Here is a 1,153,433-nt window from a genome sequence, read left to right on the forward strand (position 1 = left end):
CAGTGTAACAAAATAATTATTGACCTACCCTCGTATACCAGCTCCCGTCTTAGCACAGACAGAACACTATCGATGTTTCGAGATACGCCGATGCAGCGCCGATGACGTGCAAGCGGTCACATGGACATAGCTGGAGATATATAGATATTTCTGGAATATCTGTATCGCATATATAAATAGGACATATTTGTAAATAGAGTTAGTCTTAAGCTAAAGTTTGTAAAGTAAACTTGTATAAATAAAAATAAAGTCGTATATAAATTACGAACCGCTGGTTTTATTGTAATTAGAAGTAATTACACAGTAAATAACCGCTACACTATTTTGAGATCACACGTGGGGATGCTTTCATATACCTACTTGGTCCAGTACGTTATAAAACTCTTCCTTTACCTCTATTTCTTTTTCTTACGAAGGCGCGTCTATATTTACAAATGAAATTTTTTGGAATTATTCCTTTTCTACTCTAAGAACACCAAGTCTATATGATATCGATCTGAATTTAATAAACACTCTAAATTTCTTATGCATTAAAAAGCCTGTACCTAGAATTTATATTATTTCTTCGGCTATTAAAGAATAAGTAATCTTCTATTTCCTGATTATATTGCCCTAGTTGCTTGGTTTCTTGTAAGGCTACGATCTGAAAATTATATTTTTTAAGTTCAAGTACCATTTGTTTAAATTGTCTTTCTTTGTATAAATAAAAATATATATCTACAAAAAAATATATTACAAGATATAATTCATATACATATGTACTTAAACTTAAATCTTATTTAATATTACTACTTTAAAATTACTACTTTTTGTTGAACACAAACAGGTGATTTACGGGCCTTTGTTGTTGCCCCTACTAGCCATATAGGCTTGATAGTTTTGAGCAGCAGCGTTATAGTTATTGCAGAACTCGCAATAGCCTGGAGGACCTTGTGCGCCAGGAGCTCCTCTTAGTCCTGGAGTACCTAAGTATCAAATTAATATATTAGTTATATTAATAAAAAAATAAGTCACATCAGAAGAAGATATAAACATCGCCAAAAGAAATGTAAAAGAAAATTTCCATCGTATAGAATAGAGTATAACTATTTTACAGATTTACGTATCCTATATATCATACTAGTGACGTCATCCATCTGGGCTTGATGACGTAATCGATGATTTTTTTTAATGAGAATAGGGGTCATGTGAGCTCATTTGAAAGGGTATTTAATTCTCTATTCACCAATATAGACATTAATATAATTATTTATACCAGGTGTCCAATTTTTTTTAAATTATATTAAGTAATTGACTCAAAAAGATAAATGTATGTAATTTGTTTAATTCTAAATAAATTTTACTGATATCAGAAAACATAAAAATGTTTTATTTAAAAAGTAAACATTGATTTTCGCTTAAACAAAATGTTCAAATTGCCAAGAGGCAGGTGGGTGGTGGGTGGCAGCTTTAACATTGAATTTAAGTGAAAAGCAATATTTATTTGTCAAATTAACATGTTTTTCCTGTTTTTTGACAACAGTAAAACGTATTTTGAATTAAATAAATTACATGCATTCTTCTTTTTTCTCAGTTAATATTTAATTTAAAAAATGGTTTTTGAACACCCTGTATAAATAATTATGTTAATGTTTATATTAGTGAATAGAGAATTGAATACCCTTTCAAATGAGCTATTACATGACCCCTATTCTCATTTAAAAAAATAATCGATTACGTTATCAAGCCCAGATGGATGACGTCACTAGTATGATATATTATATGCCAAAAAATTGTAATTTAAAAATAAAAATCGACCTGTTTCGGGATTTTTCCTTAAAGTCGCCGGTTTACGAAATAATGAATTTATGCCTTACTTTATGGACGCACTGTATATACACTACCCTGCACAAAATTCCGCCACTAAAATTTTTTGATAAGTTTGACAATTTATAACTTTATTATTTTTTGTACTCAGATTTTCAAGATTGTTGCATCAGTTTGTAGGTACAGTAGAACGTCAATAATCCGGAATAATTGGGACCGGACCCCATCCGGATTATCAAATTTTCCGGATTGACGAAATTACCTCAAAAAAAAGTATCCACATTAAAGTACAACAAACGTTTTAAAATTTTATATTTTCTCTTGTACAGTAAAGTGTCTAGAGGTGAAATTAATCAAAACAATTTTTTTATGTTTAAACACTGTATTGTAATTAATTTATAATAGCACCCTGTGTACAGTAAAAACATCAGACACTATTTGGGCTTTTAAAAAAATGTGTAAAATATTTTTGAACTGCGGTAGAGGTTCGTTTTTCGCAACGAAGTTCTTAATTTATTTTAAAAGAATCAGATATTTTTGCTAGATACAAATCCGGATTATTGACGGTCCGGATTGTTGACGTCCGGATTATCGACGTTCTACTGTATATGTATTGACATCGTTTGTTATTATTCCGGTAACAATTTTTTTTAAGAGATGACATTATACGTGGGTGAATGGAAGCGTTGTATCTTCTCCTAACTTTAAAAAATTCTGTGGCCTTAATCTCGGAGGCATCCCTAAGATTTTGTTTTTTGAATTATCCGAATATCTCTTTTCTTGTAAGAGCTGTTAATAAAAACACTGCTTTGAAGGTTTATTTAATTAAAATTATTAAACGCGCTAATATTAACCTTTCAGTGCTAACGCATGGTCTCATAGACGGAGCTAACCTATTCATACCGATAATTAACGATCTATTCCGATATTCGGGCTAGGTCATTCAATAGCTTCATATTTTACCTAACCGTTGTTAGTAATAAAATATTGTTGAACGTACTATAGTTCGTTCGTTACACAAGATTTCGGTCTCAGAGACGGATGTTAGCTTTTGCGGCTGTACTAAAGGTAAGGATTGTAACTTTTAGCGTTGTATTTTTAGTGAATAAAATATTATTTTTTTACTTTTTAGAAATAGAAATGAACTACGAATAGTCGAAAAAAAAGTACAGTTGTTACTCGTGGAATAAATTTATGTGCTTAGAACCCATAAAGGGTATATCTGTGGAATGTTCAGAAAAATATTGACTTTTTTTAAGTTTAAAGTTACTTCGTATTATTAGAATTGCTTAAGTGTGGTTATTATAAGTGGATAATTGATAATTTCAAATAACTCAGCAAATTTTTTGTTTATATTAAGATTTTAGCAGGGCCCCCGTAAGGGTAACTGACGCCTGTGTGCAAAAAAGGATTTTGGCGCCCCTTAAGGCATTTTGGATCATGTTTTTCTATTTATTTTTTGAAGGTAGGTAGGTAGGTAGGTAGGTAGGTAGGTACTAGGTAGGTAGGTGCTTAAAATAAAGCAAAAAACTGAACCGTAGAAGTCCTATTTATAGTCCAGTCACTCACGGTAAAATATTGCAAAACCTCCAAATTTTAAAGAATTGCTTGCATTGACATGGAATTTGGCATACACATACCTAACATGTTAAAAAAATTGATACAGTAGACTCGTGATTATCCGAGGTAACTGGGACCGTGACTACCTCGGATACGGAAAAACTCGGTTAACACTGACATTGGTTATATTGATAGAAAAGCACGTGAATAATCATAACTGTGGATATTTTAATGATAAAATTAATACAGTACTGTCTATAAAAGATAAAAACATTTACCTTAATAATGTTACTGTTTAAAAAAGTATTTGATTTTGCATAAGCTTTGCTCCTCTTTTTGATTTTGAGGCGGCGATGTTGCGGCATGGTTGAAAATTGTAACTCACCTGTTCTGACTTTCGCCTCGGTTAACCGAGGGGCTCGGATGACCGAGACTCGGATAATCGCGAGTCTACTGTATTGTGCGGATGTGTGCTTTTGCCCTGGATGTGAGTTTCACCCCTTCTCGGGGGTAAAAAATATGGAAATGTTCAAAAAAGGAATTCGATAAAATGACTAATTTAAGCAACTTTTGTTCTATAAAGGTTTTTCAGTAAGTTCAGTAAGTATTTTATCGAACAAAATGTTCTTACCAAAAATAAAGCTTATAAAAAGTGAAAGTGAAACATTCTTTTTTTGGTTTTTTACGTTTATAACTTCAAAAGTAAGTAAGTTACGCTAAAAATAATGATGGTCCCTTTTTTGATAAAAAAAAAATCGTGAAAATCACCCCCTAATTAGCGTCCCAAATGAAATTAATCGTTACCGCTTCACTACAAGTTACTTATGTATTATTTATATGATCTGAAGTTTCATCGGTTAAAAGTGCTTTTTTAGAAAAGGCTGTTCTAGTCAAAAGGGCTTGAACGAGTCGTTAATCACGGGTGTATGCAAATTTTGAACAGCCATATCTTAACAAATTTTTGTTTTACAGGAAAACAAAAAATCCAAAATATTCAGAATAGAAAAACCTACATTTTTTACTTCGTGAGATTTGTGGAATCACCAATCATTTTTTAGCTATTTTAAAAAAAGCAATTTATTGCAAGATAAAAAAATTTTGTCCAAAACATCTTTTTGCCAAAAAAGGGACCAACTTTATTTTGAGCATAACTTACTTACTTTTGATGCTAGAAACTTTTTTAAAGAACAAATGAAGCTTGTTTTAAACGCTATAAAGAAGTTTTAATGAGTTTTCCCCGAAGAGTGCTTCATTTTTTGGTTATTTCACGTTGAAATATTCGATTTGGAATTTGAAGAATAAGAACCTACTTTTCATTAGCTACAACTACTGTGCTTCTACTGGGTTTACCGACTTCATATGCCAGCCATTTTTTAAACTTTTTGTAAGCTATTTTTTTGATAAGAGCATTTTTTTCGATAAAATACTTACTTTTTGAGTTATTTTGGAAAAACCGTGCAACAGGGTTTTTGTTAAAAAATGAACATATTCATTCGCAAATAACTCGAAAAGTATTAACTTAGTGAAAAAATTATATAGAAACAAAGTTCCTTAGAATTACTCAGTTTATCCAATTTCAGGCTTAACGTATGTTTTTCACCCCCGAGAAGAGGTGGAACCCACCCCCAGTGCAAAAGCACACATCCGCACAATATCACTTTTTTTCTTTGACTTGTTAGCTATGTGTATTAAATGTATGCCAATGTGTATTTCATGTCAATGCAAGCGGTTCTTTAAAATTCACAGCAAAAACCGTGAGTAAATGGACTATTATTTGTACACTAAAATATCAAAATGAAACAAACATAATAAAATCATAACAAAATAAATTAAATTGCCTAACTTCCGACATGGTCTTGCATATAGGAATCGGCAGTAACTGGATGATATACCTACTAATAAAATTTTGTGTGTATTCATTATACCTTCGTCTCCTTTATCTAATATTTCACAACCATGAAAGTTAATTTCGACCAATCCATCTCTTTCCCTTCATTTTTTCTTGTATTATAAGGCGAAGTAGATGGAATTTAGGTCATCTAATTATTATATGGCCGAAGTATTGTTTTTCTCATGTTTTTCTTTTATTTATACGTAATACTATTTAATTTCTCAACTTTTATTTTAAAATTAATTTTTGTTTTTTTTTTTAAATTTTTTGCAATTTTGTACCGTGGGTTTTGGCGCCCCTAAAGGATGGCGCCCGTGTGCATTGCACACTTTGCACATATGGTAGCGGGGGCCCTGGATTTTAGGGTTTTTTTCTCACTTTTTAGAATAGTTGCTTGTTTTTGTTAAGGAATTATTTTTATCAAAATAAATGTTTATAAATATAATTTTTAAATAAAACTGCATTTATTTTAAATAAAAAAGTATTTAATAAGACCCTTGAAGTAATTAAATTTTAAAAATTTGTAAAATTTACAGTACTAGGGCATGTACAAACATACGGTCCCAGAGACGGACGTTAGCACTTATGTCAAAATACTTCACGTTAGCACTGAAAGGTTAACAACACAAAACAAAACAAAATTAACAACAAAACAATTCAATAGCAGATATGTCCACCTCTCGCAGCAGTAATTGCTCGCAATCTGTTTGGCATCGAATGAATAAGATGTGATTTCTAAAGAAAAGATGATAAAGATAAGATGATATTTCTAAAGATTATTCATCGTAGAATATACAAAAAGCTAGAACAAGCCATTGGACAAACTCAGTTCGGATTTAGAAATGCTCAAGGAACCAGAGAAGCATTATTTGCAGTAATTGTGCTAATACAGAGATGTTTAGATGTAAACCAGGACATCTATGTCTGCTTCCTAGATGCGGCATTCGATACGGTGAAACATAATCTGTTAATAAAACTACTAAGAACAAAGAACATCGATACACGGGATATAAGAATAAAAAATGGTATTATGAACAAGAAGCTGTCATAAGAATAAATAATTTAAACACCAATAAAACAAAAATCAAAAGAGGCGTTTGACAAGGCTGTGTCTTGTCGCCCTCACTGTTTAATGCTTACCCAGAAGAAATATTCAAAAAGGCATTAGAAGATGAAGTAGCAGGCATAAAAATAAATGGCCTACCCATATGTGAAATTAGATACGCCGATGACAGAATACTAATAGCAGAAACTATTACAGATCTACAAAGAATTTTAGATAAGGTTGTTGGAACGAGTGAAGAATTTGGTCTGTAATAGACCAGGGCGCATCTGTAAAAATATTAGTACATTTGGATGTTGAGAGGTGACTCATATTTTTTTGCAGAAATTGCTTGAAAATAACTCATATAATAATATTTAAGTTATCCTCCCACTCAAAAAGGTCCGGAACATTGTTTAAATAATCAAAATGTCAAAAAATGAAGGAAAAATTCGATTTTTTTCTTTGTTTTTTGATTAAAATTTTATACGTATTCCATTCCAAGACAAATTGCACTGACATAAAAGTTGCGTAATTAAATTTCCTACAATATAGGATTAGTTAAAATTTTGAAAAGTTGTCACCCTTGTTGCAAAATAGCAATAATTGCAAAAAAAACCATACAAAACAAGTATTCGCATCTTACGTTTTTCAACCATTTATGCTACACTTAGGATCTTCATATTTCATCCAGAAAAATGTTATGATATGATAAAACAATACTGTAAATTTCATTAAGATAGGTTTAATAGATTTTGCAAAATAAATTTTGCAATCCAGCTTTTTCTTTAAAAAATTCCTGACGCCGTGGTAGTTAACCGATTTTAATTTTGCAAATTGCAAATGAAAGGTACAGTATTCTTCTATTTGTAAAAAAATTAACTTGCTATCTGCTTTATTTTCAATCCTGCAACATTTTGAAAAAATGAATTTTTTTTGCGAAAGCTGGATTGCAAAATTTATTTTGCAAAATGTATTAAACCGATCTTAACTAAATTTACAGTATTGTTTTATCATACCATGAAGTTTTTCTGGGTGAAATATGAAGGTCCTAATTGTAGCAGAAATGGATGAAAAACGTAAAATGCGAATACTTGTTTTTTATGTTTTTTTCGCAATTATTGCTATTTTGAAACAAGGGTAACAATTTAAAAAAAATTTAACTAATCTTACATTATAGGAAATTTAATTACGCAACTTTTATTTTAGTGCAACTTTTTTTGGAAGTGAATACTTTTAAAGTTATAATCAAAAAACGAAGAAAAAAAGAATGTGTGTGTACTTTGTACGCATGTAAGAAGTTATACTTCTATTATAATATAATTTCAACGAAATAAATATACCTACTTAACAGTTACAATACAAAAATTAACAATAATTACCAAAATTTAACCAAAACTTAACAATGCCAAATATTAAAAAAAAAACGAAAAAAGTATGAATCGTCCGGGAATTGAACCCGCAACCTCGCGAATTCTCAATCTCTTGTCCAATGCTCTACCAACAAGACCATCAAGGCACATACTATTAACGTGTCAGATATACATATTTACACATCACGGTGACAAGTGAAATATAAAAATAGATGTTTTATTATTTTACGCCCAAGGAAGACAAATCCAAAGACACAAAATTATAAAAAAAAACCTTTTAAACCACATTTTTCAAATTAATATTAATGTTAATAAATGAAATATAAATATTTTTACGTTTCACAATTTGACAATATCATAACAAAAGATCTACTATTTTTAAAACACCAGTGTAAGATTCTTTAGCTTTGAATAAGCGAGATCATAGATCGTCCCGGTTGATTGTTGTTATCCACAGTTTTCTACGCCTTCGAGCTAATAGGTTTTTTATCAGTAATTTTGCGGCACTCATACTAGTCACAGTTTGATGGGCTTTCACATTGACATGCAACAATCATCTCTTCTATGTTAATAAGTCCAAAAATATAATATGAAAAAAAAAATCAATGGGAAAATCCCAATAGTTGGCTGTATACAATAGTTTAAAAAACCAATACAGAAGTAAAAACTTCGAGATGTATTCTGGTATAAAATCGTTTATTTAAAACTATAAAATGTCATCGATTGCAGAACGTTTTCGTTCTAAACAGAACATCTTCAGTGCATCCTTTTTTTTTTTTTTTGTTGGTCTGTGCCCATTGAATTGGCAAGTACCTAGCATCTTCGAGCAGGGAACCATGGCACCCTTTTAGCATGTGTTCCACTTTATCCACCATTAACATCGACTTGTAGTCATAACATTTTAACATATTACATTATGTAAACCATATATGATGATGTTAACACTATTTACAGTGTGCTAGTTTCAAAATACTCGGCAGGATGCACTGAAGATGTTCTGTTTAGAACGAAAACGTTCTGCAATCGATGACATTTTATAGTTTTAAATAAACGATTTTATACCAGAATACATCTCGAAGTTTTTACTTCTGTATTGGTTTTTTATAATATGAAAACTATTTAAAAAGGCAGTATAACCATTAACTAACTTTTCGTTTGTTGTTACTCTTCCTACAAATTTTAAAACGCAACAACCATACACCATACATAACCAAACCACAGTCCCACAGCTGTGATACAGCTGCCATATTGGATAATTTTTGTCATGTCATTTGAACATAAAATCAGAACAAAGTTGTAATGCGACTGCGCCGGGATCAAAGGTTTTAATCCTATTAAAATTCACCCTCATATGCGCGTAAAGAAGTATAACTTCAAAAATAGAATTTTTCCTCCATGTTTTGACATTTTGATTATTTAAACAATGTTCCGGACCTTTTTGAGTGGGAAGATAACTCAATTATTATTATATGGGTTAACTCCAAGCAATTTCTGCAAAAAAATTAGAGTCACCTCTCAACGTCCATCTCAAAACAGATCCGCCCTGGACTATCACTAAACATAAAGAAAACGAAATTCATGGTTATATCAAAGAAAAATATTAGAAACATCAATCTACACGTAAATAATAAAACGATAGAACGAGTTCAGAATTATAACTATTTAGGGACAAACATTAGTGAAACAAACGATTATACCAAAGAAAAACGAATTATAATAGAAAAGGCTAGAAGTGCATTTACTAATATGAAACAAATATTATGTATTGTCCTTTTCATGAGCATTTTTCAGTACGTAACAAATGATAGGAAAAAGGGTAAGTCCGTGATAATACACATTTATGACATTTATTCTAACATGACATTTTAGTTAAATCTGACAGTTGTCACATTTTATTTTCAATTTGGAATAAAAACAAATCGAATGTGTTTCTTGCATTTATAAAATGGTATTTTCTTTGATTTGTATAGTCTTATAAATTATACAGATTATATTTGTAATAGTATTATCTAATTAAAAAAAATGATTTTTTTATTATGGCGCCATCTATCGACAACTAGAATAACTAGAATAAATGTTGTAAATGTCTGTAATCACGGACGTGCCTTTTTTCTGTCACATACAATTTAATGCGTTAGAAAGAAATCGAAAAACTGTGACGCACTGAAAGATGATCATGAGAAAAAGAATAGTAGAGACCTCAGCCTAACTGAACTCTTTCGGGCTGTAGTGTCAAAGGTGAGAATATCAATGATGATTGCCAACCTTCGTCGCGGAGATGGCACGTAAAGAAGAAGAAGAATAAGATGTGGTACCCTTGCCTGGGGAATAACCCGATATTCCTCTACCAGCGCCAACTTTAACTGTACCAAATTTTCTGGAGGTCTATGATGACGGCGAATAGCTATTTTCAATCCATCCCATAGATTCTCGATATAATTGAGATCTGTGCTGCATGCGGGCTATTCCAATCTTATCAATCCAACCTCTATTTAAGATATTCATCTTTATGAAATAGTCAGTGTTTTTATTTACATAAAATTGTGCAGCTCTTACAAGAATAGGTAAATTCGGGTAATTCAAAAAACAAAATCTTAGAGATGCCTCCGGGATAATACGAAAGGGCTATGAAAAAAAAATAAGCTCCTCAATTTTTCCACAGAATTTGTAAAAGTTAGGAGAAAATACAACGTTTCTATTCACCCTCCTATAAAGCCATCTAAGCAAAAATTGTTTATTTACAGAATAATAAAGCGATCTGAAAACATGTAGGTAGGTACCTACAGTTTCGGATCCAAGAGAGGGCGATGGGGGCAATCGCCCCCCTCTCAAAACAAGTTATATATAGAGAATATAAAAACATTCATTTATTCATTTATTTTTCATACAAATTGTGCCAATCGGCCCCCCTCTTGACGATGCTGGATCCGCCACTGGGTACCTATAAACTGATCCAAGAACCATGAAAACTGGAATAAAACCAAAAAAGTGATAAATTCTTAAACTTAATCAAAAATATTTAGTGGCGGAATTTTGTACCGGCGAGTGTAGTTTTATACTGTAGACAGTGTCGAATGTATTATGTAGTGCACCTACCTTGTCTTCCAGGTTCTCCTCTCTCTCCCATTGGTCCTGGAACCCCAACTCCAGGAACTCCCATTGGACCTACAATTACAACTTGTAATTATAGCAATACACATAAATGTGAACTTTATTACCTTGCACACCCCTTGGTCCAATCGGTCCTTCTACTCCCACTCCTTCAGATCCTTTATCTCCCTTCTCGCCTCGTTCTCCTGTGAGACCAATTGAACCAGGCGGTCCTGAAGGACCTGGAAGTCCCATGAAACCCATCTCCCCTTGTAGTCCAGGAGGACCAGAATCACCTATTTATGTAAATTAATATTAATTGTTGCTTTTGCAGAGTTAAATATTTCTTGTAGTTAAATGAGGATTATGTTCTGATATTTGGTTAATATTAAGAAACATGAATACAGATCCAACGAAATAATGGACAAAGAAGTCATGTAGTTTGCAATGATTAATGTATGTGTACAGGGTGAGTCACCACTAACGGGACGGAAGATTACAGCGAAATGGTAAAAGATTTCAAAAAAAAATTCAAATTAATAATGTGTAAGTTGATAAAAGCTACATTTTAAAATTATTTTGAAATATACAGGGTGTCCCAATAAATGGCGGCGTATCAAAGTTATATTTATTCTTATGGAATACCCTATATTCTATTATATTTTTTAATTGTCCGCAAGAAAAAGGTATAGTTTCATAAGACTTCCGTATACAAATGTACAGAGTGTTATGAGTTATGTTGACATTTCTTAAAATGTAGAGTTTTAAAAAAAGGCTTATTCTCAATAAGTTATTTAAGAAATTATAAAAAAATTACTTTTACGTCTAAATAATTGGATACTGGTTGAATGTATTCCATGATTGATTATTAAACATTTATTTACAGGACAGAGTGTTCAAAATTTACAGTTCCATTATTGGATTATTCAATATGTCATATGATGCTTATTTTAAATGAAAAACCATCTATATTAGTAAATAATTATACTAAACAAATTTACCTCTTTCGAATGGTATATGGATGTCCTATACCTAGGTCTCATAGTTTTTGCGTAATTTACAACAAAAGGTGTAGTTAATTAATGTCATTGTATCGCATTGTCATTTTATGACAGTACGGTCTGGTAATTATCTTATAATTAATGTATTCCATGATTGATTATTATCCATTTATTTACAGGGTGTTCAAAATTTACAGTTTCATTATTGGATTATTCAATGTGTTATATGATGCTTATTTTAAATAGAACACCGCATGTATATTAATAAATTATTATACTAAACACAGGTTCCTCTTTCGAATGGTATATGGATGTTCTATAACTAGGAGTCATAGTCTTTGCGTAATTTACAATTTTTTTAAACGGTAAATCGATTGTAAAAATATTTTATTTATTTTAGAGCCACTCTCGATTTTTAAACCCATCATCTTGGCATAGTTAGCATAAACGAGTGTAGTTGTAAATAAAAATGTATACTTTTAGTTGCTGATTTGTAAAATAAATTTTTTCGCTGTTGAAAATAATTGAATACATAACGAAACAGAGAGTTTTATTAAAACAAATGTACATAAATAATACAAAATGAACCACAACTTACTATAAGTAAAAAATTATCAGTTATGTAATAGATATTCAAAATGTTTGCTTTCTTGTGCAATACAAGTGATTTTATCTTCAAATGATTTGCTTACATTATTTAACATAGGTGGTGTTATAGAAGCAAAATCGTTCGAAATTCTTAATTTCATATCATCTGGAGTAGTAGCAAGTGTAGCATATACAATATTTTTAGTATAACCCCATTTAAAAAATCCATCTTTGTCAATCCTGGTGACCTGGGTGGCTTTCGTAGATAGCGTGATTGTTCATTTTTAGTAACAATTAAATTTGAATATTATACACGGATGTTTATATTTTTGATAATTACCAGACCGTACTGTCATAAAATGACAATGTCATACAATGACATTAATTAACTACCTACATCTTTTGTTTTAAAATCGATTTACAGATTAAGAATTTAAATAATTGCAAATTACGCAAAAACTATGAGACCTAGGTATAGGACATCCCTACACCCATCGAAAGAGGTAAATCTGTTTAGTATAATTATTTATTAATATACATGGTGTTCCATTTAAAATAAGCATAATATGACATATTGAATAATCCAATAATGAAACTGTAAATTTTGAACACTCTGTAAATAAATGCGTAATAATCAATAATGCAATACATCCAATCAGTATCCAACTATTTAAATGTAAAAGTAATTTTTTTATAATTTCTTAAATAACTTGAAAATAAGAGAATAAGAATAATAACTTTAAATTTTAAGAAAAGTCAACATAACTCAGAACACTCTGTACATAGGTATAGGGAAGCCTTATAAAACTATACCTTATTTTTTACGGACAATTAAAAAATGCACTAAAATATAGGGTGTTCCATAAGAAAAAATATAACTTTGATACGTCGCCATTTATTGGGACACCCTGTATATTTCAAAATAATTTTAAAATGTAGCTTTTATCAATTTACATCCTAATAATTTAAATTTTTTTACAAATATTTTACCATTTCGCTGAAATCTTCCGTCCCGTTAGTGGTGAATCTCCTGTATATCTATGTATGTTAAAAGTTCGATGAAGATGAAGCCTACAAAATGGAAGCTAATCAGATCCTTTCATGACTGCATAATGTGCATAACCTTCTAAATATAGTTAGTAGTGATACTTTTAAGGAAATACATAATATCAAGACTTAGGTAGAAAATAAAACAAAAGAAAGACACGCAACATAGTTATCAAACTACAATGTGATTTGCGGGATATATTTCAATATTGTCCGTCCACTCTAACTTTTCCCATGCGTCACGATTCATTTTCAAACAAATTAAGTCAAAACATAAAGTGAAACGAGCGTCGATGTGTATACAGTGATGAGCGCGCTAATAACCGGCAAAATAGCTCAAAATATGGAGAACATAATACATTGCGAAACAAAAAGAGATGAAACTAGTGGAGGTGGAAATTATCGTTATAAACGTCTAAAATAACATTACATTACATAGTTTCCCACCTTTAGACGTATCAGAGGAGTATGACAAGTGTCACTGTGGCAGTAGAATTTTATAAAATACTTCTGTCACAGACGTCTAAAGGGAAACTCTGTAATGTAATGTTAATTAATACGTTTATAACGATAGATTCCACCTCCACTAGTTTCATCTCTTTTTGTTTCGCAATGTATTATATTTTCTATCTTTTGAGCTATTTTGCCGGTTATTAGCGTGCTCATCACTGTATAAATTTTGTATATTGTATACTATATACTACACACATCGGCGTACGTTTCACTTTATGTTTTGATTTAATTTGTTTGAAAATGAATCGTGCCACATGGGCAAAGATAAAATGGAACTACTATATCAGGGAATAACCGATGGAGTAAAAGAATCATTAAAGGAAGACTAAATATAGAAGAAATTTGCCTAAAAAAGCCTACGCGACTAATTTGGACACAAAAAACACAGAATAAAGAATAGCAGAGAGTCATGGTTGAGGTCTATTTCCAATTATGAATGCACAGCTACTAAGAGTTTGGAAGAGAGAAAAAATGCTGAGAAGCGTGGTTAATTAGCTCTGCTGCCTAACAAATAGTGGCTTCCAAAAGGACTTAAAGTTCAGAAAGGACATTTATAAGGGAGTATAACGAAAACATGCATTGTTTCGGAATAATTCAAACAAGCTTATATTTTTCTAATTTTTTTTTTGTTAGTTTAATATATTAGTCCTGTCGCCAGGGGGGTACAACGGCCTCCTTTATTCAGATGGACTTACCCAAGTTTTTTTCATGTATTTTGACCCGTAGAATACGAATTTTTTGGGTAACAGTTGATCCGGATGTCGATAAGATTGTTATTGACCAAGAACTTGAGGAATTACATAACAGAGGTTTCTCACAAAACAAAACATTTTTTGTATTTTTTGGGTCATTCTAAGTAATAAATGTTCTAACAAGTTTTCCCGTAGGATGCTCAGTTTTCGAGATAAACGCGGTTGAACTTTCAAAAAATCGAAAAACTGCAATTTTTAAACCCGAATAACTTTTGATTAAAAAATAAAATAGCAATTCTGCTTAGCGCCTTTGAAAGTTCAAGTCAAATTATATCGGTTTTGATTATTTGCATTGCTAAAAATTTATTGTGTTATTGTTAAACAAAGCTACAAACACCTAGTGCGTGAGTGATGTTTTCTATGATTTCTCATTTAAAATCTAACGAGTAGGTAGAATAGGTACTAGTGCAATCGAGGCTATTTCTACGTAGCATGCGTTAAAATGCATGTAAAGGCACGGGAAACACTATGTGTTTATAGCTTTGTTAAACAATAAAAAAATAAATTTTTAGCAATGCAAATAATTAAAACCGATATAATTTGACTTAAACTTTCAAATGCGGTAAGCAGACTGGCTATTTTATTTTTTAATCAAAAGTTATTCGGGTTCAAAAATTGCAATTTTTCGATTTTTTGAAAGTTCAACCGCGGTTATCTCGAAAACTAGCCATCCTACGAAAAAAATTGTAGAAACATGTTTTGCTTAGAATGACCCAAAAAATACCAAAAAATGTTTTGTTTTGCGAGAGATCGCGGTTATGTAATTCCTCAAGTTCTTGGTCAATAACAATCTTATCGACATCCGGATCAACTGTTACCCAAGAAATTCGTATTCTACGGGTCAAAATACATGAAAAAAACTTGGGTAAGTCCATCTGAATAAAGGAGGCCGTTGTACCCCCCCTGGCGACAGGACTATTTTATATGTTAAAGTAAAAAGTTCTACTCACAAATTTTGCCGCTAATTGTTTAAACAATAACAGTTGTTTTGTATTAATAATTTTAAAAATATCGTTGAATTCATCATTTTACTTTGATCAAATATGTTTCTACATAATTATTTGATTTTGACTATGCCGAATCCGAATATAACATTACAATTAGAAAATTCTTATACAGAAGCTCTTATACAATATGTCTGCGTAGCTAGGTAGCATATTGTGGAAAACTTTTTTATTACCTATCAATTTTACGAAAAAAAGTTATTCTCCATAAAATGCTCTGCATAGTCTAAAATCTAAAACTTAACCATCAGATATCAAATTTTATCAATTTTATACGAGATATGTCAGAAATATGAATTTCCTTTATATTCCAGAATATTAAATATTCTTATTATGAAAAGTTATTTGGAATTAAAAACTATGTTTTAATAATATATAGGGCAGTCAATGAGAGCAAGAACAGGTTAGTACCTCCGAATTCTATCCTACTGCATGAAGTTAAATGAAATTTTATTAATAGCCTGAAAATATCTCCTTATTCAAAGTCTACCCTAAGCCGATGTGTGCTTTTGTCTTGTGGGCGGTTCCCACCCCTTCTCAGGGGCAAAAAATTTTTTGGTTAAACAACTACGGAAGTTGCTAGAGAACCCAATTCTAAGCAAAAACTGTTCTATAATTTTTTTTCGAAAACTCAATACTTTCTGAGTTATTCGTGGTTGAAAATTGGCCATTTTCATTGAAATATAACACCTTTTCAAACGGTTTTTTTGCGAATACCTTAAAACAATGCATCTAACTAAAAAAATTATAAAAAACATTTTTGTAGCTCATAAACAAACAAAGAGATTCGTTCCTTCTTCAATCTTCTAGTTATAACACAAAAAGAGATATGGTAGGTAAAAAGAGTTTGTTTTTTGGTGCATGCTCAAAGCAGTGTATTCAACTTGAAATAACAGAGAAACGGTCGATTTTATGTATATAATGTTACCAATACCTTTTATTGTGCTTAGAAAGTCCTTTCAAATAAGAAATATTAAATGTCGATTACATTCAAACTAAGCGAGATATGCTGTAAAAAATTGTTGACTAACGAATTTTAAGAAAAAAATTGAGAAGTATATTTAACCCCCTACCCACAAGAATTTAAATGAATCGTCTTCCTTCTACAATACATTTTACTACAGTGTTATTTTTATGTTCAAAAAGTTGAGCGGGTTTAAAATGAATGGTTTTTGAAAAAAATGAGATCAAATTATAGAGCGCATATTTAAATTTTCTTAAAAATCTCCTTTTTCTCCATGTAACTTGAAAATGATAAGAAATACTGTTATAAAAAATAAAATCAAAATGTTTATCTAGAAGAAACCTTAATTTTTGTATGGCATCTTTTTTTTGGCATCTCTTATCATTTTCGAGTTACATGGAGAAAAAGGAAGATTTTTAAGAAAATTTAAAAATGCGCTCAATAATTTGATCTTATTTTCTTCAAAAACCATTCATTTTAAACCCACCCAACTTTTTGAACATAAAAAGAACACTATAGTGAAATGTATTGTAAAAGAAAAACGATGCATTTAAATTCTTGTGGATGAGAGGTTAAATCTACTTCTCATTTTTTTTTCTTAAAATACGTTAGTCATCAAATTTTTTACAGTTTATCTCGCATATTTTGAATGTAATCGACATTTAATATTGCTTATTTTAAAGGTCTTTTCAAGCACAATAAAAGTTATTGGTAGCATTATACACCTAAAATCGACCGTTTCTCTGTTATTTCAAGTTAAATACACTGATTTGAGCATGCACCTAGAAAACAAGTTTTTTTTTCACTTACCATATCTCTTTTTGTGTTATAACTAGGAAAGAATCTCTTTGTTATTTTATAAGCTAAAAAAATGTTTTATATAGTTTTTTAGTTAGATGCATAGTTTTTAAGGTATTCGCAAAAAACCGTTTGAAAAGGTGTTATGTTTCAATGAAAATGGCCAATTTTCAACCAGGAATAACTCAAAAAGTATTGAGTTTTCGAAAAAAAAATTATAGAACAGTTTTTGCTTAGTATTAGGTTCTCTAGCAACTTCCGTATGTATTTAAGCAAACAATTTTCCACCCCCAAGAGGGGGTGGGAACCGCCCCCAAGACAAAAGCACACATCGGCATAGGGTAGACTTTGTTTCTTGGGCTATTTCCTACTTACTGTGAAAATATCACGTAAATCGATATAGTAGGATAGAATTCGGAGCCACATACCCTCATTGACTGCCCTAATATAATTACATCCTTCTAATTTGAGAAAAAAATTTCAGTTTTTCTCAAATTACACGATACCCATCATCATATTATTACAATTATGATAACTATTTTATTATCAATTTTACGAAAAAATGTTATTCTTCATAAATTGCTCTTCCTGTTCTAAAATCTAAGATACAACCATCAGATATCAAAATTTTTCAATTTTATGCGAGGTATGTAAAAAATATGAATTTCGCTTAACAGTTAAGTGCCCTTATAGTGCACAATATTTCAATTAGAATGATATAATTAGCATCGATTGGATTCGTAATGGTCTTGGTGTATGGTAGGTTTGGTTAGGCGTTGATTTTAAGAAGTGTTGCTGGCTAGATGGGCGCAGTTCCCAAAGGCCATAAAAGAAGAAAAACAAAGGATGTAATTGACTATTGAAACTTAGTTTTTAATTCCAAACAACTCTTCTTAATAACACTTTTCGATATTGTGAAATTTAAAGGTACCTACTTTATTTACTCTTGAATGAAATTCATATTTTTTGACATACCTCGTATAAAATTAATAAAATTTGATATCTCGTATTTGCATCTTAGATTCTATACGATGCAGAGTATTTTATAAAGAAAACTGATAACAAAAAGTTATCAATGTTTTTAATGGGATAAATAAGCCACAATTTTACAAAAAAATGATTTTATTAACGTTTCGACGTCCAAATCGGATGCCGTTGTCAAAATATCGTATTTTGACAATGGTATCGGATTTGGTCGTAGAAACGTTAATAAAATCATTTTTTTAGTAAAATTGTGGCTTATTTCCAATTAAAAACAGTTAATTATAAAAATGCCACACGAAAATAGCTTCAGAACAACAGTTATCAATGGGTTTCAATTTACGCCGACATACTGTATAAGAGCACAAAAAATTTTTGTTTGTTCAACATTAATTATTGTTGAAGCTTATTATTAAATGTATCTTAGGTAAGTTTTACAGAAAAAAGTTTTGATCACTTTGTAAAAACATTTTTTTAGCAGGTAATTTTCGGTTTTTGTATTACATTTTTTTATCTTTCGTAATTTTCTCAAAAAGAAAGTTTCTAATTTAGTTTCTAATTTCTAAAGTAAACAAGTTTAGTGCATTTTAAAGATACATTCTAAGCTTTTAAAAAATACCTATAAAATTGTAATAAATCTGTTTAAACTTGAGTAATATCGTCTTAAACTGATAGTAATTCTGTAAAACTACGAAGTTTTCAAAAGTTACATTTTTTGAGACTCCGCGCCGCGCCGTAACATTTGAATTAAATTTTGGAGTTTTTTTTTAATGAAGCCTCGTTTGATGTTTGAAATTTGTTTGTTTGAAATTTGATTGAATGTTTGAAAGGTAAGTTGTGCAAATTTGAGAGTTTTATAAGTAAAATTGTATTAGTTACACATTTTTAAATCATTTTTAAACAAAATTTTTGTAAGTCTCACCTTCCAATTTGTAAAATTTCCTGAACGTTTCAATGGTCAAGTCAGTTTTCTTCTAAAATTTATATTTTCGGGTTTATTTAAAAAACATCTAATTTTGCAGTTCATTTGTTTAATAAAAAATAAAGCACCCACTTCTCGAGTAGAACTTGTTGATCTGTTGTTTATTATAATATGTTTCTTAATGAAATTAATTACAAAAAGTTCTATCTTGTTTGATTTTTTCCTAAGTGAAAATCAATATGCACTCCCCTATTACTATAAATCTCGAAAATTCGTTACTTCACTCCGTTCATTTAAAGTCAGGGACAGAAAATCTTAGACATTGTGAATTCGAATTCACAATGCCTAAGTCGTTCATTATCTGTAAATCCAATGTTAGTTCAATAAAATAACCTTCTTGGATCATTTCAGTGAAAAAGAAAATATTTGTAAAAAAAAACATGCATAAAGAGTTTGTTATAAAATGAATGAAAATTCTAACCTGGGATTCCAGGGGCTCCTGGTTTTCCTACAAATCCACGTTTCAAAATACCTCTCGGGCCAGGTGCTCCCCTTAATCCCAAAATTAGTTCTTTGTATCTCTCTACATGCGGAAAAAATTAGTGAATTATGTAATTATATCGCCGATGAAATTGTTAGTGCATGATAAAAATTACCCACAAAACATCAACAATTTTACTTAGATTACTTTAGTCAAATTACCTAATTATTATATTTAATAAAATTGCTAATTTTATTCTTATTTATTCCGGAACTCAAACCCAACACGACTTCTACTCTTCTATTTATCTCCTACAATAATTCTTCAGCTCTTTCAACAGTTCTTCGATTTGTTTACATTTTCGTTTTTCTCCTGCTGTATCTCTAATGTGGTCTAATTATGATTTCCAATATCTTCCCGACCACATTACTAATGAGGGTGTTTTTCTGAGAATGAAAAACGAAAAAGAGCTGTTAATCAAAATAAAAACAGCCAAAATCGAATACCTCGGTCACATCATGAGGAACAGTGATAGATATGGACTGCTGCAACTGGTCTTGCAGGGAAAAGTAGAGGGAAAGCGAGGACCAGGAAGGCGAAGGATTTCCTGGCTGAAAAATCTACGAACGTGGTTCAACACAACCACTACAAATCTTTTCAGAGCAGCAGTGTGCAAAGTGCAGATTGCCATGATGGTCGCCAACATCCGAAACGGATAGGCACTACAAGAAGAAGAAGAATATCTTCCCGTTCTTCTTTTGATATAGGTATCTTTTGAAATCACTCACCTGTTTTCTTATTCTTTTGATCTTCTGCCTATTGGCAACCGTCTCTCTGTCTTTACTACTCTATCTGTTATCATTTTACTTATATGATCGTTCTATTCTACTATTCTCTTTCTTACCCAGTCCTTTAGGTTCTCCACTTTGTATCTTCTGTACTTCTAGCTGTCTCATAGTGTCCTAACGTCCATTTTTCTAGGGATTTTCATAGCTGTGGTTTGTAGCATTATTTTTGTTGTAATAAAAATATCGTGACAGGAATGAAAGGCAGAATTTACAAAACAATCATCAAAATCAGACCAATAATGACATACATGGCAGAAACACTTTCTTTCATTCCTTTCCCGATATTTTTATTTATTTCTCCATATTGTTTCATTCAGGCATAAATATCCTCCTATTTTCGGCAATTCTTTTCATGTGCCCCATATTTCTATATTGCTCTGAATGGTGGAAATGGGAAAGAGCAATCCAAATGCTCTCCCGACAATTCTGGAGAGTGCTCTCTGCAATAGTATCCAAAGAATACATTCGTCTTATAATACCATTGCCTGTCAGATATTAGCAATTATTAAAACTATTTTTTATCTTTGATTAGCCCTGAACAGCTAAAGAGAGTGCAGCTAAACCATTCATGAAAGTTTCTTAACCATAAGATTCTTCGTCTTCCTTTCGGTATCTTTCTCCCTCTTTTACCCCGCATGGCAGTCCTGGATTTGTCAATAGGCCATATAGGCCGCGGCCTATGGGCGGCAGCGTCTTAGGGGCGGCAGATTTTACAGGAAGCTCACTTAATTATAGAGAATAAAGGTCAAACAAGTTCACAGGTTGTCTCATGGTTTTTTATACTAATACGTTAAATTCTCATAGAAACTCACATATCGAAAATTATCAATCCTAGGTATTTTTACCGTTTTTATCTACATAATAATATTTTGATCAACCTTAGTTCGTTTCTTACTACATATGGAAAATTATTATTTTAGTAAGGTACATGGGGCGGCGCAAATAAAGTGGCCTACACTCGTAAACAATATAAATCCGGCACTGCCGCATGGCCTCCTGAAGTAGAACATATCTCTCTTCTCTTTTTATATGACACATCTCGCAATTATTCCAGGCTGCTTGCGATTAGCACCGTGTCAATATACCGTATGTTTAATTTCTGAGTTACAGAAATTTCAGCATCATATTATGTAGGTACCTAATCACATCTACCTATCTATGTAGCCCATGTTATCCATTTTGGGACGTAGGCCTCTGCCTTCTCTTCTTGTTTCCATTTGTGGCTGTCCTGAGCTAAGTTCATTCATCTTGCACCGGCTTGCCTCTAAAGACATCAACCCATCTCATCTGTGATCATCCTCTACTTCTTTTTCATTCGTATGGTCTCCAGTGTAGTATATTTCCTTGCTCTACCTATCGTCTCTGTGTCTGATGTTGTGCAATCGTTTGGCCTTTTGTCCTTCAAGGGTATTTGCAACATCTGTCTTTCCATTGCTCTGTGTGTTTTTATAAGTTTATCCATATTATTTTTGGTTAGTGTTCAAGTTTGCGCTCCGTACGTGATTACTGGTAACACAAACTGGTTGAAGACTTTAGACTTAAGATGTTGCTCAAATCTCTTATTCTTCAGGATGTACTTCAATTTGCCAAATGCCTTCCATGCCAATCTTATACGTCTTCACGTAATCACATCAACGTCTTTTATATGTTTGTTTCTTGTCTTAAGTTTTCATGTTTTCATTTACATTTACCTGCTGTTTATAGAATAATCGAGCTCTAGATATAAAGAAAAACAGTTGCTACAGAAAATGATAAAAACAATAATAATGTGTAATAATAGAATCGATAATCTATCTTTGAATTGCTGATATTTTGTTGGGTATAAATTGTTTTTCTTTGTAAGATACCTGGTGGCCCTTGAACACCTGGTGGGCCTGGTCTACCGGGTCTGGATTCACCTGGTGGACCCGGAGGACCTACTAATGTAGCGGTCAACTCGGCAAGTTGATCTGATATTAGATATAAAATTCAATTAAAACTCTAAACACACAAATTGGTTACAAAATTTGAAGATTTAATAATAAAAAATAATAATAAGTTAATAAACTGCAAAAGTTGTGTGCAGTTTGTCTATTGACAAGTGATAAAGTCTGAGGTTTTTTCTTAAATGATTCACTAATGGACCAACTAACCAGTCTTCTTCTTCTTCTCTTTTTGGCATCATAAACCTGGACGGGTCTTTGCCTGCCTGGCTATGTCGTTGCATTCATATCTCTCTTGTACCTTTCTTCTCCATTGTCTTATGTTCATGGTTTGAACCATGTATATTGTTCATGGTTTTCAGGTCGTCTTCCACGTCATCCAAACATCTCATTCTGTGACTTCTTTTTTTTCGCCTTCCTATCGGCTTCCATTGTAATATTGTGTTTGTTGTTTTTGCATCGTCTTGTCTCTGGACATATCCCAGCCATGACAGTTTTTGACTTTTCCCAAATCTTACAATATCATAACCTTCATTCAATTCATTAACCTCGTCGTTTCTCCTAATTCTCCACCTGCCGTTTTCCTCTTGCACCGGGCCATATGCTTTTCTTAGTATTTCTCTCTCGAAAGTCTTGAGTTGGGCTTCATATTTTTTCGTCATTACCCAGGTTTAACAACCATAGGTCTACTACAGGTCTAATCAATGTTCTGTAGATATAGACCGATCAAATAAAATTACAATACATGTAAATCAAAATGTAATTCCGTACAGGTTGGAATACATTTTTTATAAAAGTTTTGGTCCAAACAAAAGATATTTTCAAGAAAGTATATGATTCATATGAGGGGATCATTGTTTAAATAATTGAAAATTGGTAATTTTTGCACAAAATTTACTTTTTTTAACTGCTGCGGTAATTCTTGTTTTTATTAAGGGTTTTATATTTTTTTCTGCAAAGATAAGGAAACAGTCTTTTAACGTAAGAGCACCGAATTCCGACCGGTTATAAGTGGTATATATAAAATTGTTTGAAAGATCAATTCCGAATCATTGAAATTTAAAGTAATTCTGTCTATAAGCTATTATGCATTATTAATTCTTACTAGAGCCAAATTTATAATAATAACAGTAGTCATTTCAACAAAATTGCTTATTTAAGAAACCAAATGCAAAAATTTCGCAAATAGCCGTTTTCCGTCCACATTAATGATTTTTTCCCAATTCCGTCCACAAGAGTACCGTTATCCGTCCTATTTATTTAGTTATGACAAAAAAAACCCATTATGAATAATTTTTAAATAAATTTGCAAAAAAATGGCCAAAAAACAAAACAAATAATTTAAAAATAAGTTTTATTTAAGTACAAAGTTTTGAAACGAACTTAATGACTGCAAATGAATTAAATAATAAAAAAAAAGACTTCATTTTTTTAGGTTTTCAATTTCTGGAACTTCATAGGCGCCGCGTTTATTTATGAGTGAAGGTCTCGCAATCTTACAAACTACATCATCAAAGTCATAATTTAAAATGTCATCTCTATCTGGCCATTTCCAGTACTTTCCATTCATAGTCATACTTTTAACTCTCAAAGTATCATTGCTTCGTTCCAGAACTACACCAGGGAAATATTCACTGTCGTACTGAACCAACACAAAATCGTCCTTTGAATATATTTCTATATTCTTTTTATTTATGTTTTCCGTATTATTATTACCAGTATCTATGCCTGGTGTGTGTTTTGGAGGACACTTTTTCTTTTTTGCTTGTTGAATCTCTGTTTTTGCTTTCCTCTTTCGGATTCGTTCACATTTCTCATTTTCTTTTTCCTCTTTTTCTTTTTTGAGTCTTCGTTGATGTTCCATAAATTCATCACTTATAGCTACTGTAGGATAAATCTTTGGTTTTTTCCTTTCCTTGGTGTCTTCTGTGCTATTATTTTTTTTCTTTGCAGAACTTTCCGGCCAAAATAGTGCTTTTTTGAAAGGTGTTGGATATTTACTATTATTCTCTGATGTTGTTGTAATTTGCTTAAGTGGGGTTTTTTCTTGATTTTGTACTTGTCTTTTTTGATCAGAATAAACTATACCTATTGAATCATCTTTTAATGGGCTATTACAAGGAGTTGTGTTTACTATTTTGTTCTTAGGTGGTGTTTTTTCTTGGGGTGAACTTACTGCTAAATAATAGTCTATATTCTCACAATCATTGTTCTTGGATGCTGATGGACCAGGTTTTGGCGAACTAGAATTGCTATTCTGTGAAGGAATTAAGACCAATGCTCCATCTGCTTTGACTGTAGCTTCAATTGTATCATTATTGCAAAACCAAAAGTTTTCATCGAAGTGTATGTCAACAATGGTCTCGTTAGCAGCATTAATTGGCAAATTGTTTTCCAAAGTTTTATCATGATCGACATTTTGTGGATGAAGACTCTTCCAGAAATCATACAATGCTACATATTTTTCTTCTAGTTGGGCCGCTGATTCAGCAATCCTAAAACGGTTAACAACCTCTGGCTTTAAACGTATCTCTACCTCTCGAAGTAGTTTAGAATCATAAACATTAACAGTTGTAGTGGATGTTGATTCAGTTATTTTATCATCAGAATCTTTTTGTTCTATTGGTTTTATTAATTTTGAATAATCAATGCGATTTTCGTTAAACGGAAAGAGTCCACATGATTCAAATGCACTTTTTATTATCGATGTACAGACTGTAGCCTTCAAAGTTTTGTCTAAGAGTTTTGCAAACTCAGCCCGTTGAAGTTTTCTTCCGTTATTCTCCATACGCCAAGATCGAACATCTTTTCGCCAGTTATTTTTAATGGGATAAAAAACACCAACATCTAACGGCTGTAATCGGTGAGTTGCGTTGGGGTAAAATGCTGTTAAAATAATACCTTTTTCTTTGCAGAATTCAGTAATAGGCAGATTGATGTGGGAAGAGTGTCCATCCAGAAACAATATCACTGGGAGTGGAACACTGTTCTTTTCCAACCAGGGAAAAAATACATTTGTAACGTATTCATAAAATGTCTCACTTGTCATCCAACCAGATTCAGAGTGCCCAACTCCCCACTGGTTTGGCATGTTCGTTATTATTGCAGCTGACACATACCGTTTGTAGGGATACAAAACTAATGGCGGAGGTACAGAACCATCAGCTCCAACAGTTAGCAAAACTGTAAGACATTCTTTTTCGTCATTAGCTATGCGACTGTATACCTTTTTTGCACCTTTTCTAACCAACACTTGTTTTTCTTGAGGGGATAAATAGAAACCACTTTCATCACAATTGAATATTCTCTTGGGGTTTTCAAGAATGTGTAAAAAATTCATTTTTGTCATATAATCCCGAACTTGGGTAAACCAATTTCTTATATTTTGTTCCGTAACTGCGGCTCTACAAGAAGATAGTGATTGTGGAACACGTTTTGAAATTTCTGGATGACGAGCGAGAAAACCATTGTACCATTTTTTACCAGGTATGTAATTTTTAAATGGGGTTTTTCGTTTCAAATTTTGAATTAGTTTTGAAACAGAATCAACAAGTTGAGATCTTGTTACCGGGAATCCCACGTTACCCATTTCGATTATCCATTTTATAATCAAGTCTTCTTCGGAACTGGACAAAACTGTTGGCCCTCCAATATTGCCCGGAGTTTTGTACTTTTCTTTCATAGTATCTAACAAAGTACTTTTAGGCACATTGTATATTTTGGAGGCTTGTCGAATACTTAAACGTTTCAAATTAATATCTTCTATAGCTTTTTGGATATTCTCTCGGGGATACTTCATCCGCTTTTTGTATACCATAGTTGCAGATAATAAAAAACTGAAAAAAAAATATTTTATTAGTTTTTATTTTATGGGGTCGGTAACAGGAGTTTGAGGTAGCTCTGTCCGTCCACCATGGACGGATATAGGACAGAAGGTTCCTGTGTCCGTCCAATTCCTTTAAATGAGTTTTACTAATTAGATAGTCATTTTTATCATACTTGATAATACAAACTGAGAGGAAGAACTACCATAAACATTTTTTACAAATAAAAACTAAACCAAACTTACACATTAAATCTAGAATAGGTAATAAATGCATCATTCTTGGGTTAAATTTTAAATTGAATTTTCGAATTCACTTAATAGTTGACACTAATTTTCTTAAAATGAGTTGTACCTATAATAGGTCGTATTTAGGTTTTTAAACGGAGCAAAATATATATTATGGTTAAAATATGTCGGATTATATTATTTAACTAAGACTTATATTTACAAAGCGTTTGAAACTGAAGGAGTTAATCCCTAATACCGTCCGCTAGGACGGTATCAAGAACCCCTTGATATTCTGCATTACCCTATTCCGTCCACTTTAATTTCGGTAATAAAATCTATTGTTCGAAAAAAATTACAAAAATATATGTATATTTACAATAAATAAATATGAAAGATTCTAATAAATAAGTAAAAACATAACTGTTAAACGTAGTATCTATAAAATATGGAAAATAAGTATTCCTTACCTTTATGTTTTTTTGGAATCAGTATAGCTTAAAACAAGACATGCACTTGCAATGAACTGAATCGCACTGACAACAGTAAACGTAAAATGTCTGCGTGCTAAAAGTAGAATGAGTGGGGATATAACCTATCAAAAATTCTACTCGGCCGTCTGATTGCGACGAAACTCTGAGGTATAGAGCGCAATTTCTTTGTCGGACGGAATTGGGAGACCGGACGGTATACGGTGCTTTTACGTTATATGGGACTTACTAAATTAAACTTGACCCTTAATTTATTTAAATAATTGTAAATCAAAACTGAAAAACAAATTTCCAAAAAAATATTATTTGCAATATAAATAAACACTATAAAATATTTTTTTTTGCAGAAAAACTTGCGCTGTGATATCACTATAGATTGACAAAAAAATTGGTTGATAAATACTGAGTAGTTTATGATATATTTAATTTGTTTTAAAAAATTACAATTTTTTCAATTGCAAGAACGCGGTTGTTGCCGATAGAATATACAAGTTTTTAAGATCTCATAGGGTCAATACATAAATGTATTGACAAATCAAAATTTCAATTAAACACCCCTCCAAAATGGCGTTTGAAAATTGGTGTAATTTGTTTAAAATTTATTTTTTTAATAGCATCGCCAGAATTAAAAATTTTGAAAATATTTTTCGATATTCGTATTCTTGGTAATTTTTGACATATCCACAAAAGAATAAAAATTTTCTAGAAGTATTTTTGGCCGAGATAGCTTTCCCCAGTTTAAAAACTCATAATATGTTTATTTATCAATATTGACATTTAAAAGTACGTGACTACATCTATTAACCTTAATACTTAACAATGTCATTTATACACATAATAAAAATTGTAGAATATTTTGAAAAATGATGATATTCGTAGCACCTTAAATAAATGAAAACTTTTTGTCTGAAAATTGGCGGAGGAGTAGTTTCTAATATGTATCTCCGTTAATAATGTGCCAGTTTCAATGCTTTCTTTTAATTTGGGTAGCATATAAAAATAATAGCATCTGCATGACCCTTTTTGCCATAAATAATCATTAACTAGTTATAAACAATTTTTTTCTCTACTATTGTGATAAATAAAAGTTGGCCAAAGATAACCACAAAAACTTTTTTCTTTGTACAAATCATTGGCAAAATCTCAAAATCTATCAAAAGATAATGTGAATACAAAATGTAAATTAAAAAAATGGAGAACAACCTCTATACAAATAAATGTATTTAAGTGAATGTAAATTAACAAATATATACAGAATTTTTAGTGTATGTATTACCTGTTAAAAAGATTATAAAATTAAATGTAAAATACATATATATTTTAATATTGTACAAAGAAAAAAGTCATTAACAAATTTTTAATGCTAATTCAGTATTATTTTTTTTTTAAATCTTTTGTGTCAACTTTTATTTATACCTATCATCTAGAGAGACAAAATTGAAAAAAAAAATGTTTATAACAAATTGACGAATATTTATTGTTAAAAGTCTCATTTAGATGTTACTATTTTTATATGCTACCATAAACTAAAAAAAACATTGAAATTGGTCCATTATTAACAAAGATATTGCAAAGTACTACTGCACCACTCTTCATGCAAAAAGTTTTCAGTTAAGGTCGCTACAAAAATCATTATTTTTTAAAAGATTCTAAAATTTAAACTCTATGTATAAATGACAGTGTTAAGTAGTAGGGTTGATAGATGTACTCACGTACTTTAAAATGTTAATATTGGTAAATAAACAAATTATGAATTTTTAAACTTGGAAAAGCTATCTCGGCAAATAATGGATCTGGAATTTTTTTTCTTTTGTGAGTCAAAAACTACCAGGAACACGAATATCGAAAAATAATTTAAAAATTTTTAATCCCGGTGATGTTATTAAAAAAAAACAAGTTTTTAACAAATTACACCAATTTTCAAACGCCAATTTGAAGGTGTGTTTAATTAATATTTTAATTTGTCAAAACATTTATCGAAAATATAAATAAAAGAAAAACAAATGAGACCTTAAAAACTTGTATATTCTATCGGCAACAACCGCGTTTTTGCAATTGAAAAAATGGTAATTTTTTATAAACAAATTAAATATCTCCTAAACTACTCAATATTTATCAACCAATTTTTTTGTTAATTTATAGTGATATCATAACGCAACTTTTTCTGCAAAACAAAATATTTTATAGTGCTTATTTATATTGCAAATAATATTTTTCTGGAAATTTGTTTTTCAATTTTGATTTACAATTATTTAAATAAATTAAGGGTCAAATTTTATTTAGTAAGGCTCATATAAAAAACAGTTTCTTCATCTTTGCAGAAAAAAATTTTAAAATCCTTAATAAAAATAACAATTGCCGCAGCAGTTAAAAAAGTAAATTTTTTGCAAAAATTACCAATTTTTAATTATTTAAACAATGATCCCCTCATATGAATCATATACTTTCTTAAAAATATCTTTTGTTTTGACCTAAACTTTAATAAAAAAATTATTCCAACCTGTACGGAATTACATTTTGATTTTATTTTATTTTATTGGGCTAATAGTGATTTAAGTTCTTTTGTCTACAGACGAGGCAAGGAAGCATTAAACCTAGGAATTTTATGCAGTAAGATGAATCGTCATGCAACTTTTGCATTCGATTCGTGAGAGTGTCAGGCAGTTTTGTGAACTAAATTGATCTCCAGCAAAAATTTTTGTGCATGAGAAAAAGCATCTTTAAAGTGCATCTCGAAGAGATGGAAAATGAAAAATTTAGAACTCAGGAAATATTGACGGAAATGAGTTCAATTTTTATACTTGGGGGGTTTTGGAGGTCACTAAACACGAATTTCATGACGGCGATGGTCTCCGAGGTACCTGGTCCCCAAGGAGGAGTTCGTCGCCTGGGACGATCGAATAATTCGCGAAATGAAAATTGGATCGAAAAATTGAAAAATACGCGTTTAATATTTTTCAAAAATCTATGGAATCACACTAAACACGACCACCCCACTCCACCCCTGGAGGTGGGGTGGGGGTAACTTTAGAATCTTAAATAGCAACCCCATTTGTTGGGACATGTCCCAGCCATGACAGTTTTTGACTTTTCCCAAATCTTACAATATCATAACCTTCATTCACTTCATTAACCTCGTCGTTTCTCCTAATTCTCCATCTTGCACCGGGCCATATGCTTTTCTTAGTATTTCTCTCTCGAAAGTCTTGAGTTGGGCTTCATATTTTTTCGTCATTACCTAGGTTTAACAACCATAGGTCTACTACAGGTCTAATCAATGTTTTGTAGATAGTGATTTAAGTTCTTTTGTCTATAGACGAGGCAAGGAAGCATTAAACCTAGGAATTTTGTGCAGTAAGATGAATCGTCATGCAAATTTTTGCATTCGATTCGTGAGGGTGTCAGGCAGTTTTGTGAACTAAATTGATCTCCGGAAAAAATTTTTGTATATCTCGAAGAGATGGAAAATAAAAAATTTAGGACTCAGGAAATATTGACGGAAATCAGTTCAATTTTTATACTTGGGGGTTTTGGAGGTCACTGAACACGAATTTCATGACGGCGATGGTCTCCGAGGTACCTGGTGCCCAGGGTGGAACTCGTGCCCTGGGACGACCGAATAATTCGCGAAATGAAGATTGGATCGAAAAATTGAAAAATACGCGTTTAATATTTTTCAAAAATCTATGGAATCACACTAAACACGACCACCCCACTCCACCCCCTGGAGGTGGGGTGGGGGTAACTTTAAAATCTTAAATAGAAACCCCGTTTGTTATTGCAGATTTGGATTGCTTACGTAAAAGTAAGCAACTATTATTCGAGACATTTTTGAGAATTGTGGATAGATGGCGCTATAATCGGAAATCTTATACAAACGGTCTAATATTTCGAGAAATACATTTCCAAATATAAAACCAAAAAATACGTCTTTTATATTTTTAAGAAACTATCGAATAGCATAAAACACGACCCTCCACTCCACCCCCTGGAGGTGGGGTGGGGTGTACCTTTAAAATCTTAAATAGGAGCCCCCATTTTTTATTGCACATTTGGATTCCTTACATAAAAATAAGTAACTTTTATTCGAGACATTTTTTCGAATTATGGATAGATGACGCTATAATCGGAAAAACACTATTTATTAGCGCCATCTATTAACAATTCTAAAAAATGTTTCGAATAAATTTTACTTATTTTTTTATGAGGAATCCAAATCTGCAATTAAACATGGGGATTCTCATTTAAGATTTTAAAGTTAACCCCCACCCCACCTCCAAGGGGTAGAGTGGAGAGTCGTGTTTGATGTTATTCGATAGGTTCTTGAAAAATATTAAATACGTATTTTTTGGTCTTTTATTTGGAAGTGTATTTCTCGAGATATTAAACCGTTTCTATAATTTACCTATGGTATCACGATAAATCGTTTTTTTCGATTACAGCGCCATCTATCCACAATTCGAAAAAAATTCTCGAATGTAAGTTGCTTATTTTTACGTAAGCAATCTAAATCTGTAATAACAAATGGGCGTTTTCGTTTAAAATTTTAAGTTACCCCCACCCCACCTCCAGGGGATGGAGTGGGGGTTGTCTTAGTGTCATTCGATAGATTTTTGAAAAATATTAAACGCTTATTTTTCAGTCTTTCGATCCAATCTTCATTTTGCGAATTATTCGATCGTCCCGCGAATTATTCGATCGTCCCAGGCGACGAGCTCCACGCTGGGCACCAGGTACCTCGGAAACCATCGTCGTCATGAAATTTGTTTTCACTGACCTCCAAAACCTCCAAATATAAAAATTGAACTCATTTTTCTTCTTTTTTTCTAGTTCTAAATTTTTCATTTTCCATCTCTTCGAGATGCACTTTGAAAATGCATTTTCTCATGTACAAAATTTTTTGCCGGAAATCAATTTAGTTCACAAAATTGAATTTTGCAAATGAATTAATGCAAAAAGTTTCATGACGATTCATCTTATTGCACGAAATTCCTAGGTTTTGGGCTTTTTAGTGCTTCGTTAATAATTTCGATGTCATCAATCTTTTACTAGCATATACATAGTACATATCTACGATTTCCGCTGGAAATACGTGCATTAATTTCGCTACTTACGGAATTCTTCTGTTTGATTTCCGTTCCCAGATATGTGAAGGCATCCACACGTTCAACAGTATAGTTGTGTATTGTGATTTTATTTATTTATTTTCATTCTCAGCTGTTCTTTTGCCGTTATGTAGGTACCTACTTGCTTCGTTTATTTTAAGTACCATTTTTCGTGCTCCAGGTTCAATTTCTTTGAACGCTTTCATTAGTCGTGGCTTGTTTCTACTAATGATATCGTCATCGTCTGCATATGCAGTAATTTGTACTGTTTTGGTGTTTAAATGGCCGGTTACATTGGTTTTTCTGATAACTGCCTCAAGAACCAGGTTAAATAGCATGGTTGATAGAGCGTCACCCTATCGCACTCCTATGTTGATGTCAAACAGGGGAGTCAGTTCTCCATCTACTCTGATTGCAGCTTTTGAACCTTGCAACGTCATTTTTATGAGGCTGATATATTTCTTAGGAATACCTAGATTACGAAGGTGTTCTAGCATTTTGTCTCTTTTCACACTATCAAAAGCTTGTTTAAAGTCTACATGCATATTATATAGTTGTATGTCGTATTCATAAGCTTTTCCTTGTATCGTTCTTCCATCTATCCAATGGTACTACCATTGTATAACTAGACCAATAAATAAACAATGTATAAATAAACAATGGTATAAATAAACAATGTATAAATAAACAATGTGTAAATAAACAATGGTACTACAGCAAAAAACGGGACTTGGCCTACTTCAGCAAGCTTCTCCAATCATTTCGATTTACTCCTATTCTTTTCCAGGAGGTTTTTGGCATCCTCCTTTACTTCGTCTTTGTATCGTTCTTATAGTATAGATGTATTATCTGTAGTGGCTCTATTTTGTCTGAATCCGTTTTTATAATCACAAATTATATTTTCGGAGTATTCTAATAATGTGTTGTAGGTTATACCAGAAAGAATTTTGTATATTACTTACATTTAGCAATGGCATTCCTTTTTATTTCCTTTTTTATATATTGGCTGTATATGATTATACAGCCAATATATAAACTATCTATTCCTCCGGAATTTACTCCTTAGTCCATATTAATGTTATTAGGTAATGAATTATTTAAAAGAGTTCGGTTCTCCGATCCTTTAATAATTCTGCTGAAATTCCGTCCATTCCTGGCGTTTTATTATTTTTTAGTTTCTTTATTTTTTGAACTACTTCTTCATAACTCGGATCTTCAATGTGCTGCTCCACCGTATAATATATTGTCTCGTTTTGATTACTTTCATTGTCTGCATTTAGGTTTTTTTCGAAGTATTCTTTCCATCTCATTACTTTTTGCTTCTATGCTTCTCTTAGTACTCTGTTAGTAGTTCTCCGTCCTTGTCTTGGCAAATCGTCAATTCTAACTAATCAGTGATTACCTTTATTTGGTAAGAAACTGTGGTGAATGAACACTGTTGGGTTTCAATGATGCTCTGTGTATAACCAAGGACGATCCAGTTTCTGATATTTTTTAGTAATGAAATCTGGCGCTTACTGGGACCTCGTTTTTCTTCAATCTTCCCGTGGATGATCAGTTGCGCGAAGCGGTACTTTTCGTTTCTCATTGTGATGTGTCCTAGGTAGCTAACTTTTCTAACTTTGATGGTCTATAACAGTTCCCTAGGTTACCCATTCTCCTCAGGACATTATCGTTGGTGGTGAATGAAAGAATTAATAAAAACACTATAAGAACAGTCACCGGAAGCACCTGAAGTCCTGGACGTGCATAGCAGTCACCTTGGACACTAGGTGCTCCAAGGGTCGTTTCTGATATCATATTCTTGTTCAGCAACCCCCAAATCCGCAAGTAATCTGTGTGCATAAATTTAGTGCCGAAAACTCCAGAAGATGGTATGCCTCAGCAGTGACCCTGGGCACCAAGTGCTCCTGGAGTCGATTCTGATAGCGTATTTATGTTCTGCGACCCCAAAAATCTGTTTGAGGTGAACTTTAGATGTTTATGCACTTTTTGACGCATTTGATGCACTCTAAATGCAATTATGCATTTCCATCCATTTTTTTATTGTTGACTTCTTTCCTGGCGTCATCGTCATCCCGAACACAATGCAAAAATTGCAAGTCTATAGATTAGTATAGATATTGTATTTAAAAATCGATTTATTCCGGCGTTTTTTGTTCTAAATGCCCTGGTCTATAATCCCTTCTTACTTTCACAAAAAATACTCAATAAGTGTTCAATATATTTTATATCTTTTTAATAAGTTGGTAATTAGCAATATTTACCTCTTAAAACCGCTGCACATATATCTCTTACTTCAGCTTCCGTAAAACTTCTTCCCTACAAAACAATATTCATGTTATTTATAACTAACAAAATAAATAGGGACTATAAATAATAAAAATAACAAACAATTTATTCCAAAAAATACTTTTTATAACATATAAAAATAAGATTTTATCTAGACCATAGGGAGCGTTCAAGTATTACGTAACCCAATTTTTGAAAAATCTTGACCCCCCTCCCCCATGTAACGCAGCGTAACGTTCTTCTCTACCCCCTCCCCCTACCAAAACGTTACGTAACACCCAAATGACCATTTTAACCTAAATGGAACAATTATGTTGCGAAAAGTACCGGAGCCGGAGAGTCGGTAAAAAATTGATTTAACCGCATTTGCGGTAATAATAAAAACTTAATAATCTTTTACTACCAATTTCTTGCATTTTCCATAGTTGGCCCCATCCCTACATACTTTTTGGCTTCATCCTTTATTGTTTTTCTCATGTATTCTTCTCTTTTAACTTTTTTTTAATAGTGCGGCAGATTCGTGCAAATATTTATAAGAATTGCACATTGAATGATAGAAGCATATAAATTGGGCCACATATACTGCACATAAAAAGGTTCAAATTTAGATATGAGGCCATCTCAGATTTTGCCTTTTACAAAAATGGCGGACATTCAAAATGGGCGACTATACATATGTGACTAATAGCACGATATCTTTTGAATGAAAAGTCCGATGTCAACCAAATTTGGTACATAGGTTCTTTTTGTGATTTACAAGGTCTATGTCGTGAACTGGAAGAATCGGTTTACCAGAAGTTGTGTTTTTCCTGGTTTTTCATGTAAAACTATTTTATATTATGTAAATAATTTATTTTCAATTTTTTTACCCTGTATATATTAATTTTTCATAATGGTAATACCACCATTGAAAAGAGCGTAAGAATATGTTTTAGAAAATATTTTGAACTTTTTAGTTATGTTAATTACCATTTAATAAATGCATAACGTATCTTCACATGTACCTTTGTGTGGCAGATTCGTGCAAATATTATAAGAATTATTGTGAATTTAACGGTAGAAGCATATAATTTGGACCACATATACTACACATACAAAAGTTCAAATTCAGATATGAGGCCATCTCAGATTTTGCCTCTTACAAAAATGGCGAGTATTCAAAATGGCGGCTATACATATGTGAGTAATAGCACGATAGCTTTTGAACGAAAAGTCCGATTTCAGCCAAATTTGTCATCAAGGTTGTTTTTTGGATGAATAAGATCGAGGTTTTGAACCGGAAGAATCGGTTCACCAGAAGTTGTGTTTTTACTGTTTTTTTTTTATGTAAAAATCTGTTGTTTTTTTCAATTCTTTCACCCTGTATATATTAATTTTTCAAAAAGTTAATACCGCCATTGAAAAGAGTGTAAACATAATTTTTACGAGAGATTTTGAACTTTTTAGTTATGTTAATTACAATTTAATAAATGCATAACGTATCTTCAGATGTACCTGTGTGCGTCAGATTCATTTTGAATGCCCGCCATTTTTGTAAAAGATAAAATCTGAGATGGCCTCATATCTAAATTTGAATCTTTGTATGTGTAGTGTGTGTGGTCCAAATTATATGATACTCGTATAACCATTAAATGCACAATAATTCTCATATTATTTGCACGAATCTGCCGCACATAGGTTTATAGGTACATGTGAAGATACATTATGCATTTATTAATTGGTAATTAACGTAACTAAAGAGTTCAAAATATTGCCTAAAAATATTTTTACGCTCTTTTCAACGCCGGTATTAACTTTTTGAAAAATTAATATATACAGGGTGAAAGAATTATTAGAAAAACAACATGTTTTTACATAAAAATCAGGAAAAACACAACTTCTGGGAAATCGATTCTTCCGGTTCAAGACTTTGGTCTTGCACATCAAAAGAAGAACCTATATACCAAATTTGGTTGAAATCGGACTTTTCGCTCAAAAGTTATCGTGCTAGTCACATATGTATAGTCGCCATTTTGAATGCCCGCCATTTTTGTAAAAAGTAAAATCTGAGATGGCCTTTTATCTAAATTTGAACCTTGATGTGTGTAGTATATGTGGTCCAAATTATATGCTTCTACGATTAAATTCACAATAATTCTTATAATATTTGTACGAATCTGTCACACATAGGTACATGTGAAGATACATTATGCATTTATTAAATGGTAATTAACATAACTAAAATTTTCAAAATATTTTCTACAAAATAATTTTATGCTCTATTCCAGCGGTTCTCAAACTTTTTGAGTAATGTACCACCTACAGTTTATATTATTTTGAGCAGTGGCGGTCTCAAGGGGGGGGCGACGGGGGCGATCGCCCCCCCCAGAAACCTTAGTTTTCTGAAAAATTTAGAAGTTAATATACATATTAATCCGAAGTGTGAGATCGAACTAATGCATTGCTATTATTGGACAAAATAATCTAACAGTGTTATCTTGTAACTTGTTTCAATCACAGTTTAAATCTATCACTGTCCAAATCATCTTAAATTCAGGCTGTTAGAAATGCAACGGGTACCATACAACAAACAGTTTCGTTCTTCACGTCTTCCTCAAAGAGAAATCAAGTTTTGAAACACTGTGTAGGTGGCCAGCTACCTGGATTGTGTGAAACACGTTGGGTGGAAAGGCAAACATCGTTTTTGCAATTCAGACTTAAGTTCCCTGAAATCATTCAAGCCCTGGAATCCGTAGCTTCATGGCAAGACTTAAAAGCTGCATCCAAGGCGAGAACCTTGATTTGTGCCTTACTGAACAGTACTTTCATTATCACTGTAGTGTGTATGTGCAACATATTTTCACTTACACTGCCTTTTAGCAAGCTACTTCAAAAACCTGATATTGTCTTGAAATGTGCATTGAAACATTTTACGGACATGACCAAAGCACTTGCCAATCAACGGAACACAGCGATTGTTTGCTTTAAAGATTTGTTCCAAGAAGCAAAGGACATCGCCGAGAAGACAAATTTTGATATTAGTATTCCAAGAATATCACAAGTGCAGAAGAATCGAGCCAACCACGCAACTAAAGACCCAGAGACATACTTTAGAGTATTAGTGTTCCTTCCCATTCTAGACTCTGTAATAGAAGACACAAAGTCTCGTTTTCCTGAAGAAACATTGGAGTTGTACAATCTTCACGTATGCATGCCTGAATACCTGATAACCAACTCTGTTCAGGACATGTCTGAAAAAATTGAGTGTTTAATAAGGAGGTACAGTGAACTTTTTGATATGTCTCAAGCTGAAATGAAATGCTTATTGAAAGGTGAACTACAGCTTTGGGAAATGCAATGGAAAGACACGAACGAATTTCCAAAAACAGCGCTGGACGCGTTAGACAGTTGTAACAGAGATTTGTTCCCTACAGTCAGCAAGCTACTTCTAGTCTTAGCTACACTTCCCATCAGCAATGCTTCTGCAGAGCGTAGCTTTCAATCTCTAAAGAGAATAAAGTCGTGGCTAAGAACACGGATGCGTCAAGACAAGTTGACTGGACTTGCTCTACTCCATGCCCATCGAGACATCAATGTAGACCCAACGAAAGTTTTAGAACGATTCGCCAAAAGTGGCCATCGAAGACTTGAATTTGATTTGTAATTACATTCTTTTTAAAACCTTATAACTTGTTATTTTATTACTTATAACCTAATAAAACTATTACAATGTATAATGTGAACCTCCTTTTTTCCATTCTAATAGACTAATTTGTATTGTATATTTATTGTAAATTTTAACGTTTTAAAAGGTAAAATGTGTTTTGAGCTCTTTCAATTCAAGCGTAAAACTAACATTGTCAGACCAAACCTCTGAAGTTTGACGTTTGTTCGTGATAAAGTAAAACCACCTAAATCGTCAAAGGTTTAGAAAGATGAGACTTGCTTCAGAGGCTTGCCATTGAAAAATACTATCACCCACAAACCTTTTCTATTAGACTTTGAGTTGTTTTCAATAGTTCTAAATTGGTTTTTGATACAATCACAAGAATACAAAATATATTTTGAATATTTTATTTGTAAGTTAGCCGAACAATATTTACAACAAGCTTTAGAGGCTAGCTTTTTTATTTTTTATTATAGTGTAAAACTGTTTCCACTCATACTAATTGTAATAATAATAAGTGATTTTCCTTTTTCTCCGTTCGTCACAACCACTAAGTGACAGTCAGTCCATATTCGGTCCATCAACTGTTCAAATGAATAAAATGCTTTTAAAACTCTCAAAATCTTGCCATATTTTTAAAAATTTTCCGGACCCCCTTTCCGGCTGGGGGGCTGCACCCCCCAGACCTCCCTGCAACAGACCATCGCCCCTCCCAAAATCTGACTCTGAGACCGCCACTGATTTTGAGTAATGTACCACCTACAGTTTATATTATTTTTGGTACCACCTGTATTTTTAGATTGTATTATCTAGACTTACTAAGTACTACTATTTTAATTTTTTTTCGTGTTTTGTGTACCACCGCAAATGATGATATGTACCACCAGTGGTACATGTACCACAGATTGCGAACCGTTGCTCTATTCAATTGCGGTATTACCTTTTTGAAAAATTAATATATACAGAGGGAAAAAATTGAAAAAAAAAACATATTTTTTACATAAACAACCAGTAAAAACACAACTTCTGGTTAATCGATTCTTCTGGTTCACCACATCCACCTTGTAAATCAAAAAAAGAACCTATATACCAAATTTGGTTGAAATCTGAAGTCTCGTTCAAAAGTTATCGTGCTATTAGTCACATATTTATAGTCGCCACTTTGAATCCCCGCCATTTTTGTAAAAGGTAAAATCTGAGATGGCCTCATATCTAAATTTGAACCTTTATATGTGTAGTATATGTGGTCCAAATTATATGCTTGTATCAATAAATGTGCAATTGTATCACATATCGGCCGGACTATAATAAAATCTTAAAATAAAATAACATTTAGCAATAAAATTAGAAATGAAAATTTAACAAATTTATTTATATGACAATTTATTTAAAATAAAATCGTATTCTCAACAAAAACAAAAATTGAAATCAGAGGTAGGTACCTATGTAAAAAAAAATTATAATTATACTATACAGGGTGTCCCGAAAAGATTGGTCATCAATTATTATACCGCACATTCTGGGGTCAAAAATAGTTCGATTAAACCTAACTTAGGAACAAAATGAAAATCGATTTTTTTCAATATATCGAAAACTACTAGAGATTTTTTATTGAAAACGGACATGTATGATTCTTATGTCAGAAATATCTTAAAACAAAATTATAGTGAAATTTGTCCACCCCATAAAAATTTTATAGGGGTTTTGTTCCCTTAACCCCCCCCCCCAAACTTTTGTGTACGTCAGAATTAATTCATTATTGTGGTACCATTAGTTAAACACAACGTTTTTAAAACTTTTTTTGTCTTTTAGTATTTTTTCGATAAGTAAGTTTTTATCGAGATGCGGCTTCTTTTTTAATATATTTGCATAAAAATTTTCTGTGGGTTTTGCTCCTAAACCCCCCAAATGTTTGTGTACGTTCCAATTAAACTATTATTGTGGTACCATTAGTTAAACACAGTGATTTTAAAACTTTTTTGTCTCGTAGTCTTTTTTTGATAAGTCACCTTTTATCGAGATGTGGCTTCTTTTTCAAAATATACATAAAAATGTAAATTATAAATAAATTTTCAGATTATTAACAGGTCTCTACATATAATCGTACCTAACCATATACAAAATGTGTAGAAACACTAGCTTATCGAAAAAGTACTAAGAGGCAAAGAAGTTTTAAAAACACTGTTTTTAACTAATATTATTATATAATATATACGCAATACGGTAATACAATATTAATTTAATTCGAACGTACACAAAAGTTTGGGCGGGTTTAAGGGAACAAAACCCCCATAAAATTTTTATGGCGTGCACAAATTTCACTTTAATTTTTTTTAAGATGTTGCTGCCATAAAAGTGCCACATGTCCATTGTCAATAAAAAATCTTTAAGAGTTTTCGATATATGAAAAAAAATCGATTTTCATTTTGTAACTTCAAAGGGTTGTAACTTTTTTTGTGTGCACTATTGCATATAGGTAAGTAAGGTTCAATCACCCTATTTTTGACCCCAGAATCTGTGGTATATGATCAATCTATGACCATTTATGACCAATCTTTTCGGGACACCCTGTATAAACACGAATGAATACTGCAGAAAACTGAGAAAACTAGACTGCATATGGACTTCAAAAAACGAGTAATAGACAAACGATTTATGATTCTATCTTAAAATATCTTTGGTCTGAATCCCATCTGTATCTTTCCAGCTTTTGTTCTCCAAAAAGGTCGAATAAACATGTGTACAACATTAAGGTCGCCTCATATTATAATGCACATCGCGTTTTCGGCACGTAGCGTTTCGTTTGCGAAAAATATCATTTAATGGTTTTTAAATTGAACCATTCATATTGTGCGTATAAGACACGTAACGTAGCGTATAAGACACGTTACGTCTGCGTTCGGTTCATTCGAAAACAATATTTTTCGGATGTTGACAGCTACGGGTCGTTTTCCCCTCGTTGTTTATTTAGGTATTTCTTTGAATTTGATACAGAGTATTTAGACCGGTCAGTATGGTCGCCCTCGCTAGCGAAATTATTCCTATTCGATTTTTTGCACAAATTTACTCAAAGAGAGGTTCTTATAACATATCCACAGGGTGCCAGACGGTGCCGTGGTCGAAAAATTGTTTAAACAATCTTTTTTAAACAAATTCACAAAAATATTTTTTCATTCGAGCAATATTTTTTTAGATAATTTGGGTAATTCTGAGCAAAAAAGGTTTCTTGTCATTTTTCTCTAAAATTGCGAAAATGGCTATTTTCAAGGCTTAATAACTCGATTAAAAATTATTATTATGAATTTCAATAAGTGACCAAATCAAGTTTCAAACAACTTCTTCAAGGTCCTGAAGAGATTTTTGTCATTATTTTATTACAAAGCTGTTATTTTTAACTATTAACAATTACCGCTATAGTCCAACTGTATCGTCGCCCTCGTTAGCGAAATTAGATTTTTTTGCACAAACTTACTCAAAAAGAGGTCCCTATAACACATCAACAGGGTTCCGGGCGGTGCCGTGGTCTAAAAATGGTTTAAACAATTTTTGTTAAACAAATTCACAAAAATAATTTTTTATTAATAATTTAATTAAACCCAAATTAATAATAATTTGAGTTATTCTGGGCAAAAAAGGTCTCTTGTGATTTTTCTCTAAAATTGATTGTTGTCGAGTTATATGGCCATTTCCGCATTTTTGCAAGATACGTTTTTTGCTAAGAATAACCCAAAATATCTAAAAAAAAATCGTTCGTAATGAAAAAAAAAAAAAAAAAAAGAATGTGTGTGTACTTTGTACGCACGTAAGAAGTTATACTTCTATTATATGATTTAAACGAAATTAATATACTTTTTATTTATATTTTGTTTAAATATTAAACTAATTTATACTTACTACTTCTCAAACATTTTTATTAGAACAGTGCCAAAAATTAAAATAATAAAAGAATAAAACACACACAAACACATTAAACAAGCCACAAATGATGTCTGAACATTAATTGTCGAAAATTTTTTTTAACTAAATACGTATTTTCTGAAAATACAATTATATAATAAATATACTTACAATCATAAAATGTATTAAAAAAAACAAAAAATAAAGTTTCTATTGGGACTCGAACCAGCGCTGATAAGAGCGGTTGGTATTGGAATTCATTCGCCTTCTCCGCTTAGCCACGGACACTATGTGTCATTATTTACGAAGATCGACTAACTAAACGGATTAAACTTGTGATATTTTGATATTTTGAAAATTGATCAAATTATTTTAATTTTGAATTGAAATGATTTAGAATTGAAAAAATACAACAAAACATAGAGTAAAAAAAACAATATATTAGGTGAATATTGATAGAAATTTTGATGGTAATCAAATTATATAAATAAAAGTATTACATACTATGTATTTTGGCAGATCAAATAAGAAGGTTTATATCCATGATACATTAACAATTATTACGTACCTGTTGCTTTTAAAAACTATTTAAAAGTCACTACAATATTATAAACTTTTTTGTTTCTGTCCTCACAACAATAAAACTAATATATTATACATTTGTCTACCTTTACCTCCAAACCACAGCTGCCATATCGGATAATTTTTGACATGTCATTTGAACATCCAATCAGAACAAAGTTATAATGCGCATGCGCCGGGCTGATAGGTTTTAACATATAAAAAAATCACCCTCTATCGCCGGTAAAGAAGTATAACTTCAAAAATTATTTTTGTGAATTTGTTTAATAAGAATTGTTAAAACAATTTTTTGACAAGGGCACCGCCCGGCACCCTGTGGATGTGTTTGTTATAAGGACTCTTTTTGAGTAAGTTTGTGCAAAAAAATCTAATCGAAATAGTTTCGCTAACGGGGGCGACGATACAGTTGGACTATAGCGCTAATTGTTAATAACTAAAAATAACAGCTTTGTAGTAAAATAATGACAAAAATCTCTTTGGGACCTTGAAGAAGGGGTTTGAAACTTGATTTGGTCACTTATTGAAATTCATAATAATACTTTTAACCGAGTTATTAAGCCTTGAAAATGGCCTTTTCGCATTTTTCAAATTTTTAATCGCATGTAACTCGACAACAATCAATTTTAGAGAAAAATGACAAGAGACCTTTTTTGCCCAGAATGACGCAGTTTATCTAAAAAAATATTGCTCGAAATGAAAAAAAAAATTTTGTGAATTTGTTTAAAAAAATGTTTAAACAATGTTTCGACCACGGTACAGCCCGGCACCCTGTGGATATGTTATCAGGACTTCTTTTTGAGTAAGTTTGTTTAAAAATATCGAATCGGAATAATTTCGCTAGCCGGGGCGACGATACTGCACGGTCTAATTTAAAAAGTAGTTTTCGAGGCAATTTGTCATGTAAACATGTGTTGTGACAATAAACACATCTGCACCGCACCAAACTGAAACCAACGTAAACGTTCTATGTATGATAATGTGAATGGGCAGTCCGATTGCCGGTCTGCAAACGCTACGTGCCGAAAACGCGACGTGCATTATAATATGACGCGACCTTTTGGTGACAAATTTGAAGATTTTTCACTTGAATAGATACTATATTGTCCTATTGTAGTTGTAATAGAAGGGCCGGAACATGAGCGGATCATAAGGGACAATGTAATACAATTTAGGGGTTCTCCGTAAAATATAAACGAAAGTTGCCAAGTTGGGAGATTTTGATTCCATAGTCTTTTTTATTTACATAAGTTAAAAAACAATGTTACGAAACGCGCTGTTCGAACCCTCCTCCCCCCATGTAACGCACCGTAACGTTTTACAAGACCCCCCTCCCCCCAAGCTGCGTTACGTAATACTTAAACGCTCCCATATCAATTCATTAGTTTTTATTAGGTCGAATTTGTTAACATTGAATTGGGTAGTGAAAAGTTTATTAGTCGAAATTGTTAAACAACTTTTAACAGCGCGAAGTTTATTGATATATTTTGTTTGTTTCTATAATTATATAACCGGATATTATTGTTTGAAATTTATTGGTTAAATATGCAACCAATTTTGCAACAAACCACTGTTTACCGTTAGTTAATCCGGCAACACTGTCCCGGCAACGTCGATAAACCGTTGCGTTTTAAGTTTCGAGCTGTCATTTAAAGGCGGTTGAAAATATTGAAAGATTGTGATAGTGTCTTGTTTTGATTTTATTTATTACAAAAACTGACAATTTCATTTTATTGAGGACCCATTTATAAGACTGAGGTGAGTTCAAATTTACTGTTGGTTAATATTTTTATCAAATAATTAGTTTTTCTACCTCCCACACCAAGATAACACACCACTTTTTGCATTAGTTTTTTAAAAGGTATATTTGAAATTAATTGGATTTTTAGCAGTAGTTCTGTGTTTATTAACGCTAAAAGACGTACTATTTTACCGAAATGATGTTATTACTACAATAAATTAATGATTTTTGAACAAAAAATAAGTTTGTTTGGTGTGCCTTCTACATAATTTTTAATTATAAGTTTCATATAGAAATAAATGTGAGTACTACAGTTTTTAGTTTTAATATTGACGAAGACTTCTTTATAGTCCCACCTGGAACATTTGATCCAGTCTGATTAATTTTTTAGGATATTTACTTTGTTCGAGAGTATTTACCACTTTATTTGGTAAGTCTGCAAATATAGTTTATGTTGTAACATAATTTTAGTTGCTTGTCCACAATATCAGCCGCTTTTAGATCTTACTGTATCTTATCTCATCTCTATGCTTATTATTGTGATAATTTGTTTACTAAATTTCACCCTCCTTTGCTTACACTTTATAGGAAATGAATTGTAAACAATTTTGCCCAGTACCTAGTAGATTAGTATTAATAAGGAATACTACTAATCTTTGATTACACACATTTATAATATGTTCACTTTTATGTTCATATAATACTATCAGTTTACAATGTTCTCTATCTTTCGATACCTATTGGCCACTCCTATCTATACGTACATTGATCTACTTGCAGACCTTTTTCATCCATGGCTTTGTTTATTCCTGTCTGCAACTTTTCCTCTGTCTACCTCTTCTTCTACCTTACTGTTTTCTGGTATTCTGTCCTCATGCACTCTTTGTATGTGATATGCTCATCCTCACATTCTTAGCACAACATCGTCATGTTCTTAGTTGCAATTTGATGAGTTCATCATTTATTGTATGTGTTATGTTCATTATTTCTCGTATCTGTTCATTGGAGACATGTCCTCTTCTTGATCTTCCTACAGCTCTTCTCCAAAAATCCATTTCAGTGACCTCTAACATTTGTTCCGATTTTTACTTCATAGGCCATACTTCGCTGCAGTATGTGTTATAATGCTTTTCACTGCAGTGTTATACATCGTTTTCTTGTTCTTGTTTTGATTGTTTATCTGCTTGTCCCAGAGTACTGAGTTAAGAAGCGTAATTGCTTTCCTGCCCTGAATATTTCGTTCTTTAATGGCTCTGTCCAGTGTTCAGTCATTCGTGATTTTCATACTCAGATATTTATATTCGTTACATTTACTGATTGTTTCTCCTCCGTCTAGAATCAAGTCAATGTTGATTTCTAGTTCTCATTTTCTATATTCCTATTAGCTTTCTTATCATGTAACATATTATATCATCGTAGTCTTGTGCTATTGGTATTTGGTCGTCTGCAAAACAAAAGATTATATAGTGTATGGTCGTTCAATGGGAGCCCCATGTTCTTGCATTTCCGTTTCCAATTTTTCAGAGCTTATGCCAAATATATTTTAAAAAGTGCCGAAGAGAGGCAGCATCATTGTTTGAGCCATTTATTTGTCAATAACCCTTCAGTCAGTTTGTTTCCTTTTTTAATTTTCGTGGTTGTGTTGTTATAAAAATTTTTAATTATTATTTTTATGATTTCCGTGTTTAAATTTGTATTCTCCATTGGCTCCCATAACTTTACCAAAGGCACAGTATCGTATGCCATTTTTAGATCATCATATACAAAATTAATCTCTTGGTTGACCACTGTTTTCTTTTCCATGACCTGTGTGACTGCAAATAGAATGATCAATTGTAGATCTTCCGGCTCTAAATCCTTGCTTGTTCTTCTGCCTTCATTTCCTCCATATCTTTGTTAATTGAAAACTATAAAGCATGAATGATATATACAATAAAACATACAATATAAAAGTTTTTGAGAAAATCAGTTTTAAAGATTTTAATCAAATCCTGAAATGCCAAATACTTGTGTATTAAAAATAATATCAATTATTGTACTACAGTCGAACCCGCTTCTTAGAATACCTGTTAAAGGCATATCCCGGTTTAAGGAATATAGAAATTTGAGGTCCCACAAAGTTTTTACTAGGCACATATGATGGTATATCCCTGTTATAGGAATACTTTTGCTTGGCACGAAGGTTATTCCAATAAGCGGGTTCGACTGTATTAAGAAAGATATTTCTTCTATTCATAGAATTTTTAAAAAAGTTTTAACCAAAACAAACTTTTTTTACAAAAAAGACAACATATCAACTGTTAAATAGTTAAATACCTGAAACTTTTCAGGGGAGCGAAAAACTTCGCTGCTGAGTACATGTTTTTCCTTTGTCTTCTTTCTATTCTGTTGAAAAGTATGTTTTGGCATGTTTTTTTTTTTCAATGTAATAATTAAATAAATACTGAGAAAGGAGAAACATACTAAGCAGCGAAGTTTTTCACTCTCTTGCCCTCATACCCAAACAAATGTGAAAAATTTAATATAACGAGTTGTAAAATCTTATATATATATATATTTGGTTAATATTTTCCTTCCTCTTCTCGTAGCACAAACCAGTTTTGGCTGACAGCACAACTCGCTTGATAATTGGGTTAGTGGGTGCCGCCATTGTTCTTAAATCTGACCAGATACAGTGAAACTTAGATAATTCGAATCTCAGGGGACCGTTAAAAAATTCGAATTATCCAAAATTCGAATTAAAAAAAAATCTACAAAAAGAAGGATTACCTACAAAAACATCTGCAAATGATAAAATATCAGTAGTTGATCAGCAAAAAACAGTAGTTGATCAGCAAAAAACAGTAGTTGATCATTTTTATCGCTTGGAGATGTTTTTGTTCCTATTCTTGCCCAAGTTGTGTCAACCTAAAAAAATTAGCCCGCAAAATTCGGCCAAAAAAACCAATTAAAACATTTGCAAGCTATCAAAAAGACTGACTTTATTTTTTTCCAAAGAGATCCGAAATTTTTAGCTGCTTTTTAGAATTTAGCTTCTCAGTAATGACAAAAGATTCTAAAATATTCAGAAAAGATAGTAGAAAAGTTTGAATTATCCAAAATATAATTCGAATTATTCACGACTTTTTACCATTACTTATATATACAGTACTAGTCAAAAGTCTGTACCCCCCTCGTATCTTTTGAACAGTTATTCCTATGATAGTGAAATTTGGAGGGAGGAAATAAACGGACGTAAGCTTCTTAGCTAGTCATGACAGGTGACGTAATTATGACAGATTAGGGAGCGTTCAAGTATTACATAACGCGATTTTTGAAGATTTTTGACCCCCTCTCCCCCCTACGTAACGCAGTCTAATGGGCGTTTAACTATTGCGTAACGCAATTTTTGAAGATTTTTGACCCCCCCCCCCAACTTGCGTTACGTAATACTTGAACGGCCCCTTTTACAGCGCCACTGTGACAGATAATTTTAAATGGGACCTTATGGAAGGTGATATCATACCTCGTTTGAAAGGTATTGAAAATACCTATTCAGTCATACTAATTTTTTTTATTTTAATCTAATTTGGATGAATAAATGAAATAAATATAAAATTGTAGTTTTGCATTTATTTAATAAAAATTCAAAATTCCGCATATGATTACTTGTCAAGAAGGTTGACGTTGACGTAAAAACTTCCAGAGAATTAAAAAACGTCAACTTTTTTGACGAAAAAACCATAGGCGGACATTTGAATTTTTATTAATTAAATTCGAAACTACAATATTATATTTATTTAATTTATTCACCCAAAATCAAAATGAACTAAAACCCAAAAAAAAAATAGTATGACTGAATAGGTATTTTGAATACCCTTCAAACGAGGTATCACTTGCCATAAGCACCCAACAACGGGAAGGTGCACTTCAATAAATTTCATTGTTTAGCTGTCAGACAGATTCTGTGACCTTGCGCCATTTTATCGGTCCAAGTGGTCAGATCCGGCTTTGCTTAAATAGATGTTGCAGCACCGGTGTTGATTTTTCAAATAAGTGTATCAAATAAAATTTATTGAGCTTTTCTGAGCTTCACCGATGAGGCATAAGGATGCTGAAATAGCTATATGGAGATGGTGGTCCAACTCTGAATCAAATATAAACCAAACGTGCCTTGATCTTTTTTAAAATTTATTTACTTTAAATTTATTTAACATATAATTTTAATTAAAAAATATATCGAGACCTAATAGCGATCTAATAAGAGCTTCTCTGTATTCTATGTATTTTATCTCTATTTCTGTAATTTTTTTGTACAAAAAATAGGAGTTCCAGGCTCTACAATAACAAAAGTATTGTATGTATAAGTACGTTTTCAACAATATTTTATATACAGGGTGTCCAAAAACTCTACCGACAAACGAAGACAGGAGATTCCTCAGATAAATTTAAGACATTTTAACCTAATTCTTCTAGTCCGAAAATGCTTCCTAAGAGGGCTAGAGCTCTTTAAATATGGCGTCTTGTAATTACTTTTTCTTAAATAACTCCAGAACGCTCTCATTTAGAATCATGAGAATTGGTACGCATATTTATCTTTCAGAGATAAATCGATTACATTTATTGTGAACTTTTAGTACCGGTCATCGGCGTCCGTTTTGGGTAGGGCAACGGTTATTTTATCGGATAACTTTTATGTCTTTAACTTTGAAGCATTTTTGACACTGGATTATTAAATTATGAGGTATCCTAGTACTAAAAGGTACTCTTCCTTTAAGTCGGTAGAATACACGGTTTTCTAAAAAAATCGATTTCAAAATTTTTCGTTTCTTGAATTTCCAAAAAAAATTAAAAAAAAAACAGTTAGAAAAACGAAAATTGGTACGTTTATTTATATTCCAGAGATGAATCGATTTCATTAATTGCGAATTTGTAGTACCAGTCATATGCGTCCGTTTTGGGTAGGTCAAGAGTTATTTTATCGCATAACTTTTTTGCCTTTAATTTTTAAGAATTTGTGACTTTAGATTATTAAATTATGAGCTATTCTAGTACTAAAAGTTACTCTTGGTATAAGTTAGTAAAATACACTGTTTTTTTTAAAACTTTTTTGCAGTTTTTTTTTCAAATATAAAAGACGAAAAATTTTCAAATCGATTTTTCTAGAAAACGGCGTGTCCTACGGACTTAAATCAAGAGCACCTTTTAGTACTAGAATATCACACAGTATAATAATCCAATATCAAAAATGCTTAAAAGTTAAAGTAAAAAAGTTATGCGATAAAATAACCGTTGCCCTACCCATAACGGACGCCTATGACCGGTACTAGAAATTCACGATTAATGAAATCGATGCATCTTTGGAAGATAAATGTGTGTACCAATTTTTGTTTTTCTAAATACAAGGGTTCTGGAGGTATCTAAGAAAAACTAATTACAAGACGCCATCTTCAAAGAGCTCTAGCTCCCTTAGGAAGCATTTTAGGACTAGATGAATTGGGTTTAAATGTCTTAAAATTATATGAGGAGTCTCCTGTCTTCGTTTGTCGGTAGAGTTTCTGGACACCCTGTATACATAATATAGGTAAAGTTTTGTTCTGAAGCTATTTCCTTGTGGCATTTTTATAATCAAATATTTTCAATGATTGAATACAAGAATTATTTTGTATTTTGACAACAACACCTGACTTGGGCGTCGAAACGTTAATAAAATCATTTTTTTGGTAAAATTGTGGCTTATTTCCCATTGAAAATAATTGATTAGGTAAAGTTTCATAGTTAATACCAAATTTTCAAGTACCTACCCATTTAAGTACATAAACATTTATAAAAACATTGTGAATTTAAAAATGCTTACCTTGATTCGTCTTTTGGAAAACGGAAAAAACTATAGCTGAAATTTGATACCGTGTTTTTACAGTTGATCGCTGCACAGATTAAATTCGAACTGCCTTTCTTTCTGTCCATATCCATAATTGTTATTGCACAATGCATAAAAACAAAATCACCGAACAGAACAACACAAAATCAAAGTAACCCCGAAACAAGCGTGATCTGACAACAACAATCACGAATTGATCGTGTCAGCAGCGGACCTGTGGACCGAAAAAATGGCCGCCAGCCGTGCGCAAACCAGATGCGCGAACTCTTCCCGCCGAGTCGACTGTGCCTTCGGGTTGTTCGGTGCCATAAGGTCCTATTTAAAATTATCGGTCACAGTGACTCTGTAACGTTTCTGTCACTATTACGTCACCTGTCGTGACTAGTTAAGAAGCATACGTCCGTTTATTTCCTCCCTCCAAATTTCACTATTATAGGTATAACCGTTCAAAAGATACGAGGGGGGGGGTACGGACTTTTGACTAGCACTGTATATAGGAAATGCTAGGGACCAGAATAAAAATTCGAATTAAAGAAGATTTCGAATTATGGAAGTTCGAATTAAGCAGGTTCCACTGTATTATCTTTCCCATCACATTTGTGGGCATCCTAAGGGCGTTCTGCCTGTGGGGGTCTTCTCCCAGATTAACTTGGCAAGGCGGTTATTACCACATTATAACCATCTTTATTATTATTACCACAATTTGCTTCTGCTTAATGTACTCGTAATAGGTTTCTGCTTTGTCATTTGTCTGATATCATAATTTCTTATCCTCTTCCATTTTGTTTTCCCTCACATTTTTCTCAAATGTTTCATTTCAATTGCATTGATTCTTTATTCATGTTGTTTATGAATTGTCCAGTTTTCATTTGCATATATTTTATTGTTGGCACTGTTATCGTATTGTGAATTTTTCCTTTAAGAGTAAATAGTAGCGATCAACAGGTAGCAACAAAATATAACTTCGGGAGATAGTATCATAAACTTGTGGCAACAGTGGTAATCTTTGACATTATCTAAGATTAATATTTTGACAATATCATAGTCGCGCTAAATGGAAGTAATAGAAAACGATTTTATTATTAATAAATAGATATTAATAAAAATAAACCAAAATAAGTGAAAATTTTATGTTAAGATAGGTATTTAGAAAGGTATTTGCATGAAATATCTAATAATAAAACAATAATAAATAATCATTTTTTGTTGTGAAGCGAAACAATTTCGATTGTCGCATAATTTTGGCATGGTTTTTAATGGACTTTTTCTTGAAAGGTTTCACTTTATTTTTCGTTTGATTTACTTTTTCTATTTTGTTAAACTATTGATAATATTTTTAGAATAAAAAATCCTCCTAAAACTTTATATACTCGCATTAGAATTCGTAATATTTGTAAAATATACTTACCTACCTACATATAACTAAAACTCACAATTAACAACAATCTATTCTTTCAAAGAGGCCAATAACTTATACAACAACAAATATATAATAAATTAACTATCAATAAACAGTACTTTCCTATGAAACAACAATAACGAATTCTTAAATTAACAAACTACTGCACTGAACAGATATCGATAAAGATGACAGAACAGATTAGAGAAAATCTGACGTAGGTTTGTCAAAATGACAGTGATAATTTCTCTATGTTGCCTAATTAGTTATTTAGTTATAATATGTTCGATTTCTTGTTTTTTTTGGTTTATTGGCATTGGGAAGAACCCGTTTTGTCACGAAGATTTATAACATTTAAAAGTCTATACATATAACTGAACACAATTTGGTACAAATACAATTTTTACAAATCTGTACATATAAATACAATAACTGAATACAATTATTTGGTACAAATACAGTTTTTACAAATCTATGCATATATATTTAATACCTAACTGAATACAATTTGGATTGGTTGATACAGACCTAAAAGTTGAGGAAATTATAAGCGTCTCCTCGTACGACCCAAAAAATTACAAAAAATAGCTCTTACTTCGGGATTATGGATGCACTCCAGCATAATAGAAAGGTAATTTTGAGGAAACGGGATTTTTAGTTTAGTTAGTTCCGTAATAAGGTAAGAGGTGGCATTAGAATTATGACTGCATTGAAATATCCAGTGATTAAAGTCGTCAAAACTGTCACTGCAGTCACAGAGGGGGGATGTGGCCAATTTCATCTTATAAAGCTTGGAGTTGACTGCTCCGTGTCCAAAGAGGCACCTAATGTATTTGGTGTTAATTTTTCTATTAGGATGGCTTCTTTTAGCAAGCTTTGTAGAAGGAAGTATTGGAAAAAGCGTGCAGTACTGAAATGCATTGTTAGATCTAATTGTTGTCCATTTGTCTGCCCATTTAGTTCTTAAGTTTTGCTTACATATAGATAATGCGTCTTGTAGCGTTAATTCGGGGGCTTGTTTGCCATCAGTGATAGCTCTTTTTGCCAGTTTGTCAGCTGTTTCGTTTCCCGTTATGGAGGAATGCCCTTTGGCCCATATGAAGAATGTATTTATCTGTTTATAATCTAAGGCTCTTAAGGTTGTCAAAATTTCCACGATTATTGAGTTATTGTATATGGAGGTAACCGGGTACACCAGAGCTGATAAAACAGATTTCGAATCCGATATTATAGCCAAGTTTGACAAGGGTAGCAGTGAATTGTTTGCCCAATCCAAAGCCTTAAATATAGCAAGTGCCTCTGCTGTAAAGATTGTAGAGTTTTTGTTTAGTTTAAACAACAAACTTTCGTTTGTGTTTTCCCTGTACACTGCACATCCTGTTCCAGTAGGGGATTTGGATCCGTCTGTAAAAAATTTATGTACATTACCTAATTTCTCTAATTCTATTTGCATAGATATGTTATTAATTGCTGGGTTATCAGTTATCATTATATTCTGGAAAAATAATATTTGGTTGTGTAAGACATTTATCGAATTTAGCCGTGAAGAACGGCAAACCAGAATCATCACGTAGTTCGATGTTTGAGACTGTTGCAAATGCATCAGCTAGAGGGGGACAGTTTCTGTTGTGCCAGTATTTATTAGTGTAGCTATATGCAGTTAAGATGCCTAAATTTTTAATAAGGTCGTTGTGTGTAAATCGTTTTTGTTTAACGACGAATTTTTCAGCTAGTAACTGTCGTCGAAGTTGCATGGGGGGTTCGCCACACTCTGCAAGGAGAGCAGCTGTGGGAGTGGATTTAAATGCACCAAGAACAATGCGTAGAGCCTTGAACTGTACCCTATCTATTTGTGAAAGTCTGGAATTAGTGGCTGATCCATACAAGAAACAACCATAATCTAGGATAGATCGAGTGTACGCTCGGTAGAAAATCAAGTTAATGTTAGGGTCAGCGCCCCAATGATATCTGTTAATTGCTCTTAGGATATTAAGACTTTTTTCACTTTTCTTAATGCATCTTGATATGTGATCAGACCAGGTCAGTTTGCAATCAAATGTGATACCCAAATATGTGTATGTTTTGAAAAGAGGTATAGTGTGATTTTGAATTGTTAGGCTATTAAGTTCTGGCAATTGGTGTCTGGTAAAAAATACAATAGCAGATTTATGTGATATTTCAAATCCCTGTTCAGGAAAATATTTAAAGCAGCAATGCACTATATACTTAAGATTACTAACACATTGAGAGTAGTTTTTATGAGTAGTGTATATAGAAAAATCGTCAGCATATTGTAAAATTCTTGCGTTCATACCAAGGTTGTGAACATCGAGGGTATAGATATTTATAGATATTAAATAGAAGCGGGCTCAACACCGACCCCTGTGGCAGACCAGAGTTAACCTCTCTAGGACCTAGAGTATTTGTATTGCATTTTATAAAGATCTGTCGTCTGAGGAACATATTAATAAGAACAAATGCAAATTGTGGTGGTATATGGATGTATGTTAACTTTTCATATAAACAATCCAACAGCACGCTTTCATAAGCACTGGAGATATCTAAAAATAAGGCAGCTGAATAATGGTTTTCTGAAAAAGCCAACTGAATTTCCGTTGCAAGATTGGCTGCACAGTCGAGAGTACCTTTACCTCGCCGAAAACCAAACTGGGATTGGGGGAGGATGTTATTATTTTCTAACCACCATTCTAATCTGAGTTTGATAATTCTTTCCAAAGTTTTTAATACACAAGACATTAGAGAAATGGGTCGCAGAGCTTTGTTGTCACTGACCTTAGGAATAGGGATAATTAGACACTGTTTAAGTGAGGGGTAATCCGTATCTCCTGAAAGTATATTGTTATATATTTTGCAAAGAAAGTGTTTCGCCGAGTCAGGGAGCTTTTTAATCATCATATAATTGATGCCATCTAAGCCTGGAGCAGTAAGTTTTGACGATTTGATATTAAGTTCTCTTAGTGTAACTGGGGCTAGAAGAGAATGATCATGATTACTGGTGGGTGTGTAGTGAATGTAAGGACTAACAAAACTTGGAGCTAATTTATGAAAAAGTATTTCCGCCTCATCTTCTTCACATGGTTGGATATCATTTTTCTTCTTTTGAAATCTATTAATCCGGCGCCAAATTTCCGAGGGATTTGAATTCCTATTGAGTTGAGTACAATAGTCTGCCCAAGCCTGTTTGGCTTTCAATTTGAAGGTTCTTTTGCAGAGCGCATCTATTTTTTTACATTGATATAATTTGAAGTTATCATATTGCGCTTGTACGTTTTGTAAGCTTCCTTCCTTTGGGTAACTAACTGTTGACATTCCTCATCCCACCAAGGGGGATGAGGAGCCTTTTTAGGAGAGAAGGGGTAAGTTTTTTTAAGAGCTGAATCCGCCGAGGATGTCATTGAATTGGTGATAAAGTTAATCATTTCGTTAGTATTGTTGAAAAGCGGAATCTCGGAGAAATCTTTATCAATTTTTGTTTGAAACAATGCCCAATCAGCTTCTCGCATAGACCATTTATGAATGGGGGTAATATTAATATTATCAATTCTGAGTTGTTGTAACACAAATGTGATAGCATAATGGTCAGAGCCATACGTATCTGCTTTAACAGACCAAGAGAATTGTGAGCTAAAGTTGGACGAAATGAGGGTAAGATCAACACATGATGGAGGAGAGCCAGGGGCAGAGACTCTGGTAGGAGATCCGTCATTTGCAATGATAAAGTTGTCGAAGTATTCTAAAGCTTCCATGAGTATGTTAAAGCTATGATCATTGTTTATAGAGCTCCAGGCTCCATGATGGGCGTTAAAGTCGCCACCAATAATAAAATTATGCGGAATTTGTTGAAAAAGAGAAACATAGTCGTTCACTGTGACTGCAATGCTACCTGGACGATAAATACTAACCACAGATATTTTGGTGCCATTGACATCAATATCAATGCCACAAAGTTCAATATTTTTATTAAATGTTTGGTTGAATACTATATTATTGTATTTAATATTATTAGAGATAATTATGCTAACACCTCCACCTCGTTTATTACGTCTATCTTTTCTAATAATATTAAATCCCTGTAAGGACATTTCATACTTAGGTTTGTACCAAGTTTCCGAAATAAGAGCTATATCAAAGTGTTCTTCTGTAAAAAGTTGCGTAATAGTTTTTATTAGAGCACGCTGATCTAGCGTTCCACTGGACAATTTTTAAACCGGCCATATCAGGTAAAGAAATGTTTAATCACGCTGTTAATTATATTTTCTACATCTTGTATAGAGGGAACTGAACTATTAATCGCAGGGTTTCGAGCAGGAATGTCTGAAAAGAAATTATTGATTGAATCCTTCAAAGTAGCAGCGAATTCATTTTTAAGATGTTCATCGTTATTTTTAGATACATTTTTATTATAGTTTCCGAACTGGAATACGGGGCTAGCACAAAAGCTAAATTCGCTTGGAACGGTAATAAGCGTAGGAGACGATGGGTGTATTTTTCGTTTTTTCTAGTAGAAGCTGCAGTATTTGAAATATTTGCAATGGAAGGCAAATGTTTTGATGAGCTTTGAGCAATATTGGAATAGGTATTTGACCTGGAAACTAATGAAGGGAATTCAGTAGTGGATGACAGTAACGGAGCAAATCTGTTTTTTTGAACAATACTAGTGTAGGCAGGATTGTCAATAACTTTTTCGGCCTCTTTGAAAGAAATATTAAGGTGTGCCATTGCTTCCTTAGTTCGTTTTTGTTTTTTATACTCTGAACAATCTCGATTTGTCGAGTTGTGTGAATTAGAGTTACAAAAAATGCAGAAGTTATCACATTGACTGCATTCGTTATCATTTTCTTTGCCGCAGTTTCGGCATTTCTTTTTTCCTTTACATTGAGATGCAGAGTGACCGTAACGAAGACAATTGTAACACTGCATAACAGGATGAACGTACGTGTCTGCAGGACATCTCACTTTATTTATATAAATAAATTGGGGAATTTTGTTCCCTGCAAATGTGACAATTATCATTTGACGGGGGATTTTTTCAATCACTCCGTCTTTTATTACTTTTCGAAACATTCTTTGAACTTTACGAACAGAACACTCTGATTTTATAACTTTAACAAGATCATTTTCAGTCAGATATGTATCGACCGATCTCACAATACCTTTTTTTCAGTTAAATGTGAGGGGATATAAGCTATCAGTTTATTGTCTTTGAATACCGAATTTTCCACTAATTTGTTCGCAACTAACCCTGAATTAACTTCAATTTTAAGTCTGTTACGACCCACGCTACTAATTTCTAAGATCGATTTTTCGTATTCCGAAAGTGCTAACAGTTTTTCACCAAGTCTCATTGGATGCAATCTTCCCACATTCAAAACTTCGTGTTCCACAAAAATTAAGTACGGACCTGTATCTCTTGACGTAAATCGATTATTAATGGAAATATCGCGTTTGAAAGACTGGTTTGGCTGGTCTAAATTACTTGCTGTTGTTGTTAATGAGCTTTTATTGTTATCATTATCTGCTGGAAAAACTTGATTTTTGTCCCCTGTAGCAATATTATTCTTATCGGCTTCTGTAAATCCGCGAAAACCATCTTGATTAATATTTACATTTGAATCGTCGAGTTCCATGCCATCCAGAACCCTGATATCCTCGATTCTTAAGGCGGAGATACATATGCGCTCTGCTCGGTGTGCGAGCCGCTCGCGCGCAGCGTATTCGTCAGATTAGTACGTGTTTTCAAGTGACGCACAAACGGCACGCACACGGCGCACCACGATCTAAATTCTGTCGGTTTTTCAACAAACGCTTTGATGGTTCGCAATACGTATTTGGACGGGTTTGCGAGTGGTTTGTTGGTTTTGGCGCGCATGAGTTGAATATTTGTTAGTAATGGAATGGTCGGAACTGTCGGAAGGAAATTGATGTTTACCGTGGAAAATCATTCTTGTGAGATCCTCAATAAAGAACCATTTAATTTAAAGAAACAACTTAAATTCGATCTGAAGGGAAATAGAAGCTGAAATAAAAAAATGTACATGCGGACCTTTTTAAAAAATGTTAGTTCATTGTTGTACTAAAAATAACATGTATTAAAAATAAGATTTACTATTTTATTTGGGCATAAGCCACAATTCGAGTTTGAAATCAAGTTTACTTGACCCTTCGACTTTCATTCATAAGCAGATATATATTATGTGTCACCGGAAAGCGAAATAGGTAACGCACGCTAACTTCGTGTCTGGTGAAGCAACGCAGTTGAAACAAGCGGATATATTATAATTGTGTCACCGGAAAGCGAAAAAGGTAAGGCACAACTTGGAAGACCCAATAGTTTTCTAACTTCGCTTCTGGTGAAGCAACAGAGTTGGAACAAGCAGATATATTATAATTGGGTCACCGGAAAGCCAAAAAGGTAACGCACAACTTGGAAGACCCAATAGTTTTCTAACTTCGCTTCTGGTGAAGCAACGGAGTTGGAACAAGCAAATATATTATAATTGGGTCACCGGAAAGCCAAAAAGATAACGCACAACTTGGAAGACCCAATAGTTTTCTAACTTCGCTTCTGGTGAAGCAACGGAGTTGGAACAAGCAGATATATTATAATTATGTCACCGGAAAACGAAAAAGGTAACGCACAACTTGGAAGAGCCTATAGTTTTCTAACTTCGCTTCTGGTGAAGCAACGGAGTTGGAACAAGTAGATATGTTATAATTGTGTCGTCGGAAAGCGAAAAAGGTAACGCACAACTTGGAAGAGCCTATAGTTTCCTAACTTCGCTTCTGGTGAAGCAACGGAGTTGGAACCAGTAGATATGTTATAATTGTGTCGTCGGAAAGCGAAAAAGGTAACGCACATCTTGGAAGAGCCTATAGTTTCCTAACTTCGCTTCTGGTGAAGCAACTGAGTTGGAACAAGCAGATATATTATAATTGGGTCACCGGAAAGCCAAAAAGGTAACGCACAACTTGGAAGACCCAATAGTTTTCTAACTTCGCTTCTGGTGAAGCAACGGAGTTGGAAAAAGCAGATATATTATAATTGGGTCACCTGAAAGCCAAAAAGGTAACGCACAACTTGGAAGACCCAATAGTTTTCTAACTTCGCTTCTGGTGAAGCAACGTAGTTGGAACAAGCATATATATTTTAATTGGGTCACCGGAAAACGAAAAAGGTAACGCACATCTTGGAAGAGCCTATAGTTTACTAACTTCGCTTCTGGTGAAGCAACTGAGTTGGAACAAGCAGATATATTATAATTGGGTCACCGGAAAGCGAAAAAGTTAACACAGGGCTTGGAAGAACCTATAGTTCTCTAATTTCGTTTCTAGTGAAGCTACGCAGTTGAAACAAGCAGATACATTACAATTGTGTCAGCGGAAAACGAAAAAGGTATCGCATGACTTGGAAGTACCTATAGTTCTCTAATTTTGTTTCTGGTTGTAGGAACAAGCAGATATATTATGGTAGGGGAGCAAAGTATGCTAAATGTGCAGTAACTCGAGCGCTTTGGGGACCTATTGGGTTGTGATTATTAGGTCCTAAAACCAAAAAAGTTAAGTAAAATTTTCCATTTTAGTGGGGACTTCCCATTTTTTAATTTAATTTTCCATTTCCAACAATCTTTTTTCCGATTATAGCGCCATCTATCCATAATTCAAAAAAATGTTTCGAATAAAAGTCGTTTATTTTTATACAAACAATCCAAATCTGCAATAAGAAACGGGGTCTACCATTTAAGATTTTAAAGTAACCCCCCACCTCACCTCCGTGGGGGGTCGTGCTTGGAACCATTCGATAGATTTTTCAAAAACATTGATAAAGTGTATTTTGCAGTTTTTCGATATGATGTTTATTTTGCGAAAGATCGTGGGATTTGTATTTAAAATTTTAAATTTACCCCCCACCCCTCTCCGTGGGGGGTCAAGTTTGGTATTTTTCGATAGATTTTTGAAAAATATTGAACACGTAGTTTTTAGTTTTTCAATCTGACGTTCATTTCGCGAAATATTCGCTTTTTTTTGTGAAACTTTTTGACTCACCCATTTCCGTACGCCCCGCTCAAATCGTCATATTTTTGAAATATAGACTCTTTTGCATGTACTTAACTTACCTTATCTTAATCTGACAATTTCGAATATTTTAAGGATAGATTTTTTTTCGGGCCCCCCTGAACGAACTCCCGTGTGTTAAGAGCCAATATATGGTGGAGGTACATCTGCAGGGTACCACGTTTCTCCCCATATGATAATCTGAAGCGCTCGAGTAACTGCAAAAATCCCCGCTTGGGCTCCCCTACCATTATATTTGTGTTGCCAGGAAGCGAAAAAGGTAGTTCCCGAAATGTTCCCAAACTGTGGCTTATTCCACATAAAGTAGTAAATTGCATAAGATGACACAAGAAAATAGTTTCAGAACAATACCAAAATAAGATGTAGTAGAAGTACAGGACAGAGACATGATTATCTACAATTACTAAACGTTCGTAAGTTTCCTCTGGATCGTCAAAATGAAAAATTTTAACGAACAATAACCGCGCCACGAACGCGCGGCGCACACACGGCGCGGAGTTCGCGGCGCGGATATGTATTTCCGCCTTTATATTTGAAGATCGCGGCGGCTTCCCGCCGCCAGGTGAAGTTCCCGACATCTATCCCAGACAGAAGTCGGATTTTTAAGTATAATTTCCCAGGACAAATTAAGTAATGAATCGACTTACTTGTAGAAATCCAAAAAACTTAACCAAATAAATGAGTAAAAGGTAAACAAACTGTGTATTTTTTGCGGCAATTAGTGAATCGACTTTTAAATCAAACACGTCTAATCACTAAGAGACTTGATAGACGACTCCGATTTCTTGTTAGAAATAAAAAATTTTAGTAGTTCCAAGATTACACAAAATATAGGCATGGGATAAAAAAGTTTATTTGAAAGTTTATTTTTTTTCTTCTTAATGGCGGTACAGGCTCCTATTTTCAATATTTTATTTAGTTGTAGAGTAATTTCCACGTACTAACATATTTCTGAAATTGGGCTCTGTACCGCCATTCTTATTATATTACGAATATGTGTGCCAAATATCTCGACAAAATATTCAAAATTAGAGCCGCAATCTTGAAACGCGTTTGTTGCTACCTGTTGATCGCTACTGTAGCCTCTTAAATTATTGTTATTTAATTGTGTAGTAGGTATAGTTGTGAAGATTTTCACAATGCTCCCCAGATATTCGTACCTTCGTATTATCTCCTTATTGTTTCAATCTTTCTTTTAATTAAAATCATGGTTTTTATTTTATTTATATTCACTTTTATAATATTTTTGGCAGGACCTTTAGAATTACAGAAAATTGTAGAACCATACTCCACCATGGGTACCTTCTTCTATTTTTCTTTCTATTATACACTCGCACACTTCTGCCACCCAAAATTTTTGATTAAGTTTGAAAATTTACAACTTTATTATTTGTACTCCGATTTTCAAGATTCTTGCATCAATTTGTAGGTATACTTCTTTTCATGAGCATTTTTCAGTACGTCACAAATGATAGAAAAAAAAGGTAAGTCCGTGATAATATACATTTTAGCGACATGACATTTTAGTTAAGTCTGACAGTTGTCAAATTTTATTTGCAATTTGGCATAAAAACAAATCAATTCTGTTTATTGCATTTATAAAATGGTATTTTCTTTGATTTGTATAGTCTTATAAATTGTACAGATTATATTTGTAGATATATTATATAATTCGAAAATAATTTTTATTTCAATTATAGCGCCATCTATTGACAACTAGAATAAATGTTATAAATGTCACCGACGAAATGTAATCACCGACGTCCGTTTTTTTCTGTCACATGCAATTTAACGCGTTAGAAAGAAATCGAAAAACTGTGACGTACTGAAAGATCCTCATGAGAAAAAGCATACATGTATTGATGTCGTTTGTTATTATACCGGCAATAAAATTTTTTTTCTTAGCTGGCATTATATAGGGTGAATGGAAGCGTTGTATTTTGTCCTAACTTTAAAAAATTCTGTGGAAAAATTATAGGGCTCATTTTGTTAGATACTCCTTTTGTATTATCCTGGAGCTATTCCTAAGATTTTGTTTTTTGAATTATCCGAATATCTCTTTTCTTGTAAAAGCTGTAAATAAAAACACTGCTTTGAAGGTTTATTTAATTAAAAATATCAAACACACTAAAATTAACAACACAAAACAAAATTAACAACAAAACAAAACAATTCAATAGCGGGTATGTTCACCTCTCGCAGCAACGACTGCTCGCAATCTGTTTGGCATCGAATAAAGATGTGTTATCCTTGTCTGGGGAATAGCCCGATATTCCTCTACCAGGGCCATAACTGTACCAAATTTTCTGGAGGTCTAGGATGACGGCAAATAGCTATATTTAATTCATCCCATGAATAATCCATAGAATTGAGATCTGGGCTGCATGCGGGTCATTCTAATCTTATCAATCCAACCTATATTTAAGATATTTATCTCTATGAGTCAATCAGTGTTTTTATTTAAAAAAATTGTACAGCTCTTACAAGAAAAAGAGATATTCGGATAATTCAAAAAACAAAATCTTAGGGACACCTTCAGGATAATACCAAAGGAGTATGAAAGAAAATCAGCCCTCCAACTTTTCCACAAAATTTTTTAAAGTTAGAAAATACAACGCTTCCATTCACCCCCCGTATAATGCCATCTAAGCAAAAAATTTTTGTTGCCGGAATAATAACAAACGACAACAATACATGTACAGCTGGTTCCAAAAAAAACTGATGACTTTTAAAGCGTATTTTGTAGAAAATTGAGCAGTGTACTTTCTTCTTCTTCTTTTTGTTTTTGGTCTCGCTGCAAGGCAATTACACCAGCACGATTTATAGGCGATCTTGATGTAGTCTGGCTCTAAGCCATATCAAAATCGCTGACTATGTTCTTGTAAAAAGCTTTTGATGAGGTGTCATATAATGAATATGAGTTTAATTATATTTAATTTATTATATTTTGAAGGATAAATACTTATTATTTACATACTGTCACTGTCACTGCCAAATCTTAAAATTTGTCAGATAACTTCAACCTCAAAAAATGGCTGTTTGTTTGTTTATTTTATTATTTGTCTGTCATAATAAATATAATATAATGTCACACCAATCATACAATGCTCAAAATGATCAAATCTTACTAAGAGTCGTATCAGTTTTTTTAGGAACCAGCTGTACCTACAAACTATGCAAGAATCTTGAAAATCGGAGTATAAATAATAAAGTTATAAGTTGTCAAACTTAATCAAACATTTTGGGTTGCGGAATTTTGTGCCGGTGATTGTATTTTTTAATATATTTATATATTATGTTGTCATTTGTCTGCCTATCTGGCCTAAATGCTGCCTGTTTTTTCAGTGTTGATTCAATGTACACACTTAGTGATTTCTCTGTAGCTTTCCTTTATGGTTACCTGGATACCATATATGGTAGCTTTACCCGACTGGACTATGACATAACTTCCATCTTGATAACTTCCAATCTTGAGAAAAACTTATTTTGTTGAACTAGCTGTCTAACAAGAGCTATCTTTGATTACCACAGGAAATAATCACCTGATATTAGTTTAAATATGTTTTGTCAGTGTTTACCTATTTATTTTTATCTTACCACATTGTAATATAGTGTCTTCAAACTTACTAATTGTTGCAGTTTTAATCATGGCCGCGCCAAGGAGAGCCGCACAGACCGTAAATCAAGAAAACGTAAATTCCCGTCTTGCTGTGAAATCAAACGTAACTGCGCCATTAGAACCGCTAAAAAGACCAGCACTTGGCGAACTCGGCAATACACTACAAGACACCCAAAAAGCACAAAACGGTCTTGCTCCAACAAAAGATGGTTTTAAAAAACCTGAAGGTACTTTGCAACCCAAAAAAGAGACAATCAAAACTTTGACTAACAAGGAAAAGGCAATTCCGATAAAACCTAGAACTATCCTAAAAAGACAGGAAAGTTTAGTAAAACCGTTACAAGGAAAATGTACACAGCCTAAAGAAGTACCACGCACATCGACACTAGTAAACAAAAAACTGTCTATCGTTGACCCAGACGAAAGTAGCAAAAATGATCCTCAGATGGTAACCGAGTATGTAATGGATATCTTCAAATATCTTAGAGACATGGAATTGAAATTAGCTATCAAAGATAACTTCCTCAAAGACCACGAAACTACTTCCAGGATGCGTGCAATACTCGTTAATTGGTTAGTCGACGTACACGCAAACTTTAAAGCCACGCTTGATACTTTGCATATATGCATTGGAATCGTGGATAGATATTTACAGGCGAACAAAAAAGTAGGAAGAAATACGCTTCAGTTAGTAGGTGAGTAATACTTTTTTAGTGAGTTTACATTTTTTACTACCACAAAACAAAAATAATGCATTCTATACCTTGATTATTATTTCTTTTTACTGAGATCGAAAGGTTTTACATCCACCTTGGACGTCCTTGGAGGAGAACCTAGTCTAGGGTGACCAAATCATAAACTTGAAAAAACGGGACACATCCAAAGAGCAGTAGCGCACCTAGAATTTTTCTATGGGGGGTTGGCTTACCTTTTGCTACTACATATTTATATATTTTTCATATGCCCTAGTAAAAAGGGTTTAAGCCCAAATCTCCCCTCTGAGTGCGTCACTCGCACGGAGGAGGAATTGGGGCGATACCCAAACAGCTAGGGGAGATTGAAACATGGTCTTTTAGCTAATTTGGAACCTATAAATCCTTTTCAATTTACCTTTGAATATGTAATTTACGAAGAATACAAAATAGCGAGAAACAAAGCCATCTCAACAAATAAAAAGAAGAAAAATGACTGGTTTCGCTGGAGGATATTGAAAAAGACAGAGAAAACTATAAACTAAAACAATTTTACAAAAAAGTCAGAGCAACAAAAAATACGCCCAGCATTAAAACAAGAGGACTAAAAAACCAAAAAGGAGAAACCGTATCTGAAGAGCAGCAGAATATGGGAAGAATATTACGAAAAAATGCTATTCACTATGAAGGAAACACACTGCGATGAAGAAGTAAGGCCGTACAAGATAACAACAATGTAGAAATTTTCACAGAAGAATAAGTACAAAAAAAATATTAGAAACCTAGGAAACGAAAAAGCAGCAGGAAAAGATGAAATGTAATTAGTAAAATAGGGATGAAGAGAATTGCATAAAGAAATAAACCAGCTAATACAACAAATATTGACAAAACAGACTACCAGACGATTGGAACACAGGTATTGTAGTACCTATATATAAAAAAGAAGTGCGAGGGAGGAGTGCGAGAATTACAGAGTAATAACTTTATTAAACACCACACATAACATTCTAGCAAACATATTAAACATGAGACTTACATCACGCGCTGAATGAATATTAGGAGAATACCAGAATGGGTTCAGACTGGGGAGGTCGACGATTAATTCCATACATACAGTGGAGCAAACAATTCAAAAATCTAGAGTATGCAACAGAGAAATTCACCAAATATTCATGGATTTCAAAAGCGCTTTTGATACAATCAATCAGACGAAAATGATGGAGGAGCTAGAGAATGTTGGAATCCCAACAAATTAAGACATAATGCTAACAGTGAGCCTAAAGAACACCAGAGCTAGGATCAGTTTCAACGGAACAACTTCTAAGGAGATCAATGTAAACAAAAGCGTGAAATAAGGTGACTATCTCCGTGACACTATTTAATCTGATATTGGAAGTAATCCTAAGGAGGACAAGCTTTGCAAACAAAAACATTATTACAGATCAACTTCAAATAGTAGCATATGCATACTACTACATATATCTACTAGTACCTATCTAGTAGTATACTAGTAGTCATCATAGCGAATACGAAGATGACGCTTATAAAATCAGTTGGAAAACTAGATAAGTGAAGAGAATAGGACTAGTGATAAATCAGCACAAAACAAAATACATGACGACAGGAAAGGATGACACATTAACTCAGAAATATCTAATAACACAGAACTATAAATTTGAAATGGTATCCACCTTTAGCTATTTGGGGTAACAGTAGAGAAAACCGGAATAGAGAACACAGAGGAAAGAATTCTGAAAGGCGGAAAAACATGGGGAATGAATATAAATCTGCTGAAAAGCAAGACTTTAACATAAACCTATATAAAACCATAATAAGACCCAAGTGAAATTTAATAAAAAATTTTCCTCTTGGTAAAAGGTATATTAGTTTAAAAAGCCCTAAAGGGCTACAAACATATACATAACGTTTTCGCTCTGTAACAAGAGCATCATCAGTGTTAAAAGAACATAGTGAGCCAACCAAAAAATACAAGGTCAAAGCCTTTCAAAACACAGACAAAAGTCTAATATCAATAAATACATCGAAAAATCCAAAGGATGGATAAAATTCCTAAGGATACGGCCCTAGGGCAACATATGACTCCCACACGTGGTAAGTGGGTCAAAAGGTAACTAGGTCATTATGTTATAAGAGGTGTTATGTTACAACAGAGTTGCCTGCCACATAACACCTCTTATAACATAATGACCTAGTTACCTTTTGACCCACTTACCACGTGTGGGAGTCATATGTTGCCCTAGGGCCGTATCCTTAGGAATTTTATCCATCCTTTGGATTTTTCGATGTATTTATTGATATAAGACTTTTATCTGTTTTTGAAAGGCTTTGACCTTGTATTTTTTGGTTGGCTCACCATGTTCTTGTAACACTGATGATGCTCTTGTTACAGAGCGAAAACGTTTTGTATATGTTTGTAGCCCTTTAGGGCTTTTTAAACTATTATACCTTTTACCAATAGGAAATTTTTTTATTAAATTTCACTTGTAATTAATGGTATACAGCCAACTACAGGAAGTTCTTCCTTGTGGATTTTTATAATAAGACCTGTTGTTACATATGGGATAGAAAAAAACGACGATTAACAAGAAAGAGGGAGATAGACTTTTGAAATTTGAAAGGGAAATAATGAGAACAATACTGAACCACAATGTAACAAGAGAGGGAGAAATAATGAAAACAAATGCCTAAATTGAAGAAAAATCAAAGAGAGAAAATAAAGTCAGATACCTAAAATCGACCCAACGCAAATACGGGACATTTAGGCGTTCCGAGAGACTTTTTCGGAACTCCGGGACAAATTGTTAATCCGGGATAATCCCGTTTTTACGGGACGTTTGGTCACCCTAGCCTAGTCATGGTCGGATTCAGAGTAGCTGAGTAGCATACCAACGTCTCTTAGTCCAGGCTGTATCGCCGCCCCCGTAAGGTAAATTATTCCGATTCGATATTTTGCACAAACTTACTCAAAAAGAGGTGCCAGGCGGTACCGTGGTCGAAAAATTGTTTAAACAATTTTTTTAAACAAATTCACAAAAATAATTTTTTCACTTCGAACACTTTTTTTAGATTCTTTGGGTCATTCTGGTAGGTAGGTCTCTTGTGATTTTTCTCTAAAATTGATTGTTGTCGAGTTATATGCGATTTAATATTTAAAAAAAGCGAAAATAATCTTTTTCAAGGCTTAATAACTCAGTTAAAAATAATTATTACGAAAGTTAGAAAATGACCACATCAAATATTAAAGCTCCCTCTATAAGATCCTGAAGAAATTTTTGTCATTCTAGGATGACTATGTCATTCTAGGACTAAGATGTTATTTTTAATTACCAACAATGAGCGCTAAGCGTGTATTGAGGCGGCCGTCAATGTGAGTGCGAGTGAGATGCACCATTGGACGGGCCGGAATGGTGCATCTCTTTCGCACTCACCATTGACGGCCGCCTAAGACGCACTTAGCACTAATTGTTAATAATTAAAAATAACAGCGTAGTAATAAAATAATGACAACAATTTCTTCAGGATCTTGTACAGGGCGCTTTACAGAGTTGGTCACTTTCTGACTTTCATAATAATTATTTTTAACTGAGTTATTAAGCCTTAAAAATAGCCATTTTCACATTTTTCTAATTTTAAATCGCGTATAACTCGACAAAAATCAATTTTAGAGAAAGATCACAAGATACCTTTTTTGCTCAGAATGACCTAAATGATCTAAAAAAAATTGTTTGAAGTGAAAAAATTATTTTTGTGAAGTTCTTTTAAAAAAATTGTTTAAATAATTTTTCGACCACGGTACCGCCTGCCACCCTGTGGATTTTTTATAAGGACCTCTTTTTGAGTAAGTTTGTGCAAAAACATCGAATCGGAATAATTTACCTAAAATGGGCGACGATACAGCCTGGACTATTATCATTTTCCTTAGCTATAATTGATACTCTGAACTTTTAAACTCCAGTGACTAAAACAATGTGGACTAAAATCAGCCCTTTTTCTTACCACATACACCGAGAATTGTCTTATCTAAGTAATCTGCTAATACGGGGTGTGTTGAGTACCTATACATATTTGAAAATTGTGTGATCTGAAATATCCCGTCATTCATATTCTGTTATCATCTTTTGTCTCGTTCTTTCAAATATTATACAACGTGGTACCGTGCGTTCATCCTCTTTCTTATATTATATACACCTGTAATCTTTAAATTTCCTTATTATTCTTCTTCCATTTTTCTTTAACATTACCTCGTAATCTATTGAAATATTGCCATTCTACACCAGCCTGTATCTTGTGGGTAATTTCTCGATCTAGTGTCCCATTTTCCGTTATATAGGAGCCAAGGTATATTCTCCTACTCGTTCTAGTTTTTCCTCAAACAATTTGATGTCCCCAACCATTCCTGTTAACAGGTATGGACTCGGTGAAGAGTCTTGATGCAAACCAACCGTCATTGGAAAACTTTCGATCAACTCGACACAAGTCCTCACTTTGGTGTACCTTTCCTCTTACATATACTGCATGAGACTTACGCAATTCTAAGGAACCCATTTCTCTCTCATTCATCTCCATAGTTCTGGTGATAGATAGATCGATAGATAGATATATTTATTTAACTACTTTTCAAAAAAATATTGTTTGTAACAAGTCAAAAATACAAAATACAGTAGGAAAAATGAAAGAATACCCATGAACGAACATATAAAACACGCTGTATTTTCCTGTCACCGTGTCATACAAAAAATTAGCCAGCGCAAGTATATGTAATAATTATTATTACATGTACTTGCGCTGGGCAATTTTCTTTGTGACACGGTGACAGGAAAATACAGCGCTCATGGGTATTCTTTCATTTTTCCGACTGTATATAAAATAGTGATATAAGCATAACTTTAAATATCACAAACAAGAACGTAGTTTAACAGAAAATATTTTGTGTCAGAGTCATGGTAAGCAGTTCAGTGGATGTTCTGCAATGAGTCATATATTCTTCAGAGCAGTAAAATCAATGTTTTAGCAGATATTTTTTTACAACTTTTTTAAAACTGTTACATACAGCTTAGTTGTTTAATATTTGTTGGTAAACTATTGTAATAGTTATAGTTACGACAATTTTTATCTGAAAGACGCAATCTACAGCGATTTGTTCGTAAGTAATGAGAGTTTCGCTTATTGTGCACGTCAATATCAAACTGCTGTATTAAATGCGCGCATTTTCTGTGAATTTCAGTTATGACTTGGTATATCAACAGAGTAGGTAAAGGCATAATTTTTAATTTGGTGAAGAAAGGTCGGCAATGGTCCAGATAACTAACCCCAGCTAAAGTCCTGATAGCTTTCTTTTGCATTCAAAAATTTAAAGAGCATTTGTTAAATTGTCCCGTAGGATTAATCAATAGCTTAGGTGTGAGTGAAATAAAGAAAAATATGTCACTTTCAATGTTTCAAAGTTGACAACCCTTGCTAATTGACGAATAAGAAACAATGAAGGTCTGAAGCTATTTTCTTGTGGCATTTTTGCAATTAACTATTTTTAACGGGAAATAAGCCATAATTTTACTAAAAAATGGTTTTATTAACGTTTCGACGTCCAAATCGGACGTTGAATGTCAAAATGTCAAATGTCAAAATGTTCGAATGTCAAAATACAAAAAATATTAATGAATTAAACAAAAATGTTGTTTAGTAAAAAATTCTTCTAATAATTTATTTAATCTGACTCATTTATATCGGCAATTCAGACATATATTATACCAATATTTATGAGTTGCGTTCCTGGGACGACCTTACTGAAAGATAGTTCATTCGATTACATGAAATCAACCCCAACTCAAGAATATCCGTCACAAAAAAATCATAGCATGTCATCTGTCGTTAAAAAGACAACCACATACAACGTTGCATGTGGTTGTCTTTTTAAAGATAGATCATATTTTTTTTGTTGTGACGGATATTGCCGCAAAAAATCATAGCATGTGATCTGTCTTTAAAAAGACAACCACATACAACGTTGCATGTGGTTGTCTTTTTAAAGACAGATCACATGCTATGATTTTTTTGTGACGGATATTCTGAGTTGGGGTTGATTTCATGTAATCGAATGAACTATCTTTCAGTAAAGTTAAATATCGTTTTAAAGTCTTCTATTTTAAAATGTATAATATATGTCTGAATTGCCGATATAAATGAGTCAGAGTAAATAAATTTTAGAAGAATTTTTTACTAAGCAACAGCATTTTTGTTTAATTCATTAATATTTTTTGTATTTCGACAACGGCATCCGATTTGGACGTCGAAACGTTATAGTCCAGGGCGCATCTGTTTTGAGATGGACGTTAAGAGGTGACTCAAATTTTTTCACAGAAATTTCTTGAAAATAACTCAAATAATAATATTTGAGTTATCCTCCCACTCAAAATGGCCCGGAACATTGTTTAAATAATCAAAATGTCAAAATATGAAGAAAAAATTCGATTTTTGTATTGGTTTTTTGATTATAACCTTAAAACTGTTCATTTCTGAGAAAAGTTGTACTGACATGAAAGTTGAGTAATTAAATTTACTACAATATAGAATTAGTTAAAAATTTAAAAAATCGTCACCCTTGTTGCAAAGTAGCAATAATTGCAAAAAAACTATAACAAAACAAGTATTCGCATTTTACGTTTTTCAACGATTTTTGCTACACTTATTACCTTTATGTTTTACCCAGAAAAACTTTATGATATAGTAAAACAATACTGTAAATTTCATTAAGATCGGTTTAACAGATTTTACAAAATAAATTTTGCAATCCAGCTTTCGCAAAAAAAATTAATTTTTTGTAAATGTTGCAGGACTGAAAATAAAGCAGATAGCAAGTTGATTTTTTTTTGCTTATAGAAGTGTACTGTACCTTTCATTTGCAATTTACAAAATTAAAATCGATTAATTACCACGGCGTTAGGAAATTTTTAAATAAACAATAATTTTTAGTGCTACGCGCAGGACAGCGGTGTTCGATTCACACAAGTTGATTTCCACCAAAATTTCTTCCAATCTTTATCTAATATATTATTTTCTTACTCTATATTTTGTTCTATTTTAATATTTTAATTCCACAAAAATCAAACTAATTTTATTATTGTTTGTGAAATATTGTTTAAACAATTGCATTGTTTAAAAATAATAAACTGTTATTCTCTAAGTTAAAATATATGAACAAAGAAAATTTTTGCTAATAAAAGTGTTATTTCAAAGGATAGAGTACGTGTTTTTAGTTTGCAATAAACAAATTTATTTATTTATATCGAAATTTAATAAAAATTAAAATGTATCAATCATTATCAAAGGTCATTGGAATGCCCAATCAGAGCAAACTATCCGCTGTCCTGCGCGTAGCACCGATAATTAATGTTTACTTAAAAAAATTTCTGACGCCGTGGTAGTTAATCGATTTTAATTATGCAAATTGCAAATAAAAGGTACAGTACCCTTCTATAAGTAAAAAAAATTTAACTTGTTATCTGCTTTATTTTCAGACCTGTATCATTTTGAAAAAATGAATTTTTTTTGCGAAAGCTGGATTGCAAAATTTATTTCGCAAAATCTATTAAACCGATCTTAAAGAAATTTACAGTATTGTTTTAATGTATCATAAAGTTTTTTCGGGTGAAATATAAAGCTCCCAAGTCTAGCATAAATGGTTGAAAAACGTAAAATGCGAATACTTGTTTTTGTATGGTTTTTTTTTCGAAATTATTACTATTTTGAAACAAGGGTGACTATTTTTTAAATTATTAACTAATTTTATATTATGGGAAATCTAATTACGCAACTTTTATGTCAGAACAACTTTTCTCGGAAATTAATACTTTTAAAGTTATAATCAAAAAACGAAGAAAAAAATCGAATTTTTCCTTCATTTTTTGACATTTTGATTATTTAAACAATGTTCCGGACCTTTTTGAGAGGGAGGATAACTCAAATATTATTATTTGAGGTATTTTCAAGCAATTTCTGCAAAACAATTTGAGTCACCTCTCAACGTCCAAATGTATTCTTCGCGTCAAGATATAAGAAATTTGGCCTGGCGCTGGTGGGATGTCCCTACCGATTTAGTATCATAATAACAAACAACAAACCCTCCAGGAGCGGATTCGCTAAAACTAAGGGAAAGGAACAAATGCAAAATTTTGACGCCTGTCAAAATTTTCAATGTGTTTTAAATGTAATCATTTTTTTCGAATCCTGAGAAAACTAATATGTATGTATTTTTGAAAAATTTAAACGCAGAATGAAAAATTACTTTATTACCGAGGGCCGAAAGTCCCTTGGAATGAATTAAAAGTTTCTTTTGAATGAGATATTTGAAATTAAAAATCACACTAAATTTTCTCTTAGTTTTTCACCCCTGTAACTAATTAAAATAAACATTATAGAAGTTCTCAGGGACTTTCGGCCCTCGGTAATAACGTAACGGCTTAAAGCCGAAAGTTCGTACCCATCCCCTTAACAAAAAAAAATTCAAGTCTTCAAGTAGATATAATATTTTAATGGGGTTGGAATAATAAATATAAATTTAAATATCATATCATTATATTTATTACGTATTTATATCTATGTAGTTATAGGTATATTATTATGTACAATGAAATAAGAGAAATGAACAAATTAAAGAAATTAAATAAATTATGATAATAACAATAAAAGATTAAAAGAGTGGTAGCAAAAATCAGAATTAAAAAGATAACATAATAAAAAATAACATAGAAAAATAAAATTTGAAGTTTAGACGGAAAAAAATAAATACAAATTGCAACTCTATGTCACTATCGCTGTCATCTTCACTAGAATCGTTATCTAATGTTATAATTATTGGTTTAATATGTGAGGTTAATGTTCTGTAATGATCTTCCGTTTCTATAATATGTGAAACACAATTTTGCCACAGTGTTGGGGAAATCTTTTTTATTTCTTCTACAACATGTGACACCGATTCGCTACTAAATTTGGGACAGCAGTTGTTTCGCCGTAAACTTTCCTTAAGTTGGCTCCAGATTAATTCAATGGGGTTGAAGACACAGTAGTAAGGAGGTAATCGCAATACATTATGACCATCACGTTTGGCTCAAATTGTTTCTCAAACACTTTTGTGTGAAGAACTTCCAACATTTCTTTTTTTGTATATGTTTCTTCAAAGTAAAAATCATTGTCATACAAAAAATCAGATATCTGTTTTTTTGTCGAACCTACACCGGGGATTTTCTAATTTGTTCGCTGTGATACGTTGCGTTATCCATTACAATTACACTTTTTGGAGGCAAATTTGGCAACACCTTCTTTTCAAACCATTCCTTAAACAAGCTACTCGTCATATTTTCATGGTAGTCCAGCTTTGAATCTTTAATGTTTTTTGCCGATAGTAAAAAACTTTTTCCTCCAAGCCAGCCATTTTTGGATCCAATGTTCAGAATAATTATTCGCTGACCTCTATTAATTGAATAATTGGGTGCACATTTAATAGAATCGTCTGTCCAACCTTTTTGAGCAGTATCGTGGGTATCGAACCATGTTTCATCTAGATAAAATATCGGTCTTCCTTCATCTCTAAATTTAGATATGGCATCCAAGTATTCATTTCTCCATTTAATTAGACGAGGAGAATCCATTATTGATGATCGCTTATTAATTTTCTTGTATCGAAAACCAATGTGATTCAAAAATCTTGATAAAGTTGAAGGCGAATACGTAATGGAATAGTCTTTAACAAGTCGATCGTAGATCATACTAAGCGTTGGAACTAGGTTCTTTGAATAGATATTGTAAATTGCTCTTCTAATTACCTCAGCATCTTTTTCATTTACTGCTTTATGTGTAGAAAAGTCACTCCGCTTTTTACGAGGTTGAATTCTATTCGTAACAATTTTCCACACTGTTGTATATGGCATCCTTGTCAGTCGAGATGTTGTCTTGATGAGGAATTTACCGTCTTCTGGATTTGGATTATCTCCTTTCACAGTTTGATAAACATTCCTAATAATTTCTTTGGCATCATCAGATAAATGTACACGTGTTTTACACTTAGCACTAGCTTCACCGACTTCAGACATTTTACTTGAATACTCGCGATCTAACCTTCTACCTAAATGCAAGAAAATAAATGCCTGAATGTGCAAATGTCAAACTTAAATATGTTTGCCCCCCCTTTCATAATGTTCCATAATGTATGTTTTCTGGATAAATAAATGATACTTAATTTTACCTAAATACCTATAAGCACGAGAATTATGTGTAAAGCTATAGAATAATAATTAGAGGTATACCTTATCTTTAACTAATGCTCTTTCTAATGATTCTTTAATTTTTTTATTTAAAGACAGAAAGCTGCATTATCGGAAGTCCATTTTGTTTAAAGTGAAAACGATATAAAACACATTATAATCTAACTCCATAAAATTCACGTAATGAGCGCATTGGACATAAAAATTGTTTGTGGTCGTTTGTAATTGATTCCAAGCAAGTTAATTTCAGATGACTAAACGAATTCGTCTACAGTAAACAAAATTTTTAATACATTGTCTAGAAATTTTAATTTTAATAATTTATTTGCATTGATAGGTAACGAGTCAGTTCTGTAAATAATATAAAGTACGGCCCTAGTAGCTGTTCCAAAACTATTGCCACCCGTCGCAAAGACAATTGAGGGATTAGTAACGTCAACTATTTATTATGATACTAAATCGGTAGGGACATCCCATCAGCGTCAGGTCAAATTTCTTATATCTTGACGAAAAGAATACTATAATTTTTACAGATGCGCCCTGGTCTATTAATAAAATCATTATTTTAGTAAAATGGTGGCTTATTTCCCATTAAAAATAGTTAATTAAGGAAACAATGAACTTGACAGGTTCTTCTTTACTTGTGAGATATGAGGCGACCAGTTCAATTGATTGTCTATGGTTATTCCTAATAGTTTAGCCGTCTCTTTGTCATCTGTATCACCATGCAAACCACTTGCAGATATAACCAAGTCCTGCGTTTCGTCAGAATTAAGTTTTCGTTTGTAAATTTGAAAACTTCAAATATCTCGAACACTAATGACTTTATCGTTACGAGTGAAGAGTACGTTATTTACATAGAAAGTATTGGAGAATTGAAATATTGAGCTAAAATGGCAATTCCGCCAGTGGCTCAGAATTTGGGAAGGGTCAACCATTCGCTGTCCCCTGTCGTACGCCACTGGTAGTAGCCAGAAACGTTTATTTATCATAATTTCATATAGTGTATAATACCTACACTTTCTGCCAAGTATGAAAAGGATACGTCAAATAGTTTTAAAATACTGAGCAAAAATAGTTTTTAAATTTTTAAATAAAACACCCTGCAACTTAGTAAGATGCCATATTTTATTTAAGCGATTTTGGTTAAATCTTAATATTTTGATGTCTTCTATCATCCATTAGCTCATGTCCAATTAATTATGGGATACCCTGTATACTTTAAACATATCGGGATCCTTTTAAGGTACGATTCCGACATCGACGGCAGGCGGCAGACGGCAACTGCAGGCGGCAGTTAGAGTTGTCGGCATGACGACGTCATTACGTTGCACTATTAATTTGTATATTTATCAGTAACTGCTGTTCGGCAGAACGTTAGTTGCTAAGAAATACACAAATTAATAGTTCAAAGTAATGACGTCATCATGCCGACAACTCTAATTGCTGCCTGCAGTTGCCGCCTGCCGTCGATGTCGGAATCGTACCTTTATAGGTATCTGCAATGTGTTTAATAAGAGAAAGATTAGATCTGTAAGACCTTAATTCGTTATTAAACCATTGCACGGGTGTTATTTTAGCAGTTTGTCGTACTTTTTTTTATTGGAAAATGCTTAAGGCTTAAGTTGTTATGAGTTTCGGTTAGAAAGAACATCAGAACATCGGGATCATTATTGGTATCATAGAAACCGTTGTGTACGAACTGTGTACATCTTCTTAAGATCGATAAATACCAAATGTATCCCTTTTTTTAACACGTACAGTGCGTAACATGTAATTGACGGACAGTGCGTCAAATGTATATGCAAGTGTTGTGATACTATGTGTATTTTGAAAAGTAGAATAGGGAAAATGCAACGTCTATAGACATTGTGTCACATTACATCAATCGAAATTAGACGTCTATAGACGTTCTGTCCGTCAACGTGTTAAATCGTTTTTACATGTACTTGGCTTGGCCTTTGTCACTATGTCCGCAAATTTTATAATCCATTTTAAATATAATTCTAGGCTACCTAGACACCTGAAATTTTCAGAATAGCTCAGAATTAGCTAACAATGTAATATTTAACTGCTATTATATGGATACATCGATTTTTGAATTTCAAGCTATTTTAAAAATGTGACTAACGCAATGACATTTAGATTCCGTTTTAAAGTATGTCAACAAATCGATATCTACAAATTGATGGTGGCTCAGTGGTAGAGCATTAGACTGCAGATCGAGAGGTCCTGAGTTCGAAGGGATTGGAACAACAATATTTTTATATTTAATAATTTTATATTGTGTCCTGTACATTGATGAGCGCGCTAATAACCGGCAAAATAGCTCAAAAGATGAAAAACATAATACATTGCGAAACAAAAAGAGATGAAACTAGTGGAGGTGGAAATTATCGTTATAAACGCCTAAAATAACATTACAGTACATAGTTTTCCACCTTTAGACGTATCAGAGGAGTATGACAACTGTCACTGTGACAGTAGAATTTTATAAAATACTCCTGTCACAGTCGTCTAAAGGTGGGAAACTATGTAATGTAATTTTAATTAATACGTTTATAGCGATACTTTTCACCTCCACTAGTTTCATCTCTTTTTGTTTCGCAATGTATTATGTTTTCCATCTTTTAAGCTATTTTGCCGGTTATTAGCGTGCTCATCACTGTATCACAACCGTGGTATTATAAAAAAACTTTTTTGTACTAGTGTAAGTTTTGTAATTTTAAGCATTTTATATAGGGTGAGGCAGATAACTGGCCTATTAGAAATATCTCGAGAACTAAAGGCAACAGAATCATGAAAATTGGAATAAAGGGGTTTTGAAGGATGATCTATTAAATGAAAATATTTTCATCTCTTTGTAACTTCCGGTTATACCGGAAGTCGCTTATAACTTCGTTTTTTTAAATGGGACACCCTGTATATTTTTACATTTTTGGATTCTCTTCGATGTCTTCTTTCTTAAAATATGAGGTTTTGTAATATTATACAGGGTATTTTAAAAGATAATTACGTTTTTTTATTAATTTCGTTGCAATATTCACACCCTGTAGAATTGTAGTAGTTTGACATCTAAAACTCTACTTACGTTCAAATGATTTTTAATATACTCTACTATTGTTAAGAATCATTAGTATAGCTAAATTTTTAATTTTAGTATACAGGGTTGGTCGAAACTCGGAATGAGTATTATCTGAGTTTTCTTAAATAGAACACCCTGTATTTTTTTTATTGTAGTGAAATGATATTTTTTTTTATTTTTTTTAGTACTAGTACTTTTTTTTTATTTCTTAAGCGTTCCCTATACCTAACTGCTTTAATTTGTGAGTTATTGGTGATTCAAGCTAAACATTAATTGCAACAAAAAATACGTAAAATTTTATTAGGTTGGCCATGAAAATACTCAATCCCAAATAATTTTTCAGAAATAAATACATATTAATCCAGACGTCCTTAAAATTACCAATAATGGTTTAGCTATCAAAATACCTACGTAGTTAAGATTAACAATTAAGCACAAATTAAAGCAGTTAGGTATAGGGAATGCTTAAGAAATAAAAAAGTACCATAAAATATCATTTCATTACAATACTAAAATACAGGGTGTTCTATTTAAGAAAACTCAGAAAATACTCATTCCGAGTTTCGACCAACCCTGTATACTAAAATTAAAAATTTAGCTATACTAATGATTCTTAACAATAGTAGAGTATATTAAAAATCATTTGAACATAAGTAGAGTTTTAGATGTCAAACTACTACAATTCTACAGGGTGTTAATTTGGCTACGAAATTAATAAAAAAACGTAATTATCTTTTAAAATACTCTGTATAATATTACAAAACCTGATATTTTAAGAAGACATCAAAGAGAATCCAAAAATGTAAAAATATACAGGGTGTCTCATTTAAAAAACGAAGTTATAAGCAACTTCCGGTTATACCAGAGATGAAAATATTTTCATTTAATAGATCATCCTTCAAAACCCCTTTATTCCAATTTTCATGATTCTGTTGCCTTTAGTTCTCGAGATATTTCTAATAGGCCCTTTATTTGCCTCACCCTGTATAGTCAAATTATTTTATACTCTCTCCTATAAATAATAAAAACGTGGTATTATAAAAAGTTCTTTTTTTATAAAAGTGTAATTATTCTCTTCTTTGTCATCGTTTATTGATCTCTCATAATACACCAGCAGATGTTGCTCCTTTTTTATAAAGGAACTAAAAAAAAATATACTTATGTGTATCGAAGGAAAAATTTGTAATCATAGCGAATATTAAGTGAAAAGTGAATAGTAACATTAATAATCTTTTGTAATATTAAATTTTTTGATGATCTCACTGTGCAGTACTTAGTTAATTACAGTAATGCTAATTACAGTAATGCTAATTACAGTAATGCTAATTGGTTTTTTAGGGGCCTCAGCAATGTTGATAGCATGTAAGTATGAAGAAATATATGTTCCAGAATTAGACGACTTTGAATATGTATGTGATCACACATTTACAAAACGACAAATTCTTCAAATGGAAAGGGAAATACTGAAGGGGTTAGATTTTAGTTTAGGTCGACCGATTTCGGTGCAGTTTCTCCGTAGATATACAAAAGTGACTCAATCTCGCGTGGAGCACCATAACTTAGGTAAGTAACATTTAAACTCGATAAATTATCATTTTGCTAGTATGTTTTCGAATTTTCGTCCGATCAGAAATTGTTTCCGACAAAAAGTTTCGATGGCATTGTGGAATATTTACATTACCCTTTTATACAGTTGAGTCCGCGAGTCTTTACCCGTGCGTCATCATTTAAAGCATACGAAATAAGTCGGAAATTTACTAAACGCAACGGCAAGTAGATATTATTCCGATCACGGGTTATAGTATAAAATATGACGTTATCAAATAAATAGAATGTCAAATTTAAGTTTTGCTTTAAAATTTTGGTGCATAATTGCAGCTACATTTGAAGTAGCTTAATAAATTATTTTATTAGCATTGATTAATAAATAAATAAACAATTTATAAAAAAATTCAATAACTTATTTTCTTTTTATTTTATTCACTTTGGCGGAACCTTAAACACAAGCATTCAACTGTGTCAACAATGAGGTTAGCTTTGTACGTTGTCAAAATTTATCGTAAAATAACATAGACTTATCACAAAATTTCTAACTCCAATATAAAATTAGTTGTGAAAACAAATGTTTGTATACTACAAAAAACTTCAAAATGCAAAAATTCGACAAAATAACAGCAAAAAATTCAACAAACTGACAGCCGCAAAAGTAAACTGACGCAAAACGTCAGAAATTGTACTTAAAATATGTGAAGACATCCCTAACCGTCTTTCTTTGTACCTATCTCTTTTCAATGCACTGAGTCTAAATCGATCATAAAAATAACATGTGTCTTTACTTAGTAACAGGCGTTAGCTGGTTTGTCTATAGTTTCATGCGTGGAAGTGAATGATGCTAAATAAAAAGTAGGTGTTTTATCTCGCCAGGTATTAATGACGCACGGGTAAAGACTCGCGAACTCAACTGTATCTACCGCTGCTCTGAAGAGTTCAATAGAACTGCATTTTTTTTGGCTTGGACTTTAGTCATTCAGCCAGTCTCAACCAAAAGTAAATGTGTTAAAGATATTGCCAATTAGTGAAACATGGTTATTATAATAATATTACAATTTTTTTATTTCTTATTTACTTACTTATTACAGCTAATGTACCGGGTGTCACAATAACAATGGCGCTCGGCCATATCTCAGGAAACGTTTATAGTACAGCTTTGGGAAAAAAAAATTTATAAGAAAAGTTGCCTCGAGAAAAGTCTGGAAATTATTTTCATAATTATAAGTCCACCGCTAGAGGGCGTAATTGAATATCAAAAATTAAAAAATCAAAATTTTACAAAATTTGCCTAATGAAAGGGCACTGGAAATCCGATTATCGTATTCTTCATACAATTCTCTTTCTGCACATATTTTATTTCACAAGTTTAAGTCTACCTGTGCAAATAAGAGGTGGGGGTGAGTGGGAACCTTGTTATGAAAAAATCGCTGTAAGTCCGGTTCTGCTTAATCGATTTTTGCAAACTTGGTCTTGTTGAAAACAGCTCTTTTTCGTCAATGTAATAGTTATAATTTGGAAACGGCCTATTACGTAATATGCCGGCTAGGAGGCGCTATTTATTTTCTTTTTAGAAATCTAGTTTTCTTTGGAAAATATTAAATACAAGTATGTATTTTTTTCCTGTATTACAAAATTAGACCAAATTAGCAACAGAATACCGAAAACCGCATGTCTATACCTTTTTTCTTTCTCGAGATATCTTAGAAACGTGTAAATTTTAAACATAACTGTTGCTGTCATATAAGTGGAACTATATAGAAGCAAGTAGTGTGCTATGGAAAAAAACAAAGAAACATTTTCCAGATGTCACCGTATATAATAAATCAAAACAAAATATGAAAAACTCTACTACTGGGGTGACGTCTTTGGGGATATTTCATTGCATATATTCTAGCCGCAACAGTTGCATTTCTTATGCATTCAAAGAATGTGGCTATCATGTCAAATCCTTCTTAGTTTGTAAGAATCATCTTGAATTTCACTCTATAAATTTTATATAAAAAATAGAAACAAACCGCAACAAACCATCAATGAACAATTTTTTATGTTTTACTGATTTGACACATAATTTGACACATGATGACTTCTTGAAGTTAATACTTCTAATAGTTCTATTTTTTCCATAGCACACTACTTGTTTCCACTTTTACTTCCTTAACTTAGTTTACCGGTGACAATAACAGTTATACCAAAGAATACTCCATCCAACAAGAAGCGAAAGCATCGACTATTTCACGATCCAAATTTCTTTGCGCATGTACGATCCGCCATGTTTCATGTATTATTTCTTATATCTCAACCTAACCCCTACAGCTGTTTGTTGTAAAATTATTGTGTTGTTTAATCTTTTCTAATTGTAGAAAAAAGGATAATACTATTAAACATATCTATTGTTAAAATAAACTCTCATTGTGATGGCTCCACGCAAAGGTGGATTTTCTTGTGTGGTTCGTACTGGGACGCCCCACTAGATCGTGAACAAATAATTCTCTTTTCAGTACCGAGAAATCGTAGCAGGTAAACGATCGTAGGGGTAGGGCAATGAGAGAAAGTTCTTTTTAAACATTTATGTGATTCCATATACGTACCTATCTATTAAAATTATTTATTCCCAGATTTTTAATTAATAGTCCTGTCGCCAGGGGGGGGTACAACGGCCTCGTTAATTCAGATGGACTTACCCAAGTTTTTTTTTATGTATTTTGACCCGTAGAACACGAATTTTTTGGGTAACAGTTGATCCGGATGTCGATAAGATTGTTATAGACCAAGAACTTGAGGAATCAAATAACAGCGATTTTTGGCAAAACAAAACAATATTTTGTATTTTTTGGGTCATTTTAAGCAAAAAATATTTCTACAAGTTTTTTAGTAGGATGCACAGTTTTCGAGATAAACGCGGTTGAACTTTCAAAAAATCGAAAAACTGCAATTTTTAAACCCGAATAACTTTTGATTAAAAAATAAAATAGCAATTCTGCTTAGCGCCTTTGAAAGTTCAAGTCAAATTATGTCGGTTTTGATTATTTGCATTGCTAAAAATTTATTGTGTTATTGTTAAACAAAGCTACAAACAACTAGTGCGTGAGTGATGTTTCTATGATTTCTCATTTAAAATCGAACGAGTAGGTAGAATAGGTACTAGTGCAATCAAGTCTATTTCTACGTTACATGCGTTAAAACGCATGTAAAAGCACGGGAAACCCTACGTGTTTATAGCTTTGTTAAACAATAAAAAAACAAATTTTTACCAATGCAAATAATCAAAACCGATATAATTTGACTTAAACTTTCAAATGCGGTAAGCAGACTTGCTATTTTATTTTTTAATCAAAAGTTATTCGGGTTCAAAAATTGCAATTTTTCGATTTTTTTAAAGTTCAACCGCGTTTATCTCAAAAACTGTGCATCCTACGAAAAAACTTGTAGAAATATTTTTTACTTAAAATGGCCCAAAAAATACAAAATATTGTTTTGTTTTGCCAAAAATCGCTGTTATTTGATTCCTCAAGTTCTTGGTCTATAACAATCTTATCGACATCCGGATCAACTGTTACCCAAAAAATTCGTGTTCTACGGGTCAAAATACATAAAAAAAACGAGGCCGTTGTACCCCCCCTGGCGACAGGACTATAAGCTTTTAAAAAAAAAACAATTTAAACATAGCTATTTAGTGTTTAATTTAATTTGCAACAGTATAAATTTAGTGTACGGTTCTAGAAATAAAGGTCATTTTGAATTTATGCAAGGCAGGTCCACAACATCAATTTTTATTTTATGACAGCCGAGGGAAAAACTTATGAGTGGAAGAGAAAGACTTGCACATAGTGTTTATTAATGTTGGGAAGGCATATAGCAAAGTTACCAGAAACCTAATGGTACTAAGTAGGAAAGGAGTGCCGGCTGAATATGTGAGAGTGGTATAAAAAATGTATCAGAAGGTAACAATTAGAGAGAGCAAATGCAGCTGAAACTGGAAAATTTTGTGTGAAAGCAGAGCTTCATTAGGGTTAGGTTAAGTTCCGTATTGAATCCGCAGTTATTAATAACTAGGACTAGCGAATAACTAGAAAAGATAATGTTAGGAATCAGTATATACGAAAAAATTGGGTGTGGATCCTATTGGAAACAAAATAAGAAACAGGTTAAGGTGGCTAGATGCTAGATCTGATGTCTTCTTCCTTTTATATAGGCAGTTCTGCCTGTTTTTCTTCAACGGTGCATTTCATTCTGTCCCTAAATTGTCATTACAGCTTTTCCTTGGGCGTCCTATACTTCTTCTGCCTAACGGTGACTTGTCCCTTACTATCCTTGATTCAAACATCCTGCTTATATGTTTAATCCACTCTTCTTTACCCAGGTATTTATATTGTCCACCTCACATATGCGGCTGATTTCCTCACTTTTTACCCTGTCCTGTAGTACTTTTCCAGCAATCCTTCTTAAGATCTTCATTTGGTTGGTCTCCAGATGTTTTTGTGTTTTGCTTGTATCTGGTCTTGTTTCAGCCTTATAAGTCATAACTGGCCTAATAACTGACATATATTTGGGCCTTTGTTTTGCACTCTTACGTGTTTGTTTTTCCAAATTGTGCCGTTTAGGCATCGGCCGTTCTACTGGCTTTAATTATTTGTTCTTTTACCTCTTCTTCGATATTGTTTTCAGCTGATAGATTAATTCCCAAGTATTAGATGCTAGATGTGATGAGATATATCCAGGCGAGTTGAATTTGGTACCGTACAACCAGAGTTTCCAGAAACCTCAGATGTACAGAAAGAAATCGAAGGTGAATAAAGTCATTCTAGCCTACGCCGCAGAGTTTCCTCGTGCAGCGAGAATATGGTGGTGTTGGAGGTCAATAGACATTCAAAGAAATTTCTCAAAAGGAAACAAAAAAAAATGATCAATCTAAGACAAAGTTAATAGAAAATTTGAAAGTATAATTCTGTCCTAAGTAAAAAGGTCTTGGGTCAAAAATATCTATTTTTCAAGTTTTTAGTACGAAAAAAAGTAATAGAAATCGATAGAAATTTTAATCTCTATTTTGAAATTAACTATTAAATTAAACTAAGCATCAGAAATCCATCACGTTTACATAAGTTTACAAAACTTAGTCAAAATCGATATTTTTAACTTAAAACCTTTTTACTTATCAGTGCAAAATTTATATATGGGTTATATTAAATTTTACCGAAAAAAATACAATTCATATTAATAGATCAACTTAAAAACACTATAGTTTTAATTATTACTTTGTTTCTCAGTGTAACTCAAATTTCCTACAGTTTTGAACGAATTCCTCATTACTTTTCTTAGTGTAGTGTGAAGTATTACCCCTACCATTCTCCGACCGATATTTCTGTCCCCTGAACATCAAAGGAGCCGACAGGTGCTTTCGCTTCTTGTTGGATGGAGTATTCTTTGGTTATACTGAATTCGCTCTATCAAGATTCACTTTGACACTGACGTTAGTAATTTCTTTTTTGAAAAGTTCAGTTGTCAGAAGTGACTGGAAATTACTACAAAACCAACGCACCTGCTCATAGCCAATATTATTAATAGTAAACAGACATAAAAATAACATCAACCTTACGCCAATCAATAATTATTTATTTACACCATTATAATGTATTGATAACAAATGACAAAATTATTTATTGTACAAAATAAAAATACTTTGTAGAAATAAACTTCACAAAATTGTATGAGATTAGTAGACACTCCCACTATTTCTAATAATTCTTCTTTTTTTAATGAAATATTAAGTTGATTTGAGTTGATTTTAGCAGTTAATAGTGTGAGGTAGGAATTTTTGTGTTGTATGTTTCCTATTCCGAATGTGTCAAAAAAAATCTCGCGAGAGCGAATGTAGTATATGTATTTATTTTAGTTGGGAATAGGATAATTGATATTAAAATATAATGAAATAAAAATTAAAAATTTGTGTAGAAATTCTGACGTTTTTACATTTTCTACGATTCATCGACAGAAAAGCAAATGCGCGGAGGCAACAATTCATAAAAATTTACATATTAACGCTATTTTTTTGGTATTATTTTAAGTATTAAAATTAGTGTAATATTTAAATAAAAATAAAATTAAATTGTTTAAAATATATTTATTTCGTTAAAATCATAATAATAGAAGTATAACTTCTTACTCGCGTACAAAGTACACACACTCTTTTTTTGTTATATTTTATAGTGTTATTTGTCTTATTGTTGTTTTGATTCATTATAGGTCTGGATCCCGCGTATGAAAAAAAAGTTGATTAATAGCAAGCTGAAAATTTGTTAATAGCTTAAGGGTGTCTAGTCGGACAAACTTTGATATATGGGAACACTGGAACAGGGGTAGTTTTAATTGTGGAACAGGTTAAAAATTTGGAACGGTCAGACCACGAAAACGGCACATTTATTTTGTCCGACAGAATAGACTTAAACTCTCCGAACAGAGATTAAACTCTCATGCAAAAATCAGACTGCTATTTATCACCAAATGGGCGTTTTAATGAGTGGAACATGTAAAATATGTCAAATGACAGGGATTATGACAGGTGATAAATAGCAGTCTGATTTTTGCATGAGAGGTTAATCTCTGTTCGGAGAGTTTAAGTCTATTCTGTCGGACAAAATAAATGTGCCGTTTTCGTGGTCTGACCGTTCCAAATTTTTAATCTGTTCCACAATTAAAACTACCCCTGTTCCAGTGTTCCCATATATCGAAGTTTATCCGACTAGACACCCTTAAACTATTAACAAATTTTCAGCTTGCTATTAATCAACTTTTTTTTCATACGCGGGATCCAGACCTATTATATACGGTGACATCTGGACAATGTTCCTTTGTTTTTTCCATAGCACACTACGTGCTTCTATATTTTTCCACTTATATGACAGCAACAGTTATGTTTAAAATTTACACGTTTCTTAAGATATCTCGAGATAGAAAAAAGGTATCGACATGCGGTTTTCGGTATTCTGTTGCTAATTTGGTCTAATTTTGTAATACAGGAAAAAAAATACATACTTGTATTTAATATTTTCCAAAGAAAACTAGATTTCTATAAAAGAATAAATAGCGCCTTCTAGCCGGCATATTACGTAATAGGCTGTTTCCAAATTATAACTATTACATTGACGACAAAGAGCTGTTTTCAACAAGACCAAGTTTGTAAAAATCGATTAAGCAGAACCGGACTTACAGCGATTTTTTCATATCAAGGTTCCCACTCACCCCCACCTCTTATGTGCACAGGTAAACTTAAACTTGTGAAATAAAATATGCACAGAATTTGTATGAAGAATACGATGATTGGATTTCCAGTGCAATTTCATTAGGCAAATTTTGTAAAATTTCGATTTTTTAATTTTTGATATTCAATTACGCCCTCTAGCGGTGGACTTACAATTATGAAAATAATTTCCAGGCTTTTCTCGGGGCAAATTTTGTTATTTTTTTCCCCAAAGCTGTAATATAAACGGTTCCTGAGATATGGCCGAGAGCCATTCTTATTGGGACACCCGGTACATACTATGTTAATAAATATTATAAATATATTATACTACTTAATGTTTATCGAGAACACATAGTGTATACATTTTACAAATAAAAATATTAATGTTAATATTAAAATAAATGCATTCTTTTTTGTATTTTTTTAAATTTTCTTTGTTTTTTTTTCTTTTGTCACTACGATAAGATTTCAACCCGGTTCAACCCCTCGGAGGTTTAAATCCTCTTAGTGATTTTTTTTCTTTAAATTTTTTTTATTTTTTTTTGTTTCATTTTTTTTATTTTTTTTATTTATTTTTTTTAAATATTTTTTTAAACATATTTTACAAATACCTAGAACTAATTAGATCTGTGGCTAACGGACTCGCATCCAAGCCATTTTTTCACACACTCACACACACACATAGAACTAATTACAATAATATTTTACTATCCGACAAGAAAGATACCAAACAGTCAAAAATTTTCTTTTTATTCAGTGACAGAATAAAGAGAATATTTACAGGGAGTGGGATGTTCTGGATAGAGCTGCATTTAAACCAGTCCCTTAAATTCTTCAACCATGACACTCTTCTTCTTCCTATGCTCCTTCCGCCTCTTGTCTTTCACTAATTACACTAGTCAACAAATAAACAAAAAAAAGTTGCGACTGATGTTAAAATGGCTGTACCGGGGAGTTCAAAGCGTACTGAATGCGAATTCAAACACCAAAATGTTCCCCCACGTATATATTTTGAGTTATCTTCTTTTTAAAGTGCTGCGCATTTCTGCGTAGGCGTCCACCGTACATTGTCTGGTCAGGTGAAAGGTTAGATTTGGAGTTATAGAATGCATCAAATATGGCTGTTTATTATAAAAATTTTTATATACTATATACACATAAGTTCAGAACTAGAAACAAAAACTGTATTAAGTCTTTTGTACACAATTTTGTGCATATCCCAATTTTCCTATAACACTATTTGGATTAACACAAACACACATTTTATCCTGCATAGTAGAAAACGAGGATAGCTCCTGGTTACGGTTCCTAAATATTATAAGTGGTCCTGGCTAGTAAATTCCATTAAAAAAATCCAATATTTTAATCTAGAACCTAAGGGTAAGCATATCCTTTACACAAGTGAAGGTCTCGAACTAAATCATGTAATTCGGCTTGTTGGATGCAATAAGGTGCTTTTTCGTCGCTTTCGGGAAAATAAGAATCATTTTTTCTGATACTAGGTTCACTTTTATCACCATACATTTTAAACCTTTCTCCCAATTTGCCGAGGTCCTGGAACTGGTAAATCTTCTCCATGAAAAATCGGGATAATATCTGGATATTCAATTTTATGCTTGCTCTTCCTTGAAAACCCAGACACTTTTGTCATTCAGGAGTAACAGTCGTTAAAATGGTGTAGAACTGTATCAGTTTAAATGGTTAGGTTTACTGATTAAGGACTACCTTTGGTTTATTCTTTATTTAAATGTTAATGTGTTATTCGTAGACATTAGATATACCAGTGTTATGCACAATTTTTAGGAAAAATGTAAATTTGATAAGATGACGACCCGATATGTTATAAATGACTGTTTTAAAAAATTTTAGTAAAATGTTCATTACTTAAAAATCATAACTCATTTTTTTTTGAAAAAATAACTCAAAAATCTTACGTGTTAGGAACATTTAACATCATAATCATATTCAGAGAGCCAAAATTAACAAAAAAACAGCATTTTGCATTCGAGTCGCAAATTTTTTGTAAACTAGTGTTATCAGGCTTAGCATTTCATAACGCTGTCCCCTCATTACGTGCCCCAGATATTGTAACTTTCTTATTTTTATCGTGTTTATTATTTCGTATTCTTCGCCCATTTCTCGCAATACTTCCATGTTCGTTTTCTTCTGTGCCCATGCTATTTTAAGCATCCTTCTGTAATAGTTCAAGAAATGAAGCTTAAAACAGGACAAAACCTCGCAATTTTTACAGAATGGACCGATTTGTATGAAAATTTGGAATTGAGTTCAGCTTACCCCCTACTTCAAAATCTATATTGTGCCGAAGGGTGAAATCTACCCCTTATTGCCAAAATCTATAAAAAAGTTTAAAAGGAGTAAAATTTGTTCAGATGCATTAAATAATATTATACAGGGTGTCCAGAAACTCTACCGACAAACGAAGACAGGAGATTTTTTAGATAATTTTAAGATAATTTAACCCAATTCACCTAGTCCGAAAATGCTTCCTAAGGGAGCTAGAGCTCTTTGAAGATGGCGTCATGTAATTAGTTTTTCTTAAATAACTCCAGAACGCTTCTATTTAGAAAAACGAAAATTGGTACGCATATTTACTTTCCAGAAATGAATCGATTCCATCTATTGTGAATTTCTAGTACCGGTCATAGGCGTCCGTCTTGGGTAGGGCAACGGTTATTTTATCGCATAACTTTTTTGTCTTTAACCTTTAAGCTTTTTTGACACTGGATTATTAAATTGAGAGGTATTCTAGTACTAAAAGGTACTCTTGCTTTAAGTCGGTAGGATACACCGTTTTCTAGAAAAATCGATTTGAAAGCTTTTCCTTTTGGGAATTTGAAAAAAATTAAAAAAATTTTCAAAAAAAAACTATGTATTTTACTAACTTAAAGCAAGAGTAACTTTTAGTACTCGAATACCTCATAATTTAATAATCTAGTGTCAAAAATGCTTTAAAATTAAGGACAAAAAAGTTACGCTATAAAATAACTGTTGACCTACCCAAAACGGACGCCTATGACCGATACTAGAAATTCGCAATTAATGAAATCGATTTATCTCTGGAATATAAATAAATGTACCAGTTTTCGTCTTTCTAAATAGGTTTTTTTTGAAATTTTTTTTTGAAATTTAAAGAACGAAAAATTTTCAAATCGATTTTTCTAGAAAACGGTGTGTCCTACCGGCTTAAAACAAGAGTACATTTTAGCACTAGAATACCTCACAATTTAATAATGCAGTGTCAAAAATGCTTAAAAATTAAAGACAAAAAAGTTATGCGATAAATTAACCGTTGCCCTACCCAAAACGGACGCCTATGATCGGTACTAAAAATTCGCAATGGATGGAATAGATTTATCTCTGGAAGATAAATACGCGTACCAATTTTTGTTTTTCTAAATAGAAGCGTTCTGGAGGTATTTAAGAAAAACTCATTACAAGACGCCATCTTCAAAGAGCTCTAGCTCCTTTAGGAAGCATTTTCGAACTAAGTGAATAGGGTTAAATTGTCTTAGAATTATCTGAAGAATCTTCTGTCTTCGTTTGTTGGTAGAGTTTTTGGACACCCTGTATAATACTCTAACTTTAATTATTAACTAAAAATAAAATAAAAATTCCATTTTTATTCAGTTGCAATGCGAAGGCAAAACAATCTTATTTTTTCACTTAGAATACGGAGCGCAATCCAGCACTCCGAATCGACGATTGTCGACTTTTGTTGGAGTCTCATCGGAGAGAACGTAGGCCTGCTGCTCCATACTCCAAGTGACCAACACCGAGAGTTTATCCCCCACACCGCAACTGACGTGAATGGACTAGGTGACTAGCATCATCTGGCAATTGAAAGATGAAGTAGTTTTCAATCCTAATAGCAATATTAATAATATTTAAAAATAATAAAATATTACTAAAAGATTTTTAAATTGAAAACTTATTGGTCCATTTTCTTGGTAACACCTCCAAGGCTTCTAAAATTTGCGAGCCAGATGGATGCTGATGCTTCAATTTAAAAATTTTTTAGTAATATTTTAATTACGTATTTTTTATGGGAAATAAGCCACAATTTTACTAAAAAATGTATTTAATATTTAAAACTCATAAATATTGGCGATATCATTTTAAAGTCTTCTACTTTAAAATGTATAATATACGTCTGAATTGCCAATATAAATGAGTCAGATTAAATAAATTATTAGAAGAATTTTTTTACTTAGCAACAACATGTTTGTTTTATTTTAATAGTATTTTGTATTTTGACAACGAAACCCGATTTGGGCTTCGAAACGTTAATAAATACATTTTTTAGTAAAATTGTGGCTTATTTCCCATAAAAAATACGTAATTATAAAAATGCCACAAGGAAATAGCTTCAGAACAACATTAATATTTTAATATTTTTAAATATTATTAATATTGCTATTCTTTTTCTCATGATCATCTTTCAGTGCGTCACAGTTTTTAGATTTCTTTCTAACGTATTAAATTGTATATGACAGAAAAAAAAGCACGTCGGTGATTACTTTGGTAATTATTTCTAGTTCGGTGATTATTCTAGTTGTCGATAGATGGCGCCATAATAAAAAAATAATTTTTTTTAATTAGATAATAATATTACAAATATAATCTGTATAATTTATAAGACTATACAAATAAAAGAAACTACCATTTTATAAATGCAAGAAACACATTTGATTTGTTTTTATTCCAAATTGAAAATAAAATGTGACAACTGTCAGATTTAACTAAAATGTCATGTTAGAATAAATGTCATAAATGTGGATTATCACGGACTTACCCTTTTTCCTATCATTTGTTACGCAATGAAAAATGATCATGAAAAGGACAATATTAGGATTGAAAACTACTTCATCTTTCAATTGCCAGATGACGCTAGTCACCTAGTACATTCACGTCAGTTGCGGTGTGGGGGATAAACTCTCGGTGTTGGTCACTTAGGGTATGGAGTAGCAGGCCTACGTTCTCTCCGATGAGACTCCAACAAGAGTCGAAAATCGTCGATTCAGAGTGCTGAATTGCGCTCCGTATTCTAAGTGAAAAATAAGATTGTTTTGCCTTCGCATTGCAACTGAATAAAAATGGAATTTTTATTTTATTTTTATATTGGTCGTTACTTCTTTGAGTAACTAGGTCAATTTTCTGTTGGAATTTACCAGCTGAACAGACGGGGTCGTGAATTGTAAGTTTTTTGAATTCCCTCTTGTCTTCTTCGCTTCAGCATCCATCTGGCTTGCAAATTTTAGAAACCTTGGAGGTGTTACCAAGAAAATGGACCAATAAGTTTTCAATTTAAAAATCTTTTAGTAATACTCTTTAATTTAATATTTTTAAATATTAATATATAAATATTATTAATATTATTAATATTGCTATTAGGATTGAAAACTACTTCATCTCTTAATTATTAACTATTTCAACCCTTTAAAAGTTTATTTTTAAGGGTGAAAACTACCCGTAATTTCTTAAAATTTGCCCAAAAAAGCCTAAGGAGGATAAAATTTGGATCGAATGATTTAGGTAATAATAGTATAATTCTTAATATAATTTCTGAGTATTTCAACCCTTAAAAAATATTTTTTTAAGGGTGAAAACTACCCCTTATTCCGAACTCTACAAAAAAGTTAATACTTAAACGGTGATATTTAGTTAAAATGAACTAAGTAATGATTTTTTGGTGCTCTAAGGATAATTTTTAAATATTTATTAAACCCTTTGAAAATTCATAAATAGTTAGCCGTGAAATGTAATTTTCATTACACCAACAATTATGGCTTAATCCCATGTAGACATATTAAATTTAAATATGCCACAAGAAAACAGTTTCAGAACCTTGCATTCTGTTTAGTGTATACCTATTTATTGTCAGTAATTGACGGGTATGGTATAAATTCTTATAGTAATTTTTTGTTTTAGTTCAAAGTCCTTCAACAAGTAGACATGTCCAATCTACAAAAATCTTTCAAACATTTTATACCCTAAATATCTTAAATACATTATATAAGTACATACGGTATGATCCCATTTTAACAGTCCCCGTTTCAGCGGTTCTCGATTCCACCGACCCTTTTCAGCAGTCCCCGGTTCAGCGGTACCCATTTCAGCAGTCCCCGTTTCGGCGGTTCTCGATTCCACCGACCCGTTTCAGCGGCGCCGGCGTTTGGTTCTGCAGCATGCCGTTTGAGAGGCATCGTTCAGGAAAATGAGTAAAAACAGGACCCTCTTGGGGACAGTAGTTTTAACAATAAAAAATAAACATATAAAATTATTTTTTTTTATATGCATTTTTTCATCAGCTTTTCATTGAGCCTACATGCAAGCACGGAACATAAAAAATATCTAAGTTATTCTAATTGTTTATAAGCTAAAAAGTCAGGTCTTTTCCAAACAGTTTTTTTAATAACAATTTCAATAAAATGTTGAAATTTTTTTAATACGTCTTAAAATGAAAGCCTCAAATAATCGACTGCAATCTGCTAAATATCTCACAGAGTCACTGTAGGGCAAGAACAGTTGTATAAACAGTTGCTCTCTGGGATAAACAAATTGAATAACTTATAAACTATTTGGTCGATCTGGTTGACATTTAGCACACTTAAATAACTCATTAATTGACATAATTTAAAGTCATTAAATTTTACGTCATTGTGCAAAAAATAAAGTTATTAATACTTATAATTTACTGCAAAAATGAGGGTTTTTTGCAATTATCTCGGTCAATTGTTTATATATTACAATATGCTTACCACCAAATTAAAGAACTTTTTAAGATCTACATTTATTTGAAACATTTTTCCCTAAAATGTACAAGAAACGTTTTATTGTCAAAAAACAGTTTTTTTCATTCTTTACAACTGTTAAAAAAAAAGCAAAATCAGCTGTACGTCTTCACGGAATTATCATCAGTTATCCCTCATCTACCGCTTAAAACTTTGAAAACCCTGTAGAACATTTTTACGTGAAATCGATGATTTTTTCCCTATTAACTGGGGTATATACCAGATACTTAGATATTACCTGTATATTTTCAAACAAGAATAGGTTAAAATAATATCCTACAATAAAACTAATTACTTATCATTGTCATATTATTTTCTTATTGAGACCGCTCTATTGGGGACCGCGTTTATGGGGACCGCTGAATCGGGGTACCGCTGAAACGGGGACCGCTGTATTGAGACCGCTCAATCGGGGACCGCGCTTATGGGGACCGCTGAATAGGGGTGAAACCGTACATACATACTTATATTTAATGATTTGTTAAAAAATACATACAAATATATTTGAAAAATACTGGCGAGCACCTCCAAAATGAAAAAGACAGTTACTTAAACAAATAAACACTTCCAGAAAATGTTTCTACAGTAGAACCCCGAAAATCCGAAATAATTGGGGGGACAGCCTGTTCGGATTCCGAAAAGTTCGGATTATCCGAAAGTTAGCCTAATTAGTAATTCGAGTCGTTGATTTTGAGTCGCAAAACGTTCTCGCAAGGATGTGGTCAATATTTTTGGAGTAAAGTTGACTACTAGAAAACCGAATTAAGTTTATGTTTAACCTTTTTATAAGCACTATATTATATTAAAGTACGTATCTGTTTTTAAGAAATTTTAAATGTTATTTTTTTTAAAAGTTATATTAATCCTACATTGTTCAATTTTGTGGCTTTACTCTGTATAATACACATGTTTCTATGTTTTGTCTTGTATTTTTAAATTTTTTTCATGTTCCATTGGTTCGGATTATCCGAACGTTCGGATTAGCGGGGTTCAGATTTGCGGGGTTCTACTGTACTTTCAACTGGCGCTGCGGGCGTAGATTCATTCCGCCGAAAATTTACGGATACACGCATACACAAGCATGTAATGTTTTATATAGTTCCATGAGTCGAGTATAAATCAATGTATGCATGTATATAAGTTTCTAACGTTTTTTTACAAAGAAAAAACCGCTAACTTACACTATTATTCTTCTAATTGGATTTCTCCATTTTTTCCAAAAAAATATATTGGTTTTTTACCCATAACTTTCTCATTTTTTAATTTAGAAAGTGTGGTAAAAAAGCATTTCGTAGATTTTTACAAAATCTATAAAGCTATTAACAATACTCTACAATCGATGAACAATACATAATTAAAGAAGACTGAACAAGGCCAATTACCAATTTTAATTAGGATGGTAATTAGGCGATTTTTTCCGCTCACTTTCTCGCTAAAAAAAATAGGGACTGACTTTCTTTTCATCATAAGTCACTAAATTTTTGAGTTAAATACTTTCTTTTTATTGTTTAATATAGACCTTTTTAAATACTTTTTTTCAATTTTGCAATAGATTCTTACTGTTTTTTGTTTCACTTCATTATATTTTATTTATATTGACGATTTATATCATTTTAGTAAATTGTATTTGTTATTTGTTATTGTTCTTATTTATAATTCTTGTAAGCTTTGTCTATAAAATTGTTAAATTTTTCATGACAATAAAGCATATTTCTATTCTACTTTAAATTAGTTTTAATCAGTTATCCTCGAAAAATGCATAGTTTTGCCGTCTTTTAACTTTGAAACTACAAAATTTGGCATTTGACGAAGAACAGCTAACCTATAATAAAGTATAGCTCGGTTAATATTAGTCTTAAAGAAAATTAAATTAAACCGTTTGGTTTATTTTTTCAAAATGTGTATTTTTACTAATTACAGTTATTTTGATAAAACGAATAATTTTTGAGTTATTAGCAGAAAACTGATTAAAAACATTGATTTTTTCGATATAAAACTAACAATTTCGATATCAAATAAATCGAAATCTATTTAATTTATCAAAAAAATGTATAGAACATTTTTTGCTTAAAATTAATCTCTTTAAAAATTTTTGCGGTCAAAATATAATAAAAAATGTCCGCCCCCGAGATGGGATGTCAACCACCCTCATGGTAAATACGCCTTTCAGCATGATATAGATTTTGATCCTTGGACTATCCACTATTTAATCTCAAATTATCAAGAAAATCGATCCATTCTGTAAAAATTGCGAGGTGAAAACCTTGGCTCCTGGACTATAACACCCCATTTCAAATGACTATAGCTTCTTTTTGTGTTCTTGCTTCAATGGCCAGCTTTCAACTCCATATTGCAGTATCAAAAACATGTAGCATCTCAAAACTCTTACTCTCAGTTCAAATCTAAGGACTTTGTTGCAGATAATTGTTTTCATTTTTACAAACGCATTTCTTGCTATTTCTATCCCGGTCCTTATTTCTGTTGTTTGATCATTTTTCTCTGAAATCCAGGTTCCTAGGTATTTGTATTTATCAATCCTTTCTATTGATACTTTTCCCAAATGTATGATTGTTAGCATGTTTGTTTTCTTATGTTTTATCATGTATTTGGTCCTTTTGATATTCATTTTTAGTCCATATTCTTCACACAAACTGTTTTGTTTATAGTCCAGAAAGCCACTGCGCATCTGCTAGGAAAAATATTCTGATTCAGATTTTTTGCACAATCTTACTCAAAAAGGACTCCTTTTAACAAATTTGCATGTTTTTTTTGTTTTTTTCCTAAAATAATTTTTTTTTGGCATGGAAAAAAGTTTTTTTAGGTTTTTTGGATCATTCCAAACAGAAAAGGTCTTTAGTGACTTTTCTCTAAAGTTTTTGACATATAAGCGATTAAAAATTGAAAAATTGCGAACGGCCATTTTTAACCCTCAAAAACTATGTAAAAAACTGAAAATTTGAATGTTGCCAAGGTAGGTAGATATTCTTTAAGCATCGATTGATGAAATCCCGAAGAGATTTTTGCAATACAATATTCAAAACTCCTTTGTTTTTTAATTGCTAATCAAGCGTGCGCGACACTATTTTCCACCGACAGTATGGTGCAAATGAAAGGAATAAATTCGTTATTTCGTAAACCGGCGACTTCAAGGAAAAATCCCGAAACAGGTCGATTTTTATTTTTAAGTTATGATATTGTGGCATATATGGTATACTAGTGACGTCATCCGTCTGGGCGTGATGACTTAATCGATGATTTTTTTAAATGAGAATAGGGGTCGTGAGGTAGCTCATTTGAAAGGTTCTTCAATTCTCTATTCAGTAATGTAAACATTTACATAATTATTTATACAGGGTGTCCTTCTACTTCTTTTTTTGTCATATATTTTAATTTAATAAAAATTTTTTGGACACCCCGTATAAATAATTATGTAAATGTTTATATTACTGAATAGAGAATTGAAGAACCTTTCAAATGAGCTAGCACACCACCCCTATTCTCATTTAAAAAAATCATCAATTACGTCATCACGTCCAGATGGATGACGTCACTAGTATACCATATATGCCACAATATCATAACAAAAATGAAAATCGACCTGTTTCGGGATTTTTCCTTAAAGTCGCCGGTTTACGAAATAACGAATTTATTCCTTTCATTTGCACCATACTGTCGGTGGAAAATAGTGTCGCGCACGCTTGATTAGCAATAAAATAATATGAAAAGATTTTTTTAAGAAACGCTTTTATTTAGTTGTGAGTGACTAAAAGTTAAAATATAAAAAAATCAACTAAAAAGCAAAAAATAAAAAAATCAAACTCGACGGATTATTCGAAAAAAACGTTCGTTAAAAAAATGAAAAAATCTAACACATTCGTTAAAGAAAAGCGTAGGGCGAAAACTGTTTATTCGATGAAGACGCGCCCCACGCTTTTCTTTAACGAATGTGTTAGATTTTTTTCATTTTTTTAACGAACGTTATTTTGAATAACCGTCGAGTTTGATTTTTTTTATTTTTTGCTTTTTAGTTGATTTTTTTATATTTTAACTTTTAGTCACTCATAACTAAATAAAAGCGTTTCTTAAAAAAATTTTGTTCATATTGTTTTATTTTTTACTTTTTAGACACTTTTCAAACATTAAAGTATATCGGCATGTTTAAAAAAAAGGACGTAGATGTATGACAGATACCTTTTTTTGCATTTATTTTAACTTTTGATACATACATTGTACATTTTCTGTAATTTCTTCATACATTTCTTAAATCAAAATCATTATTTACGACTATTACAGTTTACGCAGTATTTCCATCTCTTGTAATAGTTTACTATTGCACGGTGTAGACGCTGTTAATTTCTCGCAGTGCAGTTCTTCGATGCGCAAGCCGTCTAAAGGTACGTATCCATACAAGGGTAAACCTCGCTCGGTGTAGTAGCTCCTCTTAGTGGATACGTTGGTGATCGCCGCTTGGCGCGTACACTCTTCGTTTCAACCGATTTGCGGTTTATATGTAAGGGAGCGCATGCTGTATCCATTTCAGCAGCTACACCGAGCGGGGTTTACCCTTGTATGGATACGTACCTTAATGATCGCACTCGGCTCAATGAAACGTAAGCAGGTTCAATGCAGGCTTTTAAGTCTGTCCTTACGCAAACACTTTCGGGCCCAAGTTCACGATAGCGGAGCGTAGTCAACAGTCGAACCTTGCGTTTTATGGACAGTCGAAGCCCACGACAATACTAAGGGCAGCATTCGTCCCTCTGCGGTGTCATAACTTTTTTTCGCCGAAAACTGGATAGAAATCGGACAGAAACTGGATAAATTTGAAACTTTATTGTTTATATATGAAGCATAACGTAAACAAATAACGTAAAAAGTGAAATTATGTATAGTTCATATAATTAGCTACAATGTGTAAGTAGTTTCAAGTTTCTATATTGTAAAAAACAAGAGAATTTAAGCATTTTCCATTAAAATCGTTTTTTTTTTCATTTAAACAATTCATAAACATAAAAAAAATTTGATCGACTATTCGTGTATTGTTCCCGCGAATCCATATGTCTGCAAAATTTCATTCATTTCCATTGAAGAAAAGGTAGTCAAATTAACGTCTAAAGATTTGACGCATACGATTGAACTAAATAAAAGCGTTTAAACAATTAAAAGACAAAGGAGTTTTGAATATTGTATTGCAAAAAACTCTTCGGGATTTCATCAATCGATGTTTAAAGAATATCTACCTACCTTGGCAACATTCAAATTTTCAGTTTTTCACATGGTTTTTGAGGGTTAAAAATGGCCGATTTCGCAATTTTTCAATTTTGAATCGCTTATATGTCAAAAACTGTCATTTTTAGAGAAAAGTCACTAAAGACCTTTTCTGTTTGGAATGATCCAAAAACCTAAAAAAAAAATTTTCTATGCAAAAAAATAATTTTAGGAAAAAAACAAAAAAAAAACGTTTAAAAAATTTTTGATCACCTTTTGGTCCTGGCAACATGCAAATTTGTTAAAAGGAGTCCTTTTTGAGTAAGATTGTGCAAAAAATCCGAATCAGAATATTTTTCCTAGCGGATGCGCAGTGGCTTTCTGGACTATTAGTAGTAATTGGAGTTGTTCTGCAGGGCTTGCCATAATCACAGTGTCATCTGCATAATATGTTGTTAATAGATCTTCCGTTAATTATTATTCCTTCACTTTAAGATAGTAATGATTTTTCAAAAATGACTTCACTATATACATTAAAGAGTAATGGAGACATAATACATCCCAGACTAACTCCTCTACTGATTTCAATTTCTGGACTGGGTTCGTTATCTATTACAATTTGTGTTCTTTGTTTCTAGTAAAGGTTTGTTATTATGTAAGTCCCTTCTGCCGTTTTTTTTGTCTTTAGAATTTGGACCAATTTTCCATGTCTTACTTTGTCAAATGCTTTTTCAAAATCAACGTAATCAATATCCACATCCACATCCATGCATCTTTGAGCTCACATATTAAAAGCAAATAACGCCTCTCTGGTTCCTAGTCCGTTTCTGAATCCAAATTGACTATCATCTATTCCTTCTTCCAGTTTTTTATTTATACGAGCATGTATTATTTTCAAGAACAACTTGAGAATGTGACTTATTAATGATATTGTTCTGTATTCTCTGCAATCTTTAGCATTTGTATTTTTAGGGATAGCACAAAAGCCGTTGTTTGGTATGTTTCCTGTTTTGTACACTGTGTTAAACAAGTCTACGATAATGTCTAAGGTTTAGTCTACGATAAGGTCATTTATACATTTTAAGCTTTTAAGCTTTCTACTGGGATTTGGTCTGGACATACTGCTTTACCATTTTTGCTGTCTTTTAATGCCGATTTAATTTCCTCTGTTAATGTCTTTAAAACCATATATCATCTTCTACTTCTACTTCCATCTGCTCTTTTCTATTGTCTTTGAATAATTAATTTATGTATTCTGTCCATCTCTTTAATTTTTCGTTAGTATTCAACAAAATTTCCCATTTGTATCTTTTAGTATTCGCGGTTTCCTTTTTCTGTTGTTCTGAGTTAATTATTTAATTTTTTTATGTGTTTTAAAACTATCGTGTCTCTACTGGTATTCTTCTATTTCTACGGATTGTTTTTTTAACTATTGTTCTTTTGCCTGTTAATTTTGGATTTTATTTGTTTCCTCCGTCATCCATTGTTTCTTTTTGTATCTGGTTGGTGTCAGAATTTCTTTTTGACTTTTATCTATTTCTGTCTCTATTAATTACCACTTTGTTTCTGTTTGAGTATTTTGCAGAATTTATTTTTTAACATTCATTAATCGGTTATTGATTTCATCTGTCAGGCGTTATTTTATGAGTGTGTTCCCTAGTTTACTTGTATCGACTTTGACATCTGTTGTTCTTCGTTTTATTATTTTCATTTTGAGCCTAATTTTTGTCACTACTGGATTGAAGACAATGAAGACTGGATAAAGGTCTTATGTCACAAAATAATGTTTTTGAGTAATAAGCATTTTAGTGTCTTTTGTTCGTAGTTAGTTATTTATTTTATAAATTTGAATTGCTACACTTTTTTAAACAGGTATTTGAAGGTACTTTTTCACACTTGAAATTGAATTTAAAAAAGTTACTTTAAGCCAAATAATTTTAATTTTGTGGACATATTACCTTTATCCACATAGTAAAGATAATTAAATAATGTTAGGGTTAAGTGGATAAAAGAGTTAAGTATCAAAAATGGGCATTTATTGTCAAAAAAAAATTGCAATACAAACTGCAAAATTAATAAAAACATATTTTTTAGTAGGTTCTTCTTTTCTTTTGAAATTTTCTTTATTTTTCTCTATCGCGTTTTTATAAAACCATCTATACTCTTCGGGAACAAATTGTATTCGGTCTCTTAAATTTCCCAGTTTTTCCAAACTCAAACTACCAGTTTTATTTTCCAGTCTTCTTGGTCTATATTCAGCTGTGGTCAGATGTGCTGTCCTTTTTTCTTAAATCTACTTGATGAAATGGCATGTAGTCATTAAGGTATCTATGTCTTACATTACAGAGATAGAAGCAAAAATCGTCCACTCTTATCCATTTTACGTAACACGAAAATTAACCTTTTGATTTGAAGTGTTTGTTTGCTTTTGACATAAATAGAGGTTTGTCAGTAGATCTTCAAAGTAGTAGAAAAAATTCTCCATATTTACACATTGCACATGGATAAAGGTATTATGTCCAAATGCGATGTTGGACATAATACCTTTATCCACTAGAATTCTAAAATCTAGTGGGACATATTACTTTAATACCTTCCTGTTATTTTTATTTAGCTAAAAATAGTTTATTTTAAAACTTTAAAAGGTAAAACAACATATTAGAAAAACAAAAACCTAATAAAACAATTTTCTCAAAAAATGTGACATATGACCTTTATCCACTTATGTCTTCGATTGTGATATGATCCTATGTTGTCACTTGGATATGTTTTTGCAGATACATATAATTACGTTCCTGTATCTTTGTCTAATTACTAGGGCGGTCCGATAAGTACTTAGCCTTCAAAAGAAAAACGAAAATTTTGGAAAAGTGGTGATTTATTTCTGAACATCGTCTCCTTCTAGCTCGATACACTTTACCCAGTAATGCTCCACCTTCTTTAACCCGTCTGAAAAATACCTTTTCTCGAGGTCTGCAAAGTAGGCCTCCGCGGCGGTGATGAACTCCTTATTCGACTTAAAATTTCTGCTCGGCGAGTGACTTTTTCAAGTTTGAAAACAAAGAGAAGTCGTACAGGACCAAATCTGGAGAATACGTTGGATGGAACATCAGTTTGTAGCCCAATTCGACCAATTTGGCTATGGCGATGGTGAGGAGTGAGTCGAAGGGTTGTCATGGTGGAAAAATATTGCTTTTTCCCCATTTGGGGCTGTTTTCCTGGAATTTGGAGTCAAATCGGGCCAATAATGCGGCATAGTTAAGCTCCGTGATCGTTTTGCCCTTTTCCATAAAGTGGATATACATCACACCTTGTGAATCCCACAAAATGGTGGCCATCACCTTTCCGGCCGATTGGACAGTTTTCGCCCTCCTCGGGGGGCACGTTTGCAGGGTGATGTCCACTGTATCGACTGTGTTTTGGTCTCTGGTGTGTACCAGTAGAACCATGTTTCGTCGACGGTTATGAAAGAACGTAGAAACTCATTCGGATTAAGTTTGAACAGCATCGGACACTGCTGTCAAGTGATCTCATGATTGCGTTTATTGTTCGGAGTTAAAAAATGCGGCAGCCATCGCGCCGACAGCTTTTTTAGGTTCAAAATTTCATTAATGATATACCAAACGAGATCTTTTGAGATGCCTAATGTCTCAGCTATCCCACACACCTTCAGTCGGCGGTCTGCCAATACGAGATCGTGGATTTCTTTCACGTTATCCTCAGTGGTAGCCATTTTTGGGGCACCTGGGAGTGACTTATCAAAAACCAACTTGCCACCACTTTGAAACTCGTTAAACCAACTTTGACAGCTTCCATCGAAGGAGAAGAGCCACCGTTTATAGCATTCAAGCGCTTTTTGATTTCGCAGCAGAATTACCCTTCTGAAAACCAGAGTCGTATCACCGACTGATATTGCTCTTTTTTCATTTTTCTAAAATCCCCAAACACGCCCGCTTACACACGCGGTCAAAACAAAACTACGAGTCCGATTTGGCTGATGTTTTGAAATAGGCCATCTACAAGAATGTATTACACGATGGTAGACTTCTCTTGCGATAGTGGCGCCATCGGGCGGAAATACTCTACCTTATCGGCAGAGTCTACGAGAAGTGTACGGTAAATTGAAGTTGTAATTACAAAGAAACAAATATGTATGTCTTTGTACTCACTTTATCACGCTTAACGAATTACGGGATCTAGATTTCAATGCATATTTTTTTTATAATTCTCGTATCAAAGTTACGCGTGAAGTTAGTCGTATTGATGACAGTTGGGGAAACGTCCGCGACCCGTAATTTGATTTCTTATAATTCTCCCTTCTTGAATAGATTTAGAATTATTAATTATTAATCTTTGTATGTTTTAGGTAAATATATGTTGGAATTGGTATTACTCGAAAGCGATCTAGTGCACGTAAGACCTTCCCTACTGGCAGCCGCAGCTTGTTGCTTGTCAATAGGAATATTGAACGAAACTATGGATTTGCCGAAACTGTGGAACCCCACCTGTGTACAGTACACGTCCTACAATTACAACGACTTCAAATCGATAATAACGGAACTCGCTTATCTCTTAGTCAAAAGCGAACAGTCGAAATTCCAAGCAATAAGAAGAAAATACGCCCTAGCAAAATTCGGCAAAATTAGTCTTAATGTTAAATTAAATGGTCCTCTTGTGAGAAAGTTGACAGCGGGGAAAAAGTGATATTTCCATTTTATCTTTTAACCGAATTTTTATATTTTATATCAGTTTTATATTTAGTGTCATTTTTATTTACGTTTTAGTACATTTTAATAAACTAGATTCAAGCTAAAGACTATTAAAAGCCTTCAATATCAATTTTTGTTAGTCAGTTTTTATTTGACGGAATGTGAAGCAACAATGGAGCAATAAAGTTAAGTAGTCCAGGCTGTTTGCTCGCCCCCGTCAGGTAAATTATTTCGATTCGTTTTTTTGCACAAACTTACTAAAAAAGAAGTCCTTATAACAAAACCACAGGGTTCAAGGCGGTCCCGCGGTCGTAAAATTGTTTAAACATTTTTTTAAACAAATTCAAAAAATCAATTTTTTCACTTCGTACAATCAATGTTTTAGATTCTTTGGGTCATTCTGAGCAAAAAAGGTCGCTTGTGATTTTTCTGTTAAATTTACTGTTGTCGAGTTATACGCGATTTAAAATTTGAAATACGCGAAAATGGCCATTTTCAAGGCTTAATAACTCGGTAAACCTCCTGAAACTCTCTTTTCCAAGGTAATACAAACAAACTACATGGATTCAAACCTTCCAGGTAATATTATCAACAAAATAATTAAAGACAGGTGGCCTATGTTTCAATATATTTTTACTGACGGCTCCAAAATTCAAAATAAAACCGGATGTGCAATATATCACTGGAATTCTGAATACAAAGAATCATGCCGATTGCCTAATGAAGTTTCAATATATACTGCCGAATTATCAGCTTTATTACTTGCGTTAAAATATATAGCCTCTGTTGGTATGGACAATTATATCATTTTCACCGATTGTAGAAGTATTGTGGACAAACTCACTTCTATCCAATCGACAAAAAATCTAAACCACATTGAGATAGAAATTAAGAGTCTATATTATGATTTTACTTCCTCGGGCAGTTCAATTATTATTTGTTGGGTGAAAGGACATTCTGGAATATTAGGAAATGAAGAAGTCGACAAATTAGCTAAATCTGCAGCTTTAACCAAACAAAACATAAGCAACATACTTCTACCAGTAACCGATATAGATAATATCAGTAAAAACCATTGCAAACAAAATTGGCAACGTGTATATAACCAAAGTACAACGGGAATAAATTTTAGAAATTGCCAGCCACTAATTCCCAATGAGAGATGGTTTAAACAAGAATCAAATAGGCTATTTATAAAAACAATAAACAGAATGAGGTCAAATCACGCACTAACCCCAGCATACAAACACAGCATAGGTATCAGTGATAACCCATATTGCGCCTGTGGTGGAATGGGAGATCTACAGCACCTCATATTGGAGTGTGGACTGTACAGACAAAATATTAAAGTAATGTATGAAAAGTTAATTGATCTAAATTGTCCTTTACCTGTCAATTTAAACGAAATTCTTTTTCCAAAAAATAAGCAGACGTTACAATGTCTTTACGAATATGTAACGTCCTGTAAATTTAAATTTTAAATAGGCTTAGATAATAAAATTATAAAATTGTAAAAATATCACACAAAATTGAAAAATGTATCCATTAATATAGTATAACACTCTGTAAATTTAGATAATAAGTAGGCTTAGATATTAACTTAAAATTGTTATTGTAATACCATACAAAAAAACACAAATAGTCTGGCTAATTGGCTCCGTCAAAGCCATTAATAAAAAAAAAAAAAAAAAAACTCGGTAAATTATTATTACGAAAGTCAGAAAGTGACCAAATTAAAGTTTAAGGACCGCCCTATAAGATCCTGAAGAAATTTTTGTCATTATTTTATTACAAAGCTGTTATTTTTAAGTATTAACCATGAGCGCTAAGCGCATGTTAAGGCGACCGTCCAATGGTCCATCTCTCTCGCACTCACGCGTGTGTGTATGTGTGTGCAAGTGCATTGTTTATTTTTTTCTTGTTATTCATTTTTTCATCAAATATCGTCAAGTTAAAAGCCTAATATAGAATCAACCACGATAATTCGGCTGCCCCAAGTAGAAACACTGTAAATCCATTTTTTCAAAATCACTTTTATTGCATTTTTTGATTTAGGGTGTAGTTATCTACCAATTACCAAGAAAGAAAAAGATAAAAAATTAGTAGAACCACAATTTAACATTGCTATGAAACGCATTATATCACATTCCATCTTCACTTCACCAATTTAAAACACACTATATCCATGTCCTCAAGAATAAACACTGTAAATACGGGATATACAGTGTTTTTATTTGGTTTTTGGGATTTACAGTGATTTACCGTGGGAATCGCATCATTTACATTTTACATTCGCCAAGACCATTGATATTTCCAAGGCAATTTTTAGTTGTTTGTTAGTTATTGATGGTTATTGTGATAAGTGCAGTAGAAATTTGTCGTGTATAAAATATTTAAGTTTATTGTATTAATTATTTAAAATATATTTTTAAAATTAAACTGGGTGTTACCTATTAATTATCAAATATGAATAAAAATCAAATAATATTTTGACCTGCTGAATTCGAATTTATAACTTTCTTTTGCGCCGGAAGTGAGGAGAATTTATTATAAACAATTTAATTATTTAAGTTATTATAATTCGTAAACTAACAAATATAAATAGTCTTTACAAAATGAATTTCGTTCTTAAAAAAATCTACAAAATAATGTTTGGTAAACCTTGACCAATAATTAGAAACACAGATGCTGCAAAAACATTGCAAAATTACAGAATTTAGTCGATTTTTCACTTGTAAGTCGGATGAATTTTGAGTAAGATAACTTTATAATAGCCCAAATTAATAAAAAAACTACAAGCTGTAAAACTAAACCTTAATATAAATATTATATACACAAAGTTATAACAATAAACGAAAATTTTTTATTAAAAACTGCATAATATAATTTGTTTATATAGAGAATTTAATATAATTTGTATAAATATGTACCTATACAGAAATAATAGAGAAACTTATTTCTTTGATGCCTAAAAACGGATGATCGTTTTGGCGTAATTGGTCAGTCTCAGAGACACTAGTGGACAAGCTTTTCCATCTGGATGGCAATTACATGACCCAGACACTGACCATTAAATTGTTGCAATTTGTTATATATTTGTTAAAGGAACTTGAATAAAGTATCATTTGTGGTACTTAACACGTTGACGGACAGAACGTCTATAGACGTCTAATTTCCATTGATGAAATGTGACATAACGTCTATAGACGTTGCATTTTTCCCTATTCTACTTTGCAAAATACATATAGTGTCACAACACTTGCTTAAACATTTGACGCATTGTCCGTCAACGTGTTAATGTCTTTAAAAAGTGGGAAATTTTATACTATATTTTCAGGTTTCCCAAATAAAAACACTGTATGTGTTCAAAACCTAGTCAGGAAATAAAATTCAGACATAAAAATATTTACTGAAAAACAGGAGTATTTTTTAGTAAATTAATGTGTGTTTACTTTTATTTCAAACAAAATAGAAATTTGAAAAGTTGAGTCCTTTACGTTTTCTACTCTGGTGAAAATTTTTCGAATTGGCGCTTACAGTGTTTCTACTTGAGACAGCCGAATTATTCTAATTCATTCGGTTTCACAACCTACACAATTAATATTATTTTTTTTACAATTGCAAGCTTTTGTCTTACATGTTTTTAGACAAGTACATGCTTTTACAAAGTTTTCTGGGAGAGGTGGTTTCGTTGTTAACCTTGATAATAGCTCACTATTTTCAGTTTGATAATAACCATACTGTGTTACATCTAAAAACTAATAACGTAAATATATAGCATTCTTCCAATCATAAGTTTGAGCGTAATGCACCATTGGACTGCCGCTGCCGCCTCAATACGCGCTTAGCGCTCATTGTTAATAATTAAAAATAACAGCTTTGTAATAAAATAATGACAAACATTTCTTCAGGATCTTGTAGGGAGCTTTAAACTTTGATTTGGTCTCTCTCTAACTTTCATTATAATTTTAACTGAGTTATTAAGCCTTTAAAATGGCTATTTTAGAGAAAAATCACATATTTTAGAGACATTTTTTGTTCAGAATAAGCCAAATAATCTAAAAAAAAATTGTCCGAAGCGAAAAAATTGATTTTTTGAATTTGGTCAAGAAAAATTGTTTAAACAATTTTACGACCCCTGTACCGCCTGGCACCATGTGGATTTGTTAGAAGGACCTCTTTTTGAGTAAGTTTATGCAAAAAAACAAATCGGAATAATTTACCAACTGGAGCGAGTAGTTAGAGTAGTGATTCTAAACACTTTTCTCGTCATGTCATCATGAATAATATACACTGGAGTGCAAAATTAACCGGACACCTTAAAAATGGGTTATTTTGATGTCTCGAATTTTCTGTTGTCCGATTTAAGTGATTTTTTAATGTATACCCTTTTTTATTATATTTAATAAATTGATTTTTTAAAAATGATTTTTTAATATGTTTAACCTAACATTTTTAATATGCATTTTAAACCTCATTCTTTAACAATATCTTTGTAATAATATTATTGCTAAACAGGTAAATTTTCATTGTATACCGGGTGTACCAATAAAACTGTGTTTTTTTCTCAAACTTCGCATCACTCTGTGGAATATTCTAGCATCTATAAAATACTCAAATTAAAACCCAACTATAGCCTCATGTTTTCTCAACATTTTGTTTTTGATTCATTCGCTTATATTGGATAATAAAAAAAGTTAGGTACTTTAACAATTAGCCATGTTTTGCATCAATACAGGGTGTTTTTAAATAAGTATGGCAAACTTCAAGTTTCAAGGTAATCCTACATGAAAAAATAATGACAGTTTGCTTTATAAACCTATGTCCGCAAATGCTTCGTTTCTGAGATAGAGGGTGTTAAAATTTTTCTTACAAACTGACGAATCCTACATGAAAAAATAATGACAGGTTGATTTATAAACCTATGTCCGCAAATGCTTCGTTTCTGAGATAGAGGGTGTTAAAATTTTTCTTACAAACTGACGATTTATTTATTGCTTTAAAACCGGTTGAGATATGCTAATGAAATTTTGTGGGTTTTAAGACGTAGTTGTACATTTTTTCACATACAAGTAAGAATGTTGTTCTGAAGCTATTTCCTTGTGGCATTTTTATAATTACGTATTTTTTATGGGAAATAAGCCATATTTTGTATTTTGACAACGAAACCCGATTTGGGCTTCGAAACGTTAATAAATTCATTTTTTAGTAAAATTGTGGCTTATTTCCCATAAAAAATACGTAATTACAAGTAAGAATTCACCATTGGCGCGCATACCGGTAATATGACCCGTCATATTACCCGTATGCGCGCCAATGGTGAATATTAAATTCATACTTTTACGTGACAAAATGTACAATAACTACGTCTTAAAACCCAGCAAATTGCATTTGCATATCTCAACCGGTTTTAAAGCAATAAATAAATCGTCAGTTTGTAAGAAAAATTTCAACACCCCCTATCTCGGAAACGAAGCATTTGCGGGCATAACGTTTATAAAGCAAACTGTCATTATTTTTTCATGCAGAATTACCCCTTAAGAGGATGGGTACCTATTTTCGGCTGCAATGCTATTCAAATGGGGATTCATTTTTTTCGAATCCTGAGAAAACTAATAAGTATTTTTGAAAAATTTAAACGCAGAATGAAAGATTACGTTATTAGCGAGGGCCGAAAGTCCCTGAGAACTTCTATAATGTTTATTTTAATAAGTTACAGGGGTGAAAAACTACGAGAAAATTTAGTGTGATTTTTAATTTTAAATATCTCATTCAAAATAAACTTTTTATTTATTCTAAGGGACTTTCGGCCCTCGGTAATAATTTAGTCTTTCATTCTGCGTTTAAATTTTTCAAAAATATTTATTGGTTTTTTCAGGATTCGAAAAAAATGAATACAATGTCCGTGGTCATATTTTCCAAATATATCTTTGTCTTACAACGCACTCAGTCGAATATAATGCCAGTCAGACAGTGACAATCATGCAGTGACAATTTTAAATATTTGACATGGCATCGGGAATATTTTGAGTTATTGATTAAATAATATTAATATATAGTGTATTTGATAGATAATTTATTTAAGACGTGAACTTAATAAAAAGTTATTTATTTGTGTATTATTTGTGGAAGATCCAAGCAGAGAATATATCAGAATAATATATTCTGTGATCCAAATCCAAGTATTTTGTTGTTAAAGATGTTCAAAATTGTAAGTGTTTCATAGTAACAATATATTATTAAAAAAAATGAATGTGTGTGTACTTTGTACGCACGTAAGAAGTTATACTTCTATTATATGATTTAAACGAAATTAATATACTTTTTATTTATATTTTATTTAAATATTAAACTGATTTATACTTACCACTTCTCAAACATTTTTATTAAAACAGTGCCAAAAATTAAAATAATAAAAGAATAAAACACACACAAACACATTAAAAATGCCACAAATGATTTCTGAACATTAATTGTCGGAACATTTTTTAACTAAATATATACGTATTTTCTGAAAATAAAATTATATAATAAATATATTTGGGGTAAATGTTTCTATTGGGGTTCGAACCAGCTTATCAGCGCGGTTGGTATTGGGGTTCATTCGCCTTAAACGCTTCGCCACAGAGACAATGTGTCATGTGCGAAGATCGACTAACTAAACGGATTAAACTTTTGACATTTTTGAATTAAATCAAATTATTTTGATTTTGAATTAAAATTATTTAGAATTGAAAAAATACAACAAAACACAGAGTAGGAAAACAATTAGGTGAATATTGATAGAAATTTTGATGGTAATCAAATTATGTAAATAAAAGTATTACATACTATGTATTTTGGTAGGTTCAAATAGGTAGGTATCTATGATACATTTACAATTATTACGTACCTGTTGCTTTTAAAAACTATTTAAAAGTCACTACAATTATAAACTTTTTTGTTTCTGTCCTCACAACAATAAAACTAATATATTATACAACATTTGTTTACCTTCATATTGAACAATTATTTATTATTGACAGATCATTATAACACCCAATCAGAGCCCGTATAACGACTAATACCATACTGTCGGTGTGCGCATGCGCGCAGATTAATATAAATTCGCCCTCAATCTAAATCGCGCCTAAAGAAGTATAACTTCAAAAATCACTTTAACACTTTTCCTCTACTTTTCTCTATTGAGTATTAGTTTTTTTTGTACATATAAATTATAACAATCACTGAATACATAGTTAGTGAAAAAAGTATCACATTTATTAACTGAATTAATAATTTGCAATTATACAAATATAACAGTTATCCAAGAACATTCAAAAGCCATCTCTTTAAGTTAATGATGACATTTTCAAGTAGAATGACATTCTAGTAATTTTACATATCCATACCAGTGTGAATTTTACTACACGTAATTTGCCGTGGAAAGACAGAAAAGGTAGGGATAGCCGTAAAATATTTGCGAATTATGTACCGATAGCCTTAAAGTTTGCCATACTTATTTAAAAACACTCTGTATTGATGAAAAACATGGCTAGTTGTTAAAGTACCTAACTTTTTGAAGTTATACTTCTTTCGGCGCGATTGAGATTGAGGGTGAATTTATATTAATCTGCGCGCATGCGCACACCGACAGTATGGTATTAGTCGTTATACGGGCTCTGATTGGGTGTTGAAATGATCTGTCAATAATAAATAATTGTTCAATATGAAGGTAAACAAATGTATAAATATTAGTTTTATTGTTGTGAGGACAGAAACAAAAAAGTTTATAATTGTAGTGACATTTAAATAGTTTTTAAAAGCAACAGGTACGTAATAATTGTAAATGTATCATAGGTACCTACCTATTTGAACCTACCAAAATACATAGTATGTAATACTTTTATTTACATAATTTGGTTACCATCAAAATTTCTATCAATGTTCACCTAATATATTGTTTTCTTACTCTATGTTTTGTTGTATTTTTTCAATTCTAAATCATTTCAATTCAAAATCAAAATGAGTTAATTTAATTCAAAAATGTCAAAAGCTTAATCCGTTTGGTTAGTCGATCTTCGCACATAATGACACATTGCCTCCGTGGCGAAGCGTTTAAGGCGAATGAACCCCAATATACCAACCGCGCCGATAGCTGGTTCGAATCCCAATAAAAAAAAAATCCTTTTATTTTTTTATTTTTATACATTTTATGATTGTAAGTATATTTATTATATAATTTTATTTTCAGAAAATACGTATTAAAAAGTTAAAAAAATGTCCGACAATTAATGTTCAGAAATCATTTGTGGCATTTTTAATGTGTTTGTGTGTGTTTTATTCTTTTATTATCTAAATTTTTGGCACTGTTTTAATAAAAATGTTTGAGAAGTAGTAAGTATAAATTAGTTTAATATTGTTGTTCTGAAGCTATTTTCTTGTGGCATTTTTACAATTTTAACTATTTATGGGAAATAAGCCACAATATTATTTAAAAATGATTTTTATTAACGTTTCGACGCCTAAATCGGGTGCCGTTGTCAAAATACAAAATACTATTAACATCAACAAAAATGTTGTTGCTTAGTAAAAAAATTCTTCTAATAATTTATTTAATTTGACTCATTTATATCGGCAATTCAGATACATATGATACATTTTAAAGTAGAAGACTTTAAAATGATATTGCCAATATTTATGAGTTGCGTTCCTGGGACGACTTTACTGAAAGATAGTTCATTCGATTACATGAAATCAACCCCAACTCAAGAATATCCGTCATAAAAAAAATCATAGCATGTGATCTGTCTTTAAAAAGAGTTTTTTGAGAGTTCAAAATTAATACCAAATTCTGACTTTACTATAATTTTGTTTAAATTATAAACAAAATTATAGTAAAGTTAGAATTTGGTATTAATTTTGAGAGTAAATTAAATGTAAGACCAAATACTTACGATGTCGGGATAGTATCACGAGGTTTTTCCTGGTTTTCCCTCGTGATTTACTATGAGATCTCTAACGCGAGAATTTTAATGTCACGGTTGCATGTGGTTGTCTTTTTAAAGACAGATCACATGCTATGATTTTTTTGTGACGGATATTCTTGAGTTGGGGTTGATTTCATGTAATCGAATGAACTATCTTTCAGTAAAGTCGTCCCAGGAACGCAACTCATAAATATTGGCAATATCATTTTAAAGTCTTCTACTTTAAAATGTATCATATGTATCTGAATTGCCGATATAAATGAGTCAAATTAAATAAATTATTAGAAGAATTTTTTTACTAAGCAACAACATTTTTGTTGATGTTAATCGTATTTTGTATTTTGACAACGGCACCCGATTTGGGCGTCGAAACGTTAATAAAAATCATTTTTTAATAATATTGTGGCTTATTTCCCATAAATAGTTAAAATAGTTTAATATTTAAATAAAATACATATAAATAAAAAGTATATTAATTTCGTTTAAATCATATAATAGAAGTATAACTTCTTACGTGCGTACAAAGTACACACACATTCTTTTTTATTATCCAACATAAGCGAATGAATCAAAAAACAAAATGTTAAGAAAACATGAGGCTATAGTTGGATTTTAATTTTAGTATTTTATAAATGCTAGAATATTCCAGAGGATGATGCGAACTTTGAGAAAAAAAACACAGTTTGATTGATACACCCGGTATACAATAAAAATTTAACTGTTTAGGAACAATACTATTATAGCGATATTGTTAAAGAATAAGGCTATAATATATTAAAAAAATCACTTAAATCGGACAGCAGGTTCAAGAAATTTGAGACATAAAAAATGACCCATTTTTAAGGTGTCCGGTTAATTTTGCACCCCAGTGGAGTTTTCCAGGGTTCCTGTTAATTTTTTTAAACGGCGCTTCATTTCCTCTTCTAGGTAGTCCGTACCGCGCTCGCTAAGTTTTTGCTAGTGGTTAGTCCCCTCTTTTGATGTTTATCATTTTTGTCCTTCTTGCTCCTGTTTTACTTAAAACATTTTAGCATTTGCACTATTGGCATGGCTGGTATGACCAAAAAAATTTAATATTGTTTTAAATGTGAGACTTTAGGACTTCCAAAATTTGATGCGTTCATCTTTGTTCATTTATGCCATCAAAACGTGGATTATGAACATGAACCAACAGGAAAAAAAGAAAGTAAAGATCTGGGAAAGAACGCTGTTCAAAAAAAATTTCGGAGCAATGCAGACAGTAGAGAATATTTGGAAAAGACGAACAAATGACGAAATAATGAGGAGGCGAGAACCGAAATTGTAAATTAAGGGGATCGGAGCAAAATACAAAAATTTTGACGCATGTCTAAATCTTCAATATGTTTTAAATGTATTCATTTTTTTCGAATCCTGAGAAAACTAATAAGTATTTTTGAAAAATTTAAACGCAGAATGAAAGACTACTTTATTATCGAGGGCCGAAAGTCCCTTGGAATAAATAAAAATAATGAAATATCTGCAATTAAGAATCACACTAAATTTTCTCTTTTATTCTGACCCCTCTAACTTATTAAAATAAACATTATAAAAGTTTTCAGGGACTTTCCGCCCTCGGTAATAATGTAATATTTCATTCTGCGTTTAAATTTTTCAAAAATATTTATTAGTCTTCTCAGGATTCGAAAAAATTTAATACATTTAAAACACATTGAAAATTTTGACATGCGTCAAAATTTTGCATTTTGCTCCGTTCCCCTTAATACCGTAGGAGGAAGAAATGAAAAAAATAAGATAAGGATGCCCCAATTGATTGTAATAAAATATCCCATATACATTTACGAGACAATTTAAACTGAACTGATACAGCAATGGCATGAGCTAAGAGTAATGCTGATCGCATTACTTCGTTACTAAATAAACTTTGACATAGATCTGAATACTCTGCTACCAAGAAGACAGCCGACCAAGCTAGAAATTTAGTTTCCCTACCAAAATCCTTATCTTGTACGTCCAAAATACAAGAATTAACGTATTTGACATGTGGTTCGAGAATAATACCTACTTATATACCTTAGTTTGGCGTCTTTATTATCATCATCATACAGCTATTACATCCATCATCGAATGTAAGTCTCCCTTTGGTATGTCCATTAATTTCTGTTCGTTGTTTTTTTGTATCCATTCCTGCTCTTTCGCCGCCTTCTTTAAAAACCTCAGTTGGAATACAACATTCTCCTTCGCTCTTGTTATTTTTTAGGTGTCTTATTACTTCGTTATAACTTCATTCAGAGTTGATTTCCCGCAAGTCCCCACATCATATTTTTGCCAATTGTCAATTTCCTTCAGGAATGCTTGTTGGTATGTATTTAATACATCTTCATAGTACTCCGCCCGTCTGGGCTGAGTACTTGGAAGATGTGTTAATCTGTAATATTAAAAACTTATTTTCTTGCGACATAGTTTTCGATTGAATTTTTTTGCGTATTGATTATTACAATGAAATATTCTGTATAAATTATTTATTTTTTGAAACATCATTCTAGTGAGAGACCAAGTTTAGGATACGCAATGAAACAATTTTCGAAATTAAAAACAAAAATCTGTGGCAAAATTTATCAGCTGTAGCGTTTTAAATCGAAATTTGGAATTAACATAGCAAATTATTATGTTCTAGCAAACAGTCAAACTAGTCAGAAACCGTCAGCAAATAGTTGGTCAGTGAGAGAACATAATACAGTCAGCAGTACTATCCCCTCTAGTCGCGCTGGTCGACTATTCGCTGATGGTTTCAAACCGTTTGAAACAGATGCTAGAACAAACCTATTATTATTTGTGTAGAGTTGAGTCCTCAATAAAATACGTACTGCTGTGGTATATTAAATCTCCATTTTATGGATTTTACTGAAATAAAATATTAAATCAATAAATTATAAAAAAAATGATTTTACTGTGTTTTACTCAGCGACTCCTTGTGGAATATTTTAGAAAAAGACATTGTGTGAATAAAAAACACTAATAGTGGTGTTATTGTACTATATGATACGGTAAACCACATAATTATAAAAATACAAATAATGACAGCTAGAAACCAAATAAACTTCTTCTTTTTGTATATATATGACTCTGTCTGTTTTTGGGGAATTCTTCCTATTGGGGAACCGTCTCTCGCTGTCCTTACTACTCTTTTTGTTGTCATTCGGCTTATATGGTCAGTCCATTCTATTCTTCTGTGTCTTACTATTAATTCTTACTTCTTACTTCTATTAATGTTGTCCACCTTACATCTCCGTCGTATATCTGTACTTCTAGCTCTGCCCCATAGACATCATAGTTTTACCATCGATTTTTCGAAGGGTTTTTATCTCGGCTGTTTCGAGCAATATTTTTGTCCTCTCTGAATCGGGTCGTTTTTCTGCCGCGTATGTCATTATTGGTCTGATGATGTAAATTCTGCCTTTCATTTATTTATCGAGATTTTTATTTCTCCATATTGTGTCATTCAGGCAACCTGTGGCTCTGTTTGCTCTATTCACTTGATCTTCCTCTTCTGTTTCGAGCCTCCCGTAGCTAGATAGTGTGACGCGTAGATATTTAAACTCCATCACTTCTATTATCTGACCCTCCAGCTCCTTTTACATCTTATTGATCTTATTGGATAATTTACATCTTATTGGATTTACTGTTATAACCATGCATTTTATCTTTTTTGGGGAAACTAACATGTTATATTTTGTGGCGATTATCTTAAATTGGTACAGCATACGTTGTAAATCATCTTCACTTTGAGAGATTAGTATTGCATCGTCTGCATAGCAGATTGTTTTAAGTTGTTTTTCTCCCATTTAGTATCTTTTTTTAGTTCTTACTTTTTTTATTATTTTATCCATGATCTGATTGAACAATAAAGGACTCAAGGAATCTCCCTGTCTTATCCCATTTCCAGCTTCAATTGGGTCAGTTACGTCTTCATCTACTTTTACTTTTATTGTGTTGTTCTTGTAGATATTTTCGATCGTTTTAATTATCCCTAGAGGCACCTCTCTTGAGTATAACAAATGGATAACGTCCTTTAATTTGACCCTGTCAAATGCTGTCTTAAGGTCCACGAAACATAAATATGCCGTTTTGTTGTATTCTAACGATTTCTCTTGGACTTGCATCTTTCAAATAAACTATCGATATATTCAGGATACGCATAAAATATAGAAGGATGCAACTGTAAAAGATTTATAATATAGTATCATTGGACGAAGTATTGATGGACAGAGTATACGGAAAATCTGTAGATATTTGAGTTTACATTCAAATCTTCTGCTCTCCATACCCTTTCATGTGTCTTGAGTATGATTTCGGTTTATCATTTATCCAATTTTTCCACTCTCTTCTATTCTTTTCAATTTCTTTATCTCTACGGTTCTTTCTTATCCCCTTCTCTATTCTTTTTTGGTTCAGCGGTATCTTTCTTGTTTTGCTTGAGTTCCCCATTTCCATTATTCTCTTCTATATTCACTTCTCATTCTGTTCCACTTAGTTTTATAATATTCTTAATTTTTATTGTATTTATCTATCGTGTTTCTTGTTGTATCTAGTTTTCAGTAGCCTGCGTTATTATTGGTATTGTTATAGTATCCTGAATTTTCTTTTTTAATCCTACTTCAATTTTATGTTCTAGTATTTTGTTGTTTAGTGGATAATATATTTTAGTCGATTTAATCCCACTGTTTGAAATTTTGGCATCCATTTTTCCATCATTTGTTAACAGTGTACCTAAGTATTTGAACGTGGCCAAATGTCCGTCTCTTGCTCTTATTTATTTTTATTTATGTCTTGGTCACTTATTTGTTTCTCGTTAACATCATTACCTACTTTTGCCTTTTCTATATTATTTATTTCAATTTTTTACCTTTTCTGTTTGCTCCGTCCATATGTTAATCAATTTTTGAATCCGTTATAAGAACTACGTCGCTGCATAGAGAAGATTCCACGTTTTGCTGGATTTAGGTTCCTATACCATATATTTGTGTTAAAATTGACTTCTTTTCCTCGTATTATCTTTACTATTTTGTTCATTATAATTATGAATAAGAGCAGACTCGGGCTATCTCTGTTATCCCTTTCCTTATCTCATATTCCTCTGATCCTTGCTGGTATCTGTAGTTCTCCCTTTCCTTCAGTTTTTACCGTCTTATAGGTTGATTTAATTATTGCTGCTATTAGTTTGCCTGGTACTTATAACTACACATTTCCTCCCTATTCTTAGTGTCAAAAGCTGCTCTTAGATCTACAAAGCTGAGAAGAGTTTGTGTGTATCTTCCTGTTCTCACTACAAAAATTTTGCCATTTAGTCTTCCTGGTCTAAACGCTGCTTCTAGTTCTTGTTTATCTTCGTGTCTTCTAGTTCATCTTATTTTATTTTGAATAACTTTTATAATATAATAACAGAGCAAGAAATATTTGTTTTCTATTCTTTTAAAACTGTTTTTTTTTCTGAGGTAGTTTTACAAACCTAACAATAACCACAATTAATAGAATTATTGTATATTTTAACTGTTTAGAAATGTTTCCACTGTAACACTATTGCACGTAAAATAAAAAAAGATAATATTTGTAGAGATATTGTTTTATTTACGGAAGAACTAGGATTCATTAAAAAGAAACAATATTTTGTTTTACATTACTTACCGGTTGTCCCTGAATTCCTGGCAAACCTGGCTGACCGCTTTGGCCGGGAGGTCCTGGCAAACCAGTGGGACCTTCTTTCCCCGTCAGTCCAGGAACGCCCGACGGACCTGCTGGTCCTCTTTCCCCAGCTGCACCTCTTTCGCCAGGCTGTAGAATAAATATTTTTATGTAAAAATAATAAAGGGATTATGAGTATAGAAGTTTAAAAAGGAATATATATACTGTAGCTGGAGGAACCAAAGGGATTATCAGAAACCGGTATTTTCCGGTATTTTCGATTATTTTACTTACTCCTAAGCCAAGGTAAGAATCACGCCAACATTTTTAATGGCACTGTTAATATTTTATTTGATTTATTAAGACAACACAACCGCATAACACAAAAACTTGATTTATATCAACCGGTTGAACAGGCGGGATTTCGAAAAGGGTTTGATACTAACGATCACTTACAAACCATTAGAACACTGGTAGAAAAAACCACAGAATATATTGTACCTTTACATATGGCATTTATTGACTTTCACAAGGCTTTCGATAGTATTGAAACCTGGTCCTTTTGGTCAGCCCTAAGGGATGTTCGAATAGACTCACGGTACACTACACTCGTTAAAAACATTTATGAACAGGCCATATTCCACATCAAAATCAATGAAGACGAAAAAAAAACAAAAAATACGCCTTGGAAAAGGTATTAGACAATTTCACCAAAACTTTTTACCTTAGCATTGGAAAATGTATTCAAACAGCTCGACTGGGACGAAAAAGGTCTAAACATTGATGGTGTATGTTTGAGCCATTTGAGGTTTGCGGACGACATATTATTATTTAGTACAGACATCAAGGAACTGGAGCAAATGATGAAGGAATTAAACCAGCAGTCACATAAAATAGGTCTCAAAATGAATCTTCACAAAAAAATAATGAGTAATGTGGAAACTAATCTTGTTATTGACAACGTCAGTCTTGAAAATGTAGACCACTATATCTTGGACATACCATTAAAATCGGCAAAGAAAACCAAATAGCCGAAATAAAAAGACGCATACAATTGTCTTGGGTAGCTTTCGGCAAGTTAAGCTTTATCTTGAAGAATAAAGATATACCAATGTGTCTAAAACGTAGAGTTTATGACAAATGTATCTTGCCTGTAACTACATATGGACTAGAGACCATGGCCTTTACAAAGAAAACCTTAGAGCAGCTCGGTACAACCCAAAGAGCGATGGAGAAGGCCATGCTAGGGATTAGTTTGAGAGACAGAATTCGAAATATCGACATTCGTGAAAGAACAAAGATTACTGATGTCGCAGAACGTATAGCAAGGCTCAAGTGGCAATGGGTCGTACATGTTGCCCGAGATATTCCCGAAAAATGGACACAGAGGCTAACAAACTGGAGACCAAGAGAGAACAGGCGAGGAGTAGGCAGATCGCAGAAGAGGTGGGCAGATGATATCAGACAAGTCGCGGACAAGCAGTGCATGAGAATTGCCAGGAGTAGAAATCGATGGAAGCAAATGGAAGAGGCCTAAGTCCAGCAGTGGACGAACACAGGCTGAAGAAGAAGAAGATTAAGCCAAAAATGCATTTCGAAATTAATATTTTTAGCTAGTCACTTATTTTTTAATTAATCAAAAATGATAAAAGCGATGACCTCCGGCTTCCATACAATAATACAGGTTTATTCGAAAGAATGGTACCTACCATTCTTTATTGTAAATGATCTTAAACTCACAGGCAGATATGTACTGTATAGTAAAATTGTATGTGGAGTACCCTTTTATATGTTATAGAAGAAAAGACATTGAAAAACGCATAAGAAAATAAGTAGGTGAATATTCTGTACTACTTACAATTCCTGGAGGTCCAGGAAAACCTCTAGGACCGTGAATTCCTGGTGATTTACCAGTGTCAATAATATTTCCAACTAGTGCCTCTCCTGGTCGCCCTGGCGGTCCTGGTAATCCTGGCGGACCTGTCTGTCCAACTAAACCTGGTGCGCCTATAGGTCCAGATACTCCTGGAAATCCTGCTGCTCCCTAAAATACAATTTTCGTAAGTTAATGACAGAAAATCAAATCTTGGATGTGTAAATGTTTTTTAAAATAAATCCATAAGAAAAAGAAAGAATTTTTCCTGTAGCTGGCTGTATACCATCAATCACAAAAATACTTTTAATGAAAAATTCTTTGTAAATGGTATACAATTTTTTCATTAAAATCCCTTTAAGGGCTACGAGCCCCTTCCAATTTCAGTTGGCCCACCTTTGGAATTTGCAGTGTATGGCAATTACAATCTACATATTTTTATAGGTTCCCATATTAATTATTATTGCCTTTTTTATTAATATTTATTGAAAACATTACCCTTGTGATCTTTTTATTTATTCAATTATTTATATATTCAAACAATAATAATAAAAAATCGCTAAATCGTGGCCTTTGCATCACTTACATCAACATACATTGATTTTTTTCATAATTATCTTAAAATCAGAGCTAGCTGTGGAAAATTATATCAAAAAAATTGTCAATTAATGTCAAATAGATTTTGTAATATTATAAAGCCTACTACCGTTTGTCGAGATAAAATTATCAATGGGAATGGGTGGAGATAAAGTGCTGAAAAATAAAGATTTTCAGCCTTACTGTCTTAACAGAAAAGTCAAATTTCCTACGTTTATCGTGGTCTGAGGCAGCATGTCGGCGAAAGCTGTGGGAAAGTTGCATTTTATCGATAGAATTTTAAATACGGGCAAATAATATTTGAAGGTTTTAAATAATCTCTTACCAATTTTGGAACAAAGTCATTTAAACAAGTTAAAATCAGCGAAACATTTTGTCTTCCAATGGGATGGCGTAGCTTGCCATAAGCCAAAAGAGTTTAAACTGGATTGGAGACCATGATATTCTTCTTCTGGAATACGTGTCTAAGAGTCCCGACTTGTCCCTGAGAGAAACTTTCAAGCCTCTTTGTGACGCGAAATAAAAAAAAAAGAATGTGTGTGTACTTTGTACGCACGTAAGAAGATATTCTTCTATTATATAGGTAATTTCAACGAAGTAAATATACTTAACAGGTTATTTGTATTTTATTTAAAAATTAAACTAACTTTCATATCTACCAATTTCAAAATTTTTTTATTAAAACAACCAAAAATAAAAAAAAATATGAATCGCCTAGGATTCGAACCCGCGTCATTCCAATCTCGGAGCTAACGCCCTAGCAACTGCACCAGCGAGGTCCTTCTAATTGACATGTAAGTTTCGGATATAATTACACAATACGGCGACAAATAGTGTAAATATTTTATTATTTTACTACAGAGAAACACAAATCCAAAAACACAAGAATTATAATAAATAATACATTTACTAAAAACACTAATATATTCTTTTAATGACTTATTTGCACGGATACAGATACATAAACACCTATCTTTGAAAGATTAGCAAGGAACTACATACTGTCTGTGTGCGCAGGCGCGCAGATTTATGTACAATTTTACCCTCAATCGAATCGCGCCTAAAGAAGAATATCTTCAAAAAACATTGGGGAAACATCCTGCTATTGAAGCAAAACTTGCAAAAAATATGGGATTCATTTACACCAGAATGTTGCCAGAACATTGAAAAACTATGCTTCGAAGAATTTTGAATCTAATTAAAAATAAAAGGGATGTCACTTAGATGTAAACTTTCACATTTTTGTTTTGTTAAAATTAGATATGGTTTACGTTTTTTTTAATTCGTCGTTATTCTGTTCAATTAATCGTTTTTATTAATTTAAAACATATTTTGTATACTTCTGGAAATCCACAAATTATCGGTGAATTAAAACTTTCAAAGTTTAGGTATGCTTGACTATTGTTTTTGTTCTACAGGGTGATTGATTAGTAGGGTAAAGCTCAATAGCCCCGCTATAGTAATAGATAGCAATAAAAGTTAACAACAAAAATTTTAGTTACTTTTGAGCTTCACATTACAAAATTAGTTAGAATGTTACAGGGTGTTCGATAACACAGTGGCAGACCTAACTTATGTTTTTTTAAATGGAACACCCTATATTTTATTTTATATTCGAAATCCTGTTAACTTCTCCATCACAAAAATATAAAGGTTTGTAATGTTATACAGGGTATTTACAAAGTTATAACCAATTTTGTATGAAAATCGTAACAAGTTTGTGTTAGGATACACGGCATCTCTTAGTAATCTTCTTATTAAAACAAATCCTTTTAATAATTAAAAATGTCTTTGGCAAAACAACTACGTTTGTTTATAGTAAATACGATCGACCTACATTAGCACATCGGTGTACCAGTTTTCGGTTTGACCAAGGTCGGTTTGAAATAACAAATAGTATTCATTATTTATAACCTAGTCGACTCAGCGCTTTTAACCAAAACAATCTTACTTTCATTATATACCAAAACAATAAACAGGAGAATACCGATTATTAGTTCTAATTCCATTGCGAACAGTAAGTCATTAATATTTGAGATCCCAAAGGGCAAACATCACAGCTACTGAGAAATAACGTACCACCAGCTCTTTACCGTTAGTACTCTAACTTACGAAATAAATGCATCTACGGTAATACGAGTTATTTCATCAACCCTTATGGTAGGGGGTAACCACCCCTTACTTATCTGAGGTGGCTCAGAAGCTAGGAGCCACCATATGGCGATCTAGACCAGGGAAGAACACAGGACTGGTAAACGGGACGAGTATGGAGAAAAACGTCAATATTCTGGCACCTCGACCACCCTAGATAACAGTGTGGTATCTATATGGAAAGAAGGGAGACATCAGGCCTGACATGGAGCTAAATGGACAATGGTATGGAAAATGGAACTTGGTATGGAGATGGAACATCGTGGGACAACGGACAATGCTATGGAACGTGCAGCGAGGACTTTTGGGTGATACGAACAAAGACGTGTAAAAGTGGTAAGTCCATATTAGCTATTCTTATGGTATTTCCACGATATTACTCCTGATTCGTATAACCATATAATAAAGTAATATAATCGTAATTTAAGATACACATAATCTAAGTTTTACCTATTTTTATCTACCTATTTTATTTTAATTACCTTATTGGTATTATAAGGAATTTTTTTTTACAAATACTATGGTTATTTATAGAACGTAATGATACATTTTATATGATTTTTATATATTTACTAGCATATATTTTTATCGTACCGACTTTTTATCCATTAATTTGATTTATCTACTGATTTTTATGGTGATTTATATTGATTGATATAATGATTTTTTTATTGCAATTTACTATATTTTTACTATTTTTGACATAATATTTTACATACATATATATATTTACTATACCTCGTAAGACTGTCAAATTTATGCGTTCGTTACGGGTACAGGAATAAGGAAAATTATGAATAAATGAGTAGCAACAAAGTTACTTGGGAAGACTTCGTCAAAATAGTTGAGGAGATTACGCAAGAAGTAGTAAGACAAAGTAGAAGGGTCTTGAAGAAGAAAGTACCTAAATCTAAGGATATACAAGAAGAAGTAACGACACAGTTAATTAAATTGTATAACAAATTCACACACTTAACGAAGACAAATTGGGAAGCGCTATCGGAGAAACAAAGAGAAGCGTGAAACAAATATTTTGGAAGAATCAGAGACAAGGTTATACGCTCATTTCAAGCTGTAAACTTAAGAACAGTAGTTCCAAGTTCAATACACCAACCAATCGACAAGGAAATAGAGGAAGAACAAAGCGACGAAGAAGTAGAAGAGGAAAAAAGTGACGAGGAGATAGAGGAAAAAATTGACGAGGAAATAAAAGAGGGAAAAAGCGACATAAAACAAGATATAAAAATATTAAACATGGCTCTGACAATCAACTAATTTTTGAATATTGCAAGCAAGGTATTGCCCAACGAGTTTGATGGAAGCGCAGGGACACTACAACCATTTTTAGACGCATTAGAGTTACTTGGAAAAATAGCAGAAGGACATGAAGAAACAGCGATAACATTAATAAAAACAAGATTGACTAATAAGGCTAGAAACCTGATAACCACAGAGGATACGATCCCACTTATAGCAGCGGCACTGAAGAAAGAATTAATAGGCGACAATCCGAAAACGATAATAGACAAGTTAGCAAAGAAAAGGCAAGGAAACAAAGATGCAGCAGTGTACGCATCCGAAGTAGAGGAATTAGCGGAACAGTTGAAGGTAGCATACATAGCGGAAGGAATGCCATTGGAGCTAGCGAAAAAATACACAACGGAAACAGTCGTAGCAACAATGAAACGAAACGTTAATACGGATAGAGCTAAGTTAGTACTGGAGGCAGGTAATTTCACAACACCGCAGGAAGTAGTATCCAAATTTCTATCGATTGATACGACAGAGGAGAACACACAGGGAAGAGTGTTCAATTATAGGACGAATTATGAAAATAGGAGAGGACAACAGCAATACCGAAGAGGATACCATAAGAGATACGATAGAGGAAGAAGAAATAACTTCGGACAACGGAACGAAGGAGAAGCAACAGAAAACCAACGGAATTATCCGAACAGAGGATATAGACAATTTAACAACCAAACATACAGAGGGAACCAGAGAGGAGGACGTAACAGAAACGTAAGGCTACTTGAGTTAGAGGACAGCCAAGAGGAATCAGAAAACCAGCAGTTGGGGTTTTGAATGAACGAAACAAGCAAAGTACACAGTCAGAAGTGCAATATAATATTTACAACTTCGACTTAAACCTAACGAATTTTGTACGAATGAAAACAGGAATCCTAGAAAACACAAATACCTTTATCATAGACACAGGAGCTGATATTTCAATACTGAAATGTTCACAAGATTTTATGAAGGAACATGTGAAACCGAACACAAAGGCGAAAATAAAAGGAGTAACTAAAGAAGAATTACAAACAATGGGAGAAGTTGAAACAACACTAGAAGTAAAAGGATCTCGATTTGAACATATCTTTCAATTAGTGGAACCTAGCTTTCCTATTCCAACCGACGGAATCATTGGGAGAGACTTTATTTCAAACTTTCAATGCATACTAGACTACGCTAACCTTAAAATGCACATTAAAGAGGATAACGATTGTTACATTAGTACAAACATTTTGGATAATATAGATAATGACACGATAGTAATACCGCCTAGATGTGAAATTTACAGAGTCGTAAAAATTTTTCAAACGCTGAAGAATGACAGGATAGTGGAACAACAGGAAATACAACCAGGAATATTCATAGCGAGAGCAATTACTTCAAGTAATAATCCGTACATCAAAATTTTGAACACAACCTACGAAACAGTAAAAGTAGAGACAAACGCAATCAAAACATTAGACATTAAATTATTCAACATATATAGACTGATCAACGACAGCAAGGATAGGAAAAAGGAATTACGGGAATCATTGAAGTTAGACATTCCAGAATACATACGCGATAAGTTAGTATCGTTATGTGAAGATTATTCAGATATCTTCGCCCTAAGGCATGACATGCTAACATGTAACAACTTCTACGAGCAGAAACTGAGAGTTAAAGACCAAACTCCGGTATATATTAAAAACTATAGGACACCTCATGCACAAACAGAGGAGTTAAACCGGCAAGTACAAAAACTGAGAGACCAAGGAATAATAGAACCGTCCACATCAGAATACAACAGCCCAGTAGTGCTGGTACCGAAAAAGGCGTTAGATGGAAATAAAGCATGGAGATTATGCATAGATTTTAGACAACTGAACAAGAAAATAGTCACAGACAAATTTCCTTTACCAAGGATAGACTCGATACTAGATCAACTAGGAAGAGCAAAATGGTTTTCAGTTATAGACTTAATGTCAGGTTTTCACCAGATACCATTAGAAAAATCATCGAGAAAATACACATCGTTTAGCACAGAAAATGGAGCATTTCAATTTACCAGATTACCTTTTGGATTAAATGTAATCCCAAATAGCTTTTCAAGGATGATGTCAATAGCATTTTCGGGATTAACACCAGACAAAGCATTTCTTTACATGGACGATATAGTAGTAATAGGAATATCCGAAAAACACCACCTAGACAACCTGAAAAAGACATTCGAGACATGTCGAAAATTCAATTTGAAACTTAACCCAGGAAAATGTCAATTTTTTAGAAGAGAAGTAACATATTTAGGACATGATCTTTCCCAGGAAGGAGTATCACCAGACAAAGCGAAATATGCAACGATTGAACAATACCCGACACCTAAGACAGCGGAAGAAACAAAAAGATTCGTAGCATTTTGTAACTATTATAGACGTTTTATTCAAAATTTTGCTGAAATATGCAGACCACTCAACAGATTATCAAGAAAAGGAGTAGAATTTTTGTGGTCAGAAGAATGTGACAAAGCATTCAATAAGCTTAAATCATCTCTGATGAAGCCACCGATCCTAAAATATCCAGATTTCAATAAACAATTCATCCTAACAACAGACGCATCCAACGAGAGTTGTTCAGCAATTTTAAGTCAAGATTATAACGGAATAGACCTACCAATAGCATACGCATCAAGAAGTTTCAATAAAGGAGAATGTAATAAACCTATAATCGTTAAGGAATTACTAGCGATTCATTGGGGAGTTAATCATTTCAAATGTTATTTATATGGAGCACCAACATTTTTAGTAAAAACGGAACATAAACCACTAACACATTTATTTGCAATGAAAGAACCAACTTCGAAACTTACAAGAATCAGATTAGATTTAGAGGAATACGATTTCGAAATAGAGTATATAACAGGGAAAAATAACTACGCAGACAGCCTTTCAAGAATAACATTACATCAACTAAAGAACCTATACATAGACAATACCCATATATTAGCTATAACACGAGCTCAAGCAAGAGAAAAGAAGAAGGAAGCAAGGCAAACGAAGGCAGAAAGTGAACTCGCACTACAGCCAGAAGCTCCCAAACAGACAGTAAGAAAGGTACTAAATAATTTAGAGGCGCATAGACTACCAATTTTGTCTTTTGGAGCAGAACTAATCTCACCAAGACTGAGCATTAGGGTCAAAAACAAAATAAAGTGCAGCAAGAGCATAGCCACAGGATTCAATCATTTTGATTTAAACCAAATGTTGGCACAGCTTGATAAGCTGGCGGTAGAGTAAAAATATACGTAAACGATATTATTTTTAAAGTGTGCACAATTGAGGAATTTATTAAACAAGGAAACAAAATATTGAAGAATGTAGAAATATAGATATGTATATACAAAACATACCTATGTGAAGTACCAAAAACAATAGAAGATGACAAAGAAAAACACAGGTTAATAGAAGAATATCATAATCATCCGATGTTTGGAGGACACGTAGGAAATAACAGACTCATAAAGAAGCTAAAAGCAAGATTTAGATGGAAAAATTTGGAAAAAGACGTAAGAAAATACGTTAAACAATGTCATAAATGTCAAATTAACAAACCGAAAAGAACACATGTCGAAGAATTCGTGATATCGGACACTTCTTCCAAACCATGGGACATAGTATACATAGATACGATAGGTACATTTACTAAAAGTAACGAAGGTAATAGATACTGTATAACAATGTTATGTGAGCTTACGAAATACGCGGTCAGTATACCCGTGTGCAATAAAGAAGCAGAGACAATAGCCTGTGATGGTACACGACAACCCTCACGGAATTTTCCTAATTTATTTGTTATAAGAATAAGGTCAATATTATAGTTGCAATTTGTATAATTTATTACGACAGTAGCAAAGTTCAAAGTATTCAACCCATTCGCAAGACTGCAAACAAAGCACACGTCATTATTGAAATACGTATAGCATAACCATATATGGTAATACATATGGGCATTGTTTTTAATATAATAGATATAAGTGGGAAGGTCGAGTACCTGAGACATCGTTGTTGGATCAGTGTGTTCGCTGAACTCTGCTGGCGCGTAGTCAGGGGATATAGTTACCGAGATATGGGTCACCTTGACCTATCCTAACGATAATGTCGGTCGACGTAGTTGTAATTGTACCTTTAACCTTGAAAGAATAAAGTTATGTAAAAAGTTTAAGTTTGTTTGTTCGGGATAGTGTCTTCGTCCAGCAACCCCCAACATCACATGGCGACCCGTGCCTTAAGTTAAAGAATGGAGTTTTCTGGTTCGCATACACCGAGAGAACAATTTATTTTCTCCTAAAACACCGATTTCTTTGAGCAATATTTCTTAAAAGTTAACATATCCTATTAACTTAAACATACCGGTTCACATATAAAGAAACGAGTTTTTTAAACACAACTCAATAATTTCTTACAGATAATTTCTTCAATACTAAGAAATGCATTAATGGTTACATTTAATTTTCTTATCCTAAAGTTTTTATTTCTTAAATTGAAAACTACAAATATTTTGCAGTATAAGAAATATAATGTTAAGTTAATGCATATTTATATTTGTGAACAAGAAATTTTCTTGTAATTAAATAAATATTTTAAACAACAAGAAATAATTCTTCAGAAATGCCCTCTGTAGTAACTGTGGTTATAAAATAAAAACTTTGTCATTAATGCCGAAATGTTACTTGCAAAGAAATTTTCTTCCACAAAAGAATTGCGCAGATTAACTATTTATGATTTAGTCGTCAGTGTTTGTCAAGATGGCGTGATATGTTCATGTTCATATAGATGGATGTTGGATTTATTGATGTACTTTAAAAATTAACGGATATTTTGAAGGTACGTACATATATAGGTATTAAATAAAAGTAAATTGAGTAATTTAAGATGTAATAACAATATTGTTGCGTATCCGAATGGTTAAAAAAGAAATATAATAGTATCTTTATATGCTTTTTAGGTATAATGATGGACGACTCTGAAATAAAGGAGCTGGGAAATATGCCACAATTTAAAGCTGGGACAGAATGATATAATATATAGCTTCAGAACAATATTAAGAAAGGAGTTATTAACCAACTGCGGGACCTTTCAGAACTTCATACATGTAAGTACCTTTTTAAAAATGTGTATACTTATGTATCAACTATAATAGGTTTCTTGAATGTATCGTCTTCTATAAAAATTTACAATATAACGCTATATCAAACATGGCGGGTGCAACGCTGAGGATTTTTTCTGTTAATTTATTTGAGATAAAGAAGTCAGTTAGTCTAAAAGAAATATATGTTTATGGTTAAGAAATGTTATTGCCGAAAACCGTGAATTAGTTAATATGTATTAAATGACTTAGATGTAAACTAATAATACTTTCCCGTAATAAAATTTCTTAATGATTAGGTATGCTGTCTCTTTTAGATTATAAAAATTTAAAAAATTACATATTATTGTCTGCTTCAATGTTTTACATTGGTTGTATTTTCCCTCTTGTTTTAGCTAAACAATATTTATTTTGTGACTTAATATTATACAGATAAATAATTAATATTTCATTAACAAAAAGAAAAAAATAAACGATGTATAGGTTAAATAATGCCATGTTTGAACTAAATATGATTGATTATTATTAGTATTAATAGTTCTTACGTGGGGCCGTGTATTTGTTTTTTTTGTATTTCCTAAATTTGTCAAAATAAATATCTATATCTTTATAAAAAAATTTTTTATTAAAGTAAGTTTACTCTTTCTACATAACGATTTTGTTTTAGTGAATTGCTGATATACAAAGTGCTATTAACAAAAGAAGGAAAATTTGAGGAAGTTGGATTTGCCTCTCCATCATTTTATTGTTGTGTAGAAGCCAGTGGTTTAAGAGTGGAGAAAATATTTGTATGTAATAATAACGTTTTATATCTTGTTTTATTAATAAATAATGATTTTACCTTAACACAATGATTTATTTCGCGGTATGTAATATCACTTTATTTTAAAGAAATATTAACTTAACTCTAAATATACGTTTATATCTGCGAAATATATTTCTTAACATTAAATAAATTAATTATTAATAGTAAAATAATAATATTCCTTACTAAGAAATATTATTGCTCAGAAAGAATAGTTTTCTAATGTGTAGAAAATATATTTTTATGACTAATAAAATTAATTAACATCAAGTGTAATTTCTTTCTGATAAATGGGTTTGAAGTTTGCCAGAAAGTGATAGTTCAATCATGTTTAAGATATATTTCTTTGGCTATAGTAGAATTTATTTGAAATATTTTAGAAAATTATATCTTACATACAAAGATATATTTCTTAGGCAATATGCCAAGTCGATCTTTCTTAAATATTAATAAAGTTTCTTTATGTCAAGAATTTTTTTCTCTCGGTGTATAGATTGAGGTATGCAGCTCTACACGTAAGATGGGAAACAACCAGAATAAAGAAAAAGAGGAACAGATCTTCATAAACCAAGCAGGCAACAGCGGAAGTGTGACAGCTGAAACCGGCGAAAACGAGAAGCTATCAATCCCTGGAGTTTTGGGAATTGTATCGTTCAGCCTGGCCATAATCATCGTCGGATGGCTACTGTATCGACGATGGAAGAAGCAGCTTCGACGCCACATCCGACAGGAAGTATCTAAATCAATGGAGATGCTGAGGTTAGACGCCTAGAATCCAGGACCAAATGCATAGACACATGAACCCATATTCGTGAGTAATTTTTCTTTTTAATACAATACAGTTTAACTGCTTATGAAGTAAGTTTGATGACTATTTTTTTAAATTTTCATATTGACATTTTTATTTTTTTTATTATATAATTACTCACTTACTTATTTACTGACACTTTAAATATTGACGGTTATCCAATATTATTGATTCTTTTATTTTACTTACATTTATGTTTTATTATAATATTTTATATGTTATATTTTGTTATATTTGATAAACTTAACGGCAATGATAAGCTTTACGAAGTAATTGAGACTTCGAGACACTAGGCCATATACTATTGAGTAACGTAGTCAGGCCAAGCCGAATTTATGTTCGAGGAAAGATTTCAACGTATTCTGGAAGATATAACTATATTAAATAGGAATCTCACAAAAGACACTATAGAACGAAGGAAAAATAAGCTAATCACAGATAAATGGGTGGAAAAACTCAGGACTATCACGGAACAGTTTAGGACGGTGCATAAAATATACAAAGGTGACAGCTGTAAGGCAGCAGAAGACAAATTCATTGCAGATATTATTGCAAAAATTGGAGAAAAAATCGAAAAAGTCCAAACAGAACTACGGAAAAGACAAGTTGAACATAACAACGACAAGATGGGAGAGAAATTCGAACAGAAATTCACCAGGAGCATATTTCGCAACAGAGGAGCAGCCCCGCCAAGAGCAGCCACACACAAGCACAATACAAGAAGTAGATTTTTTTCGTGGCCCATCGAATGGAGGCAGATAATTTCACAGCAAGTGGATTAAATTATATTAATGTTTATTACAGAGGAAAACGCAAAAAACTATTAATTGACACTGGCGCAACAGTCAGCGTTTTATTTGAAGAATGTTTAGATAAAAAATACACCGACATAAACAAAACCCGACGTATTAGCTTGCGAGGCGTTACCGGAAAAACTGTATATACAAGGGGAACCTTATTGTGTGACCTTGAAATATTAGATAACTCAGAGAAGATAACGTTGACACAGGAATTTGCAGTTATGAAGAGTTTCACAAATAAAGTCGATGGAGTTATTGGTAGCGATTTTTTATACCAATATTTTGCTACAATAAATTACGAATCCTTAAAATTATCGTTACATGTAGAAGGAATGAGAAGAGATTTGGAAATGCTATCTATGGAAGAAATTTATACGATAATAATACCTAGGAGATGTGAAAAATTATTTTTTTTCGAGATCGGGACACACTACGGAGATTTTGTAACTATACCACAGGAGATAGCGGAAGGAATTTTCTCGGCAGGAACAGTCTCAAAACCAGTCGACGGAAAAATACCAATAAGGATATTAAATATCAATGATAGAGAAATAATTGTTAAGAATTTTAGACCGAAGGTCGAAAGATTAGACAAGTTCGACGTTTTCCACATAAGAGAATCAAAACAATCGGTGAGTCGTGCCGAAAGACTTTTGAATATAATAAACACAACAAATTTATCGCTAGAGGAAAAAAGAGCAATAGAAAAAATATGTGTAAAATATTCCGATGTGTTTTTCTTAGAAAACGATCCATGCACAACGACGGACGTATACAAAGCAAAAATAAAATTGCAAAAAGGAGTATCACCTGCTTATACAAAACCGTATAGATTACCACATGGACAAAAAACGGAAATAAATAGACAAGTAGACAAAATGTTAAAAGACGGGATTATTGAAAATGCAATATCAGAATTCTCATCTCCACTACTTATAGTGCCAAAGAAAAACGATGAAAATGGAAACAAGAAATGGAGAGTTGTGATAGATTACAGACAACTAAACAACAAAATTGAGAATGACAGATTTCCATTACCATGCATAGAAGAAATCCTAGACGCTTTATCAGGAGCAACATATTTTTCACATTTAGATTTATACCAAGGATATTACCAAATATAACTCGATTCTAAGTCCAGACCGTACACAGCATTCGCAACCGATAGAGGTCAATATCAAATGACACGACTTCCGATGGGGTTAAAGACAAGCCCAGGATGTTTCTCACGAGCCATGACTATGGCAATGTCAGGTTTAAATTATGAAAACATGTTTATATATCTTGATGATTTGATAGTCTTTGGCAACAGTGTACAACAGCATAATCAGAACTTAGTGAAGGTATTAGAGAGACTAAGGAAAGTAAATCTGAAATTAAATCCAATTAAATGCGAGTTTATGAAAAAAGAACTATTATATTTAGGACACAAGATTTCGAATAAAGGTATAGCACCAGATCCGGAAAAGATCACCGCATTGGAACAATATCCAATACCACAAAATGCAAAAGAAGCAAAAAGATTCGTAGCCTTTGCAAATTATTACAGAAAACATATCAATCATTTTGCAGAAATAGCCGTATCTCTAAATAGACTATCAAGGAAAAATGTAAAATTTGAGTGGACAACAGAATGCCAAAAAGCTTTTGAAAGCCTCAAGGCGTCAATATCAAACCCCCCCGTAATGGAATTCCCAGATTTATCGGAGGAGAACACGTTTATTCTACGGACAGATGCATCTGGCATCGCACTAGGAGCAACTTTGTCAAACGGGAATGACAAACCGGTAGCATATGCCAGTAGAACACTTAATAAAGCGGAAATGAATTATCCTACGATAGAAAAAGAATTACTGGCAATAGTATGGAGCATTGCTAAATGGAGACATTACCTTCTACAGAAAGAATTTATTATTTTGACAGACCACCGACCATTGGTGTACCTATTTGGTATGACAAACCCTTCCAGCAGATTAACCAAATTTAGATTGAAGTTAGAAGAATACGACTTTACAATTAAATATTTGAAAGTAGCTGAAAATGTAACAGCTGACGCCTTATCACGAATAGAAGTTACATCAGAAGAACTAAAGCAACTAAATAAGGACTCAGAGAAAAGTATATTAGTGATGACGAGAGCACAAACGAAAAAGCAGGAGGAAATCGCCGATTCGAAGAACGAATGGACTGATCAACCAGACGTAGTCGAATTGTTGAAATTCCCGAAAAGTGCGGTAGAGGTAAAACTGATAGACAAGGACGATTGCAAGACAATGAAGCTAGATTCGGCTGAAGAAAATACAAATAGTAGTATATTGTACAACGAAGAAGACGATATTATTTATCTGATTCGAGATTTTCGATCAACGTCTGCACTACGAGCGTCGTTGAGAAACTCGACATATCAAGAACCTCGATCAACGTCTGCGCTACGAGCATCGTTGAGAGCCTTGATTCAAATGTGCGCACAAAAGAATATAAAGGAACTAGTAATAGTAAAGAATAATAAGAGTAAGCCAATTAGTGAAGAGATAAGAAAGGATCCTAAAATATTTAAAGAAAGAGATATCAAAATATGTATAGTACAAGACAAACAGAATATAGCAGATGAAAAATTAAGAAGAATTATAATTAATGATTTTCACATGTTACCAACAGGAGGGCATGCCGGAATAAATAGAATGTACAAAAATATAAGGAAATATTATTTTTGGAATAGTTTACGAAAAGATATCGAGGAATTTGTGAAGAGATGCGACGATTGTCAAAGACATAAGCATTCTATCATAACCAAACAACCTCTAACTATCACATCGACTGCCACCTGCGCATTCGACACAATATTTATAGATCTAGTAGGACCATTTGAGATGGATGACAGTGGGAATAGATATATATTGACACTGCAATGTGAGCTAAGTAAATACATAGAAGGATATGTAATAAAGAACAAAGAAGCCGAAACAGTAGCCAAGGCATTGGTAGAAAATTTTATTCTGAAGTATGGAGTACCCAGAAAAATAGTCACAGACCAAGGCTCAGAGTTTATGGCAAGAACATTTAAGGAAACATGCTCATTATTGATAGTCGACCACAAACCTCCGAGTAAGGCGGTCGCATTCAGTCCAGAATATTTTAAAACATTTTATATTGTAAACGTTAATTTCGATTTGTGTACAAAATGTGATTATTTAAATGTGATTTTAATTACCTACATGTTTTAATATCAGTAATTTGAACGTCTCCGTAAACTTGTTTAAATAAATAAATTCAGTTTTTATTTTTAATTACATTTTTACATTTTAAAAGTAAATAAGTGTTTTGGAATCGAGCTAGTTATCATAAGGCAATTAGTGATAATAACTGAAGAAAATATCCAACAATTTCATACCAGTGGAGTGGAGTTAAAAAGGGATATCAAATGAAATGGTGTGCCAACTCATCAATCCGGATATCAGGTGAATAACAATAATATGTCTTATCAACAATATTTTTTTCCTACGTCAATGTCACAGCCCCAAACGGGTTACCATGATCAAAATCAACAGGCCATATATCAGCAAATGCCAGGCTCATCTACTCAAATGCAACCAATTTTCCCACAATATCTTTCACAACCAAATCCTTTACCTCTCCCCCAACACTTAGTATATCAAAATCCACAAAATCCACAGGTAGTCCAACACATGAATGAACAAGCAGCTCCTAACTCTGAATCTGAAGATAAATGGGAGAAAGTAACAAATAAAAAAAGAATAAGAAGTCCCGAAGTGGAAATATCCAGGAAACAAACAAAATTAAGTGATTATTGGCTGCAAAAGCCACTAGAAACAAAAAACTCGTATAGTATGCTTACAGAAGAAAACGAAGAAAGCCAAGACGAAGCAAAAGATCAAGAAAACAATACAAAACATGTACCCAAGCCCCCACCGATAACCATATATAATGTAGGTGTTGTCCAACACATTCATGATCTACTGAAACAAACCACAGGAGATAAATACACTATTAAAACCATTAGTTATGAAACAGTAAAAGTTCAAGTCGTTGAGGCCGAACATTTTAAAAAATTGATCACTGAACTTGATAAAAGGAATACTCAATACCATACTTTTAGGCCAAAAAGCGAGAAAACATTCAGGTTTGTCATAAAAGGACTGCATCATGGTACAGATACTAATGACATAAAGACAAATCTAGCAGCACAAGGCCACGAAGCAGTGAACATTCACAATATAAAACATTATGTATCAAAAACCCCCTTGCCAATGTTTTTCATTGATATCGTATCGAAGGAAAACAACAAAGAGGTTTATAAAATAGAAAAATTAGGAAACAATATCATCAAATGCGAACCTCCTCGTACGAAAAGAACAATCCCCCAGTGTACAAGATGCCAAGACTACGGACACACCAAAACATACTGCCGCAAAGTACACAGATGCGTAAAATGTACAGGCAATCACGAAACAAAAGATTGTCCTCGGAAATCACGTGATGACAAAGTAAAATGTGTCAATTGTAACGGTGACCACCCGGCTAACTATAGAGGATGCCAAGTTCACATTCAACTACAGCAGAAGCTATATCCTACACTAAGAGAGAAAAGAATCATGCAACCGCATATCCAAACAAATAATACTCAACAAATACAACCTGATTTAACCTATGCTCAAATAGTCAACAAAAATCAACCACAGTGTAGCTATAACAACCAAACAATACCAGGACCTAACCAACCTAATAACAACTTAGCCAAGCTGGAAGAAATGATGCAAAAACTCATGGAGCAAATGGGCACAATGCTCAATTTACTTACTACTGTCATCAATAAGATTGCTTAATGGCTTCACAACTTAAATATAAAATAGTAGTCTGGAACGCAAATGGCCTTTATCAACGGGCTAAAGAACTCAAAACATTCATACTTAATCAAAATATTGATATATTATTAATTTCTGAGACACACTTTACAGAAAAACACTACATGCGGATTCCCAACTACAAGTTGTATTATACAAATCACCCAGACGGTAGAGCTCACGGTGGAAGCGCCATAATTATACGTGATTCTATTAAACACTCCGAAATGGAAAAATATAACAAAGACTACCTGCAAGCAACCAGCTTAACAATTGAGGAAGCACACGGCCCAATAACAATATCTGCCTTATACTGCCCACCTAAACATGTCGTTAAAAAAGAACATTTCCTAAAATATTTTAACACTCTAGGGAACAAATTCATTGCAGGTGGAGATTATAATTCAAAACATCCGATGTGGGGTTCTAGACTAACAACTCCAAGAGGCAGAGAATTAGCTAAAGCAATGGTAGAAAATAACCTGCAACAAATTTCTACTGGCGAACCAACTTATTGGCCGTCTGATTTAAACAAAATACCTGATGTCGTTGACTTCTGCATCACAAAAGGCATCGATACCAAAAAATGTAAAGCTGAATCATGCTTTGATTTATCATCAGACCACTCACCCTTTATAATAACAATCTCCGAAAAAATCTTAAACAAAGAACATCAACCAACTTTGCATAACACCAAGACTAACTGGTCCCAATTTAGAGAAAAACTAGACAGCCTGATCTCACTAAATCTGTCCTTGAAAAATGAACTCGAACTTGAATCAGCTGTAGATAAACTAACAGAAAGCATACAAATTGCTGCATGGTACTCGACTCCCAGCTACGAACCATCTCAAAACAGAAATAATGTGTCTCCCACAATTAAACAAAAAATTTTAGAAAAACGACAATTGCGTAAAAATTGGCAACAGTCAAGAACGGCAGAAAATAAGAAAAAACTTAACAAAGCAACAAAGGAATTAAAGGAATTAATCCATGAAGAAGAAAACCATGGAATACAAGAATATTTAGAAAATTTAACACCAACTGAAGCTACATATTATTCACTCTGGAAAGCCACGAAAAAGCTCAAACGGCCCCAACAGCATAACCCACCAATCAAAGATGAGGCAAACACCTGGGCTAGGAACGACAAAGAAAAAGCTGATCTTTTTGGCAAGCACCTTCAAAAAGTATTTACGCCATACCCTTCTACAGTATCTACAGAGGAAGAAACAGAACTAACCAGATTCCTAACAGCACCGTTTCAAATGGATCTGCCCCACACGAAATTTACAGTCAACCAAGTAAAACAAACAATAATAGATGAAATCAACATCAAAAAAGCCCCTGGATTTGACCTAATCTCTGGCAAGATTCTAAAAGAAGTCTCGGATAAGTGCATAAAACTAATCACCTTTATATTTAATGCAATTCTGCGTCTAAAGTACTTCCCTAGTTCATGGAAAGTGGCACAAATCCTAATGATCCTTAAACCAGGAAAAAGACCGGAAAATGCATCTTCATACCGGCCTATAAGCCTTTTGCCTATGATTAGCAAAGTCTTTGAAAAAATGTACGTAAAAAGGTTGAAAACGATAATAGACGAAAATAAAATAATTCCAGAACACCAATTCGGTTTCCGAGACAAACACGGAACCATAGAACAAGTGCATAGGCTAGTCAACCAAATAAACGAGGATTTTAACTCCAAAAGATACTGTTCTGCTGCTTTCCTTGACATATCTCAGGCTTTTGACAAGGTATGGCACATAGGGCTACAAATAAAATTAAAGAAGCTCCTACCCTATCCTCACTTCCAGCTCTTAAAATCCTACATAGAAAATAGACACTTCCTTGTGAAGCACGGTACCGAGCACACCAAGATATATCCCATTCACTCAGGCATCCCACAAGGCAGCGTTCTCGGCCCAATTCTGTATCTTTTATACACAGCGGACATTCCAACATCTAGTACAACTACAGTTGCAACGTATGCAGACGACACTGCTATCCTGGCATCCCACACAGATCCAACAACAGCATCAAGGAATCTTCAATCAAACCTAAATAGAATTCAGCAATGGATGAAAGTATGGCGCATCAAATCTAATGGAACTAAATCATTACATGTAACATTCACGCTACGCAGAGAAACATGCCCCCCTGTATATATTGATAATTGTCTAATTCCTCAATCCGAGGACGCCAAATATCTTGGCATGCACTTGGACCGCCGCCTTACTTGGAAAAAACATATTTTTACAAAACGAAAACAGCTTGGACTTAAATTGAGAAATATGTATTGGCTCATTGGACGCAATTCCAAACTATCTCTGGATAACAAAATTTTACTCTACAAGTCCATCCTCAAGCCCATATGGACTTATGGGATTCAGCTATGGGGCACTGCTAGCGTCTCCAATACAAACATCTTACAGAGATTTCAAAACAAGGTGCTGCGTTCCATAGTCAATGCGCCATACTATGTATCCAACGAGGTGATTCAACACGACATCCCCCTAGAATCCGTGAAAGAAGCCATACAACGTTTTAGTGTTAAATACTTTGAACGAGTGTTAGTGCATCCTAATGCGTTTGCCAGACAATTAAATGTGCGGGACGTCTTTGAAGTGCGTAGACTAAAACGGCAACTGCCGTCCGACTTAACCAACTGAACGTAATCAAAAGTGTATTCAGACTGATAAAATTTTAGTTTTAGAATTGTAAAGAGGTTACTCACTGGAGTAACTCTCTACATGTCTATATTTTTTACCATAACAAATGCTTAATGCCCAATGGGCAGATTGTTGTACTCAATGGAGTTAATAATAAAAAAAAAAAATGCTCATTATTGCAAATAGAGAAACTAAACTCAACAGCATATCACCACGAAACAATAGGAGCTTTAGAAAACACTCACAAACATTTAAATGCGTACCTTAGGATACAACTATCAAAATTCCCTACAAATTGGAGTACATGGGTGCAATATTTCTGTTTTTCGTATAACATTTCAGTACACTCAGCAACGGGTTATACACCGTTCGAATTAGTGTTCGGAATAATATGTAGACTGCCGACAAATGTTCAAAACGAAATAGAACCCCTGTATAATTTTGACGACTATCCCATGGAACTGAAATACAGACTACAAGTAGCCGCAAAGGAGGCCAGAGAAACACTAACACATACAAAACACAGCAGAAAAAAAATATATGATGCCAAAACGAGTAAAATAACTTATAAACCAGGAGATAAGGTATTAATAAAAAATGAGCCAAACACAAAACTTAACTCTTTGTTTTCGGGTCCATATACCGTAATTAAAGATGAAACGCCTAACGTAATTATTGAGAAAAATGGTAAACAAGTAGTCATACATAAGAATAACGTTAAGCTGTATAATATATAAAAAGAATAAGTACTGAAAAGTGTTATAGTGTAAAAGTGTAATAATAGTCCACCATAAGGCTTTTACTAGTACTTAAGGTTCAGTGTACATACTTATATATCTCATTTTTTTTCTTTTCTCATTTTCTTTTAATATCTTTGTTTAATTTTCTTATAAAGGAGAGACGTCAGTCAGCATAAATAATATAAAATAGAGATGAAAGGAAATTGTTACTGAAATTCCCTTTCATCTTTTCCCCGCCCAGAGAGATGTGATGGTACACGACAACCCTCACGGAATTTTCCTAATTTATTTGTTATAAGAATAAGGTCAATATTATAGTTGCAATTTGTATAATTTATTACGACAGTAGCAAAGTTCAAAGTATTCAACTCATTCGCAAGACTGCAAACAAAGCACACGTCATTATTGAAATACGTATAGCATAACCATATATGGTAATACATATGGGCATTGTTTTTAATATAATAGATATAAGTGGGAAGGTCGAGTACCTGAGACATCGTTGTTGGATCAGTGTGTTCGCTGAACTCTGCTGGCGCGTAGTCAGGGGATATAGTTACCGAGATATGGGTCACCTTGACCTATCCTAACGATAATGTCGGTCGACGTAGTTGTAATTGTACCTTTAACCTTGAAAGAATAAAGTTATGTAAAAAGTTTAAGTTTGTTTGTTCGGGATAGTGTCTTCGTCCAGCAACCCCCAACATCACATGGCGACCCGTGCCTTAAGTTAAAGAATGGAGTTTTCTGGTTCGCATACACCGAGAGAACAATTTCTTTTCTCCTAAAACACCGATTTCTTTGAGCAATATTTCTTAAAAGTTAACATATCCTATTAACTTAAACATACCGGTTCACATATAAAGAAACGAGTTTTTTAAACACAACTCAATAATTTCTTACAGATAATTTCTTCAATACTAAGAAATGCATTAATGGTTACATTTAATTTTCTTATCCTAAAGTTTTTATTTCTTAAATTGAAAACTACAAATATTTTGCAGTATAAGAAATATAATGTTAAGTTAATGCATATTTATATTTGTGAACAAGAAATTTTCTTGTAATTAAATAAATATTTTAAACAACAAGAAATAATTCTTCAGAAATACCCTCTGTAGTAACTGTGGTTATAAAATAAAAACTTTGTCATTAATGCCGAAATGTTACTTGCAAAGAAATTTTCTTCCACAAAAGAATTGCGCAGATTAACTATTTATGATTTAGTCGTCAGTGTTTGTCAAGATGGCGTGATATGTTCATCTTCATATAGATGGATGTTGGATTTATTGGTGTACTTTAAAAATTAACGGATATTTTGAAGGCACGTACATATATAGGTATTAAATAAAAGTAAATTGAGTAATTTAAGATGTAATAACAATATTGTTGCGTAGCCGAATGGTTAAAAAAGAAATATAATAGTATCTTTATATGCTTTTTAGGTATAATGATGGACGACTCTGAAATAAAGGAGCTGGGAAATATGCCACAATTTAAAGCTGGGACAGAATGATATAATATATAGCTTCAGAACAATATTAAGAAAGGAGTTATTAACCAACTGCGGGACCTTTCAGAACTTCATACATGTAAGTACCTTTTTAAAAATGTGTATACTTATGTATCAACTATAATAGGTTTCTTGAATGTATCGTCTTCTATAAAAATTTACAATATAACGCTATATCAAACATGGCGGGTGCAACGCTGAGGATTTTTTCTGTTAATTTATTTGAGATAAAGAAATCAGTTAGTCTAAAAGAAATATATGTTTATGGTTAAGAAATGTTATTGCCGAAAACCGTGAATTAGTTAATATGTATTAAATGACTTAGATGTAAACTAATAATACTTTCCCGTAATAAAATTTCTTAATGATTAGGTATGCTGTCTCTTTTAGATTATAAAAATTTAAAAAATTACATATTATTGTCTGCTTCAATGTTTTACATTGGTTGTATTTTCCCTCTTGTTTTAGCTAAACAATATTTATTTTGTGACTTAATATTATACAGATAAATAATTAATATTTCATTAACAAAAAGAAAAAAATAAACGATGTATAGGTTAAATAATGCCATGTTTGAACTAAATATGATTGATTATTATTAGTATTAATAGTTCTTACGTGGGGCCGTGTATTTGTTTTTTTTTGTATTTCCTAAATTTGTCAAAATAAATATCTATATCTTTATAAAAAAAAATTTTATTAAAGTAAGTTTACTCTTTCTACATAACGATTTTGTTTTAGTGAATTGCTGATATACAAAGTGCTATTAACAAAAGAAGGAAAATTTGAGGAAGTTGGATTTGCCTCTCCATCATTTTATTGTTGTGTAGAAGCCAGTGGTTTAAGAGTGGAGAAAATATTTGTATGTAATAATAACGTTTTATATCTTGTTTTATTAATAAATAATGATTTTACCTTAACACAATGATTTATTTCGCGGTATGTAATATCACTTTATTTTAAAGAAATATTAACTTAACTCTAAATATACGTTTATATCTGCGAAATATATTTCTTAACATTAAATAAATTAATTATTAATATTAAAATAATAATATTCCTTACTAAGAAATATTATTGCTCAGAAAGAATAGTTTTCTAATGTGTAGAAAATATATTTTTATGACTAATAAAATTAATTAACATCAAGTGTAATTTCTTTCTGATAAATGGGTTTGAAGTTTGCCAGAAAGTGATAGTTCAATCATGTTTAAGATATATTTCTTTGGCTATAGTAGAATTTATTTGAAATATTTTAGAAAATTATATCTTACATACAAAGATATATTTCTTAGGCAATATGCCAAGTCGATCTTTCTTAAATATTAATAAAGTTTCTTTATGTCAAGAATTTTTTTCTCTCGGTGTATAGATTGAGGTATGCAGCTCTACACGTAAGATGGGAAACAACCAGAATAAAGAAAAAGAGGAACAGATCTTCATAAACCAAGCAGGCAACAGCGGAAGTGTGACAGCTGAAACCGGCGAAAACGAGAAGCTATCAATCCCTGGAGTTTTGGGAATTGTATCGTTCAGCCTGGCCATAATCATCGTCGGATGGCTACTGTATCGACGATGGAAGAAGCAGCTTCGACGCCACATCCGACAGGAAGTATCTAAATCAATGGAGATGCTGAGGTTAGACGCCCAGAATCCAGGACCAAATGCATAGACACATGAACCCATATTCGTGAGTAATTTTTCTTCTTAATACAATACAGTTTAACTGCTTATGAAGTAAGTTTGATGACTATTTTTTTAAATTTTCATATTGACATTTTTATTTTTTTTATTATATAATTACTCACTTACTTATTTACTGACACTTTAAATATTGACGGTTATCCAATATTATTGATCCTTTTATTTTACTTACATTTATGTTTTATTATAATATTTTATATGTTATATTTTGTTATATTTGATAAACTTAACGGCAATGATAAGCTTTACGAAGTAATTGAGACTTCGAGACACTAGGCCATATACTATTGAGTAACGTAGTCAGGCCAAGCCGAATTTATGTTCGAGGAAAGATTTCAACGTATTCTGGAAGATATAACTATATTAAATAGGAATCTCACAAAAGACACTATAGAACGAAGGAAAAATAAGCTAATCACAGATAAATGGGTGGAAAAACTCAGGACTATCACGGAACAGTTTAGGACGGTGCATAAAATATACAAAGGTGACAGCTGTAAGGCAGCAGAAGACAAATTCATTGCAGATATTATTGCAAAAATTGGAGAAAAAATCGAAAAAGTCCAAACAGAACTACGGAAAAGACAAGTTGAACATAACAACGACAAGATGGGAGAGAAATTCGAACAGAAATTCACCAGGAGCATATTTCGCAACAGAGGAGCAGCCCCGCCAAGAGCAGCCACACACAAGCACAATACAAGAAGTAGATTTTTTTCGTGGCCCATCGAATGGAGGCAGATAATTTCACAGCAAGTGGATTAAATTATATTAATGTTTATTACAGAGGAAAACGCAAAAAACTATTAATTGACACTGGCGCAACAGTCAGCGTTTTATTTGAAGAATGTTTAGATAAAAAATACACCGACATAAACAAAACCCGACGTATTAGCTTGCGAGGCGTTACCGGAAAAACTGTATATACAAGGGGAACCTTATTGTGTGACCTTGAAATATTAGATAACTCAGAGAAGATAACGTTGACACAGGAATTTGCAGTTATGAAGAGTTTCACAAATAAAGTCGATGGAGTTATTGGTAGCGATTTTTTATACCAATATTTTGCTACAATAAATTACGAATCCTTAAAATTATCGTTACATGTAGAAGGAATGAGAAGAGATTTGGAAATGCTATCTATGGGAGAAATTTATACGATAATAATACCTAGGAGATGTGAAAAATTATTTTTTTTCGAGATCGGGACACACTACGGAGATTTTGTAACTATACCACAGGAGATAGCGGAAGGAATTTTCTCGGCAGGAACAGTCTCAAAACCAGTCGACGGAAAAATACCAATAAGGATATTAAATATCAATGATAGAGAAATAATTGTTAAGAATTTTAGACCGAAGGTCGAAAGATTAGACAAGTTCGACGTTTTCCACATGGGAGAATCAAAACAATCGGTGAGTCGTGCCGAAAGACTTTTGAATATAATAAACACAACAAATTTATCGCTAGAGGAAAAAAGAGCAATAGAAAAAATATGTGTAAAATATTCCGATGTGTTTTTCTTAGAAAACGATCCATGCACAACGACGGACGTATACAAAGCAAAAATAAAATTGCAAAAAGGAGTATCACCTGCTTATACAAAACCGTATAGATTACCACATGGACAAAAAACGGAAATAAATAGACAAGTAGACAAAATGTTAAAAGACGGGATTATTGAAAATGCAATATCAGAATTCTCATCTCCACTACTTATAGTGCCAAAGAAAAACGATGAAAATGGAAACAAGAAATGGAGAGTTGTGATAGATTACAGACAACTAAACAACAAAATTGAGAATGACAGATTTCCATTACCATGCATAGAAGAAATCCTAGACGCTTTATCAGGAGCAACATATTTTTCACATTTAGATTTATACCAAGGATATTACCAAATAGAACTCGATTCTAAGTCCAGACCGTACACAGCATTCGCAACCGATAGAGGTCAATATCAAATGACACGACTTCCGATGGGGTTAAAGACAAGCCCAGGATGTTTCTCACGAGCCATGACTATGGCAATGTCAGGTTTAAATTATGAAAACATGTTTATATATCTTGATGATTTGATAGTCTTTGGCAACAGTGTACAACAGCATAATCAGAACTTAGTGAAGGTATTAGAGAGACTAAGGAAAGTAAATCTGAAATTAAATCCAATTAAATGCGAGTTTATGAAAAAAGAACTATTATATTTAGGACACAAGATTTCGAATAAAGGTATAGCACCAGATCCGGAAAAGATCACCGCATTGGAACAATATCCAATACCACAAAATGCAAAAGAAGCAAAAAGATTCGTAGCCTTTGCAAATTATTACAGAAAACATATCAATCATTTTGCAGAAATAGCCGCACCTCTAAATAGACTATCAAGGAAAAATGTAAAATTTGAGTGGACAACAGAATGCCAAAAAGCTTTTGAAAGCCTCAAGGCGTCATTATCAAACCCCCCCGTAATGGAATTCCCAGATTTATCGGAGGAGAACACGTTTATTCTACGGACAGATGCATCTGGCATCGCACTAGGAGCAACTTTGTCAAACGGGAATGACAAACCGGTAGCATATGCCAGTAGAACACTTAATAAAGCGGAAATGAATTATCCTACGATAGAAAAAGAATTACTGGCAATAGTATGGAGCATTGCTAAATGGAGACATTACCTTCTACAGAAAGAATTTATTATTTTGACAGACCACCGACCATTGGTGTACCTATTTGGTATGACAAACCCTTCCAGCAGATTAACCAAATTTAGATTGAAGTTAGAAGAATACGACTTTACAATTAAATATGTGAAAGGAGCTGAAAATGTAACAGCTGACGCCTTATCACGAATAGAAGTTACATCAGAAGAACTAAAGCAACTAAATAAGAACTCAGAGAAAAGTATATTAGTGATGACGAGAGCACAAACGAAAAAGCAGGAGGAAATCGCCGATTCGAAGAACGAATGGACTGATCAACCAGACGTAGTCGAATTGTTGAAATTCCCGAAAAGTGCGGTAGAGGTAAAACTGATAGACAAGGACGATTGCAAGACAATGAAGCTAGATTCGGCTGAAGAAAATACAAATAGTAGTATATTGTACAACGAAGAAGACGATATTATTTATCTGATTCGAGATTTTCGATCAACGTCTGCACTACGAGCGTCGTTGAGAAACTCGACATATCAAGAACCTCGATCAACGTCTGCGCTACGAGCATCGTTGAGAGCCTTGATTCAAATGTGCGCACAAAAGAATATAAAGGAACTAGTAATAGTAAAGAATAATAAGAATAAGCCAATTATTGAAGAGATAAGAAAGGATCCTAAAATATTTAAAGAAAGAGATATCAAAATATGTATAGTACAAGACAAACAGAACATAGCAGATGAAAAATTAAGAAGAATTATAATTAATGATTTTCACATGTTACCAACAGGAGGGCATGCCGGAATAAATAGAATGTACAAAAATATAAGGAAATATTATTTTTGGAATAGTTTACGAAAAGATATCGAGGAATTTGTGAAGAGATGCGACGATTGTCAAAGACATAAGCATTCTATCATAACCAAACAACCTCTAACTATCACATCGACTGCCACCTGCGCATTCGACACAATATTTATAGATCTAGTAGGACCATTTGAGATGGATGACAGTGGGAATAGATATATATTGACACTGCAATGTGAGCTAAGTAAATACATAGAAGGATATGTAATAAAGAACAAAGAAGCCGAAACAGTAGCCAAGGCATTGGTAGAAAATTTTATTCTGAAGTATGGAGTACCCAGAAAAATAGTCACAGACCAAGGCTCAGAGTTTATGGCAAGAACATTTAAGGAAACATGCTCATTATTGCAAATAGAGAAACTAAACTCAACAGCATATCACCACGAAACAATAGGAGCTTTAGAAAACACTCACAAACATTTAAATGCGTACCTTAGGATACAACTATCAAAATTCCCTACAAATTGGAGTACATGGGTGCAATATTTCTGTTTTTCGTATAACATTTCAGTACACTCAGCAACGGGTTATACACCGTTCGAATTAGTGTTCGGAATAATATGTAGACTGCCGACAAATGTTCAAAACGAAATAGAACCCCTGTATAATTTTGACGACTATCCCATGGAACTGAAATACAGACTACAAGTAGCCGCAAAGGAGGCCAGAGAAACACTAACACATACAAAACACAGCAGAAAAAAAATATATGATGCCAAAACGAGTAAAATAACTTATAAACCAGGAGATAAGGTATTAATAAAAAATGAGCCAAACACAAAACTTAACTCTTTGTTTTCGGGTCCATATACCGTAATTAAAGATGAAACGCCTAACGTAATTATTGAGAAAAATGGTAAACAAGTAGTCATACATAAGAATAACGTTAAGCTGTATAATATATAAAAAGAATAAGTACTGAAAAGTGTTATAGTGTAAAAGTGTAATAATAGTCCACCATAAGGCTTTTACTAGTACTTAAGGTTCAGTGTACATACTTATATATCTCATTTTTTTTCTTTTCTCATTTTCTTTTAATATCTTTGTTTAATTTTCTTATAAAGGAGAGACGTCAGTCAGCATAAATAATATAAAATAGAGATGAAAGGAAATTGTTACTGAAATTCCCTTTCATCTTTTCCCCGCCCAGAGAGATGTGATGGTACACGACAACCCTCACGGAATTTTCCTACTTTATTTGTTATAAGAATAAGGTCAATATTATAGTTGCAATTTGTATAATTTATTACGACAGTAGCAAAGTTCAAAGTATTCAACTCATTCGCAAGACTGCAAACAAAGCACACGTCATTATTGAAATACGTATAGCATAACCATATATGGTAATACATATGGGCATTGTTTTTAATATAATAGATATAAGTGGGAAGGTCGAGTACCTGAGACATCGTTGTTGGATCAGTGTGTTCGCTGAACTCTGCTGGCGCGTAGTCAGGGGATATAGTTACCGAGATATGGGTCACCTTGACCTATCCTAACGATAATGTCGGTCGACGTAGTTGTAATTGTACCTTTAACCTTGAAAGAATAAAGTTATGTAAAAAGTTTAAGTTTGTTTGTTCGGGATAGTGTCTTCCTCCAGCAACCCCCAACATCACAAGCCCTAGGAATTTTTGATCATTTCATACCAACATACGGACTCAAGAAGCAAATAAGAACAGATCAAGGCACAGAATATAAAAATGAAGTAATGCGGGAACTAACAAAGCTACTAAAAATAGAGCCCAACTTCTCAACGGCATACCATCCACAGTCCATTGGAAGTTGCGAAAAACTGCACAGAACATTAAACGAGTACGTAAGAGCATTCATAGACGAAGACAGAAAATTGGGATGTGTGTTGCAGGATGTTCACATACTGCTACAATACAACCCCTAACGCGTATCATGGGTACACACCGTTTGAACTGTTATATGGCAGGAAGGTTAACCTACCAGAAGACCTTACACAGGAGATTCAACCATGTTGCAATATAGATGCTTACTACAATGAATTATGCTACAAACTACAAAGCGCACACGAGAGAGCTAGAACCTTCTTACTAAAATACAAAAAAGAGCGACAAGAAAATAACAAGCGCAAAGCAACATCACAACACTTTAAAATAGGAGACCTAGTCCTGGTAAAAAGGGAAGAGAATGGTAAGTTTGATAGTCTTTATGTAGGCCCCTTCACAATAACAGAGGTAAATAATGTTAATTGTAAGATCAGATTGGAAAACAATAAAATCAGGGAAATACATAAGAATAGATTATATGCCTACAATCCGAGAACACAGTGAGTGACAAGTGAAACGGGAACAATGTTGATAACGAAAATTTTTATTTTTTTTTGTATTTAATTATTATTTATAGGAAATAAAAAATGTATATATTGTATTTATTAAAACGCAGTAAGCAGTTGGTGGTACTATTAGAAAAATTTTCTTCCTTTTCCGTAGTCAGAAAATTTTCGGAAGGAAAGGAAGATGTGTTAGGATACAAGGCATCTCTTAGTAATCTTCTTATTAAAACAAATCCTTTTAATAATTAAAAATGTCTTTGGCAAAACAACTACGTTTGTTTATAGTAAATACGATCGACCTACATTAGCACATCGGTGTACCAGTTTTCGGTTTGACCAAGGTCGGTTTGAAATAACAAATAGTATTCATTATTTATAACCTAGTCGACTCAGCGCTTTTAACCAAAACAATCTTACTTTCATTATATACCAAAACAATAAACAGGAGAATACCGATTATTAGTTCTAATTCCATTGCGAACAGTAAGTCATAATATTTGAGATCCCAAAGGGCAAACATCACAGCTACTGAGAAATAACGTACCACCAGCTCTTTACCGTTAGTACTCTAACTTACGAAATAAATGCATCTACGGTAATACGAGTTATTTCATCAACCCTTATGGTAGGGGGTAACCACCCCTTACTTATCTGAGGTGGCTAAGAAGCTAGGAGCCACTATAAGTTCAACTCCCTGTATAAATAAAAATAAGCACAACAGCAATGGTTTATTAATGCCATATTTTTTATTTATTGTCAAATTTTTTAAGAATTATTAATATTGCTAATTTTCTTTATATCAAATACAAAGTGAGTCAAAACGCAAGTACATTATTTTCTCAGTAATATTAAATGGAACACCCTGTATTTTATATCATTATTGAAAAGTAACATTAACGTACTTTAATTTTTATATAACATTCCCTATGCCCAAATTTATTAGTTTTCGAGATATTTTCATTTTTCAGAGCAAATTATTTTAGGTGTTTAAATTTATCTAAATTTTAAGTAAGCCATGACTGAATTGACAATTGAAGATTACCGATTATCATTCCGGTAATCAATGTAACACTGTAGCAAATAAAGAAATAAAAATAATTTATTAGTAATACATTTTACAAACAAAAACACAACCACTACATGCAACATTTTTGAAACAATTAAAAACTATCTTTTTATGTAAATGCAACAAATAAACAAAGACAATTAGTAATAAATTTTACAAAAAAACACACAAACACAAAATACAATATTTTGTGAAGACAATTAAACACTACTTTTGTATGTAAATGTAACAATGTAACAAATAAAGAACGAAACATAATTTATCAGTAATACATTTTGCAAAAAAACATGTTTGAAAAAATTAGAAGCTACTTTTAATAAAATATTTTTAATATTTAATTACATCAGGTGTTCAAATTTATCTCCTATAGTCTGTTCGCTAAACTCAGACGCAACTTTCTAGATGTTTTAGTCGGTAATTTTGCCAATTTTAGTAAAATTGGCAAAAAATAATTACTAAATAGTTAATAATCACTAAATAGTTAGTAATTTTGCAAATTTTTGCAAAATTGGCAAAAAAAAATTATCGACTAAAATATCTAGCCAGTTGCGTCTGAGTTTAGCGAACCGACTATATCACATTTATGTACGCCTAAAAACGATCATTGAATGAGCTACTTACTCTACGGAGCATTTGTAAATTAACACATCGAAATACACTTTGTATTCTATTTTTCATCTCATCCCTTGTTGTTAGAGGTATTTTATAAACTTCATTATTAACGTAACCCCAAAAAAAATCAGTTCAGTTTATTAAATTCTGGTGATTTGGGTGGCCACGCTACTGGTCCATTGCAAAATGAAAATATCTCGAAAACTAATAAATTTAGACATAGGGAATGTTATCTAAAAATTAAAGTACGGTAATGGTACTTTTCAATAGTGATATAAAATACAGGGTGTTCCATTTAAAATTACTGAGAAAATAATGTACTTGCGTTTTGACTCACTCTGTATTTGATATAAAGAAAATTAGCAATATCGACCATTCTTAAAAATTTTGACAATACGTTAAAAAATATGGCATTAACAAACCATTGTTGTTTTGCTTATTCTTATTTATACAGGGAGTTGAACTTGTTACGATTTTCATATAAAATTGGTTATAACTTTGTAAATACCCTGTATAACATAACAAACCTTTATATTTTTGTGATGGAGAAGTTAACAGGATTTCGAATTTAAAATAAAATATAGGGTGTTCCATTTAAAAAAACATAAGTTTGGTCTGCCACTGTGTTTCGAACACCCTGTAAAATTCTAACTAATTTTGTAATGTGAAGCTCAAAGGTGGCTAAAATTTTTGTTATTAACTTTTATTGCTATCTATTACTATAGCGGAGCTATTGAGCTTTACCCTACTAATCAATCACCCTGTATAAAATTGGATTTTCTTTTTAATCTGCACTGGGCCAACTGATATGGGAAGGGGCTCGTACATTACAGAACGTTTTTGATTTTTAACAAAATCATCATCAGTGTTAAGAACCTAAAAGTTAGTAGGTATAACCGTGTTAATGAATGCAAAGTTAATATTTAAAATATTGACTAAGATTAAGGCAAGTTGGTTATACTTACAGGTTAATTACAAGCTGAGCCACCAAAGAAATACCAGGGTGAGAACCCCTGGTACAATTATATACCATTTAAAGGCAGTGGCGACTCGTGACTTTTTCTGAAGTGTTACCAAAACCAGGTGCAAAAAATCTTATTTAAAAAAATGAAGATATGGCTAAATGTATATATACACTCACCGGCACAAAATTCCTCCACCCAAAATTTTTGATTAAGTTTGACAATCTATAACTTTATTATTTGTACTTCGATTAATTTTAAAGATTCTTGCACGAGTTTGTAGGTACATGTATTGATGTCAATTGATATTATTCCGGTAACAAAAAATGTTTGCTTAGATAGCATTGTACGGGGGTGAATGTAAGCGTTGTTTTTTCTCCTAATTTTAAAAAATTCTGTGGAAAAATTGGAGGGCTGATTTTGTTTCATACTCCCTTTGTATTATCCTGGAGGTATCACTAAGGTCTTGTTTTTTGAATTATCTGAATATCTCTTTTCTTGTAAGAGCTGTAATTAAAAACACTGCTTTGAAGGTTTATTTAATTAAAAATATCAAACGCACTAAAATTAACTAAACAAAACAAATTTAACAACAAAACAATTCAATAGCGGTTATGTCCACCTCTTGCAGCAACGACTGCTCGCAATCTGTTTAGCATCTAATAAAGATGTGATATTCCTCTACCAGAGCCATAACTGTACCAAATTTTCTGGAGGCCTAGGATCACGGCAAATAGCTTTTTTTATTCATCCCATAAATGCTCAATATGATTGAGATCTGGGCTGCATGCGGGCCATTCTAATCTTATCAATCCATCTTATCAATCCAACCTCAATTGTATGAGACAATCAGTGTTTTTATTTACAAAAAATGATCTCTTACAAGAAAAAAGATATTCGGATAATTCAAAAAACAAAAGGTTGGTGATGCCTCCGGGAAAATATGACAGGACTATGAAACAAAATCAGCTATTCCATTTTTCCACAGAATTTTTTAAAATTAGGAGAAAATACAACGCGTCCTTTCACCCCTGTACAATGACATGCAAGCAAAATTTTTTGTTACCGGAATAATACCAAACAATATGAATACATGTACCTACAAACTGGTGTAAGAATCTTTGAAAATCGGAGCACAAATAATAAAGTTATAAATTGTCAAACTTAATCAAACATTTTGGGTGGCGGAATTTTGTGGCGGTGAGTGTAGCTTCAATAATATCATTTTGTATATCACTTGAAACTCTCGAAAAAACAGATGTTTCTAGGTGTTGACAAAGTTTTTGATCTTTTTTGGCAGTTAATGTTAACAATTCCCTGTAATTGCCTGGATTGTCAGAGTCGTCGCACTCAAAATGACCACGAAACGCTAGTTCTTGTTTGGCCCAAAAACATATAGTATCTATTATAACTGTGCTAAGGATATACCTATCTATTTTTTTAACAAACTCATTATGTTTAGCAGTATTTGCTTTTAAAGCTTGGTTAAGAGAACTTTTGATTTTTGTTTTGCCAAACTGAATCAAATTGGGTATACATCTTACATGTAGGTAACGGAGAAATTTTGTCTCCTTTTTAAAAATCTAACACTATTTAAATCGTGAACCTGGTCCACCCATTTTTCTGTAGAAACCAGAAGACATGGCCAACAATACAGTATATTTTTCTTGCAACCATAATGTAACCAAGGATTTTCACTGTACCAACTAAATTTAAAATATCGAACTACTTTTGTTGATTCCTTTTTTAAATTGTTTAAAATAGGTCTTTCATTTTTAATCTCATTTTTTTCTTCAAAATATACAAGGAGAATTACTTTTCAAGTAGTTGATCGATTAAAAAGCGACACTCATCCATGGTTAACTGCACGCACACTTTTTATAGGTACTGTCACCAATTTTAAATCTGGTAACAGCGCTATTGATACACAGCGCGCTTATGCCGTTGCTTCTTCAAAATTTTCAGTCACTAGCCGGTTCCGAGCGCCAGCGTGGGTATATAACCATTGTAACCAGAAATGAGTCTGGTAACAGAGTATAATAAAGTGCAACTGAATCACATAAACTCGCCAATATTTTCGTGTCTACGAGTAGTTGGCTATTTACTGAGTTAGGTACTATTACCACATAATATAATAATATATTTCTATTGGTAAAAATATTGGTAAATAGAATTATTCATCGTCATAAAATATTTATTTGCAAGATTTATAACTGTTACCAATGGTAACAGTGGTTACATGGACGCTTCGCCAGTGTTTAAAGGGTTCTCACCCTGGTATTTCTTTGATGGCTCAGCTTGCAATTAACCTGTAAGTATAACCAACTTGCCTTAACCTTAGTCAAAATTTCAAACATTAACTTTGCATTCATTAACACGGTTATACTTAATTTTAGGTTCTTAACACTAATGATGATTTTGTTAAAAATCGAAGACGTTCTGTAACGTAGCCCTTAAAGGGATTTTAATTAAAAAACTTTTATACCTTTTACAAAGAATTTTTCATTAAAAATAAATTTTTGTAAAGGTTTTTTCTCACTTTTAAGTTGTTGTAGATATCAGTCAGGTATTTGACCAAGGATTACTGTATCAAGTAAACATTTTTTTATCATTATTAGCAAAAGAAAGACTGTTTTTAAGGAAAGTTAATAGAATCGATAAATGTATGTTACAAATACTCACAGGATTGCCTGGATATCCTCTTGGACCAATGGGTCCTTGTGTTCCAATTTCTCCTTTGTCCCCTTTGTCTCCTATTAACCCTGGTAATCCGTTAACGCCGTCTTTACCTGGAGAACCAGCAGGTCCTGTTGTTCCTGTAGGACCTTGTTCACCTCTTTGACCTGGTGGCCCCTAAAATATAATTTTTTAATTTACACTTTGCTATAATTTTGACGTGTTGTATATTTATTAAGTAATGTTTGACAATATAATCTATAAATTAAGAAGAAATCAACAACATAAGTCTTGGTCCCAACCAAAAAATGAAAAGAAGATTCCTTCTATAACAAACAAAGAAAACTTTGAAAGTGCAAAGAGGCAGACGCTAAGAGAAAGTACATACCTAGTACGTAACATGAAAACAAATAAAATTAAAAGGAAATCTAAAAAAAAATCAAAAGGATATGAATATAATATATTATTATATTACCATAATTGAGGCCATGAGAGCCAGAGTGGCCTAACTGATTTTAACATCACTTAATATAATCAAAGAAAATGATCAGAAGCTAACTAGTCCATTAAAATGTTACATTTAGGTTGCATTTCTTAGAGGAGTCAATTTTATTTTTTTAATGTGTAGGGGGGTTCAGTAGAAGTCTAAGTTCAAGTTTTTGGGGTCGCCACCCTTGTCCCCCGGCCGCCATATTGGAAAAAGGGGTGCAAAGGGCTTTCGCGCTGTATCTCCTAAACTAGCAATCCTACAGAAAATTTCGTTATACATAAAATGTAGAAAATTAAATTTCCTACAATTTTATATCTATTACTTTTTGTCGTCAAGTGACCAACAAAAAAGTTATACACAAAAATATGAGAAAATTTTGTAAGAAGTTTCCTTTTGGAGGGTATAACTTTTTTTCCCTTCATTTCACAATAAAATAACATCATAGCGATTTTGTAAAGGATTTTTCAATGAATAATTTTCACTATAAAGTTGTTTAATATTATTTATTATCTAGGTTTTACAGCGCTCCAATCTTGACCAAATTCTCGAATTCTCATAGGAATACAATAAAAAAAATACTTTTCTATCTATATATTAGTCGAGCGGCAGCAATCGTTATGCCGACCGCGAAAATCAAATTTAAGGTGAATGACCAATTTTGGTCTATTTTTATGTTTTCGAGGTCGATGAATCCGAATATGAAGTTTATTTTTATCTAGATTTGGTGGAACATGTTCAAAAATCAAATTTTATACGAAAATCAGTTTTGATGATTTTTCAAATTTACCTCGCTGTATCCTTGGTCGCTGTAAATATTTCCTTTTGAAAATTTTACTGTGTCATCTTTGAAGTATGTAAATAACAATGGAATTTGTCCAAAATGTTTAAACACATTAAAAAAAGGAGTTGTTAGTTTTTAAACATTTTGTCATCATATTTCGTTAGTTTCATGTTTACTTAAAAAAGTTGAGTGACAAATTTTTTAGTTTATAATTTTAACCAACACAACAATAAAATATAATTCATGAAGAAGTTTTTGGGAAAATTTTAAGTCAAAATATACAATAGGAAAAAAGTTATGTTACTTCATAGACAAGCGGCACACCCCAAAAAACGCTTGTATCTCGACCACGGTGTGGTGAATGGCTAATTTTGGTCATACTTTATGATTTTGATATCAAAAATTCGTTTTTTGCTCTTCTTAAGAATTTTGCATTTTGCGGTTGCGTCATTCTTCTTCTGAACCGGCAAACAACTTCTTGGGCCTTTTCTATATATGCTTAGGGTTATAAGTTTTATAGTGGGAAGAAAGGTCAAAAACAGATTAATAATAGCATAGAAATGTTAAAATCATAATAAATTGTATGAATAAAAAATATGTATAGATAGAAAAGTAAGCCTAACTTTTTTTTATTGTATCCCTAGGAGCATTCGAGAATCTGGTCAAGTTTGGAGCGCTGTGAAACCTATATAAATAAATAGAATTAAATAACTGGTTCGTCCACATAAGTAGGAATAACAATTTTTAATTTTCTTGTTTTTGTAAAGAATATTTTAATTCATTTTCTTTTCAATATTATGGGACACCCCGTATATACGAGTAGGCCAATACCTAATTCAGTGAGTATGTATTAATTTTTATCATTATTTTCAAGTAAAAACCTTAAAGTTTTTTGTATGTAATTACCTGCCTACTCGCCTCATTTTAAAAAGACAATTCGCCAACCAACTCTCTTGGTTAACAGTCACTTACAATCATTCCGAAAAGTGTATAGAAACTCAATATAGTCCTCGCGAGTGATTTATACTTTATACTACTCAGCAATAGCAGTACGAAAAATAGCAGGCCTGCTCCAGCTTGTGCAACGAGAAATGACAAGGTAGGAAATATTTTTATTACAATTTACTTTAAGGTCTGGTTTTTTTACTGTTATTTTTTTTATTCTATTTTAAATTCACCCTATGCTAAACAGTCCACTAATAAAGCTCACTGAGTTAGTAATCTCCTCCAAGATGATTTATTGGTCCTTCGAGCCGGATAGATCCATTTTCTATATTTTTTTCTTGCATTTTTCATTTTTCTAAGAGGGTAATATAGTCGGGGAAAGTTTCTTTTAAACCTGAATTGTTTGCTTTTATTGTCATACTTTGCTAATTTACAAAGATCAGAATCAAATTCAGGTTATTTAACCGCATTTCCTTTGACTTTATTTTTTGTTATTCTTTAACATAAGGCGATAAAATATTCTTTACAAAATTAAAATCACGTATCAATTAGTACATTGGTTTTTTGTTTGTGCCGATCGTTAGTGGTACCTATACCTCAGTTAATGTTGTTTTTTAAGTAAAAAAGGAACACATTAATGTAAAAGTAATTATTATTAAATTGTCAACGTCGGCCAATAGACAAATTTTGTTATAATAATTATTATACAGGTTGACTCTATTATAGATGAAACTGTGTGTTTATTTTACACAGTAATTTTTATTTAAAGGGTTTATGTTTTATAATTATTTTTTGTCTATAAATATTCAAATAGCAGAGGACATAGTTTTCTATTTTATTAGCACAAAGTTCGGTTGTATTTTATTAATTTTCGTGTGGTGAACCTATTTTATTTCCTAACGCTAATTTCATATTTTTCTAAATTTATTAATTCTACATTTAAATTTACAAAATGGCAGATAAAATTAAAAAATATCAATCTTTAAGACAAGTTGAAGTGCAACAAATGACTGAAATTCATGCTGTTGCTTTAAAGGTAGCTGCTGACGATAAGAATTTTTACCCGGTTTTGGAAGTTATGTATGAAGGATTGGAAAAAATTCGTGACAATTTTTATGATCTTCATAATAAAATAATTATGTTAGTTTCTGAGCAAGATAATGAGGACGCGCTATTTAAAGTCGAAGATGATTGCCGTAGTAATTTTGACAAATTATATTATAAAATTAAATTAACATACGTGCAAGCCTTTAGAAAATCTTCAACATCAAGTCAGCAAACTACATCAACTTCACAGTCTCAAAATCCTTTACCTATAAATTATTTTAATTTACCGAAACCGGAATTGCCATCTTTCAGTGGAAAAATAACTGAATTTAGAAGTTTTATAGATCAGTTTGATGCTCGCGTTCATACTCTTACTTACTTACAACCAATTGACAAATTTAATTTGTTACTATCGTGTTTAAAGGGTGCAGCGCGCGATGCTGTGGATCATATTGACATCACAGCAAACAATTATCCAATTGCCTATGATCTGCTTTGTGAAAGGTTTAATAATGTTAGGGTAATCGCTGCCAATTTATGGAATAACCTTGAAAGTTCACCACAACTGACTTCAGAAGATCCAAAAGAACTACGCAAGTTGTTAGATACATTTTCGAAAAATGTGGCATCTCTAAATAAGCTAGGACTACCCACAGTACATTGGGATTTTATACTTGTTCAAATGATTTTAAAACGATTAACTGTTTCTTTAGTAACACGTTTTGAGCTTTTTCATAATAATTCAACCATCCCAAGCTATAAAAAACTGATTGATTTTTTAAATCAAAGTTGTCTCGCTTTAGATAATATTGATTTTCACACTAAACCAAAATCTAACTTTTCTAAAAAACCTAATTCTTCCAAATCTACATCATTGCTTGCTCAAACAGAACCTGAACCAAAATGTTCTATCTGTAAAACTAATGATACCCATGCCATTTATAAATGCTCCGTTTTTTTGGCAAAATCTCCTGTAGATCGATTTCAATTAATAAAAAAGAACAAGATGTGTATTAACTGTCTTGGATCACATCGTTCTAGCCTATGCAAATCTACATGGACTTGTCACTCGTGCCATAAAAAACATCATACACTCCTTTGCTTCTCCTCTTCTAAGAAAGAAGAGAATGTTCAAGATTCGGCGGCATCCACTTTAAATTCAACGACTGGATCATCCGTTTCTGTGTGTTTTTCTTCCGCTGATAAAAGTACTTTGCTTTCCACTGCATGTATTGAGGTGCTTGATTGTCACGGTAACTACCAACCTGTTAGGTGTCTGTTAGATTCGGGAAGCATGACGTCCTTCATCTGTCAAAAGACCCTTAGGCGTTTAGGTTTACGTCCCATGAAAACTTCAGCTAACATCCAAGGATTAGGTTCTATGCAGTCGAACAATAATTTAGGTGGGGTTACCATTTCTTTTAAACCAGTACGTAAATCTTCTCCTATTTTGACAACCGATGCGTTAGTCTTGACAAAAATATGTGAGGATCAGCCTTTATGTAATTTAGAAGTTAATACTTGGCCCCATATTGCTAATTTAAAGTTAGCAGATGATAACTTCTTTCGTAGAGGATCCATAGACATTCTTTTAGGAGCTGATGTATTCTCTACAATTCTTTTGGATGGACGTATTTACGGCAATCAAGATGAACCTGATGCAATTAATACTATATTTGGCTATGTGCTTATGGGAAAAGTAAATATTTCAAAGGCACCTACTCTTACTTCTTTATTTTGCCAAGTTGAAGATACGGTTTCTTTGGATCAGCAAATAAAGAAATTCTGGGAATTAGAAGCAGTCCCTGAAGTTTTTTGCTTAGCTCCTGATGACGCTAAAGTGGAAAATATGTTTATGAATACTTATACGCGTGAACAATCAGGACGCTTTGTAGTAGATCTACCTTTTAAGGAAGAAAATCCTGTATTTCCTAATATTAGATCACTTGCTCTTAGTAGGTTTTATTCATTAGAAAGAAGGCTTCAAAAATCTCCTGAACTTTATGACCAATATTGCACCTTTATGAAGGAATTTGTTGAGCTCGGTCACATGGAACCTGTCCCATTGAATAACTTCGATTCACCTTATGTTTACTATTTATCGCATCATTGTGTTTTAAGACCTGAAAGTCTAACAAGTAAATTAAGGGTCGTTTTTAATGGTTCCGGGCATCTTCCAAATCAACCCTCACTCAATGACAAATTATTCACTGGTCCTAAGCTTCAGACTGACATCTGTACAATTTTGATTAATTTTCGATTGCATGGTTATGTAATTACGGCCGATATTTCTAAAATGTATAGGCAAATTTTAATTAATCCTACTCAAACAGATTATCAAAGAGTACTTTGGCGTTCTAATAATTCTGAACCTGTTCGAGATCTTCGTATCAACAGAGTTGTTTATGGTCTCTCTTGTTCTCCTTATCTTGCTATTAGATGTCTACATCAGTTGGCTAATGATGACGGGGATTCGTTTCCTCTAGCAGCCGAGGCACTTAAAACTGGAACCTACGTTGATGATATCATTTCTTCCTGTCCTAGTTTCGAAAATGCCTTAGCACTAAGAGACGAACTTATTGCCTTACTTGCCAAAGGAGGTTTTGAGTTGAACAAATGGTCCAGTAATGTACCCGATTTATTGAAAGGATTAGCTGTATCAGATTTAGCAATAAAACCTCTTACATTTAATGATGATATTTCGTCCAAAACACTTAAAGTATTAGGGTTGGAATGGGACGCTTCTTCGGATACATTTGCTTTTAAAGTTCAAGTTTTAGACTCTTCTTGTACAAAACGTCATCTTTTGTCCAATTTAGCAAAAATATTTGATCCTCTTGGATTTTTATCTCCAATAACATTTCTAATTAAACACCTTATTCAAAGAATATGGACTCAAAAGATTGGTTGGGATGATGCTCCATCAAAAGAAATTATCCGTTTGTGGAAAAAATACATTGATGATGTAGCATATTTGAGTAAATTAAATTTACCTCGTCGTTTATTAATTGACGATATTTTACGCTTAGAAGTTCACTGTTTTGGTGACGCTAGCGAGAAAGGTTACTGCGCTGTCTTGTACTTTCGATGCTTATCACCTTCAGGCCAACCTTTTGTTTCTTTTGTTATAGCTAAATCTAAGGTCGCACCCATTAATAAGGGACTTACTATTCCCAGATTAGAATTGTCTGCTGCGGTTTTAGTGGCTCGACTAGTCTCCTTTGTTTCTTCTGTTATTAAAGATAAAGTAGAAATCAAGGAAATATACTGTTATTCTGATTCTGCTGTTACATTACGTTGGTTACAATCTTCCCCTCATCAGTGGAAAACTTTTGTGAGCAATAGAGTAGCTTATGTGCAGGAACGAGTAACTTCTTCATGTTGGCACTATGTTCCTTCTGAAGAAAATCCTGCTGACATTGGTTCAAGGGGTTGCTTACCCTCTGAGTTAATTAACTGTTCCAAATGGTGGGCGGGGCCAACCTTCTTACAATCTGATCCGCTAACGTTCTTTGAACTTAATTCAAAGGAGTCTACTAATGTAAATTTGGAAGTGCGGACTGTCGCATTGATTGCTGAAATTCCCAATAATTTTTTAGATATTTTATTGGATCGTCATTCGTCTTTAAATAGGTGTGTTCGATGTTTGTGTTACATTATTCGTTTTTTCCATTATGTAACCAAAAACCGATATGGTAATCTGGAAATAGGTTGTTTAAGTTTATTGGAGCAACATAACTCCTTACTGGTTTTTGTTAAACGAACACAGCAGATCTTTTTTAATACTTTAATAAATTTTATCCAAGATAAACAGCTGCTTCCAAAAAATTTAAGAAAGCTTTCACCTTTTATCGATGCAAAGGGAATTCTACGTGTAGGTAGTCGCCTAGCTAATGCGCCCATTTCGTATGATCGCAAATTTCCGGCATTACTTCCTAACAGTTGTAAATTAACTGATATGATTATTGAATCTACTCATCTGCAATATCTACACGCCGGGCTTCAAACTGTTCAATACCTAATTTCTCAGCGTTTTTGGATTATATCTTCCAAACGAGCCATTCGTAGAGTACTGTCTAAATGTGTTAAATGTTTTAAGGTGAATCCTTTGTCCCCAGTTCCGTTAATGGGAAATCTACCGCTAGCTCGAATATCTCAACTAAAACCTTTCAGTAATGTTGGAGTTGATTTTGCGGGCCCTTTTCCTATAAGAGCTTCCAAACTTCGAAAGTCTCAAACTCTTAAAGCGTATTTGTCGCTTTTTATTTGTTTCTCAACAAAAGCTCTTCATTTAGAGCTCGTATCTGATTTATCCACTGACGCGTTTTTAGCTGCGTTTAAGCGATTTGTCAGTCGTAGAGGCCGATGTCAACATGTTTATAGTGACAATGGCACTAACTTTGTTGGAGCCAGAGCAGAACTTAACAGATTGGCATCACAAGCTGCTTCTCATGAATCTATTCAATGGCATCTCATTCCCCCTTCTTCTCCACACTTTGGAGGTTTATGGGAATCTAATATTAAGACGGTAAAGGGTCATTTAATTCGCACAATTGGAGAACAAGTACTAACTTTTGAAGAGTTATATACTATTTTTTCTCAAATTGAGGCCATCATGAATTCGAGGCCAATATGCCCGTTAAGTTCAGACCCAAACGATCTTAGTGCGTTAACTCCAGGACATTTTTTGACCATGGAGCCTTTGAGTGCTCCGCCCGAAGAAACGTTGCTCGATGTTCCGCACAATCGGTTGAATCGTTGGCAATTATTAAATAAGTTGCACCAACAGATTTGGGAACGGTGGTCTAAGGAGTACCTCCAAACTCTTCATCAAAGGGCTAAATGGAATTCTCCGTCTCCAAACGTCCAACTAGGTACCTTAGTGGTAATCCGCCAAAATAATATTCCCCCGCTACAATGGCCTTTGGGCCGTATAATTGAGGTTCATCCTGGATCTGATGGTATAGTTAGAGTGGCCACAGTGAAAACTAATAGTGGTATATATAAACGCTCTATAGTAAAATTATGTCCTTTGCCTTTTGAGCCGTAACAATACTGCGTATTGTGGTGGGCGGTTGTGGTTCGTCCACATAAGTAGGAATAACAATTTTTAATTTTCTTGTTTTTGTAAAGAATATTTTAATTCATTTTCTTTTCAATATTATGGGACACCCCGTATATACGAGTAGGCCAATACCTAATTCAGTGAGTATGTATTAATTTTTATCATTATTTTCAAGTAAAAACCTTAAAGTTTTTTGTATGTAATTACCTGCCTACTCGCCTCATTTTAAAAAGACAATTCGCCAACCAACTCTCTTGGTTAACAGTCACTTACAATCATTCCGAAAAGTGTATAGAAACTCAATATAGTCCTCGCGAGTGATTTATACTTTATACTACTCAGCAATAGCAGTACGAAAAATAGCAGGCCTGCTCCAGCTTGTGCAACGAGAAATGACAAGGTAGGAAATATTTTTATTACAATTTACTTTAAGGTCTGGTTTTTTTACTGTTATTTTTTTTATTCTATTTTAAATTCACCCTATGCTAAACAGTCCACTAATAAAGCTCACTGAGTTAGTAATCTCCTCCAAGATGATTTAATAACTTTATAGTGGAAATTGTTCGCTGAAAAACCCTCTACAAAAATGTTATAATTTTATTTTATTTTAAAATGAACTGAAAAAAAGTTATAACCTCCAAAAGGAAACTTGTTAAAAACTTTTTACATATTTTTGTTTATATATTTTTTGTTGGTCACTTGACGATAAAAAGTAATAGAAACAAAATTGCAGAAAATTTAATTTGCTACATTTTATGTTTAATTAGATTTTCCGTAGGGTTGGTAGTTTACGAGATATAGCGCCAAACCCCTTTGCACCTCATTTCCAAGATGACGGCCGGGGGACAAAGGTGGCGACCCCAAAAACTTGAACTTAAGCTTCTACTGATCCCCCTACACATTAAAGAAATAAAATTGACTCCTCTAACAAATGCAAGGTATGGCTTAAAAAATGTAAGATTTTAATGGAGTAAACAATGTCAGATTGTTTTAGTAGTTTTATGGTGACTAAAAATCATTATTGGTCAACATACAATTACTAAAACAATCGGTAATTAATAGTTTCTGATCATTTTCTTTGATTATGTAAAGTAATGTTAAAATCAGTTAGGTCACTCTGGCTCTCATGGCATCAATTAGTTGTGGTTCTATTCTTCTGTTTTATTTTCTTATTTTATTTATTGCAACTTCTCAGTGCTCTTCCCAAACTCTAACTCTTGTTTGGTTCAATGGTCAATATAATATATAAGCACAGCAGAAGCGAATCTTACTGTCGTTTCCATTGATTTTGTGGAGACCGAAATATTTGACCTTGTGCACCAGTTACAGAATAGAACTTGATGTTCCAAGGAATAGAACATTCGAAATGATGTGATATTTTTGACAAATAGTTATTAATTAAATATAAAATATAAAATTTAACTATAAAATATAAATAAACTATAAAATAAAACATATATAAATATAAAATTTAACTATTAACAACTGTAACTGTCAGTCGCAAAAGTGAGGTTGCACCAGTTACGTGACGCATGAGCATGAAATTTATGTTACCGTTTTCGGCCTGAGTTTCGCTTCTGTATGGTTAGTTATTCTGTGATATAAGTAAAAAGATTTTACACACCATTGAACCAAACACGAGTTTTAAGATATTGGGAAGAGTATTGAGAAGTTGCAACAAATAAAATAACAAAATAAAGCAGAAGTATAGAACCACAACTAATTTAAGAAATGTCTATAAATTGAGGGTAGATTAATACTGCGCAAGGAAGAAGGAAGTGTAGATATTTAGAGGACGCCTATGTCCGACAGTAGACAGATTTGTCTGTGTGATGCTTGATAGAATATGATACTACTATATTTTCACGTTTTTCTAGTATTATTAGTATTTATTCCTATCATATTTTCCTGTCAATATTATATATTAAAACAAGAAGTTGGTAAAATATTTAAAAATAATAGGAAAACTACCAAAGAAAATAATAACTTTCTAGGAAAACTATAAATTCATTCACCGTACCTGCTCTCCATGTTTTCCTGGTAAACCTTCTGATCCTTGTACGCCTGGAGGTCCCATTAGACCTGGTGGACCAGGAAGTCCTGGAAAACCTCTTTCTCCCTTTTCTCCATCTTCTCCATTGATCCCGGGTTCACCAGGCGGTCCTGGTGCTCCCTTCTCACCAACACCGGCAGCCGATCCTCCAGTTCCAGGAGGACCTGGTTCTCCTTGGTTACCTTTTTCTCCTGGTGTACCTGCTAGACCAGGCACGCCTGAAGGACCCTGAAATGTAAAAATATAATAATAAATATTTTGTAATAGATATTGCATAATAGAAGTTATCGTTAATAATGCTGTTAATCGAGCAATAAGATTTTTACGCCTTGATGTCGTCATTACTGCTATAGGTATCTTCTTTTTATCTTCTAATCAATTTCAGTGTTTTTACCAACACCACATTATACCTAAGCATACATTATACCTAAGCACCAAGAAATGTTATTAAAATTCTCACTGTATATTAATTTTTTCTATTATCTGAGATGACGCTAACAAAAATAAATACGGACGGACACTTCTTCTTTTTACCCAGTTTTTCCCTTTTTGGGCATCGCTGTTCTTTACTTTTCATCGGCACTCATTTCTGAACAACGTGTCTTCTTCAATTAAACCTTTCTCTCTCTCTCTCTCTCTCTCTCTCTCTCTCTCTCTTAAGTACCATGCCACACAGTCCTTCTGTCTCCTTGTCAGATTTCCGCAACGTCTCTGTTAAAACTTAATACATAATTTGTTTAATCCTAAATAAGGTGGCAATGACATATTTGCTGATATTTAGTAAGTTGCCGATTGTCAGAATGACAAGATCCAATAATTCAATTTCATTACGTACACCAACGAATGTATTTTAGACGAAGAATAAATTTAATAAATTGAAGATAAATTCCTTTTATTAGAACCACAAAAATAATACAGTCCACCCAAGATATTTATACATATTTTTTGGTCCAATTCGAGCCCCATATTTTGAAAGTCAATTGCAACGATCTATTGAAGAAGAAGCCACAAGCGAAGTCTATAGTAGCAGTCAGTGGCCCAGTCAAGTAGTGAACAATTTTAAAGAAATTATTACACAAAGAGGTGATATTCAATAAAATCAATTGCAACAATCTATTGAAGAAGAAGCCACAAGCGAAGTCTATAGTAGCAGTCAGTGGCCCAGTCAAGTAGTGAACTATTTAGAGAAATTATTACACAAAGAGGTGACATTCAGTCTACAAACGAATTGGTCAACTATAAATTACAGTTCAAGAACGCTATTAAAATTATAACACGAAGATATCCTTTTAAACTATTTTCTGATCATATTACTGTAATTAAGGGTTTGCAGTTTTACATTATTTTGATTACCCCCTTTTTTCAACTTTAAAACGATTATTTTGAAGTCATTTAGAATATCTATTTTTGAATATTTGTCAAATTGACATTTCGATAACAGTTCCAGTTACTTAGAACTTGGAACTGATTTCATTTAACGTTGGTGTACATTTCTAGTAGTCCTGTCGCCAGGGGGGGTACAACGGCCTCGTTAATTCAGATGGACTTACTCAAGTTTTTTTTATGTATTTTGACCCGTAGAACACGAATTTTTTGGGTAACAGTTGATCCGGATGTCGATAAGATTGTTATAGACCAAGAACTTGAGGAATCAAATAACAGCGATTTTTGACAAAACAAAACAATATTTTGTATTTTTTGGGCCATTTTAAGTAAAAAATATTTCTACAAGTTTTTTCGTAGGATGCACAGTTTTCGAGATAAACGCGGTTGAACTTTAAAAAAATCGAAAAATTGCAATTTTTGAACCCGAATAACTTTTGATTAAAAAATAAAATAGCAAGTCTGCTTACCGCATTTGAAAGTTTAAGTCAAATTATATCGGTTTTGATTATTTGCATTGGTAAAAATTTATTTTTTTATTGTTTAACAAAGCTATAAACACGTAGGGTTTCCCGTGCTTTTACATGCGTTTTAACGCATGTAACGTAGAAATAGTCTTGATTGCACTAGTACCTATTCTACCTACTCGTTCGATTTTAAATGAGAAATCATAGAAACATCACTCACGCACTAGTTGTTTGTAGCTTTGTTTAGCAATAACACAATAAATTTTTAGCAATGCAAATAATCAAAACCGACATAATTTGACTTGAACTTTCAAAGGCGCTAAGCAGAATTGGTATTTTATTTTTTAATCAAAAGTTATTCGGGTTTAAAAATTGCAGTTTTTCGATTTTTTGAAAGTTCAACCGCGTTTATCTCGAAAACTGTGCATCCTACTAAAAAACTTGTAGAAATATTTTTTGCTTAAAATGACCCAAAAAATACAAAATATTGTTTTGTTTTGCCAAAAATCGCTGTTATTTGATTCCTCAAGTTCTTGGTCTATAACAATCTTATCGACATCCGGATCAACTGTTACCCAAAAAATTCGTGTTCTACGGGTCAAAATACATAAAAAAAATTTGGGTAAGTCCATCTGAATTAACGAGGCCGTTGTACCCCCCTGGCGACAGGACTATAGGTCAAGATTGCATTTTTTCTATTATTTCAAAATTGATACAATTTTCAAGTAAAATACAATTATTTTTGATGAAATAATTTGTCCATTTACCATTGCACAATAATTACACTTGGGATACTATTTCCATAAGTTCAAGTTCAAGTTTCAAGTTCAATATAAGTTCAATATAAGTTCAATTTTAACAGGTCTATTTATACCTGTTTTCAATCAATTGCCAATTTACCATTTCTATATTACGAGGTACGATTATACGAGGATTACGAGGTAGATACGATATTACCTCTATAACAATACAAATACAATTATTGTCAAAGGTCTATTTATACCTTTGTCAAACCATTGCTAGATTACAATTTTAACAGGTCTATTTATACCTGTTTTCGATCAATTGCCAATTTACCATTTCTATATAACGAGGTCGAGGTACGAGGATTACGAGGTATTACGATTTTACTTCTATACGAATACAAATACGAATAAAAATACGAATACAAATAATACAAATACAAATACGAAAAATACAATTATTGTCATAGGTCTATTTATACCTTTGTCAAACCATTGCTAGATTACAATTTTAACAGGTCTATTTATACCTGTTTTCAATCAATTGCCAATTTACCATTTCTATATTACGAGGTACGATTATACGAGGATTACGAGGTAGATACGATATTACCTCTGTTACAATACAAATACAATTATTGTCAAAGGTCTATTTATACCTTTGTCAAACCATTGCTAGATTACAATTTCTATTTAGCCTATATTTCCATTTTGATTATTAATATGTCTATTAAACAATTAATAAGAAACAGAAATTCATTGACTCAAGAACTAGCAATGTTAAATGAATTTGCTACAAGTATAGATACCAATTTGCCTACTATTTCAGATGTAGAATACAGGTTAACTGGTTACAATGATTTATTACAAGAATTTAATCAACTCCAGAGAATTATAGAGGAGAAATGTGATGAAACAGATCTAGAGACTCATTATGAAACACGAAAGCAATTTAAAACATCATTTTTTGATGCTATGGCAATATTAATGAACTATGTGAATAAAAATGCAATTAATGTTACTAATGGTACAACTTTCCCCAATTCAAATCAATCTTTTGACTATATAAAAAATAACTTTTTACCAAAAATAAAATCAAATATAAGCCATACCAAAGATCAGTGTAGACTAGATAATTGTAAAAAATGTTCAAAAAAGCATAGTACATTGCTGCACATTGATTCTCAAATTAAATCAACAATAATTTTAGAGCCATCTACTAGTCAAACAAATTTATTAGTTGAAAATAAGATTCCAGTTACACAAGTTTTGCTGCCTACTGTAACATTTCAAGGTAAGGATAAATACAACAATTTTCATAAAGCTAGAGCAATTTTAGACAGTGGTGCACAATCAAATTTATTCACTGAGCCTTTTTGTCAAAAAATTAATATTCCATTGATCAATAGACATATTCCAATTATCGGTATTAACCAATCTGAAAGCATTACTCATAAAAAAAGCAGCATCAATATAATTTCAAGCAATAAACAGTTTTCTACAATTTTGAACTGTCCAGTAGTACCAAGTATTAGCACTGCTACTCCATCATATGTCTTAAACAATTCTCTGTGGCGCATTCCTGAAAATATTAAATTGTCAGATCCGTCTCATTATGAGCCAGTATGCATAGACATACTAATTGGAGCTAGTGAATTTTGGTTTTTGCTATCAAAAGGCCAAATAAAATTAGGGAAAAACTTACCAATTTTACAAAATACAATGCTATGTTGGACAGTAGCAGGCTTAGCACCAATATCAAAACCCATTTCAAGTCAACACATTTTCAATTTTTCTGTTATTGAAAGTTTAGATGAGCAATTAAAAAGGTTTTGGGAATTAGAAAAAATTCCTGAAAGTAACTTTTTATCACAAGATTATATTGAAAGTAAACAATTATTCTTAAATACTACATCTAAAGCTCCCAATGGACAATTCATTGTTAAATTGCCATTTAAATATCCTCCAGAAATATTAGGCAATTTCTTTGATACTGCGGTAAAACGCTTCTATTTTCTCGAAAAAATACTCACAACCAATCCAAAGTTAAAATACTTATACAAGCAATTTATTGATGGATATCAAGAATTTGGTCAATTATTCAATGTTACAAGGACTATTGATACACAATTTCAAACCTATTACTTTCTTCATCATAGTGTATACAAAGAATCAAGTCTCACTACTAAACTAAAAGTAGTTTTCGATGGAAGCTGTAAAACTACTAGTGGTTTGTCTCTTAAGGATATACAATATGTGGGTCCTAAGATCCAAAGTAATATATTTCCTATTTTAATCAAATTCAAACAATACATTTACGCAGTTTCAGCAGATGTCAGCAAAATATATGGACAAATTCAAATGATCCCTGAACATGAATCACTACAAAGAATTATCTGGAGAGATGATCCAGAGAGAGAACTTCAGGTTTTGCAGTTAAGTACAGTCACATATGGCACTTCAGCTGCTCCATATCTAGACATACGATGTTTAAATCAGTTAGGTATTGATCATTCAAATAAATACCCACTTTCTTCCAAAACTGTTTTAAAGGACTTCTATGTAAACGATCTATTAACTGGTGCCAAGGAGCTTGAAACACTTAAACTTCTGTGTCAACAAATTTGTTCTATTTTAAATTCGGGCCATTTTCAACTTCGAAAGTGGATTTCTAATTCACAGTCTTTGTTAAATGAACTTGCAGACAACAATGTTTTCAACTCAATTCTCATGTTAGGAGAAAATGAATCATCTAAAACTTTAGGCATTCAGTGGCTTAGTCAACCAGATTTGTTTATTACACCTTCAGACCATGTTACAAAAAGAACAATTATTCTATCTTATATTTCCAAAATTTATGATCGATTAGGATTGCTTAGCTCATGTATTATAATAGCAAGAATTATTATTCAAGAGTTATGGTCTAAAGAATTACTATGGGATGAACATATTCCTAAAAACTTGTGGAAAACTTGGCATGAATTTTATGTTCAATTAAAAAACCTTAACAAACTACAAAAGATTTCTATAAATAAAGGAACTCTTAATGCAAGTAAACTCAATAGTGTTACAATGAAACTTAATAAATCAGCCCAAATTGAGTCATTTTATGATATTATTCACATTCTAAATACCAATTAACAATTACCAAAGCATTATAAAATACGTTCATTGCAACTTTTTATTGATGAGGTTGGTGTCTTGCGTGTAGGAGGCAGGTTACGTTTTACTTTGCTTAACTTTGACATAAAACATCCAAAATTATTATGTTCAAAGCATCCATTATCACACCTCATAATTAAACACAAACAAAATACACTCTTACATGCAGGAACTCAATCACTTTTGTCTTCTATTAGACAAAAATATTGGATAAGAGGAGCAAAAAATCTACTAGCTAAAAGGTTTATAAAAGACTATATGATATGCTTTAAGGAAAAGCCTACTCTCTGTACAGCACTCATGTCTAACTTACCTGACAAACGTGTTTTGCAATCATTTCCCTTTCAGCATAGTGGTATAGATTATGCTGGTCCATTTTCAATTGCAGATAGAAAGGGAAGAGGTAAACTAATTACCAAATGCTATATATGTGTTTTTGTATGTTTTTCAACCAAGTCAATACATCTTGAATTAGTTTCAAATTTAACGAGTGAAAATTTTGTGACATGTACGTAGATTTATTTCAAGACGAGGTATGCCTTCAAATATATACTCAGATAATGGTACTACTTTTATAGGTGCCTACAATGAACTTAAGGAGTTGGGTCAATTTTTACAACAGCATCAAGGTGTTGTTTTAGATTTTGCAGCAAATCAGGGTTTCATCTGGCATTTTATACCTCCATACTCTCCCAATTTTGGTGGCCTATGGGAGGCTGGGAAGGTTTAATACACTATTAATTCAAATTGAAGGAATATTAAATTGCAGGCCGTTATTTGCATTATCCAATGATCCTCCTGACCTAAATCCTCTAACTCCTTCACATTTTCTTATTGGACGGATCATCACAGACCCTCCTGATGCTGATTTTCAAGAAGTTTCATCTAACCGACTATCTAGACTTCAATTTGTGCAACAACTGAAGCAACAATCTGTAATCGGTTTTCAAAAGACTATGTCACTCAACTACACAAGCAGTATAAATGGAACGAACCTGCATCTCCAATAATAGTGGACAGTTTTGTCCTCATCAAGAATAGCCAGTTACCGTCTTTCCGATGGAACATTGGACGAGTGTTAAAATTTTTTTTTTTTTTTGGTAAAGACAATATCTCTAGGGTAGCGGAAGTTCGGACGTCCAATGGTGTTTTAAAACGATCTATTAGAGACCTCTCTTTACTACCATTACAGGACTCACATGTGTAATGTAGTTAATTTTGTTGTGTTTTATATTACATTAATATTATTATTATTTGAAGGTTCCCTTCAAGGTGGGGGCTATGTTAAAACTTAATACATAATTTGTTTAATCCTAAATAAGGTGGCAATGACATATTTGCTGATATTTAGTAAGTTGCCGATTGTCAGAATGACAAGATCCAATAATTCAATTTCATTACGTACACCAACGAATGTATTTTAGACGAAGAATAAATTTAATAAATTGAAGATAAATTCCTTTTATTAGAACCACAAAAATAATACAGTCCACCCAAGATATTTATACACTCTCTTTCACTGATTCTAACAGCTTTATGCTTCGTGCCACATAATTTTCATTTCTATGTCGGACAGCCATTACAGTATTAACATTTTTTGAGACTGTAGTCACTGCGGCACTTTTCCTGATCACGCCGTTCACGAACCTGTCCCTTTTAGTCTTACCCAACAACCACATTTTCGATCCCAGAGTACCATTCGCTTCCAGTTACATCAACCAGAGCCTATATCATGTGGACAATTTCTCGATCTAGTTTCATATTTCCGTTATGTAGGAGCCAAGGTATTTAAATTCTCCTACTCATCATAGTTTTTCTCCAAGGAATTCGATGTCCCCAACTATTCCTGTTCCTCCCAACCACATATTATACTCTGTGTACGACAGGCTAACTTTAAGTTCCCTTAACCCGCCGTTACACGCATCTTCATTTGTGACGTGGTTGCACGCGTATGAGCGTCGCCCTCACCTACATAAATTCGACTTATTTTGAGAAAGAATGAATGTCAACATGTATAAATATAAAATGTGTTGTACTCACATATTATAGAAAGTTTCGTAAACCAATTTTTTTTATTAATTTAATAAAACAAAAGTAAAAATAATATAGATCAAACGCAAGTTTTCTTAATTTTCAATTTCAGCAAGCCACTGAAGAAATTAACGTTCTTTACGCGAATTCATTTTACTAAAAATACAAATTAAAATTAGCAACTGTTCTGAAGCTATTTCTTTGTGGCGTTTATGTAATTAACTGTTAATATTTTGTATTTTGATAACGACGTGGATTTCGAAACGTCAATAAAATCAATTTTTCAAGTTAAAGTGTGGCTTATTTCCCAATTAGAATAGGTAAATTTAAAAATGGGTTCTTAACCAGTGGCGCACCTAGAATTTTCCTCTGGGGGGGAGGGGGGTTTGCTTGGGCACCGAAAGTTTTTTGTATTATTTGTGAAAGACAAGTTACATTTTCCTACCTTCTTTTATATATATTTCTATATGTTCTGGGTGGGATTTTAACCCCCAAACCCCCCCTTGGTGTGCCACTGTTTCTAACCTAATCCAAACAATAATATTTTAATTAAACCTACCTAAACATTAAATAAAAACCTATAAGTTTCTTTGAGATAACAGAAACGTGATTTCACCGTGATTGCACGCGCAGTGAGGAATTCCCTCACTTGAAGAGGGATGTCTCTTCTTTCAACTATCACACAGCACACTGACCGCCTGAAATATTCTATAACTTTTTCATAACCTCTCATGAACCATGCTAAAGGCATTCCTGGGTGCTTAAGGTTATCGTATTAGTTTACACAATTTCATTGCTTATAAACAAATATGGTGAGGGATTCCCTCATAGCGCGTGTAATGGCGGGTTAAGTTCATTTCCTCTTCCTCCCTCATAGCCCTTCTCCAACCCACAACTCCTTTAACATTTCTTTACTCTCTTCCACTAACACGATATCAGCAAAAATCATTGACCAAGGAGCCTCTCCATTACTTTCTCTGCCAGTATATCCATAACAAGATTTAAAAGCTGGTGACTCAGTTAAGAGCCTTGTGCCAACCAACCGTTGCGTCAGTGGAAAACTTTCGGTCAATCCTGTACAATGTACAAGTCCTTATTTTCGTGTAAGCATCCTCATACATATCCTTAAGTACTTCTCAGGAACCCATTTCTCTCTCATACATCTTTATAGCTCCTATCTAGGAGCTGTGTCGTAGGCCTTCTGAATATCTATATAATAAACTTACGTGCATAGAAATCGGCCCACTTAAAAATTTGGTAATTTTTGATGGCTTATATTTCCTAAACCTGTTTGCCGATTTAGGTGATTCTTTGAACATGTTATAGCCTGATTCTTTAGCAATACCACTGTAATAATATTGTTGCTAAACAGGTAAATTTTCATTGTATACCGGGTGTACCAATCAAACTGTGTTTTTTTCTCAAAGTTCGCATCACCCTGTAGAATATTCTAGCATTTATAAAATACTGAAAACACAACTATAGCCTCAGGGTTTCTTAACATTCTGTTTTTTGATTAATTCATTTATGTTGGATAATAAAAAAGTTAGGTACTTTAACAACTAGACACTAGACACGTTCTTTCTCAATACAGTGGAACCTCGATAAGTCGGCCCCCGATAACCCGGAAGTCCGGCTAACCCGAACCGATTTTCATCAGACAAACATTTCAACAATAAAAATGTAGGTATTATGTTAAAGCATTTTATCTGTAGCCTCTTCTGGAATGTCTTAAAAATATCGAGTTTCATTGATAAAACGGCTTCGACCATAATATAATATTTGAGAGATAATGGGTATTTGTGTAATTTGAACTATACGATAGTAAAAATGACTCATGGCACACGCCGGCGGCGGCAGAGCGATGTTAATTATCTGGGGCTATCGCAAACAATAGGCACCTGTTATTCCTTTATTTATTTCCAACTGTCTTTTAAAAAATTACTTTTTAAACAATGGTCTTTTAAACAATGAAAGAGCCACTGTTCTTAAATAACATAACATTGTTCCGATGGCAGACGAAATTGACACAACCGAAACTGACTGAGTTTTTTTTACCTAGAAATGAACAATACTCTAGCTATACTGTCTATACTATACTCTATACAACTATAGGTAAGTTAGATGTGTACTGTATATACTGTATGTACTGTATATATATATATTTCATGTTACTTTAATTATAACGGACTTTATCTATAAGTATACCGTATTTTATTAATTTTTACCATGCTCTCCGGCTAACCCGGATTTTCGATAACCCGAATCGGCCGCGGTCCCGATTAATCCGAGTTATCGAGGTTCCACTGTACATACACGGTGTTTTTAAATAAGTGCGACAAACTTTAAGGGGTAATTCTGCATGAAAAAATAATGAAAGTTGGCTTGATAAACGTATGTCCGCAAATGTTTTGTCTCCGAGATACGGAATGTTGAATTTTTTCTTACAAACTGACGATTTATTTATTGCTTTAAAACCAGTTGAGATATGCAAATGAAATATGGTAGGTTTTAAGAGGCAGTTATTGCGGATTTTTTGACATAAAATTAAGAATTTTATATTCACCATTAGCGTGCATACGGGTATTATGATCGGTCATGTTACACGTATTCGCGCTAATGGTGAATATTAAATTCTTAGTTGCATGTCAAAAAATGTGCAATAACTACGTCTTAAAGCCCACCAAATTTCATTGGCATATCTCAACCGGTTTTAAAGCAATAAATAAATCGTCAGTTTGTAAGAAAAAATTCAACATTCCGTATCTCGGAGACAAAACATTTGCGGACATACGTTTATAAAGCCAACTTTCATTATTTTTTCATGCAGAATTACCCCTTAAAGTTTGTCGCATTTATTTAGGAACACCGTGTATTGATGAAGAACATGTCTAGTTGTTAAAGTACCTAACTTTTTTATTATCCAACATAAACGAGTGAATCAAAAAACAGAATGTTAAGAAAACCTGAGGCTATAGTTGGGTTTTAATTTCAGTATTTTATAAATGCTAGAATATTCCACAGGGTGATGCGAACTTTGAGAAAAAAAACACAGTTTGATTGGTACACCCGGTATACAATAAAATTTACCTGTTTAGCAACAATATTATTACTGTGGTATTGCTAAAGAATCAGGCTATAACATGTTCAAAAAATCACTTAAATCGGCCAACAGGTTTAGGAAATATGAGACATCAAAAATGACCAAATGTTTAAGTGGGCCGTAAGTGAAATGTAACTCTTTCTTCTCACCGTATTTCTGTATAAACTGTCTCAAACCAAACAAGGCCCCATTTGTCCTCATTCCTTTAATAAATCCAAACAGTTCTCCTATTTATGTCTCTCTTCTGAACCTTAGCTCTACTATTCCCTCCCAAATTTTCATTGTCTACGACATTAACTTCATCCCTCGTTCTTACAGACCTAAATGTCCCCTTTATCTTTATACAGTGATACCGTCTTGCTATTTTCTTCATAATATGCTACTCATCATTTGACACAAACCATCAACCCCTTCCATAAGGCCACTGAGTCCTGATAAAACCTACTTTCAAACTAATCAGTCTCTCACAATATGTAATTAATTAGTTTTGATGGGAAGTAAGCCACAATTTTACTAAAAAATGATTTTATTAACGTTTCGACCCCCCAAATCGGGTGTCGTTGTCAAAATATAAAAAATATTAATGAATTAAACAAAAATGTTGTTGCTTAGTTAAAAATTTATTAAGAAAAATTTTTAAACAAGACTTTAAAATGATATTGCCAATATTTATGAGTTGCGTTCCTGGGACGACTTTATTGAAAGATAGTATATTTAATATTATATTTTATATTTAAGTATTGTTTATATATCTATGTATTATTAATATTATTTATAATTTAAAATAACATATGTACATATGTTATTATGTATTATTAATATTATTTATAATTTAAAATAACATATGTACATATTAAGGTCCGAATTTGGTATTAGTTTTGAAAGTAAACTAAAGTAAGACCTAATACTTACGATGTCGGGATAATATCACGACGTTTTTCCTGATTTTCCCTCGTGATTTACTATGGAATCTCTAGAGCGTGAATTTTACTGTCACCATTGCATGTTGTTGTCTGTTTAAAGACAGATCACATGTTATGATTTTTTATGACGGATATTCTTGAGTTAGGGTTGATTTCATGTAATCGAATGAACTATATTTCAATAAAGTCGTCCCAGGAACGCAACTCATAAATATTGGCAATATCATTTTAAAGTCTTCTACTTAAAAATGTATAATATATGTCTGAATTGCCGATATAAATGAGTCAGATTATAAACTATTAGAAGAATTTTTTTACTAAGCAACAACATTTTTGTTTAATTCATTAATATTTTTTGTGTATTTTGACAACAACACCCGATTTGGGCGTCGAAACGTTAATAAAATCATTTTTTAGTAAAATTGTGGCTTATTTCCCATCAAAACTAGTTAATTACAAAACTGCCACAAGAAAATAGCTTCAGAACAACATTAAGAAACTCACAATATGTGTCCTAATATAAGTTGTTGCTCCATCATCCTCTTCTTTAAGTGCCGTCTCCCAGTCGAAAGTTGGATATTATCTTCACTATCATTTTTTACTCTATCTACCGCTGCCTGCTCTGAAGAGTTCTATGGAACTGCATATTAAACCAATCCCTTAAATTCTTCAACCATGGCACTTTCCTTCTTCCTGTACTCCTTCCGCCTCTTATCTCTCTCTGTATTATCAGTCTTAGCTTAGCAGATCACATCTACCGCTGTTCCCTCATTACGTGTCCCAGATATTGTAACTCTCTTATTTTTATTTTTATTATGTCGTATTCTTTGTCCATTTCTGACAATACTTCCGTGTTAGTTTTCTCCTGTGTCCAAGCTATTCTAAGCATCCTCCCGTAACACCACATTTCATAGGACTGTTTGTAGCTTATTTAAGTGTTCTTGCTTTAATCTCCAGCTTTCAAATCCATATCGCGCAGTATCGAAAACACGTAGTATCTCAAAGAGTCTTACTCTCAGTTCTAATCAAAGTTCTTTCTTGCGGAGAATTGTTTTCATTTTTACAAACTTATTTGTTGCTATTTCTATCCTGGCCCTTATAGTTTAAGAGCTGGGAGCGGATTTTGTGCGTGTACATGACTATCCCCAACGGCCGGAAACCAGAGTGGGGGGCGAGGGTAGTTATAAGGGGTCAAAGTCGCGGTTTTTATTATTTTTTTTGTGACGCTCATGATCGAGATAGTGCACTAAAATTTGAGAATTAAGTAGGTCATGACGTAGCTAAGTAAAATCTCTAGGGGCGGAACGCTGCGTGGCCGACAAAGGGGTGGGGGTAGGGGTGAATATAAAAAATATCAGGGTTTTTTTGCGACGTTCGTGATGGAGATAGTGCACCAAAATTTGGGAATAAGTAGACCATGACATATCTAAGTAAAATCCCAGAGGCGGAAACCAGAGTGGGGGACGAGGGTAGTTATAATAGGTAAAAGTCGCGGTTTTTATTATTTTTTTGTGACGCTCATGATGGAGATAGTGCACCAAAATTTTGGGGTAAGTAGGCCATGACGTAAGTAAAATATCCAGGGGCGGAACGCTGCTTGGGGTATAAAGGGTAGTGATGTTGATTACAGTTACTTTCGAGTATTCGTTGCAAATCGTTACTTTTGTATAAAGTAATCATTTACAGTATTCGTTACTTTGATTACTTTTGTATTTGAGTACCGGTAATAATATCGAAAATCGTATTTCTCAGTAGGTACAGTCGGAAAAATGAAAGAATACCCATAAACGAACATATAAAACACGCTGTATTTTCCTGTCACCGTGTCACACAAAAAATTGTCCAGTGCAAGTACATGTAACAATAATTATTACATGTACTTGCGCTGGTCAATTTTTTGTGTGACAGGAAAATACAGCATGTTTTATATGTTCGTTCATGGGTATTCTTTCATTTTTCCTACTGTAGGTATTTTGTATAGGTATTCTGATATAACAAGTAATCATTTACAGTATTCGTTACTTTGATTACTATGATTACTTTTGTATTTGTGTACCGGTAATCAAATCGAAAATCGTATTTATCAGTGGTACCTACCTACTATAGTTATAGTCCGTCCCACCTTGACTTTACAGTATAGGAAATATAGGCAATGCTCTTATGAGCCCTTATGAGCCCTTATAAGAGTTTTTAGCGCGTTGATGCTGATTTTATCAAAAAGATTTTGTAATTGAACATTAAAGAGATTAAATTAAGATTCTTTTAGAAAGAAAATCTACAATAATTTTAGGATTCGTATGAATTTAAGTTTATTTGATATACTATAGTTATTATGCATATGAATCATAAAATTATAGATTGCCTTTCTAAAACAGTTTTAATTTAATCTCTCTAATTTTATAAAATCAGCATCACGGGGCTAAAAACTCTCATAAGTGGCATTGCCTATGTTCCCTGTACTGTAAAGTCAAGGTGGGACGGACATAGGTATTTTGTATAGGTATTGCGATATAACATTATCACAGATATAACAACTGTAGAAACATTATCATTTCCACATTTTTCCGGTCAGTCTAGAAACTAGAAAGTAATCAAGTGCACTGGTTGTAGATACAGTAATCGTTAGTCGCTCTAATACGATTGGTACGAAGTAATCAGAGTAATCAAAGTAGATAAATACAATAGTCGTTACTCGCTCTAATACGATTGGTACGAAGTAACGCAGTAATCAGAGTAATCAAAGTAACGATTTGCCTCTGTGTATAGTAATCGTTACTTTTGGTATTCGTAAGTAACGAGTACTTTGTAACGAATAGTTACTTTTTCAACATCACTAATAAAGGGGTGGTAGGCAGGGGTGAGTATAAAAATATAAGGGTTTTTTTTGCCGTTCGTGATTGAGATAGTGCACCAAAATTTGGGAATAAGTAGATCATGACATTACTAAGTAAAATCTCCAGGGGCGGAACGCTGCGTGGGGGACAAATGTTGTTTTGAGTCACAAAAAAAAATAATAAAAACCGCGACTTTTACCCCTTATAACTACCCTCGTCCCCCACTCTGGTTTCCGCCCCTGGAGATTTTGCTTAGTTACGTCATGATCTACTTACTCAAAAATTTTGGTTCACTATTTCGATCACGAACGGCGCAAAAAACTCCTTATATTTTTTCTATTCACCCCTACCCCCACCAATTTGGCGGCCACGCAGCATTCCACCCCTGCAGATTTTACTTAGTTACGTCATGACCTACTTATTCCCAAATTTTGGTGCACTATCTCGATCATGAGCGTCATAAAAAAAATAATTAAAACCGCGAATTTTACCCCTTAGAACTACCCTCGTCCCCCACTCTGGTTTCCGCCTCTGGGGATTTTACATAGTTACGTCATGGTCTACTTATTCCCAAATTTTAGTGCACTTTCTCAATTACGAACGTCGCAAAAAACCCCTTGTATTTTTTATATTCACCCCTGCCCCCACCCCTTTGTCGGCCACGCAGCGTTTCGCCCCTAGAGATTTTACTTAGTTACGTCATAACCTACTTATTCCCAAATTTTGGTGCACTATCTCGATCATGAGCGTCACAAAAAAAATTATTAAAACCGCGACTTTGACCCCCTTATAACTACCCTCATCCCCCAATCTGGTTTCCGGTCGTTGGGGAAAGTCATGTACACAACTAATTCAACATATCCCCGTATAGTTTTTCCATAGTACTTATCACACACAAAATCCGCTTCTATCTCTCCGACTATTATTTCTGTCGATTGATCATTTTTGTCTGAAATCCAGGTTCCTAGGTACCTATTTGTATTTATCAACCCTTTCAATTGGTATATTTCCCAAATGTATGTTTGTCTATATATTTGTTTTCTTTGTTATTATCATGTATTTGGTCTTTTTATATTCATATGTTCCATCATACATAATACATCATACATTCTCACATACTTTCAGGAAATCTTATCTTACTAAATGTCACCAAAAGATTTTTTAAAGCCTTTAGATATCATAGAAGCATCTACTCTACCAGAGAATAGTAAAAAATATAGAATCTTTAAAATACCTGATAGTTTCCTAGATATTCTCTTTGTTGTTTATTTATTTATGAATGTAAGTAAATAGTACCTACTATTAAAAACTATTATTTACATAATTATTACCATATAAAGTTTTGTAGACAAATAATTATTATTCTAAAGAAAATCCGTTCCTTTCAAAATAAATTTCCAGCCTAAGTAAAAACGGCAGCATATTTCGGCGCATGTCGATAATTTTCGCATGCATCGACTGCTATGATTTATCTATGATCGATGTAGTTTGTGACTGATTGACAATTTATTATCTGTTTAGGCTTTCTTTTTGTTCGTGTCGTGTATTCTATACCCCTCGTTTTATTGTCGTTTAGTGCATGATTTTTGAAGTTATACTTCTTTACCGGCGATAGAGGGTGATTTTTTTATATGTTAAAACCTATCATCCCGGCGCATGCGCATTATAACTTTGTTCTGATTGGATGTTCAAATGACATGTCAAAAATTATCCGATATGGCAGCTGTGGTTTGGAGGTAAAGGTAAAGGTAAACAAATGTATAATATATTAGTTTTATTGTTGTAAGGACAGAAACAAAAAAGTTTATAATATTGTGGTGACTTTTAAATAGTTTTAAAAAGCAACAGGTACGTAATAATTGTTAATGTATCATGGGTATAAACCTACCTATTTGATCTGCCAAAATACATAGTATGTATTACTTTTATTTATATAATTTGATTACCATCAAAATTTCTATCAATATTCACCTAATATATTGTTTTTTTACTCTATGTTTTGTTGTATTTTTTTAATTCTAAATCATTTCATTTCAAAATTAAAATAATTTGATCAATTTTCAAAATATCAAAATATCACAAGTTTAATCCGTTTAGTTAGTCGATCTTCGTAAATAATGACACATAGTGTCGGTGGCTAAGCGGAGAAGGCGAATGAATTCCAATACCAACCGCTCTTATCAGCGATGGTTCGAGTCCCAATAGAAACTTTCTTTTTTTGTTTTTTTAATACATTTTATGATTGTAAGTATATTTATTATATAATTGTATTTTCAGAAAATACGTATTTAGTTAAAAAAAAAAATTTCGACAATTAATGTTCAGACATCATTTGTGGCTTGTTTAATGTGTTTGTGTGTGTTTTATTCTTTTATTATTTTAATTTTTGGCACTGTTCTAATAAAAATGTTTGAGAAGTAGTAAGTATAAATTAGTTTAATATTTAAACAAAATATAAATAAAAAGTATATTAATTTCGTTTAAATCATATAATAGAAGTATAACTTCTTACGTGCGTACAAAGTACACACACATTCTTTTTTAGAAACATTTGATACCTATAATTCAAATTTAACGTTATTAGTGATCGTTTTATTGTTTGTGGGTTATATAAATGAATAATACCCATATTTGATCGGTAAGTACCTACCTAACGTTTTTTCTATATCTCTATCGAAATTATACCTATGTTGCATAATATTTTTAAACTATTGATAAGGAAGAGTTAGTTAGAGCAAGTGCTGACATAGAGACTGCTTATTATTCTTTATTTAGTACTTAAGTAGTATTATTTAGTACTTTTTTAATTGTTTTAGCTGTTGTCATAACTTTATAGATATAAGTACACAGCATAAGAAAACCAAATGCCAAACCAGCAACCAAACCTCCAAGTCCTACAAACCAAAAGTTGGTTTATTATGCTGTGTACGAGTAAGTATACAGGGTGGGCCAAATAAAACAGTCATGGGCGCCATATAAAAATTTTCAGAGGGGGCAGACGTGAAGATTTTGCACATTACGTTTTGTACACTATGGATAACAATATATAGTCTAAAGCACCCGAAAAGCTAGGGGGGTGGGCACGGCCCCCCTGCCCATGTGTATGAAAACAGTCCACCTAGATATTTGGCAGTAGTTATTATAATAAATTTACAATCAAGATGCATAGTGGAGTCAATGAAGGTTTTCACCTCCGATTTCGTTGAACCTTCATCGAATTTTATGAAAATTGGTGAGTAGTTAGAGGATACCTCAAGGAACAAAGGTGACATGATCCCAACTTGCGCTTTTACCCTGGGGGTGGATGCCACCCCTTCTCGGGGGTGAAAATTATTTCATTAAAAATAATACCAGAAATCGATAAATGGGCAAATTCTAGGCAAAATTTGTTATATAAAGTTATTAATATAAATCAATACTTTTTGAGTTATTAAAGATCAAAGATTTTATTTTTTCGTAAAAAAATGCATGTTTTAAAGCTGTTTTTCACGTGTAACTCACAAACTATAAGCTTGTACAAAAAAGTTATTATCACCAAAATTAAAGATAATAAAAAGTTGAATACACTTCTTATTTAAAGAAGTACATTAATTTTAATTCAAAGTAAGTTATGGGTAATTGAAGATATATTTTTTTCGACGAGTACGCAAATCTAAGTATTCAACCTTAAATAACGGAAAAACGATGCATTTTATAAAATATACCTACTAAACACTTGTCAAAGTACTTTGAAATACCTATCAAATGAGCTCCATAAGACGTTAATAGCATCAATATTAAGCAAGTTATGATGAAAATAAGAGAACCCTTTGGATTTTTTTTGGAAAAAGTTAAAAAATAAAACATCGTCATTTCCACAAAAATTAAAATTTATAGAAATCCTTACAAGAGTTTCTTTATAATAGCATAAGAAAGGATTTCAACAATTTTGACCGGTTTAGAATGCATATTTTTGAAAAAAAATGTAATTTAAAAAAATCAGAATTTTTCAGATTATCGTAATTTTCATTTTCTTTTAATAATAACTCCAAAAATACTCAATATACGAAAAAAATGATACATAATTAAATTTTAGTTTTTTCTGTATCAAATATTTTATCTGTCTTACTATTTCTGTAGGGTACAAAATAATCGAGATAGAAACGTTTTAAGCTTAAATTTTGCCTGCGAGAACCATGTAACCGGGCAATTTAACCTTTTATTTTTAAAAAAGTAAGGGGTTTAGAAAATTAAATTTAACGCGGTTTAAAAGCCCTTAGTTTAAGCTTTCAAATTTCAAATGCTTTTTAGGCTAATCTTATGTCTCAAAATTAACAGAGTTATTAAAAAAAAACAATAACATTTTTTGGAAAAACTTTTAAAAGATAAATTTTGAAAAATTTTTGGAGCATAAATTTTAATGCTATCAACTTGCTCGTGGGCTCATCTGATAGATATTTTTAAATACTTTCACAAATGTTTAATAAGTTTGTGTTATACAATGCATAATTTTCACGTTATTTAAGCTTTAATACTTAGATTTGGGTAGTCGCCGAAAGAAATATACGTTTAATTACCTATAACTTACTTTTAGTTAACACTAAAAGGTTTTTCTAGTGAGGAATTTATTTCATTTTTTATTATCTTTAATTTTGGTAATAATAACTTTTTTGTAAAAACTTATAGGTTTTGAATTATTTATAAAAAATCGGTTAAAAACGTGCATTTTTCTCAGGAAAAATTAAAATTTCTAATCTTTAATAATTCAAAAAGTTATGATTAATTTCAATAATTTTATATAACAAATTTGGCTTAGAGTTAGTCCCTCTATCGAATTATGGGGTTATTTTTAATAAAATAATTTTCACCCACGAGAAGGGGTGGCATTCACCCCCAGGGTAAAAGCGCAAGTTGGCACCATGTCACCTTTGTTCCTTGAGATATTCTTTAACCACTCGCCAATTTTCATCCAAATCGATGGAGGTTCAACGAAATCGGAGGTAATAGCTCATATCCACCTTCAGTGACTCCACTAGCAGTAGAAATAAACAAACCAAGACACGTTAAATGCTACTAGGAGCACTCCCGAATCATAATATAATTTTCAATGTATAACTTTGAAAATCATGATTTGGGCTTTACAATGTACACTGCGGTGCAAAAAATCGATCCACTAAAAATTTGGCAATTTTTGATGTTTCGAATTTCCTAAACCTGTTGTCCGATTTAAGTGATTTTTTACCACGTTATAGCCTTATTCATTGACAATATCGCTGTAATAATATTGTTGCTAGACAGTCAAACTGTCATTGTATACCGGGTGTACGAATCAAACTGTGTTTTTTTCTCAAAGTTCGCATCACCCTGTGGATTATTCTAGCATTTTTAAAATACTGAAATTAAATCCTAATTATAGCTTCAGGTTTTCTTAACATTTTGTCTTTCGATTCATTCGCTTATGTTGGATAATAAATAGTTAGGTACTTTAACAACTGGCCATGTTCGTCATCAGTACTGGGTGTTTCTAAATAAGTGAGACAAACTTTAAGGGGTAATTTTACATGAGAAAATAATGACTATGACTTTAATAATAATGAGAAAATAAAACTGACGATTTATTTATTGCTTTAAAACCAGTTGAGATATGCAAATCAAATTTGGTGGGTTTTAAGATGTAGTTATTGCACATTTTTTGACATACAATTAAGAATTTAATATTTACCATTGGCGCACAAACGGGTATTATGACAGATAATATTACCCGTACGCACGCCAATGGTGAATATACAATTTTTAATTGTATGTTAAAAAATGTGCAATAACTACGTCTTAAAACCCACCAAATTTCATTTGCATATCTTCACTGGTTTTAAAGCAATAAATAAATCGTCAGTTTGTAAAGAAAATTGAACATCCGGTATCTCAGAAACGAAGCGTTTGCGGACATATGATTATAAAGCAAATTGTCATTATTTTCTCATGCAAAATTACAACTTAAAGTTTGTCGCACTCATTTAGAAAACACCCTGTATAGATGACGAACATGGCCAGTTGTTAAAGTACCTAACTTTTTTATTATCCAACATAAGCGAATGAATCAAAGACAAAATGTTAAGAAAACCTGAGGTTATAGTTGGGTTTTAATTTCAGTATTTTATAAATGATAGAATAATCCACAGGGTGATACGTACTTTGAGAAAAGAGCACAGTTTGATTCGTACACCCGGTATACAATGACAGTTTGACTCTCTAGTAATAATATTATTACAGCGATATTGTCAATGAATAAGGCTATAATGTGGTAAAAAATTGCTTAAATCGGACAACAGGTTTAAGAAATTCGAAACATCAAAAATGATAAAATTTTTAGTGGATCGATTTTTTTGCACCGCAGTGTATATATGTACAGGGTTATTCACTATATTTTGACCCCCTGTAAACTGCTTTATTTACAGAATTAGAAAAAAATATTAAATGCAAAAGTTATTCGATTTTTAAATTATGATTTTTTGACATATACAGGGTGAGTCACCGCTAACGGGACGGAAGATTACAGCTAAACGGTAAAAGGTTTGAAAAAAATTTAAATTGATTAGTTTGTAAGTTGATAAAAGCTACATTATAAAATTATTTTGAAATATACAGGGTGTCCCAATAAATGGCGGCGTATCAAAGTTATATTTTTTCTTATGGAATACCCTGTATTTTATTGCATTTTTTAATTGTCCGCAAAAAATAAGGTATAGTTTCATAAGGCTTCCCTATACCTATGTACAGAGTGTTCTGAGTTATGTTGACTTTTCTTAAAATGTAAAGTTTTAAAATAAGGCTTATTCTCAAGTTATTTAAGAAATTATAAAAACATTAGTTTTACACCTAAATAGTTGGATATTGGTTGAATGTATTCCATGGTTAATTATTATACATTTGTCTACAGGGTGTTCAAAATTTACAGTTTTATTATTGGAGTATTCAATGTGTCATATGATGCTTATTTTAAATGGAACACCATGTACAGTCGAACCCGCTTATTGGAATAGCCTTCGTGCCAACGAAAAGTATTCCTATAACCGGGATATTCTAATAACCGATCATTGATGGCTAGTAGAAATGTTTCGGGACCTCAAATTTCTATTACTTAAACCGGGATATTCCTGTAACCGGTATTCTTATAAGCGGGTTCGACTGTATATTAATAAATAATTTTACTAACCAAATTTACCTCTTTCGAATGGTATATGAATGTCCTATACCTAGGTGTCATAGTTTTTGCGTAATTTACAATTATTTAAATTCTTAATCTGTAAATCGATTTTAAAACAAAAGATTAATGTCATTGTATGACATTGTCAGTTTATGACAGTACGGTCTGGTAATTATCAAAACTATAAACATCCGTGTATGATATTCAATTTTTTTTACTTAAAAATGGCTTTGGAAGAGCCAATTACATTCAAATTTAATTGTTCCTAAAAATGAATAATCACACTATCTATGAAAGAGTAGACATGCATTGGGGAATATTTTTAAAATTTTCTCTTAGCTTCTAAAGTTTACGCTTAAAAGTATCCTGATAGAGGACACCCAAAAAAGGACGTTTGTAAGAAATTTCTCGATTGATTCCGTGCTGCTGGTAATGTTGCATAGGTAGGAAAAGTTAAATAAAAATAAACCATTTATTTTTGATGACGCCAACGAACTTGATGTCCTGCTTTCTGTTACGGAAAACCCAAATACTAGTACCTACGTGAAAAATGTCAAGTCAATTGGAGATCAGTCTAACAAGTGTATGTAGAAAACATAAGAAAAACCACTATCATCCGTGTAAAACTCAACTACACCAGCATTAGACAGAACAGGAACGTTTAACTTTTCGTTTATAGACTTTAGAATTTGGAGAAGTTCCTGATTTTTTTTTAAGAATGTATTGTGTACAGACGAATCTACCTACTTTTAATAATAATCGTCTAGTTAATAGACATAGCTTTCATTTTATTATGATACAGTAAACAAACATTTTACTGTTGATCGCCAACACCGATGAAGGGTTAATGTTTGAGGCAGTATTCTGAGCCAGTACGTTATCGACCCATATTTTTTGAAGAAAATCTGAATGGAGCAACTTTTTTAAATTTCTCAAAACAAGTTTTTTGATCCTTAAAACCTTCCACTTAGCTTGCGAACAAACATGTGGCTCCAATTGGACGGAGCTCCTGCTTATTTTTGACGTGATGTTAAGAACAACCTCAATATAAAATTTAGAAATAAATGGATAGATAGATTAGGTCCATATATTTGGCCACCTGAATTGATCAAGATGAATTTTTTTAAATAAGGTTATATTAAAAATATTGTAAATGCTGCACTTCCTAACCCAGGAACCTGTGTTTAGTACAATCTTGGATTAATATACATGGTGTTCTAATAAAATACCCATCATATTCCCACATAACAATGATGTTCGTATCATGTTCTAAGCATATACTACCAACATTCGTCAGAGTATATTCTTTTTAGTATATGCGTAGTACAAGCATAGCATGTACCTTAAAAAACATTCTAAATTTCATGTTCTTTGCACATACTTTAAAGTATATTCTCGTACCGAATATACTGAGTACATTCGTGTACGTAGTAACTCGGAATATTCGTAAAAGTTTATTCTTAGAATGTACCTTTACCGAATATTCTTAGCACATACTTATAAGTACATTCTTAACACATACTTATAAGTAGATACTATTCTCAGAATATACTTTTACCGAATATTCTTAGCACATACTTATAAGTACATACTTAACACATACTTATAAGTAGATACTTTTAAAATATCTTAAAAATAATATATATGTATGTATAGGAAGAATAATGTTAGCCTATAGATTATCAACTTCGTTAAGAATAATTAATGAAATTTAAAAATTTATGTATGTAGGTACTATTAATTAAACTACCGAATTCATTATTTAAAATTGTTTTAATTGTATGGTAAAAATGTTTAAGAATTAATTGTATTAACGAAAAAGGAGAAATTGTCGTTTCGCTTTCATAACTGAAATGCATTTACTATTTTGATTAAGTTTATTGAGTATTCTTATGAAGAATTTTATTTTTACATGGAATTGACATTCAGGTAAGCTGTGTGGCTGAGCCAAAACCCACAACCGGCACAAACAAAGCGGAAACGACCGCTGCATACCTGCATAGGGGTTAGCGGGTAGGGGGTTGGAAACAAAGGAAAAATACAAAATATGAAAATAGTTACTGAATAGGCATTTGGCATTTGTGTCTACACTTAACACTAACAATGTCTATGCTGTGTTGTGAGGAAGACCAAGTATTTCAACCAGGAATAGGAACATGCATAATTAAACGTTTTATTTTGTTTGCTGTCAACTTACAAATAAAAAATTCATTTTGGTACTTCAATATTACTTAAATAGTAAGTATGTATATAGGTACATATAAGCAACATATAAATTTTAGTTATTTACATACATATGTTACATAATATTTATTTGGGTACGATAGGTATATGAATATGAATATATAAATTTATATATTCAGCATTTTTATTTTTATATGCACATAATAACTAAATATATATACCTACTTACCTATATAATATTGATATAACTAACTAAAATTTATATAATATTTTATATTTACTTTTTAAGTAATATTGTAGAATGTACTAACTACATTCTCATATGTAATATGTAAATTTAGTAGAAAGTAGAACCTAGGATGAGATTCGGTGATGCTGAAAACATGCTTCTGAGCAATATAGCACTTCCTTGTAATATTCTTCCCATATACTAAAAAGTACATTCTTCCTATATACTAAAAGATGTGAGGTAGTACATTCTAAGTATATAAATAGAAGGTTTATAGCACCTTCTTAGAATATCCTAAAAAGTATATTCTTGGTATATACTGAGAAGAAGTGCGGTAGTACATTCTAAGTATATACATAGAACGTTTAAGTACTGTAATGTAGTATATACTCAGTATGTGCTCTGCACATTCGCAATGGTAATTACGCATATTCTTAGTATATACTTTTTCTGAAAAGTATGTTCTATGAATCTACTAAGAACATGAAATTGTTATGTGGGTTATGCTACATTGAATAATCTAATAATGAAACTGTAAATTTTGAACACCCTGTAAATAAATGTGTAATAATCAACCATGGAATGCATTAATTATAAGATAATTACCAGACCGTATTGTCATAAAATGACAATGTCATACAATGACATTAATTAACTTCATCTTTTGTTTTAAAATCGATTTACAGAGTGAGAATTTAAATAATTGTAAATTACGCAAAAACTATGAGACCTAGTTATAGGACATCCATATACCATTCGAAAGAGGTAAATTTGTTAAGTATAATTATTTATTAATATACATGGTGTTCCATTTAAAATACGCATCATATGACACAATGAATACCCCACTAATGAAACTATAAATTTTGAACACCCTGTAGACAAATGTGTAATAATTAATCATGGAATACAGTCAACCAATATCCAACTATTTAGATGTAAAACTAATGTTTTTATAATTTCTTAAATAACTTGAGAATAAGCCTTCTTTTAAAACTTTACATTTTAAGAAAAGTCAACATAACTCAGAACACTCTGTACATAGGTATAGGGAAGCCTTATGAAACTATACCTTATTTTTTGCGGAAAATTAAAAAATGCAATAAAATACAGGGTGTTCCATAAGAAAAAATATAACTTTGATACGCCGTCATTTATTGGGACACCCTGTATATTTCAAAATAATTTTAAAATGTAGCTTTTATCAACTTACAAACTACTCAATTTAAATTTTTTTTAAATCTTTTACCGTTTAGCTGTAATCTTCCGTCCCTGACTCACCCTGTATATCATACTAGTGACGTCATCCATCTAGGCGTGATGGATGAATCGACTATTTTTTTAAATGAGAATAGGGGTCGTGTGATAGCTCATTTGAAAGGGTATTCAATTCTCTATTCAGTAATATAAACTTGAAGATAATTATTTATACAGGGTGTCAAAAAATTTTTTTTTAATTAAATTAATTGACACAAAAAGAAGAATGTATGTAATTTATTTATTTCAAAATATCTTCTACTGCTGTTAGAAAACAGAAATAAAAGTTTATTGCACAAATAAACATTGCTTTTTGCTTAAATTCAATGTTTAAACTGCCAAGAGGCAGATGGGTGGCAGCTTGAACATTGAATTTAAGTGAAAAGTAATGTTGATTTGTTCAATTAACATTTATTTCTGTTTTCTGACAGTAGTAGAATGTATTTTGAATTAAATAAATTACATACACTCTTCTTTTTGTGTTAATTAATTTAATTAAAAAAATTTTTTTGGACACTGTATAAATAATTATTTTAATGTTTATATTACTGAATAGAGAATTGAATAACCTTTCAAATGAGCTAGCACACGACCCCTATTATCATTTAAAAAAATAGTCGATTACGTCATCACGCTCAGATGGATGACGTCACTAGTATGATATATATGTAAAAAATCATAATTTAAAAATCGAATAAGTTTGTATTTAACATTTTTTTCTAATTCTGTAAATGAAGCAGTTTACAGGGGGGTCAAAATATAGTGAATAACCCTGTACATTGTAAATTATAATTCGGGAGTGCTCCTAGTAGCATTTAACGTAACTTGGTTTGTTTATTTCTACTGCATCTTCACTGTAAAAGTATAGATTTTAAGGAAATGCCGAGACAGGTCGCTTTTTATTTTTAAATTACAATTTTTTGATATATATTTCTTACTAGTGACGTCATCCATCTGGGCGTGACGACGTAATCGATGATTTTTTTAAATGGGAATAGGGATCGTGTGGTAGCTCATTTGAAAGGGTGTAATCCATCTGGATTTTTAAGATTTTTAATTAAATTATACCTACAACTAAGGAGTTTTTTACTTCGACGTTAGAGTCTTTTCTACATGGTACACAGCCATGTACCGGGAACTTTCCCGTTTTAGTTTAAATGTATTTTATTCGGCGTTTCTTTGATGTTAGGTACCTCGTATTTCGTGAAAGAAATTTTTAGTGTCCTTTTCTCTGAAATTTTCTATTTTCAATACTTTCATGTCCAGAGGTTCACACTTTCTGTGTGATCTCTATATATTTGTTTTCTATGTTTAATACTTTGTTTTTCTGTGTCCACTTCCTTTCCTATTTGTAGCATCCTTTTGTTTGTTTATCTCACAGAGAACCCAACGCACTTACGAGCATGTAGAAAAAACCTGGGTTACACCTAGCCAAATTATTCTGCTGGTCGGAAAGAAAAGGCGAGCGTCAGTTGCACCATAATTTTCTACAAGTTGCAATCGCAACACTCTCCTTTCATCAACTTTCAACAGCTCTATCATTCGTCACACAAAGTTCGCATTTGTACGCCTGATGTGATTAATCATTTCAGTTTTTGTTTTTGAACTTTTTTTCAGATTGTAGTCCTAGACCTCATAGACCAAATAAATTTAATTACGTCGTTCCTGATCTTATTCCTTATAGTCTCACCCTAACCACTGTAACACTTTTATTTCAGTTACCCCTATCTTTTTTTCCTGAACCATATTTACAGGCCACACTTTACCACTGTACACCAACGCAGGCCTTATCGCACTATTCAAGTCAAGTCAAGTCAAGTCAAGTCAAATTTATTCATCACATGCGACATTATACAAAGTTGTACATGTATGAGACAAGTCAAAGTTACAGACATATAATGTACATATTAAAAGTATATAAATTAATAAATACGACAAAACATACTTAAAAGTTATTTGTAGAATATGGCTCTAGCTCACAAATGTATTGATGTACACACCTCCGAAAGTTTGGCTGATGTAAATTCATTCGTATATCTATTGGCAATTTGTTAAAGAAACTTATGGCTGCATAATGTGTGCTACCTTCCAACAAAACAGAACGATGCTGTGGAAGCATAAAGTGATTGTCTCTGAATCTTGTTGAATAAATATGGTTAAATTGAAATTTATTGAATTCATAAATTTTGCAATGTAAATACATTATACACGAAAATATATACAGACCAGGAATTGTAAGAATATTATTTTGTCTAAAGATACCTCTACAAGAATCTCTAAATTTCATTTTATATATTATCCTAATAGCTCTTTTCTGAAGTACGAATATCTGCTCTAATTCAGAGGTACAACCCCAGACTTCAATGCCATATTTGGCTATTGAGTAAAAATGGGCAAAGTATACTGTTTTTAATATTGATGTATTAAAGAGACGTGAAAGAATTCTCAATGCATAACATGCGCTACTTAATCTGGATTTCAAATTAGAAATGTGGTTTGACCATTTAAAATTACTGTCTAACAGGACCCCCAGCAACTTCGTGCAGTCTGTTTTATCTATTGCTGCTTGTATAGTGGCTTGATGGTTTAATAAATTATTTGACGTGAAAATCATATACTTTGATTTCTCTTCATTTAAAACTAGTTTGTTGGATAAAAAATAACTGTTGATGCTGTGTAGTTTTATTTTGAAAATTTTGATTGGATGTTGCTGTGACTAGAATGTTGGTATCATCCGCATAACTGATGATGTTAACTCCACTCAGTGAATTAGTTATCAAAGCTATATCATTAATATATACTATAAAAAGTAGAGGACCCAATACACTACCCTGAGGGACACCATAATGGATATCCAACGTGTTTGATTCGTATTTAAGTCCATTAGATGTTATCTTTACTTTTTGTCTTCTATTTTCTAGGTAGGAAGTAAACCATTTTAGAACTACACCACGAATACGAATCCCCTCAAGTTTTATTAGCAACAAATTATGATCCAAAGTATCAAAAGCCTTGGACAAATCGAGAAATAAACCACATGCCTTCTCTCGTCTGTCCAAAGCATCCAACACTAAGCTGACGAAATTTGCAAGAGCTGTAGTTGTAGACTTAGAAGATGTAAAACCATGTTGAAAATTATGCAAGACACTATGCTTTTTTAGGAATGCGTTTATTCTAGTATAAACCAGAGTTTCAATTATCTTTGAAAACACAGATAAGAGACTTATGGGACGGTAGTTGTTAAGGTCATCTTTATCACCACTTTTGAATAAAGGGATTACAATAGATAGTTTAAACATACTAGGAAATATTCCTTGTTGAAAAGAGGCATTACAAATATCCGTCAGTGGATCTGCGAAAGCGTGAATGCATTGTTTTAATAACTTAGGGGAAATCTGATCAAAACCACAACTGTGTTTGGATTTAAAACTTCCGACTACACTAGTTATTTCCTGTGGGTTAGTTGGATATAAAAACATAGAACAACTATTACGGTTTTTTGATGCTGATCTAAACCCACCTATTTTAATAGGATCCAAAGCAGCAAGTAACTTTGGAGCCATTTCAACAAAATGGTGGTTAAATTTGTCTGCTAAATTATTATTATTATCACTAGGTACTTTTGAGTTGTTTTGTTTCCCGACTGTTAAGTTTACTAAATGCCAAATACATTTTATTTTATTTGATGATTCGTTTAACTGTCTCATGAAGTGACTACTTTTAGCTGCTTTTAATTTAATCGAATATTCTGTCTTTGCCAAATGAAGGACTGGCCTAAGATTACTATTTTGCTGACAGATCGTTTCTAAAAGTTTTAGCTGATCCCTTAAATTGTACAGTTCCTGCGTAAACCAATTCGAACGTGTACATTTTTTAGGTTTACATTTAAGTAGTGGAAAATGGGACCGAAAGTAATTTTGGATAGTGTTTAAAAAAGCTAATGATTTATCCTCAGCAGAAATTGTATTAAATACCTCTGACCAATTTGTTGACTCAAGGGTTTGAACAAAACGATTTATGTTCCTTTTACTATATTATGAACGGATGAATATATAGAGGCATCATTGTCTGTGTTAATGCTACATTGGAACAATTGCGCACGATGATCAGAGATAAAACCTTCCACAACCATTGTTTTTTGTTGGTGATTTATGTTTGTAGCAATATAATCAATTTGAGTTTTACTAGTTGCAGTTACTCTTGTATAATCATTTACAGTTACGGTTAAGCCATAAGAATCTAAAACATTTACCAAGTTCTGCTTACTTAGTGAATTTGATTTGAAATCTATATTAAAATCACCTGTTAATATTATAGCCTTACCTTCGGAGACCAGCACATCAAGTATTAGATCCAGTTTTGACATAAAAACATCAATAGAGCCACGTCCAGGCAGATAAATACACAACACAACACAATTAAAAAGGCAATAGTCTATTTCAACAGCACTCACTTCAAAATTATATTTCTCAGATTGAGAACATATATTAGAACGTTCCTTCCAAACCACACCCTCTTTCACATATATTGAAGACCCTCTGTATAGACCTGAAGACCTATTGTATATTTTCCTTTCAGCCAGTAATCGATTTTTCGATCACAGTTTTAAAATCAGTCAAACTTTAAAATAGATCATGGTTTTACCTTAACAGTCTTTCCTCGACAGACAAAGGGTGAATAACCTTTTATATAAATTTAAAATTTTCTCGCGTTTTTAATAACTTACCGGCACACCTATAAGGCCTGGTGGTCCTGGTAATCCTTGAGGTCCTATGAAACCCCGTTCTCCTCTAAGACCTTCAGGCCCTTGTAGTCCATGTTTTCCTTCTGGACCTCGTGCACCATCTAACCCATGAGCCCCAGGTAATCCAGTATCACCTTGGAATAAAAATTTAACTTAAAAATCCATCAAAATAAAGGATATACTATACTAAATTTACAATTAAGATGCAGTAGAAATAAACAAACTAAGACACGTTAAAAGCTACTAGGAGCATTACCCAATCATAATTCACAATGTATACAGGGTGTTTCATTAATAATTGTCCATATAGTAACTGGAGAAACCTTAGGACAAATTACGAAGATTTAACCTAAAACACTTAAATAAAATGTGGTTCCTTACTGAGTTACAGGGTGTTTTATCTAAAAATTTAAAAAATATTTTTGCTCAGCATTTTAAAACTATTCGACGTATCTTTTTCATACGTGGCCAGAGGTATAGGTACTGTACAAACTACTAAATTATGTTAAACAAACGTTTCTGGCTATTACCAGAGGCGTACGACGGGGGAAAGTGAATTGTTGACCCTTTCCAAATTCTACGCCACTGGCGAAATTGCTATTTTAGTTCAATTTTTGAATTCTCCAATACTTTCTATGAAAATAATATACTCTTCATTCGTAATGATAAAGTCATTAGTTTCCGAGATCTTTGAAGTTAAAAATGAAACGACACGGTTATTTTGATTAATGTATTGTGTCGCTTTATTTTTAATTTCAAATATCTCGAAAACTAATCATTTTATCGTTACGAATGACGAGTATATTTTTTACATAAAAAGTATTGCAAAATCAAAAATTACACTAAAATAGCAATTTCGTCAGTGGCGTAGAATTTGGGAAGGGTCAACCAGCCACTATCCCCTGTCGTACGCCTCTGGTAGTAGCTAGAAACGTTTATTTATCTTAATTTAGTAGGGTGTACAATACCTACACTTTCTGCCAAGTATGATAAGGATACACCAAATAGTTTTAAAGTACTGGGTACAAATAATTTTTAAATTTCAATCATATGAGTCATATAAATTAATCAAAATAACTGTGCCGTTTCATATTTAACTTCAAATATCTCGAAAACTAATGACTTTATTGTTATCAATGAAGAGTATATTATTTACGTAGAAAGTAGTGGAAAATCTAAAAATGGCACTAAAATAGTAATAACTCCAGTGGTGTAGAATTTGAGAAGGGTCAACCATTCACCATCCCCTGTAGTACGCCTCTGGTAGTAGCTAGAAACGTTTATTTATCATAATTTAGTAGAGTGTCTAGTATTCGCACTTTCTGCCAAGTATGAAAAGGATACGTCGAATAGTTTTAAAATGCGGAGCAAAAATAATTTTTAAATTTTTAGATAAAACACCCTGTAACTCGGTAAGGAACCACATTTTATTTAAGTGTTTTAGGTTAAATCTTCGTATTTTCTGCTAAGGTTTCTCCAGTTACTATATGGACAATTATTAATGAAACACCCTGTATACATTGTAAATCCCAAATCATGATTTCCAAAGTTTATACATTGTAAATTATGATTCGGGAATGCTCCTAGTATCATTTAACGTGTCTTGGTTTGTTTATTTCTACTGCATCTTGAATGTAAATTTAGTATACATATTTACAGAAACGCTTTATGTTCTTCCAATTTTATATAGTTATACCTATATTTTATACAGGGGGTCAAGAAACTCTCCTGACAAACGAAGATCGGAGATTACTCAGATAATTTTAAGACAATTTAACCCAATTCACCTAGTCCGAAAATGCTTCCTAAAGGATCTAGAGCTCTTTAAAGATAGCGTCTTTAATAAGTTTTTTTTAAATACCTCCAGCATGCTTCTATTTAGAAAAACGAAAATTGGTACGCGTATTTATCTTCCACATATAAATCGATTTCATCAATTGCGAATTTCTAGTACCGGTCATATGCGTCCGTTTTGGGTAGGGTAACGGTTATTTTATTACATAACTGTTTTATCTTTAACTTTAAACATTTTTGATACTGGAGTATTAAATTGTGAGGTATTGTAGTACTAAAAGGTTCTCTTTATTTAAGTCAGTAGGATGTACCGTTTTCTAGAATAATCAATTTGAAAATTTTTCGTTCTTTGAATTTGAAGAAACTTTGTAAAATAAAAACGATTTAGAAAATCGAAAACTGATACGTTTATTTATCTTATAAAAATGATCTTTATAAAAGTGAATCGATGTCATCAATAATTGCGAATTTCTAGTACCGGTCATATGCGTCCGTTTTAGGTAGGTCAACCGTCATTTTATCGCATGAGTTATGCCTGGTTGCACCAACATATCTTAAACTTAAGACGAGCCTTAAGGTCCGCTTACTAAACATACGCGTTGCACCATTGACTTTTAAGGCGAATTTAGACTTTATATGTACACTGCGGATGATAAATGAACAGTGAAAGTGTAGACTGAAAAGGTCAGCAATTTACATTTTCACTGACAGTATTCGTTTCACAGTCTTGAAAATTTTTTTCAATTTGTTTTCAAACTCAAAAAACGAAAAATTTTCAAATCGATTTTTCTAGAAAACGGTGTATCCTACTGACTTAAAGCAAGAGTACTAGAATACCTCACAATTTAATAATCCAATGTCAAAAATGCTTAAAAGTTAAAAATAAGAAAGTTATGTAATAAAATAACCGTTACCCTACCCAAAACGGACGCATATGACCGGTACTAGAAATTCGAATTTGATGGAACCAATTGAACTCTGTAAGATAAATAAGCGTACTAATTTTTGTTTTTCTAAATAAAAGCGCTCTTGGGGTACTTAAAAAAACTAATTAGAAGACACCGTCTTCAAAGAGCTCTAGCTCTCCTAGGAAACATTTTCGGACTAGGCGAATTGGAAAATTTCTGGACACCCTTGTTTAATTTAGTTATTTACTTACTTACTCATAAAGGCAAAGAATAGTACTTTGAGCAATTTAAGATTTAGTTATTATTTTACTTACCTTTGGTACCTTTAAGTCCGGGTTCGCCCCTTTCTCCTTGTTCTCCTTTACGCCCTACAGATCCTGGAACTCCAGGATATCCAGGCGGTCCTATAGGGCCTTGAGGTCCTTGAATAATAGTAGGTTCATTATTTTTTGTCTGAGAATGGCTGCCAGGTTGTCCTGGAGGTCCCTGAAATGAACATATTAATAAGTAATAAATATCTTCTTAGCTATGATTATTTGAAGAATGCTTATTCTTCATTATTCGTTAAAATATGCTGAAAAAGACTTCAAAACTAAATATAGTTTCAACAGTTAGATCTAAAATTATGCTCATTTTCATAGTTGATTTTTTCTTTGGTATTCACACAGTTGGGCAAAGGTTTACTCAAACTTCTTTTTTGAATTTATATCGGGTGGATGAAATGTTTTTCTTACGTTAAGATTAAGACACAGGTTGAGACATTAAGTAGGGAAGGTAAGGTGACAAGGTGTAAGTATGGACACAGTATAAAGAGGGACAGTAGAACCACTCTCCGAAAAATTGGAAGTAAAATCTGTAGTCGCGCATGGCGACCGCGCAATGTTCTTAGTCGCTTTTGCCCCACTCTCGCATTGCTAGTCGCATAGAAACGTACGGATTTTAATAGAAAAAACCCGCATCCACCACTGGTGAATTATCAATTGCGTACTGCCGGTATTACTTCTTGAGATCAAAGTGCCGACAGAGAAGTGGTTTTAAAGACCCTCTTTATACTGTGGTATGGGTGTACATCGAAATCATATTATATTCTTATGCTGAGTGAACATTTTGTTTTTTGAGTGTCCCTTATATCTTTACAAACAAAGAAAATAGGCGGTTTTATCCTTTAACATGTGTTTTAACTGAAACAAAAGTTTGAGACACGCTGTAGGGAGGGAAAGGTACAAAAGTGAGTATACATCAAAATTGTGTGTAGTCACATCTGCTGTGAACATTTTATTTTTTTAGTTTGTGACGATAATATAATTTTATCGTCTAGAGCAGTGGTTCCCAATCTTTTATGTCTGGCGACCCACCTTCTGATGTTTTTTCATATTCGCGACCCATCCAACACCCATAATAATACGCATATGTACGTTATTCAGACACTGTAAGAGCCACGCCGCGACCCACCTGAAATCTGCCCGCGACCCATCGGTTGGAAAACGCTGGTCTAGAGTACGAAAATGAATTAAGTAAAACGTGTTTTTATCCCATATCGGACGATATAAAAGTCGGAACGAAAAGCCTAGTTGATTCTTATTCTTGGAGCGTTGATCGAAAAATAATAAAACAACAAGGGGGTATAAGAGGTGAGTTATCCCGACCATTTTCCGCAGTCGTTTTGGTGCGCTGAACGAATCCGACGGTTTTTCCTTTTACCTATCCTTATACGAGCGGTGATCGTATTTCCCTGCATGTCTTTTACTCTGGCGAGCTGAGCGAGATTTCCTCTCCTTATACGTCCATTTCATATTAATAAAAGTAATTCCTAATCCACGCAATCGTCGATATTATTCATTCATATACAAAATATCGTCACATCGACCCGAACCGAAAGATCGATGCGTAGATTATAAATATATTTTATTAACGAGTAATTAAGGCTAATTATCTTATCCTTTGTATCATTTGATTCTAAATAAAAATGTCTTAAAAAGCGAACCTTTGTCTTCGGCTGAATTTTGTTAAAAAATACCTGGAGCATCGAATACAGCGACAACGTTACAAGTTTCCCTGATATCTTTAATAATAATAACAAAGGAACTAGGCGGTTTTACTCTTTAATATGTGTTGTAACTGACGCCATACGCGCGAAATAGCCATGTCTTATCATACACTAAGACAAAATTATTTCCTATAGATAGTGCGAAAGGAACAAAGTGTTTAAAGAAAGAGAATCTGTGTCATGTATCTCTGGCTATTTAAAGAGCCTTTACATAGACACCAAATCCGTACTTACTCTCATGGAGATTCCCCCCCAAAACAGCATAGAGCCTCCATTAAACGATCTCGTTTCTCTTATGTTGCTCTGTGCATACTGCTCACTTGGTCGACAAATAACTTTTATGGTGTCGACCAGAATTGTTAACGGTATGTCCCTTTCTGTTTTTAACGTTTTTTTAACTGTTATTTTTTATTGTTAATTAAGTATTGTTCAGTTAAATCACGTCATGGTAAAGAATAAAACTGTCTATTTTCTTTGTTTCTAAAGATATCAGGGATATTAAAAAAAATGTTCACAAAACATAAGACTACAATACGATTTCGATGTATACCCACAGTTATACGAGTACCTTGTCTTCCCTACAGGGTGTCTCAAACTTAACATAAGAATAACATTTCTTTTCTTCCACCTGGTATACATTCAAAAAAGAAGTTTGACCAAGTGTGTAAATATCAAAGTAAAATCTAAAATAATAATAAAAATTTGCAGAATCCGTTAATCTGTTCACGAAAAAATCAACTATGAAAATGAACATAATTTTAGGTGATGCATTACTTTTGAAACGATTATTACGATTATTAAACGAAATGTGTATTAATTAAGAACGACGCTACAAGCGATGATTGTTATCCTTAAATGTTCATGTTTAATGAATACGTAAAGATTATTAAACTTTAAACATTTTTTTTACATCAAGTTAATTTAATTTAAATTTTTGCATTATAAATGTATTACCGGAGGTCCTGGAAATCCTTGTACCCCTTGTATCCCATGCTCTCCTCTTTCTCCTTTATAACCCCTCAGTCCAGGTCGTCCATCTGTTCCATTACGTCCTGTAAATCCCCTTTCTCCAGGAGGACCTCTTGGACCGACTGGTCCTTCAAGTCCTGGTACACCCTAAAAAAGTTTGAGGTAGTAATTAAATTATACACTTTTTGATCTTTATTTTCATCTTTATTATGTATCAACGTTATCTATTAATGTTATAGAAAGATATAAAATACATATTAATTTAGTTATTATTGATAAAAAAAACTTTAGTGTTACCTGAGGTCCTCTAGGTCCAATAGGTCCCTGTGGTCCTTCAATAACCTTGCCATTGTTTGTAACTGTTTCCCCGGGAGGACCCCTAAGTCCTCGAGGACCTTCTATTCCTGGAGCACCTGGACTACCGTCTACACCACGATCACCTTTCGGTCCAGGAAAACCTTGATCCCCCTATTTAAAAAAACTATTAGTGACTTAATATTCCTGGTTGAAATTCTTTATAATGAGTTAAATTAAATATGTACTGAGCTACAGAAAACTGTCTCTATTATTTTTGGCTGTTGTTTAGATTGTGATCTTTCCGTTGCGTTATATTTTCGTAACAATGAATTTAGCAAAGGTTATAAAATTTTATGTTTCTTTTAAAAGACCAATACAAATATGATATTGATGATACTGAGTTAAAGAATGAATTATATCTTTAAATAACCTATTTCCTGAAAATGTTAAAGAGTTCTTTATGGTAGATATGTCAGATTATTACATGGGGAGAAACCTTGTACCCTGAAAATGTACCTCTACCATATATTGGCTCTCAATGCAGGGAGTTCGTTAAGGGGGGGGGGGGGCGAAAAAAATCTAGCCTTAGAAAAACTCGAAATCATCAGATTAAGATAAGGTAAGTACTGACGATTTGAGAAGGGCGTAAGGAAATGAGTGAGTCCCAAAGTTTCACAAGAAGAAAGCGAATATTTCGCGAAATGAATAACAGATCGAAAAACTAAAAAATACGTACCCAATATTTTTCAAAAATCTATCGAATGATACCAAACACGACTTCACACGGAGAGGGGGGGGGTTAAATTAATATTTTAAATACGAGTCCCGCGATATTTCGCAAAATGAACATCAGATCGAAAAACTGAAAAATACACTTATTCAATATTTTTGAAAAATCTATCGAATGGCACTAAACACGACCCCCACGAAGGTGGGGTGGGGGTTACTTTAAAATCTTAAATAGGAGCCCCCATTTTTTATTGCAGATTTAAATTCCTTACGTAAAAATAAATAACTTTTATTCGAGACATTTTTTCGAAAAATGTTTCGAATTCGAATTATGATAATCTAAAAAACGATTGTTGGAAATGTAAAATTAAATCAAAAATGGAAAGCTTCCACTAAAATGGAAAACTACTTAAATGTTTTTGGCTGTAGGACCTACTCTTCACAACCCAATAGGTCCCCAAAGCGCTCGAGTGACTGCACATTTAGCATACTTTGGTTCCCTTTCATTTTATAAAAATTGAACTAAACCTATGTATATAGGCCGAATTTTGCCAAATCTGTGGACAACTTTAAGGATATTGCTGTAACCGTTGCTGTTTGCGAACATAGTTTCACGGATTCAGTAAACTCTTTTAAAATATATTAAGATCAACGATGGCGAATGAAAGATTAAAATGTTTGGTAATTTGTCAATAGAAAATTAAGTTATACACAAATATTAAAAATATTAATATTTTTTGTATTTTGACAATGACACCCGATTTGGGCGTCGAAACGTTAATAAAATCATTTTTTTTAGTAAAATTGTGGCTTATTTTCCATCAAAACTGGTTAATGACTTACATAACTAACACAATTTTTTTTGAAAAATTCAAAAATGTTCCTGGCCTTAATTTTAATCTAAAAAATCTGAAAAAATCAGTATGTTTTTGACATAACATTGTATGTTAATAATTTTTTCAGATTTTTTAAAGCAAGGGATCGCTCAGTAAACGCTAAAAATATGAGGGAGAACACCAAAAAATGGGTTTTTTCGAATTTTGAGGAATTTCCGGCCAGAAATTGGCAAATCTACCTTCGCCATTCAAAAGAATGAAAAAAAATACACTTAACATAATTATTTCTCAGCTAGCCAAAAATTAGCTACATAACCTAAAAAATTTCTGAAAAATTCAAAAAATTTTTCAAGTTGAATTTTGATCAAAAAAATCTGAAAAAAATCAGTGTGTTTTAGGGCATCACAATATATACGCACAAATTTTTTCAAAATTTTTAAAGCAACAGATCGCTCAAAAATTAAAAAAAAACACCTTTTTTACGATAGGGGACAGCTGGGTCTACATAGGGAGCTAAAAATTTGGATAGGGGCGTTTTTAAATATGTACTTTCGATTGCCCAATACCAAGTAAGAATCCAGCCGAGTGCAGATTTTGCCATCTTATCCCGCTATAGCCTTTGTATGTAAGGGCGCCAAATTTTATTTTGCCGGATTCGCTCAATACACTAGGACCGGCCCTGATTTCTTCTATTGATATTTTTGATACATGAATACAAACAATAAATTTAATTTTTATTAATTTATTGTGAAATTCCATGTAAAAAACATATTACAACAAAAGAGGTTTATAAATATTTATGTAATTTATAATAATAATAATAATTATCTTATCTAAAATATCTAATTATCAAGAATAATTCTCTCCCTAATAATACGTAGTTTCTATTAATTAACCTAATTGTCACAACTTCTATACAAGGTCAGGTTGGCCGAGCGGTCTAAGGCGCCAGATTTAAGCTCTGGTTCCCGAGAGGGAGCGTGGGTTCGAACCCCACACCTGACAGACATTTTTTGTTTTTTGTTTTCTTAACTAAATGGAAAAATGCACATTTTGTTTTTATTTTCCCTTAATTCAATGAAAAAGTTGATGAAAATTCAATGAAAAATGTGGTTCTGAGACTATTTTCTCAAGAGGTGTTTTGATTAATATTTTACACATTCTGTTGGTATATACACTTATATTCCAGCAGAGGAGAAAGTTATAATAGGAGGTGATTTCAATGCACATGTGGGCCAAACCAAGACAGGATATGAAACAATACATGGGGGATTAGGCTTTGGAACTAGAAATGAAGCTGGAGATGACATGCTTGAATTAGCAACAGCATTGGATATGGCGATTGTTAACACATTCTTTAAAAAGAGAGAAACTCAACTTATTACCTACAAAAGTGGACAACATCAATCCCAAATAGACTACTTCATGATACGGAAAGAAGACATACGTGAATGCAAGGACTGCAAGGTAATAGTGAGTGAGACAGTAAGCCAACAACATAAGCTGCTTGTTCTGGACATCGAAGTAAAAAGCGAAACTAAACAAAAATATCGGAGAGGACCACAAAAAATCAAATGGTGGCTGCTGAAAGATGAGAAAGAAGGTCTATTCAGGAGAAGAATAGTAGAAAAAATATGTTGGAACATGAAAGGAAGCCCTAATACAATTTGGAGAAAAATGGCCAGTAGTATTAGAGAGACTGCTATTGAAATACTTGGGAAAACGTCAGGAAAAAAGTTTGAGGATAAAGAGACTTGGTGGTGGTCAAACGAAGTACAAGGAAAAATAAAAGAGAAGAGAAAATTATATAAAAAGTGGCAAGAAACCAGATCCGACACAGATCTTCAAAACTATATGGTGGCGAAAAAGGAAGCGAAAGTAGCAGTAGCAAAAGCCAAAGCAGAAGCGTATTCAAACCTATATGATCAACTTGATACCAGGGAAGGCGAAACGAAGATATATAAAATAGCCAAACAGAGAGCAAGGAAAGCAAAAGATTTTAATCAGATTAGATGTATCCGTGATGAAAATAATAAAATACTAGTTCACGAAAGGGAAGTCAAAAAGAGATGGAGAAAGTACTTTGACAGCTTATTAAATGAAGAATTTGACAGACAGCCTGTAGAGTCAACGGAGACAGTAGCAGCAATGGTCACCAAAATAACCAACGAGGAAGTGGCTCAAGCGCTTCAAAAAATAAAGAAAGGAAGAGCGGTAGGACCAGATGATATTCCTGGGGAAGTATGGAGAGCATTGGGAGAGACAGGAACAAGGTGGCTAGCAGGTCTATTTAATAGAATTATGGAAGTCGGACAAATGCCAGACGAATGGAGAAGCAGTATACTGGTACCTGTTTACAAAAACAAGGGAGATATACAACAATGTACAAACTACAGGGCTATAAAACTGCTTAGCCACACCATGAAAATATGGGAAAGAGTAATTGACAGACGGATACGTGAAGAGACCGAAATATCCGAGAATCAATTTGGCTTTATGCAGGGTAGATCAACAACAGATGCAATTTTCATTATAAGGCAGTTGATGGAAAAATACAGGAGTAAAGAAACAAACGCTCATATGGTATTCATTGATCTTGAGAAAGCATATGATAGAGTTCCTCGAGAAATTCTGTGGTGGGCACTCAATAAGAAAGGAGTCCCTGGTGAATATGTAAAGATTGTGAGGGATATGTATGAGGGAGTAACGACTAGTGTTAGGACAGGTGTGGGAGAGACTGATAAATTTCATGTGAAAGTAGGATTGCACCAAGGCTCTGTGCTTAGTCCGTATTTATTCTCATTAGTTTTGGACCAGATAACAGCGAAACTACAGGGTAACATTCCATGGTGCTTAATGTATGCTGATGATGTCGTGTTAGTAGGAAATAGTGAAAGAGACTTAGAACAAAAATTGGAACAGTGGAGACAAGCTCTGGAGGAAAAAGGTTTAAAACTTAGTAGGACAAAAACAGAGTATTTGGAATGTTCATTTAAAGATGGAGCTAGTACAAATAAAATGGTATCTTTGGATGGTGAAATGATTGTGAAAAGCAATAGTTTTAAGTACCTAGGATCGGTATTACAGAGTAATGGAGAAATAGATGGAGATGCATGCAGTAGAATTAGGGCTGGATGGATGAAGTGGAAAGAAGCGAGTGGTGTGTTGTGTGACAGAAAAATTCCAATGAAGCTGAAGGGAAAATTCTATAAAACAGCCATAAGACCGGCTATGATGTACGGAACTGAATGTTGGGCAGTGAAAAAGAAAGAGGAACAACGAATGCATGTGGCGGAAATGAGAATGCTTAGATGGATGAGTGGAGTGACAAAGAAGGATAAAATTAGAAATGAGTATATTAGGGGAAGTCTAGGTGTGGCACCAATTGATGCCAAAATGAGAGAGCATAGGTTAAGATGGTTCGGTCATGTTCAACGTCGAGACGTTAATCACCCAATACGAAGAATAGCTGAAGTGCAGATTCCTGGAAGGAGTAGGAGAGGAAGACCAAAGAAGACCTGGGGGGAGGCGATAAGGCAGGACATGTTGGTAAAGGGGATTAACATTGATATGACCCAAGACAGAATTGTGTGGAGAAATGCAATTAGGGAAGCCGACCCCGCATAGGGATAAGGCAAAGAGAATGATGATGTTGGTATATACACTTATATTATACTGTTTGGTCCCTACTGTATACTGTATATTATAATAATATATTGCTTTTGCTTTTCATTATATTTTAGTTATAATCAGTATCCTCCTTTGTATTTAGCACATTCGAAAATAGTAATAATTTATTGTTTTCTTGTTCCATAGTGAACTTAATCCATTCTTATGTACAGTTGATGTTCATCAAGAAATTATCAAACTTTCTATAAAATAGTCGAACTCCATCATCTATTATAATATTTTAGATCTTGTTTCCTTGTTTGTACACTTTATTTGTGCCAAATTCTTCTATGAACATGTCTGCCGATAAGGCAGGTAAGTAGGAGAAGCCTATATTAGGTATAACTTTTTAAAGCCTACATTATGATTCTACAAACAAAACTTTAGCAAAGCTATGGACTTCTACGTTAAGACAGGGCTAAAAATTTGATTCTTCGTGTAGTTGCTTGTTTCTATGGATAAAATATTCAGTAAAAAATATGCCACACTTAAGTAAATGGTTTTTTTTTTTTTTTGTTTTTTTATGGCATTGACTTGGGTGTCATTTAGCCAGTCACAACTTTTTTTTTTGTTTTCTGTTCATACATAAGGAAGGCAATGAGGTCCTTAGAGTTCCATAGCAAACTCTTCTACAGCTCTCTACTCAGTTCAAAAGCTGGCCGCTATGGACTGTCCAAGTTGCTCACCACATTTTCCATTATGTATCTTCTTCTTCTTCTTCTTCTTCTTTCATATGTACATAATATACCAAATTATCAGGATTAACAAGTTTAGAGATTAATTTTAGTTTCACAGATAAATTTCATTAAACAATCATATATATTCTTGCTGTTCAGAGACAATAGATAGGATACATTTAAAGGTGGAAAAACATTACATTTTATTAAATCTTGGATTAAATTATATGTGCATGGAATATATTTTGCGCACTCAAAGAAAGTATGATTTAAGTCACCAACCTTCTGACATTCTGTACAAAGATTTGAATCAAAAACTTTAATTCTTGCTAGATGTAGAGGGAAACATGCATGTCCAAACTTCATTCTAATTAATGTTGTTATATATCTTCGAGGTACTACGTAATTTTTAAACCAATATATATTTGGAACAGAAGGTTGAATCAGTGAATACTGAGATTTGGATTGTTTACAAAGATCTCGCCATGATTGACTCCACTGATTTTTAACTCGATGCTTAATAGTGTTAACTAAGTCAGATATGCAAAACTTACGATTATGTGAAGTACCATATTCAATGGCTTTTTTAGCCAACCTATCAACATATTCATTATGCGTTAGTCCTATATGAGCCTTAACCCATAAAAAGTTCACTCTTCTTTTATTTTTATGAATTTCAAAAAGGATTTTCTTAATTAGTAGGATATAAATATTTGAATTGTTATTGGGAAAATCTATAGTTTGAATAGCAAGAAGAACAGAGAGTGAATCGGAAATAATTGTTGCAGATATATCTTCTGATTCTTTAAAATATTGCAGGGCCTCATAAATTGCTATGGCTTCAGCACTGAAGATAGAAAAATCATGGCCTAACTTAAATATTTTTTCTGTTTTAGTAGCAGGTATGAAAAAGGCACATCCAGTGCCAACTAACGTCTTAGATGCATCTGTATATATATTTATAGAATCTGGCCAATTATCTAAGAATGTTCTTAAGATGTTAGAGCTAATATTACTGTTTTCATGGTAACTTGGTTTTACTAATTTAACTGTATGTAAAAAAGAATGAAAATCTTCGAGTCCAAAACTATCAATCATGTTATAATCACAGTCAAAATTTAACAGATCTCGAAAAGCCTCGCAAAGGGGAGGAGAGTTCTTTAGCTTCCAGTATTTATTAGTTAAATCCGCTACATTCAGCTTGTTAATATTTTGGTAAAGACCGATATTTAGGTAACGAATTTTCATTAAAAATTTCTGGCTGAGTTGTTTCCTTCTATAATTGAGTGGAATTTCTAAAGCTTCTACATGTAAAGCTTTATTTGGGGTTGATTTCATAGCTCCCAAACAGATACGGAGTCCTAAGTTTTGTACAACGTCTACTTTGTTTAAAATATGTTTAGAAGCTGAGCCATATAGAATACTACCATAATCAATTATAGATCTAATATATGATCGATAGAAAAGCAAGGAAGTTTCAACATCAGCTCCCCACCAGATCCTTGAAACTGATTTAAGAAAATTTAGACCCTTCTTACATCGATTTATCATAGTAATTTCCAAGTCAATTTACGATCCAAAATCATTCCCAAATACTTAATGGAAGAAGCAAATGCATAGTCGTAGCCATTAAGTTTTAAATTCTCTATTTTTGGGATATTATGTCGAGTGAAAATACAGACAGTAGATTTATTTTCAGCTATTTCGAATCCATTTTGATTGAACCATAAATTAACACAACATTGAATTCGTCCTAAGGTTTCAACCGAGTTATCATAAGTTTTGGCCTGTGAATACAGGAGAAAATCATCAGCATATTGTATTATTTGAAATTTAAAAATGTCAGTAGGGACTTTATGCAAATCCGCAGTATACATATTAAACAAAAGGGGACTCAATACTGATCCCTGTGGTAGTCCTAAATTATTATATCTAGGGCCTATCAGTTTATTATAATTAGTTCTTAGATATATCTTTCTGCAGGAATAAAAATTATAAAGAGCTTCAGCCAACTGAGGCGGTATATGAAAATGTTTTATCAATTTTTCCCTTAAAATGTCAAGACTGACATTGTCATATGCACTTTCAATGTCTAAGCATATAGTAGGTAAATAGGTGTTGTTGGAAAATGTGTTTTGAATATCTGTTACTAGTGTAGAAAGTGCGTCTAAAGTACCATATCCTTTTTTATAACCAAACTGAAAATCTGGAAGAAGTTTATTTTTTTCTACCCACCATTCCAACCTGTGTTTTATCATTCGTTCTAGAGTTTTCAACATACACGACATAAGAGAAATCGGTCTATATGACTGAGCCAAATTTGAGTTTTTACCTGGTTTTAATATTGGTAAAACAATTACATCGTGAAATTGATCAATAACTGATTTATTGCTGATTACACAATTAAAAATATCTAACATTAGAAGTTTGGCAATTTTAGGGAGATGTTGAATCATTGGATATTTAATATTATCAAATCCTGGACTCGTGTTATTTCGATTTTTTAGAACATATTCTAGTTCTGTAATATTAAAAGGTTCTAGTAAAAAATGGCTTTGCTTATCTGGAATATAATTATGAGTATTAGGTGGTTTAACAGATGGCGGAGCAATTTTATCAAAGATTTCATCCTCTAAGGTGTTATCCAAATTGTATGCATTTGGAATTGATTTTCTATTTAGTTTTCTGGCTTGCTTCCACAACGTTGTAGTTGGAGTATTTTTGTTTAGAGAAGACACAAAATCTTTCCAACTCTTTTTAGCTATCAATTTTAGATTCTTCTTAGTTTTAGCCATGCTAGCTTGACACTTTATATAATTATTAAAATTAGCATTTTTTTATATTCTGTCAGTGCTTCTTGCCTTTCTTTAATAATTGTGTCACATTCTGTATTCCACCAAGGTGGGGAACAACGAATTTTATTTTTAAAAGTTTTATATTGCGGGATTGAAATGTGCGCAGCATGATTCATACTATCTATTAGAAAGCAATATTTATCAGATGTACTGTCCATTTCGTAAACACTATTAAAAAAATTTTCAACTGAGGTTGTGTATAGAGTCCAATTGGCTTTTCTAATGTTCCACTTACTTCTGGGTATAAACTCTTCAGTTGTAGTACTATCTAATATTTCCATATTGATAATAAAATGATTAGAGCCTAGTGTGTCAGAATGTATGTACCAGTGGATTTTATTAGCTATGTCAGGAGTAACAAAAGTTACATCAATTGCTGAACTATTTTGATCTGGTCGAGTAAGAACAGTAGGCTCGCCATTATTTATTACGATAAGGTTGAGATCATCTGCAGTATTAATAAGCTGTGTTCCAACTGTGTCATTGTAACTAGATCCCCAAATAGTATGGTGAGCATTAAAATCTCCTCCTATAATTGCTGAATTATTAACTTGCGAGAAGATGTTTGTCCAATCATTTATTGAACTTTTACTTTTAGGTGGTCTATATATAGATAAAATATTCAGATCCTTTGTTTTATATTTAATTGTTACACCACAAACTTCTATTTCCGTGTTAAAATTAGAGTTTAAATTTAATTCACTAAAAGTAATTGAATTGTGGATGAGAATAGCTACACCACCGAAGCCATCATTTCTGTCTTTTCTAACCAAATTATAATTTTTAAAATGATAAGTAATATCTTTTTTGAACCATGTTTCACTAATTAGGAGGATGTCTATACTTTTATTATTTAAATAATGCATTAAACTACCTTTGTTTGATATAGCAGATCTGGAATTTCACTGACTTATTTTTAAATTATGTTGTATTGACATTATGAATTAATTATGAACTGTTCTACTTCTTTAATAATTATTTTGTTGTCTAAGGTTTTTATGTCTTCTACTGTATGAATATTTTTTAAAAAGTTTATTATAAATGTTGCTACAGATTTAGCTAGTTCAGTTTTATTTTCGATATTATTATTCGGTGTATAAGAATTAGTTGGCAAAGGTTGAGACGGTCCAAAAGTGAAGGGGAACATCGGTTTATGAGATGTTGATTCTAAAATAGGTGAATTTGCTTTTCTTTTCTTTCCTGAGTGTTCATTTGAATTATTTATATTAGAGTTTGATTGAGTCAAAAATTGAGATCTATTAATTTCTACAGTTGGCCGAGTCGGACCAAGATTTTTATCATTATTATTAATTGGTAGGGATGGAAATTCTTTTTCATTATTATTTAAACAAGAGAAAGAGTTGGGACTGATGAGTGCCGAAAAGGAGTTTTCACATATTAATCTAGCTTCCACAAAAGTAGTTTTTTGTTCTATCATAATATTCTTAATTTTCTTTTGTTTTTCATAAAATGGACATTTTTTTGATATTGTCACATGTTCGTTATTTTTGCAATGTATACAAAACATACTTTTTTCGCAATGATGGTCTTTATTTTTAATTTCACCGCACTGTATACATAGTTCCTGTGTACTTCGGCATTGCCCTGAAACATGCCCAAATTTTAAACACTTATAACATTGAACAACTCGGCCAAAAAACTGTTCAACAGAAAAATATACTCTATTAAAGGCAACATAATTCGGTAAAATATTGCCTTCAAAAGTTATAATTATAGTTTTTTTGTCCACATATTCAATTTTATCTTCTTTTTGTACCCTATGCTTAGTCCTATATATACTCAAAACATTAGAAGGAGTTTCGATGTTATCCATGAGATATTTCACATCATATCTAGTGTCAACGTCTTTCACCACACCTTTTATTTCTAGTAAATGACTAGGAATATATGCTTTCAAATTTTGTTCTTTAAGTGAGCTGTTATTGACGAGGTTATTTGCCTCTAACCGAGAAGTAAGCAAAACTTTTACACGGTTCCTACCTATACTTTTAATTTCTCGAACATTCGTTAACTTTAATTTTTTAAAAACAAGATGCCCAATCGTCATTGCATGTAATTTTCCCAAATTAAGATCATCACCAATCCTTTCAATGTAAACCCAAATATTATCAAGATTATACTTATCTGAAAGCAAATTGAATTGTTTAATCTTCGGTCTCGCATTTTGTCCATCATCTTGCATATTCATTTCCATTTTACTAATAATATCACCATTATCCGCAGTCACTCGCGTCACAAGAGACGTCCCTGACTCACTTTTATCCCCCATTTAGGGGGAAATAAGTTTTAAACCACTATATACTGAAATGTTTTTGTTTATAAACACTAAATTAATTATTAACCACTACTTTATCTTCCAAAAAACACCAAAACTTTTATCTTTTACAGGAGCAGATCAAAATATCAACATCAACTTTGACAGTTGTAAGTAAATGGTTATAAAACTACATTTTTAATTGAATTAAACAAAAATAAAAACAAAATACGTATCTGTCGGGTGTGGGGTTCGAACCCACGCTCCCTCTCGGGAACCAGAGCTTAAATCTGGCGCCTTAGACCGCTCGGCCAACCTGACCGTCTGTTGGACTGGTGAAAAAGCAGTGGCGGATCTGCAGAGAAAGGGAATAGACCGAATAGGTAAAATTTCCCCCAAGAAGGTCCAAAATCAAAGAAGAAAATTGTTAAAAAATAAAAATATGTGCCGACATGAAACTTAAACCATAACCATAGACAGACAAATATAGTAAGCTATTGTTTATGTAGTTTGTATTTACATCTTTTTATGTCTTTTCGTTGATATTTCATTGGGAGTTCTCCCCTTTCCCCAAACAAATGTTGTAGATCCATCTGTGTGATAAATACATTAATAAAAATGTGAAAAACGATGATAATTAAACTATGTTGTATTTTTATACATACATCATAAAATATATACCATATACCATAGTATACCTATATGATTTATAAAATATTCAGTCAACAACATGCCTTAAGAAAATCTCACATTTTTAATTGAATTACACGAAAATAAAAACAAAATATTTTTTCCACCTACCTCTACCGAAAGTATACTTTTCCGGACCTGGTTGTAGGGAGCAAAGTTGTACTTTTCCTCCCTAGGGAGGAAAAGTAAAAGTGATGTCATGGTATTTCATTTATGAAATATAACTTATTAACGCCATGTACAATATCTAATTTCTATTACGTAAGTATCTATACATTTTAACGTTTATTTATAAAACACCCTGTATTTTGCAGAATGGTAAAAAACAGTAAATTGTTATTTTAATTTAACAATGTTAACATTAATAATTTGACTTATATTTGACAGTTGACAGTTATATTGTACCTACTTGTTAGTTTTAGTTCTAATAAATTTTGTTAGTTAGTTACATAAATAAATTAAGTAAAAATGAAAAAATGACTTGTTACTTGAGGAAGGTGGAAAAACCATATGTATAACATGGGAGTAAAGTGCCTTTTCCTCCCTTGAATGATTACTGCCCTCCGCTACGCGTCGGGCAGTAAACTTCATTCTCGGGAGGAAAAGTAGCACTTTCCTCCTTTGTTATACAAATAGCTATTATTTGTCAGATGTGGGTTTCGAACCCACGCTCCCTCTCAGGAACCAGAGCTTAAATCTGGCGCCTTATAACTTATATACCGCTCGGTCTACCTGACTGTATGTTGGACCGGTGACAAATCAGTGGCGATTCAACGGGGAGGAAAATAGGGGAAATTCCCCCCATCAAGAAGAAAATTTAAAAAAAATAAAAATGTAAGTATGCCGACATGAAACTTAAACCATAGACCAGTGTTTCCCAAATTTATCTAAAGCGCGACCCCTTTTTGTTAAAAAAATTGTTCACGACCCCCTACTCATCACCCAAACCAAAATAGCGACAAAAATAGCGTGCCTAATTTACAACTGATGGTTTCTCAAATTTTATTTTACTTTACTGTTTAAATTCAAACTAAATACATTTAAAAAATTCAACAATTATTTTAATAATTGCGATCTGTCCCACTAGTACACTAGTAGTACTTCTGCCAGACTAGCATTTACAATAAAAATAAATAATAAAAAGTCGACTGCACATTGTACACCGCGACATCTTTGTGTCTACATCGCAATACTCTTCCATGATATTCGCGAAGGCTCTACTCCTTACTTCGCTACTAGATGGCACTCTGGAACGTTCTCGTAGCCTCGTTTTGGCTTTATATAAGCGGCGATGTGCAATGAGACCTCAGTTCGAAACAGCACGTTGTGGCGAATGCAGCGGTATTAAGTAATGAGTAAATATTTTGCGACTTACGTATTCCCGTTTACGTATTTACGTCTACGATAAATTACAAATTATGGATAAGTTTTTAAAAAGAAGTGCAGAACCATCTACGTCTGAAAGTGGCAGTAATAAAAAGAAAAACAGACTTTACAGTGATGAATATCTTAAATATCGATGGCTTAACTTGCACAGCGGCTAACTCCGTTTTTTAAAATTTTACAGGAACACAAAAAAACTTCTTAAAATCACAGAATTGGTATATTGGGTAACTCCTCAATTCACATAGTAAATAGTTACGTTAATAATGGACAACTCCATCCTCAACATATTATGTTATAACTATGATATTTCTCACAAAAAGTTATATTATTTCATTAAAACTACTTACCGATAAAATGGAGTTAGCCGATTTGCAAGTTAAGCCATCGATATGGTTTTACCATTATTTCCAATAAACCACAATGTGTTATTTGTGGAGAAGTATTGTCAAACGAAAGCATGAAGCCATCAAAGTTACTTCGACATTTAAATAGCAAACATCCAGATAAAAAAGACAAACCCGTAGAATTCTTTGAAAGAAAGCTGAACGTCCTTCACAAACAGCAAGATACTTTTCAATTGGCAACCACTACTAACGAAAAAGCATAATTAGCAAGTTATAAAGTTGCTTATCGCGTTTCCAAAACTAGTAATCCACACACAATTGCTGAAAATCTGATTTTGCCAGCAGCTGTTGAAATGGTACATATAATGATTGGTGAAAAAGAGTCTGCAAAGTTAAAAACAATACCTCTGTCAAATAATACTATCCAAAGAAGAATTAATGATATGGCAGAAGATATTCAAGCGCAAGTTGTGGAAAATCTTAATAAATGCACGTACTTCTCTCTTCAAATGGACGAATCCACGGATATATCTAACTGTGCCCAATTTATTACGTTTGTAAGATATGATAAAAATAATGGCATTCAAGAAGATATTTTATTTTGTTCCCCATTGGAGACCAATACCACTGGAAAATGTTTATTCGACAGTTTTGTGAAACGCACAAGTAAATATGTTATTGACTGGGGAAAATGTATTGCTATATGCACAGATGGCGCTAAAGCTATGACAGGACATCAATCTGGTCTTGTCGTCAGATTACAAGAAATAATGCCTAATGCCACATGGAGACATTGTTTTTTACATCGAGAAGCTCTGGCGTCAAAAGCTTTACCTCCTGAAATGGACTGTGTTATGAAATCCATCATTAAAGTTGTAAATTCCATTAAAGGAAAAGCTTTACAGACCCGTATTTTTCGAAAAATCTGAGAAGACATGGGTGCTATATTTCAAAATCTTCTTTATCACACCGAAGTAAGGTGGCTTTCAAGGGGCAACGTCTTAAAAAGAGTATTTGACTTAAGAGCAGAGATTTTAATGTATTTGAAAGATGAGAAGTCCCCATATGAAAATCAATTTTCCGATCCTAATTGGCTTTTGAAACTAGGTTTCCTTGCTGATATATTCGAACAATTAAATATTTTGAACAGTAATTTGCAAGGTCGCGACATTAATATAATTACAGCCACAGATAAAATTAAGGGGTTTATAAGAAAAATCGATTTATGGTCAACTTCACTTGGCAAAAAGCAGCTCGATTCATTCCAGTGCGTTCAGGAAATTATAGAAAATGACTGTTACAGTGCTACAAATTTTGAACAAGTTTATGCAGGCATGCAAGTTACTTTGCTTAATTTAAAACAACAGCTCTGTGATTATTTCCCCGAAGAAATTCAAAACAGTTACGACAGTTGCAGATGGATACTGAATCCGTTTTTAGCCGATTCCTTTCAACATGCTGAAATACCAATAAACATGAAAGAACAACTTATTGAAATATCAAGTGATGGAATGTTGAAGCTCCAATTTTTTTCCCAGAACCCGGACGAATTTTGGACCAAAAAGATGCAGGAATACCCTCAGTTGGCGAATGAAGCTGTAAAATGTTTGGTTCCATTTGTAACATCATATTTATGTGAGTTAAGTTTCTCATCTATGACTGCCATTAAAACAAAAGTGAGAAATCGTCTCGTACTTGAAAACGATATAATTGTGTGTGTCTCAAATACACAGCCTAGATTTGAAAGACTAGTTTCAAAAAAACAGGCGCATGGGTCTCATTAACATTGTAATATTTGACTTTATTTTTTTCTTTTACTTTTAAGGACTTTTAATATTTAGTTTTATGTTTCGTTTGATAATTAATTGTTAATTTTCATTTACGGCTTTATTAAAATAAAAATACATGATTTAACAAAGTAGTGTTTTTGTCTTATTTTGGAATTTTTCGGCGACCCCCCTAGTACCTCATTGCGACCCCCCAGGGGGTCGCGACCCACACTTTGGGAAACACTGCCATAGACAGACAAACATAATATGTAAGTTATTATTTACGTCTTTTATGTAGTTTGGGTTTACATCTTTTTATGTCTTTTGGTTGATATTTCACTGGATGTCGGAGGTGTAACCAGGATGATCCTAAGGGGGGGGGGTTACGTCTACTTGAAGGTCTCTGGGGGGTATGGAATAATAATGGTGTTAAGCATACAGGCTCAAAGTACGTACAAAAGGGGGGGTTATAACCCCCAAAACCACCCCTGGTTACGCCTATGCTGGAAGTTCGCCCCTCTCCCCCCAAGCAAATGTTGTAGATACATCTGTGTGACGAATGATAAGGAAAATATGTTGTATTCTTATACACCATAAAATATACACCCTAGTATACCTATATGATATGATTATTTATAAAATATTCAGTAAAAACCATGCCACAAAAAGCCTCACATATAAAAACAAAATATTTATTTGTCAGGTGTGGGGTTCGAACCCACGCTCCCTCTCGGGAACCAGAGCTTAAATCTGGCGCCTTAGACCGCTCGGCCAACCTGACCGTCTATTGGACCGGTGACAAACCAGTGGCAGATCTACGGCGAGGTAAAATAGGAGAAATTCCCCCACCCTTCCAACAAGGTCCAAAATTAAAGAAGAAAATTGTCAATGATCTGAATTTGTCAAAGTCCATCTTATTCATTATGTAGCTATGTATTGTATATTCTGTTTGTACACATTATTTGTGCCAATTCTTCCACAAACTTCATGCTTATAGCATGATTTTAAGCCTACATGATGTTTTTACAACAAATGTTTAGCCTATCTATGGACTCATAGCTGTCACAACAGGGCTAAAAACTTGATTCTTCTTGTATTTGCTTGTTTTCGTTTATAAAGTACTCAATAAAAAAATATGCCACAAGTTTTAAAACTACATTTTTAATTGAATTAAACAAAAATAAAAATAAAATATATTTGTCAGGTGTGGGGTTCGAACCCACGCTCCCTCTCGGGAACCAGAGCTTAAATCTGGCGCCTTAGACCGCTCGGCCAACCTGACAGTCTGTTGGACTGCTGACAAAGCAGTGGCGGATCTAAGGGGAGGGGGAATAGGGGAAATTTCCTCCCCAACAAGGTTCAAAATTAAAGAAAAAAATTGTTAAAACGTAAAAATATATTAGCTGACATAGGAAACTATGTTGTATTTTTATACGTATGTATGTATACACAATAGTACCATAGTTCATAGTTCTACGTCTTCTTTGTTGTGGCATGTTTGTCACTGAATACTTATGTGTATGTGTGTATGCATGTTGAGGGTATAACACCTTTCAAGACTTTCAGCTCTAAATATAAAATATCATTGATGTCCCAAAACCGAGATGTCTACCAAGATTTTTTACCGCCAGTAGGGTAACTGCCAGTAGGGTTGTGATTGTAGTTAATTATTGTGGTTTTACATCAATGTATAAAATATTCAGTAAAAAACATGAATATTTCTCATTTTTAATTGAATTAAACGAAACTGAAAACAAAATATTTATTTGTCAGGTGTGGGGTTCGAACCCACGCTCCCTCTCGGGAACCAGAGCTTAAATCTGGCGCCTTAGACCGCTCGGCCAACCTGACCGTCTGTCGAACCGGCGACAAATCAGTGGCGGATCTACAGGGGGAATACAAGAAGTTTCCTTTCCAAAAAGGTCCAAAATTATAGAAAAAATTGTTAAAAAATAAAAATTTATTAACTGATATGAAACTTAAACCATAAAACAGACAAATTCGACCCAATAAACCGGGTATTTAGGAACTTATATAATGCATGTAAGTTATTATTTTATGTCTTTTATGTAGTGTGGATTTATCTTTTTATTGTGTGTTTCATTGAAAAACGTTGACAAGGAAACTATGTATTTTTTACGCCATAAAATATAAGTAATTCAATCAAGATTTTTTACTGCCAGAAGGGTAAATTGTTTCTTATTGCAGATCATTGTGGTTTTATATCGATGTATAAAATATTCAGTAAAAAACATGCCATAAAAAGCCTCATATTTTTAATTTAATTATAAACGAATATAAAAACAAAAGATTATTTGTCAGGTGTGGGGTTCGAACCCACGCTCCCTCTCGGGAACCAGAGCTTAAATCTGGCGCCTTAGACCGCTCGGCCAACCTGACCGTCTATTAGACCGGTGACAAATACGTTGATAAACGTAGACTACGTATTTTGTACAATTGTGTTTTTGTTTATACGTAGAGGAAAGGCACCAAATTTGAGACAGGCGCTTAATTTGAGACACCGTCGTATATTTGTGTACGATGGGTTGACATCTAGTGAAAATATTGAAAACTGATCATTCTGTGAAGTTAGTAGTAGATCTGCTTTTAGTTGGCGCTTAGAAGTGACCGTTGTTGTTTTGTCGACGTTAATTTGATTTACACCATACACAAAGTTTTTCAGAATTTATAAAAACTTACAATACATCAAGGTAAGATGATTACATTTACTCCAGTAATTTTTTTTTTGGTAGTTTAATATTAGTTAATACATTTTATGCAAATTAAACGGTAATTGTGTGGCATACATAACCAACAAAAATCCGTTTTATTTTTTGACGGAAAAATCCTAATTTGAGACACCTGTAAGTTCCAAATTTGAGAGTGTCTCAAATTAGGACCCCGTGTGAAATTTTTAGTTTTATGTATTTTTTTGTTTGTAGATGCCGCAAAAAAATAAAAAATGGAATGCAAATGATATGATACGGGCTGTAAATACAGTAAGAAATAGAGAGATGGGCTATTTGAAGGCCTCAAAAGTTTTTGGAGTACCAAAAGGTACCTTAGAACGATATGTGAAATCAGACAAGATTCCAGAAGAACTCGTCGGGATATCAATTGGCCGCCGACCTATTCTTCCTTTGGAATTAGAAAATGAGTTGGTTGAGTATGCCCTAACTACGAAGCAACGTTATTTCGGGCTAAGAGCGCGTCAGCGCGTGATATAAAACGACTGGCATTTCAACTTGCAATACGAAACTAATACCACATCCATTTAGCGTAGTCAAAAAATCAGCCGGAAAGAAATGGTTGACACTCTTTCTGAAAAGGCATCCGACGCTTTCAATGCGTACTCCTCAGGGAATGTCATCTGCTCGAGTAAAATCGTTTACTCATGAAAATGTATCCAAGTTCTTTGACCTGTATAAACCAGAATATCTTATGCTTACTAACCCTGCACAACGTATATTCAATGTAGACGAAACAGGTATTACAATTGTTCAGCACAAACATAGCAAAGTCATTTCTATGAGAGGGAAGAAGCAGGTTTCGTCACTTACTTCAGCAGAAAGAGCAAGCTGATTACTGTTATTACATGTATGAATGCTGCAGGAGTTTTCGTACAACCATTTTTAATCTTCCCTAGAAAAAATATGAAAATAGAGTTGATGCTAGGAGCTCCCGCTGGAGCAGTCGCAGAATGCCATGTGTCAGGTTGGGTACAGGCCGATATTTTGACTAGATGGCTACAGCACTTCATAAAATTCACTAAACCTTCAGCTGCAAACCCTGTTCTTCTCGTCCTTGGTGGCCACTATTCTCATACGAGAAACGTTGCTCTAATAGATTTGGCCAAACAGAATCATGTGACGATTATTTGCCTCCCACCACATTCTACACATAAAATGCACCGTTGGATGTTGCTTTTATGGCACCGCTGAAAACTTAATACGCACAAGAAATAGAAAACTGGCTTTGAGAAAATCAGTTAAGTGTTGTGCCGCCTTATGCCATTGCCAGTATATTTTGTAAAGCGTATAACAAAGCGGCGACGATGGAAATATCTTGCAATGGTTTCCGAAAAACGGGACTGGTCCCTATTTGTCGCCATATTTTTAGGGACTTTGAATTTGGAATTCAAGAGCACTTGGAAACACAAAACGAAAGGGACGAACAAATAATAGAACCAAACCATGAACAACCAAATCATCCAATGCGAGAACATAGAACTCCTAGTCCACCACTACCTCATCAACAACTTGTGTTTTCGAAAGATATCTGTCCGATCCCTGCATACAAGAGAGACACCACTAAAAAGCCACAAGCCAGATCAGGAAAGGATTCAGTAATTACTCTAACACCCTACAAAGAAGAATTAGAGCAAAGTTTGCAGAAGAAAAAAACAAAAAAACTAGTACCCTAGCTAAACTTGGATTGTGTATTAGCTCCAGAAAAAAACACTTCAACAAAAAGTGTTAGATCAGAAAAAACAGCAACGTCCGAAGAAGAAATAGCAGTACACGAAGACGTAGGTCAACCTTCTACATCAAAAGGCAAAACATTAAGAAGGAAACGGAAAGTTTCTTCGAGTTCAAGTTCAGATAGCAGCGAAGACTTTCCATTAGCTGATTCATCGTCCGACGAAAGTGAAGAAAACGACGCGGAATGTCTATTTTGCACCGGAAAATTTTCCGACGATAAATATGGAGAACGATGGGCAAAGTGTTACCAATGTGGCAGGTGAGCACATGAAGACTGTGGAGAAATAAAGTCCAGCACATTTATTTGCCTTTTCTGCGAAGGAAAGGGCTTTTTTGAATAGTATCTCCAATTGGGGTACCTGTCTCAAATTTGGATACCTGGCTATCTCAAAATAGGCGACCTTTTATTTTTAATATTAAATGTCGCAAAAAAATTAAATGTATTTTTTTGCAAAAATATATGTCTTATTCGCTTTATTTATTTTTTGTTGTGTTGTAGAAACATTAAATTTAAGTTTTCGAAATAAATGTTTTAAAAACTTTTAAATATTCTGTTTTATATTTGTTTTTCAAAAAAAGTGTCTCAAATTTGGTGCCTTTCCTCTATTTATGCGTTTGCTAATAAGTTTAGTATATCTAAGGTGAGAGGTAGGTAGTAGTCTTCTTCTTTTTAAGTTCCATCTTCTATCGAATATTGGAAATCATGATGGCCATGTGGACCCTGTTGACTGCCGCTCTAAATAGCTCTGCACTACTGCATTCGAACCATTTCCTTAAGTTCTTAAGCTAGGATGTTCTTCGTCTTCCCACATTTAGCTTTCCTCGGATTTTGCCTTGCATAGTAAGTTGTAATAATGAGTATTTTTGCCCTCTCATCACAAGTCCCAAGAACTCAAGTTTTTGTCTTTTAATAATAGTTAATATTATTTCCGGTTTATTTCCTATCCTTCTAGTTACTTCCACGTTTGACATTCTTTGAATCCATGATATTCGTAGGATTCTTCTGTAACACCAAAATTTAACATTCAAATGAACTTGTTTTAATGTCCACGCTTCCAAGCCATAAAGAAGTGTAGAGAACACGTAACACCGAAGCATCCTTAGACGTAGTTCTAATCTTATATCCCGACAATAAAGAAACTATTAAGTTTGATGAATGATGCACGTGCTATTTCAGTAGATACGTGTCTTAATTTCTTTGGTTTGGTCCACATTTGATGTTATCCATGTTCCTAAGTATTTGTAGTTATCCATAAGTACTCTCAATTACAGTAACTTCAATAGTCAATTGGATGTTTGCGTGTGCTGATTTAGTCATGATCATGCATTTAGTTTTCTTTAAATTCATCTTCAGTCCGTACTCATGACAGCCAGGGCCGCCGCTAAAGTGTTGGCCGCCCGTGTGCAACTTAATATTTGCCGCCCCCCTTCCAACACTTTAGACCTTTCAACATAGGTATTTTAGTAGTATTTAAAGAAATGTGCAGGAGACCGTAACGCGTCTATGAATAATAATTGCTCTGATCTCGACGTTACTTTTAGACCTGGATCCCGCGTACAAAAAAAAGTTATTATTATGTCAATAATAATATACAGAAATGCAATCTTGCACTAATACCTACATGTGTATGTTTTCTTTACAAGACTACTTACATTCGGCATGCTTAATTATTTACTACTATATTTAAATATATAGGCCTGGATCCCGCGTACCAAAAAAAGTTGATTAATAGCTGAAAATTTGTCCATAGCTTAACGGTATCTAGTCGGACAAACTTTGATGTATGGGGACACTGGAACAGGGGAAGTTTTACTTGTGGAACAGGTTAAAAATTTGGAACGTCAGACAACGAAAACGTTCCAATATGATATAACTTCCAATTGATTTGTTACCATTTCATTAAACTCTCATGCAAAAATCAGACTGGTGTTTATCCCCAACTGGGCATTTTAATGAGTGGAACACGAAGAACATGTCAAATGACAGGAATCATGTTGGTTAGTAATAGCAGTCTGATTTTCGCATGAAAGTTTAATGAAAGGGTAACAAATCAATTGGATGTTCTGTCCGACAAAATACATGGGACGTTTTCGTAATCTGACGTTCTAAATTTTTAAACTGTTCCACAATTAAAACTTCCCCTGTTTCAGTATTCCCGTACATCAAAGTTTGCCCGACTAGACACCGTTAAGCTATTAACAAATTTTCAGTTTGCTATTAATCAACTTTTTTTCGTACGCGGGATCCAGGCCTATTTGAAATACAGTAGTGTGCAAAAGAAACGGACACACAACTATAATATTTATATTACAAACAAAATCGTTTATCAAAAGTGTGTCTAAAATCATCAATTTCTCAACTTAGACTGAACTATAACCCATCTATAACCATACATAAGCATAAACGAACAATATTATAACAGAGCAACCATCGAGTAATAAAAATGACTTTTTTAAACCATCGAGTAATAAAAACTACTTTTTTATTACTCAATGAGAGCAACTTAACAATCATTTGAAATCCGCCAGCCACTTTGAATTAAAAAACATTCCCGGCAGGGCAGGGTTGTAGTCGCAAATTAAGCAGTACCGGAACGCTATGACTTTGTGATATTACTTGTCATTACAGTGGTCAATTTTCCTTGAGGAACCCAAAAAACCAGTACTGTTCCGGTACGTTCCGGCTCCACTACATCCCTGATTGCCGGAACTACTTTATGACTAAAGCTGCAAAAGGCCAGTTCATATAATAAATAACATTTTCTGGCATTTTTGTTTAGATTGTTTGGAATATTAGAGTTCCTAGAAATATCTGAATCATTACTATTATTTAATTTTTTGAATTTATTTTCGGTTTAAAAAAGTATTATCATCAGTGGCCTGCTTTTGGCCGCCCCTATAATCGGCCGCCCGTGTGCGATGCACACTTCGTACACATGGTAGCGGCGGCCCTGGTGACAGCGTTCATTAAGGCGCATTATTATTGCATTACGTTCTGTAAATCATTGTTGTTATCTGTTATTATTACTGTATCGGTTGCAAAACATAAGCTGTTCAAAACTTCTCTATTGATAGATATACCTTCTATTGAATCTGAGAGCGCTTCTTGAAATACCGTTTCACTGTAGACATTGAAGAGTAGTGGGGACAGCACACAACCTTGACGGGCTCCTCTCTGTATTTTGATATCTTGGGTATCCTGGTTGTCAACTCTTACCTTGGCAGTTTGATTCCAATATACAGGGTGTAACAAAAATACAGGTCATAAATGAAATCACATATTCTGGGACCAAAAATAGTTCGATTAACTTACCTTAGTACAAATATGCTCATAAAAAAAGTTACAGCCCTTTGAAGTTACAAAATGAAAATCGATTTTTTCGAGTATATCGAAAACTATTGGAGATTTTTTATTGAAAATGGACATGTGGCATTCTTATAGCAGGAATATCTTAAAGAAAAATTATAGTCAAATTTGTGCACCCCATAAAAATTTTATGGGGGTTTTGTTTCCTTAAACCCCCCTAACTTTTGTGTACATTTCAATTAAATTATTTTTGTAGTACCATTAGTTAAATCCAATATTTTTAAAACTTTTTTGGCTCTTAGTATTTTTTCAATAAGGCAGTTTTTATCGAGTTGCGGCTTCCTTTTTAATATGTTTAGATTTTATGGGGGTTTTGTTCCTTTAAACCCCCCAAATGGTTGTGTACGTTCCAATTAAACTATTACTGCGATACCATTAGTTAAACACGGTGTTTTTAAAACTTTTTTGTTTCTTTGTATTTTTTCGAGAAGGCACCTTTTATCGAGGTGTGGCTTCTTTTTTAATACGGTTCAAAATATACCTAAAAATGTAAATCATAAATAAATTTTCATATTATTATGGTAGGGGAGCAAAGTATGCTAAATGTGCAGTCACTCGAGCGCTTTGGGGACCTATTGGGATGTGAAGAGTAGGTATTAAAATTAAAAAAAGTTAAGTAAAGTTTTCCATTTTAGCGGGCGCTCGCCATTTTTTAATTTAATTTTCCATTTCCAACAATCGTTTTTTCCGATTATAACGCCATCTATCCATAATTCAAAAAAATGTTTCGAATAAAAGTTACTTATTTTTACGTAAGAAATCCAAATCTGCAATAAAAAATGAGGGTTCCTATTTAAGATTTTAAAGTAGCCCCCACCCCACCTCCGTAGGGGGTCGTGTTTGATACCATTCGATAGATTTTTCAAAAATATTGAATAAGTGTATTTTACAGTTTTTCGATTTGATCTTCATTTCGCGAAATATCGCGGGATTCGTATTTAAAATATTAAATTTACCCCCACCCCTCTCCGTGGGAAGTCGTGTTTGGTATCATTCGATAGATTTTTAAAAAATATTAAGCACATATTTTTTAGTTTTTCGATCTGTCATTCATTTCGCGAAATATTCGCTTTTTTCTTGTGAAACTTTGGGACCCACCCATTTCCTTATGCCCGGCTCAAATCGTCAGATTTTTTAAATATACACTCTTTTGCATGTGCTTAACTTACCTTATCTTAATCTGACAATTTCGAGTTTTTTTAAGGATAGATTTTTTTTTTCGAGCCCCCTTAACGAACTCCCCTGTGTTAAGAGCCAATATATGGTAGAAGTATATCTGCAGGGTACCAGATTTCTCCCCATATGATAATATGACGCGCTCGAGTAACAGCAAAAATCCCCGCTTGGGCTCCCCTACCATTACCAAGTCTCCATAATCGTACTTAACCATATACAAATATGTGGTGCATTTGAAAAATATTCAAAATATCTTGATAAAAACTGACTTTTCGAAAAAGTACTAAGAGGCAAAAAAGTTTTAAAAACATTGTGTTTAACTAATGGTACGACAATAAAAATTAAATTGGAACGTAGACAAAAGTTTAGGGGGGTTTAAAGGAACAAAACCCCCATACATTTTTTATGGGGTGTGTAAATTTCACTATAATTTTTTCTTAAGATGCTGCCATAATAGTGCCACATGTCTATTTTCCATAAAAAATCTCTAATAGTTTTCGATATTGGAAAAAATCGATTTTCATTTTGTAACTTCAAAGGGCTGTAACTTTTTTTGTGCGCATTTGTACTAAGGTAAGTTAGGTTCAATCGAACTATTTTTGGTCCCAGACTATGTGATTAAATTTATTACCTGTATTTTCGTTACACCCTGTATATTAGATATAATTTTCATATCATTTTTTTATAGGTAGGTAGTAGTAAGAGTAGGTATAAGTCAGTTTTTGTTGGTTTCGAGGATTCTTGATCATCTGATCTGTGATTGGTTTCTCCACACATTCTTAAGCCGCCTATCCATTTCGCGAGGCTGAGAAGGAGGAAACGTTTTAGCTATGATATCTGGATCAATTTGGGATAAATGATTAATGGATTTTTGAATACCTCAATAACCTCGTTCAAAGGATTTTTTCTGACTACATTAATGTAGGATTCGTTAAAGACACTCGTAATAAAAGTCCGTATGATGCTTAACAGTTTTAATTAATAAAATAGACAACTAAATTATAGGTACTGATCTTCTTTACGTGCCATCACCGCTACGGAGGTTGGCAATCATCACGGCTATTCTGATCTTAATCTTAGGTACTGATAAGTTGACGAAATGTAAAAGTGATCATGTGAAATTAAAGCGGCCACAATTTCCTCGTTCTAACAAAAGAAAATGTATTTGGAAATAATCGCGTCTAATTACTATCGATATTAAAATCGGCTTGTCAAAATACCCGTCTTAAAGCATCTCTTTAAGTTGCGTCTTTTTCAATTATTCCAAATAACACGTCCGTCGAGGTTCTGATGGTAAAACCGACTGAAAATATTGAAACACACCAACTAAAAACTGTTACTTCTAATCCGCCTATTCTTCACGCTTAAATTAGTTTCCCCTGATAACTAAACTATTAAAACCCTAACTGCATTAAGTTCGTTTCCTATTAGTAATAAAAATTGGTCATGGCGGCGACTGTTTTTCTTATGTCTTACCTACGAGTCATTATCCACTGTAGTTTTCTAGCCCCACTATAATGTTGTTCTGAAGCTATTTCCTTGTGGCATTTTTATGATTAATTATTTATATGGGAAATAAGCCACAATTAAAATGAAAAAAATAATTTTATTAACGTTTCGACGCCCAAATCGGGTGCCGTTGTCAAAATACAAAATATTACTAAAATAAACAAAAGTGTTGTTGCTAAGCAAAAAAATTCTTCTAATAATTTATTTAATCTCACTCATTTATATTGGCAATTCAGACATATATTATACATTTTAAAGTAGAAGACTTTAAAATGATATTGCCAATATTTATTTTTTTCATTTTAATTGTGGCTTATTTCCCATATAAATAATTTACCCCACTATAATAATCCCCAATTAGCTACACACACATCTGTGCCTATATACCTACATATTTTCGTATGCGTGGGACCCTTATTTCGTGCTCGTAATAATAATTAAAAAATCTATACAAGAAACTTAAAATCTTTCTTTCTTTCTCCCCTTCCTTATACCCTTTCAGGTGTCGGATTTGGGTTTGGTTTACATATTCACCCATCTCTTCCATTCTTTTCTGTCTTGTGCTATTAGTTTCATTTCTTCTAGCGTTTTCTGTTTAATTTTTCCTGCTTCTACTATTTGCTGTATCCATTTTTGTGTCTCATCTCAATTGCATTTATCCTACTATTATGTTTTTTCTGTAAAGTCCAATTTTCGCTCGTATACGGTATCGTCGGTATCACAATCGTATTATATATTTTAATTTTTGTTTCGTGGGGCAATTCTTTTTTCCTTAGAACTGGCGCTAGTGCGTAGCACAGTTTGTTTGATTTTTTAGTTCTATTTGTTATATTACGGTTGAAAATTTAGTAGTAACGTTTGTTGAGTTTTGGTTGTTTATAACCGATTATTTTGTCCTTGGAGGATGTATAATTTGTATGTTTGGATGTATATGCTTTTTGTGTGAGTCAGTGAGAGAAGATTTTTGTTGTAGAGTTTTTTTTTTTGTTTTGAACGCCTTGTTAGAAAATCAACAACGTTCATTCTTTTTTTTTTCAATAAACATTTTTGAGAAAGCACTTGAAGCCTGGTCGGCGATTTGGATTCCCAGTTTTTTTAATTGAAATGGTACTTTTTCAATCCTTTGGTGGGATGTACTGGGAATTCTCTTATTGAGGTATCCGTTGGTGTGCTGGAAATTTGGGGCACGTAAAGATTTGTCTTGGAAAATCCTCTAGAGATTAATTCGATGTTTATTGATGGCCAGGCTGAGAGTCGTGTAATAGACCCTTTTGTATGTTAAAGGGTGTTCCGGTAGTACAAAATTGTATGTATTTATCGATCCTGTTTAAAGAAGTAGTAGAAGTACATTTATTTACCAGATTTACATTTATTCAGTATATTGGAAATAATAAATTTGGCAGATTTATTTAGAAGTTCGATATTTGACGTGACATTTTGACAAAATTTAAGGAAGATTGCAGTGTGTTTATCCAGGCAAATGATTTTTTTTATTTAAGGAAATAAGGACGGTAATAGATTTTATTTTATTTTATGGGAGAAAACAAGAAAGAACAAGGTACAATTTAGATTGGGTTAAGGGGTCTAAAAAGGGGACTAAAATACAATGATTTTTATATTTATGTGAAGGAAACAGCTGGTTCTGGTTTATTTTTTTTAATTAATTACTTACTTTTGTTCTTATAAACTATTGAAATCAAAATTAATATTTGTATGTAAAAAGGGACTTAAAATTTTGTTGACATTATATTCTCTATAGTTATCTAGTGTTTTATTTGAACTGTCATGTCTCATGCTCATCTAAATCAAACCAACTAATTAAAAATAATAATTCCGACTGAGAAATAGCTGTGGTACATTTTTGGCGGCCAACTTAAGGGGCTTTTCAACCACCCGAGATTTTTATTTTTTTTTAGATAGTTCAAGTAAGACATAGGTTACGTAGAGTTACAGAAGTTGAAAATTAATAATCAAAAGTTAAATGTACTTTTATTTAAAGTGAGGTAGAGGTTTTCTTGTCTTATTTTTTTTGTGTATTTTAATTTCTCTAAAAGAAAATGTCGTTTAAACTTGATGTTGACCGTTTGGTCAAAGACGAACTTGAAGTTGAGTTGCAAATGAGAGGTATTATTTTGACTAATTGTAAGGTAGAAGAGTTAAAGAGTACTTTGCGTAGTTGCCTTGTTTTAGAAAAATTTGGCAAAATCCCTAACTTTGATTTACCTCCTGATATTCCTGCTGAGTTGACAAGTTGTGAAAATAAATTAAAAGAGATTCTGAATATTATTAATGCTTTTACAGGTACTGCAAACCAAATAAGAAGGATTGAGACTAAGTTTGCACATCTTTCAGGTAGATTGAACCGTATTCACAGTACAGACACTGATGAAATGTCAAAGCGTTCTGCATTGTTAAAGAAATTGATGGATTTGATAGGTGAATATACTACTAAGTCTAATGTTTTGAAAACTAGTAATGTTGTTTCTGTAGAGATGCCTACTGATCCTAATTTTTATCATCATATTGATTTATCAGGTCTTAATTTAAATGATCCTAATGGTAATTCTACCCCTACTAGAAATATTTCTGCACCGAATGTGAGTAACCAAACAAATTAAACTTCGAATTCAACAGTTAATCCCATTGTTTCCTTGTCATCTAATAATTTTCCTTCAGAACCTGTATATAAGTGGGGAATTAAGTATTCTGGTAAACCGCAAAATTTTTCTGTATTTCTTGAAGAAGTTGAGGAGTATTGTAGGTCACGTAATGTAAATAAAGTTCAGTTATTTTCTTGTGCTAGAGATTTATTTACTGGTAACGCTTTAGGTTTTTATAAATTGTATAGGAACTATGCTAGCAACTGGGATAGTTTAGTTAGCCTAATGAAGGAAGAATTTACCCTTTCTGCAGATGAGATCTGGCAGGATATTCTTCATACTACTCAGGAATCTAACGAATCTATTGGTATGTTTGTTGCCAAGATGACCAGTAAGTTCGAACAAATGCCAACACCAGTTCCGGACAGTTTAAAAATGCAGGTGTTACTTAAAAACATTTTACCTTTTTATCAGGAAAGATTAACTTTAGTCGAAGTAAAGAGTCCTTTTGATTTAATTGACTTGTGTCGAAAAATTGAGCAAACTCGAATTAATATTGAGTCGTTTAAGCCTTCTTCTAGTAGTAGAGCTAATTCTTCTCGTCATCACGTTGTACAAGAAGTAGAGGCGTTTGTACCTAAATGCTGGCGCTGTAATGAGTATGGTCACGTGGTTAAGGACTGTAAGAGGCCAAAACGTGTGTTTAGATGCTTTGGTTGTAACAAGGAAGGTTTTACTAAAAATACTTGTCCTCAATGTAATTCACAGAATCGTAACAATAATAATTCTAGAACTGGAAACAATTCTGGAAATAATTCGGGAAACGGCAACCGGAGATAGTGGACGACCGGGCTATCTCGAATCGGAACGGACAGTTAACGGTCGATAAGGAAGAAGGTAGTGATAATTTTTATTCATTTAAGTTAGTTTTAGATTATATTTTAGCACAGAGTAATGACAGTGAATGTCCTTATGTAGAAGTTGATATCTTAGGTAAGACAGTATTCGGTTTATTGGATTGTGGAGCCAATAAAGTTTTTGTAAATATGCCTACATGGGAGATTTTACGTAGTTTAGGTGTACATTTAAAAACTGTTCCAGATGGGTCTTGCAGAGTTGCGGATGGTAGTCAGAGTCCTTTATTAGGTGTAGCTTCGGTGCCTATAAAACTTCGTGATGTTGTTAAGGTAATTGATGTTTTCGTTTGGCCACAGTGTAGACACTCTTTAGTACTAGGTGTAGATTTCTGGGTGCGAATGGGTATTGTACCAGATTTACGAAAAGGAGAGTGGTTTTTCTCTTCGGAAGTTATGAGTGTTCCAGTGGTTAATTCGATACAATCGGAATCTGAACTTCTACCAGAGCAACGTAAACAGCTTAACGAACTCGTTGATTCTTATTTTTCTAGTATCGACCCAGACAAATTAACTTGTACTAATGTAGTTCAACACAAAATTGTAGTTAGTCAACAAGAACCAATCAAGCAGAGGTTTTATCCGGTATCACCAATTAAGCAGGGTATGATCAACAAGGAGCTGGAGAAAATGCTGAAGCTTGGTGTTGTCGAACAGTCACACAGCGGATGGTCTTCACCAGTGTTGCTGGTACCTAAAAAGAATGGGGAATGGCGTTTTTGCGTTGATTTTAGGAAAGTAAATCGTGTTACTGAGCGTGATGCTTATCCTTTACCCTATATAAATAGCATTTTAAGTAAGTTAGGTGGAGCTAGATATTTGTCAACAATGGACATTAAGAGTGCCTATTGGCAGGTGGGTCTTACTGAAGAGAGCAAGCAGTACACGGCGTTTACTGTGCCAGGGCGTGGACTTTTCCAGTATTGTCGTATGCCTTTCGGATTGCACAACGCTCCAGCTACGTTTCAAAGATTAGTAGATAATCTATTAGGTCCTGAACTCTCTGAGTATGTTTTTGTGTACTTAGATGATATATGTCTGGCTACGTCAACTTACGATAAACATGTCGAAGTCTTGACAGAAATCTTTGCCAGATTGAAAAAAGCCAATTTGACCCTTAATAAAGAAAAATGTTCTTTCTGTGTGTCAGAACTTAAATACTTGGGTTATGTTGTTAACTCTAGTGGTCTGTCTGTAGATCCGGCAAAAGTAGAGGCCATGTAGAAAAAAGAACAAGAAGTTCGTTTGGGACAAAGCTTGTGAGGAAGCTTTTCAGAGTATTAAAGACGCTCTTGTCTCAGCACCTATTTTGTCTAGTCCTAATTTTGACAAACCTTTTTACGTACAAACTGATGCGTCAGCGTATGGTCTTGGAGCTGTCCTTACTCAAAAGTATGATGAAACTGAACATGTAATTTGTTATTTGTCTAGAACTCTAAATAGAGCCGAGAGAAACTATAGCAGTGTTGAGCGTGAATGCCTCTGTGTTTTGTGGGCGTGTGAAACTTTACGAGCTTATCTAGATGGTTATAAGTTCTACGTAATCACTGATTGCTACTCGTTGTTATGGTTGGACAATTTGAAGGACCCTCAAGGACGACTTGGTAGATGGGCCTTACGTCTGCAACAGTTTGACTATGAAGTACTGCATCGCAAAGGTAAGGATCACATAGTTCCTGACACCCTTTCGCGAGCTTTAGAACTACCTGTTGATAGTGTACATATGATAAATTCTGTAGAAATAAGTAATGTTCAAGCAATAAACCCCGAATGTGACGAATATGATTTTTCTTCTACCAGTGATAAATGGTATAAGAAAATGTGTAATAATGTAAATAAAAATCCTTTAAAATTTGTCAGATGGAGACTAGCAAATAATAAGTTGTATAAATATATTGATCAAGATTTTCCGAGTTTAAGAGATGATTGTGAATATTGGAAACTTGTAGTTCCAAAAGATTTTCGAGATAAGATACTTCAGAGGTGTCATGATTCTTGTGTTTCAGGTCATTTAGGTATCTACAAAACATTTCATCGTGTATCTCGCCTTTTCTATTGGCCTTTTATGAAAATGGACATTACGAAATATATAAGGAAATGTGAGGTTTGTTTAAGGACGAAGCCTGAACAGAAAAGTCCTGCAGGACATATGGGACAGGCTGTCGAACCCACAAAACCTTGGGAGATCATCAGTATGGACTTATTTGGACCATTGCCCAGAAGTTCAGCTGGTAATACTTGGATTTTGGTAGTTACTGATAAGTTCAGTAAATTTCCTCTTTTATTCCCTCTGAGAAAGGCAACTGCCACTTCTATAAGTAAAATTTTAAAAGAAAATGTATTTCTTTTGTTTGGTGTTCCCAGAGTCTTAAAATGTGATAATGGAAGTCAGTTCAAAGGTAATATTTTAAGATCTTTTTGTCAAGAGTTTGGAATCAGATTTCTTTTTACTCCAAATTTTACCCCTCATCCAAACCCTACTGAACGAATTAATCGTATCATGAAAACCATGTTGATGGCTTATGTTAAAGATAATCATAGGTTGTGGGATGTTAATTTACCTGAACTAGGTTGTGCTATTAGAACTGAAAAACATGAGGTGACAGGTCAAACACCATACTTCATTAATTTTGGTTGTGAGATGATGACTCATGGAAGTGAATATCATCTAAAAATAGGGAATGAAGAAAATAAACAACGTGTGTATGATCGTTCTAAAAATATGAATAGGTTGAGAGACTGGGTTAAGAAGCGGATTGATAAAGCTTCAGATAACACCAGAGAAAGATATAATTTAAGAAGAAGGGATGTTCATTTTAAGGAAAATGATTTAGTTTGGAAAAAGAACTATGTTCTTTCTGATAAAGCTAATTATTTTACATCTAAGTTTGCTGATAGATTTGTTGGACCTTTTAGAGTAAAGCGTAAGGTTGGTTATTGTACATATGAATTAATAAATGATAATGGTAAGTCTATTGGTCACTGGCATGTGAAAGACTTGAAACCTCACCCACAGAACTCTGATAGCCACGTTGAATCGGATTCTGATGTAGATAGTGTAACATAGTATGTATTTTTAACAAGTTTCTTTGGGATTCAATTCAAAGAAACTTAATTTTCTTTCCGGAAGGAAAGGTGGAGTTATTACGGTTGAAAATTTAGTAGTAACGTTTGTTGAGTTTTGGTTGTTTATAACCGATTATTTTGTCCTTGGAGGATGTATAATTTGTATGTTTGGATGTATATGCTTTTTGTGTGAGTCAGTGAGAGAAGATTTTTGTTGTAGAGTTTTTTTTTTGTTTTGAACGCCTTGTTAGAAAATCAACAACGTTCATTCTTTTTTTTTTCAATAAACATTTTTGAGAAAGCACTTGAAGCCTGGTCGGCGATTTGGATTCCCAGTTTTTTTAATTGAAATGGTACTTTTTCAATCCTTTGGTGGGATGTACTGGGAATTCTCTTATTGAGGTATCCGTTGGTGTGCTGGAAATTTGGGGCACGTAAAGATTTGTCTTGGAAAATCCTCTAGAGATTAATTCGATGTTTATTGATGGCCAGGCTGAGAGTCGTGTAATAGACCCTTTTGTATGTTAAAGGGTGTTCCGGTAGTACAAAATTGTATGTATTTATCGATCCTGTTTAAAGAAGTAATAGAAGTACATTTATTTACCAGATTTACATTTATTCAGTATATTGGAAATAATAAATTTGGCAGATTTATTTAGAAGTTCGATATTTGACGTGACATTTTGACAAAATTTAAGGAAGATTGCAGTGTGTTTATCCAGGCAAATGATTTTTTTTATTTAAGGAAATAAGGACGGTAATAGATTTTATTTTATTTTATGGGAGAAAACAAGAAAGAACAAGGTACAATTTAGATTGGGTTAAGGGGTCTAAAAAGGGGACTAAAATACAATGATTTTTATATTTATGTGAAGGAAACAGCTGGTTCTGGTTTATTTTTTTTAATTAATTACTTACTTTTGTTCTTATAAACTATTGAAATCAAAATTAATATTTGTATGTAAAAAGGGACTTAAAATTTTGTTGACATTATATTCTCTATAGTTATCTAGTGTTTTATTTGAACTGTCATGTCTCATGCTCATCTAAATCAAACCAACTAATTAAAAATAATAATTCCGACTGAGAAATAGCTGTGGTAGTTATTTCGAGGTCTATTTTCCCATCATTGGTAATTATACTTCCAAGATAATCATATGCGGTAACTATTTCCAGGTGAGTATATTTTCATTTTATATTTACTTCATTTTCTTCCTTTTCACCGATGACCATTATTTTACTTTTCTCGATGTTTATTTCCATTTTTAATTTCTCTATTTCTTCTGTCCATATGTTTATAAGTTTTTGCATTTTTGTCACGGAATCTGCTATAAGGATTATGTCATCCGCATACAATAAGGCTTCTATTTTTATTGGCTGCAATCTTTGGTATCCTATTGTTGTCTGTATTTGGTTCATTCTTTCTCCAGTATTTCTAGTCAATTGTTTCATGACTATTATGAATAGTAGCGGACTAAGACTGTCTCCTTGTTTGATACCTCTTTCCCAATTTAATTCTTCAGATCTTTCTCCTGCTATCTGTACACGTCCTTTTACTACTATATATATATATATATATATATATATATATATATATATATATATATATATATATATATATATATATATATATATATATTGTTATATTTCTATTTGATATGAAAATTAAATTTTGATAATTATAAACAGAATTCAATTTAATATAAAATATTTTCAATTTTCTCAACCACGGGCATATAAATTTAGAACAACCTGTATACAACAAATTGTTATATTTAATTTTAAGAAGTGATTAAACGAAACTCGGGACAATGCGCTTAGAATAAACAAAGTGAATGGCGCGTACCATTATCGTTGTTCGCGGAAGGTTCGATCATTAGCCTATGCTAAATAAAACTCAAGTGAAATCGATAATAGGTCATTATCGTTGTTCGCGGAAGGTTCGATCATTAGCCTATGCTAAATAAGACTCAGTTGAAGTAGATAATAGGTCATTAAATTTTGTAAATAGTAGAAAGTAATTTTAGAATGGGAATTTACTATTTTTTTTTTTTGAAATCCATTAAGCATATTTAGAAAGATTAAAAATTGGTTTTGAGGAATACTGCGAATGAGAGTTGGTGGTGGAAGGTTGATTTGTGAATCTGGAAGGGATATTTAGAAAGTAGGGGAATGAATGACAAATAGAGATCAGAATGTTTTGAGCTGTCGAGAAGAGAAGTCCAGTAGTAGACGGTAGTGTACGGAGAGTGAGAAAGCCGGTGTAGTTCCGTGAGTGTGGAGTATCTATCGTGGAACGAGAGGTAGGCCAGGTTGAGAGTAAAAGAACCTCCTTGAGCCAAGAGTGTCCCGGTAGCTGACTGCAGTTTCGAAAAAGGTAGAATACAGCATCACGACAGAAGCAGGAACGAGAGCTATACGAGCTAGTTTTCAAAGGAGAACATTACTGAAAGCCAGGACGAGGTTTTGATCGCAGCCAAGGATAGCAGGAAACGGGTCTTGTGTGAAGACATTCTCAGTTCACCAGAAAAAGGTCAGTCTCATTTGTTTGGACATGAATGTATGGGTTTTTCGTATTAAATACCACATTATAAATTGAAGAACATAATAAATAATATCAGAAAAGCTTCATCAAACTTAAATAGAATTGTTGCTAATAAATCATAATAGTTAAATGTTAATAAAAAACTTTCAATTGGAAACCAAAAGGAAATAAGATTCCCATTTGTAAATGTTATGTTTAAGAAAAATAAGATCTAGCAAATATTAAGCAGTGATTGCCATTTAAATAAAATAAACAATATTTTGATTATAATTGTAACCCATATGTGTGTATTATTTTACTCTTTTCTTTCCTATCCCGATTAGGAACCATTGAGAAATACTTAGAAGCCACGAGAGTAAGTAATTAATTTTATAATTCGCCCTGAGATTGAAAACATATTGATATGTGATCTGGTAAATTAATTAGATTATGATTAATGCATTGATTAAATTAAATGACATATAAGAATATTATCTCATATCAATAATCAAGATCTCATCAATATATATATATATATATATATATATATATATATATATATATATATATATATACTTTCAATTATTTTTATCAGTGTAATTGGTACTTTCATGTTCTGCAAGCATTTCCATATAATTTATACTTTCTATAGAGTCGAATGCTGCACTTAGATCTATGAATGCTAGAATGAGCTTTTCCCCCGAGTCAATACTTCTTTCTATTATATTTCTAATGATGTAAATGTTATCGTTTGTCTGTCTATCTGGTCTAAACGCTGCTTGTTATTCTTCCAGTTCTTTTTCTACCTCTTGTCTTAGCGTCTTCTCTACTATTTTCGTGTATATTTTAAAACACACCGATGATAAACATATTGCTCTATAATTTTAGCAGTTGACGTGTTCTCCCTTTTTGTATATTGGCACTATAAGGTTACTTTGCCAGTCATTTTCAACAACCAGTTTATCCCTTCTTCTCCCATGTACTTGACCATTTCCGGGTCTATGTCATCATCCCCTACAGCTTTACCTATTTTTACGTTTGATAATTCCTGTATTACTTCTTCTCTACTTATTTGCTCTAATTCTTTGTTCTCGTTATCTTGATATGTTTCATTTCGATCATCTATTGTTTCATTTCTAAATTTGTTTTCATAGTATTCTTTCCATACTTTAGCTATCTGTTCTGGATTTGTTTGGATTTGGTTTGTTGTATCCCTTACGGCTGTTATTTCTGTATGTTTTCCTTTTTTCATGTCTGATTGTTGTCCAGAAGCTTCTATTGTTTGTTACATAGTTTTCCTGTAATTCTTCTCTAAACTCTTCCCACGTCTTTTTTTGCTTGTCTTATGGTGTTTTTCGCTAATCGTCTCAGCCTTTTGTATTCTTCTTTATCTTCTTCCAGCTCGGTTTCAATTTATTTTTTCCATGCTATTTTCTTTTTCTTCTTTGCTGTTTTAACTTCATTGTTCCACCACCTCGTTCTTTTATGGTGTTTGTTATGTTTTCTGATTCCACATATTTCTGTTGCTGTAGACTTTATGACTACTTTGAAGGCATTCCATCTTTCCTCCAGTGTCCATGCCTCTTTTTGGTTTTCTAGTCGTCTTAATCTTCTATTTGTTTTTTCTTTGTAATATTCTCGCACCTTTTCTAATTTGAGCTTATTTACTTTTACTCTTTGGTAATCTTTTCTTTTCACCTTCTTTATTTTTTCATCCTCGAGTTTTGCAGTAACCATCCTGTTCTCTGTAGCTAGTTCCGGTTCCTTTTCAGTTAAGACGTTATGTATTTTATCTTCTAGGTTTCTCCTATAAACTATGTAATCTATCAAACTTTTCGCTCTTCTCTCTTCCGCCACGAACGTATATTTGTCTTCCATGTTTTGGTTTGTAAATGTGTTTCCTATTAGTAGGTCATTTGCGTGACAGAAGTCTAGCATTTTGACACCATTCCTGTTCAAACATTCCTCTCCGTATTTTCCACTGCACCCTAATCCTTTGTTGACATCCTTGCCCACTCTTAAATTCCAATCTCCTAAAATTATGATTTTCTCTCTCGATTCTCTCAATTTGTCTAGTGCTCTTTGTAGTTCATTGTAGAATTCTGTCATCGTTTCTTCATCTCTGCCTTCAGTTGGTCCATATAATTGTATGAATCCTATTTTGTCTTTTAGGTCAATTTGGATTGTTATAATTCTAGATGATGATGTTTTATAGTATGTTATTCTTGGTTCTAGTCTGTTATTTACTATTATACCAACTCCTTCCTTTGCTCTTCGTCCCTGCGGTATACTCCTAAATAATAAAGACTAAATTCCTCATTTAGATTTATGTGCCCACCTCCTACCTTTTTTGTTTCGCTTATTCCCATTATTTGGATACTCATTTTTTCCATTTCTTCAGTTATTTCTATTTCCTTTCTATTTAGAGAGGTCACGTTCCATGTTGCTATTCCTATTTGTTCTGATTCGTCATTTACAAAATTAGTATTTGATTTTTCATTATTGTTACTACTACTACCTACTACTACTACCTACTACTACTACCTACTACTACTATTTATACTACCTATACTACCAATATTTCCACCACCCATCCTATTTCTATTATTATGTTTAACATTTGAATTCCCAAACCTAATCAAGTCTATACGTATATTTTTATTTGTCCAGTATATTCGTAATTTGCTTGTTTTCTGATCCTTGTCTGCCCTCTACTTCGTCTCTTCTCTGTCGCTCTGCTAGTATTTTGGACTCGTTACCTCCACTACTGTTTCCTCATTGTAGTTCCATCTCCATTCCTTACCATCCACTGTAATTTTGTTGTACCCCATTTTCACTGTTTTTCCTTTATCTCTTATCTCCCTTGCTTTGTCTCTTAGAGATTTCATTTTTCTCTCTTTTTTTTTGTAAGGTCCTCTGTTATCCATATTTTCTTGGTTTCAACATTTTTTAGTTTGTTCCTATTTCGTAGAATGGCTGTTTTTTCTTCTTCGTTTCCTAGTTCTATTAAGCATGTTCTAATTCCAATCTTACATGCATGCTCTTTTAATATTAATTCTAAGATACAATAGAACTTAAAATCTAAGATACAATATTTAAAATACTACATTAATGATTTTCATTTTTCCTTGGTTAAAGAGTGCACATGTATCACAGCCACTGAAGGCATGCAAAAATTAAATATGATCTGCAGCCGTTTTATCTATGGTAATTTCAGTGGAATACCTACATATATTTGTTGGGAAATATTTCCTTTTCCTGGTTTAAGAAACTACACGTTTGACTGCGTACATAGAACTGTGAACAGAATCAGAATAAGCTGGTGAAACATTTATTGCGGTATTGATGATTAGCGTATCCGCATCTTCCGTGGCTTGTGAGACCATGAATTTTTTCGCTTCAGATTTTGTCTTCAATATTCTAATGACGCGATACTTGTTCGCATCATTCCCCAGGAATTTATTTTGTGATACAATCATTGTCTCGTCAAAAAGTATGTCTACTGAAGCAGCTATTCGTGATCGTCGGGATCGCTCCGTGTATTTGGTACTACGGTTTGCTACATCTTCAGGATATACGTCGAATACGATTATGTACGATTATGAATACGTGATGTAGTTACTGCAAATGGATGAAAATGGTTCACCGCGATGCCAAATGACTCGGTGTACCTATTAGTCCATGTAGTGAGACCGCTCCCGTCTGAAAAACATTTCTAATTCGGTTTCTCTGCGGATTCATATTAAAAAATGTCCCCTTTAAACAAATCTGAAGGGTGTCGGACGGAATTTTTGGGCAGAAATTGTTTAAACAATTTTTTTAAACGAATACATAAGATCACATTTTATTGCTCCAAAAAATTTATTGCGGTATTGATGATTAGCGTATCCGCATCTTCCGTGGCTTGTGAGACCATGCAATTTTTCGCTTCAAATTTTGTCTTCAATATTCTAATGACGCGATACTTGTTTGCATCATTCCCCAGGAATTTATCTTGTGATACAGTTGTAATATGGAATCATTGTCTCGTCAAAAAGTATATCTACTGAAGTAGTTATTCGTGATCGTCGGGATCGCTCCGTGTATTTGGTACTACGGTTTGTTGCATCTTCAGGATATACGTCGAATACGATTATGTACGATTATGAATACGTGATGTAGTTACTACAAATGGATAAAAATGGTTCACCGCGATGCCAAATGACTCGGTGTACCTATCAGTCCATGTGGTGAGACCATTCCCGTCTGAAAAACATTTCTAATTCGGTTTATCTGCGGATTCATATTCAAAAATCTCCCCTTTAAACAAATCTGAAGGGTGCCAGACGGAATTTTTGGGCAGAAATTGTTTAAACAATTTTTTTAAACAAATACATAAGATCACATTTTATTGCTCTAAAAAATATATTTTTAGGTTTCTTGGGTCATTCTAAACAAGAAAGGTATTTTGTGATTTTTCTCAACAATTGACAGTTTTCGAGTTATAGGCGATTTAAAATCTAAAGAATGCGAAAATACGCATTTTCGAGGCTTAAAAACTCATATTTAAATTAGTATTTTTAAGGGTGCTAATAACTTGGATTAAAATATAAACATTCCTTTTCAAGATTCCGAAGAGTGATCGGGTCTAACTTCAATTGAGACCGTAGTTTTTTAATTGTTAATTATGCGTGTCCATCCGGTTTTTTTGCCGGTGCGGAGCGCACTATTTTCAAAACTCTCCTATTTTCCTCTGCAAAATATTTTTTCTAGATTCTTTGGGACATTCTAATTAAAATAAGTTTATTGACAATTTCCTCAAAAGTTACTAGTTTTAAAGTTATAAGCGATTAAAAATACGAAAATGTGTTTTTTTGTCATTTTTCGGATTTTAAATCGCTTATAACTTTAAAACTATTAACTTTTGAGAAAAATGTCAAGAAACTTATTTTATTTAGAATGTACCAAAGAATATAGAAAAACTATTTTTCGGAGAAAAATAGCAGATTTTTGAAAATAGTGCGCGCCGCACCGGCAAGAAACCGGATGGACACGCATCATTAACAATTAAAAAACTACGGTCTAAATTGAAGTTAGACCCGATCACTCTTCGGAAACTTGAAAAGGAATGTTTAAACTTTAATCTAAGTTATTGGTACCCTTAAAAATACTAATTTAAATATGAGTTTTTAAGCATCGAAAATGCGTATTTTCGCATTTTTTAGATTTTAAATCGTCTATAACTCGATAACTGTCAATTTTTGAGAAAATTCACAAGATGCCTTTCTTGTTTAGAATGACCCAGATAACCTAAAAAATATTTTTTGGAGCAATAAAAGGTGATTTTTATGTATTTGTTTAAAAAAATTGTTTAAACAATGTCTGCCCAAAAATTCCGTCCGGCATCCTTCAGATTTGTTTAAAGGGGACACTTTTCAATATGAATCCGCAGAGAAACCGAATTAGAAATGTTTTTCAGATGGGAGCGGTCTCACCATATGGACTATATTAAGTGCCCTTCGTCGATGACATACCTCGTATCGCCAAAATTTGTCTTCAGATCCGGCACAAACGCGACACATTAACCTTATACCTGCTTCTTTAACACCGACTGGTACGCGAATACTATTGATTTTTCAGAAAAAATTATAAAAACATAAATTGTAGGAATTTTTTTCTAGGTTAATTTTCTACATAGGTAAACATTTTTTTTTTGAAAATGCATCAAAATAAAGATATTCCCAAAAAACTTGCATTAGGCGCCATTATTTCAATATGGTGGCGCGAGCGACGGAGATACGAGGTGGTAAAGTTGATATTCGAAAAGGGCATATCGAAATCCATAAATTAACCAATTTTCAACACTCCCGGAAAACTTTCCAGGTAACCCCCTTTATTACCAAATGACTGGACTAATACAAATTATTCAAATTGCTTACATCGTTTGTCTCATGTGTGGAATGTACACATGGAATGAAAACAAAAGAACAATTTTGTAGTTCGACTTTACTAACGTTCTGAGTTTGTTAGTGTTATAAAATATATTCTTACATAATTAATGCCTCAAAACTTATTAGTGCCAATACTTACTTTGTCTCCTTTGACTCCAGATGTTCCATCTTTTCCTGGTTTTCCAGGACTGCCAGTGTTTCCTTGAGGTCCTCTTATACCAGGCATACCTTGTAAACCAGGAGATCCCTGGGAAAAATTTAAGGAGATTTTCAACACAAGCTCAATACGAGTACATACTTTGTAGTGTAATAAAGAATAGGATTCAAAACAATTTTAAAGTTTTTTAAGTAGTTATTAATTCACACTTCTTCTTGTGGTGCTCTATTCAATTATTGAATATTTACGATTACTTCGGCAAAATCTGTGTTAATAGGCAAAATCTTCTTCGTGAATTGGTATACTAAAGACGAACCCACACCAATAGACACTTTGCTCGATTTTGATCCCCTGGGAGACGTGTCTTAGGATGTCGCAGTAGACATGTCTAATTGTCTAGACACCAAATCCGGACTAGGGGCCGTTGCGAGATCAAAAATCGTAGGTCTTCAGCTTGTACACATGAGAGCGGTTTACCTGAAAAACCCAAACGCCGCGGTTCAAGTTACCAAGGAACAAATGCAACTGCAACGTATCGTACACATGAACCGCTCAACGTCGTCAAACCGCTGCGGTTGTAAGTTGTTACAGGAGTAATAGGACCGCCAGTCAAATGCTGTCATCTGTACGATACAAACGTCGGCTAACTGCGGCGTTCACCGTTGACAAACCGCCCTCATATTATGTACAAGCACTAAAGTCTCTCGATTGAAATGAGAGACTTGATACTTGATGTACCGGGTGTCCCAATAAGAATGACTCTCGGCCATATCTCAGGAACCGTTTATAGTACAGCTTTAAGAGAAAAATATTTGTAACAAAAGTTGCCTCGAGAAAAGCCTGGAAATTATTTTCATAATTGTAAGTCCACCGCTAGAGGGCGAAATTGAATATCAAAAATTAAAAAATCAAAATTTTACAAAATTTACCTAATGAAAGGGCACTGGAAATCCAATCATCGTATTCTTCATTAAATTCTGTGCATATTTGATTTCACAAGTTTAAGTCTACCTTTGCAAATAAGAGGTGGGGATGTGTGGGAACCTTCTTATGAAAAAATGGCTGTAAGTCCGGTTCTGCTAAATCGAATTTTGCATACTCGGTCTTGTTGAAAACAGCTCTTTTTCGGTAATTTAAATGTCTTGTTTTCAAAATAACCTAATAAGTAATATGCGAGCTAGGAGGCGTTATTTAATTATTTTCAGAAATCTGGTTTTCCTTGGAAAATATTAAATACAAGTATGCATTTCTAATCTTGTATTACAAAATTAGATCAAATTAGCAACATAATACCGAAAACCGCATGTCGATATCTTTTTTCTATCTCGAGATATCTTAAGAAATGTGTAAATTTTAAACATAACTATTACTGTCACCGATAAACGAGATTAAAGAAAAGTAGTGTGCTATGAAAAAATCAAATAAACATTTTCCAGATGTAAACGTATATAATTAATTAAAACAACAATAAGACAAACACCACTATAAAGTATAACAAAGAAATAAAAGAAACTACTTAGTCTTAGTGACTGCCTAAATGTTCAAATTGTTGCCATGATTTTCGATGCAAGCATTTACTCTTTCAAGAGTAGATTGAATAGCAACAGATTTAACTGCTTTAGACTTTTATTTATGGAGACGGATTAAAGACCTTGTTTTTGCCGCTAGGCTCACGACATGATCGAGAAAACATGATCTAGAATCTAGAGAATACGAAACGTCATTCAAAGCATTGCGAAAGCAGAAATTGAGACTGCTGTTCAATCTACTATTGAAAGAGTAAAAATGCTTGCATCGAAAATGATGGGCAACAATTTGAACATTTAGGTCGTCACTAAGTAAGTAGTTGCTTCTATTTCTTTTTTATATTTTCTAGTGTTGTTTTAATAGGGCTTTTCATCAATTGTCATTTGTTTCGAGCTTCTGTCATGTGTCACATAATATTAATATATCTACGTCATACGTCTTTGGTTTGTATTATTGTATATACGAATAACGTATGTCGTAGATATATTAATATTATGTGACACATGACAGAAGCTCGAAACAAATGACTGTGAATGAAAAGCCCTATTAATTATTATATACGTCTATGTCTGGAAAATGTTTTTTATTTTTTCCATAGCACACTACTTTTCCTTAACTTCGTTTACCGGTGACATTAACAGTTGTTTAAAATTTACACGTTTCTTAAGATATCTCGAGATAGAAAAAAGGTATCGACATGCGGTTTTCGGTATTATGTTGCTAATTTGGTCTAATTTTGTATCGCATGATTAAAAATGCATACTTGTATTTAATATTCTCTAAAACAAACTAGATTTCCGAAGATAATTAAATAACGCCTACTAGCAGCTGGCATATGACTTATTAGGCTACTTCAAAATAAGACTCTTACATTGACGAAAAAGAGCTGTTTTCAACAAGACCAAGTATGAAAAATTCGATTTAGCAGAACCGGACTTACAGCCATTTTTTCATAGGAAAGTTCCCACTCACCCCCACCTCTTATTTGCAAAGGCAGACGTAAAGTTGTGAAATCAAATAAGCGCAGAATTTTATAAAGAATACGATGATTGGATTTCCAGTGCCTTTTCATTAGGTAAATTTTGTAAAATTTTGATTTTTAAATATTTGATATTTAATTACGCCCTCTAGCGGTGGACCTACAATTATGAAAATAATTTTTCCAAGCTTTTCCCGAGGCAACTTTGGTTAAAAATATTTTTTTTCTTAAAGTTGTACTATAAACGGTTCCTGAGATATGGCAGAGAGCCATTCTTAAAGCCCTGATCAACAGGCGAGTAAAACCGCAGTTTTGTGGCTCGTCGGTAAAGCTCGCCAGTGTATCATTGCAATACCGCGGTTGTATATACCGATGAGCCTGGCTTGTGGCTCGTCAGTTTGTTTTATTTTTTACTCGGCTCGTCGTTCAAAACCGCACGTGTATCACGGCTGGCGAGCCAAACGGGCAGTTTTTAGCGACAGTTGAAGTGAAAAGACCAGTTTAATCATGGATATGCGAACTCTCAGCCACGACCTTTTATTGGAATTTATAGATTGTTTACGAGACTGTTCTTGTTTATGGAAATGTAAATCGCCAGAGTACAAAAACAAAGCAATTCTACTTACCGCATGTAGATGGTGAAAGTTCTCAACCTCCTAAGTCAATTTTTGGATATTTTGTTTTGTTACCCTAAATTAAAGAAATATGTATTTTTACCGTTTACAAGCTCCAAAGAAAGTAACAAGGTTACGACATGTTGGCTGTGAACGGTTAACACGACTGTTTTGCTCGCTAGTCGATCAGCACCAACGAGCCGCGAGTAAAACCGTCGTTCTTTAAAACCGCGGTATTGTGGCTCGCAGGTCGATCATCCACTTTATTTGGACACCCGGTACACTTAATGGTTGAAATGAGATACTTGATAACATTGAGACACGTTGCGCAAATTGATAGTGAGTACCTCACGCGTATTATAGACGAGACTACGAGACATGCCCCACTCTGTCTCTTGCTTCCAGACAAAGTGCACGCAGTCTCTTTACTGATATGGTTTACTATGTGCTTGAAGAAACGACAAATATTTAATTGTTTGAAGACTATTATGTCTATTTTTGTTTGTGGGATGTAACGAGTCCCGATTACTAAAACAGTGTGAAAAGACGAGCGGCCCTGAATTCACTTGCTTCAAAGCACATTGTTTCAGTGGAGGAAATAGAAAGAATACATCATTTAAAAACATTGTTCAATCGGGAGCGAAAAAAAATTAATCTGAAGAATGGGTCCTCTCTTATAAGGTCCTCATGGTTTGCGTACGAGTATTTATTATTCCTACACTAGCGACTGAGTCGAAGGGCAGCTACAACTATACTTGTTGGCGAAGATGAGATAGAAATTAACATCACAGTATGGACACTAGACGAGACAAAGATCGGTGTCTCTAGACCAGCGGTTCTCCCTTTGAGTGAACCTTTTTGAGTGATGTACCACCTACAGTTATTTTTATTATTTTTGGTACCACCTATATTTTTAAATTGTATTATCAATACTTACTAAGTACTACTATTTTAATTTTTTCTGTGTTTTGTGTACCACCGCCAATAATGATATGTACCACCAGTGGTACATGTACCACAGATTGAGAACCTCTGCTCTAGACCAAATCTAGACGTCCAGTTAAGGCCGTCTGTAGACCGCCTAAAAGGAACCGCACAACATGGCCTACAAGTGAGTAAGTAGTAATAGGATTTAGATACGTCTCTGAGGACAAAATCGTGCAGTGTTTCTATTGGTGTGGACTAGCTTTAACAATTAGTGACTTCTCAGGAATTTTTAATGAAGGAGTGGTAGTTTGCATTTTGATTTTTGTTGATTATAGTTCTTTTAGTATTATCGAAATAGAGGACCACTCCGAAAAAGTAAATGTATATACAGAGTGAGTTTTATATATGGAACAAGAATAAGGTTTGAACTTGAATTTAGTCACGTAATTTCAAAAATAATATTTTTCACTTGTGTTTTTGAATCTTGAAAATCGTTATTTTTCGTTTTTTTAAGTTTTAAATTGTTTACAACTTGAAAACTATCAACTTTGAAGAAAAATTACATAAGACTATATAATTTTTGTTCGGAATGATCCAAAGAATTCCTAAAATAATTTCTTCCTGGACCGAAAATTGATTTTTTTAATTAATTAAATTTTTTTTTAAATAAATGTAGCAATACCTCTGAAATTATGGCATTAAGGCATAGGGAACATTACATGAAAAATAATTAGTATTCCTTAAACACTTCAAAACTCAAAAAATATACAGTGTGTTCCATTTGAAATAAGAAACATCATTAGATTACCGGAAAAACGGAAGATATGAAAACAATACAAATATCACCATAATATCGGCCGCATCACAAGACCCTTAAAGCCCGTTCCCACTTGTCGTGTGTCGGATCCGTATTTTAATCGGAGGTTTCAGTGGCAATATATTTTATATGGAACTATTCTTACTAAATACATTTGAATAGCTCCATATAAAATACATTGCCACTGGAACCTCCGATTAAAATATGGATACAACACAGGACAAGTGTGAACGGGCTGTTACTCACTAAAACCTATAAAATTCGTATAAGCAGTTTCCGAGATAATTGAGATGTTCCATATATAAAACTCGCCCTGTATACAATTTTGATGCAACATTGTATTCATAAATATTTTCTTATAAATTTCGTGACTAGCGAAGTTATACTCCACTACAAAATACGTAAAGTTATAATTACATAAAAATTATTAATTTTATTTCATTTAAATTATTAAACAGAGGCTGAACCTTGCAAAATGGACACAAGTCCGGTTCTTTTTTTCTAGTATATCAAGGGGTGCTTATTATGAGATTAACATTTTCTTAAAAAATTTCGCCCCGGAACCCCACTTTTCATCCCTTTAAAGGGGGTAATTTGTGGTTTTTGCAAAACGTAGCCCTTCCTGTACGTTTTACAAAAAATTTGCAAAAAATTTGCGACAGCATATGCCTATCACCGACAGTTTAGCGGGGGTGACGCCCTAAATTTGACAAATTTTAAAAAAAGATGTTTTAAAAAAATATTTTTCCCTAACTGTAATGCAAATTAAGAAGACACCATGCGGCAATTATTCACAAATAAGTGGCTAATTTTTTGGTATAGGTTTCATTTAAGGGCAATTGCAAATTTTTTAATTACAGGGTAATAAATTTAAAAAAAACCCCTTTTTATACAATCTGAACCGCCTATGCTAGAGTAAAAAAACTTTCAGCGATTATCCATGTACTGGTGTTATTTACAAATTTGTATAATACACCCCCATATTTTCCCCGGAACCACCCAAAAAAAAGGAGAATTAATAAAGAAAATAATAAAAAATTGACGTTGGGCCACCACTGTGGCTTTAGGGTGCAAAGAAAATAATTTATTCACAGGTCATAATGTGTAGCAGACAGTGTGTTTTTTATTTTCCATAAGTACGTTATCAATAAAATGAATAGGTGACGAAAATAAAAACAGAAACTGGAGCCCGCTAAAGCATTTCTGAGGTTTACGGCGCCACTGTGCCGTAACGGTTGCTTATACGAAAAAAATGCATAGGACGTTATTTGTAGAGAAAATAGTGGCCTTCTGTAAAAAGTCTGTATAAGTTTTGTTTTAAAAAAATGCATAGGTAATGAGAAAATCGTAAAAACATGCTCTCCAAGGGTAGTTCCTGCAGTTTATTTTCAAGGATAGGGGTACTTTCCGCAGGGATGTTACAATAATCATATATATTTATGAAAAAATCTATTGATGGAGCAAATGTCCATATGGGCCAAAAAGCAAAAAAAAATTTTTTTTTTTGCTACAGGGGATGCATCAAGATATCGCTTTTGGTATTTATGCATGGGTAATAAGAACGTGCACAAAATAATATATGAAGCACTTTAATAAAGGGCAGGCTGTGTGAAGGATTCTAAGATAATCACTTTCTTTATTAATTCTCCTTTTTTTTGGGGTGGTCCCGGAAAAAAAAATGGGGGTGCATTATAGAAATTTGTAAATAACACCAGTACATGGATAATCGCTGAAAGTTTTTTTACTCTAGCATAGGCGGTTCAGATGGTATAAAAAGGGGTTTTTAAAATGTAACACCCTGTAATTAAAATATTTGCAATTGTGATTAATTGCCGCAGGGTTTATTCTTAATTTTCAGTACAGTTAGGAAAAAATAATTTTTTTTTCATCTTTTTTCATCTAACATCTTTTTTTTTAAATTTGTCAATTTTGGGGCGGCACCCCTGCTAAACTGTCTGTGATAGACATATTCTGTCGGGAAATAAATAGTAGGAAATATAGTCCTCTTCATTTTACTATCAAGTAAATCTTTTGTAAAACGTACAGGAAGGGCTACGTTTCGCAAAAACCACAAATTACCCCCTTTAATGGAATGAAAAGGGGGGTTCCGGGGCGAAATTTTTTAAGAAAATGTTAATTTCATAATAAGCACCCCTTTATATACAAAAAAAAACCGGACTTGTGTCCATTTTGCAAGGTTCAACCTCTGTTTCCTACACTATATTGTTTAAATATTAGTTGTTGTTAACTTAGTAAACACATTAACCACATAAATTAGTAAAACAAAAATATTTAAAGAGATTAAACAAAATTTTGCATACGTAAGTAATAAAAGTAAAATATCTAAAAGTAATAGAGGGTGTCATCCATTAGGAGGACGTGTACGAACTCATTATTTTAAAGGTTGGTACACATATACGAGTCGAACTGTTTGCGAACCGTTTGTGAATGCTATATTCGTATAATTTTTACGGAAGACGAACCGCTTGCGAGCTGTTCGTTCATCGCTCGTCACGAACCATGACCTGTCGGTTTTTGGGACGAACATAAAGGATATTCGCAGTTTAATTTGGACGGCGTGTGCAGCGATATTGTCTGTTCGTGTCGTCGCATCGAGATTGTGTGAATGACGTGTATTCCATATTCCTAGAGATAAGAAACGCGAGAAACACAATGTTATCAATACCCAAATTACAAATTAAATGAATCATTTACATAAACTTCGCACAAGTGTTGGTTAGTCGCTTTCCATGGATCGCGATGAGTTCGCAGCAAATATATTTTAAACAAACTTTACGCGAGCAGTTCGCGAATAGTTCGGCTCGCATGTGTGTACCGACCTTAAGGTCGGCTCCAAAAGGACGTCAATTTTGAGATACTCTGTATGGGTCACCAGAGAGCTCAAAGAATAATACTAGTATGGTATAACTAGACCTAAACCCAGACATCCAAAGTGAAAGTTATCCTCCAACACCAAATTGTTCTATATGGTTCACATAATGTTCAGAAAAAATTCACATCATTTTGAGCATCGTGTTTGGGGGGAGAGGGGGGAGAAATCGGTAAATTCGTAGTTTTTTTCGTTTTTCGTCAATATTTCTAAAACTATGCGCTTCATCATGAACAACCTGCTATACAAAAATGTTCTACATTAAATTTGAAATAAAAAAGACCCTATGCATAATCCTTCTTAAATGAACGGTTCTAAAGTTACGGAGGTAGTATACATAGTATAATTGGTCCAAAAAAAGGCCTAACCCAAACTTACAAAGTAAAAGTTTTGCTGCAACAGCAAATTGTTCTATATGGTCCACATATTGTTCAGTAAAAAGTTACATTATTTTGAGCGTCCGGTTCGGGGGGAAGATGGGGGGGGGGGGAAGTCGGTAAGTTAGTAGTTTTTTTACGTTTATCGTCAATATTTCTAAAACTATGCTTTAGCGCAAACAATGTTCTATACAAAAATGTTCTACATAAAATTTAAAACAAAAAAGGTCCTATACATAATAATTGTTATAAAATCAACGGTACCAGAGTTACGGAGGGTGAAAAGTGGAGGTTTCCGATACTTTTTATATTTATAATATTATTACTGATGAAAAAAATTTTCTTTAACCTGATTGTGCTTTGTAAATAAAATTTGTTATTTCAGTTGCCGATGGTATGTTAGTGATAAGCCCTTGAAGAAACGTCAACCTCACCACCCAAACTCATCATCAATTACCCAAATAATATAAAAAGTATCGAAAACCTCCACTTTTCACCCTCCGTAACTCTGGAACCGTTGATTTTATAACAATTATGTATATGACCTTTTTTGTTTTAAATTTTATGTTGAACATTTTTATATAGAACATTGTTTACGCTAATGTATAGTTCTAGAAATATTGACGAGAAATGTAAAAAAACTACTAATTTACCGACTTCTCTCCCATCTCCCCCCCAAACCGGACGTTCAAAATGGTGTAACTTTTTACTGAACAATACGTGGACCATATAGAACAATTTGCTGTTGGAGGAAAACTTTTACTTTGGATGTTTGGGTTAGACCTTTTTTTAGACCAATTATACTATACTACCTCCGTAACTTTAGAACCGTTCATTTAAGAAGGATTATGCATAGGGCCTTTTTTATTTCAAATTTAATGTAGAACATTTTTGTATAGAAGATTGTTCATGATGAACCGCATAGTTTTAGAAATATTGACGAAAAACGAAAAAAAACTACGAATTTACCGATTTCTCCCCCTCTCCCCCCAAACCCGACGCTCAAATGGTGTTACTTTTTTCTGAAAATTATGTGGACCATATAGAACAATTTGGTGTTGAAGGAAGACATTCACTTTGGATGTCTGGGTTATGCCATTATTTGGATCAATTGTATCATACTATACGGAAACTTAACTTTTACAATGTTGGCAATAAAAATGTTAATTCGTCTATACAACAAAATATCAGTAGGTAATGGTTTACCAGGCATTTCTTTGAGCTATCTGAATAACTTTTTCCCATTAGGTGGTGGAGATTACCGAGGAAGATAATTTCATATTTAACTTTAAGTCAAAGAAGGTACAAAATACGAAATCACTTAACAATTAAAATATTTGGAAACAGTTGACTAAGAAAAAATATATAGGGTGTCCCAAAAGTAGTGGAACGGTCGAATATTTCGCGAACTAAACATCGGATCGAAAAACTGAAAAATACGTTTTCAATCATTTTCAAAAATCTATCCAATGACACTAAACACCAACCCCCACTACACCCCCTGGAGGTGGGGTGGGGGGTAACTTTAAAATCTCAAATGGAAACCCCTAGTTTTTCTTGCAGATTTGGATTCGCTACGTAAAAGTAAGCAACTTTTATTCAAGACATTTTTTCGAACTGTGGATAGATGGCGCTATAATTGGAAAAAACCATTTATCCTGATACCATAGGTAAATTATAGAAACGGTCTAATATCTCGAGAAATACACTTTCAAATGAGAAACCAAAAAAACACATTTTTAATATTTTCGAAAACCTATCGATAAACACCAAAAATGACCCTCCAACCCACCCCGTGGTGACGGGGTGGGGGGTAAATTTAAAATCTTAAATAGCAACCCCTACTTTTTATTGTAGATTCGAATTCGTCATGAAAAATTAAGCGACATTTATTCGAAACATTTTTAAAAATTGCTGATAGGTGGCGCTAATAAATCGTATTTTTCCAATTAAAGCGCCATCTATCAACAATTCTAAAAAATGTTTCGAATAAATGTTGCTTAATTTTTCATGGAAAATCCGAATCTGTAATAAAAAGTGGGGGTTGCTATTTAAGATTTTAAAGTTACCCCCCACCCCACCTCCAGGGGGTGGGTTGAAGGGTCATGTTTAGTGTTATTCGATAGGTTTTCAAAAAGTATTAGAAATCTTTCTTTTGGTTTCTCATTTGGAAGTGTATTTCTCGAGATATTAGACCGTTTCTATTATTTACCTATGGTATCAGGATAAATCGTTTTTCTCAATTATAGCGCCATCTATCCACAGTTAGAAAAAATGTCTTGAATAAAAGTTGCTTACTTTTACGTAACGAATCCAAATCTGCAAGAAAAACTAGGGGTTTCCATTTAAGATTTTAAAGTTACCCTCCACCCCACCTCCAGGGGGTGTAGTGGGGGTTGGTGTTTGGTGTCATTGGATAGATTTTTGAAAATGATTGAACACGTATTTTTCAGTTTTTCGATCCGATGTTTAGTTCGCGAAATATTCGACCGTTCCACTACTTTTGGGACACTCTGTATATTAGCGAATATGCGTAGGAACAAGATCCATAGACCAGGTAATGGCCTATAAATACCTAGGTCACGAGATTTGCATAAGAAAAGATAACCAACCCGTTGAACTTCTCCGTCCGTATAAGATTGACTTGGGGTAGCTTTCAGTAAGCTGAACCACATTTTTAAATCGTCCGACGTACCAAAACCTCTTAAAAGAAAAACCTTTTACATAAAATCCTTTATAAAAGGTATATTTGTTAAAATCCCTATACAGGGCTACATCAAAGACAGAACTAGTTTTCGATCGGTTGACCGATCATCATCAGTGCAATCCTAAAATGTGTACAACCAGATAAAATGATGCAAAGTATTTAAAATGTTGACTAAGGTTATAAAAAGTTATAGGTTATACTCACTTAGAATCTACATGCAAGCCACCAAAGTAAAAATAACAGGGTAAAAACCCTTTACAATTGATCCGTCATCGGAACATATGACAAAGATGTGAATTATAACATGGATGATTAAGATATCCAATGTTTTTCGCCCGAGGTACCAATGAGCTCTATCTGACAAGTTCACATCATGACTGTATGGAAGCAAGTGATTTTGATAACGGAAATTCTGAATGGTGACATGACAAGAATGACAGTTCCACAGGAAGTTATAATTTCCCTGTTGTTTTGTGGTATTTATTGTAAAATTTGTTAAATTAATAACAATAAAAACAGTCGTTCCCACTGTGGTAGATAGTCTGTAAAAATGGAAATAGACTTGATGTAAATGTTAAAATATTGTAATGGAGGAAGTAGGCAAACCACATTACACATAATACAGAAAACTTAATAAACGTTATCAAACCCTTTATATGTGATATCTAGGGCTTAGAAAAGCAGTTGTGTGTTTATTTAAAAGTTATCAATTATATATATTATAGTTATCAATATAATTGTCTATTCAATCAAGTCTATTTCCATTTTTACAGACTATCTACCACAGTGGGAACGACTGTTTTTATTGTTATTAATTTAACATATTTTACAATAAATACCACAAAACAACAGGGAAATTATAACTTCCTGTGGAACTGTCATTATTGTCATGTCACCATTCAGAATTTCCGTTATCAAAATCACTTGCTTCCATACAGTCATGATGTGAACTTGTCAGATAGAGCTCATTGGTACCTCGGGGGAAAAACATTGGATATCTTAATCATCCATGTTATAATTCACATCTTTGTCATATGTTCCGATGACGGATCAATTGTAAAGGGTTTTTACCCTGTTATTTTTACTTTGGTGGCTTGCATGTAAATTCTAAGTGAGTATAACCTATAACTTTTTATAACCTTAGTCAACATTTTAAATACTTTGCATCATTTTATCTGGTTGTACACATTTTAGGATTGCACTGATGATGATCGGTCAACCGATCGAAAACTAGTTCTGTCTTTGATGTAGCCCTGTATAGGGATTTTAACAAATATACCTTTTATAAAGGATTTTATGTTTTTGTAATGGTATACAGCCAACTACAGGAAATTTTTCCTCGTGGATTTAAAAACCTTTTAATCAGTTGACAGTGTTGACTTACGAAACGGAAACATTGACAATGACAAGGAGAATAGTGCAAAAGGTACGAGTGGCTCAAAGGGCGATGGATAGAGCTTCACGATACGATACAATATCAATACTTTTTAAGTATTGAGTATTGTATTGGTTATGCCAATGAAGTATCGTATCGATTATCGATATCGGCAATACTTTCTTATAAAAATATCGTATTGATATTGATTTCGATACGATATCGATACAATACTCGATATAATATCGTAAAAAGGGTTATTAAATATAATAATCCTTGACATAATTAGAAGGATATTAAATTAATAAAAAAAAACTATTCTTAATACTTTTAATAAAAAAAATTGGTGAGTAGTTAGAGGATACCTCAGGAAAGAAAAATGATATGGTGTCAACTTGCACTACTTGCATTTTAGGGGTGAAATCCACCCTTTTTAAATGGAAAAAATGCAGATTTAAGCATTCTGGGGTAAGTAATCTACTTTAATCAAATAAAATAAATATTTTTTTTAACAGTTCTATGCACTATTTAAGATTTTAATTGATTTTTCAACCCTTTTAGCAACCTTCGCTCAAATAAAATTTCACGTAATTGTTGTTGCAATTGATGTTGGGCAAGAATAACTCACAAATAAAAACAGTTAGTTATGTGAAATATATATGTTAGGAAATAATAAAGTACCCTAAAATAGCATTTCATTACAATGCGAAAATACAAGGTGCTCCATTTGAGAAAACTCAATAAATACTCATTCAGTTTTTTTGACCAATCCTGTATACTAAAATTAAACATTTAGCTATATTAATAACTTTTAACAATAGACTATATTAAAAATAATTTGAACATAAATAGATTTCTTATAACTTATAGATTCTTATAAAAATTGAATATGGCTGAATGCTTCTTTGAAAGTCGACTAATACTTACTAAGTAATTCTGTATTGTTTAAAAACTACTTTTGAAAAAATAGGGAAGTCCCCGGAGACTCGGAATAAATCGCAATTCAGTATTTGTTGAAAATTATTTTTGCGTCATCATCACTCACTTCCATAATATTGCCACAAATACCACATGATAAACAGTGTAATAATAACAGTCATTTACTCACTCTCAATAGTTTCAAGTTCAGGCACTCAAGTGTAAAATATTAACAGCTGGTGCTTGGGTTGCAGATCACTTATACGTTTAATATGTAAATAATTATGATCTAAATACCCATTACACAAAATATAATCAAACAACTGTAGCGTTTTATTTATTTTTCTCGATATCGATATTTTCAATAATATCGAGGCAAGCGTATCGACAATACAAGAGTATTGTATTGATTTCAGATAATGAGTATCGTACCGACATTAATATTGCTCAGGTATGTATTGTATCGGTATAGTATTGGTTTTCGATTCGATATCGATATCAATACAATATCGATATTTTTATCGACAATCGTGAAGCTCTAGCGATGGAGCATGCTATCGATGCTGTAGAGATAATAGCACCACTGAAGTAGAACTGGGCAAGTTACGTGGCTCGAATGGCAGATAACAGATGGACAAATAGTCTGGGCAAATTATCGGAAAATAGGCCATTTTTGGGAAAAGTTATTTACCAGCAATTTTATTGCTGAAATCGAATCTTATGATTGTATATATTAATAATATAGGTGTGCAAAGTCCGCAGATAATGTGCTACTTTCTTTTATAAACAAAATGGCGCTAGAAAATCGTGTTCTTTTTTAAATTTTTGCTCTATAACTCCAAAGATTTTAACTTTACACCAAAATCACCCAAATAAAAATTCACCGTAATTAAATTCTGTATAGAGACGTGTTTTTCCCGATTTACTTCGACTAAAATATCTTTAATAATAATTCCCCGGAAAATGCGGGTTTTCCAACAATATCTTTAATTTTCGACTAAAATTTTAGAAAAGTAATTGTTTACCAATAATTAAATGACTTGGTAATATAAAAGCTCTTTTCGTATAGATTATAATTCCAGAAGCCGATGGAAATTGAATAAACAGTTTAGCAACGATTGAATTGTCAATTAAAAATTTACGGTCGCTATAATAATCACAATAATTATGATATATAAGAATAACTATGATTTTTGTATAAAAAGACACTGTACCTATCTAATGTACTTTACAGAATTGAAATTGGACTATTAAAGCGGCCTCAGGAATATTTTAAAATTATAAACAATTTTTTGACTTATAAACAAATAGAATATCTCTGGAAATATTACATTAAATTAAATCATGAAAACGGTATTGAAAAAAAAAGCGGCAGGACACTTCTTTTAAATAGCTCGATCAAAGAACAATCTGACCCCAAAAAAAATAAAGGAAGGATAAAAATTTGGGAATAGGTAGTTGAAATTGTCTATTATTATATAAGAAAAAGTTTACAATTCTACATCCCCTCCATTTTACAAAAATTATGAAAATGAAAAAAATACATTCAAAATAATACCGGAATTGGATAAAATGACTAATTCTAAACAACTTTTACTCTATAGAGTTTTTCACTGAGTCAGTACTTTTCGAGTTATTTGCGAGTGAATATGTTCATGTTTAACAAAATAAAACACATGTTATTGGACGGATTTTTGGAGATAACTCAAAAAGTAAGTATTTTAGCGAAAAAAATATTCTTAGCAAAAATATAGCCCATCAAAAATTGAAAAAAATGGTGTATACATGAGGTCTGTAGACCCAGTAGAAGCAGAGTTGCAGCTAATAAAAAGTAGGTTCTTCTTCGTCAAATTCCAAATCGAATATTTCAATGTGAAATAACCCTAAAATAATGCACTTTTAGAAGAAAATTCATTTTAACTTTTTTAAAGTGTTTATTTTGTTTTAAAAAAACTTGTAATATTAAATGTAAGTGAATTACGCACCAATTATTGTTGGTCCCTTTTATTTTTCGGTAAAAAAATCGCGAAAATCACCCACTAATTAGCATCACATATACGTTTTAACATTACCACTTCACAACTTATTTTATCTATGTATTATTTATATGATCTGTAAGTTTCATCGGTTCAAAGTGCTTCGTTTTGAAAAAGCTGTAGTTAAAATGGCTTGAACGAGTAACTAATCACGAGTTTAGGCAAATTTTGAACAGTCATAGCATAACCAATTTTTGTCTAACAGGAAAACAAACAATCAAAAATATTCAGAAAAGCAAAACGTACATTTTATTGCTCTTTGAGATTTTTGGTATTCCTAATTGTTAATTCCATAAACAATTACGATTTTTTTCAAAATTAAAAAAAAACTTATTATTTTAAACCTAATTTTTTTCAAAACTGAGCACTTTGAACAAATGAAACTTATAGATAATATAAACAATACATAAGAAAAGTAACTTGTAAGGCGGTAACGATTAATTTTATTTGAGAAGCTAATTAAGGGGTGATTTTCGCCATTTTTTACCAAAAATTAAAAGGGACCAACAATATATTGAGCGTAACTCACTTACTTTTAATGCTAGAAGTTTTTGTAAAAAACAAAAATAAACCTTTTTTTAAACACTTTAAAAAAATTGTAATGAATTTTCCCTGAAAAGTGCTCCGTTTTTTGGTTATTTTTTCACATTGAAATATTCGATTTAGAATTTGACGAAGAAGAACCTACATTTCATTAGCTGCAACTCTGCTTCTACTGGGTCTGCAGACCTCACGCATACACCATTTTTTATAAGCTATTTTTTTACTAGGAATATTTTTTTCGCTAAAATACTTACTTTTTGAGTTATCTCCGAAAAACCGTCCAAACTTTTTTTCTTGGTTAAAAATGAACACATTCACTCGCAAATATGTAACTAGAAAAGTATTGACTTAGTAAAAAAAACTCTATAGAACAAAAGTTACTTAGAATTAGTCATTTTATCCAATTCCGGACTTATTTTGAACGTATATTTTTTCACCCCCGAGAAAAAATTTTTCGCCCCGTATTTTCCAATTTTTGTAAAATGGGGGGATGTAGAATTGTAAACTTTTTCTTATATAATAATAGACAATTTCAACTACCTATTGCCAAATTTTCAATTTTCATCCTTCCTTTATTTTTTTGAAGGTTTTCTTAAAATCTTGCGTTCCCTGATTGGGCTAAAAAGAAAAAACGTGTAATTGTGATGAGTGGTTCCTGATATACAAACGGTCAAAGTTAACCGGCATTTACGGCAAAGATATAAACAATAGGATCATAATTTTTGAACCATCACCTTTTTATTTCGGTCCTCTTCCTTCACACCAATTTTCATATCTATAAAATACTCATTACTATATTATTATAATAAAAACTATCGATATTACGAGTGAAAATTGCCAAAAATAGCAAAATTCCAATCAAAAATTAGGTTGGAGACAGTGGCGGCTCGTGATTTTTTCAATAGGGGAGGCTATGCCTAACTGTAAATTATCTAGACAAATTTCCAATAGCAAAAAAAAAATCCGCCAAAAAAATCTAATTTAAGGCCCCATTTTTTTGACCACTTTTTATTTATATTTTATAATATCATCATAATTCATAATTATTTCATAATATCATATCATTTTAAAAATAGTTAGTATAATTGTAAAAGTGTATTACCAAAAATTGTGTCGTTTATTTGTTAACAATTCTATCTATGTAAGTAGATATGCATATCAAAATAAATACAGATTGAAGGTTTACATTGTTTAAGATACTCAACTGAATTTTTTTAATTCTAAAAGTGGCTTACTCTGCGAATGCAAAAACACGGTAAATTACCGATATTTTGTTTTGCATTACAGATATTGGAAAAAGTTATTTAAACAAGTTGTTCCAAATATTATTCTAATCCCACATACCAAATTTAATCACAAAATTCGCACTTTTAGTTTTTTCATTATTTGTAGTCAGGATCCTAAAATCCGCAGAGGAGGCTGCTGGCCGAAAAATCTCACTTGCCCGATCTCCGGGCAGCGTGTGCGTTAAGCGATGTGCAGCTCTAAGGAGACCGAGTCTCAAACCATCCTAAACGCTGCTGGGCTACGCGGAGCATTAGCAAGTGAGATTTTCCGGCCAGCAGCCTCCTCTGCGATTTTAGGATCCCGACTACAAATAATAAAAAAACTAAAAGTGCGAATTTTGTGCTGAAATTTGGTATGCGGGGTTAGAATATTATTTGGAACCACTTGTTCAAATAACTTTTTGCGATATCTCTAACGCGAACAAAATAACAAAGTAAACAAAACAGTGTAGCGTGTGTAAAAAATTTATGGGGAGTCTACGCCTCCCTTGCCTCCTCTAACCAGCCGCCACTGGTTGGAGAAAATGAAGACCACAGGAAAATAACTTGATAAGTCACATTCTTGGTTTTGTTCAGGAGAACATTTTAAAGTTTAAAACATTGAAAATGTGATTATGATTTAAAAACATTAAAATACATCTTACAATTATTAATTACTAATAAAAAGAAAAAAAAATAGATATATTGGTGGTTGCTTTACATTTTAGTTTTTTTTTAATATATATTGCATATTAATTACATGAACTTATCAACGTTTTCCCCTGTTTGGAATGGACATGTCAAGTTCTTTTCCTGTACAGGTTTTTTTTTAAACACTTATATTTTTTGACTTATCAAGTATACAATACTCTGTATTGTGTTACTCTTAGAAACTATGCAATTAAAGCTACAAATTGGTATTAAAAACGACAAATGTCAAAAATTGGACTTACCAAGTTCTTTCCCTGTTGTCTTCAAATGTAATCTGATAGTTCAAAATCGGTATACATCGGTATACATACTTCATTCTTTTTTTGTTCCCAAGTAACTCGAGTAGGGCCATCTAACTAACTCATTATTAACTGCCAAAGTTGCTTTTGTTTTGTTATAATAAATAAATTTATTTATTATAACAAACATTTTTAATTTGTTTAAATAAAGATTGTTTAAATAATTATACAGCTTTCAAATGAGAATATTTTTGTCTTTTTAACGTTAAAAGGTACACTTGTAGTAAGTTTATCTAAAAAAGTCTACAAACGTATGTAGTTTTAAATAATGAAATTCCCGTTGTGTCCACGTCCTTTGTGTGCGTTCGAGAATCTGTTATGTGTTATTTTTATCGACTTTAAAACAAAAAATATTTCAAAACCTTTTTTAACTTTACAAAGAAACCATATAATTCAGCTCAACCAGGTAACTTTTTCAAAGATTTTTTGAGATTAATTTTCAATCTACTCAACTATTTATTACATTCAACAGATATTAACATAAATGAATCATTTTTTCATCTATTTTTTCATATTTGCCTTTTTTCTAACTTTTTAGTAATATCTCATAAAATCTCATTCATTGCTGCACAAATCATCATAACTTTATATTACTATAAATTTAATTTCATGTACAGTTAGTTACCTTCACATTTGAATTTAATTCTGAATTATTTATTAATGATTTTATTGTTTGACACTTTTAAATTTTAGAAAATTTACCTATTTACTATTGTTCAGTTTAATTTTAATGTCTCTAACAAATCAAAATTAAAACACTTTTCACAATCGCACCACAACTAATACACAACTGACCAATTCTGGTTTAAGAAAATTGCACAACCAATCTTACATCTATCAGTTCTTGAACATCCAGAACAACATCTAATAATCCCAATAAAATTAAAAATATACACTATTAATTAAAAAATTTAAAAATAACATCACTTTATATATAACTAACAATTTTTTGGTGTCACGGTTTAATGTCGTGTTCCCTTACTAACCCCCTCAAGATCCTGCCAATTATTTCGTTTTGTTTGTGCATTACAATCAAATCTGTCCCTCTACCATCTCTCCCTTTAGCATAATTTAGAGAAAAAGTATGATATTGAATACTACTATATTCTTCCCTTATACCGGAAAGTAAGTGTACATTTTATACTTATACTTGACATACTTTAGTTGCCACTACATTTGAATGCTTGCATGTATGTGAGTGTGAGGGCTGTTAAACCATATTTACGTACATTTTAGTATTTATATGTATGCATAAATATATATACTTTAATATTGGCTTGATCATTACCCTTTTGATTTCAACCAGACCACTTAACTAACTCTGGTTTTTTGTTATTTGTAGCATTTAATTTTACTTTTACCGTGACCTGAAGATGCTGTGAATATTGTAGATAGCGAAACCGGTCGTCAGTTGTAAAATAAATTGTTTGTGAGAACGTCTCTCTTTTCTTTACTACAACAGTATGTAGTTTTCTTTTCTTATAAATAAATTAATATATTATAACAAAACAAGGGCGGGTTTGACATTTAATAATGCTTTAGTTAGATGGCTCTACTCCAGTAACTTCGGAACAAAAAAAGAATGAAGAAAATTGCTCCATGGGAAGCAGAGAATATGCATTTTTTTAACGTATACCGATTTTGAACTTTGAGATTACATTTCCTCCAACCTAATTTTTGATTGGAATTTTGCTATTTTTGGCCATTTTCACTCGTAATATCGATAGTTTTTAATATAATAATATATGTTATGAGTACTTTAAAGATATGAAAATTGGTGAGAAAAAAGAGGACCGAAACAAAAAGGTGATGGTTCGAAAATTATGATCATATTGTTTATATCTTTGCCGTAAATGCCGGTAAACTTTGATCGGCTGTATCTCAAGAACCACTTACCACATTTAAACTTTTTTTCTTTTCGAAGAAGCGTCCTGCCACTTTTTTTTAATAACATATTCAAGATTTAGTTTAATTTAATATTTCCCGAGATATTCAATTTGTTTATAAGCCAAATTTTTTTTTTAATTTTAAAATATTCCTGATGCCGCTTAAATAGTACAATTTTAATTCTGTAAAGTACATTAGATAGGTACAGTGTCTTTTTATACAAAAATCATAGTTATTCTTCTGTGCCATAATTATTGTGGTTATCATAGCGACCGTAAATTTTTAATTAACAAGTTAATTGTTGCTAAACTGTTCATTAAATTTTCGTCGGCTTCTGGAATTATAATCTATACAAAGAGAGATTTTATATTACCAAGTTATTTAATTATTGATAAACAATGAGTTATCTAAAATTTTAGTTGAAAATTAAAGATTTTGTTGGAAAAACCCGCATTTTCCGGGAAAAATTTATGTCGAAGTAAATCGGGAAAAACACGTCTCTATGCAGAATTTAATTACGGTGAATTTTTATTTTTGTATTTTTGGTGTACAGTTAAAATCTTTGGGGTTATAGGGCAAAAATTGAAAAAAAAACACGATTTTCGGGCGCCATTTTGTTTATAAAAAAGTAGCACACTATCTGCGGATTTTGCATACCTATATTATTAAGATATACAATCATAAAATTCGATTTCAGCAATCAAATTGCTGGTAAATAACTTTTCCTTATATTTTGCTAATTAGCCCAGAGTAATAGTGGATGCTAGAATTGAGACCAAGGGATGATGCCTACCGAAGCAGAGGTCGTTTACGTCCACCAACACGTTGGAGTGATGCTCTGAAACGTTGCCATAGGAATTGGATGAAAGAGACATAAGATCGAAGCACAGTATCGAAAAGTATGAGGGAGCAGTAGACAAGTGAAAATTTGATTGAAACATAGACTAATGTAAGTCAATAATGATTTTTTTGTTTAATCTTTCTTGATAATCTCCATTAATATTAATAATTAAATAAATATCAAACGTACTGGGTTACCGTTAGTTCCATTTATACCCGGGAATCCTTGACGTCCCGGTGATCCTGGTTCACCAACTGGACCTATAGGACCCCTAGGTCCAGGTAATCCCTAATAACAGTTAGTAAATTAGTACTTATTAGTATTAAACAGTATTATTAGACGCAAATATTAATAAAGTGCACCAAATCCATCATCTCCACCAGTGGTTCATTACTTAGTTTAAAAAAGTTAACTGTTATTAAAAGCAACTGCAGTTGTTTAGACGTACTGGGTAACCTGGCCTGCCCGGTAGGCCACCTACACCTCTAGGACCTGGTAGACCTCTTCGTCCTGCTAATCCTGGTTCTCCTATGGGGCCTTCTCGACCTGGTAGGCCCTATGCATGTTCATGGTAAAAAGAAATGAAATTAATAAAAACTATAAACTAATATGATATTGATATTATGCAACAAATGAAAATTAAAAAGAAAACGTATTAAATTGTAATGGACATTTAGGTTTATAAGATGTAAAATTAATATGTACTATTTTGGCTAATAATAATCACAGTTTTGTATTGCTTACTGTCTCTGATAATCTTCTTTTCTCTTGGACGACAAAAACATAATTCTAACAAATTTTGATTAAGACGAAATAAGGTAAGTGTGATTGTTCCTGTTTTTTAACATTTTGGGAAAGTACTTAACCTATTTGTTCCATTGTAGCTTGTTATTTGGCTAGATATGCATTTTGATTTTAAGAGTTTCCTGTATCTCCCGAAGAAAAATCAAAATGGCGCCCATTTTGGCAAATTGTTTTTAACTTGTTTTCTTCATTTTATTTATTTAGTATTTCTGATTTAGTTCTGGTAGATATCATTCTATATTTTTTCTTTTTCTCTAATTTTATTTTTGTTTATATGCTAGTAAAAATGATCCGAAAAGCCACCCTCATATCTCTTCCGATTCTGAGCAACGCGGCTTCGTTCATTTTGTGTTAAACATTAGTGTAGGTACTACACATAAATGGCGCCCAACATGGGTGTCTATAAGTTGGACATTTAGGCTTATAAGATGTAAAATTAATATGTCCTATTTTGGCTAATAATAATCACAGTTTTGTATTGCTTACTGTCTCTGATAATCTTCTTTTCTCTTAGACGACAAAAACACAATTCTAATAAATTTTGATTAAGACGAAATAAGGAAAGTGTGATTGTTCCTTTTTTTAACACTTTGAGAAAGTACTTAACCTATTTTTTGTTTCATTGTAGCTTGTTATTTGGCTAGATATTTATTTTGGTTTTAAGAGTTTTGTTTGTCTCCCGAAGAAAAATTGTGAAATTGTTTTTAATTTCTTTTCTTCATTTTATTTATTTAGTATTTCTGATTTATTTGTGGTATCATTCTATATTTTTTTCATTTGCTCTAATTTTATTTTTGTTTATGTGCTAGTAAAAATGATCCAAAAAACCAAACTCATATTTCTTCCAATTTTGAGCAACGCGGCTTCGTTCATTTCATGTTAAACATTAGTATAGGTACTACACATAAATGGCGCCCAACGTGGGTGTCTATAAGTTGGTTGTTTATTTTCAACTGTACCTGTATATGGGATTGTTTGTTTTTCAGTCAATTTCTTTCCTTAATATGTTTTATTTTTGGTTTTATTTTAGAAAATACCGATTCAATAAAATTCTTGTACCAGTAAAATACTATAACTAATTTCACAATTGTTTCAGTATACCATCAGCCTCAGTAGTACTATAGACTAGTAGATCCTCGATCTTCCCCAGTGTCGCCATCGCCATCCATTGCCAGTTTGCTACACCGATCTTCTTCACGTCTTTATCCACGCCTTTCTACTATCTGTCTTGACATATGTCCAGACCATCTACGCTTATATATTTTTATAAAACTCATTATATCCCTACAATTTATTATTTCTTTATACTTCTGGTACAGCTCGAAATTATCTCGACTTCTACAAATACCACTTTCACAGATTGCGCCCATTACTCTTCTTAGCATCATCCTTTCGAAGATTTTTAGTTTTTAATTCTTTATTTAATATGTTTTACTTCTGGTTTTATTTTAGAAAATACCGATCCAGCTACATTTTTTAATCAGTTTAATACTGTAACACTGTAACTAGTTTCACAACTACAAAATAGAATAAACAATAATCCATTTAATTATTATGACAGTTGTATGTACTACTTCTATATAATATGAAATAAAAATATTTATTTAAAAATGGTAATTTTATCTTACGTCCGTTCCATTATACCCTGGTGGTCCTCTTGGACAAACCACGTTACACTTTGGATATGGTTTTGGTGGCGTTGGTATTGGAATAACTGAAGGCTTCTGAAATAAATATAATATGTTACTAAGTATATGAACGTTTTTTATATAAAGTTCATACAGATTTAAAATAGTTTAAAAAAAGAAAGCAACAGAAATTAAGTTATTCGATAATACAATATGCCCCAAAATAAAGTATACCGAACTGAAAGCTATCGATCACAGACGTCATGGAGAGATTGAAGTATTTTGTATAAGTCAAAACAATATTTGACGTTTGCTCACAAAAGTGGTGTAACAATTATATTAGGTTTGTTCTAGCAAACAGTCAAACTAGTCAGAAACCGTCAGCAAACAGTTGGTCAGTGAGAGAACATAATACAGTCACCAGTGCTATCCCCTCTACTCGCGCTGGTCATTCGCTTGAAACTGATGCTAGAACAAACCTATTGATGATGATTTTAAGTGCTCAAGAAAAATCATTTATTGTTGAGACCTATTTTCGCTCATACGGAGTAGGGCGAAATGATGGGCCTAGTTTAAAATTTGTTTCCACGAGGTTTGAAGAACGTTTCAACAAACGGTCTCCTACAAAGCGCAGCATATTGTTGCTTGTGATGAAATTTAGACGTACTGGTTCCATACTTACCCAATGAAAAGGAAGATCTGGAAGGAGGAGAACCTCTAGGGACAACAACACTATGGGAAGGATTCTTGATAAAATCTTGGCTTCTCCTGAGAAAAGTCAACGGCGAATTTCAAAAGAGCTTGCTTTAAGTAAGTCTACTGTCCACCGAGCTGCAAAGGAGTTGGGAGCTTTTTCTTATCGTATTCAAGTGGTTAATAAAGTAAGGGTGGCTGATACACGCGAAAGAGTTGAATACTGCGGGAGAACATTGAGTATGGTTTACGATAACGAAAGCTTTCTCATGAATATTTGGTTCTCAGATGAAAGCCACATAACATTGAGTGGATACATTAATAAACAAACAACACGATTTTTGGAATTTGAAAAGCCACAAGAGTTTATTGAGAGACCTCATTATAGTGAAAAGGTGACAGTGTGGTGCGCCATATCAAGTCATGGGATAATTGGTCCATACTTTTTAGATGAAAACGGCAGACGTGTAACTGTTAATCAGCAGCGATACAGAGAACTCATTGTAACACCTTTTTACCAAGAACTTCGCCGGTTTTGCCGTGCTAGAAATTTACCATTCCGCTCACAGTGGTTTCAACAAGACGGGGCCACAGCGCATACTGCGATAGAAGCTTTAGCTTTGCTGCGACGCTACTTCCCAGGGCGTCTTATATCAAGAGGAAGTGATTACCCCTATCCATCTAATTCACCCGATCTTACACCACCTGATGCGTATTTGTGGGGGATTCTTAAAGAAAATATTTACAGGGATCCAATTCCGCATGATTTTAACACATTGAAAGATAACATTCGTCGAGTTATAAATGAAATTTCAAGTGATGTTTGTAAGGCAATGATTAACAATCTTCAAGAGCGATATGAAGAATGTATTGTAATCCAAGGAGGACATACTTAACACATAATCTCTACTTATAATATAAGTAATGTTAGCACTCTAGAGACATAAATTATAAATTATTTAATTGTTCAATTATATACAGTGGCGTGCGGTGACTTTTTCGAAAGGGGAAGCGATTCAATAAGGATATAAAAATATTTTCTTAAGGGTCGAGGGTCGAGCAACTTTCCACCTGATAACACTCTGATGCGCAGGGGCTCTCTATCAGCAAAGTACTTAATTATGTGAGACGTCCTGCGTACAAGGACTCACACACTAAATCCGTGACGCGTGAATACGTGAGGCACTCTATTCCCGCTATTTCTAGTGACTAGTGACCTATCATTGATCTGTATTGCTAGCTCGGGCCTTGAGTCCTCGCGCTGGGCTTGGTTTTCTAAAGAAGAATCCTATTAAAAAAAAAATATACTCCGATACATTTTCCATAACACACAACTTTCACTAAAATGACACTTATTTATACTCGCGGTCTATTCTCCTATCAACTTCTGATAATTGTTGAATGCAATCTTTTTCAATGGATAATAGTGCTAACTTTCAAAGTCTGTCTTCGCTTGTTGAATTTCTTTTAAACTCTTAATTTGAAACTTTTAATGCATCTTAATACTGCAAAACTTCGTTCAACTGATGCACTTGTGGCTGAAATAGTTAGTAGTACTAATTCACACAACTTGACCACTTCACGCAGCGACTTGTTTAAACCAGTAGTTATAAAGAAATCCCAGATTTCTGGGTATTTCTTTATCATTCATGTCAGTTGTTTCATAACTGAGAATGCAAAGCTGGGATATCAAAAAATTTTCATTATTTAATTGTAATGACATAAATTCCTCTGTGGGAAATTTTGATGAATTATAATTAGAAATATTAAGATTATATTATATAATTCTACAAATTTTAAATCGTTAAAATTTTGAAAGCTATAATTCATTTGTTGTAGAATATTATCAAAAGGTCTCTTTGTTTCCTCTGTTTTCTCTGTCTCTCTGTCCCCGAAATTATCAATCTTTATTATTTTTCTTTCATGTTCAAACCCCATATGTTTAGTTTTATCCCAAATATTTTTAAACTGCTCTCGTTTTTTTAATTATCGTATTAATAAAGTCATCAATTTGTTTTATACAAAATGCAATACCATTTGATTTCTGTAAAATGTCAAATAAAAGATCAGTAAAAGGAAATATCTCTGCAAAAAATTTAAATCGAAATATTCTTTAAGCGAATGTATGTAATACCTAAGCACCCCTTAGCAGCAGTAACAGTCGGAGCATCTCACTTTCGGGAAGGCGATATAACGAGCGCTTCCATGGCATACCAAAATTCGCGCGACTAGTGGGTGCGGTCATTGAACCCTGACCAATTTTAAAAGGGACAACTGCATGAAGGCCGCGTCTCACCATCAAATAATTTGATCAAACAGTTTGAGCAAACTCCGGAAGTACGTCAAAGTGACGTCACAATTGCAGTTTTTTTGAAATTCTAAAAATCTGTGCTCTCACTATCAGTCTAGTTTGATCAAATTTTTTGTATTAAGTTGTCTAACTTGTTTGTACTTTATTTAAAAATAAAATTTTTCATTATTATCCACAATGAACACTCAGGATGTGACGTCACTAACTGTCACTTTCAGTTTGCTCAAACCAGTTTGATCAAATTATTTGATGGTGGGACGCGGCCTTGGCAAGCGGCGATTTTGAGATGCGCTTCTGCCAGGAGTGGACCAAAATTTGGTGGACTATTTAATAGTTGAATTGTGTGCATATTGAGTTCGTTCGTACGCGATTAATTTTTAATATTTTTCAATGCCTATTGGCTAGGTAATAATTATGTAGATTATTTGGATTAGGGAAAAAAATTTATTATTAAATATTAATTAATAATATATTTTCCTATATCGACAAATAAAGCGGCGCTTCCCCCGCTTCCATGGACCGCACGCCACTGATTATATATATTTCATTTTCGGTATACTTTATTTTGGGGCATACTGTAGTTCGAATAATTTCTTTCTTTTTCTGTTCTATTTTGTCAGTGGACGGTAGTGATCATTCTGGTTTACAGCGTAAGTTTGTTACAGCTTCGCTAAATAGTCTTAATGATGTTTTACCAATTCACTGTCTCAGATTTTTCAGTCACAAGATTCGTCGTCTACCCGCTCCAATTCTCCGTTTTTTTGATTTATTTACATATTACAAATTTATAATTTGACAGAAGATACAACACTTAGGTAAAGTATAAACTAAATTTTAATAAGACATGCAGTGCTTGTAAACAACGATTTTAGTTGTTAAAGGTGTTCAAAATTTGTCTAATCGTTCCATAGTAAGAGTATATCATTAACATGACTCGTATCACTTTTTCTCTGTTCTCGATTATTGGTTTTCATTGTATAGAATATAAATTATTGTAATCACTGAATACATAGATAGTAAAAAAATAATCCTATTAATTAAATTAATGAATAATTTACGCGATTATACAAGTAACTGTTATCCAAAAATATTCAAAACCTGAACCAAATAGCCATCTCGTTCGTTGCTGACGACGACATCGCTGTCAACTAATGTTTACATCTAGTGCATAGCTTATGCGAATAAACTTTAGTGCTATGCTATCAAGCTAGAAAACATTTTTATAGTCTTTGTTGAAGCGATTGCAGCATTCTCGTTATGTGCCTATAAAATACTAATAAATTGATAATATGTGGTACTTACAGGGAGTTCCGTACAATGTTCTCTGACAGGTCTGGTGGGATCACAACTCATTACCATCCATTGAAGATCAATCTAAAAAATAAAATTAATTAGTTGTCAATTCAGATATGATAATGGCATATAATGTTTTATGTTTAATGATTTTCCTCTTTTTATTTACACTTTCGTAGATCTCTGCTCATTTTTAAGAACTATAAAGACTAGTAAGACTAGATTAAACAATAAATTAAAGACTAGATTTTAATGTGCTGGAATCACTAAAAAGATATGCCAAAAATATTTAGAAAAAATGTAAATATAAAGTATGGTATTTAAGATCTAAATAACAACACAAAAAAGCAGAAGATAGGTTGAAATTCAACCGGATTAAAATACAAATAGACATAAGAAACAATAATTGTAACACTTTTGTGAATTAATAGAAATAAATTAAGCAAAAGACAATTTAAATTTTAAGAAAATCTTAAAAATTAAAACTATTACATTTTAAAATATGGATAATAAAAGAAAAATATTTTAAATAGATAAAGTTTTAAGTAAACGTGAATATTAAAATACGAACTCATTGGAAAGATTCATCATAATTCATGCAGGGCTGGAAGAAGATGAAAAGTGATGTTTAAAAATTCAGCAGTAAAATAAATATATATGTACATTTAACAATTCTATCGATATAGACAAACATTCAGTTGTACAAGCTCTACATACAATAAATAAAAGTAAATTTGTAGGTTCGAATGAATTATTAGAAAAAAATAGATGCTACAAAAAATGATACGTGCTAAATTTTGCAAATGGTGCAAAAAGTATAAAAATGAATTATTTACATGTATACAATGTTCAGTTGGTAATTTTAACATAAAAAACCCTTAAAAACTTTGATTGCCTGATAAGCCCAAAAAATGAAACGGATAGGAAAAAGGAAAACATAACAATATTCAAAACAACCAACACACTGACATCTATCCTATCCAAAACCAAACCCAATTACACACAAGAAAGATGAAAAACTGTATCTATAAAATACCCTTTGAATGCAACAACATTTATGTGGGAGAAACCTCAAGAATACTAAGTGTCAGAATAAACTAGCATGAAACAAACATCAAGAACAGAGACTTCGACAATTCTCAGATACCCAGATTCTCGAATTTGATATTCTGAGGGTAGAAACGTCACACTTAGATTTTTTCACCCAAAACCAGGTTATTCCCTACAAGATTGAGGCCAAGTAAGTCAACCATAAATTTTGATGAACATAACCTACTAACAACTTGAGTGGAAATTGAAACGTCAAACCTTGGTTAAAACTGTAATTTTCCTTACAATTCATTGTGACTTAAAGCCTCTAATATTTACCTTAGAGATGCCACAACAAAATAGTTTCAGAACCTTTATAAAGTAGATATCTTTACAAAGATATCGGAAAAGGAATAAAGGGACAGTCATTAGATCAATAATGAGGCAGAGCTAGAAATACATATATACCACTGAGATGCAAGCTGAAGAGCATTAATAACTGGGTAAGAAACAGAAGACTAGAAAGGAAGGACCACATAAACCGAATAACATCAAATAGAGGAGTAAAAACGGTGAGAGACGGTTCCCCTATGGGAAGACGATCAGTGGGAAGACCACGAAAACTATGGAACGACGACGTCTTTTGGAGGCACATTAAAAAAAAACAGACAGAATCACGTCTAAACAAAAATAAGAAGAAGAAGGATGCAAAGATATAAAAAACAAAACGTGTAGTTGCTCTAATTTTTCTCAACACTAAGCATGCTACTTACTTGGAACAATCTCTACAAACGTTTATAGAGCCAAGGAGGATGATATAATATGATTTATCATTAATCATTATTTGAAAATGGAGTTGTTAATTTTAATAGAATTATGTATATTATGCTCATATAATCTATTTAAGCTCAAAGGGAAATGATGACAGGTATATTATTATTTAAAAACAAATAATAAATATCAAATACTTACCGGAATAGTAATCTGTTAGAATAAAACAAAATATGGTGTTAAAATATGTTAGAAAAATGTTAAAATAAGAACTTACAGCATATACAATATAAACAGATAATTTACATTTATTTTTTATTAAAACGAATCATGCCTTTTCATGAACAAAATCTACGAAGGCTGCATATATTCAAATATCTGCAAATATGTTCTTCGTCAATCAGCATCATTCTCTTTGCCTATGCGGGGTCGACATATTTAATTGAATTTCTCCATAAGTTTCTATCTTGGACCCTTCAATATAAACCCCCTTTACCGGCATGTCCTGCTTAAGCGTCTCCCCAGGTCTTTGTTGACCTTCCTCTCCTACTCCTACCAGGAACCCGCAGATCAGCAATTCTATTTATTGGGGAATTAACTTCTCAACGTTGAACATGACCAAACTATCTTAACCTATAATCTCACATTTTTCCATCAATTAGCCACCTCTAGACTTCCCCTAATATACTCGTTCTAATTTTATCATTTTTTGTCACTCCACTCATCCATCTAAAGCTTCTAATTTCCGCTATATACATTCGTTGTTCCTCTTTCTTTTTAAATGCCTAACATCGCATAGTTGATCTTATGGATGGTTTGGTTAAACGCTGTTTCCTTTCAGACAACTTTAGTTACACGAGGAAGGTGATCTTTCTATAACTTCCTGTTCCAAAGCTTATCTCTTCCAGCTGTTACAATATTGTAACAGCTGTTCCTGGTACCATGTGGTAGCCATTTAATTTGTAATCACATCAAATGTCAATTTTTAATATTTGAAAGGGTTTATACCCTGAGATCAGAGGCTTGGCCCTGTACCTAATAATTTTTTAATATGTTGTATCTATACACTAAAGGAAAACTTCTGAAGATGGCATGTGCCATGCCGAAAGTATTTAGCTCATTTTAATAAATAATTTTACACCCTATCAGTTTATTGAGAAAGTATACCTGTTGTCAGTTTGGCCAATATTTTACAAGTGTGTTCAAGTCATACAGTCTGTTCAATTTTTTATATATAAAGCAATTTTAACATAACAAAAAATGTCTCGGTATTGTTAGTGTTTCTTCTTCTTCTTCAGGTGCCGTCCTCGTTCCGAAGTTTGGCTATCATCAAGGCTATGCGTATTTTTGATACCGTAGATCTAAATAATTGGCAGCTGCTGCACTTGTACCAATCTCTTAAATTCTTCAACCATGAATGTTTTCTTCTGCCAATGGATCTTTTACCTATTATTTTTCCCTGAATAATTAATTGTAGTAGCTGGTACTTTTGTCCCCTCATTATATGTCCCAAGTATTGCAGTTTGCGCTTTTTAATAGTAAGCGCAAGTTCTTTTTCTTTCTGCATCCTTCGCAACACTTCCATGTTTGTCACTCTCTCTGTCCACGATATTCTCAGTATCCTGCGATACATCCACATCTCGAATGCTTCTATTTTCCTTGTATCGATCTTTTTCAGTGTCCAAGCTTCCATTCCATAGAAAAGAACTGACATCACGTAACATCTCATCAGGCGAATTTTAAGATTTAAACTTAGCTCTCTTCCGCATAAAACTGTTTTCATTTTGGTAAAAGTAGCTCTAGCTTTTTCTATTCTGATCTTGATTTCTTCAGAGTTGTCGTTGTTTTCATTAATCACAGTTCCCAGGTAATTATATTTTCTAACACGCTCAATTCTTTGATCATGTACGGTTATGTCAGAAAAATTTTGTGGAGATTTCGACACCATCATTATTTTTGTTTTTTTGATGTTAAGTGATAAACCGAACTTTTCGCTGCACTCTACTATTCTGTTTATCAGTGTTTGGAGATCTTCCGGGGTTTCTGCTATTATTACTGTGTCATCAGCGTATCTCAAATTGTTTATTAAAGTGCCATTTATTTTAACTCCTATATCTTGGTCAGCAAGGGCTCTGTTTATAATATCTTCTGAATATAAGTTAAACAAGGTTGGTGAAAGTATGCATCCCTGCCTTACGCCTTTTTTGATCTCGAGTTCCTCGGTTGTTTCCCGTTCTACTCTAATATTCGCCTTCTGGTTATAGTAAATATTGAAAATAATTCTGAGGTCCCTTTTATCCAAGTTTTTCTCTAGTTAGTGTTTAAGTACATCTTATTTAACAATTTTTTTTGTTATCGGTTTTCTATTATTCTGTACAATGAAAAAATATTAAGCTGTACAATTAATCTATAGTAGTATAACCTATAAGTACCTATAGTAGTTCTACTATAGGTACAGTGAGGACGTTTGAGTTGGAATAAATTCATTTCCTCGAGAATGGGCCACTCTGGAGATAAGTCCCGAAACAGGTCGATTTTTACTTTTAAATTATAATTTTTTGGCATATACACATATCAAAATAATCTAAGGGACACCCATATTAACAGATTTTAAATCAATGTTTTTTGTTGTTTTTTTCGATTATTGTACCAACTTGGATGGTAATGCTGACAAGAATGGCTATAAAAAATAAAACAAAACTTCAGAATGCGTTTTTGCCTATAAGATAAGAACTAATATTTCTTTATTGGTACTTGATTTTCGATGTCTATTTGGATTTTTATTTAGTTTTGCAATTGCCAATAATCATCATCATCATCATCATCATCATCAGCAGCCTCTCTCAATCCACTGCTGGACATAGGCCTCCCCTGTTTGTCTCCAAAGTGTTCTATCTTGTGCTTTTTGTATCCAGTTTTTTGTTGTCTTTCGTAAGTCGTCTTGCCATCGTATTGGTGGTCTTCCTCTGCTACGTTTATCGGCTCTTGGTCTCCATTCAACTAGTTTGCGAGTCCATCTTCCGTCCTTCATTCTGGCAACGTGTCCAGCCCATTTCCATTTTAAGTTACAGCTTCTTTCAATGACGTCTATGACTTTGGTCTTAGCTCGTAGATCTTCGTTTCTAATCCTGTCTCGCAGAGTGGCCCCTATCATTGATCGCTCCATTCTTCTCTGCGCTACTCTTAGTTTTTGTGCGTTTTTCTTTGTGAGCGATAATGTTTCTGCACCATAGGTCATCACCGGTAGCACGCATTGGTCGAAAACTTTTTTCTTCATGTTAGTTGGAATGTCACTCTTAAAAATGTCCCTAAGAGCTCCGTATGCTGCCCATCCTTGTATTATTCTTCTGGATACTTCTGTTGTTTGATTGTCCTTACCTATCTTAATTTCGTGAACCAGATATATATATTTGTCTACCAGTTCTATTTGTTCATTCTGTATTTCAAGGTGTTTACTTGGTACTAAGGTCGTCATATATTTTGTTTTTGTTATATTCATTTTTAAGCCTATTTTATGACATGACGTACCAAGTTCTTCCAACATTTTCTTTATTTGTCCCAAATCGTCTGTAATCAGGACTATATCGTCTGCGTAGCTTAGGTGGTGTAGCATCTCTCCGTCCACATTTATTCCTTTATCACCCCATTCGAGGGTTTTGATCGCTTTTTCTAGAGCCGATATGAAAAGTTTAGGTGACAACGTATCCCCTTGACGGATACCTCTTTGGATTTTTATTTGTTTGCTGTTAGCGTGTAGTTGTATCGGGCTTGTCGCATTTATATATATATATATATATATATATATATATATATATATATATATATATATATATATATTACATATTAGCCTCGAATATCGGCTATCAATGCGGCTGTCGTTTAGTGCTTCTATAACACTGTCGAGTTCTACTGAGTCGAATGCTTTGTGGAAATCTACGAATGCTAAAACTAAGGGCTTGTTATATTCTATGGATTTTTCGATGAGTTGTTTTATTGTTTGGAGGTGATCGTTGGTTCCAAAGTTTGCTCTGAATCCAGCTTGTTCTCTACTTTGATACAGGTCTAATTTCTTGTCTAATCTTGTGGTGGTTACTCTCGTGAAAAGTTTATAAAGATGGTTTAACAGACTGATTGGTCGGTAATTTTCCAGATCAGTTTTTTCTCCTTTTTTGTGCAGAAGAATTGTTTTGGCTCTATTCCATTCAGATGGTATGGATTTCTTTGTCAAACATAGATTAAAGAGATCTTTTATTTTTCTCATTAGAGGTTCACCGCCATTCTTAACAGCCTCGATCACTAGTCCATCGTCTCCTGGTGATTTATTGGATTTCATTTTATTCATCGCTTGTCTAATTTCACTGAGGGTTATTTCTGGCATGAGTTCAGAGCCTTGATTTAATATTGTTTTGTTTATTGCATCTTTTAGCTGTGTTTGGTTCATCCGTCTGCTTTTATAAAGTTCTCCATAGAAGTCTTCTACTATTGTTAAAAGCTCCTCTCTATTTGTTGTTATTTCGCCCTTTTTGTTTTTTAATTTAATGATCTGACTTTTTCCATTATTTAGTTTTCTTCGCAGACTTTTTAGGCCTTTATTATTTTCTATGGCTTGTTCGATTTTAAGTGTATTATACTTTCTTAAGTCTTTTCTTATTGCTTTCTTGACTTCTCTGTTTATCTCTCTCTTTTGCTCTCCATTTGGATCATTTCTTTCTGTAATAAGATTTCTTTGTTTCATTAAATTCCTGGTGTCAGTACTAAGTTTTTCTTCGTTCTTACTTCTTGGACAGTGTTTTCTCATGCTTTCTCCAATGGCTTGCGTAATATGTTGGTTTAGTGCATCTATGTTTTCGTTGAGAGTTATGTCTGTGTTGTTTCTCAGTTTGGTTTCAATGTCGTTTTGATATTCTTTAATGTTTCTAGGTTGAGTCCATATTGGTATCAAGCGCGGCTCCTCCTTAGGGTCAATTGGTCAATGACCCCCCTAAAATAATCTCATAAAAATACCAATTTTATTAAAAATATCTTTTATCTAAAACTTCACTCTGAAATATAAAATTCTCTCTCAGCAATCTGCATTGGCAAAACAAATATAATAGATATAATAACGTCGCGCCTCGCGCTATACACAAGCCCGTGGCTGGGCCGTATTTTAAATTGTCTATATACAGTTCTTATGGCTTATGGACAAATGCATGTAAAATAGAAAAGAGACGGCAGATAGCAATTTCGTGGGCGAGAGTGGGAGTGACCTTTCCGTCGTATACCTCTAGTAGAGTCGACGGCCTCACGTTTAGTTAGTTACCGTCTGCTGATTGGATTTGTGGCTGCAGTGTGAGAAATGCATTTTTTTGCTATCCGTGTTTACTGTTTTCGAATGACGCTGTATGGGCGAAAAATGGAGTAACTGACATTAAGCATTTAAAAGTGAAAATTACAAAACATGCCTCTTCAACTACTCATATAAATTCATCAATGAGTTACGCAAGTTTAGGACGTGTTAACATAAGACAGCAACTTGATAGTGTATATCGTAAATCTGTGCATGACTTTAATGAATTGGTATCTAAAAATAGGTATATTTTAAACAAACTAATCGACTGTGTAAAATTTTGTGGAGTTTTCGAAATTGCATTGCGCGGTCATGACGAAAGTGACAGCTCCAATAATCGTGGAATTTTTCTGGGCCTTATCGATTTTGTTTCTGAACTGGATTTAATGTTTAAAGAACACATTGAAAAAAGTACAGTATTTAAAGGAACATCGAAAACAATTCAGAACGATATTTTAGAATCAATGTTAGCCATTGTGCATACTCATATCATGAAGGAGATTGGCCAGACAAATTTTGTGGCCATTCAAGTAGATGAGACCACAGACAGCTCCAATAAAACGCAGATGATTATCATATTGCGATATGTATTAACTGGTATTGTACATGAAAGATTTTGGAAATTTGTTAACCCCCTAGGTACTACAGCACAACATTTAACTAATGTAATATTGGAAGAACTTCAATTATTAAAAATTAATGAAGCACCTGAAAAATTGATTGCCCAAAGTTACGATGGTGCATCAGTCATGAGCGGTAAACTGGGAGGAGTACAAACAAAAATTAAAGAAATATACCCAAATGCACACTTCATTCACTGCTATGCCCATCAATTTAATCTTATCCTCCAAAAAGCGGCGAGTCAACACAAACCGATAAAAATATTTTTTGCAAATTTACACGGATTTTCGTCCTTTTTCGGCCGATCTCCAAAACGTACGATGGTTCTGGATAGAGTGGTTAAAGTAAGGCTACCTAAAGCTGCGCCTACTCGATGGGCTTTCAATACAAAATGTGTTGAAATTGTATACACTTATAAAGATGATTTAAAATCTTGCTTAGAGGAAATTATTGATGAGGAGCAAGATGGTAACAATATAAATCAAGCAACTGGTTTAAAAAGACATTTGGAAGATGAGCATTTTTTATTTTGGTTAAATTTTTTCCATAAAATAATGCCCCATGTTGATATATTGTTTAAACAATTGCAAATGCGAGACATTGATGTTATATCTGTCAAAAATTGTATCCTGTCTTTTAACAACAATATCCAAATAATTAGAAATACTATTTTGGAATCAGAAGTACCAAGCACATCAACAGCAAAAAAAAGAAAAACTACTGCAGAGGATCCAAAGCGACGAACTGCACTTGAAATTTGTGATATTATTATATCTGAAATAAATCACAGGTTTAGTTTCAATGATCATCTCATGATTTCACAGTTATTCTACATAGAGAAATTTGAAGCATACACTACCAACTTTCCGCAAAATATTTTAAAAATGGTGACGGCTAATTATCCCACAGTGAATATTTCCAAACTAAAATCGGAACTTGAAGTCTTATATTGTCGTGAGGATTTTCGCAATAGTGCTGGTGCAGTAGCCATACTTCAGCTTTTTATTAACATGAATTTGTCTGAAACATTTTCTGAAGCAGTGAAGTTATTAAATATTTTGTGCACACTCCCTATGACAACCGTGGAAAGTGAGAGATGTTTTTCTACTTTAAAAAGAGTAAAAACATTCCTGCGTAATACGATGGGACAACCTAGACTTAGTGCCTTGTCTATGCTGAGCATCGAGAAAACGCTTGTCAAGAGCATTCCAAATTTCAATGAGAAGGTCATAGACTATTTTGCAGAACTAAAGGATAGAAGAATTGACTTAAAATATAAAAATATTTAAAGTAAGTTTCGTTTTAATAAATTTACAATTTATTATACTATAAATATTCCTATCTATATATCAGTCAATAACCTGTTCATACCATTTTTCCTATATTTTTTAAAAGATTTACTCTAAAAAAAGACAAATTTAATTTTCGGAAAACTAGGGTAAATAGTATTGAGTTTTATCTAAGTCTGTATTTTTTATCTAAAATATAAATGCTAAAAGATCTTTTAAATACTTTAAAAAATCAACAGTTTGAAGTTTTCAAACCAAAATGACCCCCCTGAAGATTGACCCACGAGCCGCCGCTGATTGGTATTGGTTTCGTATTTACTAATTTGCGTCTCTCTTGTTTTGTGCTTATTTTAACTGCTGCTCTTACCATTCTATGGTCACTACCAGTGTTGAATGCATTTAGGACCGTTACGTCTTGGATGATTTCTTTTTTGTTTGTAATTATGAAGTCAATTTCGTTTTTTGTTTTATTATCTGGGCTTGCCCAGGTCCATCTTCTATGTGGTTTCTTATAGAAAAAGCTATTCATATTGCCAATAATAGAGAGACATAATTTAAATATCGAAATCCAGTGGCGTATTATCGGTATGCTTAGACCTGGCAGAAGTCAAAGAGACGTTGTTGAGGCTCTCTACAAGAACAGTAACGTCATTAATTGTTTGTGGTTAAGGTTTCATGAAACTGGTGACGTTGCTGAACGTCATACAGGCCATACAAGGATAACCAATCATATTTAAGACAGTTTTCTTAGGTTGCAGGATTTGGAAGATATCACTATAACTGCATCACAATTACAAATGAGGCTGCAAGAGACCCATCAGCTGTTTTTAAGTTGCCAAACTATTAGAAATAAACTGCATGAAGTAGGTTTAGATGCACGTAGACCTGTGAGAGTGCGTGTGTTATCCACAGGAAATCGCGCTCATCGACTTCAGTGGGCACAAGAAAGCGTAAATTGGGTTAGACGCAAGTGATCCTCTACTTTGTTCACAGATGAGTCTCGATTTGGATTTACACCAGATACGAGACGGACAAGAATTTGGAGACGATCTGGCAATGCTGAACGATTGGTCACCGTGCAGGAGGTTCATAGACAGCAAAGCAGCAGTATTGGCAAAGCAGCAATATGATACGGGGTGGCATCTCTCTTGGTGGAAGAAGCAGTCTCATTTATCTGGAACGGTTTCTAAGTGGAAGAGACTACCGCGATATTGTTCTCGAACCTATTGTTATATCCTTTGCATAAGAAGCTGGTTCCCAATTTCAATTATTGCATGACAATGCGCGTCCACATACTGCCAGGGTCTTGCAAACATTCCTCGAAGATAACGAAATTGAGGTTTTATCATGGCTTGTACAATCGCCAGATTTACACTTAATTGAGCATGTATGGGACATATTGGGCAGATGAATTTTACAACAAAATATTGCGTTCAAAACAAAACAGCAACTGTTTGAAGTTTGAGGGCCTTTCCGTGGAGTGGAGCAGAATACCGCAGAAAGATACTGACCATCTGATCATGAGTTAGCCTAACAGATGTAGGGCAGTAATCAACAACCGTGGAGGTCATATACTGTATTAACTTAACCTACAGACTACTTTGTTAGGAGTTGAGGGACAACAAATTACTTTTTTTATTTTTTTATGTTAGCATTTTTTGACTTATGGAGTTTTGTCTTAATAATGCGATAATTCTAAGGAAAAATGTTTATTTTATATTCGGGACACTTGTTTATAACTTATTTTTTTAAATATTTGAAATAAATTTTTTAAAATACTTTTATAATTTCGCATTTTGTTTTTGTCCCCTAGATTATTTTGATGTGTGCATTGTATATCATACTAGTAACGTCATCAATTTGGGCATGATGACGCAATCGATGATTTTTTTTAAATGAGAATAGGAGTCGTGTGATGGCTCATTCGAAAGGTTATGGAATGCTCAATTCAATAATATACACATTAATATAATTACTTATACAGGGCGCCCAAAAAATGTTTTCGAATTAAATTAATTGAGACAAAAAGAAGAATGTATATAATTTGTTTAATGCGAAATACATTTTACTGTTGTCCGAAAACACGAAAAAATGTTTATTTGATTAATAAATATTGTTTTTCGCTTAAATACAATATTAAAGCTGCCACCCACCTGCCTCTTAGCAGTTTAAACATTTAATTTAAGCGAAAAGCAATGTTTATTTTTCAAATTAACATTTTTTTCTGTTTTCTGACAGCAATCAAATGTAGTTTGCAGTAAATCAATTTACATACAATCTTCTTTTTGTCTCAATTAATTTAATTCAAAAATTTTTTTGGACACCCTATACAAATAATTATATTAATGTTTATATTAGTAAATAGATAATTGAATAACCTTTCGAATGAGCTATCACACGACCCCTTTCTCATTTAAAACAATCATAGATTACGTCATCACGCCCAGATGGATGACGTTACTAGTATGATATGTAAGCGAAAAAAGTATAATTTAAAAATAAAAATCGACCTGTTTTGGGATTTATCTCCAGAGTGGCCTATTCTCGAGAAAATGAATTTATTCCAATTCAAACTTCCTCACTGCATACTCATTTAACTATTTACAAGTTAATACTTACTGGAACTGTTTCTGTACTATTTTCATACTTTGATAGAGATACCTTCCCGTTTATATCGATAGCACCTCGTGGCTCCAAAGCTTCTTGTGATATTTTACGACAGTCCACATAAAGCATAACAGAATCTCTTGAGACCCCAAAATGAATTTTGTGCCAGTTTCTGTCAAAAACCTAAAAAAAAAAATATAATAAGAATATATCAGTATCAATAATCTCTACATCATAATCTCCGTACCAATCAATAATATTATCTGTATCAATAATAATGAAGGAAACAGACACGAAAAAGAAAAATATGAAAAAAGCAGCCCTCATCCTAGTAAATCAAGAAAAATGTGTAGCAAATCCATCAGCAGAATGTAGACAATTTGGCTACAAGCAGTTTGGTTGCCAATACTTAAAAAAATGAACAGCAAGAACATACATAGACTAAGAGCCGCTATAGATGAAATTTGCTAATTATTTTAGTCACGATAAGATCCTGTAACTTAAATAGTAGAATCTAAAAGAAAACGTTTGAACACTGTGCCGTCACTTTTTAGTGGCACATGCGTCGACAGTGGCGCATCAAACTTTTCACTTATGGACGGGATAAATAAATTAAAAGGTACCCTTCCTCACTCTCAGAATTAAATTTTTTTCAGGTGCGTAATTTTAACCCACCATCCCATTCCCCCTTCCCCCACCATCAAAAACTTCATTTTTTGTTTTTATTTTTTTTTTAGGTGGGATGCAATCAATTTTAAAATTTCAAAAATAACATATGCATAGTTGAGACTTTTACAAAACATGTCTATTCTTTTAAGACCACTAGGTTAATTGTACATATAACCTCAAAGAAAAAATTTTAGTTTTATTTTGGAAAAAAGCGTATAACTTTTTTTTGGGGATCGCTGCAGGTCTAATTTTTTTAATATTGTGTATTTTATCAAATACTATATTTCTAATCTTTTTTTAGATTTTTTCGTAGGGCTCGTCACCTTCAAAAATCCGAAAAACTGTTTTTAGGAAGTTTTGGGCATTTTCCCTATTTTATAAACTTCAAAATATATCAAATCAATGTTTTTTTATAGGTTATAATATGTACATTAAAGTAAGTGAGTTCTTTAGAACAGTTAAAAAATGGAAGAAATACGTTCAAACCCCCAAAAACTCCCCGAAAAACAGCCAAAATCTTTAGCCCTTAATTTTCAACTTCCTAGTAAGAATAACCGTTGATTGATATATTGGTTATAACCCGTTAATATTTTACCCGTGTTGAGCTGCCCCCCCACCCACTTGCAAAAATTAAAAAACAAATAGCGCTGATTTATGAACTTTCATATTTCGCAAATATTAAAAATTTTGAGCTCGTTACACTGGGCAGGAATTCAATATTTTAGTGGGGGGGGGGGGGTCTGAGTCAACCACCCCCTACTTAAAAATAGGGATATTGAATCGATCTTTGCGGCAGAATTACGAGCTATTTATGAGCTTTCGAAGTGATATAGTTTCGATTTTTGAGCTGATCCCCTTCACCACCAAACAACTCTTTAATTGATTGAACTTAAGAGAAAAATGCTAAGAAACTCTTAAATCACGCGCATTTCGATTATTGAGCTACAACCCCTTCGCATGAAAACCACCCCATCTTTCCGGCTTAAGAGAGAATTCTATTTAACATGAATTAAATTACTTATTTGGCGACTGCATATTGTTTAATAATTTATGAGCTTTGCTATTTCTTTTGTATAGTGCAGTCACTGAAGGTAAAAATCACTTATTACCTTCGATTTCGGCGAATCTCCTTCGATTTTCACGAAAATTGGTGAGTGGTTAGAGGATACCTGAAGAAACAAAAGTGATATGGTGCCACCTTGCGCTTTTACCCTGAGTGTGGATACCACCTCTTCTCGGGGGTGAAAATTATTTTATTATTATACTCGGAGGCCTCAGCCCCCCTCCCACTAAAATATTTAATTCCTGCTCAGTGTAACGAGCTCAAAATTTTTAATTTGCGGAATATGAAAGCTCATAAATCAGTGCTATTTGCTTTTAAATTTTTACAAGTGGGGGGGGGGCAGCTCAACAGGGGTTAATATTTCAATCAACGGAATAACTAAGTAACCCATTCGCTGCTGATCGAAGAGGATAAAGAGGCTAGAACTCGGCTACGAGCCATCTTGTTGAACGGCACTTAACTGAATATACGTATCACTCGCTGGCGCGTGAACGGCACCTGACTGAAGTAACCACATCATACGGTGGCGCGTGATCGGCAGCGAATGGTGTAACCTGTAAAATAAAAGACATGTTTTTTTTCTTTGATTCATTCTTTTCCTCCATTCTTTTATTTTATTTTAATTCTAATTCTAATTCTAGTTCTAATTTTAATTCTTTTATTTTATTCGCTATAGTCTCCTTTAAACTCGAACTTTTCTTTATGAGCCATCTCTTCAGATTTGGGAACATATAATATCGGAGGGGGCCAAATCAGAAAAATAAGCCGCATAAGAAAGCAATTCGAAGCCAAACTCATGAATTTTTCCCATTGTTATAACGCTCTTGTGAGTGGGTGCATTGTCTTGTAGAAACAACACTTTTTTCTTCTGCACGTGAGGCCGTTTCTAACCTAGTTCCTGCTTCAGTTTGCCAATAACTGAAAACAATATTGGCTATTGAGAGTTTTACCTTTTTCAGTAAGACTATAAGAAAGTCAATTAAACTATAAAATAGTCAATTAAAATTATGCCTTTGCAATCCCAAAATACAGTGGTTATAACCTTTCCCACCCATTGATCGACTCGATCATTGCTACTTGAAGACTGATAGATGGCAACTACGTTGCCATGCCTGCATGTAGACCCATATCTACCTGTTTAGCAACCCACGTGAAGGGGAAGTCATGCTGTGCCCAACGGCCTAATTTTTTATAAATGTTATCCATCCTATGGAATTTTAAGCAAATATGCTAATATGACAAATTTTTATACCATTTAAAGGGTTATACCCTAGTATTTCTTTGGTGGCTCAGCTTGTGATCAACCAGTTCTAAACACTGATGATGATATTTTTAAATATCGAAAACGTTCTGTACTTAAAGGGATTTTAGTAAATTTTATATCTTTTACAAAGGATTTTTCAGAATTTGATCAATCCGAGCGTTAAGTGATCCCTGCGCATAACAGACTTCTTAAAAATGAATGATCCGAGCTATTCATCTGACTTTTCGGCTAGCCGTACCCAACTAATCCGTAGCTTAACGATTTGCACGTAAAACTCAACGAAATATCAAGTCGATGAGCAAGAGAACATACATTCTCTCCGTAGGCATTAAGCGGCCAGGTACGGCATATTTAAATCTGCCGGTCGGTGTTTCATTTGGAAGCATGCATCGGCAGAAATTGTCAAAAATAATCACGCCGTTTTACGTCGTTTAATTGATATTGTAATTTTTTCAAGTTGTCAGGAATTATCATTTAGTGAACATGATGGATCGAAGCATTTGATAAAAATCAAAGTAATTATAGAGAATTAATAAAATTGTTTTAGAAATATTTACTTTCTGATTCGGAGTGTATTCGTAATACAGAATGAACTAATATATAATCAAATAGTTACATTTTGAATAACGTCATTGAATCTGAGATTTAGAAAACCATTTGCTTTTCGCTGGAAGTAGATGAAACTTCTGATTATCATGTCATTCACAATTATCAATTATTGTTGTTCGATACGCGTTACGTGGCATTATTTATGAGAGGTTTTTAGGTTTTAGAGACGTGAGTAAAAGCAATAAGGCACAATATTTTTGGTGTTTTAAAGAACAGATTAAAATTTTTTGATATCAAAAATAAATTGGTAGGGCAAACGGGGGCAATCTTATGATGGCGTTGCTGTGATGTGTGGTGAATTGAATGGTCTCCCGGCAAAAGTTAAAACTATTTCACAAGCTTTATTTACTCACTATTATGCGCATACATGATGCTCATATAATGAATTTAGTTCTGCATGATACGTGTAAAAAAATAAAGAATATCGTGTTTTCTTGCCAGTTTAGCTCACCTAAACGGATTACTGCTCTTTAGAACAAATTTGTTTCGAAAAAAAGCGAACAGTTTGTCAGACGCGATGAAATTTTAAATCTCGGTTAGTTTTATCTAAGCAGATTATCTCTGGTAGTTTTAGTATCTGTAGCAGCTTTTCGTGAACAGCTTTTGGAAGTTTTTGATTTTATTATCGAAGGCGACGATTTTGAAAGTAACGATACCTCGATCCGTGTAGCAATCGGTTTGAGAACTTTATTAAATAATTACTCTTTTAATACTCTTTTAAATATTTTTAAGACAGAGTTGGCCCAAGATATTCATTGTTGTTCAAAATCAGTCAACTGACATTATTAATTCCGAAAATAGAATACGAAAGCTGGTGCAAAATCTCAGAGATTTTCGTAATGATAGTAGTTTCCAATATATACGCAGTGACGTTTTGGATTCGCTTGATATTTCCGACCCATCCCAAAAAAGACACCGACATGATACATATCTCGAAAAACGAGTAGGTATATCTTGAAATTTTGGATACCTACTATTATGCAAATATGTAGATACTCGTTTTTCGAATTTTGAAGATTTGCAAATTTTTGACCTCTTTTACGATTCAAAACTTAAAAGTCACCTCCGCCAAAGAATTTCCAAGATATTTATTATTACAAGTGAGTTACTTAAAAATTATGCCGATCCAAATATTTTCAGAAAGTGGGATAAGTTACAAAATATGTAGTATAATTCTATGTAGTAAGTACTGCAATTCATTACAACAAACTGTTCATCAATTTTCTTATTACCACCAATTTCTGCCTCAAATAAACGGGATTTATCTTGTCTCAAAAGAATCGATACGTATCGTCAAAACACCATGAAACAAGAGAGAATGTCAAGTACATCAAATAAAAAAAAAAACAACAAAATCTCCTATGATGATTTAAGCCTTTTAGTTTGATGGTATACCTATAGAGGAGACAAAAAAAACCCTGCCGACCCTGTCTCCAAGGCCACGAGCCGCCACTGTGGTGTACAGCCAGCTACAGGAAAAATTCTTTCTTTTCCTTGTGGATTTTGTTTTCAATAATTCCACAAAATTTATTACAAATTAATATCACTACAGCTGTTTCGGCAGAGTGCCTTTCTCAAGTGATTTATTTTACTATGTGTCCGCATTTTAAAGTTTGTAACTGAATAGGTTGAGAAGTGGGGAGCTGTTGGTCATATGAAGAATCTGAAACTGTTCATTAAAAGAATTATTATGTTTTAGAAGGTGAAGTGCGTATGTAAAATCTGTTTTTCTATTGTTGAAAGCCACTTTGTGTTCTTCTATCCGTTTATAAAAATATCTGCCAGTTTGACCGATGTAAGTTTTAGGACAGTCACCACATGTCAATTTGTAAACACCACTCTGTCATTGCATTCTCATTCGGCTCTTATTGTTCTTAATGTATTTGCTTAAGTTGTTGCTAGTTCTGAAAGCTGATGTTATTCCTTTATTCCTTTCTTTTTTTATGTATTTGGCTATTTTTTTTTGACATCTTGCCTGTTTATGTGATAGAGCAGAAGGTACTGGGTTTTTTTCTGTGGTGGTGGATACAGGGTGATTGATTAGTGGGGTAAAGCTCAATAGATCCGATATAGTAATAGATATCAATATAAAAGTCAATAACAAAAATTGCAGCCAACTTTGAGCTTCACATTGCAAAATTAGTTAGAATGTTACAGGGTGTTCGATAACACAGTGGCAGACCAAACTTATGTTTTTTTTTCAAATGGAACACCCTATATTTTATTTTATATTCGAAATCCTGTTAACTTCTCCATCACAAAAAATATAAAGGTTTGTTATGTTATACAGGGTATTTACAAAGTTATAACCAATTTTATATGAAAATCGTCACAAGTTCAACTCCCTGTATAAATAAAAATAAGCACAACTTCTTCTTCTTCTTATGCAATCCACTAATGGATGTTCGCGATCACGTTTGACCATTTTTCTCTATCCCTTGCAGTATGTATTAGGTCTCCTATGTTTAGCACAACAGCAATGGTTTATTAATGCCATATTTTTTTATTTATTATCAAAATTTTCAAAAATTACTGACATTGCTAATTTTCTTCATATCAAATGCAGGGTGAGTCAAAACGCAAGTACATTATTTTCTCAGTAATTTTAAATGGAACACCCTGTATTTTATATCACTATTGAAAAGTACCATTACCGTACTTTAATTTTTATATAACATTCCTTATGTCAAAATTTATTAGTTTTCGAGATACGTTCATTTTTCAATGGACCAATAGCGTGGCAACCCAGATCACCAGAATTTAATAAACTGGACTGATTTTTACTAACTGTAACTGGGGTTACGTTAATAATGAAGTATATAAAATACCTCCAACAACAAGGGATGAGATGAAAAATAGAATACAAAGTGTATTTCGATGTGTTAATTTACAAATGCTTCGTAGTGTAAGTAGCTCATTTAATGATCGTTTTTAGGCGTGCATAAATGTGTTAGGAGGTAATTTTGAACACCTTATGTAATTAAATATTAAAAATATTTTATTAAAAGTAGCTTTTAATTTTTTCAAACATGTTTTTTTGCAAAATGTATTTTTGATAAATTATTTTTCGTTCTTTATTTGTTACATTGTTACATTTACATACAAAAGTATTGTTTAATTGTCTTCACAAAATGTTGCATTTTGCGTTTGTGTGTTTTTTGTAAAATTTATTACTAATAAATTATTTTTCTTTCTTTATTTGTTACATTTACATACAAAACTAGTTTTTAATTGTTTTAAAAATGTATTACTAAAAAATATTTCTCTTTCTTTATTTGCTACATTGTTACATTGATTACCGGATAGATAATCAGTAATCGTCAATAGGGCTTTTCATTCACAGTCATTTGTTTCGAGCTTCTGTCATATGTTGTATAATCTGCGTATAATATTAATATACACAGATTATACATAATATGACAGAAGCTCGAAACAAATGACAATCGATGAAAAGCCCTATTTTCAATTCAGTCATGGCTTACTTAAAATTTGGAAAAATTTAGACACCTACATTTCCTCTGAAAAATGAAGATATCTCGAAAACTAATAAATTTGGACATAGGGAATGCTATATAAAAATTAAAGTACGGTAATGGTACTTTTCAATAGTGATATAAAATACAGGGTGTTCCTTTTAAAATTACTGAGAAAATAATGTAGGTACTTGCGTTTTGACTCATCCTGTATTTGATATAAAGAAAATTAGCAATGTCAATAATTTTTGAAAATTTTGACAATAAATATAAAAAAATGGCATTAATAAACCGTTGCTGTTGTGCTTATTTTTATTTATACAGGGAGTTACTTGTTACGGTTTTCATATAAAATTGGTTATAACTTGGTAAATACCCTGTAAAACATAACAAACCTTTAATTTTTTTGTGATGGAGAAGTTAACAGGATTTCGAATATAAAATAAAATATAGGGTGTTCCATTAAAAAAAAAAAAAAAAGAATGTGTGTGTACTTTGCACGCACGTGAGAAGTTATACACTTCTATTATAATATAATTTCAACGAAATAAATATACCTACTTTAGATAGGTAGGACGAAATAAATATAAAAAAATATGAATCGTCCGGGATTTGAACTCGCAATCTCGCGATTTTTTTATCTCTGGTCCAATGCCCTACCAACAAGGCCATCAAGCCGCATAGTACTTACCTTTCAGATATACATAATTATATATCACGGTGACAAGTGAAATATAAAAATAGATGTTTTATTATTTTACGCCCAAGGAAGACAAATCCAAAGACACAATATTATAATAAAAAACCTTTTAAACCACCTTTTTCAAATTGCGCAAGTTGTATTATTAATATTAATGTTAATAAATGAAATATAAATATTTTGACGTTTCACAATTAGACAATTCACTTTTAACTGCAGTGGCTTAAAATTTTTAAAGCACTAGTGCCTTAAAGTAGCATTTTTAACGCCCCTATGGAGTCCTAAAAATTGCATTTTTAACACGTTTGTAGAAAAATATATTTAAAAACACTAATATATTCTTTCCACACCTTTTCTGGACTGATACATATATAAATTAAAACATTTTGAAGTATAACTTCAAAAATATAATATGAAAACTATTTAAAAAGGCAGTATAACTATTAACTAACCTTTGTTGTTTCTCTTCCCACAAATTTTTAAACGCAACAACCATACATAACCAAACCGTCAACCGTCCAAACCACAGCTGCGCTACAGCTGCCATATTGGATAATTTTTGACATGTCATTTGAACATCCAATCAGAACAAAGTTAAAATGCGCATGCGCCGGGATCGTAGGTTTTAACATATAAAAATTCACCCTCATATCGCGCGTAAAGAAGTATAACTTCAAAAACATAAGTTTGGTCTGCCACTGTGTTATCGAACACCCTGTAACATTCTAACTAATTTTGAAATGTGAAGCTCAAAGTTGGCTACAATTTTTGTTATTGACTTTTATTGCTATCTATTTCTATAGCGGATCTATTGAGCTTTACCTAATCAATCAATTGAGCTTTTACTAATCAATCACCCTGTAGACTAATTTCAGGGCTTTATGGGGTTTTTGGTTTAAAATTTTAATTTTTAAAACATACTTAGTTATAATAAATGTTGTTTGTGGAAGTATTGAAAACAAAAGTTTTCAATGTTTTATTGCTAGAATTACAATTATTTTTATAAAAGAATGGTATATAAATAAAAACAAAAATTCTCGATCCTGCCAGGATTCGAACCTGGAATCTTCTGATCCGTAGTCAGACGCGTTATCCGTTGCGCCACAGGACCTTGTGTAATACATATTTAGAGATGAAATAACAGCGGGCTCAAGAATATTTTCTTTGAAAATGTTAATTTAGATTTAGATTGTTATATTTATAGCTAGGAATATAGACGCACATGACACATGCGTCTATATTATTTGTTCTTGTTTATAGTATTTTTAAAATCGTATAGTAGATCAATAACTTACAGTTGCATTATCAAACTGGATAGTCTGTAATCTTCCTTCATAATTTGTAATTGAAAATTCAATTGTTTGGTTAATTGGATTTAGAGTTATTAAAAATTGTGGTCTGAATTCCACATCTGTGATTCTAATAATGTGCCAGACTCCTCTTGGTGGTTTTTTAGTCCTAAATGTCGAAATAAATGAAAACTGATCCGGTAGTCCCAATGGAAATATTCTCCTAAAAAATATTAATAATAATTAATGTTACATCATGTGGAAAATGTTTAAAATTAGCCACTAAAATTAGTAAATGAAAATAATAATAATATTATAATACATATTATTAATTTATAATAATCAATAAACACTATCCTCGTTGAGAGTTTAGTTTACCACCAAATACTTAAAGGTGTATAAGCCCGGCTAGCTCAGTCGGTAGAGCATGAGACTCTTAATCTCAGGGTCGTGGGTTCGAGCCCCACGTTGGGCGAACGTTTTTGTTTTTTTATTTCATAAAACAAAAAATAATACATTATAAAATTTTTTTATATACAGTAGGGCTAGGGTATAAAATATAATATGACAAAGTAAGATAATGTTTTTGTTGTACAATATAGAACGAAAACTTGCATTGTTTCGGAAAAATTCAAACATGCTTTTTTTGTTATTTTATATACAGTGGAAACTCGATAACTCGGATTAGTTGGGACCGCGGCAGACGGCAGATACGGGTTATCGAAAATCTGGGTTAGCCGGAGAATATGGTAAAAATTAATAAAATACGTTATACTTACAGATAAACTCCGTTATAATTGAAATAACATGAAATATATACAGGGTGTCTGCGTAACTTGGAACCATATGGGAAACTGTTTTAATATCAATTTTACGAAAAAAGTCATTCTTTATAAAGTGCTCTGCATAGTCTAAAACCTAGGATGCAATCATCAGATATCAAATTTTGTCAACAGTATACGAGGTATGTCAAAAAATATGAATTTCGCTCAAGAGCAAACTACGTTTATATTTCAAAATATCAAAAAATTTTATTATGAAAAGTTATTTGTAATTAAAAATCATTTTCAAATATGCAATAACAGCCTTCTACTTGAAAAAAAAATTTCTGAAATTTTCCTAAATTACCGATTCCGAACATCATTTTTATCCACAGAGAACGGCAGTTCTCACCAGTGGCGCACAACACCCCTACAAGCGACACTATATATACACGAAATTTTCGATTTTCTAAACCTGACTGAATTTAAAATTGGGCCAAATCCCATATTAAAGTTTAGGAAAAGACTCGTCCATCCATATGTTACTTCTCCATTTTGGTCCAAGGGTGTGGATTTTACGGCCCTTCCCATTTAAAGCCTGTTTTTCGTTCTCGTCCCCAAAACTCCCAAAAATTTCAAAAATTTAAGCCCGACCTTTGCGGCTTCTGATAGCATAGATCATTACCTTTCCAACGCATGTTTAATTTTGAAAATCGGTTATACCATTCAAAAGTTATCGAGCTCAGACATATGACTCAATTTTTATTTAAAAAATGGAAAATGTTTGTGGATATGTATGTATGTATGTATGTATGTGTGTGGAAAAGTTAAACAGATCTGAATTTTTTTTTTCTGTGTTTCAAGAGGGTGTGAGGGCCGATTCAGAACCGGTCCAATTTTTGACTTCTGGCTACCCGTAAGTTAGCTAGAGGACTAGGTAAATACAAAATAGCATATTTTTTGGGCGTATATATCTTAGGTTTAAGGAAAGACAGGAAAACTGCAAATACACCAAATTAATAGGGTTGAGCTAAGCTTTGAAATGGCGTTTAAGCGATCAAGCTGAGACATACGCAGTGCTCACCATAGCCAAAAAACTGAAAAATTAAACTTTGAAAATTTTGGTTTTTCGACAATTACTCAAAATTTCAACCTACGAATTTCGCCAATAACTGAGCGCTTGTAGAAGGACTCAGGACGCGTCTAACAGTGTATACCTTATATCTGGGAAAATTCGAATTTTTAAGTTATAGGCTTCATAAGTATGATCAAATCTATTTCTTATGGGAAAAAACGGTTTTTCAAGCTCAATAATTCCTGTAATACGTTCAGTTATCATACTCGATCTTGGATGCATCAGATACTACTTGTCAATACGTTTCAAATTCATGTTTAGTGATCAACATCAGATAAGCCGTTCAGAAGTTATAGAGCTCCAAATGTAGAATTAGTCCAGGAACTGAAATTTTTCACTTCGCAATTTTTACAGAATGGATCGATTTGCTTAAAAATTTGACAATAAGTAGTGGATAGTCCAAGGATCAAAATCTATATGATGCCGAAAGACGCTTTTACCATGGGGTGGTTGCCATCTCATCTCGAGGGTGGAATTTTTTTTTTATATTTTGACCACAAATGCTGGTAAAAATATTAATTATAAGCAAAAAATGTTCATTATACATTTTTTTGATAAAATTAATAGTTTTCGATTTATTAGTTATCGAAGCTGTTAGTTTTATATCGGAAAGATTACCAGGTAACGGTAGTTCTCGCCAGTGGCGCAGAAATACATCCCCCTACACGCGACACTTATATATACGAAATTTTCAATTTTCTAAATCTGACTGAATTGAAAATTTTGCCAACTCCCATCTTCAAGTTTAAAAAAAGACTCACCCATTCATATGTCAACCATCCATTTTGGTCCAAGGGTGTCGATTTTACGGCCCTTCCTATTTAGGGTCTGTTTTTCGTTCTGGTCCCCAAAACTCCCAAAAACTTCGAAAATTTAAGTCCGACTTTTGCGGCTTCTAACAGTACTGATCATTACCTTTCCAACGCATGTCTAATTTTGAACATTACCAGAGATCGGCAGTTCTCGCCAGTGGCGCACACCCACACCACCCTACACGTGACACTATATATATACACAAAATTTTCGATTTTCTAAATCTGACTGAATTGAAAATTAGGCCAACTCCCATCTTAAAGTTCAGAAAAGACTCACCCATTTATATGTCAACCATCGATTTTGGTCCAAGGGTGTAGATTTTACAGCCCTTCCTATTTAGGGACTCTTTTTCGTTCTCGTCACCAAAACTCCCAAAAAGTTTAAAAATTTGTCCAACCTTTGCGGCTTCTAATAGAACTGATCATTGCCTTTCCAACGCATGTCTAATTTTGAAAATCGGTTATACCATTCAAAAGTTATAGAGCTTAGAAATGTGACTCAATTTTTATTTAAAAAAGGGAAAATGTTTGTGGATATGTATGTATGTGTGTTTGAAAGTTAAACCGATTTGATATTTTTCTCTGTGTTTAAAGAGGGGTCAGGGCCGATTTAGAACCGGTGTAGTTTGTTACTTTTGACGACCCATAAGCCAGCTATAGGACTTGGTAATTACAAAACGGCATATTTTTGGGGGTATATATATTCGGATCACGAAGAGGCAGGAGAACTGCAAATACATCAGATCAATAGTGTTGACTTAAGCTTTCAAATGGTGTCTAAGCCGTCAGGATCAGACATATACACGGCTCAGTATAGCCGAAAAACTGAAAAACTAAACTTTGAAAATTTTGGTTTTTCGACAATTACTTAACATTTCAACGTACGAATTGCTCCAATAACTTAGCGTTTGTAGAAGGACTCAAGACGAATCTAACGATGTATACCTCATATCCGGGAAAATTCGAATTTTTAGGTTATAGGCTTCATAAATATGATAAAATCTATTTCCTGTGGGAACAACGGTTTTGAAAGCTCAATAATTCCTGTAACAGCTTCAGTTATCATACTTGACCTTAGATCCATCAGATACTACTGGTTAATACGTTTCAAACTCATGTTTACTGATCAAAATCGGTTAAGCCGTTTAGAAGTTATTAAGATACAAAAGTATAATCCAATTAACGATTATTCCCCAAATGGTTTATGTAGTTGTAGTGGTTACGACGCTAAATTTGATCTGGCAACGGGCAATCCGACTTCATTTACCGGCCATCTCAATATATTTTTTTTTCAATCTATTTCGAATAGAAAAAAATCTAGTATACATTCGATGGACACTAGATCATTTGGCAGATAATGCAACAAAGGTGACAATTTATAAAGCTTGACGTGTAATAGAGGAACATTGCATTCAACTTCATACATTTAATTTGTAAATACCTTTGAAAAACTCATGATACAAGAATAAAAAACCGCTAAACGCCGTAAAAATGAGTGGCGCATAAAATATTCCAGCTACAAAATATCTGATATGAATGTTACGTGGCGCGAAAATGGATTTTCATTTGATGCAAAACAAAATTTTAGTTTTAGTTTAAAATATTTTTCCATAATATTTGCTAAATTTGAAGTAAACGCGCCACAAAAGAGTTTCAAAATTCAAACTGTATCAAAGTTACTCTTTTGTGGCGCGTTTACTTCAAATTTAGCAAATATTATGGAAAAATATTTTAAAATAAAACTAAAATTTTGTTTTGCATCAAATGAAAATCCATTTTCGCGCCACGTAACATTCATATCAGATATTTTGTAGCTGGAATATTTTATGCGCCACTCATTTTTACGGCGTTTAGCGGTTTTTTATTCTTGTTTATTAGACATGTAATATCTCTTTTATTAATAATTTTAGGAAAAAAAGTTATTCTTCATAAAAATCTGTGCATGGTCTAAACCTCAAGATGCAGCCATCAGTTATCCAAGTTTGTTAATTTTGTACGAGGTGTGTCAAATAATATGAATTTAGAAAGAATTTAGAAAGAATTGGTCTAGAACAAGTAAAACTCAACCATCAGATATCAAATTTTATCAATTTTATACGAGGTATGTCAAAAGTATTAATTTCGTTCAAGAGTAAAGTACCTTTATATTTCAGTACCTATATCAAAAATGAGTTATTATGAAAAGTTGTTTGGAATTAAAAACTATGTTTTAATATGCAATTACATTAAAAAAATTCCAAATTTTTCTCAAATTACGGATACATAACATCATTTTGTTACAATTATGATAACTATTTTATTATCAATTTTACTAAAGAAACTTATTCTTCATAAAATGCTCCACCTGGTCTAAAATCTAAGATTAAATCATCAGATATAATTTTTTTTCAATTTTATATAAGGTATGTCAAAAAATATGAATTTCGCTTGAGTTAAGTAACTTTATAGTTCACAATACATATTTCAATTAGAAGGATGTAATTGAATATTGAAACATAGTTTTTAATTCAAAACAACTTTTCTTAATAACAATTTTCAGTGTTGTGAAACATAAAGATACTTTCACAATTGAGCGAAATTCATATTTTTTGACATACCTCGTGTAAAGAAATTGCCTATTGATATAAAGATATTGCTTAAAGATAACCTGCTTATTGGAATAGCCTTGGTGCTAAGCAAAAGTATTCGTATAACCGGGTTATTCTAATAACAGATCATTGGTTGCTGGTAGAAACGTTTCGGGACCTTAAATTTCTATTCCTTAAACCGGGATATTCCTATAACAGGTATTCTAATAAGCGGGTTCGACTGTACCATTTGATATCTCATGGTTGCATCTTAGATTCTATACGATGCAGAGCATTTTACGAAGAATAACTTTTTTCGTTAAATTGGTAATAAAAAAGTTTTTAATAGGTTCCAAGTTACGTAGATATACTGTATAAGAGCTCAAAAAAATTTGTGTACATTTATTATTATTTAAGCTTGTTATTAAAGTATTTTAGGTAAGTTGTACAGAAAAAAGATTTGATGACTTTGTATAAAAAAATTTTAAACTTATAATTTTCGGTTTTTGTATTACATTTTTTATCTTTATTAATTTTTTCAAAAGGAAGTTGTTTATTTAATTTTAAAAGTAAAATAATTTAGTGCATTTTAAAGAATACATCTTAATCTTAAAAAAAAATCTATAAAATTGTAATTTTTGCGTTTAAACTTGAGTATTTAGTATCCTCTTAAATTGGTAGTAATTCTGTAAAACTACGAAGTTTTCAAAAATTACATTTTTTGAGACGTTCGTTGTATCATTTCAATCACATTTTTGATTTTCAACGTAAACTTTTCGTTTATAAATTTGCAAAAGTCTGTGTGTTATTGCGTTGCCGCTCCTGCATTACTTAGAGCAGATGTATCGATGGATTCCTATGTAGTTTTGTCTTCTGAATCCAAATCTGAAAACGGCATTTCGATATCTCTAACCGTCTTCGAGATAATCGACCTCAAAATCTAAAATGTGACGTCACAATCCGGTTATTTCCTACCAGGCACTAAACGTCAGCTGAAATCTTTGATTAGGAAGTAGGTTACTTTTTTAATCTGATTAAAAATGGGTTACTTTATTAATTTTACTAATGGAATTTGTTAAGCAAAGCAAATGTTATTATTTACATTTGAGTTTGACACTTCGTGAATGTCAAATTAAATTTTAAATTATTTAGCTATTAATAAAATATAAATGACATTTTATAGTGAATTTAATTATTATATAAAATAATATGTGTAATAAATGTATAAAAATATAATTTGAGTAAATTTTGGAAGCAATAATACATATTATAACTATATTAATAATGAATCAGTAGAAACGATTATATTTAAATTTGGTAAAAACTCCACTCGACCAGCGCACGACCACATAACTCAAAACACAAGTACGCAAATACGGTTGCGTGCAGCGTGGCGCAAAGCCGTGGAATTTACGAGACTCGCTCGGTCTGTAAATCCAAGTAAGTTCATCAGTAAAAAGTATCTTTATCATGTATGTATTATTTATTTTACAATATTGGAATAGCTATTTGTATAACAAGGGAGGAAAGTGCTACTTTTCCTCCCGAGAATGAAGTTTACTGCCCGACGCGTGGCGGAGGGCAGTAATCATTCAAGGGAGGAAAAGGCACTTTACTCCCATGTTATACATATGGTTTTTCCACCTTCCTCAAATAACAAGTAATTTTTTCATTTTTACTTAATTTATTTATGTAATTAACCAACAAAATTTATTAGAACTAAAACTAACAAGTAGAACAATATAACTGTCAACTGTCAAATATAAGTCAAATTATTAATGTAAACATTGTTAAATCAGAATAACAATTTACTGTTTTTTACCATTCTGTAAAATACAGAGTGTTTTAAATAAACGTTAAAATGTATAGATACTTACGTAATAGAAAATAGATATTGTACAGGGCGTCAATAAGTTATATTTCATGAATGAAATACCATGATGCCACTTTTACTTTTCCTCCCTAGGGAGGAAAAATATTTTCCTCCCTAGGGAGGGAAAGTACAACTTTGCTCCCTACAATCAGGTCCGGAAAAGTATACTTTCGGTAGAGGAAGGTGGAAAAATTGTTATTTAAAATGTGGTTTGGAATAAAAAAGTATGTTCTGATATATGAAATTACATCCTCCTAGTGGAAAAAAATATTTGACGAATTTTCTCAAATTATGGATACCAACATCATTTTCATTTATAACTCTTGTATTTTTAATTTGACGAAGAAAAGTTATTCTTCATAAAAATCTCTTCTTGGTCTAAGATTTATGATGAATCAAATTTTATTAATTTTATACGAGGTATGTAAAAAAATATGAATTTCGAGTAAAGTATCTTTATAGTTCACATTATTTAAATTAGAATGATATACTTGCACATTAAAACATAATTTTTAATTCTAAACAGCTTTTCGTAATAGCAATTTTCTATATTATGAATTTAAATACGTATATAAACAAAGTTTTCGTTATGATAATGCTCGCATTTTCAGCTTGTTTTTAATAAAGCATCGTTTAATAAGATGTTTGAAAAGTAAGTTGTGCAAATTTTAGAGTTTTATAGGTAAAATTGTATTAGTTACATTTTTAAACAAAAAATCATGTAAGTCTCATTTTCCGTATTTATGCCCATATTTTTTTCTTTTAATCACAACTAGAAGATAGCTTTTATATTCTTTTTTCATTTCAATGTGTAATATTGAATTAGATCAATTAGTTAAAATATACCTAATAAATTAACTCAGACGCGCTCTGCGTCGAACGCTGTTATACTGTAGATTAAATTTTAGAAAAATCTTTATATACAGTTTTTTGTGTAAAATTTTCTGAATTTTCCAATGGTCAAGTCAGTTTTTTTCTAGGATTTATATTTTCGTAGATATTTAAAAAATAACTAATTTCGCAGTTCATTTGTTTAAAAAAAGTGAAGCACCCACTTTTGGAGTAGAACTTTTTTGATATTTTGTTTATTGAACATTTCTTAATGAAATTACAAAAAATCCTGCCTGGTTTTATTTCTTCCATAAGCAAAAACTCCATTGACTCGCCCAAAAAAATAGTAAAAGGAACTCTCAAAATTTCACATTTAATAATTATAAATTAAATCACCATATTCCAGACAATGGTTTAAAAACTAAGAAACCAATTTATTTTGCAAAATAATTTTGGTAACCAGACCCTATATAGTTTGGCGAGGAATTTGTATTTTTAGATCGTTTTCTAAAGTGGAAATCAAAATATCAAAATGTATTTTCTATTGAAATTGTGGTTAATTCCTATTAAAAATAATACATAAAATTTAAATTCCTCAAGAAAATAGCTTCCAAAACTTTTATCTGGGAGATATTCACTACTATTAAGTGTTATGATAAATAAGCATCAATTTTACATTAAAGACAGAAACTTTGAAAGATCTCAGTTATACAGGGTGTCCCGAAAAGATTGGTCATAAATTAAACCACATATTCTGGGGTCAAAACCTCACTTACCTATATACAATAGTGCACAGCGCTTTGAAGTTACAAAATGAAAATCGTTTTTTTTCCATATATCAATAACTCTTCGAGAGAACTATCGAATAAAAAAGAGATTTTTTATTGAAATTGGAAATGTGGTATTCTTGGAAATGGCAGGAACATCTTAAAAAAAAACAACAGTGAAATTTGTACACCCCATAAAAATTTATGGGGGTTTCGTTCTTTTAAACCCCACAAATGTTTGTATACGTACCAATTAAACTATTATTGCGGTACCATTGGACACAGTATTTTTAAAACTTTTTGCCTCTTAGTATTTTTTCGATAAGGCACCTTTTATCGATATGTGGCTTCTTCTTTAATATGGTTCAAAATATGCCCAAAAATGTAAATTATAAATAAATTTTCATGTTATTACCAAGGTCTCAACAATCACACTTAACCATATACAAATATGTGGTGGATTTGACAAATATTCAAAATATCTCGATAAAACTGGCTTTTCAAGAAAGTACTAAGAGGCAAAAAAGTTTTAAAAACACTGTGTTTAACTAATAGTGCTACAATAATAATGCGAACATACACAAAAGTTTAGGGGGGTTCCTGCCATAAGAATGCCACATGTCTATTTTCAATAAAAAATCTCTAATAGTTTTCGAAATATTGAAAGATTTTCATTTTGTAACTTAAAAAGGGCTGTAACTTTTTTATGTGCATATTTGTACCGGTTAAGTTAGGGTCAATCAACCTATTTTTGACCCCAGAATCTGTGTTATAATTTATGACCAATCTTTTCGGGACACCCTGTATAAACATGTCTGGGACAATCAACACATAGTCTAATGGAAAGATGCATTATAGTAGGGGAGAAAAGTATGCTAAATTTGCAGTTACTCGAGCGTTATTGGGACCTATTGGGTTGTGAAGAGTAGGTCCTAAAACCAAAAAAGATAAGTTAAGTTTTTCATAAAGTCGGGGACTTTCCATTTTTTAATTTAATTTTCCATTTCCAACAATAATTTTTTCCGATTATAGCGCCATCTATCCATAATTCGAAAAAATATCTCTGAATAAAAGTTACTTATTTTTCTGTAAGGAATCCAAATCTGCAATAAAAAATGGGGGCTCCTATTTAATATGTTAAAGTAACCCCTCACTCCACCTTCGTGGGGGGTCGTTTTTGGTGTCATTCGATAGATTTTTCAAAAATATTAAATACGTACATTTTTCACTTTTTCGATCTGATGTTCATTTCGCGAAATATCGCGGGGTTCGTATTTAAAATTTTTAATTCATTGCACACCCCTCTCCGTGGGGAGTCGTGTTTGGTAGCATTCTATAGATTTTTGAAAAATATTGAACACGTATTTTTTAGTTTATCAATCGGACATTCATTTCGCGAAATATTCGCTTTTTTTGTGACTCGCTTATTTCCTTACGCCCCGCTCTAATCGTCAGATTTTTTAAATATACACTGTTTTGCATGTACTTATCTTAATCTGACGATTTCGAGTTTTTCTAAGGATATATTTTATTCGGACCCCCCTTAACGAACTCACCTGTATTAAGAGCCAATATATGGTAGAGGTACATTTACAGGGTACAAGGTTTCTCCACAAGTGATAATCTGACGCACTTGAGTAACTGCAAAAATCCCCGCTTGGGCTCCCCTACCATTATGCATTCTAATACTTAGGTCCGGCGATAACGCCCCTGCAAAGGATTCACTGCAGGCGTGCGCCCCTGTTTGGGGGGCGCTAAAAGGAGCTTTGTTTCTGTTGGTTTTATACAAAATACTAATTTAAAAAAACTGAAAGGCGCCAATGCTAGTTTTGCAGGCAGACACCTTGTACCCTAGCGCCGGGACTGCATACTTAATAGGAAAACAGATATTTAAAAGAGCAAAATCAAAGAGTCGCCACTTATAATCACAAATGGAGTAAATTGTACAGCAAATACATCATTAGAATGGAGCAAGATTTGGTTCTTTTTCTTCTAGTGCCGTGCTGACTCTACTATTGAAGATTGGCTATAATCGTTGCAAATTCATCTCTACATTCTGCGTTTCTTAAAATAGTCTATGTATTTAATCCGGTGCAATCGCTAACGTTTTTCATCCAGGATATTTTTGTCGTCTACCAGGAGTGACCAGGACCCAATTTTCTTTTATTTTTCTCTTCATAATCAGCTGCAACAACTCGTACTTTCTCCTTTTAATAATTGTAGTCAAAAGTTCTCTATCTCTTCCCATTCTGTGCAACATTATTTTGTTCGTAATATGATCGTAGACCAGGGCGCATCTGTAAAAATATTAGTACATTTGGACGTTGAGAGGTGACTCAAATTTTTTTGCAGAAATTGCTTGAAAATAAATCAAATAATAATATTTGAGTTATCCTTCCTCTCAAAAAGGTCCGAAACATTGTTTAAATAATCAAAATGTCAAAAAATTAAGGAAAAATTCGATTTTTTTCTTCGTTTTTTGATTATAACTTTAAAAGTATTCATTTCCGAGAAAAGTTGTACTAACATAAAAGCTGCGTATATAAATTTCCTACAATATGGAATTAGTTAAAAATTTAAAAAATAGTCACCCTTGTTACAAAATAGCAATGATTGCGAAAAAACCATACAAAAACAAGTATTCGCACTTTACGTTTTTAAACCATTTATGCTACACCTAGGACCTTCATATTTCACCCAGAAAAACTATATGATACAGCAAAATAATACGGTAAGTTTCATTAAGATCGGTTCAACAGATTTTGCAAAATAAATTTTGCAATCCAGCTTTCGCAAAAAAAAATTCATTTTTTCAAAATGTTACAGGACTGAAAATAAAGCAGATAGCAAGTTGAATTTTTTTTGGCTTATAGAAATGTACTGTTCCTTTCATTTTCAATTTTGCAGAATTAAAATCGATTAACACCTCGGCGTGAGGAATTTTTTTAAATAAACATTAATTATTGGTGCTACGCGCAGGACATCGGATAGTTTGCTCTGATTGGTCATTCCAATGACCTTTGATAATGATTGATACATTTTAATTTTTATTACATTTCGATGTAAATAAATAAATTTGTTTATTGCAAAATAAAAACACATACTCTATCCTTTGAAATAACACTTTTATTAGCAAAAACTTTCTTTGTTCATATATTTTAACTTAGAGAATAAAAGTTTATTATTTTTAAATATATGCAATTGTTTAAACAATATTTCACAAACAATAATAAAATTAGTTTGATTTTGTGGAATTAAAATATTAAAATACAACAAAATATAGAGTAAGAAAATAATATATTAGATAAAGATTGGAAGAAATTTTGGTGGAAATCAACTTGTGTGAATCGAACACCGCTGTCCTGCGCGTAGCACCAAAAATTAATGTTTATTTAAAAAATTTCCTGACGCCGTGGTAATTAATCGATTTTAATTTTGCAAATTGCAAATGAAAGGTACAGTACACTTTTATAAGCAAAAAAATTTCAACTTGCTATCTGCTTTATTTTTGGTCCTGTAACATTTTGAAAAAATGAATTTTTTTTGCGAAAGCTGGATTGCGAAATTTATTTTGCAAAATCTATTGAACCGATCTTAATGAAATTTACAGTATTGTTTTACTATATCATAAAGTTTTTCTTGGTGAAATATGAAGGTCCTAAGTGTGGCATAAATGGTTGAAAAACGTAAAATGTCAATACTTGATTTTGCATGTTTTTTTCGCAATTATTGCTATTTTGCAGCTAGGGTGACAATTTTTAAAATTTTTAACCAATTTTATATTGTAGGAAATTTAATTACGCAACTTTTATGTTAGTACAACTTTTCTTGGAAATGAATACTTTTAAAGTTATAATCAAAAAACCAAGAATAAAATCGAATTTTTCCTTCATTTTTTGCCATTTTGATTATTTAAACAATGTTCCGGACCTTTTTGAGAGGGAGGATAACTCAAATATTATTATTTGATTTATTTTTAAGCAATTTCTGCAAAAAAATTTGAGTCACCTCTCAACGTCCATCTCAAAACAGATGCGCCCTGGACTATCGATGGTATTTTCAAAATTCTCCTAAAATGCCAAATCTCAAAAGCTTCTAGCTTTCTCATTAGGTCCACATTAAGAGTGCAAACTTTGGCACAATAAAGAAGAATAGAGTGGATATAACATTTTACCATTCGATATCGGATTTACAGATTGAGTCCTGAGTTACTCAGAAATTACCTCATCCTCAAAAAGGCTACCTTCAAAACTAGTTGGTTATTAATACTAAAAGCAGATTTAATGCCACAGAAAAATACCTGAATCCAAAAATATGTTCTAGTAGGTACCGTTATATTTTAAATAAACCAATTCTTACCTTGTTGGTACCGTTAGGTCTGCTTCTTTATCAAGTCTGTACGCTGTTTGCATACGATTGGTTCCTCTAACTCTAGATACACCAGGATATGGTGTGTTCAGAAGATCAAGACGAAATCGTCGGATGAAATCATATGCCTCCAAGTCATCGTCTCCTATTTTAAAATCTGCACATGGCCGCCTAATATCTTCATCTTCATCTAACTCTGTATAAAAAGTTAAGATATTGACAACAAATAAATCAATACAGATATGCTTCTAAAAAGTTCCAAAATAAACCAAAGTATCGGCATGAAGATATAAAATAAGGTCAGTGCACACTGATGAAGAAATACAAGAACTACACGAAGAAGTGAAAATAGTTAAAAAGGATAAAGTAGTGGAAACAAATAGGGATTAAAGTAATGCCTAGAAGCTGCAATGAAAGTAATGACTGGGGTAAGTTCAATTTTACTCCCACATATTCATCGACCAATTATTGCAACAATTACCGTGCAGTAGCATTATTATCCCATGAGAGCAAAGTATTGTTCACCATCATCCATGAAAGACTAAAATCAATTTTCTTACCTCAGATTTTCCATGAACAATGTGGATTAGTCCCAGGTAGGGAATCAACACATTCTTAATATTCGTAAAATTGCAAAAAAATCTCGAGAGTTAGATACATATTTGTGATTTATTCCAAGACCTTTGAAATCGTAAAATTGGATAAAAAATGTGGTATGTATACACACACACACCCAAACTTATATGGAATCATCTGATATTTCTTATTATTTCGTGCGGATTTAAAAAAAGAACACACGAAGTCTAACATAATTTATTTTAAAGCAATTTAATAACAAATACGTAACAATTGAATTAAACAATAAAGTATTTAACAAACAAATTAAAACTGGTTGTTATAAAGTCGCTAGAATAAAATATTTCAATGTAAAACTAATAATGTTTAAATTGTTTTTATGTATTATTTTTTAATTTTTTTTTGGTAGTCAGTGTTATCACCTCTAGTCCTATGCAAGCTTCAGTTTGCGTGCGCACGCTCCTAATCAAATTTCAACATTTTGTTATGGTAGGTTGCTCCATTCTTCAAAAGCAGCTTATACTAGCTGTGCGGTGTTTTGTGGATTATCCCGGCAAGCTCTAATTTTTCTTTAAAGCATATCCCCCAAATACTCTATAGGGTTAAGCTCGGGTGAGCAAGCAGTCCACTCCAAACAAGGGATGCCTTCTGCTTCAATGATGTCTCTAGTCACTCTAATGGTATGTGGAAGTCCATTATCATGCATGAAAATTAAATTTTCTCCTGTTGCATCTCTCCAGAGCCTAACTACAGGTTATCAACATACCTGTGAGCAGTTAAAGTTGATTGGATGAAAATTAAAAGAGTTTTTTTTACGAATCGCAATTCCTTTCCAGAACATTATACTTTCCCTTGTATATTTGTGAACAGATCTGACAGTTTTCGTTCTTGTTTGTCTTCTTCGACCTCTGAAAATCTAAAACTGACTCTGACTTTTTCTGAAAATACCACATTTTGACAATTCTCAATGTTCCAGTTTTGGTGGTGAAGACACCAATTTAGGCGAACAATCTTGTGCTGCCTGGATAACTCGGGAACTCGTAACTGTCACCTGTTGTATACTTCTTGGTACGAACTCTTCTTCTTATCGTTTCAACTGAAAAAGTTACACCTGTAGCTTCCAAAAACTGCCTTTTGAGCTGCAGGTGAGAGATGGTTGGGTGATTTCCAGCTGATTGGATAATTAAACGATCGTGGCGAGCCGTTATTACTTTTGGCGACTTTCCCTTGCTTTATTTTTAAGCTTTCCTAGTTCCTGTTACCTAGCATAGGTTTTGGACAGAACGCCCTGTGTTACGCATAGCTCTACAGTTATGCCCCTCTGAGAACATTATTTTCTTCACAAGACCAATATCTTTCCTCGTTGTAAGTTCTACAACCCCACATGAGGCATATTTTCGTTTTTGAACGCAAAAGTTAGTTTATTTATTTTCGTTCAATTTGCAACTCAAGCAAATAACCTATTAGGCCAGGGTAATAAGACAAAAATATACCCTGTTCGTGACACTTCAGCAGCCAGGGTACTGAAGCATTTTTTCGACAGGTAATACCTATAGGAACAAATTATAACTATTTCCTGCGTGGGATCTGGCGGCCATTTTTATTTATAAACAATTAACTGTCAAAAAATGGCATTTTCCCCTTTTTTTCAAATCAACGGAAAACAGTGAAACTAATGATTTTTTTAGTACAAATATCTTTGAGATTATGGAAAAAACTTTAAAATGACATATTACAAAGTTTTAAGTCATTTTAATTTTTACTTAATATATTTATGTAACTAACCAACAAAATTTGTTAGAACTAAAACGTAACAAGTACGTACAGTATAACTGTCAACTGTCAAATATAAGTCAAATTAATTATGTAAACATTGTTAAATCAAAATAACAATTTACTGTTTTTTACCATTCTGCAAAATACAGAGTGTTTTATAAATAAACGTTAAAATGTATAGAAACTTACGTAATAGAAAATAGCTATTGTACAGGGGGTCAATAAGTTACATTTGATGAATGAAATACCATGACGTCACTTTTACTTTTCCTCCCTAGGGAGGAAAAATATTTTCCTCCCTAGGGAGGAAAAGTACAACTTAGCTCCCTACAATCAGGTCCGGAAAAGTATACTTTCGGTAGAGGTAGGTGGAAAAAATATTTGCTCAATAACTGTTGTAAAAATAGGTGTACAGCTTTGAAATTTTCGTCAAATGAGGGTTCTTTAGTGCTTAATATGTGACAAAAATTTCAAAGCGATTTATTCAATTGTTTAAATTTTATTCAAATTGTTTATCTCAGAGAGCATTTTTTTGCAACTACATGTCAGAAAAAAATGAATTTAGAACCATTCCACAGGTGTCAAATGAAAGACCATGAGCTACATTTTGAACATGGTTTAAAAAAGTGAATAAAAAATGCATTTATTAATAATTAATAATTATGCAAAAGTATCGACAATTTTTCTTTATAAACTTTTTGAATAACTTTTTCCAAAAAAATTAACTTTTTTACCCTGTTTTAAGTGCACAACTACCAAGTAATATTATCTATATCATAATTTATAAAAAATTGTAATAAGTATGTATAATCTCTTATATAATATAACAAAATAAAAAGTTTATAAGGAAAGATTTACGATACTTTTGCATAATTATTTATTACTAACAAGTGCATTTTTTATTCACTTTTTTAAACAAAGTTGAAAATATAGCCCATGCTCTTTCATTTGACACTTGTGGAATGGTTCTAACGTCATTTTCTTCTGACTTATGTTATTGCAAAAAAATGCTCTCTGGGATAAACAATTTGAATAAAATTTAAAAAATTAAAAAATCGCTTTGAAACTTTTATCACATATTAAGCACCAAAGAACCCTTATTTGACAAAAATTTCAAAGCTATACACTGATTTTTACAACAGTTATTGCGAAAATAATTTTTTTTGCAATTCCTCCCTTTTTTCGCAATTATATTAATAATAAATGAGTATATCAACCTTTGTAACACGTCATTTTAAAGCTTTTTCCATAATTTTGAAGATATTTGTACTAAAAAAACCATAAGCTTCCCTATTTTCCATTGATTTGAAAAAAAAGTGAAAAATGCCATCTTTTGACACTTAATTGTTGATAAATAAAAATGGCCGCCAGATCCTACGCAGGAAATAGTTATAATTTGCTCTTATAGGAATTACCTGTCGAAAAAACGCTTCAGTACCCTGGCTGTTCAAGTGCCATGGAAAAAACCTTATTACCCTGGACTACATATACAGGGTGAGTCATGAGGAACTGTACATACTCCTACCTCGTATAGAGGCCCCTATGGGGAATAACAAATAACCATTAAAAAGTGTCTGCTCCCATTGTTTAATAATATACAGGGCGAGTTTCGCATTTTGACAGAAATTTGTATTCGTCATAATTTTTGAACGGTCGGATCGATGTGTCTCTTATTTTGGTCAATCGTTACACTATTACCACCTAATCAACTGATTTATTCAAACTAGAAAAAAATCAGGTCCGGCTTTAAAAAAATCAGTTCGTTTGGGTCTTAGAAAAGATTTCACCCTGTATACGCTTTTTGAAAGCTCCAATATGAATTTTACAAATTAGACAATTAGGCAATTAAAATGGCATATTTATTTTTTTCCGCACACGATTGCTTAATTTTTTATAAAAAAATCAAATTTGACTATGAATTAAAAGTTTGGTAAAGTGAACCATAGATTTAACAAAATTAACTTTTATTACCAAAATTAATTTTTTTTCGACAAATATTTAATTTATGTTACCACCCTATCAACTTATTTATTCAAACTAGAAAAAAATCAGGCCCGGATTTAAAAAATAAGTTCGTTTTGGTCTTAGAAAAAATTTCAACCTGTATACGCTTTTTGAAAACTCTAATATGAATTTTACAAATTAGGCAAATAGGCAACTAAAATTGCATATTTATTTTTTTCCCCACACGATTACTTAATTTTTTATAAAAAAAATCAAATTTGACTATGAATAATTAAAAGTTTGGTAAAGTGAACCATAGATATAAAAAAATTAACTTTTATTACAAAAATAAATTTTTTTGAACAAATATTTAATTCATGTTACCACCCAATCAACTGATTTATTCAGACTAGAAAAAAATCAGGCCCGAATTTAAAAAAATAGTTCGTTTGGGTCTTAGAAAAAATTTCACCCTGTATACGTTTTTTGAAAACTCTAATATGAATTTTACAAATAAGACAAATAGGCAATTAAAATGGCATATTTATTTTTTCCCCACACGATTACCTAATTTTTTATTAAAAAATCAAATTTGACTATGCATAAAAAGTTTGGCAAAGTTTTTGCATAGATTTAAAAAAATGAACTTTTTTTACAAAAATTAATTTACAAAAACCACGTTTTTCTTAAAATTAAAAGTTTTACTATTTTTTTTTCTATAACACGTCTAGATCTAAATCTCCCCATAACACTTCTTTTGGACTCTATAGTTTAACGAAGACGTGATCAAATAGATAAATTTTAAATTTTTTCACTTAATTTTTGCGATTTAACTTTGCAATTCACGAATCTGCACCTTTTATTTTTAAAAATTCATAACTTTTACGAGAAGAAGACTGAAAGTCTACAACAATTTTCATAGTCTTCACAATGTAAGAGATATGTGCTGTAAAAATTTCAGAAAAAAAAATATTAAAATGGAACAGAGTTGTAGCGAGTTAAACCGTGATTTCATTTTTTTTTTCATTTTTAGGTTAAAATTCCGATTTTGACAAATTTCATTTTTTAATAAAAAATTAAGTAATCGTGTGGGGAAAAAAATAAATACGCCATTTTAATTGCCTATTTGCCTAATTTGTAAAATTCATATTAAAGTTTTCAAAAAGCGTATACAAGGTGAAATTTTTTATAAGACCAAAACGAACTAATTTTTTAAATCCGGGTCTGATTTTTTTCTAGTTTGAATAAATCAGTTGATTGGATGGTAACATAAATTAAACATTTGTTCAAAAAAAAATTAATTTTTGTAATAAAAGTTAATTTTTTTAAATCTATGGTTCACTTTACCAAACTTTTAACTGATTGTCAAATTTGATTTTTTTATAAAAAATTAAGTAATCGTGTGCGGAAAAAAATAAATATGCCATTTTAATTGCCTATTTGTCTAATTTGTAAAATTCATATTAGAGTTTTCAAAAAGCTTATACAGGATGAATTTTTTTCTAAGACCCAAACGAACTAATTTTTTAAAGCCAGACCTGATTTTTTTCTAGTTTGAATTAATCAGTTGATTAGGTGGTAATAGTGTAACGATTGGCCAAAATAAGAGACACATCGATCTGACCGTTCAAAAATTATGACGAATACAAATTTAAGTCAAAATGCGAAACTCACCCTGTATATTATTAAACAATGGGAGCAGACACTTTTTAATGGTCATTTGTTATTCCCCATAGGAGCCTCTATACGAGGTAGGAGTATGTACAGTTCCCCATGACTCACCCTGTATACCGTACCGAGCTGTACTATCTGATTGTCTTATTGATTTATTTATTTTCAATAAAAACCTTTAATCTTCGCAACAATAACAAGTTTTTTCAAAAGAAATAAATATTGCTTTGAAATACATGGTGATTCCATATAAGTTTGGGTGTGTGTATGTATACTTAGGGGGTTGGGTACGCCACCTAATTTATTTATTACAAGAACTGTATGTAAATAATATCGCTAATGAAATCTGGAGTTTGGTAGGGATGTATAATATCCCCCATTCTATTCAATATATAGAGTGAAACACACTATGCGTCAAGTTTTTGTGAAATGGCAAAGTGGAGTAACAATAGTAGGAAAAAAAATCAAAAACCTACGATATACTTATGACACGGTTATATTGGAGTCTTTTGCAGAAGAATTGGAGTGAATTATGAATAAGTTGGACACGGTGAGTACAAAATATGGTTTTAAAATAAATATACAAAAAACCAAAATAATAGTCATCGATAAAAGAAAAACAACAGAACAGAGATAAAAAACATGACCAGGATATGAAGTTGTCAGACAATTTGATTACTTAGGTTCCATCATCGCTAACAGTGGAGGGTGCCAAGATGAGATCCATCGACGCGCCACAATGGATGGTTGGATCAAATAAAGGACATGAGTGGTTACTCATTCACCGAAACAAAACAACACATAAAGAAGAGAGATAATTGGACAGAAATAGTCAAACGAATTACATGTGCCCAATATATTCGTACGAAGGAGAAAACATAGAGGAGGATTATAGTATATTAAGGGACGTACTGATTAACTGTACCTATATTATATTATATACCTCTGGAGTATTCTATATCCTCTCGTGAGACAGTATAGTGGCTGTGTACTGAACGAAATGGATTTACAGTAGAACAATAAAACTTTCTTGAAAATATGAATTGTCGTTTTGACTATGTATTAGATCAAGAACCTGTTATACAACCCTCGAAAGCAATTTTGTACTAAATATCTTTTCAATATGACAATATACATAATATGTATGTACTTACGTGCTCCTATGTACTTGAGATCCAATAAAAGAGGTACTAATAAGTATAATAAGTGCCGCCATCTGCAAAACAAATAAAGACTCTTAAAACATTTACTATTTTAAGTTGGAATTAACCACATTTTAGTTGAAAATACATACGTAACAAAGTAGTAAATACCATAAAAAATGCGATAAGAAACTAGTTTTTTAATCAAATTAAACTTATTGTTCTCAGTTTTAGGGTCAATTCGTGGTCCAAAGGTGGTTGCTTGACTATTTTTAATATTTTTTAAAACGTTTTTTATATACTTGGCTTGGTTGTTGTCACTGTCACGGTCTCCGCAAATTTTGTAATCCATTTTAAAAATAGTTCTAGGCTACCTAGGTACCTGAAATTTTCGTAATAGCTTAGAATTAGCTAACAATGCAATATTTAATTGCTATTATACAGGGTGATTGATTAGTGGGGTAAAGCTTCGTAGATCCATTATAGTAAAATGGATAGCGATAAAAGTTAATAACAAAAATTGTAGCCAACTTTGAACTTCACATTACAAAATTAGTTAGAATGTTACAGGGTGTTTGATAACATAGTGACAGATCAAAGTTATGTTTTTGTAAACGGAACACCCTATATTTTATTTTATATTCAAAATCTTCTTAACTTTTCCATTACAAAAATATAAAGGTTTAGTATGTTATACAGGGTACCTATTTACAAAGTTATATCATTATAGAGAGATAATTCAAACGATTTTGGCCCATCATAGACCGAAGTTCTCCAACAATTAAAATACTTTGGACATGTTATGAGAGCCAACACAGAAAACATGGAAAGACTCATTATACAAGGAAAGGTGGAAGGCCGAAGATCACGAGGAAGATCCCCAACAAGATGGATCGATCAGATTACAGGAATATGCAAAAGACCTATGCATGAGTTAAAAGAAATGACCAGAGACAGAGATCTTTGGAGACGGACAATACACGACATCACGTCGACCACTACACTCCCTCCGGGGGGTCAGGATTAAAGAGAGAGAGAGAGACCGAAGTCGATTTTTAATTAACTTACATTTTGAGGATGATCTCTCTCCACTGCAGTTAATTAGCATCAGAACTAAATATAAATGAAGTGTCACCAAAACGTTTGGAAACGCATCATTCAAATTTTTTTCTTTTAACAGTCGGTACATTTGAAATTCTTTATTTATAGTTATTTGATATGCCGATTTCCTCTTTAAATGAATTGAAAAAGTCTACAGATTGTACCAGTTCGACACTTAGGTTTTCATTAAATCATTACTATAAATTTTGGTAAGCTTCAGTGAGTGAGCTTCAATTTCATTGAGAGTTAAATTTTCCAAATAATGTAAATCTGATTTAAAGAGGAAATGAACTGATCTATAATAGCGATAAAATGTTTGAGTCCTAAATTTCTCTGATGTTGTCATTTCAGTCTCTGAAATATTCCTTAAAAGAATATAAATTCTTCTGACTGAATTAAGGTCAATATTTGGATCTTGAAGAATACGACTTGTGCTGTTTGTCCTCTCTAAGATTTCATTCCAAAATATTGCAAATATTTATTCCTGTTTTCAGTAAAATCTTCGATTATACAAACCCTTTGCATCGCTACTACTTTCAAATTATTGCTTATCGTCTTCTGACATTTTGGATAATGCTCCTTTAATCTGATTACAACCTTTAACTATTGCTTTTGCGGCGTCACTTCTAGATGACCGTCTAGTAGTATTTACTCTTTTAGGAACAATAATGTTTCTGCCACGGTCGACGTTGCTCTCGCTTAAAGACGCAGCTTTTACACATTCGATTAACAAGTTGTATCTACAGGGTGATTGATTAGTAGGGTAAAGCTCAATAGCTCCGCTATAGTAATAGATAGCAATAAAAGTTAATAACAAAAATTTTAGCCACCTTTACAAAATCAGTTAGAATGTTACAGGGTGTTCGATAACACAGTGGCAGTCCACATTTTTGTTTTTTTTTTAAATGGAACACCCTATATTTTATTTTAAATTTGAAATCCTGTTAACTTCTCCATCACAAAAATATAAAGGTTTGTTACCTTTATATATAAAAGTATATATAAAGGTTTATACAGGGTATTTACAAAGTTATAACCAATTTTGTATGAAAATCGTAACAAGTTCAACTCCCTGTATAAATAAAAATAAGCACAACAGCAATGGTTTATTAATGCCCTATTGCTAATTTTCTTTATATCAAATACAGGGTGAGTCAAAACGCAAGTACATTATTTTCTTAGTAATGTTAAATGAAACATCCTGTATTTTATATCAATATTGAAAAGTAACGTTAACGTACTTTAATTTTTATATAACATTCCCTATACCCAAATTTATTAGTTTTCGAGATATTTTCATTTTTCAGAGCAAATTATTTTAGGTGTTTCAATTTATCTAAATTTTAAGTAAGCCATGACTGAATTGATAATTGAAGATTACCGATTATCAATCCGGTAATCAATGTAACACTGTAGCAAATAAAGAAATAAAAATAATTTATTAGTAATACATTTTACAAACAAAACACAACAACTACATGCTACATTTTTGAAACAAATAAAAACTATCTTTTTATGTAAATGCAACAAATAAACAAAGAAAATTAGTAATAAATTTTACAAAAAAACACACAAACAAAAAATACAATATTTTGTGAAGACAATTAAACACTACTTTTTTATGTAAATGTAACAATGTAACAAATAAAGAACGAAACATAATTTATCAGTAATACATTTTGCAAAAAAACATGTTTGAAAAAATTAGAAGCTACTTTTAATAAAATATTTTTAATATTTAATTACATAAGGTGTTCAAAATTATCTCCTAACACATTTATGTATGCCTAAAAACGATCATTGAATGAGCTACTTACTCTACGGAGCATTTGTAAATTAACACATCGAAATACACTTTGTGTGTGTGTGTGGAAAGATAATGGCATGGAATCAAGTCCATTTGCCACAGAAGGTTGTAAAATGAATTTTCTTATAGTATAACTACAGAGATGTGGGTTATGCCGTTTTAAATTTGTATTTTATTTCCTTTAATAAAATTTACTAAAAGTTCTAAGGTGTTTTTATTGGCAGCTAACAAAATGTGTGTGAGATTTAATGGAAGAAAATATTTCATTTCAATAAGTGTACGAATTAAATCATTGGATTTTTTTAAATGTTTTTTGCAACCGAAAAATATATGATTTAGATCTCCTTAAGAGTTCTGATCACAACTACAGGCCGAGGACTGTATAATGCCCAGCTTAGCAAGGTGCGATGGAAATCGCCCATGATTTGTTTTAAGTCGAAAAACACTTGCCGAAAAGAATTTTGAAGTAGGGTAGTTGAAAATATATAGAGGTGGGGATGGTAGGGTAGGATGTATTTTAAAGTAGGTATTTTGTGAGTTTTCTACAGTATTTTCCCACTGTCGTTCCCATTTTAATCTTATTTTATTTTTTATCAAATGAAAGACGTCTGGTAATGTATAAATATTACAAAGAACTCCGTTAAGTACTGCTTCCTTAGCCAAACTATCAGCTTTTTCATTACCTAGTATACCTGTATGACCTTTGACCCATACAAATGTTATATTTAAATCTGCTATCAAATCTTTTAAATTGCATAATATAGGACATTTCATTCTATCAAATTTTATGCTTTTTATTGACTCCAATGCAGACTTAGAATCAGTTAGTATTACTCCATCTCGTAAATTATTTGATGTTAACCAAGTAATGCCCTTCCAAATTGCTATAAGTTCAGCAGTATATATCTATGCTACATATTGATGGTAATTTAAACATAAATGATTGTTTTGTATTTTGGATAAAAACTCCACAACCAACTCCGTGTTTTGTTTTTGATCCATCTGTATATATAAATGGCTTATTGACTAATCCACCTAATATGGATTTTAGAAGGGTGTGATTTATATGATGGTATTCTGTATAATTGGGTATTATGACTCTGTGTGGTTTTATTAGTGATCTATAGGGTATGGTATACATAAACAATGTTTTATTTTTACCAAAAGAAATGTGATCAGCATTGGTCTCAACGAAAGCTTCTGCCAGTGGAGGAGAATTCTTTATTTTCCAAAAGCGGTTTGTTAAATCTTCTTTTGCAATATCACTTAATTTGTTGATCATGTTTGACTCTAAGGATTTTAGTTTTAAAAGATATTTTTGTGATAATAGCTGCCGACGCAAATCCAAAGGCAATTCATTACATTCTGCCAGTATTGCTTTCACCGGTGATGATATCATTCCACCTATGCAAGTTCTAAGACATTTATATTGAACTCTGTTTATTTTGTTTAGATTGGTGTTACAAGCAGATCCGTATAAACAACATCCATAGTCAATGATAGACCGCACATAGGCTCTATAAAACAATAAAGCTATACCAGTAGCTGCGCCCCAACTTCGATTTGTTACACACCTAAGCAAATTATAGCCTTTCTCACATTTGTTTATTAAGTGACGTATGTGACTCGACCATAGTAACTTGGTGTCAACAATGATACCTAAATATGTACTTAAACTCTTTAACTACCGACAAGGTACGCCCACACAGAGTTAATCTCTCTGGTGCACGTGGTCTATGCCTGCTAAAAAACATAATAGAGCATTTTTCTGTTGAAAGGGTCATACCGGTTCCTTCTGTCCATGTACTTACCTTATGCATAATATTATCAAGAGCCTCAGTGCATGCTTCATAGCTATTTTGGATGGTGTATATACAGATATCTGCATATTGTATGCAATTTACGGAATTATGAAATAGTGAATGAATATTGGCAGAATATATATTAAAGAGTATAGGACTAAGTACGCATCCCTGTGGTAACCCATGATAAACAACCCTTGGACCATGTAACACATTTCTATGGTCTCTAATATAGACATGTCTAGAAAAATATAGTTGCAATATATTTAGAGCAGTCGTTTCGCTAAGACCAATCTTAACCATTTTCTGTTTAAGTATATTTATATTTACAGAGTCGTAAGCCCCTTTTATATCTAGGAATAAACAAGCTAGATACTTGTTGCCAGAAAAGGCAATCTGGATGTCATTTACTAAATGAGTTACTGCATCCAAAGTACCATATCCCCTTCTAAAACCGTATTGAGTATTAGGTAAGATATTGTTATACTCGATGTACCACTCCAGTCTTGTTTTTATCATTCTTTCGAACGTTTTAGTTATACATGACATTAAAGATATAGGGCGATAAGAGGAAGGCATATTTCTATCTTTAGTAGGTTTTAAAATTAAACAAATGGTAATTTGTTTGAGATGCTCAACATAGTTTGAATTCACCCACCAATCATTGTATATATTTAGTATAAAATTTTTAGCAACTTGGGGAAGATTTTTAATAATGTCATATGTAACATAATCATTACCCGGAGCAGTACATCTAGAGGTCTTAATTGAAGCTTCAAGTTCTGTTATATCAAAAGGTGCATCCATGTAGTGGCTGCCAATTTTCTCGTTCGGACCTTCAAGCATATTTGGCACAAAACTAGGTGCTACAATATCAAAAATTTGGTTTATTAGTTCTTCAGATAGAGGATGTTTTTTAAAAGTTGGGTTTTTGTTCGATATTTTTTTTATAAAACTCCAAATTTTTGATATTGGGGTATTTTTATATAATTTGTTAATAAAATTTTTCCAGCATAGTTGTTGCTTTTGTTTAAAAAGTAATTTAGCTTTGGCCTGAATATGCTTAAACTTGAGGTAATTTTCATAATTCGTGGTCATTTTATATTCATGGTATGCGTCTTTTCTATCATTAACAATTAAAGTGCATTCATTATCCCACCAAATAAGATTTGGAGGTTTTTTACTGTTACCTGAACGAGATTTCATTGACTTAGAAGTTGCATCATTTATTACTTTCATAAAAAAATCAAAGGAGTTATTATTATTGTTATTGTTATAGATTTGTGTTTCGATTAGGTTTTGAAAAAGCGTCCAGTCAGCTGAAGACTCAATCCATTTTCTAGAAGGTGTTTTGTTAGTGGGGATATATTCCCGAGATATAGTAATATGGATAGGGAGATGATCTGAGCCAAGTGCATCATTCAGAGGATTCCATTCAGATAAACTTAAAAGGCTAGGTGAGACAAAGGTAAGATCTATGGCAGAAGGTCTTTCGTTAGGTCTGACTATCTTAGTAGGTCGTCCGTCGTTTAAAATAATTAGGTTAGTTTCTTCTATAGCTTCTACAAGTCGATTTCCTTGTGAGTTATCTATTGTAGAGCCCCAAAGACTGTGATGACAGTTAAAATCACCGCATATAACGACATCACCCTGTAGTTGTGAAAAAAGATTATTCCAGTCAGTCTTAGTTGCTTTTATGTTGGGAGCTTTATAAATGGAGGCTAAGGATATCTTAAGGTCATCGATATATGCTGCACATACTTCTATTTTGGAATTAAAGTTTTTTACGAATTGAAATTTCATGATAGCATAGGGAATCTTTAATAAGTATGGCAGTGCCTCCGAATCCATCAGTTCGATCTATATGTAATATATTGTAAGTTGGTAAATGAAATATTTTCTCTTTAGATAACCAAGTTTCGTTAAGCATAATTAAATCAAATTTAACAGCGTGATCGTTTAGAAAATTAATAAGATTAGCTTTGTTTTTAGTAATGGAGTTACAGTTCCATTGCAATATATTTATCATCTACTTAATAATAATTTTCGTCACTATCACTATCATTGTATTGTATCGTATCTAAGATTGTTCTGAGTTCTGTTTGTGTTTCCTGGATAACTAGTGGATCTGGGTTTACCAAATTAAATTTTTTAAGCATATTTTCAAAAATAGGAAGTTTCTGCAGTATCTGTGATTCTAATTTTTCTTTGTATGAATGGAAAGCTTCTCTATGTGGATTAGGAATGATAGGATTTGAAGCGGTATTTTTAAGTTTAAATGAAGGGGGTTTATTAACTGAAAGGGGCGAACTTACTTTGCGCTTTTTCGGCTGTTGGTAATGTGGACGTGGTACCCAATTTTTATTACTCGTGGAGGGGGAATTGTTCGTGTCAATATTACCATTTAGCTCAGGGAAATTGTTTAAATTATTTAGAATATCGAAATTATTATGTGTTACTATTTTAGCGTAAGACGGATTTCTTACAATAACTTCAGCTTCTTTAAATGATACATTTTTTTCAGACATGATCTTTTTAATTTTTAATTGTTCCTGGTATTTCGGGCAAATTTTTGATACGGACTGATGGTCATGCTTTTCACAGTATATGCAGTAAGTGTCAGAAGTGCAATCGGTATCATCATTTTCATCGTGGGTTTGACCACATTTTTTACATTTAGTTGTAGTGCTTTTACAGTATTTGGCTGTGTGGCCATATCGAATGCACCTGAAACACTGAACTACAGGATATATGTAGGGCTCTACAGCAAATCTCACCAAATCAATTTTAACAAATGTTGGCAAACTATTTCCTAAAAACGTCAAGACGATCATTTGTCTAGGGACAAACTGTGTCTCATGATCAGAATCAACTATCCTACGTTTCATTCTTTTTACATCTACAACTTTATGTTGACTTTCGATATTCTCCATTATATACTTTTCGGACAAAAATGTGTCAATTTGTCTGATAATTGCCTTTTTATGGTTGAAAAAAATAGGTATATACGCGATCAAATTGTTATCTTTTATTAATTTATGTCCTATAATGGCATTAGCAATATTATAAGATTTAAAAATAATTTTTACTTTATTTCTCCCGACTAATTTTATGTCAATAACATGTGTGTTAAAAGTAGTATTTTTAAATAAATAGTGCCCAACTTTAACAGCCGATAAATGACTTTTTTGATCAACCGGTTCAACGATAACATAGTACGGTCCGATGTCTGTCGAAATATATATATTTTATTATCAATTTCCATTTCGCCTTGTATATCTTTCTCATCTGGTGGGTCTTTTCCAGACGGGGTTAAAGAGTTTAAAGAGTTACTCATTATAATATTAATAAACTTGTACTTACCTTAACTATGGGTTTATGAAATAACAAACCAAAATAAAATATCTACCTGCCTAAATTCGAGCAAAAAGTAATTAAGCGCGTGTAACAAAACCAACCTTACTGTTCGGAAGACACACTAATACTAGAAATACACTTTGTATTCTATTTTTCATCTCATCCCTTGTTGTTGGAGGTATTTTATAAACTTCATTATTAACGTAACCCCAAAAAAATCAGTCGATTTTATTAAATTCTGGTGATTTGGGTGGCCACGCTACTGGTCCATTGAAAAATGAAAATATCTCGAAAACTAATAAATTTAGACATAGGGAATGTTATCTAAAAATTAAAGTACGGTAATGGTACTTTTCAATAGTGATATAAAATATACGGTGTTCCATTTAAAATTACTGAGAAAATAATGTACTTAAAAAATATAGGGTGTTCCATTTAAAAAAAAAACAAAAGTTTGGTCTGCCACTGTGTTATCGAAAACCCTGTAACATTCTAACTAATTTTCTAATGTGAAGCTCAAAGGTGGCTAAAATATTTGTTATTACTTTTTATTGCTATCTATTAATATAGCGGAGCTATTGAGGTTCACCCTACTAATCAATCACCCTGTATAATATGTACTTCCGAGAAATCAAAGAATGCTATGGCAGCAGCAAAACACTCATCTGCAGCACTCAGGACAACCCCAAGCCTGAACACCATTGTATTTTCCACTCATAACTGATGCGTTGTCGTAGGACTGTCCCCTGCAGTTTTTCAAATCGATAGCATCTTCTTGCAAGAATGTCATTAGAGAATTAAATATATCTTCTGTTTTTTGACCGTGATTTGGCAACAATATGAAAAACCTTTCAACAGAAGTGAAACCTTCCATGTAACGAAATATCACAGTGAAATGATTGACAAAAATTATTCTATGTGAATAATGTGCTGATTTTTTTAAATTTGGGGCTTTGTGGAGGCATCGGGCAGCTGCCCAGCCTGCCCCCTTAAATGCGGCCCTGACTATGCCATATCAGTGGTAGCAAAGGGCCCCCCGTCAAACCTTGATATGGGGCCCCAGTGGGGCTAGCTACGCCACTGCAGAGTGCAGATCGCGTAATTTTATGTGTAATTACACATTACACCAGGGGTGGCCAACCTTTTCGGCAGCCGGGCCAAAATTCGGAAACACAATTTCGCACCGGGCCGCACTACTAAATAATCTATGTAGCTAACTAACGAACAAAAAAAAAACATAATTTTTGAAGATATTTTAAAAAATAAAACAAACTTCTTGGTAAGACAATTTAATGAAAAAATAAAGGCACTAATTTTTTGTTTTATGTATCATTCTGCTAACTGAACAAATTTGTAAATTAATGAGATATCTGACTTTGTTTAGCAGAACTACATAAGCTCATTAATCTCGCTCGACTGCAGTCGTTACTACACGCAGACAGTTTTCTAGATGAACATCGGTAATCCGTGTTCTGATATGGGATTTAATATGCTTTATCCTACTAAAAAGTTGTTCACACGTGTAAGTGTTTCCAAATAATGAAATCATGAACAGAGCATGTTTGTAAAATGTAGGATATATTTCTCCTTGTCAAAATAGTTTTTATAGAATTCTTCCACGCCAACCTGACTAAATTTTTCTTTCAGCTGTAGGTACATCAAAATCGGAAACCCACTCGTCGTCTTGAAAGTCTGAAATGCTCTTTGATTTGCTTTCAAAAAATGATTGTATTTCTTGCCTCAAATCAAAAACTCTTCAACATTTGTGCACGGGTCAGCCATCTTACTTCTGCATAAAATATAACATCATCATATTCTGATTCGAAGGACTTGAGAAATTCTTGAAATTGACGGTGATTCAAACCTTGTGACTTAATAAAGTTCACTATTTTGATAGTTACCTTCATAACATGGTCCATTTCGAGAGATTTGGCACACAAATTCTCTTGATGAATAATGCAATGAAAGCATCGACGTATTGCCTACTCTATAGGCCTCGTTTTCAATCAGTTTTACCAAACCTACGTATGTCCCAACCATTGCTGGAGCACCATCAGTTGTTAAGCCCAACCAGTTGTTGTTTAGTTGTAATGAAAAGCGATTGAGTGTTGTTTGACCGGCCTCTAATAAATCTCGTGACTTAGTGGTATCTTTAAGTGGAACTAATGCTGCTAGTTCTTCAGTTTTATTAAAATAGGCATCAACACCTCGGATAAAGATCACCACTTGTGCAGTATACGTCATATCGGTGTTTTCATCCAATGCCAGAGAAGAGAATAATATATGAACTCAGATGCCCGATTTTTTAACTTTCGACATGTTTTCCAATATCATCTACACGCCTTGTAACAGTTTGACGAGATAGAATTATTTTTGAGAATTCCATTTTCTGTTCTGGACATATTTCAGCGACACTGTGCAAACACTCCTTAACAATTTCACCGTCTGAAAAAGGCTTTGATTTTTTTTCTAGGATTGCAGCTACTGCATAACTCTTTATGTATGTTTGGTATTTGTTGAGATTAAACATAAGAGAGAAAATTAAAAATATTTTTGGTAAATATTGTGATCTCAGTATCGTAATTATTTTTTTAATCTTAGCTTAAATTGACTTAGTCTTAAAATTGACTTAGCTTCGCGGGCCACAAGCTGACTTGACTGGGCCGCTGGTTGGCCACCCTTGCATTACACCTTCAATTTGCCGTGCACTTCTCGTAGACTGTAGACTCTACCGATAAGCCGATAGGTAGAGTGGTTGATGAGTTGCAGCGAGCCCTTTCAAGTTATGTATCAGCATCAGTGCAAGTGCAAATAAACAGTGTGAAAAATGAAAAAAATATTGGTGTTTTTCTGTTTTTCTTATTGTTTCAGTTATTAAATTCGACGCCATTCGACGGTGATATATGAGGGGTCTGAATTCAAAACCGGACATTTCCACTTTGTCATTCCGAGTAAACTGAAAAAAAAAACAATTTACAACTTTACCGTTCCCTATCTCAAATTGGAGGAAAGGTCCACTTTTGCATCTCAACCAATTCTTTCACACTGAATTACTACTAGGAACTGTCCAATTTTGCTCTTTATCAAATTAATATATGGATCTTTAATCACAGATTAAAGAGGTGTATTCAACCTCCCATGTTATAATATTTACTGATAATTTATTAGTAATTACTAAGTTTTATTTCACGTGCGAAAATGCTAAAAAAAGATAAAGTTCAATTTTGTTACATTTATAATCGGCAACGGCCATACCACACTGAATATACCGGTTCTCGTCCGATCACCGAAGTCAAGCAGTGTCGGGTGCGGTTAGTACTTGGATGGGTGACCGCTTGGGAACACCGCATGTTGTTGCCATCATTTTTTTGTTTAATTTTTGATATTATTTTAATAAGGTTAATACTGAGCTATCGACAAAAAGCGTAATTAGAGAACTTTGAGGTATTTACATTTCAGTAAACTAGTTGGTAGTTCAGTTTTTTGTTAACGTATTATATTTAATGACCTAAAATTATCACTTATCAGTAGCGTATTATGTATCTATTAAGAGATGGAGGTAAAATTTTTAAAATCTATTTAAGTAGTGACAAAGTCGTATAACTTTTTTCGCGCGTACAAAGTTCACACACTCACGACACACTATTTTTTTTTAACTTAAAAGCTTGTTCGGCATGTTTCTGTTATAATTCTTAGTGCCTTATTATGAAAAGTGTCAATAATTTTATAACATAGCTGATGTGGCAGACTCATACGCAATAGCTCCATAGTCCAATTGAGATCTTCCTCCTTCTCCATCTTCATCTTTTCTCCTTCGCAAGGGTATAGTGGCATCATGTAATTGTTTTGACTATTTATATTTATGTCCAATTATCTCTTTCCTGTGAGCGTTGTTTTGGTTTGGAGAATGCGTAACCAGTCATGTCCTTTAGTTTGGTCCAACCATCGTAATGGACTTTCAGATCTTACCAGGTGTTTATAAATTGTAAGTAACGTATTGCCATTGATTATAAATATTCCACTATGTAGTTATTAATCAATTGTATTGCCCAATTTCCTGTTTGAAAGAACTTTTAATAAATTCAAACCGCTTTTACATGAGAGACCAAGATTTTCTGTGTTGATTCCATTTTGTTTCTAATCAAATGAATTCCGAGAAAGGTATTTATATGAATCAAGTAAATGCAAAGATTTTTGGAATTAGGTATATTCTTTCGCAAAGAAAACGGTAAAAAAGACTTACAAACCAATTTTGTTTCGTTTGAACCGTTTGAAAAATAAGACAGTTTTGCCTTCGCATTGCAACTGAATAAAAATGGTGCCTATACATTTTTATTTGTCTATTAGTATTACTCCTATAGAGTAACTAGGCATAGGCGCCCATACACACGGGCAGGGGGGGCCGTGGCCCCCCTAGCTTTTCGGGAAAGAACAAAAATTAAATTTATATTACATAAACGTATTTTTGTCAAAAAATTATTGGATAATTTTTAGAGATAAATTGGAAACAACATATTTATTAATAAAAAAAATTCACATATTGGGTAATTAATACCTTAACAGAAAATCTGTGTGTCTGCGACAGCGGTCTATATGGAATGTGCATAATACACATTTCGCACAGTCAGGGTATGCTATTAACGAAAACATTGAAAGAGATTAGAAACGTGGGAACATAATATATACTGTAATCGACACCCAAAATTACAAATTAAATGAATCATTTATAATACTGCAAAGAAAATCATATCAGCAAGAAATCCGATCTCTGACCGATAATCACTAATGAGCCATTTGTCTTTAAGAACTGGCACTATAAAGATAAAGTGTAAAATCTGTGAAGTGATTATATTTGTTTTCTATATTAAGTTTTGTGTATACCGAATAGAACCATCTTCATAAGCAGAAATAAATTCAGATTGAAAAATAATTTTTAAAATTGATTGAACATAGTCAAATTTTAGTTTGCAAAAGTATTTTTTTAGTAATTAGATTATTTTAAAGTGTACATTATGGTGAACAGCACAATTTTATTTAAATGAAAAACAGGTGATCTTTCATGACGGATGAATGTTATATACAGGGTGTCCCAAAAGTAGCGGAAAGGTCGAATAATTCGAGAAATGAACATCGGGATCGAAAAACTGAAAATATGTGTTAAATATTTCTCAAAAATCTATGCGATGACACTAAACAAGTCCACCACTTCAACCCCTGGGTGTGGAGGGGGGGTGACCCCTAATTTTTGTTGCAGATTTGGGTTTTCCTTGTAAAAATAAGCAAATTTTATTCGAGCCATTTTGCGAATTGTGGATAGAGAGCGCTATAATCGGAAAAAACGATATATCGTGATACCATAGCAAAATTATAGAAACGGTCTAATATCTCGAGAAATATACTTCCAAATGAAAAAATAAAAAACACGTGTTTAATATTTTTCAAAAATCTATAGTATGACACCAAACAGGATTTTTCATTGCACACTCTGGAGGTGGGGGTGAGAGTTAACTTTAAAATCTTAAATAGGAACCCCCGTTTTTTATTGCAGATTGAGTTTCCTTCTCAAGAAATAAGTAACATTTAGACTAAGTTTTCACTCTAATGGCATATAGAACATCCCACCAGAATGAAAATAATGGGAACCTTCTCTGGTTACACCTCCGAGGCTTCTACAATTTGCAAGCCATATTTTAATGCTGAGACTAAGGAAGATAAGGGAATTCTACAATTTACAATTCACGTCCCATCTGCACAGCGCGGTAAAGTTCCGACGAGAATGGTTCCCTTCATACTCCACACAGAGTAAATGTAAATCAAAAATGAATAACCATTTTCAATTTCGTTGCAAAACGAAAATACAGCCGAACCATATTCCAGTCCAATCAGAGAGTGCTGCAAGCACCTCTACCGGTTTCGAAACTTATTAGTCTCTCATCAGGAGGCACATATGCTGCTCTACCTGATCCAACAAAAACAAACCCCAGCGTGCAGTCCTGAATTGCAATGAACGAAATGGCATAGATGCCCTAGCGGCAACTGCTAGCAAAAAGACTAAGTTTTCACTCTAATGGCATATAGAACATCCCACCAGAATGAAAACAATGGGAACCTTCTCTGGTTACACCTCCGAGGCTTCTACAATTTGCAAGCCATACGGATGCTGAGACTAAGGAAGATGAGGGAATTCTACAATTTACAATTCACGTCCCATCTGCTCAGCGCGGTAAAGTTCCAACGAGAATGGTTCCCTTCATACTCCACACAGAGTAAATGTAAATCAAAAATGAATAACCGTTTTCAATTTCGTTGCAAAACGAAAATACAGCCGAACCATTTTGCATATTTGCCGCTAGGGCATCTATGCCATTTCGTTCGTTGCAATTCGGGACTGCACGCTGGGGTTTGTTTTGGTTGGCTCAGGGAGAGCAGCATATGTGCCTCCTGATGAGAGACTAATAAGTTTCGAAACCGGTAGAGGTGCTTGCAGCACTCTCTGATTGGACTGGAATATGGTTCGGCTGTATTTTCGTTTTGCAACGAAATTGAAAATGGTTATTCATTTTTTAAGTAACATTTATTCGAAACTTTTTTTAGAATTGTTGACGGATGGCGCTATAATCGGAAAATGCGATTTATTTGCGCCATCTATCAACGATTCTAAAAATGTTTGGAATATATGTGACTTATTTTTCATAAGAATTTATTACAGTTGGGGCATTTATTTATTTATGAGCATTACAACGCTAAAAACAGGTAAAGACACGTATTCTTCGATTTCAATTTTCCTTGTTGTAACCAAATATGCCTCGTTATAGAGCGTTATAGGTTATAGTTCAATAGGAATTGCATGGGACACCTAATGTACCTCGCTATAAGCGAAACCTCGTTATATCCGTGTTCGTTATAGAGAGAGTCTACTGCAGTGGCGGCTCGTGGTCTTGGAGACAGGGTCGGCAAGGTTTTTTTTGTCTTCTCTTATAGGTATACCATCAAACTAAAAGGCTTAAATCATCATAGGAGATTTTGTTGTTTTTTGTTTTTTTTTTATTTGATGTACTTGACATTCTCTCTTGTTTCATGGTGTTTCGACAATACGTGTTGATTCTTTTGAGACAAGATAAATCCCGTTTATTTGAGGCAGAAATTGGTCGTAATAAGAAAATTGATGAACAGTTTGTTGTAATGAATTGCAGTACTTACTACATAGAATTATACATACATATTTTGTAACTTATCTCACTTTCTGAAAATATTTGGATCGGCATAATTTTTAAGTACCTAACTTGTAATAATAAATATCTTGGAAATTCTTTGGCAAAGGGTACTTTTAAATTTTGAATCGTAAAAGAGGTCAAAAATTTGCAAATCTTCAAAATTCGAAAAACGACTATCTATTTGCATATAATAGTAGATATCGAAAATTTCAAGATATACCTACTCGTTTTTCGAGATATGTATCATGTCAGTGTCTTTTTTGGGACGGTTCGGAAATATCAAGCGAATCCAAAACGTCACTGCGTATATATTGGAAACTACTATCATTACGGAAATATCTGAGATTTTGCACCAGCTTTCGTATTCTATTTTTGGAATTAATAATGTCAGTTGACTGATTTTGAACAACAATGAATATCTTGGGCCAACTCTGTCTTAAAAATATTTAAAAGAATATTAAAAGAGTAATCATTTAATAAAGTTCTCAAACCGATTGCTTCACGGATCGAGGTATCGCCGCTTTCAAAATCGTCGCCTTCGATAATAAAATCAAAAACTTTCAAAAGCTGTTACGAAAATCTGCTACAGATACTAAAACTACTAGAGATAATCTGCTTAGATAAAACTAACAGATATTTAAAATTTCATCGCTTCTGACAAACTGTTCGCTGTTTTTTCGAAACAATTTTGTTCTAAAGCAGTAACCCGTTTAGGTGAGCTAAACTGGCAAGAAAAGACGATATTCTTTATTTTTTTACACGTATCATGCAAAAATAAATTCATTATATGCGCATCATAGTTCATAGTGAGTAAATAAAGCTTGTGATGCAATAGTTTTAACTTTTACCTGGAGACCATTCAATTCACCACACATCACAGCAACGCCGTCATAAGATTGCCCCAGTTTGCCCTACCAATTTATTTTTGATATCAAAAAATTTGAATCTGTTCTTTAAAACACCAAAAATATATTCTGCCTTATTGCTTTTACTCACGTCTCTAAACCCTAAAAACCTCTCATAAATATTACCACGTAACGCGTATCGAACAACAATATAATTGTTAATTGTGAATGACATGATAATCAGAAGTTTCATCTACTTCCAGCGAAAAGCAAATGGTTTTCTAAATCTCAGATTCAATAACGTTATTCAAAATGTAACTATTTGATTATATTATGTATTAATTCATTCTGTATTACGAATACACTTCGAATCAGAAAGTAAATATTTCTAAAACAATTTTATTAATTCTCTATAATTACTTTGATTTTAACAAATGCTTCGATCCATCATGTCCATTAAATGATAATTCCTGACAACTTAAAAAAATTACAATATCAAACGACGTAAAACCGCGTGATTATTTTTGACAATTTCTGCCGATGCGATGCGATGCTCCAAATGAAACACCGACCGGCAGATTTAAATGTGCCGTACTTGGCCGCTTAAGCCCCAGTCGTCCTCAGTCCAATGCCCACGGAGAGAATGTATGTATGTTCGCTTTCGCTTGCTCATCGACTTGTTATGTCGTTGAGTTTTACGTGTCGTCAAGCGTTGGGTACGGCTAGCCGAAAAGTCGGATGAATGGCTCGGATCATTCATTTTTTGAGAAGTCGTGTTATGCGCAGGGATCACTTTTAACGTTCGGATTGATCAAATTCTTTTAAAACCCATGAATAAAATTTAGTCTGTATTATCTGACAGATTTTGTTTACTTCACAGATACAAATATTAAAAAAAAATATATCTATAAATGTGTGGGTCGGCACTGCCGACCCTGCCGACCCTGACCGGCCGCCACTGGTCTACTGTATATATTGTCATCCGAAATATACAAAATGTAATGTGCAACATCTTCATGTTTGCCCCCCCCCCTAAAAATTTTTATATGGGCGCCCTTGTAACTAGGTCCATTTTCCGTTGGAATTTACCAAGCTGTAGACGGGGTTGTAAATTGCAATTTTTAGAATCCCTCTTGTCTTCACTGCAGCATCCATCTGGCTTGAAATTTTTAGAAGCCATGGACGTGTCACCAGGAAAGTGGTTCAATAAGTTTTTCAATTAAATATACATATTTTAAAAATATTTATAAATATTTTTATTAGGTTGAAAAACTTTTGATTTTCATTTAGCAGATGTCGCTGCAGAGAACAGCGAACCTACGCCTCTCTGATGATGCCTCCAACAAGAGGCGAAACTCGTCGATTTAGAGTGCTAGTTTGCGCTCTCTGTACTAAGGGAACATCCATAAACTACGTCGTAAAATTTTTGGAGTTTTTACTACCCTCCCCCCTTTCGTAGTAAAGCGTCGTTTACAGTTGACCCCCCCCCTCATACCGACGTGGCAATGGCAACTCATGACCCCCATTTTAGAGATTTTTCTAAAATTCAATGTTATTTCTGGATTTTTAAAGTTAGCTCTCCAAGTTTATTTACGAATGTATCCAAATCAGTATTAGTATGTAGCTCATTAATATCCGCTTACTTTTTTCTCTCAATTCACTGTACAACTAATAATTAGCTTTATTGGGACAAAAGACAACACGTTTATCGGAGTTCCTATGCTTTCTTAACTGCATCATATAAATCTTAATATTTATTTTGTTTTGATTCCAATGCCATTTCTTTTATTAAGTATAAATGTACTAACTAAATAGAATAGAATATTTTATTTCTATTCATTCTTGTAGAATTGTTTCACACAGAGTATTCAGTAAATAAGTGAACAGTTTAATATTTATTACTTCCAACCGTTGTTCTGAAAAAAGCGTTTGTTTAAAGACATAGAACAATGTTTTATTGTTTGTTAGTCTGTATAAAACTGCTAGCAATATTATTAAGGCTGTGAGTGATAAAAACAAAATGAAAAGTATGCGATGAAAATAATATACTAATTTTTTTTAATTCTAAAATCATAGGCGTAACCAGGATGATCCTAAGGGGGGGGGGGGTTACAACTACCTGAAAGGGGGGGGTTACAACTACTGGATGGTCTCTGAGGGCTATGGTGTTAAGCGTATAGAGCTCAAAGTACATCCCAATGGGGGGGTTACAACCCCCAAAACCCGTTACGCCTATGTCTAAAATAGGGTATATTTTTTATATTCGTGAACTTCAAACGACGTCGGATGTGCACTCTTGGCCCCCTCCCCCCTGTCGTATCCCGTTGTAATAAGCAAAGTCCCCCTCCCCCTTTTCAACGACGTAGTTTATGGATGATCCCTAAGTGAAAAATAAGATACTTCTGCCTTCGCATTGCAACTGAATAAAAATGGTATACCTACATTTTTATTTTTCAATTTTGTTTCATTTATAATCGGCAACGGCCATACCACACTGAATATACCGGTTCTCGTCCGATCACCGAAGTCAAGCAGTGTCGGGTGCGGTTAGTACTTGGATGGGTGACCGCTTGGGAACACCGCATGTTGTTGCCATCATTTTTTTGTTTTGTTTAATTTTTGATATTATTTTACTAAGCTATTATTTTACTGAGCTCTCGACAAAAAAACGTAATTAGAGAATTTTGTAGTAATGTCCTTTTCATGAGCATTTTTCAGTGCGTCACAAATGATAGAAAAAAAGGTAAGTCCGTGATAATACACATTTATAACATTTATTCTAACATGACATTTTAGTTAATCTGACAGTCACATTTTATTTGCAATTTGGAATAAAAACAAATCAACATAAACAATGTTTATTGCATTTATAAAATGATATTTTCTTTGAATTGAATAGTCTTATAAATTGTACAGATTATTCTTCTTCTTGTAGTTCCTTCTCCTATCGTAGGTTGGCTATCATCACAGCTATCCTTACCTTATTGGCGGCTGCTCTGAAAAGATCTGCTGAGCTGCAACTATACCACTCTCCGTAAGTTTCTCAGCCAGGAAATTCTTCTTCTACCTATAGTGATCTTTTACAGATTTCTCGTACAGATTATATTCGTAGATAAATTATATAATTCGTAAATAATTTAATTTTTTTTTGATTATAGCGCCATCTATCGACAACTAGAATAAATGTTATAAATGTCTGTAATCACCGACGTGCCTCTTTTCTGTCACATACAATTTAATGCGTTAGAAAGAAATCGAAAAACTGTGACGCACCGAAAGATGTTCATGAGAAAAATAATATTTACATTTTAGTAGACTAGTTGGCAGTTCAGTTTTTTGTTAACGTATTATTATGATGTAAAAATACCACTTATCAGTTGTTTACGTATTGTGTGTCAAGAGATGGATGTAAAATTTTTAAAATCTATTTAAATAGTGACTTCTTCTTCTAGTGCCGACTCCAGTAATGAAGGTTGGCTATAGCTATAACCACTGTTCTTAGACATTACTACGGTTGCCTAGATCGACTAACCAATGAACATTAAGGGTGCGATTACGTCACGAGAGTGTACTGTCATTTGAATCATAATATGATTTTTTTCGAATCCTGAGAAAACCAAGTATTTTAGAAAAATTTAAACGCAGGATGAAATATTACATTATTACCGAGGGCGGAAAACCCCTTAAAATAAACAAGCAGTTTCTATTGAATGAAATATTTGAAATTAAATATCACACTTCTCTTTTATTTTCAGCCCTGTAACTTATTAAAATAAACATTATAGAAGTTTTCAGGGACTTTCGGCCCTCGGTAATAATGTAGTATTTCATTCTGAGTTTAAATTTTTTAAAAATATTTATTAGTTTTCTCAGGGTTAGAAAAAAATGAATACAATTAAAACACATTGAGAATTTTGACATGCGTCAAAATTTTGCATTAACTCAATGTAAAATTCTAAACTGTTGAATTACAGCTTCCCTAATTATTTTACATCAAAAGAAATTAGAAACTATTTGTAGAGGATTGAAATCTGTATTGAAAACAACTGTTAAAATTGGTCTACAGTCCATCTAATTTACTTACCGTTGCACGTCATTATCTACGTTAGAGATCTAAGTTGACATTGTTGCCCAATTACAAAAAATTCTTGAATTCATTATAAATCAAATACATCACACAATTTTTGCGGAAGTGGATTATACAGCAAAACAAATTAATATTCAATGTAAATAAATAAAAACTTTAGAAATAGAAAACAAGAATTAAGTTATAATCTTACGTTAAAGTATATAACAAAAACAGTAAATATAATGAAACAAATACTTGTAGTAAAAAATATAAACAAATATGAAGTGTCATCGCCGCAACTGTCAAATAAATGTTACCAATTTATGCCAAAATATCACCTGCGTTCGATTATAGTTACAGTGTATTCCGAACAAATGTGCTTCATAAAAACGCTTTATAATCCATTTAAACAAATTAAATTAAACATATTATTGTGTATTTCTTTAGGTTAACATTAATAGAAATCTTCAAATATTATTTCTACGCGTATATAATAAAATATGTCTAGTGGCTGTAATGCCAGTGTACTCGGCAAAGTGATTCTAAAAAAGAACACACCTATCGCCTAAATATTTCGTGTTGGAATCATGTGACGTCACGGGCTATGACGCGGATGACGTGCAACGGTAAGTAAATTAGATGGAGTATACGTAATTAAACATATTCCAAAATTTTGTAAAAATGTAATACATTTTAGTTTTCAGCCCAAACTTAGGCCACGAACAATGCAATAATGTTCACATTTTTGAACTGTCAATATTTTTATTTTATCATCTATTGTTTAAAAACAATACAGTTGATAAGATACCCTGAGTTGCGGAGAAAGTATTAATAATAAAGATTTTTTATTCAGTCAATGGTGTGAGCATTGTCAGTTAAATAGTAACGTGTGGCCTAACGTTTACACGCATACCTAATGTGGCAAATGTATCATATTTTTCAAAATTTTGGAATGCATTTAAATCGTATAACAATTTTAACTTTTGATTTTAATACAGATTTTAATTCTCTACAAGTATTCTCTCATGACTTTTGATGTAAAAAAATTAGGGAAGAAGGAATTCAACAATTTAGAATTTTACATTGAGTTTCCTATGGCCCTTTTTACGATTCACCACCCGGTATAAGATAAAATGTGTACTATTTGTCTTAATATTTCATAATAACACAAATAATACACATATATACACAATAACACACATTCAATGATCGAAAATCATTTAAAAATATGGGAATGTGTACTCTTGTGACGTAAAGTTAAAAATATAAGTCTCCCCACCACCGTCGGTCAAGGCAACCGTAATAAAGTCTAATATAACCGTGGGCTATAACCATTGCAAATTCGCCCCTATTTTCTGCTTTTCTGTAAAGCGTGTGTATGTTTAACCCGGTCCAGTCGCGAATGTTTTTCAGCCAGGATATTTGTCGTCTACCAGGACCCCTTTTTGACAAGTGACGTAATGACTTGATGACGTTTAGCTCGTGTACCTAACTTTTTTATTTGCGTACAAGTTAGCGTATACCTAGACACATCGTTAAATATTCCTCCTTCGTTATCTTTTCTTCTTCGTGAGGATATAGTGGCATAATGTAATTTTTATGACTATTTATGTTTAATTATCTTTCTCCTGTGCTTGTAAATAAGTGTTTAGTGTTTATAAATTGTAAGTAATGTATTGCCCAATTTCCCGTTTGAATGAATTTTTAAGAAATTGGATATGAGGGAACAAAATTTCCTATGCGTTTATTCCATTTTTAGTTTCTAATCAAATGCAATTCCCAGAAAACAGAATCAATGAATTGTAAAGATTTTCCAAACATTTATATTTCTAAAAAATATTAATGAAACAATGCTTTATAAAAGGTATATCTATTAAAAGACCCTTAAAGGCCACATCTATCACAGAAGGTTTTCGATCTAAGTAGATCATCATCAGTGTTCTTACATAAAAATCACATGCTAAGCCACCAAAAATACATGGATAAAAACCCTTTAAATGTTAACAGAATGTGTTATAATGATATTATTATTCAAAAATCCATCCGTAAGGATATGGCCTTTGACATCCTATGACTCCCCACAAGGCACGTAGGTTGCTTAATTGACAATATGTCTTCACATTAAGGACGGTGAGTACAACAGCACTGATGATGATCTACTTAAATCGAAAACGTTCTGTGATAGATTTGGCCCTTTGAGGGTTTTTAAAATCACTATACCTTTTATAAAGGATTTTTTCATTACCTTTTTTTTTGTGATTAATGGTATACAGTTCGGTTTTAGATGCGGTTTTGGAACTCGAGAGCCCCTATTTGCAATACAAGTCTTGATTCAAGAATGCCTGGATCAACATAAAGATACTATCAAACATGACAAACTCATAGAACTATTACATCTTTCAGGACTTGACACTAAGGACATCCAGATTATAAAAATCTATATTGGAATCAAACAGCCCACATAAAGAATGGACATATTTATTAAGCTCAACAGGCCGTGAAGGCCTAGGGCTGAAAGATTTAATTTTTCCTTACAATTACTATTACATATTTATATATAATGCTATATCCTATACTACTATAATATATACAATATTACATTTGTTTGTATAAAACACTTAATACTACACTTAACATTATAGTCTTTCCATACATTTCTTCACCACTTCCTTCCATTGTTTTCTGTCCAAAGCTTTTTCTTTCCAGTTTACAATATTACTTTGTTTTAAGTCTTCATATACGCTGTCCTTCCATCTCCTTCTTGGTCTTCCTATTCTTCTTTTTTGTATTGGCTTACGTAATAGAACCATTTTTGGCATTCTCGCCTTTCCCATTCTTTCTATGTGTCCTAAGTATCGGATTCTCTGTGCTTTGATTGCCGTCGTTATTTTTGGTTCATTATATAGTTCTTCAAGTTCCTTATTATTTCTTCTTCTCCATTGACCGTCTATTTTCACGCCTCCATATATTGCTCGTTGTATTTTCCTCTCCCATCTTTCTAAAAGGTCTATTTCTGATTTTTTAAGCACCCATGTTTCACATGCATATGTAGCTGTAGGTCTGATAACTGTTTTGTAGATTCTTATTTTTGTTTTTCTTGACACATCTTTGGATTTCATTAATGGACGCAATGCTCCATACTTTTTGTTTGCTTTTGCTATTCTTGCTTTTATTTCCCCTTCCCCATGTCCCTTTTCATCTACTTTTACACCCAGGTATGTAAATTCTGAAACTCTTTTAAATGCGCATACATTTTCTCCTTCTATCTCCAATGTGAAATTGTCTTCATTTTCTTTATCTGTTTCTCCCATTATCATGTATTTTGTCTTTTCCTTATTTATGAGAAGACCAAAAGGTTTGGCTTGTTTTATTATATTGCTCATTAATTTTGTTAGCTCTTTCTTACTTGTCGATAATAATGTTAGATCATCTGCGAATGCAATACATTGGTGGCCATTTTTAAAAATCGTTTCCTGTGTGCTTATTTTACTTTTCCTGATTATTCCTTCCAGTATTACATTAAAAAGAGTCGTTGATAGTGGGTCTCCTTGTCTTAATCCTTCCTTTGTTTCAAAATTATTTGATTTATGTCCCTTCCATGCTATTTCGTTTGTGGAGTTATCCATAGTCATCTTTACCATCCTGACGATTTTACTTGGTATGCCCATTTCTTTCATTAGTGCGTACATCTGTTGCCGCTTTACCGTATCATAGGCCTGTTTAAAGTCGACGAACAGGACGTATACTGCTATTTTATGTTCATAGCACGTAGTTTGGATTTCTTTTAACGCAAATATTTGGTCTGTCGTCGACCTATTACTTCTGAATCCTGCCTGATATTCGCCCAATATCTTTTCCGTGTATTGATTCAGCTTTTTTCTTAAGATGTTTGTCAATATTTTGTACACGACTTCTAGCAACGCGATACCTCTATAATTTTCACATCTCATTTTATCACCTTTTTTATGTATAGGGCATATCCTTGCCCTGGTCCATTCTCCTGGCATTCTTTCTGTTTCCCATATACTTTTTATCAGGCTATGTATCTCCTTGTGTAGTCTTTTTCCTCCTGCCTTTATCATTTCCGCCGATATTTCCGTTATTCCTGGGCTTTTATTGTTTTTTAGCCCTCTTATTTCATTTTCTATTTCTTCCCTCGTAGGTGTTTCTATTACTATATGGTCATCTTCAATTTCCTGGATTGTTCCCCTTTCTTCTTCGTTTTTGTTTAAAAGTTGTGTAAAATAAGTTTGCCAATTTCTCATTATCTCCCCGGGTTCATTTATTAATATTCCTTCCTCATTTTTCATATATGGGTTATGTTTCTGATATCCCCTTTTCATTTTTCTTGTTTCCTGGTAAAAGGATCTTATTTCCTTTTTTTGGAATTTTTCCTCTATCACTTTGAGTTTTTCTTCGTTGTATTTTCTTTTTTTATTTCTGCATGTTCTCTTCATAATTCTCTTCAATTCTCTATATTCTTGTGTGCTAATGTCACTATTATTTCTTAAGTTTTTTATTCTTATTTTTCTAATTTCTTCTGCTATTTTTTGACATTCCTCATCATACCATTCTTTTGCTTTTTGTTTTCTATTACCTTTAATTAATATTTCTTTACTGGTGTTTAAAACTGCTTCTTTTATGCTTTCCCACTTTTCTTCCGGGTCTAGTGTTTCTGGTTCTTCGTTTAGTCTGCTGGTTATTTGTTGTTCGTACTTCTTCTGTGTCATATTATCTTTTAGTATTGCTGTGTTGAATTGTTTTTTGATTTCTTTGTCCCTTTGATTGTCTTTCTTTATATTAGCATTTATTCTATAGGCTGCTCTTACCAAAAAGTGATCTGAGTCACATTCCGCTCCTCCTCATACTTTTTATATTTATTATATTATGGGCGTGCTTCTTCTCTATTAATATGTGGTCTATTTGATTTATTGTCCTTTTGTCAGGGGAAATCCACGTTCCTTTATGTATATCTTTTCTGCGTTGGTATGTGCTTTTTATTACCATTTGTCTTTCTGTGGTAAAACCTATAATTCGTTGACCATTATCATTTGATACATCGTGTTTACTGTATTTTCCTGTTATATTTTCATATATATCCTCTTTTCCCACTTTAGCATTGCAGTCTCCCATTACTATTTTGATATCAAATGCTGGTAATCTGTCATATTCTCTCTCTAGTTGCTCATAGTATGCATCTTTGTCTTCTTCGGTGGCGTCTTCTATTGGTGCATGTACATTTATTATGCTTATGTTTCGTTGATTCCCTTTTAACCTGATTGTGCACATTCTATCTGATATCGGCTTGAAATTCATCACTCTGGTTTTCCATCTTTTCTGTATGATAAAGCCTGTTCCTAGCAATCTGTTATTCCCCCCACTTTTAAAAAATACTATATCATCTATTTCTACTATTTCTGTGTCTAATTGTTTTGTTTCTTGTAAAGCTAATATATCTATTTCATATCTTTTTGTTTCTCTAATTAATTCTTTAAGTTTTCCCGTTTCATAAGTGCCTCTTACGTTCCATGTTCCCAAATTAGTTTTCATTTTCTTGTTTTTAATCCCAATCGTCTCCTTGTCCATTGCCGTTGTTGCTACCGTTTCATTTACGTCGTTTAGTTTTTTTGGTTTCTGTTTTGGTTTTCTATTTTTAAGAGTTGTTGCTGATGTTTATTCCATGTCCATACCTCCTCATTTATTTTTATTTTTTGAAATCCTACCTTGACGTTTTTTCCTTCCAATTTAGCCTCTTTTGCCTTCGTTTTGATTTTACCCTGTATCATCCGTTCATTTTTGTCCATGTCGTCATTAATATATATTTCTTTTCCCTTTATGTCTCTCAATTTGCCTTTATTTTTCATAATTTCTTCTTTGTCCGTTGCATTTTCGAGCTCAATCAAGCAGGATTTACTTCCAATTTTTCTTGCGCTTTTTATTTTTGTCTCAACTTTTAGTGCATTGCATAAAAAATCTTGGACGTTATCTTTTGTTATGTTTTGATCGTAGGTATCCATATCTACTCCCTGCAGTATTATATTATTTCGTCTTTTGTCCTTTTCCATTCTGTCTATTTTATTTTCCAATTCTTCCACTTTTTGTTGGGTTTCTCTGTTTTCCTGTTTCAGCTTTTCATTTTCTTGTCTGAGTTCCTTCATTTCCGCTCTGTACTCTTTTTGCTCTTCTCTTAGTTCCCTTATTTCCATTGTGATAATATTTAGGCTCTCCAATATTTTTTCTAGTTGCCTATCATTCCCAGGCGACCGATGTACTTTTTTACTTCTGCTATCGTCTGCCTCATCTTCCGATTCATCTCCTCTTTTTCTTGTCTTTTCGTCCACACTATACTCGTTCTCAGCCATTTTGTACGTAGCGTTAACTGGGCACACCCGTTTCAACCACGCGGAGGTATGCCCAATTATCCACGCACCAAAATTGCTTTTGTTTTTCGGCAGGTGTTTCTATTTTTTTTAAATCCGGCAACACCGCTTGAAATTTGACCAGCGTTCGCCAGTGTTTATAAGCTTATCTGTTAGCTGTTAACCTCACTTTTATTTGTCCGTTTAGTATTTTATACTATTTTTTACCGTTTTTACTTATATTATTCTTGCATTAGGTAGGGCACAGTTTATACCTTACCTTTTTCACTCACTCAGCATTCAATGTTCGCTGCACCACGCGAAAATCGGGTAAAATGCAGGCGAAAATTAAAACACTTTGTTTTCTATCTAATGCCACGTTGCCATCCTAAAGAATGGACATATGGTGAGTGAAAACATAACCATTTCTAGAGGGGTTAGACAGGGCTATATTCTTTCGCCACTGCTTTTCAACCTGTACACGGAACAGATATTTCTAGAGGCACTGGAAGAGTACAATGAGGGCATCAAGATTAATGGCGTACCAATAAGTCATTTTCGATATGCAGATGATACTGTTATACTGGCCGATAACATCGAAGATTTACAGATGATGCTAAATAGAGTAAATACAACTGGCAACCGATTTGGACTGAAGATCAATAGAAAGAAAACTAAATTTATGATGATCAGTAAAAAGAATTCAATATATCAACCTGAATATTGAAGCCGAACGTATTGAAAGAGTACACCTATTTAAATATCTGGGATATACAGTAAATGATAAGTGGGACCCAGACGTAGAGGTTAGGATCCGAATTGAAATAGCAAGATCCAAATTCATAAAAATGAGAAAGCTCTTAAGCAACCGCAACCTAAGCATTAAACGTGGACGTTAACAGCAGCAACTATAAAGAAGTTAGCGGCTCTAGAAATGTGGCTGTATCGACGCATACTGAGAATACCTTGGACAGACAGAGTGACCAACACAGAGGTATTGAGACGAATGGGTAAAGAGGTGGAATTGTTAACAACTGTCAAAAGGAGGAAAGCGTCATACCTGGGCCATGTGTTCCGTAATGATAAGTACAGTCTGCTACAGCTTATCGTGGAAGGCAAGATTGAAGGTAGAAGAGGTTTGGGTAGAAAGAAAAAATCCTGGCTGAGAAACTTGAGAGAATGCTTTCAAATACCAGAAGCTGCGAACATAATACATGCGGTACAAAACAGAGAAACCTATCGTTTGATGGTCGCCAACCTTCGGTAGAAGACGGCACATAAAGAAGAAGAAGAAGAAGAATGGTATACGGAAGGAAATTTTTCCTTGTGAATTTTAATTTATATTTCTGGTGAAGTTATATTCTTCCGCAAAAAATAGTAACCATTTTGTTTTAGAGGTAGATATTAAGAATAAAGTTTCCTTGGCCCTTATTTCACTATGCATTAGAACTCAGATTTTTTTGTTGAAGAAGATATTTATCATTGTTGACGTTTTGATTATTTTAATACATACATTCTTTTTTTGTTTTTCAGGTCGTACAAGTTCTTTTGAAAATATTGGTAAGTAGTTATATACATTAGTACTAGCTTTGTTATCATTTGTTTTGTATCATAAAGACTATATTATTAATTTAAATTTACATGTTATCCCCTAACTACTGACGTGGATGCTTTAGAACATCAACAAAGACATATCTTGATCTCCACCTTGGACTGTAAAAATTCCAACAGTCAATTGCAGTTTATTACAATTCCAAAAAAATAGCACTAACCCTAATCTCATCATACAACACTTTAGAGATCTAATTAACTCGCATTCCGATTACACAGTGTACTATACAGACGCGTCTAAAACTGAAAATGGAGTCGGAGTGGCAATTATTAACAACACGGAGATTCTCACACATAAAATTCCAGATACTGCAACTGTATTAACTGGAGAACTTTATGCAATCTACCAAGCAATACTGCACGCAAATGCGAATAAGATGAACAATATTATATTAATCGTGATAGATTCTATGTCATCACTACACATTATCAGGAAAATATACACGCAGCATCCAATAGCTTTATTAATAACGGAAGAACTATATAAATGGCATACTGAAGATTTAAGTATAAAGTTTCTCCGGGTCCCATCACATGTTGGAGTAGTAGGTAGTAAGCAGCAGGCCAAAATGCCAAAGAAGCCATAATTAATTACAGCATTCCCATGTCACCCCAATCTGTAAGTATGGATCTAAAAAGCTACTTCATAAAACATCTTTTCGAAAACTGGAGCAATAAATGGAAATCCACACCATCAAAGCTTCAGGAGATAAAAAATAAGGTTGGACCATGGCAACCACACGAGGTATCCAGACGACAGCAAACAATTATTTCCCGTTTACGACTTACATACCCAGTTTTCTCATGAACATTTGCTGAAAAAAGAAGAATCCCCAATTGGTGATGAGTGCGGTTAACCCCTTACAGTGAAGCATGTGCTAGTGGAAAAGTGTGAAAAGTTCAATAGACATAGAATTAAATACCATTTAGCAAACAATCTTAAAGACATTTTAGACAATAACAACACTAATAAACTACTTTTGTACCTAAAAGACTGTAACCTTCTAAACAAAGTGTAACCAACTGTTAACTACCCCGCTAATAACCTTATTAGGTTAAAGCGGATTGTTGTAAATAAAAAATAATAATTATGGTGAAATTAAAATTTCACAAAAAAAAACTGCATGGAAATAACAGCCAATCTACTAAGTTGTAAACTAGAGAGAGAGAGGGACAGATAATAGAACAAATGAAGGAGTTTAAATACCTAGGCATCACCCTATCTAGTTACGGAAAGCTCGAAACAGAAGTGGAAGATCGCGAATACAGAAGAAGTCAGAATACTTCATTATTGAGTTTTTGAGTTGCTAAGGTATTGTATTAGATTGAAAACTGATTTTATGGTGAAATCTAATTCGCTGAATTTTGTATTACTTTTGTTATCATGTTAAATATATATTCTTCTCAGTTTTGTGGCAATATTTTCTCTTAACAGGCTTGTAATTTTTGTAATATGTAACAGTCTTTTGAACAGGCATTATAGTCATTGTGATGTTTATTTACTGTGTTAGTTTGGTTATGACCAAAAATGAACAGATAATCAAAAAGTAAGATTGCGTTTTTTACTGAATTAAACCTACATACTTAACCCTCTCTGGCTCAGTGATAAGAGCGCCTACCTTTGGACCCAAAGGTCGTGAGTTTGAATCTCACCTGAGTAGAGAATTTTCAATTGTTAAAAATTAATGGATGACAATAGTTTCTATCCTTGTGGGAGGAACCGCAGAAGTTCCGATCCAATTAGCATCTCTTTGTAAAGACAATGGCGTTGATTTTGCTAAGTAACAAGACATTTACTCAACACACACACTACACATTACGCTAGGTACCTGATTGGAAAAATCCACTGTACCATGCCAATGGCCATTAGTTGTCGAGGCATTAAGCGAAATAAAAGAAATCTATTATAGTCCAGGAACCAAAGCTTTTTACCTCGCAATTTTTACAGAATGGATCAATTTGCTTGAAAATTTGAGAATAAGTAGTAGATAGTCCATGGATCAAAATCTATATGATGCCGACAGGCGCTTTTACCATACCATTACCATGGAGGTGGTTGCCACCCCATCTCGGGGGTGGAAATTTTTTATTATATTTTGACCGCAAAAGTTAATAAAAACATTCATTCTAAGCAAAAAATGTTCTATACATTTTTTTGATAAAATTAATAGTTTTTGATTTATTCGCTATCGAAAGTGTTAGTTATATATCTAAAAAATCAATGTTTTTCGATGGTATACTTACTCATTTACAATTCACTTAATTTTTGCCGTAGAACAAATTTTATTAAACCAGGTTCTTGGGAATTAAATAATCGTATCTCTGATGCTAATCTTTATATTCTGAAGGAAATGGCATTTTTTACCAAATTGCAAACATTCGTTATTCGCTATAAACTTCAGTTTTAAAAAAAAATTAATCATTCTAAGCCAGTCAAACTTCTAGAATCTATTATTAATACATAAATAAAAAAGAATAAATAATAATAATAATATCGTACGGCATTTTTGCCGGGGAGATCCTTTCGGACAGTTCCGGCGCCATTTACATCTTTAACCCTGTTTCAAGTAACTAGTGCCGATGTACACTAGCCCAGGGGGACCGACGGCTTTACGTGCTCTCTGAGGCACGGTGAGACGGCTCGTGTCATTATTGGAAATGAAAATGGTTTGTCTTTGGCAGGGCTCGACCCCAGGTGCACTGGCGTATGAGGCCAGCGAATATGCCGTTACTCCACGGCCGCTCACAAAAAGAATAAATAAGGCCAATGATTAAAAACACCGCTAACTTACATCATTATGCTTCCAATTGGATTTCTACTTTTTTTTTTCAAAAAAATATATTGATCGTAACTTTTTTATTTTTTATCTGAGAAAGTTCATTAAAAAAGAATTTTGTAGGTTTTTACAAGATTTATAAGGATATTAATATTAAATCCTTTTAAAATCCACAGTCACAAAAAGAGGTGGCATTGAAAGGGTTGGTAAAGGTGGTTTTTGCATGATATTACAAGTTTTAATTGTCAATAGCTCACCCAATTTTTGCCGTAAAAAAATTTTGCAAACCAATTTCTTGGGAATTAAATAAGCTACAATTTCATATTGAAATATTTTTTCGTATCTCTGAAGCTAATCTTTCTATTCTGAAGGAAAGGACATTTTTTACCAAACTACAAAAACTCGTTATTCGCTTTTAGCTCCATTTTTTTAAAAACTAATCATTCTAAGCCGATCAAACTTCTAGAACCTATTAACAATACATAAATCAAGAAAAACAAATCAGGTCAATGACAAATTTTAATTAGAGTGGTGATTAGGGGGTTGTTTACGATCACGTTTTTACTGAAAAAATAGGGACTGACATTCTTTTCATTATAAGTCACTTAATTTTTTTAGCTAGAGATTTTTTTTATTTCTGGAGATACATATTTTTAAATATTTTAATTTAGTTTCAACAAGTTATCCTCGAAAAATGCATAGTTTTCCGTCCTTTGATTTTGAAACTACAATATTTAGCATTTGACGAAGAAGAGCCAAACATAATAATAAAGTTTAGCTCGATTACTATTGGTCCTTAAGAAAATAAAAAAAAACGGTTTTGTTTATTTTTTCAAAAGGTACATTTTTGTTAAGTAAAGTTTTGATAAAACGAAAACTTTTTGACTTATTAACAGAAAACTGATTAAAAACATTGACTTTTTCGATATAAATCACTTTCGATAGCGAATAAATCGAAAACTATTAATTTTATCAAAAAAATGTATAGAACGTTCTTGCTTATAATGAATGTTTTTACCAACTCTTGCGGTCAAAATATAATAAAAATTTCCACCCCCGAGATGGGGTGGCAACTACCCCCATGGTAAAAGCGACTTTCGACATCATATAGATTTTGATCCTTGGACTATCCACTACTTATTCTCAAATTCTCTTTTCAAGCAAATCTATCCATTCTGTAAAAATTGCGAGGTTTTGTCCTATTTTAAGCTCCATTACTTGGACTATTATAATACTTATATTTTTCATACTTACTAATTATAAAATATTCTCAGGCTCTTAATTGAACTCAATAAGTTTTTATGCAAATTTCTCTTTAAGTCATAAAATTGGTCGTTTCACTTAAGTCTAATAAAGAAGTCATATAAACTGCTAAATATTATGTTGGCTATTTGTGTTAACTATTATCTAATGTTTTAATAGACAAAAAAAAAATATTGTCTGGGTAGCAGAAGAAATTACACTGCACCATATACAGGGTATCCAGAAACTCTCCTGACAAAGGAAGCCCGGAGATTTTTCTGATTATTTCATTCATAGGAGATTCTGACCAATAGAAAGCTACAGAAATCTAAATTAAATTGATTATTTTTTAATGATTTTAACTTCTAATCGTATAATAAGATATTTGATCACGTGTTTAATTCTGTCCAATCAGATTAAAATTATACTGAGAATTATAATTATCTACTGTAGAAAATTACCGACAGAATTTTTTAAGTAGATTGTTTCTGTTTAATGGCAACCAGTTTCCTAGTTTTGACAACTGTCACATTTAAGAAAATATCCATAATATACGTATTAAAAAATAATCTTACGAATATCACACGACAGTCAGAATAAATAAGAAAATATTGCTTCATTTTTACTCAAATTTGTTGTCATTGTGGGCAATTAGACCAGGGCATTTAGCACTAAAAACACCCGAATAAATAATTTTTTAAATACAGCACCCAGATACCTGCAGTTTTTTGCATTGCGTCAGGATGACGCCAGGAAAAAAGTCTACTATTCAAAAATGGGTGGAAATGCATAATTGCACTGTAAAGTGCATAAAATGCATCCAAAATTGCATAAATACAAAAATAAAGTCAAAATCAGTATACTAAGGGAAATAATTTATTATTTGGGTAGTTTTTGGGGTCACTGAATACGATTACGCCATCAGAACTGACCTCCGGATCACCTGGTGCCCAAGGTCACTGTAAGAGACGTCATCTTCTGGAGTTTCGATGGTTTTTGGCATTAAATCGATGCAAACGCGTTACTCGCCAGTTTTAGGGGTCGCTAAGTACGAATATGCCATCAGAATTGACCTCCGGAGTACGTGGTGCCCAGAGTCGCTACTAAGGCACGTCATCTTCTAGAGTTTCAAGGGATTTCGGCACTAAATTGATGCAAATGGATTATTCAGGGGTTATTAAGGTGGCTAAACACGAATCTGCCATCAGAACAGACCACTGGATCACCTGGTGCCTAAGGTCACGGCAAGGGACGTCATCTTCTGGGGTTTCGAGGGTTTTCGGTATCAAATTGGTACAAACGGATTACTCGGGGGGTTTTTGAGGTCGCTAAACACAAATATACCATCATAATAGACCACCGGATTACCTGGTGCGCAATGTCACTGCAAGGGACATAATCTTCTGGAGTTTCGAGGGCTTTCGGTATTAATTTAATGCAAATTGATTAGTTACGGGTTTTTGGGGTCGCTAAACACGAATATGCGATCAGAATTGAACTCCGGAGAACCTGGTGCCCAAGATCGCTACTAAGGCACGTAATCTTTTGGAGTTTCGAGTGTTTGCGTCAATAAATTGATGTAAACGGATTACTCACTGGTTTTTTGGGGTCGGTAAACACGAATATATCATCAAAACTGAGCTCCGGAGACCTGGTGCCGAGGATCACTACTAAGATACGTCATCTTCTGGGGTTTCGAAAATTTTCGGCATTTAATTAATGCAAATGGATTACTGGAGGATTTTTGAGGTTGCTAAACACGAATATGCCATCAGAGGTTTTGAGGGATTTCGGCATTAAATTGATGAAAATGGATTACTCGGGGTGTTTTTAAAGTCGTTAAACATGAACATGCGATCAAAACAGACCATCGTAGCACCTGGTACCCGCGGTCACTGCAAGGGGCGTCATCCTCTGGGCGAGGTTTTTCGGTACTATATTGACGCAAACCGATTACTTATAGGTTTTTGGGGTTGCTGAATACGAATATGTCATCAGAACAGACACCGGACCAGCTGGTGCCTACGGCACGCCATCTTCTGGAGTTTCGAAAGTTTTTGGTACTAAATGAATTCAAACGGATTTCTAATGGATTTTTGTGGTCGCTGAATACGAATACGCCGTTAGAACACACACTGGAGCACCCGGTGCCCAAGGCACGTTATCTTCTGAAGTTGCGTGAGTTTTCGGTACCAAACTCATACAAACAAATTACTTTTGGGTTTTTGGGGTTGGTGAACACGAGTATGACTTGATGAAAGATTCTGGAATATCTAGTGATTATGATGATCAATAATAACGCCAACGCATAAAGACATTGTCATAATAGAATATAGTAAATCGATCTGGAAATAAATAAAGAAAAAATATTGTCAGATATAAATAAAGTTTATATAAATTTTATATATACATAAGTAAGAAAATTAAATAACACAGTCAGTCCCTTGCAGTGACCATGGTCACCAGGTGCCCCATGGGTCTGTTCTAATGGCATATTCGTGTTTGGCGACCTCAAAAACCCCCCGAGTAAATCATTTGCATCCATTTTAAGCCGAAAACCCTCGAAAATCCAGAAGATGACGTCCATTGCAGTGACCTTGAGCACCAGGTAATCCGGTGGTCTGTTATGATGGCATATTCGTGTTTAACGACTCAAAAACCCCCCGAGTAATCCATTTTTATCAATTTAATGCCGAAATCTCTCAAACTCTAGAAGAGGACGCCCCTTGCAGTAAACTTGGGCTCCAGGTGCACAGGGAGTCGGTTATGATGGCATATTCGTATTTAACGACCTCAAAAACCCGTAAGTAATCCGTTTGCATCAATTTGATACCGAAAACCCTCGAAAATCCAGAAGATGACGTCCCTTGCAGTGATCTTGGGCACCAGGTGATCAAGAGGTCTGTTCTGATGGCATATTCGTGTTTAACCACCTCAAAAACCCCCTGAATAGTCCAATTTCATCAATTTAGTGCCGAAATCCCTCGAAATTCCAGAAGATGACGTGCCTTAGTAGCGACCCTGGGCACTAGGTACTCCGGAGGTCAATTCTGATGGCATATTCGTATTTAGCGACCCCTAAAACCCGTGAGTAATCCGTTTGCATCGATTTAATGCCGAAAATCATCGAAACTCCAGAGGATGACGTCTCTTGCCATGACCTTGAGCACCAGGTGGTCCAGAGGTCAGTTCTGATGACTTAATCGTATTCAGTGACCCCAAAAACCCCCCAGATAATAAATTTTGTTCCTTGGTATACTGATTTTGACTTTATTTTTATATTTATGCAATTTTGGATGCATTTTATGCACTTTACAGTGCAGTTATGCATTTCCACCCATTTTTGAATAGTAGACTTTTTTCCTGACGTCATCCTGAACATAATGCAAAAAACTGCAAGTCTCTAGGTGCTGTATTTAAAAAATTATTTATTTTGTGCTAAATGCCCTGGTCTAAATAGCCACTCGAGCCCTGCGGGCTCTCGTGTCTATTGCCAGACAACAAGTTTTCGAAAAACTGTCGCATTACTTTCAATTTATTCTCACTCTTTTGATATTATACCCGATTATTTCATTCATAGGAGATTCTGACCAATAGAAGCTACAGAAATCTAAATTAAATCGATAATTTTTGATAATTTCCCGTCGTCAAGTATATTACGTCAGATGCCCTTCGTTGCTACGAAAAAATACATTCAGTGACATTAATGACAATTAATGTTTTAAAAATTATAAAAGTGATGACTTTCAACCGTCAAATTAATATTTATAACAACTGTTAACTGTTTGTTTAATTGTTCTAATTTGTACTAACATAAATAAATTACAATAAAATTTTGGTTTTAAACAGTTTTATTCATGAAATAATCGCAACAAATTGCATTCGATCTCTAAAATTAATATAGAATTTTAGAGCTCTTGTGCAATTACTACTGATAACACAGGCCAACGAAAAAAAGATTTAAAAAACTTTTCTTATAAATTTATGTGAATCCTATGTATTTTTTGGCGCTAAAAAGGAATCTGAAATTAGATTTTACGTATCACCCACAGTTTTCCCACAATATGGTACTGGCTTATTCTACAATATAATAATTTGAAAAACACAAAATACCGGAAAACATTAAAATGATACATTATTAGAATAATACCTTTTATCTAATTTTTATCTTCTCATAGTATAGGTCTGTACAAGCATTTCAGGAGTCAATGCTTTTGTATTTTCTTTCTCTTTTTTTTTCTGTAAAACTTCTCAAGTAGCTTTTTCTCCTATGCGAGGCACTTTGTTGTTCTCGATGAAGTGACCAACAGTAATCACCCATCATGCTGGTGTTCCAACATCCCTGGTATGGTTGCTCCATTACCTTGATATCCTGGTGGAAGCGTTCGCCTTGTTCTTCACTGACTGCACCCAGATGTTCAGGGAAATGATCAAGATGGTTATGCAAAAGGTTGATTTTGAGGCTCATTTGACATCATTAGCTACTATAAGCTCGTAGTTAGGGTCTTTCACATTACCTAAAAACTTGGTTAAAACTTGTTTGGATCCAATACAAGCTTCTTTTTTCTTAGTAGTAATCTTGGTTTCAAAGGTAATTATGCAATTTTAAATGTTAAATTGTGAAAGAATGGTGGGTGATACAGCATTTTTAATATGATTTTCGGACTCTATCCTTAGCACACTAAAATACATAAGATACAGGTAATTTTATCAAAAAAGTTTTTTCATCGTTGGCCTGTGTAATTTTTGATAATTTCCCGTCGTCAATTATATTACGTCAGATGCTCTTCGTTGCTACGAAAAAATACATTCAGTGACATTAAGACAATTAATGTTTTAAAAATGATAAAAGTGATGACTTTCAACCTTAAAATATTTATAACAACTGTGTGTATAATTGTACTAATTTGTACTTACATAAATAAATTACAATAAAATTTTGGTCTTGAACAGTTTTATTCATGAAATAATCGCAACAAATTGCACTCGATCTCTAAAATTAATATATAATTTTTGCCCTCGTGACACTTTTGACATAATTTCACTCACCTTCGGCTCTTGAAATTAAAACTGTTAAAGTGTCACTCGGGAAAAATTCAATAATTTTAGAGCTCTTAAATGTTAAATTGTGAAAGAATGGTGGGTGATACAGCATTTTTAATATGATTTTAGCATTTAATTTAAAATTACTATTGATAATTTTAAGACAATTTAACCTAATTCACCTAGTTCGAAAATGGGGTTAGAGCTCTTTGAAGATGGCGCCTTGTAATTAGTTTTTTTTTAAATACCTCCATAATACCTCCTGACTCTTGCGATAGTATCAGCGATAGATCTAGTATCAGCGATAGGTGCCCGTTTTGGGTAGGGCAACGGTTATTTTATCGCATAGTTTTTTTGCTGTTTTGTCTTTAACTTTTAAGCATTTTTGATACTCGATTATTAAATAATGAGGTATTCTAGTACTAAAAGGTACTCTTGCTTCAAGTCGGTAGGATGCACGGTTTTCTAGAAAAATAGATTAAAAATTTTTTTTTCAGGAAATCGTTTTTTGTATTTAAAGAAATTTTTTTTATGTAATTATGTTTATTTACAATCTGCATCATTAAAAGAGTATTAAGTAAATTTGTTCCATGTTTTTGGGAATGAAGACGAGACTTCCAATGATGTCTCATCTTATTCTATTTATGTTTAAGTTTTAAAATAGGTCCTGAGGCCAGGTTCGATCTAGTCTCCTTGTGGCAGGGCCATTATGGAATAATTCCCTTACTAACTCATTGTCATGGTGAATGGTACGCTCGTTTTGTGATTCAGATGCTCGATGGATTTCTTCTCTGATGAAAGGTATATTTAAGTCTTCGTGAAGTGTTTGATTAGTTACATACCATGGTGCATCCACTATTGATCTTAGAACTTTAGACTGAAATCTTTGGATGATATTGAGTGATGTTGACTTTGCACAGCCCCAGAGGTGTAGTCCGTAGTACCAAATAGGTTTGAGTATTGCTTTGTACAGAAGAATTTTGTTTTGGATGTTGAGTTTTGATCTGCGTCCAAGGAGCCAATACATTTGCCAAAATTTCAAGTCTAGTTGTCTTCTTTTGGTCTGTATTGAAAAAATTTATAAAGAAAATTTAAAGGAAAAAAAACGGTGCATTGTATTGACTTGCTAAAAGCAAGAGTAACTTTTAGTACTGTAATATCTCATAATATTTAATTTAATTTTAATTAGTATATAGTATTCTAGTATCAATAATTAGTTAATTAATTAGTTAATTCTAAACATTAAAGACAAAAAAGATTTGTGATAAAATATCCGTTGCCCTACCCAAAACGGACGCCTATCTACGCCAACCCAATACAATTTCACGTAATTTTTGTTGCAATGAACGTTTGGTTTAAGAATCACGAATAACTCAACCATTAAAGCAGTTAGATATAGGGAGTGCTTAAGAAATAAAAAAGAACCATACAATATCATTTTAATACAATACTAAAATACATGGTGTTCTATTTAAGAAAACTCAGAAAATACTCATTCCGAATTTCGACCAACCCTATATAATAAAATTAAATATTTCGCTATATTAATAATTTTAAACAGTAACATACTGTATTAACAATCATTTGAACATAAATAGAGTTTTTGATGTCAAATCAGTACAATTCTACAGGGTGTGAAGATTGTTACGAAATTTATTAAAAAAATGTAATTATCTTTTAAACTGCCCCGTATAATATTACAAAACCTCATATTTTAAGAAAGACGACATAAACGACAATCCAAAAATGTAAAAATGTACAAGGTGCCCCATTAAAAAACGAAGTTATCAGCTACTTTCGGTATAACCGAAAGTAGCAGATAGATGAAAATTAATATTTTCATTAAACAGTTCACTCTTCAAAACCCCTTAATTAAAATTTTCATGATTCAGTTACCTTTAGTTCTCGAGATATTTCTAATTGGCCCTTTATCTGCCTCACCTTATACAGGATGGGTGGGGAGGAGCGCGCCAAACTTTAAGACTGTACTGTATAATATACGTAAAAATAATCAAAAATAACTCATATAAGTATGTTGTTATTCGATTTTCATTTGTTTCCGAGATATGGGGTGTTAAAATTTTTCCAACAAACTAACGATTTATTTATTGCTCTAAAAGCGGTTGAGGTGTGCAAATGCCATTTGGTAGGTTTAAAGAAATAGTTGTTGCGCATGTTTTGACACACAATTAAGAATTTTATATTGACCATTGGCGCGCGTACGGTTAATAGTCTGTAATTTTTTAAAGATAAAAATGGTACGCCATTGAAATATTTCCAATTAAAAATCTTTCTTGAATTCCTCGTTCAATTTGTGACAAAAAATCTATCTTCCCTTTTTTTCATGCAATGCTTGGTTTTCTTGCAAAAAATAAAACATCTTAACGCTTACAAAGTTTTCGACGAAGTTTCTGTGTGAATGGGTAGACTATTTGGTTTCTATATGAATGGGTATTTCGAATACTTTGTAAGCGTTAAGATATTTTATTTTTTTTTATGAAAACGAAGCGTCGTATAAACAAACATGAAAATATATTGTGTGTTAGAAATGGAACAGGGAATTCAAAAATATTTTTTTTCCTTAAAACATTTCAGACTATTACCCGTACGCGCGCCATTGGTGAATATAAAATTCTTAATTGTAGGTCAGAACATGCGCAACAACTATGTCTTAAAACCCACCAAATTTTATTTGCACACCTCAACCCGTTTTAGAGCAATAAATAAATCATCAGTTTGCAAGAAAAATTTTAACACCCCATATCTCGGAAACAAATGAAAATCGAATAACAACATATGAGTTATTTTTGATTATTTTTACGTATGTTGTACAGTGTACAGTCTTAAAGTTTGGCGCGTTCCTCCCCACTCACTCTGTATTAGTAGAGTAAATGGACTGGCAAAAGGCTTCTAGAAAAGATTTTCGTGGGCACTTTGTTGCTAAAATGTAAAACCCATATTTTTTGGTTTCTAATATATTTGTAATGCAAAATCACTTGGTCGTCCAAAAATCGTTGCGGGAGGGGACCGGTGGGGAGCCTTACAAAAAAAAACTGCAATTTTTTTTTCGTCGTTTTTCGGATGTGCTATATCCGAAAATTCATTCCTCAAAGTTGCATACCCATCCGGACATTAGAAATATTTGTTTTTAATTTATAAAAATACGTCAAACCATTGTTGTATACGGAGCGCCTTCATATAAAATCACTTGTCCTGACAACCCATATTTTTAAAATCGTTTACATCGCTCTATCTCGAAAAATATTGGGTCTAGCAAAAAATGACTTTCTATAAACGTTATAGACCAAACATCAGAGAACATGTGAGTGTTTTTGGAATTTTGATTGGATAATTAGTTTAAGAAAAAATTAAATAAATCGAACGGCATGTCACGACGGACAGTGGTGAACGCAGAGATGCGAGGAAGGGCGAGATTCTATGCGGGAGTCAACACCTAATCGACTCTACTGACCGGAATGTTGTTAGGGTCGTTTTTGCCTTGAGATGCTGTTCTTTCTTTAAATTCTTTACTGTTATAAGCTTTAGTTTTAGCGCGAAATCCACTGAGATTTTAAGTGAGACATAATAAAGTTCTTCTGTGTTAATTATTATATTATTAAAAGTGATTAATTAAACCTATTGGTAAGTTAACAATATTGTACCTACTTATTAGTATTACAGCTAATTTTTTTTGTATCCATCTAGAAATGGATTTAACAAACAACAGCAGCTCTGACAGCTAACTTGAGTAAAAAATCAGATTAAGGCATGTTTCTTTCCGAAAATCTGATGTCGGACAAGACGTTTTTATTCAAAATGTGTGTCTTATTTGTTTGGAACGAGGAAGGCTGGTTCATTCTCAAGAAAGATCTAAAAAAACTTTTATTCAATGCACGAGTGAACGTATGAAAAATTGTCATGATGATAAATATATGCGGCATATATTCTCAAAATTTGATGATCTACAAAATCAAGATTTTTTAAATGGCACAAAAATTGTTACAAATCCTATATGAGCTCAAAGAACATTGCCTCGTACAAGTCAAAAAATACTAAACTGACGTTTCGCAGAGAAGATATTTTTCAAAAACGGCCCTTGCGATCACCTTTTAATTCACAAAAGTACATCTTTTGTCAGAAGCGCTCACCGAAACAAAAACTATGCCAAGTTAAGACTAATAATATACAAGAAAAATTAAGAGCTATATCACGAAGCAACCCTGTGTTCTTTGCGAGAACTGGAGACGACTTAATTGCCTTGGAAACAAAATATCATGCCGCTTGCGTTTCAACTGAATTACACAATCTAAATAAAAAATCTGTTTGAAATACTGATATTAACAAAACAGAAAATGAAGCATTTGGGAAACTTTTGGAGGAAATGGAGAAAGGGTTTTGAGAAAGGTAAAAGATACAATACAAAATCGATTGGCAAAAGGTATCGTGAAATTAGTGGCATTGACGACATGAGCGAGAAACAAATATTAAAAAAATGAAAAACCATTTTGGGGATGCTGTTGAATCAGTAAGGTCTCCTAGACAAAACGAGCCCACAATATTTTTAAGGAAATTCTCGAAAGAACAGGCATTTGAGACAATCGTGCACAACCACGACGAATCTGACACTCTCAGTTTCAGTTTCGGTGCATCGGAGCAACACGTTCTAGTCAAAATCTACCAAACTATCCGAAGTGAGATAAATAAGATGTCAACTGAGCCCGACTTAAAAAAAAAAATGAATGTTAGAGACTACAAAAAGTCTATTCCTGAAAGCTTGTATTCTCTTGTTAACCTTATAGTCCGAAATGAAAGCGATAATGAAAAGGAGACTGAAACCCTAAGCATTTGCCAAGACATTATTTTTGTCTGCTCAAAGGGAAAAATAAAAACTCCAAAGCATATTGGGCTAGGACTTTTAGTTTATCACGAAACAAGATCAAAAAACTCATTGAAGCAATGCACGCCTGCAGTCATTCAATTTCATACATCAATACTCTTAGAGTGCGTAACAGCATCGCCCAAGAAGAAATTCAACTTTACTTGGAGAATGATCATGTGACCATACCGAGACAATTGGTACCCGACAGATTTGTCCAATTTGCCGCTGACAACATTGACATTTTGGAAGAGACCTTGGACAAATCACCTACTTTTCACGGAACCCAAATTGCTGCCTTCCAGAGAGGACCAAATTTTTGCCATATAATCAGAAGCTGACAATACCTAATGATTTTTATTCCCTTCATAAAAGTTATTTTGAGAAATCAAAAAGAAAAGTACAATCAGAAGAAAATAAACTGAGCATCATAGAAAAGAGCCACAATCTTAATAATAACATACGATGTCGTAACATGGCATGGTGCATTTCAAGAATGAGGGACTCTGTTAGGAATGAAACCGTTATCCCACAGTGGTCAGGATTTCATAAACTGACTTTGGAGGATAAATCACATGTAACGACCTATGGCTACTTGTTCTACCCCATGTCTCGTCAGAATATGATACCCTTTGGACTGTTATCAGAAAGTGCAGTGAAATTGCTAAGAAGCTAAATAACAGATACACAGTACTGACATTTGACCAAGCGATCTATTATAAAGCTAAAGAGCTCCAATGGTCCCAGACAGAAGACACAACGAATGTAGTTATTCGTCTAGGTGGATTCTACATTGTTATGAACTTCCTCAAAATAATTGGTCAGTTTATGACAGATTCTGGATTTGCTGACGTATGGTTGGACAGTGGTCTATATGCTCAGTCCACAATTGATGGTATTTTATCTGGTAAAAAGTACAATAAAGCTATACGAGCCCATAAGTTGACATACGAAGCTGTGTCAAGATTATTAATAACTCTGTATAAGAAGTGGCTTTTAGGCTGTGCTAGTCCTTCTGTATATCTAGTAATTAAGAAATAGGTACGTAGATGTAATTGTTTGTATTACTATCCTTTGTTCTTGATTCCGAAATTAATTCCAGGGAAAACCGATGCCATTTTAGAATATGTACATACCAAGCTTTTGAACTTTAACCATTTTACGACGTCCTTAATAAGCTTTATAATGATAAAACAATTGAATCTGTAAGAACATTTTTGGGGATACCTCGACGTACTAAGTCATCTAGGGCTCGATAACACGGAGCGAGTCCCACCAGAGCTCAATCCTTTTGATATCGTAAGTATCTGGGATAAGTGAATTTTCCCCTTTGAGGGAGTGTGAGCCGTATGGCTAAATCTGGATAAACATAATAATAATAATAAGTATACAACAGTACCTTAAATATATACAACAATACCTATTATTAATATTATGATAATATAACTACATACTACTATCACTTAACACGTACAATATTCCAAAAGTGTTAATAATCTGACAACAAAACGAGCCAAAAAAAATCTCTATTTAGTAGGCTAGCAGTATTCATCATCCCTAAAATAGGCATCACAATGAAAAAACGACCCTAACAACATCCCGGTCAGTAGAGTCGATTAGGGATTGACTCTCGCATAGAATCTCGCCCTTCCTCGCATCTCTGCGTTCACCACTGTCCGTCGTGACATGCCGTTAGATTTATTTAATTTTTTCTTAAACTAATTATCCAATCAAAATTTCAAAAACACTCACATGTTCTCTGATGTTTGGTCTATAACGTTTATAGAAAGCCATTTTTTGCTAGACCCAATATTTTTCGAGATAGAGCGATGTAAACGATTTTAAAAATATGGGTTTTCAGGGCAAGTGATTTTATATGAAGGCGCTCCATATACAACAATGGTTTGACGTATTTTTATAAATTAAAAACAAATATTTCTAATGTCCGGATGGGTATGAAAATTTGAGGAATGAATTTTCAGATATCGCACATCCGAAAAACGACGAAAAAAAAATTGCAGTTTTTTTTTGTAAGGCTCCCCACCGGTCCCCTCCCGCAACGATTTTTGGACGACCAAGTGATTTTGCATTACAAATATATTAGAAACCAAAAAATATGGGTTTTACATTTTAGCAACAAAGTGCCCACGGGATAGCACAATAGGATCCCTTTTAAACTATACTATATACAATACATTAGGCGCCATAGCAGTTATACGATTTACGATACTGCCGATTTTCAACTTAAGCTAATGTAAAATGTTTATATGTAATATCAATAATGATTGCCACAATTACTTAATAATATGCCTCATTTAAATGCGTTACATTATACACGCGCAATTAATTGTCACTGGCAAATCATTCTCGCTCGATTAGTTAATCATACGTTTTTCTAATTGGCAGTGATGTGTCTCAGTGTCACTCACTCATGCCCACTAGGAATCTAAATCAAAGCACTTTAATTAGTTTACAGTATTAAACTTCGACAATATGCCAGTCTCTGTTATGACGTTTTTATTAATATTTGACCCAATTTCCCATTCTTTTATATCATTCCGATTATTATTGCCAGGGCCTTCGATTTTATATTAGCAACTTGCATTAATGTGCAATTGACTGTACTTACTGAGATTGAAATTTCTACGTCTATCATTCTGATTATCAATAAACTTTTTCGGACATAGGCATCCCTTTATTTTTTCTTTATATCAGTTTAGATCGATTAGGACCAATTCGGTCTGAGAGCAATATGGTATGAAAATAAGCATAAAGAAAATCAAAGTGAGTCAATTCGAAAAAACCAAAATGTACCTTAATCTTGCACAATGTTCTTGTTTAGTCTTGCACACATTTTAGGCGTGGGTATCTTCCATGATAATTTGCAGATTTGGTTCTCGATCTTGCGCGAGTTATAGTACAACGACCGCTACCATCCAATAAATTCTACCACGTGGAGTCAACACGAGGCTACCGCTTGAACATTCTGGACTTAATTGCGACGTACTGGACAGCAAGATCAGCAATTATAAAATTATGAAACACCATGTAAAAATCAATATTTTTCAGTCTGATTAACCCGGGAGTAGTCGCGCTCACTTCTGTAACGTCGATAGTCGCGTGTGAGATTCTATCTCAAAATACGAATTTAAAACAAACTTTTATTTTGTACTATTTTTATCTACTTTTTATATTAAAAATATATATTTCTAACAATTTTATTAAAAAAACCTGTGTTAACGGCCACCTGCCAACATCGGCCACCTGTCCTAACGGCCAGTTTAAAAATTTCCCAAACCAATTACAGTAAAACCTGTGTTAACGGCCACCTGTCAAAACCGGCCACCTGAAATAGCCGGCCAGTTTCAAAGTTACCCAAACCAAAATTTGTGGACTACAAAACCTGGTATTAGAGGCCACCTTTTTATATCGGCCAATAGTTATGTCATTTTTAGTGACCGTTATTGACAGGTTTGACTGTATATGTAGACTACAAAAACTGGCAATACCGTCCACCTTTCTATATCGGCCAATAGTTCTTTCATTTTTAGTGGCCGTTACTGACAAATTTTACTGTACAGTAAAACTTGTGTTAACGGCCACCTGCCAACATCGGCCACCTGTCCTAACGGCCAGTTTAAAAATTTCCCAAACCAATTATATGTAGACTACAAAAACTGGCAATAGCGGCCACCTTTCTATATCGGCCAATAGTTCTTTCATTTTTAGTGGCCGTTACTGACAGGTTTTACTGTATTACGAAAAAGGATGAAATGTGAGATTCTATCTAACGGCGCGACTACTCGCGGGTTAAAGCTAATTGGCTCTCCCCAAAGCCATGAATTCCACAAAAAGAAGAAGAAGAAGAAAAAAAAATTTCTACGCATTACTACATCCTTCCTCGAGGCACTTACGAAATTTTTTCAAAATTGCAAAATTTTTCATCAAGTTATCGCGAAAAAGGATAAAAATTGAGATTCTATCTCACCGCGCGACTACTCGCGGGTTAAAATCTCTAAATAAAGTCTGATTAAAATCTCTAAATAAAGTCTGATTAAATATTAAAGTAAAGTCTGAGTTTAATTTATTGTGTTGTTACTAAAATCTTTGTAAGTCGAAAATAAAAGTTTAAATTGTGAGTTCAGTTTTTAAAAAAGTGTTTTTCCCACGAACATTTATAATTTGCGCAGTCAGTAGGATGTGGAAGAGTCTTTATAGATCCTCGTCACTTTTAAGTGTTTGTCCACTGTTCCAAGAACCAGCCACAGGGAAACCGTCTGAAGAGTTCACCCGAGGAATTTAGTAGTTAGAAAAGAAGTTAGAAGTCTTCAGGAACAAAGGAATGCACATCGGTATCGTCTTTATCCTGTAAGCGATTTTTATTATTACTTAGAATTAAGAAGAAAAATTTTTTGAAAGAGATATTATTAAAAAGACTCCTCTGAGTCCTTAGATTGAATGAGAGCTAGATTAGAAGATAAATTAAACAAAGATTTGAATAGATTAACAAAAAGATTGAAATAATTTAAAAATATCTTCTCTAAGTCCTTAGATTGACTTTAGAGACAGATTTAGAAACTTACCTATTAAAAAAATTTAATAGCTTATTAAATACTATATATTAACAAACATAGAGATTAATAGATAGAAAATAAATAGATTAAGATTGATATATTCATATATTGACTATTGAAAATTGACTATATTAATTTGACTATTGACTATATGTATATTTAAAAATTTTAAAATATGACAGTTCCACAATTTGACGTAAAAAATTTATTCATTCTTCCAAATTTCGACGGAAATCCAAATGAATTACATGAATTTATTAAAGTTTCTACAATACTTCTATATGATTATTATGATACACATAATGCAGCTAATATCCAAAATAAATTTTTGCTTCACGGTATTATAAGTAAATTAACAGGTAGAGCAAAAGAAGTTATATCTGTATACGGATGCGAAAATTGGGATGAAATAAAAAATGCTTTAATTCAAAATTTCGGAGATCAGAGAGACGACAATTCTCTTACAAGGATCTAGTAAATTTGAGACAAGGAGCAAATGAATCTATTATGCATTTTTACGAAAAAATAATGGGACTTTTCAGCTGTATTAATAATTATTACCTAGAATTACATACCGTAAATGCCGATATTAAAAGGAGCAAACAAGAATTTTTCCGTCAACAAGCTCTCACAACATTTTTAGCAGGCCTACGAGAACCAATGGGCTCTGTTATCAGAGCAATTAAGTCCAGAATGTTCAAGCGGTAGCCTCGTGTTGGCTCCACATGGTAGAATTTACTGGATGGTAGCGGTCGTTGTACTATAACTCACGGCATGTAACAATTCATCTGCTGATAAGTCAGTCATTAACGAAGATTTCGAAGCCATACATTTTTCTTCCTACCAATTCGTCTTTTCTGTTGATATTTCCGTTGAATAGATTAACTTCGGTATCCAGTATCTGCTACCTCTTATTATATGCCCCAGATATTCAAGTTTTATCATTTTTATTGTCTTCATCAAGTCACATTCGCCTTGACCTATTCTATTTAAGAGTTCTCTGTTTGAAATGTATTGAACTCATGATATTCGGAGCATTCTACGATATAGCTACATCTCGAAGGCTTCTAACTTGTTCATCATATTAGCCTTCATGATCCAGGTTCCACATCCGTATAGGTAGTAATACAGCATACACATAACATTTTAGGAACTTGATTCTTAGTTGCAAGTTCAGCTGATAATTGCTCAGTACAGATCTAAGTTTCATAAATGCTCTCCTCTTGCAATTTCTATATGAGTTTTAATGTCTTCATCAGGATTTAGTGTCTCGTTTATTAGACGAAGAGCTAGAGCCGAAAAACCATCGTCATAAATAATATGGAGTTTTTCGTGTGAAATGTGTCCATTGTATATTGACAATTATGACCCCTTTCAGGCTGACACGTCAGTGAATACAGGAAGTAGCAATAAGGGATGAAAGGGGAAAGTGAGTTCAGTCATTAAAGGTTTTCACCTCCTATTTTGTTAAACCTCCATCGATTTGTATTAAAATTGGTGACTACTTAGAGCATACCTCAAGAAACAAAACTGATTTGGTGCCAACTTGCACTTTTATCCTGGGGGTGGATACCACGTCTTGTCGGCGTGAAAACTATTTTATTAAAAATAACCCCACAAATCGATAGAGGGACATACAATTTGTTATATCAAGTTATTAAAACAAATCAATACTTTTTGAGTTATTAAAGATAGATTTGAATTTTTCGTGAAACAAATGCATGGTGTAAAGCGGTTTTTCATAAATAATTAAAAAACTGTAAGTTTTAATATAACAAAATAGTTATGATTACCAAAATTGAAGACAATAAAAAATCGAATAGATTGTTTACGTTAAGACCTTTTAGAATTAATTAAAAGTGAGTTATAGTTGATTGAATATATATTTTTTTCGGCTAGTACTCAAATCTAAGTACGAGTATTCAAGCTTAAATAACGGGAAAACGATGCATTTTCTAAAATATACATACTTACTAAACACTCGTCAAAGTACTCAAGAATACCTATCAAGTGAGCTCCAGATGAAGTTGATAACATCAAAGCTAAACAAGTGGTGATAAAAATAAGAGAACCCTTTCGAATTTTTTAGGAAAAAGTGAAAATTAAAATATGCGCTATTTATATAATATATTTATTTTGAAATTAGTTAACAAAATAATTTTCAAAGGAATTTCGAGAATGAAGTTAGGATTATAATTTAACAACTAAATTTTAATTTTAATTTTTAATAGATAATATTTAATTTTTCTTTTGCAGTTTTCAATGTTTTTTCACTAATTACTTTCACAGCAGTATCTGTATCAATTGTACAATTTTTTTTTTATTTACATAAAGTACCTCGACAACTATGGCCATTGGTACAAGAACACTAACATTAAATACATAATTAAATAACGGAAACATATAATAATTATATAACTTTAACTAATGACTATGGTATTAAATCTTCTTGTATAGCTGAGTAGTTTTTAAAAACGATATAGTTTTCATGATCTCTGTAGGGCTGTTGAGCATTTCTTTAACAGTAGGTTTCATATCAAGTAATGTATACAGGTTGGTGAAAGAGTTACATTCGGTGAGGACGTGTTTCACAGTCAGGAAAACATTGCAATCGAGGCAAGTTGGACGAGTTTCTGAGGACATCAAGAAACCATGGGTAAGTTTGGTGTGGTTAATTCGGAGTCTTCTAATAATCGATGCTTCTCTTCTAGTTAGAAAGTCCAAATTGTACAATTTATTTTAAGCACGCAAGTGTATTCTGTTACCATGTTGAAAACAGTTATATTTTTTGGAGTATATAATAATATATATTCAATACAAACGCCGACTTCGAAATGACAGTAGCAAGTACATACCTATACAATAGCGTCTATTTAAGAGCACCTGCGTGAAATTGCGGATGATAAAAATAATATATTAATTAATTGTATGTTAGTAAAATATTATTTTTATACTACTTTGAATATTATTGATTTTTTTTCTATCAATATAAACTGAATATGTCCAGAAACTGGGGGTGTCCAATAATGGGTACATTTGACATATTCGAGTTAAATACATTTTTGTTAAATTTTACATAAATGTCTTAAAACAATTTAAAAAAACTTATATAAATAATATAGTCATTAAGCTCCAAATTTTTGGAGCCTAAAATTTGAAAAATATTTAATGGTATCATAATGTTTAATGGTATCAACTTCTCCGGGAGCTCATTTGATACATATTCCTGAGTACTTTGACAAGTGTTTAGTAAATATATTTTATAAAATATATCGTTTTTCCGTTATTTAAGCTTGAATACTTAGATTTGAGTACTAGCCGAAAAAAATATACATTCAATCACATATAACTCACTTTTAAATAATTCTCAAAGGTTTTTTGAATAAGAAATCTATTTTATTTTTTATTATCTTCAATTTTGATAAATATAACTTTTTTGATAAAAATTATAGTTTCTGAGTTATTTTTGAAAAACCGCTTTACTTTTCATGCTATTTTTTTCACGGAAAATTCAAATCTTGGATCCTTAATAACTCAAAAACAATTGGTTTATTTTAATAACATGATATAACAAATTTTACTTAAAATTTGTCCCTCTATCGATTTGTGGGGTTATTTTTAATAAAATAGTTTTCACCCCGAGAAAGGGTGGTATCCTCCCCCAGGGCAAAAGTGCAAGTTGGCACCAAATCAGTTTTGTTTCTTGAGGTATGCTCTAACTAGTCACCAATTTTCATGCAAATCGATGGAGGTTTAACAAAATAGAAGGTGAAAACCTTTAATAACTGCAATAACTTCCCCCTTCCTCCCTTATTGCTACTTCCTGTATCCACTGAGGTATCAGCCTGAAAGGGGTCATAATTATCAATATACAATAGACACATTTCACATGCCAAACTCCATGTTACTTATGCCGATGATTTTCCGGCTCTAGCTCTTAGACCAGTGATACTCAACCTGCGGCCCGCGGGCCGCATGCGGCCCTCTTGCGTTTTTTATGTGGCCCGAAGGCTAACTTAAGGGCTCTGTAAACGATCAAATTATTTTGAACTTGAGTAAGATAGTTGGTGGTGGCTTTTAGCATTTATTTGCGACATACCAGGAAAACTTGGCGAACTTAATCGTCGTTTACAAATTAAAAGGTAAACAAAATTATTTCGCAGTTAAAGAATAAAGTATTTGCTTTCGAGAACAAGCTAAAGATGTAGGTACATCGAGGAAATTAATATAAAAAATCTGTATAACTTTTCGACATTGGTAAAAGTTCAACAAGATGGAATTGATGTATCTCCAGAAAACTTTGCTACTATTTCTAATTACTTAGTTTTCTTGAGCGATGAATTTCAGGAAAGATTTAATGATTTGCGAAAAATTAGGAAATATCTTCTATTAGTGGAAAATCCCTGGCATTTAGAAGTAGCCGCTACTACACAATTTGCGGCATTGGGATTTAATAGCGCAAATTTGCCAGATGAACTAATTGATTTTAAAGATGATAAAATCTGGAGGCAATTTTTAAAGAAAAAAGAGACGCAAATCAATATTGAGAATTCTGGAAATTAACACCAAATAGCAAACTATAAAGCTCAAATGTTGCGCTTATTTGCTCTTCACGTTGTTTGCTTGATCATGCCTGTGCGAATCTTCATATTCAAAAATGAAATATGCAAAAAATGTTTAAATTGCTGAATAGAGCATTGAATAACCTTTCAGATCAGCTAGCACACGAACTTTATTTTTATTTAAAAAAAATATCGATTGCGTCATCACACTCAGATGGATGACGTCACTAGTATAACATAGATGTCAAAAAATCATAATTTAAAAATAAAAAATCGACCTGTTTCAGGATTTTTCCTTATAGTCGCCAATTTACGAAATAACGAATTTATTCCTTTCATTTGTATCATACTGTATATTACTTCACCTAGATTGCGGCCCCAAGTTGTGGCAATAGCTACTATGTGGCCCAGGGGAAAAAAAGGTTGAGTATCGCTGTCTTAGACTATATCCAACAACCTAGGTTTTTAAAATGGTTATCTTTTGTTATTGGAGCATTCTCTAGTGACTCGATCTATAAGGAATTGAAGATGTTCTTTGCTTTCAGCCATGATCGCTGTGTCATCTGCATATCTGGTGTTGTTAATAGTTTCTCCTCCCGACTCAAACTCCACATTGTCCTTTCAAGGCTTCGTTAAATATTATTTCTGAGTAAACGTTAAACAAAGTTGGGCATAACACACAACCCTAGAAGCTTCTTGATTTCACTATAGATGTTGTAACAATCTCAGATCTCTATCATCTATTCAACAATAGACTAGCACATTTTAGAAGAGGTCAATAAGTTCAAGTACGTAGGAAGTTGAATCGATATCAGTCTAAATCCTGATATAGAAATAAGATCGAGAATAGAACAGGCCAGAAAATCTTTCGAAAAAATAAAAAAAAACTGTTTTGTCATTCTCAAATAAAACTCGAAATTCGACTACGTTTATCAAAATGCTACGTCTGGTCGACTCTGCTTTATGCAGTTGAGACACCCTTAAAACATCAACCGTAAATAAATTGGAGGCCTTTGAAATCTGGATCTACCGGAGAATCCTCGAAATTTCATGGACATCGCATATCTAGATATAAGCATAAACGAAGAAGTGCTGGGAAATAAGCCACAATTTACCTTGAAAAATGATTTTATTGACGTTTCGACTTACACGGAAACGTCAATAAAATCATTTTCAAGTTAAATTGTGGCTTATTTCCCAAAGTAAATTACATAAATGCCACAAAGAAATAGCTTCAGAACAATATGAAGAAGTGCTGCATAAAATAGGAAAGAAAAGAGAACTTTTTAATACAGTGAAAGTTAGAAAAATATCGTACCTAGGTCAGATACTGAGAAATAATAAGTACCAATATGCTCAATTTATAGTGAAAGGAAAGATCGAGTCAAGGAGAGGACTTCTTCTTCTTCTTCTTCTTCTTCTTCTTATAATAGGCCTCTTGGCCTGTTCCTTACCGATTTTGAGCTTGTATTCGTAGCTGTGATGTTGACTGCCAGCTATCTCGCCACCTTTTAAAGGGCCTTCCTATTGGTCTTTTGTCTGTTGGCTCCGAATCCCTGGCTATACGGGCTATTCTCTCGCTGTCCATTCTCGTCACATGCTGATTCCACTCTCGTCGTCTCTGTCTTCCCCACCGTAATATATCTTGTATGTTACAGAGATCTCTTATTCTGTCGTTCTGTATTCTGTCTCTCAGTGCTTTCCCAGTTATTGACCTCAGCGTTCTCACCTCTGATGTTCTCAGTATCCTCTTGGTTTCTGCTGTGTCACATCTTGTTTCTATCGCGTACGTCATGATTGGTCTCACACATGATTTGTATATGCGTACTTTCCCTTCCAGCCTCATATCTTTGTTTCTCCCGATGACATCCCTCAGACATCCTGACACGTAATTGGCTTTATTTGCTTGCTTTCGGACGCTCTCTTTAACATCTCCATAACTACATATTTCGATTCCCAGATATTGGAATCTCGAGACTTGTTCAAATAGTTCGTTGTTAATTACTAATTTGCATCTTATGGGTTCCCTTGACACTACCAGGGATTTTGTCTTGGCTGCTGATATTTTCATGTTGTAGTTCTTCGCCACTGTATTGAAAGTTTGTGCCATTCGCTGTAGGAAAGAGAGGACAAATAAGGAAAAGACTATCGTGGCTCAGAAACATCCGACAATGGACAGGGCTAAATTTTGAACAGCTAATAAGAACAGCTGAAGACAGAGTTTGCAATTGTAGTAGTCAACCTCCATTGAGGAGAGGGCACTTTAAGAAGAAGAAGAAGAATAACCTGTATGTGTATGTACATATGTGCATGGACAAAACAATTATAAATAGACAGGTAAGGTAGGAAGAGGTTTTAAAAATTCAAATTTATTTAACTCTCTACGAACAAATGTTACGATTAAACAGCAATATAATAATATATTCTGTTTAGGGATGATTCCAAACTGCTCACATACCTACTAGTCCATTAAAATGTTACATTTTTTAAGCCATACCTTGCATTTGTTAGAGGAGTCAATTCTATTTCTTTAATGTGTAGGGGGGGATCAGTAGAAGCTTAAGTTCAAGTTTTTGGGGTCGCCACCCTTGTCCCCCGGCCGCCATCTTGGAAATGGGGTGCAAAGGGGTTTCGCGCTATATCTCGTAAACTACCAACCTTAAGGAAAATAATTAAACATAAAATGTAGCAAATTAAATTTTATACAATTTCGTCTTTATTACTTTTTATCGTCAAGTGACCAACAAAAAAGATATAAACAAAAATATGTAAAAAAATTTTAACAAGTTTTTTTTTGGAGGTTATAACTTATGTTCAGTTCATTTTAAAATAAAATAACATTATAGCAATTCTGTAGAGGGTTTTTTTAGCGAAGTATTTCCACTATAAAGATATTTAATTTAATTTTTCTACGACCGTTTAATAACATGCTCATTATTCGCTATTTTTTCATAGATAATAGCACCCGTTACTGTACCCGTGAGTAATAAATCATTACTCACGGGCTGAAGTTACTCACGGGTCATTACTCACGGGCTGAAGTTAGATTCAAGTGGCGCATGCCATTTTAAAATTAATCGTATATAAACTGCAAATAAAATTACTTAAACTTGTTTATTTAATACAATAATTATTGTAATTTATACCAATAATTAACTCCGAAAAATTTTTCAAGGAATTTTAACTGTAGCAATGTCAGTATATTTTTTACGTTTATATCTTGTTTACTAAAAATTTTGACGTTTATTATTTAATTTAGTGACAGTGACATTAGCGCATTTTGTTTATGTTAATTGGAGTTTATAACTAATATTGTGTTTGTTCTTCAAGGTATATTGTGTTAAATATGTTATAACATATTATGTATAGTTATATTATTATATTCTAATATATAGTTAAATGTAAATATACATTATAACTATATATGAAATACGTCCACCGACAACAGCAATTTCCTATTTATTAGATTCACTGACAGTAGGTACAAATTTAAGCTTATAATTTTTCGGAAACGAATAGAACTTATATTGACTATTTCTAGTTGTATTTTTACAATAAATAAAAATTTCGTAATAGTAGGCAATCAATTATTCAGCCACGTACTAGGGGTAAATAGCATTTAGGTATTTTTGTAAATTACATATTATAATTTAAATCTCGACTAGTTAATAATTAAATTTTTTTACTAATTAAAATAAAAAAAAGATCGTAGAAAAAGTATAGTATTCTACTCGCATGTAATGGCTATTACTCACTCTGATGAATTACGACACTCGCCTACGGCTCGTGTCGCAAACTTCATCATCGTGAGTAATAGCCATCATTACATGCTCGTTGAATAATATACTATTTTTTTCTATTGTAGATTTTGACTTAAAATTTTCCAAAAAACTTCTTCATGAATTATGTTTTATTGTTGTGTTGGTTAAAATTATAAGCTAAAAAGTTTGTCACTCAACTTTTTTAAGTAAACATGAAACTAACGAAATATGATGACAAAATGTTTAAAAACTAAGAACTCCTTTTTTAATATGTTTAAATATTTTGGACAAATTTCATTGTTATTTACATACTTCAAAGATGACACAGTAAAATTTTCAAAAGGAAATATTTACAGCTACTAAAGATACAGCGAGGTAAATTTGAAAAATCATCAAAATTGATTTTCGACATGTTTGTATAAAATTTGATTTTTGAACATGTTCCACCAAATCTAGATAAAAATAAACTTCATATTCGGATTCAGCGACCTCGAAAACATAAAAATGGATCAAAATTGGTCATTCACTTTAAATTTGATTTTCGTGGTCGGCATAACGATTGCTGCCGCTCGACTAATATATTAGTAGAAAAGTATTCTAAGTTTAGCTGTTTTAGGTTCATTTCAGAGATGGTTTTAACCTCCTCCCATGTTTTCCCCACAAATAATATTGCTGTGTCATCGGCATAACAAACAATGTGGCCGTTGAAACTATTAATTCTTGTGATATTGTTCAGATAAATATTAAATAAAAGTGGTCCTAATACTGTTCCTTGCGGTACTCCGAATTTTATTGTAGTTTCAGAACTCAATTCTGGGCCAATTTTTACTCGTTGAGCTCTTTCCGACAAATAATCTGCTATTAGATTTAGTGCAATTCCCCTAACCCCATAATTACTTAGTTTATCTAAGAGAATTTTATGAGAGACCGTGTCAAACGCCTTAGCTAAATCAAGGAAAACCACTACGCATTTCAATGATTCATCCACAGCTCCTATCACTTTCTCCAGTAGGTCAACTACAGCCCTTTCTGTACTTGATTTTTTTTTACAAAACCAAATTGCTTATCTGAAATAATAACCTTATTTATATGAAAAAATTCAAGCAACCTTTCTTTTAGGGCCATTTCAAATATTTTAGCAAAATTATTTATTAAAGAAATGGGCCTATAGTTGTTCAGTTTACTCGAATTTTCGGATTTAAAAATGGGGGTGACTGTAGATTCTTTCAATTGTAGTGGTATTTTACCACTTTGAAAACACAAATTTATAATATGAGTTAAAGGCTGTGAGATTAGATCATGGATATTTTTTATTGTTTTAGCATACAATTTATCTGGTCCAGGAGCACAGTTATTTTTTAACTTTGATATTAGTATTGTTACTTCATTTTTAGTTACTGGTTTTAAGAATAAGCTAGATTCAACCTTATCATTAGCAATAAAATTATCAGGTATACTTGTCACCGGTATTCTATTTGCCATATCAGCACCAATATTAGAAAAGAAATTATTAAACATCTCTGCTTTTTCTTTGTTATTACTTACAGTTATATTGTCATTAACAATGGATATGTGTTCAATGTTTTTAGATTTTTGATTCCGACCAGAGATATCATTTATAATATTCCACATTTTTTTTGTGTTTCCACCAGCTTCATGAATTTTATTTTGATAAAAGTCATTCTTGGTTTTTTTTAGTAGACTATTAAGTTTGTTTCTATAATTTTTATATTCAGCATTAAGTGCTGGTGAAAATTGTTTTAATAATTTCTTTTTAAGAAAATCTCGTCGTTTGATTGACGATACCAGCCCCACCGTTATCCAGGGTTTTATTTTTGATATTTTTTTTTATCCTTCTTTTTACCTTCGTAGAGGTTTGTATGTAATTATTTAAGTTATTTATAAATGTATCATATGCAACTTGAGAATCTATTTTGTTTATATAAATAGCATTCCAATGTTCATTTTTTAGAAGCTGTTGTAGTTTTCCAATATTAAGGTTTTTAATTATGACTGGAGATTCAGGTGTAGGTTTTTTTTTAGTTTCATTATTTACCAAAACGGCTGGAGTGAAGTGATCAGTCATGTCAGTGTGAAAAACAAACGGATCAATACTAATTTGCTGTTTTAGATTAGCTTGTGTTTTTATAAATATATGATCAATGATTGATTTTGTATTTATTGTTACTCTCGTTGGCTTGTTTATATAGGAAACAAAACCATTAGAATTTAATATATTCAAATAACTGTTTGTATAAACTTCATCTCTTTTTTTTAAGTCAATATTAATATCACCTGCAAATATTTCAATATTTTGTTTTTGTATTGTTCCAAAATATTCACCCAAATCCCCTAAAAATTGTTTAATATCTGTTGATGGAAGCCTATAAAAAGCCGTTATACCTATTTTGCAAATTGTATTAGATAATTTTTTACTAGAAAAGGTAACCCTTAAAAATTTACTTTCATTGATGGGTAATATATTTACCGAGGCACCTAAATTATTCCTAATATAAACAACAACACCATCACATTTATTAGCTAATGATTCATTATAATGAATATTAAAACCTGGTATTATATAGTTACTAAGATCAGTTATTTCTCTAGTTTCTGACAAAATTATACCATCGAACATGTTTTTGGACATTTCAATGTACACTAGAAGTTCCTGAAAATTTTTTTGTATACTTCTTATATTAAAGTGAACGATGCCCAAAGAGAATCTATCGCCGTCAGTCCTGTTCTGCATGCTATCCTCAAAATTGTTAAACACCATTGTGTTTATCTCATCATTATCTAAATTATCCAAATAATCAATCATCATTCAGATTTCTACGTCTGAACTCCCGAAATAACAAAAAGAGAATAAAAGAAAAATTATCTTACAAGTGCTAATCTGGTTACTGCACTTATGTAGTACGTGAGAGAAAAGTATATAAAATAAAATCAACACAAAAGCAGTTAATACTGAACAGATAGAACACTTCATTCTGGTGTAGAAATAAGTAGATAAGAACAAAAAAATATATATAAAAATATAAAAAGAAATAAAAACAATAAATTACCACAACCTAATTGAATCAAAATAAATACCTGAACAATATGCAGAGATAACTAATTAACTAATTTTTCAAATTCGTCTTTATTTCTTGCAATCATCACTTTACCGTCCTTAGTAATATGAAGTTTACCATTATCAGACCAAACATTTGTTAAACCAAATTTTTCTATAGCGTGGTTCAGCATCTTGACTCTTAAGGGGGTTAAATCTTCACGTATAACTATACCAGTGCCTTTCAATAACTTTTTTTCCATTTAGTAGTAAAATAGTTTAATTTTAAGAAAATGCCTCTAACTTTATTCTGTTGCATCTTACCAATTCTATAGCACGACACAATGTCGTTATCTGACAGGGTAATAGACATTTTTTTGCTGAGTATATTTATAATTTCTTGGGACGTATTTTCTTGAGGTTTCTCTTTCATACCAAATATTCTCAGGCTAGTTGCTCGCATGGATTGGTCTATCTGGTCCATTTTCATTTCCATTTTGCTTTCTACTAAATCGGCGTTGGTAAATTTATCTTCCAATTTCAGCATTTTGTTTTCAAAGTTTTCAATTTTCAATTCATATATTCGCTTCAACTCCGCCACTGATTCCTCAATCGTTTTTAGTTTCTGTTCAATTGTGTTTATAGACCGGGGCGCATCTGTAAAAATATTAGTACATTTGGACGTTGAGAGGTGACTCAAATTTTTTTGCAGAAATTGCTTGAAAATAATTCAAATAATAATATTTGAGTTATCCTCCCTCTCAAAAAGGTCCGGAACATTGTTTAAATAATCAAAATGTCAAAAAATGAAGGAAAAATTCGATTTTTTTCTTCGTTTTTTGATTATAACTTTAAAAGTATTCATTTCCGAGAAAAATTGTGTTTACATAAAAGTTGCGTAATTAAATTTTCTACAATATAGAATTGGTGAAATATTTAAAAAATTGTCACCCTTGTTGCAAAATAGCAATAATTGCCAAAAAACCATACAAAAACAAGTATTCGCATTTTACATGTTTCAACCATTTATGCTACACTTAGGACCTTCATATTTCACCCCGAAAAACTATTTAATACAGTTAAACAATACTGTAAATTTCATTAAGATCGGTTCAATAGATTTTGCAAAATAAATTTTGCAATCCAGCTTTCGCCAAAAAATTCATTTTTTCAAAATGTTACAGGACTGAAAATAAAGCAGATAGCAAGTTGAAATTTTGTTTCTGTATAGAAATGTACTGTACCTTTCATTTGCAATTTGCAAAATTAAAATCAATTAACCACGACGGCGTCAGGATTTTTTTAAATAAACATTAATTATTGGTGCTGTGCGCAGGACAGCGGATAGTTTGCTCTGATTGGGCATTCCAATGACCTTTGATAATTATTGATACATTTTAATTTTTATTACATTTCGATATAAATAAATAAATTTGTTTATTGCAAAATAAAAACACATACTCTATCCTTTGAAATAACACTTTTTTAGCAAAAACTTTCTTTGTTCATATATTTTAACTTAGAGAATAAAAGTTTATTATTTTTATACATATGCAACTGTTTAAACAATATTTCACAAACAATAATAAAATTAGTTTAATTTTTGTGGAATTAAAATATTAAAATATAACAAAATATAGAGTACGAAAATAATATATTAGATAAAGATTGGAAGAAATTTTGGTGGAAATCAACTTGTGTGAATCAAACTCCACTGTCCTGCGCGTAGCACCAATAATTAATGTTTATTTAAAAAATTCCTGACGCCGTGGTAGTTAATCAATTTTAATTTTACAAATTGCAGATGAACGGTACAGTACACTTATATACGCAAAATAAATTTCAACTTGCTATCTACTTTATTTTCAGTCCTGTAACATTTTGAAAAAATGAATTTTTTTTGCGAAAGCTGGATTGCAAAATTTACTTTGCAAAATCTATTAAACCAATCTTAATGAAATTTACAGTATTATTTTACTGCATCATAAAGTTTTTGTGGGCGAAATATGAATTTCCTAAGTGTAGCATAAATGGTTGAAAAACGTAAAATGCCAATACTTGTTTTTGTATGGTTTTTTTCGCAATTATTGCTATTTTGCAACAGGGGTGACTATTTTCTAAATTTTTAACTAATTCCATATTGTAGCAAATTTAATTACGCAACTTTTATGTCAGTACATCTTTTCTCGGAAATGAATACTTTTAAAGTTATAATCAAAAAACGAAGAAAAAAATCGAATTTTTCCTTCATTTTTTGACATCCTAATTATTTAAACAATGTTCCGGACCTTTTTGAGAGGGAGGATAACTCAAATATTATTATTTGAGTTATTTTCAAGCAATTTCTGCAAACAAATTTGAGTCACCTTTCAACGTCCATCTCAAAACAGATGGGCCCTGGACTATTATAACTGACTGAGAAACTTGCTTTGAAATTGTTGGAGAACTGTATTCTCCACCCAAAATAAATTCTATTTCACCAACAACAAATTTCCGCGCCGCCTCTGTAACAACCATAAATAATTCCATCACGCAGTGCCTGGAGAAATCTTCCAAGAATGTTAATCTCCGCCTTCTTTTACCCAAAGCACCCAACGGAAAGTTTTGTTAACGGGATGCAAGGGTGCAACAGTCAGTCAACTATCGACACTTCTTAAGAACGCACTTTTTCATTACGCTTTTTCGAAGAGTATTCTTCACGCGGCAATTAGCAAAAAGCCGGTACATGAAGTGTAAAATTATGTGTAGTGGCGTCTTTCACGGATAGTTGTAACTCAATTGTTCACATGTAAAATTCTATTTCTTGCCCTTTTTCAACTTCATTACAGTCATAGCAAAATAGAAAGTGTTTTATTTACATAAACAATTCAACAGGCCAGAATTACAGCATCTTACGGTTCATTAAAAGTTCTCCACTTAGCTATCGAAGGCTTAGCGACACATTGAACTTACTGCAAGTGCAAAACGCTGGAAAGAGACATTGGAACTACTCCAAACTCTCCATGGAGGAATGTTGAACACCGGCGTCCCTCCATTTTGGTCCTTCGAGCCGGATTTTGTTTCTAAGAGCTGAATTTGGCCCTTAGAGCCACATTTGATCCATCGACCGAACTTTCCTGGCCTAAAAACACTTAATTCAAGTTTCTATCTAATTCTATTATTTGTTAAAAAACATTTCTGGCTAATGCCAACTCTTTCTAAAAGACATTATAAGTGTCGCGTTTTTCGGATATTCTCGTCGAATAGACAATAATTCCAAGAGACAAAGTGATTGCGTTATTTATTCTACGGACAAATAAACATTCTGTGAACAAAAACAGTGATAATAGTTTACTTCAAGAAGTGGTGTTCAAGGACTAGCTGATTCCAGGAAAAGCAGCCCACATTCAAGTACCAAGAGCCCAGGGGTGACGCACAAAATAAACTTTTCTATATATGTAAATTCAAAAACTTAATTTTCAAAGATCTCTTGCGAAATGATACAATAATAAAGTTAAACACTATTTAAAGAACTATTCAGGGTTGCATTTTTGGTTTAATATTGCATGCTTATTAAAATTCAAAAATAAATAATAATTTCATTCAAAAATAAACAAATTTAAGTTATTACAATGAGCAAAAAAGGATTAAGTAAATTATTAAACAAAAAGCATTCAATTCTAGATTCTGGTAATAGAATTCAAACGTGGCTAGAAGCAAACCATGACTCGGAAAAAGATGTTTTCTCATTCAAAACAAGAGAAGGTCGATTACAAGACCTGTTCTCTGATTACAATAACGTACAGGATGAAATTGAATTCCTGGACGATTCTCAAAAATGTGATCGTGCCATATTTGAAGAAAATTATTTTGCGGTTCTGTCAAAAATACAAAGTTCGATTAGAGCATTGGATATTACCAATACAGCGAGCGTCGCTGCCGCTAAGCAAGTGGCCGTAAAGTTCCCGGAAATAAGCATATGCAAATATTCCGGGCAAATAGGGGACTTCGAAAGTTTTTTTGAGCTCTTTGACACACTGATAATACAAAATCAGTCCCTTTCTGACATCCAAAGGTTTCTTTATTTGAAAAGTTACCTACAGGGTGATTCTCTTAAGTTGGTGGATTCTTTGAAAGTCACAAATGAAAATTTTTCGATTGCTTTAGATATTCTAAAGAACCGCTATCAGAATAAGGTCACAATCATAAATTCTTACTTAACAGAGATTATAGACATTCCTACACTGAGAAACAGCTCACCGCAAGCCCTCAGAAATTTTCTAACTACCGTAACAAAAAATATGCAATTGCTAAAAAATTTGCAATTTTCAAGTGCAGAGCTCATTGATATAATTTTAGTTTTCCTGCTAGAAAGCAAATTAGATTTTTCAACAAGGAGACTTTTTGAAACTGAGCGAAATCATTCAGATGTACCAAAATTAGATGTTTTTCTTAAATTTCTTGAAAAAAGGTGCATTGTTCTGGAAAGCCTGGAAAATACAAATCCTAGGCAAGCCAAAAACGTAAAAGTTTCACATCATGCATCCAGTAATAACACATTAGAGGATTCAGATAAAAATAATACGTCAAATAATTTAGTTTCTGACTTTTATTGCATTTTTTGCAAAAAGCAAGGTCATAAAATTTACAAATGTCACTTTTTCAAAAACATTCAGCATGATGACAAAATAAAATTCGTGAATTCAAAAGTTCTCTGCGTAAACTGCCTAGGTAGGCATAATTCTAAAGATTGTTCATCAAAACATGTATGTACCGTTTGTAAAAGGCGCCATAATACAATTTTGCACATTCTGGCACCAAATAATAATTCGGGTAAACATAATACTTTTTCTACGACCCATAAAAATGAAAGTCCGTCCACTTCTACAAATTCAAACAATTACGAACGCGAACATTCGTCAAAATTCAAACTTTCAAGGTCCTTCGTTTCAAGGGCAAGAACCGTTTACAAATTTCTTTTCTGCCTTGTCCGTAAAAAATTTAAACATACTTCTAGCTACGGCCAAAGTAACCATTTTCGACAAAAACGGGAAACCTTTAACGGCCCGATTGTTACTCGATACGGGAAGTCAAAACAGCTTTTGTACCCAGTGTCTCGCTGATAGGCTGGGCTACAAGCCATATGACATATCTCTAAACATTTCTAGCATAGGCCAAAGTAATTCGGTTTCAAAAAAGATGGTCAACATAAAAATGCATTCTAACTATAATAAAAAGTCTTTCAAAATTTCATGTGCCATCTTAGAAAATATTACTTGCAATCTTCCACAGTTCCGCATTCTTACAAAAAAATTACCAATTCCAAGGGACGTTTTTCTCGTCGACGATTCCTATCACAAACCTAGTCAGGTAGACATCTTGGTTGGGGCTGATTTGTACTACGACTTAATTCTTCCTGACATAGTTTCTCTGGGCTTTAGGCTTCCTATCTTGCAGGCTTCTCATCTGGGGTACCTAATAGCCGGCGTGATTGCTCCTCACTTGACGGCACCTACAGTAGCAAACAATGCTTCTGGAGATGTTGCTCTACTTTCTACGTGTAGCACGGACGAGCTGCTCACGAAATTCTGGAACATGGAAGAACTTTCTCAAAAACCTATTCTGTCGGAAGCTGACGAGCTGGCCGAACAAATATTTCAAACTACAACAAAGATCCTTGAAAATGGACGCTTTTAAGTAGATATTCCATTAAAAAGTGCACAAGAACACCAATTACTGGGTGATTCATTTTCTATAGCCAAACGGCGTTTTCTGTCACTCGAAAATAAATTCCAAAAAGATAAAAAATTATTTTTCGAGTACAAAAATTTCATTGACACATATATTTCTTTAGGGCATGCTGAATATGTACCTCTTTCGTTCGTAAATGAAAATTCGGACAAAAAATATTTTATTCCACATTTATGTGTCATCAACGAACAAAATAAAAGTACAACTTTGCGTGTCGTCATGGACGCTAGTTGTAAAAGCTCTACAGGCAAAAGTCTGAACGACATTTCATTAAAAGGGTATCAGGTTCAACCCGATTTATTCGACATTCTGGTTCGTTTCAGGCAATACAAATTCATATTTTCCTGTGACATTCAAAAAATGTTTCGACAGACGTGGATCAACAAAGATCAACGCTTTCTACAAAATATTCTGTGGAGGGATGATACCCACGATTCTATAAAATGTATTCAATTAAATACTATCACATACGGGACGAATAGCGCCCCGTTTCTTGCGACGAGAGTCTTGCAAGAAATTTCAAATAAAAATAAAGTTGAATTCCCATTGGCCTCGCATTTTCTCGAAAACCAATTCTACGTAGATGATGGTTTATGTGGGTCAAATAATATTCAAGAATTGCTCGAAATACTTCAGCAATTAAATTCTGTTCTAAACCGCCATGGGTTTACTTTACATAAATTCCATTCAAATTCATCCATATTCCTACAACAAATCAACTCAGAACATTCAAAAAATACTACTCAGGAATATGACCTAAATTTCGATTCCACTTCCAGTAAGGTTCTAGGCCTAAAATGGGACCCTGCGGAAGACCAAATAACAATTTCCATCCCCGAAAATAATTTCTGCCCACCAATAACAAAAAGAAAAATCCTATCTGCGTTAGCGCAATGTTTCGACCCTCTGGGACTCATCAATCCGTTTATTGTTAAAGGCAAAATGCTTATGCAGAAACTCTATCTGCAAAAAATTCACTGGGACACAGAAATTTCGGACAAAACTATTCTAAACGATTGGAACAACTTTCTACAGGACTTGTCACAATTAAAACAATTAAAAATTCCTCGGTTCTATTTTTCTGAAAAAATAATTCTGAAGGTTGAGCTTCATGGATTTGCAGACAGCAGCATGGCAGCTTATGGCGCATGCGTATACCTAAGAACTTTCTATTCAGATGAGACCGTCTCTTGTGCATTAGTTTTTTCCAAATCAAGGATAACTCCGTTAAAGACGGTAACACTTCCTAGGCTTGAGCTGTGCGCAATGGTTCTGCTTTCAAAACTTGTTGCAAAAATAATTTCTATCTTTGAAAATCAACCTATAAAATTTCATTCAGTCAGCCTCTGGTCAGACTCCCAAGTAGCTCTGTCGTGGTGTAAAAGTCATCCAAGTCGGTGGTCGGTTTTCGTGGCTCACCGGGTAGCTCTTGTCCAAGAGTTGACTCAAAACTTTACATGGCTTCACATAAAGTCTGCGCAAAATGCCGCAGACCTTCTTTCTCGAGGAATGTCTGGTTCTGAAATTCTCAATAGCGACTTCTGGTGGCAAGGTCCCAAATGCTTGCGAGATAAAAATTTCAATGTTTCCAATCTAGTAAATGACAGAGTTCTCGAAAACCTGCCCGAGGAAAGAAAAATAAGCCTCGTGGTAAATTCTAACGTGGAAAATTTCTGGATAAAATTTTTCTCACGTTTCTCAAATATTTCACGCTTAAAACGTACAGTAGCGTACGTATTTCGTTTTATTTCTAATTGTAAAAAACAAAAAATTTCTGAACCTCTTTCTGTTGCGGAGTTAAATTATGCAATGGATTTCATCATCAAGAAAATACAGGGTGATGCATTTTCAAAAGAAATTTCGGCGCTTAAAAATAACAAATTTATTTCGAATAAAAACTTCATGTCACTAAAACCATTTTTAGATTCTTCTAATTTTCTCAGAGTTGGAGCCAGACTTACGAACTGTCCCGACATAGACTATTTGCAAAAACATCCGATACTGCTCCCATCCAATAATCCTATCGTCAATCTTATCATCAAAAATGAACATCTCAGATTGGGACATGCTGGTGCGCAAACAGTTCTCTCAAATCTTCGTTTGAAATTCTGGGCTCTCAATGGTCTAAAGGAAGCAAAACGAATCATTCGCAACTGTACCACATGTTTCCGATTTTCGTGTGCTCCTGCACAACAGCTTATGGGTAATTTACCTGAAGATAGGTTGTCCATTACAACAAGACCCTTTCAAAAAGTGGGTGTAGATTATGGTGGACCCTTTCTGTTAAAATCTTCTTCACTCCGAAAAGCGCCAAAAATCAAGGCATACATAGCCATTTTCGTGTGCATGGTGACCAAAGCTGTGCTCATTGAGGTTGTTTCTGATCTAACAACTTCTTCCTTTCTATTAACACTTAAGAGGTTCATTTCCCGACGTGGTAACCTAACTGTCATTTACAGTGACAATGCCACATGTTTTTCTGGTGCAAGAAACCAACTCTATGACTTATACAAATTTTTTCAAAATAAGTCTAATTCTCAAACCATTATGGAATACCTTTCTGAAAATCAAACCTCATGGAAGTTTATCCCCCCTAGATCTCCTCATTGGGCTGGGCTCTGGGAAGCTTCAGTAAAAAGCGCAAAATATCATATGCGTAGGCTAATAGGCTGTTCTTCTTTCACTTTCGAACAGTTTTACACTGTCATGGTTCAAATTGAAGCTGTGATGAATTCAAGGCCTATCTGTTCCATGTCCAGCGACCCTTCAGATTACACCTTTCTCAGTCCTGGGCATTTTATAATTGGCTCCAGCCTGTCAGCGCATCCTGAGGAAAACTTACAAAAAAATCCGGAAAATAAACTATCCATGTTTCAGCAAATTGCAAAAATACAACAAAGTTTCTGGAAAAAGTGGTCTGTTGATTACTTGAACCGGTTACAAAATTCTCCAAAATGGTCCCGACCAAGGGAAAACGTAAAAGTCAATGACTTAGTTCTTCTGAGAGAGGATAATGTACCTCCTCTAAAATGGCCTTTAGCACGGGTAGTTGATACAATGCCCGGGCAAGATGGCAAAGTCAGAGTGGTCAAGTTGAAGACCATCGATGGTCAATTCACAAGGGCAATCTCTAAAATTTCGGTTCTCCCTAGCCAAGATGCAGAAGAGTAGGTTAGACCACAAGGCTCTAACGCCGGGGGGAATGTTGGAGAACTGTATTCTCCACCCAAAATAAATTCTATTTCACCAACAACAAATTTCCGCGCCGCCTCTGTAACAACCATAAATAATTCCATCACGCAGTGCCTGGAGAAATCTTCCAAGAATGTTAATCTCCGCCTTCTTTTACCCAAAGCACCCAACGGAAAGTTTTGTTAACGGGATGCAAGGGTGCAACAGTCAGTCAACTATCGACACTTCTTAAGAACGCACTTTTTCATTACGCTTTTTCGAAGAGTATTCTTCACGCGGCAATTAGCAAAAAGCCGGTACATGAAGTGTAAAATTATGTGTGGTGGCGTCTTTCACGGATAGTTGTAACTCAATTGTTCACATGTAAAATTCTATTTCTTGCCCTTTTTCAACTTCATTACAGTCATAGCAAAATAGAAAGTGTTTTATTTACATAAACAATTCAACAGGCCAGAATTACAGCATCTTACGGTTCATTAAAAGTTCTCCACTTAGCTATCGAAGGCTTAGCGACACATTGAACTTACTGCAAGTGCAAAACGCTGGAAAGAGACATTGGAACTACTCCAAACTCTCCATGGAGGAATGTTGAACACCGGCGTCCCTCTAGAAATATCACTGATAAGAGTATCGCTTTTTATACACTTACTAATAGCTGAATTTACAGCTTGTTCTATTTCTTCTCGGATTTCTCTGGTAATCACCATTGTTTTTGTTTAAATCTTTCACTTACTAATAATATACGATGTGTTACTTAGTCTTTCAAATTTTAAATAATTAATTTTCTGCGGTTACCACTTTATTTTTAAATTTATCGGGAGCTCAAACAATTAGCGACTATTCAGAACCAACCATGAATCTACACTGCTATAACCTGCTGTACACTGCTGTAACCAACCATGAATGTATTGCTATGAGAATTCGAGAATCTGGTCAAGATTGGAGCGCTGTAAAACCTAGATAATAAATAAAATTAAACAACTTTATAGTGAAAATTGCTCATTGGAAAATCCTCTACAAAATCGCTATAATGGTATTTTATTGTGAAATGAACGAAGAAAAAGTTATAACCTCCAAAAGGAAACTACTCACAAAATTTTCTCATATTTTTGTTTATAACTTTTTTGTTCGTCACTTGACGATAAAAAGTAATAGATATAAAATTGTAGAAAATTTAATTAGCTACATTTTATTTGTAATTAAATTTACTGTAGGATTGCTAGTTTGGGAGATACAGCGCGAAAGCCCTTTGCACCCCTTTTTACAATATGGCGGCCGGGGGACAAGGGTGGCGACCCCAAAAACCTGAACGTAAGCTTCTACTGAACCCCCCTACACATTAAAATAATAAAATTGACTCCTCTAAGAAATTCAACCCTAAATGTTCAATGGCCTATACATAAATAGTCATTTTAATGTTTATCTTCTGCGGAATCTATTCCACTGTGAAATACGTCAGGTTGACAATATTTGGTAGAAAATAAAAAACATTGTGGCATTTTTATGTTTTGTTTTGTTATTAAAAGTTTTCTGATAAAAAAACAACATTTTGTATCATTAACCTAGATAATATTAATGTCCTTGGGAAGTATTAATTTCTTGTTTCGGTACCAAATAAGAAGATTTAATAAAAATGTTATACGATGTACAATTTTCGATTTATGTCTATTTTATTTCTGCCAGATGCGGCTCGCCTTTTAAACTACATTTGACCTTTATATTTAGCTGCTACCATCACCTTAATTAACTGAAAATACAAAAGGTCACATCTGTTGTCAACAATTATGATTAACAAGTGACAATATTCAAACAAAAGCAATTTACTTAAAGATAATGACATTGAAAAATTAACGCCAAATTTAATATGGTATGGCAGTGCTTGATTTGATAGAATTTTTGGCAAAATATGTCACTTTAAATGGTATATACAGGGTGTCGAGGAACTCTCCTGACAAACGAAGACCGGATATTCCTTAGATAATTTTAAGACATTTTAACCCAATTCACCTAGTCCAAAAATGCTTCCTAAGGGAGCTACAGCTCTTTGAAGATGGCGCTTTGTAATTAGTTTTTATAACATCTCCAGAACGTTTCTATTTAGAAGAACGAAAATTGATACTCGTATTTATCTTCCAGAGATAAATCGATTTCATCCAAAAAATTGAAATTTTTTTTGAAAAAGAATGGTGTATTTTACCGACTTAAAGCAAGAGTAACTTTTAGTACCAGAATACCTCATAATTTAATAATCTAGTGTCAGAAATGCTTAAAAATTAAAGACAAAAAAGTTATGCGATAGAATAACCGTTGACCTACCCAAAACGGACGCGTACAACTGGTACTAGAAATTCGCAATTGAGGAAATCGATTTACCTGTGGAAGATAAATAACCGTATAGACAAGGCGAAAACGGCGGGTTCGTTGGAGAAAATATTCCCATGAGATTTTTTTGCATAATCACATTCGTGAGACATTCCAGAAAAAGATTCAAGAAGTCGCCCACGCGAAAAGTGGTCCAAATTTTTTTAAAAATTTTTTTTAATCAAATTGTAAAAATCAATATTTTTGGCCGAAACAAATTTTTTTTAGGTTTTTTGGACCATTCTGGATAAAAAAGGTCTCTTATAATTTTTAATGGAGTGCATATAGATTTTCACTTCGGAAAAAATCAAACAAGATAGAACTCTTTGTAATTTCATTAAGAAATGTTTTAAAAACAACATATCAAAAAGTTCTACTCGAGAAGTGGGTGCTTCATTTTTTATTAAACAAATGAACTACGAACTTTGATGTTTTTTTAAATAAATCCGAAAATATAAATTTTAGAACAAAACTGACTTGACCATTGAAAAATTCAGAAAATTTTCCAAAAAAACCTATATAACAAACCTATATAACAAAAAAACCTATATAAAGAATTTTCTAGAATTAAATCTGTATCTTCTATAATTTTTTATTTATAACGATAAAGTCACCCTTCTCACAAACATTGGCGCACTGTAAACTAGCGTACGGCGAAGTGCACGGTTGAGTTATTTTAATGTCTTTAACTAATGGATCAAATGAAATTTTACAAATTTAACCTAAAAGAAGAATAATTAAGCTATCTTATGGTTATAATAAAAAGAAATAACATATGTGGGCATAAGTACGATGGGGACGGAAAATGAGCCCTTACATGAATTTTGTTTAAAAATGATTTAAAAATAATTGATGGATTCGACCGTTACTTGATGGAAGTTCATTTTATCTCACAATAAAACACTGAAAAACGTTTGTTTTCTATACTTCCACAAAATTTATTACAACTATGTTATTACTACACCTGTTTCGGCAAAGTGCCTTTCTCAAGTGATATATTTTACAATGCGTTTGCCTTTTTAAGTCTTTAACTGAAGAGGATGAGGAGTGGGGAGCTGTTTGTCTCGAGTTGGTCATTCAGAATTATATCTGTATTTTTCAGTTTATTAATTTCCATAGATTCTAAAACAGATAGCTTAAGGCCTTTATTTTGGATATGCAGAATTTGAAACTCTTCATTGAAAGAATGATTATGATCTAGAAGGTGAAGTGCGTATGTAGAAGTGTCTGTTTTTCTATTGTTGAAAGCCCTTTTGTGTTCTGCTATCCGTTTGTCAAAAGTTCTGCCAGTTTGACCGATGTAAGTTTTCGGACAGTCACCACAAGTTAGTTTGTACACACCACTCTGTAGTTGCTTTCTCTTTCGGCTTTTATTGTTTTTAATATGTTTGCTTAAGTTGTTGTTAGTTCTGAAAGCTGGTGTTATTCCTTTATTTTTTATGTATCTGGCTATTTTTGTTGTTATTTTGCCAGTATATGTGAGAGAGCAGAAGGTACTGGGTTCTTTCTGTGGTAGTGGATACACTAATTTCAAGGCTTTCTTATGGAGTTTTTGGTTTAAAATGTTGTTAACTGTTTGTTCGTTATAGCCATTGTTTACTGCTATTTGTCTAATGATATTTAGTTCTGTCTCGAAGTTATTTTTTGTCATAGGAATTTCTGTCAGTCTATGTATCATGCTATGGTAGGCTGCTAATTTGTGTTGTGTAGGATGGGATGATGAATTGTGTATAGTTGTGTCAGTATGGGTAGGTTTATGATATACGGAGAACTCATGTTTGTTGTCTAGTCTGGTAATCGTTACATCTAGAAAGTTTATGAAATTATTCTGTTCTGTTTCTAGTGAACTCAATATTACTATGAAGTGAATTAATGTATGATAGAAATTGATCAAGTTGTCTGTTAGTTCCTGTAAAGCAGACTAGTATGTCATCCACGTATCTCCACCAATATAAGAACTGTTTAAATACGGGGTGTTTAGAAATTGTTGTTTCAAGTTGGTTCATAAATATATCTGATAGTAAATTTTACACCTTCTTGAAATTTGCATAAATCAAGACTATTTTGAATTCAATAATCAAATTTACACAAACAACAGTGCAGGACTTATTATGGGTAATCCTCTAAGCCCATTACTATCAGATATATTTATGAACAAACTTGAAACAACAATTTCTAAACACCCCGTATTTAAACAGTTCTTATATTGGTGGAGATACGTGGATGACATACTAGTCTGCTTTACAGGAACTAACAGACAACTTGATCAATTTCTATCATACATTAATTCACTTCATAGTAATATTGAGTTCACTAGAAACAGAACAGAATAATTCCATAAACTTTCTAGATGTAACGATTACTAGACTACACAACAAACATGAGTTCTCCGTATATCATAAACCTACCCATACTGACACAACTATACACAATTCATCATCCCGTCCTACACAACACAAATTAGCAGCCTACCATAGCATGATACATAGACTGACAGAAATTCCTATGACAAAAAATAACTTCGAGACGGAACTAAATATCATTAGACAAATAGCAGTAAACAATGGCTATAACGAACAAACAGTTAACAACATTTTAAACCAAAAACTCCATAAGAAAGTCTTGAAATTAGTGTATCCACCACCACAGAAAGAACCCAGTACCTTCTGCTCTCTCACATATACTGGCAAGATAACAACAAAAATAGCCAGATACATAAAAAAGAAAGGAATAACACCAGCTTTCAGAACTAACAACAACTTAAGCAAATATATTAAAAACAATAAAAGCCGAAAGAGAAAGCAACTACAGAGTGGTGTGTACAAACTAACTTGTGGTGACTGTCCGAAAACTTACATCGGTCAAACTGGCAGAACTTTTGACAAACGGATAGCAGAACACAAAAGGGCTTTCAACAATAGAAAAACAGACACTTCTACATACGCACTTCACCTTCTAGATCATAATTATTCTTTCAATGAAGAGTTTCAAATTCTACATATTCAAAATAAAGGCCTTAAGCTATCACTTTTAGAATCAATGGAAATTAATAAATTGAAAAATACAGATATAATTCTGAATGACCAACTCGAGACAAACAGCTCCCCACTCCTCAACCTCTTCAGTTAAAGACTTAAAAAGGCAAACACATTGTAAAATATATTACTTGAGAAAGGCACTTTGCCGAAACAGCTGTAGTAATAACATAGTTGTAATAAATTTTGTGGAAGTATAGAAAACAAACGTTTTTCAGTGTTTTATTGTGTGATTTAAAAATGTGTAACTAATGCAATTTTTCTTATAAAACCCTCAATTTTGCCCAACTTACCTTTCAAATATCGTACTAAATGATGTTTTATTCAAAAATAATCTCAAAAATTTAATTCAAATGGTATGACGTCTTAAACAATGTAATTTTTGAAATCTTCGTAGTTTTATAGAATTACCACCATTTTAAGACGTTATTACTTAAGTTTGAACAAATCTGTTACAGTTTTATAAGTGCTCTTTTAAAGCTTAGGATGTAATATTTAAAATGCACTAAATTATTTTACTTCAGAAATGAAATAGACTATTTCTTTTTGAGAAAATTGAGAAAGATAACAAAAATGTAATACAAAAACCGAAAATTACCAGCTAAAAAAATGTTTATACAGTGCTAGTCAAAAGTCCGTACCCCCCCTCGTATCTTTTGAACGGTTATACCTATAATAATAAAATTTGGAGGGAGGAAATAAACGGACTTAAGCTTCTTAACTAGTCATGAGAGGTGACGTAATTATGACAGATGGCTTTACAGCTCCACTGTGACAGATAATTTTAAATGGGATGTTTTGGCAAGTGATACCTCGTTTGAAAGGTATTGACAATACCTATTCAGTCATACTAATTTTGTTTGAGTTTAAGCTAATTTTGATGAATAATTGAAATAAATATGCTATTGTAGTTTCGCATTTAATTAATAAAAATTCAAAATCCGCATATGATTACTTATCAAAAAGATTGATGTTGACGTAAAAACTACTAGAGAATTAAATAACGTCAACTTTTTTGACAACAAAACCATAGGCGGACATTTGAATTTTTATTAATTAAATGCGAAACTAAAATATTATATTTATTTAATTTATTCACCAAAATCAAAATCACCTAAAACCCAAAAAAATTAGTATGACTGAATAGGTATTTTGAATACCTTTCAAATGAGGTATTACTTGCCATAAGGTCCCATTTAAAATTATCCGTCACAGTGGCTCTGTTACGTCATCTGTCACTATTACGTCACCTGTCATGACCAGTTAAGAAGCTTACGTCCATTTATTTCCTCCCTCCAAATTTCACTATTATAGATGTAACCGTTTCAAAGATACGAGGGGGGGTACGGACTTTTGACTAGCACTGTATAAAATGATCAAAACTTTTTTCTTTTTTCTGTAAAACTTACCTAAAATACATTTAATAATAAACTTCAACAATAATAAATGTTCAGCAAAAATTTTTTTTTAGCTCTTATACAGTATGTCTGCGTAACTTGGAACCTATTGATAACTTTTTTATTTTCAGTTTTACGAAAAAAGGTAATGTTTATAAAATACTCTGCATCGTAAATAATCTAAGATGCAATCATCAAATATCAAATTTAATGAATTTTATACGAGGTATGTCAAAAAATATGAATTTCACTCAAGAGTAAAATATCGTTAAATTTCACAATATCGAAAATTGTTGTTAAGAAAAGTTGTTTGGAATTAAAAAATTTGTTTTAGTGTTCAATTACATCCTTCTAACTAAAATATTGTGAATAATAAAGGCACTTAACTCTTAACAAAAATTTATATTTTTGACATACCTCGTATAAAATTAAAAAAGTTTAATATCTGATATTTGTATCTTAGATTTTAGATCGGGGAGAGCATTTTATGAAGAATAACTTTTTTTCGTAAAAGTGATAATAAAATAGTTATCATAATTGAAATAAAATGATGATGAGTATCCGTAATTTGAGAAAAAATTTAAAAAATTTTTTCGATTATAATAATGTAAAATTGTATATTTAAACATATCTTTTAATTTCAAACAACTTTTCATAATAGCATTTTTTGATATTCTGGAATATAAAAGTACTTTAGTCTTTAACGAAATTCATATTTTTGACATAACTCGTATAAAATTGATAACATTTGATATCTGATGGTTGAGTTTTAGATTTTTGACTATCCAGAGTATTTTATGAAGAATAACTTGTTTTCGTAAAATTGATAATAAAAAATTGATAGTAAAATAATGAATTGAACGATATTTTTAAAATTATTAATACAAAACAGTTGTTATTGTTTAATCAATTAATAAACAATTAGCGGCCAAATCCGCGAGTAGAACTTTTTACTTTAGCATGTATATAAACTAACAAAAAAAGTTTTAGAAAAATATAAGCTTGTTTGAATTTTTCCGAAACAATGCATGTTTTCTTTCTGATTGCACTCTCCTATAAAGTTAATCGTTTTCGAGGAAAGAACATTTTGAAATTGAAAAAAACGGAAAATAGCGATTCAAGGCTTAAGGCTATGGGTACATAATTCGCAAATATTTTACGTGTATCCCTACTTTTTCTGTCTTTACACGGCAAATTACGTGTAGTAAAATTCACACTGGTATGGATATGTAAACATTACTAGAATGTCATTCTACTTGAAAATGTCATCATTAATTTAAAGAGATGGCTTTTGAATGTTCTTGGATAACTGTTACTTTTTATAATTGCAAATTATTAATTCAGTTAATAAATGCGATAATTTTTTCACTAACTATGTATTCAGTGATTGTAATAAATTTATTGTACAACAAAAACTAATACTCAATCGAGAAGAGAGGAAAAGTGTTAAAGTGATTTTTTAATAATATATTGTTATGGAACGCTTACAATTTTGAACATCTTTAATAACAAAATACTTGGATCACAGAATATATTATCCTGATGTATTCTCTGCTTGGATCTTCCACAAATAATACACAATAAATAACTTTTTATTAAGTTCACGTCTTAAATCAATTATTTATCAAATACACTATATATCAATAATGTTTAATCAATAACCAAAATATTCCCGATGCAATGTCAAATATTTAAAATTGTCACTGATTGTCAGTGTCTGACTGACAATATATGCTGACAATATTATATTCGGCTGAGTGCGTTGTAAGACAAAGATAGATTTGGAAAATTTTACCACGGCATTGTGTTCATTTTTTTCGAATCCTGAAAAAACCAATAAATATTTTTGAAAAATTTAAACGCAGAATGAAAGACTAAATTATTACCGAGGGCCGAAAGTCCCTTAGAATAAATAAAAAGTATATTTTGAATGAGATATTTAAAATTAAAAATCACACCAAATTTTCTCTTAGTTTTTCACCCCTGTAACTTATTAAAATAAACATTATAGAAGTTCTCAGGGACTTTCGGCCCTCGCTAATAACGTAATCTTTCATTCTGCGTTTAAATTTTTCAAAAATACTTATTAGTTTTCTCAGGATTCGAAAAAAATTAATCCCCATTTGAATAGCATTGCAGCCGAAAATACGTACCGATCCTCTTAATAACTCGGTTAAAAGTTATTACTATGAAAGTCAGAAAATAACTAAATCCAAGTTTAAAGCTCCCCTACAAGATCCTGAAGAAATTTGTGTCATTATTTGATTACTAAGCTGTTATTTTTAAGTAAAAATAATGAGCGACATGCACGTATTAGGCGGCCGTCCATGATGAGTGCGAAAGAGATGCCGTTCAGGCAGTCCAATGACGCATCTCACTCGCACTCACATTTACAGCCGCGTCAATACGATATTAATAATTAAAAATAACAGCTTAGTAATAAATCATTGACACAAATTTCTTCATGGTCATGAAGGGGGGGCTTTAAATTTGATTTAGTCACTTTCTGACTTTCATAATAATCATTTTTAACCGAGTTATTAAGTCTTAAAAATGGCCATTTTCGCGTTTTTCAAATTTTAAATTGCTTATAACTCGAACACGATCAACTTTAGAGAAAAATTATAAGAAACATTTTCTGTCCGGAATGGTCCGAAAAATCTAAAAAAAATTTCTCCGGCCGAAAATATTGATTTTTGCAATTTGATTAAAAAAATTGTTAAAAAAATTGGACCACTTTTCGCGTGGGCGACTTCTTGAACCTTATTCTGGGGTGTCTCACGAATGTGATTATGCAAAAAAATCTCATGGGAATATTTTTTTCAACGAACCCGCCGTTTTCGCCTTATCTATAGTTTATTTTTTAACCAGGAGGAGTAAACTAAAAAGACAGATTTACGCCCAATAAAGTCGCTAGAAAAATAACCAAATACATCTTCTTTTTTGGTTGATCATGCCGGCCCTTAACGGTAATCCATAAATATTATCTTATATTAATACGTCGCTGAAGAGTTCTAAAACAACTGCTTTTTATATCAAATCAGACTAAAAATCTAAAAATTAAAGAAATAACAGAAAACACAAAAAATCGCCGATATAACTGAATTAACCTATGAAATGCCAAAATTGTCAAAACTTGATAAATGCCATTAGTGTCAAAATTTTATAACAGTGGAGTTGTTGTTTGTTTGGGTTTATTTGACTGCTGACACTAAATCCATTCGCCAATTTTACTATTTTTGATTTTATTAGTCATTTTTTCGTATCTTATCCTAAAACTAATACTAATATAATAAACAATTCTACTAATAAATAATTATTTTTGTATTTTTTAAATAATTTTCTATTGTAAATAGCTAATAGTTATTTCTAAATAAAAACTGCAACATTCTTCTTTAGCCCTCTACTTATTTCGAAAGCTATTTTACTATGGACTGTCCAAGTTCGTCATTCATTTTCATCTACATATTTTTTTATATTTTTTAAATTATTATATATTTTTTTTCTATTTTTTTATATATATTTTTCATATTTTTTCTTTCTTTTTTTTTGTTTTTTTATTTATTTATTTTTTATTTTTTTTATTATTCTTTTTATATTTCTTTTCTTTTCTTTTTCTTTTAACATATAACAATTTACAAGAAATACTTAATAACAGTGGAGTAAACTTGCCTGAGGTTGGACCAATTACAAATAAGCATTACAGCGCGATAAATTTGAATCACTCCTCTTGGTTAAAAAACAAACAATAGTAGCAGTTTTCGTTTTTCTAAATAGTTTTTTATTTTTTTTTAATTAAAAAAACGAAAAATTTTTAACTTGATTTTCCTAGCAAACGGTGTATCATGCCAACTTTAAGCAAAAGTACCTTTTAATACTACAATACTTCACAATTTACTAATCCAGTGTCAAAAATGCTTAAAAGTTAAAGACCAAAACGTTATGTGATAAAATATCTGTTGCCCCACCCAAAGCGGAGGCCTATTACCGGTACTATAAATTCGCAATTGATTTGCATCGATTTTTCTCTTTAAGATAAATGTTCGTACCAGTTTTTCTTTTTCTAAATAGAAGCGTTCTGGACATATTAAAAAAAACTAATTGCAAGCGCCATCTTCAAAGAGCTCTAACTCCCTTAGGAAGCATTTTCGAACTATGTGAATTGGGTTAAATTGTCTTAAAATTATCTGAGGAATCTCCAGTCTTCGTTTGTCGGGAGAGTTTTTGGACACCCTGTATGTGACATTATTGAAATGATGCAAAGTTCATATCTTTAACCATGTAATTTGTATCCAACTCTTCTTTTCTTCACGATCAGCCTGCTTCTGTATTTTACGACGGATATACCAACACCAGCGTGAAACTCTTTTTGGCTTTCGAAGGACTACCTACTAAGACTGAAGAACTACGAAAAGTTCTTCTAGAATTTAACCATGCCTATGGAATTGGTCCAGCTGAAGTGGAAGCTGATCTTGCCGCTTATAGGTCCTATCTCACTTCGGAAAGAATTATACACCTACAAAAGTCAAGGGAATGTCACCGAAGTTATTATTCCACTGGCTCTCCAAAGCGAAATTTTTAAACAACACGACGTGTTCTGAGGGACTAGAAACCTCAAATTATTTTAGTGATGACAACTTTGGCATGGTTCTGATTAATATTCGTTCTATAAGAAATAAAACTGATGAATTATTTTTGTTTCTGGAGGAATTAGGATTTCCTCCGATAGTTGCGGTTACAGAGCACTGGCTTGAAGTTAACGAGCCTTTTTTTGTAGAAAAATATACCACAATTGCCAGGTATGATCGTCCAAGTTCGGCTCATGGAGGCACCCTGATTCTCTCCAGAAATAATGATTTTTCTCTGGTAACAAAATATGACTTTTTGTTAAGTGAATCCTTCTTTGAGTTTTCCTTAGTTTATAATAAAAATCTTAATCTTTACATTATTTGCATTTATAGATCACCTGATTCTACCGTGGAACTATTTTTTCAGAACCTGCTAAATTTGTTAGATGACCGGCCTCATAAAATCAGAAAAATTCTATGCGGTGATTTTAACATTAATTATGCTGCTGCTGATTCTCCTACAAGGATTACAAAAACTACATCTACCATAATCGATTATATTGTCTCAGATTTCTCACCCCTTGATGTCTGCTCTACAGTTATTAATGCGGGACTATCTGATCATGAAGCAGTGTATACGAAGTTTAACATCTTCAGCAAACCCTCCTCAAAAACCCGACGTTTAGGTAGGATTTTTTCCACCCAGAATTTTCGTAAATTCCAAAATTTATGCTTAACTTTTGAGTGGCAATCTCCTTCTATAGACGTGGACTATAATTTCAGTGTTTTTCTAGATAAGCTTCTCCACATCTTCAATAAGGCATTTCCTTTAATTCCTATTAAGCCAAAACATCGGAAACCTTGGGTTACGAAAGGTATTCGCATATCAGCTAAGAATATGCGTTCACTACTATACATCAAGAAATTTACTACCAATGTTGCTGTCACTGAATATATCATGAAGTACAGGACAACATATCTAAAACTTGTCAGGTCAGCTAAAAAAGCCTATTATCAAAATCGTCTGGGAAGATCTAAAAGTGTTGCAAAAGAAACTTGGTCAATAATAAACGATCTTCGAAATAAAACTCACACAGCTCAATCATTTTCCCTTCCAAATCCTGAAAGTCTAAACGACTACTTCGTTAATGTGAGTAAAAATATGACATCAACAATTTTGCCGCAACAAGATCCCATTTCCTATCTTCCTAATTCAAGACAGGTCTCGAATTCATTCTTTTTACGACCAGTCGATAACTCTGGAACTTATCCAAACAATCAATTATATCAAAAGCAAATCATCCTGTAGTACTGATGGACTATCTATAAAAATTTCCTCTAATCTCACAGAAAATGTGTTGGAAATCCTCCTCTCACTAATTAATGATTCCTTCGAAAAAGGTAAATTTCCAGAGTGCCTAAAGACAGCCATTATTATTCCTCTTCATAAGGGTGGCGAAAAATCTGATGCCTGCAACTATAGACCTATTAACTTACTACCGGTACTCTCCAAAATTATTGAGAGACTCATTAAAATTCGACTTATGTTCTTTATCGTTGATAACAACATTTTATCACAAAATCAGTTCGGCTTTTTAACAAATAAATGTACCACTGATGCCATGTTTTCTGTACTACATGAGGTTTACCAAGCACTAAACAATAATCTTTATACTGCCACTGTTTTCTGCGACTATGCCAAAGCTTTTGATTGTGTAAATCACGACATCTTGATTACAAAACTAAATTTCTATGGAATTCGAGGTATTTCTTTGAATTGGTTCCAATCCTACTTGAATAATCGGAAACAACTAGTTAGAGCAAATAATACTGACTCTAGTCTCAAAAACATCGTATGTGGAGTACCACAAGGTTCAGTTTTGGCTCCTATACTGTTCCTTATCTTTATAAATGACATCACTAATTTAAAAATCAATGGGAAAATTTTTCTTTTTGCTGATGATACCAGTATCACTTGGAGCAACTCAACTATTGCATCTCTTCATGAAACTATAACTTCGGATCTACTGACGATAAAGACCTGGTCTGACTCTAATTTACTCTCTTTTAACGTAAATAAAACAGTAGCATTATCCTATAAAGGAGCTCTTCAACCTTTGCCACTTCATAACAGCCAGATCAGTACCGTTGATTCTGTAAAATTTCTTGGTATTTTTTTAGACAGCAACCTCAAATGGTCCCTTCATATCGATTCGTTAAGTAAGAAACTCGCCTCAGCTTGCTATGCAATACGATCTGTCTCAAGGGAACTCAATTTAGCATCTTCTAAAATAACATATTTTTCGTTGTTCGAGTCTCGTTTTCGATATGGTCTTCCTTTTTGGGGACAGTTGCTCAATTTGATGTCATTTTTAGATTGCAAAAAAGAGCAACAAGATATTTGTTTGGCCTCAGAAGATCTACACATTGCAGAAGTTACTTCAGAGATCACGAAATTTTAACACTTCCATCTTTATATATTCTAGAAACGGTTTGTTTAATTCGTAAACACCTTCATGTCTTTCCATCAAAGCCCAATCATCTTTACTCCACCAGAAATTCAATCTTTGATATTTATTTACCGATTCCATCCACTGAGTTAGTAAAGGAATGTATATTATATTCCGCAAAGAAACTGTACAATCATCTTCCGTTACAACTTAAATCTGCAACATCTTTCCCTAAGTTCCGTAAAATGACAAAAGCCTATCTATCCAAAAGACCATATTATTCAATAGAAGAAATTGTTAATGAATAACTAAGAAAATTGGGTTCCATGCGCAGTAGCATAAACTTGTCAGTTCCTTATGTTGTACTTATTTTATTTTATTTGTTGTATGTTCAATTTGCAATTTATATATATTTTGCAATAAATTGTTTTTGTCTTGGCTTTTATATCTTATACTGTACATTATTGACGATTTATCTAATTTTAGTAAATTGTAGTTGTTATTTGTTATTTATATTATGTTTTTCTTTTGACTGTATGTAAGCTTTGTCCATAAAATTGTAAAAAATTTCAGTGACAATAAAGCATATTTCTATTCTATTCTATTCTTTTTAAGAAACGTTTTATAAAAGTCCGATCTAATTTTTTCAAGCCAGTTTTTGTGTTATTTCTCTTTTGTAGAAGTCATAATGGATTTCAAGTTCTGCATTAAAATTCAATATATCTTTGATCTTCTGCTATGAGCTCCAAGAAATCGTATCTCTTGTGTCTCATTAGTTAGAGGGACTTTTTCTATTAATATCTTTGTATTCTCTTAGACACAATAAAAGCAGAGGTTCCGCCATGTATCGCAAATGACAATGTTTCCATCATATTATCCTAAATGTCTCCCAAATCAGATCTGATGCTAAAAACATAATCCTAGCGAAAAGAATAATCACTGTTTGGCCTACCTTTTCTTCTCTTGCTCTATCTGGCGCCGTATGTTAAGCAGCGTGTAGGCGTTCATGGACTAGGTGTAAGGTTCATTTTCCTACTCTTCTTATTATTGTACTGATCTCAGATATGTCGCAGAACTTTCTGATGTCTCTGAACCATTAATGCAGTTTGAAAGCTGGTACTTTCGGCACTTCAATTTTACCCATTAAAATGGTTGTTAAAGGATTATGTTTGTCGCCTCTTAAAATATGACCTCTGTATGAGACCTTTCGCTGTTTAACGATGTTTAGAAGCTCTTTTTGGGTATTAGCTCTTCTTAAGATCTCTTAATTTGAAATATGGTCGACCCATGGAACTTTAAGCAACCTGCTGAGACACCACATTTAGAAAACTTCAATATGATTTAGCGATTTTACTTCAAGTAACCAGGTCTCGCTATATTATAGTAAAGTACCTTACTTTATTATTAGCTATGTAGCATTTTAGGATGCGAATTCGGAGACGCAAAGGAGTTTCGCGCTGTAAAAGAGCTATTGAATTTGATAAAAGTACGTAAAAGTAAACTACGAGTGTAGCTATTGCTACACTAGCATCGTAGCATCTTCACTTCTTCCTTACTGTCTTTAACATCCATGCTTGCATTTCGCATAATGGTACGTTCATAACGGAGACCATAGGATAGTATTCTCGCCTAGTACCATAGGATCGTATCCATCGCATCATATCCTCGCCTGGAGCATAGCAGCGTACTCTTCATGTTCACAACGAGGTATTTCGCCCTGGTATCGTTGTTGTCTCTTCGTATTTAGTCAGTGTTTGTTGTACGTTTGTCGGCAGTATGGAATTTTCATCATCGTCGTCAGATGAGGATGATATTCTTTTCGAATCAAATTTAAAAAAATGGTATTTTATGGAATAGCGAAAATACAAAGTTCATATTCATCCTTTGTACCGGTTAAACAAAAACCGATGTAAATATGGAAAATTTCATCACCTTTTTAACGACCTCAAAAATAGTTTATACAGGGTGTCCAGGAACTGTCCTGACAAACGAAGACCGGAGATTCCTAAAATACTTTTAGGAAAATTTAACCCAATTTAGCCCAGTCATGATAGCATTTGACCTTGAATTACGAGCTGTCCCAAATTTTATTTTTCTAATCTTTAGAGGGGGTGTCAATAGTAGTATAAATTTAAAATCTCGACTGAATTTGACCGTTGCGTTAGCCGCCATCTTGATTTTAAACGAAAACCGTCTTTACTCAATATCTCCTATACTTATTGTAATTTTTTTCGTGCGGTCGATGTTTTCCGAGTTATGGGTAAAAATAGTGACAGTTAGAGCATATAATTATTGATTTATTGAATTATCTCGTTTATTATTGGTTTTACAACAGATTTGAACCCATACAAAAATGAAGAGAATTAAATTTTGTACAATTTTAATCTCTTTAATTTTTTTTTGATAAAATCAATGTTTAAGGTAGTACGTATGCGGTAAAGGCGCGAGCGTAAGACCTGATTGATTTTATAGCAATTGGTTTTGTTCAATATCTCCGCCATTTTCAACTTTTCGTCAAAAAGTGTAAGAACTGAAATTGTTGTAATTACGATTTACTACAATTTTTCGAGAGAATTAGTGGCAAGTCTATGGGGGGGTGGCGATGGGATAATTCCCCCCAATAGTGTACAAAATTTAAAAAAAATGTTGAAATATTAAAATATGTTAACTAACATGAAACTTAATTATTGACAGACAAAGTTAATAAAATTAAGTGAACTTAATGCATAAAGTTATTATTTATGTCTTTTATGAACCTACTTAGTTTGGTTGGTGTTTCATTGGAAGTTTCAAAAATTGTATATAATAAAATTCTCTTAATTTTTGTTTATGCACAATTATGTCGTAAAGTTAATAGTAAATGAGACAATTCAATAATTATGCTTCCCCCCGCTTCCACTATTTTCCCCTTTAACTCGGAAAATATTGATCGCATAAAAAAATTGTAGGAAATTGCGTTTCCAACAATTTTAGTTCCTACCGTTTTTGTCGAGAAGTTGAAAATAGCGGAGATAGTAAGCAACAACGGTTCTCCTTTAAAATCAATATGGCGGCTAATGCAACCAAGGAATTCAGTCGAGATTTTAAATTTACACTACTATCGATCTCCCCTAAAGGATAGAATTATAAAATTTGGGGCAGCTCGGAAACAAGATTCAATTCAGTAATTATGCTCCCCCACCACTTTTTCAATTTTCCCACTTAACTCGGAAAATATCAACCGCATGAAAAAAATTGTTAAAAAGAAATTGTAGGAAATCATATTTGGAACAATTTTAGTTGAAAATGGCGTAGATATTGAACAAAAACAAATGCTACAAAATCAAGCAGGTCTTACGCTCGCGCCATTATCGCATACGTACTACCTTAAATATTAACTTTGGCAAAAAAATGAAACAGATTAAAATTGTGTAGAATTTAATTCTATCTATTTGTGTATAGGGACATTTTTGTCGTAAAACTAATAATAAACCAGATAATTTAATAATTATGCTCTAACTGTCACTATTTTCTGCCACAACTCGGCAAATATCGATGGTACGAAAAAATTGTAGCAATAGAAATGATAGAAAATCACATTTTCAACAATCTTGTTTGTTATACTTTTTATCGAAAAGTTGAAAATGGCGGAGATATTGAGTAAAAACGGTTCTCGTTTAAAATCGAGATGGCGACTAACGCAACGGCGTAATTTAGTCGAGATTTTATATTTACACTACTATTGACCCCCCTAAAGATTAGAAAAATAAAATTTGGGGCAGCTCCTAATGCAAGGTTAAGCCTGTTATTCGTCTAACCCGATTGGACTAATTTACCTAGTCCGAAAATGCTTTCCAAGTGAGCTAGAGCTCTTTGAAGATGGCGTATTGTAATTAGTTTTTCTTAAATACCTCCAGAACGCTTCTAATTAGAAAAACGAAAATTGGTACGCATATTTACCTTCCAGAGGTAAATCGATTCCATTAATTGCGAATGTCTAGTACCGGCCATATTCGTCCGTTTTGGGTAGGGCAAAGGGTATTTTATCGCATAACTTTTTTGTCTTTAAGTTTTAAGCATTTTTTTGCTTTAACTCGGTAGGACACACCGTTTTGTAGAAAAATCGATTTGAAACTTTTTCGTTTTTTGAATTTGAAAAACTTCAAAAAATTGGCGTATTTTACCAATTTATAGCAAGACTAACTTTCAGTAATAGAATAGGTACCTCATAATTTAATAATCTAGTGTAAGTAGTGTTGCCCAAATGCAAGACCAAGACGAGACCTGGACAGTCTTGGTCTTGGTCTTGCACCAGTCCACCTGGTCTTGGTCTTGGTCTTGGTCTTGCAGCAAGAGTCTTGCAAGTCTCGCAGTTACCCACTAGCATATTGCTATTTATTAATAAACAACTCACATTAGGTGGGTTTGAACCCACGATCTAAACTATCCCTGCCTATACTCTAACTAACTGGGCTATCTACCATGTCCCACGGGAGTCAGTCTGTTTCTTAATAAACGTTTGCATTTAATAACCTGACATGTGCTAAAACATGGTAAAAACACAAAAAATCAAACAAATGACATAAACTTATCTAGACTGTATTTTAAAGAACATTATCTGTCTAGAAAGGGATTGATGGACTCTCACATTAGGTATATGAAATGAAATGGAATAAAAGAGTTCTACAATTTGCCATTTATTCAAATAAAAAATAAAAAAAAATACAAATTAAATTACAGCACAGTACACAATAGCTTTGACACTATTATTAGTTGAAAATTTTTGTTTGCTATTAGTTGAAAATTTTAAGATTGACTTTTTTTTAACAAGAATTAATACAAAGTAATACACGCAGTTTAATTATATAACATTTATACAGAGTGAGTTTTATGTATGGAACGCCTCAAATATCTCGGAAACGACTTGAACGATTTTTATAGAATTTGGTGAGTAAAGGTCTTCTAATGCGGTCGATATTATAGTGGTAATTACAGATTGTTACCAGATCTTGCGTTTTTTTGAAAATATAATGAACTTTAGTATTTCGAATGGAACACCCAGTATATTTTGCATTTTGAACCATAATAACTACTAATTAATTCTCATGTAATATTTCCTATACCGAAATGCCGTAATTTCTGAGTTATTTCTATATTTATTTAAAAAAAAAAATTAAACAAATTAAAAAAAATCAATTGTTTCAGCCCTGGCAGACTTATTTTAGGTTCTTTGAATCATAACAAAAAAGTCTTTTGTAGTTTTTGTCTAAAGTTATTCGTTTCCGAGTTATAAACAATTTAAAACTGAAAAGAATCGAAAAATGACGATGTTCAAGGCTCAAAAACACAAGTAATAGCTATTTGTATAACAACGGAGGAAAGTGCTACTTTTCCTCCCGAGAATGAAGTTTACTGCCCGACGCGTAGCGGAGGGCAGTAATCATCCAAGGGAGGAAAAGGCACTTTACTCCCATGTTATACATATGGTTTTTCCACCTTCCTCAAATAACAAGTCATTTTTTCATTTTTACTTAATTTATTTTATGTAACTAACCAACAAAATTTATTAGAACTAAATCGAACAAGTAGGTACAATATAACTGCCAACTGTCAAATGTAAGTCAAATTATTAATGTAAACATTGTTAAATCAAAATAACAATTTACTGTTTTTTACCATTCTGCAAAATACAGAGTGTTCTATAAATAAATGTTAAAATGTATAGATACTTACGTAATAGAAAATAGATATTATACAGGGCGTCAATAAGTTATATTTCATGAATGACATATGAAGTTACTTTTACTTTTCCTCCCTAGGGAGGAAAAGTACAACTTTGCTCCCTACAATCAGGTCCGGAAAAGTATACTTTCGGTAGAGGTAGGTGGAAAAAAATATTATTTTCGAAATCTCGAAGTGCCTAAACTGAAGTTTAAACTTTATTTATCAGTTGTCGATAAGTAATTTGTTTATTTCATTTTAAAAAACATTGTTTTTTAGTTTTTAATGCAGCCCGATCACCCATCCTCTCATAAGTTCTTCATTAACAATAAAAAAACAATGGCCAAATCACACATCGGCCAATATCTCTTTTTAAATAATAATAAATATTTGATGGATTCGACCGTTACTTGATGGAAGTTCATTTTATCTAATAATAAAACACTGAAAACGTTTGTTTTCTATACTTCCACAGAATTTATTATAACTAATTGACTACAGCTGTTTCGGCAGAGTGCCTTTCTCAAGTGATATAGTTTACAATGTGTTTGCCTTTTTAGGTCTTCAACTGAAGAGGTTGAGGAGTGGGGAGCTGTTTGTCTCGAGTTGGTCATTCAGAATTATATCTGTATTTTTCAATTGATTAATTTCCATAGATTCTAAAAAAGATAGCTTAAGGCCTTTATTTTGAATATGCAGAATTTGAAACTCTTCATTGAAAGAATGATTATGATCTAGAAGGTGAAGTGCGTATGTAGAAGTGTCTGTTTTTCTATTGTTGAATGCCCTTTTGTGTTCTGCTATCCGTTTGTCAAAAGTTCTGCCAGTTTGACCGATGTACGTTTTCGGACAGTCACCACACGTTAGTTTGTACACACCACTTTGTAGTTGCTTTCTCTTTCGGCTTTTATTGTTCTTAATATATTTGCTTAAGTTGTTGTTAGTTCTGAAAGCTGGTGTTATTCCTTTCTTTTTTATGTATCTGGCTATTTTTGTTGTTATCTTGTCAGTATATGTGAGAGAGCAGAAGGTACTGGGTTCTTTCTGTGGTGGTGGATACACTAATTTCAGGGCTTTCTTATGGAGTTTTTGGTTTAAAATTTTGTTAACTGTTTGTTCGTTATAGCCGTTGTTTACTGCTATTGGTTTAATGATGTTTAGTTCTATCTCGAAGTTATTTTTTGTCATGGGAATTTCTGTCAGTCTATGTATCATGCTATGGTAGGCTGCTAATTTGTGTTGTGTAGGATGGGATGATGAATTGTGTATAGTTGTGTCTTGTGTGTCTCAACTTGAAACAACAATTTCTAAACATCCCGTATTTAAACAGTTCTTATATTGGTGGAGATACGTGGATGATATACTAGTATACTTTACAGGAACTAACAGACAACTTGACCAATTTCTATCATATATTAATTCACTTCATAATAATATTGAGTTTACAATAGAAACAGAACAGAATAACTCCATAAACTTTCTAGATGTAACGATTTCCAGACTACACAACAAACATGAGTTCTTCGTATATCATAAACCTACCCCTACTGACACAACTATACACAATTCATCATCCCATCCTACACAACACAAATTAGCAGCCTACCATAGCATGATACCTAGACTGACAGAAATTCCCATGACAAAAAATAACTTCGAGATAGAACTAAACATCATTAAACAAATAGCAGTAAACAACGGCTATAACGAACAAACAGTTAACAAAATTTTAAACCAAAAACTCCATAAGAAAGCCCTGAAATTATGTATTTACCACCACAGAAAGAACCCAGTACCTTCTGCTCTCTCACATATACTGACAAGATAACAACAAAAATAGCCAGATACATAAAAAAGAAAGGAATAACACCAGCTTTCAGAACTAACAACAACTTAAGCAAATATATTAAGAACAATAAAAGCCGAAAGAGAAAGCAACTACAGAGTGGTGTGTACAAACTAACGTGTGGTGACTGTCCGAAAACGTACATCGGTCAAACTGGCAGAACTTTTGACAAACGGATAGCAGAACACAAAAGGGCATTCAACAATAGAAAAACAGACACTTCTACATACGCACTTCACCTTCTAGATCATAATCATTCTTTCAATGAAGAGTTCCAAATTCTGCATATTCAAAATAAAGGCCTTAAGCTATCTTTTTTAGAATCTATGGAAATTAATAAACTGAAAAATACAGATATAATTCTGAATGACCAACTCGAGACAAACAGCTCCCCACTCCTCAACCTCTTCAGTTGAAGACTTAAAAGGCAAACACATTGTAAACTAGATCACTTGAGAAAGGCACTCTACCGAAACAGCTGTAGTCACTTAGTTATAATAAATTCTGTGGAAGTATAGAAAACAAACGTTTTCAGTGTTTTATTATTAGAATAATAAATATCTCTTTTTTTTTTTAAATTTGAAGGTTTTTTAACATTTTACCGTGCGCGAATGGGCTATACATGGTAGCCAGGCATTATCTTATCTAGTGCTTTTTCAGCAAAAAATTTTGTTTGGCCGATTGATCTAATATCTAATTGCACACCCTGCAAAAAGTAGGACGTTTAGTCTTTACGATATGGATAAGGAAAAACAATTGAGTGGTTGTCCGTAACAGTGAATATGGTATTCGTATTATATTTTTATCACCTTATAGGCGATATACTTCTTTAAAAGTTTCAATGCGATATTGTTATACACACAACACAAGAAGATTATTTTATGAAAGGTTGCTATTCTCAAAATCTAGACAATTGCTCAATTGTAATTAATTCCGGAGCGAAGGCGTCGTCTGATATTAGGAAAGAATGAAATATTTTATTTTTACATTTACATTGTATAATAATTTATTATGACCTCTGAGTACGTATCCAATAAATAAGTGTTCATATTTTTAATTCGGTATTTATGTTCATCGTATTGTTCATAATGCGGATAAATCCATTTTTCCAAATTTTTGTTACATATTTTTTTGTATCTCATAGTCTCTAACTAAGCATATACCCGACCTAATATACAGGGTGTAACAAAAATACAGGTCATAAATTAACTCACCTATTCTAGGACCAAAAATAGTTCTAATGAACCTAAGTTACCTTAGTACAAATATGCATATAAAAAAGTTACAGCCCTTTGAAGTTACAAAATGAAAATCGATTTTTTCCAATATATCGAAAACTATTACAGATTTTTTATTGAAAATGGACATGTGGCATTTAAACATGCGCACCCCATAAAAATGTTATGGGGGTTTTATTCCCTTAAACCCACCCAAACTTTTGTGTACTTTCCAATTAAATTATTATGTTGATACTATTAGTTAAATTCAATATTTTTAAAACTTTTTTGGTTCTTAGTATTTTTTCGACAAGCCAGTTTTTATCGAGTTGCGGCTTCTTTTCTAATATGTTTACGTAGAGATTTTATGGGGGTTTTGTTCCTTTAAACCTCCCAAATGGTTGTCTACGTTCCAATTAAACTATTACTGCGATACCATTAGTTAAACACAGTGTTTTTAAAACTTTTTTGCTTCTGTGTATTTTTTCGATAAGGCACATTTTATCGAGATGTGACTTCTTTTTTAATATGGTTTAAAATATACCTAAATATGTAAATCATAAATAAATTTTCCTATTATTATCAAGTCTCCATAATGGTACTTAGCCATATCACAGATGAACATAACATAGGTATATTATGTGGCCATATACAAATGTGTGGTGGATTTGACAAATAATATGCAAAATATTTCGACAAATACTGACTTTTCGAAAAAGTACCAAGAGGCAAAGAAGTTTTTAAAGCATTGTGTTTAACTAATGGTACTACAATTATAATCAAATTGAAACGTACACAAAAGTTTGGGGGGGTTTAAAGGAACCAAACCCCCATAAAATTTTTATCGGGTGTCTAAATTTCACTATAATTTTTTCTTAAGATACTACTGCCTTAAGAATGCCACATGTTCATTTTCAATAAAAAATATCCAATAGTTTTCGATATATTGGAAAAATCGATTTTCATTTTGTAACTTCAAAGGGCTGTAACTTTTTTTATGTGCACATTTGTACTAAGGTAAGTTAGGTTCAATCGAACTATTTTTGATCCCAAAATATGTGATTAAATTTATGACCTGTATTTTTGTTACACCCTGTATTATTCCATAAAACGACACTCAAACTGCAAGACGCAAGAGTCTCGCAGGCTTGGTCTTGTTCTTGCTCAAGTCTTGCACAGTCAGTCTTGGTCTTGGTCTTGCTAAAATAAGGCGGTCTTGGTCTTGGTCTTGCTAAAACGCAAGAACAAGTCCAATACTGCAAGACCAAGACTGATTTTGGGCAACACTAAGTGTAAGAAATGCTTAAAAATTAAAGACAAAAAAGTTATGCGATAAAATAGCCGTTGACCTATCGAAAACGAACGCACATGACCGGTACTAGAAATTCGCAATTAATGAAATTCTATTCATCTCTGGAATATAAATAAACCTACCAGTTTTCGTTTTCCTAATTAGTTTTGTTTTGAAATTCAAAAAACGAAAAATTTTCAAGTCGATTTTTCTAGAAAATGGTGTATTCTATCGACTTAAGTAAGAGCACCTTTTAGTACTAGTATACTTCACAATTTAGTAATCCAGAGTCAAAAATGCTTAAAAATTAAAGACAAAAAAGTTATGCGATAAAATATCCGTTACCCAAAACGGTCGCCTATGACAGGCACTAGAAATTCGCAATGAATGAAATCGATTTATCTCTGTAAAGATAAATACGCGTATCAATATTCGTTTTTCTAAATAGAAGCGTTCTGGAGGTATTTAAGAAAAACTAATTACAAGACGCCATCTTCAAATAGCACTAGCTGCCTTAGGAAGCATTTTCGGACTAGGTGAATTGGGTTAGATCAGCGACACTCAACGTTTTTTTCCCTGGGCCACATAGTAGGTATTGCCACAGCTTGCGGGCCGCAATCAAGGTGAAGTAATATACATATACAGTATGATACAAACGAAAGGAATAAATTCGTTATTTCGTAAATTGGCGAGTATAAGGAAAAATCCTGAAACAGGTCGATTTTTATTTTTAAATTATGATTTTTTTGACATACTATATATTATACTAGTGACGTCATCCATCTGAGTGTGATGACGTAATCGATGATTTTTTTAAATAATAATAAAGTTCGTGTGCTAGCACATTTGAAAGGTTATTCAATGCTCTAATCAATAATTTAAACATTTTTTGCATATTTCATTTTTGCATATGAAGATTCGCACAGGCATAATCAAGCAAACAACGTGAAGAGCAAGTAAGCGCAACTTTTGAGTTTTATATTTATTCGGTGTTAATTTCCAGAATTCTCAATATTGATTTGCGTCTCTTTTTTCTTTAAAAATTGCCTCCAGATTTGTATCACCTTTAAAATCAATTAGTTCATCTGACAACTTTGCGCTTTTAAATCCCAATGACGCAAATTGTGTAGTAGCGGCTACTTCTAAGTGCCAGGGATTTTCCACTAATGGAAGATATTTCCTAATTTTTCGCAAATCATTAAATCTTTCCTGAAATTCATCGCTCAAGAAAACTAAGTAATTAGAAATAGTAGCAAAGTTTTCTGGAGATACATCAATTCCATCTTGTTGAGCTTTTACCAATGTCGAAAAGTTATACAAATTTTTTATATTAATTTCCTCGATGTACCCACATCTTTAGCTTGTCCTCGAAAGCAAATACTTTATTCTCTAACTGCGAGATAATTTTATGTTTACCTTTTAATTTGTAAACGACGATTAAGTTCGCCAAGTTTTCCTGGTATGTCGCAAATAAATGCTAAAAGCCATCACCAACTATCTTACTAAAGTTCAAAATAATGTGGTCGTTTACAGAGCCCTTAAGCTAGCCGTCGGGCCACATAAAAAACACAAGAGGGCCGCATGCGGCCCGCGAGCCGCAATTTGAGTATCACTGGGTTAGATTGTCTTAAAATTATCTGAGGAACCTCCCGTCTTCGTTTGTCGGTAGAGTTTCTGGACACCCTGTATAAAAAATCTTGATGTTTTCAATTATTCATTATTTATTGGCTAAGTGGCCAATAAAGTTGATTATAAATGTGTTTATTAAATATTTTGTTGTGCCAAAAATGGGTCAATAAACTTCCAAATAGAGTTAAATATAAAATAATTTGTGGTGTCACTTATCTGTTATAATTAGAACATTATTAAAAATGGTGTTTTAATTATAAATTAACTAAATTAATCATCACTTCATAAATAATTAAAAATTGCGAAATATTCGAAAAAGTCAAAGGTTAATAAACAATTTTGTTCAGAATTCAGATACTGAGAGTTATAAATTTTATTTTAATTGTTATTAATTATTATTATGTGTATTATGAACCTTATATGTACACTCACGGCAAAAAATTCCGCCACCCAAAATTTTTGATTAAGTTTGATAATTTATAACTTTATTATTTGTACTCCGATTTTCAAGATTCTTGCACCATTTTGTAGGTACATATATTGATATCGTTTGGTTTTATTCCGGTAACACAAAAATTTTGCTTGCATTGCATTATTCGGAGGTGAATGGAAGTGTTGTATTTTCTCCTAACTTTAAAGAATTCTGTGGAAAAATGGAAGGGCTGGTTTTGTTTCATAGCCCTGTCGTCATATTATCCCGGAGGCATCACTAAAATTTTGTTTTTTGAATTATCCGAATATCTCTTTTCTTTTAAGAGAGCTGTACCATTTTTTGTAAATAAAAACACTGATTGACTCATAAAATAGAGGTTGGATTGATGAAATTAGAATGACCCGCATGCAGCCCAGATCTCAATCCTATTGAGTATTTATGGGATGAATTAAAAAAAGCTATTCCCTGTCATCCTAGGCCTCCAGAAAATTTGGTACAGTTATGGCCCTGGTAGAGGAATATCGGACTATTCCCGAGGCAAGGATAACACATCTTTATTCGATGCCAAACAGATTGCGAGCAGTCGTTGCTGCAATAGTTGAACATACCCGCTATTGAATTGTTTGGTTTTGTTGTTAATTTTGTTTTGTCTTGTTAATTTTAGCGAGTTTGATTTTTTTGATTAAAAAAACCTTCAAAGCAGTGTTTTTATTTACAGCTCTTACAAGAAAAGAGATATTTGGATTATTTCAAAAAACAAAACCTTCGTGATACTTCCAGGATAATACAAATGGAATATGAAACAAAATCAGCGCTCAAAATTTTTCCTCAGAATTTTTTAAAGTTAAGAGAAAATACAACGCTTCCATTCACCCCCGTATAATGCTATCTAAGCAAAATTTTTTTGTTACCGGGATAATAAAAAACGACATCAATACATGTACCTACAAAATGGTGTAAGAATCTTGAAAATGGGAGAACAAATAATAAAGTTATAGATTGTCAAACTTAATCAAAAATATTGGGTGGCGGAATTTTGTGCCGGTGAGTGTATATTGAAAGGCATGCACATTCTTTCTCTTTATAGATCTCTACAGATTTTTTCCGTTCCTTTCCGATCGGACATTGGATATCATCAGGGCTATTCGAATTACAGTTCGTTTGTGGTTCAACCAAACTCCTCCCTTAGATTTCTCATCCAGGATATTTTTCTGCGGCCCCGATGTATTCGTCCTTCAATCTTTTCCTTTATACCATTTTGTAGGAATGTGTACTTTGTTCCCCGCATTAGATGCCATAAGTGTTTAAATTTTTTCTTTTTCGTGGTATTACTGCAGGCCTTTTGCCGTAATACTCCTTCATTTGTGATTCGGCCAACTCAACGTATTCTTACTCTCACGTCGCCGCTGTCGATAGCACCCCATCTCGAAACTCTCAATGCTTTTTATATTACATGTTTTTGAGAGTAGGTAATGCTTCCACACCGTACAACAATGTATTATGTTCTTAACATTCTTATTCGTAGAGAGTGATGAGTAGAGCTCGGAAAATATGCACTTAAAAATCCCTAAAATATGCATGCAAATATACACCAATAACAGTTCAAATATGCACTAAAATATGCTTTTATTGATGTATTTGATGCATATAAATAAAAAACGCAGTAATCCTTATATTGAAGGTATTTAATTTATTTTGTGCTAGTCACAAAAAATATTTATTGAAATTTCTATTACCTCGTAAATATAAAACCGTCTATATGTGTAAATAATACCAAACTTGAGCATGTTGATAAAATCGTGTACCTTGGACAGCAACTAAATTGTAACGCAGAAAGTCACTGCGAAATTAGATCTACATAGGATCGAACAGGCTAAAGCCGCTTTTAGAAGGATGTCCAAGGTGTTATGTAACAGAGACCTAAAATTGGCATTGAGGATCCGCCTACTTCGCTGCTACGTGTTTTCGGTCTTACTTTATGGTGTCGAGTCCTGGACTGTGAATAAAATCGATCTAAATCGCCTTGAGGCTTTCGAAATGTGCTGCTATAGAAGATTTTTAAAAGTTTCCTGGGTGGAGAAGATTCGAAACTTTACAATAGTAGAACGTCTCAGCAAGACTACTGAGATCATAAAAAGTATCAAGCAGAGAAAGCTGGAGTACTTCGGACATGTAATGAGAGGTCCCAAATATAGGTTACTACAAAATATTATGCAAGGAAAAATAGCAGGCAAACGCAGTCCAGGACGAAGAAGAATCTCATGGTTGATGAACTTGCGAGATTGGTATGGTGTTGATACAAGCATGCTATTCAGGGTGGCAGTGAATAAAATTAAGATAGCTATGATGGTAACCAACGTTCTGAAAGGACATGGTACATGAAGAAGAAGAATATTACCTCGATAATATTTATTTATTCTGTATATTCATCATCATCATCGTCATTATTTATTATACTTATGATTATTACATTTAAAACTATAATATAGTCAGTTCGCTAAACTCAGACAAAACTGGCTAGTGATTTTAGTGGGTATTTTTTTTGTTTTTGGCCAATTTTACCAAAATTGGCAAAATTACTAACTATTTAGTAATTATTAACTATTTAGTAATTATTTTTTTGCCAATTTTATCAAATTGGCAGAATTATTTTCTAAAATTACTAGCCAATCGTGCCTGAGTTTAGCGAACGGACATACTAAATGTTTTTCTAAATTTTCTAGAAAAAAACTGTGCCGTGTGCCTTCTTTCTGATAATAATTATTTATATGCGGAAAACTGCGTTTTTCTTCAGATGAAGTTAAAGGAGCCAACCTTAAAATGTATAATTGAGGGTTCTACCTGTAAAATTAAATTATCTTCACAATTCCCCATCTGAGTAATATTATTTATTTGAATTATTTTTTTATATGTCATTTTGCTTTTAACAAAATTTGCTGTAGAGACTTAAAAATAATTCTGCCGTAGAGACTTAAACCTTAAGTTAAGAAATACGACTGCTGATTATGTGCTGACTGAGATGTGACTGAGGTGTTATGTGCTATCCGTATTATACTACGGGATGGAAGCGTGGATACAGAAGAAAATTGACATGAGGAGAGTGGAGTCATTCGAGATGTGGATGTACCGAAGAGTGCCGAAGATCTCATCGGTAGATAGAATAACCAACGTAGAGGTAATGAGACGTCTGCGTAAGGAAAGAGAAGTACCTCTAACAATAATTAAGAGAAGAAAACTAGAGATATATGGGGCATGTGATGAGAAGATATAAATATCTAATACTCAAGATCGCATTACGGTCCATTAGGGAATATTGTCTTATTATGCTATAATATGGCAATTATGACAATTTTAATACCAATAAGGACAATTTCCGAAGGACATTCTTACCTACCTCGCTAAATTTCATTACTTATGTCCTCATATGTGTGTGATATCGTAATATATCTGAAAATATGCACTTTTAATAAATGCATATGCACTTATACAATTTATCCAAAATATGCAAATATGCACTTAATATGCATTTTGCATATTTCCCGAGCTCTAGTGGTGAGTGACTGATATCACGATTCATCATCATGCAACCTCTTCTGTTCACTGCTGCACATTTATGGTATCTTCCATTTTCCGTCACTCTCCATGGTTATGTGCGTCTTGTTGCCATTTCTTGGATATTTGTTTAATGCCGTCCATCCGGCATGTTGGTGGTCGTCCTCTGCTGCGTTTGTCGTCTTCTCTTGGGCGATTAAAAAAGGCGATTAAAAGATATTACGATTATTGAACATTTTTTACATTTTTATGAAAATGGATCTAGCAATTTCAATACCACTTTTGATCTCGACATTTTGATCACTTTTTCGTTTATCATACCTTCAGGTATTTGTAATTAGTCACTATTTGAATGATCTTTAGTTTAAGTGTCCTGAAATCCACGCAAGACGTAATTTTCTTTAAAATCTCCGATAGTTAATTGATTGTTGATTTTTTTTAAATCTTTTGCATACATTTGGGCTTAGTTTTATTAATATGAAACTCAATTTTCCCTTGCAAGTACTGGATTATAAAGAGTTACGATAGGGATAGCCCAATAAATGACCGTTTTGGAGTGTAATTTCCAGGGGCAACTCCGAATTGCATGAAAATTTGGATTTAGGTTCTACTTACCCTCCACTTCAAAGTTGAATTTGTGCCGTTGGTTGCTTTTACTTGGGGGGTGACATTTACCCCTTCTCGGGGGGTGAAAAACGTGTGTTTAAAATAAGGCCGGAAATGGATAAATTGACTTATTTTAAGCACCTTTTGTTCTATAAAATTTTTTACGTAAGTCAATACTTTTCGAGTTATTCGCGATTTAAATTGTTGATTTTTCGACAAAAAAAAACTACGTTTTCAGACCGTTTTTCCCAAATAATTCAAAAAGTAAATATTTTATCGAAAAAAATATTTTTAGCAAAAGTGTAGCCTATAAAAATCGAAAAAAATGGTGTACCAGTAAAGTCTACAAATTGAGTAGAAGCAAAGTTGTAGCTCACGAAAAATACGTGCTTATTCGTCTAATTCCAAATCGAATAATTCAACGCGAAATCACCGAAGAAAGAAGCGTTTTTCGGGAAAACCTTATTAATATTTTTAAAGTATCGAAAAAAACCTTATTACTTGTTTTTTACAAAAGTTTACAGCATCAAAAATAAACGAGTTACACTGAAAAAAAAGTTGGCCCCTTTTTTTGGTAAAAAAAAATCGTGAAAACCTCCCTTTATTTAGCACCCTAAATGAAATTAATCGTTTGGCTTTACCATCTATTTTAACTGTATGTGTATTGTTTATATGATCTGTAAGTTTAATTGGTTTGAAGTGCCTATTTTTGAAAACATTTGGTTTTATATTAAAAAAAAATTTCTAAAAATCTTTGAAAAATTTCATTTTTTTTGAAATAACTTAAAAAGTATTAGTGATAAGAAAAATCTTAAAGAGTAAAAAAATGTAGGTTTTGCTATTATAAATATGCTAGTTTCATTTTGTTTCTCCGTAAGACAAAAATTGGTTAAGATAATATGGCTGTTCAACATTTGCATACACGCGTGATTACTGACCCATTCAAGCTTTCTCAATTATAACCCTTTCAAAAATTAACATTTTAAACCGGTGAGACCGACAGATCATATAAAAAATAGATAGGTAAGTAAATTGTTTGTAAAGCGGTAGCGATTAATTTCATTTGGAGAGCTAAACACGGCGAGATTTTCATGATTTTTTACAAAAGAAAAAGAGGGCCAACTTTATTTTGAGCGTAACTCGCTTATTTTTAATGCTAAAACTTTTGTTAACAATTAAAACAAAGCTTTTTATAAACACTTTAAAAAAGTTTAAATGGATTTTTCCCGAAAAGTGCTTAATTTTTCGGTGATTTCACCTTGAAATATCCGATTTGGAATTAGACGGATAAGTACGTATTTTTCATGAGCTACAACTTGGTATTTATTTGATTGATAGACTTTACTAATACACCATTTTTTGGGGTTTTTTATAAGATACACTTTTACTAAGAATATTTTTTTCGATAAAATATTTACTTTTTGAGTTATTTGCGAAAAACCGTCTGAAAACGTAGTTTTTTTGTCGAAAAATCAACATTTTCAATGGCAAATAACTCGAAAATTATTGACTTACGTAAAAAACTTTATAGAACAAAAGTTGCTTAAAATCAGTCAATTTATCCATTTCCGGTCTTATCTTGAACGTATGTTTTTTCACCCCCGAGAAGGGGTGACTGTCACCCCCCAAGTAAAAGCAACCAACGGCACAATTTCAACTTTGAAGTGGAGGGTAAGTAGAACCTAAATCCAAATTTTCATGCAATTCGGAGTTGCCCCTGAAAATTACACGGTATCGCCGAATTTCCCGTTCATTAACTGGGCTAGGAAGTCCAAGAGGGGATTTTGTGCGTTAGGTACTCGAACAAGCAGAAAATTAGAAGAGGAGAAACCTTGTACCCTGTAAATGTACCCCTACCACATATGGACTTTTAATACAGGAGCGTACGTTGGGGGAAGTCCGTAAAAAATCTATCCTTATAAAAACTCGAAAATGTCAGATTAAGGACACGGTAAGTTAAGTACATGAAGAACAGCGTATATTTTAAAAAATTGAGGATTTGAACGGGACGTAAGGAAATGGGCGAGTCACAGAGTTTCACAAAAAAGTGAATATTACGCGAAGAAATCGAAATATTTGATAATCATTTTGGCTTTATACAAACAGATGAATTTTTGATTATAAGGTAGTTGATGAAATAAATAAACAAACGTTCATATTATGGTATTCATTCATGCCGAGAATGAATACAATAGATCCTCGAGAGTTCCTCCTATTTTTGATTGTTCGATTGTTTTTATTAGTAATAAAAAATTTTTAAAAAGATTAAAAATTTTTAAAAATTTTGACTAGCGTCAAGAACCTAAAAAGCGTCGTTTAAAAAGTATCAGCAATAAGTAAATTACTAGCGGTTAATTTAAAAATTGTTAAAACATCAACTATTTACTTACCTCTCGAAAAATTTTCTATACATCTTAAACCACAACTATTTTTTAGAAACCACACAACAAATCATACTTTAAAATCTCTCCCTATAAACTAAATTTAGCAATTAATGTACACGCGATTCGTAGAACATCTCATAATTGCGACAACTAAATAACTAGTGCAATAGCAATCTAACTACTAATGACTAAAACAGCTAGAATAAAACTGAAATCGGCAACAAGAACATCAGATCCAGAGATGGTGGTGGTTTGAAAAAATGATCTCGTGCTCTAATTTTGTAATTTTGTTAACAGATTTCGTAGACGAATATATTTTTTATTAATATGGTCATGAGCGCTACTAATTTTCTCTTTAAGGGTTACTGCGTTATATTATTACGTAGTCAATAATCAAAAAGTTTAAGTACCTAGATTTACAGGGTGGTTCACAAAATTAATATTAGTAAACCGATTGGTTCTACAGCGAAAATTATCAATTTTATATATATATATATATATAAAACTTGAGACTGTCATTTTCAGATTTGGCGTAGATCTACGCTTCTGCTATGTCTTGGTCTCGAATGTTGTTTTTGAGTGGAATGTGTCTAAGGATATTCAACCTCTCATCCTTACCGATGAGCCCAGAGAGGTTGAAGAGGGCGAAACACATTTCTAAGAACTAGTGTTTGGATTTTTAATTCTATTCAAGAAATTTTCCCAACCCAAAATGGTGGATGTGTGAATTATTCGTAAGGGGATTTCTCCACATTCTCTATTTCATTTGATTGATATCGTACGAGTGGTCGTTAAACCAATAACTTCTCATCTTTTGTTTTAAACATATGTATTACTTCAAGTAATTAGGGAATTAAAACTTGAGACTGTCATTTTCAGATTTGGCGTAGATCTACGCTTCTGCTATGTCTTGGTCTCGAATGTTGTTTTTGAGTGGAATGTGTCTAAGGATATTCAACCTCTCATCCTTACCGATGAGCCCAGAGAGGTTGAAGAGGGCGAAACACATTTCTAAGAACTAGTGTTTGGATTTTTAATTCTATTCAAGAAATTTTCCCAACCCAAAATGGTGGATGTGTGAATTATTCGTAAGGGGATTTCTCCACATTCTCTATTTCATTTGATTATATATATATATATATATATATATATATATATATATATATATATATATATATATATATATATATATATATATATATAATGTTCTTGAACTCCTAAGTGGAGCATAGAGCTTCAGTGAAAACGCGCCATCGGGTTCTATTTTGCGCTAGGGCCTTCACCTCATTCCAAGACTTTCCTTGACTTCTTATCTCGTCCATGATGGATCTTCTCCAAGTTTGTGCTGGGCGACCTCTTTTTCTCTTTCCTTGGGGATTCCACTCTAGGGCATTTTTTGCAATACTGGAACTATCTTTTCGGAGTGTGTGACCTATCCACCCCCACTTTCTGTATTTTATTTCATTTTCTACCCTCTTTTGTTGGGTCAGGTGTAGCAGATCTTCGTTTCTGATTGTGTTTGGCCAGAAAATACGAACAATTCTTCGTAGACATTTGTTAACAAAGACCTGCAATTTGTCTGTAAGGTATTTTGTCACTTTCCAGGTTTCACATCCATAGAGTAGAACAGACATAACATTTGACTGGAATATTCGGATCTTTGTCCTTGTAGTATATTCTCCAGACCTCCAAACAGGGTTAAGCATGCTGAAAGCTTGTTGAGCTTTTCGTATCCTCATACGAATATCGTCTTCTGTACCTCCGCTTTCTGTTATGACACTTCCAAGGTACGTGAAGTTCTCCACATTTTCAATCTGCTTGTTGTCGATATTAAATAGCGTGTTGTTCCTTGCATTTATTCTCATCGACTTGGTTTTACTAATATTGATTTTTAAACCTATTTTATTGGCCTCAGTGGATAGTGTTTCCAATTGGTCGGCCACATCCTGGAACCTTTGTCCTAACAGGCAGATATTGTCGGCGTATTCCAGATCACTTAGGCGTGTGGTTAACGTCATCAATTTTTTGATGACGTAACAATATCAATTTTTTAATTAAGTGAAATTATACATGTTCAATGCCGCTGTACATGGCATTTATAGACTTGGAAAAGGCCTTTGATAATGTTTGAACATTGGGCAGTAAACAATTCCCTATAAAACAGCAGAATAGACTACAGATATACCGAGTTAACTACAAATATATATAACAAGGCAACAACAACTATTAAACTAATGAAACAAACTATTACAATAAACCGAGAAGTAAGACACGGAGATACCATTTCACCCAAGCTATTCAACCAAGCGCAGAATATGTATTCAACCAACTACACTGGGATAACTGGGGTATTAACATACAGAAAAATATCGAATTACTTACGATATACTGATGATATTGTATTAATATCAGAAAAAAGTGAAGAATTACAAAGAATGATGAAAGAGCTAAAGATAGAGAATCGACAAACATAGGACTAAAGATAAATTACAGCAAAACAAAAACTATGACCCATCAACAAGAAGTACTGATGAATACAGTGGCACAAACAAGCATATATCAAGTAAAAGGGTATATATATCTAGGACAAATCACTAAATTAAATAAAGAAAATCAGACCGAAGAAATAAAGAGAAAAATAAGGTTGGCCTGGCGTCATTCGGAAAACTGGCTTGTATTAAAAAAAAACAGAAAATACCCCCCATACCTAAAAACAGGAGTCTTCAATCAATGTACATTCCCTGTTCTCATTTATGGCTCTCAGACCTGGACGTTTACAAAGGAAAATATGGAAAAAAACAGCAAAGGCAGAATGATCCGTAACAAAACAAAAATGAGAGATATCTCAACAATTAGCAAAGCTTAAATGGAAGTTCGCCGGGTAGCATATTTACAGATGCTAGCGTGTGTAGACACCAGGGTGTTTAAATCAGTTAGGGTTTGGAAAAACAGTACGTTTACAGATGCTATCGTGTGTTGACACTACGGTGTTGAAATCAGTAAGGGTTTGGAAAAACAGTACGTTTACAGATGCTAGCGTGCGTTTACACTAGGGTGTTGAAATCAGTTAGGGTTTGGAAAAACAGTACGTTTACAGATGCTATCGTGTGTTGACACTACGGTGTTGAAATCAGTTAGGGTTTGGAAAAACAGTACATTTACAAATGCTAGCGCGTGTTGACACTACGGTGTTGAAATCGGTTAGGGTTTGGAAAAACAGTACGTTTATAGATGCTATCGTGTGTTCACACTAGGGTGTTGAAATTAATTAGGGTCTGAAAAAACAGTACATTTACAAATAACACAAAAGAACAACATAAAAAATAATGTTGTTCTGAAGCTATTTCCTTGTGGCATTTTTATAATTAACTATTTAGATGGGAAATAAGCCACAATTAAATTAAAAAAAATAATTTTATTAACGTTTCGACGTCCAAATCGGGTGTCGTTGTTAAAATACAAAATACTACTAAATTAAACAAAAATGTTGTTGCTTATGTAGTAAAAAATACTTTCAAATGTATAATATATGTCTGAATTGCCAATATAAATGAGTCAGATTAAATAAATTGAAGGCCTAAGTGGAAGAAGAAGGTATGCAACATTTTCTAAAATTTTAAGTTTCTTAGTGAATGAAGGTGTTATGTAACTTAACTATAATATTATGCCACTTTTACTGTACCTCTAAAAATTTAATAAGAGATATTCTAGTGGATGAAGGAGGTATGTAACATGTAGAATACAATTCTTGAATGGAAGAAGGAGGTATGAAACACTTTTCGTCTTTTTCAGGTTTAAATTGTTTATAACTCGAAAACTATTAACTTTGGAGAATAATTACAAAAGACCTTTTTTGTTTCCAATCATCAAAAAAATCTAAAATAATGTACACAGACTGAAAAAATTGATTTTATTAATTTGTTTATTTTTTTTTATAAATGTAGCTAAGGCTAGGGTAGCTATTAATAAAAAAGGCAAGGTAGACGGAAGAAGAAACGCCAGGTCGAAGAAGAAAGGCCAGGTCGCAGAAGACCGTCATGGCTTAGACACCTGTAAGAATGGTTTAACAGATCCTCTGCATCCCTTTACTGCCCTTTACCGAGCTGCCATTAACAAAATTACTATAGCCAGTTTGATAGCCAACATGAACATAGCAACATGAAGAAGAAGAAGATTATTTTGTGTTCAATTACATAAATTTCTGTAAAACTGAATATAGAGCATTATTTCATGCCACATACCCCCTTCATCCATTCAGATAAAGGATAGTTATACAAACTAAAATTAATGGAAGAAGACGGTATGTACAGTTTCTATTTATTTTTAGAAAAAATACTAAAAATCAAAACAAATTATCAACATTATATGTAAAGGAATGCTTATAGCAATATAAATAAAACCAAATAACACAAACAATATTTTTTTCATGATAAAAATAGAGGAATAAAAACTTTAAATGCCTATATCTAAAAAGGTAGGCTTTGTAACATACCTCCTTCTTTTACTTATTTTGACAACGACACCCGATTTGGGCGTCGAAACGTTAATAAAATTATTTTTTCAATTTAATTGTGGCTTATTTCCCATCTAAATAGTTAATTATAAAAATGCCACAAGGAAATAGCTTCAGAACAACATTATTTTTTATGTTGTTCTTTTGTGTTAATATATTATTGTTAGGTTAGGTTTAATTATTTATTAATACCTAAATCACTTAAATATTTTTCCACAGCAGTAGGTATATAAAATCAATGTCAATAGCCGTTAGCATATGCATGTATAACCACTAAAAAAGCAGCTGCTTTCAACACTCTGGTGTCCAAATCTGTTAGTATTTGTAAATGGACTGTTTTTCCAAACCCTAACTGATTTCAACACCCTAGTGTCAACACACGCTAGCATCTGTAAATATGCCGCCGGGTATACCCTAAGGCAGAAGGATGAAAGTTGGACTAAGATGATTATACATTGGAAACCGCGAAACCATAAACGAAAAAGGGGAAGGCCACAAATCCGATGGTCAGATGACCTGAAGAAATAATCCGGGCCAAAATGGATAGAAAATGCCCAAGATAGAAAGGCATGGAAAAAGGAAGAGGAGGCCTATGTCCAAGGGTGGATGTTTAGGGCTGATTATATACCGAGAACGAGACAAATTTTTGAGACAAAAAATAGTTACAGGATGGAACCCATTGTAAAAAGAAGAATATATAACAAAAATAAAACAATTTGCAGCCATTTACAATTTACAATTTAGTGCAATAGCAATCTAATTACTAATGACTAAAACAGCTAGAATAAAACTGAAATCGGCAACAAGAACATCAGATTCAGAGATGGTGGTGGTCTGAAAAAATGATCTCTCGCTCTACATAATTATGTAATTTTGTTAACAGATTTCGTAGACGAATATATTTTTGATTAATATGGTCATGAGCGCTACTAATTTTCTATTTAAGGCAAGCCGCACACCAAAGAAACATGAAACGAAAAACATGAAACATGAAACGTGAAACATGTTTCATGAAAATAAAACACTGCTAAACAAATCTCAAAGTCCGCCTACCAATGAAACGAGTGTGATTCATGCTCATGACACATTTTTATTTTCGGAGAGTTTCATAAATGGCCAGACGTATATTTGTTTAGCAGTGTTTTATTTTCATGATACGTAATTTACGTCTCATGTTTCTTTGATGTGCGGCATGGTAAAAATCTAATAACCGGTTTTTACTTTAAACAGAAAAAACCGGTTATAACTGGGACAAATGTAACCGGTTATTGCGAAGTAAAAAAAAAACCGGTTTTACGTTAAAACCGGTAGGTTTTTCCCATCCCTAATCGGGACTCTTCTTCTTTCATTCTTTAGTTATTTTGGATAGGTTATTATACACTTTTAGTATTATAATTTCCATCGTCTTTTCACATTTATTTAGTGAAACTGAATGTAACTATACAAAAACAACAGACAAAACTGACCAAAGAAAATTTTAGGTAAATATTAGTTTTGAGTAAAAATGGCGAATGACCCTAGCGGGCATTTCGCTTTACTTCGTTTTTATGTCCCAAATACACTGTATTTGTTTTATGTAAAATGCTTAATTTTTATGCTGTAATTTTATTTAACTGCTTTTTAGAAAAAGTTGTCTACTTTTTGTTTGTTTAAATCTCTACTTCTGAAATGTAAAAATTATACATTTTTATGACAAATTTCCTCAGAGATTTAAAAAAAAATGAATAACTCAATTCTATTTTTTTTGATCATTATGTAAAATTTTAAGCTATTTATTAAGTAAGATTTCTTGTTAAATTAATAAATGAAAAAATTATCAATGTCAAAAAAATGAGAAATAGTTAATTTTTTCAACATCAAGTAAAGATAGGATAAAGGGGGTTTTGTCTAAAAAATGTGACTCCTGCATTTTTTTTTCAGTAAAAAAGTTAATCAATTAAATTTCAATAACATTTACATATGTCATAGAAAATATCATAATATAATATAAAGTCATAAAATAGTTAATAAAATTCTTAGCGTTTTCACATACTGAGTGATCTTTCCTCATAAAAAGCAGTACGATAATACGCTTTTACTGAGACTAACTCAGGCACATTTCTCAAGCGAGCTAAAATATTGTTATCGAAATCATTTAATGTGTTTTATTTTTGATTTTATCTAATACTTTTTTCTCTCTTGTACCGTTATTTCGAAGAGATAAATTTTTTTCTTTTAAAAAATATTACCGGAAAACCGATTGAAGAGAATGCAATGAGATTGGAAATTAAATGTAAGAGCGTCTTTATTTATTTTCCTTCCTTTGATTTTCTCTGTCTTGAGCTATGGAATGGTAGCTATTGGACTCTCATCAGTATATTGATTTTGACAAGATCTATGAATTCGAGCTGATGTTAAAGTCTAAAGTCTCAAACTTTTTGTATTTATTATTGATTTTCTTGTTGCACTAGACGATTCAACGCTGCTTTTTTTATTCCATACACTTGTCTGTCGCCTGTCTTATTGCAGATTATACAAAACTATATTTGCAGATTATCCATCCGTACTTAATTAATTATGTAATTATTGAAGATTTAAGGATTTATTTTAATGAATCAAGCGATAATGGGAGTAGATCTGATTGTGAAAGTGATAGTACGTTATGAATATATTATGTTATCACAAACGATTCCTATATCTACTACTCATAACTAGTTTTTAGTATTCGTTTGGCCTTATATAGGTATTTTTATAAAAAATTCATTCGCAAAAAGATAGAAGATATTTACGCAAAATATTTATTAATCAGTCGATCAAAAAATTTCCAAAATTATACAAAAAAAAACATTCCACGAAATTCGTTTTTTGACAATACGATTCACAAACTCTTCGATTTCTAATAATCCACCTGAACTTCGTAGGACGTTTCAGTTTGTTTCAAAACATTTTCCAAATTCTAAAAATACATAAACAGTATTTTAATAATTTGCTTACATAATAAACTAAATCTTACCTGAAGTAAAGAATCTATTGAGTTTTGATAAATTCCAATACATGTCGAAATAACATCATAGAGAAGTTCCAGTTGGGCCACCGCCATATTTTTTGATGTTACCGTTGACACTTGTCTCCATAAATTATAAATTTTTTCCTCATAAATTTCTACAAAATTATGAGTATGATACAAACTGTAACAAGTGCAGACTACCAAGGAAATTTTTTTATTTTAGAAGTAACATTTAGGAATGTTTTGCAAGAAACTGAAAAAGGCATTTATATTTGCAGACAACCTAGAAGATCTACAAGTCCTTGTTACCAGAATCACGTATTACCGTCAACAATATGGATTCAATATAAGCGTAAAGAGGACAAAACTCATGATAATAACTATCCAGAAAAAGATATCAGAAGGTCAACTTTACGTCAAACAAACAGTAGAAAGAGTGACGTACTACAACTACATCGGCACCATAATAAATGAAGAATGGACCAACAGCCAGGAGATAAGAGCAACATCGGAAAATCTAGATCCACCTTCAACCGGATGAGGGTCTTTTTCAAGAGCCCCAACCTCTCCCTTGGTGTAAAAGTAAGAATGTTACTGCGAAGCTATTCTTCTCTATACATTTTTATGGTGTTTAATCGTGGACCTTGAACGAAGACATGAGCAGAAGATGGAAAGCATTTGATATATGGCTATAAGTAGTGTCAAAGTAAAAATAAAGGAAATGAAAATGTAGTATGTCAAAGTTTGTAAATAATTTATTTCTTTAGCTGAGCGCTTTCGACATAAACGTCATCATCGGAGCTAATGATCAAATAGTAAATAAGTACTGCCACATTGAGGTGTAATCATGTGCATCTTATGAATATAAATATGATTTTTGATTGTAAATGCTAACTGCTTTGTCCTCCGTACAACACCAAACAGTAAAAAACAGAAAAAATGGCCACATACACGTTACACAAACACATAAAAACTTTTTCCATGGTATGGGTGTAGGTATCACCCGTCCATTCTTGTCCTAGTAGGTCAGTCAGCTGTCTCTAGTGTTCGTTTTTTTTAATCGCTGCCTCGATGGAACATTGTTACTCCATATCTTGCGCGATCGACCGATACTTCTTCTACCATTTGGTGATTTGTCCCTTGGCTATTTTTATGACTCTTGTGCCCAACTTGCTTCTTCTTATTCATGTACCATGTCCTTTCAGAACGTTGGTTACCATCATAGCTATCCTAATTTTATTCACTGCCATCCTAAATAGCATGCTTGTATCAACACCATACCAATCTCGCAAGTTCTTCAACTATGAGGTTCTTCTTCGTCCTGGACTGCGTTTGTCTGCTATTTTTCCTTGCATGATATTTTGTAGCAACCTATATTTGGGACCTCTCATTACATGTCCGAAATACTCCAGCTTTCTCTGCTTGATGCTTTTTATGATCTCAGTAGTGTTGCTGAGACGTTCTAGTGTTGTGGAGTTTTGAATCTTCTCCACCCAGGAAACTTTTAAAATTCTTCTATAGCACCACATTTCGAAAGCCTCAAGGCGATTTAGATCGATTTTATTCACAGTCCAGGACTCGACACCGTAAAGTAAGACCGAGAACACGTAGCAGTGAAGTAGGCGGATCCTCAATACCAATTTTAGGTCTCTGTTACATAACACTTTGGACATCCTTCTAAAAGCGGCTATAGCCTGCTCTATCCTAGATCTAATTTCGCCGTGACTTTATGCGTTACAATTTAATTGCTGTCCAAGGTAAACGAATTTATCAACTTGCTCAAGTTTGGTATTATTTACATTATATAGACGGTTTTATATGCTGTTGTTTACTTATTACGAGTATTTTGGTTTTCCATTTGTTCGTTTGGTTTCCGTTTTCGTTTGGTATTTTGGTTTGCAAGTAATGTTTGCAGATCTTCTTGAGTAGAAGCTAGAAGTACTGTATCGTCCGCATATCGCAAATTATTGATGACTTCACCGTTCACAAGTATTCCTTCTGGTTTTTCAGAAAGTGCCTTTCTGAAAATTCTTTCGGAGTAAACGTTGAAAAGCAGGGGTGACAAGAGGCATCCCTGCCGTACTCCTCTTTTAATATTAAGAGCCTGTGCAACCATCTACTAAAACTGATGTTGTTTGATTCCAATATAAATTTGCAATTATTCGAACATCTCTGCCGCCAAAGCCAATATCTTTTAGAGCTTCGATCAATATAGAGTGATTAACACGATCAAATGCCTTTTGGAAGTCAATAAAACAACAGTATATGTCTACAGATATATCTTGACATCTTTGAGCAAGTACGTTCATTCCAAACAGTGCCTCTCTCATTCCAAACCCGTTACGGATATCAAACTGTGTGTCATCCAGGTATTCCTCGCATTTTTTGTAGATACGACCATTTACTACCTTCAGAAAAATGTTTCAATAAGTGGTTTAACAAACTGATGGTTCTATAATCAGCACATGTTTTTGCTGTCGTCTTCTTAGGTAGAGCTATAAACAGTAAATTAGACTAACCATTAGGTAGTTGTCCGCTGGTATAAATGGTATTAAAAAACGAAGTTATAGCCTCTAAAATATTGATATCATTTATAAGCTTGTATATTTCAGTTGGAATTTCATCAGGACCAGTCGCTCTGCCATCTTTTGATGATTGTATGGCTTTTATTACCTCAGAGCGTGTTATCAAGGTTACCCAACTTGCTAGTGATGTGATTATTCCATTTTTTTTTTCTACTCAGTATGCACTTGTTCCTATCCTATACATTAGATTTTGTTGTAATTGCGTCATTCCTGTTCGGTCTCCCAGTTTGTTTCCTGTAACACTCTCTGTCAGTCAGGTCTTGTTTCTGATGCGTAAGCCGTAATAGTAGGTAGTAATAGTCGTAAGTAAGACCTAAGGGCCGTAAGTACGGTGAAGGGGGGTCCGGAAAAATGTTTGATACGCGTACCCCTTGAAAGCGCACTTTTCCACCTGTGTAAATGCCACACTCTCTTTTTTCTTTTTTTTCAGCATGTTCTGCAATAACTATAAAATTAGCTGCGCTAATAATTACATCTTCATCTGCATCTGACATTGCAGACGGATTATCAACGAATGCGTTCGTTCTCTACAATGTAAATGGTCTTACTTTGTACCGAACGAATAACCAAGCGAACATCTACGAATTCATTCCTTCGTTCATGTTCGCTTTGATTCAAATGCACCTTAAGTTGTCTTAAGCTACCGAAGTGTAAGCCAAACCATCTTAGTGAAGCTGCTCAGTCTCAGGGACTGATCCTAATGTGCTCGTGCTCATTCTATCTTATCTATACCTTTCTTTTCAATATGCGGTTCCTTTTACGTACCAAGATGTGGTCTGGAGTAAATTGGTTAAGAGAAAGTAGCTGGAACCTGCGGCTCCTATTCCGGTTGCGTTTTAGTTTTTATTTAGCCAAAATAACTAATTTCGTCAGTCACAATTTAAATGTTTACGAAAAGTCTTATGGCTACGAAGGGAACACGACTTCTACGGAACACAAAAGGAAATATGGAGAATGATCAGAGGACAAAAAAAAAGAGATGAACGAACTAATAAAAACGAAACACATTCAGAAGGAAACTTGGGCAGACTATTTTCGATCTCTCTTTGCTAAAGATAACGATAACGAACCACCAACACCTGAAGTGACAACAAACGAAGAAATAAATATTGAAGAAGCAGAGGTAACGGAAGCATTAAGGAAATTAAAAAATAGAAAATCACCAGGAGACGACAGAATATCGAATGAACTACTAAAGTATGGAGGACAAGACCTGACCAAACAATTATTAAAACTAATCCAAAAAATAATAGAACAAAACAGAATACCACAAGAATAGAGATCAAGCATCCTAATACCTCTCTTCAAAAAGGGAGAAAAATCGGACCCGGAGAATTACAGAGGAATTAATTTATTAAACACAACACTAAAGTTAACTACCAAAGTGATAACAAACAAACTGAATAAAATTATAACATTAGCAGAAGAACAACAAGGTTTTAGGTCTGGAAGATCACGCACCGACGCTATATTTATAATGAGGCAGATTCAAGAAAAATCGTTAGAATACAACAAACAAAAATATCTACCAGAACAACACAATAAAAGTAAAAGTAGATGAAGAATAAACTGACCCAATTGAAGCTGGCAATGGGATAAGACAGTGAGATTCCCTGAGTCCTCTGTTGCTCAACCTGATCATGGACGAAATAGTAAAAAAAGTAAGAACAAAAGAGGATACCAAACGGGAGAAAAACAACTTAAAATAATCTGCTATGCAGACGACGCAATACTAATCTCTCAAAGCGAAGATGATTTACAACGTATGCTGCACGAATTTAATATAACCGCTAGAAAATTTAACATGTTAATTTCCCCAAAAAGACTAAATGCATGGTTATAACAGCAGATCTAAGAAGGTGTAAATTAGAGCTGGAGGGTCAAATATTAGAACAAGTCATGGAGTTTAAATATCTAGGCATCACACTATGCAGCTACGGAAAGCTCGAAACAGAAGTGAAAGATCAGGTGAATAAAGTAAACAGAGCCGCAGGTGGCCTGAATGAAACAATATGGAGAAATAAAAACATTGGAAAAGAAGTGAAAGGCAGAATTTACAAAACAGTCATCAGACCAATAATGACATACCTTTCAGAAACACGACCTAATACAGAAAGGACAAAAAGAATGCTAGAAACAGCAGAGATGAAAACATTGCGAAAAATCGATGGTAAGACGCTGTGGGATAGAGCTAGAAGTGCAGATATACGAAGGAGATGCAAGGTGGACAACATTAATAACTGGGTGAAAAGCAGAAGAGTAGAATGGAACGACCACATAAGCAGAATGACAACAAATAGATGGCGTAATAGAACGTAAGGACGGCGAGAGACGGTTCCCCAATAGGAAGAAGATCAGTGGGAAGACCACGAAAAAGATAGAATGACAACTTACTGGAGGCACATTGAAAAACAGACAGAGTAATGTCTATCTAAAAAGAAGAAGAAGAAGAAGATGAAAGGTCTTGGGGGCCCCAGCTTAGCCCGGGCCTCCTCTTCCAATGGCATTTAGGTTTTATTACGCCGAATTAACTAATTTCCTTTACAAGGAACAATTTAAATTTTTAGGTTAAGGTCTCGGGGGCCCCAAATTAGCTCAGGCCTCAGGGGCCCTGTTCTGTTCCAATTGCATTTTAGTCGAAAATACTAATTTCCTTAGTGAAAAATTAAAACTGTTGCCGTCTTTTTAAAAGGTCTTTTTAAAATTGTGTCATTTGAAAATATTTCGTTGGGATCGGCTTTTAAAATACATATTTTTTCCTCGTTAAAATCTATGCACGGCCAACCGAACGGGGGCCCCCTTTTGTCGGGGACCCCGGGGCACTGCCCCGGTCCCAATTGTAGTTACGGCCCTGTTTTATACTGGCCTTACAGATTTTTGATTTCATCAGTTACTGTGTCGTTAACGCGATATATTATAATTAAGTTCAACTATTTTCTGTTTGTAATTGATCTCTTATTTCTTTTTCAAGATATCCTTAGCTGGACAGTGTAATCCGTAGGTAATTTATTTTTAATACTTGTTCAATACCTACATCGACTACCTAGTCTAGGGTAATAAGGATTTTCTCGGGACACTCAAAGATCCAGGTAGATGACTACTTTTTAGTTATTGTAGACCTATAGGAAGAAAACCTACCTGTTTCCTGCCTGGAGTTCGCGTCCGTTTTTTAATTATTAACAATTTAGTGCAAAAATCGCGATTTTTTTTTTCGACTTTTGCACTCCATTCAAAAACTAAATAGTTGACATAAAATTACAAAATTCAGTTTTTTAGAACATTGAAAAACCTAAAACCTTAAAAATTCCGATTTTTGAAAGTTAAAAAGTTAATTTGTTGTACGCAAACTGCAAAATAAGTGAAAATCGTTATTTGTTAATAACTTTTACTAAAACTACCTTAAAACTTCACCCAAAGTTGGATCTTGGGGTACTTAACAAACCCTCAAAATTTGATACTGATCCATTAATTAGTTTAAGAGTTATTGTATTTGTTTTTCTCAGAGACCTTTATTTTGCAATAAGATAAGACAGAAAATAATGAATATAGAGCAATTCTGAGTATGCAAAATGAAAGTAGAAGAGTGACAGTATCAAAATGTATTAAAAAAAGATAAAAGAATGATTAACATAGTCAAAAATCCTAATTCCAAATTTTTAAAATTTTGTAGTTTATAAACATTTAGAATAACTTTAAACATGTCCGTAGAAACAATATTTTAATATATTCGAAAAGATAGTATTAACGTTAGATAAGAAAAGATAGTAAAGTTAGCCATATTTTTTTTTTTAATTCACGGCTTATTTGTTTATACTAATTTAGGAATCTCATTAATGCCATTTTAAAGAAGGGGATCTGTATTTTTCCTTGAAAAATTGGCACAAACATTATACCCTCACAGCACCCTCTACGATTTTTCAAAAATGTAGTGCAAACGATTACTAGGGGGAACCTACAAATCCAGCGAGTTAAAATACCGAAAAAGCAATTTCAAACGAATATAATTTGCTGTATCTCCGGATAAACTCAAAGGATTTTGATCTTTTTTTTTAATTGATATGTAATTTTTACGTACATTACAAATATGCAAGTTGTTTATAAATTTATTAATTAATAAACAGTCTAATTTGTTTAAACAATTCTTAAAAAAATATTTTTTTTACAAAAATCTATTTTTTTAAATCTTAGTATCATTAATGATCACAGAAAAAGTTAAAGTACACATTAATAAATAATAGTACATTGTTTACCGGGTAGGAAAAGCTTAACATTCCTGGACGACTGTGAAGATTGCTAAGTCGAGGCGCAAGCCGAGACTTAGCAACACAGAGTCCAGGAATGTGGCTTTTCCTACGAGGTAAACATACTATTTTTCCGCAAATCGTTTAAAATTCGACAGATATTGATTGATTTAAAAAAAAAAACGCGATAATTTTATTCCCAAATAAATGGTGCTTTGAAATTCCTAATAAAATTACTTGGGTTACTATGGAAACGTATTGAGGTTGAATTATCATTTATGTAGAACACTAACAACTGTACGGAAATATCATTTCTTTACAGTAAGGAAATGACATTTCCTTACAGTAAGGAAGTCCTGACTTTTTCTTCAAGAAATTTTGACAGGAATGTCAAAATTTCCTGGCGATTTGCGGAAAATGATTTTTATTAGATAATTATTTATTGAAGATAATTTATTTATTAAAGTATTCGCGGTGTGCAAGTACTTGGAAAGGGAAACGAGAAACGACCGTGCGCGAGTCGCGTAGAAATATTGCAACTATCTTAAATAATTCATATTGTCAATTGAAATTGTCAAATTGACGTATATTTCATACCTTCTGTCATTGACGCAGAAAAATTATATATTGCTCCACAATATTGATATGATATGCAATTATTATATAAAGGTAAATTTAATTAATTGTATTTTGCTTGCACTACTGCATTTTAATAACTGATTTTATTTACTACATACAATTGTTTACGTTTGCTAAACATAACCTGCATCTTATTTTTTCTTCTTATTATTTTTTTGGACTATGGTCTTGACAATTATCCAGCAACCAGGACTAATATAATTGGCCAATATAATTAAAAGTGCGAATAAAAGTACAGAGCGTAGAAATAGAGGTCGCTTTGCCGAACTTGCACGGTCCCAATACCTTAACTTTTTCTATGATTTATAGGGATAGTATGATTAAAATCATGGATTTTTGGGAAAAAATTATTTTTTCAAAAATTGTTTAAACAAATTAGACTGTTTATTAATTAATAAATGTCTAGACAAATTACATATTTGTAATGTACAGAAAAATTACATACAAATTAAAAAAAGAACGATCAAAATATATTCAGTAGATCCCGAGATATAGAAAATGATAGTAGTTTTAGGTTGCTTTTTTTTAGTTTTTGAACTCGTGCATTTGTCCCCCTTCACTTACCACGACTAGTCACCAGTTAAACTACACTTTTAAAAATTCGTGTAAAATACCAGCTTTTGTAATATGTAAAATGACTTTTTTTACAGACAATATTTTTAAAGTTATTCTAAATAATTTTAAACTCCAAAATTTCACATTAGGATTTTTGACTATATTAGATAATATTTTTATCGTTTTTTAGTACATTTTAATAGTATCAATTTTCTACTTTCATTTGGCATACACAATTGCCATATCTTCATTATTTTCTGTCTTATGTTATTGCAAAATAAAGGTCTCTGGGATAAACAATTAGAATAACTCTTAAACTAATTAATGGATCTGTCTCAAATTTTAAGGGTTTGTTAAGTATCCCAATACCGAACTTTGGGTGAAACACTTAAGTTCTAAGGTAGTTTTAGTAAAAGTTATTAACAAATAACGATTTTCACTTATTTTGCAGTTTGCGTAGCAATAAATTAACTTTTTAACTTTCAAAAATCGGCATTTTGAAGGTTTTTTAATGTTCTAAAAAACTAAATTTTGTAATTTTATGTCAACTATTTAGCTTTTGAAAGGGGTGAAAAAAATCGAAAAAATCGCGATTTTTGCAGTAAATTGTTAATAATTAAAAACAGACGCGAACTCTAGGCAGGAAACAGGTAGGTTTTCATCCTATAGGTATACAATAACTAAAAAAGTAGTCAGCTACCTGGATCTTTGAGTGTCCCGAACATGGTCTATTTCTAGCTTATTACCCTGGTCTAACCAGTTTACATCTTATTGGTGCTTTACTGATTACCACTGTTGTAGTTTTCTGAGTTAAAATCGTCATGTTAAATCCATTTGCTCCTATAATATGTGAACTGCTCTTTGAAGGCTATTTTCATTTTGGGATATCAATATTGCATCGTGTGCCTAACAGAGAATTTCCATTATCTTGTCCTCCCGTATTCTTATTCCCTTCCTTTATTGCAGCTCTTTATGACTTCATCCATGCTTCTCCCCTTGACTCCTCTCAATCCCTATGTCTTATTCATTCCATTACCTATATTTTTTGTAGGTTCTGTAGATTATCATCTATTCTGACTTTCATCTTATCATTGTGATAGATGTTTTCAATTTGATTTTATAATATCCATCGGGATCATTTTATTATGCAAAATATTATATTTTAAATCTCTAAATCTGTCAAATACTTTCTTCAGTCGATCAAACATAGGACTATGAGTCTATTGTATTCTAATACTTATCCTGTAATCTGTGCTAGGACGAATATTGCATCTATATACGTCCTGTATAGTATTTAGCAAAATTAATACAACTGTAGTTTTTTGGTTGTTTCTTATCGCCCCTTGTGAGTAATAAGATTAGCTCGCTTATAATCCTGTTAATTAATATTGTCAGTTGATCCAGTATTGCCGCTTCACCATATTTCAACAATTCATTATTTATTATCCCATGCAGTTCTTAAGACGTCTTCTGGACGGTGTAAAAAACAGATTTACAGGTTCTGGGAACAAGGATATGGGGAAGACTGATCCTGAATAGGTAACGCTGAAAAGGTACGTTGACGGTAGCCAATTCTCAATTGGCTGGAGAGCCATAACCAAAAATAAATTGTGCAGAAGTGGAAGTATCACTTCTTCTAATACTTGTCAATATAAGAAAACTACCTCGAAACTGCTATAGAAAGATAAAGTTAAAAAGCAAACAGAAAGAGAATTTTAAAGAAACTTTGTTAATTGAAGGGAGAAAGTTGTCGTACTAACGAATACAAAATATTTATCTCTTTCCATGTTTAAAGAAGAAATATTAGTAATCCAAATTAGTAACTGAGGTATTAAAATTGAACAAACCATTATTAGCTTTACTCGTACTGCCTTTATCGGAAGATGTACAATCGCTGGCCTCCTTGAAATTTCCTACAATATCGAAGAAATAATTATTATCCAAATTTGCATGGTTGTAGCTTGATTTCAAACCTTTTTTGTTTATAAGATCTGACAAGATTGTTGTAAAACACTGTCTAGGGTCAAATAATTTTTCTGACGTTGAAATATAGATGGGTTCGTCGTCGTCTATCTCCTCTAGAAAAATTACTGAATTAATAAAAATGAAACCTGTATAATAATACAGAATTTTTTAGAATAGTATTATTTATAATATTTTTTTTAATACTTACAGGGCCAGTTGTTCGAACACTAATCAACAATGATCATTATCAAATATTTAATTACTGCCACCAACTGTCAATGTCAACTTTGTTTGGGTTGCTGAAAACATAATTAATTATAATAATTATGAGATTTATTAATCGATTATGTTAATAATTGTTATGTTAATTGCTTAACTAGTCTCATAATTGTAATCAATTATGTTTTCAGCAACCCAAACAAAGTTGACATTCACAGTTTGTAACAGTAATTAAATATTTGATAATAATCATTGTTGATTAGCGTTCGAACAACCGGCCCTTAGTCATTTATAATCATAATATAGTCGGGTTTTCAGTCTACGATACGCATGTAATTAAAATTTCCCCAAGTACAAGACATCCTATTCTGAGGAATTAATAATTTGCTTTCTATGAAAATTATTTTTTAAACATATGTTATCTCTTTACACTGTATAAAAAAGTTACAGCCCTTTTAAGGTACAAAACCAAAATCGGTTTTTTCCAATATAGGGCAGTCAATGAGGGTATGTGGCTCCGAATTCCATCCTACTACATAGATTTACTTGATATTTTCACAGTAAGTAGGGAATAGCTCAAGGAACAAAGTCTACCCTATGCTGATGTGAGCTTTCCTCTTGGGGGTGGTTTTCACCCCTTCTCGGGGGTGAAAATTTTTTTGGTTAAAATAGCCATGGAAGTGGCTAGAAAACCTAATTCTAAATAAAAACTGTTCTATAATTTTTTTTCGAAAACTCAATACTTTTTGAGTTTGCGTGGTTGAAAATTGGCCATTTTCATCGAAAAATGACACCTTTGCACAAGTTTAATTTGAATCATTTTTTATTATCTCTTTTAGTTTATGAGCCAGAGCCTTATAAACAATTTATAAACAATTAAATTGTTTATAACAATTTTTTGACCACTCGGATCGAAATCCACGCTCGAAATTTGTAATCAGCAGCCAAAAATCCATAAGAAACCGTTGAGTTTGTCCATCAGAATTGAAAAGGATACGGTGACCCCTCTGGCGCCTAGACTAATATAGAAGGCACGCAACTCGAATATAATATAGGTATAGCACCTATTTTTGGATGGGGAAAAAGAATTGATTTTGCGACCGTCATCGCTACGGCGAGATATTAGTAATGTATATACTATAGATTGAATTGCGCATAAGTTCGACCGAAGTTATAATGGTTGGAGGAGGGATAGAGTGCGTACCCGAAGGAGCTTGCGACGCAAGCGCATGAGGAGCCACACTATCCCTACTCCAAGCATTATAACTGACTAGTAGTGTTTAAATCATGTTTGAAGTGAAAATTTCTTTAGCGACGTTTTGCACTTTCTGAATGGGAAAAACATTAGGTATAATAGATACGGTGAGATATTAGTAATTTATATTATACTATAAGCTGAATTCCGTATTGCGTGTATGTCCGACCGAAGTTATAATGGTTGTAGGAGGTAGGGATGGGAAAAACTTACGTTATAACTTAAAACCGGTTTTTTCTTCTGCAATAATCGGTTTTCCGTTTGTTTTTTTTGCCTTGGTTATAACCGGTTTTCTCTTTTTAAAGTAACAACCGGTGAAAAACCGGATAAGTGGAAAAAATACTGAATTCAGAGAACATATGGAAAATTTTTCGCCCCCCGCGCGTAAATGAGAAATTTTAAGCTGACTGAAACCGATTTCACAACACTGATGACTGATTTCTTTATTGATATGGACTGATATCGATTTGACTGGAGTATCTCAAACTAAAGTGCAATGTAAATGTAACCTATTGGGCATTGGCTATGACTAAAAAAACCGAACACCGGTTTTTGGAATAACCGTTTTTTTGACCGGTTGTAACCACCAGGTTAAACCGTAGGTAAAAAAACCGGTATAACCGAAAACCGGTGTTTTGCCAACAACCGCCATCCCTAGTAGGAGGGTTAGAGTGTGTACCCGAAGGAGCTTGCGAAACAAGCGCATCAAGGGCCACACTGTTCCTATTACAATCATTATAACTGATTAGTGTTTTAACTATTTTTGAAGTGAAAACTTTTTTAGTAACGTTGTGGCGCTTGCTTCGCAAGATGTTTTCACTTCTGTCGGCACTCCTCCGAGTGTCTTAATTTTTTTTTCAAATTATATTTTATTTATTTAGTTTATTTTAACGGCAATTTAATTTTTAACCCTTTCCCTTCCCTATCCCTATTGGTCGACTAGGTTCGTAATAGGTTTGTTGTATGTTAGATTAAGTTACGCGTTAATTTCAAGAAATGTTGCTGGCAAATTGACACAGCTCTCAAAGGCCATAAAAGAAGAAAAAAAATAAACGAACAAAAATCTTATATAACCTTCTTTATTACAAGATGACTTTGACACTTATATTACAGATAGTTATCTTTGTTTCACATTCTTAAATACAAAGAGAAACAGAGTAGTCGGTAGTTGCTTTGGTAAATAAACATATATCTATCTATGTTTTTTATTTGGCAACAGCGCTTTCCTGTTAAACTTGACCGTAGCGAAAAAACTGATATATTATGAGGAAAAATTTGTTGAATTTGTTAGTCGTCAAGTTTGTATTGGTGGGTTATGATGTCATTAAATTTATGACGTGCGTTCCTAATTGTTTGACTTTCAGTTTATCTATGTCTATGCTTATCGGATATACATTGTTTATACATTATTAATCATGATACGGAAGTGCTCTTTGTAACATTCAACGTGTCTTGGTTTGTTTATTCCTAGTGCTTAGTGCATCTTTATTGTGATTTTAGTGTAGTGAAATTCATGATCATGTATGAAAATCAGAAAGTAATAATCTCTATGTAAGAACTTACTTTTTAACTCTTTATGTAAATCATACAGACTGATATTACTGCTGGATTTGGATGATTTATTTTCCGTTTCCAAATCTTGAGATTTTTCGGAGTGATTTGAAGTATCTCTTTTTCTTTTTTTATTTTTAGTGGTACTGCACGAGAAATCCAAACTGTGGGTACTGCTTATCAGTCCTGAAATATATTATTATGAAATATGTATAATATGTATATGCATACCTATTATATAACGCAAAAACAGATTAATCGGGGGTTTTTGAACACGAATATGACATCAGAACCAACTCTCGGAGCACCTAGTGCACAGGGTGACTGAAATGAACGCTATCTTCTGGAATTTTGAGGCTTTTCGGTCCATTATGATGTCATATTCGTGTTCAGAAACCCCAAAACCCCCAAGTAATCTGTTTATATCAATATAGTACCGAAAACTCTCGAAGTTTCAGAATATGACGTGCATATCAGTCATTCTGTATATAAGGTGAAGAATGTCCATTATGATATCATATTCGTGTTCAGAAACCCCAAAAACCCCTCATGTAATCTGTTTGTATCAATAGAGAAGGAACTCCAGAAGATGACGCGCCTCAGCAGTGAACCCTGGGCACCAGGTGCTTCATGGCCCGATTCTGATGACGTATTCGTGTTCAGCGATCCCAACGAACTTCCGAGTAATATTAAGGAACTTCCGAGCAACGAACTTCCGAGTAAGCATGGAGTGCCGAAAACCCTTGACGCTCCAGATGAGTGTATGATGCCTTAGCAGTAAACCTGAGCACCAGGTGCTTCAGGGTCGGTTCTGATTTCGTATTCGAATTCAGTGAGCTCAAAACCCCCTGAGTAACAAAATTTGACTCTTAATATACTAATTTTGACATGTGTGTACACTTTTGGATGGATTTTATGCACTTTAAAGTGCAATTATGCATTTCTACCCATTTTTGTGTAGTAAACTTTTTTCCTGATGTCATCCTGAATACATTGCAAAAAGTTGAAAGTCTCTCGGTATTTAAAATCGATTTATTTTGTGTTAAATGCCCTGGTCTATAAAAGAGAAAATTAATAGAAAGAAAATACCACTATTAGTAAGTCAATAACATATCGAGGATACATCATTTATCTTTCTAAAATATCGTATATAGAAATTCAGAGTTTGGTGATAATATTCAGAGTGCCTAAACTAAATGTAAGACCAAATCGGGATAGTATCATGAGGTTTTCTCCTGGTTTTTCTTCATGATTTACTATGGGATAAAAAACAGGAGAAAATTTACTGTCGTTATTATATTTGGTTGTCTTTCTAAACGCAAATAACATGGTATATTTTTTATGACAGGAATTTTTTAAGTTAAAGTTGATTTCATATAATCGAATGAACTATTTCTCAATAAAGTCATCCCAGGAAGAGAACTCAAAAATATGGACTGACTGGACTATGAACTATGAAAGTCATCTACTTTAAAATGTATAATTATACAGGTTTTAGAAGATTCTAAAAGACATATGAGAGATAGTTGATGACAAATCCTCGAAGAAGTACCGCTGATATTGCTTTGATTTTAAAAAATCATAGACAATGAACAATTTTTACGACGTAGTTAATATATTTTTTACCTAGACGTTCAACTTCTTGATCAATTCTAGATTTTCGTTTCCTTTTCTTAGCATTTTGAGTAGGTGGAGGATTATCTTCACCTGTAACATAATTAACATGTAGTTTAAATTATTATTAATAAGTAAAATATACACTTGATAACTTGTTTCTCAGGTGTTCTTAAACGGTTCCAAACTGAATTAACGCTCAAGCCTTCGCCGTCGAAGAAGAGAGGTGCAAAAAAGTCTTCTCGTTCTTGTTGATTTGGATTTTCTATCTTTACTACAATTGTACTGTTGTTGTAAAAGAAGTTGTGCAGCTGAAATAATGAAAAACGTATTTAAAACGTGGACAATATTGGTTAGTAGTAAATAATATTCGTATAAGTGCCAGTAAAATGATAATGTCAGTAGAAACACAAAATAAATTGTATTTAGAGTAGGACTAAGAACATGAAAGAGTCCAAAGATGTTAGGATTTTATGCACCGATACGTAATACAATGAAAGTAAGGCAATGACAAGTTTGGTCATTTAGTCACAACTGTTATACAGGGTGTCCAGAAACTCTACCGACAAAAGAAGACAGGAGATTCCTGATTCCTCAGATAATTTAAGGACAATTTCACCAAATTCACCTAGTCCGAAAATGCTTCCTAAGGGAGCTAGAGCTCTTTGAAGATGGCGTCTTGTAATTAGTTTTTCATATACTTCCAGAATGCTTCTAGTTAGAAAAACGAAAATTGGTACACATGTTTATCTTCCAGAGATAAATCGATTCCATCTATTGTGAATTTCTAGTACCAGTTATTTTATCGCATAACTTTTTTGTCTTGAATTTTTAAGCATTTCTGATACTGGATTATTAATTTGTGAGGTATTCTAGTACTAAAAGATACTCTTGCTTTAAGTCGGTAGGACACACCGTTTTCTAGAACAATTGATTTGAAAAGTTTTCGTTTTCTGAATTTCAAAAAAAAATTGAAATTTTTCTTCAAATGAAACGGTGTATTTTACCAACTTAAAGCAGGAGTAACTTTTAGTATTAGAATACCTCATAATTTAATAATGTAGTGTGAAAAATTCTTAAAAATTAAAGACAAAAAATTGATGCCATAAAATAACCTTTGACCTACCCAAAACGGACGCATCTGACCGGTACTAGAAATTCGCAATTAATGAAATCGATTGATCTTTGGAATATAAATAAAGGTAACAGTTTTCGTTTTTCTAAATAGTTATTTTTTTTTTATATTCAAAAAACGATAAATTTTCAAATCGATTTTTCTAGATAATGGTGTACTCATATCCTATCGACTTCGTATCCTGCCCAGAATCAAAAATGCTTAAAAATAAAAAACAAAAAAGTTATGCGATAATATAACTGTTGCCCTACCCAAAACGGACGCCTATGACCGGTACTAGAAATTTGCAATAGATGGAATCGATTTATCTCTGAAAGATAAATATGTGTACCATCTTTCGTTTTTCTAAATTAAAGCATTCTGGAGATGCCGCCATCTTCAAATAGCTCTAGCTCCTTTAGGAAGCATTTTCAGACTAGATGAATTGGGTTATATTGTCTTAAAATTATTTTAGTAATCTCCTGCCTTCGTTTGTCGTTAGAGTTTCTGGACACCCTTTATAGCAACCAAAAGCAGCGCTAAGGGCCTTGGGAACACCCAAAGTCAGCTCTAAGCTGGTTCTTGGGTAAAAGAGGGCATTAATGTAACCCTGACCAATAGGGTCAACTTGATAAGGGTACCGGGACACACAGGTGTGGAAGGGAGGGAACGGTCTGACATTCTGGCAAGACGTGGCTCATCCACTCTGTCTATGGAACCCGAACCTGTGATTCAGTGCCCTTCAATACTAGCCGAGGTAGTCTCAGCGAGCTTTTTTTGTGGAAATTTCAGGATTTCTGCGCCAGTGGTGGAGGTACATGCTAGGCTCTAGATAGTGGAGCCATCCAAAAGTCTTACAAACCAACTTCTTATTCTAAATCTGCTTGGAATTCATCTACATCTGCTTGGAATGAAGGAATCTCTAATATGAGGAAGAAGAAACCTGCTCATATGTATTCTGGATGTTCCCGGCACTGGCCTCTCACAGGTAGCGGATCCTCGGTGCGGCATTTATGTAACCGAGCCAAATGAAGTTACACCTAAAGAGTATTAAGTTTTCGGTGAAGCAACAAGGTTAGGTACTAAAGGATTAGATGTTCGGAACTACAGGAAGAGCTCAGATTTGGAGTCTCTGCTAATTTTAGCAGATATAGGAGCTCGGAACAGCCTGGGCCACAGAGACGCCAAAGACTAGGTCCTCAAGGGCCTAGCCCTATGACAGGGGTAATACAATGTACCCTCCTTAGGAGGTCTAATGTCTGAAGGAGTAGTAAATGCATCCTGCCCCCATCTACCATTACCATAACGTGGTAGACCGTTCTAAAGATTTGGCAACTTAGATCTATAATAGTAAGTTCTGCTTCATTTTGCATGATAGTTTTTCACGTTTAATATACAAATATACTTCACAATGTGTTTTGATGGACTTAACATATTTATTGAAGTGCTAAACCGAAATCTAACCGAAATAAGATAAAGTATGGGATAAAGATTTAAGATTCAAGTAAGAAGTGAAAAAATAGAAAGAGATAACACGAATTAAAAGAAAACGATGATATCTCTGAAACCGAAGAACCTGAAGCCGCAGTATAATCCAAAGGATAAACACAATATATAGAACTGTAAGAAGGAACAGACAAAATAGATAATAATTATAATAAAGGCTAAAAAAGCAGGCTGAAATCAGAATTACGCTGCTATTTAAATATTGTACATTCATAATATATGTCAGGGTAATAAGACAACAATATACTCTGTTCGTGACACTTCAACAGTCAGGGTACTGAAGCGTTTTTTCGACAGGATATACCTATAAGAACAAATTGTAACTATTTCCTGCGTAAGACCTGGCGGCCATTTTTATTTATAGTAGGGGAGGAAAGTATGCTAAATATGCAGTCACTCGAGCGCTTTGGGGACCTATTGGGTTGTAAAGAGTAGGTTCTAAAACCAAAAGAAGTTAAGTGAAGTTTTCCATTGTAGTGAGGACTTTCCATTTTTAATTTAATTTTACATTTCCAACAATCGTTTTTTCCGAATATAGCGCCATCTATCCATAATTCGAAAAAAGGTTTCAAATAAAAGTTACTTATTTTTACGCAAGGAATCCTAATCAGCATTAAAAAATGGGGGCTAATATTTAAAATTTTAAAGTAACCCCCCACCCCACATCCGTGGGGGTCGTGTTTGGTGCCATTCGATAGATTTTTCAAACATATTGAATAGGTGTATTTTTAAGTTTTTCGATCTGATGTTCATTTCGCGAAATATCGCGGGATTCGTATTTAAAATTTTAAATTTACCCCCCACCCCTCTCCGTGGGCAGTCGTGTTTGGTATCATTCGATAGATTTTTGACAAATATTGAGCACGTATTTTTTAGTTTTTAGATCAATCGTTCATTTCGCGAAATATTCGCTTTTTTCTTGTGAAATTTTTTGACTCACCCATTTCCTCACCCTTTTATGGCCCAAATCGTCAGATTTTTGAAATATACACTCTTTTGTATGTACTTAACTTACCTTTTATTAACGTTTCGTTAATTAAATTAACTTACCTTATCTTAATCTTACAATTTCGAGTTTTTCTAAGGATATATTTTTTTTTCGGCTCCCCTTAACGAACTCCCCTGTGTTTAGAGCCAATATATGGTAGAGGTACATCTACAGGATAACAGGGTTCTCCCCATATGATAATCTGACGCGCTCGAGTTACTGCAAAATCCCCTCTTTGGCTCCCCTACCATTATAAACAATTTAGTGTCAAAAACGGCCTTTTTTCCTTTTTTTTCAAATTAATGGAAAACAGTAAGACTTATGGTTTTCTTAGTACAGACATCACCCAACCCAACTCCCCCCCTCATACTCCACAGGAAGCTCTTAGTTCGGAAATTGTCGGCGGGGCACTGGTGGGGTCACTGACGCCAAATAGGTGACACCGATAAATACCAGTAGAAGAGAAGACCAGTCCAACTGCATCTCAACATCCATCACCGACTAGTCCTTAACCGCAGGGGGGATGAATGGCGAATTCCCGGCGCCACAAAACGGGGGCCTTTTGGCTATGGAATGGTAACCCAGACAGAATAGTCCAGATGGAGAAAATCAGCTTTAAAAAAATTCGCAATCTAAGCTGGAAGACATCGCGGCGAAGGATGAATGGTCATACGTAGTTGGTCGAGAGCGATTCGTGTGAGGAACCAGGCGACACCTCACAGTAATTAGCCTTACTCCGGCATGCGGGGCTCTGCTAGAGTGGACTGCAACTCCCTAGCTGCTCGTGGGAACAATATGGACGACAATATGAAAACCAATATTCCCGAACAACTCGTAGTAGAAAGCCCTGAAGGCACTACTACGCAGATAGCGAAGCCGACCACAAGGAAGGCAGTCAGAGTCACCTCCCTAGAGGAGGTGGATCTGATGACAGACGAGGAGGTCGTTCAGGCCAGGTTGGCTGAGGCCTCCAAGAAGAAAGTAAGGGATCTGGTGGGAAAAGGTCAGGATTACATTGAAGCCAAACGCTCGGTGATCAAGGCCAATTTCACCAAGGTCCTTGGACGACAGGAGGACAGTCCCCCTAATTCTAAAGAAAAGGCGGAGCAAAAGCTGGAAATGGCTACGCAAAAGCCTACAAAGAAGCGACAAAGGTCGGACCACTGTACGCCGCCAGTGGAAGTCAAAAAGAGGCGGCCGAGAAAGTTAAAAATGACTTTCACACGAGCCCTTTGCTCGGTAAAGGTGGCAGTAGTATGTGATGGCTTCCCCGAAGTCAGGATGGAACCCACAAAGCTTAAGGTAGTGCAAACATCCATCTTGGAGGCTCTGGAGAGAACGCCAGAAGGAGGGCCACAAATCAGGCTGCTAAAGAACACGTACAAGCCCGGTTACCTGGTAATGACGTGCGCGGATAGTGCAAGCGCACAATGGCTCAGGAACACTACTCCCACTCTGAAACCTTGGGAAGGTGCAAACCTCCAGGCTAAGTACAAGAGTGAAGTCGAGAGGCCGTATTCTTGCACTGTTCACATCCCAGACGAGGACAGAAAGATGTTGGAGGCGGAAAGTGTACTGACTTGATTGAGGGCCAGCAACCGAAAGCTCAACACTCCTTTATGGACCGTTTTGGGCAAAATACCTGCAGAAAAAGGGCAGGTATGAGTCCTCTAAATGGACAAAGAGTCCTTTGAGGAACTCAAAAACTTCAAATGTGTCCTTACTTTGGCATAGGAAGAATTAAATTCCGTGTCAAGGATGATGGGCACATTGAGAAAGTTGCAGAGGCCAGACCATCGGGGTTGCAAGGCGTAACTGCCGTAACCTCGGCAGTTAAGGCTAAGCAAAAAAGAAAAGAAGCCAAACCTTCAGAGGGGCAAAGCTCTAAAGTAGCGCCAAAGAAGGTTAAGACTTCGACCAAAAGCAAGGCTTCCCCTAAGGATGATAAGTCAAGGGAAGGAGCTAAAGAAGGAATAATCCTGGAAGAAGTCCGTACCGACTTGCAGGGGAGTACTACAGACCCGCTCAGAAGGCTAGAAGCCACTGGACAGGTGGTCGCTCACATGGAAGGGGTCGAGGACACGGAAAAACCCGAAAGTTAGGCTTCAGTTTAGAGGAAGGCAGAATAAAAGCCCTGCAGGTCAACCTACATCATGCCAAATCTCCGTCGGCGGTTTTGTGCAGAAGGTTTGATATTTAAGGCCTGGACTTGGCCCTACTACAGGAACCATGGCTCCACGGAGGGAGGGTTGCAGGCTTGAAGCCGCAACAAGGTAAGTTACTATACGATGCGAAAGGAGAGACACCTCGAGCATGCATTCTATATGGTAACGGAATAAACTGTACACTGATACCGGATCTTTGCAGCAGAGACTTTGTTACAGGTATTCTAACCGCTTCCACCGAGGAAGGTAGTAAAAGATGGTTGGTCTGTTCTGCAACCTTCGCTGGGGAGAAGGTCTTCCGCCCAGGCATAATAGAGGACGTTATAACCTACAGCCGAAGGGAGAACCTTCATCTAATACTGGGATGTGATGCCAATGCCTACCATCTGGCATGGGGGAGTACGAACATCAACAGTCGAGGTGAGTCTTTACTACAGTTCATATTAAGCATGGGTTTAGAAATAGCCAATATAGGATATAAACCTACCTTCTTTACGGCCACGCGCAGAGAAGTCTTAGATGTAACACTTTGCAGTGAAAAGACGTGCGATACTATAAAGAATTGGCATGTGTCAGAGGAACCTTCATGTTCCGACCATAGGCACATTCGATTCGATTTAACTACTTTGATTCGAATAGTGGCAAGATTCAGGAACCCGTGAGAGACGGATTGGGAAGGCTACAGAGGCTCACTCGAGAAGTCTCTTGAGGGAGGAATCGGCTCCATAAGAGATAGGGAAGATCTCGAACTGGCAGTCGAAACGGTGAGCGGGGAGAATTGTCCAGAGAGAGAAAAGAAAGGAAAGAAAAACACACCCTGGTGGAATGAACACTTACAAAAGCTTAGGGCAGATGTAAGAAGGCTATTCAATAAAGCCAAATTGGAGTGGGCCATTTATAGAGAAAAACTGACGCAATATAATAAGGAGATCCGAAAAGCCAAAAGAGACTCGTGGCGAAAGTTCTGCGAGGAAGTCGAATAGGCTTCTGCATGCTCCAGAATTCACAAGGTCCTAGTTAAGGATGGTATTGCGAATCAGGTCGGCCTCTTGAAGAAAGAGGACAAAACGTATGTGGAAACCCTGGAGGAAAGCTTAATAATGCTCACCAATGTACATTTCCCCGGCTCATCTATTGGAAATAATCCTCCGGTAGAGGTAGCTTATCCCAGAAGGCCTATTAAGGCGGACTGGAAATTAGCTACCGACATCACGAGACCGGAAAAAGTCAGGTGGGCGATCAATAAATTCCAGCTATACAAATCAACTGGAATGGACGGGATTTATCCAGCCTTCCTACAGAAGATATATTCATATTCCATGGACTGGAGATATATTCAAACTGCATGGCGAAGGGTGAAAATCACATACAGTCGGAAAATAAAACAGTACCCATTAACGATCACATTAATCACTTATTTTGAATTTGCTGTCTTTTCTATGAAAAACGTTTGTTATTTATAGAAAAAGACAGCAAATACAAAATAAGTGATAGATGTGATTGTTCATGGGCATTATTTTATTTTTCCGACTGTATATCCCTAAGGTTGGTAGGGTAATGGACCAGACCCCCAAGTCATACAGACCAATAAGTCTATCCTCTTTCCTAGCAAAAACGCTGGAAAGATTGATAGACAGGGACGATGTGCTGATGGAGAATCCACTTAGCGATCGTCAATATGCATACCAGCCAGGAAAATCAACTGACTTGGCGCTGGATGATCTTAACAGACTGCTCTCAAAGTCGCTAGATCACAAAGATAGCGGTGGCGACGTTTCTGGACGTAATGGGGGCGTTTAATAACGTCTCCTTAGAGTTTGTAACGGAAGGGCTTAAAAGGAGAGGAGTTCTTGCCATCATATGCGAGTGGACAAAGGCGACCTTAGCAAACATGATCATGGTGTCCTCGTTAGGTGAAGCCACCATTGAAGCGAAGACAATAAGCGGCTGCCCACAAGGAAGAGTTCTATCCCCATTAATGTGGGCTATGCTTATGGACGACCTACTTAACACGCTGTCCAGGGAGGGTTTTTACTGTCTGGGTTATGCGGAGACTCAGTCTCATAGGCCTGACAGAAGACTACACCTGTCGGTTCTGTCTGGAAGAAGAGGAAACCGCTCTACACGTTCTGCGTCATTGCGAAAGTCTCGGGGAGGAAAAACCGGAAGCACCAGGCTACATGAAAAGGCTACTATCAAGGCTGTTGAGTCTCATTAAGAGGACCAAGCTAGATTAAAAGAAGGGGGAAACACAATAGATCTGCAAAGGTCGCAGTGTATCAGGCTCTTTTGGCCTCCCCATTTTCTACATTCCACATTCTACATTCTAGTACAGTCATGTTCGAAAGAATGGAAAAAGCTTTAAAATGGCGTATTACATAGTTTAATACACTCATTTATTGTTAATATAATTGCGAAAAATGTAGAAATTAAAAAAAAATACTTCGCAATAACTATTGTAAAAATAAGTGTACAGCTTTGAAATTTTTATCAATTGAGGGTTCTTTGGTGCTTAATATGTGACAAAAATTTCAAAGCAATTCATTCAATTGTTTAAATTTTATTCAAATTGTTTTTCCCAGAGAGCTATTTTTTGCAATAACATAAGTCAGAAAAAAATAATGTTAGAAACATTCTACAGTTGTAAAATGAAAAAGCATGAACTAAACTTTAAAATTGGTTTAAAAAAGTGAATAAAAAACATGCATGTATTAGTAATAAATAATTATAAAAATGAAAATAATTATACAAATAAAAAGTATCGTCAATTTTTCCTTATAAACTTTTTGAATAACTTTTTTCAAAAAATCTATTTTTTACCGTTTTTTAGGTGCACAACTGCCAAGTAATGTTATGTATATGATAATTGATGAAAAATTGTAATAAATATTTCTATAAAAAAAATAAAAAGTTTATAAGGATAAATTTAACATACTTTTGCATAATCATCTATTACTAATAAATGCATTTTTATTCACTTTTTTAAATCAGTTTGAAAGTTTAGCTCATGCCCTTTCATTTGACACCTGAAGAATGGTTCTAACATTATTTTTGTCTGACTTATGTTATTGAAAAAAAAGCTCTCTGGGATAAACAATTTGAATAAAATTTAAATACTTGAATGAATCGCTTTTAAATTTTTGTTACATATTAAGCACCAAAGAACCCTCATTTGGCAAAAATTTCAAAGCTAATTTTTACAACAGTTATTACCAAATTAATTTTTTTGAAATTTCGACCTTTTTTCGCTATTATATTAACCATAAATGAGTGTATTATAGTCCAGGAACCGAAGCTTTTCACCTCGCAATTTTTACAGAATGAATCGATTTGCTTGAAAATTTGAGAATAAGTAGTGGATAGTCCAAGGATCAAAATCTATATAATGCTAAAAGGCGCTTTTACCGTGGGGGTGGTTGCCACCCCATCTCAGGGGTGGGAATTTTTTATTATATTTTGACCGCAAAAGTTGATAAAAACATTCATTCTAAGCAAAAAATGCTCTATACATTTTTTTAAACAAATTAATAGTTTTCGATTTATTCGCTATCGAAAGTGTTAGTTTTGTATAGAAAAAATCAATGTTTCTCGATATACTCATATACGATTCACTCAATTTTTGTCGTAGAAAAATTTTTTTCAAGCCAAGTTCTTGGGAATTAGGTAACCTACAATTTTATATTAAAACATTTTTTCGCATCTCTGATGCTAATCTTTCTATTCTGAAGAAGATGGCATTTGTTACCAAATTACAAAAATTCGTTATTCGTTTTTAACTCCAGTTTTTTAAAAACTAATCATTCTAAGCCAGTCAAACATCTAGAATCAATTATTAATACATAAATAAATAAAAATGAATAAAGCCAATGACTAAAAACACAGCCAACTTACATTATTATGCTTCTAATTGGATTTCTCCTTTTTTTTTCAAAAAAATATATTGATTTTTTAATTGTAACTTTTTAATTTTTTATCTTAGAAAGTCTGGTAAAAAATAATTTTGTAGGCTTTTACAAGATATATAAGCCTATAATATTAAATCTTTTTAAAATCCTCTGTCGCAAGAAGAGGTGACTTTGAAAGGGTTGGTAAAGGTGGTTTCTGCATGTTATTAGAAGTTTTAATTGTCAATAGCTCACTCAATTTTTGCCGTAAAACAATTTTTTTCAAATGAGATTCTTGGGAATTAAATAAGATACAATTTCATATTTAAATAATTTTTTTTATCTCTGATGCTAATCTTGCTATTTTGAAGAAAACGCCATTTTTTTCCAAACTACAAGAATTCGTTATTCGCTTTTAACTCCATTTTTTTTAAAACTAATCATTCTAAGCCGGTCAAACTTCTAGAACCGATTAATATTACCTAAATAAAAAAGACCAAATAAGGTCAATGACTAATTTTAATTAAGGTGGTGATTAGGGGGTTGCTTGGGATCACTTTTTGGCTGAAAAAAAAAATGGGGACTGACATTCTTTTCATTATAAGTCACTTAATTTTTGAGCTAGAGCCTTTTTTTATTTATGGAGATAGATATTTTTAAGTACTTTAAATTAGGTTGAACAATCGGTCCTCGAAAAATGCATAGTTTTTCCGTCTTTTGACTTTGAAACTACAATATTTAGCATTTGACGAAGAGGAGCCAACATATAATAAAATATAGCTCGATTACTGTTGGTCTTAAAAAAAATAAAAAAAAACGGTTTTGTTTATTTTTTCAAAAGCTACATTTTTGTTAAGTAAAGTTGTTTTGATAAAACGAAAACTTTTGGAGTAATTAGCAGAAAACTTATTAAAAACATTGATTTTTTTCGATATAAAACTAACATTTTCGATAGCGAATAAATCGAAAACTATCAATTTTATCAAAAAAATTTATAGAGCGTTTTTTGCTTAGAATGAACGTTTTTACCAACTTTGTGATTAAAATACAATAAAAAAATTCCACCCCTGAGATGGGGTGGCAACCACCCCCATGGCAAAAACGCCTTTCGGCATGATATAGATTTTGATCCTTGGACTATACACTACGTATTCTCAAATTTTCAAGCAAATCGATCCGTTCTGTAAAAATTGCGAGGTTTTGTCCTATTTTAAGCTTCATTACTTGGACTATTAAACTTTGTAATACGCCATTTTTAAGCTTTTTTCATTCTCTTGAAGAGGTTTGTACGAAAAATGTAAGTCTTACTGTTTTCCATTAATTTGAAAAAAAGGGAAAAATTACCGTTTTTTGACACTAAATTGTTTATAAATAAAAATATCCGCCACATCATACGCAGGAAATAGTTACAATTTCTTCATATAGGTATTACCTGTCGAAAAAACGCTTCAGTACCCTGGCTGTTAAAGTGTCATGGAAAAAACCTTATTACCCTGGACTAATACTCACTGGTGCAGGTATATCCGTTTGGCATGTTGCTATGGTTAATACTGGTAACCCAGCATGTATATCGTCCAAAATAGAGGCAACATTATGTTGGTTGCATTCGTCAATGACGTCCCACCATTCGTCTATTCTGGACAGCAAAATAACAGCTGGGAATTGAACTCGCAAACTAACTACATTTCCTCTAAGTTTCTAAAAAAACATTTCGAACTTCATTTATGTGAAAGTAGGTCATTGTACTCGTCATTTAAAATAGTATATTATGCAACGAGCGTTTGGGATACGACATAAGGCGCGTAGCGGCGAGTGTCGTATAGAATACGAGCATCATAATGCTGAAGTTGTTATACGAATAAATAAATTATTTTGTTGATTCATTTATACTTTGAATAATACAATAGGGAACTTGCACATTTTTTTTTATTAGATAATAATGTTCAGTTTTGTTTAAAAATGAGATTTCCAAAATTTCACGCTTCAAAAACTCGTAATAACTTAGAAATACATATTTAAAGTCTTCAGCGGTATAAAATAGTTCAAACGGCACGTGACGTCACATAGTTTTGCCTTAGTTTTTATTATGGTTATATTTCGCTGTGTCTAGGTACACGATAACGTGTACGCAAATAAAAAAGTTAGGTAGACGCGAATTAAACTTCATCAAGCCAGTGACGTCATTATTTAGCTTGCGCAGTTACTATTCGCGGTGTGCAAGTACTTGGAAGGGGAAACGAGAAACGACCCTGCGCGAGTCGCGGAGAAATATTGCAACTATCTTAAATAATTCATATTGTCAATTGAAATTGTCAAATTGACGTATATTTCATACCTTCTGTCAGTGAAGCAGATAAATTATATATTGCTCCACAATATTGATATGATATACATTTATTATATAAAGGTAAATTTAATTAATTTTATTTTGCTTGCAGTACTGCATTTTAATAACTAATTTTATTTACTACATACAATTGTTGACGTTTCCATAACATAGCCTGAATCTTATTTTTTCTTCTTATTATTTTTTTGCACTATGGCCTTGACAATTATCCAGTAACCAGGGCTAATATAATTGGCCAATATAATTAAAAGTGCGAATTTTAGTATAGAGCGTAGAAATAGGGGTCGCTTTGCCGAACTTGCACGGTCCCAATACAGGGTTACTTATTCGGTAAGACCCCATTTTAACAGTCCCCGTTTCAGCGGTTCTCGATTCCACCGACCCTTTTCAGCAGTCCCCGGTTCAGCGGTACCCATTTCAGCAGTCCCCGTTTCGGCGGTTCTCGATTCCACCGACCCGTTTCAGCGGCGTTTGGTTCTGCAGCATGCCGTTTGAGAGGCATCGTTCAGGAAAATGAGTAAAAACAGGACCCTCTTGGGGACAGTAGTTTTAGCAATAAAAAATGAACATATAAAATAATTTTTTCTTTTTTTATATGCATTTTTTCATCAGCTTTTCATTGAGCCTACATACAAGCACGGAACATAAAAAATATCTAAGTTATTCTAATTGTTTATAAGCTAAAAAGTCAGGTCTTTTTCAAAGAGTTTTTTTAATAACAATTTCAATAAAATGTTAAACATTTTTTAATACGTCTTAAAATTAAAGTCTCAAATAATCGACTGCGATCTGCTAAATATCTCACAGAGTCACTGTAGGGCAAGAACAGTTGTATAAACAATTGCTCTCTGGGATAAACAAATTGAATAACTTATAAAATAATTGGTCGATCTGGTTGAAATTTAGCACACTTAAATAACTCATTAATTGACATAATTTAAAGTCATTAAATTTTACGTCATTGTGCAAAAAATAAAGTTATTAATATTTATAATTTACTGCAAAAATTAGGGTTTTTTGCAATTATCTCGGTCAATTGTTTATATATTACAATATGCTTACCACCAAATTAAAGAACTTTTTAAGATCTACATTTATTTGAAACATTTTTCTCTAAAATGTACAAGAAACGTTTTATAGTAAAAAAACTGCTTTTTTCATTCTTTGCAATTGTTTAAAAAAAAGCAAAAACAGCTGTACCTCTTCACGGAATTATCATCAGTTATCCCTCATCTAACGTTTAAAACTTTGAAAACCCTGTAGAACATTTTTACCTGAAATCGATGATTTTTTTCCCTATTAACTGGGGTATATACCAGATACTTAGATATTACCTGTATATTTTCAAACAAGAATAGGTTAAAATAATATCCTACAATAAAATTAATTACTTATCATTGTCATATTATTATTTTCTTATTGAGACCGCTCTATTGGGACCGCGTTTATGGGGACCGCTGAATCGGGCACCGCTGAATCGGGGTACCGCTGAAACGGGGACCCGCTGAAACGGGGACCGCTGTATTGAGACCGCTGTATTGAGACCGCTCAATCGGGGACCGCGATTATGGGGATTGCTGAATAGGGGCGAAACCACTTATTCATACAAATAAGTATGAAAAATTTTAAGGGCTAATTCCACATGAAAAATTAATGCCGATTTGCTCCATAAATATATGTCCGCAAATGTTTAGTTTCCGAGATACGGGGTGTTAAAATTTTTATTTCAAACTGCCTATTTATTTATTGCTCTAAGACCAGTTGAGCTATGAAAATAAAATTTGGTGAGTTTAAGGAGGTAGTTATTACACATTTTTTGACATACAATTAAGAATTTTGTATTCATCATTGGCGCGCCTACGAGTAATGGTCTGAATTTTTTTAAAGAAAAAAATAGTACGCCACTGAGGTATTTCGAATTAAAAATTATTTTTAAATTCCACGTCTGATTTATGATAAAAAATCTTTCTTGACTTTTTTTCATATGGTGCACCATTTTTATGCAGAAAAATAAAACATCTTGACGCGTATTTTTCATTTTTTTAATACATTATCAAGAAATATCCAATATAATAATACTAAATTGGAACAATTACAGAAAATATTACTAAAAATATTTTAGCTAGGTGCAGAGCTACAACAAATGTTAAAAATGACCTCCTTTAGAGGTTATAGAAGAATTTTATATTCATCATTGGCGCGCGTACGGGTAATGGTCTGAATTTTATTGAGAGTAAAATAGTACGCCACTGAGATATGTCAAATTAAAAATCATTTTTAAATTTCTGGTTTAATTTACGACAAAAAATTTTTCTTGCCTTTTTTTCATATGCGGCGCCGTTTTTATGTAAAAAATAAATCATCTTAATGTTTACAAAGTATTTGAAAAGTTTCTATGCATATGGAAACTACCTCAAATACTTTGTAAGCATTAAGCTGTTTTATTTTTTTGTATAAAAACGGCGTCTCGTACGAAAAAAAGGTAAGAAAGATTTTTTGTCGTAAATTGAACGAGGAATTCAAAAATGATTTTCAGTTTGACATATCTCAGTGGCGTACTATTTTTTTCTTAAAAAAATTTAGACCATTACCCGTACGCGCGCCAATGATGAATATAAAATTCTTCTGTTACCTGTAAAGGAGATCATTTTAAACATTTTTTGTAGCTTTGCACCTAGTTGATATCTTATTAGTAATATTTTCTGTTATTGTTCGAGTTTAGTATTATTATATTGGATAGTTCTTGATGATGTATTAAGAAATGAAAAATACGCGCCAAGATGTTTTATTTTTCTGCATAAAAACGGTGTATCATATGAAAAAAAGGAAAGAAAGGTTTTTTATCAAAAATGAAACGTGGAGTTTAAAAATAATTTTTAATTTGAAATATCTCAGTGGCGCACTATTTTTTTCTTTAAAAAAATTCATACTATTACCCGTATGCGCGCCAATGATGAATACAAAATTCTTAACTGTATGTTAAAAAATGCGCAATAACTACCTCCTAAAACTGACCAAATTTTATTTTCAGAGCTCAACTGGTCTTAGAGAAATAAATAAATTGGCAGTTTGAAATAAAAATTTCAACACCCCGTATCTCGCAAACAAAGCATTTGCGGACATATGTTTATAGAACAAACCGGCATTATTTTTTCATGTCGAATTAGCCCTTAAAATTTTTTATACTTATTTACTAACACCCTGTATATTTTGGTACATGCTATTTTGATATGTTTAGTGTTTGTTTGATGGAAACATATTTGTTAAGGGACGGGAAGCAGAACTATTCAGATGTTTCAAACTTAATTGTAATAAATCAATGTGTATATATAAAAGTATATATTTAGGTTAGCAAAATAATTATATGTATTTAGTTGACATGACATGTAGGTACAAAATATTGTTAAAATAATTTTTATACATAAGTGAATTATTATAATCAACTATTCTAAATGCAAAATAAGCCACAATTTAACTAAAAAAATATTTTATTAACGTTTAGACGTCCAAATCGGATGTCATTGTCAAAATACAAAAATTAGTCAGATTAAATAAATTATTGGAAAAAATTTTTTACTAAGCAACAACATTTTTGTTTAATTTAATAATATTTTGTATTTTGACAACGACATCCGGTTTAGAAGTCGAAACGTTAATAAAATCAATTTTTTAGTTAAATTGTGGCTTAGTTCCCATTTAGAATAGTTGATTAAAAAATGCCACAAGGATAATAGCTTTAAAACAAGTTAATTATTATTGTGAAAGCTTTAGGTCTTCCTTTTATTTTAATCTCTTACGGTAATACTATTTCATTTATAACTAAAAAATATATATTAATTTATAGTCTCTTATCTTTTGCGTACTGTTTTAAAATGTTCTTAAACTCATTAAAAGAACTAAATAATTGTCCGCACTCCGTAGTTAATTTAAAAACAAACACTAAACAAATAAAAAATAAGAAATCACTGACACTCGTAACTTTTTTATTTGCGTACACGTTAGCGTATACCTAGACACAACCTTATATTTAGGTATATTCTTCTTCTCATCCTTTAGTTTATTGGCCTCCACCTACTTGGGTATTTGGCAAGCTCATCGTCGTGGAATAAGTCAAAAATATTTATATTCTAATGACATTTATCGTATGTCATTGTAATAATATATACCAGTTTGTTAAAATTGTAGTTTTATACTGTTTTTGAAGGAAAGGAACGAAGATTTACTATTGAAAATAAAACCATTTTGTAAAAGTACAAATTTTCTATGAATAGGTCAAACGATCAAAAACACTTGTAACGTCACATAAATGTATTTTCTACTGACGTTTATAACGTCTAATTTAAAATTTTGTTTACTTTATTGGAAAAATGTAAATGTAAAACCAAGTGACGTCACGATGCGTTTTGGACCACCTGTTTGAATTTGAATTTTTAATCGTCTTTAGGGGCCAAACGAAAAACAAACAAAACTTTTTTATCTTTGATACATGTTTTAAATTATGTTCTGTTGTGATTTATAACATTTTTTTCGAATTTAAAAATTTATGCAAGTTCCCTATTATTAGAATAATTTTAAGGTTAAATTTTCAATATCCCTATCGTCTTCAGACATTTTATTAAAAATATTTAGTCCTGAATGGGGTTGGTTAATACCTGGGACATGAAATTACGATTGGCAGGGATAACTAGAATCATGAACTGAAGAGAAGAATCCGTCTTGGATGGGCAACATATGGAGCAGAAACACTTACTTTAACTAAAGCCTCCGCTGCTAAATTAAGAGTCACACAGAGAAGCATGGAGCTGTCCATGTTAGGAATAACTCTGCGAAACAGAATTAAAAACCAAGAGATCAGAAAAAGAACAAAGTTGACTGACGTCATCGAAAGGATAGCCCAACTAATAGACCTGGAGATATTATACAGGAGTTCAGCCACGATTTTCTAAGTCCTGCCCTTTGCAATAGTGGAAGGGTAGACGAGGTACTTACAATTTGTGGAAATATCCACAAATTTCCTGTGACATTTTCCTGTAAAAATTAGATTTTCCCAAAAAATAAAAATAGGGTTTTGCGATGAATTTCTGAGTCCGGCCATATTTGTAGAATGACAGGATACTATGGATTTTATGAAGAAAATTTTTTGGGCAGGAAGGTTGCAAACGGGCTAACGGAGTATATATGTATACAAACATGTAAGGAAAATAATGAAATTTTCATGATTTTCTGGGTCCTGCCAACTAAATAAATTAAACATATTTATTTCAAAATGATAAAAAAAACGTTGGCATGACGTCTCCTACTGTTTAAGTATACTTGTCCCTTGGAAAATTATGTGCAAAATTTTTACCCTGATTCCGTGATTTTTGAGTCCTGCTTTTAAAAAGTAATACTCAGATACAATCAATACTTTTTCGGTACTCGGCAGGAAGGTTAAACGGTTCTTGTAAGACGGCAGGAGTTCTAGATTTGTAAGAAAATTCGTGAAAAATTCCACGATGTTCTGAGTCATGCCATTTTGCATATGTTTCAAAAATCTTAATATAAGTCTATTTACAAAGAGGCAGGATGGTTTTATAGTTATTTCGTAAACAGGGTGGGGCATTAGTGTGACAAAGTCCAATTACTTGTTTGTCGTAAGACATACGAAAAAAAGTTATTTAGGTAAAACGTGTGGCAAAGAGAGGATCATAATTTAAAAATATTTTCTAATATACAGGGCTACCCGTATTGACAGGGTGACACAAACTTATGTTTTTTTAATGAAACACCCTGTATATAATTTTAAGATTCTTAAGATAATTTTAAGACAATTTAACACAATTCACATATTCCAAAAATGTTTTCTAAGGGTGCTAGAGCTCTTTGAAGATGGCGCCTTGTAATTAGATTTTTTTTATCTCCAGAACGCTTCCATTTTGATAGACAAAAACTGGCCCGTCTTTTTATCTTCCAGATATAAATCGATTCTATCAATTGCGAATCTCTAGTACCGGTGATAGGAGTCCGTTTTGGGTAGGGCAACGGTTATTTTATCGCATAACTTTTTTGTCTTTAACTTTTAAGCATTTTTGACATTATATTATAGTATGGTATAATTAGACCCAAACCCAGACATCCAAAGTGAAAGTTATCCTCCAACACCAAATTGTTCTATATGGTCCACATAATGTTCAGAAAAAAGTCATACCATTTTGAGCGTCGGGTTTGGAGGGAGAGGGGGGAGAAATCGGTAAATTCGCAGTTTTTTACGTTTTTCGTAAATATTTCTAAAATTATACGATTTAGCATAAACAACCTTCTACACAAAAATATTCTACATTAAATTTGAAATAAAAAAGCTCCTATGCATAATCCTTCTAAAATGAACGGTTTCAAAGTTACGGAGGTAGTATAGTATAATTGGTGCAAAAAAAGGCCTAACCTAAACATCCAAAGTAAAAGTTTTCCTCCAACACCAAATTGTTCTATATGGTCCACATATTGTTCAGTAAAAAGTTACACCATTTTGAGCGTCCGGTTTGGGGAGGGGATGGGGGAGAAATCGGTAAATTATTTTATGTTTTTCGTCAATATTTCTAAAGCTATGCTTTAGCGTAAACAATTTTCCATACAAAAATGTTCTACCTAAAATTTAAAAGAAAAAAGGTTCCATACATAATTGTTATAAAATCAACGGTTCCAGAGTTACGGAGGGTGAAAAGTGGAGGTTTTCGATACTTTTTATATTTATTGGGCAATTTCCTACTGATTTTCTTTAACAGGATTGGGTTTTATAAATAAAATTTGCTATCTCAGTGGCCGATGGTATGTTAGTGATAAGCCCTTAAAGAATCGTCAACCTCACCACCCAAAATCATCATCAATTGCCCAAAAAATATAAAAAGTATCGAAAACCTCCACTTTTCACCCTCCATAACTCTGGAACCGTTGATTTTATAACAATTATGTATAGGACCTTTTTTGTTTTGAATTGCATGTAGAACATTTTTGTATAGAATATTGTTTACGCTAAAGCATAGTTTTAGAAATATTGACGAAAAACTTAAAAAAAAACTACTAATTTACCGACTTCTCCCCCATTTCCCCCCCAAACCGGACGCTCAAAATGGTGTAACTTTTTACTGAACCATATATGGACCATATAGAACAATTTGGTGTTGTAGGAAAACTTTTATTTTTGATGTCTGGGTTAGGCCTTTTTTTGGACCAATTATACTATACTATCTCTGTAACTTTGATGTCTATTAAGCTAGAAAGACCATTTCATAAGGGAGCCATGAGACACACCCCATATTTTTTTGCTATTTTATTGCTAATTTATTACGCAAATTAAAAATTTATTGCTTCATCCCCTTCAGAGAAACAGGTGGCCATTCCAGCTTAATATTAAGCTAGAAAGGCCAACATTCATATATCCGGAACGAAAGTAGATAGAGAGTTGCTTCCGGTGGCCTATTTTATTGCTAATTAATTGCTAATTTATTACGCAAAACCAAAATTTATTGCTTCATCCCCTTCAGAGAAACAGGTGGCCATTCCAGCTTAATATTAAGCTAGAAAGGCCAACATTCATATATCCGGAACGAAAGTAGATAGAGAGTTGCTTCCGGTGGCCTATTTTATTGCTAATTAATTGCTAATTTATTACGCAAAACAAAAATTTATTACTTCATCCCCTTCAGAGAAACAGGTGGCCATTCCAGCTTAATATTAAGCTAGAAAGGCCAACATTCATATATCCGGAACGAAAGTAGATAGAGAGTTGCTTCCGGTGGCCTATTTTATTGCTAATTAATTGCTAATTTATTACGCAAAACAAAAATTTATTGCTTCATCCCCTTCAGAGAAACAGGTGGCCATTCCAGCTTAATATTAAGCTAGAAAGGCCAACATTCATATATTCGGAACGAAAGTAGATAGAGAGTTGCTTCCGGTGGCCTATTTTATTGCTAATTAATTGCTAATTTTTTACGCAAAACAAAAATTTATTGCTTCATCCCCTTCAGAGAAACAGGTGGCCATTCCAGCTTAATATTAAGCTAGAAAGGCCAACATTCATATATCCGGAACGAAAGTAGATAGAGAATTGCTTCCGGTGGCCTGTTTTATTGCTAATTAATTGCTGTAAGATTGAGTTTACAAGAATTTACAAACTCACCCCCTTCAACCCCTACCGATATCATCATTCCCCGGAATCCACAAAACGTGAAAATAACCAGTTTAAAGAGCTAAAACCAAGTACGTATTTTTTGCTTATTCATTGCTACAGGTCTAAGCCAAAAATGAATGTTTTGCTTCCTCCCCTAACGAGCCACAATGGCTACTGCGGTTTAATACTTAAGGCTACAATACTCAACACTCCTATTTCAGGAAAGAAAGCAGATAGACGGTCGCTTCTGGCGGAATATTTAATTTTTAATTAATTTCTAAAAGATGGGTATACCAGAATTTACAAACTCACCCCCTCCAACCCCTACCGTTATCATCGTTCCACGGATTTCACAAAGAGTGAAAATAATCAGTTTAAAAACTTAAAACCAAGTGGGTATTTTTTTGTAATTAATAGCTGCAGGTTTACGCCAAAAACCAATTTTTTGCTTCATCCCCTAACGAGAAAAAATGGCTACTGCGGTTTAATCCTTATGCTACAATACAAAACACTCCTATTTCAGGAACGAAAACAGATAGAGGGGCATTTCCAGCGGCATATTTTATTGCTAATTAATTTCTGAAAGATATGGTATACAACAATTTGCAAACACACCCCCTCCAACCCCCACCGTTGTTGTCATTCCCCGGATTTCACAGAAAGTCAAAATTACTAGTTTAAAAACCTATGACCAAGTGGGTATTTTTTTCCTAGGCAACTGCTGCAGGTCTACACCAAAAACGATTTTATTGCTTCATCCCCTAACAAGCAACAATGGCTACTGCGGTTAAATATTTAAACTACAACACTCAATTCTCCTGTTTCAGTAACGAAAACAGATAGAGCGTCGCTTCCGGCGGCCTATTTTATTACTAATTAATTACTTATTTATTACGCAAATTAAACCCCTTCAGAGAAACAGGTGGCTATTCTAGCTTAATATTAAGCTAGAAGAGCCAACATTCATATTTCTGGAACGAAAGTAGATAGAGAGTAGCTCTCGGCGGTATATTTTATTGCTAATTAATTGCTGAAAGATTGGGTATACCAGAATTTACAAACTCACCCCCTCCAACCCCTACCATTATCATCGCTCAACGGATTTCACAGAAAGTGAAAATTACCAGTTTAAAAACCTAAGACCAAGTGGGTATTTTTTTCCTAAGCAACTGCTGCAGGTCTACGCCAAAATCGATTTTATCGCTTCATCCCCTAACCAGCAAAAATGGCTACTGCGGTTGAATACTTAAGCTACAACACTCAATTCTCCTATTTCAGTAACGAAAGTAGATAGAGGGTGGCTTCCAGCGGCATATTTTATTGCTAATTAATTGCTAATTTATTACGCAAAACCAAAATTTATTGCTTCATCCCCTTCAGAGAAACAGGTGGCCATTCCAGCTTAATATTAAGCTAGAAAGGCCAACATTCATATATCCGGAACGAAAGTAGATAGAGAGTTGCTTCCGGTGGCCTATTTTATTGCTAATTAATTGCTAATTTATTACGCAAAACAAAAATTTATTACTTCATCCCCTTCAGAGAAACAGGTGGCCATTCCAGCTTAATATTAAGCTAGAAAGGCCAACATTCATATATCCGGAACGAAAGTAGATAGAGAGTTGCTTCCGGTGGCCTATTTTATTGCTAATTAATTGCTAATTTATTACGCAAAACAAAAATTTATTGCTTCATCCCCTTCAGAGAAACAGGTGGCCATTCCAGCTTAATATTAAGCTAGAAAGGCCAACATTCATATATTCGGAACGAAAGTAGATAGAGAGTTGCTTCCGGTGGCCTATTTTATTGCTAATTAATTGCTAATTTTTTACGCAAAACAAAAATTTATTGCTTCATCCCCTTCAGAGAAACAGGTGGCCATTCCAGCTTAATATTAAGCTAGAAAGGCCAACATTCATATATCCGGAACGAAAGTAGATAGAGAATTGCTTCCGGTGGCCTGTTTTATTGCTAATTAATTGCTGTAAGATTGAGTTTACAAGAATTTACAAACTCACCCCCTTCAACCCCTACCGATATCATCATTCCCCGGAATCCACAAAACGTGAAAATAACCAGTTTAAAGAGCTAAAACCAAGTACGTATTTTTTGCTTATTCATTGCTACAGGTCTAAGCCAAAAATGAATGTTTTGCTTCCTCCCCTAACGAGCCACAATGGCTACTGCGGTTTAATACTTAAGGCTACAATACTCAACACTCCTATTTCAGGAAAGAAAGCAGATAGACGGTCGCTTCTGGCGGAATATTTAATTTTTAATTAATTTCTAAAAGATGGGTATACCAGAATTTACAAACTCACCCCCTCCAACCCCTACCGTTATCATCGTTCCACGGATTTCACAAAGAGTGAAAATAATCAGTTTAAAAACTTAAAACCAAGTGGGTATTTTTTTGTAATTAATAGCTGCAGGTTTACGCCAAAAACCAATTTTTTGCTTCATCCCCTAACGAGAAAAAATGGCTACTGCGGTTTAATCCTTATGCTACAATACAAAACACTCCTATTTCAGGAACGAAAACAGATAGAGGGGCATTTCCAGCGGCATATTTTATTGCTAATTAATTTCTGAAAGATATGGTATACAACAATTTGCAAACACACCCCCTCCAACCCCCACCGTTGTTGTCATTCCCCGGATTTCACAGAAAGTCAAAATTACTAGTTTAAAAACCTATGACCAAGTGGGTATTTTTTTCCTAGGCAACTGCTGCAGGTCTACACCAAAAACGATTTTATTGCTTCATCCCCTAACAAGCAACAATGGCTACTGCGGTTAAATATTTAAACTACAACACTCAATTCTCCTGTTTCAGTAACGAAAACAGATAGAGCGTCGCTTCCGGCGGCCTATTTTATTACTAATTAATTACTTATTTATTACGCAAATTAAACCCCTTCAGAGAAACAGGTGGCTATTCTAGCTTAATATTAAGCTAGAAGAGCCAACATTCATATTTCTGGAACGAAAGTAGATAGAGAGTAGCTCTCGGCGGTATATTTTATTGCTAATTAATTGCTGAAAGATTGGGTATACCAGAATTTACAAACTCACCCCCTCCAACCCCTACCATTATCATCGCTCAACGGATTTCACAGAAAGTGAAAATTACCAGTTTAAAAACCTAAGACCAAGTGGGTATTTTTTTCCTAAGCAACTGCTGCAGGTCTACGCCAAAATCGATTTTATCGCTTCATCCCCTAACCAGCAAAAATGGCTACTGCGGTTGAATACTTAAGCTACAACACTCAATTCTCCTATTTCAGTAACGAAAGTAGATAGAGGGTGGCTTCCAGCGGCATATTTTATTGCTAATTAATTTCTGAAAGATATGGTATACAACAATTTAAAAACTCACCCCCTCCAACCCCCACCGTTATCATCATTCCCCGGATTTCACAGAAAGTCAAAATTACTAGTTTAAAAACCTCTGACCAAGTGGGTATTTTTTTCCTAAGCAACTGCTGCAGGTCTACGCGAAAAAGGAATTGTTTGCTTCATCCCCGTAACGACCAACAATGGCTACTGCTGTTTAATACTTATGCTACAATACCCAACACTAATATTTCAGGAACGAAAGTAGATATAGCGCTTGCGGCGCTATATTTTATTGCCAATTAATTACTGAAAGGTGGGGTATAGAAGCATTCACAGACACTCACTCTCCAACCCCTAATGTGATTTTCATCCCCTTAATTTCACAAAATGTGAAAATACCCAGTTTAGAGATTTAAATCAAGTGTGCATTTTTTTGCTAATTAATTGCTGCAGGTCACGCCAAAAATGAATTTTTTGCGTCATCCCCTTACGAGCAAGAATGGCTACTGCAGTTTTATAATGAACCCACAGTACCCAACACTCATATTTCATTTATAATTTTCTTAAATGCTCATTAAGAATATCTGTACAGTTCAATATTGATTTGTAGAGTTTTTTATACTTTAGAGTCCATGTTAAATTGTCGATATCCATTATCACATATCTGTAGCACGTGACCCAATGCTCAGTTTTTGTATATCGTTTTTTAATAACTAAATGGTAATATTGGCAGATTCTCTAAAATCTGTACATTTAAAATAAAGTATGCAACGTCCTTAAAAAACGAATATACTAAGAGAGTTGACCATAATTTTTGCATTTATGCGTGCTAATAATAAGCTGCGAAAGAATTTAAGCATAGGTACCAAAAAATTAAAGCAAGTGTTGTTTATTTAATTTTAATTTATTTTATCTTTAATGTACATTAATAATCTGAGCGCTATTTTTTTTTCTTTAACGAAAAATGATTTTTCTAGTAAATCATCGAAGCCCATCCAAGATGTGTTTCCTCTTCGATAGGTATAGGTTATATAGTGACCACCTCGATTTTCATTAAAATCAGACAAACTGGTTCCTCCTACACCAGTGTATCCGATAGCACCCATTAATACTACCCGATGATCGTCGTCCCGGGGTATGTTTAAATTTTTATGGAGTGTCTTTAAGGGTATGGTTTTAATTTCTTCATGTTCATTATAGACTTGAAAACCACAACATCCCCTGCAATGAATGTAAATTAATTAACTTTTGTTTTTTATTAAATACCTGTAGAGAATTTGGAATGAAATTCAGTACAAAAAAAGACAAAAAGGGTGGTCATTAGCAAGCACCTAAACAGAAGTGTGAAGGTCAATGTCGACAAAACATTGACCTTCACACTGTGACAAAACAAAGATCTGGAAGGAGTGAGGAGTAACAAGAATAACGTACCTTGAAAGCAACCTTGATGAAAGTTTGTACCACTCACTGGAAGTAAGAACACATCTGGAAAAGGAACGTACAGTGTTTTACAAAATACAAAACGTTCTATGCAACCTCCAGCTGGATATCTCATTGAGAACTAGAATACATGTGCTATGTTTTCTACATCTTCCTCTATGAGGTTGAAGCCTGAGCAATGACAGAAGTAACACAAAAAAAAATCCAAGCATTCGAACTCTGGTGCTACCGTAAAATGCCCAGAATGTCCTAAATGAGCCATACGACAAATGCAGAAGTCTTTTGGAGGGTGAACAAGGAAACAGAGCTTATGCTTATACCTTATACCTACGACAATGGACGAATATGACCTCCACAGGACTATTCAGGATGGCTGCAAATAAGATTAAATGGGAAAATGTAATGGTCAACGTCCTTAAGGATAAGGCACCGTAAGGAGAAGATAAAATATATGAGTAATTCCACATAAATTCTCTATATTTCTGTCACAGATTGTGGATTTTTTGAAATTTAGGGGCATGCTTCTGAAACCACTCTTTGTTCGTTCTTTAGGACCTGAAAGTCAAGCTGTTTTGGGAATTGAAATCGAAACTTATGTCATATGTCCGAATTATCTTTCCTATCGTTGTTTGCATTCATTAAATGCTATTTTGTAAATTGTTTGGTACAATATATCAACACTGTCGATATAAACTTGCACGTTAAAGAAGATGGCCTTAACAGAATTTGTCTAAAGTCCAAAGTAACGTTCCTATTACCTATTTTTGAAAAAGAGACAAGTGTATTTTAGCATGTTTTTAAAGCGAAGGAACATTCCTACTAGCTATATTTTTGAACAAGCGTATTTTAGAATTTTTTGCGTTTTTCTGTACTCCGACTATAATTGCAACACAAAAAAAGATACAAGAAACATTTCCATATGGTATTAACAGAATTTGCCTAAAACCGTAAGGAACTATCCTACAAGCTATTTTTTAATGAGAGATTAGAGTATTTTAACATGTTTTTTTTTTTCATTTTTATGCATTTATTTGTAATCTGACCATAATTACAACGATAAAAAAGTAACAGGTCGGTAACATTTTCGATGTACAATTTTACACTGAAAAACGTGATACTAACAGAATTTAGCTAAAGCCTGAAGGACCTTTCCTATAACCAATTTTGGAAGGATAGATTAGAGACAAGTGTAGTTTAGCATCATTTTTCATTTTTATGTATTTATTTGCACTCTGTCCATAATATCAACCCTAAAAAAAGTATCAGGTAACATTTTGGATTTAATATTGCAGGATAAAGAAGATGACACTAATGGAATAATTAATACAATGCTCGTAGGAACATTCATATAAGCTATTTTTAAAGTAGATGTTAGTGGATTTTTTCTATAATCCATCTTCATGTGCCGTTCTCGTGATGAATTGATTAAAAATAATACTTTTATACTTAAAAGTAATTTAAGAGAATACCCTTACTGTTCTTAATATTGTATTCAGATAAAAATCTCAAACTAAATCACCACCAAAATGGCGCATCAAAACGGATTGTAGAAAAAGTAATTAAGCTTAAAAAACATCTTAAAATCCACTAATCTCTCCTTCCAAAATTGGTTATAGGAAACTCCCTTCAGGCTTTAGCTAAATTCTGTTAGTATCGTGTTTTCAGTGTAAAATTTTACATCGAAAATATTACCTACCTGTTACTTTTTATCGTTGTATTTATGGCCAGAGTACCTACAAATAAATGCATAAAAATGAAAAAAAAAACATGCTAAAATACTCTAATTTCTCATTAAAAAAATGGCTTATAGGATAGTTCCTTACGGTTTTAGGTAAATTCTGTTTATGCCATATGGAAATATTTCTTGTATCTTTTTTTGTGTTGAAATTATAGTCGGAGTACAGAAAAACGCAAAAATTCTAAAATACACTTGTTCAAAAATAGCTAGTAGGAATGTTCCTTCGCTTTAAAAACATGCTAAAATACACTTGTCTCTTTTTCAAAAATAGGTAATAGGAACGTTACTTTGGACTTTAGACAAATTATGTTAAGGCCATCTTCTTGAGCGTGCAAGTTTACATCGAGAGTGTTGATATATTGTACCAAACAATTTACAAAATAGCATTTAATGAATGCAAACAAGGATAGGAAAGATAATTCGGACAGATTGCGACATAAGTTTCAATTTCAATTCCCAAAAAAGCTTGATTTTCAGGTCCTAGAGAACGAACAAAAAGTGGTTTCAGAAGCATGCCCCTAAGTTTCAAAAAATCCACAATCGGTGACAGAAATCTAGAGAATTTATGTGGAATTACTCATATATTTTATCTTCTTCTTAAGGTGCCTTATCCTTAAGGACCTTGACCATTACATTTTCCCATTTTATCTTATTTGCAGCCATCCTGTTCATATTCGTCCATTGTCGTAGGTTTTTAAGCCAAGAGTTGCGTCTTCTTCCTGGTCCCCTTTTGCTATTAATTTTGCTTAAGATTATGTTCGTTAAGTTGGAGCAGTTCATACTTTTGATTTCTTACGATGAAAAAACATTGTATTTTCCTTTTTTTTATTATAATCATAAGCTCTGTTTCCTTGTTCATCCTCCGAAAGACTTCCGCGTTTGTCGTATGGCTCATGTAGGACATTCTGAGCATTTTACGGTAGCACCAGAGTTCGAATGCTTGGATTTTTTTTGTGTTACTTCTGTCATTTTCCAGGCTTCAACCCCATAGAGGAAGATGGAGAAAACATACCACTTATGTATTCTAGTTCTTAATGTTGCGGTTTTTTAAGTCTATAATGAACATGAAGAAATTAAAACCATACCATTAAAGACACTCCATAAAAATTTAAACACCCCACGACGACGATCATCAGCTAGTATTAATGGGTGCTATCGGATACACTGGTGTAGGAGGAACCAGTTTGTCTGATTTTAATGAAAATCGAGGTAGTCACTACATAACCTATACCTATCGAAGAGGAAACACATCTTGGATGGGCTTCGATAATTTACAAAAAAATAATTTTTCGTTAAAGAAACAAAAAAATAGCGCCCAGATTACTAATGTACATTAAAGATAAAATAAATTAAAATTAAATAAACAACACTTGCTTTAATTTTTTGAAACCTATGCTTAAATTCTTTCGCAGCTTATTATTAGCACGCATAAGTACAAAAATTATGGTCAACTCTCTTAGTAAATTCGTTTTTTTAAGGAAGTTGCATACTTACCCTCTATCTACTTTTGTTCCGGAAATCTGAATGTTGGCTATTCTAGTTTAATATTAAGCTGGAATAGCTACCTGTTTCTCTGAAGGGGTTGAAGCAATACATTTTTATTTTTCGTAATAAATTAGCAATTAATTAGCAACAAAAAAGGCCACCGGAAGCAACTCTCTATCTACTTTCGTTCCGGATATATGCATGTTGGCTATTCTAGCATAATATTAAGCTGAAATAGTCACCTGTTTCTCTGAAGGGGTTGAAGCAATAAATTTTTGATGAGAGACTAATAAGTTTCGAAACCGGTAGAGGTGCTTGCAGCACTCTCTGATTGGACTAGAATATGGTTCGGCTGTATTTTCGTTTTGCAACGAAATTGAAAATGGTTATTCATTTTCGAAATTGAAAATGGTTATTTATTTTTTTCAATAAATTTTTATTTTGCATAATATAGCAATAAAATAGGCCGCCAGAAGCGACCAGCTATCTGCTTTCGCCCCTGAAATACTAGGGTTGTGTAGCTTAAGTATTCAACCGCAGTAGCCATTGTTGCCCTTCAGCGATGGCCTTCAGGGATGAAGCAAAAAAATCATTTTTGGGGTAGACCTGCAGCAGTTACTTAGGAAAAAAATACCCACTTGGTCTTAGGGTTTTAACTGGTAATTTTCACTTTCTGTGAAATCCGCGGAATGATAACGATTGGGGTTGGGGGGTGAGTTTGTCACTTGTTATATACAACAAATTTCAGCAATTAACTAACAATAAAATATGCCGCTGGAAGCGACCCTCTATCTGCTTTCGTTTCTGAAATAGGAGTGTTGGGTATTGTAGCTTAAGTATTAAACCGCAGTAGCTATTGTTGCTCATTAGGGGATGAAGCAAAAAATTCGTTTTTGGCGTAGACCTGCGTAGAAGTTAATTAATTAGAAAAAATACCCACTTGGTTTTAAGTCGTTAAACTGGTTATTTTCAATCTTTGTGAAATCCTGGAAACGATGATAATGGTAGGGGTTGAAGGGGGTGAGTTTACAAATTCTGGTATACTCCTCCTTTCAGAAATTAATTAAGAATAAAATGTGCCGCCAGAAGCGACCCTCTATCTGCTTTCTTTCCTGAAATAGGACTGTTGGATATTGTAACCTCAAGTATTAAACCGTAGTAGCCATTGTGGCTCGTTAGGGGATGAAGAAAAACATTCATTTTTGGCTTAAAACTGTAGCAATTAATAAGCAAAAAATACCCGCTTCCCTCTATCTACTTTTGTTCCTTAATATTAAGCTGGAATAGCCACCTGTTTCTCTGAAGGGGTTGAAGCTATAAATTTGTAATTTGCGTAATAAATAAGCAATTAGTTAGCAATAAAATAGGCCGCCGGAAGCGACGCTCTATCTGCTTTCGTTACTGAAACAGGAGAACTGAGTGTTGTAGTTTAAGTATTCAACCGCAGTAGCCAATGTTGCTCGTTAGGGGATGAAGCCATACAATCGTTTTTGGCGTAGATCTGCAGCAGTTGCTTAGGAAAAAAATACCCACTTGGTCATAGGTTTTTAAACTAGTAATTTTGACTTTCTGTGAAATCCGGGGAATGATGACAACGGTGGGGGTTGGAGGGGGTGAGTTTGCAAATTGTTGTATACCTTATCTTTCAGAAATTAATTAGCAATAAAATATGCCGCTGGAAACAACCCTCTATCTGCTTTCGTTCCTGAAATAGGAGTGTTGGGTATTGTAGCTTAAGAATTAAACCGCAGTAGCCATTGTTTCTCGTTAGGGGATGAAGCAAAAAATTAGTTTTTGGCGTAGACCTGCAGCCGTTAATTAGAAAAAAAATACTTACTTGGTTTTAAGTTTTTAAACTGATTATTTTCACGCTGTGTGAAATTCGTGGAACGATGATAACGGTAGGGGTTGGAGGGGGTGAGTTTGTAAATACTGGTATAACCCATCTTTCAGCAATTAATTAAAAATTAAATATTCCGCTAGAAGCGACCCTCTATCTGCTATCTTTCCTGAAATAGCAGTGTTGAGTAATGCAGCCTTAAGTATTAAACCGCTGTAGCCATTGTGGCTCGTTAGGGGAGGAAGCAAAACATTCATTTTTGGCTTAGACATGTAGTAATTAATGAGCAAAAAATACGTACTTGGTTTTAGCTCTTTAAACTGGTTATTTTCACTTTTTGTGGATTCCAGGGAATGATGATAACGGTAGGGGTTGAAGGGGGTGAGTTTGTAAATTTTTGTAAACTCAATCTTTCAGCAATTAATTAGCAATAAAATATGCCGCCGAAAGCTAACCTATATCTACTTTCGTTCCGGAAATATGAATGTTGGTTATTCTAGCTTAATATTAAGCTGAAATGGCCACCTGTTTCTCTGAGGGGGTTGAAACAATAAATTTTTGTTTTGCGTAATAAATTAGCAATTAATTAGTAATAAAATAGGCCACCGGAAGAAACTCTCTATCTACTTTCGTTCCGGATATATGAATGTTGGCCTTTCTAGCTTAATATTAAGCTGGAATGGCCACCTGTTTCTCTGGAGGGGATGAAGCAATAAATTTTTGTTTTGCGTAATAAATTAGCAATTAATTAGCAATAAAATAGGCCGCCGGAAGCAACTCTCTATCTACTTGCGTTCCGGATATATGAATGTTGGCCTTTCTAGCTTAATATTAAGCTGGAATGGCCACCTGTTTCTCTGAAGGGGATGAAGCAATAAATTTTTGTTTTACGTAATAAATTAGCAATTAATTAGCAATAAAATAGGCCACCAGAAGCAACTCTCTATCTACTTTCGTTCCGGATATATGAATGTTGGCCTTTCTAGCTTAATATTAAGCTGGAATGGCCACCTGTTTCTCTGAAGGGGATGAAGCAATAAATTTTTAATTTGCGTAATAAATTAGCAATAAAATAGCAAAAAAATATGGGGTGTGTCTTATGGCTCCCTTATGAAATGGTCTTTCTAGCTTAATAGACATGTAACTTTGGAACCGTTTATTTTAGAAGGATTATGCGTTGGACCTTTTTTATTTCAAATTTAATGTAGAACATTTTTGTATAGAAGGTTGTTCATGCTAAACCGCATAGATTTAGAAATATTGACGAAAAACGCAAAAAATTACGAATTTACCGATTTCTCCCCCCCTCACCCCCCAAACCCGACGCTCAAAATGGTGTGACTTTTTTCTGAACATTATGTGGACCATATAGAACAATTTGGTGTTGAAGGAGAACTTTCACTTTGGATGTCTGGGTTATGCCATCTTTTGGATCAATCTTATCATACTATTATTAAATTGTGAGGTATTCTAGTACTAAACGGTAGTCTTGCTGTATGTCGGTAGAATGCACCGTTTTCTAGAAAAATCAATTTCAGAATTTTTCGTATTTTGAATTTAAGAAAAATTTGAAAAAAAAATGAAAAAAGAAAACGGTGTATTTACCGACTAAAAGCAAGAGTAACTTTTAGTACTAGAATACCTCATAATTTAATACTCTACTGTCAAAAATGCTTAAAAATTAAAGCAAGTTATAACATTTCGTTGATCTACCCAAGACGGACACCTATGAACGATACTAGAAATTTACAATTGATAAAATATTCATCTATGGAGAGAAATAAACGTACCAGTTTTCGTTTTTGTAGATAGTTTTTTTTTTATTTTTTTTTTCAAATTCAAAAACCGAAAAATTTTTCAAATCAATTTTTCTAGAACACGGCGTATCCTACCGACTTAAAGCAAGAGTACCTTTTAGTACAAGAATACCCCATAGTTTAATAATCCAGTGTCAAAAATGCTTAAAAGTTAGACACCGAAAAGTTATGGGATAAAATATCCGTTTCCCTACCCTAAACGGACGCCTATGACCGGTACTAAAAATTGACAAATGATGGAATCGATTTATCTCTGGAAGATAAATAGGTGTACCAGTTTTCGTTTTTCTAAATAGAAGTGTTCTGGAGCTATTAAAAAAACTAATTAGAATACGCCATCTTTAACGAGCTCTAGCTTCCTTGGGAAGCATTTTCGGACGAGGTGAATTGAGTTAAATTTTCTTAAAATTATCTGAGGAATCTCCGGGCTTCGATTGTTAGAAGAGTTTCTGGACACCCTGTATAATAGGTACAATCCCTACTATGACCAATTAATTGTAAAATTAGTGATTTTCTTCCTATTACTTTTATTACGTTTACTTAGATACAAATATGATCTAATCGCTTAAAATAAATATGTTACAGTTTGGTATAAGATTTGAAAGGTATATAAAAATCCGAGACATTACTCAGGAAAATAATATTTAATACCGTACGATTCTTTTAACGATATAAAAATTAATTTTGATGTATTGAATATCTTTGCGGTTATCCTGCCACGTTGTAAATGGTTTTATATTAGTGTTTTTTAAGCATACCTGACATGGCATGACTCAGAAAATTGTGGTGATATGAATATGTTTGTATAACAACCTGCAATAATTTTACTGACTTAAAATTTTATTTTTGTATACGAAATAACTACACAATCATCCTGCCTCTTTGTAAATAGCTTTATATTAACATTCTTGAGATATGTCCAAAATGGCATGACTCGTGTAACTCATGATCTGGCATGACTCCAAAATCGTGTAACTTTCCACGAATTTCCTTACACATTTTTTAACTATGTTTAGTAAAAAAGGTGTAACTAAACATCCTGCCATTTTGAATAAAGTCTACTTAAATTATTTATTTTAAAATAAAATTTATTTTATGACTCAGAAAATCACGGAACCAGGGTGAAAATTTTCCACAGAATTTGCCAAGAGACAAGTGCAGTTAAACATTAGGAGACGTCATGCCAACATTTTTTTCGATCGTTTTCAAATAATTATGTTTAATTTATTAAGTTGGCAGGACTCAGAAAATTATGAAAATTTCATTATTTTCATTACATGTTCGTATATCCATATACTCCCTTACAGTGGCGTGCGGTGACATTTTCGGAAGGGGAAGCGATTCAATAAGAGTATAAAATTATTTTCTTACGGGGGACGAGATCAAAATATATACTATGTGATAAATATGTACCTAATTAATAGGTAAATAGTAGGTATATACCTAATATTATACTACTTGTTAACTTATATGGATTAAAAACAAAAACTATAAAAAATTACCTGTAAAACGAAGCAAACAAGCAAGCAATAGTGTTTAACCCAGCCTGAGAGACTTGCACGCCCCTTGAGAAAGACATTCGGGTGATACAATTTATTGGGGAGAGGAGGATTTACTCCTAGAAGCGGCCGTCACTACACCCCGCCCCAATACTCCAGACTATCCACTTCCCCCCTGATAGCACTCTGATGCGCTATACGGGCTCTCTATCAGCAAAGTGCTTATCATGTGGGAGTCCTGGGTACAAGGACTCACACACGAATTCCTACCCCGATCAATACAGGCCAGCGTGAGGCGCTCTATGCCCGCTATTTCTAGTGACTTATCGATCTGTATTGCTTGCTTGGACCTCGACTCTGGGCTTGGTTTCTTTAAACTTAAAAAGAAGAGTTCCATTTAAAGTTGTTATTATATTCCGAGGCATTTCCACAACACGCACCTTTTAACACTTATTTATATTTGAGGTCTATTCTCCTATCAACCAGTGCAAATTTGTCTATAACATCGTCGTAAAATTTTGGATTTTCTGACAATTGTTTAATGCATTCTTTTTCAATAGATAATAGGGCTAACTTGGAAAGTCTGTCTTCGCTGGTTGAATTTCGTGTAAAACTTTAATGAGCTTTAACACTGAAATACTGCGTTCAACTGATGCACTTGTTGCTGGGATAGTTAGTATTAATTCACACAATTTGACCACTTCACACAGGGACTTATTTAAACCAGTAGTGTTTAAAAAATTTAACAAATTCCTGGGAATTTCTTTTTCACTAATGTCACTTGTTTCATAAACGACACTTAACTGAGAGTTCAAAGCCGGGACATCAAAAAAATTTCTATAATTTAATCGTAGGGAATTAAATGCCTCTGTGGGAATTTTTGATGAGTTATAATTGGATATATTAAAACTACACAATTCTACAAATTTTAATTTGTTATAATTTTGAAATCGAGAATTCATTTGTTGTATGATATTATCAAAAATTTCGATGTATAATCGTCGATAGGAGGTCTCTCTATCGCCGACATTAGCAATCTTTATTCTTTTACTTTCAGGTTCTAACCCCATAGTTACAGTTTTCTCCCAAATATTTTTGAACTGCTCTCGTTTTTTAATTAGTGTATTTCTAAACTCATCTATTTGTCTTATACAAAATCCAATGTCATTTGACTTCGTCTGTAAAATCTCAAATAAAATATCAGTAAAAGGAAAAATCTCTACAAAAACATTTAGCAAAAAATTGAAATCGAAATTTTCTTTAAGCCAATGTAAGTACCTCTTAGCAGCAGTAACAGTCTCAGCATCCCATTTTTCTTTATTATCCCAAACGTCTTGAAAAAAGTCTATTAATGAATCACGGTATTGAAACACCGTTTGCACTAAGCGTCCATTGTAGTTCCATCTCGTCTGAGCAACTTTTGGAAACCTAACGTGCATATCCAAAGTATGCGTTCTTTTTGATGATTTTGAAAAATAGGATGCCAAGCCACTTAGCGTCGAAAAGAAAACTTTAACGTCTTTAATATTATCCATGCCTCGAGATAAAACCAAATTAAGTCTGTGTGCTAAACAGTGAACAAAAATTGCATGTTTAAACTGCTCCTTTACTTTACCTTGAAGACCTGCTAACTGACCAGCCATTATTGCAGCACCATCATGGCTCTGAACGACAAGCTTGGAATTATATTCTAGCTTAGAAATAGTATCACACACAATTTAAAACATAGCCTCTGCAGTCCGATCGCCAGTTATGTTCACGAATTCTAAAAATCTCTCTTGAGGAATACCATCAACCACATATCGCGCAACAATGGATAACTGACAAAAATTGGTTACATCTGTTGTTTCATCAAGTTCAATTGAAACAAATGGAGCTTTTTTTATCTCATTTTTAATATGATCCATTACAACGTCAGCAGTACACTTAATTAAGTCGTTTTGGATTCTGTTTGAGGTACAGTCGGAAAAATGAAAGAATACCCATGAACGAACATGTAAAACACGCTGTATTTTCCTGTCACCGTGTCACAAAGAAAATTGTCCAGTGCAAGTACATGTAACAATAATTATTACATGTACTTGCGCTAGCCAATTTTTTGTGTGACGCGGTGATAGGAAAATACAGCGTGTTTTATATGTTTGTTCATGGGTATTCTTTCATTTTTCTGACTGTACCTCGGAAAACTGTGGAATTAATAAAATGATTTTTTAGGGTTTCATCATATTTTGCCAAAAAATTTACAAGGTCTATATAATTTCCTCGATTGGCCGATTCACTTATTTCATTATGACCTCTGAAACTTAATTCATGCTCTCCCAAGAAACAAGTTACATCAATCAACCGTTTTAACACATCCCTATTTTTCTTAACGCTTTCATTGTGAAGTATATGGCTTATTTTTAAATGATCGTCCAAACTATGTTCAATGCGATATGCCCCGAATATTTTTTTTATAATTGTAGCACTTAAATGGCACTTACTATTTACATGTCGCTTTACACTTTTGTGAAAATTATTTAAATCTGTAATGCTGACCGAGTTCCAATGTGTTTTTTCGCTTGTATTAAAAGGAATACAGGGCCAACAAAATAATTTTGATACAATTTTGCAGCCAGTTAACCATTCATATTTTTCATAAAAACCCACATGGAAATGTCTGGTAAATTTCTTTGCCGATTTTTCCACTTTTGTCTCCAAATTAATGGGCTCCTTTGACCTACCAGACTTAATAATGTCCACTTTCTCTTGATAACTTCGACTTGAAACCCTTTTTTTTAATAAACTACACACTATACAAATACAAACACAGTTTTCTATATTGTTTATAAATCCACAGGACGGTCCACTCACTAAAAAAACGTCACCTCGTAACCCTACGAATTTCGACTGACTTAACCCGGCACCTGCCAGATGGGGTGCTACCAGCACCCCATAACACATTTTTATCAAATATTTGGTATTTCAAGTTTGGTAAGGGAGCTGTGCGTCATAGTAGCTTTCTATAATATTATATAGCATAGATGTGTTAGTGTTTGAAGTGGTTATTTAGTGTCATTGTGAACTTATAGCTCTAAAATCGAATTGGGGTGTCATCATCTGGCACTTTAAGTTTTAAATTTTTTTTGTATTTTTGATCAACAGGTCAAATTTACATGTTTTATCGAAATAAATTATTTAAATTATTAATATAAACTATATACTCACTAAATCTTATTTTTTTTAGATATTTTACTTGACTTCATTTATTATGACTTGGTACTTGCTAATTTGCTTATGACACCTTTTTCATTTTATTTTTTAAATTTTATAACATATTAGTGGCTAATAAGTCAATAAAACATGTTTTTTTATATTCTTGTGTTACTCAACACATTATTTTGTTTTTTAAACAAGTAGATCACAAAAAATTTTTAAGGGGTGCTGTGAGCACCCCACGTGGCAGTTGGCGCCTTGCAAAGCCACGTGGCAGGTGCCGGGTTAAGTAAATGCTGGCCGTAAGGCGACCAGAGAATCGCTTCCAGGGTAAGAAAATTCGCGCGAACTCAAGATGACTTTGTGGGTGCGGTCATTAAACCCTAACTACCCCTGGCCAACATTTGAATGAATCGACTGCGCTGATTTTGAAAAGAGTTTCCGTACAGGCACGGACCCTTGATATAGGATGCGTTAAATTGTGTGTATATTATTATTTGCGTTCGTTTATGCGATAAATTTTTAATATTTTCGATCCTATTGCCTACACAATAGATTACTTAGATTAGGGAAAATTTGTTGTTAATTAAATATTAATTAATAATATATTTTCTTATATCGAAGTATAGGGAAGCGGTGCTTCCCCCGCTTCCATGGACCGCACGCCTCTGCTCCCTTCCTTTTGCATCCCTCCTGCCCAAAAAAATTTCTTCATAAAATTGATAGTATTCTGTCATTCTATAGATATGGCAGGATTCAGAAATGCATCGCAACTCCCCATTTTTTTCCTCATGGAAAATCTAATTTTCACAGGAAAATGTCACAGGAAACCCGTGGATTTTTCCATAAATTGTAAGTACATTTTCTAACCTTCCAGTATTGCAAAGAGCAGGACTTAGAAAATCGTGGTTGAAGTTCTGTTAATATCTCCCGGTTTATAAAGTGGAGATGGGCAGGACACATAGCCAGAATGACAGATAGGCGATAGACAAAGAGTTTATTGGAATGGAGACCAAGAGAAGACAACAGAAGCGTCGGTCGGCCGCGTTAAAGATGGACTGACGACGCGACGGCTAAATAAAAACTGGATGAGAGCGGCGCAGGATAGACGGGGTTGGAGACAAGAGGAGGAGGCCTATGTTCAGCAGTGGACTTTTGAGGCTGGATGATGATTTAATACTGAAATGTGTCAATTTGTTTAAATATTGCGAACTGCCAAAGAGTAGGTATGCATTTGACTTGAAATTGCTCATTGCACATAATGTGATATCTTCGATACAGAACGCCATCTCTCGATTCTACTTTTATTATCTGTATCAGAATAAAAAACATAATGAAGGTCATTATGATATAAGTATTGAAATTGTAAATGATACATTAAGGGCATGGTGCAAATATTTTACCGCTATCCCTACTTTTTCTGTCTTTACACGGCAAACTACGTAAAATTCTCACTGGTATGAATATGTAGACATTACTTGACAAAAGTCATCATTAACTTTAAAGAGATGGCTTTTGAATGTTCTTGGATAACTGTTGCTTGTATAATTGCATCATTAATTCAGTTAATTAATATGATATTTTTTTCACTAACTACGTATTCAGTGGTTGTAATAATTTCTATACTGTGCAACAAAAACTAATATTCAATCGAGAAAAGAGGAAGAGTGAAAAAGTGATTTTTTAATTATATATTGTTACTATGGAACGCTTACAATTACAATACTTGGATCACAGAATATATCCTGCTGTATTCTCTGCTTGGATCTTCCATAAATAATAAACAATAAATAACTTTTTATTAAGAGGATCGGTACGTTTTTTCGGCTGCAATGCTATTCAAATGGGGATTCATTTTTTTCGAATCCTGAGAAAACTAATAAGTATTTTAAAAAAATTTAAACGCATAATGAAATATTACGTTATTAGCGAGGGCCGAAAGTCCCTAAGAACTTCTATATTGTGTTTGTTTTAATAAGTTACAGGGGTGAAAAACTAAGAGAAGATTTAGTGTTATTTTTAATTTCAAATATCTCATTCAAAATAAACTTTTTATTTATTCTAAGGGACTTTCGGCCCTCGGTAATAATTTAGTCTTTCATTCTGCGTTTAGATTTTCCAAACATATTTATTGGTTTTTTCAGGATTCGAAAAAAATAAACACAATGTCCGTGGTAATATTTTCCAAATCTATCTTTGTCATACAACGCACTTAGTCGAATAGAATATTGTCAGTCAGACACTGACAATCAGTGACAATTTTAAATAATTATTTGACATGAATCGGGAATATTTTTAGTTGTTGATTAAATAATATTGATAGTGTATTTGATAAATAATTGATTTAAGAGGTAAACTTTATAAAAAGTTATTTATTGTGTATTGTTTATGGAAGATAGATGTAGATAATACATTAAGATATATTCTGTGATCCAAGTATTTTGTTTTTAAAGATGTTCAAAATTGTAAGCGTTTCTTAGTAACAAAATATTATTATTATTTTTTTTTTATTTACACAAATAAACCCTTACACACACACACACAAATAAACCCGCATCAACCACTAAGGGTTATTAGCGGGGGGACATACACAAACAGTAAGATACATATTATTATATAAAAATGCTTTACAATCTGGTGTATTGTTTAGTCATTTTGAGATAATTTAATAAGGAGTTTAGGTTTGAAGTCAGTACACTTTTAATATTGTCACTAAGAGCACACGCGATCCTTTCTTTCTGGTACACTGGATACTCGATAATTATATGTTTCACTGTCAGTTGCGTGTTGCAATTGGTACACATCGGAGCGGCCTCCTTGTTGAAGATACGCTTGTGTGTTAGTAACGTATGTCCTATTCGGAGTCGGTTGATGATGACTTGGTCTTTTCTATTACTTGGTAACATGAGTTTAGTTCCTACTTGACTTAGGCATTCTTTTAGTTTGTTGTTAGTCTGATCCCAAGTAGTTTGCCACGTTCTGTGGACATGACCTTTGATATTTACTTTGTGATCAGTCCAAGCTATTTGATCTGTGATAGAAATACTTTGGTCGGTAGTTGCATTGCTTGCTAGAGAGTCCACTTCCTCGTTGCCAATTATTCCCATATGGGAAGGTACCCAGATGAAGAAAATATCTTTCTGTTGATTCTGTAGATAAGATAATTCTTCTTTGATTTTGAGAAGAATAGCGTGAGTTGTATATAGCTGTTTTATCCCAAGTAATGCGCTCATTGAATCGGTGATAATCACAAATTTGCTTTCATGGATAGAACCACATTTTTTCATTGCCTGGTGAATTGCTGTAAGTTCTCCGGTATATATACAACAATTTGTTGGGATTCGTACGGTAGACTTGATGTTTCCGCAGATATAAGCTGCAGCATGTCCTTCATCACATTTGGAAGCATCAGTGAAGATTCGATGAGTTGTTGGGTATTTGGAAATTAAATTTTTAAAAGCTTGCTGGATAAGGAAAGGATGTGTGGAATGTTTAGGGAGATCTTTTAGAGACATATCTATTTTTGGAGGTTTGATCATCCAGGGAGGAAAATTTACATGAATGGGTATAGTGAGACTGAACTGTTCTAAATTAAAACCAATACGTTTTGTTCGCTCAGGAAATGGTAGCATATTTCTTGCAATGTTTTCGTAATGATCAGAAGATATATTTGTTCTGTAGAATATTGTTGAGTAGGTTACGTTGCTTTTGTTTGCTGAAATTCTGGCAACGTAATTCAGTGATAGAAGTTGCCTTCGTTGGCTTAAAGGGAGTTCATTAGCCAGAACTTGTAAACTACTTACTGGACTAGTTCTTGTGGCACCTAAAACCAATCTCAAGCACGTATTTTGAATGTAGTCAAGTTTTTTTAAAGATGTTTTGTTAGCAGTATCGTAGCATAAACAGCCGTAGTCTAATTTACTTCTTATTAATGATCTATATAGATTAAGTAAAGTTGTTGTATCAGCCCCCCAAGAGGTATTTGACAGCATTTTTAGTAGGTTAATTCTGGATTGGCAAGAACGTTGCAGATTCGTTACGTGGTTTTTCCATTTTAAGTCACGTTCAAAAGAAAGTCCTAAGAAATTTATTTCTTCTGACTGCTTCAGCATAACTCCGTTAAGTGTTAATTGAATATTAGGATAGTCTTTCCTTTTGCTAAAAATTAAATAACGTGTTTTTTCGCCAGAAAATATAAAACCCGTGTTTTGCGACCAGTTTTCAATTGTATGTAAGGCCGTTTGCAATATATGTGATCCCAGAGTTATATTATTTGTTTTTAGATAAATGATTAAGTCGTCTGCATATAGGCTAGTAAATACAGGCAGCTTTATTTGATGTATAATACTATTTATTGCAATCAGAAAGAGTGTAGGACTTAGAGTAGATCCTTGTGGAGTGCCATTTTGCAGTACTCTTCTGGAAGATGTGAATCCATTGGCTCTAACTCGAAAAGTTCGTGTTTCTAGAAAATTTTTAATAAACGACAACATATGCCCTTGAACATTCCATTCTTGAAGTGTTTTTAGTATAAGATGTCTCCATGTTGTGTCAAAAGCTTTTCTTATGTCAAAAATACGGCAATAAGTTTTTGATTGTGCAGAAAAGATTCATGTACAGCTGATTCAAGGGTTATTAGATTGTCTGTAGTGGATCTACCCGTACGAAATCCACTTTGTCTGATACTTATTAGGTTATTGTTTTCGAGATACCATTTAAGACGATAATTAAGGATTTTTTCTAAAAGTTTGCAGGTACAGCAAGTAAGTGAGATTGGACGATAGGAATTTGGATCGTCTTTTGGTTTATTATATTTAAGGATTGGAATTATAGTTGCTTGCGACCATAGATCAGGAAAGTCGTGCTGAATGAAAATATTATTAAAAATATCAACTAATATTAGTTTTGCATTTAGAGGAAGATTTCGTAAGAAAAGAGGGTGGATATCATCAGGTCCTGGCGTCGAATTTTTTGCGCTTAAACAAAATTCTAATTCTTGAAGACTTATGGGTTTGTTTATTGGATTGTCGCTCTCGGTGATTTGTATATTTGACGATTCCATTAGATTTTTATATTCTAAAAAAGATATGCTATAGTTGGAATCATTAGAATTAAGTTCATATATATCTGCTAGTATTTCTGGAATAGCTACCTTATTTGAATGCATTTGGTTATTGTATGATAGCGTATCTATGCCTCGGAAGTATTTTGTTCCTTTTATTCTGCGTACTTTGTTCCATATGTCGCCTATGGGAGTGGAAGGATTTATTGAAGCCACATACTTTTTCCAACTATCTCGTTTTCCTTTCTTGATCAATTGTCTGCTTTTTGCTCTGAGATTTTTAAAAATTATAAGGTTATCGATAGTTTTATGTTTCTTATAAACGTTGAAAGCGTGTTTAGACAAAGTAAGTGCTTGCGCAATTTCGTTATTCCACCAAGGAACTGGCTGCCTTTTACTAGATTTTGTTTTTCCCACTGCGATTGTTGCTGCAGAAATAATAATATTATTAAATAGTTCCAGATTTTCGTTTGCGGTATTGGTTAAATTAAAGTTGTTTGTTTGTCCTTCTATAAGTGTTCGATACAAATCCCAGTCAGCTGACTTTATTTTCCATGTTTGGTGAATTGGAAAAGTCAATATATCATTAGTATCTATGTTTATTGTGATAGGGAAATGATCACTATCATATAAATACCCCAATGTGTCCCAGTATAATAAAGTAGCTAGCGACGGACTGCATAAAGAGAGATCTATAGCTGAAAATGTACCATTGTATGAATTTAACCTAGTAGATTTGCCAGTGTTCAGTAACACTAAATTTAAATTGTCGATGAGATTGTTTAAGAGATTACCACATTTGTCGGTTTTGTTACTTCCCCAGGTACTGTTGTGACAGTTAAAATCGCCTAATATTATTTTTGGGTGTGGAATTTGGTTTAAAACATTTCTTAGTTCAGTTATATCTAAATCAGTAGGATGAGGTAAGTATACGTTGCAAATATTAATTTTCATTTTGTGGGTGACTGACACTGCAACTATTTCCAGGTTTGTTTGCAGTTGTATTTCGGTTGACTCTATGTCATCCCTTACGAAAATTGCTGTTCCGCCGCTTGAATGATCTGTAACTCGGTTTCTTAGAAAAGGAACATAATTTTTTAATGTTACATTTTGATGTTTGAAATGGGTTTCTTCTATGCATATGACTAAAGGAAGATAATCGTTTATAAGAAGCTTGATGGATTCTATATGGGTAAAATAACCATTGAGGTTCCACTGTAATATGAATGTATGATTGGCCATTTTAACTATATACTTGAGAACTTGATTCGTAGTCAGTTTCGTCAGTAGAAGAAAGACTGCTTAGAAGTAGTTTCTTCTTCAATCTGGTAATATTGTTTTTTAAACTTTTATTTTGTGTTTGAGAATATATAAAGTTTAGAATTTCTTTGATTTCATCGCTTTCATTTGAATAATTTTTAGCAATAAGTTCAGGATGTTTTGAGTGAAGGGAATTTGACAGAAAATCACATATTTCATGAAAAGAAAGTGTGAAGGAAGGGATTCTATTTTCAATTTTTTCTTTAATTTCATTGAGAATATCTGGAATAGAATCTTGAGTTTTAGGCTTTTTATTTTTTTGTTTTTCAGTAGTGGGAGGAGGTAGGTCATTTTCAAGGATTTCGGGAGAAGTGGAAATTTGTCTTTTAGTAACATGAATAGCTTCAGAGATTTTTCTATCGCTTTCAATTACTGAATCTTGGGATATTTGTGGTTGTGACGAAATCTGTAGTTCTTTGTATGTTTGTAAGGAAGTGGTTTGGTCGTTTGTGGCTGATGTTAATTCGTGATTTTTTGTGATGTTAAGTTTCGGTTCCTTTAATGTCTGGGTACCTTCTTCGTGTTCTTTCCGTGGTTGTTCTTCTGGCTGGCTATATTCTTTATTGGCAGAGTTGAGTACGTTCACTGGATGGTCAGTTTCCGTTTGATTAATTGGACTACTTAATGATGATAAAGAAAGACAGTCAGAATCTTGATGTCCGACCGTCTTGCATCTGGAGCAGTTTAAACCGTCTATGGAAATGTATATTCTATATGATGTATTGTCGAATGAAATTAGGAATGAGTCAGGAATCGATGCATTTTCTAAAGGACTTATGAAGATTTGCCTTCTAAAGCTAAGCACGTGGCTGTATTCCGGGTCTTGCATGCCTACTCGTAGAAACGTCATGTTGGAGACGGATTTTATACCCATAGTTTTTAGATAATCTTCAATTATGCTATTAGGTATAGTAGGACATACACTTGATATGATTAATCTCTGGGCAGGAGTTATTAATCTTCTTACTTCAATTTGGTTGCCGTCAATAATTACATGTTTGTGGGAGCTAAGAAATTGGTCAACTATATATTTAGACGAGAGGTAGATGCAGATGCGGTTGTTTGCGATTCTGGATGCCCAAATAACGTTTTTGGGCTGTACTATTGATCCAACAGCTTTTACATATTCGAAAACTTGTATTCCTTGTACGGTTGAAAGTATGATACATTGGTCTTTTGAAGGATGTTTAAAACTGTTTAATGCATGAGAGTAAGAGATATGTGACGTAGTCGGTGTATTTCGTGAAGTAGTAGCTAATTCCGGTTCAGCCATCGTCCCGTTGAAAATTTACATGCATTGGAACAGCGGATCTGAAGCCGGACCTGGCCTCTTAACAAAATTAGACGGCAGCCTAATTACTTGAATCAGCAAAAAGTTGTTGTCGATAATCGATAATTTGGATTGAAATCGATAAAATATTGCCTTTTAACTTCTGATTTTATGGTTAGATATAAATAATGCAATTTTGTACTCACAGAATCGTTGGTTTTTTAACACACTGTCACATTTAAACTTTATCTTGCAAACAATGTAAAAATTAAATTATATTTCAACTTTTAACTACTTGAATTTATAAATTTGTCAGGACCGATATAAAGCTGTAAGATTTGCTTGCTATCAGGACCGGACCTCAATATATTATTAAAAAATCACTTTTGCTCTTTTATCGATTGAGTATTAGTTTTTGTTGTAGGTACAGATTATTACAATCACTGAATACATAGCTAGTGAAAAAATTATCACATTTATTAACTGAATTAATAATTTGCAATTATACAAAAAATAACAGTTATCCAAGAACATTCAAAAGCCATCTCTTTAAGCTAGTTATGACATTGTCAAGTAGAATGACATTCTAGTAATATGTACATATCCATACCAGTGTGAATTTTACTACACGTAATTTGCCATGTAAAGACAGAAAAGGTAGGGATAGCTGTAAAATATTTGCGAATTATGTACCCATAGCCTTAAGTTCACGTCTTAAATCAATTATTTATCAAATACACTATCAATATTATTTAATTAAAAACTCAAAATATTCCCGATGCCATGTCATATATTTAAAATTGTCACTGTCTTGTCACCATATTCTATTCGACTCGGTGCGTTGTATGACAAAGATAGCGAATGTTAGATTTGGAAAATATCACCACGGACATGGTGTTCATTTTTTTCGAGTCCTGAAAAAACTAATACATAGTGTAAAAAAATTTAAACGCAGAATGAAAGACTAAATTATTATCGAGCGCCGAAAGTCCCTTAGAATAAATAAAAAGTGTCTTTTGAATGAGATATTTGAAATTAAAAATCACACTACATTTTCTCTTAGGTTTTCACCCGTGTAACTTATTAAAATAAACATTACAGAAGTTTTCAGGGACTTTTGGTTCTCGGTAAGAACGTAATATTTCATTCTGCGTTTAAATTTAAAAAAAATACTTATTCGATTTCTCAGGATTCGAAAAAAAACTGAATCGCATTTAAACAGCATTGGATCCGAAACTACGTACCCATCCCCTTAATGTATGAGTGTAGAAAAATAATATTTATATAACGGTGGATCATTTTAATATAAATAGTGTTGTATTAACTAGGTACTTACATTAAACACTCCTGAATCGTACACAAAAGTAGGAAGATGTTCCATGGTTTTTAGCAGAGAGGGTATCATGTGTGTATTTAATCCTTGTAAATTATTTCCAATTAACAACATTCTTCCAGCGTATCGTCTTTCTCCACAAGTAAATCTACAGTATAAAAAAATCATTATGTCTCAATTTAACTTTAAAGACTCGGAAAGTGACATTTTTAGGTGAGAGAAAGGTTCATCCTCCTCTTTTTCTTCCAGCTGGTCCAGTATGGTACCATACTCTGGTATGGTACAACCCTCTGGTTTTGTCACATTCAACTAACTCAAGTTTATATACGGTATGCGGCAAAATAAACAGTACTGAAATTCGTAGACAGGAACTCTTTGATAATACTAGATCCGAGCAACCTCCATCCTATATATGTGATGACCACTTACCAATCACATCAGATGAAGTGGAAAGAGCAATATCACAACTAAAAGATGGCAAAGCTCCTGGACCTGACAATGCATATGCTGAACTCATAAAACTATTTAACACCGACGGTACTCAACGCCTAACCAAAATATTTAACGACATATATTTAAGCGGAGTAATACCAAAAACATGGTTGAAGTCGACGTTTGTTGCTTTACCAAAGAAAACAAAGTCCGCATCCTGCAGTGATTTCCGAACCATTAGCTTAATGAGCCATATTTTAAAACTATTTCTTAAAATTATACATCAAAGGATATATAGACTGTGCGAAGAAAAAATCAGCCGAACACAGTTTGGTTTTCGAAATGCAGTGGGTACAAGAGAGCCTCTATTTAGTATACAAGTGCTATTTCAACGATGTAGAGACGTAAATTGCGATATTTATGCATGTTTCATTGATTACCATAAATCGTTCGATACAGTAAAGCACGACAAGCTGATGGAGATAACCAATATTGGAATTAACACCTGTGATTTAAGGATTTATCAGCAATCTGTACTGGAATCAAACATCCTCTATCCGGACAGAGGCAGGAGAATCCGACGATATCAAAATCAAACGTGGGGTCCGTCAGGGATGTATACAATCCCCACTGCTGTTTAACATCTACTTTGAGGAAATCTTTCAAGAAGCAGTGGATGATGTTGAGGCCGGAATTCGAATTAACGGAGAATGTATCAATAACATAAGATACGCAGATGACACTGTGGTATTCGCTGACAGTTCTGAAGCCCTGCAGGAGTTAATGAACAGAATCGCGGAGGTCAGTCAGAGATACGGACTATCACTAAACACTAAGAAAACAAAATATATTATTATCTCTAAGAACAAACAGCAATTTGGACGAATCAGTGTAAATGGTCAACAAATAGAAAGAGTAAAAACATATACCTACCTTGGTACGAACGTCAATGAAAATTGGGACCATTCTATAGAAATCAAATGTAGGATAGAGAAAGCAAGATCTGCATTTCAAAAAATGTCAAAGTTGTTCAAATGTCATGATTTGTCGATACCCATAAAAATCAGATTACTACGATGTTATATCTTTCCTATACTGTTGTACGGAGTTGAGTCGTGGACTCTCACAGACGCCACCTGCAAGAAAATTGAGGCTTTTGAGATTGAGGCTTTATCGTCGAATCCTGAAGATATCTTATACCGACTACATTACTAACGAGGGTGTTTTGCTGAGAATGCAAAAAGAAAAAGAGCTGTTAATCAGAATAAAAACAGCCAAAATCGAATACCTCGGTCACATCATGAGGAACAGTGAAAGATATGGACTGCTGCAACTGGTCTTACAGGGAAAAGTAGAGGGAAAGCGAGGACCAGGAAGGCGAAGGATTTCGTGGCTGAAAAATCTACGTACGTGGTTCAACACAACCACTACAAATCTTTTCAGAGCAGCAGTGTGCAAAGTAGAGATTGCCATGATGGTCGCCAACATCCGAAACGGATAGGCACTACAAGAAGAAGAAGAAATTCGTATGCCTCAAATTTGTATGTGTCAGGCGCCGTATCGTACTGAGTGGTTTCCGAACGTCGTTATAACGTATGTGTATGTCGTGATAATGTTAGGTGCTTCAAAATGGTTATCAGTTTTGCAAAAAAAAATTGTTATGGCGGAGTACTATATTCGGCCATACGGAAAAGATCACGACAACGGTCCAAGCTTAAAATCAACAATGGTGTCAGCAGGACGGGACAACCTGACATACTGCCAGGTAGTCTCTTCGAGTACTGCGCGATCATTTTGGGAGTTGCCACTCACCAGAACTAACACCACCAGATGCGTACATATAGGGAATGCTGAAGAAGTCAGACAGATCCACCGTCTGCCATTTCGAAATTGCTGACTAGAATTAAAGATTTTTTGGGCCAGAGGTAGTGGCGGATCTAGAAATTTGTCTTGGGAGGAAAAAATTTGCCTTATGGGGGACCTTCCAATGAAAAAGCAACCAAAAGACATAAAAAAGATAAACTCAGATTACATAAAAGACATAAATAATAAAAAAGATAAAGTTTTCGATCCTAATAGCATTATTAATAATATTTAGAAAATATTAAAATATTACTAATAGCCTAATAAAATAAAAAAAAGTCAAAATGTAAATTCGTACAGGTTAAAACAAATTTTATATCAAAGTTTAGGTGGGTACAAAAGATATTTTCAACAAAGTATCCAAATCATACAAGGGGATCATTGTTTAAAAAATTAAAAAGGGGTCATTTTTGCAAAAAATATACTTTTTTAACTGCTGAGGTAATTCACTTATTAATGAAGATCTATGGGATTTTTTTCTGCAAAGTTGAAGGGTAAATCTTTCACGTAAGACTTACTAAATTAAATTTGACCCCCTATTTATTTAAATAATTGTATATAAAATTTTAAAAACAAATTTGCAAAGAATTATTTTTAGCGTTTTAAATAAGCACTATAAAATATCTTATTTTACAGACTAAGTTGCGCTATGTTATCAGTATTAAGCAAAAAAAATTGGTCCAAAAATATTTAACATTTTTTGAGATATTGAATTTGTTTTTTAAATGTTACTATATTTTAAATTGCAAAAACGCCGTTGTTGCCAAAGAAATATTCACCTGCTTAAGATGTCATTATTTTTATTTTTATGTTTATTTTCGATAAATGTATTGATTATTTCAAATTTCAATTAAACTCCCCCCTAAAATGGCATTTGAAAATTATTCAGATTTGTTTATAATTTTTTTTTTGATAACATCGCGGGGATTAAGTATTTTGAAATGTCGTTTCGATAATTGGGTTGCTGGGAATTTTTTACTAATTAACAACATTTTTTTGTCGTTTTTCTTCTTCTTTTTTTTTTCTTGGAGTTACATTACTGAAGCGGCCCTTTTAGGGTTAAATTTTATTAAGAATATCGAATCTCTGAGTTGTAGATTCTAGACCTAAAAATATTAAGATTTAACTAAAATCTCTTAAATAAAATGTGGCTACTTACTGAGTTACAGGGTGTTTTATTTAGAAATTTAAAAATTATTGTTACCAAGTACTTTAAAACTATTTGACGTATCCTTATCATACTTGGCAGAAAGTGTGACTATTATACACCCTACTAAATTGTGATTAATAAACGTTTCTAGCTAGTGCCAGAGGCGTACGACAGGGGATAGTGAATGATTGACACTTCCCAAATTCTACGCCACTGAGTGAATTACTATTTTAGCGAAATTTTTCGATTCTCCCATACTTTGTATGTAACTAACTTTATTGGTATTGATAAAGCCATCAGATTGAGAGATATTGGAAGTTTAAAATGAATGAATGAATGAATCAAAATAACTATGCCGTTTCATTTTTAACGTCCAATATCTCGAAAACTAATGACTTAATCGTTACCAGTAAAGAGTATATTATTTACATAGAAAGTATTGGAGAATCGAAAAATTTCGCTAAAATAGTAATTCCCTCAGTGGCGTAGAATTTGGGAAGGGTCAACCATTAACTATCCCCTGTCGTACGCCTCTGGCAGTAGCCAGAAACTTTTATTTATCACTGTTTAGTAGACTGTATAGTACATACACTTTCTGCCAAGTATGATAAGGATACGTCAAACAGTTTGAAAGTAATTGGTAAAAATCATTTTTAAATTTAAAAAAAAAACACCCTGTAACTCAGTAAGTAGCCACATTTTATTTAAGTGATTTTAGACCAATCTTAATATTTTTATGTCTAGAATCTACAACTTAAAGATTCGACATTCTTAATGAAACTTAACCCTAAAAGGGCCCGTAATAATATAACTCAAAGAAAAAAAAAGAAGAGGAAAAAAAGACAAAAAATTTGTTAATTAGTGAAAAATTCCCAGGAACCTAATTATCGAAACGGCATTTCAAAATATTTAATCCCCGCGACGTTATTAAACAAACAAATTATAAACAAATTTGAATAATGTTCAAATGCCATTTTAGGGGGAAGTTTAATTGAAATTTGAATTTATCAATACATTTATCAAAAATATACATAAGAATAAAAATAATAATATTTAATACAGGTAAATATTTCTTTGGCAACAACCGCGTTTTTGCAATAGAAAATAGAGTAACATTTAATAAACAAATTCAATATCTCAAAAAATATTAAATATTTTTGGACCAATTTTTTTTGCTTAATACTGATAACATAGCGCAACTTAGTCTGTAAAATAAGATATTTTAGAGTGCTTATTTAAAACGCTAAAAATAATTTTTTGCAAATTTGTTTTTAAAGTTTTATATACAATTATTTAAATAAATAGGGGGTCAAATTTAATTTAGTAAGACTTATGTGAAAGACTTACCCTTCGACTTTACAGAAAAAAATCCCATAGACCTTCATTGGTAATTGAATGACCTCAGCAGTTAAAAAAGTATTTTTTTTGCAAAAATGACCACTTTTTAATTATTTAAACAATGATCCCCTTGTATGATTTGGATACTTTCTTGAAAATATCTTTTGTACCCACCTAAACTTTGATATAGAATTTGTTTCAACCTGTACGAATTTACATTTTGATTTACATGTAGTGTAATTTTATTTTACTAGACTATAAAAGATTTTTAAATCGAAAACTTATTGGTCCATTTCCTTGGTAACACCTCCAAGGCTTCTAAAATTTGCAAGCCAAATGGATGCTGAAGCGAAGAAGACAAGAGGGAATTAAAAAAACTTACAATTCACGACCCCGTCTGTTCAGCTGGTAAATTCCAACAGAAAATGGACCTAGTTACTCGAAGGAGTAAAGACCAATATAAAAATAAAATAAAAATTTTATTTTTAATTCAGTTGCAATGCGAAGGCAAAACAATCTTACTTTTCAATTAGAATACGGAGCGCAGTCCAGTCCTCTGAAACGCGATTTTCGGCTCTTATTGGAGCCTCATCGGAAAGAACGTAGGCTTGTTCTAGAAATAAGAGCCGAAAATCGCGATTCAAGGGACTGGACTGCGCTCCGTATTCTAATTGAAAAGTAAGATTGTTTTGCCTTCGCATTGCAACTGAATTAAAAATAAAATTTTTATTTTATTTACATAAATAATAACTTATAGGCATTAGTTCCCTTCATTTTCCTAACTAGCGTGTTTATTGGGTTGAATTTCTCTTTCTGTGGTTTCGGTTTCATGTCAGCTAATATATTTTATGTTTGAACAATTTTTTTTCTTTAAAGGGGGGAATTTCCTCATTTCCATTTTCCCTCCCGATAAATCCGGCACTGGCCAGAGGGCATCTTTAACATATATTTTATCGGGAAATTGCGTCGTCGCGAATAATGTTTGCAAGGCTATATCATGTATACTAGATGTAATATAAATAATCATAAACATTTCAATATGCATTTCAGTACTGTTAATTTTGCCGCATACTGCATGATACTATAATAACGAGATAGTATGTTCCCGTAGCGCAAATACGTCCGAGTTCGCGCATGATGACGTAACTGGAGACCGAAAGTTGAATTTTAATTATTCTTGTTAAAGTTAAATGGGATTTGTATACATTCTGTGATGAAATTATGCAATTAGCAATACAACATTAAACTTCAATGTATTCGAACAAAAATTTGTCGATATTCCTGTCAAAATAACTGTCAAAGATAAAATATAAAATACACTTAAAGCCGGTTGTTCGAACGCTAATCAACAATGATCATTATCAAACATTTAATGGGGAACTTGCACATTTTTTTTTATTACATAATAATGTTCAGTTTTGTATAAAAATGAGATTTCCAAAATTTCCCGCTTCAAAAACTCATAATAACTTAGAAATACAAATTTTAAGTCTTCTTTATTTTAAAGTAGTTCAGACGGCCCGTGACGTCACATAGTTTTACATTAGTTTTTTATATGGTTATATCCATAGGTTATATCAGTGATGTGGGAGGGTTATATGTAAGTATATTCTTCTTCTTCTTCTTTAGTTTATTGGCCTCCACCTACTTGGGTATTTGGCCACAGCATCGTCGCGAAATATGGGAAAATATTTATATTGTAATGACATTTTTTGATCACTATACTTAATAGGAAGTGTGTACCTACTAAGTTTTATCGTTAAATACTTATGAGAATAATAATCAGAATAAAATCACAGTATAAATTAGTAGGTATAATGGGAGTATAATATACATAATATATGTACTTACTTATCTGCTTTAACTCCCCGAACTTCTCCGACGGAAAAATTTTCACTCTTTTGAAAATATGTAGCCACCATACACATATCAACTATAGGTAAGTAATCAGACTGCCCTTTACAAAAACCCTCTTCGGTCATTTTAAAAAATATATCTTAAAAACACTCAAATATATCAGAAATAGAAATTATCAAATATATTTATAAAACTTAGTGTCAGTGTCAAAACGAATGCCAAACCTATGAGGGAACTTACACATTTTTTTATTACGTAATATTATTCAGTTTCCTTTAAAAATAATATTTCCAAACTTTCACGCGGTAAAACCTCATAATAACTTAGAAGATAATTTAAAATCTATATATTTTTTTCTGTTTTCTGGCCTTGGTTTAGAAGAACCCTTAGCCAATGTAAAATAGTTCAAACGATAAAAAACGCTTGTGACGTTACATAACTGTATTTTCTACTGACGTTTATAGTGTCTAATTTAAAATTATATACAATTTTGTTTACTTTTTTGGTGCAAAATGTACATGCACAACTATATGACGTCACTATGCGTTTTGGACCACCTGTTTTAATTTGAATTTTTAATCGTCTTTAGGGGCCAAACGAAAGACAAACAAAATTTTTTTTATCTTTGATACATGTTTTAAATTATGTTCTGTTGTGATTTATAACATTTTTTTCGAATTTAAAAATTTATGCAAGTTCCCTATTACTGTCACCAAAACTGTCAATGTCAACTTTGTTTGGGTTGCTGAAAACATAATTAATTACAATTATGAGATTTATTATTAATTATGTTAATAATTATTGTTATATTAATTGATTATAGTCTCAGAATTGTAATTAATTATGTTTTTAAAGTTGACATTGACAGTAATTAATTATTTGATAATGATCATTGTTGATTAGCGTTCGAACAACCGGCCCTTAGCTTACAACCGCGAACAATTCAAACTAATCGGACATTACGAATGAGTACGAACCATTACGAACTTGCGGGTCTCCACTTACGTCACGACTTCAGAATGTACTATTTTGTTATTTATAATATCATGGCATACTGTACTAACCTATGTTCCTCTTGCAGAAAATGCGGCCATAACGTATTTATATACTTCACAATTTTTTTATGTTGCCTAATCAATAAGGGCCTTATAACGTCACTGAAATTTCTCATTTTCATTCCTTGTTTCATTGACGAAGGAATTAAGTTTAGTTTTGCTTCGAGAAAATCGCATTCGTCAACCTAGAAAAGTTAAAACAAAATTTATTTTATTTGTTTATAAAACATACCAGACAGTAGGGTTGGGAAAAACCTACCGGTTATAACGTAAAACTGTTTTTTTACTCCATAATAATAGGTTTTTCCGGTTGTTTTTTTGTTTCGGTTATAAGCGGTTTTTTCTTTTTAAAATAAAAACCGTGAAAAACTGGATAAGTTATCCGAAAAAATAATGAATTCAGAGAAAAATGGGGAACTTTTTGTTATATGTATTATGGTGTCTAAATATATGAACCAACTCTCATATATTTACAGAGAAACATCTATAAGAAGATATAAAAGCTTCTATAAGGTAGACAGCTAGTATAGTAGTACATGTATTATTCTTTAAACCTAGTATTGGCTGGACGATCGACATGTATGTACTGCTTTAATATATCGATTGTTTTTTTATCGGTGTGTCAAAATTGTGGATTACTGTAAATATAGAGCACAAAGCTCATGATAGCAAAAAAAGATAACAATGGGTCAAATCTACGTCAATTAAAAAGTGATGAACTACAGCTACCTCGGCACCATAGCGAAGAAGAATAGACCTACAACCAGGATATAAGAGCGCACATCGGAACAATTAGATCTACCTTTAACCGGATGAGAGACTTCTTCAAAGTAGCCACAGTGTCGCTCTTGGTATAAAAGTAACAAAACGTGATTTCTTTTCTGTCCTTTTTTAGGCAGTTGAATCGAGCATCTTGAACGAAGATACGTGCAGAAAATTTTTCTGCACTTGAGAAGCATTTGAGATATTACTTTATTGGAAAATACTTAAGATCTCGTGAACTGACGAGTTGTAATTGAGGAGGTCTCCAGAAGAATGAAGATTTACCGAGACCACCATCAAATCTCAAATGCTACATCTGTTTATATATCGATTAATTACCTTGATATCGATATATTCGATATCGATAATACTGACACCGATTCGAATGGAGTATCACAAACTAAACTTAAATGTTAATGTAAAAATGTAACCTAATGGGTTTTGGCTATTGATTAAAAAATCCGAACACTGGCTTTTGGAATAATCGGTTTTTTGACCGGTTATAACCGTCAGGTTAAACCGTAAGTGAACAAACCAGTATAACCGAAAACCGGTGTTTTGTCAACAGTCGCCATCCCTACTAGATAGTCTAATATCCGCTACTAGATTTTATATTTCCACGACGGATGGACAGCTTCCATGAAAAATGAAATTAATTTTTCATTAACAGTATTAGGTCTGCTGATAACACCGTAATGACAGACGAAAATTTAGATAATCTAGAAAAATTTATAGAAAGTGGATATGCGAAAACACAAATAAAATATGGAGAGAAAGTCTGAGACGAGTCTTGGTTGAAAAACCTGAAGAGAATAGTGCAGTTGTTTCTTAAAAGAACACCTTACAGCTGTTGGTTTGAAAGTTAGAACGACCATAACCATTTGTAACCTTAGAGCTGAACAAACAGTCGTCTGGAAATGCAAGTGCCAAACACTTATTGGCACACCATTGAATGGAAAACATTTACGTTTTGATGAAGGAAAAAAGAAAGAAGATACGGCGATGTTATTTAGGAAAGATATGTCATCCTTTGTATCCAGTAGATGGTAATATTTATGTAAGTGATGTTAAAGACTTTGATCTGTGTCAAATATTGTCAGGAAAACATCAAAAGATGGCATTTTCCTAAAGCCCTCAGAATTTTCCGAAGCGATCCAATAATTATATTGAGCTGAACTTGTTGAGATATTCAAATTACCTAAATATATTAAAATGAGAAATATAATATGTAGATGCCTTTTTAGTAAGAAGGACTTCAATGATAAAATAAAGTTCTGCTAAATTATAAATAAAAATGTGTGCACAGTTTACCCTTAAAGACGCTGCTTCAATTTTAACATTAAACCCTTTACAGTTAATGTTCGGATATGTCCTCTTCAAGCAGTACATGACGGCTTCAGAACAAAGCGCTTGAATATCAGATCCACAATATCCAGGTGTAACATCTGCGAGTTGCTCAATAAATTTTTGAGGTGGTTTATATTTCCAGTTGTTGGTGTGTACCTAGAAACAAATATATTGTACAATGTACATACATGTATAACTTATATCTGAGCATGGACAATCTGTATATTGAAATCATTGTGAGGTAATATAGGCGAGACATGAATACTCCAATGATGAGCTTGGACGCGGGGAAAAATGAAGAGGAATTGTGGACAAAATGTAAAAACATCATAATTGAGAAGACAGACATATTGGGGAAAACCAAACTAGTTAAAAAAATCGAATGGTTCGACAAGTAGTGCCAAGATATAACCGATAACAAGAATAGATAATACCTAAAGAAAAATTAATTAGGATGAACAAGAAGAGCAAAGAGGGATACCGGACTCTAAGAAGGAAGAAAAAATATAACGTAGAAGAAAAAGGCAATTTGAGGAAAAATAAATAAAAAGCATAGAGGCGCTAAGAAATCAAATGAAACTTGAAAGTTCTACAGAAATCTAAACAAAATGAGCAAAGAGTTCAAGCCAAGAATAGAGAGCTTTAAGGATGGAGAGAGAAATATCCTAAATGGTACGGCCTCAATCTTGAACAGATGGGTTGAATTTTTTGACCCAAAATTTAATGGCCATCGTATATTAGAAGCAAATAATACCTTAGCCGACCGAAATGATTCGAATCTATTCAACCCAAACAAAAGAACCCTTCACTAGTGTAATCGAGTGTAATCCCGGTGCAAAACTTTTAAAAAATATGCAGAGATCTCAAATTACGCCAGTCAATGGGAGCAAGAATAGGATATTACCTCCGAATTCTATCCTACTGAATGGATTTTAATGAAATTTTGGGAATAGCCTCTACTTATCTCCTAATTCAAAGTCTACCCTATGCCGATGTGTGCTTATATCTTGGGGGTGGTTCCCACCCCTTCTCAAGGGTGGAAAAATTTTTGGTAAGATAACCACGGAATTTGCTAGAGCACCTAATTCTAAGCAAAAACTGTTCTATATTTTTTTTTGAAAACTCGTTACTTTTTGAGTTATTCGTGGTTGAAAATTGGCCATTTTCATTGAAACATAACACCTTTCGAACAGTTTTTTTCCAGTACCTTAAAAAATATGCATCTAACTAAAAAACTGTATAAAACATTTTTGTAGGTTATAAAAAACAAAGACACACTTGCCTTCATAAATCTTCTAGTTATAATACAAAAAGAGTTATGCTAGGTGAATAAGTTTGTTTTTTGCTACATGCTCAAATTGGTGTATTCAACTTGAAATAACAGAGAAACGGTCGATTTTATGTGTATAATGCTACTAATACTTTTTGTAGTGCTTAAAAAGACCTTTAAAATGAGCAATATTAAACGTAAATTACATTCAAACTAAGCGAGATATCTTGCAAACAAAATTGATAACTAATGTATTAAAAAAAAATGAGAAGTAATTTTAACCCCCATCCACCAAAATGTAAATGCATCATTTTCCATCTACAATACCTTTTATAAGAGTGTTATTTCTATGTTTAAAAAGTTGGACGAGTTTAAAATAAATGGTTTAAAAAAATAATATCAAATCATTTTTAGATTTTCTTAAAAATCTTCTTTTTCTCCATGTAACTTGAAAACGATAACAGATACAGCAATGAAAAATAAAAACGAAATTTTAATACTAAAAAACTCTATATTTTTGTATCATATCTTTTTTTCGTATCTCTTATCATTTTCGAGTTACACGGAGAAAAAGGAAGATTTTTAAGGAAATTTAAAAATGCTCTCTATAATTTGATCTTACTTTTTTCAAAAATCCTTAATTTTAAACCTGTCTAACTTTTTGAACTTAGAAATAACACTATAATAAAAAGTATTTTAGAAGGAAAACGATGTACTTAAATTCTAATGGATGAGGGGTTAAATAGACTTCTCATTTCTTCTTAAAATACACTAGTCATCAATTTTTTTGCAGCATATCTCGCTTAGTTTGCATGTCATCAACATTTAATACTGCTCATTTTAAAGGCCTTTTCAAGCACTACCAAAGTTATAAGTACCAATATGCACCTAAAATAAACTGTTTCTCTGTTATTTCAAGTTGAATACACCGATTGGAGCATGCACCAAAAAACAAACTCTTCTCACCTACCATACCCATTTTTCTATTATAACTAGGAGATTTTTATGAAGGAATGAATCTCTTTGTTTTTTTATAAGCTACAAAAATATTTTAAATAGTTTTTTTGTTAGATGCATAGTTTTTAAGTTATTCGCAAAAATCCGTCCGATAGGGTAGCATTTTTCAATGAAAATGGTCAATTTTCAACCACGAATAACTCAAAAAGTATTGAGTTTTCAAAAAATAATTATGGAACAGTTCTTGCTTAGAATTAAATTCTCTAGCCTTTTCCGTTGCTGTTTTATCCAAAAAAATTTCACCCCCTAGATTGGGCGAGAAGCACCCCCACGATAAAAGCGCACATCGGCATAGGGTAGACTTTGTTTCTTGAGCCATTCCCTAATTACTGTGAAAATATCAAGTAAATCGATTTAGTAGGATGGAATGCGGAACCAAATACCCTCATTGACTGCCCTAAATATTATGTATCTCATATTTTTTTTCAAAGAGTTCGTGTATGACATTAAAGATCTCATTAATATTATTTGGTAAACAAATATGTAATAATACAAAAGATACAACTTGCCTGAATTATTTCCTTTCGTGCTTGAACACCAGGTAGAGGAAAGTACAATTCTTTATCAAACCTGCCTTTTCTGCGAAGAGCCGGATCTATGGCTTCTATTCGATTGGTAGCTCCTATGACGATCACGCCAGGCTTTGAGTCTAATCCGTCCATTAGAGAAAGTAAGGTTGCTACCACGCTGGAATGGATGTGGTCGTTTTTATCATTCCTAGTTGGTGCTAAACCGTCCAGCTCATCGAAGAATATCACTGATGGTCTGCTTTTAACAGCCTATTTTCAAAGTATTTCAACAACTCATTAAATTGTGATTAAATTAACAACAACTTAAAAGGTTTTTTTTTTATTTTTACTCTGCATGCCAAGTAGAGACATTTATCATACTACACATTTACATTAACTATAATTTTTTTTATATTCTCATACTATAATAAATCAATCATGATTTCACTACCTGTATCATAATGAACTTCATTATGATACAGATTTTCATTACGATACAGATTTTTAACCAACAGCATCGCGATATGCATTTGCGATGAAGGTGCCACCCGCGCAGTGGCCAAGGGCGAGTCAAATACATACGCTTTGACAGTTCTCATTATGTAAACAAACTGACAAACTACTGAATTTGTTTGCGTTACAAAATTAATAAATTTGAATATATTTTTTGTTGTGAATGATCATAAAAAAAATCGTGTATATAGCGTGCATTTAATTATCATTATGAAGCTCTTACTCTATACTCACTTCATAATGACCATCATTAAATGCTCGTTGCATAATATACTATTATATTACCATCGTCATTAGCATTAGCCGTTTTGATTCCATTGCTGAACATAGGCCTACCGTAAATAATTATGTACTCGATCTAGTCAAATTCTTTCTCAAAATCTACAAATATTATATTCTATAAGTTTCTCTGTCAAAGACTTTACTACTTGTATGTGGTCATTCGTTCTAAAGCCACTCCTAAATCTGGCTTGCTTTATGGCTGGCGAAAATCTAGCTTAGGACCAACTTTGGTAGCAATTATTATTCTCATAAAAATTTTAGTTAAATATTTTAACGCCACTATTCCATTTTTCTGGTATAATTCCTTTAAAGAAGCAGTCATTGTAAACAGTTGTTAAGGCTTTTATGACGCATTCGCCTCCTAATTTTATCATTTCACTTACGATGCCATCTTCTCCAGGGGCTTTGCTGTTCTTCATATCTTTTAAGGTTGATACAATTTCCTCTTTGATTATATCCGGAAGTCATCTGATCCTTGATTTATATTACTGAGATTTCTACCTCTGTAATGTAACTATAGAACGTTCTACCTATGTGTTCTTTGATGATTTTCAGGATCTCGTGGTATTCATATTGCATGTACTTGTTAAACTTTTAAACTACATATTCCCCGTTTCGCTCTTCAGCTCTTAACTCATCTTAGAACTTTGATTATAGCTCAGTAAATGAAAATAAAATCAAAACGCAATTCGTACGGGTTGGAATAAATTTTTTATCAAAGTTTAAATCAAAACAAAAGATATTTTCAAGAAAGTATATGATTCATATGAGGGGATCATTGTTTATATAATTAAAAATGGGTAATTTTTGCACAAAATTTACTTTTTTAATTGCTGCGGTCATTCATCTTTTTATGAAAGACTTCACGATTTTTTTCTGCAAAGCTGAAGAAACAATCTTTTATATGAGCCTTACTAAATTAAATTTGGTCCTTAATTTATTTAAATAATTGCAAGTCAAGATTGAAAAACAAATTTGCCAAAAAATATTATTTTCATTATAAATAGGCAAATATTAAACATTTTATTTTACAGAAAAAGTTGCGTTGTGTTACCATTATAAATCAAAACTAAAATTGGTTAAAAAATATTCAGAAATTTGTGAGATACTTATTTTTGTTTATTAAATATTACCATATTTTCAATTGCAAAAACGCGGTTGTCGCCGATAGAGCATACAACTTTTTAAAGTCCCATTTTTTTACTTTTATGTATATTTTCCGTAAATGCATTGAGAAATCAAAATTTCAATTAATCTCCCCTCCAAAATGGCGTTTGAAAAATGTTGTAATTTGTTTAAAATTTGTTTTTTTTTAATTTGAAAAGATGTTTCGATATTCGTGTTCCTTATAATTTTTCACACACTTACAAAAGAAATAGTTTTTCTAGGAGAATTTTTTGCCGAGAAAGCAGTTCCACATTTAAAAATTCATAATTTGCTTCTTTATCAATATTAACATTTAAAAGTGCATGATTACATTTATCAAGCCTACTACATATATGTATTATAAATAGAAACTTTTTATATCCTGGGTTTTTCGGTCTTATAAATAAAACACTTTGTTATGGCTTAAACGTTTCGGCTACATGCCATTTTCAATAAGCACTTTAATTAATAATAATTAACATTATATAAATAGAGCACTAAAATTTACATTGCACTTGTTAACTTGTCGTTTTGTTTTGGAATGCGAGCTTGGCTCTTGAAAACATATGGCAGAATTCAAATTGCCGTCCGTTAAGGACCGTATTCAAAATTTTTGCCAAAGGTACATATACAAAAATAAAATCAATTTATTAAATTATGATATATATTGGAGAGATCCTTGATGTCAGTTTTGTTGTTTATACAACGTTGATCTTTCTTTACATGGATCATCTCCAATATACATCTTTTGTTATAGTTTTGTTCTTTTTCTAAAATCTGTACATTTTCAAAATCAAAAGCATGGTTTTTTTCATAATTTAATAAATAATTCATAATTTAATAAATTGATTTTATTTTTGTAAATGTACCTTTGGAAAAAAATTTTGAATACGGTCCTTAACGGACGGCAATTTGAATTCTGCCATATGTTTTCAAGAGCCAAGCTCGCATTCCACAACAAAACGACAAGCAAACAAGTGCAATGTAAATTTTAGTGTTCTATTTATGTAATGTTTATTATTATTAATTAAAGTGCTTATTGAAAATGGCATGTAGCCGAAACTTTTAAGCCATAACAAAGTGTTTTATTTATAAGACCGAAAAACCCAGGAATTAAAAAGTTTCTATTTAAAAATTCACGGTCAGGAAACAACAAAGCTATAATATGTATTATACCTACATGTAATAAAAATTGTAGAATATTTTGAAAAATAATGACTTTCGTAGATACCTTCGTAGATCCCTGGTAGTGTCAAGGGAACCCATAAGATGCAAATTAGTAATTAACAACGAACTAATTGAACAAGTCTCGAGATTCCAATATCTGGGAATCGAAATATGTAATTATGGAGATGTTAAAGAGAGCGCCCGAAAGGAAGCAAATATAGCCAATTACGTATCAGGATGTCTGAGGGATGTCATCTGGAGAAACAAAGATATGAGGCTGGAAGGGAAAGTACGCATATACAAATCATGTGTAAGACCGATCATGACGTACGCGATAGAAACAAGATGTGACACAGCAGAAACCAAGAGGATACTGAGAACATCAGAAATGAGAACGCTGAGGTCAATAACTGGGAAAACACTGAGAGACAGAATACCGAACGACAGAATAAGAGATCTCTGTAATATACAAGATATAGTACGGTGGGGAAGACAGAGACGACGAGAGTGGAATCAGCATGTGACGAGAATGGACAGCGAGAGAATAGCCCGTATAGCCAGGGATTCGAAGCCAACAGGCAAGAGACCAATAGGAAGGCCCAAAAGGTGGCGAGATAGCTGGCAGTCAACATCACAGCTATGAATACAAGCTCAAACTCGGTAAGGAACAGGCCAAGAGGCCTATTATAAGAAGAAGAAGAAGAAGAAGCAGCTACCTTAAATAAAATATTTTTGCCTGAAAATTGGTGGAGGATTCGTTTGCAATGTATTCGTTAATATTCATTCATTCATTCATTCATTCATGAAGCATTACAAACGCCGTGGCATTTAAAATCCTATTCTTGGATGAGGTGGATTACTCCTCTGTCATTTTATAGCTTGCTGTGTGTCTTTGCTGTTCTCGTGATCCATTTCTTCCTATCCTTGCACTGAACTTTCCAATCTTTCACATTCATTTCTCTTATGTCTTCTTCTAAATCATCCAGCCATCTTCTTCTGGGTCTTCCTCTGCACCTAGGCCATAGTGGTGTCCAGTAAGTTATCCGTCTCAGCATATTTGATTGTGGGCATCTCTGTATATAATTCGTTAATATAATGAGCGAAATTCATTTTTTTTAATTCGGGGTAGCATATAAAAATAATGACATCTGCATAAACCTTTCGGCAATAAATATTCATCAATTTGTTATAAACAATGTTTTTTTCAAAAAATTGGTATTCTATAATATTGTCAAATTTGACAGAAAAGATAACCACAAAACAGTATTAAAACAAATTTTGATATTAAAAAATTAACAAAATAGTACTGAAACAGGATTAAAATTTGTTAAAGAAACACAAAAACTTCTTTCGATAATATAGTTGAAATAGATTTAAGTGAAGATTTAAATTACATATACAGCGTGTCTACTTAAGTTGGAAACATATGGGAAACTTTTTTATTATTAATTTTACGAAAAAAAGTTATACTTTATAAAAAGTTCTGCATGCCCCAAAACTTAAGATTCAATCATCAGATATCAAATTTTCTCAATATTATACGAGGTATGTCAAAAAAATATGAATTTCGGTCAAGGATAAAGTACCTTTATTTCTCTCAATATCGAAAATTCTTATGATAAAAAGTTGTTTGGAATTAAAAACTAAGATCAAATATGCAATTACATGCTTCTAATTGGAAAAAAAAATTCTCAAAGTTATGGATACTCAACATCGTTTTTAATTATTACAAAAATATGATAACTCGTTTATTATTCATTTTATGAAAAAAAGTTATTCTTCATAAAAAGCTTTGCATGGTCCAAAATCTAAGACACAACCATGATATATCAACTTTTATTAATTGTATACGAGGTGTGTAAAAAAATATGAAATTCGCTCAAGATTATAGTACCTTTATATTTCACAATATTTCAATTAGAAGGATGTTATTGCATATCGAAACATAATTTTTAATTCTAAACAACTTTTTAATAACCGTTTTCAATATTGTGAAAAATAAAGGTACTTTACTCTTGAGTGAAATTCATATTTTTTGACATACCTCGTATAAAATTAATAAAATGTGATATCTGATGGTTGCATCTTCGGCCTTAGGACGTACAGAGCTTTTTATAAAGAATACTTTTTTTTCGTAAAAGTAATAATAAAAGAGTTATCGTATGTGTAATAAATAAAAACGACGTTAGTATCAATAAATTTGAGAAAAATTTGGAAAATATTTTTTTCAAATTAGAACCATGTAATTGCATATTTGATCTTAGTTTATATTTCCAAACAACTTTTCATAATAAGAATTTTCGATATTGAGAGAAATAAAGGTACTTTACTCTTGAAAGAAGTTCATATTTTTTGACGTACCTCGTATAATATTGAGAAAATTTGATATCTGATGATTGAATCTTAGGTTTTAGAGCATGCAGAACTTTTGATAAAGAATAACTTTTTTTCGTAAAATGTATAACAAAAAAGTTTCCCATATGTTTCCAACTTAAGTAGACACGCTGTATAATGACAATTATTATGATGATATTTATAGTACCTATGTACCGATGAAAATATTGATGCCAATGAATTAAAATTTTTAGTAAAATTTATACGTATAAATTAATAATAAAGAATAAAAATTATTTATACATACACAATTTTTACTATATCTACCTACCTGTTATAAAAGCTTATAAAATTGCATGTAAACAGTGATGAGCGCGCTAATAACCGGCAAAATAACGCAAAAGAAGGAAAACATAATACGTTGTGAAATAATGATGTGAGATAAAAGTAGTAGAGGTGGGAAATTATTAATTGAAACATATAAATCTACATTATTTTGATAGTTTCTCACCTTTAGACGTATCGGAGCAGTTTGGCAACTGCCACTTTGACAAGAGAATTTTATAAAATTCTCTTTCTCAACGGATGACCGTTTGACTCTGATACGCATAAAAATGTGAAACTATCAAAATAATGTAAATTTATAGGTTTCTATTGATATTTTCCCACCTCTACCAGTTTCATCTCTTTTTATTTCACAACGTATTATGTTTTCCGTCTTTTCCGTTGTTTTTCTGGATATTAGCACACTTATCACTGCATATTATTGTAGGTACCAAGAAAAAAAGTTTTTTTGTTTCTTTAACAAAATGTTAATGTTAAATCAGTAATACTTTGTTAAATTTTTAATATAAAAATTTTGTTTTATTACTGTTTTGTGGTTACCTTTTGAGACAATTTTTATGGTATCACAATATTAGAGAAAGAGATTTTTGAATACAAATTGGCTTATCAAATAAATGATTTTGGTTTATCAAATTTAATGCAAAGAGGGTCATGCAGAGATATTGTTTTTATAAGTTTCCCCAAATTAAAAAAAAAACACTAAAATTGACCCATTAACGGAGATATTTCAAACAGGCAAAAAGTTTTTATTTAAGTTCGCTACAAATAATCATTATTTTTCAAAATATACTACAATTTTCACTATCTTTATAAATGTTATTGTTAAACAGTGACAGTGGTGGGGGAAGATATCGACCTTCTGGTCATTTTGGTTGGCCTGTGTAGTCCTGGACACAAAAAATTTGTTTTTTCTGAAACCAGGAAAAGCAAAGGTTTCGCAAAGCTTCCACAACCCTCATCTGGCTGCTGAAAGAATCTTGAATTGACCATATCTTATTCCTACATGTGATGAGTGGTTTTAATACTATTTCTGCGTTGTTTAATCAGGGAAAACTGAAATTCCCTAATGTCTTGCAGAAGAATACAGACTTACAACCAACCATTGAGGCTTTTAAAGACCCTAATGCATATTAGGATGAGTTTGCCACAGCAGGAAACGTGTGTCTCGTGACCCTATATGGAAGAAACAAAGAGACAAGTCTGAACATTGCCTCATTACCCCCTACCGAATCTGCTGCACGAGAACATTCACTTAGAGTTTACTATTAGGTGCCGCAATGGTTATCTTTATATCAAGCCACACCTGACGAGCAACGAAAAGATCCAAGTGAGTGGGGTTGGAAAAAAACTACTAGTGGTCTCGTGCCAGTGCCAACCACTTCGGACCCTGCACCAAACTCACTACTACGGTATATTTTTTGTAAATGTTAAAAGGGGTGCCAACGCCATTGTGGATGCAGGAAAACGAGCCTCCATTGTTGCCCAATTTTCACATCATGCGAAGGACTGTGTAACAACGTTAAGCCCCCGAAGAATAGCTCTGATATAGAAGTAGAAGAGACTGAAGAAAGAGACAGAGGTATGTAGAATCTCACAAGTTATTTCGTAATCATTTATTTCTCCTGGATATATAATAATCATAAGTCAGTATCACTACCTCTTTTATTATCCAGGAGAACGAACCCTGGCGCTGACGATGTAGAAATCAGATTCTAAGCCAGGATATGATGCCATCGAAGAACCTCAGCACAATGCGGAATGTATGTTTAATCTCAGAATCTATTTTGCAATCATCATTTCTCCTTTAGAACTGACACCATCTCTTTTATTTTCCAGAACAAGCAGAATATTTTCCAGACCCATCGCCACTGGAGAACCACAGCAAGGACCTTTTAAAAGACTACGGCTCATTAGTCTGGGCTGATTATCGGAGAATAGGTCATTTTTGGGAAAAGTTATTTACCAGCAATTTTATTGCTGGAATCGAATCTTATGATTGTATATATTAATAGAATAGGTATGCAAAGTCCGCAGATAGTGTGCTACTTTTTTTATAAACAAAATGGCGCCCAAAAATCGTTTTTTTTTTCAATTTTTGCTCTATAACCCCAAAGATTTTAACTTTACACCAAAAATACTCAAATAAAAATTCACCGCAATTAAATTCTGCATAGAGACGTGTTTTTTTCAATTTACTTCGACGAAAACTTTCCCCGGAAAAAGCGGGTTTTTCCAACAAAATCTTTAGTTTTCAACTAAACTTTTAGATAAGTAATTGTTAATCACAAAAATTGGAATAAATCCTTTGTAAAAGGTATAAAATTTATTAAAATCCCTAAAGGGCTACATCAGAACAAAACGTTTTCGATTTTATTACAAAATCAGCATCAGTGTAAGACCTAAAAGTAAGTATAACCTATTTTATTAATGTAAAATTGATATTTAAATTCTGACTAAGGTTTAAAACAAGTGGTTATACTCACAGTCTGGATGCTAGCTGAGCCACCAAAGAAATATATGGGTAATAACCCTTCAAATATAAAATGTATGCTTTACAGATGCATATTTACTTAAAATGCCTTGTGGTGGGCAAAAGGCAACAGGAATAATGCCCTAAGATAAGGTATTTAAATTCCCAACATGTGGGATGCAAAAAAATTTTGAGTTTACATTTCGATGACTTTATGGCAACTGAACGAAATTTGAGTGATGTTTCTGAAAGGTGTCAAAGATCAAACCGAACAATGTGACATAATGGTTACCATGTATTACCTCAGCCAACTGATTGTGATATGATATTTTTAAAAAAATTTTCCAACAGTAATAACTAACATCAACAAAGATGTGGCTATAATAAAGTTTACCCCAATTTTGTAGGTTGTATTAAATGATTTTTATAATGTGGATGGAGCAGTTGCCAGATTGTATGCAACCAACTATACATAATAGTAATGAAAATAAATAAATTAGCGGAAATGGATCCATTTATGTATAGGAACATCTGGGACCCAGTAATTAAGTGGGAAAATCTTTTTGCTAAAATGTTTTATTTATGTGTAAAGGTTGATGATTGTGGTTCGAATTTAAAATGGAATCGAGTCCAACTGTGTTGATGAAAGTTGAGTTTACTATGAATGAAAAATGGTTTAAATGTACTAATTGTAAGAGTAAATTAGGTAGTCTATTGTGTGTGGAGGTCTGATATCACAGTAGTGTTGAAATTATGACAAGTAGTATAATTTACAAGAGGAGGCTGATATGATATAAAGCTATGTAGGTTGGTTGGCTAAAGATAGGTGTGTGTATTAAATTGAAGTGAAAACAAGGTATCAATTGAACTCGTAACTTGGGTAGAAATGATAGGTCCTTTTATGTAACATAAACATCTAGGACTAAAAGGGTTCCAAGAATTAGGGTACATTTTTAACAAGTTACTGAGTTAAATTGAAAAGGTTTAAAATTGGATGGATGTATGAGGGTGTTTTGGAATACAGCTGGCATTGTTGGTAAATATCAGTTAATAACTAATGAAAAATATATGGTTAGATATCAATATTGTGATATCAATTGTTAATCAATAATTAAATAACTTGGTAATGTAAAAGCCCCTTTCACATAGATTATAATTCCAGAAGCCGATGGAAATTGAATAGACAGTTTAGCAACAATTGAATTGTTAATTAAAAATTTACGGTCACTATAATGACGACAATAATTATGATGCATAAAAATAACTATGATTTTTTTATAAAAAGGTACTATACCTATCTAATGTACTTTACAGAATTGACTTTGGACAATTTAGGCGCCCTCAGGAATATTTTAAAATTATAAAGAATTTTTTGGCTTATTCGCGGTGTGCAAGTACTTGAAAGGGAAACGAGAAACGACCGTGCGCGAGTCGCGGAGAAATATTGCAACTATCTTAAATAATTCATATTGTCAATTGAAATTGTCAATTTGACGTATATTTCATACATTCTGTCATTGAAGCAGAAAAATTATATATTGCTCCACAATATTGATATGATATGCAATTATTATATAAAGGTAAATTTAATTAATTGTATTTTGCTTGCAGTACTGCATTTTAATAACTAATTTTATTTACTACATACAATTGTTTACGTTTGCATAACATAACCTGCATTTTATTTTTTCTTCTTATTATTTTTTTGGACTATGGCCTTGACAATTATCCAGCAACCAGGACTAATATAATTGGCCAATATAATTAAAAGTGCGAATAAAAGTACAGAGCGTAGAAATAGAGGTCGCTTTGCCGAACTTGCACGGTCCCAATAAACAAATAGAATATCTCGGGAAATATTAAACTAAATTAAATTATAAAAACGGTATTCGAAAAACAGCGGCAGGACGCTTCTTCTAAAAGAAAAAACGTTTAATTATGATGAGTAGTTCCTGAGATACAACCAGTCAAAGTTGACCGGAATTTACGACAAAGATATAAATAATAGGATCATAATTTTCAAACCATCACTTTTCTATTTTTGTTCTCTTTCTCTACGCCAATTTTTATGTCCTTAAAGTACTCATAACATATATTATTATAATAAAAACTATCGATAATACGTGTGAAAATTGCCAAAAATAGCAAAATTCCAATCAAAAGTTAGGTTGGAGAAAATGTAACCCTCAAAGTTCAAAATCGGTATACGTTAAAAAAATGCATTTTCTCGGTTTCCCATGGAGCAATTTCCTTCATTCTTTTTTTGTTCCCAAGTAACTCGAGTAGAGCCATCGAAATAACGCATTATTAAATGTCAGACTTGTTTTTGTTTTGTTATAATAAATTAATTTATTTATTATAACACAAAATTTTAATGTGTTTAAATAAGAATTGTTTAAATAATTATACAGCTTTCAAATGAGAATATTTATGTTTTTAACTTTAAAAGGTACACTTGCAGTAACTTTATCTAAAAAAAGCCTACAACTGGAAAAAATATTTAGTTTACTGTCCTTATAAATAAATTAATCTATTATAACAAAACAAAAGCAAGTTTGACATTTAATAATTCATTAGTTCGATGGCTCTACTCGAGTTATTAGGGAACAAAAAAAGAATGAAGGAAATTGCTCCATGGGAAGCCGAGAAAATGCATTTTTAACGTATACCGATTTTGAACTTTGAAGGTTACATTTTCTCCAACCTAATTTTTGATTGGAATTTTGCTATTTTTGGCAGTTTTCACACGTATTATCGAGAGTTTTTATTATAATAATATAGTTATGAGTATTTTAAAGATATGAAAATTGGTGTGGAGAAAGAGGACAAAAATAAAAAGGTGATGGTTTGAAAATTATGATCCTATTGTTTATATCTTTGCCGTAAATTCCGGTCAAATTTCATCGATTGTATCTCAGGAACGACTCGTCGTAATTAAACATTTTTTCTTTTAGAAGAAGCGCCCTGCCACTGTTTTTCGAATACCGTTTTCAAAATTTAATTTAGGTTAATATTTCCCGAGATATTATATTTGTTTATAAGCCAAAAAATTGTTAATAATTTTAAAATATTCCTGAGTCCGCTTAAATAGTCCAATTTCAATTCTGTAAAATACATTAGATAGTTACAGTGTCTTTTTATGAAAAAATTATAGTTATTCTTATTCATCGTAATTATTGTCGATATTATAGCGACCGTAAATTTTTAATTAACAATTCAATTATTGCTAAACTGTTCATTCAGCTTCCATCGGCTTCTGGAATTATAATCTATGCGAAAAGGGCTTTTATATTGCTAAGTTATTTAATTATTGATTAACAACTACCTATCTAAAAGTTTAGTTCAAAATTAAAGATTTTGTTGGAAAAACCCACTTTTTCCGGGGAAAGTTTTCGTCGAAGTGAATCGGGAAAAACACGTCTCTATGAAGAATTTAATTGCGGTGAATTTTTATTTGGGTGTTTTTGGTTTAAAATTAAAATCTTTGGAGTTATAGAGCAAAAATTGAAAAAAACACGATTTTCGGGCGCAATTTTGTTTATAAAAAAAGTAGCACACTATCTGCGGACTTTGCATACCTATATTATTAATACATACAATCATAAGATTCGATTTCAGCAATAAAATTGCTGGTAAATAACTTTTCCTTGTATTTTGCTAATTAGCCCAGAGTACATATAATGTTATATTATACACCATTTTGTATTTTAATTTGTTTTGTATTTTAATTTGTAATGTTAATAACCACGATATTTTAAGTTTTATTTTGTTAGAGTCCCGATAACAAAAGTTAACCATTTTAACTACCTAGGATGTTGGATAAACGAGACACTAAATCCGGATGAAGAAATTAAAACTCGTATAGAAATTCCAAGAGGAGCATTTATGAAACTTAGATCTATTCTTAGAAACTCTCATCTGAAATTACAACTAAGAAATCAAGTTCCTAAAATGTTATGTGTATCCTGTTCTACTATATGGATGTGAAACCTGGACCATAAAGGTTTACATGATAAACAAATTAGAAGCCTTCGAGATGTGGTCGTACCGTAGAATGCTCAGAATATCTTGCGTTCAGCGCATTTCAAACACAGAAGTCTTAAACAGAGTAGGTCAAGGCGAAGGTGACTTAATCAAGATGATTAAAAATAGAAAACTTAAATAACTCGCGCATATAATGAGAGGTAGCAGATACAGGATGCTGCATTTAATGATCAACGGAAAGATCGACGGAAAAAGTGGACTATTTTATGCCGCGCAAGATCGAGAACAATATCGGCAAATTGTCATGGAAGCTACCTACGCCTAAAATTTGGGCACGGTACTTAAAGAAGAAGAAGAGTCCTACCTTTAGTGATGCTGTTTATAAAATTTAGACCTTTTTTTTCTTTTTAATTATTTGTGCGGGAAACTAGAAGAAATTTATCAAATGATAGCATTCTAATAAAAAATAAAGTTTTGAAATGTAAAAAGTGGGTTTTGCAGAGACCGTTAAAAATTGGCAATTTTCAACTTGCACTTTAGACCAAACAGTTCGTCTGAGTAAAAAAATAAATAGTGATATTTGTAGAGAATTTTAAGTACTTTAATTTATGTTAACATACCATTTACTCTGAGTTAATAGTTTTCGAGATTTAAGCAAAAAAGCGGGAAAAAAACAGATATTTTTGGCTTTTTTCGCCATTTTCTCAATGTTCCGTCACGAAATTTTGTCCGCAAACCTCATATTCGGATTCAGCAGCCCAAAATACATATATAAAGAAAGAAATTTGAACTACCCCAAAACTTTCCCACTAGGGAACTGGTAGAGTACAAATTCACTGAATTATATCGGTAACAACCGCGTTTTTGCAATTGAACAAATGGCAATATTTAATAAACAAATTAACTATCCCATAAACTACTGAATATTTTTCAATCAATTTTTTTTGCTTTTTAATGGTACCACATCGCAAATTTGTTTTTCAATCTTGATTTACAATTATTTAAAATTTAAATAAATTACCGGCCAAATTTAATTTAGTAAGTGTTATACATAATATGAAAGATTGTCTCTTCAGCTTTACAGAAAAAAATTCGTAAAAACCTTCATACATATTTAAACAATGATTTCATATGAATCATATACCTTCTTGAATATATCTTTCGCTTTGACCTAAACTTTGACAAAAAATTTTGATTTACATGTATTTTAATTTTATTTGAACGGGCTATTAGTCTTTTTTTTGTTCTATGGTAGGTATTAATTGGTTCTTTAGTGTTAAAGTTATTTATGTTTTCCTAACGGCTTTTGAAATTGTTTTGTTTAAATCTGTTAGTTCTGATGTGTTCGTTGTGTACTTATCTTTTATTTTCCTTCTCCTTCCATTGGGTTTATTATGTCTTTTGAGTTTTTCATTTTTTGCTTCTCTTGACACTCTTCTTTCCCTTATTTAGGACGCCCACCAACGATTCGTTAAGTTGTTAAATCTTGGTTTCATCTATCACGTCTTTCTATAGGTTCCTATCTATTTACTACTGATGTGCCCTGGTGGCAGTAATCGCAGTAAATGTGACATTTTGATTCCTTGTTAGCAAATTTCTTCGTTCGTTCTTTACTACTATATTCACTCACACCCTTCTATAGTTGAAGCAAATGACAATATTTTGAATATTTCAAATATGTGCTCTCTGAAGACACTCAAACGAGGGTTGAAACTAGTTAGAGTGCTTTTGGCGCTCTCTGAACTAACTAAAATAAGACGGCTGTGGTTTCGGTTCACAACGAAATGATTATTTATAATTTTTATTAGTTCTACTCCTATCCTGAGTATTGGGAACTAATCTTTGTTGGAATTTTACCGTGCTGGACAGGCGGGTAGTGAGAAGCAACCTGATAGATCTTCCTTGGCCTTCTTGGCTCCGGCAATTCGTTGGTTTGTAAATATTAGAAGCCACGAATGTTGTAACCAGATTAGCTTTAATAAAGTTATTTTTAATATTGTTAATATTAAAAGTAAAACTTACGTTCGTCTTTAAGAGGAAACAGTAGCGATCAACAGGTAGCGAAAACGCGTTCCAAGATTGCGGCTGTCATTTTGAATATTTTTTCGAGATATTTGGCACACATATTCGTAATATAATAATGAATGGCGGTACACAGCCCAATTTGAAAAATATATTAATATGTGGAAATTACTCTGTAATTAAATACAATATTAAAAAAACGAGGCTGTACCGCCATTAAGAAGAACAAAAAAATACACTTTCTTCAAATAAACTTTTTTATCCGATGCCTAGATTTTGTGTCATTTTGGAACTACTAAAATTTTTTATTTCATTGGCAGTTCCAAAATGACACAAATCTAGGCATCGGATAAAAAAGTTTATTTGAAGAAAGTGTATTTTTTTGTTCTTCTTAATGGCGGTACGGGCTCGTTTTTTTAATATTGTATTTAATTATAGAGTAATTTGCACATATTAGTATATTTTTCAAATTGGGCTCTGTACCGCCATTCTTTATTATATTACGAATACGGGTGTCAAATATCTCGAAAAAATATTCAAAATTACAGCCGCAATCTTGGAACGCGTTTTGGCTACCTGTTGATCGCTACTGTATCACCTTAATAGATAATAAAATCTTTCGTTTGTGGACCGAGGCCGGCGGCCTGAATTTTAGTGGTTCAGAGAGAACCAAATATGTGCTCTGTGAAGAAACCCTAACAAGGGTTGAAACTAGTTAGAGTATTTTTGGCACTCTCTGAACTAACTAAAATAAGACGGCTCTTGTTTCAGTTCACAACGGAATGATTATTTATTATTAATTCTATTTCACTTAACTTTTTGCTTTTATCTCTGTTTACAGCTTATTTTTTGCTTTTTGCGTTTTCTGCTATATATTTTAACATTTCTGGGCTAACTTCATAGTTCCCAAGAGCTTTCCCAGTCTTTATCTTACTTATTACTTCCTCTAGTTCTACTTTATATATAGCTTCTGTTTCCTCAGTGTTATATTCTGATTCGCCAATTAAGATGGTTTCATCTTCCTTTGTCGTTCCTTGCTTTCTGTTTAACAATTTGAAATGCTTCCTCCATGTTCGAAATGTTTTAGCTTTCTTTCTTTGTTACTTCGTAGGGTTTTCAGTGTAGGTAGTAGATAGTTCAGTTTTTTATAAATCAATTTTCAATTTTTATACCGGCTTCTTCCATTTTTTCTCCGAACTTAGCTCAGCGTTTTTTTCTCATGTTTAACTATTTCTTTAACTGATTCATATTTTTATTACGCTTTATTTTGTATGTATTCTTTCCACATATTGTTCTGATGCTATTTATTTATTGCATTTATGCAATTTACTATTCTAATCGGGAAATAAGCCACAATTTAAGTTGAAAAATGATTTTATTGACGTTTCGACTTCCACTTCGGATATCGTTATTAAAATACAAAATATCGAAATACAAAATACACAATATCTTGTATTTCAATAACGACATCCGAAATGGAAGTAAGTCGAAATGTAAATAAAATTATTTTTCATTTTTTTTTAAAATTTTATAATGGCTTTGGCTTAGCCATATAGCCAGACTATTTGTTTTTGTATGGTATTACAATAACAATTAATTTAATCATCTAAGCCTACTTATAAACTAAATTTCAACTTAAATTGTGGCTCATTTCGCAATTAGAATAGTAAATTCTTTCCACAGTTTCATCTTTTCTCTTTCTAGCATTTTATTATACCATGGTGTCCGTTGCTCTTTTCTATTTTATTTTTTGTGGTCCCACATACTTGTTTTGATGTAATCATCACAAGTCTAAATTTTCCTCATTCTTCTAATACTATTTCTTCCATTTCTATTTCCTTGTCCATTTTCTTCTCTAACTCTTTCTCGTATCTGATTTTTATTATTTCTTCCTTTAGTTTTCGTTGCAAAAAAACTTGCAAATGCATCTAAATTTCAAAACGGGCTACAAATGTGAAAAACTGAAAGTGAGTACTAACATGTACAACACTATGTACAAATTTTGCTTATTTTTCCACAGCCTGATTAAAATTTTTAAAAACTCCAGAAAAACTTATTTTATCTACTCTATCTCATATTATGTATGAGTTTTTAGTTTGTGAAAACCGTCACTATAGATAGCAGTGCGTGAAGGGTTTAACCCTTAAACGCCTAACCTTTTATAGGTTCCATATAAGCCCAAGGGTGGGTAAAAAATATCCACCTCGCAAATAGCTAATATATTTATTGAGAGTTAATACAAATGTTAGAAAATGAATTAAACAGAAGAAATGGAAAGAATCTTATCCCTAGTAAACACAGCATCTTCTAAAATATTAATATAAACGATGTACAAACCTTACAACAAAATTACGATGTATATCAAAATTAACAAACCAGTAAAAGTAAGTAATTCAGATTTGTCGATTTTTTCGACATTCCTCCTTTACATCCTCATTAGTGTGGCGAATAATTATGTCGATTATGTAATTATACGTCGATAATTATTATGTGTATTATGTTTCTGCCAACGAGAAATTATATAGAAACCTTTACCCAAGGGTGGACTTTTTGTGCCCACCCATATTTTGAATTCAAGATACTACTTTTTTTTTTAAATATCGGTAGAACCAAATTAACATTCGATAAAGGGTCGTCTTTTTAACCATAAATAATTTTTGAAAAATTTTGGAACACGTAATAAATATGTTATAAGGGAATACACACTAGGTGGACATTTTTTATCCACCCTTGGGCGTGTAAGCGTTAAAGTTTAAAGTGTGCGTGAAGTAACAATGTATTTCAAATGGTATTTACTTTTTCGCACTGTTTTTTGGCACACTTTCATATAATCAAATATCCTTAACTTTCGCGCTGTCATGGTGATGAGATGTGAGTAATAAATTACAACAAAAGATTTGGCAGTTTTGTGATTTGAAAGAAGTTTGAATTTTTATATGTCAAAGTTCTAAAATTTGTAGAATAGAAATGTATCCCAATGACGAAGAGTTGCAGTTTTTTTATTTGTTTATCGTAGATAAAATGTTGTATGAAACTGTGCGTGAAGTACTTTTTGCGCACTTACGCGATGTATAAATAGCACTCGCTCCGCTTGTGCTCTAAACATCGCGTGCATATACATCGCGTTGGTACGCAAAAGCATACTTCACAAACTGTTTCATAAATAACTATTTACGATCTTACTATAGTGCAACACTCAACATGGGACTAAAATCCTTCAAATCTAAAAAGTTTTAAATTCCGGTCGAAGCTTCTTAAAAAGTTTGTTACGTGCCATTTAACACTGAACCACTGGTTTATAAAAAAATGCTAATTTAATTTACCAAAATGAACAACTACCTTTTCAAACAAAGTTCTTAAATTCTTCTCCGATTCTCCAACCCATTTGTCGAGCACGTCCGCTCCTTTTCTTTGGAAAAACGAAACTTTTCCAATGCCCTCTTTATTCAATTCAGCCACTAAAGCTCCAGCAACGAGAGTTTTACCAGTTCCTGCAAAATAAATAATTAGACCTGAATTCTGCTAATTAGAAACGAGATAACCGATGTAAAATATAAGGCCTAAAGCAGTCGGTTTGAAGGCTTCTCTCATATTGTCCTGTTTTTCGTTAAGATAATATATAATGTGTATAATTTTTTATGATGCCGTATAAAATTTTAATTGGATTGTATGAATAACAACACTACCACACTCTTTTGCGGTAATGTTATTCAGAACATTTCAATTTACCTTTTCAAACGATTTTTTTTCTTCAGAAACACCTAGTCAGTCTATTATTTATTTGCAATATTATTTAAGTAGGTACACTGAAATTCCAATATTTATTTTAGTTCTTTAATATTTTTTTGTCCAAATATAATGTATTCTATAGTGAATTCTTATAATATACATATCCCACCTATATGAATGCTTCCAAAACAGGCCTGAGTCAAAATAAAAGAAAAGTTTTCTATGATCAATTAGGAGATATACTGAGTGATATTCCATCAGAAAAGAAAGTCAATTAAGAGGTGATTTTAACGCACATGTGCGCCAATCGAAGACATGGTATGCCTTTGCTTTCTTCTTCATGTACCATGTCCTTTCAGAACGTTGGTTACCATCATAGCTATCCTAATTTTATTCACTGCCACGCTAAATAGCATGCTTGTATCAACACCATACCAATCTCGCAAGTTCTTCAACCATGAGGTTCTCTTGGAACTAGCAATAAAGCTGGAGATGATATGTATGAATTAGAAACAGCATTAGATATTGCGATTGTTAACACAATCTTTCAAAAGAGAGAAACTCAACTTGCGAAAGTGAATAAAATCACTCCAAAATAGGTTATTTCAAGACAAGAAAGAATATATACGTGAATGCAAGGACTGCAAAATAATATTTTTTAAGATAGTAAGCTAACTACATGAGGTGCTTATGCTAGACAACATGAAAGAAAGTCCTAATAAAATTTGGAAAAAGATGGTTAAATATCATTAGATATACTGCAATTGAAATACTTGGAAGAACGTCAGGAAAGAAGTATAAGAGACCTAATGGTGTTCAAACGAATTTCAAGAAAAAATAAAAGAGAAGGGAAAATTATACAAACGGTGGCAAGGAAATAAGTCGGATATAGATCTTAAAAACTGTACGGTTGTCAAAAAGGGAACGAAAGTAGCAGTGGCAAAAGCGTACTTATACAAATCAAAAGCTGTACAAAGAAAAAACAAAGATAAACCTAAATTCTGTACTGTGGCAAAACATATAGGAACAGAAAATAAAAAAACGACTTTACAACAAAATATTAAAACCAGTATTAACCTATGGAGATAAAGTCTGGTAATTAACCAAAAAGTAACAGTGATAAATTTCTAGAAACTGAGATGGATTTTTAGAGCATGTCTGCCAGAAAATCTAGACTAGAACACATAAACTATGTCAGACAACAAATGGGAATAGAAATAACCAATTATAGATGACATCGAAATGGTACGGGAGTGAAAGACGAATGGAGGAAAGAAGAATCCCCAAAAAGTGTTAGAAGGGACCCCCACTGAAAAAGAAACACGAGGAAGACCAGCAATCACATGGATTAAGAGCATCTCTAAAGCGATGACGGAAAGAAATTTAAGAGTGGCGATTAGGCATCACAATAGAAAGGAGTGGCGATTAGGAACGGAAAGGCCGTCTATAAAACCGGTTTAATATATTAAAAACAAAAATATATAAAATAGCTAAATAGCTCAAGAAAAACATATACAATAGCTAAACAGGGCAAAGAAAGCAAGAGATTTTAATCAGGTTAGATGTATCTGAGATGAAGATGAAAATAATAAAATATTACTTCACAAAATGGATGTGAAAAAGAGATCAAAAAAGCGCTTTGGCAGTAAATGAAGAATTTAACAAAAAACCAGTTGAGTTAGCCGTAACAGCAATGGACACTAAAATAGCAAAATAAGAAGTGGTTCCAGAAGTTTACAAAATAAAGAAAGATAAAGCAGTTGAACCAGATGATATTCCTTGGAAAGTATGCAGAGCATTAGGGGACACAAATTGGCTTCTTTTTCTTCTTGATGTGCCTATTCGTGACGAGTGTTGGCGATCATCACGGCAACCTTTACCTTATCTGTATCAGCTATGTTGAGCCAGGTGTTGAGGATGTTCCTCTTCTTCCTGGGCCTCGCTTTCAAAATATTTTTTTACAGTATAACATATTTGGATTTATTTTGTCTTCCTCATTTTGACCTGCTCATTTGTCACTCGGTCGCAAATGAAAATATGGGTCACACACAATGAAAATACGGGGAAAGTAATTGTTTGACGGATACGGAAAGAAACCGAAATAATAGATCATGTTTGACTCAATGCAAGGCAGATCAAAAACAGATGCAATTTTCATTATAAAGCAGTTGTTGGAAAAATACAAGAATATAACAAACTCTCTTATGGTATTCATTGAACTTGAGAAAGCATATATAGAGTTCCTCAAAAGATTCTTTGGTGGGCACTCGATAAGAAATGAGTCCCCAATGATTACGTAAGGATTGTGAGTCATGTACGAGGGAGAACTAGTGTTAGTACAGGTGTGGGAGAGACTGATAAATTTCCTGTGAAAGTAGGATTGCATCAACGATCGGTGCTTAGTCTTTATTTTTTCTCTTTAGTGTTGATTGTTGAAAAAGTGAAAGCGATTTAGAACAAAAACAGGAAATGTAGAGACAAGCTCTTGAGGAAGAATATTTAAAACGTAGTAGGACAGAAACTGAGTATTTGGAATATGCAGTTATTTGGATGGTGAAATGATTGTGAAATGTACGTAGGATCGGTATTATCTATAGATTAATGAGGAAATAGATGTAGGTGCATGTAGTAGAATTAGGGTTTGATTGATTTAATGGAAGGAAGCGAGTGGTGTGTTGTGTGAAAGAAAAATTTCAGTAAATCTGAAGAACTTCCAATAAAACTGAAAAAGAGGAATAACGAGTAAATGTGACAAAAATAAAAAATGCTTGTATAGATGAGGATGAGTGGAGTATCAAAAAACGAAAAATTAAGAATGATTACATAGATGAGAGATCATAGGTTAAGGTTGTTTGGATATGTTCAACATTGAGGAATCTATCACTCTGTATGAAGAGTATTTGATATGCGAATACCTGGGAGAGGTAGGAGAGAAATACTCAAGAAAACCTAGGGACACGCTTAAGCAGGACATATCGGTAAAGAAGATTAATATCAATCTGCCGCAAAAGAGAAATTTATGGAGAAATACAATTAGGGAAGCTGATCCTACAAAAGCCCATTTTCAACAAGGTGGAAAGAGCAACAAGCAAAGTAGGGCTGAGGATTAATGAAGAGAAGACGAAATATATGTGTATAAATAGAACGACACGAAGAGACAGGATAGGACAAAATGTGACGGTCAACACCTTCAATTTCGAAAGAGTACAACGTTTTAAGTATCTGGGGGCCGTAATCACAGCTGACAACTAACGATGTTACTGAAGAAATAAAAGACAGAATCCAATTAGCAAATCGCTGTCTATTCGCACTGGATAAGCTTATAAAATCAAAAAATCTTACAGGAAGTTCCAAGATCAAAATCTATAAATCCATCGTCAGACCTGTACTAACATATGGTTGCGAAACGTGGAACATGACCAAATCAAACGAAGAAAAGCTCAGACGTTTTGAACGAAAAATACTTAGAAAAATTTTCGGACCTCACTACGACATTAACACAAACCAGTATAGGATCAGAACCAACTTCGAATAAAAAGAACTCTACAATGACAACGATATTGTCCAAGAAATTAAATAACAGCGACTAAGATGGGCAAGCCACGTGCACAGACTTCATAACGAGAGACTTGTAAGACTGGTATGGGAGGAGATTCCTACTAGGTCTGGATCCCGCGTATGAAAAAAAAGTTGATTAATAGCAAGCTGAAAATTTGTTAATAGCTTAAGGGTGACTAGTCGGACAAACTTTGATATATGGGAACACTGGAACAGGGGAAGTTTTAATTGTGGAACAGGTTAAAAATTTGGAACGGTCAGACCACGAAAACGGCACATGTATTTTGTCCGACAGAACAGACTTAAACTCTCCGAACAGAGATTAAACTCTCATGCAAAAATCAGACTGCTATTTATCACCAAATGGGCGTTTTAATGAGTGGAACATGTAGAATATGTCATATGACAGGAATTATGACAGGTGATAAATAGCAGTCTGATTTTTGCATGAGAGTTTAATCTCTGTTCGGAGAGTTTAAGTCTATTCTGTCGGACAAAATAAATGTGCCGTTTTCGTGGTCTGACCGTTCCAAATTTTCAACCTGTTCCACAATTAAAACTGCCCCTGTTCCAGTGTTACTATATATCAAAGTTTATCCTACTAGACACCCTTAAGCTATTAACAAATTTTCAGCTTGCTATTAATCAACTTTTTTTTCATACGCGGGATCCAGACCTATACAGGCAAAAGACGATTCGGACGTCCCAGAATGCGATGGAGAGATAACATCCAAGCATATCTCCGAAAAATAAACATCCCATTTGACATTTGACCCTATACTCCATTAAAATGTTACATTTTTTAAGCCGTACTTTGAATTCGTTAGAGGAGTCAATTTTATTTCTTTAATGTGTAGGGGGATCAGTAAAAGCTTAAGTTCAAATTTTTGGGGTCGCCACCCTTGTCCCCCGGCCGCCATCTTGGAAATGGTGTGCAAAGGGGTTTCGCGCTATATCTCGTAAACTACCAACCCTACGGAAAATCTAGTTAAACATAAAATGTAGCAAATTAAATTTTCTACAATTTTATTTCTATTACTTTTTATCGTCAAGTTATCAACAAAAAAGATATAAACAAAAATATGTAAAAAATGTTTAATAAGTTTCCTTTTGGAGGTTATAACTTTTTTTCAGTTCATTTTAAAGTAAAATTACATAATAGCAATTTTGTAGAGGGTTTTTCAGCGAACAATTTGCATTATAAATTTGTTTAATTTTATTTATTTATATAGGTTTTACAGCGCTCCAAACTTGACCAGATTTTCGAATGCTCATAGGGATATAATAAAAACAAAAGTTAGGCTTACTTTTCTATCTATATATATTTTTTATTCATACAGTTTATTATGATTTTAACATTCCTATGCTATTATTAATCTGTTTTTGACCTTTCTCCCCACTATAAAACTTATAACCCTAAGCATATGTAGAAACGGCCCAAAAAGTTGTTTGATGACAAATTCGCCGGTTCAGAAGAAGAATGACGCAACCGCATATTGCAAAATTCATAAGAAGAGCAAAAAACGAATTTTTGATATCAAAATCATAAAGTATGATTAAAATTAGCCATTCAGCACACCGTGGTCAGGATCTCGAGATATATAAGCGTTTTTTGGGGTGTGCCGCTTGTTTATGAAGTAATATAACTTTTTTCCTATTGTATATTTTGACTTAAAATTTTCCAAAAAACTTCTTCACAAATTATATTTTATTGTTGTGTTTGCTAAAATTATAAACTAAAAAGTTTGTCACTCAACTTTTTTAAGTAAACATGAAACTAACGAAATATGATGACAAAATGTTTAAAAACTAACAACTCCTTTTTTAATGTGGTTAAATATTTAGGATAAATTCCATTGTTATCTACATACTTTAAAGATTACACAGTAAAATTTTCAAAAGGAAATATTTACAGCAACCAAAGATACAGCGAGGTAAATTTGAAAAATCATCAAAATTGATTTTCGGCATTTTTGTATAAAATTTGATTTTTGAACATGTTCCACCAAATCTAGATAAAAATAAACTTCATATTCGGATTCAGCGACCTCGAAAACATAAAAATAGACCAAAATTGGTCATTCACCTTAAATTTGACCTTCGTGTTCGGCATAACGATTGCTGCCGCTCGACTAATATATAGATAGAAAAGTATTTTTTTTATTGTATTCCTATGAGAATTCGAGAATCTGGTCAAGATTGGAGCGCTGTAAAACCTAGATCATAAATAAAATTAAACAACTTTATAGCGAAAATTGTTCATTGAAAAATCCTCTACAAAATCGCTATGATGTTATTTTATTGTGAAATGAACGGAAAAAAAGTTATAACCTCCAAAAGGAAACTTCTTACAAAATTTTCTCATATTTTTATGTATAACTTTTTTGTTGGTCACTTGACGATAAAAAGTAATAGATATAAAATTGTAGATAATTTAATTTGCTACATTTTATATATAATCAAATTTTTTGTAGGATTTCTAGTTTAGAAGATAAAGCGCGAAAGCCCTTTGCACACCTTTTTCCAATATGGCGGCCGGGGGACAAGGGTGGCGACCCCAAAAACTTGAACTTAAGCTTCTACTGAACCCCCCTACACATTAAAGAAATAAAATTGACTCCTCTAAGAAATGCAAACTAAATGTAACATTTTAATGGACTACTAGGTTGATGGAAGACGAACAATTGGAAGAAAGTTGTACAGTCAGCCAGGACCCACCTAGGGTTGTAGCGCTACGTGATGATGATGATGATGATGATCCTACATAGCTTTAGAAGTAAAGAGCATGATGATATATTTTAATAAATTATATAAGTAATCGTCAAGTACATACCTGGTGGTCCATAAAAGAGCACTCCTCTTGGTGCTTTAATTTTAAAATGAGCAAAAATATGACCATGTAAAAGGGGAAAGATAATGAGTTCTCTTAGGGTCTTCAAGTGATGATCAAGTCCTCCAACTTTGGAAAAATCTATCAAATCTTTGCATGCTTTAACTTTTCGATTTTCTTTAGGTTGATTCAACAGAGTAGACATAATGATATACGGTAATTTTAAAATGAAGAATTTTGCAAACTTGAATAGTAACAAAAATGTCAATTTAATTTGACTTTGGGAAACGTCAGATAATTTTATTACGTATTTCACAGGACAACTTCATTAATGTTCTAGATTTACGTTTGGTCTAGGAGCAAGGGGAAGGCGTTGAATATTCACTTTATGTCCACTGGTACAACGGTACAAGTATATAATTTGTTATAAATCAATTTAATTGTTTAAATAATGCAGTATATATGGCATACAATTAACTTAATCTGCTGTAATGTTGTAGTCTAAGTGCTAGTGAACCCTCCGACTAACGGTCGTCCTGTAAGGCTAGAAATTTGTCTAGTGATAATTCATAGCACACCAAGGCTAAAAACCATGACCTGGCAGGCATCAGCCGTGCATGTGTATCTACCAGGTGAATCGAAAAGTGCAAATTTAGGGGGTAAAATAAACTTTCTCCTGTAAAGTTTAAATTTAAGTATGTGATTGAGTAAGTTATTTGGAAGAAATGTGTACAATGACAGGCGATTCTGAATAGCATAAGACCTTGCCGGGCGAGGGGAAAGATTAGGGGTTTTTCCTAAAATTGATTTTTGCATCGAAAGATTTTTTTAGGTTTTTTGAATCATTCCAAACAGAAAAGGTCTTTAGTGACTTTTCTCTTAGGTTAATAGTTTTTGTTATATAACCGATTAAAAATTTTGAAAATTGCGAAACCGGCCATTTTAACCCTAAATCGGACATTTCACTAAAAATTTCAATGTTGCCAAGGTAGGTAGATATTCTTTAAACATTGATTGATGAAATACCGAAGAGTTTTTTGCAATACAATATCGAAAACCCCTTTGTTTTTTAATTGCTACTCAAGCGGGCGCGACACTGTAGTATAAATGAGGACGTTTGAGTTTGCATAAATTTCATTATCTCGAGAACGGGCAAATTTGAAAAGAAATACTCAGACAGGTCGATTTTTATTTTTAAATTAGAACTTTTTGACGTATATATAATAATAGTGACGTCTTCCATCTGGGCGTGATGACGTAATCGATGATTTTTTTAAATGAGAGTAGGGGTTGTGTGATTGCTCATTTAAAAGGTTATTTAATTCTCTATTCAGTAGTATAAACCTTAACATAATTATTTGTACAGGGTGTACAAACAATTTTTTTTTCTTTTTGTCTAAATTAATATAATAGAAACAATTTTTTTGTACACCCTGTATGAATAATTATGTTAATGTTTATATTACTGAATAGAAAATTAAATAACCTTTCAAATGAGCTATCACACAACCCCTACTTTCATTTAAAAAAATCATCGATTACGTCATCACGCCCAGACGGATGACGTCACTAGTATTATATATATGCCAAAAAGTCCTAATTTAAGAGTAAAAATCGTCCTGTCTGAGAATTTCTATTTAAATTGGTCCTTTCTCGAGATAATGAATTTATGCAAACTCAAACGTCCTCACTTATACTACAGTGTCGCGCCCGCTTGATTAGCAATTAAAAAACAAAGGGGTTTTCGATATTGTATTGCAAAAACCTCTTCGAGATTTCATCAATCAATGTTTAAAGAATATCTACCTACCTTGTCAACATCGAAATTTTTAGTTAAATGTCCGATTTAGGGTTAAAAATGGCCGATTTGGCATTTTTCAAAATTTTTAGTCGCTTATATAACAAAAACTATTAACCTAAGAGAAAAATCACCAAAGACCTTTTCTGTTTGGAATGATTCAAAAAACCTAAAAAAACTTTGTTCGATGCAAAAAAAATTAATTTTAGGAAAAACCCATAACCTTTCCCCTCGTCTGGCAAGGTCTTATGCTCTTCAGAATCGCCTGTCATTGTACAAATTTCTTCTAAATGACTTGCTTAAACACATACTTAAATTTAAACTTTACAGGAGAAAGTTTATTTTATCCCCTAAATTTGCACTTTTCGATTCACCTGGTAGATACACGTGCACGGCTGATGCCTGCCAGGTCATGGTTTTTATCCTTGGTGTGCTATGAATTATCACTAGACAAATTTCTAGCCTTACAGGACGACCGTTAGTCGGAGGGTTCACTAGCTCTTAGACTATTGGATGAGTGGGAAAACCCGAGAAAAGTGAATCAAATATTATAAGAGATTTGGGAAGTTTCTTTTCTAGAATAAAGGTTAGGGCCTTAATTATGGCAAATTGTTCTGCTGTAACAATACTTGTTTCAGGAGACAATTTATAGTGGAGTCAATGAAGGTGGATATAAGTTATTACCTCAGATTTCGTTGAACCTCCATCAATTTTCATGAAAATTGGTAAGTAGTTAGAGGATACCTCAAGAAACAAAAATGATGTGGTATCAACTTGCGCTTTTATCCTGGGGGTGGATGTTACCCCTTCTCATGGGTGAACACTATTTTATTAAAAATAACCCCATAATTAGATAGAGGAGTAAATTCTAAGCAATCTTTCTTTTATCAAGTTTATAAATTTTTTATTTAAATATTATTTCATAATTTAATAAAACATTGTGAAATGTGGCCGCTAATGCTAGGTTTCCTTTTCCACAAATACATAAAATATAATTGAAAATTTATTTATTTTAGTAATTAAAGCAAATCTAATTAAATATAATTCTACAAACAAACGGAACATACTAAAACTAAATTCAATTTACTACAATATAAAACAATATCTATACGAAAAAACAACTACAAGAAAAACAGAATTTTTGTTTGTTTTACATTTTTTTTTAGATAAACGAAACATACTAAAACTAATTTAATATAGCTAATACATAATATAAAACAACATACTATAGCTACTACGAAAAATACGCTTATCACTAAAGTATCGTCGTGCTTTCATGCTATATTCAACAAAACCAACTTGGTACGGCCTTTAATTAGATATCGCAAATCACTTTGGCTGATTTTGTCTGCATATATATTATGTTTGAAGAATCCCTTTTTTTTTGTGAGACTGGATATAGGACATTTCTCAGGTATGAATTCACATTCATGGTATATCGTTGCTATACAGGGATAATAATCTGTGCAATGTTGTGGTACAGGCTACGTTAAATATGAAGTAAATGTGGAAGATATACACTGGTTATTCATTTCAATTTAATTTGATTGTTGTTTAATCGTTTACAATATTTAAAATAATTAAAGACATAAAGTTAGGGATTTCAAAAATAAATTCAGTTCTCACTGGCAGGGTGGGAAATAATAAAGTGCCATACAATAGCATTTCATTATAATGCTCATTACAGGCATTACAGGCTGCTCCGTTTGAGAAAACTCATACTCTCAAACTTGGAGAAAACACTCATTCAGTTTCGACCAACCCTGTATTAGCTAAAATAAAACGTTTTGCTAGATTAATAATTTTTAACAATAATAGACTATATTAAAAATCACTTGAACATAAATTGATTTTCTTATGTCAAATCACTACAATTATACAGGGGTGAATATTGCTATCAAATTTGAAAAAAAAACGTAATTATCTTTTAAACTACTTCGTATAACATCACAAAACCTGATATTTTAAGAAATAAAACATAGAGGAGAATCTAAAAATGTAAAAATATACAGGGTGTTCCATTAAACAAAAGCTAATTTTGTTTCACCCTGTCAATATGGGTGGCCCTGTATATTTGGAAATGTATTTAAATTCTGATATTATCTATGCCCCAATCTCACCTAAATAAACTTTTTTCGTATCTCCTACAACAAACGACTAATTGGACTTCCCACAATTACAACAGTTACGTCAATTCAACTTAACTTTACAAGAAATAAGTCTACAGCAGCTGCGTTCCTTGACATTTCCGCTGCTTTTGATAATGTTAATTTAGACATTCTTTACAAAAAAATGTTGTATATTGGAATCCCTAATTCATTTGCTCTCTTTTTAAAATCTTTATATTCCAACAGATTAACTTATTTAAAAATTAATAATGATGAATTTTCATATCCTCGACTAACTAATATTGGATTGCCACAGGGGAGTATTTTAAGCCCGATTTTATACATCCTGTACAACATAGATCTTGAAGTTAGTATACCCAACAATACAAAAATTCTTCAATATGCTGATGATGTTGTTTTATATACAGAAGGAAAATTGTTAAGTAGATGTGAGGATAATTTAAAAGTCGCATTAGAAATCGTAAATCAGTGCTACGAAGAAGTAGGATTATCAATTTCTGACACAAAAACTGAGGTGTGTTACTTTACAAAAAAGCGTAGAGTTCCACAAGGCAATCTTAACGTTGGAAAATTTAATTTTCCAATTAAAAGCTGTGTTAAGTATCTTGGTACCTATCTAGACAGGAAATTGTCTTGGAAAGATCACATTCATCATATTGTTAAAAAATCAGAAAACTCAATAAATATTTTAAGAGCTTTCTGTAAAACAAATTGGGGAGCAGACCCAAATATTGCTTTGATGTTTTACCGTAACATGATCAGACCCATTCTCGACTATAGCTGTCATTTATTTGGATCAGCGACCAATACACTTCTAAATAAACTTGAAATTCAAAAAAATAAATGCTTAAGATTATGCCTAGGTTATTTAAAATCCACTCCAGTCCAAATAATGGAAAATGAAGCAGTGGAACCTCCATTGCATTTACGCCGCCAATTTCTCAGTGATAAATTTACAACTCGAATTCTGTCCAAAAAATGTAAATACCTTCAAGATCTACATGAGCTATCAGTTTTAGACCTCACTCATAGGTACTGGAGAACTAAAAAATCTATACCTTTGGTAGAAAGTTATCTAAGTACGGTAAAGTACAGTGAAGTTATCTATAAAAGCCAAATTCCGCCTTACTACAGTGCAATGACAAAAACATTATTTTCTAACAAGGTTAAAACATGTTATTTAAGCTCACATTTACCGCCAAATATGTTTGATATACTTATTAGAGAAAAATGGTCAAATTTTCAGTATATATTTACCGATGGGTCAAAAGACGCAAATGGAACGGGCTGTGCAGTATTCCACGAAAATACAAATTACCATCATCAATATAGCCTACCTATTGAATGCTCAATATACACAGCAGAAATGATAGCAGTAATGTTTGCTGTTCAGTATGTACTACTGAATCCAACTAGCAATTATGTTATATTTACTGACAGTAAAAGCGTGGTGGACAGATTAAGTAACATTCAAACAGTCAAACACATAAACCACATTGAATTGAATATACTTAAAACTCTGTTTGAAATTACACAATTAGGAGTAAATGTAACAATTGCTTGGATTAAGGGTCATTCGGGAATAAAAGGCAATGAAATAGTTGACAATTTTGCTAAATCAGCTTATGTAATCGGAGAAAAAATAAACAAAAATTTAATTCCAGCTTCAGATATTGATACTTTTAGCAGACAAAAACTTAAAAATAATTGGCAATTGCATTACAGAGAATGTAATACTGGCTCAAATTTTGCTCATTGTAACCCTAGGATATTCTCAAAAAGATGGTTTTATACAGAATATAACAGACATTTTATAAAGACCATTAATCGGCTGAGAGCCAATCATGCTCTTACGCCATATTACATGCATAGAATCGGCTTGTCAGATACTCCCAATTGTACTTGTGGCAAAATCGGAGATCTAACACATGTCATATTAGAATGTCATTTAAACATAAATAACATAAACGACCTTTATAAAGAATTAAAAGATTTAAAATGTTTTTTCCCAATAAACCTTAATACTTTAATATTTACAAATGATATGGAAATTCTTCATCTCATTTATAAATATGTTAAATTATGTAAATACAAGTTGTAAACTTAATATAATAGGCATAATTTGTTAATGTGGTTTGAAAAAATTAAAAAAAAAATATATATATAAAAAAAACATAATAAAATAATAAAAAAAAAATAATAAATAAAAAAAAAAGAAAAAAAAATAGAAACAAACATAAAAAAAAATAGAAACAAACATAAATAAAAAAAGAAAAAAAAAATAGAAACAAACATAAAAAAAAGAAGTGTTTCGCACAAATTAAAATATATTTTATATTTAAAAAACAGTAAAATAATTAAAAAAAAAAAAAAAACAAAATAAAAAAGCTACACAATGTACCAATGTATCTATAAAAATAATATTGTAGAATGTACTTATGTTTATAAGAAATTTATGGTCAAAGTTAATTTAAATTTGGAAATCTCTCCGAAAAATATTAATTTTTGGCGGATTATTTGATTTATACCGTTCTAATTTAGTTTGTTTAGTTTTGTTAAACTTTTCCTTATTTAGTTTACATTTTGAAAGTGTTCATAAGTTAAACGTTACTTGAAAACTCCTCTATGGAGTCATCTAGTGGAGGCGAACCGCCTGATATTGAGAATTCGATGGATAGTAGCTGTGATTTACAAGATTTAAATGGATTTCTACCCAACCAGCCTCAAAATAAGATAAGTAGTAGTATTAATCTTAACAATATTAATGAAAAACAAAATACTTTAGTAAACTCAGATCAACCAGAAAAAACCAGGCCTGTTTATTTATACGAAAAAATTGATTTAGGACCTTTTTACATTTTCATTGAAAACTCCAGTTTAAATTTTACAGGAAAATTAAACGCTGTTAAAATAGGCGAGATCCTATTTACGTTACATCCAGAAATTGACAATTATATAAAAAAAATTGACTCAATCGGACGCAACCGAGTTAGGGTCTCATTTAAAAATTATAGTAGCGCAAATGCTTTAGTTACTTCCAAATTCCTTATTCAAAAAAATCTGACCGCATACATTCCAAAATTTCAATTGTTTAAACTAGGTGTAGTAAGGGATATAGATTCAGATATATCGGAAGAATATCTTAAAAATAGAATAAAGGAATTTGATCACCATTGCAAATTCTCGGTTGAGTATGTGAAACGAATAACAAGAAAAATAGTAGCAGATGACAAAGTAATATTTAATCCAACAAAATCAGTTATTGTGTCTTTTAAATGCCAGAATATACCAAAGTATGTAGTAATTAATCATGTCTTACACACTGTTGAAAAATACCAGCAAAAGGTAATTATCTGTTACCACTGCTATAGGTATGGGCACATGAGTAAGCAGTGTAAAAGTAATCCTCGCTGTTTTAAGTGTCATGAATCTCACCTTTCCGATTCTTGTTCTTTATCATCGTTTAACAAAAAATGTCTATCCTGTGAAGGTGAACACTTCACTAATGAATGGGAGATATGCCCAGAATTTGATCGCCAAAAGAAAATAAAACATTATATGTCTGAAAACAGCTTATCTTTTAAGGAAACAATTAAACTCTTTCCTAAGATAACTTATGCATCTATAGCAGCCAATAATTCCTCAATAAATTCTCATCAAACTCCAAATATGAATGCACCATCCTCTTCATATTCCTTTACTCAATTGTCCACGTCTCAAACATCTTCCAATCAGTTCGCTCTACCTTCAGTTTCAAATAGATATACAATAATAAAACCACCAAAATACAAACGACCTATCTCTTCCTCACCAGACCAAGTAACAATGGAACATCAAAAAATAATAAAGTTAAACCCCATGTCCAACAGACCTGGTGGTATTATCACCTCTTCTTCGTATCAATCTACATTTAATCCAGAACAAGGATCTAAAATACATGAACCATCAAAAGAATTAACAGAATTAATATCAAATATAGTTACAAGTATTATCTCTAATATAAATCACAAAAATTTTGAAATTCCAGAAAAATCAGTTCTAGTAAATTCAATTCAATCAGTTTTAAGTTCTCTCTTATATAATAATGAATAGATTGGTAATTTGTCAATGGAATTGTAGATCGGCTAACTCTAATAGAGAAAACCTTATCCACCTATTAGAAGACCAGAAAGTTGATATCGCATTATTGTCAGAAACTAGATTTAAACCAGAAAAGTATTATAACTTTCACGGGTACAATATTGTCAGAGACGACCGCTTTTCAGTAACTGTTGGCGGTGGCTCAGCAATTTTAATAAATTCAAACCTATATTACGAGGAAGTCATCATGAAAGTAGATTTAATAAACGTCAATAAAGTAGCAATAAAAATAAAGTTTAAGTCATATACTGTCACATTTATATCTATGTATGTTCCCCCAGGAACCAAGTTATTGTTACAACAATGGAACAATTTCATAACATCTATAGAAAGACCATTTATAATAGGAGGTGACCTTAATGCTCACCACATTGCCTGGGGCCTAGACAACCAAACAGATATGAAAGGTAAAATCTTGATGGACTGTATAGACGATAATAATTTAATATTCAAAAATGATGGCTCTCCTACTTTCTTTAGGAACTTCTCGAAATCGGCAATAGACCTGACCATTTGTACTCCTGACTTAAACCACCTGATCACTTGGAAAACACTTCAAGACCTATTTGGTTCAGACCATACACCTATAAGAGTAGAGTTAGAGGATCAACCAACTCATACATATAATCCATATTCACAAAAGTGGAATTTAAAGAATGTCGACTGGAAATTATATGAACAGTATTCGGAAGATGTATTCTCTCAATTTAAAGATATAAATTCTTATGAACAAATTTTGCACAATATAAATACAACTGCATCCTACTGCATCCCCAAATTTAAAATAAAAAAACCGACTTCCAGAGGAAAATACTGGTGGGATTTAGAATGTGAAGAAGCAGTCAGAAGAAGACAGGAAAGTTTTTGTATATTCAAAGAAAATCCAAACCATGAAAACCTACTTAAGTATAAAAAAGATGATGCACATGTCAAGAAGATCACTAAACAAACTAAAAGAAATAGCTGGAGAGATTATGTCGGATCCCTAAATAGGTCAGTCCCTATTAAAGATGTATGGTCAAAAGTTAACCGAATAAAAAATAGAAAAACAAAGAACAAAGTCCCTGTTATTCTGTCGGAAGCTTCGTGGATAGAAGAGTTCCATCAAAATATCACACCGCCGTCTGCAGAATTAGTAATTCCTGATTTACAACTAAATGCTCTGTACGACTATCCAGAACCAATCCGTTTCCTAGTCAAACCATTTTCTGCCACTGAACTAAACTTTGCGTTGAAGAAAAACTCAAATTCAGCACCAGGTGCCGATAATATCCATTACTCGATGCTATCAAATCTTTCAAGAATTGGTAAGGCTGCACTACTAAATATATATAATGAAATTTGGATGCGCCGCATAAAGATTCCTGACGATTGGCACGTTTACACTATTATCCCGGTTTTAAAACCAGGAAAATCATCAAAGAATTGGGATTCTTACCGTCCAATCGGTCTGGCTTCCTGTATACTAAAAACATATGAGAGACTTATTAAAAACCGTCTGGAATTTTGGCTAGAAAAGAACGACCTATTACCAAGAAGTCAGTTTGGTTTTAGAAAAGGTAAATCCACACAAGATAGCCTCTGCCACTTTTTAATAGACATTTATAGTTCCTTTACTTATAAGAAAGCAGTTAGTGCTTTGTTCTTAGATATAAAAGGGGCTTACGACAACGTTAATCTTCACATACTATACGCGAAAATGTTGGAAATAGGAATACCCGAGATAGTAACATGGAACATCATTAACTTATACATTAATCGAGCAGTTCACGTTAGATTAAATGGAGATCAATCTAACTCCCGATACACATCTTTGGGACTACCTCAGGGTAGCATCCTAAGTCCTATATTATATATACTGTATACTGCTGACTTAGAAACTAAACTTCCTCAACACATAAAAATCCTACAGTACGCTGATGATGTTGCGATATATGCAGAAAATAAGTCAATAGATAGATGTAATAACTACCTTAAATCGACATTGAATATTATAAAAAAATGGGCTACCGATAATAACTTAACAATATCAGAGAGTAAATCAACCATTGTTACCTTCACTAAAAAACGATATGTTCCTCAAAGCCATCTACAATTTGATAATACTAGTATTCCTTATAAAACTTCAATAAAATTTCTTGGCGTATTTTTAGACTCCAAATTAAATTGGAAAGAACACACAAATTACATATTACGAAGAATGGAAAATGCAATGAATATCATGAAGACTGTAAGTGTCAGTAACTGGGGAGCTGATCCAAACATATCAATATTACTATACAGAAATTTGATAAGATCAATCTTAGACTATGGATCTATTTTTTATGGCTCAGCATCAAACTCTGTACTCCAAAAAATCGAGAGGATCAAAAATAAGGCACTTAGGTTATGCACTGGTTATCTTCGTAGCACACCTATATTGGTCATGGAATGTGAGCTTAATGAACCTCCACTTTCATTACGCAGGGAATACCTAAGTGAGAAATTTATAGTTAAAACAGCGGTTAACGATAAACTGCTATTAAATAAAATTGTTCATTTAACCACCTCATACCTAACTCATTATTACTGGGAAAAAAAGAAACTGCTTTTAGTTGTGGAAAGCTTCCTCAACGTTTCTAATTCCATTGGCGACATACACCAAATTGAACAAAGCTCGTCTCGAAAGCTAAATTATGAAGATTATTTATCTCCAGTTAACTGTCATTTAAGTAATATTCGTGCGACAGACTTCCTTACTAAAATAGACCACCTTCAGTGTGTACAAAAAAACTGGGGGAGTTATCAGAAATTATATACGGATGGTTCAAAAATGGAAGGAAAAGTTGGATATGCTATATATTACCCACAAAAAAGTATAAAAATAAACAACAGATTACCTGATAAAATGACAATTTTCACAGCTGAACTCATTGCAATCAAAGAAGCATACAAAATATGTATTAATCAAAAAGAACTCAATTATGTTATATTTACAGACTGCCAAAGCATTGTAAAGACATTGAAATACAATGTACATAATTTTGCAGAAAATTATATCATCAGTAACATCATAGCAATGAACAGTGAAGCTTTGAAATCGGGCAAAAATATAATATTGTGTTGGATAAAAGCACACATTGGTATAAAAAACAACGAAATAGTAGATGATCTGGCTAAAAAAGCAACAACGAAGGAATCCACTCTGCATACTTATCAACTTCCTATGGGAGACATAATTTCTATTATGAGATCTATCAAACGGACGAAATGGCAGGAACAATACAATAATTCAGACAAAGGAAATTATTACAAAAAAATCCAGCCTACACTTCCCATCAAGACATGGTTTAATCAAGTTTCCAACAAAGGCTTTATCAAAACTATTTGTCGAATAAGAAGTAATCACTGTCTGACTCCAGTCTACAAAAGAGAAATAGGACTTGTAGATAATGATGAATGTTTATGTGGAGAGCTAGCTGATCTACAACATATGCTATTAGAATGTCCTTTACATTTTATTGAAATATCAAACTTTTTTGCCAATCTAGTTCAAATTAATGTACAATTTCCTTTTAATCTTATATACCTTTTACAATCAAACAATCTAGATGTTTATAAAATTTTGTACAACCATGTTAATTGTTTAAAATTAAAGCTCTGAGAAAAAAAAATAAAAAAAAAAAAAATAATTAAATAAAATAAAAAGTTACTAAGATCTAAACCTCCGCGAGGTTGAATCGGGTTTAGGTCTTAGCGCGATAAAAAAATATACAAAAAAAAAAAAAAAAAAAACAAAAAAAAAAAAACTGAAAAAAAAATAAAAAAAAAAATAAAAAATGTAATAAAAAAAATGTTAAAAAATATAAAAAAAATAAAAAAAACAGAGTAAAAAAAACAGTAGTACTAATAGTTTTAAATTTAGATACTAAGCATATATTTTGTAAAAGAGAGAATTCAAAACACATTGACTGGCCAGTTGGTTGCTTAAACCAGTGCCAATAAAACATAAACACACACATAAGAAATTTATGACTATGAATCTGCAATCAATCACAAACAAGTCTGGCTAATTGGCTCTGCCAAAGCCATTTTTAAAAAAAAAAAAAAAAAAAAAAAAAAAAAAAAAAGACTTCCCACAACCTGTATACATACAAAATCTCCGCTATAAAATTTTTTCAAAGAAAATGTTATTGGTTTTTTTAAAATAACTCAGTTAATTTTTGAAATATGAGATCTATCTAAAAACCATTACAGAGCTAAGTAAATGGTCTATAACACTGTATTAAACATAATTTTCTAAATCCTTTATTTTTTTTAAATACAAGGTGAAATGGCCCCGGTTACATGGTTCTCGCAGTAAAATTTAGGTTTTAAATGTTTCTATCTCGGTTATTTTTTGTCGTAAAAAAATATTAAAAAAAGAAAAAGCTTAAATAAAGTTAAAACTAAAATTTTGTTCTCCACCATTTTTTAAGTATATCGAGTATTTTTGGAGTTATTATCAAAAAAAAAAAATGAAATTCACGAAAATTTGAGAAATTCTAATTTTTTTTAATCGTATTTTTTTTCAAAAATATGCATTCTAAACCGGTCAAAATTAGCCGAAAGTTATTACTCATGTTAAAATAAATAAAGTTTTAAATGGGTTACTATAAATTTTAATTTTTGTGGAAATGACGTATGTTTCATTTTTCATTCTTCCCTAAAAATTCTGAAAGGGTCCTCTTATTTCCATCATAACTTGCTTAATTTTGATGCTATCGACTTCTTATATAGCTTTTGATAGTTACCTTTAAGTACTTTATTAAAACGTTTTGTATCTATATTTAACAAAGTGCATCGTTTTCCTGTTATTTAAGCTTGAATACTAAGATTTGAGTACTCGCGGAAAAAAAATATACATTCAATTGCATATAACTCACTTTGTATATGTGATAAAGGATTTTTCGAATAAGGAGCTTATTTATTTTTATATTATCTTCGATTTTGGTAATAACAACTTTTTTAAGGAAACTTATGGTTTTTGAGTTATTTATGAAAAACTGCTTTAAAGCATGGATTTTTTTCAGGAAAAATCAAAACTTTTGATCTTTAATAACTCAAAAACTATTGATTTATTGGAATAACTTTATATAACAAATTTTACTTATAATTTGTCCCTCTATCGATTAGTGGTATTATTTTTAATAAAATAATTTCCACCCCCGAGAAGGGGTGGCATCCCCCTCAGGGTAAAAGCGCAAGTTGGCACCATGTCACCTTTGATTCTTGAGATATCCTCTACATACTTACCAATTTTCATGAAAATCGATGGAGGTTCAACGAAATCGGAGGTGAAAACCTTCATTGACTCCACTATTACACACACCGGCAAAATTAGCCGAACACCTTAAAAATGGAACATGTTTGATGTCTCGAATTTCCTAAACCAGTAGTCCGATTTGAGTAATTCTTTTAGTATGTTATAGCCTTAATATTTAAGAATATCGTTGTGATAATATTGTTGCTATACAGGTAAAAATCATTTTATACCGGGTGTACCAATCTTACTGTGTTTTTTTCTTAAAGTTTGGAACACCCTGTGGAATATTCTAGCATATGTAAAATATTAAAATGAAAACTCGATTGTAGAGTTAGGCTTTCTTAACATTTTTCTTTTTGATTTATTTAATTATGTGGGATAATAAAAAAGTTATATGCGTTAACATCTATCCATGTTTTTCATCAATAAATCCTCATAGTAGGGGAGGAAAATATGCTAAATTTGTAGTTACTCGAGCGTTATGGGGACCTATTGGATTGTGAAGAGTGGGTGCTAAAACCAAAAAAAGTTAAGTTAAGTTTTCCATAAACTGTGGGACTCTCAATATTTTAATTTAATTTTCCATTTCCACCAATCGTTTTGTCTGATTATAGCGCCATCTATCCATAATTGGAAAAAATGTTGCGAAAAAAAGTTGCTTATTTTTACGTCAAGAATCCAAATCTGCAATAAAAATTGGGGGCTCCTACTTAAGATTTTAAAGTAACCCCCCACCCCACCTCTGTGGGGGGTCGTGTTTGGTGCCATTCGATAGATTTTTGAAAAATATTGAATACGTGTATTTTGCAGTTTTACGATCTGATGCTCATTTCGCGAAATATCGTATTTAAAATTTTTAATTTACCCCCCTCTCTCCGTGGGGTGGGGTATTTAGTATTATTCGATTGATTCTTGAAAAATATTGAACACGTATTTTTTAGTTTTTCAATCTGACGTTTATTTCGCGAAATATTTGCTTTTTTTTTGTGACACTGTGACTCACCCATTTTCTTACGCCCCGCTCAAATCGTCAGATTTTTTAAATATACACTATTTTGCAAGTACTTAACTTACCTTATCTTAACATGACGATTTCGAGTTTTTCTAAGAATAGATTTTTTTTTCGGTCCCCCTTAATGAATTTCCCGGTGTTAAGAACCAATATGGTATAGGTACATTTACAAGGTACAAGGTTTCTCCCCATGTGATAATCTGAAGCTTTCGAGTAACTGCAAAAATTCCTGCTTGGGCTCCCCTACCATCATCATCTGCTTAGTTTAATAAACAAGCCTAATATAAAGTAATTCAATAGATGTATTAAATAAATAAATTACTAAGGCGATGTCACAATGACGACCTCCCGTGGATTTCAGCTGAACTAGCTTCGAGGGGGGTTTTAATGTCAAACGCTGAGCTCACATGCATTTGAATCAAGTATGTAATATTCAGTATTTATTTTTGCATGTTTTTTTACAAATCAGATCGAAAAACTGCAAAATACACGTACCTATTCAATATTTTTGAAAAATCTATCGAATAATAATAATAATAATAATAACCTGTGGGAGTTTTTGTCAGTTCTTCTATCAGGCGCGGCCCCCTGCGAATGGGGGATGCTTTCTGGGTATTCGTAGCGCCAGTACCCAGAGAGTAGCAGGGATACTTGCCGTGGAACAAAAACTGACACCTGGCAGTAGGTATAAAATGCACACCCATGAGAATGGAGAATAATAATGTATGTTTAGGATCGCTGCCTGGGGATCGCCAGGGCACCTCTGGAGCCGGCGCTGGACGTGACAGCATGCGGGACGTCGGTGGCAGGGTGTTGAGGAGGCGGGCCCCTGTCATACAATCAGCTACAGCCCAACCACAACCACAACCACAAGCGAGCCAAACAACAACAAGAGCTCCACCCGCCGAAGGTGCTGCGCTGGATCATCAGCCGGCGATCACTCAACCGGGACGGCCGAGGCAGCGCATGAAATGGACTGTGTCCATTAATGAAAACATTTTGCGCTTCTACTACAAGGTGACAAACCTCGGCCAAGAAACAATCGGCTACCGACAACAGCTGTATGCCGAATTTTGCAGGAGGTACCCAGATATTCAAGTATCGGAGCAACGAGTATCAGACCAATACCGGGTAATTATAAGAAACAACCTTATCCCAGAGACTAGACGCAATATCATCAGAAGCGAAGTCGAACGGGAGATTCATAACGATGTTTTAATTGAAGATCAAGTCCCCAATGAAGTTCATGAGCAGATTCCTGAGCTTGCCATACAAGAAACTCAACCTGACAATACAGAGCAGGAAAACAACGAGCTACATGATAACCTAGTAAGCGAAATGGCACGTGCTGTACAGGAGTTTAATGGAACGAACCAACTTAGCAGACCACCGCTACCACGAATAAACTCTTGTAAGAAACTAGGGGCGCTGTTACAAATTGTGAACACTGAAGTCCTACCCAATTATGTCGTAGAAGCCCACACATTAGAATATTTGCACATGCTAATCTACTGTGCAGCAACAGCAATTGCTAATGTAATGGGCGTTAAGATCAGAACACGACGGGGTACTAACAACGGAAGGACTGGTAACAGAATTGCGCCCTGGGAAAAAAGACTGCTCGGAAAGATTGAATTGCTGCGTAGGGATATTGGTCAAGTCACAGAATATATATGAGGTGTAAGAAGTACAAGAGTCATCAGGAGAGCTGAAGAAATAATACGGAATACTGCAAGACACTCAAGATACGATCCAGAAAACAACACAGCCCAACAGTGCCTGGATACATTAAAACAAAGACTCTCAGTTTATTCAGGACGACTAAGAAGGTACAAAGTGAGTAACAACCGAAAATCCGACAATGCCCTTTTTGAGACTGCTGAGAAGGCGTTCTATCGGAAACTCAATTCCACCGTAGAAAATCTCGATAAGTCTTACCCAAGCCAAGAAGAAATTCATGAGTTTTGGGGAAATCAACTTTCCACACCAGCTGCTCTTAACAACAATGCTGGATGGATAGAAGATGCGGCACAGAACTGCCAACACTACACTACTACTCTCTACGATCCCTTCACCACTGAAGAAGTCTCAAATATCATCAAAGAGCTTCATAACTGGAAATCTCCTGGACCAGACGGAGTTCAAAACTTTTGGCTCAAGAAGTTCTCGAGTGCTCATGAATGCTTATCAACACTAATTAATCATGTTATTTCTAATCCGCAGGATATACCATCATTCCTAACTCAGGGAACCACTTATTTAATACCGAAGGATCAAAATAACACCCAAGATCCAGCAAAATACCGCCCAATTACTTGCCTTCCAACTTTGTATAAATTGGTCACATCCTGTGTAGCCCGGCGTATATACCAACACTGTGCTCTGAACAATATCATAGAGCCTCAGCAGAAAGGATGCGCTAAGGGTTCCATGGGTTGCAAAGAACAACTTATCATCGACTCAGTCATTTCTAATCAAGCATATTCCAAAAAGAGGAATCTATTTACTGCTTTTATTGATTACAAGAAGGCCTTTGATTCAGTGCCGCATGAATGGCTTATAGATATATTGAGAATATATAAAGTCGATGATAATATAGTGACCTTTTTACAACATATAATGACAGAGTGGAAAACTAGAATTCACCTTCAAATACCTGGTGAAAGTAACATCGAAACTGAAAATATCGTAATCAGCCGGGGCCTGTTTCAAGGAGATTCGTTGAGTCCTCTGTGGTTCTGTCTAGCTATGAACCCACTATCTCAGCTATTGAACTCCTCACATGCAGGTTTTAGCATCAAAAATAACAACAATGTGGTGGTGAAGCTTAATCATTTATTGTACATGGATGATTTGAAATTAATGGCTTCCACTCGAAACCAACTCGACGAGATGCTAAAAACTGTAGAAACTTTTTCTAATGATATTAATATGCACTTCGGACTAGATAAGTGTCGTATTTTAAATATAGTCAGAGGAAAAGTACAGCCCGGAGGATTCGATATGCAAGATGGCCAGAACATCGAGGCCATGGGTGAAAACGATATGTATAAATATCTTGGAGTAAAGCAAGCGCGGAAAATTGACCATAAACAAATGAAAACAGAGATAACTACTGAGTTTATACGAAGGGTAAAACAGCTGCTTCGCTCACACCTTAACAGTAGAAATTTGTTTAAGGCACTAAACACCTACGCATGTTCCGCGCTTAGCTACTCATTTGGTATTGTAAAGTGGACAAAAACAGATATAGAAGCTCTTCAGCGAAAAGTACGAACACACCTCACAAAGGCACAAAAACACCATCCTAAAAGTGCAGTAGAAAGAACAACATTACCACGGAATCTAGGAGGAAGAGGACTTATGGATATAGGTGAGCAATTAGATAAACAAATTGCTAATTTAAGAACTTATTTTCAGTTGCAGGCTGAGACATCTACTCTACATCGCGCTATCTGCGCAGTAGATGACACAACACCGATCAAACTGAGGGAACCAGAAATGCGCATAAACCACCTTACTAAGGACGAAAAAGTGCGCGCCTGGATGGGTAAACCTCTGCACGGGCGACATCCCAATGAAGTCAGCCAAGATTATGTCGACAATATAGCGTCGAACTACTGGTTGACATCAGGAAAGATGTTCCCTGAGACGGAGGGTTCATTACTGGCCATTCAGGATCAGGTTATACCAACCAGAAATTACCTGAAATATATCATCAAAGACCCTCAGGTTCAAAACGACAGATGCCGATATGGATGTCAAGCCCAAGAAACCATCCAACATCTTACAGGGGGCTGCCAGGCATTTGCTGCAACTGAATACAAGGAACGGCATGACGCAGTGGGAAAAATCCTTCATCAAGAGATAGCTATCAAGCTGGGACTTCTCCAAACAGAGCATCTCCCGTATTATCAATACGTCCCTGAGAGTATGCTTGAGGATGGCAACTACAAGCTATACTGGGACCGCACTGTGCTCACAGATCAAACAGTGGCACATAATAGACCAGATCTCGTACTAGTTAATAAATTAACAAGACAAACAACACTAATTGATGTGGCGATACCTAACAACAATAATCTACGTAGTAAATTTACTGAAAAGATCGCCAAGTATAGAGATCTGGAAATTCAAATACGGAGACAATGGAGAATGCAAAGTACCCAGACGATACCTATTGTTATGTCTACTACTGGAGTCATTCCGAAGACCCTCATCGAAAGCATAAAAAAGCTGGGTCTCAATGAACATATTTATAAGACCATGCAGAAAGCTGTACTACTTGCGACGGCCAGAAGTGTAAGAAAATTTTTGGGAGATACACCTACATTCCAAGTCACCTAGGGCTCGATAACACGGAAAGAGTCCCACCAGAGCTCAATCCTTTTGATACCGTAGGTATCTGGGATGAGTCAATTTTCCCCTCAGAGGGAGTGTGAGCCGTATGGCTAAATCTGGATAATAATAATAATAGCTTTATTGCCCAACAGTTTTCCATTTATAGGACAAATACAGAAAAAAAAATCACATAATTCATTAGTATAACATCTACAAAGTAATAGTAGAGACCTAATCTAAGTAAAGAGAAGCCATTTTTAACAAATCATTAAGTGAGCACGAAAAAATATCACAATGATTGCAAATACTATTATAATTCTTACACATGACAAAAAGAGGCGATTTAACTAATATATTTGTTCTTGCTCTTGGACACTTAAATAAAACGTTTGATCTAGATCTAACTCGAGGAACGTTGAAATTAATTTGTGCTAATGAATCACTACAGTCAATACTGTTATGTAATAATTTATACAAAAATGTTAATGAACTAATTTCTCTCCTTAATTCTAAACTAACCATGTCAACTCTACAACATAATGTATTATTATCACATCCACGGTTAGGATAGATTCCATCAATTTTAAATATCAGATATTTTATAAGTTTTCTCTGTACTTTTTCAATATCTTTTGTATAACAATTATATATAGGATACCAAACTAAACTGCAATATTCTAATTTTGGACGTACTAGAGAATAGTATAATAATTTTATTGGTGTTATGTTGGTGAAGTTTCTGCAATTCCTAATAATGAAACCGTACATTCTCATAGCTTCAGAAACTTTTTGTTCAATATGCAAATTGAAAGTTAACTTGCAGTCAAAAATGACACCTAAGTCTTTGAGGCTATTACATTTTTCCAAAACAGAGTTCTGAATTATATAGTTAAAGTTAACTGTCGTCAATTTCCTGCAAAAACTCACTACTTTACATTTTGCAGAATTTAATAGTAGTTTGTTATTAGTACACCATGTATCAATAGCAGTTAAGTTACGCTGAAATTCTAAACAATCGCCAATAGTGTCGATCTTACAGAAAATTTTCAAGTCGTCCGCAAAACACAATTTTTTACAGTTAATTTCTTGAAACAAATCATTAATATAAAGTAAAAATAATAACGGTCCTAGATTGGAGCCTTGCGGAACACCAGACTTAGACAGAATTAAATCTGACTTAAAGCCATTATAGAATACATACTGTCTCCTTCCTATTAAATAACTACCAAAGAATTTAATTAAATTAACAGAAAATCCTAAATTTGATAACTTGGATAATAAATACGGATGAACCACCTTATCAAATGCCTTCGAGAAATCTGTATATACGACATCAATTTGTCCTTGTTCATCTAATACTTCAGAAATAAATTGTGTCATCACTACCAGGTTTGTGACGGTAGATCGTTTATCTATGAATCCGTGTTGAAAAGGTGCAATATAGCCGCGAACACACGGATATATACGATTATACAGAACAATCTCGAAAATCTTTGAGAAGTTACACAACAGAGAGGCAGGTCTGTAATTAGATATATCAGATTTAACTCCATTTTTAAATATAGGACATACTTTTGACTCTTTCCATATTTCAGGATATTTTCCAGTTTCCAAAGACAAGTTAAACAGTTTTTGAAGCGGTTTGACAAATATTCGTGTACAATCTTTAACTAGAAATGCTGGAATATTATCTGGACCAGTCGTCATTTTATTTTTTAATCTTTTAAAAGCTTCCAGAATTTCATTTTCTTCAAATTTCAAAAAATTAATGGTTGGTAAATTAAAACCCTGAACGCTGATGTCCTCTGGTTCATTATTGTCAGTAGATACATATACTTTTTCAAAAAATGTTTTAAAAGCGTTGACAATATCCTGGGGATTATCAAAAGTATTTCCCTCATAGCACATTTCACCTGGAATTCGCGATGACTTATTTTTAGTATGTCCATAAGACCAAAATGATTTTGTTTCAATGGTAATACTGTCTTGAATGTTTTCAATGTAATTGTTATATGCAGTTTTAATTTGCTGTTTAATAACTTTGCGCAATCTTTTAAATTCTATGTGATATATTTCGTTTCCTGTTTTTCTATACTTTTGACGGTTTTTGGCTTTGAGTTTAATATTTTTAATAATATCTGAGTGATACCAATTTGGATACTTATGTTTATAATCTTTGTATACCGGAACATATCTATCAACTATTGTATACAATATATTATAAAATTGCTTTAATGCTATATTTACATCATCGTAATTATCTAAAAAGTCCCAATTAGTTTGTAATAGTTCAGAATACAGAGAAGTGAAATTTGCTTTCCGAAAATTATACATTTTCGAATTAGAATTTGGTAAAAACCTAATTTCCTTTTTTCCCAAATTATTAATCCTTATCATAAGTGCAGGATGATGAGCATCTTCTTTAACCAGTGAAGAATCATCATGAATAATATCACATTTCTCTGATGACATTACTAAATCCAACAAACGACCTAAGTTATTAGGCACATCATTGTATTGAACTAAATTAAATAAACTTAAAAAATCTAATACAGTTGATGTTTTTATATCTAATCTGCTTTGATCTACAAACTTGGGTACATTGAAGTCACCTAATATAACAATGGTTTCATTAAATATATCCAGTTGTTCTAAACATTCAAAAAAGTATTCGAAGTCTTCAGAACTTAACTTATCAATAATATAAAGAACTAAAACATAAAATTTTCTATAACCAACACAACATTTTACAGCTAACATATCGATTAGGGGAAACTGTAGATCGTATGTGGATACATCGATAACAGACGATTTAATCTCCGTCTTCAGCGCTAATAAGACGCCTCCCCCAGTGGTTTTATCTACAACATCAAATTTTCGATCCTTTCTATACACATCGTATTGATCAGGAAACAACTCTAGACTGAACACATCCTTGTTCAACCAGGTCTCACTTAAAGCAATAATGTCATATTCACCCTCACTTACACTAGTATAAAACTCTGATACTTTAGAGTTAAGACCACGTACATTTTGGTAATAACATATAAGTTCACATCCTACAACACTGTCGGGCTCTATTTGGTTTAAAGGCACTACCTTGGGTATACCATTCATATACTTGATTTTGAAAGATCCATTTCCACTCGCATTCATGTTGTTTAGTTCAACCTTTATATTGTTGTAATAATTAATTTGATTTCTAGTTCGATCAAATGACATTGACACATTTTTGTAGTTCCCATTTCTTAGAAATTTAGCTTGCCGTATTAAAGCAAATACATCATTTTCATCATCTAATATGACCTTAATTGGTCGAATTCGCCCTTGGTTAACTTGCCCAAGTCTGAAGAGCTTAATGTTGGCAGTATTCACATTAGGACTTACGCTCGAGATTATTTTTTGAACTTCAGACTTATCGCTATTCTTACGATGATCCTCAGATAGTTGTTGATCCTGTTCCGGCACACCAAAGAAAATAACATTTCGTTTTCTTTTATTTCGTTCGTTGATTTCTTGTATTATTTCTTCCATTTCTAGTGGGTTCGAAGAAGATTTCAAAATCTGGTTATCATTTTTTAGGGCTTGTATTTCAGCCTGAAGTGAGAGAATTAATGATTTTAAGTCCTTAATCTGATTACCAATTTGTCTACAATTTATGCAAGACCAGTCACATCCCTTCTCTTCATCATTAATCAGTTCAAGCTCATTTGCACTAATGTTAACACAAGTATGTCTAAATACTTTAGTACACACAGAGCATTTTAACATTAAATTTGGTTTGTATGATTTGCTGCAGCAAGAACATATTAAATTTGACGGCATATTTCCGAAAATACAGCTAACGATACGCTTATGTTCCTCCAAATACTTTAAAAAGAACAAGAAAAAAAAAACAGACTGGAATGTGTTACCTTACTTTATGAATTCTTGTAATTAGCAAGCCATTAAAAAATTCTAATATACCTGTTCCAAAACACTAATTGCAAATCACTTTTTAGACTAGTAAAAAGAAATCACAACAAATATAAAATATTAATACGTTGATTCGGTTGATTCGGTTATTAAAGAGATTCGATGTTGCTTCGATCGTGTCTCAACTACTACTCCCGAATCCCATCTCGAATCCCGACTCCCATCTCGAATCCCGACTCCCATCGAATGGCACCAAGAGCCCCCACGGAGGTGGGGGGGGGGGATTTAATTTAAAATCTTAAATAGGATCCCCCAATTTTTATTGCAGATTTGGATTCTTTACTTAAAAATAAGCAACTTTTATTCGACACATTTTTTCGAATTATGGATAGATCGCGATATAATCGGAAAAAAAGATTGTTTCAAATGGAAAATTAAACTAAAAAATGAAAAGCCCCCCACTATACGGAAAACTAAACTTAACCTTTTTCTGGTTTTAGCACATACTCTTCACAATCCAATAGGTCCCCATAACGCTCGAGTAACTGTAAATTTAGCATACTTTCCTCCCCTACTATGAGGATTTATTGATGAAAAACATGGATAGTTGTTAACGCATATAACTTTTTTATTATCTCACATAATTAAACGAATTAAAAAGAAAAATGTTAAGAAAACCTAACTCTACAATCTAGTTTTAATTTTAATATTTTACATATGCTAGAATATTCCACAGGGTGTTCCAAACTTTAAGAAAAAAACACTGTATGATTTGTACACCCGGTATAAAGTGATATTTACCTGTATAGCAACAATATTATCACAACGATATTCTTAAATAATAATGCTATAATATACTAAAAGAATTACTCAAATAGGACCACTGGTTTAGGAAATTCGAGACATCAAACATGTCCCATTTTTAAGGTGTTCGGCTAATTTTTCCGGTGTGTGTATATATGAAATGTTCATGTGATGTCAAAAAGCATGCTCCTACTCCATATATGGTCTTAAAAGCGTCCGTGTATATGAGACGGTAATTTTTGTATTGTGTGAGAACATGGAGAAAGTGAGTTTTAATAAAATTGGGCATCACGTTATTTTTGTTATATGCATCTCACATTCTACGTCGAAATTTTGTATTCCTTATCAAGTTGAAACCGCGAGATTCTTCTAACTCATTAGCTATTTAGGATCTGCCCGGAACTCGGAGTTCTTGTTCTTCAAACATGACAAAAAGAAATCCCTGAGAAATATGATGCCTTAGTTTCCTAATTCATAAATAGGAAAAAATACATTGGATCATTCTAAATTCATTTAAAAAATATTAAAGTGCCTTTCAAATAATATATTTCTCTTTTTAATTAATAGTTTCTGAATAAATATACAATTAAAGTCAAAAGTTTACATGGTAATTACTGATTTCTAAGCACGCACATGTAGATTGTTCATAGTTAAGTAGTTAAGGAAAAATCTTCTTCTGTTTGTGTAGATATGATTCTGTCTGTTTTGTCTCCAGTAAGTTGTCGTTGCATCTTCTTCGTGATGGTATTTCTATTGGGGAACCGTCCCTCACCGTCCTTACATCTATTTATTGTCATTTGGCTTATGTGGTCGTTCCATTCTACTCTTATGTTTTTTATCCAGTTTTAATGTTCTCCACCTTGCATCTCCATTATATTATATCTGTACTTCTAGGTTTGTCCCATAGTTAGAGTTGCATAAGTTTGACTTGAATGTTTGAACTTGACTTGAGTTTGACTTAATTTCAAGTCAAACTCAAGTCAATCCTTCTGATAAATAATTCAAGTCAAGTCAAACTGATCAATGGTACAGGTTTGAAAATTCAAACTGTTTGTCAAACTAGTTTGAAAGAGTTTGAAAAATAATTTATTTAGTAGATATACTTATTTGTCGAGATAGACGTTAGTTGCCAATTAAGATAAGAAAATTAATAATTAGGGGAGTGCATATAAATTTTCACTTTGGAAAAAATCAAACAAAATAGAACTTTCTGTAATTTCATTAAGACATGTTTAATAAACAACATATCAAAAAGTTCTACTCGAGAAGTGGATGCTTCATTTTTTATTAAACAAATGAACTACGAAGTTTGATGTTTTTTTAAATAAGTCCGAAAATATAAATTTTAGAACAAAACTGACCTGACCATTGAAAAATTCAGAAAATTTTACAAAAAAACCTTATATAAAGAATTTTCTAAAATTAAATCTGTATCTTCTATAATTTTTTATTTATAACGCTAAAGTCACCCTTCTCACAAACATTGGCGCACTGTAAACTAGCGTACGGCGAAGTGCACGGTTGAGTTATTTTAATGTAATTCTTTAACTAATGGATCAAATGAAATTTTACAAATTGAACCTAAAAGAAGAATAATGAAGCTATCTTATGGTTATAATAAAAAGAAATAAAATGTATGGGCATAAGTACGGTGTGGGCGGAAAATGAGCCTTACATGAAATTTGTTTAAAAAAGATTTAAAAATGTGTAACTAATACTATTTTTGTTATCAAACCCTCAATTTTGCACGACTTACCTTTCAAGAATTTGTACTAAATGATGATTTATTTAAAAAAAATCTCAAAAATTTAATTCAAATGATATGCCGTCTTAAAAAATGTAACTATTGACATCTTCGTAGTTTTATAGAATTACCACCACTTTAAGACGGTATTACTCAAGTTTAAACATATCTATTACAGTTTTATAAGTGCTTTTTTACAGCTTAGGATGTAATATTTAAAATGCACGAAATTATTTTACTTTAGAAATAAAATAGATTATTTCTTTTTGAGAAAATTAAGAAAGATAACAAAAATGTAATACAAAAACCGAAAATTACCAGCTAAAAAAATGTTTATATAAAGTGATCAAAACTTTTTTCTGTAAAACTTACCTAAAATACATTTTATAATAAACTTCAACAATAATAAATGTTCAGCAAACAATTATCAGTTTTACGAAAAAAAGTTATTCTTTATAAAATACTCTGCATCGTATATAATCTAAGATGCCATCATCAAATATCAAATTTATTGAATTTTATACGAGGTATGTCAAATAATATGAATTTCACTCAAGAGTAAAGTATCGTTAAATTTCACAATATCGAAAATTTTTATTAAAAAAAGTTGTTTGGAATTAAAAAAATTTGTTTTAGTGTTCAATTACATCCTTGTAATTAAAATATTTTGAATAATAAAGGCACTTAACTCTTAAGAAAAATTCATATTTTTTACATACCTCGTATAAAATTAAAAAAGCTTAATATCTGATGGTTGTGTCTTAGATTTTAGACCAGGGAGAGCATTTTATGAAGAATAACTTTTTTTCGTAAAAGTGATAATAAAATAGTTATCATAAATGTAATAAAATGATGATGAGTACCTATCCGTAATTTGAGAAAAAATTTTAAAAAATTTTTCGATTAGAATAATGTAGGTAATTAGTTTTTAATTTCAAACAACTTTTCATAATAGCATTTTTTGATATTCTGAAATGTAAAGGTACTTTACTTTACTCTTTAACGAAATTCATATTTTTGACATAACTATAAAATTGATAAAATTTGATATCTGATGGTTGAGTTTTAGATTTTTGACTATCCAGAGCCTTTTATAAAGAATAAATTTTTTTCGTAAAATTGATAATAAAAAAGTTTTCCATGTGGTTCCTAACTACGCAGACATACTGTATAAGAGCTTCTGTATAAGAATTTTCAAATTGCAATGCCATATTCGGATTCAGTGTAATCAAAAACAAAATAGAAACATATTTGATCAAAGTAACATGATGAATTTAACGATATTTTTGAAATTATTAATACAAAACAATTGATATTGTTTAAACAATTAATAAACAATTAGCTGCCAAATCCGCGAGTAGAACTTTTTACTTTAACATGTATATAAACTAACAAAAAAAGTTTTAGAAAAATATAAGCTTGTTTGAATTTTTCCGAAATAATGCATGTTTTCGTTCTAATTGCACTCCCCTAAATACAATGAGTGCCATATAAAAGTACCACTGATGATAATACTTTTTTTACAACGAAAATAAATTCAAAAAATTAAAAATAGTAATGATATTTCTATAAACTCTAATACCTATTCCAAACAATCTAAACAAAAATGCCAGAGCATGTTATTTATTATGAACTGCCCTTTTGCAGCTGTAGTTGTAGTCATAAAGTAGTTCCGGGAATACTTTTTAATTCAAAGGGCTGGCGGCTTTCGGACCTTATTTTTATCTACATACTTGGTCCATATGCCATATGCCATGCGATTTTTTCAAATTCTGAACATTTTTAAGAGTACGATACGACAATAGCATACTTTCCGAGAATTTAGGTAAGTGCTTGGTCTTGGTAAGTTGCTCTCATTGAGTAATAAAATAGTCTTGTTTATTACTCGATGATTTAAAAAAATCATTTTGATTGCTCGAGCTATAATATTGTTCCTTTATGCTTATAATGTATGGTAATAGATGGGTTACAGTTCAGTCAAGTTGAGAATTTGCTGATTTCAGAGACGCTTTTGATAAACGATTTTGTTTGTAATATAATTATAGTAGTGTGATCGTTTCTTTTGCACACTACTGTATTTCAAATAGGCCTGGATCCCGCGTACCAAAAAAAAAGTTGATTAATAGCAAGCTGAAAATTTGTTAATAGTTTAACGGTGTCTAGTCGGGCAAACTTTGATGTATGGGAACACTGGATCAGGAGAAGATTTAATTGTGGAACAGTTTAAAAAGTTGGAACGTCAGATTACGAAAACTTCCCATGTATTTTGTCGGACAGAACATCAAATTTATTTGTTACCCTTTCATTAAACTCTCATGCAAAAATCAGACTCCTATTACTAACCAACATGATTCCTGTCCTTAAACATGTTCTTCGTGTTCCAGTCATTAAAATGCCCAGTTGGTAATACACACCAGTCTGATTTTTGCATAAGAGTTTAATGAACTGGTAGCAAATCATTGGAAGTTATGTCCGACAAAATACATGGAACGTTTTCGTAGTCTGACGTTCCAAATTTTAAACCTGTTCCACAATTAAAACTAATAATAATAACTTTCTTTTGGTACGCGGTATCAAGGTCTAAAAGTAACGTCAAGATTAGAGCAATTATTATTCATATACGCGTTACGGTCTCCTGCACATGTCTTTAAATACTAGTACTTATGTTAAAACGATCAAAATGTTGAAAGGGGGCGGCAAATATTAAGTTGCACACGGGCGACCAACATTTTAGCGGCGGTCCTGAACTTGATACAGAAAGCCACCAGATATTTAAATCAAAAGAGGGTCGTAAATTTGTTGAAAATGATTCCTGTATGCTTAGAATTGCTTGCCAGCAAGTTTCGTTTTATCCATACTTACCACTTATTTATACAGGGTGTCCCGGAAAATAGTGCGTTCCTTAAAGGTATAGGTAGAAGGCACCATGTAGAACAAAAAACTCTTATAACATTTTTTTCTAAATTCAACCGTTTGACCAAAAAACTATAAAACATTTTGGAACGCAAATTCAAATCTGGCAACTCTGTGAAGTACAAGAATCTAAACGTAAATAGTAGTCCTGTCGCCAGGGGGGGTACAACGGCCTCGTTAATTCAGATGGACTTACTCAAGGTTTTTTTATGTATTTTGACCCGTAGAACACGAATTTTTTGGGTAACAGTTGATCCGGATGTCGATAAGATTGTTATAGACCAAGAACTTGAGGAATCAAATAACAGCGATTTTTGGCAAAACAAAACAATATTTTGTATTTTTTGGGCCATTTTAAGTAAAAAATATTTCTACAAGTTTTTTCGTAGGATGCACAGTTTTCGAGATAAACGCGGTTGAACTTTAAAAAAATCGAAAAACTGCAATTTTTGAACCCGAATAACTTTTGATTAAAAAATAAAATAGCAAGTCTGCTTACCGCATTTGAAAGTTTAAGTCAAATTATATCGGTTTTGATTATTTGCATTGGTAAAAATTTATTTTTTTATTGTTTAACAAAGCTATAAACACGTAGGGTTTCCCGTGCTTTTACATGCGTTTTAACGCATGTAACGTAGAAATAGTCTTGATTGCACTAGTACCTATTCTACCTACTCGTTCGATTTTATATGAGAAATCATAGAAACATCACTCACGCACTAGTTGTTTGTAGCTTTGTTTAACAATAACACAATAAATTTTTAGCAATGCAAATAATCAAAACCGACATAATTTGACTTGAACTTTCAAAGGCGCTTAGCAGAATTGCTATTTTATTTTTTAATCAAAAGTTATTCGGGTTTAAAAATTGCAGTTTTTCGATTTTTTGAAAGTTCAACCGCGTTTATCTCGAAAACTCTGCATCCTACTAAAAAACTTGTAGAAATATTTTTTGCTTAAAATGACCCAAAAAATACAAAATATTGTTTTGTTTTGCCAAAAATCGCTGTTATTTGATTCCTCAAGTTCTTGGTCTATAACAATCTTATCGACATCCGGATCAACTGTTACCCAAAAAATTCGTTTTCTACGGGTCAAAATACATAAAAAAAAACTTGGGTAAGTCCATCTGAATTAACGAGGCCGTTGTACCCCCCCTGGCGACAGGACTATAGTCCCATGTTTAGTAAACAGATAATTTGGAAGAATCCTGTTTAGTGTCAACGCCGAAAATGTTTTTGAGTCGTGTGTTCATGAGTAATATTATGATGTTATGTTGTTTATTTATGGCAGATCAATAAATGGAGAGGCATAATATCTACTAAAATTCTTTCAAAATGTTTTGCTGGAATTTCACGTCGTATGAGTGTGAGTGCATGTTCCTCTATGAATTCATGTGTTTGCAAAAGTGGTGGTTCAGTTAAAATGTGTTTTCATGTTAAAATATTATGTAAGTATAATTCGTTTAAAATTATGCCATATTTCAACTACATTTAAAAAAAAAATTATAGTAAACAAAAGTAGTAAGTATTAGGTTAGATTATTTTAAATACTGTAAGACACAAACGAGTTCTTATTCACCAGTGCGTAACATGTTGCCAGATTATTTCATTTTCTGAAGATTAAAATTCAGGTATATGGAAACCAATGTAATCTTTTTTTTGGAAACGGGTAACTTTAGAAAAAAATGGTATAGGACTTTTTTGTTCTAAATTGTGTATTCTATCCATACCTTAAAGGAACGCACTATTTTCCGGGACACCCTGTATTTTTATTTGAGTGTTACTAGATTAAAACTTACTTATTCTGAGCCAAAAAATATTCAGGTTTAGATATTATTTCACAAAGCACACACTACAAAACGAACGTAATAAACAAGGCAGGCATAAACTTTTTAATATGAACTATAAACTAATTTGCGGAATAACAGAGTACAGATTCAGACATTCAGACCTATCCAAATAAGTCAAAACAAAAGTCGGTACGCTCTCAATTGGAATTGGAAATAAACACGTTGCGCCATATTATGATATTCAAACTTCAAACTGTTTGAAGAAGTTTGATTTCAAGTCAAACCTAAAGATATCGAAATCAAGTCAAGTCAAACTTTTTTACAAAAAAAGTTTGGTTTTCAAGTCAAGTCAAGTTTGTTGAATAAAATCAAACTAGTTTGACTTGATGCATCTCTACCCATAGTGCCCTACCATAGATTTTTCGAAGGGTCGTCATCTCTGCCGTTTTTAAGATTATTCTTGTCGTTTCAGTGTCAAGTCGTTTCTCTCGTGTATGTTATTATTGGTCTGACGCCAAGGCGTGTATGTTATGATAGGCCAAGAAATGAAGCCATTTTGGCTCGAAATTTTTTCGTCCAGCATGGATTTACTTAAAATTTCTACAGAAGGTAGGGAATAACCCAAGGATCATTTTCTATATCATGCCTCTGTACGCTAAAACCTTGGGGGTGGTTGCCATCCCATCTCGGGGGTGGGAATTGTTCGTTACATTTTAGCCATGAAAATCGATGGAAAAAGTAATTTTAAGAAAAAAATGTTCTTTACGATCTCTACGTAAAACCGTTGATTGAAATATTAATATGAGGTAATCAAAAAAACTGTACATATCAAAACTGTATCTTTTAGAAACAAAAACACAATTCTTTTTTATAATTTTTCTACCACTAACACAAACCGAGATATGGCATGTTAAAAGTTAGTTTTTTTTGTCAAATGCATAATTTAAAATATTGAAAGCCAAATAACGGGAAAAATTTGCATTTTTTGAGGAAAACTTACACAATATTTTTTCAAGTATACAACTAGACGTATAAAAAAAAGAAATAAAGTTACTAGCATAAATATTAAGCGACTTATGGTCAAAATAACGTCGGTACCTAATTTTTTTTACAAAAAAATCACCCTTTTGCAATTATTTTTATATGTATATTGTCAATACATCCAAGAATTTTGACATATGTAAAAGGCCCCATTTTAGAAAAATTTGAGTTTAAAATTAAATTGATTTTTTGCAATTTTATATTTTTCACCCTTTTCTTCAAAATATCTCCGAAAATACTGTAGATACGAAAAAAATTATAGATTAGTAAATTGTAGCCTTTTTAATAACTAAAATTTCTCTGTACATATATGTTTTCTCTATAGTGGATATTTAGCGAGGTATAGCTGTTTAAAATCTTTATTTACGAGTAAAAACCCCCTTATTCGAGCCTTTAAACTCACCCCACTTAAAAACTAAGGGTTCTTACGGTATTTTTAGTCCAGGGCGCATCTGTTTTGAGATGGACGTTGAGAGGTGACTCAAATTTTTTTGCAGAGATTGCTTGAAAATAAATCAAATAATAATAATTTAATTATCCTCCTTCTCAAAAAGGTCCGGAACCTTGTTTAAATAATCAAAATGTCAAAAATTGAAGGAAAAATTCGAATTTTTTCTTCGTTTTTGATTATAACTTTAAAAGTATTCATTTCCGAGAAAAGTTGTACTGACATAAAAGTTGCGTAATTAAATTTCCTACAATATAGAATTGGTTAAAAATTTTAAAAATAGTCACCCTAGTTGCAAAATAGCAATAATTGCGAAAAAACCATACAAAAACAAGTATTCGCATTTTACGTTTTTCAACCATTTATGCTACACTTAGGACCTTCATATTTCACCCAGAAAAACTTTATAATACAGTAATATAATACTGTAAATATCATTAAGATCGGTTCAATAGATTTGGCAAAATAAATTTTGCAATCCAGCTTTTGCAAACAAAATTAATTTTTTCAAAATGTTACAGGACTGAAAATAAAGCAGATAGCAAGTTGAATTTTTTTTTGATTATATAAGTGTACTGTAGCTTTAATTTGCAATTTTCAAAATTAAAATCGATTAATTACCACGGCGTCAGAAATTTTTTGAAATAAACAATAATTTTTGGTGCTGCGCGCAGGACAGCGGTGTTCTATTCACACAAGTTGATTTCCACCAAAATTTCTTCCAATCTTTATCTAATATATTATTTTCTTACTCTATATTTTGTTGTATTTTAATATTTTAATTCCACAAAAATCAAACTAATTTTATTATTGTTTGTGAAATATTGTTTAAACAATTGCATATGTTTAAAAATAATAAACTTTTATTATTTAAGTTAAAATATATGAACACAGAAAGTTTTTGCTAATAAAAGTGTTATTTCAAAGGAGAGAGTATGTGTTTTTATTTTGCAATAAACAAATTTATTTATTTATATCGAAATGTGATATAAATTAAAATGTATCAATCATTATCAAAGGTCATTGGAATGCCCAATCAGAGCAAACTATCCGCTGTCCTGCGCGTAGCACCAATAATTAATGTTTATTTAAAAGAATTCCTGACGCCGTGGTGTTAATCGATTTTAATTTTTCAAAATTGCAAATGAAAGGTACAGTACAGTTCTATATGCAAAAAAATTTTCAACTTGCTATCTGCTTTATTTTCAGTCCTGTAACATTTTGAAAAAATAAATTTTTTTTACGAAAGCTGGATTGCAAAATTTATTTTGCCAAATCTATTGAACCGATCTTAATGAAATTTACAGTGTTATTTTACTGTATCATAAAGTTTTTCAGAGTGAAATATGAAGGTCCTAAGTGTAGCATAAATGCTTGAAAACGTAAAATGCCTATACTTGTTTTTGTATGTTTTTTTCACAATTATTGCTATTTTGCAACAAGGGTGACTATTTTTTAAATTTTTAACCAATTCTGTATTATAGGAAATTTAATTACGCTACTTTTATGTCAGTACAACTTTTCTCTGAAATGAATACTTTTAAAGTTATAATCAAAAAACCAAGAAAAAAATCGAATTTTTCCTTAATTTTTTGACATTTTGATTATTTAAACAATGTTCCGGCCCTTTTTGAGAAGGAGGATAACTCAAATATTATTATTTGATTTATTTTGAAGCAATTTCTGCAAAAAAATTTGAGTCACCTCTCAACGTCCAAATGTACTAATATTTTTACAATGCGCCCTGGTCTATTTATAGCTCGCCAAAAGATCCTACAAAATCATTTTTGAAAAAACTTTTTATCACCAAAAATGAAGGAACTGGTATGCTCAAAAAACGAATTTTTTTTCCAAAAAATTTGAATAGCCCGAAAATTTTGAAAGAACACGAAGATGATATCGATTTCGATGAAGATGACTGAAAAACTATTTGTATTTGTAAATTTGTATTTTTGTGTTAAAAAATGTTTTTGTACGTAATTCTACGTTTATTTCTGTATAGATCTATTAAATTACTTATAAAAATTGCAATGTTATTAAGGGTGGATTTTAAGCGTTGAAATATTATATTATACCCTGAAGCATAAAACAATCATTATTTGACCAATCAAAACCAAATTTTACCCATATTAAGGTTTAGAATGTTTTTATATAATTTTTGACAATATGGGGTAGTTTGCATCCCTAAAAATAATAACGCTCCTGAGCGCGATATATAATATGAAGTACAGAGAAAGATGATCCTAATGTCAAATTTTTATGCAAATCGATGCAAGCCGAAATTATTCTTTTAGGATAAATAAATTCTTTATATAGCTCCAACAAGGGTGGTTTTAAGGGTTTAAATATTATGATATTATATTCTAAAGCATAAAACAATCATTATTTAACTAATGAAAACCAAATATTGACCATATTAAAATTTAAAATATTATTTTATAATTTTTTACAATTTGGGGTAGTTTTCACCCTTAAAAAACCAATAGCGTACAACGGCTAAATATAGAAAATTAACTAGAGGGTGAAATGAGTCTAATCCCAAACTTTTGTACAAATCGATGCTATACCAAAAGATTGCGAGGTTTTACCATTTTTTCAGCTTCATTTTCTGGCCTATTTGTAAATAATCTTCCTCATTTTGAGAGAATCTGCATAGCAGATTATTTTAAGTTGTTTTTGTATAATTTGGTATCCTTTTTTATTTCTTACTATTTTTATAATTACATCCATGATCAGGTTGAATAAAAGAGGACTCAGGGAATTTGCCTGTCTTATCCCACTGCCAGCTTCAATTAAATCAGTTAGTTCTTACTCTACATTTACTTTAATAGTATTGTTTTGATAGATATTTTCAATCTTTTTAATTATTCCTAGAGGTACCTCATGTTTGGTTCACTGGTGCTAATGACCAGACAAGAGAAATTAAGAGGCGAATAGAGATAGCGAGACAATCGTTTGTCAAAATGAAAAAGTTCCTATGCAGCCGGGACATTAATATAAACTTAAGAACGAGAATGTTAAGGTGCTGTGTTTTCTCCATTCTGCTGTACGGCATGGAAGCTTGGACACTGAAAAAGATAAACATCAAAAACATTGAGGCATTCGAGATGTGGTGCTACAGGAAAATGTGGAATATACCATGGACAGAAAGAGTAACAAATCAAGATATTTTGCTGAAGATGGGGAAGGAATGCGAAGTCATAAAAACCAATACAAACGAAATAACTGGAATATCTAGGCCACATAATGAGAGGAGAAAAGTACTCTCTGCTAAGACTCATAATCCAAGGAAAAATCTCGGGAAAAAGAAATGTGGGACGTAGGAGGATTTCCTGGTTGCGAAATTTAAGGGAGTGGTATGAGTGCAGTTCAATACAGTTGTTCAGAGCTGCAGCCAACAAAGTTAAGATTGCTGTTATTGTAGCCAACCTCCGATAGAAGACGGTACTGCAAGAAGAAGAAGAATACCTCTCTTGCGTACAATAAATGGAATATATATGGTATCCAATAAATGGATAAAGTTCTTTAATTTGACCCTGACAAATATCTTCTTAAGGTCAACGGAGAGTAACTATGCCAATTTGTTGTATTCTGATGATTTCTCTTGAACTTGCCTTATTATAAATATAGCGTCGTTGCATGATCTTTCTGACCTAATACTTTGTAGTTTTTCTGCTAATGATAAGCTTCTGATAATGATGTAATGATTGACAGGAAAAATAATGCTCGTAATTGCTGGTAGACATTTATTAAATATTAATTTTATAATGTAGAATAACATCGATATAGTTAATATGATATGTATAGTATGATATGTATCAATCTCTTATCATCTTTAATATACTTGCACCCTAATCTAAATTTCCAAAGGCTCTTCTGAACACAGTGAATCCGATAAATAAATGTCAATATGTTATTCAAAAACTAGCTTGCCCAATCTGTATATTTATTAATGTATCAAAAATATAATATTTAGCGATATTCTCACAAAACAAAATCTTTTATCTCTGACGAACAATAAAAATATAACTCTTCATTTTACCTCTACAAGACAAATATTCCTGAGGTAAGCGCTTATTGGTTTATACTATAACTATGTTTTTGACAAATTAATGCTTCGAAAAGACAGCTAACTTTCGAACTCAAAGCACCTTAACACATTTACAAATTTTCAAAAGAGACTTTGGACGCCTCTCACGTCAAATCATCACAGATAGAAGTCAAAAAGTCGAGAAATCTGTAAAATATAACCTGTGCGTTCTATACAATTAGGTAGTAGACATTTATAAACGCAACTAAATGCGTTTGAGATTTTTCTATAAAACTACAGTTCACCTAGGCCAAAAACTTTGATTGGAATCTTAATCTAGATATTAAATACCTCAGCCAATAAACAAGTATACATAAAACAACCCATTATTCTAAGATTATCGAGAGCCTGGCAGGAGTTCAGAAAAAAAGGCCAACTATTTTAAAAAGGTAAACTTTCCAAAATGTTTATTTGACCAGTACTTGTTGTTCTTGTAAGTCTTCATCAAGTTTCTATGATGTTCCATTGTTTTTTCAATTGTATTTAATCAAATATTTTCTGCAAACATTGACGATAGATCAAAATAGTTCAAAAGTTTAACTTTTGCAATTAATAAGCTTTTTCCAAGCACTCGTGTTGTGCCAACTCTCTTACAATTAGTGGACGTGATACGAATTACTTCGGAGGGCTCAAACTCAACCAAGGAAATTGAGAAAAGATGTAATGATATCAGTAATTCGTACCAAGTAACTTGTTATATATTAGACACGTACACATTTATTGAGAAAGAGAGGGACATACATATCTAGCCAAATCTTACTTATAGGTGTTAAGATTCTATTGTTAAATGCAAACATTGCATCACGAATGCATTTGGTTAAGAATTGCAATAAGTAGGCGATGACCTGAACTAATGACTGATCTGCCGCAATAGATTTTTTATCTACGAAGTCCTGTCAATGACAAATTTTAGTCTGTCATTGACAGAGTCTATTTTTTTTATTATACCTACGTTTAGCATTCATGTTACGTTTTAAGAGAGTTATATATCGTAAAGATGTAACCAATGAGCAGGATATGTATGTCTCAGAAAGAATCCAACTCAATCCAACCTAGAAACACAAAACGCATGTTTCCAGTTAGGAAGAAAATCTACGTTTCTCAATTGGAACAGTACGTTACTGAGTGTGTTTGTTTTACAACAATTTGAAATTAGTTTAGTGCATGGGTCTTTTAAAGCTACCCAGAGATGTTAACCTCTTCTCTCCAGCTGTGTGTTCGATGGTGTTTTTCACTTGATCCGCAGCTACTGGACCGACGCAGACAAGTGGATCCTTGAAATAGGAGCAAACCTGGAACAACGGAATACTTATGTTAGTTACTTCGTAACAATATTATGTTTCTACTAGTATTAGTTACCGCTCCCGTCTGGAAAAATTTCTGATGTGCCGTACAGGTTAGTACTCATCCGCATCGGGTAAAAATTTATGGAAAATATAAAAATATACATTATTTTAAGATATTTTCCAAAAAAAAATTTGCGGAATATCCATTTGTTTAAATTAAAAATGACTTTGAAAATTGAATTTTCCCACACATAACCTTGCTAATTTGAGACATTTTTATAAGATAGAAGTATATATTTGTAGGTACTAACCTTTTATTTATATCATATTAGTACGGTATAATTCATAATTTTTATTAAAATACTGGATTATTATGATTATTTCATTCATAGGAGATTCTGACCAATAGAAAGCTACAGAAATCTGAATTAAATTGATAATTTTTGATAATTGTCCGTCGTTAAGTATATTACGTCAGATGCCCTTCGTTGCTACGAAAAAATACATTCAGTGACATTAATGACAATTAATGTTTTAAAAATTATAAAAGTGATGACTTTCAATCGTCAAATATTTATAAAAACTTTGTGTTTAATTGTACTAATTTGTACTTACATAAATAAATTACAATAAAATTTTGGTTTTGAACAGTTTTATTCATGAAATAATCGCAACAAATTGCACTCGAACTCTAAAATTAATATCGAATTTTTGCCCTCGTGACACTTTGACATAATTTCACTCGCCTTTGACTCGTGAAATTGAAACTATCAAACTGTCACTCGGGAAAAAATTCAATAATTTTAGAGCTCTTGTGCAATTACTACTGAAAATATTTCTGAAATTAATCAAAATTGTAATTTTTTGTGTTGTCCTTTGGCATTCTGTTGGCCATATTGTTATGATATTTGATATTTGTAATTTGTTTACGAAATTTAGATCGACGTATGACAGTGGCTGTGCGAGGTTACCAATTTTTGTTGTAAGTTTCTCTACATGTACTAAGGCATAATTATTTTATTGTATTATTGTACGTTTTATTATTATTTTTGGGGATTTATGATACAATTTTAAAAAGTGATTAAGGTACTGAAATATGAACATACCAGTGGAAACGTTATTTCCAATTTAAAAAATTATGGCTATATTCACAAAACTGTTACTCATACTAAATATTTTAAGGATCCACAAACATGGGTTTGTACAAATCAGGTAGAAGAGTGTTGCATTCGCTTGAAACAATACTTGAGAAGACTTGGGGTAATGAGTTCCCTGTTTATACCTTATATGGACGCTAAGAGTATAGTATAAGGTAAGGCATATAGACGCTCGTACGGGCGTAGGCAGCTTATATCACGGCCCAGTTTTGATTTGGATAAGGTAGGTTTCGTTATGTTAGCTTAGATTCCCTCACTGAGCCGTGAGATAACCTACCGATGCAGGGTTGCCATATGAAATTTCTGGATCTCCCTAGACGGGAGCTTCAATTTCCCCTAGAAATCCCTAACCCAATTCACAAGCACAGAACATACAATTGTTTACTATTCCGTGTATGATAGAACAAAAAGAAGAAGAAATTGTTAATCTCAACAAAAAAAGAAGAAAATGTCATTGTCAATGTCAACAAAAAAGAAGAAACTGTCATTGTCAGCTGTCAATGTCAACAAAAAAAATAAATTGTCATTACCATTTGTCAGCTGTCAATGTCAACAAAAAAAAATGTCATTGTCAGCTTTCAATCTCAACAAAAAAAAAAAAAGAAAATGTCATTGTCAGCTGTCAATCTCAATAAACAAAGAAGAAAATGTCATTGTCAGCTGTCAATGTCAACAAAAAAAGAAGAAAATGCCATTGTCGGTTGTCAATGTCAACAAAAAAAGAAGAATTTGTCATTACCATTTGTCAGCTGTCAATGTCAAAAAAAAAAGAAATTGTCATTGTCAGCTGTCAATTTGTAACGCAACATTAAACTCCAACAAACTTGAAGAAAACTGTATTGTTAAATTTGAATTCTATATGTTTAATCACTGCAAAAATAGAATTCTATTTTGATGACGTCACAAAATAGAATTTCATAATGGGAGAATCGACGGTTGCTAGGCAACGTGACTTCACTAAAATATAATTCTATTTGGCGTGGTTCCGCACCTGGTTTGGTTAGGTTAGGTCCATTTTTCCACTTAAAATGTTAAAAATGCGTCTATATTCGTTACTTGTAATACTAAACATTTTTATAGATTTGGCAACATCCAGCAACGTCACATGTAATTATCAATATGGCGGTCTAAAAAAAGTGTATAAAATTCAATTTTCAAAGTCGTTTTTTATTTAAACGAATGGATAATCCGTAAATTTTTTTTAAAATAGCTTAAAATAATGTATATTTTCGTATTTTCCAAAAAATTTTTGCTCATGATGCTCATGAAGCGGATGAGTACTATCACGTACGGCACCGTTTTTTTTTTAGATTCCTATTCAAATATGTCCCCTTTAAACATATCTGAAGGGTGCCGGGCGGAATTTTTGGGCAGAAATTGTTTAAACAATTTTTTTAAACAAATGCAAATGATCACGTTTTTTTTGTTCTGGAACATATATTTTTAAGTTTCGTAGGTGATTCTAAACAAGAAGAGTATCTTGTAAATTTTCTCAAAAATTGATAGTTTTCGAGTTATAGACGATTTAAAATCTGAAAAATGGGAAAATACCTATTTTCGAGGCTTAAAAACTCATATTTAAATTAGAATTTTTGAGATTGCCAGATAGTTAGATTGAAGTCTAAACATTCAGCTTCAAGATTCTGAAGAGTGATCGCGTCTAACCTTAATTTAAATCGTTGTTTTTTAATTGTTAAATATGGATGTCCATCAGATTTTCCCGGTGCGGCGCGCTCTATTTCAAAAATCTCCTATTTGCCTCCCAAAAATATTTTTTTCAGATTCGTTGGGACATTCTAAATAAAATAAGCTTCCTGACATTTTTCTCAAAAGTTGACAGCATTAAAGTTATAAGCGATTAAACATCAGAAAATGCGTTTTTTGTCATTCTTCGGATTTTAAATCGGTTATAACTTTAAAACGAAGATGAATGTATCAGGTAATTTTTTAATTTTATTATTATTAATAATAAGTACTGTTGTTCTGAAGCTATTTCCTTGTGGAAATATATATTATAATAATAAGTACTGTTATGGAATATGACCAACGAATGAGTAAATACATAAACACAATGTGAAAACTCTGATATATCTACTGCGTTTTTTATCTGAGGTCACATCTAATGTAACCAATTTGTCTTATGACTTAAATTAGTACGACTTCGTATGAATAAAGTTTCTTACGAACTCGAATCCAATGTAAGCGCGCGCCGCCTTATGATTCTCTTTATTGCGAAAGTTTATTTATATTATGCCCATTCTAGAGAAATCCAGTAAATATCAAAATAACACCAGTATACTGATTTTCCCATCCTGATCCCATATATACATTTGTTTCCTCATCCATGTATACATTTGTTTGTGGTTCCCAAAAAATCTCAATTTGGTAGCGGTTTTAAAACATGGAGATATCAAAAGGAATAGCTTGTGAAGTTAACACCACAAACAAGTTAAATTATTCATTGAAATGAACAAAACTCCGTGTAATACTTGAAGTTGTGTAAGCGGAAAGGGTTTATGGAATATTTCGCTTTCATTAGAAATAAAGATAAAGTAATGCTCTTAGCGACAACATTTCCATTTTCTAAAGAGGAACAGAAGAGAACATTAATAATTAAGAAAAGTTTTTATAGTCTAGTAGTAGGAAACAAGCAAGAGTATTTGCTTTTCGTATTTCAAAGGAACCATTGTTTCTGAAAGAGAAGGTGTTGCTTATGTTGTAATGTCTAAAAGATTAAAAAAAAATTGGATTATTATGAACTTAGTAATTTGAGCCCGGGAGGTAGTGTCAAATTTGACGGAGCATTTTAGCATCGCTGTTTTTTTTATTTAGTAAGGTGTTCCAAAGTTTATTAATAAATGATGTGTCAGCTGGCCCAAAACCGGGGCTTTTAGACAAGAAAAGATAAAATATGAAAGTAGATGGAAAAACTCTACAACTTATATGTCAAATATTTATCTCCGTGACTTACATCCATAATGGCTTAGTGATTAGAATACCTGGCTCCTGGCTTTCACACAGGCGAGTTGGGTTCGATTCCAGGCGTCGAAAATTTTTTTTTGTTTTTAAAATTTACATTTTGATTTGAAAAATAAATGTTTTTGTAATAGTTTTTTATAGTGTGTCGTATAAATAATAAAAACGGGTAATTATAAAAATAATTATTTTTCAAATCAAAATATCAATTTTAAAAACAAAAAAGATTTCCGACTCCGGGTGAAAGCCAGGAGCCAGGTTTTCTAACCACTAGGATATTATGGATGTAAGTCACGGGGATTAATATTTGACATATAAGTTGTAGGGTTTTTCCATCTACTTTCATATCAGAAGCAGTGAAAGAAAACGACTTACGAACACAATATACAATCATACGAAACTTAACAGAAAAAGCACAACGAAATATACGAGAAGTAAAGGATAAACAAGAAAATAGAATAAAAACTGAGAAAGAAATAATACAAAGATGGAAGGAATACTTCGAAGAGATATATGCTAAGCATGAAATAACTCAAATCATAGAAGATGAAGTAGAATCACCAGAGCTAGAAGTGTATACAGGAGAAATTACAAGGGATGAAATTTTAAATACCCTAAAACTACTAAAAATGGCAAAGCAGCAGGAATCGACAATATACCCATTGACATAATAAAAGCAGACACCGAGCAGTCAGTAGAGATGCTACATATACTTTTGAATAAAATATGGACGGACGAAGAATTGCCAAAGGAATGGAAAGAGGAATTGATTATAAAAATACCCAAAAAAGGAGACCTGAGCAAATGCAACAATTGGCGTGCAATAACACTACTAAGTGCCACATCCAAAGTGCTAACCAAAATCATATTGGAAAGATTGAAGCCGGAACTAGATAAAAAACTGAGAAACAACCAAGCAGGCTTCCGTTCCAATAATTCCACTATTGATCACATCTGCACCCTTAGAATTATCTTGGAACAAACAAATGAATGGAATAAAGATATAGATGTGAGTTTTATCGACTTCGAAAAGGCCTTTGACCGTGTAAATAGGACACAGATGTGGAAAATCCTTAGATTACATGGGATACCACTAAAAATCATAAACTTTATTAAACTCTTCTACGAAGGATACAAAGCCAAACTAGAACATTCAGGTGAAGTAACAGAAGAAATATCCATAGAAAGTGGAGTCAAACAGGGTTGTGTATTATCCCGTACCCTATTTCTTATTATGATAGATTGGGTAATGAGAAAAGTAATCGAAAGGTCGAACAGGCATCAGGTGGAACCTTTTCAAACAGTTAGAAGATCTCGAATTTGCAGATGACATCTGCCTGATAACTGAACACCGAAATTATATGCAAGTAAAAATTGACAAATTGGCACAGTACTCCGACACGATCGGACTTCGAATAAATACAGAAAAAACTAAATTTCTAAAAAATAATAACTATCCAAATAATAAAATAATGATAAACGGTAAAGAAGTAGAAGAGGTAGACAAGTTCACATATCTGGGATCTGTCATGGAAAGGAGCGGGGGGTGCAAAAAGGATATACAGACGAGAATAACAAAGGCACAACACGCATTCAACGCTTTAAATAGAATTTGGCAAACAAACGAAATATCGGAAACAACAAAAATTAAAATCTTTAATAGTTGCATTAAAAGTATACTGCTCTATGGAGCAGAAACATGGAAACAGGACGAAAATACAACTAAAAAACTACAGACATTTGTAAACAAATCTCTAAGAAAAATCCTGAAAATATATTGGCCAAACAAAATAACTAATACAGAACTATGGGAAAGGACAAAGCAAACTAACATATCTACTACAGTCAAGAAAAAAAATGGAAATGGATGGGCCACACTTTGAGGAAAGATCAAAGCAGCATAGCAAGACAAGCACTTGAATACCAACACGAGGGGAAAAGAAAGAGGGGCAGACCAGACAACAGCTGGAAAAGAACAACAACGAGAGAACTCGAAAAAATTGGACTAAGATGGGGCGAAGTCAAAAAGAGAGCAAAAGATAGAAGAGAGTGGAGGGAATTAGTTCACAATTTATCCAGAGAATAAAAACAAAAGAAGATGCGCTGTCCCGGCTAGACAGCAATCTTACACTTTTGGCCAAGAAACGCATAAGCGCCCAATACTCCACAAGGAGGGATGGGACGAGAGAGAGAAATAAAGATAAAGTAACGCTCTTAGCGACAACATTTCCATTTTCTAAAGAGGAACAGAAGAGAACATTAACAATTAAGAAAAGTTTTTATAGTCTAGTAGTAGGAAACAAGCAAGAGTATTTGCTTTTCGCAATTCAAAGGAACCATTGTTTCTGGAAGAAACAATGTTGTTCCTTATGTTGTAATGTCTAAAAAATAAAAAAATTTAATTATTAAGTATGAATTTAATAATTTGAGCCCGGGATGTAGTGTCAAATTTGACGGAGCATTTTAGCATGGCTGTTTTTTATTTAGTTAGGTGTTCCAAAGTTTATTAACAAATGATGTGTCAGCTGGCCCAAAATCGGGGCTTTCAGTCAAGAAAAGGTAAAATATGAAAGTAGATGGAAAAACCCTACAACTTATATGTCAAATATTTATCTCTGTGACTTACATCCATAATGGCTTAGTGGTTAGAATACCTGGCTCCTGGCTTTCACAGAGGCGAGTTGGGTTTGATTCCTGGCGTCGAAAATGTTTTTTGTTTTTAAAATTGACATTTTGATTTGAAAAATAATTGTTTTATAATACTTTTTTATATTGTGTCGTATAAATAATAAAAGCGGGTATTTATAAAAATAATTATTTTTCAAATCAAAATGTTAAGGTGATACAGTAGCGATCAACAGGTAGCCAAAACGCGTTCCAAGATTGCGGCTATAATTTTGAATATTTTTTCGAGATATTTGGCACACGTATTCGTAATATAATAAAGAATGGCGGTACAGAGCCCAATTTGAAAAATATATTAATATGTGGAAATTACTCTGTAATTAAATACAATATTAAAAAAACGAGCCTGTACCGCCATTAAGAAGGACAAAAAAATACACTTTCTTCAAATAAACTTTTTTATCCGATGCCTAGATTTTGTGTCATTTTGGAACTACTAATGAAATAAAAAATTTTAGTAGTTCCAAAATGACACAAAATCTAGGCATCGGATAAAAAAGTTTATTTGAAGAAAGTGTATTTTTTTGTTTTTCTTAATGGCGATACAGGCTCGTTTTTTTAATATTGTATTTAATTACAGAGTAACTTCCACATATTAATATATTTTTCAAATTGGGCTCTGTACCGCCATTCTTTATTATATTACGAATACGTGTGCCAAATATCTCGAAAAAATGTTCAAAATTACAGCCGCAATCTTGGAACGCGTTTTCACTACCTGTTGATCGCTACTGTTTCCTCTTAATTTTAAAAACAAAAAAGATTTCCGACTCCGGGAATCGAACCCGACTCGCCTGGTAGTCCAAGTAATGAAGCTTAAATTAGGACAAAACCTCGCAATTTTTACAGAATAGATCGATTTGCTTGAACATTTGAGAATAAGTAGTGGATAGTCCAAGGATCAAAATCTATATCATGCCGAAAGGCGCTTTTACCATGGGGTTGCTTGCCACCCCATCTCGGGATGGAAATTTTTTATTACATTTTAATAGCAAAAGTTGGTAAAAACGTTCATTCTAAGTAAAAAACGTTCTATACGTTTTTTTCATAAAATTGATAGTTTTATATCGAAAAAATCAATGTTTTTAATAAGTTTTCTGCTAATAACTTCAAAAGTTTTCGTTTTATCAAAAGAACTTTACTTAACAAAAATGTACTTTTTGAAAAAATAAACAAAACCGTTTTTTTTTTATTTTCTTTAAGACCAATAGTAATCGAGGTATACTTTATTATATGTTGGCTCTTCTTCGTCAAATGCTAAATATTGTAGTTTCAAAGTCAAAAGACGGAAAAACTATGCATTTTTCGAGGACAACTTGTTCAAACTAATTTAAAGTACTTAAAAATATCAATCTCCGGAAATAAAAAAAGTCTCTAGCTTAAAAATTAAGTGACTTATAATGAAAAGAATGTCAGTCAATATTTTTTTCAGCGAAAACGTGATCGCAAGCAACTCCCTAATCACCACCCTAATTAAAATTAGTCATTGACCTTATTTGGTCTTTTTTATTTATGTATTGTTAATAGTTTCTAAACGTTTTACTGGCTTAGAATGATTAGTTTTAAAAAAAATGGAGTTAAAAGCGAATAACGAATTTTTGTAGTTTGGAAAAAAATTGCTTTCTCTTCAGAATAGCAAGATTAGCATCAGAGATACGAAAAAATATTTAAATATGAAATTGTAGCTTATTTAATTCCCAAGAATCAGGTTTGCAAAAATTTTTTCTACGGCAAAAATTAAGTGAGCTATTGACAATTAAAACTTGTAATAACATGCAAAAACCACCTTTACCAACTCTTTCAAAGTCAGCTCTTTTTGCGACTGAGAATTTAAAAAAGATTTAATATTAATACGCTTATAGATCTTGTAAAAACCTACAAAATTATTTTTTACCAAATCTTCTAGGATAAAAAATAAAAAAGTCACGGTTCAAAAATCAATATATTTTTTTGAAAGAAAAAGAAGAAATCCAATTGGAAGCATAATAATCTAAGTTAGCGGTGTTTTTAGTCATTGGGCTTATTAATTCTTATTTATTTATGTATTATTATTAGATTCTAGAAGTTTGACTGGCTTAGAATGATTTCGAATTAATAACGAATTTTGTAGTCATTCATTAGAATGAATAACGAATTTTTGTAGTTTGGTAAAAAATGCCATTTTCTTCAGGATAGAAAGATTAGCATCAGAGATACGAAAAAATGTTTCAATATAAAATTGTAGGTTATTTAATTCCCAAGAACTTGGTTTGAAAAAATTTTTTCTACAGCAAAAATTGAGTGAATCGCAAATGAGTATATCGAAAAACATTGATTTTTTTTATACAAAAGTATCACTTTCGATAGCGAATAAATCAAAAACTATGAATTTTATCAAAAAAATTTATAGAACATTTTTTGTTTAGAATGAATGTTTTTATCAACTTTTGCGGTCAAAATATAATGAAAAATTTCCACCCTCGAGATGGGGTTGCAACCACCCCCATTATAAAAGCGCCTTTCGGCATCATATAGATTTTGATCCTTGGACTGTCCACTACTTATTCTCAAATTTTCAAGCAAATCGATCCATTCTGTAAAAATTGCGAGGTGAAAAGCTTCGGTTCCTGGCCTATGGGTGAAAGCCAGGAGCCAGGTTTTCTAACCACTAGGCCATTATGGATGTAAGTCACGGAGATAAATATTTGACATATAAGTTGTAGGGTTTTTCCATCTACTTTCATATAATTTTATCTTTTCTTGCCTAAAAGCCCCGGTTTTGGGCCAGCTGACGCATCATTTGTTAATAAGCTTCGGAACACCTAACTAAAAAAAAACAGCCATGCTAAAATGCTTAGGTCAAATTTGGCACTACCTTCCGGGCTTTAATTTATACAGACTGGAACAGCCAAATAGAATGATAATAAATAAATGGGGGCATGTTATATTATTGAACATTGAACAGAAAATATTGACTACATTGGTAAGGTACGTTTTTATTTCCGTTATGTTATACGTTCTCGAAGCAAAGGACCTAAAAAAACTTTCGGAATTAAATATTTGTTCAGTGTAGTCCTTTCTGATCTTTTACTCGTCTCAAAACACACTTTAAATAATAAAAGCTGTCCTTTTTCTACCTATCGGCCTTTTTCTTGGATCTATAAAGTACACAAATGCTAATGTTGCCCTTTATGGGGTACTTTGGCACACAATAAGCACGTCCCTCTAAAGAACTTTTCTCTTTAGCCTGTAAAAGTGTTCTGAGATGGTTTGCATTATTTAATTCGTTGATTTTCTGGTTATACTCGTTTTAGAATACAATGCTTATACAAACGATGACAAAATCGTTTATTTTTTGTTTATACAGTGCGTCCATAAAGTAACGCATAAATTCATTATTTCGTAAACCGGAGACTTTAAGGAAAAATCCTGAAACAAGTCGATTTTTGTTTTTAAATTACGATTTTTGGCATATGTATCATACTAGTGATGTCATCTATCTGGGCGTGATGACATAATCGTTGATTTTTTTAAATAAGAATAGTGGTCATGTGATAGCTCATTTGAAAGGGTGTTCAATTCTCTATTCAATAATATAAACATTAACATAATTATGTATACATGGTGTTCACAAAAAAATTTTTTAATCAAATAAATTTAGACAAAAAGAAAAATGTATGTAATTTTTTTAATTCAAAATACATTTTACTGTTGTCAGAAAACAGGAAAAAAATATTTATTTGAGAAATAAATATTGTTTTTCGCTTAAATTCAATGGTAAAGCTGCTACCCACCTGCCTCTTGGCAGTTTGAACATTACGTTTAAGCGAAAATCAATGTTTATTTGTTAAATAAAACTTTTTCTGTTTTCTGACAGCAGTGAAATCTATTTAGAATTAAATACATTACATACATTCATCTTTTTGTGTCAATTAATTTAACTTAAATAGAACTTTTTGGACACACTGTATAAATAATGATGTTAATGTTTATAGTAATGAATAGAGAATACCCTTTCAAATGAGTTATCGCATGACCCCTATTCTCATTTTAAAAAATTATCGACTATGTCATCACGTCCAGATGGATAACGTCACTAGTATGATATATATATATATATATATATATATATATATATATATATATATATATATATATATATATATATATATATATATATATATATATTGTTGTGATCTTATTTATTTATATGTGATGATATTCTTATATGTAATTTAATTAAATTAATGCATTAATGATAATCTAATTAATCAACCAGATCACATACCAATATGTTATCAATCTCAGGGCGAATTATAAAATTACTTACTTACTTTCGTGACTTCTAAGTATTTCTCAGTGGTTCCTAATCGGGATAGGAAAAAAATAAAATAATACACACATATGGATTACAATTATAAATCAAAATTTTGTTTATTTTATATAAATGGTAATTACTGCTTAATATTTGTTAGATCTTATATTTATTTAATACAAACATTTAAAAATGGGAATCTTATTTCCTTTTGGTTTCCAATTTAGAATTTTTATTAATAATGAACTATTAGGATTTATTAGCAACAAATTGATTTAAGTTTGATGACAATCTTCTGATATTAGCGATTATGTTCTTCAATTTTTAATGTGGTATTTAATGCAAAACCCATACATTCATGTCCTGACAAATGAGACTGACCTTTATCTGGTGAACTGCGAATGTCCTCACACAAAACCCGTTTCCTCCTACCCTTGGTTGCGATGAAAAACTCGTCCTGGCCTCCAGTAATGTTCTCCTTTGAAAACTACCTCGTATAGCTCTCGTTCATGCTTTTCTCGTGATGCCGTGTTCTACCTTTTTCGAACCACTTCAATCAGCTACCGGGACACTCTTTGCTCAAGGAGATTCTTTTCTCTCGACTCGGCCTACCTCTCGTTCCCATTGGGTACTCAACACTCACGGAACTACCGGCTTTTTCACTCTTCGTACACTACCGTCTACCACTGGACTTCACCTCTCGACAGCTCAAAACATTCTGATCTCTCCACCTCATTCATTTCCCTACTTTCTAAATATCCCTTCCAGATTCAAAAATCAACATTCCACCACAAATTTTAATTCGCCGTATTCCTCAATACCAACGTTTAATCTTTCTAAATATGTTTAATGGATTTCAAGAAAAAATAATCATTTCCCAATTTAAACTTACTTTCTACTTTTTACAAAACTTAATGACCTATTATCTATTTCACTGAGTCTTATTTAGCGTAGGCTAATAATCGAATCTTCCGCGAAACACTATAATGGTCCGCGTCACTCAACTTGTTTATCTTAGGCGCATTGTTACCGAGTTTCGTACACTTCTTCGAATCACTTTCTTAAAAACTAAATATAATAATTTGTTGTATACAGGTTGTTCTAAATTTACATGCCCGTGGCTGAGAAAATTGAAGATCTTTTATATTAATTTGAATTTTGCTTATAATTATAAATTTTAATTCTCCTATCAAATAGGAATATAACAATATATATATATATATATATATATATATATATATATATATATATATATATATATATATATATATATATGCTAAAAAATCGTAATTTTAAAATAAAATCGACCTGTTTCGGGATTTTTCCTCAAAGTCGCCCGTTTACGAAATAATGAATTTATGCATTACTTTATGGACGCATACAAAAATTACCATTTCCTTCACACTTTTTTAATAAAAGGCTGTTTTTGATACATAGAAACTTAGTCCAGAAAGCCACTGCGCATCCGCTAGGAAAAATATTCCGATTCGGATTTTTTGCACAATCTTACTCAAAAAGGACCCCTATTAACAAATTTGAATGTTGCCAGGACCAAAAGTGGGTCAAAAAATTTTTAAACGTTTTTTTTTTGTTTTTTTTCCTAAAATTATTTTGTTGCATGGAACAAAGTTTTTTTAGGTTTTTTGGATCATTCCAAACAGAAAAGGTCTTAAGTGACTTTTTTCTAAAGTTGATAGTATTTGACATACGAGTATAAGCGATTAAAAATTGAAAAATTGCGAAATCGGCCATTTTTTACCTTCAAAAACTATGTGAAAAACTGAAAATTTGAATATTGACAAGGTAGGCAGATATTCTTTAAACATCGATTGATGAAATCCCGAAGAGTTTTTTGCAATACAGTATTCAAAACTCCTTTGTTTTTCGATTTCTAATCACGCGTGCGCGACACTATTTTTCACCCTTGTATGTGTATACACTATGGTGCAAATGAAAGGAATAAATTCGTTATTTCATAAACCGGCGATTTTAAGGAAAAAACTCGAAACAGGTCGATTTTTATTTTTAAATTATGATATTGTGGCATATATGGTATACTAGTGACGTCATCCGTCTGGGCTTGATGACGTAATCGATGATTTTTTTAAACGAGAATAGGTGTCGTGTGGTAGCTCACTTGAAAGGTTCTTCAATTCTCTATTCAGTAATGTAAACATTTAAATAATTATTTATACAGGGTGTCCAAAAAATTTTTATTAAATTAAATTATTTGACAAAAAAAGAAGTAGAAGCACACCCTGTATAAATAATTATATAAATGTTTATATTACTGAATAGAGAATTGAAGAAACTTTCAAATGAGCTAGCACACGACCCCTATTCTCATTTAAAAAAATCATCGATTACGTCATCACGCACAGATGGATGACGTCACTAGTATACCATATATGCCACAATATCATAACTTAAAAATAAAAATCGACCCATTTCGGGATTTTTCCTTAAAGTCTCCGGTTTAAGAAATAACGAATTTATTCCTTTCATTTGCACCATACTGTCGCATGTCGGTGGAAAATAGTGTCGCGCACGCTTGCTTAGCAATTAAAAAACAAAGGAGTTTTAAATATTGTATTGCAAAAAAGTCTTCGGGATTTTATCAATCGATGTTTAAAGAATGTCTACCTACCTTGGCAACATTCAAATTTTCAGTTTTTCACATAGTTTTTGAAGGTTAAAAATAGCCAATTTCGCAATTTTTCAATTTTTAATCGCTTATATGTCAAAAACTACCAACTTTAGAGAAATGTCACTAAAGACCTTTTCTGTTTGGAATGATCCAAAAAACCTAAAAAACTTTGTTTCATGCAAAAAAAATAATTTTAGGAAAAAAAAACAAAAAAAAAGTTTAAAAAATTTTTGACCCATTTTTGGTCCTGGCAACATGCAAATTTGTTAAAAGGGGTCCTTTTTGAGTAAGATTGTGCAAAAAATCCGGATCGGAATATTTTTTCCTAGCGGATGCGCAGTGGCTTTCTGGACTAAGTTGGATTTAACTCGCAAGTGGTCATATCTACTGTATTCCAATAGAAATTTGACAGTTGGTACCGGCCATATTGCTGAAGCTACATCTAGCAAATTGGCTGTCATTTGTTGTTTGTTTTGCCAAATCATTATACAGTGATGAGCGCGCTAATAACCGGCAAAATAACGCAAAAGATGGAAAACATAATATTTTTTGAAATAAATTCAAATTGGTATAAAATTATCAATAGACACCTATTTTACATTACATTTCTACCTTTATCCGTCCGTGGCAGAATTTCATAAAATTCTCTTCACACTCAATATTTTGTTTTTTCCTACCCTATTTATAGGCCAGTAGGTACCTAATTGACCTTTTGGGATGAAATTTTCTCATGACGGATTTTCTTGAAAATTTGGATTTAGCCTTAAGCCCATGGTTGCTTTTACTTGAGGGGCGAAAGCCACACCTTCTTGGTGATGAAAAACCACCATACGTTCAAAATAAGTCCCAAAATGGATAAACTACTTACCTCTAAGCAACTTTTGTTCTGTTTTTTCACTAAGTCAATACTTTTAGAGTTATTTGCCAGTCTAAATGTTCATTTTTTAACAAAAAAAAAACACGTTGTTTAGAGGGTTTTTCGAAAATAACTCAAAAAGTAAGTACATACAGCACACCTAGTTCAATAGTGCCACAAGTGCAAAACACAATATTCTCGAGAAATGAGCAAAACGTTCTGTAGTAAACGCGTTTTGCGCTGTAAATAATTTATTTTGAGAATGACTGGCTTCAAAATTACAATTTAGGTAGCAAATTATACACTTATTGGCTGGATCTTATTACAATTTATTAAAAATAAAACGTTATTATTATTTTGATAGTTATGGCGATATTGCATTGTGAAGAAAGTCATTTAAAAAACGATACCTAGGAGATACGGCGGCAATGTAATGAAAAAATCAATTGATTTTTGCAGTTGTGGCCCTATTGAATTATATCGGCTGTATTGTGGCAGTGTATATTATCGCCACATCTCTCTTGATTTTTGCATTTGTTAGCGTATTGAACGTAATGAATTACATCGGTTGTATTGTGGCAGTGTATATTATCGCCACATCTCCCAGTTATGGCCATATTGCATTTTCAAAACCTCCAAAAACCCTACAGTGAAATACCGAAGTAACTTACTTTATACTTATCCAAAACAATATTTTAGTTCAGGCTGTATTGAATTAGATGGGCCATTATATATGATCTGTAAGTTTCACTGGTTCAAAGTGCTTATTTTTGAAAGAGTCATAATTGAAAGGGCTTGAACGAGTCACTAATCACGAGTCTATGCAAACTTTGAACAGCCATATCTTAACCACTTTTTATCTTACAGAATTTCAAAATCAACATTTCTTTACTCTTCGAAATTTTTCGTATCAATATAGTGTAGGAAACAGAGGTTGAACCTTGCAAAATGGACACAAGTCCGGTTTTATTTTTTTTCTGGCATATCAAGGGGTGCTTATTATAAGACTAACTTTTTCTGAAAAAATTTCGCCCCGGAACCCCCCTTTTCACCCCTTTAAAGGGGGTAATTTATGGTTTTTGCAGAACGTAGCCCTTTCTGTACCTTTTACCAAAAATTTCTTTTATAGAAATATGAAGTGGACTATATTTTCTACGATTTATTTCCGACAGCATCTCTCTATCATCCACCGTTTAGCGAGGGTGGCGCCACAAAGTTGACAAGTTTTTAAAAAAGATGTTTTTAAAAAATATATATTTTTTCCTAACTGTAACGGAAATTAAAAAGAAATGCTGCGGAAATTATTCACAAATAGATGATTGATTTTTTGGTATAGGTTTCACTTAAGGATAATTGCCCTTTTTTTAATTACAGGGTGTTACATTTTAAAAAACCCCTTTTTATACTATGTGAACCGTTTATGCTAGAGTAAAAAGACTTTCAGCGATTACCCATGTACTGGTGTTATTTACAAATTTGTATAATGCATCCCCATTTTTTCCCCGGAACCACCCAAAAAAAGAAGAATTAATAAATAAAGTGATTTTCTTGGAATCCTTCACACACAATGCCCTTCATTAATATGCTTCATATATCATTTTGTGCAAGTTATTATTACCCATGCATGGACACTAAAAGCGATTTTCTAGTGCAACCCCTGTAGCCAAAAATAATAAATAAAATGGAGGGTTGAATTTTGTTTTTGTTTTTGCTTTTTGATCCATATCAGCATATGCTTCATCAACAGTGCTTTTCAAAAATATATATGGTTATTGCAAAATCCCTGCGCAAACCACCCCTATCCTTGAAAATATACTGCAGAAACTACCCCCATACCTTATCCAGCATGTTTTTACGATTTTCTCATTACCTATTCATTTTTTTTAAACAAAACTTATAAAAGGTTAAAGACCACTATTTACTCTAAAAATTAGGTCCTATTCATTTTTTTCGTTTAAACAACCGTTACGGCACAGTGGCGCCGTAAACCTCATATATGCTTTGACGGGCTCCAGTTTTTGTTTATTTTTTCGTCATCTGTTTGTTTTATTGATAAAGTACTTATGTAAAATAAAACAACACAGTGTAACCTACAAATCATGACCTATGCACATTTTACATTCTTTGCTCCCCAAAGCTACAGTGGTGGCCCAAAATAATTTTTTTCATATTTTCGCCACCTACACGCATTTTATTGCGTTAATGCTACCTTAATAGCACAATATTCACCCCTAAGTGGTCGCTAAGCAGTGGCGGATCCAGGGAGGGGTGATGGGGGCGATCACCCCCACCCCTCTCAAACCAAGTGATATTATATTTGAAGATTATAAAAATATTCATTTATTTTTATAGAAATACTTATATTAATATTAGTTTTATAAGAATGACTTTTTATGCTTTAGCGACAGTGGCGGATCCAGCATCGTTAAGAGGGGGGTGCCAATTGGTTAAATTTCTATAAAAATAAATGAATATTTTTATAATCTTTGAATATAATATCACTTGGTTTGAGAGGGGGGAGGTGATCACCCCCATCACCCCTCCCTGGATCCGCCACTGCGTAGCGACCACCTAAGGGTAAATATTGTGCTGTTAAGGTAGTATTAATGCAATAAAATGCATGTAGGTGGCGAAAATATGCAAAAATTTATTTTGGGCCACCACTGTGGCTTTGGGGAGCAAAGAATGTAAAATGTGCATAAGTCATAATTTGTAGGTTACACTGTGTTGTTTTATTTTGCATAAGTACTTTATCAATAAAACGAACAGATGACGAAAAAAAAAACAAAAACTGGAGCCCGCCAAAGCATATATGAGGTTTACGGCGCCACTGTGCCGTAACGGTTGCTTATACGAAAAAATGAATACGACATAATTTTTAGAGTAAATAGTGGTCTTTAACCTTGTATAAGTTTTATTTAAAAATAATACATAGGTAATGAGAAAATCGTAAAAACATGCTCGCCAAGGGATAGGGGTAGTTTCTGCAGTATATTTTCAAGGATAGGGGTGGTTTTCGCAGAGATGTTGCAATAACCATATATAGTTTTGAAAAGCACTATTGATGAAGCATATGCCCATATGGATCAAAAAGCAAAAAACAAAAAAAAATTTTCAACCCCCCATTTTATTTATTTTTTTTTGCTACAGGGGTTGCACTAGGAAATTGCTTTTGGTGTCCATGCATGGGTAATAATAACGTGCACAAAATGATATATGAAGCATATTAATAAAGGGCATTGTGTGTGAAGGATTCCAAGAAAATCAATTTATTTATTAATTCTTCTTTTTTTTTGGGGTGGTTCCGGAGAAAAAATGGGGGTGCATTATACAAATTTGTAAATAGCACCAGTACGTGGGTAATCACTGAAAGTCTTTTTACTCTAGCATAAACGGTTCAGATGGTATAAAAAGAGGTTTTTTAAAATGTAGCACCCTGTAATTAAAAAAAGGGCAATTACCCTTAAGTGAAACCTGTACCGAAAAATCATTCAATTATTTGTGAATAATTGCCGTAGGATTTCTTCTTAATTTCCGTTACAGTTAGGGAAAAATATATTTTTTTTAAAAACATCTTTTTTAAAAACTGGTCAACTTTAGGGCGCCACCCCCGCTAAACGGTAGATGATAGAGAGATGTTGTTGAAAATAAATCGTATAGAATATAGTCCTCTTCATATTTCTATAAAAGAAATTTTTTGTAAAAGTTACAGGAAGGGCTACGTTCCGCAAAAACCACAAATTACCCCCTTTAAAGGGGTGAAAAGGGAGGTTCCGGGGCGAAATTTTTTCAGAAAAAGTTAGTCTTATAATAAGCACCCCTTGATATACCAGAAAAAAAATAAAACCGGACTTGTGTCCATTTTGCAAGGTTCAACCTTTGTTTCCTACACTAATAATACATTTCAATTAGATTATTTTGAAAAATTAATTTTTTTAAAAGTTAAAAAAAAACTTTAAACCGGTTTTTTTCAAATATAAACACTATAAGTTTTTGTTAAAGAAAAGTCACTTTTACAGAAGTGAAGTAAATCGTAAGGCAGTAACGATTAATTTCATTTGGGATGCTAATTAATAGGGAGTGATTTTCTTTATTTTTTTTTCAAAAAAAATGGATCGACTTTATTTTGGGCGTAACTTGCTTAGTTTTGATACTAAACTTGTATATAAGAAACAAATACATCTTTTTTAAACACTTTAAAAAGGTTTTGATGATTTATCCCCGAAAAGTGATTCATTTTTTGGTCATTTCACACTGAAATATTCGATTTGGAATTTGATGAATATCACGAACCTAGTTTTCATGAGCTGCAACTCTGCTTCTACTGGGTCTGCATACTTTATACATACAACATTTGTTCAGATTTTCTATAGACTACATATTTGCTAACAATATGATTTTCTATAACATATCGCACACCTAGTTCAATTGTGCCACAACTGCAAAAAATTCGAATTTTGGGTTAAGGCTGTAAAATATTGCTTATATAATGGCCCATCTAATGCAATACAGCCTGAACTAAAATATTGTTTTGGATAAGTATAAAGTAAGTTACTTCGGTATTTCACTGTAGGGTTTTTGGAGGTTTTTAAAATGCAATACGGCCATAACTGGGAGATGTGGCGATAATATACACTGCCACAATACAACCGATTTAATTCAATACGTTCAATACGGCCACAACTGCAAAAATCAAGAGAGATGTGGCGATAATATACACTGCCACAATACAACCGGTATAATTCAATACGGCCACAACTGCAAAAATCAATTGATTTTTTCATTATATTGCCGCCGTATCTCCTAAGTATTGTTTTATAAATTACTTTCTTCACAATGCAATATCGCCATAACTATCAAAACAATAATAACGTTTTATTTTTAATAAATTGTAATAAGATCCAGCCAATAAGTGTATAATTTACTACTTAATTGTAATTTTGAAGCCAGTCACTCTCAAAATAAATTATTTACAGGGCATAACGCATTTACTACAGAACGTTTTGCTCATTTCTCGAGAATATTGTGTTTTGCACTTGTGGCACTATTGAACTAGGAGTGCGATATAGGCAATATTTTACAGCCTTAACCCAAAATTCGAATTTTTTGCAGTTGTGGCACAATTGAACTAGGTGTGCGATATAAATAATACATAAGTAAAGTAAATTATAAAGAGATCACGATTAATTTCATTTGGGATGCTAATTAGCGAGTGATTTTCACCTTTTTTACCAAAAAGAGAGACCAACTTTATTGTACGCGTACAATATTTTAAATGTCTTTTTGTTTTTCTGTAAGGCTAAAATTGGTTAAGATTTAGTGTTTCTAAATTTGCATACACTCGTGATTAGTGACTCGTTCAAGCCCTTTCAACTACAGCCCTTTCAAAAATAAGGACTTATATAACTGATGAAACTTACAGATCATATAAACAATACATACACGAGTAAAGCAACTTGTGAAGTGGTAACGATTAAATTCATTTGAGATAGAATAGAATAGAAATATGCTTTATTGTCATGAAAATTTTTACAACTTTTTAGACAAAGCCTGCTTTATAAATAAAAACAATAACAATCTATTGCAAAATTTAAAAAGATTGAAAATTGCATAATCTACCTTAATAAAAGCATATGACATTCAAATATAGATTAAAATTCGACTTATACCTAAGAATACTGTAATTTCTTAGTTATTGGTTAAGAAACACTTAACTTGCTTTTGTCATTTTACGGAAGTTGGGGAAAGATTTGCAGATTTAAGTTGTAAAGGTAGATGGTTGTATAGATTTTTTGCGGAATATAATATAGATTTCTTTACTAACTCAGTGGACGGGATCGGTAAATAGATGTCAAAGGTAGAATTTCTGGTGGAATAGTCATGTCTAGGTCTTGCTGGAAAGACATGTAGATGTTTACGAATTAAGCAAAGAGTTTCTAAAATATATAGAGAAAGTAGTGTTAAAATCCTGTGATCTTTGAAGTAGCTTCTGCAATGTGCTGTTCTTCTGAGGCCAAACAGATATCTTATTGCTCCTTTTTGTAATCTGAAAATATCATCAGATTGGACAGCTGTACCAGTATCACAAAAAGGAAGACTATATCGAAGATGCGACTCGAACAAAGAAAAATATGTTATTTTGGAAGAGGCTAAATTGATTCACTTCGAAACACATCTTATTGCACAGTAAGCTGAGGATAATTTCTTGCTTAACATATCGATATGAAGGGACCATTTAAGGTTGCTATCGAAAAAAATACCAAGAAATTTTATAAAATCATAGATACTGATCTGGCTGTTAGTAAGAGCTCCTTTATAGGAAATTGCTACTGTTTTATCTACTATAAAAGAGAGTAAATTAGAATCGGACCAGGTTTTTATTGTAAGTATATCAGAAGTTATAGTAGCATGAAGAGTTGCGATATTTCAGTTGCTCCAAGAGATACTGGTTTGATCAGCAAAAAGAAAAATTTTTCCATCGATTTTTAAACTTGTGGTGTCATTAATAAAAATAAGGAAAAGTAGAGGACCCAATACTGAACCTTGTGGTACCCCATATACAATATTTTTGAGACTAGAATCTCAATTTACACAATCAAAAACTTTGGCACAAAAGCAGTGACAGCAGATTACTGTTTAGTGCTTGATAAACCTCATGTAGTACAGAAAACATGGCATCAGTGGTACATTTATTATTTAAAAAGCCGAACTGATTTTGTGATAAAATGTTGTTTTCAACGAGAAAGGACATAAGTCGGGTTTTTGTGAGTCTCTCAATAATTTTGGAGAGTACCGGTAGTAATGCAATAGGTCTATAATTGCAAGCATTAGATTTTTTACTACCCTTATGAAGAGGAATACTGATGGCTGTCTTTAGGCACTCTGGAAATTTACCTTTCTCAAAAGAATCATTAATTAGTGAGATGAGGACTCTCAAGACATTTTCTGGGAGATTTGAGAACATTTTTATGGATAGTCCATCAGTACTAGAAGAAGATTTGCTTCTGATACTATTGATTGTATGGATCAGTTAAAATTAATCAACTGGTCTTATAAATGAATATCTGGGACATATAATGAGAGGTAGCAGATACAGGATGCTGCAGTTAATACTCAATGGAAAGATCGACGGAAAAAGAGGAATTGGTCGGAAGAAATATTCATGGCTCCGAAACCTTCGTCAATGGACTGGCTTATCAGCAGATAAATTGTTACATGCCGCACAAGATCGAGAACGATATCGGCAAATTGTTATGGAAGCTACCCACGCCTAAAAATTTGGGCACGGTACTTAAAGAAGAAGAAGGTCTTATAAATAATGAATTCGAGACCTTCCTTGCATTAGGGAGATAGGAAATCGGATCTTGTTGTGACAAAATAGTTGATGTTATATTTTTACTCATATTAATAAAGTATTTATTTAGATTTTCTGGGTCTGTTTGAGATGCTAGTAGCTATTTGAGATGCTAATTAAGGGGTGATTTTTCCGATTTTTTACCAAAAAAAATGGTCCAACTTTATTTTGAGCTTAACTTGGTTAGTTTTGATGCTAACAACTTTAAAGACAACAAAAATAAATATTTTTTTAAACACTTTAAAAAAGTTTTGATAAGATATTTTGGTTATTTCACGTTGAAGTTTTCGATTTGTAATTTGACGAATAAGAACCTACTTTCCCTGAGCTACAACTCTGCTTCTACTGCGTCTACAGACTTCATGTATAATACCATTTTTTTGGGTTTTTTGTATGATACGTTTTTGCTACGAATATATTTTTTGATAACATACTTTTTGAGTTATTTGCGAAAAATCGTCTAAGAACTGGAGTTTTTTTTTTGAAAAATAAACATTTTCGCTCGCAAAGAACTCAAAAATTCAAAAAAGACTCTATAGAACAAAAGTTGCATAGAGTTAGTCACTTTATCCATTTCCGGACATATTTTGACTGCATATTCCCTCACTCTCCGGGAAAGATGGCTTTCACCCCACAAGTAAAAGCAACAAACGGCACAAGTCTAATAGGCTATTGATTATGTACTATAGAAAGGAACTACAACGTTAACGGGGTTTTATTATTTCATATGGTCAATGGACATCTATATATGAAAAAACCGCGGAGTGCTACCATTTAAAGGGGTGCGTTTTTGAGAAATGGGTGAATTAGTCCCTGGGCACAGGTTACATAAGAGTGAGTTCTATGCACTTTTGGTACAAACACGTCTACATAAAAATTGTTCCTGGTTAAATTTTCTATCTAAATATAACTTTTTAAAATCAAAGATACTTTTTTTTACAAAAATATATTCAAAAGAAAAAGCACAAAGAAACCCAAAAGAAAGAAATTTTGGTTTTTGTCCCATAACTTTTGTCCACGGGGATATAGGTATAGACATTGCTTCACAGAAAAAAAACTTACATATTTTCTCTTTAAAATGATGTTTGGTAGAGGTCATTAGGATTTACAGTTTTTAAAATATGATTTTTCAAAGTTCGCCACTCACAGCAATTTTGGGCAATTTTCCTTGTTATTTCGCAAATATTGTTCTGTAACTTTTTTCTACGTAACTTTACGTATATGCAATGGTACATGTAAGAGGAATAGAAATCAATTACCTTTAAAATGGTCTACAGTATAATGTTGTACGACTTCTTTTAAAGAGGTTATCTTTTTCAAGACTTTATACTTTTAACGAGTTTTATATTTTTTACGATTATTTTTTAAATTTCCCACTATAACTTTTTTTTCTATATGGTATATATTATATAATAAAAAAAACGCTTATTCTGTTTACTTTAAAATGGTGTATTATAAAAAATTCTAGGGTTTTTTTGAATAAGATATGCTTTTTCAAATTGTAATAAGTACTTGCAACGATTTTTGATTTTAGGATTATTTTTTAAATTCCTCATTATAACTTTTTTATGTGATTGTGTGTTATGATTGAATCTTATTTTTTATAGGTAATACTTTGGATCCACATGACTCGGCAGGGCAAACTTCAAAATATGGATTAATTCCAATATTTACTGTCAAAGCTCCTGCACCACAAGCTTTGCTTGAAAAAATAGCATGTAAATGTACCAAAGGATGTACAAAAAACTGCGGTTGTAGGAAGATAGGAATAAGTTGTTCAATATTCTGCAAAGGTTGCATGTGCATGGGTACTAATTGTGGGAACTCTAAGATAACTGAGGTGTCAGAGGAAGATATTGAAGCTAATGCTAACGAAGAGATGGACTTTGATTTTGAAAAATTTTTAAATGTCAACGTAATAATAATTTTAACTAAAGTGATGTTTTTTAAAACTAATGTTTATGAAATTTTTGGAAAAGAGATAATTTTAAATAATACAGGGAAGAAAATATCAAAGAATCACTCGGTTTCTATTATGTATTTAAATATAGATGATACACCATTTTAAAGAACAGAAAGTAAGCCCTGTTTGTTGCGCAATATATAGATAGTATATTCATGTACAAAAAAAATTATAATGAGAAATTTCAAAAACAATCGTAAAACAATGTAAAAAATAATATTTTTTTTATATTAGGTATTTATAATATATAATATGTTATATAATAATTTTATTTTATTTTTATATTATATTATAAAAAAATCGTTAAAAGTAATAATATAATATAAATAAAATCTTGAAAAACCATAATCTCTTTAAAAAAAGTCGTACAACGTTATACAGTAGACCATTTTAAAGGTAATTGATTTCTATTCCTATTACGTGTACCATTGCATATACCTAAAGTTACGTAGAAAAAAGTTACAGAACAATATTTGCGAAATAACAAGGAAAATTGCCCAAAATTGCTGTGAGTGGCGAACTTTAAAAAATCATATTTTGAAAACTGTAAATCCTAATGACCTCTAAAAAACATAATTTTAAAGAAAAAATATGTAAGTTTTTTTTCTGTGAAGCAATGTCTTTACCTATATCCCCGTGGACAAAAGTTATGGAAAAAAAAACAAAATTTCTTTCTTTTGGGTTTCTTTGTGCTTTTTCTTTTGAATATATTTTTGTAAAAAAAAAGTATCTTTGACTTTAAAAAGTTATATTTAGATTGGAAATTTAACGAGGAACAATTTTTATGTAGACGTATTTGTACCAAAAGTGCATAGAACTCACCCTAATGTAACCTGTGCCCAGGGACTAATTCACCCATTTCTCAAAAACGCGCCCCTTTAAATGGTAGCACTCCGCGGTTTTTTCATATATAGATGTCCATTGACCATATCAAATAATAAAACCCCGTTAACGTTGTAGTTCGTTTTAGCTATCTTATTTTGAATATAATCAATAGCCTATAAAGTAAAGCGGAGGGTAAGTAGAACCTAAATCCAAATTTTCATGCAATTCGGCGGTGACACTGAAAATTACACGATATTGCTGTATTTCAGGTTCATTTACTGAATTATTTAAGTCATACTACGACTTTAAATACATTAAGGAACAAAAAGCATAACGAGCGATAATGGCCATTTAGTGATACAGAGGCACTGTATTAAGGGCAATAATATATTTCTGTCAACAAGTAAAACCCTGAGAGTATTCATTTATAACATTTAAGCTGTACAAGAGGTTGCTATTTGTGTTTCATTATGTTTAATTGTTTCGTGTTTATAACAAAAGATGAAAATGTATACTATAAAAGCAGTATATAACATGTCGAAAGTAATGTTTTGTGTTTATTAATTGTCTTGACTTTGTTACGAAAATCTAAACTAACAACCTACAATAATCTAATCAAATAATAGTAATAAATATAGTAATAATAAATACAAAGTCGATGATAAGACGATAACATCTTTTTAAGGCATATAATGACAGATTGGAAGACAAACATTCACTATCAATTACCTGATGAAAACAATATCGAAAGGGAAAATATCGCAATCAACCAGAGACTGTTACAAGAAGCGTAGAAATATGTTCATATCAGGAAAGATGTTTCCTGAAATAAAAGGTAAGCGTCGTTTAAACACAACGATAAGTCACAGCAACTAGTTGTGATGACAAGTTGAAACGCTGTTTAGACGCTGCGATTCAATGCGATACCACCTTCAACCCAACTCCAACTTTGATAAGTTGTGCGATGCACCGTTTACACACAGTGATAAGTTGCAACAACTCGATTGACCTTGATAAGTTGTTTGATTTATCGCTGTGTTTAAACGACCCTTAAAGGGTCGTTTAAACACAGCGATAAATCAAACAACTTATCAAGGTCAATCGAGTTGTTAAGAAATAGATAATACCAACCAAAAATTACCTGAAATATACCGATATAGACCCTCAGGTCAAAAAGGCAAATGCCGATATGTATGTCAAGCCTAAGAAATCATTCAACAACTTACCGGGGGCTGCCAAGCATGTGCTGCAACTGAATGTAAGAAACAGCATGACCCGATAGGAAAGATGGCTTTCACCCCATCAAGAGATAGCTGTAAAACTGGGACTTCTCCAAACCAACCATCTCCCATATAATAATACGTTCCTAAGAGTACATATGCTTGATAATTAAAACTACAAGCTACACTAGTACCGCGCTATGTTCAAAGACCAAACAGTGGCACATAATAGACTAGATCTGATATTAGTCAATAAATTAACGAGACAAACAATACTAACTGATGTGGCGATACCTAACAACAATAATCTGCGTGTTAAATATAACGAAAAGATAGCCAAATACGGAGATCTGGAAATTATAATACAAAGACAATGGAGAATGCAAAGTACCCAGACAATACCTATTGTTCTCTCTACTGTGGTCATTTCGAAGAACCTCATAGAAAACATATATAAATGCTGGGTCTGAATGAACATCTTTATAAGACCATGCAGAAAGCTGTACCAATACCCACGTCCAGATGTGTAAGAAAATTTGGGGAGATATCCAGCATATTAAGTCAGTTAGGGCTCGATTACACGGAAAGAATCCCACCAGAGCTCAATCCTTTTGATACCTTAGGTATCTGGGGTGACTAAATTTTCCCCTCGAAGGGAATGTGAGCCGTATGGCTAAATCTGGAAATAATAAAAACATATTGAAGAAAATAATTTTTGCATATTTACCCTTCTCGGTGCTTGCCGATGACGTCTTTGCAACTGGCAACACAGTCCTCTGGAAATATCACATTCGCTCGACATGTTGCATGGTTCTGAATATTGCTTGTCCTGTCGAAGTGGTGGCCTGCACACTCTCGTGGATACACCAGCTTGAGCTTCCGCGCATACCAGGCCTGATTCGCAGTCATTATCCCGTCTGCATAGTTCTCCCACTCGACGACCGAAAAAGTACAGACAAGTGCCGTGAACTAAAACAAATTTATGTATTCAAGTATTTATTACCATATTGGTAACCACTGTGGTACAAATCATTAGATAATGTAAGACTGTTCATACTTTTAAAATTCTTGTTTAGTCCAAATACAACGAATGCCTTTTTAAGTACTCCAGTCACGGAAAAAAGAATGCTTAAAAAGTCATATACCAAAAAACCTTGGACTATAAAATTTATATCTTCATTTAGCATCCGTTCAATTTTCTGCTCTTAATATGAATAAACAATGGATTTAAAAAAATGCTATCTTATTTATTATTAATCATAGAAAGTTTTGTTTTTTTCTAAAAAATGTGATTTTTCACCAGCTCTTCATTGAGCCTACTTACAACTATGAGACGTTAAAGTGTAATAAATAATGTCGAGAGATTATAAATATTTATAGGCTATAACCTCAGTCGTTTTAACACTGTTTTTAATAACAAATTTAATAAAACATTGAAATTTTTTTATTACATTTAACGATCTGGTCCCATGCGAAATTCTAGGGTAATAAAATACAGTCGGAGACAGGGTTCATTTTTTAAGACATTTATAATTAGAATCAGAACATACAGAAGATAAGATAATTAGCCATAATTACTCGTTAATTTCGTTAATAAAATATATTTATAATCTACGCATCGAACTTTCGGTTAGGGTCGGTCGATGTGACGATATTTGGTACATGAATGAATAATACCGACGATCGCGTGGATTAGAAATTACATTTATCTCGCTCAACTCGCCAGGGGGAAAGACATGTAATGAATTACGATCACCTCTCGTATATGATAGGTAAAATGAAACCGTCGAAATTCATTCAACGCACCAAGACGACGGGGGTTGTAGGGTTGAGAAAAATGGTCGGGATATACTTAAACTCACCTATTACACCTCGTTGTTGTTTATTATTCCCCGATCAACGCTCCGAAAATAATAATCCAACTAGGCTTTTCGTTCCGTCTTTTTTATCGTCCGAGACGGTATAAAAACACGTTTTACTTAATTTATTGGCGTACTCTAGACGATATAATTATATTATCGTCACATACACCTTAAACACTAAGCCTAACCAATCTATTGCAATATACAATACACGTTTAGAGTGACGGTTTGGGCAAGTACAATTGGTTAAATAATTGCTCTCAGTTTGTTTAGTACACTTTAATCACCCATTAACTACCATTATATTGAGTAGTTATATTATATGTCGTTATGCAAAAAAATCAAAGTACTTATTAGCATCTAGAAATTACTGCAAAGTTGCAAAGTGTACCCCCGTTAAGGTAGGAAAAACGCCCTCATTCCCAGAGTTAAATTTTTTGCATTTTTTACGTTCTATATGATTAAGAAATAAAGTTCAGCTGAATTTTAACCCTCCATCCCTCTATTAAGTTTTTGTTTTTATTTTTTTTAGGTGGGATGATATTTTTTAAATAAAAAAAATCACTGGTATAGTAGAAGCTTTTACAAAACATGTATATTTTTTATAAACCTGTAGGTTGAGTGAACATAACCTTACAATGCATTTTTCTTTATTTTTTTAAAAACGCGAAAAACTTTTTTTGGAGATGGCTGCAGGGGTGAGAGCACGCCAAATAGAATTATATTTTGCTGACGTTACAAAATCGAATTTCACAATGGGAGAATCGACGGTTGCTAGGCAACGTGACGTCACTAAAATATTTGCCGTGCTCTCTGTTTTTGTATTTTGTGTATTTTATCAAAACCTATATTCCTAATTTTTTTCAGATTTTTCCGTACGGTGCGCCATGTTGAAAAATCTAAAAAAACTGTTTTTAGAAGGTTTTTGGGAATTTTTGCATTCGAGGGGACATTCTATTTATATCTAAGCGCTAAATGATAGATAAAAAATAGGAGGGTGGTAAATCGGTGCACCATATAAGCTCTTTATTTATTAAACTTGTATTTAAATTAAAACAACCTTTTTGTTAACAATTTTGCTTATATTTCTCTTTAATTTAAAATGCTTTCTTATCATTTTAATGCTAAGAAAAATATAATGCCATTTTCGATAATGAAAATGAGGAAAAAACTTTGGAAAATCTCTATATTGGATGAATTTAATTTATTTTTGAAGGTTTTTTACTTTTATGTACGTTGTCTTTTCAGCCATACTATGCTACAATAAACTTACATGCATAATACAGGAATAGTAATCTCCCCAGGGTAGTTTACAGCTCTACCAGATTGACTCTGACACCGTTTGAAATCCATTGGGAAAGAGCAGTTATACCAGGTAATTACACATATTTGATTGTGTACGACGTACTTGTTAGTGTCGTCGTTAACATTACAGCTGCCGTTATGACCATATTTACCTTGACCTATATTTTATTTGGTTAATTTTATCAGAAATTCAAAAATAGCGGTATAGTTTAGAAATAGACAACATGAAAACGTTTAATATAATTAAGAATTTACATGTTTTGTGGCAAATAGATTTTGTCCGATGCCAGGATCTCTCTCTCTCTCTCTCACACACACACACACACAGGCGCGCGCGCGCGCGCACTCACAACTTTGCTTTAAATATAGTGATTCATGAAAATAAAATTAAGCCCTTTTGCACACATCTGGCCTCTGACAGAAAAAGGGTGGAGAGGAAATTATAGGGGAATATACACACATGTGGAGTGGGGTTTTCAAACATGAAAGAGCAGTAAAAGGAGTGTCAATATTAATAAACAATAAATAGAAAAACCACATACAAGATTACCAGCAAATAAATGAACGACAATAAGGAAAAAGAAGATTTTTTCAACACACTAAAATATGTACTAGACCATAAGGGAAGAAGAAGATTTTTCAACACACTAAAATACCTGTGCCTCCTGATGAGAGACTAATAAGTTTCGAAACCGGTAGAGGTGCTTGCTGCACTCTCTGATTGAACTAGAATAATCATGCGGCTGTAGTTTCGTGTTGCAACGAAATTGAAAATGGTTATTCATTTTTGATTTACATGTTTACTCTGATTGGAGTACGAAGGGAACCATTCTCGTTGGAACATACCGCGCTGAGCAGATGGGATGTGAATTATAAATTGTAAAATTCCCTCATCTTCCTTAGTCTCAGCATCCGTTATGGCTTGCAAATTGTAGAAGCCTCGGAGGTCTTACCAGAGAAGGTTCCCATTATTTTCAATCTGGTAGGATGTAGAGTAAAATTTTTGGATGTTGTTTTATGTGCTATTAGATTGAAAACTTGATTTTTTTGCTAGCAGTTTCCGCTAGGGCATCCCTGCCATTTCCTTCGCTGCAATCCGTGACTGCACGCCAGGGTTTGCCCTAGTTGGGTCAGAGAGAGCAGCATATGTGCCTCCTGATGAGAGACTAATAAGTTTCGAAACCGGTAGAGGTGCTTGCTGCACTCTCTGATTGAACTGGAATAATCATGCGGCTGTAGTTTCGTGTTGCAACGAAATTGAAAATGGTTATTCATTTTTGACTAAAATATGTATTAGACGAGGCAAAGGAAAAAAAAGACTTTCTACTCACTGGAGATTTTAACAGCCTCATAGGAAAGGCAGATATAGTGAGAAGAGTGGAAGAAGACGAAATTAGAAACTAAAATGGAAGTTGGCTAATTGTAATATGTGGTGAATACGATTTAGCCATAACCAATATAATTTAGTATTAAACCATACATGGAAGGAAAATAGTTGAAATCAATGATCGATTATTGATTTAATAATAGTAACAAAAGACAGCAAAGCAATAATGGAGGATGTAATAGTATACAGGCAAGCACAATGTGCAAGTTACCACATATTGGTACTAGGGAAATTAATATACGTGGGAAGACTATAAAAAGACAATATCTTGGGAGACGAGGACATGCAAAAAATTTCAAATAGAAGTAGAATTTTTTTTGGCAACAGTTTAGTATTCGAACACTATAAATACCGGGTGTCCACATATATTTTCCCCCATTTTAACTGCCTATAACTTCTAAACGGCTCAAGATAGAAATATGCGGTTTTCGCTGAAATGTTTTATTTTAGTAAAAGTTTTGTCTGAATGGATTGAATTTTTTATATCGCTTTCAAATACGAAAAAAAATGGCGGATTTTTTAAAAAAGAAGAATGTGTGTGTACTTTGTACGCACGTAAGAAGATATTCTTCTATTATATAATAGGTAATTTAAACGAAGTAAATATACTTAAAAGGTTATTTGTACTTATTTTATTTAAAAATCAAAGTAACTTTCTTATCTACCACTTTCAGAAAAGAAGAATATCTTCAAAAATTATATAATAATATACTTACAATCATAAAATCTATAAAAAAAAAATAAAAAAATAATAACTTGCTTGAGGCTCGAACCCACTTCCCCTCTACCGCGCCGTACGAAATTTGACGGCATTTCAAACTGCACCACATTCGCGTGTACGTCATGTGGGAATATACACAAACTAAACGTTTACACCATAAATTTATATGAATTTAATAAAATTATTAGTTTGATTTTTGTCGAAATAAAATACAACAAAATATAGAATAAGAAAACGATATATGAGATGAAGATTTGTAGAAAGTTTGTTCGTAATCAGATTATGTAAATTAAAGCATTGCCTACTAATAGGTAACTACATTATTTTGTTTACATTTTCCAAATAGATAGGTATTGAAACTATTAGGTATTTCCAACTGAAACATTTAGAATTACGTACCTCCGGCTTTTCAAAACTATTTAAAAAGTCACTATAATTATAAATTTGATTTTATTTCTGTCCACACATGAATAAAAACTAATATTATACAATATTTTTGTTTACCGATAACCTCCATATTGAACAATTATTGACAGATCATTTCAAAATTTCAACACCCAATCAGAGCCCGTATAACCACTAATACCATACTGTCGGTGTGCGCATGCGCGGGGATCAATAAAATTTTACCCTCAATCGATTCGCCGCTAAAGAAGAATATCTTCAAAAACATTGTTGACTTTTTTAATGGAACACCCAGTATATTTTTGTAAATTGAATGAAAGGTCATTCACCTATCCAGCGATATAAAGTTTTTCAAAATCGGTTGTCAAATCATTGAGTAATTAATTTTTAAAATGAGAGGTGCAACGTGGATATCACACACCTAAATAACATAACTGAGCAAATTGATATTATGTTATGTGATTTCCACATTGCATCTCTCATTTTAAAAATTAATTTCTCACTCATTTGACAACCGATTAAAAAAAAGAATGTGTGTGTACTTTGTAAACACGTAAGAAGTTATACTTCTAAATATGATTTCAATGAAATAAATATACTTTCGGACAGTTTAGTTGTATTTTATTTAAAGATTTAATTAATTTTTACTTACTACTTTCCAAAAATTTTTATTAAAAGAATACCAAAAATTAAAAAAGTATTAGAAAACACCAGGATTCGAACCGGGGTCCTCTTGATCTCCACTCCAACGCTCTACCACTGAGCTATACCCTTTTGTTTATCCGGGCTACACGATTTCTCAGAAATAATGACAAACAGACGAAGTGAATTAAAAAATACTTTAAATATTATTACTTATTATTTTATTCCACAAGTCCAAATACACAAAAATTATAATAATAGTTACCTATTTATGATATAAATGTTAAAAGTACAATTTTAAGGCACGTATGTGAAAGTTTCGTGTGAAAGATTCGCTTCGCTCATTCTACAATTCACATAAGTGCCTTAAAAATATACTTTTTAACACGTAGGTACCTATATCATACAATATTTGTTCTACAAACCTCTTATATATCAACAATTATAATTTATTCATTCTCAATTACAAGACAATACCTACAAAAACTTTTACTTGAATTTGACTGACATTCCATTTTTATATTTTTCTTGACATTACATCAAAACTGCCTATATTGTCAATACGTAAATCAGAATAACATCTACTTTTATTTTTGTATATTCTAACAAATTTTAATAGTTTTTTTCTACAAACGTGTTTAAAATGCAATAATACAGTTTAAATTAAATTTTAAAAAACATTTTAAACCACCTTTTTCAAATTGCGCAAGTTGTATTATTAATATTAATGTTAATAAATGAAATATAAATATTTTGACGTTTCACAATTTGACAATTCACTTTTAACTGCAGTCCCTTAAAATTTTTAAAGCACTGGTGCTTTAAAGTAGCATTTTTAACGCTCCTATGGAGTGCTATAAATTGCATTTTTAACACGTTTGTAGAAAAATTTATTTAAAAATACTAATATATTCTTTCCACACCTTTTCTGGACTGATACATACATAAATTAAAACATTTAATAACTAACTCCATACCGCCTGTGTGCGCATGCGCGCAGATTAATAAAATTTCACCCTCAATGAAATCGCGCCTAAACAAGTATAACTTCAAAAATTATATCGCTGGATATGTAAATGATCGTTTTTTCATGTTTTTAGGTAAATGACCATTTTTTTATATAGCTATTAAATAAAAAATGGCGGATTTTTGAACAAAAACGTTGTTGACTTTTTTTATTAAAACACCCAGTATATTTTTTTGTAACTTGAAAAAACGGTCATTTGCATATCCAGCGATATAAAATGTTTTTAAAATCGGTTGTCAAATGACTGAGCAATTAATGTTTAAAATGAGGGATGCAATGTGGAAATCACATAATATAATATCAATTGGACCGCTTTATGTAATAGCGGATTAAGCGCCAAAATGTAGTTTTGAGATAAATCGGTTTAAAGATTTTAAATTTGTTTTTGGTACTATTTCTAAAATATAGTATTGACATGTTTCATATTTAATATATTAATGCAAATGTAAATAGACTTTTACATGTATTTAAAATTTTTTAAAAATAATTTATATTTTAAAAGTTATTCGATCAAATGTCGCCTAATTCGTTAATGATTTTTTAAGATACGCATGAGTTAAGATCCGAATACCGGATTAAGAGACATATTTGGCGCTTAATCTGATGTTTCCTGACAAAGGATGTCTTTAAATTCGATATCTTAAACGTTAGTAGATATGTTATGTTTTGTAATAAAGAATTAACCGACTATTCATGGTGCTTGATTCGTTATTACACTTACAAAGATTCGGATTTTTGTTTATGGCAATGGATTATGCACCATTATTGGCGTTTAGTTCGATATTACAAATCCTAGTGTGAGATTTTTTTTAATAAAATAAAAAATGTCGCTTAATACAGGCATTTAAAAACAGCTTTTTTTAAATTTTTTTTACAAAAAACATATTTTTATACATAGATTTGCACCCTAGCTGCAAGATGGCACTATTATCTCGATTTTGGACTTTTGGCGGTTAATCCGTTATTACATAACGAGGTCCAATTTGCTTAGTAGTTGTTATTTAGGTATGTGATATCCGCGTTGCACCTCTCACTTTAAAAATTAATTACTCAGTGATTTGACAACCGATTTTGAAGAACTTTATATCGCTGGATAGGTGAATGACCTTTCTTTCAATTTACAGAAAAATATACTGGGTGTTCTATTTAAAAAAAGTCAACAACGTTTTTTTCCAAAATCCGCCATTTTCTGTTTTCGTATTTGAAAGCGATATAAAAAATTCAATCCATTCAGACAAAACTTTTACTAAAATAAAACATTTCAGCGAAAACCGCATATTCCTATCTTGAGCCGTTTAGAAGTTATAGGCAGTTAAAATGGGGGAAAATATAAGTGGATACCCGGTATAAAAATAGGCAGAATGCAGAATGAATGTAGAATGAACCACATCATAAATGTATCAACACCCAAACGAAAAATAAATAAAGCGGCAATGTGCTAGGTATTGAACAACACAAGAATAAAATATATAGAGAAATATAGTGACGACCTAGATGATTAAAAGAAAAAAATATACGTTTCGTAAATGGCTAAACCACAGAACCCTAGGAACACGAGAAGAATGTTACCCACAGACAAAAAGTGAAGGACAGACTAAGGCTTGAGAAGAACGAATACTGGAGGAGAATGTGCAGATACTTAGTTAGGTGACACAATGGCGTATAACAGATCAATAAAAGCAATAAAATAGTTTTATCTACACTATGTCATATAAAGTATAAGTTTTTAGTTTGTGAAAACTGTCATTATAGATAGCAGTGCGTGAAGGGTTTAAGTGTGCGTGAAGTAACAATGTATTTTAAATGGGATTTACTTTTTCGCACACCTTCAATGGGTTTTTTTGGCACACTTTCATATAATCAAATATCTTTAACTTCGCGTTGTCATAGTGATGACAATATAAGCAATGACTTACAAGAAAATTTTTGACAGTTTTGTGGTTTGAAAGTAGTTAGGATTTTTAAATGTCAAAGTTCTAAAAATTGTAGAATAGAAATGAATTGCAGTGACGAAGAGTTACAGTTTTTGTTTATCGTAGATAAAATATTGTATGAAACTGTGCGTGAAGTACTTTTTGCGAACTTACGCGATGTATAGCACTCGCTCCGTTATCGCTCGTGCTTTAAAAATCGCGTGTGTTCGCAAAAAGCATACTTCACGAACTGTTTCATAAATAACTATTTTTATTCCAAAAATCGTCTCTTATTTTAACAAGATAGTTATTTATATATCACGGGCATTCAATAGATGTTTACACCCTAAAGAGTTTATATGTCGCCCGAGAGTATAAACATCTAATAATGCACGTGGTACATACAAAACTTTATGTCATACCGGTTCATTGCATCAATTAAAGTTTTAATTGTATTTTATATTAATTAGAAGTAATATTGTATCGCAGCAAGTTTTTAGTACCGTTGCTAGGAAAGTGATGTTGGTTAGCAATTTGTTATCAAGGTCATCGGTACATTATTCTCAAATATTTTACGAATATCCCTACTTTTTCTGTCTTTACACGGCAAATTACCTGTAGTAAAATTCACACTGGTATGGATATACAGGGTGTCCCGGAAAATAGTGCGTTCCTTTAAGGTATGGAGAGAATACACAATTTGGAACAAAAAAGTCCTATACCATTTTTTTCTAAAGTTAACCGTTTCCAAAAAAAAGTTAACATTGTTTTCCATATACCTGTATTTTAATGTTTGGAAATTTTAATAAACTGGCAACATCGTACGCACTACGGAATAATAACCGATAATAAGAACTCGTTTGTGATTGTGATTTACAGTATTTAAAATAATCCAACCTAATAGTAGGTAATACTTATGTATTTACTATTTGTTTACTAAAATTATTTTCTTTTGAAATGTATTGAAATACCTATTGCATAATTTTAAACGAATTACACATCTTTTAACATAAAAACACATCTTTTAACTGAACTAGTATTATGTATTTAGTAAGGTTTAAATGGGTTGAATGCTGAGTATTGCTGAGGGCTTTAACTGAATTACATAGTTTTAATAGTTTACAGTGGAACTTAAATACACCAGATAATGTCTCAGTAATTTGTTTACTTGTGAACTGAAATAACTAAGTTGTACTTACTTGAAAATAATTATTATACCGAATAGATGTTTCAAGTAACCTTTCACAAACATCATTTCACAAACACCAAAACATTTTGAAAGAAATTAATTATAGTATGCCTCTCCATTTAGTGATCTGCCATAAATAATCAACGTAATAACATAATAGGTAATACACTCACGATTCGAAAACATTTTCGGCATTGACACTAAACAGGATTCTTTAAAACTATCTGTTTACTATCTATCTTCTATCTATTTACATGGGACTGTCTATGCTTAAATTTGCGTACCGCACATAGTTGTCAGATTTAAATTTGCATACCAAAATTTATTTTAATTTTTTGGTCAAAAGGTTGCATTTAGAAAAAAATGTTATAAGAGTTTTTTGTTCTACATGGTGCCTTCTACCTATACCTTTAAGGAACGCACTATTTTCCGGGACACCCTGTATAAACATTACTAGAATGTCATTCTGCTTGACAATGTCATCATTAATTTTAAAGAAATGGCTTTTGAATGTTCTTGGATAACTGTTATTTGTATAATTGCAAATTATTAATTCAGTTAATAAATGTGATAATTTTTTCACTATGTATTCAGTGATTGTAATAATAATTTATATGTACAACAAAAACTAATACTCAATCGAGAAAAGAGGAAAAGTGTTAAAGTGATTTTATAATAATATATTGTTACTATGGAACGCTTACAATTTTGAACATCTTTAACAAAAAAAAAATACTTGGATCACAGAATATATCCTGATGTATTCTCTGCTTGGATCTTCCATAAATAATAAACAATAAATAAGTTTTTATTAAGTTCACGTCTCAAATCAATTATTTATCAAATACACTATCAATATTATTTAATCAACAACTTAAAATGTTCCCGATGCCATGTCAAATATTTAAAACTGTGACCGTCTTGTCATCATTTGACTCACTGCGATGTATGACAAAGATAGCGAATGTTCGATTTGGAAAATATCACCACGGACATGGTGTCCATTTTTTTTGAATCCTGAAAAAACTAATAAATATTTATAAAAAATTTAAACGTAGAATGAAAGACTAAATTATTATCGGGGGTCGAAAGTCCCTTAGAATAAATAAAAAGTTTCTTTTGAATGAGATATTTGAAATTAAAAATCACACTACATTTTCTCTTAGTTTTTCACCCCTGTAATTTATTAAAATAAACACTATAAAAGTTTTCAGGAACTTTCGGCCCTCAGTAAGAACGTAATATTTCATTCTGCGTTTAAATTTTTCAAAAATACTTATTAGTTTTCTCAGGATTCGAAAAAAATGAATCCCCATTTGAATAGCATTGCAGCCGAAAATAAGTACCCATCCCTTTAAAGTAAACAAAGGTTTTCTATGTGACATTGTCAAAAAAAGTCAGAATGCAAGAGAAATTCGATATTTCTGAAGACATAGTTAAAAAGCCAAAAAATCTGAGAACCTGTTACCGAAAAAATCCAAAGAAACATACAACAAGGAATACGCTAAATTTCAACAATGAATGAGACCGTACTACTGGCATACTTGGGAGACCTTGGTCAAGTTTTTTCTCCCAGTTCTTTATGGCATAATATTCCATGATAAAGAAGACTGCATTGGTAAACAAAAATATTAACATAGGAAGTTACCATAACTTGAGAGAATATTTGAAACAAAAATCGAAAGGTTATGAGGCGCGGAAGTCTAAAGTCTTATCAAGAGATAACATCTTCTAAATCTAACCTTTTTCTGAAAAAATATGATACCGACATTATGGACAATGAATCGACATTCACCACAAGTGGCGTTGCTTTAACAGGATCTTTTCAAAGTTGTAATTTTTATATTAATCCGTCTAAATAATAAATGAGGCCATGAGAGCCAGAGTGGCCTAACTCAGTTTAACACTACTTGACATATTCAAAGAAAATTATCAGAAGCTGACAATGTCCGATTGTTATACTTAGTAGTTTTATGTTGACCAACAATCATTATTGGTCAACATACAATTACTAAAACAATCGGACATTGATAGCTTCTGCTCATTTTCTTTGATTATGTCAAGTAATGTTAAAATCAGTTATCTCAAACATTAGACAAAACCATAAGAAAAAGAAATACGTGTGGTAGAAAAGCCATCACACTGTTTAACAGTATTTTATGGGACTGATCCATCAGCACAGAAAATAAACATAGGATATAACATGAGTATCACTCTGTACTCTGTACAGCTGTGAGGTATGCTCACTAAAAGAAAGAAAACTGGCAGTGCTGAGAGCAACGGAAATGGATTTTTGGCGAAGAACAGCATGAAGATCTAGAAGAGAAACGATTACCAACAAACGCATTAGAGAAATAACGGGAATCAAACGAACAATCACGGACAACTTATCAACAAAACAACAACTTATCTGGTTCGGACATATACAACTGAAATTAGTCTAGTAAAATAAGATTACACTACATGTAAATCAAAATGTAAATTAGTACAGGTTGGAACAAATTGTGGACGGGGTCGAGTTCACTCCCAATGGTAAGAATTTTACCTGAACTAAAAAAGGTAGAGTCCGAATTGGCTCCCATAGACAAAATTTATTTTACCTAAACATGTCGAAAATATCACCCAGCGTTGTCACTTCTTTCAAATTTTCTCTTTTTGTTAGAAACAGGTACCTTCCTAGAAATATTTATGGGAAAGGAGGAAGACCTAACCCTTCGGTCCTAACTTAACTTTCGGGTATTAGAGTGTAGAGCGCAAACCATCCGATTTCAGGTAAGAGCGCAAAACGGTCGAGCGCATGCCGGCCGACACCGATAATTTGTGTTAAAATTGCCACATATGCCAATGTTGAACTAAAACAAACTCTAAAAGTATTTGTCTAAAAGTATAATTTTCCTATAAAAAGTCTATATCACTATGTAAATTTTCTAAGCAGTATAAATATTACACGATTTGGCAACAATGTCTAATGTTTCCGCGATTATATGAGAGCCTACCCGCATTCATGCGGGAGCCAATTCGTACCCTTCTAAAATATACCTGAACGAAGCGGAGCGAACTCGACTTCACCCCAAATTTTATATCAAAATTTAGGTGAGTACAAAAGATATTTTCAAAATGTATCAAAACCATATAAGGGGATTATTGTTTAAATAATTACAAAGGGGTAATTTTTGCACAATATTTACTTTTTTAACTGCTGAGGTAATTTACATTTTAATGAAGGTCTTTATGGTCTTTATTTATACAAATCTGAAGGACAAATTTTTCACATAAGACTTCATCATTGAAGCTACAACTCTTCGTGAGTCTTTGCCGCGTTTACTATTGCCTTCCATGTTTGTCGGTCCTGTGCCACTAATTCCCATTGTCGCACTCCCATTTTCTCTAGATTTTCTTTGACCGCTTCTTTCCACCTTTTTATAGGCCGCCCTACAGACCTTCTTCAATCTGGCCTTTCCCAGAACACATTGTTTATAAGGCGATTGTCGTTACTGCGTATCACATGCCCTGCCCATATGAGTCTATTAGCCTTTATATCTGACTAGATTTTCTTTTCCGAATAGAGACTCTAGCTCGTTATTGTATCTGCGCCTCCATTCGTTTGTCACGCTATCTCTGCAAGGGCCATATATCATTCGAAGGATTTTACGAAGGATTTCACCTAAGACTTACTAAATTAAATTTGACCCACTATTTATTAAAATAATTATATATAAAATTTAAAAGTCAAATTTGCAAAGAAATATTTTTTGCGTTTTAAATAAGCACTATAAATTATTTTATTTAATAAGAGAAATTGCGCTATGTTACCAGTATTAACATAAGCAAAAAAAATATTTAATAATTTATGAGATATTTAATTTGTTTATCAAATGTTACTATATTTTCAATTTCAAAAACGCGGTTGTTACCAAAAGAATATGAACCTGTTTAAAATCTCATTACTTTTATTTTTATGTATTTTTTCGATAAATGTATTGATAAATTCAAATCATTTTTTTTACACACTTTCAATTTCTCTGAGAACATACACCTGTTTGCCGGTTTGACCTATTTAGCTTTGTTATTAATTTATATTTTGCCCCATCGTTAATAAACATTTTGGTGGATGCGACTTTTTTCTAATAAAAAAAACCCTTCCAATTTGAAACCTTTGTCGTTTAATTTAGTTTAATTAAATTATTCTGTGAAATAAGGAAATACAACAACTTACTTCCATCAACGTCGACACAAATTTGATTAGGGCAACAATATTCGTTGGCTGAACAGGCTTTCATATAACACGGATCATCGTCGCCGCCTTCGCCTAGGGGTTCCTCCAGGGCATTTTCATCCCCGTCGTTTCTCTGAAACAAAAAGTGTGACATCAATTTACGAAAATTAAATGAGTATTCATCATATTATAATATGATTTAGAAGTCGTTTTAAGAATTCTAGTAACTTTTTTGGTAAAAATGATAAATGAATATTTTTTTCTTTTTTTTTTGTTGAAATTGCCGCATCAACCCTTAAAGCTTATTAGCTAGTTTTACAGATTTTACAGATACTAAATTAATACATATTATACTATACTAAATTTTAATAAGCGATGCAGTGCATTAAAACAATGTTTGTGGTTGTTAAATTGTTTAAAACTTATCTACTCGTTCCATAGTAACAGTATATTTTTAAAATCACTTTATCACTTTTTCTCTTTTCTCGATTATTATTTTTATTGTATAGTATATAAATCATTGTAATCAGTGAATACATAGATAGTGAAAAAATAATCCTATTAATTAAATTAATAATAAATTTACGCGATTATACAAGTAACTGTTATTCAAAAATATTCAAAAACTAAAGGAAATAGCCGTCTCTATGTTGCTGATGACGACATCGCTGTCAACTAATGTTTACATCTCCTGCATAGCTTATGTGAATAAACTGTAATTACAAATTACAAAATAATAGACAGGTATGGACATTTGTTTTCGGAGCATACGGCTTTGAATGCAATAAGTTAGATTCTTGATTTGCAATTAATTAATTAAGCATTGTAAATTTCAAGACAAGGTCGCGAAGTTTTATATTTAATTCATTTGTTCCACTGGATACGCTGCACTGAACTGAGATCTCTGATTTGAAATTAACCAATGTAAATTTCAATATAACGTTGCGATGTTTTAAAATGAATTCATTTGGTCGACTGTAATTCCTTTACCGCTGGCTACCGCACCTTCGCGTGTCTTCGTAAGCAAACGATGTAATCCGATGGAGCACCGGCCGCCCGCGACGCCGCCGTGCCTCAAAAGAACTGGCGGGTTGTTTTTTTGTTGTATTTTTCAAGCGCAATCGCGATCGTTATAAATATGTAATATATGTTAGGAATATCTTCAAGATATGACAAGTTTTATCGAGAAAGAGCTCCGAAATAAAAAAGGTAATGGTTCAAAAGTTACAATCTTATTGTTTATTTATAACTATGACAGGTTGTATCTCCTTAACCGCTGCCTGTAACTGAACATTTTTCTTTTAAAAGACGCGTCTTATCTATTCCTTTCCAACGTAATTTTTCTGAATTTAATTTAAAATAATAGTTAAGGTAGGGGAGCCCATGCGGGGATTTTTGCAGTTACTCGAGCGCGTCAGATTATCACATGGGAGAAACCTTGTACCCCGTAAATGTACCTCTACCATATATTGGCTCTTAATACAGGGGAGTTCGTTAAAGGGGGTCCGAAAAAAATCTATTCTTACAAAAACTCGAAAGCGTCAGATTAAGATACTGTAAGTTAATTACATGCAAAACAGTGTATATTTCAAACATCTGACGATTTTTCAGAAATGAAAGTTTCACAAGAAGAAAGCGAATATTTCGCGAGATAAACGTCAGATCGACTTCGCACAGAGAGGGGTGTGGGGTAAATTTAAAATTTTAAATACGAACACCGTGATATTTTGCGAACTGAACATTCGATCGAAAAACTGAAAAATGCACATATTTTCAATAATTTTGAAAAATCTATCGAATGGTGGGGTGGGGGGTTACTTTGAAATCTTAAATAGGAGCCCCCATTTTTTTATTGCAGATTTTGATCCCTTACGTAAAAATAAGTAACTTTTATTCGAGACATTTCTTAGAATTATGCATAAATAGCGCTATAATCGGAAAAAACGATAGTTGGAAATAGAAAATTAAATTAAAAAATGGAAAGTCCCCCCCCCCCCTTTATGGAAAACTTAACTTTTTTGATTTTAGGACCTAATTTTCACAACCCAATAAGTTCCCATAACGCTCGAGAACTGCAAATTTTGCATACTTTCCTCCCCTACTATTACGGAGATATTATATTTGTTTATTAACCAAAAAATGGTTTACACATTTAAAAAATTCCGAAGGCCGCTCAAATTATCTGATTTCACTTTAAAGGGTGTTGGAAAGGTCTAATGTTATTTTATATTTAAAAATGTTGACAAACTTCTATTTATGGTTTAGTTTATATTGTCGTAGAACGTAGATTTTAAAGAACGTGTTTTTTTTTAATTTAGATTGCAAATTTGGTAGACTGTTTAACTATATCGATTTTCTAGACGAATTAGGAAGGTCCTAAGAGTAATCTAAGTGGTTGAAAAACATTGAATAAAAAAATGCTGGTTTTCCCCTCTTCTTGTATTTATTCCTAGTTTACAGTAAGGGTAATAAACTAAAACATTTTTAACCACTCGAATCTTAAGCCGGCCACTCACGATACTGCGGCGTCGTTTAATTTTGTCGAATTCGACTAATTGGCATGAATTTTAATCGTGTGTGACCGGGTATTCAACAAAATCGTTACAATTTTACCATAGAGAGATTGGCTTGTCTGCTGCAGTACTACAGAATTGATATCATCAACGATTTTGTCGAACTACACCGTAGTACTGTGAGTGGCCGGTTTTAGAGAAAATTCAATTAACGCTATTCTATATTATTACAACTTTGCTCCAAAATGAACCGTTTTAAAGCTATAAGCAAAGAAAGGAGAAATCGTATATTGTACAACAAGAGAGAAAAAAGACATATTTCTCACGAGCGCAGAGCACGAGGCGAGTGCCGCAAATTAAGCGAGAGAGAAATATGTCATTTTCTCTCGTGTTGTACACTGTACTTTTTCTCTGGATGCGTTTTTGTCAAGAGTTCAAACTTCAAAATTAAATAATTTAGGTGCTTTTAGGTATATTATATGCCTTAATTGAAATAAAATACATATATACACATAGGTATTTAATATTCTTAATATTTATATACTTTATTTATTTAAAATTATAATTCAGAGTTGAACAGTCTTAAAAGGTAATTTTTGATAAGTTTTGACAAGTTTGAACACATTTTGTTTGACAAAAATAATTGTGTTTGTATTGTGCATGTTACCATCGAAATGATGATCATATGTATGTAAACGGGCGTTGAACCCGCGAGAAAAAATATTTCTCACTGCAATGGCCGACTTTTCTCACTGCCTGAGAAATTGTTCATTTTGAATATATGTAAGTAGTGAGAGAAGTTGCACATTGTATAACATCCATAGAAAAAAAAAATTAATCATTTTTAAATATTTTGATTTTTTTATTAATATTCCTGACCTATCTGAGACTGAGGGAATAGTATATTGTACAAACATTGGGAAAAAGACATATTTCTCACGAGAGCAGCAGTTTGTTTATACGAGCCGAGGCACGAGGCGAGTGCCGCAAATCAAGCGAGGGAGAAATATGTCCTTTTTCATGTGTTGTACACGGTACTTTTTCTATGGAAGCGGTTTTGTCAAGAGTTCAAACTTCAAAATTAAATAATTTAGGTGCTTTAGGTATATTATATGCATAAATTGAAATAAAATACATACTATATATATTATACTTACATGTAGGTATTTAATATTCTTAAATGTTATATGCGTTATTTATTTAATATTCTAATTAACAGTTATTTTTGAAAAGTTTTGAAAGGTAATTCCTGGTATGTTTTGATTTAAGACATTTTGTTTGACAACATTAATTGTGTTTATATTGTGCATGTTACCATGGAAACGGCGATCATATAATGGAAAACCGTAGGATAACCTGTGAGAAAAAATATTTCTCACAGTAATGGTCGATTTTTCTCACTGCGTGATAAATTTTTCGTTTTGAATGTATGTAAGTAGTGTGAGAAGTTGCACATTGTATAGCATCTATAGAAAAATTAACACTCAGGTGCAAAAAAGTCGATCCACTGAAGATTTGGACATTTTTAATATATCGTATTTCCTAAACCTGTTGTCCGATTTAAGTGATTTTTTTACCATGTTATAGCCTTATTCATTAACAATATGGCTGTAATAATATTGTTACTAGACAGGTAAATTGTCAGTGTATACCGGGTGTACGAATCAAACTGTGTTTTTTCTCAAAGTTCGCATCACCCTGTGGACTATTCTAGCATTTATAAAATACTGAAATTACAACCCAGCTATAGCCCCATGTTTTCCTAAATTTTTTTTTTTAGATTCATTCGCTTATGTTGAATAATAAAACAGTTAGGCACTTTAACAACGGGCCATGTTCGTTATCAGTACAGTGTTTTTCTAAATAAGTGAGACAAACTTTAAGTGGTAATTTTACATGAGAAAATAATGACAGTTTACTTTATAATCATATATGTCCGCAAACGCTTCGTTTCCGAGATTAGGATGTTAAATTTTTTTTACAAACTGACTATTTATTTATTGCTTTAAAACAAGTTAAGATATGCAAATCAAAGGGCCTAGCCGGGTAAGATGGTGAAAAGTGCCCCCAGCTCGATTTAAATTCCATATAGGCCAATTTTTAGCACATATAGAGGAACTCACTTTCTGAAATTTCTAGCCCCCTAGGTGGTCACGTGACCCCCTAGAGCCTAATTAGGCTTTTTATGTTTTTATTTTTTATCTCAGGCGCATCAAGAGCTAGCCAAAAACTTTATTATAAAAAGTTGAAAGTTCCAAAACGATCGATAAGAAAAATTTTTTTTTTAATTTTTTGGCGGGAAATTCGAATTTTTAGAACAATTTTAAACTTTTAAATGACTCTGAAAAAAAACTAAGACACTCGTTTTTACGAAAATAAATTATAATGTGTATTTTTGCACAATCTTTCACCCTGAATTTTTTCAGATTTTTAAAATTGGTGAAACGTACCTTTAAAAATAAAAAACTGCATTTTTTCAGTTTTTTTTTCGTATTTTGAAACAATTTTATACATATTTTTCAAAAAAGGCAACACTATCACTAGAATAGGTAAAATGAAAAATAATTGGGGTTTGCTTAATAAAAATTTTTTGTAAAGCCATCCATTTTTAAAATACAGGGCGTTGAAGAAAACAAAATTTTACACATTTTTTACGATTTTGCTGAAACTACTGGCAACATTGTAATAAAACTTGGCGGGATTTAAGAGCTGGTTATTGTGCATATTTTGACATACAATTAATGATTTGATATTCGTCATTGGCTCGCATAGGGGTAATGGTCTGAACTTTTTAAAGAATAAAGATAGTACGCCACTGACATATTTCAAATTAACAATCGTTTTTTAATTTCTCGTTCAATTTGTGACAAAAAATGTTTTTTTTTTATTTTTTCATACGACGCGCCATTTTTATTCAAAAAATAAAAGATCTTAACCCTTACAAAGTATTTGAACTTCTAGTAGTTTCTACATTCTACATCTACATACATAATAAACTCATACATCCATTATCAAAATTAATTCGAATACTTTGGAAGCGTTAAGATATTTTATTTTTTGCAGCAAAACAGCGCGTCGTATGAAAAAATCAGAAGATAGATTTTTTATTGCAAATTGAACGAGGAATTCAAAAATGATTGTTAATTTGAAATATGTCAGTGGCGTACTATCTTTTTTTCTTTGAAAAGTTCAGACCATTACCCCTATGCGCGCCAATGATGAATATTAAATCCTTAGTTGTATTATTACAATTACTATTGCAAGTTTGCAATGTACTATTACAAGTTTTATTACAATGTTGCCAGTAGTTTCGGCAAAATCGTAAAAAATATGTAAAATTTTGTTTTCTTCAACGCCCTGTATCTTGAAAATGGATGGCGTTACAAAAAATTTTTATGAAGCAAATCCCAATTTTTTTTCAGTTTTTTACCTATGCTAGTGACGGTGTTAAATTTTTTGAAAAATATGTATAAAATTGTATCAAAAAAACGAAAAAAAAACCGAAAAAATGCGGTTTTTTATTTTTAAAGGTACGTTTCACCTATTTTAAAAATCTGAAAAAATTCAGGGTGAAAGATTGTGCAAAAATACACATTACAATTAATTTTCGTAAAAACGAGTGTCTTAGTTTTTTTTTTCAGATTTATTTAAAAGATGAAATTTGTTCTAAAAATTCGAATTTCCCGCCAAAAAAATAAAAAAAAAATTTTCATATAGATCTTTTTGAAATTTAAAACTTTTTTAAATAAAGTTTTTGGCTAGCTCTTAATGCGGCTGAGATAAAAAATAAAAACATAAAAAGCCTAATTAGGCTCTAGGGGGTCACGTGACCACCTAGGGGGCTAAAAATTTCAGAAAGTGAGTTCCTCTATATGTGCTAAAAAGTGGCCTATATGGAATTTAGATTGGGTTGGGGGCACTTTTCACCATCTTACCCGGCTAGGCCCTTTGGTGGTTTTAAGACTTAGTTATTGCACATTTTTTGACATACAATTAAGAATTTTATATTCACCATTTATTAAGGGTAATACGATCGGTCATAATACCCGTTTGCGCGCCAATGGTGAATATTAAATTCTTAATTGTATGTCAAAACATGTGCAATTACTACGTCTTAACACGCACCAAATTGATTTGCATATCTCAACTGGTTTTAAAGCAATAAATAAATCGTCAGTTTGTAAAAAAAAAATTAAACATCCCGTATCTCGGAAACGAAGCGTTTGTGGACTTATGATTATAAAGCAAACTGTCATTATTTTCTCGTGTAAAATTACCCCTTAAAGTTTGTCGCACTTATTTAAAAACACCATGTACTGATGACGAACATGGCCAGTTGTTAAAGTACCTAACTTTTTTATTATCCAACATAAATGAATGAATCTAAAAACAGAATGTTAAGAAAACCTGGTCTGTAGTTGGTTTTTAATTTCAGTATTTTATAAACGTTAGAATAGTCCACAGGGTGATGCGAATTTTAAGAAAATAACACAGTTTGATTCGTACACCCGGTATCAGTGGCGTAGCGTAGTGGGGGCGGTAGGGGCGGCCCGCCCCGAGCGGCATTTTTTAGGGGGCGGCAAAATTTAACAATAAATAATAAAAATATTTTGTAAATATTTGAACCATTTTATATTTTTATCGCAACTGCAAATTCGGACCGATTGAAAGGAGCACGGAATTTATCATTACTTATTTTGTGACGAATTCGGGGAATAATTCCTTTTCTTTGAATGATATTTATTGCGACTGGCAACAACGTCTATACTGACTTGTGGGAATAGTGGGAAATCCCCGTTTATGACTAACAATCAGCAAAATCTTTTTCGGCACTTTAGAACGTTGCTATTCTTTTTTTTTTCTCATCGACACATCGTTGGGCAGTTCTGATAGCAGCTACAGGCAAAAGAGGGATTCAAGACACGCGGTTGAGTGCAAGAGGCTATGCCGTAGATGTGACATGGCATCATTACAAAGACATTCTCGTCACTTTGGAAAAACTGACAGAGGCAGATGAAAGCTTAAACACTAGAACAGATGCAGGTGCTTTACTAGTTTCGATGCAGTCATTTTCGTTAGATAGAGTTATTGTAGAAATTCGTGAGCATTTTCAACAGCAACAACACTGAATGTAATCTAGGCTACGCATCTGACGAAATTGACGTGCAGGGTTTCAAGCTAGAAAAACTTCGACTGCGGACTTTCGTTGCTGCTACAGGCAACGAAATTGATTAATGCAGACTCACTTGAATTATTTAAATTTATTGTTAAATCCAAGCTGGAAGATATTCTGCCCAATATTTTAATAATGTTTCGAATATTTTTCACAGTTGCTATAAGCAATGCCAGCTGTGAAAGGAGTTTCTCAAAATTGAAAATGATTAAAAATTATTTAAGATCGACAATGAGTACTCTAAGACGAACTAATTTGGCTATTTTGTCTATTGAGCAAGAGGTGTCTGATGCGATAGACATTGATGGTGCAATAAAAGACTTTGCTCTTAAAAAAGTAGGCGTACAAATTTTTAATTGAAGACGGAAGTTTTGTTTTTAATTGTAACAAAATACTCATAATATATTACTTTTCAATAAAAATAAAAACATAACATTATAGTATCGTTCTAGTTCTAATGAAAAATTGATTTTATTTAATTTTGTCGATCGTCAAGGTGTACCTAATCTTAAGTGATCGGTACATAAGTTATATCAATATAAATATAAACGTGATTGTAAAGCTTAGATAAACTTTTTTATTTAAAATCCAACCTGTATAATGCAAAATAATGATGACTGTTCTTGCCGAAAAGTTCTCTATAATTAATGTATGTAATGTACAATAAATTAAAAGACCTAAATAAGAGGGCGGCAAAATTGTCTTCCGCCCCAGGCGGTCGACACTCACGCTACGCCACTGCCCGGTATACAATGACAGTCTAACTGTCTAGCAACGATATTATTACAGCGATATTGTTAATGAATAAGGCTATAACATGGTAAAAAAATCACTTAAATCGGACAACAGGTTTAGGAAATTCGAGACATCAAAAATGACCAAATTTTCAGTGGATCGATTTTTTTGCACCCGAGTGTATATTATTGAAGTTACACAACTTTTTCTGCAAAAATCAGAATGTCACCTGTCGCATATACTTCAAAACAGATCCGCCCTCGTCTATTTTATTAAAAACATTATGCTATTTTACATATTTCCTATATAGTCCTGTCGCCAGGGGGGGTACAACGGCCTCCTTAATTCAGATGGACTTACCCAAGTTTTTTTTATTTATTTTGACCCGTAGAATACGAATTTTTTGGGTAACAGTTGATCCGGATGTCGATAAGATTGTTATAGACAAAGAACTTGAGGAATTACATAACAGTGATTTCTCGCAAAAAAAACATCTTTTTGTATTTTTTGGGTCATTGTAGGCAAAAAATGCTCTGACAAGTTTTTTCGTAGGATGCATAGTTTTCGAGATAACCGCGGTTGAACTTTCAAAAAATCGAAAAATTGCAATTTTTGAACCCGAATAACTTTTGATTAAAAAATAAAGTAGCAATTCTGCTTACCGCATTTGAAAGTTTAAGTCAAATTATATCGGTTTTGATTATTTGCATTGCTAAAAATTTATTATTTTATTGGTAAACAAAGCTATAAACACCTAGTGCGTGAGTGATGTTTTCAATGATTTCTCATTTAAAATCTAACGAGTAGGTAGAGTAGCTACAAGTGCAAGCGAGGCAATTTCTACGTAGCATGCGTTAAAACGCATGTATTAGGCACGGGAAACACTATGTGTTTATAGCTTTGTTCAGCAGTAAAAAAAGAAATTTTTAGCAATGCAAATAATCAAAACCGATATAATTTGACTTAAACTTTCGAATGCGGTAAGCAGAATTGCTACTTTATTTTTTAATCAAAAGTTATTCGGGTTCAAAACTAGTAGGAATATTTTTTGCTTAAAATGACCCAAGAAATACAAAAATATGTTTTGTTTTGCGAGAAATCGCTGTTATGTAATTCCTCAAGTTCTTTGTCTATAACAATCTTATCGACATCCGGATCAACTGTTACCCAAAAAATTCGTATTCTACGGGTTAAAATATATAAAAAAATCTTGGGTAAGTCCATCTGAATTAAGGAGGCCGTTGTACCCCCCCTGGCGACAGGACTGATATTGTTATTAGCTGAACTAAAACTAAGCTAATTACGGAGAAAATTTTTTCATGAAATTACAAAGACAAAAAAAAACGTATAAACTGTCAAATAACAAGCTTAATGGGACATCAAATTTATTTGAAGAAAAATTTACACAACTCCATCACCAACACATGCTCCAATTTTTATCTCACGTAATGGACCATTATTCTTTATTACCTTTGGAAGTTACAAAATGGCAATTTTCGCTTGCTTGTTAGTGATAGCACATAACTCAAAGTTATTCGATAAAAACAAATGTAAAAAACCATTCCATGAAATTGCTCCATATCGTGGGCGTAAGTCGGTGAGGAGAAGGTGAATAAATAACAAAGTTTTTATGAGGTCGTTTAAAACTTCGCAACTATTAGGAGTTTATATGTACACACACCCAAACTTATATGGAATCATCTGATATTTCTTATTATTTCGTGCGAATTTAAAAAAACGAATACACGAAGTCAAACATAATTTATTTCAAAGCAATTTAATAACAAATACGCAACAATTAAATAATAATAATAATATACGTTTATTCAAATCAATAGTAATTACAATAATTTACAATTTCGGTTTACTTACACTAAAATAAACGTAAAAAAAAAGTCTTAAAAGCATAAACATGCTTGTTGACTTAATCTGTCTAATATTGACAAGTTTATGTTTATTGTTTTTTTTTTTACAAATCATTATTTTATTTTACAGTTTCTAATCTAATTTCTATGTTTTTTTTATCTAGTATAATTTAAATTTATTAAATTGTTACACAACTCCCTGTTTTCTTTTACCCAAGCAGTAACTAATTTTTTATACAAACAAAAATTTTTTATATTTTTAAAATTTATGGGCAATTGATTGTAAATTCTTGGAGCAAAATATTTAATTGACCGTTGCGTGATTGTTTTTAAAGTGTGAAGACATTCGACATTCAATTTTCTTCTTGTTTCATAATTTGACACTTTTACTTTAAGAGGAATTTTATCTTTATGAATATTTTTAAGTAACTCTAAGCAGTACAATTGCCGAACATCAAGAACCTGAGTTTCATGAAAAAGTTGGTCTGAGGGATATGTTTTTCGTTTTCCATATATTAGTTTAAGAAACCATTTCTGAGTATTTTGAAGGGTCACCAGATGGCAATCAGCTACTCCACCCCATCCTAAAATCCCATATACAAGATGAGATTGTACCAGAGACAGGTAAAGCATTTTAAGCTGTTCAACATCCAAAAACTCTTTTAAATAACGGAATTTTGGTAGCAGTCCTCGAATTTTTCTTATAATATTTTTTATTTGTAAGTCCCATTTAAGGTGCCTGTCAATTAAAACTCCTAAATATTGTATGTGCTCTGCTTTAGATATTTGTTGTTTTTTATTTATTTTTAATGAATTAAAAGTTGGCAGAGAATTTTTATATATTGCAAAAGGTATATATTTAGTTTTTTCATAGTTTAATGTGAGTTTGTTTATTTGCAACCATGTTTTTATAATTTTAAAGTCTTGTTCTGCTATAATTTTAAGATCTTCCCAATTATCTGCCTTATAAAAAATTGCAGTGTCATCAGCAAAACTAATTATGTTTCCAACAGTTTTTAGTTTGAGCATGTCATTAACATATAGTGTAAAAAGTAGAGGGCCTAAAACGGTCCCTTGCGGTACGCCATAATTAATTACTTCAGGATCACTTTTGACACCATCAATTTCTACAAATTGTTTTCTGTCAGTTAAGTAACTTTTTAGTAATGTCAAAACCCTTCCTCTCAGACCATACTTCTCAAGTTTTTTCAACAAGATCTCGTGAGATATCGTGTCAAACGCCTTAGAGAGATCGACGAATATGCATAAACTACGTTTATTAGACTCAAAAGCTTCTGATATTTGTGATGTTAGTTTACAAATCGCATCTTGTGTCGATTTTCTTTCTCTAAAACCGTATTGGCAATCCGATATTATACTAAACCTATCAAAAAAACTTACTAATCTATTTTTTAAAATTTTTTCAAATATTTTGGAAAAAACAGACAACAAAGAGACTGGTCTGTAGTTAATCACGTCTTCTTTATTTCCTTTTTTAAACAGAGGTTTGATTGTGCCTATTTTAAGACATTCTGGAAAGCAACCATCCTGAAAACATGCATTAATGAGAAAAGTTAAAGGAGTAATAATTTCTTCCTTAACCCATTTAGCGCCAAAGGTGCGAAAACGCACCATTTTTTTGTAGAATTTTTTTTTGGCAATTCGTTAATTTTTTTTAAATCTTTGTATTTTTTAAGCAACCAGAAGATATAAGTGTAACTAAATTTAATTTTGTTTAATTTCCAAACTCATGCTTTCATCACAAAAATATTTTCTAAATGTCCGACATTTTCAATCTTTCGACGCAACTTTATTTTTACTGTAGTAATTTTATCGGCATAACACTTTTGTGGTCAAATAAATTAAAACATTACTTTTTTAACCTATTTGTACACCAATTGTTATAAAAATACAAAAAAAATAATTTATGAGTCATCAAATCTCGTGTTTGAAAATAATGGTTCGATAACGAACCATTGGCGGAAGTCGACATATAATCCTGTCTGATCAGGAATAAGTTCAAGGTGATGCACAGGCAGTAATTTGTTGGGATATTTCTTTATTATGTGTAAAAACACGTATCCACTATGCTTTCACTCCGAGCTAATGCAACTGCTCCACATAGTGGACACGTTTGGCGCTCCCGGGCTGTGCAATTTTGCGCACTCTGCCTCGGCGCTCCAATCTGGGGCGGTTTATACGTAAGGGAGCGCATACCGTATCGATTGGAGCAGTTGCAGGGAGCGCGGAGCGCAAGAAGTTCGTGAACATAGTGGATGGTTGGCGCTCTCGGACGATGCAACAGTGTGCGCTCCGCCTCAACGGTCCAATAGGTGGCGGTTTAAATGTAGAGGAGCGCATGCATGTAGATGGGAGCAGTTGCAGGGAGCGCGGAGCGCAAGAGGTTTGTAAACATAGTGAATGGTAGGCACTCCCGGACCGTGCAACAGTGCGCGCTCCGTCTCGGCGTTCCAATTGGTGTCGGTTTATATGTAGAGGAACGCATACCGTATCGATTGGAGCAGTTGCAGGGAGCGCGGAGTGCAAGAGGTTCGTGAACATAGTGGATGGTTGGCGCTCCCGGACCGTGCAACAGTGCGCCAAAGACCGTGCGGCAGTGCCTCGGTGGTCCAATATTACGAACATAGTGGATACGTACCTTTAGAAAGACGGGTATTCTGGTATTCAGTTTTGTTATAATCTAGGGTGTGGGAGGGGGGGGGGGCTTCATAAGGGAGGATGTGTAGTGTTGTAGACAGTAGACAATATGTCGATTCGTCGAATTTATGCAACTGGCACAGTGCAAGATGCAGGATTGGAAAGTGTAAACTTCAAATATCTAAAATAATTTCTAAAAAGGATAGAGGGCCGTTCGACTTCATTTTTGACAAAGAAGCTGAAGAAGGTGTAGGCAATGTTCTAACCATATTATTTTTGTTTATGAAAACTTCCAGATCCATTTACACTCTAAATGTTTTGAGACTTTTCACAACAAATAAAATTGTGTATTTCAATTTTTATATCTCATTTCCGCCAAAGGTTCGAAAACGAACCATTTTGTTGTTGTGACACCTGCCATTATCAAAGTGTAAAAAAATTTTTTTACGAATGTTTAAGTTTATTTTACTCTAGTTAATCAAATATATTACATATTATTGCAGTATTTCTTTGCTTGGCGGTTAATGGGTTAATTTGTTTGATGGTTTCTGTCTTGATCTCATCCCAGCCAGGAGATTTTTTGTTTTTTAAAGATTGTATTGCATTTACCACTTCTTTTTGGTCAACGAGATACAAGTACATGCTGCTTTCTATCCTATCTATCTCCTCAGTCTGGTCATTACAAACGGGTATTTTTTGTGCATATTTTTGTCCTAATGTGCTGTAATGTGTGTTAAATTCATTTGCAATTTCTTTTCTGTCTGTTATTATTTCTCCTGTTTTGGTTTTAACCGATTCAATTTTTGTATTTCCTTTTATTTTTCCGCACAATGAATTTATTACATTCCAAAGTGATGAAGAAGAGGTCTTATTTTTTTCAATTCGTTGTTTTGTATAATTTCTTTTTGCAGTTTTAACTAAAAGTCTTAATTTATTTTTGTAGTCTGTATATCGTTGTTTTTTTAAGTTATCTGAGGGATCTTGGATCAGCTGATCATACAATCTATGTTTTTCATGTACAGACTTTAAAAGTCCCTCTGTCATCCAATCTTTTTTAAAAGTGGTTTTTAGATCGTTTCTTTTTAAAATAATTGTATTTTTGTTTATTAAATTTAAAATTTTGTCGATGAAAAGTTTAACCGCTTCATTTTTATTTGTTTTATTGTAAATATCCAACCACCTTTCCTGCTTCAAATTGTTTTTTAGATTTTTGTAGTTGATGTACTTCTTTATTATTATTTTGTTTTCTTTGGTTTTGGTTAGACTAGGGATGGAAACTGCGATTGGATAATGATCTGAAGTGGTATTATTTTCAAATACAAATGAAGTTATGTTAGTGTAATCAGCAGGTCTTTTTATAAAGAAATGGTCTATACAAGTTTGACTTCTAGGTCTAGTTGTTTTATTTATATAAGACAAGAAATTTTGTGAAGCTAGAATATTTTGGTATTCTTCAGTGTGATCTAGATCCTCAAACAAATTAATATTAATATCACCAACTAATATATGAAAGCACATTCGTTTTTTACTTATGAGGTATTGATGCAAATCCTGATTAAAACTATTTATGTTTACTGTCGGTGATTTATAGATAGCGCTCAAACAGATTTTTGTTTTATTATAATTTAAAATGACTTCAAGTAACTTGATGTTCCCCAATGGTACAACAGAATATTCATATTTTATAGAGGATTTAATGTAAATAATAACTCCATCATTTTTGTTTAAATCACCATAATTGTATAATAAATCGTAATTTTTTAACAAAAATGGGGTTTTATCAATATCATCTTGAATGTATGTCTCCGTAAGAACTAGTATATCAAAGCTAACATTTAAAGTTGACAAAAACAAACAAAAATTATCAAAATTCTTACCTATACTGCTAACATTACAATGAATTATTTTTAAGTCATTTTTTATCGTCACTGCGTAATCCTTATTAAAACTATCACTACTTACACATTTGGTGTCCACTTTTTCTTCTTCGTAGTCTCTAACATAATTATCCATTTTTCTTTTTTTAACTAGCACACACTAATTATTTCCGCACATTTAATGGTGCTCGTTTGACCTGGTGTTCATTTTTTTCTTTTCTTCAAACGAAGGATTTGATGTAGTGGATGCCTTTTGAGGCTTGGTTGATTTTCCAGTAACAGTAGACACCGATGGATGTTTTTTTGGCGTTGGCTCTTTTTCATTAGCCTTGGGTATTATTCGGTTTATCATGTTTTCTATTTTTTCTTCGGTCTTCTGTCCAATTGAGGCGACAGATATATCCTCTTCCTCCGGCAAAGTTGGGTTTTCTTCAAGTTCTTTGGGCGTATAACTTTGATGGTCTATAAACAGTTTGTTGCCCCGTATATAGCTGTTTTTTCCTGGTTGTTCTTCTCTTACAATTTTTAAGTGTTTTTTTAAGATCTTCAGATCTTCCTGCTGACTTTTTGTTAAATCAGGTGATATAAATATACCTGTGCCCTTTAAATTTTTTCCATTTTTTAGAATTTCTGTTTTTTTTATATGTCGAGTTAACTCAATTTTAATTGGGCATTTATCCGTACTACCCATGCAGTATACGTCACTTATATCTTTCTCTGAAATGTCTACTTTTATCGCGTTGCTTAAATCACTACAGAGCTTTGGGATTTCCGAAATTGCAGATTTTTCTAATCCAAATACTACTAGATTATTTTTCTTGCAAGTTATTTGCACACTTTCCAGAGCTTTTCGCAGAGATAAATTTTCATTCTCCAGCCGTTTAATTTTATCGTTTAGGCTTTCTAAGATTTTATTCTGACTTTCTTCTATGGTGCTTTTTAATTCTTTTTTGATAATATCTAATTCTTTTAGTATTTTGTTTGTATCGGTTTCAGATATTCTCGTGTATGGCACCCTTTATATATTTCGTAAATACATTTTCGAGCGCAGTGACACCATCTGTTTGTGTTTTGACCTTAGGCGGGCTGATATGCTTCTAGGAAAAACCAAATGTTTTTATCACTGAGAGTTTATGTTTTTATTTCACTATTTTACAAGACCCTCGGACCGACACGTGCGCTCTGTTCGGAAGCCAAACTAAGCTACAAATAAAACAATACACTACTTAACAAACAAATTAAAACTAGTTGTTTTGAGGTCAATAGAATAAAAAATTTTATTTATTTTTTTATTTTTGAATTTATACTTCTTTACTATCGAGAGTGAAATTTTATAATGCCGGGCGCATGCGCACACAGACAATATGTATTTCGTTGCTAATCTTTCAAAATATGTATGTATCAGCGCTGTCAGAGCAAATAAGTCATATTATGTCATATAAAAGGATATATTAGTGTTCTTAATAAATGTATTATTTATTATAATTTTTGTGTCTTTGGATTTGTGTTCCTCGGGAATAAGATATTTTATAATAATAGTAAGTATATTTAAAGTATTTTTGTACACTTCACTTGGTCTATTAAATTTGTCAGTATGTATGAGAAATCTTGTAACCTGTCAAAGCAAAAGGGATATAGCTCAGTGATAGAGCGTGTGACCGCAGACCAAGAGGTCCCGAGTTCAAATCCCGGACGATTCATATTCTTTTTTTTTTATATTATTGGTATCGTTTTATTAAAATTTTTTAAAAAGTGTTAAGTAAAGAAAGTTAGTTTAATATTTAAATAAAATACAAATAACCTGTTAAGTATATTAATTTCGTTGAAGTCATAATAATAGAAGTATAACTTCTTACGTGCGTACAAAGTACACACACATTCTTTTTTTTTGAAGTTATACTTCTTTAGGCGCGATTGAGAGTAAAATTTCATAATACTGCGCGCAGGCGCACACAGACAGTGTGGCGTTTAGTTGCTGAATCTTTCAAGTTATTTATAAATATATCAGTGCAAGAAAAGGTGTGAAAAGAATATATTAGTGTTTTTAGTAAATATATTTATTATAATTTTTGTGTCTTTGGATTTGTCTTCCTCAGGAGTAAGATGAGTATTACTAAAACATTTTATTGTACATTTATTATACTTGCCTGTTTGTTACCGTGAATTATCATTAGGTACGTCCGAACCGATACAGACACAGTCCTCGTAGTGTATTTGGTATATAATTCGGCCAGAGATCGAGAGGTCTTGAGTTCGAGTCCGGATCAATCCTATACTTTTTTTTATTTTTTTGAAAGCGGTAAGCACAAAATTAGTTTGGTGTTTAAAAAAATTAAAACAAACTGTTTAAACTATATTTATTTTTAAAAAATCATAATATAATAGAAGTATAACTTCTTACGTGCGTACAAAGTACACACATTCTTTTTTTTTGGTAGTCATTGTTATCACCTCTACTCATATGCAAGCTTCAGTTTGACTGGGCATGCTCCTAATCAAATTTCAACATTTTGTTGTCTTAGGTTGCTGTATTCTTCAAAAGCAGCTTATACTAGCCGTGCGGTGTTTTGTGGATTATCCCGGCGAGCTCTAAATTTTTTTAAAGCATATCCCACAAATACTCTATAGGGTTAAGCTCGGGTGAGCAAGCAGTCCACTTCAAACAAGGGATACCTTCTGCTTTAATGATGTCTCTAGCCACTCTAATGGTATGTGGAGGTCTATTATCAAGCATCAAAAATTAAATTTTCTCCCGTTGCATCCTCCAGAGCCAAACTACAGGTTATCAACATACCTGTGAGCAGTTAAAGTTGATTGGACGAAAATTAAAAGAGTTTTTTTACGGATCACAATTTCTCTCCAGAACATTATACTTCCCCTTGTATATTTGTGAGCAAACCTGATAGTTTTCGTTCTTGCTTGTCTTCTTCGACCTCTAAGTACACGATTTCGTGGGTCATCTGATTTTACACCAATTCTGACTTCTTCTGAAAATAGCATATTTTGTCAATTCCCAATGTTCCAGTTTTGGTGGTGAAGACACCAATTTAGGCGACCAATCTTGTGCTACCTGGATAACTCGGGAACTCGTAACTGTCCCCTGCTGTATATACTTCTTGGCACGAACTCTTCTTCTTATCGTTTCAACTGAAAAAGTTACACCTGTAGCTTCCAAAAGCTGCCTTTTGAGCTGCATGTGAGAAATGGTGGGGTGTTTTCCTGCTGATTGGACAATTAATTATTTTCTTTCAATTTGCAACTCAAGCAAATAACCTATTCCGTACCGAGCTGTACTATCTCTCTTATCGATTTGTTTATTTTCAATAAAACCCTTTATTCTTCGCAACAATAACAAGTTTTTTCAAAAGAAATAAATATTGCTTTGAAATACAAGGTGATTCCATATAAGTTTGGTTGTGTGTATATGTGACAGGCATAAGCAAAGGTAAAATCAGTGTATTAATAGGTTTTTTAACCTGAATATGTATTGTAAATGTGATACATTCACCATTGTCAGAAAAGTAGTCACTGAAGTACAAGTGGCACAGAGAGCAATGGAGAGGCCAATGTTGAATATATCTGTCAAAAACAGAGAGTTTCTAATAACATGATTAAGAGAGAAACTTGTTTTACAGACTTAGTTAAAAGAATTATAACGCTGAATTGAAACTGGGCGGAACCTCTTGCCTGATTCAAAGATGGAAGATAAACAAAGAAAATTTTAGAATGAAGACCTAGACACGAGACAAGATGCTTATTGTAATTGAGGACGTTCTCCAACAAGGTGATCGGACGACATCCAACGCATCCAGCACAACTGGATTCTGGGTGCTCAAGATCTTCTTATTTTTCTTCTTCTTTTTGTATAGACATGACTCTGTCTGTTCTTTCAATGTGCCTCTAGTAAGTTGTCGTTCCATCGTTTTCGTGATCTTCCCACTGATCATCTTCCTATTGGGGAACCGTCTCTTGCTGTCCTGACTACCCTATTTGTTGTCATTTGGCTTATGTGGTCATTCCATTCTATTCTTCTGTTTCTTACCCAGTTATTAATGTTATCCACCTTGCATCTCCGTCGTATATCTGTACTTCTAGCTCTGTCCCATAGAGTCTTACCATCGATTTTTCGAAGGGTTTTCATCTCCGCTGTTTCTCCTTATATTTCTTCATATTGTGTCATTCAGGCAATCTGCGGCTCTGTTTGCTCTATTCACTTAATCTTCCACTTCTGTTTCGAGCCTTCCGTAGCTAGATAGTGTGATGCCTAGCTATTTCAACTCCATCACTTGTTCTATTATCTGAGCTTCCAGCTCTAATTTACATCTTATTGGATCTGCTGTTATAACCATGCATTTTGTCTTTTTTGAGGAAATTAACATGTTAAATTTTCTGGCGATTATGTTGAATAGGTGCAGCATACGTTGTAAATCATCTTCACTTTGAGAGATTAGTATTGCATCCTCCGCATTGCAGATTATTTTAAGTTGTTTTTCTCCCATTTGGTATCCTTTTTTAGTTCTTACTTTTTTTATTATTTCGTCCATGATCACGTTGAACAATAAAGGACTCAAGGAATCACCTACCTTATCCCATTGCCGGCTTCAATTGGGTCAGTTAGTTCATCTTCCACTTTTACTTTTATTGTGTTGTTTTGGTAGACGCTTTCTATCGTTTTAATTATTCCCAGAGGTACCTCTCTCGAGTATAACAAGTGGATAACGTCCTTTAATGTGACCCTGTCAAATGCTTTCTTAAGGTCCACGAAATATAAATATGCCGATTTGTTGTATTCCAACGATTTCTTTTGAACTTGCCTCATTATAAATATAGCGTCAGTGCATGACCTTCCCGACCTAAAACCTTCTTGTTCTTCTGCTAATGTTATATTTTCATTCAGTTTGTTTATTATCACTTTTGTTGTTAATTTTAATGTTGTGTTTAATAAGTTAATCCCTCTGTAATTCTCCGGGTCTGATTTGTCTCCTTTTTTGAAGAGAGGTATTAGGATGCTTGATCTCCATTCTTGTGGTATTCTGTTTTGTTCTATTATGTTTAGTATTAGTTTTAATAGTTGTTTAGTTAGATCTTGTCCTCCGTACTTTAGGAGTTCGTTCGATATTCTGTCCTCTCCTGGAGATTTTCTATTTTTAATTTTCTTAATGCTTCCTTTACCTCTCCCTCCTCGATGTTTATTTTATCGTTTGTCGTAACTTCAGGTGTTGGTGGGTCATTATCGTCGCCTTTAGCAAATAGAGATCGGAAGTAGTCTGCCCATGTTTCCTTCTGAATGTGTTTCGCTTTTATTAATTCGTTCATCTCCTTTCTTTGTCCTCTGATCATTCTCCATACTTCTTTTTGTGTTCCATAGAAGTCGTGTTTCATCTGTTTTGAGAGACTCTGCCAGTGCTCCCTTTTTATTTGCCTCACTAAAGTATTCGTTTCGTTTCTGATTCGTTTGTAGTGGTTGTATGCCTGTTGTGTTTGTTATGTTCTATATTGTAAAAAGGCTTTCTTCTTTTCTTCGCATTATATCTTAACTTGCTCTCTAAACCACGCGGTTTTCTTCTTTATTGCTCAAGATCGGATGCAATGGAATTATCTACGGAAGGCCTATATTCAGCAGTGGACTCAAAACTACTCAACGAACATTTTCAGACTTCAGTCCATCTGCAGTGAATTTTGATTTAGTTGCGCTAATAACCTGCGCTAATAACCTCATCACTAACCAGTGGTTGGGTTTGCATTAAAAATTACATACTTAAAAGTATTAAATTAAACGACATGGTCTCGATAAATATAGATTTAACTGTCCAGGAATATATATGTATGTACCTACTCGAAGTAGCAATCACATGAGTTTTATCTGCAGAAGCCAGCCAATTTAGTGAGGAGAACTCTTTCTAAACAAAAATGAAATATTGTAATCCATTTGGATTTGTTGATAATATTTTGATAATATAGGCACTAAACATATTTTATATGAATGTTAGTAGATCAGATCTTCTAGAGGAATATAGCCTGGGAGAGAGCATTGCCAGGGGGATAAACTCTTTAATTGGAGACCCCCTGGTGATAATCCAACACGTATAATAACAAATCAGATAGATTACATTCTTATACACAAAAGATTTAGGAACTCCATCAGTTACGACATACCCTAGTGCAGATATTGAATCTGATCACAACCCTTTATTCGTCGATGAGGAACGGAAAAAAACATCAGCAAAAGAATTTTACTATTTCAGATGTCAACAAAAGTAAAATGGAAAAAGATGTAAGCAAACAATAACATGAAGGAAATAAGAACAACCGAAAATATTGAGAAAACATCGAAATTCTTTCATGAACATATGAACATGAAAGATACTAGAAGAACATAGTGTATTAATAGATTTAAGAAACAACAATGAATGGAAGAAGAAATACTAGACCTTATGGAACAAAGAAGACAATGAAAAGGCAAGTCAGACTAATACAGAAGAAAATAAAGAAAAATAAAACTAAAAATACGAGCGGCTAAAGAAACTGTATGGCGGATAGATGTTCATAAATAGAAGAAGACGAAAAAAATTCGTTAAGTGGCTGGCCTAGGTAATAAGAAAAACAGTAATTCTCTAGTACAGCGGTTCTCAATCTTTTTGAGTCATGTACCAAAAATTCTTTTACTTATCTTTCGTACCACCTAACTAAAATACCTATCAAGTTAGGTAATCTAATTAACTACAAATATCTTGGATTTTGGCTGTGTTTTTGTGTTTTTTGTACCACCAAAAATAATTATATGTACCACCAGGTGTACCACCAGTGGTACATGTACCACTGATTGAGAACCTCTGCTCTAGTAGATAATGCAGGAAACAATATTATTGATGACAGATAAATACTGGAATCATGGAGTAACTATTATAACTGAACTGTTTAAAGATCACAGGCCTAACATACAGAGCAATGTTAATAAAGATGGAGCTGAAATCTTTAAATCTGAAGTTCTTCATGCAATAAAATCAGCGAAATCCAAGAAAGCAACTGGACTATATAACATCTCAGCTGAATTCTTAACAATGATACAAGAGGACCTCATCAGTGCTCTAGGTAGATTTTTTAATGACGTTAATATACTGGTGAAATTCCTGAAGAATGCCTTAGGAAAGCTGAGGAAAGTCCATTTTATAGCAATTTCAAATAAGCACCTGAGAAAAAAGCGACGAATACAGATCAATTAGTATAATGACCCACACATTAAACATTTTTCTTCATAGTATTCACGGAAGAATAAGAAAGTCGTTGCCAAAAAGACCTAGATGAAACACAGTTTGGATTTAGGAATGCGCTGATTACCCATGGGGCACTTTTTGGCTTAAATGTACTTTTCCAAAATTTTTGCGATCTAGGTAAAGATCTTAGTGTGGCTTTCATATATTACAAAAGGCTTTTGATAGGGTACATCATGGAACGCTTTTGAACCTATTAAGAATCAAAGGTATTAATGATAGAGACCTACGTACAATATAAAACTTGTATTGGAAACAGAAAATAGTCGTATGATTCGTTCTATTTCCTCTATTATTTAACATCTACTTGGATATAACTTCAATTGACGAACTAAGAAATTACAGTAATGTACAAGTGACACTTATTAAAAATCTGTACCAGTCCAACATAGCGACAGTACGACTAGATCATAAGTTCTCAAACCAATTCAAGACCGAGAGAGGTGTTACACAAGGATGCGTGTTATCACCTGACTCATTTAACATTTATGGTGAACATGTTACGAGGATGGTTTTAGAAGGATGAGCCGGTGGAGTAACAGTAGCTGGTAGGAAAATCTCCAATTTAAGATTTGCTGATGACAGTACACCTATAGCAGCAAATGAGCAAGAAATGTTTTATCCCCTGCAAAGAGTTGAGTACGAAATCAATAAAGTTGGTCTAAAAATCAATAAAGCTAAGACCAAAATAATGGTGGTCGACATATTCGACACTATTCAACTGACTAACATGCAACAAGAATACCAGATAGTAAACACCTTTGTCTATCTCGGGTCTAGTATAACTAAAGATGGTAACGGTAAAGCAGAAGTTCGGAGACGTATTGGTATGGCAAAAAATGCGATGAGTCGCCTAACTAAAGTTTGGAAAGACAGATCTGTCTCTCAAAATATCAAGATGAGACTGGTGAATGCCCTTGTATTCTCAATATTTCTATACGGAGCAGAGACTTGGACTCTTTGCGCATGCGAGCGCCAAAAAATTGATGCCTTTGAGATGTGGTGCTGGAGAAGAATGCTGCGCATACCTTGGACAGCTCATAGGACAAACATTTCCATTCTAAACCAACTCAAGATTAAAAAAAATGCTGTTCACAATATGTCTGCAACGAACAGTGCAATTCTTTGGTCACGTGGTTTGCAGAGGTGACGACAGTTTGGAGAGATTAATTGTTTCTGGAAACGTTCCGGGGAGAAGATCAAGAGGACGATCACCAACTAGATGGTCCGACCAAATAAAGAATTCACCTGGAAACTCATTCTGCGAAGCTCTTAGAGCAGCTGAAGATAGAGACCAATGGAGAAACATTGTTAGGAATATTGGAAGGAATCACGATCCTCAGTAATGGGAAACGACAAGAGAGAGAGAGAGAGAGAGAGAGACAAGTGACTAAGGAATATTTATCTACATTTGGGTGTCACATACAGCAGCTTAAACTTATTAGGTCCTATGTTTGTATTTTATCATGTTGTATGTTCAATTTGCAATTTATACTAATTTTGTAATATATTGGTTTTGTTTTTTGTTTCACTTTATTAACTTGTATATTCTTTTATTTATATTGACGATTTATCTAATTTAAGAAAATTTTATTTTTGTTATTTTTATTTTTTTTACTCTGTTAAGCTTTGTCCATAAAATTGTATAATTTTCAGTGACAATAAAGTATATTTCTATTTTATTCTATTCTATTCAAACAAGTTTGGCAAGATAGAAACTTGTATTAAAATCAATGGAAAACTGATTAATTATTTAAGATACGCTGCTGACACTGTTATATTGTGCGACAGTCTTCAGGGACTTCAAGAGATATTTTTGATTACGTAAATATGACAGAAAGAGATGTGGGTCTAAACATTGATGCTTCTAAAGTAAAATTTTTGATATTTAGTCGCCAGCCTAACGACAATGCTTATCTACAGATGGATCAATAAAACATTGAGAGAGTTACTCAGTTTAAATACCTAGAATGCTACCTTACAGACCAGCTAGGCCCAAGTAAAGAAATCAAATGTAGAAATGAAGAAGCTCGTACAACATTTCTAAAAATGAAGTCATTCTTCTGTAACTTAAACTAGTTAAAACCTAAATTCTAAAATTACGTCAAGAATGATCAAATGTTATATTTAGTCTTTGTTGTTCCATGGCATCCAGATCTGGACTCTGAAAGCTGATATGATTAATTGCCTAGAAGCTTTTGAGATGAGGTTAATATTTGGAAGCAAAATGGCTCAAGAACATTCGCGATTGGACAGGAATACTCAGTGGCGAGTAACTGTTCCAATTAGCTGAAGACCGTGAACTTGCCAATGTAATTGCCAATCTTAGGGTGACCTAATATGGCACCGAAAGAAGGAAGATATTAATGTTATAGTACAAAATCAGGAAGCACTATGGAATAGAATAGAGAACTCGTGTATCCCATCATCATTTACGCTGCAGGCCGTTATGAACCAAAGATTTTTTAGCACAATCCTCCGTTTTTTCGTGTTCTATGTGTGAACATTTGACATTCTAATGTTCTATGTATGGTTCGTTTTATATTCCCGATTTTAAATTTATTTTCCACTAGGATTAGACTAAAGAGATAATTCATCTCATTTAAATTGTACCTAAAGGGTATTGTCAATGTCCATTATTGTAATGTTACCTACAATATTTCCATCAACATGTTTACAGGTTGTAGTTTAAACAAGTATATATACAATATAAAACTGGAAAACATCGTCTACAATATTATTTACAGAGAAAACATCCCTGAACAAAAATATTTTCATAATTTTCCGTTTTTCCAAGACAGTTGTCAATATATAATATCCGAGCAGTGTTGGTAGTAATCAAACATTTCATTCTGTTGACTCTGAGCAATAAAAACAGCTTATCCACTCTTCCCTTTTATATTTCAGTTCCACCTACCGTAACACTAACCACTCAACCAATGTTTGTGTAGGCTATCGACAAAAGCATATCAGCATTGTGTTCTTCCTCTTATTGTACTTATCGCCGGGGAAATAAAATCCTAACGTGGATAAACACGTCACTTTCCAAACAAAACGATGTTTTAGCGCGGCTGCCTCTATTCTCCATTGTAGTTTGGTGGAATTCGATTTGGGGAAGGCTCACAAAAGTATTACAACATTTGAAGGGATTCCGATAACACTGAACGATTTTTCGATACAGAATGCTGTGCGAAGGTCAAAGTCTTACAAAAAACTCCGACGTTCGAATTGGCTTATAAAAGTTGGAACCTGTTATATTGGGGAAGGAAGGCAGTATAGATATATTTATTATGTTTATTATGTCTAGGTCTAAATTTAGGTACACTAATGGATTCAATTGTGAGCAGTTACAAAAGGGAATATTACAGGTTCATTAAATATTAAAATAATAATTAGAACAATGAGAAAATTACTCAAACTGGGGAATTTCATGCCTAATATAACTCTAATTTAGACTATTATATACTGAGTGACAAAAAGGTAAACACCTACGTAGGTATATTACAATTCATTGATTTTCTTGATATCTACTTATATTGCTTAAAAAAATAAGTGATCGAATTTTCAGGTTTATCTGTTAAGTTTTTGTTGTGGTTTTGTGAATGGTTTGGTGATCAGTTTTCGTGAATTTGCGGTGTCACTTAAATTTAAATTTCGTGTAGGTGATTGAGAAGCCTTTTTTGTGCTCAATATGCCTAGAGTTCATAGGGATTCATCAAGCCAAGTAGCTTGAATTTTTTCTTAAATACTTGACTTGACTTGAAAATTCAAGCTTTTGATAATTTGACATTTGACTTGACTTGATTTACGGACTGAATTACTTGACTTGATATCAAGTAAAAATCAAACTACTTGATATTACTTGATAGCGATCCGTGACATGCACACCGAAGGAGACCGAAACGTTAAAATAGGGGATTCGGATTTATCGAGGTTCTAGCAAGCAGGTACCCCGATTGCTCGATGACGACGACAACGTGCTGTTAGTACAGTAGAAGTGATCAAGGACAAACAGTGGCCGTTAAATAATTGTTATGTCTGATTTAAGTAATGTGTCCGTTATGGAATCGGAACCCTTTCAAAGCAGCGGCTCAGAATATAAATATCGTAGATGAAAAAGTGTTAGAATTTGATGACAGTGATAACACCGAAACAGAAGTAGAAAGTGCAGGGTCGGCGCCATCAAAGGCGAAACGAGTTAAAGTTAATAAAAGTCTATCTATATCTAATAAAACAAAAAAAATTACGGACTATTTCATAGTCGAGCAAAATCCTAAGAGTAATAAAAATACTGACAAACTAGGCAAATGTACCCTATGTACGGCAAAAAACACAGTTTTGCAAATGAAAAACTGCGGAACATCTTCACTAAGGCGGCATTTGCAAGCTAGACACCCTAGAGTCTACAAAGAACATTTTGGTAGATCTAGCCCAACTAATCTCGAGGCCAATACCTCTACAGGTTCGACTAGCACACTTTCAGTTTCGGATTGGCTTGAGAAGGTAGAACATTAATTAGATTTTAACTCTGAGGATTTTAACTATAATTATGTAGTCGTTTGTCGTTTGTGTCACAATTAAATAATCTACACGGTGTGCCAAAAATGTCCACATCTTCTTTTTCTTTAATGTTTTGTTTATTTGAAACTTTTTTTATCAAATTTTGAGTACATCTATAAAAGTCTATAGGCTTTAAGCAATCTAGTAAAAATTGTGGTGTAGCATGTGCCATATGCCATATACTTGTTTACAGGGCATTTCAAAAATATAACTTACCTTGCCATTTAAGAGCGGCACTATGGAGGGCTGAGGTAAGGAGAACCATCTCTGTATTAAAAAGTGTCCGTGGAATAGAGGCAAATTAAGATGGCACCATTGTAGGAATGGTATCAGTTTTTATTCAAGTAGGTAACGGGGAAACAAAAATACTTTGGTTGAATTTCTCCACAATCACAAAGGATATGGTTGCTACCCCCCATTTGTGTAAGGAGTGTGAGCATCTGCCGTGTTGGGTTCTAATTCTGTTAAACGTGGACCGTGTAATTATATTTTCTCATCACAAAAATTGTTGCAAAACTTTATTCGCGATTTCAACGACCGTTGAGGGCGCTGCGAAACGTACAAAGATGGAGTAATGCTTACTTCTGTCATTTAGTGTGTGCACCTTTTTGTTTTGTTGGCGAGCTTCGACAAGCACTGTTGGGTGTTATCTTAAAAGTGTTTTGCCTTATTTATAGTGTTTTGAACTAGTACGATCAGTTTATTACTTACGAGATTACTTATTAAGTAGGTTCAGAATTCAGCCACCAGAGAGCGTTTTGACTTTTGCAAAGGCGAATACAATTAAATTTTATAAAATAACTCAACTTGTCACGCTGACATTCTGATGATTCTGTAGGTTATATTTTTATTCTGCATACTTCACTACGTCTACAACTGCTAAGTTCACATCTTCATAGTTCACATTAAACTATTGCTAAGCTAGCGCCACTGTGGTCACATTTTGAACTGTTATTTGCCACTTTTTGACGGACATTTTTTTCAGTTTTTCTCCCATCCATAAGAGATGGTTCTCCTTACCTCTACCCTCCATAAGTGAGACATTATACAAATTATACGTGAGCTTTATTGTAACTTTACTACATTTACTACTATTAGAGCATTTTACTAACTCCAGTGTTGTTTATTTAGCAGACCATTAGGAGATCAGAAAATTTCCAACAAGATAAATTTCAAAAACTACTAGTGGAGTATATAGCACAGAAGTATCTACCTTCGATCAAAGGGTTGATAAGGAGTCCTAGGGGGTGGTTAAGGTTGCCGAAGCCTTGGCCACACAAAAAGCCTTGGGAGATGCTCACAGTATCAGGAGAAAAATCAACAAATCCTACTTCCACGTCCTTGTCGTGATTGCTGGGCAATGCATAGCGTACAATGGGTGTGCGTTATGTAGCAGACGGAAGAGGGTGAAAGGCGAATTTCCAGCGCCTGAAAAAATGGAATATCTCGGCTAAGGGAAAAAACCCTAACAGAAAATTCTAGCCCTCCAGGTTGGGGGTTGGGCGATGGGCTAACAACTCATTCCCGTAAAATACTAAAGTTGTTACAAATCCACGCGCTATGCCTCGGATCCAGGATGGAACTTACGGAAAACGAAACAGGCTACGGAAACGGACGATGATTTTCGGAACATGGAATATTCAAGGAATCTCTACAAAACATAATATTTTTGAAGAACTAAAAATGAATCGCATAGATATCTGCGCTCTAACAGAAACAAAAAAGAAAGGAACTGGAATGGAACAAAAGGAAAACTACATTCATATCTACAGCGGAGTGAAGAAGGAGAACAGAGCAAAGTCAGGAGTATCATTTGCAATACGCAAGAAATATAAGAAAAGTATAAAAGATTGGGAATACGTAAATGAACGAATTTTAAGAGTAGGTCTAAAACTCTATAACAGAGAATTAGAAATATTTGTTGTATATGCTCCTACCGATGATTCAAACCAGGATGTAAAAGATAAATTTGAGGAAAGCCTAGCGGACACCATCTCAAAAATCAGCAACCGAAAAGAGATTATCATGATGGGCGACTTCAATGCCAGAACTGGGTCAAAGATCAATGACGACATTGTGGGAAGATTTGGCGAAGAAACTGTTAACAACAATGGAACAAGACTTGTGGGACTATGTGAAGCGTATTCCTTACGGATAACGAATGGATTTTTTCAACACAGATCCATCCATAAATACACATGGACGCAGCCAACCCGACAATTGAAATCGATTATAGATTACGTCATCATGAAGCAGAAATCATCAATTGTGACGAAAGATGTACGAGTCTATAGAGGTGCAGAATGTGGAACTGACCACTTTTTACTCAGAGCAGATCTATACTTTCCATATATCTTGAACAACAAAATTGAAGAGACCCAGGAAGAGATTACAGAAGAACACCCGCCTCAGTACAAATACAACATCGACGCACTGAAAGATAATTCAATCTCCTTTCTTTTTAAATTAAGACTGAGCCAAAAGATAACCAATACACAGTTTAATACAAGAACAGCAGATGAAAAATATGATCGGCTAAAAAAGTGCTTACATGAAGCTGCATTCGAAGCGTTAGGGGAAAAATCCTCAAATAACACTAATCACCCTTGGTTTACAGATTCTTTAAAAGAAAAGACGAGGGAAAAAAAAGAAGCATATCAAAAATGGCTCAGTACCAATTGCTCAGAAGACCGAAAAACCTACGCAAGAATAAGAATGGAAACAAAAAAAGAAGTGATTAAAACCAAAGAAAATATGTGGCTGAAGAAATGTGAAGAAATAGACACTCTTATGGGAGGAACAAAAAGCAGAGAAGCTTGGAGAACAATATCAAATACAAGACAAAACGTACAAGAAAGATGCCAGATATCCCTTATAAGTGTAAACGAGTGGGAAACATACTTTAGAAACCTATTGCAAGAGAATAGACAGGAATATGTAAGGCAAACCATCATCGCCCCAAACAACCTGGAACAACTAGAAGATATAACTATTCGAGAACTAGAACAAACGTTAAGAGAAATGAAAAACAATAAAGCTCCTGGTCCCGGAGGTATTCCAATTGAACTCATTAAGCACAGCACGACACAGGCAAAAGAAATTTTAGTTGAAATATTCAACGCATGCCTTTCAGGCAATAGTGGCGTGCCCTCTGAGTGGAAAAACTCCATAACTACCCCTATATACAAAAAGGGTGGTAGAAAAAATTGTAATAATTACAGAGGCATTAGTGTGACCAGCTCAGTTGGAAGACTGTACGGACGAATAATAAAGAAACGGATAGAAAAGGAGTGGCAAGATTCCGAAGAACAAAGTGGATTTAGGGCAGGTAGATCATGCACAGATAACATTTTCTGCATAAGGCAATTACTAGAAAAACGTTCTGCTAGAAATCTAGTAACTCACATGGTATTTGTAGACTTAAAAAAAGCATACGATACCGTTCCCAGAGAAAAAATGTTTGAGGTATTACAACAAACCACTTTAAATAGAAAATACATCCAAACAATAAAAGATCTCTATGCTAATGCAACAACAGCAATTAAAATTGGAACGAAACTTTCAAATACCTTTGAAACTTCGAAAGGCCTTTTGCAGGGATGCTGTCTGTCGCCCACTTTATTTAAAATTTACCTTACACATGTGTTAAAATATTGGACTAGGAAATGCCAAACAATGGGGATACCAGTAGGAGATTCTTATTTGTATACGTTGCTATTTGCTGACGACCAAGTTGTGATTGCTGCTGATAAAGATGACGCCAGTTACATGATTAGAAAATTGAAAGAGGAGTACCAAAAATGGGGTTTGGAAATGAGCATGGAGAAAACTGAATACCTTGTAGTCGGAGGTGATACTGAAGACTTAGAATTAGAAGGGGAATACATAAAAGGATGTGATGAATTTAAATATCTAGGTTCAATTTTTGACAAAAACTCCACATGCGATCAAGATATAGAATATCGAATAAGCCAAGGAAGAAAAGCTATAAAACAGCTAAATGGCATTTGGTGGAGTACAGGACTGCAGAATCAGACAAAGAAAAAAATCTACCAAACTATCGTGGAAGGAATTGTCCTGTACAACTCGGAAGTGTGGGAAGTAAAAGACCGACAAAATAAAAGACTTCAAGCTTTAGAAATGGACGCGCTTAGAAGAAGCTGCAGAATATCTAAACTGCAGCATATCCCAAACGAAGAAATAAAAGAAAGAATGGAAGTAGAAAAGGATATTATAGACAGAATAGAACAAAAAAGATTAATATGGTACGGGCATGTCCAGAGAATGGGACCAACAAGATGGCCCAAGAAAATGATCCAGTATGTACCACCCGAGAGAAGAAAAAGAGGCAGACCGAAGAGAACATGGATACAAGATGTAGAGAAAGCAATGAACAGTAGACAACTCAACGAGGAAGATATTCGTGACCGAAAAGCATGGCGAATAGGATGCGGGAAACGGCGAATGCTGTAGAACACCCGATATATATAAGTATCTACCTTTCAACTTTTTTGAAGATGCTATAAGTGAAAAAATGTACAAATACTTAAATCCAAAGGCAACTCTACCTGGTCGTAATCAAATGAAATCTTTGACATTAAGAACATTTGAATCAGCGCAGCAAACAACTAAGACATTTTTGAGGACATGCAATTCAAAAATCTCGTTTACAGTCGATGGATGGTCTTCATTTAATATGAAAGGATACTATGGTATTACCGCCCACTTTATCGATAAAAATTGGAAACTTCATTGTATCCTGTTAGATTTTGTGCCAGCATATGGGCAACATACTGGTAACGCTATAGCAAAACTATTTTTCGAAGTATTACAATTTTACGATGTTACAAAATGCATACAAGGTATTACTACCGACAATACAAATAGTAATTTCACGTTCATCAGAGAACTAAAAACATTTATTTATGACATCGATACAAAAAATATCCACTTTGTATGTTTTGCACACATCTTAAACTTGGGAGCCAGAGATTTTAAGAAAATCCTTGATTCTGAGCTTGAAGAGGCGGCCAACACTTTGACAGATATATCAGAGGATGATGACGATGACAGAATTGACAGCCAAGTTTCGCCCTCCTCCGTAAGAAAAATCCATTCCCTTGCCAAAAAATTAAAAAACTCTGAACACTTACGTAAGGATTTTGAAAAATTTTGCACCACCTTAAACCTAAAATTTACTATGCCAAAACTTGATGTCATAACAAGGTGGAATTCCACGTTCGACATGTTGAGATGGAGTCTAAATATGCGAAAAGCACTTAATATCCTTTGTGATAATGCAGAAAATCTAAAAACTTTGAAGCCAACCGACACAGAATGGTCGTTAATTTATCGAATTTGCCAGTATCTTAATGTTTTTAAAAGTATTTCCTTAATTTTAGAAGGTGAATCATATGTTACTCTGCCTATGGTAATAATTGGCATCAATATGATGTTGGATAGACTAGAATCGTGGGCTATGGAACTTGACAATAAACCTGATCGAGACAAAACCGATGAAAAGATCATAAATAGCATTCAAGCGGCAAGGGACAAAATCATTAAACATTATAAGAGAACCAACTGGATGTACTGTGTTGTCTTAATTTTATACCCCCGACATAAAGTGGAAACATTCTCCAAAACAAATTGGGGAAAAGAGTTGCAGCTAGAAGCAGTTAAATATTTTGAAGATATTTTTAGAGCACAGTATTTTAAGGCTGACTCTCTGCCAATGTCTGAACACTCTGCTGAACCATCTGTTCCAGTAGCACCATATTCATCTTCAAACCCTAGTTTAGTCGAAAAGTTTGAAATCGATCTACTAAGTTTGTTTAGTAGAAAATCTCTCCATAATGCAGACGCAGACGACGATGTGGCCTGGCGTTACGAAATCGACAAATATATTTCTTACCCACGAGCTGACAGTACTGAAAATATTTTAGAATGGTGGAAGAGGCATGAATCCATTTTTCCAAACCTCGCCACAATGGCCAAAGATTTTTTATCAACGCAAGCGTCTTCAGCTCCAGTCGAAAGGCAGTTTTCTAGAGCTGCCCTAACCCTTACCAAACAAAGAAACCGATTAGGCGATAACTCCGTGAGAAGCCTTATGTGTCTGAAATCGTGGATGGCAAATGAAGACATTAGAGATTTATTTTAGATAGTTACACTCCATTTTTGGTGATTTTTTTATTGTTTATTTTATTTTTTGTTGTTTTATTACCAGAATTCAGAATATTTCGTTTTGTTATTTTATTTATCATTTTAATTATGCAACTTACATTTTTTAAGTTTTTAATTTTTATAGATGTTTTTTAAATAAAAGGTTACATCCGTATATTTTTATTGTTATTGCGTTTTGGCAGTTTTTTTCAAGAAAAATCAAGTAGTCTTGATGGACGTCTTGAGTTTGTCAAGTAATTGATGTGTAACTACTTGACTTGACTTGAATTTCAAAAAATAATACTTGACTTGAGCTTGTCTTGATTTCAAGTCAAGTCAAGTCAAGTAGTTTGAAAATCAAGTCAAGTCGTGAATCTCTAAGAGTTCATATAATTTGCCGGATGCACCAGCTAAGTGACTTTGAGGTGTATCAATATATCGGGTTTTGTCATCGATCAGAGTAGTTTCAGTGGACACAGGAAGGCCGAGGAAACCAAGGGAGTGATTCTGGACGCCACAAATAGAGCAAGCGACAAGATCGCCGACTAAAACTTCTGGTTCTACGGATTCAGTAGTACTCGAGACATCGTAAGTCAGTGGCTTAAAGAGCATGGAAAGATAAATGGTATGCGCAGGTCATAACGGCGAATACGGCAGTTTGGCCTTTTTCCTTATTGCGATCAATAAAATTTGTATTTATATTCTGTTCTATATAGGAAGGCTCACGTTTAATAGCGACACCATCATAACCATCTGGTTTAATTTTGTAATTATATTATATCACTTAATAATAATATTTGTGAGTTCAACTACCTTTCTGATATTATGTCAAGTCAAGTCAAGTCAAATTTATTGATCACATGTGACATTATACAAAGTACATGTATAAGACAAGTCAAAGTTATATATATACATCTTAAAAGTATATAAATTAATAAATACGATAAAACTTACTTAAAAGTTATTTTTATAATATGGCTCTAGCTCACAAATGTATTGATATACACATCTTCGAAAGTTTGGCTGCTTTAAATTTCTTCGTATGTATATCTATTGGTAATTTGTTAAAGAAACTTATGGCTGCATACTGTGTGCTACCTTCCAACCAAACAGAACGATGTAGTGAAAGCATAAAATGATTGTCTCTGAATCTTGTTGAATAAACAGGGTTAAATTGAAATTTATTAAATTCATAAATTTTGCAATGTAAATACATTATACACGAAAATATATACAGACCAGGAATTGTATGAATATTGTTTTCTCTAAAGATGCCTCTACAAGAATCTCTAAATTTCGTTTTACACATTATCCTAATAGCCCTTTTCTGAAGTACGAATATCTGCTCTAATTCAGAGGTACAACCCCAGACTTCAATGCCATATTTGGCTATTGAGTAAAAATGGCCTAAGTATGGAGACGTGAAAGAATTCTCAAAGCATAACATGCGCTACTTAATCTGGATTTCAAATTAGAAATGTGGTTTGACCATTTACAATTACTGTCTAAAAGGACCCCCAGCAACTTCGTGCAGTCTGTTTTATCTATTACTGCTTGTATAGTGGCTTGATGCTTTAATAAATTATTTGACGTGAAAATCATATACTTTGATTTCTCTTCATTCAAATCTAGTTTGTTGGATAGAAAATAACTGTTAATGGTGGATAGTATCTGTGTAGTTTTATTTTGCAAATTTTGATCAGATGTTCCTGTGACTGTGAATAACTCCGCATAACTGATGATCTTAACCCCAGTCAGTGAATTAGTTACCAAAGCTATATCATTAATTAATATGTACTATAAAAAGTAGCGGACCCAATACACTACCCTGAGGGACACCATAATGAATATCCAATGTTTTTGATTCGTTTACAAGTCCATTAGATGTTATCTTTACTTTTTGTCTTCTATTCTCTTCTATTCTCTAGGTTCTTATGAGAATATCTGAGAGATATACTTTTAAAAATGGAAGAATATTTGGTTTTTTATTACTTAAGGAACCTGCATTCCAATGTAAGATGCGCAATTCAGTATTCTGACAGTTCGCCATTATGAATTTCTATTTGAGCTAACTGTTTAGTATTGACATTGCTGTCATTAGGGTCTGTTGTAAGGGTAGAAACAAATTTTTCTATTGATCTTCGCTGACTTTCTGCTGACTATTTATAAAAGTTTTAAGAAACTCTATTATTTTAAAAATAGTTTTTTTTTTAAAGCATAAATTCATCCCTATAGGGATTGGGGATACTATACTTTTAAATTAGTTTAGGAACATTACTTTTGGGGGTTGGTGCTTCTGGGGAAGAAAAAGGAATTTTTCGTTCTTTTTTGTGGTAAATGTTGGTTGAGATTTACTAATAGTACATTCAACACAATACAGTACAATCTATTACATTCGCTTGAAACTATCTGAAAGAGCAGGATTAAAAAAACAAAACTCATAATGAGTGCAAATGTAACTATTGACAAATAGTTATGTGACATAAATATCTGGGACACGAAATCAAAATAAGCAGACAATCAAACACATGAAATACAGAGGCGAACAGGCCTTACATGAGCAGCATTTGGCAAACTAAGCCACATTCTAAAATGTATAATTCTCATGTGTCTCAAGCGAAAGGTATATAACCAATGTGTTTTGCCTGTACAAACTTATCTCTGACGCAAAAATTCGCGAATAAACTCAGAGTTATACAACGAGGTATGGAACGTGCAATACTGAACGTGAGCCTTCGAGAACACATAACAAACCAACAAATCAAGCAAAGATCAGGAGTATAAGAAGTTACCGAAAGAGCTACGACGCTTAGCCAGAACACAGGATGGACTCTGGACACGATGAATCATATGTAGACTAAGAGCCGGGATAGGTGAAATTTGCTAATCATTTTAGGCACCATAAGAGTCTATAATTGAAATAGTAGAACCTAAAAGAAAACGTTTGAACACTGTGCCGTCACTTTTCAGTGGCACATGCGTCGACAGTGGCGCATCAAACTTTCCACTTTTGGACCGGATAAATAAATTATTTATAAATTGACGGCATTAAGACGCTAGGAAGATATTAAAAATATAAGATATAAAAACTATATGCCTTACAAAAATATTGGTTCTGCAGCGTAAAAAAAATTTTCATTTTTAATTCATTTTAAAATTCATTTTAAAAAATTATTTTTTAACTTTCAATAAGGCCTTGCATATTTTTAAAATAATTCAACACAAGAAAGTGTTTAATACGTAATAACGCGAAATTAAAAAATTAATATTAATTTTTATTTAAATTATACTTCTTTAGGCGCGATTGGTTATTCATCAAGAGAAAAGCAACTTGTTACGTTCGTACACATTTCTTATACACAAAGTACCTCTTTTTTTAATATAATAATATTGTATAAATATAATATTATATATTATATTTATTATATATAATAATATTATTATTAATTAAAAAAAATAATCAAGGAGGAAACCCATTTTGCTAATGATTTAGGCACCGTAGGAATCTATAACTTAAATAGTAAAACCTAAAAGAAAACGATGCGTGGGAATTCCGTGAAGATTTTTAAAATTCACTGCATCTAGGTACAGCTGCACTGGAGCTAGGTGGTGGCTAGGTTAAGTAAGTCCGGAGCAGTCCATTTTACGAACAAGGGGAGGTAGTCATACAGGAAATCGTAGGAGTCTTTGATTATTATAATAATTACTTCCTGTATGACGACCTACCTTCGTTTTTTATTAAATAAATTAGATGGGTATTCAAATAAAATAAAAAACCAAAAAAGGTATATTTTTTATAAAAAAGACCCATTAAATATGTGATAAAGATACGGATTTATAAAAGCGTAAACATCGTGAATTAGAGGCGTGATGCATAACTTTTGAAACTATGTGTATAATTCCAGTTATGGTTTCAAGTTTATTTTTCGGATATACGTAACTACTGTAGCATCGCAGAATTAAAATTCGTTTATTTCGAAAACGGTTGAGTTCATCGAGAAGAATGTAGTTCATATATCTATTTTAAGTAAAAATATTAAGAGAATAAAAGTTTTTACTCAAAAATATGTAGAGTGCGGGATACAAAAATTGGAGGTATTAAATGAGCGCTGAAAGACGTATGTGGCGCCCTCTGGGTAATACATCATTTTTTGTGGCGAATTTAGATTTCTCGTTTCAAAAAACCCCCGCTTACGAAATTTCGTGTTGTTGTCCCATGCCTGCCAGGAAATATTCAAGAATAAATAAAAAAACTTTAACTTTGACACCCTGTATTTCAGTGATTACCAACTTTCCTACTAAGGTAAGAGCTTAAATCGACATATAAAAAAACTGAATTACCGTGTTCAATAGGGACTAGGTATACCTTCTTTATGTGGATTATTTGAAATTGTACCGATTGATAATTTTTGTTCTAGGGAACCTCAAGCCACGAATCTGAGAATTCTGTGCATTGGGGTAAACCTGCTTCAGTTAATAGTAAAAATAGCACATTTAAATATTCAGTAACTGTGATCAATTATAGTATTTATTAAATATATTTTGAGAAAAACAGTAAACGTTTGTCAAATTTTTGTGTGCATAGGAATGCCTGGAACTTTGACAAAACAGGGTTATCGAGAAAATTCAAAATTTGAACCCAACTGTATATAAATGTTCCATTAAAAATGAACGGCATTATATATTTTCATCATCATTTGATGTTGTTAATGTTATAAAGTGTGTGCCGTACAGGAATGTATGATTTCATAATGTGATGAAAATTACTTTGGAAGTCCTACTTATTTTGGGAAACCCTGTAGTTAAAAATGTACGGCATGAACATTTTTGTCATTATTAGTCATAGAATATTCTAAAACTATGTGTAAATATGATATTAAATATTATTATAGTAGCTGGGAAATGAATTTTCCAAATAGTAAAATTTAAAAAAAATAATTATTTGTATTCACCATCAATTTTTTTATGTCAATAAATTTGTACAGCATTTTCACATACAGTTTATAAAGTATAATAATTAGCTTCTAAAATTTATGCCGTTCAGGAAATAATAATTTTTCACTACAAAAAATGGCGTTTAGTATAGAACACTCAAAATTATGGAATAAATATTTTTTTGCCAAATAATTTGTACGGCACTCAGGTTTTTCATCATTTTAGAGCATAAGTAATACTCTGAAATCAGTGCCGTACTTTTCTAAATAATTTTTGTCAATAGGGGTTGAAATGAGAAAATTTACTTAAGGCTTGAAACTGTTTGAGCCAGTAGATTCGTACGGCACAGTAAAATATAACTTTAAAATATATATATTTACTTAATATTATGCATGCCGTAGAGTTTTCTATAATTTTTTTATCAATGAAAATATGCGGAAAATGAAAATTTTTTTTATGTTGCAGAACCATTATTTTTGTACGGTATATAGTTTTTATGTCTTATATTTTTAATATCTTCCTTGCGTCTTAATGCCGTCAATTTAAAAATAATTTATTTATCCGGTCCAAAAGTGAAAAGTTTGATGCGCCACTGTCGACGCATGTGCCACTGAAAAGTGACGGCACAGTGTTCAAACGTTTTCTTTTAGGTTCTACTATTTGAGTTATAGAATCTTATGGTGCCTAAAATGATTAGCAAATTTTTCCTATACGGCTCTTAGTCTAATGGAATGCAGGCCCAGAAACTATAAAAGAAGACGAGGACGACCACCGACTAGACGGACCGACGACATAACAAGAGTAGCGGGAAACTGGCTATAAGCGGCCCACTGTAGAGAACACTGGAAAGAACTGAGTGAGGCCAGTGTCCAGCAGTGAACGCAATTGGCTGATTGATGATGATGACCATCACTGTTAACTTTTTACGTTTCCTTCTTCTGACTTGAGATACCTCCTCCACCGAAACTAATGTTTTCTAATATGTTTCCTAATATCATCTCAAAAAAAAGGTATCTACCTGACGAACTATTTCTTTTTTATGTCTAAAAAGCTTTGATATGTACGCTATTATATTACTTTTAGGACAATTTCGTGATTTATTAATGAGTTTGCAATACTGAATAGTTTAAAAATTACTTTGAATCTATTTTTGCCTATAATTTGAATATCAATAATATATTTTTCTACGAGCTTGCAAAAATGTCTACTTTCGCGCACGCATTTTAGTTTAGAAAGTTTTACTTTTCCGCACGCGTGTTAATTTAGATATGTTAATATGGCTTTAAAATAATTATAATACATGCAATAAACTAATATTTAGATACTATTTACTAATTTATTTAAAATATATCTTATTGTGTTCATGTTTTATTGAAATTAACGCGAGAATTCGATGAAATATAGTTATTTTCCTAACAAGTGCAGGAAGTCATTCTTTTCCGCACGCGACTGCAGTTTGCCGAACGACGCGAAGCGGAAGTTCGGCAAGCAGTCGAGTGCGGAAAAGAGACTTTCTGCAAGAGTTAGGAACAATATTTTTTCTAACAGTCTTTAAAAAATTACCAAATCCTAATCAATTAATTTAATTCATATGAAAATACATACACAAATTAATTCTTTGACAAGGTTGTCAAAACCAAACTTTCAATATAGTTAGTTAGCATGACGACGATCTTGGTTTCCATGACGATGATTCAAAATGACTTATTGTCTACCGATTTGACTTTCGAATATTATGTCAAAATAATTTTATTTCATCGAATTGTCGCATTAATTTCATTAAAACAGGAACACAATAAGATATATTTGAAATAAATTAGTAAATAACATCTAAATATTAGTTTATTGCATGTATCATAATTACTTTAAGGCCATATTAACATATCTAAATTAACACGCGTGCGGAAAAGTAACACGCGTGAGGAAAAGTAACACGCGTGCGGAAAAGTGAAACTTTCTAAACTAAAATGCGTGCGCGAAAGTAGACATTTTTGCACGCTCGTAGAAAAAATTATTTTGACATAATATTCGAACGTCAAATCAGTAGAGAGTAACAGTGGTTTTGAATCGTCGTCATGGAAACCAAGATCGTCGTCATGCTAACCAATTATGCTGAAACTTTGGTTTTGACAACCTTGTCAAAGAATTAATCTGTGTATGTATTTTCAAATTAATTAAATTAATTGATTAAGATTTGGTCATTTTTTAAAGACTCATAGAAAAAATATTGTTCCTAACGCTTGCAGAAAGTCTCTTTTTCGCACTCGACTGCTTGCCGAACTCCCGCTTCGCGTCGTTTGGCAAACTGCAGTCGCGTGCGGAAAAGTATGACTTTCTGCACTTGTTAGGAAAATAACTATTTTTAAGTTCATTAACCTGTTTGAAGTTAATGTCCCACTCTAATAGGAAAAAATCTACTTAAGTTTTATCCTTGTGTTCCAAGTATACTAAATATGGACCAAAATCAAAAATATTATTTTTATTATTAAAGTTATACGTATTATAATTAACGAAATTTTTATTAAAATTACTAGAACTTAAGCTATTATTTACCTGGAGCGACACCGGGCCAGGGCCGCCCGTTTCAATATACTGATGTGATCTTGATTATTGATATGAGATAATATTCTTATATGTCACTTAATTTAATCAATGTATTAATACTAATCTAATTAATTAACCAGATCACATATCAATATGTTTTCAATCTCAGGGCGAATTATAAATTAATTACTTACTTTCGTGGCTTCAAATATTTCTTAATGGTTCCTAATCGGGATAGAAAAGAAAAGAGTAAAAAAAATACACATATGGGTTACAATTATAATCAAAATATTTTTTATTTTATTTAAAAGGCAATCAATGCTTAATATTTGCTATTTCTTATTATTCTTAAACATAACATTTACAAATGGGAATCTTATTTCCTTTTGGTTTTCAATTGAAAGTTTTTATTAACATTTAACTATTAGGAGTTATTAGGAACAACTCTATTTAAGTTTGATGAAGCTTTTCTGATATTATTGATTATGTTATTCAATTTTTTATGTGGAATTTAATACGAAAAACCCATACATTCATGTCCAAACAAATGAGACTGACCTTTTCCTGGTGAACTGAAAATGTCCTCACACAAGACCCGTTTCCTGCTATCCTTGGCTGCGATCAAACCTCGTCCTGGCTTCCAGTAATGTTCTCCTTTGAAAAACTAGCTCGAATAGCTCTCGTTCCTGCTTTTGTCGTGATGCTGTGTTCTACCTTTTTCGAAACTGCTATCAGCTACCGGGACACTCTTGGCTCAAGGAGGTTCTTTTACTCTCGACCTGGCCTACTTCTCGTTCCACGATAAATACTCCACACTCACGGAACTATACCGGCTTTCTCACTCTCCGTACACTACCGTCTACTACTCGACTTCACTTCTCGACAGCTCAAAACATTCTGCTCTCACTTTGTCATCCATTCCCCTACTTTCTAAATATCCCTTCCAGATTCACAAATCAATTTTCCACCACCAACTCTCATTCGTAATATTTCTCAAAACCAATTTTTAATCTTTCTAAATATGCTTAATGGATTTCAAAAGAAAATATTTAATTCCCATTCTAAAATACTTTCTAACTATTTACAAATTTTAATGACCTATTCTCTCTTTCAAATGAGTCTTATTTAGCATAGGCTAATGATCGAAACCTTCCGCGAAAAACGATAATGAACTATCATCTATTTCACTGAGTTTTATTTAGCATAGGCTAATGATCGACCTTCCGAGAAGAACGATAATGGTACGCGTCATTCACTTTGTTTATCTAAGCACATTGTTCCGAGTTTCGTACGCTTATTCTAATCACTTCTTAAAATTACATATAACAATTTTTTGTATACAGGTTGTTTTAAATGTATATGCCCGTGGTTGAGAAAATTGAAAATATTTTATATTAAAGTGAATTTTGTTTATAATTATCAAATTTTAATTTTTATATCAAATAGAAATATAACAAATCCCCGCCTTGTATTCGATAAAATTTATCTGCATTTTTAAATAAATTTTCTCGAGGCAAAACCAACTCCCTGTATATTTTCTTACTTTAATCTATGTCTTATACCCTAACTTACTATCTACTTCATGTAATTCTGTCTTTTATTCGTGATATTTGTATACATCGTGAATATTATAAATTCCTCGGATCTTTTCCGAGTTCCTGTGCCTCAACTCATAACTATTTATCCCATTTTCATTATTCACGATGTACGGGCCTTCGAAAACAGGCATCAACTTTGCGCAAATGCCGCCAGGAAGATTTGATACTCGTAATGCCCTCACGAGTACTTTTTCACCCTTTTGGAAAGTCACTGGTCTTCTTTTTCTATTTTGTTCCTGTCTTTGGATATATTTTTCGTTGCTTCGCCGTAATCTTCTCTGTACGGTTTCAAACACCTGTTGATATTCTTTTGGCTCTTGGTCTTCCCATGGCCTTATCGGCATTACACCCTTCATGATGTATTCTGGGGTCTCCTTTGTTACTGTGCTCGGAATTGTATTTAGATACCTTTCTATTTCCGCCATTTTCCTGTCCCAGTGGCGATGTTGACCATCTGTTGCAATGCGAAGAAATTTCGTCACTTCCTGTATGAATCGTTCCGAAGGATTACTCTGTGGATGCCTGATGCTGACAAAATTTGTCTCTATTCCTCGTTCTCGAAGTTGTCCTTTGAAACGATCATTTCGGAAATACGTTGCATTGTCCAGTAGGATCTTTTTTGGTGTTCCTACTATGGCTATAAAATTGTCGATTTTTCTTAATATTTCCTCCCCCTTTGTGGTGCGGCAACTATATACTTTTACGTATTTTGAAAACACATCCACCATTACCAGAATATGTTTGTTCCTTTTAGTGGTCATAATTAGATCGCTTAACATATCTATTGCTACAATGTCTAGTTTGTTTCGGGCTTCAATATTTTTGGCAACATTTTCGTTTTTGAAATTCCGACTCTTATATTTTTGACATACATCGCACTTCTGGGTAATTTCCTTTGCAATGCGGTAATCCTGTCGGCTGATGTAATTTTCCCTAAAAACGAGCCAAACTTTTCTGCTACCGATATGCCCATTGTCCTCATGTAATTTCTTTATTATCTTTTCGGCCAATGTCTGTGTCACTAAATATAGTTCCTTTCCGTCTATTCTCTTAAAATATATGTCATTTTCTACTTCCGCTCTTCTTTTCTCTCTTTCCTCTAGGTCTTCTTGGTTTGTCCTCATCTCATTTAACGAATATATCCCTTCTTCTTGTATTAATCTATTTAGTCCCACCTGTAGAGTAATTGTTTCCTTTTTTCCCGTGTCCTCATCCCGTGTTAGAGCGTCGGCTATTATGTTGTCTTTTCCTTTTATATATCGGAACTCAAAATCATACTCCTGTAATAATAGAATGCCTCTATGTATTCTATTATTTACTAATCTATTCTTCATGATATGTACTAAAGCTGCATGGTCTGTTTCGATTGTGAATTTTGCTCCCAATAAGTAAAACCTCAATTTGTTTACGCAATATAGTACACTGGCAAACTCCAATTCTGTAACACTATATTTTCTCTCATGTGTTTTAGTCACTCGCGATATAAAACATATCGGCACTTCTTGGTCGTTTTGTATTTGAGACAGAACTCCTGCAAATTTTTGTATGGACGCATCAGTTCGGAGTATAAAAGGTAAATTGTAAATGGGGTGGTATATTTTCGTTCCTTTTGCGAATTCTCGTTTTAATGTTTCGAAAGCTTCCTCCTGTTCTTCTTTCCAATTCCATTTTATTCCTTTTTTAAGCAACTTTATCAGAGGGATTTCCTTTTGGCTCAAATCGGGAATCAGTTTTTTAAAATAATTAATCGTGCCAAGAAAACCTCTCAATGTTTTCAAATTCGTTGGTCTTGGGTATTCATCTATGAGCTTGACTCTGTCTTCGGATAATCTTACTGTTTTGGTGTCCAATTGAAAACCCAAATAAATGACTTCTTTTTGAAAAAATTGACATTTTTCAATGTTTAATTTCAATCCCGCTGTGTCCAATTCTTGCAGAATTATTTCTATGTGTTTCAGATGACTCTGAGTATCTTGTGAAAAAATTAATAAATCATCGATATAATGAACTATGAAATCTTCGTGGCGATTCAAAATGGTATGTAGAGCTCGGACGAGTGCAGCACAAGCACTCTGCAATCCAAACGGCACTACCTTAAACCGGTAGACAATACCATCAATAGAAAAAGCGGTGTAGTTTCTACACTTTTCAGCTAACGGTATCAACCAAAAACTGTGTTTTAAGTCAATTTTCGAAAATATGTGTGACCCCGTGATTCTTCCAAAAATGGCCTCGATGTTTAGAGGTGATTCATATTGTGATACAGTGTGCTGGTTGATATTCCTGGCATCTAAACATAATCTCAATTCTCCACTGCTTTTCTTTACTATCACAATCGGGTTAACATACGGTGAATCACATCTTTCGATGATTTGATCTTCCAACATTTTATTTATTTCTTCTTTCACCTCTTGTCGATACTTGTATGGAATCGGGTAAGTCTTTGATCGAAAATTTCCCAAGTTTTTCACCTCAAATGAATGTTAGTACTTTTTAGCCACTCTGTTTTCCTCATTGATCAAATTTTCGTAGTTTCTTAACATCATCCGCAATTCTTTTTCTTTCCCTTCTCCACATATCAATTTTCTGTCTTTTTTCTCAGATTCTTCACACATGTTTACCGTGCATTCTGCATCCTCGTTTGCATATACCTCCTCTTCAAATACCACTGTTTCAATCATATTCTTTTCACTTTCATTTTTTAGCTTTATTTCTTCTTCTCCTGAGCCCGTCTCTTCTTTTGAGGAATTCCAGGTTTCCTTTGTTTCTGATACTCTCAAATTTTCTTCTTCTGGGCTCAACTCTTCTTTTGAGGAGCCACAGGTTTCATTTTCTTTTATCTTTTTCTGACCTTTTCTCCTTTTTTTTCTTTGTCCTTGCTTCGCTGCCAAATTCATTTCCACTGTTTGTTCTTTACCTGATTCGTCCGTATTTTGTTTCTCATGTTCCTTGTCCTGTTCTTTTTCTTTTTCTTCTGTTAGTTTCATCGTATTATTTTTAAAATCTATCACTACATGTTTTTCTGCCAATTCGTCCACTCCTACTATCATGTCATGTGACATGTTTGGCATTATTACACATTGTAGTGCATACATATTCTTGCCCAGTCGTACCATTACTCGTATGCCTTCATTTATAGTTGCCAATGTCCGTTTGTTTGCGCCCACTAAATTTACCCTAGGTATTTTATAAATTAAATTTGTTAAGTTAACATCTTCTATTAGTTTTCTGTTGACCAATGTTATTTCAGATCCAGTGTCTATCATAATTTTAATTGGTTTCTCGTTGATAAATCCATCCACAAATTTTAAATTAACTCCATTTTTCTTTTCGTTGTTTCCTGCCAATTTAATAAACTCCTTGGGGTGACAAAAGATTCCTGTTTGATTTTTGGTTTTTAGTGAGCGCCGTCGTGAAAAGACGCCGGTTGCTCATCGTTGTTTATATTTTCGTCATAATGTCTCTCTCCGTCATATTCATCTGTCTGGGTATTATTTACTTCTCTTCTATTTTCTCTTGGTCTGTCGGATCTGTTTCGGTTTTCTCGATATCCCTGTTCATTTTGTCTACCATTATTTCTGTTTTCTTGATTTGAGCGTGTGGTGTTTCTATTCTGGTATTCTCGATTTCTGTCCTCATTCCATTGCCTATTTCTTTGTTCATAATTTCCTCTTCCGTTGTCTCTATTTTCGTTTTCCCTTCTGGGATTAAAATCTCGTCTTGTATAGTCCCTCCTATTTTGATTTCTATCTCTGTAATCTTGTGTTTCTCGGGGCCTGTAATCTTCTCGCGACCTTCTTGATTTTCTTTCTCTTAGACGTGATTCTCTTATTTGTAGGAATTGGCATAAACTATCTATGTCTTTGTAATTTTGCAATGTGATATGGTCTTCCAGCGTTTCCTCGAAATGTCTTGCAATCAGTTCGACTAATTGTTCCGATGAGTAATTATATTGTAAATGTTTTGCATTATTGTAAATTTGCAAAGCATATGTCCTTTCTGATACACCCATCCTATCATTGTATTTCCCATTTTGCAATTCCTTGTTAATTTCCAATTGTTGGACCTTTCCCCAGAAATAATTCAAAAATTTTTGTTCAAATTGTTGCCAATTGCCGAATTCTTCTTCTTTACTATCGAACCATAGGCTTGCTTCATATTTGAGATGGTTTCTGATAGTTTCTTTTGCTGTTTCGAAATTTCCGATGTGCTGTATTTTCTTTTTCAGGCTATTTATGAACGGCACTGGGTGTAATCTTCTTACGTCCCCGCCAAACCTTATCTTCACGTCATCTGTGCTATGTATAACCATTTCTCTTCTTTCTCCGACATTTTGTTGAGTATTGATTTCCGCAATCTTTCTTTCCACTTCTTCTATGTCTGCTTGAATAGCGTTTTGCAACTTGTTTTCCAAACTTTCCATTTCTTTTTTCTGGCAATTCGTTATCTCCTTTATTTTGCTTTTGATTTCTTTAATCTCTGTCTCTTGTTGTCCCATATCGTTCTTGATCATTGTCAAACATCCTTTTACTTCCTTTTCATACTTTCCTATGCGTTCCTCCATTTTCTTGTTGTTCTCTTCTATTGCTTGTTTCATTTTTTGTTGTGTTTCATCCATTTTTTTATCCAATTTTTGTTGTGTTTCATCCATTTTTTGATCCACTTTATCCATTTTCTTTGATGTTTCTTCCATGGCTTGTTTCGTTTCACGTTGATTTTCATCCAGTTTTTGTTCCATTCTTTGTGACTGGAGTTGCATCATTTGTAATATTTTATCTATTCCTGATAATTCTTGCTGTTCTGATGCCATGATTGTCGTGTCTAAAATGTCTTCTTGGTCTGAATTATTCTCTTGATTTGAATGTTCTTTTTGTTTTTTGTTGTCTTTGCTTTGGCTTCTTGTCACAGACATTTGTTTTCAAGAAGTACTGTCCCCGCCAAATATGAAATTTTACTAGTATGTTACCAAGACGACTTTTTCTCACCCAAATATTATAAATTGTCAATAAATATATCAAATGTAATATCGTAAAAATAAAATATTAAATCAGTTATGTAAAATTTGTACCTAAAGAGATCTAAAATTTTATGTTATCAAATGTAAGTATCTCACTTTTTACCACAGGCATATAAATTTTCAAATACCGGCTTTACTCTTTCTATCCTTCAAATTTGCCACTAGAAATACTTTACAATGCTTTCCACGTTGGACGACAGTTGATGTGATCTTGATTATTGATATGAGATAATATTCTTATATGTCACTTAATTTAATCAATGTATTAATACTAATCTAATTAATTAACCAGATCACATATCAATATGTTTTCAATCTCAGGGCGAATTATAAATTAATTACTTACTTTCGTGGCTTCAAATATTTCTTAATGGTTCCTAATCGGGGTAGAAAAGAAAAGAGTAAAAAAAATACACATATGGGTTACAATTATAATCAAAATATTTTTTATTTTATTTAAAAGGCAATCAATGCTTAATATTTGCTATTTCTTATTATTCTTAAACATAACATTTACAAATGGGAATCTTATTTCCTTTTGGTTTTCAATTGAAAGTTTTTATTAACATTTAACTATTAGGAGTTATTAGGAACAACTCTATTTAAGTTTGATGAAGCTTTTCTGATATTATTGATTATGTTATTCAATTTTTTATGTGGAATTTAATACGAAAAACCCATACATTCATGTCCAAACAAATGAGACTGACCTTTTCCTGGTGAACTGAAAATGTCCTCACACAAGACCCGTTTCCTGCTATCCTTGGCTGCGATCAAACCTCGTCCTGGCTTCCAGTAATGTTCTCCTTTGAAAAACTAGCTCGAATAGCTCTCGTTCCTGCTTTTGTCGTGATGCTGTGTTCTACCTTTTTCGAAACTGCTATCAGCTACCGGGACACTCTTGGCTCAAGGAGGTTCTTTTACTCTCGACCTGGCCTACTTCTCGTTCCACGATAAATACTCCACACTCACGGAACTATACCGGCTTTCTCACTCTCCGTACACTACCGTCTACTACTCGACTTCACTTCTCGACAGCTCAAAACATTCTGCTCTCACTTTGTCATCCATTCCCCTACTTTCTAAATATCCCTTCCAGATTCACAAATCAATTTTCCACCACCAACTCATATTCGTAATATTCCTCAAAACCAATTTTTAATCTTTCTAAATATGCTTAATGGATTTCAAAAGAAAATATTTAATTCCCATTCTAAAATACTTTCTAACTATTTACAAATTTTAATGACCTATTCTCTCTTTCAAATGAGTCTTATTTAGCATAGGCTAATGATCGAAACCTTCCGCGAAAAACGATAATGAACTATCATCTATTTCACTGAGTTTTATTTAGCATAGGCTAATGATCGACCTTCCGAGAAGAACGATAATGGTACGCGTCATTCACTTTGTTTATCTAAGCACATTGTTCCGAGTTTCGTACGCTTATTCTAATCACTTCTTAAAATTACATATAACAATTTTTTGTATACAGGTTGTTTTAAATTTATATGCCCGTGGTTGAGAAAATTGAAAATATTTTATATTAAAGTGAATTTTGTTTATAATTATCAAATTTTAATTTTTATATCAAATAGAAATATAACAATACATTGTTACATTTTACACTTGAATTAACAAATTAGATACAAATCAACTTTTTAGAAAGTAATTTGACTTTTTGTGTACGCTTATCGGTAGGTAGTCGTTAAATTCGACTATCTACGGCAAGCAAACACTCAAGACTGATAGTGATAAAGCTCTCTTTATAGTCTCTGCTAGTGGAAATGTGTATTTTATCATATTGTGATGATAGTGCTGTCGGTCTTTAAAATACCGCTCCCGAAGCCAAACAAAAATAACTTCTTGTTATCTTTAGTCTGAGATCTTAACAATAAAACAAACATTGTTATAGATACGTTCAAGTTTTTCCATTGAAGGCTAGTGCTTAAAATCCCTTAAAATCCCTTGGATTACCTGAAGGATAAATGGGTCGTTACTAAGGCAACTAAAGATCAGGAACAAATTAAGAAAGTAAGCGGCAGAACAAATATTAGGCAAATAATAAAACAAATGTGGGATACGTTTTTATAAAAGACATCTTCAGAAACTCATATTACAGGAAAAAGTCGAAACTAAAAGAGACAGGGGAAATTGCAATTATTTTTGTTCCGCTCTTAGAATTTGCGAGATTGACAAAATATATGGAGAAATGTATAGTAGAAATATCTGAAGTATCAATTCATGAATTCATCATATCCCGATATCTGTAATAACTGAACGACTAAGAGGAAGATACATCTTAAAATCCATTATACCGTGTGTCCTACAAGTTTTGGCACATAATGGGTTTTAATTTTAACAAAAACAAAAAATATCAAGTTGGCTGAAAACAAAAGAATCTTTACTTTTTAAACGCTTTTCTTTACTTTAATAGTTTGCATCAAATCTTTAGACGTTAATTTGACTGATTTTTCTTCAATGCAAATGAATGAAAATTTGCAGACATATACATTTGCGGGAACAATACACGAATAGTCAATAAAAAAAATTATGTCCATTAATTGATTAAATAAAAAAAAACGATTTTAATGGAAAATGTTTATATTCTCTTGTTTTTTACAATGTCGAAACTTGAAACTTTTATGGATTGTAGCTAATGATATGAACTATACATAATTTCACTTTTTACGTTAATTGTTTACGTCATGCTTCATAAATAAACAATAAAGTTTCAAATTTTGAACGCTCATATATTTGTTTATAAATAAATCGGCGTTTACTCGTGTAAAAATTCCATAACGATACGAAACAAAACTTCAACCAAAACTCGAATTAAAAAAAATCGTGTTTTTATCGTAGTCTTAGAAAAACCACCGGTAGAGACGTTTTGTGCTACAATTAACATTAGAATTCGTTTTTTCTTATTAATTAGTTCAATCGTTTGGGTCAAATTTTTGGACGTTAATTTGGCTGCCTTTTCTTCAATGCAAATGACTAAAAATTTGAAGATATATGCATTCGCGGGAACAATACACGAATAGTCAATAAAAATTTTTTTGTTTATTATTTGTTTAAATAAAAAAAAAACGATTTTAACGGAAAAAGCTTAAATTCTCTGGTTTTTTACAATGAAGAAACTTGAAACTTTTACAGATTGTAGCTAATTATATGAACTATACTTAATTTTACTTTTTACTTTAATTATTTACGTTATACTTCATAAATAAACAATAAAGTTTCAAATTTTTTGCCGATTCTACCCTACTTTTCATGTTTGTACATCATATGTTTTATACATATTTTAATAAACATGACGATATATTTTAATGTTTGAAAAGTGCAAGACTACAAAGTAAAACATAAAAAAATATAAAAAATATATTTTTAAGAAACGCTTTTCTTTAGTTATACGAGTGACTAAAATTAAATATATTACAAAAAAATCAACCAAAAAGCAAAAATAAAAAAAAATTGAAAAAATCTAACACATTCGTTAAAGAAAAGCGTGGTGTGAAATCCGTTTATTCGATGAAGACGCGCCACGATTTTCTTTGACGAATGTGTTAGATTTTTTCAATTTTTTTTTATTTTAACTTTTTAGTTGATTTTTTTATATGTTTAATTTTAGTCACTCTTAGCTAAAGAAAAGCGTTTCTTAAAAATATTTTTTTCATATTTTTTTATTTTACTGTCAGCTGAGATTTACTTATTTTGAAGTTTTCGCTTATTTTGAAGATGTCGAATAAATAAGAAATAAGAAAGTATCTACAAGTTGGTTGGGCGGGTACCCAAAGCTGCAATCTGTCGAATATTCCTGAATGAAAACATTTCACGCAGAAACATTCAGAGAACAACAGCTGAGTGCAAGCAGGAAATACCAGGTCTGAATATACCAAAAAGTGGAAGACCTCGTGCATTGTTAGATAAAAATATAAAGTGAAATTTGCAGATACTATCCTTGTCTGGTGTGAATTTCTAACAGGGGTGTAATCCGAACTTTTGTGGGAAGAGTGAGAGGTGAAGATTTGAATAGTCAGAGCTATATTAATAACTGCCTTCCCAAATTTCTTCAGTTTGTCCACGATAATTATTCTATTCCGATATTGTGTTTTGGCCAAAAATAACTTCGACAACATCACATCCTCTTTGTACCAAAAACGATAATCCTCCAAACTTGTTGCAGGCCCGCCCAATAGAGGATTTCTGGGCTTTACTATATAGGAAGGTTTATCGGGGAGGCTGGGAAGCCTAAGATGAAGAACAATAGTTAAGACGGCAAATTTAGGAAAAACTAAAAGAATTTCATCTGGATTCCGTCCAGGACCTCATGAGAGACATTCGAAGGAATTTGCTTCTAATAGAAGCTTCTAGAAGTATCTATAGGAAGAAGGAGAGTGTCAACGTTGAAGAATTTAAGGGACTGGTTTAAATGCATTTCTATAGAACTTATCAGAGCAGCGGTAGATAGAGTAAAGATAGTGATGATGATATCCAACCTTCGACTGGGAGACGGCACTTGAAGAAGAAGAAGAAGAGCAGCATGGTCTACTCCACATAATTTGATAGTATAGTTTAGTTAAAGTTGAGTTGTAATTTATGATAGCTAGTTAGTGTGTCTAAATAAGTTTCTTCATTAAAAACATTCAGATAAATAATTTGTGCCAAAACTTTTACGACACACGTTAATCTTAAAATATGTCTGGAAAATATAGTGCTCTGTATTGATCTGTTTTCATAATATGTACTTCTAGAAAACTGTAAATTAATGGAAAACTTTCCGCTATATCTAATATTATTAATAATTAAAGAAAATGAATGCGGTTAAATCGTTTCTCAACTTCATTAATCACCCAGCAATGTATAAAACTTCTAAATATTTTCTTTTGTGTAGGTGAGTTTATGACGCATTTGTTATGGGTTTAGAAAATATGATTTGTTTTCTACGTCTTGCGTCATGCTGCTAAAGGGATACAATCATAACATTTTTATTTTTCCTTATCGTCTGAAATTTGATGTTGTTTTCCTAGCAATCATTCGGTAGTATGTTTTTACAAAGATATCAATCTTGTTTTGTTTCTTAAGTGTAGAACTGAATTTATTTTCCATTTCTACTTAAGTTTTTTACAAAGAGGTACATACAGGGTGTATACACGCCAAAGTTTGACAAGATACAAGAGAAACAAATGCCTGGCAAGCCTTCATTGAAGGTTTATCGACAGGATTGCGAACAGCAGCGTAGGCAAGGGCCAACACATCTAATTTATTGTCGCCCATATTAGCAGCGGTACTGGTTTTCTGTAAAATAGTGCCCTTGTTTTTATATCGAAGAAAACCAGACACTATCAATAAAGACATGAATACCATATTATGCTTCGTCAAGTGATTTGAAAACATTTTTCAGCGTGTAGATAGGTTACTCTGTCATAGTAGTGGATTATGCATCTTATTAAAGCCGCCGTATTGAACGCATCCCAACAATGATGGATGACTAATAGAAAATCCATCATGCAGAGCTGGCTACGAGAAAAATATATTTCATTTACAGAGGGTATGGACAAAGTAGTACTAATGACAACCATCAAGGAGCATCGTGGTAGATATCGTCAATATGCCGTCAATGAGTAGTCTTCATGTTATTACTGTTTGATCTTACAAGATCCTCGTACTCGCATCATAACGAGTATCATTATATGCTAGTTGCATTACACATTCATATGATTCGATAGTTTCGCACAATCACGTAATATGCGCCATCATGAACTGGACACCACTGGGACCAAGAAAAAGAGGAAGACCCAGGATAAGATGGTGGAACCAGATAGAGGAAGACATAAAAATAATGAAAATAAAAGACTGGAACACAAGATGCAGAAACAGAAAATATGGAAAGTACACAACAAACGCTGCAAAGACACAAATATATTTATAAGAAATAAACAAAAGAGAAATAATCCACTTGGAGAAAAGGATTAATACATGCCCCGGCATTGTCGTTATCCAATAGGATTGAACGGCTGTGATGATTATAATTAGAGCTCGGGAAATATGCACTTAAAATCCCCTAAAATATGCATGCAAATATGCACAAAAAGCAGTTAAAATATGCTTTTATACATTTAATGCATATAAATAAAAAACTGGTTTCCCCAAGGTGTTATTTCAGTTTTTAATGAATTGATAATTTCAATACTTTGGTCTAATGAAATGTTTCGCTTTTCTAATTTAGTAATTGATTCAGCAATATTTACAAAATTGGTCTGGATATGTATCAAATTACTTTTTATTAACAGTTTTTTTTAAACATCCACACATTTTTTATAGCACCTGAGCTATCTACTTACTTCGAAGCCCCGAGCATCAAGCTATTCCCTATCTAGTTATCAAAGGTTCAGGTGGTAAAGGCCTATTAACTATAAATGATTTTAAACTCAGTTTTACTATTAATCCACTTTTTCAGAAGAATTGATTTAGTGGCATTTTGTTTTGGCATTATCAAACACTTATGATAAACACTTAAACAAACCTTAACTGAAATGAATAAGGACAGGACAGAACGACAATTGCAATTTATGTTTTGCTAATACAAATTCTGGTAATTTGTTATCTGTTAAGCTTTCGGGAAAAACAATATTGAATCATGATTTTATTAATGCTGCCGGCAATCGGCTTATCGCATTACTGTCCATTAGAGCCTATTGTCATATTATGCTAATACCAACTTTACCAATTGCATTACTTTTCTCAGATGTTTGTCCATATTGTGATATATCTGAAAATATGCACTTTTAATAAATGCATATATATGCACTTATACAATTTAACCAAAATATGCAAATATGCGCTTAATATGCATTTTGCATATTTCCCGAGTTTTAATTATAATGAAGTAGACATACAATTTCATAGTAATAACCCGCTATAAGAAGTATTCACTTTTGTCGATACTCCCTAAGTGTCTTCTTCTTCAGGTGCCGTGTCCGTATTCAGACGTAGGCCGTCATCATGTTTACAAGTTCCTGAATCCTCTCTCTGTCGGCTGCTACGCGAAATAATTCTTCTACCGTGGAACCACACTATTGTCTAATATTACGCAACCCGGAAATTTTCTTTCGACCAATCCATCTCTTTCCCTTCACTTTTCCTTGTATTATAAGGCGAAGTAGATGGTATTTACGTCCTCTAAATATATGGCCGAAGTATTCTGATTTTCTCCTCTTTATGATGTTTATGAGCAGAAGTTCTAAATTCATCATTTGAAGAACATTTTCATTGGACGTGTGCGAAGCCCACGATATCTTTAGGATTCGTCGATAGCACCACATTTAGCATTGTGGTTTTAAACGTCCATGTCTCACAACTATACAATAATATAGACCACACGCAACATTTTAGGACCTTCTTGAGAATGTTCATCGACACACTTCGGTTACATAAAACTGGTTTTTAGGTCATAAAAGCCTTACGTGATATTTCAATCCTGGTTATTATCTCTTCATCACAATCGCAATTTATATTTAACCAACTGGCGAGGTATTTAAAATGGTTTACCCGTTTTATCTCCTCTCCATCAAGAGAGAGCACGCCTTGATCTACATTTATCTTTCCAACTGCCATCCACTTTGTCTTTGAAATATTGATTTTTAGGCCTCTACGATAACTTTCTTCACTGACTAGATTTATTAATGTCTGGAGATCTTCTAAATTTTCTGCAAGAATGGCTGTGTCGTCAGCGTATCTGATATTGTTGATTACTTCTCCGCTCAGTCTTACTTCCTCTTGTCTGTCGCCCAATGCCTCCCTAAAGATTTCTTCAGAGTACAGATTAAGGGCCAATTTCTCATATCGAGTTCAACTCCAGTTTAACCTGAACTTTTAGTGAACGTCAGTTTAAAGTAAAAAAATCGTCTTTCTCAATTCACGTTCAACCGATGGCAGTTTAAACTTGAACGACGCTTGAACGCTGGAATTCGGCCGTTCAAAGATTTCAGAACCCAGTTGAGATGATTTCATGGATTACGCATGCGTTGTATTAACACGAAACGCTGTCATAATATAAATATATCCTATTTTATTATATTAAGCCTAACGATAAACCATAACATTATTTTTGTTTTTATAACATTTATTTATAATTATTAAAATGACTATTTATGACTATAAATACTTAAATTTAACTTTATTCAAAAACAGCATAAAAATGGTCGTACAAAATGGCGATAGTTTTTACCTTTTGCCATCTATTGGCATTTCTCGAAAGCTGTAGAACGTGCACTGACATGAACGTGCAATGAGAAATGCATTCCAAACAAAACCGAAGTTCACCGGTGAACTGAGGTCAACTGAACCATAAATTAAGGCAGGTATGAGAAATCGACCCTAAAGAGACTGGGTGACAAAACACAACTCTGTCGCACTCCACATTTGATGGGCAGTTTTTCAGTATAACTAACTTGGATAGATGATACTTGATTGTAAATAGCTATTTGTATAACAAGGGAGGAAAGTGCTACTTTTCCTCCCGAGAATGAAGTTTACTGCCCGACGCGTAGCGGAGGGCAGTAATAATTCAAGGGAGGAAAAGGCACTTTACTCCCACGTTATACATATGGTTTTTCCACCTTCCTCAAATAACAAGTCATTTTTTCATTTTTACTTAATTTATTTATCTAACTAACCAACAAAATTTATTATAACTAAAAGTAACAAGTAGGTACAATATAACTGTCAACTGTCAAATATAAGTCAAATTATTAATGTAAACATTGTTAAATCAGAATAACAATTTACTGTTTTTTACCATTCTGCAAAATACAGTGTTTTTAAATAAACGTTAAAATGTATAGATACTTACGTAATAGAAAATAGATATTGTACAGGGCGTCAATAAGTTATATTTCATGAATGAAATACCATGACGTCACTTTTACTTTTCCTCCCTAGGGAGGAAAAATATTTTCCTCCCTAGGGAGGAAAAGTACAACTTTGCTCCCTACAATCAGGCCCGGAAAAGTCTACTTTCGGTAGAGGTAAGTGGAAAAAATATTTAAGCAGTCTAATGTCGTAGTGGTCACCTCCTGCTGGCTGTAGGCAATTGAAAAGTATATTCTGTTGTACTCAGTCGACTGCCTTCTCGAAGTCGATGTAACGAACATAAACGTTCTTTCGGAATTCACAGCTTTTTTGTAAAACAACGTGCATACAAAATAGTGCTTCTCTAGTTCCTAGACCATCTCTAAATCCAAATTGCTTATTACCCATTCTACTTTCACATAGAAGGAATACTCGGTTTTGTATAATTTCCCAAGTGTACTCGCCGTCTTTTTCTATAACAATTTGAATTGCTCATCGTTCAAGATCTTATTGTATTGTTGCTTTGATTTATCGCAAATAAATGTTAAAATATTTACTTTTTCTTTAAATAAGTATGTATACAGCATGTAAATATGAACAGGAATAACAAATTTTATTATACTGTTTTATCTTCTAAACGACAAATAACGATATGCCAGAAACACATTTACCAAGAGTTTGAAAGAAATTAATATACAGCCTCGAGCTTTCCATCCAAAGCATACTTGGATAAATTGGATGAAAAAACTTTACCTTCTGTAAGGTAATACAACAGAAGGAAATTCGGGATAAAATATTTAGGGAAAAAAACTGAAATTTATGATTTTTCCTGAACGGTTTTTTATGAAGCGGCGAAGAGAGCGTGGAAACGAATTTATAAAAGCAGTCCTCAAAATTATTTAATAACGTTGAAATGAAAGCGCTTATTATACAGGGTGTCCCGAAAAGATTGGTCATAAATTATACCACAGATTCTGGGGTCAAAACTAGGTTGATTGAACCTCACTTAGTTATATACAATAGTGCACACAAAAAAGTTACAGCCCTTTGAAGTTACAAAATGAAAATCGATTTTTTTTCATTTATCGAAAACTCTTAGAGATTTTTTATTGAAAATCGACATGTTGCACTCTTATGGTAGCAACATCTTAAAAAAAAATTAAAGTGAAATTTGTGCACCCCATAAAAATTTTATGGGGGTTTTGTTCTTTAAACCCCCCCAAACTTTTGTGTACGTTCCAATTAAATAATTATTGTGGCACCATTAGTTAAACACAATATTTTTAAAACTTTTTTGTCTCTTAGTAGTTTTTCGATAAGCCAGTGTTTATCGAGATATTTTGAATATTTGTCGAATCCACCACATATTTGTATATGGTTAAGTACGATTGTAGCGACCTGTTAGTAAGCTGAAAATTTATTTATAATTTACATTTTTAGGTATATTTTGAAAAAGAAGCCACATCTCGATAAAAGGTGACTTATCAAAAAAAGATTAAGAGGCAAAAAAGTTTTAAAAACACTGTGTTTAACTAATGGTACCACAATAATAGTTTAATTAGAACGTACACAAACATTTGAGGGGTTTAAAGGAACAAAACCCCCTTAAAATTTTTTACGTAAACATATTAAAAAAAAGCCGCATCTTGATAAAAACTTAGTTGTCGACAAAATACTAGGAGGTAAAAAAGTTTTAAAAACGTTGTGTTTAAGTAATGGTACTACAATAATAAATTAATTGGAACGTACACCAAAGTTTGGGGGGTTTAAGGGAACAAAACCCCCATAAAATTTTTATGGGGTGGACAAATTTCACTTTAATTTTGTTTTAAGAGGTTCCTGCCATAATAATCATACATGTCCATTTTCAACAAAAAATCTCTAATAGTTTTCGATATATTGAAAAAAATCAATTTTCATTTTGTAACTTCAAAGGGCTGTAACTTTTTTTATGAGCACATTTGTACAAAGGTAAGTTAGGTTCAATAGAACTATTTTTGACCCCAGAATGTGTGGTATAATTTATGACCATTCGTTTCGGGACAGCCTGTATACAGTTAAAAATACAATTTTAAAATAGCAAGAAATTCAATTTAAAACGTGTTTTAATGAAAATGTGATAAATGTATTTATACAAAGAAATATTTATTAAATAATCATGTTTTACCTTATAATAACATACGCCCGTTTATGAAAGTAAAACATAACACACTAAAAATAAAATTAAAACAAATAATGCAAAAAAAATAAATTGGTTAACTCGGTTCATTGCTTAGATTTTTTTATACTCTTATCAGGGCTGGATTTACATATGGGCTGAACGGGCTATTATAGCCCAGGGCGGCAGAATTCAGGAGGCGGAAATTTTCAAAAAAAGTAAAAATGGGGGGAGGGGAGGCGGCAAGTTGTGGATAGCTCAGGAGCGGCAAATCTTTAAATCCGCCTCTGACTGTCATATTTTAATCCACCAATATCAGAATAATTTTAATACCTGTATAATAGTGGGCTTCATTATGATAGAGATTTGCATTATGATGCAAATTTTTAACCAATAGAATCGCGAGATGATATTTTGTATTGAAGATGATACATACGCAGAGAGCAAAGTCAAGTCAAATACACTCTGAGAGTTCACAATATTTAAACAAAATGACTGATAGTCCAGGAAGCCACTGCGCATCCGATAGGAAAAATATTCTGATTCGGCTTGTTTACACAGTCTTACTCAAAAACGACCTCTTTGAACAAATTTGCACGTTTCCAGGTCCAAAAGTGCATCAAAAATTGTTTAAACAATTTATTTAAACAGATTGTTAAAATCGGTCTTTTCGCTCAAGACAAAGTTTTTTAGGGGGTTTTGGATCATTCTGAACAAAAAAGGTTTCTACTAACTTTTCTTTAAGATAGGCCGTTTTTGAGTTATAAATGATTTAAGTTATGAAAAAACGCAAAAATTACTTTTACTGTAGTGTTTTCATAAAACAACTTCATCATTCTTAAGAATTTGTCCGGTATTCCATATTTTTCTACCATTTCCCACAAATTTTCTCTGTGTAGGTTATCGAACGCCTTCATAAAGTCAATGAAGTTTAGATAGAGTTCACTTTATCATTTCAATGGTTACTCCATGATCATTCTGAGCGTGCAGATCTGGTCTATACATGACTTTTTTGCTAGGAAGCCAGCTTGATTTGGTCTTAATTTTTGGTCCATTTTATTTTTCATTCTATTCCATTCCATAACAGGGTTATAGGTCTCCAGTTCTCGTACTTTGAGCTGTCGCCTTTTTTCTTCTTTTTCTTTAAGTACCGTGCCCAAATTTAAGGCGTGGGTAGCTTCCATGACAATTTTCCGATATCGTCCTTGATCTTGCACGGCATGTAATAATTAATCTGCTGATAAGCCAGTCCATTGACGAAGGTTTCAGAGCCATGAATATTTCTTTCTACCAATTCCTCTTTTTCCTCAATATTTCCGTTAAGTAGTAACTGCAGCATCCTGTATCTGCTACCTCTCATTATATGCCCGAGGTAATTAAGTTTTCTCTTTTTTATCATCTTGATTAAGTCACCTTCGTCTTGACCTACTCTGTTTAAGACTTCTCTGTTTGAAATGTGTTGAACCCAAGATATTTTGAGCATTCTACGATATGACCACATCTCGAAGGCTTCTAATTTGTTCATCATGTTCACCTTCATGATCCAGGTTTCACATCCATATAGTAATACAGGATACACATAACACTTTAGGAACTTGATTCTTAGTTGTAAATTCAGCTGAGGGTTGCTCAGAATAGATTTCGAATAGATTCAGAATAGAGTTGCTCAGAAGTTTCATAAATGCTCCTTTTGCAATTTTTATAAGAGTTTCAATTCCTTCATCTGGATTTAGTGTCTCGTTTATCCAACATCCAGGTATTTAAAATGGTTAACTTTTGTTATTGCTTCATTACTGACAATTAGTTGCATAGGGCCGGCGTTTTGTTTGCTAACCACAAGTAACTTTGTCTTTGTTGTATTTATGCTAAATCCGTTAATGGAACATTCTCTGGTGGCTCGATCTATAAGGAATTGAAGATCTTCGATACTTTCAGCCATGATCGCGGTGTCGTCTGCATATCTGATGTTGTTAATAGTTTCTCCCCCGATTCGAACTCCACATTGCCCTTCCAAGGCTTCGTTAAAAATTATTTCTGAGTATACGTTAAACAAAGTTGGGGATAACACACAACCCTGTCTGACACCTCTTTCAATGTAAATTTTGTATCTTTGCCATCTACCAGAATAGAAGCTCCTTGATTACAATATAAATGTTGTAAAAGTCTCAGATCTTTATCATCTATTCCAATAATTTCTAGATATTCAAACAGCCTATTATGTTGAACCCTATCAAACGCCTTCTCAAAATCTATAAAACAGACATAAGTTGGTTTCTATACTTTCCATGATCGTTTAAAAATTGAGAACAAAGATTCTCTGGTTCCCAATCCTTCTCTGAAACCGAATTGTTGGTTTTCCATTGTCTCTTCACATTTCTGCTTGATTCTATTAAGAACTATCGTAAGAAGTAGCTTGAGGGAGTACTTCATGTGACTAGTTAGTCTAAAGTCTTTACATGACGATGTATAAAGTTTTTTGGGAGTGGAATATATGTAGACACTAACCATATATGTGACATAATTGGCGCCTTTTTTCGGGATATTGATTATAATGCTTTCTGTCCATGCTTTAGGGACTTTCCCCTGACTCCGTATATTTTCAAATAATTTATTCAGTAAATGTGCCATTTTTTAGTGTTTACTTAAAAAGCTCACCTACAATATCATCTGGACCTACTGCCTTTCCCTTTTTGAATTGTTTTATACTCTCGATTACTTCCAATCGGCTGACGTTGGAGACATCAATATCTAACGGTTCCGGGTTTTCTTCTTTCTCAATATTTTCTACTGAAATCACATGGTGTTTAAAGAAGTCGGTGAAATACTCTATTCAAACAGAAGATAATACTTCAAATAGAAGAAACCAAGTTATTATTAGCCGTCGAAGATTTGGCCTTACTTTAACACACAAATAGTTATTAACCAAATACCAACATACATATTAACCAACAGATAATGCTTGACTGTCCGCAATTCCCGGAAGAAAGATGATCCCATGAAATCACAGATGATACCGAGACAGTTCTCATCAACAAAATGTCAACAATCTTAACCTATTTAACCTTTAACTACACTGCTCTGGCGTATTTTGTACGCCAGATATAAGAATTCTACTGCAAATATATTTAAAAATTTAATTTTTAATCTTGTTTATCTACCTAACCTATCACGGGAATGTGATTTACAATTGGTTTTAGTTTCGTTATAATCGGCGTTCTGGAAAGATCGTAATTTACAGTTTATTATTTGTTGTTTCCGGTGGTGGACAATATACGCCACGATTATAGTAATATAAGTACATCTTTCAATTGTTTTTTGGTAATTATGGCAGTTTTTCTCATGTAAAAGATCACGTTTCAAAAATTTTTTAATTAGTAATTTTATTTCTCATGGAATCAGATTTCAGTTATAAATCCCAATTGGCTTACTGAGAAGGTACTCTAAGTAATCTCTGATGCCGAATAAGGTTTTTAACAAACAACTAAGTGTATTTAAAAAAATACGCTGTTTTTAAGTGTATTTTCATGTGGCGTATAAAGTACGCCACGCGTGTAGTTATGTTATAACTTGATGCGCGGGTAGTTAAAGGTTAAACGACGTAACATAAAGTTATACATAATATATTTAATCTAATTTCTTCTATTGTTATATTCACTAATAACTATGTGTGGTTGATGTGGTTTTGTGTTTAAATAGAAAACAAAGAGATTATTTACTAAAGCTTCGTTTGCAAAAAGATTCCTGTTAATATTTTCTCAAAAAGAAATTTTGTATATTACGTGTTTCAATTTTAGATAGCACTTTATCCCACCGAGACATTGTTAAGTTGGAGTTACCTTCTTTCAACCAGTTGTAAATCCACATCTACGAGATAATAAAATCCTATCGAACTCATAAATTCGAGTCGCTTCCCTCGGATTTATTTTTCTTTGCCAACAGCAAAGGTAAATCTCATCTTCTCTGTAAAGAAACTTTGTAATTGAACTTTTCTTCACAGAATCAGCTCAAGTTTTTCAAGAACAACATTTTTGAATTAGAGATTTAAAGCTTTATCAGTGGATACTTGTAAGAACGAACATTTAAGGTCGTTATGTAAGGGTTGGGTAAGCTTAAATTATGTTTAGAGAAATCGTTTAATTGGACACAATTAAAAATGATAAGTTTAATTAACTGTACAGTGTCTCAATTTGAAAAGGTACCAACCTCCATAATTTGGTCCTTGTAGAAAATCTAAAAATATACCAAAACATCTCAAACTTATGTGTGAGGGGGACATTTTAGAGACCAGTCTTTAATTTAATTACATAAACCCTCTAGCAAGGGTCGAAACAACTCCCAAAATCTTTATTGGAATGGGGTGTTGAGGTCATTTAACTACCTATTCAAAAATACCACATACATTGTATTTCTTTTTAGTACTTTTGGAAAAATCTTGGACTCAATACTCCAAAACATTTTGGAGTTCTGAACTCATACTTAATATATTTGCGATTTTACTTGATTTTTCCAAACATTCTCCAAAAAATACTCGACATACTCCAATACTTCAAAAAATTTTTTGGAGTTCTGAACTCGATACTTAATATCTACGGTTTTACATACTTGATTTTTCCAAAAGTGCTAAAAAGAAATATAATGTAAGTGATATTTTTGAAAAGGTAGTTGAAGGCCGGAATGAGGTGCCACCCAAACCCCCTTTCTATTAAATGTTGATGTACTTTAGTTGAAAACTGATTTACAAAATGTCATTCACATACCTTTTCAAAAATACCACATAGGTACATTATACACTCACCGGCACAAAATTCCGCCACCCAAACTTTTTGATTAAGTTTGACAATCTATAACTTTATTATTTGTACTTCGATTTTTAAGATTTTTGCACGAGTTTGTAGGTACATGTGTTGACGTCAATTGCTATTATTCCGGTAACAAAAAATGTTTGCTTAATGGCATTATACGGGGGTGAATGTAAGCGTTGTTTTTTCTCCTAACTTTAAAAAATTCTGTGGAAAAATTGGAGGGCTGATTTTGTTTCATACTCCTACTGTATTATCCTGGAGGTATCACTAAGGTCTTGTTTTTTGAATTATCTGAATATCTCTTTTCCTGTAAGAGCTGTAACTAAAAACACTGCTTTGAAGGCTTATTTAATTAAAAATATCAAACGCACTAAAATTAACAAAACAAAACAAATTTAACAACAAAACAAAACAATTCAATAGCGGTTATATCCACCTCTTGCAGCAACGACTGCTCGCAATCTGTTTAGCATCTAATAAAGATGTGTTTTCCTTGCCTGGGAAATAGCCCGATTCCTCTACCAGGTCCATAACTGTACCAAATTTTCTGGAGGACTAGGATGACGGCAAATAGCTTTTTTTATTCATCCCATAAATGCTCAATATGATTGAGAACTGGACTGCATGCGGGGCATTCTAATCTTAATAATCCAACCTCAATTGTATGAGTCAATCAGTGTTTTTATTTAGAAAACATGGTACAGCTCTTACAAGAAAAAATATATTCGGATAATTCAAAAAACAAAATGTTGTTGATGCCTCCGGGAAAATATGACAGGAATATGAAATAAAATCAGCTATTCCATTTTTCCACAGAATTTTTTAAATTTAGGAGAAAATACAACGCTTCCTTTCACCCCTGTACAATGACATGCAAGCAAAATTTTTGATTACCGGAATAATACCAAACAATATGAATACATGTACCTACAAAATGGTGCAAGAATCGTGAAAATCGGAGCAAAATTAATAAAGTTATAAATTGTCAAACTTTATCAAAAATTTTGGGTGGCGGAATTTTGTGCCGGTGAGTGTATATTTTTTTCGGTACTTTTGAAAAAATCAAGTAAAACCGTAAATATGTACCGAGTATATACACACAACCAAACTTATATGGAATCACCATGTATTTCAAAGTAATATTTATTTCTTTTGAAAAAAATTGTGTTTGTTGCGAAGAATAATAGTATATTAAGTATGGAGAACGGTAAGGGTTTTATACCGATCGAAGACAATTGTTTGGAGGAGGAGCGGAGCGACGACTCCAATTATTGTCTGAGATCGGTTACCCTTAACGTTCGACATGCTTATAACGGTTTTTGCACGATTGATACCATTATAAATTATAAAATTAAACATTTTCGTCATATTAGGGAGTTTTTGTTGCTACGTAACGTACGCATCTCCGTATACGTAAAGCAACTAACGTGTCGTAGAGGATGAATGTTAAAATAGGTAGTTTTTGTAACTGCCTTAACGTAACGTAAAGCAAATCGTAAAGTCACTTTTAAATTCCGTTGACATTCAAAAAAATAAAACAATGTTCACACAATATACAATTAATATACAAATGTAAAAAAAGATAAATGAATAATGAAATTGTATGGTTTTAATTGCTTCTATTTAAATATAAAAATATTATTTTTCCTTAGGTTAAAATTTTTTTATTTTTGTTTATATCTACTTTTTAGTTGTAAATTATTGTATACCTACATCAGAATTCCAGTAGGTATAATGTAAATAGCGTGGTAATATTTATTTGAAAATTTTACTGAAACTAGGTCATTTGTTTATCTAGTTATTAATTGTGGTGATCACTGTATTTCTTAAATTAATACAAGATTTGTTTGTTTTGCTTTATTAATAGACAACTTAAAAACAATAAAATTTTAAATCTATTATGAAGTTCCAATTTCCAATTACAAACAGAATAATTTTACTCAAATAGACTAAACCAATAACCAATATAACTATAACCTTAAAATGTTTATAAACGGATAGTACGCTGATGAAATGTTCATTTGGTAGGTAATCGGGCAAGATCCTCGTGTGCATTCGGTGACTTTCGGCTCGATAGGGATGCGTATGAACCTAACGTACCAGCCCGTAACCTTAGGTAATACGTATCGCGATACGGGAGTTCAACCATTAATGCGCAAGCGTATATGTCAAAAAGATGCGTTACGTTTACGTATTTGTGTGCACAAAAACTCCCTATTGACTAGTTTCATTCATTTTATCAAGATAGATACTTTGGTTGTTAGGTAGTAACTAGGGTGCATAACAACAATGGAGAATTGAGTTTTTATTTAGTTGTCAATAATTTTAAGTACAATTTTGATTATTATAAATTAAAATATGAGCGAAAGTGAATTTGAAGAAATTGAACGGGCTTGAGAAGAAGGGTGTTCCGCAATTATTCCCGAAAAATCCAAAATCCGTTATCAAAATACCTACCAAAGTTTTAAAAAATGGTGCGAAGGCAAGAATTTAAGAATCGAAGAAAAGACTCTATTGGCATATTTCGTTCAAAGACATATGCAGTTGAAAGCTCCTGGAAGCCTATGGGCAGAATATTCAATGATTAAATCCACCGTTTTTCATTATGATGGCATTGATATTTCCAAGTTTTCAACTTTGATCGCGTATTTGAAGAGAAAAAATGTTGGCTATAGGCCTAAGAAAGCGAGCATGTTTACACGGGAACAATTTGAAAAATTTCTGATGGAAGCACCGGATGAAGAATTTCTAGTTCACAAGGTAATATAAGCTAGTTTAGGTAAAAGAAATACTCCAATGAAGATTTTTTCATAATTTGTAGGTCGCAATGATATTGGGAATATCTGGTGCCTGTAGAAGAGAAGAATTATACAGGGTGTCCCGGAAAATAGTGCGTTCCTTAAAGGTATAGGTAGAAGGCACCATGTAGAACAAAAAACTCTTATAACATTTTTTCTAAATTCAACCGTTTGACCAAAAAACTATAAAACATTTTGGAACGCAAATTCAAATCTGGCAACTCTGTGAAGTACAAAAATCTAAACGTAAATAGTCCCATGTTTAGTAAACAGATAATTTGGAAGAATCCTATTTAGTGTCAACGCCGAAAATGTTTTTGAATCGTGTGTTCATGAGTAATATTATGATATTATGTTGTTTATTTATGACAGATCAATAAATGGAGAGGCATAATACCTACTAAAATTCTTTCAAAATGTTTTGCTGGAATTTCTCGTCGTATGAGTGCATGTTACTCTATGAATTCATGTGTTCGCAAAAGTGGTGGTTCAGTTAAAACATGTGTTTTCATCTTAAAATATGTAAGTATAATTCGTTTAAAATTATGCTATATTTCAACTACATTTTAAAAAAATTATAGTAAACAAAAATAATAAGTATTAGGTTGGATTATTTTAAATAATGTAAGACACAAACGAGTTCTTATTCACCAGTGCGTAACATGTTGCCAGATTATTTAATTTTCTGAAGATTAAAATTCAGGTATATGGAAACCAATGTAATCTTTTTTTTGGAAACTTTAGAAAAAAAATGGTATAGGACTTTTTTGTTCTAAATTGTGTATTCTATCCATACCTTAAAGGAACGCACTATTTTCCGGGACACCCTGTATAATATTACTAGGAATGACATCCAACAAACCGATGGTTTAATGATTGTAAAAGTACCCAATACAAAAACGAACATCCAGCGTACTTTTACAGTCGTTAATAAACCAGACGATAAAATTCCATATTTAGAAATTCTGCAAAATAATTTAACAAATTGTACCATAAGTTTCAATATTAATAAATAATTCGTTAGTTTTCTTTATTCTTTCAAAAAATAAATTAAAATTAAGAGATTTTTTAACTCGACGGTAAGTGAATTACTTACCGTCGAGTTGGAGTACTTACCGTCGAGTTGGATTACTTACCGTCGAGTTGCTAGTAAATGTCACCTACTGACGTAAAATCTGTCACGGTAAACAGTCAAAAATGATCAATCGTGCAAAAAAGTTTTTATTAAAAATAAACTAGTCCATAAGACAATAAGATAGTACAGCTAGGTAGGGTATAGGTTATTTGCTAGAGTTGCAAATTGAACCAAAATAAATAAACTAACTTTTGCGTCCAAAAACGAAAATATGCATCCATGTGGGATTATAGAACTTATAACGGAGAAATATTATTGGCCTTGTGGAGCAAGTAATGTTCTCAGAGGAATATAGCTGCTGAGCTAAGCGTAACACAGGGGGCTCTTTCCAAAACCTATGCTAGGTAATAGGAACTAAATAGGAAAGCTCAAAAATAAATCAAAGGAAAGTCTCCAAAAGGCAATAAAGGCTCGCACGGTCGTTTAATTGTCCAATCAACTGGAAAACACCCAACCATTTCTAACCTACAGCTCCAAAGGCAGCTTTTGGAAGCTACAGGTGTAACTGTTTCAGTTAAAACGGTAAGAAGAAGAGTTCGTGCCAAGAAGTATACAGCAGGAGACAATTATGGGTTCCCGATTTATCCAGGCAGCACAAGATTAATCGCCTAAATTGGTGTATTCACGACCAAAACTGGAACATTTGGAATTGACAAAATAATGTGCTATTTTAAGAAAAAGTCAGGATGTGTGTAAAATCGATGACATACGAAATCGTGTACTTAGAGGTCGAAGAAGACAAGCAAGAACGAAAACTGTCAGATCTGTTCCCAAATATACAAGGGAAAGTTTAATGTTCTGGAGAGGAATTGTGATCTGTAAAGAAACTCCTTTAATTTTCATCCCATCAACTTTAACGGCTCACAGGTATGTTGATAACCTGCAATTAGACTCTAGAAAGGTGCAACAGAAGAAAATTTAATTTTCTTGTATGATAGTAGACCTCCAAAACCATTAGAGTGACAAAAGACATAATTGAAGCAGAAGGTATTCCTTGTGTGGAGTGGCCTGCTTGCTCACCCGAGCTTAATCCTATAGAGTATTTATGGGATATGCTTAAAAGGAAAATTAGAGCTTGCTGGGATAATCCACAAAACACCGCACGGTTAGTACAAGCTGCTCTTGAAGGATGGAGCAACCTACCACAAAAAAATGTTGATAATTTGATTAGGAGCGTGTCCACGCAAACTGACGCCTGCATAAGGACTAGAGGTGAGAACAGTGACTACTAAAAATAAAACAAAAAAATAAATGAAAACAATTTAAACATTATTCGTTTTGCAGTGGAATTTTTTATGCTATTTGTTTTAAAACAATTAGTTTCAATTTGTTTGTTAAATATTTTATTGTTTTATTTAATTGTTATATATTTTGTATTAAATTGCTTTAAAATAAATATTGCTTGACTTCGTGTGTTAATTTTTTTTAAATTCGCACGAAATAATAAGAAATATCAGATGATTCCATATAAAATTGGTTTTGTGTATACCGAGTATATACCGAGTATTGAGTCCAAGATTTTTCGAAAAGTACTCAAAAGAAATATAACGTATGGGTATTTTTAAAAATGTAGTTAAACAACCTTTAAAATGAGGTATCACGCAACCCCTTTTTCCATTAAATATTTTGGGGGTTGTGTTTGCCCCCGCTAGAGGGTTGATGTAATTTAGTTAAAAACTGGTCTACAAAATGTTCCCTTCACACATAAATTTGACTTGTTTTTGCATATTTTTAGATTTTCTATAGGGACCAAATTATAGAGGGTGATACCTTTTCAAATTTACACACTCTATAAAGTATATATAGGAAGATCATTTTATGAGAAGAATCATTAGAAATTATAAGCAAAAATATTCAATACCACAAAAATACTAAACCTGACGAGGCATTGCTTAAATAACACCTATTTGATCAACGGTTACCAGCAAACCTCTTTATGCCGTATATAGAAACAAAAGCAATTGAAACAACAGAGGATAAATCCAAGCTATGGCGTAGGTACGTGTACGTAGATGACATATTATGTATTACTCTGGACACATGGAGAAAAAACTAACAATTAAACACATTTCTGCATAAATACATATATATCCTCAGAACATCAGAAAGATGCAGAACTGATTTGACTTGACCATAGCAGGTGTACTCTTACCGAACCCTTGTCAAAATCGGATCAAAAAACTTAAAAAAAAAAACATTTTTTAAGAATCTTTCGAATGTCACCAAACACGACCCCCTGCCACACCTCCTAGAGCAACTTTAAAATCTTAAATTGAAACTACCATTTTTTATTACAGGTTTGGATTCCTTACAAAAAATAATATCTCGAGAAATACACTCCCAAATGAAAAACCAAAACATACGTGTTGAATATTTTTCAAAAATTTATCGAGTGGCCCCAAACATGACCTCGCGCCAACACCTCCTGTGGGTGGCGCCTGAGACAACATTGAAATTTTAAATAGAATAGGTACCAAATTTTTTATTACAGATTAGGATTCTACGTGCAACATTAAATAGGTCTTATCTGAACTTTTTTGAAGTTATACTTCTTTAGGCGCAATAGGGAGTGAATGTAAATGTCCGCGATTTCATCAAAAATGTTGGTACTGGGCGCAGACGCGTTATACGTTTGCTCTGATTGGGTGTTCAGATGATACGTTAAAAATGATCCAATATGGCGGCTGTGGCTAAACAAATGTGTTTTAGTTTTATCGCCGACCGTCACTAAAATCATTCATAATTTTACTCATTTGCCCTCATCTGCAGCAGTAAAGTAACACTTTATTGTACTGAAAGGAGAATTTTACTTTACCTTCCGCGATTATTAATCGAATTAACCGAGATTGAATGTAAGTGGTCAATGGCAGTAATCGATTATTTATTTGAGTGAACTTAAAATTTATTTACTTTAAGTGTTAAAAATATTGCACAAAATTTACGTTATTATTAATTAAATTTATGTCAAAAAGTGAAATTCCGTATTATTTTGTAATTATATTCATATAAAATAAATCAAAACTTTACCGATTTAATAATTATTCATAATTCATTCAATACATCAAGGGAAAAGCAACTGCGGAATGATACAGTTCATAAACAATGACGTAACTATTAACGTTATTTTTAATTTCTGGAATTATTTTAAGTATTAAAGTTAGTTTAATATTTAAATAAAAATGCAATTAATCTGTTTAAAATATATTTATTTCATTGAAATCATAATAATAGAAGTATAATTTTTTAGATATAATATAGAATGGAGCTGTAATAACAGAACTTTTACAGATTAGAAGTCTGCAAACTACTTTTTATCTGTAAGCTACGCTTAAAAATCATGCAGCAAAGTCCCGGCGTGTTCCAACTTTTTCTGCCCGAATGCTTTCTCTGTGTGCTCTTTGCGCCAACGCACGGCAAAATTTCGAAAGTTATCGCTGGTCTTGATAAATTTTACGTTGCTTCCTGCTGAAAATCTTTGTGATCACCGCAAACGTGATCTGTTTTGGGGCTTTATAAATGTTGTTAGAGATGTTTTCTAAGTTAGCAAGTATGTTGACGTTTAAATCATGAAAATGTCGGAAAGTTTGCTTTTGCAATTGATGTATCGATTTAGATAAAAGGAAAGTTTATGTGAGAAATATATTGTGTACAAGAAAACCGGCAACTAAAACAACACATGACCTAGAATTTGGTTTTGGTATATTATTTAATAGCCATAAGATCTGTTAAAAATGTTATTATTGCCTCTTTCATTGAATTTTTTTTAACAATTCTAAAACCTATTTATATCGAGGATTCATACTAAAAATATGAAAATCTATTCATTCAAGTATGTCTCACTTATTCAAAAGTAAATTTTACTTCACGTTAAAGCCCTTTCAATCTTATAGACTTCCAACATCTTTGGTGGCCCTTCACTTCCTTTCAAATTCAAAATGCAGAATTCCTTATAAACTCAACCTTTCTAGTTGCAGCGAGAATTTTAAATCATTTTTCAACGTTTTACATTATAATTTATAATTCAAGAAAAGTTCGTATTCTTTGCTGTTGTTTCCCCGTGAAAGATTTCTAGATGAATGTAATTGGTTAGTAAAACTTTCCGTTTGAAGTTTTTATTTGGCATTGAAATGGCATAACAGATTCTATAGACATAGTGTTCCAATTTCTATATTTACATAAATGTGAAAGGGTTGTAATAAAATGATTGAATTATTCACATTTTAGCAAACGTGTTTGGTTTATTCAAGTACGACTAATAACTAAATGTTTCGAAAGAGCTTTGAAGTGGGATCGATGTTTCGTGTGATATAGACACTTATAAATTTATATTATATTAACAGTTTGAGTTTCCCACCTATAGACGTAGCAGAGGAGTTTGACAACTGCCACTGTGACAGGAGAATTATATGACAGTTTTATCCTGATACATCTAAAGGTGGGAAACTATCAATATAATTGTCAATTTATAGGTTTATATTGATAATTTCCCACCTCTACCAGTTTTGTCTCTTTTATTTAAAAATTTCCGTTATTTTGTCGGTTATTAGCGCACTCATCACTGTATATCTTTTTTTTTCAACATTTCTCGTTGAAGTCCTCCATAGCCACTACGATTTTTTTGCTTCTAATTGGGTCTAATATATATTTACTAATTGCTTGTGCTCATTTATTTTTAATTCACATCTTTTTCTTCTGTAAGGAGCATGTAGGTGCATCATTCATGCAGGAGCATCAACTTTTTTGCATACATTTCTTAATTCTTCGTGTAATACACTGTATTTTTATATAACATGTTCGGATCAGATGCCTTCCTGAACTCTTTTTTATCAAATGTTATAATAATTTATCTTTAACTACAAAGCGCACACCATATCTTCTGTTTTCACTTCTACTTAAAAAAGATTTAGTTTTAAACCTTTATTACATCGTTTTCTCTAACATGAGCTTCTCGTAACGCTGTAATTTCCAAATTATATGTACTTTTTTTCCTTGTATCAACTTTTTTGCATATATCTTTTCAACGAAAACTTTTCGTTTATAAATTCACAAAGTCTGTGTGTTATTGCTTCGCCGCTCCTGTAATACCTAGAGCCGATTTACTGATGGATTCTTATGTAGTTTTGTCTTCTGAATTCAAATCTGAAAACGGCATTTCGATATCTCTAACCATCTTCGAGATAACCGACCTCAAAATCTAAAATGTGACGTCAAAATCCTTTTATTTTCTTCCGACACACTAAAAGTCATCTGAAATCGTTGCTATTAGTAAGTAGGCTAGTTTTAATTTGAATTTGTTAAGCAAAGCATGGGATATTTGGTATTAACATTTAAGTTTGACACTTCGTGAATATCAAACTAAATTTTAAATTAGCTATTCATAAAATATAAATGACATTTTATAGTGAATTTAATTATTAGGTATATAAAATTAATAAGATTTTTAAAAATTCAATTTGAGTATATTTTGAAAGCAATAATGTTTTAACAACAAAGGTTTGTACAAGTATACGGCCTCCCTTTTAATGATAAATAGACTGTCCCATTTTTAGGCGAGTGGTAGCAACTCCTAAAATAACGTTATACCGACCACGAAAATCAACTTCAAGATGAATGACCAATTTTGGTGATTCTTTATAATATTTTCGATACCGCTGAATCTGAATATGAAGTTTATTTTTATCTAGACTTGGTGGTACATGTTAAAAAATAAAATTTTATGCAAAAATCCGAAAAATCAATTTGAATGATTTTTCGACTTAACCTCGCTGTATCTTTGGTCGCTGTAAATATTTCTTTTGAAAATTTTACTGTCTCATCTTTGAAGTATTTAAATAACAATGTGCTTTATTCAAACTGTTTAAACAAACTAAAAGAGGAGTTGTTAATTTTTAAACACTTTGTCGTCAGATTTCGTTAGTTTCATGTTTACTTAAAAAAGTTGAGTGACAAACTTTTTAGTTTATAATTTTCACAAATAAGAAAAAAGTTATGTGACTTTATAGACGAGTGGCACTCTTAAAATAACGCTTATTTCTCAAGATACTGACCACGGTGTGGTGAATGGCTAATTTTCGTCTAACCAAAGGTTTTGATGGTGCTGAAAATAAGGTTTATTTTAAATCATCCTTTTCATTTATAACTCTTGCATTTTTAATTTGACGAAGAAAAGGTATTCTTCATAAAAAGCTCTTCATGGTCTAAGATTTATGATGCAACCATTACATATAAAATTTTATTAATTTTATACGAGGTATATAAAAAATATGAATTTTGAGTAAAGTATCTTTATAGTTAACAACATTTAAATTAGAATGATATAATTGCAAATTGAAACATAATTTTTAATTCTAAACAACTTTTCGTAATAGTAATTTTCCATATTATGAATTTAAATACGTAAATAAACAAAGTTTTCGATATGATAATGCTCGCATTTTCAGCTTGTTTGTAATACAGAAGCAGTTTTCGCTGTCCAGTTGCTTATACAGCGATTTAATGACGTAAATAATGATGCATAATATTTGTGCTTTGTGGATTTTAGAAAAGTATTTGACAATATCAATGATGAGCAACTGATAAATTGATATTCGTATTGTGGCAAACCTATACTGGGGAAAGAGAGCAAGAGCAATAGGCAATGAACTGAAAGTGTGGAGATCAAAAGAGGTGTCAACTGGCGTATACCTCATCCCTACCCTTCTAACATTTACTCCGAGGAAATATTTAAAATGAGTGAATGAAAAAAGAGTATTTAAATCATTTAATTCATGGCTGAGCGCTTTGAGCTTAGAAAGCAGCTTTAAAACTATGGTTAAAATTTAAAAATACCACTACTATTCCATTAGTGAAAAAATGATTAAAAAATTACAAATTGATCCTCAAAAGTTAAAAAACTTGTTGAACTAATTGTTGAAAAAACATGTAACGAACAGCACATTAGAAACTTCACAAAATAACACTTAAAAAGTTTTGATCATGTTACCGTACCATGATCAAAACTTTTTAAGTGTTATTTTGTGAAGTTTCTAATGTGCTGTTCGTTACATGTTAACGGGTGCAAGCACCCAATCATCTGGATAGAGTTGATGCGGCAGACAGAATAAAGAAAGAAAAAATAAATTAAAGACATAATTCGTTAGCACTTTTCTATCTATGTAGATGTAGGCCAAGATAATACACATAATGACTAAATTTCTATTCTCTTATGGTTATTTGTTTCTGAAAGATGTTTCTATTTCTAGAAATTTTACAGGTATTGGTTTCTATTCATATCTATATCGCTCTCAAATTTCAAGTAGAAAAAATGGGTGAAGTCGAGTTCGCTCCGCTTCGTTCAGGTATATTTTAGAAGGGTACGAATTGGCTCCCGCATGAATGCGGGTAGGCTCTCATATAATCGCGGAAACATTAGACATTGTTGCCAAATCGTGTAATATTTATACTGCTTAGGCAATTTACATAGTGATATAGACTTTTTATAGGAAAATTATACTTTTAGACAAATACTTTTAGAGTTTGTTTTAGTTCAACATTGGCATATGTGTCAATTTTAACACAAATTATCGGTGTCGGCCGGTATGCGCTCGACCGTTTTGCGCTCTTACCTGAAATCGGCCGGTTTGCGCTCTACACTCTAATACCCGAAAGTTAAGTTAGGACCGAAGGGTTAGGTCTTCCTCCTTTCCCATAGATATTTCTAGGAAGGTACCTGTTTCTAACAAAAAGAGAAAATTTGAAAGAAGTGACAACGCTGGGTGATATTTTCGACATGTTTAGGTGAAATAAATTTTGTCTATGGGAGCCAATTCGGACTCTACCTTTTTAGTTCAGGTAAAATTCTTACCATTGGGAGCGAACTCGACCCCGTCCGAAAAAATTATACAGAAAAATCCCTTGCTACTTTGTGCTAAAATTTGATATTGTTAGATACAAATCATAAGTCGTTGTAAAGGTTATGTGGGAAAAATAAAATTTTACCAAATACCTATGGCAGCATGGCATTTGAAAAGTTGATTATTTCTTTTAAGGACATATGCCCAAACTGTCGTCTATCAAAATGTTCATTGTGTTTTAAAAGTATTAATTTTTTTCGAAATATGAGAAAACTCACAACTATTTTTGAAAAATTTAAAAGCAACATGAAAAACTACATTATTACACAGTTCAAAAAGTTTCTTTTGAATAAGACATTTAAAATTAAAAATTACACTAACATTTCTCTTCTTTTTTACCCATGTAACTAATTAAAACAAACATTATAGAAGTTCTCAAGGATTTTCTACCCTCGGCAATAACGTAATCTTTTTTGTTAATCATTTTGCGTTTAAATTTTTCAAAAATACTAATTAGTTTTCTCAGGATTCGAAAAAAGGAATACATTTAAAACATATTGAACCTTTTGACAAGCGACATATTGCGCCTAGGCCCTTAAGTTCTTTTGACCACAAAAGGAGACCTTTTTAATCTTCAATTTAATTTCAGTACTATTATTGCTTAATTGAGTCGCAGTAGACAAATGGCCTTTTTTAAATATTGGCAATTTTAATGGGCATATTTATGATTTACCACAAAATTAAACACTTTAGTAATTATCTTAATGTCTGGTGACATTCAGACGCGTTTCAGAAAAAACCTTCCTTGATTCAAAAGACGATAAACTTAATTGAAACTCGTAATTTTTAATTAACAGTATTTGTTGAATAAACTAACAATTACAAGTGGAAATAATGCAAAAATATTTTTATGTTGTAGCGCAATTAAGAAATTTAGATAAATGAGGCTAAATATGTGTTATGAGATTGTTTAAGAAAAATTACTGCCATATTTCAGGATATATGATGTACTTTTCCTATTAATAACGTGTGATCCAAAATTATTGTCACCAAAGGGATCTCCGAACGACAGAGATAGCTATACAGTGCATATCTAGTGTAACCAACTCCGATTCAGTCGAATACGGGACACGGATAAAAAAAATACATGAAATCCGGGACTTTTCAATGAAAATCAGGGCATTTTTTTTAGAAGACGATAATTAAAATACAGAAACGAAAAAAACCAAATCATTTTAGTTTTCGTAGAACTATAATATGTATACCACAATATAAAATGCACGAGCTTTGGATGTGGTATTGGTAGTATACTCTAGAAATAGTCGACTTTTTTCGTCCCACCAATTCAATTTAATGTAAATTCTTAGAAGAAGAACGTATTCAAAATTTCAAAATAGAATTTTATCAAAACGTTGAAAATTCGGATGGCCCGGAAGCCTGGTCCGAGACGCCGGGACACGACTTCGTAATTCGGGCCATGTCCCGGATTTTTCGGACTAGTTGGTCACACTATGTATGTCTATTATTAATTCAGATATACTTTCCAGTTTACGTCAACTTTGATTATGTTCAGATACTTGTCAGTGTACGTCAACTTAACAAGAAAAGTTAGGTTATGTAGAGATTTTGGTGAGGGACATATACAGCATCTTCTTTGGTTTTATTTATTATTGTTGCCTATAATTTTGTTAATTCTTTTTAATTTTTTGATTAAAGTTCTGTGTTAAAGGTTTTGACTGATATTTGATATTTGATGTTTGACAATGTTAATTAAAATTAATTGATAAACCAATGATATAAATTCAGATGCAGCAACTTCTTCTTTTCCTTCTTTTGGCATCATAACCCTGGTTGGGTCTTTGTCTGCCTGGCTATATTCTTCCATCAGAACTCTTTATGCCCTTCTTCTCCATTGTCTTAAATTCATAGTTTTTAGGTCATTTTCTCCGTCATCCAACGATCTCATGCTCGGTCTCCTTTTTTTCGCCTTCCTCTCGGCTTTAATTATAATATTTTTTTGTTTTTGCTTAGTCCTGTCTCATGTCCTGCATGTGTCCCAGCTATGACAGTCTTTAACTTTTCACAAATCTTACAATATCGGAATCTTCATTCAATTCATTTACCTCGTCGTTTCTCCTGATTCTCCATATGCCGTCTTCCTCTTGCACCGGGCCATATATTTTTAGTATTTTTCTCTCGAATATCCTGAGTTGGGCTTCACCTTTTTTTGTCATTACCCAGGTTTCACAACCATAATAGACGGATAGGCAGCGCTGAAAAATCTCTTTGAATTTACTAAAGCTAGATTTTTCACAGTTGATTACTGTGAATGTGTAGAGAAACATACTGCGGTCGGTCAAGCGAAACTTAGAACAGGGGTTACTAAGCGGGTATCAAAGTTGCTTCCCTACGAAGGTAATTAAATCCATTTACTAAGACTGAAAATCAGTACACACATTCTAAATTAAATATAAAAAAAGTTATTATAGTCGGTCAGCTGTATGACGGGACAGAGCCGGTCGGTCGGCCCCAATAGTCGATTGAGGAAATGAAGTACTTTGGTTCGCAATTTTTTCGTCCAGCAGGGATTTACTTGAAATTTTCTCAGGAGGTAGGGAATAGTCCAAGGATTATTTTATATAGAGTGTCCCAAAAGTAGTGGAACGGTCGAATATTTCGCTAACTAAACATCGGATCGAAAAACTGAAAAATACGTATTCAATCATTTTCAAAAATATATCCAATGACACCAAACACCAATCTCCACTACACCCCCTGGAGGTGGGGTGGGGGTAACTTTAAAATCTTAAATGGAAACCCCCAGTTTTTCTTGCAAATTTGGATTCGTTACGTAAAAGTAGGCAACTTTTATTCAAGACGTTTTTTCGAACTGTGGATAGATGGCGCTATAATTGGGAAAAACCGTTTATCCTGATACCATAGGTAAATTATAGAAACGGTCTAATATCTCACGAAATGCACTTCCACATGAGAAACCAAGAAACAGGTTTTTAATCTTTTTTGAAAACCTATCGAATAACACCAAACATGACCCTCCAACCCACCCCCTGGATGTGGGGTGGGGGTAACTTTAAAATCTTAAATAGCAACCCCCACTTTTTATTGCAGATTCGGATTCGTCATCAAAAATTAGGCAACATATATTTGAAACATTTTTTAAAATTTCTGATAGATGGCGCTAATAAATCGTATTTATATCGTATATAAATCGTATTTTTCCAATTAAGGCGCCATCTATTAACAATTCTACAAAATGTTTCGAATAAATGTTACTTAATTTTTCATGACGGATCCGAATCTGTAATAAAAAGTGGAGGTTGCTATTTAAGATAATAAAGTTACCCCCCACCCCACCTTCAGGGGGTGGGTTGGAGGGTCATGTTTGGTGTTATTCGATAGGTTTTCGAAAAAGATTAAAAATCTGTTTTTTAGTTTCTCAGTTGGAAGTGTATTTCGTGAGATATTAGACCGTTTCTATAATTTACCTATGGTATCAGGATAAATCGTTTTTCCCAATTATAGCGCCATCTATCCACAGTTCGAAAAAATGTCTTGAACAAAAGTTGCTTACTTTTATGTAACAAATAAAAATCTGCAAGAAAAACTGGGGGTTTACATTTGGGATTTTAAAGTTACCCCTCACCCCACCTCCAGGGGGTGTAGTGGGGGATGGTGTTTGGTGTCATTGGATATATTTTTGAAAATGATTGAACACGTATTTTTCAGTTTTTAGATCCGATGTTTAGTTCGCGAAATATTCGACCGTTCCACTACTTTTGGGACACCCTGTATATCATGCCGCTATCATACGTTAAAATCTTGGGGGTGGTTGCCACCCCATCTCGGGGGTGGGAATTTTTAATTACATTTTAACCATGTAGTTCGATGGAAAGTGTGATTCTAGGAAAAAAATATTTTTTACATTTTCTTCGTAAAAGTAATATTTTTTGAGTTATTCGCGCTTGAAAATAACAGTTTTTCGACGAAAAAATCGACTTTTTTTAGAGAGTTTTTTGAGAATACCTCGAAAAATATGCATTTAATCAAAAAAACTGTGGATATCAAAATTGTATATTTTAGTAACACAAACCAAATTCTTTTCCAATAATATCTTTAAGACTAACACAAACAAAGATACGGCATGTTAAAGGTTAGCTTTTTTCGTCAAATGCGTAATTTGAAATACTCAAAGCCAAATAATGGGAAAATTTGCATTTAACGAGGAAAATTTGAACAATCTTTTTTCAAGTATACAATTACACCTTTCAAAAAAAAAATAATACAAAGTTTCTAGCATAAAAATTAAGCGACTTATTATCAAAAAAATATCGGTACCTGCTTTTCTATACGAAAAAATCAGTGAAAACAACCCCCTAACTACCCTCCTAATTAAAAATTGGTCTTCACCTTTCTGTAGTTCCTTTTATATTTATATTATAAATACATTCAAGGAGTTTGACCTATTTAAAATGCCTAATTTTAGAAAAATTGGAGTTTAAAAAAAATTGATTTTTTGCAATTTGGTATTTTTCCCCTTTTACTTCAAAATATCTCTGAAAATACTGACGACACGAAAAAAATTATAACCTACTAAATTGTAGCTTTTTTTTAACGCTTTTATTTAGTTCAATAATTTGCGTCAAATCTTTAGACGTTAATTTGACTGCCTTCCCCTCCGTGGCTCAGTGGTAAGAGCGCCTGCCTTTGGATCGAAAAAATCCGAAAGGTTGTGGGTTCGAATCTCAACAGGGTCAGAAATTTTTCATTTATTATAATTTAATGAATGAATATAGTTTCTGTCCTTGTGGGATCGGTACTCACCGGAGGGACCGCAGACGTTCGGATACAATTAGCGTCTCTTTGCAAAGACAATGACGTCGACTTTGCAAAGTAACAAGATACTTACTCAACATACACACTACACATGACACTAATACTCATGTTGTGACTGGCCGAATGACATAAAGTCCATGCCAATATAAACAAAAAAAAATTGACTGCCTTTTCTCCAGTGCAAATGAATGAAAATTTGCAGACATATGCATTCGCGGGAACAATTCACGAATAGACAATAATTTTTTTTTATGTTTATTAATTGTTTAAATTAATAAAAAAAACGATTTTAATAGAAAATGCTTAAATTCTCTTGTTTTTTACAATGTAAAAACTTGAAACTTTTATAGTCCAGGGCCCATCTGTTTTGAGATGGACGTTGAGCGGTGACTCAAATTTTTTTGCAGAAATTGCTTGAAAATAACTCAAATAATAATATTTGAGTTATCCTCCCTCTCAAAAAGGTCCGGAACATTGTTTAAATAATTAAAATGTCAAAAAATGAAGGAAAAATTCGATTTTTTTCTTGGTTTTTTGATTATAACTTTAAAAGTATTCATTTCCCAGAAAAGATGTACTGACATAAAAGTTGCATAATTAAATTTCCTACAATATAGAATTAATTAAAAGTTCAAAAAATAGTCACCCTTGTTGCAAAATAGCAATAATTGCGAAAAAAACCATACAAAAACAAGTTTTCGCATTTTACGTTTTTCAACCATTTATGCTACACTTATGACCTTCATATTTTACCCAGAAAAACTTTATGATACAGTAAAACAGTACTGTAAATTTCATTAAGATCGGTTCAATAGATTTTGCAAAATAAATTTTGCAATCCAGCTTTCGCAAAAACAATTAATTTTTTCAAAATGTTACAGGACTGAAAATAAAGCAGATAGCAAGTTGAAAATTTTTTTGCTTATAGAAGTGTACTGTACCTTTCATTTGCAATTTGCAAAATTAAAATCGATTAACTACCACGGCGTCAGGAATTTGTTTAAATAAACATTAATTATTGGTGCTACGCGCAGGACAGCAGTGTTCGATTCACATGAAGTTGATTTCCACCAAAATTTCTTCCAATCTTCATCTAATATATTATTTTCTTACTCTATATTTTGTTGTATTTTAATATTTTAATTCCACAAAAATCAAACTAATTTTATTATTGTTTGTGAAATATTGTTTAAACAATTGTATATGTTTAAAAATAATAAACTTTTATTCTCAAGTTAAAATATATGAACAAAGAAAGTTTTTGCTAAAAAAAGTGTTATTTCAAAGGATAGAGTATGTGTTTTTATTTTGCAATAAACAAATTTATTTATTTATATCGAAATGTAATAAAAATTAAAATGTATCAATAATTATCAAAGGTCATTGGAATGCCCAATCAGAGCAAACTCTCCGGTGTCCTGCGCGCAACACCAATAATTAATGTTTATTTAAAAAAATGCCTGACGCCGTGGTGGTTAATCGATTTTAGTTTTGCAAATTGCAAATGAAAGGTACAGTACACTTCTATAAGCAAAAAAAATTTCAACTTGCTATCTGCTTTATTTTCAGTCCTGTAACAGTTTGAAAAAATGAATTTTTTTGCGAAAGCTGGATTGCAAAATTTATTTTGCAAAATCTATTGAACCGATCTTAATGAAATTTACAGTATTGTTTAACTGTATCATATAGTTTTTCTGGGTGAAATTTGAAGGTCCTAAGTTTAGCATAAATGGATGAAAAACGTAAAATGCGAATACTTGTTTTTGTATAGTTTTTTCCCAATTATTGCTATTTTGCAACAAGGGTGCTATTTTGCAACAATTACACAACTTTTAAGTCTAAACAATTTTTCTCGGAAATGAATACTCTTAAAGTTATAATCAAAAAACCAAGAAAAAAATCGAATTTTTCCTTCATTTTTTGACATTTTGATTATTTAAACAATGTTCCGGACCTTTTTGAGAGGGAGGATAACTCAAATATTATTATTTGAGTTATTTTCAAGCAATTTCTGCAAAAAAATTTGAGTCACCTCTCAACGTCCAAATGTACTAATATTTTTACAGATGCGCCCTGGTCTATTACGGATTGTAGCTAATGAAATAAACTATACATAATTTTACTTTCTACGTTAATTGTTTACGTTATGCTTCATAAATAAACAACAAAATTTCAAATTTTTGGTCTACTCCGACTACTTTTCATGTAAGTACATCGTAATATGTTTTATACCTAATTCAATAACCATGACGATATATTTTAACGTTTAAAAAATGTAACACCAAAAAGTAAAAAATAAAAAAATATGAAAAAAAAGTTTTTAAGAAACGCTTTTCTTTAGTTACGAGTGACTACAATTAAAAATATTATAAAAAAATCAACTTCTTTTTCTTCTTTCTCGAAACTCTCTCGAAAAAATCAAATAAAAAGCAAAAAATAAAAAAAAATTAAAAAATCTAACACATTCGTTAAAGAAAAGCATGGGGCGAAAACCGTTTATTCGATGAAGACGCGCCACGCTGTTCTTTGACGAATGTGTTAGATTTTTTAAAAAAAATTTATTTTCTGCTTTTTATTTGATTTTTTCGAGAGAGTTTCGAGAAAGAAGAAAAAGAAGTTGATTTTTTTATAATATTTTTAATTTTAGTCACTCCTAACTAAAGAAAAGCGTTTCTTAAAAACTTTTTTTAATGACTAAAATTACCCTGTACATAGATTTTCATTACAGTGAATATCTAGACATATATAGCTGTTTAAAACCTTTATTTACCAGCAAACACACCCTTATTCGAGCCCTTTAAACCCGCCCCAATTAAAAACTAAAGGGTCTTACGGAATTTAATTTACACAAACTTATAGCTCTTTAAAAATCCTACAAAATCATTTTTGAAGAAACTTTTTATCGCCAAAAATATATAGAATATTTTTCGAGGAATTCTCAAAAAACCCTCTAAAAAAGTCGATTTTTTCATTGAAAAACTGTTATTTTCAAGCGCGAATAACTCGAAAATTATTAGTTTTACGAAGAAAATGTAAAAAAAACATGTTTTTCTTAGAATCACTTTTTCCATCGAATTACATGGTTAAAATGTAATAAAAAATTCCCACACCCGAGATGGGGTGGCAACCACCCCCAAGGTTTGAGCGTATGATAGCGGCATGATATAGAAGATGATCCTTGGACTATTCCCTACCTTCTGTGAAAATTTCAAGTAAATCCATGCCGGACGAAAAAATTGCGAGCCAAAATACTTCATTTCCTTAATCGACTATTGGGGCCGACCGACCGGCTCTGTCCCGTCATTCAGCTGACCGACTATAATAACTTTTATTATATTTAATTTAGAACGTGTGTACTGATTTTCAGCCTTAGTAAATAAATTGAATTACCTTCGTAGGAAAGCAACTTTGATACCCTTTCAATAACCCCTGTTCTACGTTTCGCTTGACCGACAGCAGTATGTTTCTCTACACACTGTGAAAAATCTAGCTTTAGTAAATTTAGAGAGATTTTTCAGCGCTGCCTCTTGGTCTAAAGTTACTACGGGTCTGATCAATATTCTGTAGATAGTCATTTTGGTTCTTTGGTATAATAGTTTCGATATCATCAATCCTTTATTAGAAAAGTATGTACGATTTCAGCTGGAAATACGTGCATTAATTTCGCTACTTACGGCATTCTTCTGATTGATTTCTGTGCCCATATGTGTGAAGGCATCCACACGTTCAATAGTACAGTTGTCTATTTTGATATTATTTTCATTGTCAGGTGTCTTTTTTGAGAGTCATATATACCTAAACATATTTAACAAAAACCCTCAAGGTCACTTGCACCGCATTAACGAACGTCTATCGTGTCATCTCGTGGCGGTTGCAGATAACTCGGTTTTACTGTACTTCGTTTTTGCTTTGTTTATCTTAACACTAGAAAGTCTGGCTTAGTATAATACCTACCTAGAAAGCCCGAAGGGATCATTTTGGCCCCACGTTCTTTAATCAATTAAAACTCAGTTTAAAGAAATTAAATCTACTCTAGACGATAGAATCTGATTTTATTTTATTTTTTACTTTCATTGTTTAACATATTCGCTGCCTATCAAAAATATTCGGAACACCATACAGTTTGCAGCTTTTGATATTTGCCACACATTGCCTTTTTACAGCCGTGGCAATGATTGGAAGTATGATTTCCTTTACAAAATATTTTCAACTGATATTTTTTTCGTTTTTGGAGAGTAACAGTGATAGTTGTTGGTAGACCTGATGTTGCTAGGCGAAGTTCCACATTTCGGGAGGCAAGGTATGGGACCCATAATTCTTGACACACCCGAAGAATAAACTTACGAAGACTGAGTCTACTACCTCCAGTTATTTATTTATAAATAATCCATGCATTTATTGTTTCCAACTCAAGAGTATTCTAAAACACGTATATAGGCCATCGTCTTGAAGTTACTTTTGTAGTATAAAGACGCGTCATTTGGTCCTCTACACCAACAATTGTATCTTTGTGTTCACCAACAATTGTATCTTTATTACGTAGATGATCAGTATAGTCGGTTCGCTAAACTCAAGACACAATTGGCTAGTGATTTTAGTAAGTAATTTTGCCAATTTCGTAAAATTGGCAAAAAAATAATTACTTAATAGTTAATAATTACTAAATAATTAGTAATTTTGCCAATTTTAGCAAAATTTGCCAAAAACAAAAAAATTACCTACTAAAATCACTAGCCAGTTGTGTCTGAGTTTAGAGAACCGACTATACCAGTATAAGGGTAACCATTTACAATAAACATACATAAATATAATTTTATCCATCCGACAGGAATTTGAAAAAAAGGCTCGTCGAATTTCCCAGAAAACGATAATAACTTACACAGGGCCAATTTGGCCCCTTTAGACTTCTATGGTAGATTTGTTAGAAAAACCATTTAATACATTTAGTAAACAATATATTTTGTGAAACGACGAAACCAAAAAACTCCATTTTCAAATAAATAAATATTTAAAACTAAAATCTTTGGATTTCTTAATTCGGAATTGTAATGATGATCGAAATTAGACATATTTGCCAAGTATGCCGATTACAAAGAAATAATCAACATTTAAACGCACTCGCAACCTCAATTAAAGAAACGACGGAACCCAAAAGACTTCATTTTCAAACAAATAAATATTCTGGATTTTTAATGGATTTCTTAATTCGGAAACAGATTCTCTCTTATACCTATTAACCATCCTTCTAAAATTTGCAAGGAATAAAGGGTGGTGAATGCAGAGACATGGGGAGTCTATACAGTTGCACTCCACAACACATCAATTCAACGAGGCAAAGAACAACAAATCTAACAATAAAACACTGAAAACGTTTGTTTTCTATACTTCCACAAAATTTATTATAACTAAGTGACTACAGCTGTTTCGGCGAAGTGCCTTTCTCAAGTGATATAGTTTACAATGTGTTTGCCTTTTTAAGTCTTCAACTGAAGAGGTTGAGGAGTGGGGAGCTGTTTGTCTCGAGTTGGTCATTCAGAATTATATCTGTATTTTTCAGTTTATTAATTTCCATAGATTCTAAAAAAGATAGCTTAAGGCCTTTATTTTGAATATGTAGAATTTGAAGCTCTTCATTGAAAGAATGATTATGATCTAGAAGGTGAAGTGCGTATGTAGAACTGTCTGTTTTTCTATTGTTGAATGCCCTTTTGTGTTCTGCTATCCGTTTGTCAAAAATTCTGCCAGTTTGACCGATGTACGTTTTCGGACAGTCACCACAAGTTAGTTTGTACACACCACTCTGTAGTTGCTTTCTATTTCGGCTTTTATTGTTCTTAATATGTTTGCTTAAGTTGTTGTTAGTTCTGAAAGCTGGTGTTATTCCTTTCTTTTTTATGTATCTGGCTATCTTTGTTGTTATCTTGCCAGTATATGTGAGAGAGCAGAAACAGAACAGAATAACTCCATAAACTTTCTAGATGTAACGATTTCCAGACTACACAACAAACATGAGTTCTCCGTATATCATAAACCTACCCATACTGACACAACTATACACAATTCATCATCCCATCCTACACAACACAAATTAGCAGCCTACCATAGCATGATACATAGACTGACAGAAATTCCCATGACAAAAAATAACTTCGAGATAGAACTAAACATCATTAAACAAATAGCAGTAAACAACGGCTATAACGAACAAACAGTTAACAAAATTTTAAACCAAAAACTCCATAAGAAAGCCCTGAAATTAGTGTATCCACCACCACAGAAAGAACTCAGTACCTTCTGCTCTCTCACATATACTGGCAAGATAACAACAAAGATAGCCAGATACATAAAAAAGAAAGGAATAACACCAGCTTTCAGAACTAACAACAACTTAAGCAAATATATTAAGAACAATAAAAGCCGAAATAGAAAGCAACTACAGAGTGGTGTGTACAAACTAACTTGTGGTGACTGTCCGAAAACGTACATCGGTCAAACTGGCAGAACTTTTGACAAACGGATAGCAGAACACAAAAGGGCATTCAACAATAGAAAAACAGACAGTTCTACATACGCACTTCACCTTCTAGATCATAATCATTCTTTCAATGAAGAGCTTCAAATTCTACATATTCAAAATAAAGGCCTTAAGCTATCTTTTTTAGAATCTATGGAAATTAATAAACTGAAAAATACAGATATAATTCTGAATGACCAACTCGAGACAAACAGCTCCCCACTCCTCAACCTCTTCAGTTGAAGACTTAAAAAGGCAAACACATTGTAAACTAAATCACTTGAGAAAGGCACTTCGCCGAAACAGCTGTAGTCACTTAGTTATAATAAATTTTGTGGAAGTATAGAAAACAAACGTTTTCAGTGTTTTATTGTTAGATAAAATGAACTTCCATCAAGTAACGGTCGAATCCATCAATTAACAACAAATCTGTTTCCTAGTACTCAATACGTGAGTAAAAACGCAGGTAGATAAAGGCATTTTATATTTAATTTCGATTCAGAGATCATTACCATCTCTCTATGGACCATTTCAAACTTTTGTTCTCCTCAGGAGAGCTTGTAATGATGCTCTGAATCTAAATTAGACATATTTGCCAAGTATGCCGATTACAAAGAAATAATCAACATTTAAACGCACTCGCAACCTCTATTAAAGAAACGACGAAACCCAAAAGACTTCATTTTCAAACAAATAAATATTTAAAAATAAAATCTTTTGATTTCTTAATTCGGAAAGAGATTCTCTCTTATACCTATTACCCATCCTTCTAAAATTTGCAAGGAATAAAGGGTGATGAATGCAGAGACATGGGGAGTCTATATAGTTGCACTCCACAACACATCAATTCAACGAGGCAAAGATTAACAAATCTCTTTCCTAGTACTCAATACGTGAGTAAAACGCAGGTAAACGCCGGTTAAATATAAAATGACTTTATCTATTTAATATTTTTTTTGGTAAATAAGGCTTGACATCAAAATATTAAAAGTCGTAAAATATGAAATTATTATTGCCTCAATTAAAAAAATTACAATAACTTCAAATTGCAACCCTCCGACTTTCTAGTGTTAAGCCTCCTTTATAGTGCTCCAGAATCAATTTCTTTGAACGCTTCCATTAGTCGTGGCTTATTCCTACTAATGATAGCTACATCGACATGCAATAATTTGTACTGTTTTGGTGTTTACATGGCCGGTTATATTCGTTTTTCTGCAGCAACAGGTTCCTTAAATATATTCACCCTTGTCTATTTCTGCATCATTTATTGTACTTTTTAAAAATAATTTTTAAAGCTATAACTTGTCATTTTCGCAAATTTTCCATATTTATATCAAATCGTTGCAACATTGCACAACAGTTACCTTCAAGCTATCCCCACTTTCTCGAATTTTGCCACTCAGCACCTAAAACCCGCATCTCTTCACTATCTTGGGCTAGTGTAATGGATGGATTTCTCTAAAGTGTTCTCTAAACTTGCTCCACCTATTTTTTCATTAAAAGGTAGTATTTCCAAACGACTAAACTTCTAAAAGTTGTATAAGTCTCATTTAAATTCTCCAATAACGCTTTCCTCAAGAGAGATATGCATTAATATAATGTTTTCGTAAAAGTTTAAGCTCTTTTGAAACAAAACATGTTTACCAAAATAAAATGAAAAATACAAATTGAACACAGTCGCGCGAGAGAAAGATCCATTATCTCCATGTGAATAAGTTAGTAGATAATATTATGAGTGCTTTCCCTGGAATACCCAGTTTTACGGTTATCCTCTCGCTACAAAACTAGTGCAAACTAATTTCACTTTAGCAAACATATATTTTTGTCCTCAGGAAAATGGAAATGGTGTTCAGTAAATTAGTTATACGAGTATTTTGTCCAAAAAAGGAAAAATAATAATTTTCAGTTTAATATCTTTCACATGATTAAATTTCTACTGCATAACACACAAGTATGAAAAATTTGTTTGAAAAATACATATGTAGTATTAGGTCTGGATCCGGCGTATGAAAAAAAAGTTGAATAATAGCAAGCTGAAAATTTGTTAATAGGTTAAGGGTGTCTAGTCGGATAAACTTTGATATATAGGAACACTGAAACAGGGGCAGTTTTATTTGTGGAACAGGTTGAAAATTTGGAACGGTCAGACCACGAAAACGGCACATTTATTTTGTCCGACAGAATAGATTTAAACTCTCCGAACAGAGATTAAACTCTCATGCAAAAATCAGACTGCTATTTATCACCTGTCATAATTCCTGTCATTTGAAATATTCTACATGTTCCACTCATTAAAACGCCCATTTGGTGATAAATAGCAGTCTGATTTTTGCATGAGAGTTTAATCTCTGTTCGGAGAGTTTAAGTCTGTTCTGTCGGACAAAATAAATGTGTCGTTTTCGTGGTCTGACCGTTCCAAATTTTTAACCTGTTCCACAATTAAAACTGCCCCTGTTCCAGTGTTCCCATATATCAAAGTTTATCCGACTAGACACCCTTAAGCTACTAACAAATTTTCAGCTTGCTATTAATCAACTTTTTTTTCATACGCGGGATCCAGACCTATATCGTTTTTGCCGGTTTTAACCACGGTTCTTAAATTTACAACGGTTACCTACTCCGACTAACCAATGAACATTAAGCCCGCGATTACGTCACGAGAGTACAGTAATTTAAATCGTAATACGATTAATCGGTATTTTTATGTCTTTGATGTATGGAAGATAGTAAAGATAGTTATGAAATAAAGATATTTAGTGGATTAAAATAACTAATTATGGAAAACTGTTGATATTTGGGTGGTTTGGTACTTGAAATTAATCAAGACGGGTTGTTCACGTTTATCCAAAGATTAATGCAAGATTTACGGAAATCTAGGACTACAATCTCCATTCTACACTGAAAATTTGTCGCTTATACTGAAGTTCCATCAACACTGGATTAAATATTGGATACATACCGTCCTTAGAGGTCAGCTAGGATTATGTGAATTAGAATCACTTGTATAATTTATTGTAAGAATTTAAATAATAGGTAATACATTTGGCCACTCTACAGCCTGTACCAGGCATTCTAAAAAATTTCATCATTATTATCACATTAATACATAATGAAATTTTAACGTTTTAACCTATCTTAGCCAAGCCGCACACCAAAGAAACATGAAACGAAAAACATGAAACATGAAACGAAAAACATGTTTCATGAAAAGAAAACACTGCTAAAAACATCTCAAAGTCCGCCTACTAATGAAACGAGTGTGATTCATGCTCATGACACATTTTTATTTTCGGAGAGTCTCATAAATGGCCGGATATATATTTGTTTAGCAGTGGTTTATTTCCATGAAACGTAATTTACGTTTCATGTTTCTTTGATGTGCGGCCGGGCTTATAAATACAGTCGGAAAAATGAAAGAATACCCATGAACGATCACATCAATCACTTATTTTGTATTTGCTGTCTTTTTCTATAAATAACAGACATTTGTTATAGAAAATGACAGCAAATACAAAATAAGTGATTGATGTGATCGTTCATGGGTATTCTTTCATTTTTCCGACTGTATATATCCTTATTTAAGAGGCAACAGTAGCGATCAACAGGTAGTAACAAACGCTGTCCAAGATTGCGGATGCAATTTTGAATATTTTGTCGAGATATTTGGCGCACATATTCGTAATGTAATAAAGAATGACTGTACAGAGCCCAATTTGAGAAATATATTAGTATGTGGAAATTACTCTGTAATTAAATACAATATTAAAAAAACGAGCCTGTACTGCCACTAAGAAGAACAAAAAAGTACACTTTCTTCAAATAAACTTTTTTATCCCATGCCTAGATTTTGTGTCATTTTGGACCTACTAAAAATTTTTATTTCTAACAAGAAACCGAACATATTATAACTAATAACCAATTAAGCAACATAGAAAAATTGTCACTGTCATTTTGACAAACCTGCGTCAGAATTTCTCTTATCTGTTCTGTTATCTTTATCGATATCTATTCAGTGCAGTAGTGTATTATTTTAAGAATTGGTTATTGTTTTTTTATAGGAAAGTAGTGTTTATTTATAGTTAATTTTTTATATTTTTGTGTAATAGGACTAAGTTGTTGGCCTATTTGAAAAATAGATTATTGTTAATTGTGAGTTTTACTTATAGGTAAGTATATTTTACGTAAAAATACTGCGACTAATGCAAGTAGATAAAGTTTTAGGAGGATTTTATAGTCTAGATATAAATATCATTAAGAGATTAAAAAATAAAATTTTAAATTTAAATAAAAAACAAAATACACGCTTTTAATAGATTTTGCACTTATTTCGGTTTATTTTATAAATATTTATTTACTAATAACAAAATTGTTTTCTATTATTAATTATTTATATGGGAAATAAGCCACAATTAAAATGAAAAAAATAATTTTATTAACGTTTCGACGCCCAAATCGGGTGCCGTTGTCAAAATACAAAATATTACTAATTAGTAATATTTTGTATTTTGACAACGGCACCCGATTTGGGCGTCGAAACGTTAATAAAATTATTTTTTTCATTTTTTTCATTTTAATTGTGGCTTATTTCCCATATAAATAATTAATCATAAAAATGCCACAAGGAAATAGCTTCAGAACAACATGTTTTCTATTACTTCCATTTAGCGCGCCTATGATTATAATTGTCAAAATATTGATCTTAGCTAATGTCAAAGATTACCACTGTTGCCAAAGTTTCGCAGACCTTACGAAAAAGGTATGATAGTATCTCCTGAAGATATTGATGACGCGCTATTGTATGCTCTTAGGCTCCTAGTAGATGCAGCCACAATCTTCATCATCTTCTGATGAGTCAGTGTCCATCTCGTTTTCTTCTTTAGTTTTCTTGGATATTTTTTATTAGTTTCAGTTTTAGTCATATTCTTCTAACAAAGTTTAAATGCTATAAAGTAGTGGCAATTTAGGAGAGAGGGCAAAGTGCCCCGACCGCCTTGCCCCAACAGACATCATTTCTAATAAAATTAGTAATTTCTAACGTAAAAGCATTGATTATAGACACGGATAGATGTAGATCCGTGTCTATAATCAATGGTAAAAGATATAAAACGGTTCACAGCACGCAATAATAAAATTCAGTAGGTAGCATATTCTATCATATTTAAATGAAAAACGTGATAAAACTTGCTTACTCACCATACAGAACTTCTATAAATATCACCAAAACAAAAGACAACGGATTTTATGTCTGTAAAGAAGCCACAAGAAAAATCTTAAAGTCTGTCTTAGCAAAAATGCTCTATTGCAGTCAATTTTTAATCTTTTTTTGTTTGTTTGTTTTCTGGCCTTATTGTTGAACCTTTAGCCACGTAATTGTACGTATACTTATAATTAGCTCAGGGGAGTAATGTGTAGTGTGTGTGTGTTGAGTAAATGTCTTGTTACTTTGAAAAGTCGAAAAGTAATAAGACATTTACTCAACACACACTACACATTATTGAAGTAATTTTTTGTATTTGATTATATTTTTTGTTATCCACCAGTAGAAGGGGGAAAATTATGAAAAATCTTCAAATTCAGTAAAAAATGTGCAGTTACGTCGTTATCTCATTAAAAATGTATCCTTAAGTAACAAAACTTTTGCCCATTGCCGAAGAAGTGTCATTATATATTAATAAGAACGGTAACAAATATAGGTAATTTAAAGATTTAGTGACGTATCTGCAATGAGAGTCATTCTATTTAATTAAAAGCGTTAAACAGCAGAAGGATTTTAAAAATGTGGTGACATTTCAACCAACACAACATTTTAATACCGGTATGCTCAATGCTCGTTAATAAATCAAAATGTGTACCCCGACGCGTATAATGTCACCTACGAAGCAACAATACAGGTTCCAGATATAGGAACCGGAACCACCCGTGTCCCGGTTGATCTATTTGTGTATCGTACGGTAGATGAACTGTTTTTACAAAGCCTCTCGTTTCGATCTTTTTTTATTTTTTAAGTCTGTTTTGTTTAGTTTTTATGTATTAACAAATACATGCCGGGTTGTGTCGTACCTAATTGTAAGAATTATAATCGGGTGACGAAAGAATCAGACAGCAGACGTAAAATACTTTCGATTTTCTCAAAATAAAGAGTTTGTAAAGCAATGGGTGGTTGCAAGTCGGTGCCAAGATGATAACATAAAGGACTTATTCCATTTCAAAAAGGGATATTGCTTACTAATAGTTCTCTGAAAGAGTTACTTCCTTACCTACAAGCAAAATACAACGTTGACTATATTTTTACATCGAAGCTGAATCAGGACGTGCTGGAGAACTTTTTTTCTTATACTCGAGGAATGGGTGGTGCAAACGGTCATCTTTCACCAATAGATTTTAAATATAGATTAAGTTGGTATATTTTAGGAAAAAATTCGGCGACGATCTTTACAGAATATCGCAATACTATTGAAACTACTGAACTTGCGTAAGTAACAGCTCAATAGAAAGTCCTCAATTGCCAAGCTATATTTCGACATCAGAAGATATTTGCTTGACACAAAAAATGCTGTCTAATTTTATAGAAAAAACTGAAGGTACGAAAAAATCTCAGTCTGAAGAGGACAAAATACTTCAAAATAAATTTATAGAAGCTCACTACTTGGAGGAGGATCATATGTATAACTGACGATGACATTTTGAAAGTCGCAGAAAATTATGAGGTGAAAGAAAAAATTCATCGGGACTCTTTGAAGTATGTTGCTGGTTTTTTGGCATACAAATTTAAGCATAAATATATAGTTTAGGAAACCCTACAAAAACCTATGAGACACATATGGAACCATATTGGCTACAGACAGTCTCAAGAGGTTCTCTTATGTACCCAAACGAAGAATTGTAGGAAGCTGCACTAAAAATGGAATCACTGTTTTATACAATTCATGGAAGCTCTGTGTCAAAAAAAAAAACTAAAATTTTTCAAGAGCTGGCACAGAAAACTTTGGCTCAACTTGTGAATATCACGATACCATTTGAGGTACTTCTTTGCCTCAGTAAGATACGTACTCTTCTTACGATGTCAGTTGGACCAGAAGCATTTTTGGGGTCCGGTCAATAATTCTACGAAGAGCATAGAAATAAAGATAAACCATATAAACATTTGCTTGCTTCAAAATTGATCACTCCTTGTATTAGTCCACATGGACGCGGGTGTGGCTTACTACTTTCTAACGTATCTTATTGGGCAATACTGAAGAGTAATTGGTCAAATTGTTCGGAAGTGCTTAGGCTCAAATCATATCGTTATCTGGTCAAAATACCTTCTCATGTTTCAAAGGCGGCAAGCAATATAAACACTAAATAAACAGTGTCGTCGTCATAACTTACAATTATTTTATTTTTATAATACATTTTTTGTCTCATTTCTTTAGTACTTAAAAAATGAATAAGCACATTAAATTGCATTTGTAAGTATTATATACTTTTAATGATCAATTTTAAATTTTATTGTATTGTATTATACTGAAACTGTATTGTTTATACAGGATGTCCCATATATTATGCGAGATTTAATGACGTCAATTTGCTCAGTCCGCTGATTGGATAATGTAATTAATGGAATTTTTCATGTTTCATATTTTTATTTTTTCCATATTTTCCTTTGTATGTGTCCATGTCTAAGAGCCATATATGAGGAGAGGGAGTGTACATTGATTGAAGACTCTTGATTTTAGGTATTGGGGGTATTTTTTTTTCTTTAGAATAAAAGACAGTTTTCCGAGTGATGCCCAGGCCAATCTTATTATTTTTTTTCATTTCTTCGGTCTGATTTTTTTTATTTAATTTAGTGATTTGTCCTAGAATATCTCTTTTACTTGCTTTATTCTTGTTTGTGCCACTGTAATTATTGGTTCTCCTTGTTGATTGGTCATGGCTTTTGTTTTACTGTAAGCGATGTTCAGTCCCATCTTTGTCGATTCACTATCTAGTGCTTCCATCATTCTTGGTAATTCTTCACTATTTTCTGTTTTAATACAATATACAGGGTGGTTCATCTTATTCGCCTCGGTCTCTGTACGGAAAAACACTTGATATTTTAAAAAAATTTCTTCACAGAAATATACACGGCCTTTAATACTACAACCTAAAAATAATGTGAATTATACAGAGTGTTCCAAAAAAGAGTGGTATATCAAAGTTATATTTTTTCTTATGGAATACCCTATATCTGATGACATTATTGAATTGACCTTAAAAAATAAGCCATACTTTCATAAGGGTTCCCTATACCTAAGTACCCTTTATTCCCTAATTCCCTAATTCCCTAAATGTAAGGTTTTAGATAAAAATAAATATCTACGAATCTAAGAAGCAGTAACAAATTCTTTCTTGGATCTTAATAATAGACTATTTAGTATACTTAAACAGATGCTTATTGTAACAAAATTTCGTACAGGGTGGACAAAATATGGGATTGTTCTATTAACAAATTCAAGCTGTAATAACTTACTTATTTTAAATGGAACACCCTGTATCTTAATCGTCTATCGCGTAGAAAATTTACTTAGCTTTCAATTTATATTAGAGTTTCCTATACGTATCTTTTTACAGGGTGGTCAAAATATTAGATTTTTCTATTAACAAATTCAAGCTGTAATAACTTACTTATTTTAAATGGAACACCCTGTATCTTACTAGTCTATCGAGTAGAAAACTTACTTAGCTTTCAATTCTTATTAGGGTTTCCTATACCTATCTCCCTTCATTTTTTAAATATTTAAAGATTTCCTAATTTGTAAGCTTTAAAAATTAGAATTAAGTACCTATGTCGTGGTTATGTACAACACATCACCAACACCGGATATATTCTTAGACAAGATACTGTCATTAATAAAATTTTCATTGTTATCATGTAATCACATAGAGTGTTGTATTATTTTAGTTGATTTTGGCCTCCATGTGAAATTGAATAATATGTTTATTTTAAACTGCATACCCTATATTAGATGCCGTATTCTGGAAGATATTTAAATTATATTTCATTCCGTATAAGTATTTTCCATATCTTAACCCAACGGTTATTAAGTAAATTTAAGAACGCCACTTTTTGTTTGAATCTTTAAATCGCAATTACAAACAATTAAATGCAATGGCTTCTTTGACGAAAACGAGCCTATTGTACAAAAATATGTAAAAATGGGTATTTACAGAATAACGTGGTAATTTATATTTACAGAATAACATGTGTATTGAGAATGTTTAGATGGAATCGAAGAGATTTTAAATATCTTCCATTATAAAGAATAGAATATCGAGTATGTCATTTTAAATAAGAACACTCTGTGTGATTAAATGATAAAAATGTGAATTTTATTAATGAAACTATCTTGACTAAGATATTTAAGTATATTGCCGGTGTTGTTGATGTGTTGTACATAACCACGACATAGGTACTTAATTCTAATTTTTAAAGCTTACAAATTAGGAAATCTTCAAATATTTAAAAAATGAAGGGAGATAGGTATAGGAAACCCTAATAAGAATTGAAAGCAAGTAAATTTTATACGCGATAGATTAGTAAGATACAGGGTGGTCCATTTAAAATAAGTAAGTTATTACAGCTTGAATTTGTTAATAGAAAAATCTAATATTTTGACCACCCTGTAAAAAGATAAGTGTAGGAAACCCTAATACAAATTGAAAGATAAGAAAATTTTCTACGCGATAGACTAGTAAAATACAGGGTGTTCTATTTAAAATAAGTACGTTATTACAGTTTGAGTTTGTTAATAGAACAATCTCATATTTTGACCACCCTGTAAGAAATTTTGTTGCAATAAGCATCTGTTTAAGTACACTATATAGTCTATTATTAAGATCCAAGAAAAAATTTGTTACTGCTTCTTAAATTCGTAGATATTTATTTTTTTCTAAACCCTTACATTTTTACAAAAATCGAAATAAATCAACACACCCTGTATTTAGGTATAGGGAACCCTTATAAAAGTGCAGCTTATTTTTTAAGGTCAATTCAATAATGTCATCAGATATAGGGCATTCCATAAGAAAAAATATAACTTTGATATACCACTCTTTTTTGGAGCACCCTGTATAATTCACATTATTTTTAGATTGTAGTATTAAAGGCCCTATATATTTTTGTGAAGAAATTTTTTTAAAATATCAAGTGGTTTTCCGTACAGAGACCGAGGCGAGTAAGATGAACCACCCTGTATATACTTACAAGTCAAAAGTGACATTTGGAAAAATTGTGTAGCTCAAGTTCAAGTAAAATAAAAATATTATCTTGCTTTGTCACCAATATTAATGTCTTCTTCTTCTTTTCCTTCTTCTTCTTCTTGTGTAGACATGACTGTCTGTTTTTCAATGTGGCTCCAGTAAGTTGTCATTCCATCGTTTTCGTGGTCTTCCCACTTAGTTTTGGATCCCGCGTATGAAAAAAAAGTTGATTAATAGCAAGCTGAAAATTTTTTAATAGCTTAAGGGTGTGTAGTTGGAGAAACTTTGATATATGGGAACACTGGAATAGGGGAAGTTTTAATTGTGGAACAGGTTAAAAATTTGGAACGGCCAGACCACGAAAACGGCTCATGTATTTTGTCCGACAGAACAGACTTAAACTCTCCGAACAGAGATTAAACTCTCATGCAAAAATCAGCCTACTATTTATTACCAAATGGGCGTTTTAATGAGTGGAACATGTAGAATATGTCAAATGACAGGAATTATGACAGCTGATAAATAGCAGTCTGATTTTTGCATGAGAGTTTAATCTCTGTTCGGAGAGTTTAAGGGCCGGTTGTTCGAACGCTAATCAACAATGATCATTATCAAATAATTAATTACTGTCAATGTCAACTTTAAAAACATAATTAATTACAATTCTGAGACTATAATCAATTAATATAACAATAATTATTAACATAATTAATAATAAATCTCAAAATTGTAATTAATTATGTTTTCAGCAACCCAAATAAAGTTGACATTGACAGTTTTGGTGACAGTAATTGAATATTTGATAATGATCATTGTTGATTAGCGTTCGAACAACCGGCCCTAAGTCTGACCGTTCCAAATTTTTAACCACAATTAAAACTGCCCCTGTTACAGTGTTCTCTTATATCACAGTTTATCCGACTAGACACCGTTTAAGCTATTAACAAATTTTCAGCTTACTATTAATCAACTTTTTTTTTCATACGCGGGATACAGACCTAACTGATCGTCTTCCTATTGGGGAACCGTCTCTCGCCGTCCTTACTACTTTGTTTTTTGTCATTTGGCTCATGTAGTTGTTCCATTATACTCTTCTGCTTTTTACTCAGTTATTGATGTTGTCCACCTTGCATATCTGTCGTATATCTGCACTTCTACCTCTTCCCATATCCCATCGATTTTTCAAAGTATTTTCATCTCTGATGTTTCTAGCATTCTTTCTGTCCTTTCTGTATCAAGTCGTGTTTCTGCCGCGTATTTATGTCATTATTGGTCTGATAACTGTTGTGTAAATTGCGCCTTTCACTTCTTTTCCAATATTGGTGTGGTAGTTATAAACACGACAAGTGTCGAATCAAGTTCTGAACACACGGATAGTGATATATTTCAACTTGTCAAAAATATGTCCTATGTATAGTATTTTTACTACAAAAGCGATATTACGTAGGTCAAAATTTTTGACGTAAGAGAACTGTCAAAACATTAGAATGTGAATTTTCATTATTGCCATGTTTATTATAAACATGGATATAATGAAGAGTCACATTCTAATGTTTTGACAGTTCTCTTACGTAAAAAATTTTGACCTACGTAATATCGCTTTTGTAGTAAAAATACTATACAGTAGTAAAAGTGATCTCTTCATTAGTCATGAATTAGACAATTCGACTGGAAGAGGAATTGTTCGTTTTCATGTATTTTATGTGTATATTCAAAGTGTAGTCTTATTTCTTTAGTTCTCAAATTAATAAGCACGTTAAATTTCATTTGTATTATATATTTTTAATTATCTTTGGTGTCAATTTCATAAAGAAATGTGAACAGTTAACAACATTATTACTGTTTAACAAATATTGAACCATCATTTAAAAATAAAAGTTTACTCATTAATTTTTATTGCGCCGTCTATGTTTTACAAACGGTGCCGACAATCGGTGTCGAATTTTGTTTTTATACTGGTCCAACTGACATCGTAAGAACAGTACCTATATATACATATAAGATTAAGAGAAATGAACAGAAAGATTTGTTTGAGTAACTATCAAAGAAAACTCGACAAAAAAATATCAAAGTTTGTTACCTTTTAGAAATAAATTTTAATAATATATAAATAGGTATTCCATAAATGTGCAATAAATCTTCATTATAAATTGTCGGCCGGATTCATTATTGGCATAGGCGTAACCGTGGGGATTTGGGGGTTATAACCCCAATCATTTGAATGTACTTTGAGCTCTATACGCTTAACACCAATACTATTCCATATCCCCCAGAGACCATCAAGTAGTTGTAACCCCCCTTAGGATTATCCTAGTTACACCTCTGATTATTGGAACATTGTAAAGTAAGCTAATGTTGGAAAATGCAAATGAAAGTTTGAAGATATTTTGTAACCTCTAATTATTGTAAACGTTAGTTAAGTAATTCGTAAAGTGTTTTTAATATTAAACCATTCTACCTACTTTGTTCAAAATACACGATTTTCGAAATATTCCAGTAATGAATCCGACCATCGAAATAATATGTAAAAAATAGAATTCAGTTGCATGCTTATTAATTGAAAAAACATTATTATATTCCTACATTAATATGAATATACACACTTTACGTAGCGGCGAAATGTCGAAAATAGTTGTTTTATTTTTCATTAATCAGAAAACCTATACCCAAAAAAATATAAACCTATACCCATATAAAATAAAGCACCAAATATTCATGCTTATAATATTTAATATTAACCGACTAACAGGGCAAGCGTTAGTGTTCTAATAGAAACTTTGCTTCGCACGTGACGTCACTCCTTAGCTAGCGTGCGTATAGGCATACCGGTCTCTGTCTACCGTGATTTTAATCACCAAAATATTTGACCCTCCTCACTCAAGTTTTATGTTCAACTGACGGAAGGTACGACGTGGTACTATCTTCTGCAAAAATGGCTCCTGGCTCCGATCCATGCCAAAATTTAATAAGACTAAAATTCCACCGTCTGTATATTTTTAAAGTCACATAAGTGTCGTTGCCATATAACAATAGAGCAAAAAATTACGAAAATTTTGGTACCAAAAACTAAAAAAATTGATTTTTTGCTGTTACGTCGGTATTGTTATAAACCGTCGATATGTATTGTGTATGAGATTTCGACTTCCTTTACTCCGCTATTGTTGGTATGTTCTTGTTGTTGACTGTTTTCTATTAGTATGCCCAAAAAGTCTTTAGTACAACCAAAGCATGATGCATTCTACTGATGAGTTTGCTACATATAGTGACATTAGAAGTGTTACATTCAGAAGGAATCATTTCTGGAACTTTATTTTTTGCCAATATGGTACATTTTCATCAAGAATGGAACGATAACATTGGCAAGACTTTTTATTGACATGTAATCAAAAAAATTATGTGTTTGGCGACCCCCTAGCTGAATACACTTCTGTACATCTAGGCATTGACAAAATGAGATGATCGATATCTGCTTGTGACACCTCGTTTCAAGCAACTTGAATTTCATGGATTAACTGTGCCAGAGTCTGTGGAGGATGGTGCAAAGTGGACAGTCTCCTCCCCATCATATCCCACACATGTTTAATATGGGAATGCGCGTTGTCTTCCTGAAAAAGGGCGTTTCGATGGCCGTCTAGATAAGGCAGTAAAGTGGTTTGTAAGATTTCATTAACATAACGCCCATCTGTCATACTGCCTCGAATAAACAAAAGTGGTGATCGGCTACCATAGGCAATAACCCCCCAAACCATTATTCCAACTGTCCTGTGTAGATGCCTCCCAACAGTAATCCCGATATCTCGTCGCTCACCACGGCGGCGTCTTATCATCTTACGACCATCATTATACCTAAACAAAATCGCGATTCATCGGTGAATGCTGCATTGTGCCATTCTGCCACCCAATACTGCCGTTCTCTGCACCAATTCAAACGTTGATGACAGTGGTCGGCAGTCAAAGGAAGCACTCGTCGTGGGCGGAATGAAACCAGTCCAAAGGTTTGTATGCTACGTTATAGGGTGCATATTGTAACAAGTCTACTTTCCACTCCAAACCGCGTAGTAGCAAAACGGACTCGCAGAGCCAGGAGTGTAAAGCGCCTATCTTGACGCCTTGTGGTATGCTTCGGTTGACCAGTTGCCCTTTTTCGTGTTCCTCTACCTTCGTTTGTCCACACACGACACACTCGCATAACTGTCATTGCTGTACAAACACGACGGCCCTTTTTGGCGATACGACAGACTCATATCTCTAGACAATAATTCTACCCCTGTCAAAATCGCTAAAATGGTGGTAATTTTGGTGTCTTCGAACTCGAGGCACATTCTTACAATGAATACAATTAGACTGAGGAATAATAACTAAAAATTTCTATATCAACCGGTCTTTATAAATTGGTCTTTTCACAAAAAAATTTAAAGGTAAAACTTAATTTTTACAAAAACTGTAAAAGATAAATAATTGATATTGTTATCATAGCATGCTTTAAATATAGTCATTGTGCTGCCAAAAAATTAAGTTCAAGAAATCATTCCCTCTGGGTGTAACACTTCTAATATCACTGAGTATATTTTCCTTCGTTAAGTGGGATGAGAAAGGTAGGATTCTTTGGTTTTTTTCTTTTTGGTACATTCCATGTCAAATCACTCAGGCAAAAAATTTTGGATCTCCGATTTGTCTGAAAATTGGTATATAGCTTCTGCGGGACGTAAAAATACGATATTTAAGGTCAAAAAATCTTCTTCTTTTTTTATTAAAAAGTTATTTTATGCGATTTTACAGTGATATGGTGTTTATTTCAACAAATTTGCTTTTTCTGTCGTAAAGTATCAATGAAAAACATAATATTATAATAGAAAGGACTCAAAAATGTCATTATATGGCATTATAACAAGTTATTTTGAATCAAAACAAGTTTTTGATCAAATTTTATAGTGTAAAAAAACGTTAAAATACCGTTTTTTACATTTTCCTCCATTCCCAAAATACGTCATCATCGATTTGGCTGAAAATTTGCCCACAGATAGCCGAAAGATAGGATTTTAAGTGGTTAGAATGATTTGAATTATATTATAATACCAAAAAAGTTACATGCTGTAATATCAGACTCAAAAGCATATATTAGTCCAGTCGGGATAGCATTTCACCTTGAATGCCGAGTTGCACAAAATTTTATTTTTCTGATCTTTAGGGGAGTCAATAGTAGCCTAAATTTAAAATCACGAATGAATTCCTCCGTTACGTTAGCTGCCATCTTGATTTTAAAGGAGAACCTGTTTTGCTCAATATCTCCGCCATTTTTAACTTTGCGACAAAAATGGTAGGAACTGAAATTGTTCCAAATAAATCGTATTTACAATTATTACAATTTCTTTTTAACAATTTTTGTCGTGAGGTCGATATTTTCGAGTTAATTGTACTTACAGTAGACGCCTATATTTTTGACTATAATATTGCATGTAACTTTTTTGGTATTGTAATATAATTCAAATCCTTCTCACCACTTAAAGTTCTATGTTTTGTCTATCTGTGGGCAAATTTTCAGCCAAATCGATTATGATGTATTTTGGGAATGGAGAAAAATGTAAAAAACGGTATTTTACCGTTTTCTACACTATAAAATTTGATCAAAAGCTTGTTTTGAATCAAAGTAACTTGTTATAATGCCATATAATGACATTTTTGAGTCCCTTCCATTAAAATATTATGTTTTCCATTGATACTTTACGATAGAAAATGCAAATTTGTATAAATAAACACCAAATCACTGTAAAATCGCATAAAATAACATTTTGAGAAAAAAAAAGAAGAAGAAGATATTTTGACCTTAAATATCTTATTTTTAGGTCCCGCAGAAGCTATATACCAATTTTTAGACAAATCGGAGGTCCAAAATTTTTTTTGCTCCAAAATTGAGTGATTTGAAATGGAATAACCCTTTTTATATTAGGTATGTGTTTCTTTTATGATTTTATTGATAGGGGAGTGCATTTAGATTTTCACTTCGGAAAAAATCAAACAAGATAAAACTTTTTGTAATTCCATTAAGAAATGTTTAATAAACAACATATCAAAAAGTTCTACTCGAGAAGTGGGTGCTTCATTTTTTATTAAACAAATGAACAGCGAAGTTAGATGTCTTTTTAAATAACTCCGAAAATATAATTTTTAGTAAAAAACTGACTTGACCATTGAAAAATTCAGAAAATTTTACAAAAAAAACCTTATATAAAGATTTTTCTAAAATTAAATCTCTAGCTTCTGTAATTTTTTATTTATAACGCTAAAGTCACCCTTCTCACACACATTGGCGCAATGTAAACTAGCGTTGGAAGAAGTGCACGGTTGAGTTTTTTTAATGTAATTCTTTAACTAATGGATCAAAAGAAATTTTACAAATTGGACATGAAAGAAGATAGAATAAGCTATCTTATGGTTGTAATAAGAAGAAATAAAACGTATGGACATAAGTACGGTGTGGGCGGAAAGTGAGACTTACATGAATTTTGTTTAAAAATGATTTAAAAATGTGTAACTAATACAATTTTACTTACAAAGCTCTAAAATTTGCACAACTTACCTCTCAATCATCTTACTAAACGATGTTTTATTAAAAAAAAATCTCAAAAATTTAATTCAAATAATACGCTGTCTCAAAAAATGTAATTTTTGAAAACTTCGTAGTTCTACAGAATTCCCACCATTTTAAGACGGTATTACTCAAGTTTGAATAAATCTAATACAATTTTTTTAATATTTTTTTAAAGCCTAGGATGTAATCTTTAAAAAACACTGAATTATTTTAGATTAAAAATGAAATAAACAATTTCTTTTTGAGAAAACTAAGAAAGATAACAAAAATGTAATACAAAAACCGAAAATTACCAGCTGAAAAAATGTATATACAGAGTGATCAAAACTTTTTTCTGTAAAACTTACCTAAAATTAATTTAATAATAAGCTTCAAAAATAATAAATGTTCAAAAAAAAATTTTTTTTAGCTCTTATACAGTATGTCTGCGTAACTTGGAACCTATTGATAACTTTTTTAATATCAGTTTTACGAAAAAAAGTTATTCTTTATAAAATACTCTGCATCGTATGTAACATAAGATGCAACCATAAAATATCAAATTTTGTTAATTTTGTACGAGTTATGTCAAAAAATATGAATTTCACTCAAGAGTAAAGTACCTTTATATTTCACAATATCGAAAATTTTTATAAAGAAAAGTTGTTTGGAATTAAAAACTATGTTCCAATATGTAATTATATCCTTCTAATCGAAAATTTGTTTTTTTTAATATTGTTTCAAATTAATTAGACCAAACATCATTAAATTTTCACTTATTATTTATGATAACTGATTTATTATTAATTTTATGAAGAAAGTTATTCGTCATAAATAGCTGTGCATGGTCTAACACTTAATATGCAAATATAAAATATTATATTTTATCAATATTATACGAGGTATTATGTAAAAAAATTGCATAAAAGTGTAATTGCATATTGACACTTCGTTTTTAATTCTGAACAACTTTCCATAATAACAATTTTCAGTATTATGAAAAATATATGTATTTTACTCCTAACTGAAATTTTTATTTATTGACATATCTTGTACAAAATTGATAAAAATTGATATTTTATGATTGCATTTAAAGTTTTAGAATATGCAGAGCTTTTTACTAAGAATAACTTTTTATTTATGATTCCATTGCAACAATTTTTTGAATATTGAAGAGATAGATTTTGAATAAATGGGTTTTTCTTTCTAATACATTTTAATTTTTAATATTTTTGTGAAAATTATTTGTTTATCTTTTTTTTTAAGAATGAAATTCCATATTTGTTTGATTGGATTCTACTTGTTTTTCATTTAAATATCCGCCATTTTGGATCCGCCATTTTGAAATTTAAATTTTTAATCTTTAATTCAGATTCAACAACCTGTTAAAAATAAAGACAATAAATGTTTTAGAAAAATGTTCTTTTTTCTGTTCTTTTTAGAAAATCCCCATTTTGGATCCGCCATTTTATAGTTTATAATGTTAACATTTAAGTTAGGTTTATCAAAGCTCTCAAAAATAAATATATGTAGAAATAAATACATTTTGTAAAGAAATTATGATTTTACAACTATTTTTTAAGTTATCCGCCATTTTGGATCTGCCATTTTATAATTTAAATTATCAAAATTTGATTCAGGTTCAGCAACCTCTCAAAAATATCCACATATATGTAAACAAACACGTTTTATAAAAAAAATTCGGATTTTACAACTGCTTTTTAAGGAATTTTAGGAAAAAATCCGCCATTTTGAATCCGCCATTTTGAATTTGCAAATTGTAATGTCAGATTCGGGTTCAGCATAATCAAAACTAAAATAAAAACATTTTTTATCAAAATAAAATGTTTAATTCACTCATATTCTTAACATTATTCATACAAAACAATTGTTATTGTTTAAACAATTAATAAACAATTAGCGGCGAAATTTGTGAGTAGAACTTTTTACTTTAACATATTTATAAACTAACAAAAAAACTTTTAGAAAAATATAACCTTGTTTGATTTTTTCCGAAACATTGTATCTTCTCGTTCTAATTGCACTCCCCTATGATGCATCTTTCCATTTCACTCTGTGCTCACGGTCTCAGGCACGTTTGCATATCTGGCTCTAAATCTCTAAAATTTTTTTGTTGATGTATGCTTCATGCTTGTTTACTCTAACACTTAGTGGTCCTGCAGTCTGTTTTTGATATACAGGGTGAGTTTTTAGTGCGGGATCGGTCAATAATTCCATTATGGTGTAGAATATCAAAAAAGTTATTTAGAAAAAATGTAGGCAATGATATTCTCTAGGCTCGGAAAATATGTCCATTTCTACAGGGTGATCAATAACTGCGTGGTATATCAAACATATAATTTTTTAAATAGGACACCCTAAATTATTTTTAATTTTTAAATTCCTCTCATAATTCCTGTTTATATAATACAGGGTTTTGTATTACTATACAGAGTATTTAACAAGTTACGACCATTTTTAGTTCGAAATCCCTATGAGATTAACACCATGTATATAAAGAAGTAATTCATAAACAATAATTTGTTTTGTATAATAAGATAAACAATGTTCTGTAGTTTTTAAATAAAGTTTAACTGAAATCATTGACGAATATTTGTATACATGGTGAACTACAAAACCAAATTACGATTTTCTCAACTTTTTTAAACGGATCACCCTATATCTTATTTTTTAGAAATATTGTACTTATGATGTTCTTTCATTTTTATATAGCATTCCCTATATCTAAACTCGTCAGTTTTCGAGATATTTTTAGTTTTTTTCAAACTTCGGGAAGACATTCAATTTTTCTACTAAAAATACATAAGTTAGTATTGAGTGGTAATATAACAAAATTATTTTAATTCAATAAATAACTAACACAAAATATAAACTAAAACAATATGCAATAAATGTATCAATAAATGTGATATTAAGGAATTATCATATTTTCTTAATATACAAGGATCGTAAAATTCCTACAAAAGAATATATCGTGTGTGTAGTAATATAACAAGATTATTTTTATTTAATAAACAACTCACACAAAACATAAACCAAAACAATATACCACTACTGATGTAACAGTTTTTAGGTTGTTATATCAACAGTATTTTAAGCCAAGAAGTTTTTAGTAACACATTCCTAATTGCAGATTATTAATACTATAATTTTCATACTAATTTTCATTAATATGCATCAAGAAATCCTACTTTGTTAACACTCCTAGTCAAACTAGGTGATCTATAAATGTTAAAGGTGCTATTGTTTGCGATTATTTGATTGGCCCACATTTTTTTTGACGGTTGAGGTTTTTACACGACAGTTCTTCTAAAATTGATTTTTTTCCTGTGGGGCTATATAAAAACCTTGTATACCAGAAGCATCCAACAACGCCTGATGATATGAACAATAGAATAATAAGAGCTTTTAATAATATTAACTTACAAAAATGTTAAGAAATGTGGCTCGGTCATTTGAATATCGGTTACAAAATTGCATAGACGTTGAGCGTGGACATTTTCAACATTTACCTTAGACTTATATCCTTAACATCACATTAATTGGTACATTCATTAAATATTGTTATGGTTTATATATTTTGTTAGAAATTCATTGAATGCAAATATTTGTTATATTATTACACAATACTTATTTGTTAAATTATACCTACTTATTAAAAACTGAATGTATTTCCGGCAAATGAAGAAAACTAAAAATATCTCTAAGAAGTTTAGGTATAGGAGATTCTATATAAAAATGAAAGAGTATCATAAATATAACATTCCTAAAAAATACAATATAGGGTGATCTATTTAAAAAAAATCAGAAAATCGTAATTTGGATTTGTAGTTTAAAAGTGCTTATAACATTGAATGTTTTACTAAGAACTTCTTGGCTTAGAATTCTGTTGATATAGCATTCTAAAAACTGTTACATCAGTTATATATTGTTTTGATTTATGTTTTATGTGAGTTATTTATTGAATAAAAATGATGTTGCTATATTATTATATACAAGAATTTTTTTTTGTAGGAACTATACGATTCTTGTATATTAGGGAAATATATGATAATTTCTTAATATCACACTTATTGGTACATTCACTGCATATTGTTATGGTTTATATTTTGTGTTAGTTATTTATTGAATAAAAAATAATTTTGTTTAATTATCACTCAACACTAACTTATTTCTACTAGAAAAATTGAATGTAATCCCGAAATTTGAAGACAACTTAAAATATCTCGTCAAGTAATGAGTTTAGGTATAGGGAATGCTATATAAAAATGAAAGAGTATCACAAATACAAAATTTTGAAAAAATAAAATATAGGGTGATCCATTTAAAAAATTGAGAAAATCGTAATTTGGTGTTGTAGTTCACCCTGTATACAAATATTCGTCAATGATTTCAATTAAACTTAACTTAAAAACTACAGTATATTGTTTATCTTATTATGCAAAACAAATTATTGTTCACTAATTACTTTTTTATATACATGGTGTTAATCTCATAGGGATTTTGAAATAAAAATGGTCATAACTTGTTAAATACTCTGTATAGTAATACAAAACCCTATATTATACGAACAAGAATTATCAGAGGAATATAAATATGGAAAAATATATAGGGTGTCCCATTTAAAAAATTATATGTTTGTTATACCACGCAGTTATTGATCACCCTATAGAAATGGACATATTTTCCAAGCCTAGAGAATATCATTGCCTACATTTTTTCTAAATAACTTTTTTCGATACTCTATACCATAATGGAATTATCGACCGATCCTTCACTAAAAAACTCACCCTGTATGTTTCCTGCTCGGTTATACTGACACTGAGTGTATTCTGTAACATTTCCGTTAAATTTAAGAGGCCTCTAAAATTTAACTTTTAACGGTCCTCTAAAACTTTTAGGTTAGATTGACATTCTGTAAACCCATATTATAGAGGACCGCTAAAATAATATTTTTTTAGAGGAATCCTCTAAAAGGTTTTGGAACAAATACGGCAACGTCGCACGTTGATCGTTTTTGAAGTTTTTGAACTACTTTTAACCTAGAAATTGACCGAAAACTGACAGAGGCCAAAAACTTTAAGAAGAAGAAGAAACTGACAGTTTCCTAGAAAATAATATTTATTGTATTTGATTATTTTTTAGTACAACTCATATTTTCCAATTAAACATTTTTATTTATAAAGTTATACATTAAAATATTGCTGGAAAATTGCATAATATCTTATTTCTTCTCCCCTTCGACACTAATTTTGGTCAAATGGTCTATGTATTTTCAATAACATTAAGGTCATCTTATTAATCTGCATCTGGTTATAAACCTTCTGAAACTTCACCTTTATAAACATTTAGTACGTTTTGTAATGTTCCACAATAACTTTAAATAATTTTACCTGCATTAATAGGATTTAATTGCTTTGACAAACATTTTTGACTTCAACACTTTTTCAATCACATTTCTAGGTAGGTAGGTACCTACTTCCTTTGAAATGGTAATTGTAGTTACTTTCAGGTCAATTACTTTTTGGTTTTGTTGTTGTAATCTGAAATCAGCTCTACAAAAAAACAAAAATGTGAATTTTGTTACTTATAGGGTACTTAGTGTGTCGATTGTAAAGTAAAATGAGACTTACCTTTCATTAATATTTAGTAAGTACGAAGACGAAGTAGTTTTCAATCCTAATAGTAAATTATTAATATTGAAAATATTAAAAATATTACTAAAAGATTTTTAAATTGAAAACTTATTGGTACACTTTCCTGGTGACACCTCCAAGACTTCTACAATTTGCAAATCAAATGGATGCTACAGTGAAGACGAGAGGGAAGGAATTCTACACTATGCAATTCACATCCCCCGTCTGCAGCTGGTAAAGTTCCAACGGAAAAATGCACCTAGTTACTCTACGGAGTAATACGACTATAAAATAAAAATGTATACCATTTTTATTCAGTTGCAATGCGAAGGCAAAACAATCTTACTTTTCAATTAGAATACGGAGTGCAGTCCAGTCCCTTGAATCGCGATTTTCGGCTCTTATTGGAGCCTTCATCGGAAAGAACGTAGGCACTGTTCTCCATATTTTAACTGATTCGCATCGAGAGGTTTTCCCACCCATTGCAACTGAAGTGATGATAAGAGCCGAAAATCGCGATTCAAGGGACTGGACTGCACTCTGTATTCTAATTGAAAAGTAAGATTGTTTTGCCTTCGCATTGCAACTGAATAAAAATGTATACATTTTTATTTTATAGTCGTATTACTCCGTAGAGTAACTAGGTGCATTTTCCGTTGGAACTTTACCAGCTGCAGACGGGGGATGTGAATTGCATAGTGTAGAATTCCTTCCCTCTCGTCTTCACTGCAGCATCCATTTGACTTGCAAATTGTAGAAGTCTTGGAGGTGTCACCAGGAAAGTGTACCAATAAGTTTTCAATTTAAAAATCTTTTAGCAATATTTTTAATATTTTCAATATTAATAATTTACTATTAGGATTGAAAACTACTTCGTCTTTCAATGCCAGATGGCGCTAGCCACCTACTATCATCACTTCAGTTGCAATGGGTGGGAAAACCTCTCGATGCGAATCAGTTAAAATATGGAGAACGGTGCCTACGTTCTTTCCGATGAAGGCTCCAATAAGAGCCGAAAATCGCGATTCAAGGGACTGGACTGCACTCCGTATTCTAATTGAAAAGTAAGATTGTTTTGCCTTCGCATTGCAACTGAATAAAAATGGTATACATTTTTATTTTATAGTCGTATTACTCCGTAGAGTAACTAGGTGCATTTTTCCGTTGGAACTTTACCAGCTGCAGACGGGGGATGTGAATTGCATAGTGTAGAATTCCTTCCCTCTCGTCTTCACTGCCTCATCCATTTGACTTGCAAATTATAGAAGTCTTGGAGGTGTCACCAGGAAAGTGTACCAATAAGTTTTCAATTTAAAAATCTTTTAGTAATATTTTTAATATTTTCAATATTAATAATTTACTATTAGGATTGAAAACTACTTCGTCTTTCAATGACAGATGGCGCTAGGCACCTACATCATCACTTCAGTTGCAATGGGTGGGAAAACCTCTCGATGCGAATCAGTTAAAATATGGAGAACGGTGCCTACGTTCTTTCCGATGAAGGCTCCAATTAGAGCCGAAAATCGCGATTCAAGGGACTGGACTGCACTCAGTATTCTAATTGAAAAGTAAGATTGTTTTGCCTTCGCATTGCAACTAAATAAAAATGGTATACATTTTTAATTTATTAAGTACTTCTTCACCAAATACATTACAAAAAACGATTTGCCATTTTTAAATATTGATCTCCAGTATAATACAAGAATAACAAACTACTATTCATACAAACATAACCCAACAAAAATAATCAAACCACATTTAACAGACTGCTAAAAATTTAGCGGGTACGTTTTGACATCCTCTAAAATATTTTTATTTAGAGGGAGTTTTAACGGTTTAGGTTATGATTTTAACGGATGTATGATTTACAGATTACCAAAATATTTTTAGCGGGCGCTAAAATTTTAGAGGCCTCTAAAATTTAACGGAAGTGTTACAGAATACACTTAGTGGCCTTGCCGTTCCTTCCACGTAGAAAGTGTGGCATTCACAGGATATTTCGTAGATGCAGTTTATAGATCTTTATTATATTTTATTATAGTGCAGTCACTGAACGTTTTCACCTCCGATTTCGTTTAACCTCCATCGATGTTCATGAAAATTGGTGAGCAGTTAGAGAATAATTCAAGAAACAAAGGTGATATGATGCCAACTTGCGCTTTTACCCTGGGGGTGGATGCCACCCCTTTTCGTGGGTGAAAATTGTTTTATTAAAAATAATACCATAAATCGATAGAAGGACAAATTCTAAGCAAAACTTGTTTTATAAAGTTATTACAATAAATCAATAATTTTTGAGTTATTAAAGATCAAAAATTTTATTTTTTCGTAAAAAAATGCATGTTTAAAGCAGTTTTTCACGTATAACTCAAAAACAATAAGCCTTTACAAAAAAGGTATAATTACCAAAATTGAAGACTAAAAATCTGAATATACTCTTCACTTAAAGGACTAAACTAATGAAGTAAAAGTCAGACTTACTCTCAATATTTATTATAACTTCCGACGACCGGTTTCGCTCTTTAAAATTTGTAGAGCATCTTCAGGTCAAAGGTAACAAGTTACAAAATGCTACAAACAAAAACCAGAGTTAGGACATTGTCTGGTTGTAAAAGATGCTCAAGATCCATAAGATCAAGCCAATGTTGAATAACATACATAAAAGTAGCGAAATAGCATACCAATGCACATGCATGCAATCATGGGGGGGGGGTGGTAAAACTTCCCCCAAGTGCACAAACATGTGCAGAAGTATGCTATATATAATCATGCAATTATAATGTGTCGTACTTACATTCGGATACAAGGTGCTAACAACTCAGTATTCATTATCATGATGTTTCTGTTGAAGTTATGTTAACGGGGGGTAAAAACAAATTTGTTTACCTTTGCTGCATCCTCCGTCTATTCCACCATATCCCGTTAACATAACTTCAACAGAAACATCATGATAATGAATACTGAGTTGGTAGCACCTTGTATCCGAATGTAAGTACGACACGTTATAATTGCATGATTATATATAGCATACTTCTGCACATGTTTGTGCGCTTGGGGGAAGTTTTACCACCCCCCATGATTGCATGCATGTGCATTGGTATGCTATTTCGCTACTTTTATGTATGTTATTCAACATTGGCTTGATCTTATGGATCTTTAGCATCTTTTACAACCAGACAATGTCCTAACTCTGGTTTTTGTTTGTAGCATTTTGTAACTTGTTACCTTTGACCTGAAGATGCTCTACAAATTTTAAAGAGCGAAACCGGTCGTCGGAAGTTATAATAAAGATTGAGAGTAAGTCTGACTTTTACTTCATTTAAAATGAACTCTCACATGCAACCCATTCAAGAACTAAACTAATGTTAATTCAAAGTGAGTTATGGGTAACTGAATGTATATTTTTTTCGACGAGTACTCTAAGTATTCAAGCTTAAATAATGGGAAAACAATGCATTTCATAAAATATACCTGCTAAACACTTGTCAAAATACTTCGGAATACCTATCAAATGAGCTCAAGAATAACTTAATAGCATCAGAATTAAGCAAGTTATGATGAAAATAAGAGAACCCTTTCGATTTTTTATGAAAAAGTGAAAAATTAAACATACGCCATTTCCACAAAAATTAAAATTTATAGTAATACTTAAAAGAATTTCTTTGTGTTAGCATAAGTAATGATTTCAAAAATTTTCACTGGTTTAGAATGCATATTTTTGAAAAAAAGTTATATTTTAAAAAATCAGAATTTTTAAAATTATCGTAATTTTTATTGTCTTTTGACAATAACTCCAAAAATACTCAATACACGTAAAAATTGATGTATAATCAAATTTTAGTGTTTTCTATATCAAATATTTTTTTTACTATTTCTGTAGGATAATTAAAACCGAGATAGAAACGTTTAAATCTTAAATTTTGCTGCGAGAACCATTTAACCGTGACCATTTAACCTTTGATTTTTAAAAAATTAAGGAGTTTAGAAGATTAAATTCAACATGTTTCAATAGCTTTTAGAATTATCTCTCAAATCGGTTTTAGTTGAACCTGATATCTTAAAAATTAATGGAGTTATTTAAAAAAAAACGATAAAATTTTTTTGAAATTTTTTTAAAAGGTAATGTTTGAAAATTTTTTGGATCATAAATTTTAATGCTATCATCTTGTTCGGGATCTCATTTAACAGACATGTCTTAGTACTTTCACAAATGTTTAATAAGTTTATCTTATAAAATGCATAATTTTCCCGTAATTTAAGCTTGAATACTTAGATTAGGGTACTCGCCGAAAAAAATATACATTCAATTACCTATAACTCACTTTTAGTTGAAATTAAAATGTATTTTTAGTAAGGAGTTTATTTCATTTTTTATTAGCTTCAATTTTGGTAATTATAACTTTCTTATAAAAACTTATCGTTTTTAAGGTATTTATAAACAATCGATTAAAATCATGCATTTTTCTCATGAAAAATTAAAATCTTTGATTTTTAATAAGTCAAGAAGTTTGATTTATTTTAATAACTTTATATAAAAAATTTTGCTTAGAGTTTGTCCACTATCTAATTATGCACTTAATACTTTTAATACTTTTCACAATAATTTTCACCCCACAACAATTTTCATCCCCGAGAAGGGGTGGCATCCACCCCCAGGGTAAAAGCGCAAGTTCGCACCATGTCACCTTTGTTCCTTGAGATATTTTCTAATCATTCACCAATTTTCATCCAAATCGATGGAGGTTGAACGGAAGCGGAGGTAATAGCTCATATCCACCTTCAGTGACTGCACTATTAGGTTAACTCAAGAACAGAAACTTTGAGAAATCCCAGATATGCAAAAATATCTGGGACAAAGATCACAAAGTACAATGAAAAGACGAATTAATAATCATCACAGAAACAGGCATAAACAGAGAACAGTCAAAGTAGAATGATATATTATCATAAATGTTATAAAACTTAAATATTTGATCAACTAAAATAGTTTCCATTTAGTAATATTAACAACAGCTGCTCCTTTCGATTTTTGCTGAAGTATATTTTACCAAACTTACCATAATTCTCTTAATATTGCAAATATTATTAAAGAACCCTCGTTAATTATTATTACTTACCATTAATCCCCCACCTCCTCCATGTCCTCCGTATCCCATGTTAGCCAACATTTCTGGAGAAAATCTGTTGAACAGTCCTCCCCATGCATTGACTTTTTGGCCGACGAGACACAGGATCGAAAATACCAGTATGCTTTTCATATTTTCTCTGCAACAATGAGTTAAATTTAAATTTATGAATTTTATACCTATAAAAATTAATTAAAAAATAATTAAAAACCAATTTTATTGGGTGTTAATGCGAGAAATAAATCAATTGATGTAACATTTCAATGGTGTTTTTGGTTTACCGATTTATACAAAAATAAAAGAATATAATTTTTATGAGAAAAGTAATAAATTGCTAAATATAACAAAGGAACGAAAATTTTTTACATAAATAATTTCTGATATGCTAGGCTTAAGAATTCATAATATTTTTTGCTTGTTTAAATTTTCTTGATAAATTACCTTGGCCAGAGTATTTTTCATGCAGAATTACCCCTTAAAGTTTGCCATACTTATTTAAAAACACGCTGTATTAATGAAAAACATGACTAGTTATTAAAGTACCTAACATTTTTATGGTCCAACATAAGCAAATGAATCGAAAAACAGAATGTTGAAAAAAAGGATGCTGCAGTTGGGTTTTAATTTCAGTCTTTTATAAATGCCAAAATATTCCACAGGGTGATGCGAACTTTGAGAAAAAAAACACAATTTGATTCGTACACCCGATATACAATGAAAATTTACCTGATTAGCAACAATATTATTACAGCGGTATTACTGCTACAGAATTAGACTATAACATATTAAAAAAATCACTTAAATCGGACAACGGTTTTAAGAAAAACTAAACATCAAAAATGACCAAATTTTTAAGTGGGCCGATATCTATGCACGCAAGTTTAGTCTAAGATACGATATAAGGTCGATTTGCACCGATCTTTTTAATGGATAAAAATTATTGGATATGTAATTTCATATAATAAAAATTATAAAAACAAGTTGTATATCTCTATACCTGGCTGTAAAACAAGTTGTACCCGATCTTATTTTGTTCTCACTATAATTTAATAATTAAAAAATTACTTTTTTTATAAATAAAAAGAAATTTCGACCCAGCCAGATACTATTCTAGATTTTCTAGATCATTCTAAACACAAATGGTTTTTTGTAATTTTTCTCTTAAGTTGATGGTTTTCGAGTTATAAACAATTTAAAACTGAAAAAAAAACGAAAGATGACGATTTTATGCCTGGTTGCACCAACAGATCTTAAGCTCCAGCTTAGCTAGGATCTACTTATAAATAGGGCCTCCTTGAGTATCACTTACGTTGCACCATAATTTTAGATTCTTACCTTATTATCAATTATATCTATTATTATATTATGGTATTCTTATTGTAATATATTATAATTATATTATATTAATTCTTATGATATTCTCGACTTAAGCTTAAGATCTGTTGGTGCAACCGGGCATTATTAAAGAATCAAAAACATAAGTAAGAAATATCATTTTTGAAGTTACGAAGTACCTAAATTGAAGATTAATATTATTCAGTTGAATGATTATTGTATGAACCTTGAAGCCATCTTGGCAGGCTGACCTGCCACATCACCATAGCTGGTAGCCCATTTCACACCAACATACCTACTTGTGTGTGTAACAGTGGTCTAACCCCAAAAACGAAGTTTTAAGATAAATGCAATCTTTACATTCGTATTTCAATTATGCTTATGGGATGGCAAATTATGTAGCGCCATTTAGCCAAATACAAAGGTAGGTTGTGTAGACCCTTCTTAATCTGAAGATTTAATGTTGCTGCTATTATTGATATATTAATCTAAAAATTCTCAATTTGTGGCTTAGGCCACTGTTGCTCTGAGCGCCTCAAATATTATTTGGGTTACTCAGCAAATTGCACTCTGCAAATTGAAAAGTGCAAAAAAGCATGCAAAAAATTCTTGGGGCATTGTAACACAGTGGGGCCCCATTTTCGTCTTCATCGCAGTTTTTTAACATGTTTGATGTACGGCTCTACTTGTAATAATCTCCTGATATGCCGACCGAGGCTCATTTTCCATGCGTCTTAACTTTGTACAGCTGCTCACTGCTTACCTCCGTCAGGAATGTTTTTTAACTGTCTAGTTTGGGGTATGAGATAATAAAGGGATATATAGAAATTTCGGACATCTTGGTTATTAGCGCACACTAATATGTCTGTGTAGATATTGGCATTGGATCCGACCGTCACATGTAACACCGTTGCCGTATCCTCTATTTTTTCATACCATCACGTTAGAATTTTTTGTGATATTATATTTGTGTGTGAAATGTATCATTTTTGTGTATTTTAGGTATGTTCTAATATGTTATGTATATAAGGTTTTTAATTGATTATTTTAAATCGTTGTGACGTTTAACTTGCTAGAAACCTTGTAATATTGTGTAATGTGTTAAAAGTAAGTAGTTTTGAAACACCAATTAAGTAAAGTTTATTATGTTGTTGTTTTCACCAATTTTGAAAAAATGTGAAAACATTGAATTGTCCACGTCCGTCTGTCCGTCCGTCCGTCTTGTCTGTCTGTTTGCAAACTCAACTCCTCCGTCATTATACCAGGTAGAATGACAAATGCGGTGTCAACCTGCTATAGTGACGGAGGAGTTATATTCGCGGTCAGACAGACAGACGGACAGACAACCTAGGTCTAATTTCTCACCTTTAGTACTATCCTTGGATTATAAGCTTTAATTTGACACCTCCTTTGTCATTATACCTAGTATAATGACGGAGAAGTAAACGTTTTTATTCTATTATTCTTGTAGGTACATTTAACATTGATTGAAATTATGAAAGAAATATATAGAAAACAGCATGGCAACACTGTGACGCACAAACATTAAAAATTCAGCCACATTCAGCTGTGCGTTACATAGGGTGCTTTAATATGCAAGATGTCCGAAATTTCATACAATGAAAGACGGGTCGGTTTCCTCATGCAAAATGAAAAGTAAATAACTTGGGACATAAACCATGAGCTTTCTACTATAATCAGTATGGGAGTAGCATGTATTATATTATTTGATAGCATTATAGACTGTAAACAAGTAGAGATTTTAAGCACCAGAGGGTTTTCTTCGACATGTGATGTATAACTAGGAAGATGGCTAGAAAAGAGAAAAGTTCTATTATTTACAGCTTAAGCTTAAATCGTATTTACCAGATAGTAACTACTCATTGAGATACAAAAATTCTCTTTCCGATCACAACTAGATTCACAAAGAACTATCGATAGCCGCTTTTGCTCTTGATCTTCAAAGCAGACATACCACAAACAGAACATAATAGAAGCATCCTCAGCGGATGGTGTAAAAGAAGAAAACATGTTCATGGATAATATCTAACTTAATCGGATGCTTAAAAGTTTTGATTTTATTAGTTATGTATGTTAGACAGTGAACTTAGATTTATAATTTCCTTTATCTAAGTCAAAATCTATTATGTTTTTTATTATTCTTTTAATTATGCTTTGAGATCATTCCAAAATAATGTTTTATGTATTTGCCTTAAATTTTTTTTCTAACAATGTACAACCATGCCTTTCTGAATCTTGTTCTGCTTTGAACAATTATAATGTAATCAAAGGGAAAGACTGTGCCGGGCAAAGCTCCTCATGTTAATTTTATTAATGTTTCTTTTGTCTCGTCATTTTCAAAGAAACCTCTAATTCGAACTGTAAATAACTGATTACAAAATAATTATAATGAAAGACGAAATGTTAATTAAAGTTTGGGAATGAAAAACACGCGACAGTGAGTTTGTTGGTTGTGTCCGTTCAATAAACTTTGTTTTTCATCATTCATTCATATTTTTAATTACATTTAGTACGTTAGAGATGGTGTATGAGATAACGAGAAATAATGTATTATTTTCCTCGCTTAATTGATTACACGTAACAATACCAAAATTATATAGTTAAAAAATTGGTGATATTGTGATCAATAACAAAATTTACAAGGTTTAAAAAATATAGTTAGATTATAAATTTGAAATATATAACTCCATAATTGATACAAAATGTTCACTAACCAAACCCAACACACTCTATAGAAAAAAGGCGCAGGAAATAACAATTTGAAACAACTTAAATAGGCAATAGACGCTTAAAAACTTTCAAGTTCCATAGAGGGCAAAGATGGTAACATATTATTAAAAAATGAAGAGATTACAGAAAGATGGCGGGAACATTTTATGGAATTATTAATGGGAGACAACAATGAAATAGAGAATGACAGGGAGGAGTACAATTTAAATGAACAACAAGATGATGATGACATAACATACGAAGAATACAGGGAAGCAATTTTAAAATTAAAAAATGGCAAGGCTGCAGGACACTATCATATTAAGGCTGAGCTAATTAAATATATGGAAAGAGAAGGATTACAATTACTATGGAAGATCATAAGGACCTGTTGGCGTACGGGATGCATACCTAGAGATTGGACTATTGCAACTATTCTACCATTACACAAAAAAGGCGATAAACATAAGTCTTCTAACAACAGGGGAATATCATTGTTGGTAGTTGCTGGTAAAATCTACAAAATAATACTAGAGAAAAAGCTGCGAGAAAATATCTAGGCCACACTGGATGACAGCCAATGCGGCTTTAGGCCAGGGCGAGGTACAACCAATATCATATTCATGGTGAGACAGTTATCAGAAAAAGCCCTAGAGCATAACAGTAAGTTGTTTCTCTGTTTTGTGGACTTGGAAAAAGCATTTGATCGGATGCCACGTATGGTGACTCCTAGCTTCTGATCCACCTCAGATAATTAAGGGGTGGTTACTTCCTACCATAGGGGTTGATGAAGTAACAATAATCACTGTGAATACATTTATTTGTACGTTGGAGTAATAACGGTAAGGAGCTGGTGGTATAATATTTAATAGATGTGATGTTGCCCGCTGGGATCTCAAATACTAATTGACTAATCTTTTCTCCGTGAAAGTATAACTAAAAGTGGATTGCCGTGTTTATTGTTTTTATATAAACAAAAAGTGAGAGTGATACTAAAACTCCTGAATCGACTAGATTATAAATAACGTATACTAATTATTATTTCAAACTGACCTTGTATCCAAACCGCATGCATTGATGTGGTAATGTAGGTCAATCGTATTTATTATAAACAAACGTATTTGTTTTACCAAAGACATTTAATTATTAAAGAATTTGTCTTAATAAGATGATTACTGAGATGCAGTGTATCCCAATACATCTTCCTTTTCTTCCGAAAATTTTCTGACTACGGAAAACTACATTTTTTATTTCCTATAAATAATAATTAAATACAAAAAAAATAAAAATGTTCGTTATCAACATTGTTCCCGTTCCACTTGTCACTCACTGTGTTCTCGGATTGTAAGCATATAATCTATTCTTATGTATTTCTCTGATTTTATTGTTTTCCAATCTGATCTTACAATTAACATTATTTACCTCTGTTATTGTGAAGGGGCCTACATAAAGACTATCAAACTTACCATTCTCTTCCCTTTTTACCAGGACTAGGTCTCCTATTTTAAAGTGTTGTGGTGTTGCTTTGAGCTTATTCTTTTCTTGTCGCTCTTTTTTGTGCTTTAGTAAGAAGGTTCTAGCTCTCTCGTGTGCGCTTTGTAGTTTGTAGCGTAACTCATTGTAGTAAGCATCTATATTGTAACATGGTTGAATCTCCTGTGTAAGGTCTTATGGTAGGTTAACCTTCCTGCCATATAACAGTTCAAACGGTGTGTAACCATGATACGCGTTAGGGGTTGTATTGTAGCAGTATGTGAACATCCTGCAACACACATCCTAATTTTCTCTGTCTTCGTCTATGAATGCTCTTACGTACTCGTTTAATGTTCTGTGCAGTTTTTTACAACTTCCAATGGACTGTGGATGGTATGCCGTTGAGAAGTTGTGCTCTATTTTTAGTAGCTTTGTTAGTTCCTGCATTACTTCATTTTTATATTCTGTGCCTTGGTCTGTTTTTATTTGCTTCATGAGTCCGTATGTTGGTATAAAATGATCAAAAATTCCTCGGGCTATTGTCTCTGCTTCTTTATTGCACACGGGTATACTGACCGCGTATTTAGTAAGTTCACATAACATTGTTATACAGTATCTATTACCTTCGTTACTTTTAGTGAATGGACCTATCGTATCTATGTATACTATGTCCCATGGTTTGGAAGAAGTGTCCGATATCACGAATTCTTAGACATGTGTTCTTTTCAGTTTGTTAATTTGACATTTATGACATTGTTTAACGTATTTTCTTACGTCTTTTTCCACATTTTTCCATCTAAATCTTGCTTTTAGCTTCTTTATTAGTCTGTTATTTCCTACGTGTCCTCCAAACATCGGATGATTGTGATATTCTTCTATTAACCTGTGTTTTTCTTTGTCATCTTCTATTGTTTCTGGTACTTCACATATATATATATATATATATATATTTCTACATTCTTCAACATTTCGTTTCCTTGTTTAATAAATTTCTCAATTGTGCACACTTTAAAAATAATATCGTTTACGTATATTTTTACTTTACGTACTACATTCTCTACCGCCAGCTTATCAAGCTGTGCCAACATTTGGTTTAAATCAAAATAATTGAATCCTGTGGCTATGCTCTTGCTGCACTTTATTTTGTTTTTGACCCTAATGCTCAGTCTTGGTGAGATTAGTTCTGCTCCAAAAGACAAAACTGGTAGTCTATGCGCCTCTAAATTATTTAGTACCTTTCTTACTGTCTGTTTGGGGGCTTCTGGCTGTAGTGCGAGTTCACTTTCTGCCTTCGTTTGCCTTGCTTCCTTCTTCTTTTCTCTTGCTTGAGCTCGTGTTATAGCTAATATATGGGTATTGTCTATGTATAGGTTCTTTAGTTGATGTAATGTTATTCTTGAAAGACTATCTGCATAGTTATTTTTCCCTGTTATATACTCTATTTCGAAATCGTATTCCTCTAAATCTAATCTGATTATTGTAAGTTTCGAAGTTGGTTCTTTCATTGCGAATAAATGTGTTAGTGGTTTATGATCCGTTTTGACTAAAAATGTTGGTGCTCCATATAAGTAACATTTGAAATGATTAATTCCCCAATGAATCGCTAGTAATTCCTTAACGATTATAGGTTTATTACATTCTCCTTTATTGAAACTTCTTGATGCGTATGCTATTGGTAGGTCTATTCCGTTATAATCTTGACTTAAAATTGCTGAACAACTCTCGTTGGATGCGTATGTTAGGATGAATTGTTTATTGAAATCTGGATATTTTAGGATCGGTGGCTTCATTAGAGATGATTTAAGCTTATTGAATGCTTTTTCACATTCTTCTGACTAAAAAAATTCTACTCCTTTTCTTGATAATCTGTTGAGTGGTCTGCATATTTCAGCAAAATTTTGAATAAAACTTCTATAATAGTTACAAAATGCTACGAATCTTTTTGTCTCTTTCGCTGTCTTAGGTGTCGGGTATTGTTCAATCGTTGCATATTTCGCTTTGTCTGGTGATACTCCTTCCTGGGAAAGATCATGACCTAAATATGTTACTTCTCTTCTAAAAAATTGACATTTTCCTGGGTTAAGTTTCATATTGAATTTTCGACATGTCTCGAATGTCTTTTTCAGGTTGTCTAGGTGATGTTTTTCAGATATTCCTATTACTACTATATCGTCCATGTAAAGAAATGCTTTGTCCGGTGTTAATCCTGAAAATGCTATTGACATCATCCTTGAAAAGCTATTTGGGCTTACATTTAATCCAAAAGGTAATCTGGTAAATTGAAATGCTCCATTTTCCGTGCTAAACGATGTGTATTTTCTCGATGATTTTTCTAATGGTATCTGGTGAAAACCTGACATTAAGTCTATAACTGAAAACCATTTTGCTCTTCCTAGTTGATCTAATATCGAGTCTATCCTTGGTAAAGGAAATTTGTCTGTGACTATTTTCTTGTTCAGTTGTCTAAAATCTATGCATAATCTCCATGATTTATTTCCATCTATCGCTTTTTTCGGTACCAGCACTACTGGGCTGTTGTATTCTGATGTGGACGGTTCTATTATTCCTTGGTCTCTCAGTTTTTGTACTTGTCGGTTTAATTCCTCTGTTTGTGCATGAGATGTCCTATAGTTTTTAATATATACCGGAGTTTGGTCTTTAACTCTCAGTTTCTGCTCGTAGAAGTTGTTACATGTTAGCATGTCATGCCTTAGGGCGAATATATCTGAATAATCTTCGCATAAAGATACTAACTTATCGCGTATGTATTCTGGAATGTCTAACTTCAATGATTCCCGTAATTCCTTTTTACTGTCCTTGCTGTCGTTGATTAGTCTATATATGTTGAATAATTTAATGTCTAATGTTTTGATTGCGTTTGTCTCTACTTTTACTGTTTCGTAGGTTGTGTTCAAAATTTTGATGTACGGATTATTACTTGAAATAATTGCTCTCGCTATGAATATTCCTGGTTGTATTTCCTGTTGTTCCACTATCCTGGCAGGATCGCCATATGGTGACTCCTAGCTTCTGAGCCACCTCAGATAATTAAGGGGTGGTTACCCCCTACCATAAGGGTTGATGAAGTAACAATACTCACTGTGAATACATTTATTTGTACGTTGGAGTAATAACGGTAAGGAGCTGGTGGTATAATATTTAATAGATGTGATGTTGCCCGCTGGGATCTCAAATACTAATTGACCAATCTTCTCCGTGTAAGTATAACTAAAAGTGAATTGTCGTGTTTATTGTTTTTATATAAACAAAAAGTGAGAGTGATACTAAAACTGCTGAATCGACTAGATTATAAATAACGTATACTAATTATTATTTCAAACTGACCTTGTATCCAAACCGCATGCATTGATGTGGTAATATAGGTCAATCGTATTTATTATAAACAAACGTATTTGTTTTACCAAAGACATTTAATTATTAAAGAATTTGTCTTAATAAGATGATTACTGAGATGCAGTGTAACCCAATACACACGTAACAAGATCTGGGAAATATTTAACCCTAGAAATGTGAAACCGAAGTTAATCCAAGCAATAAAAGAGTATATATAAATGTACACGTAATAATGTAAGAAGGAAAAATCACTCATCTCTAGAATTCTACACAAGGACAGATGTAAGAGAAGGTGGTGTTCTGAGTCCTTTGTTATTCATCACCTAATGGACGAAACAGACGAAGTTGCAAAATAATGTCGGGGTAAGGTAAAAAGAACTAGGGTTGGGGTGTATAAACTTCAACAAGTTTACGTGTCAGAGTTGCCGATAGATATATGCCGATGACCTGGTAATTGTGGCAAAACCGGAAAAATACTTGCAAGTGAATGTGAATGTTTGGAATAAAGCCTTTAAGAAATTTGGGATGAAAATAAATATTGAAAAAACAGAAGCTTTAGTAATATCGAAAACTCAAGAAAATATAAATGTAAAGATGAATAATGAAACCATTACACAAGTAGAGGCCTTCAAGTAAAATTATACTATGCACTAAATAAAAGTTTTATTAGGAAGAAAGAAGTAAGCCTGAAAACAAACAAAGTATTTCAAACTGTATACGAGCCGGTGCTACTCTACGGTAGTAAAACGTGGACAGTGAATGACAACATTCGTAGTAAAATTCAAGCATGCGAAATGCGATATTTATGTGCGGTATCCGGGGTGACCAGACGTGATCGTATAAGAAATGAAGACATACGTGAAAGGTGCGGTGTTGGAAGGACCTTATACAGACTTGAAACGAAACAGTTATCGTGGTTAGGACATATGGCGAGAATGAGTAAAGGTAGAACTGTAAAGAGGGTATGGAAAGCGGCATCTGACAACAAACGACGAAGAAGCAGGCCAGCAAGATCGTGGAACGAAAATATTGGAAAGGCTTGCGTAAAAGGAAATATTGGGTGGAGAGAAGCAGAAAGACTAGCTACTGACCGAAAGGCATGGAGACGTCTGATTTCTCCACTTACCTCGAAACCGTAAGGTACAAAAGGACGGCTTAAGTAAGTAAGTACTAATGAAGAAATCATAATAATTCTAGGAGATTTCATTGCCTTGGCATACAGAAGATCATTATCTACGGGAGGATGTCGTCTTTATTGGACTTAAAAGAACAAATACAAGAGGAGAACGTTGTCTACACTTATGCCTAAACAATCAATTCGCTTCCACATACTAACACAAGCTTACAGCACCATCCCAGATGCATAGATACGTGAACATGAGGAAAAAGTAGGTAGATGAATCACAGAGATTTTGTTTTTGTAAAATGTCGTTAAAGCAACTCATTTAAAGTCCTTACGATCAATCTAGTTATCTATAAAGGCGTGCAGGAAAACGGATTACGGCGTAAACATTATAATTTTGAGCTTTACCACCTTCATAGTGAGCCAGTATTGGTAGATCTATCAAAATAGATAGGCTGCAGTGGCTAGGCCACTTAGAGAGAATGAATGAGGTGGAGCCATCGAAACATATTTATAGCCAAACACCGGATGGAGTGAGGAGAAGAGACACGTCCAGAGCGCGATTTAAGGAGGGGTGAAAGACGACTTGCGAGTGTTAGGAGTGCAAAGTTGGAAAAGCAAGGCGAAGGATAGGAAGGAATGGAAGCTGATTCTGGAACATGACAAGACCCACCATGGGTTGTAGAGCCAATGATGATGATGAAGATTAATCTAGATCTAAATTGCAATAGCTATCGTGCAATGGTAATTGCAATAGCATTTGACCGTGAAACCATTAGAAAGTGCTACTGTGATAAGTTAGTAAATTGCTAGAAGGCTTAAAGAGAGTTATTTGCCATTTTGATGATGTAATTTTTCATGCATGGACATTTACTCCACGCCTACAGAGAATAAAACTAAGACTTACGAAATATTCCTACGATATTCACTATACTCCTGGTAAGCAATTGATACTTTTGCTGATAAACTTTCAAGATCATCAATATAAGGTATTAAGTACTTACGAGGAGATTTCTGAGAAATAAAACCGCATGGTTGGCCACATAAAAACCTCAGGTAAATATCTTTAAAGCTATATTAGGCTTACAGCCTCTACTATTTCTACGGTCTCGTATACAGGGCACCCGCAAGGGTTACTGGCGCCTGTGTGCAAAAAAGCATTTTGGCGCCCCTTAAGGAATTTTGGATCATGATTTTATTTATTTTTTGAAGGTAGGTAGGTACTTGAAATAAACCAAAAAACATTTTTAGAAGTAATATTTATAGTCAAGGTAATACAAAACGAAAAATCCAAAATATTCAGTAAAGCAAAACTTACATTTTTTATTGCTTGAGATTTTTGGTAGAACTAATAATTTGTAAGTTATTTAGAAAAAAAAAAGGAATTTTTTTAAGATTAAAAAATTTTTTACTTTAAAACCAATTTTTTTTCAAAAATGAGCACTTTAAACCGATGAAACTTACAGATCATATTATAAACATTACATAGTATGGGTGTTTGTTAAAGAATGGGCCATAGCTTAACCTTAGATTCCTGAGCTTAAAATAGAGGTCTGGATCCCGCGTATGAAAAAAAGTTGATTAATAGCAAGCTGAAAATTTGTTAATAGCTTAAGGGTGTCTAGTCGGACAAACTTTGATATATGGGAATACTGGAACAGGGGAAGTTTTAATTGTGGAAAAGGTTAAAAATTTGAAACGGTCAGACCACGAAAACGTCACATGTATTTTGTCCGACAGAACTTCCAATTGATTTGTTACCCTTTCATTAAACTCTCATGCAAAAATCAGACTGGTATTTATCACCTGTCATAATTCCTGTCATTTGACATATTCTACGTGTTCCACTCGTTATAATTCCCATTTGGTGATAAATAGCAGCCTGATTTTTGCATGAGAGTTTAATGAAAGGGTAACAAATCAATTGGAAGTTCTGTCGGACAAAATCCATGTGACGTTTTCGTGGTCTGACCATTCCAAATTTTTAACCTGTTTCACAATTAAAACTTCCCCTGTTCCAGTGTTCCTATATATCAAAGTTTGTCCGACTAGACACCCTTAAGCTATTAACAAATTTTCAGCTTGATATTAATCAGTTTTTTTTTCATACGCGGGATCCAGTCCTAATAGGTCGATTTAAGCTAACTTACCTTAGTACAGAAGTTGATAGTAATCTAAATACAGGTTGTCAAATTTAAACTTTTATTTTATTTATTTTTGAATATTTCCTGACAGGCATGGGACAACAACACGAAATTTGGTAAGTGGTGCTGGTATTGTTTGTACAATCTACTAAATTATGTTAAACAAACGTTTTTGGCCACTACCAGAGGCGTACGACGGGGGAACGTGAATGGTTGACCCTTCCCAAATTCTACGCTACTGGCGGAATTGCTGTTTTAGTGCAATTTTTTGATTCTCCAATACTTTTTATGTAAAAAATATACTCTTTATTCGTAACGATAAAGCCATTAGTTTTCGAGATATTTGAAGCTAAAAACGAAGGAGCATAATACACTAATCAAAATAAGTGTGCCTTTTCATTTTTAACTTCAAATACCTCGAAAAGTCATGAGTCATGACTATATCGTTGCGAATGAAGAGTATATTATTTGCATAGAAAGTATTGGAGAATCTAAAAATTATGCTAAAATAGCAGTTTCATCAGTGGCGTAGAATGTGGTAAGGGTAAACCATTCACTTTCCCCTGTCGTACGCCTCTGGTATTAACCACAAACGATTATTTAACAGAATTTAGTAGGATGTACAGTACCTGAACTTTCTGCCAAGTACCATAAGGAATTATAAATGTCCAATAGTTTTATAGTATCGGGCACACATAATTCTTAAAATTTTAAATAAAGAATAAATTATTAAAAAAAAAAGAATACTTTAAAATAATTTGACATATCCGTGTGATACTTGGTAGAAAGTGTAGGCACTGTACACCCTACTAAATTATGTTGAATAATCGTTTCTGGCTACTACCAGAGGCGTACGACAGAGGAAAGTGAATGGTTGACCCTTCCCAAATTCTACGCCACTGATGAAACTGCTATTTTAGCATAATTTTTAGATTCTCCAATACTTTCTATGCAAATAATATACTCTTCATTCGCAACGATATAGTCATGACTCATGACTTTTCGAGATATTTGAAGTTAAAAATGAAAAGGCACACTTATTTTGGTTAATGTATTATGCTCCTTCGTTTTTAGCTTCAAATATCTCGAAAACTAATGGCTTTATCTTTACAAATTAAGAGTATTATTTTTTACATATAAAGTATCGGAGAATTAAAAAATTGCACTAAAATATTAATTCTGCCAGTGGCGTAGAATTTGGGAAGGTCAACCATTCACGTTCCCCTGTCGTACGCCTCTGGTAGTAGCCAGAAACGTTTGTTTAACATAATTTAGTAGATTGTACCATACCAGCATCACTTACCAAATTTTGTGTTGTTGTCCCATGCCTGTCAGGAAATATTCAAAAATAAACAAAATAAAAGTTTAGCTTTGAAATATTTATTTCACGTTGAAATATTTAATTTGGAATTTAACGAATAAGAAACTAATTTTCATTAGCTACAACTCTGCTTCTACTGGGTTTGCAGACTTTATATATAAATTATTTTTTTCACTTTTTTTTAAGCTATATTTTTTGCTAAGATTATTTATTCGATAAAATAATTAATTTTTGAGTTATTTGCAGGGTTTTTTGTCGAAAAATGAACATATTCACTCGCAAATAACTCGAAAAGTATTGACTTAGTGAAAATCCCTATACAACAAAAGTTGCTTAGAATTAGTTAATTTATCCAATTCCGGACTTTGAACGTATGTTTTTTCACCCCCCGAGAATACCCCCAGGCATTCTCGGCCCTATTCCCCTGAGGATACCCCTTTTACCCCCAGGACAAAAGCACACATCGGCACAATATCACTCATTTTCTTGTTAGCTATGTGTATGACAAATTTCATGTCAATATAGGCGGTTCTTTAAAATTCACAGCAAAAACCGTGAGTAAATGGACTATTATTTGTAGACTAAAATATTAAAATTAAACAAACAAAATAAAAGCATGACAAAATAAATTAAAATGCCTGACTTCTGACATGTTCTCGCAAGTGGGAATCGGCAGTAACTGGATGATATACTAATAAAATTTAGTGTGTGTTTATAATTAATCCTATTCTCATCTTTTATTTTAAAATTTATTTTTTATTTTTTGTTTGTTTTTTTGTAATTTTTGACACCGGGTTTTGGCGCCCCTAAAGGATGGCGCCCGTGTGCATTGCACACTTTGCACATATGGTAGCGGGGACCCTGCTCGTATAGTCCCTACTGACAGTGTATTTTCTCTCCTTGGTAGGCCAACTTCCTGAGGACAGACTTGGGGGACTAGTGGCTGCCCGCTGTCCAATAGCTAGTAACCACCTACGTAACACCTTTAGTGTAACCAGCACTAGTAACCAGCACCAGTAACCAGCACCAGTAACCAGCCCTAGTTACCGGCATCTAGTACCAGAGTAAGCAAGGACAGAGAAAGTCAGAACCCTTAAAATATCTTTCTGTTTTTATATATACCATATTTTTTTATACTCCATAGTGTGTCTGTACCTACCATTTTTGTACAGATCTAGGTCCTCCCTCTACCCTCATTGTACACCTGGATATAGCTACAACCAAGTAATTACAGGGTGTATATTGAATTGTACTTAGTTAATTCCACGGGTAGACTTACAGAAGTAGGTATTTGACACTGGATGGTATAAATTATTCACATTATTTTGGTATAATAATATAAATATAGTATGGTACGGTACATATTTGAGTCTTGCTGAACGTAGGTACATTTTACTATTCAGGGTGTAGTGTATATTTAATTGACCATATACTTAGGTATTAAGTTGTATATATATATATATATATATATATATATATATATATATACAGTCAAACCCGCTTATTGGAATAGCCTTCGTGCCAATCAAAAGTATTCCTATAGACGGGATATTCTAATAACCGATCATTTTTACGTGGTAGAAACCTTTCGGGACCTCAAATTTCTATTCCTTAAACTGGGATATTCCTATAACCGGTATTCTAATAAGCGGGTTCGACTGTATATATATATATATATATATTTATATATATATATATATATATATATATATATATATGTATACAACTACATATACATATTGTATATGTGATAAGTTAGGGTCTTTTAAGCCTTAACAGCACTTTATATTTATTTTATAGTTAATAGTTTCAATAGTCGTTATACATGTACAGTAGAGTCTCGGTTATCCGCCCTTCGGTTATCCGCCATTCCGTTTTATCCGCCGCACCATTTAAGCAAAATTTTTTTTCAAATTTATATAACTTAACAAATACGCCGAGCAACAAGAAGCTAGAGCTGTCAATATTATGATGCTACAAGATGGCGAGTATTGGCAGCAACAAAACGAGATACATTGGCAAGGCAGATGAAAATCGCTAGTTTTTTTCGTTCATTCTAAATCATTTTATCTACAATGTCCAATGTCAGTCAAAATTAAACTGATTTTCTTCTTCTTGTGCCACTCCTATCGGAGACTGGAAATCATCAAGGCCTAAACTGGTGTTTCATTTAACGCTCCCTATTATCCGCCATTTTTGATTATCCGCCCTTCCGTCGGCCCGTTTATGGCGGATAACCGAAACTCTACTGTACTTTTATTTTTGATTTAATTCCCCCGTCTTATGTTTTAATTTATGTAATCAGAAATATAAACATTTTAGCCTTAGGCCTACAAGGCCTGTTGCGCTTAATAAATATAAGCTTATGTTTTATTTTATAGTTTATGTTAAATAAATCCTTGTAGCTATTAGATTGTTTTAATGCTCAGAAATAACCAGGTCACCTTCTGCTGAACTCACTAATAAATCCCTGAGATGAGATAGAGAGATTAACTGAATTTTGCATAATATATTAATATTCATTTTATTTATTCAGTAACATCTCTCGATCTTTATTTTTTGTAACAGTGCAGTCCCATATAAGGAGTTCCATGAAAATGTGGTTATTAGCAGAATTGTCGTCACTTACTGCCTATTTTGTAATATCTTATCAAAAAGAAAATAGTAAACAAATTATTACTAGCAAGTTTGTTAGTTTTATACTAACGAAAAGTTAAATTACTAATTACTGTTTTTACTATTATTTTTTGAATATGATTTCGTGTTGATTTTCATGATTGATTCTAATTCTGTTATTCAGGATAGTGGCTCCGCTACTTATAGTAAAAACATAGGATTCTACGATTTCGTTAAAATACGTTTGTTTTCAATTATCTACATAATAAACATAATATACCCTATTCCACGAATATACGCCTGTGTTGGATTATTTCGACAACGAATATTTTATTGTGCAAAATATGAAGAACGAAAATAAATTGCAAATTACATTGCTGTTTAATAGAATAATTATTAGAGCCATTTACTTTCGTACTTCTTATGTTGCACACTGAAATATTCGTTGCCGCGATAATCCAAAACAGGCGTATGTTGGTGGAATGAACCATATCTAAGATCCGAATATAGATCGATCTGTACCCATCTGCTTGCCGGATAAAACATTTTTTTTATTAAATTTCATACATGGACAAATATTTCTAGCATGGGCTGCCTATCAAAATAGCTATCAAGGGGGGCCGTAGGGGTTGAAATCAATATTTCAGTCACATTGTTTTTGAAAGTATGGTAGAATTATTTTATTTTTAAATTAAATAGGCGTATTCAGTACAATTCATAGATTATTCAAGAGAAAATTCAAGGAAAGATATTGAAAAATAAGCCAACGGTGGCCAATTTTTAAAGACACCTCAAAAAAAATGGTTTTTGCGGGTTGGTCGGTCAAAAAAAAATATACATACAAAATTCCAGGTTGGTCGGTCAATTAGTTTTTGAGTTACAATGTTTACAGTCTTTAAAAAAGGCAGATTTGAGGAAAAGGGTTTAAAGTATTGTCAACTTTTATTTTCAATTTCTTTTTTGTCTGTCAAATCGTAAAGTGATGCACACCAGAATATGTTTTTGAATAGCGCACTAATTTACAAAAGAAAATAAGAACAGCTGCTGACCGTTGTTCACTACGTTCAAGCGTGCTGGCGTGCACCTGCTGCAAAGCGAGTAGAAGGTAGAGATATTCAGCACTATCTCCCTACCTTCGACTCGCTTTGCAGCAAGTTCGCGCCATCGCACTTGAGCGTGGTGAGAAACGGTCAACAGCTGTTCTCATTCCCTTTTGTAAATTACTGCGCTATTCAAAAACATATTCTGGTGTGAATCACTTTACGATTTGACAGACAAAAAGAAATTGAAAATAAAAGTTGACAATACTTTAAACGTGTTTTCCCTAAAACTGTTTTTTCAAAGGCTGTAGACATTGTATCTCAAAAACTACTTGACCAACCCACCTGGAATATTGTATATTTTCCTTTAGACGTCCCTTGAGGTAATGCTGTCAAAATGTTTTATGCTCATTTTTTGTTTAATAATAATAAATACGTTGATTTTCACCCTCGTTTGCAAAAAAAGTTCGTTGTTTGGATTTCTGAGTGATATCAAAAATCAAAATTCGATAAAACTAAAAATATTCAACCTCATTACCTAGAGAAACTCATAAGCTAATAAAATCTATTTGAATTTTTTTTTACCATGATCCAGTGATGAGATCTGATGAGTCCACCGCAAAATCCATCGTTTTTTTTTTGAGGTGTCTTTAAAAATTTGCCACCGTTGGCTTATGTTTAAATATTTTTCCTTGAATTTTTTCTTGAATAATCTATGAATTAAAATTATTATGCCTAAATACGGCCACTCTGAAGGATAGCTATTATACCCTATTCCACGAACATACGCCTGTTTTGGATTACTTCGACAACGAATATTTTACTGTGCAAAATAAGAAGAACGAAAGTAAATTGCAAATTACATTGTTGTTTATTGGAATAATTATTAGCGCCATTTACTTTCGTACTTCTTATGTTGCACAGTAAAATATTCGTTGTCGAAGTAATCCAAAACAGGCGTATGTTCGTGGAATGGCCCATACACGATTTTCATAGGCAACCCATGCTAGAAATATTTGCCTATGTATGAAATTTCATTAAAAAATGTTTCATCCAGCAAGCAGATGGGTAGAGATCGACCTATATTCGGATCTCGTACTATTATAATGAATATGTGTACTGTAAAAGACTATGTTTATTGCTCTATGATAATAAAATTTGCCCATTTTTTCTACCAGATAACACGGTAATTTTCAATTTGTTATAAGTATTCTTTTTACCTTTTTACCTTATTAGTATGTAGACAACCGCGATAAAATCCCCTATAGTGATTGCTTTTTCAATAGGTTAGTGCTTTACTAAATTGGATATTTAGCCCTTATAATATGAGCTTATTTTAAAATGGACTTAATGACCATTTAGAAAAGTTGGTTATAAAATTAAATCTACCTCTTATAGGTCTGGATCCCGCGTATTAAAAAAAAGTTGATTAATAGCAAGCTGAAAAATTGTTAATAGCTTAAGGGTGTCTAGTCGGACAAACTTTGATATATGGGAACACTGGAACAGGGGAAGTTTTAATTGTGGAACAGGTTAAAAATTTGGAACGGTCAGTCCACGAAAACGGCACATGTATTTTGTCCGACAGAACAGACTTAAACTCTTCGAACAGAGATTAAATTCTCATGCAAAAACCAGACTGCTATTTATCACCAAATGGGCGTTTTAATGAGTAGAACATGTAGAATATGTCAAATGACAGAAATTATGACAGGTGATAATTAGCATTCTGATTTTTGCATGAGAGTTTAATCTCTGTTCGGAGAGTTTAAGTCTGTTCTGTCGGACAAAATAAATGTGCCGTTTTCGTGGTGTGACCGTTCCAAATTTTTAACCTGTTCCACAATTAAAACTGCCCCTGTTCCAGTGTTCCCATGTATCAAAGCTTATCCGACTAGACACCCTTAAGCTATTAACAAATTTTCAGCTTGCTATTAATCAACTTTTTTTTCATACGCGGGATCCAGACCTATTAGATGATTTTTGACACCGGATGGTTATAATTATAGCATAGGGCTAAATAACCTCTGAATATTTAGGAACGCCTTAAACAAATAATATGTATTTTGTAATTCCACATATAGATTCTAATTTGACCATTTAAATAATAATTCAATCTTGTAAAGACAAACTAACTAAATAATACTGTTTGACAGGCTTTCCTGTTCTGTATCAACATTTTACAATAGATTCTTTAAATTAATTTTAAAACCCAACAAAAACCATTGGGATCTCCTGTCAAGAGAATTCAAGTGAATTTAATAGTTAGCCACCACAAACGTACAAAAATAACCCTTCGATAATAAGATAAAACATACTAAGCGTAAAAGCTTTATTTTCGAATGTAAAGTCAGAGCTCAAACTGGTACCAGGCAAATTTCTATTAAAAATATGACTAATCAATATCTAATAAACTACACAAATACTTTGAAACTACTAAAGACTAAGCATGATACCAGTGACCATGATATCAAAATAATATTAAATAATATTAAATAATAATATTAAATAATATACAGGGTGGTCCATGAGTATTTGTACAAAAAGAAACAGTAGATTCTACACTCTAAAATATTACGACTTAACCCAACTTACTTTAATAAAATGTTGATATTAAGAAAGATAGAGGGTGGTAAAGTTAAACTTTTTTTATTTATTATTGAATATTTACTGAAAGATAACGACATGAAATTTGGTATGTGGTGTTTTTTTTGGGTAGAGAAAACTAAATTCCCTACCAAAAATTATGTATTGCCCAGAGGACGCCACATACGCCTTTCAGCACTCATTTATTGCGTTCAATTTTTTTTATCCCTCACTCTGTATAATTTTGACTTTAAAATTTATATTCTCCTATTAGTTCTACCGTTGATTGAAATATTGATATGGGTTCTACTTAAAAAAGGTATACTTTTATCATCTCCCTAAACTCAACCGTTTTCGAGATAAACGCATTTTAAATCTGCGATACACCATCATTTTTAGCATAATACCATTGTATGTAGTTCCACCCGAAAATAACTTAAAACCATAAAATTATCCAAAAATGTATCGCAAATTTTTTCAAATGTAATTTGAGATCCAATGACATAAATTTGAGAACTGGCACAATTATTATGGTTTTAAGTTATTTTTCGGGTGTAACTACAATGATATTATGCTAAAAATGATAGTGTATCTGGCTGAAAGACTTCGGTCGATAGTCGATGGCCTTTTGGTACATTGTATCAATAAAGTATCTCTCTCTCTCTCTCTCTCTCTCTCTCTCTCTCTCTCTCTCTCTCTCTCTCTCTCTCTCTCTCTCTCTCTCTCTCTGATGGTGTATCGCAGATTTAAAATGCGTTTATTTCGAAAACGTTTTAGTATACAGGGTTGGTCGAAACACGGAATGAGTATTTTCTGAGTTTTCTTAAATGGAACACCCTGTATTTTAGTATTGTAATGAAATGTTGTTTTATGGTACATTTTAATTACTTAAGCACTCCCTATACCTAACTGCTTTAATTTGTGAGTTATTGGTGATTAAAGCAAAACATTAATTGCAACAAAAAATATGTGAAATTGTATTAGGTTGGCCGTGAAAATATTCAATCACAAATAATTTTTTGGAAATAAATACATATTAATCTGGACTGACACTTAAAATTGCCAATAATGGTTGAACTGTCAAAATACCATTGAAGTTAAGATTGTTGGTGCGATTAACAATTAAGCACAAATTAAAGCAGTTAGGTATAGGGAATGCTTAAGAAATAAAAAAGTACCATGAAATATCATTTAATTACAATACTAAAATATAGGGTGTTCTATTTAAGAAAACTCAGAAAATACTCATTCCGAGTTTAGACCCACCCTGTATACTAATATTAAAAATTTAGCTATACTAATAATTGCTAACAATAGTAGACTATATTAAAAATCATTTGAATATAAATAAAGTTTATTATGTCAAACTACTACAATCCTACAGGGTGTGAATATTGCTACGAAATTAATAAGAAAACGTAAATATCTTTTAACCTACCCAGTATAATGTTAAAAAACATTATATTTAAGAAAGAAGAAATCGAGGACAATCCAAAAATGTCAAAATATACAGGGTGTCCCATTTAAAAAAACGAAGTTATAAGCAACTTCCGGTATAACCGGAAGTAGCTAGTAGATGAAAATATTTTCATTAAATAGACCAGTCTTCAAAACCTCATTATTCAAATTTTCACAATTCAGTTACCTTTAGTTCTCGAGATATTTCTAATAGGCCCTTTATCTGCCTCACCCTATATACTAGAATAAGAATTAATAATAATTTCTAAACATATTCCACGTTTCTTGTCTTCTTTCAGTAGAGATCATGTGCTTCTTCAGTAGCTTCTTTTTATGGATTATATTTTTGCATTTGCTTCATTTATTACTATCTTGTAGTCCTTACATAAGACAAAAATGGGAGAGTTAGAGACGATAGTAATTACATTAGCTTAAAATTTGCTATGTGATCTGGAATACCGGAAGTTGGCCAAATAACGGGGGTAAACTCACGTTTATTCCCATATACAATGATAAGCGCCTTAATAAGCAGCAAAATAATGCAAAAGATGGAAAACATAATACGTTGTACAATAAAAAAAGTTTAAACTTGTAGAGGTGTAAAATTATCGATAGGAACTTGTAAATTTACATTGCATTACATGGTTTCCCACCTTCAGACGTCTGTAAGAGGAGAATTTTTTTATTTAGCTAATGCCTCGACAACTAATGGCCATTGGTATGGTAGGTACTAGGTACGGTGAATTTTTGCAGTTAGGTACCTAGTGTCATGTGTAGTGTGTGTATTGAGTAAGTGTCTTGTTACTTTGCAAAGTCGACGTCATTGTCTTTGCAAAGAGACGCTAATTGTATACGAACGTCTGCGGTCCCTCCATGGGTGAGTACCGATCCCACAACAGGAGAATTTTATACAATTTCCCTGTTACAGTGATAGTTGTCATACTCCTCCGATACGTCTAAAATAGTTGAGGAAATGAAGCTGGAAAAATGGCAAAACCTCACAATTTTTTCGTCCAGCATCGATTTGTACAAAAATTTGGGATTAGTCTCATTTCACCCTCTACTTCATTTTCTATATTGAGCCGTTGTACGCTTTTGGTTTTTTAAGGTTGAAAACCACCCCTAATTGTAAAAAATTATAAAATAACATTTTAAACTTAACATTGTCAACATTTTCTTCCTATTAGTTACATAATGATTGTTTTGTGCTTTAAGATATAATATCACAATATTTCAACCCTTAAAACCACCCTTGTTGGAGCTATATATAAAAAGTTTGCTTATCCTAGAAGAATAATTTCGGCTTGCATCAATTTACATAAAAAATTGGGGTTAGGATCATCTTACCCTCTACTTCATATTCTATATCATGCTCAAGGGCGTTGATTATTTTTAGGGCTGTAAACTACCCTTATTGTCAAAAATTATATAAAAACATTTTTAACTTTAATATAGGTAAAATTTGGTTTTGACTGGTTAAATTATGATTGTTTTATGCTTTAGGATAAAATATAATATTTCAACCCTTAAAAACCACCCTTAATAACATTGCAATTTTTATAAGTAGACAATTTAATAGATCTATACAGAAAAAAAAGTAGAATTAAAGAATTACAAAAATATTTATTTACAAAAAAATACGAATTTACAAATATATAAAAATACACATACAAATAGTTTTTTAGTCATCCAGTATACGAACCGGCTCTGTGGTATTATACATATAGGTACATTGAAAATGCTCGATAAGGGGAATATTCGAATTTTTCGAAAAAAAAAATAGTTTAATAAACATAGCTCCTTCATTTTTGGCGCTAAAAAGTTTTTTCAATAATAGTTTTGTAGGATTTTTGAAGAGTAATAAGACTGTGTAAATTAAATTCCGTAAGATCCCTTAATTTTTAATTGAGGTGGGTTTAAAGGGCTCGAATAAGGGGATGTTTGCTCGTAAATAGATGTTTTAAATAGCTATATCTCGCTAACTGTTCACTGTAATGAAAATCTATGCATAAGGAAATTTTAACTATTAAAAAAGCTACAATTTAGTAGTCCATCATTTTTTTCGTATAAATTGCAAAAAATTAATTTTTTTAAACTCCAATTTTTCTATAATTAGGCCTTTTAAATAGGTCAAACTTTTTGGGTGTATTGATAATATAAATATAAAAGGAATTACAGAAAGGCGAAGACCAATTTTTAGTTACAAGGGTAATTAGGGGGTTGTTTTCACTGTTTTTTTCGTAGAAAAAAATAGGTACCGACTTTTTTTTATTATAAGTTGCTCAATTTTTATGCTAGAAACTTTTTGTTATTTTTTTTAAAATATCTTATTGTATGCTTGAAATAACATCATGTAAGTTTTCATGGAAAAGGGCAAAGTTTTCCCGTTATTTGGCTTTAATTATTTCAAATTATGCATTTGACAAAAAAAGCTAACCTTTAACATGCCGTATCTCGGTTTGTATTGGTCGTAAATATATTATAGAAAAACAGTTTCGTTTGAGTTACTAAAAGATACAATTTTGATATCTACTGGTTTTTTGATTAAATGCATATTTTTCGAATTATTCTCAAAAAACCCTCTAAAAAAGTCGATTTTTCCGTCGAAAAACTGCTACTTTCAACAACGAATAACTCGAAAAATATTATTTTTACGAAGAAAATGTAAAAAACATTTTTTTCTTAAAATTACCTTTTACATCGATTTACGTGGTTAAAATGTAATAAAAATTCCCACCCCCTAGATGGGGTGGCAACTACCCCCAATTTTTTAGCGTACAGCAGCATGATATAGAAAATGATCCTTGGACTATTTCCTACCTTCTGTGAAAATTTCAAGTAAATCCATGCTGGACGAAAAAATTGCGAGCCAAAATGCTTCATTTCCTCGACTAAAAGTGGAAAACTTTGTAATGTAATGTCCGAATAATTATTAAAAAAATCTCAAGAGTTTAACATAAAAACATAATTGTGCTTTTGTTGAATACTCCAAGGCCTTATAGTCTAGTAAAATAAGATTACACTACATGTATATCAAAATGTAAATTCGTACACGTTGACACAAATTTTATATCAAAGTTTAGGTGAGTACAAAAGATATTTTCAAGAAAGTATCCAAATCACATAAGGGGATCATTGTTATCATAAATAATTAAAAAGTGGTCATTTTTGCAAAATATTTACTTTTTTAACTGTTGAGGTAATTTACAGTTTAATGAAGGTTTTTAGGGCTTTTTTCTACAAAGCTGAAGGACAAATCTTTCACCTAAGACTTACTAAATTAAATTTGACCCACCATTTATTTAAATAATTATACATAAAATTTAAAAATCCAGTTTGCAAACAATATTATTTTCATAAAATAAAATTTTTATTTTTAATTCAGTTGCAATGCGAAGGCAAAACAATCTTACTTTTCAATTAGAATACGGAGCGCAGTCCAGTCCCTTGAATTGCAATTTTCGGCTCTTATTGGAGCTTCATCGGAAAGAACGTAGGCTTGTTCTCCATCAAACTTCATCTTTTAATATTATTTTCGTTTTAAATAGGCACTATAAATTATTTTATTTAATAGGAGAAGTTACTGGTATTAAGCAAAATATATCGGTTATAAAACATTTAATAATTTATGAGATATTTAATTTGTTTTTTTAAATGTTACTATATCTTCAATTGTAAAAACGCGGTTGTTACCGAAATAATATAAATCTTTGTAAAATCTCATTTCTTTTATTTTTATGGATCTTTTCGATAAATATATTAATAAATTTAAATTTAAATTTAACTCCACTCTAAAATGGCATTTTAAAATTGTTCTAATTGGTGTATAATTTTTTTTTTAATAACTTCGCGGAGTAAACTTTTTGAAATGCTGTTTCGATAATCGGATTCCAGGGAATTTTTCGCTATTTAATAAATTTGTTTTGTCGTTTTTTCTTCTTCTTTTCTTCTTTATAGTAAAAAATATAGTTTTGCTTATAGAGGGGGTTTCACTAAAAATGCCCAATCTCTGAGTTGTAGATTCTAGACCTCAAAATATTAACATTTAATTAAAATCACGTAAATAAAATATGGCTCGTTATTGAGTTACAGGGTGTTTTATTTAAAAATTTAGAAATTATTTTTCCTCGGTAATTTAAAACTATTTGACGTATCCTTTTCATACTTGGTAGAAAGTGTAGGTACTATAAACCCTATAAAATTGTGTTAAATACAGGTTTACGGCTATTACGGCGTACGAAAGAAGAAAGCAAATGTTTGACCCTTCCCAAATTCTACGTCACTGGCGAAATTGACATTTTAGCGCAATTTTTAGATTCTTTAATACTCTCTATGTAAATAACATACTCATCACTCGTAACGATAAAATCGTTAGTTTTCGAAATATTTGAAATTAAACATGTGACGGCACAGTTATTTTGAGTAATGTTTTGTGCCGCTTATATTTTAATTTACAATATCTCGAAAGCTAATGATTTTATCGTTAAAATTGAAGAGTATATTATTCATTCCTAACGATAAAATCATTAGTTTTCGAGATACATATTTGAAACTAAAAATTAAGCGGCACAATATATTAATACAAATTACCTAAATAATTGTGCCATGTTTAATTCAAATATCTCGAAAACTAATGATTTTATCGTTACGAGTGAAGAGGATGTTATTTACATAGAGAGTATTGGAGAATCTAAAAATTGTGCTAAAATGGCAATTTCACCAGTGACGTAGAATTTGGGACGGGTCAATCATTTACTGTCCCATGTCCCAGTACGCCTCTGGCAATAGCTGGAAACTTGTATTTAACATAATTTCATAGGGTGTACAATACTTACACTTTCTACCTAGTATGAATAGGATACATCGAACATATTTAAAATACTAAGCAGAATTTTTTTTTTTAATTTTTAAATAAAACCCCTGTAACTCAATAAGGAGCCATATTTTATTTAAATAATTTTGGTTAAATCTTAATATTTTGAGGTCAAATATCCACAACTTAGAGATTGGACATTCTTATTGAAACCGCCGCTATAAGCAAAACTATATCTATTACTACAAGAAAAAAAAAGAGGAAGAAAAAACGACAAAAAATTTGTTAATTAGTGAAAAATTCCCAGGAGCCACATTATGGAACAACATTTCAAAATGTTTCATCCCCGCGACGTTATTGAAAAAACAAATTACAAACAAATTAGAACAATTTTTAAATGCCATTTTCGAGGGAAGTTAAATTTCCATTTGGATTTATCAATACATTCATCGAAAACATACATAAAATAAAAGTAATGAGATTTTACACCGATTTACATTCTTTTGATAACAACCGCCTTTTTGCAACTGAAAATATAGTAACATTTAATAAACAAATTAAATGTCTCATAAATTCTTAAATTTTTTTTACTAATTTTTTTTGCTTAATACTGGTAACATAGCGCAACTTCTCCTATTAAATAAAATAATTTACAGTGCTTATTTAAAACGCAAATAATATTATGATTAATTATTTATATGGGAAATAAGCCACAATTAAAATGAAAAAAATAATTTTATTAACGTTTCGACGCCCAAATCGGGTGCTGTTGTCAAAATACATTTTTTTTTTCATTTTAATTGTGGCTTATTTCCCATATAAATAATTAATCATAAAAATGCCACAAGGAAATAGCTTCAGAACAACAGCAAATAATATTTTTTGGCAAATTTTACTTTTAAATTTTATATATAATTATTTAAATAAATTGGGGGTTAAATTTAATTTAGTAAGTCTTAGGTAAAATATTTATCGTTTAGCTTTAAAGAAAAAATATCCTAAAGACCTTCGTTAAAATGTAAATTACCTCAGCAGTTAAAAAAGTTAAAATTGTGCAAAAATGACCCCTTTCTAATTATTTAACATTTTCTAATTTTTAACATTAACTTGTGCATTCACCTAAACTTTGATATAAAATTTGTTCCAACCTGCACAGAATTACATTTTGATTTTTTTTTATTTTATTAGGCTATTAATGTAACAGTAGTTAATAATGTCTCCATAATATTCAATAAATTTATTATATTGTTCCTTTATGCATCCTTCTCGGAAGCTTTTTTATTGCGACGTGTTCCGTTCACGATATTATTTTCTATGCACCCACAACTTTTAAGTTTTCTCATTGATGCCGCATTTAAAATCTAAGCTTCGATTCTATAAAACTTCGTCGAAAAAAAGTAGTATGCCGCTGTCGCAAATAAGTGTGTTGTTACTGCCTTCTGGTCCCAATTAATTAAAACTCTTATTTCTATTCAAATACATATATTTTTAGTTTACCATATTGATGACTAAATCATAATAACTTGTTTATAATCACGAGCTATCTTAAACGTGGTTACTGCTAACTATTACAATAATCATAACAATAATAATAATGGTATCATATCATCGGGCGTTTACTTATATATTAGAATGAACTTTGCAACCTCACGCGTCGGCCTTTGTCAAGGGCGGACAATTTACTTTCAATAAAACATCTTTTGTACAGGGTGATATTATAATACCACACCTCCCCGTTTTGTTAAAATTACATATTTTTAAAATGAGATTGATTGTCCATCATCGCCTTTTAGGAGATAGACCTTATATTACTTAATAGTTAAGGTCCTATATCGGCCGCTATAAGACACTTAACAAAAATCCTATTATAAACAAAAGTTCATATTGTCCCTATACTAAACTGGTATTTTATAAAAACTACAAATAATTGTTTATAAGTAATTGTCACTAAATCACGCACTATTCCTTCGTGCCTTTTAGTATTTTTTTTCGTTTACTAATTCACTTTCGTAAAACAATGAATAAAACTTATCCTAATTTTTAATCTAGTCTTTAGTCTTTTTAGTGTACTACACTAATTTACGTCATATAAGCAGTGAATAATTATATAATATTTTAAATCTACCTAATAATATTTCCAAATTTAACTAAACTTAATATTACCTAACCTTCTTAGAAAAAATTTAAAGTTACTTTATTAATTCCTATTTCAGTCTTTTGATTAATTACTATTCGTCCCTTCTTAATAATAAAAAAAATTAATGTCTCCTGCTAGAATAAATATTAATAAATGTCTCTCATCATATCAAGTATAAAGAAAATTTCTTTTAGGGTTCTTTTTTTCTAATACTAACACTAAGGTAACTAACACTGTAAGATATTGTCTATCCTTAATTCAAACACTTCCATTATTTTCCGCGAAAATTTAACCTGAATTCATTATCTACATTTAAAATTTAAGTCATTTATAATTTACGTTACTTTAGAGATTTCAAAAAACAATTCAAGCTTAATTCTTAAATATAATTCAATGATTAGCTACTTATTTGATTAGTATCTTCTTAATTTTGCTTGTTTTCTTGCTATTTTTTTTGTGTCTTCGTTCATTTTTCCCACATATTTTAATAAAAATTCTCTTTTTTTTATCTTCTTCTTCTTGTCTGGTACTACAACTATATATTTCTTCATTTTTCTTCATATAATAGCACTTCTACAGTGTACATAGTTCATCTTCATATAACAATCATTTTTCATTTAATCATCAATATATCATTTCATAATATAACATCATAATAATCACTTCCTTCACTTCTCCCTCAATGCCTACGTTCGACTAATCAAAGTGGCTTTACTCGAGAGAAAAGTTCCAATTCTTCTACATATTTCATAATCTCAATCATAATACTCAATACTAATACTAACCACGAAACCTCTAAAATCTACCTTGATAGAAGCGGGTATAACATCGTTGACTAGATCAAATTCTTTTACAAATTTCACAACCTCAATCCCTTGCTTTGAGGCCGTCGTTTATTCACGAATAATCATGAATAAAATAGGTACCCTTCAAAACACAGAGTGGGTCTCTAATAAGCTTTCGAGCTTCTATAATTCACTTAGTACCTTCCTAATTTGACAAGAGTAGTGGGTTTCTTATTGTCTCTAGTTGCCTCATAATATTTAGCTTATAATATTGTTAGTTCTTCTTTTAATCTATATAGTTCTTCTTCAAATTCCTTATCTCGACTCATCAGGTCGGTTCGTTAAAAGTATATTTCTTGCATACAGCAATGTTTATCTTAAGCTCGTATATCAACGTATGTCATCACTAATCATTATTAATTAAAAAATAATTTATATATCATTTATCGCACAAAAATTATTAATTCAGGTTCATATCATAAAAAATTTAACACAAAATCCATGCAAATGTACTAAATTTACTCAATAAATATCAATAATAAAAAGACCTGGCTAATAAAAATTCAATAATAGTATACATATTCGACAAAAATTCAATAAAGATTCAAAAATAGCATAATATGCTATTTTTGAATCTTTATTATATCATATTATGCAAAAGTTAGATAAACATATTCAAAATAAGTTTAAATCTCAAAATTCGATAGAATTTTTTGGAAAAAATTCGATATTCCATAAAATATTTAAAAATAACCGTACTAAAAAATCGAAATCGAATAGAGATTTTTCAAATAAATTCAATAACAATTCAAAATTCAATAAAAATTCAAGAATAGCATATATAATAAACTTTGATAAAAATATTCAATTCAAAAATCACTTCATGTTTCAAAATTCATAGATATCCTTTAAAAAAAATCGATACTTCATGAATTATTCAAAAAGCAGCAAAGATAAATATTTAATGTTTAATAGTAAAATATGTATATAAAACCGAGGGAAGCATTTTCAATAAAGATAGACTAAATTTCTTACTTACATTTTATCACTTGTGTCTTTTTCCACTAGGTTCGGTTCTTGGGTCCTGGTCTGGTCCATTTTCCGCCGTCGGTGTTTCCAATCTTTAGTTCCCATCTTCAGAAGATTCTCCAACTAGTTTACAGGAACGCCATGTCGCAAATAAGTGTGTTGTTACTGCCTTCTGATCCCAATTAATTAAAACTCTTATTTCTATTCAAATACATATATTTTTAGTTTACCATATCGATGACTAAATCATAATAACTTGTTTATAATCACGACCTATCTTAAACGTGGTTACTGCTAACTATTACAATAATCATAACAATAATAATAATGGTATCATATCATCGGGCGTTTACTTATATATTAGAATACACTTTGCAACCTCACGCGTCGGCCTTGGTCAAGGGCGGACAATTTACTTTCAACAAAACATCTTTTGTACAGGGTGATATTATAATACCACACCGCCAACTCACCCTTAGCTCCAACTTTAAATCTCTTGTTGTTCTGATTCTATTTTCTTGTGGCATTTTTATAATAAATTAATTTTAATGGGACATAAGCCAAAATTTTACCAAAAAAATGATTTTATTAACGTATCGAAGCCCAAATCGGGTTTCGTTGTCAAAATACGAATTTTGACATCGAAACCCGATTTGGGCTTCGAAACGTTAATAAAATCATTTTTTTGGTAAAATTGTGGCTTATTTCCCATTAAAAGTAATTTATTTTAAATCTCTTCTGCAGAGCACTCTTCTCATTATGCTGAAATTTGCTCTAGTCTATTCTATTATGATTATGATTTCCTGTTAGTAATCATTTGTGTAGTCAATCATTGTTTCAAAATATGGATTTTTATCCGCTCGTTCGATATTGGTTGTGTTTAATAGAAGATTCTCCTTATTTCTTTGACTTTTCAATATCTATAAATTGTGTCTTCTTGACGTTCATTGTCAAACTATATTTTTTTCTATAATCCGCTGTTCTGGTCCTCCAAAGGACTGAGTACCAACCTCTGAAGATCTTCAATATTTTCGGCTAAGATAACAGTGCATATTTAATGTTAATAATGGGAACTCCATTTTCCTTTACTCCAGCCTTTTTATCCTTCTTCTTCTTTCAGGATGTTTTCCGAGTAGGTATTAAAAAGAATTCGCACAATTCATTTCCGAGAGAGGGCATTCAAAATGTCAAAGATGGACGAAAACTAAAGGAAAACAATCAATTTGTCATTTGATTTCTAAGCCGTTAAACGTTGAATATAAATTATTTATACGCGTTTTTTGCCAACGTAACCACTAAGTTTTACTACTAAGATATCTTATGGGTTAAAGGCGACTCAAAATTATGTTTCATCTGTATGCATTCCAGAACAAAGTCCTTAGAACAATGCTGAATGCCCCTTGGTACGTGCCAAACTATGTGATAGAGCAAGACCTCAGTGTTCCATCCATAAAAACAGTAATAACAGAATATTACAAAAAATATTCCAAGAGACTAGAATCTCATCCAAACGAGTTAGCCAGCAACTTCACTGATGACCACAATGATGTACGACGACTGAAGAGATTCAAAGTAGTGGACCTAGCAAGAAGATTCGAATAATCTGTGATAACTAAACTTATTTTAATTTGTTTTAATTTAATTTATGTATAGAGGGTGATCACTGGATCTCCTTCTACAGGTCAAATTTTCAATTTTTGTCAAATAATTTACCTACTGTTCTTAGTTGAGGACAGATTGTAAATATTACAACATTAAAAAAAATATGTATGCATTCATTAAAATTTGATGCTAACTACTGATTTGTTTTTATCATTTTTTTCATAAGAAAATCTGGCTCCCCGATAATCACACATAGTACATTCTTTCACGGTTTTTGACATAAAATTTGGCAAACGCATAGCTAACAGGTCAAAGAAAGAAAGTAATATTGTGCCGATGTGTGCTTTTGCCTTGGAGGAGAGTTTTACCCTCACTCGGGGGGTGGAAAAATATATGTTCAAAATAAGTCCGGAAATGGATAAACTGACTAATTCTAAGGAACTTTTGTTCTATAAACTTTTTTCACAAAGTCAATACTTTTAGACTTATTTGCGAGTTAACATGTTCATTTTCAACAAAACAACCACGTTTTTAGACGGTTTTTCGCAAATAATTCAAAATGTAATTATTTTATCAAAAATAATTTTCTGAATAAAATTATAGAGTGTAAAAAATTAAAAAGTGGTGTATGCACGAGGTCTCTACACCTAGCAAAACCAGAGTTATAGCTAACATCCACCAAATTACAAATAGAGTATTTCAACGTGAAATATACAAAAAATGAAGCCCTTTTTGGGGAAAACTCATGACAACTTTTTTAAAGTGTTTAAAAAAAGTTTTAATTTTGTTTTTTATAAAAAAAGTTTGTAGCATCAAATGTAAGCAAGTTACGCTCAAAATAAAGATGGTCCCTTTTGTTTTGGCAAAAAAAAAATCGTAAAGATCACCCCTGAATTAGCAACTTAAATGAAATTAATCGTTACTGCTTCACAAGTTCCTTTACTTATGTTGTGTTTATATGATCTGTAAGTTTTATGAATTTTATGAATTAAGTGCTTATTTTTGAAAACAATTGGTTTTAAAGTAAACTTTTTAAAATCCTAATATATACACCATCTTTTCACTTTTTTACAGGCTATATTTTTGTTAAGAATGTTTTTTTCGACAAAATACTTACTTTTTGAGTTATTTTCAAAAAACCGTCTAAAAACGTGGTTAGTTTGTTGAAAAATGAACATGTTCACTCGCAAATAACTCGAAAAGTATTGACTTGGTAAAAAAATCTATACAACGAAAGTTGCTTAGATTTAGTCAGTTTATCCATTCCCGGAATTATTTTTGACATATATTTTTTCACCCACGAGAGGGGGTGAAACTCACCCCTAGAGCAAAAACACACATCGGCACCATATCACTTTTTTTTTGTTTGACTTATTAGCTATGTGTATGCCAAATTTCATGCCAATCCAAGCGGTTCTTTAAAATTCAGAGGTTTTGCAATATTTTACCGTTAAAGAACGTACTAATAGCGTTTTAATAAATATTATTAATCTATCTTAAAATTTATAATTTTGTTTTTAATATTTAGTTAATAGGTACACTACAATTTATTCTATATTCATTTGTTTTGGAAATTTTGAGGTGGTCGGAATATTTTGCATAACTTTGCAGTCGCTTAAACAATAAAAAATACTACGTTTAATACAAACGTTAAATTAACAAAATGTGTGATTTGGCATTGGTTAGTTTACGTCATTACGTAGAATATATTAGGAATGAATACTGAGGAACACTGCAATAGTTTTTTTTAAGTCGAAATCATTGTTACAATATAAACTGACCGCAAATATGTACACAAATTAATGGCAAAGTCAATGTTTTGCTTGAGTTGATCGTTTTGAAATTCGCCACCAGGCGTCGCCCTTTGCGGTTCCTTGCCAATTGGCGACAATTACGCCTCCCTGTCTCAACCTACGTCTAACTTCAATCTTCTCTGACAACTGTTATTTAACACGTGTATATGCACCTATAACGAGTTATTAGAAAAAGTGTTATCGTTTTTTATTTTAAACTGCGCTGTATCGATTATAATTGAAAAGCTGCTACCCGCGATTAAATCTATCAATATAACCAGCGGTTTTTTCCCTAATGAGCTTAAAAATATACCTTATAATTTAAATTTCTTAAGAGTGTACTTTAAAACTTATATTAACACATTATTTTTTTCTTATCAGCCAATCCTAGCGTAATTTTACATAAAATTGCCCGTTGTTTTCCAGAGCTTATTAATATGCATTTAGTTAGTTCGTGCAATCCGATTTTTAGCACGGTAGAATGGATTGCGCTAAAAAAGAACTGCGAAGTAGAATATGAAAATGGAAATTTAATTACCATTGCAGGGCTTTGGTGGTATTATATTACGCTTGCGAAAGATTTTAATTTCAGAGCTTTGATTAAATAAAGCATAGTGATGTGAATAATCATTGAAATCCAGGATTTAAACCAAAATACATCTGGCTTTTTTAACTGTCTGATTTATTCGACGGGAATTAAAATAAAAGCAGTTTTGCATAAATATAATTTTTTCTTGGTATGAGGATTGCATATAGATTTTCACTTCGGAAAAAATCAAACAAGATAAAACTTTTTGTAATTTCATTAAAAAATGTTTAATAAACAACATATGAAAAAGTTCTACTCGAGAAGTGGGTGCTTCATTTTTTATTAAACAAATGAACTACGAAATTAGATGCTTTTTTAAATAACTCCGAAAATATAAATTTTAGAAAAAACTGACTTGACCATTGAAAAATTCAGAAAGTTCTACAAAAAAAACTTTACATAAAGAATTTTCTAAAATTAAATCTGTATCTTCTATAATTTTTTATTTATAACGCTTAAGTCACTCTTCTCACAAACATTGGCGCACGGTAAACTAGCGTACGGCAAAGTGCACGGTTGAGTTATTTTAATGTAATTCTTTAACTAACGGATCAAATAAAATTTCACAAATTGAACATGAAAGAAGAATAATTAAGCTATCTTACGGTTATAATAAAAAAAAAAAATAAAATGTATGGGCATAAGAACGATGGGGGCGGAAAATGAGCGTTTCATGAATTTTGTTTAAAAATGATTTAAAAATGTGTAACTAATACAATTTTTCTTATAAAACCCTCAATTTTGCACAACTTACCTTTCAAACATCTTACTAAATGATGTTACATTCAAAAAAATCTCAAACATTTAATTCAAAGGATATGACGTCTCAAAAATGTAATTTTTTAAATCTTTGTAGTTTTATAGAATTACCACCATTTTAAGACGGTATTACTTAAGTTTGAACAGATCTATTACAATTTTAAAAGTGCTTTTTTAAAGCTTAAGATGTAATCTTTAAAATGCACTCAATTATTTTACTTTAGAAATGAAATAGACTATTTCTTTTTGCGAACATTAGGAAAGATAACTAAAATGTAATACAAAAACCGAAAATTACCAGCTAAAAAAATGTTTATACAAAGTGATCAAAACTTTTTTCTGTAGAACTTACCTAAAATACATTTAATTATAAGCTTTAACAATAATAAATGTTCAGCAAAAAAATTTTTTTTAGCTCTTATACAGTATGTCTGAGTAACTTGGAACCTATTAATACCTTTTCTATTATCAGTTTTACGAAAAAAAGTTATTCTTTATAAAATACTCTGCATCGTATATAATCTAAGATGCAATCATCAAATATCAAATTTAATTAATTTTATACGAGATATGTCAAAAAATATAAATTTTACTCAAGAGTAAAATACCGTTACATTTCACAATATCGAAAATTGTTATTAAGAAAAGTTGTTTGGAATTAAAAAAATTGTTTTAGTGTTCAATTACATCCTTCTAATTAAAATATTGTGAATAATAAAGGCACTTACTCTTAAGAAACATTCATTTTTTTTACATACCTCGTATAAAATTAAGAAAGTTTGATATCTGATGGTTGTATCTTAGATTTTAGACCACGGAGAGTATTTTATGGAGAATAACTTTTTTTGAACGGTCAGATCGATGTGTCTCTTATTTTGGTCAATCGTTACACTATTACCATCTAACCAACTGATTTATTCAAACTAGAAAAAAATCAGGTCCGGCTTTAAAAAATTAGTTCGTTTGGGTCTTAAAAAAAATTTCACCCTGTATACGCTTTTTGAAAACTCTAATATTAATTTTGCAAATTAGACAAATATGCAATTAAAATGACATATTTATTTTTTTCCCCACACGATTACTTAATTTTTTATAAAAAAAATCAAAGGACATCGCACACATCTTATGGAAAATATAATGTCACTCAAATTCAATAAAATTTATACGAATAGATTCGTTTTAAATTAACGGTCAAATCTTATCATTGCGCCAACTCTTAATTATGATTAATTACGGCGCAAATTGCAATTAAAATTTATCGAAATCACATTTTTTGAGTCAGTAAAAGTGTCAGTTACAATTACTATTGCTCTGGGTGCTATTCACAAGAGCTTAAACCCCGCTGGGTCTAAGCGGATTAGTGAAACTAATCCGCTGATTTATGGAGTACCGACAATTTGGGTATTTTAAAATATTTTTTCTCTCTCTAACTTATGTACGTACCCATTTGATTTCAGATTTATTTATATCAATTTCTGCTCTTATTATTGAAAATATAGACTTGGCGCAATGATAAGATTTGACCGTTAATTTAAAACGCATCTATTCGTATAAATTTTATTGAATTTGAGTGACATTATATTTTCCATAAGATATGTGCGATGTCCTTTGATTATGAATTAAAAATTTGGTAAAGTGAACCATAGATTTAAAAAAAATTAACTTTTATTACAAAAATTAATTTTTTTAAACAAATATTTGGTTTATGTTACCACCCAATCAACTGATTTATTCAAACTAGAAAAAAATCAGGCCTCGCGTTAAAAAATTAGTTCATTTCGGTCTTAGAAAAAATTTCACCCTGTAGGTATACGCTTTTTGAAAACTCAAATGTGAATTTTACAAATTAGACAAATAGGCAATTAAAATGGAATATTTATTTTTTTCCCCACACGATAACTTAATTTTTTATTAAAAAATCAAATTTGTCAAAATCGCAATTTTACCATAAAAATAAAAAAAATTAAACAACGTTTTTCTTAAAATTAAAAGTTTCACCATTTTTTTTTTCTATACCACGTCTAGATCTAAAACTTCCCATAACACTTCTCTTTGGACTCTATAGTTTAACATAGACGTGATCAAATATATAAATGTTAATTTTTTTCAGTTAATTTTTGCGATTTAACTTTGCAATTCAGGAAGCTGCACCTTTTATTTTTAAAAATTCATAACTTTTACGAGAACAAGACTGAAAGTCTACAACAATTGTCATAGTCTTCACAATGGTAAGAGATATTATGTGCTGTAAAAATTTCAGAAATTTTTTTTTTAAATGGATCGTTGTAGCGAGTTAAACCGTGATTTCATCTTTTTTTTTCATTTTTAGGTTAAAATTCCGATTTTGACAAATTCGATTTTTTAATAAAAAATTAAGTAATCGTGTGGGAAAAAAATAAATATGCCATTTTAATTGCCCATTTGTATACAGTGGGTGATCATATTATTAGAGCCACCTAGTAAAATTCAATGTTTTAGAGGAAGGGTATATAATTAAGAGTAAACAGTAGCGATCAACAGGTAGCAATAAAATATAACTTCGGGAGATAGTATCATAAACTTTGGCAACATTGGTAATCTTTGACATTATGTAAGATTAATATTATTGACAATTTAACTCATAGGCGCGCTAAATGGAAGTAACCGAAAACAATTTTGTTATTAGTAAATAAATATTTATAAAAATAAACCCAAATGGGTGAAAATTTTATGTTAACATAGGTATTTGTACGAAAAAATAATAATAAATAATAATTTCCTTGTGAAGCAAAACGAGAGCAGTCTTATTTTATTTAGTTCATAGAGCGCCAAAGGCACTCTAGAACACCCTTTAACCCTTCTTAGGGTCCCATCAGAGGTGCATATTTCATTATCTTTGAACTACTAAAATTCGGGCTACCGTTATCGGTTCACAACGAAATGATGGCATGAATGCTGTGGCGGTATCTGCTAAAGACGAACGAAAGTTTTACTTCTAATATTAACAATATCAAAAATAAAATAAAACTTAGAACTAGTCTTCTGGTTAAACCAATCGTGGCTTGTGGCTTCTAAAATTTGCAAGCCAACGAATTGCCGGAGCTAAGAAGGCTGAGGGAAATCTACCAGGTTAAGTCGTACTTCTTGGAATGATTATTTATTATTTTGATTAGTTCTACTCGTAATCTGAGTATTCGGAACTAAGCTTTGTTGGAATTTTACCGTGCTGGACAGGCGGGAAGTAAGATGCAGCCTGATAGATCTTCCTCGGCATTGTTAGCTCCTGCACTTTTTATAAAAATACACTTTCTTCAATTTTTTTATCCGATGCCTAGATTTTGTGTCATTTTGGAACTACTAATGAAATAAAAAAATTTAGTAGTTCCAAAATTACACAAAATCTAGGCATCGGATAAAAAAGTTTATTTGAAGAAATTGTATTTTTTTGTTCTTCTTAATGGCGGTACAGGCTCGTTTTTTTAATATTGTATTTAATTACAGAGTAATTTCCACATATTAATATATTTTTCAAATTGGGCCCTGTACCGCCATTCTTTATTTTATTACGAATACGTGTGCCAAATATCTCGAAAAAATATTCAAAATTACAGCCGCAATCTTGGAACGCGTTTTTGCTACCTGTTGATCGCTACTGTATCACCTTTAGCAAAAATAAATTTTTTCGGGTTCAAAAATTGCAATTTTTCGATTTTAAGTTCAACCGCGTTTATCTCGAAAACTATGCATCCTACGAAAAAACTTGTCAGAACAGTTTTTGCTTAGAATGACCCAAAAAATACAAAAAAAAAATGTTTTGTTTTGCGAGAAATCGCTGTTATGTAATTCCTCAAGTTCTTTGTTTATAACAATCTTATCGACATCCGGATCAACTGTTACCCAACAAATTCGTGTTCTACGGGTCAAGATACATAAAAAATCTTGGGTAAGACCATCTGAATAAAGGAGGTGTACCCCCGTTGTACCCCCTTGGCGACAGGACTATGAATATCTACCTAAAAAAAATTGGCATTTGTACTGTAGTCAGGATTTCTGTACCTACCTAAACATAGATTTATTACGAATTTCATTTTCACGGGAAACAACTTTTCACACTTTTTTTATGTATGACAACAGTAGATTACTTCTCATAGGTACTTACATTGTTAAAATTTGTGGTGGCTCCAATTTCGATGTTCTCATAATTTTGGCACGGCTTTTAATGGACTTTTTCTTGGAATTATTCGCTTTATTTGTCGTTTGATTAACTTTTCCCATTTCGTTAAACTATTGATAATATGTTAAAAATAAAATATCCTTCTAAATCTTTATACTCGCATTAGAATTCGAAATGTTTTTACGTAAAATATACTTACCTACCTACATAGAACTGAACTAAAACACAATTAACAACAATCTATTATTTCAAACAGGCCAACAACTTATACAACAACAACAAAAATATAATAAATAACTATCAATAAACACTATTTTCCTATGAAACAACTATAACGAATTCTTAAATTAACACACTACTGCACTGGACTGATATCAATAAAGATGACAGAACAAATTAGAGAAAATCTGACGCAGGTTTGTCAAAATGACACTGATAATTTCTCTATGTTGCCTAATTAGTTATTTAGTTATAATATGTTTGATTTCTTGTTAGAAATAAAAAATTTTAGTAGTTACAAGATTACACAAAATCTAGGCATGCGATAAAAAAGTTTATTTGAAGAAAGTTTATTATTTTTTTCTTCTTAATGGCGGTACAGGCCCCTTTTTTCAATATTTTATTTAGTTATAGGGTAATTTCCACGTACTAACATATTTCTAAAATTGGGCTCTGTACCGCCATTCTTTATTATATTACGAATATGTGTGCCAAATACCTTGACAAAATATTCAAAATTAGAGCCGCAATATTGGAACGCGTTTGCTGCTACCTGTTGCTCGCTACTGTAGCCTCTTAATATTCAATACTAACAACTCCAACAGAAACATAGCATCCATTTCTAAAGTTTCAAAGGCAACGTGGACCGTATAAAGAAAAAACTTACATACCATTATTAAACAAAAGTAAAATTTTCTGAGGTAGCTCTAATAATATGATCACCCACTGTAATTTGTAAAATTCATATTAGAGTTTTCAAAAAGCGTATACAGGGTGAAATTTTTTCTAAGACCAAAACGAAATAATTTTTTAAATGCGGGCCTGATTTTTTTCTAGTTTGAATAAATCAGTTAATTGGGTGGTAACATAAATTAAATATTTGTTCAAAAAAATTTTTGTAATAAAAGTAATTTTTTTTAAATCTATTGTTCACTTTACCAAACTTTTAATTATTATTCATAGTCAAATTTGATTTTTTTATAAAAAATTAAGTAATCATGTGTGGAAAAAAATTAATATGACATTTTAACTGCCTATTTGTCTAATTTGTAAAATTCATATAAGAGTTTTCAAAAAGCGTATACAGGGTGAAATTTTTTCTAAGACCCAAACTTTGTCTAAGACCCATTTTTTTCTAGTTTGAATAAATCAGTTGATTAGGTGGTAATAGTGTAACTAGAGTTGCACAAGTTTGACTTGAATGTTTGAACTTGACTTGAGTTTGACTTAATTTCAAGTCAAACTCAAGTCAATCCTTCTGACAAATATTTCAAGTCAAGTCAAACTGGTCAATCGTACAGGTTTGAAAATTCAAACTGTTTGTCAAACTAGTTTGAAAGAGTTTGAAAAATAATTTATTTAGTAGATATACTTTTTTGTCGAGATTGACATGTTAGTTGCCAATTAAGGTCCGCTTGCTCATTCGGAGTTCAACTCTAGTTCAGCGCGATAACCGAGTTCAAGGCATGAAGTGCATTGTTCGGTGGTACGCACTTCATGCCTTGAACGCGGTAATGGCGCTGAACTGGAGTTGAACTCCGAATGAGCAAGCGGGCCTAAGATAAGAAAAGTAATAATACAATGAGTGCCACATAAAAGTAACTTAATACAGGAAGCGATTATAATCAAAATAGGGTCGTAAATTTAAATTTCTTGAAAATGATTCCTGAATGCTTAGAACTGCTTGCTGGCAAGTTTCGTTTTATCCATATAACTTTTTTATATTTGAGTGATACTAGATTAAAACAAAGAATTCGTTGGATAGTTTTTTTATTATACAAATTTAATTTAATCTACTTTGGGGACGTTACACGGGGAGGGGGTAGGATGGTTCGAACGGCGCATAACGTAACATTGTTTTTATAACTTAAATAAAAAAAATCTACCGAATCACAATCTTCCACCTTTTCAACTTTCGTTTATATTTTACAAAGAACCCCTGGATTGTATTATATTGCCCCCTCACTCTCCACTCATGTTACAATAGGACAAAATAGTATTCAAGTGAAAAAATCTTAAAAAATTTGTATTTAGCAGATCAAGCACAGTAACATGTGTCTCAATGGACAGCTCAAAATAAAATGATTTGGAATTTTTATGACTTTCTTTTATTAAAAAAGGCATTTATTTATCTTAGGGCCAGTTCGAAAAAACATCTGGTACACATCTAGTTCACTCGAAAATATAATACAAAAGTATTGCTGTATATTCCTTGGTATTTCTTTAAAATTCAAAACTAACCATTGGGTTATTAGACCTGGATCCTGCGTACCAAAAAAAGTTGATTAATAGCAACCTGAAAATTTGTTAATAGCTTAACGGTGTCTAGTCGGACAAACTTAGATATACGGGAACACGGAACGGTGGAAGTTTTAATTGTGGAACAGTTTAAAAATTTGGAACGTCAGATTACGAAAACGTCTCATGTTTTTTGTCGGACATAACATCCAATTGATTTGTTACCCTTTCATTAAACTCTCATCCAAAAATCAAACTGCTATTACTAACGAACATGATACCTGTCATTTTACATGTTTTTCATGTTCCACTCATTAATATGCCCAGTTGGTGATAAACACCAGTCTGATTTTTGCATGAGAGTTTAATGAAATGGTAAAAAATCAATTGGAAGTTCTGTCCGACAAAATACATGGAACGTTTACGTAGTCTGACGTTCCAAATTTTTAACCTGTTCCACAATTAAAATTTCTCCTGTTCCAGTGTTCTCATACATCAAAGTTTGTCTGACTAGATACCGTTAAGCTATTAACAAATTTTCAGCTTGCTATTAATCAACTTTTTTTTTGGTACGCCGGATCCAGGTCTATATGGTTTTATATCTACAATTTAAATTCCTTTCGGATACAGGCTACAAATGTTGGGTTTAAATTTTTAAAAAATTAATGTATAAATATGCATTAATAGTATGGTATAACTAAACCCAAACCCAGACATCCAAAGTGAAAGTTATCCTCCAACAACAAATTGTTCTATATGGTCCACATAATGTTAAGAAAAAAGTCACACCATTTTGAGCGTCGGGTTTGGGGGGGAGAGGGGGAAGAAATCGGTAAATTCGGAGGTTTTTACGTTTTTCGTCAATATTTCCAAAACTATGCGGTTTCTAAAGGATTCTACATAAAATTTAAAACAAAAAATGTCCTATACATATTTGTTATAAAATCAACGGTTCCAGAGTTACGGAGGGTGAAAAGTGGAAGTTTTCGATACTTTTTATATTATTTGGGCAATTTATAATATTATTACTGATGAAAGAAATTTTCTTTAACAGGATTGTGTTTTGTAAATAAAATTTGCTATTTCAGTGACATGTTAGTGATATGCCCTTGAGGCAACGTCAACCTCACCACCCAAAATCATCATCAATTGCCCAAAAAATATAAAAAATATCGAAAACCTCCACTTTTCACTCTCCGTAACTCTGGAAGCGTTGATTTTATAACAATTATATATAGGACCTTTTTTGTTTTAAATTTTATGTAGAACAATTTTGTATAGAACATTGTTTACGCTAAAGTAGAGTTTTAGAAATATTGACGAAAAACGTAAAAAAACTACTAATTTACCGATTTCTCCCCAATCTCCCCTAAAAACCGGACGCTCAAAATGGTGTAACTTTTTACTGAACACTATGTGGACCATATAGAACAATTTGGTGTTGGAGGAAGACTCTTACTTTGGATGTTTGGGTTAGGCCTTTTTTTGACCAGTTATACTATACTACCTCCGTAACTTTGGAACCGTTCATTTTAGAAGGATTATGCATTGGGCCTTTTTTATTTCAAATTGAATGTAGAACATTTTTGTATAAAAGGTTGTTCATGCTAAACCGCATAGTTTTCAAAATATAGACTATAGACGAAAAACGTAAAAATCTACGAATTTACCGATTTCTCCCCCCTCTCCCCTCCAAACCCGACGCTCAAAATGGTGTGACTTTTTTCTGAACATTATGTGGACCATATAGAACAATTTGGTGTTGGATGATAACTTTCACTTTGGATGTCTGGTTTATGCCATTATTTGGATCAATTGTATCATACTATAAGCTTTCTTAATATTATCCTAACTGGCGCGTTTATTGGGTTTTATTTGTCTGTCTGCGGTTTAAATATCATATCAGCCAATACATTTCTATGTTTATTGAAATTTGTCAAAAAAAATTTTTTGGACCTTGTTGGGAGAGGGAATTTCCCCTACCCCTCCCCCACCCATTACCCCCCCGTTGATCCGCCACTGAACAAATAAACACGTTGCGTAATATTCAAACTGTTTGAAGATGTTTGAATTCAAGTCAAACCTAAAGATATCGAAATCAAATCAAGTCAAACTTTTTTATACAAAAAGTTTGATTTTCAAGTCAAGTTTGTTGAGTAAAATCAAACTAGTTTGACTTGATGCATCTCTAAGTGTAACGATTGACCAAAATAAGAGACACATCGATCTGACCGTTCAAAAATTATGACGAATATAAATTTCTGTCAAAATGCGAAACTCGCCCTGTATATTATTAAACAAGGGGAGCAGACACTTTTTAATGGTCGTTTGCTATTCCCCATAGGAGCATCTATACGAGGTAGGAGTATGTACAATTCCTCACGACTCACCCTGTATATCAGGGGTCACCAATTATGTTCCCCGAGGGTCCGTTTCGCAAACCTATGACACTTACGGAGTCCGGATTGAATGCTACCTGTGTCTGATTGTTCTGATTCGGTTTCTTTGCGGATTCTTGTTAAAAAATATCCTCTTTAAACAAATCAGAAGGGTGCCGTGCGAAATTTTTGGACAGAAATATTTTAACATTTTTTAAAAAAAATTCGAAACATCACCTTTTATGCCCCCGAAAATATGTTTTTAGCCTTTTTGGAGCCAGAAACAAAATGATCATTTTGTCATTTTGAAATAAACTGTCATTTTAATCAAAAGTTGATGGATATCAAGTTTTGAGCAATTTAAAATCTGAAAAATGCAAAAATAAGCATTTTCGAAGCTTGAGAACTCATGTATAAATTAATATTTTTGAGGTCGTCAAGTACCTTAATTGAAGTTTAAACATTCAGTTTCAAGATTCTGATGAGTAATCACGGCTTATTTCAATTTAGACCGTTGTTTTTAATTGTTAATTGCGCGCGTCCACTCGACCCTTAAGCCGCCGCAGCGGCGCGTCACCCTATATGTTGCGTATCGCACTATATGATTGGCTTATTTAATTAGCACATTGGCAATAGTTAATTGAATAAATAAGTTATATAGAAAAACTATGTTAATAATATAAATTTTTAGTAAATTTTCGCATAAGTACGTATAATATGTACACGTGCGACACAGACGCACGTATATAGGGTGAGGCAGATAAAGGGCCTATTAGAAATATCTCGAGAACTAAAGGTGAGAGAATCATGAAAACTGGAGTACTGGGGTTTTGAGGAATGAACTATTTAATGAAAATATTTTGGTCCCTTTGCTACTTCCGGTTATACCGGAAGTTGATTGTAACTTCGTTTTTTTTAAAGGGACACCCTGTATATTTTTATATTTTTGAATTGTGCTCGATGTCTTCTTTCTTAAAATATGAGGTTTTATAATATTATACAGGGTAGTTTAAAAAGTAATTACGGTTTATTATAAATTTTGTAGCAAACTTCACACCCTGTAGAATTTTACTGATGTGATATCAAAAACTCCATTTATGTTTAAGTGATTTTTAATTATTAATACTGTGAAATGTTTAGTTTTAGTATACAGGGTTGGTCGAAACTCGGATTGAGTATTTTCTGAGTTTTCTTAAATGGAACACCCTGTATTTTAGTATTGTAATGAAATGATATATTCTAGTACTTTTTTATTTCCTAAGCATTCCCTGTACCCAACTGCTTTAATTTGTAAGTTATTCGTAGTTTTTTAAGCCAAACATTAATTGCAACAAAATTACGTGAAATTTTATTAGGTTTGCCGTGAAAATATTCAATCATAAATAATTTTTTGAAAATAAATACATGTTAAACTAGAATGATCCTTAATTTATTCATAATGGATGAGATACCAAAATGCCTACGTTGTTAAGATTGTTGGTGCATAAAATATTAATAAAAATAAACCATATCCTACCTAGTTGGCTATGGCTTTGACACTAAACTTGATTAAACATTAGACATTATATAATCTTTATATTTTTAGGTGCTTTGTTATCATTACTAATATAAATTTTTGTAATGGAGAACTGATTAGGAAAGATTTTGTTCTATGAGAGTATAACAAAAATGTACTACTAGCAATAAGAATTTATCATCTGCAACTCCCTGATAGACGACAACCAAGAAGAGAAACTTTTCAAAGTTTACTAGAATATTTTCGACGTACTAGACACTTAGATTACGGGAAAGTTCATACTAATATGCAGATTCTCAGTGACACTAACATCTAATTGGATTTAATTGCATTTAATATTAAATATTACATGTTTTTAGTAATATTAAAGACACCAACAATCTTAACTACGTAGGTATTTTGATATATCAACCAGTACTAATAAATTAAGGTAGAGATTAACATGTGTTTAATTTCGAAAATTATTTATAATTGAATATTTTCACGGCAAGCCTAATAAAATTTCACGTAATTTTTGTTGCAATTAATGTTTGTCTTAAAGAACTACGAATAACTTACAAATTAAAGCAGTTAGGTATAGGGAATGCTTAAGAAGTAAAAAAGTATTATAAAATATCATTTCATTACAATACAAAAATACAGGGTGTTCTATTTAAGAAAACTCAGGAAATACTCATTCCGAGTTTCGACCAACCCTGTATACTAAAATTAAACATTTCGCTATATTATTAATTTTTAATAATAGTAGACTATATTAAAAATCACTTGAACATAAATTTAACTTTGAAATTAAATCAGTACAATTCTACAGGGTGTGAAGTTTGCTACAAAATTTATAAAAAACCGTAATTATCTTCTAACCTACCCTGTATAATATTACAAAACCTCATATTTTAAGAAATAAGACATCGAGCAGAATCCAAAAATGTAAAGATATACAGCGTGTCCCATTTAAAAAAACGAAGTTACAGTCAACTTCCGGTATAACCAGAAGTAGCAAAGAGACCAAAATACCTCCAAACCCCTGTATTCAAATTTTCGTGATTCTATTACCTTTAGTTCTCGAGATATTTCTAATAGGCCCTTTATCTGCCTCACCCTGTACACATAAAGTGCGACGCGCGACGATGACCAATTAAAAACGCCGGTCTATACTGAAATAAGCCCCGATTACTCGTTAGAATTTTGAGGTTAAATGTATAAGATTAAATTTAGGCACCTGTCAACTTGAACACTAATAATTTAAAAATGAGTTTTCAAGCCTCAAAAATGCGTAGGTATGCATATTTTCGCATTTTTCAGATTTTAAATCTCTTATAACTCGAAAACTATCAACATTCTCATTTAGTACACTATATTTTCAAATATATTAGCCGTTCACAGGCTAACGCGCGTTTGCACGTGAAAGGCCTGAATAAAATTTATGTAGTTATAATGGCGAGTTATCAAAACGCGCGTAAGTGCTTGTCATGTGAACGTGCTCTAAGCCTAAGCTACTCTAAGTCACTCTGACTAAAGCGATGACTAGAAAAGTGAAAGTTTTCGAGATGTGGTTTTACAGAAGAATTATTGAAGATAAATTACGTAGACAGAGTCATTAATAAAAGTCTTTCGAAAATTTTCAAAAAAAAACAGAAGTGAATAATTAAATAAAGATATAAAAGCTAAAATAATTTGCTCAGTGGTGAACAGAACAACATACTAAATTCTAAAAAATTAAAAATATCACATGGAAAACGTAGCATTGAAAGGTGACGAATATCATGCTGCGCAATCGCAGATAATGGTTTAAAATTACTCGTGTAAACAACTTTTTAGAGCAGCAGTGAAAGAGTTCAAATAATTACGATTCATACCTATCTACCTACTTCACAAACATAACTACTTCAAAATATCCTCACGATCTATTGAATTGAAATTCTTTGATATTTGGAAAACTCTGATGCCGCAAAAAAATTAGGAAAATAATGTATCTTATTGTCGTAATAAAACATTGCTCTCCGATATCTCCTAGTTTAGTAATCACTTAAGGCAATAAATCATACCTTATATGGACTACTATGAGATGGTAACACGCAATACAATGTTTCGGTATATAAATTTCTAAAGAATATTACCAGCGCTTTTTGTTTTCCTTCGTGAAAACAAGCTTTAGTCTTTTTGGACCGTAAATTTTTGTCTCTACTTTCTTTAGGCCATTTGTCAAGCACAATTTACGAATTTCGCTTTGTCTCAGAGGTAATAACCATTTAAGGACTTCTTTTGCCACAGTTTTATTTAAATTATTAGTAGCCTCTGGATCCTGAGAAGCAATTTGCGAGACAAACTTTATTTTGCTCTGGCAAAAAACATATTTTATGAAAGTGGAATTGCTTAATCTTTTTTTATGTTGAGATGTATCTAAGAGGTTAATAGAAAAAAGTTTTGATTTGACTGAAGACTTTTAATATCGTTTTTAATATGCCGACGAAATATTGGGAAAAATAAAATCACGATTGAAAGAAAATGTTTGAATATTTATGCTGATTTTATTTCACTCGAAATATCTGTTGAAGAAGGGAAATATTGGCTTATGAATATCAGTAGAAAATCGACGGGAAAGTTTGTGACGTGGCATGTTCATTAATGCAACGTAAAGAGAATTGTAACGTTAAAAATATCAAACGTGCGATAGTGTACCTTTACCCTTAACTACTGATGTGGATGTTTTAGGACGTAGACTCTGACATGCGGTATGTCATACCGTTACCTATTCTGCTTTGTTTTCAATATGAATTTGTTTTATATCACTGTATTTGTTTCTTACATCAACTACGAAATGATCCCTCACACTGCTATAGGATAAAATAATGCTGCTCCAAATTAAACAACCTTTGTTTTTTTAACAAAATTATGAACGCCTGCATAATTTTAAAAAAATGGTGGAGGTTCTTACAAAATGCTTTATAATAGGGATGGCGGTTATTGAGAAAACACCGGTTTTCGGTTATACCGGTTTTTTATCTTCGGTTTAACCTGGCCGTTATAACTGGTGAAAAAACCGGTTATTCCAAAAACCGGTGTCAGGTTTTCTAGCCATAGCCAATACCCAATAGGATATATTTATATTGCACTTTAGTTTGCGATACTAGATTCAAATCGATATCAGTCCATATCACTATAGAAATCAGTGTTGTAAAATCGGTTCCAGTTAGCTTAAAGTTTCTCATTTATGCGTGGGGGCGAAAAATTTTTCCAATTTTTCTGTGAATTTAGTCTTTTTTCCACTTTTCCGGTTTTTCACCGGTTATTACTTTAAAAAGAAAAAACCGGTTAAAACCGGGACAAAAAAAAACAACCGGAAAACCCGATTATTGCAGAGGAAAAAACGGGTTTTAGGTTATAACCGGTAGGTTTTTCCCATCCCTACTTTATAAACTGAACTACAAATAATCTTACATTATTGGCAACTCAAAAATAGTAAAATATTTTCCAGTTAAAAGTAGAACAATTGGATGAAATTGCTGCCATACTAATAGCGAAAGAATACACTGGACTGATTTTAACTATAGAAACGTAAACACTGACATAAACATTCCAATGACTAAACTATATTAAAACTGCAGAAGTCGGGAGCAGGTACAATAACACACCACTTGAAGGGTCAGAGATGTTGTTCTAGAAATCATTTATAAATCAGGTTTTACAACAAAATATATTTTCGGCAAGGTATGACATACCGCATGACAGTGATTAAGGATTCGTTTTCAACCGAAGGTTTTTGTTTTCAACTTCCGGTTCCTCAAAAAAAAAATCACACGACTTCGTCCCTAAAAATCTCTTTCGCTTCCGTCCCCTCATTAAAAAAGTAGTCTCAAAAAAGTAGTTCAACGAAGCACACCGCTCTTAGCATTTTTTTCCACCGAAAAACGGTTTAGCTCTCTCTGTCTTTCTCTCTCTCTCTCTCTCTCTCTCTCTTTCTCTCCCGTTTTATAAGAGCAAAGTAATTTTAACCAAGCAATAAGTGTTTTTAGAATTAAGTTAATAAGTTGGTAAATAGAAGATAGGTAGTGTATATTTTAATTTCCACAAGAGACGAATAGAACCGGCAACCTACACGTAAAATCCTGTCAGTATTCAAATTCTAGAGGCTACATCGATAATTATAGACCTTACAAGAATTATACACTACCAATTTAAATCTTAAATGTGCATTTCTACACCGAGAGAACAATTTCTTTTCTCCTAAAATACCGATTTCTTTGAGCAATATTTCTTAAAAGTTAACATATCCTATTAACTTAAACATACCGGTTCACATATAAAGAAACGAGTTTTTTAAACACAACTCAATAATTTCTTACAGATAATTTCTTCAATACTAAGAAATGCATTAATGGTTACATTTAATTTTCTTATCCTAAAGTTTTTATTTCTTAAATTGAAAACTACAAATATTTTGCAGTATAAGAAATATAATGTTAAGTTAATCCATATTTATATTCGTGAACAAGAAATTTTCTTGCAATCAAATAAATATTTTAAACCACAAGAAATAATTCTTCAGAAATACCCTCTGTAGGAACTGTGGTTATAAAATAAAAACTTTGTCATTAATGCCAAAATGTTACTTGTAAAGAGATTTTCTTTCACAAAAGAATTGCGCAGATTAACTATTTATGATTTAGTCGTCAGTGTTTGTCAAGATGGCGTGATATGTTCATGTTCATATAGATGGATGTTGGATTTATTGGTGTACTTTAAAAATTAACGGATATTTTGAAGGTACGTACATATATAGGCATTAAATAAAAGTAAATTGAGTAATTTAAGATGTAATAATAATATTGTTGCGTATCCGAATGGTTAAAAAAGAAACATAATAGTATCTTTATTCTTTATATGCTTTTTAGGTATAATGATGGACGACTCTGAAATAAAGGAGCTTATTATTCTAACTGGGAAATATGCCACAATTTAAAGCTGGGACAGAATGATATAATATATAGCTTCAGAACAATATTAAGAAAGAAGTTATTAACCAACTGCGGGACCTTCCAGAAATGGTAGAACTTCATACATGTAAGTACCTTTTTAAAAATGTGTATACTTATGTATCAACTATAATAGATTTCTTGAATGTATCGTCTTCTATAAAAATATACAATACAACGCTATATCAAACATGGCGGGTGCAACGCTGAGGATTTTTTCTGTTAATTTATTTGAGATAAAGAAATCAGTTAGTCTAAAAGAAATATATGTTTATGGTTAAGAAATGTTATTGCCGAAAACCGTGAATTAGTTAATATGTATTAAATGACTTAGATGTAAACTAATAATACTTTCCCGTAATAAAATTTCTTAATGATTAGGTTTGCTGTCTCTTTTAGATTATAAAAATTAGGAAAATTATATATTATTATGTCTGCTTCAATGTTTTACATTGGTTGTATTTTCCCTCTTGTTTTAGCTAATGGTCCAAGAGCTGTGAGACATTTTTGAGTAGGTATTTTAGGCAACCTGAAAATTTTTCAGCTGACTATTCCATGATAGCCTAATACAAAAATGCCGGTCTGGCTGGAGGGTAGCGGTTATTTTCCCCAAAAATCCCCCCAAAAGTTAAACAAAAGGGTAAAAATTGTTATTACAAAAAATATCATTGACGTGACTTTAAAGTAAATTTATATATTCAAATATAAAGAAAATAAACAGGCCATGCGATTTTAACTCTGCAAGATACTTGCATGGGCGCCCCAGGATTATTTTCAGGGGATGCATCTGCTTCAGAAGATTTCATCTGAATCTGTACATACTATTAAGAAGTATATAATATACAACTATACATGCATAGCTATGTATGTACATTCCTTCCGGACAGGGAGGTGCAATTGTTATTTGACAGGGTATTTTTTAATAATAAAAATAAATATTCTAAAAAAGACAGGTTTTTTTTTTTGTGAAATTTTCCAATTGTCAGGTGATCAAAAAAATTACGCGTGAATATAAATGAAAAGCGCTATAGGTCAGCAGCAGTGTGAGAAAGATCGTATACCGATAGCTGTTTGCGTCCTCTGTTGTAGCTGAGCGAGTCCGTTCGCAGGAGAAAAATCACATAACCTGGCCATATCCATGTTGTTGTTTCTCGAAACGTTAGAGTAATTATTATATATTATAGTTTTTTAAGTAACTTTTTCTTAATTAAAGAAAAATAATACGTATTTTACAATAGACTTTTCAAATATGATAGAAAAAGACAAATTTATTATTATAAATATATAGGTAGAAAAGTATAAAACTATAAACTAAATTATTTCTGTGGCCGAGTCTTGTACTTCTTCTTCAAACTCCTCATCTGAGCCTTAATATTCATTCTCTTCCTCTTCGTCAGACTCCCCTCGAGACTCAGATTCCTCTTCTACATGATCTGTAAATAGTTGTATCATTAATTAGTTTAGTTGCTACGTATTTTCCGTCCTTTTATACGGAGTCGATGCCTGGACAATCACATGCTCATCTGAAGAAAGACTTACCGTTGTTGAGATGTGGAGTTATCGAATACGTAACAAACACGGAAACATTAAGAAAGATGAAAAAGGCAAAAGAAATACTCAACACTATGAAGGAAAGAAACATGAGCTACTTTGGTCATATACTAAGAAATAAAAAACGTGATGTGATTGGTTATATAAGGAAAAGTATTAAGCATTGGTTATATAAGTAAGAATACGTAGCAACTCAATCAATTAACCACTAATTAATTTTTCATTAATTCTAAATACATATTACAACTATTTACAGATCAGGTAGAAGAATCTAAGTATCGAGGGGAGTCTGATGAAGAAGAAGAGAATGTATATTTATTTTAGCTCATTTTTCTTTCCTTCATAGTGTTGAGTATTTCTTATTTTGCCTTTTTCATCTTTCTTAATGTTTCCCTGTGTGTTAAGTGTTGTGTGCATGATATTTTTTACATTATTCGATAACACCACATCTCAACAATGGCAAGTCTTTCTTCAGATGCGCCCGTGATTGTCCAGGCTTCGACTCTGTATAAAAGGACAGAGAATACGTAGCAACTTAATTAATTAATCACAGATTATTTTTAATTAATTCTAAATACATATTACAAGTATTTACAGATCATGTAGAAGAGGAATCTGAGTCTCGAGGAGAGTCTGACGAAGAAGATGAGAATGAACATTTAAGCTCCGATTAGAAATTTGAAGAAGAAGTACAAGATTCGGACACAGAATTAATTTAGTTTATAGTTTTATACTTTTCTACCTATATATTTATAATAATAAATTTGTCTTTTTCTATCATATTTGCAAAATCTATTGTATAGTACGTATTATTTTTCTTTAATTAAGAAAAAGTTACTTGAAAAACTATAATATATAATAATTACTCTAACGTTTCGAGAAACAACAACATGGATATCGCCAGGTTATGTGATTTTTCTCGAGCGAACGGACTCGCTCAGCTACAACAGAGGACGCAAACAGCTATCGGTATAAGCTCTTTCTCACACTGCTGCTTACCTATAGTGGTTTCATTTATATGCACGCGTAATTTGTTTGATCACATGGCAATTGGATAATGTCACCAAAAAAAACGTGTCTTTTTTAGAATATTTATATTTAAAATTAAAAAATACCCTGCCAAAATAACAATTGCACCTCCCTGTCCGGAAGGAATGTACATAGGTATGCATGTATAATTGTATATTTTATACTCATTAATAGTATGTACAGATTCAGATGAAATCTTCTGAAGTTCAGATGCACCCCCTGAAAATAATCCTGGGGCGCCCATGCAAGTATCTTGCAGAGTTAAAATCGCTTTCAAATCGCCTTGTCTGTTTATTTTCTTTATATTTGAATATTTAAATTTACTTTCAAGTCATATCAATGATATTTTTTTGTAAAAAAATTTTTACTCTTTTTTTAAATTTGGGGGGGATTTTTGGGGAAAATAACCGCTACCCTCCAGCCAGACCGGCATTTTTGTATTAGGCTATCATAGAAGAGTCACCTGAAAAATTTTCAGGTTGCCTAAAATACCTACTCAAAAATGTCTCACAGCTCTTATACTATAAACAATGTTTATTGTGTGACTTACTATTATACAGATAAATAATTAATATTTCATTAACAAAAATAAAAAAAATAAACAAAAATGTGTAGGTTAAATAATGCCAGGTTTGAACTAAATATGATTGATTTATTATTAGTATTAATAGTTCTTATGTGGGGCCGTGTATTTGTTTTTTTTTTGTATTTCCTAAATTTGTCAAAATAAATAACTATATCTTTATAAAAAAATTTTAAAAGTAAGTTTACTCTTTCTACATATCGATTTTGTTTTAGTGAATTGCTGATATACAAAGTGCTATTAACAAAAGAAGGAAAATTTGAGGAAGTTGGATTTGCCTCTCCATCCTTCTATTGTTGTGTAGAAGCCAGTGGTTTAAGAGCGGAGAAAATATTTGTATGTAATAATAACGTTTTTATCTTATTTTATTAATAAATAATGATTTTAAGTTAACACAATGATTTATTTCGCCGTATGTAATATCACTTTATTTTCAAGAAATATTAACTTAACTCTAAATATACGTTTATCTCTGCGAAATATATTTCTTAACATTAAATAAAATAATTATTAATAGTAAAATAATAATATTCCTTACTAAGAAATATTATTGCTCAGAAAGAATAGTTTTCTAATGTGTAGAAAATATATTTTTATGACTAATAAAATTAATTAACATCAAGTGTAATTTCTTTCTGATAAATGGGTTTGAAGTTTGCCAGAAAGTGATAGTTCAATCATGTTTAAGATATATTTCTTTGGCTATAGTAGAATTTATTTGAAATATTTTAGAAAATTATATCTTACATACAAAGATATATTTCTTAGGCAATATGCCAAGTCGATCTTTCTTAAATATTAATAAAGTTTCTTTATGTCAAGAATTTTTTTCTCTCAGTGTAACTGTTAAATTTCCCGCCTTACAATATTTGTCCGCCATCGAATGTCTTCTGTCAACAGTGTTGCCAGAGAAATTTTTGTAAATGCACTGGAATGACTGAAATAGTGACACAAAATATACTAAACCAACACATTTTGTACAATAACTTAAAAAAACGTCGTTTAATGTTATTTGAAGCAAATTTCTTATACCACAAAATTTGAGGTTTTTACTTTAAGATACTTTAGTATCAAAAGTTTGGTTGTTGTTCTGAAGCTATTTCCTTGTGGCATTTTTATGGTTAATTATTTATATGGGAAATAAGCCACAATTAAAATGAAAAAAATAATTTTATTAACGTTTCGACGCCCAAATCGGGTGCCGTTCTCAAAATACAAAATATTACTAAAATAAACAAAAGTGTTGTTGCTAAGCAAAAAAATTCTTCTAATAATTTATTTAATCTCACTCATTTATATTGGCAATTTAGACATATATTATACATTTTAAAGTAGAAGACTTTAAAATGATATTACCGATATTTATGAGTTGCGTTCCTGGGACGACTTACTGAAAGATAGTTTATTCGATTACATGAAATCAACCCCAACTCAAGAATATCCGTCATAAAAAATTGTAGCATGTGATCTGTCTTTAAAAAGACAACCAAATGCAACGACAGTAAAATTCTCGCGTTAGAGACTTAATAGTAAATCACAAGGGAAAACCAGGAAAAACCCTGTGATACTATCCCGACATCGTAAGTATTTGGTCTTACATTAATTTACTCTCAAAAAATCATAACAAATTCTGACTTGTAACATGTTTAAATTATAAATAATAATAATAATACTAGATATGTAAGTAATACTAAAATATAAAATATGTACTAGCTCGATATTATTGACTTACTAATCTTGGTATTTTCTTTCTATTGACTTCCTCTTTCAGTATGGGTAACCACATCCTACTGCATTCTACCGAGGAATTTGCGACACAATTGGTTTCATTTAGCATAATTAGAGCCGCTTTTTTGATTTTTCTCTTTTTACTATCTGATTCTTTCAGGACTATACTTGAATCTCTCCACTGAACTCTATGTTCATTATCCCATGCGTGTTGACATATTTGAGATCTCTCAAATTCTCTATTTTTAATATAAGATTGATGTTCACTTATTCTAACGTCTAATGGTCTTGATGTCTCACCTATTAATGACTATCCGAGAAACTTAAAACAATAGGAAATAAATTCAACATTTCAACAACATTCAAAACAACAAACACATTGAGATCTATTCTATCTAAAACTAAACCTAACAATGATCAAGAAAGAACAAAGAATTGCATTTATAAAATACCTTGTGAATGCGAACAATTTTATTTAGGTGAGACATCAAGACCATTAGACGTTAGAATAAGTGAACATCAATCTTATATTAAAAATAGAGAATTTGAGAGATCTCAAATATGTCAACACGCATGGGATAATGAACATAGAGTTCAGTGGAGAGATTCAAGTATAGTCCTGAAAGAATCAGATAGTAAAAAGAGAAAAATCAAAGAAGCGGCTCTAATTATGCTAAATGAAACCAATTGTGTCGCAAATTCCTCGGTAGAATGCAGTAGGATGTGGTTACCCATACTGAAAGAGGAAGTCAATAGAAAGAAAATACCAAGATTAGTAAGTCAATAATATCGAGCTAGTACATATTTTATATTTTAGTATTACTTATATATCTAGTATTATTATTATTATTTATAATTTTAACATGTTACAAGTCAGAATTTGTTATGATTTTTTGAGAGTAAATTAATGTAAGACCAAATACTTACGATGTCGGGATAGTATCACAGGGTTTTTCCTGGTTTTCCCTTGTGATTTACTATTAAGTCTCTAACGCGAGAATTTTACTGTCGTTGCATTTGGTTGTCTTTTTAAAGACAGATCACATGCTACAATTTTTTATGACGGATATTCTTGAGTTGGGGTTGATTTCATGTAATCGAATAAACTATCTTTCAGTAAGTCGTCCCAGGAACGCAACTCATAAATATCGGTAATATCATTTTAAAGTCTTCTACTTTAAAATGTATAATATATGTCTAAATTGCCAATATAAATGAGTGAGATTAAATAAATTATTAGAAGAATTTTTTTGCTTAGCAACAACACTTTTGTTTATTTTAGTAATATTTTGTATTTTGACAACGGCACCCGATTTGGGCGTCGAAACGTTAATAAAATTATTTTTTTCATTTTAATTGTGGCTTATTTCCCATATAAATAATTAAAAGTTTGGTTGTTAATTGTATCAAATTGGTACAATTGTACCAACTCTGGCAACGCTGGGTACCAACTGGCCCGGCGCGGCGTATTTCATCTTCATGACTTCATCTTCATGCTCCTAAACTAAACAATTTTTCTATGTGCATGATGCTGCAGACGCCGCCATTAACTGAATCTCAACTCTAACTGAATTTTACTCGTTTTTATTAAATTATTACGTACAGTATAATACATCCTGTGAAAATACCTTTGTGTTTGCTGTTTATCGTGCAAGTTCAGTCGTGCATTAATGAAGTTCCTATAATAAAGTACCTATATATTATAATAAAGTTGTTATAATAAATAAAAATAAAAAACGTCTCTTGTGTAATATTTTAATGTATAAGTGTTAGTATTAAAGGAACTATTTCCTATAACGGATTTTTGCAATGTATTAACAAAATTATAGATACTAGATTGCTTTGTGAAAAGTGGGCTAAAAATGTCCATAAGACGTACATTGAATATACATAAGGCGTACACTGAAAGCTCCAATAACGTACAATGTAAGTTTGTTGCGGACGTTCTATTGATGTCCAATTTTGTGAAGTCTGGACGGACGTCTATCGGATGTCCATTGTCCATTGTACCTTAGCGGGACGTCCATTGAACATTCCAATGTACACAAATGTACGTCCATTGGATGTCCATAAAACGTACTTGTGCTATCTGGGTGGTGCACCCGCTCACCCTTGGCGATCCAATCGGTGGCGGTTTATATGTAAATGAGCGCATGCCGTATCCATTGGAGCAGTTACGCAGAGTACGGAGCACCAACGTAATGGATACATGCCTTAACAGTTCAAGTGTGTGCATTAAACGACTAGAGTGGGACTCAAAGGGTATTAATATCGATGGAAAGAAATTAAATTATCTCCGTAATGCCGATGACACTGTTCTAGTAACAGACTTAGGAAAGCAAAAGTAAGACTTCAACAACTAGAGTAAGTAACACAGAAAGTCGATTTTTAAAGATAAACTATAAGAAAACAAAAATGATGACGAATCTCGTCCCCAATTAAATAAGCTATTCTTCTTTACGTGCCATCTCCGCGACAAAGGTTGACAATCATCATTGCTATTCTTACTTTTGACACTACAGCCCGAAAGAGTTCAGTTGAGCTGCATCTAAACCATTCTCTGAGATTTCTCAGCCTGGCCTTTTTTCTCCTACCAATGCTGCACATTCCTTGAATCTTTCCCTGCATAATTAATTCTAGGAGTTCATATCTGTCACCACGTGTTATATGACCCAATTATTGAAGTTTTCTTATTTTGACGGAATCCAGTATCTCCCTGCTGTTCTGTATTTTCCTTAGTACTTCCTCATTGGTTATTCTGTCTATCCAGGAGATTTTCAGCATTCTTCGATACGTCCACATCTCAAATGCTTCCAATCTATTGAGCCTAATAGAAATTAGGCAATAAGCTAAGAGAAATCGATAAATTGCCCATATCCAATTCATATATATATATATATATATATATATATATATATATATATATATATATATATATATATATATATATATATATATATATATATATATATTATGACAAGATATGTGTATCTGGGTTACAAAATAAGATTATTGCGATATAACCAACCATCTGAGCTTCTCAGAAGAGTACATAAGTTTAGGTAGGGAGAGACGTGTTTAAAACAAATATTCCCGTGCGTTTTATCAGTCTTCACATTCGGAGCAAAAACCTCTCACAAAAACATTAGCGGAGTGATTGAGGAAACAACGTAAAATGGAGAGAATGCTTGTAATAACTTTAGTGGCGGATCCAGAAATTTTTTTGGGGATCATGGATCTTGAGGGTGATTTAATTACTAATCTCTGATGAAAGGTCACTTTGTCTTACCACTCCTAGGATAAGTGGGTATTCAATTATTTTTTGGATGGGCCTAATTTTTTTTTGTTTGACAGCTCTCTGTTTTTCTTTTTTTAGGATTATTGAATTGATATTTATGTTAGTTTGAACGGGGTGGGTCATGGCCCCGTGACCCACCCTCTGGATCCGCCACTGAATAACTTTGAGTAAGAGACTAAGAAACGAGGAAGTTAGTTGTAGACTAATTGGAGTGGAAGACATTATCGAACGTATTGCACGTATTACAAGGTAAAAAAGGAAACATGTTGCAAGAATGTAAGACGACCGGGGGATAAAAAAATTGCTGGACTTGAGAATACGGGCAGACAAGCGAAGCCGGGAAAGACCCCAACGCGATGGACTGACAATCTTAAAAAGAATTGTGACTAATTGGGTAGCAGAGGCGCAAAACCAAATGGACAAATTAGGGCTAATTTTAAGGAACGAAATCCAGATTTTTCATTAATTAGTTGGAAATTTTCTTCCAGACACCGCAATAAACATTTACTTATAATTTTTTTTTAAAGCTTACACATTACACAAGTTGTAGATGCAGTGTGGTAAGAATCTAGAATTGATATTATATTCTTAATGATGTTTCTACAGATTCGTCAGGTGGGGTGTTTCAGAAAAGCCAGGGGATATTATTTAAAGAATCTACCATCTCCCTTAGAGTTCTCTAGTTGTGATAAATGCATTAATTGCCTTATTCTTTTTGTTCTTTGTATTTTAAGAAATCTTTGTCACAGTTATAATTTGTGGATGTTAACTTATTATTATATTTTGTTTAAATACATTATATTATCCATATTAAAAAGTTTAGAATCATCAACTGCATTTTTTTAATGCGGTAGCTACATTTTATGTACGTAGCGTTATGTAATATAGCGTTAAACTATATACTGTTTTATTTTTTAGGGTCGGACATTCTAACTCCGTTTTAATATACATATTTTTAAACTAAAGCTACAAATAGAGATACGAAATAAAATTTATAAAATTTTAAGTGAAGATTAGTAGTTATTTATGTATTAAGAGCGAAAAGTAATGCATTATTGTTTGAGAGTAAAAGTTACCGCTCGACGCGTAGCGGAGAGCTGTAATTACTCGAAAGAAATAATGTCACTTTGCGCTTGTAATACATACAATGTTTTTTCTACAATCACTTAATAAAATGAAAGTATTTTTAAATCATTAACTTTATTGTAACTACTATTTTATATCTGTCATTATAATGTCATAACATTAACTTTTATACCTTTCAGTTTGAATGTACAATGCAGTGGCGTAACAAACTCCGTTGGCGCCCCCCCCGCAGAATTGGAAATGGGGCCCTCTTTAAAAAGTTACTAAATGCGACATGTGTAACAAATACCTATATGTGTTACAGCCCAGTAAATGAACGTAAAATATGGCGATACCGTGTAATTTTCAGTGTCACCACCGAAGTGGTAAACTCAAGACTTTTCGAGTTATTTATGAGTAAAATGTTTATTGTTCAACAAAAAAAAAACACGTTTTTAGGCGATTTTTCGCAAATAGTTCAGAGTAAGTATTTGATCGAACAGAATATTGTTAGCAAAAATGTATCTAGCTTATAAAAAAATGAAACAAAATGAAGTCTATCGACCCAATAAAAGAAAAGTTGAAGCTCATGAAAAGTTTTTCTTATTCGTCAAATTCCAAATCGAATATTTCAACGTCAAATAACCAAAAAATGAAATACTTTTCGGACGTCAAATAACCAAAAAATGAAATACTTTTCGGGGAAACTCATTAGAACTTTTTTAAAGTGTTTAAAAGAAGCTTTATTTTTTATAAAAGTTTCTAGCATCAAAACTAAGCGAGTTACGCTCAAAATACAGATAATCCCATTTTTTGGTAAAAAAATTGTGAAAATCTCCCCCTATTTAGCACCCCAAATGAAACTTATCATTATAGCCTTACAAATTATTTAACTTTTTTATATGACTTGTAAGTTTCACTGGTTCAAAGTGCTTATTTTTAAAAGGGTTTTAAATGGAGTCACTAATCACGAGTATATGCAAATTTTAAACAGCCATACCTTAACCAACTTTTGTCTTACAGAAAAACAAAATAAAGTCAAAATATTTATAAAAGCAAGACCTACATTTCTTTACTCTTTGAGATTTTTCTTATCACTAATACTTACTTTTTAAGTTCTTTTGAAAAAAGGCATTTTTCTAAAAAAAAACTTTTTTTACTATGAAAACAATTTTTTCAAAAATGAGAACTTCGAACCGGTCAAACTTACAGATCATATAAATAATAAATATTTAAAGTAAATGGTAAAACGCTAACGATAAATTTTATTTGGGGTGCGAAATAGGGGCAGATTTTCACGATTGTGTCACCAAAAAAAGGGGCCAACTTTATTTGAGCGTAAGTCGTATGGTTTTAATAGCGCTAGAAACTTTTATAAAAAATAAAAATAAAGCTGTTTGAAGTATTTAAAAAAAGTTTTAATGAGGTTTTCCCGTAAAGTGCTTCATTTTTTGGTAATTCAAGGTTGAAATATTCGATTTGGAATTGGACGAATAAGAATAATTTTTTATGAGCTTCAACTGTGCTTTTACTGTGTCGATAGACTTCATGAATAAGTACACCATTTTTTTGTATCTTATCTTATAAGCTACATTTTTGCTACAGATATTTTTTCGATATCTAATACTTAATTCGATAAATACTTATTTTTGAGTTATTTGCGAAAGGCTCGTCTGAAAACGTTGTTTTTTTGTTAAAAAATAAAAATTTTCATTCGCAAATGACTTGAAAAGTATTAACATAAATAAAGAAACTCTATAGAACAAAAGTTGCTTATAATTAATCAATTTATGCATTTCCGGACTATTAAATGTATGTTTTTCACCCCAACGAGGGGTGTCACCCCCGAAGTAAAAGCAACCAACGGCATAAGTCCAACTTTGAAGTGGAGTGTAATTAGAACCTAAATCCAAATTGTCAAGCAAATACGTCCGTCGTGGCCCTGATAATAATTTCACTTCAAAACTGTCATTTACTGAGCGATTGGTGTATTCATGCATTGTTTATTCATCTTTATTGGTATAGAATAAAATAGAACAAAAATTACTAAATGATTACATTAGTACATGTACTATTCTATGAGATGAACAATTTTCTTTGTGCACTATGTACTATCATCGAATATATCTACAATTTTATTAATTCGGATGGACAACTTCATTTTCAACACTGCACTGATTAAAAAACGTATGTCTGCAAATAATATAACAGCTCATTTTTACATATATTTGACGACAAGATGGTGCCCTTGACATATTGGGCCCCCCGTAAGCTTCATGCTGTGGGGGCCTCTGTTACACCTCTGGATGATTGTATCGAAATACTAAACGTAGGTAAAGATTAGAGAGAAAACACATTTCTAGATTTAGAAATATTGTTCTAAAATTCGGCAAATTGAAATTCTTAAATCTTTCAATAGTCACGTACAAATCATTATAGTTTATTGTCGTCACCATAAAAGTTCGTGAGACCGGAAATGATTAAGTTTCTAGATATGAGATGATCCACTTGCCGAATACGCCTATTTAGAAATTTACGTTTTTAAATTTAAACAGAAAAAGTAAAATCATATAATATGTGCCTGTAACAGATTTTTTCATAATATCAGACGACAAGATGGGCCCCTGGTCGATCGGGGCTCCCCTGCAAACTTCACGCTGCGGGGGCCTCTGTTACGCCCCTGAGTTCAATGTGTTTGTATTGTATGGTTGTACGGCTGGTACGGACGACGAGCGTAAAATCAAACTTTACGCGCTAGAGCGATAAAGTGACGGTACTCAGTAAACGTCAACTTTTCGTTGCCATTGACAAGAGAAAAAGTCTTCTTTATCAAGTGATTGTAAAAAAAAATAATTTAAGCTCTCTCGCAATGGAGGATCGTCGAAATACCGAAACTTTAAGAACAAGTTTAAACCTTAACTACTGACGTGGATGTTTCAGGACGTAGATTCTGACATGCTGTATACAGGGTGAGGCAGATAAAGGGCCTATTAGAAATATCTCGAGAACTAAAAGTAAGAAAATCATGAAAATTGTTATACAGGGGTTTTGAGGTGTGAGCTATTTAATAAAAATATTTTGGTCTTTTTGCTACTTCCGGTTATACTGGAAGTTGATTGTAACTTCGTTTTTTTAAATAGGACACCCTGTATATTTTTACATTTTTTGATTCTCCTCGATTTCTTCTTTCTTTAAATATAAGGTTTTGTAATATTATACAGGGTAGGTTAAAAGATAATTACATTTTCTTATTAATTTCGTAGCAATATTCACACCCTGTAGGCTTGTAGTAGTTTGACATAATAAACTCTATTTATCTTCAAATGATTTCTAATATAGTCTTCTATTGTTACCATTAATTAGTATAGCTAAATTTTTCGTTTTAGTGTACAGGGTTGAGTACAGTAGAAACACGGAATGAGTATTTTCTGAGTTTTCTTAAATGGAACACCCTGTATTTTAGTATTGTAATGAAATGTTGTTTTATCGTACATTTTAATTACTTAAGCACTCCCTATACCTAACTGCTTTAATTTGTGAGTTATTGGTGATTCAAGCAAAACATTAATTGCAACACAAAATATGTGAAATTGTATTAGGTTGGCCGTGAAAATATTCAGTCACAAATAATTTTTGGAACTAAATACATATTAATCTAGAGTGATACTTAAAATTGCCAATAATGGTTGAACTGTCAAAATACCATCGAAGATAAGATTGTTGGTGCGATTAACAATTAACAACAAATTAAAGCAGTTAGGTATAGGGAATGCTTAAGAAATAAAAAAGTACCATGAAATATCATTTCATTACAATACTAAAATATAGGGTGTTCCATTTGAGAAAACTCAGAAAATACTCATTCCGAGTTTAGACCCAACCTGTATACTAAAATTAAAAATTTAGCTATGCTAATAATTGCTAACAATAGTACACTATACTGAAAATCATTTGAACATAAATAGAGTTTACTATGTCAAACTACTACAATCCTACAGGGTGTGAATATTGCTACGAAATTAATAAGAAAACGTAATTATCTTTTAACCTACCCTATATAATGTTACAAAACATTATATTTTAAGAAAGAAGAAATTGAGGGGAATCCAAAAATGTCAAAATATACAGGGTGTCCCATTTAAAAAAACGAAGTTATAAGCAACTTCCGGTATAACCGAAAGCACCAAGTAGATGAAAATATTTTCATTAAAAAGATCAGTCTTCAAAACCCCATTATTCCAATTTTCATAATTCAGTTACCTTTAGTTCTTGAGATATTTCTAATAGGCCCTTTATCTGCCTCACCCTATATAATAGCGCATATCTCCTTTGTTTTCTATATGAATTTGTCTTATATCACTGTATTTGTTTTTTTACATCAACTACCGAATGCTTCTTCGCACTGCTGTAGAATAAAATACTGCTTCAATTAAAATAAACTTACTTTTTAAATAAAATTATGAACGCATGCATAATATTAAAAAATTGTGGAGGCTCTTAAAGAAACCCTTTATAAACTGAATTACAAAAAAACTAGTATTGTTAACAAAAATAGTAAAATAATGTTAAAATAACTTAAAAGTAGAACAACTGGATGACCTTGCTGCTATACTAATAGCGAATGCATACTGTCTGGATTGCTTTTAACCATTGAAATGTAAACACTCACATAAATCACTGCGTGATACACCGCAATAAAATTTTACGTCAACGTACCTCAAAGACTAAACCATAGTAAAACAAAACTTCAGCTGTTGGGAGCAGGCGGTACAATTACAAACTACTTGAAGGTACGCAGTGGAGATTGATGGTGTTCTAAGAATCTCTTACAAAACACGTTTTAATGGAAGCTAATACTTGGGTGTGAGATACCCATCGAGACACTTAACTGAATGTAGCATGCTGAATCCCATTTCGATGGTAATGCCGCTTCATACAAATTCAGTCTGTAGTCTACCAAGAACGTGTGTGTAGTCTCGTTTTGAGCAATATTTCCAATCACAAAAATTTAGTGAATACAGGCTAGGGTATGTAGCACCCATGTGTGAGGTTTGTGATCAAGTGTGCCTTCAAGTTAAAGACCTACCAACACAACATCCCACAAGATCAGTAAAGCAGCTAGGTGTTATATCTTCAAAGAAAGACATAAAAAAACAAAATATGTAGGTATGCTGGGCTAGCCACAAAGCATTCTGCATGGAGCATAAAGCTAAACTGTGTTATGAATGTAGTCACCAAAATGAGTGAAATTCAAATACCTGGCTAAGAGTGAATATGAGCTCTATAATCAAAAGGTTTTTTTTGGTTAGAAAGACCATTTTATTGTTAAACTGAGGTTAAATATTTTGAACTATGTTTCTGGTTTTTTAGAAAATAGTTTTTAACTATTTTTATATATTTTTTCTTTTGTATTACTACAATAAACAGAGAGAAAATAAAATGAATGACTTAATCCTTCTTGTGTATTCAATAGTGATTAAACAGTCTCTGGAAATCATGAAATGTTTACTTTTTTTTATTTCTTCATAAAAAATCATTGGGTATCTGATACCCATGTGTGCGGATTATGTTATCCTAAAAATAGGTGTGATCTTCCAGGCATATCGCTTGTAAGTATGGCATATCGCTTGTAAATTTAGGATTAAAAATCGACATGATCGAATTTTTGAAGATATTCTTCTTTAGGCGCGATTCGATTGAGGGTAAAATTGTACATAAATCTGCGCACCTGCGCACACAGACAGTATGTAGTTCCTTGCTAATCTTTCAAGATAGGTATGTATGTATCTGTAACCGCGCAAATAAGTCATCAAAAGAATATATTAGTGTTTTTAATAAATGTATTATTTATTATAATTTTTGTGTTTTTGGATTTGTGTTTCTCTGTAGTAAAATAATAAAATATTATGTAGGCATAATATTTTTACACTATCTGTCGCCGTGTTGTGTAATTATATCCGAAACTTACATGTCAATTAAAAGGACCTCGCTGGAGTAGTTGGTAGGGCGTTAGGTCCGAGATTGGAAGGACGCAGGATAGAATCCTGGGCGATTCATATTTTTTTTTATTTTTGGTTGTTTTAATAAAAATTTTTTGAAAGTGGTAGATAAGAAAGTTTAATTTTTAAATAAAATACAAATAACCTGTTAAGTATATTTACTTCGTTTAAATTACCTATAAAATAGAAGAATATCTTCTTACGTGCGTACAAAGTACACACACATTCTTTTTTTTATTTAAAATAAAAGAGTTAACAGAAGAGTAAGACTTTTTCTCTTTTCTGTCAATCACTCTACAGATAAAAAACATTAAATTATTGCCGTGCCTCGTTAGTACTTCAGTGCCTCCTTCGGGCATCGTAGTCTTCTTTCCATTAGACTGATTAAAATATACTCTTATTTCAATACCAAAAAGGTACAAATCCTAAATCGTGTTATGAATACATAGTAATAAGCCTTACGAGCCACGTCTGGAAAATCCTCTTCAGAATTATACATAATCAAATCGATAAAAGTTCGACGAGGCTCAGAATATCAACAGTCTAAATTCAGAGACAGCAGGGGATTACAGAAGCTAAGTTGATCCTTTAAATAATAGATCAAAAATGTTTGGATCACCAAAAATACCTATTTATACTGTGGATTTCGATCCACAGTATATATACAAATACCAACCCTTTAATGAACATATATGAATCCTCCCATATAACTCTGATGGGAATAAACTGCTCATCAAAAGTTAGGGATATAGAAAATCTTGCTGAATTTTCTTAGTAGATTTTTTCGTGAACAGATTAACGGATTCCGCTAATTTTTTTTATTATTTTAGATTTTTCTTTAGTATTTACACAATTATGCAAAGGTTTACTCAAACTTTTTTTTGTACTTATACCGGGTGGAAGAAAAGAAATGTTTTTCTTATGTTAAGTTTGAGACGCCCTGTAGGGAGGACGAGGTACAAATGTGAGTATACATCGAAATTGTATTGTAATCTTATGTTTTGTGAACATTTTCTTTTTTGAATGTCCCAGATATCTTTAAAAACAAAAAAAATAGACGGTTTTGTATTTTCACATGTGTTTTACTCGAAACAAAAGTTTGAAACACCTTGTAGGAAGAAAAAGGCACAAAGGTGAGTATACCTCGATATATGTTGTAGTCTGATATTTTGTGAATGTTTTATTTTTTTAGTTTCTCTAATATCTTTAATAACAAAGAAACTAGACGGTATTATTCTTTAATATGTGTTTTAACTGACTACATGCATCACATCACACGTGTGAAACATAGAAATACATATTAATAAGTCTAGTTTCTTTGTTATTGAAGATATCGGAGAAATTAAAAAAAAAATATTCAGAAAATACGAGACTACAACATAATATCTAGGTCTACTCACCTTTTTGCCTTTTTCTCCCTACAAGGTGTCTCAAATTTTGTTTCGGTTAAAACACATGTTAAATTACAAATCTGTCTATTTTTTTGTTTCTAAAGATATAGGGGACATTCAAACAACAACATGTTCACAAAATGTAAGACTACGATACGATTCTGATGTATACTCACATTTCTACCTCGTTCTCCCTACAGGGTCTCTCAAACTCAACATAAGAAAAACATTTCTTTTCTTCCACCCGGTATAAGTACAAAAAATAAGTTTGAGTAAACCTTTTCACAATTGTGTAAATACTAATAGGTCTGGATCCTGCGTATGAAAAAAAAATTTAATTAATAGCAAGATGAAAATTTGTTAATAGCTTAAGGGCGTCTAGTCGGACAAACTTTGATATATGGGAACACTGGAACAGGGTTTTAATTGTGGAACGGGTTAAAAATTTGAAACGGTCAGACCACGAAAACGGCACATGTATTTTGTTAAACAGAACAGACTTAAACTCTCTGAAGAGAGATTAAACTCTCATGCAAAAATCAGACTGCTATTTATCACCAAATGGGCGTTTTAATGAGTGGAACATGTAGAATATGTCAAATGACAGGAATTATGACAGGTGATAAATAGCAGTCTGATTTTTGCATGAGAGTTTAATCTCTGTTTGTTCGGAGAGTTTAAGTCTGTTCTGTAGGACAAAATAAATGTGCCGTTTTCGTGGTCTGACCGCTCCAAATTTTTAACCTGTTCCACAATTAAAACTGCCCCTGTTACAGTGTTCCCATATATCAAAGTTTATCCGACTAGACACCCTTAAGCTATTAACAAATTTTCAGCTTGCTATTAATCAAATTTTTTTCATACGCGGGATCCAGACCTATAAAGAAAAATCTAAAATATAAAAAAATATCGGAATCCGTCTGTTCGCGAAAAATCAACTATGAAAATCAGCATAATTTTCTATATCCCTAACTTTTGACGAGCAGTTTATTTAAAATATTGGCTTAAACAAAAATGTTAGAAAATTATGGAAAATATACAAAAATATACAAAATTTATATAAGAATACAAAATTCTTTTCTGAAAGTGCTGCAACATAAGTAGGGCTGTGATAAGGTACACAAATATGGTGTCTTCATTATGGCCTAATACCCTCTTAAAGTGATGGTGAAGTAATAAAAATAATCTCCATTTTTATCTTCTATTGTTGAAAATTTGTACGTTATAAGGACCAACTTAACTCCTAATTAAATACGTGATATGTCATATAAAATTCGCATAGTCCTGGGACCCTTTTAAAAGTTCAAAGCATCTTAAACCCCCATTGTGTTGCTTGGTTTACCAATTACCATAATTATGCATAGTCTAGGCACTATAATTTATCAACCTGGTATACCGTCCTTTTTCCTCTCTTTTATAAAAAAATTTCTGAGATAGATATTTCTGGTGGCCTTGATAGAAATGTAAGAAAGCAAAAAATAAATGGAGTCAACGTGAATAATATTCTATATGCTAATGAGAGTTCTTCGTTCAGACGCGATATAGAATATCAAAAACATGTGATAGGGCGTAGAAAAATAACGTATCGTAAGAATATTGCGCAATGGATTAACAACAGAAAGAACAAATAATTTTAAACCAAAGGTTGATAGACAGATATTTGTCAGAATAATCCTCAGTCTTTGATATAAACGCCCACAGTCCACAGCATAAAGGAGATAAATATTAGCTAAATAATATGTTAAATAATATTAATTGCAAAATTAAAAATTATGTGATATTAATAACTAGTTCTAGTGGAGTCACTGAAGTTGGATATGAGGTATTACCTCCGATTTCGTTGAACCTCCATCGATTTGCATGAAAATTGGTGAGTGATTAGACGATATCTCAAGGAACAAAGGTGACATGGTGCCAACTTGCGCTTTTACCCTATGGTGGATGCCACCCCTTCTCGTGGGTGAAAATTATTTTATTAAAAATAACCCCATAATTCGATAGAGGGACAAATTCTAAGCAAAATTTGTTATATAAAGTTATTAAAATAAATCAAAACTTTTTGAGTTATTGAAAATCAAAAATTTTAATTTTTCTTGAAAAAAATGCATGTTTTAAACCTATTTTTCATCAATAACTCAAAAACTAGTTTTTGAGTTATTAAATTGATTTTGTTACGATTGGTCGGTAAACCAACTTTGGATCTTTTGATCACTGAGTGTGTTCAAAGATTTACATCTTTTGTTTTTTGTTTTTTAAACATATATTTTACTTTAAGTAATTAGGGAATTAAAACTTGAGACTGTCATTGTCAGATTAGGCGTAGATTTACGCTCCTGCTATGTCTATGTCTCGAATGTTGTTTTTTGATGGAATGTGTCTGAAGATATTCAACCTCTCATCTTTACTGATGAGCCCAGAGAGGTTGAAGAGGGCGAAACACATTTCTAAGAACTGGTGTTTGGATCTTTGATTCTATTCGAAAAAATTTTTCCAGCCCGAAATAGTGGATGTGTGAGTTATTCGTAAGAGGATTTTTCCACATTCTCTATTTCATTTGTTTGATTTTGTTACGATTGATCGGTAAACCAACTTTGGATCTTTTGATCACTGAGTGTGTTCAAAGATTTGCATCTTTTGTTTTTTGTTTTTTAAATTTATATATTTAAAAATTTTGAAAAATATCGATTTTTTTCTATTTTCATTGCTTATAACTTTAAAACGATTCATTTTGGAAAAAAGTTCTAGGGAAAGAAACTAAAGATAATTAAATTTTGTATAATATACGACTAGTTTAAAATGTCTTAAATTATTACCTTTTCTGCAAAATAGCAATAAATAGAAAATAAGGGGACAAAAAAGACTGTTTTATTCAATGTTTTTCAACCACTTTGGTTGCACATAGGAGCTTCATAATTCACTCAGAACATTCTTATAAGATACTTAAACCGTCCACCATGTTTCATTAAAATCATGCTAATAGATTTTGCATAATAATTTTGCAATCTAATTTTTTTTTTAAAGTTCAAATTTTTTAAAATATTTCTGAACAAAAAGTAGACCATTTAGAAGTTTGCTAATTTTTTTTTTCATATAAAGAGGTTCTCTGTCTATCTAATACACTTTACCGAATTAAAATCGGATTATTTAAACGGTCTTAGCACTGTTTTAAAGTTATAAACAATGTTTTGGCTTATAAACAAATACAGTGAGGACGTTTGAGTTGGAATAAATTCATTTTTTGAGAATGGGCGACTCTGGAGATAAATCCCGAAACAGATTGATTTTTATATTTAAATTATAATTTTTTGGCATAAATATCCTGCCATTGACGTCATCCATCTGGGTGTGTTGATGTAATGTAAATATTGGAATTAATTTAATTCAAAATTTTCTTTTAATTCAATACCTGTATAAATAATTATGTTAACGTTTATATTGGTGAATACAAAATTGAATAGACTTTTGATTGAGCTATCACACGGCACCTATTCTCGTTTAAATAAATCATCGATTACGTCATTACGCTCAGATGTATGACGTCACTAGTATGACATATTACCAAAAAATTAGAATTTAAAAACAAAAATCGACCTATTTCGGGATTTACCTCAATTCTCGAGAAAATGAATTTATGCCAACTTAAACGTCCTCACTGTATTTGTTTATAAGCCAAAAATTGTTTATAACTTTAAAACAGTACTGAGGCCGGTTAAATAACTCGATTTTAATTGTGTAAAGTGTATGAGATAGGTAGATATTATATGTAAAAAATATGTAAAAAAATTAGCAAACTTCTAAATTGTCTACTTTTCCTTCAAAAAATCTTTAAAAAATTTTAACTTTTTTAAAAAAATTTAGATTGCAAAATTATTCTGCAAAATCTATCAGGTCGACTTTAATGAAATGTGGTGAACAATTTAAGTATGTTGTTAGAATTTTCTAAGCGAATTACGAAAGTTCTAAGTGCAACCAAAGAGGTTGAAAAATATGGAATAAAAACAGGCTTATTTTGCCCCCTTATTTGGTATTTATTGCTATTTTGCAGAAAGGGTAATAATTTAAGACATTCTTAACCAATCGTTTATCATAAAAAAATTCAATTATATTAATTTTATTTCCGAACGACTTTGTTCCAAAATGAATCGTTTTAAAGTTATAAGCAAAGAAAGTAGAAAAAAATTGATGTTTTCCGAAATTTTTAAATATTCTAATTTTTTATTAATGTTCCGGGTAAATTTGAGATGAAGCATAAGTCAATTATTATTGTTGACGTTGTCACCTAACTTTATCTGCAAAAATCCGAATGCCACCTCGCACATCCAAAATAAGACGTTTTTTCACAGATCCGTCCTGGTCTATAATGCCATATCAATCAGTCGTGTGAATATTGGCCAACATTATATTTTCTAACAAATAGTAATCTTGATCCATGACTCCTATGAACGTATTACAATAATATATACTAAGCGGTTAAGAAATAAAGGTTTTCGTTTGAAGATGGGTTGCAGAAACATATTATCAAAATTAGATATAGTAACACACTTATTATCGTTCCATTTTACAAAAAGTATTTCTTCATTTACATCACTTCGAAACTCATATGATCTACGAGCTGTTTTACCAAGGTTTTTATATCTTGTATAGGTCACTTCGCTAATCTACTTTCCGCAAGGTTCCTGGTGTTCGGTATCCAACATTTTTGTAGATTAATTAACAAATCTCTGCTGGTAAATGAATTATTAAAAAATACCCAGTGGCCTGCAGGTTCATAAATATAAATGCCATCTAACTTATCAAGTAGGTACGACTCTTGATCCTAAGGTCTAAGGTCAAATATTTGCGATCAATTTTAGCATTTGTTTTGCCAGTATAAAAGTCAAAATTATAACAGTATCCGCTTTTCCACAAAAATAACAAAATTTGTAGCCGAATAAGCTTTCCACATATAAATTGCTTCGATTAGTTATAAATATACGGTATAAAGTCGATCGAGAATGGTCTGTTTAATTGATAGAAATTATTGGATATGTAATTTAGTATGTTAACAATTCTAAAAAACAAGAGGTGTCCGATTTAATTTTTTTTCTGACTATAATTAATTAATAATTAAAAACTAATTTTCTTAATAATTGAAAAAACGGCCCGGGCAGATATTATTTTAGATGTTTTGGATTATTCTAAACAAAAAAAGGTCTTTTGTAATATAATTTTTCCCTTATGCTGATCGTTTTTGAGTTATAAGCAATTTAAAACTGAAAAAAGAACGAAAGATGACGAAGTTCAAGTCTCAAAAGCATAAATAAAACATATCATTTTTTAATTACGAAGTATCTAAATCCAAGTTAAAACCATATTCTATTAGTTTTAATAAGAATTTTGGAATTATTTCATTTTAAAATACTGTTTTTTAGTTGTTATTGGAACCCGATCGCCCGTATTTCGATAAGAAACCTTCCTGATTAACAATTTAACTAAATAAATATTATGTTAAAATAAAACATGGAAAAAATTCTTATCAGAACCTGATAGAAGAAGGTTTTAACTTGAGTTTAGGTACTTGATGATTACAAGAATAATATTTTTTACTGTTTTTGGTCGTCAAGATCGTCATCATTCATTATTTTTTAGTTTTATATTGTATATATATATCGAAAACGATCAACATCAAACGATTAACATCAGCGCCCGAAAAGGGCGTTCCAATATTGCAACTTCAATTCTAAATATCTTGTTGAGATATTTGGCGCATATATCCATAATATAGTAAAAAATGGCGGAACAGAGCCCAATTAGAGAAATACATTACTATGTATGTGGAAATTACTCTATAATTAAATAAACCATTAAAAAAAAACGAGCCTGAACCGCCATTAGGAAGAATAAAAATTACATTTTCTTCAAATAAACTTTTTTTCCCATACCTAGATTTTTGTAACACATTGGAATTATTAAAATTGATTATCTATAACAAGAAATCGAACTAGACTGACTTGGCAACATTTACTTCGCCGATGAGGGTATTGTCCCTCGGAGATCGGTGGAAAAAATTTACACCCAAAATAACAAAATTAAGTTTGGCACTGTGTGAATGTTGATAGTAACATGTCCCTTTTAAGATAAACAGAACTGTAATTTAGTCCAGACAAATTACTATATTTTTGTGCCAACAAAAATGAGATTTTTCAACCAAAAATAATGTTTCAAATATGATGTGCAAAATAATTTTCAATCGGTTTCTGCTAATGAGCTTGCTTTTTTTGTCATTAAAGTAGAAAAATCTTTAAAATTTATTCTTTATAATTATTATCGTCCAGTTCTTGTCTTATTATTTTCACTGTACTAATATCCGTCCACTAATTTACAATGATTAATGCGATGTTAAAACATTTTATCGCTAGCGGCTTCTGGAGTGTCTGAGACATATCGAATTTCATTGATAAAATGAGCAGTTCCACCGATTTCCACTTGAACCATACTAATTATTATTATCACAATACTGTGCCTTTGGTTTTGATAGTATAGTGTTACGTACTGCCGACGTACTGTTGCTGCACTGTTAAAAGTTCGCAGAACTTTCGAAAAAAAGAAATATTGATGCCTTGCTGATGTAGCCCCTTAAGAGAAAAAGTACAAAAAATCTTTTTTGTTTAGAATGATCTATAAATATTAAAAAATAGCAGCCGGTGTCAACATGTTTTTTAATGTACAAAAAATAAGTTATGTTTGAATTATTAATTAATTACAGTCAGAACCAAATTAAATCGGACACCCCTTGTTTTTATCATTGTTAACTTACTAAATTACATATTCAATAATTTTTATCCATTAAATAGATCGGTGCAGATCGACCTTAAATCGGGTCCTTTACATCAGGGGTATCCAATTTACAAGGTATTGAGGGCCAAACTAATAACTTTTGGTCTGGGTGCGGGTCGCAATTTAATAACAGGTTATTAGGTTTGTGTAAACAAATCAAACTAAAAATGTACATATATTATTCCGAGAGTAAAGAGGAGCGAGATTAGTTTCCTGAGTCCCGCTGTTGTCATTATACGAAATAGTATGTATCCTATTTTCTCCAAATCCACAAGGAAAAAGTTTTCCTGTAGTTGGCTGTATACCATGTAATACAAAAAACAATAAAACCCTTTATAAAAGGTTTTATAAAAATTAAATTAAAGTCCTTTATTTAAAATCCCTAAAAAGGGCTACATCACAGAACTAGGTTTCGATTGGTTGACCAATCATCATCAGTGCTTACGTGAAGTTTATATGCTAACCACCAAGATATAGTTTTACAAAAATAGGTGGGTCAAAGCCCTTTACAAGTAATCCGTCAAGGAAACATCGGTTAAAAATGCTATCTTAAGCATGGATGTTTAAAATATTTCATTAATAGATGTTACAAGGATGTTAACAGATGTACCCTGAGGCCTATTAATGAAATATTTTAAACATACATGGTTAAGATAGTATTTTTTACCGATGTTTCCTTAACGGATTACTTGAAAACGGCTTTGACCCATATATTTTTGTAAAACTATATCTTGGTGGTTAGCATGTAAACCTCACGTAAGCACTGATGATGATTGGTCAACCAATCGAACACTAGTTTCGCGATGTCGCCCTTTTTAGGGATTTTAAATATATACCTTTTATATAGGATTTTATTGAATCTTCCTATTTCTTAGTTTTTAAGTACACTCGCGGGCCGCAAAAATGTGCCTCGCGGGCAGCGTTTGGCCCGCGGGCCGCCTGTTGGAAACCCCTGGTTTACATTATGTGTAAATATAAAGAAGTCAGCAAATATGTGCGAGATTTATAATTTTTTTATTGAAAGATATTGGTAATATTGTATAATAAAACAGAAATTATAATTCAGTTTACCACATAGTCCAAGTAGTGAAGCTTAAAATAGTACAAAACCCCGCAATTTTTACAGAATGTAATATTTAATAATATATTTAATTTATTTAATATTTAATAAAAATGTAAAATATTTAATAATATTAATAGGCTTATAGATCTTATTAAAACCCACAAAATTTCTTTTTACCAAACTTTCTAAGATAACAAATAAAAAAGTTACAGTTAAAAAATTAATATATTTTTTTGAAAAAAAGGAGAAATCCAATTAGAAGCATATTAATGTAAGTTTGCTGTGTTTTTAGTCATTGGCCTTATTCATTCTTCTTTATTAATGTATTAGTAATAGATTCTAGAAGTATAACTGGCTTAGAATGATTAGTTTTAAAAAAACTGGAGTTAAAAGCGAATAGGAATAGGAATTTTTGTAGTTTGGTAAAAAATGTAATTTTCTTCAGAATAGAAAGATTAGCATCAGAGATACAAAAAATGTTTATATGTGAAATTCTAGGTTATTTAATTCCCAAGAATTTGGTTTAAAAAAATTTTTTTTACGGCAAAAATTGAGTGAATCGTAATTGAGTATATCGAAAAACATTGATTTGTTCGATATAAAACTAACTTTCGATAACTATAAAACCGAAAACTACTAATTTTATCAAAAAAAATGTATACAACATTTTTTGTTTAGAATGAACGTTTTTGTCAATATTTCCGGTCAAAATATAATAAAAAATTTCCACCCCGAGATGGGGTGGCAACCACCCCCATGGTAAAAGCGCCTTTCGGAATCATTATAAATTTTGATCCTTGGACTATCCATTACTTATTCTCAAATTTTCAAGCGAATCAATCCACTCTGTAAAAATTGCTGTGAAAAGCTTCGGTTCCTGGACTAACAGTCTAAAGTAGTTATGGAATTTCCTTAATTTGAAAAAATTTAAGGATTGAAAAAAAATTGTGTGATCTTTAAACATAACGCTAGTTGAGTTAATCAGTAAGAAACAGACATGAAAAAAAAACATTACTTTTTCTAAATTAATTTGTCTGGTAATTGTTTTGAAATACTTCTCTTGCTTTACCAAAAAGAGATCAAAAAATTAATTTGATTGATAAATATTTATATTAAAGAAAATTATATGGTTAATGTATCCCTTGTTTGTAGCCATTTATAATCATTTAAGAAGATGTTTATTTGTTGTTCCAACCAATTAAAAAAAAGTTTGTTTTCCATCAACTAGATTATGAACGAATCCATTCATAGCTATTTTTAACATGTCCAAAAATAGACATCCAATTGAACGAATTTTATTAAATAAAGAAAAATTCTGATGTTAAATCTCAATTATCGACAATTATTTATACTGACCTTTGAAAAAGTCCACAAAAAAATTCACAAAATCAACTCAAAACTCTTCAAAAACCCACTTGCACTTAGACGGATAATACCCCAGTTTTGTTCGGCGCTGCAGTTGCTCTGCGATCCATAACCCGACCGTTTGTTTTATGCTACGACGTCGTCCAGGATCGGCCGACGTCGGCAAGGATCGTGCTGGAATAATAATTTCGTGTGGGCGTCCTTCGGGTGCTTAATCTGTTTTTCTTTGAGCTTCCAAGCGCGTAGGACAGGGAAACGTGTTTGAGCTTTATATATTGGGAGTAAATGGGATAATATCTATTTTCTTACAAAGCCAGCATACTTTGTTAATTTTATTTGCCAAGGTGTTATGTTGTACCAGAGCCGTGCGGTACATATTTTCAATATGATGCAAGTCTTTGAAATGCCGCCCCTTATACAGGGTGTTTTTAAATAAGGATGACAAACTTTAATGGGTAATTCTACCTGAAAAAATAATGACAGTTTGCTCGATAAACATAATATGTACGTAAATGCTTCGTTTCCGAGATACGAGGTGTTGAAATTGTGATTACAAGCTGACGATTTATTTATTGCTCTAAAACCGGTTGAGATATTCAAATTAAATTGGGTGGGTTATAAGAGGTAGTTATTGTGCCTTTTTTGACATACAATTAAGAAAAAAATAGTACGCCACTGAGATATTTCAAATTAAAAATAATTTTTGGATTCTTTGTTTAATTTGTGACAAAAATACTTCTTCCCTTTTTTTCATACCCACCGTTTTATGAAAAAAAAAAAATATCTTAACACTTACAAAGTTATAAGTTTCTAGAAGCGAAAATCGATCAATCAAAGAATTACGAGCATGAGCATAGGTGCAAATTTGCTTGCAATGCTTTTTAAATGCAATCATTTTTTCAAATCCTGAAAAAACTATTAAATATTTTTTAAAAATTTAAACACTGATTGAATGACTGAAAGAAAGAAACCGAGGGTCGAAAGTCTCTTAGAATAAACAAAGGTTTCTTTTGAATAAGACATTTGAAATTAAAAAGTAGACTCAATTTTCTCTTTTTTTTTTCACCCCTGTAACTAGTTTAAATAAACATTATAGAGGTTTTAATGGATTTTCAGCCCTCAGTGGTAATGTAATCCTTTATTCTGCGTTTAAATTTTTCAAAAATACTACTTAGTTTTCTCAGGATTCGAAAAAAATTAATGCATTTAAAAAACATTACAAGCAAATTTTGCGCCCACCCACTTAACGGCAATGTCTAAAGCCGGCCACTCGCGATACTGACGCGTCATTCAATTTTGTCGAATTCGACCTAACCTAATCGGCAAACATTTTGATCGTGTGTGACCGTGCATCCAACGAAATCGTACAATTTTTCCGCAGACAGACAGCCTATCTGCTGCAGTACTGCAGAATTAATATAATTGACGATTTTGTCGAACGACACCGCAGTACCGTGAGTGGTCGGATTAAAATATAGATGAACAAATTCATTTTAAATTTAGCTCCATCTGTTAAGAGCTCGTCCACAGCTTTTTCGTAATCAAATAAACGCTTTTCCTCCTGACTCGAATTTTCTTTTTCAGCTGGAAATTCGGAAATTACATCAAGATTTTCTGCAATTTTATTAAATTTTCATTTGTTCATGAGCCATATTGTCTCTAACTTTTCAGTTTTTCTATAGTTTCTGACATTTTTACACAATCTGGCACTTTAATTTTTGATTGTACTGATTATGCCGCCCCCCTTGTAATGCCGCCTGATGCGACTGCCTCGCCGCATCATAGCACGGCACGGCCCTGTGTTGTACTTATCTTGGGTTTTTTTTTCAATAATTTTATTATTTTCTTTTCCTCAAATGTAGTTTTCACAGTATCTTTCATACAATGTGTTACAAGATTGATAATTTTTGCAAATTGAAAGAAATAGAAGGTGGGCTGTTAATTGTGCCGATGAGTGTGTATAAACGCTACTTTTATAGTGGTACATATTAGCATTAGTTGATTCAAAATAAAATATGTATTGTTGTGATCTGCTTTCTATTACTTTTATTTTAATTGAGTATTTATTTAATTAATTATTGAATTGACGCAAATCATACATAAACAATTAATAAAAAATCTCAGGGTGCCTTTTTGTCATAAAAATTAACTAAAATTATCTTAGGTTATACTTATCCTTTCTCGTGGCTTCAGTATCTCTTAGTTGATCCTTATAGGGATAAAATAGGAAAAGGAAATAAATAGAAAAATCATAAATAAGCACATACAAATACTTTTATTATCAAAAGCAATGCTCTGAAAATCTCTCAATTAAATCCTGTGGGCATAATTGTCCAAATGAAACTTTTACCATATAATTAATCTAATTTAAACAAATATTTATCTCTTTGTTCCTGATACCATTTAGAAAATAAGGTAAACAAACAAATTTAGGTATTTGCAAAACTACTTATACTTCCTATTAAATTATTGAAGTGTTAGAACCTTAATTCATATGCTTTTCCCCAAATATCTTAACTTCTGATTATAAAGAAACATCTATCACATAAGTTATTGACTGACCTTTTTGATTCACACACAATGATGTCTCCTCTTGACCCAAACAGCTCTTCCTTGTTGATTATGTTAGGCTACCAATCAAAGCCCTCTCCGTTCTCAGCATCAATCCAGCAGCATGCCAGCAACTATTTCTCCAAAACACAAGCCAGGCCGCTTTTGACCAGTACTCGTTCAATAAACTCCAAAACTCTCTCCTCTCTTTCTCTCAATAATAATCTCCTGAGACCCAAGTATCTTTTTTACTTGGTGTCACAAATAATTTTAATAACGATAAATCTTGTAACTTACTCTCTTGGACTTTACAGAATCAAAGAGGTTTTTCTTCTCAATTTGATTTGTCTCTCGTTCCACTTTTCAGCTACTCTCCACTATCAAACAACCACTAGTACTTGCTTCTGAACTATACGCGAAAACTTTCGACTGTCTTTCTCGCGACACAATGTCCTCTTTCTTTTCCAAAGTGTCTCAACATTCAAACTTCTCTTTCCCCCTTCCAAATTGTCAAGCCAATCAGAAACATTTCTCTTTTCCATTCGATAAACCCAGGCATTCTTTCAAACAATACTTTTACTCAAACTAATCACTTTTCGGAAATTATACAAAAATTCTTGTGTTTAAACAAACAGACTTAAAATTCCAAATCTCTCTACCTTTATTTTTCTAAAAACTAATAATTAAAATTACCTGTGGATTTTACCTGCCCGTAACAAACAATCTTTTTCAAATTATAATCCGAAATAAATTGTCTTTCACTTCACTTATTTACAAATGTCTTTAATTCTTCAGGGAAAAACTCATTAAGGAGAAACCCACTGCGTAAAAGCTACCTTCTAATAACTAGTTACAAATCAATATACAGGGTGTATCAAATTTATGTGCCCGCGTTAAATTAAAAGAAATAAATTTTTATTCTATCTTTGATTGATAAAATGATACATAATAGTATATTATACCTACTTATCAAAAATAAAACTACACAACACCTTATTAGAAGAATTTCCACTAACAAAAGGATTACAAGGATGCTGCCTCTCTTCAATACTATTTAAGATCTATTTAAATGAAGCACTAAAATATTGAAGAAGTGCTTGTTTAGGGAGGGAATTCAATTTAACGACGATACAACATTGTATACGCTACATTTTGCGGATGACCAAGTCGTAGTAGTAGCGGATAAGGAAGATTTAGAATTCATGACGAGCCGGTTATTTCAAACATAATATGAAGAGTGGGGCCTTTCTGTAAGTAGAAACAAAACGCAATACTTATGCATCGGGAATGAAGTAGAAGATCTACTAGTTAACTAGAGGATCTAGTTAACGAACATGAAACAATCAAGAACTGTGAGGAATATGTATATTTAGTAACAATAATCAACAAGAGTGAACGCACCAAAAAAGAGATAGATCAAAGGATTGTGAAAGAAAAAAGGGTGATTGGATGCCTAAGCTCGAAGATATGGTCAAAAGAACTATCTAATCAAAGAAAACGACTCATCTTTAAAAGTATAGTGCTCTATGGATGCGAAACATGGCAACTTACTAAATCCCTGGAACGACGCATTGGAAATGGACTTCTGGAGAAGTTCGGTCTGAAAATCCAGGCTTGAAAGAATACAAACTGACCAAATCAAAAATATAATGGGAGTCAAGTACACCATCATAGACAAAATTCAAAGAAGACAACTGATCTGGTATGGTTTTATAGAAAGAATGGACCACGACAGGCTGACAAAACAAATTTTAAAATGGACTCCAAGGGAAAGAAAGAAAAGGGAGAGCGAAACAATCCTGGCTAGGCGGCATTCAGAAGGCAATGTCGGAAAGGAATCTTTACCCAGGCGAATGGAACGACCGACGAAGCTAGAAACTGGGAGCTGGAAGGCGAAAAACGCTATAAATAACCGAGATAATAATAATAATACTGATTCAAACTACAAATTTATGGCAATTGATGTTGGATCTTAAGGTAGAGAAGGGGGAAGTAATATATTTAAAAAGTCAGAAATGGGAAAGAAAATGTACAACTCTACAATTTTCCGGAACTGAACCGGGAACAAATGATATTTTGCCATATTCCCTAGTTGGTGATGAAGCTTTTGCTCTTGATAGGGTTCTGATGAAGCCATATTCCTAAGGACTTGCAAGGCCTGCTACCCAGAAAGATATTTGTAACTACATTACATGTAGTGGAACACGATTTTTTTTGCTATCTCAAGTGTTTAGAATATTTTATGTACCAATACCAATTTTGCCTGAAACTTGTGACGACTTAATAGCATCTGCCAGTTGCTTGCACGACATGCTACGAGAACGTTATCTTAAACAACGCCAGATTACTAGTTATCACCAGGGGGGAAATTCCGTCTGATTATATTGGCGAGTACTAGTATTGGCCAAAGCGTAGCGTTGGAAGGCAACAAATGTCATGGTTAAGCATTCTCAGGGAGTGGTTTAATAGAGAACTGGCATATTTTTGCTTTACTACATAATAATGCCAGTTTCGTTAAAAAATAAGATTTCCAAACTCTTACGCCCCAAAAACTCATAATAACTAACTTAACAATAACAAATTTTAAACCTTCTGTTATTTAAATCATTTCAAACGATCAACAAAGCGCGCGAACACCTGTGACGTCAAATAGCAATTTTCTGTAATGAAAACTGAACTAAAAATATTATTTTCTATTTACGGACTTTAGTTAATGGGGAAACATATTATGCTTCCAAAAACTTTCAGCAGCTGTCATCCAACTCTCCAAATGATTTTGATCAGAGTCCACCCATGTATAATTGAAATTAGAGTTATTTTCAAATTCTTGATCAGCAACACAAAACAAACACTTTTTTTAGCAAATAAAAACATTTGGAGTTATATTTGTGCATAATATTTGGCAGTTAGTTTATTATCCGTTGCTTAGTAATTAGCTACAATATATTCTTCACATAAGGCATCAGGTGAAGCGCCAAAAATTGGAGATTTTAGGGTTAAGTTGGATTTATACTTTGACGTAGCATAGACGTAGACGCAACGGAGACGCACTGGAAAAGATCAACACCGAATTTTGTGTACTCGTGTTTATAGATGAACGCAAGCGCCTGACGGAACATAAGAGAAACGTAACGTAACGGAAGAGTTCACCAACTTTCATCTTTTACAGTGCGTTTCTTACGTCTGGCCAATCAAAATTAAGAATTTTGTTCTGTCACCCAAAGTGGACACGCCCTCATCAATTTTGTAAAGATAAAGTTGTTTATCAACATATTCGAATTTTGTTAATTATTTGTTAATACAATGGATGTTAAGTTATTCATTTAATAAAAATATATCATAGAGTCATTTCAATATTTCAGATAAATATGAGTTGTTTATTAGCCTAATTCGGGGTTATATACACATATTATACGATAGGTAAATCCAATAAACATTTTAAAGACCAGGAAATAAAACAAAATAGTTGGAAATCCCACGGCATGCGGCACCAAGGAGCATATCTTCGTTTATTTCCTAATCCATGTAACACACAAAACAGATAAATATTATAATAAATAATAGTAGTAAACACAAAGTTTGTTTATTACTGTTCGCATAATTTATAGGCTATGTTGTTGAATTAGAATTGTCATTGTTTACTCTTTCTACTCATGCACAAAAATTCCGCTACGTCGATCTATAAATTGACATAATACTTTCTTACGTTTCCAGTCCGTTTCTTACGTCTCCGTTGCGTCTACGTCTACGCTACGTCAAAATATAAATCCAACTTTAAACTGTAAGCCAATAGGGTTTAAATTTTATCCACATATTTCACCATTACTTTCTTCCAACTGTTTATCCCTACTCATGGCCGAAGTTGCTTTCAATGTTGAGACCCCCAGTATTTTGTTAAACAAATGTCCCATCGCATTTTTTTAGAGTGACCTGCATCGTAGTTTTGATGCAGTTATTCTGCCACATCCTTTAACTCAAACCAAAAACTTATCGTACCGTGTGGTAGCTTTTATGGCAGCTTCTGAGCATACGTTCTTACTCATATTAAATTAACAAACTTCAAGAAGTTCACTTATATGCGTCTATTCTGTAAGTAAATTTTAACAACAGCTGTAATATTCCCAAATTTTTCAAAACTTTTCTCTGTTTTGAGAATATGTAGCCACCATAAATATATTTACAATGGGTAAATTATTAGACTTGCCGTTGGAAGGACCTCTTTTTTCATTTAAAAAAATTGTCTTAATAAAACACTCAAATATTAGTTAGAAATTGTCTTAACAAAAACACTCAAATATTAGTCAGAAATATATAGTAAACAGCAGCTATTTAAGTATTATACTATTGTGTGTCAGAACGAATCCCAAACGTAATGAATTAATGGCGCGGGCCTTAAAAATTCTCTCGATATGACGTCACGACTAATGAGAGCGCGTTTTGGACTGGCTGCTAAAATTTGAATTTTCTTTTGATTTTAATCGTGGTTAAGCTGCCCACTCGCAGTACTGCGGCGTCGTTCAATTTCTCGAATTCGAATAAATTGGCATGAATTTTGATCGTGTGTGACCATGAATCCAACAAAATCGTACAATTTTACCACAGAGCGACTGGCCTGTCTGCTGCAGTACTGCAGAATTCATATCGACGATCTTGTCGAGCGACACCGCACTATCGTGAGTGGCCAGCTTCAGGGGCCAAACGAAAGACATACACAACTTTGTTTTCTTTGATCTAAATTTTAAACTATGTTTTGTTGTGATTTATAGCATTTTTTTCGAATTTAAAAGTTTATTGCAAGTTTCATATTGTTCGTCTAGCTAGTTTTTTAGAGCAGCTTAAAACATAATACAAACAGTCATAATGATGGAAAATGGAATAGATAAAAGAAAAAGTCACGGCTGAGAAATATAGGGAGTGACAAACTTGTATCTGAAAGAATTATTTAACGTTGCTATCGACAGAAAAACTTTTAGAACTCCATTGACGAAACAGGAACAGAAATTATAGTATGATATAATTGATCCAAATAATGGCATAACCCAGACATCCAAAGTGAAAGTTATCCTCCAACACCAAATTGTTCTGTATGGTCACATAATGTTCAGAAAAAAGTCACACCAGTTTGATCGTCGGGTTTGGGGGGAGAGGGAGGAGAATTCGGTAAATTCGTAGTTTTTAGGTTTTTCGCCAATATTTCTAAAACCATGCGGTTTAGCATGAACAATCTTCTATACAAAAATATTCTACACTAAATTTTCAATAAAAAAGGTTCTATGCATAATCCTTATAAAATGAACGGCTCCAAAGTTACATAGGTAGTATAGTATAATTGGTCCAAAAAAGGCCTAACCCAGACATCTAAAGTAAAAGTTTTCCTCCAACACCAAATTGCTCTATCTATGTGGTCCACATACTGTTCAGTAAAAAGATACACCATTTTGAGCGTCCAGTTTGGGGGGGGGGGGGGAGATGGGGGAGAAGTCGGTAAATTAGTGTTTTTTTTTAGTTTTTCTTCAATTTTTCTAAAACTATGCTTTAGCGTAAACCATGGTCTATTCAAAAATATTCTGCATAAAATTTAAAACAAAAAAGGTCCTATACATATTTGTTATAAAATCAACGGTTCCAGAGTTAGGGAAGGTGAAAAGTGGAGGTTTTCGATACTTTTTATATTATCTGGGCAATTGATGATTTTGGGTGGTGAGGTTGACGTTTCTTCAAGGGCTTATCACTAACATATCATTGGCCACTGAAATAGCAAATTTTATTTACAAAACACAATCCTGTTTAAGAAAATTTCTATAAATTGCCCAAAGAATATAAAAAGTATCGAAAACCTCCACCTTTTACCCTCCGTAACTCTGGAACCGTTGATTTTATAACCATTATGTATAGAACCTTTTTTGGTTTAAATTGCACGTAGAATATTTTTGTATAGAACATTGTTTTTGCTAAAGCATAGTTTTAGAAATATTGACGAAAAACTTAAAAAAACTACTAATTCACCGATTTTTCCCCCATCTCCCCCCCAAACCGGACGCTCAAAATGGTGTAACTTTTTACTGAACAATGTGTGGACTATATAGAACAATTTGGTGTTGAAGGAAAACTTATACTTTGGATGTCTGGGTTAGGCCTTTTTTTGGGACCAATTATACTATACTACCTCCGTAACTTTTGAACCGTTCATTTTAGAAGGATTATGCATAGGACCTTTTTTATTTCAAATTTAATGTAGAACATTTTTGTATAAAAGGTTATTCATGCTAAACGGCATAGTTTTAGAAATATTGACGAAAAACTTAAAAAAAACTACGAATTTACCGATTTCTCCCCCTCTCCCCCCCAAACCCGACGCTCAAAATGGTGTGACTTTTTTCTGAACATTATGTGGACCATATAGAACAATTTGGTGTTGGAGGATAACTTTCACTTTGGATGTCTGGGTTTGGGTCTAGTTATACCATACTATTAGTCTTAAATTCTGATGTGTCAGTATAAAAAAATATTAATTTTTGCACGATTGATCATTTTTGACTGTTTACCGTGACAGATTTTACGTCAGTAGGTGACATTTACTAGCAACTCGACGGTAAGTAATCCAACTCGACGGTAAGTACTCCAACTCAACGGTAAGTAATTCACTTACCGTCGAGTTAAAAAATCTCTTAATTTTAATTTATTTTTTGAAAGAATAAAGAAAACTAACGAATTATTTATTAATATTGAAACTTATGGTACAATTTGTTAAATTATTTAATGAAATCCCACTTGTTTGGGCTGTGGTTTCACTTCTAACAGAAACTCCTGCAGAATCGCATACATTAGTAGTATTACTAGTATTGCACAACATTTTTTCTCTTCAAATACGCGATCAAAGTTGAAAACTTGGAAATATCAATGCCATCATAAAGAAAAACGGTGAATTTAATCATTGAGTATTCTGCCCAGAGGCTTCAAGGAGCTTTCAACTGCATATGTCTTTGAACGAAATATGCCAATAGAGTCTTTTCTTCGATTCTTAAATTCTTGCCTTCGCACCATTTTTTAAAACTTTGGTAGGTATTTTGATAACGGATTTTGGATTTTTCGGGAATAATTGCGGAACACCCTTCTTCCCAAGCCCGTTCAATTTCTTCAAATTCACTTTCGCTCATATTTTAATTTATAATAATCAAAATTGTAGTTAAAATTATTGAGAACCAAATAAAAACTCAATTCTCCATTGTTGTTATGCACCCTAGTTACTACCTAACAACCAAAGCATCTATCTTGATAAGATGAATGAAACTAGTCAATATGACGAAAATGTTTAATTTTATAATTTATAATGGTATCAATCGTGCAAAAAACGTTATAAGCATGTCGAACGTTAAGGGTAACTGATCTCAGACAATAATTGGAGTCGTCGCTCCGCTCCTCCTCCAAACAATTATCTTCGATCGATATAAAAGCCTTACCGTTCTCCATACTTAATATACTATTTTATAATTACATTATTGGGAGAAGTGAAGTATGTTGATATGGTTTTTGTTTTAGAAAAGATAAAAAGTCCAGATAGGAAATTTATTAAAAATAAATAATAATTTAAATCTGAAAACTTTTCGTGGAACTATTTTCTGGTAACATCCTTAATCTCTGACTTGTAAAATTTATAAGATAAGAGACGACGAATAAAGCAGGCGAAAAGGATATTGTATTGCATATTGTAGAGTCTTTTTCGCCTTCTTTACTCGTCGTCTCTTTTCGTATAAATTGTAAAAGTTAGAGATTAAGGATGTTACCAGAAAATAGCCCCACAAAAAGTTTTCAGATTTAAAAATTATTTATTTTTAATAATTGTTGCATTTGGACTTTTCATATTTTCTACATGGGATCTTGCTACAGTTCTACTTAAATTCGCAATTTGCTTTCTTTCAGGTAGCCCAACTGAAGAAGTCTAGAGAGAGAAACAGTTGTCTGGGTGTGCTAAACCGCCTCTGAATCGAAAGGAAACATACACTGTCTTTCACGGTTTATATTTTATTTATTGAAAACTATCGGGGGAAGAAATGATGTTTCTATAATTACTGGAAACAATGGAGCGCTACCCTTAAATACCAGGATAATCCACTCCATTAAGATACCTTATATTACATTTTTACCCGAGCAGTCGACAAAAAGTATTTATTAAACCTAAAATTGTTATTTTGCCTTCACTGTCTGTTATATAACTTTTCTGAGATAGATGTTTTTCTTCCGTGTTTTGTAGGAAAGTCACATCATTTTTGTCTACGTAATTATCTGGAAATAATTGAAAAGCACAAAGGAACTGCGCGACATTGCTAAACAATTAGATGCTTTAATAAAAAATATTGCAACGAAGATATTTCTTTTATCTCCTCGTGGACTTTTATTTGTAATTTTAAAGCACCATTATTGCGTTTTATGAATTGAAAATTATTTTATTTATGCGCAGTATATTATTCTCCATCTTGTTATTCCTGGAGAAGTTTAGGACATATGAGAAAGCGAGTACCATTACTGTTGTTCTGAAGCTATTTCCTTGTGACATTTTTGTAATCAACTATTTTAAATGAAAAACAAGCCACAATTTTACTAAAAAAATTATTTTATGGATTAAAATATTTTTTTAGTAAAATTGTGGCTTATTTCCCATTTAAAATAGTTGAGTACCATTACATGTCAATACAAATTTTAACTTTTATTTTAAATATTTATTTAAATTAAAGTACCTTATCTTCTTAACAGTTGGAAAACGACTTCTAGGGAATACCAAGATAAATATGGACAATGATATGAATTAACACCAGAAATGGCGACAAAAGAAGAAATAAACATTGAGGAGGGAGAGCTAAAGGAAGCTATAAGGGAAATAACAAATAGAAAATCACCAGGAGAGGACAGATTGAACGATATCCTATTTACTCTGGGCTAATTAGCAAAATACAAGGAAAAGTTATTTACCAGCAATTTTATGGCAGGAATCGTTCTTATGAATGTATATATTAATAATATAGGTATGCAAAGTTCGCAGATAGTGTGCTACTTTTTTTATTAACAAAATAACGCCCGAAAATCGTGTTTTTTCAATTTTTGCTATATAACTCCAAAGATTTTAACTTTACATCAAAAACACCCAAATACAAATTCACCGTAATTAAATTCTGCATAGATTCGTGTTTTACCCGATTTACTTAGACGAAAATTTTCCCTGGAAAATTCGGGTTTTTCCAACAAAACCTTTAATTTTAAACTAAAATTTTAGATAAGTAATTGTTTATCAATAATTAAATAATTGGTAATATAAAAGCTCTTTCCGTATATATTATAATTCCAGAAGCCGATGGAAATCGAATGAACAGTTTAGCAACAATTGAATTGTTAATTAAAAATTTACAGTCACTATAATAACCACAATAATTAAGATACATAAGAATAACTATGATTTTTGTATAAAATATACTGTAAGTACCTATCTAATGTACTTTACAGAATTGAAGTTGGACTTTTTAAGCGGCCTCAGGAATATTTTAAAATTATAAACAATCTTTGGCTTATAAACAAATAGAATATCACGAGAAATATTAAATTAAATTAAATCATGAAAACGGTATTGGAAAAAAGCGGCAGTACGCTTATCTTAAAAGAAAAAACGTTTAATTGTGGTGAGCGGTTCTTTAGATACAAGCCGGTCAAAGTTGACCGGCATCTACAGCAAAGGTATAAACAATAGGATCACAATTTTCTAACCATCGCCTTTTTATTTTTATCCTCTTTCTCCACACCAATTTTCACATCTTTAAAATACTCATAACATATATTATTATAATATAAACTATCGATATTACGAGTGAAAATTGCGAAGAATAGCAAAATTCCTATCAAAAATTAGGTTGGAGAAAATTTAATCTCAAAGTTCAAAATCGGTATACATTAAAAAATGTTATTTTCGTTATTTTCTCGGCTTCTCATAGAGCAATTTTCTTCATTTTTTTGTGTTTGAGGTTGCTTAAATAGTCCATTTTCTTAATGTTGTTCTGAAGCTATTTCCTTGTGGCATTTTTATGATTAATTATTTATATGGGAAATAAGCCACAATTAAAATGAAAAAAATAATTTTATTAACGTTTCGACGCCCAAATCGGGTGCCGTTGTCAAAATACAAAATATTACTAAAATAAACTAAAGTGTTGTTGCTAAGCAAAAAAAATTCTTCTAATAATTTATTTAATCTCACTCATTTATATTGGCAATTCAGACATATATTATACATTTTAAAGTAGAAGACTTTAAAATGATATTGCCAATATTTATGAGTTGCATTCCTGGGACGACTTACTGAAAGATAGTTCATTCGATTACATGAAATTAACCCCAACTCAAGAATATCCGTCATAAAAAATTATAGCATGTGATATGTCTTTAAAAAGACAACCAAATGCAACGACAGTAAAATTCTCGCGTTAGAGACTTCATAGTAAATCACAAGGGAAAACCAGGAAAAAACCCTGTGATACTATCCCGACATCGTAAGTATTTGGTCTTACATTAATTTACTCTCAAAAAATAATACCAAATTCTGACTTGTAACATGTTTAAATTATAAATAATATTAATAATACTAGATATATAAGTAATACTAAAATATAAAATATGTACTAGCTCGATATTATTGACTTACTAATCTTGGTATTTTCTTTCTATTGACTTCCTCTTTGTAGGATGTGGTTACCCATACTGAAAGAGGAAGTCAATAGAAAGAAAATACCAAGATTAGTAAGTCAATAATATCGAGCTAGTACATATTTTATATTTTAGTATTACTTATATATCTAGTATTATTAATATTATTTATAATTTAAACATGTTACAAGTCAGAATTTGGTATTATTTTTTGAGAGTAAATTAATGTAAGACCAAATACTTACGATGTCGGGATAGTATCACAGGGTTTTTTCCTGGTTTTCCCTTGTGATTTACTATGAAGTCTCTAACGCGAGAATTTTACTGTCGTTGCATTTGGTTGTCTTTTTAAAGACATATCACATACTATAATTTTTTATGACGGATATTCTTGAGTTGGGGTTAATTTCATGTAATCGAATGAACTATCTTTCAGTAAGTCGTCCCAGGAACGCAACTCATAAATATTGGCAATATCATTTTAAAGTCTTCTACTTTAAAATGTATAATATATGTCTGAATTGCCAATATAAATGAGTGAGATTAAATAAATTATTAGAAGAATTTTTTTTGCTTAGCAACAACACTTTAGTTTATTTTAGTAATATTTTGTATTTTGACAACGGCACCCGATTTGGGCGTCGAAACGTTAATAAAATTATTTTTTTCATTTTAATTGTGGCTTATTTCCCATATAAATAATTAGTCCATTTTCTATTCTGTAAAGTAGGTACATTAGATAGGTACAGTAGTACAGTGTCTTTTTATACAACAATCATAGTTATTCTTATGTATCATAATTATTGTGGTTATTATAGCAATTTTAAATTTTTAATTAACAATTCAATTGTTGCTAAACTGTTCATTCGATTTCCATCAGCTTCTGGGATTATAATCTATACGGAAAGAGATTTTATATTACCAAGTTATTTAATTATTGATGAAATATTACTTTATATTGAAATTGTATTTAAAATTTATAAATATTTTTAATTGTTTTGATACAGAATAACGGACTAAGTAGGGAGGACTATTTGACCAACCAAGTATTAAAACTATTCCAAATAATAATAGAAGAAAACAGAATACCGCAATATTGGAGATCACGCATCCTAATTCCTCTTCTTAAACAGGGAGACAAATCGTACCAGACTACAGAGGAATTAATTTATTAAACACAATACTAAAATTAAACAAAATGATAACCAATATGTACCTGAATAAAATTATATCACAATAACAACAATGGGGTAAGAGAAGGGGATTCCTTGAGTCCTCTATTGTGCAACTTGATCATGGATGAAATAATAAAAAAAGTTCTTCTTCTTCTGTCGACTCCACTAATGAAGATTGGTTATAACTATTGCAAACTTATCTCTTTTTAGTTTAGGAATTCAATCTTTAGACAGAAAAATTGTTCTCATTTTAGTATGATAAAGTTGATCCAAAAAAGGCATAACCCAGGTATCCAAAGTGAAAGTTATCCTTCAACACCAAATTGTTCTATATGATCCACATATTCTTCAGGAAAAAGTTACACCATTTTGAGCGTCGGGTTTGAGGGGGATGTGGGGGGATAAATTGGTAAATTAGCAGTTTTTTTTCGGTTTTTCGTCAATATTTCTAAAACTATGTGGTTTATCGTGAACAATGTCCAATACAAAAATGTTCTACATTAAATTTTAAACAAAAAAGGCTCTACGCATATTTCTTCTAAAACGAACGGTTGCAAAGTTACGGAGGTAGTATAGTATAATTGGCCCAAAAAAGGCCTCCCTGTCATCCCAAATTAAAGTTTTCTTCCAACACCAAATTGTTCGATATGGTCCACATAATATTGTTCATTAAAAAGTTATTACACCATTTTGAGCGTCGGGTTTAGGGGGGGGGAGGGGAGGGGAAAATTCGGTAAATTAGTAGTTTTTTACGTTTTTCGTCAATATTTCTAAACCAAAGCGGTTTAACGTATATTTAAACGTTTAACAATACTCTACATTCTTAAAAAGCTTAAAAATCCAAACGGATTACATAGATGTGTTCAAAACGTTTTCGGACCTATCAGTCCACCATCAGTGAACGCTTTTACTTGGTAAACAGCCCCAGAACCAAACAGTGGGCATATTTATACCTAATTCAATTTACATTGTTAAATATTTTAAAATTGAAAAGGCTTAAACATGATAAAGGTGAGAGAATTAAACAAAAAATTGGCCAGCGCAAGTATATGTAATAATTATTGTTACATGTACTTGCACTGGACAATTTTCTTTGTTACACGGTGACAGGAAAATACAACGTGTTCTATATGTTCGTTCATGGGTATTCTTTCATTTTTCCGACTGTAAATAGTATAAGCATGTATTATTGGAGTTACTTTAGCAAGACGAGAACAAATGTACATTTTTGGTTTTCATATCATTTCCAGTTAAAAAGTTCTAACCGGAAGTGCCATATTATAGTCGCAGAAATAGTACTTCTGACATATCAATCCAAGCGTATTGAAAAGTCGAGCATGAATATTTAGTTCCGGTTTTGAAGCCATTTCCGTTTAAACAGTTGTGATCGAAAGTTTAGTAAACATGATAAAATTGGTGAAATCGTATATCAATCGACGTGAACTTACATGTATAGAGATAACGACTTCCGGTTCTATTTTGGGTTAGTTTGGATTAAAACCTAGGACTTACGAAGTCCAATTACATGTTGATACAATTCGACATGTGAAACCGTAAACAAAAATACGTTAACGATGCCACATTAATTAAGAAAATAGTGATTACCTGTAATGACATCAATGTAAAGTAAAATAAGCATAAAAACCCGACGGTCAAACGTGTTGACCTTTTTGCTTGCAATTACGCAGATATTCCCCATATTAATATTTACCCAATAACCATTTTTTATTCATAATAAATACGCTATTTATAAATAAAAGTAATTCAGACGAAAGTAATGCGATTGATCAGGAAAATACGCTTACATGAGCGTACTCCTGTATCGCCACCCAACAGGTTGAAGACCTTTTAGTCAATATTTCTAAAGATAATTATATAGAGTGAACTAAAAATAATACCTGAATAAAAAAATTTTAATATGGCGATGCAAAAGGTCAGCGTACGGTAAGGTAAATGCTATGAACCTACATCCAAAGTACAGTTCAATGAAACGTGTATGTTATTCCTTCGTTTTTCACCTTAATAATTCCCACATTATGGAGTCAGCTAATCAATCATTTGGATATTGACTTGTGCAAAAAAAAAGAAAAAAGCTACTTAATAATAGTTATTTATGTACCAAGTCAGTAAAGTGACTCTTTATCGAACGAGTCTTTACTGACGTGGTGCATACAAAATTTTATCGTTAATATATATTTTTCTAATTTAATGTCGTCCGAACAACTGGGGTTATAAACGACAACAATAAAAAATACATATTAAAAATAAAAAGAGATTATAATATTAAGTAAATACATAACGTACTAACAAAAAGTATACCTGAAAAATTTGTGATACAATTAAATGTCTTTTATTCCTATTTCCGTTAAAAACTGTATTATGATATTGTTTATAGTTGTATTGTCTCTAAGAAGCTCAGATATGTCCCTGGGAAGGTTGCGTTGACTTTTCGTTTGCTGGTATATGTGACAATCGGTTAAGATATGTTTTATTGATATAAAATAATATTTGCCAACATAATTTGATATTGATTTTAACACTTATTTGCAATTTACAATTTAAGAACTTTTCAAATTTTAGACGTCGTAATAAATAATTTCATGACAGTGATGACAGATAACTTGCAAGATGGCCGATTTCGATTTTTAATCGATAACTATCAATATTGAATAATTATATCTACTAAATCGGTAAAGTTTTAATTTATTTTATATGAATATAATTACAAAATACTACAGAATTTCACTTTTTGACATAAATTTAATTGATTATTTCATTCATAGGAGATTCTGACCAATAGAAAGCTACAGAAATCTAAATTAAACTGATAACTTTTTTGATAATTGCCCGTCGTCAAGCATATTACGCCAGATGCCCTTCGTTGCTACGAAAAAATACATTCAGTGACATTAATGACAAATGTTTTAAAAACTATAAAAGTGATGACTTTCAACCGTCAAATACATATTTATAACAATTGTGTGTTTAATTGTACTAATTTGTACTTACATAAATAAATTACAATAAAATTTTGGTTTTGAACAGTTTCATTCATGAAATAATCGCAACAAATTGCACTCGATCTATAAAATTAATATAGAATTTTAGAGCTCTTGTGCAATTACTACTGATAATATAGCAAACTGCATAAAATATTTTTAAAAATTAAAGTAAATAATTTTAAGTCCACTCAAATACTCGCTATTCGATTACTGTCATCGACCACTTACATTCAATCTCGGTTAATTTGATTATTCGCGGCAGGTAAAGTAAAATTCTTCTGTCAGTACAATAAAGTGCTACTTTACTGCCGCAAATGAGGGCAAATGAGTACAATAATGAATGACTTTAGTGACAGTTGGCGATAAAATTATTTTATTAATGCTGTCTCCGATAATAAAATAATAATAAATAATATATAAAATATAAAATAATATATATGAAAATATTATTATCACTTAGTTTATAATATTAGTAAAAACAAAATAATAGAAGACTATAATAAAATACTGTTTCTCCGTCTTCCTCTTTATAAGCAATAATTCTGTTTGTTAATTTGCAGATTGATACCTCGATGGACGGTTTTCAATCTTTAGCGCGGTCGGCCTAAACTTCTTATACCTTTTGGTGATTTATCTGTTGCTATTTTGACCACATGCGTCTCCCCATTCTATTTATGTGGTTATTCCGTTCTTTTTTAAACGCTTTTATTTAGTTCAATAGTTTGCGTCAAATCTTTAGACATTAATTTGACTGCCTTTTCTCCAATGCAAATAAATGAAAATTTGCAGACATATGCATTCGCGGGAACAATACACGAATAGTCAACATTTTTTTTATGTTTATTAATTGTTTAAATAAAAAATAACGATTTTTATGGAAAATGCTTAAATTCTCTTGTTTTTTACAATGTAAAAACTTGAAACTTTTACGGATTGTAGCTAATGATATGAACTATACATAATTTCACTTCTTACGTTAATTATTTACGTTATGCTTCATAAATAAACAATAAAGTTTCAAATTTTGAACGCTCATATATTTTTTTATATAAAAATCGGCGCTTATTCGTGTCAAATTTCAATACGATACGAAATAAAACTTCAACGAAAACTCGAATTAAAAAATTTCGTGTTTTTATCGTAATCTTAGAAAAACCACCGGTAGAGACATTCTGTGCTACAATTAACATTAGAGTTCGTTTTGGCGTATTAATTAAACGCTTTTCTTTAGCTCAATCGTTTGGGTCAAATTTTTAGATGTTAATTTGACTGCCTTTTTTTCAAATGCAAATGACTGAAAATTTGCAGGCATATGCATTCGCGGGAACAATACACGAATAGTCAACAAAATTTTTTTTATATTTATTAATAATTGTTTATATAAAAAAAAAACAATTTTAATGGAAAATGCTTAAATTCTCTTGTTTTTTACAATGTAAAAACTTGAAACTTTTACGGATTGCAGCTAATGATATGAACTATACATAATTTCACTTTTTACGTTAATTGTTTACGTTATGCTTCATAAATAAACAATAAAGTTAAAAAATTTTTGCCGATTCCGGCTGCGTTTCATGTTAGTACATCATATGTTTTATACATATTTGAATAAACATGACGATATATTTTAATGTTTGAAAAGTGTAAGACTAAAAAGCAAAAAAAAATTAAAAAAATTTTTTTAAGAAACGCTTTTCTTTAGTTACGAGTGATTGAAATTAAAAATATTTAAAAAAAAATCAACTAAAAAGCAAAAAATAAAAAAAAATTGAATTGAAAAAATCTAACACATTCGTTAAAGAAAAGCGTGGGGCGAAAACCGTTTATTCGATGAAGACGCGCCACGCTTTTTTTTTGACGAATGTGTTAGATTTTACAATTTTTTTTATTTTTTCGTTTTTAGTTGATTTTTTTATAATATTTTTAATTTTATACACTCGTAACTAAAGAAAAGCGTTCCTTAAAATTTTTTTTATATTTTTTTATTTTAATTGAGTGTCCACTGGTTTATACACTGTACGTTAAATTTTCTTCTAAAATCTTCACTGTTCTTTCGACCTCTCGGCGTATTTCCTGTAATTATTCTTAGTATCTTCATCTCTGCCTCTTCCAGTCGTCTTTGTGTTGTGGCTCTATCGGGTCTTATTTCTGATACATACACATCATTATTGGTCTCATACTGGCTTTAAAAATTTCTGAGTTCATCTCGGTGTTAAGATGTTGGTGTCGCCATATATTGTTATTAAGTCATGTTCCAGTCTATTTGATTTTTGTACTTGATTTCTTACTTCTTTGTCCAGGTAGCTGGACAGTGTAATTCCAAGGTATTTTATTTCCAGTACTTGTTCAATACTGATATCATCAATTTCTAATTTACATCTGATGGGTTCTTTACTGATTATTATTGTTTTAGTTTTTTGTATATTTTATTATAAGAAAATACAGGAGAAAGCGGTAGCGAAGGCTCTTTCTTACTTGTTTTAACAAGAGAACCAGAAACAATACGCGCGTGTACACCCAGCCCCAAGGGATGTGTGTGTTCCAGTGGAACAGAGTACCACATGACCGAAGATCAATCAGGTCATACAGAATGGTACCTGTCTCATCCAAAGATATCCGCTCTCCATCACAGAACATAACGAATGAGGAGGGTTCTGAACGTTACTTTATATACCCTGGGCAATGGGACATCCTCAGTTTAACTTTGCGTAGTCAAGCAACCTGATTTTAGAGATAGCTGGAAGAGCTATTTAATTCTCAGTTACATGACTTTGAGACTTACGTCCCTAAAAAGTGTATGTTCCAAACATAGAGCCACCAACCTAAGTTGAGGTCTCTCTATCCGAAATGTGTGGGTCTCAATCTGAGCGCCCGACGGTACTGGCCATCGAGCCCACGTTTGTATCTCGTGACCTTAATGTTCAGGTTCTCTCTATCCGAAATGTGTGGGTCTCAATCTGAGCGCCCGACGGTACTGGCCATCGAGCCCACGTTTGTATCTCGTGACCTCAATGTTCAGGTTCCGCGATTTTTATGCCTGAAGGGCAGTTTGCCCGAGGGAAATTTTGCTCGAGGGGCCTTAGCCTGAAGGAGATCTGATGCATATGTGCGAACTGATCTCAGCATTCAGTTGATTTGTCGTTTACCGTTACATGGCTTCTGTAGCATGAGATCGTTAGTAAGTGGTTAAGATAAAATAATAGTAGAAGGAAAGCAGTGTCTAATAAACAAATAGTCTGTTTTACTTCTTTTAACTATTAAATCTAATCCACGAATAATTTTGTCTTTAACTTATTAGACTTTATTATTTATTTCGAACTTTAAAACACGGAACATACATATTTTTCTAATATCCCGTTTATTTGTTAAGCAGTGTATATAGTCATTCTTGTTTAGTTTTAGGTGTAGCGAAATACAGCTAATAGTTTATATTTGTTTAATAGCCTATCCCAATTTCAGTACTACACCATTAAACAATTCATGTTCTAGAAATTATATTCCAGTTTCCTGGCGATCTTTTGGTTTATGGTCCATAATATTTTATGATTTTCCTGGATTTTTGTTATTTCCCTCTTGTTTACTGCTAATGAAGGACTACCGTTTAGTATTTTTCAGCAATACGAGTATGAATATTTTATATAAACTAGTTTATTTGTTTTTTACAGCTTTAATTATTTACAGAGTGTGGAACGTTTAAAGTATTGTCTCATAATCGCTTTAGTGTTATTTAACGCTTAAAACATAGCAATAAACCTCAGGACACATTATTAACACGTGTCGTGTTAACACGTGTCAACACGGCACGTCAAAATGCGACATATCAGATAGGTCGGACACATATCTGTGTTGCAAAACGTGTGTTATGCTGACATTTTGATGTTCTTAAACTAGTGAAATAGTACTTACAATATAATGGAGCACCTACAAGAAGAGATGGATTGGTTAGATGAAGAAGAAGAAATGGTAGCTGTTTCTGCGGCATTGCTTATGCTACGATATGAATGCAGAGAGTACTGGGTTCATCCAATAAACGAACGTAGACACGAATTTGGTGATTATCATGTTCTGCTAACTGTTCCTCCATATTTAAACGTATAAAATATACTTAATAAAATATGTAAATAAACTCCTTGCGCTGTCTTGATGTTTTAGCACACTGTACCATTCTGACGAAAATCTAACCAACTTAGAGCTTGTTTTCATGTAGACGGTTTGCCAGCGGTTGACGCCTCGGTTAGCCGACGTTTGCATCATACACCTGAGAGCGATTAACTGGCAGTCTCATTCTTCATGTCAGGAGTTTTTTAGATTACTAAACACGAATACGCTAGCAGAACAGACACCCCGGAGCACCTGGTGCCCACGGTTACTGATAAGGTACGTTATATTCTGGAGTTTCGAAGATTTTTGGCCTCGAATGCATGAAAATAGATTACTAGACATATTTTAGGGTCACTGAATACGAATAACCGACCCCCGGACTACCTGGTACCCAAGGTTACTGCTAAGATATGTTATCTTCTGGAGTGTGGATGGTTTTTGGTACCAGGTGCACCGGGGTCGGTTCGGATGGTGTACAGTGGTTATTCAGCGACCCAAAAACACCCCGAGTGATCTGTTTGAATCAATTTGGAGCTTAAAATTCTCGAAACTTACGATGACGTGCCTTGCATCCAGCAAGGCTGCATTAATATGACGTGCCTAGCAGTGAACCTGGGCGCCAGGTGCTCCGGTGGTTGGTTCTGATGGTGTATCCATCTTCAGCGACTGCAAAAATCACCGAGTAACAAAATCTGGCCCTTAATACACTTATTTATGTTTAAGAACTTTTGGATGCTTTTATGCACTTTAAAATGCAAATAAGTATTTCCACCCATCTTTATATAGTAGACTTTTTCCTAACATCATCCTAAACACAATACATGAAGGTGCAAGTCTCTAGGTGCTATATTTAAAAATTGATTTATTGTGTGCTAAATGCCCTGGTCTATGTTAGATACCATCCATTTTGGTTTTGTGTTAAGAAATCAACCAAATAAAGAAAGGAAAAGTCAAAGATGTAACAATAAAATATAATTTATTTCTACAAACATTTGCAATAAATATTACATACATACATAATTACAAACATACACAATAACAACAAATAGAAACAAAAAATTTGGAAAAACTGTTTTAGTTCACTCAATTTTATCTCCTGAATAAAATACTTTACAGATATATTATGACTATAATTTTACGAAAATTATCGTGAAAGTTATATAAAAAAAATTAACAATACTTTCAAGCTATTTACAAGAATAAAAAACCGCTAAACACAGTAAAAATAAGTGGCGCAGTCGCACACAATATTTCAGCTACAAAAGAGCTGATATGAATATTACGCGGCGCAAAATATATTTTCATTTTGATGAAAAATCAAATCTTATGCTAAAATCACAAAAAAGATGCTCTAGAAATAAACAAAACAAGATACGTTGAATGTTACAAGGAGCGCTCGCTAATCATGGTTTACATTATATAAACTTTTTAAATCATGATTTGGGATAGATCAAGACACATTGAATGTTACGAGGAGCGCTCGCGAATCATGATTTACAATGTATACAATTTATAAATCATGATTTGGGATTTACAATGTATTATGGGTTATTCTGTTTCAAATCACTCAATTTTGGATCAAAACACTTTTGGATCTTCGATTTGTCTGAAAATTGGTATATAGCATCTGCGGAATGTAAAAATAAGACATCTAATGTCGAAATGTGTTCTTATTCTTCTTCTTGTTTTTCTCAAAAATGTTTAAGCGATTTTACAGTGATTTGGTATTTATTTAAACAAATTTTTATTTTCTATTGTAAAGTATCAATGGAAAAAATAAAATTTTAATAGAAGGGACTCAAAAATGTCATTATATGGTATGGCATTATAACAAGTTATTTTGATTTAAAAAAGGTTTTTGATAAAATTTTATAGTGTAGAAAACGTTAAAATTTTAAAACGTTTTACATTTTCCTCCATTCCCAAAATACATAATTTTCGATTTAGTTGAAAATTTGCCCACAGATAGCCAAAACATAAGACTTTAAGTGGTGAAAACGATTTGAATTATTTTACAATACTAAAAAAGTTACATGCAATTTCATAGTCAAAAATATAGGCATCTACTGTAAGTACAATTAACTCGGCCTCTCGACCTAAATATCGACTTCACGACAAAAATTGTAAAGAAATTGTAATATGTAGTAAATACGATTTATTTGGAACAATTTCAGTTCCTACCATTTTTGTCGAAAAGTTAAAAATGGCGGAGATGTTGAGCAAAAACGGTTATCCTTTAAAATCAAGATAATGGCCAACGCAACGGAGGAATTCATTCGAGATTTTAAATTTAGGCTACTATTGACACCTCTAAAGGTTAGAAAAATAAAATTTTGGGCAGCTCGGCATGCAAGGTCAAATGCTAACCCGACTGGACATTTACTTTTGAGTCTGATATTGTTGCATGTAACTTTCTTTGTATTATAAAATAATTCAAATCCTTGTAACCACATAAAATCCTATGTTTTGGGTATCTGTGGACAAATTTTCAGCCAAATCGGATATGATGTATTTTGGGAATTTAGGAAAAAATTTAAAAACGTTATTTTAACGTTTTCTTCACTAAAATTTTGTCAAAAACGTGTTTTAAATCAAAATAACTTATTATATTTCCTTATAATAAAATTTATGAGTCACTTCTATTAAAATGTTATTTTCCAAATTGATATTTTACGTTAGAAAATGCAAATTTGTTTAAATACATACCAAATCACTGTAAAATCGCATAACTTAACATTTTTTTAGAAAAAAAAGAAGAACACTTTTTGACCTTAAATGTCTTATTTTTACGTCCCGCAGAAGCTATACACCAAGTTTCAGAAAAATCGGAGATCCAAAGGTTTTTGCCTGAGTAATTTGACATGGAATGTACGATATACATTGTAAACCATGGTTTGGGAGTGCTCCTAAAAGTTTGGGAGTACTAGTAACGTTCAACGTGTCTTGGTTTGTTTATTTCTAGTGCATATTTATTGTGTAGTTTGATTTTGAATGATTTTGCCACATTTGCTAGATTTGAACGATTTGCTATAAATTTAAAGTAAAATGCGCCACAAAAGAGCTTCAAAATACAAAACTTTATCAAAGGTAATCTTTTGTGGCGCGTTTTTCTTCAAATTTAGCAAATATTATTCTTTACGACAGTAGGACTGAAAAGTTTTCATGTATTAACTTGAAAATCAACTTCTACTTGTGTTTTTTATCAGAATTATCAGATGTTGACGAATATTATCGCAAAGGATTCTTGATTTTCTGCTGTATGTAAGAGAATGCGTTATGCGTTTTACATTTCTGTTCAATTTTGTCTATTTCTCAAGCAAGAAGCCTTTCTACCTACACCTCTTCGATTTTCTATTTTTTTGTTAATGAATCAACTAGAGAATTGCACATATGTATATTATATCTCCTCCTATGCCCTAAGTAAGATATTTTTCTCGATTTCACAATCCTCAACTCTCTACTTTTCATTTAAGTCCTTTTTATCACCAAATACTGTGTGACACGAGAATCCAAGTTGATACGACTATGAAAAGTTTAGTGTATTTTACATAATACTATTTTATGTTTGATTTAATGGAGTTTATATGGAGGTACCGGTTAATGATGAAGTTAGGAACAAACCCTGAACGACTGAATCCTCACATAAGTTAATATTACTTTGTAGGCAAAGTTTATTCTTCGTATTAACTTTATTAGCTTTGATTAGATTTAAACCTAATTAGCCAGTAAAGTCGAGTTTATAGTCCACTGCGTTCATTTATAAAATATAGGTTTCCTTCAGGTGAGACATACAGTATGGTGCAAATGAAAGGAATAAATTCGTTATTTCGCAAACCGGTGAATTTAAGGAAAAATCCCACAAGTCTGTTTTTATTTTTTTTAAATTAGGATATTTTGGAATATATCTCATACTAGTGACGTCATCCATTTGGGCGTGATGACGTAATCGATGATTTTGTTAAATAAGAATAGGGGTCGTGTGCTACCTCATTTGAAAGGTTACTCAATTGCCTATTCAGTAATATAAACATTTATATAATTATTTATACAGGGTGTCCAATTTTTTTTAAATTAAATTATTTGACAAAAAAAGAAGAATATATGTGATTTATCTTATTTAAAATACATTTTACTGCTGTCAGAAATTAGAAAAAATATCTTTATCACAAATAAACATTGCTTTTCGCTTAAATTAAATGTTCAAACTTCCAAGACGCAGGTGGCTGGCGGGAGCTGGCTTGAACATTGAATTTAATCGAAAAGCCATGTTTATTTCTGAAATAAACATTTTTTTCTGTTTTTGGGTAACAGTAAAATGTATTATATAAATTACATACAGTCTTCGTTTTTTTTTCTCAAATAATTTAATTAAAATTTTTTTTGGACACCCTGTGTAAATATTTATGTAAATGTTTATATTACTGAATAGATAACTGAATGATCTTTCAAATGAGCTGGCACACGACCCGTATTCCTATTTAATAAAATCATTGATTCCGTCACCAAGCCCAGATGGATGACGTCACTAGTATGACATATATATGTTAAAATATCGTAATTTAAAAATAAAAATCGACTTTTTTCGGGATTCGGGATTTTTCCTTAAAGTCGCCGGTTTACGAAATAACGAATTTATTCCTTTCATTTGCACCATACTGTATATTTATAGATATATTTTTTATAGATATTTTACTTCATTTTGATGCAAGGATTGTGGTGGGTGGACAATTTTCTTTTCGCTTTGTGAATCACTTGAATAGACTTTGTTATTTAGCTTTAATGCGCCACTGGCTGTATTTTATTTTTGAAGCGATATTTTTATTAAAAAAAGTTAAAAGGGAAAATCCCAGTAGTTAGCTGTATACGATAATGGTTAATTTTTTATAAAAAAAATTTAAATACATCCAACGGGATTACAAATCTTCAGAACGTTTTAGCTCCAGTCAGATCGTCATTATCATCAGTAAAACGTCCTGAAAGTAGTTGAAACTAGCCAAATTTTTGGTTATTAAATCCTTTAAAGCAGGAGTTCTTAATCAGTGGTACATAATACTACTGGTGGAGCATATAATTATTTGCGGTAGTACACAAAACAAAAACACAGCCAAAATTCAACATTTTGTTGTTAATTAGATTACCTAGCTTGATAGGTATTTCAGGTAGGTGGTACCAAAAATAATTAAAAGAATTTTGTGGTACATACATGACACAAAAAGGTTGAGAAACACTGATTTAAAGTACATAGTAATATTACTAAATTGTAAAATTAAGATGACATGAGCTCAATGTTAAATGATTCACTCTAAGGGAACATAGATATTCCTGCTCGGAAATGGACAGTTCGTCCGATGAGTGATACAAACCAACTGATTTTTATTCTCTTGGGATAGAAAGAGAAAAGTTTTCGCTGCAAATTTTTCTTAGATATTCGCGTCACTCATAGTTAAATCTACGCTGTATGATAGGTGAAACTGAGGTTCCAGGATACTGCCTTGTCAAACTTTAGATTTCGTGTTTAACCAGGAATTTGTATCGATGATTTTTAATGAAATCATTAAAATGTTTCCTATTTATGAAGTGTCCCAATAAAAAAATGTGTGTCTAAAGTATTTTTAGACAGTTTTTAAATTGAGTCAACTAAAAATGTTTCTAAGCGAAACGCTGGTGTTTTAAAATTTGATGGCAATAAACAATTTCTTCTGTTATTGAAATCAATTGTAATGTTAATGAAACTTTTCTGGGACCTACGACAATCTAAAAATATTCAAATATTTAATTATTTTTTGTACATTTTGATACGCTTTGTTAAAATTATTATTTTTATTTACAGGTTTTAAGAAATTTAACAAAAGTGAGCGCTAAAACATGTGAATAGGTAATACTGAAAAAAGATGTTTTAACCGTTCCAAATGATGAGGGTCTGCAAATATTTTCGCGGTAAGTCATATTATATAAATCAAAATTTGTATCAAAATTCATTTCCATTCAGGTGTACATATAATATACTATTTAAGAAAATTTTAGTACAAAATTTTGAAATCCCAAAATATCATATTTTTGTTGTATCTATGAAACCAAAGTAACTAATGATATCAGAACAGTAGTAAATCTGGCGACGTTACAAATATCACCTTTCAAATCTTCATACTGCAGAAAGGTGCATCTCTACTTTTGTATAGTTCAGACCATCCATTTAAGAGATAATTAATTAGGCGTTTCCAGAATTTTGGTCCACTCTGTATGCAGGGTTTTTCATTGGGAAACGGAAATGCTTGAATGATAAATAGAGGTCATTAAGGCGGTTCTAGATATATTACATTTATCGCCCGACCGATTTTTATAACCGAGTTACAGGGTGTTTTTGATTGCATGAGGTCAAACTTCTTCCTCCAGAGTCTCTCACAAGAGTCTGAATAAAGGTTTATAGTTGTAATTAAGATTGATTTGTGTATTTAAGCAAAAATCAGGATTAAGTTTCATTTCTTCAGTTATCTCTAGATCTTCTAAAAGGTTCATTTGTCTGTAGTTTTTGGTTGGTATGTTATGTAAAATTGTACTGTTTTTGGAAGGGGCGAAGGAATAGGAATTGTTGCTAAATTTAACGTGATAACCAAAGTTGGATTTTTCTAGATTGTTGAGATGTTCCTTGATCCTTTGAGAAAGGGTCCTCATAGTTCTGCCTACATAAGTCATGTTACAATCCCCACAAGACAGCTTGTAAATACCACTTTTATTTAGTTTGTCGATTTTATCTTCAGCCACTTCATTCTTAATTTATTTTCCATCTTCAAGACACCCATAGTGCACCTAATGAAATTTGCGACTTACTCAATAATAGAAAAACTTCACCATCAAGCTTCTTTACATCCTGTACTATTTAAAAAAGATTTGAGTTCAGTTTTTAAAGGATAATCTGTCAACTGATTTATCTTGGACCTTAAGTCTTTTCTCAATATGTATTTCATTATATTTTTTAAAACTAGATGTATGTAACTACTGACTTTGTTGAAAAGTTGTTCAATTCATATGCTAAAATGTCATATGTCAACTGTCACTTGATATGGGAAAAAGTGAAAGCACCTTAACGAGCATATCCTTGTCTGTGTCGGCTGTCATTAAAAGCCTACATGCCACATGCCGCCATTCTGCATTCTGACACCGTAGACTTCAGATGGTAAGGTTTCTTGACCTTACCATGATCAAATATTCGTTTTATGTAATGTAATTTTTCGTGTGAAAGTCCTTTGTGCTATTAATAGATGTTTTTAACTTTTCCGACCTCAAAACAATAGCAAAGTTGAGCATTCACACAAGTCACACAAGGTTTTTTTCCAATTTTTCTTCCATCAATTAAAAAAACTGCATAAGAAAATAGAATTATTTTTATATCATACATGGGATCCATCTCTTTTCATAGTGGTATTTGGAACCTTTTGACGTAAGTTAAATTTTGAATTCTAAAATCAATTATTCATTAGAGACCTTTTTATTGTAGCATAGCTCTGAAGATGGCTTTATAAGCCGAAAGCGCTCAGCTAGGAAGTATTTAATTTACACACATCAAAAGAACCGATATTTTTTCGCAAAATTGTTTGATAAAAATACTTACAATAATTTACTGGTAATATTATCCTACAAATTTTTAAAGGTATTCCAGTTCTCGGACACACACACACATCAAAGTTTGGAAACCTCTATATTTACGAAATACCCTCCTCTCGAAAATTTTCCGAAATATAAAAGTTTTCCGATCCGACATGAGTAACTGAATCAAAAAAAGTTTCATGAGGAAGGTATTACCTTTTTTTAAATGGTGGGTTTTCAAAACACAACTTTATTTTTACACCCTGTATATGAGTAAAACGTTGACATTTCTCAGAAAACATTAGTAAGTACATTAATTCGTTAGTCGAAAGTTGAAAAAACAAATGAAATTCTGTCAAAAAGGAAATTAACTTCAAAATTATGGTTCATTTAGTGGGGTGCAGTAATTAACATTAATTATGAAAATGTTTTGGGCGCTACTAATTTTGTGCCTGCAACTGAAATGATTAATATACGTTGTTTACTTGTTTACCTTCATAGTGGACAAATTAAATGACAAAAGCCCTAATTATAAATTCTTTTAAATAATGTATGACTAGCTACCAAAAATATATGTTAGAGTGCAACATTATGTCAAAATAATAATAATTTTAGTCACTGATAAGAATAAGAGATTAGTAATTTACGTAACAATTTCCGAAAGTGATATTTTACAAGAGGAGTAGGAAGTTTCCAGGGCGAGCCGTAGGCGAATCCTGGAATCATGCGAGTCTCGTAAAATCACTTTTGGATCGTGTTACGTACAATATATTTTCTGCATCCGTTTTGTATGTTAAAAAGAATATATCGATAAACTTTACTTATGAACTTTTATTAAACACTTTAAAGTTACTCTCGTGAATTCAACATTAGAAAAATCTACTTCTGAATATTAATAACACAATTATAACAACGAAAAGCCCCAGATACAAAGTTTACTACTTTTTAAACAATTAGAATAATTGAAATTAAAAATATAATAAACAATATTTTAAATCTAAGACTTTTCGCTAATAAACTGCTGTCTGGCTGCATTCTGTATCTCAGATTTTTACAATATATGTATAAACACAAAGACGACGAAAATAGGAGAAAGCAAATAGAGGACACTTTGGCCACGCATTTACCTTCCCTTCGTCAAGGAAAAGGACGGAAAGACAGTTTATAATACTCAATTCTGAGTAAAGATGAAAAAAGAGATAACGGCAGTTTTGTTTTAATTTGATTCAGAGTTGTTAATGTTTGTTTCAGAGTTGTGACTGCATAGCTCCACCGAGGACGCATGGGATGCAGAAATAGCTATCTGGAGATGGTGGTCCCTGCCCTGGTAAACCCTGCCTATTTAAGGCGAACCATCGCGATGCAATGATTCCACCTTTGAGACTCAATCTAGCGACATCTCTCGCAATACGAGGAAAACAACGAAAAGCCCCAGATACAAAGTTTACTACTTTTTAAACAATTAGAATAATTGAAATTAAAAATATACTAAACAATATTTTAAATCTAAGACTTTTTGCTAATAAACTGCTTTCTGGCTGCATCCTGTTTTTCAGGTTTTTACAATACATAAACACAGAGACGACGAAAATAGGAGAAAGCAAATAGAGGACACTTTGGCCACGCATTTACCTTCCTTCGTCAAGAAAAAGGACCGAAAGACAGTTTATAATACTCAATTCTGAGTAAAGATGAAAAAAGAGATAACGGCAGTTTTGTTTTAATTTGATTTAGAGTTGTTAATGTTTGTTTCAGAGTTGTGACTGCATAGCTCCACCGACGACGCATGGGATGCAGAAATAGCTATCTGGAGATGGTGGTCCAACTCTGAATCAAATTAAAACAAAACTACCGTTATCTATTTTTTAATCTTTACTCAGAATTGAGTATTATAAACTGTCTTTCGGTCCTTTTTCTTGACGAAGGGAAGGTAAATGCGTGGCCAAAGTGTCATATATTTGCTTTCTCCTATTTTCGTCGTCTCTGTGTTTATATATTGTAAAAACCTGAGATACAGGATGCAGCCAGAAAGAAGTTTATTAGCGAAAAGTCTTAGATTTAAAATATTGTTTATTATATTTTTAATTTCAATTATTCTAATTGTTTAAAAAGAAGTAAACTTTGTATCTGGGGCTTCTCGTTGTTTTCCTCTTATTGCGAGAGATGTCGCTAGATAGCGTCTCAAAGGTGGAATCATTGCATCGCGATGGTTCGCCTTAAATAGGCAGGGTTGTTAATGTTTGTTTCAGAGTTGTGACTGCATAGCTCCACCGAGGATGCATGAGATGCAGAAATAGCTATCTGGAGATGGTGGTCCAACTCTGAATCAAACTAAAACAAAACTGCCGTTATCTGTTTTTTTACAATTATAACAATTATTTACATTGATATTGTTAGGAATATTAACAGAAGTGGCAGTATTGAAATTAGTGTTAGACATGTCAGTACTTTTACTATTTTTTGAGATATTAATTTGGTTGCGGCCATTTTCAATCTCTGAATCTGTCATAATAAAATATAAAGTTGATGTTATTGTCAAAGCCGTTACCTAGCTAACCAAAATCGTCCCGAAAGTAAAAAAAGCGTCCCGAAAGTGAAAAAATTAGTCCCAAAAGTAGCTACTTTCGGTACGAGTTGTGTAAAATGGTACTTTCGATTTAATAAATCATACCGAAAGTTTTATTTTCGGGACGTCTGCAGAAAAAACATTTTTCTTCCAGTTATAACTCTATTTCTATATCTGGTTCCTGGAACATTTTGTTCTTACCTCTGTTTCATATAAAGTTTTTGGCAAGAAGATGTTTAACTCGTGTAGCGTTTTTGCTCGTATATACTAGGACTAGACTAATACAGCGGTAGGCATAAGTCAACTGACGTCCTAGGAAACGAAGCTAAATTATGCTAAACCAGCATTTTCCTGGGTGAACCGGTAGACCTGGAAAGAAACCGTGAGCTCCAGGGCCGACAGACATTACTCCTATGGATTCTGGGGCATACTTAAGGTCTGAATTTGGTGAATGGTGAAAATTTTGAACACTTGTTGTAAAAACGTAATTATTTGTTGCAAATTTGCCAGCTGACTTATGCCAACAACTCATATATAAATCCTTTGAAAATTAATCTGGTTTATAATATATCGTTTTGATATAAAACCGTTTTGATTATAAAAACTGTTGTCTTATATGTTACACTCTGTACAAAAATAAATCAGGACTTCAATCATTAAAGCAATGCTCGAAAAGTTTCATCAACATTACATTAACAAGACGTAAATTTTTTTTCCTAAAATCACTTTGTTCTAACCTACGGCGCCGTAACACCTGTTATAGATGTTATCCAAGGTTTGAAGAATTGTGTCCTCATGTATACTCCTGGCAAGTACGGTGCTGCGCATTTGATTCCGTGGGAAACTGTACCGGCTAGCTGGTATCTTCCGTCCGGCCGTTGAAGTACTAAAGGTCCACCAGAATCACCCTAAAATAAAACAAAAGAAAAATATCACGAAACAAGATTGTAGGACATACTCTTAAATATTGTGGGCTAAATATACAGCTCTTCAAACAGAGCCGCAGGTTGCCTGAATAAAACAATATAATGCAGAAATAAAAACATCGGAAAATAAATGAAACGCAGAATTTACAAAACAGTCATAATATATGCGACAGCAAGACGACCTGACACAGAGAGGACAAAAATAATGCTAGAAACAACACAGATTAAACCCCTTCAAAAAATAGATGGTAAGAGACTATGGGACAAGGTTAGAAATATAGATATATGACGGAGATGCAAGATGGACAACATTAATAATTGGACAAGAAACAGAAGAGTAGAATGGAATGAACACTTAAGCCGAATGACAACAAACATAATAGTAAGGACAGCGAGAGACGGTTTCCTAATAAGAAGAAGATCAGTGGGAAGACCACATGAAAACGGTGAAACAACATCTCTACACAAAACGAAGAAGACGAAAGAAGAAGAAGAAATACAGCTTTGTGTACAAAAACCTAAAAAATCGTACAAGTTGGCAACCAAAAACCTTTTATCATAGACAAACTATTTTACTGTTGTAGTTGGTTATTTATAATACTGAATCTAAGTTGATCCAAACATCTTACTTTTGTGTGTCTTCTTTGTTCTATGGTATCAGGTCCTCTTCTTCTTGTTCTTTTTCCTCAGCTTTTCCATATTCAAAGATTACCTTACTTTTCTTTGCCATTCAGTTCTGACAATCATGTCTTCTTCACCTAAACCTAAATCTCTCATACCCTCTATCACACAGTCATTCCATCTTCTCGTCGAGTTTCCTCAACCTCTCATTCCATCAACTTCTAACAGTTCTATCCTTCGTCGTATTTAGTTTTCACTTCTACGTCTGATGTGCCCAAGCCACTGATGTGTCTTTGTTCTCGAAATATTTTTTTAAACTGTATTCACCACGGGTTTTTCCTGATTAAGACGTTCCTGGTCCCTTCTAGGTTTACCCAACGTCCACCGTAACAATTTCATTTCAGCTATCTCCATCTTCTTTCCCTAAACTCTACTTACATGCCACACTTCACCACCGTACACCAACGCAGTCCTCACCAAACTCTTGTTTATCTTTTCTTTTAGACCTTTCCTGATTTTTATCATATAGCCTAATAAAATAAAAAAAAGTCAATATGTAAATTCGTACAGGTTAAAACAAATTTTATATCAAAGTTTAGGTGGGTAAAAAAGATATCTTCAAGAAAGTATCCAAATCATACAAGGGGATCATTGTTTAAATAATTAAAAAGGGGTCATTTTTGCAAAAAAAATTACTTTTTTAACTGCTGAGGTCATTCAATTACTAATGAAGGTCTATAGGATTTTTTTCTGCAAAGTTGAAGGGTAAATTTTACTTACTAAAGGGACTTACTAAATTAAATTTGACCCCCTATTTATTTAAATAATTATACATAAAACTTTAAAAACAAATTTGCAAAAAATTATTTTTAGCGTTTTAAATAAGCAATATAAAATATCTTATTTTACAGAATAAGTTGCGCTATGTTACCAGTATTAAGGAAAAAAAATTGGTCGAAAAATATTTAATATTTTTTGAGATATTGAATTTGATTATTAAATGTTACTATATTTTCAATTGCAAAAACGCGGTTGTTGCCAAAGAAATATTCACCTGCTTAAGATCTCATTATTTTTATTTTTATGTATATTTTCGATAAATGTATTGATAAATTCAAATTTCAGTTAAACTCCCCACTAAAATGGCATTTGAAAATTATTCAAATTTGTTTATAATTTGTTTTTTTAATAACGTCGCGGGGATTAAGTATTTTGAAATGCCGTTTCCATAATTGGGTTCCTGGGAATTTTTTACTAATTAACAAAATTTTTTTGTCATTTTTCTTCTTCTTTTTTTTTTCTTTGAGTTATAGGTATTACTACGGGCCCTTTTAGGGTTTATTAAGAATGTCGAATCTCTGAGTTGTAGATTCTATACCTAAAAATAGTAAGATTTAACTAAAATCTCTTAAATAAAATGTGGCTACTTACTGAGTTACAGGGTGTTTTATTTAAAAATTTAAAAATTATTGTTACCAAATACTTTAAAACTATTTGACGTATCCTTATCATACTTGGCAGAAAGTGTGGCTATTATACACCCTATTAAATTGTGATTAATAAACGTTTCTAGCTAGTGCCAGAGGCGTACGACAGGGGATAGAGAATGATTGACCCTTCCCAAATTCTACGCCACTGAGTGAATTATTATTGTAGCGAAATTTTTCGATTCTCCAATACTTTGTATGTAAATAACTTTATTGGTATCGATAAAGTCATCAGTTTGAGAGATATTGGAAATTTAAAATGAATGAATCAATGAATCAAAATAACTATGCCGTTTAATTTTTAACGACCAATATCTCGAAAACTAATGACTTAATCGTTACCAGTAAAGAGTATATTATTTACATAGAAAGTATTGGAGAATCGAACAATTTCACTGAAATAGTAATTCCCTCAGTGGCGTAGAATTTGGGAAGGGTCAACCATTAACTGGCCCCTGTCGTACGCCTCTGGTGGTAGCTAGAAACTTTTATTTATCACAATAAAATTTAGTAGACTGTATACTACCCACACTTTCTGCCAAGTATGATAAGGATATGTCAAATAGTTTGAAAGTACTTGGTAAAAATAATTTTTAAATTTGTAAATAAAACACCCTGTAACTCAGTAAGTAGCCACATTTTATTTAAGTGATTTTAGACCAATCTTAATATTTTTAGGTATAGAATCTACAACTTAGAGATTCGACATTCTTAATGAAACTTAACCCAAAAAGGGCCCGTAGTAATATAATGCCAAGAAAAAAAAAGAAGAGGAAAAAAAGACAAAAAAATTTGTTAATTAGTGAAAAATTCCCAGAAACCCAATTATCGAAACGGCATTTCAAAATATTTAATCCCCGCGACGTTATTAAAAAAATAAATTATAAACAAATTTGAATTATTTTCAAATGCCATTTTAGGGGGAAGTTTAATTGAAATTTGAATTTATCAATACCTTTGTCGAAAATATACATAAAAATAAAAATAATAAGATTTAAGACAGGTAATTATTTCTTTGATAACAACCGCGTTTTTTCAATTGAAAATAGAGTAACATTTAATAAGCAAATTGAATATCTCAAAAAATATTAAATATTTTTGGACCAATTTTTTTTTGATAATACTGATAACATAGCGCAACGTATCCTGTAAAATAAGATATTTTATAGTGCTTATTTAAAAAGCTAAAAATAATTTTTTGCAAATTTGTTTTTAAAGTTTTATGTATAATTATTTAAATAAATAGGGGGTCAAATTTAATTTAGTAAGTCTTATGTGAAAGATTTACCCTTCAACTTTACAGAAAACAATCCTATAGACCTTCATTAGTAATTCAATGACCTCAGCAGTTAAAAAAGTAATTTTTTTGCAAAAATGACCCCTTTTTAATTATTTAAACAATGATCCCCTTGTATGTTTTGGATACTTTTTTGAAAATATCTTTTTTACCCACCTAAACTTTGATATAAAATTTGTTTCAACCTGTACGAATTTACATTTTGATTTACATGTAGTGTAATTTTATTTTACTAGACTAATAGAGCACCTCTCTCATTCGCTTCCAGTTAAATCAATCAGCCTACAGGGTGATTAATTACTGGGGTAAAGCTCAATAGATCCGCTATAGTAATAGATAGCAATAAAAGTTAATAACAAAAATTGTAGCCAACTTTGAGCTTCACATTACAAAATTAGTTAGAATGTTACAGGATGTTCGATAACATAGTGGCATTCCAAACTTATGTTTTTTTAAATGGAACACCCTATATTTTATTCTAAATTCGAAATCTTGTTAACTTCTCCATTACAAAAATATAAAGGTTTGATATGTTATACAGGGTATTTAAAAAGTTATAACCAATTTTGTATGAAAATCGTAAGTTCAAATCCCTGTATAAATAAAAATGTACATTATTTTCTCAGTAATTTTAAATGGAACAACCTGTATTTTATATCACAATCGAAAAGTACTATTACCGTATAGTACGCATATTTACAAATGCTCCTATACTACGGCACCAGAGTGCTGAAATCGGTTAGCCTTTGAAATACACTATTAAGCTACAAACCCTCATTGATTTGGGCACCTATTAAATTATAAGACATCTATTAAATTATGGTGCCTAAGTTTTTATTGCAATTAATATTATTGTAAGTATTGTATATTTCAATTTATTGTATTCAAATAGAAACGTCGAAACTGCAATAAACCTATTTTTATTTATTTATAAGTACAGATGCAATTACTCGTATACAGTGCATCCATAAAGTAACGCATAAATTCATTAATAACTAAATAAATAACATTATTAGAAATTACCGAAACAGGTCGATTTTTGATTTTAATTTATGATTTTTTGGCATATATATCATACTAGTGACGTCATCCGTCTGCACGTGATGACGTAATCGATGATTTTTCAATAAGAATAGGGGTCGTGTGATAGCTCATTTGAAATGCCATTCAATTCTCTATTCAGTAATATAAACATTAACATAATTATTTATGCAGGGTGTACAAAAACAATTTTTTAATTAAATTGATTGACACAAAAAGAAGACTTTGCGTAGTTTATGTAATTCAAAATACATTTTACTGCTGTCAGAAAACAGAAATAAAGTGTTTGTTTCAAATATAAACATTACTTTTGCTTAAATTCAATGTTTAAACTGCCACTCACCTGTCACTTGACAGTTTCAACATTTAAGTTAAGCGAGAAGCAATGGTTATTTGCCAAATAAAAATATTATTTCTGAATGACCAACTCGAGACAAACAGCTCTCCACTCCTCAACCTCTTCAGTTAAAGACTTAAAAAGGCAAACACATTGTAAAATATATCACTTGAGAAAGGCACTTTGCCGAAACAGCTGTAGTAATAACATAGTTGTAATAAATTTTGTGGAAGTATAGAAAACAAACGTTTTTCAGTGTTTTATTGTGAGATAAGATGACCTTCCATCAAGTAACGGTCGAATCCATCAAATATTATTTCTGTTTTATGACAGCAGTAAAATGTATTTTGAATTAAATAAATTACGCACATTCGTCTTTTTGTGTCAATTAATTTAATTTATAAAAAATTTTGGACTCCCTGTGTAAATAATTATGTTAATGTTTATATTATTAAATAGAAAATTGTCTTTCAAATGAGCTAGAACACCACCGCTATTCTGCTTTACAAAATCATCGATTACGTCATCACGTCCAGACGGATGACGTCACTAGTATGATATATGTATATTCCAAATACCATAAATTAAGATAAAAAGTCGACTTGTTTCGGTAATTCCTAATGATGTTGTTTATTTAGCTAATAATAAATTTATGCGATAATTTATATGAACGCACTGTATACGAGTAATTATATCTGTACCTATAAATAAATAAAAATAAAAAATAATTATTTCTTTTTTATTCAATGGCTTTTTTTTTTATAATTTTTGTTTTATTTGTTTCTCGGCTTAGCATTTGGCAATTGGCATTTTTCAGAAAAGAAAAGACATTTCTATTCCTGTTTTTCAAGCAATAAATGGAAATATAAATATACACTACTTACAATAATATTAATTGCAATATAAACTTAGACACCAAAATTTAATAGATGTCTTATAATTTAATAGGAGCATCTGTAAATATTCTTACCGTACTTTAATTTTTGTATAACATTCCCTATGTCCAAATTGATTAATTTTCGAGATATTTTCATTTTTGAGAGCAAATTATTTTAGGTGTCTAAATTTATCTAAATTTTAAGTAAGCTATGACTGAATTGACAATTGACGATATTATCAATCCGGTAGTCATTGTTACAATGTAGCAAATAAAGAAATGAAAATAATTTATTAGTAATACATTTTACAAAAAAAAAATACAACCACAACATGCAACTTTTTGAAACAAATAAAAACTACTTTTTTATGTAAATGTAACAAATAAAGAAAGAAAATTAGTAATAAATTTTACAAAAAACACACAAACACAAAATACAAAATTTTGTGAAAACAATTAAACACTCCTTTTGTATGTAAATATAACAATGCAACAAATAAAGAACGAAACATAATTTATCAGTAATACATTTTGCAAAAAAACATGTTTGGAAAAATTAGAAGCTACTTTTAAAAAAATATTTTTAAAATTTAATTACATGAGGTGTTCTAAATTACCTCCTAACACAATTATGCACCCCTAAAAATGATCATTGAATGAGCTACTTACATTACGAAGCATTTGTAAATTAACACATCGATCTACACTTTCTATCCTATTTTTCGTCTCAACTCTTGTTGTGGGAGGTACCTTGATAAACTTCATTATTAACGTAACCCCAAAAAAATCAGTCCAGTTTATAATTCTGGTGATTTGGGTGGCCACGCTACTGGTCCATTGAAAAATGAAAATATCTCGAAAACTAATAAATTTAGACATAGGGAATGTTATCTAAAAATTAATGTACGGTAATGGTAGTTTTCAATAGTGATATAAAATACAGAGTGTTCCATTTAAAATTACTGAGAAAATAATGTACGTGCGTTTTGACTCACCCTGTAGTTGATATAAAGAAAATTAGCAATATCAATTATTCCTAAAAATTTAATATGTAAAAAATATGGCAGTATAGACCATTGCTGTTTTGCTTATTTTTATTTATACAGGGAGTTGAACTTTTTCATATAAAATTGGTTATAACTTTGTAAATACCCTGTATAACCTAACAAACCTTTATATTTTTGTGATGGAGAAGTTAACAGGATTTCGAATTTAAAATAAAATATAGGGTGTTTCATTTAAAAAAACATAAGTTTGGTCTGCCACTGTGTTATCGAACATCCTGTAACATTCTAACTAATTTTGTAATGTGACGTTCAAAGGTGGCTAAAAGTTTTGTTATTAACTTTTATTGCTATATATTACTATAGCGGATCTATTGAGCTTTACCACATTAATCAATCACCCTGTATATCCTGTGGACAATTTCTCGATCTAGTGTCCCATTTTCCGTTATGCAGGAGCCAAGATATTTAAATTCTCTTAGCAGTCCTATTTATATTTCTCCATGAAATTCAATATTCCCAACTATATATGTTCCTCCCAACCACATATACATCTTTTCGACTTGTTCACCTTAAGTCCTCCCTCTTCAATAGCCCTTCTCGAAACCTGCAACATTTCTTTGCATTTCCCTACTAACACGATATTATCAACATATCATAAACATGACTAAGAAACCCCTTCCGTTACCTCCTATGTCAGTACATCCATACCAAGATCAAAAAGGTAGGGATTGAAGAGTCTTGATCGAAGATACTATCCCTGGAAAACTTTCGGTCAACCCGTTATGTCCTTAATTTGGTATACAGTGCCTGAGACATATCCTTCATGAGCCTTACATACTTAGCAACCTATTTCTCTTTCCTCCTTCTCTTCTTCTTTTCTTCTTCCTTCTTGTATGTAGGCTTTGAAGCCTGTTTCTTCTTCAATATTAGCCTTCTAAATTGTTTAAGTTATCGCACCATCGTTTTTCTTGGTTTGCGTTTGCCAATACTCATTCGTCCATTTGGTGACTTATCTCGTGCTATTCGTACTATCCTATCCTCTGCCATTCTACTAATGTATTCGTTCCACTCCTGTTTCCGTTTTGTCACCCATTCATTTATGTCTTCTACATTGCATGATCTTCTTTTGTTTTCGTTTCTCTCCCTATCCAACAGATTTTTCCCTGATATTTGTCGTTGAGTCCCTGATATGAGTATTTTCATCTCTGTTGTTTCTAGTTGTCGTCTCGTTTTAGATGTGTCAGGTCTTGTCTCTGCCGTGTATGTCAATATAGGTCTAATTGCTGCTTTATAGATTCTTGCTTTTGTGTCTTGTTTTAGGTGATTGTTCTTCCAGATTGTGTCATTAAGAGATTCCTCCTTCTCATAATCTTTAAGTACCAAGTAGTTTTTTCTTCTCGGCGTATTTCTCCATCAACTGTTTCAAATCAGACAAGGCATCCTAGACCTAGGCATCTGTAAAAATATTAGTACATTTGGACGTTGAGAGGTGACTCAAATTTTTTTGCAGAAATTGCTTGAAAATAACTCAGATAATAATATTTGAGCTATCCTCCCTCTCAAAAAGGTCCGGAACATTGTTTAAATAATCAAAATGTCAAAAAATGAAGGAAAAATTCGATTTTTTTTTCGTTTTGTGATTATCTATGTAACTTTAAAAGTATTTATTTCCGAGAAAAGTTGTACTGACATAAAAGTTGCGTAATTAAATTTATTACAATATAGAATTGGTTAAAAATTTTAAAAATAGTCACCCTTGTTGCAAAATAGCAATAATTGCGAAAAGACCATACAAAAACAAGTATTCGCATTTTACGTTTTTCAACCATTTATGCTACAACTAGGACCTTCATATTTCACCCAGAAAAACTTAAAGATACAGATTAAAACAGTACTGTAAATTTCATTAAGATCGGTTTAATAAATTGTGCAAAATAAATTTTGCAATCCAGCTTTCGCAAAAAAAAAATAATTTTTTCAATATGTTACAGGACTGAAAATAAAGCAGATAGCAAGTTGAAATTTTCTTTGCATATAGAAGTTTACTGTACCTTTTATTTTCAATTTGCAAAATTAAAATCGATTAACTACCGCGGCGTCAGGAATTTTTTTAAATAAACATAACCTATTGGTGCTACGCGCAGGACAGCGGATAGTTTGCTCCGATTGGGCATTCCAATGACCTTTGATAATGATTGATACATTTTAATTTTTATTACATATCGATATAAATAAATAAATTTGTTTATTGCAAAATAAAAACACATACTCTATCTTTTGAAATAACACTTTTTTTAGCAAAAATTTTGTTTGTTCATATATTTTAACTTAGAGAATAAAAGTTTGTTATTTTTAAACATATACAATTGTTTATACAATATTTATATAACAACAAACAAAGAAAATAATATATTAGATAAAGATTGGAAGAAATTTTTGTGGAAATCAACTTGTGTGAATCGAACACCGCTGTCCGGCGCGTAGCACCAAAAATTAATGTTTATTTAAAAAATTTCCTGACGCCGTGGTAATTAATCGATGTTAATTTTGCAAATTGCAAATAAAAGTTACAGTAGATTTCTATAAGCAAAAAAAAAAAATCAACTTGCTATCTGCTTTATTTTCAGTCCTGCAACATTTAAAAAAAATGAATTTTTTTTGCGAAAGCTGGATTGCAAAATTTATTTTGCAAAATCTGTTAAATCTATCCTAATGAAATTTACAGTGTTGTTTAACTATATCATGAAGATTTTCTGGGTAAAATATGAAGGTCCTAAGTTTAGCGTAAATGGTTAAAAAACGTAAAAGGCCAATACTTGTTTTTGTATGTTTTTTTTTTCGAAATTATTGGTATTTTGCAACAAGGGTGACTATTTTTTAAATCTTTAACCAATTCTGTATTGTAGGAAATTTAATTATGCAACTTTTATGTTTATACAACTTTTCTCATTAATGAATAGTTTTAAAGTTATAATCAAAAAACCACTAAAAAAATCGAATTTTTCTTTCATATTTTGACATTTTGATTATTTAAACAATGTTCCGGACCATTTTGAGTGGGAGGATAACTCAACTATTATTATTTGAGTTATTTTCAAGCAATTTCTGCAAAAAAATTTAAGTCACCTCTCAACGTCCATCTCGAAACAGATGCGCCCTGGACTATCCGTTGTTCTTCTTTCTGGCATAAACTTAAACTGTTATTCTCCTCTAGATGTCTCTCTCCTTAACGTTTGCTACACAGTTCTTTCCCAAATTGTCATTGTGTGCGAGATTAATAACTTTATCCTTCTGTAGCTCTTTCAATCGTGAATATCTCCTTTATTTTTGTACAATGATACTAGAGCCTTCCAAACCTCCACAGGTATGACATCAGGTCCTGATACCGTACAATTTTTTCATCCTCCTTAAAGCTTCAACAACCTCATCTCTCGCTATCCCCAGAAGTATATTCTCATTTGGGATTCGGTATCCTCTGTCCCTCTTTTGATATTCTTTATTTAGCAACTTTCTAAAGTACTTATACCATTTTTATCTATTTCAACATCGATATTTACCACTCTCAAATTTGTTCTATTTATCTGTTAAAAAAAATAATCGACGTAAGATGCCTCAACTCAGCAGATGTAGGTAGCGACCATAGCTTAGTATTATGTAAAATAGGAATCAATATGAAATATTTCACGCCCAAGAGGGCAGCACCAACACAAACAAAAATCAAAGTCGAAGGACTAAATACGGAATGCACGGAATACTTATACAGGGAAAGAATATTGCTGAGAATGGAATATTAGAAAACGATAACATCGATCAAAAGCTGGCGAAAACTCAAAGATAACATAATCAACGCTGCAACACAATCACTTGGAGAGAGAAAAGTAAAGAAAGCCCCGAGGTTTAGAGAGGAAGTGAAGATAAAATGTGAAGAACTTGCCTTTTTAAAATACAGAACAAAACAAACACAATAGGCATACAACCACTACAAACGAGTCAGAAACGAAACGAATACTTTAGTGAGACAAATAAAAAGGGAGCACTGGCAGAGTTTCTCAAAACAGATGGAACACGACTTCTACGGAATACAAAAAGAAATACGGAGAATGATCAGAGGGCAAAAAAGGAGATGAACGAATTAATAAAAGCGAACCACATTCAGAAGGAAACATGGGCAGACTACTTTCGATCTCTATTTGCTAAAGGCGACGATAATGAACCACCAACACCTATAGTTATGACAAACGAAGAAATAAACATCGAGGAGGGAGAGGTAAAGGAAGAATTAATAAAATTAAAAAATAGAAAATATCCAGGAGAGGAGAGAATATCAAACGAACTCCTAAAGTAGGGAGGACAAAATCAAACTAAACAACTATTAAAACTAATACAAAATATAGTAGAACAAAACAGAACACCACAAGAATGGAGATCAAGCATCCTAATACCTCTCTTCAAAAAAGGAGACAAATCGGACCTGGAGAATTACAGAGGAATTAACTTATTAAACGCAACATTAAAATTAACAACCAATTCAAAGTGATAACAAACAAATTGAATGAAATTATACCATTAGCAGAACAACAACAAGGTTTTAGGTCGGGAAAGTCATGCACTGACGCTATATTTGTAGTGTGGCAAGTTCAAAAGAAATCGTTGGAATACAACAAACCGGCATATTTATGTTTCGTGGACCTTAAGAAAGCACTTGACAGGGTCAGATTAAAGGACGTTATCCATTTGATATACTCGAGAGAGGTATCTCTAGAAATAATTAAAACGATCAAAAACATCTACCAAAACAACACAATAAAAGTAAATGTGGAAGGTGAACTAACTGACCTAATTGAAGCAGGCAATTAAAATATGCGAAAACTGTGGGGTTTTACTAGCAAAATCTTAAAGCAAATTTAATTTTGTAAAGAAAATCGCATATTCTGCGACGATTTTCTCCCTTATGTTATTTTACGAATATATAGAGAATTATTGACTCTCTATATTTTGAAAAACATTGGTATAAGGGCTACTGGTCCCCTTGTGTTTTAATAACGACCTAAGCCATATAATATTAATTGGCCAGTGTCCGTGATTTCCTCCTTTATACCATTTGAAAGTATGTGAGTTTTCACGATAAGAAATCTACACAAAAAAGCATACTACGGATCATGAAAAGGAAAAAATTTACCTTTGAAAAGTTGGGGAAAATAACAAAAATTCGATTTTAAGAAAATCAGGCCAGGTTCAACTCTAAATTTCCTTCTATTTTTGCTTATATCATATGACATTTCCATTACACATAAGGCGTAAGGAAAAAAATTCAATATTTCGTATTGAAATCCGTCTATATAATAAGAAAACAAATTCTTTATGAATATCTAATATTGCCTTAAGTACACCATTTTTATGTTCTACGACCCAAAATACATATCGAAATCACGTTCCGGTTCATGAGACATTTCGGTCCCAAAATTTAGTCGGTCATTGAATCGAGTAAGACGATATCGTACCTAAAGAAGATTTAATTTTTTAACGACAGGGGGCATCTTCGTATTTGACTATATCAGTGAGACATTTTAAAAATAAATTTACCGAATAATAAAATATTTAATTGATATTTTGGATCGCATTTTTTGTTACAAGTTTTTTACTTCAATTTGAAATTTGAAAAATCAATTTACTTTTTTTGTACCAAGTACACAAACAAACGAATCAAAACGATTTAAACGAAAACCCAAAGGTAGATAATCAAACTTACCAATACATTTCCAGCTTCACTTACCTGAGGTTTTTTAAGAAAAGATAAATATATTTTACTAACCTCGCAAGAATCTTTCTGTCCATTTGCATACCCTGCACATAGGAACGAATCTAGTATAACCTTCGAATGTCCTGCTGTCCTGAACATCTCTTGACATACAGGATTTTCCATAATAGGAACTTGGACTTCTTGGAGCACAGATGGTACTCCACCTCCATATTTAAGGCGGCCCCATCCTGTAACTGTGGCCATGCGCCCTACGAAATCTTCGTTATCTCGTGGAAGACAGATGGGAACTAAAAAATAACCCCAAATAAATAGGTATATACGGTATGCGGTAAAATAAACAGTACTGAAATTCGTATGCCTCAAATTTGTATTTGTCAGGTACCGAAACGTACTGAGTGGTATGGTGGTACTCCATCCTCAGGAACGTCCTAGGCTAGTGGGGGTAGTTACCCCCTATGATAGGGGTTGATGAAGTAGACACTATGTGCTGAATACTTATTTATTTACCAACTCTAAATACCACAGTAACTAGTTGGTGCGTTTGAGGTCTAACTGTCTAATAATGTATCTGAATCACGAATGATAATTGATAAAAGAATGATCCGCGATGTTTGGCTGTATCTCTAAATAAACTTACCAATACATTAGTGTTATTATTTTTAATGCTGACACGGCCTGGCCGTGAATTATGAATAATACTGAATAGCTGACAAAGCGTTATTTAAAACTAGTGCACCTGTGTTGAGTAATCGGTGTCACCTAATTATTTAACAACAAACGTGATGTTTGTTTTGTAAGATATTTAAAAATTAAATGAATATGTCTTACTCTTATTTTGGATGCTAATAATCCTGTACATGCTTACCCTTCCGGGAAAAAATTTTTGACTACCGAAAAAGAAGAAAATTTTTCTAGACAACGCCACCAACCAATTATTGTGTTTTAATCAATACAAAATTAAATATTTATTTCCTATAACTAATAAGCAAATACAAAGAGAGAAAAAAATGTTCGATATCAACATTGTTCCCGTTTCACTTTTCACTCACTGTGTCCTCGGACTGTAAGCATATAGTCTATTCTTATGTATTTCCTTGATTTTATTGTTTTCCATTTTGATCTTACAATTAACGTTATTTACCTCTGTTATTGTGAAGGGGCCTACATAAAGACTATCAAACTTACCATTCTCTTCTCTTTTTACCAGGACTAGGTCTCCTATTTTAAAGTGTTGTGGTGTAGCTTTGGGCTTATTTTTTTCTTGACGCTATTTTTTCTCTTCATTGATTTCATTACTTCCAGTGATTTGACCTATCGTATCTATGTACCCTATGTCCCATGGTTTCGAAGATGTGTCCGATATCACGACTTCTTTGACATGTGTTCCTTTTGGTTTGTTAATTTGACATTCATGGCATTGCTTAACGTATTTTCTTACGTCTTTTTCCAAATTTTTTCATCTGAATCTTGCTTTTAGCTTCTTTATTAGTCTATTTTTCCTTAAGTATCCTCCAAACATCGGGTGATTATGATATGCCTCTATTAATCTACGTTTTTCTTTGTCATCTTCTATTGGTTCTGGTACTTCACATATGTATATTTCTACATTTTTCAATATTCTGTTTCCTTCTTTAATAAATTCATCAATTGTGCACAATTTAAAAATAATATCGTTTACGTATATCTTTACTTACGAAGTTCCTTATAATCAGCCGTCAATTATGTCAACATCAAAATGCAAGACTAGCATATAACAACAAAGATGTAGAGCCGTAAGAAAGTTTAAGTACCTGGGAACCTGGCTATGTGAAGACTGGATGTCGGATATGGAAATTAAATGTCGGATAGAAAGAGCCAGAAGTGCATTCATGAAATTCAGAAACGTCTTTACGAACTCTGAATTTGACCTAAACCTAAGATTAAGATTCACAAAATGCTATATATATATGTATATATATATATATATATATATATATATATATATATATATATATATATATATATATATATATATATATATATATATATATATATATATGGTCGGTGCTCCTATATGGCATGGAAGGATGGACTTTAAAAATAAACACAATGAATAAGCTAGAGGCATTTGAGATGTGGATCTATCGACGAATCCTTAAAGTTCCCTGGACCGCAAGAATAACAAATGAAGAAATCCTGAGAAGAATTGGTACAGAACGACAACTGATGTGCACAATTAAACAGAGAAAACCGGCATACCTGGGACACATAATTAGAAATGAAACATATCAGTTTCTGCAAACCTTAATTGAAGGAAAGATCGAAGGAAGAAGAGGAGTGGGCAGGAGGAAAATGTCATGGCTCCGTAATGTCAAACAATGGACAGGACTAAAAAACATAGGAGACCTAATACATACTGCAAGGGATAGATTGAAATGATTGAATCCTGTGGTTATGCTCTTGCTGCATTTTATTTTGTTTTTGGCCCTAATGCTCAGTCTTGGTGAGTTCTGCTCCAAAAGACAAAATTTGTAGTCTATGCCCCTCTAAATTATTTAGTACCTTTTTTACGGTTTGCTTGGGGGCATCTGGCTGTAGTGTGAGTTTACTTTCTTCCTTCGTTTGCCTTGATTCTTTTTACTTTTCTCTTGCTTGAGCTCGTGTTATAGCCTAGTATATGAGTGTTGTCTATGTATAGGTTCTTTAGTTGATGCAATGTTATTCTTAAAAGGCTGTCTGCTTAGTTATTTTTCCCTGTTATATACTCTATTTCGACATCGTATTCCTCTAAATCTAATCTGATCCTCGTGAGTTTTGAGGTTGGTTCTTTCATTGAAAATAAATGCGTTAGTGGTTTATGATCCGTTTTTACTAAAAATGTTGGTGCTCCATATAAATAACATTTGAAATGATTAATTCCCCAATGAATCGCTAGTAATTCCTTAATTATTATAGGTTTATTATATTCTCCTTTACTAAAACTTCTTGATGCGTATGTTATCGGTAGGTCTATTCCGTTATAATCTTGACTTAAAATTGCTGAACAACTCTCGTTGGATGCGTCTGCCGTTAGGATGAATTGTTTATTGAAATCTGGATATTTTAAGATTAGTGGTTTCATCAGAGAGCTTATTGAATGCTTCTTCACATTCCCCTGACCAAAAAAATTCTACTCCTTTTCTCGATAATCTGTTGAGTGGTCTACATATTTCCGCAAAATTTTGAATAAAACGTCTATAGTAATTACAAAATGCTACGAATCTTTTTGTCTCTTCTGCTGTCGTAGGCGTTGGGTATTGTTCAATCGTTGCATATTTTGCTTTATCTGGTGATACTCCGTCCGGAGAAAGATCATTTCCTAAATATGTGACTTCTCTTCTAAAAAATTGACATTTTCCTGGGTTAAGTTTCAAATTGAATTTTAGACATAAAATTCAATTACAAATACATTAAATTATTTAAAAATGAGTTTACGCTAGAAACATTTTTTATTACTTTGGAAATTTAATATTGTTCTGAAACTCTTTTCTTTTGCCATGATATCCAATTAATATTTTATTTGGGAAGTAAACCACAATACAGTCGGGGTGTACGAGTGTTTTATAGAGGTAGCACCTTTTATTGGAACGACCACATCAAACGTCATAGACGGGAGATCGTTTTTGATAACTGGTCCTCATAAGGCACTCAACTCTCACTTATGGCTCCACGTGCCACATCCCGGGCAACTGCATTGGTCTGCAGGCTAAACTAAGTGAGGGTAGCCAGACATGGTGATAGGTTGGACAGTGGCAGCTGGCTGTTACAAAACTGACCGTGCGGCGAGAATAATAGCCACAGAAACGGCACACATACAGCGGTGCAGAAGGCAAAGGGAAAGCACTGCACTATTTTCCCAAGAGAATTTTTTCCCATAGCGATGACAATTTTGGTAAGTGAAGATGGAATGTGTAGCGACCCGACTCACGCTCGGCGCCATCTCGGTTCCGGATCGGATGGTGTGAAATTTGCTACCGGCTGCCAAGGTGTGAGGGACCAGGCACTTGGCAAAAATTGTGCGACTGAATCCAAATTTTCATTTAATTTAAGAAAATGTCAGCGAATTGGTACATGGAACGTCCAGGGACTGATCGAAAACCCTGTAAATTTACACATTATTGAAAAAGAAATGGCAGACCACAATCTTTCGGTACTGGGACTCTCAGAAACTCACTGGAGAGGAAAAAGGTATTTTAAAACAACTGCTGGCAACGTCATCTATTTTTCAGGCCCAGATAACAAAAGTACAAATGGAGTCGAACTAATTGTACCCTCTAAACATAACGACTGCGTAATTGGATATAATACTATTGATGACAGGATAATATCCCTTAAAATGAGAATATCCACCAATACCCCACACCTTGTCCAGTTATACGCTCCTACAACAGCTGCACAAGAAGAAGACATCAACAGGTTCTATGGTCGTCTAGAAGAAACTGTTCGCGCTATTCCTAGTCGTGAACTCGTCATAATTTTAGGAGATTTTAACGCCAAAGTGGGGTCATCTAATGAAAATATTGAAGGAGTGCTGGGCAAAAATGGACTGGGACAGAGAAATGAGAATGGCGACTGTCTAGTGGAGTTCTGTGTAGAACAACATCTTACAATTACAAACACGTTATATCAACATCAGCCACGGAGATTATACACATGGCGCAGCCCAGATGGACGAACAAGGAATCAAATAGACTACATACTAATAAGATCAAGATGGAAGTCGTCGTCCATCAACTGTAAAACATATCCTGACGCAGACTGTGGAAGCGATCATAAACTCCTGGTATTGAACGTTCGACTTCGTTTTAAAGTCCCCAAAAGAAGACCCCAGAAAAAAGTCATGTCTCTAAGTCCATCAAAAATCAATGACTTCCAACAAAACCTAGAAGATGCTCTTTCTTTAGAGCAAGTAGATAGTGACTCTGAGAGCACTTGGATCTATCTCAAAGACAAGGTAATCGAGGCTGCAAAAAACTGTGAGGCAGCGGTTTCCACCGGCCGTAAGCCATGGATATCCGATAATACATGGACTGTGATTCAACGCAGAAAAGAACATAAAACTAGATACGGAAGAAACGATGAATACAGAGCGTTATCGAGAGAAATCAGAAAACAGTGCCGCAAAGATAAAGCTGATTACATCTCTCAAATATGCAGTGAGATAGAGGAACATGGCTGTCGAAATGAACCGATGGACTTATTCCAGAAAATCGAACTCCTTACCAGAGAATTTAAACCTCAAACGTGGTCTGTAATACATAAGGAAGGTAATTTAAAGACCGATACTGATGAAATATTGGAAACATGGCGAAAATACTGTGGCGAGCTATATAAAAATAACGAGGTATCAGCGGAAAATCAGTGGCATTGTGACTACCCTAGAGAACCTACTGTCTTACTCGCTGAAGTCAAAGATGCAGTTAAATCACTAAAGAGAAATAAATCCCCAGGCATTGATTTAATACCATGTGAAATACTACAGTTACTAGGTGACAAAGGATTACATATCATCCATTCTATCTGTGTAGCTGTTTGGAATTCAGGAAAATGGCCATCTGATTGGTGTACCTCAATTTATATCCCACTACACAAAAAAGGAACTACTACCAGATGTGAAAACTACCTCACACTGTCACTAATAACACATGCTAGTAAAATCTTGTTGCATATCATCAAAAACAGATTAAAAACCTATCTACATTACCAAATACCTCAGGAACAAGCGGGGTTTGTAAAGGGTAAAAGTACAAGGGAACAAAGCCTGAACCTGAGACAACTCATTGAAAAGTCTAGAGAATTTCAAGTACCTATGATTATATGCTTCGTTGACTACCAAAAGGTATTTGATTGTGTAAGCTGGATAAATCTGTGGTCAATTTTAATAGAAATAGGCGCACCAATGCACCTGGTGACACTTATTAAAAATCTGTACCAGTCTAATATAGCGACAGTATGACTAGATCAGAAGTTCTCAAACCAATTCAAGACCGAGAGAGGTGTTAGACAAGGATGCGTGTTGTCACCTGACTTATTTAACATTTATGGTTAACATGTCATGAGGATGGTTTTAGAAGGATGGGCTGGTGGAGTAACAGTAGCTGGTAGGATAACCTCCAATTTAAGATTTGCTGATGACACTACACTTATAGCAGCAAATGAGCAAGAAATGTTTGATCTTCTGCGAAGAGTTGAGTACGAAAGCAATAAAGTTGGTCTGAAAATCAATAAAGCTAAGACAAAAATAATGGTGGTCGACAGATTTGACACTATTCAACTGACTAACATATTACAGGAATACCAGATAGTAAACACCTTTGTCTATCTCGGGTTTAGTATAACTAACGATGGTAACTGTGAAGCAGAAGTTCGGAGACGTATTGGTATGGCAAAAAATGCGATGAGTCGCCTAACTAAAGTTTGGAAAGAAAGATTTATCTCTCAAAATATCAAGATGAGACTGGTGAATGCCCTTTTATTCTCAATATTTCTATACGGAGCAGAGACTTGGACCCTTCGCGCATGCGAGCGCCAAAAAATTGATGCCTTTGAGATGTGGTGCTAGAGAAGAATGCTGCGCATACCTTGGACAGCTCATAAGACAAACGTTTCCATTCTAAACCAACTCAATATTAAAAAAAGGCTGTCCACAATTTGTCTGCAACGAATTCTGTAATTCTTTGGTCACGTGGTTCGTAGAGGTGACGACAGTTTGGAGAGATTAATTGTTTCTGGAAACGTTCCGGGGAGAAGATCAAGAGGACGATCACCAACTAGATGGTCTGACCAAATAAAGCATTCAGCTGGAAACTCATTCTGCGAAGCTCTTAGAGCAGCTGAAGATAGAGACCAATGGAGAAACATTGTTATGAATATTGGAAGAAATCACGATCCTCAGTAATGGGGAAACGACAGGAGAGAGAAACCACAATTTAATTTTGAAATTAAACTTATTTGACGTTTCGACTTTCACTTAGGAAATCGTTATCAAAATATAAAATGGAAATCTAATCCACAGCCTTTTAAAAATCCGGATTTAACCATACGGCTGACACTCCCTCTAAGGGGAAAATTGACTCATCCCAGATACCTACGGTATCAAAAGGATTGAGCTCTGGTGGGACTCTTTCCATGTTATCGACCCCTAGGTGACTTGGTATGCAGGTATATCGCCCAAAAATTTTCGTACACTTCTGGCCGTCGCGAGTAGTACAGCTTTCTACATGGTCTTATAAAGATATTCATTGATGCCCAGCTTTTTTATGCTTTCGAGGAGGGTCTTCGGAACGACTCCAGTAGTAGACATAATAATCGGTATTGTCTGGGTACTTTGTATCCTCCATTGTCTCTGTATTTGAATTTCCAAATCTCTATACTTGGCGATCTTTTCAGTAAATTTACTACGTAGATTATTGTTGTTAGGAATCTCCACATCAATGAGTGTATTTAATCTCGTTGATTTATTGACTAATACGCGATCTGGTCTTTTATGTGCCACTGTTTGGTCTGTGAGCACAGTACGGTCCCAGTATAGTTTATAGTTGTCATTCTCAAGCATACTCTAAGGAACGTATTGATAATGTGGGAGATGGTCCGTTTGAAGAAGTCCCAGTTTGATAGCTATCTCTTAATGAAGGATCTTTCCAACTGAGTTATGCCGTTCCTTGTATTCAGTTGCAGCAAATGCCTAGCAGCCCCCGGTAATATGTTGGATGGTTTCTTGGGCTTGACATCCATATCGGCATCTGTCGTTTTGAACCTGAAGATCTTTGACGGTAATAGCCAATAATGAAACTTCCGTTTCGGGGAACATATTTCCTGATGCTAACCAGTAGTTCGACGATATATTGTCGACATATTCTTGGCTGACCTCATTGGGATGTCGCCCGTGCAGAGGCTTACCCATCCAGGCGCGCATTTTTTCGTCCTTAATAAGGTGGCTTATGCGCATTTCTGGTTCCCTCAGTTTGATCGGTGTTGTGTTATCTACTGCGCAGATAGCGCGATGTAGAGTAGATGTCTCAGCCTGCATCTGAAAATAAGTTCTTAAATTAGCAATTTGTTTATCTAATTGCTCACCTTTATCCATAAGTCCTCTTTCTCATAAATTCCGTGGTAATGTTGTTCTTTATACTGCACTTTGAGGATGGTGTTTTTGTGCCTTTGTGAGGTGTGTTCTTACTTTTCGCTGAAGATTCTCTATGTCTGTTTTGGTCCACTTAACAATGCCAAATGAATAGCTAAGCGCGGAACATGCGTAGGTGTTTAGTACCTTAAACGAATTTCTACTGTTACGGTGTGAGCGAAGCTGCTGTTTTACCCTTCGTATAAACTCCGTAAATATCTCTGTTTTCATTTGTTTATGGTCAATTTTCCGAGCCTGCATTACTCTAAGATATTTATACATATCCTTTTCACCCATGGCCTCAATGTTCTTGCCATTTTGCATATCGAATCCTCCGGGCTGTAATTTTCCTCTGACTATATTTAAAACACGGCTTTTGTTTAGTCTGAGGTGCATACTAATATCATTAGAGAAGGATTCTACAGTTTTTAGAATCTCATCTCGTTTTTTCGAGTGGAAGCCATTAATTTTAAATCATCCATATACAACTGATGATTAAGCTTCGCCACCACGCTGTTGTTATTTTTGATGCTAAAATCTGCGTTCGCGGAGTTCAATGGCTGAGAGAGTGGGTTCATAGCTAGACAGAACCACAGAAGACTCAACAAACCTCCTTGAAACAGGCCCTGGCTGATTGCGATATTTTCAGTTTCCATGTTATTTTCACTAGGTATTTGAAGGTGAATTCTAGTCTTCCACTCATTTGTATTATGCTCTAAAAAGGTCACTGTATTATCATCGACATTATATTATATTCTCAATATATCTATAAGCCATTCATGCGGCACTGAATCAAAGGCCTTCTTGTAATCAATTAAAGCAGTAAAAAGTTCGTCTTTTTGGAATATGCCTGGTTGGAAATAACTGAGTCGATAATGAGTTGTTCTTTGCAACCCATGAGACCCATAGCGCATCCTTTCTGTTGAGGCTCTTTGATATTGTTCAGAGCACAGTGTTGGTAGATACGGCGGGCTACACATGATGTGACCAATTTATACAAAAAGGGAAACAAGTAATTGGGCGGTATTTGGCTGGATCTTGGGTGTTATTTTGATCCTTCGATATGAAATAAGTGGTTCCCTGAGATGGGAATGATGGTATTTCCTGCAGATTAGAAATAACATGATTAATTAATGTTGATAAGCAATCATGAGCACTCCAGAACTTCTTGATCCAAAAGTTTTAAACTTCGTATGGTCCAGGCGATTTCAAGTTATGAATCTCTTTGATGATATTTGAGACTTATTCAGTAGTGAAGGGTTCATAGAGAGTAGTGATGTAGTGTTGGCAGGTCTGTGTTGTATCTTCTATCCATCCAGCATTGTTGTTAAGAGCAGCTTGTGCGGAAAGTTATTATTATTTTCAATAAAATAAATATTTCGAAAACTATTAATTTTAAAACTAAAAAACCTTTTACAATCTCTTTAATATTAAAAAAATATATTCAAATGACTTTAATGTACAGGATGTTCTTATTATCATCCTTAGAGGTATGCATTAAAAAAACATATATATCAATATATTTATAAGCCATTCATGCGGCACTGAATCAAAGGCTTTCTTGTAATCAATGAAGGCAGTAAAAAGGTTCCTCTTTTTTAAATATGCCTGGTTGGAAATTACTAAGTCGATGATGAGTTGTTCTTTGCACACCATGGAATCCTTAGCGCATCCTTTCCGTTGAGGCTCTATGATATTGTTCAGAGCACAGTGTTGGTAGATACGCCGGGCTACACATGATGTGACCAATTTATACAAAAAGGGAAGACAAGTAATTGGGCGGTATTTGGCTGGATCTTGGGTGTTATTTTGATCCTTCGGTATGAAATAAGTGGTTCCCTGAGATGGGAATGATGATATTTCTTGCAGATTAGAAATAACATGATTAATTAATGTTGATAATCAATCATGAGCACTTCAGAACTTCTTGATCCAAAAGTTTTGAACTTCGTCTGGTCCAGGCAATTTCCAGTTATGAATCTCTTTGATGATATTTGAGACTTCTTCAGTAGTGAAGGGTTCATAGAGTAGTAATGTAATGTTGGCAGTTCTGTGTTGTATCTTCTATCCACCCAGCATTGTTGTTAAGAGCAGCTGGTGTGTAAAGTTATTATTATTTTCAATAAAATAAATACTTCGAAAAATATTAATTTTAAAACTAAAAACATTTTAAAATCTCTTTAATATAAAAAAATTCAAATGACTTTAATGTACAGGATGTTCTAATTATCATCCTTACAGGTATGTATTAAAAAACAACTTTGGTTAATTCCATTGTTCTGACTGACCCTGTATAATCGAAAAATAATTTTTAGTTATAGATGTCTTTAATAAAATAATATGACCTATGTGAATATATTGCAGGTGTTACTATATAAAATAGGCTATAAAAGATTTTGATCTTTTGAAATCGCTGTAATAAAATAATACCCCATCCCCATTCTCTATATATTTTTTACGTTCACAAATCCTACAAATACCTAAAAGTTTTTGTATAGAAAGCTTTTAGAGCACGATATAACAGCAATATTATATAGATTCCTTTTCCTTTTTATAGTCTATGTGGTGTAGGAAAATATATTTTACAGACGTTATGAGCTGTATAGAGGTTAATACAAATCATATTTCAAAACACGTAGGGTAGAAATGGGATAGCTGCCAAGGTTTAGCTTAAATGGCGGTTATAATTTCTTTAGATTTTACAAAAGGATACAATAGAATAGAATAGAAACATGTTTATTGTCGCTGAAAATTTTTACAATTTTATGGACAAAGCTAACATACAGGCAAAAGAAAAATAATATCAATAACAAATAACAACTACAATTTCCTAAAATAAGATAATAAATCGTCAATGTACAGTATAATAAGATATAAAAGCAAAAACAAAAACAATTTATTGCAAAATTTATATAAATTGCAAATTGAACATACTTACAACAAATAAATAAATAAATAAAATGCAACATTAGGAACTGACACGTTTAAGCTACTGCGTATGAAATCCAATTTTCTTAGTTATTCATTAGAAAATTCTTCTATTTTCTATCGTCTTTTAGATAGATAGGCTTTTGTCATTTTACGGAACTTTAAGTCATTTAAGTTGTAAAGGGAGATGGTTGTAAAGTTTTTTTTGCGGAATATAGTATAGATTTCTTTACTAACTCAGTGGACGGGATCGGTAAATAAATATCAAAGATTGAATTTCTGGTGGAGTAAAGATGATTGGACCTTGCGGGAAAGACATGAAGGTGTTTACGAATTAAACGAACCGTTTCTAGAATATATAAAGATAGTCCTGTCGCCAGCGGGGGTACAACGGCCTTCTTAATTCAGATGGACTTACCCAAGTTTTTTTTATGTATTTTGGCCCGTAGAATACGAATTTTTTGGGTAACAGTTGATCCGGATGTCGATAAGATTGTTATAAACAAAGAAGTTGAGGAATTACATAACAGCGATTTCTCGCAAAACAAAACATTTTTTTGTATTTTTTGGGTCATTCTAACCAAAAAATGTTCCTACAAGTTTTTTCGTAGGATGCATAGTTTTCGAGATAAACGCGGCTGAACTTTCAAAAAATCGAAAAATTGCAATTTTTGAACCCGAATAACCTTTGAATAAAAAATAAAATAGCAATTCTGCTTACCGGCTTTAAAAGTTTGAGTCAAATTATATCTGTTTTGAATATTTGCATTGCTAAAAATTTATTTTTTGATTGTTAAAAAAAGCTATAAACACATAGTGTTTCCCGTGCCTAATACATGCGTTTTAATGCATGCTACGTAGAAATAGCCCCGCTTGCACTCTTATCTCCTCTACCTACTCGTTTGATTTTAAATGAGAAATCATTGAAAACATCACTCAAGCACTAGGTGTTTATAGCTTTGTTTTAACAATAAAATAATAAATTTTTAGCAATACAAATAATTAAAACCGATATAATTTGACTTGAACTTTCAAATGCGGTAAGCAGAATTGCTATTTTATTTTTTAATCAAAAGTTATTCGGGTTCAAAAATTGCAATTTTTCGATTTTTTGAAAGTTCAACAGCGTTTATCTCGAAAACTATGCATCCTACGAAAAAAATTGTAGGAACATTTTTTGGTTAGAATGGCCCAAAATATACAAAAAAATGTTTTGTTTTGCTAGAAATCGCTGTTATGTGATTCCTCAACTTCTTGGTTTATAACAATCTTATCGACATCCGGATCAACTGTTACCCAAAAAATTCGTGTTCTACAAGTCAAAATACATAAAAAAAACTTGGGTAAGTCCATCTGAATACAGGAGGCCGTTGTACCCCCCCTGGCGACAGGACTAAGATGGAAGTGTTAAAATTCCGCGATCTCTGAAGTAACTTCTGCAATGTGTAGATCTTCTGAGGCCAAACAGATATCTTATTGCTCTTTTTTGCAAATTAAAAATAACATCAAATTGGGCAGATGTACCAGAATCCCAAAAAGGAAGACCATATCGAAGCTGAGACTTGAACAACGAAAAATATGTTATTTTAGAAGATGCTAAATTGAGTTCCCTTGAGACAGATCTTATTGCATAGCAAGCTGAGACGAGTTTCTTACTTAACGAATCGATTTGAAGGGACCATTTGAGGTTGCTGTATAAAAAATACCAAGAAATTCAGAATCAACGGTACTGATTTAACTGTTATTAAGAGGCAAAGGTTGAAGAGCTCCTTTATAGAAAAATGCTACTGTTTTATCTACGTTAAAAGAGAGTAAATTAGAGTCAGACCAGGTCTTTATCGTTAGTAGATCCGAAGTTATAGTTTCATGAAGAGATGCAATAGTTGAGTTTCTCCAAGTGATACTGGTATCATCAGCAAAAAGAAAAATTTTTCTATCGATTTTTAAATTAGTGATGTCATTTATAAACATAAGGAACAGAAGAGGACCCAATACCGAACCTTGTGGTACTCCACATACAATGCTTTTGAGACTAGAGTCAGTATTATTTGCTCTAACTAGTTTTCCTATTAGTCAAGTAGGATGCAAAGAAATACCTCGAATTCTATAGAAATTTAGTTTTTTAATCAAGATATGATTTACACAATCAAAATCTTTGGCATAGTCATAGAAAACAGTGGCAGTGTAACGATTATTGTTTAGTGCTCGGTAAACTTCATGTAGTACAGAAAACATGGCATCAGTGGTACATTTATTAGTTAAAAAGCCGCACTGATTTTGGGATAAAATGTTGTTATCAACGATAAAGGATATAAGCCGAGAGTTTTAATGAGTCAATAATTTTGGAGAGTACCGGTGTAAGGCAATAGGTCTATAGTTGCAGGCATTAGATTTTTCACCACCCTTATGAACAGGAATAATAATGGCTGTCTTTAGGCACTCTGGAAATATACCTTTTTCGAAGGAATCATTAATTAGTGTGACGAGGATTTCCAACACATTTTCTGTGAGGTTAGAGAAAATTTTTATAGATATTTCATCAGTACTACAGGATGATTTGCTTTTGAAACTACAATGATGATAACTACGAAGTTTCTTACAGGTGATACAGTATTTATTTTATTTTAAAATTAGTTATTGATTATAATAGATATTTGTATAACACAGATTTTTAAAAATCTTGTAAATGCAAAACTAAATGGAAAGGATATAATATCGAATGGAACACAAAAAATTATCTCTTATGCGGATGATTTAACAGTTGTAGCAGAGAAGACTTAATAAATAATAACTTAAACAAGCTGGATGTAGAAGCGAAAAAGGTGAGATTAGTAATTACAGTGGAACCCGCTTATTAGAATAGCCTTCGTGCCAAGCAGCACTATTCCTATAACCGGAATATTCTAATAACCGATCATTGATGGCTAGTAGAAACGTTTCGGGACCGCAAATTTCTATTCGTTAAAGCGGGATATTCCTATAAACGGTATTCTACTAGGTGGATTCGACTGTAATAAAAACAAAGTCAAATACATGAAATTGAACAGAAAAACTGACAGACGACTTATAACGGGAAAATATAAATTTGAAGAAGTAACTAAGTTCAAATACCTAGGAGTCATAATAGGAAAAAGCAGCAAAGGTAGAATACAGGAGTGAATCCAGAGGGGTAATCTAACTTTTAAAAGGAATAAACAATTACTCAAATCCAAAAATATCAGCAGAAAAACATAAATCAGAATGTATAAGTGATCAGACCAGTTATCACGTAAGCAATGCAAACCACGACGCTGACAAAAAAAGATGAAGAAGATCTAAGAAGAGTAGAAAAAAAATATTGACATCAATATTGGGACCAAAAAGAACAAGCTACGGAATAACAAAAATGAACACCAATCAAGAAATTCAACAAGAAATGGGAGGGGAGAACATAGCAAGATTCATAAAAGCAAGACGACTAGAATAGGCAGGCCACATAATGAGAAGACCACCCACAGAAATGCTAAATAAATCACGAACTGGACACGCCCGAGACTAAGAAAAAAAAGAAGAACCATGATAAGATGGTGGAACCAGATAGAGGAAGACATGATAATAATGAAATTAAAAGACTGAAAGACCAGATTTGATGCAGAAACAGAAAAATTGAAAATATATAACCAACGCTGCAAAGACACATATTATATAGATATAAGAAATAAACCAAACAGGAATAATCCACTGGAAAATGATTACTATATGCCCCGGCAATGCCATAATCAACTAGGACTGAACGGCTATGATGATGATTATAATGATGGTGGTAAAAGCCTGAGATTAAAAATAAGGATGTCTTAAAGATGTCTGAACTCATTTTGTTGCTACATTGGGCTAGCTAAGTGAAGATAATTGTTGTAGTCATGAGTATTGCAAAAAATTTATACAGCCAGAATTTTTTTTCCGCGGAAAAAACGATATTCTATATAATAAATACATGTTGGTTATTAGTGGCTTTAACTCCCGTGTTGGTGATAACGTAACACCATGGATAAAAATAAAAATGAAACTAAGATATCAAAAATGAAAATGGTATGTAACAACCTTGTATGTTTATTTTCTCAGACAATCTTCCAAAAATTGAACAGCAAAAACGCAATTCTAATACATTTTAATCAAGACCAAATAAGGTAAGTTCACGTCCTCATATATGTTAATTTAATTAACTTTAATACTTTTTTATGACGCGGAAACATAGTTTTTAGGAATATATGCAAAATACTCCAAAACATCAGAGTCTCTTCAATTCCTTGGTGAAAAATAGTGTAGAGCTGCAGAATTGCTCATCACTCATCACTCAAGAAATTCAAAGTTGAAACAATACTTATAAAACATATAAAACAAGAGCTTATTTCGGTTATGTTACAGACGTTATCTCTATCTCAACAGACATAAGTTCATATTTCATGTAGCTATCCTGTTTAGTTCAATAAATTCATTTCATTCACAATAGTACTTTTAGTATCAGCTCTATTATAGCTATATACCTGTAAACCTTGTTTTCGTTCAAATAAGCAAGTCTATTATTGGTATGTTCTTGTTGTTCACTTTTTCTGTAAGTATTGACATTGACAAGCAAAGCCTGCTGCATTTTTTTGATGGATTTGCTCCACATTTTTCTTCATTTAGCAGTAATTTTGATATTTCTTCTTTTTGTTTTCTTCATTTAGTTGTAATTGTAGTAATTGTAATATTGTTTGGTGTTTTTAATAGAAGTAATTTTAACAATATTTTGACATAAGAGACTGTGTCCCATATATGTCATTAGTTAATTGTAAATAGTTTGTGTAAATATAGAACAGTGTTTTCTATTGTTTTATTTACATAATTTGATATTCATACTTCAAAAAGAAAGATTTATCTCCGCTGGCACTGCAAACAGCTGTGACAAACAACTCAATAACTTTTAAGATGTCATGAAACAAGACTACTTTAAATAAATACCTGCACTTCCTGTTTGTTTAGTCATAAACAAGCGAATAAGTGTATAATCGATAAACAGATAATCATAGAAAGTTGAACTCAATAGCCAATAACGATCACGGCACACGGCATCGTAGCTGAATCATCTGGATTCGCAAAAGTTTATAGTCTTTAAATTGTGACCTCAAATCTCTATCTCTACTTTCACTCGACAAATTCAAGTTCGATTCGGATTCGCATCAATAGTCGCGGCTATCAATGGTGTATAAATGACTTGAGGTATTTGGTGTACGTTTCTGGCGTATTAGGTTGAAGTTCATTGGTGTGTCAAGGCCATTTTTGTTCTACAAGGATGTAGAACATTTATTGTGTAGAACACAATTAATTAATAAAAGGTTGGTCTAATAGTCTAATGTAATGTCTAATAGGTTTGTGGCATCTTGGAATATTTGAGTAATGTCCACTAAGGATGGAAAAAACTTACCGGTTATAACCTAAAACCGGTTTTTTAATTTTCGATAACCGGTTTTACCGGTTGTTTTTTTGTCCCGGTTATAACCGGTTTTTCCTTTTTAAAGTAATAACCGGTGAAAAACCAGATAAGTTATTATACCTCTGAGAAAAATAATGAATTCGAAGAAAAAAGATTGTTTGTTTTAAATTCATCAACATTCTTCATTTCTTTAATGTTAATATTAGTTAATGACTCTTACACCCACAGAAATGTGTTTAATGTGATAGGCTGAATTGGCCATTTTGATAATCTTGAGAATAAGCAGGTCTGTTGAATTGTAGAATAATATTAAAAAAAAAATAAAGTATCATCAGTTGTGCATTGTCAGCAGTGTGCAGTCAAGTTAGTTATAATGCTATACACTATGCAGTGGTGTACACAAAAGGGGATAAACTCATTTTTTATCATCAAATTATAAATTCAAGAAAAAAAATCATTCCTGTGTAATTACTTGAAAAAACCATGAAAAAAGATAAAATAATTTTGCGTATCTTGTGTAAAAAGGAATTAACTTTTTTTACAGAAACTTAACAAATTTGAAAAAAAAAATTTAATAGAATACGTCCAGTTCAGAATTACAATGATTAATTATGTATTTTAATATGTTTGACTATTTTAATTTTGCATTTTTGTTATAGTCTAATTTACTTTATATTAATTTTATAGTCTCATAAATAGCTATATATCTTCACTACATTTTGTATTTCCAATCATTTGGTTTAATTTGGCCCATAATATTCATATTATTTTACCTCCAAAAATATTTGTTTTTCAAATTAATTTCTCCGCTTATATTTGGCCGCTTTTAAAAATAGCTGCTGACATCCGAGTACCAAAACCGAGCACCTTAGCTAGTCTCTATCTCTCTAATCACCCCTAAACATCCATCCTTGGATATAGGCCTCCTCTTCCTTCCTCCGAACCTGTCTACCTTGGACATTTTGCATCAATTTTGCCCCGCCGTGTTTCTTCAGTAAATCTGACCATCGCATTTGTAGCCTTTCCCTTTTTCGTTTGTGGTTCCACGGTCTCCAATGTATAATCATCTTAGTCCACCTTTCATCCTTCTGCCTTAGGTTATATTCTGCGAACTTCTGATGACTGATTTCTATTTTCGATCCCAATTGGCTAGTTCGAACCTCCAGTTCCACTTTCCCTATCCCACTGCGCAATTCTCAATATACGCCGACGCTGTGTACCTATATATCGATTGATTATATTAGTAGCGATATCGATAATATCTATATATATATAATATTGATATCGATTTGAATGGAGTATCGCAAACTAAAATGCAATTTAATGTAACGTTGTAACCTATTGGGTATTGGATATTAATTCAAAAAACCCAAAACCGGTTTTTAAAATAACCCTTTTTTTTGACCGGTTATAACTGTTAGGTTAAACCGTAATTAAGAAAAACCAGTATAACCGAAAACCGGTTTTTTTATCAACAACCGCCATTCCTAATGTACACTTAACACATTCTGTTCCTTCGCCATTATTTCGTATTTGTATGCATCATCGGACTATGTAGTATGTAGTTTTCTGCCTTATTTCTAGTAACCTGACACTCCTCTTGCAAAATTGTTAACCATAAATTCACAAGATCCTTTTGTTTTCTGTGATTTTTGTTAAAAATTTTGGAGTGTGCTTAATATTTGGGATAAAATAGGTTGTTGTTATCTGCTGTAGTGACTTCCTCATTTTCTTATTCCTTTGGTCTTATTTTTTTAAATTTTGGACGAGATCATGAAGTAATTTTTGCCGCTTCCTAATCCTGTATTATCTTATTCTTCTTTTTATTTCTCAAAAATAGTTCAAACGTACCAGAATTAATACCTAGGAAAGAATTTCCTAGATAAGCATTTCTTTTAGTTGTGAAACGCTATTGTTCCTAAGTATTGATTTAGGAAGTTCTTTTCGATAAGAATTACTTAAGAAGGCACCTGTTATAAGTATCATTGGTAAAACCAGGCATTAGTTAATTATTTAATGTAAATGAACATTAATCGCTAAACATAATGTTTTTTTTTTATTTCAATGTCTATCTGCTTTCACTTACTACATAACAGTACCTAAGTTGTTTCTCTGTTTTGTGGACTTGGAAGAAGCATTTGATCGGGCGCCACGTAACAAGATCTGGGAAATATTAAACCGTATAAATGTGAAACCGAAGTTAATCCAAGCAGTAAAGAGTATATATAAATGTACACGTAATAATGTAAGAACGAACAATCGCTCATCTATAGAATTCTACACAAGGACAGGTGTAAGACAAGGAGGTGTTCTGAGTCCTTTTTTATTCATCACTCTTATGGACGAAATTGCAAAAGAATGCAGGGGTAAGGTAAAAAGAACTAGGGTTGGGGTGTATAAACTTCAACAAGTTTACGTGTCAGAGTTGATATATGCCGATGACCTGGTAATTGTGACAAAATCAGAAAAATACTTGCAAGTGAATATGAACGTTTGGAATGAAGCCTTTAAGAAATTTGGGATGAAAATAAAACTCAAGAAAATATAAATGAAAAGCTGAATAATGAGACCATTACACAAGTAGAGGACTTCAAGTATCTAGGATCAATAATGAGTGGGTAAGGAAATATAGAACCAGAAATAAACAGCAGGGTATTGAGTGCAACGAAATTATACCATGCACTAAATAAAAGTTTTATTAGGACGAAAGAACTAAGCCTGAAAACAAAAATGAAATTATTTCAAACTATATACGAGCCGGTGCTACTCTACGGGTAAAACGTGGACAGTCAACGACAACATTCGTAGTGAAATTTAAGCATGCTAAATGCGATATTTACGTGCGGTATCCGGGGTGACCAGACGTGATCGTATAAGAAATGAAGACATACGTGAATGGTGCGGTGTTGGAAGGACCTTAGACAGACTTGAAACGAAACAGTTATCGTGGTTCGGACATATGGCGAGCATGAGTGAAGGTAGAACTGTAAAGAGGGTATGGAAAGCGGCATCTGACAACAAACGACGAAGAGGCAGGCCAGCAAGAACGTGGAACGCAAATATTGGAAAGGCTTGCGTAAAAAGAAATATTGGGTGGAGAGAAGCAGAAAGACTAGCTACTGACCGAAAAGCATGGAGACGTCTGATTTCTCCACTTACCTCTTCACCGTAAGGTACAAGAGGACGGCTTAAGTAAGTAAGTATGTCTATCTGCTCTCTGCATTACCTCTCTTTAATATCTAACTTCATTGTGACCAAACGAAACCTGATATACATATTCTCAACACTAAATGCGCCTAACTTTATTATTATTTAATATTATTATCATTGTATCTTACATTGATGAGCTATGAATCACATATTTTTGTAATTGGTTATAAATGCCGTTTTTATATTTTGGTCAAAAACGGCCCTCTCTCCCTTAACCCTCTTACCACCACCCCCTGATGAAATCATGTTATATAATAATATCTAACAATAAAAAACTGATAAAACTTTTTATATGTCACTACAACTGTTTCGGCAGAACGCTTTTCTCAAGTGATATATTTTACTATATGTCTGCACTTTAAAGTCTTTAACTGAATAGGTTGAGAAATGGGGAGCTGTTGTCTCAATAGGGAACTTGGAAAATTTTTTAAATATTAAAATGATATTAAAAAACATAAGGTAACATGATCTTAAAACGCTTGCATGCGAAAAAAACAAATATTTTTAACCCGTACGCTAATTACGACGTTTTGAAAATGCTATAAAATTCAAATACCTTAGGAGGCTCTTGAACGTCCTTCTATTGGTTCGACGTCACCAGCCACGGTGAACCGGCGGAAACAACGCGATTAAGGTAGGTATCACGGGTATATTACATTTTAATCGTCTTTAATGAAAAATTCCTAGGTATTATTTATGTTCATCTTATATATTGTAATAAGTCGTTCCCCAATCTGCTTAGTTTTAAACTGAAATTGATAAAGTTGAGTGCTACCTTGTAAAGAGTTTAAAACGCATAATATGACGGACGAGGGTTTTTAAAAAGGTCAATCTGACTAATTTACCTACCGTTGATGTCTTCATCGTGGCAACTTTTATAAAAAGTAGTAAATGCTATTCTATTGGAGAAATGCGAGGTGTCAAGGCAAATAAGTAAGAGTTATTAATAAGCATGTTTAAACCGTTTATAACAATAGTTTGGTACCATTATATTATAGTACTTATACGGTTTACCCCGTGGGTTTGCTCTACCTACCTCTAATCGAAGGATTTCGTATATTCTGGAAAAGATTACGGTGTAATTTGCATTATAATAGTGATTATATTTTATTGTAATGTTTATTAGTACCTACTGGAGCCTTTCATTATTGTGTTCAAAGCCTTCTGAGAAAAAATTATGGTGATTAGCAGCAACAAAATCCTTCTTTACAAAGTTAACAATATGCATAAATAAGAAGAATCATTATTGTAATTTTACAAGTTAATATCTTTATCATATCAGCTTATACTTACACCGCATCCCTCGGTAGACCGCAAGCTATAGTAGAAACCCGACTGTAGACCGCATACTATAGTAGCACCAATACTTTTTAGTTACTCTTACTTTTATTACTAAAAGTTTTGTTTATTTTTAAGTTACTTGTTTCTTCTTTGTTCTTCAACACAAGAAACGAACAAAGTAATTTTATAAAAAAGAACTTTTTGATACATGTCAACAGAGATAAAATGTTAATATTTTGCCTGTCACAGAAAAAATCATTTTTGCCACAGAGTAAAACAAGATATTTCAACTATATTATTTATCTATGGGCAAACTGCATTAAATGCAATGGCCCACCCCGAACGGACAAACGATACGAGTGGCCTGTGACGTCAGACCACAGGTCTCGCTTTTGAAGTTGTTTAAAACGGAAATTTTAGGCGCGGAACTTTGATTAGATGTTGTACGTACACTATTCATTGTTAAGACGTAATATTTTGAATATAACATTTGAAAACATAAATTAACAATTTTATGCAAAAAAAATTTTTAGTGCAAGTTCCCTATTGGGTATTCATAATTATATCTGTATTATTTAATTTATTCATTTCTATATTTCCTAATAAATGTAACTTAAGGCCTTTAGTTTGAATATGAAGAATATGAAACTGTTCACTGAAAGAATGATTAAATTACGTTTGTCAAAGTTTCTGCCAGTTTGACCGATGTAAGTTTTTGTACACTCACTACATGTCTGTTTGTATACACCACTCTGTAATTACTTTTTTTGGGTATTATTATTCTTAATGGGTTTGCTTAAGTTGTTGGTTGTTTTGAAAACTGGTGATATTTACAACAAATAACAAACAAAAACTGAAGCACATACATTAAGGACAAAAGAAGAGCCAAAAAAAGCAAATTACAGAGTGGTGTGTACAAACTGACATGATATGTGGTGAATTCTCAAAAACTAACATCGGTCAAACTGCCAGAATCTTTGACAAACTTAAAGCACAACACAAAGGGGTTTTCAATAAAAGAAAAACAGATTCTCCCTTCTAGAATCTAGATAATCATTGTGGAGAGCGACCCAAAAAATAAAAAGACCTGTCGTAACAGCTTCTCCATTAAGACAGAACGATAATGCATGGGCTAGATCAAATGAGGAAAAAGCAAGAGTTTTTGTAGAACACCTTGAAAAAGTGTTTGCACCAGTAGATTTATTCGAAGATGAAGAAATATATAGCTATTTAGATGCTCCCTGTCAACTATCACCACCTGCTAGATCAATTACTCCATCAGAAATTATGGAAGAGATAAAGAAAATCAACTCCCATAAAGCTCCAGGTTATGATCTAATAGTGGGAGAAATTCTCAAACATTTACCAAGAAGAGCTATCGTGTTTCTCACTACTTTATACAACCGAATTCTTCATCTTTCCTACTATCCAACGCAATGGAAATTTGCTGACATTATCATGATCGCCAAACCTGGAAAGCCACCAACAGAAGCTGCCTCTTACAGACCTATAAGCCTGCTGCCTATACTCTCTAAAATATTTGAGCGACTACTGCAAAGTAGAATAAATAGTATAACTTCCATAAAAAATTTAATACCAAATCATCAATTTGGCTTTAGGGAAAACACACCACAACTCAGCAATGCCATAGGATAGTAAATTTAATCAGAGACGGTTTAGAGAACAAGAACATTTGCACTGCAACATTTCTAGATATTCAGCAAGCCTTTGATAAGGTTTGGCACCAAGGGCTGTTATACAAATTAAAAACAAACATGCCGAGTCAGATTTACTTACTTCTAAAATCATACCTTTCCGACAGACATTTCGATGTCAAAATGGAAAAAGATAACAGAAGCTACCAACTCATAAGGGCAGGAGTACCCCAAGGCAGTGTTTTGGGACCATTTTTGTACTTATTATACACCGCTGATATACCAACTACCAACGAAACAACTATCGCCACGTTTGCCGATGATACAGCAATAATTGCGCTTGACCATGATCCACTAGTGGCCTCTAACAAGCTACAAACACATTTAGATCGATTACAAAACTGGCTCCAAAAATGGAAAATCAAAGTCAACCACGAAAAATCGGCTCACATAACATTTACGAACAGATATGTAAATTGTCCACATGTTACAATAAACCACCAAGTTATCCCAATGAAGGCTGAAGTCAAATATTTAGGTATTCACCTTGATCAGAAACTAACATGGAAAGCGCACATTAAAGCTAAAAAACAACAACTCCAAATAAAAACCAGACAAATGAATTGGCTTCTTGGTAGAAGATCACAATTATCCATAGAAAACAAACTGACAATATACAAAATAATACTAAAACCTATATGGACCTACGGGATTGAACTATGGGGATGTACGAAACCATCAAACACCAAAATTCTGCAGACATACCAATCAAAAACTTTAAGAATCATTGCAAATGCACCCTGGTCTATTTCAAACCAAACATTACATGAGGACTTAAAAATACCATTCATAAAGGATGTAATAGGACTGCATGCGACCAAACATAGAAAAAGAAGTATCAATCACAACAACGAGTTGATTTCCACGCTTTCCAATCGTCCATTACCAGTTAGGAGACTCAAGAGACAGTGGCCAGAAGACTTGTGTGAGTGACATTTGTGTTAGTGAATACAGTGGTGAATAAGGTGAACCGGCACTGGCCGGCAACACCTACAAAACATTACATAATTATCAGTTTTACTTAATACTATTTTGTACAGAGTAGATTGTAAATTTGCAAGTTTTCAATAAAAAAAAAAAAAGAATCTAGATAATAATCATTCTTTTAATGAACAGTTTCAAATTCTTCTTATTCAAAATAGAGGCTTTAAACTATTTTCATTAGAATCTATGGAAATTGATAATTTAAAAAGCACATATATCTTTCTCTTTTTCTTCTTCTTCTTCTTCTTTTAATATAGACATTACTCTGTCTGTTTTTCAATGTGCTTCCAGTAAGTTGCCATTCCATTTTTTTCGTGGTCTTCCCACTGATCGTCTTCCTATTGGGGAACCATCTCTCGCCGTCCTTACTACTCTATTTGTTGTCATTCGGCTTATGTGGTCGTTCCATTCTACTCTTCTGCTTTTCACGCAGTTATTAATGTTGTCCACCTTGCATCTCCTTCGTATATCTACACTTCTAGCTCTATCCCACAGCGTCTTACCATCGATTTTTCGCAATGTTTTCATCTCTGCTGTTTCTAGCCTTCTTTTTGTCCTTTCTCTATCAGGTAGTGTTTCTGCCGCGTATGTCATTATTGGTCTGATGACTGGTTTGTAAATTCTGCCTTTCACTTCTTTTCCGATGATTTATTTCTTCATATTGTTTCATTCAGGCAACCTGCGGCTCTGTTTGCTTTATTCACCTGATCTTCCTCTTCCGTAGCAGCATAGTGTGATGCCTAGATATTTAAACTCCATGACTTGCTCTATTATTTGACCCTCCAGCTTTAATTTACACCTTATTGGATCTGCTGTTATAGCCATGCATTTAGTCTTTTTTGTGGAAATTAACTTGTTAAATTTTCTAGCGGTTATATTAAATTCGTGCAGCATACGTTGTAGATCATCTTCACTTCGAGAGATTAGAATTGCGTCGTCTGCGTAGCAGATTATTTTAAGTTGTTTTTCTCCTATTTGGTATCCTTTTTTTGTTGTTACATTTTTTATTATTTCGTCCATGATCAGGTTGAACAACAGAGGACCCAGGGAATCTCCCTGTCTTATCCCATTGCCAGCTTCAATTGGGTCAGTTAGTTATTCATCTACTTTTACTTTTATTGTGTTGTTCTGGTAGATATTTTCGATCGTTTTAATTATTCCTAGAGGTACCTCTCTTGCGTACAATAAATGGATAACGTCCTTTAATTTGACCCTGTCAAATGCCTTCTTAAGGTCCACGAAACATAAGTATGCCTGTTTGTTGTATTCTAACGATTTTTCTTGAATCTGCCTCATTATAAATATAGCGTCGGTGCATGATCTTCCCGACCTAAAACCTTGTTGTTCTTCTGCTAATGTTATAATTTTATTCAGTTTGTTTTGGTTGTTAATTTTAGTGTTGTGTTTAATAAATTAATTCCTCTGTAATTCTCCAGGTCCGATTTTTCTCCCTTTTTGAAGAGAGGTATTAGGATGCTTGATCTCCATTCTTGCGGTATTCTGTTTTGTTCTATTATTTTTTGGATTAGTTTTAATAATTGTTTGGTCAGGTCTTGTCCTCCATCCTATAGGAGTTCACTCGATATTCAGTCCTCTCCTGGTGATTTTCTATTTTTTAATTTCCTTAATGCTTCCGTTACCTCTGCTTCTTCAATATTTATTTCTTCGTTTGTTGTCACTTCAGGTGTCTGAATATATCTTTTTTAATGACCAATTTAAGACAAACAGCTCCCCACTCCTCAACCTATTCAGTTAAAGACTTTACAATGCAGATTCATATTAAAATACATCACTTTCGAAAGGCACTCTGCCGAAACTGCTGTAATGACATTAAATAAAACAAATCCTGTAGAAGTATTAAAAACAAAAATTTTTCAGTGTTTTATTGTTAAACAAAATTAATTTCATCGGCCAAGTAACGGCCAAATCCATCCATCAACATGTTATATACTTTCAAGCAAAAAAAGGTTTCTGAATTGAATTGGAATAAAAGTGAAGTTTAAGTTAGCTTGATAATATTTTCTAAAAGTTTTTCTAACTTTGTTTAATTATGTTAAGCGTAGAATCTTGGCCAAATATAAAAAATAATTACCTATTAGGGTGATTCGAAAAAAATGTTTTTATTTCAGATCGCTATAGTGCACAAAAGTTGCCATTGGTATAGACATGAAAAAAGCACTAATTATTATTTTTTTATTAATTTGTTTTCCGGTTGCGCAATGCCATCGAAGCAGGCCAGATGGTTGTAATTGCGTTCCTATACCATGAATGAACTACTAAAAGTATGTATAATCAATATACATGCACTTATTATACATTTGCTTCATATCTTCCGGTCGCGCAACATAATACAAAATGAGTAAAATGAGTAGCTTTTGCAAAATTTCAAAGTTTGAATGTTTAGTACAATTTAATCATACGCCTTTTAGGGATGCTATAGTTTAATTCTATTACAATATTATATTTAAAATCCAGGCATATAAGATAAACTTTGATATTAATTCAAGTGGAATTCGGTCGCGCCTCTTCGTCAAAACAGCAGACTACCGAGACGCGAGGCCAAAGTGACGTATGCGAGCGAAGCGCGCGTAGCCACAAATGAAGATACGTGTGGGAAGACCTCTACAATGGAGTGTTTGTCTTCTCCATTACAACGAAGTCCCATTCCCCCACCTTTTCTAACACTTAGATGGAAATACAACTGGCCCAATAGGATGTTCCGGACCGATTGGAAAGGCCCTGCCTGATTGTGAAAGACTACCAGTTGTTGATTTTAATTATATTGATTGTGAGATTCCAAAAGTTGACTAGCATATCCTTAGCAAGGACCAATTGTACTTGCTTGAGATATCAGAAATCATCAAGTCAGGTCATTGTTCAGAAGTCTTTGTAGCGCGTGATCCTGTCCCAATTCCCAATGTCACATTCAAGATGGCTTACTACTGCAAACCGAGTTTTGCGTTTCTACATCAGTGTGTCAAGCCCTTCTGAAAATCTGAGAGAGATTTCACGTTTATTCTCGAATGTTATATGCCTATGTCTGTGGTTGCCCATAAAAATAAACCAGAAATTCACAGATCGGTCTAGACATGTTCACAAAATCATTGAACCTACAAGGTCAAAATCATTGAACCAGAAGAGCTTCTTCAAGTTGTTGAGCCCGTTTTACAACGGAATTCTTACGGAATTCTCTTTAATATCCCGAAAATTTACTTTTGGTTATGGTAACTGATGAAAGAAACCATATCCGAGAGCTGCTCAGGCGTATCACGAAGGCAAAGCAATCAATATCTGAAAATGACTCTATAAGAATCTTTAAACCACCAAACCTAAACTTTGAAGCTAAAGAGTATTATGAAATTATCAAATGGAACACATTTACACTGACTCTTCCTCCACTGTTAAGAACATTGACTAATGAAGAGATAAAACAGTATGTGAGCAATTTCTTGAAGCCTGTTGTGAGTATAGGTGCTTTCCCATGTCATACACAGGTAGTTCAAAGATGCGTTAAGCTAGTAACTGAAGCTTCAAGTAAAGTGTGTGGACACAGTTCCAGAGACGGCTATATTAGAACCACATTATTGCACCGCACAGCGATGCCAACTTTGACATTGGGCCAGGATCACGTACTACAAAGTCTTCTGAACAATGTCCTATTTTGACGACTTCTGATATCTCAAGCAAGTACAACTGATCCTTCCTAAGAATACGCTTGTCAACTTTTGGAACCTCACAATCAATAGGATTAAAATCAACAACTAGTAGTCTTTCACAATCAGGCAGGGCCTTTCCAATCGGTCCGGATATCCTATTGGGTCTGTTGTATTTCCATCTATGTGGCGGAATGGCAGTTCGTTGCAATGGAAAAGACAAACAATCTATTATAGAGGTCTTTCTACATGTATCTCTATCTGTGGCTGCGCGCACTTCGCTGACATTCGTCACTTTCGCCTCGCGTCTCGGTAGTATGCTGTTTTTGATGAAGCTGCGCGACCGAATTCCACTTAACTATCAAAATTTATCTTATACGCTTGGATATTAAATATATTTTTTGAAAAGAATTAAACTATAGCATCTCTATAAGTCTTAATGTTGTTCTGAAGCTATTTTCTTGTGGCATTTTTACAATTTTAACTATTTAGAATGGGAAATAAGCCACAATATTATTAAAAAATGATTTTTATTAACGTTTCGACGCCCAAATCGGGTGCCGTTGTCAAAATACAAAATACTATTAATATAAACAAAAATGTTGTTGCTTAGTAAAAAAATTCTTCTAATAATTTATTTAATTTGACTCATTTATTCTTGAGTTGGGGTTGATTTCATGTAATCGAATGAACTATCTTTCAGTAAAGTCGTCCCAGGAACGCAACTCATAAATATTGGCAATATCATTTTAAAGTCTTCTACTTTAAAATGTATCATATGTATCTGAATTGCCGATATAAATGAGTCAAATTAAATAAATTATTAGAAGAATTTTTTTACTAAGCAACAACATTTTTGTTTATATTAATAGTATATTGTATTTTGACAACGGCACCCGATTTGGGCGTCGAAACGTTAATAAAAATCATTTTTTAATAATATTGTGGCTTATTTCCCATTCTAAATAGTTAAAATCTCTATAAGTCGTATAATTAAAATGTTCTAAACAGCTAAACTTTGAAATTTTGCAGAAACTACTAATTTTACTCATTTTGTATTATGTTGCGCGACCGGAAGATATAAAACACATGTATAATAAGTGCATATATATTGATTTCACATACTTTTAGTCCATGGTATAGGACCGCAATTAATACCATCTGGTTTGTTTAAGAAAAATATGAAAAATTAAGGTTTTTCACAATTTTTTGCTATCTTCGATGGCATTGCGCGTCCGGAAGACAAATTAATAAAAAAAAATAATTAGTGCTTTTTTCATGTCTATACCAATGGCAACTTGTGCGCACTATAGCGATCTTAAATAAAAACAAAGTTTTTTCGAACCACCCTATTACCTATATTATTTTACTTACGTATGTGTTGATCAAACTGCACCGGTTGTTCGAGTTCCAACAGCGCCAAGTCATTCTCAAACGTCTGTGCATCATATTGTCTGTGTACTATCACCCTCTTGACATTTCTGCTAATGGGCCTCTTCTTCTCCAAATCTCCAGATATATCGAACTCTCCAAAAACGGCTACGAGTGATGCCAAAAATCCTGGCTGGCAATGGGCAGCAGTCATGACGTACTTGTGACTAATTAGTACGCCTCCGCACTTGTTTTTGGTAAATAGTCCCAACCAGGTGGATTCTCTAACCAGCACTTGCCAAGGAAATTCTCCGAATTGCGCTCCTTTTCCTCCAACGATTTTGGCTGCGCGTACTAATGGACGGATACCACATTCTGAAAAATGAGATTTCGGTAAAAATATGTCTAAATTTAAAAAAACTCTGTACATGCTGCATTTGATACCGTACTACTGTGTAATTTATGGCAAGTCCTGGAAAACTTCCCTATTCTATTAATATAACTTTCATAAAAGCAGTGCAAAAATTGTATAGCAAGATCCAAGCAAACATAAAAATCAACAACAGATTATTCGATAGTTTCATGGTGAATAATGGAGTACGAAAGGGATGCAGCTTATCGCCAACACTGTTTAAAATCTAAATTAACGAGGACCTGAATAAGTGGCGGAAATCATGTTCTGGCATGGGGATACAGCTAAACGATAACTCAACACTATACACCCTGCATTTTGCTGATGATCGGGTGGTGATTTCCCAGGATAAAAATGATCTAATATTTATGACACTGGACTGTATACTTTAAATGTGGACGTCAAATTTAGCGTCGTAACCACTACAACTACATAAACCATTTCGGGAATAATCGTTAATTGGATTATACTTTTGTAGCTTAATAACTTCTAAAGGGCTTAACCGATTTTGGTCACTAAACATGAGTTTGAAACGTATTGACAAGTAGTATCTGATGCATCTTAGGTCAAGTATGATAACTAAAGCTATTACAGGAATTATTGAGCTTGAAAAACCGTTTTTTCCCATACGAAATAGATTTGATCATACTTATGAAGACTATAACTTAAAAATTCGAATTTTCCCGGATATGAGGTATACACCGTTAAATTCGTGTAGAGTCCTTTTACAAATGCTCAGTTATTGGCGCAATTCGTAAGTTGAAATTTTGAGTAATTGTCGAAAAACCAAAATTTTCAAAGTTTGTTTTTCAGTTTTTCGGCTATACTGAGCTGTGTGTATATCTTATCCTGGCGGCTTAGACACCATTTGAAAGCATAACTCAACTCTATTGATTTGGTGTATTTGCGGTTCTCCTGTCTCTTCTTGAACCGAAGATATATACCCCCAAAAAATATGCCATTTTGTACCTACCAAGTCCTATAGCTAACTTATGGTTGGTCACAATTTAAAAACTACACCGGTTCTGAATCAGTTTTGACCCTCTCTTTAAACACAGAAAAGAAAATTTAGATCCGTTTAACTTTTCCACACACATACATATCCACCAACATTTTCCCTTTTTAAATAGAAATTGAGTCATATTTCTGAGCTCGGTAACTTTTGAATGGTATAACCGATTTTCAAAATTAGACATGCGTTGGAAAGGCAATGATCAGTACTATTGGAAGCCGCAAAGGTCGGACTTAAATTTTTGAAGTTTTTGGGAGTTTTGGAGATGAGAACGAAAAACAGACTCTAAATAGGAAGGGCCGTAAAATCCACACCCTTGGACCAAAATGGATGATTGACATATGAATGGGTGAGTCTTTTCCTGAAGTTTAAGATGGGAGTTGGCTTAATTTTCAATTCAGTCAGATTTATAAAATCGAAAATTTCGTGTATATAAAATATAGTGTCGCGTGTAGGGGGGTGTGTGTGCGCCACTGACGAGAACTGCCGTTCTCTGGTAATACTTCTGAAAGAAGGTAATAGGAGCTTTGAACTCACTACTTTAGCTTCTTTAAAAGCTTGGTACTCTATGGATGCGAAACCTGGCAACTGAATAACTGAACAAAACAGAAGTGGCTCGCACTGGAAATGGATTTCTGGCGAAGATCGGCCTGCAGCTCTAGAGTCTCCTCACACATAACCACTGAACGAATACGAGATATTATGAATAGGAAAACAAACATAATAAAATAAGTCCAAGAAAAACAAGTTGGTACGCCCATATACAAAAATTGGAGGAACATCGACTATCAAAACTGATAATGGAATGGTAATAATAATATCGTATGGCATTTTTGCCGGGGAGATCCTTTCGGATAGTTCCAGCGCCAATTACATCTTTAACCCTGTTTCAAGTATCTAGTGTCGATGTACACTAGCCCAGGGGGACTGACGGCTTAACGTACTCTCCGAGGCACGGTGAGATGGCTCGTGTCATTATTGGAATTGAAAATGGTTTGTCTTTGGCAGGGATCGAACCCACATCTACTGGCGTATGAGGCCAGCGTTTATGCCGTTACCCACGGCCGCTCACGCAATGGAATGGTAACCTCCGGAGAGAAGCAAAAGGGGTAGACTGAAAACTACCTGGATAAGTAGAATTCTGAAAGTAATGTCTGAGAGATCTACGAACAGGATATTGGACAGATAGACGCGATTGGAAAATAGGAACCGAAAGGCACAGGACGCTATAAACCGGTGTTATATATACATGCTGCTTAAATATAGGTAATGGTAAAAGGTCACTGGTCAAAGAAAGAAAGTTATTTGTAAAATGTTCAGAAGAGTTAACTCCAGTCATAATAAAGCAGGATAGCCCGATAAAAGAACAATCTGACCCAAAAAAAATAAAGGAAAGATGAAAATTTGGGAATAGGTAGTTGAAATTGTCTATTATTATATAAGAAAAAGTTTACAATTCTACATACCCTCCATTTTACAAAAATGGAGGGGAATACCCCCTCTCGAAGATGAAAAAAATACATTCAAAATAAGACCGAAATTGGATGAAATGACCAATTCTAAACAACTTTTCTTCTATAGAGTTTTTTTCACTAAGTCAATACTTTTTGAATTATTTGCGAGTGAATATGTTCATGTTTAACAAAATAAAACATGTTTTTGGATGGTTTTTCGGAGATAACTCAAAAAGTAAGTATGTTAGCGAAAAAAATATTCTTAGCAAAATTATAGCCCATAAAAAATTGAAAAAAATGGTGTATACATGAGGTCTGTAGATCCAGTAGAAGCAGAGGAAGCAGAGTTGCAGCTAATGAAAAGTAGGTTCTTCTTCGTCAAATTCCAAATCGAATATTTCAATGTGAAATAACCCAAAAAACGGAGCACTTTTAGGGGAAAATTCATTTTAACTTTTTTAAAGTGTTTTAAAAATGTTTATTTTTGTTTTTTGTAATATTAAAAGTAAGTGAATTACGCTCAAAATATTATCGGCCCCTTTTATTTTTGGTAAAAAAATCGCGAAAATAACCCCCTAATTAGCATCACATATAAATTTAATATTACCATTTCACAAGTTACTTTGTCTATGTATTATTTATATGATCTGTAAGTTTCATCTATTCAAAGTGCTTCGTTTTGAAAAAGCTGTAGTTAGAATGGCTTGAACGAGTAACTAATCACGAGTTTAGGCAAATTTTAAACAGCCATAGCATAACCAATTTTTGTCTAACAAGGAAACAAAAAATCAAAAATATTCAGAAAAGCAAAACGTACATTTTATTACTCTTTGAGATTTTGGGTATTCCTATTTTTTTTTAAGTTAATTCCATAAACAATTACGACTTCTTTAAAAATAAAAAAAAAATGTTTTATTTTAAACCCAATTTTTTTTCAAAACTGAGCACTTTGAACCAATGAAACTTATACAATACATAAGTAAAGTAACTTGTGAAGCGGTAACGATTAATTTTATTTGAGAAGCTATTTAAGGGGTGATTTTCGCCATTTTTTACCAAAAAATAAAAGGGACCAACAATATTTTGAGCGTAACTTACTTACTTTTAATGATAAAAGTTTTTTTTTAAAAACAAAAATAAACCTTTTTTAAACATTGTAAAAAAGTTGTAATTTATTTTTTCCCGAAAAATGCACCGTTTTTTGGTTATTTCACATTGAAATATTCGTTTTGGAATTTGACGAAAAAGAACCTACATTTCATTAGCTACAACTCTGCTTCTACCGGGTCTGCAGACCTCACGAATACACCATTTTTTTTTTCAATTTTTTATAAGCTATATTTTTACTAAGAATATTTTTTTCGCTAAAATACTTACTTTTTGAGTTATCTCCGAAAAACCGTCCAAAAACATTTTTTTTGGTTAAAAATGAACACATTCACTCGCAAAAAACTCGAAAAGTATTGACTTAGTAAAAAAACTCTATAGAACAAAAGTTACTTAGAATTAGTCATTTTATCCAATTCCGGACTTATTTTGAACGTATATTTTTTCACCACCGAGAAAAACTGTTTCACCTTTTATTTTCCAATTTTTGTAAAATGGAGGGGATATAGAATTGTAAACTTTTTCTTATATAATAATAGACAATTTCAACTAATTCCGGACTTATTTTGAACGTATATTTTTTCACCACCGAGAAAAACTGTTTCACCTTTTATTTTCCAATTTTTGTAAAATGGAGGGGATATAGAATTGTAAACTTTTTCTTATATAATAATAGACAATTTCAACTACCTATTCCCAAATTTTCATCCTTCCTTTATTTTTTTGGAGGTTTTCGTAAAATTTTGATCTTTTACCTGATCGGGCTAGGAAGCAAGGCTTAGGTATCTGGGAATAGATATAACCAGTTACGGAGATGTTGAAGAGGAAGTACGACAACAAAGCTTAAAAGCAAGTAAAGCGGCGAGATCTCGCAATGACAAAATCTGGAAGAACAAACACCTAAGACAAGACACAAAAGCAAGAATCTATAAACAGCAATTAGACTTATATACACGGCGAAGACGAGAACTGACACATCTAAAACGAGACGACTACTAGGAACAACAGAGAAGAAAATACTCCGACGAATATCAGGGAAAAGTCTGTTGGATAGGGAGAGAAGCGAAAACACAAGAAGATCATGCAATGTAGAATACATAAATGGATGGGTGACAAAACGGAAACAGGAGTGTAACGAACACATTAGTAGAATGACAGAGGATAGAATAGTACGAATAGCACGAGACAAGTCACCAAATGGACGAAGAAGTATTGGCAGACCAAGAAAAAGATGGTGCGATAACTTAAACAATTTAGGAGGATAATATTGAAGAAGAAACAGGCTTTAATGCCTACATAAAAGAAGGAAGAAGAGGAAGAAGAGTTATCTACCATTAAAGATTGTGTTTATATGTAAACCAATGTAAACTACCATGTATTAGCCACAGTTAAGCGAACATGACATTTTTACCAAAAAAAGTTTAACGTTTCGATTTCCACTTCGGAAATTGATAAAAAAATTGTGAAAATTACAGAGGAATAGCTGTAACCGGAGCTACAGTATGAGTCGAATATATGGAAAGGCTTTGAAGAATCGAATCGAGAGAGCATGCTTAGATTATGAAGCAGAAGAACAGGTAGGATTTCGTACGGGTCAATCCACTATTGACCACATTTTCCTCTTAACCCATATAATAGAAAAAATATTGCACGGAATCAAGAAATTCATATATGTTGTTTGTCGACCTACAGAAAACCTACGACAGCGTTTCACTGAAGAAGCTGTGGCAATCTATGGAAAGCACGAATATTAATATATAATTAATAAAAGCCGGCAAAGTGCTATACAATCAACAAATAACAAAAACAAAAGCACGGATTTTATTTAAAATATACCTCGAAAGTGCTTTAAAAAGATGGAAACAAAATATAGAACAGTGGGGATACCACTCACCAACACTATGGTATATAATATGCTCTTAACTTCGCAGAGGATCAAGAAATAATGGCTCAAGATTATGACGATTTAAAATATACGCCACGAAAATTACTTGAAAAGTAGGCTATATGGGGCCTAGAAGTAAATAAATAGAAAACCGAATACTTATGCATTGGAGGGGAATAAAAAGATCTCAGATTAGACGACAACACCACGATAAAATACTGCTATAGTCCAGAGTAATAAGGATTTCCTCGGCACACTCAAAGATCCAGGTAGCTGACTACTTTTTTGGTTATTGTAGACCTATAGGAAGAAAACCTACCTGTTTCCTGCCTAGGGTTCGCGTCCGTTTATTAATTATTACTAATTTAGTGCAAAAATAGCGATTTTTTAGATTTTTTGCACCCCATTCAAAAGCTAAATAATTGACATAAAATTACAAAATTTAGTTTTTTAGAACATTGAAAAACCTTCAAAATGCCGATTTTTGAAAGTTAAAAAGTTAGTTTGTTGCTACGCAAACTGCAAAATAAATGAAAATCGTTATTTGTTAATAAGTTTTACTAATAGTACCTTAAAACTTTATTGTTTCACTTTCACCCAAAGTTGGGTATTGGCGTACTTAACAAACCTTCAAAATTTGAGACCGATCCATTAATTAGTTTAAGTGTTATTCTATTTGTTTATCGCAGAGACCTTTATTTTGCAATAAGATAAGACAGAAAATAATGAAGATATGGCAATTCTGAGTATGCCAAATGAAAGTAGAAGAGCTATAGTATCAAAACGTATTAAAAAAAGATAAAAATAATAATTAATATAGTCAAAAATGCTAATTCCAAATTTTTGAAATTTTGTAGTTTATAAACATTTAGAATAACTTTAAAAATGTTTTCCGTAGAAACAATATTTTTATATATTCGAAAAGATAGTATTTTAACACGAATTTTCAAATAAAAAATTTAGCCCGGATTCATTTGGGACCAAGTTAGCCATATGTTTTTTTAATTCACAGCTAATTTGTTTATATTAATTAAGGAATTTCATTAATGCCATTTTAAATAATGGGATTTTGTATTTTTTCTTAATAAATTTGCACAAACATTGTACCTTCAAGGCACCCTCTACGATTTTTCAAAAATGTAGTTCAAACGTTAACTAAGGGGAACCTACAAATCCACCGAGTTAAAATATCGAAAAAGCAATTTCAAAGGAATATAATTTTCTTTATCTCCGGATCAACTCAATAGATTTTGATCTTCCTTTTTTTAATTTGTATGTAATTTCTACGTACATTACAAATATGCAATTTGTTTATAAATGTATTAATTAATAAACAGTCTAATTTGTTAAAACAATTCTTGAAAAATATTTTTTTACAAAAATCTATATTTTTAATCATAGTATCATTAATGATCATATAAAAAGTTAAAGTACACTTTAATAAATAAATGATTTTTATTAGGTAATTATTTATTGAAGATAGTTTATTTATTATAGTATACCTTAACTTTTTCTATGATTAATAACGATAGTATGATAGTTTTCCACTTTCATTTGGCATACGCAGAATTGCACTATCTTCATTATTTTCTGTCGTATGGTATTGCAAAATAAAGGTCTCTGGGATAAACAATTAGAATAAATTTGGAAAAAAATCCTTTGTAAAAGGTATAAAATTTTTTTATTAAAAATCCCTTTAAAGGGCTACATCACAACAAAACGTTTTCGATTTTTTTTTATAAAATCATCATCAGTTTTAAGATAAACTTGATGCTAGCTGAGCCACAAGAGACAATAAATATTAGGGTAAACACCCTTTAAATATCACATTGATGCTTTATAAGTGCATACTTTGAAAAATTGCCTTGTGATGGTTACATGGCAACTGGGATAATGCCCTAAGGTAATGTATATCCCAACACGTGGGATCCAAAATTTACTTGTTTACATACCGACGACTTAATGGCAAAAAAATATTTTACATAGGGCATTATCCCAGTTGCCATGTAACCATCACAAGGCAATTTTTCAAAGTATGCACTTATAACGCATCAATGTGATATTTAAATGGTGTTTACCCTAATATTTTTCTTTTGTGGCTCAGCTAGCATCAAGTTTATCTTAACACTGATGATGATTTTATAAAAAAAAATCGAAAACGTTTTGTTGTGATGTAGCCCTTTAAAGGGATTTTTAATAAAAAAATTTTATACCTTTTACAAAGGATTTTTTTCCAATTTTGTGATTGATGGTATACAGCCAACTACAGGAAAAACATTTCTTTTTCTTTGTGAATTAGAATAACTCTTAGTTATTACAGTAATAGTATATGTAGTTATATAATGGATCGGTCTCAAAGTTTGCGTAGCAACAAATTAACTTTTTAACTTTCAAAAATCGGCATTTTGAAGGTTTTTCAATGTTCCAAAAAAACTGACTTTTGTAATTTTATGTTAACTATTTAGCTTTTGAATGGGGTGCAAAAAAATTGAAAAAATGGCGATTTTTGCACTAAATTGTTAATAATTAAAAAACGGACGCGAACTCTAGGCAGGAAACAGGTAGGTTTTCTTCCTATAGGTCTACAATAACTAAAAAAGTAGTCAGCTACCTGGATCTTTGAGCATCCCGAATATGGTCTATTTCTAGCTTATTACCCTGGAGTACTATGACTACAAGTACCTCGGTAGCAATATTTCTCACGATGGAACATTAGACAAAGCCTTAAAAGAGAGAAATACGTCAGGTAGAAAAGCCATCACAATATTAAGCAGCATTTTATGGGACCAATCCATCAGCAAAGAAAATAAAAAGAGGATATATGAGACTATAGTGAAAAGAATCACTTTATACAGCTGTGAGGTATGGCTACTGAAAGAAAGAACACTGGCAACTCTGAGAGCAACGGAAATTGATTTTTGGAGAAGAGCAGGAAAATCTCGAAGAGAAAGGATTACTAATGAACACATTAGAGAAATAATGGGAATCAAACGAATAATCATCGATGACTTATCGACAAAACAACTTATCTGGTTCGGATATATACAAAGAATGGATAAACAACCAACACCACAGGAAATACTAAAATGGCAATCAGAAGGAAAGAGAAAACGAGGTAGACCGAGAAAAAGTTGGAGCGAAGGAATAAATAAAGAGCTGAGAGAGAGGGCCATAGAAGAGGACCTATTATGGAACAAACGAACGAAGTGGCGATTCGAAGTCGGAAACCGGCGGAGAACGTTATAAACCGACAAGTAGTAGTAGTACTTGTTGTTGTTGTTGTTTATTAGAATAGAATAGAATATAATAGAATAGAAATATACTTTATTGCCACTGAAAATTTTTACAATTTTTTGGACAAAGCTTACATACAGTCAAAAGAAAACATAATATCAATAACAAATAACAACAAGTACAATTTACTAAAATTAGATAAATCGTCAATATATGTACAGTATAATATAAGATATAAAAGCCAAGACAAAAACAATTTATTGCAAAATTTATATAAATTGCAAATTGAACATACTATACATAAGGAACTGACAAGTTTATGCAACTGCGTATGAAACCCAATTTTCTTAGTTATTCATTAAGAAATTCTTCTATTTAATAGTATGGTCTTTTAGATAGATAGGCTTTTGTCATTTTACGGAACTTTGGGAAAGGTGTTGCAGATTTAAGTTGTAACGGGAGATGGTTATACAGTTTCTTTGCGGAAAATAATATAGATTTCTTTACTAACTCGGTGGATGGAATCGGTAAATAAATGTCAAAGATTGAATTTCTGGTGGAGTAAAGATGATTGGGTTTTGCTGGAAACACATAAAGGTGTTTACGAATCAAACAAACCGTTTCTAGAATATACAAAGATGGAAGTGTTAAAATTCCGTGATCTCTGAAGTAACTTCTGCAATGTGTAGATCTTCTGAGGCAAAACAGATATCTTATTGCTCTTTTTTGCAATTTAAAAATAACATCAAATTGAGCAGCTCTACTAGAACCCCAAAAAGGAAGACCATATCGAAGATGAGACTCGAACAACGAAAAATATGTTATTTTAGAAGATGCTAAATTGAGTTCCCTTGAGACAGATGTTATTGCATAGCAAGCTGAGGCGAGTTTCTTACTTAACGAATCGATATGAAGGGACCATTTGAGGTTGCTGTCTAAAAAAACATCAAGAAATTTTACAGAATCAGCGGTACTGATCTGGCTGTTATTAAGAGGCAAAGGTTGAAAAGCTCCTTTATAGGATAATGCTACTGTTTTATTTACGTTAAAAGAGAGTAAATTAGAGTCAGACCAGGTCTTTATCGTCAGTAAATCCGAAGTTATAGTTTCATGAAGAGATGCAATATTGAGTTGCTCCAAGTGATACTGGTATCATCAGCAAAAAGAAAAATTTTCCCATCGATTTTTAAATTAGTATTGTATTTTATAAAGATAAGGAACAGAAGAGGACCCAATACTGAACCTTGTGGTACTCCACATACAATGTTTTTGAGACTAGAGTCAGTATCATTTGCTTTAACTAGTTGTTTCCTATTATTCAAATAGGATTGGAACCAATATAAAGAAATACCTCGAATTCCATAGAAATTTAGTTTTGTAATCAAGATGTCGTGATTTACACAATCAAAAGCTTTGGCACAGTCGCAGAAAACAGTGGCAGTATAAAGATTATTGTTTAGTGCTTGGTAAACCTCATGTAGTACAGAAAACGTGGCATCAGTGGTACAATTATTTGTTAAAAAGCCGAACTGATTTTGTGATAAAATGTTGTTATCAACGATAAAGTACATAAGTCTAGTTTTAATGAGTCTCTCAATAATTTTTGTAGAGCACTGGTAGTAAGGCAATAGGTCTATAGTTGCAGGCATCAGATTTTTCACCACCCTTATGAAGAGGAATAATAATGGCTGTCTTTAGGCACCCTGTAAATTTACCTTTTTCGAAGGAATCATTAATTAGAGAGACGAGGATTTCCAACACATTTTCTGTGAGATTAGGGAAAATTTTTATAGATAGTCTATCAGTACTGAATCTCGGAAAATTGTTCGAATGTAATTTGTTCGAAGAAATTTATTCGACGGAAATTTGTTCGAATGTTATTTGTTCGAAAAGAAATTTGTTAGAATATAAATTTGTTCGAACAAATTTAATTCGAATAAAATTCCGGATACCGTTTTTAAGGGTTGAAAAGTTTGGGCGCACTTGAACTGCAGAAATTTTAATAGCTATAATTAAAGTGGGTACTCGAATTGCAAAAATATATATTTTCAAAATTATTATTATTTACATATGTTATTACATCCTGTTATTACATATATTAAAATATACAATCGTACTTACAACGAAATATTATGGGCAACTCCACGTAAATAGGTTATAGTGTCAACTCTTACATCAAAACCATTTACTACATTTAACAGACGTGCTGCACTGTCTTTATATTTCTTCTTTTGTTGATGTATGCCGTGACCAGCAACTATTTGTTCGATTCGCACATTATTTATAGCTTGTTCCCTTTTTATTGCTTCGATCAATTTCCAAATTGTTGGATGTTCAGCTCCTACTTGCCCCTGAAATCCACGGTGCCATCCCTCTATGGAATTATTGGTCTTTGGAAGACCATCTAACACAGAATCGTAGCAGTTCCACATAGAAATGGGGAAACGTGGTTGGCGACGCCGATTTCTGCGATCTGGACGACCTATCCAAGTATCCTCGAAGTAGTCTACCACTTGCTGAGCTTCTTCGGGAAATTCTTCATTATCGATCAATGCTTCGAAAAAATTTATAACTTCTCTTGAAGGAACAAATGCCAAAGCCGACAGCATCCTAATTTTTAGAGCAAAGTCTATATTATTATCGTATGTCCGTTTTAATCCCTCTTCTTGAATTCGTCGATATATGCATTGACAAAAGTGGAAAAAACAACCACGTAACCTGGTTTGTGGAAACTCTGCTCCAATAGCTTTTATCATGGCAGGTTCGAAGTCAATCATAAAAGAAGTTGGATTCACTCGAGGTTCTAGCCGCTTAACTACATTTAAAATTTCACGATACACGGCTTCAGTTTTATTCGGCAACAGTGCATATACCAATGGAATTGCTACGCATTCATTTATTCCATGAATTGTATACAATTGCTCAAATAATAATGGTACCGTTTTGAACGTGCCATCAGCGTACCAATGCTCGCAATTTACTAGGAGTTGTAAATTTCGTCGTGTTGTAAACAATAAAATTCTCAAGTCAATCATACCACTATCAAATAAGAGGAAGTCTTCTCCATTGTCGGTTTTTCGGTACTCATCCGGAAATTGTATTTCGGCGCGTGTCTTTGGAAGCGTTGGTTCGCTATTCTTCTTTAATCTAACGTTTCGAATAGTCCTTTTCATGCTTTCTATTGAAGGTAGCTGGGAGCTTGCTGCAAAATGTAGTTGACAAGACGAATTTGAAATAATGTAGTGAGGTGTGTCTCGAGTTCTAACTGCAGCTTCCTTCATATTACTGTATGCCTCTTTCGCAGTAATCACGGCAGCTTCACCAGCATGATTATGTTCACCAGTTTCTTTCACTTCTTCTGGTCGTCTTTGAATTGCTCGACCTTTACAAGAGAACTTCTTAAAATTTGTACACTTCCAGTAAACTTTGGTATCACAACTTTTGTCCTGTACGTATAAATATCCGTGAAAACTAAGCATATCTTTGCCTTTCGAACTTTTAAAAAATTTCGCAGCCATTTTAAATCACAAATGTCATTAATCTTAAATGTCATTAATAAAATAAAATTCATACCTGTCTAATTGCAATAGGGATATTAGAGATTACCTAAGTCATTAAGTATTAATCACGTAGACCATTCCCTAGATACGAATTCCTCGAATAATTTATTTATAAAATAAAATTCCTACCTGTCTAATTGCAATAGGGATATTAGAGATTACCTAAGTCATTAAGTATTAATCACGTAGACCATTCCCTAGATACGAATTCCTCGAATAATTTATTTTCGAACCAATTTCCTTTCGAACTACTTTCTTTCGAACAACTTTCTGTTCGAACAATATATATTCGAATAAATTTCAGTCGAATAAATTTCTTTGAACAAATTTCATTCGAACAAAATTCCGGATCTGATCAGTACTACAGGATGATTTGCTTTTGATACTATTGATTGTTTGGATCAGTTCAGAGTTATCGACTGGTCTTAAAAAGAATGAATTCGAGACCTTTCTTCATTTAGGGAGATAGGAAATGGGATCTTGTTGCGGCAAAATAGTTGATGTTATATTTTTACTCACATTAACGAAGTAGTCGTTTAGACTTTCAGGATTTGGAAGGGAAAATGATTGAGCTGTGTGAGTTTTATTTCGAAGATCGTTTATTATGGACAAAGTTTCTGTTGCAACAGTTTTAGAGCTTCCCAGACGATTTTGAAAATAGGCTTCTTTAGCTGACTTGACAAGTTTTAGATATGTTGTCCTGTACTTCGTGATATATTCAGTGACAGAAACATTGGTAGTAAATTTCTTGATGTACAGTAGTGAACGCATATTTTTGGCTGATATGCGAATACCTTTCGTAACCCAAGGTTTCCGGTGTTTTGGCTTAATAGGGATTAAAGGAAAAGCCTTATTAAATATGCGGAGAAGCTTATCTAGAAAAACACTGAAATTATAGTCCACGTCCATAGAAGGAAAGTGCCACTCAGAAGTTAAGCATAAATTTTGGAATTTACGAAAATTCTGGGTGGAAAAAATCCTACCTAAACGTCGGGCTTTTTAGGAGGGTTTGCTGAAGATGTTAAACTTCGTATACACTGCTTCATGTTCAGATAGTCCCGCATTAATAACTGTAGAGCAGACATCAAGGGGTGAGAAATCAGAGACAATATAATCGATTATGTTAGATGTAGTTTTTGTAATCCTTGTAGGAGGATTAATGTGCATTGAGAGACCATACGATTCAAATATGTTGGCCAGGGACACTTGGGTAGCACAAGCAGCAGCATAATTAATGTTAAAATCACCGCATAGAATTTTTCTGCTTTTATGAGGCAGGTCATCTAACAAATTTAGCAGGTTCTGAAAAAATAGTTCCACGGTAGAGTCAGGTGATCTTCAAATGCAAATAATGTAAAAATTTAGATTTTTATTATAAACTAAGGAATACTCAAAGAAGGATTCACTTAACAAAAAGTCATATTTTGTTACCACAGAAAAGTCATTATTCCTAGAGAGAAAGAGATTATTACTTACAAATAAAGCTAGGTTTTGGTTTTACTGGAGTTCATGAAAATTATAAGTCTTAGGATGACTTAATTCACAAGAGCCAGCTTGTGAACTAGATATGTAGAGTGTGCTCGTTCGTATGTTGGTGTACAAGTTGTAGTCTCAAATTGAATATTTTTCACCATCAGGTGTTTTCATTCCTGCACAGAGCAATTTGACTCGATATCAACCAATATGGAAACATTTTCTTTTCATTTGCGATTGCTACTATACAGGAACTGATTTGCTGCAGAACAATATGCAGTTCTTACTACCATCCAGTATATAGGGAGTATGTGCCAAAGACAGACCGCTTCTCATCTGCATAACACTCATACTCTTCAAAGTCTTCAGCCGTGTACAACTTGAAATTTATTATCTCACAAGGAAATTAACAATTAAATTTTAAGTATGTCAAGCCAGTGTCATCAAGCTGTAACAATGTTGTGCGAGCATATACAAATTATTATTCAAAAACTTTGTTAGATTTGCATGTTTAACGTTCTTTATGTTAAGAGGATCGGTACGTATTTTCGGCTGCAATGCTATTCAAATGGGGATTAATTTTTTTCGAATCCTGAGAAAACTAATAAGTATTTTTGAAAAATGTAAACGCAGAATGAAAGATCACGTTATTAGCGAGGGCCGAAAGTCCCTGAGAACTTCTATAATGTTTATTTTAATAAGTTACAGGGGTGAAAAATTAAGAGAAAATTTAGTGTGATTTTAATTTCAAATATATCATTCAAAATAAACTTTTTATTTATTCTAAGGGATTTTTGGCCCTCGGTAATAATTTAGTCTTTCATTCTGCGTTTAAATTTTTCAAAAATATTTATTGGTTTTTTCAGGATTCGAAAAAAATAAACACAATGCCGTGGTAATATTTTCCAAATCTATCTTTGTCTTACAACGCACTCAGCCGAATATAATATTGTCAGCATATATTGTCAGTCAGACACTGACAATCAGTGACAATTTTAAATATTTGGCATTGCATCGGGAATATGTTGAGTTATTGATTAAATATTATTGATATACAGTGAGCACGTAAAGGTTGGAATAAATTCATTTTCTCGAGAATGGACGATTTTGGTGAAAAATCCCAAAACAGGTCAATTTTTATTTTTAAATTGCGACTTTTTGACATATGTATCATACTAGTGACGTCACCTATCTGTACGTGATGACGTCATCTATAATTTTTTTAAATGAGAATAGGGGTAGTGTGATAGCTTATTTGCAAGGTAATTCAATTCTCTATTCAGTAATATAAACATTAACTAATTATTTATACAGGGTGTCCAAAAAAATTTTTTTTTGAATTAAATTTATTGACAAAAAGAAGAATTTGTGTAATATATTTAACTTAAAATACATTTTACTGCTGTCAGAAAAAACAGGAAATGATGTTTATTTGACAAATAAATATTGTTTTTTGCATAAACTCAATATTAAAGCCGCTACCCACCTTCCTCTTAACAGTTTGAACATTTGATTTAAGCGAAAAGGAATGATTATTTTCCAAATAAACATTTTTTCTGTTTTCTGAGAACAGTAAAATGTATTTTGAACTAAATAAATTACATTCATCCTTCTTTTTATGTCAATAAATTTAATTCAAAACAATTTCTTTTGGACACCCTATATAAATAATTATGTAAATGTTTATATTACTGCATAGATAATTAAATTACTTTTCAAATGAGCTATCACACGACCCCTATTACCATTTAAAAAAATAATCGATGACGTCATCACGCCCAGATGGGTGACGTCACTAGTATGATATATATGACAAAAAGTCGTAATTTAAAAATAAAAATTGACCTCTTTCGGGATTTTTTTCCAAAATTGTCCATTCTCGAGAAAATTAATTTATTCCAACCTTTACATGCTCTCTGTATAATGTATTTGATAAATAATTGATTTAAGACGTGAACTTAATAAAAAGTTATTTATTGTGTATTATTTGTGGAAGATCCAAGCAGAGAATACATCAGGATAATATATTCTGTGATCCAAGTATTTTGTTGTTAAAGATGTTCAAAATTGTAAGCGTTCCATAACAATATATTATTAAAAAATCACTTTAACACTTTTTCTCTTTTTCGATTGAGTATTAGTCTTTGTTGTACAAATAAATTATAACAATCACTGAATACATAGTTAGTGAAAAAATTATCACATTTATTAACTGAATTAATAATTTGCAATTATAAAAATAACAGTTATCCAAGAACATTCAATACCCATCTCTTTAAATTAATGATGACATTTTCAAGTAGAATGACATTCTAGTAATGTTTACAAAGGTCGGGAGTTCGAATCCTACCAGGGTCAGAAATTTTTCATTTATTATAAATTAATAAATGAAAAATAGTTTCTGTCCTTGTGGGATCGGTACTCACCGGAGGGACCGCAGACGTTCGGAAACAATTAGCGTCTCTTTGCAAAGACAATGACGTCGACTTTGCAAAGTAACAAGACACTTACTCAACACACACACTACACATTACTCCCCTGACTTAGTGATAAGTTATACAATTACGTGGCTAAAGGTTCTAGTTCCAAACCAAAGCCAGAATCAGAGAAAAAAAAGTAATGTTTACATATCCATATCAGTGTGAATTTTACTACACGTAATTTGCCGTGTAAAGACAGAAAAAGTAGGGATACACGTAAAATATTTGCGAATTATGTACCCATAGCCTTAAGAATTTAAATTAAATTATCTTTTAAATTTTGACAAAATGAAATTATATTACGCAGAAATTAAAATAAATTCATTCGAAACTAAAAGCATTTGGGTGTTTTTAAAAAAAATTAAAACCAAATATAGGGGAGATGTGGGTATTGAGAGCCAGTGGGTAATTAATGGGAACCACCTTATTTTAAGGGATTGGAATGTCTTGATATAACTTCTGAACGCTCTCTAAGATTGATCTCTTAAGTTGTGATGGTTCATAGGTATTACGATTATTTAAATCAGTTCTTTTAAAATTGTTCGCCGGAGTTGAATGAAACTGTGTAAATATTGTTCTAGCGATACCTGATAATTATTGATGCCGTTAGTATTACTGGTTGTTCTTAGACCCAAATTAGTTGATCACTATAAATTAGTAAAAGTATGTAGTTTCATTGCATCACACATGGTTTTCTGTTAAATTATGCTGTTTTATTTTATTTTTAACATTTTAAATAAAAAAATGCACCTCCTATTGCTATAATATGGTAAATACAATGGTTTTACCAAGGTGGTAGTCATAATGTAAAGTGCAAAATACGGCATATTTAATACACACAAAAAATTGGTGTAATACCAAGGATGTGGTACAATGCGGCAATACCAAACAATTAGTAAAAAGAGCAAACAAAAAAATGATAAAACCCCTAAAAAAATCAAAATGCAGAATTAAAGTTTTTTATCATTTTTGTTCTTGTTTTTATTATTTTCCTTAGATATAGTTTATTATATTATGGCCTGTGTTAGAAATTATCTTTACTTTTACTATTAAAATAACTACTAGTGGCTCCCAGTACCTAAATGATGGGGCAATGAGAGCCAAATCCTTTTTTTTAAATTTGTTAAAACAAATTCTATTATAATTAGTTTTGTTTAAAAAATGTCTCATATAACAAAACTATGCATGTAAACCTTAAGAGCAAACAGTAGCGATCAACAGGTAGAAACAAACGCGTTCCAAGATTGCGGCTCTAATTTTGAATATTTTGTCGAGATATTTGGCACACATATTCGTAATATAATAAAGAATGGCGCTACAGAGCTCAATTCCAGAAATATTTTAGTATGTGGAAATTACTCTATAACTAAATAAAATATTGAAAAAAGGAGCCTGTACCGCAATTAAGAAAGACAAAAATACACTTTCTTCAAATAAACTTGGCTTGGCAACATTTCGCGTCTATGTGTATAAAAATTATTGTTTTTGATAGTATAAACGTCACTGTCAGATGCTGTCAGTGTCGAGTTACCGACGCACTGTTGCCTCACTTTTGAAAGTTTGCAGAACTTTCGCAATCTTGGACAGCGTTTGTTGCTACCTGTTGATCGCTACTGTGCACTCTTAATCTCTTAATAAACATATTTTTAAATTAGCTTAAAGACTACCAGTATGGTTTAAATAAAAATATTTCCTTAGGTGGCTCCCATCCCCCCGCTCCCCTACACAAAGAATGCTTCCTTAAGCATTTTTGCGTTGCTTATTTTAAATTATGTTATTTATACAAGTCAAAAACAGTAAATAATGTACCATTCAATTCCTGTCACAAAAGGTTTGAGGCAAAGATGTTCTTTATATCCTTCTTCTTCTTGAAGTACCCTCTCCTATTGGAGGTTGGCTACCATCACAGCAATTTTAACTTTGTTGGCTGGAGCTCTGAACAATTGTATTGAACTTCTCCCGTCTTTATCTCCAACTCTATTCAAAATCTACATTCAAGAAGCATTTAACAACTGGAGGAAAAAATGTGCAGGAATGATAATATAACTGGGAAATAAATACATAACAAATCTTTTCTTCGCAGGTGATCAGGTGATTATATTTTATATTATTAACATTAACAAAACGGAATATCTTAGAATAACGGACGAATAATGAGACCCACCACTCTCGAGTAGAGATATAAAAAAAGGGAAAGAATTTACGTACCTAGGGACAGTGATAGGGAAGGAAGGTACATCGAAACGGGAAATTCAGCAGAAAATACAACTAAGCCGAAAAAATGTGATACAAACAAGAAACTCATTACTTTGTTGTCTTATTAGTTTAGTTTTTTGGTTTATGAACAAAAATTACAATTCACAAGTCGGCCTAGAACCAATTTTGACGTATGGATCCGACTCTTGGCAAATGACGAAGAAAGAAAAGAAAAACTGGAAGTGGTATAAATGGAAGAAAATATTTTTGGTATAAATGGATTATCTAAGAAGAGAATTATCAAATATCCAGACTTGATCAAATCCCAAATGAACAAATAAAAAAACATGAATGATTTACAATACCATAGATAAAATAGAGCCCTCAAAACTTTTACGGTACGGGCCCTAACAACTTTTATGTTATTATAATATATTATTCCTTCAGGAAGACCTTACAGACAATCAAAGATAAATTATTATTCTATCCCCTACATAGACATTAATTGCCACCTGATAATCGCCCTAGTACAGGAAGAAACCGTCAGAAACTTGAGTAGCCCCTGCCCAAATGGAATCCATATACAACGCCTCAAAAAACTTTTGTCAAAAAACGACTAAAATCAACTTTTTTACATTTAGAACAGGTAATTTCCTTTAGGTATCCAAATCATCCACAACCGATCATGAGGACGATAACCAACAAGTGCTCCACAGGGATAAAAGTCTTAAATTCAGATTATCTGCGCCATACGTGAGTCAAATTTATTAAGGCTCTCAATTAGGAACTATAAAAAACACCCTAAATGGGACAATGGGCCAATCTCCTTGGAGCGTTAAGACGCAAATTGGGGAAACCTTACCACCGAACAAAAATACTCGGCAAACATCTACGAAATGCTTAATTTATGACAAACTTACACCATTATGACCAAAAGTTTTGGCTATCCATCAGAATACATTAACTAATTAGCTAGTATCACTACAATTCATCGCCAAATCCATGTTCTCGGCAAAAGATGCTTGATGAAGACCATGAACTGCTCAAATATACAAGAAAAAGAGCCTCTAAGGACGCCGTTTCACCACCGAGGACAAGTACTTACCCTAGTATGTACTTGATACCCTAGAAGACACACCAATGACATGTCGTAGTCAATTAAGCATCCAACAACTTGTATTTGTAGAACTTCTTCCTCTGAGTAGTGTAGTTTGTAAATTGGCATATATAACTCAGTCTTTCCCTTAATATTATTTTAATCTCAAACCACGCAACACAAAGATAAAAGACGTAAATACATGAAACATAAAAATATATGTAATAAAAAATAATAAGTAACTACTCACGTGTCCTGTAATCTTCACTATCAATGACCACATTGTCTGTAGAGTGTTCAATAAACGTTGGAGTAGTTGTTAAGGGCTTCTTGGTTGGTTTTGTCTTCTTAATAGTAGTGACTGGCTTTTTAGTTGTAACTATTTGTGTAGTTTTTCTATTTCCAGGTCGCCTTGTAGTAGTTCCAGGTCTCGAGGTAGTTGTGATTCTTGTGTTTACTGGCCTTAAAGTAGTAGCTGCTGGTCTTAATGTCGTAATTACTGGTTTTTTAGTGACATTTCCTTGTTTCAAAGGTTTTTTTGTGGTACTCTTTGTAGTGGTACCTACTGATAAGATCGTGGAATTTCTTCGGTTGTAAACAACATCTTTCAGTCCGTGGAAAGGTTCTTGTAAACCTTCTATTATTTTATTTACGAATGATTCTACATTCGCATTTAATGCTTCATCCTCTATAAATACTGGTGTAGTGATATCATTTTCGTTCAACGTGTGAATGTTGGACATATTTAGGTTGGGGTTTCTTACAGGTGGGAAATTAATATTATCATCATCTGGTGCTGAAGGTATAGTTCCCACTTCAATAATGTCTGAATAATCCTGCGGCCTGAAGGATGAACTAGGTTTTGGAGTAATCAAAATAGTTGGGGAGGGTCTTTCACTAGAACCGTAGGAGTTAAGCAGAGGTCTTTCCGTTGTACTATAATAATTTTGTGTAACATGCTGATTAATAGTGACGTGGTGAACTGGTTTACCAGTAGCTGGTTTTCGTTGTGGCAACGCAGTAGGTCTTTGCAAGGTAACGGGATACTGTTGCTGTTGGTATGTACTTGGTTTTGTATATTCTGTGCCAATTTCATCGGTTACTGGTCCTAAAACTATTATAGTAGGAGCTGGGGTCGAGAATGTACTTGAGACTGGTCTTGAACTAACGCTAAATGTTGGACCCACGATGTGTGAAGTCATAGTTGATGATGCTGGGGGACGTCTTGGTGGAGTAGAGCTATACACGTATGATGTAGAAGGAGGTTTAATGGATGTAACGAACGCAGTAGGAGAATAGGCGTATGTTGTTTTAGTAGAAGTAAAGAAAGAAGAGTTAGGGACCTTAGTGGATTTTGTAGTGGATTTCTTTTTGGTGGGTTGTGTGCGTCTTGGTGGGAGGGTAGTACTGAAAACATAGGATGTAGAAGGTGGTTTTCTAGAAGTAATTACAACTTCTGTTGGTGGTATTCGCGTAGCTAGAGTCGGTCTTCGCGTAGCATTGCCATTTATAACCTGTAATATATTTACAATTGAATCATATTCTTGTGTTTTGTTGGGTTTTGGAGCATTATGATTGATAGTAGGAATTCTAACGTAATTATTATCATTAGGCTTGATTGGTTTTGGTCTAAAGATTGGTTTGCTGAAACCAGAAACCGTGGTGTACTCTAAAGGTGCATTGGATATCGATATAGCTATGATAGGGGTATTTTGATATTCGTCATTTTTAAGAGTTGTTCTTTTTTCGTCGACAGGTTGACTAGTAGGCATAAAGTAGCCAGGGTCGATTTCGTTCTCTAGTTGATTAACTAGCAAAGTGTCTGGTGCTTCTGGATGTGTCACACCAGCAGTAGAAAAGTGTTGATTACTACTAACTTGAACTACTTCATTATCCATGGCAGTAGGAAGCACTCCAGGGTTGAGTAAGGATTCGGCTATTTGTGAAACTCCAAGCGAAGTTATATCCAAAGGGGTCGTAATGGGTCTTCTAGTTGAAATACCATTTTCTACTATATATGGAGAAACAGATTCTTCTTCCACAAATTCCCCAACAGAAACTCCCGGCGGAAGTTGACAGCAAGCTCCGAAGAGAAAACCGTCCATACACGCACCAACTACTAGGCCATTCTTTTGTCTACATTCGTGGTTGAACATACATATATTTGGACCACCCAAAGGTTCTGCAGGTGGGCGGCTCGGCTTGCAATATCTAGGTGTGATTCGGTAACCTCCAAACAGCTTTCTTGCACCTGAAACAAGAATTATTATTTATGTTTGTTGAATTTTAGAACGAAGTGTAAATAAAAATATACTTCTATTTAAAGTTTGGATGATATATTTGGATAGTGGAAGAAAAAATTAAAAAAAAATCCAATAATTTCTGTTTTAAATACTTCTAGGTGATTATATTCAATTAAAGCTAAATACGTATATGTTATGGTTTTTATATAATTTTATTAATATTCAGATTTTAGCTTTTGTATTGAAAAATCATGCCATAAATATACAGTGTAGAAACAACTTCTGGAATAATTTTTTTTTGTTCATATTTTATATATTCATGAAAGATAGTGGGAACTGCCAAATGTTAAATTCAAATGTGCGCTTTTTGCGAGTCATTGAAGCAATTTAGTAAAATACTCTGTATATTTTTATATTTTTCAAAGCTCCTTAAGAACCTGATTAACAACTATATCATGTAGGGTTTACTATGAAGAATACAATGTGAAATTTTGAAATTAGGTATACTTTCCATCAAGAGGTTAATGCATAAACTTTTATTACGTTTTAAATAATGCTATTTCTTTAATATCTATAGATAAACATAAACAATACAACATTGGAGACCTTACGAAAGTAAACGACCAAGAGGAAGACCACATATTATATGAGATGGGTTGATGATATTAAAAGAATAGCGGGAACAAATTGGAAATATGTTGCTCAGGATAGAGACCGATGAAAGGAGTTGGGAGAGGTATATGTCCAAACGTGGACGATAGAAGGCTAAGAAGAAGAAGAAATATAGCCACGTTAGCCAGATTTCGTTAAATTTTTTGTCATAAATAATTAAAAGCTGTCTAGATAGCTATGTGAATAACATAACTAAATACGTAAATAATGTGGATTTTTATGCCATGCATTTGTTGATGTGTGGACTTTTACATTGAAATAGTAAATTTCTAATTTAGAACTAATTTTTAAGTAAGTTATCAATCGAAGTAGCACAGAAAACGAAAATAAATATCGTTCCCATACTACCAGATTGACAACAGGTTGAATACTTTATTTGGTTACACCTCCTGAGATTTTCAAAATTTATAAATCAAACAGGATGCCGAGGAAATTAAGATGAGAAAATTTTAAATAATTCACAACTCATCTTCTCATCATGGTAAAAGTTCAAACAAGAAAGATTCCTTAATACTCCTACAGAAGAGTAAATTAATTAAAAATGTATAAACATTTTCAATTTCTTTGCAACACGAAAATGCAGCAGCTGCATAATAGTCTGGTTAAATCGGAGAGTGCAGAAAGAGTCTATACCGGTTTCGGAGATCTTTTCCCCCTCATCAGAAGTCATATATCCTCTTCTCTGTGTTTAACTAATCGTACCGCAATAATATATAACTGGAACGTACACTAACAATTAGACGGTTGAAAAGAACAAAATTCCCATAAAATTTTTACGTAAACATTTTAAAAAAGAAGCCTCATCTCGATAAAAACTGGCTTATCGAAAAAATACTGGGAGGCAAAAAAGTTTTAAAACATTTTGTTTAACTTATGGTACCACAATAGTAATTTAATTGAAACGTATACAAACGTTTGGGTGCTTTAAGGGAACAAAACTCCATAAAATATTTATGGAGTGTACAAATTTCACTGTTATTTTTTTTAAGATGTTCCTGTCATAGAAATGCCACACGTCCATTTTGAATAAAAAATCTCGAAGAGTTCTCGATATATGGATAAAAATCGATTTTCATTTCGTTACTTCAAAGGGCTGTAACTTTTTTTATGTGCACATTTGTACTATGGTAAGTTAGATTCAATCGATCTATTTTTGGTATCAAAATATGTGGTTTAATTTATGGCCTGAATTTTTGTTACACCCTGTATAAAGGAATTAAGATATAGGACATTTTCATAAAATACACTAGACACACTTCTTAACAAGAAAATAAAGGAACTAACTGGAAATACATATATAACTACATAATAAACAGTGTGTAATACCAACAAGCATGTATGATAGTGCATTTTGGTTTTCCAATTGTTCACTTGACGTCTTCTACAATATTTCTCCATTTGTTCCCATTTTGTGTATGGTTTTTTTTTATTCTCTAACTCCCATTATCTTAAGGTCTGCAGTTATCCGATTCTTCCATCTGGTTTTCGGTCTTCCTTGTGATCGGCCTAATACTGGTCTCCACTTGGTGATTTTTTTGATAACTGCTTCTGGATTTATTCTTTTTATATGTCCCATCCATTTGAATCTTTGTGCATAGAGCTCCATTAATACGCCTTTGGGTTCCCGTTCGCCAAGCCTGTCTATTCTGCCAGTATTCTTCAGATAGATTTCTTGCTGACATTGCTTTTGAGATTCCTTGGATCCATGTTGTTGGTGGTCGTCCTCGTTTTCTTTTCTCTGGTGGTACCCATTCTAATATCTTTTTTGGGTAGTCTTTCTTAGAATTTAAAAATAAAAAGAAAATTTGTTTTTGTTTTAATTTTTCAATACAATTAGTATAAAAACGTATAAATTTGATTGCGATTTAATAAGGTTTAAAAAATTCAAAAATTTAAAAGAAAATTAAAAATTTTAAAGAAAATTTTAAAAATAGAAAACATATAAATTTGTGTTTAATCTGAATTTTCGTTGTTTTATTATTGAAATATGTTTTAAAAAAACATAAATTTTTGAGTATTTCATCTTTCATGCTGGGTTTTTTGTACAGAAATTTGCTGAAGTTGAAAACGCATTTTCTGTTGATGTAGGTCTGACGCTTTTTAGTGCAGGTAATTTTTTTACAAGTTCGGTCAGCTGATTTGCACTTATTTTTCATAAACGTAATTTGAATTCAAAATAAATATTTATGTTATTATTCTGGATGATTCCAAATGAATCAGATCGTCGAATTAACACAAGAATATTTATGCTGAGTGATACGATACATTCTGATTTAACGCCAAAATTGGAATGTTTAAAATATAATTGAAAAATAAATATCTTAAGTGGAATGATTTAAATGATTATTAAGCAGACATAGATAATTGTTGTATCAGAATCATTTATTTATTGTGAGTTAGTAATATCTCCACTCATAATTTAAAATAAAATATTTTAAAAAATCCCAGGAAATCTGTAAGGGTTCCCGAGAAATTGGTCACGGGAATTTTCAGGGAATGCAGCTCTATTTTTGCCTTGATAAATCTGACGATGCATTCTCCTTTCAAAAGTTCTCTTACTTCTTAGTTCATCAGTTTATTAAATTTATCATTACCTAAGTTTAGTGGGCCAGCTATTCTCCGAATAGTTTTTCCTCTCTAAGGGTACTTTGAAAGGAAATAATGCTACAGGCAATTTTTTTAGAGCATACTTTTCTAAAAAGTGTGGTTTTTAATTTATTGTTCTTGGACAAACCGCAGTAAAAATATTGGCTAAAGAGCGAAGCCATGTTTTCCGTGAAAATGATCGACACGCTTTAACAAAAATGGCCGTCATCGGCAAGCTAAATTTTTTAAAAATAAAATGAATGCAATTTTGTACTTTCTATAGACTGAAGTTTAAAAGGTAGAAAAATAAAAAATAATTAAAATAGTCAAGCAACCACCTTTGGACCACTTGGCTTGGATTGACCCATTTTAGTTTCAATGTATTGACAATGTGTGACAATGTATGTCAAGGGTCCTGAAAATATTATAAGAAATAACCGAAGAATGGAAAGCATATTTACAGTTTCTATATTCTTTACCGTACTGGTCAACTATATGCAGATAGAACACCCTGTAGTTGCATATCGTAACAACAGCAACGCCTTTATCGACACGATTAAATCCTTTCAGCAAACATGCCTTCATATCAAATTATTTATGGCTTCTGACATTTCATTATGCACTCCACTTTATCTTTTGTTAACCATTAATCTATATGTTCATTTTAGTAGATAGATGGGCATATCTATTATTCTATCACATATTATGGTTATGAATGACTTGCTAAACAACAATAATTACGCAACGCGCTGTGAACGGAAAAATTGCAAGAATATTTTTGTCAAGCAAATAGAGCAAAGAAGATGAGCCTGTTACATAAATTACTGTACAGATTTATGAAGAGTAAGTAATACGAAAAACTGGTGATCTCTTTTCTTTAATAACTATTATAGTTATTATATTATTATAATAATAGTGTTGTTCTAAACCTATTTTGTTTTAGTAATTTTAATATTATTTACAATAAGTTTAAAATACATTTATTGTGAAGTTTCGGTTTCCACTTCCGACTGAAATTCTGGTTAATTTCCATTTAAGACAGCTAATAAAAGACTATAGTATTGTACCTACAAAATGTTCCAAAAATATCTGAGAATAGTAAAATTCCAGGAAGCAACATCAATAGACATTTGTAATGGACGGGTACATTTATGTACCAGGCACGGCTTTAACATAGGCTACGTGTTAGGTTACGATCACTACGGAGACCATCGCATGGTATCCTAGTCTAGAGCACAGTATCCTACTCTTCATATTGGTGAATTCTGGTATTCAAAATAATGCATTTATTTTACATAGTGATCGATAATATAGTTTCGATCGCCAGGTAAAACAAATCCATTATTTTATATGCGAGAATTCACGAATATGAAGAGTAGGCTACTATGCTCTAGGCTAGGATACCATGCGATGGTCTCCGTAGTGAACGTAACCTTTACGTGTAACGTGAATGATACAAAGATCTACAGCGAAAAAAAAATAGAACCAACAGAAGCCATAAGAATATAATGTTATGTTTCCACCGTTTCTTTCCATCTCCATTATTGCTAAATACAGTGGAACCTCGATAACTCGGATTAATCGGGACCGCGGCCGATCCGGGTTATCGAAAATCCGGGTTAGCCGGAGAATATGGTAAAAATTAATAAAATACGGTATACTTACAGATAAACGCCGTTATAATTGAAATAACATGAACTACACATCTAAATTATTAAAAACACGCAAACACAAACCTAAACACACGGAAGCAAACAATACAAGACTGTACTGCACACAATACAGTCACAATCGGAACGATATTATGAACAGTGAAAAGTAAGACCATTGTTTAAAAAAAATTTTTTAAATAGTCTTTTAGTCTTTTTTAAAGATTGCTAAGACAGTTGAAATAAATAAAGAAATAACAAATGCCTGTTGTTTCCGATAAATCCGAGACAATGACCGTCACTCTGCCGCCGCCGCCGTGTGCCATGCCATGAGTCATTTTTACTATCGTATACATAATTCAAATTACACAAATACACATTATCTCTCAAATATTATACTTCATACTATCCCTTGCAAGATAATTCGGATGGAATTCCGCAGATTAAAAGACTGGGCCGATATCAAGCACAAAATAATCTGGGAAATTCCATCCGAATTATCTTGCAGCGGATAGTACATTTTTATTGTTGAATTGTTTGTCTGATAAAAATCGGTCCGGGTTAGCCGGACTTCCGGGTTATAGGGGGCCGACTTATCTGGGTTCCACTGTACAATGAAATATTGTTGTATTGAAACATTAATATCTTCTTCTTCCTCCCTTTTTTGCATAGATAATACTCTATCTGTTTTTTAATGGGCTTCCAGTAAGTTGTCGTTCCATCATTTTCGTGGTCTTCCCACTGATCGTCTTTCTATTGGGGAACCGTCTCTCGTCGTCCTCTATTTATTGTCATTTAGCTTCTCTTGTTCTTATTTCTTCCCATGGTCATCCTTATGTTATCAATCTGGTTCCAAGGCTTCACATTGTTTTTTTCAGCAGTATTCATTTTTAGGATTGGTAGGTTGATTACCTTGTTAATCACCCTTCACATTTTATCTGGACTTGGGATCGGCTGCATATTTACAGATGGGAGTGTGCGTTGGCACCAGGGTGTTAAAATCAGTGAAGGTTTGAAAAACGGTACATTTGCAAATACTTACAGATTTGGACACCAGATTGTTGAAACCAGTGAGCGTTTGCAGTGGCTATACGTGCACAGATGCTAACGGATATTGACACTGATTTTAAATGTTGCCGGAATGGCGGCTGCTGTCGTGGTGCTTGTTTTAGTCTAAGAGCTAGTGAACCCTCCGAGTAACGGTCTTCCTGTAAGGCTAGAAATTTGTATAGTGATAATTCATAGCACACCAAGGCTAAAAACCATTACCTGGCAGGCATCAGCCCTGCACGTGTATCTACCAGGTGAATCGAAAAGTGCATAGTTTAGGGGGAAAATAAACTTTATCCTGTAAAGTCTAAATTTAAGTACGTGTTTGAGTAACTCATTTAAAAGAAATGTGTACAATGACAGGCGTTTCTGAACAGCATAATACCTTGCCAGGCGAGGGAAAAGATTAGGGATTTTTCCTAAAATAATTTTTTTTGCATCGAACAAAGTTTTTTTAGGGTTTTTGGATCATTCCAAACAGAAAAGGTCTTTAGCGACTTTTCTCTTAGGTTAATAGTTTTTGACATATAAGTCATATTTTTAACATTGATTCGGACATTTAACTGAAAATTTCAATGTTGCCAAGGTAGGTAGATGTTAAACATCGATTGATGAAATCTCGTAGAGTTTTTTGCAATACAATATCGAAAACCTATTTTTTTTTAATTGCTTATCAAGCGTGCGCGACACTGTATGTAGTATAAGTGAGGACGTTTGAATTTGCATAAATTTATTATCTCGAAAATGGGCAACTTTGAAGAGAAATTCTCAGACAGGTCGATTTTTGTTTTTAAATTAGGACTTTTGGCATATATATATATATATATATATATATATATATATATATATATATATATAATACTAGTGACGTCATCCATACAAGCGTGATGACGTAATCGATGTTTTTTTTTAAATAAAAGTAGAGGTTGTGTGACAGCTCATTTGAAAGGCTATTTATTTCTCTATTTAGTAATATAAACATTAACATAATTATTTATACAGGGCGTACAAAAAAAAATTTATTAAATTAATTTACACAAAAGAAGAAATTGTTTTGTACACCCTGTATAAATACTTATATTAATGTTTATATTACTAAATAGAGAATTAAATAGCTTTTCAAATCAGCTATAACACAACCCCTACCCTCTTTTAAAAAAATCATCGATTACGTCATCACGCCCAGATGGATGACGTCAATAGTATTATATATATATGTAAAAAAGTCCTAATTTAAAACTAAAAATCGACCTGTCTGAGAATTTCTCTTCAAATTTGCCCATTCTCGAGATAATGAATTTATGCAAACTCAAACGTCCTCACTTACACTACAGTGTCACCCCGCTTGATTAGCAATTAAAGAACAAAGGGGTTTTCGATATTGTATTGCAAAAAACTCTTCGGGATTTCATCAATCGATGTTTAAAGAATATCTACCTTCTTGGCAACATTGAAATTTTCAGTTAAATGTCCGATTCAGGGTTAAAAATGGCCGATTTCGCGATTTTGTAAATTTTTACTATATGACTTATATGTCAAAAATTATTAACCTAAGAGAAAAGTCACTAAAGACCTTTTCTGTTTAAAATGATTCAAAAACCCTAAAAAAACTTTGTTCAATGCAAAAAAAAATATTTTAGGAAAAACCTCTAATCTTTCCCCTCGCCTGGCAAGGTCTTATGCTGTTCAGAATCGCCTGTCATTGTACACATTTATTCTAAATGGCTTACTAAAACACATACTTAAATTTAAACTTTACAGGAGAAAGCTTTTTTTACTCCTAAACTATGCACTTTTCGATTCACCTGGTAGATACACGTGCAGGGCTGATGCCTGCCAGGTCATGGTTTTTAGTCTTGGTGTGCTATGAGTTATCACTATACAAATTTCTAGCCTTACAGGAAGACCGTTACTCGAATGGTTCACTAGCTCTTAGGCTATTTGCCAAAAGATATTGGGAGGATATTTTATACAGTTTACATCTCCTTCCTCAACTGCCATCTCTTCGACGGAGGTAGGCCATCATCATAGATATTCGGACTTTGGAGATGGTTGCTCAAAAGTTCATTTGATGTACATCCGTACTATTCTCTCAGGTTGCACAGCCACGATATTCTGCGTCTCCCTATGCTCCTTTTTCCTTGAATCTTTCCCTGCATAATGAGTTTAAGTAAGTTGTATCTCTCTCCACGTGTAATATGTCCGAGATATTCCAATTTTCTGGTCTTTATTGTATTTAAGACTTCCATTTCTTTATTCATCTTTCTCAGAACCTCTTTGTTTGTGACGTGTTATGTCTATGATATTTTCAGAATTCTTCTACACAGTTTACATAAATTAGTGTAACAAATAGGTAATAAACAAAATTAATCAATATAGTATGATAAAATTGATCCAAATAATGGCATAACCCAGACATCCAAAGTGAAAGTTATCCTCCAACACCAAATTGTTCTGTATAGTCCACATAATGTTCAGAAAAAAGTCATACCATTTTGAGCATCGGGTTTGGAGGGGAGAGGGGGGAGAAATCGGTAAATTCGTAGTTTTTAGGTTTTTCGTAAATATTTCTAAAACTATGCGGTTTAGCATGAACAACTCTCTATACAAAAATGTTCTACATTAAATTTGAAATAAAAAAAGGTTGTATGCATAATGCATAATCCTTCTAAAATGAACAAAATGAACGGTTTTAAAGTTACGGAGGTAGTATAGTATAATTGGTCCAAAAAGTCCTAACCCAAACATCCAAAGTAAAAGTTTTCCTCCAACACCAAATTGTTCTATTTGGTCCACATATTGTTCAGTAAAAAGTTACACTATTTTGAGCGTCCAGTTTGGGGGGGGGGAGATGGGGGAGAAATCGGTAAATTAGTAGTTTTTTTTTAAGTTTTTCGTCAACATTTCTAAAACTATGCTTAAGCGTAAACAACGTTCTATACAAAAATGTTCTACATAAAATTTAAAACAAAAAATGTCCTATACATAATTGCTATAAAATCAACGGTTTCAGAGTTACGGAGGGTGAAAGTGGAGGTTTTCGATACATTTTATATTATTTGGGCCATTAATGATGATTTTGGGTGGGGAGGTTGACGTATCTTCAAGGGCTTATTACTAACATAAAATGGGCCACTGAAATAATAAATTTTATTTACAGAACCCACTCTTGTTAAAGAAAATTTCTATAAATTGCCCAAAGAATATAAAAAGTATCGAAAACCACTCCACTTTTCACCCTTCGTTAGTCTGGAACCGTTGATTTTATAACAATTATGTATAGGATCTTTTTTGTATTAAATTCCATGTAGAACATTTTTGTATAGAACATTGTTTACGCTAAAGTATAGTTTTAAAAATATTGACGAAAAATATAAAAAAACTACTAATTTACCGACTTCCCCCATCTCCCCCCAAACCGGACGCTTAAAATGGTGTAACTTTTTACTGAACAATATGTGGACCATAGAGAACAATTTAGTGTTGAAGTAAAACTTTTACTTTGGATGTCTGGGTTAGGCCTTTTTTTGGACCAATTATACTATACTACCTCCGTAACTTTGGAACCGTTCATTTTAGAAGGATTATGCATAGGGCCTTTTTATTTCAAATCTAATGTAGAACATTTTTATATAAAGGTTGTTCATGCTAAACCGCATAGTTTTAGAAATATTGACGAAAAACCTAGAAAACTACGATTTTACCGATTTCTCCCCCCTCTCCCCCCCCCCCAAACCCGACGCTCACAATGGTGTGACTTTTTTCTGAACATTATGTGGACCATATAGAACAATTTGGTGTTGGAGGATAACTTTCACTTTGGATGTCTGGGTTTGGGTCTTGTTATACCATACTAATAAGGGAGAGAAAATATTTAGACTATTATCATTATTTACACAGTTTTTCTATTATTAAAAGAAAGTTGCAAAGATGAAATTAATAGAAATTGCTGTAAAATAATTCGCTGTAAAACGAAATCAAGAGAAGTCCTATATTTCAGTTCGTTCAGAGAGCGTCATAAATTCCCTTCCTAGTTTCACTCTCATTAGAGATCTTCAGAGAATTTCGAGAAAACATAAAAACACTTCTTCTTCTTCTTACGGTGCCTATCCGTTGTAGATGTTAGCGATCAGCATAGCTATCCTAACTTTGCATGCTGCTATTCGGAGTAGTCCGCTGGTTGATTTATTCAACCACTTTCTCTGGTTTTGAAGCCAAGATATTCTTATTCTCCCGTGTCCTCTATTTCCAAATATCTTGTCCTGAAGAATGAGTTTCAACAAGCGACATCTCTATTCGTTACTCATAACATGGCCAAGGTACTCTAGTTTTGCGCTCTTTGATGGTGTTAATAATCTCGCATTCCTTTGCCATTCTACGTAGGCCCTCATCATAAGTGACACGATCTACCCACTGAATTCTTAAAATCCATCTCTAACACCACATCTCGAGGTGTTATAAAAAACACGAGGAACATAATGACTTCCAATCAAGGCAGTCACATGAAGAAAATGCTAAGGCTATTAAACAATAAGCTAAAGCAAATCGAAAATCCATTAGATTTTTTTTATTATTGCACATTAGTCAATAATCAGCCCCCATTGAAAGTCAGAAAAATTAAGGTTCAACCAACTGTTGTCCTCAAAAGGAAACATCGTAATAGATTATAGATCGGGGCAGCAAAAGGAAAAGAAAACTAGAAACCTGATGAGAAACATCACACAGCACCAACCTAACGCTAAAGGGCATAGCTGTGCTCATTAACCTAATTTTATTTTTTTACGTTGTTCTTTTTTCTTAATACATTTTTTATTGCCCAACAACGTTTAATTGTTTATTAATACCTAAATAACTTAAATATTTCTTCACAGAAGTAATTATTTGAAATCAGTGTCAATAGCCGTTAGCATTTGTGCATGTATAGCCACTACAAAAGCTTGCTGGTTTCAACACTCTGGTGTCCAAATCTGTTAGTATGTGCAAATGTACTGTTTTTCAAAAATCTCACAGATTTCAACACCCTGGTGCCAACACACGCTAGCATCTGTGAATATGCGGACCGCCTGTGGTAACCGCAGAGCTATTCGATCCACCCAGAATTACCACAGGTAGTATAAACATTCATGTCAAACAGAAAAAATACATCAACCTTTGGAAGCCTCTAGAAGCAGGTGAATGCGAAATATTTGTATTTATAGATGGAGAGACGATGGAAAGGACGTGCTAGTTACTAGCAGTTGTCATAACATCACAAATAGATTGATAAAATGAAACTGAAAGATGGTTGTCTAAAATAAATCAGTTAATCCAGAAGCAATTTTTTTTTGTAACTAATGTAGTGTGTGTTATGTTCACCCATTCCTCTCTAACGTACATCCTCCTTATTGCTCCCACAGTTGTTTCCTGGGGCATTTTCGTATGATTTCTCCGTCAATAAAGGTACTATGTATTTCAGTAATTTTCTATTTGTTCTTTTCTATTACTTGTCTCATGATAAATATTATCTAAATGTGATCTGGCTTTTCGGACTCCGCCTTGTACTTCGCTATAATGGTCCATGAGTAGGCCAGAGAAAAAAAACCAGTACCTTCGGCTTGATTACTTATACAGGCTAGATATTAACAAAAATATATAGTGTAGGAAACAGAGATTGAATCTCGCAAAATGGACACAAGTCCGGTTTTTTTTCTGGTATATCAAGGGGTGCTTATTATGGGACTAATTTTTCTTAAAAAATTCACCCCGGAACCCCCCTTTTCATCCCTTTAAAGAGGATAATTTGTACTTTTTGCGAAACGTAGCCCTTCCTGTACGTTTTGAAAAGAATTTACTAAATAGTAAAATGAAGAGGACTATATTTACTACTATTTATTTGCCGAGAGCATATGTCTATCACCCACCGTTTAGCGGGGGTGGCGCCCCAAAGCTGACAAATTAAAAAAAAATGTTTTTAAAAAAATTATTCTTCCCTAACTGTAATGAAAATTAAGAATAAACCCTGCGGCAATTTATCACAAATAAGTTGCTAATTTTTTGGTACAGGCTTCATTGAAGGGCAATTGCAAATTTTTTAATTACAGGGTGTTACATTTAAAAAAACCCCTTTTTATACCATCTGAACCGCCTATGCTAGAGTATAAAAAAACTTTCAGCGATTATCCATGTACTGGTATTATTTACAAATTTGTATAATGTACCCCCTTATTTTCCCCAGGTCTACCCAAAAAAAAGGAGAATTAATAAAGAAAATAATCAAAAATTGATTTTGGCCATCACTGTGGCTTTAGGGTGCAAAGAAAATAAAATATGCATAGGTCATAATGTGTAGCAGAGAGTGTGTTCCTTTATTTTCCATAGGTACGTTTTCAATAAAATGAGAAGGTGACAAAAAAAAAACAAAAACTGGAGCCCGCCAAAGCATTTCTGAAGTTTACGGCGCCACTGTACCGCAACGGTTGCTTATACGAAAAAACGCATAGGACCTTATTTGTATTTGAATTGAAAACTCGTCGTTTATACCCCGTTTAGGCTTAAGCCTCTTCAGGGTAAAGGATCCTCCTTTTCAGGATTGTGGGAGATTGCGTCGATGGTATGTGGAGAAGCAGAATTGCTAGTGGATTGGGTTAAGAAGGTGGTTTTAGCGCAGAAGCTGTAGAAGCGAAAGATAGAAATTGCCATGCTCAGCAAGCGACCAGTCAGTGAGGGGGTTCCAAATCTGTCACCTTAGAGGAACGGCTCTTAGAGATCAGCGTGTGGGGATGCAGTTGTTTATCTGCGATACATTAAGGGAGTTTGTTCAAGTATTTCGTAGTACTCATCGGGAAGTTCGTTTCTGGCCAATTGTAGAAGATTGGCCGGAGGGAATGGAACTTTGTTTTTGGGAGTCCCGGTGAGTATATGCCCTCGCCGATTGCAAGGGGTAATTAGGACATTTTTAGCCCTTTGGTTGTTACCATTAATCGTTCGTATGACATATTTGTTGCTGAGAGAACGGATTCTCTCATTTATGGGCGGTAGTTTAGCGAGTGGATGTACCAATACCGACGGATATCTCCAGTGTTTCCTGAGGCACTTTCTGAGAATTCTACGCTCGCATCCGAGGATTTTATTAGTATATCCTTGATTTAGTGAAGCATAAAGGAGCGCTCTGTAGTCGATAATGGGCCTTATGAAGGTTTTATAGGTGTGCAGGAGAGTCTTGCTAGATGTGCCTCCAAACGTTCCAGATAACGCCCCAAGGAGTTTAGCTCTGTTTCTTACCCTGTTTAGGGTGTGTTGGATGTCGATGTTCCAACTGAATGTCCTGCTGAAGTGGACTCCCAAGTAGACCACCGACGGACGATATTCAAGAGTTTCTCCTTGAAAGGTTATTCTGGTTGTTTCGTACCTAGCACTACGAGGGTGTCTGAAGGCAATCATTTGTGTTTTGGCTGGGTTGAGGGTGACTCTCCATTTATTGCACCACCTCACTACCTTGTATAATAGAGTTTGGGCCCTATCGAAGGCAGAGGGCCGTCCTAGCGTGCTTCGCGCAGTGCCTGCAGTGAGCAGTGCAGTATCGTCGGCGTAAAGTAGGATTGACTCGGTTCGATTAATGGGATGGGGAATGTCACTGTTGTACGCTGTGTATAGTATAGGAGCTAATATGGATCCTTGTGGCACTCCTGCTTGAGGAGTAAATGGGGTGGATAATTGGTTAGCGACTTTGACGCGAATTGTTCGATTTGAGAGGTAGGAATGAATAAGTTTAATAAATGTTATAGGCAGTCCAAATCGGTGGAGTTTTTCGATCAGGCCTGGGTGCCAGACCTGGTCGAAGGCCTTTTGGACGTCTAGGAAGATGCCTATAGCATATTTTCTATGCTCATTAATGGTTTGGGAAATGAAAGTAGCTGCTTCAATCAATGCGTTACGTGTGGAATGTTCAGCTCTGAATCCAAATTGAAAACTGGGGAGAATGTGGTTTGTCTCTAGGAATTCTACGAGTCTCTCCTTGAGGATTCTCTCGTAGACTTTACCTAGAGTGTTAAGAAGAGAAATAGGTCTGTAGGATTCTGTGCTGGTAGGTGGTTTCCTAGGTTTAGGAATCATGACTGTGTTGGCTACTTTCCATGAAGTTGGAAAATATTTTCCAATTATTTTGGAAAATAATTTCCTTATTTGTAGAGAAAATAGTGGTCTTTAATTCTGTGCAAGTTTTGTTTTAAAAAAATGCATAGGTAATGAGAAAATCGTAAAAAAATGCTCTCTAAGGGATAGGGGTAGTTTCTTTAGTTTATTTTCAGTGATAGAGGGGAGGATTTCACCTCAGGTTTATCGAAGTCAAAGAGCTGTTCAACTAATACATTTTGAAAGGACAAAACCTCAAGGTTTATTAGAAGTCAAGATCCGAAGGGAATGTTCAAACCAAATGAAACTGTGACTCCATCTGTGCCTGATCTTCTGTGGCTCTAAGGGAAAAGTAGAGACATTCTCGGTATTTTAGGATGGAATGGATTCATGGAAGCTGTGAGAAGAGACATACCATATTCATATTATGAACTAACATTTGTCATTTGTACAGAAAACTAGTAGAAATTTATCAAATGACAGCATTCTAATAAAAACTAAAGTTTTGGAATGTAAAAATTGGGTTTTGCCCAGACCGTTAAGAATTGGCAATTTTCAACTTGTACTTTAGACCGAACAGTTCGTCTGAACAAAAAGTAACTAGTGATATTTGTAGATAATTTTAAGTACTCTAATTTCTGTTAACAGACCATTTACTAAATTTAATAGTTTTCGAGATTTGAGCAAAAAAGCGGAAAAAAGCTGAAATTTTTAGATTTTCTCGCGATTTTTTCAATGTCCCGGCAAGAAATTTTGTCCGCAAACCCCATATTCGGATTCAGCAGTGCAAAATCCTTATATAATGAAAGAAATCAGAACTACCCCAAAACTTTCCCACTAGTGAGCTCGTAGAGTACAAATTGACTGAATCAATTAAAAATACTGAAAAATTTTTGTTCAAGAAAATCTTTAAACAATTTAAAACACGCCAGGAAGAAGGGCGTATTAAAAGCGAACATCGTGAACTCCGTTAATGGAATTTTTGTTTTAATCATTGGACTGATGTGTAATTGACTTCAACCCTTTTCCTGATTAGCGCGGATAAATGGAACCGGTGGAATTATCGAATTTTCTGTATGAATTCAATTCCTGATGTTTGTTTTTACCGGTGTGTTGGTTTTCAATTAAAGCATTAATTAAATATGTCTTCTGCTTCTGTTTTGAACTTTCCGATTATTTTTTTTTTCTGTTTTTTACTTTATCGTACTATACATACGTAGTATAGTATAAAGCAGGGGTGGCCAATCTCGTTGATAGTGCGAGCCATTTTTAAAATTTGAAATTTTTCGCAAGCCGCAATTAAACAATTATCTAAAAGTGTAAAAAAGGTATTAAATTTTTCTCTTACCGTTTGGAGTTCACGAAATTTAAAGTGAAATAAAATGGTTCACATCGTTGTTTCAAATATGCAAATAATTCTAAATGCAGCCTTTACTAATTCAGGGTAAGGATAGTTCGATTCTTCATCATCCTTCCATTTTTTTCCAGGACGGCCTACTGATCCTCTATCGTCTCTCAAAAACACTGTCTTTCACACTCTGTCTTCCCTTGATCTACCACATCACCTGCCCATCTTATCATAGCGTTTATAAATGTCTGACGATGTTTTTAGTACCATACACAGTCAGTCATACAGTTCAGCTTTGCGGCGCCTCGTCCACTCTTCTGTCAATTCATCTCTTCGAGGGCCAAATATCATTCTGAGAACTTAGCTTTCAAATACCAGCAGCTTATTTATTTCCCGCTGATGTAGAGTCCATCTAGGGCGAATAATTGGCTCTACAGTCGTTATTTAGATTATCTTTTAACAGCTTAGGTCTTAATAATGACGATAGGGAATGTAATGCTCTATTCCACGCAGCTATTCTTGATGAGACTTTTTTATATGTTATTACAGATGATAATGTCCCCTAGATATTTAAACTCTTTTACTACTTCGAAAATGTGGTCATTAATAGGTATGTTCTGCCTAACTCTTGGTCTTGGATTTTTGGTTACTAGCATGTATTTCGTCTCTTCATGTATTTCGTCTTTCTTCTCTTCATTTATTCGAAGGCTCAGACTACATGTTTCTTCCTCGAGTTGTGAAAATACCTCTCTCACGTCTCTTGTAGAATGAGCGACTGCACCTATATCTTCAGCAAAGGCCAACAATTGTTATTATCCTGGATTCGCAAATCCTCCTATCAGCTCAGATGATATTTTACTTATTGCATATTCTAAGGCTAAATTGAATAGCAACAATCATAAGGGTTCTCCTTGTCCAAGTCTTGATCTTACACTTATTGTTTTATATTTGTTGTCAGTAATTTAAGACATTTTGCAACAAAAAAATTAAAAGTAAATCAGGTACATTTATTGCGAGCCACAAAGAATCCTTCAAAGAGCCACATGTGGCTCGCGAGCCACAATTTGGCCAGCCCTGGTATAAAGTAACGTTTACACGTATCCAGTAACTGGCACCAGTCTCACTTTAATGCCAGTGGGATGAAAAATAGAGCACCTTTCTATTCGAGACAGCGCTGGCAGACAGCGCTGGACTGGAACAAAAAAGCGTTTACATGATGCCACTACCATGCCAGCACTGTCGCTCCAGTGCGACTGGCGCCAGTTACTGGATACATGTAAACGCGCCATAATAGATAAAGTTATAGGATCGTGCAAAAATTTTTTTCAGATTTCACTTTTTTTTCGACGTTTTGAGTCCCCCTGAGCCTAAAAAGCAAATAAAAAAAACATGTCGGAAGTATGTACGTACGTATGTACGTACGTACGTATGTCGCCACCGCCCAGCAAAAACTACCAGACCGATTTCGATGAAATTCGGTATAAGTACGTTCAAGAGAATTTTGTCGAGAAACTAAGCTTTAAAGAAAAAACTCTCAAAGCGGGGCCGAAATAGGGGGGTTATTTAGGGAACATTTTTGCAAATTTTGACCGAAACGAATGAAATTTAACTCAAGGTTAGCTCATCGACAGTTAAATAGAAATACGGAATTTGACGTTTCCAAATTCAAAATGGCGGCCAACACGGCCGACCGCCCACAAGACACATTTCCCTACCCCTACCTGTCTAAAAACTTGTTTAAGATAAGTTTAATTTGGAAAAAGTCGTTATATAGCCTAAAGATGGGGCTATAGGAACAATATTATCGTTTTTCAGAAAAAGTTATGGGTTGCCTATATCTAAGGAGTCAAAATTTGACATAACTTTTAACTAGATTTTCTCAAAAATGGCTCCAACGAATTTGTTTATTTTTTGATACGTTTTTGGTATCCTATCGGCAAATTGAATGACATTAGTCATATTTCTTAACTCCCCATAGGAGGGGAGTTATGAATTTTTTATAAAAAAATATTCGAGTGCCCGTAACTTCCTTTGTTATAGAAACTAAAATTTTAAATTTTGCAAACATATATGGTACTTTATTATCTATTATCACAAAAAATTTTACCCAAAATATGACTTCTGGTTGAACCGGAAATGAAAAAAAATCTTAAGTTTTTTTTATATGCCCTGTATATTTTTACACATTTTGAAAGAATGCAAAATTACTTTTCCAATGACATAAAACTCGTTGCTGTAGCTTAAAAACTCGAAAAGTTACAGTAAATAGAAATTTTGCTATAATCTTGTATGTGTCCTCTCTCAGGCGATCATAGCAGAGCATTATTATAAGGCAGTCAATGAGGGTATTTGGCTCCGAATTCCATCCTACTACATCGATGTACTTGATATTTTCACAGTAAATAGGGAATAGCTCAAGAAACAAAATCTACCCTATATACTATGGCCTTTTATCTTGGGGCGGTTCACAACCCTTCAAGAGGGTGGAAAATTTGTTGGTCAAAATAAGCACGGAAGTGGCTAGAGAACCTATTTCTAGGCAAAAACTGGTCTATACTTTTTTTTGAGAACCCAATACTTTTTGAGTTATGCGTAGTTGAAAATTGGCCATTTTCATTGAAAATGGCCAATTTTCCAATCACCTTTTCGGACGGTTTTTTGTGAATACCTTAAAAACTATGCATCGAACTAAAAACACTGTATAAAACGTTTTTTAGATTATAAATAACAAATAGATTCGTTCCTTCGTAAATGTTCTATTTATAATACAAAAAGAGATATGGTAAGTGAAAAGAGTTTGTTTTTGGTGCATGCTCAAATTGGTGTATTCAACTTGAAATAACACAGGAACGGTAGGTTTTAGGTGTATAATGCTACCAACGCCTTTTGTAGTGTTTGAAAATGCCTTTAAAACGAGCACCGTTAAATGTCGGTTACATTCAAACTAAGCGAAATATGGTGCAAAAAAATATATGACTAATGTACTTTAAGGAAAAATGAGAAGTACATACATTTAACCCCTCATCCACCAGAATTTAAATGCATTGTTTTTCTTCTGCAATACCTTTTAATAAAGTGTTATTTCTACTTTGAAAAAGTTAAACGGGTTTAAAATTAATGGTTTTTGTAAAAAATGTGATCAAATTATAGAATGCATTGTTAAATTTTCTTAAAAATCTTTCTTTTTCTCCATGTAATTCTAAAATAAACATGTTCCACCCCCGCGCTATGGTATATAGGATAGACTTTGAATTAGGAGATTGGGCTACTCCCAAAATTTCATTAAAATCCATGCAGTAGGATAGAATTCGGATAGTAATTAGGATGTAATATCTTGTTCTTAATCTCGCGCATTGACTGGCGTAATAGAAATAGAATGAAATGCAGATATTGTAAACTATTAATTTCTCAGAAAAATGAACTAATTTGAAATGAAAGTATGACTATAATATTCTATTGATTTATGAAATAATCTATACATCTATAGTGTGTCCCCGAAACATGTCATCGAACATTTTCTCAAATGCAGGAATTGATGATGCGTAGAACCATAAAATATTTTCAAGTATGCAAGGTGTTTCTAAAATTTTAAAATAAAGAGTAACTTTGTTATTTTTATAGAATGCCAGTATCTAGTACGATAACGATAAATAGATCGGTACGATAAAGTTCTCGGGCGGCCCTTCCGTCCAGCGTTTTTTTTAATAATCCTTTACTTAACATTTACCGTCAGCACCGTAAATGTTATACGATCCGACTGAAATTTGTCACGTTTAAAGCTGTTTGAATAAATTAGAATTTCCGATTAATACTAACAGATCAATTGATGACTCGCGAAATTTGTTGATGAATTTCATCACCGAAAAGTGCTGAAACACCAAACAAATAGTGCGTTGTTTTGCGTTCTACTAGCATTTAATATTTAATGAATATTTCATTTTGATTTTGTTTTATCTCCCTTCTCACTTTCATTTTCTCATTCAGCTTTCCCGGAAAATCCTCTTTGGATCTGCCTTCTAATTTGCTGGTTATATTCAGCAACCCCTTGGGCTTTTTTCCAAGCATCTAAGACTAAACGCCTTAATCTTGTTGTCCATTGAACAAATGCCTGCATTGTTGTTTTCTACACCCAGTCCAAAATTTTGTATCATGTAGAAATGTGTACAGGTATTTCGAGTGATGTGCCCTAAATATACCAGAGTTTCCTCTTGGTTGCTCACTGGGCAATTCCCAGTAGGCCGGGCCGAAAAAAACTTTCTTTTAATTTTTCTACACGGCTAGTTGCCAAAAGTTGGAACTAGTATTTATATAATCCTATACCAAATTTGGGCCGATTAAAAAATAATTAACCCCCCGGCCCTTAAAATTCTTTTTGGGTCAATTTTTTTTTTAAATTCTTGTACAAAACTAGTTGCTATAAGTTGGAACTAGTATTTATATAATCCTATACCTAATTTGGGCCGGTTTAAAAAGTAATTAACCAGGCCCCCCGGCCTTTAAATAATGTTTATTTTGTTAAAACAATGTTTGGGGCTATTAAAAAAGCTTTTGTTGTCATATTCTATTGTTAAGCGAAAGAAAGATAATACAGTCGACAGGAAAAAATACTTAGGGCCGGTTGTTCGAACGCTAATCAAAACTGATCATGATCAAATGTTTAATTACAATTATATTTGATTAAGCGTACTTCTGACAGATGTCGCGTCTTGAGGTTATGTTGACTGATTTACTTTATTATTTTGGTTTTAATTTAAAATAAAACATAATTAAACTCTTTCTGATGTTAATTTCTTGTTTTTACTTACAAATCAATAACAATAATAAGCAATTTTTAATAACTTAAGAGCTGCGGCTATATTTTAATTACTGTTTTACCTACAATCAATAACTGATTAGTTAGTCCTGTCGCCAGGGGGGGTACAACGGCCTCGTTAATTCAGATGGACTTACCCAAGTTTTTTTTTATGTATTTTGACCCGTAGAACACGAATTTTTTGGGTAACAGTTGATCCGGATGTCGATAAGATTGTTATAGACCAAGAACTTGAGGAATCAAATAACAGCGATTTTTGGCAAAACAAAACAATATTTTGTATTTTTTGGGTCATTTTAAGCAAAAAATATTTCTACAAGTTTTTTAGTAGGATGCACAGTTTTCGAGATAAACGCGGTTGAACTTTCAAAAAATCGAAAAACTGCAATTTTTAAACCCGAATAACTTTTGATTAAAAAATAAAATAGCAATTCTGCTTAGCGCCTTTGAAAGTTCAAGTCAAATTATGTCGGTTTTGATTATTTGCATTGCTAAAAATTTATTGTGTTATTGTTAAACAAAGCTACAAACAACTAGTGCGTGAGTGATGTTTCTATGATTTATCATTTAAAATCGAACGAGTAGGTAGAATAGGTACTAGTGCAATCAAGACTATTTCTACGTTACATGCGTTAAAACGAATGTAAAAGCACGGGAAACCCTACGTGTTTATAGCTTTGTTAAACAATAAAAAAATAAATTTTTACCAATGCAAATAATCAAAACCGATATAATTTGACTTAAACTTTCAAATACGGTAAGCAGACTTGCTATTTTATTTTTTAATCAAAAGTTATTCGGGTTCAAAAATTGCAATTTTTCGATTTTTTTAAAGTTCAACCGCGTTTATCTCGAAAACTGTGCATCCTACGAAAAAACTTGTAGAAATATTTTTTACTTAAAATGGCCCAAAAAATACAAAATATTGTTTTGTTTTGCCAAAAATCGCTGTTATTTGATTCCTCAAGTTCTTGGTCTATAACAATCTTATCGACATCCGGATCAACTGTTACCCAAAAAATTCGTGTTCTACGGGTCAAAATACATAAAAAAAACTTGAGTAAGTCCATCTGAATTAACGAGGCCGTTGTACCCCCCCTGGCGACAGGACTAAGTGTTTTACATGTATTTTTCATGTTGCGATTTGATTCCCATCAAGAAAATTGATTACAATAAATGATTGATTATAATTAACTTCTTGATTAGCGTTCGAACAACCGGCCCTAAAGCTTGTAAATGCCGTCTTAGAAGATCTAAACTAAATTTTCAAAAATAATACAGCGAGGGTCATCGTCAAAAAATAAAATTTGGAGAGAAGTTAAGGAAAACATACGGCAACTGCAGCATGAGAATAAAAATTTAAACGAGTCAATTGAGGTGCTGTACTTTGATGAAAGAAAATATTAAACCATGGTCTTCGGAAACGCGAGACGAATTATGAAAACTGAAAACCATATAGCTTTAATTGAAGGACCCGGTAGTTTATATTTTGGGTACTTAGTTCTTAGCCAGTCTCATAGATATTGTCGAAGGAATATTAGACTACTTACAAAGCCATAATATAGATCTAAGCAAATTAAGTGTTATGGGATGTGATGGTACAAATGTCAATACGGGCTAGAAGGTGGAATGATTCGAATTATAGAAAGGAGAATAAAGAACTAAATCATTACAGTAGAGTGTATGCCCTTTGCACGCTAATGAACTTCCCTTGCGATATTTTCTGCAAGAACTAGATGACCACATAAAAGGTCCCTATTCATATTCTGAGCCGATTGGATCCCTTCTCCCCAATTGCAAAAAAATGCCTGTTATTAAATTTAAACCCATAGAAGTTATCCTGCGTCTTGCAAATGAAAATGATCTAAGTTCAGATCAACAGTATTTGTTGAAACCATCTAAAGCAATAATTGGAGATGGAATATGTTCTCAAAGTTTGGCAGAGAGAAGTCCGGGGGACTTCTCTTCGGGGCACAAACACGTTGGTTCACGACAGCTAACCGCATTCTTAGAGTTCATGTAGCTACAACTGATCCTTGTGAAAGCTTAAAGATTTTAGCTCAGTTTGTAATACAAGTATATTCTCGTATGAGGTTTGAGATAAAAACACAGCCAAGATTGGAATATGGTGCCAGGCATCTATGGAAATTAATGCAGGCTTCGAGATATTTTCTGAATAATGTTTCATCAATTATCAATAAAGTTATTCAAGATAATGCTTAATTTGGGCACCCGGAAATCATTCAAATTTGTATATTAACAGATTCACGTCAACGTATTAGAGAGGTTGGTGTAAGAAAAATTTTAACATGTAGGAAGGCTGGTATAAAAATTGCGTTTTCATAGTATCCCAAATCCCTAAATCAATTTCGATGCAGAAGATTACATAGACCTCATAGACAGGATGAATAGTATTGTAACAGGTCCTCCTCTAATACAGAATTTGACCGACGAGGAATTGTGGGACATGGAAAAACAAGTTCCAACGTTTGACAATTTTTCTTGCCATACTCAAGCGGTGGAGAGGTGTGTGAAAATAATTAATGATACGTCAATAAAAGTGTGAAGTGAAGAATCTAGAGATGGCTACATCCGAGCTAAACTTGATGCCAGAAAGAATTAGCCGATATTTGAAAGTAAATAAATATATTTAACACCGCAAAAATAGTAAATAAATACGCATTGTTTACCCCCCTTTTATATTTTTAGTCCAAGGGGTCGGTTAAATTTTTTTTAGATCACGAAGAAAATGTTTTAACGAGATAGTAGCATCGATATTAATATTGCTTGCACCGTATCACATAAAAAATGTCCCCTTGAAAAACGGTGCTGTTGCGGCCCAAGTTAAAGCTTTCACTAATTCTTGGATTATTAGAGTATATTTCTGCACCCACACTCCACACCCTCTGCAGTCCTGGAGCTAACTTATTATTTCATATATTTTTGTATAGAATAGACTTCTTGTAATGGTTATATGCACTGGCGCTTCATTGCAAAGTTTTAGTGATTGTTTTATTCTGTAGTGTAGTGATTGACTGTAGTCATTTTCTTATTCTCCCAATCTTGCTGCTCCTTGCTCAAATACAAGAAAGGCAGGCCAAGTAGTGCCTCTATAGCATACATTTAAGTATTTGTACCCTGCTGAGTTCGGTTCTTTCAGCTGATGAAATTGTCTGAGTCCACAACATCGTCGCTGCATAGGTAATTGAGGGTTTGATTACCATGGTGTACACTAAGTGCAGCATGTCCGGTTTAAATCACCATTTCTTTCCATAGGTGCGTTTGACCCTCATAAGAGCTAAGAGCTCTCAGTGATGCTTGTTATTTTTTCTCGTTGTTGGTTCCAGTTAAGTTTTGAGTATAGTATAACCCTGAGATAGTTTGATTTAGTTGAATTTCCTTAAATTTCCATCTGACTTTAGCTCCTCCAAATAGGTCCATTATCTCACTAGTTCAAGAGCCTCGTTCATACGATCTCCGACTACCGTATTGTAATTTCCTTGCAAGAATATTACCAAATCCTCCGCATATCTAATTGTTTTATGACCATTTGGTATTAAAGTCCCTATTAGTCTGTATACCACCAGATTCCACAGCGGTGGAGATAGAGCTCACCTGCGCACATACTCTGTCAACACGAGCTAAATCAGTCTCGCCAAGGATGGTGATATTTACAACTCTATTCCTGGGCATATATTCTATCCAGTTCAAACAAATATCCTCAACACCTCTAAGTCTCAGGCCGTTGATTATGGATTTTATAAAAGTGTTGTTGCAAGCCTGATCTATATCCAAAAAGGCTCCCAGCATCACCTCTTTATTTTCAGTTGTGTGCATCAAGGGTAATAAATTTAATCATTTTTAACCAGTTGTGTCTTATAATAGAAAATTCAATTATAGGTCTGAATCCCGCGTATGAAAAAAAAAGTTGATTAATAGCAAGCTTAAAATTTGTTAATAGCTTAAGGGTATCTAGTCAGACAAACTTTGATATATGAGAACACTGGACAGGGGAAGTTTTAATTGTGGAACAGGTTAATAATTTGAAACGGTCAGGCCACGAAAACGGCACATGTATTTTGTCCGACAGAACAGACTTAAACTCTACGAGCGGAAATTAAACTTTCATGCAAAAATCAGACTGCTATTTATCACCAAATGGGCGTTTTAATGAGTGGAACATGGAGAATATGTCAAATGACAGGAATTATGACAGGTGATGAATACCAGTCTGATTTTTGCATGAGAGTTTAATCTCTGTTCGGAGAGTTTAAGTTTATTCTGTCGGACAAAATAAATGTGCCGTTTTCGTGGTCTAACCGTTCCAAATTTTTAACCTGTTCCACAATTAAAACTGCCCCTGTTCCAGTGTTCCCATATATCAAAGTTTATCAGACTAGACACCCTTAAGCTATTAACAAATTTTCAGCTTGCTATTAATCAACTTCTTTTCATACACGGGCTCCAGACCTATTATCACTATTTGATTTCATTATTAAAGTGATAAGGAAAATAATAAATACGATGGTTTTGATAATTTTTATATATTTATTTTAATATTTTTATTAGAATATATTATAATAATATAATATAATAATATATTAAAATTAGGATATTATATTATACAGGGTGATTCATTAAGAATGTCCACTTTCTGAGTTGTAGACTATAGACCTCAAAATATTGAGATTTAACCCAATTCACTTAAATTAAATGTGACTCATTACTGAGTTACAGGTTGTTTTATTTAAGAATTTAATAAATATTTTTACCCAGTACGTTAATATTATTCGACGTATCCTTTTCTTGGCAGAAAATGTAAGTACTATACACTCATTGAAATTATGTTAAATAAACGTTTCTGGCTATTACCAGAGGCGTACGACAAGGGAAAGTGAAAAATTAACCCTTTTCAAATTCTACGCCACAGGCGGAATTACCATTTTAGCGCAATTTTTCGATTCTCCAACATTTTCTACCTAAATAATATACTCTTCATTCCTAACGATAAAGTCATTAGATTTTGAGATATTTGAAGTTAAACATGTATGTCTTGGCACAGTTAATTTGATTAATGTATTGCGCCGCTTAATTTTAAACTTCAAATATATCGAAAACTAACGATTTTATCGTTAATAATGAATATTATACTGTTCCTTCTTAACGATAAAATCATTAGTTTCCGAAATATTTGAAGTTTAGAATTAAGCAGCACAATACATTAATCAAAATAACTGCGCCGTTACATGTTTTAAATATCTCGAAAACTAATGACTTTATCGTTACGAATGAAAAGTATATTATTTACGTATAAAATGTTGGAGAATCGAAAAATCGCTAGAATGGTAATTTCGCCAGTGACGTAGAATTTGGGAAGGGTCATCCATTCACTTTCCCCTGTCGTACGCCTCTGGTAATTGCCAGAAACGTTTAATTAACATGATTTCATAGGGTGTATAGTACTTAAAATTTTTGCCCAGTATGAAAAGTATAGGTCGAATAGTTTTAACGCACTGGATAAAAATAGTTATTAAACTTTTAAATGAAACACCCTGTAACTCAGTAACGAGCCACATTTTATCTAAGTGATTTGGGTTAAATCCTGATATTTTGACGTCTAAAATATACAACTCAGAGATTGGACATTCTTAATTAATCACCCTGTATAATATATTAATAATATTTCTGACCTATTTGAGAGGGAGGAAAAGTTCATTATTATTATTGAAGTTATCACAACACTTTTTGTGTAAAAATAATTTCTCACATACACCTCAAAACGGACATACGCCCTGGTCTATAAACTTGTTACTCTCAATATCTGTTAATAAGATACCGTATCGGAATTTGAATAACAAAGCGCAAGTTTTTGTCACCATACCAAATATGCAAACTTTCACCAATAAAATAAGATACTACGGAATTTAAATGTGTGAATCATTTACGATTAAAATGAAATCTGGAATGTAAATAATGTCCATTAAGTCAGATGAAAACGTAAGAGAATTGTTTTCGCATATTATGACTTTACTTACTTAAGCCGTCCTCTAGTACCTTACGGTGTCGAGGTAAGTGGAGAAATTAGACGTCTCCATGTCTTTCGCTCAGTAGCTAGTCTCTCTGCTCTTCTCCACCCAATATTTCTTTTTGCGCAAGCCTTTCCAATATTTGCGTTCCATGTTCCTGCTGACCTGCCTCTTCGTCGTTTGTTGTCGGATGCAGCTTTACATATCCTCTTTACAGTTCTACCTTCACTCATTCTTGCCATATGTCCGAACCACGAAAACTGTTTTGTTTCAAGTATGTCTAAAGTACTTCAAATACCGCATATTTCACGTATTTCTTCGTTTCTTATAGGATCACGTCTGGCCACCCCGGATTAAATGTCGCACTTCGCATGCTTGACTTCCACTACGGATGTTGTCGTTCACTGTCTACGTTTCACTAACGTGGAGTAGCACCGGTTCGTATACAGTTTAAAATACTTTCGTTTTTTCAGGCTTACTTCTTTCTTTCTAATATAACTTTTATTTAGTGCATAGTATAATTTTGTTGCACTCACTACCCTGCTGTTTATTTCTGGTTATATATTTCCTTGCCCGTTCATTGTTCATCCTAGATAGTTGACGTCATCTACTTGTGTAATAGTCTCATTATTTAGATTTATATTTTCTTGGGTTTCCGATATTACTAAAGCTTCTGTTTGTTCAATATTTATTTTCGTCCCAAATTTCTTAAAAGCTTCATTCCAAACATTCACATTCACTTGCAAGTCTTTTTCTGATTTTGTCACAATTACCAGGTCATTGGCATATATCAACTCTGACACGTATACTTGTTGAAGTTTAAACACCCCAACCATACTGTTTACCTTACCCCTGCATTCTTTTCCAATTTCATCCATTAGAGTGATGAATAACAAAGGACTCAGAACACCACCTTGTCTTACACCTGTCCTTGAGCAGAATTCTAGAGATGAGCGGTTGTTGTTTCTTACATTATTACGTGTACATTTATATTAGATCGCAGTATTCCGTAGCTGCATAGTGTGCATACACACTATGCAGCTGCACACTATGCAGCTACGGAAAGCTCGAAACAGAAGTGGAGGATTAGGTGAATAAAGCAAACAGAGCCGCAGGTTGACTGAATGAAACAATATGGAGAAATAAAAACATCGGAAAAGAAGTGAACGGCAGAATTTACAAAACAGTCATCAGACCAATAATGACATACGCGGCAGAAACACGACCTGATACAGAAAGGACAAAAAGAATGCTAGAAACAGCAGAGATGAAAACATTGCGAAAAATCGATGGTAAGACGCTGTGGGATAGAGCTAGAAGTGCAGATATATGAAGGAGATGCAAGGTGGACAACATTAATAACTGGGTGAAAAGCAGAAGAGTAGAATGGAACGACCACATAAGCCGAATGACAGCAAATAGAGTAGTAAGGACGGCGAGAGACGGTTCCCCAATAGGAAGACGATCAGTGGAAGACCACGAAAAAGATGGAATGACAACTTACTGGAGACACATTGAAAAACAGACAGAGTAATGTCTATATAAAAAGAAGAAGAGAAGACATTTATATTATACTCTTTATTACTTGGATTAGTTTCGGTTTCATATTTCTACGGTTTAATATTTCCTAGATCTTGTTACACGTGGCGCGATTTGACACGATCAAATGCTTTTTCCAAGTTCACAAAACAGAGAAGCAGCTTACTGTTATGCTCTAGGGCTTTTTCTGATAACTGTCTCGTCGTAAATATAAGATCGGTTGTACCTACTTCGCCCTGGCCTAAATCCGCATTGGCTGTCATCAAGTGTTGCCTCGATATTTTCTCTCAGATTTTCCTTTAGTACTATTTCATAGATTTTACTAGCAACTACCAAAAATGATATTCCCCTGTAGTTAGAACACTTATGTTTATCACCTTTTTTGTGTAGTGGTAGATAGACCAGGGTAATAAGACAAAAATATACCCTGTTCGTGACACTCGAGCAGCCAGGGTAATGAAGCGTTTTTTCGACAAGTAATACCTATAGGATCAAATTATAACTATTTCCTGCGTGAGATCTGGCGGCCATTTTTATTTATAAACAATTAACTGTCAAAAAATGGCATGTTTCCCTTTTTTTTCAAATCAATGGAAAACAGTGAAACTTATGATTTTTTTAGTACAAATATCTTTGAGATTATGGAAAAAGCTTTAAAATGACATATTACAAAGCTTGATATACTCATTTATTGTTAATATAATTGCGAAAAAAGGTCGGAATTGCAAAAAAAAATATTTTTGAAATAACTGCTGTAAAAATTAGTGTACAGGTTTGAAATTTTTGTCAAATGAGGGTTCTTTAGTGCTTAATATGTGATAAAAATTTGAAAGCGATTCATTCAATTGTTTAAATTTTATTCGAATTGTTTATCTCAGTGAGCATTTCTTTGCACTAACATAAGTCAGAAAAAAATGACGCTAGAACCATTCCACAGGTGTCAAATGGAAGAGCATGAACTATGTTTTCAACTTGGTTTAAAAAAGCGAATAAAAAATGCATTTATTAGTAATAAATAATTGTGCAAAAGTATCGTAAATCTCTCCTTATAAACTTTTTGAATAACTTTTTCCAAAAAAATTAACTTTTTTACCCTGTTTTAAGTGCACCACTACCAAGTAATGTTATTTATATCATAATTGATAAAAAATTGTAATAAATATATATAATTTCTTATATAACAAAATAAAAAGTTTATAAGGAAAGATTTACGATACTTTTGCATAATTATTTATTACTAATAAACCCATTTTTTATTCGCTTTTTTTAAACCAAATTGAAAATATAGCTCCTGCTCTTTCATTTGACACCTGTGGAATGGTTCTAAATTCATTTTTTTCTGACTCATGTTATTGTAAAAAAATGCTCTCTGGGATAAACAATTTGAATAAAATTTAAACAATTAAATGAACCGCTTTGAAATTTTTATCACATATTAAGCACCAAAGAACCCTTATATGACAAAAATTTCAAAGCTGTACACTAATTTTTACAATAGATATTGCGAAATTAATTTTTTTTGCAATTCCGACCTTTTTTCGCAATTATATTAACAATAAATGAGTATATCAAACTTTGTAATACGTCATTTTAAAGCTTTTTCCATAATCTCAAAGATATTTGTTCTAAAAAAACCAAAAGTTTCACTGTTTTCCATTGATTTGAAAAAAAAAAAGGAAAAAATGCCATTTTTTGACACTTAATTGTTTATAAATAAAAATGGCCGCCAGATCCTACGCAGGAAATAGTTACAATTTGCTCTTATAGGTATTACCTGTCGAAAAAACGCTTCAGTACCCTGGCTGCTCGAGTGTCATGGAAAAAACCTTATTACCCTGGACTAAGAATAATTGCAAACTTGTTACTCTCAATATCTGTTAATAAGATACCGTATCGGAATTTAAATAACAAAGCGCAAGTTATTGTCACCATACCAAATATGCCAACTTTCACCAATAAAATAAGATACTACGGAATTTAAATGTGTGAATCATTTACGATTAAAATGAAATCTGGAATGTAAATAATTTCCATATTAAGACAGACGAAAACGTAAGAGAATTGTTTTCGCTTATTATGAATCACTTTATTATACACCGTTATTTATTGTTTTTAAAAAATACTTGAATCGGTCATTTCAAAAACAACATAAGTCCATATTTGGGGGAAAATGACTTTTCGACGCCATGACAATTTCAATATTGAAATCAACCATTCCGAGTGAAAACAACGTAAGTTGTTTAAAATCGGTCGGTATATTTTTCAGTCAGTTCGAAAACAACGTAAGAAGTATGTCCTTATCCATATCAACGTTTATGCGTTAACACATAATATGAAATATTGTTTAATTTTTAACAATGTAAAATACATACATAATATCGTGCATAAGTGTTATCATGTATTATATTATGTGCGCACATGTACATAATGTTATTATATTTTAATACTGTAGTAAACATTAATTTATTATCTATTGTGCAATCCAAGCAATCCAAAGCCAATACTAAAGAAACAAAAATACATAATATTTCTAATTAAGTAACATTTAATAGTTTTTTGTCTTTTAGAGACATGTATTTATTATAACCCATAATACTTATACAGTGCGTCCATAAAGTAACGCATTATTTGGTAATCCGGTGACTTAAAAAAAATCCCAAAGGAGGTCGATTTTTATTTTTAATTTACGATTTTTTGGCATATTATATACCATACTAGTGACGTCATCCATCTGGCTTGATGACGTAATCGATTATTTTTTTAAGGAGAATAGGGGTCATATGATAGCTCAATTGAAAGAGTATTTAATTCTATATTCAGTAATATAAACAGTAACATAATTATTTATACAGGGTGTTCAAAAAACTTAACTTTTTTAATTAAATTATTTGAGACAAAAAGAAGAATGTATGTAATTTATTTAATTCAAAATACATTTTACTGTTGTGACAAAACAGAAATAAAATGTTTATTTGACAAATAAACATTGATTTTCGCTTTAACGAAATGTTCAAATTGCTAAGAGGCCGGTGGGTGGCAGTTTTAACATTGAATTTAATCGAAAAGCAATATTTATTAGTCAAATTAACATTTTTTTCCTATTTTCTGACAACAGTAAAACGTATTTTGAATTAAATAAAGTACATACATTCTTCTTTTTTCTCAATTAATTTAATTAAAAAAAAATTGTACACTCTGTATAAATAATTATGTTAATGTTTATATTGGTGAATAAAGAATTGAATACCCTTTCAAATGAGCTGTCACATGACTCCTATTCTCATTAAAAAAATCATCGATTACGTCATCAAGCCCAGATGGATGACGTCACTAGTATGATATATAATATGCCAAAATATCGTAAATTAAAAATAAAAATTGACCTGTTTCGGGATTTTTCCTTAAAGTTGCCGGTTTACGAAATAATTAATTTATCCATTATTTTATGGACGCACTGTATAAAGTTTAGTATTACCTCAAAATACCCAACTATAAATGGAGAAAATTTTATGTTTCCTGAAAAAATACATATTGTGATATATGCTGTTTTTTATATAACCGACTTACTTGTATCCTTGTACATTATAGACCGGGAGATATTATACAGAAGTTCAGAAACGATTTTTTAAGTCCTGCCTTTTGCAATAGTGGAAGGGTAGACGAGGTACTTACAATTTGTGGAAATATCCACAAATTTCCTGTGACATTTTCCTGTAAAAATTATATTTTCCCAAAAAATAAAAATAGGGTTTTGCGATGAATTTCTGAGTCCTGACATATCCGTAGAATGACACAGACAAACCTGGGTTGGTCTGTGTCCATTGAACTGGCAAGAACCACAAGTCCTTATCGAGCGGGGAACCATGTTTCCCTTTGAGCACTTCTAACACATTTCATCTTGTAACATCGACTTGGAGTCGCTATAAATACGATATAATTATTATGTAAACTTTAATTCTCGATGTAACCTTTTTCAAAAAGTTGCTAGTTTCTTGTACGAAGCAGAACGCACTAAGGATGATCTGATCCAGATTGAAAACGTTTTGCAAATCCTTCTTGAGGACTTTTAATGTTTTTTAATAAAACTTTTTTATACCATTATATAAAGGAAATTCTTACTTCTGTATGGTTTTTTTTTAAATATAATAGGTCTGGATCCCGCGTATGAAAAAAAGTTGATTAATAGCAAGCTGAAAATTTGTTAAAAGCTTAAGGGTGTCTAGTCGGACAAACTTTGATATATGGGAACACTGGAACAGGGGAAGTTTTAATTGTGTAACAGGTTAAAAATTTGGAACTGTCAGACCACGAAAACGGCACATGTATTTTGTCCGACAGAACAGACTTAAACTCTCCGAACATAGATTAAACTCTCATGCAAAAATCAGACTTCTCATTATCACCAAATGGGCGTTTTAATGAGTGGAGCATGTAGAATATGTCAAATGACAGGAATTATGACAGGTGATAAATAGCAGCCTGATTTTTGCATAAGAGTTTAATCTCTGTTCGGAGAGTTTAAGTCTGTTCTGTCGGACAAAATAAATGTGCCGTTTTCGTGGTCTGACCGTTCCAAATTTTTAACCTGTTCCACAATTAAAACTGCCCCTGTTCCAGTGTTCCCATATATTAAAGTTTATCCGACTAGAGACCCTTAAGCTATTAACAAATTTTCAGCTTGCTATTAATCAATTTTTTTTCATACGCGGGATCCAGACCTATAATATAGAACAGTAAGGATCTGTTTTTAGGTGGATGTGAGAGGTGGCATTCAGATTTTTGCGGATAAAGTTAGGTGATAACTTCGTTAATAATAATTGAATTATGTTCCTTTTTAAATATGCCCGGAACATTAATAAAAAAAAAAAATAAAATATCTAAAAATTTCAAAAAATTTCGTTTTTTTTTTCTAATTTTTGCTTATAACTTAAAAACTGTTCATTTTAGAAAAAAGTCGTATAGGAATAAAACAAAGACAATTAAATTTTCTATCAAATGCGGTTAGTTAAAAATGTCTTAATTTATCACTCTTGCTTCAAAATAGCAATAAATATAAAATAAGGGTGCAAAACAAGCCTGTCATTATTCAATGATTTTCCATCACTTAGGTTAAACTTGGAACCTTCCTAATTCGCTCAAAAAATTTTTGTAATGTGCTAAAACCGTACACCAAATTTCATTAAAATTGACTTACTAGATTTTGCATAATAATTTTGCAATCTAAACTTTTTTTAAAAAATTAAAATTTTTTAAAATCTTGCACAACAAAAACTAGAATATACAAAGTTTTGTAAATTTTTTTACATATAAAGAAGCACTACACCTATCTAATGCACTTTACAGAATTGAAATCAGATTATTTAAGCAGCCTCAGCAATGTTTTAAAATTATAAACAATTTTTTGGCTTATAAAAAAATTAGTGCTGTGGCCAGGAGGGGGTGCTACGGGTTCCTTTATTTAGATGGACTTACCCAAGTTTTTTTATGTATTTTTACCCGTATAACACGAATTTTTTGGGTAACAGTTGATCCGGATGTCGATAAGATTGTTATAAACAAAGAACTTGAGGAATTACATAATATCGATTTTTCGCAAAATAAAACATTTTTTTTGTATTTCTTGGGTAATTCTAAGCAAAAAATGTTCCTACAAGTTTCTTCGTAGGATGCATAGTTTTCGAGATAAACGCGGTGAAACTTTCAAAAAATCGAGAAATTGCAATTTTTGAACGCGAATAAAGTTTGATTAAAAAATAAAATAGCAATTCTGCTGACAGCATTTGAAAGTTTAAGTCAAATTATACCGGTTGTAATTATTTGCATTGCTAAAAATTAATTTTTTTATTATTAAACAAAGCTATTTGTTTATTAGCCAAAAAATTGTTTATAAATTTAAAACATTGCTGAGGCCCCTTAAATAATCCGATTTTAATTCTGTAAAGTGTATTAGATAGGTAGAGCACTTTTTTATATGTAAAAAAATTAGCCAACGTCTAAATGGTCTACTTTTTGTTCAGAAATATTTTAAAAAATTTGAACTTTTTTAAAAACATTTAGATTGCAAATTTATTATGCAAAATTTATTAGGTCGATTTTAATGAAATTTGGTATACCCTATTCCACGAACATACGCCTGTTTTGGATTACTTCGACAACGAATATTTTACTGTGCAAAATAAGAAGAACGAAAGTAAATTGCAAATTACATTGTTGTTTATTGGAATAATTATTAGCGCCATTTACTTTCGTACTTCTTATGTTGCACAGTAAAATATTCGTTGTCGAAGTAATCAAAAACAGGCGTATGTTCGTGGAATCACCCATACACGATTTAAGTATGTTACAAAGAATTTTCTAAGCGAATTACTAAGGTTCTAAGTGCCATCAAAGTGGTTAAAAAATATTGAATAACAACAGACTTATTTTGCCGCCTTATTTTGTATTTATTGCTATATTGCAGAAAAGGTAATACCTTAAGACATTTTTTACCAGTCGTATGTCATACAACATTCAATTATTTTTATTTTATTTCTCTACGACTTTGTTCCAAAACGAGTCGTTTTAAAGTTATAAGTAAAGAAATTAGAAAAAAATCGATGTTTTTCGAAATTTTCAAATATTTTAATTTTTTTATTAATGTTCCGGGCATATTTGAGAAGGATCATAAGTCTATTATTATTACTGAAGCTGTCACCTAACTTTATCTGCAAAAATCCGAATGCCACCTCTCACATCCAAAAATAGACGTTTTTTCGCAAATCCTTACTAGTCTAATATATGGTGGAACAACGCAGGCCATCCAAAATCAAGGAGGACCAAGTAGAGTACCGAAATATACAGAGCAGAATTCGTAAATAAATTCTAGCGGTGAAGGAGATCTGGATGACACTTTGCACCGAAGCTGAAAATCTACGTAAACTCGGCGACAACTTCAATCTCCACAAGAAAATTAAGGATAGTGCTGGAATCTTCAACAAAAAACAAATTACTGGTATACATAATGATCGAAATGAACTAATAGTGGGGCCTCGATATATACTTAATACCTGGAGAATGAACATAGTTATTCTGTTCAACGATCACAGAACACAAAAGTCACAATTGGAAGACCACTTGAATGACCTGAAGATTTTGAAAGCTGAGGTTGTACAAGCTATTAAAATATAGGTCTAGACGACATATGCAGAAACAATCAAGTTACTTAATGAAGAAATTTATTAGACATTATTTTAATGCTTTTTAATGATATTTACTATACGGGCCATAAGCTCATAAAACGATATTTTTCTCTATTTCATCGATCATCAGAAAATATTCGATAACGTAAAACACGAACTAATGATAAACTATCGGGAATAGTTCGGATTATGTCGATACTGTAGAATATTTGGGTAGTACCTTTAACGCTGGGATAAGCTGGGGAGCCCACAAAAAAAGAGAACAGCTTAGTTTAAAAGTTTTAAAAGGTGTATTTGATTGTTGGGAAGACAATCCACCTTGTTATTCATTCTACAACAAAATACTTTGGTAGAAAGAGATTCTAAAACGTACATATATGGGTATATTGTATCCAGCTGTGGGGTTGTGTTAGTACGAATAATTTGGACATCATCCAGTGATGAATTGTTAGTCAAGTGCTAAGGAGCATTACCTTAATGGAGAATAAAGAGCTAGAGGAACAGTGACCCCTATTGGGGCTGATAAATGAATACTGTTAATAAGACCATTGAAAAATTTATCAAGAGTCATGAACAACGACTTCTTCCACTACCACTACTATCGGTTTGCAGCGTTCTCCGACGCCTTCCGACTCCTAACCGCCATTTTTCTCTGTTTAGCCATAGACCTGGAGAGCTCTTTCCTCCAGTTTGTTTTCAATTTCCTCCCTCGAGCTTCTTCTCGGTCTTCTTCTTTTCCTTCTCCCTTCACCTCTTCACTTCCTATTCTTTAAAATGTCAATGTTAAGGTCCTCCAACTCTTTCACAACACGGATCTGGCTAGAAAATTCAAGAGGAAGAAACATGAGTTAGTTAAGTGGAAAGCGGAATATACTGCAAGTGACGGTTCAGGTTAATATTTGTGCAATAAATGAACAGATTCTGGAATACTAGCGAATTTTCCCTTAGTTTCAAGTTTTTAGTAGTAACTTGGGCCAGGAAAAAGTTGCTCATTGATGACATTGTTTGATCAGATTGTAATGTTCTTTGGTGTTTATTAAATAAAAAAAAGATGACGGATTGGATGCCAAGTATATAAGAGTTATCACCAATCTCTATATTGAAACCAAACTACAACAGTACTTTTTCGAAAATTCACTACAACTTTCTCTAATGTTGTCCAACTTCTAGGCAGAAAAAGCATCCACAGAAGCAGTGGCAGACTCAATTAAAGGTACTAAAGTAAATGGTATAGAGTAAAACAATCCAGAAATGCCTTTTTGAAATTTCGTAAATTTCTGAGTGATCGCAAGTTGGATTTCAATCTCATATATAAGATGCTAAAGTGTTAAGTTTGGCCTCTTCTCTTGTACGGAATGGAAGCAAGGCCGTTAAAAGTTAGATCCATTAACAAACTTGAAGTTTTTGAAATGTGGTGCATGCGTCGCATACCTAGAATAATAGAAGGACACAGAAATGAGGAAGTGTTAACAACTGCGGATCTCCAGGATGGGAAACTTTTTGATTATGTAGAAAGTAAGAAGACTGCATATATTTAGGGTACGAGGCACGTATGACGAGGAGAACAATATACTTTTCAACAACTAGTACTAGAAGAAAAGATAGAGGATATGAGAGGTCTAGAATGCAAAAATACATATTTTATGGCTGCGCAATATTGGCTAATGGAAATGATGCTAGAATTATAATAATTTCATCCTGTTTATCTAACCTCTCAACTTACAAGAAAATGTACGGTTAACGCCTACGCAGAAATGCACGACATATTAAGAAGTAGAAGGACTCTATACAATATTTAAAGTATATACGAGAAAACGAAGAATACAAGAAGAAGAGGAAGGCCTGCAGAAACATGGAAGAAAGGCATAGAACAGTCTATGGCAGATAGAGCAATTGAAGAAAACGAATGGGTGGATAGAAAACGATGGCGAGCGAAATGTGGGATGCGGAGGAGACCGTAGGAACCCCACTGCTTATATACAGAGAGGATCTAAATTATGGAATAAATTCATTTTCTCGAAAATGGACGACTTTAGAGAAAAATCCAGAAATAGGTGATTTTTATTTTCAAATTACAATTTTTTGGCATATATTTCATACTAGTGACGTCATCCATCTGAGCGTGGTGACGTAATCAATGATTTTTTTAAATGGGAATAGGGGTCGTGTAGCACCTCATTTGAAAGGGTGTTCAATTTTCTATATAGTAATATAAACATTAATATTATTATTCATACAGGGTGGCCAAAATAATAATTTTTTAATTAAATTAATTGACGAAAAAAGAAGAATGAAATACATCCTATCGCCGTCAGAAAATAGAAAAAAAAGTGTTTATTTGGCAAATAAACACTGCTTTCGCTTGAATTAAATTTTCAAACTGTCAAGAGGTAGGTGGGATGCTGTTTGTGATTTAATTTAAGTGAAAAGGAATGCTTATTTGTGAAATAAATATTTTTTCTATTTACTGACAGCCGTACAATGTATTTTGAGTTAAATAAATTAGATAAATTCTTCTTTTTGCGTCAATTAATTTATTTCAAAAAAATTTTTTTGGTCACCCTGTATAAATAGTGATATTATCGTTTATATTACTGAATAGAGAATTGAACATCCTTTCAAATGAGGTGACACACGACCCCTATTCCCATTTAAAAAAATCATTGATTACGTCATCACGCTCATATGGATGACGTCACTAGTATGAAATACATATATGCCAAACAATTGTAATTTAAAAATAAAAATCGACTTGTTTCAGGATTTTTTTCCAAAGTCGTCCATTTTGGAGAAAATGAATTTATTCCATAATTTAGATCCTCTCTGTATATATACGAAAAAACTGTTCGTTTTATTAGTTACTTAGTCAGTTTTTTTTCTTGTTAACTCTCATGGTAGTATGTATGACCCAACACATTTTTGCATGAAAAGATAATCTTATAGTCAAAATTGCAAAATCTGCAAATAAGTCAAAAATATTCCCTGATTTCTTTATGAGCAAGTTGAAAAGTGGTTCAAAACTTTTTTCGACTAGGCTCTTCCCATAGGTTTATTTGATTTATTTTCTGATAGGTATTATAAAAAAAATAAAATTAGTACCTACTTATTATCAAAAATCGGTAAAATACTTCATTTTCCAGGTCTATTATGTTTTATTACTAAATGTGGTATCCACGCCACTGTACAAAAATAAGAAACGGGATATGTGTTCGCCATTTTCACCTCAATCAAGTTAATTTGAAACAGTTATCCTCACTTATTTGTTAAGCGGAAGATCTAATTCAAATAAATACCAAAGAGTGTTAATCACTAATGATGATAATGTATCATCGATAAAAAATTATTTTATTGAACGTAATTATTTTAAAGTGCAACAAAGCCTTTTTCTTATCAAAATTCATCTTCTACATTAACTGTAGAAGGAATGTGTAGACATACTAAATTTAGTAAGTTCTTTTACATAGTACAAACAATTCATCTTATTGATATACAAATTATCCGATTTTTTATTTATTCGGTTTTTAGCAACACCAAATAACAAGGTTCTGCAACTACTTTCTTGTGGCTAATTTAAATAATAAGTTTGTACGGGATTCAGCCACAGTTATTGGTTGTAATGAAAATTTCATTTTTTACTAATACGCCAGTCCATGAGAACAAGAACAGGATATTACCTCCGAATTCTATCCTACTGCATGGATTTTAATGAAATTTTGAGAATAGCCTCTACTTACCTCCTAAGTCAAAGTCTACCCTATGCCGATGTATGCTTTTATCTTGGGGTGCTTCCCACCCCTTCTCGGGGGTGGAAAATTTTTCGGCCAAAATAACCACGGGAGTGACTAGAGAACCCAATTCTAAGCAAAAACCGTTCTATAATTTTTTTTGAAAACTCAATATTTTTGAGTTATTCGTGGTTGAAAATTGGCTATTTTCATTGAAATTTAACACCTTTTCGAACAGCTTTTTGCGAATACTTTAACAACTATGCATCTACCTAAAAAACTCTATAAAACATTTTTGTAGCTTATCAAAAAACAATCCTTCACGAATCTTTTAATTATAATACAAAAAGAGATTGGTAGGTGAAAAAAGTTTGTATTTTTGGCAATGCTTAAATAAGTGTATTCAATTTGAAATAACACAGAAACGGTCGATTTTAGGTGTATATCAATACCTTTTGTAGTAAATGGTAAAAATGGTATACATTTTTACCTTTTGTAGTGTTTTAAAGGCCTTTAAAATGAGTAATATTAAATGTCAATTACATTCAAACTAAGCGAGATATGCTGCAAAAAAATTGATCACTAATATTGTTTAAGAAAAAATGAGAAGTATACTTAACCCCTCATCCACCAGAATTTAAAATCGTTTTCCTTCTATAATACCCTTTATTATAGTGTTCTTTCTCTGTTCAAAACGGTGGATGGGTTTAAAATGAATGGTTTTTGGAAAAAAATAAGATCAAATTATAGAGCGCATTTTTAACTTTGTTTAAAAATCTACATTTTTTTCCATGTAACAAGAAAATGATAAGGGAGACAGTAATAAAAATGAAAACAAAAATTTTATCTAAAAAACCCTACATTTTGTATGGTATCTTTTTTTCGTATCTCTTGTAATTTTGAGTTGCATCGAGAAGAAAGAAGATTTTAAAAAAATTTAAAAATACACTCTATAATTTGATTTTATTTTTTTCAAAAACCATTCATTTTAAACTTGTTTAACTTTTTGAACATAGAAATAACACTATAATGAAAGGTATTTTGGAAAGAAAACGATGCATTTAAATTCTGGTGGATGAGGGGTTAAAAATATACTTCTTATTGTTTCTTAAAATACACTAGTCATCAATTTTTTTTGCACCATATCTCACTTAGTTTGAATGTAATTGACATTTAATATTGCTTATTTTAAAGGTCTTTTTAAGCACTACAGAAAGTATTGGTAGCATTATATACCTAAAATCGACCGTTTCTCTGTTATTTCAAGTTGAATACACATCTTTCAGCATGCACCAAAAAAAAAAACAAACTCGTTTCACATACCATATCTCTTTTTGTATTATAACTAGAAGATTTACGAAGCAACGAATCTTTTTGTTTATTATGAGCTACAAAAATGTTTTATATAATTTTTTTAGTTAGATGCACAGTTTTTAAAGTATTTTTAAAAAGCCGTACTAAAATGTGTCATTTTTCAATGGAAATGGCCAATTTTCAACCACGAATAACTCAAAAAGTATTGAGTTCTCAAAAAACCATTATGGAACAGTTTTTTCTTAGAATTAGGTGCTCTAGCCACTTCTGTGGTTATTTTGACCAAAAAATTTTACACCCCCTTGAAGGGGTGGGAACCGCCCCCAAGATAAAAGTACACATCGGCATAGGGTAGACTTTGTTTCTTGAGCTATTCCCTACTTACTGTGAAAATATCAAGTAAATCGATGTAGTAGGATGGAATTCGGAGCCAAATACCCTCATTGACTGCCCTATTCCTATTGTTTGACGTTTCGATTTTCACTTCGTAAATCGTTCCCAAAAAGATTATTTTAAAAATTCTGCGAAATGGATAACCAAGTTAAACATTACAACCAAGTTGTTATTAGGTTATGTATTTTCGAATTCGCATACTTAGCTTTGATCTTGTAAGCAACAGCATGAGATTGGTGTTTCCCCTTGGAATATCAAATTCTGATTGCTTTGTGTATTTTTTTGACGTATATGTTAGTGTAATCTGTATCGTAGTTGTGGTTGTGTAACATAAGTTGTGTAAGGTAGATTTGTATTTGGGTATTCTGGTGATATTTCTCCGACTTACTCTTACTCCGCTTCTTCTTCTTTAAATGCCGTCTCCCAATCGGAGGTTGGACATCATCATCACTATCTCTATCTACAGCTGCTCTGAAGAGTTCTATAGAACTGCATTTAAACCAGTCCCTTAAATTCTTCAACCATGTCACTTTCCTTCTTCCTATATTCCTTCCTCCTTTTATCTTTCCCTGTATTATCAGTCTTAGCATTTCATATTGCTGTCTCCTCATTACGTATCCGATATTGTAAGTTTCGTATTTTTCATACAGAAGTAAAAACTTCGTTTGTACAATGGTATAAAAAAGTTTATTAAAAACCATTAAAAGTCATCCAAAAGGATTCGCAAAACGTTTTCGATCTAGATCAGATCATCTTCAGTGCGATCTGCTTAGTACATGAAACTAGCAACCTTATGAAATTGGTAACATCGAGAACTTCAAGTTCTTATCGAGCAGAGAACCATGTTGCCCTTTGATAACTCCTAACACATTCAATCTTTTAACATCGACTTGGAGTCGCTATAAATAGCATATAAGTAAACCATTTTTCGATGATACCAATTTCATAAGGTTGCTAGTTTCATGTACTAAGCAGAACGCACTGAAGATGATCTGATCTAGATCGAAAACGTTTTGCGAATCCTTTTGGATGACTTTTAATGGTTTTTAATAAACTTTTTTATACCATTGTACAAACTAAGTTTTTACTTCTGTATGATTTTTTAATTATGGTATAAAGCCAACTGGGATTTTCCGACTGATTTTTTTTCTTATTTTTATTTCGTTTATTATTTCGTATTCTTTGCCCATTTCTCACAATATTTTCGTTTTCGTCTTCTTCTGTGTCCATGCTAATCTAAGGATCCTCCTTTAACACCACATTTCAAATGATTGTAGCTTATTTATATGTTCTTGCTTTAATGTTCAGCTTTCAAATTCATATTTCAGTACCGAAAAGACGCAGCAAAAAACACAAGCAAAACACAAAGACATCTGGAAACCAACGAAATGAAGATCTTAAGAAGGATTGCTGGAAAAGGACTACAGGATAGGGTAAGAAATGAGGAAATTAGACGCATATGTGGGGTAGACAATATAAATATCTGGGTAAATAACAGAAAAGAAGAGTGGAATGAGCACATAAGCAGGATGTTTTAATCAAGGATAGTAGGAATAGCCAGGGACAAGTCACCGTTAGGCAGGAGAAGTATAGGACGCCCAAGGAAAAGATGGAATGATAACTTAGGGGCAGAATGAAAGGCACCGTTGAAGAAAAACAGGCAGTACTGCCTATATAAAAGAAGAAAAAGAAGAAGAAGAAGAAGAAGATGATGAAGAAAACACGTAGCATCTCAGAGCTCTTTTAAGGCGGGTTGACACGATCCAAGTTGTATCCAAGTGTACTTAGTCCAAGTCAACTGAGACGCTGCGCGCGCTTACTTGTAACCTACTTTGATGGTGTAAATTACTTGGACGTCAAATCAAATAACCATTGCAAAGTTGGCAAAAGTGATTATGGAGGATATTCAAGTGGTTGCTGACTGCTGATATGTTAATATGAACTTAAAATCAAGAAAAAAGGAATAAAAATAAAAAAGAAAAAAGGAAAATTTGGACTCGTAATTAGATACGTGAGGCTCTTGGAGCTTCGTCTAATTTTCTCAGTGAAGTAGTAAATAAAGATTAAGATACATTTAAAACCCATTTAAGAATAACTACCGACCAATTTGAACAACTATTAGATACGTGAGGCTCTTGGAGCTTCGTCTAATTTTCTAAGTGAAGTAGTATAGGAAATAAAGATTAAGATACATTTAAAAACCATTTTGAACAACTATTGCAAATGGTCCATTAAATAATTCAAAAAGTTGATACAAATATAAGAGAAAAATTTTTTGTATGAAAATGTGCATAAATAATTAAATTATCATGTAGTGTAACTAATGTAATGTAACGTCAAGTAACGGATATTTGTACATACATAACAATACCCAAAATATAAATATCGATTCCTCGTTGTTAGAAATGCTCCTTACTTTTGGTGTACAGAATAAAAGAAGTCTGAATAAAACAATAAACCCATTTATACAGCGAAATAACCTGATGTCCCTAACACCGAACCAAACAAAGGATTGGCATGTCGGTGTCTGTGAAGAGCTGAAAAAATGGCCTGCCAAAAGGTGTAGGTTTAGGTATGGTTTCTTCGATATTTCACTATTTATGGATTTATTACTGTACTAAAACCGGCGCACATGGATTCGCTCCCAACCCCTATAAAACCACTTTTATTGTACACGAGTTGGCTCCGAAACTCATACCCGAAAGTTAAGTTATGACCGAAGGGTTAGGTCTTCCTACCTGAACCCGGGAGCGAATCCATGTGCAGCCACTAAAACTGTATGTAGTTAAAAGAGAAATTTGTTTGCTTTGAGCGGATTAGGTACTCTACCCTTTAAGTGCCAAAAATAACGAGTATAAAGTACCGGTTATTGATATAGGAATAATCAAAATATGTAAATATCTTCTTCTTGCAGTACCGTCTCTTATCGGAGGTTGGCTACCATCACAGCAATTTTAACTTTGTTGGCTGCAGCTCTGAACACTGAAGTATACTTGGACGAGGGTGGTGACACGATCAAAGGAGCTTCCAAGCGTTGCGCGCGCAGCTTCCAAATAGACTAGGGTGGACGTGGATGAGGAACACTTGGAACGTGTCAGCCCTCTCACACACGATTAAAGTAGCTTCAAAGTGTTGCGCACGCAGCGTCCAATTAGACTTGCACCAAGTACGCTTGGATCGTGTCAACCCGCCTTTACTCTCAATTCTACACTAAGATCTTTGTTGCAGAGAATTATTTTCAGTTTTACAAACGACTTTCTTACTATTTCTATGCTAGCCCTTATTTCCGTTGATTGATCATTATTGTCTGAAATCCAGGTTGCTAGGTACTTGTATTTATCAACCCTTTCTATCGGTACATTTTCCAAATGTATTTTTGTTTGTATATTTATTTTCTTAGCTATTATCATGCATGTGGTCTTTTTAAATTCATTTTTAGTCCAATTTCACACAAACTGTTTGTTTTGTTTAGTAGTAATTGGAGTTGTTCAGCAGAGCTTGCCATAATCACAGTGTCATCTGCATTATCTTATGTTGTTAAAAGATCTTCCATTAAAATTATTATTCCCCCGCTTTGAGATAATAACGCTTCTTCAAAAATGGCTTCACTATATACATTAAATAGTAATGGAGACAACATACATCCTGCCTAACTCCACTCCTAATTTCAATTTCTGGACTAGGTCCATTATCTATTACAATATGTGCTCTTTTATTCCAGTAAATGTTTGTTACTTTAATTACTCCGCTATTGTTGGTATGTTCTTGATATTTACTTCTTCTTTTAGTTTCCCCTAAGCCTGCTACGTTCTGCGGATGGGTTTGCTACACATTTTACTTCGGTAAGTGGGATCAGCAGAATTTAGCAACTAAAAAAGCAAGTCGATAACAAGAATATATGAACAACAGCGAAGTAATAGAAACTCGGAGAAATATCACCTACAATCTCCTACACCATACATATGCAACACGAGATCACGAACACAAATCTGCGGTAGGTACACAACTTACATTACACAACCACAATTAAGATACAGATTACACAAAGATATAACACAAAGAACACACCAAACATTTGATATTCCTAAGATAAACACACATTATCTTAAAAATTTTTCAATCATACGCATGCTGTTGTCTACAACATAGAGGCCAAGTATGTCAATTTAAAAAGACATAACCAAATAACAGTTTAGTTAGAATCAAAGACATAATATAATACCTAGACTAAAGCTCCACTCTAAAACTATTTCCCGTGAGCGACAAAATAGCCCAGTACCTACATATAGATATATTAATTTTTACCCAGGCTCTAAAGTTTTGGTCAGATTGATAAAAAATTCAAATCTATCGAAACTAAGATAAACATTGCGAATTGAACAACTAGTGAATAGTATAATAAAGATGCAGCAAATAATATTCAAAGAGTAGTAAAGTAAAAGATGGTTTTGTTTGTTTTTTTGATTCAGAGGGATGCACAATCGCCGGACAGATGTTTCCACCATTTCAGGCTTCCACAACAGCGCTAGCATGCACACCTCTAAATCGAAAGACAGCTCCACCATCTATTTAACGGGAATTTCAAAGATCATTAAAATTCCCATTGGAACGCGATCTAGCGACATCTCTTAAACAAATTGAAAATTTAAAAATCCACAATGAAAAAGTTTTCCTGTAGTTGGCTGTATACCATGTAATACAAAAAACAGTAAATCCTTTATATAAGGTATATATTTAAAATCCCTAAAAATGGCTACATCACAATCACATAATTAGTTTTCGACTGGTTTACCAGTCAGTCATCATCAGTGCTTACGTGAAGTTAGCATGTAAACTTCACGTAAGCACTGATAATGACTGGTAAACCAGTCGAAAGCTAGTTATGTGATTGTGATGTAGCCCTTTTTAGGGATTTTAAATATATACCTTTTATAAAGAAATTGAAAAGTCTCAGATGCAGAATTCACTACTATAATAAAATTAAAATGGTAAATAGTTATTTAAACCTGAAACTTTTCCTGTTGGAAATTCTTTCTGGTACATCCTTAATCTGCGACTTTTACAATTTATAAGACCGCAGACGACGAATATAGAAAACAAAAAGGACTCCTCGCAATTACATTCCGTTTTCATTCGTCTAGGTAAAGGATAGAAGAGGAACTTTCTAGTACTCAAATCTGAGTAAAGATAGAAAAGTAAAAGATGGTTTTGCTTGTTTTTGTTTTAGAGGGATGCACAATCGCTGGACAACTGTTTCCACCATTTCAGTCTTCCTCAACAGCATGAACAGCCGTAGCATGCACAATATTCTAAGACTTAAAAGAATACCACCAAGCAATGACTGGTTCGATGCTGACTGTGAAGACATTACCCGAAGAAAAAGTGATGCATATTAACTTACGCGACAAAAAAGAACTAGGGACAAGCAACAAAATTACAAAGATTTTAGAAGAGGAGAGTATTTACACAGAAAAAAGGGAACTTTTGAAATTAAAATATCTGAACAATTTGACACGTTCAAACGGCAAAACCAAACTATAAAGTTCTATAAGTCTTTGAATAATGCAAGAAAAGTGTTTAAACTAAAGCTGACAATATGTAAAAATAGGGACGGACATCATACTCAATATAAAAGAGGGTGTATTAGATAGGTGGGTGTAACATTAAAAAAACTATTTTCTACCGAGAAATGATACACCACTAAAACTTTCTTCAATTTAAAAAGTGCTGGATACCATAAAACATCTAAAGAATAACAAAACTCTAGGAAGTGACGGCATACCTGCAGAACTTAATAAATGTGGGGGCGATAGTATTACTAATCAGATGCATAAAATAATAGTAGGAGCTTGGAATGAGGAACAATTCCCGGAACAGTGGTGTACGGTATTTGTCTGTCCCCTACACAAAACAGGGTGATCAATTGAAATGCAGAAACTATATAGGTGTAACCCTTCTTAACACAGCATAGAAAATATTTTCGAGTATCCTATGTGGTCGCCTAAATGCGTATTAGAAGGAGCTTCTTGGAGAATATAAAAGTGGTTTTAATCTCATAGGTCAACAACGGGCCAGATTTTTGGGCTATATCCAGATATTGGATAAATAAATACCTACCACTTTTTCATAGATTTGTATATTGTTTTGTCATTATTGCGATCGGTACGGTACGCCCTTGGAACACAGGTTTCTACATTGTCATAAAGAAACGGTAAGTCGCGGAAGAACTATATACCTAGTTGTATAACAACGTAAATGATGGTTGTCAAGAGCTGCATCGAAAAGGAAAGTAATTTCGTTAAACGGTGCATTACCAGCATAAACGTGATGTTTTATTTAGTCTAGGCGATACAGTTCACTGCACCTTTACACTTTGTTGTTTTTGGTTCTTTTTCTGTTCGTTATTATGATGGATAAGTGAGAAACACGTGTATTACATCTTATTACTTAAAAAATATTATATTACATTGTATTAATGACTGCCTATTATTAGCTCTTTGGTGGATAGTAAACAAGTTTATAGACTACTTATCTCTAATTAAATTCTATTTGTATGGATGCCAACTATACCTTACACGTAAAAAAGAAAAAAATCTCATAACAATACAACGGGAAGAATATTCTGGAATCATAATAGTATATTATGCAACGAGCATTTAATGATGGTCATTATGAAGCGAGTTAGTCCTGTCGCCAGGGGGGGTACAACGGCCTCCTTAATTCAGATGGACTTACCCAAGTTTTTTTTATATATTTTGACCCGCAGAATACGAATTTTTTGGGTAACAGTTGATCCGGATGTCGATAAGGTTGTTATAGACAAAGAACTTGAGGGATTACATAACAGCGATTTCTCGCAAAACAAAACATATTTTTGTAATTTTTGGGTCATTTTAAGCAAAAAATATTCCTACAAGTTTTTTCGTAGAATGCAAAGTTTTCGAGATAACCGCGGTTGAACTTTCAAAAAATCGAAAAATTGTAATTTTTGAACCCGAATAACTTTTGATTAAAAAATAAAGTAGCAATTCTGCTTACCGCATTTGAAAGTTTAAGTCAAATTATATCGGTTTTGATTATTTGCATTGCTAAAAATTTATTATTCTATTGTTAAACAAAGCTATAAACACCTAGTATGTGAGTGATGTTTTCAATGATCTCCCATTTAAAATCGAACGAGTAGGTAGAGTAGCTACAATGCAAGCGAGGCAATTTCTACGTAGCATGCGTTAAAACGCATGTATTAGGCACGGGAAACACTATGTGTTTATAGATTAGTTTAACAATAAAAAAAATAATTTTTAGCAATGCAAATAATCAAAACCGGTATAATTTGACTTAAACTTTCAAATGCGGTAAGCAGAATTGCTACTTTATTTTTTAATCCAAAGTTATTCGGGTTCAAAAATTGCAATTTTTCGATTTTTTGAAAGTTCAACCGCGGTTATCTTGAAAACTATGCATGCTACGAAAAAACTTGTAGGAATATTTTTTGCTTAAAATGACCCAAAAAATACAAAAAGATGTTTTGTTTTGCGAGAAATCGCTGTTATGTAATTCCTCAAGTTCTTTGTCTATAACAATCTTATCGACATCCGGATCAACTGTTACCCAAAAAATTCGTATTCTACGGGTCAAAATATATAAAAAAACTTGGGTAAGTCCATCTGAATTAAGGAGGCCGTTGTACCCCCCCTGGCGACAGGACTAAGTACGAGGGTTACGAAATGAGCCGTATGCGGCGAGTTTCGTATAGAGTACGAGCTTCATAATGATAATTAAATGCAAGTTGTATACACTATTTTTTCTATGATCATTCACAACAAAGAATATATTCAAATTTATTAATTTTGTAACACAAATAAATTCAGTAGTTTGTCAGTTTGACGGTTTGTTTACATATTGAGAACTGTCAAAGCGTATGTATTTAACTCGCCATTGGTCACTGCGCGTGTACCACCTTTATCGCGAATGCCATATCGCGATTCTATTCGCGATTTTATCATAATGAAGTTCATTATAATACAGGTAGTGACATCATAATTGATATATTATAGTATGAGAATAGAAAAATATCCTTAGAACTAATTAAAAAATGGCATACTCATACTCTACCAATTTTGCATCTAAAGCATTTTAGTATCAACAAACACCCAATCTTGATTATACTCTGTTTATCGACTTCAATAAAATTTGACAGTAAGACATGGCAGTAAATGGATAGATAGTCTCGATAGATGTATCTTGCCGAAACGAATATCACGATAAAACTGGAAAGATACCGTTAAACATTACGTTTGTTAGGAATTCTGGTTCCTAATTCCACATGGTACTTGGAGGGAAAGTTAAGATGAAAGAGTGAAAGGCGAGCTTTTGGCACCTTAATATAACACTCTGGCTAAGAGAGAAAAATCTGATAAAAATCATGAGAAAGGCAAACGTGGACTACCTAATTTTTTTCATGAAATTTTGTACGGTATAAATGACCTTCACTACACGGCAGAAGTTACATTTTCCGGGGGTAATAAAAATCTACCGGAGACACAATATGACCGAGCTAATAACCGGCAAAATAACGCAAAAGATGGAAAGCATAACACATTGGCCTTTTTTTGGACCAATTATACTATACTACCTCCGTAACTTTGGAACCGTTCATTTTAGAATAATTATGCATAGGGCCTTTTTAAAACCGCATAGTTTTAAAAATATTGACGAAAAACGTAAAAAACTACGAATTTACCGATGTCTCCCCCTCTCCCCCCAAACCGACGCTCAGAATGGTGTGACTTTTTTCTGGACATTATGTGGACCATATAGAAAAATTTGGTGTTGGAGAATAACTTTCACTTTGGATGTCTGGGTTTGGGTCTAGTTATACCATACTATAATAACCAAAAAGACATTTATCTTATCATCGCTTCCTTCAACAAAAGATGCGGCCCGTTTTCACAGTCTCCGAGTTTATCATCAGGTTCGCTCGGTAAACACTGTGATCCTGAAGATTGAAACTGGAAAGAACATAAAAAAATATGGATACCAATTCAAATTTCCTAAACTCTAGCACACTCCGAAGTTTCAAAATTAATTATCTGTTGATGCAAGGGAAACTGTGGAAGTTTTGTGTGTTTGTCGAAAAGCAGACCTCAAATGCTCTGCAATATGCCTTAATTGCTCTGGTAAAACCTATCATAGAAATATCAAAAGTTATTCCGTAAAATCCGATAATGAATTAGATCCTCAACCGCAGCCCGGACCATCAAAGAAAATGAAATAAAGTAATTTTGTTGTTTTTGATTTTTGTGGCAGTGCATTGCAAAAACATTAGTCCCAGACTAATTTACCCACGCTATATCTCTTAAACGAATAGAGATTTTCGAATGGGACAAAAAGTGGTCTATTCTACTTGTAATACACTTTAATATGACGTAGAAAAAAATCATCCCCTAAATATTCATCTTTTAGTTACAACCCCTAACTTTAATTTTTTTAATAGCACCCTATATATTTCTTTATAGTTTTGAATGTGGTCTTCTATCATCTATTCAACACATTTTTTGAAAATAAAATCGGTTCGTAAATAACCAAGAAAATATCAGTTTAGTTTTGTTAATTATGTGTCCCAGACTAATTATTTATCCAGGCTATATTTGTTAAGCGAATAGAGATTTTCGAATGGGACAAAAACTGATCTATTACATTTGTAATACACTTTAATATGGCGTAGAAAAAAAATTATCCCCTAAATATTCATCCCTTAGTTACAACCCCTAACTTTATTTTTTTTAAATAGCACCCTGTACGTTAGGGATGAATAGGGGATGAATTTTGTCTACGCCATATGAAAGTGTATTACAAATGGAATATATTAGTTTTTGTCCCATTCGAAAATCTCTATTCGTTTAAGAAATATAGCCTGGATAAATTAGTCTGGGACACACAATTAACAAAAATAAACTGATAGTTTCTTGGTTATTTACGAACCGATTTTATTTTCAAAAAATGTGTTGAATAGACGATAATAGACCACATCCAAAACTATAAAAAATATATAGGGTGCTATTAAAATAATTAAAGTTAGGGGTTGTAACTAAGGGATGAATATTTAGGGGATGATTTTTTTCTGCGTCATATTAAAGTGTATTACAAGTAGAATAAACCACTTTTTGTCCCATTCGAAAATCTCTATTTGTTTAAGAGATATAGCGTGGGTAAATTAGTCTTGGACACCCTGTATACAATATAAACTATCCACTAGTTTTGTAAACGTAATACACTACGTCTTTTATACACATTTATAGGTACTTATACCCATTTATAGCTTGTTTCCTATGTGAAAACATTATTTACTTCAACAATACGATTGAGCTTATATCTAATCTAGCCTGCGAACCTCTTTAATAATTTTCTTATTGGAAAATGCAATAAACACGGACGAAAGTACATTCCAACTCTTATGTCGGTGCGATACTTTTTGCAAAATATTCGCGAGGAAAAAGCTTTATCGCGCCGAAGAATGTTTTGTATGTTTCCGCTGGTATTTTTCTACATTTCATTTCCACAGGTACATCTACCATGCGCAAGTGCGCTTGTGTCATACAAAAAGGCACCAATCGAGAGAGAAAAGATAATAAGAACACTGTACCAACATTCTATCTATCTAATCAGCCTTAAACGCATACTCCTTGGCATAGGCTTCCCCAGATAATCTCGATTGGTCTCTATTCTGAGCAATCTGCATCCAGTCCTTTCCTACCGTTCCCTTAAGGCCGTCACCTTTGTTTTTTTTTCTCATCCATGAGTTTCTTTACCTGTCTTCAAGACCGATAACCAGCATCTGCCTTGCCATGTTCTTTGTGTTTTGGATATCACGTCGATGTTCTCCTTTATAACCAACATTATCCCAAGATAAATCTCTTAATGGTAGGGGAGCCCAAGCGGGGATTTTTGCAGTTACTCGAGCGCGTCAGATTAGCATATGGGAGAAACCTGGTACCCTGCAGATGTACCTCTACCATATATTGGCTCTTAACACAGGGGAGTTCGTTAAGGGGGGCCCGAAAAAAAAAATCTATCTTTAAAAAAACTCGAAATTGTCAGATTAAGATAAGGTAAGTTAAGTACATGCAAAAGAGTGTATATTTCAAAAATCTGACGATTTGAGCCGGGCCTAAGGAAATGGGTGGGTCCCAAAGTTTCACAAGAAAAAAGCGAATATTTCGTGAAATGAATGACAGATCGAAAAACTAAAAAATATGTGCCCAATATTTTTTAAAAATCTATCGAATGATACCAAACACGACTTCCCACGGAGAGGGGTGGGGGGTAAATTTAATATTTTAAATGCGAATCCCGCGATATTTCGCGAAATGAACATCAGATCGGAAAACTGTAAAATACACTTATTCAATATTTTTGAAAAATCTATCGAATGGTACCAAACACGACCCCCCATGGTTGTGGGGTGGGGGGTTACTTTAAAATCTTAAATAGGAGCCCTCATTTTTTATTGCAGATTTGGATTCCTTACGTAAAAATAAGTAACTTTTATTCGAAACATTTTTTCAAATTATGGATAGATGGCGTTATAATCGGAAAAAACGATTGTTGGAAATGGAAAATTAAATTAAAAAGTGGCAAGCGCCCACTAAAATGGAAAACTTTACTTAACTTTTTTTGGTTTTAGGACCTACTCTTCACAACCCAATAGGTCCCCAAAGCGCTCGAGTGACTGCACATTTAGCATACTTTGCTCCCCTACCATAAAATAAGGTAAGACCAAAACAAACTTAATAAACCTTCTCAATACCATTCTATTAGAGAGTTTTAGTGTAGACCAGGCTGAATCAGATGCAGATAAAATCATCTTTTGTTGCTTCATGCTTCATATTCAATGAATGAAGCATTCCAATGTATTTTTTTTTAACTTTCAAAAGGGGTTATTAGATCAACTATACTCTCCTTTAAGTTTTATGTATGTGCGACGTCATTGAAAAAATTTGCTGATTCCCATGCATTTTCAGTATTCAACACAACAACTTACTAGATCAGCAAATTTAAATTTATAAAAATTTTGCACAGATATCTTGAGTTAGCTAACGTAAGAGCATCATTTTTTAGTGAGAAAGTCAATCATCTTTGCCCTGTATTGTTGGCGAATTATTTTTTCGTTTCATTATATGGTTGAAATACCAATGATTCTCTGAACAACACGAGATACAAATAATTAGCCAAGATAATAACCAAAAAGACATTTATCTTATCATCGCTTTCTTCAACAAAATATGAGGCGCGTATATCACCAGGTTTGCTCGGCAAACACTGTGATCCTGAAGATTGAAACAGGAAAAAGAATAAATAAATATGGATATCAACTCAAATTTCCTAAACTCTAGCACACTCCGAAGTTTCGAAATTAATTATCTGTTGATGCAAGGGAAACTGTGGAAGTTTTGTGTGTTTGTCGAAAATCAGACCTCAAATGCTCTGCAATGTGCCTTAATTGTTCTGGTAAAACCTATAACGGAAATAAATTGAAGAAAATGAGTTCGAAGATGACGCCAATTATATCCCTTATTCCGTCAAATATCACCCCCAATACTGAATTAGATTCTGAACCGCAGCCTGTAGAACAGTAAGGATCTGTTTTTAGGGGGATGTGAGAGGTGGCATTCAGATTTTTGCGGATAAAGTTAGGTGATAACTTCGTTAATAATAATTGATTTATGCTTCTTCTCAAATATACCCGGAACATTAATAAAAAAAAAATAAAATATTTAAAAATGTCAAAAAATTTCGTTTTTTTTTCTATTTTTTTTGCTTATAACTTAAAATGTGTTCATTTTAGAACAAAGTCCTATAGGAATAAAACAAAGATAATTAAATTTTCTATCAGATGCGATTGGGTAAAAATATCTTAATTTATCACCCTTGCTTCAAAATAGCAATAAATATAAAATAAGGGGGCAAAACAAGCCTGTCCTTATTCAATGATTTTCCATCACTTAGGTTACACTTGGAACCTTCCTAATTCGCTTTGAAAATTTTTGTAATGTGCTAAAACTTTACAACAAATTTCATTAAAATTGACTTACTAGATTTTGCATAATAATTTTGCAATCTAAACTCTTTTTAAAAAATTAAAATTTTTTAAAATCTTGCACAACAAAAACTAGGACATATAAAGACTTGTCAATTTTTTTACATATAAAGAAGTACTCAACCTATTCCACCTATCTAATGCACTTTACAGAATTGAAATCGGATTATTTAAGCAGCCTCAGCAATGTTTTAAAGTTATAAACAATTTTTTGGCTTATAAACAAATTAGTACTGTGGCCAGGAGGGGGTGCTACGGGCTCCTTTATTTAGAAGAACTTACCCAAGTTTTTTTATGTATTTTGACCCGTAGAACACGAATTTTTTGGGTAACAGTTGATCCGGATGTCGATAAGATTGTTATAAACAAAGAACTTGAGGAATTACATAAAATCGATTTTTCGCAAAATAAAACATTTTTTTGTATTTCTTGGGTAATTCTAAGCAAAAAATGTTCCTACAAGTTTTTTCGTAGGATACATAGTTTTCGAGATAAATGCGGTGGAACTTTCCAAAAATTGAGAAATTTCAATTTTTGAACGCGAATAACGTTTGATTAAAAAATAAAATAGCAATTCTGCTGACAGCATTTGAAAGCTTAAGTCAAATTATACCGGTTTTAATTATTTGCATTGCTAAAAGTTAATTCTTTTATTATTAAACAAAGCTATTTGTTTATAAGCCCAAAAATTGTTTATAAATTTAAAACATTGCTGTGGCCCCTTAAATAATCCGATTTTAATTCTGTAAAGTGTATTAGATAGATACGTAGAGCACCTCTTTACATGTAAAAAAATTAGCCAACTTCTAAAAGGTCTACTTTTTGTTCAGAAAGATTTTAAAAAATTTGAACTTTTTTAAAAACATTTAGATTGCAAAATTATGCAAAATTTATTAGGTCGATTTTAATGAAATTTGGTACACGATTTAAGTATGTTACAAAGAATTTGCTAAGCGAATTACTAAGGTTGTAAGTGCCACCAAAGTGTTTAAAAAATATTGAATAACAACAGACTTATTTTGCCCCCTTATTTTGTATTTATTGGTATATTGCAGAAAAGGTAATACCTTAAGGCATTTTTTACCAGTAGTATATCATACAAAATTCAATTATCTTTATTTTATTTCTCTACGGCTTTGTTCCAAAACGAATCGTTTTAAAGTTATAAGCAAAGAAAACAGAAAAAAATCGATGTTTTTCGAAATTTTTAAATATTTTCATTTTTTAATTAATGTTCCGGGCATATTTGAGAAGGAGCATAAGTCGATTATTATTACTGAAGGTGTCAACTAACTTTATCTGCAAAAATCCGAATGCCACCTCTCACATCCAAAAATAGACGTTTTTCCGCAGATCCTTACTGGTCTACGGGACCATCAAAGAAAATGAAATAAAGTAATTTTATTGTTTTTAATTTTTGTGGCAGTGCATTGCAAAAACTAAATATACAATATAAACTATTCACTAGTTTTGCAAACGTAATATACTACGTCTTTTATACAGATTTATACTTATATCCATTTACAGCTTGTTTCCTATATGAAAACATTATTTCCTTCAACAATCCGATTTAGCTTATATCTAATCCAGCATGCGAACCTCTTTAATAATTTTCTTATTGGAAAATGCAATAAACACGGACGGAAGTACATTCCATCTCCTATGTCGGTGCGATACTTTTTGCAAAATATTCGCGAGGAAAAAGCTTTATCGCGCCGAAGAATATTTTGTATGTTTCCGATGGTATTTTTCTACATTTCATTTCCACCGGTACATCTACCATGCGGAAGCGCGCTTGCGTCATACGAAAAGGCAACAATCGAGAGAGAAAAGATAATAAAAACACTGTACCAACATTCTATCTATCTAATCAGCCTTAAATGCATACTCCTGGGCATAAGCTTCCCCAGATAATCTCAATTGGTCTCTATTCTAACCAATCTGCATCCAGTCCTATCCTACCGTTTCCTTAAGGTCGTCGCCTTTGGTTTTTTTTTTCTGATCCATGAGCTTTTCCTGTCTTCAAGACCGATACCCAGCATCTGTCTTGCCATGTTCTTTGTGTTTTGGATATCATGTCGATGTTCTCCTTTATAACCAACATTATCCCAAGATAAATCTCTTAAAATATGGTAAGACCAAAACAAACTTAATAAACCTTCTCAAAACCTTTCTATTAGAGAGTTTTAGTGTAGACCAGGTTGAATCAGATGCAGGTAAAATCATCTTTTGTTGCTTCATGCTTCATTCGTATGGAGATTCGTATTCGTAATCAGTAATTCGATATTGATAGTCAGAGCATTATTTTTGGTAATCAGAAAAAGTCATTCACCCACTTTCAATGTAAAGAGTTAAGTGTGAAAATAGATGATATTTGCGTCTAATTCAACCAGATCACTTCTTATGTAAATATTATGATTACAAATACCTTTTCAAAGAAATATTATAATAAAACTTAATAATTTTTTCTGGCTGATGCACTTTCAGTTTGCTTCTGTATTTTATAAAATAAAATAAAATTTGAATTATGGTTTTGTTTGGAATAATTACTTGAGAATAGTAGTTATGATTGGGATCCAAAATAATACCTAATCTAATCCTAATCACCGTAAAAACCTAATAACCGGTTTTTACTTTAAAAAGGAAAAACCGGTTATAACCGGGACAAAAAACAACCGGTAAAACCGATTATTGCAAAGTAAAAAACCGGTTTTAGGTTTAAACCGGTAGGTTTTTCCCATCCCTAGTTATTAGATCAACTATACTGTCCTTTAAGTTTTATGTATGTGCGACGTCATTGAAAAAATTTGCTGATTCCCATGCATTTTCAGTATTCAACACAACAACTTACTAGATCAGCAAATTTAAATTTATAAAAATTTTGTACAGACATCTTGAGTTAGCTAACGTAAGAGCATCATTTTTTAGTGAGAAAGTCAATCATCTTTGCTCAGTATTGTTGGCGAATTATTTTTTCGTTTCATTATATGGTTGAAATACCAATGATTCTCTGAACAACATGAGATACAAATAATTAGCCAAGATAATAACCAAAAAGACATTTATCTTATCATCGCTTTCTTCAACAAAATATGAGGCGCGTTTCCAAAGTCTCCGAGTTTATCACCATGTTTGCTCGGCAAACACTGTGATCCTGAAGATTGAAACAGGAAAAAGAATAAATAAATATGGATATCAACTCAAATTTCCTAAACTCCAGCACACTCCGAAGTTTCGAAATTAATTATCTGTCGATGCAAGGGAAACTGTGGAAGTTTAGTGTGTTTGTCGAAAATCAGACCTCAAATGCTCTGCAATGTGCCTTAATTGTTCTGGTAACACCTATCATCGAAATATCAAAAGTTATTCCGTAAAATATCACATCCGATACTAAATTAGATCCTGAACCGCAGCCCGGATAATCAAAGAAAATGAAATATAGTTATTTTCTTAACAAGTGCAGAAAGTCATTCTTTTCCGCACGCGACTGCAGTTTGCCGAACGATGCGAAGCGGGAGTTCGGCAAGCAGTCGAGTGCGGAAAAGAGACTTTCTGTAAGAGTTAGGAACAATATTTTTTTTAAGAGTCTTTAAAAAATTACCAAATCTTAATCAATCAATTTAATTAATATGAAAATACATACACAAATTAATTCTTTGACAGGGTTGTCAAAACCAAACTTTCAATATAATTAGTTAGCATGACGACGATCTTGGTTTCCATGACGATGATTCAAAACGACTGTTATTGTCTACCGATTTGAGTTTCAAATATTATGTCAAAATAATTTTATTTTATCGAATTGTCGCGTTAATTTCATTAAAACAGGAACACAATAAGATATATTTGAAATAAATTAGTAAAGAATATCTAAATATTATTTTATTGCATGTATTATATTTACTTTATGGCCATATTAACATATTATCTAAATTAATACGCGTGCGGAAAAGTAAAAACTGCGTGCTGAAAAGTAACACGCGTGCGGAAAAGTAACACGCGTGCGGAAAAGTAACACGCGTGCGGAAAATGAAACTTTCTAAACTAAAATGCGTGCACGAAAGTAGACATTTTTGCACGCTCGTAGAAAAAAGTAATTTTGTTGTTTTTGATTTTTGTGGCAGTGCATTCCAAAAACTAAATATACAATATAAAGTATCCACTAGTTTTGCAAACGTAATACATTACGTCTTTTATACAAATTTATAGGTACTTATATCCATTTATAGCTTGTTTCCTATACGAAAACATTATTTCCTTCAACAATCCGATTTAGCTTAAATCTAATCTAGCCTGTGAACCTCTTTAATAATTTTCTTATTGGAAAATGCAATAAACACGGACGGAAGTACATTCCATCTCCTATGTCGGTGCGATACTTTTTGCAAAATATTCGCGAGGAAAAAGCTTTATCGCGCCGAAGAATGTTTTGTATGTTTCCGATGGTATTTTTCTACATTTCATTTCCAACGGTACATCTGCCATGCGGAAGTTCATGACAAAATGCGAGAAAGATGTAGGTAAGTATATTTTTCTCATGTCGGGATGTGTGTATTTTTATGATAAAGTGTGTGGATATGATTGTTAAGTCGAGCATGTGAATTGGTTCAAAAATATATATGTGTAAAAGATGAGCACAGTAAGATAAGGTTATTAATAATAACCAGCATAACATTGTACCGGTGGTAAATATGTATCTCTATGCATCGAAAACGTTAATTAAACATTTGATAGAATTCTATTTCACTTCCCAGTTGAAAAGTGCAAAGTATTGTTAAACGAATTATAATTAAAATAGCTCACAAATTAACTAAGAGCTTATAAATAGTTTCGAAGTAACATAAAATAATATTTTATCGCTAACCGTCACTAAAGTCATTCATGATTGTACTCATTTGACGCCATTTGCGGCAGTAAAGTATAGAATAAAATAGAATAGAAATATGCTTTATTGCCACTGAAAATTTTTATAATTTTATGGACAAAGCTTACATACAGTCAAAAGAAAAACAATATAAATAACAAATAACAACTACAATTTACTAAAATTAGATAAATCGTCAACAATGTACAGTATAAGATATAAAAGCCAAGACAAAAACAATTTATTGCAAAACATATATAAATTGCAAATTGAACATACAACAAATAAAATAAAATAGGTACAACATAAGGAACTGACAAGTTTATGCTACTGCGCATGGAACCCAATTTTCTTAGTTATTCATTAAGAAATTCTTCTATTGAATAATATGGTCTTTTGGATAGATAGGCTTTTGTCATTTTTCGGAACTTAGGGAAAGATGTTGCAGATTTAAGTTGTAACGGAAGATGATTGTACAGTTTCTTTGCGGAATATAATATAGATTTCTTTACTAACTCAGTGGATGGAATCGGTAAATAAATATCAAAGATTGAATTTCTGGTGGAGTAAAGATGATTGGGCCTAGATGGAAAGACATGAAGGTGTTTACGAATTAAACAAACCGTTTCTAGAATATATAAAGATGGAAGTGTTAAAATTTCGTGATCTCTGAAGTAACTTCTGCAATGTGTAGATCTTCTGAGGCCAAACAAATATCTTATTGCTCTTTTTTGCAATCTAAAAATGACATCAAATTGAGCAGCTGTACTAGAACCCCAAAAAGGAAGACCATATCGAAGATTAGACTCGAACAACGAAAAATATGTTATTTTAGAAGATGCTAAATTGAGTTCCCTTGAGACAGATCGTATTGCATAGCAAGCTGAGGCGAGTTTCTTACTTAACGAATCGATATGAAGGGACCATTTGAGGTTGCTGTCTAAAAAAATACCAAGAAATTTTACAGAATCAACGGTACTGATCTGGCTGTTATGAAGTGGCAAAGGTTGAAGAGCTCCTTTATACGATAATGCTACTGTTTTATTTACGTTAAAAGAGAGTAAATTAGAGTCAGACCAGGTCTTTATCGTCAGTAGATCCGAAGTTATAGTTTCATGAAGAGATTCAATAGTTGAGTTGCTCCAAGTGATACTGGTATCATCAGCAAAAAGAAAAATTTTCCCATTGATTTTTAAATTAGTAATGTCATTTATAAAGATAAGGAACAGTATAGGACCCAATACTGAACCTTGTGGTACTCCACAGACGATGTTTTTGAGACTAGAGTCAGTATCAGTTGCTCTAACTAGTTGTTTCCGATTATTCAAGTAGGATTGGAACCAATTCAAAGAAATACCTCGAATTCCATAGAAATTTAGTTTTGTAATCAAGATGTCGTGATTTACACAATCAAAAGCTTTGGCATAGTCGCAGAAAACAGTGGCAGTATAAAGATTATTGTTTAGTGCTTGGTAAACCTCATGTAGTACAGAAAACATGGCATCAGTGGTACATTTATTTGTTAAAAAGCCGAACTGATTTTGTGATAAAATGTTGTTATCAACGATAAAGGACATAAGTCGAGTTTTAATGAGTCTCTCAATAATTTTGGAGAGTACCGGTAGTAAGGCAATAGGTCTATAGTTGCAGGCATCAGATTTTTCGCCACCCTTATGAAGAGGAATAATAATGGCTGTCTTTAGGCACTCTGGAAATTTACCTTTTTCGAAGGAATCATTAATTAGTGAGAGGAGGATTTTCAACACATTTTCTGTGAGATTAGAGAAAATTTTTATAGATAGTCCATCAGTACTACAGGATGATTTGCTTTTGATACAATTGATTGTTTGGATAAGTTCAGAGTTATCGACTGGTCGTAAAAAGAATGAATTCGAGACCTGTCTTGAATTAGGAAGATAGGAAATAGGATCTTGTTGCGGCAAAATTGTTGATGTTATATTTTTACTCACATTAACGAAGTAGTCGTTTAGACTTTCAGGATTTGGAAGGGAAAATGATTGAGCTGTGTGAGTTTTATTTCGAAGATCGTTTATTATAGACCAAGTCTCTTTTGCAACACTTTTAGAGCTTCTCAGACGATTTTGATAATAGGCTTTTTTAGCTGACCTGACAAGTTTTAGATATGTTGTCCTGTACTTCATGATATATTCAGTGACAGCAACATTGGTAGTAAATTTCTTGATGTATAGTAGTGAACGCATATTCTTAGCTGATATGCGAATACCTTTCGTAACCCAAGGTTTCCGATGTTTTGGCTTAATAGGAATTAAAGGAAATGCCTTATTGAAGATGTGGAGAAGCTTATCTAGAAAAACACTGAAATTATAGTCCACGTCTATAGAAGGAAATTGCCACTCAGAAGTTAAGCATAAATTTTGGAATTTACGAAAATTCCGGGCGGAAAAACTCCTACCTAAACGTCGGGTTTTTGAGGAGGGTTTGCTGAAGATGTTAAACTTCGTATACACTGCTTCATGATCAGATAGTCCCGCATTAATAACTGTAGAGCAGACATCAAGGGGTGAGAAATCTGAGACAATATAATCGATTATGGTAGATGTAGTTTTTGTTATCCTTGTAGGAGAATCAACGTGCATTGAGAGACCATACGATTCAAATATGTTTGCCAGGGACACTTTGGTAGCACTAGCAGCAGCATAATTAATGTTAAAATCACCGCATAGAATTTTTCTGCTTTTATGAGGCAGGTCATCTAACAAATTTAGCAGGTTCTGAAAAAATAGTTCCACGGTAGAATCAGGTGATCTATAAATGCAAATAATGTAAAGATTAAGATTTTTATTATAAACTAAGGAAAACTCAAAGAAGGATTCACTTAACAAAAAGTCATATTTTGTTACCAGAGAAAAAATCATTATTTCTAGAGAGAATCAGGGTGCCTCCATGAGCCGAACTTGGACGATCATACCTGGCAATTGTGGTATATTTTTCTAAAAAAAAAAGGCTCGTTAACTTCAAGCCAGTGCTCTGTAACCGCAACTATCGGAGGAAATCCTAATTCCTCCAGAAACAAAAATAATTCATCAGTTTTATTTCTTATAGAACGAATATTAATCAGAACCATGCCAAAGTTGTCATCACTAAAATAATTTGAGGTTTCTAGTCCCTCAGAACACGTCGTGTTGTTTAAAAATTTCGCTTTGGAGAGCCAGTGGAATAATAACTTCGGTGACATTCCCTTGACTTTTGTAGGTGTATAATACTTTATTGTACTGAAAGAAGAATTTTACTTTACCTGCCGCGATTATTAATCAAATTAACCGTGATTGTGAATGTAAATGGACGATGGTAGTAATCGATTATTATTTATTTGAGTGAACTTAAAATTTATTTAAATTAGTAATTAAAAATATTGTACAAAATTTACGTGTTATTATTAATACAATTTATGCCAAAAAGAGAAATTCTGTAGTATTTTGCAATAATATTCATACAAAATAAATCAAAACTTTACATATTTAGTAATTAGGTATTCAATATTGATAACTACTATCGATTACATCGAAACCGCCGATTACGTCATAACGCAAAAATCACCTGTCATTACTGTCATACGAAATGTTTATTTCGTCTAAAATTAAAAATCTTAAATTGTAAGTAAGTGTTACTGTTTTTAATGATTGACGTGTAACGATCCGAAATAAGTATACCTTTAATTTAATAATATTTATTTCTCTTTTAATTCACACCGATTACTTGCATGACGTAATCATAATAATAAGTGGTCACCGCGAGAAAACTTTTTAAATTCAATTTTCAAACGCAACAAATTCCATAACGAAAGTCATTTTTCTGATAATCCACCGACTAACTGTCACTGTCTAATAAATCATTTTAAAATTTACTTGTGCATACAATCTGGTTTCACACAATAATTTTGGTTTTGGAATGTGAAAAAGTCACAAAAAGTCCTGACTTTTTGGCCAGATTTTGCGAGGTAGCGTATATTGTTAGGACGCTCTCGTTTTGATATGCCGTTAATTTGAGACCAATTCAATTTAAGACCGTCTAGTTTGAGGCCTGTACGAATAAAGTCAACCATATTTTGATTGTTTTACAATTGTTTATCCTGTTGCTGAATTTCCACTACATACCCATTTGGAAAACTAAAGTAATAAATTTTATTAATATTTCTCATCGATTCGGAATGTGACGACAGAATCCAGCTTATTTCCTGTTTTTTTTTTTGAAAATTGAATATTTAGTTTCTAAAGAATTTTGTTAGAATACTCTGCTACATAATATTATATTATTTCTTATTTGTGAAGACTAAGAAAGCTTTCCGGCGTCCAAAAATAAGTTAATTACATAGTAAATAATAATAATATCTTCTTTTTCGTTTTGATAAAATTATAATTTTTTTTGTTATTTAATTGAACGATAAATATACCATACTCTAACGTTATTACCGTTGTTCACTATTCCTAGTTTTTTTTATACTTAATTCTATTCCAGATGATGAGGTGTATCTAGATGATATAGTAAAGGTAGTTAACCTCCTAATAAATATTTCATATATTTTTTTTTGTGTAATCTGACTATGTATACCATGTTTGTTTTGTGTGGTTTCCATTTTTCTCCTAGGTTAGCTGAAAGATATGGTGGCGCCCGCTGAAGATTGGAAAATAAGACCTGACACCGATCGTTGTACTAAAATTTTTTTTTTATTTGATTTTCATAATTTGATCTGATAAACAGCATCACATCTCTAATAACATCCATAAGAATCCATCCCTATAATCTCTAGAGACTAGAGCTACCGTGGTATTTATATGTGTTAGCTTCCTCCAGTGTGTTTCTCATTTTTTTTATCATTTTATTTGAGTGAAATCTCACCATTCTATGAATCGACACTATAGTGTTGCTACACATAATTTGACGCTCGAACGTGGGACTTATTCTGTAGAGGTTTGTGATAGTGTTTTTTTAAGTATAAGAACAGGCATACATAGAAATAAAAAAGGAACTAAATTTTTTTTCTTTCGCCTTTTATTTTTTTTCGATAACATAACACCTTAGTAAGTACCAGGAACAGCAACAAAGAACAATCTATTCAAATTTAGAAAAAATAGATATCTTGTTAATGATAAAAATTTTGGTTGCATTGTTTATGTAAACTGAATGATAGGAATAAATAATTCCAGTTTTTTCCGATTGTTAGTGTTTGTTTGAATCTGTCAACAGAATACCTCCAAGGGTAAACTGTGGATTGTGTCCTAATGATTGAGTGATTTTGCCTTTTTAGTGTATGTTTTTTTTTTCTGGACAACAGTGTCGTGTCTGGTCGCATATCAAATATTTTGTTTTTGGCAGGTAATAACGAAGTCGTCGTGTGTTTGTAGTTGACTCAAGTCTTTTGTCTTTCGGAAAGTTCTGAAAGTTCTTTTTGTGTGAATTTCCAGTTTAGAAAGAAAATTTCAAACATACCAAGGAGATTACGAAAATATTTATCTTGTGTCTTTGAGTCAAGTTACTACAAATTTATTTCCCCAAATGTGACTTAGTTTTTTTTTGTTTGCTGAAGTGCACACTATCGTTTTTTCGACGACTTAAATATATTGATTTGGTTAAGAAAATTTTTTTCTTTTCTATTGAGATTTTGTTAATTCTTTTAACGATAATATGGAGTCCTCTATTGTACCATATTTAAAAGTTGATGAGTTAGATTATGAACTTTTTATACGGGGAGTTAAAACTACAAGGAGTGTTAGTGACAAAAAGACTATTCTTCGTAAACTTCTGTTAAAGAATTCTCCAATAGACATTGAAATCAATGTTCTTCACTTTGACGATGAAAAGACAAGCATTGATAACACTTTAGCTGATATTACCAACCTTGTTGATGAATTTGAAGGTGATGATAATGATTCTGTCTACCGTAGAGCTAAGGCTAGGTTGACCCATCTCGCTTATAGAATTGCTCGTCTTCCTAGTGTTTCAGCTGATGAAGTAGAATACAAAAATGAAGCTACTGCAAATTGCTTATTATATGAAGGTCAACTTGATGATAAGATTGTCTCTAGTCAACCATCCACTACCTTAGGTACTCCGATTAATCAGAACAATGTCGTTATCCCAACTCCAGTTGTACAAGTTTCTCATCCGATCAATCTTGCTGATTGGAACATCAAATTCAATGGTGATCCAAAAAGTGTATTCTCTTTCCTTGAAAAAGTTAAAGACATCTCAGAATCTAGGAATGTTTCACAAGAACTACTTTTTCGTTCAGCTGTAGAATTATTTTCTGGCAGTGCTGCTACATGGTTTAGAAGCGTTCGTCATACCATCACGAATTGGCTCGACCTTACTGTTTTATTAAAAACTACATTTCTACCGCATGACTATGATGAGGAATTATGGAGTCAGATCAAAACTAGGAAACAAAAGAGAAATGAATCTTTTGCTTTGTATCAAGCTCAAATTCTGTCCTTGTCAAAACGTCTGACTACCCTTCCTATTGAAAAAACTCTAGTTAAATATATGAGACAGAATATTCTTCCAGAGTATATTCCCTTAATTGCTTTAACCGATACTAGCACCATCGAGGAACTTTCAATAGTTATCAGAAAATTAGAAAATAACGCTCAGATTTCAAATGTTAAGAAAGAATCATCTTCTAATGTTGCTTTGGTTAGTCACCACCGTCAGACTAAACATTCTAATTTTAGGAATAAAAAATCTTCTCAAAATCATGCTGAATCTTATCAGTCTTCTGAAAACCTTTCAAGTGGAAGTCCCAAAAATGTTATATGTTTTAATTGTCAAAAACCGGGGCACTTTTCCAGTGAGTGTAGACGAAAACATCAGCGTTACTGTTATCGCTGTGGTAAAAAAGATGTCACCATTCCAACATGCCCCAATAATTGTTCAAAAAACTAAAGAATGACGCTACTGTGTTCGGTAGGTGTGTCTTTCGTAGGAGTAAAGAATCCGAACGAAAATGTCTTTCTATTTCGACTAACAAAAATTTCGATTCAAATGAGTGGTCCAAATGGCTCAATAACGTTAAAATTTTTTTAAACCAACCAAAACCACAAATAACTCCAGTTATATATTCCAAACCGTGTGACAACCGACCATATATAAAGGTACAAATATTTTCTCAGACTTTTACTCTTCTGTTAGATACAGGATGTACTACCACTGTCGTAGGATCCCAGGGAATTGAATTTCTTCTAAAACATGACGTTCAGATTGCAATACCCAATCATAAGAGTGTATCGCTTGCCGATGGTTCTAGTCAAAAGGTAACTGGAATTGTAGATTTGCCGATAGTTGCTAATGGCGTATGTCACGTCATAAACTGTCTTATTGTTCCATCCTTACCTCTTACATTTATTCTTGGTAGCAATTTTATTTCGAAATTCTCTCTTTCGTTGAATTTTACTCAAAACACTTGGAATGTAAAAAATCGAGTATGTTTAACATCATGTGATGAATCAGAAATGAATGAGTCTTTTGATTATTTGAGTTCTATTGAATCGTTAGATCCAGAATCGAAAAATCGTGCAGAAAAAGCTATACAAAGTTTCCAAGAAGTAGACAATAAAAATGGGATAGGTTTAACTAATAAGATCAAGCTCACTATTGACACTGGTGATGCCAAACCATTTCGGAAACGTCCTTTCCCAATGTCCCCATATATGGCCAAAATTCTAAATGATGAATTGGACGAAATGTTAAAACTTAACGTCATAGAACCTTCTAATAGTCCATGGTGTTCCCCTGTGTTACTGGTCAAGAAGAAGACAGGCGAGTATAGATTTTGCTTTGATGGCAGAAATTTGAACGAGGTCACCCGTCATGACACTTATCCTTGGCCAAACATCGATCGTATTTTGTCTCTTTTAAGAAATGCTAGATATATCAGTTCCATCGATCTTAAAAAAGCTTTCTGGCAAATTCCCCTTGATAATGCTTCACGTGAAAAAACCGCTTTCGCTGTAGTAGGTCGTGGACTTTTCCAATTTACAGTCATGCCTTTTGGCTTATGCAATTCTGCACAGACACAACAAAGACTAGTCGATCAAATTTTTGGTCCCGAATTCGAACCATATATCTTTACTTACATCGACGATATAATAGTTTGTTCAGCTACAGCCGAAGAGCATATAGCCCTCCTTCAAAAAGTGAAAGATAAACTCAAAGAAGCAAATCTTACCATCAATGTGGAAAAATGTGAATTTTTTAAAACATCTCTTAAATATTTAGGTTACATCGTTGGCAATAATTCATTGAGATCTGATCCTGATAAGATAACTGCTATGGTCAATTATCCTCGTCCGACTAACACCACGGAAATAAAACGTTTCATTGGCTTGTGTTCTTGGTACCGACGTTTTATCAAAGATTTTTCGACACTTGTCTCTCCCATTAATGACTTACTTAAAGGTAAGAAGAAAAAGGAACTTATATCTTGGAATCCCGAAGCTGAAAAAGCCTTTCTCTCTGTTAAAGAAGCTTTAATATCTTCTCCTGTTTTAGTACAGCCTGATTTCTCCTGTCCGTTTACTGTTCAATGTGATGCTAGCAATACTGGTCTTGGTGCTGTTTTAACCCAAGAAATTGATGGCGGAGAAAAGGTAATCGCTTATGCAAGTCGTTCTTTAACTAAGCAGGAACGTAACTTTTCCACGACTGAGAAAGAGTGCTTAGCCGTGTTGTTTTCGGTTGAAAAATTTCGTCCTTATATTGATGGAGTCGAGTTTACTATCATAACTGATCATTACTCTCTTTTGTGGCTAACGAATCTTAAGAATCCGACTGGACGTTTATCTCGTTGGGCGATGCGTTTAAAACAGTTTGGTTTTAGAATTATACATCGAAAAGGAACTTCCCACAATGTACCGGATGCACTTAGCAGAACTCATGAACATTCTGAAATTTCCTATCTTGAGGTAGATACCGATCGTATCGATCCCTGGTTCGATAATCTGCGTTCTAAGATCCTTAATCATCCAGATGAATTTCCCCAATGGAAAGTCGAAAACGATCTCGTCTATAAATTCATACCGTCTTGTTTACCGTTTAATTCGAATATGTTTGAGTGGAAAATATTAGTGCCCAAACCTCAACGTCGTGATGTCATCAATTCATGCCATGAACCACCAACATGTGCACACCTCGGTGCTTACAAAACTCTTGCACGTATCCGAGAACATTATTATTGGCCGAAGATGCGCCAAGACGTTGTAAAGTATGTTAGATCTTGTAAGACTTGTGGAGCTCAAAAAGCCCCTAATACTGCTAAAATTGGAAAAATGGGTCGTCAAAAACAAGCCGATTTTCCTTGGCAAATCATTGCTGTAGATTTAATAGGTCCTTTGACTCGTAGTAAAAGTGGCCACTCCTGGTTACTTGTAGTAGCTGATTGGTTTTCTAAATTTACTCTATTACATCCTTTGAGGAAAGCTACTGCTTCGAATATTTGCAATTTTCTTGAAAATCAAGTTTTTCTCATGTTTGGAGTTCCTCAGCATCTTCTTTGTGATAATGCCCCTAATCTTAATTGTAAGATCATGAAAGATCTGTGTGATCGTTACAACGTTCAAAAAATATGGTTTTCCGCAGTCTATTCCCCTCAGGTTAATTTTGTCGAGAGAAGCAACCGTGTCATCGGAACTGCTATTCGTTGTTACGTAGAAAATCACTGTGACTGGGATAAAGAAATCCATAAGATTCGTCAGGCAATAAACACCGCCAAGCATGAAGTGACTCAATTCACTCCAGCTTTTTTAAATTTTGCTCGGCATGTACCTATCTCCGGAAATTATTACGGTCGAATACCAAATGATCTTGTTGATTTGGAAATTGTCCCAGGTGACCGTAAATCATATGCCTCTGAAGTTAAAGGTTTGTCTGAAGTTTTCTCTTTTGTACGCAAGAATATCACCAAAGCTTATGAGCGCAATGCCAAGACGTACAACCTGCGCAAGCGTGATGTCCAATTTAGTGTTGGAGATAAAGTATGGAGAAAGAATATGGCTCTCTCCAGTGCACCAAAAAAATATATGGCAAAACTTGCGCCTAAATATGTGTTATGTACAATTGTGAAGAAATTTTCTCCTCTAATATATGGTTTGAAAAATCCTGATGGATCTAATGCTGGCAAATGGCACATAAAGGATTTGAAAACATATTATCCTGATAATGATTCAGACGACGAACCGAACTCGTCAGATACAGAATAAAAGAAAGTTTTTCTTTATTTAATACTGTATCGAGTGTATGTATAAACTTCTCCTGTTTAAATTACTTATGGCCAGTGTGTCCTTTGTGACCATTTTTGTTTTGTAACGATTTTGTTTTTCTTTTGCCAAATAAATCCAGACATCCATGATCTGTCTTATCTGGTAATTGCGAGAGAAAAATTTTATAATTGTGTTGTTTTTGCTTTGAGTTCGGCAACCATACATAAAGCTGTCAGATGTGTATACTATACGCATGCTGGTCGTTTTTGGTTTATGCCTCTACTGTGTATCACAATGTTAATGATATGTAGGTTATATATCATATATCTGTTGTGCAGTTTGTTTTAATCTTGGTGTGTATTGTTAACACACTACCTTTTAGTTCTGGTTGATGATGGATGTTAGTGTCGATTTCATGAATATTGGTAAATGGTAAATTTTTGGCCGACATAACGTTTTTTAGATAATACATCTAAATAGTCAACATGTGTGTTTTGTGATTTCTCTTTCCCTATATAGAGAGATTTGATATACTCATGGGGTCACAAAAACAAAATGATGTATTAGTACATAATGTAGTTAATAGTAAATATAGTAGTAGTAGTAAATATAGTATTTTTTTTTATTTTTTTATGGGAATCGTTTATATCCTGAATTGTAGTAAACAGTACCTACTGTTCTGATATGTATTCTATCATATGAGTACTAGTTCGAATATTGTAGTTGTACTTTACCCTATAGACTAGGAATTTTGACTCCTTGCATTCAATATTTTTCTCATTATTTCTCATTTTGTCACTAGCGTTCAACGGATGTCTTGGATAGCCAGGCACGGAGAAGGGCTAGGAAAAATGTTAGCAGATTTCCGCCAGCTACTTGTCGGAATAATAAGTTTTTCAGATATACCGTACCAATAATAATTTTTGAGTATCCTGATTAACTTTAAGTTATGTAACCTAGGATTTTAGACCCTCACCGATTTTGAGCTTACCGAATTTGACCCTCACCAAAAATGTCCCTATTACAGGCGTTTGATACGCGTTAGTTATCACCAGTCCTAAGGAAACAATAACTATTACCATCTATCTCATATGCAAGTATGTCATCCCGTATTTCTAATGTCTAATCTTTCTCCAGTATAACTCAATTCTTTTGTTTTCGAAAAACTAGTAACGTACCTCTATGTCTGAATTTCATGGTTTGTTTCTTTTATGGCCATGTTCCTACTTTTTGTTTTTTTTTTAGTTTACTCATATAACATTTACGCTGTGAGTGAACGTAGAAATGTGAAAATATGTGATTAAGTCCGCTTATAGACGTGAGGATAAATACGTATACCTCAAGTCGAGAGATATAATGAAAATCTCTATATGTCAAGCCACAAAGGCTACATTTCTCCTTCCATTTTAGTGTAATAGTATGGTCGTTTGAATAAATTTTATCTAAATTTTCTTTGGATGTATGAATTTGTCTTGGTCGTTTCGTTACGTGTGTTTCCACACCCATAGTCCGATCTAAATCGCGCTAGCGAGCTTTAGTTCGTGAAGGAGGTTGTGTAACGATCCGAAATAAGTATACCTTTAATTTAATAATATTTATTTCTCTTTTAATTCACACCGATTACTTGCATGACGTAATCATAATAATAAGTGGTCACCGCGAGAAAACTTTTTAAATTCAATTTTCAAACGCAACAAATTCCATAACGAAAGTAATTTTTCTGATAATCCACCGACTAACTGTCACTGTCTAATAAATCATTTTAAAATTTACTTGTGCATACAATCTGGTTTCACACAATAATTTTGGTTTTGGAATGTGAAAAAGTCACAAAAAGTCCTGACTTTTTGGCCAGATTTTGCGAGGTAGCGTATATTGTTAGGACGCTCTCGTTTTGATATGCCGTTAATTTGAGACCAATTCAATTTAAGACCGTCTAGTTTGAGGCCTGTACGAATAAAGTCAACCATATTTTGATTGTTTTACAATTGTTTATCCTGTTGCTGAATTTCCACTACATACCCATTTGGAAAACTAAAGTAATAAATTTTATTAATATTTCTCATCGATTCGGAATGTGACGACAGAATCCAGCTTATTTCCTGTTTTTTTTTTTGAAAATTGAATATTTAGTTTCTAAAGAATTTTGTTAGAATACTCTGCTACATAATATTATATTATTTCTTATTTGTGAAGACTAAGAAAGCTTTCCGGCGTCCAAAAATAAGTTAATTACATAGTAAATAATAATAATATCTTCTTTTTCGTTTTGATAAAATTATAATTTTTTTTGTTATTTAATTGAACGATAAATATACCATACTCTAACGTTATTACCGTTGTTCACTATTCCTAGTTTTTTTTATACTTAATTCTATTCCAGATGATGAGGTGTATCTAGATGATATAGTAAAGGTAGTTAACCTCCTAATAAATATTTCATATATTTTTTTTTGTGTAATCTGACTATGTATACCATGTTTGTTTTGTGTGGTTTCCATGTTTCTCCTAGGTTAGCTGAAAGATATGGTGGCGCCCGCTGAAGATTGGAAAATAAGACCTGACACCGATCGTTGTACTAAAATTTTTTTTTTTATTTGATTTTCATAATTTGATCTGATAAACAGCATCACATCTCTAATAACATCCATAAGAATCCATCCCTATAATCTCTAGAGACTAGAGCTACCGTGGTATTTATATGTGTTAGCTTCCTCCAGTGTGTTTCTCATTTTTTTTATCATTTTATTTGAGTGAAATCACACCATTCTATGAATCGACACTATAGTGTTGCTACAGACGATAAAATTTTGTGTGCACGACATCAGTATAGACTCTTTATCAAACTCGTCTACTAGCCTCGCTCGCTTCGCTCCCTCTGCTCGTAATATCAGACTCGTTCGATAAAGAGTCACTTTACTGACTTGGTACATAAATACCTATTATACTTATATTAACATATTAGAACATCTATATATCATCAGAACATCTATATACCATTCGAAAGAGAAACCTGTGTTTAATATAATCATTGATTAATATACATGGTGTTCTAATAAAATAACCATCATATTATGCTACATTGAATAATCCAATAATGAAACTGTAAATTTTTAACACCCTGTAAATAAATGTGTAATAATCAATCATGGTATGCATTAATTATAAGATAATTGCCAGACCGTATTGTCATAAAATGACAATGTCATACAATGACATTAATTTACTTCATCTTTTGTTTTAAAATCGATTTACAGATTAAGAATTTAAATAATTGTAAATTACGCAAGAACTATGAGACCTAGGTATAGGACATCTATATACCATTCGAAAGAGCTAAATTTGTTAAGTATAATTATTTATTAATATACATGGTGTTCCATTTAAAATAAGCATCATAATATGACACATTAAATACTTCAATAATGAAACTCTAAATTTTGAACACCCTGTAGATAAATGTGTAATATTTAATCATGGATTACATTCAACCAATATCCAACAATTTATATGTAAAAGTAATATTTTTAAATTTCTGAAATAACTTCAGAATAAGCCTTATTTTAAAACTTTACATTTTAAGAAAAGTCAACATAACTCAGAACACTCTGTACATAGGTATAGGGAAGCCTTATGAAACTATACCTTATTTCTTGGGGACAATGAAAAAATGCAATAAAATACAGGATATTCCATAAGAAAAAATATAAATTTGATACGCCGCCATTTATTGGGACACCCTGTATATTTCAAAATAATTTTAAAATGTAGCTTTTATCTAGAGTTTTTAACTTACAAACTATTCAATTTAAATTTTCTTGAAAACTTTTACCATTTCGCTGTAATCTTCCGTCCCGTTAGTGGTGACTCACCCTGTATAAGCTTAGGATAAATACCTAGAGATAATTTGTGGTGGACAATAATAGACAAGAATATAAACCACAATGTTTTATCCCTGTGATGGCAGAATTTAAAATACAAAACTAATTAGTCCATTAATAAGTTGTAATTTGTGTTGCATTTTTCAGAACCCTCATTTTTATTTTTTTATGTGTTGGGAGGGGAGGGGGTTAGTATAAGCTTAATTTAATATAGCTTAAGCTTTATAGGACATTATTTCTACTTCTTCTTCTTTTGTATAGACATGACTCTGTTTTTTCAATGTGCCTCAAATAAGTGGTCGCTCCATCGTTATAATAGTGGTCTTCCCACTAATTATCTTGCTATTGAGTAACCGTCTCTCGCCTTTCTTACTACTTTATTTGTTGACATTCGGCTTATGTGGTCCTACCGTTCTACTCTTCGGTTTCTTACCCAGTTATTAATGTTCTCCACCTTGTATTTCCGTCGTATATCTGTACTTCTAACTCTGTCCCATAGTGGCTTACCATTGATTTTTCGAAGGGTTTTATCTCCGCTGTTTCGAGCAATATTTTTGTCTTCTCTGTGTCAGGCCGTGTTTCTGCGGCGTATGTCATTATTACATAAATATCCCAATACTTGAGGAGCAAAGTGTTCCAGTGCATTCTTCCTATCATGCCTAGCATGCATGCCTTCCATATTCACACCTGGACTCTGACCAAGGCAATTATGAATAAGCTAGCCCAGTGGTCGGCAAAATTTTTAGCCAAAGAGCCAAATATGAACATTACAACAATTTTAAAAAAATGGGAGCCAAATCTGCTTGTTCAGCAAACTTTATCACACTAAATAAAACTAAAGGGTCTAGTCGAGTGAAAAATGCTCACCTAGCCCCAACCATAACCCCCTCCCCCCAAATTAAACCGTGGTTTTTCGTTTTTTGGCGATATCTTCGTTTCTAATCATCGTGGAAATTTCCTTTTGTTTTGTAAGGTTTTATTTCCTACAACACTGTATTTTTTACAAAATTTTTGACGCAAAATCCATTTTTTTTAAATGTTGATATGTAGAGCCAAAAGATGAAAGAACAGCAAACGTAAGCTTTTTCAGCTGATCATAAGAATCAGGAATACTATTCCAAGGGTTGAAAATAATCATGTCTTCCTTCTCCAGGTCATTCAAAGCAGACCACTTGTGTTGTGATCATTTTTTTCTCCAGTATTTCCAATTCAACACCATAGCCGTAACCAGGAGTGGTTTTGGGGGTAATAACACCCCCCCTTTAAATGTACTTTGAGCTCTATACGCTTAAAACCATTACTATTCCCTATCCCCAGAGACCATCCAGTATCCAGTAGTTTTAACCCCCCTTAGGAACGTCCTGGTTATATCGTTGTTCAACAAAAAGACTTTTGAATTTAGAGCGCCATACCTCCTTGTTCTTAAATCCAGAAATTGTATGTCGAAGCTATTAATGCCAATTTTAAAAGGAGAAAATTTTATCTCGGTTATCGTAGCATCAAGTAAAGTTGTCCCTACCAAGTTTTTTTAAATTAAAATATTATTGAGCTTTCCGTGGATATTTGTGACAGAGCCGCACCTAAGGAGCCAAAGAGACACATGCGGCTCCGGTGCCGCACTTGGAATGAGCACAGAGCAATGGAAAGAGTAATGTTAGGTATACGACTGTCAGATAAAAAGAGGACCGATTGGGTAAGATCAATAACAGTATAATCAATAAAAGTCATGGACATAACAACGAAAATTGCCAAATTCAAATGGAGTTTCGCAGGCCACACTGCTAGACAAAAGAACAACAGACCAACTTAGAACGCAACAGTACAACATTGGAGACGTTACCTTGGTAAACGACTAAGAGGAAGACCACATATGAGTTGGCTTGATGATATTAAAAGACTAACTGGATTAAATTGGAAATAGGTTGTTACGGTTTTTTTAAACCTCCACAATTTATTTATGTATGTTAAACTGAAAGATATTTAAATACTTTAAACCCCCCTGGTTACGCCTATGGTAGTTACTATAAAATGGTTGGTTCGGTTGCAAAATGGGTCTGTTGAGTTTTAGGAATGTCTGAGAACACAGAACTGTGTGTGTCTTTTTCTGGCTCACGGTCTTTGTGTAGGTTCTTGTCGCGTAACTGAGTCAACCATGGTGTACTTCATGTTCGTTTGGGGATCGAATGACATTTAGGTAAGACGGATGACATCCGGTCTCTCCATCTTGGTCAATTTTGGTTCTTGTCTTGACAGTGCTGGGCTATTGTAAGTGTTAGTAATTTTACAATATCCCATTTTCATCCGCCATAAAATCGCAAGGTTTTACGATAAACCATCGTCGAAAGACATGTGCTAATGACGGATTTGTGAGGCGATGTTATATTTGTGAGCGGATGAAAAGTTTTGGTGACATAACCTCAGCTTGGGACACGCTTTCCCACCATTGTCTGCATTTGATGAAAGACATCGTACCAAACTTCTCTTGTGGCCACATACCACCTCAGGTAAATATCTTTAAAGCTATATTAGGCTTATATCCTCTAGTATTTCTACTGTCCCGTATAGTCCCTACTGACAGTGTATTTTCTCTCCTTGTTAGGCCAACTTCTTGAGGACACACCTTGGGGACTAGTGGCTGTCCGCTGTCCAATAGCTAGTAACCACCTACGTAGCACCTTTAGTGTAACCAGCACCAGTAACCAGCACCAGTAACCAGCCCTAGTAACTGGCATCTAGTACCAGAGTAAACAAAGACAGACAAAGTCAGTACCCTTAAAATATCTTTCTTTTTTTATATATACCATATTTTTTATACTCCATAGTGTGTCTGTACCTACCATTTTTAGTGACATTCATAGGCGTAACCAGGGGTTACTCCTATGGACGCCATTCAGTTTAAGATACATGAATAAATTGTGGAGGTTTAAAAAAAACCGTAACAATGTTGCACAGGATAAAGACCGATCAAAGGAGTTGGGAGAGACCTATGTCCAAACATGGACAATGGAAGACTAAGAAGAACACGAAGAAGATGTCATTATTGATCTGATTATTGTTTCGTAAATTCTACCTTTAATTTCTTTTCCGATATATTTATTTCTCCTAATTGTGTCATTGAGCCAACCTGCAGCTCTGATTGCTATATGCACTTGATTTTCCACTTCTATTTCGAGCTGTCTGTAGCTAGTGTAGATAATGTGATGCCTAGATATTTAAAGTCCATCACTTGTACTATTATCTAACCCTTTAGTTACATCAGGGACATTATTTGTAGACATATTTGTTAACAACTTTATTCCCATTACTATTTAAAATAATGTGAGATAAAATTGTTATAAAAAAATTATTGAAAATGGATTCTTGCAATGATACGCTTCTAATAGACGGAGAGGCAGAGCTGAAAAATATCTTTGAATTTACTAAAGCTAGATTTTCACAGTTGATTACTGTGAGTGTGTAGAGACACATACTGCGGTCGGTCAAGCGAAACTTAGAACAGGGGTTACTGAGAGGGTATCAAAGTTGCTTTCCTACGAAGGTAATTAAATCCATTTACTAAGGCTGAAAATCAGTATACACATTCTAAATTACATATAAAAAAAGTTATTATAATCGGTCAGCTGTATGACGGGACAGAGCCGGTCGGTCGGCCCCAATAGTCGATTGAGGAAATGAAGCATTTTGGCTCGCAATTCTTTCGTCCAGCATGGATTTACTTGAAATTTTCACAAAAGGTAGGAAATAGTCCAAGGATCATTTTTTATATCATGCCGCTATCATACGCTAAAACCTTGGGGGATGGTTACCACCCCATCTTGGGGGTGGGGATTTTTTATTACATTTTAACCATGTAATTCGATGGAAAAAGTGATTCTAAGAAAAAAATGTTTTTTATATTTTCTTCGTAAAACTATGTAATATTTGTCGAGTTATTCGCGCTTGGAAATAACAGTTTTTCGACGAAAAAATCGACATTTTTAGAGGGTTTTTTGAGAATACCTCGAAATATATGCATTTAATCAAAAAAACTGTAGTTATGAAAATTGTATCTATTAGTAACACAAACCAAATTATTTTCCAATAATATCTTTAAGACCAATAAAAACCGAGATACGGCATGTTAAATGTTAGTTTTTTTCGTCAAATGCATAATTTGAAGTAGACCTTTTAAAAAAATATAATAAAAAGTTTCTAGCATAAAAATTAAGTGACTTTTAATAAAAAAAAATCGGTACCTGCTTTTCTCTACGAATAAATTAGTAAAAACAACCCCCTAACTACCTTCCTAATTCAAAATTGGTCTTCACCTTTCTGTAGTTCCTTTTATATTTATATTATAAATACACTCAAGGCGTTTAATCTATTTAAAATGCCTAATTTTGGAAAAATTGGAGTTTAAAGAAAAATTTATTTTTTGAAATTTGGTATTTTTCACCTTTTACTTCAAAATATCTCCGAAAATACTGAAGATACGAAAAAAATTATAAATTACTAAATTGTAGCTTCTGTAATGACTAAAATTATACTGGGCATAGATTTTCATTACAGTGAACAGTTAGCCAGATATAGCTGGTTAAAGCCTCTATTTGCCAGCAAACACCCCCTTATTCAAGCCCTTTAAACCCGCCAAAATTAAAAACTAAGGGATTTTACGGAATTTAATTTCCACAGTCTTCTAGCTTTCTAAAAATTTAAAAATCCTACAAAATCATTTTTAAAGAAACTTTTTATCGCCAAAAATACATCGAATATTTTTCGAGGTATTCTCAAAAAAACCCTCTAAAATAGTCGATTTATTCGCCGAAAAACTGTTATTTTCAAGCGCGAATAACTCGAAAAATATTACTTTTACGAAGAAAATGTAAAAAATATTTTTTTCTTAGAATCACTGTTTTCATCGAATTACATGGTTCAAAATGTAATAAAAAATTCCCACCCCCCGAGATGGGGTGGCAACCACCCCCAAGATTTTAGCGTATGATAGCGGCATGATATAGAAAATTAGCCTTGGACTATTCCCTACCTTCTGCGAAAATTTCAAGTAAATCCATGCTAGACGAAAAAATTGTGAGCCAAAATGCTTCATTTCCTCAATCGATAATTGGGACCGACCGACCAGCTCTGTGCTATCATACAGCTAACCGAGTATAGTAACTTTTATTTATATTTAATTAAGAATGTATGTGTGTACTGATTTTCAGCCTAAGTAAATGGAAATAATTACCTTCGTAGGAAAGCAACTTTGATAACCTGTGAGTAACCCCTGTTCTACGTTTCGCTTGACCGACCGCAGTATGTTTCTCTACACACTCACAGTAATCAACTGTGAACAATCTAGCTTTAGTAAATTCAATAAGATTTTTCAGCGCTGCCTCTTGGTCTATAAGATGTTTGGCATAACAGAATACTGTAACATCTCAATGGATGCTTCAGAATACTATGTTGATTACAGGAATTCACGTATCCAACGTGACAATAAAGTCCTTGAAAAATTGGTATTCATTTATATTGCTAATGGCATAGTTGCATCTGAAATTATAAATTGTCATCATGCCATTGTGATAAGAGAATGATTGATAAGTAAGTAATACCGTAGGATTTGATTTTCAACAACTGTCATCAGTGGAATGATTTTCTAATAACAGCCACAGAAGTCATTTGGATATCGACGGTAGTTTTCTGTTACACAAAGTAGTTTGGAATTGAACAACATTCGTGAGAAATCTTCGGTATTGTCATTCGAACTGAACAACATTCGGTATCTACAAGAATATTATGTAGTATCTGCAAGTATAATTATTATACTTGCACAGTGGCGGATCCAAGGGGGGGGCACGGGGGCACGTGCCCCCCCCCAGACGAAATAAAAATACACTAGATAAAATGGGTTCAAAAGTTCTTTTATGAAACATATTGTACCTGATTCAAATAATTTATTTCGGTAACATAAATGCATTAATTGGTTATATTACAATATTATATTATTTCATAAAATACAATATATTCTGCTCTACACTTCTACAGTCAACATAATATGTTATATCTGCTCATAGAACTGATATTCATGTCAGTTTCGGTTTCTACTTTACCAGCACGGCTACAACTACGACAGTCGGCGCTGAGCTGAAAATCTTGCGTTGAAAATCCTCCACCAAGAGCAGTACAACCGCATAACAACTAGCGCATGCCCGTATCCACCCGCTATCCGCCATTTTACTAGCTCAGTTTCCCAGTTTGTGATCAGAGCTTATAAACGTGTTTATGCCAACGTGCCGTAATTCAGAACTCACAATAAAAAACTAAAATTTTCTCGTTTCTACTCGTTTTGTCAGTGTTGTGTTGTGTTGTGTTGTGTAAAATGAGTTCTAGTGGAAAGAATAAAAGACAACTAGGCCTTGACTCCTTCTTTTCTAAAAAACCTAAGGTAAGTTCGATAAACATATTCATTTAGTTAACACTGTCTTCATTGCATTGGCTTACTGTTAAAACTTACTCCTGAAATTCCTAGATCATGTTGTTTTACGATGTTTAGGTCTACTATAGGTTCAAGCGAGAGCATAAGTAATAGATTTCTTGTATTTTATTTCTGGATTTATAACTAGAGACTGGAAAATATGCACTAAAAAATGTCTAAAATATGCATGCAATATGCATTTTAAAACAAGCTGAATATGCACAATTAACATGCAAATATGCATTTATATATGCACTTATTTTTATATGAATAATTTTATGGTTTACGTTAAATACATAAATAAATAAAAAATAATAAAAATAAATAAATAGGTTTGAATTTAAACCAAATTGTATTATTATTTCTTAATATATTTTTTTAACTTCAGGTTTTGTGACAAATAAAACGGCAAAATATTTTATTTTGACCACAAGATAAATAAGAGTACAATAAAATAAATGTACATATTTTTATTGTTACAATATTGATTCATATTTTCTAAACTAATATTATAAAAAGAGTACAATAAAACAAATTTACATATTTTTATTGTTACAATAAATAATCATATATTGATTCATATTTTCTAAACTAATATTATGTCTTCTATCTGTTAATATTTGTTTATAGGCAGAAAAAGATCTCTCAACGTCACAAGATGTAATTGGGGCATATTTAAACTTTGCTATTAGAGACGGATCCATATTAATATTTTCATCGAAGTTTCCAAAATTGATTATATTATTTATTGAACGCAATAAAGTGAAACCCTCATTTTTGTTTAAAACGTCATCAAGTTTATCTTTAATTTTTACTCCAATTTCCCCATTCAGATTTGTTATTTTCTGTTTAACCGAATCAACAATAGACATACTATTGTGAAGACATAAATTTTGAGCCTCTAATTTTGTAATTGAACTTTCAATGATATCGAAATTCGATTTTATATACAACAATTGATTTTTAATAGACTTTTCTTTAAAAATATTTTGACAGTTATCAATAGCGGTACAAGTCGGATCAAAACTTGAAATAACGCTTTTGATGTCGTCGTAGTGTTCAGATAAAAATATAGCACTTTTAAGCCAAGTTCCCCATCTGGTTAATACTGGTTCTGGTGGTAAAGGAATATCGGGAAGCATCTCCCTATATACCTGTACACGTAGTGGTGCTTTCAGAAATACTTTTTTTACATTATTTATTAAGGTGTTTACATTGGGAAATTCAATTCTAACTTTCTCTGCAACTCTGTTTAGGCCGTGCGCCAAACATGTACAGTGAATTAAATTAGGGAAAAAGATTTTAAGATTGGATGCAGCTTTCATCATATATGAGGCGGCATCACTAAGCATTAGGGTGGAGCGAAAAAATCAACTTTTAAAATTTAAAATGCCTGTATGCGGAAAAGTGGTCTGCATATTTGTTGTAATACCCTGCAAAATTTCAAATCGATCGGACTTCGTTTAGCGGTGCCCCCACTACTTCGAAATTTGAGGCTATTGGCCTCCCACTAAAGTAATGCGCCGATGCGCCCGCCTTCGTTAATACTTACTTGGTTAATTTTGGTAGTAGTTCGATTCGAGAGCAAACTGCGTTTCTTGTATTAGTATCAATTTAGATGCAATACAGTGAACCGTTGTTTTATTCTGTGTTGTTAAACTGTGTCCGTGAGATCCGTAAAAAAAGAAAACATGCCTAAAACACGAACAGACGTCGCTTGTTGTGTTTTTGGAGCACCAAGGAAGTTTAAAGACAATATGTTACCGACCTGTGCTGATGTTATCAGAAACTTTTTGTGTATTCGCCAGTTTATGAAAGAAGCTGCAGCAAATAATGCTGAACCAACTGTTAGTGACATTAATGAAATTCTTCTTGTTGAATTAAAATTGCTGTGGGTTAAAGCATCCATTCCGATAATATCCGATCAACAAATTAAATCTAAATTAAAGGAATTACATCAAAAATACAGAAATATTAAAAAACCTATGAAAAGTAGAAACTCAGCCAATATGCAAAGAAAGGTTAAAGATTTTAGAGATTTATTGGAAAAGAAATTGTTTGATATTGCATCATGCAAATGTTCTGACTATTTATTATGCAAATGCAAAAATAAAATACCGGCTCGAGAGCATGACTTCATTAAAGATCAGAGGCATGATAGAAAAATGGTAATTGGTTCGGTGGATAAAGTAATTACCAAAAAACTAGAACGCTCTATTTACCGGAAAATTGTGGAAACACAATCTCCAATAGCTACATCTTCTTCATCAAGATCCGAAACACATCTTCCAGTAGAACAAATTATAAGTGAGTCTTCAGATGAAAGTGCCACAAGTGTCTACGAGAAAAATACAAAAACCGGAACAAAAGACGATTTACCGAATACAAAAAAAACAAAACAAATGCGAATTAGTTTGCCAAACTTAGCTCAAGCATGCGATCGTACAGGAGTATCTGATAGAGTAGCATCCATAATAACAAACTCGGTGTTGCAAGATCTAAGTTTCATCTCGGTAGAAAGTCATGACAAAATCATAGATCGGAGTAAAATTAGGCGGGAGAGAAAAAAAGGCGCAACCAGATTAAAATTGATGATACAAAAATTTTTAAATTTCTTCATGGAATCTATTTTGATGGTAGAAAAGATAGAACTCTACAAAATGAAATGAAGGATAATAAATACTACAAAACTACCATATCTGAAGAACATATTGTCTTAGTCTCTGAGCCCAAGTCAAAATATATAGGACATATTAGTGTATCGTCGGGTAGTGCAGAAGAAATCAGCAAGACAATGTTGGACTTTCTAAATAAAAATGTAGACCTTGATAATTTGGTAGCTGTTGGATGCGACGGAACTGCTGTCAATACAGGTATTCACAATGGTGTTATCCGTAAAGTAGAACTTGCAATTGGTCGATCAATGCAATGGTTTATTTGCATATTACATACCAATGAACTACCTCTGCGCCATCTAATAAAGCACTTGGATGGAGAAACTACCGGACCACGTGAGTTTTCAGGACAAATTGGAAAAGGACTACAAAACTGCGAGCATCTTCCTGTAGTTAAATTTGAGCAAATTCGATCAGTTTTACCCAAATATGATGCAAAGGAAATCGAGAAGCTTAGCACGGATCAGAAATATTTATTTGAAATTAGTAATTCAGTATCTAACGGTAAAATCTCGAGTGACTTAGCAAGAAGACAACCGGGAAAAATTTCACATGCTAGATGGCTAACAACTGCAAGCAGAATTCTTCGTCTTTACGTAGCAACAGATCCTCCTTCGGAAAACCTAAAATCTTTGGTATGCTATATACAAAACGTATATGCCCCACTGTGGTTCGAGATTAAAGCAAGACCATTTTGTTTTGATGGACCAGTACATTTATTTAATTTAGTAAAAAGGACGAGGTATTTGTCACCTGAACTGCAAAAAATAGTGGACAGGATAATACAAATTAATGGTTATTTTGCACATCCTGAAAATGTGTTGATAGCAATGCTTTGTGATGAACGGCAGCATATCAGAGAGTTAGGTTTGCGGCGAATCTTAAAATCCAGAAACTCCCATGAAATAAGAAAATTTAAAGTCCCAGAAATTAACTTTAACGCAAATGACTACATTGAAATGATTGACTGGCAACAATTAGTGATAAGCGAACCTCCAATGACAAAAAAAATTTCAACAGAAGATCTAAAACAGATGATTAAAGATGTTCCTGAAGAAATGGAGATACTACGTTTTCCCTGTCACTCCCAAGCTATAGAACGCTGCGTTAAGTTGGTAACAGAGGCATCCTTAAAAGTATGTGGGCCTGAAGCAAGAGATGGCTTCATAAGGTCCCAAATAGTTTCCCGACAAGCATTACCTAAATTTAACACAAAAGTTGAGTTTTTAGCTAATCTCAAGCATTAAATCATAAACGTTTTAAAGGTGGGTGGGTGGGTGGAACTCGAATTGCAGCCACCTCCTCGTGGTGAGTTCTGGGTTGTTTTCACGGAAAACAAGCGAAGAGCTGCAAAAAAAATCACTTTATTTTAATTTTTAGGTGGCTCGGGGCACCGGAAAAAATTATCGCATCAAATTCATTTTTTGCAAGCTACTTACACTACACGTGAGACCACTTTTCCACATACAGGCGAAAAAATTTGAGAAAAAAAAATTTTTGTTTTATTTTCACGTTATCTTAATTTTTAGGTGGCTTGGGGCACCGGAAAAAATTATCCCATCAAATTCATTTTTTGCAAGCTACTTACACTACACGTGAGACCACTTTTCCGCATACAGGCGAAAAAATTTGAGAAAAAAAAAAATTTTGTTTTATTTTCACTCCACCCTACTAAGCATTAATAATATTTTTTCAAATGGTACTTGATCAGGTAAAAAAAAATTTGTTAGGGATTCGTTAACAAATCTAGCTATTGTAGCATAGTTTGTTTTTTCCAAACATTTTACACTAATTAAGTATGAGTTTTTAAAATCGCCAGAGTCGTTAAGAACTCCAACAATTAGATTCGCAATTTGTCGACCCTTTGTATCCGTTGTTTCGTCGACGGAAATCCAAAGATATTCGGCTTTTAACTGATTTTTAATACTCGTCATCACATCTTTGTAACATGCACTGACATATTTTTTCCGAAGAGTTGAAGAACTTGGTATTTGAGCTGGTTTATCTTTAATCTTGCAATAAGTTTTTAAAAAGTTTTGACACGATTTATGTTCTAACTTGTGCAGAGGGATATTGCAGTTCAAAAAAAAATGGCATAAATCCTTTGCAAAGGTTTCTTGCCCAACTGACGTATTCTGAATCTGCAAACTGTTCTGTAGAATCTGCTGGCGAGGTTTATTATCATTTTTTGATAGCTTAGTTTGGTGAAGTGAAGTTTTTATGTGTTGAACTACTTGGAATTTCTTTTGACATGGAATCTGGAATATAATGATAATGATGTTTTAGATGTTTTCGTAAATAGATACCTACATTAAAATGATCAAACTTTTTAAACCTCCCCCAATTTTTTTTTATTTCTCAAAGTGAAATTGAAATCGTCAAACAATAAAGTACAGTCAGTGTACCGTAGTATACAGGGTGGGCCACTCTCAACACCTCGCTCTGTATAAGCCAAACCGTTGCGAACTTTAAAAAACAGTTTTTGAAGAAATGGGACGGTTTGTCATTTTAGAATAGACAGACACATAGATGTGCAAAGAAGTTTGATAAGTTTAAAAATCTATTGAAGTGGAGAACTTACCTTTTTATCACAAATGGTGCAAAACATACTTTCACTGTCGATAACTTTTAGATGATTGTTACTTCCAATCCAACTTCTGAGAAGACTTGATTTTTCCCTTGCTACTTTAGGCATTTTCACAATAATAATAAAATGATTTTTTTACACAGTATAGTCAATAACTTGCAATCACAAAAGTTGAATAATCGGCGATTGATTTAAGACTAACCATTCATAAAATAAAATAATCTATCCTACCCTTAAAATGCTTAAAATTTCGTTTTGGTTGGTTTTCCCAGAATAATTCATAGTTGGCCGACACCAGCAGAAAGTACAGGTAATATTTGTAATGTTATTCAAAATATAATCGGTATTTACTTAGGTAATTTGTAAATTCTGAGAAGTCTATAAATCTTAAATATCCGGATAATGATACCTGCAGCTATAAATAACGCCCATTATGTTTATGGGTACAACAACAAAGGAGCTTAACAGCAAAATATTTACTTTCACATTTTATTTTAATGGATGTTGATGTTACTAATATATACCTTATTTTTAAATGGGGTAGAGTAAATTCCCATCAAAATATGCATTTATATGCTCTTAAATCTCCAAATATGCAAGGCATATGCATTTATGAAAAACATGAGAAATATGCAGCATATATATGCATATGCATTTTGCATATAATCCAGTCTTTATTTATAACTGATCATATTGATGATTTCGAACTTATTACTACTAATGCATTTACATACTAAAAAGCACAATGAAGTGTTTGCTAATGCATTTACATAGTAAAAAGCACAATGAAGTGTTTTTATAGCAAGTTTATTCGAAATTAATGAGCCTAGTTTTATTAAAGATATTACTGTATACCTATGTTTCTGATTCTCTTTAAGCAAGTTTCTGGCAATTTTCCACAATCACACTAGATAACTAGATTCTCCTAAATATTGGACACTGTGGCAGTAGGCCTAGTTATTAAAGTTTAATAGTTTGTTGAATAAATATATGTACACCAAATTACAGAATATACATTTCTGAAGGTTTTATCAATTAGGATAAATAAAACATAGTTCAGAGAGGTAAAATTATTAATTCGAGGTAAAATATACAACTTTTTTATTTTAAAAGTTTGTCGTTTGCCCTAAAAGCTGTTTGTTTTCAAATATTTATCGAAAAATGCCAAAAAAGGAAATCTTCCCACTCAACCTGGTTATTCTTTAATACTACGTCAAAATCGCTTAAACCATTTTAATTAGTATCGGTATATATGTACATAGTTGTATAGACAAAGAAAACTTTTTTGAAACCTTAATGTAACTTGTATACACGGAGTTTATTTATTTTCCACGTAGTTATAGGAAGTATAGAAAGTAGCCTACATTCCAGGTGTGTTCACAATGGGATATCACAAACCTTGAGGGCGTGATCCTGGACTCAAAACAGCCAAAAAATGTTAAATACATAATATAATATGGTCTATCTAGCTCGATTTTCAGTCTGTTTGTCTGTATGTGTTTTTAAAACAATTAATTATAACTTTAGAACCATTTAAGATATCAACTTCAAACTCAGTAATTTTTTGATAAATATTAGGACCTATTTTAATATGGAAACTCAAATTTCTAATTTGTACTATTATAAAATGGCGACCATTTTTATTTTTTGAAGCTTAATATGTATCTTAAAAACGGGTCTAGGACGTTTCATCGCCTCCGTTTCGATGCCGATGCAGGCCGTTTCATCGCCAGTCAATTAATCGCTATCTGATATATTTCCGAATTTTCGACAGTTAGAATTATTATTTATTTTTAGTATTAATTAGGAATTATAGGAAATGCGACATATGACGGCAATGAAATGGACTGGCGATGAACCGGCGGCATCGAAACGTCCCATTCCGCTTAAAAACCATACATTTTACAAAAAATATGCCTACAAGACGCAAAGATTTGAGTATTTTAATTTTCTAAACAAATACAAAATATTATTGAGATCAGGTTACAAATAACTGAGAACATTAAGTTTTTATTAAAGAAATACCAATCTTGCGATATTTTGGGTATGCTAAATTTTCATGTAATGTTTATTGTATTTTCGTAATTTTCAGGTGGACCATGCAGATTCCCAACCAGAAAATCAAACAACAGCTAACAGTAACATCCTTGTTAAAGAGGCTAATATATTTGGAGATAAGGAATCAGGAACAGATCGCTCTGCATCAGGATTATTAGTCAGCACTTGTAACTTATCTGTTCGCGATTTTGGTCGTCTTCTTAAGAATGGAGATGTCACACCATCACTTCTAACAGATGAAGAGAAATTTCAATGGGTAAAAAACCCTTGGGTGCCATGTCAAAGTTTCATATTCCCAATGGTCTCTGAAGGCAAGAAAAACCGCTCTTTTCAGAAAAGCTGGTTAGAAACACATGAATGGCTAGTTTACAGTAAACTAGTACATGGTGGTTTATGCAAGTACTGTGTTATGTTTGGTCGTAGAGAAGGTGGGAATAATGATGTTAAATTGGGAAAGTTGGTTGTTCAGCCAATGACTTCTTATAAAAAGGCTACTGAATTGCTGAAGAATCATGCAAGTACTGAATACCACAGCCGAAATGTGGTTGCATATCATAACTTTTGTTTGATTCATGAAGGCAAGATTAGCAATGTAGTAGCTTGTATGAATACAGCAGAAAAAAAAAATGATCGAAGAGAATCGCAAAAAGCTGATTCCCATTATTAAGACAGTTATTTTATGTGGGGTACAAAATATACCACTTCGTGGCCACAGAGATGATGGTATAATTGATCTAAACACTGAGAGCTGCTTCCGGGAAGGTAATTTTCGGGCACTATTGCAATTCAGGGTGGATGCGGGGGATGAGGTTCTAAGCTCTCATTTAAAATCTTGTGGAAAGAATGCTAGCTACATAAGCAAAACAACTCAGAATAAGATAATTGAATGTTGCGGCGATGTGATCACTGACAAGATCATATCTAAAGTAAAAGAATCAAAGTTTTTTACTATTATGGCAGACCGAAATGACAGATTTGTCGCTTAAAGAACAGCTAACCATCTGCATTAGATATTTCGACACCAAGAAATGCAAAATTGAGGAAGACTTTATCAAGTTCGTTGATGTTGTTGATCTAACTGGAGAGAACCTAGCAAACACTATTGCTCAAGAACTAAAAAAACTTAATGTTGATTTAGCTAACTGCCGTGGTCAAGCTTTTGACGGGTCTTCCAACATGAGTGGGGTTTTCAAAGGCGTACAAGCCCGAATTTCACAGATCCAGCCTCTGGCAATGTACACTCACTGTGCCAATCACAGATTGAATTTGGCAATTAGTAAAGCTTGCTCTATTGCTAGTATAAGGAATACCATGGGAGTTATATCTTCCGTAGCAGTTTTCTTCCGTGATTCTCCAGCAAGATTTAAAATTTTGGAAAATGAAGTAAGAGAGAATCACAACCTGAAACCAGGAACTCATGGCCTGAAAAAACTCTGTGAAACAAGGTGGATTGAAAGACACGATGCTATTTTGACTTTTGTGGAACACCTTCCTACACTCCCTGCTGCTCTAGAAACCATCGCCAATTCCCCTCAAGGCAAGGGAAGCAATGCATTTTCTTTCATGCACTCTATTCTTGCATCCGAGTTTTTGGTCAGTGTGGTAGTGTTAGCTGAGGTCCTTGGAATAACCTTACCACTAGCACGTAAACTTCAAGCTGAGTACATGGACGTACTTAAAGCAACTGAGCTTGTAGAAGCCACTACAAAAATCCTACAAGAGAGAAGAAACAACAGCACCGACACATTCAAGGAGTTATTCAGTCAATCAACAAAGCTGGCGGAAGAAATGGGTACAGATATTCAGAAGCCCAGGACAACATCCCTTCAAAAAAACCGAGCCAATGTCCAGGCTGAAACGGTTGAAGAATATTATAGGATGACAATTTACATCCCATTTCTGGATTTTGTTATCAATGAACTGATGGCAAGATTTCCCAAAAATGAAATGGAATGTGTAGGTAAGCTACAACATCTTCTCTCACCAGATCTCAATGATGATCAAATAAGGGATATTCTTCAAGGAGCTCGTAAATATGAATATGATTTACCGTGCTTCTCTGCTCTGAAAGGTGAGCTACAAATTTGGAAACACCTGTGGTCCAATTCTGCAAAAGAAATGCCAAAACATCCAGCACAGGCATACAAGTTGGCCGAACCACTGCCAAATGTACAAGTTTTACTGCAGCTGCTGTGCACTCTTCCTGTGACGACGAGTACAGCGGAGCGAACCTTTTCGGCTTTGCGTCGTATGAAGACATATCTGCGAACGACCATGACGGAAGAGAGGCTTAATGGACTGGCATTACTCCATGTTCACCAAGACTTATCTAGTGCAATGGACACCGAAGAAGTCTTGGACGTGTACGCAAGGAAGCACAAGCGAAAGCTGTCTCTCAAGATTTTATAAGATTGTCGAAGAAAAAGTAATTTTATTCATGTTTTTAGCTGTATTATATTGAAATACAGTATACGTATACTTATGTGTTGTGTATTTTTATCATGTAAACAACATTTTGGAGATCTTAAATTCATGGTAACTAACAGCTTACAGGTCGAGGTCTTCTGACCAGTATTTTTGAATTAAAATGGTAATATTCGATATTAATAATTCTAAAGTTCCTAATAAAATGCAAACAAATAATTTTGAATACAACTGCATATTTTATTATAAATAAGTTAATTTATTAAAAAAATTAGGTTTAGGTATTTAGTCATCGCAATTCACAAATCTCACTGTAATACATAATATTCCTTATTCTAAGTTTGAACCTTGTGCCCCCCCCCCCAACACAATTTTCTGGATCCGCCCCTGTACTTGCAGATACTTTACTAAGTTAGACTTTGTTCCTGCAATATAATCGTTTTCTAAGATGTCATCAGCTATACAGCTGATGAAAACGATTATATTGCAGGAATAAAGTCCAACTCCTTTTCCTACCGTGAAGCTTTTTGTTGAAGATATTAGTTTGAGACCAGTATTATATCCTTAAGATCGAGTCCTGATGCTTTTAGGATGGAAATGGAATGAATATTGATATTAGCCAGTCTTTTGGTAAGTAACCAGTTTCATAACATATGTTGTTGAATAGCTTCGTAAGAGCTATGATTTGGTGTGCCTCTAACAGATTTAAAATTTCACCATGCTCCTCATCAGATCCTGGTGATTTCCCATCTTTTATCTGCCTAATGGCCCTAGTTACTTCTTCGTTTGTATTTTTTGGCCCGTAGAGATTGTCTATTTCAGTCGGACTTCATTCTATCTTCTAATTTATCTACAATTTTAGTCAAAATCTGGCCTTTGATATATATCTACAACTATGTCCGTGTTGCGTTGTTTTCTGGTGTTCTGTGTTCTGGTGTTCTACCTTATTATGTGTGTGTGTGTTTAGATTTATGACCTTGGTTTGAACCAATTGGCCAGCTCAAACTTTTTTTTTTTTTATTTTCATAGACACAATTTCCTAATTTTAACTGATATACATTATATTTTAATAATCACAAACATATATTACATACATTACATTAAAAATACATACTAATAAAACACTATTACTAAATACTTATACTAAACCACTAATTGATATTAATTTTTTTTTTCTTTTTTTTTTCTTTCGCGCTAAGACCGAAACCCGATTCATCCTCGCGGAGGTTTAGGCCTTCTTTGTGATTTTTTTGTTTTTTTTTTGTTTTTTTTTGTTTTTTTTTGTTTTTTTTTTGTTTTTTTTGTTTTTTTTTTATTGTTTTTTAATATTTATTTATTTTTTTTATTACTTTTTTTTTCTTTTTTTTTGTTTTTTTTATATATTTTTTAAAATTTTTTTTTTATATATATATTTTTTTTAAATATCAATTTTCATATTTTTTAAGTGGTTATAAACAATTTTATACAAATTTATATTTCGTGTACATAAAATGGAATTTAAATTGGTGGGGAGAGTAACTCCTACTGTTTGTAGATTCTTATATAACTGTTGATTCAGCATCTGGAAGTTTGCGCAATCGAAAATCACATGCTCTAAAGTACCCAACTCCCCGCATGTGCAGTTTTGAGAAGTGGCCAACCCTAGTTTATTTTTGTGAACTGGATATAAACCATGTTTGTTCCTTGCTCTATTTAAGGTTTTAATGAAGTGCCGATTTGTAATGTCGTTAAACCACGGTTTTCTATAAATTTTTGGTTGGATATCATGAAATCGTACACCTTTAAGAGATATATCTTATTCCAGTTGCCATTGCTCCATTTGTTTTTTCTTAAACCATTGTCGTAGATCAGTGACTGGCATTAATGGTTCTTCTATCGTTTCCCCTGTTGTAGTAGCATCCTTGGCAAGTCTATCCACTATTTCATTTCCGTTAATTCCATAATGAGCCTTAATCCAAACCAAAGAAATTTGTTTACCTGTATTCGTAAGTAACTGGATTGTTTCTAAAATTTTTATAATTACTACTGATGAAGTGCTTGATAATTTAGTTTGTACTATTGTGTCTACCGAACTTTTGCTATCTGTTAATATAACAAACTTATTCTTGTGATGGATATTAATATACCTCAAAGCTTGAAGAATTGCGATGAGCTCAGCAGTATAACTAGACATTTGATTTGAAAGTTTAAATTTTTTGGATAGATTTTCATTTGAATGGTAAAAGGCGCATCCAGTTGACTTAGCGAATTTGGATCCATCTGTATAAATACAATCGGACTCCGGCCATCTTTTCAGAATTGTTTTCTCAACAAACGTATTTATGTTAAATTGATTAACATGTGGTTCAATATTAAGATAATAATAAGGAATTTGTAGTTCTAATAGGTTATAATTACAATTATAAAAGGGAAGGATGTCATTTCTGTAAACCTCGATATTAAATTGGATTAATAGCTGATAACTGCTTATTACTTTGGGATGAATTTTACGTCGCCAGAAGGGACTATCTATTTTTGAATTGAGGTTTTGTATTTTCTCAGATCTTTTCTGTGCTAGGAGTTTTGACATAAAAACATCACACAAAAATTGTCGTCTAAGATGCAAAGGAGGCTCTGCTGCTTCAATTTCTAAAATATGTGTTGGTGTGCTTTGTATACATCCAAAACAAAGTCGTAAACACTTATTTTTTATTTTTTCCAATATCTCCAATTGAGTTAAATTTGCATTTCCATATAAAATACAACCATAGTCAATCACTGAACGTATTAGTGCTCTATAGAAGATTAGTGATATATTTGGATCGGCTCCCAACTTTGTGTGGCTAAAAGCTCTTAGTATATTTATTGCGTTTTCACATTTTTTTGACAAATGATGAATATGTTCTTTCCAAGAGAGCTTTTGATTTAAAATTATGCCAAGGTATTTAACAGATGTTTTATATGGGAATGTGAAAGGTCCTATATTAATTTGGTTTGGTGGTTGATAACGTCTTCTCGTAAATGAACACATGACTGATTTATCTTGAGAGATGCTGAATCCATTTCTTTGTGACCATTCGGCAATTCTTTCTGTGGCGTTTTCTAATGCATTGATTGAAGCTTCGATCGACTTCTTTTCCGTATAAATGCAAAAGTCGTCTGCGTACTGAAGTATTCTAGTTTCTTCGGTAATAGAACTAGTAACATCAGCAGTGTACAGAATAAACAATAATGGACTTAAAATACTTCCTTGAGGCAATCCAATTGATGTTGATTTGGGCGTACCTATCACTCCATTTATATTTAAATACACTTTTCTATCACGGTATAACTTCATTAAGTTCGCAATAACCCCTTCTGGAATTCCTATGGCGTATAATTTATCTGTCAATATGTCTAGATTAACTACATCATATGCTCCCTTAATGTCTAAAAATAGGCAAGATATTGAGTTGTTACGAGTAAATGCTAATTGTACATCAGTAACAAATGATGTTGTAACTTCTTGAGTTGAACGTCCTCTTCTGAATGCATATTGGATTGCTGATAATAATTGATTTTTCTCCAGCCAGTGTTCTAACCTGTTTTTAATAAGTCGTTCGTACGTTTTCATTATACAAGACCCCAATGCAATAGGTCTGTAGGAGTCTGCAGAATCTCTAGGTTTATTAAGTTTAAGAATAGGTACTATTAAATATTTTTTCCAATCGTCTGGTATGTTCGACTTGTTTGTATATATACTGTTATAAATGCCTAATAAGCGCTGCTTAGTTATAAATGGAATCTCAGCAATCATTGGGTAATGGATGTTGTCTATTCCGGGAGACGTATTATTTCTTTTCTTACAAGCTTGTTGTAATTCGTTCATTGTGAAAGGTTTATTTAGCATGTGATCATTTGTATAATTATTTTTGAACTCTCTTGGTTTTTCGTTAACCCAATTCGGACAGATTTTACTATGAAAATATTCTGTCCATTCTCCCCACTCTATTTGATGTCTATTTGCTTGTTTCCTGTTTTTGAATCTGTTTAATTTAGCCCAAACATCTTTCATTGGAGTATTTTTGTTCAAACTTTCACAATACGATTTCCAACTAGCTCTTTTTGCTTCATTTGTAATTCTTTTAACGATCGCATCTTGATTTTGATACTTATTAAGATTATCCAAATTTGGATTCTCTTTATATTTACTAAATAACTGCTTGCGTTTCGTTACTGCATCTTGGCAGTCATTATTCCACCATGGTTTGCATTTTTCCCAAGTATTTCGTTTATTTGTACTCTTTTTTGGTATAGCTACGGTAGCTGCTTCGTTCATATCTTCTAATAATTTGTCATAACTATCGTCAATAACATTCAATGATTTTTCATATAACAAAGTGCTAAATTTTCTCCAATCTGCCTTGTTAATTTTTCATATTTTATGACTTTTTGTTGGTGGTGGCGTTCCTCTAAGTTGACATTTCATGAGTATTGGCAAATGGTTAGAGCCATGGGGATCTTGAAGTACCTCCCACTTGAATAATTGACTGATATTTTGAGAGCATATAGTAATATCAATAGCACTTTTTCTTTGGCCTGGTCTAGTAACAAGGGTTGGTTCCCCTGTATTTAAAAATACTAGATTTAATGAGTTTATTGCTTCTAACAGGTTTCTTCCTTCAAAATCTTCTAGATCTGATCCAAAAGCCGAATGATGCGAATTACAATCCCCACCAATTATACATGGTTTTGGTATGCTATTAAAAAAATTAAGAAATTGTGTCAGTGTAACTCTACTCAAAGGTTTTATGTAAACTGAAACAAGATAAACTTCCTTAAATTGACCAATCCGAACACACACACACACCTAGCCATAATCTTTTCCATTTGAGGTAAATCTATCTCAGAAAAACTAATTTCATCCTTAATTAAAATTGCTACACCAGCTTTTCCATCTTCTCTATCTAAACGTGAACAATTATAACCTACGAAGTTATAATAAATATTTGGTTTAAACCAAGTCTCCGAAAGAAGACCTATATTGATTTTATATTCATGAAGTAAATACTCCAAATTACATTTATTTCAAACTGCCGATCGGCAGTTCCATTGTGTAATAGAAAAGGTTTTGTTCATGTCTGCGAGCTTAATCCCTGTTTATTGAGTCTGTCCTTAATAATATTAACCACTTCAAACTGTTGAACATTTAAAATATTATCCCTATTTAAAGACTTTAATATATCCATAACTAATTCAAATACTAATGTTATCGTTTCTGTTTCTGACATTTCATTCGTTTTAATAATATTCTCTCGGTAAGATTCTTGACTCAAAATACCCCCTTGTAACCTAGCGATTTCAATTGGTTTAGTTATTTTGATTGCTTCATTAATACAAGGATCAGGTGTTTGAGGCATGGCCCTTTTCGTTGGATTTCTATAGATAGTGTATTTATGGGAATCTATGGGGCTAGAGTGCGAAAAACCTGAAGAATATGGAAGAGCAGCTTGACTTGGAAGGAGTGGAAAAGCTTTTTGAGACGCTAATTATATGGGAAATTGAGGATTTAATGTTTTATTTTCACTAGTAGTTGCATTTGCATATGTTCTATTGGGGATTAATTTAATTGCGTCATTGTATGCTAAATTTTTTTGAGACATAATATCTTTAATAGATTTTTGCCTCAGATATTCAGGACACAGCTGAAAATTTGTAGTTAAATGATCTCCGTTGCACTGAAGACATTTATTGTTTGGGTTTTCCGTGCATTTGGAGGATAAATGTTCACCGTGACATTTGAAACATCTAGACTTACCACGACACTGTCCACCCACGTGCCCGTAACGATGGCAATTGAAACACAAAATTACTTTCTGTACAAATAGTTCGACCGGAATTAATACCTTATTAATAACTACATACTTAGGTAAACTTTGTGCCCTAAAAGTCACAATAATACTTTTAGTTGGAACATATACCGTAGTATCATTCTCAACAATTTTCCTTTTTAATCTTTTGACTTCTACTACTGTAAATTTACAGTCTACCTTATTATACAATGTAATAAAAAATTTATTTTTAAATCAATTATTCCGTCAATTTGTAACAGACCGTAATGACGCGTTTTCATGTATCAAATCCTCGTATCTATGTACAAGATTGAAACAAAAGCCGTACGTTCCATGACAGATAATTATTAGCAAACATGTTAAAATCTAATTAACTGCACTTATCTCAACACGTTAGTTTGAAGACGCATTAAATCAAACTGTATATGACTTTAACGGGCTTTGTTTACAAGAGAATGATGCATTATAAACATATTATATATTATATAACTGACAAATACAGAAGAGCGAAATTTCCTAGAATCAAGTTAATTATAAGCCAAAATGTTCATGCATTAAGCTGGATACAAGCTCGTGATTGTTTTAATTAATGCTATTTAGTCAGTGAAATAGACATTTACAACGTTGCATTCGTGTTCGCGTTTGTGACTTAGGAGCGTAGGTAGACGAACAATTTTTAGCCAATGCTTTTTAAATGCATTCATTTGTTTCGAAACCTAAGAAAACTAATAAATATTTTTGAAAATTTTAAACGCAGAATGAAAGCTTTTCTTATTACGGAGGGCCGAAAGTCCCTTAGAACAAACAAAAATTTCTTTTGAACGAGATATTTGAAATTAAAAATCACACTCAATTTAAACTTTTTTTCGTCCCTGTAACTTATAAAATAGCCACAATAGGAGAGCCCTGCAATAGCAGAAGAGCAGCCAGAGACAGGCAAGGGTGGAGGCAAAAAATAAAGGAGGCCAAGGCTCAATTTGGGCTGTAGTGCCGTAGAAGAAGAAGAAGAAGAACTTATTAAAATAAATATTATAGAAGTTTTCAGAGACTTTCGGCCCTCGGTAATAATGTAGTCTTTCATTCTGCGTTTAAATTTTTCAAAAATATGTATTAGTTTTCCCAGGATTCAAAAAAATGAATGCATTTAAAAAGCATTAGCCCGAAATTTGGCTCCTCACTTTTTAATATTCAATTAATAGTATTTACTCCTATTAATATACAGGATGTAACAAAAAGGTAGGTCATAAATTCAATCACATATTCTGGGACCAACAATAGTTCAATTACATCTACCTTAGTACAAATATGCACATAAAAAAGTTACAGCCCTTAGAAGTTGTAATTAAAATAAAAATCAATTTTTTCCATTATATCGAAAATTTTTGGAGAATTTATATTCAAAATTGACATGTGGCTTTCTTCTGGCAGGGCTTTTTTTAAAAAAATTACAGTGAAATTTGTGCACCCCATAAAAATGTTATGGGGGTTTTATTCCCTAAAAACCACACCAAAAATGTTTGTGTACATTATAATTAAATTATTATTGTGGTATCATTAGTTAAACATAATATTTTTAAAACTTTTTTGCCTCTTAGTACTTTTTCGATAAACCAGTTTTTATCGATACATATATTTATATGTATTTTGAACATTTGCAAAATCCACAACATATTTTTGTAAATGGTTGTAAGATTATAGAATACCTATTTTTTTCATAATATTATTACCACGTCTCTGTAACCGTACGTTTACGTAACTATTTACAAATATGTATAATATGGTGAATTTTACAAATGTTCAAAATATCTCGGTAAAAATGGGCTTATTGAAAAAGTACTAAGGGGTAAAAAAGTTTTAAAAACATTGTGTTTAACCAATGTTACCACGATAACAATTTTATTGGAACGTTTACAAACATTTCGGGGGTTTAAGGGAACAAATCCCACAAAAATTTTTATGGGGTGCACAAATTTCATTGTTATTTTTTTTGTTCCTGCCATAAGAAAGCCACATATCCATTTTCAATATAAAATCTTTAACAGTTTTCAATATATTGGAATAAACCGATTTTCATTTTGTAACTTCAAAGAGCTGTAAATTTTTTATGGGCATATTAATGTACTAAGGCAAGTTGAGTTCAATGGAACTGTTTTTAGTCCCAGAATATGTGATTTAATTCATGACCTACCTTTTTTATACACCCTATATCTGTACTGAATTAGTAGACAAGTTGTCTTGAAACCCCCTGTCAAATTAAGCGAATGAAAAAATTCTGGAAATAACAACATGTTGTGTTTTTCTGCCTTCAAATTGCAATGAATTTCAATATACAGTGATGAACACGCGAATAACCGGTAATATAACGCAATAGATGTAATACATATAAGGTTGTGAGATAAAAGGAATGAAACTAGTAAAGGTGAGAAATTTAGCGATACAAGCCTATAAACTGACATTAATATTGACTGTTTCCCACCTTTAGAGTATTAGAGGAGTATGTTAACTAAAACTGTCACTGTCACGGTGACAGGTACCAAACTCGTCCGATACGTCTAAAGGTGGGAAACAGTCAATATCATGTCAATGTATATATAGGTTTCATCTCTTTTTATCTCCCAACCTTAATATGTTTTCCATATTTTGCGTTGTTTTGCCGGTTATTAGCGCGCTCATCACTGTATGACTTAGCGACAAGTGAGATGAATACTACAATTATTGTAAGTGTGCACAATATTTTTTATGTTGATAATTTTACATATTTTATAATAGTAGAGGAGCCTTGGATCTTGGATGCTAAATTTGAAGTTACTAAAACGTCATGGGGACCTATTGGGTTGTGAAGATTAGTTTCTAAAAACAAAAAAAAAACTCCACAAGACGGGGTAAACAGTAGGTAAACAGTAGGTAAACACTTCTGATGTCATATTCATCGTTAGTGAGCCTAAAAACCCCCCGACTAATGATTTTTGACTAATTTTTTAATGAATTTTAATGACGAGGTAAACAGTTGGTACCCTGGGCTCCAGGTATTCTGGAGATTACTTATGACGTCATATTCGTTTTCAGCGACCCCAAAAACCCCAGAGTAACAAAACTGAACTCATTTCCACCGATAATTGACGAGTTCTGAATTTTTTTTATTATCTGTTTGAGATGCAATTTAAGAATGCATTTCTTGTATGCAGTTTTTCAATATTATATCATGGCTCGGGGTCACAAAGTTTCCTGGCGCATTCACGAATCGAATGCAAAAAAATTATTAAGATCCGTCTTGTCGTGTCGTTTTTTTTTTTCGGATGTTCAATGCTTTATGGCTTCGACTATAATAGAAATTTTCCAATATTATTTCTACGCATATACAGTGTGTTTCATTAATAATTGTCCATATAGTAACTGGAAAAACCTTAGCAAAAAATACGAAGATTTAACCTAAAACACTTAAATAAAATGTGGTCCCTTACTGAGTTAGTTTTATCTAAAAATTTAAAAATTATTTTTGCCCAGCATTTTAAAACTATTCAACGTATCCTTTTCACACTTGGCAGAAAGTGCGACTACTATACACCCTACTAAATTATGATAAAAAAACGTTTCTAGCTACTACTAGAGGCGTACGACAGGGGATAGTGAATGGTTGACCCTTCTCAAATTTTAGGCCACTGGAGGAATTACTATTTTAGTACCCTTTTTCGATTCTCCAACACTTTCTATGTAAATAATTTACTCTTTATTGGTAATGTGAAAGTTATTAGTTTTCGAGATATTTAAAGTTAAATATGAAACGGCACAGTTATTTTGATTAATTTATGATATGATTCATATGATTAAAATTTAAAAATTATTTTTGTACCTAGTACTTTAAAACTATTTGGCGTATCCTTATCATACTTGGCAGAAAGTGTAGGTACTTTTATTTATTTTTTTTTATTTATTTATTGTTTATACATATAACCTGGCCTCTAGTGACTGATCCAAGTCATTTTTTCCTGATGGGATTACAGATATTTTTTTATATTTTTACATTTTTTACTAAACTACTAAGTCTATTTTTACAATTTATTGACTAATTTGCCATAATCTATTAATTACATTTAACAAATACATTTAACAAATTTAAATAAACAATATACATTTGTTAAAATATTTTTGGTACCATCAACTCCCTTCTAAGTTATAAAGACAGATTCTATTTTCAGAAGAGAGTTGGTAGTCTTTTTTTTTAAATTTAATGAATTATTTATTGAATTATTATTTTTATTTATTTATTTTATATTGAATTATTATTATTATAATTGTAAATATCTATTTTTGAATTTATATTTTATTTTATTTATTTTAACTTTATCTTACTCAACTTCATCAGGGTTGGATTATTTGTTGTCTTCTTCTATTATTATAGATTTCTTGTTGTTTTAGATATTATTTCTGTTAGATTGTTTAATATTCCAAAATATTCTTCATTTTGTAATATATCTCTTATTTCAATTCTTTCTAATCTTCTTCTCATTTCTCTATTTTCTTAATTTTCTATAGTATTTTCACAATGTAACACTATATGTTCTGGTGTACCTAGTTCTCCACATTAACAATATGCATCATTTTTTAAGTTAAATCTTTCCAAATATGTTGGGTACGGTCCATGTCCTGTTAAAAAGTGTACTAAACCTTGTTTTGGATTAAAATAATTTGGAATGTTTTCTAATATTGGTATAAAATTGTATAAACGTGTATATAGTGTATAGTGTAGGTACTGTACACCCTACTATAAACGTTTCTAGCTACTACCAGAGGAGTACGATAGGGGATAGTGGCTGGTTGACCCTTCCCAAATTCTACGCCACTGACGAAATTGCTATTTTAGTGTAATTTTTTGATTTTTCAGTACTTTTTATTTAAATAATATATTCTTCATTCGGAACGATAAAATGATTAGCTTTCGAGATATTTGAAATGAAAAATGAAGCGACACAATACATTAATCAAAATAACCGTGTCGTTTCATTTTTAACTTCAAAGATCTCGAAAACTAACGACTTTATCGTTACGAATGAACAGTATATTATTTTCAGAGAAAGTATTGGAGAATCCAATAGTTGAACTAAAATAGCAATTCTGCCAGTGGCGTAGAATTTGGAAAGGGTCAACCATTCACTTTTCCCCGTTGTACGCCTCTGGTAATAGCTAGAAACGCTTGTTTGTAACATAATTTAGTAGCTTGTACAGTACTTATACTTCCTGCCAAGTATGAAAAGGATACGTCGAAAAGTTTTAAAATGCCGAACTATAATAGTTTTTAAATTTTTAGATAAAACACCCTGTAACTCAGTAAGGAACCACATTTGATTTAAGAGTTTTAGGTTAAATCTTCGTATTTTGAGCTAAGGTTTCTCCAGTTACTATATGGACAATTATTATTGAAACATCCTGTATAATAAAATATGTATAGTGGCTGTATCGTGTACTCGGCTAAATTATTCTAAAAAGGAACACACCTACCGCCTAAATATTTCGTGTTGGTATCATGTGACGTCACGGGCTATGACGCGGATGACGTGCAACGGTAAGTATATTGGACGGACTGTATATACTACATATGTATGAGGGAGCGTACCTGAAAGTAAAAACTTGTATCGGCCGAAAGTTTTCCAGTGAGTGTTCGGTGTTGGTATGCGTCAAAGTTCTTCAATGAGTCTCTACCTGTTTAATCTTGCTATGTATGTAATGACAGAGAAGATATGAGAGGAGGCACCTGGTCAATGTGCTTTGCGGATGATATAGTGTTACGGAGGAGAGGAAAGAATCTTGGAGGAGAAGTTGGAGAGTTGAAGAATACCTATTAAAGATAGAGGACTTAAGGATAGAAGGTCGAAAACGGAGTATATTTGATTGGAAGTAACCGGAATGGTTGGGATATCGAATTGCTTGGGAAAAAAAACTAGGACGAGTAGAAGAATTTAAATAACTTGGCTCCTTCATGGGACAGTAAATCGAGATATTTCCCACAGGATGAAGGCGGGTTGGTTTACTTGAAAGCGAATGAACGGGATACCCTGTGATCTAAAATTCGGAGCAGGGCTTAAAGGAAAGAATATAAAAGAGTGAGGTAAAGCATGCGTTGCTCTACTACGGTGAAGTGTAGCCTGTAAAAGGGGTTCAGGAAAAGCAGATAAAGTTAACTGAAATGAAAATGTAACGGTGAATACTGGATAAGACCAGAAGGATCAAGATAAGGAAAGAAATGATTGTGATTGGACACATCAGACGTAAAAATAAGCACTCTGTGGAACTAAGGATACAGCTGTAAGAAGTTGAGAGAAATAAAGCTAGAGGAAAACTGAGAATAAGATGAAAGGAATGTGTGGTAAGGTGTGTGGTAGTGTAATAAAAAAGAAAGGTTTAAGGTCTTCTTCTTCTTCTTCCTTCTTGTATGTAGGCTTTAAAGCCTGTTTCTTCTTTAATATTAGCCTCTTAAATTGTTTAAGTTATCGCACCATCTTTTTCTTGGTCTGCCAATACATCTTCGTACATTTGATGACTTATCTCGTGCTATTCCTATCCTCTGCCATTCTACTAATGTGTTTGTTTCCCTCCTGTTTCCGTTTTGTCACCCATCCATTTATGTCTTCTAAATTGAATGATATTCTTATGTTTTCCCTTCTCTCTCTATCCAACAGACTTTTCACTGATATTCGTCGGAGTATTTTCATATCTGTTGTTTCTAGTAGTCGTCTCGTTTTAGATGTGTCAGGTCTTGTCTCCGCCGTTTATGTCAATATAGGTCTAATTGCTGCTTTATAGATTCTTGATTTTGTGTCTTGTCTTAGGTGTTTGTTCTTCCAGATTGTGTCATTAAGAGATCCCGCCGCTTTACTTGCTTTTAAGCTTTGTTGTCGTACTTCCTCTTCAACATCTCCGTAACGGGTTATATCGATTCCCAGCTATCTAAACCTTGTTTCCTGCTTTATTATTTTCCCATCAATTCCGATTTTACATCGTAGTGGGTATTTAGATGTTGTCATACATTTGGTTTTTTCTGCTGATATTATCATATTGTATTTCTTTTCTGTTGTATTGAAGATGTGTGTTAATCTTTGGAGATCGTCTTCTGTCTCGGCGATTAATGCGGCGTCGTCTGCATAACATAATATTTGGATTTCTTTGTTCCCCATTCTGTAACCATGACCTTTACGCATTGCTTCTATTATTTCGTCCATTATTATATTAAAGAGCAGTGGTCTTAACGAGTCACCTTGTCTGACTCCGCTTTAAACGGCGTTAGTTTTTAATTTTTCTTTGCCTATATTCTATTATGCCAGTAGATGTTTTCGATGATTTGTATAATACTGATTGGTATGTTTCTTCTGTACAGTAAATGTAAGACGTCTTCGACTTGGATGCGATGGAAAACCTTGTCTATAAAACATAGATATGCTGGTTTGTTGAACTCAATGGCCTTTTCTGTGATTTGTCTCCGATATTTAAAGTAAAAGTTTAAAAGGAAAGCAACCTTAGAAAAGGAAAAGACTGAGGAAGAAGAAGAAGACTTTGATCCTATAACAATATATAGATATCTTTATGATCTTTGGTATCTAGATAACTCTCTTAATTATTGAGATATCTATTAAAGATATTTTGACTAGGTTTTCAACCAATTGGAGTTGACATTTAAACATTTTTTATAATCATATAGTTAGGTCCCTATAGTTGATCAGCAACTACTGATCATATTATAATGCATAGTTTGTACAGTATTCGTACAATATGTACATACGTTATACAGACATCGTTTATCGTTGTTATGAAACGTCCGAAATTACCAAAAAAGTAGTTCTAGTCCGACGTCTTTCATATATTTACATATTTTACCTAAATTCTCCAAATTGCAAATGTCACATACTTTCTACTGGTACTTACCCAGTAGAAACATAATTAGACAACTTTTGATATGTTAAACTTGTATAATTACTTCTAGATACATGTTCATGTCCTCTGTTTCGGTGATTCTCAAACATTTTGGTAGGACAGTTAATTTTGGATAATATGACAAATTTTTGTACGTACATATAATTATTCATTTTTATGCTTGCACCCAAGTAGCACAATAAAAACATTTTAGTTTTATTTAAGGTTTATAAAGTTTTATTGTGGTAAATATGAAGATAATGGTTTTAAAGTTACCTTGTAGATATACAGCCAGAACTTTAAAACTGTTATGCATTTGTCACTAGTTTTAAATTTTCTAATAAGAGTATCAAATAAAACTAATTAATCTTAATAGATTATTTGCCTTATTGTAGTTTTAAACTGGTTTATTCTCAGTTCACTTTAAAACTAATCAGTTTTATAAAGAACTCCCGGACTGTTTGGTTTTATTAGATTCTTGTTTGTTACCTTTCAGTTTTATTGCAGTTTTAAAGATTCTCCTAATATGACCAAAAAACCTATTATTAAAACTACTTAATCTCAAGACTATTATGTCAGTAAAACATATGCCTTAAAACTATTTTTTTAGTTGTCTTTAGAGTTGCTTTCTTAAAAGCAATTAGTAGGCTATAATAAAACCAATTGCTCTTAACTGAATCACTTTGGTTATCGTAAAGACTAAACTATGCTTCTTGTTAGAAACAATAAAACTAAACTCATCCCCTCTTATTTCATGTCCAAAATTGTTGGCCATTTGTTTTAGAGCGAGACAGTGGTGTAGTGTGTTGTAAAAAGTGGAAGTACAGTTCGTATGGAAAAAATAAGTACTTAAAATATAAAAAACTGGTCATTCTAAAAGAAAAATACAACACACATAGCACAACGACGACTCGCTTTTAGGTTAGATTCACATTAAAACCGAGTGGCATTATTGACAGCAGCATTAAAACTAAACGGTTTTAATTTCAAGGCAACCTTGCTTTTATGTAGGATATGTGCTCTTGGAAAGGTATAAAATAAAACCATTTGATCTTAAGAATTCTCTGTCGATAGACCAAATAGTTTTATTTGGATTTCAGCCATATTGCTTTCTAGACATGCTGAAAGCCATGATAGATTAATATAAGCCTTACATAAAAATTATAAATAAGCGACTTAAAGACATAAATTCGATTTATTTTAACATTAAAACATTAAAATTGTAGATAAAATTATTTTTCTTTCAATATTTTTCGGATTTAAATTTTTTTATTATTTTTATTTTTTAATGGCCAAAAGTCAGAAATTTTAGGGCGCCTGAGTTATTTAGACCTATTTTTGTTAACATTATCAATAAAGTTGGGTGCGCAAGTATTTTTCAAACTTGACAGTCCGAAATAACCAAGTACTTTTTATTATTAATACGTATCTACCTATCGATTTATCTAGGCATTTGATTAGATTAAGAGAAAACAACTAATGATTGCCCCGGAAAAATTAAAAATCCCACATAAACTCAGAAAATTAATAAATATGACAATGAGAACTACCAAAATTAGCATAAAGACGCAAAGAGGCGAGACAGATGAATTCATTATAAATAAAGGAGTGAAACAAGGGGATGCCTTATCCACGACAATGTTTAGTCTAGCTTTAGAATATGTACTACGAAATATAAACATAGGAAACCTAAGAACAAGAGGTGGACAAATAATCGCATATGCAGACGACATTGTTATTATTGCAAAAAATAATGAAAGAAATGCTAGAAGAAATAATAGAGAAAGGGGAGATAATGGGACTCAGATTAAATGAAGAAAAGACGAAAATATTAAGACTAGGGAAACCAGCAATAAAAGGAAAAACCAAAATAGGAAATTCAGAGTTTGAAGATGTAGAACATTTCAAATACCTAGGAGTGACAATAAGCAAAACGGGTGAAAGAATACCAGAAATAAAAGAAAAATTATTGGCAGCGAATAAAGCTTATTTTGCAAATAAAACACTACTTAAAAGCAAAATACTGTCTATTAAAACCAAGATGAGAATGTATAACACCATAATTAGACCAATACTATTATACGCAGCAGAAACAATGACGACGACTAAAAAAGATGAAGAAAACTTAAGAATAGTGGAGAGAAAGATAATGAGAACCATACTGGGACCAATCAGAACAGAGCAAAATGAATATCGAAGCCGAACAAATGCAGAGATTAAGAAAGTACTAAAAGAAGATATCGTGACCAAAATAAAGCAATGCAGAGTTAGATGGTTAGGTCACATCTGGCGGACAGGAGATGAAGCAGTGACATATGCTATGATAGAATGGAATCCAGGAGGAAGAAAGAAAAGAGGAAGACCAAGATCAAAGTGGTTGCAAGAAGTTCAAGAAGACTTAAAAAACGCAGGAGTCAGAGAATGGCGGGGAAAAACTAGAGATAGGAAAAAATGGAGAGAAGTCGTTAAGAAGATAACGTAAGCAAAAGGGACTGATCCTCCTAAGAAATAGTATCTAGAAAGCTTTCGCGACTTAGCCCCATATCGGGGTGTACAGTCACTATATATTTGGCCTATATGGAGTATATATGGGTTTACAGAATAATTTAATATGATAAATTGTCTTTAAAAGTCTTCATTTAAGAAACCTTTTTAAGTCTGCACTTAAAGTGTCTTTTAACATGGTTTTAAAAGCACCTTCACAGCAGCTTTAAAACCAGTTCCTTAAGAAAACAAAGTTTTAAGGTTTTTATTTTTGGTTTTATTGACCTCTCTCAGAGTGGGCCCTTTTATGCTGAAAGCGGTTTTATTGCAATCTTAAGGTTTACTTAAAAACCAAATGGTTTTAATTTTAGTTTTATTCTACAGTTTTAAAGCATCCTTAAAAGACTTAATAAACCCGTTCGGTGTTACTTGGGCAGTTCTTCTTGATGTGTCTATCCATGACGAATATTGGCGATCATCACGGCAATCTTAATCTTGTCTGCAGCAGCGCAGGATGTTCTTCTTCGTCCTGGAGCTCGCTTTTCAAATATTTTTCCTTGCAGGATGGCTTGTAGCAGGGCATTTATTTTGATGATAGGGCATTTATTTTGATCCATTTTTGCATAATTTGTCCGAAGTATTGTAACTTACGAGATTTGATGGTGGTCAGTACCTCTCGTTTCTTCTTCATTCTTCTGAGAACCTCATTTGTCACTGGGTCAGTCCACGGCATTTTAAGTAGTGTCCGATATAGCCACATCTCAAATGCTTCCAATTTTCTGCACATATCGTCGTTCAAGTTCCACGATTCAACACCATAAAAAAGGACAGAAAATATGTAGCATCGCAGTGTTTTTACTTTTATACCAAGAGAGAGGTTCTGGTTCTTGAAGAATGCTCCCATCCGGTTCAAGGTGGATCTACATTTTCCGATGAGCGCTCCTATTTGTTGTTTGTTCGTCCATTCTTAATTGATTATGGTGCCGAAGGCTTGTAGTTCTGCACTCTTTCTACAAGGGTTTAATTGAGCTCCCCTTTTTCTTACAGTAGTATACTTAATAGTAGTATATTCAAATCAGTTATCTCTTATTGGGCACACATCAAGAAAAGACGCCCTTTTTCTGCCTATGTTAACACGTTGGCGGACAGAACGTCTACAGACGTTTAATTTCCTCCAGTACACCTACAGATACATAGTAAATGTTACACGATGTCCATGGTCATCGTCCACATGTTTAGAAAAATGTTTAAACTCATTGCTTTCATAAACTATAAGCGCTAAAAAAATTCAGCAATTTTCCTATTCAACTTTGCAAAATACATAATATATGGTGTCACAACACTTGCTAATACATTTGATCCACTATCCGTCAACGTGTTAAATAGAAAACCTGTGATTCATAGCTGCATGCATGGCTTATAAATATGTTAAGAATATATAAACCCGATGTAAGTTAGATCAGGCCAGAGCCGCTTTTAGAAGAATGTCCAAGGTGTTATGTAACAGAGACCTAAAATTGGCATTGAGGATCCGCCTACTTCGCTCCTACGTGTTCTCGTTCTTACTTTATGGTGTCCTTTATGGAGTCCTGGACTGTGAATAAAATCGATCTAAATCGCCTGGAGGCTTTTGAAATGTGGTGCTATAGAAGAATTTTAAAAGTTTCCTGGTTGGAGAAGATTCGAAACTCCACAATACTAGAACGTCTCAGCAAGACTACTGAGATTATAAAAAGCATGAAGCAGAGAAAGCTTGAGTATTTCAGACATGTAATGAGACGTCCCAAATATAGGTTGCTGCAAAATATTATGCAAGGAAAAATAGCATACAAACGCAGTCCAGGACGAACAAGAACCTCATGGTTGAAGAACTTGCGAGATTGGTATTGTGTTGGACACTAGCATGCTATTTAGAGTGGCAGTGAATAAAATTAAGATAGCAATGATGGTAACTAACGTTCTGAAAGGACATGGTACATGAAGAAGAAGAAGATGTAAGTTAATAAAACATCTAGTAAAGTGGAAAAATAAAATTCATCATCAAATACACGACCAAAATCATATCGAAAGGAAAATATTGCAACTAACTAATATAAGGCGAATATCGAACGATATCTTTGATGACTCATGCTCTAAAACTATCCTTAAAAATAATCCACAATAGGATCTATAGGAAATTAGACGTATAAATCAGTAACACTCAGATGGGATTCAGAAAAGGCTGGGTACAAGAGAAGCTCTGTCTACAGTTCTCTCACAAATTCTTAGACATGAACCAAGAAATTTACACCTGTTTTGTTTATTTCGAAAAGGCCTTTGACAAACTACAGCATGAACCACTAAGGAAAATTCTAATAAACAAAAATATAGACAGCCGAAATACTCGAGTTAAATGCAACCTATATTGGAATCAAACAGCAAATGTGATAGTTGAGGGTAGGCTAACAGAAGAAATTCAAATCCTCGAGGAGTCCGACAGGGATGTATCTTATCGCCACTTTTATTTAATCTGTATAGTAAAGCCATATGTCAACAAGTACCCGCGGAAGATGTTGGTCTGATAATAAATAGTAAGACGATCAACAATATAAGGTATGCTGACGACACCGTTCTACTCTCGGGAACGCTAGTAGAACTACAACATCTCGTTCAAAGTCTCAATATACAGGGTGTAACAAAAATACGGGTCATAAATTTAATCACATATTCTGGGACCAAAAATAATTCGATTGAACCTAACTTACCTTAGTACAAATGTGCACATAAAAAAAGTTACAGCCCTTTGAACATACAAAATGAAAATAGATTTTTGTCAATATATCGAAAACTGTTAGAGGTTTTTTATTGAAAATAGACATGTGGCATTCTTATGATCGTAGCATTTTAAGAAAAAATTATAGTGATATTTGGACACCCCATAAAAATTTTATAGGGGTTTTGTTCCTTTATACCCCCCAAACTTTTGTGTACGTTCCAATTAAATTATTATTATAGTACCATTAGTTAAATACAATGTTTTCAAGACTTTTTTTCCTCTTGATACTTTTTCGAAAAGTCAGTTTTTATCGAGATATTTCGAATATTTGTCATATCCACCACATATTTGTATTATGAGAATTGGTAAAACTATTTACAACATTTTTAGGGATATTTTGAACCATATTAAAAAGAAGCCACATCTCGATAAAAGGTGCACTTTCGAAAAAATACAAAGAGGCAAAAAAGTTTTAAAATCACTGTGTTTAACTAATGGTACCGCAGTAATATTTTAATTGGGACGTACACAAACATTTGGGGGGTTTAAAAAAACAAAATCCCCATAAAATGTTTATGTAAACATATTGAAAATAAGCCTCAACTAGATAAAACTGCCTTATCGAAAAAATACTAAGAGGCAAAAAAGTTTTAGTAATATTGAATTTAACTAATGGTACCACAATAATAATTTAATTGAGACGTACACAAAAGTTTGGGGGGTTTAAGAGAACAAAATCCCCATAAAATTTTTATGGGTCGCACAAATTTCACTATAATTTTTCTTTAATATGTTTCTGCTATAAGAATGCCACATGTCCATCTTCAATAAAAAATCTCCAATAGTTTTCGATATATTTGAAAAAATCGATTTTCATTTTGTAACTCCAAAGGCGTGTAACTTTTTTTATATGCATATTTGTACTAAGGTAAGTTAGGTTCATTCGCACTATTTTTGGTCGCAGAAATGTGATTTAATTTATGACCTGTATTTTTGTTACACCCTGTACACTGTAACAGTTACGGCTTGAAAATGAATTTGAAAAAACTAAATTTATGGTAACCGCGAAATCAAAGAATATCAGAGCTACTCTTGTAATAGACAATACAGCAATTGAGCGCGTGTCCTGTTATAAATATCTAGGTGCTTGGATCACAGACGATACTGATCGAACAAAAGAGATTAAATGCAGAATAGAAATTGATATATCAGTCTTTAATATAATGCACAAACTCTTTTGCAATCGTTATATCAACATAAAGTTACAAATACGAATGTTGCGGTGTTACGTCTTTTCCACCTTGGTATATGGAGTTGAGGCTTGGACACTAAAACAGTCGACCGTGAAATACATCGAAGCATTCGAGATGTGGTGCTATAGGCGCATTCTCAAAATATCATGGATGGACCGCGTCACTAACACGCAAGTACTCCAAACTTCAGACAAAAGATGCGAAATTATAGATTAGATAAGAACTAGAAAGATGGAATACTTAGGGTACAATATAAGGGGTGAAAAGTACGCACTTTTAAGAAATATCATGCAGGGCAAAATTAAGGGCAAAAGAATTGTGGGAAGAAGAAAAATATCCTGGCTTCGCAATCTACGTGAATGATTCGGGGGTAGTTCGATTGTACATTTTAGGCGCGCTGCTAACAAAGTCACAGTGGCCATGATGATTTCCAATCTCCGCTAGGAGTGGCACGTGAAGAAGAAGAAGGTGAAAATTATATAAAGAAATATTTAGGAGTAAATCAACCGTGAAAAATTGACTACAAACAAATGGAAACTTCAGAATTCATGCTCTGCTGAGTCTTCCGAGATTTTGTCGACAATACAGTGTCCAACTAGTAGTTAATTTTAGAAAACATGTATCCTCAAATGCAGGTTTTCTAATTCGTCATTCAGTATTAGATTATCGCAGATAACACAGCCCTTCTTGCAAATAGTCAAGCAGAGCTGATTGATCTTATACGACTGGTTGAAAACGAAAGTCAAATATTTGGTCTGCAATTAAACATATCAAAGACAAAGATCATGATAGTGGATAGACTACATAACAATCATCCACACATAACCACAATTGATCGGTTTGAGGTTGTGAGCTCATACTTATATCTAGGATCATTAATCACAAACACAGGGTCACTACAGGAAGAAATAAAACATAGATGTGATCTAGCAAATGTCGCCACAGCAAAAATGACCACAATATGGTCAATATGGACCGTCAAATTTCAAGAGCGATAAAACTGAGGCTGATAAACTGCTTAATATTCCCAATACGGATGTGAATCTTGGACCCTGAGAAATTCGGAAAGAAGAAAGATAGACGCCGCACTGAAATGTTCTGTTGGAGACCAATGCTACGAATCCCTTGGACCGACCATAGAACAAATAATTCAATGTTAAGAGAGCTAAAAGTTAGTCAACGACTCTCGAGTAAAGTCCATGTCCAACAATTAAAATACTTTGAACATGTTATGAGAGCAAATACAGAAAACATAGAAAGATTCATTATACAAGGAAAGGTGGAAGGCCGAAGATCACGAGGAAGATCCCCAACAAGATGGATCGATCAGATTACAGGAATATACAAAAGACCTATGCATGAGTTAAAAGAAATGACCAGAGACAGAGATCTTTGGAGACGGACAATACACGACATCACGTCGACCACTACACTCCCTCCGGGGGGTAAGGATTGAAGAGAGATTAGGTTATCCCAAATAAAAATCCAGGAAACTGTAATGGAATCAATATGTTGAACACTACGCTAAAACTAAGCAAAACAATTTTAACCAAATTAATTAACGGGAGAAAATCACTTGAGAATGATCAACAACTTCTTCCACACCGTAAGGTCATGTACAGACGCAGTATTTTGGTGCAAGGCAAATCACGGAAAAGGCACTAGAATAAAATTGACCAGCGTTTCTTTGCTTGATTGACTTTGACAGAGTAAGACTGAAGGACGTTTTTCATCTTTTAAAAGATACTCAGGGTAATACTCATTAAAACACTCGAAGATACATGCAAGGACAACAAAATACCCATCAGAATCGACGGATAACTAACAGTGGAAGTAGACAAAGGCAAAGGTCTAAAACAGGGAGACTTTTTAAGCTCTGTAGGGGATCAAAGTATGCTAAATATGCAGTCACTCGAGCTCTTTGGGGACCTATTTGGTTGTGAAGAGTAGGTCCTAAAGCCAAAAAAAGTTAAGTAAAGTTTTCCATTTTAGTGGGGACTTGTCCATTTTTAATTTAGTTTTTCATTTCCAACAATCGTTTTTTTCATTATAGCGCCATCTATTCATAATTCAAAAAAATGTCAAGAATAAAAGTTACTTATTTTTACGTAAGGAATCCAAATCTGCAATAAAAATGGGGGCTCCTATTTAATATTTTAAAGTAACTCCCCACCACGCCTCCGTGGGGGGTCGTGTTTGGTGTCGTCGTTCGATAGATCTTTTAAAAATATTGAATAAGTGTATTTTCCAGTTTTTCGATCTGATATTCATTTCACGAAATATCGCGGGAATCGTATTTAAAATATTAAATTTACCCCCCACCCCCCTCCGTATTAAGTCGTGTTTGGTATCATTCGATAGATTTTTGAAAAATATTGAGTACGTATTTTTTAGTCTCTCGGTCTGTCATTCATTTCGCGAAATATTCGCTTTTTTCTTGTGAAACTTTGGGACTCACCCATTTCTTTACGCACCGCTCAATATACACTGTTTTGCATGTACTTAACTTACCTTATCTTAATCTGACGATTTCGAGTTTTTCTAAGGATAGATTTTTATTTTCGGCTCCCCTTAACGAACCCCTCTGCATTAAGAGCCAATAAATGGTAGAGGTACATTTTCAGGGTACAAGGTTTCTCCCCATGTAATAATCTGACGCGCTCGAGTAACTGCAAAAATCCCCGCTTGGGCTCCCCTACCACTACTCTTTAATCTAATAATGAATGGAATATTTAAAACTGTGAAGAGAGATAAAAGCTATAAGATGAAAAAGAAATGAAACTACGATATTATGCTATGCAGACGAGAAAATACTACTAACATACTAACATCAGAAAATGAGTACTCATAAAGATTGGTCCATAAATTCAACATAATGGCACAGAAGTTAAACATGATCATTTTAGCCACAAAATCAATAGTCATCAGCAAAGAACCGACCAGACTGAAAATAGAAATTGACGGAAACAGTAATAAACAGATTTTGGAAATAAAAATTTATAAAATAAAAACCAGAAAATAGAAATTTTTGTTTTTCTCCATGCATACTCTATTTAGTCCTTTAATTTTTTTAACTCATCGAATACCTAACTATCATATTTATGCTATTTTTTATTGTTTACAAGTTATCGTAATATCCTATTCACTTCTTGCGTGGTGCTCTTTATTGGTTATATATTCAAATTAATTACAATAAAAAATGTTTTATATTAGATCACATTATATCTTTCTATTAAAATGTATTTTTTCCCACAACAATTCATTGTGACCTCCACAGGGTCGCGACCCACACGTTTGGGAACCACTGTGTTGATACAACTTTATTTAAATCTGAAATGTGTCCGTCATGACATTGTCTTACTTTCATTGAAACTGTTACGTGAAACAACAATGAATAATAATGTTGTGCTCTACATAATGAATCCAAAGAAAGTATATCAACTAGATTCGTCTCTTTAATGTTCAAGTAAATGTGAAAATGAATAATAAATTAAACCAGTGTTTTTGCGACGGAAGTTTTTTCTGTCGATTTATGTAAATTATGTTTTTTTGCCTGATCGTAGAATAGATAATCTGCGAGAAGACGATAAAGGTTTTAGGTCTGGATCCCGCGTAGAAAAAAGTAGATTAATAACAAGCTAAAAATTTTTTAGTAGCTTAAGGGTGTCTAGTCAGACAAACTTCGATGTATGGGAACACTGGAACAAGGGGAAGTTTTAATTGTGGAACAGATTAAAAATTTAGAACGTCAGACTACGAAAACGTCCAATGTATTTTGTCGGACAGAACTTGCAATTAATTTGTTACCCTTTTATTAAACTGGGCATTTTAATGAGTGGAACACGTAGAATATGTCAAATGACAGGAATTATGACAGGTGACAAATAGCAGTCTGATTTTTGCCTGAGAGTATAATGAAAGGGTAACAAGTCAATTGGAAGTTCTGTCCGACAAAATACATGGGACGTTTTCGTGGTCTGACGTTCCAAATTTTTAACCTGTCCACAATTAAAACTTCCCCTGTTCCAGTGTTCCGATATATCAAAGTTTGTTTGACTAGACACCCTTAAGCTATTAACAAATTTTCAGCTTGCTAATAATCAACTTTTTTTCATACGCGGGATCCAGACCTATTTTTTTTTGTAACTTTAGTTATAATCTTTAATACATTCATGGATTCTGTCGACGCCGTCTATTTATCACCAACTGGGCATTTTAATGAGTGGAACACGTGGAACATGTCAAATGACAGGAATTATGACAGGTGACAAGTAGCAGTCTGATTTTTGCATGAGAGTTTAATGAAAGGGTAACAAATCAATTGGAAGTTCTGTCCGACAAAATACATGGGACGTTTTCGTGGTCTGACGTTCCAAATTTTTAACCTGTTCCACAATTAAAACTTCCCCTGTTCCAGTGTTCCTATATATCAAAGTTTGTTTGACTAGACACCCTTAAGCTATTAACAAATTTTCAGCTTGCTAATAAACAACTTTTTTTTCATACGCGGGATCCAGGCCTATTTTTTTTGTAACTTTAGTTATAATCTTTAATACATTCATGGATTCTGTCGACGCCGTCTATTTATCACCAACTGGGCATTTTAATGAGTGGAACACGTGGAACATGTCAAATGACAGGAATTATGACAGGTGACAAGTAGCAGTCTGATTTTTGCATGAGAGTTTAATGAAAGGGTAACAAATCAATTGGAAGTTCTGTCCGACAAAATACATGGGACGTTTTCGTGGTCTGACGTTCCAAATTTTTAACCTGTTCCACAATTAAAACTTCCCCTGTTCCAGTGTTCCTATATATCAAAGTTTGTTTGACTAGACACCCTTAAGCTATTAACAAATTTTCAGCTTGCTAATAATCAACTTTTTTTTCATACGCGGGATCCAGGCCTATTTTTTTTGTAACTTTAGTTATAATCTTTAATACATTCATGGATTCTGTCGAAGCCGTCTATTTATCACCAACTGGGCATTTTAATGAGTGGAACACGTGGAACATGTCAAATGACAGGAATTATGACAGGTGACAAGTAGCAGTCTGATTTTTGCATGAGAGTTTAATGAAAGGGTAACAAATCAATTGGAAGTTCTGTCCGACAAAATACATGGGACGTTTTCGTGGTCTGACGTTCCAAATTTTTAAACTTTTCCACAATTAAAACTTCCCCTGTTCCAGTGTTCCTATATATCAAAGTTTGTTTGACTAGACACCCTTAAGCTATTAACAAATTTTCAACTTGCTAATAATCAACTTTTTTTTCATACGCGGGATCCAGACCTATTTTTTTTTGTAACTTTAGTTATAATCATTAATACATTCATGGATTCTGTCGACGCCGTCTATTTATCGTATAGTTGGTAGGCTCATAGTCTTCACACTGTTATTTTTTTGGGTCCACACCTGTCATTCATTGTGGTCACATAGACCGACCAGTAACTTCAGTTATGCTACGCTCGCTATGATATCTGTGCCACCAGTCCTTATTTTCTGGTTTCCAACCCTGTCTCTAAGAGTCAGTCCAAGTGACGACCTTTCCATTCTTCTTTGGGTCACTCTGAGTTTTGATGCTTTGGCCTGGCTTCAGAAAAGTGTTTAGGCACCTTAAGTCATGACTCAAAGCACTCATTGGCCGAACGTCTTCTTTTTCAGATAATTTGGCATGTTGCTCTTGAAGATGTATGAGAGAGCTTCATATGCCGGGCATGCTAAGGTGATTCTTCTTTGTAGTTCGGCAGTTTGATGCTCATTGGCAATTTGAATTTTATACTGTAAGTATTTATATTATGAAGAGTACAGGGGAAAAACAAGGAATGTTACTTTTTCATGAATTTTGGCTTTTCTTGCCATGTAGCAATAACTGAGTACTATCGACTAGGACTAGACTATCGATTCAAAACAACAACCAGAAAGATCAGTCTATATAAATTTTCTAAGAATTGGTATCCAGGCGAAGGACCAAGATTGCCTGCACGCCACTGAACAAAAATAAGGAATGTTACCCGGTTTTTGGTGCATTATTAAATTGATATGTTAATATAGATTAATATTATATTAAGATTATAGAATAAGAATTGCTAGAATTCTGCTAAGAATCTCCTAAGTAGTTTTTAGATATCATAAGAATTAAACTTTTATTGGTTTTTATCTCAACATGTATAACATGTATATTCCTTGTTCTTCCCCTGTACTCTTCTTATGGGCCAATGCTATTTGGTTGATGCCGACTTTTGGATTTTCTCCGGGTACCAGGTTTGCTATGTATTGTGTCTTTCCAAAATTTATGTTTAAACCAAATTTCTTACACGCGTCATCTAACTCAGTGAGCATAATATTTGAAAGAGTAGACTCTTTCAAATATTTTGGTATGTTGCTCTTAAAGATGTCCAATAGAGCTCCATACGCTGACCATGCTAAAGGGATTCTTCTTTGTACTTCAGCGGTTTGGTTGGCCCGGACAATTTGGATTTTATGACCTAAGTATTTATATCTACGAAGTAAAGCTATTTCGTTGCAGCCTACTTTTGGATTTTGGCTTGGTATTAGATTTTTCATGGATTGTGTATTTCCAATATTTATGTTCAAACCAACTTCCTTACACAACACCTAAATCAGTAAGCATAGTCGATACGCAGTAGTGAACTGTTAATATTTATAAAAATTAATGTATTTGAAAAAAAAAATCAGTGATATTCCACTTCACTACACGTTTATAACGCTGGCAACAGCGTCACTGATGATTTGAGGATTGGTTTAGCTAGACTCTCGCCAGCAAGTTAGTTGAGGTGTTTTGCCGGAATCTCCATTATCGGTCTGGTTATCTCATCAAATTATGGGCCAGAATGTTGGAATGTTGTCTGAGTTTCTGAGAGCATATTATCTTACACTGAAATTATTAATTTTTTTTGTCTTAATTTTGATATCGTGCGGTCTGGTGGTATTAGATAAAAATCAGGAGGTATTAGTCATTGTCTGTGATAGTACCGCATACTTAATAACATATCTCATTTTAGTTACTTCTAGGGCGTAGATTCACTACAAATATTAGATACAAGCAGGGCCGCGTTTAGGTCAATTGACGCCCTAGGCAATTCTCTAGTAGCCGCTCTCCAAGTCTGTACCATTTTTGCGAAAAAAAAATTGCAAGCAGATTTTTTTATTTAAATAACAATACATAAAAATTGTCATTAGAGTTCGATCACATCAGATTTCTTTCTTGACTTTTCCTTGGAAAAATCATCTATAATGTCGTCATAATTTATCGCCTTTGTTACGTCACTTTCTATGGACAAAATCGACAAATTATTAAGAAGTTCTTGCATCATACTTGATCTGAAATTATTTTCATGACTATTTTCAATCCTTGACATTTTCTAAAATGACCTTTCAGCGGACACGTTGGTTGGCAACTGGGAGGCACAAATAAATGTTCAAAGCAATATCAAAATTAGGGAAAATATCTTTCAATCCACTCTTCTTTAAATATTTAGATGCCAATTATTGGTGATTAGTGATTTTATTGTGGTATACAAATGGCCCTTTAAGTGAATGCATTCATGTATGAATGATGTAGGTATCTATTAGTGCAGTCAGTGGGGGTATTTGGCTCCGAATTCCATCCTACTGCATCAATTTACTTGATATTTTTACTGTATGTAGGGAATAGCTCAAGAAACAAAGAGTATATCATATGACGCTTTTAACTTAGGGTTGATTCCCACCCGTTCTCGGGGGTGGAAATTTCTTTTATCAACTAACACCGGAAGTGACCAGAGAACGTAATTCTAAGCAAAAACTGTTTTATAAATGTTTTTGAAAACTCAATACTTTTTGAGTTATTCGTGGTTAAAAATTTGCCATTTTCATTGAAAATTGACACTTTTCGGATACTGTTTTTTGGGAATACTATAAAAATTGTGCATCTAACGAAAAAAACTATATAAAACATTTTTGTAGTTTATGAAAAATCAGAGAGATTCATTTTTCATAAAGCTTCTAGTTTTAATAAAAAAGAGACGGAAGGTGAAAAAAATATTTTTTTTGGTGCATGCTCAAATCGGTGTATTCAACTTAAAATAACAAAGAAATGGTCGACTTTAGGGGTATAATGCTACGAATACTTTTTTTTGTAGCGTTTGAAAAGACATTTAAAACGAGAACTGTTAAATGTCGGTTATATTCAAACTACATAAGCGAGATATGGTGCAAAAAAACTTATGACTAATATATTTTAAGGAAAAATGAGTATAAAATAAGAAACAGTATATATAAATATGGAAAAAGGTATATTTAACCCCTCATCCACCATAATTTAAATGCATCGTTTTCCTTCTACAATACCTTCTACTATAGTATTATTTCTATATTCAAAAAGTTGGTCGGGTTTAAAATGAATGGTTTTTGAAAAGAATAAGATCAAATTATAGAGCACATTTTTAAATTTCCTTAAAAATCTTCTTTTTCTCCATGTAATTCGAAAGTGATAAGAGATACGTAAAAAAATACCTTACAAAAATGTAGGTTTTCTTTTAGATAACAATTTTATTTTTCTTTCATTACTGTATCTCATTATCATTTTCGAGTTACATGGAGAAGAAGGAAGATTAAAAAAAATTAAAAGCGGTCTCTATAATTTGATCTTATTTTTTTCAAAAACCATACATTTTAAACCCGTCCAACTTGTTGAACATACACTATAGTAAAGGTATTGTAGAAGCAAAACGATGCATTTAAATCTGGTGGATGAGGGGTTAAATTATACATACTTCGCATTTTATCTTAAAATAAATTAGTCATCCTTTTTTGTTGCACCATATCTCGCTTAGTTTGAACGTAATCGAAATTTAACATTGCGATCGTTTTAAAGGTCTTTTCAGGCAGTACTTACAAAAGAGATTAATAGCATTATACCCTTAAAATCGACCATTTCTCTGTTATTAAGTTGAACACACCGATTTGAGCATGCACAAAAAAAATGTCTTTTCACCTACCATATCTCTTTTTATGTTATCACAAGAAGACTTATGAATGAACGAATCTCTTTGATTTTTCATAAGCTACAAAAATGTTTTATATAGTTTTTTTCGTTAGATGCATAATGTTTAAGGTATTCGCAAAAAACCGTCCGAAAAGGCGACATTTTTCAATGAAAATGGCAAATTTTCAACCATGAATAACCCAAAAGGATTGAGTTTAAAAAAAAAATATAGAACAGTGCGCCCGCCGCCGTGCCGCCTTTGCGGTGCTGCCGACGGCCCAATAATCCCTAAATTTACAACTTCTCTCCTTTTTGAATGAACATAGTGTTAAGAAAATGGAATTTGTTTTTTTTTAGAAATGAATGCCCACTTATATTCCATTGATGGATGTACTATGTACTTAAATGTTATTCGATTTCAATTTTTATATACAAATATTTTTTGTACAGTATTTTTGCCGCCCTCTCATAATTTGCCGCCCTAGGCAAGTGCCTAATGGATAAAGCAGCCCTGGATACAAGACTGGTCGGAGAACATGACTTTCACTTGCCATGAGTGATATGTTTTAATTGAATAAAAAGGGGAATATTTATGTTGAAAGGGATTTATAATTTCTATTGTCCATATGTACCTCTTTTTCCATAGGTATGTCTCAAGATTTGTTTCTCATATCTGTTGATATGAGATGGAATATACCACTTCGTTTTTAGTAGGTAATTTAATTTGTTGACATCATGTTTAAAACCTCTTACATTTTCGACTCTATCTTTGCGACAGTTTTTCGTTTTACAGCGATACCAAGATCGTTAGCGTAAACAAATCTCTCAGCTTGGGGGTGCATCGGTTTATCATTTGTGTAGATGTTAAATAGAGAAGGGACCAGAACGCTTTCTTGGAACATGCCTTTTTTAGAGTTCGCCATGTGCTTCTCATTCGATTTAGCATAACGTAGAAGCATCTATTATACAGGGTGTAACGAAAATACAGGTCATAAATTTAATCGCATATTTTGGGACCAAAAATAGTTTGATTGAACCTAACTTACCTTTGAACAAAGGTGCATATGAAAAAAGTTACAACCCTTTGAAGTTACAAAATGAAAATCGATTTTTTCCAATATGTCGAAAACTATTAAAGATTTTTTATTGAAAATGGACAAATGGCATTCTTATAACAGTAGCATCTTAACAAAAAATTATAGTGAAATTTGTGCTTCCCATAAAAATTTTATGGGGGTTTAGTTCCTTTAAACCCCCCCAAACTTTTGTGTACGTTCCAATTAAATTATTATTGTAGTACCATTACTTAAACACAATATTTTTACTTTTTCAACTTTTTTGGCTCTTAGTACTTTTTCGAAAATTCAGTTTTTATCGAGATATTTTGAATATTTGTCAAATCCACCACATATTTGTATATGGTTAAGTACTAATAATTATGGAGATTTGGTTTAATATGAAAATTTATGTATGATTTACATTTTTAGGTATATTTTGAACCGTATTAAAAAGGAAGCCATATCTCGATAAAAGTTGCCTTCTCGAAAAAATACAAAGAGGCAAAAAAGTTTTAAAAACATTTTGTTTAACTAATGGTATCCCAGTAATAGTTTAATTGAAGCGTATACAAACATTTGGGGGGTTTAAAGGAACAAAACCCCCATAAAATTTTTATGTAAACATATTAAAAAAGAAGCCACAACTCGATAAAAAATGCCTTATCGAAAAAATACTAAGAGCCAAAAAAGTTTTAAAAATACTAAATTTAACTAATGGTACCACAATAATAATTTAATTGGAACGTACAGAAAAGTTTGGGGGGGTATAAAGGAACAAAACCCCCATAAAATTTTTATGGGCAGCACAAATTTCACTATAATTTTTCTTTAAGATGCTCCTGCCATAAGAATGCCACATATCCATTTTCAATAAAAAATCTCTAATAGTTTTCGATATATTCGAAAAAATCGATTTTCATTTTGTAAATTCAAAGGGCTATAACTTTTTTTATGTGCATATTTGTACTAAGGTAAGTTAGGTTCATTCGAACTATTTTTGTTCCCAGAATATGTGATTTAATTTATGACCTGTATTTTTGTTACACCCTGTATAGCAAAGACCTAATGATATCTACTAGATCGTAGGCAAGCACAGTGTAATAGTTAATAGCAAGGTTCTATGCTTTATTATATCGTATGCCGCCGTGAGGTACCAAGACTACTCACACTATTTCTCTCTTCTCTCTGCTCAAATATCTCCTTTGCATGCTCCGTTAGATTCAGTACTTGGTTTGTACAGGATTTGCTTGGCCAGAAACAAACTTGTGGTGAAATTGGTTTTACATGTAATTGTTCCTGGATCCGATTAAAAATAATGCGTTCATAGCTGCTCGGTAGTTCGGGGTCTGTCCTGGATTTCAGAAGGGCTATCACTTTTGATTTGCACCACAATTAAGGAAGTTTGACAGTTATTAAATAAGTCAAGTATTGTTATCTAGGTACTCTTATGGATTTCTCACTTTGTTGTCTTTTTATTGTCACCACAAATGATGTCTTTCACACATCTACAGCTTTCGAATTCTGTAATAAATAATTCTTACGGCTATAAAACTATTTAATAGTATTATTTTTAACATGTATCGCAAGCATAACAGATTATTTTGATTTCGCAATTACAAACCTCGGAAATAGTGAGTGTTTTCATAATCCATAAATTAGTTGTCTGACTAAATCTGTAATATTTCAGCAAAATCAATACAAAATAAATCGGTGGTCAACCGCTAATTTATTTGGATAAATTGACATTCCATTCGACAATTCGTATGAATAAACTATCGTAAATCTAGATTGATAATGTGACTTCAAAAATTAATAGGTTAATAGACACAATATACAAAAATCGAAAACAAAAAATTTTGCTTTAGTCCAGGAACTGAAGCTTTTCACCTCGCAATTTTTACAGAATGGATCGATTTGCTTGAAAATTTGAAAACAAGTAGTGGATAGTCCAAGAATTAAAATCTATATGATCCCGAAAGGCGCATTTACTATGGGGGTGGTTGCCATCCCATTCCGGGGGTGGAAATTTTTTATTATATTTTGACCGCAAAAGTTGATAAAAACATCCATTCTAAGCAAAAAATGTTCTATACATTTTTTTGATAAAATGAATAGTTTTCGATTTATTCGCTATCGAAAGTGTTAGTTTTATATCGAAAAAATAAGTGTTTTTCAATAATATACTAATTTACGATTCACTCAATTTTTGCCGTAGAAAAAATTTTTTCAAACCAATTTCTTGGGAATTGAATAACCTACAATTTCATATTTAAACATTTTTTCGTATCTCTGATGCTAATCTTTCTATTCTGAAGAAATCGACATTTTTACCAAACTACAAAAATTCGTTATTCGCTTTTAACTCCAGTTTTTTAAAAACTAATCTTTCTAAGCCAGTCAAACTTCTAGAATCTATTAATAATACATAAATAAAGAAGAATGAATAAGGCCAATGACTAAAACCATCGCTAACTTACATTATTATGCTTCCAATTGGATTTCTCCTTTTTTTTTCAAAAAATATATTGATTTTTTAACCGTAACTTTTCTATTTTTTATCTTAGAAAGTTTGGAAAAAAACAGAATTTTATAGGTTTTTATAAGGTCTATAAGCATATTAATATTAATTCTTTTTAAAATCCTCAGTCGCAGAAAGAGGTGACTTTGAAAGGGTTGGTAAAGGTGGTTTTTGCATGTTATTACACGTTTTAATTATCAATAGCTCACTCAATTTTTGCAGTAGTAAGAATTTTTGCAAACCAGTCGTTTTAGAATTAAATAAGCTAAAATTTAATATCTAAACATTTTTTCGTGTCTCTGATGCTAATCTTTCTATTCTGAATAAAAGGCCATTTTTATCCAAACTACAAAAATTTGTTATTCTTTTCTAACTCCATTTTTTTTTAAAAATCAATCATTCTAAGACGGTCAAACTTCTAGAACCTATTATTAATATAAAAATAAAGAAGATCAAATAAGGCTAATGACAAATTTTAATTAGGGTGGTGATTAGGAGGTTGCTTCGGATCACTTTTTCGCTGAAAAAGGTAGGGACTAACATTCTTTTCAATATACGTCACTTAATTTTTGTGCTAATGACTTTGTTTTTATTTCTGGAGATAGATATTTTAAAATGCTTTAAATTAGTTTGAACAAGTTATCCTCGAAAAATGCATAGTTTTCCCGTCTTTTGACGTTGAAACTACAGTATTTAGCATTTGAAGAAGAAGAGCTAATATTTAATAATGTATAGCTCGATTACTATTGGTCTTAAAAAAAACTAAAAGAAACAGTTTTGTTTACTGTTTCAAAACGTACATTTTTGTTAAGAAAAGTTGTTTTAATAAAACGAAAACTTTTGGAGTTATTAGCCGAAAACTTATTAACAACATTGATTTTTTCGATATAAAACTAACAATTTCGATAGCGAATAAATCGAAAACTATTAATTTTATCAAAAAAATGTATAGAACTTTTTTTGCTTAGAATGAATGTTTTTACAAGTAAGCGCCTTTCAGCATTATATAGATTTTGATCCTTGGACTATCTACTACTTATTCTCAAATTTTCAAACAAATCGATTCATTCTGTAAAAATTGCGAGGTTTTGTCCTATTTTAAGCTTCATTACTTGGACTACTTGCTCAGCTCATGAATAATAATATACTCTGCGTTAAAATTTTGGGTATCGAACCTAGTCCAGAAATTCAAATCAGGAGAGGTGTTAGGCAGAGATGTATTATGTATCCATTACTATTTAATGTAATATATAGTGAAGCCATTTTTGAAGAAGCATTAATATCTCAAAGCGAAGGAATAATAATAATTAACGGAAGATCTATTAACAACATGAGTTGTTAGGTAAAGGAGGCAATGAAAGTACGCGATTGAAAATTAGGAATCTCGGCTTTTGTTGAAAAAAAAAAAAATAGAAAATAATCGAAAAATTTTGATGGAAAAACATGATATAAAACACCTGCGGTGTAAAGCTCGAGCTTAGCTAAGCTCAGTTTATAATTTAATACTGGGGCCACACGAGCATCTTATACCGAACTATCGCATTATTTGCATTAAAAATATGTCAAATAATGCGAAAATTAATGGCATTAGACGCTAGTGTCGCACCAGCAAAAATATTTACATTTATATTTAAGAAGATGGGTACGTATTTTCGGCTGCAAGGCTATTCAAATGATGATTAATTTTTTTCGAATCCTGAGAAAAATAAGTATTTTTGAAAAATTTAAACGCAGAAGGAAAGATTACGTTATTAGTGAGAGCCTAGAGTCCCTGAGAACTTCTATAATGTTTATTTTAATAAGTTACAGAAGTGAGAAACTAAGAGAAAATTTAGTGTGCTTTTTAATTTCAAATATCTCATTCAAAATAAACTTTTTATTTATTCTAAGGGACTTTCTGTCCTAGGTAATAATTTAGTCTTTCATTTTGCGTTTAACTTTTTCAAAAATATTTATTGGATTTTTCAGAATTCGAAAAAAATGAACACAATGTCCGTGGTAATATTTTCCAAATCTATCTTTGTCTTACAACGCCCTCAGTCGAATAGAATATTGTCAGCCTATTGTCAGTCAGACAGTGACAATTAGTGACAATTTTAAATATTTGACATGGCATCGGGAATATTTTGGGTTGTTGATTAAATAATATTGATATACATAAAAGTATTGTATTTGATAAATAATTGATTTAAGACGTGAACTTAATAAAAAGTTATTTTTTCTACGAGCGTGCAAAAATGTCTACTTTCGCGCACGCATTTTAGTTTAGAAAGTTTTACTTTTCCGCACGCGTGTTACTTTTCCGCACGCGTGTTAATTTAGATATGTTAATATGGCCTTATAAGCTATATGGCTAATAAAAAGCTACAGAAATCTGAATTATATCGATAATTGTTGATAATTGCCCGTCGTTAAGTATATTACGTCAGATGCCCTTCGTTGCTACGAAAAAATACATTCAGTGACATTAATGACAATTAATGTTTTAAAAATTATAAAAGTGATGAGTTTCAATCGTCAAATATTTATAAAAACTTTGTGTTTAATTGTACTAATTTGTACTTACATAAATAAATTACAATAAAATTTTGGTTTTGAACAGTTTTATTCATGAAATAATCGCAACAAATTGCACTCGAACTCTAAAATTACTATAGAATTTTAGAGCTCTTGTGCAATTACTACTGAGAATTCGATGAAATAAAATAATTTTGACATAATATTCGAAAGTCAAGTCAGTAGATAATAACAGTGGCTTTGAATCTTCGTCATGGAAACCAAGATCGTCGTCATGCTAACCAATTATGCTGAAAGTTTGGTTTTGACAACCTTGTCAAATAATTAATTTGTGTATGTATTTTCATATTAATTAAATTAATTGATTAAAATTTGGTCATTTTTTAAAGACTCGTAGAAAAAATATTTTTCCTAACGCTTGCAGAAAGTCTCTTTTCCGCACTCGACTTCTTGCCGAACTCCCGCTTCGCGTCGTTCGGCAAACTGCAGTCGCGTGCGGAAAAGTATGACTTTCTGCACTTGTTAGGAAAATAACTATATTGTGTATTATTTGTGGAAGATCCAAGCAGAGAATACATCAGGATAATATATTCTGTGATCCAAGTATTTTGTTGTTAAATATGTTCAAAATTGTAAGCGTTCCATAGTAACAATATATTATTAAAAAATCACTTTAACACTTTTCCTCTTTTCTCGATTGAGTATTAGTTTTTGTTGTACATATAAATTATTACAATCACTGAATACATACTTAGTGAAAAAATTATAACATTTATTAACTGAATTAATAATTTGCAATTATACAAGTAACAGTTATCCAAGAACATTCAAAAGCCATCTCTTTAAGTTAATGATGACGTTTTCAAGTAGAATGACATTCTAGTAATGTTTACATATCCATACCAGTGTGAATTTTACTAGGTAGGTACACGTAATTTGCCGTGTAAAGACAAAAAAAGTAGGGATAGCCGTAAAAAATTTGCGAATTATGTACCCATGGCCTTAAGCTTAACCCGGGAGCAGTCGCGCTCACTTCTATCACGTAAGCAGTCGCGCTTAGAGAAAAAATCTAACAATACGAATTTAAAACAAATTTCTATTTTATAATATTTTTGTTTACTTATTATGTTAAAAATATCTATTTCTAATAATTTTAAAGCTAATTGGTTCGCATCAAAGCCGTAAATTCCACAAAAAAATTTAAAATTTTTTTTTAATTCCTTCTCATTACTACAATCTTCCTAGAGGCACTTACGAGTCGAAAGTTATGTTATCTTTCATCAAGTCATCACGCAAAAGGATAAAATGTTAGATTTTTTCTAACGGCGCGACTGCTCCCGGGTTAAGGTACGTCTAAAGCCGGCCACTCACGATACTGCGGTGTCGTTCGACAAAATCATCGATGATATCAATTCTGCAGTACTGTAGTATTATAGAAACCAGTTTCTCTGTGGTAACATTGTAACGATTTTGTTGGATGCACGGTCACACACGATCAAAATGTTTGTCAATTAGTCGAATTCGACAAAATGGAACGACGCCGCAGTATCGTGAGTGGCTGGCTTTAGGCTTAATATCTGTTGGTGCAACCAGGAATGGGAAAGATTAAACAATTTAGAAACAAAAAAAGGTTTATTGTGTTTACTGATGAAACGAATTTACTTTCAGGCCATAGTCGCATTAATAGTTGGACTGAGGGATCAAACAGTGGATTTAAAAAATCTGTCTCCAAGAGCTAACGCTTGTTCATTGTGGGTGCATTAAACGAAGCAGGTTTTATCGGTGGATTTTATGGGAGATGGAAATTCCAAACAAAATCAGGTGATTATCAGTATTAATTGCACAAGAGCTCTAACATTATTGAATTTTCCCGAGTGACACTTTGACAGTTTTAATTTCAGGAGCCGAAGGCGAGTGAAATTATGTCAAAGTGTCACCAGGGCAAAAATTCTATATTAATTTTAGAGATCGAGTGATATTTTTTGCGATTATTTCATGAATAAAACTGTTCAAAACCAAAATTTTATTGTAATTTATTTATGTAAGTACAAATTAGTACAATTAAACACATTTGTTATAAATAGTTGACGGTTGAAAGTCATTACTTTTATAATTTTTAAAACATTAATTGTCATTAATGTCACTGAATGTATTTTTTCATAGCAACGAAGGGCATCTGACGTAATATATTTATACATACACCGTTTTTTAGGCGTCAACGCCTTTCCGGTAGGGATCTATGGAGGAGTGTCACCGAGCCGCAAGCCCTTATCCCAGCTTATTCCAGACCAAGTCGTAGATTCTTTTTAGAATTTTAGACTACGACGTCAGCCTTTTTAGTTTTCTATTCACCGGGCTGGGGCTCGAACCTTGATCGCCTCGACCGCATATCCACTATAGATTTGTCAATCGTGCGCCTCAGTCCGCTTGGCTAATCTGATCCTAGAAGAAAAGATGGCGGCGCGTGATACAACCACGTTAACGACTGAGTTAAATAAATTAAAGAAAAATGAACTAATCGACATAATTGTGACGTTAAAAGTACCAGTGAATGTTGCAAATCCACAAGTGATTACCTATATAAATAAAATTGGTGAATTTATAAACAGCAAGAGCGACAATAAATCTTGTGATTTGGTAGATACCATAACCTGTTCTCACTGTGACACGTTATCAGACAGGACCATTACCATTAAAAAGGAACTTGACGCTGTAAGTAAACTTACATATCATCTAGAAAAAAGGTGCCAAGAACAAGAAGATCTAATTTTTCTCCTAAAACAATTAAAAGAGAATTCAGATTCACCAAAGATACATATATCGCCATCTACTAGTACTATTGCGAACTCCAAAACACATTATAAGACCAATTTAAATATTGCCGAAAAAAAGAAAGAAGAACACAAACAAAACTTTATGGGCAGAGCAGCAAAAAGTGAACTGGTAATTACTCAGAAAAAACCTGACGTAAATAAACAAGGGAATTCCCAAACAATAACAAAAACAGATATTTCGAAAGGACTACTTTTTGAACAAAGCAGATTAAAAATGGATCAGTTCATTAATTTAGTAGAGGACGAAAAACCTACTAACGATGAAATACCTATAAATGAAGCAGAAAATGATCAAGAATGGAAAACTATTAGGCGTAGGCGACATCAGTTTAACGGACGAAGAAAAATTATAGTAGGTAGCAATAGAAATAGCGATGAGGTTAAGGGTGTTCCAAAAATTTCAACTCTACATGTTACAAGAATTAATAAAGAAACTACAACTGACTCTCTAACCGAGTTAATTAAAGTGAATTTTCCTGAAGCAACATGTGAAATGATTCAATCGAAACATCCAACAATTTACTCATCGTTCAAAGCAAATATATGTTCAGGGAACTTCAACAAGGCCATGAATCCCGAAGTTTGGCCTCACGGAGCTGTTGTAAGCCGTTTTTTTTACCACAAGAAGAAACAGACAGAAGAAGCTTAGTTTTTGATCCAGATATTACATTATTAAATATCCCAAGTGTTAGTCAGAAGACTGGTTTTAAATTGGATAAGTTAGAAGTATTCAATTCTCCTAATTTTGACACAGTTGGTAAAAATGCTTCAACTATCAATCAAAAAAGTTTTGGCTTACTTCATCAAAATATACAATGTGTATCAACAAGCATTGAAAAACTAGAGTTCTTCCTGCAGTGCGAAGGTCTACATAATGTATGTGTCTGTTTAACTGAGCACTGGAAATCTAAAGAACAACTAGAACTACACCATATAAATGGATTTTCTCTGGCTTCATCTTTCTGCCGTGACCAAGGGGAACATGGAGGGTCTTCAATCTATGTGAAAGAGGGTATGGTTTGGAAGGAACGTTCTAATATATGTTCTCAATCTGAGAAATATAATTTTGGAGTGAGTGCTGTTGAAATAGACTATTGCCTTTTTAATTGTGTTGTGTTGTGTATTTATCTGCCTGGACGTGGCTCTATTGATGTTTTTATGTCAAAACTGGATCTAATACTTGATGTGCTGGTCTCCGAAGGTAAGGCTATAATATTAACAGGTGATTTTACCACATTTCTAATTTGAAATCCAGATTAAGTAGCGCATGTTATGCATTGAGAATTCTTTCACGTCTCTTTAATACATCAATATTAAAAACAGTATACTTTGCCCATTTTTACTCAATAGCCAAATATGGCATTGAAGTCTGGGGTTATACCTCTGAATTAGAGCAGATATTCGTACTTCAGAAAAGAGCTATTAGGATAATATATAAAATGAAATTTAGAGATTATTGTAGAGGTATCTTTAGACAAAATAATATTCTTACAATTCCTGGTCTGTATATATTTTCGTGTATAATGTATTTACATTGCAAAATTTATGAATTCAATAAATTTCAATTTAACCATATTTATTCAACAAGATTCAGAGACAATCACTTTATGCTTCCACAGCATCGTTCTGTTTTGTTGGAAGGTAGCACACATTATGCAGCCATAAGTTTCTTTAACAAATTGCCAATAGATATACGAATGAATTTACATCAGCCAAACTTTCGGAGGTGTGTACATCAATACATTTGTGAGCTAGAGCCATATTCTACAAATGACTTTTAAGTATGTTTTGTCGTATTTATTAATTTATATACTTTTAATATGTACATTATATATGTCTGTAACTTTGACTTGTCTCATACATGTACAACTTTGTATAATGTCGCATGTGATGAATAAATTTGACTTGACTTGACTTGACTTGATCGACGTAATATACTTGACGACGAGAAATTATCAAAAATTATCAGTTTAATTTTTATTTATGTAGCTTTCTATTGGTCAGAATCTCCTATGAATGAAATAATCATGATAATATCAATTTTGTCAACTACAAAAAGTGGTTAGAAGAAAAATTGTTAAGTAATCTAACTCCCAATAGTGTCACCTTAATGGACAATATACCTTATTATAATACTCAAGAAGATAAAGCACCAACATCCGCATTAACAACGAGTAAAATGATAGATTGGCTAAAATATAGAAATATTACTTTTACTACTAACAAACATTCTCAGACCAGATCTGTAAGCCTTTATGAAATTACATAAATCCAAATATTGTTGTTGATTCCATTATTAGAAATAACGGACATGACGTATTAAGGCTCTCACCATATCATCCAGATTTAAATCCGATAGAGCTTGTCTGGGCAGCACTAAAACATTATGCTATGGAACACAAACTGTAGATTTCACTTTCAATTCTATTCAACGATTATTGTCGGATGAGTTCTTTGAAATATTTTATGTAGAAGAGTGGAAGCAAATTGTAGACAAAGTGAAAATTATTGAGGATGGTTTCATTTCAAATTAGCCATTATTTGATAGTGCAATAGAATCATATATATTATATCTTCTTCTTCTTCTTCTTCTTCAACCTCTGTTCGTCCACTGCTGGACATAGGCCTCTTGCATTTGTTTCCATTGATTTCTACTCTGGCAATTTTCATCAACTGCTTGCCCGCGACTTGTTTAATATCATCTGTCCACCTCTTCTGCGGTCTGCCTACTCCTCGCCTGTTCTGTCTTGGTCTCCAGTTTGTTAATCTCTATGTCCATTGCCACTTGAGCCTTGCTATACGTTCTGCGACATAAATAATCTTTGTTCGTTCACGAATGTCGATATTTCGAATCCTGTCTCTCAAACTAATCTCTAGCATGGCCCTCTCCATCGCTCTTTGGGATGTACCGAGCTGCTCTAAAGTTTTCTTTGTAAATGCCATTGTCTTCAGTCCATATGTAGTTACAGGCAAGATACATTTGTCATAAACTCTTCGTGTTACACACATTATACATGCACATGTATTATATCATGCGAACATTTATATTCTCAGACTCGGACACAAGTTTCGGTCCACAAGGCTCGGACCAAAACTTAGGTTTTTTTTTCTTTTTCCCTACAGTTAAGTAAGAGTGAGCTTTCAAATACTGTGCCCCAGAAGTTGAGTTGTCCGAGTTGGCGCCCATTTTCTTCTCTCTTTATCGTCCCTTTTATCTCGATCTATCTCCAGTGGTCTTACCTAGTTGTATTAGTTTTTGTATTAACAGGTCTCATTTTCTTCCTAGTTACTATCATTTCATTATTAAATCTTTTCTTTTATTCTCTAAAGCCAATATTCGGTGTATTGAAGCTTGCCCGAATACTCACTTGAGATTTAGTGTCTCTCTGCCCATTTGATTTGTCCTTCTGAGCTAAGCCCCTCTTCTTTTTGTCTTAAATCTCTTCTGTCCTATTTTTCCCATATTTCGTCAGCTCTTTTTCTTCAAAAATCTCTATACCCAGAGTATAGAGGTTTCAATTGGCACCGGACACAAACGACACCAATGAGGACTTGATTTGATTTTGCTTGTTTAGATTATTTCTAAAGTATAAAGAATTTATTGTAAACGAACATTGTAAAGAACCATTTAAAATTTACAAATTTTAAATAATTACATGCAACTCGTCATACACAATTATCCAATTCTCAATCTTGATTATTCTGAGTTTTCTGTTGTTGCTTCGAGCTATTTATAATATCTCCGATTCGATACGCGGCATTCTCTGACCTGCTGCATTCGCTTGCAGGAAAGAAGCGACCGCACCGCATCGGCATAGCTGCGATGGCGGGGCACCGGCAGGAGCAGAGGCAGAGGTAGAGACCGGCTTGGCATTGGCACTCGACTCTGGTGACGCTGTCGCGTACCGAAATCGAACTTCCCTTTCCGGCTGGGCTAATCTCGGACGTGACAATTCCTTGACCTAGTACGTGACTTCATCTGTTAGGATGAAAGCGGGAAAGTTTTTAACGGCAGGTGACCCTCAGAGCACGACGGATGGCCTCAACGTTTTAGACCATGCAAATTTTCTTCGCGATCTTCACTATGTTACTATCAGTCTCTGTTGAATTTCTCTCTCTGATAGACCAGTCAATGGTTCGTGTCGTGTCACCAAAAACTTAATTCGCATACACATCTCGTTTTCTTATAATTTAATTACTCTTTCAGCGATCGGCCGAAATAAAATTACGGCAACACACGAGTGAGGCCTGGGAGGACCAAAATGAAAGTTTAGTTGCCATTAAGTCATTGTAATGCAAAAAACTAAATTTGCATCCCACGTGTTGGGAAGTTCAATACCTTACCTAAGGACATTATCCTTGTTGCTATGTATCTATCCTAAGGCATTTTATTTAAGTATGCACCTTTAATGCATCTATATAATATTAAGTGTTTTTACCCTAATATTTCTTTGGTGGCTCAGCTGGCATCCAATCTGTCTAACACTGATGATGATTTTTTATAAAATCGAAAATGTTTTTTTGTGATGTAGCCCTTAAAGGGGTTTTTAATAAAATTTTATACCTTTTACAAAGAATTTTTTCAATTTTTGTGATTGATGGTGTACAGCCAACTACAGGAAAAAATTTTCTTTTCCTTGTGGATTTTTAAAATGAAAATTATTGAAAAAATAAGAAGTGCGTATTTCTTTAAAGAAACTTTTATTGATTTAATATATCATAAGAACTACCTATATCATCTGCATATGCAACTGTTTGTGTTGAGGTGTGGGCTCTAGTCATAGACATAATAAGAATAGACAAGACATACTGAGCAAAATAGTGTAACGCACGAGCAGTTGATTAGTGGTGTATCTATATCTCTTTTTACCAAGCGATACCGCGCATATGACAGAAAATTTTAGCTAGACCACTCAAAGTGAATATTGACCAATGAGATCCTTGATTTTCGCGTTATATCTCGATGCACAGAGGGGCCCATACCTTATTTAGTCTATTCTTATGATGTCAATGGCTATAGTTCCTTTAATTCCGCTGGCCTTAATTGCTCCTTCTACTGCTATGTTAAATAGTGTGGACAGGGAATCGCCATGTCGTACTCCTGTTTCTATTGCAATTGGTTTTGTGCTACTTTCCTCTGTCGTTACTTTAGCTCAAGATCCAGATAGAATAGTCATTTTTGTTAGTTTGGTTACTTCAGCTTTGCTGGTATATCTTGAATTTTTATTTCAATAAATAATTTACAGTTACAGTAATTTACAATACAGGCAAAGGTTTGTCTGAAGTCTACGAATAGGGTGCGGGGTATGGAGTTCTATGATGTATTCGAGTCATTTTTAGAATGATTGTGTAATTATGTGGATCGTATCTCGGGTGAACCTGTCTTCTCTAAATCCTTGTTGGTAGTCCCCAATGTTTGTCTCTGTGAATTGAGTGAGTTTTTGTCCGATGAGGCCTGTTAGAATTTTATAATATGTTGTACTCAGTAGAGATATTCCTCTTTAGTTCTTACCGTCTGTTAATTCCCCTTTCTTAAATATTGGTATAATTCTGTCTTCTTTCCAATCCTCGGGCATTTCTTCTGCTTTGTTTTCGAAATTATTCCTTCCGTTTTTAATTAACATGTTGGGAATTTCATTTGGGAAAGGTGTTTTTCCTGATTCATTTTTTTGAATGATGCCTAAATATTCATCATGTTGGTATCATCATCATCATCATCAATGGCGCTACAACTCTTCGTGAGTCTTTGCCGCATTTACTATTGACTTCCATGTTTGTCGGTCCTGTGCCACTAATTCCCATTGTCGCACTCCCATTTTCTTTAGATCTTCTTTGAGTGCATCTTTCCACCTTTTTCTAGGCTGCCCTACAGACCTTCTTCCATCTGGCCTTTCCCAGAACGCATTGTTTATAATGCGATTGTCGTTACTGCTTATCACATGCCCTGCCCATCTGAGTCTATTGGCCTTTATATATCTGACTAGATTTTCTTTTCCGAATAGAGAATCTAGCTCGTTATCGTATCTGCGCCTCCATTCGTTTGTCACGTTCTCTCTGCAAGCGCCATATATCATTCGAAGGATTTTAGGTTCCCACACCAGCAATTTATTAACTTCTCTTTTTGTTAGCGTCCATGTTTCGCTTCCATACGCGACTGCTGGTCGTATTATGGTCTTATATATCTGGATTTTTGTACTTCGTGAAAGAAGTTTTGACTTCATTAGATGTTGCATTGCAAAGAAAGATCTGTTTCCTGCCATTATTATCGTTTCAACTTCTCGCTCTAATTTGTTGTTATTTGTGATTGTTGCTCCTAGATATTTAAATTCTTTACCAACTTCAAAGTTGTGATCGTTTATATTAATGTTTTGCCTTATTCGCCGTCGTTCTTGTTTTGAGACGACCATATATTTTGTTTTGTCTTCATTTATTTTGAGACCGATGTTTAATGAAGCTTATTCAAAGCTCGAGAAAATATCCTTAATTTCTAATGTTGTTTGTGCTACTGCGTCTACGTCATCGGCAAAGGCGAGTATGATTTTTGCTCCCCGAGCAGTTATATCTGGTTTGACTTTGTGATATATTTTCCGCATGACATATTCTAAGGCCAGATTAAACAACAATGGGGACAACGGATCTCCCTGTCTCAGTCCAGAATTTACGCAGAAAGCGTTTGATATTTTCCCCCTATTCTATTGTGCAAAGGAGTTACTTACACACGTTTGTGTTACCGCAGCTAGTTTCTTGGGTACGCCGAGCTCAATCATTGCCTTCCATAATGTTGCACGATCAATTGAATCATAAGCCTGTTTGAAGTCTATAAAGATCTGATGAACGTCCTGATTATATTCCCAATACTTTTCAAGCATTTGTCTTATTGTAAATATTTGATCAATAGTCGATCTGCCAGGCCTGAAATCACACTGATTGTCACAAACTATTTCTTCAGCGTATGGTACTAATCTTTTTAATAATATCGAAGTCAATATTTTATACGTAGTGGTGATTAGTGTGATCCCTCTGTAATTCATGCATGATTCCTTTTTTCCTTTTTTGTGTATGGGTACGATAGTACTACCACACTATTCTTTCGGCATTATTTCTTGTTGCCAGGCCTTTTATATTAATTGATGGATTTTACTTATGAGTTTATGACCGCCTGTTTTAATTAGCTCGGCATCAATATTGTCCAGAACCTACATTATCCATATCCCTACTTAGTCCAGAGAAATTAGATTTTTCTCGTGACACATCTCCCTCCAGGCCAAAACCAAATTTTTTGAGTAGTATGGACATCTATATTAATAAACTTTATGTTTCCTGCAGCCGGTTTTGATGATATACATAGTTATAAACAAATGAAAATAAAAAACGGAAAATTTTCACTTTTTTCGTCTATAACCAAAAAGTTAAGCATTTTAAACAAATTTGAGAGTAACAAACTCATAAATCGTCTAAAAAATTTCAATATGGCGTTCGCTGAATATGTCTATCCTTATTGGTTGCTTAGAAAATTGCAAAATAAATCATAAATTTTGAGTTTTTATAAAGATTCATAACATGTGTAAAAATTAACTTAGAGCCTTTTTATTACACGAATTGCTGAGACTTGTGGGGATTAAATAATATTTTAAATTTCAAAGCAATTAGTCAAATAGTTTAAAAGTTATTTAATTTGTTTATCCCAAATTCATTTTTTTTGCAACACTATAAGTCAGAAAATTATGAGGTTACAGTAAGACTTCTGACAGTTTATGGAAGAAGAAAATTTATACTATTGACTTAATTAAGAAAAATGTCAAAAAGTAATTTTAAACAGTGTAAAATTATTTTGCAAAAATACGTCGATTTTTTGATTACTTAAAATCAATTAGAATAACTTTTTAACCGTTACCCGTAGGAACATTATTTTTTAAGATTTGGAAAGACTGAATTTTTATACACAGTTAGAAAAAAAAACAATTGTCCTAGGACAATTAGGGACGAAGTTAGCCCACCCTTTTTTTAATTCACATGTTTTTTCAAAATAATTTTGCAGTATTTAGAATTATTTTTTGTCAATTTTTTTAATTAAATTAATAGTATAAATCTTCTTCTTTCATAAACTATCCAAAGTATTTAGTGTAACTTCACCATTTTCTGACTTTTAGCGTTGCAAAAAAAATTAATTTGGGAAAAACAAATTAAATAACTTTTAAACTATTTGACCAATTGCTTTGAAATTTAAAATATAATTTAAGCACCACAAGTCTCAGCAATTTGTGTAATAAGAACGTTATAAGTTATTTTTTTACATAAGTTATGAATATTTATATAAACTCAAAATTTATGATTCATTTTGCAATTTTCTAAGCAACCAATAAGGATAGACTTATTCAGCGAACGTCATATCGAAGTTTTTTATACGATATATAAGTTTCTCATTCTCAAATTTGTTTAAAATACTTAACTTTTTGGTTATAGACGAAAAAACCGAAAATTTACGGTTTTTTGATCTTCATTTGTTTATAACTATGTATATCATCAAAATCGGCTACAGGAAACATATAGGTTATTATTATAGATGTCCATACTACTCAAAAAAATTTGATTTGGGCCTGGAGAGGGTTGTGTCACCAACACGATATTTTTTTTTCCTTATTTCTCTGAACTAACTACATTATCTCTTACTACATGTAGGGATACATGTTGGTATCCCTACTACATTATCTCTCATATCTTCCGATACGCATTCTCCCTCTTCAGGGTTTTCATTACATATATATATATAGTTCTGTGAAGTGTGTTTCCCACGACCTATTGTCAATTTTGACTATACCGATCTGCATTTCCGTTGTTGACTTTTTGGTATCCAAATTGTTTAGCGCTGTCATTACTATTCTTTTTTTAGGTCTTTTATCAACTCTACCATCCACAGCTTTTTTGTTCTTGTAACATTGGTCGGCTACATTATTTTTTCTTTGTAGTTGTTTCTGTGATGTTCTTCTACATCCATTTATTTCTTGCTTGAATTTTCTGTTTGATTTCGCATTGTGCATCGGACCACTCTTTCCTTCTTTTTGTTTCCCTCTGTTCTATTTAGCCGAATTCCAAATGGATTCTAATATTTTTCCGTCTTTTCTCTGTGCTATTTGCTTGTGTTAGATTTTTCTTTGAGGCTGTCTCATATTATTCTCTTAGTTCCTGCCAGAGCCGTGCGGTATATATTTTCAATATGTTGCAAGTCTTCTAAATGCCGTCCCTTAAATATTATTGAAACTTAAATTTTATTTTTACTAAATTAAACTCCACAAAATGAAAGAAAACTTTTATTTTAAAAACAAAACATACTACAATCATCATCATTCTCTTTGCCTTAGCCCTATGCGGGGTCGGCTTCCCTAATTGCATTTCTCCACACAATTCTATCTTGGGTCATATCAATGTTAATCCCCTTTACCAACATGTCCTGCCTTATCGTCTCCCCCAGGTCTTTTTTGGTCTTCCTCTCCTACTCCTTCCAGGAATCTGCACTTCAGCTATTCTTCGTATTGGGTGATTAACGCCTCGACGTTGAACATGACCAAACCATCTTAACCTAAGCTCTCTCATTTTGGCATCAATTGGTGCCACACCTAGACTTTCCCTAATATACTCATTTTTAATTTTATCCTTCTTTGTCACTCCACTCATCCATCTAAGCATTCTCATTTCCTCCACATGCATTCGTTGTTCCTCTTTCTTTTTCACTGCCCAACATTCAGTTCCGTCCATCATAGCCGGTCTTATGGCTGTTTTATAGAATTTTTCCTTTAGCTTCATTGGAATTTTTCTGTCACACAACACACCACTCGCTTCTTTCCACTTCATCCATCTTCATATATTTCTCCATTACTCTGTAATACCGATGCTAGGTACTTAAAACTATTGCTGTTAGGGCTTCCTTTCATGTTCCAACATATTTTTTCTACTATTCTTTCCCTGAATAGACCTTCTTCCTCATCTTTTAGCATCCACCACTTGATTTTTTGTGGTCCTCTTCGATATTTTTGTTTAGTTTCGCCTTTTTACTTCGATGTCCAGAACAAGCAGCTTATGTTGTTGGCTTACTGTCTCACTAACTATTACCTTGCAGTCCTTGCATTCACGTATGTCTTCTTTCCTTATCATGAAGTAGTCTATTTGGGATTGATGTTGTCCACTTTTGTAGATATAAGTTGAGTTTCTCTCTTTTTAAAGAATAGTGGAGTTTCTCTCTTTTTAAAGAATGTGTTAACAATCGCCATATCCAATGCTGTTGCTAATTCAAGCATGTCATCTCCAGCTTCATTTCTAGTTCCAAAGCCTAATCCCCCATGTATTGTTTCATATCCAGTCTTGGCTTGGCCCACATATGCATTGAAATCACCTCCTACTATAACTTTCTCCTCTGCTAGAATATTATTCAGTACGTCTCCTAATTGGTCATAAAAAACTCTTCTTTCATTCTCACAGTAGTAATACAGTGTTTTGGGGAATCACAGAGGTAATTTCTTATCAAACGTATAAGTACATACAGATGTCGCATAAAGTTATTAAATAAAAATTCACATTCGTTCGATTGGGGACCATAAGCGAGCTATTTTAAGTTCCGTATATCCTTTTGTTCTTTAATTTGCAGAGAAATGATGTTTGTATGATTAGGAAAGGTATATGTAGGGTTTTAATGTTCTCAATAAAAATTTCAAAGCTTTGTGTTATACTTTCATTTGGGAGTGGCAGGTCTCAACTCTTCGCTGAAGGGTTAAGACTTGTAAATAATTCAGCCCCATTTGCAAGTATTTACCGCAACATTTTTTTATTTACTTATAGAAATAAGTAAATCATATAGTTTCTTACAATTTTTTATTTAAATGATTGTCTTGCGTCATAGTGTATTCTGGATATGTCTTTCTTTTTTACCTAGGTTGTCCCTTTCAGTTAATTGATCTATTCAGCAGAGATGAGTTACCTTCCCTTTTTTGGTTTATTTTAATTCGGTAACTAGAGTAGTCATTGAGGATATTTGGCTCTGAATTCCATCCTACTACATTTACTTACTTGATATTTTCACAGTATGTAGGGAATAGCTCAAGAAACAAAGTCTACCCTGTATACTATGGCGCTTTTGGTGGCGATTCTCACCCCTTCTCGGGGGTGGAAAGTTTTTTGGTCAAAATAACTTCGGACGTGGCTATAGAGCGTAATTCTAAGCAAAAACCGTTTTACAATTTTTTTCAAACTCAATAATTTTTGGGTTATTCTTGGTTGAAAATTGGTCATTTTCATTGAAAAATTACACCTTTTCAGACGGTTTTTTACGAATACCTTAAAAACTATGCATCTAACTAACAAAACTGCATAAAACATTTTTGTAGCTTATAAAAAAACAAAGAGATCAGTTCCTTTATAAATCTTCTAGTTATAATACAAAAAGAGATATGGTAGGTGAAATTTGTTTGTTTTTTTTGTGCATGCTCAAAGCGGTGTTAGCAACTTGAAATAACAGAGAAACGGTCGATTTTAGGTGTATAATGTAACCAATACCTTTTGTATACTCGAAAAGACCTTTAAAATGAGCAATGTTAAATGTTGATTACATTCAAACTAAGCGAGGCATGCTGCAAAAAAAATTGATGACTAATTTACCACCACTGTTTAACCCTTCTTCCACCAGAATATAACGCATCGTTTTCCTTTTAAAATACCTCTTATTCTAGTGTTATTTCTATGTTTAAAAAGTTGGACATGTTTAAAATGAATAGTTTTTGAAAAAAAAATAAGATCAAACTATAGATAACATTTTTAAATTTTCTTAAAAATTTTCTTTTTCTCCATGTAACTCGAAAATGATAAGAGATGGGAAAAATAAATACCGTACAAAAATGTAGGGTTTTTTGTTGATACAAATTTTGTTTTGTTTTTCATTCCTGTGTGTCTTATCATTTTCAAGTTACATGGAGAAAAAAAAAGATTTTTAAGAAAATTTAAAAATGCGCTCTATAATTTGACCTATTTTTTTTCAAAAACCAATAACTTTATACCCTTCCAACTTTTTGAACATAGAAATAACACTATAGTAAAAGGTATTGTAGAAGAGAAATGATGCATTTAAATTCTAGTGGCTGACGGGTTAAATGAGGCACTCAGAGCAACAGTGGCTTAAGCCCAAAAGCGAAGTTTTAAGAAAAATTCAATCTTTACATTCGTATTTCCATTATGTTTATGGGACGGCGCTACAAATTATGTAGCGCCATTTTGCCAAATATAAAAGTAGGTCTTGTAGACCCCTGTTAATCCGAAGATTTAATGTTGCTGCTTTTATTGATATATTAATCTAAAAATGGTCAATCTGTGGCTAAGGCCACTGTTGCTCTGAGTGCCTCAAATATTCTTCTCATTTTTTCTTCAGATGCATTAGCCATACATTTTTTTTGCAGCATATCTCGCTTTGTTTGAATGTAATCGACATTTTAAAATTGTTCATTTTAAAGGTCTTGTCAAACACTACAAAAGGTATTGGTAGCATTATACACCGATCATTTATCTGTTATTTCAAGTTGAATACACCGATTTGAGCATGCACCAAGAATACAAACTCTTTTTACATACCATATCCCTTTTTGTATTATATCTAGAAGATTCATGAAGAAACGAATCTCTTTGTATTTTTTTATATGCTACAAAAACGTTTAATACAGTTTTTTTAATTAGATGCCTAGTTTTTCAGGTATTCGCAAAAAAACCGTCCGAAAGGTGTCATTTTTCAATGAAAATGGCCTATTTTCAAGCAAGAATAACTCAGAAAGTATCGAGTTTTCAAAAAAAAAATTATAAAACAGTTTTTGCTTAGAATTAGGTTCTCTAGCCACTTCTGTGGTTATTTTGACCAAAAAATTTCCCACCATCTTGAAGGGGTGGGAACTACCCCCAAGATAAAAGCTCACATCGGCATAGGGTAGATTTTGAATTAGGAGATAAGTAGAGGCTATTTCCAAAATTTCATTAAAATATATGCAGTTGGATATAATTCGGAGGTAATATCCTGTTCCTGCTCTCATTGGCTTGCGTAATAGTAGATTATACCACGAGTCAATAATGATGGCTATTATTCCCGAGGAATATTTACGAACCGAGCCGCGTTAGCGGCGAGGGAGTAACATTCCGAGGGAATGAGAGCCATCATTACGAGTAGTATACTCTACTTTATCTACGACAAATTAATTAATTTAAGATTTTTAATGAACAACTTTATTTGTTAAAAACATTAAAATTAGTAATAGTACAATTAATATGTATATTTACCTTATGTAAAAGATAAATTTCATCAGGAGCTTTGTCAATAAGTTTCCTAATTTGCTCTGGGGTTAGAGTGGAAGACTTTTTTGCTTGAAATCCTTCCGATTTTCTCTTTAGAAACGCTCTTAGTTTGCCGTATTTTTCCAAATCAACGTCATGGTTTATTCTCAACATAGATTTAATCATTGAATAGAATGACCATAATGAAGACGGTTTATATTTTGCACTTAATTCAGCGAAATAGGCCAGCAGAACATTTTCGGAAAATGATTTCGCGTTGTTTCGAACACGCCATTCGTTGAAGGTTGCGTACGTTTTATTATAAATGGATTTCGATGTTTCAGGTATTAAGGTAGATGCTGTGCTGTAGCTAGTTCTACAATTTCTGTTGGTGTACAATTAAAAGATTCTTCATTTTCGTCCATCTCAACACAAACTGTCAAATATACTATTCGTTTGACAGTGACACTTTGTGAGGTTGATTATTTTGTTTCCGTGGTGAATTTTGTGATTGTTGTGCCAGAGGGATTAATAGCTATTAATCCCGCATTATTAATCCCTAAGGGATTATTATATGGCATTATATTGCAAACACCACAAGTATATTACATATATTATGTATCAGTCGTAGATAAACGTATATTTTATAAGTAAGGGACAAAGTAAGAAGTTGGAACTTGTTAGTCCAAAGGAAATTTTTGCTGCAGCTCTTGGAACAAAGCGAATGTTGAAATACATACATAGGAAAAGTCTAGAGGTATTTTTAAAAAGAGACGTAATTTCTTCTTTAATCGTTTTGAATAAATAATAATTGTAGTATTTTGTAGTATTTAATATAACAAAATTTGTTGAAATGTCAAAAAGAACGAGAATGCCTTTCGAAAATAATATAGTCAAAAATATAGAGAAGTATCATTTAAAAAAATAGGTAACCACAAAAAATATGGTCGTCAAAAGAAAAAAAAACAGAATGAATATAAGGTATCGCGTCCACCCTGGTTTATTAAGGATCTACATGTATGTCGTTCATAGACAAAATGAGATTGACAATACCCTGTTGAGGTATATTTGTACATTTCTTTATCAGACGTTTTTTGAAACAAAAAGACGTGTGTAGGTTACCCACATGTGGAATAATTCTTCGTTGAAGCGTGTCCCATACATGCTCCATGGGATTCAGGCCGGGGGATTATGCTGGCCAAGGTAATACATCGATACCTTCGTTGGTAAGCCAGTATGTCACTGGGCGTGCGAAATGTGAACGAGCATTATCATGAGGTGAAAATTTTATGGCAGGTTGTAAAATGGTGTCAAGATACCGCTGGGCTCTAAGGAAGCGATTTGGAAAAAGGAGGTCCGTTGTGCTACCGACTATTATTCCACTCCCTGCAATTACTGCACCACACCTTTGTATGTGTAAACGTCCTGAACATGTTTTAAGCGTTCTGCATTTCCAGGTCGTTTCCACACTCTTACTCGACGAGAATCTGGATGAAATCCAAATCTAGATTCGTCGGAGAATAAAACCGTAGTCCAATCATTTGCATCCCAGTTTTTATATTCTTGACACAACTCTAATCTTACAGCGCGATTGCCTCTGGAGATAAGTGGACAACTCAATGGCCTTCAATTGTGGAGACTAGCTTCATGGAGACGATTTCCTACAGTATCTTAGCCTATGGTTATCTGGTGTGCACTCTACAAGTCGCTAACCAATTCAGGTGCTGTAATTGTTGGTTGTCTTCTAGCGGTTAACACTAAAAATCGGTCTTGAGCTGCAGTTGTAGAGCGCTCTCTTCCTAATTAACGTTAGGCTGGATTTCCAGTGTCACACAAATGCCACCACAATTGACTGGTAACACTTTGAGAGACGAGCTCAACTACATTAGTTTTCCACATGCCACATTAAAGAAGGCCTGCAGTCCTATTTATCTTTGCGAGAAAAAAATATTAACACCTATTTTATTTGTGGTTGAAGTCTATCTTATTTCTGGTACTATAGTAGTGTTATCAAAGAAACTTGCGTTCAAATAGCGATCATATGTTCAATTTTTGGTATCTTGTTCATTGTATTTTTTAGGCGTTGATAGAAGCTTTCTTTTGTGTTTCCATATCTGTTATTTTCAGGAGCATAAACTGATATACAATCAAAGAGCTTGGCATCTAGTTTAATTCTTTTGTAAACTATTATTTTTGATGTATGTATGTTAATATTATTATACATAAGCAAGAACAGAGGGACAAGTCCCTATTATGCCCAAAAACAAAGAAATTACATAAGTATGTTACTAGTAGATTCAACCCGACAATTGAAATCGATTATAGACTACGTCATCATGAAGCAGAGGTCATCAATTGTGACGAAAGATGTACGAGTCTATAGAGGTGCAGACTGTGGAACTGACCACTTTTTACTCAGAGCAGATCTATACTTTCCATATATCTTAAACAACAAAATTGAAGAAACCCAAGAAGAGATTACAGAAGAACACCCGCCTCAGTACAAATACAACATCGATGCACTGAAAGATAATTCACTCTCCTTTCTTTTTAAGTTAAGGCTGAGCCAAAAGAATACACAGTTTAATACAAGAACAGCAGATGAAAAATATGATCGGCTAAAAAAGTGCTTACATGAAGCTGCATTCGAAGCGTTAGGGGAAAAATCCTCAAATAACACTCATCACCCTTGGTTTACAGATTCTTTAAAAGAAAAGACGAGGGAAAAAAAAGAAGCATATCAAAAATGGCTCAGTACCAATTGCTCAGAAGACCAAAAAATCTACGCAAGAATAAGAATGGAAACAAAAAAAGAAGTGATTAAAACCAAAGAAAATATGTGGCTGACGAAATGTGAAGAAATAGACACTCTTATGGGAGGAACAAAAAGCAGAGAAGCTTGGAGAACAATATCAAATATAAGACAAAACGTACAAGAAAGATGCCAGATATCCCTTATAAGTATAAACGAGTGAGAAACATACTTTAGAAACCTATTGCAAGAGAATAGACAGGAATATGTAAGGCAAACCATCATCGCCCCAAACAACCTGGAACAACTAGAAGATATAACTATTCAAGAACTAGAACTAACGTTAAGAGAAATGAAAAACAATAAAGCTCTTGGTCCTGGAGGTATTCCAATTGAACTTATTAAGCACAGCACGACACAGGCAAAAGAAATTTTAGTTGAAATATTCAACGGATGCCTTTCAGGCAATAGAGGCGTGCCCTCTGAGTGGAAAAACTCCATAACTACCCCTATATACAAAAAGGGTGGTAGAAAAAATTGTAATAATTACAGAGGCATTAGTGTGACCAGCTCAGTTGGAAGACTGTACGGACGAATAATAAAGAAACGGATAGAAAAGGAGTGGCAAGATTCCGAAGAACAAAGTGGATTTAGGGCAGGTAGATCATGCACAGATAACATTTTCTGCATAAGGCAATTACTAGAAAAACGTTCTGCTAGAAATCTAGAAACTCACATGGTATTTGTAGACTTAAAAAAGCATACGATACCGTTCCCAGAGAAAAAATGTTTGAGGTATTACAACAAACCACTTTAAATAGAAAATACATCCAAACAATAAAAGATCTCTATGCTAATGCAACAACAGCAATTAAAATTGGAACGAAACTTTCAAATACCTTTGAAACTTCGAAAGGTCTTTTGCAGGGATGCTGTCTGTCGCCCACTTTATTTAAAATTTACCTTACACATGTGTTAAAATATTGGACTAGGAAATGCCAAACAATGGGAATAGCAGTAGGAGATTCTTATTTGTATACGTTGCTATTTGCTGACGACCAAGTTGTGATTGCTGCTGATAAAGATAACGCCAGTTACATGATTAGAAAATTGAAAGAGGAGTACCGAAAATAGGGCTTGGAAATGAGCATGGAGAAAACTGAATACCTTGTAGTCGAAGGTGATACTGAAGACTTAGATTTAGAAGGGGAATACATAAAAGGATGTGATGAATTTAAATATCTAGGTTCTATTTTTGACAAACACTCCACATGCGATCAAGATATAGATTATCGAATAAGTCAAGGAAGAAAAGCTATAAAACAGCTGCATGGCATTTGGTGGAGTACAGGATTGCAAAATCAGACAAAGAAAAAAATCTACCAAACTATCGTGAAAGGAATTGTCCTGTACAACTCGGAAGTGTGGGAAGTAAAAGACCGACAAAACAAACGACTACAAGCTTTAGAAATGGACGAGCTTAGAAGAAGCTGCAGAATATCTAAACTGCAGCATATCCCAAACGAAGAAATAAAAGAAAGAATGGAAGTAGAAAATGATATTATAGACAGAATAGAACAAAAAAGATTGATATGGTACGGGCACGTCCAGAGAATGGGACCAACAAGATGGCCCAAGAAAATGATCCAGTATGCACCACCCGAGAGAAGAAAAAGAGGCAGACCGAAGAGAACATGGTTACAAGATTTAGAGAAAGCAATGAACAGTAGACAACTCAACGAGGAAGATATTCGTGACCGAAAAACATGGCGAATAGGATGCGGGAAACGGCGAATGCTGTAGAACACCCGATATAATATATATGTTACTAGTAGATACAATATAAGAACAAAAAGCAATCAAATTCTGGTTTACATAAAAAAAAACAATAGTTCAGCTATTATAAAAAAGTCTGTTTTAAAACGTGTTGGTAGAGGGGACCGAGAAAATGTTATCACTGAGGTTATTCCAAATCTTGAACACTCTATTTGGTAGGAAGATTGGTCTTGGTCTCGTAGAAATGTTCTCTTTTTTGAGTTGAAACTGATGACTTCTGAGGCATTCATCTTGATTTATGGTAAACATTTCGTCGAGATTTCCGAAATTGAATTTTGATATTTTAAATAATATTGTTATTAAGTCTCCACGTTGTCGGCTATACTTCAAAATATATAATTTTTACGTACTAATATGGTGAATCAATCAAAGATCATGATTGTGGATAGACTACATAACAATCATCTACACAAAACCACGATTGACCGGTTTAAAGTTGTGAGTTCATACTTCTATCTGCGATCGTTTATCACAACCACAGGGTTACTAAAGGAAGAAATAAAACGTAGATGTGATCTAGCAAAAGTCGCTGTAGAAAAGATGACCAAAATATGAAAAGATTCTCAAATTTCACTCGAACTCTAAAAACGAGGTTGATCAACTGCGTAATATTCCCAATACGGACATTCGAAAAGAAGAAAGATAGATACCACTAAAATATTCTGTTGGAGAAGCACCTAACAAAAAAAATGTCGTTCCATGGCCTGACCACCGGACAAATAATTCAATTTTAAATGAGCTAAAGGTCACCAAACAGCTCTATAGCAGAGTCCACCAAAGAATAAAGAGATAGATAGAGAGAGATACAGATAGAGAGATAAAGAGAAAGAGAGACAGAGAGAGAGAGATAGAGAGAGAAAGAGAGAGAAAGAGAGAGAGAGAGAGAGAAACTCTTTCTTTGAGTTTGGTTATTTTCGTTTCACTATATTGTTCTATTGTTCAACATCATTTGACAAAACCAAAATAGTTATTTTCCTAACAAGTGCGGAAAGTCATACTTTTCCGTACGCGATTGCAGTTTGCCGAACGACGCGAAGCGGAGTTCGGCAAGCAGTCGAGTGCGGAAAAGTATGACTTTCCGCAAGAGTTAGGAACAATATTTTTCTACGAGCGTATAAATAATGACCAAATCTTAATCAATTAATTTAACTAACATGAAAGTACATACACAAATTAATTCTTTGACCAGGTTGTCAAAACCAAATTTCCAATATGGTTGGTTAGCATGACGACTACCTTGGTTTCCATGAAGACGATTCAAAACCACTGTTATTGTCTCCTGATTTGACTTTCGAATATTATGTCAAAATAATTTTATTTTATCGAATTGTCGCGTTAATTTCATTAAAACATATTAAAATATCTAAATTCAGTGCGGAAAAGTAATACGGAAAAGTAATGCGGAAATTAATGCGGAAAAGTAAAACTTTCTAAACCAAAACGCGTGCGGAAAAGTAGACATTTTTGCACGCTGGTTGAAAATAGTTATTTATGAAACAGTTCGTGAAGTATGCTTTTTGCGAACGCACGCGATGTTTAGAGCACGAGTGTCAACGGAGCGAGTACTACACATCGCGCAAGTTCACAAAAAGTACTTCACGCACAGTTTCATACAATATTTTATCTGCGATAAACAAATAAAAAAACTGTAACTCTTCGTCACTGGAATTCATTTCTATTCTACAGTTTTTAGAACTTTGACATTTAAAAATTTTAATTTCTTTCAAACCACAAAACTGTCAATATTTTTGTTGTAATTTATTGCTTATTATGTCATCACCACGACAACGCGAAAGTTAAGGATATTTGATTATATGAAAGTGTGTCAAAAACAGTGCGAAAAAGTAAAGCCCATTTAAAACACATTGTTACTTCACGCACACTTTAAACCCTTCACGCACTGCTATCTATAATGACAGTTTTCACAAACTAAAAACTTATACACATGAGTCACATGACATAGGTAAAGTATTTTATATATGACATAGATCGTAGATAAAGTATTTTATCTACTCTATGTCATATTATGTATCAGTTTTTAGTTTGTGAAAACTGTCATTATAGATAGCAGTGCGCGAAGGGTTTAAAGTGTGCGTGAAGTAAAAATGTATTTTAAATGAGATTTACTTTTTCGCACACTATCAATGGGTTTTTTGGCACACTTTCATATAATCAAATATCCTTAACTTTCGCGTTGTCATGGTGATGGCAATATGAGCAATGACTTACAACAAAAGTTTTGAGAGTTTTGTGGTTTGAAAGTAGTTAGGCTTTTTAAATGTCAAAGTTCTAAAAATTGTAGAATAGAAATCAATTCCAGTGACGAAAAGTTACAGTTTTTTTATTTGTTTATCGAATAGTATATAAAATATTGTATGAAACTGTGCGTGAAGTACTTTTTGCGAACTTACGCAATGTGTAGCACTCGCTCCGTTGTCGCTCGTGCTCTAAATATCGCGTGAGTTCCCAAAAAGCATTACATACTTCACGAACTGTTTCATAAATAACTATTTTCAAATCAAATTTATTTTTAGTTATACCTATATTTTTTTTAAATATGTTACCAAAAGCGTAAATAAATAAAACAACAAGCGAAAAGATTCAATATTATGTACTCAACCTACAATCAATATTTGGTCATTAGAGAGAAACTTTTTTAACGGTTATCCAGATTAACATTCATACATGATTCATAACAAACTGGTCTATGTTAAAAGCTAGACCGCTCGACCGAAAAACGATCTTTACCATGTTTAGTCAGTATGGAAAAGTTGACATACATATTTCGATGCATTTGCGATTTGCTTTCATGCATTTTAATGCAGTGGTTATGGCGAATTTCTACTGATTTATTTGCACATTATTCCATATATTTTTACTTCTGCATGCATGATTCATAAATAAATAAGTGAAACAAATATCAACCTAACCAAATAATTCTTTAAAATAAATAATATATGTTTGTTTAGGTCGAAATATTTTAAATTTTTTAATTCACATAATTTTTTATCTGGATAATACCTAGAAAAACTAAAATTTAAAAAATAATTAAATAGTCTAGGCGCCAACTGGATCACCGTGGCCATTTCAATAATTCTGATGGACAAAATCAACGGAATTTTTGGTTGCTGATTACTAATTTCGAGGGTGAATTTTGATCCGAGTGGGCAAAAAATTATTATAAACAATAAATTATTTTTAAGGCTCTAACTCGCAATATGCTATTGTAACTTGGCTTCTATACGCATGCAAATGAGCTTTACAAAATCAATCCCATTTTAAAACTTAATTTATAGACTTCCAAACAAAGTTTGTTAGATTAGATTACTTTATATTTATTTTTTGGTATTAAAGTTATACCGGTTTGATGTTAAAATTTTTTTATAAAAATTGTACATTAATTGAATCGGTCATTGCGAAAACAATATGTTACAATGGGTAAATTTTTCAGGAAATGTAAAAATCTTTCCATTAATAGTTGGATATTCTGCGGTAATATTATATTTTATTATGGGTTATAAATGCATTTTTGTGAAAGAAAATAAAAGTCTAAAATGTTGCGTCTTTTTTGATATTAAGCTTTTAAGTTTGTGGACTTATGTTGTTTTCGAAATGAACCATAACTTTTAATATTTTTTCTTTATTTTCAGCCAGAAACAGTCAAAATACATAGAAATTTAGATATATTATGTAAGTATATACAAGGAAAACACTAAATGTTACTTAGTTTTTCTGATATCCAGTTTTTAATTTTGTGGACTATGTTGTTTTCGAAATGAACCGTCATTGTTAATGTTTGTACTAAAACTTGCTGTATTGTCAGCAAGAAACAGTCAAAATACACAAGTAAAGGACATGATGTGTTCGAACTGAGCGGAAAACATACCGACCTACGACACAATACTTAAACATACAATATAAACAGTAACCGGCATTGGTTTTGCGCGGAATGGTTAATTTAAATCTTAAAAACATCATGGCATCGAAAAGTCATTTTACCCAAAATATGGACTTATATTGTTTTTGAAATGGTCGATTCAATTTGTTTATAAGGGGCTTGGAGCAATAAATATTATACCTTAATTAATACTGATCATAGAGAAACTCAAAAGGAACACCTTGAGCTTAGGAAAATATTTTTAGGTTTATATTTGGCCATGACCGTCTTGATAAATTGTTGATTTTCTGGTCAATATTACCATTTGTTAGTATTTTATTTCATTTTGACTTCTTCCATACTATTATGTTAGTTCTGTTTGGTATGTTTTCTTCATATGCACTTCATTTAAATAAATTTGTCATAATTATTTTAAGTAGAAAATTCTTAAAAGCTTAATGCAGGGTGATTGATTAGTGGGGTTAAGCTCAATAGACCGGTTATAGTAATACATAGATAGCAATAAAAGGTAATAACAAAAATTGTAGACAACTTTGAGATTCATATTACAAAATTAGTTAGAATGTTACAAGTTGTTCGATAACCCAGTGGCAGGCCAAACTTGTGTTTTTTGTATTTTATTTTATATTCGAAATCTCCTTAACTGTACCATCACAAAAGTTCAACTTTCTGTACAAATAAAAATAAGCACAACAGCAATATATTACTAACGCCATATTTTTTTGTTTATTGTCAAAATTTTTAAAAATGATTGATATTGCTAATTTTCCTTACAGGGTGAGTCAAAACGCAACTACATTATTTTCTCAGCAATTTTTAATAGAACACCCTGTATTTTAGATCACTATCGAAAAGTACCATTACCGTAATTTAATTTTTAGATAACATTCCCTGTGTCTAAATTTATTAGTTTTCGAGATATCTTAATTTTTCAGAGCAAATTATTAATTAGGTGTCTGAATTTTTTCAAATTTTAAGTAAGCTGTGACTGAATTGTCTAAAACTGACAATATACTCAACATAAAAATGTAGCAATTAAAGAAAGAATTATAATTTATTAGTAAGAAATTTTACAAAAAAAAACACAACCACAACATGCAACATTTTTGAAACAATTAAAAACCACTTTTTTATGTAAGTGTAACAAATAAAGCAATAAAAATAATTTATTGGTAATAAATTTTACAAATAAAAAAACACAAACAAAAAGACAATTAAAAACTCGTTTTGTATGCAAATGAAAAAATGTAACAAATAAAGTAGGAGAAATAATTTATAAGTAATAAATTTTATAAAAAACCCTAAACACAAAATACAGTCGAACTCGCTTATTAGAATACCGCTTATAGGAATATCCCAGTTTAAGGAATCGAAATTTGAGGTCCCGAAATGTTTCTACTAGTCACCGATAATCGGGACCACTTATCTATTTTTCATATCATCCCTTGTTTTTGAAGGTATTTTATAAACTTCATTCTTAACGGAACTCCAAAAAAATGAGTCCAGTTTATTAAATTCTGGTGATCTGGGTGGCGACGCTACTGGTCCATTGAAAAATGAAAATATCTTGAAAACTAATAAATTTAGACATAGAGAATGTTATATGAAAGTTAAATTACGTTAATGGTACTTTTCAACAGTGATATAAAATATACGGTGTTCCATTTAAAATTACTGAGAAAATAATGCACTTGCGTTTTGACTCACCCTGTATTTGATATAAAGAAAATTAGCAATATTAATAATTTTTGAAAATTTTAACAATAAATCAAAAAATATGGCATCAATAAACCATTGCTGTTGTACTTATCTTGATTTATACAAAGAGTTGAACTTGTTACGATTTTCATATAAAATTGGTTAAGTATAACTTTATACATACCCTGTATAACATAACAAACGTTTATATTTTTGTGATGGGACAGTTAAGGAGATTTCATATATAAAATAAGATACAGGGTGTTTCATTAAAAAAAAACATAAGTTTGGTCTGCCACTAGGTTATCGAACACCCTGTAACAGTCTAACTAATTTTGTAATATGAATCTCAAAGTTGTCTACAATTTTTGTTATTAACTTTTATTGCTATCTATTACTATAGCGGATCCATTGAGCTTTACCCCACTAATCAATCACCCGTATAATAAACAGAATTCAAATCTAATATACAACAATACTTAAGGTAATTTTTAATTATTTAAGTACTTTTTACGTAAAATATTCCATCCCTTTTCTAGCCGCATAAACCAGTTTTAATGTGCAAATCGCAAAAAAACTACAACCTATGTCATAAACAAAAACCAATCAGTCATACACAGTCAGTCACACTTCGTATTCCTTGGCACTCGCCTCCGTGTCTCAATCGCCCCCTTATCTCATACAGGGTGTTTCATTAAAAAAAACATAAGTTTGCTCTGCCACTAGGTTATCGAATACCCTATAACATTCTAACTAATTTTGTAATATGAATCTCAAAGTTGTCTACAATTTTTGTTATTAACTTTTATTGATATCTATTACTGTAGCGGATCTATTGAGCTTTATCCCACTAATCAATCATCCATATAATAAACAGAATTCAAATCTAATACAAACAACAATACTTAACGTAATTAATTAATCAACAATAACATTATTATATTATATAATATAATCAACAATATAATTAAATAATCAATTAATTACCTAATTAACAACGTAAGTAATTGATCAAACAACAATACTTAACGTAATTTTTAATTATTCTAGTACTTTTTACGTAAAATATTCCAGCCCTTTTCTAGCCGCATAAACCAGTTTTAATGTGTAAATCGCTAAAAAACTACCACCTATGTCATAAACAAAAACCAATCAGTCATACACAGTCAGTCACACTTCGTATTCCTTGGCACTCGCCTCATTGTCTCAATCCGACGATATTAGTGCATTATCAATACATTAAATTAATATAATAAGGTAAATCTTTTAAATTGGACTTAAGTAGTTTTAGATATTACAAAATGCTTATGCATTCCGTTCAGTGCGTTACATCGGTTGTTTTTAAAAGTTCTTTAGTGTTTTTCGGTTTTGATTTTTTGTGAGCAATGACTTAATAGTGTAGCGTTTATTGTAGATTGATGATTGCAAATCCTGGTAAGTCTTTATTCGATTTTATACAGTATTCTTATTGGATTTTATCAATCCTATAGCAATTGTAGTATTTTTAATACTCAACAATACTCTTATTTATTCTGATTTAACTATAATAACAACCTACAAATGAAAAATTATATGCAATTATAATTTTTTTTACATATTTGAGTGTTAAATCATATTATTTTTAACTTGTACATAAGATTAGATAATGAGTAGCTTCTTGGTTTTTAGCTTAGTGAAATAAAATAAAATCAAAACGTAATTCCGTACTGGTTGGAACAAGTACCAAAGTTTAAATGATAATAAAACGATGAACATAACATAGCAATGAATCATATTTTATACCTCTTAAAAATATCTTTTGTTATCACCTAAACTTTGATAAAAACTTTATCCCAACCTGTAGTAACATTTTGATTTACGCGCGAAATTACATTTTGATTTGCATGTATTGCAATTTTATGTGATCGGGCTAATTGGACTTGAAAATATTTCTTGTTAGGAATGTTTGTGAAGTCGCTATCTTTTTTGTTTGTTAGGGTATCTATAAATTTGTTTATTTTTAGACCAGGTCATTTAGCACAAAATATATCTTCTCCTTCTTCTTTTATATAGGCAGTATTCCCTGTTTCTCTTCAACGGTGCCTATCATTCTGCCCCTAAGATGTCATTCCATATTTTCCTTGGGCGTCCTATACTTCTTCTGCCTAACGGTGACTTGTCCCTGGCTATTCTTACTATCCTTGATTCAGACATCCTTCTTATGTATTCATTCCACTCTTCTTTTCTGTTCTTTACCCAGGTATTTATATTGTCTACCCCACATAGTTATGCGTCTGATTTCCTCACTTCATACCCTATTCTGTAGTCCTTTTCCAGCCATCCTTCTTAAGATCTTCATTTCGTTGTTCTCCAGATGTCTTCGTGTTTTGCTTGTATCTGGTCTTGTTTCGGCCGTGTAAGTCATAACTGGCCTAATAACTTTGTTTCCAATCTTAGGTGTTTTTTTTTTTCAAATTGTGTCGTTAAGGCATCCGGCCGTTCTACTGGCTTTAATTATTTGGTCTTTTACCTCTTCTTCGATATTGTTGTCGGCTGATGGACTAATTCCCTGGTATTTGAAAGTCATTACTTGTTGTATAATTTGATTGTCTAACTCCAATTTGCCTCTTATTGGTTCTTTGGCTATTACTAAGCTTTTAGTTTTTTGGGCTGATATTTTCATATTCATTTCTTTTGCGTTGAAATGTTGAAATCGTGCAGTAATCTTTGTAGGGTCTTCGCACTCTGCTACTAACACGGTGTCATCAGCGTAACAGAGTATTTTTATCTCTCTATCGCCCATTTTCTTCTTTTCTTCACTTGTTTTATTATTGCATCCAACATTATATTAAACAGTAGAGGGCTTAGTGAATCTCCTTGCCTGATTCCAGTGTTTGTTTCTATGGGTTCTGTTATTATTCCACTGACTTTAATTTCTATTTTATTTCTTACATATTATATGTTTTCTATCAATTTTATGATATCCAGTGGTAAATTTTTGTCACATAGTAGGTGTATCACATCTTTTAATTGGATTCTATTAAACGCTTTGTCTAGGTCTATGAAACAGAAAAAAGCTGGTTTGTTATATTCTAATGATTTCTCCGCTATTTTCTTTATCACAAAAACTGCATCGTTACATGATCTTCCACTTCTAAATCCTTGTTGTTCATCCGATATATTTATGCGCGCCATTATTTTCTCCATCAGAATTGTTGTTGTGAGTTTCAGTATAGTGCTCAGTAAATTTATCCCTCTATAGTTACTTGGTCACTCTATAGTCTCCTTTCATAAATAACGCTATCATTTGGGTGGTTCTCAATTCTTCTGGAATTCTTCCTGTATTTTTTATTTTAGTTATAAGGATATTCAGTTCTTTGTGAAGTCTATCTCCTCCGTATTTTAAAAGTTCATTAGCTATTCCATATTTCCCAGTAGCTTTTCAATTTTTCATCTTTTTTAAAGCGTTTTTTATATCTTCCTCTTTAATTTGTGTTTGCTCATCCGATTATAATCCTGGTGTTTCCAGTTCTTCGTGATTAGCTGTTTGATAGAGGTTTTTTAGGTAAGTTGTCCATGTATTTGTATCAATATGTTTTACTTCTATCAACTCCTTCATCTCTGCTCTTTGACCTCTTATAATTTTCCACATTTCCTTTTGCATCCTATAAAACTTGTGCTATATCTCTTTTGAAAATGCTTCCCAATGTTATGTTTTCTTTCTTCTTAATATTGAGTTTAATTCATTTCGTACTCTTTTATATTCCCCATACGTTTGTCTCGTTCGATTATAAAAAAAGTATGCAAAATATATGGATTTTAAAATAGAGCACCTAGAGACTTACAACTTTTTACATGGTGCCCAGGATGACGTCAGGAAAAAAGTTTACTATACAAGAATAGGTGGAAATGGATAATTGCACTTTAAAGTGCATAAAATGCATACAACAGTGCATAAACATGTCAAAATATGTATATTAAGGGCCAAAATGGTATATAAATATAAGAGTGCTTGAGTATATTACACTCAGTGTGTTTTTGGGACCACTGGACACAAATACGTAATCAGAACCGACCCTCAAAGCACCTGGTGCTCAGGGTAAGTGCCGGTTTAACCTAACTTCAGGCCCTGGGCACTGGATGTTTAGGAGCCCCCTTAATTGCTGTTTGTTGTCAGTTTTTTAACAAGAAAACACATGTATTAACTATAAATGTTTATTGTAAAAGCTATACGTACAATATTTTTTTAAAACAAACAAGAAGAATAGTAAACGTAAAAAATATTCCAAAAAATACATTTAAAAATATAAAAAAAAACAGAAAGTTCCACTAAACAACACATGACAAACAAAAAATATACCTATTTTAAAAAATATATAAGACAAAAATTAGATAAATCTTTTTCTTGACTACGCATTAGCAACTTGTCATATAATACTAACAAAATTCATTTGCTCCAGGTCTTCATTACTGCAATATTTATATGCGTCTAGATTTTCTTGACCCAAATTTGGCGTTAAATATATTTTTATTTGCAAACAAAACTTGCAGTAAAGGTTGCAAATATTGGGAAATGTTGCCTTTACTTGATAGATGGCATATAATTTTTCAAATCTCACAATAAAACACTGAAAACTTTTGTTTTCTATACTACCACAAAATTTATTATTTACAACTATGTGACTACAGCTGTTTCGGCAGAGTGCCTTTCTCAAGTGCCTTTCTCGAGTGCCTTTCTCGAGTGCCTTTCTCAACTTGAGAAAGGCACTCTGCTGAAACAGCTGTAGTCACATAGTTGTAAATAATAAATTTTGTTGAAGTATAGAAAACAAAAGTTTTCAGTGTTTTATTGCGAGATAAAATGAACTTCCATCAAGTAACGGTCGAATCCATCAATTTTTCAAATGTTTATTCAACTTTTGGCATAATGTTATAGAATGAGTAATTTCATTATGCAACTTCTCTTTGGTTTCACATATTTGGAAACATATTTTTTCTATTTTACGCATGAAGTATTAATTGACGTCTTGACTGCTAGCTTCTTTATCTAGCGTAGAAAATATCTAACAGCTGATGTAACATCTTTGTAGCATTTAAATCTCTTTGTAGCGTAAATATAACATTAAATACCTACTACAATTGTAAATCTTTCTCGTCCCTTTAACATTGTTTCACTTTCACCTGCTTCATCGAAAAAAGTTTTTCTCTTCTTTGTTCTTTGAAGGTCAGTTGTATAAAATATGTTTGATATATCCTCGTCTTCACAAAAAAATATTTTTGGTTCTAGTTCAATTTCGCGTAATATATTTCTTACACCTCTCCAGCAAATCTCAAAGTAGATGTCAATAATTTTACTCCAATTGACACGTTTAAGTCCACAGTTTCTTCACGTTTTGCTGGTTGCATTAACTCGTTCTAAAGATTTTGTCCAAATCAATGTCAATAGAGATGTCTCAAAGGTATCCGTTTTATTCTGCAGTGTCTCGGCTTTATTTTTAACTGCTGATTTTTTGTCTCCATTATTGCTTAATTGGAAAAATAGGTTTGATGGATCCCTAGTTTTTAAGTAAAGCATTTACAGCGTCAAAAGTGTCTACAAATTTTGTTTTCATCACTTTCAAGAATTCATTGCAAATTTGGTGAGACAGATAGCTAACTGAACCTTTTCATTTATTCGCATTCCGTTGTAAATGTTCAGCTAAGGAGTTGTCAAATTTAGCCTAGTATACAAGACAACTTAAGTAATCTCCTTAAACGACGACACTTTAAATCCTCATTGGATCAACGGAAAGCTAGTCCTTGAGAAGCAAGTAATCTAGTAGTGACAACTCTTCTTATGACGTTTATCCAATAGTAAGCTTCGCGTTCTACTTGTTCTTTCAAGCCAGCGTCTATAACTCCAATTATTGATGATCTTGTTATTAGTGGAACCATAGAGTTCAGATGCAATTTACGTTTTTCGTGAGATTCATCACTTCTTCGTAGAGCAAACTATTCAAATGTTTCCAGTGGGTCCATCCAAAATCAGTTAACTATTTTTTCAATTGAAAATAATTGGCACGGGTACCAATAGACAGATTTAACACTTGCGTCGTATATTAGCCAATCTCTCTTTTCTTTGCCTCCATTGGGTTTTCCTCTATAAACGTTGCTTTCATTTAATCTTCTATAATAAGCTTTGTCTTCATCTTCATATATTTTTTTACAACTTTCTAAGGAATCACTTTTTGGTTTAAAATTTATCATTTATTATAAAGTCATCAGTATTAAAATCAGACTATTTCGAAATCGCCGGTATTTCGTCGTATTTTCCTCTATTTCGGAAAATATTTACATTATTTAGCGGACTTTACTTTTTTATTAATAAAAGGAATGGTTCCCTAGGGGCCTCTCCGGGGCTCGGGCCCCTGGGCGCCCGCCCCAAGCGCCCAGTGCATAAACCGGCACTACTCAGGGTTACTGCTAAGACACGTCATCTAAAGTTTCGAGGGTTTTCGGCACTCAATTGATATAAATAGTTTACTCGGAGCTTGTTCTTCGTAATGGTCTATGGGCTGTTCTATTTTTTCTTTTATAACTGTGGAAAATATTCTTGCAATTTAAGGCATTAAACTGATCCCTTTATAGATATTTGTTCACGTTTTGTCACCTTTTTTGAAAATGGAGGATATGTATTCATCTGGGATCTCCGCTCCTGCTTCAATTTTATTGGACAGCAATCGTATAAAGGATGCGATCCTTGCGTCTCCATATTTCCTAAGTTTCATTGTTATGTTCCATGGTCCAGGTGCTTTGTTATTTTTGGCTTTCGGTCATACTTACTGAATATAATTTTTTGAATGAATTATTCTTCTTCTCTCTCATAATCCTTAGTGCTCTTCAGGGCGTTGAATGTCGGGTTCCGCCTTTTATCCATTTCTTTCAAGCGCTTCTATTGGTGGCCAGGTTCTTCATATCCCTCATACTAATATGTCTCCTTTCACTTATATCCTGGATCTGGTCCATCCATGTCTTCCTCGGCCTTCCCTTTTTTCTTTTGTTTCCCATTTTGGCTTCATGTACCTTCTTTGTAAGTCTCTTTTGCTCCATTCGTTGTATGTGTCCAAACCAGCTTAATTGTTTGTTTTCGATCTTCCTCATTATCGGTTCTTGTTCCAGCTCTCTTCTTATATATCTTCATTTATAAATCTATCAAACTTCGTAACTCTAGTTACTCTTCTCATGTATTTCATGTCGGTCGCGTTTATCATTGATTCTTGTTTCTTTTGCACAATCCATGTTTCCGCCCCATATGTCATTATCGGATTTCTATGCTGTTATATACTCCGAGTTTAGTTTTGTTGTTTATTTCTGACTTTCCAAAAATTGTATCTTTTAAAGAGTAATACACATTAGTTGCCTTTTTCAGTTTATTACTTATTGCCAAGTTCGTTTTCCCCTCATCTCTTATTATTTTTCCCAAATATTAAAAAGTAGATACATGTTATATTACTTGTTTGCTTTCTATTATATTAGTATTCCTTTCTTTTTTCTCATCATGAATGAATTATTTCATTTATTATCATGAATTATTAAAAAATTAAATATTATTTACAATGTTCTAGTTTGCTTATGTGTGCTATAAGTGAGTCACATTTTTTTCATGAAAAAGTGTTTTAAGTTGATCACGTGCTGATCAAAAATCTGTGCTGTGTTTTTTCTAGCATGTTAAGTTTTCAGGGACGGTGTATTTGAAATTTTCTGCCGAAATACTGAGAAAATGAAAACTAATTTTGTATAATAGAAAATTACACTGCAAAATTTATTCATAAAAAATCAGTGCAGTATAATTATCGGGTATGATATCACAAGAGACTGAGAATAAATTGAAAATAATGCGACAGTTTTTCGAAAATTTGTTGTCTGGCAATAGACACGAAAACCCGCAGGGCTCGAGTGGCTAGTGCCCAATGACAACAAATTTGAGTAAAAATGAAGCACTATTTTCATATTTATTCTTACTGTCGTGTGATATTCGTAAGATTATTTTTTAATACGTATATTATGGATATTTCCTTAAATGCGACAGTTGTCAAAACTAGGAAACTGGTTGCCATTAAACAGAAACAATCTACTTAAAAAAATTCTATCGGTAATTTTCTACAGTAGATAATTCTCAGTAGTAATTGCACAGTATCTCTAAAATTATTGGATTTTTTCCGAGTGACACTTTGACAGTTTTAATTTCACGAGCCGAAGGCTCGTGAAATTATGTAAAAGTGTCACGAGGGCAAAATTCTATATTAATTTTAGAGATCTAAATTCATGAATAAAACTGTTCAAAACCAAAATTTTATTGTAATTTATTTATGTAAGTACAAATTAGTACAATTAAACACACAGTTGTTATAAATATTTGACGGTTGAGAGTCATCATTTTTATAATTTTTAAAACATTAATTGTCGTTAATGTCACTGAATGTATTTTTTCGTAGCAACGAAGGGCATCTGACGTAATATACTTGATGACGGGAAATTATCAAAAATTATCGGGTATAATGTTACAAGAGAGTGAGAATAAATTTAAAATAATGCGACAGTTTTTCGAAAATTTGTTGTCTGGCAATGACAACAAATTTGAGTAAAAATGAAGCATTATTTTCTTATTTATTCTTACTGTCGTGTGATATTCGTAAGATTATTTTTTAATACGTATATTATGGATATTTTCTTAAATGTGACAGTTGTCAAAACAAGGAAACTGGTTGCCATTAAACAGAAAAAGTCTACTTAAAAAAATTCTATCGGTAATTTTCTACAGTAGATAATTTTCAGTAGTAATTGCACAAGAGCTCTAAAATTATTGGATTTTTTCCAAGTGACACTTTGACAGTTTTAATTTCACGAGCCGAAGGCGAGTGAAATTATGTAAAAGTGTCACGGGGGCAATGACACAGAAATCTGCCAATGCATTAGATGTGTTTGAAAGAAAAGTATTACGTAGGATACTGGGCCCAATAAGGGAAAATAACAACTGGCGAATTAGGTATAATAGAGAAATATACGAGCCATATAGCGAACCAACTCTAGCACAACACACTAAACTGCAGAGATTACGGTGGGCAGGGCACGTGGTCCGCATGCATGACAATAGAATCCCCAGAAAATTGCTGAATGCAAGAATGCAGGGAAGAAGACCGGTTGGAAGACCTAAAAAGAGATGGGAAGACGAGGTCGATGAGGATGCCAGGAACTTCCTGGGAACGCGTTCATGGAAAAGAACAGCGGTAAATCGAAATGATTGGAGAAGCTTATTGAAGGAGGCCAAGGCTCGATTTGGGCTCTAGTGCCATTGGATGGATGGATGGTCACGGGGGCAAAATTCTATATTAATTTTAGAGATCTAAATTCATGAATAAAACTGTTCAAAACCAAAAATTTATTGTAATTTATTTATGTAAGTACAAATTAGTACAATTAAACACACAGTTGTTATAAATATTTGACGGTTGAGAGTCATCACTTTTATAATTTTTAAAACATTAGTTGTCATTAATGTCACGGAATGTATTTTGTCGTAGCAACGAAGGGCATCTGACGTAATATACTTGACGACGGGAAATTATCAAAAATTATCGGGTATAATATCACAAGAGAGTGAGAATAAATTGAAAATAATGCGACAGTTTTTCGAAAATTTGTTGTCTGGCCCAATGACAACAAATTTGAGTAAAAATGAAGCATTATTTTCTTATCTTGAATGGGTTGCATGTGATAGTTCATTTTAAATGAAGTAAAAGTCAGACTTACTCTCAATCTTTATTATAACTTCCGACGACCGGTTTCGCTCTTTAAAATTTGTAGAGCATCTTCAGGTCAAAGGTAACAAGTTACAAAATGCTACAAATAAAAACCAGAATTAGGACATTGTCTGGTTGTAAAGGATGCTAAAGATCCATATGATCAAGCCAATGTTGAATAACATACATAAAAGTAGCGAAATAGCATACCAATGCACATGCAAGCATTCATGGGGGTGGTGGTACAAAACTTCCCTCAAATGCAACAACATGCGCAGAAGTATGCTATATATAATCATGCAATCATAACGTGTCGTACTTACATTCGGATACAAGGTGCTATCAACTCAGTTTTCATTATCATGATGTTTCTTTTAAAGTTATGTTAACGGGATATGGTGGAATAGACGGACGATGCAGCAAAGGTAAACAAATCTATGGGACTTAGGAGTTCTTGAGGGTGATGAGATAGTTGGTGTAAGTTAACCAGAAAATCTATGTCTGTTATTATGTTTGTGTAAATCAAAGTAGTGAATGACTTATTTACAATTTTAATGTGTGTTGATTTTAAAGATTTTGTTTTTATTTTATTTATTTTATTTATATTATATATATATATATATATATATATATATATATATATATATATATATATATATATATATATATATATATTAAAGAATTCTATTTATTATTAATGTAAGATTGACAACGTATGGATCATAAATGTATTGAGTAATTATTGTGTATGTTAGAACTTGATTGTGCAGTTGCAAACTGATTATTTAAGGTCAATACCGGATCTGTGACGTGTACTGCTCGTGTGGGACTATTGTTCTAAAAAGAGTAGGGTGATCGAAAGCTTTTTAATTGTAGTTAAAATGCCATATCGGCAGTCATATAATTGCTATTGTCATAGTATTGCTATTTATTATATGACTGCCGATATGGCATTTTAACTACAATTAAAAAGCTTTCGATCACCCTACTCTTTTTAGAACAATAGTCCCACACGAGCAGTACACGTCACAGATCAGGTATTGACCTTAAATAATCAGTTTGCAACTGCACAATCAAGTTCTAACATACACAATAATTACTCAATACATTTACGATCCATACGTTGTCAATCTTACATTAATAATAAATAGAATTCTTTAATATATATATAAATATAAATAAAATTAAATAAAATAAAAACAAAATCTTTAAAATCAACACACATTAAAATTGTAAATAAGTCATTCACTAATTTGATTTACACAAACATAATAACAGACATAGATTTGCTGGTTAACTTACACCAACTATCTCATCACCCTCAAGAACTACTAAGTCCCATAGATTTGTTTACCTTTGCTGCATCGTCCGTCTATTCCACCATATCCCGTTAACATAACTTTAAAAGAAACATCATGATAATGAAAACTGAGTTGATAGCACCTTGTATCCGAATGTAAGTACGACACGTTATGATTGCATGATTATATATAGCATACTTCTGCGCATGTTGTTGCATTTGAGGGAAGTTTTGTACCACCACCCCCATGAATGCTTGCATGTGCATTGGTATGCTATTTCGCTACTTTTATGTATGTTATTCAACATTGGCTTGATCATATGGATCTTTAGCATCTTTTACAACCATACAATGTCCTAATTCTGGTTTTTATTTGTAGCATTTTGTAACTTGTTACCTTTGACCTGAAGATGCTCTACAAATTTTAAAGAGCGAAACCGGTCGTCGGAAGTTATAATAAAGATTGAGAGTAAGTCTGACTTTTACTTCATTCATTATTTTCTTATTTATTCTTACTGTCGTGTGATATTCGTAAGATTATTTTTTAATACCTGTATTATGGATATTTTCTTAAATGTGACAGTTGTCAAAACAAGGAAACTGGTTGCCATTAAACAGAAACAGTCTACTTAAAAAAATTCTATCGGTAATTTTCTACAGTAGATAATTCTCAGTATAATTGTAATCTGATTGGACAGAATTAAACACGTGATCAAATATCTTACTATACGATTGGAAGTTAAAATCATTGAAAAATAATCAGTTTAATTTTTATTTCTGTAGCTTTCTATTGGTCAGAATCTCCTATGAATAAAATAATCAGTTTAATTTAGATTTCTGTAGATCTCTATTGGTCAGAATCTCCTATGAATGAAATAATCAGTATAATTTTAATCTGATTGGACAGAATTAAACACGTTATCAAACATCTTACTATACGATTGGAAGTTAAAATCATTAAAAACTAGTCGTTAGACAATCATTGCTTTTTTCTAAAATCGTTCTCTTTTTCCATAAAATCGTGATTTCCAGTTTTCTTTTTGTGGATTTTTGTAAGCGTGTCCTTCTTCAAATCAGCTATCATTTTAAAATCCCATCTTCCTTGGAAACGTAACTCTGTAGTAGCGCTGTATAATAGCACAATCTACAGCTATGGTAAAATGAAACGGAGAAAGCACGCATCTCTGTCTGGCTCCAGTAAGTATCTTACTCGTCACTGTTGATCCCATTGTGTGTCACGCTGCATTTCGCCTCAGTGTACAGTGACTTTATAAAGGGAATTATTTTATAAAGGATGTTCTTAGATCTAAAATATCTTATCAAGCAGGATGAGATAAGCTGTCTAAGGCACGCTCGAAATCGAAAGAATCAATGTGTATACATTTATCCATATTCATTTCGTGTTTTATTAAATCGATTATGCCGTTATTACCTTCACAGTATTAATGTGGTATATACAAGAGAATTAGATCGAAATAATTCACGTTTGTTTTTTTTTCAGTATGATTATCGTGAAAATATTATTTTTGGCTCAAATCAAAGTTATTAATCTCCAATTTTTGTACAGTGTGAGGTTGCCCTTTTTTTGTCACTTATGGTAGGGGAGCCCAAGCGGGGATTTTTGCAGTTAATAGGCGCGTCAGATTATCACATGGGGAGAAACCTTGTACCCTGTAAATATACCGCCACCATATATTCCTAATACAGAGGAGTTCGTTATGGGGGTTCGAAAAATAAATCTATCCTTAGACAAACTCGAAATCGTCAAATTAAGATAAGGTAAGTTAAGTAAAGGCAAAACAGTGTACATTTCAAAAATCTGACGATTTGAGCGGAGCGTAATTTTAGCGTAAGGAAATGAGCGAGTCACAAAGTTTCACAAAAAAGCGAATATTTCACTAAATTAACATCAGATCGAAAAACAAAAATACACGTATTCAAAATAGTTTTGAAAAATCTATCAAATGGTACCAAACACGACCCACCACGGAGGTGGGGTGGGGTCTTTCAAATCTTAAATTGGAGCCCCCAATTTTTATTGCAGATTTGGATTCTTTACGTAAAAATAAATAACTTTTATTCGAAATATTTTTCGAGTTATAGACAGATGGCGCTATAATCAGAAAAAACCATTGTTGGAAATGGAAAATTAATTTAAAAAGTGGAAAGTCCCCTACTTTATGGAAAACTTAATATAACTTTTTTGATTTTATGACCTAAGCTTCACAACCCAATAGTCCCCATAACGCTCAAATAACTGCAAATTTAGCATACTTTTCTCCCCTACTATTACTATATTCTGGGCGTTTTGCACAGAATGTGTGTCAGAAATTTATTTTAATATCTCTCCAAAAGTGTTACATCTTGTTTTGTGAAGCACTGTATATTTTAAAGAAAACCTCCCAGCTCCCTCCATAATTTTCTAATCAAATCGATGCAATGGTCGCATTATCAAAATAAACCTCCAACCGAACGGCAATTAATTATTATTATGGTTCAGGGAATTTCAATTAAGGCAAAACTTTTTTATTATATAATCAGTAAACAAATGAAGCCGAAACGCATCAACTTAATGAACGTAATTTCTTTGATAAATACTTTAGCATGATTTCGAGAATTCCCCCGAGATTTCATCCATTTGTTCCATTTAAGTAATCGCTTGGTTGTTCTGCCTTTGTACCCTTTAATACTGCGGGGTAGTTGTTTGCAATTTAGTACAGTGTATAAAAGTCAAAAATCAACTACAGTAGAACTCCGATTATCCGTGCACCACGGGACCGGATGTGCCACGGATAATAATTGAAACTCACGGATAATCCAAATATATAATAATATCTTATTTGTAATACATATTATGTAGTTACATACATGCATATGAACTTACCGTAAAAAGATACATCACAGATAAAACAGTATTTTTAGGTAGCTATGCTTTAAAAAAAGTTAGTCACTTTTGGCTGTGTCGATGGGCAGCCTCCTCATCCTCATGAAGAGTCACTGTTTTTATTGATACCGTCCTATCATTTTCTTCGTCTTGACTCTCATTTTAGGATGCATCAGTTTAAAAATTTCTTTGATTTTCAAGTGTTCATGAAAATCCGCTTGCTAACACACAGAGATTGTTACGCTCTCCGATCTTTTTTTCAGAAACAAATTGGTTGGAAAATGCTTCATCGAGTTAATGAAAAGTCGATCTTTTCAATGATTTCAGGGCAGACATGTTTTCAAAATATTCAGACTGAGTTATAAAATTTTATAGAAACACTTTTTATTTAATGATATGTCCTATTATTTGCTTACCAATTCATAGATTCGTGATAATGAAGTGGAACGTTCACCTTTTTAACGTGTATTTCAAATGCCTAGCTTTTGTTCAATCGTTAAATTATTTGTTTACATTTTATATTATTCCAGTGATATTTTGGACACACTTGTGTGTCCAAATACCAATAAACCAGAGTAGGCCACGTAGCCAGACTAAAAGACTCAAGATGGACCAGAAAACTAATTGACTGACGCTCAATAGAAGACAAATGCAGCAGAGGACGACCACCAACACGCTGGATGGACGACATTAAACGAATGTACAAGAAATGGCAACAAGACGCAAGCGAAAAATTTCCCTGTAGACCAGGGTCCATCTGTAAAAATATTGGTACATTTGGACGTTGAGAGGTGACTCAAATTTTTTTGCAGAAATTGCTTGAAAATAAATCAAATAATAATATTTGAGTTATCCTCCTTCTCAAAAAGGTCCGGAACATTGTTTAAAGAATCAAAATGTCAAAAAATTAAGGAAAAATTCGATTTTTTCTTGGTTTTTTGATTATAACTTTAAAAGTATTCATTTCCGAGAAAAGTTGTACTATTGTCCTTTTCATGATCATTTTTCAGTGCGTAACAAATGATAGGAAAAAGGGTAAGTCCGTGATAATACACATATTTATGACATTTATTCTAACATGACATTTTAGTTAAATCTGACAGTTGTCACATTTTATTTTCAATTTGGAATAAAAACAAATCAAATGTGTTTCTTGCATTTATAAAATGGTATTTTCTTTGATTTGTATAGTCTTATAAATTATACAGATTATATTTGTAATATTATTATCTAATTAAAAAAACTATTTTTTTATTATGGCGCCATCTATCGACAACTAGAATAACTAGAATAAATGTTATGAAAATATCACCGACGAAATGTAATCACCGACGTGCCTTTTTTTTCTGTCACATACAATTTAATGCGTTAGAAAGAAATCGAAAAACTGTGACGCACTGAAAGATGATCATGAGAAAAAGGATAACATAAAAGTTGCGTAATTAAATTTCCTACAATGTAGATTTGGTTAAAAATTTAAAAAATAGTCACCCTTGTTGCAAAACAGCAATAATTGTGAAAAAAAAATACAAAAACAAGTATTCGTATTTTACGTTTTTCAACCATTTATGCTACACTTAGGACCTTAATATTTCATCCTGGAAAACTTTATGATACAGTAAAACAATGCTGTAAATTTCATTAAGATCAGTTCAATAGATTTTGCAAAATAAATTTTGCAATCCGGCTTTCGTAAAAAAAATTCATTTTTTCAAAATGTTACAGGACTGAAAATAAAGCAAGTTGACAATTTTTTTGCTTATAGAAGTGTACTGTACCTATAATGAAAAATTAAAATCGATTAACACCACGGCGTCAGGAATTTTTTTAAATAAACATTAATTATTGGTGCTACGCGCAGGACAGCGGATAGTTTGCTCTGATTGGGCATTCCAATGACCTTTGATAATGATTGATACATTTTAATTTTTATTACATTTCGTTATAAATAAATAAATTTGTTTATTTCAAAATAAAAACACCTACTTTATCCTTTGAAATAACACTTTTATCAGCAAAAGCTTTCTTTGTTCATATATTTTAACTTAAATAATAAAAGTATATTATTTTTAAACATATGCAATTGTTTAAACAATATTTCACAAACAATAATAAAATTAGTTTAATTTTTGTGGAGTTAAAATATTAAAATACAACAAAATATAGAGTAAGAAAATAATATATTATATAAAGATTGGAAGAAATTTTGGTGGAAATCAACTTGTGTGAATCGAACACCGCTGTCCTGCGCGTAGCACCAAAAATTATTTTTTATTTCAAAAATTTTCTGACGCCGTGATAATTAATCGATTTTAATTTTGAAAATTGCAAATGAAAGGTACAGTAAACTTCTATAAGCAAAAAAAATTCAACTTGCTATCCGCTTTATTTTCAGTCCTGTAACATCTTGAAAAAATGAATTTTTTTTGCGAAAGCTGGATTGCAAAATTTATTTTGCAAAATCTATTAAACCGACCTTACAGAAATTTACAGTATTGTTTTACTGCATCATAAAGTTTTTCTGGGTGAAATATGAAGGTCCTAAGTGTAGCATAAATGGTTGAAAAACGTAAAATGCCAATACTTGTTTTTGTATGGTTTTTTTTGCAAATATTTTGTAACTAGGGTGACTATTTTTTAAATTTTTAACCAATTCTATATTGTAGGAAATTTAATTACGCAACTTTTATGTTAGTAGAACTTTTCTTGGAAATGAATACTTTTAAAGTTATAATCAAAAAACGAAGAAAAAAATCGAATTTTTCCTTAAATTTTTGACATTTTGATCATTTAAACAATGTTCCGGACCTTTTTGAGAGGGAGGATAACTCAAATATTATTATTTGATTTATTTTCAAGCAATTTCTGCAAAAAAATTTGAGTCACCTCTCAACGTCCATCTCAAAACAGATGCGCCCTGGACTACTGAGCAATATTGCTAACGATACTGCATTATGCATACCCTCATGGCGTATAGTTTCCGCGTAGAGTAATTTACGGTGACGCTATTTCGATACCACCTCAAAAATGTAATTTGAGTAATAAAAAATCATAGTACGGATAATGCGTAGCCCGAGTGATCGCGGTTCTACAGTATTACCTCCGATTTCAAAGAACCTCCATCGATTTTCATGAAAATTGGTGAGTGGTTAGAGGAGAACTCAAGAAACAAAAGCGACATGGTGACAACTTGTACTTTTACCCTAGTTCTGTATGCCGCCCCTTCTCGCGGCTGAAAATTTTATTAAAAGTTTTATTAAAAATAGCTCCACAAATTTATAGAGGGACACATTCTAAGCAAAATTTGTTGACCAAGTTAGTAAAAGAAATAAATACTTTTTGAGTTATTAAAGATTAAAAATTGTAATTTTTCGTGAACAAAATCCATGTTTTAAAGTAGTTTTTCATAAATAACTCAAAAACTCTAAAAACAGAAATTTCACAAAAAAGTTATTATTATTAAAATTGAAGCTAATAAAAAATCGAATAAATTTCTTGCTTGGAAAACATTTTAGTATTAAATCAAAATGAGATATATATGTAATTAAATGTACCTTTATTTTTTTGACAAGTACACAAATCTCAGTATTCAAGCCCTTGTAATACCAAGCTTTTTACATACGCACGATACCAAGCAGAGTGCATTTGCACCTCCCACTTTTGTTGTGTTTTTCTCTGTAAGGTTTAAACTTTTTTTATGTTGAGTGAAAAGAAAAGGAAGTAAATTATTTTGTATATATTTTTATTACAACAGACTAAAAAGAAAACCTGCACCAAATACACTAAAAATAAGTAAAATTTTAATTTTTTCTTTTACATGATATGCAAGAAACTTTTTTCGGAGTGATTTACACAAACAAACCGCTCGTACTTTACTACTTTACACAGTTTTCTTTGATTTCCTGTCCTTAATTCTTTTACAGAGGAAACATCGACCTGGCATTCCTGCTTGTCTCGTTGGAGGCATATTTTGCGACTCCAGTTCTGAACAAACCTTCAAAATATTTTCTTTTGTACTTACTTTCAAACCACTAGTATTTTTAAATCTAAAAACCATATTTTCCTTGGCCATTTTTCCTTAACTTTAAAGAGATGGCTTTTGAATGTTCTTGGATAACTGCTATTTGTATAATTGCAAATTATTAATTCAGTTAATAAATGTGAAAATTTTTTCACTAAAAAAATTCAGTGATTGTAATAATTTATAAGTATGTACAACAAAAATTAATACTCAATCGAGAAAAGAGGAAAAGTGTTAAAGTGTTTTTTTAGTAATATATTTTTACTATGGAACGCTTACAATTTTGAACATCTTTAACAACAAAATACTTGGATCACAGAATATATTATCCTGATGTATTCTCTGCTTGGATCTTCCAAAAATAATACACAATAAATAACTTTTTATTAAGTGTTCGTCTTAAATCAATTATTCATTAAATACACTATATATCAACATTATTTAATCAACAACTCAAAATATTCCCGATGCCACGTCAAATATTTAAAATTAATTGTCACTGATTGTCACTGTCCGACTGACAATACGCTGACAATATTCTATTCGACTGAGTGCGTTGTAAGACAAAGATAGATTTGGAAAATATTACCACGGACATTGTGTTAATTTTTTTCGAATCCGAAAAAATCCAATAAATATTTTTGAAAAATTTAAACGCAGAATAAAAGATAAATTATTACCGAGGGCCGGAAGTCCCTTGGAATAAATAAAAAGTTTATTTTGAATGAGATATTTGAAATTAAAAATCACACTAAATTTTCTCTTAGTTTTTCACCCCTGAAACTTATTAAAATAAACATTATAGAAGTTCTCATGGACTTTTGGCCCTCGCTAATACCGCAATCTTTCATTCTGCGTTTAAATTTTTCAAAGATACTTATTAGTTTTCTCAGGATTCGAAAAAAATTAATCCCCATTTGAATAGCATTGTAGCCGAAAATACGTACCCATCCCCTTAAATCATAAGTACAGTGGAAGCTCGATAACTCGGATTAATCGGGACTGCGACCGATCCGGGTTATCGAAAATCCGGGTTAGCCTGAGAATATGGTAAGAATTAATAAAATACGGTATACTTACAGATAAACTCCGTTATAATGGAAATAACATGAAATATATATGCAGAATACACATCTAAATTACGTATATTTGTATAGAGTATTGTTCATTTCTTGGTAAAAAACTCATGCGTAGACAAAAAACGCAAACATAAACCTATTTTAAGCACGATTACAGAACGGAAGCAAAAAATACGACTGTAATACTACACAAAATACGGTTAAAAGCGGAACAATGTTATGTTATTTAAGAACAGTGGAGACTAAGATCAATGTTTAAAAAATAATTAAATAGCCTTTTAGTCTTTTTTGAACAATGCTACAGTTTGAAATAAATAAAGGAATACAGGTGCCTGTTGTTTCCGATAATCCGAGCCAATGAACGTCGTTCTGCCGCCGTGTGCCATGAGTCATTTTTACTATCGTATAGTTCAAATTACACAAATCTGTACACAATATCTCTCAAATATTATATTACATACATTTTAATTGTTAAAATGTTTGTCTGATGAAAATCGGTCCGGGTTAGCCGGACTTTCGGGTTATCGGGGGCCGACTTCTCGGGGGTCTACTGTACTTAGACAAGTGTTTGATAAGCACATAGGTATTTTACTAAATGCATCGTTTTCCCGTTATTTAAGCTTGGATACATGGATTTCCTCGTCGAAAAAATATAAATCCAATTACCTATAACTTACTTTGAATTAATATTAAAAGATTTTAAAACAAGACTTACAAGAAGTAAGGAATTTATTAGATTTTTATTATCTTCAATTTGGGTAATATTTTTTTTGAAAAAACTTATAGTTTTTAAGTTATTTAGGAAAAATGGCTTTAAAACATGCATTTCTTTCAAGAAATAATAAAATATTTGATCTTTAATAACTCAAAAAGTAATAATTTATTTTAATAACTTTATACAACATGTTTTGTTTAGAATTTATCCTCCTATCGATTTATGGGGTTATTTTAAATAAAATAAGCTTTACCTCCGAGAAGGAGTGGCATCTAGCCTCAAGAGTAAAAGCGCAAGTTGGCAACATGTCACGTTTATTTATCGAGGTATCCTCTAACTACATACCAATTTTCATGAAAATCGATGGTGTCGGAGGTGAAAACTTTCAATGACTTTACTATTCTGCGTTTGTACCATGTAATACTGCGAGGTAGTTGTTTGCAATTGGAGTTATACAAACATACTCCTCTGCATGAATTTGATGTGCTTTGTGCATAAATCAAATTAGTAAGTGTAAGAAGGAGTGTAACTTATTTGGTTTCGTACAAACGGGAAACATATTTGAAATGTTTTGCTTGTGACAAATTTGCAGCTTTGTAATATGAATAAATTAGAAATGTTTGTAATAAAATAATACAGTTTAAAGGAATGTGGTCATTAGTGGTAATTATTAAAGTGGTAGTATACTGTACAGCTGATTTTACATACAGTGGTGTGGTTATTTAAACAATTTGAGAATAATTACAATTATTAGTTTTTGATACTAATTTATTAAAAAATTTATTTTTTCTACGAGCGTGCAAAAATGTCTACGTTGGCGCACGCGTTTTAGTTTAGAAAGTTTTACTTTTCCGCACGCGTTTTACTTTTGCGCACTACTTTTCCGCACTGCATTTAGATATTTTTAATATGGCCTTAAAATAATTATAATACATGCAAAAAACTAATATTTAGATTTTATTTACTATTTTATTTCAAATGTATCTTATTGTGTTCCTGTTTTAATGAAATTAACGCGACAATTCGATGAAATAAAATTATTTTGACATAAAATTCGAAACTCAAATCGGTAGACAATAACAGTCGTTTTGAATCATCGTCTTGGAAACCAAGATTGTCGTCATGCTAACTAATTATATTGAAAGTTTGGTTTTGACAACCTTGTCAAAGAATTAATTTGTGTATGTATTTTCAGTAGTAATTGCACAAGTGCTCTGAAATTATTGAATTTTTCCCGAGTGACACTTTGACAGTTTTAATTTCACGAGCCGAAGGCGAGTAAAATTATGTCAAAGTGTCACGAGAGCAAAAATTCTATATTAATTTTAGAGGTCGAGTGCAATTTGTTGGGATTATTTCATGAATCTTCTTTTTCTTCATGTACCATCTCCTCTAAGAAGGTTGGCAACCATCACGGCAATTCGCACTTTCGATACCGCTGCTCTAAAGAGATCAGCAGAAGAGCAATTAAACCAAGCTCTCAAATTGTTTAACCATGAGATGCGTCTTCTTCCGCGACTCCTTCTACCCTGTATTCTTCCTTGCATTATTAATTGTAACAAGTTATAACGCTCGCCCCTCATAAAATGTCCCAGATGTTGTAGTTTTCTGACTTTAACTGTATTTAAAACCTCTTTATCTTTTCCCATTCTTCTCAACACCTCGATGTTCGTGACTCTATCCACCCAACTTATTCTTAATATTCTTCTGTAGGCCCATAACTCGAAGGCTTCTAATCTGTCCGAAACATCCTTCTTTAATGTCCAAGCCTCCAACCCATAGAATAATACGGAGAACACGTAGCATCTCCGAAGTCTTAGCTTTAAAGAAATTGTAATATCCCTGCTACAGAGTACTTTTTTCAGTTTGTTGAAAGCATTTCTTGCCTGTCCTATTCTTGCTTTAATCTCTTCTGTGTACTCATTAGTTTCATTAATTATTGTACCCAAATATTTATATTTTTCAACCTTTTTAATTTGTTCTCCATGTATTGTTATGCTTTCTTGGCACTGTTGAGCTTTTGTGATTACCATAAATTGTGTCTTTTTTGTGTTTAGGGACAATCCGTTTTCTTGGCTGACTTCTACCACTCTGTCAACCATTTGTTGTAAATCTTCAAGACATTCGGCTAATAAAATAGTGTCGTCGGCAAACCGTATATTATTGATTGGTCGGCCATTTACTTTTATTCCCGTGGTTAGGTCTTCTAGTGCTTCCTGGAATATTTCCTCTGAATACAAATTGAACAAAGTAGGAGACAGGACACAGCCCTGTCTGACGCCCCTCTCAATCTGTATTTCATTTGAAAAGGCGTTGTTCTCTTTTACCACAGCGATCTGATTATAATAGATAGCACTAATGATCCTGATGTCACTCATATCTAAGTTTTTCTTTTCAAGTAATTCGATAAGGCGGTTATGTCTGACCTTATCGAAGGCTTTGTTGTAATCCAAGAAACACATATATACTGGCTGATTAACATCCATGCACCTTTGCACAAGTACATTTACAGCGAACAGGGCTTGAGGGCTGGGGTACATTTCACGAATAAAACTATTCAAAACCAAAATTTTATTGTAATTTATTTATGTAAGTACCATTAAACACACAGTTTTTATAAATATTTGACGATTGAAAGTCATCACTTTTATAATTTTTAAAACATTAATTGTCATTAATATCACTGAATGTATTTTTTCGTAGCAACGAAGAGCATCTGACGTAATATACTTAACGACGGGAGATTATCAAAAATTATCGATTTAATTCAGATTTCTGTAGCTTTCCTTTGGTCAAAATCTCCTATGAATGAAATAATCATATTAATTAAATTAATTGATTAAGATTTGATCATTTTTTAAAGACTCGTAGAAAAAATATTGTTCCTAACTCTTGCAGAAAGTCTCTTTTCCGCACTCGACTGCTTGCTGAACTCCGCTTCGCGTCGTTCGGCAAACTGAAATCGCGTGCATAAAAGTATGACTTTCTGCACTTATAGGAAAATACCTATATTAAAATCCTCTCATCTTAATTTTATCGGCATCCTGTATGATTTATAAATTTTGAAAATCTCAGGAGGTGTAACCAAAGCAAGTATTCCATCTGTTGTCAAATTGGTGGCATGGAGTCGATATTTATTGTCATTTTCTGTGCTACTTCGATGAATAACTTACTTTGTTTTTCGGTAGATGGCCCTAGTTCATCTGTGACATATTTTTCTTTGCAATTCGGAAAGGCCCAAATTGTGGTACGTTGAAGAATCTGAGAGAGGAGGATATGGGACTACTGATGAGGGGGAAACAACCCCCTAAACCGGTATAGACTCTTTCTGCACTCTCCGATTTGGCCATAGTATTATGCATGTCCAATATCAAACATTCATTATTCATATCCGATATTGAACATTATATTTTATCACCCCGTATATCACATGAGCCAATTTGTTATGGTATAATACATGTACGGGTTTCTAATTTAGTTCACGAATTGTAAATTGTAAACAATAATTCGGGCAATTGCATTATTTAATTTGATGATCAAATATATTTCTTTGTTCTCAATATTTGTAAATATACTCAGCGCGTGGCTTGACACCAATACAAGTGCTACCGCTGAGAAAGAATACACATTTTAGAATCATGCTCAAGAATCACTTCAACCAGGCCAGAGGTCCCTTTAACTTCATTCGTTACATTCAACATGTAGTATCATTAGATTCTTCAACTAACGTGTACAAGTAACAAGTCAATACTCAAAGTTCTCCCGGGGAAATTACCCTAGTGTCGGTGTTATAAATAAATTCTTTTATCGCTATTGGTGTTTCCCTTATCTGAAGAACAGCCTCCACTGAGCCCTAGGATTATTCAATGCAGCTGCTGCATTTTCGTATTGCAAAGGAATTGAGAATGTTTATATATTTTTACTAATTTATTAGTTTTTAGTGATAAATATTATTTACAAATTTTTGGCACACCAATGGGTTTCTAAATCTCTCCCATCCTAGTTAATCTTATGTTGAACGATCTGGTATATGACCAACTTGGTTTATTAGATTTCCATGTCCCTTTTATTAAACGTTATGTTGATGACCTGTAATTATCCTCACCTACAGACAAGACTCAGTCCACTTTGTCTGTTTTTAATGAATTTGATCCTGGTCTACAATTCACCAATGAACTTGAGGACTCCAACACTGACTGTATTCCATTTGTAGACATGCGTGTTATTGGAAATTCTAATAACATTTTAACCACAAGCTGTTACCGAAAACCAATGGCATCTAATAGGTTTCCAAACTACCACTCATGTCACCATTTTAAATATAAAATAAATCTTATCCAAGCTCTAAGCTGTAGGCAACATAGGCTGACACATACGCTAAATCGAAGGGAATTCTTTCTGTTATGTACTTAGAAGTATTCTTGTCGATAACTCATATCCTATTTCCCTTATAATAATTATATAAATATCATAACTAGTGTGACCAACTAGTCCGAAAAATCCGGGACATGGCCCGAAATAAAAAGTCGTGTCCCGGCGTCCCGGACAAGTCTTCCGGGCCATCAGAATTTTCAACGCTTTGGTAAAATTCTATTTCGAAATTTTGAATATGTTATTCTTCATATAATTCACATCTAATTGAATTGGTGGGACGAAAAAAGTCGACAATTTCTAGAGTGTAATACTAACACCACATCCAAAACGCATGCATTTTATATCGTGGTATTATAGTTCTACGAAACCTATAACGGTGGACTTTTTTCGTTTCTCTATTTTAATTTAATTTTAATTTTTATCGAACGACGGAAAGCTAGACTTAGAAATTGCAGATGTGACAACGAAAGATATGAGAATATATTATGCGATTAATAATACGATACTGGGAAAAAGGGAAATCAGCCAGGAAACAAAAATATATGTATTTATACAATCACAGTACCAACTCTTCCATAATATGCAAGCGAGACATGAGTTACCTACAAATAAAAGACATTAAAGTGCCATAAATGCAGCAGAAATAAAGCAACTTAGAAAAATAGCTGGAAAGATGATGCTGGACAGGGAAAGGAACGAAAACATCAAAAACGTGCTAAGACAGGAAGCAATAGAGAAAAAAATTGAAAAAAAGAAAACTGAATTGTTTTAGACATATAACTAGAATGAACGAGAACAGACTAGTAAAGAAGGTGACAGATGCGAAAAGACAGGGGAATATATCAAGGGGCAGACCTAGAAAGGGGAACCTAGGAACAAATCCAGGAAATCGGGACCAAGAGGGGGAAGACAGTGCAACAGATGAAGGAAATGGCAGAAAACCGGAAGGCGTGGAAGAAATGGATAAAAGATAGATAGGTGATAGCAAAGTCTGACGCTCTTATTGGGCATAAGAACAACGAGAAGAAGAAGAAGTATTATAATTATCGTCTTCTGAAAAGGGAATGGCCCGATTTTCATTGAAAAGTCCCGGATTTCAGGTATTTTTTTCAGCCTTGTCCCGGATTCGACTGAATTGGAGATGGTCACACTAATCATAACCAATAAATATCTCTCTCTTTTCTCGTAGTTATGGCTCTCCCTTTAGTGATTTACCTAATGGTGACCAATTAACATCCATCTCTGATAATACAATTGATGATACTGTTCTGCAAACTATTCACATGGGAATCCAACTACCCACTATACTTCTTTACCTTATTTCCCTCATATTGCTGAAAAACTAATTAAACTATACAAAAATGATAAAATTCAAGTCAAAATCGCTGTAAAAATGCAAAAATAGATAAAAATTTGTTCTTTAGAACTAAAACACCCTTGTCTTCTTTGAAATAAGTTAACGTGTTCTATCATATACCTTATGCTGAATGTACCTTATGCTATATAGATCAGACTAGGCGATAACTAAAGGGGAAACTAACCTCCCATCGGAGTGATATTAATTAATCTAAGAACACTTGTTTCCTAGCTCAACATGGAACCAATTGGAAACATAAGGTGAACTTTGATGATGTTAAGATCCTTTGCAATGAACGTAACTATTCCAAAAGACAATTTTTACAAATGTGTTATTATACTTCAACACCCACATGCATTGAATAAGAAAACTGATATCAGTAACTTGAGTCAAAACTTTCATGGCTTAATTTTGCAGAAATAGGATTCATATCTTTTGTATTTATTGGCTTTCAATTATTCTTTTTTACAACGCATCAACATAATGAACGTAATTTCTTTAATAAATACTTTAGCATGATTTTGAGAATTTCCTGAGATTTTATCTATTTGTTCCATTTAAGTAATCGCTTGTTTGTTCTGCCTTTATATCCTTTAATACTGCGGGGTAGTTGTTTGCAATTGGAGTTATACAAACATACTCCTCTGCATGCATTTGATGTGCTTTGAGCTAAAACAAATTAGTAAGTGTAAGTGAAAGTAGAAGTTTATCTCATTTTGGTTTCGTAGAAACGGGAAAATTATTTGAAATGTTTTGCTTATGAGAAGTTCGCAACTTTGTAGTATGAATAAATTAGAAGATAAATTATTCGTTCGTAATTATAGAAATGTTCGTAATAAAATAATACAATTTAAAGAAAAGTGATAATTAGAGGTAATATTAGGAAAGTGGCAGTATAATGTATAGCTGGATTTACATACAGTGATGTTGCTATATTAAACAATTTGAGAAGATTACTTTGTAGTCGAACTTGCAAAATATTGTTGTAATCGCTTAAACAATAGATGAAATTTGCTTTCATACTGATTTTATTTTTATAGTTAGGCAGTATGAGGGTGTCATAGATTATTCTATCGTGCCGTATTCTTCTTTCGGTGCCATATTAAGTCCCCCTAAGTTAGCAAATACATTGTTCGAGTTTTTCACGGTCTCAATGGAATAGTTGTTCGACACTGCGTATTCACGGCCAATCATAAATGTTCTTGAGCCACGACATCTTCTTCCTGCCAATAAACTGAAGGATTTCGTACCGCTTCCCTCTAAGAACATGCTCTATCTATGAAATTTTTCTTATTGTACTAGTTTTCAATCACACATTTACGGCATTTTCTCTACTTAACACAGCTTCGTTGATATGTATGGCTGTCCAGAGTATTCGGAGCATTATTCTACGTAGCCACATCTCAAACGCTTTTAGGCGATTGATCGTATCAGCTGTCATAGTCCAGGCTCGGTACTAGTAATAACACTGACCAAGTATTGAATTTGATAATTCTTTTACGTAATTTTAGATTTAAGCTATGGTTAAAGACATAATGATTTTATATTTAGAAACGTTTTGTGAGCTTCTTTAATGCTGCATTTGATTTCATTACATTCTTCTTCTTCTTCGTCTAGCCATTCACGTCCACATCTTAACATAAGCCTCTTCAAGTCTTTATTTCCATTGTTTTTTATTGTATGCTACTTGTAGCCAATTTTTCCCGGCAGTCCGTTTTAGATCATCTGTCCATCTCATAGGAGGTCTGTCTCTGGGTATTTTGTGTTGGTATGGTCTCCAGGTTAGAATTGTTCTGTACCATTGTTTTAGATCACTCCTAGCTAAATGTCCAACGTATTCCCATTTCAATTTTAATGATTTTTGTACCACATCGGTGACTTTGGTTTTCTGTCTTATCCATGTGTTTGTTTTCCTGTCCTTAAGTGACATGCCTATCATTGCTCTTTCCATCGCGTGTTGAGTGACTCTAAGTATATTCATATTCTATTTTGTGATTTTCCATGTTTGTGCCCCATATGTTAATATCCGAATAATGCAAGCATCAAATACTTTGGATCTAAGATGTAGCTGAATTTGTTGATTTATGAGTATATAGTTCAGTTTGCCGAATGCTACCCATGCTAACTTTCTTCTTCTTCTTATTTCTTTCATTTGAATTTCCCTATTTAGTATTATTTTTTGTCTCAAGTATATAGATTCTTCAACTTTTTCTACAACTTTGTCGTTTATTATTGTCACGGTTTTTTCGGAATGCATTTTTGTTTTGTTTAAATTCATTTTCAGTCCTATTTTAGAAGATTTTGTATATAGTTCTAAAAGCATAGTTTGCAGTTCTTGTAGATCAGTAGCTATTAGTATTATGTCATCCGCAAATCGTATATTACTGAGGTAGGGGCCATTGATGCTTATTCTCTTACATTTCCAATTTAGGTTTTTAAAAACGTCCGCCAAAACTAAGGTGAACAGTTTGGGTGGTAGAGTGTCTCCCTGTTTTACTCCTATGTTTAATGGTACAGGGTTCGTGTATTTATTTTCATTTAGGTAGTAAGTAGCTTGGTTCATAGTTTCTTTTATAAGGTTAATATATCTGCTGTCTATTCTACAATTATTTTGCATTGCGTTTATTACGGCCGTGTGTTCTATGGTGTCGAAAGCTTTTTTGTAGTCTACAAATGCTATAAAAACTGGAAACTCGTATTCGTTACATTTTTCTATTAACATTTTTGTGGTTACCAAGTGATCGGAAGTTGAATAGCCTTTGCTAAAACCTGCCTGTTCATATGGTTGTTATTCATCTAATTTTCTTGTTAGTCGCGTAGTTATGGCTTTAATGAGTATTTTAAACAGGTGTGACAGTAGACTAATGGGACTGTAGTTTTACAACTTTTTACTATCACCTTTTTTGTGCAATAAGATTACTTTAGAGTTGTCCCAGCTCTTAGGGATTTTGCCATGGTGTCAACAACTGTCTATAAGCTTAGTTACAATTGCAATTAGTTCCTTAATACCTCCTTCTAATATCATATCTGTGGTAATCCTATCTTCTACTGCAGCTTTATTTCTCTTCATGTTTTTCAATGCTGTAGTTACTCTGAAGTTATTACTTTTAACATTATTTTCGATCCAACATTTTTAATTAATTTCCATGCTGGTCTCATTTCATCGTCTTGTTAATGTGTTCTGTAACGTTCCGTGTAAAATTCTTCTACTCGTTTCAGTATGTTTTCTCTAGTTGTGATTTAATTTTGGTCTTTTCCCATTAATGATATTATCTGACGTCGTCCTAGTTTGAATTGTTTGAATAGTTGAATTTTATGGTTTCGTTCCTTTAAACCCCCCAAATGTTTGTGTGTGGTCTAATTAAACTATTATTGCGGTACCATTAGTTAAACATAGTATTTTCAAAACTTTTTGCCTGTTAGTATTTGTTTGATAAGGTACCTTTTATCGAGATGTGGCTTCTTGTGTAATATGGTTCAAAATATACCTAAAAATGAATATTATAAATACATTTTCATATTATTACCAGGACTCTATAATCATACTTGCCATAAATATACAAATATGTGGTGGATTTGACAAATATTCAAAATATCTCAATAAAAACTGGCTTTTCGAGAAAATACTAAGAGGCAAAAGTTTGAAAAACTTTGTGTTTAACTAATAGTACTATAATAATAATTTAATAGGAACATACACAAAAGTTTAGGGGGGTTTAAGGAAACAAAACCCCGATAAAATTTTTATGGGGTGCACAAATTTCACTATATTTTTTTTAAGATGTTTTTGTCATAAGAATGCCACATATCCATTTTTAATAAAAAAAATCTCTAATAGTTTCCGAGATATTGGAAAAAATTGATTTTTATTTTCTAACTTCAAAGGGTTGTAACTTTTTGTGTGTGCACGTTTGTGCTATGGTAAGTTAGTGTTACTCTTCGCCGATGCTACCAGTTTTTCTATAAGGTATGCGAAGGTAAATAATTACTTTTATTTTCTAACAAACAAAAAAAAAATAACAATAAGAAATCAAAAAAAAACCGGAGAATCCCAAACTATTTATTCTTACTAACCAAAACTATAAAATTCATATTAATCTTAATTGAAAATATAAAAAAACCAAAAGAAAGAGGTAAAAAGCTTAAATAAAGTTTATGCTTGCTTCTAAAAATATTCTTTTCAGCGTACACCCATATTAAAATTCTTAAAAATATGTAATATTATATTTAGCTACTATTTACAAGAAAAAAAAAAAAACAAAACCGAGATATTTGTCAGACTGCTGTATGGTGTGGTGGCTTAGGCAGGCAAAAACAACGTCCTTTTAAGAGAAGTATTGGTTTGATCCTACCTTATGTTTTCTTTTGTCGATGTTATACACGTGGACGATGTCGTACGGCATTTATATACTTGGATACTTCACAGTTATACAGGTTATATATTTATTATATCGACCCTGGACAAGGGTGTTTCAAAAAAACTCATCAAAATGAAATTGGAGAGAAAGAAAAATTGTTGGCCTGAAATGAATAGATAAATCAGCATGCAAGAAGAGCAGAAGGTATAAATTAAAATTACTCAAGGTTTCTCTTTAGACCACGAATCAGGTGTTTAAAAAAAGAGCTTACATTAAAGATAGCGTGTGGCCAAAAAGAAAGGTCTTGAGGACCTAAATATCCAGATATTTTAAATCCTTGCTGAGCAAGACATTCTTCAACTTCATAAAATTGAATATTTCTTAATTAGTTATCTGGATTACTTCTGATTAAATATTATCAAGGAGATTCATAGGACAACACTAACTTGTCCTCATGAAGTGTAAATCAAAAGTGAACAAGATATGACACTAGACAGGTAAAGACAAAGAGATGACACTTACTAGACAGGTAGCAATTTTATACCTAAAGCCTACTTCGTGCCTGATTTTCCTATATGATTTCGGACTTAAAAATGGCTTGATAGCAGCTAATGTTCAAGACAATATAGAAGCTTGATTGTTATAATTATTTAGGCCAGTACTTGTGACAATAAACCAAAATTTCTGACAAACTGATTTATACAAATCGTTTCTAGTTGCTTATCGACTTTTAACCCGTAACAACCCCATCCTTACTTGCAAAAAGTTTCGAAGAAACTTTTAAGTCCTAACGGTACAAAATAAAATAAAAATAAAACAAAAATAAAAAAAACCAAAAAAAAAATAAAACAAAACTTGTAAAGATAACATAAAATTTTACAATAAAATTTTCAACACATTGTAACTCTATACCTCCACATCAGGAGGTTTAGACTTAATGTCCTTAACCTCACTGTCTTGAGCAACCGGTTTCAAATCTTTTGCATTCCAGGTTCCTGCATGAGAGCCATTTTCATCAACAAGTTCATAACTCCATAGGGAGACCACTTTATTAATACTAAATGGTCCTAAAAACTTTTGGGCCAATTTTTCGCTGAAATATCTTGTAGCATCAGACTGAACGAAATTTCTTCTCCAAACCATGTCCCCCGCTTTATATGTTTATGTCCTTCTTCGCAGATTATATGGAACTTTACTTTTCTCATACGCTGACTTAAGTTTCTTCCGAACATCAGAAAACAGTTTATCCAGAGATTCCTTCCTTATTCCGATATTATACTGACCTTGTTCAGACTCATGTCTATTTTTATTGCCATTCACATTGATTTCCCTACCAAAATTAATAAGGCTCGGTAACACTCCAGTGACTTCATGAACCGAACATCGCAAGGAACATGTAATCTTCGGCAAAAGAAGATCCCAGTGTCTTTGATTTTGAGAGACATAGGCCGTAAACATAGTTTTTATTACTCTATGAACTCTTTCCACGGGATTAGCTTGTGGATGGTATAGTGCTGTAAACTTTAATTCAATACCATTTTTTGAGACAAGTTGTTGGAATGTATGGCCACGAAATTGTGCTCCATTATCCAACAAAATTCTCTCTGGTACACCATAGACTAGAAACACCTTATTTTCTAGTAACTTAACTATGTTGTCTGATGTCGCTGCTCTAATCGGGAAAGCTAAAATAAATTTGGAAAAGCAATCTAACACGGTGAAAATATACGAAAATCCTGAAGTGATCCTAGGTAAAGGTCCAACTAAGTCTATACTGATGAGAGTCCATGGATGACTGGCAGTCGGCTGCTGAAAGTAACATTTGGCGCTCCAACGTAAAATTTTTTGTTATTATTTCTTTATTTTATAAAGCATTGAGTATTATTACATATTTAACAGATATTTTGACATACACTGCTGTGCATAACTATTATTAGGCATAAAATTTTTGATTTTTGGTATGGCATAGTGGCATAATATTAATTATTATTACATATTTCACAGATATTTTGATATACACTGCTGTACATAAATATTATTAGGCATAATATTTTGATTTTTGTGTTTTGTGTACACTTTCTAGATTTCTTGCAAATAAATAGTTAATTTTATTCCTATATTTCAAAAATACAGGGTGGCTCAAAATTTTTGTACATCATAAAATATATATTGCATAGTATTTTATCGGTCTTAGTGTTCGGATTTAACCCAATAGTTGTGTATTGATTTATTACTACCTTGCATAACTTAAAGTAGTAGTTGAAGTTATTTTTTTTTGTTTTTTTTTTGTAACATTGGGTAAGGGTTGCGTGTTGCTATTTCACGCAAAAATATTTAAGAATAGGATACTATAATATATTGTTGAGATTTTTTTGTCTTTACTTTATACTTCATCTCTTATTTTATCTTATTTTTTTTTATCGCTAACCGAGATAGGGTTTTATTTGATTGTTTTTCGGTTTACTTAACATGGAAGTTAATATACTTTTGGGTGATGAACTTAGTTATGAGTTATCAATAAGAAGTTTACCAATTGATGCAAATGTACACATGTACACACGAAAAGGGCTACGTTGAGAGAAGCTCTTAAAGCAGAAAGAGAGGGACAAAGAGATTCTCCTAAGGTGGTTAATATAGACCCATCTTTTGAGATTTCGTTGTGCTCAGGGAAACTTAGCGATCTGGAAGAAGGTATAGAACATTTTAATGAACAGAACAGAACTAATGAATTTAAAAGAATTAGTTCTCGTCTAACACATGTTAAACTTAGACTTAACAGACTTTAATGCAACGAAAAACAGGAAGTTCAAAGGAATCAACTATTAGATTGGCACAAACGGTTACTATTAGAAGTCAACAGGATTTATGAGAGCTTTGGGAAAGATAATCAAGTAGAGCACATCTCACTTTTGGATACTTCAGTTCCATTATTGCCTGAAATTGTTCATTCCGGGTCTCATAAATGTGGTTTGGTAAATTCAGAATCCTTAGCTGAAGAATATCCAATTTAAGCTGCACTGTTTGGAGCTACTAATAGTTCACCAACTGCAGGCAATAGAGTTTCATTCTTAAGGCAGGTTTTTGAAGAAAATCAACATGATAGCACGATACAACCACAAGTATATTCTCAAAGACGTTCTAGTTCTCAGATGGTTTCAAGCTGAATATCAGATGGGAATCAAGAGTATATGTCCAGTGCTATAAATAGACCACTTAATTCAAATAGATAAATGAATTCTTCTGAAAATCACAATAGGCATATGGAACCACAAACTGATACAAGATTATCAAGTCACAATTTTAATAATGGAAGTAGTGCAACAGTACCTACAAGGGAAATTGATAGTACTTTAGCTCGACATTTTAATTCACTAAGTCTGGAAACACCTTCATCTAACTTCAACAGTAGAATAATGGATTCGCTAGATTTCTTAAAGCATGATGTTCAGAACGTTGATATAAGTAGATGGAGATTACAATATGATGGAATCTCGAGCGTTACTAGTTTTCTGGAAAGAGTGGAGGAACTCAGAGTTTCAAGAGGAGTAGCTAAAGAGAGACTACTTTGTTCGGCTCCAGAACTTTTTACCAAAGACACCTTACTCTGGTACAGAATGGGAAATTTTACGTCGTGGGATAATCTGGTCCAGGAACTTAGGTCTGCTTTCCAACCCCATGACTATGAGAATTCCTTATGGGAGGAAATCCGACGAAGAACACAGGGCTCACAGGAACGAGTTATACACTATATTTCAGTCATGGAAAATCTATTCAAGAAACTATTGATCCCTCCTAACGAAGAAGAAGGAGTGAATATCATTCGGAGAAATATGCTTCCTTATATTCAGCAGGGCTTATCTTTAACAAAAATTAGCAACATCTCTGTTCATTAGCCAATGCTATGGAAGCAAAGGAAACAAGGATTCGACAATTTTGCCCTCCTCCTTCAAGCACCAGACTTTTGGTAGAACCTGACTTAGCTTATAGAAAGCCGACAATTCCTATTTTTACCAGTCCGGTTACAACACCTGTGTTTACAGAAGTTGTAAATAGCGATAAATCTGAACATTTGAATAAGGGTACATGCTTTAATTGTGGATCTGAGGGACACAAGTTTAAAAATTGTAACCAGCGCCTAAGAAGTTCTTCTGTTATAAATGTGGATGCAACAATGTGACAACGAACAACTGCCCCAGATGTTCAAAAAACGCAGCTTCTCTCCCTCGGTAAGTCGGACGAGTGGAGTGGAATGTAAATCAACTCCGACAACTGATAATACAGCGGTCCTTGAATACATTTTAGCTCATGCTGAAGGTGATTAACGACCATACTTGAGTGTCCCAATTCTTGGAAAATATATACTTGGATTATTGGATAGTGGATAATCACGAACAATTCTTGGAAAATCTGGTTGGGATGTGTTTAAAGACATTTGCCCATTAAATGAAGATGACAAGAAATCATGTATAGTTGCTTCAGGTGATTCATGTGAAAGTATAGGATCTATTACTGTACCAGTACGGTTAAGAGGATCGGGTTCGTGTTTTGAATATTCTAGTTATCCCATCTCTTATTTCTTCGCTTATTTTAGGTATTGACTTTTGGTCAGCTATGGGGATAGTCCCAGACCTTTTTAAGGGAGAATGGTTTTTTAACCGTGAAGAAGAGTTAAAGAGCGTATTAATTTCTGGAATTCAGGACTTTGATTCATTAAACAAAGAACAATGTGATCAATTACAAAATATTGTAGATAAAGCGTTTGTAGGAATGCCATCTCAAGAGACAGGATGTATAAAGGGCGTGGAACATGTGATACATATCAATTCACCACCCATTAAACAAAGGTACTACCCATTATCACCAGCTCTACAAAAGGTAGTTAATACCGAACTTGACCAAATGTTAGAAAAAGGCATAGTCGAACCTTCAACTTCACCGTGGTCGTCGCCCATAGTCATGGTACAAAAGAATGACAAATGGAGATTTTGTGTTAACTATAGAAAGTTAAATGCGGTAAGCTTTCCGGATGCATATCTAATTCCTTATGTGTTATCTATTTTAGATAAACTTCGAGATGCACGATATTTAACTACCTTGGATGTCAAATCAGCATATTGGCAAATAAGTGTAGCTCTGGAATCTAGACCTTTAACTGCTTTCACAGTGACTAATAGAGGTTTATTTCAGTTTCATCGTATGCCTTTTTCTAACATTTGGTCAAGTTCGGTATTAACTACCTTTTGTACAGCTGGTGATAATGGGTAATACCTTTGTTTAATGGGTGGTGAATTGATATGTATCACATATTCCACGCCCTTTATATATCCTGTGTCTTGAGATGGCATTCCTAAAAACGCTTTATCTACAATCTTTTGTAATTGATCACATTGTTCTTTGTTTAATGAATCAAAGTCCTGAATTCCAGAAATTAATACCCTATTTAACTCTTCTTCACGGTTAAAAAACCATTCTCCCTTAAAAAGGTCTGGGACTATCCTCATAGCTGACCAAAAGTCAATACATAAAATAAGCGAAGAAACAAGAGATGGGATAACTAGAATATTCAAAACACGAACCCGATCTCTTAACCGTACTGGTACAGTAATAGATCCTATACTTTCACATGAATCACCTGAAGCAACTATACATGATTTCTTGTCATCTACATTTAATGCGCAAATGTCTTTAAACACATCCCCACCAGATTTTCCAAGAATGGTTCGTGATGCTCCACTATCCAATAATCCAAGTATATATTTTCCAAGAATTGAGACCCTCACGTATGGTCGTTGATCGCCTTCAGCATGAGCTAAAATGTATTCAAGGACCGCTGTATTATCAGTTGTCGGAGTTGATTTACATTTCACTCCACTCGTCCGACTTACCGAGGGAGATAAGCTGCGTTTTTTGAACATCTGGGACAGTTTTTCGTTGTCACATTACAGACCAACTGTTGTGCCCATTGTACTGGCAAGTACCTAGCATTTTCAAGCAGGGAACCATGTTGACCTTTGAGCATGTATTCTATCTATTATATCTAATAACATCGATTTGTAGTCACCATGTTTTGTAAAAATAACATATTTAAACCATATATTATGGGGTTACCACTTTAAATGGTGTGCTAGTTTCAAACTAATCTACAGAATGCACTGAAAATGTTGTGAATTAGAACGAAACGTTTTGCAATCCATTTGGATGACTTTTTAGATAGTTTGTAAGTAAACGATTTTATACCAGAATACAAGTTGAAGTTTTTTACTTCTGTATGAGTTTTTTATTTTGATATTGTTCCAATTATCTACACTACTGTTATATCCGCACATTAATATGATCTTATAACAGTACTAGGTATATACACAACATCTCTGAACCAAAACTAAACATTTTATTGTTACCTACCACTAATCTCAAACTTTTCCCATTAATATTATCAAAACTGAGCGGCACCGTATGTGGCTTATGCATTTTATAGCTATAAACAAAAGCTAAAGTTATAAACTTCAGTTTCAGACAGTCATTTTGTTTACTGAAGTAAAAGCTTTCCGGGTTTAAAATTTAGTTTTTGTTTTACTGACTTTCGTCAAGAGTTTTCAGTGCAATAACTGAAATTCATAATTATGTTTTAAATTTGTTAACGGTTTAATCCGGAAACTACAAAGAATTTGTATAAAATGGAACTAAAACTATTTACCCTTTATTTTAAATAAGTTATTGTCTATAAAATGTCTTCTTTCATTATACAAGCAATTTTGCTTGTTCATTCGGATTCTTGCTTCTACGGAAGATTGTTATTGTGCCACTTTATGTTTGTCCATTGCTTTTTTAACAACTCTTGTGTCCGTCACTCTACTGTTGTGATTGTTTTATTATTTTTTATGTTTAGTATTCACTTCTTTATATCCCGTACATTACTTTTTGTTCCGATTTCTTTACTACTTATTCGGTCCCTCAGTGTGTTATCTCTTATAAATTCTTAGATTTCAGCTCTTTGGAGCATCTTCTGTATTTTGGCTATACGGAGTTATGTTTCTGATGCATACATCATTATTGGTCTTATAATGGTCTTGGTGTATTCTTGATTTCATGTCAATGTTAATATATCATTATCGGTTACGCAATATATAGTTCCTAAGGCATCCTGCTAATCTATTTGCTCTTTGTATGATCGACTCAAAAAAATTTAGTTCGTAATATTGATTAACAGTGATTATTGAATAGTATTTCGTTGTAACAACAATTTAACTTTTTGTTTTAACGAACTTTTAGACATTGACGAATGTATTTGGTTATTGTCATAATGATTGAATAATAATTGTGAAAATAACTAGATTACAATAACACTCAATTTATTCAGCCAATAACTTAGTTTCGTATATTTAATAAATAATGTTAATTCTGGCAGCAACTCACTTTCTTGATTTCGTAGATGACAAGCCATTACCTTGATTTATCGTGACTACGTACAGATTTCATTAAAATAATGTATAAATGTTGTTAATATAGAGTAATATATTTTATGATTATTGTATAGATGTAAACTGATTGTTGTGACAACGAATGCATTAATCAATCTACTACTGCGTTTACCCCTAGCTTCTCTGTGTTACCATTGTTTAAAAAAGAATTCTTTGTTAAACAATGCTGTTACCTCTACCGAAGAGCCGAATAATAATTTCATTTCGTTTCCAAGTGTAGTCCGTAGTTGAAGGAAGTTTTCGTGTGTCTATTATCTTGAAGTTACGGTCGAATTCTTTTTAAATTTTTTTCGAATCCTGAGAAAACTAATTAGTATTTTTGAAAATTTAAACGCAGAATAAAATATTACAGTCTTATCTAGGGTCTGAAGTCCCTGAGGACTTCTATAATGATTGTTTTAATAAGTCACAGGAGCGAAAAGCAGAAAATTTAGTATGCTTTTTATTTTCAAATATACCATTCAAAAGAAACTTTTTGTTTATTCTAAGCGACTTTCAGCCCTCGGTAATAATGTAATCTTTTATTCTGCGTTTAAATTTCTCAAAAATACTTATTGGTTTTCTCAAGATTCAAAAAAAATAAATGCGTTTAAAAAGAATTTGATCGAAATTTTGCACCTGCGCTCTCAAAAAGGATTAAAGTGATATACATTTTTGGAATCACTATTTCAAATGCTTTTAAATGAGCTGCACATGATGTACTTTCCCATTTAAAAAAATCAAAGTTATGCCTGTCACCTGAAAAGGGATCGAAGTTCGAAAGATTGATGTTAATAAATAAGTTAATAAGGGTGGGGGGGAGTGTAACACTTATTCCAGCGCTCTGTATAAGTAAAATGATAATAAGGTTTCTCATATTATGAGAATTCACACAGTGTATAGTCCATTAGATTTAGGACAAAAAAGGTTGATTTAAAAAATTATCATTAATCAATATCATACATTGGGCTAGTGCATTCAGTAATTATTAATATATAATACGTTCATAGTAGGAATGGACGAAACTGACTGTAAGAATCAATAGAATTCCTTGTAAGAATAACTGTATTTATTGTGTGAATGAACGGAATCAATTGTAAGAATGAACGGAATCAATTGTAAGAATAAACGGAAATAATTGTAGAAATAAACGAAATACGTTAGGAGAAATAACACTGTTATTGACACAACGAATAGTCTTCGTCGGTCAATTAACGACGTTGTTGTTTCAATGAATAGTGTTCGTTGACTCAATGAACAGAGTTCGTAATATCAATAAAGTGATATTATGGTATACATAATGAATGTTCATCCATTCAATAAACGTAATACATTGGCTCAACTAACGAAAATAATGAATTGATGAACATCGCTTTGTTGTTCCAATAAAACCAAGAATTGGAGAAATTTTAAGTATTGCGTTTGTTGTCTGAATTAATATTTTTATTGATATTACGTACCTTTTTCGTTGGGTGCTCACTTCCTTTTCAATGTCTCCATAGCTGGATATAGTAAATCCTTTATACTTTATTTCCATTACTTGTTCAATACTAAATTAATCGACTTGTTGATAGTATCTTTAGAATATCTTTATTTTGGGCTACCAATTTTGCGTCGTCTGCGTAACAATGAATTTATATTTCATTGTTCCCTGTTATGTATCCTCTTCTATTGTTGATGCTCTTTATTACTTCATTTATAATTATAATGTGTAACATTATTATTCCTTTATTCCTTATTCCTTTGACCTTCCGTCTTGTTATTTTGAAAGATGTATTTAATTGTTTTTATAATATCTAGCAGGATATGTTTATTGTACAAGAGATGTATTACATCTTTAAGTTCTACTCTCTCAAAGTCAATAAAGCAAATAGGAATTCCTGGCTATTGTATTTTAATGCTTTCTCTGTAATCTCCTTTCTAACAAAAATTATATTATCTATCGCTATCAGGATAATTTTTTATTTTTAACAGTCTATTTCCTCGAGTTCCTCCTGATGGGTGGTTCAGATGTGTATGAGTGTAATATTAATATGATTATTCTATGATCTGAAATCCAAGGCTCACCTGATATATTTCTATTCACTTTTTAGATATAAACACTACATAATTTTATAATACAGTGATAAGTGCGTTAATAACCGGCAAAATTACGTAAAAGATGAAAAACATAATACATTGTTAAGTAAAAAGAGATGAAACTACTAGATGTTGAAATTATCAGTAGTAATTGCACAAGAGCTCTAAAATTATTGAATTTTTCCCGAGTGACACTTTGACAGTTTTAATTTCACGAGCCAAAGGCGAGTGTCACGAAGGCAAAAATTCTATATTAATTTTAGAGTTCGAGTGCAATTTGTTGCGATTATTTCATGAATAAAACTGTTCGAAACCAAAATTTTATTGTAATTTATTTATGTAAGTACAAATTAGTACAATTAAACATAAAGTTTTTATAAATATTTGGCGATTGAAAGTCATCACTTTTATAATTTTTAAAACATTAATTTTCATTAATGTCACTGAATGTATTTTTTCGTAGCAACGAAGGGCATCTGATTTAATATACTTAACGACGGACAATTATCAAAAATTATCGATTTAATTCAGATTTCTGTAGCTTTCTATTGGTCATAATTTCCTATGAATGAAATAATCGATATAAACGTATACAATAACATTGTATTATGTAGTTTACCACCTTTAAACGTATCGGAGGGTATGACAACTGTCAATATGACAGGAGAATTTTATAAGATACTCCCGTCACAGACGTCTAAAGATGGGAAACTATGTAGGTACCTAATATAATGTTAATTTATATGTTTATATCGATAATTTCCACCTCTACAAGTTTCATTTTTTTTGCACAAAGTATTATGTTTTCCATCTTTTGCGTTATTTTTCCGGTTATTAGCTCGCTCATCACTGTATAGTATAGCTTTGCCAACGGTATCGTGGGACAGACAGATATAATGTGAGACAGACATTTACAGAACTAATTTTTCGTATTTTTTGACGTTCAATGTGATCAAGAATAATATTCAGAGCTTTTTAAATATGTTGCAACTCACCGAAAAATATAACAACAAAAACATAAATAATACGCCTTTGGTGGTAGTGTATGGGGGAGGGAAGTGGTGAGCTGTTACTGTGCTGAGTCTTATTTTTTAATCCGGGTACTTTGAAGATAAATAATGGATGCATGCTATATTTGAGATTGTTTTTTATAGTTTGTAAAATTGAAAGAATCCTTTTTTCACTATCAACATTGGTTTGAGTTTTTTCTAGGTATCGCAAATATTATAAAAATTATATCCCGTATAATAATAACATAATACCTTTTCTTATTAAGAGTTTTTGAATTATTTCTAGACATTCTTGTATCTAATAAGAAAGTACAAGTTAAAGATCGTTACACTGTGACATTCAGTAAGAATAATTATTTAAACAGCGTACATATTTCTTTCTTGGAAATTGCAAAAATATGTAATTTATGGGAAAATGTTTCCCTTAAATACTACGCCAGTCAATGAGAGCATGAACAGGGTATTACCTCCGAATTCTATCCTAGTACATGGATTTTAATCAAATTTTGGAACTAGCCTCTACTGATCTCCTAATTCAAAGTCTACTCTATGTCGATGTGCGCTTTAATCTTGGGGGTGGTTCCCACCCCTCCACGAAAGTGGCTAGACACCCTGATTCTAAGTAAAAACTGTTTTACAATTTTTTTTTGAAAACTCAATACTTTTTGAGTTATTCGTGGTTGAAAATTGGCCATTTTCATTAAAAAAACTTCCTTTTCGAAAGTTTTTTTTGCAAATACCTTAAAAACTATGCATCTAACTAAAAAAACTATATAAATCATTTTTGTAGCTGATAAAAAATGAAGAGATTCGATCCTTCATAAATCTTCTGGTTACAATACAAAAAGAGATAATACGGTAGGTGAAAAGAGTTTGTTTTTTGGTGCATACTCAAATCGGTGTATTCAACTTAAAATAACAGAGAAAAGGTCGATTTTAGGTGTATATTGCTTCCAATACGTTTTGGAGTGCTTGAAAAGACCTTTAAAATTAACAATATTAAATGTCGATTGTATTCAAAGTAAGCGAGATATGCTACAAAACAAATTGATGACTAATGAGTTTTAAGAAAAAATGAGAACTATATTTAACCCCTCATCCACCAGAATTTAAATGCATCGTTTTCCTTCTACAATACCTTTTAGTATAGTGTTATTTATATGTTCAAAAATTATACTGGTTTAAAATGAATGGTTTTTGAAAAACATAAGATCAAATTATAGAACGCGTTTTTAAATTTTCTTATAAATCTTCCTTTTTCTCCATGTAACTTGAAAATGATAACAGATACAGAAATGAAAAACAAAAACAAAATTTTTATCTAAAAAAGCTTACATTTTTATATGGTGTCTTTTTTGTATCTCTAAAAAACCCTTTATTTTGTACGGTAGGTACCTTTTTTCGTATCTCGTATCATTTTTTTAAGTTACATGGAGAAAAAGGAAAATTTTGTAAGAAAATTTAAAAATGCGCTCTATAATTTGATCTTATTTTTTTTTCAAAAACCCTTAATTTGAAATCCATTCAACCTTTTGAACATAGAAATAACACTATAGTAAAAGGTATTGTAGAAGGAAAACAATGAAAAAGCGGCTCCGCATACATAAGTTGATCCAAACATAGTACACAATTTCCTTACCAAACATTTTCAAAATTGCAAATCCCTATATTCTGAATTTAATTACGGTCCGCACAAAACTAGCCTACGGTCCGGATGCGGACCGCAGTCCGCCAATTGGTGACCCCTGGCATATAGGGTAGACTTTGTGTCTTGAGCTATTGCCTACTTACTGTGAAAATATCAAGTAAATCGATCTAGTAGGATGGAATTCGGAGCCACACACCCTCATTGACTGCCCTAATAACATGTTTAGTACCCATTTAAGCTTAAAGACATTATAGACGAGCGGCACAACCCCAATTTGAGGCTTAGAAATCAAAAAAGCGACCATGATAGGTGAATGGCAAATGTTGGTAATTTTTTATGCTTCGAGGTCGCTGAAACCGAATATGAAGTTTATTTTTATCTGGAATTGGTTGAATATGTTCAAAAATCAAATTTTAAGCAAAAATGCGAAAAATAAATTTTGATGATTTTTCAGCTTTAATTCGCTGTTTCCTTGGTCTCTGTAAATATTTTCTTTTGAAAATTTTAATGTATCATCTCTGAAGTATCTAGATAACAACGAGATTTTTCGGAAATGCTTAAAAATATTAAAAGAGGAGCTGTTGATTTTTAAACATTTTGTCGTCGGATTTCAGTTTATAATTTTAACCAACACAGCATTAAAACATCAGTCATGAAGAAGCTTTGTGAAAAATTTCAAGTCAAAATATGCAACAGGAAAAAAGTTAAATGACTTATTAGTTTATTAGACGAGCGGCACAACCCAAAAACTACATTTTTCTCGAGATACTGACTACGATGCGTTAAAAGGCTAATTTGGTCACACTTTATGTTTTTGATGGTGCTGAACACAAATTTTGAATTGTATGTGGGGGAACATTGCCAAAATCGCAATTTTACCCTAAGAATAAAAAAAAATTAATCACCTTTTTTTGCTTTTAACTCGTTACAACTCTGTTCCGTTTTATTATTTTTTTTCTGAAATTTTTATAGTACATATCCCTCATAGTTCTGAAGACAATGGGCCCTGCTTTAATCTTTTAGTCTTATTATAATAAAAGTTATGAATTTTTTAAAGTAAAAGGCGCAGATTCCTGAATTGCAAATTTTAATCGCAAAAGTTAAGTGACAAAATTTGAAATTTAGCTTTTTAATTAAGTTTATGTTAGAACATAAAGTACAAAGAACAAAATGATTTATAGAAAAAAAATTGGTGCAACTTTTAATTCTAAGGAGAACGTGATTTTTTTTATTTTTAGGGTAAAATTGCGATTTTAACAATGTTCCCCCCTTGAATTTCAAAAAAACCTCATTTTCATTTCCAGCGCCATCAAAAACATAAATTAACCAAAATTAGCCATTAACCACACCGTGGTCAGTCTCTCGAGAAATAAACGTTTTTCCTTTTAACATAACTTTTTCCTATTGCATATTTTGACTTCGAGTGTTCCAGAAAACTTCTTCAGGAGTCATGTTTTAATGCTGTATTGGTTAAAATTACTTACTAGAAAGTTTGTCACTCAACTTTTTTAAGTAAACATGAAACTAACGAAATCTGACGACAAAATGTTTAAAAATTAACAACTCTTTTTTTAATTATTTTAAACCTTTTGGAGGAATCCCATTGTTATATTAATAATTTGAAAATAATACAGTAAAATTTTCAAACGGAAATATTTACAGCGACCAAAGATAGAGCGAGTTAAACCTGAAAAATCATCAAAATCTATTTTTCGCATTGTTGCATACATTTTCATTTTTGAACATCTTCCACCAATTTTAGATAAAAATAAACTTCATATTCGGATTCAGCGACCTCGAAAACATAAAGAATGACCAAAGTTGGTCAATCACCTTAAAGTTGATTTTCGTGTTCGGTACATCGTCATTTTAGAGGTTGCTGCCACTCGCCTATTAGATTTTTTTATGTACAAATTATTTTTCTATTATACAGAGTAAGTTTTATGTATGGAAAACCTCATATGTATGTATTATCTCGGAAATGGCTTGTACGATTTTTATAGGTTTTGGTGGGTAACGGTTTTCTGATGCGACCGATATTATAGTGGTAATTACATTGTTGTCAGATCTTTCGTTTTTCTCAAAACCTAATGAACTTTCTTATCTCAAATAGAACATTCTGTATGTTTTTTGCTTTTTGAAGTCCTTAAGAAATATTTATTATTTTTTATGTGATATTTCCTTTACCTAAATGCCATAATATCGCAGTTATTCCAAAATATATTAAAAAATTTTTTTTAACAAATTATAAAAATCAATTTTTTCGGTCCGGATAAACATTATTTTATATTCTTTGGATTATTGTGAACAAAACATGTCTTTTGTAATTTTTCTCTAAAGGTAATAATATAATCGTTTTCTAATTATAAATAACTTAATACCCACTAAAGAAAAAAACGAAAAATGACGATTTTTTAGGTTTGAAAACACAAGTAAAAAATACAATTTTGGAAATTATGAAGTACCTAAATTCAAGCTTATACCTTCTTCTATCAATTCTTCAGAAGAATTATTATTGGCACATTTTATTCTAAAATATTTTTTTTTAATTACGCATATGAGAGGACGGACGATCGGGTTGCATTAACATCTAAAAAACAATGTTTTAAAATTAAACAAGCCCAAATTACTTATGGGTAATTGATAAAATAAAGTTCGAACTTGAATTTAGGCACTTAGTAGTTTTAAAAATAATATTTTTTATTTGTGTTTTTAAACCCTGAAAATCGTCATTCTTCGTTTTTTTTTTCAGTTTTAAATTGCTTATAACACGACAACGTGTTTGTTTAAAAATATATTTTTTAACATAAATGTTGCAATAACTCCGAAATTATGGCATTTAGGTATAGGAAATATAACATGAAAAATAATCAGTATTTCTTAAGAAGTTCAACACTCACAAAATATTTATATAGGGTGTTCTATTTGTAATAAAAAAGTTTATTAGATTTCCAGAAAAATGGAAGATCTGACAACAATGTAATTACCACTATATCAACCGCATTGGAAAACCTATACCCACCACAATCTATACAAATGATGCAAGCCGTTTCCGAGATAATTGAGGGTTTCCATACATAAAACTTAATCTGTATGTATGATACAATACAATATTTTGTCGCAAACGAACTCTTCATTTACATTTATGTAGGTTTTCAATAATTATTCTTTTAGCTGAGACTACTGTAGAAAGTGTTAAGAGTGTTTTATCTTAGTTCACAAATTTCATTGTATTATAGTACTCGGTTCTTTTATGACGTTGTTAAAGAGATGGTAAAATAAGTTACCTGTGTTGCAGTAAAAGAAAATGAGTTTTGTTGAATGTGAACTTCCTTCACTATTCAATTTTAAAGCAATTTGATTACGAGTATTGATCAAATTTCTTATTCCCAGGATGTCTATTCGTTTCAAATATTGATTTCAATCTAAGCACTTAGATTTAAAAGCCATGGCATGCATTTTCCTGGCTCTCTTTGCTGTAAACTTTTTCTTATAAAACCCACTAAGATAGTCCAGTTCTCAACTCATTTCTCATAACGTGATAGCAATTTCATTTTTTTATTGTGCTAAGTACTTTCATATATTATTTTCATCCAATTTTAAAAAAATTTAAAAACTTTGAATTATCCACGCCCGTCTGTCTGTCCGTCTATCTATCTGTCCATGAACACAACTCATTCGTCATTATACTAGGTAGAATGACAAAAATGAGGTGTCACACATGATAACTTATAATCCAAGGAGGGTACTAGAGGCATTTGACCTAGGCTGTTTGTCCGTCTGTCCGTCCGACCGCGAATATAACTCCTCCGTCATTATACCAGGTAGAATTACAAATGAGGTGTCAAATAAAAGCTTATAATCCAAGGACGCTACTAAAGGTGAGAAATTTGACATTATGCTGTCTCTCCCTCTCTCCGTCCGACCGCGAATATAACTCCTCCGTCATTATACCAGCTAGAATGACAAATGAGGTGTTAAATGAATGCTTATAATTCAAGGATGGTACTAAAGGTGAAACATTTGTCTTAGGCTGTCTGTCCGTCTGTCCGTCCGACCGCGAATATAACTCCTCCGTCATTATACCAGGTAGAATGACAAATGAGGTGTCAAAAGCTTATAATTCAAGGATACTACTTAAGGTTAGAAATTTAACATATTATGATGTCTGTCCACCTGTCCGTCCGGTAGAATGACAAATGAGGTGTCGAATGAAAGCTTATAATCCAAGGATGGTACTTAAGGTGAGAAATTTGACCTAGGACTTACGGTTTTAGAAATGCGACCAGAAGTACTGTTTTAAAGTCACCGGAATAGTACAAGGGATATATTATTCGACGCGCCTTCGCAAGACGAGACAAATATATACTTCCGATTTCATGACTTTCTGTCCGTCTGTACGTCTGCGAATACAACTTCTCCATTAATAATACAGACAGAATGACAAATGAGGTGTCTAATGAAAGCTTATAACCCAAGGATGAAAGAGAATTTAAGAGAGAGTCATTAAAGAGAAATTAGACATCGCACTTTCGGTTTTAGAGTTGCAACCGTAAGTACTGTTTGAAAGTCACCGAAGTAGTATAGGCGATATATCATTCGACGTGCCTTAGCAAGATGAGAACAAATGTAAAATTTTGGTTTTTATATCATTTCCGGTTAAAAAACTGTAACCAGAAGTGCCATTGTAGTCGCAGAAATAGTACTTGCAACAGATCAATCGAAGCGTATTGAAAAGGTGAGTTTGAATCTTTGGTTCCGGTTTTGAAGCCATTTCTGTTTAAACAATGATCACCCAAAGTTTAGTAACAATGACTCAAAATTAGTAAAATCGTATATCAATCGTCGCAAAGTTACACGAAGAGTTCAAATTCAAGTTCCAGTTTCACTTTTGAATACTTTGGGTGAAAACAGGACTTACGAAGTTCAATTACTTGTTAGGAATGGGATTAGCCCCAAACCTTCTTAGAACAAAATTACGTTTCAAATGCTTCTACTCGAAGACTACTCGAGGAGAGTTTTTTTCTTTGGTGCATTTATATTTTATTTACATTTATGTTTTATTAATTTTTGTTCATTTTCCACATTAACTCTTTAATGTGGTGTGTAATTATTATAAGGCATATATGTTTTGTGTAAGAAAAAAAAAAGAATGTGTGTGTACTTTGTACCCACGCAAGAAGTTTTACTTCTATTATATATAATTTCAACGAAATAAATATAAAAAATGAATAACCAAAACGAAAATACAGCCGAACCATATTCTAGTCCGATCAGAGGCTGTATTTTCGTTTTGCAACGAAATTGAAAATGGTTATTAATTTTTGATTTACATTTACTCTGATTGGAGTACGAAGGGAACCATTCTCGTTGGAACTTTACCGCGCTGAGCAGATGGGACGTGAATTGCAAATTGTAGAATTCCCTCATCTTCCTTAGTCTCAGCATCCGTATGGCTTGCAAATTGTAGAGGCCTCGGAGGTGTAACCAGAGAAGGTTCCCATTGTTTTCATTCTGGTGGGATGTAGAATAGCATTATGTTGTTTTGCATGCCATTAGAGTGAAAACTTAATCTTTTTGTTAGCAGTTGCCGCTAGGGCATCTATGCCATTTCGTTCGTTGCAATTCGGGACTGCACGCCGGGGTTTTGTTTTGGTTGGATCAGAGAGAGCAGCATATGTGCCTCCTGATGAGAGATTAATAAGTTTCGAAACCGGTAGAGGTGCTTGCTGCACTCTCTGATCGGACTAGAATATGGTTCGGCTGTATTTTCGTTTTGCAACGAAATTGAAAATGGTTATTCATTTTTGATTTACATTTACTCTGATTGGAGTACGAAGGGAACCATTCTCGTTGGAACTTTACCGCGCTGAGCAGATGGGACGTGAATTGCAAATTGTAGAATTCCCTCATCTTCCTTAGTCTTAACATCCGTATGGCTTGCAAATTGTAGAGGCCTCGGAGGTGTAACCAGAGAAGGTTCGCATTGTTTTCATTCTGGTGGGATGTAGAATAGCATTATGTTGTTTTGCATGCCATTAGAGTGAAAACTTAATCTTTTTGAAATAAATAGACTTCACAGTTTATTTGTATTTTATTTAAATATTAAACTAACTCTAATACGTACCTACCACTTTCAAAATTTTTTTATTAAAGGAATTTCAAAAATTATATAAAAAAATATATAAATTGTCCGGGATTTGAACCGGGGACCTTTCGATCTCTGATCCAATACTCTACCAACGAAGCTGTCAAGCCATGTGTAGGTGACGTCTCGGATATAATTACACATCACGGTGACAAATAGATCAAGTGAAAGATAAAATGTTCTAATAGGTTCTTTATTATCTTACTCCCGAGGAAGACATATCCAAAGACACAAAAATTATAATAAATAATACATTTACAAAAACACTAATACCTACCTATATTTTATAATGACTTATTTGCGCTAATACATACTGTTATGCTCTTTTATATCTATTTAATTAGATTGATTAGCAAATTCTTACTTTAGTTAATTATTCAGTTATTTTATTTACTGCCTATGTAAAACAAAAACTAAATTCAAATTAAATTTTCCAATCAATTTTATTCTCAGGGCTAATTTTGTATTGTATACAATACGTGTGATTTGTGGCTTCTAATATTTCTGATTGCTTACTTCTTCCAGGTTGGAAACAGGGAAATTGAAAACACTCAATATCATATAAATGTAATCTATTGTTTTTATCAAATAAGCCGTGTACATGTGATTCAAAAAATATTAAATTTAAACTTTCAACAATCTCTTACTTAATCAATTAAACTCTAACGCTGATATCTCCTTGTTTTGACAAAAAAATTATTTAATTAATTTATTATTTACTCATACTAAATTTAATAAAATTTACTTTTCTTCTTTTGACTTGATTTCTTAAATTTTAAATGACTAACTGCGTAAAAGAAAAGTTCAATAAACAAATAAACAAATATGGGTTTGATATAAACAAATTTTCTCCATTCCGACAAATAATTTGACTGACCCTTTTGTTTCTTCACTGCCTCGTTCTCTGGATTGCGCCGTCTTTGATTCTTCCAAACACGTACTCCCTGGATGTTGCGAAAAGTCCCTCTCGTCACGACTGCTTCCAAAAATCATACAGGATTTGCTCGAATTCTGTTACTCAGTTTTCCTTGTTAGATATTTTGTGCAAAAAGATATTAATCAGCTACTCGTTCTAGACAAAACAAAGGAAGCTCCCTCGGACCAGGAAAATTGACTCTTCAACCGGTCGACAATTTGGTTTCAACTTGATTCTGCTCGCAAAGGCCGATTACACACACTCTACACTGATTACTAAACTTTTAAAACAAAAAACTGGACTGCCTTCCACCGATGTTAATTACACAGTGACCTCTCGTCTCTCGCCAAATTCTCACTCCTAATTTCTTCTCCCTTCTACCTCATCTTTCCCACTCTATCAAAAACACGCCTCTCTCAAAACCATTCATACCCCTTTCTTCTGAAACAAATATTTTTCCACAGAACTTCTCCAATTTGTCATTTTTCAAGAGATATCATAATTAGTTATTTCCTACTTTCTACTTTAACATCTAATACTTCACACAATTGTATACCACATTAAGAACCTTCCCGGAAAGGATTTTAAAGCCGTCTTTGTTTTCGTCAACGATGTCCACTTTCTAATCACCGAAATGTTTTATTTATTTAGCGTATGGCTTAAGTATATCACAGAATATATTTAGATTTATGCATTATACAATGCATCACAAACAGATGTCCAATTTTTTTATATATTCGATTGACCCTTCGGTTGCCATTACAAAGTCTATAGGGTCGCCTGTGTATGCTCTGCGTGGGCAGTCCTGAACAATGTGACTGATCGTCTGTCTTGCAGCACCGCAGTCACAAGAAGGCGAGGGGAGTTTACCCCATCTGTGGAGGGAGTCGGCGCATCTTCCACAGTTTGTTCGAATTCGATTAAGGGCTGCCCAAATCTTACGGGGACGTTCAAATTCGCCAGGTTTCCCTATGATGTCCGGTAGACTATGGTAATGCGGATCTGTCCTACTTTCCCAATCTTCTCTCCATCGAGTAATTAAGTCAAAGTTGGATTGCTGCAGCGCTTGAGCAGATTGTAGAGGGGGTAACCTGGATCGGAGACGGTTTCCAAGAATATCGGGGATGTCGTTGTGGACTAGAAGCTGGCGACTGTCCATTATTTTGTTATATTCTTTAACCAATGCATGTTCGCGGCGTAGGTTGGGTGGTGCTATATTACTAAGGGTAGGTAGCCACATTGTAGGGGTGGGCTTAATTGTGCCTGTTATCATACGCATAGTACGGTTTAGTTGGGTGTCGACCAGGTGGGTATGCCTGCTATTTAGCCACACTGGAGCACAGTATTCTGCCACCGGATATATCAGGCCAAGAGCAGAGGATCTTAATGTTGATGCTGTGGATCCCCATGTAGTGCCGCAGAGTTTCTGTATTATATTGTTGCGTGTTTTCAATTTTGCTGCTGTTTTCGTCAGGTGTTCTCTGAATGTGAGCGTTCTGTCTAGAGTAACCCCAAGGTATTTCGGGTATTTATTGTGTTTTAACAGCTTGTTATTAAAATACACTCGCAATTCTCTGTTTGCCAACTTGTTGTTTAGATGAAAAGCTGATACTTCAGTTTTTGTAGTACTTGGCTGTAGTCTCCGTTTCTTAAGGTATTCGCTGAGGATGGATAAGTCATTCGTGAGAGTGATTTCTGTAGTTTCTAAAGATTGGTGGCTTGTTGCAAGGGTCCAGTCGTCAGCATATCCAAACTTCCGAGATTCGGTTTCAGGCATGTCAGCAATATAGAGGCTGAAAAGTAAAGGGGCAAGGACAGAACCCTGTGGAAGACCATTGTTAAGTTTCATCTGTCTACTCGTCTCCTTTCCCATTATAACCTGGAAGGCTCTGTTGGTCAGCATGTTGTCAATGAGGTTAATTATCTTTCTGCAGGGGATAATGCGGGCCAGTTTATATATTAATCCCTGTCTCCAAACAGTATCATATGCTGCTGTTAGATCTATAAATACTGTTGCTGTCTTTTGTTTCTTTTGAAAACTAGCTTCTATAAAAGTTGTTAATGACAGCACTTGGTCCGTACAGCTTCGATGAGGGCGGAAGCCAGCTTGTTCAATGGGGACATTTTCTAGTATCCTGTGACTAATTCTGTTGAGGAGAAGCTTTTCTAATAGTTTATATACCATGCTGAGTAGAGCTATGGGGCGGTAGTTTTCTGGCTTATCGTTTGATTTGCCCGGTTTCGGAATTGCAATTATCTTTGTTCGCTTAAGTGAGAAAGGAATGTTATCTGACTGAAGTATATCATTAAAGAACATTGCAAGCCACTGTTTCGTGTATGCACCACTGTGTATCAAGAACTCTGGATGAATACCATCAAAGCCAGGTGCTTTACCTGATTTCATTTCTTTCAGCGCATGTGTGATTTCAGAAATAAGTATTTTTGCTGAATATTCGGAGTTCGTTCTGTTCATTTGTTTTAATGCCCTTAAGTTTCTTTTCACGTTGGTAGTATGTGTTCGATCTCGTGGAGCTCTGGATAGAGATACTATATGGGAGGCAACCTTGTTAGGAGACATTTTAGACTCTCTGGATTCCAGCTGGTTAGCTCCTCCAATTTTCCGCAACAAGGACCATGCCTGCCGGCTTGATTTTTTGAAGTCAAGGTTTTCGACAGTCTTTATCCATTTTTGGCGTCTAGCTGTATCGATGTTGTGTAAAAGCTCATCGGCTATTTCTCGGTCACCACTTTCGAGAAACTTCGTGTATAAGTCTTCACATGTTTCAGTCCATCCAGGCACATATTCTTTGCGATACCCCCTAGGGATGGTTTTCTTGGCAGTGCTTATTACTGCGCCCACAAACCTCTCATAATGTTTGCTGGTTGGAGGGACCCAGCTCAAGGTCCGGTCTAGTTGTTCAGAGAACTTCTTCCAGTTTGCTTTTCTAAGATTCCACCTGGGTCGAGGATATGATCTAATTATTGGAATTGATATTCCGATGGTGATAAGCACCGGACGATGTTGAGTATGTGGGAAGTCTGCAAGGACACTTCTCGCAGTTGTTAGTGGTCTGTAATTGGTATCTTTTGAGACAAAACATAGGTCTGGGTTATATTCTTTTCTCCATGCAGCTGATTTAAATGTTCCTCTGTCTTTGGCATCAAAAACTTGATATGTGTTTTGCTCTTCGGACCATTCTACTAGTGCCTCCCCATTTTCATCATTCGTGGTGTACTTCCACATTTCGTGGTGGCTGTTGAAGTCGCCGATGTATATAGTAGGATGTGGATGAGTCTTTAGCACTTCTGGGTTCCATGTAGTGGCTGGAGGTTTGTATATGTTAACTACGGTAATATCTCCAATCTTGGTGACTACTTCATGTATATTATTTTCATTGGAAGCAGAAAGTAGGAAACCATTTTCTATATTGCATGTATATTTGCATTCTATATTTTCTGTATTTCACCGAAATGTTTGTTCATGTCCCATGCATTTCGTCGAATCACTTATTACTCGTTTCACTTTTACCCGAAACACTTGCTTAATAGCAAAATTAAATTCTAAACAATTTTGGTGATGAAAATTCAGGGTCATTAAAAACTATCATCTTATGGTCGTTGATATAAATTTAATTTTTTCTGAATTTCTTTACAAAAAAAAAAAAAACAATTCTACAACAATACATAACTTAAAAGATTAGCAACGAACTACATACTGTCTGTGTGCGCATGCGCCCAGAATAATAAAATTTCACCCTCGCGCCTAAAGAAGTATAACTTCAAAAATGTACAAAAAAGCTTTGCAGACGACAACACAGTTAGCATTAAATACTTAGTAAGAATTGAAGTATTTATACATATGTGATAAGTTAGGGTTTTCGAGCCTTAACAGTACTGGATATTTATTTTATAGTTAATAGTTTCAATAGTCATTATACATGTTCTCATATTTTTGATTTAGTTCCCCCATTTTATGTTTTATTTTATATTTTAGGTTAAATAAATCTTCGTAGATAACTAACCCATAATAAATCCCTGAGATGAGATAGAGAGATTAACTGAATTTTGAATTATATAGGGTGTCCCAAAAGTAGCGGAACGGTAGAATATTTCGCGAACTAAACATCGGATCGAAAAACTGAAAAATACGTGTTCAATCACTTTTAAAAATCTATCTAATGGCACCAAACACCAAACCCCACTACACCCCCTGGAGGTGGGGTGGGGGGTAACTTTAAAATCTCAAATAGAAACCCCCAGTTTTTCTTGCAAATTTGGATTCGCTACGTAAAAGTAGGCAACTTTTATTCAAGACATTTTTTCAAACTGTGGATAGATGGCGCTATAATTGGGAAAAACGATTAATCCTGATACCATAAGTAAATTATAGAAACGGTCTAATATCTCACAAAATACACTTCCAAATGAGAAACCAAAAAACAGATTTTTAATCTTTTTCGAAAACCTATCGAATGACACCAAACATGACCCTCCAACCCTTCCCCTGGAGGTAGGGTGGGGGGTAACTTTAAAATCTTAAATAGCAACCCTCACTTTTTATTGCAGATTCGGATTCGTCATAAAAAATTAAGCAAGATTTATTCGAAACATTTTTTAAATTTTTAATAGATGGCGCTAATAAATCGTATTTTTCCAATTAAAGCGCCATCTATTAACAATTCTAAAAAATTTTTCAAATAAATGTTTCTTAATTTTTCATGACGGATCTGAATCTGTAATAAAATGTGGGGTTGCTATTTAAGATTTTAAAGTTACCCCCTACCCCACCTCCAGTCACGTTTGGTGTTATTCGAAAGGTTTTCGAAAAAGATTAAAAATCTCTTTTGTAGTTTCTCATTTGGAAGTGCATTTCGTGAGATACTAGACCGTTTCTATAATTTACCTATGGTATCAGGATAAATCGTTTTTCCCAATTATAGCTCCATCTATCGACTGTTCGAAAAAATGTCTTGAATAAAATTTGCTTACTTTTACGTAACGAATTAAAATCTGTAAGAGAAGCTGGTGGTTTCCATTTAAGATTTTAAAGTTACCCCCCACTCCACCCCCAGGGGGTGTAGTGGGGGTTGATGTTTGGTGTCATTGGATAGATTTTTAAAAATGGTTGAACACGTATTTTTCAGTTTCTCGATCCGATGTTTAGTTCGCGAAATATTCAACCGTTCCACTACTTTTGGGATACCTTATATATTGTGGAATATATTGATATTCATTTTATTTATTCAGTAACATCTCTCGATCTTTATTTTTTGTAACAAACTTCTTAGTAAGGAAAAAATGTAGGTTTGGCTTCTATAAAATTTATAACAAAACCTACATTTGTTTACTCTTTGAGGTTTTTTGTATCGCGAATTTTAACTTTCTTATTAAGTACTTAATGCTAACTGTGTTGTCGTCTGCAAAGCTTTTTGTACATTTTTTTCTTACACAAAACACATATGCCTTATAATAATTACACACCACATTAAAGAGTTAATGTGGAAAATGAACAAAAATTAATAAAACACCAATGTAAATAAAATATAAATGCACCAAAAAAAACTCTCTCCTCTATTAGTCTTCAGCAGTCATTGCAAGTATTTACGACTTTCTGTTCAGTATTACGTTTATAATGGGTAAAAAAACTTAAAAGAGACGGCAAAATCAATTGCTTCCTGTCTATTTACCTCAAGTTAAAGCTACATTGAATGTTTAAACAAACTGCTACATCGATGTCGCAATTAAGTAGACCTATAAAAAAGAAACAACGATTTTTCTCGTCATTGATAGCCTAGTTCCCATCGTTAAGTAGGTATAAGAAAAGTATCATTGGTAATAATTTGGTTTTTTGAATACATAAGATCATTGTTAACCCATTTGATTCAACTGAGCTTTCTATTAATTTTGTCTATAAGATGTTGTCTTCTTGTTAAATTTCGTACGGATCCGGGTTAATTGAAAAAGTACGCTTTTCTGTTATTAACTGTAATGGAGAGAAATTACATATTAATTCCACGAAATTACTCTCCGAGTTCATTATTTTATTAACAGTATTGTTTGAAACTGTAACGGGAACTCTTACTTTTATACTTGGGAAATTATACTCATTAGTTTTTTATGCGTACAATAGACAATTTCGGTTTGACCTAGACAAGGCTGTTAAATCATTATCGCTAATAGAGGGAAATTTTATTGCGGGATTGAATATTTTAGAAGATAAACAATATGGAGTTGCTACAAGAAACTCGATGGACGTTTTGTGGATGTTTGAAATTTGTTCCAAATTTTGTGAAAAAGTACAGACCTATATTTTTTCTTTGTAAATTTTGAAAGTACCTTTGATCGCGTATACAGTACTTATTACTTTTTTTTTAATATACGGAATTTTTGGAATTACTCTTCTAGTACTTACGTGATCACTTCAGCTCTTTCCGAGACGTTTTACTCTCCGATGTATCTTATGTTTTGATGTATTTTAACTGATTCTCATCACTCTGACCCGTCTTGCCTATGAGCCTTATCCTCCAAAATATCTTTAGTTGTTGTTTCCAATGGCCTTTAAGTTTTTATATAATTATCTGGTCTATTAATTGTATTAGTACACTGCGGTGCGAAAAAATCGATACACTAATAATTTGGTCATTTTTGATGTTTCGAATTTCCAAAACCTGTTGACCGATTTAAGTGAATTTTTACCACGTTATAGCCTTATTCCTTGACAATAGGTTTGTTCCAACATGAACTTTTGGACGGTCCAGAAACCGTCACGAAACTACTTGTACCGTTTGTTGTGCGCATGTTCGTAATTGTATCGCCCAGTTATCGTCCCATGACGGTAATCATATATTTGTCATTTTTGTTGGTGACAGCTTGTGTGCTTTTAGTCGATCAAAAGGCTCAAAAACTTTAAAGAATTAAATCCTAGTGCGCAAGTCAGTCCAACCAGCACATTATGCATTTGCCCGATTACTGAAATGATCATCACGAAACCGTCACCGAAAGATCACAATTCTTGTTGGAACAGTGGGAAGGACAATCCGATGACGATCATATTTTTGTTGGAACGGATTTTGTTTACTGCGCAGAAGCGTTACCGTTTCGTGACGGTTCTCGGTCGTGTTGGAACAAACCTAATATCGTTGTAATAATATTGTTGCTAGACAATCAAACCGTCATTGTATACCGGGTGTACAAATCAAACTGTGTTTTTTTCTGAAAGTTCGCATCACCCCGTGGATTATTCTAGCATTTATAAAGTAATGAAATTAAAACCCAACTATAGCCTCAGGTTTTCTTAACATTTTGTCTTTCGATTCATTGGCTTATGTTGCATAATACAAAAGTTAGGTACTTTAACAACTGGCCATGTTCGTCATCAGTACAGTGCAACAAACTTTAAGGGGTCATTTTACATGAGAAAATAATGACAATTTGCTTTATAATCATATGTCCGCAAACGCTTCGTTTCCGAGATACGGGATGTTCAATTTTTTTTACAAACTAACGATTAATTTATTGCTTTAAAACCAGGGGATATGCAAATCAAATTTGGTGGGTTTTAAGTCGTAATTATTGCACATTTTTTGGCATACAATTAAGAATTTATTATTCACCATTGGCGCGCAAACGGGTATTATGGCCGATAATATTACCCGTACGCACGCCAATGAATATACAATTTTTAATTGTATGTTAAAAAATGTGCAATAACTACGTCTTAAAACTCACCAAATTTCATTGGCATATCTTAATTGGGTTTAGAGCCATAAATAAATCGTCAGTTTGTAAAAAAAAAATGAACATCCCGTATCTCGGAAACGAAGCGTTTGCGGACATATGATTATAAAGCAAACTGTCATTATTTTATCGTGTAAAATTACCCCTTAAAGTTTGTAGAACTTATTTAGAAAACACCCTATACTGATGACGAACATGGCCAGTTGTTAAAGTACCAAACTTTTTTATTATCCAACGTAAGGGAATGAATCGAAAGACAAAATGTTAAGAAAACCTGAGGCTATAGTTGGGTTTTAATTTCAGTATTTTATAAATGATATAATAATCCACAGGGTGATGCGAACTTTAAGAAAAAAGCACAGTTTGATTCGTACACCCGGTATACAATGACAGTTTGACTGTCTAGCAACAATATTATTACAGCGATATTGTCAATGAATAAGGCTATAACGTGGTAAAAAATCGCTTAAATCGGACAACAGGTTTAGGAAATTCGAAACATCAAAATGACCAACTTTTTAGTGGATCGATTTTTTTGCACCGCATTGTATATATTATTATCATCATCAACCTGTACGCGTCCATTATCATCATCTTGTTGGGGATCTTCCTTGTATAATGAGCCTTTCTAAGTTTTCTGTGTTTGCTCTCATAACATGTCCAAAGTATTTTAATTGTTGGAGATGGACTTTACTGAAGAGTCGTTGGCTAACTTTTATCTCTTATAAAATTGAACTATTTGTTCTATGGTCGGTCCAAGGAATTCGTAGCATTCGTATCCAACAGAACATTTCAGTGGCGTATATCTTTGTTCTTTCCGATTATCTCAGGGTCCAAGATTCACATCCGTAGGTCAGTATTGGGAATATTAAGCAGTTGATCAACCTCATCTTTAACGCTTTTGAAATTTGACAGTCCTTCCATATTGTGGTCATTTTTGCTGTGGCGACTTTTGCTAGATCACATCTACTTTTATTTCTTCCTGTAGTGACCCTGTGTTTGTGATTAATGATCCCAGATATAAGTATGAGCTCACAAACTCAAACCGATCAATTGTGGTTATGTGTGGATGATTGTTATGTAGTCTATCCACTATTATGATCTTTTTCTTTGATATGTTTAATTGCAGACCAAATATTTGACTTTCGTTTCCTTTTCTAGACGCTAGTAGCAGTTGCAGTTTGTCTTACGTCTTACTATTCCGTCAATGTATTTAACATTTTCTGCTGGCTTATGGTACTGAATGCTTTTTCGTAGTCCATAAATATAAGTGTCAGTGGTCTGATGTATTCCGCAGACTTCTCTATCAGGTTCCTTATCATTAGTAAGTGATTGTTAGTATTGCTGTATCCCGATCTAAATCGAGCTTGTTCTGTAGGCCGATAGAAGTCTAACTTAGCCTCCAGCCTTTTGATATTTTTTGTGAAAACTTTATATATGTGAGATAGTAAACTGATAAGACAGTAGTTTTTTAGATCTCTTATTTCTTCTTTCTTTTGTAATAAAACAATGACATTATTGTGCGATTGAGAAAGAATTTTTTCTTGGTAGATGCAGTCGGTGAAAAGCTTTTGCAAAGCATGGATAATTATATTTCCGCCTAGTTTTATTGCCTCAACCACTACTCCGTCATCGGCAGAGGATGTGTTATTTTTCATTTCTAAAAACGTCCTTTTGAATTTGAATGACACTGGGAAAAATACATAATGGTCATAGTCAACTTTGCTAAATGGCGCAGTCATAACTTTATAAAATCCATGAGAGCTGGTTGGACACTAACAGTCTCTACTACATGAAGAAGAAATGTTTTCCAGAATTGATATATTTGATATATTGACATTCCAGATACAATAAGCTTTATGTCCATATTAAAGAAACAGTATAATATATAAAAATAGATTGCTTATACTTAATAAATTATAGAACATACTCACAGTTACAGTTCAAAATTTATAAACTTGGTGTCAATATCCATGTTTACCTAAAACAATATTAAAACATTAGTTAATTTTAAAATATAATAAAATATTAATAAAATTTTTCTCTTAGACCGAGAACATAAAATTTTGAAATAAATATTTTAAAAATATAAATTATTATGAGTACACTGATAAACTAAGAAACATAATTTTAATATTTCCTACCGCGAAGAAACTTAAATAACACCGATTCATTTGCAAATACGTAGGTATCGGGAGGAAATCTAAATCAACTCTATCAACTCTATTTCTGTTTCTGAAAATGTGTTATAGTTGTTCTGTTTTATCTTTGCCCAAACGTCATGGTTCATTCTCAAATAAATTAAATAATAAGATTAATTGAAACGTACGTCGATGTGTAATATCATTGATATGTGCTGTCAATATAATAATTAGGAAATGGCTATTATCGGTGGACGTTTTTTATAAAGCTATACTGTACGTTTATATCTAACTATATTATAATACAGTGATGAGCACGCTAATAACCGGCAAAATAACGCAAAAGATGAAAAACATAATACATTGTGAAGTAAAAAGAGATGAAACTAGTAGAGGTGGAAATTATCGATATAAACGTATAAATTAACATTACATTACAATTTTCCACGTTTAGACCTTTCGAAGGAGTACGACAACTGTCACTTTGACAGGGGAATTTTATGAAATACTCCTGTCACAAACTCCTGTTTTCCATCTTCTGCGTTATTTTGCCGGTTATTATCGTGCTCATCTCTGTATACCAACACAATATATCATTATAAAATAAACACAATAAATGTTATAAATTCCAAAAAAAAAAAAACAACAAATGCCCTAATGTCACTGTCACCGAAAATGGTAAACGTCAAACCTCTTAGTAAATAATGTATCAAAGACACGCCAGAGCCCAGAGCACGCCAAATAGAATTCTATCTTGCTGACGTCACAAAGTAGAATTTCATAATGGGAGAATCGACGGTTGCTAGGCAACGTGACGTCACTAAAATAGAATTCTATTTGGCGTGCTCCCACTACTGTATTGGTTTCTATGGACAAGCGGCTTAAATGGAAACAGTAGCGATCAACAGGTAGCAAAAACGCGTTCCAAGATTGCGGCTGTAATTTTGAATATTTTTTCGAGATATCTGGCACACGTATTCGTAATATAATAAAGAATAGCGGTACAGAGCCCAATTTGAAAAATATATTAATATGTGGAAATTACTTTTTAATTAAATACAATATTAAAAAAACGAGCCTCTACCGCCATTAAGAAGAACAAAAAAATACACTATCTTCAAATAAACTTTTTTGTCCGATGCCTAGATTTTGTGTCATTTTGGAACTACTAAAATTTTTTATTTCATTAGTAGTTCCAAAATGACACAAAATCTAGGCACCGGATAAAAAAGTTTATTTAAAGAAAGTGTATTTTTTTGTTCTTCTTAATGGCGGTACAGGCTCGTTTTTTTAATATTGTATTTAATTACACAGTAATTTCCAAATATTAATATATTTTTCAAATTGGGCTCAGTACTGCCATTCTTTATTATATTTTTGCTACCTGTTGATCGCTACTGTTTGCTCTTAATTTTGCGATACTATGGTATGTTTTTAAACCAAGAGGAGTAATTCAAATTCCGAAATAGGTCAATTTTTAATTTTAAATTATTATTTTTTGACACCTATATCTCATACTAGTGACAACATCCATCTGAGCGTGATTACGTAATCAATGATTTTTTAAATAAGAATAGGGGTCGTGTACTAGTTCATTTTAAAGGTAATTCAATTCTCTATCCAGTATGTCAAAAAATTATACTTGAAAAATAAAAATCGACCTGCTTTAGTTGTTTTTCCCTTTTGTCGCCGGCTTACGAAATAACGAATTTATTCCCTTCATTGGCACCATACTTTATAAGTGATATTCTAATAAGCGGGTTCGACCATATTACCTTTGTATTACCAATGATATAAGATATACTTAATTAACAAATAAGTAAAATAATCGTACACATTTATTCAAAGCTCCCTAAAAAGAAACTTATACAATTTAAGCGAAATGATCTGCACCGTTTGCCTTTTAAATACCTTGTACTAATAATTAAGAAAGTAAAATGTTATTTTCCAAGGTTCGTTATCCTTACGTATCGGGTCGCTAACCTGCAAAATCACGTTTTTTAAATCAAGTTTTTGGCTGGCGCTTTTGGTTATTGCGTATGAAATTGTAAAATTCGTACTCATAGTCTAAGAGCTGGGAGCGGATTTTGTGCGTGATAAGTAATATGGAAAAACTATACGGGGATATCTTGAATTAGTTGTGTACATGACTTTCACCAACGGCCGGAAACCAGAGTGGGGGCCGAGGGTAGTTATTAGGGGTCAAAGTCGCGGTTTTTATTATTTTTTTTATGACGCTCATGATCGAGATAGTGCACCAAAATTTGGGAATAAGTAGGTCATGACGTACCTTAGTAAAATCTCTAGGGGCGCAACGCTGCGTGGCCGACAAAGGGGTGGGGGTAGGGGTGAATATAAAAAATATAAGGGTTTTTTTGCGACCCCGTTCCATTTGCGTCCAGTGCTGCCCACAGTTCGGAATAGCCGAACTGAACCGACTACGCACAAGTCCTGTAGTCGGTTCAGTTCGGCTATTCCTATTCCGTTCCGCGGAACCTTAAGTTTGTTTTACGGCTACTGCTAGCGTAAATTTGTTGCCCGTGGAGACTTAGCCTCAGTCTTGTTCTTGCTCAGGTCTTGCATGGTCAGTCTTGGTCTTGGTCTTGCTAAAATAAATCGGTCTTGGCCTTGGTCTTGGTCTTACGAAAACGCAAGAGCAAGACCAAGACCAAGACCGAGTTTGGGCAACACTATTTGAGATAGCCCGAATGGGCTATCAATAGTTGATCTATCTGCTCTAAAGCCGTTTTTTTCAATTCTTCTGATTCATATGGATCATACGAAAGGTATTATATTCCTCGCATACCATCTCTTTTATAATTTTCCCACATAATCTATTATGCCTGGATCCCGCCTACCAAAAAAAAAGGTTGACTAATAGCAAGCTGAAAATTTGTTAATAGTTTAACGGTGTCTATTCTGACAAACTTGGATGTATGGGAACACTGGAACTGGGGAAGTTTTAATTATTTTTATCACGTTGGCGGACAGAACGTCTATATACGTCTAATTTCCATTGATGTAATGTGACACAACGTCTATAGACGGCATTTTTAAAATAACGAGTTGTGACAAGAAATCGGTGTCAAAAAATGTCTCAGTACATCTACAGATGCATATTAAAGGTGACATGATGCCCATAGTCGTAGTCCACATGTTTACAAAATATGTTAAAAAACTCATTGTTTCCATAAACTATAAGCGTTAAAAGAAATTCAGCAATTTGCATATTCTGCTTTGCAAAATACATAATATATAGTGTCACAACACTTGCTTATACATTTTACGCACTGTCCGTCAACGTGTTAAACAATATTTTAATTAACCAATACAGAAGTAAAAACTTCGAGATGTATTCTGGTATAAAATCGTTTATTTAAAACTATAAAATGTCATGGATTGCAGAACGTTGTCGTTCTAAACAGAACATCTACAGTGCATCCTGCCGAGTATTTTGAAACTAGCACACTGTAAATAGTGTTAACATCATCGTATATGGTTTACATAATGTAATATATTAAAATGTTATGACTACAAGTCGATGTTGATAGATAAAGTGGAACACATGCTAAAAGGGTGCCATGGTTCCCTGCTCGAAGATGCTAGGTACTTGCCAATTCAATGGGCACAGACCAACTGACCAACATTTTTTTTTTATTATTATTTTAATTTTAAAACATTTCATCCTGACAAGTTTCTGATTCTGAAAACTAGCAGGTTGTTTTTAAGTTTATTTAGTAGCAAACTTTATAATATAATATATGAAATAATGTTTGTCCGAACAAATATCTTGGGCAATTTAATAAGTCCGACACGTATAACATGTCAAATACAGGAATAATGTTGGTGATAAATAGCAGTCTGATTTTTGTATGAGAGTTTAATGAAAGAGTAATCAATTGGAAGTTCTGTACAACAAAATACATGGGACGTTTTCGTAGTCTGACGTTCGAAACCTGTAACCTGTTCCACAATTAAAACTTCCCCTGTTTCAGTGTTCCCGTACATCAAAGTTTGTCCAACTAATCCATTAAGCTATTAACAAATTTTCAGCTTGCTATTAATAAACATTTTTGGTACGCGGGATCCAGACCTGTACTCATCGTGCTTGTTACTATTGTGCCTCTGTAATTCCTACATTCTTCTTTCTTTTCTTTTTGAATATGAAGCTTATCCATCGTTCTTTACATGTTTGTGGTACCAGTTCTTCGTTAAGGTATCTATTGAATATTATAAGAATAGTTCAATATTGAATGTGAATAAGATATTAAAGATGAGATTTCATTAAAAACCGATAGAGAAATAATATTTATATTATAAAGATAGTTTTGCACCAATAGCTTTTTACTTAGTGGACAAACTAGAAAATAAATATAAATTCATGAAACGAAAGAAAATAGCCGTAGAAGATTGGATATTTTGTTTTGTCATAAAAGCGGAAGGAATCTCTTAATATGTTGCCGAGGGATCCATGATGCAGACAGAACTGAGTTGTTATTTTGTACATTTACAAGTTAAAGTAAACGAAGCTTGCTTAATGAATAATAAAGGTGTAATGTAGATTAAACGGGAAGGCAGTAAAATTAATTTCCTGCTGCAATACTGAGGGTGCTTATATAACTCCGGAATGCATTTTTAAAGACAAGAATAAAAAAGTTAATTTAAAGATAGTGTACTTCCAGGGTCGATGTTTTAAATACAGATATCTATGCAGATATATTTTATGATATCTATGCAGATAGATGCAGATATATTTTATGTAGTTTAAAACACAATGTATTGCACGTAATTGGCCGGAAAATGTTATATTAATGCGAAATGCGTTATTTAATTTTATTTACCGGACCATACAACCCAATTGCTTAAACATGTGACGGTAGTTCTTTTTTTGGACAACAGACTCAGTAAAACACTGGTTCAAAATAAATAAATATATTAGGGGAGTGCATATAGATTTTAACTTCGGAAAAAATCAAACAAGATAGACCTTTTTGTAATTTCATTAAGAAATGTTTAATAAACAACACATCAAAAAGTTCTACTCGAGAAGTGGGTGCTTCATTTTTTATTAAACAAATGAACTACGAAATCAGATGTTTTTTTTAAATAACTCCGAAAATATAAATTTTAGAAAAAAAAAACTGACTTGACCATTGAAAAATTCAGAAAATTTTACAAAAAAAACTAATACAAAGAATTTTCTAAAAATTAAATCTGTATCTTCTATAATTTTTTATTTATAACGCTAAAGTCATCCTTCTCACAAACATTGGCGCACTGTAAACTAGCCAACTAGCGTACGGCGAAGTGCATGGTTAAGTTATTTTAATGTAATTCTTTAACTTATAAATCCAATGAAATTTTACAAATTTAACATGAAAGAAGAATAATTAAGCTATCTTATGGTTATAATAGAAAGAAATTAAATGTAGGGTCATAAGTACGGTGTGGGCGGAAAGTGAGCCTTACATGAATTTTGTTTAAAAATAATTTAAAAATGTGTAACTAATACAATGTTTCTTATAAAACTCTCAATTTTGCACAACTTACCTTTCAAGCATCTTATTAAATGATGTTTAATTAAAAAAAAATCTCAAAAATTTAATTCAAATGATATGACGTCTCAAAAAATGTAATTTTTGAAATCTTCGTAGTTTTATAGAATTACCACCACTTTAAGACGGTATTACTCAAGTTTGAACAGATCTATTACAGTTTTAATAGTTCTTTTTTAAAGCTTGGGATATAATCTTTAAAATGCACTAAATTATTTTACTTTAGAAATGAAATAAACTATTTCTTTTTGAGAAAATTATGAAAGATAACAAAAATGTAATACAAAAACCGAAAATTACCAGCTAAAAAAATGTTTATACAAAGTGATTAAAACTTTTTTCTGTAAAACTTGCCTAAAAAAAATTTAATAATAAACTTCAACAATTATAAATGTTCAGCAAAAACATTTTTTTTAGCTCATACAGTATGTCTGCGTAAATTCGAACCTATTGATAACTTTTTTATTATCAGTTTTACGAAAAAAAGTTATTTATATAAAATACTCTGCATCGTATATAATCTAAGATGCAACCATCAAATATCAAATTTAATTAATTTTATACTACGTATGTCAAAAAATATGAATTTCACTCAAGCGTAAAGTACCTTTACATTTCACAATATCGGAAAGTGTTATTAAGAAAAGTTGTTTGGAATTAAAAAATTTGTTTTAGTGTTCAATTACATCCTTCTAATTAAAATATTGTGAATAATAAAGGCACTTAACTCTTAAGAAAAATTCATATTTTTTACATACCTCGTATAAAATTAAAAAAAGTTTGATATCTGATGGTTGTATCTTATTTTTTAGACCAGAGAGAGCATTTTATGAAGAATAACTTTTTTTCATAAAAGTGACAATAAAATAGTTATCATAATTGTAATAAAATGATAATGAGTATCCGTAATTTGAGAAAAATTTGAATTCTTTTTCAATTAGAATGATGTAATTTTATATTTAAACACAGTTTTTAATTTCAAACAACTTTTCATAATACCTTTTTTTTTAAATTCTGGAATATAAAGGTACTTTACTCTTTAACGTAATTCATATTTTTGACATAACTCGTATAAAATTGATAAAATTTGATATCTGATGGTTAAGTTTTAGATTTTTGACTATCCAGAGCATTTTATGAAGAACAACTTTTTTTCGTAAAATTGATAATAAAATAGTTTTCCATGTGGTTCCTAGTTATGCATACTATAAGAGCTTATGTATAAGAATTTTCAAATTGCAATGCTATATTCGGATTCAGCATAATCAAACACAAAATAGAAACATATTTGATCCAAGTAAAATGATGAATTTAACGATATTTTTAAAATTATTTATACAAAACAATTGTTATTGTTTAAACAATTGACAATTAACAATTAACAATTAACAATTAACAAACAAGTATATAAACTAACAAAAAAAGTTTTAGAAAAATATAAGCTTGTTTGAATTTTTCCGAAACAATGCATGTTTTCGGGATATTTATATACATAGTAAAATTAAAATAATAAAATAAAATAATATTCTTTCTTCGCTCCGCCCCGGAAGAATGCTCCCTTGGCGGACGTCTGTAAATGAAAACTAAATTGTATTAATATTATCAAGAATGTAATAACAATATCAGTCAATACCGGAAACAATCACGCTGTACGGAATCAATATATAAATACACACAGACTTGTAGTCTGTCAATCTGGTATAATCACATATACTCTCGTAATCAAAACATCGACCACTGTACACACAGCTACCCGCACAACAACACCGGATCGGAGATGGCAGCAACAGCTCATTCTGGTTACACAATTACCAGCAAAGCATGTCTTTAATACAGAGTTCCTTCGCCCCGGCAGGTTCCGTCTCAATTCGTCGCATCACTGTCATTTGAGTTCCTTCTCAATTCAGTACATTGAGTGGAACAGATTTCAGGTTCCTCGCCTTTCATCTTAAATACTCTCTCGGCGACCCATCACACCTTGGGTCCATCGGAGTGGGGAACTTAGTGGGGTTGCGTTTTTATCGGTGCGCGTTCGGTCCTCTGCTGGCGGGCTGATGAATGCCGGGCGGAAGGTATATCCTTACAAACACTTATACACAGCTTTTATTGAACTGCTAAATTTTTACTTTAATAACCTTTGTGATCTATTATCATTGCAAATTCGAGCATTCGAGTAACTAGTTAGTATATGCTTGAAGATGCGCAAAAAAATCTCAAAATTTTGATTTTGTCAGTTATTATGATAATAGTATTATGGTGAATGGAGGCTATCGCACAGAATTATAATATTTTACATAAAAACTTGCCAAATCGAAAATCTCAAAAATTATCATTTGAGGCTGTTTCTTGTTCCGAAATCAGGTAGTTATATATGTGAAGACATCCAACACTATCCCCTCCTTAGATGATCTTACCACACCAATTTGACAGCTGTCACTTCGTAACACGTTTTGGCTCTGGTTAGTTGTGAGATTTTACTAAGCTTTTTTTGTACATACCATTTTCGGTTTCTTTATTTTTATAATTCAGGTGATTTTTGTGAATGAGGCAGCCATCATATACCAGACGAAGGTAGGTACTCAATAATGAATCATTTATTAAAGTCTTACCCTTCTAGAACATTAATCAAAGATATTTTTCTGCTTTTAAAGATTTTTGCGTCTTTTTTTTAATTTCTCGTTTTAACTTCGTTTCTTCTACATTTAAATATACACTTTGCTAAATAAGAAAGAAATGTTAAAAGTTTACTAGGCCAAGTTTACTATACAGGATATTGTTCGTCCGCTATATCTTTTCTCATGCGTCACGATTCATTTTCAGTAGTAATAACCCAAGGACATTGATAATTGTTCGAAAAAATTTTATAACAGATTTCGAAAGCTTGTTGCTTGGAAACTGTTGCCTGTAAGCAACAAGCTTGAGAAAGTTGTTAAAAAATTTTTGAGCATTTATCAATGTTCGAGGGTTATTCGGATAGAAAATTTTTTGCTGGTTATGAAAAAAAAAATACAGAGCAGAAACAATTTATTTAAACGTGCAATTAACAAAGGAACAATTAGAAAAATTTATTTATTTTACTTTCATTTCCTTATAATACTTTTCTTGTAAAAGCTTACTTGTTAGGTTCCACATGGTTTTGACAGTAGCTTCTTTAAACTCTGTACCATCTTTTCTTCTCATGTTCACAGCCCAATCCTTTAAAATCGACTCCAATTCTTCCACCGTCCGATTTCCATCTAATTCATATTTTCTATAATTGGAAAAGTCCATAAACGCTTTCCATACAAATTTTTTACTGTAAACAGTATTCTTTGGTACATTTGATTCGATAATTTCATTAATATTCTCATCAGTATTACAACCAAATCGTGACATTTTGAAATATTGAATATATGAAATGTCAAAATCGAATACTGTATACTATATACTGTTAAAGTTGGTACATTTAAATACAAGCGGTACAATATTAGTAATTTATTAATTTTCTTCTGTCACCTTGGTAACACTGTTTTGACACATGATCCAATATGTCTGACTTGACTGATTTTTTTAATGTAATAATGGTTGTCATTTTGTTAAGCTTTGTTTAATTTAATGTATAATAAATATCTTTCATACTAATAAAGTTGTACGCTAAAATATACTGTGTATAAGAAGAATATTTGGAATCCTCTGATTTAACATGGTAGAAGAGTGTAGGTTGTAAAGTGATAAACCTAATTTTTGTCATTCAGTTCCTACAAGCACACAGATATTTTTTATTAACTTGTTTTTGTTAATCAATATGACAACTCCAAGTAATTCAAATAATTCCACAACAATGGTAACTTCAGTTTCTTCAAACGTACCAAACATTGATAAACTTGAAGGACAGGTAAACTATGGTAGCTGGAAATTTGCCATGAGAATGAGTTTAATCTTGGAAGATATTTATGGGTATGCTGATGGTTCATTACCAATTGTATCAGATATTGACAAAGCAAGAGATCAAAGAGCATTAGCAAAAATATGTCTTTGCATCCAACCAAGTTGTTATGTTCATGTTCACAATTCTAAATGTAGCAAAGAAGCATGGGATAATCTTAAAAAAGCCTTTGAAGGTAATAGTATGGCGACGAAATATGAACTCACACGAAAATTCTTCAATATGCGCCAAAATTCATGTTCCTCAATGGAAGAATATTTAAACAATATTTTAGTAACAGTACAAAAGTTGGCAGACATAGGTGAGGCCATAGAAGATAAATGGATATCTTTTGTTATGAGGAACGGAGTGTCTGAGGAGTTCGAAAGTTTTATTGCTGCACTAAATCAGCAATTAAGTGACAAATCAACATCTGAAGATGTGAAAAATGCTTTACTTGGTGAAAGTGAGAGACGAAGAGTTAAGGAAGAATTACCACAAACGACAGCTCTTCTATTGCAAAATAAAACTTTTAAGAAGAAATATAATAAGCATAAAGTAACCAAGAAATTTGCATGTTATGAGTGTGGTGACCCTAATCATAAAAAATCTGATTGCCCAAAATTGTGTCAAGGTTCTACTTCAAATTTTTACCAAAAGAAGAAGGAAGAAAATAAAGACAGTTCAAACAAAAGTGTAAAGAATACTACTCTTTTAACTAGAGCAATGATGACATCAGTTTCCCCTTCATCTTGGATAATTGACAGTGGTGCTACTTCCCATATGGCCTGTGATGAGACTGTTTTCCATAATTTGAATTCCAGTACAACTACTTCTATTTGTGTTGCTGATAATTCTGAAGTCAAGTCAAAAGGTATTGGTGAGGCTGTCATTCAGTTTGAACAAGGTAACAATTTAATTAAAACCGCTACTAATGTTTTATATGTACCTAACTTGTCAGCTAACTTGTTGTCTGTTGGAAGAATGACAGAAAAAGGTTATGCTGTTGTTTTTGATAAAGATGCATGCACAGTATATGCTAGTTCTGATTTTTCAGTTAGGGGTGAAGTAGAATTTTCATGTAATAAAAAAGACGGTTTGTATGGTATTCATAATTTGAAACAAGAATCAATGATGGTAGTAAAAGAGGGATTTTTATCAGACCAAGAATTATGGCATAAAAGACTTGGTCACTTGAATCGTAAAGGGTTAAGATTGCTAAAAAATACAGCAGGTGGGATTAATTTTGTTGACGAACCAAACCAGGTATGTGTTACTTGTCTTGAAGGCAAGCAAACTGTGAAACCTTTTCCGAAAAGGGGTAAACGGGCAAAGGATCTTTTAGGTATCGTTCACAGTGACCTGCAAGGACCTTTTGAAGTGTTATCATGGGGAGGTGCTGCATATTGTCTTATATTTGTTGATGATTATTCTAGGAAGGTTTTTGGGTACATGCTAAAATATAAGAGTGAAGTTTCTTCAACATTTCGCTTATTTAAAAGTATGGTGGAAAATCAAACCGGGAAAACTATAAAATGTCTTAGGACAGATGGTGGTGGTGAGTATACTTCTAGGGAAATGGAAAATTTTCTTAAGGAAAATGGCATTATTCACCAGTTAACAGTATCCTATACACCTCAACAAAATGGGGTGGCAGAAAGGACTAATAGAACTATAACTGAAAAGACACGTTGTCTATTATTTGATTCTAATTTAGATAAGCGCTTTTGGGCGGAAGCTATGAATACAGCGATTTATCTCAAAAATCATTCACCAACAGCAGCTTTGCAGGGAGGTATTCCTGAAGAAGTATGGCGGAAAGAAAAAATAGATCTGTCGCATTTACGTATTTTTGGTTGCAAAGCACAGATACATGTTCCTGATGTAAAAAGACATAAACTTGATAAAAAATCCTCTACAATGATTTTTGTAGGCTATAGTGAAGAAACAAAAGGGTATAGGTTTGTATCTGAAAGCAATCCAAAACATGTAACTATTGCACGCAATGTAGTATTTCTTGAAAATGAAATTAAAAGTAACTTTTCTCCAAAATTATTAAATATTGATAGTAAAAATATTAATATTCATGAAAGTTGTAAAGATAATCCACATCGATCTGAAACTTTGGACCATTCAGATGGCCAAGGTTGTATATTATCTGAAATAAGTGGTCAAAAAGAGGAAAACGAAATATTTCCTGATTATACGAATGGTGATGTTAGTGAGGGTGAAGATTTAATCTCAGTCCATGATGTCAGTGAGGGTGAAGATTCAGTCACAGTCCATGATGTCAGTGAGGGTGAACAGATAGCTCCCACATTTGGTGGTCGGTATCCTAATAGGATTAGAACAGCTAGAAGGGATGAAGATTTTGAGTATTCATTTCTTTCTGTTGGGCCTAATGACCCAAAGACCTATGCTGAAATCTGTGAAAGGTCAGATAAATCCTTATGGGAAATGCTATGGCTGAGGAAATAGAATCTTTAAGTGAAAATAATACATGGGAACTTGTCGATAGACCAATAAATAGAAACGTTGTCAAGTGCAAGTGGGTATATAAATTGAAAAATGCAATAGATGGGTCTAAACGTTATAAGGCAAGGCTTGTAGCCAAAGGTTTTTCACAAATCCCTGGAAAAGACTATGATCAAACATTCGCACCAGTAGTGAGATTGTCCTCATTAAGAATGTTGTTTGCGTTGAGTGCGATAAATGATTACGAAATAGATCATGTAGATATAACTACTGCATTTTTGAATGGGGAATTAACAGAAACTATTTACATGGAGCAACCCGAAGGGTTCATAAAGGAAAATGAAAAAGTATGCAAATTGAAGAGGGCGTTGTATGGTCTTAAGCAATCTGCTAAGTCATGGAATGACAAAATTCATACATTTTTATTAGAAATAGGATTTGTAAGATCAAAAATGGATCCTTGTGTATATATAAAAGAGGATAATGGTATTTTCATAGTTATAGGTTTGCATGTTGATGATTTTTACATTTTTTCAAAATCTAAACATGAAATTAAAATTCTAAAAGGGAAATTATCAAGCTCTTTTAAAATTAAAGATTTAGGGGCAGTTAAGGAATGTCTTGGAATGAAAATTACTAGGGATAGAAAAAATAATTTTTTAAAAATGGATCAAGAGAACTATGCTTTAGACATAATAAAAAGATTTGGATTGGAGAATTGTAACTCAGTTTCAACTCCATTAGAATCAGGTATTAAACTTCAAAAACCTGAAAATAATGAAATGAACCCAGATTATCAAAAGCTCATAGGAGCATTAATGTATTTGGCAGTTGGGACTAGACCTGATATATGTTTCGCTGTTAGTTATCTCAGCCAATTTAACAATTCGAATAGCAAGGAGCATTTCAGTGCAGCTAAACGGGTTGTTAGGTACCTTAAAGGTACAGCCAGTTTAGGTATCACATATTCAAAGAAAGACAAAAATTTTGTTGGTTATGCCGATGCAGATTATGGTAGTTGTGTTGTAGATAGGCGATCATTTACTGGTTATGTTTTCATGCTAGGTGGAGGAGCCATTAGTTGGAAAGCTAGAAAACAAACATCTGTAACAATAGCAGATAGTACTACGTTTGCAGAGTATGTGGCAATAAGCGAATGTGGAAAGGAATGCATGTTTCTTAAACAGCTGATGAAAGAACTGAAGTCACCTACAGGAACTGTCACTATTTATAATGACAATAGTAGTGCAAATCAACTTTGCAACAGTCATACGTCACATGCCAGGAGTAAACACATAGATGTTAAATATCACCAGATAAAGGAGTGAGTTAAAAGGGGTGAGATCGAAGTTAGTTACTTACCAGGTGAAGAAATGATAGCTGATTTCTTGACTAAAGTGCTGTCAAAGAAGAAACATTGGGCATGCGCAGTAGGATTGGGTTTAAAAAATTAATGAATTAAGTGAGGGTGTTAAAGTTGGTACATTTAAATACAAGCGGTACAATATTAGTAATTTATTAATTTTCTTCTGTCACCTTGGTAACACTGTTTTGACACATGATCCAATATGTCTGACTTGACTGATTTTTTTAATGTAATAATGGTTGTCATTTTGTTAAGCTTTGTTTAATTTAATGTATAATAAATATCTTTCATACTAATAAAGTTGTACGCTAAAATATACTGTGTATAAGAAGAATATTTGGAATCCTCTGATTTAACATATACTACACACATCGGCGTATGTTTTACATTATGTTGTGACTTAATTTGTTTGAAAATGAATCGTGACGCATGGGAAAATTTATAGCGGACGAAAAATAAACTAGTACGGCCTAGTATAAGCATACAACGCTAAAATAAATAGATACACTGAATAAAATACTCCGTAACTGGAAAAATAACCATTTTTATTAAAAGGATAATGATTTAATGATTCGTCGTTAAAACTAATGGCCAATTGGTAAAACATGCAAAAAATAACATTAAAAGAAATAATATTTTTTTTGGAAAAGCAATAATAATTATACCTCAACTATTATAAAAATTATTATTTATTTTTCCGTAGAGTTCTTTGGTGACACTTAAAATAATATTGCGGAATATCATTGCTTTCTTGCATTCGCATCTTTTTGTGGAACCGTTTTTTGTTTTTTTTTGCAAAACTTTTAAATATTTGAGTCACATCATCTCGTTTTAACCTAAAAATTTAAATAAGGAACGCAAAAATGAGCGACAAATAGATATTAATTTTAAATTCGTTTTAATCCAGATGAATTTTAATAAACCTGAGATGAAAGTAAATAACTGTTTTTATTCAACTAATGGATTTTCCAGTTTCGCTTTGTAATGTAAAAACGCCATTGATTTTGACTTACGCTTTTTTATTTTGAATACGGTAAAACTCGTTTTTTAAGTTTAAAACCAGCAGATAAGAAGTAATTGGCCATTTAAATTTTATTGAATTTTCAACCCATGCAATTCTTTCAGCTTTTAGCCACACGAACCTTGTTTAATTTTTTTGTTCATATATTTAAACGAAATGTTGCATACTAATTATTTATTATGAAGCAAACATAGCAAGAGTTTATTGATCATAGCGTGTAACGGCTGAGAATAAAAATTCCTTGATATAATAATACCTTAATATAGCCTAAGCTATTGAAGAAATAAAATATGAATAGTGTATAGTTATCAGAGTAAGCATACAGGGTGATTGATTAGTGGGGTAAAGCTTAATAGATCCGCTACAGTAATAGATAGCAATAAAAGTTAATAACAAAAATTTTAGCCACCTTTGAGATTCACATTACAAAATTAGTTAGAATGTTACAGGGTGTTCAGTAACACAGTGGCAGACCAAACTTATGTTTTTTTAAATGAAACACCCTATATTTTATTTTAAATTCAAAATTCTGTTAACTTCTCCATCACAAAAATATAAAGGTTTTGTTATGTTATACATACAAGGTATTTACAAAGTTATAACCAATTTTATATGAAAGTTGTAACAAGTTCAACTCCCTGTGTAAATAAAAATAAGCAAAACAGCAATGGTTTATTAATGCCATATTTTTCAACCTATTATCAAAATTTTCAAGAATGGTCGATATTGCTAATTTTCTTTATATCAAATACAGGGTGAGTCAAAACGCAAGTACATTATTTTCTCAGTAATTTTAAATGGAACACCCTGTATTTTGTATCACTATTGAAAAGTACCATGACCGTACTTTAATTTTTAGATAACATTCCCTATGTCTAAATTGATTAGTTTTCGAGATATTTTCATTTTTCAATGACCAGTAGCGTGGCCACCCAAATCACAAGAATTTAATAAACTGGACTGATTTTTTTGGGGTTACGTTAATAATGAAGTTTATAAAATACCTCCAACAACAAGGGATGAGATGAAAAATAGAACACAAAGTGTATTTCGATGTGTTAATTTACAAATGCTTCGTAGATTAAGTAGCTCATTCAATGATCGTTTTTAGGGGTGCATAAATGTGTTAATTTTATAGATTATTTCATTCATAAGAGATTCTGACCAATAAAAAGCTACAGAAATCTAAATTAAATCGATAATTTTTGATAATTTCCCGTCGTCAAGTATATTACGTCAGATGCCCTTCGTTGCTACGAAAAAATACATTCAGTGACATCAATGACAATAACTGTTTTAAAAAGTATAAAAGTGATGACTTTCAACCGTCAAATTAATATTGATAACAACTGTTTGTTTAATTGTACTAATTTGTACTTACATAAATTAATTACAATAAAATTTTTATTTTGAACAGTTTTATTCATGAAATAATCGCAACAAATTGCACTCGATCACTAAAATTAATATAGAATTTTAGAGCTTTTGTGCAATTACTACTGATAATTTTGAACGCCTTATGTAATTAAATATTAAAAATATTTTATTAAAAGTAGCTTCTAATTTTTTCATGATTTTTTGCAAAATGTATTACTGATAAATTAGGTTTCGTTTTTATTTGTTACATTGTTACATTTACATACAAAAGTAGTGTTTAATTGTCTTTACAAAATGTTGTATTTTGTGTTTGTGTGTTTTTTTGTAAAATTTATTACTAATTTTCTTTGATTATTTGTTGCATTTACATAAAAAGATAGTCTTTAACTGTTTCAAAAATGTTGCATGTTGTGGTTGTGTTTTTGTTTGTAAAATGTATTACTGGTAAATTCTTTTTATTTCTTTATTTGCTACAGTGTTACATTGATTACCGGATTGATAATCGGTAATCGTCAATTGTCAATTCAGTCATGGCTTACTTAAAATTTAGATTTTAAACATCTAAAATAATTTTCTATGAAAAATGAAAATATCTCGAAAACTAATTTTGGGCATAGGGAATGTTATATTAAAATTAAAGTACGGTAATGTTACTTTTCAATAATGATATACCATACAGGATGTTCCATTTAACTTTACTGAAAAAATAATGTACTTGCCTTTTGACTCACCCTGCATTTGATATAACGAAAATTAGCAATGTCAATAATTCTTGAAAATTTTGACAATAAACAAAAAAATTTGGCATTAATAAACTATTGCTGTTGTGCTTATTTTTATTTATACAGGGAGTTGAACTTGTTACGATTTTCATATAAAATTGGTTATAACTTTGTAAATATCCTGTATAACATTAGAAACCTTTATATTTTTGTGATGGAGAAGTTAACAGAATTTCGAATATAAAATAAGATATAGGGTGTTCCATTAAAAAAAAACATAAGTTTGGTCTGCCTCTGTGTTATCGAACACCCTGTAACATTCTAACTAATTTTGTAATGTGAAGCTCAATGGTGGCTAAAATTTTTGTTATTACCTTTTATTGCTATCTATTACTATAGCGGAGCTATTGAGCTTTACCCCACTAATCAATCACCCTGTATACCAGTTTATAATAAACTCACCGCACAGTGGTGAATTTTGCCGAAAACCTGGCCAAAATGCAAAAATTTAAGTTTATATATTCCGAGAAATTTTATATGAATTTTGCTTTGTAGGTTTCTGAGGATCATAAACGGCCATTGAGGGTAGAACAATAATACACGCATGTCACATATTTTTATTAATGTAAAGTTGGGATTGAACGGAAGCGGACCGAACAAAATTAAAGTGTGTTACACAATTGAGGCATTGTTAGGTTTTCGTTTAAAACTATAGAAGTGTATTATTTTGTTATTTTATAGTGGATGCTATTTCTGGAGGTAAGTGGAGTAGTTCTATATACTTTTTAGGTTCTTTTTCCTAACACAAACTTTATTTACAACATATTTACAAAATGATGGCAAGAATGTTCAATCGTTTTCTGTTACCAAGTTTTAAAATTGGAAAAATAAAAAAGTCAGCTTTCACCAGCAAATATTTTTTGATTAATAAATAACTCAATATGTATATAAATATTTCTCAAGAAATCATCTGCAACCAGTTGCAAACTTAGCGAAATTCTTAATTTTAAAAAACTGTAGCACGCTGGAGAATTTCTACATTAAGAAATTTGAATGTTATGGTTAGTTAATAAAGTAAGAACAAAATGTGAAGCAGCTGATCCAGTAAATTTACAGTTTTTTTTTAAACAAGAATAGCCGTTTTTTGTTATTTTTTTGCTTTCTTCTTCTTTTTGTTTTATCTTTAATCCTTTTACCTTTATGTATAAATCTAACTTTTTGCTTTCTTATTTTTATATTTTTTAATAAAGTTGGCCATGTAAGTCCAAAAATTTTGCCTTTTTTTAAAATAAAATGCATAGACAATACTTTATATTGAGAAGTCAAAAATAGGAAGGTCAACTCTTAATACATCTTAATGGTTTTGTAAAAGGATCAGATTAATTATAACTATTACCTACCAATGTGTGACTTCTTAACACAGAGTTACGTTTATGCATTTCACTTTAAAAAAATTAAACTTTGTGTCTCACACGACCAAAATTATTAAAAAATATAAAAGTAAGGAAGCAAAAACATAGGATTATACATAAGAGTAAAAGGACTTCAAGATTAAGAAAAAGAAGAAGAAAGCAAAAAAAATAACAAAAAACGGCGGCTCTTGTGTAAAAAACTGTAAATTTACTGGATCAGATGCTTCATATTTTGTTCTTACTTTATTAACTGACCATATAACATTAAAGTCTCTTAGGGCCGGTTTTTCAGTGCTGGGTTAACACAGATTTTTCGGTCACCGAAATTTTTATGGTTAATCAGTTTTTCAGTACTAGGTTATCGCTTAAACCCGTTTAAGTTGACCAAGATTTTAACCGATACTCGCTATCATAGGTGGTTTAACTCCGAATTTTCCGACAGACGTTTATCTATATTTGCTGACAGAAGAGGTTAGTTAAATTATGACATTTTGTGTTATCGAGGGAAATATTGTATTATGTATTATTATATTCTTGATTATATCTTCATCATCAGATGAAGAATCGGAACTTGAATGCATTAATCATTTTTGTAATGTTATGTTATTTGTTATTTATAAAATAGGTTATGAAATTCTATTTTGTTTATTTTTCTGTCAAAAATCTATAGAATTGCACATCTTGGTTTAAAGCACTGAAAAACGATATAAGGGTTAAAATATTGGTTAAAATTTAAACTAGGTTAGCTAACCAAAATTTTAACCGCTCACTGAAAAACCGGGCCTTAATGTACGAATTCTCCAGCATGTTACATTTTTTAAAAATGAAAAATTCCGCTAAGGATGCACCTGGCTGCAGATGATTTTTTGAGGAATATTTATATACATTTTGAACTATTTATTAAGCAAAAATTTCTTTGCTGAGCAAAGTAGACTTTTTTACTTCTCCCTTTTTAAAACTTTGAAAACTTAAAACGATTGAAAATTCTTGCCAATATGTTGTAAACAAAGTCTATTTTACGAAAAAAGAGTCTGAAAAGTATATTAGAATACTCCACTTGCCTCCAGACATAGTATCCACTATAAACTAACAAAATAATACACGCCTATAGTTCTAAAGGAAAACCAAACGATGCCCCAATATTATTGTATAACACACTTAATTTTTATTTGGTCCGCTGTCGTTTAAATCACAACTTTACACTAATTTAAATATATGATCTTATAGGCGCCTATCACCATGGGCACGGCCACGGCCCCTTAGCTTTTCTGTTGATTTAAACTATAATATATTGTCATCCAAAGTATACAAAATTTAATGTGCCACATATTCACGTCTGGCCCTTCCCCTAAAAATTTTTTAGATGGGCGCCCATGCATGATCTGCTTGTATTGTTCTACCCTTAATGGCCGTTTATGATTTTTAAAGGCCTACAGAGCAAGGTTCATATAAACTTTCCCGGGGTATACCATTAAACTTAAATTTTTACATTTTGGCCAGGTTTTCGGCGAAATTCACCACTGTGCACCGGCACAAAATTCCGCCAACCAAAATTTTTGTTTAAGTTTTACAATCTATAACTTTATCACCTGTACTCCGATTTTCAAGATTCTTACAACAGCTTGTAGGTACATGTATTGGTGTCGTTTTGGTATTATTGCGGTAACAAAAATTTTTTGCTTATATGGCATTATACGGGGGTGAATGATAGCGTTGTATTTTCTCCTAATTTTAAAAAATTCTGTGGAAAAATTGAATGGCTGATTTTGCTTCATACTGCTTTTGTATTATTCTGGAGGTATCACTAATGTTTCTTTTTTTGAATTATCCGAATATCTCTTTTCTTGTACGAGCTGTAAATAAAAATACTGATTTGAAGGTTTATTTAATTAAAAATAAGAAACGCAATAAAATTAACAAAACAAAACAAAATTAACAACAAAACATAACAATTAAATAGAGGGTATGTCAACCTCTTGCAACAACGACTGCTCAAAATCTGTTTGGCATCGGATAAAGATGTGTTATCCTGGCCTGGGAAATAGCCCGATATCCCTCTACCAGGGTCATAACTACCAAATTTTCTGGAGGCCTAGGATAACGGCGAATAGCTTTTTTTAGTTCATCTCATAAATGCTCAATAGGAATGAGATCTGGGCTGCATGCGGGCCATAGTAATCTTCTCAATCCGCCCTCTATTTTATAAGTCAATCAGTGTTTTTATTTACAAAAAATTGTACAGCTCTTACAAGAAAATTCGGGTAATTCAAAAAATAAAATTTTAGTGATACCTCCGGGATAATATGACAGGACTATGAAACAATGTCCATTCACCCCTCTATAATGCCATGCAAGCAAAATTTTCTTGTTACCAGAATAATTAAAAACGATATCAATTCACGTACCTACAAATTGGTCCAACAATCTTGAAAATCGGAATACAAATAATAAAGTTAGAAATTGTCAATCAAAAATTTTGGGTGGCGGAATTTTGTGCCAGTGAGTGTATGTCCCTCTTGCTCAATTATCTCATCTTATTTCTTTTAATGATCGTAAATACACATTTTACGACCAAACAAAAAATTGTTAGTTACACAAAAAATACATTTTAGTCACAACTGAAAATAGGCGGGTGGCTTTTGTCGAAAAAGGTCGATTTCATACTCACAAGCAAAAACTTGTTTTAATCGATAGATTGTGCCATGTGTGAATCTACTTAAAATTTTCAATGGCAACCGATTTATTTGCTTATTAACCATTTACCATTTAACAATTTACCTATTAACAATTTTGAAACAAATTATCGAAAATATTTTTTTCGTTTCGAACTACCTTTTATCTTAATAGGTAATTTGGGATATTTTAAGACCAAAGCTGTTTTTGTGATTTTTTCACAAAGTGATAAGTACTTAGTTACTTACTTATGCCATTCTCTTATATCCTACGGTGTCGAGGTTAAATGTGCTTACTTTAAGCGTAAAATGTAAATAAACAATGAAAACCGTTAAAAAAGTAAATCTTATAACTTTCGTTTTAAAATAACCCAAATTATTAAGAAAGAAAAATATTTTCCACTTCTTTTTCCATTTCCTTCATTATTTCCCAATTATTTACGGATTTATTTTCTTCTCAAAAATATTTTTTTATGATTCAGTATATAGATAAAGAAGACTAATGCCTATGTTTATATTTCTCTTAATATGGTTTCCTTTAAATTTTATTCAATTGATAAATAATGTTGTTACCGCTGCTCAAACTTGCTTTTTATGCTGTCCAAAGCCTTAGATTTGTCACTGATTAACTTGGGCGATGAAATCAACTTTCTTAACTTCTAACGTTTAAAGAAGTGATAGCCAACCTTCGATAGACGAAGGCACAATAAGAAGAAAAATAACCTCTAACATGGCTACTTAGTATCCATTCTCAGCACTTGTTAGCCCTTCATCGCCAAACGGCTCATCAGACATTTATTTCTTTTTTCTTTGTCTTTTTTCTGAGAACTCAAATGGTCTATCATTCATGCTTGCCAAGAATTTACCTTCAGTAATGGCGTCAGATGGAGCAAACTACCTGCTAGACTTCAAGAACGTCAAAAGACCTGGAAAGATGCGAGCAGCCAAATCTATTCTCAGATTTTTTCTTTGCAAAACATCATTGACATGTCTGATCTTTTTCAACAAAGCATGCCAAAAGCATTCCAAAACAATGAATTCAAGTTTCCTAATATTTTTCAAAAGGAATCTGGCCTTTATCATAATTTGAGGTATTGAAAGATCATGGTTTTTGAGATCTTCTAGGGCCTGCACAACGTTAACGTAATGTTTGTACACAGCTTCGATCGCATCTAATCGTTCAGATCATCTTGTCTCGTTTTCACGTTTTAATGTTAATGACAACTATTTTCATAGAGCTTTCCAGTGTTAAGTTAAAGCTATAAAGAAAAAATACACACTTCAAAATTCCGAAAAATTTTTAGCTTTAGCACTTGCCACAATAACACCAACTAAATGGAGTAAATGAGCTGCACATGAGAAGATAATATGCTAGCTCATTCTCTAGAAAAAAAAAAAAAGAATGTGTGTACTTTGTACGCACGTAAGAAGCAAGGGCGGATCCAGGACAGGACCAATTTTCGGGAGGGGCCATGAACTTTGGGGGGGGGGGGGGAATTTTTAAAAATTAGGTTTACAATGGTAAGTTTTAAGGCACCACTTTTACGTGTGTGAAAAGTGCCTTAAAATTTACCATTCCTGCCGTAGTACCGATCCCTACACATTTCTTCGGATCCAAGTGTAGTTCTTTCAACAAGTTTAATAATACCGTTTTTCCCAATGCTTCTCCTGTCAGACCTTGTTCTTCCCTCTTTCTTGATTTTCGGTAATTATTTTTAGGTTCTCATAATAAAGCGTCAATGAACGACAAAGTCTTCATGAATGTTGTTATTGTATCAAATATCTGTTGTTGTATATCAAACTTAGGGAAAACTTTTCCACGTGGGATACGTCTGTCGTTTCGTCAAATATGACAGAGTAATAATTTGCACTTTAAACCTCATCCATTATTTGTTCAATTATTTCTTCACCTTAACATTCATTGATTTTGACTGGTGCAACTAATGTATGTTGCTCAGAAAGATGCTGTGGATAGGTGTTATTTAAAAGTCTTATCTCCTGATGCGATTTTAAACCTTAAGAATTCCCCTCGTTGCTAGGTCCAGCATCTTCGTCCAGAAGCAGAAGGCCATCATCACGATGGTCTCTTAGAGGAATATTTTGTCGACCTATAACAGGAACACTATAGACCCTACTCTTGGTCATAGTCTTTCTTTATTTTTTTGTATCTGTTTAGACCTATGTGAGTCTATCTGGTAAATGACTGATTTTTGAGAGTTGCGATAACTTTGTAGAAAATCCAGCTCAACCTGAACGCACTCCTTGTGGTATGATGTTTTTTCATGGGTTTGTATGGTTCCGTCTTTGCTCATGAGTTTGGCGAAAGATGTTAAAGGTTTAGTGACAAGGCTTTGGGCTGTTATCCCTTTATTGTGACCATATTTTTCATTAGAAAAAAAACGCAATATTTGTCAAACCATTCCTTTTCACTGTGCGAAATTACCATCCAACTCCCTTATTCCAAGTGCTAGTGACTCAAGTAATGCTTCATTTCTTTTTTATTCTTTGTGTGTATAGAATATGGAAATTGATACGATTTTGATGGCTGCCAAGGTCGTTCTAACAATTGACCCTTTGTAAAATTATCAACATTTTGATTTATAAAACATCCTGTCATTCTTGAAGCTTCCATTATTGCCTTTGTTCAATTGTAGTCCAGAAAACATATTTGTCCCGTTATGTACATATATATGTGTTTGAAATTAAAAACATTTGAACTGCAAATATTTAAATTTATATTTTTTTAAATTCTCGGAGGGGGCCATGGCCCCATGGCCCCCTCCCTGGATCCGCCTTTGGTAAGAAGTTATACTTCTATTATATGATTTCAACGAAATCAATATATTTTAAACAGTTTATTTATATTTAATTTAAATATTAAACTAATTTTAATACTTACTTCTTTCCAAAAATTTTTATTAAATCCATACCAAAAATTAAAAAAATAAAACACAAACAAACACATTGAAAAATACCACAAAGAAATGATTTCTGAACAATAATTATTGTTGCCAAAAATTTTAACTAAATACGTATTTTCTGAAAAAAGTATAAAATAATATACTTACAATCATAAAATCTATAAAAAAAATTAAAAAATAGTAACTTTCATTGGGAATTGAACCAACTTCCCGCCGATCCCGCCGATCGAAAATCAAAGCGCTTTCCCACTGCGTCAAATTCGCGTATCTGTGATGTAGGAATATACACCAACTGAACGTTTACACTATAAAATTTTTTGATAGTTGTTTATTACTTATACGAATTTAATCAAATTAGTTTCATTTTTGTGAAATTAAAGGTATATTTTGTGGAATAACAATATATAAGGTGAATAGTGGTAGAAATTTTGATGGTAATCAAATTATGTAAAATCAAAGCATGACATATACTTACTATTTTGGTAGGTTCATTTTAAATTTTCCAAATAAGTTGGTACCTATGTGATTTTTTATTAGTATACTGAAACATTTACAATTATTACGTACCTATCGCTTTTAAAAACTATTTTAAAAGTCACTACAATTATAAACTTGCTTTTTTTCTGCCATCACAAGAAAAAAAACTAATATACACAACATTTTTGTTTATCTATAATCTCCATATTAAACAATTATTGACAGATGATTTTAACACCCAATTAGATCCCGTATAACGTTTGAGCGACTAATACCATTTAATACCATACTGTCGGTGTGCGCATGCGCCAGGGAATTTAAAAATTCACCCTCGTGTCTAAAGAAGTTTAACTTCAATAATCTGGACTGATTATTCCCTACCATATTTGTCCCAGTTTTGTAGGATTAGCCCTACAGTTCTCCAAGTTCTATCTTTGTATAACTTTTTTCTAGGATTTCCTATCTGAGAGCTTCTCTTGTTTTATCACTACTAGGAAAGAACCAACAACATTTTCCTCTACCTTCAATATATTTTTTCACGCAACATACTACTTGAGCCATTCTCTTGGCCAATACTCACTGTGCAGTACTCGCTGATATCCGGAGTACAGTCAAATATTAAAGTAAAATTTTTCCCATGCAAATTATTTTGTATGGACAATATGTCATATGTCATTGTATGCCGTATGTCATTGACAATAATTTCAAGGAATCCATTTTGTACTTTATTTGAAAAATACAGGATTTGCCCTCAATATGCAGTTGAAAAACTTATTGATGTAAGATATGTTGATAGAGGATATAACAGAAGGTGAACTCTACGTCAACCAAACCCCTGTAGAAGAAGTGACGCATTACAATTACCTCGGTATCATCATAAATGAAGAGTGGACCAACAACCAAAAGACAAGAAAGCGCATCGGAAAAGCTAGATCCACCTTCAACCGGACGAAGGACTTCTTTAAAAGCTGCAACCTCTCTCCTGGGATAAAAGTAAGAGTGCGTTTCAGATGTAGTAACTTCTCGGAAAATATTTATAATCGCATGGACTAACCGAATCAGAAATTAGAAGGTCATCAGATAAATGAATAAAAACCGAGAGGTACTGACCCACATCAAATCTCGAAAGTTACAATACTTTGTGTACATTATGCGAAGTGAATCCAGATATGCTCTATACATCTATGCGAAGGGGTAGTATAAGATCACAAACCTAAAAGCGTCTGACCTGGAGCGGGCGGCTTCAAACAGCGTCGGTACTCACAATGAGCGGCTGAATTAAAAACTCACCAACCCGCCTTGCCAGCGTGGTGTTTCAAGGCAAATACCTCAAAACAAAATGTCAGATTTTAAAACAAAAGCGGATGTACCCCAGGTGAGTATAGCGAGAATCGAAACTTTCACACTGATTTATCAGTCTGTCCCAAGGATTCTGGGGGGGGGGGACAAAAAACTGACGACGCGAAAGACGAAAAAACCTCTAACACTCTTTATTTGTACCTACAATGCCAGAACAGTATTATCTGAAGAGAAAGTCACTGAAATGGAAATTGAGATGTCAAAAGTAAAATGGAAGTCAAAAGTAATTGGAGTCAGTGAAGTAAGACGACATGGAAAAAACCTGACAACACTAAAATCAGGGCATATATTTTATAGTATAATCAGTGAAACCAAATCAATCGGGGGAGTCGGATTCTTTATACACAAAAGACTTGCAGATGACATAGTAATTACAAGAAGTATATCCACAAGAGTGGCCTCTTTAATCGTAAAGCTAACCCAAAGGTATAAAATAAAGATTATTCAGGTATATGCAGCAACAACGGACCATCCGAATGAGGAGATTGAAGCCTTCTACGATGACATCTCAACGGCACTGAAAGAAACACTAACACATTACACGATTATATGTGGCGACTTTAACGCAAAGATCGGTCTAAAGCAGGATGAACAGGAAACAGCACTACGTAAATTTGGATCCAAAGGCAGAAACGAGCGTGGACAAACACTACTAGAATTTCTATTACAACAAAATATATACCAGATGAATAGTTTCTTCTCTAAAAAGATCACAGAAGATGGACGTGGAAAAGCCCAGATAGTACGACCAGAAACGAGATAGATTAGATAATCAGTGACAAAAAATATATATTCAACGATGTCACAGTGCTTAATAGCTTTACCACAGGCAGCGATCATAGAATGGTAAGAACAAAACTAAAATTAGACTTAATAACAGAAAGATCCAAAATGATTAGGAAGAAAGCCAACCCAATATGAAACGACCCAACGAATTTAAATGAATACCAAGGCAATATGAATAAAATACTACAACAAAATGAATGCATGAATAATGTAAATGCCCTAAACGAAAATATCGTAGAAGCTATTCGAGAGGCTCAAGTAAAATTCTGCCCTAAAAGATGCTAAGACGAAAAAATAACCATTGAAACAAAGCAACTAATGGAAACTAGAAGAAAAATCAAAGGAAACGGAAGCATTGACGAAGAAGAACTGCGAAAAATAAACAAAGAAGTATCAAAAGCTATAAGGAAAGATTTAAGGAAATTTAAGGATGAAAAAGTCCAGCTAACTATAGAAGAGAATAAAAGTCTGAAAGTCCTCAGAAGACCGCTAAACAATGGAAAATGCGAGCTACATAAACTAAAGAACAAAGAAGGAGTCCCCACATCAAATAGAGAACTACTACACATAGTTGAAGACTTGTATCAAGAACTATGCACAAGCCAAAGAGAAGACCAAAAAATTTGGAAGCAGCTCTATCACGCAAAATTATCAACCAGAGTTCAGAGCTCATGCCAGAGATCACATTAAGCGAAATCCAGGACGCAATGAATAAGATGAAAAAGAACAAAGCGCCAGGAGAAGATGGAGTCGTAATAGAAGCTATAAAGATGGGTGGACGTGCCCTTCTCAACCAAATAAAAATTTTGTTTAACCTTTGCTTAACAGATTGTTGCATATCGGAAACATGGACCAATGCAGTAACAATTTTACTACACAAGAAATGAGACAAGGCGCACCTAGAAAACTATAGACCAATCAGCTTATTGAATCACATCTATAAAATGTTTACCCGAATAATTACGACAAGACTAGAAAAAAAGTTAGATTTCTACCAACCCCGAGAACAAGCTGTATTCCGCTCAAAATTCGGAACAAACGATCACCTACAAACAGTAAAAACCTTAATAGAAAAGTCGATAGAATATAACAGACCACTGGTACTCATCTTCGTAGACTTTCACAAATCCTTCGACACTGTGGAATTAGACAGCACTAAAAATGCGAGTGGCACTAAGGCGCATGGAAAGATCGATTTTCGGCGTGACAAAAAAGACAAAATAAGGAACCAAGACTTAAGGAAAAGAACAGGTATCACTGATGCCGTTGAACGTATAGCCAAGGTGAAATGGAATTGGGCAGGTCACATAGCGCGACTGAAAGACTCAAGATGGACCAGAAAACTAATTTACTGGCGCCCAAGAGAAGACAAACGCAGCAGAGAATGATCACCAACACGCTGGATGGACGACATTAACCGAATATCAAAGAAATGGCAACAAGAAGCACAGAATCGTGAAGAGTGGCGAAGAATGGGAAAGACCTATGTCCAGCAGTGGACAGAAGAGGTTGCATGATGATGATGAGATTACCAGCTATCTCTACTTCTTTTTGGTGGTCTCCCCGGTGGACGCTTGCCTGCTGGTTTTCCTTCTAGAGCAATTATTGGTAGTCTGTGCTCGTCCATTCTTTTTACGTTACTGAACCATTCTTTTCGTCTTTGCCTGACCCATCTGACTACATCTTGCACGCCACATTGTACCCTGATGATGTTGTTTCGTATTATATCTCTTTTTGTCTTCCCTGCTATTGCTCTTAGTGTTTTCATTTCGGCTGTTCGTAGCATGCTTTTGGTTTTATTGGTGTCTTCTCTTGATTCAATGCCATAGGTCATAACAGGTCTGATGCAAGTTTTATAAATTCTAACTTTGCTGTCCATTCTCATATATGGGTTATTCCAGACCACATATCTCAAACATCCGGACAAGACAGCGGCCGTGTTAATTTGTCCTCTTAGGTCTTTGACTGGGTCATGATAACTTGATAACTCTACACCTAGATATATAAACTGCTTTAGCTCTTCTATGGGGTTCCCCTTTAGCACAAGCTTGCATCTAATTGAGTCTTTCGCAATGGTAATGCATTTTGTTTTCTGCGTGGATATGTTCATGTTGAGTCGTCTACATGTTGATATAATGGAAAAGTTGTCTTTATAGGTCATCCTCGTCGTCTGCTATCAGGGCTGCATCATACGCATAGCACACTCTACTGATTCTACTGTGGCCGAGTCTGTATCCTAGTTGTGCGATTCTACATCTTCTATTATTTCACCCATTACCATATTGAATCGAAATGGACTGAGGCTGTCTCCCTGCCTGATTCCTTCTGGTGATGGCATGTTGGCCGTAGTGGTGGCGTTTGTTTTAATTTTTGTCGTGTTGTTATTGTTCATTTGTTTTATGACTTCAACAATATTTGCCGGTATCCTTTTTTGCTTAATTTTCTTTATTATATCGCTAAGTCTGATTCTGTCAAATGCTTTCGTTAGGTCTACGAAGCAAATATATGCAGGTTTGTTATATTCTATCGACTCCCCTTTATCTTGTTTCATGACAAATATTGCGTCCGTCGTCAACCTGTCTTTTCTGAATCCTTCATGTTCTTCTCTGTTCTTTATCTGTGATTCCAATTTATCCTTGAGTATGCCTGTTAATAACTTCATTGTCGTATTTAAGAGAGTTATTCCTCTGTAGTTGTCCAGGCATGATCATTGTCCTTTCTTTAAAATCGGTATTGTTATACTGGTGTAAGAATCTTGTGGTATCTCTGCTCTGTCTAAGATTTTGTTAAACAATGTTTTGAGACAATTAGTGAGTTTCTGATCGCCGTATTTTAGCAGTTCCTTCGGTATTTCATCAGTACCTGTCGATCGACTATCCTTTAAGATCTTCATTCTCGCTTCTACTTCAGTTTCTTTGGTGATATACCTGTCTTCTCTATTGTAATCGTGTTCGTCATTGGCGTCTTCACCTTTGTAGAGTTCACTCAAATATTTTCCCGTCTCAATTGGTATCCCCTTTGTCTGTACAAATTTAGTTACTGGTTTTTTCTGTTTTTTGGCATTTTCCAAACTTTCCTCTGTGTGCCATAGATGTCGTGATCCATGTCACTTGTGAACTTGATCCAATTTTCTCTTTTTATTTCTCTTAATCGCGAATTTATTCTGTTTCTTGTTTCTATATAGATGGCGCGTTGTTCCTGCGTTCCAGTGCTTTTGTAACACAGATGGCATTTTTCTTTTGTTCTGCGAGTTCTTTGACTTCTTGACAAAACCACGGTTTGTTGTTTCTTATTGCGCTGGTGTTTGTTTTTCTTTTGCCTATAGACTCTTCCGCAGCCTGCTGGATGCAGTTTTTGATTTCATTCCAGCATTCTTCTACTTCACAGTTTTGTGCATGTTAATGTTTTCCAATTTGCTTGTCAGCCTACTTTCATACAATCTTTTTGTGCTCTCTGAGGTCTACTGTATTTAATAACTTTCCATTGAATGGACTCCGTTTGTTTGTTAAGACTAGGATAGCACCAAAAATGCAGCGCAATACCGCCTTCCAGTGAGACAATTAATGGATCTGGTTTAATTGAGGAGTTCATTTTAGGTAAATTTTTTAGTGAGTTTTGTCAAATTAGTAAGTCCCTCTTCTTTATATGATAATGTTGTCTATACTACGTACCTAGTGTCACTAAAATAAAGCTAATACATTTTGGAACAAAATCAGAAATCAAATTAAATTAAAGCCACCCCTGTACTTTTTATACTTTATCAACTTATGTATCGGGTCATACTTTTAGTTTTATATTTTTTTGCTTGCCTTTGGCTTGGTCCAATTATCCTGACAAACTTGGTACAAAAGCGTTTTTCCTCGTCCCATTTAAAAGCTTTTGGGGTGTGTATTTTAATTCAGTACAGTATAAAAAACTGGAATCTATCTATGCACGTTTAGAAAAATTACTAGTTTTTCACTCGCTGTTGTACCCATTGTTTTCGACTAGACCCATAAAGCTGTATGCAACTAGCATTTCACACACGCTTTCAAGTTTTTCATTCGGGCTTTCCACAACGAACGATATTGATTTTCTCGCTTAGAGGTTACCGTGCACACCTGAGCGTCGTCAGGCTACAATTTCCTCTCGCAGTTTGATGCGCTGTTGTGACGCTCACGTCAAAAATGAAAAAGTTATGCCTTTCGTAACTCAATACTGGTTTCATCCTGTGTAATTGGAAAAAATATCAGTTTTACACGTCACAGACACTTCTTTTTAATTTAATATTGTATGTTTGGAAATTATATACTTTTGCTAGATGAGTATCTTTGCCCTTTTTAATCACGTGTAATAGAAAATACTGAGATAAAAGAATGAATAAAAGTTCAATTTTAAATAAAACTTGAAAGACCAAAATTAATTCGTGTTTGTTCTGTTTTACAGCAAGTATAAAGAAAATAATTTTATAGAAAATTTTAAATATTAATCTGTTAAGTTTTGACAAACTGTTAGCACGGTTGAAAATGAACACGCTTTTGCCTGGTCAGTTTACGATATAATTTCCAATTTGCTTTCCACACATTTTGTACCGGTTTGGTAACATTTTACCCTCATTTTTTGACTCGAATACACGTGTTTTTTCCGGTTTGATAAAATATGTGGTCTGAAAAAAATTTAATAATAGAAATGTAAAATATACATGCGGACCAATGTAAAAAAAGGTTATTTCACATTTGTCTTATTACCGGCGCGCCGCGGCGTGAGAAATACAAAATAAGATTTACTATTTTATTTGAGCATAAGCCACAATTCGAGTTTGAAATCAAGTTTACTTGACGTTTCGACTTTTACTTCGGAAATCGTTATCAATATAAAAAACATTCATAAATTACAAATTTAACTTTGTTTTTGGTGAAGCAACGCAGTTGGAACGAGCAGATAATATAGGTATTATAATTGTGTCACCGGAAAGCGAAAAAGGTAACGCACAACTTGGAAGAACCTATAGATTTCTACCTTCGTTTCTGGTGAAGAAACGCAGTTGTAACAAGCAGATATATTATAATTGGATCACCAGAAAGCGAAAAAGGTAACGCACAACTTGGAGGAGCCTATAGTTTTCTAACTTCGCTTGTGGTGAAGCAACGGAGTTGGAACAAGCAGATATATTATAATTGGATCACCGGAAAGCGAAAAAGATAGCGCACAACTTGGAAAAAGCTATAGTTTTCTAACTTCGTTTCTGGTGAAGCAACGCAGTTTAAACAAGCAGATACTTATATTGTAATTGTGTCACCGGAAAGCAAAAAAGGTAACGCACAACTTGGAAGAGCCTATAGTTTTCTACATAACTTCGCTTCTGGTGAAGCAACGGAGTTGGAACAAGCAGATATATTATAATTGTGTCACCGGAAAGCAAAAAAGGTAACTCACAACTTGGAAGGACCTATAGTTCTCTAACTTTGTTTCTAGTGAAGCGACGCAGTTGGAACAAGCAGACCTATTATACTTCTGTCACCGGAAAGCGAAGAAAGTAGTCCCTGAAATTTTCAGGACTATATATTTCAGGATGTATAAGCGAATGGACACTAAATAGAAGAACAAAGAATGGAACAACCACATAGCAGAATAGAGAGACACGTGTGGTCAAAATAGCAAGAAACAAATCACCAATCGATAGAAGTATCGGCCGACCAAGCAAAGGATGGAGTGGATGAAGAAAATATTTTAATTCCTTGGCAACAGCTGGCCAAAATATTGCCGTCTTTAAATGTATTATCACTGTATATTTTATTTTCAAAATTAAAAAGTCATGTCAGACAAGTTCTATAAATTTTTTATTGTGCAAATTTTTCTCAACATGTATTCCCTCTATCCATAACCGCTATGTATTCCCCCAATCCATACTCTACCCGACAAGTCGCACCTTGTCGTATAAAAAAATACGTGACTGAACCGCGAGGTAATAGCAATATTCACACTATCCATAGTAGTCTAGTAAAATAAAATTACACTACATGTAAATCAAAATGTAAATTCGTACAGGTTGAAACAAATTTTATATCAAAGTTTAGGTGGGTACAAAAGATATTTTCAAGAAAGTTTCCAAATCATACAAGGGGATCATTGTTTAAATAATTAAAAAGGGGTCATTTTTGCAAAAAAATTACTTTTTTAACTGCTGAGGTCATTAAATTACTAATGAAGGTCTATAGGATTGTTTTCTGTAAAGTTGAAGGGTAAATATTTCACATGTCTTACTAAATTAAATTTGACCCCCTATTTATTTAAATAATTATACATAAATCTTTAAAAATTAATTTGCAAAAAATTATTTCTAGCGTTTTAAATAAGCACTATAAGATATCTTATTTTACAGAATAAGTTGTGATATGTTATCAGTATTAAGCAAAAAAAAAATTGGTCAAAAAATATTTAATATTTTTTGAGATATTGAATTTGTTTATTAAATGTTACTATATTTTCAATTGCAAAAACGCGGTTGTTGCCAAAGAAATATTCACCTGTATTAAATCTTATTATTTTTATTTTTATGTATATTTTCGATAAATGTATTGATAAATTTAAATTTCAATTAAACTGCCCCCTAAAATTGCATTTGAAAATAATTCAAATTTGTTTATAATTTCTTGTTTTAATAACGTCGCGGTGATTAAATATTTTAAAATTCCGTTTTGATAATTGGGTTCCTGGGAATTTTTGACTAATTAACAATTTTTTTTGTCTTTCTTTCCTCTTCTTTTTTTTTTCTTGGTATTGTATTACTACGGGCCCTTTTAGGTTAAGTTTCATTAAAACGGCATAGTTATTTTGATTCATTCATTCATTCATTTTAAACTTCCAATATCTCTCAAACTGATGACTTTATCAATACCAATAAAGTTATTTACATACAAAGTATTGGAGAATCGAAAAATTTCGCTACAATAGTAATTCACTCAGTGGCGTAGAATTTGGGAATGGTCAGTCATTCACTATCCCCTGTCGTACGTCCCTGGCACTAGCTAGAAACGTTTATTGATCACAATTTAATAGGGTGTATAATGGCCACACTTTCTGCCAAGCATGATAAGGATACGTCAAATAGTTTTAAAGTACTTGGTAACAATAATTTTTAAATTTTTGAATAAAACACCCTGTAACTCAGTAATCAGCCACATTTCATTTAAAAGATTTTAGTTAAATCTTAATATTTTTAGGTCTAGAATCTACAACTCAGAGATTCGACATTCTTAATAAAATTAACCCTAAGAGGGCCCGTAGTAATATAACTCCAAGAAAAAAAAGAAGAAGAAAAAACGACAAAAAAATTTTGTTAATTAGTAAAAAAATCCCAGGAACCCAATGATCAAAACGGCATTTCAAAATACTTAATCCCCGCGACGTTATTAAAACAAGAAATTATAAACAAATTTGAATAATTTTCAAATGCCCTTTTAGGGGGGAGTTTAACTGAAATTTGAATTTATCAATACATTTATCGAAAATATACATAAAAATAAAAATATTGAGATCTTAAGCAGGTGAATATTTCTTTAGCAACAACCGCGTTTTTGCAATTGAAAATATAGTAACATTTAATAAACAAATTCAATATCTCAAAAACTATTAAATATTTTTCGACCAATTTTTTTTTGCTTGATACTGGTAACATAGCACAACTTAGTCTGTAAAATAAGATATTTTATAGTACTTATTTAAAACGATAAAAATAATTTTTTGAAAATTTGTTTTTAAAGTTTTTTATATATAATTATTTAAATAAATAGGGGGTCAAATTTAAATTAGTAAGTCTTATGAGAAATATTTACTCTTCAACTTTGCAGAAAAAAATCCTATAGACCTTCGTTGGTAATTGAATGACCTCAGCAGTTAAAAAAGTAATTTTTTTGCAAAAATGACCCCTTTTTAATTATTTAAACAATGATCCCCTTGTATGATTTGGATACTTTCTTGAAAATATCTTTTGTACCCACCTAAACTTTGATATAAAATTTGTTTTAACCTGTACGAATTTACATATTGACTTTTTTTTTATTTTATTACGCTATAGGGTATTCGAGACGTCGCGTCCCCGAAAAATACGTGGCCGATATTGAACGCAAAGCTTCGGGAATGGTAGGTTAACGTAACGGAAAGTGGGCATATACTATATGATTTGTATTTAATAATATTTTATGGAAATGAAATGCCCCGGATATGGAAAGTAAACGGAAGGTATAGTGAGAATCGACCCTAATGCCTCCCTCGTGCCAAACCCCATGCGAAATCCAAATTGATTGTCGCACATGTTTCTCTCGCATTCTTTGTATAAATATGATGATGTACAATTATTTTGAGTAAAATGTTATATATCTTTCTGATGTATTACAAGTCTTTCTCCGCTATTAAAGAATACGTTTTATCTGTTTATCTGTTTATTTACTAGGTCTAAGTTGATTAGCGTTGCAGACAAACAACATAAATATTGTTCGTTGTTTAAAATTTGCTGCCTATTGACCTGTTTTTTAAATACCTTTATTTGCTACGCAGTATGGTTTGCAAATATGTGTTATCACATCATCTCCGCAGATATTTAGAGAAAATTAGCTACTAAAATACCGTTGGCTTTGTATAACGTTTACAGTTCTACCTACATTGCTTTTTTTTTTACTTTATTGCTGTTATTTTCCATGAACGCGTTTTTAGGAGGTTTTTGGAATCCTCATCTGTTTCGTCCTCTCATCTCTTTTTTGGTCTTCTAACAGGTATTTTTCCTGGCATTCTTTCATTTAGCAATTTTCTGGGGATTCTATACTCATGCATGCGGACGATGTGCCCTGGCCACCGTAATTTCTGCAGTCTATTAGTGTGTTGTACTAGTGTTGGTTCGCTATATTGTTCGTATATTTCTTTCTTATATCTAATTCACCCGTTATTATTTTTGCATATTGGGCCCATAGTATGGTATAGTTAGACCCAAACCCAGACATCCAAAGTGAAAGTTATCCTCCAACACCAAATTGTTCTATATGGTCCACATAATGTTCAGAAAAAAGTCACACCATTTTGAGCGTCGAGTTTGGGGGAGGAGAGGGGGGAGAAATCTGCAAATTCGTAGTTTTTTAGGTTTTTCGTCAATATTTCTAAAACTAAGCGGTTTAGCATGAACAACCCTCTACACAAAATTGTTCTACATTAAATTTGAAATAAAAAAGGCCCTATGCATAACCCTTCTAAAATGAACGGTTCCAGAGTTACGGAGGTAGTATAGTATAATTGGTCCAAAAAAAGGCCTAACCCAGACATCCAAAGTAAAAGTTTTCCTTCAACACCAAATTGTTCTATATGGTCCACATATTGTTCAGTAAAAAGTTACACCATTTTGAGCGTCCGGTTTGGGGGGGGGGGCGGAGATGGGGAAGAAGTCGGTAAATTAGTAGTTTTTTTACGTTTTTCGTCAATATTTCTAAAACTATGCTTTAGCGTTTTAGCGTAAGGAATGTTCTATAGAAAAATATTCTACATAAAATTTAAGACAAAAAAGGTTGTATACATAATTGTTATAAAATCAACGGTTCCAGAGTTACGGAGGGTGAAAAGTGGAGGTTTTCGATACTTTTTATATTGACCGATTTCTCCCCCCTCTCCCCTTCAAACCCGACGCTCAAAATGGTGTGACTTTTTTCTGAACATTATGTGGACCATATAGAACAATTTGGTGTTGGAGGATAACTTTCACTTTGGATGTCTGAGTTTTTGGTATAGTTATATCATAAATATTGCCCAAAAAATATAAAAAGTATCGAAAACCTCGACTTTTCACCCTCCGTAACTCTGGAACCGTTGATTTTATAACAATTATGTATAGAACATTTTTTGTTTTAAATTTCATGTAGAACAATCTTGTATATAACATTCTTTACGCTAAAGCATAGTTTTAGAAATATTGAGGAAAAACTTAAAAAAACTACTAATTTACCGGCTTCTCTCCCATCTCCCTCCCGAACCGGACGCTCAAAATGGTGTAACTTTTTACTGAACAATATGTGGACCATCTAGAACATTTTGGTGTTGGAGGAAAACTTTTGCTTTGGATGTTTGGATTAGGCCTTTTTTTGGACCAGTTATACTATACTACCTCTGTAACTTTGGAACCATTCATTTTAGAAAGATTATGCATAGGCCCTTTTTATTTCAAATTTAATGTAGAACAATTTTGTATAGAGGGTTGTTCATGCTAAACCGCATAGTTTTAGAAATATTGGCGAAAAACTTAAAAAACTACGAATTTAACGATTTTTCCCCCTCTCCCCCCCCCCCCCCAAACCCGACGCTCAAAATGGTGTGACTTTTTTCTGGACATCGTGTGGACCATATAGAACAATTTGGTGTTAAAGGATAACTTTCACTTTGGATGGCTGGGTTATGCCATCTTTTGGATCAACTATACTATACTGCCAGTATCCTACGTAATATTTACTTTCAAACACGTCTAATGCATTGGCAGATTTCTGTGTTATAACCATATTTAACACACATAACTTACTATGGGCCTGATTATTTTCTTATAAACCTGTAGTTTGGTTTTTCGGTGTACGTCTCGCGATTTGAATATGTGGTCGATCGCGAAATAGGCTTTATTTGTCGGCATAAGCCTTCCATTTATTTCCGGTTCTTCTTCATTGTTTGCGAGGAGGTCCATTCCAAAGTACACGAATTTATTCACTTGTTCTATATCGTTTATAAAGTGATCTTATTGCGACTATCTATTTGATCTGGTTTGTGTGAGTAATTTTGTTTTATTTGTATTTATTGCTTGCCCTAAAACTTCTGCGCTCTGTTTCCACTTAACGTAGGTTTCTTACGCCGCATTCATTGTTTTCCTCATTATGTTTATGTCATCTGCGTATGCTGCTAATTGGGTAGATTTGTTTGTAAGTATGTTATTTTCGCTCTCCGTCCACCGTTTAATTGTATGTTCAAAAACACGATTAAAAAGCGTTGGAGCCAGTCCGTCCGTCGCGCGTCGCCCTGTTTCAGTCCTTGCGTTATCATAAACGCAACAGTGATCTGTCCTTAAATACATACAATGTGCTTCTGTTTCTGTCATTATCATCTGCTCTAGTCGTGTTAATTTTTATAGTATGCCAAATTATTGCAATATATTAGATAGTATTGTTCTATCTATTGGATCATAGGCTTGCTTAAAATTTACAAAGACATTGTAAACGTCTATGTCATATTCCCATGATTCAGCTAGTGTTTGTTTAACTGTAAATAGTTGGTGGATGATATATCTATTTTGCTTAAGCCCTGCTTGATATTCTCATATTTTGAGTGAGAGATTGAAGTATTCGATTAATAATGTTTATGGGTACTTTGTATCCCGCACAAAGTAATGAGATGCCTCTATAATTCTGACATAACTGTTTGTCTCCTTTATATGAATATAGCAGATTATACTTTTCTTCCATTGTTGGAGGATTTTTTCTTCTCTCCATATTTCTTGTTGAGCTGGTATATCAGTTGTGTCAATTTTCTTTCTGTTGCTTGAGGAGTAGTTAGAATAGAATAGAATAGAAATATGCTTTATTGTCACTGAAAATTTTAACAATTTTATGGACAAAGCTTACATACAGTCAAAAGAAAAACATAATATAAATAACAAATAACAAGTACAATTTACTAAAATTAGATAAATCGTCAATAATGTACAGTATAAGATATAAAAGCCAAGACAAAAACAATTTATTGCAAAATATATATAAATTGCAAATTGAACATAAAACAAATAAAATAAAATAGGTACAACATAAGGAACTGACAAGTTTATGCTACTGCGCATGGAACCCAATTTTCTTAGTTATTCATTAAGAAATTCTTCTATTGAATAATATGGTCTTTTGGTTAGATAGGCTTTTGTCATTTTACGGAACTTAGGGAAAGATGTTGCAGATTTAAGTTGTAACGGAAGATGATTGTACAGTTTCTTTGCGGAATATAATATAGATTTCTTTACTAACTCAGTGGATGGAATCGGTAAATAAATATCAAAGATTGAATTTCTGGTGGAGTAAAGATGATTGGGCCTTGATGGAAAGACATGAAGGTGTTTACGAATTAAACAAACCGTTTCTAGAATATATAAAGATGGAAGTGTTAAAATTTCGTGACCTCTGAAGTAACTTCTGCAATGTGTAGATCTTCTGAGGCCAAACAAATATCTTATTGCTCTTTTTTGCAATCTAAAAATGACATCAAATTGAGCAGCTGTACTAGAACCCCAAAAAGGAAGACCATATCGAAGATGAGACTCGAAAAACGAAAAATATGTTATTTTAGAAGATGCTAAATTGAGTTCCCTTGAGACAGATCGTATTGCATAGCAAGCTGAGGCGAGTTTCTTACTTAACGAATCGATATGAAGGGACCATTTGAGGCTGCTGTCTAAAAAAATACCAAGAAATTTTACAGAATCAACGGTACTGATCTGGCTGTTATGAAGTGGCAAAGGTTGAAGAGCTCCTTTATAGGATAACGCTACTGTTTTATTTACGTTAAAAGAGAGTAAATTAGAGTCAGACCAGGTCTTCATCGTCAGTAGATCCGAGGTTATAGTTTCATGAAGAGATGCAATAGTTGAGTTGCTCCAAGTGATACTGGTATCATCAGCAAAAAGAAAAATTTTCCCATTGATTTTTAAATTAGTGATGTCATTTATAAAGATAAGGAACAGTATAGGACACAATACTGAACCTTGTGGTACTCCACATACGATGTTTTTGAGACTACAGTCATTATCATTTGCTCTAACTAGTTGTTTCCGATTATTCAAGTAGGATTGGAACCAATTCAAAGAAATACCTCGAATTCCATAGAAATTTAGTTTTGTAATCAATATGTCGTGATTTACACAATCAAAAGCTTTGGCATAGTCGCAGAAAACAGTGGCAGTATAAAGATTATTGTTTAGTGCTTGGTAAACCTCATGTAGTACAGAAAACATGGCATCAGTGGTACATTTATTTGTTAAAAAGCCGAACTGATTTTGTGATAAAATGTTGTTATCAACGATAAAGGACATAAGTCGAGTTTTAATGAGTCTCTCAATAATTTTGGAGAGTACCGGTAGTAAGGCAATAGGTCTATAGTTGCAGGCATCAGATTTTTCGCCACCCTTATGAAGAGGAATAATAATGGCTGTCTTTAGGCACTCTGGAAATTTACCTTTTTCGAAGGAATCATTAATTAGTGAGAGGAAGATTTCCAACACATTTTCTGTGAGATTAGAGAAAATTTTTATAGATAGTCCATCAGTACTACAGGATGATTTGCTTTTGATACAATTGATTGTTTGGATAAGTTCAGAGTTATCGACTGGTCGTAAAAAGAATGAATTCGAGACCTGTCTTGAATTAGGAAGATAGGAAATGGGATCTTGTTGCGGCAAAATTGTTGATGTTATATTTTTACTCACATTAACGAAGTAGTCGTTTAGACTTTCAGGATTTGGAAGGGAAAATGATTGAGCTGTGTGAGTTTTATTTCGAAGATCGTTTATTATAGACCAAGTTTCTTTTGCAACACTTTTAGAGCTTCCCAGACGATTTTGATAATAGGCTTTTTTTAGCTGACCTGACAAGTTTTAGATATGTTGTCCTGTACTTCATGATATATTCAGTGACAGTAACATTGGTAGTAAATTTCTTGATGTATAGTAGTGAACGCATATTCTTAGCTGATATGCGAATACCTTTCGTAACCCAAGGTTTCCGATGTTTTGGCTTAATAGGAATTAGAGGAAATGCCTTATTGAAGATGTGGAGAATATTATCTAGAAAAACACTGAAATTATAGTCCACGTCTATAGAAGGAAATTGCCACTCAGAAGTTAAGCATAAATTTTGAAATTTACGAAAATTCTGGGCGGAAAAAATCCTACCTAAACGTCGGGTTTTTGAGGAGGGTTTGCTGAAGATGTTAAACTTCGTATACACTGCTTCATGATCAGATAGTCCCGCATTAATAACTGTAGAGCAGACATCAAGGGGTGAGAAATCTGAGACAATATAATCGATTATGGTAGATGTAGTTTTTGTGATCCTTGTAGGAGAATCAACGTGCATTGAGAGACCATACGATTCAAATATGTTTGCCAGGGACACTTGGGTAGCACTAGCAGCAGCATAATTAATGTTAAAATCACCGCATAGAATTTTTCTGCTTTTATGAGGCAGGTCATCTAACAAATTTAGCAGGTTCTGAAAAAATAGTTCCACGGTAGAATCAGGTGATCTATAAATGCAAATAATGTAAAGATTAAGATTTTTATTACAAACTAAGGAAAACTCAAAGAAGGATTCACTTAACAAAAAGTCATATTTTGTTACCAGAGAAAAATCGTTATTTCTAGAGAGAATCAGGGTGCCTCCATGAGCCGAACTTGGACGATCATACCTCGCAATTGTGGTATATTTTTCTACAAAAAAAGGCTCGTTGACTTCAAGCCAGTGCTCTGTAACCGCAACTATCGGAAGAAATCCTAATTCCTCCAGAAACAAAAATAATTCATCAGTTTTATTTCTTATAGAACGAAAATTAATCAGAACCATGCCAAAGTTGTCATCACTAAAATAATTTGAGGTTTCTAGTCCCTCAGAACACGTCGTGTTGTTTAAAAATTTCGCTTTGGAGAGCCAGTGGAATAATAACTTCGGTGACATTCCCTTGACTTTTGTAGGTGTATAATTCTTTCCGAAGTGAGATAGGACCTATAAGCGGCAAGATCAGCTTCCACTTCAGCTGGACCAATTCCATAGGCTTGGTTAAATTCTAGAAGAACTTTTCGTAGTTCTTCAGTCTTAGTAGATAGTCCTTCGGAAGCCAAAAAAGTTTCACGCTGGTGTTGGTATATCCGTCGTAAAATACAGAAGCAGGCTGATCGTGAAGAAAAGCAAGATGTAGTTTAATTGCCTTTAAGATGTCCGGTTCCCTTAATCTTGCAAGAAGATATCGACTGTTCGAGTTATTAGTTAGTCTAACTCTTGGTGGTGTTAAAGGATCCAAATTTATGGATGGTCCCAAAGTATCTTTCTTAACAAAATTGATATGGGAACGGAAACGCTCTTGAGATTTGCAAATTGTGATGGCCTGCTTGTCTGTAAATATATTGGTGTCTTCAACTTCATTTTTGTTGTTGCTTGGAGTGGTAATTGGGTTTTCCAAGCTAACCTGGCTTCTGATGTACTTCGGATTCATATTTTCTTCAAATGAAGTCTTTGTTTCAGAGTGTGATGATTCTATAGACCATTTAATGTTGACACCAGGTGGCCAAATTTCCTTATTAAATAATAAGTCGATAGATGGTTTGAATTTTATGCCTATTTTGAATGAGGAACCAGTTGCTGTGTTGGCGTCTTTAGGGAAAGCGTAACATCTAATATAATCCTTGATACCTAGCCTCTCTTTAATGTAGTGTACTATTTGTATAGGGGTGTATGCTGCGGTTAAGTTACTGATAACAACAAAATGACACTTATCTTCTGAAACTTTTGACTTTCTTTCTGGACAGGTTTGGAAATGTTGAGGGTCTTCAGTTTGGGTGCTTAAAGTGACATACACTATCTTTTTTTTAGATACCTCTTTTTCAGATTGTATAGCAGGTAGTTTGCTGGAAAGATTACTTATCTGATTAGATATTTCGCTGATGTTTTCAGATAGCCTTTGTAATCCCAATTTTATCTCGGATGAATTTGAGTCTTCAGCTTGAACCTTAATAGTATCATCGGAACAGCCGAAAAAAACTGACGATATATTGAAGATATATTGTTGCATTTGCCGTACCGATTTTAAAAGATGTTCAGGATTCATCAGGCTATTTAATTTATGGATCTCGTCAATTTTTTTTGTAAGGTAATCCAATTGCCATCTTTTTTTGTTAATAAATCGTATGTCTCTATGAAAACGGGCAAATTATCAGTCAATTTTTTAGTTAGTTGAATTAGGGCATTAAAGTTCTCATGAGGTATCTGATTTTTTGATAGATTTGTTATTTTTTCATTTAAATATCTGAGGCTAGGCGAATCACATAGTTTACAGAAAAATCTTAAATTTGAATTTTTTGGATCCAGGAGAGTTTTGGTGATGGTCTTGTTGTATCCAGAACAGTGCATACAGAAATTTCGCTGACATTCCCCAAAACAACGAAGCTTATTATATTTGTCATTTTCGGGGAATTCATGTAAACAATTCTCACATTGGTAGTTTGCCATAGTTATGGTCAAGGTCAATTTGCAATATTTAACTGGGTCGTTGATAAACAAAACATAAAATAAATTAAACAAAGCTGGTGCAAAACTTACAGTTTCGTTCACTCCAATAACAATAACAAAATAACAATAACACACTCGTGTATGTCGACCGCTAAACAGAACAAAAACAAAACGTGTTAACACACCGACGATTCAAATACGAATGAAGTTATGCCTGTAATTTATCTATTCCCGGCACGTGGTATTATTTTTAAGGTTAAATAGTAAGGTTAAACAATGTAGCTTAAAGTTGTTAACACCTATCGATATGGCTAGTTTTCACTACATGTACACTGGACGTTTCACATTGAGGATGGTCAGACATGACCGAAAGCGTTTTGTGATGTTCTATAATCCATTTGGATAATTCTAATAAATTTTTCAATAAACTTGATATACTAACACACAACAGAAGTCTTTACATCATTATTCATTATTATATCAATAAGTTTTATCTGTTTAGCTGTTTACTTTACTAGGTGCTAGTAGCTGATCAGCGTTGCAGACAAACCAATAATTTTAAATAAATATTGTTTGTTGTTTAAAATTTTCTGCCTATTGACCTGTTTTTTAAATACCTTTATTTGTTACGCAGTGTGGTTTGCAAATATGTGTTATCACATCATCTCCGCAGAGATTTAGAAAATTAGCCAATAAAATACCGTTGGCTTTGTATAACGTTTACAGTTCTACCTACTTATTAATGAATATAGGATTGAGTGATAATAATTTCTGCTTGTTGTTAATCAGCTTCTATTCAATAATTACATATATTATACCACATTGTTATTGAAAACAAATATGAAATACAATTGATACACTTCGAGTGCTATTAACACATTAAATTCAAAACTTGTTAGTTAGTTATTATTTTGTATGGGATTAAACCTCGATTTGTTTATAAAGAATGACGCTTTTTATATTTGTTTTGACGTTTCGGTTTCCAATTAGGAAATCGTTTTCAAAAAATTCTTAAAAATAAAAATTACCTATCAAAAAATTTAACATATAGATACTTACAAATTGGCGCTGGGTTGTAACACCAATTTGAGAGTGTAATTCATAGATAAAAGACAATAAGTGAATTTTTTAAGTTTTGTGCACATTGTGTCCGCTAGGTGGAGACAAATAAAGGGGCAAAAATTGCAAACATTGTTTGAAATTTAACTTGTTTCCCATTATAAGTAAATGGAATTTTGTGTGAGTGGTTTTCAGTAAGATAATCTTCAGGCCGAAAATACTATTAACTTATACCTGCACGTGTATTTTTAAATCATATAGATAATACATAGTTTTTGTAATATACATTGGTTGTTCTTTGAGTTTGTGGTTTTGAATAATTATAAAAAATGGTTCGATTATGTAGTACATTGGATTGTACTACAAGAAATTCTAAGACAGGACAGTATTTTGGTGACTATTAACTCTTGCAGTACCAACCTTTTATTAGAAACAGATTCAACAGGACCAAGGAAGTTCAATAAATGTCCACAGATAGATTATTCAAAAACTTACTTCTTTAGTTAAACTAATTTAAAAATAACACTTTTACAAATAAAAATATTATTCCTAGACGTTTGGAACAGTTATAACATAAGAATTTATAATTTACCCGGAGTCTTCGGCTTCAGTGGATTTGGCATCATCGGATCATCGTAGGATATCGAAATATTTGACTTCTTGCTGTGCTTACCGCATACTTACTTCTGGCATTTTGAACAAACTATGGCTGTTTTTGCCCACTTATTGGTCTTTTTTCTTGTAGATTTTGCTAATTTGCAACATGAATGGTATCGTCCCTTTTCATTTTGGACGGTGTTGAATGTATTCAAAGGAGATTATTTTATAGTCCACTATTAAGTTTTTAAAAAGTATGAAGAAATGAAGTAAATTATAGAAATTCTAATTATGGCATTTAATAGGGCAGTAGTGAGCCGACAACTACTAATTATTTGAGATTTTAGGCACAAAGATATTTGGAAAATCAGATGTAATGTAATCTTATAGATACTTTTTAACCTCCTTGATCCCGCCAGGGTAGAAAGCCTATTAATTTAAACTCTGCTTACTATCTTCAATATTATGAATTGAGTTGACATCCTACCACCCTCTAAAAGTGGTGGCTGCAGCGCAGTAGCTATGTTACTGGCTTAACAAGCTGGAGGGTAAAGAAGGAAAATTATAATTTTGAAAATAATGAAATAGAAACTAACATAGATATGGAGGGTAAAGAAGGAAAATTATATTCTTTGAAGATAATGAAATACAAAATAACATACACCTGGTTCCGGAAGAGTTGAACATTTTGTTGGAAGAATATGGGAGAACTAGATTGAAGGATTGTACCCTTTTTATATGTGTGGATTTATTATTAGAAAAGTTGTTCCCAAACTGAAGTGTTTAGATTCTATTCAATGTAGAGTTTTCTCTCTCTCTCTCTCTCTCTCTCTCTCTCTCTCTCTCTCTCTCTACTATATAACTGTAGCACCAATAATGATAACTATAATTGCTCTCGTCAAGCCTAATAGCATCTAACAAAATGTAAAAACGTTTGCACAGCACTATAGCAAAAAAATTCCTCTATAAATCAAAAGTGTGGTGATTTCTTATTAATATCCCCGCCATATATATATATAGAAAACTACTAAAGTAGTAGATTGCATCAAAGTCTTTAAGGGGGCAATCTCCTGATCATTGAAAAGATAAACCATTAATTCTAGTTTTTTATTCATGTACTCTACTATATTATATTGAACATCATTGAAAAAAAAGTTCCAACAGATACAAAAATTATTGTTTTTGCACTTTGAGCGACGGTGTATTTTTTCACTTAGATTCGTGCGATATATGTATAACAGGGTGGAAAAGACATAACACCGCAGCATTGGTATTTGTAACTTTATGTTGATATCACGATTGCAAAAGAGTTTGCGCATACTAGACTGATCTAGCAATTTCTATTCTGCATTTAATCTCTTTTGTTTGATCAGTATCGTCTGTGATCCAAGCACATAGATATTTATAACAGGACACCCGCTCAATCGCTGTATTGTCTATTACAAGATTAGCTCTGATGTTCTTTGATTTCGCGATTACCATAAGTTTAGTTTTTTTCAAATTAATTTTCAAGCCGTAACTGTTACAGTATATATTAAGACTTTGAACGAGATGTTGTAGTTCTACTAGCGTTCCCGATAGGAGAGCCGTATCGTCAGCATACCTTATATTGTTGATCGTCTCACCATTTATTATTCGACCAACATCTTCTTCCGCGAGTGATTGTTGACAGATGGCTTCAATATACAGATTAAATAAAAGTGGCGGTAAGATACATCCCGGTCGGATTTCTTGACGGATTTGAATTTGTTTACATTTGCTGTTTGATTCTAATATAGCTCGAATATCTCGGCTGTTTATATTTTTGTGTATTAGAACTTGCTTTAGTGGTTCAGGCTGTGTTTTGTCAAAAGCCTTTTCGAAATCAATAAAACAGGTGTAAACTTCTTGGCTAATGTCTAAGCATCTTTGTGAGAGAAGGTTCATTGCAAACAGAGCTTCCCTTGTACCCAGCCCGTTTTCTGAATCCTGTCTGAGTGTTACTGATATTTACGTCTAATTTCGTATAGATCCTATTGTGGATTATTTTTAAGAATAGTTCTAGAGCATGACACATCAAAGCTATCGTACGATATTCGTTGCATTCCTTTGTATTTGCCTTTTCTGGAAGTAGTATAAAGGTCGAACGGAGCCATTCCTTAGGTATTATTCCAGTTCTATATATTGTGTTAAATAGATCTAAGACTATTTTAATAGATTCATCGTCCATAAATTTGAGCAGTTTAATGGATATTTCATCAGGACCGGGGACCTAACCACCTTATAACTGTCCTCGTCCCCCGCTCTGGTTTCCGCCCGTGTGGGAAAGTGATGTACACGACTAATTCAACATGTCATAAATAAGTGTGTATAATTCCATTTGGGTCCAAATTTATTAAAACTCTGTTGTTCAGCTAACATTATATTTACATCGAATGAACGGCGGTTCAAACATAAGTTGTTTACAATAACATCACATTACCTAACTCCAGTATCTAATAATAACTCTAATACTAAATTCACCTACACTGCATTTATACCCGACATAATTTTAATACATCACGTTTCTAATTCACGGTCAAATGTCACTGTCTTCTTATCGGGCTAATACCCTATATTATATTTTGATAAAGTTATTTAAAACTTAAAACATATTTTATACAGAGTGAGGCAGATAAAAGTCCTATTAGAAATATCTCGAGAACTAAAGACAACAGAATCATGAAAATTGGAATAAAGGGGTTTTGAAGAGTGATATATTCATTGAAAATGTTTTCATCAATTTGTTACTTCCGGTTATACCGGAAGTTGCCTATAACTTCGTTTTTTAAATGGGATACCCTGTATATTTTTACATTTTTGCATTCTTCCCGATGTCTTCTTACTTAAAACATGAAGTTTTGTAATATTATATACAGTAATTTAAAAGATAATTACGCTTTTTTTTCTTAATTTCATAGCAATATTCACACCCTGTAGAATTGTATTAGTTTGACATAGAAAACTCTATTTATTTTCAAATGATTTTCAATATAGTCTACTATTGTCAATAATTGTTAGTATAGCTAATTTTTTAATTTTAGTATACAGGGTTGGTCGAAACTTGGAATGAGTCTTTTCTGACTTTTCTTAAATGGAACACCATGTATTTTAGTATTGTAAGGAAATGATATTTTAGGGTACTTTTTTATTTCTTAAGCATTCCCTATACCTAACTGCTTTAGTTTGTGAGTTATTGGTGATTTAAACCAAATATTAATTGCAACAAAAAATACGTGAAATTTTATTAGGTTGGCCGTGAAAATATTCAGTCACAAATAATTTTTCGGAAATAGATACATATTAATCTAAACTGATCCTTAAAATTAGCAATAATGGTTGATCTATCAAAATACCTACGTAGTTAAGATTGTTGGTTCGATTAACAATTAAGCACAAATTAAAGCATTTAGGTATAGGGAATGGTTAAGAAATAGAAAAGTACCATAAAATATCATTTCATTACAATATTAAAATACACGGTGTTCCATTTAAGGAAACTCAGAAAATACTCATTCCGAGCTTCGACCAACCCTGTATACTAAAATTAAAAAATTAGCTGTACTAACAATTATTAACAATAGTAGACTATATTAAAATCATTTGAACATAAACAGAGTTTTTGATGTCGAACTACTACAATTCTACAGGGTGTGAATGTTGCTACGAAATTAAGAAAAAAACGTAATTATCTTTTAAGCTACCCTGTATAATATTACAAAACCTCATATTTTAGGAAAGATGACGTCGAGGAAAATCCAAAAGTGTAAAAATATACAGGGTGTCCCATTAAAAAAACGAAGTTATTAGCAACTTCCGTTATAATCGAAAGTAGCAAATATGTGAAAATATTTTCATTAAAGAGATCACTTATCAAAACCCCTTATCATTGCAATTTTCATGATTCTGTTGCCTTTAGTTCTCGATATATTTCTAATAGGCCCTTTATCTGCCTCACCCTATATAGATTGTCCCAACTTTACTACAAAATATCCTCGTATAGTTTGTTCATATTACTTATCACGAGCAAAATCCGCTTCCAGCTCTTGTACTATACAGGGTGAGGCAAATAAAGGGCCCATTAGAAATATCTCAAAAACTAAAGGCAACAGAATTATGAAAATTTGAATTAAGGGGTTTTGAAGAGTTATCTATTTAATGAAAATATTTTCATCTATTTGCTACTTCCGGTTATACTGGAAGTTGCTTATAACTTCGTTTTTTTAAACGGGACACCCTATATATTTCTACATTTTTGGATTCTCTTCGATGTCTTCTTTCTTAAAATATGAGGTTTTGAAATGTTATACAGGGTATTTTAAAAGATAATTACCTACGTTTTTTTATTAATTTCGTAGCAATATTCACACCCTGTAGAATTGTAGTAGTTTGACATCCAAAACTCTACTTAAGTTCAAATGACTTTCAATATAGTCTACTATTGTTAAGAATCATTAGTATAGCTAAATCTTTAATTTTAGTATACAGGGTTGGTCGAAACTCGGAATGAGTATTTTCTGAGTTTTCTTAAATGGAACACCCTGTATTTTAGTATCATATTGAAATGATATTTTATGGTACTTTTTTATTTCTGAAGCATTCCCTATACCTAACTGCTTTAATTTGTGCTTAATTGTTAATCGTACCAACAATCTTAACTACGTAGGTATTTTGATAGCTAAACCATTATTGGTAATTTTAAGGATCAGTCTGGATTAATATGTATTTATTTCTGAAAAATTATTTGTGATTGAATTTTTTCACGGCCAACCTAATCAGATTTTACGTATTTTTTGTTGCAATTAATGTTTAGCTTGAATCACCAATAACTCACAGATTAAAGCAATTAGGTATAGGGAATACTTATAAAATAAAAAAGTACCATGAAATATTATTTCATTACAATACCAAAATACAAGGTGTTCCATTTAAGAAAACTCAGAAAATATTCATTTCGAGTTTCGACTAACCCTGTATACTAAAATTTCAAAATTAGCTATACGAATGATTCTTAACAATAGTAGACTATATTAAAAATCACTTGAACGTAAGCAAAGTTTTTAATGTCAAACTATTACAATTCTACAGGGTATGAATGTTGCTACGAAATTAATAAAAAACGTAAATATCTTTTAAAATTCCCTCTATAATATTACTAAACCTCATATTTAAAGAAAGAAGATATTGAGAGAATCCAAAAATGTAAAAATATATAGGGTGTCTTATTTAAAAAAACGAAGTTATAAGCAACTTCCGGTATAACCGAAAGTTGCAAAGAGATGAAAATATTTTAATTTAATAGATCATCCTTCATAACCCCTTCAGTCCAATTTTTATGATTCTGTTGCCTTTAGTTCTCGAGATATTTCTAATAGGCCAGTTATCTGCCTCACCCTATATAGTTCACTTTAACAATAACATACACAGACTTTTAAAAATTATTATTTTTTCTTTGTACTAGGTAGATATGTACATGATAGGCAGATTTTTGCTCATTGAACTTTCTTGTTAAAATTTTATTAAAACGGTTTTCAGATAACACTAAGGGCACCCAAAGTCCGAAAATTTAACTTTTTAACATTTTTGGGTTATGATTGAAAATTATTCTCTGAAATCTTCTCCTTCCAACGATATATAACACATTATAGTATAAAATATCCATGGTTACAAAACTATTTGTTTTCTGAACGTCTGCACTCAACTTACCGTGTACCGGTAGCTTTATAGCCTATTAGCCAAGCCGCACACCAAAGAAACATGAAACGAAAAACATGAAACATGAAACGAAAAACATGTTTCATGAAAAGAAAACACTGCTAAAAAATCTCAAAGTCCGCCTACTAATGAAACGAGTGTGATTCATGCTCATGACACATTTTTATTTTCGGAGAGTCTCATAAATGGCCGGATATATATTTGTTTAGCAGTGGTTTATTTCCATGAAACGTAATTTACGTTTCATGTTTCTTTGATGTGCGGTCGGGCTTAGAGTGTTTTGTGTTTTTGCGATTTCCCGAATACTAGGTTTTTAACTTTTGATGTCAGATATCTTTGTTTCCTGAGATGATAAAAGGTCTAAATTTTTACAGTAATTGTAGATAGATAATATCTAGTCCCGCGTAAATTTTTATTGAAAAATGTACAAAAACAAGTAAAATAAAAAATAAAATCTATACTTTTTTGGGTTTTTTTGTAACAGTATTTTAAAAAAATTTAAAATAAATGTTTCTTTCACTCTAACTTTACAAAAATCTACGCGGGACTAAACAATACATGTAGTTTCAAAATAAAACAAAAATTAGGTCTCTAAGTGCTTTGATTACAGAGCTATATGACATAATGTTAACATTGTCGTTAAATGGGACTTTGGGTGCCCTTAAGGATATAAATAATCCGTACAAAGTTTTTTTTTTAAAGGTTGGTCTCCCGCAATTCCATACACCCACCTATTTTGCTTTTGATTCTAAGCAAATAGCTCCAAAGGAAAAATGCGTAGGATGACGGTGCTGTGGATATACACGATTACCTAGAATAGAATAACATTTTACTTTAAGGCTGGTTTTCACACTACGTTTTGTTGTACATTTTGCGTCATGCAAAACGTACGAAAAAATGTACGTTTTGTCCAGCGTATACACAGCACGTTTTCCTTTCCGTTTTATACCTCATATCCATAATATCAAATCCAGAGTTTTGAGTTCTATGAGAAGTACAGAATTATTATTCTTAAATATAGAAAGGCAGGAGATTTTTATTAAAATGACTTTTGCAGATGTATTTGTTTATTCGTTATAAATAGGCGGAGGTTTAAAAAATTAATGTGTTTCTTTAATTTTAACACCAAAAAGAATCAAATAAAACGTCACATTTTTAACTTTACATAAGAAACTACTTACTTTAAACATAAAAGATGTTACCTTTTAGAAAAATTCCAAAAACTAGCGATTTGAATTAGAGAAAGTTGTGACATAATCGGCCAACGAAGACGTGGTAACTTCTTCGAATATTGGCTAATATTGGCCATCATTCTGCCTATAACTATTTTATTAACCGATGCTTTAAATATATTAGTTGTTGTTGTGGGGACCATTTCCTCAGGTTCTTTTACCATGATATTCTTCTTCTCATATGATAAGTGGTAACTGGCCTTCCTATTTCTGTCATTACTGGTGAGGGCTGAGGAATGCTTTGTATGCCAGGTAAATGTGCAAGTTGTTCCATGCCATGTTGGTACGCAACTTCTGGTTGGGGTTGTAAAAACTAAAACCAGATTGTTTGTGCATAATGAGGTGGGTAGGTTTCCCCCAGAGATGATGTCAATGATTTTTCCACCTACCTCTACCGAAAGTATACTTTTCCGGACCTGATTGTAGGGAGCAAAGTTGTACTTTTCCTCCCTAGGGAGGAAAATATTTTTCCTCCCTAGGGAGGAAATGTAAAAGTGACGTCATGGTATTTCATTCATGAAATGTAACTTATTGACGCCCTGTACAATATCTATTATCTATTACGTAAGTTTCTATACATTTTAACGTTTATTTATAAAACACTCTGTATTTTGCAGAATGGTAAAAACCAGTAAATTGTTATTTGATTTAACATTGTTTACATTCTTAATTTGACTTATATTTGACAGTTGACAGTTATATTGTACATAGTTGTTAGATTTAGTTCTAATAAATTTTGTTGGTTAGTTACATAAATAAATTAAGTAAAAATGAAAAAATGACTTGTTATTTGAGGAAGGTGGAAAAACCATATGTATAACATGGGAGTAAAGTGCCTTTTCCTCCCTTGAATGATTACTGCCCTCCGCTACGCGTCGGGCAGTAAACTTCATTCTCGGGAGGAAAAGTAGCACTTTCCTCCCTTGTTATACAAATAGCTATTATTTCTCTCTGCCTTGTAACTTTCAACTTGCAGTTGGCATTAAGAGATTCCATTTCTCTTTCGAATAGTACGTCACTACTAAGTTTGTGGAAGAATTTTACTTGACCGGTTTAATTTGCTGTAGACGATCTTCGATACACTTTCCAAATGTGTCAAACGTATCAGTGGAGTGATGGAATACAATTTTTGTTAAGTTTTGAAAAAATTTGCATCACTTGTTTCAACTCTGATTTGTAAACCGACCTCAACGAGTTTATTTTTCTTGTAACTGTCTCTTTATTTGCTTTGTGTCTATTTCTTTGTATTCTTTTGTAAGTTTCTCACACGTGACGTTTTTTATTGCAGATACTATAATAGCCTTTATTTTTTTACTTGCCACAAAGGCGAAACATTTTTACATAATTCAATGAATTCCCCGAGAAAATCGTGGATGCATTACCGCAAGTCTAAGATTATTAGACTTTTTTAGGGAAAATGAAGTGAACTGCAATTAAACTAGTCGTCAACTAAGTCAATATCGGACGACTTACATGAACATGTATTTTCACGTAACGTTTTATCCTATCAGGATAAAACGTTACGGAAAACGGATCATCATATCTTCAATCTGATTTCATTTCGATTCGATAAGACGTACTTTTTGCTGTTTACACGCCACGTTTTATTGTATAGGATTTGTCCTATCCAACAAAACGTACAATAGAACGTAGCGTGAAAACCGGCCTTTAATTTAACCGTATCCGATAAAAGTCTTTACAAGAAACGATATTAGACGAGGCAATAAAGCCGCAAAAAGCCCAAAACCTACCTACTTTTGCAGTTGGATGAATTGTAACGGGTGCAAAAATCACTAACGTTTTCGAATCCCTAATACTATCGTTTCACCCTGTATGCTAAATATGTTTCAGAAATTGTATTGAGTTGTTGCATGGACATATTTTTATCGTGTAAATATATCAGGTCCCATCCTGTAGTGACGAATAAATTAAACGCATGTGTAACACCGCGAATTTTTTTTTATATCCCACGGTCTGTATATATGATATATTTTTTGTTTGTCCAGTCAAGTAAGAAATTTGTTTATCTTCGGCGAATTATCAAAAATATTTATTGATTTTTCGAGAACAGAGTCTGAGTTTTTATTGATAAGAGGTACTCGTTAAGATCAGATTACTGCAGCTGGTGATGTGCGACGATTGCACTTCTGTGGGAATCAGGAGAGCCTTACCTGATGTGGCTCTATGATTTGGATTCGTCAAAAGAAGATTTACGTGTGTAGTGGGCTGTGACTTAGTATCATATCCTGGCTATTTTATTGGTAGAAGAAATATTTGGTTTCTTTGAATTGGATAACTGTCTGGTAATTGTCAGAATGGGAGGTAATTTCTGTGTTTGGGAAGGAATCTTGTCTTGAATTGGGATAGGAGAAAAAAGAGTCACGTTTGAGCTGTAGAGCAGTCTAGTTTGAGCCGTCAAGAAGTCACGTTTGAGCTGTAGGGCAGTCTAGTTTGAGCCGTCAAGAAGTCAAGTTTGGGAAGTTGAGGAGTTCTATTCCTGAACTCATCAAGTGAAGTTCGTTTAGAATGTAGTTGCAAGTTAAGTTCTTCGACCGGCGGGCTAATGCTTGTAGCTTAGCTCAGCCCGTCATACATGGCGGTTTACAACGTGGACTCCGGCATTTTCGCTAATGTTTGGCGGGTGTCGATATTATCATACCACTACTGGTATAATTTTACTACGTGCAATCAGAATTTATCCAGAATTATTTAGAAGATTTTTAGAAGTTTTTTTTTGTATTAGTAGTTTTTAACATCATTGTTAAAGCACGGAGTTGCTTTTATATTTTTTTGATCCCGTTAAATATACTAAAACACTAATGACTTCATCAATTATTTTGTTTGAGTAGTGCCGATTTGTTTTATGAAATAAATGTTTAATTAACTTTAATTGTTTAAATGTTTAAATTAATTTTGTTTCAATAAATATTGTTTGATTTACTGCAACATACTATTTATTATTGTCTTTTCCCTTTCTCTTGTTTCGTAAGTACAACAAAGATTTAGCTGAGTAAAGACACCGATAAGGTAAGTCATGCCATATTTGCTTTCATTTAAAAGTATTTTATATATTTTGTATTGACTATGTTTTGGTTTATAAATACACTTAGGCATGTTTGTAAATACAAAAAAAATCTAAAGGATAAAAATATTATATATTAGAGCTTCAGTCTGAGCTGAAAGAGAATTTGATATCCGCATTGAAATAAAACCGATGACGTAAATGAAAAACGAGCTTACCGTTTCGTTTCTCCTTCTACAAAACATAGTTTATTTGCAAAGACTTTTATCGGACACGGTTAAGTAAAAAAATATTATTTTATTCTTCTAGGTAATCATGTTATATCCTCAGCACCGTCATCCCACGCACTTTTTTCCTTTCGTGCTACTTGAAGAATCAAAAGCAAAATATTGTAGGTGGGTAGAAATGCAGGAGACCAATATTTAAAAGAAAACTTTGTAGGGATTATTTATATCCTTACGTATTATCTAAAAACCGTGTTAATAAACTGTTTACAAGTTTAAAAGATAATCCCACACAGAAAAAATCTCATAGCATGTAATACATAAAAGAAATAATTATTTGTTAAGCCTGTGTACGTTAAAAATTAATTACATCTTACTAACTGAATTTTCTCTTTCCTATACTGTTATACGGAGTTGAGTTGTGGACTCTCACAGACGCCACTTGCAAGAAAATTGAGGCTTTTGAGATGTGGCTTTATCGTCGAATCCTGAAGATATCTTATACCGACCACATTACTAATGAGGGTGTTTTGCTGAGAATGCAAAAAGAAAAAGAGCTGTTAATCAAAATAAAAACAGCCAAAATCGAACACCTCGGTCACATCATGAGGAACAGTGAAAGATATGGACTGCTGCAACTGGTCTTATAGGGAAAAGTAGAGGGAAAGCGAGGACCAGGAAGGCGAAGGATTTCGTGGCTGAAAAATCTACGTACGTGGTTCAATACAACCACTACAAATCTTTTCAGAGCAGAAGTGTGCCAAGAACAGATTGCCATGATGGTCGCCAACATCCGAAACGGATAGGTACTACAAGAAAAAGAACTGAATTTTGAAAAAAAAACGGAATGTTTTGCAAGTTAATAATATCTATTTATCATTTTCTAGGCGAGGCAATGAAGCAGCAAAAAGCCCATATACGCCACGGAAATAAGGCAAAAATATACCATGTTCGAGACACTTGAGCAGCCAGGTTGCAAATGGATGGATTCACGGTATCAACAACATTGTCACTTGTTACTTTATGTTCCTTATCACTTAGATTAATAATATTATCATCCTTCATATTTTTTGTACACTGAACATACTCATCATTAACTCTATCTTCTATAATTTCAGTATTTAGCAAAATCCTATGTTTTAATGCAATACATTTATCAGACAAATCCACGAGCTCTTCTTTAATTGCAGTAGCAGATATGGCAGGATAAAATTTCTTAATTTCTTAGTAAATATGTAATTTAAATGCCATTAAAGCTATACCATTTTTTTATTGTATCATAATTTCTAGGATGTAGAGTGTTTATATCATTATAAAACGATCTGTCATAATCAAATCGTTTTTTGATACTTCCAATAATTCGGTCAAAAATGTGCAAGACGTTTTTCCATTTTTATATTCTGCAGAGTATATATTAGATGTTTGAAGGAAATTGGAAATCCACAAATATACTTGTATGTATGAAATTAAATATTATCTGTAAATCATTTATATGTGTAGAGTCATTCATTTATGTATTTAACTGTATTTTAAAATTAAAAAAGATTTAATTGTTTTTGAAATCTTGTTAACATTTTTTGTTAATATCATTCGATTACAAATTTAAAAAAAATCTTTTGTTTCATCTAAAAAATTTTTGTGAGAAAAACTTATTTGACCGGCCTTAAGAGGCCGCAGCCTCTCGGTGATTGCACCGATTCGTCTATATGGTCAGCATGCCACTGCCATGATTGTCTTTGTGGTGGTGAAGAGGAGACACTTTAGCTAAGGTTCACCTCTTCACGATCCTAAGTCAATCGTGGATTTCAAAAAGGTATAACCTACGTGGTTAGAACATTACACAATGGCTACCAATATCTTCAGAAGGCTGTAGCTTCAGAATAATAGTTTTTCAGACCTAGGTCCTATGGCCTTTTTTAATTTACGCACTGAGAACAATAATTGATTGAAATTTCGTTAAATTTGGCCGGGGCCACTTTCCCATATGGAGTGTTGAGAGGTCCTTTATAGAAAGAACAAAAAAATATGTATGTAAAAGTATGTATATATGTATCTGGCAATTTTAAAAATTATATCAATTCTATAAAATTACATTTCAGCATGAAAAAAGGCATATATTAAGCTCTATTTCTACAGAACGTTGCCAACTAATTGCAGTTATCTAAGTAATAATTAAAGTTTTAATTGCAAATAGGTGCTTGTAGACAAGACCTGTAAAGTGTAGAGAATGTGAAAGCAAACATAAATAGTTGCTATCGTCGACAGGTCAAAAGTTAAAAGTAGAGCAAGTATGTCATCAAACATATCGATTATTTTCCGTATCATGCTAATTCAAGTATCTTTCACATTTACGAGTAGTTGTAGTAACGATATGTATCTAATATGTCGATTTCGTTTAAAAGCGTAGTTACACGACGCTAGTAACTTCTCTAAAGACAAAAAACATAGACAAAAGGGACTTACGCATAATAACAAACCTTTACTGGAATCAAAGAGCACAAACTGTAATAGATAACAAACCCACTCCAGAAATTTAAATCAGGAGAGGTGCTAGACAGGGATGTATTATGTCTTCATTACTATTTTTAATATACAGTATGGTGCAAATGGAAGGAATAAATTCGTTATTTCGTAAACCGGTGACTTTAAGGAAAAATCCCGAAACAGGTCGATTTTTGTTCTTAAATTGTCATATTTTCTCATACATGTCATTCTAGTGACATCCTTCATCTGGGCGTGATTACGTAATCGATAATTTTTTTAAATGGGAATAGGGGTCGTGTGCTAGCTCATTTGAAGAACCATTCAATTCTCTATTCAGTCATATAAACATGTACATAACTATTTGTACAGGGTGTTCAAAACAAATATTTTAATTAAATTAATTGAAAAAAAAAAACGAATGTGTGTAATTTATTTAACTCGAAATACATTTTACCGTTTCCCGAAAACGGAAAAAAATGTTTAATTCAGAAATAAACATTGCTTTTCGCATAATTTCAATGTTCAAGCCAGCTCCCGCCAGTCACTGCCTCTTGGAAGATATTGAACATTTAATTTAAGCGAAAAGCAATGTTTATTTGTGATATATACATTTTTGTCTGATTTCTGCCAGCAGTAAAATCTATTTTGAATTAAATAAATTACATACTTTCTTCTTTTTTTGTCAAATAATTTACTTTAAAAAACATTTTTGGGCACCCTGTATAAATAATTATGTAGATGTTTATACTACTGAATAGAGAATTGAATAAACTTTAAAATGAGCTAACACATGACTCCTATTCTCATTTAAAAAATCATCGATTACGTCATCACGCCCAGATGGATGACGTCAGTAGTATGACATATGTGCCAAAATATCATAATTTAAATCGATCAGTTTCGGGGTTTTCCCTTAAAGTCGCCGGTTTACGAAATATCGAATTTATTCTTTTCATTTGCACCATACTGTATATTTTATATACACACACACCCAAACTTATATGGAATCACCATGTATTTCAAAGTAATATTATTTATTTCTTTTGAAAAAACTTGTTATTGTTGCGAAGAATAAAGAATTCTATTGAAAATAAACAAATATATACGACAATCGGATAGTACAGCTCGGTACGGTATAGGTTACTTGCTTGAGTTGCAAATTGAACGAAAATTAACTTTTGCGTCCAAAAACGAAAATATGCCTCATGTGGGGTTATAGAACTTACAACGAGGAAAGATTATTGGTCTTGTGGAAAAAGTAATGTTCTCAGAGTGACATAGCTGTAGAGCTAGGCGTAATATAGAGCGTTCTGTCCAAAACCTAAGCTAGGTAACATTACCTAGGAAAGCTCAAAAATAAAGCAAGGAAAAGTCGCCAAAAGTAATAACGGCTCTTTACGATCGTTTAATTGTCCAATTAAAAATAGTAAAATTGGCGAATGGGTTTAGTGTCCGCAGTCATATAAACCCAAATAAACAACAACAATTGTCCAATCAGCTGGAAGACACCCAACCATTTCTCACCTGCAGCTCCAAAGGCAGCTTTTGGAAGCTACAGGTGGTACTGTTTCAGTTGAAACGATAAGAAGAATAGTTCGTACAAAGTATACAAGCAGGAGACAGTTATGGGTTCCCGAGTTATCCAGGCAGCAATATTGATCACCTAAATTGGTGTCTTCACTACCAAAACTGGAACATTGGGAATTGACAAAATGTGCTCTTTTCAAAAAAAGTCAGGATTTGTGTAAAATCAGATGACCCACGAAATCGTGTACTTAGAGGTCGAGGAAGACAAGTAAGTACGAAAACTCTCAGATCTGTTCACAAATATACAAGGGGAAGTGTAATGTTCTAGAGAGGAATTATGATCCGTAAAAAAACTCCCTTAATTTTCATCCAATCAACTTTAACTGCTCACAGGTATGTTGATAACCTAAAGTCAGGCTCTGGAGAGGTGCAACAGGAGAAAATTTAATTTTATTGCATGATAATGGACCTCCACATACCATTAGAGTGACTACAGATATCATTGAAGCAGAAGGTATCCCTTGCTTGGAGTGGCCTGCTTGCTCACCCGAGCTCAATCCTATAGGGTATTTGTGGGATATGCTGAAAAGAAAGATTAGAGCTCACCGGGATAATCCACAAAACACCACACGGCTAGTACAAGCTGCTCTTAAAAGTTGGATCAACCTACCACAACAAAATGTTGATAATTTTATTATGATCATGCCCACGCAAACTGAAACTTGCATAAGAACTAGAGGTGATAACACTGACTACCACAAAATAAAAAATAAATAAATAAAAACAATTCAATAACTAAAAAGTTGTTGAATGGATAAACATGGATATTTTAAACATCCATGTTTAATTTCAAATTTTTCATCTATGTTCCTATGACCGATCAACTGTAAAAAGTTTTTACCCACATATTTTTTATTTTGGTGGTTAGCATGTTAGATTCACGTAAACACTGATGATAATCGGTCATCCTATCAAAAGCTAGTTCTGTTCTGTGATGTAGCTCTTTTTAGGGATTTTAACAAATATACCTTTTATAAAGGATTTTATCGTTTTTTTGTAATATATGCTATACAGCCAACTACAGGAAAACTTTTTCTTCATGGATTTAATTTAACCTACATTTCACTCATCGCTTCCTTCATTTTTTAGACTTATTTTTCGTAAATAATGTATTTAATATATTTATCACTTGCTCGTCAAGATATTGGTAAGTGATGTTAAAGAACTAAATCAATAATTTAATCCACATCAACCATGTTAATAAAAACTCAAAAAAGAAGGGTCCAAAAGAAACCATTTTCTCAGTATTTTTGAAACACATTGCCATAACTATAAAAGAAAAGAAAAATGGACTTTTTGGCAAAGAAGGCAATGTCTGTTTCAGAAACAATGGAAACGCAACTTTCATAATTAATCATAAATTTGATTTTTGGCAACCGAATTCTCGTCTTTCATAATTTGCTGGAATAAAAGAATATATTTTTGTTCTGCCAGAAATTTATGATCTGCCAGAAATTACTACAGTCATTTTCTATAATATAACGAGATATGTATGCACGTGATACGCATATTTAATTGATGAATGGTGATTCTAAACTTTTTCTATCGGGGCGTTGATGTAGTAAATTATCACTTGTAAATACACAAGAGCTCTAAAATTACCGATTCATACTCCGAATGACACTAAAGGCCGGTTGTTCGATCGCTAATCAAGAAGTTGATTATAAATTAGTCCCCTTAACAACCATCAAATAACAACACCCCTCATTCGTATGTCAATCAGTTGATTGTAATCTATTATGTTAATTATCATTATGATAATTAACGTAATTGATTGATTAATTAATTAATAGTTATTAATTTACATAACAATTATTAATATAATTCATTAATAAATGTCATAATTGCAATCAATTATGTTTTCAGTAACCCAAACAAAGGTGACATTGACAATTGTTGACAGTAATTAAATATTTGATAATGATCAGTTGATTCCATTTTTGATTAGCGTTTGAACAACCGGCCCTTAGTGTCATTCGGGAAGGAAATTACATGCAAATTCTCACAAGGGCAATACAAATCGGTAATTTATAAGGTCGAGTGTAATACTGTAAGATGATTTCATGAATAAAACTTTTCAAAACGAAACTTTTGATTATTAAATTATTGATATCTTCATCTGAATATTTGCTAAACCAGCTCATGGTGTTTACTTTGACAAGTTGTGAAACATTAGTTGTGATTAATGGCACTGAAAGTTTACTTAATGTTAAATTTACCTAACAACTAAGGACATACGCCGCGCTACTTGACGCCGGGAAATTATCAGTAGTAATTAAACGAGAGCTCTAAAATTATCGATTTATATTCCGAGTGACACTTTGACAGTTTCAATTTCACGACCCGAATGGGAGTAAAATTATGTCAAAGTGTCACGAGGGCAAAAAAAATCGATAATTATAGCCCGGGAGTAATTTGGTAAGATTATTTCATGACTAAAATTGTCTTTTTAAATAATTTTAACTAATATTTTATTGATATCCTCACCTCAATATTTGCTAAACCTGTTTATTTTTGTTCTCTGTGACAAGCTTTAAAACATTAATTATCATTAATGTCATTGAATGTATTTTTGTTTAGAAATGAAGGGTATCTGACCGCAAAATACTTGGCGATATTAAGTTATCAAAAATTATTGCTGTAATTTTTATTCTTGTAGGTCTCTATTGGTCAGAATCTCTATGAATTAAATAATCAAAAATTAAATGTTTGAAAAAGAATAATGTTATATTGTGCTATTATATTCCTCTAATTTAAATATTGTGAACTCTAAAGGAACATATTATATAATGTCGATAATGATAAAATTTGATATATATATAATATATATATATATATATATATATATATATATATATATATATATATATATATATATATATATATATATATATATATATCATCCAGCCTCAAAAGTCCACTGCTGAACATAGGCCTCCTCCCCTCGTTTCCAACCCCATCTATCCTGCGCCGCCCTCATCCAGTTTTTATTTACCTTTCTTAAGTCGTCAGTCCATCTTGTAGGCGGTCGACCGACGCTTCTCTTGTCTTCTCTTGGCCTCCATTCCAATAACCTCTTCGTCCATCGCCCATCTGTCATTCTGGCTACGTGTCCTGCCCATCTCCACTTCAACCTGGCTATCCTCTCGATGACGTCAGTCACCTTTGTTCTTCTCCTGATTTCTTCGTTTCTGATTTTGTCTCGCAGAGTTATTCCTAACATTGACCGCTCCATTCTTCTCTGCGTGACTCTTAGTTTGGTAGCCGAGGCTTTAGTTAAGGTAAGTGTTTCTGATCCGTACGTCAAGACTGGGAGGACGCACTGATCGAATACCTTTCTCTTTAGACATGTGGGTAACTCACTTTTATATATATATATATATATATTGTTGCATCTCAAATTTTACACCATGCAGAGCTTTTTATGAGAAATTACTGTTTTTCGTAAAATTAATAATAAAAGAGTTATAAATAAAAATGATGTTGGGTATCCGTAATTTAACAAAAATTTTCAAATATTTTTTTTTTCATTAGGAGGAAGTAATTGCATACAATAGAATAGCACATAGTTTTTAATTCCAAACAACTTTGCATAATACCAATTTTCCATATTGTGAAAAATAAAGGTAGGTACTTTACTCTTGAGTGAGATTCTTATTTTTTGACCTAACTTTTTTTCGAAAAATTAAAAATAAAAAAGTTTCCCATAATATATGTGTCCAACTTTTAGTAGACACAAAATGCTAAAATTGTTTTCTTGTGCCATATTAAAATATAGTACATATTTATTTTTTTATGGGATTGAGCCACAATAATTGTTGATGTGATGAAAATCACTTTTGTTAAATGAAACTATTGCGTGACTTTTAGATCTCCACTCTGGAAATCGTCCTCAGAAAATTAAAAAGAAATTGTATTTATTTTGGCCTCGAACTTAAGGCACCTAGTAATCTGTGGTTGAAAAAATATTGTTTGAAATTATGTTACCTTAAAAAGTTTTAAAACTTTAAAAAGTGTAAACCCTGTAATAGCTGTATACCTTCGATAAAACAACGTGGAATGAAATAAACACTTCTGTTTTATATGGTGTTATGCTCTGTATTTTCTCTCTGTTATGAGATTGATCAGCATATTCTTATTTTGATCAATTAGTTAATTATTTTCATTACTACTTATGGAAACAAAACCAAAATTAAATAAAACTCTCCAATAAAATTCTCCAATCTATTCTCAGGGCTAATTTATTTTAATGTATTACCTTTATTTTGTGGCTTCTAGTATCTCTAGTTGCTTACTTCATCAAAGATAAAACAGGGAAAATAAATATACTCAATGTCATATAAATTTATAAATATTTTTTATTTATCCAATATACCATAAATTTAAGATTTAAATGTATGATTAAAAATTTTGTTGCACCTATTTCTTATCTAATAAATTAATCTTTAATTCTGCTATCTCCTTTTTTAACAAAATTTTCATTTAAATAATTCGTTAGACTGTTCTTACTATTATATAAAAAAATTTACTTTTCACCTTTTAAATAGATTACTTATTTCTTCTTTGAATTTATAAATTACTAAATTATGCTGTAGAACTGTTCAATAAAAAATAAACAAATATAGTATGTGATATAAAAAAACTCTCTCCGTTTCACAAATAATTTGATCTACCTTCTTTTTTCTTCTTTACTTCTTCTCATAAATTGTGTAGTCCTCGATTCTCCCACACGTGCTCCTTGGATGCTGCGAATGATCCTTCTCGTCCAAACTGCTTCACAAACAAACAACAGCACTCGCTCGAAATCTCTCCTCAGTTTTCTGTCTGCTCGATATCTTGTGCACATTGATACCAACCGAATCAAGAGTGATACCACTCTTTGGACACAAGGAGATTTAACTTCACAACCAGATCAACGATTTCGTTTCAACACGATTCTGCTTACACGGCCGCCAACTTGACCAATTTATACAGATTTCTTACTTTTCAAAAACTGGACTGCTCTCCTCAGATCTTCATTACACAGTGAAACTTTTTTCCTCCTCAAACTCAGACTCAAACACTCCATTCTCCCTCCATCCGTTTTTCTCGCCAATCACAAAACATCCTCTCTACACACTACATCCCTACTTTCATTTCTTAAGAACAGATTATTTTTGTAGGTATATAACTTTTCCGTTTTGTCAAATTCCAGGAGATACCAAAATTACTTTTGTGTTTCTACATGCTATAAAAACCCAATATTATAAAACTCAACAATTGTGTTTACCGTCTTTCCTTCTAAGAAGCATTTATAAACGTCCTATTGTTCACTTCAAAGCGAATACATGTACTTTCTAATCAGACCGTATTAATTGTCTAAGTTCGTTCATAGAATCATTGATGCAGAACGATTTTCACTTTCCATGAAACACTGCTTATGATTAACTAATACTATTTACAATTTTTGGCCATATACAGGGCGATGAAAATCTATGATCTCGTGGTCTTTGACATAAATTAATTTTCTATATTTTTCCCATAAAAATTATATATTAATAGATATATAAATTTATTAAAATTTTTAAAATTTATCCACATGGAAGTGGAAAATGTACAAAACGTTTTCGTTTAAACTGACCATCATCAGTGTAAACGTCCAGTGTACAAGTAGTTGAAACTAGCCACTATAATAGGGGTAAAAGGCACCTAGGTGAGGTCGAACACCTCACTTGAGCATTACCTTTTGCAATTTTCGAGCAAGACTTTTCCAGCACTCATTTCGTTTCCGAAAGTTGCACTTTCCCTCGCGCCTTAAAATAATTATAATACATGCAATAAACTAATATTTAGATATTATTTACTAATTTATTTCAAATGTATCTTATTGTGTTCATGTTTTAATGAATTTAACGCGACAATTCGATGAAATAAAATTATTTTGACATAATATTCGAAAGTCAAATTAGTAGACAATAACAGTGGTTTTGAATTGTCGTCATGGAAACCAAGATCGTCGTCATGGTAACCAATTATTATTAAAATATTGGTTTGGACAACCCTGTCAAATAATTAATTTGTGTAATTCACTCCTAATAGTCCATGTGGCGAGACCGCTCCCGTCTAAAAAAAATTTCTGATTCGGTTTCTTTGTTTGTTCCTATTCAAAAATGTCCCCATTAAACAAATCTGAAGGTTGCCGGGCGGAATTTTTGGGCAGAAATTGTTTAAACATTTTTTTTTAAACAAATACAAAAGATCATGTTTTTGTGCACTGGAGCATATATTTTTAGATTTTTTGGGTCAATCTAAACAAGAAAGGTATCTTTTAATTTTTCTCAAAAATTTACAGTTTTGGAGTTACAGACGATTTAAAATCTGAAAAATGCGAAAATACGCATTTTTGAGGCTTAGAAACTCATATTTAAATTAGTATTTTTGAGGTTGCCAGATACTTAGATTGAAGACTAAACATTCAGCATCAAGATTCTGAAGAGTGATCGCGTCTAACTTTAATTTATACCGTTGTTTTTTAATTGTTAAATATGCGTGTTTATCCGATTTTTTTGCCGGTGCGGCGCGCTCCATTTCAAAAATCTCCTATTTTCATCCGAAAAATATTTTTTCTAGATTCTTTGGGACATTCTTAATAAAATAAGTTTCTTGACATTTTTCTCAAAAGTTAATAGTTTTAAAGTTATAAGCGATTTAAAATCCAAAAATGCGTTTTTTGTCATTTTTCGGATTTTCAATCGGTTATAACTTAAAAACTATTAACTTTTGTGAAAAGTGTCAAGAAACTTATTTTATTTACAATGTCCCAAAGAATCTAGAAAAAATATTTTTCGGAGGAAAATAGGAGATTTTTGAAATGGAGCGCGCCGCACCGGCATAAAAATCGGATAAACACCCATATTTAACAATTAAAAAACAACGGTATAAATTAAAGATAGACGCGATCACTCTTCAGAATCTGGAAGCTGAATATTTAGTCTTCAATTTAAGTATCTGGCAACCTCAAAAATACTAATTTGAATATGAGTTTTTAAGTCTCGAAAATGCGTATTTTCGCATTTTTCAGATTTTAAATCGCCTATAACTCGAAAACTATCAATTTTTGAGAAAATTTATAAGATACCTTTCTTGTTCAGAATCACCGACAAAACTCAAAAATATATGTTCTGGAGCAAAAAACGTGATCTTTTGAATTTGTTTAAAAAAATTATTAAAACAATTTCTGCCCAAAAATTCCTCCCGGCACCCTTCAGATTTGTTTAAAGGGGACATTTTTTAATAGGAATCCACAAAGAAACCAAATCAGAAATTTTTCCAGACGGGAGCGGTCTCACCACATGGACTATAAATAATTTTGTTCTGAAGCTATTTCCTTGTGGCATTTTTATAATTAAGTATTTTCTATGGGAAATATGCCACAATTTTCCTAAAAAATGAATTTAATAACGTTTCGAAGCCCAAATCGGGTTTCGTTGTCAAAATTCAAAATACTATTAAAATAAATAAAAATGTTGTTGCTAAGTAAAAAAATTCTTCTAGTAATTTATTTAATCTGACTCATTTATATTGGCAATTCAGACGTATATTATACATTTTAAAGTAGAAGATTTTAAAATGATATCGCCAATATTTATGAGTTGCGTTCCTGGGACGACTTTACTAAAAGATAGTTCATTCGATTACATGAAATCAATCCCAACTCAAGAATATCCGTCGCAAAAAAATCATAGCATGTGATCTGTCTTTAAAAAGACAACCAAATGAAACGATGACAGTAAAATTCTCGCGTTAGAGATTCCATAGTAAATCACGAGGGAAAACCAGGAAAAAACCTCGTGATACTATCCCGACATCGTAAGTATTTGGTCTTACATTTAATTTACCTTAAAAAAAAAAACTAATACCAAATTCTGACTTTGATATGTTTAAATTATAAATAATATTAATAATACATAGATATACAATAAGTAACACTAAAATATAAAATTTGTACTAACTCGATATGTTATTGACTTAGTAATCATGGTATTTTCTTTCTATTGACTTCCTCTTTCAGTATGGGTAACCACATCCCACTGCATTCTACCGAGGAATTTGCGACACAATTGGTTTTATTTAGCATAATTAGAGCCGTTTCTTTGATTTTTCTCTTTTTACTATCTGATTCTTTCAGGACTATACTTGAATCTCTCCACTGAACTCTATGTTCATTAACCCATGCGTGTTGACATATCTGAGATCTATCAAATGCTCTATTTTTAATATAAGACTGATGTTCACTTATTCTAACGTTTAATGGTCTTGATGTTTCACCTAAATAAAATTGTTCGAAATTGAAACAGAACAACTTAGAACAGGATTCTACAACATTCACAAGAAATAATACGACGAAAATAACAATACCATATATAAAAGGACTATCCGAGAAACTTAAAACAATAGGAAATAAATTCAACATTTCAACAACATTCAAAACAACAAACACATTGAGATCTATTCTATCTAAAACTAAACCTAACAATGAACAAGAAAGAACAAAGAATTGCATTTATAAAATACCTTGTGAATGCGAACAATTTTATTTAGGTGAAACATCAAGACCATTAAACGTTAGAATAAGTGAACATCAGTCTTATATTAAAAATAGAGAATTTGACAGATCTCAAATATGTCAACACGCATGGGATAATGAACATAGAGTTCAGTGGAGAGATTCAAGTATAGTCCTGAAAGAATCAGATAGTAAAAAGAGAAAAATCAAAGAAGCGGCTCTAATTATGCTAAATGAAACCAATTGTGTCGCAAATTCCTCGGTAGAATCCAGTAGGATGTGGTTACCCATACTGAAAGAGGAAGTCAATAGAAAGAAAATACCACGATTACTAAGTCAATAACATATCGAGTTAGTACAAATTTTATATTTTAGTATTACTTATTGTATATCTATGTATTATTAATATTATTTATAATTTAAACATATTAAAGTCAGAATTTGGTACTTATTAGTTTTTTTTAAGGTAAATTAAATGTAATACCAAATACTTACGATGTCGGGATAGCATCACGAGGTTTTTTCCTGGTTTTCCCTCGTAATTTACTATGGAATCTCTAACGCGAGAATTTTATTTTCATCGTTGCATTTGGTGGTCTTTTTAAAGACAGATCACATGCTGTGATTTTTTTGCGACGGATATTCTTGAGTTGGGATTGATTTCATGTAATCGAATGAACTATCTTTTAGTAAAGTCGTCCCAGGAACGCAACTCATAAATATTGGCGATATCATTTTAAAATCTTCTACTTTAAAATGTATAATATACGTCTGAATTGCCAATATAAATGAGTCAGATTAAATAAATTATTAAAAGAATTTTTTTTACTTAGCAACAACATTTTTGTTTATTTTAATATTATTTTGTATTTTGACAACGAAACCCGATTTGCGCTTCGAAACGTTAATAAATTCATTTTTTAGTAAAATTGTGGCTTATTTCCCATAGAGAATACTTAAC

At 32.7% G+C, this 1,153,433-nt stretch overlaps 6 protein-coding genes and 10 non-coding genes across 23 annotated transcripts in view; 5 read left to right on the forward strand and 11 right to left on the reverse strand.

Annotated features, from left to right (window-relative positions):
• Positions 1 to 716: 716 nt before the first annotated feature.
• LOC114335747 (collagen alpha-3(IX) chain-like) lies at positions 717 to 409,306 on the reverse strand. Of its 6 annotated transcripts, none has more exons than XM_050653322.1 (22): positions 409,066 to 409,306; positions 309,626 to 309,687; positions 302,496 to 302,700; positions 289,394 to 289,610; positions 280,333 to 280,503; positions 268,684 to 268,755; positions 264,378 to 264,473; positions 262,135 to 262,233; positions 241,215 to 241,322; positions 200,279 to 200,449; positions 199,967 to 200,128; positions 197,280 to 197,451; positions 194,246 to 194,397; positions 163,988 to 164,248; positions 153,646 to 153,816; positions 119,417 to 119,602; positions 117,562 to 117,708; positions 34,498 to 34,552; positions 22,509 to 22,610; positions 10,891 to 11,058; positions 10,769 to 10,837; positions 717 to 965 (listed from the first exon to the last, which is right to left on the reverse strand). In XM_050653322.1, the coding sequence occupies exons 1-22, from the start codon at positions 409,086 to 409,088 to the stop codon at positions 832 to 834; spliced, it is 3,003 nt and encodes a 1,000-aa protein (XP_050509279.1). In that variant the 5' UTR covers positions 409,089 to 409,306; the 3' UTR covers positions 717 to 831. The 6 variants fall into 6 exon arrangements, with proteins under 6 accessions (XP_050509279.1, XP_050509278.1, XP_050509277.1 ...); XM_050653321.1 differs by lacking the exons at positions 22,509 to 22,610; positions 262,135 to 262,233 and adding exons at positions 19,814 to 19,915; positions 262,394 to 262,501; XM_050653320.1 differs by lacking the exon at positions 262,135 to 262,233 and adding an exon at positions 262,394 to 262,501.
• On the reverse strand, positions 23,921 to 27,340 carry LOC126886399 (uncharacterized). The gene is made up of 2 exons (XM_050653326.1): positions 27,105 to 27,340; positions 23,921 to 26,419 (listed from the first exon to the last, which is right to left on the reverse strand). The coding sequence occupies exon 2, from the start codon at positions 26,398 to 26,400 to the stop codon at positions 24,007 to 24,009; it is 2,394 nt and encodes a 797-aa protein (XP_050509283.1). The 5' UTR covers positions 26,401 to 26,419; positions 27,105 to 27,340; the 3' UTR covers positions 23,921 to 24,006.
• Positions 44,262 to 103,058, forward strand: LOC114336051 (G2/mitotic-specific cyclin-B2). Of its 2 annotated transcripts, XM_028286362.2 has the most exons (5): positions 44,338 to 44,402; positions 44,777 to 44,815; positions 63,378 to 64,052; positions 78,750 to 78,974; positions 102,586 to 103,058. In XM_028286362.2, exons 3-5 carry the CDS (start codon positions 63,386 to 63,388, stop codon positions 102,921 to 102,923), a joined length of 1,230 nt encoding a protein of 409 aa, XP_028142163.1. In that variant the 5' UTR covers positions 44,338 to 44,402; positions 44,777 to 44,815; positions 63,378 to 63,385; the 3' UTR covers positions 102,924 to 103,058. The 2 variants fall into 2 exon arrangements, with proteins under 2 accessions (XP_028142161.1, XP_028142163.1); XM_028286360.2 differs by lacking the exon at positions 44,777 to 44,815 and having other exon boundaries at positions 44,262 to 44,402.
• Trnal-uaa (transfer RNA leucine (anticodon UAA)) lies at positions 202,765 to 202,848 on the forward strand. The gene has a single exon. It is a non-coding gene; the product is annotated as a tRNA-Leu (tRNA).
• Trnal-uaa (transfer RNA leucine (anticodon UAA)) lies at positions 211,557 to 211,640 on the reverse strand. Its single transcript has one exon. It is a non-coding gene; the product is annotated as a tRNA-Leu (tRNA).
• Trnal-uaa (transfer RNA leucine (anticodon UAA)) lies at positions 216,206 to 216,289 on the reverse strand. Its single transcript has one exon. It is a non-coding gene; the product is annotated as a tRNA-Leu (tRNA).
• Trnal-uaa (transfer RNA leucine (anticodon UAA)) lies at positions 216,707 to 216,790 on the reverse strand. Its single transcript has one exon. It is a non-coding gene; the product is annotated as a tRNA-Leu (tRNA).
• Trnal-uaa (transfer RNA leucine (anticodon UAA)) lies at positions 217,276 to 217,359 on the reverse strand. Its single transcript has one exon. It is a non-coding gene; the product is annotated as a tRNA-Leu (tRNA).
• Positions 217,825 to 217,908, reverse strand: Trnal-uaa (transfer RNA leucine (anticodon UAA)). Its single transcript has one exon. It is a non-coding gene; the product is annotated as a tRNA-Leu (tRNA).
• On the reverse strand, positions 289,137 to 289,209 carry Trnar-acg (transfer RNA arginine (anticodon ACG)). Its single transcript has one exon. It is a non-coding gene; the product is annotated as a tRNA-Arg (tRNA).
• Positions 289,790 to 289,862, forward strand: Trnak-cuu (transfer RNA lysine (anticodon CUU)). The gene has a single exon. It is a non-coding gene; the product is annotated as a tRNA-Lys (tRNA).
• LOC126887547 (5S ribosomal RNA) lies at positions 320,922 to 321,040 on the forward strand. Its single transcript, XR_007699111.1, has one exon. It is a non-coding gene; the product is annotated as a 5S ribosomal RNA (ribosomal RNA).
• LOC126887549 (5S ribosomal RNA) lies at positions 328,216 to 328,334 on the forward strand. The gene has a single exon (XR_007699113.1). It is a non-coding gene; the product is annotated as a 5S ribosomal RNA (ribosomal RNA).
• Positions 409,307 to 416,335: 7,029 nt separating the features above from the next.
• Positions 416,336 to 513,943, reverse strand: LOC114335737 (ATPase family AAA domain-containing protein 2-like). Its single transcript, XM_050653328.1, has 14 exons — positions 513,657 to 513,943; positions 506,876 to 507,027; positions 489,274 to 489,543; positions 486,442 to 486,633; positions 484,378 to 484,553; positions 476,677 to 476,821; positions 442,349 to 442,537; positions 431,328 to 431,493; positions 431,195 to 431,275; positions 429,581 to 429,754; positions 426,552 to 426,656; positions 426,426 to 426,491; positions 416,565 to 416,713; positions 416,336 to 416,507 (listed from the first exon to the last, which is right to left on the reverse strand). Exons 1-14 carry the CDS (start codon positions 513,856 to 513,858, stop codon positions 416,448 to 416,450), a joined length of 2,127 nt encoding a protein of 708 aa, XP_050509285.1. The 5' UTR covers positions 513,859 to 513,943; the 3' UTR covers positions 416,336 to 416,447.
• Positions 513,944 to 548,745: 34,802 nt separating this feature from the next.
• LOC114335711 (ITG-like peptide) lies at positions 548,746 to 780,659 on the reverse strand. Of its 2 annotated transcripts, none has more exons than XM_028285997.2 (5): positions 780,513 to 780,659; positions 704,461 to 704,608; positions 591,035 to 591,167; positions 577,095 to 577,336; positions 548,746 to 550,396 (listed from the first exon to the last, which is right to left on the reverse strand). In XM_028285997.2, the coding sequence occupies exons 2-5, from the start codon at positions 704,599 to 704,601 to the stop codon at positions 550,262 to 550,264; spliced, it is 651 nt and encodes a 216-aa protein (XP_028141798.1). In that variant the 5' UTR covers positions 704,602 to 704,608; positions 780,513 to 780,659; the 3' UTR covers positions 548,746 to 550,261. The 2 variants fall into 2 exon arrangements, with proteins under 2 accessions (XP_028141798.1, XP_028141806.1); XM_028286005.2 differs by lacking the exons at positions 704,461 to 704,608; positions 780,513 to 780,659 and adding exons at positions 631,340 to 631,375; positions 639,554 to 639,654.
• Positions 780,660 to 802,994: 22,335 nt separating this feature from the next.
• Positions 802,995 to 1,153,433, reverse strand: part of LOC114335697 (serine protease filzig) — a 379,563-nt gene continuing 29,124 nt past the window's right edge. Inside the window, exons 2-5 of the mRNA XM_028285979.2 lie at positions 874,433 to 876,433; positions 854,277 to 854,648; positions 825,591 to 825,826; positions 802,995 to 813,093 (exon numbers count right to left, since the gene is read on the reverse strand). Coding sequence (XP_028141780.1) covers positions 812,923 to 813,093; positions 825,591 to 825,826; positions 854,277 to 854,648; positions 874,433 to 876,433 — 2,780 coding nt within the window. The 3' untranslated portion in view covers positions 802,995 to 812,922. The remainder of the gene's footprint in view (positions 813,094 to 825,590; positions 825,827 to 854,276; positions 854,649 to 874,432; positions 876,434 to 1,153,433) is intronic.

Source organism: Diabrotica virgifera, chromosome 6 (genome assembly GCF_917563875.1).
Source record: "Diabrotica virgifera virgifera chromosome 6, PGI_DIABVI_V3a".
In the NCBI taxonomy this organism is placed as follows: Eukaryota; Metazoa; Arthropoda; class Insecta; order Coleoptera; family Chrysomelidae; genus Diabrotica; species Diabrotica virgifera.

What these genes read in the sequence shown, in the direction of transcription:
- LOC126886399 (XM_050653326.1), bottom strand. Translation starts at nt 26,400, where the DNA reads ATGGTATACAAAAAGCGGATGAAGTATCCCCGAGAGAATATCCAAAAA.
- LOC114336051 (XM_028286360.2), top strand. Translation starts at nt 63,386, where the DNA reads ATGGCCGCGCCAAGGAGAGCCGCACAGACCGTAAATCAAGAAAACGTA. An exon ending in AAATACGCTTCAGTTAGTAG is followed by an intron (nt 64,053 to 78,749) that starts GTGAGTAATACT and finishes TTGGTTTTTTAG; the next exon opens with GGGCCTCAGCAATGTTGATA. An exon ending in CGTGGAGCACCATAACTTAG is followed by an intron (nt 78,975 to 102,585) that starts GTAAGTAACATT and finishes TGTATGTTTTAG; the next exon opens with GTAAATATATGTTGGAATTG.
- LOC114335747 (XM_050653321.1), bottom strand. Translation starts at nt 409,088, where the DNA reads ATGTATAGAAAATTTTTCGAGAG. An exon ending in TCCAGTTTGATAATGCAACT is followed by an intron (nt 280,504 to 289,393) that starts GTAAGTTATTGA and finishes TTTTTTTTTTAG; the next exon opens with GTTTTTGACAGAAACTGGCA. An exon ending in CAGGGTATAATGGAACGGAC is followed by an intron (nt 262,502 to 264,377) that starts GTAAGATAAAAT and finishes GAACATGCATAG; the next exon opens with GGCCTACCAGGTCGAGAAGG.
- LOC114335737 (XM_050653328.1), bottom strand. Translation starts at nt 513,858, where the DNA reads ATGTCTACTCTGTTGAATCAACCTAAAGAAAATCGAAAAGTTAAAGCA. An exon ending in AGATCTTATAAACAAAAAAG is followed by an intron (nt 426,492 to 426,551) that starts GTTTGAAATCAA and finishes TCGATATTGTAG; the next exon opens with GAAATTTCAAGGAGGCCAGC. An exon ending in TACGAGTAAAGCTAATAATG is followed by an intron (nt 416,714 to 426,425) that starts GTTTGTTCAATT and finishes ATAATTTTGTAG; the next exon opens with AAATTTATGAGGAAAAAATT.
- LOC114335711 (XM_028285997.2), bottom strand. Translation starts at nt 704,601, where the DNA reads ATGAAAAGCATACTGGTATTTTCGATCCTGTGTCTCGTCGGCCAAAAA. An exon ending in TTGTGTCGACGTTGATGGAA is followed by an intron (nt 577,337 to 591,034) that starts GTAAGTTGTTGT and finishes AATTTGTTTTAG; the next exon opens with TTCACGGCACTTGTCTGTAC. An exon ending in ATCGGCAAGCACCGAGAAGG is followed by an intron (nt 550,397 to 577,094) that starts GTAAATATGCAA and finishes CCGTTGTTCCAG; the next exon opens with GTTTGCTCCTATTTCAAGGA.